Genomic DNA, 1,153,433 nt, shown 5'->3' on the forward strand with positions numbered 1-1,153,433 from the left:
AATCAACAGAGCACCGTGCTGCTATCATGCGGGCAATTTCGTCAGCTGTCATCCGCCATCTTTAATCCACAGAGCGCCGTGCTGCTCTCTGTAGTAGCGGGCAATTTGAAAAGTTCTGCTAGCTATCATCCACCATCTTTAATCAAGAGAGCACCGTGCTGCCATCTTTAGCTAGATACCTTTGAAATGTGGTGGCGGCAAATTGAAAAATTCCACGTGCTCTTGTTTGGAAACAAACTCACGTGCTTTTTTGACAGCTACCATCCGCCATCTTTAATCAACAGAGCATAGTGCTGCCCTCTTTAGTTTGAAATGTGGTGGCGGCAAATTCTACGTGCTCTTGTTTGGTAAACATAGCCACGTGCAGCTGTCATCCGCCATCTTTAATCCAGAGAGCACCGTGCTGCCCTCTTTAGATGTAAATTCGTCACCTGTTATCCGCAGTGCTGCCATCTTTAGCTAGATACCTTTGAAATGTGGTGGTGGATAATTTAAAAAGAGAAATTCTACAGCAGCCCTCTCTCGACGCTAATTGCATAAGATGGCGGCTATATATGACTCCTTAAGGGTGCTTACGCAAGATGGCTGCTATACACAGACGCCCTTGGGATGCTTGCGCAAGATGGCAGTTATACATGGCTCCTTATGAGATGCCCTAGGGATGCTTGCTCAAGATAGCGACTGCTCTTATGGGACGGCTTAAGTGTCCTTGCACAAGATGGCTTGAGACGCCCTAAGGATGCTTGCGCAAGATGGCGGACACAAGATGGCGGCTATGCAGAACTCCTTATGAGATGCTTTAAGGGTGCTTGCGCAAGATGGTTGCTACTCTTAGCTTAGAGGCTAACGTGTCGTGATAGTTCGATTCATTAAATTTAGGGCTTAAATGCAAAATGTTAAATATATCGAAAACGGTGCACCGTAGAGCAAAACGGACAAAAGTTTTCTGCCTAATACCTAGGTTCGCAGTATGAGGAAGAAGAAAATCATAGTCTAATGATGGGATCAACGGTTCGGTTCCTACTTAGGCCCTTTGGCATTTGCTCTGTTTTAGCTTGTATTGAAGCGAGTCTTCGTAACATGATCAGGTCTAGCTATGGTAGAGAGTATAACGTACCGTGCAGGTTCGATTCATTAAATTTGGAGGCTTAAATGCAAAATGTTAAATATCTCGAAAACGATGCATCGTAGAGCAAAACGGACAAAATTTTTCCGCCTAATACGTAGGTTCATAGTATCAGGAACAAGAAAAAACATAGTCTAATGATGAGATCAACGGTTCGATTCCTACTTAAGCCCTTTGGCATTCGCAGCTATCTATTTCTACAAGATGGTGGCTGCTCTTATGAGAAACAAGATGCCTTGAAACGTCCTAGGGATGCTTACGCAAGATGGCAGACACAAAATGGTGACTATACATAGCTCCTTATGAGACGGCCTAGGGGTGCTCGCACAAGATGGCGGCTACTCTTATGAAGAAAGCTAGCTTAGAGGCTACTGCGCAAGATAACAGCTGCTGTTATGCATGTGGTGGAGGGCAATTTGAAATTCTATGTGCTTAATCAACAGAGCACCCTGCTGCCCTCTTTAGCTGAAATGTGGTGGTGGATAATTTGAAAAATTCTTTTGACAGCTATCATCTTTAAACAATGGCGACTATACATAGGCTGTTAAGGCCTTATCATTCTCCTCCTCCTCCTCCTCCTCCTCCTCCTCCTCCTCCTCCTCCTCCTTCTCTACCTCCTCCTCCGCCTCTTATGTCAAGGCATAGCTTTATATCGAACAAGTTTAAACCTGCATCGCGAAGGCAAGCGTGTGCAGCGATAACATTATTGTGCATGTTTAGAATTTCGAAACATAAGAAGAGTAGAATCAAACGCTGTACTCGATACGACATGTGATCAGAACATTGATTGATGCGTTCAGAAAACAAAATAAGTGATCAAGACTAGAATCGAACGATGTACTCAATACATCATGTGTTTAGAATATGTCAGGGGATACGCTTGTTCTAAGAAGATCAGATTGAAACATAACAAGACTAGAATAGAACACTGTAATCGATGTTGTTAACTTCAACATGTGATCAGAACATTGATTGATGCGTTCAGAACACAAAATAAGTGATCATGACTAGAATCGAACACTGTACTCGATACAACATGTGATCAGAACATTGATCGATGTGTTCAGAACACGAAATAAGTGATCAAGACTAGAATCGAACACTGTACTCAATACAACATGTGTTTAGAACATGTTAGGGGGTACCCTTGTTCTAAGAAGATCAGAATGAAACATAACAAGACTAGAATCGAACACTGTAATCGATGTTGTTAACCTCAACATATGATCAGAACATTGTTTGATGTGTTCAGAGCAAAAGTACAATTTTGATGATTTGCTTAGTGTAAAATCAAAAACTATGGAAACACACTGTGCACATATCGCGTAGCTAACTCGCTCAGTAAGCAATATTGCAAAACTACAACTTCAATGATTTGCATAGTGCAAAAATCAAAAACACACTGTACCCATACTGCGCAGCTAACTCGCTCGGTAAACGATATAGCCAAAGTATAACTTCAAATTATTTACCTTCCATCATTCGTCTTGTGTGTAAAAATCAGTCGAACAAGTTATCGCATAAATATGGCTGAAAAAAATAGTGATAGGGTATGGAACCCAGGGGTTACATCTTATCAGAAGGGCAAAAAGGATGAAAGGACTCTTCCTCCTCCTTACCGCACATTCCTTGAAGGGCTAATTGGCTGAAGGGCTAATGGGCAAAAGGGCTAAAGGGCTAAAGGGCTAATGGGCTAAAGGGCTAATGGGCTAAAGGGCTAATGGGCTAAAGGGCTAAAGGAGCAACAACCTCGTCGATCGCTATCAACAAGAACGCTTGTACTTTGTTAAGTGTAGAAAATTAATCTTTATTTGTAAATGGTTTCATGTTCAGAACAAGGAATGGAACCTAGGGGTTACGTCTTACGTAATAAAATCCCCGATGTGCGATAAGTTACGTTTTTCGAACTAGTGTTTGGAACACTGAACTTTTCAAGATGATAGCAGAGAGTTTAGCAATGTTCTGTTGTTGGATTTTAAATTCCGCGCTACAACATGCATAAGGTGGTAGCCTTGAGGTTTACCGCCGTAAAGATGGCAAGAGTGAGGTTAACAATGTTCTGTTGTTGGATTTTAAATTCCGCGCTATAACATGCATAAGGTGGCAGCCTTGAGGTTTACCGCCGTAAAGATGGCAGCAGTGAGGTTAGCGACGCTCTATTGACCTTCAAAGTGAGGTTAGGGTTCGTCAAGAAGACAGCTGTCAAAAAAGCACGTGGCTATGTTTACCAAACAAGAACACGTGGCTGTGACGTCACGGTCACGTAATCAATCCTTAGCTCGACGTCGTTAAGAGCAGTATTAGGGTTAGCTATGCTTAAAAGTCTTGGGAACAGAGCAGCAGTATGAATTGCTATGTTTCAAAGCGTGTACACATGACCTATCGATTTTACATGCATCGACCATCGAACTAAACTTCATCCGCTAGATCGTGCTGCTATCTTAGCATAACCTATACCCATAAAATGAAAGTACAATGAATAGCCATGTTTCAAAGCGTGTACACATCACCTATCGATTTTGCACACATCGACTCTCGTACTAAACTTCTTCCGCTAGATTGTGCTGCTATCTTAGCATAACCTATACTCGTGACCTTAAGGTACAAAGAATAGCCATGTTTCAAAGCGTGTACACATTACCTATCGACTTTGCATGTATCGACTCTCGTACAAAACTTCTTCCGCTAGGTTGTGCTGCTATCTTAGCATAACTTATACACATGAACTTAAAGTACAAAGAATAGCCATGTTTCAAAGCGTGTACACATTACTTATTGATTTTGCATGCATCAAATATCGTACTAAATTTCTTCCGCTAGATTGTGCTGCTATCTTAGCATAACCTATACCCATGAACTTAAAGTACAATGAATAGTCATGTTTCAAAGCGTGTACACATCAACTATCGAATTTGCATGTATCGACTCTCATACTAAACTTCTGCAGGTAGATTGTGCTGCTATCTCAGCATAACTAAGACGCATGAACTTAAAGAACAAAGAATAGCTATGTCTCAAAACGTGTACACATTACCTATCGATTTTGCACACATCGACTCTCGTACTAAACTTCTTCCGCTAGATTGTGCTGCTATCTTAGCGTAACCTATACGCATGACCTTAAGGTACAAAGAATAGCCATGTTTCAAAGCGTGTACACATTACCTATCGACTTTGCATGCAACAAATATCGTACTAAACTTCTTCCGCTAGGTTGTGCTGCTATCTTAGCATAACTTATACACATGAACTTAAAGTACAATGAATAGTCATGTTTCAAAGCGTGTACGCATCAACTATCGATTTTGCATGTATCGACTCTCGTACAAAACTTCTTCAGGTAGATTGTGCTGCTATCTTAGCATAACTAAGACGCATGAACTTAAAGTACAAAGAATAGCCTTGTTTCAAAGCGTGTACACATTACCTAATGATTTTGCAAGCATCGACTCTCGTACTAAACTTCTTCCACTAGATTGTGCTAAAATCGTGTAAGCGTGCTGCTATCTTAGCATAACCTATCGATTTTACATGCATCGACTATCGCAAGCATAACTAAGACGCATGAACTTAAAGTACAAAGAATAGCCTTGTTTCAAAGCGTGTACACATTACCTATCGATAATGTATGTATCGAATATCGTACTAAACTTCTTCCGCTAGATTGTGCTGCTATCTTAGCATAACCTATACGCATGACTTTAAGGTACAAAGAATAGCTATGTTTCAAAGCGTGTACACATTACCTATCGACTTTGCATGTATCGACTCTCGTACAAAACTTCTTCCGCTAGGTTGTGCTGCTATCTTAGCATAACTCATACACATGAACTTAAAGTACAAAGAATAGCTATGTTTCAAAGTGTGTACACATCACCTATCGATTTTGCATGCATCGAATCTCGTACTAAACTTCTTCCGCTAGATTGTGCTGGTATCGTAGCATAACTTATACCCATGAACTTAAAGTACAAAGAATAGCCATGCTTCAAAGCGTGTACACGTCACCTATCGATTTTGCATGCATCAAATATCGTACTAAACTTCTTCCGCTAGATTGTGCTGCTATCTTAGCATAACCCGTACGCATGAACTTAAAGTACAAAGAATAGCCTTGTTTCAAAGCGTTTACACATTACCTAATGATTTTGCACGAAACGACTATCATGCTAAACTTTTTCCACTAGATTGTGCTAAACTCATGTAAGTGTGCTGCTATCTTAGCATAACCTATCGATTTTACATGCATCGACTATCGTACTAATCTTCTTCCGCTAGAGCATGTAGCAATCGCTTTTGTGTATCCCTAACCCATGTGCACGAACTTAAAGCATAAAGAAGACCTATGTTCTAAAGCGTGTACACATCACCTATCGATAATGTATGTATCGAATATCATACTAAACTTCTCCTGCTAGAGCTTACGAGTATCGCTTGTGCGTGCATGAACGTAAAGCATAAAGAATAGCAATGTATAAAAATCTTGTAAACAAAGCAGCAGCATTACGTATAGTCAAGATTAAATGCGTGCACACATCATGTATCCATGATGCCCACAGTACTAAACTTATTCCATTAGAATGTACAAAGTTCGCATGTGTTTGTACTGCTATCTTAGCATAGCCTATGTGCATGAACTTAAAGCATAAAGATTAGTTATGTGTAAAAAATCTTGTGAACATAGCAGAGTGTTAACTACGTAGGTGTAGACATTGAACTTTACATGCAGAGGCAACATACTACGTGACCGTGACGTCACGACAACGTGCTCTTGTTTGGTAAACATAGCCACGTGCTTTTTTGATAGCTGTCTTCTTGACGAACCCTAACCTCACTTTGAAGGGCAATAGAGCGTCGCTAACCTCACTGCTGCCATCTTTACGGCGGTAAACCTCAAGGCTGCCACCTTATGCATGTTATAGCGCGGAATTTAAAATCCAACAACAGAACATTGTTAACCTCACTCTTGCCATCTTTACGGCGGTAAACCTCAAGGCTACCACCTTATGCATGTTGTAGCGCGGAATTTAAAATCCAACAACAGAACATTGCTAAACTCTCTGCTATCATCTTGAAAAGTTCAGTGTTCCAAACACTAGTTCGAAAAACGTAACTCATCGCACCTCGGGGATTTTATTACGTAAGACGTAACCCCTAGGTTCCATTCCTTGTTCTGAACATGAAACCATTTACAAATAAAGATTAATTTTCTACACTTAACAAAGTACAAGCGTTCTTGTTGATAGCGATCGACGAGGTTGTTGCTCCTTTAGCCCTTTAGCCCATTAGCCCTTTAGCCCATTAGCCCTTTAGCCCTTTAGCCCTTTTGCCCATTAGCCCTTCAGCCAATTAGCCCTTCAAGGAATGTGCGGTAAGGAGGAGGAAGAGTCCTTTCATCCTTTTTGCCCTTCTGATAATATGTAACCCCTGGGTTCCATACCCTATCACGATTTTTTTTCAGCCATGTTTATGCGATAACTTGTTCGACTGATTTTTACACACAAGACGAATGATGGAAGGTAAATAATTTGAAGTTATACTTTGGCTATATCGTTTACCGAGCGAGTTAGCTGCGCAGTATGGGTACAGTGTGTTTTTGATTTTTACACTATGCAAATCATTGAAGTTGTAGTTTTGCAATATTGCTTACTGAGCGAGTTAGCTACGCGATATGTGCACAGTGTGTTTCCATAGTTTTTGATTTTACACTAAGCAAATCATCAAAATTGTACTTTTGCTCTGAACACATCAAACAATGTTCTGATCATATGTTGAGGTTAACAACATCGATTACAGTGTTCGATTCTAGTCTTGTTATGTTTCATTCTGATCTTCTTAGAACAAGGGTACCCCCTAACATGCTCTAAACACATGTTGTATTGAGTACAGTGTTCGATTCTAGTCTTGATCACTTATTTCGTGTTCTGAACACATCGATCAATGTTCTGATCACATGTTGTATCGAGTACAGTGTTCGATTCTAGTCATGATCACTTATTTTGTGTTCTGAACGCATCAATCAATGTTCTGATCACATGTTGAAGTTAACAACATCGATTACAGTGTTCTATTCTAGTCTTGTTATGTTTCAATCTGATCTTCTTAGAACAAGCGTATCCCCTGACATATTCTAAACACATGATGTATTGAGTACATCGTTCGATTCTAGTCTTGATCACTTATTTTGTTTTCTGAACGCATCAATCAATGTTCTGATCACATGTCGTATCGAGTACAGCGTTTGATTCTACTCTTCTTATGTTTCGAAATTCTAAACATGCACAATAATGTTATCGCTGCACACGCTTGCCTTCGCGATGCAGGTTTAAACTTGTTCAATATAAAGCTATGCCTTGACATAAGAGGCGGAGGAGGAGGTAGAGAAGGAGGAGGAGGAGGGGGAGGAGGAGGAGGAGGAGGAGGAGAATGATAAGGCCTTAACAGCCTATGTATAGTCGCCATTGTTTAAAGATGATAGCTGTCAAAAGAATTTTTCAAATTATCCACCACCACATTTCAGCTAAAGAGGGCAGCAGGGTGCTCTGTTGATTAAGCACATAGAATTTCAAATTGCCCTCCACCACATGCATAACAGCAGCTGTTATCTTGCGCAGTAGCCTCTAAGCTAGCTTTCTTCATAAGAGTAGCCGCCATCTTGTGCGAGCACCCCTAGGCCGTCTCATAAGGAGCTATGTATAGTCACCATTTTGTGTCTGCCATCTTGCGTAAGCATCCCTAGGACGTTTCAAGGCATCTTGTTTCTCATAAGAGCAGCCACCATCTTGTAGAAATAGATAGCTGCGAATGCCAAAGGGCTTAAGTAGGAATCGAACCGTTGATCTCATCATTAGTGTTTTTTTCTTGTTCCTGATACTATGAACCTACGTATTAGGCGGAAAAATTTTGTCCGTTTTGCTCTACGATGCATCGTTTTCGAGATATTTAACATTTTGCATTTAAGCCTCCAAATTTAATGAATCGAACCTGCACGGTACGTTATACTCTCTACCATAGCTAGACCTGATCATGTTACGAAGACTCGCTTCAATACAAGCTAAAACAGAGCAAATGCCAAAGGGCCTAAGTAGGAACCGAACCGTTGATCCCATCATTAGACTATGATTTTCTTCTTCCTCATACTGCGAACCTAGGTATTAGGCAGAAAACTTTTGTCCGTTTTGCTCTACGGTGCACCGTTTTCGATATATTTAACATTTTGCATTTAAGCCCTAAATTTAATGAATCGAACTATCACGACACGTTAGCCTCTAAGCTAAGAGTAGCAACCATCTTGCGCAAGCACCCTTAAAGCATCTCATAAGGAGTTCTGCATAGCCGCCATCTTGTGTCCGCCATCTTGCGCAAGCATCCTTAGGGCGTCTCAAGCCATCTTGTGCAAGGACACTTAAGCCGTCCCATAAGAGCAGTCGCTATCTTGAGCAAGCATCCCTAGGGCATCTCATAAGGAGCCATGTATAACTGCCATCTTGCGCAAGCATCCCAAGGGCGTCTGTGTATAGCAGCCATCTTGCGTAAGCACCCTTAAGGAGTCATATATAGCCGCCATCTTATGCAATTAGCGTCGAGAGAGGGCTGCTGTAGAATTTCTCTTTTTAAATTATCCACCACCACATTTCAAAGGTATCTAGCTAAAGATGGCAGCACTGCGGATAACAGGTGACGAATTTACATCTAAAGAGGGCAGCACGGTGCTCTCTGGATTAAAGATGGCGGATGACAGCTGCACGTGGCTATGTTTACCAAACAAGAGCACGTAGAATTTGCCGCCACCACATTTCAAACTAAAGAGGGCAGCACTATGCTCTGTTGATTAAAGATGGCGGATGGTAGCTGTCAAAAAAGCACGTGAGTTTGTTTCCAAACAAGAGCACGTGGAATTTTTCAATTTGCCGCCACCACATTTCAAAGGTATCTAGCTAAAGATGGCAGCACGGTGCTCTCTTGATTAAAGATGGTGGATGATAGCTAGCAGAACTTTTCAAATTGCCCGCTACTACAGAGAGCAGCACGGCGCTCTGTGGATTAAAGATGGCGGATGACAGCTGACGAAATTGCCCGCATGATAGCAGCACGGTGCTCTGTTGATTAAAGATGGCGAATGACAGCTGCACGTGGCTTTGTTTCCAAACAAGAGCACGTGGAATTTGCCGCCACCACATTTCAAACTAAAGAGGGCAGCACTGTGCTCTATAGATTAAAGATGGCAGATGACAGCTGTCAAAAAAGCACGTGAGTTTGTTTCCAAACAAGAGCACGTGGAATTTTTCAATTTGCCGCCACCACATAGAGGGCAGCACTGTTCTCTCTGGATTAAAGATGGCTGCTTGTCGAAAAGCATTTTTCAAATTATCCGCCACCACATTTCAAAGGTAAGTAGCTAAAGAGGGCAGCACTGTGCTCTATAGATTAAAGATGGCGGATGACAGCTATCAAAAAAGCACGTGGCTGTCAAAAAGCACGTGGATTTGTTTATCTCGAGCTAGTGAGGTTAAGTTGGTAGCACTAAGGTTTAGGCCCGTCAAGATGGTAGCACTGCCGATGACAGGTGATGAAAGAGGGCAGCACGGTGCTCTGTAGTTTAAAGATGGCGGATGACAGCTGTCAAAAAAGCACGTGGCTGTCAAAAAGCACGTGGCTTTGTTTATCTCGCGCTAGTTAGGTTAAGTTGGTACTACTGAGGTTTAGGCCCGTCAAGATGGCAGTACTGAGGTTAGCGATGCGTTGTTGTCAATGACAGCTGTCAAAAAGCACGTGGCTTTGTTTACCTCGCGCTAGTGATGTTAAGTTGGCACTACTGAGGTTTAGGCCCGTCAAGATGGCAGCAGTGAGGTTAGCGATGCGTTGTTGTCTGTCAAAAAGCACGTGGCTTTGTTTACAAATCTGTCAAAAACACGTGGCTGTCAAAAAGCACGTGGCTTTGTTTACCTCATGCTAGTGAGGTTAAGTTGGCACTACTGAGGTTTAGGCCCGTCAAGGTGGTAGTACTGAGGTTAGCGATGCGTTGTTGTCTGTCAAAAAGCACGTGGCTGTCAAAAAACACGTGGCTTTGTTTACCTCACGCTAGTGAGGTTAAGTTGGCACTAGTGAGGTTTAGGCCCGTCAAGATGGCAGCAGTGAGGTTAGCGATGCGTTGTTGTCGATGACAGCTGTCAAAAAGCACGTGGCTTTGTTTACAAATTCAAATCTCGCGCCAAAATTCAAATTTCCCGCCAAAATTCAAATTTCCCGCCAAAATTCAAATTTCCCGCGGGCGGCGGCGGCGGAGGCGGCGGAGGAGGAGGCGGGTGGCGGCGGCGACGGCGGCCGCCGCAGAACCCGCTTATTATACTACTCATGTATTTGGTCTTGTGGTAAAGGAAATAAACTCCTCATAGAAACTGTGACCGAGCGTCAATAGTTCATAAGAGAATAAAAATGTGTATTTCAAATTATGTTTCACAAAATTTCATCATTTGTCCCCGGTTAGCAAGCGGTGTGCAGTTGTAAATTAGGAGCATTTTATGAGGGCAAACAATGAATTGTGGCAGAATATTTTAATTATATATCAAAACTTTAGTTGACTTTTCTTATGTAAATACATTTCGAAGAAGTCTGTTTTCTCTATAAAATATGTTTATTAGGCTGATAGGAAGAAGTGACCATATCAAGGAAAATACCTTTCTGAACTGGAAATTTGCAATTCGCATGCTCATAACCAGTGATTAAAAGTTTCATAACATAAGATTTCAATGTCATAAATATTATGTATCTTACAATTTTATAATAATTTATTTCAGTTATTTTTGCAGCCTAGAAAACTTCATTATCGACACAAAATTAATTATTTACATGGTCCCTGTAAAGCAATCGATTGGTGGCAGAAGTTGGATTAATTAATTTTGTAGCTAATAAATGCTACAACATTTGTTAAAGAATGATCTGAAAAAAAACATGCCTAGTTTGTACCTGATAACTTGAAAGTTTTCTTCTGTCAAACGTTAAAACTCATTTTCGGTATTCATCGTATCATACTAACATGCCATGTAGTTCACACACCCCTTGTGATCTAGTTTTATGCAATCTATCGTGTTTACTACAATTCTGAAACACATCAATCCCTCTCTCTAAACCGGGGTAATATAACGAGATGTGGGTATTACTAGCGCCACAATAAATTCATTATGGGTACCTGGAATGAACGCGTAAAATGAGCACAGATACGAAAAACACGTACCTTACAACAGGAGGTGTACACACAGACCAGGAACAGTTGTTATATAGGCTGGAAACTTTGCGCTGTGTGTCAAGCCTCGCAGTAGCTTACATGGAATGGGCGTGATGGGAGGTGTGTTCGCGGACACTAGTCGAAGGTTCGAATCACACGCAAGTATTAATATACAGTATATTTTACAGCTATTTGCCTGGGATGTGACAAGGGTGCATACTTAATAGTTTACATAAATTAATTTGTTTATTTGGCCATGTAAAATGCCGTTGGTATGGTGGAATATGGTATAGATGAGGGTTGGAAGAGGTTAGAAAACGTGTGACAGTTACGTCGTTTAACGCAGCTCCTGCTCGAACTGACGACCTCCGTGGTCGATACAGAGCTGCATGTGATGTTGTAAGGATCGTCTGGCACATTGCAACATCTCCGGGTGTAACGGATCGGCATGCGTCGGTGACGAGCTGTCTAAGGTGACCAGAATTAGCCGGCTCTTATATATACACCAGTTGTTTTACATGACCCCATAGAGCAAAATCCATGGGCGTAAGATCGGGCGATCCGGCGGACCACAGGACACGTCCTCCCCTTCCCATCCATTAATCAGTATACGTTGCATGGACATAGTTCAGGATGACCACCTACGCGTGCGGTGGAGCTCTGTCATGTACAAACCACATCCTTCAGCGGTCAAGAAGAGGCAGATCTTCCAAGTACGGTGGTATATCATCTTGGATAAACCGCAGATAGCGTTTTCCCTTCAAGGTCCGTCAAAGAAGTGGGTACCTATGAGGTGATTACCCACGGTGCCACATCATACGATTACACCCCATCGTACCTGCAAAGCTGCCTGTCATAACCAATGGGGATTATTCACATTCCAATAATGCACTTTATGGCATTGAACGGTTGCATTGTCATGGAACCGCGCTTCGCCCGTGCATAAGAAGGTCACTAAAAAGGCAGGATCAGTGTCCACATGACGTAGGGCCCAGTGACAAAACCATGACCATGGAACTCCTGGTGTAAGTGAGATGGTACGAGTGAAACTTCTCGGTATGCAATATCCTCATAACAGAAGCAATGTTGTGTGTGCTAGAGTGAAAGTTATGTCGTATAGCATCTAAGACATCCCCTTCTTTGTGAGACGTCACGGGATCATCTCGAACAGGCCGTATCCGTTCTAGGGACGCAGTTGCCCTTAGACGTCTTTCCACACTCCGAAATGTTCTGCCTCTCTGTTGTAGTCTATCCGGATAGCGTTCTCGACGCAGGCGTTGTGCCCAGTATGCATTCTGTCTAGCTTCTTCACAGATGAGTATCATATCCATATTCTCGCCGCTTGAATATATAACGAGGCGGTGAATGAGCTTTGTGTTGCGACTTGCCTCGAAGGAGGGGAGTTTTTGCAGCTACATACCTACCTGCACCGCAAGTTGTCATCGTTCTAATAGGGCACACTCTGCCCTACCTGAAGTCTACGAAGCTTCGAAAATGGCCAACCCAGCCCCATACACTATGCATACGGCCCTTTACAGGGCCAAATATACAAATCCATCTGTGGAAGCTATCAAGTATGCATCTTTACCACATCCCAGGAATTGGCAGTAAAAAAAGTAATACATTGCACTAAACATCGTCCACATCGCCTGTTCTCCAGCACGACCTTCCTCTACTGAGTGCCGGGTCCTCACTTCTGCTCTTCCTGGCGTCAAAAGCGCTGACGTAGTTGGTCTACGGTCAACCACATTCTAGAATCTTCGATGCCCTCTATCTGCCCCTCATTTCTCTTAAACCTCAATCAATATAAATAAGACAGGTCCACCTTCTTTCTTAGTCCATGTTCTGCAACGGTTGTTCGTGGTGGTGGATGGGGTCATTATTGTTTTAAAGGAAGTACAACAAGCCAAGTATCCTCTATTAACACTAATCAGAGGGAAGAAATGGAAGGAGTTCGACACTTCGAAAAATGAAGGTATTGGCCAAAGAAGAACTAGTCCCACGAAGGGCGTAAAAATGAACGACTCCCTAGACCTCGAATGCTCTAACAGCGTCGGGGTTGGAAAAGAACAAGAGTCGAACAAGTGCAGTCGGACAGGATAGATGAAAGTGAGGATCCTGTCACAAGTGAGTGGAAGCAATGCCAGACTCTGCTAAGGTTCCCGTGGCCACCAGTCCTCTCTCCCAAGTTAAGAGCCGATGGAGCGGTTGTTTGAGGAAGAGATGTGTCGGGGCGATTCTTCCTGATTATGACTTTTGAGGTAAGAGAATGAGAGAGAAACTTTCATTATTTTAGATAATTTTGCTGTGGAGAATGGAAAAATTTACCTTTCCCTACCTAGTGGTCGTTCAGACCCTTTATTTCTGTCTATAATTCATTCGAGGCAAACAAAGCGAATTGGTTCTGTTGTTAGGATCGCGTAGCTGTGAGCTAGCATTCAGGAGATGGCGGATTCGAGTCCTACCGTCGGCGCCCTGGGAATGGTTTTCCGTGGTTTTCTATTTTCATACCAGGCAACCTTAATTAATGCCACGGCCACTTCCTTCCCAGTTCTATCCTTTTTCCATCCCTGCATCACCGAAAACCTTCGATGTGTAAGTACAGACGTTAAGCCACTAGTATTCATGGCGAGTGTTAAGAATTTCACGGTTCATGTCAATCAATGACAGCTATCGGGCTTAGGTTACTGCAACACAGCAAAAGGTATTCATGGTCATCCATCCGGTGAACTTAACTACTTCTAATTCAGCGCGAGATTATGGTTCTCCAAGTGTGTCACATGGTTAAGTATAGTAAACACTAGCTGATGTACCCGTGCTTCGCTACGGGATTTTCAGAAAGACTGACTTGATAGTTTTCCTAACTGAATTCAACATAGGTCATTACAAAAATGTCAGTAGGAATGTAGCGATTGAAAGCAATGTTATGATATAAAATACTCGATCAAATGAAAAACCGCACACTTTCTCACTTTCAACGAACAGTACTACGGTGCCGATAACCAGGTCGCAGACTGCCGTGAACACTCCTCTGTCATTATTACGTTAAATATCCACATTACTCATTCCAATCAGTGCCTCAGAGTAGGGATTGAATAGCTCGAATACTATGATGAACCAGTGTGTTACGTACCAGATATATCAGAAAATGTATGAACCAGAGGAATGGCATGCTAAAGAAGAAAGTTATCTTACTCCCCAGCTACTTCCCGCCAATATACAGGCAGGCTGTTACACTCGGTACGACCAGGCGAGTTGCCCGTGTGGTTAGGGGCGCGCCGCCGTGAACTTGCATCCGGGAGATTGTGGATTCGAACCCCACTGCCGGCAACCCTGAAGATGGTATTCCGTGGTTTCCCATTTTCACACCAGTCACACCAGGCTGTACCTTAAAGCCAAGGCCGCTTCCTTCACACCACTATTCATTTCCTATCCCATCGTCGCCATAAGACCTACCTGTGTCGGTGCGACGTCAAGCAAATTAAAAAAACCTCGGTATGCTGCAGTAATCCTATCTATCGGGGATGAGAGGAAGCAGAAGACAAAAAGCACATCACAACAAACAATGGTCAATGTAATGTTATTGTTGATAAAGTTTATGAGCTTTCTATATTGCAGGCCTTCACATTAGTTTTCTTTCGACTCTGTAATATTAGGGTGTCTTACAAAATTATTTATATCGTAGACTGTAGTTCCTTATTCTCAGACTTTACATACCGATTTTCACTAAATTCTGTTTACCCATTTTCTCGTGACTCGGCGCTGATATGGACTTAGTAACAAAAATCCACATTCATGAATACTGTATCTCTGATTATATGTGGTACGGTAACAATGTATAAGACATAAGTGACCGGGCGAGTTGGCCGTGCGCGTAGAGGCGCGCGGCTGTGAGCTTGCATCCGGGAGATAGTAGGTTCGAATCCCACTATCGGCAGCCCTGAAGATGGTTTTCCTTGGTTTCCCATTTTCACACCAGGCAAATGCTGGGGCTGTACCTTAATTAAGGCCACGGCCGCTTCCTTCCAACTCCTAGGCCTTTCCCATCCCATCGTCGCCATAAGACCTATCTGTGTCGGTGCGACGTAAAGCCCCTAGCAAAAAAAAAGACATAAGTGATCGGAAAATTAATAACTTCTTACATAACTACTACTAACTTACGACATAACTAAAGTTATGTCAGTTATGTAGTATTTATCGATACGACCACTAATAACATAAATAACTTATTTGAGAATTTCATTTCAGGCCTTTTTCTAAACTACCATTTCACTCAGTGCGAATAACATTATTGATAGCCTAGATCAGGGCCATCCAGCCATTGCGCTCCGAGAGCGCGCCCGCGCTCGGGGAGCACTGGGCATTCAGACTAGCGCTCCTTCCCCTACCACCACTACAGTGTGGCAGCGAGGAGACCTGAGACTAGTGCTGGGAAAGGAGCGGTAGGAGCGGAGCAGTTGTTCGCGCAACATTAATCGGTACCTCCGATTACCTCCGTTGCCTCCGCTTCCTCCGCTAAAACCGTTATGCAAGGAAAGGAGCGGTAGGAGCGGAGAAGTTTGTGTTACTATAACCTATTTTAAGTAGAGTGTTAACGCGGCCAAGCCGTTGGACTGCTACGTATGGTACCGTTTTTGAGCAACAGATGTAGTAGTGTTGTTTTGAATGAAGAAACTACAGTATATCATATAATACCGATACATCATTTAATGTAACAATAATTCATAATTTTTTGGTATATTAAAGAGAAGTATATTATAAAAAGGCAGCCTCATAATAAATGCCCCCAATTACTTCGGAGACACAGTTATACACCAAACACATAAATAAATAAATAATTAAATATATGTTTCAGTCATGAAGAAACGATGATCAAGGCTATATGCGTTACTTGAAGAAATATTTTGAGTTTCCATGTAAGAAAAGCAAAGTGCTTGCTCGTTCTGGTGATAAAGCATTTCTTCTTGCTGTGATTATTTGTCCGGCAGCAGAAAACATTCTCTCCGCTGGGACAGTGGTAGCTGGAATACAAAGGTAGTATCCAGCTATTTCATGAAGCTCATTCGATTGGTTCGCCATTTGAGTCCAGTACTTGACAGGGTCAGTCAACCTATGCTCTGGCTCTAATTCCACGTACTGCCTTAGGAGTATAGTGGTATTCGACGTAGGCGTCGCAACACGTCGCTTCTGGGCCAGCTTTGCATCCAAAAACGCTAAGAGATTACGTCTGCCTTCGTTTCTTCCTGAAGCAGGCTTTTCTTCCAACGATGCTGAACTTTCTGCTGCTGCTTGTAGCCTATCACGCCTTTGGATCGTAGCCCTTAGATCGACTTCAACCTGAAAAATTGTCACATGCTTGGTTTTGTGCTATTGTTCCATTCAAAATAGTAACTCTAACCTGTTTTCGTGCTTCTTCTGGATGATCTGGTATTCGAAATCCATCCTTTTTGTACCTAGGATCAAGAAAAGTTGCCGCCCTTGTCACAGAACGAGTTTCATATGCTAAAAGTCGCGTTGCTACGGCTTCCAGACTTGCTTCGAGGACCATCTGTCCGACAGTGGTAGCTGGTTTTTCTACTTCCGTAGAAAGAGAGATAAATACTCCTTGCACCAAAGGGATCACGTGAGAACACGTGGTGTATAGTTCTCCAGATAACATGGTAGTCATCGTTTCGAATAGGTCTAGAATTGCTACACACTCCTTTAAGGTCAACCATTCGTCAGCTGGAAAAAGTTGTGGTCATGCATTATATTCAAATGTTACAAAAAGACAGAATTTTCAATACATTACACTGTATTCGTAATTCTCACCTGTTAGCGCTTGCGGCGCATTCACAAGTTCCGACTGAGCCACTATCAGTTGGTCCTTTACCTCGAGCAGACGGCGCATCATGGCAAGCTGACTGTTCCATCGGGCCGAACAGTACTGAATAAGCCGGAGTGGCTGCTTACCGGACTCTAACTGTTGATGTTTTAATTTATGGCTTGCAACAGTACTTTGCCTAGAAGAAAAATTAGGAAACAAAAACTAGCAGCGTTGCGAGAAGGCGTGGAGCAAATATACTTTTATAAGCCATAGTTCGGCGATACCTTGAGTTTAACATTTCAAAACTTAGAACCCTAATCTTACTTTTACTTCTGTTGTGGGCATACTTACTTGAAATGCGTGACAATATTTGAGCAAGTATCCAAAAGCGTACGGAAAGGGAACGTGCTCTTTACCACATCACTTATGGCCAAATTAAGTGTGTGCGCTACACAGGGAACATGGCGGATATTTAACTTTCGTACCACAGCTACCATATTTGCAGCGTTATCTGTAGCCTACTAATTGCTGGCACTTTACCAGACAGCTGCCAAGAATTGATGATGTCTGACAAGCGGCTAGCGATATGCTCCGCGGTATAACTTCCTTCCAGAATTTCCGTTGCCAGACATGCGGACATCAGTGCATTTGACGCCTCTGATATAAAATGGGCAGTCACAGTTATGTACGGGTCTTGTCTATTAGATGTCCAACAGTCCGTCGTTAAAGCGACATGTTTTGCTGCTGCCAGTTCGATGTTCAGCTTATTGCGTAGTCATATATTTCGCCTAGAATTCCCTAAGAAAAAATAAATATAACGTAGGTATCAATCACAGAAATAGCTGGTAATTAATTGTAATACTGTACAATAAATGGTGCAATATGAGTTCATTTTCCACCTACCTCAGACAGAGTTCGGCGACATGGTAGTTCATACCTCGGATTTAAATCGTTAACAAACTTCCTGAAGCCTTCATCCCGGACAATGTCGAGCGGTTGCTTATTTATAGAAACAAACATAGCCAAACTCCGATTCAACCGCTTACGCTCTTCACTGCCTGGGGCGTACACCTCGCTACTTTGCTCAGTTGTTGGTTCCAAACACTGCTTATGACTCCTCTTTAAATGATCAAATACATTAGATGTGCCTCCTCCCGTTGAAAAACTACGCGCACATAATTTGCACTTGGCAGATTTCTGCCGATCGCCTTCTGCATCGAAAAAATTCCAAACAACTGATGGTTTTCTTGGCATTAGCTACACAGTGAAGTTAACGGTGCCAGAAAGTTCACCCGTCACACGCGGCAACTGACAGCAAGGAGTGTTTTGTCTGAATGAGCAGAGCACGATCGCTCCGTTTCCTCCGCCACCCTCCGTATACCACCGCAATTCTCCGCAGTAGTACCGGAGAATACCGGTAGAGCGCTTCACTTGCTACTACCGATTCAATCACTCGGAGGACTGCCTCCTCTCCCAGCACTACCTGAGACACGATGTTCGGACCGCGCTGACCAGATGCGTACGTACAGCCGTGCGTCCGACGGCTTTTGTGGGTTTGTTCACATTATATTGATAGGGCTGTTTTGCCGTAAAAATATACAGCATCTACAAATCGAAAGGTACTCCGATGTATGGAATATGCAGGAAACGAAATCAAGTGCTAAGTAAAGAATACAGTAATGTGATTTATTCAAAACTGAAATTTGAACATATCTGAGAGGAAAATTCAACAACGTGACTTTTGGTCAGTCGTTTTTACGAGCTTTTACTTTTGGAGCAAACAATCATCTCCAAATTGAGTAGGCCTACAATATTTCTGGACACAGCTATTCTTAAACAATTGCGCAAGTTTCTATCGCTTATCGTTGCACGATGTTTACTTTTGGTAAACTTAAGAACCGAAAAGAAACACTCACAAATGAACGTTGAGCCGATCATTGACAGAACTTTACATGTATGTTTATACATCTTGCGGAAAGCCGCTGCAAAATTCTTCTAAACTTCATGACATTAGAAAGCTGTCTTTAAGACGAACATTGCACTGCAGTTTAAGCAACTCTAATTGAAATAGCTGTGGAGCACTGTCTGCACTAAGAGAAAATGGTCGAAGAAATACATCTAACACCGCTTGGAGTTCTGTATTCTGAAAATCTCTTTTTAAACTCTTCTTGTAGTTGGCGAATTACCTGCAAATACTCATTCAAGTCGACACCGTATTTCGCAGTTTCAAGCAATGAAAAATGTCCTGTGTTCCTTGCACGCAACTGGTTTTCCCACAAAATCAATTTTCTTTCGAACGCTTAAATTTTTTCCACCGAATAGGAGACAATGTGCTTTTCGCCCTGAAGCTAAATGTTCAAAGTATTCAGATGGGCAGTAAAGTCACTTCAAGGGGCCAAGTCCGCCACCCACTTAAGATCGCGCAAAAGAACTTTGAGCCACCCTTTCATGTCATAACAGGTATGTATTGCATTCCGCAAGCAAAAAACTCGATGAGGCACTTCGCGTTGCTCAGCCATCTTACTTCTGCATGGTGCGGGATATCCGGATACTCCGGTTCGATGTCATCCAAGAACTCTGATTTTTTTCTCTTGCTACTTGCTTTACGTCGCGCCGACACAGATAGGTCTTATGGCGACGATGGGACAAGAAAGGCCGGGGAGTGGGAAGGAAGAGGTCGTGGCCTTAATTAAGGTACAACCCCAGCATTTGCCTGGTGTGAAAATGGGGAAACCACAAAAACCATCTTCAGGGCTGCCGACAGTGGGGTTCGAACCCATTGTCTCGCGATTGCGAGCTCACAGCTGCGCGCCCCTAACCGCACGGACAACTCGCCCGGTGCTCTTTAAATTGACGGTGCGTGAGTTCATGGGAGCGAATAAAATTTACCATTCGCACAACTGTTCCCATTATGTCTTTAAGCTTGGCGACTTTTGCACAGATTGCCTCCTGGTGTATAAAGCACTGGATCGCCGCCATTAGGGTACTGCCGCTCTCAGCCATGTTTAATTTTACATAGCTGAGGAACCCCGTGCGTAGACCACGTAAAGCAGGAGCTCCATCCGTCGTTACACTCGTCAACCGCTCCCATTGTAATCCCATTGACTCAAAAACACCCTCCACTGCTTGGAAAATATCGAAACCGGTAGTGGTGTCTTCGAGAGATACCAAGTCTAGGAAATCCTCGGTGACCCGAAGATCGTCATCTACCCCTCGAATGAAAATAACGAGCTGAGCTTTGTCCGCAATGTCGGTTGATTCGTCGAGGGCGATGGAAAAGGATACAAAATTTGCTGCCTTCGCCATTAATTGCTGTTCCATATCAACGGCCATATCGTCTATTCTGCGAGCCACAGTTTGAGGAGAAGAGAGATTTTATCAAATTTCTCAACTAGCTCCATAGGACAAATACATGCCGCCGCATCTATTAGGCACTCCTTGATTACATTCCCTTCCGTGAAGGGCTTGCCAGCCTTGGCAATTCGCGGCGAACATTTGTAGCTTGTTCGTAAAATGGGTCCACCAACCTCACTCTCCTCAATCATCTGTCAGACAAAACTACGGCAAGTCACAATTTTAGTATTCTTCAGATAATTCAATCATTTCTCCTTTCCCGTTTATAAACAAGCATTTAAAAATTAAAACAATAATATTTACAAAACAATGCTGCTTGAAATTTTCTTTCAATTCTTCCAACTTCGATTGGCGACTGGCGTCTGTCAAATCACCATAATCATCCCCGTGGTTGGCACTGTAGTGCCGTTCCAAATTGTGCTTTTTTAACACATTAAATCTCGGTGGCACACTAAAAATTTGGCATGCCCTTATAAGCTGTACAGAAAAATGAAATTTTCCATCCTGCTTTATAGGCTGCTGCGTCACCACTACTGTTTTGTATGATGTTCAGTCATGACAACTGCGAAACTGATTTAGTTATTTAGTTACACGGTGTCAACAAAGCACATTGGACTAGAATACAGTGACACTATATGTATAGAGTCACTGTAGACTAGACTACGACTGATGGATCGACTGCTCTCTTCGGCGCGGCGGGCAGACCGCTCTCTCAACCAGCCAAGCTTCTCCCACCACTACCTTCCCCAAAGCGCTCGGAGCACTGGCTTGGAGCGCGGCCAGAGCGCTAGCGCTCTGGGAGCGCTGTTTGGATGGCCCTGGCCTAGATTAAAGCGATCTATTCCCCGACTTTGCATACCAATTTTCGTGAAGATAGGACCACTAATAAAATAAATATTTGACAATTAAATTTTAAGCCTTCCCCTAAACTACCATTTTTCTCAGCGTGTATAGCCTATATTATAGCGAATTATTTCCCATCTTTGTGTAGCGATTTTCATTAAGACACGGCCACTAATAACATAGATATTTTAGATTAAAATTTCAGGCCTTCCCCTAAACTACCATTTCACTCAGCGTGATTAAAATAATTTATAGCCTAGATTGTAGTGATTCATCACCCGACTTTACATTCCGATTTTCATTAAATTCTTTTCAGCCGTTTTCTCGTGATGCGTGTACATACATACATACAGACAGACAGAAATTACGGAAAAGTAAAAAATGCATTTTCTTGTTACTGTGGACATGACCGATAGAGAAATACCATTCTTTTGAAATTCTGAGCAATGTACAGACAAAACTCTTATTATATATATATATATAGATTAAGAAGATTATTATGTACCTTCCAGCTTTCAAACTGTTAGCTTTCTACATTGTAATGCTACTTTTATGCTCACGCATGTGACGTCATTCTTACGTCTTGCTCCCTGTGCCTGGTCCTTTCCTTCCACACAGTTTACCTCTTCCTTCGATTTTATTATTTTGGCTAAAACTTAGTAATATTAAAGATGTATTTTCGTCTTGGAATTTTTAACCATATGAAGAGATCTGTAACCTTCATTTACAACCTCTCTAATGTGATTCATGTGATTTAATTTTGTGATTACGCCCATCACATTTCGATAGATATGTACTGGAAATTTTATGTTGATAGGCGCACAATTTTGTGAATTTGTTACTTGAAATAAAACCCTATTCCTTCTTTGTGGACTTATGTTTATGTATTTTTACTATCCATTAGAGTTTTCTTTAGGTATGTAAATTTGTGTGAGGAATTTTTTCTTCGTCAACCGGGAAAGAATGTCTGCCTTGCACGTACTGCTGTTTGGTAATTTTTCCAGCTTGATTGAACGTATGCTTGCATTCTCATTATCTATTACACAGGGTGGAGGAGTAGAAATTCATGTCCTACATAATCAGTGAAGCTATTCTTCGACTTGGAGTGAAAAAATTCTGCATGGTGGAATGCAACCTGTGATCCCTAATAATAATAATAATAATAATAATAATAATAATAATAATAATAATAATAATAATAATAATAATAATATTTTATTATTTCGTGGGGCTATTTCTAGCAGGGTGCAGCCCTTGTAAGGCAGACCCTCCGATGAGGGTGGGCGGAATCTGCCATGTGTAGATAACTGCTTGTTATTGTGGCGGAGGATAGTGTTACGTATGATGCGTGAGTTGCAGGGATATTGGGGACAAAGACCTAGTCCCCGAGCCAAGGGAATTAATCATTTAAGGTTATAATCTCCGACGCGGCTGGGATTAGAGCCCAAGACCCTTTGGACCACAGGCCAGTATGCTAACCATTTATCCATGGAGCCATTAATAATAATAATAATAATAATAATAATAATAATAATAATAATAATAATAATAATAATAATAATAATAATAATAATACTATCTTACGGCATGCAGTGTCGAATGTACTTTCTCCCAACTTTAGAAACATCCGAATACTTCTGCCGGGTCTTGAACAGCGATCTTGTGATCTGGAGGTCAGTACTCTACCAATTATCCACTGAGGTCGCTCAATCCGCATGACACTCAATAATCTGAGCAGCCTTACGAACCGCAATTATAAGGCCATCAGTCCCATCACTCATCTCTATGGTTCAGATATTAAAAAGCTAAATATTTCCCAAATATACAGAAAAATGTGCTCTTAAAAAAGCTACATAGGATCCAAAATAATTGAAAATACGGTCAAACTTGTGAACTTCCAACAAATGATTTCTATCATTAATTCGTTTCTATTAAAGATGCAATTCGTCAAAAATCTTATTGTGGCACTTCAATTAATTTCTCTACTAACTCTATAATATATTCAGTGTCAATCGTTAAACTGTGATCTCTACCGTTATTTTTTAAATTAATATTTTAGTCTTACACAATGGTGTCAAAAACCACATCGCTGCTTTAAAAAAACCAATGAAAACCGTATTAGTTTTCGGAATTAAGAATGCGCCGACAGTCGTCGTGAACACAAACTATTTAATTGAAGTAAAATATACAAACGAATACATACCTCCTATTTCCGGTCCATCTCAGCATTTTTGTGTCTAAGAGTTTCGCTATGATGCTGGAAATTCGCATACTTTGCAAAGCGGATTTTTTTTGGTACAGAAGCATTCCTCTCCGAAATCTTCAACGCTATTTCTTAATTTAGCACTTTCACTATACTTACGTTAGGTATCGTTATGTCAGCTTTATCACTGTTAATATAACTATGAAGCCTTGAAAACTGTCTCTGTTGAAGTTTTTAAGAAATGTCTCTGAAGTGGTCATGTGCCACAAATCCTAAGACAGATAAAAAGATAAGCTCTTGTGGAATTTCCTAGTCACTTAACACGGGTCACATACCAGTGGCCGTAAATACTCACACTGCAAATCTTACTCTATAGAAAGTTCTTCGAAAACTAGTGATGTAAACTCAGACGAGATACAGTGTATGTCAACTACTCAGCTTTGAAGCCCGAGCTTCAGGTTTCGTCGCAATCCCACAAACACAAGCAACATCGGATATCATATTTTAAGGACCTTCTACCTTATTGGGTGCATGGTCATTAGGAACATAGCTCGTGATGCGTCACTGTCTTTGAATTTCATTAGAATCTTTCGATCATAGTTATATTTTTTGCATATAAAGACGATATATTTTAAAATTCGGAGGAGAGACCATTTGCTACCACCAAAACTCGGAAATTCAAAAATCAAACGCCGCAACACGTGTTCGACCTAGAACATGTCTGTCCCGGCGGTCACTAAAGAAGAACACATGTCACGATTTCATGGAAGATTTGAAATGCTAGTACCTTCATCGCTCTTCATCGCACGTATGCACAACGCTCATCGTTTCTTTTTCCACTCTCACTCTCCTATGTCGTCATCCAGAGTCGATCGTGCGCGATTGATGTACATGTCAAAAAGGCCGTGCAGCGCGCGTGGCAAATAATACTAGGACCCACGAGAAATTGAGTATGACGTTTAGCGCTAGCAGCGAGAAAGTATTGACTAATGCTACTCAAAAATGGTCTATTACCAAGGTGACAATTTGTAAAGAAGCCACGTGCTACAGCCACGTAGCCTGGCCTGCTCTCAGGCACTTTTGTGATAACATTTGGAGCGGTACTGTAGTGTGTTAGTTGTGTAAATAAAGTGTATGCTATGCGTTTTTTGCTGTTCTTGTTATCAGCAGTTGTTTATTGATTATGACATCTCATACTTATCGACAGTGACGTGTTCTGTCGTAAATACTGACATTATTTTATTTATTTATTTATTTATTTATTTATTTATTTATTTATTTATTTATTTATTTATTTATTTATTATGGCTTCTTTCATGTGGCGAAGTTGGGGCACACGGCCCTCTCTTACACTTAACCACAATACAACAAATAATATTAAGGTTGCCTATTACTAAGTATACTAATTATACTATTTCCTAAATTATGCTTAAGTTATACACCCACACAATATGCAGTTTATTAGCTCGTTACTTCAGTCCTCTTTTCTATCTCACACAGACACTTGCACACACACTTACAATGTACACACTTATCAATTACCCTTACGTTTACATTATATAAAACTAACAATTTTTAATTCTACAATTACCAATCACACGCACACAATACACACCAAAACACATTTCAATGGGTAACTCTCAACAGGAAGTCTCGGCAAGATATTTTAAATTTTGGGAAAGAGTCAATGCCCCTGACACCTACTGGCAGGAAATTCCAAAGCCTGGAACCGGTTACAATAAAAGATTTATTATACACAGAAGAGTGGTGAAGAGGAATAGCTGGAGTGGAGCCTGAGCGAGTGTTACGGTTATGGAAGGAAGAGAGGAAGTGAAGTTTAGATGAAATATACTGGGGAGAGTTACTATGCAGAAGTCTTTTGTATTAAGACAAGTATATGATATTCACGTCTCTTAACAGGTTTTAACCAGTGCAGTGCTTGATAATAAGGAGTAATATGCACATCATACCTTAGGTTAAAAATGAATCTAAGGCAACAATTCATAATAGTTTGTTCTTTAGTAGCGTCTACCAAGATAACATCACAGTAGTCAAGGATAGGAAGAATTAGGGTCTGTGTTAATCTTTGCCGCATATTTAGTGGTATAATATATTTATTTAATTTCAGTGAGTGTAGAGTGGCAAACACCTTCTGACTTACGTTTTTGATATGTTCTGTCCAATTTAGAGTTTCAGTCATAGTCACCCCAAGATTTCTCACTGTTTTACTGTACGGAATTGTGCTATTATTTATTTGTAGAGGAGAAATGATCGAATCGTTGATCTTGTGTAAGAGCTTCTGGGAGCCGACAATGATAGCTTGCGATTTTGATGGTTTTTGTGAGAAGTCTGTTTGCCAGAGCATATTCACTGAGTTTCTTCATGTCATCATTTATGCATTTTACTGCGTTTGGTAATTCGCTTAAGCTACAATGGTAATAAATTTGTATATCATCAGCATATAGGTGATAATTACACGTTTTTAGAGAAGATGAAATATCATTGATATACAATGTGAAAAGCAACGGTCCTAAAATACTACCTTGTGGCGTGCCAATTTTCCTTGTATGCCATTCTGAATTTCTTTCGCGATTTATCACCCGCTGCCTCCGATCTTTCAAGTATGACGTGAAAAACTTTATTACTAAAGGGTCAAGCAAGTAGCTGTAAGTCTATTGTATCAAATGCACCACTGAAATCCAGTAGCGTTAGTACTGTAAGTTATCGTTGTTCCATAGCTAGTCTGATGTCTTCTGTCACTTTAAGGAGAGCCGTGGCAGTGCTGTACCTTTCTTAAAGCCCGATTATAATGGGTCAAGGAGAGAATAGTTATTTAAATATTTCAATACTTGCTCGTACACCAGTCTTTCCAAAGTCTTAGAAAGCGCTGGAAGAATAGAAACTGGGCGATAGTCAGAGGTCAGTTTAGGATCGTTTACCTTGGGCACTGGGATGACATTAGCTTGTTTCCAGAGTGCAGGGAAAGTTCCATTTTTAAGACAGTAATTGAATATATGTGTGATAATCGGGAGGATAGCGCCTATTATATTATGCATGAAATGTATAGGGATGTCATCTACTCCTACTGCTTTAGATTTAATAGAGTATAGTACCTTTTTAATTTGGTTGCTAGTGACTTCTTGGAATGAAAATTGAGGACGGTTAAGTGGAGGGATGACTGGTTGATTCGTATTTAATTCTGCCTGATTGATTGGTTTAAACGCGATTCGTTCTTCAAAGAAATATGTAATAAGCTCGTCTAGGGGAACAGTTGGTTCTCGTTGCTGTTGTTGGCCTTTTACAACACCAAGAGAGCGTAGTTCTTTCCAGGAATTCCTAGCATTCAGTTTACCTGAAAGACAGTTTAAGTACTTAAATTTCTGATTTCTGATTTATTGCTTAATTCTGTTCCTAAGTACCCGATAGTTTCAAAATCGGATTCGTTACGGGTACGTTTGTACCGTCGGAACCATGAATCACGGCGAGCCATCAAATTTTTAATTTCGTCATTTAACCATGGGCAGGGGGGGGGGGGGACTCACTTTCACTTGTCGTTTGAGAGCGTGTTTGTCGTATAGACTAGTAATGAGGGAATTTAGTTTGTCTATTTTTGCGTCAATATCGTCTAGTAGTAGAATATCATTCCAGGGTAGGCTGTAGGCGTCATACTTCAGTTGATCTAAATTAATATCTCTTATATTCTTACAAGTGGTGAACTTAGGTTTGTATTTGGGTATGCGAAGAGAATAGGATAAATAAACTAGGTCGTGTGTTGAGATCGATGGAACAGGAATTTGGCCGTGATTTAAGACTTTCTGGGGATTGTTTGTTATGATTAGATCGATTAGTGAGTGTGAAGTGTGATTATTGCTATATATATGGTTGGTAGGATTTAATGGGAGAATCGCAAGGTTACAGGAAAATAGTATATCAAGTAGTTTGTCCTTCTGAGCTGATTCTTTCAGTAAGTTTATATTTAAGTTTCCTAATAGTACGATATGTTCGTAAGTTGGTACTAGGTTGAATAAACAAGCTTCCAACTCCGTCATGTTCACTATATCTGGAGGTTTATAAACTACGGCGAAGAGGACTTTCGTCCCTTAGCGGTGATCTCCACGAACATGAACTCTGGTCCCGGTTGAGTGGCATTTTGTGATGTGCATATTACTCTACCTCTCAAGTAATTTCTGAAATAAAGGGCTACACCGCCACCTTTCCTACCATCCGTTATATCCCAGCGGACGAGTTCGTAATTATTAATATTTACTATGGCGGAAGGGATGGTAGGCCTTAGCCAAGTTTCACTAATACAAAAAACATGTACGTCATTGTCGTTAACAATTGTACGTATTTCATTTATGTGAGCAGGGAGAGAGAGCGCGTTCACATGGCAACATTGCAAACCATGTGGCGTGGAGGAGAGAGCCTGTCTCAACAAGAGACTTGTTGCAACAGGGGGTTGCGGACCGGAGCCAGACTCAGGTAGCGGGCGTTGAGCTAACCAAAAATACAAGGGGATTATGTTTAACTTAGATTGACAAAAGCAATGGGTACTCACCAACGAGCTAGAATAACATAGAGAGGCGGAAGCGCTGCCTGGGTGAAGCTAATAGAACGAAAGTCCGCCATGTTTCCTGTGGTCACACAAGCAAGGGGGCATAGCCTTTAAATGACGAAAAGTGTAGAAAATACGCATTTTAGAATCACTAGGGGAGAATTACAGACATGTTCAACAGTGAAATTAAGTGTGGAAAGTGTAAAAGCGACAAAGCACCTCTTTTTCTACTATGAAAATTTCTGAGACCTCTGTTAGACAACATTGCTTTGAGCCACGATGATTTTCGGTATCTGAGGGCTCCTCGATCTTGAAAAGGAATAAGACACAATGTTGAACTTTGAGTAGCTGGAGAAGAGATATGTTCTAAACAGCCTTTACAGTCTGTGTTCTTCTTTTGCCACACGAACCATAATGTCATTGAGCTTGAAGCATTAAAGCGAATACCGCCACTTCATGATATTGCGGCACGAGGCCAACATCACGATCAGTTGATTGTAGGGTAGTTCGAAATCATCGCACAGTGACATACGAATAGGCCTCGAAATCGGAGCAAGAGCGTTACCCTGCTTGGCTGTTGTAGTTAAGCGTAAATTAGAATAAAAACGATGGACATAAATATTTATGACAGGAAGCCTTAAAATCATAGGGATCGACAATAGGTTACAACCTCATTCTGTTCATATTTTAAAAATTATTGCATCCTCAGGAGTACTGTGTTCCTTTCTTAATCTGTTTACCCTCCCGGGTTGGTTTTTCCCACGGACTCAGCGACGGATCCCACCTCAAGGACAGTGTTCTGGAGCGTGAGACATTGGGTCGGGGGATACAACTGTGAGGGAGGGCTGCACCTGCTATGCTGAACAGGGGTCTTGTGGGGGGGAGAAGGAAGCGGCCGTGGCCTTAAGTTAGGTACCATCCCGGCATTTGCCTGGATGTGGGAAACCACGGAAAATCACGTCGAGGATGGCTGAGGTGGGAGTCGAACCCACTTCTACTCAGTTGACCTCCCCAGGCTGATAGAATCCCGTTCCAGCCCTCGTGCCCCTTTTCAAATTTCTTGGCGGAGCCGGGAATCGAACCCGGGCTTCCAGGGGTGGCAGCTGCTCACGCTAACCAGTACACCACAGAGGCGGCCCATGAATACTTTACCACAATAATCGTTTAGTGTAATTGTTTATTATAATATAGGGGGGATATCTTCCCCCATTACCATATCATACTGGGATTACTAGCTGAAAGGTAAGCTTGAAAGTTGTCCATTATGAAGTGTGGCATAGTTTTAAATACCAAGGCAACAGACGTCTACAATAAAGGCTGTATACATTTCAAAACTAGCAGTAAAATACTGTATTTACCATAGTGTACGTTTGAACGAAATAAGTGATTTTTTGTGGTTACGTTTTCTTGGTGGTGGGCGCTCCATTTCCTTTATTTGTAAATGTGAATGAAAATTAAATAGGGCTGGAAATGTACAGAGCATAAGCAACTGAATTGAGTGGGATACCATTTATCTCTTTTCGCCCTCACAACGCATTGTTGCGTTAATTCCTTGTTCTTTAAACGAAATCTGAAACAAAATTCGACAAATAATTACCGTGGCTATCCGTACTTTCGCTAAGTAAACAATAAAATGGATTTAATTACAAACAGAAATTACAAAAAGGAGTCTCGGCTATAATTCAGTAATACTTACTTAAAGTACGATATATCCTTGGTTTTATTACTCCGATTAGAACAACCATACGCTGAGCTTACGGCTGGCATTCCTGAAAGCGAGAATCTATGTTTTCACTTCTTAAAACTTAGGGAATTAAATTGGCATGCTCGATCTCCCTGTCACCTCAACGTATGCTCTCGCGCCAATTCGCTTTGTTTTGACAACCGTTAACATGGCTGCCCCTTATCAACTTGCTTCAAGCAGGGAGCGCTGATGACAGGCATACAGCCCCTCTATGTTATTCCAGCTCGTTGGTACTCACTGCTGCCTCCCGTTGACTGTTGCACACACACACATTCACACTCACATTTCAAAAACAATATACACATAACTAACACTATTTGAGGCAAATTTGGAACTCATGGTAAACAAGAGTCCTGTTACATATCTTAAAACTAGCCCTATTATAACACATTCACTCATTGTCACTGATTCTAATCTCCGCTACGCTGCCTGATGAGAACGTTTAGGTCCCTAGGAGTGATCAGAGTGGTTTTCTTGCCGTCTGGTGTAATTACAGTCACACGTCCATCCTGTGTATACACATTCCGCAGTCCAAATGCGTCGCGTGCCTTATTCAAAATCCCTTTTCTTGTTGCCGTGAGGGATTCCGTGACCATGATGCTTGTGCCCTTCAGTAGTCGCTTCGCCAGCCAGACTTGGTCCCGCTGATGGTATCGCAGAAACTTCACAATTATTGGCCTGTTCCCAGTGGCCACTACGTTGGCAGTCGTCCTGCGCTGGCCACCCAATCTATGACTTCTATCGATACTGTCCATACCAATATCTACCTTAAATCTGTTCTTAATGACGTCTATTACTGCCCCATAGGTGTCCTCCTCAGGTGATTCCTTAACCCCATGTATCAGTAGGCAATTTCGCCTACTGTACTGGGCTGCTTCATCAGCCATCTCCTCTTGTTTATCCATCCTTTGATAGATCTCCGCAATGGCCTGCTTCATGTCAGCTATCTCAGCACCCATGGAATTTCGGAAGTTCTTAAAGTCGGAGCTTAGGCTGGTGAGCAGCTCCTGGGGGTTGGCGGCACTGCTGTCTGCACTGCGGTCGGAAGCCGTCATGGCTTCCTCCAAGCGAGCTTGAAATTCAGGTTCTCGTACTCCACGAGCTCTCAAAGTTTATTGAACTGAATTAGGCCAACATGTTTTCTTAAATACTCAGCCTGTATTAAAAAATGATATGTCGCAGATGGAGGTAACTATACCAACGCAGCGCGCGTTGTGTTGCTACTTTCACCGTTCAAAAGACAGACTCCAACTCTCATGAGCCCAAGTATAGTACAGTTTCAGCTGTTTTTTGTTTTGTTTTTTTGCTATTGGCTTTATGTCGCACCGACACGATATGTCTTATGGCGACGATGGGACAGGAAAGGGCTAGAATTGGGAAGGAAGCGGCCGTGGCCTTAATTAAAGTTGCCTGGTGTGAAAATGGGAAACCACGGAAAACCATCTTCAGGGCTGCCGACAGTGGGATTCGAACCTACTATCTCCCGAATACTGGATACTGGCCGCACTTAAGCGACTGCAGCTATCGAGCTCGGTAGTTTCAGCTCTGGCTGGGCTAGAAGTCTGCGTCTAGTGTCAAACAATCGGCTAGATCAGTCGCGTCAATGAAAGCAAATCAAAATCGTGGAATACTAAATTCGCGAAATATTGCAACAACCGAATCAGAATTTGCGAAATAAGTTGTTAAAAATTCGACACGAGCCATAGAATGGATAACAATTACCTCCGAAACATTTGGCAATGAAAAAGAGAGACTATAGCAGGTCATTTCGATTCCAGAAAGCCATCCGCAACTGCTGCGAGTCAAAGCCCGGCGCGCCGAGGTACGGCTGAATATTTCTTGAGCTCAAAAGCAGCGTAGTGAGAACTAGTGTGGAGGGAACTACGTATTTGGTTGATAAAGAGGGCCGTCAGGTGAAAAGTGACGTTTGTCTATACCGCAATTCTGGAAGAGTGCCAACGTCTGGGAAATGGAACCGGTGTTTGACAGTGGTTCGTGGCACCTCAGTTGACGGTCTTGAAAATATCTCTGCCTGTTGTACCGACATCTGAGTTGATGGGAACGGCTTCTTTCACTGCATTATTTACACTAGAAAAATGAAACTAAAGCAAAAATATTGAACCCTCCGGAGAGGGTGGTGCAGGTCTTTCGAACTGAAACCACGTAGGTGATCTGCGTGTCTGTGAGGATAGGATCCTACCTGAGTTATACTGGTACACACGGCACGAAAATCTAGGCCCCGATTCACAGGTATTAACTAATGAAAGGTAAAATCACTGACCCTGCCGGAAATTGAACCCGGGACCCCTTGAGACAAAGGCCAGCATGCTAACCATTTATCAATGGAGTCGTACATATAATGAAAATAAATAAACAGCAGTAGTTATATATTCAAGATAAGCGACGCCATGGGAATCATAAAAAATATCTGAACATGGTAGCAAGTCCAACGTGTCATGACATGCCGTGGCCAGTTTGCAGACTGGGAAGTCCAGAGCACAACTTGTGAGTTTGGTGAAAGGATCGCATGCAATCCTGGAATCTCTCTGTCGTTCGTCATGCTCATGTACTGTGCCCTGCGCAGAATTTCAAGCGTCACTTTGGAATGCATAGCATCATAACATTGCAAACATAAAGGATATCTAAATGGTTTTGCATATGATTAATACGCGAAGAAAGGAAATAATAATACTCACCATATCTTCCGTAACTTCATGACCAGGCCACCAGAAATATTGAAAATTGTGCTAAATTTGCAAAATATCTACATATCTTCAGTCAAAATAGATAAAAAACTACCTTACCTGCGTTCAGAGGGATAGAAGGAAAACTGATAAATTGAGTAAGCCCAAGAATTGTGTACGATAACATGCTGGATATTACCAGCAGTGCGAGAAAGAGGAGGCGTTGGCACATCAGGACGTACAACCCAACACTGTGGGACAATGAAGTAGTCGGTGGGGAAACTCTCGTAGTCCATCCTTGACCACCAGCAGCTCTTGGAGGTGGCTTGCCGGACAGCCAAGTTCCATAGGATTTGGAAAGCTGCCAATCAACACTTTAGTGTTTTGTTGTGGACGAAGATGTTGTTATATCTAATTCGGTCTACTTCATGTCTCTCAGAAAAGCGTGTTATACGCCGTAATTTTGTAGCCGTGTCACCGACACTTCCTGCCCGTTATCTTAGTCCATAAATGGTTTCTGCTGGCGAGGTCTTCTTCCTGGTGAATGTTAACACACAGTGTCGCTTATTTTCATGGGTTGGCCGTGCGGTTAGAGGCGCGCGGCTGTGAGCTTGCATCCGGGAAATAGTAGGTTCGAATCCCACTATCGGCAGCCCTGAAGATGGTTTTCCGTGGTTTCCCATTTTCACACCAGGCAAATGCTGGGGCTGTACCTTAATTAAATCTACGGCTGCTTCCTTCCAACTCCTAGGCCTTTCCTATCCCATCGTCGCCATAAGACCTATCTGTGTCGGTGCGACGTAAAGCCCCTAGCAAAAAAGAAAAAAAATATATTTTCATGGGCAATTTTATTTCACTATAAGTTCTTTGTACCGTTCGAACAATGACACCACACTCTGCTGACGTGATTTCCTGTGATGTGCCCTCCTGTAGCTGGTTCCCTGTTTTGCTACTTCACATTTGTTTTAATCATGTACTTTTTATATTATTTCTCGATCTTCATTTACATCTTTCTGCTTGCATCAGAATTAAAACCTAAGCTTGATAAACACTAACGCTGCTCATAAATGGTCTATTACCAAGGTGACAGTTCTAAAGAAGCCACGTGCTACAGCCACGTAGCCTGGCTTGCTCTCAGGCACTTTTGTTTTGTGATAACATTTGGAGCGGTACTGTAGTGTGTTAGCTTTGTAAAGTGTATGCTATGCATTTTTTGCTGTTCTTGTTATCAGCAGTTTTTATTGATTATGGCATCTCATATTTATCGGCAATGACGTGTTCTGTCGTAAATACTGACATTATCACTGTCGTTCAAATTCGAAAACCTAAGTGATTCTGAACACAAATGAAAGGGAGATAAATTATGTACGCTGCTTTACAGTGTCCAAATATGAGCAGCAAAGGCTTCGACAATGAACCGACCACATCTTGCGAAATAAAATACAGCTTGATGCAACTGATCATAGAAGGGAAGGTAAAATTTGGTGCAAAATATGAACACAGCGCAACAGTGAAGAAAACTTTTTTTGCAAAATTCGAAAATGACACTGAAAATATCGTTTAACCCATAATTTGAGAACAAAACGTGTACTTTGCTAATAATGATACCACATATTTAAGTAGTACATGTATATGGCGTACGAATCATGCTGAACTAGAATACAAGTTTAAACCAACAAGATATTGAAATATGCACACATTGAACAGATGCATACAGAGAACGTGGTAGAAAACATGCACTAACGTAATTCATTCCGTGCTTTCTTATTTGTCATGGCGTGGCCTCTGCTTTTTCTCTCATGGGGCATTTCCGTGTGCTCACGGTGAAGCATCCAGCAGTAGCCGCCCATCATCCGAACATCCCAAGTTCCCTGGTATCGTCGTTCCATGTCCTTTATGTCGTGACTAGCATGTGCCCGCAGCTTCACTCGCGTTAGATATTTCTAAACTGTTTATTTAAAAGCAAAAGAAAAGTATACGTTTATTAATACGCATTGTTATTTCATGAAGTGTATGAAATACATTATTTTTAATTATATTGTCTCACCGCTCACCACCCTCTAGGACCCCGGTACCACCTAGGGGTGATGAGGTGAATAACCTTACCCACCAGGGTGAGAGAAGAAGAAAGAGGAAGAGAGAGAGAGAGAGAGAGAGATAGATAGAGACCCTGGCGAGAAGGTTGTTAGCGTGCCCGCCCCAAAATGGGAGTTATAGCGAACACGAGGAAGGGTGATGGGCACAAGAAGAACAACAACAAGTACAGTCACAATATAAAAAACAAGAACCATAGAAAACTTACCGGAAACAGCGGAGGAAGACGACTAAAAGGCCGTGGAAGAAAAAAGCACAAGAAAAACGGTGGCAGTGCTCCACCGAACGTGGCGAATGAAAACCGACACTTCAATTAAGTTGAAAAAATTTAATGGAAGGGCAAAAGGGTGGTAACAAACCAAGTCATAAAGATGATAAAGCCTAAGTTTATTTTAAAACGTAATGCCAAAATGTAAATAAAATCAACGTAAGGTTGAAAAAAGGAAAAGGTAATCAACAATAAGTAAAATAAATTAGAATATGCCCAGGTAGGGTTTAAAAGACAATTAATTCGTTACTAATTAACAATTAATGGAAAATAAATACTCTTTAACAGATAATAAATAGAGAACTTTATGAAAACAACAAGAAAGAAAGGATGACCTCCGTACCTAATAAAATGTGATCAGAAAACAACGGAAAACCAATAGACTTTCTTACATAAATGTTACCTTGAAATTAAATGTGATCGATCACGGATAGCTATTTAATAAAAAAACTAAGTTAACAATTATTCAATAAAATGGATCTTCAACGCGGCCGTTTCTCATAATTACCAAATTTGAAAACGTTCAGTTTTCACCAAGGACAGTTTCCAAGACAAACAGAATATTACGTTAAAATACCTCCTCACGCGGGGCAAGGAAATGGTAACACAACATAACAGGAGGAGAAAATAAAATAAATTAATTAATTTAAACAGTAAACGATACACTCAACCCCGAAATATATAATTCAAGATCCACACCGGCTCAACACGCCAGACAACTCTTAACCCGACAACAATACACACACGAACCGTTGCCAAGGTAACCACTAAACAAAAAGCAACGCCTCCTAAAACACGGAGGAAAACAGGCTAGAGAAAATAAATTTAATTCACCCAAAAACCCCAGAAGGGGGAGGGGAGAAGAAAACATACAAAACGAATTAGAAAACAAAACACAGGAAAGCAAACAGAAAGCCGAAAAAGGTAAAGCTCGGTACCTTGGAGACTGTACCTTGGTTTACAAAGAAGGTTACAATTTGGAAGTGCCAAAAGTAGATCAGTAAAATTTTAAATTAATAATTCCAATTTAGTTCATGGTGAACCTTCCACATTACTGTGATTAGCTGCCGAAACTGTTTTTCAGATTTTCGATACCACACACGCAAACAGGAATTAAATTAACGGCGAAGTCCAAATATTTATTATTATTATTATTATTATTATTTTTCCAGAAATCTTCGAAAATATCAAAATCCTCTTCAGGACGACGTTTAAAGTGTGTCAAACACTGGTACATACCTTTGGTGATGAAGAAAAGTGAAGAATTTTAACCTGACATTGTTGACGAAGAAATACAGTCACACCACTGGCATCCAGACCTCGTTGTGAAGTATCCAGACGAAAAATAAATCCAAAAACATGGTCAGAAGGAATGGCAGGAGGTCTCCAATTAGATTACCTGGGGAAAATCCCCGTTAACGTGGAGATTACGGTGGTTTCCAGCTACTCCACGACTCCATGACGCCGGACACAAAACCACACGAGCTCGCCATCATGGCTGACTGAAGCTAACTCCCTCTCGCGTCGGCAAGCAAGGAGCGGGCAAGTTTGCCTGGACGTAGGCCAGCGCATGCGCAACCAAACAGAGCTAGGAGATACAGCGCGCGGCCTACATTAGTTTAAAACGGTATGTCGAGCAGTCAATTGACACAGATATTCTAGGGCTCACAGGCCAGTTCAAAATGTTTATAAGGGGGAGGCTCACATTATTTAATACTGTCCCTCCCGCCCCGAATCGACGACAAAATCTCATGCATATGCCATCAATGATGAGGTGGTCACACATACACTAAATTTGGGCGGAGTTGTCCAACAGAAAACGACCACCAAGATTAACTAGTTTTAGTTAGGAGTTCACATGACCAGGTTAATAGTCCAAGACACAGTTCCATATCACATAGTTTTTAGAAATAATTGGCGGGGTGCGATCAACATCAGTGTCCAGAAGCGTTAACCGAGCACTCGGAAAATCACCAGAGTAATGTTTGTCATCAAATAGAGAGCACAATGACCAGAGTTCACCAAATATTCAGGTTCACCCAATACACATAGTTTCAATGCATCACACAATGATATAGTTTATGACACATGACGCAGTTCACCTTGAGGTTTGGCAACTCTCACACTAATCACAGATATACTGACCAAAATTAAACAAAACCACATGATTATAAGTCCACGAATCCAGGTTATTTTCTCAAGCACGGTGGTAAATTAATTTTTAATGCATGAATACCTTTACAAGTCTCCTTTGAAATTAAGGAAACGCATGATCTTGTGTTGCAAAGGGAGACTACAGGGGAAATTAAACGCACCGGAAAACCCGAATGGGGGCAAAACCACAAGAAGAGGGAGGAACAAAAAACAAATCAGGAAATTAAAGTAGGTGAGTATTCCGTTACAGGATCCACAGATCCGCCAATTAACTTTACATAGGCTAGTTACCAACAAACTAGCTGAAGCCCAGAGCTCTCCACTTGGTCCAATATAGTACCGAAGGAAAAGGAGGGACCATTCAACGACAATTAAGAAATCAAAGGGAAACTACATAAACTATACCATGTTACTCTGCCGCGAAGGACACTTACCCATGACACGAAGAGAAACAATTAACAAAAACACATAGAAACATAGGGTACAATCCAGCACATAATACCAACTAGGACAAAGACAGATATCCCGAAGGATCATGAACATAACGGAAGGGAACGCAGAAATATTACTCAAGCACAAATCATCCACAAGAAAAATATATAAGAAAAGGTACAGGACCACTCCAAAGAATAGACGTCCTTGGAACATATGGTTTAGAATACCAGACGTTAAACTAAGAGGACACATGAATGACCTATCAAATTACACTTTTAGATATTGGAGTGACACACACACAACCACAGAGTGGCGAACTCGTCAATCGGTCCAAGGGTCAAGAACAAGGGGTTGAGCGAAATACAAACCACACTGGGATCGGCAACTTATCCTAGTTCACCAACAAACACAGGTAAGGACTCAAGCATAGAAACCTAATTTTGAACAAACCAACGGAAAACCATCAGAGAGAAGGGACGCAGAAACCACTCGAGTTACAGAGAGGTGAGACAGGCAACAGTAGCATCGATTGGCAATCAGGAGACTCCTATAGGTTACCAGATGGAAAAATCGCGATCAGTCAGTCATCCATAACGGCCACATCAAGGTACAACTACAAGAAATAAATGCACGGGGCAACGGGTACAGAATAGTAACCACAAACCTAATTCTGCGTGAGGAAGAACAAGTCGAAAATCCCAGACCCAACAGATAACTAAGAAATGCCCACCCGAAGGTGTACTTCCTCGGAGTAGTGGATGCCAAACCAAGAGCCAAATCTACCATGACACAGAGGTAAATTAAAGGACAAATCACATCCCAACCAAGGTGTCTTGAGAGCCAAACAACGTAATCCAAAACACGATTACCTAAATAATGACAAGCTAGCAGCACGGGTTATTCATAGAGAGATAAAGGATAACTATCCTCAACGCGTGCTCACAGACCACAACCTAACAGCACAATACCAAGCAGACATTGCAACAGCAAACCCGGTACAGATTAAGGACTAGGTCCATCCCACAGAAGCGCCAAAGGAGAAATATCCTCAGGAAGGAAGTCCGACAGTACCACCGAAAACTCCACACGCCAACCGGTAGATAAGGAAAATTACCCTACGTTACAAATGGTCCACAATTCAAAAGGATCCAAACAACTCACTACGACATTACCAAGTTACAACACAGGAGATACAACCATAATGCTGGCAGGAGTGCACCAACCGAACGCCCACAGGAAAAAAAAAACCGAGACAGATTTTCTACATAACCCCAAAACGACCCCCACAATCAAAAGGTTAGGAAGATAAATTCAGCCCAAAAACCCATTACAGGAAAAATAATATAGAGGGTTCACGCATAGAAAACCACTTTTAGAACAGCCGCGAAGGGTGCTCAAAAGGAGGAGTGTCAGATCACTCGATCATGGATGAATACAAACATCAGTATCCGGAAAAGAAACACCTTTAAGACACGCGGTCCATGCAGAAGGCAAGCAGGGAACTTTTCTGATACCAATAGATCGAAACACACCACAATCAGAAATCGTACAATACTAAAATGGCACAAATAGCAACCCAATCATGACTAAGCACCACACATCTTCAGACACGCGCACACAATGAAAGGATGACAAAATGGTAAACACTCAGGCACCAGACACACTCCCTTACATTCCATCCAAGGCACACCATAGCTCAGCAATGATTAAGTCACAAGATGATCAAAGGGTTCAGCGGAAGGAATCCGATGCGGAGCCACAGAAGAAACAAGTCATTGAAATTACATAAGCCTAGAGAAAACAGAGGGACAACAAAGCACAATTTAAGTTAGATGTCATCAGATTTCCCCAAAGGAACTTCGTTAGCGCACTACATAAGCATAAGGTTAGATAACGAGGATATCAATTCCAAGGTATTAATACCACCATCACGAGACAATTAAGGAAAGACAATTTCTAACTACGAGGATCCACACCTAGAAACAGTAACATACAAGAAGTACTAAATTAGAGTCACCAACACGAGGCACAGAAGGACCAGATTGACTCGCTCGCCATCCCACAGTATGTGTGCTAAATTCACTAACAATACAGGTCAGTTACCAAAGGTGCATCCATCCAACGGAAGATGCGGTACAATTTGCCAGATCAACCGGGTTTAATTTGAGAAACATGAACGCGCCTAATACGCTTTGCTACAGGGTCGCTTACTAAAATAGAAACGGGAGACAAGAACTCCAACACAGTGCACGGGCCTTGGTACCTAGGGGCAAGTTTTGCCGAAAACTTATTGACGGCCTTACTCATTGGGTAGCACTTAACATACACGAGATCACCAACATTGAATTTTGACGGTTTCCTACCTTTATCGTACTGCCTTTTGACCTTTTTGTATGACACAGCTAGATTCCTTTTTGCTTCGTTCCAGATCTTTTGAACATCATTAGGTCTAGATAGGTCTGGGAGAAGATCCTCAATACATAGCAGGTTAGACATAGGGGAGTACGGAGTATAGCCAAACATTAAAGACATAGGCGTCTTACCATGGGACTCATGAGTAGCGGAATTGAAAGCATGGGCCAACCAATGCAGACAGGAGTCCCATTTGGACTGGTTGTCATGATGATACGCTATCAACGCAGATTTTAAGTTCCGATTCAACCTCTCTGCATAAGAAGGATTTGGATAATATGGAATAGTGGTGACATGTGAAATGCCCAACTCAAACAGATACCTTTTGAAGGAGTTACTGGTGAAAGAACTAGCGTTGTCAGACACTAAGAACTTAGGTGGGCCAAATGATGCAAAGATGGAATTTAGACAGGAGATAGAGGTGCGTGAATTAGTGGACCTGGTGGGAAAGATCCAACAGAACCGGGAGAAGGCATCTATACAGACAAAAATGTGGGTGTTTCCCAAGGAAGATCGGGGGAGGGGTCCTACGAAATCTATGAACAGTCGTTCCATGGGGCGCGAAGCTTGTGATGAAGACAATAATCCCACCCGGTTATTCAAATTAGGTTTGCTGATGGCGCAAGATTTACAAGATTTGACCATGTTCCTGATATCACTATCCATTTTCTTCCAAACAAAGAATTGCCTGATTTTCAAACGAGTTTTGAAATTTCCTAGATGACCGCCAAGGGGTGAACAGTGGTAATACTTGAAAATGACAGGTACCAGAACCTTAGGAACGACAATTTTGGAATTATGGTCCTTGCGACCCTTACAACAGAGAACACCCTTAGATAAGGAGTAAGGTTTTACTTCGATCCCGCTACTGATTGTATCAATGATCCTTTTCAGATCCGGATCAGTTTTTTGATGATCTCCAATTTCTTGATACAGCAATGGGGAGTCGGTGAGGATGGCACTAACTCCAACGGTATTGACAGCAAGCTCATCGACACATGGGTTGGCTTCCGCACAAGGATGACCTTCAAACATCCTGCTCAAGCCATCGGCAATGACGTTCTCAGACCCACGAATGTGGCGAACATTGAAATTAAAGGATGAGATCCGTAATGCCCATCTAGTTATCCTACCGGTCCTTTTTGGTCGGTTCAAAACCCAAGAAAGAGCCTGATTATCGGTTTCCAGATCAAAGTTGACGTGTTCAATGAAAGATCGAAATTTCTCCAGTGCAAACAGCACAGCTAGACACTCTAGTTCATAAATGGAGTACTTAGACTCCAGATCATTGAGGACCCTGGATACGTAGGCCACGGGCCTACGCCCATCTTCATGTTCTTGTAACAGAACGCCAGCAATAGCACGCCCGGAGGCATCAGTTTGGACAATGAAACGTTTCTCAAAATCAGGAATAGCTAACAAAGGTGCATTAATCAGTGCGACCTTCAATGAATTGAAAGCTTCCTCCTGGGCTTTACCCCAAGTAAATTTTACATTCTTTTTCCTAAGGTCGTTCAACGGGGCAGCCACTTCAGCAAAGTTAGGGATGAATTTTCTAAAGAAATTGACCATACCAATGAATCGAGCAACGCCCTTGACATCTTTGGGAGGAGGAAAAACCCTAATGGCTTGAGTTCTGGAATGATCTATGGAAACGCCTTCAGAAGAAACTACATGTCCCAAGAAAGACATGCTGGGTCTGGCGAAAGCTACCTTTGATAACTTCACTGTAAGGCCGGCTTTCCTTAACCGTAGCAATACTTCCCTAACGTGCACCATATGTTCCTCGAAGGTCTTCGAATAAATTAATAAATCGTCCAGGTAATTAAAGACATAGCTGAACTTAATGTCAGAGAGAATGGAATTTAACAACCTCGACAACACAGCTGCTCCACAGCTGAGCCCGAACGGGAGTCTGAGGAACTCATACAAGTTCCAGTCGGTGATGAAGGCAGTGAGGGGAATAGATCTCTTCGATAAGGGCACTTGGTAATAAGCCTGGTTCAAATCCAGGACAGTGAAAAATTTTGCACCTGAGAACCATCCAAAACAAGTATGAAGGTCAGGTAGGGGAATAGATTGGAGTACAATCTTACTATTTAGAGCCCTATAGTCAATCACAGCACGATAACCACCAGAAGGTTTGGGTACCAAGAACACAGGGGACGCATACGGGGAAGTCGAAGGTCTGATCACTCCGTCTCTCTCCATTTGCTCAACGATTTTCTTTAATTCCAACATACGGGGTGGGGAAAGGCGATAAGGAGGGGATCGAACAGGCTGCAGGTCAGACAACTCAATGTCATACTCTAGTACGTCGGTCAAGCCTAACTTGCTAGTGAACACATCGGGAAATTCCCTGCAAAGATCACGAACTTGCCGTGCTTCGGCATCTCCTAAATGATTCAGGTCGAGCCGATCGATGTCACTAGACTCATCCGACACAGGGTAACCCACACACAAAACTTTAGGCATTTTCAAGGGAACGTTAATCAATTCAAATTTCAGGTCAGGAGAAAATTTAAAAAAGAAATTTCGACACTGAGGATCCAAAACGACACCGGCCCAAGATAGAAAATTGGTACCCAGAATGATGTTACATGATAAATTGGACGTCACCAAGCACTTGATCTTCCAAGTGAAATTCCCAATCCTCAACTTGACCTTCACAGTCCCCAAAATATTTAAAAACTGACAATTAGCCGAAACGCATCTTAGATTAGTGGGTTTTATTCCCGGAAGTTTACACGAGGATTTCTTTTGACAATACCAGGCATAATTCATCAAGCATACTACGCTCCCAGTATCAAGAAGGGCATCTACGGGTTCATTGTTGACTTCGACAAATGTGCACGTGCCAGAGGAGGGGGCATGAGCAGAAATACTATTGCACCTTGGGGGACACACCGGTTTCTTACGAGTTTCAGGGTTTACAAACTTAGAATTGGCAGACTTTGCCGTTTCCCTTTCTAGTCATTGAGTACCATTTCTGTCTACCAAGGGGCAATTTCTTTTAACATGCTGTCTAGAGCCACAGGAATAGCAAGCGCCTGGACCACGTCTAACGTCAGGGCAGGAATTTCTTAGATGATTTCGGGACCCACAGTTGTAACATTTACGGGCATTCACTACTTTAGGTGTTGACGGAAGGACGGGACAATTGGTAGTAGTAGGGGGAGGGAAACTCACAGGTCTGGAGGCATCCCCATGTTTGACATCTTCAGCAAAGGAACAGGTCTCTTCCAATTCTTGAAAGGTAGTAGGGCAACGGGTTAAGGAAAGATAGGAGCGATACGCAGGAGATATTCCTTTTAAAATTCTAGAGACCATTTCACTTTCTGGCACAGAAATTCTAAAAACCTTGCAAAAGAATCGCAGATCCAGCACATAAGTTAGCAAGTTCTCATGCAGGAACTGGGTCCGGAAACAGTGTTGGGGCACAAGACTTTGGAGAGCAAGAGAGGGAATGAATTTGGAAAGGACAAGTTCATGAAAGGTGCTAATCGATAAATTTTTAGAGATAGCTTCAGAAATTTCTCTCTTTAGGATCCCTTCACAATGAGGGAAGAGGGCGCGGAAAATCCCCAAATCATCGACTGAGTACACATTACCAGTCTCGGTCAACTCCACCAAAAACCGTAGGAATCGAATACACTCATCTATAGAATTTACAGAAAAGGACTTCACTCCCCGAAAAACTTCCTTCAGACAGTTAGGCGATGACGCCGAATTTAGCTTAGAGACTAAGGTTTCCAGTAAAGGAGCAGTCATACAACACGGACCTTGGGCATGGGTCGAGGACGCAATTTGGTGGGAAGAGACACTCGGGGTAGGTACAGTAGGGTTAAGTCCAGTAGAAAGAGAACAATTCTCCATAGCTCTGTTAATTAACAGCAAATCTAAATCAGAGGTGATGCCAGAAACCACCGTTAACAATCTAGCACATTCTGACACAAAAACAGAATCAGGCTTAATAGATAATATATCCTGAATTCGGCCCGAGTAGTGGTCAGCTCTGGCCCTCAGCCGGTTTACTTGGGCTTTGGACGGAGGCAATTCAATAAACTCCTCACGAATAATATTAATTTCGTTAAGATTGTCACAGATCAGGTTAAGGTACTCACCCACTCGACTCCTGTCAATAGAAAATACATTAATGGGGACCTGGGAGTTGGCTGATAGCAAGGCAGCGCACTCAGCAACAGTACGGGCAGGTTCAAGGCCACGAATGGATAACTCGTACTCCAATTCGGCACGACGCAGGAAGGAGGGGTTCGTAACGGCACGCGCCATGGTAGCAAACATGGAACAAAATAATCAAAAAATTACACAAGATCCTTGCACTCCCTTTTACAATAGTTATTGACAATAACACTTTTAGTTTTTTAATTTTTGATTTCCATCCGCCAACATTCGCCACAGCACTGCACCAAGCAAGGGTAGGAGGGGAGGAAAGTTAGGCTACAGAAGGCAGAAACAATAGAGATTAGGCAGCAGAGCAACAACAACAACAACAACAACAAGTCTGCTACCACACAAATCGGGTTCAGAACAACAGTGGAACAACAAACAACCACCGCTCTGATACCACTCTCACCGCTCACCACCCTCTAGGACCCCGGTACCACCTAGGGGTGATGAGGTGAATAACCTTACCCACCAGGGTGAGAGAAGAAGAAAGAGGAAGAGAGAGAGAGAGAGAGAGATAGATAGAGACCCTGGCGAGAAGGTTGTTAGCGTGCCCGCCCCAAAATGGGAGTTATAGCGAACACGAGGAAGGGTGATGGGCACAAGAAGAACAACAACAAGTACAGTCACAATATAAAAAACAAGAACCATAGAAAACTTACCGGAAACAGCGGAGGAAGACGACTAAAAGGCCGTGGAAGAAAAAAGCACAAGAAAAACGGTGGCAGTGCTCCACCGAACGTGGCGAATGAAAACCGACACTTCAATTAAGTTGAAAAAATTTAATGGAAGGGCAAAAGGGTGGTAACAAACCAAGTCATAAAGATGATAAAGCCTAAGTTTATTTTAAAACGTAATGCCAAAATGTAAATAAAATCAACGTAAGGTTGAAAAAAGGAAAAGGTAATCAACAATAAGTAAAATAAATTAGAATATGCCCAGGTAGGGTTTAAAAGACAATTAATTCGTTACTAATTAACAATTAATGGAAAATAAATACTCTTTAACAGATAATAAATAGAGAACTTTATGAAAACAACAAGAAAGAAAGGATGACCTCCGTACCTAATAAAATGTGATCAGAAAACAACGGAAAACCAATAGACTTTCTTACATAAATGTTACCTTGAAATTAAATGTGATCGATCACGGATAGCTATTTAATAAAAAAACTAAGTTAACAATTATTCAATAAAATGGATCTTCAACGCGGCCGTTTCTCATAATTACCAAATTTGAAAACGTTCAGTTTTCACCAAGGACAGTTTCCAAGATAAACAGAATATTACGTTAAAATACCTCCTCACGCGGGGCAAGGAAATGGTAACACAACATAACAGGAGGAGAAAATAAAATAAATTAATTAATTTAAACAGTAAACGATACACTCAACCCCGAAATATATAATTCAAGATCCACACCGGCTCAACACGCCAGACAACTCTTAACCCGACAACAATACACACACGAACCGTTGCCAAGGTAACCACTAAACAAAAAGCAACGCCTCCTAAAACACGGAGGAAAACAGGCTAGAGAAAATAAATTTAATTCACCCAAAAACCCCAGAAGGGGGAGGGGAGAAGAAAACATACAAAACGAATTAGAAAACAAAACACAGGAAAGCAAACAGAAAGCCGAAAAAGGTAAAGCTCGGTACCTTGGAGACTGTACCTTGGTTTACAAAGAAGGTTACAATTTGGAAGTGCCAAAAGTAGATCAGTAAAATTTTAAATTAATAATTCCAATTTAGTTCATGGTGAACCTTCCACATTACTGTGATTAGCTGCCGAAACTGTTTTTCAGATTTTCGATACCACACACGCAAACAGGAATTAAATTAACGGCGAAGTCCAAATATTTATTATTATTATTATTATTATTATTTTTCCAGAAATCTTCGAAAATATCAAAATCCTCTTCAGGACGACGTTTAAAGTGTGTCAAACACTGGTACATACCTTTGGTGATGAAGAAAAGTGAAGAATTTTAACCTGACATTGTTGACGAAGAAATACAGTCACACCACTGGCATCCAGACCTCGTTGTGAAGTATCCAGACGAAAAATAAATCCAAAAACATGGTCAGAAGGAATGGCAGGAGGTCTCCAATTAGATTACCTGGGGAAAATCCCCGTTAACGTGGAGATTACGGTGGTTTCCAGCTACTCCACGACTCCATGACGCCGGACACAAAACCACACGAGCTCGCCATCATGGCTGACTGAAGCTAACTCCCTCTCGCGTCGGCAAGCAAGGAGCGGGCAAGTTTGCCTGGACGTAGGCCAGCGCATGCGCAACCAAACAGAGCTAGGAGATACAGCGCGCGGCCTACATTAGTTTAAAACGGTATGTCGAGCAGTCAATTGACACAGATATTCTAGGGCTCACAGGCCAGTTCAAAATGTTTATAAGGGGGAGGCTCACATTATTTAATACTGTCTCAATTGTTACTTTTAATGCTTGAAATACCGGATTGGTAGATGGTACAAATGTTATTAAAACAACATGAAAGATAATCTTCTATAATAAAAAAGGAATTATCGGTCTGTCTTCCTGTTTCCCTTGATAATATCATTCTAACGGCTTTATAATGTATTTCCACATATCCAGTGAAGTGAAATTTAAATGAAAACTTTGTTATTTGACTAAGTGATTTTTTAAAATAATCAGCTTGTTGCTCTCTTTTACTGTGGGGCTGTCCATCTAATATGTGATTTCAGTGCCTGGATGAATAGCTCAGAAGGTAGAGTGCTGGCCTTCTGAGCCGAACGTTAGGCCTCTCCCTAAAGTACCATTTCACTTAGTGCGAATAAAATTATTTATAGCCTAGATTCTAGTGCCACATTCCCCGATATTAATGTCGAATCCATAGTTTTTAAGGTTCCGGACATAAATGATCGGAAATTGTTTTCTTTATAACTTTTGTTATGTAGTTCAGTACTTTTCGACAGAAACAATACCCATTTTTTGATTGTCATACCCTCCCCAGAGAGTAAGTCGTATGTGTACCAAGTTTGCTTGATAGCTATGGTTTAGCATACACGTATACATCCATAAGCTTGTTCATATTGGACAATGAGACTGGGGCTGAATTACGACTTAAACGGGATCCAGATTGTCAGAGTTCCTCTCGTGGCCCTTAAAAGCTATTGATTCGACATTAATATCGGGTGATAGTGGTACTTTGCCTCCACAGTCGTTTGTTTTTTTCAGATAGAAAGTCGTATGTGTACCAAGTTTTTTTGGTTGAGAGCTATGGTGGAAGATACAGTACATAATTTCATCCTAATATCGATCATGTTGAATCTATTTTTCTTACCCCTCCTCATCGCCGTGCCAAAGGGGCTGATCTTGGAATTAAATTATATCTGGAGTGTGACTATTCACTTCAGCGACCCCAAAAAGTATGGATTGTACATTAATAAAGGTCCTCTTTTATTTTTATACTTCATCCCCTTTTCATCCCCGCCCAAATGAGTCCTATGAGTGTCTTACTCAACGATATATTTTCTTTCCACATTGTAAGTCATATGTGTACCAATTTTGGTTGGCAGCTATGCCCAAACGTACATGCATAATCTCGCTGCTGTATAATCCTGCAGCTGACGTAGCCATGGTTACGGCAGTTCATTTCCTTATCGGATGCCCAGAGGAGGGGAGTTTGGTTCCAATATCTCCCTAACGGTTGGTTTTAGGACCTTAAAATATGGTTTTCGGGGCCAAAGGGCTTACCTAGTTTTGTTCTTTGCGTCAAGAGGCTTAAAATGAGCTTTGTCTCGTCCTTGTATGACAAATTCGATTTCGCATATATTAGCCTATTATTTTTATATTTTTATATCTCCCTCCGTCGCCCACTCCTAGAATTGTTTTGAAAATTGAATACAGCTCATGTTACTCACTGGCAATGTAGCTTTCTATAGGTGAAATAATTTTTAAAATCTTTGTTTGAGTCTATCCGTTACAAACAAATATACAAATTTTTCATCTTTATAATATTAGTATAGATGGAACCATTCACCCTATTCCTTACTTACAGAACTCAGGTTTTGAGTAAAAAAGTCAAGGTGAGAATGTAAAGAATGTAACTTCAAACTCATTGAGCATCTCAGCATTTTCAACTTTGTCAGCATGTTCGCCACTACGTCGACATAGTCTGGGCTGAGATTGTTTCCCAGGAAGCTTTGAACCACGCACTTAAAGGCAGTCAAGGATTCTCGCTCTAGGGCATTCATTGAATGAAGTAAATCTTCATCTAGCATTACTTTCCGAATGTCGGGACCAGTGATCACGCCCTCTTTCAACTTAGCATCTGATAGGTTGGGGGACTTGTTACATAGAAACAGTTGCTACACCTAGGTAATGCTTTGACAAACTGCTTCCTTATGCCCAGTTTGAGGTGCAGAGGTGGCAAGAGTATTCTGTCTCTTTCCCCTAGAGGGTCTCACTTGATATATTTGTCCCCTGGAACGAATTCCAACCTTCGGGGCCACTGCCTTTGCATATTATATTATATTATATTATATTATATTATATTATATTATATTATATTATATTATATTATATTATATTATATTATATTATATTATATTATATTATATTATATTATATTATATTATATTATATTATATTATATTATATTATATTATATTATATTATATTATATTATATTATATTATATTATATTATATTATACTAGCAAATGTACCCGTGCTACGCTACGGTATTCTACAATGTGTACGGATATCGAAGAAAATTGCTGTACATGAAGTGAATAAGAATTTTTTAATTGCATGTCTCTTGGCGGTATCCGAGAAAAAGCATAGGGAGGTCCGCAGACGTTGTTTCCAATGTAAAGTGCGAGTTGGAGAGTAGTGATGATAATGACAGGTCCATAGTCTGCCGCAATTCACTATGCGTAACGTCAGTCACATTTTGATGGGTAAATTTGTTTATAATCGGGGGCACCTATACCTAATGATAAAGAGAATCAGGTAAAAGAGTTTAAAAAAATGCACGCTCTCTTGCCTTCTGCTAGTCAAATCAAGAAGGGCATTATGCATTACAATGGTACACAGGCGTTTCAGAACTACCCTATTCCTATTGCTAGTTAAAGTCGATGTGGGGAGTACTGATTACAACAGCAGACGCCCTCCTGCTGAGAGTTACTATCGATTTGTAAAGTATTAATTACAATGTAAGACACACCCCCTTCTAGATCGCTACAAATCGACTTAATAAATGTAGATTGACATACGGAAGTATATGCATGTTCACCTTCATTTACAGAATAACTACTGCTAAACGGTGCATTCATATTGAAAAACGGATTGTATGGAAAGACGCCTCTGGCCTCATTTAGTGATCTAAACCGCTGGCCCTATGATGTTTCCTCGTATCTCATTTATTTAAAAGCAAGATTATTTTAGAAACGTTGAATAGGGTGAAATTTGTGTAAGGTTTTCACACAGTGATTTACTTTTCAGATACTTATGCGACAGCTTCAAACATAGAATTTGGCTGGGTGGGCCAATATTCGTGTAGAATTTGATGATCCCATCTTTCCTATAAGTGAATCAAACCATCTATTATACGTGTACAAAGTACCAAATTTACGCAAATCCAGAAATAGAGCCAAATTTAACATACGGGATAGAGATATGATAAAAAAAGTCATAGGAACAAAGTTGTAGATCACTCCAAATTGAACAGAGACTGTGCCATCCGTTTTTGATACGACTTACCGTTTAGCCACCAAATACATCGAAAGAAAGGTCTGCACCGTCATTAAAATTGCCTCCATATTTCGATATTTTCCGGGAGTAAAAAATAAAATGTTTAAACATCTCGTAAATTTTCCGTCGGTTACAGGCTAAAGGCTAAAATTTTTGCTAAGTTTCAATTTTCTAACTCGTCTGGGAGATTGTGCTGCCATCTTGATATGGGGGAGGGGGTTAAAATTAGGACTTTGAGGAAACGTTTAAACCCATGAAACCTATAGGTTATCGTTCAGTATAAATATCACCGACTGCGTTCTTACGCAGATTTGAAACTCCCAACGTGTCCCTCTCAGAGAATTTTGAGAATTTTAAATTTTTCTAGGGATCCTGAAGTTATCAGGTTGTCTGATACTACCAAGTTTCAAGTTTCTAGGATGCCTAGAATGGTCTCATTAATTCACGCCTGTTTTCATTTTCATGCCTTAATTTATATATATTTATATATATATTATATATATTTATATATATAGATCGCGCCAAACTGACTTCTATTTATTAATATGGATTATGTTTCACCCGCTTTCGTAGTGGTTCTAGGAGCGTTTTACTCCCACAGTATGTTTTTCAGGTAGTAAGTCATACTTGAAAGTCATACTGGAACATACACATTCCTATTATCTTGGAAAACTATAGATTAGGCAGTATATTCGATTATCATTATATCTCACTCCCCCTCGCCCCTAAAGAGGGTTAAACTTTGAGTTTTAAAAAAATCGGGAATGTTACTATTCATCTCAGCGACCCCGAAAACTATGGCTTGGTCACTATTTTCAATTATTTTTAAATCTGAATCCCCCTCACCCCCCACCGGGAAGGGGGATGAACTTGGACTTATAAAACATTCGGGGTCTCACCATTCATCTCAGCGACCCCGACAACTATGGATTCAACATTATTTTCGTTTATTTTTATATATCACTCTCCCATTGCCACCCACCACGAAGGGGACTGAACTTTAAACAAATCCGGAGTGCCATTATTCATATCAGCGACCCCGAAAAGTATGGATTCGACACTACTTTCGATTATTTTTATATCTCAGACCCTCGCCACCCCTCGCCCCCCCTCGCCCCTCTCGCTCCCACCCCTAAGGGTTCCTGGGGTGTCCTACCCCTACGTGGTTTGTCATTTGATACTAAAATTTAGAAGTGTACAATTCGCCTCGGCGACCCCGAAAACTATGTATTCGACACCATTTTCGCTTAATTTTATATATCACTCCCCCCTCGCTCCCGATCCCAAACGGGGATGAACTTGGACTTATAAAATAACCGGAGTCTCACTATTCATCTCAGCGACCCCGACAACTATGGATTCGACACTATTTTCGATTATTTTTATATATCATTCTCCTATCTCCCACACCACGATGGGGACTGAAATTGGACTTTAAAATATTCCGGAGTGTCACTATTCATCTCAGCGAACCCAAAAAGTATGGATTCGACACTGCATTCGATGATTTGTATATCTCAGCCCCCTCGCCCCCCGCCCCCTATGTTTCCTGGGGTGTATTACCCCCACGTGGTCTCCTTGTACTAAAAACTTCGGAGTGTCACTATTCATCTCAGCGACCCCGAAGACTAGGTATTCGACAGTATTTTCTCTTATTTCTATATATCACTCCCCCCCCCCCCAACGAAGAGGGATGAACTTGGACATTAAAAAATTCCGGAGTGTTGCTATTCATTTCAGCGAGCCCGAAAAGTATTGACTCGACACTACTTTCGATGATATTTATATCTCACCCCCTCGACCCACTCAACCCTAAGCGTTCCTGGGGTGTCCTACCCACACGTGGTTTGTCTCCTGATACTAAAAATCCGAAGTGTACAATTCACCTCGGCGACCCCAAAAACCATGTATTCGACACTATTTTCGATTAATTTTATAGATCACTCCCCCTCGCCCCCCACCCCAAAGGGGGATGAACTTAGACTTATAAAATATCCGGAGTGTAACTATTCATCTCAGCGACCACAAAAAGTATGGATTCAACACCACTTTTGGTGATATTTTTATCTTAGCCCCTTGCCCCCGCTGCCCCTAAGGTTTCTTGGGGTGTATTACCCCCACGTGGTTTGTCTCCTGATACTAAAAATTCGGAGTGTCACTATTCATCTCAGCGATCCCGAAAACTGTAGATTCGACACTATTTTCGTTTAATTTTATATATTACTCCCTCCTCGCTCCCACACGAAAGGGGACTGGATTTTGACTTTAAAAGAATACAGAGTGTCACTATTCATCTCAGCGACCCCGAAAAGTATGGATTCGACACTATTTTCGTTACTTTGTATATCTGACCCCCTCCCCCGCCCCTAAGGGTTTCTGTGCTGTCTTACCCTCACGTGGTTTATCTCCTGATACTAAAAATCCGGAGTGTACAATACACCTCGACGACCCCGAAAACTATGTATTCGACACTATTTTCGTTTAATTTTATATATCAGTCCCCCCTCACCTCCCACCCAAATGGGAGCAGCAATTTGTCTTTTAAAAAATCGGGAGTGTCACTATTCACCTCAGCGACCCCAAAAACTATGGATTCGACCCTCTTTTCGATTATTTTTTACCTTACCCCCTAACCACACCCCTGAGGGAGCTAGAGGTGGCTTACCTCTACAGTGCTCGTCTCCGGATAGCAAATAATAAGTGTGCAAAATTTGATTGAAATTGCTCCAGTGGTTTAGGAGGAGGTGTGTCATTTACACACATACACACATACATCCTTTTTATATATATGCAGTAGTAATATTATATTATATTATATTATATTATATTATATTATATTATAATAAACACTAAAACACGATATGAAGCTCACAGTATCAATCAGAATATTATAATATCATTAAATTGCATTACCACTAATTACGAATTTACGCCATTTGTGAAAAAATGTGGCCGATGCGATGTTTTCAGTAATAGGAGTTGAATCGTAGCTGAGAAATGATATAATGGATGCAGAAATTTTCTCACGGAACTGGAGAGTGTATCGTAGAGATAGGATAGGAATGGTGGGAGGGCGAGTATTCATTCTGGTGAAAGAAGAATTTGTAAGCTACGAAAAAGTTAAAGATGAGAAACATGAAATTCTAGGTGTAAGGCTCATTTATAAAGATAATAAGCAACTTGATGTCTTTGGAGTGCACAGACCGGGAAAGGGTAGCGCTGACACGGATTAAGAATTTTTTGATAAGATAATCAGCTACGTGGGAAACGACATTGAAAGAAATGTGACTGTAGCGGGAGATCTGAATTTACCAAATGTCATTTTGGCAGGAAATGCGAACGACAGGAAGCATGACCAACAAATGGCAAATAAGCTAATATGGGAAAGACAGCTGATTCAGAAAGTGACGGAACCAACTAGAGGGAAAAATATCCTTGATGTGGTGCTGGTAAAACCAGATGAGATTTATAGAGAAACCGATGTAATAGATGGCATTACTGATCATGAAGCTGTTTTTGTCGTAGTTAAAAATAAATGTGATAGAAAGAAAGGTCTTATAATAGGTCTATTAGACAGTACCCTATGGCTGATAAAGCAGGCATGAGGCAGTTTCTAAAAAGTAACTATGATCGGTGGAAAATGGTAAATAAAAATTTAAACAGACACTGGGATGGGTTTAAAGCAATTGTTGAAGAATGTGAAAACAGGTTTGTATTTTTAAAGGTTTTAAGGAATGGTAAAGCCCAACCTTATTGTAATAAAGAAATAAAGAGACTAAGAATGAGATGGAGATTGAAAAGAAGGAACTTACTAGGAAATTAAATCTAGCGAAATAGGCAGCTAAGGATACATGATATCAAGCATAATTGGCAGTCATACAAAGATTAGTGAAAATTGGAAGGGTATGTATAGGTATTTTAAGGCAGAAACAGGTTCCAAGAAGGACATTCCAGGGAAAATTAATGAAGAAGGGGAGTGTGTATGTGAGGATCTTCAAAAGGCAGAATTATTCAGTCAGCAGTATGTAAAGGTAGTTGGTTAAAAGGATAATGACCAAATAGAGGTGGTGGCTAATGCTAAAGAAGTATTAAAATTTACATATGATAACAATGATATTTACAATAAGATACAAAAGTTGAAAACTAGAAAAGCGGCTGGAATTGATAAGATTTCTGGGGATATACCAAACACAATGGGTTGGGATATAGTACCATATCTGAAGTACTTAATTGATTATTGTTTGCATGAAGGAGTTATACCGAAATGAGTGGAGAGTTGATATAGTAGCTCCTGTGTATAAAGGAAAGGGTGATAGACATAATGCCGAAAATTACAGGCCAGTAAGTTTGACATGCGTTGGATGTAAGCTTTGAGAACGCATTCTTTCTGATTATATCAGACATGTTTGCGAAATTAATAACTGGTTCGATAGAAGGCAGTTCGGTTTTAGGAAATGTTATTTCACTGGAGATCAACTTGTAGGATTCCAGCAAGGTAGAGCAGATATCTTGGATTCAGGAGGTCAAATGGACTGTATCGCGATTGACCTGTCTAAAGCATTTGATAGCGTGGATCATGGGAGACTACTGGAAAAAATGAGTGCAATTGGACTAGACAAAAGACTGACTGAATGGGTTGCTATATTTCTAGAAAATAGATCTCAGAGTATTAGAGTAGGCGAAGCTTTATCTGACCCTGTAATGATTAAGAGGGGAATTCCTCAAGGCAGTGTCGTTGGACCTTTGTGTTTTCATATATATATAAATGGTATGCGTAAACAAGTGGAATCAGAGGTAAGGCTTTCTGCGGATGATGTTATTCTGTATAGGGTAATAAATAAGTTACAAGATTGCGAGCAACTGCAACGTGACTTCGATAATGTTGTAAGATGGACAGCAGGCAATGGTATGTTGATAAACGGGGTTAAAAGTCAGGTTGTGAGTTTCATAAATAGGAAAAGTCCTCTCAGTTTTCATTAACACGTTCATGGGGGTGAGATTTCCTTTTGGGGATCATTGTATCTAGGTGTTAATGTAAGGAAAGACCTTCATTGGGGTAATCACGTGGTTATGAGGGTGTTTAGGGGTTGTAGTAAGAGTGTAAAGGAGAGTGCATATAAGTCTCTGGTAAGACCCCAACCAGAGTATGGTTCCAGTGTATGGGACCCTCACCAGGGTTACTTGATTCAAGAACTGGAAAAAATCCAAAGAAAAGCACATCCATTTCTTCTGGGTGATTTCCGACAAAAGAGAGCGTTAATAATGTTGCAAAATTTGTGCTGGGAAGAATTGAGAGAAAGAAGACGAGCTGCTCGACTAAGGAGTATGTTCCGAGCTGCCGTTGGAGAGATTGCGTGGAATGACATTAGTAGACCAATAAGTTTGAGTGGCGTTGTTTGGTTGAAGGAGCTATACCAAATGAATGGGGAGTTGCTATAGTGGCCCCTGTGTATAAAGGAAAGGGTGATAGACATAAAGCCGAAAATTACAGGCCAGTTGTGATGTTGTAAAAAATCCCTAGTAGTTAGAAAGATACGTACGAATAGCAATGAATGACATGTGTTAAGTCATGATAAGAATGTTCTTGTTAGTGATAGTTAACCGAGCGAACACGCGTGTTAAGGCGCTAGAGCAGTGGAGCCAAGTTCTGCATTCGGAAGTCGCGTGGGTTCGAGCCCCACTGTCGACTGTCCCGTGAATAGTTTTCTGCAGTTTCCCATTTTATTTACAGGAATATGCCGGGAGAGTCCCTATTCACAGACCACAGTCGAATTCTTCCACCTCCTAACCCAATTTCATTTACCATCATTCATTTAATCTCAATAGTTCCTCAGCAGAGGTTAGCGTTAGGAAGTGCATCAAGCCTTAAAAGCATGCCATATAAATTCATCTTACCTCATCTCCAACCCCGTATCAGAAAGGATATTAAGGGGTTTAAATACATTATTAGTAATTAGAAATATATACACAAGAACATGGCAAGATCATGAAAAATATGCAGGACAGACTAAGGCTAGATAGTTAACGATGGACCATCAATTTAATATTACAAGAAAAACGGGTTAACTGTGGTGATTATAAAACTGATTAATAGTATTATTATCGTATTGTCATTGTTGTTGTTGTTATTATTATTCCTTAATGTCATCATCATCATCATCTGTTTAACCTCCAGGTTCGGTTTTTCCCTCGGACTCAGCGAGGGATCCCACCTCTACCGCCTCAAGGGCAGTGTCCTGGAGCTTCAGACTCTTGGTTGGGGGATACAACTGGGGAGTATGACCAGTACCTCGCCCAGGCGGCCTCACCTGCTATGCTGAACAGGGGCCTTGTGGAGGGATGGGAAGATCGGATGGGATAGGCAAGGAAGAGGGAAGGAAGCGGCCGTGGCCTTAAGTTAGGTACCATCCCGGCATTCGCCTGGAGGAGAAGTGGGAAACCACGGAAAACCACTTCCAGGATGGCTGAGGTGGGAATCGAACCCACCTCTACTCAGTTGACCTCCCGAGGCTGAGTGGACCCCGATCCAGCCCTCGTACCACTTTTCAAATTTCGTGGCAGAGCCGGGAATCGAACCCGGACCTCCAGGGGTGGCAGCTAATCACGCTAACCACTACACCACAGAGGCGGACGATTCCTTAATGTACGGTAATTAATTATTAAATTGCCTGTGAATATATTTTGGTTCGAATAAATGGAACGTTCCTTCATCTGCTGGTGTTCCGTAGCTGTAGGTCGAGATAATTCATTCAATTCATTCAATGATGAAGGCTTTCTCCCTAGGTAGTGATTATCTGTGACTGGGAGAGAAGAGATTTTTATTCATTCAGAGTATCTGTTATAACTGGATAATAACTCCGTATAGGTCGGTGTCATAAACAAGTGCGTATACTAAATTCGCCTTGCCGCAACGATTAGCAAATTGTATAGCTCTTGACTCCAGCTTGATAGCATGCAGTGTAAGGGCGTTTGATTTGCTTCAGTTGCGGTGAAATCGTTGTGCAAAGAAGTGAGAAATATGTTTCTCTTTCGTCAAATTTCGTGACATGCGAATAGCTTTAGAAAGATCGAAAACGCATTTGAGAAAACAGAGTGGCTTGTTAAAGTTCCAGAGAGTTCAAAATCATCATTAAGAGCGTCAACTGTCTTGTAGGGAATGTCTGAAAGTTACGGTAGCCGAACGTCGTGGGGCTAGTTGGGGGCTACTGCAGCCACAGCTGAGCATATCTACTGCTCCAGTGGGGAAATACGATATAGAATTCGTGGTCCTGAAGTTTTCAAAATGGTCTACAATTAAGAAGTGAAACGCCAGCATTAAAATGTCAAACTCATAGCGAATAGATACCGTATCTCCACAACAAATACCGCGTGATAGGTACTTTAAGTCAAAACGTGTGGGCGTAATCTCGACGCAGTACCATTTCAACACTTTCATAAAATACCAAGATTCTCATTTAAAATCATACCTTCGAATCAGAAGATATCAAATAGGCCTATTTGTTTAATTCTGTTTGAGTTCATTGTAGTGTATATGCATAGTTATGAATCCATAATTTTTCACCTGGAATATGAATTGCAACTGCTTGAATGTGCAATTTTTGTTTAATATTTCTATAATAATTATAGATGAGATGTTTAAGTTTTATTAATCTGATAAATAATAAGTTTGTCGTATTCTCGAACTCAGGTCTACTGGCGTGGACGAGGTAAAGCCTGAGCATCACTGGACATGACGTGAGATCATTTGATTTAGTTCTTTCATCTACGTATCTAAGTTCATTCTTAATATTTAATATATTTGGATGAATTTACATCTTGCCATGCCGCATTTATGTCAGTCTTTGTACAGTCGCACTTGCAGAACACTTGGAAATTGGTCAAAATTAAAGTACATGTCATTAAAAATGAATACACTCACAGCAGCTCTTTGAAGTAAATGAATTATTCCCCGATCCCTTTTCTTTTCAAGGTTGTCAGTGACAAATCGTTTCTTCTTGAAGAAATCTCTATGCTCCATTTCTTTTATCACAATACACATCTACGAAACAATGGAGCAATCCATTTTCTCAGAAGACAGAATGTTACCACCTCAACCACTCCCTTATAATTACTTTTACCCCTACAAGTAAGAAGCCCACTTTGATTTACAATTTCTTCTCCCAGTCGCTTGTGACATTCACGAAGCAAGGCAGAGTTTTATAATGTGAGGGATTTTTCACACATATCGTGAAATTCATTCAAGGACACCTTATAGCAATAAAAGTATCTGTTAGTATGTTGGTACGTCAGACAAGTAGTATATCATCATCGCTATCATCATAAATGTTTACCACCGATCTACCTTTAGGGCTGTCGTTCAGTTGTCAGATTTCGTACCATTTGTTTACCAATGCTTTTCGTAAATGACTTTGAAGAAGTTGGTAAATTATTCCAATCACTAATTCCTCTTCTTGTCCGGCTCCATGGCTAAATGATTCACGAGCTGGCCTTTGGTCACGGGAGTCCCGGGTTCGATTCCCGGTAGTGTTTGGAATTTTAACCATCATTAGTTAATTTCTCTGGCAAGAGGCTTGGTGTGGGTGTCGTCTCCGTCATTTCATCCTCATCACGACGCGTAGGTCGCCTACGGGAATCAAATCAATAGACCTGCACCTGGCAAGCCGAAGATGTCCTCGGCCACTCCTGGCACTAAATGTCATACGCCATTATTCATTTCATTCCTCTTCCTATAAACAAATAATTGCCCCAATTTATCCTAATGAATTCAAACCTACTCTTCATATTATTAACTTCCCCACTTTCAAAATATCCATTCAAGCTTATTCATTTACTGGTACCATTCTACTGACATCTCGGATCATACCACTTAGCCTAACAGTTCGTTCCCTGTCTTCCCAGCCGAAAGAAATAACAATCTCCTAACACTGCACTTTCTTCTAAAGTCAGCCAAAATAAACCGTGCTGCTTTCTGTTGGATCAGTTCCAGTTCTCGAATCGAGTAACCGTCATGACTATCTCATACACTGGAACCATACTCTAATCAGGGTCATAATAGTTACTTACAACCCCTCTCTTTTACATTTTTACTACAACCATAAATATCCACAAAACCATATGAAAAGGTATCTGATCCTTATTTACAAGTCGTTAATGTGATTACGCCAATAAAGGTCTTTCCTTATATTAACACTTAGGTACTGGGTATTGACAATGATCCCCATGAGGTATGCATACCCCATGAACACTGATTAAAACTGAGACGTCTTATCAAGCCATTTGCAGTCATCTGTTGCCCACCTCGCAACGTGGTCAAGGTCTTTTAGCAGTCACTCGTACTGCTGTTATTTATTACTCTATGCAGTATAATATAATCTTCAAGAACCTTATGTGTGATTCCAGTTCTTTTCTCATTACATTTATATGCATAAAGAAATATAAAGGTCCAATATTACTGCCTTCCAGAAACCACTCTTAGTAATTTCAGGATCAGCTTATGCTTCGTCCGCCTCTGTGGTGTAGTGGTTAGTGTGATTATCTGCTACCCCCGGAGGCCCGAGTTCGATTCCCGGCTCTGCCACGAAATTTGAAAAGTGGTACGAGGGCTAGAACGGGATCCACTCATCCTCGGGAGGTCAACTGAGTAGAGGTGGGTTCGATTCCCACCTTAACATCCTGGAAGTGGTTTTCCGTGGGTTTTCACTTCTCCTCCTGGCAAATGCCGGGATGGTACCCAACTTAAGGCCACAGCCGCTTCCTTCCCTCTTCCTTGTCCATCCCTTCCAAACTTACCATCCCCCGCAAGGCCCCTGTTCAGCATAGCAGGTGAGGCCACCTAGGCGAGGTACTGGTCATCCTCCCAGTTGTATCCCCGACCCAGAATGTGAAGCTCCAGGACACTGCCCATGAGGCGGTAGAGGTGGAATCCCTCGCTGAGTCCGACGGAAAAAACCGACAAAGAAGAAGAAGAAGAAAACGAAGAAGAAGAAGAAGATAATGCTTCAACTAGAGTTCTGTTTTCTAAAAATTTTGCCACACTTTTGTCTAGTCCAATAGCCCTCATTTTGGTCAGTAGTCCCCCATGATCTACCCTATCAAAAGCCTTCGATAAGTCAATAGCGGTACAGCGTAATTGATCTCATGAATACAAAACATCAGCTATATTTTTCTCAATGATGCAAGTTGAGTCCCACAGGAATACGTTTTTTGAAACCCGAACAGCCTTTTATAAAATTGGTTGGCGATTTCACAAAAATGTCTAATATAATCAGAAAGAATGCGTTCCCAGTGCTTAAATACAACACATGTCAAGTTGACTGGCCTCTAATTACCCATTTTATATACTCGTATATGACCTTTTCCTTTGTACACTGGGGCTATTATAGCAACTCTACACTTATTTGTTATATCTCCTACTTGCAAAGAGCCATCATATAATACTCCCTTTATAGTACTATATCGCATCACATCGCCTACATAGTGTGATTCAGCTGCCCCTTCCAATATCGTTTGCTGCAGCCCAAACGTGCAAATGGTTATAGGGGTGCTATTCCCCTGCAGGCGTACTGTATGGTACTAATGTTCTGGGAGCACATTTTGCAAACGATTCTGAACCCTCACGATATGTTATATCATCCGTTCGCAAAACATGAAATCATGTAGCACCGTCCTTTCACCATGTAACTACGTTAATGTGTCGTGCGTCGTGACGGGGTATAACGAAGAGGGGAATCAATGCACAAAACTAGGTAACAGTGCAGTGATTCATGTCTGAAACACCGAACCGGATGGCGTAAGTACTCTTCTCTCGTCATACTACCAGCATGTTTCCAGCAGTATACTGTAGCGGATGTGGATAGGCGTTCGCCTCGCAATTGGCGGAATGTCCCAGCGGCGGTTCGAATCATGCATAGTTCAACTATTTTGCAACGGTATGGTGTTTGAATACGTAAACACAGGCCCACATTTGCTACATTCTGACGCTGTTATTCATACTCCACTGGTTAGGGCCTGAATGTACTGTAATCTCTGCTGTCGTTCGGCATGTTTTCCACAGAGGAATACGTTGACATGCTCCTCATGTATGGGGAAGCAAGACAAAATGAGTGCGAGGCACTACGTCTGTACCAGGAACGGAATCCCGATAGGCAACACCCGGCTCCGTGTTGAAAGGCGCTTAAGGACAACAGGCATGATTTCCAAGCAGCCACCAGTCCGCGATAGGCCCGGTACATCGGGTGAAACAGAAGAGGCCGTTCTGGAGGCATCTCGTAATAATTCACACATCATTACATGGAGGGCGACAGCACGACAGGTGAACACCAGCCAGCCGTCGTCTGGCGAATACTGCATGAACATAAATTTCACCCATACCATCCTAGCTATACCAAGAGCTCCATGGGTAGGATTTCGAAGCTCGGATGGAGTTCTGTCCGTGGTTATTAGGCAGGATGGACAATGATGCAGCATTCGTATAGCACATCTTGCTCTCGGACGAATCGCGCTTCCACAATAATGGGACAATCCTCACTAGGTGCGACTTGTGACCCATCAAGTACGAAGGGGAGTGAATGTTTGGTGTGGAATCTTGGGGGATTGCCTGATTTAGCCTTATTTCTTTGAGGGCCATTGGACCGACCCACGCTACCTGCACTTTCTGCGCCAGGATCTCCCACTGTTTCTGGAGAATGCGCCCTTGCACGATCGTTTGACGATGTGGTTGCAACAGGATGGAGCACCACCACATGCGTCTTTGCCCGTTCGTAACCATATGAACGAGGAACTGCCAGGGAAATGGATAGGACGAGGAGGCCCTGTTTCTTGGCCTGCCAGATCACCGGATTTAACGCCGTTAGACTTCATCTTGTGGGGACAATTGAAGAACGTCGTTTACACTCAAGCGCCGGCAACCCCAGCCATTTCCGGCAACTCATCACGGATGCCTGCCGAGCAATTATAGCTGGAATGCTTCAGCGCGCAAGACGATCTGTTGGACGCCGGGCACGGATGTCCATAAACTAAAACGTTCATCGGATCGAGCATTGGCTGCGATTAAACATAGTCAGGGCAGTCGTGTTACTATAATTTCCTGTCTGCATGTGTCCCGCCTGCTAACTAATCGGCCCTTCTTAGGGACACAAACACATTTATTCACACACAATTTGCACGACAGTGGGCATCGAACTTACATGGCGTGCGGTACGTATTAAACAAATATTTTAAAAAATGACAACCTCGCCCCGGACTCGAACCTCGCACCTGACATGCAAGCCCGATCCACCACGCCTTTACCAACTACACTACGGTTCCGTACGTCACCCTGGGCAGCTTATAGCAAGTATTACTTTTACTGCGGTCACAATATCAATGTAGTGTTTCGCCGGCGTGTCAGGTTCATATGATCTAGAAGACACACGAATGTATTCCAGTGTTTAATACGAGTATAACATTACGGCGTCCTATCATGGTGAGGCGGTAAATACCAAGATATCCGGTTGTGTTTGCTGAGCATACCGGTAGAGCAGAGGTTGTGCGTTTTAAAATTCTACATTAGAATGGGCGGCTGTATCACGCTGTATATACCCAGAAATCTTATCAATTTTAGCTGATTTTTAGCTTTTGACTCCAGGAATTTTTGTAAATATTTATTTCATCACATCAGCGTAAAGTCCACTATTATTTTGTATTAGTGCCATTCTGTCCGTTGATCTGCTCCTTCGTGGTGTAGTTCAGTGATTTTCATGATTTCGTTAAGTATGTCTTTGTATCACAGTTTTGGTCTTCAGTGGAAACTTCTACAACTCCCTTCATCATTCACGACTGTAATTTATAACTTCAGACACAATTCCTCCGCCCTGCATCCAAAATTTACCAACAACCAAACAACCAACTCCATAACTGAACAGACCCAAAGAGCCATGGCTTCCCAACCTACGATAGCTCAGCCCGAAGGCCTGCAGATTACGAGGTGTCGTGTGGTCGGCACGACGTGTGCTCCCGTCCATTATTCTCGGCTTTCTAGACCGAGGCTAATATATCACAGTCAGATAGCTTCTCAATTGTAACCACACAGAGTTGGGCTGAGCGGCTGAGACAGTTGAGGCGCTGGCCTTCTGACCCCAACTTGGTAGGTTCAATCCTGGCTCAGTCCGGTGGTATTTGAAGGTGCTCAATTACGTCAGCCTCGTGTCGGTAGATTTACTGACAATTAAAAGAACTCCTGCGGGACAAAATTCCGGCACCTGAGCGCCTGTGAAAACCGTAAAAGTAGTTAGTGGGACGTAAAGCAAATAACACACAAATAACCACGCAGGCTGAGCGGACCTCGAACAGGCCCTTAAATCCAGGTAAAAATCCCTGACCTGGCCGGAAATCGAACCCAGGGCCTCCGGGTAAGAAACAGGCACGCTACCACTACTCCGAGGGGCCATCCTAAAAATTATCAGTCCTATAATATTTTATTTCTGGTAATGAAAGACACTAATGGCAATATTCGATGTAGTACGAATTACTGGAATATCTTCTCTTGTATTTTCTCAGTGATGAACACGATACCATTCTACAGTTTTATGGGTTCATTGCGAAGTGATCCTTCTCCGTAATGCGAAGGCGTTTCTCAGTACAATTAGTGATAGGCAATAATCACTTCTACAAATTTCTAAGTACATGAAACAACAAATTGCATACAAGTATCATATTATATCAAAGCTTCTTAGAAGGTTATGAAGCCTGGGGAACTGCATTAATTAAGGAACACAGGATAAAATATAATGTGAGAAAATGGAACGTTTTGGGAATGGAAGGAAGTAGCCCATTGAAAGAAGAGAAATGAATATGGTAGGAAGATTTTTTAACTGAAGGGAAAAGAAAAACGAAGAAGAATGCATATGGCTGAAATCAACATTGACTGCAAATTTGTGCGTGACATCCCTTGGGTCAAAGCAATAAATGGGGACTGTACATGAGTGTTACTTGGGGACACTTGCAGAATAAGTACTCGTAATTGCTAACTTGGGATACCGGGAATCGGATTAGCGCAATGACTTAGCTATTGGCTTTCCACCCGGAATGCCGAGGATCAAAACCCTTCCGCTCTGGGTTGAGATTGTTACCTAAAAGTTACGTGGGGCAGGAAGGGCATACAGCCGTAAACACCCAGAAACAATAATTAACATTGGTGGCTCCGATGACCCCTAAAATAACTGGGATAAGCTCAAGAAAGTTTAGTCTGACTCCTTGGGTGAATGGTCAGCGTACTCGCCTACCTTTTCAGAATGCCCTTGGTTCCTGGCACGGTCGGTAATTTTTAACGCGTTTGGTTAATACCTTCAGCTCGGAGGCTGGCTGCTTGTGATAGTTTTAATTCATATCTCCATGTACACATGACGAACCACACCACCAACCACCACACAAGCAAGCAACCCGGTCGCAAAACTAGGCCAAATCCACATCAAATGCCTACCACAATAAACTGTGAAATGTCGCCAAAAAGAAGAAGAATTCAAAAACCACACTCCGGATAATGAAATATTACTACGTCTAAACATGATTGACCGACGTCTACTTTCACCACACAAAAATTATAAACACACTCCATAAATATATTAATATTACAAATATGTATGATCTGTAAGTAGATCCTGAAAACCAGGATGATTTGCAGTGTAAAAATTTCACTAAAGACGAGTGTAATATATCCACCATCCCGCTGACTTCTCTAATTGATGTTAGGAGCCGCATGAGGCGAAAGTTGCAGTGTGTTTCAGTTCTACACTTCGGCAGATGAAAGAAGACTATTTATCTGGGGTTATTCGAAGGGGTATGAATTGTTAGTCAAAAGGACAAAGACAAAGTCACCTCCGTACAGGCCATGAAGGCCCTTGGAGGAGTGGAAGGAAAAGGCTTCCACCATTGTTAACCGCAGCACGTGATGGGGTAGAGTAGTTAGCTCTACGCTCGGTTACCCTTGCCCCCCAGGAATTAATCTGGTACTCATTTTTCGTGTAGGCTGAGTGAACCTCAGGACCATATGCACCTCCGGAAGTGGAAATCTCGTTTCTTAAATTTTACGACAGGATTCGAACCCACGTCCTTCCGGGCGAACCGAGCACGCGTTTACCGCCTCGGCCAGGCAGCCCCTATGAATTGTTAGTAACTGGAGTAAATTAAGGCAGTCTAGAATTTACCTACCGTACACATTCGTTGTTACAGATATATGGAGTGGATAAGATATTATCTTGATACGCTCAAGACTTGTTCAGCTGCCTAGTCAACCCAGTAAAGACGTATTCAGTTTAGCCAGAAGAATGTGGGTTCAATTCAGTGTTTGGAAGCCGAAATATTTAAGAAGTGAGATTTCCATTTCTTGAGCGGCACAAGACCAGAGCGTACACTAAAAATGAATACCAGGTTAATTTCTGGGGACAAACTCGACCGGGGGTAGAGCTAACCACTGTATCCCACTTCGAGTCGAAGTTTCGGAAAGTGGATATCATTACCTCCTCTCCTCCAAGAGCCTTCATGGACTGGACTGAGACGGCTTTGTTTTTGACTCTACTTCTTCAGTGATTTTTGAGGTAATGAAAAGAAGGAAGTGGTCGGCCTAGACATGAATATGACACGGACTGGAATAGATCTAGAATACAATAGTTAGGTAAAGATTAACACAATAGAGGGTGGCATGGAGCACTGCATCCAATCAGCCTATGAACTGAAGTCCCATGCAGCACCGTGTTCCCGTTTTTTGACAATCCTTCGTTATTGAGCGTTGTTGTTGAGTCTGCACTACGTGCTCACTGTGAGGTGCTCTCAAGACTGAAGTAGTATCCGATAGACCTCTGACATTCTCCTTCCAGTGACTTCTCCCACACAGTATTGAGCTGGAAGTCACGATGACTTAGAGTGTTTCCTTTCCTACTAAGCTTTTAAAACCTTTTACGAATAGCAGGCCTTCCTCACTCTCCATCCACAAAATAGCATTTGGCAGCTGCGAGAGTTTTCTCTTAACCAATGCCGGACATGACGTCAAATCAAGAGAGGATGTGTCTAGATCCCTTAAAATATTGAGTATGAAGAACTTCGCCTGTTTATCTACGAGGGCTCTAAATAAAGTTGTGCAATATTAATAGAAGGCAATATTTAATGAACTAACAAGTACAATAGCATTACATGCCTTCAGTGTAGTCACCCGCAAAGTCTTTTGCCTTTTGCCAGAAGTCGGGAAGCCACAGGGGACCGTTGGCAAGGCGTTATCTCTTGATGACAGCGACGGAGCATCCTACTGCCCGGAGTACAGATGCTACGTCAGGAAATCGGCAGTTTTGGAGGGATTCCTTCAACTGCGAAAACAAGTCCAAGTCACTAGGGTTCGAACCCACTATCTCCCGATTACCGGATACTGGCCGCACTTAAGCGACTGCAGCTATCGAGCTCGGTAGTACAAGGAATTAAGTAATTGACAATCCTGATTATAAGCAGAGACAAGTAGAGTGCGCTTTAGACAATTACCATCACAGAGCATAATCTCATTCGAAGCGTCCCATAATCTATTTTGAACTTGTGGCCCTATATTTCGGCAGTGCATCGTACTAAATTACAAAAAGGACCATGATCCCGTCATTTATATAAGTTATATCTAAGACCCATCATTTAATGTGATCTATGAGAGCTACAAGGGTACATGCACGGCCCAGAATAATAGTCATAATAATTGTATGGTAATGGCGGCAGAAGCAAGAAAAATGCATGAAAACTTCAGGTTATACGAATACTTTTCTCTACCTCCTCAGAAGCCGGCAAAAAAGTCTCCATGAGACGTACATTTACCATGCAGTAGTCGACTCGTTGGCTGAATGGTCAGCGTACTAGCCTTCGGTTCAGAGGGTCCCGGGTTCGATTCCCGGCCGGGTCGGGGATTTTAACCTTCATTGGTTAATTCCAGTGGCCCGGGGGCTGGGTATTTGTGCTGTCCCCAACATCCCTGCAACTCATACACCACACATAACACTATCATCCACCACAATAAAACGCAGTTACCTACACATGGCAGATGGCGCCCACCCTCATCGGAGGGTCTGCCTTACAAGGGCTGCACTCGGCTAGAAATAGCCACACGAAATTATTATTACCATGCAGTATATCTCATCTTACACGACATAAACCCAAAGGAATTCAGCCTTCTCTAGCTAGAGTTCCCCGAGTAGACAAAGTATTTCAAACATTCAGTACGTCCTATAATCAATTGGGAAGACTGCTAAAATTCACGAATGTTCGTTGCATATATCCTCAGCCGGAAAAAAGTTCAATTTTTTCGCCTTATTTCGACTGTCAGGTTGTATAGTATACATTGAGACCATCGCATATACAAGCTTTGTGTGGGGAAAAAATATGAGTGCAATCAAACCAGGGATCCATTCTTGTTCAATAAATTGCTTGGATCACTGAGCAGCTCTGTTGGCTAGGCAGTGACCCGCAAAGCTCGGGAGGGAGAGTAGAGTAATACAAGCGGGCTTGGTTATGACGAAAAGTAATACCATATTTCGAATTCCAACTGCTTTGTAACCATTTGTTGTTATTCTCGTATTCTTACTACAGTATTCACAGGAAGAAAGTCATTACAAGCTCTTTCGCTAAAATGTAACACAGAACTGAATCACATCGGCTTACAAGGGGAGCTTCAGTCAGATCACACAACAACTCACCTGTGATTTCACTGACGTTTTAATTGGAAAATCGGATATCGACATCAGAATGTATGAAAATAAAAGAATAATAAGAATAAGAAGCCACTGTAAGCTGCGAGAATCACTTTGTCAGCTTCTTATTCTCTTACCCCCCCCCCCTGACGAAACAATCTCACATTTCTTCAGTGTCCAAATCGGTAGGAATGTTCATTGTAGCCGGCAAGCCGCGGGGGTCACGCGATATATCCAACTTCGGTTTCGGAACCTTTCAGTTGAACCTCACAGTTAATTTTTTGTACAGGATGTTCAGTCGACGAAATTTCAGGTACGAAACTTGCGATGTGATGTCACTGAAGATTCCCTTGTTATGAATAACGTCAGATTGAGTGCATCAACTCGACCTGAACTACATATGCACGGGGTTGGAGGAAAGGATTTCTGGTTAACATTTTTACTCTTCATGAAGTAATACGGAGCCGGAATTGAAACGAAACAAAACATTAATTTTGACGATCATTAAAAACAGCCCACCTAAATTTTTTAGAAACTCGTTCAGCCACACAAATTTTCGTTTCGTTTCTTTTCAAGTAAGCATTCATTGTATTACAACCGGCTGAAACGATGAACGTTTTACCTATGTAGTTTGTATTATAATTACTGTTGAATGTCTTTTATCTCATTTTCTTTGTGTGTTTTATGTATATTTATGTTTTCTTTCTACTCTCAAGCTGAAGGTAAAACAACGCAAAACAAAGTCATCTCCGTAGAGGCCATGAAGGCCCTCGGAGGGGTGGAAGGTAAAGGCTTCCACTATCCGTAACCTCGGCACTTGTTGGGGTAGAGTGGTTTACTCTGCGCCCGGCCGCCTTTGCTCCCAGGAATTAACCTGGTACTCATTTTTATGTAGGCTGAGTGAACCTCAGGGATCAAGCTGAAGGTGGCCTCAAGGAAGGTCGAAACATGTCTTTTTATATATAGTTTTAGACAGATCATTTATTAAATGGTAAAACCTTTGTATTGAATAGGTGACAATATACAAATTCATTTTAAGAATTTTTATTTATTCAAGTCAGTCCGGAACCAATGATGAAATTTATTACATGTAAAAGAATCTGATGCCAAGTCATAACTTTCTACGCTGCCTTGTAGTGCCTTATTACTTCAAGTCTACTTTCAGTTTCAGATCTGCCTTTATATATCACTGTACCTCTACTTTCATTTTTAAGATGTCGGTTGACAGCCTTTCTGGATTTCCAGTATTCCTTCATCTTGAGGGAGAATGCAGTTTTTCGCTCTTCGGACCACTTTGCACCAGGTCATCCCCTGAATCTTCACGGAAGGTCCTTTAACCCATGTACCTGGGAACTGAACTTCTTTCTTGAACCAGTGTCTTAGACGCACCTGCTTCCTTGCCGTTGACGATGAAGTGATACATTTCCTAGTCGTGAGAAGGTAAAGCATACTTCGAGATATTCTGGTGCTAAGCATTCGAGATGGATGAGCATAATACGCAAGGTGCTTCCTCATAACAAGTGGGAGCTGTTCAAATTTGCAAATTTGCAAATCTGCAGTTGATCTGAGGCGATATTCGACGTTATAATTTCGGAATGGTCCTTGGAAATACCGTAAGGATCCTCGCACTGTGCATACCCTATGCAATCTCCATAAAATTCTTATTTCTTCACAGCCATTTTACCTTACTTGATATTTTAAATACCTCCCTTCTTATCACAGCCTTAACGCCAAGTCTATTAACAATTCCATCCTTGCTTTATCTACAACAGAACTGTCATCTACGATAAATAATTCACAGTAATTGTCTGCCGTGAGTGGAACCTCCTCCGCGAAAGTATTAGAGGGTTATGGGCTATTCGCACTTTCAAGGAAGAAGTTTGGAGACATTTTATTCACCGGTAAGGATCATCTGTAAACTTGATGTTCCTACTCACAACCATTATATTGTCTTGGTTGCCTGGTAGAAGATTAGTTTAAAATTCTTAACCGTTTTGTTTTACAAATGTTATTCAGTTTTATGTACTACCTCTATTTAAATGTAGGATATTAGTTTTAAGAATTTGTCCTTTTATTTTATCCAATTAATTTAACGTCCTTTATCATTTTCGTATGATTATTAAATTAATTCGTATTAAATCTAATTAGTGTATAGTAATGCAATATACAGTGCCTGGTTAGATGGAAAAGAAGGCCTGAAGACCTTAATCTTTCCAGGTAAACTTAAACATTACTGTTGCTACTACTACTACTTCATTGTGGTAAGTGAGGGTCAAGCATTCTGCAGCATATAAGGCTTCAGGACATACTACCGTGGCCGTATGTCGACTGCCACGAATCGATCTGGATAGATAAGTGGGTTTTCAGAGGTGAAACGATGTTTGATTGCGTGTAGCCCGATATTTCAGAGCTTCCTTCTCCGATGCATTAAAGGAAATGGCCCTCCAAAATACTTAAAATGAATGCAAAGTTTGATTTTTCTGTTTTTGTTATCAAGAAATGCAGCGGTATTGTAACGGTCACACATTATTACTGGAGATATTTCGAAATATGTCTGGAGACCTGCAGCTATTACTTGAATTTATTATTATTATTATTATTATTATTATTATTATTATTATTATTATTATTATTATTATTATTATTACCGAGCTCGATAGCTTCAGTCGCTTAAATGCGGCCAGTATCCAGTATTCGGGAGATAGTGGGTTCGAGCCCCAATGTCGGCAGCCCTGAAAATGGTTTTTTGTGGTTTCCCATTTTCACACCAGGTAAATGCTTAGGCTGTACCTTAATTAAGGCCACGGACGTTTCCTTCCCACTCCTAGAGCTTTCCTTTCCCATCATCGCCATAAGACCTATCTGTGTCGGTGCGACGTAAAGCAAAAATATTATTATTATTATTATTATTATTCTCTCTGTTAATTATAAACATAATCCAAATTTGATGGATGTTTTATTAGCTTTGAGGTTTATAATTTAGATCAGTTCATATTTACTCTAAGTATATACGACTCTTATGTGAATTGTTTAGAAGGTAGTCGTAGGGATTATTGTATTAAGAGGAAGTACAAATGGGCAAGAATCCTCTACTAAATATAATCAGATAGAAAACTGAAGAGGTCCGATTATTCAAAGAATGAAGATATCGGCTTGAGAAAGGGAAGGATCACGAAGGCATGAAAATCAGACTTCCTAGTTTTCTAAAACCTAACACCGTTGGGGTCGGAAATTAACAAATATTCCAAGGAAGGTTGGATAGGAAAAATGAAAAGAAAAGAAGTCTGGCACAAGTCAATGTCAGACTCAGCTATGGAAACTGTGGTTTCCAAACGCAGGCTCCTATGCTGAGAACCACGACCCCCTTTCAGTCTGCTCTATCAACAGACGCGTGATACGGTGGATGTTTTTCTACAACCCCCACGCATAGAGGGTTTTAATGTTAGATCTTTAGTACATTTTACAATATGACCGCTAGGGCTGGAAACAGCTTTTCCAAACAATGAAAAAGAATAGCAAGCTACGGGTTTAATGTCACACCAACATCGCAGGTTTAAGTAGACGCAAGTATGGGAAGGGTCTAAGATAGGAAAATAGCAGTAGTGGCATTAATTAAGGTACAGTCCCAGCATTTGCCTGTTTTGGAAAAGGAAAACACGTTTAACTACCTTCAGGGCTGCCGATGGTGGGATTCGAACCCAACATCTGTCGAATGCAAGATCACAGCTGCGCGTCCCTATCTTTACGGCCAACTTGCTCGGTCAATGAAAAAATTAGACTTGACTAAATGGATAGACGCTTCAAACTAAATTTATACCTATAGAGTGCTGAACATCGATTTCGAAATCGATTGAGCCAAGCGAAATAACAAAATAAGAAGAGGAGTTGGTGGCATGTTCTTCATTTCCAAGGTGTTCATAATGACCTCAGTGAGCTTGCTCACCTCATTGCTATCGGCGCAGTTCCACAGTTTGTCCATATCGGAGTTTGCTCCATGTGCTTGATGATTTCAGTTATTAATTCCAGTCAAGAGGCTAGTGAGTCCAGGTTTCGTGTCGTTTGCTGATAGTCAAACTTCGCACTGGATGATCACAATTGACCCGGTTCTTAAAGTCCTAGACTTGTCGTTGTCATTGTTGTTGTGAACTAGTTTTTTTCCTGTGAGTCGCCAGGAGTCTGCTTTTTAGCCATTATACGAGCAATTTTTAGCGTCTGGTGACTAGAATTGTTGTCAAGTTGTTTAAGTTGTTTATACTACCAGTAGTCTAATCTGATAAAGTTTAATATTGCTCTCATGGTAGACCTCATTCAGTACCTGAATTAGCTTAACAAACTACCTTAGAGTGTACAAAAGTATATGACGTCTCGTTTTTAAGCAAATACTACAGCTTCATTCTCTTCATGTTTATGATTAAGTCCGCAGTCAATTGAAAAGCACTAAACTTATATAACCTGTTAAACAACTGTACATTTACTTTCTAAATAACAGAACACTTAACAAATTCGTTGAAAGATTTGGAATTAGGAACTGAAATATATTGAACCACCATTCTGAGCGCGGCCAAGACTCGAGAGTTTCTGAGAAGTGTTGCGTTTGATTGTTATTTGATTAGGAAAGAATATTCTCACATTGATAACTGAAAGCCTCCGTAAACAACGGCACTTAGAAGTCTATGAAGAGGTAGGATGTCTTTACAAAAGTGGATTCATAAGACGAGCCGATAATGTTCTAATTGAGCGGGCAAAACGTACGGGTATGGTGAGTGATTCCTCTAAAGTATTCGAGGAAAATGAACAGCAGCCTCCATTACGGTGTGGGGGGAAAACGGCGATGTATCCTCTTCAGATCCAATGCCCACATGTGTGGTCGAATACATTTTAATTCATGATCTGTCAGTGTAATTTGACTTTCCAAACAATTTTCTAATGTGCTCTAAGAGCTTTTCTTCAGTACCTGACTAACCATTAACATTATCTACAGTTCTTGGTATACATCATGAGATTCTAAAAATGATTAAAGTTCATATTATGTACCTATAGAATTTCCTATGGATAAACTGATGACAGGGACGATGTTCACATTTGAGCCACCTACTTGCTAATTAAAGGTTGTAGCATCAAACAAAAACTGGGTTTTCGGATTTTCTCTACTTTCTATGGATAATCTACATGAAGAAAGATGGCTCCTGTACCGCGGAGACTGGATGATCTCACAAGTTATGGAAATTATATTTTCCTTTCCTGGACAGAAGCTGTTAAATAATATGGACTCATCTTCAGTCAAGAGAAAAGCCAGGTTAAGGTCATGAAAAGATACGGACAACCAGTGAGACACAGTGAAATGGAGGGGAAACAGCTACAGATGAACCATCAATTCAAATATCTTGCAAGTGTTATCTATGATACTGGTTCTATAGACAAGGAAATTTTCCACAGAATTCAGACAGGTAACAACTTCTACAGAATAGTTAAAGACATAATATGGAACAGGAAAATACCAACAAAATGTACGAGAGTCATATATGAAACTTATTACGTACCAATCCTGATCTATGGTTGTGAAACATGGACCATGGAAAGTAAAGATATCAGTAGAATCCAGGCAGCAGAAATGAGATTTGTCCGTATTATGATGGATAAAACACGGAGAGACAGAGTCCGTAATGAGGAAATCTGCAAGCAGGCTCAAGTTGTAAGACTGCAAGACAGAATAACATCACAGCGACTGAGATGGTATGGGGATATGCGATGCATGGGAGATAAAAGATTACCGAAACAAATGTATGATCTAAAACTTGAAGACAAAAGACCAAGAGGGCAACCAAGACTCAGGTACAAGGACATGGTGAAGATTGACATTGAACAACCAGGACATACATTGGAAAGCATCGAAGAAGGAGAGTAGTTCAGAGACCGGAACTGGTGGAGAAGCCTCGTTCGCCCACCCATCGCTTAAGATGGAACGACGTGAGATATGTATGTACTTTCAAGATATACCATGCTAAGCAAATGATTTACGAATTCATTGCAGAATCAGACCTTGGCTATTCCACTGAATAAAATATATGGTAAAACCCTGAAATAATCCAGTGTAATATTAATATGTAGACATGTGTCGACATTGGGTCCAGAAATGGTGCAGAGGTTTGTTCACATTTTTGTATAGCTTTCATTTGCAATTTCTCCTGCAAAGATAGTTACAATGGAAGTATTACAATTCCAAAAATTGCTTTCTCCTTACTTGTCCACAAACTTAGGCTTTGGGTCTGACGATATCGGGGATCAGAATAAGATTTAGAAAATGGGAATTCATAGAACATACGCTTGGCGCTGGAGGGACAATTCCGGAAAAGACACAGTACTCCTAGAATTGACAAATCCTGGGCATCGTCATCCAGACTATGGTGGACTCTGTACTAAAAAGTTCGTTGGTGATTGTTAGAGACAATTTGTACTCCCTGACATGAAACACTATATGTTGGACTTTAGATATTCCAATAAAATCCGAAAAAGAAAACTTCTTCATGGTTGAAAGCTTTAATTTTGAGTTTGAACTCAAACCCCGCCTACCTCCAAACCACAGATAAAGTAATGAAATATTGTCCGTATGAACTGATTAGTAGGATGATCGTTTCGATTCTCTGATAGGGGCGGCTGTGAGGTGGATTACCTCCCTCTCTCAATTAAACCGAAATGAAAAGATACATTATTTCATTTTATAATTTTTTAAAATTTTAAAAATGTCATAATTTTTAACGCGCATTGTTCCAATTACGGTTCCGAAACTATAGAAGAATTTTGTGAAAAGTATTATTTGTTTCTTCAGTTCCTATGCATTTGAATAAACATCTGGATGTTAGAACATTGTTCCATAGAAATTCTTTAACGTGCCAACGATACGCCTTTTATCACATTTTAAGTCGGCAGTATCGTTGTATGAGCTTCTGTTTTCACATTCTAATTTGTGAACCACGGGCAACGACTGAATGGCCTAATGAGTGGTCCTGATAGTCGGAATATCAGTTGCTATGGAAGAGGAGTGGGCATCACGGACATATTGTGAGTCTGGGAACTTCTTGTACTCAAAGCGGTTGGGATCATACAATCCATTGATGATTTCTAAACCGTTAAACGTGAAATTCTCGCTGGGACTATGTGTGGGTAACGTTAATATAATACTTCGCAGAAATGTGCCGAGTACGCTTAAAATATTTTAAGGAAACCTCGGACCTATGGGAGCGTCGGAAACCCATTTCCATTGCACAGGCCAGTGACTTCTTGGAAACAACTTTGTGACTAAAAAGGAATTTGATTCACAGAGGCTTGTAGACAGAACGTTTACAGGCTTAACAGTCTTTAATGAAGATATTTGGGATCTTGAGAACAGATGGACACCGATAAAAAGACTGTGCTACTAAATTCGACATGCTTACGTTGACAGCCACGCCTGCCTGTTTTTCTTTTTTCTTCCTTTTCTTTCTTTCTCTCTTTCTTTTTTTAAAGTTAGGGGAGCTATGTGGCATTGTTAAAGACCTCCCACCGAGCTGGACACGGTCGTAATTCATGAGGGAATTTCAAATAAAATATCGCGTCCCTGCGCCCGAACTCCGCGTAATATTGTTATGACTATGATCACGATATCAATAGTCATATATAAATACCAGGTTGCTCACTTAAGAAAACTAAAAACATTATCCTCATCACGGCGCCTGTTTTGAACTCCAAATACAACTAAAAGTTATACAGTTGTAGGGCAACTGCAGAAACCGAAGGTGGTGTTATAATGAGTAGATGAGTTAAGGAATGCCATAGTTTACCATTGCTTTCCTCACTGAGCCGGAAAATGTCGCTGTAATACCACTGACCGTAAGAATAACACCTTTCACAGCATCCAGACTCATTAATCGTGCTTTGAAAGGCATTACTCATTATCACCTATTCCTTGGCAGCTTTCATACTGTCACACATAAATTGCACTGAGAGTTCAGTGGAAGCTTCATTTTGCCCTGACCTGCACCAAGATGTAGATGGAAAAATAATGGATCTAGAAATAACTACAAGCAGCTTGATAGCTATAATTAGGTTGAATTTAAAAGGAAAAATGATATTGAAAGAAATGGGATTAACATTCATAAGATGTGGAAATCAGATAATAGTTGAGTCTAACTATGAACTTACATTATGTTTTGTTCCCAGAGATTTGTGAACGTAGTATGTTGTAGTGTGTTTTCGATTAGTTTGTAAATTATCTTCTTGAGATGCAGGCAAACAGATTTATGTTTACATTTCCACGCTATGCTAGAAGTTTCTTGATTACCTTATAAGAATAAACAAGCCATCAAAAGCGTTTATGACGGAGGAAACTAACATACTTGAACTCATGACAGCTCAAACGAGAAGTTAATTTATCGTTCTTTGTAATTTAGTATAAACTCGAAAATGTTTGTTAAGGCCATATATTCCCTGTAGGTATAGTTCTCATAGGATTGACGTAACCGAATTTCACAAGGTTTATTGTCATTTAAGAAGTTTTAATAACACTGCACACTAAGAAATGGGTTATGAACTCTACTTTTTACTAAATTAGCGTGCTCATAAACTTTTCCAAGGATTTATTTTTAAATTATACTTATTCCTACGTGATACTCGTAAATATATTTAATCCCGTAGAATTTGAACCTCGGATGTCCGGGTGAAAATCTAGCAGCTGATCCTCCACGCTTAAATCTCCCGCTTTAAAAGAGGACCTTATACAAGAAAATTTAGAACAGAAAGTTCTTCCTTTATCCTGGTGAGATTTAAATATATTTCTCCCTTTAGTGTTAATGCAATTCTCTCTCTTCCACCTCGTTTAACTTCTCTCGCCAGCCGTGCTGACGACATATACCTGAATGTGAGTAATGGGCTGTGAATCTCAAAATTCTGCTTATGAGCTGTTTACTGAGTTACAAGAGGTAGGAATTAATGGAGAAATGTAAATATATCACTGTTATCAAATGTCCAACCACGAAATCACTCTCTAGTTTCAAGTTACTATACAAACATACAATTCACTCTCAGTCATAATGAGGATAACAATTAAGGACAGTAAACACGTTCTAGTTTTAGTTGAATTCCCTCATGAATTAAATATACGAGTATTTTTTGTGCTTGATTTTTTCATAACATTGTGCAATATATGTGATTAATCCCCACGCTCAGAGAGAATAGCAGAGGACCCAATGGTAACTCAGTGGAAATGAAGTAAAAACAATCCCGTGAAAGTATCAATTTGAAATATTTTCAGCAGTGTGCCGCCAATCAATCACCATTGATCTGAATTTGGAGCAAACGCCGATTTCGTATTAGTTGTTTATCTACTATTATCTTAAATAACAATATCAAATGATTTGAAAATTTATTGAACATCTCCCTTGGTAAATTATTCCAGTTTCTAACTTCTCGTCCTATAAACGAATATTTGCCCCTTTTTTTTCCTCTTGAATTCCAACGACTCTTCATATTGTGATTTGTCATACTGTTATATACACCGTTCAAACTTGTTCGTCTACCAATGCCATTCCATGCCATCCCTCCACAGACAGCTGGGAGCATACCGCTTACTCAAGCAGCTCGTCATCTTGATCCTAACTCTTCCCATCCCAAGCTTTGCAACATTTTCGTAACACTACCCTTTTGTCTAAAATCACCCAGAAGAAATTGAGCTGCTTTCCCTTTGGATTTTTTCCAGGCTTCTAGTCAAGTAATCCTGGTAAGGCTTCTATATACTGGAACAATACTGTAATTGTGGGCTTACCAGAGATGTAAGTGCCCTCTGCTTTATTTCCTAACTAAAGCCCTTAAATACCCCCATAACCATGATACGAGGTCTGTAACCTTCATTTTCAATCCCGCTTTTGTGATTACCCCAATTAAGATCCTTCCTTACGGTATATGATTTCCTAGATATTTACAGTGATCCCAATAAGAAACTTTCACCCCATCAACACAACAATTAAAACTGATAGTACTTTACCTCTTTGTAAAACTCACAGCGTAACTTATCACCTCGTTTATCACCATACCATCATTTGATGTTCATCTCACAACATCGCCGTGGAAACAGGGCCGAATGCCAGAATATTATTTTGTGTCCCACAGCAAAGTTTGTTTCAGATCTATTTTATCTAAGTTATTTATTGTTCAAGACATTCACTTTACAACAGTTTTTATACAGTAAGTGGCATTCAGAAGAGCATGAAAAAGCTTCGATTAATCTTGGTTAACTCTCGTGATTTTGCAAGCGTATGGTACCTTCCTCAGAGAAGCAGCTTCGAGAAAAGAAAAGTAAATCGTAACGTTCATTCCTCAAATATAAAGGGCGTTCCTTTACAAATAATATACCCCATGGAGTAAGTGGCTATCAAAACCTTATGATTTGACAAGCAGCCAATGAAAGGATGCTATTAAGAGAACCACCATCACTTGGAAATGTGAGGGTGGGGAAGAAATCCTTTCACATATTGTGAAAGTCTGTCCTTAGAGAGTTACTGAGGATCAATTGTCACCACAGCATATGACCAGTAATGGTATAACTTCTCCGTGATAAAATAATAAAAATGTTACTGATTTTACGACTCACTAACGAATTTTCAGGTTTTTGGAGACGCCGAGGTGCCGGAAATTTGTCCCGCAGGGGTTAATTTATGTGCTAGTAAATCTACCGACACAGGGCTGATATATTTGAGTACCTTCAAATACCACCGGAATGAGCCAGGATCGAACCTGACAAATTTGGGATCAGAAGGCCACCGCTCTACCGTCTGAGCTACGCAGCCCAGCTGCGTGATAAAAACTACCAGTTTGGAGAGCAGATTAATATCATAGCAGAGAATAGGTGATCTAGTCCAGTGGTTTAAACTGGCGACGCCAAACGTTTCTGGAAAAGAATACAGCTCGTTCAAAAATACAGTTTTCATACCCATTACAGACCGAGTGAGAACTAATTCATTCTTTAATATTATTTCCTGTTTTTGTGCCTTCAGTTGATGTAAATATAGTATATTCTGTTAATTCTGAAAATGTTTCCAAAATTTGGGTGAAAAAGAGCTCCAAATGGAAATTCTAAATTCCCATTGAGGGAATTAGGTAATTTTCCACCAATAGAGCATATAAAAAATCAGATCAAATCAAATCAGATATGCTCTATTGGTGGAAAAATATCTAATTCCCTCCATGGGAATTTAGAATTTCCATTTGGAATTGCTAGGCGGGCATTAATTCCATTGTGGAGTTTTATCTCCCGTATGCAGTTATCAGACTGTGCCTCATAAATAGGCTTCTGATAAGTTCACCTGCATACCCCCCAGCATCAGTGGGTAGGGTCTGACACATCCCACTCTGACGAGTCTAGTGTCAGACCTAAGACGAAATGCTGGTTAATAGAGCAAACGTCTGAAAAGCCATACATCTAATTTTTGATCTGATTTTTGAAAAAGAGCTGTTACAAATGTCAGTGTAAGGTGTTAATATTATAAAAATGGCTATGGAATCAACTTCAAATCTTGAACTCCAGGTCAATCTCAGCCATGGAAATTTATGCTTCCAAGCATATAATGTATACCAAAAGGCACATTAATTCCCGTTGGTATAGGCAGATTGCGTTGATGTAAGTGTTGGTAGTATTGCTATTCTTGGAAGTACATTGATGGGATTTTAATCTCTTGCAACTGAATAACAATGTTCTCTCCACAAGGGAAGTCATTAGATTTTGACCAGACAGTAAAAGCGATCACATTTTTTAAACTGCTATACAACAGTTACCAAGTTTTGGTAGGTTGCAGAGGTGTAAGAAAGTGCCAGGGTGAATAGGCGGACAGAGAAAAGATGGAAGCATTATGAATCAGTCATTTAAGAAAAGGCACATGTCCAAATTGTCAAATTAAAAAAATGCAGATTAGCATTCTTCTTGCCATGGTGCACCTTTCGACAAAAGGAACGACATTTATCGAACCAGTAACATGCTTATATTCAAAGCTGATTTGTGTGTGGTTTGGAAGTCATTTATGAAAGGGAGAAGTGCCCCTTATTGAATGATTTCGTTGCTTATAAGAAGGAATATCTGCCTGCTCGTTGGCCAATCAGCTGAGTACACCTTCATTTGTTTACCAACTTCGATTACCACGATTATGGCATCAGTTAATGCAGTTTCTGTGTGTTCTGGTGGCTGTAAAACGCACATGAAAGGTGAAGGAACTTTACTGAATGGTGGTTGAAATTATATAAGAGGGGAGAACTGTCAGATGTATGTGAAAGGAGGGGAGTGCCTACCAAATAGAAAATTCGTTTCCAGCCAGAATCATTCATGCACTTCCTTTACTCTGCCGAAAATCCAGGAACCGTTCAAACAAAACAGTGGATCATCAGCCTTATTGAACGTACTATTCAATTCGAAGGTAGACAGCAATGTTTAGCTTCCTAACAAACTAGGCAACAAAGAACCAATTCCCATTGACAGGAATAATATGAATGATCTAAAGCGTCTAGAAGTGTCCATTCCGGGGGAGTACAAAGACTTGTTCAATGAAATACTTGCGTGACCATTTTTGCGTGTAATTGAAAATGATTTGATTGACTGTCATCATTCAAATTATTATTATTGTTGAACAATGACACAGTGTGTCCAAATTATCTGAGTATACAATGTGTTTTTGCTGCAAAACTGATTTTAATTCAGCCATCGTAACAGAATATGTCCATTTCTTTATCTGCCAATTTCCACAAGTCCTTTATTTTTACTCCATATTTTATCAAGTAACCTAGCCACAACCATCAACATTAACGGAAAAAACACGTATATTTTACGTAAATAGCAATACTGGCTTTTAAATCAGTTTTTTGTTGTTCCTCCTGAAAGGTTACATTTGTGGACATGTGCCCTTTCTTAAATGACTGATTCAAACACTAAAATTGGAAATTTTATTTCTTTCTTTGCTTTTGACTTTAAACTTAAGTAAACAACAACACAAAATTAGGAGCACGTCAACTTAAATAACAAGAAAGATCAAAGTTCAGATATATAACAAGTAGTAGAATGAGCTTGTAGCTCCAAAGTTATATTATTCGAAAGAGCACCATTGCTCCATTCAATTACTACTGTAGGAGACTGCTCTCCACAAGTTATTATAATCTAGCCTCTCCAAGGCACAATTTTCCAATCCAACATTTAAAATTAGGTCATTACAAAACAGATTTACTCTCTTACCCACTTGGCAGACTGATTTACACTTGACTATGAATAGTTAACTTTTAACAGAGGCAATAAAAGCCCTTTATACATGGCCTTAGTGATCAAAAGAGAAGGTTCAAGAAATTGGCCGTAAACAAAATGCTAGGAGGCAAACACTTGAACTCCTTTGGAAATACATTTTGAAATACTTTTAAAAAACCCTAGCTGGGCTTATGGCCCTAAGTTACAGAGGCTAAGCCTATACTACAGAGGGTGTCTAGATGGAGAAAATATTACGATCCATAAAATTAGGTACATTTTAAAATTGTACAAAATCGCGGTCCCCACAATACCACATTGAATGGGAATTAAAAGTGGGTGAACCCTCTTTATTCCCCAAGTTAGAATAAAGTCGTTAGACTTGTTTGAGAATTGATAATTGAAAGATGATATAGACTTTATTAATTTACATTATCCCGCGAGTGGTCGCTATATGAGATTATCTCTCACATTATTTTGCATTGGGAGTTCACTTCTCAGTGATGCAAGAGAGACAACTGTTCCCGCCTCTAGCTGAGTTGATAACAGTCGTGAGTAAGGCGATTCACATTTGAACGGTAGGCATGCCCTCCTCTAGTCGGGACAAAGATCAAATCAAATCAAAAGGTGTCTACCTCGGAGGCAAATGGTACACTAAAATACATTATTGTCAAGCACTAGATATTAAATTAACAAGAGAAGAATATTTTCCCAAAATACAATATTATACAATTTATGCTAACAAATTTTATATTAAACACACAGCTCATCCTTAATAAATTTATATTGTTTACAAAATTATACCTATAATATCTCCTGTACTACTTACAAATATAGTCAACTGATTTACAGTATGTGGAATTACTTCAAATGATACTATACAACTGGTATAAGATTAAAATTTACATTGCATTCGTTTACTTATTTATTTTTTTACCATTCTGGAACCTAAGTAGCATAACGACCTGCTGCATCTTAACCAGAGCCCCCTTTGCCACCACTTTTCAGAGTTCCTGAAGGGCCTTCACAGCTACCGTAGCGGTCCCAGGGCCCTCGAAGTCCCCACTGTACTTCACCCCTACAGGCAGTCCCGTACTTTGGCTGTCCAAACTCAGACCAGGGGATGGAATTAATTTATTCACACACATTTTTTATTTACATTGACCTGCACTGGTCGAATGCCCTCTAAAATTTCATTTATTTTCTCTGTTGCTGTTTATTCTCTTCTTGAATATCTGTACAGATTTTGGAAAAGGATCAAACACTACCCCTGGTGAACTGTTCCACTCCTTCACACCCTTCACAATGAATGAAAATTTACCCCAATCGCTTCTGCTAAAATTCCTTTTAATTTTATATTTGTGGTCAGTCCTGCCGATATAATTATTTTCCAACTGAAGCCTCTCACGGATATCTCCCCATGCTTCTTCTCCTGTATAGGCTCTATATAATCCTGTAAGTCTAGTTTTCTTCCTTCTCTTACTTAAAGTTTCCCACCCAAGTTCCTTTAACATTTCTGATACACTACTCTTTCTCCTGAAATCCCCTGTTTCAAATCTTGCTGCTTTCCTCTGCACACTATCTATTTCTTTTATTAGGTATTCTTGGTGAGGATCCCAAACACTGTTTGATTCGTATGATTTCGGGCTCCCAGTTTGTGAGGTTCTCTCATCGCGCGACCAGTAGCGTTGGTGTTATGTTGAAGTCGAGAAGGAAACTTTATCCTGTTGTAGACGTTAGTATTTGACTTCAGTCGCGCCCGAAACGTTCTCCATTTGCAGTCATTCATAAATGAATCTTCAACAATTATCAGACGAGGAAGAATGCTGGGTAACAAGCGCTGTTACAAACTCCAGCTAACTCAAAGTTAATTTTCCTTTATTCTTGCATTTGTATTGCGACCGTCCAAAATTTCTATGTTAACAACAATGTTATTGGTCTTACGCCCAACAACTAATTTTTACGGATTTCGCAGATACTGAGGTGCCGGAATTTTGTCCCACAGGAGTTCTTTTACACACCAGTAAATCTATGGCTGACGTATCTGAGCACCTTCAAATAACACCGGACTGAGCCAGGATAGAACCTGTCAAATTCGGCTCAGAGAGCCAGCGCCTTAGCCGTTTGAGCCATTCAGTTCGGCACTCTTGTGAACGTTACGTGCTGACATGTGACTGATCTAATGACTAATTTCCATTAAGTAGTCCTTTTTCTGTAATATACGGCTAATCATTTCATTTTTAATCTCAAATATATAACGCAGACTGCGTCTCATTTCAGTAATTCATTTCAATCTTACTCCCCACAAAATTGTGGAAGATATATTTATTTTTAATTACGTTTAATGTGAGAGAAAGTCTCATGTATGACAACTCGTCCTACGAGTACAATTCGGCTAGCAAGCACTCGCGGGTTAAGAAAGAATTTAGAAACCTCTCCCTAAAGTCAGATTTCTAAAACTATCATATAATTAAAATACGTCTGCCATTACCTTGAGCTGGTGAGTCTTCCGAGGGGGGGCAAGATATTCCCCCGCCTCCACTACTAACTGTACGCATTCTAAACCTCTTGACTTGAGCGATGGAAAAGACAACATGACCCAAAAGCTCCCAGCTTTTACAGCAGAGTTGAAGGTTCAAGAACACTCTAGGTCTAAGGCCGGTACACACCCTCTATTTTGATTGGCTAATTGAATTACTATCCAAAATTTCTGATTGGCTAATAATTTCATGAAGAAAGATGTGATAGAAGGGCTAGTAACCTTAGAACACAAAAGCAATCCACAAACTCTTCATTTAGAATACCCCTAACTACAAAAATTATTCTGAAAGTTAATGGTCGATTCTCTCACCAGAGGGGCACATAACTCTATAGTAGAGACATCCGAAGATAAAGTTCGAAACTTCATCCGATACATAGTTCAAGGTTCACATTACATATGGCCTTCTAAAAGGCGCTCAGTTTAAATGTACGGAGTAGGTCTACCTCCGGTACAGACCTCCACCACCAAAAGTTCTTCCACGGTTGGTACAATTTTGAAATTGAACATTTTAGGAAACGTGAAATTAGAGATCAAACATATAATATTTCTTGACGGAGAGTTCATTGACCAGATATTTGAGTAAAATAATTCTTGAAATGTTTATGAAGTCGTAGAAGTCCGGCCAGTTATGTCCAAGGTTGATCCCCAAGTACCCTCAGATACGTCTCTGCCGCTACCTTGAGAAGCTTAGACATGGTGATGGTCACTACGAATCAAATATCGCAGTTCTTCCCAATGATGGAGTGGGCGGTTGTGGTACAGAATCCCAACAATTACCACCAACGATTGGTGCCCCAGTTCGCCGTTGAGAAGAGGACAGGGCTGGAACGAAGTGGGCCCTTACCCCGCACCGGCTCCTCTCGCCAGTTTATCCAACGGGGCTTCCGCTGATATTTGGGCACTGGAACAATTAATCACTTACCCCAGTGACTGATTTTATGGACAGAGTTTATTTTGTTTGGTGCTGCAGTTAAGGATGACGGCATGGAGGATGAGTGCGTGGAATCCGGGCTCAGGCTTGGAGGCATTGGCAAGGTAATGGTAGACAGGAAAAGAAATTACTGAAGGGAAGGTTTTCACAGGAGAAAAATTTATTTTTCAGTTAGGACCATATTTACAATTTTACCTCATTAATGGGGACAGGCCAGAGTAAAATGTAGCTTCCACCGAAGTCCCAGTCTCATCCATGGCTGTGACAATATGGAAGCTGCTGGGGTATGGATGGTGCTGAGTAATGACATTCAGAGCACGACTAGTGCATCTGAGTGCTATGAAAGGTGTTGCTCATAGGGTCAGTCGTGCTGCAATAGCACTTGCTGACCCAGTGAGGAAAGCAATGGCAAACTACCTCACTCCTCGTCTTGCCTAGTACGCCTCATTTTGGTGCTGCCATTGGTTTTTGCGGTTTCCTTATAACCGCATAACCTTTGGTGGTGCTATTTGAGGATCCAACCAGCCTCTGGGCTGATGACCTAACAGACAGACAATGGGGACAGAAGGTCGCCTTTTTTAAACTTACTTATGAAAAACATAAAACTCTAAGCTGCTGAGGAAGGAAATATAATTAAATCCGTATCGCCATAACTTGGTGGCCTATACTCAAAATCACAGATTTTATACCAGTTTTACTTGGGAGAGATGGCCTATAAAATTCTCTCAGTATCTGGACTTCTCACCAAGAGGATGACCGGCGTTAGAAATCAAGAATTATGCACGGTCCATGAAATCAGGGGACTAGCACACCTGCAGGAACGAAATATCTTACCATGACTTGGTCTCCAAATTTTAAATTGGTGTGTCTCCGTCCACGATAATATCTCTCTTTCACTTTCTCATGAGAATCTTTAAGATTGTTGGCCTTTCTCCACAGATGCCTGATATTTTTGGGGTCTATTGTCTCTGAAAAAATCTAATTGATTGACCATAAATTAGACAACGGTGTATTAGGAACGAACTTAAACATAAGAGATGCAGGTGAAAGTTGTGTGAGTCGTGAACCGCCGACTTGAATGCAGGAGAGAGCCAATTCAGTGAAGTATCCCACCGAGAATGGTCTTCATGATGAAAAGCAATCAACGCAGTTCGAAGGTTACGGTTAACGCGCTCAGGTAGAGATGGTTGTGGGTTATCACATGTGAGATGGATAGATCGAAACAGAACTTGCGAAATAAATTAGGGGAGAATACCTTGGCATTATCAGAGACTAGTTATTGAGGGTGTTCAAAAGAAGCAAGAATATTATTAAGGCAAGAAATGGTTGACTGAGCGGTGGCCAGCTTAGTCAGAAATATCCATGAAAACCGTGTGAAACCACATACACACACAAGGATAAATTTGTTCCCGTTCCCCTCAGATTGAGGGAAGGGTTCGATGTAATTTATGTATAATCGCTCCATAGGGCGAGATGCTTGATGAGATGACACTATCCCTAGCTTAGTAGACAACGTGGGCTTGCTAACGAAACAAGATTTACAAGCATTAACCATTTCCCTAATTTAGCCGCCCATACTCTTCCAAATAAACAAATCTCTATTTTTTCTCTAGTTGTGAAAAAGCCTAGATGTCCCCCTAATGGGGTCTCATGATGTCACTTGAAGATCATAGGCGCAAGAACAGCTGGAAATACTACTTTCATCTTATGCCTCGAAGGGCAACACAGAACCCCATCCCTCAGAACATAAGGGACAACAGATTCCCCAGCAGAAAGGGGAACCAACACTGGATTTTCACGTTGATATTTTTCTGTCACGGAATAGCATAGGAGCATGAGTCAAAATGGCACTTACACTAGGAGGTCTGGAAATAGAAATAGAAGAACTTTCCTCCGGGTAAATGGAATCAAACTCACCAGAAAACTTACGGCTTAATCCATCTGCGATCACATTCTCTGATCCCCGAATGTGTCACGCGTCAAACTGAAATGCCGAGATTCTAATAACCCAACAGGCTATTCGCCTTGTACGACGAAGCCTAGTCTCTTTCATGTGTGGTTTCTCTGGTGTTTTTCCTTTGTCTACATAATAATTGTTTAGTTAATAGTTTATCTGTTGTGTCTGTGGGTTGGTTGTTTTCTTCCACTATTTGTTTTGTTATTTGTACTTTTTCATTGAAATCTGTTTCACTCATTGGTATGTAAATCGCTCTGTGTATCGTTATATTCAGTCGTGCTACTTTGTGTGTGTCTATGTGTCTGTGGGTGGGTGGGTAGGTGGTTGAATTCGTAGTGAATAGTGTGTGATGTCTGAGTGGGCTTTGAATATTTTTGTATGACAGGTTGTCATTATTCCTACTGATTGTGATCTCTGAAAGATTTATTTTAATTTTAGTGTTTGGTTCCACTGTAAATTTGTTTGACTTGTGTACAGAATTTAGCGGCTTCTATGTCGTTATCATTTAAGCATATTATGTCATATACATATCTGCTCCAGTGTATGATTCCTTTAGAATGCTGGTTGCTTAAGAAATACTTTTCGATGTTATTCGGGAAAATATTCACAATATTATACTTAACAACGGTGAGCCATGGAGAGAAATTCCACTCTTCATAATCAACAAGATGCAATTTAAATGACTAAATTATCATTATTAGATGGCTAATGAATGACTTCAAGTCGTAGAAACTAGGTCATCGCCCATAAAGGATGACCGTTACATGTCACAGTCGGGTAGTTAAGATCAGGTAAAAATATATTCATTGGGAAAATCAACAACTTTCCAGAAATTCTGGACAGCCACAAGGACAAAATTTAACTAGTTCAGAAACATTATCCGATAAATAACTCTAAAAAGTCTAGGACTAATAATACAATATACAATGTACACCATTAAAATATTTGGAAACATGAATATTAAAGAACGGTACATTCGGCATTAAGACATTAACGGGAATATAAAGGGAACTACAGAGAATACGGATGTGATTTTAAAATACATAAAGATCTCCGTAAAGTGGTGACTATCAAACGGTGGACGAATCTATTCCATAAATTATTAAAAATCCTACTTATTGTGCCACGTGCCTCTACCACTAAAGCCAATACTTCGCTAACGAGAAGACGCCATTTTTGGTTGTGTAGATTGGTGCGGAACCACTGTTCTGCAATCAGGCAGAGAAATAATTCTGCAAGTTTAGGTTTGATGTTCCTTTATTCATTATCTCTCTGACTATCCGTCTTTATGTAGCTGTAAAGCAGAACTCAACCAATCAGAGATGATTTCTAATAAAGCAGCGCAAAAAGTAATTCCGGTACGTTGAGTGTCATTTTCGGTACTCCTCTGAGTATGAAGTAAGTATTGTTTACATTGCCTGAGTTGTTAATGATTGTGAAATGGTGATATTAAGAACAGGTGAGATGAATTATGAATAGAAATCCTCTCTTAGGACTTTAGAATTTCGAGAAAGTTTCCTGTACTTCCCTGAACAACCTCTGTGGCGCCAAGTGTTGGACTTACTGACTGACTCGTTATTCCCCATATAACTTCATTTCTTACATGTATGTTTTAGTGATCCAAGTTTTATACTTCGTGTTTCGATAGACTGAAATCTTATATATTCTATTATTGTTATTATTTATTTTGGGCTAAATTAGCCTTCCGCAGTTCACAAGATTACTGAAATCTATATGACCAAATTTTCTATTCATTCTCTCGTCATAATTATGATTAATTTATCAATCAATATCAATCATTACAGACCTGTATTTAGGGCAGTCACCCAGGTGGCAGATTCCATATCTGTTGCATTCCTAGCCTGTTCTTAAATGATTGAAAAGTAATTAGAGATGTATTGGCATATCCCTTGGTATGTTATTCCAATCCGTAAACCCCCTTCTTATAAACAAATATTTGCTCCAATTTGTCCTCTTGAATTCCAACGTTTTCTTCATATTGTGAACTTTACTATTTTTAAAGACACCACTCAAACTTATTCGTCTACTACTGTCATTCCTTGCCATCTCTCCATTGACGGTTCGGAAGATAGCACTTAGTCAAGCAGCTCGTCTCCTTTCTCCCACAAACTTTGTAACATTTTTTAATGCTACTCTTTTATCGGAAATTACCCAGATCAAATCGAGCTGCTTTCCCTTGGATTTTTCCAGTCCTTAAATCAAGTTCATCTTACAAAGTCCAAACTCCATCTTTTGGCATTCCCCACTTTACAGGGATCTTTATTGAGGCTCTTAATGACATTATGATTCAAGCAACAAACATATCTGCAAAAGTCAATTATAGATTGAATGATTCATTTCAAAGACGTCTAATTATTTATGGGAAATAATTTTATTAACATTATCTGCGACACGCTTCAATATGAATTAGGATTTTGGAGGACACTACCAAGTTACATACTTAACATGAATATTGTGACGTAGAAATCACAATGAAAACACATACGGGGTCGAAGATGGAACACGTGCTTCTCTGATAAAATCAGTCAGCTTTTATTCTTTGAGAACGAGATGACTTCAAACAAGATATTTAAAACGAAAGGAAAATACAGTTAATTTTCAGTACACATCTCCCTTTACCCCATTTGTCCATGAAGGGGACCTAAAGTTAGCAAAGTGGGGTCAAATAGGTAGGATGAATGTAAAGAGACTGTCACATGCAAGTAGATTCAGTGCCGTACACATCAATACTCCATGGTAGCGCCTACACTCTTCAAACTTGGGAGTCAGAGCGAATCCCTTAGTCATGTTCCTCTCCTGAAGAACAAATCGAGTGTACAGTATACCATGAATATGATCCACAACTTCATTCTATTCTGGTTCTATTTTTTTAGTTTCCAATTTATAATAAGAACAGTGCGCTTTACAGGCTGGTGTCCACGATCAACAAAATCAAATCAAAACAAGTCGCATCAAGTCGCAATATATCACATCGTATCGTATTATATCAATACATAAAATCAAATCCTTACTTGCTGGGCACACAGTAAATGTCACAGAATAAACTATTATACATTAACTTTTAAAACTAAGTAAGAATACCATCAGTATTCGTCCGTTCATTAATAAATTAGCTAAATACTGTTTAATGGTCGACCTGTCAGTGATTTCAATGTGTTAGAAACCATATTATGAAGTAGAGCTCCGTCGAATAATTCATCCATTCAGAGGAATCGCTCATTTATATATTCATTTAAAAATCAAAACACAATAAAATGAACAGGTAATCGTAAAATACGAGCAATACGTTTTAAATGTGAATTTACTTCGGTGGAAGAAATTCTAATTAGTAGTGTGTCGGCAATGGAGACAGCAATTACTCAATTCGTTAGAGTGTAAAACGAACCCTTGTAGATTGGATCGGTATTCATATTTAGTAATTAACTTCAAAAATTTATGTACTCCCTCTACCATATCGGATCACCATTAACATCATATCCGATAGTTACGTTGTTCGAACTCCTCTTGTTAGGTGCACGGGGTTCACTTAATAAGGTGCAATTCGATTCTGTTGAATCTCAAGATTCCGCCTGAATGCAAAAGGAGTCGATGAACCAACGCAGCCCGCAGTGACTATTGACGCCATTACATCAAAGCAAAAGCCAAGGATATTGGGATGCTTTGAGGAGAGCGTACGTTGCTACACGTAATTCAAAATGCACGGGTTCACGTGACGCGTACAATAGTGTTATAATACCCCCTCGCTTGCTCGGGCACGGTTGTATCCTGGAGATCATGTTTGCCTTAAGGTCAGTTTAATTAGATAATAAAGCATCCAGCATGTCAATTCTATGAATTATTATATTTTATTATTATTATTATTATTATTATTATTATTATTATTATTATTATTATTATTATAACAAAACTCTGCAGCAAAAATGATGTGGAGCTCATGTTTGAATAAGGTACTTAATTAAAAGACAGCAGGAGAAAATAACAGTTCATAGTGTTTAGATTTTCGTAAAAAAGCATGAAATTAAAACAAGGTCAGTTAATGGATCGAATCACGAATGAAGAGATACTGAATTGGTGAAAGGAGATATATTTGGCTTAAGTTGACGAGAGGAAGTGATAGAATGACAGAACACATCTTAAGACACCCAGGACTTATTCAGTTGGTTTTTGAGGTAAGTGTACTGATGTACCTTTTAGCGTCCTTGGTAATCATTACATTACAAGAGACTATTTTTGTGTGATTCCTAGACGTGTCATACAGATTGTACTCTTTTAGGTACTAGTTTTACAAACAATGATTTTATACTCAATCAACAAAATATTACCAACCTTTTGATGTGTACTTTTCTCGGTAATTTAAGCTTTATGCGAGAAGGAACGCTGAGTTTGTAGACTACAATGTAAGAAAAAAATACAGGTAAATTTACATGATCATAATTTCATCATTTTATTTCACTCTTTGATATACAATCAAATTTTTGAACCAAATATAAGCCTATGTCGCACTATACTTGGCATATGGCAGGTTATGACGTTGATATATCATCGTTTAAATATGTATTTTAATTAGTGTGGCTTGTGAGATTGATCTGCTTAAATGCGATTGTGATGTTGAATATAAAAAGTATGGTTTTGGTGACAGGTGATTATTGTTTACTTCCAGTTTGCTTTAATCAATTCATTGGGTTCGTGAATGATGTTGATCCACGAAATAGCACTGCAATATTTGTCACAAATCAATGATAATAATTGCTTTTACTCAAATAAAGTCTCAAATCGGAGGTTGATTAAGAAATAATACGAAATATTTTATTTTAGAGAATACATACTTTACTGCCTTACAACTACTATTTCTGCTACATCGCAGCGCTTCCGTAAGTGTTTCGTTTGTCTAACACTGTCGTGTGTGATGTCCTTGCTCACTGAAGTTCTTTGGTGTAGTTTTATTGATTTTTTCATTCGATGTAATTTGATGGGCTGTCACTTCATGTGCCCTAACTGATTCATTAAACAATTTATTGGTCCAGGGATCACACTATTTCCCTTTTAAAAAATATATATATGCATTGTTCCAGGGATCATGCCATTTTTCTTTCAACAAAATACCCGCACTCCTATTCATCGGTGCCAGCCCTGGACCTCAAGAAAAATCAAAAGACGTCGCGAGCAGCGGAATGCAAGACATATGGACAAAGATAATGAGAATGCACAGACATAGCACTCTCATTCATCGGTGCCAGCCCTGGACCTCAAGAAACAAAAGACTGCGCGAGCAGCGGAAGTTACATAATCGAGTCCTGTCTACAGCCAGTAAATACGTATACATATTTATTGCTAGTTACGACGGTATTTCTTAATCAACCTCCGATTTGAGACTTTATTTGAGTAAAATCAATGGTTATCTTCCAGTTGCGACAAATATTACAATGATATTTCGTGAATCAACATCATTCACATAACCAATTCATTGAAATCGCACATCTGCACTTTGAAGTCTAATAGCAACACTAATTAAGTCAGTGGAACTAATGGGATTTTTCGTAACTTAAATACGTTAATTAGAGGTTTTGTGATATTGTTGCGGAAAATGTAACAATATACATTTTGTACTCATCTTTAATTATGAAGTATTATTTGCATTGCTTGAACAGCTACCTTCAGATGCAAGAAACAAGCTGTCACAATTGCAAATTACAGTTACCCAAGTTCCTCTCTTAGGAATTGAATAGATGCCTATTCAAATGCATGTTGGCGTAGAATGCACCGTTTGGCATGGGAATAACTCATATCACTGTTATTATGATAGACGATCTACAGATCATGAGTCATGGTCCTCCTTGTGCTCAGACGGCTAGGACTATACAATGGACCGGTGATCCCTAGCCCGTTAAACGAGAGATCCCCACTGAAACTACGTATAGGTAGTGTAGCATCCTGATTCACAGAATTTTCCCGAGTTCAGAACATTTTAAGCAAACCTCGGACCCATGGGAGTAGAGGAGTTCACCATTCTGTATTTCCACGTATACCTTCATCAAGACAGAGGCACCAAAGCTCAAACTTACAACATTGTCTCTGTCATACCCCTTTCAACATCAACTTTTCCCAATGCTATCAAAATGCCCTCAGTTCGGGAGTGGAATTAGTTACCAGGCAATGCCAGAGGAGCTTCCAATTTGAGGGCTTCCAAAGTACTGATAACGAAGCTGGCATTGAGTTTTGAATAGGTTAAATGTAGAAGTGTAGCTAGAGTAGAACTTGTTCTGAAAGGTTCAGAATGGATATTCGAATTGACCATGAATTCAAATTAAACACTATCGCACACTGTACTTACACGAATCTCTAATTACGATTCCTACTTTTTCAGTATGTCTTTGAGTTGAAATGGCAGTATAATACGGCAAACAATCAAATAAAAACACTGTGTATGACAGTTTATCATTTATAAACTTCACAATCTATGTGAAAGAGGCTGATCTCAATACTGCACGGCAGTGGTTTTGTATCTAGGTTGAGTCCATGCCTCTCCTGACCAGTCATACTGTTTCCGCGGCTCCACTCTTGGATATCTTGTAAATAGTAGGGTAATTTTATAGCAGAGTTTAGAAGAAACTTTTTAAACATTAACTATCAAGAGTTTTTTAAAAAAGTATTTGACAAATTGTGGAAAATGATAGTGATGCACATAGTGAAAATAATTTAACCCATACTGCACACTCACATGGTGAATTCACGGAGACAATTCTCATCCTAATTCCTCAAACAGCTAAATGTACCAATATATTTCGTTCATTTACATCCCTAACGGAAACTATGTTACGTGCCATACCATACCTGAAGAAAATCCCTTCTTCGAGATATTTACAATACGAGAATACCATGTACAATAATATCGTATCAGCTTAACAGTATTTCTTTTTAATTTCGACATATATCTGTATGATTCAGTCTCCATAACAAAAAGCCTTCAACAATAAGACTAAAACAGTTAATAAAATAAGTAAAATTAAAGTACCCTTCACATCACTGTGACACACGAGCAAACTTTTCCTCACACAGCTTGTCAAATCTTGTCATAAAATGAGATACAGCTTCCCTCATATCCTCCTCCACATAAAGTCTTGATCTCTACTTGGTTTTTATGACAGCCACTTGCGAAAACCTACTCTCGCAGAGATAGGAGGTTGCAAAGAGAATTTATACTTTCAGTGTTCTCCCTCTCAATCTTGGCGATTCTCGTCTTGCTGAATACCAAAGTGTTGACAATGCCATAGACGCAAACTTCACTTTTAGTGAAGAATCTTACGAATGTTCTATCGGTTATTTCTCTTCCGCAGTACTGAAGACAGAAGGAGCATCGTTACTGAAGAGAGAGAGAGAGAGACAGACAGACAGGAAGACCGAGCGAGCTGGCCGTGTGGTTAGTGTCGGGTAGCTATGAGATTGCATTCGGAAGATGGTGGATTCGAATTCAACCGTCGACAGCCCTGAAGACGGTTTTCTGTGGTTTCCTAATTTCACTATCACAGTGTTCAGGAAATTATTTTTCAAAATGAATATAAAATCTAGATGAGCGGTCTTCAATTACAGAAACAATAAACGGTACAATTACATTGTATCAAAAGCAAATATGAAAGAATTTCACTAAACAAGAATGTAAAATAAAAATAACAATTTTCACACTTTGAAAATGCACCATGAATGTGAAAATTGCTAGAATGATTTGACCTAATATGTTAACGTTTTATGATCTGTTATTGTTTGCCATATTTTACTGTCTTTGCATCTCGACGATACACTGAAAACTTAGGAATCGTTTGTAATTACAAATTCACGTAAGTAGAGTGTGTGGTATTGTTTAATTTGGATTCATGATCAGTTCTAATTTTCTTTCTGGACCCTTCAGGCGAAGTTCTACTTTATCTACAGTTGCGCATTGAACCTCTACAAAACTACCTATCAGCTTTGAGGTCAGCCCTTGTGAAGGTCCTCATACTGGAATCTCCTCTGGTATTTTCAGGTAAATGATTCCACTCCCGAACTGAAGGCATTACGAAAGAATTGGTACAGTATAAGGCAGGGCCTCTCAGGGTGCATGCGCGTGGTGCATGCACTGTGCACGGTGCAAAAGACGACTTGGCTTGGTTGACCAGAGTGCAGACCCCCACTCCTCGCACTCCTCGATTTGGAGCAATAGCGCTGTCTCTCTCTTTCCCCACGCCTGTCTCGCTCGCTCCGCCTGTCTCCCTCTTCCTCACTTGCGCCGTAGCGCTCCAAATCCGGGCTGAGTTGAGCCGAGTATAGCCGAGTAGAGCCGAGCATAGCCGAGTAGCCCAGAGACGAAGCGTTGATCCGAGTCATACCGAGCGGCACCGAGCGGCACCGATGCACAGTGCACGGAGCTCTTGCGCCTCGCTCTGCACGCGTGAGATTTTGGGCGTTTGAGAGGCCCTGGTATAAGGTGATGTTGAAAGGGGTATGACGCGATCATCAGCAGATGATCAGTATCCACATCCATGATTTCCAAATCATTCTCCACCACTGGTGCAGCAGATTGTGCTCTACTCACGATGCTTCACGGGATTATATTTGAGACGCTCCTGATATGATATTTGACGCTGGGAATGGGTGACTTTGTACTTTTGGAATTGTGATAAATCTTTGTATCAGCTTTGTTTTGCCGCCCTCTGTACAAAAGTATACCAGGATAAAACAATCGATGTAATTACATTGTATCAAAAGCAAATATGAAAGAATTTCACTAACAAGAGTGTAAAATAAAAATAACAATTTTCACACTTTGAAAATGCACTATGAATGTGAAAATTGCTAGAATGATTTGACCTAATATATTAACGTACTGAAGAGCACAAATTATTGGAATTGGATAACTGGCAACAACTATTCACAATTATGTTATGTGAATTACAAATTCGACAGTATTCTAGTAGTAAAATCAAGTTACAGTCAAGAGCATGGATGCATCTATTATCCAATAGTAAATTCCCTATCTGACGTTAGTAAAACCTCATTAACTTGTATTGGCAACACCAGACCCCTGATAAGCCAGTCTAATTTGTTTGAAATTAATTCTGAAACTAACCTATATGGTCCAAAACCAAACCAAAGCCCATGGCACTGCAGCCCTTGAAGGGCCTTGGCCTACCAAGCGACCGCTGCTCAGCCCGAAGGCCTGCAGACTACGAGGTGTCGTGTGGTCAGCACGACGAACCCTCTCGGCCGTTATACTTGGTTTTCGAGACCGAACCTATATGGTCCGCTCTAAGTAAAATGAGAAAGAAGAAGAGAGAATAGTTAATGCGAGTAGTTGAAACTCACTGCCTTGTTAATTCCTATACCAGGCCTGCAGAACAGTACTCTGAAGCGTGCTCAGTAGCTCAGTGACAGACACAAAGAGGTTGACCGTAGGAGAGGAGGGTCTTTTGTGGACGATGAAATAATATTTAATATGTTATTCACGATATCATTTCCTCGACAAGAAAAGAAGCGTTTCTAAAATTATGCAATTAAAATAAATTCAATAGAAATGTATTTACTTGTATACACAGTCACATAAAGGAATTACGTCCCAAAGTTTATACTGGCACGCAGCTTCCTACTGGTGTGAGAATGGTAGTCGGGTAAAGTATATTTTCGGGGGCAGTCAGTACGCGCTCCGCTTATTGTTTCTCTTGGTTAGGAGCCGTCTTCTAGCAACAGTCCTTCCTCAAATGGCTCCATTCTCCACATTTTCCGCAGGTGATTCATATAATATATGTCCGGGTCGCTCTGGTGATGACGATTAGACCTCCGAGTTCTCTTCACCTTGGATGGCTCGTACCTACTGACGACAGACAGTCCTAACCGCATCGCCAGCATTTGATCCCTCTGGACTCTCGGCATCGCGGCAGTGACAAGTTTCACTCTGGTGGTGAGGACTGGAACCCCAGATATTCTCCACCCCTGAAGATTTGTAATCTCCCTGACGACGTCTTTAGTTGGGATTTGATAGGCGGATGCAAGATGGTGGTCACCATAGCATCATTCGAGCGCCTCATGTTCTCTTCGTACACGGCGTCTGCCCAGACGGTATGAAAACCTCCATCACTCGTCTATGCAGCCCGGCGATGAATTTCACGGCCGTCTGCCCCAATATCTACCAATCATGGTTGGCGGCGGTCTCGAATTTTATCCGCAACGTCATCCGCGATGTTCTGCAACCAACGCGGGTGGTTATCACTTTCGCGATGCTTGTTCTGATTTCTCCGTTGGTATGCTGCGGCCTTGCTTCTAGGGCCGTCATCATTCCATGTAGGTCAATAATTTCTTTCTTCCAGTCTCGTTTCGTTTATTACCTCTACAACCTTAGGCATTACCTTGAAATAGTATTCTACCAATTCACTTACATCTTGCATAATATCGCCTTTAGTCTTACCTCAAGAGCATGCTCCGCTCCGTCTAACTTATACTCTCGACCATGCTGGGGTGAAAATGAACCATTTTTCCTTTCATATTTCTTTTAGGCCTATATTGACAATAGTTGACATTCAGTTCATTTAGGACTACAAAATACTATCACTCCCACTTGTTATCTTCAGGTGGCGTACCTGTAGAGAAGGGCAAGTCTTTTTGTCTCTAACTTAGGTAAGACACGTCTCGATTTCAGACGACTTCCAATGATGAGTTCTCTTTTCACCAGAAAATGTCATAGAAGATACTGTATTGTTACCAATTTCACAATGCCGTTCCGCTGACTGTGAATGACAAGGAAATTCAGGGATGCCCAGCAGAACTCCTGCTTTAATAGCTTCTACCAGTTTTTGGTCACTGATATGGTTTGTAGTTGGTGCTTCGTTGACTTCTTTTTCCGTCGAATTAATAACTGTACTCCGCATTAAAATTAACCTCTGGAACCTTAAACTGCCGTATCTTTTCAGGATCAGCACTTTTCCTAACTTCAGAAATTTGTTGTAAAGCCAATTCACGAACAAGATTTCTTCCACCACTTAGCGTACCAAGCAAGATTTCTTAAAAGTGTGCTAAATAACAGTTCTTCGAATCACTCCTTTAACTAATTCCTAAATTCTTCAGAAAGTTAAGATATTTACCTAACAAGTGTTTTGTGTCATATTTCACAAAAGCGATTACTTAATTTAGAACCATGTTGAAGCATATATTTTTATCACATACTCTACCAAAATTATCAGTTATTCTGATGGATTGGCAGACAATACGTATAATCTGAGTGTAATTCAGCTGTTGTAAGCCATTTAGAATGTGCCATTTTCTCCAGTACCCTATTTGTTAGATCTGTTGAAACTTTACTTTCTGAAATATTCCATACGTACAAATTAAAATTTGATAAGAGCTTAAGTTAGTGTGATCAAATCAGGAAATATTATGGGAATTATATTATACTTGGTCTAATTAAATTCTTCCGGTGAAATTAAATAAAGCTTCAATACCATCAGTATCCAACCACCAGGAAATTAATTTATTAAAGACTTAATATAGTAAATATAAAATCATTAAGGGGTGTCCTAAGACTCGCAGCAATTAGAGAGGAAACATGTGTTCACAACTGCTCATAGCAAATATTTTTATATAACAGCATGCCAATGTACCCAACAAAGTATGTGCATGTGTAAAATCAGAGTTGAGTTCCAAACCGTGACCGATGTTTTAATAGAAAAAACAGAGAAATAGAATAAGAGGACCATAACGTAGACAATTGTCAGCTCCATACGTATGGGAGATCCAATCTCTGAAGTCGTGAGACACTGGGTTTCCCAAGAGCAAACGTATGAAGAGTGTACTGTAAATACATGTTGTCTGGCAATACCACCACCGCCAGGACCAACTATCGTGGTGTACAATGCGTTGATGACAGAGGTTCACCGGCGACTAGCTCGGATCATAAGAGCGGTAGGTAGGCCATTGTGGAGCATATAATTTGTCAATTCACTGCTGTACAACAGCGATGTATGAGTACCCATACAATCCCGAAACATCTCCTCATCATGGCGTAGACAGGAAAGCGTTCCCACGAGGTTACTTCTGCTTACCGTATGTCAAAAGGCACGAGTGACATTGTCAGAGGAATGTCACCAGTGGAGGCTCAAACTATGGAAAAATGTCACCTGGACAGTTGAGTCGAGGTGACAGATGGTACACGTCGATAGCCGGGTACGGTGCTTCATCACACACATGAAGCAACGGATCCCTTTTGCGAACAGAGCACACTTCAGACCGGTGGAGATGGTATCCTCGTATCGGGAATGTCCATGTCGGATGGATGGCATCCTTGCTGCATCTGACAACGTCCCTCAACGGCGTTATAGGAACCTGCTGCGAGATTATGTTCACTCCTTTGTTCACCTTCAGTACCCTCCAGGTGACCTGTGACTAGGCAAGAGGATGCTCCAGCCAATCACTCCCAGATTTTGGCTGACTGGTTCGATGAGCTCTCCACGGATGTGAAGATGCTTGCCTATCCCCTCAGGAGCCCCTATTTCAATCTTATTGAGCAAATCCGGGGTGCTGTCGAGAGGGATGTGCATGCCCTGGTCCCTGCTCCCGTCAGTCTTCATTGATTATGGAAGGCTGTGCAGCAATCATGGATCAGTATGGCTCCGCAACGCTTCCGATGTCTTGCCTAACCCATGCCACGCTGTGCCATCACTGCCATCAGGGCGAAAGTAGGTGTTACAAGCAACTAGCAAGGTACCTCCAATTATATTTCTCAAGAGTGTATACTCGTATCAGTCCTTAGTTTTCTATCGTCATAGCTAAAAGGTTAGCGGCCTGGTCTTTGGATCTGGTCCCGTTTACAACATCAGAATAGATTTTAATTGGACCCCCATCCTCTTAGACACGCAGGTCGCCTACAGGAATAATTTCGAAAGACTGCACCCGGGCTCTCCAGAGGCCATACACTATCAATTTAATTAGTTCATAATTGGTTCTGGGATTAACTTATTGTCTTTTTGTTGTGAAAGTTTGCAGTCATATACCGGTTTAGTTGAGGTGACCCGTATTTAATTACCTCATCCCATTACGAAAATAAAATAAATGTGGCTGTACGAACGTACTCCCTCGAGCATTGACTACTATTCTGGCTTTTTGAATGTTCTGCGGGATACTATTGCCATCTGGATATGAAAGCGGTTTCCACTGCGGCTGAGATTATGTTTTGTGACGGGTCACGTGGGATCCTACCATGACGTTTCACCACAAACAGTCCGCGAGTGTCATCAGTCGGTCATGATGGAACTGGGGAAGATACACAAGGGATTTGCACTTCCATTCTGTTTAAAAGAGAATAGTTCAAATTAATCATAGAAATGCTAATTGCATTTGCTTGTGAAATATTTTAAGTTATTTTAAATTGTAAATTATGGCTCAGCAAGTAGAATGCATGTACTAAATATTATAATACACCTTCGTTATTGAACTTAGTGTTAAATAATGGGCTAACTTATAAATGAAGATATTAGGCCAATCCAGAAACAAAATTGAGTTTGATGCAGTATCGTGTAGTTTTTCACGTGCTCCTTATTGGTGCGGAATAAAATTATGTCAAATCTTGTCTATAACTAGTGTAAATGAAGCTTGGAATATGACTGTCTCCTGATATCTTAATTTGTCCACTGATACCACCGGAATATATTCTGTAACGTTGGTAACAGTGAAAGTTTGAAGCATTCTTCTGTTGGATATTCTGCAGTTGCAGTGCAATGATGGAACAATATATCAATCTAGGGGTGCATTAAACTTGAAAAAATGACATTTTATACATGTTTTCTTAATATATAATATACATGTTGCAAAATCATTTTTCTTCTCTTCAGACGCAAAAAATCATAATTTAATGTGAAGTAACTGCGAAAATGGTATTATCATACTGTGCGGATCAAATCGTATTATAACCGAGCAGGTAGCCACGTGGTTAGGAACGCACAGCTATGAGTTTGCATTCGGGAGATAGTGGGTTCGAACCCCACTGTCGGTAGCCCTGATGGTAGTTGTCTGTGGTTTCCCATTTCCATACCAGGCAAATGCTGGGGCTTTACCATAATTAAAGCCACGGCAGCTTCCTTCCCACACCTATCTCTTTCCTTTTCTATCTATCTGTGTCGCTGCGACTTAACGAAAATTACAATAAAGGAAGTTATGCCCGAAGTTAATTTTTTGATTTTTTTAAATGATTTAATTTTTTTCATGCATAATGTACTACACTTCTACCTCTTCGTGATTACTTGCCTGGTATGGCTATAATTATATTTTCGGACATAAATATGTTTCATCCAGAAATTTGTGTTACGAAATGGTGTCATGTAACAAAATATGTAACATGATGTTACAGTACCTTGAGAGCTGCACAAGCCGTGGATCTGTATGTCATGGCCATCCAACAATACAACCTGCAGTGTTGCTACAGGAATAGGAAAAGTCCTCTCAGTTTTAATTACTGCGTTGATGGGGTGGAAGTTCCTTTTGGGGATCAGTGTAAGTATCTAGGTGTTAATATAAGGAAAGATCTTCATTGGGGTAATCACATAAATGGGATTGTAAATAAAGGGTACAGATCTCTGCACATGGTCATCTCGCGTCACACCTTTCATTGAAAGACATATTTTTGCTCATTTGACTTTCCAAAACGAAAATTTATAACATTTCTTTCAACTGTAAAATCTCGTTCAGTCAACATAATGCGATTCCCAAGGTTATTCCTCAATCTGTCTCCTAAGCCTTGAAAAGTGACTGTCGCCTAATCTCTTAATTTGTTCATTGAAATCAATGGAACAAAGAGTTTTATTTCCGCGAATATACTTTGTTACGTTTGTAAGAATGAAATTTTGAAGCATTATTCTGTAGGATCAAATATTACCACTGATATATAAAGTATGTTACTTCAACGGCGTTAAACTTCGTGGACACAGTAGCTAAGGTGGTGGTGTTGGTGGTGATTTTTTTTAAAGAAGAAGTACAACTAGGCAACCATCCCCTATATAACACTAATCAGAGAGAAAAATTGAAGGGCCCCGACACTTCGAAAAATGAAGGTATTGGCCAAAGAAAGACAAGGGCCACGGAGGGCGTGAAAAGGAAAGGCTCCCTAGGAATTGCAAATCTTACACCGTCGGGGCCAAAAAAAGAACAAGATTTGACCTGTCTAAAGCATTTGATAGGGTGGATTATGGGAGACTACTGGCAAAAATGAGTGCAATTGGACTAGACAAAAGAGTGACTGAATGGGTTGCTATATTTCTAGAAAATATATCTCAAAGAATTAAAGTAGGTGAAGCTTTATCTGACCCTGTAATAATTAAGAGTGGAATTCCTCAAGGCAGTATTATCGGACCTTTATGTTTTTACATATATAAATGATATGAGTAAAGGAGTGGAATCGGAGGTAAGGCTTTTTGCGGATGATGTTATTCTCTATAGAGTGATAAATAAGTTACAAGATTGTGATCAACTGAAACGTGACCTCGAAAATGTTGTGAGATGGACAGCAGGCAATGGTATGTTGGTAAACGGGGTTAAAAGTCAGGTTGTGAGTTTCACAAATAGGAAAAGTCCTCTCAGTTTTAATTACTGCGTTGATGGGGTGAAAGTTCATTTTGGGGATCATTGTAAGTATCTAGGTGTTAATATAAGGAAAGATCTTCATTGGGGTAATCACATAAATGGGATTGTAAATAAAGGGTACAGATCTCTGCACATGGTTATGAGGGTGTTAAGGGGTTGTAGTAAGGATGTAAAGGAGAGTGCATATAATTCTCTGGTAAGACCCCAACTAGAGTATGGTTCCAGTGTATGGGACCCTCACCAGGATTACCTGATTCAAGAAGTGGAAAAAATCCAAAGAAAAGCAGCTCGATTTGTTCTGGGTGATTTCCGACAAAAGAGTAGCGTTACAAAAATGTTGCAATGTTTGGGTTGAGAAGAATTGAGAGAAAGAAGAAGAGCTGCTCGACTAAGTGGTATGTTCCGAGCTGTCAGCGGAGAGATGGCGTGGAATGACATTAGTAGACGAATAAGTTTGAATGGCGTTTATAAAAGTAGGAAAGATCACAATATGAAGATAAAGTTGGAACTCAAGAGGACAAACTGGGGCTAATATTCATTTATAGGAAGGGGAGTTAGGGATTGGAATAACTTACCAAGGGAGATGTTCAATAAATTTCCAATTTCTTTGAAATCATTTAGGAAAAGTCTAGGAAAGCAACAGATAGGGAATCTGCCACCTGGGCGACTGCCCTAAATGCAGATCAGTATTGATTGATTGATTGATTGATTGATTGATTGATTGATTGATTGATTGATTGATTGATTGATTGACCAAGGGAGGTGTGATAGGAGATGAACCTGAGGAGCCTGGCACGAGTAAGGGGAAGCAATTCCAGGACTCAGATAAAGGCCCCGTGGTCGCCAACCCACGCTCCCAAGTTTACAGCCCCTGGGGTCCCTTTTAGTCACCTTTTACGACAGGCAGGGTATACAGTTGGTGTTATTCTACCGCCCCCACCCATAAGGGGTGTAGGAGTCGGCAAAGAACAAGTGTTGACAAAGGGAGGTGGTGATTAATGTTTTAAGAGGAAGTACAACTGCGCAACTATCATGCATATTACACTAATCAGAGAGAAAAATGGAAGCGATCTGACACTTCGAAAATTGAAGGTATCGTTCAAAGAAAGACAACGGCGACGAAGGGCGTGACAATGAATGACTCCCTAGGCCTCGATACCTAATACCATCGGGGTCGCAAAAGATCAAGGGTCGACTATGGGACTTCGGATAGCGTAGATGAAAGTGTGGAGCCTAGGACAAGTAGCTGAAGCCAAATTATTATTATTATTATGATTATTATTATTATTATTATTATTATTATTATTATTATTATTATTATTATTATTATTATTATTATTATTATAACAGTAGTACGGCCTCTTCCTAGTTGTAGGCAACTCTTCTAATGCCTGAAAGTAGTGAAATATCATGGAGATAGGATGAACTGAATGATGTTCAGGTAAATTTCATATTCATTAAAAGAGGTCACTACTGTTCTTTTTTACTTTGCGTCGCACCGACACAGATATGTCTTATGGCGACGATTGGATAGGCCTAGGAGTGTGAAAGAAGCAGTCTTGCCCTTTATTAAGGTACAGCCCCAGCATTTGCCTGGTGTGAACATGGGAAATTACGGAAAACCATCTTCAGGGCTGTCGACAGTGGGGTTCGAACCCACTATCTCCCGGATGCAAGCTCACTGCTGCGCGACCCTAACTGCGTGGCTAACTCGCCCGGTACTGTTGTTTTTGAGGACCACCCAGCGACTTGGATTCTGTACAACTAAGTAGAGTACTTCTGTTTAGGGGTGGCACAAAGATGACTTGAGTTATTTGTTTCTACGTTGCCACTATTGCCTCTTCATTTCAAAGTATTCAATCAGGTTTCAGCTAGTCCGTATACAAGCTGTAAACTTGAGCCTTATGTATCTATCTGGATCATGGATTGTACGGTGTTAAGTAAGGTTCTCCAAGGAGAGGACGAACTGGTTGCTGTTTTACCTAAAATGTGAACTGATCTGTGTTTGGCGACGGGAAGACACCAGCGTTCGCCTCTGGCAAGCAACAGTTAGGGCGTGCTGCGATTGCATTGGTTTTAATATAGGGTTTCCTAGTGTTCACCTAGTTTGTATTAAGTAGGATTCTAAGTGCGAGAGTGTAACCTCGTTTCCATTATTCGCTTTGCTTTTTGGTGACTAAGCTTTCCTTAAGCTCTACATTTTCTATCCCGCCTCAGACTTGAACGTTCCCTCTTGTCTTAGTCACCCCGCAGCATTGCTAATCTTCTGTGTCACCGGGCCTACTGCCCCATTAGGTTTTATGACAAGTCATGCCTCGGGGTTGCTTGAATGGATCCAGCATCCCATTCCATTTTAGTCACGACCTTTCTATTTACCTTACTTTTTCCCTTTCTTGGCCGTGTAGTATAAGCTCCTCTATCAAGTAAGGGCTGCGAGTGTCACGTGGTATAAAAGTTAGTGAGGTTTTTTAGTGCAACAAGCGGTATTCTGACGTGAGTACTGCCCCGTTCGGCCATTGAAAACTGAAAGTGTGATTCAAGGTTCGACGGTTCGACCCTTCCAACATGCCACTACTTAAGGTTGAGGGTTTTGATTCCCCCTGTTATATAACTATTTAAAGCTGAGGATTCGATTCCTCTCTAATATGTAACTTGTTTTGGAAGCTCTGTCTTCTTGCTTTCTTATGTAAACAAAGATTCGATCACCCCTTCTGAAGAGTAATTTGTTGGTAGAGGATAAATCCTCCATTGTCTCTCATAAACCAAAGAATTACGTGTACCTATTTGAAATAAGTCCTATTTCTTCTGCCTTCACACAGCGTGTAAAGTAGAAACTAATTTATAGTGCTCCATTGTACTCCAAGAGTTCATCGACAGTTCGTGACTACAGTATTGCATCATCATACGGCCAGGTCGCGCGACAGCCATATATTACTCTGTAGACGCTGTCACTGGGACGCTCTCTGTGTCAATCTGAGAAGCGTGGGATGGCCTCATATATCACCCATTGCAGATTAATTGGCCTTCCTATTTTCTACATCAACAAGCAGCAGTAAAGGTATATGTCTACAGAAATTAAATAGGTAAAATCAGTATGTGTCCACATCTGAACATTTCAAATTGAATTTTATCTATCTCATTATCCCATTACTATTAGTTCGTATGAAAAGGCCGCTTGGTTTACTTGGATTTACATTCCATACTTTGCGTGCTTAGAACTCCTACCACCGAGCTCGATAGCTGCAGTCGCTTAAGTGCGCCCAGTATCCAGTATTCGGGAGATACTGGGTTCGAACCCCACTGTCGGCAGTCCTGAAGATGGTTTTCCGTGGTTTCCCATTTTCACACCAGTCAAATGCTGGGGCTGTACCTTAATTAAGGCCACGGCCGCTTCCTTCCCACTGCTAGACTTTTCCTGCCCCATCGTCGCCATAAGACCTACAGTATCTGTGTCGATGCGACGTAAAGCAACTAGCAAAAAAAAAAAAAAAGAAGAACTCCTACCCTGCATTACTACGCACATGAAAACAAAAGTTTTCACAAATCGAACATCGACAGTATTTTCATGTTGGTTATTAATTTACTATGCAGAGGATTTACACTCATCAATAAAGAAGTTTAGGTGTGATAAACTTCGGAATATCCTAGTATATCGTCGCTGCCGGGAAGAAACCTCATATATGTAAAACAAATGTTTACAGGAGAGACAAAAACACTTTCATTTTTAAAGGATTTAGTTAATGATCAAGATTATGAACAATTCTTGCTTATCATTATCCCTTACCTTATACTTGGTGTTCGAATATCTGCAGAATGTTGATACTCGGTACAAATTAGTATAATTTTGTTAGTTCATGCACATAGAAGATTTGTTACATTAGATTACATCGTTTATTTTAAAATGTTTGCCAAATTAACAGTTCAAAATACAATAAAAGCAGGAATAATGGTACAGTACATAAATACATGATCACACACACACAAGCGCGCTTGCAAATTCGTACATATAAATGTACACTCTCACTCAGCACGTTCCTTGTAAAATACACCGCTTCACTTCTTTTTTGTTAGCATGAAGTAAGGTAGCAGGTAGAATATTTTCTGGTATAGCAGCTCTAAGTTTGAAATATGACATAGGATGTTTTGGTCAGGATGTAGAGCGCGGTGTGGGCTATGCAGTAGTATCAAAATGTAATGTTCACCCATTGCTGCACATACGAGGTTTATCCCTCGACAGTAATGTTTAGGCGATGCATTTTTGTTCACAATTAGTTTTACGTCGCATCGACAAAGATAGGTTTTACATTGACGATGGCGTACGAAAGGCTTAGGAGTGGGAAGGAAGCGATCGTGACCTTATTAAGGTACAACCATTTGCCTGGTGTGAAAATGGGAAAGCACGGAAAACCATCATCAGCGCTAACGACAGTGAAGTTGGAACCCATTATAGCCCGAATGCAAGCTCACAGCTGGGTGCCCCTAACTGCAGGGCCACTTGCTCGGTCACTTACCTTTGTAACAGTACTACTGAATACGGGTCTTTCGAACCCGAGCCATTCGAATGCAGAGAGCTAACACAGCCGTATCTCATCCTCACTAGTGTCAAACCACCTTACGTCTACCCGTCTTTATCTATTGCGTTGGGCATCATTTTCCTACGGTGATCACCTAATAACATATTTCCCGCGCAATAACTGAAAATATTTCATTTAAAAATACTTAAAGCTATGACGAACAATGATCCTGATACTTGTTTTAAAGCATCTAAGTCTTTTGCCGGGCTGAGTCGCTCAGACGGTTTAGGAGCCTACTGTCGGATTTTTTATTATGGACACTCGAGTTTAGGCTTTAATTACAAACGAACCAATAGGCCTATTGAAATTCGAGTTATACCAATATTTTCCTTGTTTAATTCTATATTATCGTATATAAGACGCATTGTTTTCGACGCTCATTAAATATTTTTTATTTGTGGTTGTAATAAATATTGCCCGGGTTTTTGGCTTCTTCTCTACGAACCGCTCACTTAGGAATATGTACAAGGAAAACGACTTGTCTGATTCTAATGAAAGTTTTATATGTTATAACCACATGTATTTTTAGTGTAATGCTCAAGTCACAATTTTTTTCAACGACCCTGAAAGAAGTTCTTATAATTTTTCTAAAGCAACTCTTTCTCAGCCCAGGATAAACGTACAGCAGCAAACTTGGGCTTATTTTGAAGCACGCAGTCATGGTTATCAGAAACTACAACAACTGTAACCGTACAGTGTGGTACCGAATTTATGAAGAGTAATATTGAAGGGAGGTTTTGTCCACGCCGGACGGTGCGATTAACAGCAGGCCGGGTGGTGAAATTGGGCGCAGTGTTGCCGCGTTCAGTAGTATTCACGCGCGCAACGAACACAGTACACTCGCCCTGGGCAGTTGTGAAACGGAATGCCCGTGACCTTGGTTTGTCCGGAAGTTATTTTCAGTTTTCCTATGTTCTGCATGTTGACCATGTCACTTCAAGATGCCTCCGAGACCGCCGTTATCAGAGGGTGAACTTGCAATGATTTTTGTTGTTGTTGTTATTTGCTTTACGTCGCACCGGCATAGACAGTTCTTATGGCGACGATGGGAGAGGAAAAGCCGATGAATGGGAAGGAAGCGGCCGTGGCCTTAATTAAGGTACAGCCCTAGCATTTGCCTGGTGTGAAAATGGGAAACCACGGAGAACCATCTTCAGGCCTGCCCTCAGTGGGGTTCGAACCCACTATCTCCCGGATGCGAGCTCACAGCTGCTCGTTCGTAACCGCATGGCCAACTCACCCGGTTTGCAATGATTTTGAGTGCTATTGTTTCTTTCAATGTGAGGGGGAAAAGTAGGGGACAAGAGGTTCCCTGTGTACCAGAAGGTGGCAGATTGTCTTGCATTATCGCCGTCGTCAGTGAAGAGAGTAGCAGCCGCTTCAAAGGAGAATGATGGAAATACGTCATCCAGGTCATAATTTTACACATCGGAAGTGAAGAACGATTTCTTGACGGTGCAGAACTTTGTTTTATTGGCAAGAAAAGTAGTGGTGATTACCAGAATGAGATGAACTCGACTCATTATGAAGAATGGTTCATGAAAGTCCTGAGTTTATTGCCTCACAGTTCGGCTGTCGTTATAGATCAAGCTCCATATCATACGAGGGCCGATCCTTCATCTTAAAACCCGAACATGTCATGGCTGAAACGTGAAATTATACATTGGATAACGTCAAAGAATATTTCACTACCACCTGGAGTTGACGATTATAACAAATTAACCAAATCAGAGCTGATTGTCCTTGCCAGGCCTTAGTTTCAAACGCCGGTAAAGAAGCTGGAACAGCTGCCTAAACAACTTCGACCAGATGTACAGATTATTTGGTTACCAGTGGCCCATTGCGAGCTTAATTCAATCGAGCTCATTTCGGCTTACGTAACAGGGAAAATAGCAAAAACAAATATGGCTAACACATTAGAAAATGGTAGAGGTATGGAAGCAATTAACGCTTTATGCCGAGAAGCCTTACGTACCGTGACCCCTGAACTCTGGAAACAATGTATTAAACACGCGAAGAAAATTGAAGACCACTACTGGGAAAAAGATGGACTGTCTGCAAATGTCCCTTATTTCGAGTCAGTCATAATCAACATGAATGACAGCAGCACCGATTCTTCGGAACACAGTGATTTTTCAGACGAAGAAAATTGACAGAATTAAATACCGTAAATATATGTAGATAATAATACAAATAACTCTTGTAAAAATTGTGAAAATGAAAACCTACAACCTGTTTTCCAGTCAATGACCGGGTCAGGGATGTAATGAATGAAGCAGATATAGGCTATTAGTACGATGGGGTCGCCACTCCCAAAGTGATTTATTAATGACTGATAGATGCTATGAAATGAGAATGGAGAGTGTTGCTGGAATGAAAGATGACAGGGAAAACCGGAGTACCCGGAGAAAAACCTGTCCCGCCTCCGCTTTGTCCAGCACAAATCTCACATGGAGTGACCGGGATTTGAACCACGGTATCCAGCGGTGAGAGGCCGACGTGCTGCCGTCTGAGCCAGGAGGCACTTGTAAAACTAGTACAGTGTGATATTTCTAAATTAGGAAGTTAACCATTTTTAAACCTGCCGTTGAAGGTCCAAAGCCCTTATGGGAAGTGGAATTTATAAGAGGAAATAATAGGTTGAAAGTAAACGAATGAAAGTAAACGAAAAGCTGTGTTCGTTGCGCGCGTGAATACTACTGAACGCGGCAACACTGCGCCCAATTTCACCACCCGGCCTGCTGTTAATCGCACGGTCCGGCGTGGACAAAACCTCCCTTCAATATTACTCTTCATAAATTCGGTACCACACTGTACGGTTACAGTTGTTGTAGTTTCTGATAACCATGACTGCGTGCTTCAAAATAAGCCCAAGTTTGCTGCTGTACGTTTATCCTGGGCTGAGAAAGAGTTGCTTTAGAAAAATTATAAGAACTTCTTTCAGGGTCGTTGAAAAAAATTGTGACTTGAGTATTACACTAAAAATACATGTGGTTATAACATATAAACATTTCATTAGAAACAGACAAGTCGTTTTCCTTGTACATATTCCTAAGTGAGCGGTTCGTAGAGAAGAAGCCAAAAACCCGGGCAATATTTATTACAACCACAAATAAAAAATATTTAATGAACTTCGAAAACAATGCGTCTTATATACGATAATGTAGAATTAAACAAGGAAAATATTGGTATAACTCGAATTTCAATAGGCCTATTGGTTCGTTTGTAATTAAAGCCTAAACTCGAGTGTCCATAATAAAAAATCCGACAGTAGTTAGCTCTTTGAGCCAAATTCGCAGGTTCGGTCCTGGGTCAGTCCAGTGGTGTTTGAAGGTGCTCAAATACGCCAGCCCTGGGTTGGTAGGTTTATCTGCACGTAAAGGAACTCCAGCGGGACAAAATTCTGACATCTCGGCGTCTCTGAAAACCATACAATTAGTTAGTGGGACGTGAAACTAATATCATTATTATTAGTCTCAGACATTTCACAGTTTCCTGTGAATGAGTGAGCAACCGGACTGTTTTTCCTTGTCATATCCACTCGTCCTCGTCCTTTCTTGTACATTATTTCTCGCAATCGCTTTCGCACGATGAGCTGTCAATCTAACTTAAATTACCATTATCATCACGCACCCTAACCCTATTGTCATTATCACCTTACTTCTGACCCACTATCAATAAAACGTTCTTGCATTCGGGAGATGGTGGGTTCGATACCGTTGTCGGCAGCCCGGAAAAAGGTTTTCTGTTGTTTCCCATTTTCACACCAGGAAATTGAAGGGTCTGTACCTTACAATGGGCCACGGTAGCTTCCTTCCCACTCCTAGCCCTTTCCTGTCTCACCGTCGTCATAAAACCTGCCTGTATCGGTGCGTTATAAAAATTGTATGTTATTTCTTACAATGGTAAGACTCATTTTCTAACTATTTAGAGATAAGAGGTATAGAACTAAATGATGCCACAGCACTAGTTGCAAATATAGGATTGTGGCGACGTTTAGTAAATTCACAGAGGCTTGCAGACTGAACGCTGAAAGGCATAGCGGTCTATAATGGTGATGTATGTATGATGCGCACAGCTTCATCAATCGAGTTCAGTCCTAACTTAGTCTTTATCTCCTCATTCCGAGTTCCCTTCTTCCAGTATTCCCACCTGTTTGTACTAGTAATCATCCTCGCTACTTTCATGCCTGTCACTTGCAACTTATGAATAAGATAGACTGAGTCCACCCAACTTTCGCTCCCGTAAAGCAAAGTTGGTCTGTAAACAGACCGATGCCAAGATAGTTTCGTCCGGGAATTGACATCCTTCTTACAGAACACTGTTGATCGCAGCTGAGAGCTCACTGCATTAGCTTTTCTACGCCTTGATTGAATCTTACTTGATATATTATCATCCTGGAAGAACACACATCCTAAATACTTGAAATTATCTACCTGTTCCAACTTTTTATCACCAATTTGACATTCAAGTCTCTTGAATTCCTTACCTACTGACATATTTAGTCTTCGAAAGACTAATTTTCATACCATAATCATATTAGGCGGAAGGCTATCGGCACTTGCTGCCATTAAGACCAAGTCGTCAGCATAGGCCAGACTGCGTATACATTTCCACCTACCTGAATCCCTCCCTGCCACTTTATACTTTTCAGCAGATGATCCATGTAAACTACGAACAACAAGGGTGAAATACTACAGCCTTGTCTAACCCCTGTAAGTACCCTGATTCAAGATCTCATTCTACCATCAATTCACACTGTAGTCCAATTGTCAAAATAAATGCCATTGATTGAGTTTAATAGTCTACACCTAACCCACAGTCCCCCAGTACGGCGAATGTACCTTCTCTCGGTACCCTGTCATATGCTTTCTGTAGATCTTTGGGCCGATGACCTTCGATGTTAGGCCCCTTAAAACAACAAGCATCATCATCAGCCTGTAGATCTTCGCTGTTATTGAAGTCAATCGGAACCCTTGACAATGCCGAACGCAGTCTTCGGTGAAACGTCGTGACATTCACTTGTTCCTGGATTACGGCCTACAAGCCCGGAAAAAGCTGACATGATTTATAAATGTAACTGTCTATTCCTCTCGTAGCATTTCCTCAGTAACTTGGCGCATACCAAAAATCTGATCCAGACAACCCCTCTATGGTCTGAAACCACACTGGTTTTCATCCAATTTCCTCTCAACCACTGATCGCACCCTCCCTTCCAAGATGCTAGTGAATACCTTGTCTGGTATACTAATCAATGCGATACCTCGATAGTTTTTGCAATCCTTCCTGTTTCCTTGCTTATAGTTAGGTTCAATTACTGCTTTGTCCAATCTGAAGGTACGTTACCAGTACTCCACGCTAATTTTACTACTCTATGAAGCTATTTTATCCCTGTCTTCTCACCATACATCAGCATTTCAGGTCTAATTTAATCTATTCCTGCTGCTTTATGACAATCCAGTTTATTTACCACCTTTTCCACTTCATCAAACGTAATTTCACCAACATCGTTTTCCTCCTCCCCATGAGCACGGTTCTCGGGTCTACCACCATGAAGACTTCCTTTTACGCTGAGAAGATTTTCAAAATACTCCCTCCACCTGTCCAATGATTCCCTGGGATATATTATGACTTCACCGGAATTACCCTAAACACTGTTGATTTCATTTTTCCCTTCCTTCCTATGATTCTTTTCTACTGTCCAGAAAGGTTTCCTTGCTCCTTGACCTAGCCTTTCCAGCTTATTACCAAACACTTCCATGGCTAAATGGTTAGCGTGCTGGCCTTTGGCCACAGGAGTCCCGGGTTCGATTCCCGGCAGGGTCGGGAATTTTAACCATAATTGGTTAATTCCGCTGGCACTGGGTCTGGGTGTATGTGTCGTCTTCATCATCATTTCATCCTCATCACGACGCGCGGGTCGCCTACGGGCGTCAAATCAAAAGACCTGCATCTGGCGAGCCGAACTTGTCCTTGGGCACTCCCGGCACTAAAAGCCACACGCCATTCCATTCCATTACCAAACACTTCCCACAACCTCTTTTTGGATTCAACAACTATTTGTTTCGCTCTGTTTCTTTCATCTACGTACAATTCCCTGTCTTCCTCAGCCCCTGTTTGGAGCTATTTCTGGTAAGCCTTCTTTTAACCTTTACAAAACTGCTCTCACTTCATCATTCCTCTAAAATGTTCGCTTTTTCCCATCTTTACACACAGTTGTTTCTAGATATCCCTTTGCTGTTTCTACTACAGCATCCCGTATATTACACATTCTCTTTCTATACTCTGAACCTGCTTACTTTCTACAGTTCGGAATTTCTCACTAATGACATCCATCTACTTCTGTCTAATTTCTTCGTTCTGGAGATCTTCTATCGTTTGCAGACCTATTTCACTTTCTCTACATTTAGGCCTAGAGATACTCAGTTCAGTACAGATCAAATAGTGGTGTGTATCATCGAAAAATCTCCGTAAAACCCGTACATTCCTAACAGATTTCATGATTTGTGCGCGGTCAATAACATTATGCTTAAAGGGCGTATTCGTAACGGCTAAACCCATACTAGCACAGAAGTCCAACAAACGTTTCCCATTCCTATTAGCTTCCATATCTTCCCCACATTTACCAATCACCCTTTCGTAACCTTCAGTTCTATTAACAACACTCGCATTCAAATCGCCCATTAACACTATCGTATCCTTGTTGTTAACCCTGACTACGATGTCACTCAATGCTTCATAAAACTTGTCAACTTCATCCTCATCTGCACCCTCACATTTTTAACACACTGAGACAATTCTTGTCCTAATTCCTCCAACTGCCAAATCTACCCACAACATTCGCTCATTTACGTGCCTAACATAAACTATGTCGTGTGCACTAGTATTCCTGATGAAAAGCCCTACCCCCACATTCTGCCGTTCCCTTTTTAACACCCGTCAAGTAACTTACACTTTATAATATCCTATCTCTTCCTCGTTATCTCCACTTACCCGAGTATCACTTACTCCTTGCACATCCAGATGCATCCTCTTTGCTGACTGAGCCAGTTCTACTTTCTTTCTTCCATAAATCCCATTAATATTGATAGCTGCCCATGGAATTCCATTTCGTTCGCCAAGTTGTTTCCAAGGAGTCCCTCGCCTGTCAAATGGGAGTGAGACTCCGTTACTCCCAGAGGTCCGAGGCTTGCTTAGAATGTTCTGAGCTCGGTAAATTCATTAAGCAGGATGCTACCCTACTTACTCACAGTTCAAATGAGGATCTCTCCTCTAACGGGTTAGGGACCACCTGTGGATTGTATGGTCCTAGCCGCCTGAGCACAAGGTAGGCCATGACTCAGAATATGTGTGCGGTGCCCGCTCCCATTGCGTAGCAATTGGTATCGCGACTCTCACGACCACTTAGTAGGCCACTGAACCATTGCGCATAGTTCACGAAGTAGGACGTGACTACAGTAACCCACACCATGAACCATTGTTTAAAAAAATTAAAACACACAGATTCAAGCAGACTATCACATTCACCTCCAAGCCATACTTAATTGAAAGGAATGCGAACTCAGGTGTTATTGTTGCTAATTTTAAGACAAATTAAACAAAATATAACTATGAGGTAAATAACAAACACGAAAGTAGGACAGCTACACCACTTACTTTTTCATAGAATCTTAAACATTGGAGCTGCCTGCAAGGGCAGTCAAACTGCATGCAGAAATGTAACATCCTATGTTTGGCGGGTGAGACGTGTCGCCTAGTTGAAGACCATTGCAGATGCGCAGACGAAAGTGTGGGACTTCATCTTTGAGTTTGAACTGGAACAGAATGAAATACATAAAAAACTAATTAGAGCAAAATAATAACAAAACCTGTTCATATGAAGTGCACAATTATGACCGTGATATGGGGTTTTTAGTTTTCTTTTAATAATCAGTAGTTCAAAGTTCATTTCTAGGCTGTAACAAAATAACACTATTTAAATCCTGTGTTTAATCGTTTTCATATGCAACCTTGGTGTTAAAAATTACTATTAGCTACTTACAACTTGAGATTTTATTCTATCTCTCACTGCAGTTCAATCGCAATCTTACAAGCTGTATAATTTTAATGAGTTTCGTGTATGGACGGATGTTCTACAAAACCATTCAAAATCGTGAACTGCAAGAGAAGAAACTGCTATTCGTATATCATTGCTTCTGCACCACAGAGCTGCCATATGTGATACAAACAACTGAAAAATGTTCAGTCGACAGGTTAAATTGGTATATTAATATTAATAATAATAAAAGTAATAATAGCCTAATAATAATAATAATAATAGAGTTGCAGGCATTCTGAACGCGTTGTTTTCAGTTGATCTCTGTACCATTGCCGACATTCCCACTGTGCCACCATGTGGCAGCCAAAGCGGAGATGTTCTGGATCATATCGCAGGCTGAGCAGATCATGAGACGCTGAATGCGCCAGCAGGGGCCATTAATACGCCATAGAAACCAACGTTGTCAAGATATTTACCTGACTTCAGAGTTCGACTACCTCGGCCAAGAGTGAAGCCATAAACTTCGGGTCTGTACTCCTTCACTCTTGCCTCAGATCCACAAATGAGTTGATTAAAATAACTTCATTCACAGGCCTGCTCGGCCGTTGTTCTTATCCAACGCTTCTGGTGTGGCTCCGTCAGTTTATTTATACTGACTGATGTTTCACTCATCCGGAGGTGATCTATTTTCAGTAAAATCTGTCATTCTGTTCCACACCTGATGATGTATGTGACGGTATGATAGACGGACGTCGGAAAATCAAGTGGGTTCATCATTACAATACAGGAATCATCAAATATGAATGCGATGCACAGTATTCTCCACAGAATAAGCTTAATTGAATATGAAAACTAGAAAGATTGATGGATGATGGAGAGTATAACTGTCACAGCAAATATTTGTGAAGGAGTCTATACATAAGAGTATTGCTAGTGTAAAATTGGTTATTAAACGAAATGCAAGGAAAGCACAATACGTCAGGCCAATAGCATCTCATTCTGAATATTTAATTAATTAATTAGTTTATTTATTTATTTATTTATTTATTTATTTATTTATTTATTTATTTATTTATTTATTTATTTATTGGCTTTAAGTTCCACTGACTACTTTTATGATTTTTGGAGACGCCGAGGTGCCAGAATTGATTCCAAAGTATTTTCTACGTGCCAATAAATCTATCGACAAGAGGCAGACGAATTTGAGCACCTTCAAATACCACCGGACTGAGCCAGGATCGAACCAGCCAAGTTGGGGTCAAACGGCCAGCGCCTCAACCGTTTGAGCAGCCTGCCACTTTATGTCATATTTTGGACTTTGTCGTCAGTAGGAAAAGAGGCCGGAGCTGGCCTAGGGGCAAATGGGAAAGATGGCGGCTACACACGGACTTATATGAGACTAACTCTGGGGAGCTGGCGAAGGGGCAAGTGGGCAAGATGGCGGCTTTATATAGGCTCTTATGGAGAAAGTTGGCCCAGGGTAGGATATGCGGTATACATACGACTTGGGAAGATGGCGCAGGGACTAATGCGCAACCTCAGGGGCTCACAATGTCAGGCTGATAAAACTAATAGGTCATAAGTTACAAGTTGTGAGCCCCTGAGGCAGCCCTCTAGTTAGGTATATACGGATAGGGTATAACAGCCATCTTGCATAGCAGCCCTTTCCGCAGTTCTCGAATGTCAGGCTGATAAAACTAATAGGTCATAAGTTACAAGTTGTGAGCCCCTGAGGCAGCCCTCTAGTTAGGTCTATACGAATAGAGTATAGCAGCCATCTTGCATAGCAGCACTTGCCTCAGTTCTCGAATGTCAGGCTGATAAAACTAATAGGCCATAAGTTGCAAGTTGTGACCCCTGAGGTTGCTCTGTAAGGTTACGCCATAAGAACAATGTAGCACCATTAGCCCTTGGCCCAGCTCCTGAAAGTTAGTCTCATATAATCAATGTATAGCGGCCATCTTGCCTCGGGGGCCCTAGCACTAGGAAGTTGCACGCGGCGCCATCTTGCGTAGCTGAGTCTGGCGTTACTTCTACTTCTCCATAAGTCCTATGCATACCGCATATCCTACCCTGGGCCAGCTTTCTCCATAAGAGCCCATATATAGCCACCATCTTGCCCACTTGCCCCTTTGCCAGCTTCCCGTAATTAGTCCCATAAGAGCCCGTGTATAGCCGCCATCTTACCCACTTGCCTCTTAGCCGGCTACGGCCATTTTTCCCTACTGTCGTCTGTTCTGTGACTCAGAAGATGTCCACTGTAGGTCAGTACAAGGTCAATCAAGAGCAACAACTCTATAAGAGGACCTATAGCTGACCTTAACTGCCCGGTGAAACGGGACAATGTCGACAATCTGTTCAGAGTTATTTAGGGAAACTGTACCCAAGAGACGAAGGACAACTGATCTATGGTAGGTGTTCAGTAGCGTCTCCCACTTAATTTACATTCTGTGGGTGGGGCGGTATGATACATCCACGGTATCGCCTGTCTGTCGTAAGAGGCGACAAAAAGGGGAACAAAGGGAATTGGGACCATGGTTGCCGTACCTTAGTCTGGCATTACTTCCACATACTTGTGTTAGGAATCTCACATTCATTTTTCCTATCTGATCTCCTTTGGCCAGCTATTGTTCTCTTCCAACCCCGACGGTATTACAATTGCGAGGGCTAGGTAGTCTTTCATTTTCACGCCATGGCTCTTTCCATTCTTTGTACGTTAGCTTCAGTCTTTGAAATGTCGGACCTCTTCCATGTTCCCTCTTATCAGCGTTAAAAGAGAATAGTTGCCAAGTTGTACTTCCTCTTGAAACAACCACCACCATCCACCTGTTGCACTTGATCGAGTTCACAGGAAGGCCCATTTGCAGTTGAGTTAGCACCACTGAAACTGGACCATGAACGAACGAAGATACATACTCTTCAAAGATGAGTCCAGTTTCAAACTGGAGATTAATTCCTTTCGCACATTTGTCTGTAAATGTATGTAATACAATGTAAACCTAGCAATATCGTGGAAAGGGATTAGGCCATTTGTGGTGGAATACTGATTTGGGTGGGAATCGTACTTAATTGGTTTTCGCAGTTGCACAAGTTCATGGAGTTACTATTACTGCCCAGAGGTACAGATGCAAGATATTCTAATGGTATGTGCGGCTGGCCAGAGGATGAGTGGGTCTAGACCTCATTTCCATGCCCGGTATGACACACGGAGGTCGCGCCAAGGTGGTGGATGAATTTCTTCAAGCTGTTTGAACTGAAACAGAATTTGGCATTTACCCGACAAAATTCATTAACACACACCCATAGACGCCCAAGAGGGATTCAGTTTACTCTGCCATCTAGTAGGTCTAGAGTAAAAGGGAACGTCGAAATTGACGAGCAAGCAGACAGATGGCGCCAAATTATAACAGCTGTATGTGGTAGCTGAGGCCATAGGATTACTATTTTTTCTCATATCTACGTCGTAGACTAGTCAACGAGGTCTACATACAAGAACATGCCTGAAATTAATTAGGGAGATAATATGCTGCCCGGCAGCCTCTATCAAGGACAATTCTAGATATACACAGTGCTCTTCGAGAGAAATGGGGCCAGTTACCGGTTGAAATCGTAGAGAACGTGATACGTGGCTGTGAGGCATTCGTTGTCATATGGGCGTCACCGCACTCCATGCTGACCGCTCTGTCCTGTCGAAGAAATGGTCTTCAAATTGTGTCATTTTTGCATGTGTGCTTTTGCAGTAAAAGGAATTATTAATTATTTCATGAATTCAACTCTATTGCGAACCAGATAACAGCCCGGTTATTATTTTTAGAATCTTAACAGTTCATTCATAACACATTTTCTCTGTGGATCTGTGGTAGAGTGTCGGCCTCCGGGTTCAAACCTGGCAAATGTAGTCGGATTTTTTTAGGGCGAAAAATTGTCCATGTTGTACGATGTTGGCATATAAAATATCCCTGGTGGCACATTTGGCGTTTAACCCCCCCCCCCCACGGCACTTAACGCCCTTCAAAGGGCCTTCGCCTGCCCAACGACCTCTGCTCAACCCAAAGGCCTGCAGATTACGAGGGGTCGTGTGGTCAGCACGACGCATCCTCTCGGCCATTATTCTGGGCTTTCAAGAGCGGGGCCGCCATCTCACCGTCGATAGCTCCTCAATTCCAATCACGTAAGCTGAGTGGACCTCGAACCAGCCCTCAGGTCGAGAGAAAAATCCCTGACCTGGCCGGGAATCGAACCCGGGGCCTCCGGGCATTTGGCGTTTACCCGACAAAATTCATTAACACACACCCATAGACGCAAAAGAGGGATCCAGTTTACTCTGCCATGTAGTAGGCCTAGAGTAAAAGAGAACGTCGAAATTGACGAGCAAGCAGCCAGATGGCACCAAATTATAATAGCTGTACGTGGTAGCTGAGGCCATAGGAGTGCTATTTTTCTCATATTTTCGTTGATCCTTAAGTTTAGATACAATTTTAAATCAGCAATTCAGTAATTCGTTGTGAATAGTTAACCCATTGGACAACAGCACGCGTTCTGTTATATGTAATTAACGAAAGTGACAGTTTAGTTGTTTCAAATCAAACCCTGCGGTATCATTAGGTTCTGTTACAATCAGTCTGTAACATACGACACTAGTCCGTGCTTGCCGTCATAGATATACAGTAACGTGGCAATGAGATGACAAGACGGATCTAGAGCGAGAGAACTGTGTAATCATTCTACATTCAAAGCACTGTACTATATTTAAAAAAATGTGCGCTAAGATACATTTATTTATAAGACTGAAAGTAGAAAAAATATGCTACACTAAACTCGTGTCCTCATCCTGAGGTTGTGCAGCTCTTTTCAGGCGCACTCCCAGTGGAGGTGAGCTCCATACCATTTCAACCACACACCTGCTCTGCTGTCATTCTTAAATTTCTGGCAGTACCGGGAATCAAACCTGGGACAACGAGAACGGTAGCTAATAGTGCTAACCGTTACGCTACGGAGGCGGACGGACTGAACGTGAATCAACGTAACTAGACAGCTCCTTGTTAGCCCTGGCTTCCTTGAAATGTTATCGTCATATCATTAATCTCTCTCTAGCGAGAGTTATTCTCTTCCACTTTCAAACACCCAGGATCCGCAGGTCCTGCCTCACACATTCATCCCACGTCAGCTTAGGTCTTACAACTTTCTTAGTTAGTTATTAAAGATCGTCTTTGCTGTCTCTGTGGTGTAGTGGTTAGTGTGATTAGCTGCCACCCCTGGAGGCCCGGGTTTGATTCCCTGCTCTGTCACGAAATTTGAAAAGTAGTACGAGGACTGGAACTGGGTTCACTCAGCCTCTAGAGGTCAAATGAGTGGAGGTGGGTTCGATTCCCACCTCAGCCATCCTGGAAGTGGTTCTCCGTGGTTTCTCACTCCTCCTCCAGGCAAATGTCGGGATGGTACCTAACATAAGGCCCCGGCCGCTTCCTTCTTCCTTGCCTATCCCTTCCAATCTTCCCATCCCCCCACAAGGCCCCTGTTCAACATAGCAGGTGAGGCCACCTGGGCGAGGTACTGGTCATTCTCTCCAGTTGTATCCCGCGACTCAAAGTCTGAAGCTCCACGACACTGTTCTTGAGGTGGTAGAGGTGGCATCCCTCGCTGAGTCCAAGGGAAAAACCAACCCTGGAGGGTAAACAGATTAAGAAGAAGACGATTAAATATCTTCTTGACCAATTTGTTGTTGTTTATACAGAGTATAAGCTCTGCTTGAAGTTAGGTGCCCGAGGAATCATATTCTGTCAACTTTTTCAATACCTCTGAACTGAACAGAGATTTCATTTATTACATTGCCATTACTACAATAAAAAAATCCATCATGAAATGTGAAATGTCGAATGGCTTTTAGCGCCGGGATATCCCAGGACGGGTTCGGCTTGCCAGGTGCAGGTCTTTCTAATTGAATCCTGTAGGCGACCTGCGCGTCGTGATGAAATGATGATGAAGTCAACACATACACCTAGCCCCCGGGCCATTGGAATTAACCAATTAAGGTTAAAATCCCCGACCCGGCCGGGAATCAAACCCGGGACCCTCTGAACCAAAGGCCAGTACGCTGACCGTTCAGCCAACGAGTCGGACAATTCCATCATGATCTCCAATGACCACACTTACGAATATGAAATAAATTATTAATGTGCCTCATTTGCCTATTCTTATTCAACTTCATGCCATCTCGTATAGGGTTAATCCATTCTTTTGTAACTATTGCTATTCCAGTACTCTTTGTCCTTCGGCAACCTCTAGCTTTTGCGGGAAGATTTTACAATAACAATGCCCAAACTACTCCAGTCTTTCTTTCCTTATAGGCCTAGCTGTGACAATGTGTGGCTCATTAAACAATTCATAAAATTCAAAGATATATGATCTTATGCACACCCGATGTTCTCCAAATAGTCCATAAATACACCGAATTACATTTAATTCAAATACGCTCAAGTGTCCTCCAGCAGATTTAAACAGCGCCTAAATTTCAGAAACATATGGCAGCAATGGTTTCACTAAAAATGTATTCATTATTTTTTCAGTTCTCCTGGATATTAATCGGGACTTGAAACGTCTTCTGGTACAATAAATGTGTACTATGTAAAAATCCCATTTTCCTTCTGTATAATAAGAAAATGAGAGGACTTCATCTTTCCATCTTTTCATTCGATTTGCCATCATACCATTATCCGCTATCAATCGTACTACGTTGTCTGGATCCTCCTACAGTTGCTCACCAACCTGCAATTCATTTACTACTCTATAGAGTATCACATCATCAAATGTAGATAAACAATCTGTATTACTGCTTGTGGTTGGAATGGGGAGAAAATCACTTTGTCCTGGAAATGCAGCAGTAAGCTACCATAACTTAATGATGAACAGATCAGAATAAATTTAATCGATGAAATGAAATGACGTATGGCTTTTAGTGCTGAGAGTCCCCGAGGACAAGTTCGGCTTTCCAGGTGCAAGTATTTTGAAATGATGTCCATAGGCAACCTGTGAGTCGTGATGAGGATGAAGAAGACACATACACCCAACCCCTGTGCCAGCGGATTTAACCAATTATGGTTAAAATTTCCGACACTGCTGGAAATCGAACCCGGGACCCCTGCGACCAAAGGCCAGCACGCTAACCATTTAGGCATGGAGCCGGATATCTAATTGATATTACGAAAGAACTCGGGGGTCTATACGAAGACGTAATAATCAGGGTAGCACTGTATACGTGTGTGCAGAAAATATGGTCCAGATATACTAACCCCAAACCCCACAGCACTTAACGCACTTGAAAGGGTCTTGGTATGCGCAGCAATCGCTGCTCAGCCGGAAGGCCTGCAGATTAAGAGGGGTCGTGTGGTCAGCACGACGTATCCTCTCGACCGTTATTCTGGGCTCTCGAGACCGGGACCGCCATCTTACCGTCAGATAGCTCCTCATTTCTAATCACGTAGGCTGAGTGGACCACGAACCAGCCCTCAGGTCGAGAGAAAAATCCATGACCTTGCCGGATATCGAACTCGGGGCCTCCGGGCAAGAGGCAGGCACGCTACCCCTACACCACGGGGCCTTCTTAGAGATACTAACGAAACTAAAATAATAAATGTTAACATACACATCAGTGGAAGGAAAGAGAGAAACAGAATTGACTTCTCTCAGATATGAAAAATATCCAAATTATCGACTAGTAAATGGAACCAAAACATCTTAGGATCTGCATTGAACTGTTTACTGGCAAGCACTTCGGAGACCCTCAAACTGGAAACTTCTCGGACATCGTATTGCAAATTATTCCATTGCTGAATCGAATATATATAAAAATATAAATGTAATAAAAAATTAATACTTGTGATACTTTGTAAGTGAATACAATTCTGAACTCTCGAACTGAATCAGTGAGGTGGGCTGAGAGGCTCAGACGGTTCAGACCTTCTCACCCCAACTTGGCAGGTTCCATCTGGCTCATTCCGGTGGTATTTGAAGGCACTCAGATACGTCAGCCTCGCGACGGTACATTTACAGGCACGTAAAAGAACTCCTGCGGGACTAAATTCCGGCAGTTCGGCGTCTTCGAAAACGGAAAAGTAGTTAGTGGGACGTAAAGCCAGTAACACCATCGTCACTGGATAAGTGAAACAATTTGCACGCTTTTAATTTGCATAATAATTGTTACCGAGCTTTCGTTGATCACAGAGGTGGAACAAGGAGCTGGTTGGAATGGGTCTATCTTTACGATAGTCAAAGATTAATTCTTAAGTAAAGGTTATATTTCTTTTCAGATATTAAATTTTAACAAAATACAAGATTTCACGTACAGGGATAGTTTCGAACCAAACAGGAAAAGAACGGAGAAACCAAGAATTGGTATGTTACAATTTGAGCTTCAAGCTCATAATTTACAAAGGTCCCAACATTACTAATGTTGCGTTTAGGCAGATAGTCAAGGAGACGAATCTCCCTATTTCTTTCACACGAAATTCTTAATCAAAATTTTGAAGAGCACTTAGCTCCAAAGGTTACAAGTTCTGGCCTTCCAAAGGCACCCTTCAGTATCACACAGATATCTATTACATTACAAAAGAGTCTATATGCTCTATAATTCAACCAAGGAGACTGCGCTCCCAAACCCTAACCGCCTACTCAAGGCAACTTTTACCTTTTACACTAGAGATTAGAGAGTCTTTGCTCAGTAAAATTACACTTTCAGGCCTCGCTAGGCACAAACTACATCAAATAGTTCAAACAGACATCACTGCAACACTCAACAGATTAACTACTTAATAGAAAGCTTTTACAGGAGTATGGAAATACTCATTCTACTGGGCCTTTATTGAAAGCAACAGGTTCAATTACCGGCCCCAAACTCAAAAATGTATGGAGGCGTATACTTGTGCTCCTTGAAATCAAAAGATTAAAACCCTACTTGGACTTGTAGCCCGACGATGCAGAGGCTAATCCTAAACTACTGAGGTGACTAGATGGATAAGTTACAATTTACAAGCGAAAAGGGTTACACAATCATAGTCACCTCAAGACCAATTGAAGTGGAATTCGAGAGGGTAACACACTCTCTATCCCCGGTTTTTAAGTACTTTATATATATATATATATATATATTGTTTGTTTGTTTGTTTTTTTTTTTTTTTTTTTTTTTTTTTTTTTTTGCTAGGGACTTTACATTTTAGGGAATTGACTGTTACCCAGTTAAAGATGGTAAACTTCCCCTCGAGTCAGCTTGCGGAGATAACTACTGAGATAGAAGAATAGTGGCCATTACCTTAGCTGTTATTCTGCCTGCCGAAGAATGAGGCCCCCGCCTCCTCTCTTAACACACTCACTGAGTACCGCGACGACCAATAGGACAAGTTAACTCGAAAAGGCCCCAGCTTTCATAGCCGAGAAAAAGGGGTCGAGAAGGCTCTGGACTAAAATTAGACACACCCTCTCACTTTATTGGCATATAAAATTGGTGCAGACAAGCGTTTGACTGGCTGAAAAATAAATACACAAAATTTCTGATTGACCAGAATCCAAAGCTGGCGGGATGAGTAAGAAGTGTTGCAAACTTTGAAGTGTCAAAAACGAGGAAACTCAATTCTGTTCAGAAAGCCTATAAACACAAAATTTCCTTAAATTTCTAGCTGTTCCACTTTGCACCAGAGTGCCTGACATCGGTTCTTTAATAGAGAAATCTATGGAGGAAAGTCCAAAATTCTTGAAATAGTTGTCGCAAACTGTGATACACACACACACAAAAAAAGAAGAAATCCAGTCAGTTTAGGAAACCTTAAAATAACACATCATACTATCACTTTATTAGTGACACCTGTTGATCAACGTCCCAACTTATTGCACTAGTTGTTTCAATTTTTATGTGATAGATAGCGTCCTTCAAGGCGCTTCATATTTAAATGCACGTGGTTGAGGTGTACCTCCCGGTGCAATACTAATAATAATAATAATAATAATAATAATAATAATGAAGTGTTGGTATTGGCAGTTAATGTTAATTTGTTATTCCTGTATTATTCTTCTATCCGAATAATCTTAGGTAATTAATTTAAAGATTTTAGAGATGTCCATGCGACAGAATTTCGTATCGCAAGTAATTCATTTATGTGCCGGAAAATCTACCGATACGAACCTAGCTTCAAATATCACCATATTAAACTGGGTTCAGAAAAACAGTGGTTCTACCATCTGAGCCATTAAGTACACCACTTCCAATTTGTCGATGCAGGACATTCAATCTTCAGTTGAACACAATATTTATTCAACAGACAAGAAATGATCTGTTAGGATCTGACGTTTGAGGCGCTGGCCTTCTGACCCGAACTTGGCAGGTTCGATCCTGACTCAGTCCGGTGATATTTAAAGGTGCTCAAATAGACCAGCACCTAGTAGAACTCCTGCGAGACTAAATTCTGGCACCTCGGCGTCTCCGAAAACGTCAATGTTTTAGAGGGACGTAAAAACCATAAAATTATTATTAACTGATTCTAGAACAACGCTGTGGAAAGGGGTGTCCGGAACGTAACATACTATCAACAACAGGCTGTTCCAGTAGTAAGGAGATATTAATACTTTTTAATATCCCTTGGCAATTTCTTAGGATATTAACTCAATCGTGAAGTGAATTTTGTCAGTCTTCATTTCTCGAAAGCGAAGAATTCACGCATATTAGCTGTGAAGAATTATGTTCCTAGTTGTGTGTATGCGATTTGCGAACTGTTTAAATGAAGAATCAGTGATTGGCATATAACACCTACACGTAAGGTTAATGGTAATATAATAAGTAATGAGCATGCAATTACAGTTGTACGCATCAAAGTTCAGCGTCTGTCCTGATGTGAAAAGAGCTTCTTGAAACAAAGTGTCAGCTAATCGTAGTCGTGTAGAAACATCAAGAATAATTTATTATACTTATAGTAGCAGAAAGTTCTGGTATTGAACATATAAACTCGAATTCATAGAAAACAATGCAGTGGCCATTTCCCATCTTATCCCTTTGTCTTCAACGTGCGTAGCCTGTGTTGTTTGATCTCCTGATAATTCCTATGCATATTACAGTACAGCCTATAATTACGTGATGTTAGAACGTACCAGTGTACGTCGGCTTAGTAAATGTGTAACAGTTCACTGAATTTTGAGTGCTTGAAATGGTTGCAAATGCTGAACATCTCGTTAGTGTTTGTATGTTCATCGAACTTTAGGATGAGGAAATCTATGTTGCGTTTACCTTTTATGTTTGATAGAAACTTTTTTCATTATTATTTAACAATTTAAGTATATTGGCGAGTCGATTTTTTCACTGAAAGTATTGCATAAAGAGAGTGAGATCATCTCTCATTTCAATAAGCTAATGGAACAACTAATTATTGTTCAAATGAAGACGGTGTATGTACGCGATTCATTTAGCCTTAAAAATAAAATGTGATTAGCTCAGTGCCGTGTTGAAATGTTGCCTGTCCTGGAGAACGACATCGATGTTTAAAAATGTGCAAGGGAAAACCTATCAAACAAACAAACAAACAAACAAACAAACAAACAAACAAACAAACAAACAAACAAACAAACAAACAAACAAACAAACAAACAACCGGGCGAGTTGGCCGAGCGCGTAGAGGCGCGCGGCTGTGAGCTTGCATCCGGGAGATAGTAGGTTCGAATCCCACTATTGGCAGCCCTGAAGATGGTTTTCCGTGGTTTCCCTTTTTCACACCAGGAAAATGCTGGGGCTGTACCTTAATTAAGGCCACGGCCGCTTCCTTCCAACTCCTAGGCCTTTCCTATCCCATCCTCGCCATAAGACCAAACTGTGTCGGTACGACGTAAAGCCCCAAGCAAAAAAAAAAAAAAACTAATCGAGACGCTATGTAATGAATAACTAAGAAAACGCCTCACGAGAATGAATACTTGAAACTGGGCTACTACAAGTACAATGGTATACATTACGTCCTTCTCCAAAACTATGAAACTATGGCTTTGTTCACAGTGCTTCTAACATCAAGATGTTCCTAAGACTGGTGGAGTTAGAGGAATATCTGCTTGCGAGGGTTGCGGTAGAGGCGTGTGTTTCACTTCCAAGTGTTTGTGAGTAAATATACCGGAACATGATACGCAGGTACATAGGTTATGTCAAAGTGGGTGGTCGCAGGAGCAGTTCTTGCAAGTAGACGCAGTAACACTGCAACAGCAACGTGCATACACTGCTTCGCTCATTGATGCAGCAGATGCGGGTCGTTTAACGGCCTTGTTGTGCTTTGTTTGTAGTGGAGAATCGAGACGTTTCCGAACATGGATTTCTATTCAAAAGAGTATCTACTCCATCCTTCATAAGCCCTCAAACTAAGTTATAGCAATGGAGATATACCCTGTACAAATAATGGGTAGAAATCTAAAAATGTAAAGAACTACTTTTCGCAACCACTCGTACTCCCTCTAAGTCCCCTGTTCTAAGTTGGATCCCCACTACCACGAACACTCATAGATAGCCTAGACAACACTGAAGAGGTGTAGTAGGGAATTGAAGATTGAGGTAGTTTGCCGTCGTTACTTTCCTCACTGAGTCAGGGGGTATTATTACAACCCACAGAAATACACTCGCTTCTGAGAGCAGAGACTTCCAACTTCGATTCATGTGTGCATAGGACTTTCGTTCAATATTCAGGTACCCATTTACGGTTTTTGCTAAAACATCCGAGTTGTTTTCTTTTCATTTATCGGCTCCAGAAGGGGTTTCCTTGCTGCCATACTTCCTTTCAAGCCAGTTTCAGTCTCCCTTTTACTGCTGCGCAAGACATGTTTTTGTTCTTCTTATTCTTCCACTACTACCCATTTTCCCACACCTGTGAGGTCTCGGGTGCGAAATGTGTCGCATACATGGATTTGCCCCTGTTTTATGGCCGGATACCCTTCCTGACGACAACCTGAAGTAGAGGGATGTAACCACTATAGCGTGTTACTGTGGTCGTTGTACAGTAGCGTGGTGTGTTGTCTGAATATGAAGGTAATAATAATAATAATCGTATGGCCTCAGCTACCGTGTGCAGACATTTCGATTTGACGCCATCTGGCTGTCTGCTCGTCAATTTCGACGTTCCGTTTTACTCTAGGTCCGCTAGATGGCAGACAAAGTAAACCGGATCTCTTTTGGGCGTCTATGGCTGAGATTTAATTAATTTTGTCGGGTAAATACCAAATGTATCACCAGAGATCTTTTACATGCCGACATCATACGACATGGAGTGTCGAATGGACTTTTTTCCGCCCTTCAAAAATCCGACTACCTCTGCCGGGTTTGAACCCGCTATCTTGGCATTCGGAGGCCGACACTCTAGCACGGATGCACAGAGGCAGCTAATATGAAGGTGAGAGTGCGGGAAGAAACACAAACAGCTGGTCCCTAACCGGAATAAATAATCAGACGCGATTAAAATTTCCGATCCGGCCGGGATCCAACCCGGTACACTCTGAACCGAACGCTTCAGCGCTGACCATTCAGCCAAGGAGTCGGACGAACATGTTCTTGTATATTTCTACTTATTCTGTGCGTATTTTTAGCGCAATTTAAAACCTATTTCTCTTACTAGTAAATCTTATGAATAAGTCATCACACTCATCACTTTTGGTTGTTTTAAAAGGTTTTCCTAGTCGTAGTAATTCTTTAATACTGCCTGTTGTCTTCTGGCGGTGAATGGTGTATTGCACTACCCCTATAGACACACCACATTGTTTTACAATTTTACGATTTGAAAAACCTTTCTCTCTGAGTACTACAATTGCAGAGCGTCTTTCTATGGATGTCTCCACTCTTGGAGTCACATCAACACTGCAGCTGTCACTAAGTGACTGCAATGTTATCAACAAAGTAAAATGCATTTTAGCAGTGCATGATGTTCACAGTGGACTTCAAGACACTTCCGAGAACAACAGACGTGTATCTTATTTGCCTCCAGTCTTCAAATAGGTAAACAAACATGCCAGTTCAGATTGCTTTTCCTTGTATATACAGGGTGAAGCGTAATTCGCGCACTCGGGCGTCGCAGCGCGACTCCTCACATGCCAGCAATAAAAAAAATGTCTCTTACAAAATTTCGTCTTGCGAGTATATCCGGCAGAAAAACGACGTTGAAGAGTAGCAATCTGGCAACACTGTAACCACATGTAGGGTAACTACCTCTGTCAGCAGGAGTTAGTCGTACTGTACAGTTGATGCAGTGGATATAGTTTTGGGTTACCATGCAGGAGGTCGAGTGATCGATCCTGGGTTGAGGCGTATGTTTTTTCTTTCGTAAATGTAGTCCAGGTGGTATGGTATCTGACATCTTAATCGTCAACAGCGATTGCAGTGGGTCCTCTAGAAACCATTTGCACTTACATACTACGATCCCAGAAATGGACGAACAATCGTTTTCATTGGTCAGCTTTGAAAGGCGCCCTTTCCACGTCGTGAGCGTGAATTTATTCGCACCACTTCATCTGCTAGATGTGAAACCTGTTTGTTTCAGCTGTCTATTTCTTATTAGTCTAACCAGGTATTTGTTGTTTCAGCGTTACAAAATGTAAATGTAGGACACATGTCACTTCAGAAACGGTGTCTTACTGTATTACAGTAGGTAATGTCAGATGGAAATTAGCAAATAAAAAATGCGCCTCAACCCAGGATTGAAACATCGACCTCCTGCATGGCAACCAAAAATTCTACCCACTGTACCAACTGTACAACACGACGAAAACGTGCTGACAGCGGTAGTTACCCTACATGTGGTTACAGTGTTGCCAGATTGCTACTCTTCAACGTCCGTTTTCTACCGGATATACTCGCAAGACGAAATTTTGTAAGAGATATTTTTTTATTGCTGGCATGTGAGGAGTTGCGCTGCGACGCCCGAGTGCGCGAATTACGCTTCACCCTGTAGAATATACTTTTGTACAACATTTCACCTGGATGGAAACAGTCACATAAACCTGCCACTTTTTCAAATGAGTTGCCCTTTTGCGAAGTGGAGCAAGTTCATTTTGTAAATGATGAAAAACTGATTTCTACTATCACAGCTAATCTAAAATCCTAATTTTCTTTTATACAACAGCTAAAAATTAGCGGTTTATTTTGTAGAAGCTTGAAATCTGTAGTCAAAGGTTAGCTGAATATTTTTACTTGAAATTGCCTTTAGCCCGTTTTGCAAGCGAAGAATGGAGTTAGCCCATTTTACAAACGCCCAGGTGGTCTGAGAATCTATCTTTGAAAAATAATGAAACTGTTTACGTAACGAAGTAGCCTCGAACAACATTGTCGGTATCGTTATGATCCATAAGTTAAAAGTTAAGACCTTTAGCGCCGTTTTCCTCATTTAGTGCCGCGTCTAACCGCGAACGTTCTTGCTGCAGAAACACTTCATTGAATAAATCCAACTTCTTCAGTTGAAGCCATGATTCCCCAGAGTGCAATTTTAGGAGCTTCTTGATGACCTCTATTTTAACAGGCTTCAGTTTGGCCCCCTTCGGAATCATATCAGGAATGACATATTTCTGGAAACGTTTGCCTCTTTTGACAAAGAGTTTCGGGCTCTCCATATTCAACATTGTAGAATGGCTCTCCCTGCAGAAGGTATGCCTTCTTGTTTGCTGTTTTGGTGATGATGAATTTCTTAGCTCTTTGAATCGGTAATTCCAGCTTCTCGGACTCTTCGCGGCGACGTTAGCGAGTTTATTCCCATTTCTTACTTCAGAATCTTCCGCCCCCAACGAAACTACTGTACCTTCGAAATATTTTCATCATGTTGATGTAGATCTATGGGTTTTCAGCCACGCTTATGTTTTTAAACTTCCTTTCCAAGTTTCCGAAAGTTCTATCGTGGGGGATGAATGAATGGTCGACGATTGGGAACTACATTTCTATCCTTGGGATTTGTATTTGAGCATGGTATAAAAACCAAGTCATCAGAATACCAACCATAGTGATATATTTTTTCTGGCCGTCATATCCATCGGAAAACAATCATATTTTGGTAATAACTTCGAAATCCGCATGCACTAGTTGGTGATGCACAGCAGACACGATTTCGTTGGAGCTTTTGGCAAACTCATTCTTTAACCAAACGTAGGACGTGAAGATTTTTGGGGTCGTAGTTATTGTTGATGAGCCCTGGCAAATGATAAAGTTGTACAAGTAATAGTAATTTTTGCTAGTTGCTTTACGTCGCACCGACACAGATAGGTCTTATGGCGACGATGGGACAGGAAAGGGCTAGGAGTGGGAAGGAAGCGGCCGTGGCCTTAACTAAGGTACAGCCCCAGCATTTGCCTGGTGTGAAAATGGGAAACCACGGAAAACCATTTTCAGGGCTGCCGACAGTGGGGTTCGAACCTACTATCTCCCGAATACTGGATACTGACCGCACTTAAGCGACTGCAGCTATCGAGCAAGTAATAGTAAACGGCTCGGTAGGGAACCTTTGGAAGCACAAAATTCTTTTGGCATTCGTAGCTGAAAATAAGTTCTCCATCATTTTCTTCCTCACGATTTACTGCGCCGGCGTTGTGGGAGACACAAATGCAGACCTCCGGTTCCTCCAACTTCAGCTTCTACAATCGCAGCATTAAAATTAACATTATATTTCCTGGAAAGAGGACCTCGACTACATGATGGAATGACAGCCCGGTTCGTACCCGCACCCCTTTCCTGTGGCCATGTTTTCATGCGATCTGTGCCAGCAGTGACTTGTCCCACTTTGCAGACGCATGCATTTTTTTTAAACTTTAAAGGGCTTTAAGCCGAATATGCTTCCTAACAAATAATCCACTTGACAGAAAATAAGAAACGTTGCCCAGTAGCGCCAACAACTCTTCTTTTTTTAATGTTTGGAATTTGGCCCGCTTTGCAAACGTATTACTATTCCTTCACTTACCCAAATATAACCAGTGGTTCTGTGCTGAATTTACAAGGAAGTCTATGTAAATTATTAGGTGTATTGAAATTTATGAGTGGTAATGTATATTAGAATTTCGTCCAGATTCTGCTCGACAACTCCTTAACTCTCCCTTGTCAGTAAGATTTCTGGGGATGATAAGATAGGAAAGGGTTAGGGCTGAAAAGAGACTAGTTACTAAGATACAATTTCCATATTTTCCTGGTGTCGAAATGGGAAATAACGGAAGAAAGCATGTTTAAAACTGCCTATGGACGGGCTTGAAGTCATCATTTTCTAAAAGCACGACTGTATCTGTGCGATCTATATCATGCAGTCAACTCGCTCTACCTATCAGACCACTATCAAATGAGGCTCATCGCCTCACTGGAAACAACTGATACGCAATATACTGTGGGCCTGTAAATATGTATGAATACGTGTACGTACTGAAAATAAATCAAAGTATACCGTTGTAGTAGAAAGGATGGAAATAAATACAATGTAGAAGCTAATACGTTTTCGTGACTTTTCTCTGACTCTTTCCATTTGCCACATGAGAAGCAGGTCAATAAAACAAACTCATCATTTCCAGCTTCCGAGCAGGGAGAATATATGACGGACTTCTGAAACATAATATAAATGAATGTATATAACTTTTCGTAGAGATCCCACAGTGTTTGATTACATACGAGGAAACAGATGAGAGTCAAGGAAATACTTTAATATGATTTCTGTGGATAAATATTAAAATCCAATCTTATATTGTATAATCCAATATGAGTAATGGTTATATTTTATTTAAATCAACTCGTTACTGTAGGTGTACCATTGCTTATTTCCCGGAATGAATTAAGCCTGGGACCTACACCTACTCTTCCCCTTCCGTCGCCGTCTTCACACAGAAAACCGACGAGCAATATTGCAAAGTAACTAACACTTGATATATTCCAATGCTTCTTAATACTGTACATGTATTTACACTAATAACGTTCAGTTGATAATTATTAGGGCTAAGATTGGTATGTAATTACCTAATTAAATATTTTATTCCTTTCAGTCTAACTCATTAGAAATTACAAATTTAACCTATTATGTTTTATTTTTAGCTATAGCTTTTAGCACCGGTAGGGTCCGATGACACTCTCGGTTCAACTATTTGACGACTATGGGCAACCTACGTGTTTCAATGTGAGGAGATGTTGATGATAATGTGATGATTATAATGATGGCATAGGTAATGAATGCAACCTTGTGTCCAAACATAGTCTACTCCTATCAAATAACCCCAAGGGGTCTGCTCAAGGCTTAACATCACCATCTAACAGACAAATAACCATCAGCAACATAATATTCCTCACTGCATATGATCACTACGGCCAGGTTTGGAATTGAATCCAGGCTTTTGGCATTCACTCTAGTGATTAGAAATTGTGTAACACCATTTCTGATACTCTCTGTTTTTCCAAGGACTGATTTATTCTGCAAGTCTATAGATGCAATACATGACGATTCTTCTTGTGCTAGAGAACGAATGTAATTAATGTTCTCATTTGAAGCCCGATGAAGAACGTCATAAACATGTGTATGTAGCAAATTAGCTTCCAATTGGGTTTCGAAAATACCCAATCTCTTTACTTTAGGGGAGGATGGGAGGAATAAAGTTTTGCGTCTTGAGTATCTTCTGGTACTTCCTTTGCAGCGCTTCTTATAATTTTGTCAATGTTCAATACGAATGAATGTGATATCCATGTGGTATTTGCATATTGCTTGGGATATTTAACACTATTTATTACCAAATTAACCTTTTAAAATAGACATGTATAATGTACACAAAAATACTGATGAGGTAAACTGTCTAAAGTTCTTCATCCTGGTTCCTTATGATAACAAAATGGGACAAGCACTGAACACATTATATGGGTATATATGTGTTTTGTTGTTATAAATGAAGTTGGATCTGTTGGATAAATAGAAGTAGTCCATAAAAACATTACATACTACAAACTCCTATTACCGGGCGAGTTGGCCGTGCGGTTAGAGTCGCGCAGCTGTGAGCTTGCATCCGGGATATAGTGGGTTCGAATCCCACTGTTGGTAGCCCTGAAGATGGTTTTCAGTGGTTTTCCATTTCCACACCACACAAATTCTGGGGTTGTACCTTAATTAATGCCACGGCCGCTTCCTTCCCACTCCTAGGCCTTCCCTGTCCCATCGTCGCCATAAGACCTATCTGTGTCGGTGCAACGTAAAGCAACTAGCAAAAAAAACTCCTATTCAGGTTCCAATAACAATCTCCCTGCCAATAAGTTATTGCTTTGTGTAAAATCACCAGTGACTTGATAGGGAATATGCCACGCGGGTGGTAGCCCAAAATCAGTGATGATGTATTGATTTTAACTAAAGTATCACAGCATGTGCAATGCTACGGAAATCAATTATCCAATACTCCATTAACTCCTGAACCACTTCTATAAAGCTGGGGGAACTCGAATAGACGCTGCGAATTAATGACAATTCCCATTTAGTAAAAGCTGTAGTGAATTCATTTCCGAAAGAATCGGCCGTTTCCGTGCGTGAGTCACAGCAGCTTTTCGATGAACCAAAACTAAAATATTCTATTGCATATATTAAAAACTAGGGGCTATCTGGCCGATGCCGTAAAGGCGTACTCGCCGGAAGGACGTGGGTTCGAATCCCGAAAAATTTAAGAAACGAGATTTCCACTTCCGAAGGTGCACATGGCACTGAGATTCACTCAGCCTACACCAAAAATGGGTACCAGGTTAATTCATGGGGGCAAAGGTGGCCGGGCGTAGAACTAACCACTCTACCCCATCAAGTGCCGAGGTTACGGATAGTGGAAGCCTTTACCTTCCACTCCTCCAAGGGTCTTCATGGCCTATACGAAGATGACTTTGTTTTGCTATATATTAAAAACTATTTGGATTTTATTGCCAGGAGCATAAATAACATAGAAGCTGTAGGACTTTCTTGGGATATTCTCAAGGATGTCACGATGAGACTTAATGTTGTTTTGAATATGTTATGCACTTATGCAAATAAATGCAGGATATTGCACCTTTATCGCAGTCTACAAAATTCTGAATGTAGAAATGCAAATCATCCCATCGAAGTTCTGTCTCTTGAAATTTGCTCTGGAAACTTTCTACGACGTAGACAGATCGTTTACAGCTTATAAATGAATATTATCCGACCAGGGACATTCGATAACCCTCAGCAATCTTGAAAAATACTTGGTACGTCATTGCTCATCCAAACAATAATTACACATTCTCTAGGCATGGTAACTGGATTTATAATTTTTGCAAGCAAATAATTGAAACGTCAGTGTCTGGGATGTAGAGGACTTTGCTGAAAACCTAACCGCAATCTGCCTGATAATATATTACTTTTCTGATACACTTAGGCCTATTCCAACACATATATTTCCTCTTTTTGTGGCATATTTACGTATTTCACATGTTGATATGACTGTACATAAAAGAATCCTAGGCCTAACTATCGTCATAATAATGAAACGTGTTGTCAGATGCCACCAGGGGCTACCCATCTTGAAGTATAGTGCATCCCAAGCGGGAGTATTCAACTCTATATTACAATAAACGGATCAAATTTTTCAATTTTATGTTTCCGGTATCGTGAATATCGCAGCATTGTCGGATGTTCTGCGTCCGGGATAAACTTCTCCACCTTCCTCGTTTCTTTTCAGGCTTGCTTTCTTTGATCAATTGTATCAGGCTGTACTTAACATTTTAGAAGATGTGATCAAAATAGACTGCTTTTGTGCGATGTGCAAGGGTTAAGACTTCACAATGTGATTTCCCTGTCTGGCCGAGTGCTTCCTCGTTGTTGACGTGGTATCCCCATGGATTCTTGAGCGTTCTGCGATCTATCCACATTCCGAAGCCCTGCAGTCAGTTCATGTCCATCCTTCAACACCGGTGCCATGGCTAAATGGTTAGCATGCAGGGTCCCGGAATCCATTCCTGGCCGTGTAGGAGATTTGGAAATTCATTGATTTACTTCTCTGGCTCTGAAGCTGAGTGCTTTGTCGCCTTCAACATTATAATTCATTTTAGGCAGGGCCGCATCCACAAAAACGAGCAGGTCACCTTTAGGGCGTCAAGTGTTGAACTGTAAAAAGCCTTTGCATAGACCGCACACCATTATTATTATTATTATTATTATTATTATTATTATTATTATTATTATTATTATTATTATTATTATTATTATTATTATTGTATGTTGGGTATTCAGCCCGAAGGCTGGTTTGATCCTCTGCAGCTCCGCCAACAGCTGTTATAAATAACCTAGGCGTCACTGAAGAGGCGTACTAGGGAAATGAGGAGTGAGGTAGTCTCCCGTTGCTTTCCTCATATTATTATTATTATTATTATTATTATTATTATTATTATTATTATTATTATTATTATTATTATTATGTTCTTAATACAGTTATCATTATTTTTTACTCTAACTTCATCAATTATTCCCTAGCAACTGTCATTAACAGTATTGGTTTCATGTATTGGTTAACCGTGGTTTAGTGTAAGAGAACTCCGCCTGGGGGCAATTATCGTTAAAAGGTTAACTCTATACCGTCTGACACCATGGCTAATCGGTTCGAGTCCCGTTGGTGGGAAAGAAACCAGCATCAGAATGTTGGCTGGAGGGTAGCAAAGGAGGCGATATAAAATATCTAACCACTAGATTGCGTGCCAAAAGCCTGGATTAAATTACAAACCTCTCATGCAGTGTTCATGTGGATTGAGGGCATATGACGCTATGATGGTGATTCGCCCCGTTAGATGCTGACGTTAAGTCTTGACGAAATTCCTCGGTGTAACTCAACAGGAGTAGGCTATGTGCGAAACCACATTTCAGCTTCTCCCTACATCATCATCCATTATCATTATCAACTCATCATCTTGCGCACAGGTGACTAATGGACGTCAAATTAAAAGGTACCATGCGAGCAGAACATATCCTCGGAAAAACCCGGCACTAGAAGCGAAGCGCTAAATAAATAAATAAATAAATAAATAAATAAATAAATAAATAAATAAATAAATAAATAAATAAATAAATAAATAAATAAATAAATAAATAAAATAGTGTAATAGAAAGGTGTGTAGCCTTAACAATGCAATCAATCAATCAACGATCTGCATTCCCCCAGGTGGCAGATTACCTATCAGTTGATTACCTAGATTTTTCTTCAACGTTTATGAACAACTTGGACATTTATTGAAGCCCTTGATAATGTATTCCAGTCCCTTATTCCTCGTCCTATAAATGAATATTTGTTCTAATTTGTATTCTTGAAATCCAACTTTTAAAAACTACGCCCAGGCTTATTCATCTACTAATGTCATTCCACGCCATCTCTACGCTGTCAGCTCAAACATATCATATAGTCGAGTATCTCGTCTCCTTACTCCAAAGTCTTTCCTGCCCAAAGTGTGCAACATTTTCGTAACACTACTCGTTTGTTGGAAATCATCCGGAACTAACCGTGCTGCTTTCCACTGACTACTTCGAAGTTCTCGTATCGGGTAGTCATGGTGTAGGTACTACAACCCCTAAATACTCTCACAGCCATGTGATGAGATACGTAACCTTTCTCACAAATCTCATTAATATAATCATCCCAATGAAGATCGTACCTTATATAAACACCTAGGTACTTACAGAGTACCCCTTGAGGCACTGTCAGCCCATCAACACAGTCATTGAAACTGAGAGGACTTTTCCAGTCGGTGAAACTTACAACTTGACTTTTCATCCGATTTACCATAATCCCCTGTTAATCATACAACATTGTCTAGGTCCCCCTATAGTCGCTCACACTCCTGAAACTCATTTACTACTCTATACAGTATAACATCATCCGAAAATAGCCTTATCTTTGATTCCAGTTATTTCTTAATATTATTTCTTGATATTATTATTGATATATATAAGAAACATAAAGGTTCCATAACACTGCCCTGCGGGATTCCCCTATTAATCATTACTAGCAGCGCTGTAGTCGAGGGTATACGTGGATATATGCCACATGTCTTCTATTTAATATCATTCAGTAGAGTACACCTGACTTTTTATGTATATTTTCTGCTTTGCTTCATTTAGTTTAATTTCATTATTCTGCCACTGACTCTTAACATTTCGTTCTTAAGCTCGCCGCAGCAGGCAAAGAGTGCACTTTATATAGGGCCAGTTGGACAGGGGATGTACAGGGGAACGCATGGCACACGGCACTAGAGACGCCGAGAACGTCCGTGAGGAGTCTAGAGTCGATGGCCCGATGATGTCATCCAGCTTTGACGCGGGCAATCAGCTGACAGTAGTCCCGAGTTGGAGAGGGGATGTACAGGCGAACGCATGGCACACGGCACTAGAGACGCCGAGAACGTCCGTTAGGAGTGTAGAGTCGATGGCCCGATGATGTCATCCAGCTTTGACGCGGGCAATCAGCTGACAGTAGTCCCGAGTTGGAGAGGGGATGTACAGGCGAACGCATGGCACACGGCACTAGAGACGCCGAGAACGTCCGTTAGGAGTGTAGAGTCGATGGCCCGATGATGTCATCCACTTTTGACGCGGGCAATCAGCTGACAGTAGTCCCGAGTTGGAGAGGGGATGTACAGGCGAACGCATGGCACACGGCACTAGAGACGCCGAGAACGTCCGTTAGGAGTGTAGAGTCGATGGCCCGATGATGTCATCCAGCTTTGACGCGGGCAATCAGCTGACAGTAGTCCCGTAGCTGTGGCAGTGCGCGGATGGTCAAACATCGGAAAATGACGAATGCGGCGAAGGTGAGTCTACAACGTTACTTAATCCACCGGCTGCCCCAGAATAAATCCAAAAATCTTTTTTTTATCATCTTGTGCAGTAAAATATCCAAATTGACGTTGAAAAGGCAGTAGCATCGGTCCACAAATGAGAGGATTCAGTATCCAGAGTATGTAGCGTAGAGCAGTGATGAAGATGTAGGGCTGCATGATGTGATAATGTCCGGAGAAGTAGTCAGGTATATCTAGAACAGAAATCAAATGGCAGAAGAAGCCTTCCAACAATATTCAACAACAATAGTACAACGTTGGAAAAGAAAGGTAGAGGAAGTCAAGAACTCAATGTACACATGACGATACAAAGAGTGAAAGGTAAAGTGCGAGACAGAAAAGGAAATGGCAAAGGGTCAGAGAGGTACAAATACACAACACTCAGAAAGATTGCTGGGAAAATATTTTACTCCCAACACAGTTGTGCCTTGAGAAATGGGAGGGAAAAGTCTTGGGCTGATGGAGAGAGGAGAAAATTTTACAATTTTATAAGGTAAGAAAAAATCTGAATAGCTTCAATAAGAGCAGGAGGAACATTTAATTCCGAGAAAATAGAGAATGAAAGTATGGATCAAGTCCAAACAACAGTAATATAATAGACAAGAAAAATAGCATGATCATGAGGGTAATATTTGCTGTCAATACGTTCGAAAATCTAGAAATTAACTAAGTGACAGATACAAAACACAATGTTCCAGGCTAAGAAGGGAAGAAGGCAGAGCAATAAGCCATTAGGAGGACAAATACCAAATAAATAAATAAATAAATAAATAAATAAATAAATAAATAAATAAATAAATAAAAAATAAATAAATAAATAAATATAAACGTTATTTCTCAAATTTTAATGTTAAATTATGTTTTTGTTAAATTCTTACAAAAAAATGTTAAATGCTCTTCATCATGTTCATTGTATTTTCCTCCATACCTCTCCCTTTTCCATTTCTTTGGTGGTATCCACATCCCCTGTCCCCGTTTTCCATTTTTTTCCCTCCAAGAACACTACCGAGACTTCTGGAACTTTTGCTGCGTAAATTATTTCTTCTTCCAGTATAAAATGTTATCTTCTCTACGGACCTGTGTGCTGCTGCGCCCTGGTTGGCACCACTATCTATTCTGCACCGCATCTCATTCTGGAGCACCATTTCTTCGACTATTTCTTCAAGAATCCACCATCTTATTGAACCCTTGTACTTACCATTCCATCGTTGGTCGGCCACGCCTGCTACAGTAGAACAATATAGAACTCTTAAATCATGGGTCGTTGCGGGAATAAATTCGGTCACGATCTTAACCAAACGATGGGGTTCAGAAGAGAGCCTAACTACTTGAAATGAGGAGCAAATATGTGCTTACTAACTTTTATTAAAATCGAAATGACACGACATTATTATTTTAATATAAATCCTTGAAAAAAAATATAAATCATTTATTATTGAATGTTTTAAACGCAGTCACATTGCATAGCGTTGATTTATTTCTCACAATATCGAAGAGTTGCTTCGGAGAAATTAGTACATTAGTGGACAGCGAAACTGAAAAACCGAAAAAAAGGTAAGACCTGAAAACCGGGAACCTATTACTCCAAACGAGAACTGAGAATTAATCCACACGATCCGTGGAAAATCTGACTTTCAACAAGTAGAACGCCTGATTTCCTCTCAATTAAGGTTATCCACCAGTCGAATACCCTTTACGGATACGGAACACCCACCGAATGGACCCTTAATCGAACCAAATTGACTATCAGTTGCTTTGGATAGGTTGCGAAATATTATGGGAAAGCATGGTGTTCACTACAAGTTAACAGCATCATTCACAATTGAAAGAAAATTCCACCATGTATTTGTCATTCATGACACCCTTAAGTGATAAGGTAATCCCGATGCTAAATGTGCATCACCCAAACAGCTGTTCGGAAGGAACCAACAACAACGTGATCCACGAGGATCTTACGTTACGTCGTTCTAAAGGAACAAAACTGCGAAATGCAGGAAACACTTATTCATCACGCATTTAGGAGAAATGCCAAACACTGATGTTAATTAAAAAGTGGTAAATCACTTGAAAAGTATTATTATCAAACCGATTTTCAGGTTAGAAATGGTTTTGTTACGCTTACTAAAATTACCAGTCCACATTGAAAAATACTACTTTAAGGAATTCTTTCCTTTGAAAAACAATGACTATCATTACAGATCCATCTACTTATTGTTTGTCCCAACACACTACCTATAAAGTGGTCACTTAATCGAATTCAACTACGTATAAAATGAAGGTACGACAAAGATTGGAAATAAAATAGTATTACTGGCTGACGAATCGAAACCGCATTCGCAACTCAAGTCTCACACTAATACACTGAGTGTCAATATGCACACTATCAAAACGAAACGGACGTCAGAACGACAAAACAATTAAGTCCCTAAAATTAAATAACATATCGAAGTCATTAAAACTCAACACGCAAGGAGAATTACAGTAAGATATTTAATCTCCATCAGGTCGATATCCAATATTTGGGCAACCCTCATTCGCCGATAGCGGCCCCGTTATCTTAGGGAACACCTCCCAGCTGTTGGAGCTACGCACTAGTTGGCCTCATTATTACCGATCTAACCCTCTTCATATTTCATATTTTACTGTAGATGCTACCTTCGTCCAGGTCACTTCACAAAAACAAAAGAAACATCTAATCTGAGACTTGAGTATGTACAGCTGACATCCCAGACCTATCGTCGGACTCACTTAAAATCTGTACATCCTTACACTAATCTCTATGTACACGATACCTTCCAAATTCTATCGTCGGGCGTGAGCTAGGACGTCTCATCATCAGTAACTCCAAGGATAACATGTGATTTCCTAAATCTATGGTCGGGCGTAAAAATGGGTCGTACTACGCATCCCCTAGTATATCAGGCGAACTAACAATTTCAAACCAACTCTGACATTTCAATACACATGGAACCACGTCTCTTACTATTAAACGAATGAAAGTCGGAAAATGCAGTAAGTCTCCATCTCGTAACAATACGTGAACTCGAAAATAAATATACGGACGAACAATTCTCCAACTCAAACACAATCTCAGCCTGTGCAACGAAGTTTTTAGGGAAGCAATGATAATTCCCAACACACGTCTACCATTTAGTGGATGTATTGAAAATAATAATCATCACTACCGCATTAGAAACTTTCAAATCGCCTACCGTCAATTCCAAATATTTATATCAATGACATATCCAGTGAACGAAATTCAATACAACACCAACCATGTATTCTAAATGCTCTTTTATCCTTGAGGTCACATTATCTTAATATTCATACGGGCTTTACGCAACTAGTCACTTGACTTTTACTACCATGATTTTTAACCTTTACTAAAGTCGTTTTCACTTGGAATCTTACTAGAAATCTACGGTGCCTCACACAGTAGTCGTCTCAAATTTCGGATTGGTAGCGGAACACACTACAGCCTGTCACAATACAGCCTGTTTCCCAAATACTTCCTCGGCAAACATAGCTTGTCTCAAACTCATTCTCCTCGCCTTATCCCAGCGGTATCACTTAAAATCCAGGCTTCCTTTCACCTTTAGTATTCCTATCCCTCTCATCCCCACATATATAAATTCTTCGCTCTCAATCCATTTTTCTTATATTTCCAAGACCCTTTTCATATTTCAATCCTCTTGTGAAAACAACAACCATTATAAAATACACCTCTTTATTTTACTGTTACTACTACTTTCGGACCTCGAGACAACACACCGCGATTTTCCGTATCATTGATATACACGATGTCCCAAAATTTTACTTCCCATGAATAAAGATAACTCTATCGAATTTTACTGGAATTTTCTAAATGCCGGCGATCCTTGTAAAATATACTGGCTAATGCACTTTTAACATAGAAAAATTTCTTTATCCCGCGGTATCACTTATTTTCTTTTTTTGCTATGGGCTTTACGTCGCACCGACACAGATAGGTTTTATGGCGACGATGGGATAGGAAAGGCCTAGGAGTTGGAAGGGAGCGGCCGTGGCCTTAATTAAGGTACAGCCCCAGCATTTGCCTGGTGTGAAAATGGGAAACCACGGAAAACCATTTTCAGGGCTGCCGATAGTGGGATTCGAACCTACTATCTCCCGGATGCAAGCTCACAGCCGCACGCCTCTACGCGCACGGCCAACTCGCCCGGTGTATCACTTATTATTATTATTATTATTATTATTATTATTATTATTATTATTATTATTATTATTATTGTTATTATTATTATTATTATTGACAAACATTTCTGAATTCAACTGATATTTGAAATTAAGACATTCGCCACGACTATTTAACCATTATAGCTTTCCTAATTTTCCTCACTTTGGACAAAATCTCATAGAACATTAACACCAGATTTAAACGTCGCATTTTACAGTTTCTTGACGTGATATTTACAAACTAATATTTTCACACGCTGACCAAAATTATAACACTTTTCGCCTGATAATTACACATATCAACCCGACAATCATCTTGAAAAATTTGTTGGGACAGATCAATAAAATCTAACTACAACATAATACAAATATAGACAGACCTGCAAAATGGCGTCATCCTCAGTATTCTGGCTACATTGTCGCCAGATGACCTCGTGCCTTTAGCCGTACATTTGTACAAATAGCATCATCTTCTCCAACATATCAATCTTACAAACACTGCCTTTTTCACACGATATTAAATTACAACACAAATCACGCACTTTCCTCGTTATAATTTGTACCACGAACCTCCCTTGTTCTGCAGTCAACTGCGACTGTCTGCTTTCTTTCCAAAGTTGTCTCTCTGTCTCCCACAACACAACAGGTGTTCCCCAGATAACGAAATCAGAACTACTCTGACTAGCTTCCCAACTCTCTTACCACTTTCAAACGCACATGAGGTGATACAATAAAATTTGCTGTGTACTTTAACAGACGCCTATACTTTCACAGTTTGTCGGCAAAAGTTCAGAAATTTTCTGTCACCTTCCCTTTCTAACCGAATATGTGGGCCTCAACCACGAACATGTACTAAGTTGTTTGTAGATCAGTCTGGTACAATTTTCTGCTGACGACGGGCGTAAGCTTCCGCCGCTCCAAAAACCAGATCGGCACTGAAAAATATGCAGTGGGGGGGGGGTTCCTTTTATAGTCTTATGAGGGACGCTACACGCACTACTAAGCTTGATTGCGTAATCTGCCAATTTCGCGTCCAATAGACCGATTTTTATGAGACTTGTCCCAGAATTCCGGACAGACTTGTAATTATTTTAGATGTTAATCTCATAATTTTACCACACTCGCAACAGGTGAAATAAATTATTTCTGCCCGGGCGTTTCGCGGGTTTTCTTCATCCATTGACCTTGGCACGTGGAGCTAGTCCTCGGATCGGACGCTGACTTGTACTTAGGCTTAACTGCATTTATCTTTTACCCTGGGGGTTCTGTCTTCACGTAGGGTTTAAGAATAATTTAGATTATTTATTTATTTATTTACTGTATTGCCAAAATCTCTCGTCATGCAGAATTCCGTGAATTTAAAGAATTATCGGGCACTCGAAGTCCGCCGAGGTGTCACGGTATTTTACGAGCTTGCCGCGGGTGAGATCTTTCCCACGCGACATCGAGGCTCTAGGAGCGCAACATGGCTGCCCTCAAAAATAAAAGTAGCTTGTTGATTTGAAATAAATATTGAGAAAAATAAAAAAATATTTTTATCATCGTAGAATTATGGGTTTATTATACTTACTACACTAAACAATCGCATGGATCTAGACTCCGGATCTACGTTTCTGTGGCCTACACAAAATAAAAATCTGTGGACTCAACTTTCTTTCTTTTTTTTTTTTTTTTTTTTTTTTTTTTTTTTTTTTTTTGCGAGCGTAGGAATATTTTGCTGTGATGCCCTGAACTTACCTTGTGACTGCCATATTGGACAATCAGCTGACTCTCCCGCTCCCGTGACGTCAACTCTATGTCTCGCAACTTCTAGAATGAACTTTAAGATCATCTAATTCTTTTGTTTGGAATGTTGTTTTTAGTAATACTCTCGAAAATTTCTGGTACTTCAAAATTAGTTTTCCTTCTTCTATTGCGTAATAGTCTACCCTTGAACTTGTTCACATTTCTCCTGTTGGACTAAAATGCATCGGTTTTACATCCAAAGTTTTCTGTAACTTAATATTAACATAGCGCACTTACTTTCTAATCAGGTCGATTCTTATAGTATGCCCGGATATTGTAATTTTAAAATGCTGATCTTTAATTTACTCTCCTATTTATTGTCTTTCCTACATTCCCTAATCTCTTTTATTTGTCTTTGTACAGTTGGTTGGGAAACCTCTGTTCTGTTTAAAGAATGCAATTTTAAATGTTGTTCAGATGAAATCCAAATTGTCCTTATCACCGAGCTTTGAAATATTTCCTTTTTGGTTTGTTGTGAAAAGTGTTCTAATCTTTCTATATTTTGGTGCTGTATCATTCTTAAATTGGTGTGTCTTGTTCTTCAATACATCTGTCTTTGTTCATCTTAACTCGCCAATTCTTCTTTATCCCCTAGTGTCCTTGTATTTTCCTGACTGTTTATGCATTGCTATTTTCTACCTTTTGCACCATCTACGGTTTACCTCTCGTTGCCCAGTACTTGATATGTCGCTTCCACGATCCCATTTTAACTTTATTAAAATAATAATAATAATAATAATAATAATAATAATAATAATAATAATAATAATAATAATAATAGTAATAATAATAATAATACTGATAATAATAATAATAATAATAATAATAATAATAATAATAATCATAATAATAATAATAATAATAATAATAATAATAATAATAATACCACCACAAACAATCCACCCGCCACACATAATAATCATGAACGTTGTAACATGTGTACCATCGAAATATCTAGCAAGTTGTCGGTAGTAACCTTCACCCATGCAGTCGTTACGTGTATAGACGGCACTCGTTGGTCGCAGATGATATGCACAGTTCAACAAACCATGACTTTCAATTACGAGGTATCGAGCACGTCCGATTGATCGATTTGTAACTAGTGTTGCCAATATTGTTATTTTACCAATACATTTTACTGGCGTATTTTATAATGTAGGGATATCTATAAAGAAGCTACCTATTGTATAGGACGGTATTGTTATTCTGTACTTTTGAATATTTTATAAATACACATATCATAATATCACACAACATTGGTAAATCGATTATTTTTCTGGCTATGGGTCGATTTAACATATTTCCATCAGAATGCAAATTATCATGAGTTTGCATCAATGTCCTGTAGAGTCTTAGCGTTTAGTAACAATTTATCTGTGACTGGAAACAAGCAACACGCTGTTTAGCAGCAAGAAAGCAGGATTGTTGATTGAAAATGGGTAGAGTAAAAACAAAAAATGTAGAAACGAAGGTAGTGATACTAAGAAGAGTAAGCCATCGTGTTGTGGAAATTCAGTTGCATATGAGCGCCAACCACTAATTTTAGGGACAGTAGTGATCTGAAAATCGGGATTAGTCTTGGCCTAACTTTAGAGTATACCCTTTAAAACATTTGGGTACAGCCCTGATTATCCGCTTTTAGTTCGTTACCCTTTCTCATGTACATTGGGGCTATTATTTCAACTCCCCGTGTCTAATACAGTCAGAAAGAATGCATTCCTAGAGCTTACAAACAACACATGTCCAGCTGTCTGGCCTGCAATTATCAGCTCTTAGTTCGTTACCCTTTCCCTTGTACAGTAGGACTACTATTACAACTTTTCACTCATTTAGTATCGCTCGTTCATGCAAACAGAAATCAAATAAGTATTTCAGATTTGACACTATATCCCAAACCATAGCCCTTAATATATCCCCATAAATTTTATCAATCCCAGCTGCATTTCTAGATTTCAAATATTGCATCGGTTTGTAAATGTATTTCCTATCATAGGCAGGGGTCAACGCGTCCGCCTGTCACCCGTCGGCCCCGGGTTCGATCCCCGGCCGGGTTAGAGTTTTTTAATTGTAATGATTAATATCTCTGGCCTGGGGACTGGGTGTCTGTGACGTCCTTAACCTTTCTTTCCTCTCACACAACGTTCCACACTACCGTCATTCCACTGAATAAGATTATATTGAATTGCCTGTCACTTAGCGCTATCCGAGAAACAAAACTAGGAGAATCCCATACGCTGTTTCCGATGAAAGGTGCACGTTGGGGAAATTTTTATGATAATGGCAGGTCTCATTTCCTACTGCCATCCACAATCGAGTTTGGAAGTTTCTACAATAATGGCAGGCTCACTTGTCAACTGCCATTCACAACAGAGATGGCTAGTTTTTATTATAAAGACAGGCCCCATTTCCCAATGCCACTCACAATCGAGTTGGAGATACTTGATAATAATCGAGAAATGCTGCGAAATCTAAAGTACAAAGAATCGACATACGACTATAAGGCATAGGACCAAAGTAGAATGTCTCTCAAAATTGATTATTCGGCTTTGTAAAATGACTTCATGTTTAGAAAGTAGTTACCCCGAAATGAAGGAAGGTAAGTAATTGAAATTACCCCGATATGTCGACATTTTCTGCTGCCTAAAGTAATACATTTGAACAGCCTGGAACTTTCCCTCAAACGAAAGCGTGTCCAGTGACCGAGTGAAATTACTTACATAACAAAAGTTGTTTAATATGAAGCGACGTTTCACATACAGTGCACGGATTTTACATAAAATCATTTGTATAAGAGAAAATGGAAGAAAGCTGTCATTCCTCTGAATGAGTATACTCTATATATGACGTTTGGTCGACATCTGTGCAGCCGTTTCTCCGTGACGAACAATCAGAGAAGCGGACAAATAGACACGCAAGTTAAAACCACTCATACGGTCTTGAGTAGACTTAAATCGGATAAATATCTGTAGAATTGGCAAAATAAACGAAATTACAGACAGCAGATCCCCTAAAACTTTATAAGCATGGGCACATTTATAAGTGCAGACCTTCATTTCGAGATTTACTGCTTTTAAACAGTACGTCATATCAACAAACAAATTCCGCCACAGACGCCTCTTTCTTAGTGTTCTACACGGTTGGCCCTATGATATTTTCTCGTATCTCTTATATTTACGGGTTAGATTGAGTTAGGAACCTTTATTTTTTGGGTACTTATACAATTTAGAATACTTTAGCGAAGCATGGGTACATTTGATGGTACTTAAATAATACTGATCGACTTTGTCGTGGTTTGTACCCTCTACAACTAATTGAGCCCACGAAGCGAATGACTAAAATGTTTGTGACCACTAATAAGTCCTTTCACATCCCGAGATGTGTAGATGAACTATTGATAAATGTCTGCCTCACTCTCATTCTCATTGCATGTATAATGCACGTCAGTACTCCTGTCTTATAAACGGATATAAATAGAGGTTAATATACTGAGTAATGGGCGTGTCACTAAATGCAAGTCTAACGTGGAGACGTACTGACCGGTACTAGTCCATAAGTGATCGAATCACCTAACGATTAATTCGATAGCCTCTTCCTGCACCTCTAATTGCTACTACTCGTAGGCCACAGTTACCGCGTGCAAACATTTTGATTTGACGGCATTTAGGTTGCCTGCGTGCCAATTTCGATTTTGCGGTTCCTCTCTGAAATCGCAGAGAAACGGATCTCTATTTGACAATCTAGAAACCACTTCGAGGATCTGTGAGGTGGGAATCGAACACCATCTACACATTTGACCTCCTGGGGCTGAGTGGACCCCAATCCAGCCCTCGTACCACTTTTACGATTTCGTGGGGAGCCGAGAATCGAACCTGGACCTCCGGAGGTGGCAGCTAATCACACTTACCACTACACCACAGAAGCGGACAAGGTACTTTCTAACCATCTAAATTTATTATCATCTCTTCGGCCTTTGTATTTTCCGCACTTAATCACCTTGTAGCATGGCTTACCATCTCATCATCGGGCATATGCCCACTTAGGTGTTTGCGTGTAATTGTATAGCCCAATAGAGGGCATTGTATAAAATATTGTAAATGTATTATTGGGTTCCAGACCCAAATTATGTAAAATTGTTTTGAAGCTACGGCTTCTTTCTGTAAATTTTAAATTCGCTTTATCATGAACAGGCTAACCTTCCTATTGAACTTGTAAAATGTGAATGGAACTCACGGATCTGAAATCCTTGACTATGTAATTAGTGATGAGAGTTTCCTACCAAGTTATGTAAATACCTTGAGCTTATGAGCTTTCTTACTATGCATATTCAGAGCTTCTGAACTCTCTTATCACGAATCTCTAGAGATTACAAGGATACTATATTGTAAGGTTTACTGAGTATTAGGCCTAATGCTTTTCTTGTAATAATCTGAGCTTCCTGATCTTCCTTCTAACTCTGTTAACTTGTTTCATTGTGTTAAATACTTATCTATTGGAAAAGAAAGAAAATCAGACTTTTTTAAAATTTTGTCAGCAAAACTTAAACTCTGGTTTATGCCTTGCCCAGCCATTCACCCCTCACGCTTCTCTCCCTCTGTGAACCACGGAAAATAATAATAATAATAATAATAATAATAATAATAATAATAATAATAATAATAATAGATCCGAGGTTTCCTAGTCCGATTCATTGGCTGAATGGTCTGCGTTGAGTCCAACGGTTCAGAGGGTTCCGGGTTTGATTCCCGGGAGGGTCCAGGATTTTAATCGCCTTTGATTAATTCTTCTGGCATGGGGACTCGGTGTTTGTGTTTTTCCCAACACTTTCCTTTTCATATTCAGACAACACACTACAGTACCAAGTACAAATACCCAATAGTGATTACATCCCTCCAAATAGGGTTGGCGTCAGGAAGGGCATCTGGCCGAGAAACAGGACCAAATCTACACGTGCGACACAGATCGCACCTGCTACCCCACCGGTGTGTGAAAAGCGGTAGAAAGAAGAAGAAATGTCTCGGGGATTGCGTGGTTTCCGTGGTTCATAGAGGAACAGGAAGCGCCTGGTTTCAATGGCTGGGCAAGGGATTACTTAGAGCAACTTTTAGTATAACAAATATAGAAATTGTATTGCTTTCCTCTCTTAAAATTGAGAGATAGAACATCTGAATGAATAACGAAACAATAGAACACATTAGTAATGAGCTCGTCAGATCTAATATTATCTGGGACTCTGAACACCTGAAATCAGGCACCATAAATTGAGACAACTACCAAGTCGTTAAATTACGTGGAGAAGAGCATTATTGCTACGGGCAGGTAAAATATTTTACAAGAGCAAAATTTTCTCCGATCATGTACACTACACAGGAGTTTGAGCTCCAAAAATACCAGAGTCTAGCTTCGAAGAGGCTATCAGTTTCTTATGACTCACTTAAAATTGCACTCGGGAACTCATCGGGTGACCCCACTTCAAAGTTTTTATCATTGCTCGACAATAATAGTAGTTACTGTTCCCAAAGTGAACTAAAACGAAGAACCGTTACCATATGAATAATACAGGATAAAGAGGGGAATAACTACCCATATTACTTGGCCTTAAGAGTAAAAAGAAAAGGTTGCACAAAACCGGCCATTAATAAAAGGCAAGGTGGAAAAACACCAGCACTCATTGTAGAAATCACTAGAAACCTAATTGGGCAAAGATACAGAGGATAATTGCATACTATAAGGGGGTGACTAAAGGAGGATCATTTAAAACCAAGATAAGATTTACAAAATGTAGAGGTTGACAATTTTAGTCACCCAATTGCAAGGTTGAATGGAAGACGGCAGAGGGTCACCACTCTTCTTTCCCTTTCACTACATATCAATCAGTTAATACTGATCTACATTTAGGGCAGTCGCCCAGGTGTCAGATTACCTGTCTGTGGTTTTCCTAGCATTTTCTTAAATTATTTCAAAGAAATTGGAAATTTATTGAACATCTACCTTGCTAAGTTATTCCAATCCCTAACTCTCCTTCCTATAAATGAATATTTGCCCCAATGTACTATCCTCTTGAATTTCAACTTTGTCCTTATATTGTGATCTTTCTCACATTTTAAAGACGCCACTCAAACTTATTCGTCTACTAATGTCATTCCACGCCATCTCTCCGCTGACAGCTCGGAACATACCACTTAGTCGAACAGCTTGTCTCCTTTCTCCAAATTCTTCCCAGCCCAAACTTTACAACATTGTCGTAACGCTATTCTTTTGTCGGAAATCACCCAGAACAAATCGAGATGCTTTTCTTTGGATATTTCCTAGAAGGAAAGAGAGCAAGAGTCGTCAAACTGCGCCGAAAATCCTACATTAAGCCTAAGTTTGTTTTTAGTCCAGTTTACAAAGTTACATTAAAAGAAAACGGCTGAAAACTTCCCCTCAAACTACCCGCAGGCGCTATCACATGTTTAGGTAAATTCCGTCAATACTTTGCATCGAAAGGTGTATTCAAGCAGGCCGCGCCCCTTTTCCTGAATATGTTTTTCATTAAATGTACCGTCAGGTCGCACTCTCGAGCACTGGAATCCTACGACCTGCACTGTGCGTTAATCCTATTTCAAACAAGAAGATTTCGAAATAAAGTGTTCTTTTGCGACGACCAATATTTGTGTGGATGAGTGAACCTTATCAGATTGGCCTTATGTTTGATTGCCACTGTGAAATATGGAAAAGCACAGGATTATTAGAAGTAAGCGGGTTCATCCAAAATCACAGTTTCCCTTTTTAAGTTCGAGTGCTGCCAAGTGCACGTAGCCAGTTACCGTCTCTGATGTACGAGTGCAATGAACTATCATGCTGCTCATAGCGTGGCCTACAATCGCATGGATTATTACTCAAAATTACTGTTTGTAGTATTTTTGGGGACATAATTGACTAAAATTTACTAAATGTATACTGTATTTGGTGCCACGTTGTCACTTGTGAGCTTTCATCTCCAAGTCTGATACTAGCAGATAGTGTTGTGGAGCAAGATGGTGGTAAGGAATAGCCTTTGTGTCAGATACAATGAGTAAAACATCTCTTCTCAGAAGTATAAACTCTATCTGACTGCTATTAACAGCACATGTGTTCCTAGCAATGTGGTTGGATTAAGTCTTGAAAAAATTCGTTTCAGATTACAAGATACTTTGTTTCCGTGGGGTGGGTGATTCGTCTGTAATCATTATTTCAGTTTCCCTAACCGCGACTTCCGTGGCATTGGCACCTATCCCAAGTGATTCTCATTTGACGATTGAAGCCATCACGGATGAGTGATAGGTCTTCTGCGGGGCAGGTAGAGATTGTGGCCTGAAGCTCGTACCAGAATTGATCTCTGACGTCTTCGTCAAGTCATGTTTGCGAAGCGTATGCTCAGAACACCTGGAGCTGGCGGGTAGGAGTGTCTACGGTGATAGACATGAGACGGTCAAAGTATCGCAAGACTTCGGACACATCACTGCCAAAGTCCTCACCCACAATAACGACGACACCATTTTTGTTGGACACATCCTGTCAATCAAAATGTTTAACATTTCTAATGACAGAGCGAGTTGGCCGTGCGTTTATGGGCGCGCAGCTGTGAGCTTGCATTTGGGATATTGTGGGCTCGAACCTGTCTTTACTGTGGCATTCTTGCCATCTTCTATGTTTACCCTTTTTAGGTGGTATTGTTGGGTGTAGTCGTCTTTTCAGTAAAGAAACTTCCGAAGGCAATCAGAGAATAGGTGCAATAATCGGGCAGGGAAGTTGTGGCTAATTAGTTAATTACACACATCTTCATTACAGAGTGTTATACACTTCAGCGTCGAGTCTGGAAGCCTCAGTGATTTTATTAACTTCACCACAATTCTCCATTTGTAACTAGCTCAGTGGCCTCGTTTAGTTATATACCTCTTATCTTTAAATAATTAGAAAATGAATCTACCCATTGTCGTCTTGGACTCCCTCTATTTCTCCTACTCTCCATGACCGAGTTTATTATCATCCCGCGTAACCTATCTTCCACCATTCGCCTCACATGACGCTACAACCGAAGCCCGTTCATGCGTACAGCTTCATCACTCGAGTTTATTCCTAACTTGGCCTTTATCTTCTCATACGGAGTACCTTTTGCCATTGTTTTCACCTGTTCTACCAGCGATAATTCTCGCTACTTTCATGTCTGTTACTTCTAACGTATGAACAAGATATACTGAGTCCACCCAGCTTTCACTACCGTAAAGCAAAGTTGGTCTGAAAACAGACCCGTGTAAAGATACAGTACAGGTTCTTCCGGGAGCTAACTTCTTCCTTACAGAACATACTGTAGTTGGTAGCAACTCCAAACTCACTGCATACGTTTTGCTGCATGTTGATTCAATTTCACTTACTATACTACCAACCTTCCTTACAGAACATAGTTTGTAGCAACTCCAAACTCACGGCATTAGTTTTGCTGCATGTTGATTCAATCTCACTTACTATACTACCAACCTTGTAGAGTACACATCGTAAATCCTTGAAATGATCTGCCTATTCCACCTGTTCCTGTTCTGTATTCTCAACCTGATTTTCAAATCTCTTAGGTTTCTTCCTACTGAACTCACTTTAATGTTGTAAAGCGTAATTTTAACATCATACTCATTGCACCTAAATAAATAACGAAAATAAACATTTTCTTTCTTTCTTAATCTGTTTACCCTCCAGGGTTCGTTTTTCCCTCGGACTCAGCAAGGGATCCCACCTCTACCGCCTCAAGGGCAGTGTCCTGGAGCGTGAGACATTGGGTCTGGGTATACAACTAAGGAGGATGACCAGTACCTCGCCCAGGCGACCTCACCTGCTATGCCGAACAGGGCCCTTGGTGGGGGATGGGAAGATTGGAAGGGATAGACTTGGAAGAGGGAAGGAAGCAGCCGTGGCCTTAAGTTAGGTACTATCCCGACATTTGCTTGGAGGAGAAGTGGGAAACCACGGAAAACCACTTCCGGGATGGCTGAAGTGGGAATCGAACCCACCTCTACTCAGTTGACCTCCTGAGGCTGAGTGGACCCGTTCCAGCCCTCGTACCACTTTTCAAATTTCGTGGCAGAGCCGGGAATTGAACCCGGGCCTCCGAGGGTGGCAGCTAATCACGCTAACCACTACACCACAGAGCCGGACAATAAATATTTTACTCCCTAAATAAGTGAAGAAATAAATATTTTCTACAACTAACAGAAGTTATCTTCAAGAACGTACCTGCAAGAAACAGACTTGCTCGCAGCCGGTCTACAAGACCTTGATGCTCAAGAAGGCTTCTTTACTTTTGCCTCCCCACCGCCAAAACTGTGAGAATGGTTACATATTACCACGTCAAGAGACGGGGTAGTTTAGGAAGGTACAATGGAGGTCAGGTATGCAACATGAGGCAGTCTATATAGTAAATAATGTAAAAAAATCGTCTTGGTTACTAGAACAATTTCGTTTTACCGACACAGATAAGTCTTATGGGGACAACGGGATAGGAAAGGGGTAGGAACGGGAAGGAAGTGACCTTAGCCATAATTAAGATACAGCCCCAGCATTTGCCTGATGTGAAAATGGGAAACCACGGAAAACTATTTTCAGGGCTGTCAACAGTGGGGTTTGAACCCACTATCTCTCGCATGTAAGCTCGAGCTACGCGACCCTAACCGCAGGACCAACTCCGGTGAGTAAATCATTAACAATGCAATGTTTCCGGAACAAATTACATATAATGAAGATGACAACAGACCACTGCAGTAGGGAGTTTTGGAATACGTATTTTAAATATTCCGTACTTGGAGCAGTGATGAAGGAAACTGATCCTGTGAATGGAGCAAATAAATTTTCAAAGAAAATATATGTTATCGGCATACTGATCAGTACTAAGTTGTAAAAAGTAGAAAAGCTATTTCAGAAATTCCAGAGAAAATATTTAGTAAAATGAATGCAGGTGGTAGCCAGTTTACCTGCTGCTCTGACGATAATAATTTCTAACAGGATTTTCCAAGTACCGTAATATATATTTTTTAATTGGATAGTGTACTCTTGTATTCAAAGCAGAGGAGCTATGAGAGCCAGGTTCCAGAAGCGACAAAATGGAACGTCGAATGCATTATACGATAACAATTATGGCATTCGCGAATTCTGATAGTTTTTCAATTTAAAGGGGGTGGGGAGAAAGGAACTCCGGGTAATTGATGAATTCACATCGCATCTTTCTTCTCAATATCTCCTCAATCATTTCAGTATGCATGTTGGTTCATCACTGTGTTGAGGGTGCTTAATGTGAGCTTCGTGTACTTTGCAACTACACCAATTCGTCACTACTCCATAGCTGACAGATACAGGGATACACATGGACTCATCTTACTTCCTTAAACAATGACACAGTACAGAATGTAAAGAATGGGTTGTAATTATGTTGACCAAGTGCCATCGTATCTCGAACATAAAATCAAACACACGCCAAATTTCAGAGCTTTGTTAGTGTTTGTATTGGACTGCAACCAAGGCATTCGTGGACCACAGTTGACCAGCTAGCGACTGACAGTCGATCGACACCGGATATCAAATTCCTTTGTGTCAAGAGAATCCACCTCACTGGACAGAGAGAAGTACGTATTCCATTTCCTCACAACCAAGCAGTTGAAAAGAAGGAGGTGTGAGGTTGAGCAAAGTTACAGAACATTCTATCCTCCTTCAGTTACTCTAAGCGTACAGGGGTGTCCACGTTGTGTGAATACGGGAAAGGTGAAGCTAAGTCTAAACACTACGGTTAAGATAAAACAATGAAAGTGCATAATTACAAAACACCATTTTATGTGATATAATTTATTGCTCAATATGACTGGCACAATTACTGTCCAACGCTTTAGCCGAATGATCAAATCAGTGGCCTAGAATGGATTCATGCCATGGACGGAATGAAACCGCGCCTGGTTAATCGCTCTGGATTAAGAACTGTATATTTAATAATAATAATAATAATAATAATAATAATAATAATAATAATAATAATAATAATAATAATAATAATAATGTTATTGGATTTTACGTCCCATTAACCAATTTTACGGATTTTAGAGATGCCTAGGAGGCGGAAGTTTGTCCCGCAGAAGTTCTTTTACGTGCCAGAAAATCTACCGACACGAGGCAGACGTATTTGAGCACCTTCAAATACCACCGGACTGAGCCGGGTTCGAACCTGCCAACTTGGGCTCCAAAGGACCGAGCTACTCAGCCCAGCAAACGGGATGTTTATATCGAATTGATCAACTCTCATACACAAACATCTAACCACAGAAACAGGTAATAGCTGAATACATCTCTTAATCTAGGTTTCGTTAAAGCAGTGTCTATTTTAAAATGATCCTACTTCTCACTAAAGGACGCTACACAGGTGGGTGGCTTCAGGTTGATTTGTTCAGTAAAATCACGGAAATTTGTACCTTCTATTTTGTTTGTAAACGGACAGGTAAGAAGACTATTAAAGTTATGTGTTAAAAATTATATTTTTGGTCGCGAAAAACATACGTATCGTCAGTTTCTGTGTTGAAAATACAGTAAAACCTGTCCTAAAGGAATCGCATAAGACCAGGTCGTCTTTTTCGTTGAATCCAGGTTTTCGTTCAATGAAGGTATACTAAAGAATAGTGTACATTTGCCACTTATTGGTACTAGAACCTTTAAATTATTAACATGTAACATGGAGACCTTCTGGCTTCAAATATTATTACCTTACTACACCAATAATAATAATAATAATAATAATAATAATAATAATAATAATAATAATAATAATTTATATTTCTTGATACTTCCTTGAAGGAATCGTAGTTCAATCCATTGATTGGTCGGCTTGGTATGCAGGCGCCTCGGAATGTCTGCATCATTGTTGAGACTGTGTCTCAGGTTGCTTCAAGGCTTCGGACTCCCCGGAGAATAGTGGACTCTGTTATGGAGGGTAAGAGAAGTAGAGGGAGACCAAGACGACGATGGTTAGACTCGGTTTCTAACGATTTAAAGACAATAGGTATAGAACTAAATGAGGCCACAACACTAGTTGCAAATCGAGGATTGTGGCGACGTTTAGTAAATTCTCAGATGCTTGCAGACTGAATGCTGAAAGGCATAACAGTCTATAATGATAATGTATGTATGTATGTATGTATGTATAATAATAATAATAATAATAATAATAATAATAATAATAATAATAATAACATAACAGGGCGACATGGCAGTGCGGTTAGGGGCGCGCAGCTATGAGCTTTCATCCGGGAGAAGAGGATACAAACCCCGCTGTTGGCAGCCCTGAAGATGGTTTTCCGTGGTTTCCCATTTTCACATCAGGCAAATGCTGGGGCTGTATCTTAATTAAGGCTACGGTCACTTCCTTCCCGCTCCTACCCTTTTCCTATCCCGTTGTGCCCATAAGACTTATCTGTGTCGGTACGACGTAAAACAAAATTGTTCTAGTAACCAAGACGATTTTTTTACATTATTTACTATATAGATTGCCCCATGTTGCATACCTGACCTCCATTGTACCTTCCTAAACTACCCCGTCTCTTGACGTGGTAATATGTAACCATTCTCACAGTTTTGGCGGTGGGGAGGCAAAAGTAAAGAAGCCTTCTTGAGCATCAAGGTCTTGTAGACCGGCTGCGAGCAAGTCTGTTTCTTGCAGGTAAGTTCTTGAAGATAACTTCTGTTTGTTGTACAAATTTTTATTTCTTCACTTATTTAGGGAGTAAAATATTTATTGTCCGCCTCTGTGGTGTAGTGGTTAGCATGATTAGCTGCCACCCTCGGAGGCCCGGGTTCGATTCCCGGCTCTGCCACGAAATTTGAAAAGTGGTACGAGGGCTGGAACCGGTTCACTCAGCCTCATGAGGTCAACTGAGTAGAGGTGGGTTCGATTCCCACCTCAGCCATCCCGGAGGTGGTTTTCCGTGCTTTCCCCACTTCTCCTCCAAGAAAATGCTGGGGCTGTACCTTAATTAAAGCCACGGCCGCTCTCTTCCCATTTCTAAGCTTTTCCTATCCCATTTTCCACATAAGACCTATCTGTAGTAATAATAATAATAATCACAATAATAATAATAATAGTTACGGAGTTTTGGTGGATCAGCAGAGGTGAAAGAAGGTGCGGGCTAGAATGGGTCTTATTACAAGTCCGAAAGATTTTAAAATTTAAATAAAGGTTATATTTTTAACTGATAACAAAATCTAACAATTTTCACTAGGTGAAATAACAAAGAAAATCAGGTACAATGCAACTTTACAAAAGAAGGCACAAGTTAAGGGGTCCTTACAAATTCTGGGCTACGAGCGCCAAATACGTCAATCCTTGAGCTCTCAGCTCACAACCACAAAATACCAAAGGGCAGAATCCCCCCTATTACATGGAGCATTAGCTCCCAGCAATCAAAATGTCATGCCTCCCAGAGGCACCTTTCAAAATACCAGAAAGAGCTGACCCGCTCTCAATCTTTCAAGGCTATTAAGAGACCAAAACGGACTTTACTACAACCTGCCCTCAAGGCCCACTTATAAATAAACAGGGGTAACTTGTACCCAACCTACAGGGCCTTACAAAGAAAATATGTGATAAATTATAAATGGCCCGAAACATGGTGAAAGGAGGCGAAACTTGCACTCCTACATGAACGCTTGTAAAATACCTAAGTGGCGCTAGGCCAATTACACAGGGGCTAATCCTAAGCTAGGGAGGTGACTCGTATAGGGAAAACTTTAACACTTTAAGAAGGAGAAGAAACGGTTATGAAAACGTAGTCACCTCAATTTCAAAAGGAAGGGGAGCTCGAGAGGGTAAAGCACTCTCTATCCCCAAATTACAGTTCAAGTTATGTGAAGTTTTTACAAGGATTGAAAAGGCTTACGTATTTAAAGATATAGGTTACATATTAAAATATTCGAGCCTTCCCCGCGAGTTAAACTGCTGAGCTAGCGAGAAATAAAGATGTTAAAGGGCCATTACCTTGTTGAAGAGCTGCTGCCTGAAGAAAGAGGCGCTTCCCGCCCCCTGCTACATATTCACACACTGAGCTAGATATTATACGAGTGGCCCGGAGACAAGAAACTCAGCAGTTTTTATAGCCTCGTGGAAAATTCGAGACCTATCAGGAATGAGTAGACACACCCACTCAATTTTGATTGGTTGACCGCAAAAGTTACACGCAACTCGAGGAAGAAACACCTTATTGGTGGAAAATTAATTACAGAAATTCCTGATTGGCTACATTCAAAACAGGCGGAAAGAAAGGATTAATATTGCCAACCCACAAATGACAGAACAAAATTTAGTAAAGACAAAACTTATGAATACAAAATTTCTTCAAGAAAGTTCATTCCATTGCACCAGAGTGCATTACCATAGTTTTTAGTAGATACATCTGTTAGAGAATGTCCACACTTCTTGATTAATGAAAAACAAAAACCAATCAAAAACACACTGTGACATCTTCTGATAACCAGTAGAGTTAGTTCAGTTGTTAAAGTTCAGGGTTTCTCCAGTAGAGAAGTACTTTAAGGCGGAAAATTCAAATGTGCGGTATGGAGGTGTACCAACCGGTACAGACTCCACCCCCAAAGTCCTTCCAAGGGGAGATACAGCAGAAGTTCACTAACAATGTTGTTTTCAACAAAAAAAATCCATATTTGAAACTTAATTGGATTACAGCTTCCTTGTAGTTAAATGTGGGAGAAAATATTGAAGAAACATTAATAGATGAAAAGTCTTTTTACGTTGAATTGCAGAAAGCAAAAAAAAAAAATCCAAGTCTTTGGGTGTTTGATCAAAAATTAATCAAAATCTTCCGATTCCTTGCCAATAGCTTGTTAAAAAAAATTTTGGAAGGGGTCTTAGAGGTTGAAATTGATTTAACCGAGCTCGATAGCTGCAGTCGCTTAAGTGCGGCCAGTATCCAGTATTCGGGAGATAGTAGGTTCGAACCCCACTATCGGCAGCCCTGAAAATGGTTTTCCGTGGTTTCCCATTTTCACACCAGGCAAATGCTGGGGCTGTACCTTAATTAAGGCCACGGCCTCTTCCTTCTCACTCCTAGCCCTTTCCTGTCCCATCGTCGCCGTAAGACCTATCTGTGTCGGTGCGACGTAAAGCAACTTGCAAAAAAAAAAAAGAAATTGATTTGTAGAAAACTTTTGACGACGTTACCAAAAGGAAAATTTTCACAGGTTTTTTTTTGAAGTAGATTTGTAGAAATTATTTAAACACCAATTTTAGAGTTCGTTTGTTGCCGTAACCAGCATTGTACATGGTGGTAATTCTGACGGCCAGACCAGCCGCCGCTGCCAGTGTCCAGCCGAGGTCGCCCGGACCCCTCAAGTACCCTGAGATACACCTCTCCCGCTACTATGAGAGGGGTAGTCGTGGTGAAGCATGCGACGTTTGTTTACAGTCCTCGAGTAGCTTGCGGTTGGTGCGCCGCACATCAGCCTTGGCCGGAAGGAGGACTCCGGCGCGCCGTACACTGGTTGACATCACTGGAGTGGAGTGGGCCCGTACCCCACCTCAGTGGCGGTTCGGCGCCGCACGGCTGCGGGGGCACTCAAACAGTAAGATCTCGGCGGCAGAATTAGTGTTGGACATTAATGTTTTAGGGTACTGTCTTTGTGGTGAGGCTGAGGGGCCAGTGGCGTGGAAATTTTATTTTATTTTGCCACTGGTGTGGTTTAGCAGAAGACGGGAGCGTGGTAATGGCCGTATTGACTGGACAGCAGAGAAAATATGGGGAAGGTTGTACAAGGTAAATGAACAAACACAGAGCAGAAGGCCTTAAAAATAACCCCCCCTCTCCAAAATATAACCTTTGAGGTTCTTACAAGATGTTAATGATCCAATGAGCAAGTAATTTACACAGGTTTCACCTGAGACAGGTGAACCCCAAAGATTCTATCGGTGGCTGGATTGCTCACTAACAATGTCACCGGCGTTAAAAAATCCCATGAAATCTGGGGGCAAGCTTGCCGGTGGGAACAAAGTTTTTGACCATAACTTGGTCTCCTACCTTTAAATTGGTGGGCCTCCGTCCACGATCATATCTTTCCCTAACCGTTTCATGAGAAATTTTAAGGTTGGCCTTAGCCTTCTTCCAAGATCTCTAATATTATCTGGATCTATTGTCTCGGGGAGAATATCACTAAGAGACCAAAGGTTAGAGAGCGGCGTGTTGGGAACAAACTTAAACATCAAGGAAGCTGGAGTAAACTTATGAGATTCATGAACCGCCGAATTTAAAGCGAAAGCTAACGAATGCAAGGACGTGTACCACCTAGAATGATCGTCGTGATGATAGGCAATTAGAACCGACCTCAGATTACGATTGACCCGTTCAGCCAAAGATGGTTGAGGATAGTCCGCAGAGGTTGTTACATGTGAGATGGATACATCGAAACAGAATTTACGGAAGAGATTGGAGGTGAAAGCTTTAGCATTGTCAGAAACTATGTATTGACACGGACCAAAAGAAGCAAAGATGGAATTTATGCAAGAAATAGTAGACTGAGCGGTAGCCAGCTTAGTCGGAAATAACCAGGCAAATCTTGTAAAACCATCTACACACACAAGGATAAGTTTGTTGGCGTTCACCTTAGATTGGGGGAAGGGTCCTACGTCCATGGGGTGCGACGCTTAGTGAGAAGACAATAGACCTAGCTTAGTGGACATGGTGGGTTTACTAAGCCAACAAGATTTACAAGCCTTTACTAATTCACGAATTTCGCCGTCCATACCTTTCCAAATCAACATTTCTCTGATCTTTTCTCGAGTTTTAAAGATGCCTAAATGCCCCCTAATGGGGTCTCATGATAGTACTTGAAGACCATGGGCACGAGAACAGCTGGAACCACAACTTTCATCTTCTTATCATGCCCCGACGGGCAACATAAAACACCATTCCTCAATACATAAGGGACTACATGTTCCCCAAAAGAAAGGGTTTCCATAATAGGAGCCAGCACTGGATCTTCACGTTGATATTTTTTAACATCCCTAAATAACATGGGAGCATCCGTTAGAATGGCATTTACACCAGGCGATATGGGCTCGGGAAGTGAAGAACTGTCTTCCTGTTCAGAGGTCTCTATATCAGTGGAAAACATACGGCTTATTCCGTCCGCTACAACATTTTCAGTACCTCTTATATGCCTGACCTCAAATTGGAGGGCAGAAATTCTAATGGCCCAGCGGGCTATGCGACCTGTACGACGCGGCCTAGCTAAGACCCAGCTTAAGGCTCGGTTATCTGTTTCCAAGTCAAACTTGACATGTTCCAGATAGAGGCGGAACTTCTCTAATGCAATAAGACAGCCAAACCCTCAAGTTCATAGATGGAATACTTGGCTTCTTGAGCCGATAATGTCCTAGACGCATAGGCGATGGGTCGCCTCCCTAGTTCAGTCTATTGAAGAAGGACTGCAGCCACCGCCGACGATGACGCGTCGGTTTGGACGATGAATTTCTTAGAGAAATCGGGCATAGCGAGGACAGGGGCATTACAAAAGGCTAATTTGAGGTCTTCGAAAGCGGCCTGTTGAGAAGGCCCCCACCCAAATTTGACGCCTTTCCTGCGGAGTAAGTTCAAGGGCGCCGCTCTATTAGCGAAATTTGGAATGAATTTCCTGAAGAAGTTCACCATGCCTATGAACCTGGCAATTCCTTTGATGTCCTTGGGAGTTTTGAAATCACGGATGGCCTGTGTTCTTGAATGATCCGCTGCGACACCAACGGGCGACAAGATATGCCCTAGAAACGACATTGAAGGCTTAGCGAAAGCAACCTTGGATAACTTTACAGTTAACCCTGTCTTACGAAGGCGATTAAAGACCTCTTTCAGATGATCAAGGTGTTCTTCAAAGGTGTCAGAAAATACGACGACATCATCAAGATAGTGGTATAGATAATCAAATTTGATGTCGGAGAAGACCCTGTCTAGCAGTCTCGTAAGCACGGCTGCTCCTGTGGGGAGCCCGAAGGCACGCGGTTGTATTCATACAAGTTCCAATGAGTGGCAAACGCTGTAGGATGTTTAGATTCTTCCGCCAGAGGGATCTGGTTATAAGCCTGATTGAGGTCTAAGATGGTGAAGAATTTAGCCTTACGAAACCATGAAAAACAAGAGTGAAGGTCTGGAAGGGGCACAGATTGTAACATTACCTTCCGATTGAGAGCCCTATAATCAATCACAGGCCTGAAGCCACCTTGGGGTCTTTGGACTAAGAAAATAGGTGATGAATACGCCGACTTAGAGGGGCGAATCATACCATCTTTTAGCATCTGATCGACAATCTCCTTCAGAGCCTTCACATTAGGTGGAGATAGCCTATAAGGTGGGAACCGGACTGGAATCGAATCCGTAACCTCAATCTTGTATTCTATAAGGTCAGTAACACCGAGAGTATCAGAAAAAACTTCTGGAAACGACTGACACAACTTACGAATACTTTCAGCCTGGTCCTCAGGTAGATGTCTAAGGTCTAACAACATCTCATCCTGGCGAAACAGATGAACATGATACAGAATTACACTTTAACAAGGGGATTTTGAAATTGCTTGCAAATTTGAAGGTGCACGACTTGCTCTGAATGTCGAGCACTAGACCGGTGTGAGACATGAAATCAGCTCCCAATATAATGGGGCAAGACAAGTGCTTAGCCACAAACAGTTTAACTTTCTATCAATTCGAATTTTGGCATACAGAAAACCTAAAATTTCTAATGGAGAGGAGTTTGCCGAAACGCATTGAACCAAAGACGAACAATAATCAGGAAGTTTACAAACAGATTTTAATTTGGAGTACCACTCGGCTGAAATAATGGAACACTGCCAGAATCTAATAAAGCAGTTACAGGTTCATTATTCAATTCAATTTTGAGAAATGGGACCGGTGCGGGAGTATCCGCCGCAATCCTAAGACATTCCTTGGGACCTTCAAATGATAAATTAGAAGACTGTGTTTTCCCTGAGATTTCGGCGGGTTTACTTGGGGCTGAGCCTCGAAACGATGAGTTAGCCGACTCAGCCGAAGCCACTAGTCACTTATGATTGTTGGTGGAGGTTGCTCCCGAAGTTGAGCAGGAGGGAGTGCTATTCGAATTCGGGCAATTTTTGGCAATATGGGAGAAAGCGCCGCATTTAAAACAGCCTTGGGATGACCCTGCTCCATTCCTGGTCCCATTGGGTTTAATCAAGGGGCACTTGTTCCGAAGATGGTCAGGTGACCCACAAGCATAACATTTGCGGGGTGTGACGGTTCGGCGAGGTGGAGGCCGAAAATTACTAGGGGATGGAGGGGGTTCTTTTGCGACACGTAAGGTGTCGGCATATCTAACTCCTTCCGCTGAGACAGCCATAGCCTCTAATTCGGCAAAAGTTTGAGGACGCGACACAAAGCACAAATGTGACTTGTACGATGGGGAAATGCCTTCTACAATGGCCTGAACAATCTGATCTTCAGGGAAGTGAAGATCAAACACCCTAGTATAGAATTTAATATCTTGGATGAAGTCGGCAAGATTTTCATCCAGTCGCTGTACTCTATAATAGTACTTCTGTATAAGAGATGACCTTGCCCTAGCCGGAATGAAGTTAGCTAATAGATGGGCATGGAAGTCTTCTATAGATGATTGTTCAGCAATGGCTCTTACTATTTTGTCAGAGAGGACACCAATGGAATAGGGATAAATGATCTGCAAAATTTGACACGGAGAAAGAGAAAAAACAATAGCATGATCCTGAAACTCACCAAAAAATCTTAGAAAGGCAAGAACATCACTGGCGGAATTGACGGAGAAATTAGAAATACCTCTGAGCAACATTGCTAAAGGATGGGGCAAACTGCTGAAGCCAGGTGACATAGTAGAAAGAGGCCTAAGTGGCCGAGAAGCAGTTTCAGAAGGTGCATTATTCAACGAGGTACGACGTTCAGATTCGTTTTCTAATGGGGCAGAAGTTTGTTGGACTCCTACAGATTTCCTACTTCCTTCTCCCATGGGAGAATCCTCCTCGCTAACTACGTTTACCGTAGCGGGTTGGTCGGTTTTGGGAGGGACTGCCCCAGTTAACAATAGCCTAACCTTACTGGACAATTTGGAAAGGTTTTCAAGAAGAGCACTAGCCTCTTTCCATTGAATTTCACTCAACTTAAGAGACAATAGATCACTAACTCTATTTGAGAAATGGTACAATCTAGCTTGTACACGTTTGAGTTGATTAGGTGATGGGTCACCCCATTCAAAAAACCTAACTACAGATGCTAGCTCAGTAGCATTATCAGTGATCGTGGAGAGAGCGTCTTCAAAATCTTTCTCCCCCAAAGTGGGGATACTAATCGGCAAATCAAGAGAATATTTAAGCTTAGTGGTATCGGCCGCAACCGTGCCGCCAGATTGAACATTTCTAATCGTTAATTCATAGATCAGTTCCTCCTTGCGCAAGTAGCCGGGATGGAGGACGTCGCGAGGGCCGGACATGATGACAGACACTTTACAAATTTAGAAAATCGAAAAATTCCAGCGACGGAGAAAATTGTTAGAGTTCAAATCAAAAGCAATCTTTAGCCATCAAAATGGGCTAAATTGAGACCCATTCAACCACGCTCTGCTACCACTTGTTACGGAGTTTAGGTGGATCAGCAGAGGTGAAAGAAGGTGCTGGCTAGAATGGGTCTAACTACAGGTCCGAAAGATGAATTTTAAATAAAGGTTATATTTTTAACTGATAACAAGATTTAACAATTTTCACTAGGTGAAATAACAAAGAAAAATCCGGTACAATGCAACTTTACAAAAGAAGGCACAAGTTAAGGGGTCCTTACAAATTCTGGGCTACGAGCCCCAAATACGTCAATCCTTGAACTCTCAGCTCACAACCACAAAATACCAAAGGGCAGAATGCCCCTAATTACATGGAGCATTAGCTCACAGCAATCAAAATGTCATGCCTCCCAGAGGCACCTTTCAAAATAACAGAAAGAGTTGACCCGCTCTCAATCTTTCAAGGCTATTAAGAGGCCAAAACGGACTTTACTACAACCTGCCCTCAAGGCCCACTTATAAATAAACAGGGGTAACTTGTACCCAACCTACAGGGCCTTACAAAGAAAAATATGTGATAAATTATAAATATCCCGAAACAAGGTGAAAGGAGGCGAAACTTGCATTCCTACATGAACGCTTGTAAAATACCTAAGTGGCGCTAGGCCAATTACACAGGGGCTAATCCCAAGCTAGGGTGATGACTCGTATAGGGAAAACTTTAACACTTTAAGAAGGAGAAGAAACGGTTATGAAAACGTAGTCACCTCAATTTCAAAAGGAAGGGGAGCTCGAGAGGGTAAAGCACTCTCTAACCCCAAATTACAGTTCAAGTTATGTGAAGTTTTTACAAGGATTCGAAAGGCTTACATATTTAAAGATATAGGTTACATATTAAAATATTCGAGCCTTCCCCGCGAGTTAAACTGCTGAGCTAGCGAGAAATAAAGATGTTAAAGGGCCATTACCTTGTTGAAGAGCTGCTTCCTGAAGAAAGAGGCGCTTTCCGCCCCCTGCTACATATTCACACATTGAGCTAGATGTTATACGAGTGGCCCGGAGACATGAAACTCAGCAGTTTTTATACCCTCGTGGAAAATTCGAGACCTTTCATGAATGAGTAAACACACCCACTAAATTTTGATTGGTTGACCGCAAAAGTTACACGCAACTCGAGGAAGAAACACCTTATTGGTGGAAAATTAATTACAGAAATTCCTGATTGGCTACATTCAAAACAGGCGGAAAGAAAGGATTAATATTGCCAACCCACAAATGACAGAACAAAATTTAGTAAAGACAAAACTTATGAATACAAAATTTCTTCAAGAAAGTTCATTCCATTGCACCAGAGTGCATTACCATAGCTTTTTAGTAGATACATCTGTTAGAGAATGTCCACACTTCTTGATTAATGAAAAACAAAAACCAATCAATAACACACAGTGACATCTTCTGATAACCAGTAGAGTTAGTTCAGTTGTTAACGTTCAGGGTTTCTCCAGTAGAGAAGTACTTTAAGGCGGAAAATTCAAATGTGTGGCGTGGAGGTGTACCAACCGGTACAACATCAATAATAATAATAATAATAATAATAATAATAATAATAATAATAATAATAATAATAATAATAATAATAATAATAATAATAATAATAATATACTGTATTAAACACAGTGTGGGGATGTGATATGTACCATCACATTAGGTGAACATACAAACATACAGAACGCACCGCGCCTTCTTAGGTCTATCGGTCTGTAGTGCTATTGGGACGATGGGTGTACTTCAAATACAGTACTTGTTGATTAATTTTACCGTTACGAAATCAAAATATACAAGGAATAGATACAAATAGTAATTTGTTTGAAAATGCAAAGTAAGTTCTAAAGTATGACATAACATAATAATGGTATTGCATATTCTTTTCAAAACTACAATCTACACAATATTCAGAATATTCAAGTAGATTTTTAAAACCAGAAAGCTTGACTATATCTTATGTTTAATTGATTTATTTATGTATGCTTTACTCTTTTGCGTAAAAAATGGTTCAATTATATTCCAAAATATGTGGGAAGATATTACAATGCACTAAAGTCAAAATGAAGAAAGGCTTTCCATAAATAATCGTAGATAATAATTTATATGACTTTCGATTGAGCAAATAAGAATAACTGCCCTCTTGGTAACCATACATCGATATATAAAGCTTTCATATAGACTGCACTTACAGAGCTACTGTATGTGTTGTTGTTTATGTCCTCCGAGGACAGAGTGGTTTGATAAGGTTCCCATACCACCCTATCCTGTGCGAGCCTCTTCATTTCTACGTAGCTACTGCGTCTCACATTTACTGTAGTATGTTTGTCATACTGTTCTCTTGCTTTCTGCCTACCATTCCTACCTGTACTTCTCTTCAGAATATGGGTGCCTCAAGACGTATCTGATATATTGAACCTTTTTTGGTCCTTCCTAGGATACCTACTTTCCTTACCTATCAGCAAATCGGCATGAGATCTTTCTCTTGGGTCGTTGACGGGTTCTTCGTCACTTGCTTAGATAAGATGCGTGTTTCAGTAATTTAAACTAATGTCTACAATGAGAGTAGTCGAGTCGAATGTAATAGATGTTTATTGACCATATGCGATAAAGTCGAAGAAACTTGTGATATTACAACACATCTACCTTTGTGATTTATGTTAAAGTCATTGTGGATGATGAGCGCAAGAAAAATGATGCTATAATGGCAGATTGCCCTAATATAATTCACTGAGATTGATGACTCCATGCCCATCGAACTTCTAAGGTGAAGGCTGAGCATTATTTAGTTACAGTAGTTGATGACCAAGGTTTCCAAATTAATAAATTCCCAGCACATCTGATGCTCAACAAATCAAAATCGAACGCTCAGAACACATGCGGCAGTAAAGTCCCTTGCCATCGGACATGTCCCCTTAATCGATACGTTAATAAGTTGAAATTTCCCAGCAAATAAAACTAGGAATTTCAGAATATATTTTCAAGTTAGTCACTTGGTTTTAGGCTAATTCTCAAAATACGGTTCCACTGAATTTAATAAAAAAATAAATGAAGTAATCTCATAATCCTAATTAACGACAAATACTATTTATCCCGGACGAACTGGTTTCTTTAAACTCCCTAACTGTTAATTACATTTTTGTTATCACTCGGACCTGTTTGCCAGAAACATCCATTTGACGAAAAATATTGATCTGCTATTGTTTATGCTTAAAGTTTTCTTCAGCTAGAAAGCGAAAAACATTGTCATATCTACCAGTACCATTTATTTCATGACGTCACTCAACAAGTTTACATTATAACACTAATAATCATTAAGAAACTAGCTCGGATAACCCTAACCTTATATCCTATAATCTGCATAAATTTATACACTACGAAAAATAAACCAACCGATGTCAAATCGCTTATAACCCCTATATCCCTTAGACTAATTCCTGAACCTCCTTCGATATGATTTCCGGCCGATAAGACTCAAGTGTTGTAATGCACCTCACCCAACTCTAGGGTGGATGGACTACTGCACCCCATGTGCACCACAAGCATGACCTCATATCACATGAACCTACAGTTGTACCTTGGAAATCAACAACAACACACCACAATCATCCATCACGAACTCTATGGGTTGAGTCCGGCTCCATGGCTAAATGTTTAGCGTGCTGGCCTTTGGTCACAGGGGTCCTGGGTTCGATTCCCGGCAGGGTCGGGAATTTTAACCACAATTGGTTGATTTCGCTGACACGGGGGCTGGGTATATGTGTCGTCTTCATCATCATTTCATCCTTATCACGACGCGCAGGTCGCATACGGGAGTCAAATCAAAAGACCTGCATCTGGCGAGCTGAACTTGTCCTCGGACACTCCCGGCACTAAAAGCCATACGCCATTTCATTTCTATGGATACAAATAAAATAATCGCAAAACTTTGGACAACCCTCAGGAACACGAAACAACATTATTACAGATTATCAAATTTTGACATCCCTGAAAATGGTTATTTCCAATCTAACATACCAACGTGTCATTTCCGTCGCTTCGATAATGAATCTCAAGTCTCTACTAAACGACTCTCTTCTAAGATAATGAAATCTAATTCCAAACCTTTACTACAAATTACAACATCTCAGTTGTAGTTTCTTTCTACAATAAACTGGCTCGACTGCCCAACAGCTGGCTTAATAACGGGAACACGACCCCTCCTCGATATCTCTTACAAAATACACATACGTTATCTTGACCTGTATCAAATGGAAACCTCGCCTCACAGACAATTCGCATGAAATACGATTCTTGACCAATATAGACTATGTGAAGAGATTTAATTTAAAACCTCACTTGAAATATTCTTACTAGATTACAAAATAAATCCCCGAGTTCCCTACAGTGAAAAACCCGGCATAAAGTCTCTTCATCATTACGGGATTTCAACGACCTGATCCACATTCCTTTCCATCTTTGCAACACTTGAAACACTTGCTACCATAAATTCTCTACATGAAAATAATATGGAATATCTCTCTTATGTGATTCATTATGTTTCTGCATAAAACACTCTGTGATGAACTAACCATCTCTCCTCGCATATCTGAGATTGACAACACAATATTTCCAAAACCGAAACTCACAACTTGACTTAAAAATTTACCGTTATTTTCCTCTCATCAATTCTACACAGACTTTAACAGACCTTTGGAATAGCACTCCCCTTTCGCGAATCACACACCGGTCTCGCCTCGTACCTTCCCTTGACAAAATTTAGAGCGCCGAACACATGACGGTGTGTCTTCCGCAACAGCTGACAGGGTACGATGCGCATTCGTATCACTGAAATATCACTATAAAATTTGTCACAAATGGAACATAATAATTGCTTTTACACATATCAAGTGAAAAATCTGCGGCAAATTAAGAAATACCGTCGTTATTTGAGAAATATGAAAACATACTTAAGACTTGTGGACAGGACTGGTTTATGTCGTACTCCGCTGCTGGTGCCGTCTTTTGTTACTTTCTTCAGGTCCAGGGCTAGCACCGTGGAATGGGAGTGCTATGTCTGTGGATTCTCATTATCTTTGTTCATTCGCTGCTGGTGCCGTCTTTTGTTACTTTCTTCAGGTGGAATGGGAGTGCTATGTCTGTAGATTCTCATTATCTTTGTCCATATGACTAGAGCGGCCAGTCCAAACAGCAAAATGGAGGTCAACAGAAAAATAGCATGATCCCTGGACCAATAAATATTTTTATTTCTGTTCGAACGAAAGTAGCTCGATCCCTGGACCAATAAATCACTAGTCCACTGAATTTTTCTTATGTACATTGGCCATACCATTTTGTCGCCTATTAAATATTGCATATCGCGATACAATTCATGAAATGATGTCATTGAAGGTGAAGCAATGAAACGAAAGCAAAGAACTTCAGTGAACACAGATATCACACACTAAATTGTTGAACGTGTAAGACAAAAGACATACGTGTGTCACTGTGAGCGCAACACCAAATGTACTTGTAAAGTGGTAAACTACGTATACATAATATTCTCCAAAAATCAAATCTTTCTTAATTTGCCGCAGATTTTTCACTTGATATGTGTAAAAGCAATTATTATGTTCCATTTGTGACAAATATTATAGTGATATTAGGGTGATACCAATGCGCACTATACCCCTGCTGACATTCCATCATTATCGCGCACTCGCTGTAAATGGTAAACCACGGATTACACTTACAGGAATTTCACCTTCACCCTGAACAGAATTTCATGATAAATTGATGTCTTAACTTCGGAAAACAAAAAATATAGAAAATAAACATACGTAAATAATAGATTGCTCTGGACATCATATTCGTTTTACAGCCATCAAAGCTACTACTATACAGCATTTCACAAGCTAGTTTCGTGACTTTCCGACTATCCAAGTTACATAAAAATGACCTTTTGTCGCATTCCTCTGAGATTTCTACAAAATAAAAGGGTGACCAAAATGCGTCATAGATACACAAATAAATGGTGACATCATGAAATAAATACAATGCACTTTATGACAAGGTAGTCTACATACCTGTAGTCGTACGTGGTTTCACATCTTAACAGACCCACCAGCCTCTCTCATTCCTTATCTAGCCATCTCGACAGATATTATTCCAATCTTTATATTTGACATCATTCGCCTGAAAATAATGACATAAACTAACAAAAGATGCCCTTCACACGTTCTCTTCCTCGCGAACCAAACACGCTTGTCAAATCATCGATCCACACACGCAATAAAGTAAAACAATGATATTAGTGAATTTAACTACAGGACTTCGGCATTATAATGTCCGCCTGTTGCTTTGGTGTGAATTTACATAACGGTTCCCATTGGGAATACCGTTAATTTTACTGATAATCTCTCTCCACTTGGAGATGACGTTAGATAGCCACCTTTGGCCAAACTGCGTTCCCTTTTGGAGACTTAGTCAACACAACCGATTGTTAATGCCAGTCTGAGTGTCGTGCGGTCGCTTCAAATTCACTGAAAACAATGCGGAAGTGCAAAATGGCATATCGTTCTTTTATAACATTTAATCCTACTCCCATGCCATCTGCATTTACTGCCAAAAATTTACAGACACATTTTTCACCCCATAGAAATATACTTATGGCTGATCACGACATAACACATCGTTGTTTAGTTTAGTAGCGGCGTTGATGATAAGCGTTGAAGGTTTTCTCTTAACCAACTGAGTTGTTAAATTACCTCTTAAGCTAGGCAGTATATTTTGGTAGATGTAACAGAATTCAAACGAACAGGCGCGTCTTTCGACAATTTTCCTTCTGGAGCTATTTAGCTGTCTAAAGTCTTTAGCATTAACAAACAATTGTTTCACTTAGGATTTCCTGACGTTTGCTACGGCAGTTTCGCAGGCAATTCTTCTTAAAATGTACTTTTACTAGAAAAATGGTTCCGCCAAGCTACCTCGTATCCCTGCACATTCTACACGTGTGGGTGACGTTTTTCCCTAGCGTGAGAATGAGAATCACCACCTGTTTTCTACGTGTCGTCTCTGGTCAGAGATAAACAATGCAGCTGGGGCTCCTCATGACTTGTTATTTATATGGGGCCTCATATAATGAATTTAGGATTCTGGCTCCTTATGACTCAAAGGTCATGGATTCAGTATCTACCCTTTCTTCTAGTCAAGATTCACAAATACGTTCTTCTTTTTCGAACTGAAACTCTTAACGTTTTACCTAAACTACCCATACCAACTTCAGCATTCTTTAGCACAACATTTCAAATGCTTGTGTTCTCTTCCGTTTTATATCCACACAGTTCTACGCTCCCACAAATGTGACTAATGTGCATACCAGATCTACTCTCTGATTGAGGGCCATGTTCAGGACCATGTCGTTAAACTGTGACCAATTGGTTCGCAACATTCCTCGGCAATGGTGAATGCAACCCATCTGGTGGAATGTAAACCTTGAGAGGAAATCACTTAGAAGCGTCTGTTGTTCCGGTACTGCTTCAAAAAGCGTCCGTTCCTCATATTTGGGGCGGCTTAACACAGACTCCGACGTCAGACAGGGGTGACGAGCCGGTCAGTACTATTGTCACGACAAAATGGATCGAATCATAAAACCAAGAATTATGTTAAATATAGGGTCGATGCATAAGTTCGTGCGGAATTCTTTTGGGTTGGCAACAATGTGGCGTCAAGGGATTCCTTATCGTTATTCCGTTGTTTTGACTGTGTTTGGAGTTGGTGTGTTATGAAACACAGGTTTTCTTGATCGTGAACGTATTATTTGTGTATATTTCAGACAAACGGATATGGAATGTCAAGTTGAGAAAAGTGAGCATTTCCGACACATTTTACTGTTTGAGTTTAATCGAGGATCTACAGGAGCTGCGAGAACAATGTGTGAAGTGTACATGAATGAAGCAATTGCTGAAAGAACAGCACAGAAATGGTTTACCCGCTTTCAAGCAGGACGGTTTGACTTGTCTGATGATCCACGTTCTGCTAGAACTTCAGATTTTGACGAAAATCGCTTGAATGAGTTGCTTCATGAGAATCCTCGTCAAACAACGCGGGAAATAGCGCAAAGCTTTTGAATGTGATCAGTCAACTAATGTACGCCATTTGCATTCGATGGCTACGGTACAGAAGTTAGGTATATGGGTACTGCATGTGCTAAGTAACAGTAACAAAAATCAACGAGTAAATATCTGTTCGTCATTACTTGCCCGGCATATCGGTCTCTGATTCAATAAAATGATAATCTTCATGCTATTCATATAGGGGTTGCCTGTGCGAGCTCTTTAGAAGCGTGTTCGGTTCACACGGAAGGACGTATGTTCGATTCACCGCCAGGAAGTCGAAAAATTTTCATTTCCAGAGGCACACATGGTCATGAGGTTCGCCCAGCCTACACCTCAAATGATTACCAGGTTAATTCCTAGAGAAAACTTGTTTGGGCGTAGAGCTAATCACTCTACCCCACCAAGTGCCCATTTTCCAGATAGTTGAAGCCTTTTCTACCACCCCTCCCATGGCTTTAATGGCCTGTACAGAGATGACTTTGCTTTTTGATTTACTGTGCTATACTAATTCATCTTTTTCTTTCTTTTTGAGTTACCGGTTAATCTGATCAACGTAGTGTTTTATATGAAATTGAAAGTGGTTTAGATTTTGTCCTTTTAAACCGTTCACCCTGGAAGTTTGAATTCATCCGTGGCCTAGCTAAACCAACCTCCGTAACCTTCGTTCTTCTAACGCATACCGGTAACTTAATCTTACTGATGTACGCGATTAATGAGCAGATATACTGTAGAATCAGTTCAACTTTGCACGTTGATCACTTAGTTAAATATGACGTTATAAGAGTTGAAAGGTATAGAGAATGAACTTAATATGACGTTCATTACGAAAATTAAAATGTCCAATATGGACCAAAAAACCGTAACAATTGTCTTTATCATTATTGGACCTGAAACCATCACTCGAATGTGGTATCACCGGGCGTTTAGGGACGCGCGGCAGTGAGCTTGCATCCGGGAGATAGTGGGTTCGAATTCCAATGTCGGCAGCCCTGAAGATGGATTTCCGTGTTTTCCCATTTCCACACCCGGCAAATGCTGGGGCTGTAGATTAATTAAGGCGACGCCCGCTTTCTGCCAACTCTTAGGCGTTTCCTATCCCATCGTCGCCATAAGGTATATCTGTGTCGGTGCGACTTAAAGCCACTAGCAAACAAAAAGTGGTATCCTTACTCTGTGGAGTAGTTTAGCAATAATATGGCGCACTTACACACATAGGCTCGATATCATCATTTATGAAAGCTAATGTAACTGTATAATTCTCTTAAATACTGTTTAAGATACACATATAAGTAATCAGACAAATCCTCAATATGGCATAATAATTCATTTATTTCCCCTTCCACAGGCTTAATTACTAAGTGTCCAGCTCCATGGGTACCCCATTGACGGTAGCTCTGTAGATGGCTTTCCGTTGCTTTCCATTTTCACACCAGGCAAATGCTGGGACTGTACCTTATTTCAGACCAGGGACACGTTCTTTCTACTTCTAGCTCTTTCCTATCCCTTCGTAGCCATAAAACCTATATGTGTCGGTGCGACGTAAATTATAGGAAATAATAATAATAATAATAATAATAATAATAATAATAATAATAGTATAATTATTATTATACCGTGACGAATGGTAAAATGCTTATGATAGTGATAGACTACTGTTTCAGATAGTGGCTATTTGAGAAAATATATATGATATGGCGTATGGCTTTTTGTACCGGGAGTGTCCGAGGACAAGTTCGGCTCGCCAGATGCAGGTCTTTTGATTTGACCTCCGTAGGCGACCTGCGCGTCGTGATGAGAATGAAATTATGTTGAAGACGACACATATACCCAGCCCCCGTGCGAGCGAAATTAACCAATTAAGGTTAAAATTCCCGACCCTGCCGGGAATCGAACCCGGGACACCTGTGACGAAAGGCCAGCACGGTAACCATTTAGCCATGGAGCCGGACATTTGAGAAAAGATAAATGAGTAATACCATTTGTGGTAAATGTAAACGATGCTTAAATTGAGCCTTTTGGTCTTTTTAGCCTTGTGAAATCATGTTTCAACTTTCTGTTTAAGTAGAGACAAGCAAGACTACACAATCATAAAGAATGTTCCCAGTTGAAGTTAAGTACTATGATGTGACCAACGCAGATCATGAGTGTTTGGTTTAGTAGAAGTGGTTCACTATCAAGGCATCGTTACCGAATAAATGAAGTACAGCCTATATAAATTATATTCCAGGTGAACTTTCCTTTGTATATGAAATAGTATAATGATTTAATGGCTCCAAGAAGATGATGCAGAGTGCTGGTGGAATTAAATTGTTGCTAACATTGATGCAGGTTGAAGAAAAGTTCTGTCCGGCTTCCTACGTGCTCCCGCTAATCCACTCGCTGCTAATCGCGTTAGCTAATGGAGACCTTTCAGCCTCCTGCGTCCCATTATCTCCTTGAACGAAAACCTGTTCACTTTAGAACACTGTGCATTGATTTTAACCTTTAGACAGCTCCTCCAATTTTATGTCTTCGGTAACTGAATCTCTTTGTATTCCCCTCTATTTTCTACTCCTTAGACACAATCATCCAACAATTTCGAATATTTCTTATGAACTATGCCTATTTCATTGTGCACGAAATCTATTATTTTGCATTTATCTTAACTGCACAAAGCAACATCCATTCAAGTTATGAAGGTGCAAGGAAGGGTGGAAGGTAAAGGATTGCGGCATTCGCCACCTTTATATTTACAAGTGGGATTGAGAGGTTAATAAAAATTTTATTGGTTTTACGTCCCACTAACTACTTTTTAACGTTTTCGGAGACGCCGGGGTGCCAGAATTTTGTCCCGCAGGAGTTCTTTTACGTGCCAGTACATCTATCGACACGAGACTGACGTATTTGAGCACCTTCAAATACCGTCAGACAGAACCAGGATCGAACCTGCCAAGATGGGGTCAGGAGTTAACCGTCTGAGCCACTCAGCCCGGTGATAGAGAGGTTAACCTCATGTCACAACCGTATTTCATAGTGGGCTGCCACAAAGTATTCTTCATAGTAAAAATCGCAGAAGAAAAGTCCCTTCCTGCTGAAATTAATATATGGAGGGCGTTCCGATTATTTATTTATTTACTTTTATTCTTTATCTGTTTACCCTCCAGGGTCGGTTTTTTCCTCGGACTGAGCGAGGAATCCCAACTCTACCACCCCAAGGGCAGTGTCCTGGAGCTCCAGACTCTGGGACGTGGATACAACTGGGGAAGATGGCCAGTACCTCGCCCAGGCGGTCTCATCTGCTATGCTGAACATGGGCCTTGCGGGGGGATAGGAAGATTGGAAAGGATAGACAAGGACGAGGGAAGGAAGCGGCCGTGACCTTAAGTTTTAGGCCGGCATTTGCCTGGAGGAGAAGTGGAAAACCACGGAAAACAACTTCTAGGATGGCTGAGGTGGGAATCGAACCACCTCTAGTCAGTTCACCTCTCGAGGCTGATTGGACCCCGTTCTAGCTCTCTCACCACTTTTCATATTTCGTGGCAGAGCCGGGAATCGAACCTGGGCCTCTGGGGGTGGAAGCTAATCACACTAACCACTACACCACAGAGGTGGACTATTTATTTATTTATTTATTTAATTAATTAATGAATATATTTTTTATTTTTTATTTATTTATTTATTTATTTATTTATTTATTTATTTATTTATTTATTTATTTATTTATTTATTTATTTATTTATTTATTTATTTATTTATTTTACTAGCTGTTACCCACGGCTACGCTCGCGAGGATATGGTAAGCTGATAAATGTTAATTGTTCCTCGGTACTGCACTAAGACATTATCTGAAAATCCCTAAAGAATAAAAACTCACCGAAAAATTGCATTTCATTTACCCCAGAACCTCTTTGTAAACCATGTTTGTGACATTACCTTTTGGGGCTAAGATGACCAGGCTACTGGCTGAGCTAAATCTGGAACGTGCGACAAGGAACTCTACATGTCTTCTTTTAAGTTTAAAAAAAAAAAGGGTTTCTTTATTTCTAAAGGAGATTCCAAATACCGATTATCACGTCTTTAATATCTTAGTTTTTGAGATATTAGTACCCTCATAAGAATTCAACTCCTTCAATTATTTGCGATATCCAGCTTGATTTTCCGAAAACAAAAAGTACGTGTTTCTTTATTTTTAAAGGGGATTACAAATGTCAATCTTCACGTCTGTAACATGTTAAGTTTATGAGATATACTGTAGATATACTCATTATAAAACTGCTCCACTCCTTGGCTGAGTGATCAGCTTTGAGGCCTTCGGTTCACAGGGTTCCGGGTTCGATTCCGAGTTGGGTCGGAGATTTTAATCGCGTGTGATTAATTCAGCCTACTCAGGGACAGGTTGTTTGTGTTTTTCCTAACACTGTCCTCTTCATGTTCACTCAACACATCACATTACGAAACACAACAGGAATGCGCAGTTGTAATTACATTCCTACACACGGGGTTGGCGTCAGTAAGGGCATCCAGCCGTAAAACAGGGTCCAATCTCCATGTGCTACACAGTTCGCATCCGCAACCCCACAGGTGTGGGTAGAGCGGTAGAAGGGGAAGATACTCGTTTTAAAAATTCACCCGCTTATTTATTTAACCCCCTTATGTGGATTTTCCAAAATTCAGCGTTTTCATTTATTTTTAAAAGAGATTCCAAGTACCAATTTTAATGTCTGTAACATCTTCCTTTTCTGAGATATATGTACCCTCATATAAAGAATTCAACTCCTTCCTCACTTCTTTTCACCCGCCGCCCTCAGCCCTTAAATGTATTTTCGGAAAACAAAAATTTGTGTTCTTTTATTTTTAAAGGAGATTCCAAATACCAATTTTCATGTCTGTCAGGCGTCTGGAAGGATTTTGTGATATATTGTAGATAATCTCGCTGCTGTAAGAGTATTGGAGCTGACGTTGCCATGATTTCAGCAGTTCATTTCTTTATCCGATTCCTATAGCAGGGGTAGTGCCGTGCAAATATATACATAACGGTTGGATTTAGAGCCTTAGAACATGGTTTTCGGGCCCGTAGGGCTCACCGAGTTTTGTTCTTTGCGTCAAGGGACTTAAAATGAGCTTTGTCTCGTCCTTGTACGACAAATTCGATTTCGCCCATATTAGCCTACAATTTGTATATTTTTATATCCCCCCCCCCCTTTCACCCTCCGCCCCTCCCTCGAACTGTTTTGAAAATAAAATACAGCTCATGTTACTCACTGGCAATGTAGCTTTCTACAGGTGAAGTAATTTTTAAAATCGGTTTAGTAGTTTTTGAGTCTATCCGTTACAAACAAATATACAAATTTTTCCTCTTTATAATATCGGTTTAGATTTATTTATTTATTTATTTATTTATTTATTTATTTATTTATTCACTAGTGTCGTTATAAATTTATTACAATTTCCATGTCAGAATTAGAATGAATTCTACATTCATTTTCATGATTTTTATGCTCCACCTGGTGACAATGATCGTCAAAGCGTCGACTCTATATGATCTGGCACCGTGATTAGCCGGTTCGAATCCCGTTGGTCGAAATAAATCCACTACTTTGAGAGGAGAAATGTTTCCATGTCAGTACGATTGCTCATTTTTGCCTACATGTCTCATAGTTTCCACTATATGTCTCCTTTTCCAGTTAATTTGTGTACACTACAGCAAGAAGGAAAAACGTCTGATTGTAGAACTGTCTCTCTTCTTTCAGATACAACTTTTGTGCCATGCAATACAACCGTGGGAAATATCAGTAGACCTATACTACAGTGTGATGCTTCACGCTGTGTTCCTTCCTTCGACACATGTGGTGGTGTGCCGGATTGTGCAGAGACGCAGAATGACAACGTGGCTGAATGTGGTATGTACAAGTTATTATCAAACAATATTTTTTTTTAAATTTGAACCGAACATATGACCTAACCTGGTGATAAATTAATTCATATCGAAGTAATTTCAATCAAATTTAATTTGAAAACTTTCGAATAAAGTGCATACTAGTTTCAACACTTCATTGTTTTGCTTTTGTAACATAAAATAAAATATTTTGGAGTCATTTCAAATATTAGCTGCCGATGTAGATCAGTGGTAGAGTGTCGACCTCCAGATCCTAAGATAGCGGGTGCAAACCCGGGTGAGGTAGTCGGATTTTTTAAGGGCGGAAGAGAGTTCATTCGACATTCCATGTGGTAAAATGTCGGCCTGTTAAAGAACTCTGGTAACACATTTGGTGTTTACCCGACAAAATACATTAAAACTCACCCAATGACGCCCATGAGATATTCGGTTTATTCTGCTTTTTAACAGAACTAAAGTAAAACGGAACTTCAAAATTGATTAGCAGACTGCCAGAGGACGTCGAATTAAATGACTGCACACGGTAGCTGGGGCCATACGTTTATTTATTTATTTATTTATTTATTTATTTATTTATTATTTCATATATTGCCATTAATATTTTATTCTTATATCAACTAACCACTTCTGAAATATGTCAATGATTTTGAAAAATCTCCCTATTTTAAAACAATTTTTATGAATATTCCTTTATGTTGCCTAAAACTGAAACTAAAGTAAATGGAGAATATCATTAAGAAAACCTTTGCTACGTCGTTCCAGAGAAAAAAAATATTTTGTGTTAATTTTGGAATATAGGCAATATTTTGCACTAAACTGCACACAGGAATATATTCATATTGTGAGAATATAGCATGACTAGGAGCCTTTTCTTCCATATCGACAGCAGTTTTCGATTTTATATTCTACTTTACTATTTGTCTCCACGTTTAAGCTCTTACAGCTATATTTGCCCTTTTATTAGCTGCTGGCTGCAGCCGCTTGACTTCTATTTACTTACAGTTTGTGTGAACCACTGTTGAGTTTAGGAGTTTGCTTTAAGCACTTCGCTTTCTCACACATCCTAATTTTCTTTAATACATTCAGTACACTTATCTATATGAAAACTTAAAACTACGTTTATGTATCAAGAAAGTCATTATGGAGATGAAATACACATACAGTATACATTTTCCTGAATATGCAACGTTTCTCTAAAAGCAATTCACAACTGGTGTGAAGAATTAAGAAAGAATTACAAAGATGAAATCTCTCTCATTACAATTAAAACCCACAGAAAATTGGTCGTCCGCCTCTGTGGTGTAGTGGTTAGTGTGGTTAGCTGCCACCCCCGGAGGCCCGGGTTTGATTCCTGGCTCTGCCACGAAGTTCTGAAAGGTGGTACGAGAGCTGGAACGGGGTCCACTCAGCCTCGGGAGGTCAACTGAGTAGAGATGGGTTCAATTTTCACCTCAGCCATCCTGTAAGTGGTATTACGTGGTTTCCCCACTTCTCCCCCAGGCAAATGCTGGAATGGTACCTAACTTCCTTCCCTCTCCCTTGTCTATCCTTTCCAATCTTCACATCCCCCCTGCAATGCCCCTGTTCAGCATAGTAGGTGAGGCCGCCTGGGCGAAGTACTAGTCATCCTCCGTAGTTTTATCCCCGACCCAGAGTCTGAAGCTCCAGGACACTGCCTTGAGGCGGTAGAGGTGGGATCCCTTGCTGATTCCGAGGGAAAAACCGACCCTGGAGGGTAAACAGATAAAGAAGAAGAAAAATTAGAAGAAGATTGTTCTTGTTCAAAAACCAGGAAAATAAATGTTGAACGATACTTTTGCATAGGGTAAATGCCTCTTCTGTTTACCACCGTAATTTTAAATTCAATTTCATGAATGAGGTTAGTGTACTGAGTTTGTTTGAAAACTGAGTGTCCACAGACTAATATGGCACAAACAAACGTAAATCGAAACACACTCCGACCAACCAGACGAAGTGGACCGAGAAAAGAAGTCTATCTAAGAGCCTACAGTGCCGTACTATAAGAATAAATACGAACTGGACGATGTAGAAGTGAGGGGTCTCATGATCGGTGCGAGAGGGACAGTCCCAAAGACTACAGAGCTGATGAAGGTCTTCAACATCAGTACCAAGGAGTTCATCGACTGGGGGCTGAAAGCACTCAGGGGTTCTCTTTTGATACTCAGACACCACTTGTATTCGCCAGACTGAGACATTAATTACTTATTTTTTGTATATTTTTTAATGAAATTGTATGTGTATTCTTTGTCTTAGGCAGCCTCCGAGTGGAGGAAGATTTTGAAAATAATTACACTTGATTTCCATTTCCGCCTTAGAAAAGTTTTGTTTAATCTGCAGAAAGTTACATTTGGGTCCTGGGACTTGTTTTATCAGTTTCTGCGCAGATTCAACATCATGCAAAAGGGATTTCAAATAATGTGTGTTCATAGTACAGGTCATTGCAGAGACAAGTACAAATCAACAATTATCAGTTAGTTAGCTTCACTCATTTTATTAAAATTTAATTTATTGCGGCTATTCCCAGCTTGGTGCAGGCCTGTAAGGCAGACCCTCCCTAAACCTCCATTCTTTTAAGTAGTCACTATGTAAAACTAATTTAGTTGTGTTTTAGTAGTAATGTAAGTACTCTAAACCGGAGAGTGGCATTGCCGTCACAGATATGTTACAGAAAACGAAATTCGAGAAGCCATACGTATACATGGTGTAACCGTGATGATGTTACAAACTTTCAGGGGTGATGGAGGACGGCCATTGTATAGATTTGGGATACGGAACCATACTTTGAGTCAAATTGAAGCAAACTTCTACTCATTTAAGTCCGTTTACCTGCACACATTTCACAAGCTGCTCCTTCACAACAAATGTTAAAAATGGCGTCCCCCTGAGTCAATGGCATCGTCGCACAAAGTTCTTTCGTACCCGTTTGAATATTCCCAGTTTCGTTTGAAGATTGTCGCAGGCAGCAAGAATTCTTGCCAAGAGATCCTCTTCCGTCTTGAGACGTGTTCCATACACAAGGCTTTCAACATGGCCCCTCAAGAAGAAATCAAGTGGTGTGAAGTCAGGGGGTCGAGTGGGCCACGAAACAGGACCACTTCATCCTATCTACTTTGCAAGGAATGTCCGATCCAGGTGTTGATGAATCGTCAGTCCAAAGTGAGGTGGGGATCCATCATGTTGGAACCACATCCGTTGACGAAGTGCAAGTGGGATTTGTTCCAGGAACGTGGGTTGTACATCTCTGAGCACCACTGTACACACTGCTGCATTTTGGCGAGGAGGAAGAAGAAAAGGACTTGCTACTTAATCACTGATTATGCTTGCCCACACGTTGACTGAAAGTTTGCGCTGATGGTCCTTCAAAACTGTAGCGTGGAGATTCTCATCGGCTCAAGCATTTGACTATTGTGACTATTTAGCATTCCGTCTGTGTAGAAAGAGGTTTCTTATGTGAAAAGCACATACGCAGGTAAATGAAGAACGACTGCAAGGCGCTGCAAAACACATTGGCTGAACACGAATTGAGGTGCGATGTCAGCAGGACTCAAAGCCTGCGCTTGCTGTGGATGGTAAGGGTGTAGCTGCATCTCACGTAATAGTCACCACACAGTCATATGAAAAACATTCATTTCACGTGCAACTGCTCGAGTGCTGATTGCAGGCGCCTCATCCACGCGAGCAAACACTGCACCTTCTAAGTCGGGAGTCCGTTCAATTCATCGTCCTCCTCGGTTATTGTACTGCGGTACCAATTGCCCTGTTTCACTTAATCGTTGGAACAGCCGTGGAAACTTGGTGTAACGCGGATATCTCACACGTGAATATTTGGTCCTGTACAACCGTTCGGCTTCTCTGCTGCTTACATTTGCTTGCCCAAACACGAACACCATATCTGCAAGTTCCGTAACCGGGTAAAACTCCCTTTGGATAAGGTTGATCAACGTACCACTTCAACCCGTAACACAGACTTAAGCCTATAGTACAGACATCGCACACCGATCACGTCAGTACACAGTACGCCATCTGCATTCGAGTCGAGTTATTATCCTAGCCTCTTCTGCTGGTCGGGATCGTCTCCCATATTGTTCTCTTGGCACAAGTAGGATACAATACAGTCGAAGATATCGGACCGATTTTTGCTTTACTTTTGACTGCCGGCCGCAGTGGTGCAGTGGGTACGGCATTCGTCTACTAATCCCAAGTTAACATGTTCAAATGCGACTGAGGTCGGTAGCATTTAAGGGTGCTTAAAGGTGAAGAAATTCCGACACCACGGCGTCTGTTAACAACGGACGTACGTTAACCCTTTCCTGCCCACATTTTAATTCCGCTTATTCCCAGGTTTCACCTTTTATTTTAGAAAAACTGAAGCGGAGCGCATTGTTAAATATAGAAAAAGCTATTGATCACAATGTACTCAGATTTTTAATAATAACATCACATCCATTTCTCTATTCGTAGAGTCATAAGGTTGTTGGTTCAAGACTTCTCCCCCATCCCACTACTGGTGATACTCGACACAAAGGTAGGGTGCATTTGTCACATTCTCACGTTGTCTGAATCCCTCTAAACCAATAATTGATTTGGAAGTGGAGTGATTCCCATGTAAATACTATTTTATTTCCTCTGAGCAAGTAAATTTCCATTCTGCATCTATTTAACCGGAATGTGCGTGTTTGAATTCTGCATTTATTTATGTGCAAGTGGCTATATCACTGAATATTTTGTTTTCTCCTAACAAACGTAAAAGAAATCTATTGCTCGTAATATTTTTCAAAATTATGGACTGGTTCAACATCTATATAAATAAAATGGTAACAACCGTGTGTCTGTACAATTACTATTTTGGCGAAATCTACGTGCAGTTATCCGTTTCAGGTATAATAATGACCATCTGCATATTTTCTAGCTTTGGTGTCTGTTTGTCTATAACTTGAAAACTACTGGATATATATATCTACCAAACTTCATATTTAGAATCCACCTTCCTTCGGTAGTTTTACGGCAATATTGTTTGTAAATCCATGAACTGTGAGGGGGTTTATACGAAACCTAATCCATGATTTTGCACTCCCACAAAGTATGCACAACCAAATTTAATGGAAATCTACTTGACTTAATGGAAATACATTTCTAAACCCTTTTCCTCATGTTCATCATTTCGATACGAGGATTAATAATAGAGATATCATTAACGGACCGTTTTTCGATACAAGACACACCGGAATGAACTCAAGAGCCGGTGCGTGTAAAGCATATCTCTTGAAAACTATAGAAGATTTTTCAACCAAACTTTATATTTAGCAAATTACCTTTCAAATATCCGGAATGGACTGGGAGTTTACAGGGAACAGATAAAGTGATTTTACTCTCCCACAACATACAGTGGCGGTCACAATAATAGAGCCACCTCCATTGACGGGATTAAGAACTAGGATATCTATTAGTTCGCAAAATCTCCACGAGTGCCGTGTTGTCAGTCCCTTTTAGACAACATCAGGGAAGAAGTCGCTGCTATCTGTAGTCGTGTGAAACGAAGCGTTTGAGCTAGACGTGCGGAAAGAGGCATCAAGGTAAGAATCTTATGGGTCAAAATAATAGAGCCGTTTTACGGAAGTCCCGTTCAAATTGATGTTTTGCAGTTGTTTTGGGGGCTAGCGATATTATTTGTCAACAAACCTCCACTCAATATTATTTTGTATATAAATTGACGTTTGATTTTCTTTACATTCTTCTAGATGGGCAGAGCAGAGCATACAAGTGATGATGAGCATATAGTAATGTTCCGGATGTTCAAAAGTGGGATGTCCATGAATCAAATAGCCAAAGATTTACACGTTTCGCGAAAACGAGTCCAGAACGCCATTAGACTGGCAAAACAAACAAAGCCGCAGGTGGAGAACGGGGAGACCTCGTGTAACTAGTCCTCGCGTAGACAGACTCATCACTAGGGAAGTAAAGAAAGACCCATTTTTGTCACCACCACGACTGAAAGCCATTTTGTTTAGCGACAAAAATGATGTTCAACCATCAACCTCAACGATTCAAAAACGACTGAGATCCGCAAAATTGAATGGGCGCATTGCGAGACAGAAGCCACATGTTTCAAAAGCTAATGTTCGGAAAAGGTTGGCCTTCGCCCGGAGAAATGATCAAAAACCTAATATTTGGTGGAGGAACATCCTTTGGTCCGATGAATACAAGTATAATAGGTTTGCCTCAGACGGAAAAGTCTATGTGCGCCGCCCACCAAGCCAGGAATTTAATCCTAAGTATACTTTAAAAACTGTGATATACGGTGGTGGAAGTGTTACGGTATGGGGATGTTTTTCATGGTACGGCATTGGTCCAATACACCGTATTAATGGCATAATGAACGTAGAAATGTACAAAGACATCTTGGCAAATGTGATGCTGCCTTATGCTGAAGAGGAAATGCCACTGAAATGGAAATTTCAGCACGATAACGATCCAAAGCACACTGCAAGGATCATAAGGCAGTATTTCAAGATCACCATTTCGAAGTATTAGAGTGGCCACCTCAATCCCTTGATGCATCACCCATTGAGAACTTATGGGAGATCGTTGACAAGAGACTTGACCGCTCAAAAGCTACATCTTTAGATAAACTTTGGGAAGAAATCCAGAGAGCCTGATATGCGATCAGCAGTGAAGAATGCAGGCGTTTATTCGACTCTATGGGTAAGTGGTACAGGGCAATCCTCAAAAATAAGGGTTACCCCACGAAGTACTAATGCACTCCTATGCAAAAACGACTGTTCCTCTAAATTTCATAAGACTGACACCAAGTACAAAATATTTGTTTCAACTGGCTCTATTTTTTTGACCCTGTGGTCTGGTATTCTTTTGAATATTATTGATTAGTTTGAGTTGTGTTATCTATATAACTGACTGTGGTACAGTGTGACTCTGTTGTAATGGTTCCTGTACAACGTAAAATTTTGTTCCCATCATAGTACAAACATGTCTAGTAATAAATTAGCACTTTATTCCAAACCTTTGCTAGGTGGCTCTATTATTTTGACCACCACTGTATATCCCAACCTTACTGGATATTGATCACCCTTGATGGAAATCCATTTCTTAACTTCATTTTTATCATGTGCTATTTTTCGACAGGAGGATTAATAAACGAGATATCATGAACGGTCGGTTTTGCAGGTTAAGTCCAGCGGACATAGCCCAAAAGGTGTTATATGTGGAGCAGATTCCTTATCTATCTATATAAATAAAATCGCAACGACCGTGTGTCTGTTCATTGCCTATTTTGGAGAAATTTTCTTACAGCTATCCGTCTAAGGCAGGGCCTCTCAGGGTGAATGCGTCAGTGCACTGCACAGCGCAAGGTGCAGGAGACGACTTCATTAGGTTGACCAGAGTGTAAACTCCACTCCTTTTTTCCTTCATCTGTCTCACCCGTTCGGCCTGTCTCCACCTCCTTCAACTTCTCCGCTGTTCCTCCCCTCACTGCGAAATGGTTATGTGTGGTGAGCGGAGACACTGTGTTGTATAGGACAATGTTATCGGTGTTAAAAATCTATTCTTTCAGTTTGGTTTGTGCACACAGTTTATCTTCTGTAGCTCTTCTTTTCCTTTTTGTTCGCAATTATACCAGTAATGTCTCGAGCAAGGGATCGGCTGATAGCAATTCTGAGAGCCTCCTTTAAACTACAATCAGAAATACTCGCACGCAATCTAGTTTTCGTACAAGTCGAAACAGAAAAGTATCTTTCACATATGCATGTGGAACCAAACATCCAGGTAATCTTAGCTGCTTCTCGATGCAGCTTAGGGAAATCTTCCTTCGACAAATTCTTGTTTAATTCGAGCAAAGCCTTTGTATAGAAAAACATATTTTTGATGATCACATAATTATTGTCCAACAGATTAAGCATTTGGCTTTATCGTCACGACTGAGAAAAATACGAAAGTTCCCAGGTAGATTGAAATGGAATTTTGGACGTCTTTGCTTTCTTAGAAGCAGGTTGTTCCATTATTATATTGTTGTCTTGCGCTTGTCTGTTTCACAAATAAACAAGCCGTCTATCACCGAACGCTTCGTCGCTCTCAGTGAGCTACACCATCCGAGTCAAGCAGAGTTGTGCCGAGTCAGACCTATGCACAGTGCACGGTGCCTCTGCGCCTCGGTTTGCACGCGCGAGATTTTGGGCATTTGAGAGGCCCTGGCCTAAGGGGTAATAATGACCATCTGCATATTTTTAGCTATAGTGTCCTGAAAGTCCTAAAATTGCGGCACAATCTGCCAGACGTACCAGAAAATTGAAATTAGGCAAAATTATACGTTTTAGCCTGTAACCGACGCAAAACTTCCAAGAATGTCGAAATATGGGGGCAATTTTAATGACGATGCAGACCTTCGTTTCGAGGTATTTCGCTGCTAAACCGCAAGCCCTATCACAAAACGGATGGCATAATCTCAGTTCAATTTGGAGTGATCTACAGCTTTGGTTCTATGACATTTTGTCGTCTCTCTCTCCCTTATACGTTTGATTTGGCTGTATTTCTCGATTATTTCTAAATTGTCTGCTTTTTATACGCATATTACATAGTTTGACAAAGAAGAGATAGAGTCATCTAATTTGGTAATCACATTGATTCACCCAATGGCTATACGTGAACCAAATTTTATGATACTAGCTTCCACATAAGTATGTGAAAAATAAATTAGAATGTTAAAAATGAACTCAAATTTCACCCCATTCAAATATCGTAACTCAATTTAACCCACGAATATGGGAGATAGGAGAAAATGTTTTAGGGCCAAACATGTCTAGATAAAAGGAAAGTCTTATGGTGCGAACCGTTTGTTGATCTGATGTGCCGTTTAGGAGCACTAAAACACGAAATGAAGGTATTCATGCATTTCTGTCATCTATGCAAATAAAATCTTAACGATCGTGTGTCTGTACATTGACTACTTTGGCGAAATTTCCGTACAGTTATACGTGTCAGGTGCCTATTTGTTAGCTTTGGTGTCTGTTTGCTTGTTTGTTTGTTTGTCTGTTTGTCTATAACTTGAAAACTACTATATATATTTCTACCAAAATTCATATGTAGAATCCACCCGTCCTTGGGTAGGTTTCAGGGTCAATATTGTTTCTAAATCCATGAAATGACTTGGATTTTATACGAAACCGAAACCGTGATTTTGCACTCCCACAAAATATACACAGCCAAACTTAATGGAAATCTATCTGCCTTAATGTAAATCGATTTCTAAACCTTTTTTCTCATGTGCAACATTTCAATACGAGGATTAATAAGGGAGATATCATTAACGGACCATTTTTTTGGCACAAGTCCGTGAGTGTAAGGCGTATTTCTCGTAACTTGAAAACTACTGGAGATATTTCAACCAAACTTTATATATAGCCTCCACTTATCCAAAGGTTGGTTTTAAGGTCCATACTATTTCAAATTCACAGAATAAACCGGGTGTTTATAGGGAACCTATACATTGATTTCCCTCTCCCACAATATATACAAGACCAACCTGACTGAAAATCGACCAATCTTGAAGGAAATCCATTTCTAAAACATTTTTACTCATGTGCATTTTTTCGACAGGAAGATTAATAAGGGAGATATCATGAACGGTCTGTTTTTCAGGATAAGGTCAGCAGACATAGCCCAGAAAGTGTTGTATGTGGAGCAGATTCCTTATCTATATAAATAAAATCGTAACGACCGTGTGTCTGTGCACTGGCTATTTTGGCAAAATTTTCGTACATTTTTCCGTTTATGGTGTAATAATGACCATCTGCATAATTTTAGCTATAGTTTCCTTATAGTCCTACATTTTATCCCCCTCTACCAAAATAAATATTGCCGCACATTCTGCCAGACGAGCCAGAAAATTGAAATTAGGCAAAATTATACGTTTTAGTTTGTAATCGACGGAAAGCTTCCATGATCTTAAAATATTTCATCATTTACCCCACAAAAATATACGAATATTCAGGCAGTCTTAATGTCGGTGCAAACATTCGTTTCGAGATATTTCGCGCCTAAACGGTAAGTCGTATCACAAAACGGATGGCATAACCTCAGTTCAATATGGAGTGATCTATAACTTTGGTGCTATAACGTGTCCTCGTATCTCTATTCCTTATAAGTCAGATTTGTCTCTATTTCTCGATTATACCTCCGTTTTGCTCTTTGTACACGTATAATTCGTAGTTCGAATAACTTATATGAAAGATAGAATCATAGAATTCTACACAAACATTGGCCCACCCAGTAACCGTACGTGAGCCAATTTTTTTCTTTTTGTAGCTGTCACATTAGTACCCAAATGCACTATGAGAAAAATTTACCCAAATTACAACCTATTCAACTTTGGTAAATCAATTTTACCCAAAAATAGATGAAAAAGGATAAAATATATTAAGACCAGCCATTTAGACCGCTAAATGAGGCGTCTTATGGTACAGTCCGTTTGTCGATATGATATATCATTTAGCAGCAGTTAATCTGTATATGAAGGTTTGCAATATTGTAGACTTGCGTATACTTCGTCTGTCGATCTATAAACATTCATTGAATTCCATTTGTAGCGATGTAGAAAAGGTTTATTTGGCATTAGAATTAATATTCTACGTCGACAGTGACTCTCAGCAGGAGTGCGTCTGATATTTTAATCATTATTCTCCACATCGACTTTGGCTGGCAGTAGTAATGGGATCCTTCACCAGCTCCTTTGTAACTAGCATTAGTAAGGAGGGACTACCACTGTAATTAATAATTCCCTTCTCGATTTGACTGGAATAAGTCAAGGGAACATGGAATTGTGTTCAAAACTCCCCTAACCGATTGTGCTTGTGAGTAGGCAAGTGTGACCGCCAAACAAATTTACCCATCTAAAATGTGACTGGCGTTAAGTATAGTGGCCTTGCTATTATAATGGAAACTTACCAACTTACCAAGGGGCCTATCATCGTAATGATAACAGCACAATTCAAGTTTGACTGGCAGCAGGGAAGGTGCCTGCTATTATAACAAAAGCTTCTCAACTGTAATCTGTTTGGTAGAAGAGGGTGCTTGCCATTGTAACGAAAACTCCCCAAATCGATTGTGCAGTAGGTAATGGGGCCTCCCATTATAGTGAAAATTTACCTACTTGATTGTGCATGGCAGTAGGGAAGTGAACCTGCCGTTATCATTACAACTCCGCAACTCGCACTTTACATCGAAAACAACGTATGGGAACCTCCCCCTGCTGTTTCTGGATAAAGCTAAGAGGCATGCAATTAAGAAAAATCTTCCTCACTGCATGTACAGCAATTTACTTCGATATCCGCATACTAAGTAGAATACCGTAGCGAAGCACGGGTACATTTGCTAGTCATCCATATAATCATTCGGAGTAACGGAAGAGAATATTTTTGTTACGTGATTTGCCGCAGCATCACCATCAGGTCCGATTTCTCGATATCCTTTTTCACTTTCTTCACTGTCGTCACTAAAATCATCTTCATTGATATGTTATTCACTCACTAAAAATTCACCTCCACCCCTATTCAACGACTGAGTGTCACTTTCTTCGCCTATATTCAGCTCAGTTTCAATATCCGCAGTATTTAATCCCGCCATGTTTACGAACGAAACAGCTGACCCGCGCTCGTGAAAGTTGAAGACCATTTCCTAGGCTACTTCAAGACAGATTTTCGATTTTTTAATTTCCTAAGCCTTGTCGATTGTAGGCCAACTGCGTGTTCATAAATGCCTTATAAAAATAAAAAACTATCGCATAGATCGCTGACGTGTGCAGATAATGCAGCCGCTCGCGGAAGACAAAGTGAACAGGCGGGCGCTAAGGGCGGGAAAGGGTTGAGCAATTTGGATTATTAATAACTTTTGACTAAAGCGCTTCCGAACTACGGTTTCTTATCTCAAATTGATCCATTTGCCATTCCCCATCATCCTTGAAAGTATGTAATATCATCACGGATACACCCTGTATATGATGACCGGTAGAATAAGGGCCAACTCGCCCGGTTCCTGCTAGAGCGACTGAGAGCAGGTCATTCTGGTATTAAAAAAAAAAAAGGTTGTCGTAGGTATTTTCAGTCATAGTGCCAGCAGGACATCCCACATTTGGTGGAGGATGCTTGTTGGAAGATGAAAAATGAAAGGTCATATGGCTTTTAGTGCCGGGATATCCAAGGACTTAGATCACCTTATGAACGTAAAGAAGAAAAACCAAGCTGTCTATCTAATTTTCCGATGAGAGGTAGGACACAAAGGGAATGACGTTCCCAGAAGTGAACCAACGGTACTTTTCAGAGAAGAGAAGGGCTCCACATGAAGTAAGAAGACTGACACTAGACTGCACTGAATTTAATTCACAGGTTAGTTACATTATTACGTTCAGTGTTTCTAGAGCAACCAATGTGTGGAGCATGGAAAGCTGTTAGCCTTTTTTTTTTTTCTATTTGCTTTACGTCGCACCGACACAGATAGTTCTTATGGCGACGATGGGACAGGAAATGCCTAGGAATGGGAAGGAAGCGGCCGTGGCCTTAATTCAGGTACAGCCCCAGCATTTTCCTGGTGTGAAAATGGGAAACCACGGAAAATCATCTTCGGGGCTGCCGACAGTTGGGCTTAGACCGACTATCTCCCGGATGCGAGATCACAGCTGCGCGCCCCTAACCGCACTGTCAACTCGCCCGGTTGCTGCTAGACCGACCGAGAGTAGGTCATTCTGGTATAAAAAAGGTATTTTCAGTCATAGTGCCAGCAGGGCATCCCACATTTGGTGGAGGATGCTTGTTGGAAGATGAAAAATGAAAGATCATATGGCTTTTAGTGCCGGGATATCCCAGGATGGGTTCGGCCCGCCAGGTGCAGGTCTTTCTATTTGAGTCCCGTAGGCGACCTTCGCGTCGTGATGAGGATGAAATGATGATGAAAACAACACATACACCCAGCCCCCGTGCCGTAGGAATTGACCAATTATGGTTAAAATCCCCGACCCGGCCAGGAATCGAAGCCGGGACCCTCTGAACCGAAGGCCAGTACGCTGACCGTTCAGCCAACGAGTCGGACTGTTGGAAGATATATGTAGCCTACACGATGTTCGACGTCGTCCCATACGAGCTCAATGGAGATCAAGGGTAGCGAATTACGGGACAGCAAAGTTATTCGGAAGTCTTGACCATGCTCTTCCAATACCGCTTGGATATGTCGAGCTGTGTAACATGTCATATTGCCTCTCTGGAATATCCCGTTGCGCCCAGGAAAGAATGTCAACTTGTACAGGAGTACGCGAACTACAAAGACGGATTTTTAACCAAATCGACCGAGTGAACCTCCCACGTGAATGTGTGATCCTAGGGAATGTCATGATGATGTACCGCAGACCATAACGCTGATGCCACTAGATTGTGTTTCTCGAGTAGTTTATGCAGGAAGTTTCTTCCCCGCTGTTTCTCACGTGACACGCCAACGTCCATCCATTGGATGAAGGGGAACTGCGACTTATGGAAGAAGTAAATCCTTCGCCAATGAACAGAGCACCAATTACGACACTGTGGTGCAAATTGAAGCCGTGGCATAGGTGCAGTTTGCTTTCAATCCGCAAGTATTGCTGAAACATTATTTTAAAGGCATTTCTACAGTGTGTCCCGCTCCCAGCGGGGAGCGGCAGTCGACATGCACATACACGCTCCGAGCGGTGCATTCTTATAACATCATGCTGATTCACTGCATAGCCAAGAGGCGGTCAGATACTCGAGTTTGTATGTCGTGGGAAGCTGTGAAGCCGTGAAGTGATACGTTTGTTACAAAAGCACGTGTGGCTGAATTACTACTACTACACTACACCGTTGAAATGCCAGTGCTTGACAAAATGCTTGACAAAGGGTTCTTATGTATAACACATATGTAACAACCGAGTCTTGTTGAGAGGTGTGTAGGCGATTTCGGGATAGATTTCCCAGGGTTCCAGTTCCAGGTAGAGAAACAATTAGATGACTCGTGAATAAATTAAGAACAACGGGGTCACTTAATGATGTAATTCATAAACTGAAACGAAGGGTTCTATTGGAAGAAATAATTGAGGACATTAACACATCGTTCGTATGATCTCCCATTAAATCTGTACGACATGTTGCACGACAAGTCGGTATTTCAAACTCCTCAGTACTTAGGGCTACTACAATATTGAATTTATAACCTTAGAGAGGGACTATAGTCCACCAATTACGACCCCGTGATGATGAAGCCAGAATAAATTTCTGTAATTAGACGTTGCAAATAATATTGCTGACGGCATTGTTCAGCCACATTTAATAATTTTCTCAGATGAGGCGTGGTTTCATTTGAGTGGTCATGTTTCTTCACAAAACAAAAGGCATTGGAGCACTGAGAATCCGCGATTAATTCACGAAGTTCCTTTACAGGACCATAAACTTAGTGTATAGTGTGCTGTAATTGCAGAACGTATGTTAGACCCCATATTTTTTAACAATACCATAAATTCGGAGAGTTAACGCACAAATATTCTCACACCAGTATTTTTAATGTTGACAGATGTTGAGATAATATTTGGCTATTTCCAACAGGATTCTGCCACAGCTCATACTGCATACGATTCTTTGCAAGACACAGAGGGGGCTTTTCATGATAGGATAACATTGGGATAATATTGAAAGTGTTATGCCCTCCCCCACCCGCTCCCCCGATTTTACTGCGTACGACTTTTATTTGTGGAGACAACTAAGAAGTAAACTTTACAGAAATAATCCTCACACCAAATATGAACTTAAAAACAACAGCAATTAGGACAATTACGGAACAGGAAGTTTTTTTAAATGCTATTTGTTCGGGGCGTCGACCTAGGAAAATCTTTTTCATTCCTCTACATGCACCCTATGTTATGAACCTGCGTGTATGTGGAAATTGCGGAAGTGTAAAGTGTTGAATCCCAGGCCAGGGATATTCATAATTTACAATTTAAAACCCCTGACCCTCCCAGAAAGCCAACCCGGGGCCGCCGAGTGACAGGGGGACGCGTTCCCCCTACATCGCGGGGCCGAAACAGCAGGAACTTACTCAGGGCACCACTTTTAACACCGCATGTAAAACATGTTAGGACCCATGATAAAGGCTATTGAGTGCATAAATAAGCGATAAATGTGATAATATCGGTAACAGAATACGTGGGAGGTTATGAATATACCGCATGCATGATGTCTCCCGGCCCCGCTGGGAGTGGGACACGCAGCAGTAGTAAATTTAAACACAATTCTAGTAGCCCCTTGATTCATTTTGGCGGTTAGCTGCTGCACTGTGGTGAGAAGTTCGGCCCTCACGTACCTTCAGCTCTGCTTCCAAGGACTTTCGTCGTTTCCCAGTTTCCTCGTAGGCTATTCACATTGGTGCCATTCGTCCAGTTGCGATATACTTTCGACCACAGTTGCACACGAACAATAAAAAACTGGCACTGTTTCAAATATTCGCTACCCTAGGCCCGAAAGTCAGATATCATCCTCTTTTGTAATTCGGTCAAGCAACCTCTTCAACTCTTGAAGCAAATGTGGCATATGTGTATAGACAAACTTTCGCACAGCTTATGTACACACCGTGCTAGTCCACGACACGCGATGTACTGGAGATACGTACTGCCAGCTTCAGATGTAGGAAGTTGTAAAAACATTGGAATCGGCTCAGTAAACGGTTAACCTGTACAGCAGTCACTTCTTATATAACGTCTCCCCCACCCCTTCCCACCCTTAGAGAGACAATGCAAATTGAAAATATCCTTCTCATCCAAAGAGAAAGAACGTTCTGAGAATGAATCGGTATACCAGTGAATGGAAGGAAACGTCCAAGGTACTGTAGCTAAGATTATCTAATCTAATATTATCAGAGTTGGAAGGGAATAATTACTATCTAATTGCCATTCTAGAAAGATGAAAGTGAGAATTCTGCATCAAGTCTCAACTAGGTCACCTAGTTGAGTTTACTGGGTAATGTTGAATTATATGAGAAATTACTGAAAGATAGTTTGATATATGATAGTACATGAAAGGAGCAAAGATAAGTTAGCCTAACTAGTACGGCAAAATCTGATGGGCTAAAGCGTACAGCCAACTACGTACAAAATAATTTGTATAACTGCTGCTCTGTGTTTAGTCGATTGCAGAAAGTTTCCTAAGAACATTTTCAAGCAGAAATGAAAAAAAAAATCTCATTCAATAGTTACTGATAATATTATCGAGACATGTCCCCGCCTCCCTGTTGATATCTCCTTATCAATAGATTCACTGAATATTTCCTCGAAGAGATTTAATGCTCTTTCAAACGCGGTGAGAACATTTTATAAGTAGTCTTATTTGCGGATCACTGACTGATCTGCTTATCTTGGAAAGTTTATGAAAATATTCACGAAGATACACATTCTCTCTATAGTAGAAGTATGTAACACAACTGAATCAGTTCAACATTTTTTTGGCGTTTAATTTTAATGGATTACTAATACCAAATTCGAGCTAATATATCCGTTATTTGTCTTCAAATAATGTAAAACCATACTTTCTACGTCGATCTTTCTCTTACTCTTCACAAGTATAAAAAAATCATTTGTATGTTAATATTCTACAGGTATCATTTGAGGTACAAACCAGAAAAGATTCATCTTCGTACAGGATATGAAGACAAGGAACTAAAATATCTCGTACCCGTCATCTACCCGGCACTCAGACCAATATTCTACAGGTATCATTTGAGGTACAAACCAGAAAAGATTCATCTTCGTACAGGATATGAAGACAAGGAACTAAAATATGTCGTACCCGTCATCTACCCGGCACTCAGACCAATAATGACGTCAGCTCTGTGTTGGCCCCCAAAGTTAACCTGATACCTACCGTTGTTTACCACCTGTTATAAGCATGGCCCCTTAGATACACCGTAAAAAGCAAAGCATAGACCATAAAGTCTCTCGAATAAGAAAAAGTTCTCCATAATCTCGACATCAAGTAGGTTGAAGTTGTTATCGCCAAGCCTCGCCACAATTTCTACGGTGAATTAACCTGGAACTAATTTCTGCTGTAGATATAGTGATACCTGGGCTCATATATATCTCTTCAGATATTGATGTCTCGTTTATGAATGTTTCGACTGCCTGGAGGGGAAGTAAATGCTCCTCTGAGTGGACAGAGCACACAGTGGCTTCCTCTGCGAGATAACCCACTTCAGTACGATCCACCATTAAAGGGCCCTATTCAACAGAATTCCACAAATATTAATGGCTTCAGAAGCCTAAATTCGCAATGTGGTTTGACGACTCGACCACGGAACTGTTAGCTCAGGATGAAATTGAGTCAGTTAGTGAGAGAGTGGGCTATGCCAGAGTTAGATGGAATTGAGATATTTTAAGTTTTATTTTTTTCCTAATAAAGAGAATTATGCTCCTGTTAACATATGTTTTATTGTTTTCCACCTCAAAGTATATATTTCAATGATTTTAGACTTGATTTACAGGATGTAATTTCCATCATATAACCATCTTCTTAGGCCCTTTCCACCTGAAAACAAATAAAATAACCTTGTATTAGAATAAATGCATCTGCTCTGTAACGTAGCTCTTTTTCCTACCCTTCTTCTTTCCTCCAACTAATTACGATATTATCACATGGAAAAACACATAATTCCATATTTCCCTCCGTTTATCCAATTTCCTATCAGTCTAAATACCAAAAATCACCTTCATTAGCCGATTAATACACACCTATTTTTCATTCACAAAAGGTATTTAGATCTTCAATTAAATAGAATATTGAACTGATGCCGAGGTAAACAAATTATTTCAATACCTTCAGAAATCGGGCTCTTCATCGACATCATCATATGTACACGAATCTTCCGGCTGGAGTGCATGGTATATAGCATGGTGGTTCTGCGGTGTATACTGTATAAGAAACATCAACTCCTTATATTTAGATTTAATAAATTTTTCTTCCTGTAGAGCGGGAATTTTCGCACAATATGTTAAAGATGCGTACTTTCTCCTTGAATTGCCATTAATTCCTTTCTTTCAGTAAATGCAACTTTATTCTTGCCGTCTTATCAGTTGAAATAAGAACATTTTGTGCATTACGGTCGCCAGTTTTATAGTCCGACTCGTTGGCTGAATGGCCAGCGTACTGATCTTCGGATCAGAGGGTCCCGGGTTCGATTCCAGGTCGGGTCGGGGATTTTAACCTCCATTGGTTAGTTCCAATGGCCCGGGGGCTGGATGTTTGTGCCGTCCCCAACATTCCTGCAACTCACACTTCACACATAACACTATCCTCCACCACAATAACATGCAGTTACCAACACATGGCAGATGCCGCCCACCCTCATCGGAGGGTCTGCCTAACAAGGGCTGCACTCGGCTGGAAAGAGCCACATGAAATTGAATTCAAACCAGTTTTATAGAACACACAGAATGTACAATTATCCTTTTCAGTTTCTGTAAGTTTATGATGTTTACACCAGCTGACATTGGCTGTCACTGATTGCACGCTGCACCTTACAACCAACACCTCTCTGCTTTACAGAAACCACCTTGTTCCTTTTATCATTGATATCCTCTAATTCTAAGTTTTTACACACTTAAGCCGTTTTTCTTTTCCCCTTATCGCCATTTCTAACTCTTCTTTTTATTCACAACTACTCACTGTTGATTCCCGAGATTTTTGAACGAGTGAGTCACAGTTCTGTTGGCGAGTGTACCTTACAATAATTTGGTGTACTGAATGTGTAATAAAAAGTGCGGGAGATGATTGAAGAATGAAGTTACAAATGATTAATTTCGTAATTTAATGTACTTCTGAATAAAGTAAAATAAGCGGTTATGGAGTAACTCATTTTGACTTTAGTTAGGTCTCCTAAACAAAATGAATTTGCAGTTTGACAAAAATAACTGTCGAACTTCCCATGAAAAACGAGGTACTTCATATAAAACACCTGCTTGTAATGATAGATCTCCCCTAAATAGCAAGAATAAAAGAACAAAGTTGATATAATCATTCCGCAATCTTTTGCCACTGCATGCCATAGTTTGATGATGATGATGATGATGTTTATTGCTGTTTAAAGCGGGCTAACATCTAAGTCATCGGCCCCTGATGGTACGAGGTGAGACAAAATGGATTAAAAGTTATAATTAACCTACTGACTAGGATTCGAAAAATGATAATTATGAGGAAATTTATTATGAATTTAAAATAATCAGTGAATCCAATTTGTAATGCCATGTTTTTTTATAAAATTAAAAAGAGTGATATGTATATAAAATTGAATAAGTCACCGACATAGAAGTAAAACAATGCATTTAATTCAAATTAAAAATACACAAAGCTAGATAAACATATAGTCAATAGAAAAAATAGTAGTTAAAAATAAAATAAAAACAAATAGAAACTTCACTTTCAAACACGATAAAACAGGCCACTCTCCCTCATAAAACGGAGAACGAAGTCTACTGGCCGCTTGTCATCTCGTCACTCCTTTATGATGATCCGCATGTCGCTGGTTCCCGATCGCATTGCGCTCGAAGACAGGTTCAATCAAATCAATCACTATCAGTCACTACTGATCTGCATTTAGGGCAGTCGCCCAGGTGGCAGATTCCCTGTCTGTTGTTTTCCTAGCCTTTTCTTAAATGATTGCAAAGAAACCGAAAATTTATTGAACATCTCCCTTGGTAAGTTATTCCAATCTCTAACTCCCCTTCCTATAAACGAATATTAGCCCCAATATGTCCTCTTGAATTCCAACTGTATCTTCATATTGTGATCTTTCCTACTTTAAAAGACACCACTCAAACTTATTCGTCTAATGATGTCATTCCACGCCATCTTACCACTGACAGCTCGCAACATACCACTTAGTAGAGCAGCTCGTCTCCTTTCTCCCAAGTCTTCCCAGCCCAAACTTTGCAACATTTTTGTAATGCTACTGTTTTGTCAGAAATCGCCCAGAACAAATCGAGCTGCTTTTCTTTGGATTTTTTTCCAGTTCCTGAATCAAGTAATCCTGGTGAGGGTCCCATACACTGGAACCATACTCTAGTGGGGGTCTCACCAGAGACAAATATGCTCTCTCCTTTACACCCTTACTACAATCCTCAAATACCCTCATAACTATGTGCAGAGAACTGTACCCTTTATTTACAATTATATTTATGTGATTACCCCAATGAAGATCTTTCCTTATATTAACACCTAGGTATTTACAATGATCCCCAAAGGGAACTTTCACCCCATCAACGCAGTAATTAAAACTGAGAGAACTTTTCCTATTTGAAAAACTCACAACCTGACTTTTATCCCCGTTTATCATCATACCATTGCCTACTGTCCATCTCACAACTTTATCGAGGTCATTTTGCAGTTGCTCACAATCTTGTAACTTATTTATTACTCTGTCTACAATAACATCATTTGCAAAAAGCCTTATCTCTGATTCCACTTCTTTACTCATACCATTGATATATATAAGAAAATAAAACGGTCCAATCATACTGCCTTGAGGAATTCCCCTCTTAATTATTACAGGGACAGATAAAGCTTCGCCTACTCTAATTCTCTGAGTTCTATTTTCTAGGAACCGAGCCACCCATTCAGTCACTCTTTTTTCAAGTCCGATTCCGCTCATTTTTGCCAGTAGTCTCACATGATCTACCCTGTCAAATGCCTTAGACAGGTCAATCGCCATACAGTCCAATTGACCTCCTGAATCCAGGAAATCTGCTATATCTTGCTGGAATTCTACAAGTTGGGCTTCAGTGGACTAACATTTCCTAAACCCAAACTGACTTCTATCAAACCAATTATTAATTTCGCGAACATGTCTTATATCATCAGAAGGTATGTTTTCCCAAAGCTTACATGCAATGCATGTCAAACTGACTGGCCTGTAATTTTCAGCTTGATGTCTACCACCCTTCCCTTCATATACAGGGGCTACTATAGCAACTCTCCATTCATTTGGTAAAGTTTCTTCATGCAAAGAACAATCAAACAAGTACTTCAGATACGGTACCATATCCCAACACATTGTCTTTAGTATATCCCCAGTAACCTTATCAATACCAGCCGCTTTTCTAGTTTTCAACTTTTGTGTCTTACTGTAAATGTCATTGCTGTCATAGGTAAATTTGAATACTTCTTTAGTATTTGTCACCTCCTCTATCAGATAGCAAGTGAACAAGTGATCAGTGAACATGTGTATACAGTGTGAAGAGAGGAAGAGTGGGAGAGTGGGTGACCTTGAAAGAACCAATCACAGTCCAAGTTACAGGATAGCCGGCGTTGTGCCAGGCTCGAAAATCAAGCGTGTTTGAGACCATGGATGGGGTGAGGATAGCAACCAGTAGCGCAGGTATAAGCCGCGCTCCAGGTTAAAAGCACGGATTGAGAACCGTTGATTTGTTTCATCATCGCCTAACATCGAGCGGTGAGGCTTGGCGATGTGCCAGCAGCCAGGCTGCAACATAAACGTACCCTTATGTTGCACACAACTAACACATGCTCGAAAACAGGCGCAGCTATTGGCCAGATCGTATAACCGACAAGCAGCGTACATCATGAAAGTCTCTATCTGCTTGGCTTAGTTCACTGTCTCTCTGTATAAACGTCAGATGAGCAATTTGCGTAAAGTTCTTTTAAAAAGGAAGGGAGTCCTACAGGTGTGTTTGATATTATGCACACTGAAATTTGAATGTATGCTCTACAGGAGGGTGCCAATAACTCGAAATGTACTAAATTCCCGGCATAGACCACTCTCTCACTCATTGCCTCACTTGCTAACGTTTACGTGCGCAAAGCTCCTTAATTTTATCTTCCCACATGAACATCCAGTGTTCAACTCCTAGTCTCTGCCGACCGCGGTGGTATTAGGTTTGGAAGGCCATCCGAGTCCATTTTCGCGTCCTTTGCGGCTCATCTATTTCTTTCACGATAGTTTCATTCTTAGCAGATTACGATGCCTTACTCTAACGTTCTTGATTAGATTTAGTGAGGAAGAATATCTCGTTGGCCTCTTAAAACAATTATCATCACCACCACCACCACCACTAGTATAAGGCGTGATCAAAAACTTTCCGTCTGAGGGTGTTGCTGCAGCGAACATGCATCGTAGCGCTATTCCGATATAAGGTCGGCTTGAAAATAGACCGATGTAATGATAGCTTCGTCCAAATACTCACTTCTAACTTTGGGGAATACGTAGATTGCAATTGCAAGCTCAGTGTATCACCTTTAACTCAGCAATGCACGCTTCGTGGCTAAATAGTTTTGGTCGAAGGGATATCGGGATCGATGCAGAGGTTGGCCATGTTGACGATGGTTAGACTTGGTTATTTATTAATTAATTCTAAGGGTTTTGGAAATAAACGAGGCCAGAGAGGCGGTTGGAAATAGATGACTATGGATCTTCTTCTTGTTTCTACCGCTTTTCCCACACCTGTAGGTTCTCGGGTGTGAACTTCGTCCCACATGTGGATTTGGCCCTGATTTACGGCCGGATGCCCTTCCTGACGCCAACCCTATATGGAGGGATGTAATCACTATTGCGTGTTTCTGCGGTGGTTTGTAGTGTAGTGTGTTGTGTGAATATGAAGAGGAGAGTGTTGGGGCGGACACAATAACACCCAGTTCCCGAGCCAGAAGAATTAATCAGAAGCGATTAAAACCCTCGACCCGACCGGGACACTCTGTTGCGAGCTGTTTGTGCTTACCTTACGTAATAAAATTCTCCCCTTCGAATTGGTGCTCTTTTCTCCGTCTGCTGTTACGAACTGTCGGCTTCCCGGCTGCTTGTACTACTGCTGTCACTGCTCGCCTGCATGGCGCATCCACTCTGACGTCACGCCTATAGTATGTTCTCGATCTACCCCGCTCGCATATATATATGGCCTTGTGACAAGCGCCTAGTGACAGGATCGTACTATGAACCAAACACGAAACACGCATGCGCGCTTCCATGCTGTGCCACTAGCTGAACGAGACCGCGCTAATGTGACTGTTGGAGTTAACAAGTGCTATTATCGTAAGGTGGCTATCGTTATTCGGTGGTTTTATTTCGTTTTGATCTTTCGTTTTTCTTTTCCTTCGTTGTTGTTGTTGTTCTGTTCATTTCTTTTCTTTCGTTGTTATTGTTCTGTTTTCTTCATTTCGTGTGGTTTGGTGATAAGCAGATAGGCAATACGCCTACTCTGTAAGTTCAGTATGTTTACTTGCTCTGAGTGTGGTAGTGTGTACGAAGCAAGAACTACTTTGCGGAGGCATGTAAAACAGAAACATCCTCTGAAACTGGAAGAAATAGCCCCAAACTCACGGAAACCACAGGGCAGTGGGATTCATACGTGTAACGTATGTAATAAAACTTTTGTTCAGCAATCGTGTCTGAAGCGGCATCAGCGTAACCAGCACTCTGACACTGTTGGTGGCGAAAGTGAGAGGGGAAGGTGTTCATTTAAGTGTACTATGTGTGATTATACTTCACCAGTAAGAAATGATATTCTTGATCATTTCCAATCGTCCCATGATATTCAAATTCACCGTGAGAGGAAAGAATTTAACACATATTCTGATTTTGTGGCTTGGAAAGAAGAAAATGAACGAGGGACCAGTTCTTCTTACGTCAGGAATATGGGGGTAAAAAGATGCCGAGATGGAATGAAAATAATTAACTTCTGTTGCAACCGCTCCGGTTATTATACCTACAAAGGGACTGGGCAGAGGCACTTGAAAACCCAAGGAACTTCAAAACTTAATGGCTTTTGTCCGGCCGGAATGAAGGTACAGTTGTTCACGGATGGAAAGTGTCACGTTAGATTTACATCTACGCACATTGGACATAAGTGTGAGCTGGGTCATTTGCGTATTCAACAGAAAGACAGAGAAATGTTAGCTTCTAAACTTGCTGCCAACATACCGTCACACACTGTGCTTGATCAAATACGCTGTTCTATCAGCGAGGAAAAATTGGATCGAGTGCATCTTCTAACTCAGAAAGATATGCAGAACATTAGTCGGTCTTACAATTTATCCTCCGATATAATGAAGCATCAAGAGGACGGAACTAGCGTAAGCGCCTGGGTGAATAAAATGAAAGAAAGTGAAAATCCTTGTGTACTGTTGTACAAAGAACAAGGAAAGGAGCATCCAGAGCTCAGAACCGAAGACTTCGCGCTTGTGATCATGAATAACGCACAACGTGAAATTTTACAGAAGTACGGTTCAGACTGTATATGTATGGACAGTACCCATGGCATGAACAGTTACGGGTTTGAACTGGTCACTTTATTAGTTTTAGATGATATAAGGCAGGGCTTTCCGTGCGCGTTTTTCATTTCAAACAGAACAGATGAAGCGGCGTTATCTCTCTTCCTGAAAACCATCCGAGAAGAAACTGGTGATATAATTCCGAAAGTATTTATGTCAGACATGGCAGACGCATTTTATAACGCGTGGACGAATGTTATGGCTCTCCCTCAAAGAAGGCTATTTTGTGCGTGGCACGTGGACAGAGCTTGGAGGAAAAATTTAACAAAAATAAAGACAAAATCTAAGCAGGAAGAAATATATAAGCTTGTCAGGACTATACTGGAGGAACGAGATCCAGAGTCTTTCTCACTTCTGTTAGTCAGGGGTGAAAATGATGTGTGAAGACAGTGACACCTCTGACTACGGAAAGTATTTTCTTCAGCATTATGTGCCGTGTAAAGAAATGTGGGCGTACTGTTATAGACTGCATTGCGGCTTAAACACCAATATGCATATTGAGAGAATGCATAGGACGATTAAATACATTTATCTAAAAGGAAAGAATGTAAAACGCTTAGACAAGTCAATTCACGCAATTATGAGTTTTGTGCGAGATAAACTCATTGACAGATTAACTGTCATACACAAGGGCAAAATAACTTCGAAAATTGCTGACTTGAGAAAGCGTCACAGGACAAGTTTACAGTTGGAAGCTGAGTCCATCACTCAGCAAGATGGGTATTGGCAAATCATTTCCTGCTCGCAAGTGAAGGAACTGTACGAGATCAGGCAGGTACTCTCTCAGTGTGATTGCAAAATTATGTGTGTAGAGTGCAACGCTTGCATTCACATATTTGCATGCAGTTGTCATGATTCTGCTATTAAATGGAACATGTGCAAACATATTCATTTGCTGTGTCGTACTTTTAAGCCTTGTACACGACTTTCAACTTCAGTGAGTGGCCCGTCCCCTTCTCTAGTTATTGACTGCAATGAGAACACAGCAGAAACGGAAGTAATTACAGCTGAGCTAAGCAAACGAAAAGAGGTCATAAATGCAGATTTGGCAACAAAGAAATCGTCCTTGATATCGAAAGTGACAGAAATTATTGATTCCATTGAGACGGAAGAAGAACTGAATGCACTAGCAAAACACATTGCTCCTTTGCCTGCTGTTCTAAATGCACTTCGACAAACCAAGGACCCAAGCATGCAATTAGTGCCGTCCGACAATGTCTCTCCAGTAAACAAAAACATACCACGGCAGCGACTGTTTTCTACTAGAAAACAGAAGAAAATTTCCAAGGCCACATTAAGAAAACCAACACCAGCTGAGACCCAGAAAATTGCAGCGAGCATTATTATTCAGAATAGGCCTAAGTAGAACCGTGATGAATGCTGGAAGACGCATGCAAGTTATGGTGGTGCCCAAGATTCATGTGTATGTCCTTAGTTAACGTTGTATTTGTAAGAACATATAACATACACGTACGTAGATAAATGTGCGCGTAAACTATAATGTTCACTTTATTTAAGCCATTGTGTGTGTGTGTGTGTGTGTGTGTGTGTGTGTGTGTGTGTGTGTGTCGACTTCAAAGTTCATAAATTCTCGTGATGCTGCCTTGTAAATAAACTCCCCTACTTTGTGAATGATTGTGTGAGTGTCCTTAATTAACTTCGTATTTTTAAAGAATTTATAACATATCTTTTTGTAGATAGATGTGCGCGTAAAATATATCATGTTCGCTTTCTCTAAGAAATCGTGTGTTCGTTTTCGAAGTTCGCAAGTGCTTATGTTGCTGTCTTCTGAGTAAACTCCCAGTCGAATATAACTTCATGCAAAACTTGTGGCCATTCAACAGCTTGAAAACACTGTAAGTACCTGTACTGCTTTTTATTACTGTTTCGCTTCTGCAGTCATAATGCGTGCCTGTGGCATGCTGTTTCTCGCTACTCGCTTGCTGTCCCCTATTCTATGTGTAATTTTATATTAATGCCTAAAGTGTATGTGTGTGTGTCCTTAATTAGCTTTGTATTTTTAAAGAATGTATAAAATACCATTTTGCAGATAAATGTGCGCGTAAAATATCATGTTCACTTTCTTTAAGAAATCGTGAGTGTTCGTTTTTAAAATTCACAATTGCTTGTGTTGCATGCTATCTTCTGAATAAACTCCCCGTCGACTATAACTTGTGTGCTAAACTTGTGCTCATTCACCAGCTTGAAAACACTAAATACCTGTACTGTTTTATACGGAATATTACGGACGTGAGTTATTCCTTAGACTGTATTGCTTTTCATTTCTGTTTCCTTTCTGCTGTCGTAATGCGCGCGTGTAGCATGCCGGTTCTCGCTGCTCGCCTGCTGGGTTACGCATGCGCACATTGGAAGCGGTTCATAGTACGAGCCTGTCTTTAGGCGCTTGTGGCCTTGTGTCGTTCATTCGGCAGGTCAGTTCTGGTATAACCTTGTTAAGACAGTGGGAGCTGGAACTCTGTACACGGCTGGACCGTGTCCATTTTACTTGTGAACTTCGTGCTGGACTTCTGTCAAGGGTGAGCAGACACTGTTTCTTTCTATCATTTGACGTGCCCTACCTTGCTATACTTGGGCTTCGCCGTAGTAACGAAAATTGAACTTTGGTCCCTTCAGGACACATCTGAGAATTTGTGAAGCGCAAATGTTCTGCCTTTTGGACATTTATATTCCTAAAATGTGGTGTAAATGGTGTACTGGACAGCTGATCTAAAATTTTAGTCCATAGACATTCCTACCTACTGAGATGAACTTTTGCATCGCGTCTGTCAGTGCTGGGGACTTGGCGGCTTGTTCCTTATCCTATCCCATTCCTCCGTTTCTTATTTTCTTTGTTCTATCCTTTATTTTCTACCTATCTTTATTTATTTTCTTATTCCATCTATCTGTTCATTTTGCGTAAAAATGGCGCTTACTCAAAAGATGTGGTCTGCTAATTTAATTTGTATGTTCATCGGTTAGCTTCAATTTTATTATCGGTTCTGCGCATGCGTATGTGTTTTAATCCCTTCTGGGATCATTTGTTAGAATTCCTACTTTTTTTCTAATCTACCAAAAGGATCACTCCCTGGACTGGAGATTGGTTTATTTCAATTCTGAATCTCTTGAATTGTTTGGCATGAGGTTACATTACAATGTCCTATTGTAAACATTGTATCAATTTGTGAGCTTATCTAGCAAGTGTATGACACTACCAACTTTGTATTCTACTGGCACGAGTCTGAAACTTTATTTGATGTACTTCCCTTCTAGCGTATTGTGTAATTTAATGCAAAGAAACTGTTTTCAGAATCTATGGGTTCACCCCCCCCCTTCCTTTTCTCTTTCCCCTAATTGAAGTGTTGGAACATATGTCCAAAGATTGTAGTGATTGGTGCTTAGGAATTCGATTATGACGATGTAATCAAATTTTGTATCACCTACGTGTCTTAAAATCAAACTTAACGCTTTTATTACGCCATATGCTGGTTCATACTATTTGTTCTGATGTAAAGATAATTTGTTACCCCTTTGAGATTGGTATAATATATTTGTTATTTTCAAACTTGTTTTCCAAAATTCTCTTTCACGAGTTCCTTTCCCCCATTACTTCTGTTTCCACGTGTACCTACCACGGCAATTCTCTTGGGTAGTGGCCCTTTAACTTGTTTATGTACATGTATGGAGCTCTAAATTGCACTGTTTACGGTAATGTTGACACGATGTATTGAACTGTTATATTCTCATGTTGCACGCTTCTCGGCACTCTGCGCGCTTGTGTACTGTCAGTTCTGAGTACTTTGATATCTTGTTGTCTAGTATCCCGATCAAGGGCACTCTCTTAAAAGCAAATCTCAATTACAACGCAATTTCTACCAAGTTCATAGTAAGCAAAGACACTATCAAGTACGAAGAGCGTTACAACTCTGAACCGAAGGCCAGTATTCTGACCAATCAGCCAACGAGTCGGATAAATATATGACTATGGATACACATAGTTAATTCATAGAGGTTTGGAAACTGAACGGTGTAGGACTTAACAGTCTTTAATGGAGATATAAGTATCTATTGCTTCCTTAATATTTCTATTTTGATATTGGATCTCTGAGTAATTCTTCATTACTGTTCAGAACGTCTATATTTTAACGTAAGCGTATCCAGAAGTTCTCTTCCTATGAGTAGTTAAAGTACAGAGATGCTGTATCTCTAACTAGCGAGGCGAAGTGTAAATTTTTAACTTCCCACCGAAGAATCTAGTGGAGCGGGAGGAGCGTGAACTTGCGTGATCAAAGCTAAGTGAACCTTCTGATTATCAGCCATCTTCTTTCATTTCGCCCGTGTGCTCAGAATATATGGCCACCATGCCTACTACCAAAGAGAATAATATTAATGTTTCGCAATATCTCTCCAGCGCAATGTTCTTTGTGTTCCCCGTTCCAACTTGCTGAAAGCACGACAATGACTTCATGAAGACACGCACTATTCATTAATATACGTCACGTTATACAACTGGAATACCATGTTCACCACTTGCCTAGCATTAATAATTCTATTCGCAGTTTTCTGCAGAAATTCTACACACTAACTGATAGAAAAACGGAAACTGTACGCAGAGCATTTTAGTAAAAGAAGCATAGATTTAGGTAGGGGAATAAAGTTGATGTGTCCTCGAGCCGAGGTAATGCAGCAATTTTCTGGTACATTCCCAATAAATATACACATTTAACCAAAGGCCAGTCTTCCTGCTAAAGTTAAATTTCTGGCAGTACGAGGAATCGAACCCGGGCGTATGAGGATTGCAGCTAACAGGGTTAACTGTTAGACCACTGACGTGAACAAGCATTAATTCATGGAAAAGGAACAGACCTAGAAGTTTGGTTGAGTGCTGGCTATAACGCGCTTTGATGAGAGTAAGGTATTATTTTATCTGAGGTCCTGTACTTTATTCATCGTAACCATACCAAACACCATGGCGTAACAGCACCAAAGGGCCTTGGTCTACTAAACGACCTTATTCATCATAGCTCTAACATGTTCCTAGTGGCTGTCTCATGGTAATATGTTATGTTTTGTGGAGTCTGTTCCCCGACCCCGTATCAAGAAAAGGGATTAAAGGGTAGACAGAGTAGTATTCTGGGGTCTGCAGGGGTGTACTATAAATGGTACAGTATTTTAATTATTTAATCCCTTCACCCTCCGGGGTTGGTGTTTCCCCCGGACTAAGCGAGGGATCCCACCTCGACCGTCTCTAAGAGCATTGAACTAGAGCGTGAAACGTTTGGTCGCGGACACAACTGTGGAGGAGGACCAACAACTCGCCCAGGTGGCCTCACCTGCTATGCTGAACAAGGGCCTTGTTGGATATGGAATGATTGGAAGGGATAGCCAAAGAAGAGGGAAGGAAGCGGCCGTGGCCTGAAGTTAGGTACCATCTCGGCATTTGCCTGGAGAAGAAGTGGGAAACCACGGAAAACCACTTCAATGATGGCTGAGGTGGGAATCGAACCCTGTCCCGAGGCTGAGTAGACACATTTCTAGTTCTCGTGCCACATTTTTAATTTCGTGGCAGAGCCGGTAATGGAACCAGGACATCCGGATGTGGCAGCTAATCACACTAACCACTACACCACAGACTCGGACTACAATGAAATGAAAATGGCGTATGGCTTTTAGTGCCGGGAGTGTTCGGCTCGCCAGGTGCAGGTCTTTAGATTTGACTCCCGTAGGCGACCTGCGCGTCGTGATGAGGATGAAATGATGATGAAGACGACACATACACCCAGATCCCGTGCCAGCGAAATCAACGAATGATGGTTAAAATTCCCGACTCTGCCGGGAATCGAACCCGGGACCCTTGTGGCCAAAGGCCAGAACGCTAAGCATTTAGCCTTTGGGCTGGACCGGACTAGAATATTTTAATATAAGGTAAGTAAGTATTGGTTCTTAGACTACTTATTTTCCCGGAATTATACTACAGTAAGTGAATTCGACTCAGGGTGTAACGAATGTAATACGGAGAGTTCGCTGTTGCGATCAACGGTATTATGCAACAAAGAAGTGAGTTCTAGGAGTTACAATGATGTGTTTTCAGACTGTCTTTATTGTACGGGAGTGGTATATGAGTGAACTGAGGATTTCTTACTTGTAAGTTTGGAGCAACAGAGATTAAGGAATAGAGTGTAAATACTGGTACAAATAGGTGGTAATAAGTCTTAATCAACAGGGTAATATTGTAGGTGATCTCGCATAATGTGCAATCAGAGTGTATTCACAGTCTGATGTCTTCAACGTGTTAAGACGACGTTAAAACACTCGACAGGGCGAGTTAGCCGTGTAGTTAGGAGCGCGCAGCTGAGAGCTTGCATCAGGGAGATAGTGGGTTCGAACCCCACCGTCGGCAGCCCTGAAGATGCTTTTACGTGGTTTCCCATTTTCACACCAGGAAAATGCTGGGTCTGTACCTTAATTAAGGCCACGGCCGCTTCCTGCCCATTCCTAGGCCTTCCCTATCCTATCGTCGCCATAAGACATATCTGTGTCGGTGAAACGTCAAATAGCAAAAAGCACTCGAAAAAACTCAATCTTGTGAATCCCAATTGCAGCTGCAAAGTGTACATTTTCAGATATAACAATGTCTCATTTTCTGTCTTAATATTTTGTTCGTACTATAAATTTTGTTCTCTCAACTAAGTTCTTTTCAATTCTCAAACTTCAGGGCAATGAATTAGCATCTTCATTGGAGTTGTATTATAAACAAAATATGGTTTCAATATAATTATCACTTTTTTCGTGTCAAATCGATGGCTGGTAGCTCACATTTCTGTGAGTTCCTTCTCAACATTTTTCCGACTTACAGTAGAATACCCCTCTTACCAACCGGATGCCGGAAAAAGACGTATTTACTTTACATATAACTAGAGTGATCTGATGCATGCAGATAAAAAAGAGAAAGAAACTATTTAAAAAGGAGGGCAATGCCAGGAAAAGACACAAACATTCTCCATTGAGAGTCTGAATTTAGATATTTATTCATGTTTTCACGTACATGTATCCATTTTCATATTACACAAAATTATATAAAACTTAAACAACGAAATTAATTTACACACCCTGATGGTACTTTTCTGAAGATCCACTTGTCGTTAGAGTTTTGGCTTGTCTAACATATAGAACAATTCACACGTAAATTCCTTGAAATACTTTGCCCACTTCTGACTACAAGCTAACTTGCACTACTCTCATTCGGGAATTTTTTGAAACTGCAGAATTGGTCAAAAAATTTCGCATAGTCAATTTGAAAGGATTTACACAGCTTAGAAATACAGAATATTTTTCTCAACATTAGAATAAAGCAGATCACTTTCCAGCGCCATCCATTTGAAAGAGATCAAGACCCATCGTTTAAAATACCTGTCTCCATAGAATCGCTTTAACTTCTTTATCAGAAATTTTCTCTACCATTTTATAACTTCTCTTTAACTTTGAGTCAAATGAACTTTCGTTGAAATTTGCTTGAAGGGCTTGACTAACGGTATCCAGGATTTCCATTATTTAGATTTTTCTTCTCTTTTTTTATTTGCATGAATACGGATATCAATGAATGTGATTGCCATAAGTAGGCTTCACGTTATCTGTTTTCAAAAATGGAACTATTATCTCAGGTAACTTACATGCCATGTACTGTGATTCTATAACCATATTTCTTTATATCGATACGATGCCGATGATGACGACGCGTAATGAAGAACACTCTTGTAAAAACGAAGTAGTAAAACAGATTGCCCCAAAATAAGCAGATTCACTAAAAAGAGAAGAACATTTCGGGTTTAAAAAAAATATCCACTCTGATCGCGGAGAATGGTCTAAAAAGGAGGACGTGTGCGGATAAATGAGGACGTCTGGTCACATAATGAACATACCATTCGTTCAATGAAGTGAATATTTTCATATATCGTGTTTAATAACGTCTGGTTTAGGTTCTTAAAATTTAGTTTGTACTATAAATTGTGTTCTGTCGACTAGAAAGTTCACACTTTCAGGGCTATTAATGAGCGTCGCTGGGCTGAGTAGCTCGGACGGTTAAGGCGCTGGCTTTCTGAGCCGAAGTAGGCAGGTTCAATCCTGACTCAGTCCTGATATTTGAAGGTGTTAAAATACGTCAGCACCGTCTCAGTAGATTTGCCGGCACGTAAAAGAAATCCAGTGAGACAAAATTCGGGACGTAAAAAGAAATAACATCAAAATTATAATTGAATGAGCCTCTTCATTAGAGTTTTATTATCTGACTGTTTTCGCTTAAAAATATAACTGTTATCATGCCAACCGATTTATAGCAAGTGCATACTGAAAGCTAATCATTCTGTGAGTATCTGAGCCACAGAGTTCTAGCACGCAGTATTGATACAGAGAGAGAGAATTGTTAGACAGTTAAAAGTGACAGTGTTATCAATTACCATACAAAGAACGTAAGAAGGAGTGAGCATAAATAGCGAGGTTCATGATGAAAAGGGTGAAATTGAATTTCTCGAGTGGATATTCAACACCTAAAAGTTTGTATTCATACCGGGCTAAAGGTTGCACTGAACAAACATCAAATGAAATTCTTGAAGAGGATGTTAAACACGTGAAAGTGTGTACTCTTGCCAGACTGGAAAGCCTGGAACAAATATGAAGTGTATGTATCTGATACTCAAGAATGTCCTTCCAGTCTATATGATATACGCTTTAGTCTACCGACATGTAGGAATACTGTAGTAGAATCTGTTTTATCATTTATCTAAAAAACGTGATCGTACTTTATAAATATTTTCAACTACTCTCCTTTATGAACAAGAGTGAAATTGAATTCGTAAATTAAATACGTCATTATCAATCACATCTCAATTTGAAGACGTGCAATAGATTTGAGAAGAACGTTTTAAACGTGTTACTGAGTAGACTAGAACTGAATACTCCCAACCCCTCGTTCCGGATCACCTGAAAGTGAGGAGAGAGTATTTGGTTGTTGCAGTTCATTAAATTCGATACATGTATTACATGCTCCTCTTACAATTATTTGACTATTACTACATTAATTCCTTTTGTCATGGACATTGAAATGGCTTATGGCTCTTTTAGTTCCTAAAGTGCCCAAGTTTCCCATTTTCACACCAGGCAATTGCTTAATTACGGCCACGGCCGATTCCTTCCCACTTCCTATCTGATTGTCGCCATAAGATCTATCTGTGTCGATGCGACGTGAATCAAGTTGCAAAAAAATGTGTCCTAGGACAAGTTCAGCTTGGCTGGTGCAGGTCCTTTGAATTGGTGCCCGTAGGCGACCAGCGTGTCGTGATGAGGATGAAATGATGATGAAGACGACACCTACACCCAGCTCCCGTGCCAGCGGAATTAACCAATTATGGTTAAAATTCCGGACTCTGCCGGGAATCGAACCCGGGCCCGCTGTGACCAAAGGCCAGCACGCTAACCATTCAGTCATGGCGCCGGACTTCTAGACGTTAAAAATGTTATATAGTATAATTTAGAGCTTACTTTTGTGTCACAAGTCTTGTGGAGTTATCCTACCATTACAACATGCATTACCGGTATGAGTGAATTGAATGAGTGAATAACTGCATGAATTGGTAAATGGACGATTTCATGGTTAAATTGTGGTCGTGCATGAATGAATAATACTCTTCTCACTCTGCCACGGAGAGCCACTAACTGGAGAAAGATGAATGAGTGGTTGATTGGGTGAATGGATGACTGGAACTGATCGCTGCACCTGTGATTGATCAACAGGACGACTGGGAGAGTTTGAAAGTTTAGGGAAATGTTACACATAAAATATTTAATTATTCATTTATTTAGCTTATTTATCTTCCTTTCTACAGTATGTATTAAACCTTGTAAATACTGGTAATAATGTATATTATTAAGCTTGTTCTAAGGTAACCTCTTTATTACGTTTGTGAGGAACGCTCTTATGCACAGGTTCTTTCATATCTTTCTTCTCAAAATTGTCCGTATCCATGGCTAAATGGTTAGCGTGGTGGCCTTTGGTCACAGGGGCCCTGGGTTCGATTCCCGGCAGGGTCAGGAATTTTAACCATCATTGGTTAATTTCGCTGGCAAGGTGTCTGGGTGTATGTGTCGTCTTCATCATCATTTCATCCTCATCATGACGCGTAGGTCGCCTACGGGAGTCGAATGAAAAGACCTGTACCTGGCGAGCCGAACTTGTCCTCGGACACTCCCAGCACTAAAAGCCATACGCCATTTAATTTTTTTCTCAAAATTATTATAAAATAATTCTGAAACTAATAAATTGTTGAGGGGAAATTATGAGTTATACCTAGGCGCTTGGTATGACTTTTAATGGTAAATAATTTTTAAGGGGGTGATAGTGCCCCTTTGATAAATGTTTTCTATTTCTTGCTCCTCTATGCAGAATGTTTGGTATGAATTTTCCAATAGTCATTCCTAGTCGACAACGACCAAAGAGGTACGTTAATGGTCAGTGGGATTTTGGAGACAAGCCTTTAACACAGTTTGAGCAAAACTGTATAGATGGATAAAATACATTTGCTTTTGCTCTTGTATATGGACGTTGGCTATGAAAAGGATTTGGCACTTTCACTACAGTCAAACACTTCAAATCGGTTTTTCATCAACAAGCTAGTCTAATTCTGTAGCAATGAAATTACTGGAAAGTAGACTTAATGAAATCAAATAGCAGACGTTGGATGAAATATTACTTTTCGTTAAAACATTGGCTAATATTTGCAATATTTCCATCAAGGGAAAGCGTCATACATTCGCTTAAAATCCAACAGAGTATGTTCTGCTGGCTATAAATAGAAATGGAAATGATGAATGTGATGACGCAGTATGTCACGTTATGTGGTCAGCGAAACGCCGGATTAGATCCAATTAAATCCAGACTTGTTCGTTGCCGCGTGACATCGAGAACTGATGACCCAAGAAGCTTCGAAAGAGAACTTGGGAGCCAATAGTTACCTAATTGGCAACAGTGTGAGATCATTTATTTCTGTCGTTTTTTCTTGTTTGTGTATCCGTTCAGCGAGGTTCGAAATGGTGGCACTGCTTCCATCCTCACTTCATTGATCGCCTGTAAACTTCAAGTTGAAATGAAGTTGAACCTCGAGTTACATATATTCACCCAGGCATTGCATATTCACCCAGAAACAGAATTCCGCACGATCTTCTGGCGAGATAAGTAACTACATGAGATGCATATATAGCTGAAAATCAATCAATCAATCAATCAATCAATCAATCAATCAATCAATCAATCAATCAATCAATCAATCAATCAATCAATCAATCAATCAATCAATCAATCAATCAATCAATCAATCAATCAATCAATCAATCAATCAATCAATCAATCAATCAATCAATCAATCAATCAATCAATCAATCAATCAATCAATCAATCAATCAATCAATCAATCAATCAATCAATCAATCAATCAATCAATCAATTCCTAAAGGCAACAAAAAGCTTGTCGCCTTCTCTTCTGCTACCCTCTGCAGTGCTTTATAACTTTCAAAATGATATTGACTTTAATATATTCCAGGTTTCTTCTTTCAAGTGTTCCTTCTAAAATGTGTATAAAAATGGCTATGCCGTAATACTTGACCTACAATTTCATTTTTCCTCTTTCCATTATGTCCAGTGATTATTCTCTGCATGTCGACATCATCTAATACTTGAAAGGTTGTTTTCTCCGTTATCCAGCTCGTTTGTGTCAAATTTTATGGTTCATTTGTCAACAGAATGATACCTTTCCACCATTTTCGTAACGTTTGGTTTCCATCTACCCTCTTCGTCAAAACCTATGGAATGGTGATAAAATTTGCTAACGGTATTTTTCGTCGTAAGATGCCACTAAATGTAGGAATCATCAAGAACTTTAGTCTGGGGAGCATGCATTGTTAGGCCTAAGTATGCAATGAAAGAAACACGGTGTATATAAGCACAAATGAACTTCCTTTTTGTAACCTGTTTTCGGAATTAAATTCCATTATCAGTAACATTCTAAATTAAGTTACTACATACCTGAAAATGGTAGAATTAATAGGACAATAGCATTCAACTTGTGTCGTTTGTCGGAGAGCGGTACGTGATTCAGAAGTTATGTCAGAGTTTTCAATAATATATTTTCAAGAAAGAATCCACTTAATATTTTTTCAGGGTGCTTTTTCTGGGAGAGAAATATATCCATATTTTATTATGATTAAGGATCCTAAGCCTAAGAAGTTTTTCATTTTCAAGTCACTCGCAGCCCTTCCTTTAGGTTGCCGATAACGTAATTTTATTTAATGACTTCCTAATTTATGGGTTACCATTATAGCCAAGCATATCGTGCAAAAGAATATGAACTAGAAATCATGATTAAGCTTACATTGGAAATACTTACCAAACCAAACCAAACCCCATGGCACTACAGCCCTTGAAGGGCCTTGGCCTACCAAGCGACCGCTGCTCAGCCCGAAGGCCTGCAGATTACGAGGTGTCGTGTGGTCAGCACGACGAATCCTCTCGGCCGTTATTCTTGGCTTTTTAGACCGGGGCCGCTATCTCACCGTCAGATAGCTCCTCAATTCTAATCACGTAGGCTGAGTGGACCTCGAACCAGCCCTCAGGTCCAGGTAAAAATCCCTGACCTGGCCGGGAATCGAACCCGGGGCCTCCGGGTGAGAGGCAGGCACGCTACCCCTACACCACGGGGCCGGCGGAAATACTTACAGTGTGGTTTTATTAATCATCCTTTGCGAAATAGACTATTCGATATCTGATGGGATCCTTTTAGTGCCAATAGACCTATGACGTTAACTAATTGTGTACTCACACTGAAGGAGGCATAAAAGTCACAAAATAATTCTGGAATAGTACCCCTGCATTCCATCAGGTACTCAGAAAAGGGTACCGTTTAACAGTTTTTACAGTACATATTTTTTAAATAAATCGCGGTGGGATCGTGAATCTCCCTTTCTTATTGATCAGCTAACAATGGATCATCTTTGTTGTTGTTTGTGTCGTCAGTCTCAATATGTTGGTTTGATGCAGCTCTCCATGCCACCTTATCATGTGTTCGCCCTTTCATTTCTATGTAACTATCACATCTTACAACTACTCTAATCTGTTTGACATGTTCATGCCTTGCTCTACCCCTACCGTTCTTACCGGCTTCACTTCCCTCAAGAACTAGCTGAATATGTCCTGGGCATCTTAAGGTGTGTCTATCATTCTATCCCTTCTTCTGGTCAAATTTAGCCTAATCGTTCCCCACGCACCAATTCGATTCAGTTTTTCTTTCCTCATTCGCGATTCTATCTGTCCATCTCTCAGCATTCTCCTGTAACACCATATTTCAAAAGCTTCTATTCTCATCTTTTCTGAGCTAGTTATTGACCGTGTTTCACTTCCGTATAATGCCACGTTCCGGACGACAATCTTCGAAACCATCTTTCTAATTTTTATATCGGTATTCGAAGTGAGATATTTCCTACCGAGCTCGATAGCTGCAGTCGCTTAAGTGCGGCCAGTATCCAGTAATCGGGAGATAGTGGGTTCGAGCCCCACTGTCGGCAGCCCTGAAGATGGTTTTCCGTGGTTTCCCATTTTCACACCAAGCAAATGCCGGGGCTGTACCTTAATTAAGGCCACGGCCGCTTCCTTCCAATTCCTAGGCCTTTCCTATCCCATCGTCGCCGTAAGGCATATCTGTTCGGTGCGACGTAAAGCAAATAGCAAAAAAACAAAAAAAGAGATATTTCTTACATTAAGAAAGGCTTCCCTTGCATGTGCTAGTCTGAATTTTATGTCCTCGTTACTTCTGCCCCGGTAATTATTCCAGTACCCAAGTAACAATATTCGTCTACTTCTTTTAACACTTCATTTCCTGTATCACCTGACTGGACTGCACTCCATTACTTTTGTTTAGACCATTTTTTAAATCTTGTACTCCTTCTCGGTTGCCAACGACCGTAGCTGTGTTGAATGGGATCCCGTGAGATCTCCGAAGTTAAGCAACAGTGGGCGTGATCAGGAGTTGGATGGGTTGCCACGCGCTGTTTGTGGGGGGGTAAGGGAATGGAGGAGCGGAAAGGAACTGGCCACCCTACCGTACGTAAACTCCGGCTCAGGAACACCTCTGCGGAGGTTCGGACCTGCCTTCGGCAGAATAATCCTTACCTACCTTCTCGGTTATGTAGCCAAAAGGTATCGGCGAAATGTCACTGTAATATTTGTCCGAAATAGAACATAATAATTCCTTTTACACAAATAAAGTGAAAAATCTGTGGTAAATTAAGAAATCCCGTCGCTACTGGAGAAATATCTAGAGAGATATGCATATGTACTTACGGGCCGTAGACAGGACTCCTTTATGTTGTATTGCGCTGCTCGTGCCATCTTTTGTTTCTTTCTTCAGATCCAGGGCTTGCACCGACGAATGGGAGTGCTATGTCTGTGAATTGTCATTGTCTTTGTCCATATAACTAGCGCGGTCAGTTCAAACAGCATAATAGCATGATCCCTGGACCAATAAATATATCATTTAATGAATGAGTTAGAACATGAAACGAATGAACAACTGATATGAATACATACTTTACTACCTTACAACTATTTTTTCTGCTACGTCGCAGCGCTTCCGTATGTGTTTTGTTTGTCTAACACTTTCGTGTGTGATGTCTTTGCTCACTGAAGTTGTTTGAATTAATTAGGTGTCGTTTTATTCATGTTGCTCGTTCGTTTTGTGCTCTAACTCATTCATTAAATGGTATTTTTTGGTCGAGGAATCATGCTATTTTCCTTTCAACAAACGAGTGATATATTTATTGATCCAGGGATCATGCTATTATGCTTTTTGAACTGCCCGAGCTAGTCATATGGACAAAGACAATGACAATTCACAGAAATAGCACTCCCATTCGTCGGTGCAAGCCCTGTTAAAGAAACAAAAGATGGCACGAGCAGCGGAATGAGCAACATGAAGAAAACGGCACCTAATTAATTCAAACAACTTCAGTGAGCAAATACATCACACACAAAAGTGTTAGACAAACAAAACACATGCGACGTAGCAGAAAAATAGTTGTAAGGTAGTAAAATATGTATATATCCATATTATTGCCCGCAAGTAAAATATTTCGTACTATTTCTTAATTTACTGCAGATTTTAGACTTTATTTGTGTAAAAGCAATTGTTATGTTCCATTTGGGACAAATATTACAGTAATATTTCGCCGATAGCTTTGGGCTACGTAAATCTTCTTCTCCAAAACTGTCCATATATTTTCAGACTCAGATAAAATTGAACCCTTGAACTCACCATTCCATCGTTGGTCGTCTGCCTCAGCTGCTTCAATATAGCAATACCGAACTCGTAGATCTTGGGGTCGTAGCGGTTTTTTTCTGTCACTACATTGACCAAACGATGGGGTTCGGAAGAGAGCTTAACTACTTTAAATGAGGAGCAAACAATGTGCTTAATAAAATATTTATTCAAATTTAATCACGATGAACATATTTATTAACTTAGAAAATCACTTAATAATTTTTTCAACGTTTAATGCAGTCATAATACACAACGTGAGTGTTATTCTGTTAACATTATTTGTTAACATTATTTAAAAGAATTAAAATATCGTGTAAAATTCGTGGACAGCAAAAACCAGAAAACGAGAATAAAATTTGAAAATCGGGCACCATTAATCCAAACCAAAACAGAGAGTTAATCCACACGATCTGTGGAAAATCTGACCTTCATCAAGTAGAATTCCAGATTTACATTTAATTAGGGTTATCCACCAGTCTATCGGATATTGGAACATGCTCCGAATGGACCGTTAATAGAACCAAATCGACTATCATTGGCTTTGGATAGGTTGCAAAAAATTACGAGAAAGCACGGTGTTCATTACAAGTTAACCGCAATGGTCACAGTCAAAAATAAAATTCCACCATGTATTGTCATCTCGTGACACCCTTAAATTACAGAAGAAATCTCCAAGCTGAAACATATATCACCCCAAACAGATGTTCAGAAAGAACTAACAAAAACTTGATCCGAGGGGATCTTACGTTATGTCGTCCTGAAGGAACAAAACTGCGAAATGCAGGAAAATGTTAATTCAATATGCATTTGGAAGAAATGCCAAATACAGTAGTTAAGGAAGAGTGATAAGTCACTTGAAAATGAACTTACTAAACCGACATTCAGGTCATAAAATAATGATGTCGTTAGGTTTGTTGAATTACAAGTCCACACTATAAAACACCTAAAAGGAAATCTTTCCAACATCTATAACTACGACTACCATTACAAATCAGTCTACCTACACTTGTCCCATTAAACTAAACTAGGAGTGACTGGTAGATCAACGTCTCACCTAAATAAAATGAAATAACGGAAAATGAAAATAAAATATATATTAACAGCTAACGAATCGAAACCGCATTCGTAGTGAAAATCCTACATAAATCAACTAAGGGTCAGCACACGGCCTTATCAGTATATACCGGACATCCGAACAAATAAACCTAAATTTAAAGAAAAAGTGAATAGAAACAAAAGTTCGTCGAACTTTAACACGCGCGGCTAAGCAGTAATGATCAGTCTCCATTAGCTAGCCTTCCACGTGGGAAAACCCTCACGTTCATGCCACTACTGATGCAACGCTGTTATGTGAGCACCTTCTGGCTAGTAAGAATTATGCCGAAACATGGCCTGAATAATACCTGCTAACACCCTGCGCATTCGTATTCATTATTGCAAACACAATCCCGGATATTTAAATCTAATCCTCGTTGAAACTCGAACACAATAAAATGAAATTCGCCGCAGAATGAACGCGAACCTGGAAGGATAACTATGTTCATTTTTTAAATAAAGCGTGAAATCGAAATTTAAACAACATGTCCGAATAGTATAATCCATTCCTCATTACAATCTCAACACATGCAGTGAAGTTCGCTGATTAAAAACAAATTCAACTCTCGTCTGATTTTACGTAATACGACGGATTCGAACCCCACTGTCGGCAGCCCTGAGGATGGTTTTCCGTGGTTTCCCATTTTCACACCAGGAAAATACTGGGGCTGTACCTTAATTAAGGCCACGGCCGCTTCCTTCTCACTCCTAGGCCTTTCCTGTCCCATCTTCGCCGTAAGACCTATCTGTGTCAGTGCGACGTAAAGCAAAAAAAAAAAAAAAAAAAAAAAGAAATCCTGTCGTTGAGCCTACGTAGTGTCTACTTAAGCTTAAATTATATAATACACGCCACTTCCTAAATCTATCGTTGAGCCAACGTTAGGGTGTCCACACATCATTTACACTGTCATGCGAAATCGAAACTTCAAACACAATCCCGGATATTTAAATCTAATCCTCGTTGAAACTCGAACACAATAAAATGAAATTCGCCACAGAATGAACGCGAACCTGGAAGGATAACTATGTTCATTTTTTAAATAAAGCGTGAAATCGAAATTTAAACAACATGCCCGAATAGCATAATCCATTCCTCATTACAATCTCAACACATGCAGTGAAGTTCGCTGATTAAAAACAAATTCAACTCTCGTCTGATTTTACGTAATACGACGGAAAAAAGTAATCACCACCATCACGAGATCCACAGCATTACTCAAGTGTGAGGCTCCAAATGTTCTATAATCTGAAAGTTCCAAACATGTATTGTCGAGAACTGTCCAGTGAAGCAACTTTCCATCAATCTACTCAGGCTAAACTCTCATTCTAATAACATTTATTTTGCACACCCGCAATGTTTCTAGTCAGCGATAATTTCGTCTCGTAGAAATATAGACTAGAATTCAAATTACAATAATCAAGTATTTCCTTGACCGTGTGTCAGAATGTATTTTGCTCGTGAGGTCGGTTGTCACAAAAATGCACTTTGCTAGTACCACATAGAATCGTCACTTGGACTTAATTTCCAAAACCTACGGTCTCATAAAAAATATTAACCATGAGAGAACATCAACTTGTAATTAGAATAGGCGTTACAACGCGCTCATTTTGTCCTTGACCACTATTAAATTAGTCAACTGCTCTGGATTGCTTACAGGACATCCTTACCTTACACAGTCTGTCCCAGAAATATTACATCTTAACATTCATCCTGTCACCAAAATTCCTCTCCATCGCAAAACAGGACCTCATATCTTCAGCCTTCTGTTCATTATATATCACTCATAAAATACAGGCTTACTCTGCCTTTAACATCTTCCTAACTATTCTCATAATATTTCATTTCTATTAAAAAATCCCAAGACCAACAACTTTATAAGGATCTCACAATTAACCTCTTTACGTTCGTCTGACCTCAAGAGCAAAATATCATACCCATGATTTTCTGTATCACAAATACACGGTGTCACAAAATTTAAGTTTCGCAAAACAACTGCCGACTTTGTCAGACTTCACTGGATTTCGGTATAAATCGCAAATCTCGCTTTACATTATTACTGAACATATAATTTGCCATCTGAAAATTATCCCGACGTGATTATTATTATTATTATTATTATTATTATTATTATTATTATTATTATTATTGATAATTTGATATTTAACTTTATCACGCTAACAGCTATTTTTCATAATCATTAATGTAACTTTTACCGGCCTGACCATATTTGATTGATTTTCATTACAATATTTAAAACTTCACCGATAACATTTTTCTTAGAGAAATTTAATCGCATTTTTAAGCCTCGCGCCCTGAGATGAATAGATACTTCGCCTCAACATTGCAATGCACTCAATTTTTACGCACGCCGTATAGTCAGTTAATGGGACAAGCATTTACATTTTCTAACTACAACATGATATTCAAATTAGACAGACCTTGTAACTGCGTCGGAGACACGGGCCATCCTGGCTACATTTTGGGTCAGCTCGTCTCACTTAACCGTTCATGATGAAAGAGAACATTCTTCTCTTTAATTTATTATACTTATAATTACACAAATTCTACACTTTCATTATTTACGTGTGTTACACCAATTAATTATTCTAGACACACACAATATGTACAAGCACTCAAGTCGTCCCGAGGACCCAACTCGCATCTACGAGAGCCTCGAACTCGCCAGGTGTTTAACAGATATGAAACCGTGAAACCCGATGCTTATCTACCAGTCTGCAGCTCCCTTCACTGACTACAAAGACACATAATAATTCACGAAAGCTATCTATAAATTCGCTGTTCCATTTGAGAACTTCGGGAATTCTATACTTGTTCAATTAATACTTTTATTTTTCCATTTTTACCACTTGGTAAAATATTCTATCTCGAGCCAACTAACTATGTAAATCACACAATTTTATTGAAAGAACAGTTTAAGACCTCTACTTGATGTTGACTGACGCAGGTTCACCCTCGCGAACTGTTACAAAGTGAGTGTGTGTACTGTCCAGAGGTGGGGATATTTGTAGCTTTTCTAGTGACGCTATACTTGTCATGATGTATTTTGGTGTAATCATACAATTTGATAACCACCGGACCGATTTCCTTGGGACTCACCCCAAAAATTCCACCTTATTTTCAAATCATGATAGCGTTGTTTTCTGACTTTTCCCTTTCCTTAGCGGGCGTAATTAATTAATTAATTTTGTGTAGGCGATTTTGCGCACATTTTAATTGCGTGGCCATGACAAGTGTTTCTCCTCTGCAAGTATGGATGCCAACTTTCCTCTAGGCCTAATTATACACATTTCCACCCTGTAGACTTTAGCTGCATTAAATATTTCTTAAAATTCTTAATTATTTATTTCTTGGTTAATGATATTTCCGAAATAATTCGCAACGAAAGTTTCTTATGTTGAAGTTAATTATTAATTACCCGAAGTCAGCCGAAGTGTTACGAACTCGCTAGAATGGGTGGGCCGCTTGCCGAGGTGAGTTCTCATGCCACGGAATGTGAGATAAGCTTGCAATAAAGAATTACGGTTGCACTCATATTTGCATCTTGTAGTTGCAATATTTAGCAGGGTAGAATTATGAGTCCAAAAATAACAATATCATCGGTAAATCTCAGACTTTTGATTTCCTTCTTTGGATCGCGATTCCCTTTCCAAGCTCCTCTTTGATTTCCTTTACCACATATTCTATATATTGAAAAGAAGAGAGAACAAACTACAGCCTTGCCTCACATCTTTCTGCATCTTATTTCGTTTTCATAGCCCTCGATTATTATCTTTGCAGACTGGCTTTTGTATTTATTATAGACAATACTTCTTTCTTGGTATATGATCCCGAACACCTACAGAATCTCAAGTAGTTTGGTCCAATCAACATTATCAAATGCCTTATAAGTTTCAAGTCAAATTTTAAGATCAATGATGAAGCCTTATCTCCTTTTTTCATTGATGCCCTGGATATTAATTCCGCAAGTATTTTCATTAGTTTCTACGTAGTGAACTTCCTCGTTGGTATATTGCTCTTTACCTTCTGAATAGCGTTAAGCAGGAAATATTACATTCAAATTCAAATTATTATCACATCAACGACTATTCTTCGTTAAGTCAACATTAATATCAGCAATGTAGAGATGACCTTTCATCTCATTGATATACACTCCAGGAAAGTGGCGGTAATACGGGATGGTATGTAACGTATACAATGCATATTCATTTGTAAACGAGTTAATACAACTGTCCGAGCGGATATCGACGGGTACAACCAAATGCAATTATTTAACAAACCTCACACGCAGAACATTACCCATATTGTTGACCTGTGTAATATAATGATGGTACGAACAACCAACCGTAGGTGGAGTAGAAAGTGTGCAGTATGTTTACTCTAGCCCTCACCGTCATAAGGAAGAGATCACTCAGGGGTTCTCACAAGTGTGGAGTACATGGTTATCACCATTGGGTCTCTAAATAAATTTGGCATTGCTTCGAACTTTTCATGACAACATTTAATCTATTAGCCAACTGTTACGTTACCACCTCATGTTAACAGTATAATCGTGCATAATGAGATATACTTACAACGACAATAAATTGATATTGAGGTAAATGTGTTGAGATATACAAAAGACAAAGTCAAAATCACGTCCGTACAGGCCATAAAGGCCCTTGGAGGAGTGGAAGGTAAAAGCTTCCACCATTGTTGACCGCGACACGTGATGGAGTAGAGTGGTTAGCCCTACGCCCGGCCGCCTTTGCCCCCAGGAATTAACCTGGTACTCATTTTTGGCGTAGGCTGAGTGAACCTCAGGGCCATATGCACATCCGGAAGTGGAAATCTTGTTTCTTAAATTTTACGGACTTCCTGACGGAGATTCGAACCCACGTCCTTCCGGGCGGACCGAGCACACCTTTACCGCCTCGGCCAGGCAGCCCGTATTGAGATATACAGCCAGAGTAATATAAAGCAATTGCCAGGACTTTACAGAGTCTGTCCTGCCAAAAGTATGAGCATGAATAGGCTACAAATTCAAGTGTAACTTTTAATTAGTTTCAACGTAGTGAACTTCCTCGTTGGTATATTGATCTTTACCTTCTGAATAGAGTTAACCAGGAAATATTATATTCCTATTTAAATTATTATCACAGTTCGATATCCTACAGGGAGCGTGCACGGTACTCGTAACAGAGCGCTCTGGCGGAGTTCCGAGAATTAACACGGTGAGTGAAGACTTGCGTCTTAGTTCATCATCATCATCATCATCATCATCTGTTTACCCTCCAGGGTCTGCTTTTCCCTCGGACACAGCGAGGGATCCCACCTCTACCGCCTCAAGGCAGTGTCCTGGAGCTTAAGACTCTCGGTCGGGGATACAACTGGGGAGAATGACCAGTACCTCGCCCAGGCGGCCTCACCTGCTATGCTGAACAGGGGCCTTGTGGAGGGATGGGAAGATTGGAAGGGATAGGCAAGGAAGACGGAAGGAAGCGGCCGTGGCCTTATGTTAGGTACCATCCCGGCATTCGCCTGGAGGAGAAGTGGGAAACCACGGAAAACCACTACCAGGATGGCTGAGGTGGGAATCGAACCCACCTCTACTCAGTTGACCTCCCGAGGCTGAGTGGACCCCGTTCCAGGCCTCATACCACTTTTCAAATTTCGTGGCAGAGCCGGGAATCGAAACCGGGCCTCCGGGGGTGGCAGCTAATCACGCTAACCACTACACCACAGAGGCGGACTGCGTCTTAGTTACGGCAAAAAAGTCGTTGCATCTTGTCGTCAAGATATGAAGTAGTGCTATGGAAGTTTTAATACGGTATGAGTTTGAGTACATACACTTCCAAAATAGTCGCAAGTCAACAGTGAATAAAGCGCAGAAAGTAGTTAACAGTGGCCATGTGTTACAAGTTGAAGAAAGACGAACTGCTTCCAGTTGTACACTTACTGACTTCGTCATAAGACAGACGAGTGTTAGCAAAAGCCCGTAGAAAGTTACAATTGAGGTAATTACGTTAGCTCATTATTGTTAAATACACAGTATGATGTTTTACATTTTAACTTTATGTGATTCACTGAAGTCTGTAATACTTCGAATTTTTATTACAGCTTGACAATCAACGAAACTGTGTTGAATCAAACTGTGACTCTGTGGCTGGTGCCGGAGGGCGCTATAAACACGTATGTGCCATTAAACAGTACCGCAATTCTGATTCAGGATTTAGTAAGACAAATTTGCCGCAAGAATGGTGGAAACTAAATTTGAAAACAGCTGGTATGTAATATTATCGCTGTTAATTATGTAATAAATTTAAGTGCTCAATACAGTGTAGATTTTATATCTTCTAGGGTCCGTAAAGTATGCGAAAGGGAAGAAGGCTGAAGATCTATTTCCCAAGAAGAGGGCGAGAACTGACAAGGGTGCTGTTATTACCATCGATGAACTAGGAAAAACAAATCTAGATAATTCGCCTTGGACTGAAATGATTAGAGCGGAGCTGAAAATAGTCTGAATAGGTAGCTAAAAGTTTGTGTAAAGAGTTGTGCAACAGTAGCGTCAGTATTGGCATAAGAACAAATTTTAATAAACTCATGAACGAGTTCTTTAATTTCAAGACGATTCCACAATGTTCACTTCTGGAGAGTTTGTTGTAAGTCACGATTTTTATACTTCTCATATTACAGTAACAACAGAAAAAATACTTGACTCCTCAAAAATACTATTATTACCGCACATAAGTTGGTAAAATATCAACCTTTACCTCTTTGTCGAAATTCGTTTAGAGAGTATAGGAAACCATTTTGTAGCTTTTTTTGTTTTCAGTTCTGATATAAGAGGGTGAGTCAATAAATAAGTTGCAAACATGTGTGTGCCTTATACCACTTGCAATTACGCGCGCAATTTTGCCAGCATATGGCAGCATATGGCAGCATATGGCAGCATATGTATCATTTCAGTCCAAGGCGAATTATCTAGATCTGTTGTTCCTAGTTCATACATCTCGCAGGCACTCAGTCAGTCAGGGGCTGTTAGTGCACGAAGGCACATGTGTTGCATGACTATACACGAGAAGAAGTACATCGTGAAATGCATCCCGTCTATGGTGAAAACTGTTTTTCACGTAAAGCTGTGTTTAATTGGATCGAGAAGTTTAACCATGGAAGGAAAAGCACCAGAGATTGGGAGCGCTTGGAACATCCACCGTGCAGTCCTGTCTTAGCCCCCAGTGATTTTCATCTGTTTGGTCCCCTAGAAAATAATTTGGTTCGCCGTCATTTTGATACAGATGATGCCGTAATCTATGAGGTTACACGTTGGCTGCGACAGCAAACAAAGGACTTCTTTGCTGCTGGCATTCAAGGACTTGTAAAGAGATGGGATGAGTGCTTGAATGTACAGGGTGAATATGTGGAAGAGTAAAGTAAATGTCAGAAAGATACTTTGATTATTTTTGCCTGAAGTCAGTTTTGCGACTTATTTGTTGACTCACCCTCGTATATACTCCCCACCCCCTCAATATCCCAAAACCAGGGCACTTTCTGTTGCCTGTACATTTTTTGCCCTCTCCCCCACTCCTAGTTCCCAATCACCGCTACTGCTCTTCCGCGTGCGTTTAGACGAAACTGAAAATCTAAAATGCACAACGAAGTGGACAAGTTTTAATTTAATTTAATTAGAAACAGTATGTGCGGAACAGCAAGCGAGAATATTATAATCGAAACAACCGTTCTCGGCCACCACCTCGCCGAACCTTTCTCACTCGCAAGTGTTATGTGTGTGGATCAACTGAACATCTTCGAAACAAATGCCCCTCGATAAAATCTAGTGGGACCAGGACGGGAGCAGGTCCATTTCACGGTTGCTTTAAATGCGGCTCATTTGCTCATCTTGCCATGAATTGCACTTCAAGTAACGGCACACCATCTGGTGCTGTCTCCACAAATACAAGTGATAGGAAGTGACTAGCGTCCTTAGCTGAGTCACAATGTTCACATTGCTAAGGCTCATCCCTTGTTAAACCAAGTAACAATTCAGTTAAGGGTGAAAATTCTTTGAAGGCCCGAGAGAATGCCTCAGAATTGCGGCAGAGGCCCCAATATTCGTGCCATTTGTGGAAATTGAAATAACGAACCACTCACGGCTCTATTAGACTGAAGAAGTGAGTTCCATTATGTTTGAATAGTGGTATTCTAAATTAAAAACATGTTATAAATTTCCTGAATATTGTTCTTCTTCTGTTAAATGTGTTTCGGTTAACTCATCTCCGTTAGAAATTATAAATTTCAAAGTTTATATCGAAGGTTAAGTTGTTTGCAGCTAAACAATTGTCTTGCCGTGTAATATTAAGGGCCGACTTCATGTCCAATACTGGTCTTGTGCTCGACATTCAGAGCAAGTCGTGCATATTCAAGTTTGCTCTTAACTGTAATATTCCCGTTTAGAGATGTAATTCTGTGCCATGTTCATCTGCATTGTCTACCCAGAGTGAGATGTCGTTAGATCTTAGGCATCTACCTGAGGAGCAGGCTGAAAGTATTAGAAGATTGTGACAGTCCTGTCATGATGTAATGAGATATCCTTGGCGTTACTGACATTATTGAATATAAGATGGAGTTTATTCCAGTCAGGTTTCCTCCGTATAAACTATCACCACCTAAAATGTAGGCTCTGAATGAAATCATTGATCAGACGTTAAGGGATGCTAGATAGGGTCTTCTCTGACATCAAATTCGAATATCTGTATCATTACCTCGATGATGTCGTGTTTTCAAAAATCTTCGAAGAGCACTTAGATCATCTGAAGAAAGTCCTCAATCGCCTTCCGAAGGCTGGGTTGACTGTTAAACTATCTAACGTAGCTTTTGCTAAGCCTTCTGTGTCGCTCATAGGACATATTGTGTCGCCCGAAGACGTTCCCATAGACCATTCCAGAAGACAGGCTATCCGTGACTTCAAGCCTCCTAAGGACATCAAAGGAATCACTAGATTCATAGGCATGGTGAATTTCTTCGCGAAATGTATTCCTAACTTTGCTAACAGGGCGGCGCCCCTGAACCTACTGCGTAGGAAACGTGTCAAATTTGAATGGGGGCCGTCGCATCAGGCCGCTTTTGAAGACCTGAAATTAGCTCTTTGTAACACCCCAGTATTAGCCATGCCAGATTTTTCTAAGAAATTCATAATCTAAACAGATGCCTCTTCATCTGCTGTTGCCGCTGTCCTCCTTCAGGAAACCGAACTCGGAAGGCGGCTCATCGCCTACGCTTCTAGGAACTTATCGGCTCAAGAAGCCAAATATTCTCTCTATGAACTAGGGGGTTTGGCAGTATTGTTTGCCCTTGAGATGTTCCGCCTTTATCTGGAACATGACAGATTCGAATTCGAGACGGACAACCAAGCTTAAGTGGGGTATTAGCTAGGCTTCGGCGTACTGGACGTATTGTCCGTTGGGTTATCAGGATTTCTGCATTCCAATTTGATGTGCGACACGTTAGAGGATTAGAAAAGGTAGTTTGTGATGGACTAAGCTGGATGTTTTCCAATGAGGTTGAAACCAGTGAGCAGCCCACATCTTCATCTTCATGTATTAGTATTAGTGCCATTCCGACTGATTCCCCTAAGTTATTTCGGGATACTGAGAAATATCAACGTGAAGGCCCAGTGCTGGCTCCCATTATGGAAACCCTCTCTTCTGGGGAACATGTTGTCCCTTATGTATTGAGGAACTGGGTTTTGTGTTGCCCTTCGAGGCACGATCAGAAGATGAAAGTAGTGGTTCCATCTGTGCTTGTGTCCATGATCTTCAAATACTATCATGAGACCCGATTAGGGGGGAATTTAGGAATCTTCAAAACTCGAGAAAAGATCAGGGAAATGTTTATTTGGAAGAGTATGGATGGTGAAATTAGAGGAATGGTTAACGCTTGTAAATCTTGCTTGCTCAGTAACCCGACCTCATCCACTGAGCTAGGGCTATTGTCATCGCATCAAGCATCTCGCCCCATGGAGCGTCTATATATAGACTAGGTCAGACCTTACCCCCAATCAAAGGGGAACGGAAATTAATTCATTCCTGTATGTGTAGATGGCTTCACTAGATTTTTATGGTTGTTTCCGACTAAGCTGGCCACCGCTCAGTCTACAGTTTCTTGTCTTGATACTATCTTTGCTTCTTTTGGTCCTTGCCAATACATTGTTTCTGATAATGCTAAGTCTTTCACGTCTAACTTATTCCGAAAATTCTGTTTCGACCTGTCTATTTCACATGTAACAACTTCTGCGTATTACCCTCAACGATCTCTGGCTGAGCGGGTCAATCGTAATCTTCGATCGGTGTTGATCGCTTTTCATCATGAAGATCATTCCAGGTTGGATACTTCGTGGCATTGGTTATCTTTTGCTTTAAATTCGGCTGTTCATGAGTCACACAAGTTCACCCCTGCCTCTCTCATGTTTAAATTTGTTCCCAATACGCCGCTGTCTAATCTCTGGTCACTTACTGACATATTGCCAGAGACAATAGATCCCGATAATATTAGAGACCTATGGAAGAAGGCTAAGAGTAACCTTAAAGCTTCTCTTGAAAAAGGTTAGAGAAATATATGATCGTGGACGGAGGCATTACAAATTTAAGAGTCTGAGATCAGGTTATGTTTAAAAATTTCGTACCTCCGGGCATGCTTGCCCCCAAGATTTCACGGGTCATGTATTATTTTGGATTTCTTAACCCCTGTCACTCTATCGGTCAGCAACCAAGCCACGGAGAGGATATTTAGAGTTCACCTCATGAAGAGGATTACCCGAGGTGGAAAGACAGCGCCATCCCGGATGGTATACAAAATGAAGCTGAAGACGTATTTCATAGAAGGCATACGATCACAATTCTACCTACAATTAACGGAAGCAAGCAATGCTCTAGTAAATATCAGGGAAAGGAAGAAAAGTAAATTGACCTCGACTTCTACGCCTCACCAGCAATGACGGATGATAGATGGACTAGAGAGTGCAACACGCAGCGCCACGTCATACACGGGTTTCACCACAAGATATGCGTAAACAAGAAGTTCCACGAGCCAGACGAAGGTTGTAAGTGTACTTTGTGCGGACAGAAGTGTAGTAGATATCACATCATAACATGCACGAAAAGAACCAGGACAATTACAGACTATAGAAAAGACTGAAATGTGAAATTTAATTAATGCTCAAACTTGAGTGTTCATTTCTCTATTAAACAATGGCAGTAAGCGAAGGTTACTTTTTTTAGTAACAGTCTTGAATTTCAAAATTTAATTAGATAACTGGAGGCCTTCTGCCCCGACCATAAGGAAATTACCTTGTAAAACCTACCCGTCCAATAAGATTTACCACTTTTCCATGGCCTAGTGGCCATTACCTAGTCGCCATCTCCAAATACCGGCCAAATAAACACACACTCATCCTCTACGCCGCCCGCCTCATCACTACCTGCAATATAAAGGAGAAATACTCTCAATCTCCAGCAAACAATCTCTGTTGCCTAGTATATGACTGTTTCAGTGCGCTCTCAGCCTCGGCAGCCGTGTCTCAACATCTAGCGAGCGACACCGTTGTGGGGTATGGGCCTACTCCATTTTGATCCAGTCTCCTTCTGAAGCGGCGCGCCGGAGCTCCATCCTTTCCGGCAAGGGCCGATGTGCGGTAACCCAACCGCCCATCCATCTTGGAGCATTTCTCTACATCTGGTCTGCGGCAACCATCACCATGGCTACTCCTCTCATGGCAGCGGAAGAGGTGTATGTGAGGGTACTTGGGGGATCCGATGAACACCACCCTGGTATCGGCGGCGACGGCCGATCTTGCCGTCAAACTTGAACTAGGCATCATGGACTTAGACGACTTCTGGAAGACTTCAAGACTGGCTTTCAAGATAATTTCTCCAAAATGAACTGTCACCATTGTTACTAATAATGGGAGCCGCCCCGTTCCATTTTTGGTTTCTAGCAACAATATAATTTTTAAGATGAAAGAACTGTTTTATTTTAATAACCTGACAAAAAATTGCATTTTCCATCTATGAAATTCCAACACAAATTTTTTAATACCAAATTTCTACAGTGTCACCCCAGGGAAGGACTTTTGGTGGGGGAGGTCTGTACCGGGAGGTACATCTCAACTCCGTGCCTTGAAATGAAACGCCTGGAGGAATGCTAACACATAAATTTTACAACAGCTATTTCAAGAAGTTGGGACTTTCCTCCACAGATTACCCCATTAAAAAACTGATGTCATGCACTCTGGTGCAAAGTGGAACAACTAGAAATTTAAAGAAATTTTGTGTTTACAGTTTTTCTGAACTGAATTGACTTTCTTTGTTTTTTATACTTCAAGGTTTGCAACACTTCTTACTTATCCCACCAACTTTGGATTCTGGCCATCAGAAATTTTGTGTATTTATTTTTCAGCCAATTACGCTTATTTTGTACGTATTGTATCTACCAATAAAATGAGAGGATGTGTCTGGTTTTACTCCAGAGCCTTCTCGAACCTTCCTCTCGTGTACAAAAGCTGGCGCCTTTTTGAGCTAACTTGTCTTATTGATCGTCGTGTTATTGAGTGTGTGTTAAGAGAAGAGGCGTGGGGCTCATCCTTCGGCAAGCAGAACATCAGCTAAGGTAATGGCTACCATTTTACAATCTCAGTAGTTATCTTGGCAAGCTGACTCGAGGGGAAGGTTTCCAATCTTTAACTATGTAACAATCAATTTCCTAAAATGTAAAATTTTCTTCTTTCTCATGTAAAAGTTCAAGTAAGTCAAGAGTACTTAACTGAAAATAGGGGATAGAGAGTGCGTTACCCCCTCGAATTCCCCTTCAATTAATCTTGAGGTGACTACGATTTTGTAACGGTTTTCACTATTGTAAATTATAAATTAACTTGTCCATCTAGTCACCTCAGTAGTTTGGGATTAGCCTCTGCATCGTCGGGCCACAAGCCCAAGTAGGGTTTCGATCTTTGATTTCAAGGAGCGCAAGTGTACGCCTCCATATATTTCTGAGGTTGGGGCCAGTAACTGAACCTCTTGCATTCCATAAAGGCCCAGTAGAATGGGTACTCGATACCCCTGTGTTACCTCTACCACGTAAAAGAAAACTAATACGGTATTGTTAAATGTTTATACCTAGAGAGGCCTGGAAGTGTACATTTTATTGAGCAGGGACGCTCTTTAACTTAAAGGTTGCCTTGTGTAAGCTGTAAGGGTTTGGGAGCGTAGAAGCCTTGGTATAATTATCGAGCATAGAGGCTCTTTTCTTGTAAGGTAAAAGCTATTTGTGTAAATATTGAATGGTGCCTTCCGAACGCCGTAACTTGTAACTGTTGGAGCAAAGTGCTCTTGACAAATGTGTAACTTAAAAATCCTGCAAAAAATTTGAGAGATTTGTCTCTTCGAGTATCTGTCTAAACGCAACGGTAGTGATGTTGGGACCTTTGTAAATTATGAGCTTGAAGCTCAAATTTTAACTTACCTATTCTTGGTTTTTCTCGATTTTTCTACCTTGTACCAAGTGAGCTCTGTATCTGAAATCTTGTTGTTTTGTTAAGACAATATCTGAAAAGAAATATAACCTTATTTTTAAAGTTTTAATTAATCTTTTGATTGTCGTAGATAGACCGAATTCCTTACCTCCCAGTTCCACTCAAACACTGTAATAATAATAATAATAATAATAATAATAATAATAATAATAATAATAATAATAATAATAATAATAATAATAATAACTTATTTCTTACACGATACCAGAATGCACGCTACATGGAAGGATCTCTTCGGTACCCGGATGGACAAAATATGAAAATTCAATTTGGCAAAATATCTCAATTGTAGAGCCTCCGTGGCTCAGACGGCAGCGTGTCTGTCTCTCACCGCTGGATGCCGTGCTTCAAATCCCGGTCACTCCATGTAAGATTTGTGCTGGACTTAACGGAGGCGGGAGAGGATTTTCTACGGGTACTCCGGTTTTCCCTGTCTTCTTTCATTTCAGCAACACTCTCCATTCTCATTTCATAGTATATATCAGTCATTAATAAATCACTTGGCGACCCCATCGTACTAGCAGCTTATATATGGTTTATTCATTACATCCCTGACCCGGTCAAAGACTAGAAAACAGGTAGCTTTTCATTCATTTTCATTTTTATCTCAAGTGTCTAAATTCAAATAGCTGGGAGAAGTCATCCAACCTTCAGAACTGAATCGTGAAGCAAACACAGAAAGTATCTCCAAACAGACTCACTTGGAACAGATCTAATTTTAAAAAATGCATATTCCCAAAATACAAAATTAATGCATTAAAAGATTTTAATCAAGTCTGAAGCAATGCATACTTCTGAAACTTCAATTGCTTGGGGAAGATCATTGATTAAAGATGTAGAAAGATTTTTTTTAAAATGCTAGTTGCTTTACGTCGCACCGACACAGATAGGTCTTATCGCAACGATGGGATAGGAAAGGCCTAGGAATTGGAAGGAAGCCGCCGTGGCCTTAATTAAGGTACAGCTCCAGCATTTGCCTGGTGTGAAAATGGGAAACCACGAAAAACCATCTTCAGGGCTGCCGACAGTGGGGCTCGAACCCACGATCTCCCGGATGCAAGCTCACAGCCGCGCGCCTCTACACGCACGGCCAACTCGCCCGGTAAATAAAAATCTTGAAGAATGATAAGGATATCTCATGACTTATACCAACACCCAGAGAAAATATCAGACACATTTAGGAAGAGACGTTTCAATTTTATGGACATATTCTCAAAACGAGTAGTCAGAGATTGACGAAAAGAATTCTGAACCTTGCCCTATCAATGAAAATAAAATGCAAGTGGCTGCTTGAATTTAGACAATGAACTTCAGGAAATAGGCATCACAGATAATATTTTACATTTGGACAGACCTAAACTCACAAAATTAATGGACAATCACCGCTTTTCAGACCATCCAAGCACTAACACAAATAAAACCTGGTAAGAAGATCACAAGAAAAAAGAGATAAGAAGAAAAGAAGGACCTCAGCTGAATAAGTTCGATCATACACCCTAGTCGGGCCTAACGAAGAAGAATACATTTATCTAAATCCCAATTAACAGGTATAGATTTCTGAAAACCCAGGACATTGAAACAAATCTTGAGCATAAATCAGGAGAAAGTAACCAACAACGCAATCAAGTCACTCTCAAAAATAACAGAACAACTCACTTCATACCTTGTAACTATAGGCCTAATACTTTTAAGTGGCTATTACTAGCCCGGTGCAGCTCTAGTAATGCAGACCCTCCAGCGAGGGTGGGCGGCATCTTCCGTGTATGGGAAACTGCATTTTACTGTGATGGAGTATAGTGTCGGATGTGATGTACGAGTAGCAGCATAAACACCCAGTCCCCGAGTCAAGAGTGTTAACTATACGTAGTTAAAATCCTCGGTCAGGTCGGAAATCGAACTCGGGGCCATCTGAACCGATGGCCCCTGTGCTGTTTTTAAAATTTCAAACTTATGTCCTGAAATTCATCTACAGTGTGATTCAGAAATGAGGCTAAACGTTCGATCGATTACTTACGTTTAATTATAAGAATTGCAGATAAAAGAATGACCCCGTTAGAAAGTCAAGGCCTGGCACTATCAACACACAACAACATAACAAAAATCATCAATACCGAGTTTGCCTCACACTATTCGCCATTAACATCACAGCATAGTCGACAGCGCTTTGGAAAATCACTCATTGCTTTCTGATACATGAACAACGGTATAGCACGAATTTCTTTCTCAATTAGGCCCTACTGTTTTCAGCATGTTGATGTCTCGTGGTTTTCCAGCGTAAACTTTCTCCTTCAAAAAGCCCCACTACCAATAATCGCAGACTGTGAGATAAGGAGAGCGAGCTGGCCATTCTGTCGGTGCCCTTCTTCCCACCTACTTGCTGTGAGCTTACATCCGGGAGGTAGTGGGTTCGAACCCCACTGTCGGCAGCTCATAAGATAGTTTTCCGTGGTTTCCTATTTTCACACCAGGAAAATGCTGGTGCAGTACCTTAATTAAGGCCACGACCGCTTCCTTCCCACTCCTAGGCCTTTCTTATCCCATCGTCGCCATAAGACCTATCTGTGTCGGTGCGACGTAAAGTAAATAGCACGATCATTCTGGAAAGCAATCGACCTTGTACCTACGGTAACTTGCTGCTGCCGATGCTGCTTGCAAATTCAACACCATTTAGGTTAACCATATAACCGATTTTGTTGTTGCATTACATTGCTGTGTGTCGATCGTCGTTCTGGTAACACGACACATCGTAATCTGTAGGCCTTCGGGCTGAGCAGCGGTCGCTTGGTAGGCCATGGCCCTCCGGGACTGTTGTGCCATTGGGTTTGGTTTGGTTATTGTTGTGTGTCGATAGCAAGGAGCCTTGACTCTCCGACGGTGTCATTCTTCCACCTGTAAGAGTTTTAATAAAACATCTGCAATCGATCAGCTGTAACTTATTTCTGACTCGCCCTGTTGTTCTGGCTTACACTCTTTTTCCCTGACACGAAAGAAATACGTATATTGTGGAAACCCTAGAGATTGTGCACTAAATGAATGTAACTATGTAGGAGTATGTTGTCGTTTATTCCGTGAATAATTAATCGTCCTTTTCCTTTCCTGTGAAACCTACAAAATCGTACAAAAATGTATGAGACTACTCTATATACATGCCACGACCTGCCTCTTGGGTCACTCTCTGAGATGGAAATGTTATTTTTCTCTTTTCATATTCGATACATCTTACACACTGGATAGGCATGATATGCTGTTCTCCTTCTCGGTGACAAGATTATGTGTTACAGACTGGTGGGCATTGCATTTGCGCAGTGTGGAACTCGTACAGGATGGAGCACTGCTTAGAGAGAGAAAACTCATATGAAGGATTACCTTTAAAAACTTGGAGGAAAATACATTATTTGCATCCGTTTGTATCTATGGTATTGTGCATTTTTCATCATGTATGTCTATTATGTCATTAGTCCGCAGGCAGTTCGGATCCTCAAATACCACCACCGAAGGTGGTACGTTTATACGAAACTCGCAAAAACTATAACTGCATCAAAATGTGATGTGTTAGGAAAGATCAGAAGACAGTGGTGTGTTGGTGATTATCAATCAATCAATCAATCAATCAATCAATCAATCAATCAATCAATCAATCAATCAATCAATCAATCAATCAATCAATCAATCAATCAATCAATCAATCAATCAATCAATCAATCAATCAATCAATCAATCAATCAATCAATCAATCAATCAATCAATCAATCAATCAATCAATCAATCAATCAATCAATCAATCAATCAATCAATCAATCAATCAATCAATCACCATTGATCTGCGATTAGGGCTGTCACCCAAGTGGCAGATTCCCTAACAGCTATTTACCTAGTCTGTTCTTAAATGCCAGGCCGAGTGTCTCAGACGGTAGATCTGCTGGCCCTCTGACCCCAACTGGGCAGGTTCGATCCTGGCTCATTTCGGTGGTATCTGAAGGTACTCAAATACGTTCACCTCGTAAAGGTATTGTTGCTTTCACGTAAAGGAACTACTACGGGACTAAATTCCGGCACCCAGGCGTCTCCTAATACAGTAAAAATGTAGACAGTGGGGCGTAAAGCAAATAAAATTATTATTATTATTATTATTATTATTATTATTATTATTATTATTATTAAATGATTTCGAAGACGTTGGAAATTTATCAAACACATCGCTTGATTAATTATTCACCAAATTTGATAGCTGCAGTCACTTAAGTGCGGCCAGCATCCAGTATTCGGGAGATAGTAGGTTCGAACTCCACTGTCGGCAGTCCTGAATATGGTTTTCCGTGGTCTCCCATTTACACACCAGCAAAATTCTGGAGCTGTACCTTAATTAAGGTCACGGCAGCTTCCTTCCCAATCCTAGCCCTTTCCTTTCCCATCGTCACCATAAGACTTATCTGTGTTCGTGCGACGTAAAGGAAATTATAAAAAAATCAGACCCTAATTCCTCTTCCTATAAACGAATATTTGCCCCTATTTGTCCTCTTGAATTCCAAATTTATCTTCATATTATGGGTTTTCTTACTATTAAACACTTAAAAAACCCACTCAGGCTTATTCGTCTACTAATGTCATTCCAAGCCATCTCACCACTGAGAGATGGAAAGATTTCCCTTAGTCGAGCAGCTCGTCTCCTTACTTCCGAATCATCCAAGCCTAAAGTTTGCAACATTTTCGTAACTACTCTTTCGTCGGAAGTCACCCGGAACAAATCGTGCTGCTTACTTTTGCATCCTTTCCAGTTCTCGTATCAAGTAATCCTGTGGAGGGCCCTGTACATTGGAATCATATCTGAATAGGGGTCTTACCGAAGACTTATATGCCCTATTCCTTTCATCCCTACTACAACCCCCAAATACCCTCATAACCATATTATGAGATCTGTAACCGTTATATACAGTTCAGCTTATATGATTATCCCAATGAAGACCTTTTCTTATATCAATATAAGGTACCTACCTACAGTGATCCCCGTGAGTTACTCTCATCCTCTCAACACAGTAATTAAAACTCAGAGGAGTTCTCTTTCTGAAACTTACAACCTCAATTTTTACCCCGTTAACCGTCATACCATTGCCCCCTGTGTGATGTAAGAGAGGGGTTTTTCTCAGGGGACTACGGGAGTGTAAGTTAGCAACCCTCGGGCCACTGAGCTGTGTCCTGGCATTGCTTGTAACCTATCAGACCTCCCCCTTGGTCAGCTCTTGTTCCTTTCAAACACATTCCCTTGTGGGTAAGGGCGGTAGAATAACACGAGGGGATGAGTTGACGGCCACGAGGCCCTGAGCTAGTTGTGTACTCGGCGCTTTCGAGCAAGAATTATTAACAGACGTAGTGTGCGCTGAGCTTTTAGCTAGAATCAAAGATAGCCTTCTTGACGACAACACAAGAATCTGTTTTACGGCCGGATGCCCTTCCTAACGCCTGAGGTCTATCAAGTAACAGGACATTAAGTCACCGGGATTTTGAATCGCAGCATCCATCATGTGTGTGTCTTACTCGAGCATGTGCGACCAAGGTTGAGTTGACATCTCACTTCCGTTCACGTTTTCGCAAGCAGTAGCAAAAACTCACAGTACTGTTCTCATTTGCCCTTATAACTTGGAGGAGGCTACATGCAAAAATTATGATATAATCTTTTTCCTTCCCCTTTTTTTACATGTAAGTAGCATAGGTAATTTATATATATCTGTGTGTGTAGAGTAATGTGTAAGTGCTATCTCGCAACATTCTTGTCCGTGTGTTTCGTAAAAAGGAGTGATGTGTATGCGTATATCAGTGTTCTGCTCGATAACCCGTGTTGTGATGTATTTGCAATCACTGAGCGTGTTAGCTGTGCGGTATGTGCACTATGTGTTTTCCGTGGATTCTGATTTTTGCATTAGGCAAATCATTGAAGATGTACGTTTGCTATATTCATAATTTGTAAATTATCGAGGTTACCGAGCGAGTTAGCTACGCGGTATGTGCACTATGTGTTTCCGTACATTCTGGTTTTGCATTGGGCAAATCACTGAAGATGTACGTTTGCTATATTCATATTTTGTAAGTTATCGTTTACCGAGCGAGTTAGCTACGCGGGATGTGTACTGCCTTATGCATAAGATCGCGTTGTTATAGTAATGTATGTTAGATAGAGATATAAAGCTATGCCTTGAAAGAGCGGGAAGGGGAGGAGGACGTTATAACGGCGTATGTACAGCCGCCATCTTGCGCGAACTGTTCAGAATTCTAGTCTTGTTTCCTTTCTCTGTTCGAATCAATCATCTCAAAACAAAGGTATCCCTGACATGTTCTGAACAATGATCTGAACACATGTTGTAAGTAACGACATCGTGTATCGTGTTCTATTCTAGTCTTGCCATATTTTAATCACTTATTTAGTGTTCTGAACAGATGATGTAATTAACGACATCGAGTACAGTGTTCGATTCTAGGCTTGTTATGTTTTAATGACTTAGTGATCTGAACAAATCAATCAGTATTCTGAACACATGTTGTAGTTAACGACATCAAGCACAGTGTTCGATTCTAGTCTTTTATGTTTAATCACTTATTTAGTGATCTGAACACATCAATCTGTGTTCTTAATACATGTTGTAGTTAACGACATCGAGCACAGTGTTCGATTCTAGTCTTGTTATGTTTCAATCTCTTCTTTAGTGATCTGAACACGTACTGTAGGTATTTAACATTGTAGCAATAAGGTTAGAATCTATCGAGATAACTACACTATAGTTCCATTTTTATGAGTTTCGACTTGACAATTAACCGGAAGTCAAACGGTGGTGCCAAATTCCTACGAATACAAACAGCAGATTTACGACACACAACACGAACCGAAACATTTATACTGGAATATAAGTCCATAATAAATTATTCTTTGTAGCAACATACATGATTCACATAAGATGAACAAAAATACATAACACATTTAGGATTAGGCTACGAGATAAAAATATGTCAATACTCGAACAGATAAAACGTGAGATAATTAAATTAAATTTCTAGTCACCATGTAGAATGTCTCGCGTTGTTGTTAGGTTCAATTTCCCGTAAGGAAGGAAATAATCCTACAAAGGGAACAAACCACTCATTTATGAGTCACTATCTGCATTGTCACTGTCTGTTGAGGTTTCACTCTAGCCTAACACTAAAAATATAATAAAGTCTTCAACATAATCGCCTGTGAGACTTTCCTTCTCCCAACCTTTAATCATCTCGAATTTCGTGCGTCTCACGTTGTTCAAGTCCTCCGCACTTATACGGCCTACGGCTTCGAAAATAAGTCTTTCAACTTCCGAAACTGTGAGAAGTCAGTTATTCTCAGATACATAATCCTTCACTTGGGCCCAAGTAAGTTCCAATGCGTTAAAATGGCAATGGTGTGGTGGAAGGTGAACTACTTTATGCCCATGACTTCTGGCATAAATATCGCGAACCGAAACATTGTGCCCCTTCAACCACATAATCAGCTCATTCTTTCTAACCGCAATTGTTAGTGCTTTGTCAAGAATGACTCCCTAACAGTACAAACTATTTTCCGGGCCTGGCTCCTTAGTGGAATACCGCGCCCGAAGGGCTTTCTTCTCTTTGGAGCTTCATCCTTAGACGTAGGCGTACCGGGCGAGTTGGCCGTGCGGTTAAGGGCGCGCAGCTGTGAGCTCGCATCCGGGAGATAGTGGGTTCGAACACCACTGTCGGTAGCCTTGAAGATAGTTTTCCGTGGTTTCCCATTTTCACACCAGGCAAATGCTGGGGCTGTACCTTAATTAACACCACGGCCGCTTCCTTCCCATTCCTAGGCCTTTCCCATCCCATCGTCGCCATAAGACCCATCTGTGTCGGTGCGACGTAAAGCAAATAGCAAAAAAAGACGTAGGCGTCGACATGACACAATATCAAATTCACACACAGGCCTAAAATTAACGTACTCTATAAGTACAGAACGAAATATTAAACTAAGCTAGTATATAAAAAGATCACCATTGTACCTTGTTACACACTATTCACTACAATATAATACGTTATACGATTAAAAATACTAAACAATACATTTATAAACTCCACATTACGAAATATAAACGAACAACCTAGCACAAAGACACACAAAGTCCGCCAAAAGAACTGACCACAATACAACACACAGCTGACGTGGTTTTGGTAAACAACAGATCGACAACAGTGCTAACCGGAACTGGAGTCTAACGCCCTCTATCGGAGCGAGCAGCTGCCTATGATTGGTTGTTGATTAATTCACTTACCTTCCGCCAAAAGTCAACGCTCAAACGTCAAGTCGAAACTCATGAAAGCTGACTATAAGAATAGCGATGTTTAATAATTTTGTAAACATAAGTTTTTTATTTTCTACCGCTAGAGTATGTACGCAAGTATGCATGCTTAAACTTGTTCGATAAAGACATAAAGCTATGCCTTGACAGAGGAGGAGTAGGGGGAGGAGGAGGAGGAGGAGGCCTTAACAGCCTCTGTATAGCGGCCATCTTGTGCAGTAGCCTCTAATCTAGCTTTCTTCATAACAGCCTATTGTATAGCCGCCATCTTGTGCAGTAGCCTCTAAGCTAGTTTCTTTATAAGAGCCTGTGTATAGCCGCCATCTTGCGCAATCGCCCCTAGGCCGTCTCATGTATAGCCGCCATCTTGTGCAACCGCCCATGGCCGGCGTCTCTAACAGCATCTTGGTTTAAAAATTAAGATAATAGTATGTTGAGAAGGGCAGCTCGGTAATATGTTGAGGAAGGCAGCTTGCTTTATAACTATGATCGTAGTAAGTTGAGAAGAGCAGCTTGCTTGCGCGCGGCATGGCTAAGTCCCGTTATGGTCAATTTAAATTCCACGTTATAAAGTTTACTTCCGTCAAGATAGCAGCACTCAAGTAAGCCATGTGCATTTAGTTAAAGATGGCGGCTGACAGCTGTCAAAATCACGTGGAATATTTCAAATTGCCCGCCACTATATGCTTGAGGTTTCAGGCATGTGGATTTAGCCCCTGCCAGCACTGAAGCATGCGATCGTCTGTTGTTTAAAGGGTCGCTGACAGCTGTCAAAAAGCACGTTGAATTTCAAATTGCCCTCCACCACGTGCCTAAGGTAGTAGCCGTGAGGTTTAGTGCCGTAAAGATGGCAGCACGGTGCTCTGTTGATTAAGGATGACAGCTGTCAGCTTGCCAGCTGTCAAAAGCACGTTGGCTTTGTTTACAAACAAGAGCACATGGAATTTCAAATTTCCCGCCACCACATGCCAAAGGTAGTAGCCGTGAGGTTTAGTGCCGTAAATATGACAGCACTGAGGTTAGCGATCGTCTGTTGTAAAAAAAGGCAGCTTTCAGCTGTCACAATAACACGTGGTATTTTTCAAATTGCCCGCTACTACGTGCCTGAGGTGGTAGCCGTGAGGTTTAATCCCGTGAAGATGGCGGCATGATGCTCTGTTGATTAAAGATGGCAGTTGACAGCTGTCAAAAAGCACGTGGAATTTCAAATTGCCCGCCACTACATGCCTATGTTGGCAACCATGAGGTTTAGTGCCGCAAAGATGGCAGTACTGAGGTTGGCGATGCTCTGTTGTTTAAGGATGGCAGCTGTCAGCTGACCAAAAACCACGTGGAATTTCAAATTGCCCGCTACTACATGCCTAAGATAGTAGCCGTACGGTTTAGTGCTGTAAAGATGGCAGCACTGACGTTTGCGATCGTCTGTTGTTTAAAGATGGCAGCTGTCAGCTCGACAGCTGTCAAAAAGCACGTGGATTTGTTTATAAACAGAGGACGTGGCTTTGTTTACAAACAAGAGCATGTGTTTTTTCTGTTCGAATCTATCTACAAAAATATCTTTTGCACATGTACTAAACTGTGTTCTCAACAGCAGCTTCGTAAGTATGTCAATAAAGTCTTAGAGTTTTGAAAACGGCATCTTGTTTTAAAAACTAAGATAATAGTATGTTGAGAAGGGTAGCTTGCTTTGTAACTATGATGGTAGGAAGTGCAGCTTGCTTGCTTGTCCTGTTAAATTCCAGCCCATAAAGTTTACTTTCGTCAAGATGGCAGTAGGCCATGCATGTAGTTAAAGATGGCGGCTGACAGCTGTCAAAAAGCACGTGGAATTTTTCAAATTGCCTGCTACTACGTGCATATAAAGTTTAGTTCCGTAAAGATGGCAGCACGATGCTGTCTTGTTTAAAGATAGCAGCTTGACAGCTAGCAGAAAAGCACGTGGCTTTAAAGAGTACGTGGCTAAGGTAGTAGCTATAAAGTTTAGTGCCGTAAAGATGGCAGCACGTTGCTCTGTTGTTTAAAGATGGCCGCTGACAGCAGTCAAAAAAGCACGTGGCTTTGTTTACAAACAAGAGCACGTGGAATTTTTCAAATTTCCCGCTACTACGTGCCTAAGGTGGTAGCCGTGAGGTTTAGTGCCGTAAAGATGGCAGCACGATGCACAGTTGATTAAAGATGGCCGCTGACAGCTGTCAAAAAGCACGTGGCTGTCAGTTTCACAGCTGTCAAAAAACACGTGGCTTTGTTTACAAACAAGAGCACGTGGCTTTGTTTACAAACGAGAGAACGTGGTCATGACCTTGCCAGAGGTCAATGAGAAGAAGGCCTATGCCGATGGCCATGCCGAGAAACAAGCTTCAAACTCTAACACATCGTGGGTTTCAGCCAATACCACTGTAGCGTGCTTGCTGAGGGCCGATCATTTCAGCAGGTAGGTCTTTGTTGAAGTCCCTCCCCTGGAGGTGTTCTCAAGCCGGTCATAAGCCACATGAAGATTTAGCAACACTGGCTCGCAAAGCCCAACTGATGGCGCCCGCGAAAGGATCTCATTGGCCAACTTTAGCAGTTGATGAAATGACAACGGTGTGAGATATCGGCGTAATTTTTTCAAATTGCCTATCAGTATGCCAACACTCTAACGTTCATATATCCGGTTCACGTTGTTTCCGACCACCCTGTATATAAGAAAACAGAGAGGTCCAATAGCACTGCCTTGCGGGATACCCCTTCTAATAATTACAGGATCAGGTAACGCTTCACCTATTCTAATTCTCTGAGTTTATATAGTAGAGTAAACGCAACTTGGTTATCATTCTCCATCAATAATAATCAGAAGGAAAATGGAAGACGTCTGACACTTCGAAGGATGAAGGAATCGGCAAAAGAAAGGGAAGGGCCATGTAGGGCGCGAAAATGGAACTCACACTAAGCATGGCAGTCCTTATATAATCGGGTCAAGAAATAACAAGAGTTGACCAAGATAGGAAAAAAATATGTTTAAAAGACTGGTACAAGTAAGTGAAAGCAATGACAGACTTAACTAGGGGAACCATGATCGCCAACCCGTGCTCCCAAGTTCAGAACACCTGGCGTCTCTTACGACAGGCAAGTAATACCGTGAGTGTACTCTACTTCCCCCACCTACAGGGGTTGAGATAGTTCGCTATTGCTTTCCTCCCTGGGCCAGAATGTGCTACTGCAGCACCTTTCGTATCATTAGACGCAGTAGTCGTGCTCTGTGTCCCATTTCTGAGCACAGCTCACACCTGAGCAGCCTCAGTATTGTCACAGCCATGAATGAGGCTGGGAGTTCGGTGGAAGATATATTTTGGTCTGGCCTGCGCCCAGAGACAAATGCAAAAATACTGCGTCCATCAAGAAATACCAACAGGTAGGATAACTGAAAATGCACTTAATACATTACAAACATTGTGTTTTCCACATTCCAGGAATCCCAGTACTGTATATGTATGCATAATTAAGTTAATCCCATGAAAAAAGAAAAAAAAATTGAATGTTATGCGAATATGGCCATAACTGACCACTTTATGAATATAATCTCTTACTCATCTGCTGCATGCAAAACATGTTGTACAGCTGTATAAACATATTGCAGATATGGAATGAACAATTCAATTTAGCTATCCTGATAAGGAATGATTATTTATACTCTAGTAAATGAGATATGGTGAGGAGTTGTTATAAATTAGTTTGTCTCCCAGAGTTTATGTGCGGTCTAATTTAAGGTTAAACCTACGAACGTTTATCCTCTGTCACACATCCTTAGTATTGCTACAAAACATGTACTAGGCATCAACCTACAATGCCATAAATCAATGAAATGAAAACATTACAAGGACGTACCCAGAATCTGAACTAGCTGAGGGGTCCCATACAAGTTGGGGATGGAAAGGGGGACAAAACTAAATGTTTGTCACTATAATTGGATTATTATTATTATTATTATTATTATTATTATTATTATTATTATTATTATTTATTATACACACAGAGTTTACATTTTAGACTAGTAACAATTTTCAGCGGCTTACGTTTTTTTATAAATTTTATATTGGCCATCACACGATTTTCTTCCACGAAATTACGATTCACGCTCATAAAACATAATCCGATAAACTTTTCCTCTCCCATACTACTCATAATACAGGGGTTTATATTTCTAAGCTTATAAATCAATCAATCAATCAATCAATCAATCAATCAATCAATCAATCAATCAATCAATCAATCAATCAATCAATCAATCAATCAATCAATCAATCAATCAATCAATCAATCAATCAATCAATCAATCAATCAATCAATCAATCAATCAATCAATCAATCAATCAATAAATCAATCAATCAATCAATCAATCAATCAATCAATCAATCAATCAATCTCCTTTAGGGCTGTCGCCCAGATGGGAGATTACTTAACAAGTTATTTACCAACATGTTTCTTAAATGTTTTGGAACTTCGAAATTTATCTGACATTTCCCTATGATAAATTATTCCAATCCCTTATTGATCATTCGAAGCCTCCGTGGCTCAGGTGGTAGCGCGCCGGCCCTCACTGCCGGATACCGTGGTTCAAATCCCGGTCACTCAATGTGAGATTTGTGCTGGACAAAGCGGAGGCAGGACAGGTTTTTCTCCGGGTACTATGGTTTTCCCTGTCATCGTTCATTCCAGGAACACTCTCCAATACCATTTAATTTCATTAATCATTATTTAATCATTGCCCCAGAGGAGTGCGACAGGCTTCGCAGCCGGCACATTTCCTATCCTCACCGCTAGATGGGGGTTTCATTCATTCCATCCTTGACCCGGTCGAATGACTGGAAACAGGCTGTGGATTTTTATTTCTTATTCATCATTCTACAAATCAGTCTATGCCCCAGTTTGTCCTCTTGAATTCCGAATTTTATCTTCACATTATTGTATTTCCTATATTCCAAAAACATCCCACAAGCTTATTCGTCTACTAATGTCATTCTACTCCATCTCCCCACTGACAGCTCGGAGCATAACTTCTTCGTCAAGCGACCCGTCTCCTTTCTACCAAGTCTTCCCAGCCTAGAGTATGCAACACTTTCCTAACACTACTCTCTTGTCGGAAACAACCCTGAACAAATCGTGTTGCTTTCCTTTGGATCTTTTCCGGTTCTCGTATCAAAAAATCCCGGTGTGGTGTCCCATACACTAGAACCATTCTTTAATTAGGGTCTTACCAGAGTCTTATACGCACTCTCCTGTACATACCTTATTACCTTGTGAAGACAACTGTAACCTTCATTTACCACCTCGTTAACGTGATTACCCCAATTACGATCTTCCTTATATTAACACCTCAGTACTTATTAATTACCAACTAATGAAAATTGAAAAGACTATTCTTCTTGCTGAAACTCACAACCTGACTTCTCATCCCGTTTACCGTCATACCACTGTCTTCTTTCCGTCACCCAACATTTTTCAGTCATTCACAATCATGTAACTTATTATACTCAGGACACCTGCTTGTTAAGTGATCCAGCTCATCATTCTTCAGCTTGCAGTGACTCATTTTACATTGCAGCATATCTGTATAGCGGAACTTACGTCCTCCATTTATCTCTCTCTTTATTTCACTGTAGAGGATATTTTTTTGGCAGATTATAACTGTTTATTCGGACCACGCGTCCTGCCCATCGCACTTGATTCTTCAAGAGCATGGTCTACATACCTGTGATGATCTGACTTATTTTTCGAAATAATTCAGCTGCTGCTTCAAACGGCTCTTAATTTCCACATCAAGCAGGATTTTCGACACCATTGCATCTCTATTGAGCAACACACGCTCAGTAGGAAATGGAGTAAACGTTACTCTTTAATTCCAATTGAGCTGCCCGAAACTAGGAATTGTAGGAATTATTTTCAAAAGCAATTTTTACAACCACTGTTGTCTTATCAGCTAATTCTTTCCTTTATTTTCTTTAATTATTAACAAAATTATTAACGGAAATACGCAAAAAAATGTCGTTTGTCGCGGATAACCGCTTTGTATAGCGCCATATCGAGTAGTGGAGGCTTTCCATGTGTTGTGAGGAAGGGTAGTAGTGGTATATTATCTTTCCAAAGTCACGGACACTGAGGTATTATTTACCCACTTGGCGCGCGCGTTCGTCAGTCTGGCTGTCGCTTGAATGCCTGTTATGACAGTGTGTAGTTAAATACTAAATGCTTTTAATTTTATAATGACCGAGCTCGATAGCTGCAGTCGCTTAAGTGCGGCCAGTATCCAGTATTCGGGAGATAGTAGGTTCGAACCCCACTGTCGGCAACCCTGAAGATGGTTTTCCGTGGTTTCCCATTTTCACAAGAGGCAAATGCTGGGGCTGTATCTTAATGAAAGGCACGTCCGATTCCTTCCCAGTCCTAGCCCTTTCCTGTCCCATCGTCGCCATAAGACATAACTGTGTCGATGCGACGTAAATCCAATAGCAAAAAAAATTTATAATGGCGCCTTATTTACATTTAATTGTAATGCATGTGTAATATTGTTCCTTTAATGAAAGTTTTATTGTATAACACTGAATCGTAATCTCGAAAAACTATTATTACCACAGTTAAGTAGATAAACTGTCAAGCTTTACCTCTCTGTCGAAATTCACTCAGACAGCATCAACCAACTTACTATTTTTAATTTTTCGGTTTTGATGCATGTACCTCGCTCCTCCTTTCCTGCAACCCCTCCCCCCCCCTCTTTAATTCACAATCGCCACTATTACTCGGAATCAAGTTGTTAGGCTGCTGTAAAACAAAGACAGCATTTCCTACAGCCTAATGAGGTTTATTGCTGCTCAGATATCACAATCGATTCTCTATCCACTTTGTCAACACCTTCAAAGGAACGTCCGGTGCTTCCTGGATTAATTAGCACAGCATCATTCTTCCCACGCTATTCTGCGGAAATGTGCGCACGTGTTGGATGACGTAACGAACACATCGTGTTGACAGAAAGCGGCTACAACAGCATTCAGTTAGTTTGGTGACCTAGATTCACGTGAAGTGTTAGGCAGAAATTGGATCATATGTCAAAACACAATTCTAGCTGTGGAAATTACTCAATGAACTGGAGGACCTGTGCTGCTCGGCAGCATTCGTTAAAAATACGACAGATAACTCATCCTGATATGCCTGCCGTAATCATATTCTTTTGTCTGCCATTTTCTATGGTTTTATGAACTTTTAATAAGAAGCTCGTTATGGTATAGCGCAGTTCGTAGTCAGAATTCATCCATTCCGTCTGTTTGGTAAAATTCTATCCATACATCCGCTTTTTTTATCCTGTAATTCTTGATGTAGAGCTTGGTATTGTGTCGTAGAAGGCAAAGGTATTTTTAATCTCAGTTCTTCTATATAGAGCTGTTGTCTTGTGAGCTCATAGTTTAGTCTCGAAGGAGTGCTTTTTACCAGGCAGAGAACTTTTTTAAGATACATGGCCTTCACTCTTTCTAATGTATCTATGTTATCCTTCGACAGGTGTTCCCAGATGATGTCTAAGTCGTATGTCATGATGGGGTCTGTTTGTACGTAGACTTTTTTCCCTAAGCAGCATCTAAGTTCTTAGGAACGCTCTGTGATCTGTTGAAAATATTTGGAAGCTGGGAAAAGTTAGAGTATCTAGCAAGGAACAGTATTTTTCCGTGATCAGAGGAAGTGTAAACTCTCTGGCTTGACAAGTAGTAATCAAACATAGCTGCAAGCAATGACATTACTAAGGATGAAAATAGTAATGAAAGTGTTAGTCGCTTAGCAACCTGCTAAGTACATAATGTATTGCAGGCTAAGGGCAAGCCTTGGAGTAATCATTTAATGAATTGATTTTTTTGATAACTCAAAGTTGGCCAAACTTCGAGACCTATCAATATCTCATGATTCACTGGCAGGTAATTCTGGAGAGAATTTAAAAAATAATGAAGCAAATCGGTACAGTAGAGCGGACGGACTGTTTTGCCAAAGCTGCTTTTAGTAAACTCTTTTAATATATACGTATAAGTTGTAAGTGGGAGATTTCTGTTACATGGCATACATGTCCTAAGGGTTTCATTTTGGTTTATATGTTCAAACGTACGTGTAAGTCTTCTGAAGGAAATTTCGTGGTATTTATATTTCCTTAGAAGTCATATTTTGGACCATTCTGATATATTGCGCATATTTCTGCTTAACTGTAGGCTAATTCATATTTTTTTCATAATATATGGAATATTATACTATCGCTACGAGAATTTTTCTGGAATACATTCGCATATTACAACTGCAACAGGTAGGTGGTGTCCTTCTGTGGAAGAAATATTTCTCAACTTTAGTCAATATTGTTAGCAGGTAGCAGTAAAACGTGGACACTGGAAATTCCTAACGAGCTCAGCGCTGATACTGAAAGACTTGTTCTGAATTAGGCAGCTTGGCTTGGGATGTATTAGTCTCACTTTCATCTGAATTACCACCTTGCCAGGATTTTTGTTTCCCGGGAAAGCGAGAGAAACTGAACTGCCCACCACTCTCCAATTTGGTTTCAGATCGCAGCAGCAGTCTGTCAGTGTAATATTTTCAACATGCATAAAAGGGCAGAGAGTGTGAAACTGTGGCAGTTCGTTGAAGGATTTGAGGAACGGGTGTTTTGTAGTGATGGTGTTATTTTATATTGTAAACCGTTAATTAAAAGCATTAGCTCAAGAGCATTTTATTGTGAAACAAAATTCTGATACCGGTGATCATCAAAGGCGTTTAAGATAATTATTCGCTGCGGAAAACTGGTAGCGTCTGCTTTTCTTTTTGGTGGGGTGAGAGAGCTTCTTCAAACACGGTATCTTTAGATAACGCTTCGGGTCTTTTTGTAAAGATATCTGCATGATGATAGTTACTTCGAACATGCCTATATGCCCCTCTTAGGAAAGTACATCAGCCAGATAGTTCTTAATGAATCAATACTAACAAAAATGTATATATCCTCCTACTATAAAGCGTTAAAAATGATATCTTCGGCTGTCAACAATAAGATATAGGTTTCAGTGGACGATACAGCCGATGCAGATGGAGATTAGTAGTTAACATTATTGATGTAATGAAAGAGGACCGGCCTGGCGAAGAGTTTCTTCTAACATGTGAATTTCTGGACAAAGTAAATAATTGCAGAGCTGTTTTTAATGTTGCTATGAAGATACTCTTTCCAGGTGGTGTAAAGAGGGAAAAATATTTTACTATTTGTAACCGATGACCATGACCAAGGCAGGAATAGGACTTTCCAAAATCTCCTATGTTACGTGTCTCGCACATAGTTTACCTAGAGTGGCAGAAGAGTTTCAACACAACTACCCCGACGTACAGAGTCTAATTTTTAAACGGAACAGAATATTCTAAAAGCTCCACTTTGAATACAGAAAATGAAAGGAACAGTGCCTGCTTTATCTCTTCCTCCTCAACCTGTCCTTAGCCGAAAACCATGACAGTAGTTAGTGAGACGTACTACCAATAACATTACTATTTCCACCTATCCCCCCATCCTTACTTACTGAGGGACATGGCTTGGTGCAGCTCAGTATTTTTGTAGAAATTATGATTTCTTTGACAGGGTAATTCAAGTGTTTGATCCGTCTGATTCGTCATGTATTAAAGTTGTGTAAGATTTGAATTCTTTTACAGAGCTTGGTTAGAACCTAGGCATACATAACAATATCTAAGGTAATGCAGTCTAAACTGGTGTCAATATTCAGCAGCCTGTCTAACACGAGATTCAACAACAGAGGAGATAATATCCCTCATTGCAGACACCCGCTTGTAACTGTAGCCGCTACCGCATAATACCAACAAGTACCACAACTTTCATCACCAGGTTTGCTCGACATAAAATAACCTCCGCAAGTCCCAGAACCAAACTTTATACACGCACACAGAGCGCCAGATGTATCCTCATTCCTTTACACTGGTATTATACTACAAAGTATTTAATACCACTTAATGAAAGTATTTTGTGCGTTGTTTGTTTGTTCGTTTGTTTGTTTGTTTGTTTAAAAGTATAATATTCTCGAAGTAGCAACAGATTATACCTTTGCTTCCATGTAAATCATTTCCACCCTGAAAGCATAGACGTTCGAGGGACAATCAGGGCTAAGGAATTATTCCTTCATTCAGAACACCGCTGTTCACAATTACGATTTCTCTGTCGAATTCATTAACGACCACGGTCCCCATTTGGAGATTTTTTGCTGGATTCATTTGAATCCTTTCGTTTTTAGAGCTAGTTTGCTATTTCCATTGTTTTCAGAACATGTTCAACCTTGTATATAAAGTGATTGATTTGAAACGTACAAGTATTAGTCGTGGAGTGTTATAGAAAGTACACAGATTCTTCTAAATTCCTTCATTTCCGTCCATTAAACAAGCTTGCATTGACGATGTAGACAATCTGTATTTCTAGGCATTTTTCTTACAGCCTATGTAGTCCATATCTAATAGCATTCTTACACAGTCGACTTCATGTTGCTGAAGGGGAACATTGAAACAAATCTTGTCGTTGAGCTTACAAAAACCGCTATGTGAAATACACTGAGTGGCCAAAAGTCATGGGAAGACACTGAATGTGATGTTAATGATTAGTTTTTCCTCCGCGAGCCCTCAAAACTGCTGGAATAAGGCAAGGCGTCGACTCTACAAGGTGTAGGAATATTTTTAGAGGGATCTGGACCCACGCATCTTGCACTGCAGCCCACAATTGGTCTTGTGTAGTTGTTGCGGGGTCCATGGAGCTCACATCAGTATCGACAGCATCCCATAAATGCTAGACTGGATTAAGATCGGTGTATCTGGATGGCCAATCCATGGTCGTAACTTCACTGGAGTGCTTCTCTAACCACATGCTTGCCACCGCAGAGTGGTGACATGGAGTACTGTCCTGTTGAAACATGACATGTCAACCAGAGTACTGGAGGGCCAGGAAGGGATGCAGATGGTCTGAAAGAATGTCCGTATAACGTGCACCTGTAAGCGCTCCCTGCAGCCGAACAATGGGGCCTAGTTGCGACCATTGGAACGCCGCCCAGACCAGAACTGAGCCACGTCCCGCCTGGACACAACCTTGTTGACACGCAGAATCCATAGCTTCATGCGGCATACGCCATACTCTCACGCTCCCTTCAGCTCGATACAACTGGAACTGGGATTCATCGGACCATACCACACTCCGCCAGTGTTCCATGGTCCAAACGGACACGAGCTGGTCGTCGGCTATGAAGCCTCTGCGATGCAGTTGCTTCCTTACAGTCCCGATAGAAATGGGTTTCTGACACGCAAAATTCAACTGGGCGGTGATCTAACTCACTGTAGTTCGTCGAGTGCCCAGTATGGTTCTGCGGAGGCGACTTGATGTCCGTTTGTTAAATACCTGTGGTCTTCCCGTGCTGTGGTAACATTCTCTCTGCGATGCTGAAGATCCACCATGGGCACTGTTGACCTCGAAAAACCGAATTCGCCTGTAACCTCTGCAATGCTCTGATCCATGCGCCGTGCTCTGATGTTCATTCCACGTTTGAAATCGGTTAACTCGCGATGTGTTGTCATCTTCTCGACACTGGTGTCTGTGGCAGACTGCTCAGCTACGCCGCAGCTAGCCGCAACGCTCAGGGATCATACACGGCACATTTTTAACGGGACACCCCTTCCCGTGACTTTTGGCCACTCAGGGTATTTCACCGTCGAACTTTGGCCGTAAGGTTCAATATTGTAAGAGTAATTTCAAGGAATTCTCGCTCTTGATGATATATGTGCTGTAGGTCAGTATTTCTTCCTCAATATTATAACGTAGCGGTTTTTTTAAGCGAAACGACGATATATATTACCAGTTAATAAGTTAACTTGTTCTACGTATCGATTTGATGTTTTATGACAGAAGATAAAACCAAATCAAATCGTCATACGTAATTCATAAATATTCATCAAGAGGATGAAAATAACCATCGTAAAAGATTGTAAATACCTAGACATCACGCCGCAAACAAGCGCTAAATGCTTCACAAACTTGAGTCAGAGCGCAACCAGTACGAGTGATGCACGAAATGAACTACAGCAGAACCCTCAGCTTAGAAACTGCAATGCCTATACTAACGTATGGGATTGAAACCATACGGTAAAACCTCACGGAAAAGAACCTATCAGCAGTAGAAAGCGTAAAAGTGCTATACATCAAAAGAGCGATCGGACTCGCCTTCCTCCTCGCACAAGATAATTTCTCATTGAATACCTCAGAAAAAATTTGCGAAGACTGACATTCAAAATGTGGCGGGGTTGGCGAGAAGTTAGCGAAGATATGACTCGGCTATCGCAACCCTCGCCCTGATGAGTGTTCTAGAATAAAACAGAACGACGTGCATAAATAATTAATACTACTTTGACTGCAGAATTAATTAAAATCTCTCAAAGCCAGGAGATGGAAACATTAGTGATTGCTTTTATTTACATATATCTAATAATAAACTGACTTTTTTCCGCAGCCTCGCACATACGGTAATAGTTTTCACCATTAAAGAAAGAAGACATCAAACGCTCTGGATAGAAAACAAAATTAATGTATGACATCCAACGTGAGAAGATCATTGTCTACATTCTAAGTGAATGTGTGTACTGCATAGTTTAAGTTCTTTGAAAACAATTGCATTTACATGTTCGTTCATAATTGATCCTTATTCCTTTTCATGAGATACTTAGTGCCACCGTCCAATAGAGTGACTTGGTAAAGTTTTAACATTCAAAATATAACATGCTTCTTAATATTCAGTTCAAAAATTTGAAACAATGAAGAATATTTTACGTAAAAGGCTGATGATTTGTTAATAATTTCCATATTTAATAATCAGAAATTATTTGTCCCAAGTCACACCACAATATTGGGTGATTTGGGACACATTGTGTAATTAATGCTTGATGCAAGTAAGCCATTCTTATGGGTGAATCGGGACACCTTCCTCTTTGTTTAAAATTAATGCTTCATAGAAAGGAATTGAAAAGGATGGAATAGTCATTTCTCAATTAACTACTAAGATAATCATATCATTAACTGTTTAATTTAGAAAATATACCAAATATTTGATCTGTGAAATTACCATTAAAAACGGAATATATACAGTATGAATGAGCATTTTACACTGGTAATAGTCATACGCATTTAGTACAAGCAGTAAATAGCCCACTAAACTATTAGAGCCTTATATTTGTAACCAGGAAGCCTCCACGATTTTCAATAGGTTCCTTCAGGACTCGATGAATCTGTGCTCCCTCAATTTGGCAGATATCCGGTATGTTTGGGAAAAACAAAATATCTTCATTATTTTAACTACGCATTAAATGTTGCTTCAGTAACCATTTTAGAAGTATACTTCAAACAACTGGATGATATTACACTTTTAAATTCCTCCAGAAATTGCCACTCCTGTTACTCAGTACGAGCTGTAAATAAATTAGATATGTTAAAATCTTCATTCTTTAGCTCATATGTAACTGAGCCCTACATCTGTACTTGTTTCTATCACAAGCTGATATTCTTCTTCATAACTTGTGTATTCTCCTTCTTCCTTTCTACCAATTCTAGAACTGGAGTCACCTGATTCTTCCTGCATAGGTCTCTCCGCATTTTAATTTATTGATGTGAGAATTCGAGTCTGGCCCTAAGAAAAAACCTTTTTCGTGCGTCATATGAATCCTCTTTCCTGTACTCGTAGTTATCTCTTTTCCTTTAAGGAAACCTCACAATTTCCATAACTGTTTTAAAACATGTTTGCCCAGATGTCTTGGTAATCACTCTTGCAGGACTGTAATCTGACAGTTAAGACCTTAACTCTGTTATTATGAACTATTCCTGTAGCAAAAAATCCAGGCACAACATTTTATTCTGTGATGCTGTCAATAACGTCTAGGGTTTCCTCTAAAAGCGAGGGAAAGAATTATTTTCGTACACATCCCTGGTTTCGCTTCTTCCACTGATTTAGGGTTTTCTTCCAAGTAAATTTAAGTGGACAAAGGTAGTCAAACTACAATGATTGAGAAATGTTGGGAGGAAACAGGCAAAAGTCAGTGCCATGTTTGTTGCAGTTCTGTACCTCTTTCACCAACATTGGGCTTGATAAATTTTCCCCCAGGAGACCTTTTGGTCCTTCGAACCTCTGATGTAAGGAAGAGCTATTTTCATTAATCAGTTTTCAAAACATTTCATATCGAACCACACACTCTTACTTGCGTTATAATGCGCTCTTTGTAGACCATTCATAATCCAGTCTTCATATACCTGTAGGTGCTCAGCCTTGTATACAACGTGTACAGATATAATAACACCAGCACCACTTGCAGACATCGTAACAGACACATTGTTCTGTTAGTCAGTCAATCGCTTAGGGTGTTTACTGCTCCTCTTCAGCGAAACTTTCTCCCAGTTATGTCATGTTGGTCTAATCATCGTTGATTACATTCTCAAATACTTCTACATTATCAAAATATTTTTTGATTTTCTCTGAAGATACTGTTGCTCAGTGGCGTTTCTTATTCTTTGCAAGGCTAACAGTTATCTTTGAAGACGTTTCAGGAAGTCCGGCAAGTAGCCCACTCCAGGTACCTCCTTCGAAAATCGTCCCTCTGCCCGTCGTATTCTGTCAAAGTATGATTTTTTAAGATGATATACCAATTTAGCCATTTTCAACAGTTCTTCCACCAAACGTGTAGCTTCCTTAATCGACAATGCTCATTATCCTCCATTAGGACTCATAATCTCTCTTTTCAAGTTTATTTGTAGAGTCGATTTTATTGCTTTATACTTCTCTGTTACTTTTCTAAAGGATGGACTTTTATTCACAATATTGTCTGAAATATCATACTTTCTAGAACCAGGATTTCTGTGAGACCTGTTGGAAATATTTGACACGACTGTCCTGTCACCTTTCTGTCTAAAACGGAATTGTAAAAATGATACACTTTGAGATTAATATTTTATGTATTTCTTCCACCCATGTTTGTTCCATCTAAATCGGACTATAGATGTTTCATGTAATTTGAAGGAAAATATCAAATGGGATTCCAGTGTTTGTGGTACAGTGGTTGATAGTGAATTTAGACCTACAGTCACTGAGAAGAAACAGGGCAGCATTCTTTAATTTCAGGCCTGAAAACACTGATTTACATGACAGAGGAAATGACAATTGTATTGTTGTGCATTCTGCCGTACTTCATAAACTTGTGGAAGATTTGTTATCTAGTCAGTGTTTAACTCCGTCAGTGTCAGTTGAAATAGGGAAAAATCATTGCTTCCCATCTAAATTAGTAAGTAAGTGTAAACAGTGTGACAATATTTAATCTGGGGTGTATAGTTCTCCTAGGGTACAGTCTTCACAAACTCATAGACCTCCATTTGATGTAAACAGGTGAATTATTCAGGCATTCACTTCCAAGAGCAGTTGAACAATTTGCACGGCTATGGAAATGAATGGTATTAGCGTGAAATCCTTCTAAGATCATCATCTCACTCTGACTGACGAAGGGAAAAAATGAGAGCATACGTGCTGAATATTCCTGCAGATGCGTAGTCGTACATGGAGTACAAAATGACACTAGAGGCACACGTAGATATTTTAAACACTATGTGACTGTCATTTGTTAAACTTCTGCAGGCGAATTTTGCTGTGTTAGACTTAACAAAAGATTGTCCAGTAGTCCGAGTCAACCTATTGATCAAAATCGCCCACTTTGACCTCTACTCTAAAGCAAATATACAAGAAAATAAAGAATCGAACAATTGTGGATCAGAGCACTAAAATCATAATCACAAAAAAGTACAAATGATTCGAAAGAAATGCAAAATAACAAATGATATTGTTACGGAGTAATCCGTGGAAGGCAGAGGTGAAAGAAGGTGCGGGCTAGAATGGGTCTAATTACAAGGCCAAAAGATGAATTTAAAATTTCAATAAAGGTTATATTTTCAAAATATCAAAACAAGATTTAACAAAGAGCTTTAGACTTCAACAATCGAGTCAAACAATAACCAACTATCCGGTCCAAGACCAAGAAAACAATTTTCCACTAGGTGGAATAACAATGAAAGGCAGGTACAAGTATAATTTTACCAGTTCAGAGATTTTTTACAAGTTTTGGGCTTCGAGCTCCACTTTCACAATCCTTGAGTTATTAGCCCAACTTTACCAAGGTACAAATTTGAACTAAGGGGCAGAAAACCCCATCATACCAAGGAGCACTTGCTCCTAATTACCATTTTAAGCCTCCTAGGGGCACTCAGAGATCAAATAATGAAAGAGCAAATCGGCTCACAGTTACCCACGCCCTTTTAGGGCAACCTCAACTTTTACAATCACTTGCCATACAGGCACGACTTACAAATTTAAACAGGGGTATCTCTTACCCAAGCTACTGGGCCTTAATGGAAAAATACTAGGTTAATTTTAAATGGCCCTAAAAACAAAAGGAATGGGGACGTGAACTGGCCCTCCTAAATACACATTTTAAAACCTAAGAGGCAGTCGGGCGATAATACAGGGCTACTCCCAATCTATGGAGGTGACTAGCCTACAAAATAAATTTAACACATTAAGAAGGAAAAGAAAAACGATTACGAAAACGTAGTCACCTCAAATTCAAAAATGAAGGAGAGCTCGAGAGGGTAAGGCACTCTCTATACCCGAATTACAGTTCAAGATGAATGAAGTTTTACCAGATAGGAAGGATTACATGTTTTAAGTTATGGTTACTGGTTAAACTGCTGAGCTAGCAAAAAAAGATGTTAAACGGCCATCACCTTGTTGAAGAGCTGCTGCCTGAAGAACGAGGCGCTTCCCGCCCCCTGCTACATATTCACAAACTGAGCTAGATGTTATTCGAGTTGCCCGGAGACAAGAAAATCAGCAGTTTTTATACCCTCGTGGAATGTTCGAGACCTTTCATGAATGATAACAACCGCCCTCAAACTGTTATTGGCTACAGTACACAGTTACACACAAAATTGAAGAAAGCCCCGATTGGCCGAAAATGAATTACAGAAATTCCTGATTGGCTACATTCAAAACAGGCGGAAAGAAAGGATTAATATTGCCAACCCACAAATGACAGAACAAAATTTAGTAAAGACAAAACTTATGAATACAAAATTTCTCCAAGAAAGTTCATTCCTTCACACCACAGTGCATTATCATAGTTTTTTGGTAGATACATCTTTTAGAGAATGTCCACACTTCTTGATCAATGAAAAACAAAAGCAAATCACAAACACTCAGTGACATCTTTTGATAAACCGTAGAGTTGATTCAGTTGTTAAAGTTCAGGGTTTCTCCAGTATAAAGGCACTTTAAGGCGGAAAATTCAAATGTGCGGCGTAGAGGTGTACCAACCGGTATAGATATGTTCGACAGAACACTGGTTCACAACACGTTATATCTTGCGTCCTATCCACAGGATAATGTTAATAATCTGTAGCTTATATACCAACATTAAATTTCCTATAAAACTACACATCACGGGGAACATGCGGCACAGTTGGAACATGATTCCACCTCTGCTAAATTACTTATTCTTTAGAACTTCTTGGTAAATAGAAAACCGGACGTCGGAATATGGTGATATTATATATTCGACTTCATACTCTTTAACACCGGACAGTAGGCTAAGTGCAGTTTTCTGGAAAATCATTTAGTGTTTCGAAATAAATGAATATCAACATTTTTATAGAAATATTAATTCTAAATCTTATTCTTGTTCTATTTTCTGATCAGAGTAACAGTTTGCCCATTTATATCTTTTTATCGGGTAATACATGCATGAAAGTACATGAAATAACATTTTTCTAGGAAACAGTTGGAGTTAAAAAGAAAATACATATGAGCTCTTTTGTGTCGTTTATGCCAACACAAAGAGGTACTAAAAACTTCCTCATGCCAAAACCTCAGGCAATTGATTGTATTAATAACTTAAGCTTAAAATTATAATATTGTAAATGGTGTGGTTACTATAGTCACGTTCTAGTGCGTGAACCATGGGCAACGGCTGAGTGGCCTAGTAAGTGGTCCTGAGAGTCGGGATACCAGTTGCTATGGAATGGGAGTGGGCATCTCGGACATATTCTGAGTCGTGGCCCTCCTTGTGCTCAGGCGGTTAGGACTATACAATCCACCGTGGTCCTTAACCCGTTAGAGGAGAGATCCTCACTTAGATTATGTGTAAGAAGGGTAGTATCGTGCTTCATGAATTTATCGAGCTCAGAACATTTTAAGCAAGCCTCGGACCTATGGGAGTAACGCAGTCCCACTCTCATTTGACAACTTGGCGAACGAAATGGAATTCTATGGGGAGATATCAATATTAGTGGGGCTTATGGCAGAAAAAAGTAGAACAGGCTAAGTCAGCAAAGAGAATGCATATGCAACTTTCCTACTTTTAAAGACACCACACAAACTTTGTCGTCTACTGATGTCATTCCACGCCATCTTTCCAATGACAGCTCGGAACATACCAATTAGTCGAGCAGCTGTTCCCCTTTCTCCCAAATCTTCGTTGCCCAAACTTTGCAAAATATTTGTAACGCTACTCCTTTGTCGGAAATCACCCAGAACAAATCGAGCTGCTTTTCCTTGGACTTTTTCCATTTCTTGAATCAAATTCGTCTAACCAAAAGGCCAAAATCCAGTTCTTGAATCAAGTAATCCTGGTGAGGGTCACATACGCCGAAACCATACTCTAGTTTTGGTCTTACCAGAGACTTTTATGCCCTATCCTTTACATCCTTACTACAACCCCCTAAATACTATCATATCCATGTGTAGAGATCTGTACCCTCTATTTACAATCACATTTATGTGATTGCCCCAATGAAGATCTTTCCCAAAAGGGACGTTTATCCTATCAACGCAGTAATTAAAACTGAGAGAACTTTTCCTATTTGTGAAACTCACAACGTGACATTTAACCCCGTTTATCATCACAGACCTACCATTGCCTACTGTCCATCTCACAACCTTATAGAGGTCATTTTGCAGTTCCTCACAATCTTGTAACTTATTTATTACTCTACAGAGAATAACATCATCTGCAAAGAGCCTTATATATGATTCCACTTCTTTACACATCACTGATATATATAGGAAAACATTATGTTCCAGTAGTACTGTCTTGAGGAATTCGCTTCTTAATTATTACAGGGACAGATAAAGTTTTCGCCTGCTCTAATTCTCTGAGTTCTATTTTCTAGAAACACAGCCACCGAATCAGTCACTATTTTGTCGAGTCCATTTGCACTCATTTTTTCCAGTAGTCCCCCATGATCTACCCTATCAAATGCCTTAGATAGGTCAATCGCTATACAGTCCATTTGACCTCCTGAATCCAGGATATTTGCTATATCTTGCTGGAATCCTACAAGTTGAGCTTTAGTGGAATAATCTTTCCCAAACCAAACTGCCTTCATTCAAACCAGTTATTAATTTCGCAAACATGTCTAATATAATCAGAAAGAATGCTTTCCGAAAGCGTACATGCAGTGCATGGCAAACTGACTGGCATGTAATTTTCAGCTTTATGTCTTTCACCCTTTCCTTTATACACAGGGGCTACTATAGCAACTCTCCATTTACTTCGTATAGCCCCTTAATGCAAACAATAATCAGATAAGTACTTCAGATATGTCACTATATCCCAACCCATTGTCTTTAGTACATTCCCCGAAAAATTATCAATTTCATTCGCTTTTCTGGTTTTCAACTTTTGTATCTTACTAAAAACTCTGTTATCATAGATAAATTTTAATTTTCTATATTATTTGTACTGGAAGGTACACCCGCTCCGTTTATTAAAATGCAGGGCCTTGAAGAATGCCAACTTTAATCTAAAACTTGTAACAACTAATACAAGAAATTTGGACATTTCCCTACAGATGTCTCTACTACAAATTTATCTTATGCCCTCTGGTGTGAGGATTGACTGTTAAAATTCTAAAGTAATTTTTAATATTTTAAGGTTTACTAAACTGAATTGATTATTATTTCTATTAGTGTGTTAAAAGTTTGCAACATTTCTACCTCTTCCCGCCAACTTAAGATGTTGGCCAATAGAAATATTCGTATATTTATATTTTAGCCAATCAACTATGTCTTGTATTTGTTTAATTACCCAATCAAAATTTGGGGATGTATAGGGCCTTAGCCCATAGTTTTCTTGAACCTTCCTCTCAGTTACAAACCTGGCATATTTTTGGACCAGGTTGGCTTATTCATCGCTCCAGTCTAGTGTGTGTTTGTGAAGGGAGACGGGGGGTGCCTCGTCCATCGCCGAGAAGTCCATCAGCTCAATGTAATGGTAGTCCTGGTATAACTAAGTTATAGTCTTTGTAAGCTATCTCGAGAGGAAGGTTTCCAATTTTTGACAATGTAACTATAATTTTCTAAAATGTAAATTCCAAGTTCTAGTGTAAATTACAAACAAGCGGAAGGGACTTAAACCGAAACCAGAGAGTGAGCTACCCTCTCGTGTTCCCTATCAACTTGATTTTGAGGTGACTATGATTTTGTAACTGTTTTCTCTTTGTAATATTTGTAACTTAAATATTTTTTCCATCTAGTCACCTCTGTAACTTCGGGCCATGAGCCCAAATAGGGTTTTAAGCTTTTCATTGTAAATTTCAAGGAGAGCAATTGTCCGCCTCCACACAATTTTAATTTTTGGGCCATTAAATTTATCCTATTGTATTTCACGAAAGCCCGGTAGAATGGGTATTCAATACCCATGTGAAATTCGATTTCATTCCTTTTATGTTAAGATGTTATACTGTTGAGCATATAAGACAGTGAATACTGTTGGATTTTGTTAAATGTAAGTTGAGCCTTTGACAGGCCTGGTACATGGGCAACTTTGGAAATAGATTCCTAAGGGCAAAATTTATAGAGCAAAGGGACTCTTACTAGTGGTGTAAAGAAATTGGGAGATCCTTCTCTTCAAGCTCAACCAGTAAAATTGTGATCTAAGATTTCTAGACCTTTCTAAAGGCATTGTTTCAAGCCTACGGGATAAACCATGTAAATAACTGTCAATTACTTGGGAAGCTATTTAGATTGTGTTATTCTCTTAGAGAATTCTTTTGTTAAAATTTAACATCTAGAAAGAAAGAGGGAAAAAAAGACAGGAAAATTAAGGAAAGAAATAAAACTGTTAATTTTAAATATTTAAATTAATCTTCTGATCGTCTTATATCGACCCATTCATTTCCGCACATTTTTTCATCTCTGTGATCCTTGAAACCACCAATCTTTACATACTGCTGATTGAATACTTCTGCTTTTTGAAGATCCTTGTGTACACACTCCCCTTGTTCATTAATGATTCCTCTAATGTCCTTCTTAGAACCTGTTTCTGCCTTAATATACCTATACATACTCTTCCATTTTTCACTAAAATTTGTATGGTCACCCAATAAGCTATAAATCAGATAGTGGTCTGTATCATCTAAAAGTCCCCGAAAAACCTGTACATTCCTAACAAACTTTCTGAATTCGAAGTCGGTTAAGATATAGTCTATTATGGATCTGGTACCCCTAGCCTCCCATGTGTAGTGGTGAATATCCTTATGCTTGAAAAATGTATTCGTAACTGCTAAATCCATACTAGTACAGAAGTCCAGCAGGGAAGGGCAGAATATAGGGTTAGGCATGTTTATCAGGAATACTGTACAATTGCACGCAACATAGATTCTGTTAGGCACGTAAATGAGCGAATAATAATAATAATAATAATAATAATAATAATAATAATAATAATAATAATAATAATAATAATAATTTCCTTTGGCTATTTCTAGCCGGGTGTAGCCCTTGTAAGGCAGACCCTCCGATGAGGGTGGGCGGCATCTGCCATGTGTCGGTAACTGCGTGTTATTGTGGTGGAGGATAGTGTGATGTGTGGTGTGTGAGTTACAGAGATGCTGACGTCAGCACAAATACCCATTTCCAGAGCCAAGGTAATTAACCATTTAAGGTTATAATCTCCTACCAAGACGGGAATAGAACCCGGGAACCTCTGGACCAAAGGCCAGCACGTTAACCATTTAGCCATGGAGCCGGACAATGAGCGAATGATGTGGGTAGATTTGGCAGCTGGAGGAATTAGGACAAGAATTGTCTCAGTGTATTCACCATATGAGAGTGCAGATGAGGATGAAGTTGACAAGTTTTATGAATCATTGTGTGACATCGTAGTCAAGGTTAACAGCAAGGATAGGATAGTGCTAATGGGCCATTTCGATGCGAGAATTGGAAATAATAATGAAGGATACGAAAGGGTGGTTGGTAAATGAGGGGAAGATATGGAAGCTAATGGGAATGGTAAGCATTTGCTGGACTTCTGTGCTAGTATGGGTTTAGCATTTACGAATATATTCTTCAAGCAAAAGGCTATTCACCGCTACACATGGGAGGCTAGGGGTAACAGATCCATTATAGACTATATATTTTCCGACGTCGAATTCAGGAAGTCTGTTAGGAATGTACGGGTTTTTCGGGGATTTTTTGATGATACAGACCACTATTTGATCTGTAGTGAACTAAGTATCTCTAGGCCTAGGGTGGAGAAAGTGAAATATTTCTGCAAACGAATAAGGGAAGAAAATCTCCAGGACGAGAAAATTAGACAGAAGTACATGGATATGATTAGTGAGAAGTTTCGAACAGTGGACAGCAAGCAGGTTCAAGATATTCAAAGAGAATGGGTGGCATACAGGGATGCTGTAGTAGAAACTGCAAGGGAATGCCTAGGAATAACCGTGTGTCAAGATGGGAAAAAGTGAACATCTTGGTGGAATGATGAAGTGAGAGCAGCTTGTAAACGTAAAAAGAAGGCCTATCAGAAATGGCTCCAAACAAGGAATTGTGCGTAGATAAAAGAAAAAGAGCGAAACAAATAGTTGTTCAATCCAAAAGGAAGTCGTGGTAGGTTTTGGTAATAACCTGGAAAGGCTAGGCCAAGCAGCAGGGAAACCTTTCCGGACAGTAATGAAGAGTCTTAGGAAGCGAGGAAAAAATGAGATGAACAGTGTTTTGAGTAATTCAGGTAAACTCATAGTAGATCCCAGGGAATCACTGGACAGGTGGAGGGAATATTTTGAAAATCTTCTCAACATAAAAAGAAATCTCCCTGGTGGTGTCGCGAACAACCAAGCTCATGGGAAGTAAGAAAATTATATTGGTGGAATTACGCTTGAGGAAGTGGAAAGGATGGTAAATGAACTCCATTGTCGAAAAGCAGCAAAAATAGATGAAAATAGATCTGAAATGGTGAAGTATAGTGGGAAGGCAGGGATGAAATGGCTTCATAAAGTAGTAAGAGTAACACGGAGTGTTGGTAAGGTACCTTCAGATTGGACAAAAATAGTAATTGCACCCATCTATAAGCAAGGGAACAGGAAGGATTGCAACAACCATCAAGGTATCTCATTGATTAGTATTCCAGGCAAAGTATTCTCTGGCATATTGGAAGGGAGGGTGCGATCAGTGGCTGAGAGGAAGTTGGATGAAAAGCAGTGTGGTTCAGACCACAGAGGGGATGTGGGGATAAGATTTTCAGTGTGCGCCAGGTAATTGAAAAGTGTTACGAGAAGAATAGACAGTTATGTTTTTGTTGCGTAGATCTAGTGAAAGCATATAACAGGGTACCGAGGGAAAAGGTGTTCGCCATATTCGGGGACTATGGAATTAAGTGTAGATTATTAAAATCACTCAAAGGCATTTATGTTGACAATTGGGCTGCAGTGAGAATTGATGGTAGAAAGAATTCTTGGTTCAGGGTACTTACAGGGGTTAGAAAAGGCTGTAATCTTTCACCTTTGCTGCTCGTAGTTTACGTGGATCATTTGTTGAAAGGTATAAAGTGGCAGAGTGGGATTCAGTTAGGTGGAAATGTAGTAATCAGTCTGGCCTATGCTGACGACTTAGTCTTTATGGCAGATTGTGCCGAAACCTGCAGGTGCAATGAGTATGGTATGAAAATTAGCCTCTCGACGACTAAACTTATGTCGGTAGGTAAGAAATTCAACACAACTGAATGTCAGACTGGTGATACAATACTGGAATAGGTAGATAATTTTAAATATTTACTGTGGGTTGTATGTTCTTCCAGGATGGTAATAAAGTATGTGAGATTGAATCAAGGTGTAGTAAAGCTAATGCAGTGAGCTCGTAGTTGCGAACAACAGTGTTCTTTTAGAAGGAAATATGCTCCCGGACGAAACTATTTTTACATCGATCTGTTTCCATACCAACTTTGCTTTACAGGAGCGTAAGCTGGGTGGACTCAGGATATCTTATTCATAAGTTAGAAGTAACAGACATGAAAGTTGCGAGAATGATTGCTGGTACAAACAGGTGGGAACAATGGCATGAGAGTACCCCGAACGAGGAGATAAATGCTAAATTAGGAATGAAATCGATGGATGAAGCTGTACGAATAAACCGGCTTCGGTGGTGGGGTCATGTGAGACAAATGGAGGAGGATAGGTTACTTAGGAGAATAATGGACTCTGTTATGGAGGATCAGATGAGTAGAGGGAGACCAAGACGACGATGGTTAGACTTAGTTTCTAACGATTTAAGAGGTATAGAAGTAAATGAGGCCACAGCACCAGTTGCAAATAGAGGATTTGGGCAACGTTTAGTAAATTCACAGAGGTTTGCAGACTGAATGCTGAAAGGCACAACGGCCTATAATGATAATGTATGTATGTATGTATGTATGTATGTATGTATGTATGTATGTATGTATGTATGTATGTATGTATGTATTGTACCAGGAAAAGTTCTTGGGTAAAGGGCATGAGTAGGACCTCAGGGAGTAGAACTTGGTTTTGGAGCCGATACAGAGTAGGATAGACTCGCAGAGCGAATAATAGATGGTTAAATTTTTTTTAACAATTTATTAATTCTTCACCCTGCAATATGATTATTGGACTCAAATCTGGCATTGAAATTAAAAGTTTGAACGTAATCTTCCTGAATTCTGTTCATGAAAATTAAATGAATATCACTGATTCCAAAGTCTTTCATATGTGAGAAGACGAGGTATTAGATTTCCACCTAAAGTCTTTCTAAATATGAGCACACACTTGTAATTGCAAATAGACATGAGAAATTAAATTTCTGTGAAACGTTTTCAGTTTTTCAGTTTGTAAACCTTGATGTATAGCACACTTGAAAAGCCTAAAGTCTTTCTATGAGGCATGAAAATTAAATTTGAAAATTAAATTAATCACTTCTGAGAAACTATGAGAACTCTGAAATATTTGTTCACACGCGGCACTGAAGTTTCCACTGTTCAAAATTAATGAGAAAATTTTAGTTAGTTTGTTACTACTCACTTAATGAAAGAAATGTTGCTACAAATGTTGAAGGATGGACATCTGGAATGTTCAATGGAGAATCAGGGTCGGCGATGTCCCCTTAACACACCATGTTGACGTCCCCCGATGAGGTGATGACGGCTGGAACTGGATCTTGTAGAATTGCAGCTCTTTAAGGTGATTTTTCGCACACGAAAAATTCACTTAGTGCGAGTAGTTATCACTGACACTCTCATTTACTGTTGAACACAGTTTATGGCGTAATTGACGTTAAATGAATAATCACAGTCCTTCCTGTATGAAATACTAGTTAAAGTCGTTACTGAAACGTCCATAATTACACAGTTCACACTTGAAAAGGCAAATCATAGTCTATAATCACAGTCTTTGAACACGGTCATTAAGTCACTAAGGATTATTTTCTGATTATCTTGTTATTATAACGTCATATTACCTCAGAAATAGTTCTTAGTATTCACCCAGATTACTACTGTAAGTCGTATACTAATATGGCGTGAATAAAGAAATACAGTTCAATACTCGTAAAAAAATGAGTTCTGGTAATCCTACACATTAGTTTCTGTAGAAGTTCAATATCATGTGAAGTAAACTAAGTCTACACGTAATGATGTATTCTGTGAACGTTAAATATTTGGCATTTGCACTTCAATAAGTTCACTCGTATTATATTCTCAAATGTCTTTAGAATTAGACTGTAGTCGCGACGGGATGTACTAAATACAGTGCGACGTCTTTTATAATTTTGTCGGCGATATAACTTCGTGTTCCAGAAACGCGACGGCAAGTACTTTCACCGTGACTGCGCGGACATACTGTAAGAGGGTCGGTCTCTCCTCTGTCTCACTCACACACATCTGTGTACTCGTCCTTGTACTGCGCTGCTCTGTTTGTTAGCCTTGACATATATATGCCGGCGCTGGGAGGGGTGGTTTCTCTTGGCCATGTGACCGTGAGTGTATAGTTTTCTTAGACTTTAAATTATTATAACAACCATGGGATGGATTAATTCGAAATTCACAGGGATTAACTTTTATGACGTCCGCTACAATTCAGCGTTTGTTCCGTTGAAATTGGTTAAGGCGTTGAAAAGCTTGCGAAAAGAAAATTCTTTTCGAGAAATATCTCTAGGTGACGTGAGCTTCGAGCGACAGGTGACGTCACTTGACTTCGCCTAGTGCACTCGTGAAGTCTGGCACCTGCTGGAACATTCCTTTATTTAAATGTTCGTACGTTGGACGGATATTTTATGCTGGAATAACGTTTCTTTCGATTGATATGGGCCAGGACATAGGCTTTCCTGGTACAGTATGTATGTATGTATGTATTTATGTAAAAGTATAATTCTTATCCATTGAATGTGTTGACATTCATGCGCTTAAATTACAAATTGAAATTATGGGAAATTGAATTCTAAGTATAATAGGTACACCTAACTTTTTAATAGTAATAGCCGTTTAGACAGCGTGTTAATTTTAAGTGTCCTAGGCGTACTTTTTCCTCCAAGTTGCGTAGCATTGCCTGTCTCTGCATATCCGCCTTAAGAGGTGGCATGATAGTGTATGGAGTCGGCGGGTGCAGAAAGGGTCTCGGCCCACGAGTAGCCACGGCTGGTCCATGGTCGGATAGTCCTGCACTTTAACCGGTCAACCGAGCAGAGGAGGGGTGGCCACGCCACTACCGCGGCTCTACGCCTCTGTATGCGGGGAGACGGAAAGGCAATGGTCCCCACTGCCGGCTGTCCTGAGAATGGTTTTTCGTGGTTTTATATTCTCCTACACCCCCTGTGGGTGGGGGACTCAGTTGCAGAGTACACCGACGGTACCCCTGCCTGTCGTAAGAGGCGACTAGCAGGGGCCCCAGCGGCTCACAACTTTGGAGCGTGAGTTGGTGACCACGGGGCCCTTACCTGAGTCCTGGCATTGCTTCTAATTAATGCGATACTCTTCACTTTCATCTATCATGTCCGACCTCTCTTGGCCAACTCTTTTTCTTTTCCCAACCCGATAGCTTGGGAGTCTTATTTTCACACCCTTCATGGCCCTTGTCTTTCTTCGTCCGTTACTTCATTTTTCGAGGTGACGGATCCCTTCTCTTTTTTCCCTTTCTCTACACCCTGTGGTTGGGGGATGCAGATGAAGAATACACTCACAGTATACCCCGCCTGTCGTAAGAGGCGACTAAAAGGGGCAACCAAGGGATGATTGTATTAGAACAATGAAATTACTTGTGATTTGTACCATCACGCGGGGAACAACATGGGTCGCTTTTACTTGCGAGTAGTACCACTATGCTAGGTACTCAATAGGTTTGTGGTTAGTAGCAGCAGAGAGCTGTTCACTGTGGGTTTACAGTATCTGTGATTAGCACCATTACGTGAGAAACACCACTGGTCTGGGCGTTTCCTGTGATTGGTACCACTATCTGAGCGACACCGTGGGTCTGCGTTACCTGTGAATAGTACCCACTATGTGAGTTAAACCACTGGAATACTGGCGCCCGTAACTGGTACACCTATGTGAGGAACACCATTTGTTTGCGTTGCCTATGTGTGGCGCCATTATGTGAGAAACACCATAGGTCTGCGTTACCTGTGCGACGTAAAATACTTGTGAGTGGTACCATAATGTGTGGAACACCGTGAGTCTACGCTACTTGTGATTGGTACCGCAACTTGACAAAAAATACCGTGGTTCTACTTTACTAGCGATAAGTTGAAATATGACGGTCCGTTGACCTGGATTTTGAACCCCTTTAGACCACTAGCATAATCGATTCAGGAATGTGCTTTAGAAGCGGTCCCTTGGTTAGTAATACTATTGATTTAAGTTAGTTTTTGGGAAGGTGGGGCATTGCGGATCGGATCCACGGATTGCTTTAAATTCATATTTATCCATTCATTTTTCATCGTCACGTTTTGAATTCTGGTCAGTGAATGATTTTGGACTTTTAAATTGCCATTACATTTTGTTTCGTTTCGTTCCATTAGGGGCCGATGATCTAGATGTAAGGCCCCTTTAAACAACAAGCATCATCATCATCATTGTCTAGTCTCATACACTAAGGCGAATGCCTAGTACAGGCTTCGGTCGCCAGCCCTCTCACCTTCTCCGATACAAATCTCCTGGTCTGAGAGACGGTGTAACCGTTGAGAAGACCCGCCTCCCCCTTCAGGGGGAGGAACGAAAACATTTAGTATTAGTAGCAGTAATTAGTCTATCTATTGTTTATGAATGTGTCATAATTGTGTTAGATATTTTATTCGCACACACCAAGTCTTTCGGACGCGAGATTTCCTCAAACATCTGAACATATTTTCACATTTGTTGTACTATGTTAGCAGGATGACAACTTATTAATAGCAAGTGTATTGTGAAATGAAATGGCGCATGGCTTTTAGTGCCAGGATGTGTCCGAGGACTTCGGCTAGCTAGGTGCAGGTCCACTGATATGACACCCGTAGGCAACCTGCCCGTCGTGATGGGGATGACATGAGGATGAAGATGACACATCACGTAGTCCCCATACCAGGCGAATTAATCAATTATGGTTAAAATATCAGAGCCTGCGGGGAATCGAACCTGGGATCCCTGTGACCAAAGGTCAGCACGCTAACCATTTAGCCACGGAGCCGTACACGTGTATTGTAATATGAGCATATAAACGAATTAGGGATTTCCTGATAATTTATTCGTTCTGTGCTAGTGAACTTTGAATGTCGGTTAAAATTTACTCACGGATTCTACGAGTATTATACGTTATTTCACGAACTTGGTATATAATATTCTTCAGCACGTACCAAAATTTGGTTATTTTTATATTAGTCAAACCGTGATAGAGAAAATTCGGATGCATTTCGGGAAAAGTGACGTTTTACTATTTGTTGTATCAGTTACATTCTCTGTGTTAAATTATTTGTAACATTACCTAAACGAAATCAAGCATTTCGCGAGGGGTGAGTTTTTACACAGTTTCAGTATGTATACTACTAATTTCAAAGAGATTTGTATAACATCTCTATTAATACCTACTGTAAAATGAACGTGCTGTGGTTACACACACCAGGCTCTAAGTTAAGCTTATACAATACAACATTATTCATATCATTTATTTTAAGCCAGACCGTAGTTAATCTGAACGACTGTAAACCTCAATTAGTCTGGATTAACGAGTTTCTGGAGTACAATACAAATAATTTCATAAATCCTATTTCTGATTTACACCTGATTACTGAAATCACGGAGATTAGGAATTTCATAATTTATTTATGTGATCGTTTCCTATTACAATGGATTATGTTTTCCTGAGAATAAGAACTTGAAAAACATGAAATGCTAGAATTGTACAAAATTGTCATTCTGTGTTTATTAGCGTCTATTATTTCAGCTCATTCCTTAATATTTTGGCTATACACTGATGAAAAGCTAACTAGAGAGTGATAGATAATATGACAATCAGCAGTTACTTGTTCTTCACGCACAGAGTGCGCTTTGTTGAGCATTCACAGAGCACTTTAATTAATTGGTTAATTTTAATGGACCGGGCTGAGTAGCTCGAAAGGTAGAGCGATGTCCTTCTCAGCCCATCTTGGCAGGTTCTATCCTGGCTCAGTACTGTGGTATTTGAAGGTACTCAAATACGTCAGCCTCGAGTAGGTAGATTTACTGGCACGTTAAAATGGCCAACCAGATACCAGTGGGATTCGAACCCACATACTCCCGATTTCGCGTCGGTTGCTCTGCCATTGAGCTATGGTGGTCTAGGTCATATTTGTTCTGTTGGATAGGATCTATGCTACAGCTCTGTCCCCTTATTATAACACAACGGCATTTGTCCCAAACTAGTCAGCGGATCCCAGGCATGCTTAATACGCGCTCCAATAATGTTTTATGTAACTTAAATTACACCCTGGATTTGTGATGGGGAACATATAGGCCTATTTACCAACATGGACAAGTCAAGGTAAGTAATAGTAGCCAGACCACGACGTATAATTGAGGAAATATTTATTACACAAGAAGAACAAGATATTAAAAAGAATCAAAACACTTCAACATAAAATACACACTTCAAAATAGAGTTCGTCTTGAGGTTAAGTAAAAGAATAGCAATTATGCACCGATAAAAGCATTTAATATTACTCACTTTTAACTGGGATTGCATGATTACACTACACTCCTGGCTCGCTTTGTTTATTTATTCAACCTTAAGAGTGAGCACATATCCCGTTCCTGTACATTTTAGCATCGCAGTGGAGATTCCAGCCCGACGCGTTATCTAATTCCTACTCTAACTGAACACAAGTGTCTGAGTGGGGAGGCGTATTCTACTGTACACAATTCTCGCCGGAGTAACAAACAAGGGTGAATGAAAACGTGGAGAGAAACCACCCACTATAAATCACATCAAATAAAATATACAAAAGAATCATAGAACATTCACAGCCAGTCAGCTAGACAGACAGACAGGCAGGCAAACAGACGGTGAGACCGGCATAAAAATAAAAGCCATTTTCTTCTTAATCAGGACATGATCGAAAAAAGTTATATTTCTTTTAGCAGTCTTTACCGAATTATAGACAAAATTCTCTGAACGGAAGGCCAGTACGCTGACCATTCAGCCAACGAGTCGGACCATAAATACGTTAATACACCCTCAATAAAGTTATGCCACTGTAGGTACATTTTTATAGTTACCGGTACATTCATATTCTGTAATCTCTTGACAGCATCGGAAGTAGGGTTAAATTGTTCATTAGGACCTCCACGATAAGAATGAAGAATGTAGCGCTGGTTATCCAGTAATCAGTACTTTTGTTCTTGACGCCACTGTCACATCCGTCTAAAAAGAAATGTGAATCGCTTCACCACTTTGTGTGTCATTTATTCGCAGAGTTTAGTCGGTGCTAGTTTAGCGCCCAATTGTTGCGCCTTAGCTATTAACGTTGGCTTAGCTGGCTCAGAACCTGAGGGATGTGTAATATTTTTCCAGACAGAAACTTGCTATTGGCCACAACCAAATTAACTGACGTGGGCTGTCACTTGGTCAGTGGGAAATATGTTTTGTGTACCGCTGTATTCTTAGTCTATGAAACGACATTCAACTCTTCAGGGTGTATGATGACAATTCCCGGCTCCTCGCGGAGGCCAATCATGCTTTTATGTTCTTTATGTTAGACATCACTTTCAATGTTTCTTTCTGATCTTCCGAGGTCAGTTCTCATTCGGTTCTTATCTCTCCTTCATGGCCATTCCCTTTCTGTTTTCGATACTTTCGTTCATCGAAGGACTGGATGTCTGTTCCCTTTTGTAGTTAGAATTTAAAAAGTATACCTGATATTTATCTCGTTGTACTTCACTTCCAATCGACGAACACCACCACCACTACCACCACCACCATCACCACCAGCACAGCCTAATCGGCCTTAAACCCCCTTCCAAAATAAAAATGAGTCTGGGTGGTTCCAGTTACTCCGGAAATTACTGGAATAAGCTAAAAATATTTTATAAAAGTAACATTACTCTACACTTCTGTTATTGCTCATTCAGAATTTATGAATGCGTGAGCAGATATCCGAGGTTAAATTAGTTTCTTTGTGTGCCTCAGATCACACCCCAAGCGCACATTTCCAGTGTCTGGCAGTTATGTGATCGGATTTGTAGTGAATTATTAAATATTGAATAAAAATAATCGGAAATTGGAAATGCTATGCACGGTACTTTATTGTTGGTTAATCTACTAAGACGAATGTAAAATATATAAAAGAAGATAACATGAAGACATCTATGCAAAGAAATAACCTTTTGTTTTAAATGGATAAGCAGGTACACTGGAGAGCTTTAGTATATCGTAGCCAGAAATATTCATTTCAGGCAAGAAATCAGTACAGCCTTCAGAACCGCCCAGTACCTGCTTGCACATTCTCTCTCATTGGTTACATCCATTAGACACGTAACACATGCACACATATGAAGAGTGAAGGGGAGGTGGAGGGAGTGAAGTACGAAATATATAGCATGGACGAAACACCGGAGGGGAAGTTATTTGCTCCCCGCCTGCCCGCACGTCCCCACTGGCTTGACAACGATGAGAGAGGGCAATGAGGAGAGTCCTTTAAGGCAACAGACGTACTCTGTATATCAACTCATTGAGGGGCGAATTCTCCAGTTTCCTTGTAATTATTGTGTGCGAAGGCTGGCCGAAATGAAAGCGGTCTCGACTATGACTTCATTATCATTGCGCTCAACCACTGTAGAATATTGGCCCTATTGAATTAAACTACTTTAATACTCTTGAAGACACTGTCAAAAGAAGAATTAATATACTTTGCACTAAAATATGCACGGACATCAAATTTGAACGCTAGAAATTAACATCAAGGTGGGTAACTGTTTCATATATATATAGAGCCTACCCTTTTACTGAAATATTATACCGTTCGTTTTTCTTTATATAATTATGGGAAATGGGGTAGAAATTAAATGGGATACGATTACGTATTAAAATGCAAGACAGAAACCGTGCTTACATTTAAAAGACATGTAAATGAATAATATTATTTTTAATCCAAACAATAAAATGGTAGGTAATAATAAAAATAAGATATTCTCATGATATCACAGTAAAATGTCTTAAAAGAAACAAAGGAATGCATTTTGTGAGAAAAATATAAATAAATAAATAAAATGTACGCTTCCGGCACACGAAAATAATTTCGTTTCTATAATTTTAAATAGTGCACTAGTTTTCCATGAAAACAATAATTTTATAGGAATTCAAATGACTGGAGGAAACTAATTAGGGAAAAACGGAAAGAATGGTTCATCATTACTTTGTTAATAGCAAGGGTGTTTGGGAAACCGTTCGTATTGAGTTATTGTCAGCGCTGATCAAACAATGATATGCCACACGTATTGGGGCGAGATTACATCGTGCAATGTCCGACTCGTTGGATGAATGGTCAGCGTACTGGCCTTCGGTTCAGAGGGTCCTGGGTTCGATTCCCAGCCGGGTCGGGGATTTTAACCTTCATTGGTTGATTCCCATGGTCCGGGGGCTGGGTGTTTGTGCTGTTCCCAACATTCCTGCAACTCATACACCACACACAATACTATCATCCACCACAATAACACGCAGTTACCTACACATGGCAGATGCCGCCCACCCTCATCGGAGGATCTGCTTTACAAGGGCTGCACTCGGCTAGAAATAGCCACACTAAATTATTATTATTATTATTACATCGTGCAATTTGTTTACAAGTAAATTACAGTTAATTGTTTTTCTTGATTAGGAGAAGCCAGTATAGCTAGAATATTTAACCATAGAAGCATCTTAGTCAGTTCCCGAAAAAATAGTGTTGGGAGTGACCTCTGAGTGCGTAACGGGATAGGCCACACCTCCTGGACGACTAAGGCTGGTTTCACACCAAACACGTCCAGTCCGTCAACAGGAAAATCCAACACTGAAATCTACCTTTTTTTTAGGCTACCACAGCTATATATCTTTCACACAGACCAAGTCACAGTCAAGTTAAGGTTAAACCAGCCCCGTCAAGTGGAAGGGGAACCGAACCGGGCTTGATTCTGATGCGTCAGTCCAGTCCAGTCTCATTGTTTTAACAACACGAGTCACTTTCTGAGCAGTTTAGTTATTTAGCGTTTTTCTTTCTTTCGTTTTGTGCATGAATTTGGAAAAGTGGATTTTCTTTTATACAATTTTCTTACATGTCTGTGCTTTGTAATTATGTTAATATCACTGCAATTATAATATTTATGTTCAAATAAAATCATTTGTATTGAAATTATTTTGCGTGGTGTAATAAATACTAATTTGCATTAAAAGTAGTATTTGTGTTAACTTACCTTAAAAATATTGCTAGTGAAGCTCTGGTTGTATGGCCATTCGGTAATCAGTGTTTTGCTTTTTAGCTTCCTTTCGAACCAGGTCATTGAGATTCACAAAACTTTTATATCTCATTCGGAAAAAAATATAAAATTTGAACGGATCGTTCACCATGTCGGGAAACAAGCGAGAGAAAGCATCATAGATATCCCTTCTGAAATTAATCGGATGAAACCACAATAGCGATTTTGCTTTTTCTTTCGGCGAACTATCCGGCGCAAAACTATAAATTTAACCAGCTAGGCAGAAGGAAAACTGAATTCTATCTACGCCTTATCCTTTCTTCTGGCGATGTGACGATTGGACTGGACGTGCTTGGTTTGAAAAAGACTTAGCTAGACGGGCTTGGCCTCGACTGGCCTAGACGTACCCAGACGTGACTGGATTGACTTTTAAAGACTTCCTTGGTGTGAAATCAGCCTAACACATGTGACGTTGACTTTGTTACTTTTCTTTCATCTTGGCCTAAATCTTCGCTCAAACGTTATCTGTTTATTTTTACACCCGGAATTCTTGTGATCGCGATTGTACAACTTAGATGTTCAATGGGAACAGTTCCCGAGTCTGTTATTAATACTTGCTATAGAGTTTCCTTAGAATTACTAACAATATGGAGAGTGAGTTTTGATAGGTATTTGCATCTATTAAGACGCAGTTATAGAACCGTATAATGAGATCTGTTTGCTCGGAGATAACAATGTGCTGCTCTTATTGTTAGTGACGTGACGACGTTCCAAGTCGCTGTCAGCAGAAGTGATGGAGTGGCGTCTAATGTGCAGCACGCTTCAGGCCTGCGTTGAGTGAGATCTTCGATCTTAGTACAGAATTTGCATAAATCGTAACCAGAGCCTTTGCTTATCAACGAGGATAGAAATAGACTTTAATTAACAGGGAAGTAGTGTGGGGCGGTTATATTCTACTTACATACCCTTTATAAGATCCTAAGTGGATAAATGTGTTAAAGTTTACTTCATTACAGTATTCATTATAGCAGGAGTTATACGTACGCTAAGTAATGGGAAACTGGGATAGATACATGTCGGCCACCGTGGTCCTGGGGTAGAATTGTAGTTTTCCGCCTGTTTGGAGTAGTATGTATTACTGGATCCGCCACAGATTCAATAAATACGTTAACACACCATTCACATCTTTATTAAAGCTATGCTTTTCAATATTCTAGGCCGCCTGGTGGCCATGATCAAGCGTCTATGGTCTGACACCCTGGTTAGTCATTTCGAGTCCTGTTGGTTGGAAACATGTTCACGATCACAATGTTGGCCGGCAGGGTAGGACAGGTGGTGGGATACAATTTCTAATCACTAGATTGCGTGCCAAAAGCCTGGATTCAAATCAAAACCACAAGCAGTGTTCATATGGAGTGAGGTCATGTGACGCTGTTGATGGTGATTCGCCTGTCGGATGGAGACGATAAGCTTTCAGCAGACGTCTTGGTGTTATTCGACAGAAGTAGGCTATGTGCCGGCAGCGGACTTGACCCTCTCTCATGTTATTCATTTCATCTTATTAAGTCCTCTGATGAGGTTGACATGAGGAAGGGCATCCGGTCGTAAAATTTCGCTTACCGAGCTCGGTAGCTGCAGTCGCTTAAGTGCGGCCAGTATCCAGTAATCGGGAGATAGTGGGTTCGAGCCCTGAAGATGTTTTCCCGTGGTTTTCCATTTTCACACCATGCAAATGCTGCGGCTGTACTTAATTAAGACCACGACCGCTTCCTTCCCATTCCTAGACCTTTCCTATCCCATCGTCGCCATAAGACCTATATGTGTCGGTGCAACGTAAAGCAAATGGCAAGATATATATATATATATATCGCTTCGAATATTCATCCCACTTCATACCCGACTCCGTAGAGAAACGAGACAAGGGCTGGACATACATATATTTCAGCTTCAGTTTCAACCCGCTCTGAATTCAATATGTTTCTGGCCTGTTCAATGAAAGTGAAACTCTGTCACTTACTAACCGCTGAATCTTGCTAAAATTATTCTGAAAGTGCTCTGTAAATTTCTATGAAATAGGATGTTAGCATTACAGTTGAATGGTTTACGGACCACGAGTTGATAGTTGTTCCATGTTACCCCGTAGAAATCCATTACTCGGAATATGTTCGAGTTACATACTCCTTGTCCATATAAGTTCGTGTCCAGACTGTCGAGACTACTAATTAGGCCACTCACGGTTTACGAACCAGGAACGCACACTACGAACCATAAATTTAAAACTCAGTTTCAAAAACATTTGCGTCGTAGACACCATAGCAATAGAGTTTATCCAACCTCCCTCATACACTCCTTTCTAACGTAATTAGGCCATTTTGTCGAGACGGTCCAGGGGTATGAATTAAGGAGTAGTAACAATAACCATCTAAGATAATATACTGTACTGTCGATTACTGAGAAAATGCTCAATTTCACATACCTGAGCAAGAGAATGGAATTAATATAAAATCCTCTTCCAACTAGAGGACCCCAGGGAAAAAATTGTACAAAATACAAAGAATATTGATTTAATAAAATAAAACAGTAGTTCATAAAGAACTCGAAACATTAAAAACGATTATGAAAATAAGGTCCCTTTGCTGGGGAGCTGTAGTGTTTACCGTACACTATGTCTTTTGGTATGGGCTAGAATAAATTTGTTACCTTCAATACCCTGTCTCAGTCTCATCCTCGGCTTTGACAGCATAAAAGTGACCGAGGTATGAGAGATGCTAGTAATACCATTCCTTATGCAGCCAGTCCCTGTTATGAATGGTGTGAAAATATCACTCATACGGTCGCTTGATGCTTGCATTTCAGTGGGCTTGGCATACTGATATATAGTAGCAACTCCTGACTCAGTGAGGAAAGCAGCGGGAAACTACCTCACACCACATTTCCCTAGTATGCATCTTCACTGGTACCTAGGCTAACGATGACAGTTGTTGGTGGAACTGCGGAGGATCAAACCAGCCTTTGGGTTGAATACTGTAATGGTAATAATAATAATAATAATAATAATAATAATAATAATAATAATAATAATAATAATAATAATAATAATAAGGCAAGATCCCCATAATTCATGGCACCGAGAAAATTCAGGATGAGTATGTTCCTAGAATTCACACCATCCACTTATATCAGATGGATAAATAGAGGCCGTGGTAATAATGGTAGTTTCGAAGTACCAAGATAGATTTCATTCTTGCCCCACCAACAAAATAGCGCAGTGGAAACCCTGCGTATGGCCATTGAATAACAGAGAGGGCCAAGTCGAGTTTGGAACGTGATTGGTGAAGACTAGAAAAAAAACAAGAGAAAAGCATAATGAATTTTGAAGACAATTGTATTAAAAACAAATAAAATTCTTTACAAATTTTTACAAAAGACCAGGGAACTATAAAAATATGGTACTTTCGCAACCATTAACCTGAAAATTCAGAACATGATACAAGATAAAACTACAACAAACAAAGAAAGTAAGTTAGGAAGGAGGAAGCAGGAAAGGAAAGGAAGAAGCAGGAAAAAGGAAAAATATGCCTACCTATCGAGAAGTTTGTAAGAGTAGCAAGAAATACAAATTTCTTTTTTTACATAATTACAAGCTCAGGATACAATATAATGTGCTCCGAAGTGAAGTGCACACATAATCGGAACTGCATCAGTTACCAGTCAGTGACAGAACGAGACAGTTTGTGGATAAGTAACATTGGTACATACTGAGCCGCCACACATACGAAGCGAACTGCAGTTGTGGAAGGGTCCCTTTTTCCACTGGCAGTTCACCCTACTCTTTCACTTTCTGGGCAAGCATATTTCGATTTCTTTTTCCTAGACAGGTTAAAAACCTATCTCGTCCACGTTAAAGGCTCCCGTAGAATCTATCTGGTTCTCTTCAACGATATTTTTCCAAGATATAACGATGTCGCAGACATTCTCTCTATTTGAACCTTTTAAATGAATTTTATTGCAGAAAATAGCCAAAAGAAATATACACTTGGAAATACAATGAGAGAATGTGGTTATAGTTAGTCGCTGCGTTTTGTTTTTGATATTAGTTGTTTTATGGTACATATTGGCATAATATTTGCAACATTGATTATGACACAGTTTTTTTTTTTTTGCTATGGGCTTTACGTCGCACCGACACAGATAGGTCTTATGGCGACGATGGGATAGGAAAGGCCTAGGAGTTGGAAGGAAGCGGCCGTGGCCTTAATTAAGGTACAGCCCCAGCATTTGCCTGGTGTGAAAATGGGAAACCACGGAAAACCATTTTCAGGGCTGCCGATAGTGGGATTCGAACCTACTATCTCCCGGATGCAAGCTCACAGCCGCGCGCCTCTACGCGCACGGCCAACTCGCCCGGTATGACACAGTTTACATAAACAGTTCTCACTTAGGTAGTGACATATTTTGTTGGTTCTTATAGCTTAACCTATTTGAACCCTTTGACTCGTGCTTAGGACATCAACTCGGGTTGGCGTAAATTCGGTTTAAGATGCCAGTGCCGGCATATTCATTTTTCTTATTAACCTTATATGACGCGTTGTTTCAGGAATTTCGAACGCCAAAAGGCTCAGATCCCTTGGTGTGATATCAAACAAATGTTCCTCTAATTTTAGTATATGAGAAACCAGTTCTTGTTCGATTGTGCGGAAATATATTTTATGCTACCTATAATTTTCTTTTCTTTGACGGCAAAACATTTCTTCAAGCTAAACGTAGTTGTAATGTTGCTCTTTGTAGCCTGAATGTTCATTAACACCCATATCACCATTTCGAACTGCAGGTAAAGCACGACTCATGTCACCCTCCTCGCACTGACCATATCTCGCACATGGTGGCGTATACGATAAAAAACATACATCACTATTATGCATATAAAGGTGCTATTTGCGGCTCTTATAATGCATTTCCAATCAGGTTTCTTTGTAGTTCAAATCACAACAGATTTCACGAATGTGTGTGTGTGGATACGGTTGCCTTGGATAGATTAATTTCTTTGCGAACCCGTTGAGGGAACATGGGATTCGGATTCAAACCTCGTGGTGACCAAATGTTTAGCTCCTTCATCCCAGGAATATTTTATTGTGAAATAATAGGTGAACTTCTCTGCGTTGAAACTTTATACTACAGACGACTAACACAATTCTTCATTCTTAAATAATGAAGTGTGGAGTAGTCATCATTATTCCTTAAGCTCTATTCTTCAAAATATTCATGGTAAACAGTATTAACGAGCTAATATGATTGATGTCACCCTCGTTATGTGCAATCAAGGGAGTGTATGCTAACTTTGACAGCTTGGAGTAATTACGATGAAGGACATACCGTACACAAACAGTTATATAAACAAACAAGACCCGGAAATACCTCGGAGCGAAGTTCGCGTAGTACTTGGACTGCTCCTTTCCTTTCGCTGTTCATGATGGTTTATTTACTAATGAATTAACAACATCAACACAGCCACTCACTTAAAACCAAACTACGAGGGAGAATTCTGTCTAATAACTTGTCCTTTACTTAGTGCGTGTAAGTTACAGAGTGTCAGTAATGTAAACCAGAGTTCTAAATGATTGATTCTCGTTGGGTAAATGTGAGAAAACTTCAAGAAAAGTACTATCATGTTCATAAAAATACTTGTCAAGTCCTTGAATTTCTTGGATATACAGTACAATGTGCATAGTGAATACAGATGTTGTCGACCTTCGCATGTGCGTGAGTTTCTCCATTGAAAACTTGCAAATATTTCACGCATGTTTTGTGATGTAGCTTTAGGAACGCTTTACAGTAGAACTATAAGGTATGTTTCCGCGCATTGTCCCGAATCCGATTCCCCGAAAAAAGTACCTCGAATTCATACACGTCGCGGGGAACAATTCCCCAGATAAAATCGCCCGAATCGAAATACGCAAAGAATTTTCCCTGAATCAAAAGTCCTAAATGGTAGTAAGCCCATAGAAAGCCAAAATCCTAAGTAATGAAAAGACTCCGTTGATTCCGTTACCACACACCCACATCCTCACATCTGGTGCATGGATGTCAAAATTATTAGTTCACACGAAGTAGGAGTAAAGCTCAGACTTCATGCGTACATTTACGTTAAAAGTAGAGTTTAGCTCAATGGAAAAAGGTATTGGGACTGCCAAAAGGTATAGCACCAAGAATTTAGAAAGTAAAGTTAATGAAGCAGAAAAATTAATTGCTGTCAGCGCAAGAAAAGATAAGGCAATAAGCATTGGAATATGACCACTATGAAGAAAGTAACAGTAGACTGGAATACATTCGACACATAGGTTACGACTTTTCACTCTAACTTGAATATTCAAAAACACATTTATAATACAATATAATTTATGTCAAGCAAGTTTATAAATCTATCAGTACATTTGTGTAACTGATTATTTTCATCATATACCACATTTTCCGCCTGTTGCCATTTCTTGATGGATGCAGTATTTTTGCAGCCGTCTCTTGGCACAGGCCAGAGCAAAGTGTAGCTTCCACCGAAGTCCCAGTCTCATCCATAGCTGTGACTATATGGAAGCTGCTGGGGTATGAATGGTGCTGGGTAATGACATTTGGAGCAAAACTAGTGTCTGAGTGTTATGAAAGGTGTTGCTCATAGGATCAGTCGTGCTGCAGTAGCACCTTCTGGTCCAGTGACGAAAGCAATGGCAAAATACCTCGCTCCTCATCTTGCTAGTATGCCTCATTTGGGCTCTGCCATTGGTTTTTGCAGTTTCCCTATAACTGCATAGACTTTGGTGGAGCTGTTTGAGGATGCAACCAGCCTCTGGGCTGATGACCTAACAGACGGATACCACATCTATTAGAAATCATTCAGGGTTGTTACTTTTCTGGAGTACTGTATACCATTGAGAGAAAGGTTTTCAGGGAATGTTTAATCGAGAAATTGGATTTGGAGAATTGTCCATTCGGGTGAACTGTTTCGGATGTTTGCCCGAGAATCGTTTATTGGGCCAGATTGCCCATTATTTGACACGGAATAATAATTAAATTAATGTATTAAATTGCTCGTAACTAATTATTTTGGAGAAGGAAATATAAAATAATGACAACAGACAATTTTAACATAACTGGAGGAATTTATTTGAAAAAAAGTATTCCTGCAGATGTTCCATCTAATTTGATTTCAGCGGGTAATTTTTCACGTGTGAAACCTTTCAAAAGAGTTCTTTCTTCTTAGATACTCGTACGTAGGGGGAGAGTTTTTGTTCTACTTTTTCATCAACAAATTTTAGGCCTTGCACCTGATGACGACCAGCCAGAGCAACAGAAACTGCAAAAACATACACTTTAAGCATCGCACAATCATTAAAGTCCGGGTTGATGAGGCAAAAGAGACTTGTTAGCGTACCAGACATTTTAAAACATAATCCCCATGATCATGTGGGGCAGATGGGAAAGTGCTACATTATTCGAACAGTGATATTGTTAATAGTGGCCGAACACAACAAATCTATGATTAATTGATGTAAACGTTTTATATTGAATCATCGTCGGTGATGAAAGCAAATCTCGTATTTCACAACGCTCTTCCTATCCATTATGTTCCTTAAGACTGGTCACGCCTCCCAGCCACATGTGGATACGCAGTCCATCAGAACAATGTCCCTTGTGTTCATTTTCTTGTGTGCAAGTGTAAGGGAAAATGAACCTTAAATGCGGTATACTGTAGGAGCGAGTAAATTCCTCTCTCAAACATACATTCGTACAGTACGGTAAGGTTCATTTCCCTTTCCATATAAACAGAGGGAAAATAACACAATGAAAATTGTTCTCATGGACTGCATATCCATATGTGGCTGGGAGGCGTGACCAGTCTTAAGGAAAATAATGGATATGAAGACCATTGTGAAATACGAGGTATGGTTTCTTCACCGACGTTGCAAACTGCGAAAATAATTAAAAATGACTCTGTGCTTAGTTTTATTACATTGCAATTAATATGCCACGATATCATTATTCTCATGAAGGTAAGAATATCCCATAACATATCAGATGAAATACCTCGTATCTGACAATATACTTTCTATCCATTATTCTCCAAAGGACTGATCACACCTCCCAGCTATATATTGAACCCATGACCTTTGTGCCCTAAGAACATTATGCATTATATAACAATTAAACTAAAAGTGGGATTCTTGATAGCATGGATTTGACACGTGACGAGGGGGTGATTACCTTCGGTCCCACGCTCTGGGGTACGTGACGTCAACCACACGTGTCGACGGCGGAAGAATCTCAATTCATTTTTATGAACTATTTCAAAGCGCGTGTACACGGCGTGACCACGCCAAGTCAAAAAAATATAGTGCCTATCAAAGGAGGTCAATCATCTCACAAATCGAACCCGTAAAATTTTTAAATGTCCATGAACACTACCATCAGAAATGTAGCAAGCATGTAGTCACTTTCAAAACTCTTGAAATTACAGTTTAGGTAAGTCAGAAAATTTATAAAATTTTTCTTGGCGGCAAAGGGAGAGACCTGAAGAGAGGGGGTAACTGCTATAAATATGAAGGGACGCCATGACGAAGTTTCCTTCTCCGGCATTTGTGATACAAAGCGGACGAAAAATTGTTGAGCTGCTCTGCTAAATCAAACCAACGAAAGTAGACTGAGTTCGACTGCAGATTTTAGCCAGTGTGGCTAAGTCTTGACTCCATGGGGAGATAGTTTTCTTGAGAGAAATAAGTGTATCAGATAGGACGGTCAAAGTACTGAAATATTCTAATGTGATTAAGTAATTCGTGTGCGGGAATAATTATAATCCATCGTGTGTGCTCCGCAAACAAGTGAAGGGTATTTCTTTTTTTTATGCTTTATTCCAGGAAACCTGAAGAAATATAATGAGATGTACAGCCATGAATGTAAAGATGGCTAAATAAATGCCAGGGTCACAGGTGAGCCCTAAGACGAATACTGGCGTGGACATGAGGTAGGTGGCTTTCCATCTTACTACCTCTTATATCTTGTCTCGTGATTTCTTGTATTTGAATGGGGATTTACGACGCAGTGGTCACCCCTACTAAGTTTTGTAAATGTGAGGGTACGACTAAAAGAGTCATTTGTTTTATTTTCCACTTGGATAAAATTTTGAAGTCTTGCGAGTGCCATATAATGTTGTAAAAAGTTATTGAATAAGGTTCTGAAGTGATATCACGTCCAATGTAGATCGTCATCCATGTGAGTGTACTGCCTGTATTTTGTGATGTCAATGTAAGATGTTCATTCGATGTAAAATTCTTCTGTCTGCAATTTGACGTTAATAATAATAATCCATGGTCACTCATTTTCAATCGAGTGGAAGCGCGCTGTCGGGTGAGAGCCAAGGGTGATGAATTTGGTCACGGAGAGAAACGTTTTCCTATGCCCATTTTAAACTGTGTCTGACTGACAATAAAAGGATCTAGTAGAATGTTTCAGTCATTTCTCGTAAAATCAAGTTATTAAATACGATATCATTTATGCGAAGTTATTCATGAGTAATGCATTGTGCGATATTAGATGTCGGAATTTCTAGTGAGGATTTTATTCCAGTTCTTTGTCGATGATAATTGTGGAGCTGGGAAACAGAGGTTAGTTTTGTGAATCAGGTTGGACCTGTCATTGAAGCCGGGATACGGAAGCCCGAGGAGTGTTTTATATGAGTTGAGATGAGATGTGCGAATCAGGTTAGAGTCCTGTCATTGAAGCCGGGATATGATAACCCGAGGAATATTTTATAATGTTGAATGGAAAGAAATTCATAGAAATCCATAGCGGTATAATTGGCGACGCGTATAATTAGTGTGGGCATCTTGAAGCATATCTGTGCATTTTGTTGGTTAGAATATCGTATTTGTTTAATCATGTCGGCAGAGTTTAAAGGGAGCATTTTGAGAAGTCAGTCAGGTAGAACGAACCGGGTGGTTTATGTAACTGCCAAGCGAGCATGGGGTGAGAGACCTAAGCGGACAGCGGGGATAATAACGGGAATAGGAGTGGAGTCGAGATTGTACTTTAATTCTCGGCCAGGAAAACGTTAAAATGCTGGATTTAGTTGAAATTTCATAGCCGGTAATGATCTAAGTATTGTGAAGTACTGTAATTGGGGACGTAATGAACATTCGAAACCATGAACTTTGAGTATAAGGAACAGAGTAACCCAATTTCAAGGTTGTCCAAAATATAGAGCGATGGTCGTGATGATCGATTTGTCTGCGAGGGGTGTGCAAAATTCATAATGGTAATGACGAGATATGACATCGTAATTATATGGCGAGTTGTTTGGTTTGTACGTAGATTATTAGGATATCCAAGTGTTAATAACGGTTAGGATTAGATTAGATTTTTAAGCATGATATCACGAGATGAGATATATAGCTGGACCTGAATGATGTAACAAATTCTTTTCCAGCCAGATAAACATCGCAATATTGAATTTACATCACAGCTGCGTAGAAAGTTGTGAAGAAACCAGAGTCCGCGGAGATAAAATTTACTGTTCTTTAACATTTCGATAAATCATTTAAATTTATTAAATTATTAAATTCAGTGAAACCGCATTTTGAAATAACTTTAATCAAGCGAATAACTTGGAGATGCATTCTGGAAATTTTAGTTTGTTTTTCTGGGGAATATTAACATGTAAAGTAACGATTAAGGGGACATATCCGAAGGAAATGGATTTTACTGCCACAAAGTTTGTGAGCATTGTTGTTGTTGTAATTATTGAACTTTGATTGATTGAGCAGTGAATGTGCTGGGGATAGTAAAGTGGAAACTTTGGTCATCAACCGATGTAACTTAATTGTGTTTAGCCTTCAGCCTAGAAACTTGGATGGTCAGGGGGTCATCAACCTCAGTGACTTAGATTAGGGCCATATGCCATTGTAGCATCATTTCCTTGCGGTCATCATCCACAATGACTTTAAAGTAACTTAGAAGATTAGATGTCGGTCCATGACATAGACGCAGGTCACATCGATTCAATTAAGGGTCCATGCCGTAGAACCACTGTGTGGCACACACCGATTGGACGGCCTTAATTATAACCAGAGTCCAGAATTCGTGTTATGAGGGCTGGACCATAACGAATCACTATGATGGTACATGTGGTCTCACATGGAAGCCGAATTTAAGGATTTCCAGACTTTCCTTTCTTAAATGATTAATAATTGAGATAATGGTTTCTAGTAAGATTGCCCATCAGGCAGTTACGTTAAAGTCTCACACCAGTGTTCTGACATTTATGTAAAAATGATTGTGGTGTCCAGTGGACACAATTGACTATGACATCGTTGACATAGTAAATTACTTCATTTCCCTGAATTAATAGGAAGATTTTAAATAGACCTTTCATTCCAGTAGATAGATTAGAATTAATGAACCCTACCTTTACCTCAGCAAGTGACGAAGAACCCGAAACGACCCAAGAGACAGATCTCATGAGCTTTGCTGATAGGTAAGGAAGGTAGGTATCCCTCAATAAGGACCTAAAGGGTACAGTAAAATGTCGCACCAACGTTGGGGCATAAGTCACGATAACGATGAGGGAACATAAGTCACGATAACGATAAGGATATTTTGAAAAAAAATCGTGTACTAGGGGGAAAGAGAAATAATGTTGAGGCTATGCCACATTATGGATGATAAAATCGTGCGCCAGAGTTGATAGTGAACTCGAAGAAATAGATAAACGCCCGATGAGTAAGGCTAGGAGATACCACTATGAGAATAATTTATCTACTGAATGAAAGGTATAACTTAAGTGTGCTAGTGTAATTTCCCAAATTTTTGAATACTGGTTTGAGTGTTTTGGCTGATCACTTTGATCGAGTGAACATTGCAGTTCACGTTTTATTAAATAAATTTTTTTTAGAGAATGTTGCATTAACAGTGTGATGTGTTAGATAGGAGGATGTTGTGATGTTTATCGTTGTAGTCTTATTATACGCCGTTGAAGTCTCGGGCTCACCGATGACCTTTCGTTTCTGTTAAATACAGTATGTTTATGCAGGAGGGAGAATTGGCCCAAGGGCAGGTGGTCCAAATGATCAAGGACTTTATGGAGAGGATGGAAAATAATAAGAAGGACTTTATGGAGAGAATGGATGCCGATAGGAAGGTTGCGGAAGCCGATAGGAAGGTTGCGGAAGCCGATAGAAAGGACTTAAATGAGAATATTAAATCTATGAGTGTAAGGTTGGAAACAGTGGACAATAAATTAGATAGTGCAGATGTAGAATTAAAAGGTATGAAGGAGGTCGTACAGGACACGCAGGATAGTTGTAAAGAAGCTAGTGGGGATATTAGGAAGGACATTGGTGATTTAAATGTGAAGGTGGAGCAGAACACTAAAGCACAGGTTGACTTTAAACATGAAATAAATCAGCAGTTCATAGAAACTCGCGAGCTACATCGTGTTCTCAGTGAAAATCAGGACATAATTAGAGGAGACCTCGATAGGCACGTCAACGAAAGTAGGGAACTACATAAGCAGTTGATGTCAGATCAAGCTGAGCTTAGGGCCGATCTGAAGACAGAGGTAGAGAAGTTCAACATCATGCGTGAAGACGATAAGTCAAAGGTCTTCACAGCAATGAATGAACATAAGGAAATGTTGTGTAAAGAGATAGCCGTCGTAAATGACAAAGTAGACCAGGTAGCCGAAGACGTCAAGGCAACTGTAGACCAGCGTATTGAGGCCATTGACTTTAAATTAATCCAGATGAATAAAGAGGATATGAGAAAATTAGGTACAACTCAGGAAGAAACGGCTAGGAGTATTGAGGAGGTACAAGCAGATATTGAGGAACTAGGAAAGGATTTAGGCGATACAAGGGTAGACCTATCGAAACAACTTAAAGATACCCAAGATAAGGTCATAACACTGAGCGATGAGTTGACATCTGTTCATGAGGCTCTTAAGGGGGAAGTTAGTGCCCAGAAATTGGAACTGGATGGGTTAGTGAACAACATCGTAGGAGTCCAGGCCAAGATAGAGGAAGTGGTTAGTAAATCTCGCCGCACCTCAGATATGTCGTTCAGTTGCCCTAGCAACGCTAGTAGTCCCATACATCCTGCAGGGAACGGACACTTTGACAATTCTACCCATTCTCAGGGGCAAAACGTCACTAATGTTATAAACATGATTCGTCTTAAGGAAGATCAGCCTAAGAAATTCGATGGCAGTGGTACCCAGACGCCAAAGGGTTTTCTTAGAGAACTTAGGGAGTATATTCGCGATAATAGGATACCTGAAGAGAGGCAACTAAGGACTGTGGAACGGTACCTAGACGGAGTTGCGTCGCTGTGGTTCAAAGGTTTCCGATATAGCTTTGACACGTTCGAGGAATTTCAGACCGCATTTTTGGGCAAATTTTGGAATTCTGAGATTCAGCAGAACCTAAGGCTAGAGTTATATAGTCGCCGATATAACACCGCAGGACCACCGAAATTTTCGCTATATTTTACGGAACAATTAGTTAAGTTCAAGGAACTGGAATCAGCCCCAAGTCAGCAAGAACTGGTTCAGGCTATCCAGAAACAGTTCCCACCGGATATCCAGAGAATATTAATTGCTGCGAAGGTCGAAACCCCGATGCAGGCAGAATTGATATTGCGACAGCTGGACCAGACCCATTCGCATCAATCAGCCCCGCGAATAGTCAGGCGGGAGCCCCAGGTGAATGTCGTAAATCACAGCCAGGAGAGCGCGCCAGATAGGGAAGTTTCACGAGCACCGAGATATGAGAATGAGGGGCGGCGGTTCGACACCAGGCCATACCAAGGTAGGAAGAACTGGGAACAGCCCAGATACCATCACGAAGAGTGGGACAGACGCCGAGAACAATGGAGAAGAAACCAGGGTCGATACCAGGGGAACTCAGACCTAAGACGAAGGAACCCACGCGGGAATGAAGGCAACAGAAGAGGGGACGGTTACGAAAATTCCAGACGTTCTGACCGTTGGCACGGGCCTGAAGAGAGAAGGAGAGAAGGGGACCAGTATTTGAGAGAGCTGAGGTCAGGTACCGGACAGGACAAATGGAAGGACAGCATCCAACGAAGGGAAGTCAACACTGACTGTGTAGGAGCTCAAGACATGTCCCATACTGGAGCTATCCGAAAAACCTACCACCAGGATAGAGAATTAAACCCTAACGCGCCTCATTTCGACGAAAATCTGAATTCGTCAAATGAGCGGGGAAAAAAAACTCCAAATTTCCAGTAGTGGTTACGAGACAGGATTCCCACACACAGCCTGAATATGTTTCTCGCGACGGCTGGATAGTAGCCCAGATTGACTCCTGGATTATACAACCAGATGAATTAGTGGAAGACCACCTCAGACAGGAGGTTAGGAAAATAAGAGAGCTACCAATCATTAATGTCAGGATATGCAACTTTAAAGTGAGCTGTTTATTGGATACAGGCGCCAGCATCAGCTTAATTTCACAAAATTTCTTTAACGAATTGTCTACTCGGAAGAAATTGCCAGAAATTCCTGTAGCAAATATCAAAATTAGAGGAGTCATTCCCGACAAAACTGCCATTTGTAAAACGCAGACATTTTTGGATTTGCAGATAGGAGACATGACATTTTCGCATCCTTTTGTCATAATTTCAAAGCTGCACTATAATGTTATTCTTGGAGCAGACTTCATTTGTGAAAGTAATGCCGTCATCGATTTAGGAAGGAGAGAGGTGAAATTTAGGAAGGATGACGGACCGGAATTAGTAGCTCTAAACGAAGAATCATTGGGTCAGACTGGGAGAAGAATGTGTGAGGAAGAAGTCCATTTCACTACCGTTTCTAAGGAGACAGAAGAGGAGATAGAACAGGGAACAGAAGAGGTCAACCAGGAAGAGTGGGATGTCCTCGAGACTGAATTGGGAAAGGCTGTAGAAGATTTAATAAATCAGAAAGTATCAGAATGCCCAGGGACGGCGGAAGAGAAGATGAAGTTGAGGGAACTACTTCTCAAATATCAGGATGTATTCGATTCAAAGCCAGGATGCATTCCAAATTTCAAATATGTGTTGGCTGTAAACAGTTGGGAGCCGTTCAAACGTAGGCCGTATCCCATTCCGGAGAAACATCGCCAGGAGGCTGGAAAAATTATTAAAGAGATGGAAGAAAGTGGGTTGATTTCCAAGGCAAATACACCATTCGTTAATTCCTTAGTTACCGTTCAGAAACCCGACGGGTCCCTGAGGGTATGCCTGGATGCAAGGGTCGTAAATGACAGACTAATCCCTGAAAATGATAGAGCTCCTCCCATCAAAGAAGTTATTAGGAGGTTTAGGGGCAAGCGCCGCTTCACTAATATTGATCTGACCTCGTCGTATCATCATATAATGCTCGATGAGAAGTCAAGATTGTTTACTGGATTCCTGTATGACCAGCACACGTATGTTTTTAACCGTCTCGCGTTTGGAATAAAAAACGCCGGTGCAGCTCTCATACGCGCCCTAGATCGCAACCTCACCGAACAGGTTAAGGCCATAACTACGCGCTATGTCGATGACATATTGCTTTCGTCGAAGGATTTCGAGGAAAATCTTCATCATCTCGAGTTGCTACTCGAAAATCTCAGGGTGGCTGGTTTTAAGATCAACTTGAAAAAATCAAATTTCGGACAGGAGGAAGTTCTCTTCTTAGGACACATCATTGATGGTGAAGGAGTACGCCCTAACCCAGTGAAATTGCAGGCAATCGACAACTTTCCAAGGCCTATCAAGGTGAAGAACGTCCGACAGTTCTTGGGTATGAGTCAATTTTTCAGTGATCATTGTCCAAATTATACGGAGGTTGTAGCTCCATTGCAAGATTTGCTAGTAAAGAACAATCGATGGAAATGGTCTAGGGAACATGAGATTTCTTTTCGGGATACTAAGGAGATGTTAGCTAGAAGTGTGAAGCTAGGGTACCCGAATTTCGATAAGGCCTTTATCTTGCAAACTGATGCTTCCACCGTAGGGATTGGTGCAGTTTTATACCAAGAGGAAGGAGAAGAACCCAAGAAGAAGAACTACTTGGCATTCTTTAGCCGTAAACTTAGGAAACACGAGCTAAAATACAGTGTCACTGAATTAGAAATGCTTGCAATTGTTCAATCACTACAGCACTGGAGAAAGATGATTTTTGGATTCCCTATAACCATTAGGACGGATCACAAGGCCTTGACCTTTGTGATGAAGACGGTAGTTGCTAGCGAGAGAGTAGCTAGGTGGGCACTGTTTATCCAGCAGTTTGATCTGACCATCGAGCACTGTTCAGGAATGTCAAATGTCCTGGCGGATGCCCTAAGTCGAAACCCAAACGATAACGAACATGAGGTGAACTTCGTGGAGTTAACTGACGAAGATAGAACCTTTCTAAATGAGCTGACACGATTACCAGAATGTCAACGACAGGACCAGTTCTGTGGCAGGTTAATTTCGTTGTTGAAGGGAGAACTTCCACATGACGACCCAGGACGTGGAGAAGTTGAGAAGCTAGCTGAGAGCTATTTGTTTGTCGACAACACCTTGTTGAAATTCATAGACAAGGATCACACTAAATCTCGAATTGTGGTCCCACCACCACTTAGGAAGGGTCTTATATGGCATGCCCATAGGATAACCGGTCATGGTGGGATTGACAAGGTCACCGCCACCCTTCAGGAAACGTTCACTTGGGTTCATCTACGAGAAGACGTGAGAAGCCTTGTAATTACATGTGACACATGGCAGAGGGTTAAGGTGAACCCGTATCTCATTCGACAGGCACCGATACCTCTCTTACCAGCTAAACCTCGTGAATTGTTCGCGATGGATATTTACGGAGTCCTTCCCAAGTCACGTAGAGGGAATAGATACGTCTTGGTAACCGTGGACGTATTCTCTAAGTTCACATCGTTATGTCCGTTACAGAAAGCAAACACTAAATTGGTATTGAGAGCTATAAATAGGACCATAATTCCAGCTATGGGGAAGCCCATGTTTTTATTAACGGACCAAGGCACACAATTTACCTCAGCTCAATTTAAACAGGAGTTGCAAAGGCTTGAAATTCGACATATTCTTAGTTCAGTTCGCCATCCTGAGGGAAACCCGTCAGAGCGAATTATGCAGGTCATCGCGAAGTTCTGTCGGATCTTCTGTGCTCAAGAGCATTGGAGATGGATGGATGTGTTACCTATCATAGAAGATTGCGTGAACAACACAATCCACGAATCTATAGGATGCGTCCCAAATGTGGTTCATTCCGATATTTATCCTTTGAGACCATGGCACGCAGTGGTGAAGTGTCCGAGCGACCCACGGCCGACTCAAGCGATGCGCATTGAAGAGACAGCTAGGCATCTTCGTCAGCAAGCTGACCGACGTTTGAGACGCGTCAAAAATAAAAGATTTCATCGGCCCTTGAAAGAAGGCGAATATGTGCTTGTTCGTAAACCCGCTCTTTCAAAACCTGAGGACAAGTATTACGCGAAGTTTGCACCGTTGTATATGGGTCCATTTAAAGTCATCCAGAGTTTCCGGAATAATTCCTATAAAATCCAGTCGTTAGATGGACGCTCTGAGGCTATTTTCAATGCAGCCAACTTGAAGGTTTATCGCAAACCTGAAGATATGGCGGACCAGGAAGTTAACCTCATTGAATCAGTGGTGGATCAAGATGTGGAACCGCTCGAAGAAAAGCAGGATGACCCACTGAAACGATGTAGGGAATGCAGGCAAGTCCCAGACTCTGTGATATTGAGAGCATTTGAGGAGTATTGGAATCTTACAGAGAAAATCTCGATAGAACAGGGAGAATTTGAGGAAGGTTCTGAGGAAGAAGACTTTGACAGCGAGGAAGACTTTGACGGCGAGGAAGGGATAAATAGCTCAGTCGAAAATTCAGTGGAGAACTACCAGGAAGCTGGAGGCATCAACTAATATCCGTACACCAGAAGATGACCAACTGCATAAGAGAGAGGAAAGGAATTTACATTCAAAGGTCATGTTTCATCAGACGTCAAAATTAGAAATTTCGCCATCTGGAGTATTTAAAGGAAATTCCTTGTCACTGCGCGAAAGGAATTCGTGTCTTGGGGGAAATATGAACCCATGACCTTTGTGCCCTAAGAACATTATGCATTATATAACAATTAAACTAAAAGTGGGATTCTTGATAGCATGGATTTGACACGTGACGAGGGGGTGATTACCTTCGGTCCCACGCTCTGGGGTACGTGACGTCAACCACACGTGTCGACGGCGGAAGAATCTCAATTCATTTTTATGAACTATTTCAAAGCGCGTGTACACGGCGTGACCACGCCAAGTCAAAAAAATATAGTGCCTATCAAAGGAGGTCAATCATCTCACAAATCGAACCCGTAAAATTTTTAAATGTCCATGAACACTACCATCAGAAATGTAGCAAGCATGTAGTCACTTTCAAAACTCTTGAAATTACAGTTTAGGTAAGTCAGAAAATTTATAAAATTTTTCTTGGCGGCAAAGGGAGAGACCTGAAGAGAGGGGGTAACTGCTATAAATATGAAGGGACGCCATGACGAAGTTTCCTTCTCCGGCATTTGTGATACAAAGCGGACGAAAAATTGTTGAGCTGCTCTGCTAAATCAAACCAACGAAAGTAGACTGAGTTCGACTGCAGATTTTAGCCAGTGTGGCTAAGTCTTGACTCCATGGGGAGATAGTTTTCTTGAGAGAAATAAGTGTATCAGATAGGACGGTCAAAGTACTGAAATATTCTAATGTGATTAAGTAATTCGTGTGCGGGAATAATTATAATCCATCGTGTGTGCTCCGCAAACAAGTGAAGGGTATTTCTTTTTTTTTTATGCTTTATTCCAGGAAACCTGAAGAAACATAATGAGATGTACAGCCATGAATGTAAAGATGGCTAAATAAATGCCAGGGTCACAGGTGAGCCCTAAGACGAATACTGGCGTGGACATGAGGTAGGTGGCTTTCCATCTTACTACCTCTTATATCTTGTCTCGTGATTTCTTGTATTTGAATGGGGATTTACGACGCAGTGGTCACCCCTACTAAGTTTTGTAAATGTGAGGGTACGACTAAAAGAGTCATTTGTTTTATTTTCCACTTGGATAAAATTTTGAAGTCTTGCGAGTGCCATATAATGTTGTAAAAAGTTATTGAATAAGGTTCTGAAGTGATATCACGTCCAATGTAGATCGTCATCCGTGTGAGTGTACTGCCTGTATTTTGTGATGTCAATGTAAGATGTTCATTCGATGTAAAATTCTTCTGTCTGCAATTTGACGTTAATAATAATAATCCATGGTCACTCATTTTCAATCGAGTGGAAGCGCGCTGTCGGGTGAGAGCCAAGGGTGATGAATTTGGTCACGGAGAGAAACGTTTTCCTATGCCCATTTTAAACTGTGTCTGACTGACAATAAAAGGATCTAGTAGAATGTTTCAGTCATTTCTCGTAAAATCAAGTTATTAAATACGATATCATTTATGCGAAGTTATTCATGAGTAATGCATTGTGCGATATTAGATGTCGGAATTTCTAGTGAGGATTTTATTCCAGTTCTTTGTCGATGATAATTGTGGAGCTGGGAAACAGAGGTTAGTTTTGTGAATCAGGTTGGACCTGTCATTGAAGCCGGGATACGGAAGCCCGAGGAGTGTTTTATATGAGTTGAGATGAGATGTGCGAATCAGGTTAGAGTCCTGTCATTGAAGCCGGGATATGATAACCCGAGGAATATTTTATAATGTTGAATGGAAAGAAATTCATAGAAATCCATAGCGGTATAATTGGCGACGCGTATAATTAGTGTGGGCATCTTGAAGCATATCTGTGCATTTTGTTGGTTAGAATATCGTATTTGTTTAATCATGTCGGCAGAGTTTAAAGGGAGCATTTTGAGAAGTCAGTCAGGTAGAACGAACCGGGTGGTTTATGTAACTGCCAAGCGAGCATGGGGTGAGAGACCTAAGCGGACAGCGGGGATAATAACGGGAATAGGAGTGGAGTCGAGATTGTACTTTAATTCTCGGCCAGGAAAACGTTAAAATGCTGGATTTAGTTGAAATTTCATAGCCGGTAATGATCTAAGTATTGTGAAGTACTGTAATTGGGGACGTAATGAACATTCGAAACCATGAACTTTGAGTATAAGGAACAGAGTAACCCAATTTCAAGGTTGTCCAAAATATAGAGCGATGGTCGTGATGATCGATTTGTCTGCGAGGGGTGTGCAAAATTCATAATGGTAATGACGAGATATGACATCGTAATTATATGGCGAGTTGTTTGGTTTGTACGTAGATTATTAGGATATCCAAGTGTTAATAACGGTTAGGATTAGATTAGATTTTTAAGCATGATATCACGAGATGAGATATATAGCTGGACCTGAATGATGTAACAAATTCTTTTCCAGCCAGATAAACATCGCAATATTGAATTTACATCACAGCTGCGTAGAAAGTTGTGAAGAAACCAGAGTCCGCGGAGATAAAATTTACTGTTCTTTAACATTTCGATAAATCATTTAAATTTATTAAATTATTAAATTCAGTGAAACCGCATTTTGAAATAACTTTAATCAAGCGAATAACTTGGAGATGCATTCTGGAAATTTTAGTTTGTTTTTCTGGGGAATATTAACATGTAAAGTAACGATTAAGGGGACATATCCGAAGGAAATGGATTTTACTGCCACAAAGTTTGTGAGCATTGTTGTTGTTGTAATTATTGAACTTTGATTGATTGAGCAGTGAATGTGCTGGGGATAGTAAAGTGGAAACTTTGGTCATCAACCGATGTAACTTAATTGTGTTTAGCCTTCAGCCTAGAAACTTGGATGGTCAGGGGGTCATCAACCTCAGTGACTTAGATTAGGGCCATATGCCATTGTAGCATCATTTCCTTGCGGTCATCATCCACAATGACTTTAAAGTAACTTAGAAGATTAGATGTCGGTCCATGACATAGACGCAGGTCACATCAATTCAATTAAGGGTCCATGCCGTAGAACCACTGTGTGGCACACACCGATTGGACGGCCTTAATTATAACCAGAGTCCAGAATTCGTGTTACGAGGGCTGGACCATAACGAATCACTATGATGGTACATGTGGTCTCACATGGAAGCCGAATTTAAGGATTTCCAGACTTTCCTTTCTTAAATGATTAATAATTGAGATAATGGTTTCTAGTAAGATTGCCCATCAGGCAGTTACGTTAAAGTCTCACACCAGTGTTCTGACATTTATGTAAAAATGATTGTGGTGTCCAGTGGACACAATTGACTATGACATCGTTGACATAGTAAATTACTTCATTTCCCTGAATTAATAGGAAGATTTTAAATAGACCTTTCATTCCAGTAGATAGATTAGAATTAATGAACCCTACCTTTACCTCAGCAAGTGACGAAGAACCCGAAACGACCCAAGAGACAGATCTCATGAGCTTTGCTGATAGGTAAGGAAGGTAGGTATCCCTCAATAAGGACCTAAAGGGTACAATATGGATATGCAGACCACGAGTACAGTTTTCGTTTGGTTCATTTTCCTATAGTAGTGTGCAAGGGAAAATGAACCTTAAATACATTATACTGTAGGAGTACATAAACACGTCATGGAATCATGTATTCTTACAGTGCGGCACGGTACGGTTCAATTTCCTTTACAGGTAGCCATAGGAAAACGAATCTAACGAAAATTGGACTGATGGATTGTATATCCATTTGTGGTTGGGTGGCGTGACCAGTCTTATGGAGAATAATGGATAGGAGGAGCATTGTCAGATACGAAGTATTGCATTGACACCGTCGATATCGTCGTTGCGCCTGCGAAAACCGCGACCAGCGGCACATAAGTTATGTTATGAGGAACGAGAATTCCTTGACAATATTCGCACAGATTACACAACCTTATAGGCCAAAGTTCTGAGCGAACATATTTCATATAGTGGTTTTTGAAGACGCAGCAACGATAATAAGTTATGTTTGTAAATATAGCCGTAGGATTAACATTAATACGTCGTCACGTGGTATATTTGCCTGCGCACTCCTGTCGATAGTTCAAATAATACTCAAGATATGGCCACAGAGGGTACCGGAGCGTATTGCCTGGACTACGCTTATTCTAATATACCGTCTATTGGCCCTGCCACTTCCCGCCGTGGTCAGTGCGGTACTGTTGATTGGTCTCGACGAGATCTGTTGGTAGACACTATTCACGATTTCTGCTTGTATTTACTGACCATGTAATTCGACATTATGTTTCTTTGTAGGAATTTCATTTACAAGAAAATTGCATGAAATTTCCGCTTAGAACGTTGATAGCACTCTAGTTGTTGAATGTTATATACAGGTACATATGAAAACTAGGATGAAGTCCTATGTTTCGCAATCACATCTGAGGGCAAATTGGAAACGACAAAATATTGTAAACCCCTTGAGTTGTACAGTACATTTCATGTAACATTAAACTCTTTGCTAGAAGGTTAGAACACTACATAAGGTGCAAGGAGCTCATCCATAATCTTCACGAACTTTTTATTTATTTATTAAGACACATAGCTTCATTTATAACTAAATAAAATCTCCCGAATAATTTTCCGTAATAGGCTATATTTGGGTAGGATCTGTTATTTCACCCCAATAAAGACGTGTTTCGAAATTTACTAGAAGTCAACTTCCAAGCTATTACAAACTGTTTATTTCTAGAATGTGAAGACAGTGCACGCGCGTTCTTGGTGCGAAAAACAACTGTGTTTTCAACACTGAGTTGCGGCAGTCCATTATCAGGATCAGGAGTCAACATACAGTACGGTACTTTCAGTTTTACCTTGGAAGTGATTTCTCAAAATTTTTTATCATCTCATGGTTTTTATCAATTTATTTATTTATTTATTTATTTATTTATTTATTTATTTATTTATTTATTTATTTATTTATTTATTTATTTATTTATTTATTTGGCGAAGTTAGGGCTCTTGGCCCTCTTTTACACTTAAACAAATTGTGCAGCTTGGTGCAGAATACATTATATATGTTAAAATTTAATATATAATACAACCTGTGACAATGAAGTTCGGCGAATGAAGTCAGAACGGTCGAGCCGGAAACACTGGCGGCAAACAACGCTGCACGTGCGTAGCAGCAGGTTTTGACCACCTGCTCCGAACGTTGTTCAGTTGAGCATCGTGTGTGTGCCGTGTGAGACCTGTTTGAGACAGTGCGTGTTGTTACCACGTAAGTTTTTGGGATTTAGTTTTTACACATATGCACAGGTAATCAAAACTTCCATATCATAAATCAGTATGAGCTCAGACATCAGGAGAGCTTGAGGCCAATAGATTAATATTATCAGAATTAAAGAAAAGAACTAGCAGTAATCCTAAACGTTTAAATAGAAAAAGGTACGACGAATCGCACACCAAATACCTATTGTTTGGAATAAATAAAGGACACTTTTTAAAAATCGAACCACATGAATTAAAAAAAGGGAAAAGATAAAAGACCGGGAATGGGAAAAGTGTTGTCGTGAATGGCAAGGATGAAAGGAGGGCTATATTAGGCTGCTGTCTCTGTTTCTTTGAAATCACACGCACACAGGACGTACAGAAAGTTAGTGACCGAGAAAGATGTTCGTCCAAGCACAAGTATCACAAATACTGAAGGGTAGAAAAAGTCTATCCCAAAGTGTATGAAGTACCCAGCATGGGCCAGAGTTAGAAAAGATAATGTAAGTTAAGGCGTAAGAAGCCAAATTTACTTTAAGAAATCAGAATAACATGATTGTAAGTCTGCTGCCCCTGCACGGTGATGAGGTGAAGTCACGTAGAAGGAAATTATAATTTAAAAATCGCCACGGGTCAGCCGTGCGAAGAGATGCCTGCTACCGCCGCTTACATTAAAAGAGAATGCCTGACTGGTAATTCGATGGATGCGGCAAGTTTATATACCGTAGCGAAGCGAGGCCGAGAACATGCTGAAAGCAGGTGACGTATTCAAGTGCAGAGCAGGCAGCAGGATCAGCAGGCAGTCGCAGACGAGGCGAGTGAGGAGACGGAGGACAGTGATGCCAGTAGAAATGTTCATAGCAGCAAGGCGACGAAGTAGGCAAAAGGTAAGACGACAGATGAACATAATAGCGTAATTTTGGGAGCCCCTAACGGTGTTTAGTGCCTTGGTTCTCAACTGCGAACAGGAACATGAACGACCAAACGATCAATGTACAAATTTGTTTTAAGCTTGGCAAGACACCGAAAGAAACGGATGCGATGCTGGTACGTGTTTATGAAGATCAAGCATTGTTCTTGAAGTGTGAGTACAAGTGGTTTGGCCATTTTTGAGGAGGCCAGGAAAATGTTTCTGACTACCCCTGTAGCGGAAGACCGGCGACCAACGTCAGTGACGAAAACATTGAGAAGGTGAGGACATTAATCACGAACGATCGGCGATTAACTGTGCGCATGATAGCGGATGTACTGCAGATTAACTGTGAATCCGTGCGACAAATCATTACCCAAAAGTTAGGGAAGAGGAAAACGTGTTCTCGTCTTGTGACAATCACTTGACGGACGATCAGAAGCAGGCACGTTTAGAGACTTCACAGGATTTTGTCGAAACGGCGGATGCGACACCAAATTCCTTGAACTATATTATCACTGAGAATGAAACCTGGTGTCTGAGGTACTACCCTGAAACGAAACGGAAAAGCATAGAATGGCGTCCTCTGGGATGTCCTCAATCCTCCAGACTTCTTCCTATTCCCACGACTCAAACTCGCTTTGAAAGGAAGGAGATTTGACGATATTCCTGACATCCAACGAAACGTGACGAGCCTTTTGACACCATCCCAAAGGAATCCTTCTTGCAAAGTTTCCAGGACATGTATCGCCGATCTCAGCAGTGGATAGTTATGGGAGGGGATTATTTCGAAGGACAGTAAGGTCAATGTCGTACATTTTTCAACTATGTTGATAGTAAAGGACTATTCACCGAAGTTTATTGACATTGACTTAATATAGACTAAAATAAAGAATCTAAATCCTAAGTCTACAATAAGCATAATTAACTCAATATTAACTATTCTACGTGAAATTCGTAATACATAACGGTAATTTATAAGAAATTTAGGAACTAATTTCTCAATACATTCACTTACACATTCACACATTACTATACAATATAGCCTACGTATTCAAGAGCAAATCTTTATTTCGTCTTTTGAGGGTAATTCATTATAATAAAAATTTCTAACTTCAGCGGCATTCCATATTCTAGCGCCCGACACAAGGAAAGAATTTCTGAAGGCATATGTATGATGTGGAGGAAGTGCGATTTATCGACCCAGATCTCGTGTCACGGTCATGAAAGGAAGTTAGAAAGCGAATATTACTTGAGAGATATTCAGATATATTTTAAGTCAAGAATCGATACATGCTGATTTCTCTGCTGATCTACTTTTAACCAAGAAAGTAACGCATAGAAAGGGGATAAATGTGAGGCAAAGTTCAAAGAAGAATAAATGCAATGCAGGAGTTTAAAGCTCGTTGAAGTTTCATATTTTGTTCGCTGGTAGTCTCTAGCAACACAAAATCACAATAGTTAAACATTGGATGTACAAATGTTTGAACCAGTCTAATTTTAAAGTCATCTCTTATGGCAGGCAGGGGATACCATGGATATTATTCTACCGCCCCCATCCATCATCTGATCCATTAGTCATGATATACAGAGGTCTGAAAAGCAAGAGAACAAACCACATGTTGACTACATTTCCACTCGGTTGCGGCTTGTTACGCTCGGCCCCCTGTTTACGTTGTACATTGACTCTCTTATGCCCAGTTTCTTCGGGTATCTTGGGAGTTCAATTTTGACAACGTTCTTTCATTTGCGATAGACTTGGTCCTTCTTTAAATTAAGATAATGTGACACATATGCAATTTTAAAACATCCAATATTCCATTATTTTCATTCACTTCTTCACATTTTCTTACAAATATTACTATTAATATCGAAGTATCTCACATAGAAAGAATGAATAAAACCCCGTGGTATCGCGTTGCTGCCCTGTGTTACACTAATTTGACCAATATCGCCGAGTGTGCATCCTTGAAAGCCATCCTGGTACACTATTTTGACCTTTCACTTTTCACGCCAGTCATTATATTTTTTGCCAGATTTTATAATTTTCAAATTACTTAATGACTCTGGTGTACTGATTTAGCTGTACGCGCAAACAGGCTTCAGTGGTTGGGTTATGTGAGTTGAATGGAGGAGAATAGGTTACCTAAGAGAATAACTGACTCGGTCATAGAACGTAAGAAAAGTAGAGGGAGACGAAGACGATGATGGTTAGATTCAGTTTCTAATGATTTAAAGATAAGAGCTATATGAATGAGCGAGACCACGGAGCTGGCATGTAGCCTCTGAAGAAGCCTGGCGCAGATCTTTCGAGTTGATGCCGAGTGAGGATGGGGCTCTAGATATGATGAATTCTAATGATGAAGATGGCACACATAACCAGTCCCCGAGCCATTAGAATTAACCAGTGAGGGTTAAAATCCCCGACTCGGCCGGGAATCTAACCCGAGACCCCTTATGCCAAAGGCCACCATGGTAACTATTTAGAGCTGATTACAAATAGAGGATTGTGTCGGCATTTAGTACATTCACAAAGGCTTGCAGACTGAACGCTGAGAGGCATACCAGTCCATAATGAAGATGTCTCTACGCGGGTGATTTCAAAGTGTTCATAGTCATTGAAAATACAAATGACCGTAAACAGCCTCAGCTAGACTTGAAAAGTGTAATGGAGTGGGCGCCTGAAAATAAACTGTACTTAAATATAGAAATATTGTATCGGTGTCGTTCACCAGAAGGAAAACTTCCATCCACTTCATTTTCAAGCTAGGTGACAGTGATTTACGATCGGTTTGCGAGGTGAAAGACCTCGGGTTTTTATTCGACCACGAGCTTACTTTCAATTCTCATGTACTGAAAGTGGTAGCTGAGTCTAAGGTTCATTATCGGGAATATAAAACCCTTCAGAAACACACAAACTTGCATTCATCTGTTCAATACCATAGTAAGGCCAAAAATATAATATGCCTGCATTGTTTGTAGCCCTAGGTGTCAATCTTATGACTATCAGATAAGAAATATTTTTAAAACACCTACAATATAGTAAAACTGGCTGCTATCCCTGTATGACACTCTTTAGTGATATCCTTTTAAATTTCGGAGTGGAGAGTTTAGAAATTCACAGACGGAAGGAGGCAGTAAAATTTCTGTTTAAAATTGTGAACTATGCCATTGATAACCCTGAATTACTGTCTCTCTTAAATTCCCATGTACCTCGCTTCAATTCCAGAAATAATATAACATTTTTAAATGAAAAAACTCGCCGGTGAACAGACTGTAGTGTCTTCAACAATGCTATTCACAAAAATAATGGTCTTGACTTCAGTCTGCCAATGCGCGAGTTTCTAACTGAACTTCATTGCGCCATTGTATGAAGTCATAAAAATAGGGGAAATTGTACGATGAAGTTCTCTAATATTACGCTATTACGTAAATTGCTTCATTTCTTTGGTAATTTTACTTTGCCGTTTTTTAAACTATATTAATATAAGGCTCTTTAGTTTTTAGAGAAATATTTTGATAGTTTATATTAATATTATAGGTGATTAGATTATATAAAAAATGGTAGAATATAGTTTAGATATAAGTACCGCAATGTTGACTGTAGTTTATATGAAATGAAATGGCGTATGGCTTTTAGTGCCGGGAGTGTCTGAGGACATGCTCGGTTCGCCAGGTGCAGGTCTTTTGATATGATGACTCCCGTAGGCGACCTGCGCGTCGTGATGAAGCTGAAATGATGATGAAGACGACACATATACCCAGCCCTTGTGCCAGCGAAATTAACCAATGATGGTTAAAATTCCCGACCCTCCCGGAAATCGAACCCGGGAACCCTGTGGCCAAAGGCCAGCACGCTAACCATTTAGCCATGGAGCCGGACGTAGTTTATATGGCGTAGTTTCCACTGTAATTGGGACATTATGTCCTGTAGTGTGCAATAAAGAAAACAAATAAATACACAAATAAATAAGTAAATAAATGAATAATAATTAAATAAACAAATAAACAAATAAATAAATAAATAAATAAATAGAAAGAAAGAAAGAAAAGGCATTGAAGGAAGAGGCTCGAGGTAGGGAAATTTTAGGCGCAAGATGCTGCCTTCGCCATTTTTTCGTTATTGGCAAATGAATAGAATATCCATTATTTACACATACAGTAGGTACAAATAACCTGTTTCGTCATTGAAAAACTAAACAAGAAGGAGAAGCATGAAGAATTTTAATTGAAGATAATGAGTGGAGCCTAGGTACTGCACTAGAAATCAATCCAAACTACGCAGTCCAACGTGATTAGATATATTAACACGGTTCCTTTGATTTTTACTCAAGGTAACCTGGAATCATCCAGATTAGGCCGATTAATTAACACATAGTAATGGCAGATATAAAACCCTGGTAGATTCAAGCAAGGAAGTCAAACGTGAGCGATAGAAAAAATACCAAAGTATCAAGAAAGTCACCAAATAACTGCAGGAAGAGAAAAGGCAGTTTGCGAATTAACAAATGTATAATGCAGAGAAAGTTAAAAGTTAAAACAAGTGCTCTCTTTCTTCGGTTCTTAAACAAGGAATCTCCTCTTGAGAACGTGGTAGGAATTATTATCTTGCATAAGATTTTAATGAATTACTAGACGTTTGGAAGGAGATCTCTAAATCAGATTTACATTGTATTTTAACTAATCATAACACCCAGAACTTGTGATTAGTCTTTGGAAACCAGGTCAACAATTGACTCCTATTAAATGAAGTAGTTTACTTTATTAATGGTGATACGAGTATTAATACGGCGCCAGGTACAGAGAGGGTATTCAATATTTTTTTCAAATAGTAGTTTTATTGACGATTTGATCTAATGTATAGGATACCTACTCTGAAGAGTTACCTAACGTTAGGAAGGTATTTTCGTACAAAATAAATAGGTACTAAGATGACTGTAATAATTACAGGTCATTGAGGAAATTAAATACGTTCATACACGGTACTAGGATATTTTTTTGTTTTTTTTTTTGTTTGCTGTTTGCTTTACGTCGCACCGAAACAGATAGGTCTTATGGCGACGATGGGATGTGATAGGCCTAAGAATGGGAAGGAAGCGGCCGTGGCCTTAATTAAGGTAAAGCCCCAGCATTTTCCTGGTGTGAAAATGGGAAACCACCGAAAACCATCTTCAGGGCTGCCGCCAGTGGGATTCGAAGCCACTATCTCCCGGATGCAAGCTCACAGCTGCGCTCTCCTGACCGCACGGCCAACTTTCCCGGTAATAGGAATTGCAGAGAATTGAGTAATACCTTTAAGGTACAGAACATCTCATATTTTCGAGTATTAAATTTTGAATATCTAAGAGTGAAATTAAAAGAGTGCATCTTGGAAAAAAAAAATCTAGTTTAGACTCCCAAATTCGAATAGCTGTCTTTGTAGTCAGGGAGCTACTGAGCTCTAACGTAATACTGAAAAATTAAAACAGGGTCCGGCTCCACGACTAAATGGTTAGCGAGCTGGCCTTTGGTCACAGGGGTCCCGGGTTCGATTCCCGGCAGAGTCGGGAATTTTAACCTTACTTGGTTAATTTTGCTGGCACGGGGGCTAGGTGTATATGTCGTCTTCATAATCATTTCATCCTCATCACGACGCGCAGGTCACCTACGGGTGTCAAATCGAAAGACCTGCATCTGGCGAGCCGTACTTGTCCTCGGACACTCCCGGCACCAAAAGCCATACGCCATTTCATATCATTAAAACAGAGAGAATAAGTATTACAAATGTTACGGCACTCTGTGGACCACGTTTAGCGTATGCTTCTGTACCTCCTGTCTCCTTTGCTTCTGTTCTCAGAATATCTTCATCTTCTGACTTCTGGTCTCCGTCTGTTGGACTGTTATGGACATCTACTCTATCTCTGGTTTCTTGAGTTATTTTAAATTTGTACTATCATTCCGTTCGTGTTACTGTCCTTCACGTATTTATATGATTAGGCTTAGATCGTGTAAAAGTCATAAATTCCAGATCATGGTGGTCTTACACTCCTTGATGTAATCCCAGATATTAATGGTTAATCTGTTACCGCACATTCTATAAAAATACCCGGCAAACTTTAGGCGTAACATTTTCAGTACCGTTATTACACCAGCCATTATTATTCTAGTTCTATGAATTGGATTCTAAGTGAGAAGAGGAGTCGAGCTCTAATACCGTACGGAAAAAATGCAAATTTTCAGGATCTATTAATCAACACACCACCTCGAGCCCTCCTAGCAACCTGATGTTATAGCATTAATCTGAAGTGGCTCACTGAGATGGTTTCGGTATGTTCGCCATAACAACTGACTGACACGCAAACTACGACTGACAACAGGAAAGTAAAGAAGCCTTTGGGTAAACAAGACATCACAAAAAAATCAATATATACGAAACCTTCGGAAAGTCGGTCTCAAAGAAACTGAATGTCTCGACAAAACAAGGCGGACCATTGCGGGCGAGGCTAACCATTGCCATGGTTTAAGTGGTCATATTTGTAACTTCTTTAGTAAAGAAACGCTATATACAGGATGAAGCGAAATTCGCGCACTCGGGCGTCGCAGCGCGACTCCTCACATGCCAGCAATAAAAAATGTCTCTCACAAAAGTTCGTCCTGCGAGTATATCCGGGAGAAAAAGGACGTTGAAGAGTTGCAATCTGGCAACACTGTAACCACATGTAGGGTAACTACCTCTGTCAACATTCATTACTCGTGCTGTACAGTTGGTGCAGTGGGTAGAGTTTTGGGTTAGCATGCAGGAAGTCGAGGGTTTCGATCCTGGTTTGAGGCGTATATTTTTTATTTCGTAAATGTAGTCCAGGTGGTATGGTATCTGACATCTTAATCGTCAACAGCGATTGCAGCGCGTCCTCTAGAAACCATTTACACTTACATACTACGATCCTAGAAATGTACGAACGTTAGTTTTCATTGGTCAGCTTTGAAAGACGCCCTTTCCACGTCGTGGGCGTGAATTTATTCGCACTACTTCATCTACTAAAACCGTTACAACGTGTTACTGAATTTGGTAAATGTAGGATACATGTGACCTAAGACACGGTGTCTTTACTGTATTGCAGTATGTAATGTCCGATGGAAATTAGCAAATAAAAATGTACGGCTCAAACCAGGATCGAACCCTCGACCTCCTGCATGCTAACCAAAAAGCTCTATCAACTGCCCCATCTGTACAGCACGACTAGTACGTGCTGACAGAGGTAGTTACCCTACATGTGGTTACAGTGTTGCCAGATTGCCACCTTTTAACGTCCTTTTTCTCGCGAATATACTTGTAGGACGAACCTTTGTGAGAGACATTTTTTTATTGCTGGCATGTGAGGAGTCGTGCTGCGACGCCCGAGTGCGCGAATTTCGCTTCACTCTGTATGTATTTTTTTTTTGCTAGGGGCTTTACGTCGCACCGACACAGATAGGTCTTATGGCGACGATGGGATAGGAAAGGCTTAGGAGTTGGAAGGAAGCGGCCGTGGCCTTAATTAAGGTACAGCCCCAGCATTTGCCTGGTGTGAAAATGGGAAACCACGGAAAACCATTTTCAGGGCTGCCGATAGTGGGATTCGAACCTACTATCTCCCGGATGCAAGCTCACAGCCGCGCGCCTCTACGCGCACGGCCAACTCGCCCGGTATGTATTCTCATTCACTAAATCCAGGAACTAAAATACCTAAGCACATTTTTGTGAGAAAATATTTCCACATTAATGCTATGAACATATATAAGGTATTTAAATACGCCTGTATATGCTAGTTGAAGTTCTTTACGAACCTGCCATGTTACTCCTGCTAGCATGTTTATCTGTCACAGCCTCTAGACACTTATTTTATAAACATTTCAACTGGTCGGAAGTTAATGCTTGTTGTATGTCTACAGCTAATGGATAAGTCGAAACAGTTTGCCAGAAAGTGTGGGGAGTCTTTTCTGACACGATGTGCAGTTGAATATGAAACTGAGATATATTCAAGATAGGTCATGTACGAATGAAATAGGAAATCATTCACGTCCTGAGTAGAAATAAAAGCTGATTTTTCCTTCTCATTTCGTAGCAGATCCTGGTATAGCCCAGTGAATGCACGGTTTTAATTAATTAGTACCACGGTCGTACGTTTTACTCAAGTACGATGACAGTATTTGATAAATATAACAAGCACTATTGAATCAAGGGAGGGATGTTAAATGAGTTTTAAATAACTTCCTCCAATTCAAGTACAGTAAATATACAGGTTAGTGGGAAGTAACTTTTTTTTTACCGTCATAATTTTTGTTGGTGTTAACGACGGAAAACGCATTGACTTGCTTCAGTAAGTAAGAAAGTCGTTAAACGAACACTTTCACTTTTTAATAACAATAAAAAACTCGATGTATTAACTGACATTAACTGACGTAAAGAGGTGTTGGTGGTATTTATTGTTTAAAGGAGAAGTAGTGGTGGTGGCGGCGGAGGTGGTGGTGGGGATTATACCTTTAAGAGGAAGCACAAATTGGCAACCATCCTCTATTAACATTAATCAGAAGAAAAAATTGAAGGAGTCCGATACTTGTGAACTTAAAGGTATCGGAAAAAGATGGGAAAGGACAAAGAAAGGCGTGGAAAATAGGGCTGCCAAACTTAATTCCGACGGGGTCGGAGAAGAACAAGAGTTGACCAAGGGAGGTCGAATAGGATAAATGAAAATAAAGAGCCTGGAACAAGTAATTGGAAGAAATTTCAGGACTCAGCTACGGGTCCCGTGATCACCAACCTACGCTCCTAGGTTAAGAGGCACTCGGGCCTTTTATTCGCCTGTTACGACGGGCAGAGTATACTGTGGGTGTTTTCTACCGCCCCCAGGCACAGGGGAATTAAATGGGGATTATAACTGGGCAACCTTCCTTTGTTAATACTAATTAGAATATAAAAAAGAAGAGGTCCTGCAGTTTGAAAAGGGAGGGTATCGGCAGAAGAAAGGGAAGTGCCACGGAGGGCGTGAAAATGAAATCTCGTTACACCTCCTAAGCCTAATACCGTCGGGGTGGAAAGAAAACAAGAATTCACCATTCGCCACAGGAGATCACATAAAAAAGATTACAGTGAGGAGTCTGACGCAAGTAAGTCTAAGCGTTACCATACTTAACGTGGATGTAGACTACCACCCCCAACTACAGAGGGATAAGTCACTTAATTTAAAGGTATTTTAAAATCTAATGTCGGTTACGTTGAATATAATCATCACAAAGTATTAAAGGTAATAGGGGCTGCCTGGCCTAGGCGGTAAAGGAGTACTCGGTTCTGCCCGGAAGGACGTGAGTTCGAATCCCCGTCAGCAAGTCGTAAAATTTAAGAAACGAGATTTCCACTTCCGGAGGTGCACATGGCCCTGAGGTTCACTCGCCCTACACCAACAATGAGTACCAGGTTAATTGCTGGGGGCAAAGGCGGCCGGGCGTAGAGCTAACCACTCTACCCCATCTAGTGCCGAGGTTACGGATAGTGGAAGCCTTTACCTTCCACCCCTCCAAGGGCCTTCATGGCCTGTACGAAGAAGACTTTGCTTTTATTAAAGGTAATGTTCTCAAACAGTGCTAATGGGTAAAATATAATTTTGGTTTTAAAAATTACAGTCTATATCAGCACATAATATTTAATCCATAGCTGGATTTCAGAAGTTACATTTCATCATCAGTGGATGTAATAAAAACTATTTAAAACTTGTTAAAATCCACATAGGTAAGTCGTTACGTTAAAATGCTGGCGGGGTAGAATTTCACTGCAATACAAACAGAACGAATGAAAGAGATCGAATTAACCAAACGTTTACATTGACAAAGTAATGTTGATTTATCACATACCTGTGAAGGGACTGGCTGGGTAACCTATAATTTCAACAACCTCTGTAGGATCTTTTAATTTTAAACCTTTTACCTTAATTAAGATCAATAACTGAGTCTAACCATCTTTTCCCTGCTCTCCCTCTGCTTACCATCCATGGTCGAGGCCATTACTATCAGAGGTAAGCTATCACTTTCCATTCACCTTAGTTTTCACCTCGTTGGAGCCGATTCATGAGTACAGCTTCATTCATTGAGTTCAAGGTTGGTACGAGAACTGGAAAATATCTAAATTAAAGCAACACGATTTGTTTTGGGTGGTTTCCGACAAAAAAAAATGGTATTAAGAAACTGTTGCAAACTTTGGGCCGGGAGGATTTGGGATTAAGGAGAAGAGCTGCTTGGCTAAGCGGTATGTTCAGAGCTGTCAGTGGAGAGGTGGCATGGCATGACATTATCAGGCGGGCAATCTTGAGTGGAGCTTGTAAAGGTAGGAAAGATCATAATACGCTTGGAATTCTAGAGGACAAATTAAGGGCAAATATGCATTATAGGAACAGGAATTAGGGATTTGAACAATTTATCACGGGAAATTTCCGACACATTTCGAAGTTCTTAGAGATTATTAGAAGATTCTAGGTATACAGATGATATGGAATCTGCCACCTGGTGAAAGTCCTAAATGCAGATCAGTGTGATTCATTCATTCTTAACTGAGTACTCTCCTGGCGTTGTACTTACCTTATTTTGCCTGCATTCATTATCATTGTATATTATTTTCAAAAGCATAGGCTACTCAGCTTCCCCTGCCCAGCATACAAGCCTTCCGAACGCAAGTTACAATATATCATAGAAACAAATGTTAAAATACTATGTCTATATGCCACTTATCAGAGTTATACAAATTATTCATTAAAATAGCGAGAGGACCCTTAACAGCCACCAAAGACACCGTGTTAAATTGATTGTCCAGTTTGAATAGCTTACAGAACTGTGCCAAAGCGGATTTTATCGCACCTTTAGTTCCAACCACAAGACCCACTACTGCTATGGAAGTTATAATTTTGTTTATGGTGTAGAATTATGGGTTCGTAGGCGTTGCACTTCTCTCTATTAACATCCACTAGTTGGGTTTCAGAGACCTCAGTTCTAACTGAAGGTTCAGTTTAAAAAAGCATGAATCAGCTTTTATAAAAGCATGAATAATTATTATCCGCTTACAAGATCGCCAACGGCCGTAGCCGTGTTGAAACACCGGATCCCGTGAGATCTCCGAAGTTAAGCAACATTGGGCGTGGTCAGGAGTTGGATGGGTTGTCACGCGCTGTTGGTTGGTGGTAGGGGAATGGAGGAGCGGAAAGGAACTGGCCACCCTAGCGCACGTAAACTCCGGCTCAGGAACACCTCTGTGGAGGTCTGGACCTGCCTTCGGGCAGAATAACCCTTACCTACCTACCTTACAAGATCCAATGAGTGAAAGTTCCTATAAGTCAGATGTGCTTTATGTTGATGTTTCCCTAAGACATCAGCTATCAAATTCAGAATACGGTGATTGTGGGAACCGTAGAAGTGGTTGCCATCTATGGAGAAGTCTTGTAATCCCAGGAATGGATATATTTTACTGATGATTTTGATAGGATCTCTGCAATCTCTCAATTCACTGCTCGATAATCATTCAGTACTTATGGCGCATCTGTTAGGACATAATGAATAATATATTATAATTTTACAGGTCGTTCACTCCTGTACCGGTGAGTTGATTTCAAAACAGATATAATTTAATTTATAATTTAATGGGTTGAAGTTTCCTGTGGGGATCGCTGTAAGTACCTCGATGTTAGTATAAGAAAAGATCTTCATTGGGGTATTCTCATAAATGGAACTGTAAAGAAAGTGTATAGATTTCTGTACATGATTTTGAGGATATTTAGGGGTTGTAGTTAAGACGTGAAGGAGAGAGCATATACGTCTCTGATAAGACCCCAACTAGAGTATGGCTCCAGTGTATGGGAACCTCACCAGGATTACTTGATTGCAGAACTGGAAAAACCCAAAGAGAAGCAGCTCGATTTGTTCTTGGTGATTTCCAACAAAAAAGTAGTGTTACAAAAATGTTGCAAAGTTTTGGCTGGAAAGACTTTGGTGAAAGGAGGCAAGCTGCTCGACTAAGTGGTATGTTCCAAGCCGTCATTGCAGAGATGGCGTGTTATGGTATTAGTAGGCGAATAATTCTGAATGGTGTTTTTAAAAGTAGGAAAGATCACAATATGAAGATAAAGTTTGAATTCATGAGGACAAATTGGGGAAATATTCGTTTATAGAAAGGGTGAGTTAGGAATTGGAATAACTTACCAAGGGTGATGTTCAATAACTTTCCAATTTCTTTGCAATCATTTAAGAAAAGCCGAAGAAAACAACAGAGTAAGGAATTTGCCACCTGGAAGACTGACCTAAATGCAGATAGATCAGTAGTGATTGATTGATTGATTGATTGATTGATTGATTGATTGATTGATTGATTGATTGATTGATTGATTGATTGATTGATTGATTGATTGATTGATTGATTGATTGATTTCTATAAACTAACCAGTTTTAAATTTTCATTAACACACTAACATTATGTAGCTGTATAAATACCATTATTGACGATAAACATTTATTTTAGGTTCGTGGTGTGTTTCAGATGACATGTCCGTACCATTTATGCCTATAACTATGGCTTGTGGGACGAATCATGTTCCATATTACTAGCAAACTGCTAGTTACTCGAAATTTGTGTTGCGATCTGGTTACCCAACACAATTCGGTAATTGTGTTACTATTCGTGAGCTATAAATTCATTATAATTGAAGATGCGTAATGTACCAGAGATGTTGTCACATTATACAGATGTGGTAACAACGGGTGACTGAAATTCAATATTTCGTAGCGTTTGAAGACACGACTTACTATTTTACGCTTCCTTGAATGGATGAAAATAGTAGCATGTTGATGATTCTGAATATTCCATGTTGTTCACAATAAATTTATGTAACAGGTAACTAGCTGTTGTTTCCCTTGTTAACGAGACAGTCACTTAGCATGTGCATGATTACATTTTTGTGGACTATTTATTGGCATTCCACCCAGAAATGGGACTCACGAATATCCTAATATTGTCACCCTGTGATACCCAAAGTGACATATTTGTCACACAAAATATTATAATACAATTTCGTGAATTTATTATCAGAAATACTTGCATGCACCATTTTACCTTGCACATTTCCACAACAAACACTAAAACTGAAATACTGATATAAATGGCAGATGAATAAACGTTCTCTGTCATCAGTATTCTCTGTTCAGGCTCACAATTCAATTATACAATTAAAGCTTTTGAATTATCCAATTAGGTGTGAGTATATAGCATTCTAAAATAATCGTATCTCTTATTCCAGCACCGAAATATCTCACGTTTATCACTGAATATGCCGGCTGCTATCAAGGAATTGGAGAAAAATATGTAAACGTGACTATAAAAATTTCTCATCAGATGCTGCTTACAAGAATATATCTCAAGGAAGTTTTAGTGATAGAGGAGGTCATCACTTGAGCCTCCTGTACCTTCTACTTTGTTGTAAATACGTCACATAAGAAATAATAATAATAATAATAATAATAATAATAATAATAATAATAATAATAATAATAATAATAATCGTATGGCCTCAGCTACCGTGTGCAGACATTTCAATTTGACGCCATCTGGCTATCTGCTCGTCAATTTCGACGTTTCGTTTTACTCTAGGCCCACTAGATGGCAGACCGAGTAAACCGAAACTCTCTTGGGCGTCTATGGCTGAGATTTAATGAATTTTGTCGGGTAAACACCAAATGTTTCACCAGAGATCTTTTACATGCCGTCATCGTACAACATGGAGTGTCGAATGGATTTCTTCCGCCCTTCAAAAATCCGACTACCTCTGCCAGGTTTGAACCCGCTATCTTGCGATTTGGAGGCCGACACTCTACCACTGATCCACAGAGGCAGAAATGAAACAGTATAAAAAATCCTAAACATACTCGATTAGGATGTACTTCTAATGTAAATCAAATATTTATAGCACAAGTAATTAATCTGGGTATGTTCATGTTTTCAAGTACGTTGCAGTGAATACGGTGCCTGAACCATTATTGATGCATAACAGTTACATATAATTTTTTAATTACAATTTGTTTTACGTCGCACCGACACAGATAGGTTTTATGACGACGATGGGATGGGGAAGGGATAGAAGTGGGAAGGAAGCGGCCGTGGCCTTAATCAAGGTACAGCCCCAGCATTTGCCTGGTGTGAAAATAGGAAACCACGGAAAAGCATCTTTGGGACTGTCGACATTGGGGTTCGAACCCACTATCTCCCGGATGTAAGGTCACAGCTGCGTGGCCCTAACTGCACGGCCAACTCGCCCGGTTATATATAATATTTATAGCTCATAATGCCTCATTCATCAAGTATCCTGTGAGCGGCGTTTATAATGCCACAAATCGTCAGGTGAAGTTGTTTTGTTTCTCGTTCAGTATTGCTTAACAAAAGCGTGTAGAGCGCAATACAAAGGGTGTAGTGAAGATGACATTATCGAAGTGTTAAAATATCGATATCGCGAAGTAGGGCAGTATAGGTATGACATTGCACCTGTTTGTAGATTGTTATAGTATCTAAGTATTATTGGACAGGCATTTATGTATCGCCACTTTGAGCAATCGTGACGTCAAGAATAAAGGCTGAAAAATTCACTTATCGTTAATTTCATCTGCCACATAGGCGACAGCCCTAAATGTAGATGATTGATTGATTGATTGATTGATTGATTGATTGATTGATTGATTGATTGATTGATTGATTGATTGATTGATTGATTGATTGATTGATTGATTGATTGATTGATTGATATCTTGTTCTGTAGTCTTTCATTTTCTTCGGAGTTTCCTCTCGCTTTGCACTTCCTTCGTTCTTCCATTGACTCCAGTATATCTCCAGTAATACAAGGTTTGTAAGGTGCCTTTTCCAGTCTTACAAAGCATGCATCAGCCATTTGAGTTATTAATTTTTTTGTTTGTTTGTATTATTCCATTTCTCCTGTGAATTATTTCTGGACATCTTCTTGAGGTAAATTTTTCATCTTTTTTCTCTGAAATTATTTATAGCTTGCTCTTCACTTTTACCCTACTGATGTTCCATGTTTTACATGGTTGTTTTTTTAACTTTTCTTCTAAAACGCAAGTGGCTTTTCATTAATATCAGATTGTGGTCCGTGTCCACATCTAAGCCTAGATAGCTCTCATATGATTTCGCTTGGTTATGTTGGCTGTATTTTATTATTATGAATTTATCTGGTACCTGTCACCATTAACTGGCATGGTCCAAGTGTATCTTCTTCTTTTTGGTAGTTCACAGCATGTATTTGCAATCACCAACATAATATAACTTTTGCAGAATTCATTTAGCTTGTCACCCTTTTCATTCCTGTGTCCCAGGCCACACAATTGCCGACTCTGCCCTCAGTTACCACAGTATTCCAGTCCCCAGTGATGATTAGGTAATCATCATCTTTAACGTTCATTAATACTTCGCCCAACTGTTCATATGTCATCGCTCCTCTGCCAAAACCACGAATGTGACAATGCTCTTCCTATCCATTAATTCCCTTAGACTGGTCACTCCATCCAGCCACATATTGAAGTCCATCGGAACAAATTTCGCTGAGTTTCCTCTCCTAATGGGTAAATGTTTGCATCACATATTTACCTGCTCCTAGAATATGATGTATTTAAGGTTATTTTCCTTTACTCGTGCGCATAGGAAAACGAACTCAACGAAGATTGTTCTGATGGAATGCATATCAATATGTGGCTGGAAGGCGTAACCAGTCTTAAGGTAAATAATGGGCAGGAAGAGCACAGTCACATTCGTGGTTTTAGCATATGAGTGATGATATACCTTCTACTTCATTATCCGGGTATGCAGATGTGGGCATGTAACTCTGGATTAATACTGTATACGTAGGCTCTGTCTTTAGTGTGATTATGGTAATTCTTTCCATAAATCCCCGTATGTTGACTTCTATATCAACAAAGACATGATACATGCCCTCGCTATCACGACACTGAACGGAGCACTCGGAATGTTGAGACACTATTTGCAGTCGAATTTTTTTAAGGGAACAGTGCATCACAAATAAAACTGCTGTTCGTTATCTAAACACACATGTAGGCCTATATGGAATCCCCTTTCTATCTGTACTTTATGAATATTGACCTGATACTTGAAATTTACACAGGACAGGACAAAAAATATTCTATGTTGGGTTCAGATTAATTTTTGTATGTTTGGCCTTCCATTTGTTTGTTTTTTCTCCGTTACAACATCACGGGAGAATGGAGTTTTGGATTTTTATGAAACTTGTTTTTTACCCTCAAGCACACGCGCCAAGTTACAGAACAGAATCACACGTGTGAAGTGCATTACACCGAAAATTTTATATTTCTAAAATATTAAAGATTTTATATTGCACATTTTAAGTAGCATAAACCAAACCAAACTCCATGCTGAAGGGCCATGGCCTACCAAGCTACCGCTGCTCAGCCCGAAAGCCTACAGATTATGAGGTGACGTGTGGTCAGTACGACGAATCCTCTCGGCCATTAATCTCGGTCCTTAGATCGGAGCCGCCATCTCAGCGTCAGATAGGTCCTCAATTTTAATCAAGTAGGCTGACTGGACCTCGCTTTTAAGTACCATACCCTATTTAAAATGTGCACAACTTTTGAATATGTTAAATATTGTGGATATTAGTGAAAAATTACTTTGAATATGTTAAATATTGTGGATATTAGTGAAAAATTACTTGAATGTCTTCAAAATATCTTTGTAATTGCTTTTCAGGGTATTTATTTTAAGAACGTGAATGAATGAAGAAAACTGCGGCATTTAAGGTATACATTAATTCTGGAAATTTCTATGATAAAGAGCATTAAAATTTACCGATGATAAAACATGAAGAATTTTCTGTCACTACATTCATATTTAAATATTCCATACCAATTACGCTTTCCTACAGTACATCTTTGTATATAGGTGTGACTGGGAGAAATGAAGTCTGTTTATTCCCGTAGTTGCAAGGAACAATTCAGTTTCATTGCATTCGCCGTCCTTATTTCTTCTCTCGTATAATTGTCTTCACTGTACAAGTGGTACAAATATTTTGGCCAACGGGACTCGAACCGGCTAACCACTGTGCCAACAGGCGAGCTAGTAATTTTTAAATAATAACATAATTATTTTATACCAGAAGTCAGGGATCCAATGGAGAGCAGCTATACTGCAAAAAGAGGTGAAACGTCGGAGGAGAGAGCCGGTAAGCTAGTAGCCTACGTCACGACAAGCCGCTGACATTCTCATGTACATTTACGCGCTTTTGAATCCCAGGAGTAACTTTGATGGGTTGACAAAAATGTAGCTATGCACATGCTAAAATAGGGTGGTCAGATTTACTAAACAAAAGAGGGAAAATTACAATACTTCAACGGTAAAAAGGGACACAAACGGGGCACTTCTGGAACGATCCTCAGTTGAATAACACATGTTATATTCCATAATTATTCTGAAAAGCTAAATACACGACTAAAGTGTCCATGATTACAGTTACACAGTTATCATTATCACGATATCTATGTGAAGCTATTATGTCCTGAAAAAGCCTTCTTTCTTTCAGTATTATCTCATATAACTCAATACACGAATTATCAAAGTGTGTATTGATCACAATCATTGCTTGCATAGGCTTGATGTTTAAACGGTTCTTTTCACATGACCACAGAGAACCCATGAGAAAAAAATTCTGTCCACAGCTGCATTTGTTCCTGCGACTACCAGAATAAATTAACAACGGAGAGTACATTTTTGTGGTGGATTTCTTTTTCTTGGAGCTCCATAAACACATCACACCACTTGTTGTCATCTTCAGCGTTTGTGTCCTTCTATTCCTCTATCTTGTAGATCACAACATTGTTTATATGATCTATTTCATCAAATAACTCACCTTCATCAATGATATTGAATATTTTGCTGCCAACATCACTGATAGTGTTTAGGCTGCTTTGAACTTCACCCCAAGTGGTGGAGTTTCCAACTTAATCCAATGAAATGCTTTTATTGGTTGGAAATTGTGAAACCATTTTAATTAAATATTCAAGGAAAGTATCATAAAACAAAATGTTAGTTGTTAAAAGATGGTTCATGGTGTGCGTCACTGTAGTCACGTCCTAGTTCGTGAACCATGGGCAAGGGCTGAGTGGCCTAGTAAGTGGTCCTGAGAGTCGGGATACCAGTTGCTTTGGAAAGGGAGTGGGCATCTCGGACATATTCTGAATCATTGGCCTCCTTGCGCTCATGCGACTACGACTATTCAATCTACCGGTGGTCCCTAGCCCGTTAGAGGAGAGATGAACACTTGAACTATGTGTAAGTAAGGGTAGAATCCTGCTTCACAGAGTTTTTCATCGCTCAGAACGTTTTAAGCAAGCCTCGGACCTCTGGGAGTAACGGAGTCCACCTCCCATTTGACAGACGAGGGACCCCTTGGAAACATCTTAGCAAACGAAATGGAATTCGATGGGGAGCTATCGATTTTAATAGGAATTATGTAAGAAAGAGTGTAGAGCTGGTTGAGTCAGCAAAGAGGAAGCGTCTGGATGTGTTATATGTTAATGATATTCGGGTAAGGGAAGGTAACGAGGAAGATATATGAGATTATATAGTGTACTTGACGGGTCTTAAAAAGGGAAGCGCAGAGTCGGGGATAGGACTGTTCATGAGGAATACTATTGCATTCAACATCGTTTCTGTTATGCATGTAAAAGAGCGAATGATGTGGGTAGATTTGCAGGTTGGAGGAAGTAGGACGAGAATTGTCTCAGTGTATTCACTATGTGAGGTTGTAGATGAGAATGAAGACAAGTTTTATGACTCATTGGGTGACATCCTAGTCAGCATGAACAGCAAGGATAGAATAGTGCCAATGGGCGATTTCAATGCGAGAGTTGTAAACCGAACTGAAGGATACGAAAGGGTGATTGGTAAATGTGGGGAAGATATGGAAGCTAATAGGAATGGGAAGCGTTTTCTGAACTTCTGTACTGGTATGGGATTAGCAGTTATGAATACTTTCTTCAATCATAAGGTTATTCATCGCTACACATTGGAGGGTAGAGCCACCGGATCCATAATAGACTATGTTATAGCCCACTTTGAAATCAGGAATGTAAGGGTATTTCGGGGATTTTTTGATGATAAAGACCACTATCTGATATGTAGTGAATTAAGTATTTCTAGGCCTGGGATAGAGAAAGTGAAATCTGTCTGTAGACGGATAAGGGTAGAAAATCTGCGGAACGAGGGAATTAGACAGCAGTACATCGATATGATTAGTGAAAAATTCCAAACAGTGGACAGTAAACAGCTTCAGAATAGAGAAAGAGAATGGGTGGCATACAGAGATGCTGTGGTACAAACAGCAAGGCAATGTCTAGGAACAACTGAGTGTAAGGATGGGAAAAAGCTAACATCTTGGTAGAATGATAAAGTGAGAGCAGCTTGTAAACGTATGAAGAAGGCGTATCAGAAATGAATCGAAATAAGGACTAATGTAGACAGGGAATTGTATGTAGAGGAAAGAAACCGAGCGAAACAAATAGCTGTTGAATCCAAGAAGAAGTCGTGGGACTTTTTGGTTAAATCAGGCGAACTCATAATAGATCCCTGGGAATCACTGAAGAGGTGGAAGGAATATTTTGAAAATCTTCTCAACATTAACGGTTATCTTCCCTGTGATGTCGCGAACAAGCGAGCACATGGAGAGGTGGATAATGATGTTGGTGAAATTTCAGTCGATGAAGTGGAAAGGATGGTAAATAGACTCCATTTTCATAAAGCAGCAGGAATAGATGAAATTGGACCTGAAGTGTTAAAGTATAGTGGTAAGGCAGTAATAATATGGCTACATAGAATAATAAGATCAGCAAAGGGTGTTAGTGAGGTACCTTCAGATTGTACAAAAGCATTAATTGCACCTATCTATAAGCAAGGGCACAGGAAGGATTCCAACAACTATCGAGGTATCTCATTATTAATCAGTATACCAGGCAAAGTGTTCACTGGTATCTTGAAAAAGAGGGTGCGATCAGTGGTTGACAGGAAGTTGGATGAAAACCAGTGGGGTTTCAGAGCACAGACGGGCTGTCAGGATCAGATTTTCAGTATGCGCCAGGTAATTGAAAAATGCTACGAGAGGAATAGACAGTTAAGTTTATGTTTCGTAGATATAGAGAAGGCATATGACAGAGTACCGAGGGAAAAGATGTTCGCCGTCCCTAGGGGTACCATGGGATTAAGGGTAGATTATTAAAATCAATCAAAGGCGTTTAAGTTGACAATTGGGCTGCAGTGATAATTGATGGTAAAATGAGTTCTTGGTTCAATATAATGGTCCGTTATTGGACATTATAAATTTTCCAGCTAACTCATTCTTGGTTGCCTGCGTTACGCCCTCGTTTGCTAAGTTGGGCTCGTCAATTGGGACTTAGCACACCTTCCAAGACACAAGGCTAGTGCATACCGTGGATACTTCTTCTTCTTCTTGAGACGTTTTCATTTCCCGCCCTTACGGGCGGGGCGGGCCCCCTAGAGGGTTACGCCCTCTCTCGGGCCAGGAGCAGTGAAGAGAACAGTGTAAAGTGCGATATGGGTAAGGTGGATGATCGAAGATGCGTGTTGATGAAGGAGAAATGATACGGGTCTCTTGGGTAGGTTGAGATGGGCATTAGGCGTGAAGATGGGAAAAGTGAAGATTTACACAAGAGTGGCGGTTTGGAAATCGCTGGGAAGGGTGAGGTGGTGAAGTGTTGAGACGATGTGGTAGAGGACGGTTGTGAAGAAGATGTTCAAGAGTCGGCGGTGGGGGGAAAGAGATATTCAGATGGTGAGAAGATGGGTGGATGGAGTGTGTAGGTTGAAAGGAAGGATGATCTGGCCGGGGGTAATGATGTGGTGTAGGTATAGGATATCTAGAGCGGGGAGGAGAACGAGAAGGTTCGACTTTATGAAGACGGCCGTAGAGGGTTGCACCGGTGGCTATGAGTTGGTCGACGGCTGCTGCAGTATATAGTTGAAGACGCACTAAGTACGTGGGGCCATAGGCGTTGAAAATGCGGGATTCCTTCCGGACTGGAAAGGCGTGATGACGAAGGTGACGTTGAACGTCTGTTGCTGGAAGGAGACGGTCGACGCCTGGAACGACACAGCTGTAGACAGCAGTAGTGGATGAGGTTGACGGCGGTGATGACAGTTGGCTGGCAGCTGCTGCTGGTGCTAGTGCGGTTGTAGACGGTGGTGTTGATGTTGCATCAGTTGGTGGTCTGAGTTGCTGTGAGTCGGACCGTTGAACATGGTGTTGAATTGGAGGAGGACGAAACGTCATGATAGGGAATGGATGAGACGGGATAGTAGTCGTGACAGGAACGGTAGAGACGGAGGAAACAAAGACGGTAGTGGTGATAGGTGCGGTGGTGGTGGTGGTAGCTGGGACGATGGAAGAATAAGACGATGTTAACGGCGGTGTAGCAGTTGTAGACAGTGCAAGCGCTGGGTCCGTCAGCAGGGTGGGACGACGTGAAGTATATATGTAGTCCGGTCTAGAGAAGTGCAGTAGTGATGCCATTTTCGAAGAGACCAGGTTGGAGTGGATCGAGGTCGTAAGTGAATATAGCCTACTTACAATTGTGGGGTCAACCTTTGTGCTACGGGCTCGGCAAGGTGCGAGTTATAGACGTCACCTCGGCCGAAAAATAAATACAGTATCGATCTGTTGTCCGCTTCAGAGTTGCGTGTCTTCTCCCCATGGAGGCCACTGCATAGGCTACTTGAAGCCACCAGCAGTGCAAGTGCACTATGAGAGCTATGTCTCATTTCCAAAAATTGATGCCTGCCTGGCCATCAGATGATATAGATGTTGATTCCCGTAGGGAACTTAAAATATTAGTCCTGAATGAGTAAATTTATAATACCAATATTATGTCCGTTATTGGACATTAGAAATTTTTCTTGGTTGCCTGCGTTTCGCCCTCGTGTGCTAAGTTAGGCTCGTCAGTTGGGACTTAGCACACCTCCCAAGACGCAAGGCTAGTGCATACCGTGGAGGCCACTGCATAAAAAATTCAGTACAAGTATATTTTCCAAGACCTTTCAAACACACTTATGTTTTGTGAAGGACAGTGGATATATAATCATTTTCACAGTAATAAATGAACAAGTAAAATATCGAGAGTAACTAGACACAGATCGGACAAGGTACACAGCGAGACTGCTAGTGTTGTAGCCGCGCCAATAAATATGCCTGATTATTGGACTGATATACTGAAACAATGGCCTTGAAAATAAAAGAGGCTGTTTATTGCAAAAATAGTAAGTCTTTAACTAACTATACTGGGAAATTCTGAAAGGAAATGACTGTTACTTTTAATAATAAAATATAAATACTGAACGTCCTTTTGAAAGGATGTTTTCATTTTTCAAATGGAAACCAAACGGGCTTTCAAAAAGGACGTTAGCGCTTGGAGGGTAAATAACAAGAATGTTTTTGATTTACAGGATGTCTACCTAATGAGTTCCGTTGTACCAATTCGTGTGTGGACCTCGTGCGCCGATGTGATCGTCACGCTGACTGTCCAGACGGAGAAGATGAGCAGGGCTGCGGTGAGTAACTACAAACACTGATTCATTAATAGAGTTTAAGTGTACCGACTTGAATTTCCTAATGACAAGACTTTTCACTTGACATTTAATTGCATACATAGAAGTGCGCATCTCGTTTGTGTGCTCTCATTGTCGACGGCCATTAAGGCTGCGTCCTAAATGAACTCATTTGCATCTTTTGTTTTATAGTGTCTGTAAGGAGAAAGGCTGCCTCATTGCTCGAAATAACGTCACGCTAAGATATCTCATAGAATACTCACTAGGTTGTTGCACAGCAGAACTCGCAAACACTCTTATCAAATTTCTAGCAGAGTAATTTCGTTGTTGTTGTTCTTTTTGTCACCACCAATTTCCAACTTTGATTTTTAAGAAATTTCAACACTTGGCTCATTTTGTTTTGCGTTGATGATATTGTTGACTCAAGAAGCAAAATAGCTACCGTATATCAAGAAATAGCTATTGAAAAAAGTATGCATTGAACATAATACTGCAATTGCAAAGAGTGTGTATTTTTATTAATTTTTAAATTTATATATTTATTTAGTTTTTCGCCAGACTCAGTACGGAAGCACGTTTGAGCATATTTAATATATTGTTTCTTTTTTTCTTCCCAGTATCTTTCCCTCCGTTCGCTGATTTTCTTTTTTCCGTTCTTCCGCCATTCTCGTATCTTTCCCTTTAGGTTCCTCGGCAAATTTGTGTATGTTTATTAGGGTTCGGAATTTTGTTCTCTCTTGAATGGTCTCTTCCTTAATACCAATTTATTTTACAGTTTTTTTGTAACCCGTTGGTGGGGATTTACAATGATAGTGCTAAGTCTGGAATTTTCTTTCTTAGGCTATCCTTGTCCATTCCTAATAGTTAACTATAGAATTGTAATTCCTTTTTTCCTTGTGTCTGTGATTTCTTCTTCTACTTCCTCTTCTTAATCTGTTTACCATCCAGGGTCGGTTTTGCCCTTGGACTCAGTGAGGGATCCCACCTGTACCACCTCAAGGGCAGTGTCCTGTAACGTGAGACTTTGAGTTGAGGGATACAACTGGGAAGGAAGACCACTACCTCGCCCAGGCGGCCTCACATGCTATGCTGAACAGGGGCCTTGCGGAGGGATGGAAAGAGTGGAAGGGACAGGCAAAGAAGAGGGAAGGAAGCGGCCGTGGCCTAAGTTAGGTACCATCTCGGCATTTGCCTGGAGTAGAAGTGGGAACCCACGGAAAACCACTTCGAGGATGGCTGAGGTGGGAATCGAACCCACCGCTACTGAGTTGACCTCCAGAGACTGTGTGGATCCTGTTTCAGCCCTCATACCACTTTTTCAAATTTCGTGGCAGAGCCGGGAATCGAACATGGGCCTCCGGGAGTGTTATTTATTTATTTATTTATTTATTTATTTATTTATTTATTTATTTATTTAGAAGGATCTCAGGGACTGGCTATTCGAAACATAGAATCCTACATAAAAAATTTATCGGATCGATTCCAATAATATCCATATTTCGAAATAATTTCCTGGATTTTTTAATTTTTATTTTTGCCGCGACATGTGGGTAAAATACATCTTCAAGGTTCTTTTAAAAATATGCATTTGGTAACATGGATGGCTGATGGTTTGAAATAGGAGAATAGAATCTAAGGTGTGTCCAGCCCCGTTTTATTCGAACACTAATTTCATCACCAAGAGCGCATGTTATTAGATTTCTGTCCAGCAGGAACTTTTGTAACCATTATCGAACATATACAATATTAGCAGAGTATGTACTTTCTTCAATCACTAACTGAACGTTTGTTGATATAAATTACAGTCAACCGGCATGTGCTGCGGATAAACGTAAGCCTTTCTTCAGTCCCTTATTGCAGTCAAAGTCGTTATTATATATAGGCCTATACCGTTGAAATGAAATGTCGTATGGCTTTTAGTGCCGGGATATCCCAGGATGGGTTCGGCTCGCCAGGTGCAGGTCTTTCTATTTGACTCCCGTAGGCAACCTGCGCGTCATGATGATGATGATGATGAAGACAACACATACACCCAGCCCTCGTGCAATTGGAATTAACCAATTAAGGTTAAAATCCCCGACCCGGCCGGGAATCGAACCCGGGACCCTCTGAACCAAAGGCCAGTACGCTGACCGTTCAGCCAACGAGTCGGACGGCCTATACCGTTTACTCCAGTGGAATATGAGAATTGTTTTCTTGCCAAATACCTACGTCCTTCAAAGCAAAACATGTACAATGGTTTATAGAATTATGCACCTCTATTCATTTTCATCAAGTGTCCGACTCGTTGGCTGAATGATCAGCGTACTGGCCTTCGGTTCAGAGGGTCCCCCGGCTGGGTCGAGAATCTTAATCGCTTCTGGTTAATTCTTATGGCTCGGAGACTGGGTGTATTTGTCCATCCTAACACTCTCCTCAGACAACATACCACACTACCATCCACCACAGAAATACGCAATAGTGCTTACATCCCTCCATATAGGGTTGGCGTCAGGAAAGGTATCCGGCCGTAAAACAAGGCCAAATCCACATGTGAGACGCAGTTCGCACCTGCGACCCCACAGATGTGGGAAAAAGCGGTAAGAAAAGAAAAAAAAATGGGCGCGGGCTCTCTTGGACAGAGCACAGGGGATCCTTTCTTCCCAGAATGCGTGTTGGGTGGGTTTTAGAAATAAGTGAATGTGTGCAATTTATGTTTAGAAAGATTTCTTTGCCCGAGCTCTCTTTTCTGCGATTGTTGACATATCACACTATATCCAAATCTCATGAGTTCTGTGAAAACCCCTTGAAAAACCGATCCACCTCCAAAGGCTAGAGGAGAGCAATAGACCCACTCGGTTGCAGCTAGTGGTGGTCGGTCACCTCAGCATACTTTCTACGTATGTAGGCTCTCTTACGTTCAGCCTTCTCACCCTTTCTCATTGTTTCCGTTTTCGGTGGGCTTGAACCTCCTTTAGATCGGGATACTGCGATATGTCGGAAGGGTTGGTACCGACTGCGTGCGAAAGGGTCATTTGTGTCCAACTGTTCGCGAGCGATAGAATTGTAAACTGGCTAACTGTATGCGAGCGATTGAATTGTAAACTGGCTAACTGTATGCGAGCGATTGAATTGTAAACTGGCTAACTGTATGCGAGCGATTGAATTGTAAACAGGCCAACTGCGTACAAGCAATTGAATTGTAAACAGGCCAACTGTGTTCCAGCGATTGAACTGTAAAAAGGTCAACTGCTTGCGAGCGACTGAAGTGTAAACAGGACAATTGCTTACGAGAGACTGAATTGTAAACAGGTCAGCTGTGTGCGAGCGACTGAATTGTAAACTGGCTAATTCCATGCGAGCGATTGAACTGTAAACAGGCCAACTGTATGCGAGCGACTGAATTGTAAACAGGCTAACACCATGCGAGCAATTGAATTGTAAACAGGCCAACTGTGTGGGAGCGACTGAATTGTAAACAGGCCAACTGCGTGTGAGCGATTGAATTGTAAACAGGCCAATGTGTGCGAGCGATTGGATTGTAAACAGCCTAACTGAATGCGAGCGATTGAATTGTAAACAGGCAACTGCTCACTAGTGGGTGTACCACAAATACAAATACTTGTGAGTCTTTCTCATGTAACAGCAGTGTGTTAGCACTAGTAGTAAATAAGATTAATAATAATGGTTTTACGTCTCACTAACTACATTTACGGTTTTCGGAGACGCTGATGTGCCGGAATTTAGTCCATCAGGAGTTCCTTTACGTGCCAATAAATCTAGCGACACGAGACTGACGTATTTGAGCACCTTCAAATACCACCGGGCTGAGCCAGGATTGAACCTGCCAACTTGGGCTCAGAAAGCCAGCGCCTTAACCGTTTGAGCTACTCAGTCCACCTAATAAGATTGGTGATTTGTTTGGAGAATAGTTGTGGCTGTATGAATGGTAGCACTGTTAACAGAACTGTCAATTACTCCGAATGTATATAATAGCGTGCTGTGTATACAACTATTTTCATGGATTCTGTATCTGCGTCTCCTCCAGAAATTTGGGCTTTTGACACCATAACATCAACATAAATGCTTGTGAGCATTCGAGAAGGGTTTCGAACAACTTTAACAGTGCACATCCATCACAGTCCTAAGTCTTAAAAATATACAGAATAGTGGAGGGAAAATCCCCTTGCGCCACTTTCTGTTGTGCCATCTGACCTTGAAATATATATGGCTTGACTATTTGTAATTTCCTCTTTTAATGTCAATCATTGTGTTTTTGCCAAGAATTTATAATTTAGAAATTATTGGCGGAAGTTTTAGGATACGCGAATATTTCCCGGAGACTCAGTACTGCATCGAAGCGATGGACGTATTCGAAGTCAATAATAATAATGCTATTTGCTTTACTTCCCACTGACTACTTTTACATACTTTTTAACAGTTCGTTACTATGACAAACGTGGCATCATACTCCCTCAAACATGTTGTGTTTGGAAGAACGTGGAACTGAATTGAAGGGACAATATTCAGAAGCCACTCACTGTTCCTTCGCAGAAAGCCTGGTAAAATCCTCTAGACCAAGGCCACTTCCACTATATTCCTTCCTTATTCTTGCCTCAATTGCTGGCCATTTCCATTGGCCTTTTGTGTTGAGTAGGTGTTCTGAGAGACAACTTGTAATCACTTTCAATTGTAGCGGGCGTCGCATAATTTTTACGTCATATGCGGCAGGTGCGTTCTGCAGGCTGGAAAATGTATTAGCATTGGATAATTAGGTTGTTTAATCGTACTAGACATGTACTTGCATTTTCGATCATGGCTATAATTTAGGAGAGTGTATCAAGTTTTGCTTATACAGAGTGGTCTTGACATTGCTTCTTACAAAGTTAGTGAATTTTAAATTTTTCCTTTAATAGCTTAGAAGGAGTTCATTCAGTGTTCTGAGGACAATTGACGTAGTGAAATAGACTATCCATCTTGGATGCGATAAGTGACATACATGACATTAAATTCTACCTGAGTGTTACTGCCGATCGTAATTATATTCATCAGGATAATATTAATAACTAAATGATTAGCACGTTAGTCTTCGTTCCAAGAGGTCCCGGGTTCGATTCCCGGCCTGGTCGGGGATTTCAAGTTTCATTAGTTAATTCCTCTGGCACGGGGACTGGGTGTTTGTTGATCAGCATCAGAATTCATCTTAGGTAGGGCCCCATCCTCACAGACATGCAGGCCTTCTGTACGGTATCAAATCATCATCATCATCATCATCATCATCATATAGGCTGAAATCATTTATCTCCAGAAATTTATTTTTGAAATTTCTTTTATTTTTCTTGGTTATGAACATGTCGTTGACTTCCCTTCACCTGCTTGCCACTAATATGAGGGTAACGGTGAGGATGACTTCTGAATTGATTCTGAGTCTGTGGCCGAAGTCAACGAAGAAGGACATAATCGTGCTCCTGGCTTTGACACAAAACTTCAAGGTTTATGAGGTGACATTCGTTAAGACAGAAGAGAATACACGGACTGTATTTGCTGGGTTACTATTCTCTGGGCTGCGTCCCATCAGTCTCGAATCTGACGGTGAAGATGGTGATAGACCCGCTTTTAGAGTTTTCGTCGAAGGCGATGATGCCTGTTCAACGTGTGCTGCCAGTATATGTTACATGTCTGTGGATTAAAATAACAATTTTCCATTAGAACATAATATGTATAAAACAAAAGCAATAGTTGATACTTGAGAGAAGTCGAAGTTCCTCCAAAAGCGAGCGAGTGGAAGTAAAACGTTTCATTTTTCACGTTTATGTCCCAGGCGGCACTGAAAAGGCATACTTAGGAAATGGGGCCGTTGCCTTCCTAACCGAGCTAGCTGTTCTATTTCAGTCAACGAAACCCACTGAAATGAACGCAACAAGCAACCTTATGAGCGACATATTCGCATTATTCATAGAAGCTGATGGTGAAGCTGTTGAGGATCCAACCAGCCCTCGTGGTGACTATTCGACATACATTTCAATGTCGTATCATTGTTATAAACACTGCCGGGCTGAGTGAATTAGGTGGTTAAGGCATTCACTTTCTGAACCTAAGATGGCAGGTTCGATCCAGGATCAGGCCGGTGGTATTTGAAAGTGCTCAAGTATTTCAGGCCCGTGACTATAGATATACCGAAACGCGAAAGAACTCTTGCGGGAAAAAATTCCGGCACCTCGGCGTCTCCGTAAAAGCAGTTAGTGGGACGTAAAACCAATAAAATTATTATAATAAACACTTTTTCTTTGGGTAATGTTTGATGAAACGTGGTTTTTCTTCAGTTTTTCATTAATTTCAATTTTCCTCATACTTCCCTCTTTTTCATAATATTTAAAGTACTGGGAGATGGTTAATACGTGATGCTTCTACTTATCAGAATGATAATCATCACCACTAGAAATGAAAAATTGACTGTTACTGAAATGCTCATTCCTAAAGAAAATAAACCGAAGAAAACTTCAAAATTATGTTTCATTCCATTTTACTTTCAGAATTTGTTTCGGCAACTATTCTTTTTTACAAGTTGCTTTAACGTCGCACCGACACAGATAGGTCTTATGGCGACGATGGGACAGGAAAGGCCTAGGAGTGGGAAGGAAGCAGCCGTGACCTTAATTAAGTTACAGACTAGTGTGAAATGGGGAAAACGCGGAAAACCATATTAGGGATTCCGACAGTTGGATTCGAACCCACTATCTTCCGAATGCAAGCTCACTGCTGTGCGCCCCTAAACCCAACGGGCAACTCGCTCGGTGAACCCATTCCTGACCAGGCATTAATCCTACATAAATCATCTTTTAACACTTGCCATAGCAACTCGGCTACACCAGTCTGCCTTATTGGAACAAGCAAATCTGCTATCGGAGCTCTGAGGCACGTTTTACACTGCGTCGCCTCTTAACAGATAGCGTCTGGAACACTCTTGAAAGACTATCAACTCCAGCTTGGAAGTATAGCAATCCTTTTATACAGTATATTGCATGGCTGCTTGACACTAATGGGGCAGCAGTGGATTAGGGCGATTTGTAATCCTACAGTGTGGTATGCGATCAGGAGTCTTAGAAGTAAAAGCCAGATAACATCTTCCACGTTGTTCAACAATCCCTTCTCCGTTTGCCATGTTGTAGAAGGTCATCATTCGTAATAGATGATGTTTACAAGGAAGCCAAGTAAACTTGAAACTGAAGGCAAGCATCATCTACATCTACTGCACAGGTTAATATTAGCCCGTAACTTTGTTCCACTATTCGCGTATATAGCGATTTATTTACTCTCGTATGAACCGAGGAACGCACAGCTCTGAGACTACATTCGGAATATAGTGGGTTCGTGCCCCAATGTCGGTAGCCCTGAAGATGGTTTTCTGAGGTTTCCCATTTTCACACCAGGGGAATTCTGGGGCTGTACCTTAATTAATGTCACGGCCGCCTCCTTCCCACTCGTAGCGCATTCCTATCCCATGATGCCAAAAGACCTATCTGTGTCGGTGCGACGTAAAGCCAATTGTAGAAAAAAATATTGTATGACACCGTCAATTATCACTCATAAATTGTCTGCAGTTAGGAGTTTCGCTGAGGGGGGAGATTCCCTATCAATTGTTTACATGGGTAGTTCTTTAAGAAATTCAAAAAACTTGAAAAATTATCGAGTATATCCCTTGATAAGCGATTCCAATCCTTTACCCCTCGTCCTATAAATACAAATTTGCCCCCATTTGCTCCTTTTGAATTCCAAATTTATTTTCATATATGGCATTTCCTACTTTAAAAGCTCTGCTCAAGCCTACACTTCTACTAATGTTATTCCACGCCATATCTCCACTGACATCTTGGAATAAACCGATTAGTCGAGCAGCTCGTCTCCTTACTCCAAAGTCTTCTTAGCGCAAAGCTTACAACATTCTTGTAACACTACTCCTTTGTCGGAAAATCACAGAACAAATCGTACTGTTTTCCTTTGGATTTTCCAGTTCTCGCATAAAGTAATCTTGACTTAGGTCCCATAAAATGGAGCCATACTCTAATTGGGGTCGTACCAGCGACTTATATGCCCTCTCTTTTACATTCTTAGTACAACCCCTAAATACCGTCAAAACATGTGAAGAGACCTGTAAACTTTCTTTACAACGTCGTTTAAGCGATTATCCCAATAAAGATGATTTATTATATTAACATCAAGGTAACTGCAGTAATTCCCCCGAGGTACTATCACCCTATCAACATAGTAATTGGAAATGTTATCTCTACAAACGAAATATGTTATGTTCGTCTGTTTGCATTGCATTTTTAAGAACAGCAAATTAAAGATTGATCTATCTTTCAAACTCGTAATAATAATAATAATAATAATAATAATAATAATAATAATAATAATAATAATAATAATAATAATAATAATAATAATAATAATAATAATGGTGTGTGCCCTCCAGAGTGGCCTGGTGCAGGTCTTTCCAATTGATGCCTACAAACATTGTTGCACGTCTGTGAGGATGAGTCACTACATATAATGAATTTTGATGTTGAAGGCACACCTAGTCCCCGAGCCATAAAAGTCAACCAATGAAGGTTAGAAGTTTCGACCCAGCCGGAAACGGAACCCTGGACTCCTTGGTGTAAAGGCTAGAACGCTAGCCATCTAGCCCATGGAGCGCGACACAAAGAAATAGACGCGTACAATGTTATTCAACAAACGAGTACCATACATCCTCATTATATACTCTTTTGACAGTCAAATTCAATCTCGATATCTCTATGAAATTATAACACCTTCATGATCCTCTGTAGGAAATTATAGCTCTAGTTTCATCTAATTTCACCACCAAGTATCTTTAAGTCATTATACAATGAGTCCAATTATCGTAACCTTTGTCTACCCATGCTTCTTTTACACCCCACAACCAAATCCATTATTCTCTTACGGTAATTAACCTATCCTCCTCTATTCGCCTCATATGACCCCACCGAGAAAGTCAGTTCATACACACCACTTTATCCATCTCCTTCATTTCTAACTCAGCCTTTTCGCTTTTACGTGTGCTCTCCTACCATTGATCTCTCCCGTTTGTATCTGGAATAATTCTGACTATTTACATACCCTCTAACTCCTGATTACTAATGAATAATCTTGAGTTTAAATTAAACTTCTTCTTTAGTACAACATAAAAACAGAACGACGTATGGGTATATTCCTGTACGATTTCACTTCCTTTATTCAGAGAACCTGTGGTACCAACCACGAGCTCACAGCATTTGTTCTGATGCATGTTGATTTGAATTCATTCGCTATAGATCACTCTACTATAACCTGCTGGGAAATTACCGTTCCAATTACTTTAATTTTTCACTCACATACCACTCACAGCAACTACAAAACGCGCAGATTCCTATATATGGCACACCATCGTCGTAGGGTCCGCTTACGAGGGCTGCATCAGCCTAGGAATAACCCCACGGAAATTATATATCTGGCTATATCGACGAGAAAACTCGTGAAGGTGATTACCAAAATGAAGAAAAAATAATGAAAGAATGATCGCTTGGAGAATTAGGCAAAAGTCTTGAAAGGAGGAGGAAGAACTCCCTTTACATTGGATGCCCTGATATCAGAAGGTCGGAAGAAAAGTAAATTTGAAGACCTACAATATGTAAGGCCTTTAAAATTGATCAACAATTACATTATACTCACTACTGTATGATTCGATGCGTTTGCCTCTTCTGCTGTCACTCATCTACGATAGATGCCATTGCTGCTACAATGTCTACATAAAGAACGGTTTGAGTCGCTTAGACGTAAGCCTGCAATTTGGAGATAGTGGTTTCGAATTCCACCGTTGTTAGCCTTCAACACGTTTTTCGTGGTATCCAATTTTTAAACCAGGCAAATGCTGGGGCTGTATATTAATTAATACCATGCTTGCTACCTTCCCCTTTCTCTTTGCTACGACACTGAAAACTACACCGTCAGATATCTTCTCAATTCTTGTCACATAGGCTGTGACCTTAAACCACTAATAAATAAAAAGTGAAGATAAGCTTCTCCATCAGATCATCCCAAGTAATGCTGAAAATAATGAAAAATCTGTGAATGATTCCATTCAATTCACTGATTAAAACAATCTGAACATATCAATGTGCCGTACTGAAAGACCGCAAAGAAGCAATAAATATATGAGAAAAGAAATTATATCGACTAGAAGGAGGTTGCTAAAACAGAAAATGAACGTGTGCTTTAAATGCTTTCTAAGCTACTTCACAGAGAATGGAAGAACAGCGAAAATATAAAATATTATTATTAGAGAAGTATGGGGAAAAACGAATCTAAAGAAGGCGCAACTAGAGAAGATTGATAAAGCTACTAGTAAGGATGTGCAGTATGAGGTATCCTAGACTCTGTGACAGTTCATGTCCAGGAATTACTGTTCCTCAAAAGCATTTTTTTTAAATTCTTACAATTTGCTTTGCATTGCTCCGACACTGATAGATCTTAGGGATACGATGGTATAGGAGAGGGCTAGGAGTGGGAAGAAAGCGACCGTGACTGTATTTAAGATACAGGCGCAGCATTTTCCTGGTGTGAAAATGGGAAAACACGTAAAATCATCTTCAGAACTGCTGACAGTGGGGTTCGAATTCACTATCTCCCGAATGCAAGCCGATAGCTACGTGGCTCAAACCGCGCTGCCACAAGCTCGGTCCCTCAAAGGTCTAGTTTGTCTAGCTACTGAAGATACGTCCGAGAAGTATTTACAGGCTATACAGTATATATCTGTTATTTATATTTTATTTTAATTTATTTAATTTTTTATTTGATTTAATAAACTTTGTAACATTTCCCAAATATAGGAATATCTTTAATATTTTGTACATATCGCTATTCAAAAGCTATACGGCACTATCTCAAAACCCACAGTTTCTAGAAAAATTTAAATTAAATATTTAATGTTGTATTTAAAAATATTTAAGATCAGAGACAGCTAAGATTTTTTACAGTACCTGCAGTTAAGTAAATACTCTCAAACCATTACTGAACAGTCCTTCCTAATCTTGATTTTCTTGTGAAACCAGGCTTTCGTAAAAATCTCAGCGGACCCTTGGAATAGCGATTGCATCGCCTATTGCAAGGAGATCATTTTTCTAGAGTGTTAAAGTGGCCGGCGCTTTCATGTAGGCTTTCTTCAAATTCGAAATTCCCTCATAACTACGCCGTCCCCTTTTGCTGAAGTAGACAATGAATGGACTAAAAACCAAAACGAAACTCCATGGCGCAAAGGCCTCGATGGGCTATGGCCTACAAAGCGACCGCTGCTCAGCCTGAAGGTCTGCAGATTACGAGGTGTCCTCTCGGTTGTTATTCTTGGTTTTCTAGACCTGGCCCGCTATAACGCCGTAAGATAGCTCTTCAATTGTAATCAGGAAGACTGAGTGGACCTAAAACCAGCCCTCAGATCCAGATAAAAATCCGTGACCTGGCAGGGAATCGACACCGGGGCCTCCGAATAACGGGCAGGCACGCTACCCCTACACCGCAGGGCTGGCTATAAATGGACTCTCTCTCTGAATTCGTAATTCGTAATTTTAAATTTTAATTGTCATCATTCATAGTGAAATTTACCCGACTGTAATATTTTTAGATAAAAATATCAGTAGTGTCCAGTTTCCTAAACTTGAAGGATGTCCTGTTATCCTAGTTAATTTTATTACGAACGTTCAGTGTATCTTTATATAAATAAGACCTCCTTTGAGCACTCGTTCTTTCTCTCTCTCTCATTATCAGTGAATGAAGGTGATTTTCATGTTCATGTTTCCTACTACTAGGTGTTTGTGTGTTATCGAATGTCTTTGTAGCTGACGAATACAGAATATATAGTGTAACCAAATCGGTCATACATATAATTGATTCAATTGATTAAGGGAATGGAGACCTTTGTCGAGCTTCTTTGTCCATGTCGGAATCAAAATTTATAAGATTCCACAACACTTCCGACTTGGTGGCGCCAGCACAAGTCCGCCATAGCTGGAAGAATCCCCAGAGAGAGAACGGTAGCTATGAAAAGGACATGGAAGGAAGACACATTTTGATAACTCCGCCCACTAAAAATGGTCGAAACACTGTAATGCCAACGTGCCAGCTTGATTTGAGTCTTAATATTTCTAGATAAGCGCACCAATTAGTAAGGGAAACCTCGGCATGTAATATGTTTAAATAGTAGACCTATGACAAAATTATAATTAATTATAGAATTTCAACGTGCGCAAAATTACGCCAAAAGAAAATTATATAGGTAAGCATCAGTAGCGTGCCTACGCTAGCAGTGAACTCAGACATAGGACGGGGAATCCCTAAAAAGGAATCGTATTTGATTGTAAATGTCAGATAAATCGCCGATCGATTTTTTCTACGAGCATTACGGAAATACTTAGAATTCTGGGCTACTCGTTTGACCGCATCGCTGATGTCGGAGGACGCGTAGAACGGGTGATATGCGAAATGTGGTGGCGACCGCTCGTCATCCGTTCTCCGAGTCGGGGTGAATTTGTATAAGAGGCCACCATGTTGAGGAAGAGAGGACTTGTCGTGAAATATTGGAGGCTGCCGCACGGTCCATTGGTGTCCCAGCCTTTTTTTGTTCGGAAGTGCAAGTGTGTATTCGGTCGGTACGCGGTAGTAATGACTGTTTTCGAGTTTAAAGGTATAGCAATATTACTGACAGATGATCCTATCGCTGTAAAGACGACAAGCGGGGTCGTATCGCCTTTTCAAAACTGTGTCGTTGAAAAGTGATTTAGATTCCGCTGCGTGGAGTTTCATAAACTCTGTCGGTGGAATTATAAGTAGAATCTACCGTAATTGGGGTTTCATAAACTGTGTCGGTGAAATAATAAGCAGAATTCATCACAGTTGGAGCTTCATAAACTGTGTCAAAGGAAGACAGGATTTAATTGAACGTCATTTACAGTAGCCTTTTTCCAGTGGATGTGATCCCAGGACTATGAAGGTGTCCAGGTTGACCGCAAGAGGATTTGAACCAGTGATCCACGCCAGCGCCATGATGGTTTAAACGTCCACTAGCGGCCTCTTCGAGGTTCGAGCCATGGATCTACCAACATGACGATTAGTACACTAATTTGAAATATCATGTAGTCTTGTAAATGCGGGGTTAATTTCGTGTAAATATGTAAATTATGTAGGATATAACTGTAAGAGAGAAATTCATTTATTTTAATCTAGGGATCAACTTTGTAGTGGTCTTGGTGTTTTATTAAGTAAAGTTAACCTAGAGGGGAATGGAAATTATGGAATAGAAGGTAAAGTTAAAGCATATTGAATTTTTAATCCTGAGCAAACATGTGCATGAATTAAATATTATATATCCGAAAGTTGAGAGTGCTTTAGATCAAGAGGGTAAAGAGTAAATTCTTTTTAAGATTCCAAAGTGGCGAGGTACTGGTCATCCTATCCAGTTTTACCCCCGACTCAGAGTATGAAGCTATAAGACATTGCCCTAGGCGGCGGAGGTGTGATCCCTCGCTAAGTCCGAGGGAAAAACGGATCAGGAGTGTAAACAGATAAATAACAAGAAGATTCCAAATGGTATAATTCATATTTTTCTTTATATTGGAATATTAATTGTATATTTGTAAAGGCATCGTCTAAGATGTCTGGATTGGTATATTAATCGTGGGGTAGCAATGCACTCTAATTTTAAAGTAAACTTGCATGATAATAAGATAGAGATGGCCCTATTAATTTGTTTGATGTGTGACAGTAGCGGCGATTAGGGGAGGGGCGGGTGGGGCACAGTAGCGCCCCCCCCCCCACACTTTCTGGACGAAATATTATATCTTTATTTCATTTTGGCTTGCTTAAACTAGAAATTATTAAAAGAAAGCAGTTTGTACAAGCCCTGATGTTATATCAGCTAGTTCACTCCTTTATTTTCGTAATACTTAACAAAATTATTAGCGGAAATACGCACAAAATATCATTCCTCCCGGCTAAGCGATTTGTATACCACCACAACAAGTAGTGGACACTTTGCATGTTCTGCGAGGAAGGATAGCAGGTGTAAAATTTTGTCAACGTCATGAACACAGATATGTTTCACCCGCTTGCCGCGCGCATCCGTCAGTCTGCCAGTCTCTTTAGTGTCTGTTTCTTTAGTGTGTAGAGTTTCGTCAGTGTGTACGCAAATACTGCCCACTATTTCCCAGACAAGCTCGGTCTGGGCACGAGAGATCCCGAGGTGGATCGTTCGTTAACGGGCTGTCTTTATTATAGAGGCATTTAAAGGAACGAGGATTGACGACAAGAAAAAGGTACAAATTTAAAACCACAGGCTTGACATTTATTCCAATAAGCATTAAATTAATCACAAACAAAATATTCTTGCTGTTTCAAAACATAAATCTCACGGAGTTAATGACTTGGATTGAATTACAAAATGTAAATTATTTAGATCTTCACTCACGTTGACAAGGGTTTGTTCCATAAAAGTAAAATAAAAACCGAAATTAGCCCTCCATTGGCTTAAAAATTGAAAATAAAGGAGGATGAACCACATCCTAACTCAATCTTAACTTTACATAACATTTGAAAGCAGAAAATTGCTTAATTAATCATTAACAAAAAATGAATTTAATCTTTTCCACTAAATCACGTGGCTGATAAACATAGTTTCCCTTCTCTTTCGTAACTTTACGTTATTAATGCACTTCACATTATCTTTATTTTCTTAATGAGTAAAAATGTTTCTCATAATATTCTGACACTGTTAAATTAATTAATACAGTGATTTAAGCTCATAAAAATAATTCATTTGCTCAATTAGTGTTGTTTATGTGACCACAGGGCTTTAGAGTTAGTGCTAAATTTTAAAACAATATTTTCTGGCTTGAAAATGATTAAATGAACGAATAAAAAACACATTCGTGACGTCACTCGATTTTTTTGTTACACTTATTTAAAAATTTACAATCCTTTCTCATATTTAACAGTCCTTGCTTTTGCCGTGGAACCACATTCACTTATACATTTACGTTATTGAAAAATTAACCCTACCATTAAATTTATCAAAATTTCACTATGCACATTAAAGAAACTGACCAACAAAAGCAAACGCCGACATAATCTGGGCCACCGTGATGAACACGTGGTCAGATTAAAACACATGAATCGTAAAATATCACATAAAAATATTACTAATTACTGCACTCATACCACACATACACACATAGGATACACGTAGTTTACGTACAATATTTATACAAATCCTAAGTTCGTTATTATTATTTTAGGATATTTATCATAAGTAGAGTCGATTTGATCAGATAGATGTGCCTGTATTAATTTAACATACTCGCCACAGTATGAGACCAGTGATTGAATTTGACTAATCACTTTAAAGAATATTGTAATTGCACTGCGACGCCGATCTAGTAAAATTTAATATTTTAATTAGAAGACTTGGTAGAAAATAATCATCACGAACATCACAAGGGTTACATTTGAAAGTCGTCAGACACATGGTCGATGAGCACCGATAAATCTATTATTATTCTCAAATACTTGAAATGTCATTCAAAACAGGCTCTATAATTATCTCAGAAGGCTGTGTCCCCATGACACACGCTTCGCAAAATTCCATAAATATCCATTATTCCAGGCAAATACATAAAAATTAGAGCACTCCATAAATTGTCCACAAGAACAATCTACACTTATTTATTGCTCATGGCCTTTAAATTCACTTGATTTCATAATTTATTATTGTTATCAATGATTATTAGTCTACCGTCAAAATCTAGATTAATCAGAAAGCATATGACACAATCCTAAATAATCATCGAATGATGCATCAGGTGAAACTCAACCACAATTTGATAAAGTGTGAATCGATTGATGCATCAGATGAAACTGAACCACAATTTGATAAAGTGAGACGTTACCCAAATCATCTCCCACAATATTTCATGAAGTCAAAATCATTAATTGAATCCATTTTTATCCAGGAGGTCAAATATTATTAAGTCATATTTTAGATAATGGCATAAGAATGGAAAAATACTCGGATGACAATTAGCTACTCTATTACCACGATATTCCTTAACGCTATGCTCCGCTGTAAAGGAGAGCTTAAAGAGTAGAGTACTGGTTTGACAAGAGAGACCAAACCATATGCTGAGTGATTTACGATGGCTACGAAGGAGAGACCTGACCGTTTTTGTAAGGGTGAGCTCTGACAAGATAATGCTTCCAGCCTGCACACAGATATGGACAATCTCTGTGGTTCACGAAATAAGATCGGAGATTTGTAAATGTTACAATTGTTTAAAGAATATGAGTAACTGGAACGTCAGTTTAGTATGTTAGTTGCTCTTTATGAATCTTTTAAATAGGGATTTTCAGAGACTCAAGTTCGCTGGCGTACTGGATACCGTCGGTTCGAGTCCCAGGGCAGACCCACGATTTTCCGTCACACACAGGTTTATTAGTTTCACGAAATACAGCCAGTCATCTTTAGTTTATTGTTTTTTTATCTTTTCCCAGTGGAGCTTTTGTAGTGTGTGTACATATTTTATTTGAATGTTGTTCTTTGAGGATTATTTCTGTTGTATGTTTGAAGTCGAGCGCGGGTTCTACCCCGTGGTGTTGGTCCTCGTGATCAGTGTGATATGGGTTCGATTCCGCACGACATATGTTTAACTTTGTTGTTTGATGTGTCATGTCTACTAGTGCTAGTTTTATATTCTTTGTCAATTAGGAGTGGAGTTATTTAATTAGTTAGGCGACCACTCAAAGTTGTCTCCGATTTTGCGGAAGTAGTGTATTCCTACCGATAGTGAAGAATGAGTTTGATGAAAAACCGTCACATTTACAAAGGTAATCCTGTACAATGTAGATTTCAAATGAGTGTATTTTAAATGATCCAGTGTTTTCATTATTGAGTCATAAAAGAAAGGAACGATCAAATCGGGAGAGACTTTTAAATGAACGGAGTGTTATTTCCAAGATTATGTATTCAGTCCATCCGGCATTGTACAGTTTTGATTTTATTTTATTGCTATCCAAGGTTACATGGATGAATTGTGTGTTTTAACAAGATAGATTAAATTGTGTTAAAAGGCTTTTTGCTTATCATTTTCCGTAGTTATTTGCATCCTAGTTCCTCCGTTGTCATATGCCTTTAAGTTAATTTAGTATTTATATCATTATGTACCGCGAACAGGCTATGACCCTGGGAGGCCTGAGGTTGTATTCTTGGAATGGAGGGAAGTGCGGTCGACCCTCATAAGGTCGGAAGAGCAGTTGTTCACCCATCAGTATGGATTTAATTTTGCTTTCCAAATGAGGTGGCATTTGACTCTAGACTGAAAAGGTCCCATACCATCAGGCGCCTTGGCGTATGGTCCTATATGGCTATAGCCCAGTTTGGGGCAATGTTGCTGATGTATGGTCCAATGTGTCAAGGGATGGTGGTATGGTCCCAATAGAATGCAATTAAATACTTGTTCTTGTTTTTCCCTACCTATTTATCACTGTAGAAAGCAACATTTTGCTGATTTTTGCACTCTTCTAATAGATATCGCAGAAGACAACTTCTGTTCTCATTAGCTCCACATTTTGCTAATCTCTCATGTCAGAAATAAAAGAAACCCTCTTAACTGCCATGTACTTTATAATATCAATTTTTTTCTTGTAGTACTTACTTATATAGTATTGTCACCACGAGGGGTTGGAAAGACAGCTTTCAAATCGAATATCGCTATCATCAGATCCTTTGATTGTCTTGTAATTGTTACATCATTTCCTCTTCGTTTCTGCAGAGGATTTTTGTCTTTCAGATCTAAATTATTATTTTCTTACATTATGGATTTTCCTTCTTTGTCCCCATCTTAATATTTTTTTACAAAGACTGGACTGATGCATTTTAGGTTAAAAATTATATATTAAATTCATAGTTGAAAATCGTATCATATGAAGTAATGTTTCTCTTCAGACATGCACATCTCTTCATATAGACTATACATGGCTGCAATGTTCAAACTGCCATCACTGTATTTTATAATGGTGTCTGCCCTGTAGTAGCGGTATTTTACTTCCGGAAATGAGTTTACGTGTGCACATACTCCTTTTATTTTGCTATCCTCTATTCCGCGATTCCCATGTCTACCTCTCAAATCGCCTCCAACTATTTCATTATCATTTTTATTCTTTTGTGCCATGCTCAGGAATATACTGTATTGCTTGTGTTTAACGTTGCCATTAGAAAAGGTTTGCACACAGGAATTTTCTCGCCAATACTTTCCACATAGCATGCGAAATCGAACTCGTAATGGATTCTTTCAAACACCCTAATAATAACGCAAGTGTGTTTCATCCCAGCACAAACAAACAAACATTTTGAATGCAGTGGTCACACATACATTTTTCTATGAACAATATATCATGAAAAATAAAGTCATAGCATTGTGTACCTTTTCTTTGCGATAGTCACCTTGTGTGCCACTGTCGCTGTTATTGACAGTGACAGTCCACACTACTGGGAAATAATGCCGTAACACACAGACTATTCATAAATTGCCAATGCTGTACGACACTACCTACAAATAGTGCTGTATTGCTCCAGCTATTCAAAATATTTCTTTAAATTCTAAACAGAATTACCTTGCATGAATCATGTTTCGTGTTAATCATCAGTTAGTCCTGTATTTCACCACAAAATGCATGAAGTGGAGGTCCTAGTGGTGGCATTATCTCAAAAACATATATTTTGAGTTAGTGCCGTACAATTCTGGGGCAGCGGTATGAAAGACTAACTGCATGTATTAGCCATGATTACTATAAATGAATGATCTCTCCCCAGTTTGTGATCATCCATGATTGCGAGAGAATAAAATTATCAGTCAGTAAATTAAGCAATCAACGAACTGCATTTAGGGCTGTCGCCCAGGTCGCAGATTCACTATCATATTTTTACTTAGCTTCTTAAACTTTATCAAGGAAGTTTGAAATATATAAAAGATTTCCCTTTACAATTTATTCCCATCCCTTACTCCTTGTCCTATAAATGAATATTTTCCACAATTTGACCACTTGAATTTAAACTTTATATTTAACACTTTTAAAAGCTCCGATCAAGATTATTCGTTTATTAATGTCATTCAACGCCATCTCTCCACTAACAGCTCGATCCATACCACTTAGTCGAGCACACATTTCCTTACTCACAAGTCTTCCCAGTCCAAAGTTTGCAAAATTTTCGTAACACTTTCCTTCGTCGAAAATCACCCAGAACAAATCGTGCTGTTTTCCTATGGTTCTTTTTCAGTTCTCGTATCAAGTAGCTCTGGTATGGGTTCCATTTACTGGAACCATACTCTAATTGGGGTCTTACCAGAGACGTATCCACCTTTACCTTTACATTCTTACTATAACCCCATACTGCAAACCCTATCTATGAATTCATTCATTCATTCATTCATTCAGTCATTCATTCATTCATTCATTCATTTGGTGCACAAAAACTTTTACTTCCCCAACGGTGCTTAATGAATCGCGTCAGTGTGTCATGCACAAAATAAATAAAGTACACAAAGTTTTAATTTGCGTAGTGTGGGGAGGGGTAACAATGTCCCAAACAATTAACTAAAAGTATCAGAACAGTGAAGTTAACGAAATACACAGTGGTAAGTCCAGTTAACTGCTTTAATTTAAGATGAGTAGTGAGAAATCCACGAACGTAGACATATGATTACACTTCATTTTTCTTTTTTGTAGTGGTTGAACGTCGCACTAACTGAGATGTGTTTTCAGTAATGGTATAATAGCAAGAAGCTACGGCAGGTAATAAAGCCGCTTTGGCCTTAAGTGACACCCAATTTTTTGTAACATCCTTTCAGAATGGTGAGTAAAATTAAAAGGTTAATTAATTCTTTTGGGCCGTATTTTCTGATTGTTTGCATAATGGAATACAAAAGGCTTTTGTATCAACAATAAAACAGTCATTAGTCTGTCATGTCTACTGTTTCGTAAATTATTAATAATTATATTATTTGCTATAACAACTCTCGTACGGTTTTCGGAGACGCCGAGGTGCCGGAATTTTGTCCCGCAGGAATTCTTTTCCGTGCCAGTAAATCTACTGACACGAGGCTGGCGTATTTCAGTACCTTTAAATTCCACTGGACTGAGCCAGGATCGAACCTGCTAAGTTGGGGTCAGAAGGCCAGCACCTCAACCGTCTGAGACATTCAGCCCGTCGTTTTGTAAATTAAACAGTGATAGGGCCTATATTATCACAAAAATGTATTTATAATTTTCTGGTTTTAAGTGCAGTTCCAATGTTTACCTGGCGTGAAAGTAGCAAGTCACGAAAACAATCTTCAGGCTTTCCGATAGTTGCTTCCGAACCCGCCATATTCCCAACGCAAGTTAGCAGCTACGCAACCAAATCACTCGGTTTGTATGATTTAATGAGGAAATGTGTATGAAAACCTGTGTGGGGAGGGGTTTGTTCTGATATATTAATTACTACTTGGCTTCAGTTAGAGTACAGATCACAGTCTGCCTTGATATACCTGTGTGATATTCGTTCTTAATGCGATTCATGAAGGAAGGCCAAACTTGACATATCAGAAAAGAACGTAAAATGGATGTTAGCTATATTTAAAATCATAGGTTTTATTGGAGCTAGTTGTGCTGAGTGTGTCGGAGATTGAAGTGTTTCTACCAACAGCCATTAGATACGGTAATTAATATTCTGTTACGTATGGGAACATTACTTATCTCCAACTATTGGTATCCTCAGTCGTAAAGGTGCTGTCCCAATACTTCCTTGCGGTGAAAATAGAAAGACTTGAAAACAATTTTCAGTCTTTCCGACAATATAATAATGGCGTGAGGCCTCTGGAGAGGCCTGGTGCAGGTCTTTCGAGTTGACGCTTAAAAGGTGGACCTGCGCGTCTGTAAGAATGGGGCCTTGCTTATGAAGAATTCTAATGATGAAGACGGCACACACACCCAACCCCAGAAACATCGGCATTAATAAATAAAGGTTTAAATCCCGATCAGGCCTGGAATCGAACCCGGGACTTCTTGAATCAAAGGTCAGAACGCTAACTATTTATTTATGAAGCCGGGCAGCTTGTTGATAGAGGCTTTTGAACCCACCATCTCCCGAACGCAAACTAACAGCCACGTTGCTTGTACCACGCAGCCGAATTCCTGAGTTTATGTGATTTAATTGGGGAAGGGAGTGAAGTAAAAATTCATATGGCACGTTTTTTACGGCCTGATGCCCCTCCTGAAGCTAACCTCAGCTGAGTAGCTAATGAAGATGAAATGAATGATTGGGAATGACATTAGGTAAGGAAGGAGAAGGAATCAGCTGTGGACTATGAATAGGAACTGTCCCAGTATTTGCCTGGAAGTGAGCATGGGAAACCACAGAAAACCATTCTCAGGTCAACCGACGGTGGGACTTGAACCCACACGTCTCCCGAATGCAGAGCTTGTTAACATGCGTGGCCTCTCCGCTCGATTGTCAGGGATAATTCTGATGTAAAAGTTACTTCTTGGCTGCAATAATTGGAAAGAAAATTGCAGTCTGCCTACATACATCGCAATGAGGTTCGTTGCAACGATAATTCGCCAAGGAAGGCTAAAATCAACATTTCAGGAAAGAACTTAAATTGGACGTCAGGTCTACAGTATTTCAAGGGGGTTATATAAGAGCTAGTCTATGGTGAGTATAGTGCTTCTACCAGCGCTATTAGATACGGTGGTGAATATTCTGTTAATATTCTGTCCCCGGTCTTGGTATCCTCAACGGTATTAGTTGGCTTTCGTAAACTGGTTCGCTGTATCTCATGTCAGGTAGCTCTGGAGTTGGTCGTAATAAATGAAATGGCGTATGGATTTTAGTGCCGAGAGTGTCCGAAGATATGTTCGGCTCGCCAGGTGTACGTCTTTTGATTTGACTCCCGTAGGTGACCTGCGCGTCATGATGAGGATGAAATGACGATGAAGACAACATACATACCCAGCCCCTGTATCAGCGAAATTAACCACTGATGGTTAAAATTCTCGACCCTGCCGGGAATCGAACCTGGGACCCCTGTGACCAAAGACCAGCACGCTAACCATTTTACCAGGGAGTCGGACAGTTGTTCGTAAAAGGGGGCCGATGATCTAGGTGTTAGGCCCCTTTAAACAACAAGCATCATCATCATCATCATCATCATCATCATCATCATCATCATCATCTGGTCTTAAGAGGCTAAGTATACCCTGCCCCAGCACTCAATCTGCAGTGGATTTCCCTGGACTGTCCAGAAATAGAACTTGGATCCTCCGGTAAGCACGCTACTCCTTAACAACGAGACTAACCAATCACAAAGGAATTCAAAATTAGTCTGTTACCAAGTGTTATCGGGGCATTTCTAAAGATTAAAATTTTAGACGATGGATGGTAAAAGTAGAAGAGCTTCCCCAAGAAATTAACCAGATGTGCTCTTTGAGGTAGAACAATAAATATTTTTAGTTTAGATGTATTAAATGCAATATAACCGTAAGCAAAGAACGGTCGTGAACTACCGTATAATCGTGTAACAGGTCTAGGAAATGACAGGTCTGAGTAAATTCAGATATACTTTCGTAAACATCTTCCGTAAAATAACAGGTAATTCATTGTATAAACTGTTTAGTTCAAGCAATGATTTCAAGAGATATTTCAGGTTATCTGTAGTAAACATATAACTCTGTAGACTGTAACTGTCATGGTATTTGAACGTGCTTGTTTGAGTATACACGTGTAAAAGAGAATGCAAGTTTACGGGCAGATTGATCGAATACATTGACGGCATTCAAGAACAAATTCACTTGAACATTAATGGCAATCTTCACATTATACACAGTCAATGAACTGAGAGTTTTAAGCTAATAACAATTCTCCACTCTGTCTTCGATTTAACAGTATGGCACTGCCACTTACGGATTTTTACAACAATGGTAATGATACATTCGGCATAGGCTATCGTCATTGTGCCTCAAAATACCGTTGTGTGACAATGTTGAGGGGAGAAATACTGACCCGCAACACATGTATCACTCAATACTTCGTTTATATAATTCTTACAATACTGAACCTTAAGATGACAGAACCTTTCTGGCCAGAGTTCTACGGTGAAATAATATCACATAGCGGGTTTCCTAGGCTAAACGATGATAAATGTCTTTGCATAATCGTTTTTATAAACAGAATGCTTAGCAGACAGACAATAGGCTTTACGTCACACCGATATAGATAGCTCTTATGGCAACGATGGGATAGGAAAGGGGCTAAGAGTAGGAGGTAAGTGACCGAAGCCTTAATTAAGGTACGATACAGCCCCGGAATTTGTATGGTGTTAAAATGGGAATCCACGGTAAACTACCTCCAGGGCTGCCGACAGTGAGGTTCGAACCCACTATCTCTCGAATGCAAGCTGACAGCTAAATGACTCAAACCACGCAGCCACTCGCTCGGTTCGTAGAAGTACAACACAGTTTATTGTTTTATGAGTTTTACGTACTGAATACGCAAGGACTAGCAAAACATGATTATTTTGATAATAACATCATGCAATATTATGTTATCCCATAATTGCATTTAACAATTCAGAATTGCATCAGACTTTGCCTTATATATTGACCAATTTTAGAAATGGTTTACATAACGGAGTTACGAAAATAACATTTCAGAGCTATGTTTACCGTCAGTTTAAGTATCCACGATTGGAAAACTTGGTAAAATATTAATTTTATTACTCAGGCTACATGTTTGATAATCTTGTTTATTCTACTGTGGGATGAAATCATCACTGTCAGCAGGACGACTATGCACGTACAAACTTTCATTCGTTGTTCACTGTGTAAACAAAAGTTTTGTTACGATCATTTCTTAATACACCAAAATATAATTATGTTGAATATAATATATATAATGCTCGAATGTAGTGTTACCTGGGATGATGCCTCGTTGATTGGTGTCTTCTTACCTAATAATTTAATTTAAATTCCTCGTGTTGCCGAAATGTGGACTCCGTTAGTGAAAGTGGAACATTAATTATGTAATATACTATTATGCTAACTAAGACCTTTCTTCAGTCTGCTGATAACGAAATACAAAATGTGAAAGAACACTATAACTACCTGTAACAGAAACTATTTTACCAATAAGAGAATTATACCTGTCGCCTACAAGGATATCCGAAGATTCTATCTTATCAATTTTATAACATGTGCAAATATGTAGAAAATGCATACGTTTTGTACACCTGTCAATCATTATGTGACAGCTAAAAATCTGTGTTCAAGACTTTCATAAATTCCAGAATGTAATCTTGATGTTATCTTAGTGCAGCCTAGCTACGTACGCCTCCACCTTCCAGCTCCTACACTTGAAGTGAGCTAGATAGCCGGTTTCTCTCCAGTACCTTGCAACTTGCTGACATATGTCTGTTTGATTTGAAAGTGAAATTTAGTTTTAGTCTATCTGCATTTATGTGTAGTTGAAAATCGATTACAGGAGAATAATTTGGAATACCCTTTTATGCAGTAGCGAATTAGTGGTGTAATTACGGAACACGTTTTGATTCATTGTACATTTATAGCGAGAGATCCTGAGTGACAGGCTCTTGCCTATAATTAGAGAATATAGTACATTATTGCTATAACCTACGTACATTCCAGCAGAATTTTGTGTCATAGTAACATCCGCATGGATTAATAAAAAGGAACAAAGTTGTGTATTCTTGACACTGTAAATTAATTTAGTACTGTGACTAGGGGGAATCTCCTGAGTGTGTGTGATCATTAAGGTTGTTTTGTTGATTACTTTTGTTGAATATCTGTAGCTCTCTTATATTTAATGATTTGCTTTAATTCTCACTATATAATAAAGGTCTGTGATAAGGTGTGCGAAGTGGTGGGTGTTTTGGTTTACGTATTAACCCAAGGCTGAATTCCGATTGTATCTAAGGGTACTTTTGTGTTCTTTGTACCTGTTCTGGAAATTACGTTTCATTTGGCCGACATTTTTATGTGGCATTGCAGTCTGGTTCTTTGCATTTCGCTTCGTGTACTCCTGATTAGGATTAATTGACTTTTTTGTTTAGGTCGATTTTACTCATGTTTGCTGGTGGAAACATTTACGGTGAACACGCTCCATCGATTAGAACATGTGAGACATAGTTTCCACAATTTAAACGTGGTGATTTCAATGTGAAAGACAGCGTGCTTTGGTAGACCACAAAAGTGCGAAGTCGAGCAATTGCCCGCCGAAACCGTTAGGCCCCTTTCACACGATTCACTACTTTCCACGCCATGCCACTCCACTCCACTCCACTCCACTCCACTCCACTCCACTCCATCAGAGGTGTAAAAAGGGTCCCGCCCGTAGCATTCACACGATCCACTACTTTCCACGCCACGCCACTCCACTCCACTCCATCAGAGGTGTAAAAAGGGGCCCGCCCGTAGCATTCACACGAGACACTTCGTGTGGCGCAACCTCCCTCCACTCTCATTCAACAGCAGGCTGCTGTCAACCGGCCTGAAGTGTCTTCCAATCTTGGAGACCGGAAGCTCCCTAGTTCAGATTAGTTCGTTCAGACGGTCAGCATTGTGTGCGCCACAAGTTCGAAGATTTTGTTTCAAAATGTCGGTTCCATTCATAGATGCTGAAAACATAATAATAGAAATACAAAATCGTCCTTCCTTGTCTGTGGGATTTACGAAGTACAGACTATTCAAATAAAATAAAATTAAAAACTGCAAATACGGACTGAAGATTCCCCAAGAAGTGGTTCCAAATTTTGCCGAATTGGATGACTCCCAAAAGAGAGAAGTTTGTAGTACAATAATATTGTATGTGTTATATGTTAACTATTTATTCAATATTACAATAACATAGGTCACTGAATATAAATAATATTTAATCTACGTTTTCAGCAGTGCCTATTTTAAAAAATCCAATTAAATTACATAATGACACTTTGTTATTCTTGAAAAATACCATTTTTTAGTACAGAAATTAGGTATAGGTAGCAAGGCCGTACTGGTAGCTCACTAAATCAATCGTTCAGACGGTCAACATTGTGTGCGCCACAAGTTCGAAGTTTTTTTTTTGCTATTTGCTTTACGTCGCACCGACACAAATAAGTCTTATGGCGACGATGGGACAGGAAAGGGCTATGACTGGGAAGGAAGTGGCCGTGGCTTTAATTAAGGTACAGCCCCAGCATTTGCCTGGTGTGAAAATGGGAAACCACGGAAAACCATCTTCAGGGCTGCCGACAGTGGGGTTCGAACCCACTATCTCCCGAATACAGTTCGAAGTTTTGTCTGAAAATGTCGGTGGAATACATTTTCTCATGTTCGTGTCCTGACGCTGTAAACTTGCTTCAAGGATTGACAACAATTCATCAAAACGAATTCTCACTCGTACGAAAGTTATTAAAGCACATTTTAGGATCGCTGGTAAGTTCATCTAGAAGAAAACGATGAGTTCATCGATCTAGGCGATATGAATTCAACGGATAGCCCCAAAGAACCCTAGTAATCTTCTTTTCCCCAATCTTCTTTTAGAATATATATCCCAAGGATAGCGTTCGCGTCCGTGGTCAAAATTCAAATTGAGACGCAAAAGATGTGGTGGGGACTAGAAGTTGCCGGAAGTGGACAGCAAGGGTAAATAGAGTGTCTGAGAAGTTGAGTGGAGTGGCGTGGCGTGGCGTCGCGTGGAAAGCACTGGATGGTGTGAAAGAGGCCTTAATGAACAACGCTATCGCCAAAAACTGATTACTTTAAATCACGCATTGATTGAAAGACGATCGGATTGGGCCATAAGATATGGAAAAGTGATTTTGTTACACAACAATGCGCCGTCTCGCACAGCAAAACATGTGAAAGACAATTTGAAATCGCTTGGATGGGACATCCTTCCGCATCCGCCGTACTACCCCGACCTGGCGCCATTTATAACCTCTTCCCATCAATGGGGTATGCGGTCGCAGAGCAGCACTTCAACAATTTCAAGGAAGTTGGAAAATGGCTCGACAAATGTTTTTCCGCAAAAGACAAGCAGTTTTTCTGGCATGGTATTCACAACTTACATACAAGATTGACGCAGTGTGTAGAAGCCGATGGCCAATATATTGAATAAACAAAAAATGAAATTCCTTTGAAAATTACGTGTTTTCTTTACTAAAAATTATGCATACACCTGGTATAGAGCAAAATTTTATTTAAGGGGTGCCTACAACAATAACAATATCTGAAACTATACTCCGTACGGCTCTACTTCTAAATTGACGTTTTGGCAGATTTTGGCTCTGTCTGGTGGTTATGCGCTGAAGCATAGACATCCAACCAATCCCAAGCTGTCATTCATATCGATTTATATCGGCAGAGCACGATCTCGAAACTTAGTTGCCAACTCTAATGTTTACATTCACCACGTGGTTAACCTATCTCGCTCAGCGTGTATATGCCATTTGGTACGGTTCGCGATCTTTTGCATTCTCCTTCAGTAATTAGTGTGTTTTTCATATTGTTGGAGGGTTCCAGTGAGTCTGAGATCAGTATAGTGCTCCCTTTGTAGACTATAACCTCCTTCCTGTGCCAGCCATTATCGGTGAGTGATGTGTTATTTCCTCATTCTCTATTATTCTTAATAATATATTCTCTTTTAGTGTCAGATGTTGTTAGTAGTGTAGTTTTTGTGAATTTGTTTTCAATTCATATTCATTCGTTTTTCTGAGTACGGTATTGCATTTTACAAGGGCGTTTTACCGCGGTCGTATTACATCAGCTGTTCTTGCAGGTGTAACGCGCTGGCAACAGAGGAAAGGCGATGCTCATTTGTTTTGCGAAACTTCAATTTAGAAGTAAGGCCGTGCGGAGTATAGCAAGTACGAAGTATTTTAAGAAGTTATTATACGTATAATCAAGAAGGGGTAACGACTCCATTTCCCCTCATATTTGCATACTAGACGAAAGACAGTTGTTCGTATGAGCCTTTGGATAACCACAAATGAAATAAATGCAATGAACATATAAATATAAATTTTGTATGGAAGGGCTGGTTAGCACGGGCGGTGGAGCGTTGGCCTTCTGAGATTAAGTTGGCGCGTTCGATCCCAACTCAGTCCGGCGGAATTTGAAGGTACTCGAGTACGTCAGCTTTGTGTCGGTCCCATGGGACAAAATTCCAGTAACTCGGCGTCTCCGAAAACCTAACAGTAGTTAGGGGGACGTTAAACTATTAGGCCTATTATATCCATTTTTGTTGTTGATGTTTGTATGCAAACTAGTAAAATATTCTTCAACAATGAAGTAGATGTGACGTTACGAACATAAGATAAAATAACAAATTGCAGATTAGCTTGATATACTCCTGTCGTCTCTGTCTACTAATTATTGATACACCTTTTCGTTTTGTAAGAGTATGTAATGCAGCTACCAAAAATATATTTTATGTTCAGTAACATCTCAAATTGTGGATACGATTCCATGTATCTTCATTGCTTCCCACAAATAACATATTTCTGTATTTAAACATCCTAAATCAACTGACTTCCCTCCCATTAACCGCTGCACTTCACTAGAAAATCTAATCACGTCTTAATTACTTCACCGCGATGTCAGGACTGTCTTGCGAAAATTGGTTGTGTAATCTCTTTTAACGCACAATTTTGTCTGTTAGACAAATAATAACACCTTATCGCACTCGTGGGTCAGAACTATGTAAGCTGAAAGAGATTCTCCAGTATTTATGTGAGGCTTTCTGCTAACTGGAGCAAGTGCTGCTTGCAAGAGACCCAGATAACAGTCCAATCTCTATCCTCCTCCCACGGGGATCAGCACTCCGTATCAAACTGTACCATTGCAGTACTGTTGGCCTCATTCCTAAAAGTGAATTGTTACACTTGGAGTTTGAATTTAGCACCTTTTCAAAATTAATATTACCAAATGTATGTCCCTGAACCTCTGAAACCTCTGCAAGAGGACCATTTAACCTTTTTCATCCCTCGCCCGAGTACTCGGAACTCAACACATTTTCAACCGTCCCAACCTCGAGTGAACTCGGAGTTCAAATATCACACTCCCTCCCAGTCCGGAATTCAATCTGACGCAGTATTTCCATGGTTCGGCACGAGGTGGTATGATCTGACAGATTCCTGTGTATGATGATAATGGTAAATAGCCGCCGGAGAAACCTGGCGCAGGTCCTTCGACTTGAGCGCGTATGAGGATGGAGCCCTTACTGCGATGAGATCTGATATTGAAGATGGTAAAAACACCCAACTCTCGATCCAAAGGAATTAAGTAATGAAGGTTAAAATCCTCGACCCGGCCGAAATTCGAACCCGGGACTCCTATTCCAAAGGTGGTGGTGGCTATTATTGCTTTAAGAGGAACTACAACTAGACAACCTTCCTCTAATCAGAGAGATAAAATGGAAGGGATCAGAGACTTCGAGATATGATGGAAACGGTCAGAGAAAGACAAGGGGCACGAAAAGCGTGAAAATGAACGACACCCTACGCCTCGAGTGCCCTAATACCATCGGGGTCAGAAAAGAACAAGAGTTTACCAATGGAGGTCGGATAGGAACCTGACACCCAGTAAATGGAAGCAATGTCAGGAGTCAGCTGATGGCCACGTGGTTGCCAAGCCACGCTCCCAAGTTAAGAGCCTCTGAGACACCTTTTAGTCGCCTCTTACGACAGGCAGGGGATACCGTGAGTGTTATTTTACAGCCCTCACCCACAGCGGGATCCTAGTCCAATGATCAGCATCCTAACCATTTAGCCACGGAGCGGGGCAGAGTCATGTGAAGACGACAGACGATTCGATTCATCACTTTACAATATTCTTACCATAATTCCATGCCCTCTGTTCAAAGTTGACAGCTGTCTTCTGTCTTCCTGCGTATCTGTACCCAGGCATAACCAAAACATGACGGAGGCTGATATTTTAGATATTATCGGGGATGTTCATAAGTGTGGCTTTTATGACAATAGTGAAAATGAGTTTGCAGTTTGCAGTGGAAACTGATCACACTGTTGTATAGCTCCTGGGAAAGGGGCAAGAGATAACAATTGTTAATAATTTCCTTCCAAAATTGCTGAATAACTTTGTGAATATTGTATTTGTTATATTTTTCAACAACTTAGACCATTTCAGCCATTGCTAGAACACCCAGTAATATTGGGGATGGGGATGCATAAGCGTGAATAAAACTTGGTACTGAAAGGGTTAAATATTTATATCTACATTTATTATAATTTCACTGAACCAGACGTGAGTGGCCTTTATGTTTCGAATAATATTTATCATATCGTTTTACATACAGTAGTTTCTGAGAAGAATATATCATGTATAAAATTTTTGAACGATCTTGGCTCAATATCTTAGTTCAACAATCGTAAACTATTCAGCAGTTTTTATTCGTATCATAAAGTCAACGCTTTATCGATGCAACCACTTTCCACTATCAATTGCTGCTCTTTACAGATTCATGTAATTGTAACATCGTAGTGTCTTCTCGTTGTCTTCCAAGTACTGCCTGCTAGGTCGTCCTCTTCCTTTCTTTCCCAAAATTCTTTCCCTTCAAGCATGTTAATGTTGAAGTCATTCTGTGTGATTATATCTTTTACGGATATAAAATAAGAGTTTTGTCGGTACAATGCTCAGAATTAAAATAAAGAATGGTATTATGTATCGGACGTGTCCTTTCCCCGCCCCCTCATGGCGTAACATCCCTGAAGTACCTTGGCCTACCAAGCGACCGCTGCTCAGCCAGAAGACCTGCAGATTACGAGGTATCCTGTGGTCTGCACGACGAATTCTCTAGGCCATTATTCTTGGCTTTTTAGACCGGGGCCGCTATATCATTGTCAGAGAGCTCCTGAATTGTATTCACGTAGGTTGAGTGAACCTCGAAACTAGACCTTAGATCCAGGTAAGAATTCCTGGTCTGGCCGGGAATTGAACCCGGGGTATCAGGGTAAAAGGCAGGCACTCTACCCCTATATCATGGGCCGGCCGTGTCCACAGTGGGAAGGAAATTTCCGTCCTGTCTCTCTGTCTATCTGTCTGTCTGTACGCGCATCACTAGAAAATCGGTATTTAAAGTCGGAAGATCACTACAGTTTAGGCTATAAATAATTATATTCGTGTTGATTTTATTGGAAGATATAACAAGTAATTCTCACATATCTATGTTGTTAGTGGTCCTATCGACATATACTACATAACAGAAGTTATAGAGAACACAATTTCCGAGCATTTATTCCATATACAATTTTACAGTACCGGCTATTATAACATAGATATTCATGAAAATAGATTTTTGTTGCTTAGTCTACATCAACGCCGAGCATAGCTAACCCATCAACGACGGGTATGAAATCTAGTGTCCAATAAATTTCGTGTTTCACTGTTCTTTTTTCCTTTAATAATCTTCTCTCCATGGGCTTCCCTTTGAAAACTCCTGTTTCAGTTTTCTTTCCATCGATATCGTTCTTGTAATTTTGCGCTCTATCCACATTTCTTCAGCTTCAATGCGTTTCCTTTCCAGTTTACGTAGAATCCAGATTCTACACCCATAGAGTAATATATTCCATGAAAATGACTTTGCAAAGGATTTTCTGATATCTACAGCAGGGCCTCTCAGACGCCCAAAATCTCATGCGTGCAAACTGAGGCGCAGAGTTCCTGTGCACAGTGCATCGGTCCCACTGGGCTCGGTTCGGACCAACGCTTCGTCTCTGGGCTACTCGGCTAAGCTCGGCTCAACTCGGCTCGGATTTGGAGCGCTACCGAGCAAGTGAGGAAGAGGGAGACAGGCGGAGCGAGCGAGACAGGCGTTGGGAAAGAGAGAGACAGCGCTATTGCTCCAAATCGAGTGCAGTTACATCTGTTTAATAAACGAACTATGGATATTGGCTGTGAAGGACAAGGACAACCCTGTACGAGTCGAACGAGGAAACTTGTGCATACGCGCGGAGCGTTATCTCTGTCTCCATCATACACTTCCCCCCCCTGCACGGCATCAACTTTTGCTCTGGCATAGCAAACACAACGACTTCGTTAATTTTAATCGCGCACCCGGAAGTCTGCAAGCCTCATTGCATTAATCCTCTAAAGTCCTAGATTTGTTAGTCGTCCTGTGGCCCTTTCTTCAACACGTCTTACCATTGAACGTCTTCGCCCTAGTCTCCCTGAATCGAAGAGGACTACGCTGATCATTCACCCAAGAAGTCGGATATTAATATAGCAAAAATACTAGAAAAAAATTTTCTTAGCTTATCCAGGGTATTTATGGGGTCACTCTAACTACCCAGGCTCAGTTTGGCTTTGAGCTGTGGTTTGATGCCGGATGACCTTCCTGATACCACGTGAGTTTTTACATGAAGATCTCAACCCAGAATCGACGAAGCCTTTGAATCTCGACCTTTCCGGTGCGAAGCCAGCACTCTAATCATACCGCCAGATAAATATACTAAAATATTAACATTCAGCTGTGCACAGAACTTCCAATTTTATACACTTCCTGCTTTTTTCAATCTTTTCTTCTTCTCGTGAAGGTAGTGAATGATTCATGGATGACACCAACCACTGTCACATTTATAGGAAAAATTAACCTTGTCAAGATGTTTTATGTCTTGAGGTACCGCATCAAAATAAATCAATCGAGAAACATCCCTCAAAAATATGACATCACAATTAACACCTACTTCACTGCATCCAGTTCAACCCGGTTCCTCTCGCTGTACTGACAAAGTGGCTGTGCAGTTATTGTCACGTAGCTGTGAGGTTGTATTCGGGAGATAGTGGGTTAGAACCCCATTGTCGGCAGCTCTGAGAATAATTTTCTGTGGTTTCACATTTTCACTCCAAGAAAATGCTGGGACATTACCTTAATTCAGGCTACGATCGATCCTTTCCTAACCCATCTTCGCCATAAGACCTATCTGTGTCAGTGCGACGTAAAACAAATTAGAATAAAGAATTCTTACCTGCCCATAACACATTCGTCATTGAGAAGAGATGTTCCACCGAACAATTAAGCAACCAACCTTGTAGATTCATGACAGTTGTTATCGTTATCATTGCTATGGATTGTCCAGGTTTACGCGGAATCCGAACCACAGGGATTTAAGTATTCCTCATCCGTTGGCCGGGATTCAAACGCTGGCTGCATTGGTGACAAGCCAGCCTCTAGGCCACTCAGCTACCACGCCCCAATGTTCTATTGAAGAACATTGGACTCAGGTAATGTCGAGTAGAATCTGACAAGTGTCACATCTTACTATGTTTCCTTGAAAAGTTCAAATTATTCCCATCAATTCTCAGCCTTAGAGTTTTCATTATACCAGTCTAAAATTTTGACATCGGTAGCATGATTTAAACACGACCACACTAATAGAATAAGTTCTTTATTACTAGCGAGTTTCGGCAAATAAACCTTCAGCTCTTCAGTGCATTATACATTTCAACTCCCACTTCCAGCTGACGGACGAATACATACATACATACATACATACATACATACATACATACATACATACATACATTATTATTATTATTATTATAGACTGTTATGCCTTTCAGCGTTCAGTCTGCAAGCTTCTGTGAATTTACTAAACATCGCCACAACCCTCGAATTGCAACTAGTGTTGTGGCCTCATTTAGTTCTATACCTCTTATCTTTAAATCGTTAGAAACTGAGTATAACCATCGTCGTCTTGGTCTACCTGTACTTCTCTTACCCTCCATAACAGAGTCCATTATTCTCCTAGGTAACCTATCCTCCTCCTTTCGCCTCACATGACCCCACCACCGAAGCCGGTTTATGCGTACAGCTTCATCCATCGAGTTCATTCCTAAATTAGCCTTTATCTCTCCATTCCGAGTACTCTCCTGCCATTGTTCCCACCTGTTTGTACCAGCAATCATTCTTGCTACTTTCATGTCTGTTACTTCTAACTTATGAATAATAAATCCTGAGTCCACCCAGCTTTCGCTCCCGTAAAGCAAAGTTGGTCTGAAAACAGACCGATGTAAAGATAGTTTCGTCCTGGAGCTGACTTCCTTCTTACAGAACAATGTTGATCGCAACTGCGAGCTCACTGCATTAGCTTTATGACACCTTGATTCAATCTCACTTACTATATTACCATCCTGGGAGAACACACAATCTAATTACTTGAAATTATCGACCTGTTCTAGCTTTGTATCACCAATCTGACATTCAATTTTGTTGAATTTCTCACCTACTGACATCAATTTAGTCTTCGAGAGGCTAATTTTCATACCATACTCATTGCACCTATTTTCAAGTTCCAAGATATTAGACTGCAGGCTTTCGGCACAATCTGCCATTAAGACCAAGTCGTCAGCATAGGCCAGACTGCTTACTACATTTCCACCTAACTGAATCCCTCCCTGCCATTTTATACATTTCAGCAGATGATCCATCTAAACTACGAACAGCAGAGGCGAAAGATTACAGCCTTGTCTAACCCCTGTAAGTACCCTGAACCAAGAACTCATTCTACCATCAATTCTCACTGAAGCCTAATTGTCAATATAAATGCAATTGATTGATTTTAATAATCTACCTTTAATTCCATAGTCCCCCAGTATAGCGAACATCTCCTCCCTCGATACCCTGTCATATGATTTCTCCAGATCTACGAAACATAAATACAACTGCCTATTCCTCGCGTAGCATTTTTCAATTACCTGGCGCATACTGAAAATCTGGTCCTGACAGCCTCTTTGTGGTCTGAAACCACACTGGTTTTCATCCAACTTCCTCTCAACGACTGATCGCACCCCCCCCCCCCCCCTTCCAAGATGCCAGTGAATACTTTGCCTGGTATACTAATCGATGAGATACCTCGATAGTTGTTGCAATCCTTCCTGTTCCCTTGCCTATAGATAAGTGCAATTACTGCTTTTGTCCAATCTGAAGGTCCCTTACCAATCCTCCATGCTAATGTTACTACTCTATGAAGCCATTTCATCCATGCCTTCCCACTATACTTCACCATTTGAGGTCTAATTTCATCTATTCCTGCTGCCTTATGACAATGGAGCTTTTTTTAACCATCCTTTCCACTTCCTCAAGCGTAATTTCACCAACATCATTCTCGTCCTCCCCATGAGCTTGGCTGTTCGCAGCACCACCAGGATGATTTCCTTTTACAGTGAGAAGATGTTCAAAATATTCCCTCCACCTCTCCAGTCATTCCCTGGGATCTATTATGAGTTCACCTGAATTACTCAAAACACTGTTCATTTCCTTTTTCCCTCCCTTCCTAAGATTCTTTATTACTATCCAGAAAGCTTTCCCTGCTGCTTGACCTAGTCTTTCCAGGTTATTACGAAAATCTTCCCACGACTTCTTTTTGGATTCAACAACTATTTGTTTCGCTCTGTTTCTTTCATCTACGTACAAATCCCTGTCTGCCTCGGCCCTTGTTTGGAGTCATTTCGGATAAGCCTTCTTTTTACGTTTACAAGCTGCTCTCACTTCATTATTCCACCAAGATGTTCGCCTTTTCCCATCTTTAAACACAGTCGTTCCTAGGCATTTCCTTGCTGTTTCTACTACAGCATCCCTATATGCCACCCATTCTCTTTCTATATCCTGAACCTGCTTACTGTCCACTGTTCGAATCTTCTCACTAATCATATCCATGTACTTTTGTCTAACTTCCTCGTCCTTGAAATTTTCTACCATTATTCGTTTGCATACAGACTTAACTTTCTCTACCCTAGGCCTAGAGGTACTTAGTTCACTACAGATCAGTTAGTGGTCTATATCATCGAAAAATACCCGGAAAACTCGTACATTCCTAACAGATTTCCTGAATTCGAAGTCAGTTAAGATATTGTCTGTTATGGATCTGGTACCCCTAGCCTCTCATGTGTAGCGGCGAATAGCCTTATGCTTGAAGAATGTATTCGGAACTGCTAAACCCATACTAGCACAGAAGTCCAGCAAACGCTTCCCATTCTTGGATGTACTGAATAAATCAGACACATAGACTGGGATTGAATCTTGTGTCAAAAGACCTCCATAAAAAGTGCCTTGTTATTTTTTCACATCGCTGTTTAAAATCGTTTCAGATAGGTAATCTGATGATCTATTTCCCTTTATAATCTATAATTCTATTTATACAGCAAGTTCAATTACATGAATACATTTTTTCGATAGAATGGAATACCGGTATTTTAGTGTACCTGATTTAATATTTTGAGACAACGGGATAACACGAAAAGAATACAAATACACAGAATTTTCTCGGTAAAATCGGGAAATACGGGATTCTTAACTATCAAGAAGTTAACCGCTACGTCTCGGGTTGAGGTATGGAATCAATACGGTATAGCAATATACCGAACGACTTGGCCGTGCTGTTCGAGGCGCGCAGTTATGAGCTTGTATTCGAGAGATAGTGGGTTCGAACCTGATTGTCGTCAGCCCTGAAGATGGTTTTCCGTGCAATTCCCATTTACATACCATGCAAATGCTGGGGCTGCCCCTTAATTGAGGTCACGACCGCATCCTTCCCCCTCCTAGCACTTTTCTATCTCATCGTCGCCATAAGGCCTACCTGTGTGAGTGCTACTTAAAAGCCAATTGTAAAAAATAAGTTTGGCAATACCATTTGTTGATACATGTATGTACGACATTAAAACCCGCAGTGCAACGGACTATTGTAACTAATGCTTTTCAGTCTTCGAACAATAATTAGCCTACACCAACATTCATACGCAATAGTGCAGGGATACATCAGCGCATCCGGTATTCAGTGCGACGTCGCGCTGATGCATGTACGCATGTTCCTGTTACAGGTGTAACTATACCTTCTGTATCACACAGACATGTGTCTCTATGAATAACTTCCTCAAAACGCAAAGCGGCTGTGGAATATCTCTTAACTTGCTCTTTGATCCACTTCGTGTGGAAAAGAAGAACATTTTGTGTGAAATTGAACTTAAGGATTTTCAGTATGTAGGAATGAGATTATGTGGTTCCTATTCCAAGAAATTCTTCACAATATCTTGCATGCAACTAGATCAGAAGTATACTTGTGTATGTTATTTACACATTTCCTACAGTGCAACTCTCTAGTGTAATCCTTCATAATGAGCTTGGGAACTAGATATCTTCAACACTCACGAAGTGAATAGGCTACCCGGAACGAGTCGTGTAGTTATAGCCTTGTATTCGGAAGATAGTGAGTTCAACCCCACTGCCAGCGGCTCTAATTACTTTTTGTGGTGTGGCAATCGCATGCCAGTCAAATGCCAAGGCTTTACTTTCATTGCCGTCACAGCTGCTCAGTTTTGTCAGCGTCATCCAAAATCTATGTGAAAGTAGGAGCACATAGTATGTTAAAGTAGGACAAAAAGAGAAACCTTCAACAACATTAGACGAACTTGCCTTCCAATAAATGAATCTCAAAACAAGAAGAAATATTATACAGTACCTGAGATCGTAAGGTAAAAACCAGGTCAATGTCAATTGAAGCTCCCCGAATAAAAATCTCAACGTAAAGATGGTGTGCACACAAGAATGGAAAACATCAATTTCATTCAAACATTAAAAACAATTTCAGGCTGGTACAGAGCTTTGATATTCACGTTCGACGGCTGGTCTGAACGTCACACTTAACGTCGTGAGCACTCTCTGGGGTATAGATGCGATACACCAGTTCCCTAAGCGATATATAGCCTATTATTTAATCGAAGGAAAACTATTTCCAGAAACCTTTAAATTATGTATAAGTTACAATATGTTCTTGACATATTACCGTCATACTAGACTTATTTTAATGGTAATATTTTAGGATTAAGTGAAAGTTTATTGCCAACATGTTAAGAGTTGTTTACGAAATGTATTGTGTTTGAATCCTGTCTGTCTGTCTGTCTGTCTGTCTGTCTGTCTGTCTGTCTGTCTGTCTGTCTGTCTGTCTGTCTGTCTGTCTGTCTGTCTGTCTGTCTGTCTGTCTGTCTGTGAGACCTAACCTTAAGAGACCCTCCACTATGAGGCCATAAATCACTCGTATAAAGGACATGCCTAGCTACAAACAGTTGAGCAGATATGCACAATTCAATCCAGAATAAACTATTAATTCTTAACTATCGCATGTTTCCAGCGCACATTGCCCTCGATGGACATTATTCACATATCAATCAATCAATCAATCAATCAATCAATCAATCAATCAATCAATCAATCAATCAATCAATCAATCAATCAATCAATCAATCAATCAATCAATCAATCAATCAATCAATCAATCAATCAATCAATCAATCAATCAATCAATCAATCAATCAATCAATCAATCAATCAATCAATCAATCAATCAATCAATCAATCAATCAATCAATCAATCAATCAATCAATCAATCAATAGTGATCTGCATTTAGGGCAGTCGCCCCGGTGGCAGATTCCCTATCTGTTGTTGTCCTAGCCTTTTCCGAAATGATTTCAAAGAAATTGGAAATTTATTGAACGTCTCCCGTAGTAAGTTATTCCAATCCCTAACTCCCTTTCCTATAAATGAATATTTGCCCCAATTTGTCCTCTTGAATTCCAACTTTATCTTCATATTGTGATCTTTCCTACTTTTAAAGACGCCACTCAAACTTATTCGTCTACTAATGTCACTCCACGCCATCTCTCCGCTGACAGCTCGGAACATACCACTTAGTCGACCAGTCCTTCTTCTTTCTCTCAATTCCTCCCAACCCAAACTTTGCAACATTTTTATAACGCTACTCTTTTGTATTCCAGTGCCTCAGCAAATTTCATTACTGGCCTCTCTATTGTTATTATTATTATTTCTCCTGTTCTGAACATCTTCACATATTATCTCTATCGCCCTATTTCAAACACATGTACTTAATATCCACCCTATTCAAATACCTCCTAGAATATTTTGAGATGACTCTTACCAACAGGGAATAAACTATAATATTTCCTACACTCGCGCATCTTCTAGGTCATTTTCTTTGCATCTCGATCCATCGGTTTCTTTCTTCATTTACCAGCATTCTTAAACTAAAGGGAGGTGTCTATAGTCTCGAAAAATTTAAATTGTGAAGCACCTGACAATTACTGATAGGAATTTAAGAAGACCCTACAAGCTGATTTAAATTGGAAATATTATGGAAGTCAGCCGACTTATTTAAATCCACCCCATCTACGGGTGCTTCACTAAATGCACATAACAATCTATAGGGCGTTACACACTAGTTCATGCAGATTTCCTGGGATAATTTTGGTGATTAACCACTAATCACCCAGAAGGCAAGAAAATTAGAGCTATTTAAAAAATTGTACATCGTTGAGAATCGTATATCTAGCTGTCTACGCACTATACATGAAATCAAAATGCAGGCTGCTGAATTTATTTACAAAGTTAAATTAACATATTACTGTGACCTTGACGGATTTTCATGCTATGATATCATTGGAATGTACTTATCATTTCGGTGTGTAACCTCTGTCATCCGGCGATACTCATATGAATTTAGTTATCCACGACCACCATCTCGCTGGCTCCCCGTTGACTCCATGATGTACTGGAAATTACTACCTCCGAGCTGTTGAAATCCCACTCAGGAATACCGTTCGTACATAGGCGTGATCTAGAAGCTGTAGGTCCTGGGTTCAAGGAGCACTCACATACATGCGAACACACATAGGAGTCGAGTAATTTGCAGCAGTGTTTATCTGAGGTCAAGATAATGCGACATTGGTAGTAGCCACTCATAAGCTCGAGATGGACTACCACAAATAGCGATTAATGTCCTTGGAGATCGCTAATCGCGCCCCATTCATTACAGATAGCGATACTCGCTAATTTGTCTATTCCCAACTGAGCGTCACTCTTCACATTCCTGGGTAATATGACTACACTTATTTTATTGTATTTATTTCCTCTGATAAGTGCACATGGGTCCAGCTCCATGGCTAAATGGTTAGCGTGCTGGCCTTTAGTCCAGAGGGTTTGGGGTTCAATTCCCGGCCGGGTCGGGGATTTTATCCTTAATTGGCTAAGTCCAATGGCCCGGGATCTGGATGTGTGTGGCGTATTTAGCATTAGAAATCATCATAGGTAGGGCCCTCATCTTCATAGACATGCAGGTTGTCTAATAGGCCGTCTACGAGAAAAAGACCCGCACCAGGCCTCTCCGGAGGCCATACGCCATTATTATTACTGCTCATGAGCGAATTAAAGTACAAAAATGATTAGTTCTCCATGCCCAATATCACACTACGCACTGACAATCGCAGATAGTGTAACCCGGTCTTTAAATGAAATTCATTTATATATCCTGTATATAATATCACTTGTATTCACTCCCTCACTGAGTACTGATGTTGGTATCACACACACCTATCGCACAATAACGGTAGCTCTACACAAAGAAACACTTACGTTGCACTATGACGTGAATCATGAAAATGATTCAGTCTCTGGCCGACATAGACATAACTTGGGTTACTTTATTTATATTTGAATTTTTTTGATTATGAATTGTATTTTAGTATAGTTTTTTAACAATTTTAGGAGGTTGTATATTAAGTTGAGTTATATTTCCATCGCCTTCTATAATGTTCAGCTGGAGGATAGGATTGATATCATTCTAATGAACTTACTATGTTCATATGGCTGGAAAAAGAATGAATCTTTATGGGCAGGGTGAAGCGCCGTAAATAGTCCACTAGTAGAATTCGCTATGGATAGGGAATGCTCCTCCCAATTTGACATATTCGCTCCGTCAGCAATCGTCTTCCAGACTCGAATGAATATTCAATTTGTAGATCATTACAGCCTCTATCTACTGAACTATTTTCATTCAAATCGCATAGTATGTTTAATAGTAATTGCGAATGCATTCTTTGGCTTTTTGGCACGTGGTAGTGGGGTCAGTGGAGACTCCCCGCTCTACGTTAAAAAAACTCCCATGAAGATGTGGCATTCATCACTGCGATGCTATCTTAAGTGCGTCATTAACAATGCGTTCGAGAAGTAAATCATATTGTTACATCATTGAATACTGCAAATTATGCGGAATTCATCGATCACTTTCATGTAGTTTTCCTGGGCTTGTGACGAATTTCCCTTATTATTATTAGTATTTTTATTATTTAGCCCGCAAAATTTGTGGGTTGTTATCCAGGAAATATACAGGGAAGTGATGGTAATAGCTAGTTCTTAAGTACAAACCTTGTAAATTCAAACCGGAACGGTCCTCAAGGACACCAGAACAACCCTTCGGACGATGGGCTTACACGCTCTAAAAGTGAGGCTCCTAGGTGAGAAGGTTAGCACGTGTCCGCCCCAAAAGCGTTAAACATTTAAAGCGAACATAATAGAGAGGCCAAAACAGTCATGTAAAAACAACAACAACACATAAGAGTCCACAAAACAAGAGGAAAACACACACTTACCTTAGAAGGTGGGAGGAAGCAGAAAAAGGCCGCGGTCAAAAATTGAAAACGAAACAGTGACAGTGCTTCATTGATTTAGTGAAATGAAAATCCATGTTTTGTAACGCAAGTGATTTTAAAACACTTAAGAAAATATGTTGCAACAACTAAAAGGAAAAAATTAACATTGTTGAAGGCTTTTAAAACCTTCTGGATAACTTTTGGAAATTATAAAACATCATTTAGTTTTGGAATGCTTTAAAGGAACAATAAGTTGAAAAACAATTAACCTTGTTATAAATAAATAAAATGTTATTTAAACTGCCAAAATTTAGAGTAACAATAACATATAAGTCAATTAGAGTTGGTTGAAATAAAATAAAATGCTGACCTCGGTAAGGATACCAATAAAAACAAGAAGGATTAAAGTTTACTAAAATGACCGGTCAACTACCTTAAAGTTAATTAAACTTAACATCTAGAAAATTATTAGCCCTAGGTTGCAGTAAAATTTCACAATTATGAATCCCTTTTACATCAAGGCGAGCCGACGCAAGGATAGGTTTTACACCAGGGAATAACGCGAATCCCCTTTCAAGAATTACCAAACCGAGATAAATAAATGGCAAATAAAATTTAGGATCACATCACATTTAGTGCACACGAAAATCAAAACATATCCACATAAAGGAAGGTACAATTAAGTCACCCGGACCGATCAAAAATCAAATTAGCCCAACAATCGAATCAACAACACGTTGCTAAGGCAACACCAATAAACAGCATGTCCCCTAAAGACAAAACGACACAGAACTAGCCCCAAATGGAACAACAAATAGTAGGAGCCAGAATAAGCAGAACAGAAAACAATAAATTAACCCAAAAGCCCAACCAAAAAATTTTAGGCAGGTTAACCAAAATTAAACACGTCCTTGCGCTGGCTCCCGATTCACATGCAGTTCTAGAAATATTAACCGGCTAAAATAATTGTAGAACTCGAAATTAATTTTGAAAAACTGTCCACACCGCGCTTTTCTATTAAAACACCAAGATGAAACTTTTTTGTCGAGCACATGGTAACGTAACGAACGTGCAGTCATTATACGAGTCGAAGATTATTATTATTATCCCGTATAAAGATCACTTTTGAAACACATAACCAAAATTATTTCTTGGAATTGTTCTGTTCTTTTGAAGGTTGAATTCCCGAGAGTAAAAGATGAAACAATTGTTAATCCATGAACAACGAAGCAACACTGAGGGCTACATAATGTTACCTTTCACAACTAGACCAAAAGGAGAAGGAAATGCAGATTAACTGCTGTCGGACACATGCATACATTATCGAGGCCAACTACCAGGTTAAAGGGCTCCAGAAGCCCACAGAGGCCTGGTTTTATCCAGGATCAAAGCCGCCAAGACGTAGCATATCGCTGCTCCACCACACACAACTTACTCCCATGGCGACTCAACTCACATTCGTGGCGTCCCAAGCCGAAAAGCGTGGCTTACCCTCGCTGTTGCTCGCACGCGCGCAGAATCCCTCAGGCGGTCTCGAAAGTTTAAAGCCTAGTCACCAGAGCGTAGCACTTCATAGACCGACTAAATATGATAAACAAATTCGAACGAAGATGACAAGATATTACACATTAAATGTGATACGACAATGTTCAATCTCAAAGTTCGTTGATACGAATTTCTAATGGTGAAGATACCAGTCCAAAAGGTTTTCTGGGGAGGTTCGGTACACTAAATACTGTCACAAAATTAACCACGACTTCTGACACAGGCAGCAGTTTGAGCGTAGCGTCATATTCCTAGCTCTCTTGCACGATAGAGAAGGCAATACCAAGGTCGCACTACACTCAGAGCTTCTCCTTCTCTGAACGCATAATTAGGGCTCCTGTCTCCGAGCTCGCACAGCGTCGTTCGTATCCCGGACAGGTTGTAAATACTATTTGCAAGCAAATGTTTCATAAATTGATGCGGAAAACGGTACATATTGAACCCTTCTGGTCCATAGTGAGGGATACCTACCTTTCTTACCTATCAGCAAAGTTCATGAGATCTGTCTCTTGGGTCGTATCGGGTTCTTCGTCACTTGCTGAGGTAGAGGTAGGGTTCAGTAATTCTAATCTATCTACTTGAATGAAAGATCTGTTTAAAAGATTCCTATTTATTCATAAAATTCTGAAGCATTCTGATATGTCAACGGTATCACTGAAATCAATCGTGTCCACTGGACACCACAATCATTTTTATTACATAGAAGGTCAGAACACTGGTGAGCCTTTGACGTGTCTGCCAGATGGGCATTATTGCTAGAAACCATTGTCTCATTTTTTTTATTAAAGAAAGGAAAGTCTGGAAATCCTTAAATTCGGCTTCCATGTGAGACCACATGTACCATCATAGTGATTCGTTATGGTCCAGCCCTCGTAACACGAACTCTGGACTCTGGGTATAATTAAGGTAGTCCAATCGGTGTGTGCCGCACAGTGGTTCTACGGCATGGACCCTTAATTGAATCGATGTGACCTGCGTCTACGTCATGGACCGACATCTAAACTTCTAAGTTACTTTAAAGTCATTGTGGATGATGACCGCAAGGAAAATGATGCTACAGTGGCATATGGCCCTAATCTAAGTCACTGAGGTTGATGACTCCCTGACCATCCAAGTTTCTAAGCTGAAGGCTAAACACAATTAAGTTACATCGGTTGATGACCAAAGTTTCCACTTTACTATCCTCAGCACATTCACTGCTCAATCAATCAAAGTTAAATAATACAACAATAGCAATGCTCACAAACTTTGTGGCAGTAAAATCCATTACCTTCGGAGATGTCCTCTTAATCATTACGTTAATATTTACACATCCCCCAGAAATGCATCTCCAAGTTATTCGCTTGATTTAAAATTATTTCAAAATGCGGTTTCACTGAATTTAATAATTAAATACATTTAAATGATTTAATGAAATCTTAAAAGGACAACAAATTCTATCTCCGTGGACTCTGGTTTCTTCACAAATTCCTACGCAACTGTGTTCTCACAATTTTTAAATCCTTTGATGTTTATCTGTTGCTTCCTATTGCTGGAAAGTACCGATTACATCATTCATGTCCAGTTTATATATCTTGTTTCATAACCTCACACTTTAAATCTAATCTAACCCTAGCCATTATTAACACTTGGATAACCCAAATAATCTACGTACAAACCAAAAGCAACTCACCACATAATTACGATGTCATATCTCGTCATAACATTTTATAAAGTTTGCGCACCCCTCACAGACAAACAATCATCACTACCATCGCTCTATATTTTGGACAACCCTGAATTTGGCTTGTCTTGTTCATTATACTCTAAGTCTGTCGTATCAAATGCACATTACGTCCCCAATTAAACAAATTTTGCAGTATCTAATAACACTCAGGTTATTACCGGATGAAAATTTCAACTAAATCCAACATTTAACGTTCTCCCCGGCCGAGAAATACTATCTCAATTCCACGCGTGTCCCGTTATATCCCCGCTGTGTGCTCCCCTATCAGCTGAGGCCTCTCACCCTAGTCCGTTTGGCAGTTACACGAGACATCTGTCGTTCTACCTAACTGGCCCCTCTCTTCAAATCTTTAAACTCTGCCGACATAATTAAACAAATACGATATTCTAACCAACAAAATGCACGTAGATTATACTTCAAAATGCCCACAATTATTATACACGTCGCAAATTAATACCAGCGTGGATTCCTTGTATATTGCTTTCCATTCCCAACATTATAAAATATTCCACGGGCTTCCACAAGTCCCGGCTTCGTTGACAGGTCTCTAACCTGATTCACAAATCTCATCTCGACTCACACGACAAACTAACCTCTGTTTCCCAACTCACAACTATCACCGACAAAGAACTGGAATAAAATCCTTACTAGAATTCATGACGTCTAATACGCACAATGCATTAATAATGAACAACTTCGCATAAAAATGATATCGTATTTTTAATAACTTGATTTTCACGAAAAATGACTGAAAATTTCTACTAGATCTTTTTATTGTCAGTCAGACAGTTTAAACTGGGCCTAGAAAAACGTTTCACTGCGTGACCAAATTCATCACACTAGACTCTCACCCGACAGCGCGCTTCCACTCCATTGAAAATGGGTAACTATGGATTTCTTATATTATTTACGTCAAAATTTCAGACCGAAAAATTTTACGTCGAATGAACATCATAATTTGACATCACAAAATATAGGCAGTAAACACACGGAAATGACGATTTACATTGGACGTGATATCACTTCGAAACCCTATTCAGTAACTTTTTACAACATCATAGGGCACTCGCAAGACATCAAATTTTTTTATCCAAGTGGAAAATAAAACAAATGACTCCTTTTTTAGTCGTATTCGAACATTTACAAAAAACCACATAGGGGTGACCACTGCGTCGTATATCCCCATTCAAATACACATTTTTTAGAGATCATGAAACAAGATATTATAGGTAGTAAGACGGTAAGTCACATACCTTATGTTACGCCATCGGTCATCATTGGGCTCACCAGCGACCCTGGCATTTTTATTTAGCCATTTTTACATTTCTGGTTTTACATATCAATATATTTCTTCAGGTTTCCTGTAAATAAAGCATAAAAAAAGAAAATACCCTTCACTTGTTTTGTTGAGCGCACACGATGGACTGTAATTACTTCCGCACACGAATTTCTTTATTAATCACATAAAATTTTATTCGGTACTTTGACCGTCCTATCCGGTACAATTATTTCCACTCAAGAAAACTATCTCCACATGGAGTCAAGACCCCAGCCACAATGGCTAAAATCTGCGGTTGAACTTAGTCTACTTTGGTTGTTTGATTTCACAGAGCAGCTCAACACTTTATCGTCCGCTTCGTAACACAAACTGCAGGAGAAGGAGACTTCGTCATGGCGTCAATTATTATATATAGCAGCTACCCCCTCTCTTCGGGCATCTCCCTTTTGCCGCCAAGAAAATTTCTATAAATTTTCTGACTTAACTAAACTGTAATGACAAGAGTTTTGAAGGTGACTACATACTCGCTACATTTCTGGCGGTAGTGTTCATGGACATTTAACATTTATACGTGTTCGATTTGTGGGATAAATGACCTCCTTTGATAGGCACTATATTTTTGACTTGGCTTGGGCACGCCATATACACGCGCTTTGAAATATTTCACAAAAATGACTTAAGATTCTTCCGCCGTTGACACGTGCGACTGACGTCACGTATCCCACAGCGTGGGACAGAAGGTAATCACCCCCTTGCGCGCGTCAATTCCATGCTATCAAGAATCGAACTTCTTATGAAATTGACAATTTATGTATAATATTCTTAGGGCACAAAGGTCATGGGTTGAATATATCTTACTGGGCTTCCTGACATGTCTAGTGACGTGGTATTGAATGGTTTCAGCCCGCCGTCTTCAGTCTAGATACTCACTCGGTGCTCCAACGCAACAACAACCACAACTCCTCGTTCAGACTTCGGTGGGACACTAGCGATAGCCAACACCTCTGTCGCCCTCAACCCAGCCACTGAGCCCAACACACCGTGTCCGACTCCGAGTCAACTATGAGTCCAACACTCACTGTACCATTGAGTCCCACTGTGACTCTATCACTGACTACACCACGGAATCCAACACTGACTGACTGAGTGTCCGCGGATAGCCTCCCTCTTTATAGCTCGGGTGATGTGTACCAGAACATTCGCCATGTAGCTAGAGGCGAAACATTATCGTTGCCTCTCCCAGAAAACTCGCAGGTGAACCAACCGACGAGAACAATACACGGAAAGGCCCTCCAGGCCAGTTGTAAAATCCCCTATCGTCTGACTTACTAGCTCCTTCCAGGAAGTACCGAGAAGGGCTACCACAGGGCTGGCACGCAACAGTATCATTGATATGATCTATAATTTTGTAAGAAATATCAGTAGCTCTCTTGAAGGTTGTGGAAGAATTTGTGTTGTAAATATTGTCTTTTCTCTGCCATTCATCTTAAGAAGTTTAAGTATTTAAAAATGTTGTTAATATCCTGTATTAGGAAAAAATCGTTATCTCGGTAGTTCCGAAAAATGTACTTGGAAAGTACACATGATTGACCTACTACGTAACCAATATGTTAAGTTGATGATCAATAGATATCGAGTATGCTTTTAATGGAAGCGCAAACTTAGGACTATTTGATTGATTACCTGCTGGTTTGATTGATAGCTTTATTCTCAACGACCTACGGATACGGTGGTCAAATTGATGTTGTCTTTTCATTTACAGCGGTTCTCAAATGGTGAACGATGTGATGCCCTGTGGCCTCCGAAGAAGCCTAATAATGTTATTTGCTTTACGTCCCACTAACTACTTTTTATGGTTTTAAGAGACGCAGAGGTACCGATATTTAGTCCCACAGGAGTTACTTTACGTGCCAGTAAATCTATCCACACGAAGCTGACGTATTTGAGCACCTTCAAATACCACCGGACTGAGCCAGGATCGAACCTGAGAAGTTGGGGTCAGCCCGGTTCGGAGAAGCCTCGTGCAGGTCTTTCTACTTGACGCCCATGGGCCACTCGCAGCATCTGGGTGTGTGATGATAATGTTGATGATGAGAAGGAGGAGCAGGAGTAGGAGGATGATGATAAAGAGGTAGAGAAATGATGAAAGCCGGTATCGGTACATAGCCTAATTCTGTCGAGTAACACCAAAGGACCTGCTTAAGTATTAACGTCTTCATCCGACGGACGAATCGCCATCAACAGCGTCATTTGCTCTGACTCGATATGAACACTGCGTAGAGATTTGGAATTGAACCCAGAGCTTCGGAAAGCAATCTAGCGATTATAAATTGTATGTCAGTACCTTTTGTTTCTTGCCGGCCAAATGTTTGATGGTTTTTTCACCAACTGGCCTTGAACCAGCTAACCACGGCGTAAGACAATGAAGAATTTATGCCTTAACGATCATGCCACCAGGTTGGGTTCTGAACATCTCATTAACTGAATTATTATTTTCTCGGATCACCGGTATCTTATCCAGTATATTCTGGCACGATTAATTGTTAATCAAGCACGAAGATACTTATAAATAATAACATCGGTTTTCGAAATCGTCGTTGATCTTTCGTTAAGGAAATGCATGAGTTTGCTAGTGCTGAGAACTAACGATTTCTGGCAGTCTCCAGGTATATCGATAGATGTTTTATCATTGACGATTTCAGGTTGTTATGAATTATATTTTCGACCCATCCACAGCCTTTAACCCTCTACTGCATACTGTTTTTCACCTGTATAAATGGATAAATATTGTAGACAGAGGTAGTTTTACGGCACACCTTCAACTGTACAATCAATTAAACACATATCCTAGTGATGCCTTTTTTTTTTTTTTTTTTTTTACATAAGACAAAACAGCCCTACAACCAAAGGTACTCCTTCCACCCCGTCAACATCAACGCGAACCAACCGGCCAGTAGGTAGTAATGTTCGGTCTTTGAATGTTGAAAGCTTAGCGTAAAATCGTGAAAAATCGTATATACATTCAACAATGGCAATCCACATCACATACGAGTGTTAAGATATTAGCCCCATTTAAGAATATTGCTGGTACATCTAATACACTGAGTGTATGTTGAACATTAAAGCTTGAAATTTTCTTCACCAAACGAAAACGAAAAATAATTCATGCAGTAGAGGGTTAAGATTGTTACTTGATCACCCGTCACTCATGTGTATAGGTTGATTTAATACCTGAAGTCTGGAATATTGTTAAGCAAAGCATGTTTGGAAGTACGTTCTCATAGAGTAATACATGAAAACTTGGTGAAAGTGGAATGTGTATAAAGCGTAAACTTGTCCAGTGTGAACGAAATGTATGGTCCAAGGGCTTGGTATACCTATGTATGTTATTTATGTTTTATTAAGCAGAAATAAATTATCAATATATATATATGTCTTCGAAGCCTAAAGTATAATGCGGAAGTTAGGCTTTTGTTGCCTAATTTTTTTTGGTTACCTGGTACTGCAGGTACGGCAGTAGATGTACGTAGTACAGTCATTAAGTCCTGAGACTTGACCTCTGGAGAATAGACACGTACACGACTCTTTAATATTGCACACGAAGTCGCACTACAAGGCGTAGACCTACACAGAACCACATCCACCCTCAAAATAGTCGCCGTTGGCCGTTATGAATGTTTGCCAACTTTGGTATAGCTGCTCGAAGCACCGCTGAAATGAAACACCATGTTTGTGTCTCCAGTTATTATCTGGTTGAGAAACTCTTGATGACCGGGCGAGTTAGCCGTGCGGTAAGGGAGGCGCAGCTGTGAGCTTGCATCCCGGAGTTAGTGGGTTTGAACCCCACTGTCGGCAGCCCTGAAGTGGTTTTTCGTGGTTTCCCATTTTCACACCAGGCAAATGCTGGGGCTGTACCTTAATTAAGACCACGACTGCTTCATTCTCACTCCTAGCACTTTCCTATCCTATAGTCCCCATAAGACCTATCTGTATCGGTGCGACGTAAAGTAACTAGCACTACTGATGAGGTCACCACAAATCGTCATGCGATTATCACGTTGGTCTTGCGACAGGATTCCTGGCACACTGTGCTGGATAACACGAGACATGTTGAGGTCATCCGTCAAAATTTTGTGGCAAGTACCATGGCTGACACCTATTGCTGCTGCGAAATCGTCTACCGATAGGGAGAGGTTAGCACGCACCAACGTTGCAACTTCTTGGATCTTGCGTTCCGTTCGAACTCGTTGTGGCCGACCAGTACGCACATCATCTTCCAAACTGTCCCGTCCTTGCGCAAAACGTCGGTGCCACCTAGAAACAACACTGCAACTCAGTGCGTCCTCACCGTAAACCTGGTGCAAAATTTCCAAAGTTTCGGCAGCAGTTTTGCCTAATTTCTGGCAGAACTTGATGTTTGCCCGTTGCTCAAACTGTGACATGTCAAGGTCCGACTGGCGCATTCAAATCACCGTCACAACAACGACCGTACGTCCACTTCCAGTGCATGCACTCAACTGTCTCTTGCAGGGACGAGAGACTAACTGACATGGTAACATACCACGGCGCTACCTATGCGATATAGTGCACCACAGCGCCATAATTCGTTCAGTGTCAGAACATAATGACTGTACTACGTATTTCGTCTGGAAGTGAGTTAAGGACTTTACTTCGCTTGTCTAGTGGAGTCCGAGGTTTTATTTTCCTGTACTGTATTTGAGCCCATTTCTCACGCAGACAGTTTTGAAGTAACCTTCGCATTCTATCAGCAGCGTTGTGTCAATTATAAAGACAGGATGATGGCTAGGAAGTACATATCATTAACTCTGCTCGATAAGGTGAAGTTTATAGAAGGGAGTGAAAAGGAAATATTGTCTCCGTAAGAAATTATGTTGCGATCCTGATGTGGAAAAACTCAAGCTTATTATACATTAAATCATAAGGGCGGCTTTACTAAATAGTTTATGGAGGTGTCAATGGACAAATGAAGAGGAAAGCAAAACAGACAGATAACGAAGAAATCAACAATTTAGTTTGGAAATGGTTTGTCAATGCACGTTCGAAAAACCCTCCGGTTAGCAGACCTAAGGTACAGAATGAGGCTCTCAATGTTGCCAAATCACTCAGCAACACTGACTTTAAAGCATCAGCTGGGTAGCTGGATATTTTTAAAACAAGGTACAATATCGTTAAGAATGAAGTTTGCGAGGAGTCGAAAGATGAAGATGGAAATATAGTGGCTGAGTGAAAATAGAAGCTACAAAACTTAACTTCTGGCTACGGATCTAAACATATTCAAGAAGAAAGAGGATTGCACAAAACAGAATTACTATTTCGCTCTTTCACTTCAAAGTCACTCTTGTTTCGTAGGAAAAATTGTGGTAAAATATTGAATGGAAGACTTGGCATTCTGTTGTGTGATAACATGGATCGGAAATGGAAAAGCCCCTGGTAATAGGGAAATCAGCGAAACCAAAATATTTAAAAAAACAAGGAATTGTGCAAGCTTTCAGTAAATTGGTGAGGTGATGGGAAAACCTGGGTAATCATAGCCCCAGTGTAAAACTGGGCGAAGAAAGTGAACTATAGAATGACAAAGGACAATTGCAAACTTTATTTATCTCGAAAACAACACTTGCCACACAAATGTGATGATCCATCTGGATTCCACAACGTATTGTATTTTCCATATAACTCAGTTTCTTATGTTTAATGTTTACTTCTATAGGTGGCTGATCCAATGTTTCCCACAACTCTTTGATAGATATACCGTCGGGCTATCTTTGAAAAGATACGTCAGAAACAGTGATTAACAGCGAACTGCAATGGTGGCTGACGGAAATCATACAATCCCACGTTTCATGGCATGCAACAACACTCCTCTCATTTTAACGTTGAAAAAAGTTGTGTCTTACGTGAAATATATTGGTTTGTACAGATTGGACACAGCTGCATAGAACCTCTATCAGCTATTCGTATTTGCCCGTTGACGTCTTCTTCTGCGCCTCCATTATTTGTCGTCACACATACGAACACAATGCATCTGCTCCAAGCAATTTTTAACAACTGCAAGCTCCGCGTCTGCAGTCGAGTTCTCTCTCATTCCCATTGCTTAACCACCAATGTGTACAAGCTAGTAACTGACACTTCACGTGCCAAGTTTGCCGATTTGCCTACCTTGGCTAGAAATACAAAATTTGTCGTACACAGTATCTGAACAACTCTCGAGGAGTGCCCCTACACCTGGCATTATTTCGCTTCACTAGCAATACGAAATGGTTATTAGTGAGAATATATTTGTTAGATGCTTCAACAATGTTAAAAGAATAGTAATTCTCATAGTTAACTTATAGTGAGGAGATTGTTGTCCTTGTATTGCCATCCATCTAAAATATCTTCATGTGGTATGGTAGTTCAATGTATTAATTCTATGCGAGTCTCTTTAATAATGTTGAATATTATTAAATAATACTAATATAACCCCTTATTTAGGGGACTGATCCTCAACGGGTTTGTCATAAGACACAGTATTATAAAGTTATCTATTTAAGGAGTATAAATGGTTCCTTCAATGAGAAAGAAATGAAGTCGTAGCGTGATCATACGTAGTCAATTCGCTAGTATAATAATAATAATAATAATAATAATAATAATAATAATAATAATAATAATTTACGTTCCACTAACTACATTTTGATGGTTTTCGGAGACGTCGAGTTGCCGGAATTTTGTCCCACGGGAGTTATTTTACATGCCAGTAAATCTGTCGACACGAGGCTGACATATCTGAGCACATTCAAATACTACCGAGCTGAGCCAGTATCGAACCTGCAAATTTGGGGTCAGAAGGCCAGCGCCTCAACCGTCTGAGCCACTCAGTCCTGAAATATGCGGATACCTCTCACGTAAAAAATGTTATTCTCAGTTGTCGTAAACTTTCTGCGACAATAACCTGTGCATCACCGACACACAAACACAATTCCCTATAATCGTAGTAACATTCAGATTCCAACCTAATCCTTATTTACCCACACATTATTCTCGAAGAATTTCCTAACGTAATAATTTTTTAGATTACTTGAAAAACCCTTAATTTTTGTTGTAACATATAAATTCTCTCTTCTATCCGTCGTATTCCCATATAGTGTTATCAAACTTGAGTTTATTCAACGATTGTGTCCAAATTCATTCAATACTCTGATCAGTGACTTCTATACATTTATGCCGTATTATATTATCATAAAGACTCTGATTTACACTATAATGCTCTGCCGATTTCGATGATCCCTGGATAATTATCCCCAATTAAATTCGTTAACGTAACACAAGTTAAATATTTATGTTCTACAATCTGGATGACTTTCTCTCAATTACTTTCCAACATGATGTAAATCTGTTTATTTAATATAACTCCATGTGAATTAATAATGAAATTAACCAACATATCATTGCTACCCCAAACTGGTCTGTAAATAACCCACTGAAAAATGTCTCAAGTGAAAACACACCCTAAATGTCCTAAGAATATATGTACAATTGGACAACCTCCTGATCCCTTGAAGCTACTTTGTATCGTACATATTTATTCATATATTAATTCTACACATAATAAATGAATAAAAAATGTGCGGAAAAAATAAATCAAACTGAATATTAACAAATAAGCCACACAGAAATAGTACTAAATGAACGAAGGAATAAGCTTCTGTCATCATCATAAGTCGTGTGACTCATTGCTGAGCGTCGTGACCCCATTTGACTTCACACAATATTCTGGATTAAGCGGCGCCAACTTTGACGATGTTCAGCTTCACTTAAAGCCTGCTGGAGAGTCAGACCGGTGATACGCAGAACTTGATCAATCCACCTACTCGATGTCCTTCCTCGTGGTCTTCTGCCGAAAACTTTGCCTTCCATGATATATTTCTCCAGATTTTCACTATCACGTCTTACAATATGTCCGAACTCATTATGACGCGAGAGGAGAGACATTCGGAGATATTCAGTTCTTGAATAATAGATGCATTAGTTCTTCTTTCCGTCCAAGGTACACGGAGCATCCTTCTCCAACACCACATCTGAAAGGCGTCGATATGGTACTTACCTCTTGCCTTGAGGGTCCAGGTCTCGGAACCATAAAGGAAGACAGAGAACACAAGAGAATCAACTAGTCTAATCTTTGTACTGTTAGTAATTGCTCTGTTCTGTCATATTTTTGTGAGTTTGCTCATGGCTGCGCGCCCTAAGGTGATACGTCTCCTAATCTCTTTCTCAGAACTTCCAGTATCACAGATGGTCGACCCAAGGTATATAAAGTCATTTACCATTTCCAGTTCCCTTAATCGACCTGTCAGCTGGATCTGTGCCGCTCTGTCAGTTATCATTAGTTTGTACTTCCTCAGGTTGATCTCTAGCCCATATTCTAAACTTGAATCTTTTACCCTTGCTAGTAATTCTGCAAGTTCATCTTCACTGCTGGCAAGGAGAATGGTGTCATCAGCAAAGCGCAGGTTACTGATTTTTCGTCCACCAGTTGATATGCCTCAAGTCAAGTCATCGAGGCCTTTCTTCACCACATAATCAGCATAGATGTTATATCGAATAGGTGATAATATGCAGCCCTGTCGGATACCCTGCGAAATACTGAAAAATTCTTAAATGTCGCCATCTACCTTTATAGTTGCAATGTTGTTTCCATTCCGACTTTGCAGTAATGATATTAGATGTTGTGGAATGCCAAATTCACCAAGAACCTGCCATAGTTTATTCCAGACAACACAATCAAAAGCTTTCTTGTGGTCAAGGAAGCATATTAGCACAGGAACTCAGAACTCACGAGATTTTTCAATTATTTGCCTCATATGAAAAATCTGTTCCCGTGTTCCTTTTCCTGCAACAAATCGTGCTTGCTCAATGGATATGTGAGGCATTATGTAAGACTTAAGGCGCTGGTTTATGATGTACAATAAAATCTTACTTGTATGAGATATCAGAGCAATTGTACGATAGTTGGAACACTTCCTGACTTACCCTTTCTTGTGCAAGGGGATTAAGATAGAGCTTGTCCAGTCTTTCGGCCATTCTCTCGTCGTCCATATCCTATTACACAATGAGTGCATCACGTGCAAAATTTCTTCACCCATTTCTTTAAGCATCTCTCCAGAAATACCATCCAGTCCAGGGGATTTGTTTCTTTTCAAATGGTTAATGGCGTTCTTGATTTCGCATTGTAGAATGGGAGGTTCCAATGCAGAAGGCCCTCCTGGTTGCTGGACTGCTACATCATCATTTCTTCCAGAGTACAGCTTTTCACAGTATTGTTTCCACCTCTCTAGCGCTTCTTTTCTATCTCCAATTAGCCGTCCATTATCGTCTTCTATACACCATGTGCGAGGTTTAAATTGACGAGTAATGCTATTGATTTTGTTGAAGAGATCCTTTGTTTGATTTTGGTTCTGGTTTTGTTCTATTTCCTTGCAAACGCTGTGGATAAACTGTGATATATCATTCTTACAATTACGCTGTATCTCTTTACACAGGATCCTGTACCTATTTTCATCCTGAATGGATTGAATACCATGTTTCTTCAGACTACTTCTCTCTTCAATCAGTTGCAAAGTCTTATTTGATATCCAGGGATGTTTTGCACTCAGTGTCCTCCTAGCTGGCTCTGGGGAAGATGAGGAGACAATCTCTTTTATTCTGTCCCACGTCTGACAAGGTGATTCGTCTTCCTTTAGTAGCAAATCTGGGAGCTTTGGCCGTACAAGTTGCCCGAAGTGTGCAAGAGATTCCTAGTTAGTGAGTCTAAACTGTCTTGCTCTTATCTTCTTGGTGACTTTTAGTTTTAGCCGTATTTTCATGCACAACAGATTATGGTCACTGCCACATTCCGCTCCAGGAAAGGTCGTACAATCTAGAACAGATGTCTTTCAATGTTGTGTCACCAAGATGAAACCAATCTGATTCCTGACTCTATCACCAGGTGATATCCAAGTGTACAGACTCCTTGGGTGGTGCTGGAAGAGGGTGTTGCAAACTAGCATGTCATTGCCAATACAAAACTCCAGTAGCTGTTTTACTCGTTCATTCCTTTCGCCTAAGCCATAACGACCAATCACAGATCTGATGTCAGTGTCTCCAGTAGTGTCCCCAATCTTAGCAATGAAGTCACCTTGGATTATTACTATTTCCCTATTTGCAAACAGATTGATGGTATGTTCTAATAGTTCATAGAACTCTGCTATTTCGGCATCTGATGCTGTAGCTGTGGGAGCATAGACCTGGATAATATTAATCCTGCAAGGGGAAGCATTCAGTTTGATGGTAATGATTCTATCACTGATGGTTCATAGCCTAGGAGAGTATTGTTCAGTTTTTCAGGAACAACAATTGCAACACCATTTCGACTCATATCATCGCTTCCCGAAAAGTACACAGTATTCCTTCCAAGAGTTACAAAATGCCCATGTCCTTTCCAATGAGGCCAAGGATATCCACCTCATGTGAACTCATTTCTTTTTTTTTATTGCAAGTTTACCTGGGTGTAGGGCACCACGGACGTTCCATGTTGCAATCCTTCTAATAACTCTCATAAGAATTTACTTTGACGGAATAAAATAGGGGCTTCTCTTAATCCTGTCTCCCCCGGAGATCTGATTGGGAAACTTACTCCTGAACATTTGGAATTAAGCAAGACTTCCGTACTAAGTACAATTAGAAGGAAAGTAAAATCTTCCCCTTAACTTTTGTAGACATACGCCCTCCCCCCCTCCCGCATTCTTTCAGTAAGTATACTTGCGATCAGTTGTACGGCCTCCTCCAATATCAATTTCCCCTTCCCCATAGCCTCGATCGTCGGGCTTACCATTGCATAATAACAACCTTTCCCTTCACATTAACCGTTACCTACATTCTTGGTACAAGACCGGGAGATCCTGTAAATACAATTCATTCATTAAAACTGCGGTACTTTTATGTTGAGAGACTTGTTGTGAAACTGCAAATTTATTTCATTCTCTCGTGCTGTAAAAGACTAGGTTCTCCAGGACCGATTTAATGAATTTTGCAGAAGAAGAATAGGAAGTTTAGACAGTTTACTGTAATAACATATGCCGCACTTAATTGCCTAAAAACATGTCATTTCAAACCAGGCAAATGCTGGGGCTGTACCTTAATTACGGCCACGGCCACTTCCCTCCCATTCCTAGGCCTCTCCTATCCCATCGTTGCCATAAGACCTATCTGTGTCGGTGTGACGTTAAGCAAAATAGCAACAAAAATTATGTCATTTAATAAAATTGTACAGTTTGTGAGCAATTTCTTCCGAGGCAGATACTTGACGGCTTGGTATATGAATTGCATAACTTTCCCTAGTAACGCCACAGATGATGTTTTAGGGTATATCAACCCTCCGCAATCTTCGAAATGTATGAAGCTGAGGCCCGCGCTTTCACTGGCAGGAAGAGAAATACATCGAGTATTTTCCAGTAAGAAGTGGCTTTAATATTAGCTTGTTGTGCTTCATTTTTAAGTACTGTACCAGTAAAAGAGCCCGACTCTCAGATTAAATTTGATAGGGGCATGAAATAGAGATCTCAGGGCGAAAAACTGGATTTATTGTAGCTAGGGCTCGGTACAGGAGGTAGGGTCCGATCTACAGAAAAACTTTGACTCTGATTGTATAAGAGTTTATTCAAATAAGTCATGAGTTTGCACATCACCTCTAAGTAGAAATGGACTGTCTTCCTCGTATTCCAATAGTATGGCTTGGGTTCTCCAGCTCACCAAGCCAAGCTGGTTGAAGCACGTTCCAGAAGACTCCAGGGATTTCAGGGACTCCAGATACTCCAGACAGAGGCAGCTGGACTGTCTGGATTGACGGAGAGTAGAGATGTCTCGAACTCTGAGGCCCGGGTTGAACCCCGATGATCCAGGCGATGTTGTAGATAGTCATGTACTACCTCAGCCCAATGAGACTGAGAGGATTGATGTTCCCAAGGTCACTAGTAGCACTGAGTCCATGAACACCTTGGATGATCAACTTATAAGCAGAGATCTTGATAATTGTACATCAAGACTTCCAACACTCCTAAAATGATATGAGTGGTATTAATAATTTTAGAGTTCATCACTAGGAAGATCCCCTTCCCTGTATGACTTTTGGCAATGAAAAAACACAAGTCCCTTCTTGTGAAATTATAGTTAAACTCAAAGTTCATTACTGGCGAAGGTGCAAGTCTTTGCCTAAACTCGAACGAAAAAACACAAGTCCATTCACTTGGAAGTCTGAATATATTTAAAGTTAATCACTGGTGAAATTCATAAAGTCTTTGAGTGACCACTGACGAAAACACAAGTCCATTCGCATAAATAAATTCGCTGACGAAATTTATAAGTCCTTTAAACCAACACTGGCAGATGTACAAGTCTTTGAGTAAATGCAAATGAAATCCTGACTCTGTTCAAAGCCGTTGGAAAGTTAAAGTTCATCACTAGCAATGTTAATCAATCACTGTCTATTAGAAGAATGAGTTCCTCAACAGTTGCAAATATTCCACGTAAAAAAACACAAGTCCATTCAATGATCACGTAGAAAAGTTCTGATCTCGAACACATGAAAATAATATAAGTCCATTCAGTGAACACTTAGAAAATTCCAGCTTCGAAGTCACATGAAAATAATACAAGTCCATTCAGTTAACACTTAGAAAATTCCAACTTCGAAGACACGTAAATAATGTTCAGTGAACACTTAGAAGAATTCGGGTCTCGAACCCATGGAAATAACACAAGTCCACTCAATTAACACTTAGAAAAATTCCAACTTCGATGGCATGTAAATAATACAAGTCCATTCAATGAACACTTGCAAATATTCTGAGTTAAATTACGAAGACTTAGAAAAATTTCTACAACACTCGAAGTCTTATGAGTCCACTTAATAAAACTTTGAAGAATCGTCTTCCCACACTTGTATAATGACAGAGTTCCACGATGATAGTAGCAGCAAGAGTGTCCTCGCTGACTACTCAGCTGAGACTGTGTGAATAGGCTACAGTAGGTCCCCTTTTTATTCAATCCGGGATGTCTACGTCATAATACGGTTTGATTGAATATCTCCCGAATCCCTCGATGGATTTGCTTGAAACTCGAGCATTGGGACGTTTAGGTGATCCCAAACAAGATGACATATCGCTCGACTCGCTAGCACAAGTATTATAGAAATTTCCAAATTTTCTCCATCGAACTCACTAGAACAAGTGACGTGGAATCCAGAAAATACCAGTCAAGGCTGGCAACACGTGTTGAGACGAGCGGGCGGCCTAGCTAGCCCCTGTGGCTACGTCACAGCTCACAGTCGTCATACACTTCGCTAGCTGGTCCTCGCTGTTGGTAAACAAACCATCCGCGCTCGGAACATTACGCGTGGTAAATAAACGTAACTTATGCTCAAAAAATACTTATGTACAGGTCGTAACCGGTACAGTACGAACAGCTGAATGTTCATATCAGATTTGTCAGTTTTATGTTTGTACATTCATGAAGTTTCCTTCGTAACTTTTTAATAATGGCATCTCGCTAAGCAGTCTCCTTCAGGGAGGTTTCCTATCTACTGGACTTAAAATCAGTGAAAATGGTGTTCCTATCCATTTACAATTTGCCTCGTCTTCGCAGATAGGAGTAAAATTGCATGCAGTTTCTTGAGAGAGACATTTTCTTTTGAATTAAACAGTACCGTATCACTAGTTTCAAGCTGTCGCCGTTTTGGAGGTATCTTAGCTGTAACTGTCACTTGTTTTTGGTGACGCATGTCTGTGAATACTGAGGGTACGAGATTTAGGTAGAAGAAATCTTCTAGTTGTGCTCACATTATAATTTTGTTCTCTAAAATGCCTACTAAAACCCATCTACTATTCCTAAGGAGTCTACACAATACCTGATTCGTCACCTTGTCAGTGGCGGCTGGTGCAGAAAATCAGTTGTATGCTGTAACACATACCCCCTCCAAGTAATAAAATTATTGAGAAAGATACTGGTATGTGATTTCAAGAGGCTCTCCACTGAGTTTTCCATACTGAAAAAACACCCAAACAACCCCAACACATATACACATTCCTCATTAAAAAAACTATAAAAGCATATAATAAACACACAATAACACCTGCATTGACAAAATATTCACGAACTGTTTCCAAAATCATAGAAATAAAACCAGCAACGTCATAGTGCAAAATTACATGCTTTGTTTTTATAGTGACATTTATAAACTAGACATTTTAATTAAAGAAATTCACAGTATCATGTCCTTATTTTGACAACATCAAAAGTACAATTTTTACAAAGGTGGCTATGGAATAGGCACGTTGGGAGTATTCTATCCTCTTTGGTATTAAAAGACCTGGCGGGAACATCTCTACAGTATTTTGTTTTCCCGTTTGCTTAAATACTAATTAAATTAAATACTACGGCTGAGTCAAGAGGGTGCCACCTGCCATGTTCTCATTTCGGTCGTAATGCAAGTGTGACTATTGCTGGTCTAAAGAAGAATCGCTGTGAAGTGATGTCTTGGCGGTCTTGGCTGTTGTTTCCACACCCTGTCGCAAAAGTTGGGCACGTATGCGCAAAAGGCAGAATTCCTTCTTTCTGCAAAAAAGCTTAGAAAATCTCGCTGAGCTGTGATCGAACAGCCCAGCAGAGCCACCCGGCGTGGAGCGCACGACTAGTTACCTGGTTGTGAGGGGGGTTTAATCATTTCCTATTATTTGGCTGACGTCTTTTTCAATGCACTGTGTTTGATTGTAGATAATATTTTTAACGTAATTTATTTTTCAAATAGGCAATGTGCTGCAGCACTTTAGCACATAAGATTCAGCCGCCCCTGCACCTTGTGGAGAAACAGCTGAAATCCACTTATTCCTTTATTATCGGGAAACGTATGAAACAAAATAGATGTACACTTTCCTTCACAATATGTACAAAACAGAATACACCAGTAAACCATTTCTACGAAAATACTCATTAAAACAATTACGGTTTGCAATGTCACTAATCAGTTTGCCAGGGTGGTAAAATGCCATCCTAGCGGTGACTGGCGAAACTTCATGGAATATCGTTTTAGCGCAGAACTGCTTATATTTTAAGGCCTTGTGTAATAATGTAGGGAATGACGTTAACACTCGCTTTCATCTTGCAATGTAACTTAAATAGATGGAGACAGCACTATATCACATTCAATCTAATTATAAGACTTTATCAATGGCTTGTGTGCACACACGTGAACAAATAAAATCGCGGATTGCGAAACACTTATCTTGATTATACTTTAAATTACTATCACACTTTCATATTCCTCTTTAATAAGTCATTTAGAATATCTCCTCGCCTTATCTCGCATTTTGTGTTAATAGCACTCACCTGATTTGTCCGGTACTTCACAAGTACAAGATGTAATTTTCACTCACAGCTCGCAATAATCAGTATTGGCCGAGAACTGCTATCGACTAGCCGGGCGTTAGAAACTTCGAAATATCGATTGAATAGTCGAATGTTTTAAGGAGAAAGTATTCTTTGCATATCGCAAGTAGTTCGTCGTTTCGTGACAAATCATTCAATGTTTCTAGTCGAAACTCTCCGTAACAAAAGTAGACAATGGTTATTTTATAAATTAGATTTTTTACAGGTAATAATAATGATTTCGTGTGGCTATTTCTAACCGAGTGCATCCCTTGCAAGGCAGATCCTCCGATGAGGGTGGGTGGCATCTGGCATATGTAGGTAACTGCGTGTTATTGAGGTGGAGGATAGTGCTATGTGTGGTGTGTGAGTTGCAGGAATGTTGGGGACAACACAAACATCAAGTCCCCGAGCCAAGGGAATTAACCATTTAAGGTTTAAATGTACGACCCAGCCAGGAATCGAATCCGGGGGCTTTTTACAGGTAATTGTCCAATAATTAGAAATCACTGGTATACACACTCATTAGAACAAAATCAATGTTATATCGAGCAACTTACAAATGTATTCAAGATAATACACCTTCGTAGTCAACAGAATTAAATAATCCAATGTTTTCTGTCGAAAGTATTCGTTACATGACACAAGAAGTCAGTGCTTTAATGACCGAAAATTCGAGTCTTTCTAGTCGAAACTCTCTCTAACGAAAGTGGGCAGTGGTACTTTTACGCATTAGTTTTTTAAATGCAATTGACCAATATATATTAGAAATCACTGGCATGAACAGAAAAAAATAAATGTTATACTAAGCGACTTACAAATTCATTCAAAGGGACACGTTTTCAGCTGTGAAGCCATCTCCACTCCGCATTGGAAATGGGAAGGTCCATTACCCGGAGCTCCAGCGTTCGTATCCAGTTACTGATAGCGGCTATCCTTAACTACATTCCATGAGCCTTTCTACACTCACTGCTGGCAAATACCACGATAGCACTGAACCTTGGGCACGTATCCAAATCCTAGACTTACAACTACACACTGTCTATCAAAGACCGCACATTTTCCCCCTATGGATGTGGGTGGTAGAATAACATACACGGTATCCCTTGTCTGTCGTAAAAGGCGACTAAAAGGGGACCCAGGGGCTAATACGATCCTGGTATTGCTTCCATTTGTTTGTGTCAGGCTCCTCACTTCCATGTCTCCTATCCGAGCTCCCTTGGTCAACATTTGTCCTTTTCCGACCCCGACGGTATTAGGTTACGTGGCCTGGGGAGTATTTCATGTTCACGCCCTTCGTGGTCCTTGTCTTCCTTTGGCCGATACTTTCATTTATCGAAGTATTGGCCCCTGCATTTTCTCCCTGATTAGTCTTAATGGAAGATGGTTGCCCAGTTATGCTTCCTCTTAAAACTATAATCACCACTACCACCACCACCACCGACCCCACAGTTAAACAGCTTATCAGACGATTTTCGCAATTATCCGAATACGGAGCTAACAAACAGAGATGTCCCTAATATGAATCAACACCATACGAATGGCCTGGTTTAATGGCGACAACTATCGGAGATTAACGAAGTGATCATAAACCGATAGTTTCATTCGCTTTTGTGTCGCTGGGAGTGCGACTAAATTCTTTGAACTGGCTCAGTAAAATAGTCTACTGTTACGATAGTTGTTAGTCGACACTGCAAATCTCTACTCACAGTCCTTTCTTCAAAATGGTTGTCCATTACTGTGACCCTGGGCGAGATGCTCCCGCGACAATTACAGAACACGCAGCACATGAGGGTTCAGGTAGACGCGACGCTTCGGTCTTTTCATTCGTTGTAGTGCCGCCTGAGTAACTATGACATAACCTAGGTTCTAGATTGTTTCAGACTTATGCTAGTAATAGTCAAGACGTATAATTTCGGGTCGTGCCTTATAACTTTTCTTTTTTCTTAATCATTTCTCCAAAAGGATACCTTGTAAATGTCAATAATATTGATTACAAAATTAATCTCAACTTCTTTGGTGTATTTAACTTTAACTTCACGACTTGAATGAAGCCATATAATAAATAAATAAATAAATAAATAAATAAATAAATAAATAAATAAATAAATAAATAAATAAATAAATAAATAAATAAATAAATAAATAAATAAATAAATAAATAAATACATAAATACATAAATAAATAAATAAATAAATAAATAAATAAATAAATAAATAAATAAATAAATAAATAAATAAATGAATTTCCAACCACTTATCCGTTTATCTTTGGGGTCGGGTATTGAATTAGATGAAACTTTTTAGAGATGTTTTACGACCGGATGCTCTTCCTGATGTCAACCTCATCAGGGGAGTTAATGAGATGAAATAAACGTCATGTTACATGATAGTAGGAAGGAAGAGGGTGAAATCCGGTGCCAGTACATAGCATACACCTGTCGAATAGCCCCAAGGATGTGTTGAAGGGAGAGAGGTTTGGAATTAAATCCATATTTTCGGCACACAATCTAACGATTAGATATTATACTGTATACCATCACGTGACCTACCCTGCTGGCCAACATTATGATGATGAACATTTTTTGGACCAGAGGGACTCGAATCAGCTAACCGCGTGTCAGACACCTTAACGATCATGGCCACCAGGCGGGCTAAACAAATACATTAATTAATGAATGAATATGTCATTTAAAAGAAATGGGTGTTGAGCATTAGTATTTGTATGTACGGCAGGCTCAGGGTGAGTACTGCTTTACAGCAGCGGTCAACCTTAATATAGCTTGCAGGTGACAGTTTACGATATAACTTATTTACTGTTCAAATAATTTTGGCGGATACATATTTTATATTAATGTTACAATTGTTGGTGTTGTTTGGTCTTTAGCAGAGCTGCGTCAAATCAGTCGATGAACTAATCTAATTCTTTTCTCGTAAATATTGCGCCGAACACCTAATCTAATCGATTTACCGTATTCATTCCTTTAAAATCCAACCGAACAATTTCTGAGTACTTTAAGATCATATTATCAAGCAACCAGTTCTCTTGGTCGAATTTCACTCTCACTTAATTTAGCATTCCATGTTTTGCAATAATATCTATTCACCGCACCTAGAACATTTTAGTGTAACTCCGTATCTCTAAGACTTACTTTTGAACCAGTTATTGCTCAAGCTTCAGTAATAATAATAATAATAATAATAATAATAATAATAATAATAATAATAATAATAATAATAATAATAATAATAATAATAATAATAATAATAGTTTTTTGGCTCCACGTCCCACTACATACTTTCACGGTTTTCGGGGACGCCGAAGTGCCTGAATTTAGTCCCGCAGGAGAAAATCTACCGATGCGAGGCTGATGTATCTGAGCATCTTTAAATACCACTGGACTGAGCCAGGATCGAACCCACCAAGTTGAAGTCGGAAGGCCAACGGCTCAACCGTTGTAGCCACTCAGCTTAGCAGCTTCACTTCCAAACAGTGATGTGGTCCAAGAAAACGTTCTACTGAAACTTTTCTAGTATGAATAGTTACAGTATGTTTGAGGTGTGCAAATGTATTTCGTTAAAGTCTTTTCCTTTCTTTGGCTAGTCTAAATTCAACCTTCTCATAACTTCTTTCATTACTGATTTATTCCACTCCCAAAGAAGGAATCAATGAACAAAGCACATCTGCATCATTTAAGATTTTCTTCTTTCTTCGAGTTTGGCCTACTGCAAACCACGAGAAATAATAAATGATTTCCTAGTTAGTATTTTATTCTCCTCCTAAAATTTCACCTTTCCTAACACCATTAATTCGCTGTACTTCACTCGAAACCTCTCTCGGTTCCTTTGGATTGCTCCAAATTCTTCCAGTTATTTTCTTGTTTCCGCAACATATCTTGTGGTCGCCTGTGCTTTGATTACCGTATCTGATTGATGCTTTCATGGATAGTCGAGCTACTGAAAGTGGAAAATGTTAATTTAGAGATATTGAACGAAAAGTATTTAATTTTAAAAATAACGATTACTTTAAAGAATAATAACCATAATATATATATTGTGATATCTCAATACACCTGAGAAGGAAAAGAGTTACGTACCTTAATGGTTTAACTTATTAATTGAGTTACTTACTAATTGAGTTACTTGGAACATGTCAATGTCTACTCAAGGACTAATTCTACGATAAAAGTTTCCATTTTCATCGTCAAAAAAGTTAACCATTTATAACAAGACTTTTTAAAACTTCTAAACGTGGAAATATAAGGGCCATTGAGAAAGAAACGAGCCGTAGGTTATAAAATGAAAACCTGTTCCGTTATTTCAAAAGTATTGCCCAACACTGTTGAGGCACCTGTCTCACTGCGACACAGGGTGGTGAATGGCCGTCTCGTAAGATGCCTAGAGCTGGGTTGTGAACCAGTTCCAGACGTACTGCTTGACGTCGTCGTCCGAGGTAAGTCGTTTGCCTCTCAGAGCCTTCTTTAATTCACCTTGGATATTTGTTTGCGGCGATTCTGCATGCTTCCACTGGAGGCTTTGCCGTTTTGACTCGGGTTCGAAGTGATGACACCATGTCTTGTCTCCAGCGACCACTCGTGACAAGAGCTCACCGCCTTCCTTAGCATAGCGCAGTAGAGGTTGATGCTTCCTGTGCTGGTTGAATACTATAAGGCAACCATTGGGCGCACTTTTAGAGAAATTTCAATCTGGCCTTAATGATGGCGTGAACACTTCCGACGCTCACTCCGACCTCAGCGTCTATAACTGTAACTCGCCGGTCATGCATAATGAGGGCACCTCCCTGCTGGACAATGGCATCGGTAATGCGGTGTGATGTTCCTGAACGTGCATCATCGACCAACGACATCCGTCCTTCCCTGAATCGCTTGTGCCACGCCCTGTCATTTGCAATGGACATGCAGTGTTCTCCGTACACTAGTGCCATTCTACGATGAATTTTCATTCTGCTCACTCCATCTGCTGCCAGGAAAGCTTTTCTGCACCTCTTTGCTCTTCTTTTGAAGCCTCTATTTCACTCTTGTCAGCACGACTGGGTGCAGTGGGCGATCAATGAGTGCGCGTGCTCGCTCTGTCGTCGCGTGGTGTGAACTCATGTCCCTCCAGCGGCGAGTTTAGGACCTCACCTTCTTCCGCAGGCAATTTGATAACGATCCTTTCAGCAGTTTTCATGTTATAGCCTCCGGCTCGTTTCTTTTTCAGTGGCCCTCATATATCTGGCAAGGCTACGATGTAATATTTTCCACCGTAATACCCCTGATAACCTCCCTCTGCACTAAATTAACTGAAGTTTTCAATGAACATAACGACACCGGAATTTTATTTTGCAACTCTCAGTCCTTATAATTTTAATAAATTCAACTAATCTCATTTGAATTTCTTTGTTATTTTTGCTGTCACATGGACTTTTCCACTCAATCCATTTTGATGTTGCTTTCCTCCATCCACTGCACCAACCGTACAGCACGGCTTATATGTGTTGACAGAGGTAGTTACCCTACATGTGGTTACAGTGTTGCGAGAATGCTACGCTTCAACGTCCTTTTTCTCCCGGATATACTTGCAGAACGAACTTTTGTGAGATATATTTTTTTATTGCTGGCATGTAAGGAGTCGCGCTGCGACGCCCGAGTGCGCGAATTTCGCTTCACCCTGTATAAAATTGTGTGGGTTGACATTCATGACTTGAAGCAAAATACAAGTTAATGTTATATTAATAAAAGGCTATGCAAACAAATGATAGTGAATATGACACCTAAGCAACAGCCCTGATGATGATGGTGATGATGTCTTGATGATCATTTCCAGGCTTCTGTGCATAGACTTCTTGTTTTATACGACCCCACAGGAAGAAGTCAAGTGACGTAAGATTGGATGAACTGGCGGGCCAGGAAACGTGTCCTCCCGTTCCTATCTGTTTACTAGGATGTGAAGAAGGTTCTGGACGATTAATGATCCGTGAGGCGGGGCCCCGTCCTTTTGAAACCACATTCGTAATCGTTTAAGTAGTGGTACTTTTTCCAGCCACTGTAGGAGGTGATCTTGAAGAAATTTAAGAAAGCGTGCTTCCGACAGATGGCCATCGATTAAAGATGGTCCACTTCGATAGTTTCCCAAGATCCCACACAACGCATTTACTCCCAAGTGCATGTGGAACAGCACTGTCTTACCCAATGCGGATTATCCGTGCTTCATAGTGCATATTTTGCCGATTCGCAGTGCTAGAGCTGTGAAATTGATTTTTTTTCTGCAAATAGGACTTTTGACAGGAAAGCTTCACCATTGATCACATTGTATAATGCCTATTCTTTTAGTTTCAAAATCACGTCCGTGGAGCTGCTGGTGTTAAGCAGATGATAGGGTGAAATCTATTAACATGCAATATTCGCGTGCGTAACAGGATGATCGGCTGATGGTCTGCGTGCAATTATCCTTGTAGTAATATGAGGATTATTCCGGACAGCATCCAAAGCAGCCTCTTTGTTTGGACCAGACGTTATAAGAACATCTCTAACAGGAGGTACCCTTCCAAGTGTCCCTGTTAACCGCAATCATCATTCAAGATTTCGGAATGTAACAATCGGCAGTGTTCTGTCAGAAAACCATCGTGATACAGGCGTTGCTACTCGAATGCGTTCTGCCTTATTTCTCTACTGTATAAATGAACAACATTCTGGAATACATCTTGAGTGAATGAATAAGTGTCGGGATGAATGCCTTAAGACGGTTGAAGCGCTGGCCTTCTGACCCCAACTTGACAGGTTCGATCCTGATTCAGTCTGATGGTATTTGTAGGTACGCAAATACGTCAGTCTCGTGCCGGTAGACTTATTGTCAGGTAGGAGAACTCCCGGTGGACAAACTTTCAGCACCTCGGTGTCCTCAAAACCCCTCAAAAGTAGTTACTGGACGTAAAAACCAATAACAGAAAACGAATAAGTGCTGTATTGACGTGACCTAGAAGGTGCGGATAAATGTTGTGTCCCTGTTACAATGGAGCACGATCTGTCATTAAAAGAACGCGTATGGATTGAAACCACTACACTGCTGATACTCAGATAACATAGGCGACTGGCACTTTATCGATCAGCCACAAAGACAACATACCTGATACTTAGAACTACGGTCCTTCCACCGTGAAAGTTAATATACAAGCCAAAGTTTTCAATGTTTGTTTACGGCGTTCATTCACCTTTCCATCATTACAGAGCACGTGGTATACACTATTAATTCGATCATATTACGGGTACAAGTGTTATTTGAGGGAGCAATTCATTGTATGTTTGTAAAATGATCTGTATGATTGGGCGGGGAAATTGTGCACAGTCGTTTTACTTTTACTGGTTCCATGGCTTGTTTACATTGCTGACACACAAGCAGGATGCAGAGCAAAATCGGTTTTAAGGCGAAATGTAATGTTGGTTAGGTTTGAAAAAACTAAATAATAAGGGGCGGGCGGGCCACCAGATATACAGTATATATAAAATAAGAGTTTTATCTGTACATTGCTCAGAATTTGAAAAGAATGGTATTTCTGTATCGGTCATGTCCACAGTAACAAGAAAATGCATTTTTTTACTTTTCCGTAGTTTCTGTCTGTCTGTCTGTCTGTCTGTCTGTCTGTCTGTCTGTCTGTCTGTCTGTCTGTCTGTCTGTCTGTCTGTCTGTCTGTCTGTCTGTCTGTCTGTCTGTCTGTCTGTATGTATGTATGTATGTACACGCATCACGAGAAAACGGCTGAAGAGAATTTAATGAAAATCGGAATGTAAAGTCGGGTGATGAACCGCTACAATCTAGGCTATAAATTATTTTAACCACGCTGAGTGAAATGGTAGTTTAGGGGAAGGCCTGAAATTTGATTCTCAAATATTTATGTTATTAGTGGTCGTGTCTTAATGAAAATCGCTAGACAAAGATGGGAAATAATTCGCTACAATATAGGCTATACACGCTGAGAAAAATGGTAGTATAGGGGAAGGCTTAAAATTTAAGTCAAATATTTATTTTATTAGTGGTCGTATCTTCACGAAAATTGGTATGCAAAGTCGGGGAATAGTCGCTATAATCTAGGCTATCAATAATGTTATTCGCACTGAGTGAAACTGTAGTTTAGGGGAAGGCCTGAAATTTAATCTAGTATATATATATATATATATATATATAAAAAGAGTTTTGTCTGTACATTGCTCAGAATTTGAAAAGAATGGTATTTCTGTATCGATCATGTCCACAGTAACAAGAAAATGCATTTTTTTAATTTTTCCGTAATTTCTGTCTGTCTGTCTGTCTGTCTGTCTGTATGTATGTATGTACACACATCACGAGAAAACGGCTGAAGAGAATTTAATGAAAATCGGTATGTAATGTCGGGTGATGAACCACTGCAATCTAGGCTACAAATTATTTTATTCACGTTGAGCGAAATGGTAGTTTAGGGGAAGGCCTGAAATATAATTCTCAAATTATTTATGTTATTAGTGGTCGTATCGATAAATACTGCATAACTAACATAAGTTTAGTTATGTCGTAAGTAAGTAGTAGTTATGTAAGAAGTTATTAAATATCCGATCACTTATGTCTTATACATTGTTACCGTACCGCATATAATCAGAGATATTCATGAATTTGGATTTTTGTTACTAAGTCCATATCAGCGCCGAGTCACGATAAAATGGGTAAACAGAATTTAGTGAAAATTGGTATGTAAAGTATGAGAATAAGGAACTACAGTCTACGATATAAATAATTTTGTAGGACACCCTAATATCACAGAATCGAAAGAAAACTAATGTGAATGCCTGCAATATAGAAAGCTCATAAACTTTATCAACAATAACATTACATTGACTATTGTTTGATGTGATGTGCTTTTTGTCTTCTGTTTCCTCTCATCCCCGATAGATAAGATTACTGCAGCATACATTTTTTTAAAATTTGTTTGACGTCGCACCGACACAGGTAGGTCTTATGGCGACGATGGGATTGGAAATGAATAGTGGTGTGAAGGAAGCGGCCTTGGCTTTAAGGTACAGCCTGGTGTGACTGGTGTGAAGATGGGAAACCACGGAATACCATCTTCAGGGTTGCCGGCAGTGTGGTTCGAATCCACTATCTCCCGGATGCAAGCTCACAGCTGCGCGCCCCTAACCACACGGGCAACTCGCCTGGTTGTACCGACTGTAACAGCCTGCCTGTATATTGGCGGGAAGTAGCTGGGGAGTAAGATAACTTTCTTCTTTAGCATGCCATTCCTCTGGTTCATACATTTCCTGATATAACTGGTACGTAACACACTGGTTCATCATAGTATTCGAGCTATTCGATCCCTACACTGAGGCACTGATTGGAATGAGTAGTGTGCATATTTAACGGAATAATGACAGAGGAGTGTTCACGGCAGTCTGCTACCTGGTTAATCCATCTCTGGAACTTTTGACTCTTAGATCGGCTCCGTTGTAAACTTACTGTTCGTTGAAAGTGAAAAAGTGTGCGGTTTTTCATTTGATCGAGTATTTTATATGATAACATTGCTTTCAATCGCTACATTCCTACTGACGTTTTTGTAATGACCTATGTTGACTTCAGTTAGGAAAACCACCAAGTCAGTCTTTCTGAGAATCCCGTAGCGAAGTACGGGTACATCAGCTAGTATTTATATATTATAATTTACTTATTTAATCTCTGTACCCTCCAGGGTTGGTTTTTCCCCGGATTCAGTGAGGGATACCACATACCGCCGTAAGGGCAGTTTCTTGGAGTGGGAGATATTTGGTCGGGATACAACCGAGGAGGAGAACCAGTACCTAGTCCAGATGGCGGCGGCGGCGGCGGCGGTGGCATCATCTGCTATACTGAACAGGGGCCTTGTGGGGGATGGGAAGATTAGGAGGGATAGGCAAGGAAGAGGGAATGAAACGGCCGTAGCCTTAAGTTAGGTGCCATACCCAAATTTCCCTGGAGAAGAAGTGGGAATGCACGGAAAACCACTTCGAGGATGGCTAAGGTGGGAATCGAATCCCGTCTATTCAGCTGATCTTCGGAAGCTGAGTAGACCCCGTTCCAGTTCTCGTACCACTTTTCAAATTTCGTGACAGAGTCGGGAATCGCCACGGGCCTCCGGGGATTGCAGCTAATCACACTAACCACTACACCCCAGGGGCAGACCCACCCGATGTATATAATGTATATAATTAGCTTAGTCATAGAAATCCTTCCCCACATTCTTCTTGTCATTTTTCTGATTAACCTGCCGTGGACAAGTCTTCATCTCCTCCTCCTTGATTGTTATTAGACTTATGACATCACGAGATTATTTCAGTTTTACATATTTCCCCTCTTCTTCAAGCGATATCCGCATTCATCAGGCAGTATGACTTATCCCTATTGTTCTTCGATTTATATATTAAAAGGCTGCTGGAGTCGTTATTCATTCACTACCATTGCCATCCAGTAACTGATATTTAGCGAAATTGTGCTATTTGAAATTTGTCGTATGGCATTAAACCATGTAACGCCACTCCCAAACGATGTTTATCTCAAAGGCCTAGTTTCAATTACACGTAAAAATAGACATATCCAATTCCTTGGCTGAATGGTCAACATAACGTCTTCGGTTTGGACGACCCCGGGTCCGATTCTTGCCCGGATAGAGAATTTTAACTGTGTAGGGTTAATTCCTCTGACTCGGGGATTCAGTATTTGTGTTTGCTTTAATACATTTCTCTTTATCTTCGTGTGACATACCACACTACGGACCACCGCAGAATTATGCAACAGTGACTGTACAGGCTTGGTGTAAGGAAGGACACCTGTCAGTAAAACTAGGAAAAGTAGACATCAAGTAATGACCCCTATAAATTGGGAAAAAATATATCTGGGAACAACCGGAAGAAGACTAAAACGAAGAGGAAAAATAAGAAGCTGTGAAGTGTAAAACAGACTTATTGGATCTTCTTGTCAACTTATTTCGTTCGTGTCCGTTTTATACGACCCTCCATTTTGGGAACGGATGACCTCGACATTTGGTCTGAGTCATCGTCATCATAATCACCATAATTATCATTAACATCTTTCTGTTTGACATTATTTTAATGAACATGTCCTCATACCTATAAGTAATCGTCAGTAGACAATGGAAAAGGGAGCTTTTAAGCCTCAAGCCAGGGCTCCAAGGCAGTTATTTACTGCTTCTATAAACAGTATTGTACTGCTTTAAAATGAGAAGCATGCTTTTCATTAGTGACCTGCGCGAATGACGCCTGGAATCGCGAGAATCGGTTCTTACGTCTCCGAAGTTGCACTCGATGTCGGATTCGAGGAATCGATTCCGTGATGACGTCACCAGAGTGTGCGGGGCTCACTTACTAGAGTGAGCCGTCCGTGTATAACTGCGGCAGATTCAACGTGAAATATTTACTATTTCTTCTATGTACAGATAGTATGAGATAACGCCCATTTAAATGTCTTATTGGTTGTTATGAATTAATTATATCACATAATAATGAAATAACAATTTAACCTGGTAGTCTGGAAAAACAGCCGGCCCCGTGGTGTAGGGATAGCGTGCCTGCGTCTTACCAGGAGGCCCCGGGTTCGATTCCCGGCCAGGTCAGGGATTTTTACCTGGACCTGAGGGCTGTTTCGAGGTCCACTCAGCCTACGTGATTAGAATTGAGGAGCTCTCTGACGGTGCGATAGCGGCCCCAGTCTAGAAAGCCAAGAATAATGGCCGATAGGATTCGTCGTGCTGACCACACGGCACCTCGTAATCCGCAGGCCTTCGGGCTGAGCAGCGATCGCAATTGTAGTGCCATGGGGTTTGGTTTGGTTTTAGTCTGCAAATAACATTACACATTTCGAAACTGGGTGTATCAATGCCCAATGGACGTTGTTATTTATGTTTATACTGTATTCTGCTTCTAATGTGGTTTTCAAATATCGCTAGTATAAAGTCTGTGGAATTAAGTCACATTTTTAATAAGTTCACAACTTGTTCTGTAGCGTACCTGTCTTCCGATACATTTAATTATCAATGAACTTTTCATACTAATACTTAATATTAATATGAGAAAGTGTTAGAATTACTGCCGGCCCCACGGTGCAGGGATAGCATGCCAGCCTCTTGCTCGGAGGCCCTGGGTTTTATTACTGGCCAGATCAGAGGTTTTTACCAGGATCTGAGGGCTGGTTCGAGGTCCACCTACCCTACGTGATTGCAATTGAGGAGCTATCTGACGGCGAGATGGCGGCCCCGGTCTAGAAAGCCAAGAATAGCGGCCGAGAGGATTTGTGAAAAAGCAATTGTTATACAATATACACAGCCAAATCGTCCAGTGTCCGACTCGTTGGCTGAACGGTCGGCGTACTGGCCTTCGGTTCACAGGGTCCCGGGTTCGATTCCCGGCCGGGTCGGGGATTTTAACCTTAATTGGTTAATTCCTACGGCACGGGGGCTGGGTGTATGTGTTGTCTTCATCATCATTTCATCCCCATCACGACGCGCAGGTCGCCTACGGGGGTCAAATAGAAAGACCTGCATCTGGCGAGTCGAACCCGTCCTGGGATATCCCGGCACTAAAAGCCATACGACATTTCATTTCATCGTCCAGTGATACTCTTCTCTCTCCAGATCCTCCCCACCTTCGGATCTTAATCTTGAAAGATAACTAAGATAAATAACATTTATTATTGCACATTATGGAACTAAACTATACTGATATTTGGCCCTTTTGATGGCTGTCTCTATTTCTGTATAAATGCAAGCAATGCAGTATTCCTCACTTTGCTGATTCATGATAACTGAGCGATTTCGCCGATAATGGGTTCTAATCCCACCGTCGGCAGCCCTGAAGATGTTTCTCCCTGGTTTCCCTTTTTTGTATCAGGCAAATCCTTGGACTGTGCCTTAATTAAGTCCATGGCTGCTACATTTCCCACACCCCGGTCGGCGGAAGCTATCAATGTGACGTTAAACAAGTAAAAAAAAAAAAAAAAAAATCATGATATTAGTAGCAATCTCTTCTAACACAACATCTTAGAGAACAATTTATTTTAGTGGGGTTAGCCATCATTGTACAAATCAGACTCCGTAGAGCTTCATGAGCACGTAACATCGAAGTAATTAGAAACGGAGTCGTTGGTCAAATTCTTTACTTCTGAGCACTTAACTGATTCCCCTGATTGCAGTGCTTGTCTGTTCTATTTTCTCACAGAGTAATTGTTAACTGAAAGCCTTAACAAACCTTCAGTTCAAAACGATATTATTGTATTGTATCATGAAGGCTTATATACATTGCTGCAGTAGTAGAAAGTGCATTTAAGTACTAATGAGTGCATTTAAACAACGACATTATTTCCTGTCTAGCAGTGTATAGTTTATTTTTGAATTGATTTCGTATACTAATCTACAATAGCCAACGGCCGTAGCCGTGTTGAAACACCGGATCCCGTGAGATCTCCGAAGTTAAGCAACATTGGGCGTGGTCAGGAGTTGGATGGGTTGCCACGCGCTGTTGGTGGGCAGGTAAGAGAATGGAGGAGCGGAAAGGAACTGGCCACCATAGCGCACGTAAACTCCGGCTCAGGAACTCCTCTGCGGAGGTTCGGACCTGCCTTCCGGCAGAATAACACTTACCTTACGTTACTAATCTACAATGGTACTTAAATTATTATTATTTTTTTCTGATTTGAAGGCGGATGAATTCTATTACAGAGGTGTGAAAATTTGTTAGACTCAACACCAGTTTTGATTATTTCTGTTATCGCATTACTTTTTACTCCCTGCCCAAACAAATGACCGTAAAAATTTATCTTTGTGTTGCAGTGGAACCATACCATGAGTCACGTGTTTCATTAAATCAATTATAGAACACAAGTTATATTTTCTATAAAATCAGTGATGCCACTGAAGATAATTTAGACTCTTATATCAATACTAGCAAATGTACCCGTGCTTCGCTGCGGTATTCTACATTGTATACGGATATCGAAGTAAATTACACTTACATGAAGTGAATAAGAATTTTTAAATTGCATGTCTCTTGGCGTTATCCGAAAAAAAAGCATAGAGAAGTGCGCAGACATTTTTTCCAATGTAAAGTGCGAGTTGCGGAGTTGTGATGATAACGATAGGTCCACTTGTCTACCGCAATTCTCTATGCGTAACGTCAGTTACATTTCGATGGGTAAATTTGTTCATAATCGGGGGGCTCTCTTGCAAGGGGGCACCTATACATAATGATAAAGAGAACCAGGCAAAAGGTTCTTGAAAAAATGCACGCTCCCTTGCCTTCTGCTAGTCAAATAGAAAAGGGAATTATTCATTACAATGGTACAAAGGCGTTGGAGCAGGACCCCATTCCTACTGCCAGTTAAATTCGATGTGGGGAGTACTGATTACAACAGCAGACGCTCTTCTGCTGACAGTCACTACTGATATGTAAAGTATTAATTACAATGTCAGGCACACCCCTTCTAGATCGCTACAAATCGACTTAAATGAATAAATGTACATCGACATATGGAAGCATATGCATGTTCACCTTCATTTACAGAATAACTGCTGCTAAACGATGCATCATATCGAAAAACGGATTGTACGAAAAGACGCCTCTGGCTTCATTTAGCGATCTAAATGGCTGGCCCAATGATATTCCCTCGTATCTGATCTATATAAAAGTAAGATTGTTTTAGAAACGTGGAATAGGGTGAAATTTTTGTCAGGATTTCACACAGTGAATTACTTTTCAGACACTTATGCGACAGGTTCAAACATAGAATTTGGCTCACATATGGCCACTGAGTGGGCGAATATTCGTGTACAATTTGAAGATCCCATCTTTCCTATAAGTGAATCAAACCATCAATTATACATGTACACAGTACAAAATTTAGGTAAATCCAGAAATAGAGCCAAATTTAACGTATAAGGGATAGAGATACGACAAAAAGTCATAGGACCAAAGTTGTAGATCACTCCAAATTGAATCGAGATTGTGTCATCCGTTTTGTGATATGACATACCGTTTAGCCACAAAATACCTCGAAAGGAAGGTCTGCACCGTCATTAAAATTGCCTCCATATTTCGATATTTTTCGGGGGTAAAAAATAAATTTTTTGAAAACGTCGTAAATTTTTCGTTGGTTACAGGCTAAAAGCTATAATTTTGCCAAATTTCAATTTTCTAACTCGTCTGGAAGATTTTGCTGCCATCTTGATATGGGGGAGGGGGTTAAAATGAGAACTTTCAGGAAACTTTTAAGCTCATGAAACCTATAGGTTATCGTTCTGGATAAATATAACCGACTGTGTTCTTATGCAGATTTGAAACTCCTAGCGTGCCTCCCTCAGAGAATTTTGAGAATTTTAGATTTTTCTAGGGATCCTGAAGTCATCAGCTTGTCTGGTACCAAGTTTTAAGTTTCTAAGAGGCCTATAATGGTCTCGTCACGCCTATTGTCATTTTTATGCCTTACTTTATATATATAGTACAGTATATACAGATCGCGCCAAACTGACTTCCATTTATTAATATGGATTATATTTCACCCGCTTCCCTAGTGGTTCTAGGGGCGTCTTACTCCTACAGTATGTTTTCCAGGTAGTAAGTCATACTTGAAAGTCATACTGAAACATACACACGTCCATTATCTCGGTCATTTATGACAATTTATTTTTTCGCCCTTTCTCACCCCAATGCCAAAGGGGGCTGATGTTGGACTTTAAAAATCTGGAATGTTACTATTCATCTAAACGACCCGGAAAACTATGCATTCGGCAGTATATTCGATTATTATAATATCTCCCCCTTCCCCCTCACTAAAGGAGGCTAAACTTCGAGTTTAAAAAATGGGAGTCTCACTATTCATCTCAACGACCCCGACAACGATGGATTCGACACTATTTTCGTTTATTTTATGTATAATACTCTCCCATCGCCCCCACTACGAAGGGGGATGAACTTGGACTTTAAAAAATTTCGGAGTGTCACTATTCATCTTAGCGACCCCGAAAAGTATGGACTCAACACTACTTTCCATGATTTGTATATCTCAGCCCACTCGCTCCGCCCCCCCCCCCCCCTAAGCGTTCCTGGGGTTTTATTACCCCCACGTGGTTTGTCTCCTGATACTTAAAATCCGAAGTGTCACTATTCATCTCAGCGACCCCGAAAACTATGTATTCGACACTATTTTCTATTATTTCTGTATATCACTCCCCCATCGCCACCCACCACGAAGAGGGCTGAACTTGGACATTAAAAAATTCCGCACTATGTGTATTCATTTCAGCGAGCCAGAAAAGTATGATTTCGACTCTACTTTCGATGATATTTATATCTCACCCCTCGCCCCCGCCCCCGGCCCGTAAGCGTTCCTGGAGTGCCCTATCCCCACGTGGTTTGTCCCCTGATACTAAAAATCCGAAGTGTACAAATCACCTCGGCGACTCCGAAAACTATGTATTCGACACTATTTTCGATTAATTTTATATATTATTTCCCCTTTTCCCCCATCCCAAAAGGGTTTGAACTTCAACTTATAAAATATCAGGAGTCTCACTATTCATCTCAGTGACGCCGACAACTATGGATTCGAAACTATTTTCGATTATTTTTATTTATTACTCTTCCATCGCCGCCCCCCCGCCCAACCATGAAGGTGGCTGAACTTGGACTTAAAAAAATTCCGGAGTGTCACACTATTCATCTCAGCGACCTCGAAAAGTATGGATTCGACACTACTTTAGATGATTTTTAATTCTTAGGCCGCTTGCCCCCCTGCCGCTAAAGGTTCCTGGAGTGTATTACCCCCACGTGGTTTGTCTCCTGATACTAAAAATCTGGAGTGTCACTATTCATCTCAGCGACCCTGAAAACTGTGGATTCGACACTATTTTCTATTATTTTTATATATTACTCCCCCATCGCCCTGCACCCTGAAGGGAGCTGAACCTGGACATTAAAAATTTTCGGAGTGTCACTATTCATTTCAACGAGCCCGAAAAGTATGGATTCGACACTACTTTCGATGAGTTTAATATCTCACAACCCTCGCCCCCTCCGCCTCTAAGGGTTCCTGGGCTGTCTTATCCCCACCTGGTTTGTCTCTTGATACTAAAATTCCGGAGTGTACAATTCACCTCGGCGACCCCGAAAACTATGTATTGGACACTATTTTCACTTAATTTTATGTATCACTTCCTCCTCGCCCCCACCCCAAAGGGGTATCACTATTCATCTCAACGACCCCGAAAAGTATGGATTCGACACTATTTTCGTTAATTTGTATATCTGACCGCCTTGCCCCCGCCCTAAGGGTTCTTGGGCTGTCTTACCCCCACGTGGTATAGTCTCATGGTACTCAAAATCCGAAGTGCACAATTCACCTCGGCGACCTTAAAAACTATGTATTCGAAACTATTTCCGTTTAATTTTTTATATCACTCCCCTCTCGCCCCCCAACCGAAAAGGAGCTGAACTCTGACTTTTAAAATTCGGGAGTGTCACTATTCATCTCAGCTACCCCGAAAATTGTGGATTCGACAATTCGACCTTGCCCCCCCTGACCCCCACCCCTAAGGGAGCTACGGATGGCTTACCACGACAGTGCTCGTCTCCAGATGGTAAGTCATAAGTGTACCAAATTTGGTTTAAATTGCTCCAGTGGTTTAGGAGGAGATGTGTCATTTACACACACACACACACACACACACACACACACACACACACACACACACACATCATTTTTATATATAGTAAGATTTAAGTACATTGTTAATGATATTTAATCTCTCTTTTGAATGTAAATATGCAAAATAGAATTACATGGTCTGATTCTGTGTTATTCTCTTTTACTTGAGCATTGATATAATGCATTGTACTATACAAACTCTTGGAAACTGATATTAAATGAGTGTTGATTTATCAAATGGTAAGATATAACTTCAAAGTAATATTTTAAAAATTACAAGTAATATTGTATTTAAAAGTTCTTATTTGACTGAAAGGCTGGTGCGGATTGGAAAGGCAACTGAGGGCGTAAACTAAAACAAACTAAGCCTCCTTTTTTTTTTTGTAACATTCCCCTTGAGTCTAATATTTTTCATACCTCCTTAACTACAAAGTTGTTTAAACTTGTTAAATTTTTCACAATATACAAACGTAGCACGAACAAGTGCATCGTCAAATATTTAACTTAAAATATTTATGTGCTTTAACAAAATAATTAGAGATTTCAACACTCGATTTGACGAATAATGATTCTCGTAATTAAATGTGTTTTTCAAAAACATGCTGCAGAAAATCATAAAACTACCAATAATTTCCAGTATGTTCCCTGTAGATTTACTACCTGCATATGACACCGTGGATATCTTTGCTAAGGCACTTACCATACTGGCTTTCCTTCATACCGTATTAACATGTTCAGTATAGTAAGAGTTACTAGCGCTTAAATTTAAAGGTTGACGACTCACCAGTCAACACTGGCAGCTCCGATGACAGCTCTTGAAGTACGCACTCTTTGTGTATGGCCACTTGCTTTGCAGAGGTAATTAGGTTCTTTTGGATCGAAACATGACAAATTTTCTGTATATTTACACGTTTCTAATTAGGAGAGACTAGTATTGACAGATTCTGTTATTACATACGTGTTTCACGAGAAACAGCTGTTGGACCTTTATGTAGTTTTTATACATGGCAAGTATGGCAAGACTTTGCAATACAAAGTAACAGTACCAAAAGAATGCCTGCAAGGTTTGGGTGGCGTAGCTGTCAGCTTGCATTGCGGAGAATGGGAGAGTGGATTCGAACCCCATTGTCGGCAGCCGTGAAGATGGTTTTCCGTGGTGTCCTATTTTCACTTTCGGAAAATGCTCTGGCTGTACCTTAATTAATGAGGCCGTCCCTTTCTTCCCGTCACCATGAAACATATCTGTGTCGGTGGGACGTAAAACAAATGAAAAATAAAATTGTACCGGGTGGTACACCTCTACGCCGCACGTTTAAATCTTGCGCCAATAAGAACTCCTCTACTGGAGAAACACTGAACTTGGAACTAGACCAACTTAAATTTTTCCTCTGAAGATGTCACCGTGTGAATTTCCACTTGTTTTTGTTTACTATTTATCAAGAAGTGTGGACATTCTCTCATAGATGTCTCTACTAAAAAATCTATGATCATGCACCCTGGTGCGAAGTGAAGGAACTTCATTTGAAGAAATTTTGTATTCATAAGTTTTTCTTTACTAAATTTTGTTCATTCATTCTTGGGGTGGCAATATTTATCTTTTCCTCCCGCCAGTTTCGAAGTTAACCAATCAATAATTTCTGTAATTAATTTTCAGCCAATCCCGTATTTCTTCTTCGATTTTGTGTGTAACTTTTGATGTTAACCAATAAAACTCCGTGGGTGTGTCCTGATCATTCATGAAAGGTCCCGAACCTTCCCCGAGGCTAAAAAAACCTACTGATTTTCTTGTCCCTCGGCCACTTCTTTAACATCTAACCCTGTGTATGGACGTGTAGCAGGAGGCGGGAGGTGTCTCTTTCTTCAGGCAGCAGTTCTTCAGTAAGGTAATGGCCGCTTAACATCTTTATTTCTTGCTAGCTCAGTAGTTTTACCCGCGGGAAAGGTCTGAAACCTTTACCATGTAACCCATCTTCACAAATATGTAAATTTCTACTAGTTTATGTAAAAACTTAAGTAAATTGGTAACTGTAATTCGGGGATAGAGTGATTTACCCTCTCGAGTTCCCCTTCATATTGGTTTGAGGTGACTACGTTTTGGTAACTGATTTTCCTCACTTTTGGTAACTGATTTTCCTCACTTCCTCAATGTTTTAAATTTCTTCTTTATACGAGTCACCTCCATAGTTTGGGAATAGCCCCTGTTTCATCGGCCTAGTGCCTTTTAGGTTTTAAAATGTGTATTTAGGAGTGCAAGTATACGCCTCCATTCCTATTGGTATTCCGGGCCATTTACTTAACCTGTTCTTTTCCTGCTAAGGCCCAGTAGATTGGGTACAAGATACCCCCGTGTCATTGTTGTAAGTCGTGCCTTGATGGCAATCAATGGTAAAGTCTGATATAGCTTTGAATAGGCGTGAAAAACTGAGAGCGTGTTAGCTCTTTTTCCAGTGTGTAATAGCGCCTCTGGGAGGCTTGAGGTTCAAAGTTGGGAGCAAGTGCTCCAGGTATTAGGGGTTTTCTGCCCTTTGGTAAATATGTGTTTATGAGATGAGAGCTCAAAAAATGTAAAGGGAGGGCTTGAAGCCCACGTTCTGTTTATACCACCAATCTTATCTTTCCTAGAGTTATTTTTTGCTACTTGTACCTATTGCATTGTTTCATGTTGTTAAAAAAAGAAGAGAAAAAATATAACCTTGTTACAGTTTTAAATTAACTTTGATTTTGGTAGTTAGACCCATTCACCCCGGCACCTTATTTCACCTCTGCTGATCCACTAAACCACGATAACAAAAATAATCGTAACAGCTGTATACAACACATTACTGCAACTTTGAGTGTATGTTGTATTGAATGGGTAGAAGTTATAACAGTGAATTTTATATTCAAATACACGGTGTATCAGAAATATACCGACGAAAGAAATCAGAGATGCTGTTCGTGTTACATTAAAAAAGATGGTGCAGAGAGGAGGGTCGTTTAATTAATTTTGACAGTCACGAACAGATCCAGAGACTTTCTTGTATCCAACATCCGTGGTCACGTAGTAGCTTATCTCAACTAAGTCCAGCACATAGAGATTTTTAAAACCTTGAAATGAGCTTCCTTGAATATGAAACATATTACTACAATTTCGTTTGTTCTTAAAATGCAGAACAAACAAAATGAAGCATGAAGTGCGATGGAATGTCAGATAACGCAACATCAATATTTGCTCCTCGGTTCTTTTATGGCGAAGGAAATATTTTTCAATAAACAGGAATTGTCTCGTTATGGCTCAAAATGGAAAGCAAAGCACAACAAATAGACCAAGAAAGTTAAATGTGAGCAATAATCATATGATTAAAACGTAAACTGGTCTGGATATGTACGCTAGCCTATGGAAACGAATAACCCCTTCTCCTGTTAACTTGAAAAATTATAGCGTATATTCTATCATTTGTAAACCGTGACTTCCTATCTGGGCGTACGAAGAGCATTGCTTTATTTCCAGTTTGATGATGGGAACATGTTTTATTATACACTGACTGACAGAGCAAATGCAACACCAAGAAGGAGTGGTTCGAAAGGAATGAAAGTTAGGGAAAAAACAGAGACGGCACGGACGAATAATTGATGTTTATTTCAAACCGATATGCAGGTTACACAATGCGCACGGCATCGACTCAGTAGGATGTAGGACCACCGCGAGCGGCGATGCACGCAGAAACACGTCGAGGTACAGAGTCAATAAGAGTGCGGATGGTGTCCTGAGGGATGGTTCTCCATTCTCTGTCAACCATTTGCTACAGTTGGTCGTCCGTACGAGGCTGGGGCAGAGTTTGCAAACGGCGTCCAATGAGATCCCACACGTGTTCGATTGGTGAGAGATCCGGAGAGTACGCTGGCCACGGAAGCATCTGTACACCTCGTAGAGCCTGTTGGGAGATGCGAGCAGTGTGTGGGCGGGCATTATCCTGCTGAAACAGAGCATTGGGCAGCCCCTGAAGGTACGGGAGTGCCACCGGCCGCAGCACATGCTGCACGTAGCGGTGGGCATTTAACGTGCCTTGAATACGCACTAGACGTGACGTGGAATCATACGCAATAGCGCCCCAAACCATGATGCCGCGTTGTCTAGCGGTAGGGCGCTCCACAGTTACTGCCGGATTTGACCTTTCTCCACGCCGACGCCACACTCGTCTGCGGTGACTCTCACTGACAGAACAGAAGCGTGACTCATCGGAGAACACGACGTTCCGCCATTCCCTCATCCAAGTCGCTCTAGCCCGGCACCATGCCAGGCGTGCACGTCTATGCTGTGGAGTCAATGGTAGTCTTCTGAGCGGACGACGGGAGTGCAGGCCTCCTTCAACCAATCGACGGGAAATTGTTCTGGTCGATATTGGAACAGCCAGGGTGTCTTGCACATGCTGAAGAATGGCGGTTGACGTGGCGTGCGGGGCTGCCAGCGCTTGGCGGCGGATGCGCCGATCCTCGCGTGCTGACGTCACTCGAGCTGCGCCTGGACCCCTCGCACGTGCCACATGTCCCTGCGCCAACCATCTTCGCCACAGGCGCTGCACCGTGGACACATCCCTATGGGTATCGACTGCGATTTGACGAAGCGACCAACCTGCCCTTCTCAGCCCGATCACCATACCCCTCGTAAAGTCGTCTGTCTGCTGGAAATGCCTCCGTTGACGGCGGCCTGGCATTCTTAGCTATACACGTGTCCTGTGCCACACGACAACACGTTCTACAATGACTGTCGGCTGAGAAATCACGGTACGAAGTGGGCCATTCGCCAACGCCGTGTCCCATTTATCGTTCGCTACGTGCGCAGCACAGCGGCGCATTTCACATCATGAGCATACCTCAGTGACGTCACTCTACCCTGCAATTGGCATAAAGTTCTGACCACTCCTTCTTGGTGTTGCATTTGCTCTGTCAGTCAGTGTATTTGTAAAGTCGTCCTTATTATTCTTCTTCTTCATTGCCTTTTTACCATTTCGTTAGGATTGGTACTTAATTGAAATGTCCCAGTTTCACAACCGTATGCCTAATACAACAATATAATTTTGCAGGAGAGATGAAAAACCTCAGTGTGAAACATTTCAACTGAAAATTCATGTTAGTACTTTTATTATGTTTTGATAGAATAAATGCATTACACTAAAAAGTAGTTCTGTTAACACTTTCGTAGTTTTAGAAATATGCAAGGAAAAAATATGAATTTGGTACTTTTTACCACTGAAACTCTAAAAACGTCCATCCAATAATCACAAATTTTAATGCATTCATCAGAAAACTGACTGTATTTAAATATACAATGATCAACATTAAGTTATTTACAGTGGAAGCACAGATTAGTTCAATAATATGATATGAAATCATCGAAGTATTCGGTTTCTAAACGCCGGCCGCGTAGTATAGGGGTATCGTGACTGCCCCTTACTCGGAGCCCCGGGATCGACTCCCGGCCAGGTTAGGGATTTTTATCTGGACCTGAGGACTGGTTCGAGATCCACTCAGCCTACGTGATTACAATTGAGGAGCTATCTGACGGTGAGATGGCGGCCCCGATCTAGAAAGCCAAGAATAACAGCCGAGAGGATTCGTCATGCAGACCACATGACACCTCGTAATCCGGAGGCCTTCGGGTTTAGCAGCGTCGATTGGTAGGACATGGCCCTCCAGAACTGATACCCCATGGGGTTTGGTATTGGTTCTGTATTATAATGGTCACGTGGCCTGGAAACGACTTCTCATTGACTGCATGGATACGTTATCTTTTGGCCAATTCATCCTGTGCGATTTGGTATTTATCCGCATAACACTTGATTTTCAACGCTCTTTTTCACATGGATTTGGAACTTTTTGACGATTAATTTTCCGTTTATGTTATGGAGCTTCCTACTAACGTATCTTTTCTATCATAATCTCTTTTCTCTTTCCTTCTTTCTTAACACGTTTATCCGTTTAAACTGGGATGGAGGACCAGTACCTCGCCCAGGTGACATCACTTGCTATGCTCAACACGGGACTTGTGAGGTATGGGAAGATTGGAAGGGATAGACTAGGAAGACGGAAAGGAAGCGGCCGTGGCCTTAAGTTAGGTACCATCCCGGCATTCGCATGGAGGAGAAGTGGGAAATCACAGAAAAATACTTGGAGGCTGGCTGAGGAGGGAATCGAACCCCCACCTCCTCTACTAAGTTGACCGTCCGAGGCTGATTGGACCCCATTCCAGACCTCGTGCCGGTTTTCAAATTTCGTAGTATAGCCAGGAATCGAACCGGCTCCTGCGGGGGTCGCAGCTAATCACGCTAACCACTACAACACAGATGTGGACCTTTCATCATCTCCATTTTGAAATTCTTAATTTGGTACCTTTTGGAAATAAGCTTCTCATTATGGCTTGTTAATATGGTGGTTGGTATACTGTGAGTTGTATGTTGATGAAGAGGGGGGTATTATGATGAACACAACTATCTACTCCCCAAAGCCAGAGAAATTAACAATATGCATTATATAAATCCCCGCCTGGGCCGGGAATCGAACTCGAGGCCGTCTAAACCGAAAGCAGTACGCTGTCCATTCAGCCTAGGAGCCATATATTTATCATGTCTTCCATTACTGGGAAATACCTGTCCCAGTAGGTTCGACTTCTTAAACCGAACAATTTTATGACAGATTTACATCGATCGATCAAAGATAATTTCTGTGATGACTTTTAACAAGTTTTTTACGTCGCACCGACACAGCTAGGTTTTATGGCGACGATGAGACAAGAAAGGGTTTGGAGTGGGAAGGAAGTAGCCATGGCCTAAAGTAAGGTACAGAACCAGCATTTTCATGATGTTGAGCCCTTGAACTTACCGTTCCATCGTTCATCGTCTGCCTCTGCTACTTCGGTAGAGCAATGTCGTTTCTCGTACCTTTCTGTCACTTCATTGACCAATCGATAGGGTTCAGAGGAGAGCCTAACTACTTCAAATGAGGAGCAAAAATGTGCTTACTAAATTTTATTCAATGCAATCACGATAATTAATTACTAAAGATCAATAAAAGATTGCCTTTAAATTTGTCACATTTCATAACGCGGTCACAATGCATAACGTGAGTGGTAAAAGTATCTTGAAATTGTTTATATTATTGTCTTCCAAAGAACGAAAACAGCAAAACCAGAAAAATAATAGAAAACCAGAAAATTGGGCAACATTTATCCAAACGATAACTGACAGTTAACCCACACGATCCGTGGAAATTCTGACCTTCAACAAGTTGAATTTCAGATTTATATTTAATTAAGGTTATCCACCAGTCGACTATCCTCTCGGATATTGGAACATCCCTCGAATGGATCCTTAATCGAACCAAACTATCAGTTGCTTTGGATAGGTTTAGGTTCATTACAAGTTAACAGCAACTATCACAATCAAAAATAAAATTTCACCATGTATTGTGATCTCGTGACACGCTTAAGTTACAAAGGAATCCCGATGCTAAAACATGCATCACCCCAAACGGATTTTCAGAAGGGACCAACAACACTTGATCCCAGCGGATCTTATGTTTCATCGTTCTGAAGGGAAAAATTACGAAATGCAGGAAAACATTCATTATGCGTTTAGACGAAACGCTAAACACTGAAATTAAAGAAAAGTGATAAATCACTTGAACATGTTCTTACTAAACCAACTTCCAGGTTATGAAACAGTTACGTCGTTAAAATTCGTTAAAATACAAGTCCACAATATAAAACAAGCAACATGAAATATTTCCAATTCTTTATAAATACGACTACAATTACAAATGTCTACCTACACTTGTCCTCTTCAACCCAGCTACAAGTGATCGGTAGGTCAACGTCTCACATTAATAATGTGAATAACGAAAAATGAAAATAAAATATACTATCAGCTGATGAATCGAAACCGAATTCGTAGTGTAAATCCTACAAAAATTAATTAAGTGCCAACACACGGCACTAGCGTAATATACCGTACACCCGAACGATAAATATTAAAGTTAAGAAAAAGAAACAAAACGAAACGAAAGTTCATCAAACTTGAACAAACGTTGCAAAGTAGCAGAGATCAGTCTCCCTTAGCCAGGTTTTCACGTGGGACAATCCTTACACTCTTGCCGCTACTGATGCAACATTATTATGGGAGCTATTATGGGAGCACCTTCCGGCTAGTAGGGATTATGCCAAAACATGGTCTAATATCTTCCACAGTCGTATCCGCTATTGCGAACACTAACATCGTTCAAGTCGATTCGCAAAAATGACCTGGCTATGTACAGACGGCGTCCTAATCCTGTCGTTGAGCCAAAGTTACAGTGTCTACTCATCCTTAACGATATTTATAATACGCGAGGAATTCTAATCTATCGTTCAGCAACATTATGGTATCTACACTTCAACCATACTGCCGGGCGAAATGGAAACTTTAACACAATGACCGGATATTTAAATCTGATACTCGTTGTATCTCTTAACACATGAAGTGAAATTCACCACAGAAATGAACTAGAATCTGGAAATATGACTGTGTCTATTTCCTACGATAAAGCGTGAAATCGAAATCAAACAACAGGTTCGAATAGTTTAATCTATTCCCCATTACAATTTAAACACATACAGCGTTCACTAAATAAAAATAACCTCAAATCTCGTTTGATATTACGTAATATAACTGAAAACAATAATCACAATCATCACGATATTCACGGCATAAGTCGGGTGTGAGGTTCCAACTGACCTGCAGTGTCAACACTCCAAACGTCGTGAACAGTCCATTGAAGTAACGTCTCATCAACCTACGCAAGCTAAACTCTCAATCTAATAAAATTCATTCTCTCGCCGGCAATGTTTCCGATTCGCGATGTTTTGTCTCGTAAAGTTATAGAATACAATTCGATTGACAATAAGTAAATAGTAAATATTATCTTCCGTGTGTAGGAAAGTATTTTGTTCGTGAGGTCGGCTAACACAAAATGCACTTCGCTGGTATCAAATAGAATCGTCACCTTGACTTAACTGCCGTTACCTACGGTCTTACAAAAATAATAATCATGGGAAAACATCAACTTGTACTTAAAATAGGCGTTACAACGCACTCACTTGGATTTGACAACCCTTACATTTTTCAATCGCTCTAGATCGCTACAGGACATCGCTCCTCTTATACAGCCTGTCTCAGAAATATTACACAACAACTTCTACACCATGTTACAAACATTCCTCTCCATTGAACTACAGGGCCTCTTATCCTCGGCGTCCTGCTTATTCAGGCTTACTCTGCCTTTAACTTTTTTCCTAATTATTCCCGTAATATTTCATTTACATCACAATCAATTTTATTCTTGCTTGAAACTTTTAAGTACAAGTGAACCCATAACCAAACAACTTTATAATGATCTCAAAATTAACTTCCAGAAATTTTTCCAGACCTCAGGAGCAAAATAGCATGCCATAATTTTCTATATCACAAATACACGGTGTCATTATAGTTTAAATTTCCAAAAATGCCAAACTTTATCATGATTCACTGGATTTCGATATAAACTTCAAATATCACTTACCTAACTTTTTATTATCTCAATTTAATCCCGACGTGAATATTATTATTGTTGGATACGTTGTTATTTGACTTTATCACACTTATAATGGTTATTTTAGGCCATTATCATTATTTTAATATTTACCGGCCCAAACATTATTTCACTGATTTTTATTGTAATACTAGCATATGCACCCGTCCTTCGCACGGGATTTGGTAATCGATTCACTATTCCTTGATGAATGTATGCGAAGTTACATGCCTGTGTTCAAACTTTTTGCGGCATGTTAAACTGATATTCTTCTACGAAAGCATGAGGTAGAAACGTCAAGTATTATAAATCTGAAAAAATGGAGACAGAATGAAGACGATCACAGAGTTTATTGAACGTTACAGTTCCTGGTCCGAAGTTGGGCGTAATTTTCCTTATCCCTCGGTAACAAATTATTGTTGATTTGAAACCGGGAGTGGCGCATTTTATTGATTGATTACAAAAGTGTTTTATTTCCTGTTAATTACGTGTGAAGAGAAGATTTTTAGATTTCGTTATTGTGATGTTGACCGATTAAGAACTATTTTGTAGTTAAGAAGTTATCGTTATCTGCTTAATTTCAAGTCCTATATATTATTCTGTTTCTCGTTAATCAAACTAATCTCGGTAAGTTAGGACATTTTTCTTCATCACCACTTTTCGCGATTCCTGCGCAGCTGAACTGGTAGTTAAACGGCATCCAGAGTGCCAGAATACAACTCAGCGACCGCGGAAACTATGGATTGGACGCTAATATTGGTCGTTTTCGATTATTCTGATACGTTATTGTCTCCCCTGGGTTTGCTAGAAGGAGTATTACTCGTCCAGTATCTTTTGGGGATAGTATTTCATATTTGTACAAAGCTTGGTTGAGAGCTCTTCTGGAAGATACTGCACAAACGTACATCTACAGTTTTGGTAATTTTCTCTTCCACACCTTTTACTTGTAGGATTTTCATTACATGTTTCAAGTGTTTTCTTTTTATTATTTTACTTCATTGCGACGTTGGTTGATTGTTTATGAACTCTTTTGTTAATTTTTAAATTTAGAAATATTGTTATGTGTATAATTTTACGTTTTAGCTTGAAATTGTGTTGTTTTTCCTTAAGGTATTTCCTTGTGGCAGCCCAGATTGTCTATTTTATTCCTACATGCGGAAACGTACTCTTTTAAGCTATAAATTCGTTGTAGGTTCTTGTTATCAAGAATTTGTTGATTATATTATGTCTATAAATGCCTGTTTCAGGGGTCCATACATATTTAGAGTATAATTACTTATTTAATGCCTTTTGGCAGTCTTAAAATATCCGATTTTCTTTCATTTTATTCTAGCTGGTGTTTTCGACAGAATGATTTTCTCATTTTCCAACATTCGTTTGACCCACTAACAATGAGGAGAATTCTCAGAAGTCTCCAAAAATAGCGCATGAGGAATTTACTTCCGGACAAGCAAGGAACAATTTGACCATGAATCCTTCCACCGCTCCCACTTCTTAAGTTATTATGCGACGGCCATTCAACGTCGAATTATATTGTACACATGCAAATTTCCTACCTCCCTCTCGTTGTGAAGTGTTGGACTCTTTGTTCTGAGGTCGCGTTGGAGTCTACATTGACGAGGTGATGATGAAGTGATAATATCTAGGTCATCGGTCCCTTTGAAGAAGTGTTTGGCTATGCCTAAAGAAAAATCTTCCAAGTCCTACTAGCTGCAGCAGTGAATCACTGAAGATCCCAACTTCATTACTAATTGAATGGTAGTCTTCTGCCAAGCTTGAAGCAAGGTAGTCCCTTTAATCTCTTCGTAAATGCGGACTACGATCACATTTCATTGTGCTTATCACCCTTTCCTTTATACACAGGGACTACTATAGCAACTCTCCATTCATTTAACATGGTTCCTTCATGCAAACAGTGATCAGATAAGTACTTGAGATATGGTGACATATGGCGAAATCTTATCAATTCCAGCAGTTTTACTAGCTTTCAACTTTTGTATCTCATTTTAAATGTCTTTGTTATCGTAGGAAAATTGAAATAGTTCCTTAGTATTTGTCACTTCTTCTAACTGGACATAGCATTTATAGGTCTATTAATTTATCTATTGCGGCAAGTTGTCTTGTTTTAACGGTATATAATTTAGGCTTTGGATGATGAGGATACCGATTATGTAAGAGAAGTAAAGGAAGCCATGTCCTGCCCATCGGCTCGATCATATTTTGTGATTCTGAAGGCAACTTCAGCAGACTGCCGGGGGCCATCACAGAGTTGGAGAGAAGTGCAATGCCCCTCGTTGGGGTCCATTATAATTCTGGAGGAAGTTAAGACGAGTCTTGGGAAACATCTGGGAAGGTAGCCGCTATAATGGAAAAGTTTGATAAGGCCCTGCAACAAAATCTAGGGTGAAAACAGATAGGAAAATTACCAATTCATATGATATAATGTTGAGAGACATTTCCCACAATGCACAAGCATTCTTAATGACAACAGAACACGGTTGTCACCTGAAAATATTGAAAATGTGTTAGTTGTAAATTCGTTCCATAGTCATTGAGTGTACTGTACAATTCCTTGGCTGAATGATTAGCAGTGAGACCTTCTGTTCAGAGGGTGTCGTGTTCGATGCACGGTCGGGTCAGGGGTTTTAATAGCGTCTGATTAATTATCTGGTTCGTGGACTGGATGTTTGTGTTTTTCCCAACATTTTTTTGAAATAAAGACAACACACGACACTACAGACCCCACAGAAACACGCAGTAGTAATTACATCTCCACCTAGGGTTGGCGTCACGAACGGTATCCGGCCATAAAACCGGCCCAAATACACGTGTGACACAGTCCGCAATCCCAGAGGTATGGAAACAGTGGTGGAATAATAATAAGTAATTGAGTGTAGTATTACATTATAGGTATATTTCGTGCCTATTTTACACGATAGCATCTATTTACGTGCCTATTTTAGCTATTTTAGTGTTTATTTGCCTGTCCATTTTAATTTTTTAATGCCTATAAATCCTAATCCTAATTGATAACTCTTCTAGCTGATGAGTCATACTCCGCATTCTTCTCTAGCCAAAGCCTTCTGTGTGGTTACTCGGAGATGGAACCATCGCGTTGGTACTCGTCCTCATGGTCTGGTTCCTTGGACTGCGCCCTGAAAAATCAACGTTTGAAGACTACCTTCTCGATGTCCAATGAGATGTATGGACCGCTGAGAGATCCTGCACAACAGACAAATTATTATCTGAAGTTCGTTCAGAATGGACATGTTCGTGGGATGAGCTGTCCAATGAGTCCTGAGCATTTCTATCCAGTACTATCTTTCGAAGCTTTCTATCCATACCAGTGATGGGATATTCAGTTCATTTTACTGAATCGATTCATTTGATTCCGTTCACGTTACTGAATCGATACAGTGATCCGATTCACGGCATATTAGAGTCACCGTTCCAATTACTTCTGTGTAGTGTCGACTGATAAGACAGCAGCAACAACATTCTAAGCTTGCTGCTGCCATATGGTCTTCATTCTATGAACTGCTTTCCTACGCGTTATCTCGCTTTCAGATTCAGGTTTCTCCTGGCAATCATCCATTCGCATCAAAGTTTATGTTACAAAGCCTTTCCCCCCACAGTGACAACTCTCCATTATATAGGTATATAGAATGTATCTGTACGCACAATCATCAGTGATCTGAACATAGACCTGTCGCCCAGGTGGCGGATTCCCTAGTAACTGTTTGCCTAGTCTTTCCTTAAGTAATTTCAAAGACAATGGAAATTTCATTGTATTCACGTTGCACCGCTCCCGCGTCCAGGTGGGGATACATTAGTTTCCTGACTAGCTCTGAAGTGTAAATGGTCTGGCTTCTGTAACAATTCGGGCTGTGAGTTCCGCTTGAGAAAGTGTGCCGACGGGTTAAAGTTCAAATCAACCTAGGCTGAAGGACGTCTCCTCCACGCTATCAGTTGAATTTCTAAGCACCTCTGTGTTGCCGAAGTAATCCCAAATGAATATTGCCAATGTAGTACCATGCTTGGTTCTTACAAGTCGCTATCGCATTCGCAAGTAGAATAAAAAGCTTTAAATATTCTTACATCTAGCTCTTATGCTAACTAGACATAAACAAAAATTGTTAATTTTTTTTTAATATTTATTAAATAATTACTCTGAATAATAAACGAATTAATTCTCTATGATCACATTGGGATGTTCCACACTGTCCTGTTGACATTATACAACCATATGGGTTCCTCCCCTCGCCATTGAAATGAAAGTAAAGAGAATATTTTTTTTTTCTATGGGCTTTACGTCGCACCGACACAGAAAGGTCTTATGGCGACGATGGGATAGGAAAGGCCTAGGAGTTGGAAGGAAGCGGCCGTGGCCTTAATTAAGGTACAGCCCCAGCATTTGCCTGGTGTGAAAATGGGAAACCACGGAAAACCATTTTCAGGGCTGCCGATAGTGGGATTCGAACCTACTATCTCCCGGATGCAAGCTCACAGCCGCGCGCCTCTACGCGCACGGCCAACTCGCCCGGTATAAAGAGAATAAGAGTATTCCTCTTAAGAACTTGCCGATAATGACAAAATCCTGGCCATGAATGTCCATATTAGTGCTTTGGCCTCGTTGGTAATTCAATTAGTATTAAGTATAAAATAATTGGTTGAAATGAGTAGAAATGTTAATAAAGAAAAAAATATAAATTCGCTAGAGTTAAAGGTACTAGATGCATCTAATCGATTATGAATAAAAGTAGAATTACATTTTCTATCATACAGTGTCACATCATATCAGATTGAAAAAACGCAAAGTTTGTTCAGATAAATATTTGATTAAGTTTTGGAATCTCTTTCTCTGTAGCTATAATGCTTCCTTAAAATAATTCAAAGTCCAATGCTTTAATTACAAGCTCAAATGTGACTAATAAAATGAACGTCACCTTGTCCTAAATTTTGTATCTGTGTCAGTATACACAGTGAAAATCTGGGAAACGATTTAACTCACTCAGAAAAACAACAGTTATCCAATAAGAATAAAAGGTGTTCTCATTATCAATTACAATTTCATTTTTACGTTGTCATTCAGATCTTCATGTTTCATCTTACTTGGTCTCAAAATAAGAAACATTAAGTCCGCTGTATGTCGTAATGGTTTATATCATAACATTTGTATGGCTAATACGGTTAATATGAAAAATTAGCATCTCAATATTAGGTTAAAGATTCAATTTAAGTGTGCTTCTGGCTGAATATTACGTTACCATATGTATTTTATCCAATTTTCAACAAATTTATCCATAGGCAGAAAAATCTCTATGTTAGAAGACTCTACCCTCACTTAGAAACTCAAATATGAATGACTAATTCACCAGTGGTATACCAATTTGTTCTTATAAATTCGGCAATTAACTTATTATGTGCGAGAATTCTCTAATGTGGTTAAATATATTTCATTGATGGCCTATTTATTAGCATAACTAGCTTCATGGCACTTTAGATGACCTTAAGTACTCCAAAACCAGGTTATACTGATGGCTTCGAGATCGTATCCTATGCTACTCTACATATCAATGGGATAAAACAATCATTTGAAAACGGTACGCTTCATATATACCGCATAATGCATATCCAACACATAATAACATCGCACAGAAGACTATTATGACCGATCTCTCAAATAAAATAATCATCATCATCATCTACTAACACGTGCCTGCCATTACTACTATTCAACCATTAACCTACTATATTTCGCGTAGCAACTGTATCAAAACTCATTAGGCACTCCATTTCCATAAATACCTAACATATCTACCATAACCTTCTCATCTTTGCCGTCTTTCCTTCTGTCATAGTATTAAATCATAATATATCGCAATCCTAAACTGTGCTATATCATATCTTGTCATATACATACGATCTCTTTATCTGATATCATGAATAAAGCCATCACACATAATATAAACATTACCACTCGCACCTTAGCACTTCACTGATAACAAAATAAACATGCTTATTGCCTTTTAAACACCGCATTGGATAATATTGCAAACGAGTTTCACTGGTGAGTTGCGCCTACATATGGAATTAACATTGATTACAGATGAATACCTGTATCCACATAACCATATTTCATTACGCTAACACGCGCGCACACATTATTACAGCACAAAATATTAATATCTTTCCGAAGATTAAAATACATTACGGTACTTACGTATATACGACTTAAAGAGAACTTAACTTGCTTATTTGGACTCTTCCTGTTGTTCTCCCTCGTCATCGGAACTAGTAGGCCTGGCTCCTCGGTTTTGTTTAGGTCAACGGGTCCATGTGTTCCTCTCTCAGCTGACTTTCATCCGTATTGGGTCGTCACAGCATAGCTCCGCCAAGCCTAAGTACGTCGTGCCTCTCAGCTGCTCACACCATCATGGTAACGTGTTGAACTCTCGGAAAAGAAAATGGCAATACAGGGTTTAGTGTCGTCATCTTATGGTTAGGGTTTTATCTCTATAATACTTGCAATATTAAAAATGATTCTGTTTGGAATAATCAGTTCTAATATGGTTTCAAAACTGCTAACTGTTGAGGATAATAAATTTGGTAATCGGGTAGATATGTTTTTCTGGTTCCCTTATCGAAGAATACGTAGTAACTAGTTGGTCAGTGCTTCTCAGAACACGCAGTATCGTGCAAAAAAAATCCGTCCGCTGAGTCGAGTCGCGATGTAATTGCTATTACACTCTTCTGGTGTTTCCTTATTGCTTCAATTAGTAAAGCGACGTATATTACTTGGTATTCCGAACTCTATAGCCAACAAATATGTTGCTTTCGAAGTAAAAAGCTGCTTCTTTCTTCTCTTGCTCGTGCCAGTTAAGCTTAGTAATGTAGATTGACGAAATTTTTTTAATGGAGGTTCCTTTTTTCATTAATAATAGATTTTAATAATCTGCATTTGTCATTCATTTCTTACCGCCTTCTAAACGTGGTTCTTTCGGTAATTGCCTGTTGAAAATATATATCATTTCGGTATATCGGCGTTATTCCTTTCTAGATCGACGTTTTACTAGCTTGAACTCCATTTTTGTTCCTATTTATGCAGATACAGAAAGTGAAATGTCACAACGTTAAGTACACAATACAAAACAAATAAGTTAAAAATGAAATGCAGGAAAAATAGGCATTAGTGCGGTACTATGCATGCTCGTTATGTTATAGTACACAACTTACGTAGTTAATAATAATAATAATAATAATAATAATAATAATAATAATAATAATAATATAACAGTAGTAATGAGGAAGAATACGAAGAAGAAGTGATATAGCTCAAATTTTATACACTAACTAATGGTTTTTCCTCTGTTTACTGAAAGTCACAATTCTATTATATATACAGAATTAGATGTAAAAAATATCTTTGTTCGCAATAAGTAGCCTACTTATTGAATATAAATCAAATAAGTTGCTTTACCTCGCACCGACACAGACAGGTATTATGGTGACGATGGGCTTGGAGTGGAAAGGGAGTGGCCGTGGCCTTAATTAAGGTACAGCACCAGCATTTGCCTGGTTTGAAATGAGGAAACCACGGAAAACCATCTTGACGGCTTCCGACGGTAGGTTTCGAACCCACCATCCCCAGAATGCAAGCTCACAGGTACGCGACCCTAAACGCATGGCGAACTCGCTCGGTCATCTTTGAAAATATGCCTATTTCTATTAGTAAAGGAATTTTTTAATCATCATATTTGGTATAGGCTACCAGAGATGCTGAATAGCCTTGTGGTTTTCTGATTGAACATCTTTTTATTTAAGTTATTGCATCAGTCGGCTCACTTACCCAGTGTCCACGTACACCGGAGACAATCTCGAGTGTTCACGAGCATGACAGTCATGTCATAGGGAACGCTAGAGAGTTGAGTTGAATTAATTATCGAATGTCAACTAAGTTATAATACTAATTAATTAAACTAATAAATAGAAGAAACTAATAGCCTACCTATTTACTAGGTGAGTACTTTTGAATTATGTTTTGACTACATTTTTAACACTGTAAATAAATCCATATATTACTTGAAGCCTCCTGTAAGAAAAAGACAGTGAATGCAAATGGGTATTATTTTCAAATGAGCTGAGAGCGAGCGCCCGTCTTAGCGTCCACTGTGCCGATATGCACCGCGTGTGCGTTGTGTCTCACTGAGCCGTGATTGCGTGCGATTCTTTAAGTTGCCATGCCCCTGTATGTCTCACCCGTAGCGGAAGTTCGGCTCCCCGCCATTGTCCAGTGTGCCGATAATGAACCGTATGTGTGTTGTGTCTCACTGATCAGTGAGGGCGCACTGTCTGCTGCGAGTCAACTGAATCGTGTGCGTGAGCTCTCCGTTCCTGTGAATCGATTCACTCGGCCACTTGAATGAATCGATGCACTGCTTCGAAGAATACATTAAGTAGCCAACACTAATCCATAAACGATCGAGTTGTAGCATGTTCCATATCTCTACACCATACAAGAAGACTTAGAAGGCTTCAATGAGCTTCCTTTTTTGTATTGATGGTGATTGTTATCATATTTTCAAATCATTTGCAACTACCTTAGCTATTTCAGTATTGCACTATTACTGTTTGTTAATTGCAATAACTTACAAATTGGAAAAGAATGCACATCGTGACTCCAGCGAGCGTGACAGGTTTATTCAACGTTGACTTATGTGGAAGGTACCGCCACAATGTTCAATCTTTACTCACCGTAGCATCCATATGCTGCCAGTATCTTTTTCGCCTGTGACACGATGCGCACTCATCCAAAGTCTGCCCGCAGAATTTTAGCTCGATAAGGTCTTGTAAAGACCCATTATTCATACTGACGCTTAAAAATGTGTATCTTGTGAGTCTTATTAAGGAGTAAGAGTAACTCTAGCGTCATGTGATGCAGGATTGGATGCGGAATTACTGCTTTGGCAGCAGTGACGACCAGTGACAATAGCAATAATAATAATAATAAACTAAATTCTGCCGGGATGAGTGGCTCAGACTGTTGAGGCGCTGGCCTTCTGACTCCAACTTGACAGGTTTGACCCTGGCTTAGTCCGACTGTAGGCTATGGGAAGGTGCTGAAATACGTCAGCCTCGTGTCGGTAGATTTACTGGCACGTAAAAGAACTCCTGCGGGACTAAATTCCGGCACTTCGAAGTCTCCGAAAATCGTCAAAAGGTGTTAGTGGGACGTAGAAGAAATAGCGTCATTATTATTATTATTATTATTATTATTATTATTATTATTATTATTATTATTATTATTATTACGGTATTATGATTTTGACTATTCATATTAATTTATAACTTCCCTAATTCTATGGTTGCCACTAGGACAACGTATATTTCATTTGCCAATACACAACTTGTCATCACTGTTTAACTGGAAATAAAAAATCCTATCTAATATATAATAATATTAACATGGAATATGAAAATATGTTTCACATACAATACCAAAAAGTGACTAAATGCCAAAGAGTACCCAACACACGATACTATTGACTGTATGAAAGGTTGGCAGCTACCGCTATGTTTGGTGATCTGGTGATCGACTGATGGCTTCCTAGTGACAGACTTGGCAATACAGCGCATATCTCTCAATAAAGCGGTGCTTTCTTTCACATTCCAGTCATCGCCCAATCGGTCACGCGTAGAGAAACACCGAGATGTACAAAAAAGATTTGCACTTCGGACTTGATGTATACAATATTAACTAATATTCTCTTGTTCGTATGCCATATAAACAAACAGACCTATAAAATCTACAAAAATGAAAATGAAAATAGGCCTACTGCATTTCAAGTTACAATTATTGTCTGAATTTAGCCTACCAGGTGAACATCTATGATGGCCTGATTTAAATGCATGATAATTGAAATTCATGCGCCGCTCTATTCCCTTTTCGTTAAACCTGTCTATTTAATTAACACAAGTATTTTCACAATATAACACACTCAACGCCGTCAATCCTTATTCTCTAGTGGAATTTCTATAAGAAAATTTTTATTATTTTCATCATTGAGAAACATTTTTCTGCTTCTGATGTCGACACTGGCATGGTTATCAACAACATTAGAAGTTCGACTGTTCCTTGAAAGGTATCAGAGATTTCATAATCTATAATGTGTATCAAGAATGGCATCGCAGATAGGAACTGTCCATAGTTCGGGTATCACATAACACAATCTAAGTTCGCTTTTCAATTTACTTTCTTCCAAGAATGGGTATTTCTTAACCATGTCACTGAGGCGACTGGCGAGAAATTATATACCACGAATAACCTCGCAGCTAAATGATGCTCTGTGAACAGAATAATACATTTGATCTGCATGAAAATAAAATCACAAACTTCCAAAGCTTGTGACTAGCGGTAGAGGTAGTTTCATGTCCCCATTTCGTAGTATTTCGTGACTAAACTGTTAGTCCTATCACGAAATGGATGGCACATTCTCAGTTCAAATTTGAGTGATCTACAACTTTGGTCCAATGACTTTTTGTCCTACCTCTATCCCTTATATGTTAGTAAATTTTGTACTTTTTACACGCATAATTCATACTTTGAATCACTTATAGGAAATATAGAATCATCAAATTCTACACGATTATTGGCCCACACAGTAGCCATATATGAGCCAAATGATATGTCTGTAGATGTCACATAATTATCCGAAAAGTAATGCACGGTGGGACAATCTCTTATCCAAATATCACACTATTCAACGTTTCTAACTCAATCTGACCCATGAATAGATGAGATACGAGAAAATACCATACGAACATTCTTTTAGACCGCTAAATACTGCGTCTTATGGTAAAATCCGTTTGTCGATATGACGTACCATTTAGCAGCAGTTAATCTGTAAATGAAGGTCAGTAATATTTTTGTACGTCGATATATATATTGAACCCTTTAGGTCCATATTGAGGGATACCTACCTTTCTTACCTATCAGCAAAGCTCATGAGATCTGTCTCTTGGGTCGTATCGGGTTCTTCGTCACTTGCTGAGGTAAAGGTAGGGTTCAGTAATTCTAATCTATCTACTGGAATGAAAGGTCTGTTTAAAAGATTCCTATTTATTCAGGAAAATTCTGAAGCATTCTGATATGTCAATGGTATCATAGAAGTCAATTGTGTCCACTGGACACCACAATCATTTTTACATAAACATCAGAACACTGGTGAGAGACTTTAACGTAACTGCCTGACGGGCATTCATACTAGAAACCATTGTCTCAATTATTAATCATTTAAGAAAGGAAAGTCTGGAAATCCTTAAATTCGGCTTCCATGTGAGACCACATGTACCATCATAGTGATTCGTTATGGTCCAGCCCTCGTAACACGAACTCTGGACTCTGGGTATAATTAAGGCAGTCCAATTGGTGTGTGCCACACAGTGGTTCTACGGCATGGACCCTTAATTGAATCGATGTGACCTGCGTCTATGTCATGGACCGACATCTAATCTTCTTTTTTTGCTACTTGCTTTACGTCGCACCGACACAGATAGGTCTTATGGCGACGATGGGACAGGAGAGGGCTAGGAGTGGGAAGGAAGCGGCCGTGGCCTTAATTAAGGTACAGCCCCAGCATTTGCCTGGTGTGAAAATGGGAAACCACGGAAAACCATTTTCAGGGCTGCCGACAGTGGGGTTCGAACCTACTATCTCCCGAATACTGGACACTGGCCGCACTTAAGCGACTGCAGCTATCAAGCTCGGTTCTAATCTTCTAAGTTACTTTAAAGTCATTGTGGATGATGACCGCAAGGAAATGATGCTACAATGGCATATGGCCCTAATCTAAGTCACTGAGGTTGATGACCCCCTGACCATCCAAGTTTCTAGGCTGAAGGCTAAACACAATTAAGTTACATCGGTTGATGACCAAAGTTTCCACTTTACTATCTCCAGCACATTCACTGCTCAATCAATCAAAGTTCAATAATTACAACAATAGCAATGCTCACAAACTTTGTGGCAGTAAAATCCATTTCCTTCGGATATGTCCCCTTAATCGTTACTTTGATTTTTAATATTCCCCAGAAAACAAACTAAACTTTTCAGAATGCATCTTCAAGTTATTCGCTTGATTAAAGTTATTTCAAAATGCGGTTTCACTGAATTTAATAATTAAATAAATTTAAATGATTTAACGAAATGTTAAAGATCAGTAAATTTTATCTCCGCGGACTCTGGTTTCTTCACAAATTCCTACGCAGCTGTGATGTAAATTCAATATTATGATATTTATCTGGTTGGAAAGAATTGTTACATAATTCATGTCCAGTTATATATCTTGTCTCCTGATCTCACACTTTTAAAATCTAATCTAGTCCTAACCGTTATTAACACTTGGATATCCTAATAATCTACGTACAAACCAAACAACTCGCCATATAATTACGAGGTCATATCTCGTCATTACCATTTATGAATTTTGCACACCCCTCACAGACAAACCGATCATCACAACCATCGCTCTATATTTTGGACAACCCTGAATTTGGTTACTCTGTTCCTTATACTCAAAGTTCGTGATTTCAAATGTTCATTACGTCCCCAATTACAGTATTTCACAATACTCAGATCATTACCGGCTATGAATTTCAACTAAATCCAGCATTTTAACGTTTTCCCTGGCCGAGAATACAGTACAATCTCAATTCCACGCCTGTCCCGTTATCACAGCTGAGGCCTCTCATCCCCCAAGTTCGCTTGGCAGTTACATGAAACACCTGGTTTATTCACAGTTGACTGGCTTCTCAAAATGCTCTCTTTAAACTCTGCCGACAAATTTAAACAAATACGATATTCTAACCAACAAAATGCACAGATTAAGCTTCAAGATGCCCACACTAATTATACGCGTCGCCAATTAATACCGCTATGGATTTCTATGAACTTCTTTCCATTCCCAACATTATAAAATACCTCGGGCTATCGTGACCCGGCTTCAATGACAGGACTCTAACCTGATTCGCACATCTCATCTCAACTCATATAAAACATTCCTCGGGCTTCCATGTCCCGGCTTCAATGACAGGTCCAACCTGATTCACAAATCTCATATCAACAAACTAACCTCTGTTTCCCAGCTCCACAATTATCATCGACAAAGAACTGGAATAAAATCCTCACTAGAAATCTCGATCATTTAATATCGCACAATGCATTAATCATGAATAACTTCGCATAAATGATATCGTATTTAATAACTTGATTTTTACGAGAAATGACTGAAACATTCTACTAGATCTTTTTATTGTCAGTCAGACACAGTCTAAAATGGGCATAGAAAAACGTTTCTCTCCGTGACCAAATTCATCACCCTAGGTTCTCACTGGACAGCGCGCTTCCACTCGATTGAAAATGAGTGACCATGGATTATTATTATTAACGTCAAATTGCAGACAGAAAATTTTTACGTCGAATGAACATCTTAATTTGACATCACAAAATATAGGCAGTACACTTCACACGGATGACGATCTACATTGGACGTGATATCACTTCGGAACCGTATTCAATAACTTTTTACAACATTATACGGCACTCGCAAGACTTCAAAAATTTATCCAAGTGGAAAATAAAACAAATGACTCTCTTTTAGTCGTATTCTCACATTTACAAAACTTAGTAGGGTGACCACTGCGTCGTATATCCCCATTCAAATACACCTTTTGAGATCATGAGACAAGATATAAGAGGTAGTAAGATGGAAAGTCACCTACCTCATGTAGTCACGCCAGTGTTCGTCATAGGGCTCACCTGCGACCGTGGCATTTTATTTAGCCATTTTTACATTCATGGCCTTACAGATCATTATTATATTTCTTCAGGTTTCCTGGAATAAAGCATAAAAAAAGAAAATACTCTTCACTTGTTTGCTGAGTGCACACGATGGATTATAATTATTTCTGCACACGAATTACTTAATCACATTAGAATTTATTCAGTACTTTGACCGTCCTATCTGGTACAATTATTTCACTCAAGAAAACTATCTCCTCAGGGAGTCAAGACCTAGCCGCAATGGCTAAAATCTGCAGTTGAACTTAGTCTACTTTCGTTGTTTGATTTCGCAGAGCAGCTCAACAATTTTTCGTCCGCTTTGTATCACAAATGCCGGAGAAGGAGACTTCGTCATGGCGTCCCTTCATATTTACAGCAGTTACCCCCTCTCTTCGGGTCTCTCCCTTTGCCGCCAAGAAAATTTCTATAAATTTTCTGACTTACCTAAACTGTAATTTCAAGAGTTTTGAAAGTGACTACATGCTTGCTACATTTCTGGCGGTAGTGTTCATGGACATTTAAAACTTTTACGGGTTCGATTTGTGAGATGATTGACCGCCTTTGATAGGCACTATATTTTTTTGACTTGGCTTGGGTCGCCATCTACACGCGCTTTGAAATAGTTAACGAAAATGACTTGAGATTCTTCCGCCGTTGACACGTGTGGCTGACGTCACGTACCCCAGAGCGTGGGACCGAAGGTAATCACAGCCTCGTCACGTGTCAAATCCATGCTATCAAGAATCCAACTTTTAAATGATTGTCGATTTATACATAATCTTCTTAGGGCACAAAGGTCATGGGTTCAATAAATATATATATATATACACAGTATATTGATATTGATTTGTAGCGATCAAGAAAGGGTGTGTCTGCTATTGTAATTAGTACACCCCTCCAACTCCTGTGTAACTGGCATTAGTAAGGAGGGACCACCATTGTAAATAATAATTCTCTTCTAGATGTCACTTGCAGCAGGCAAGTAATCACGGAATTTTGTTTAAAACTCCCCAACCCGATTGTGTTTGCCTGTGGGCAAGGGTGCCCGCTATTATGGACAAATGAACCCATCTAAAATTGACTGACATTAGGCATAGTGGCCTGCTATTTTAATGGAAACTCACCAACTCGGTGTGACTGGCAGTAAGCTGGCTGGCATTAGGAAAAGGGGCCTGTCATGATAATGATAAAAGCACAACTCAATTTTGCTTGGCAGTAGGTAAGTTGTCTGCCATTATATTAAAAACTCCTCAACTGTAATCTGTCTGTAAGTATAAAGGGGGCCTGCAAATGTAACGAAAACCTTCGAAATCGATTGTGACCCCGCATTACGCAATGGGGCCTGTCACTATTATGTAAACTTCTCAACTCGATTGTGAATGGCAGTAGGCAAGTGAGCCTGCCGTTATCGTCACAACTCCACAATTCACACTTTACATTGGAAACGACGTATGGGGACCTCCCCATGCTGGTTCTCGGAGAACGCAAAGAGACATGCAATTAAAATTTTTTTATCACTGCACGTACAGTAATTTACTTCGATATCCGCATACAGTGTAGAATACCGCAGCGAAGTGCGGGTACATTTGCTACTGTAGACTAATGTAGGAGATTGAAATCAACATTCATGTACATTCCAAGAGGGATATGAACGTTGCAGTGATATATTTGTAAATAAGCAGGGCCAAGATTGGGATAAAGTAGACGTGGCGTACACATTAGACGTTTTTCCAGCAATGGAAAAGGGATAATTCCAAAAGGTCGCTTTATGTTCGGCAAATTTTGCTCTCAGCGTTCTGCAAGCCTACCGTCGAACCACAGTTCGATCAGACTCATTCAATTATATTTAATTAAATTCAGTACATTCCATTTAATTCAATTCATATCAATTCAGCCTGGCTTATTTGGGTATGGAGATAATTCTCCAACACGTAGACAACACCGATGTCTATTACCAAAATTTACGCCTACTTGGCTGAATTGTCAGCATAGTTTCCTTACTTTCAGATGACCTCGAGTGCAAGTCGGAGGGGCTGCCTTCTGAGGGCTGCACCAGACTAGCAATAGCCGTACCAAATTATTATTGAAGTTTTTCTCTTCTGATGTCGTCATGGAGTAAACTTCCCTGGTTCACGTTCCCGTTTCAGACTTGTGCGGTAGTAAAGTAAAATGCCGATGATGTCTTACTTCTCAGTTTATAACAAATGTAACATAAAATCTTTACAGTCTGTTGAACACACAATTAAAATATAAATTTTAACACTACAACGTACCTGTAAAATTAAAATGCACGAGTACGAACTAGCACCTAAATCAACATTGTAATGAGTAAGGGGTGGATTTTAATGACGTGTCATATTTTTTCTTGAAATGTTATATTTTGGACAAATTTATTATGTTGGTCATATCTCTGCTCTCGCGCAGTAAAGTCATATTTCCTGTCATATTCTAACATATTGAGTGAATTTTTGTGGCAAGCAATTCAGCGAGGGAATCTTGCTGTAATAACTGGGGAGTCTATTTGTGGACTGAATATCACTCTGTATGCGGGAATGTGCAGGTAGCAGATAACTGGAATTATGAAGAAGGGATCTTCTTGGAATTTTCTAATGAGGAGCACAATGTAATTGACAATACTAAAGAGAAAGGCACCCCGGGGTGCATACGTAGCTAATGAACTGGTATTTCTGTTTCCTAGAAAGAAAACTGTCTGGCTTGTTGTTTTGAGACCACTAACTTCAGTGTAGTTTCAACATGCTTAAACCGATGTGCTCAGAGAGTGTGAAATTAAGGCAGTTTGTTAAGGAATTTGGAGAGAAGAATTTTAGTAGTGATGGTGTTATTATGTTTGTAAACTGTGTGAAGTGAGGGTATGTGCTTGGAAACGTTCTAATGTGCAACAACACTGCACTGCAACTAAACATCAGAAGTGGTTAATAAAACCTTTCGCGGTAGAGGATAGGCAGCGTTTGCTTTTTTGAAAGGGCCTCATGCGCAGCTACTGCTCCGTCAAGCAACAGATCGGTAATCTGTAAGAATCTCTGCAAGATGGTGGTTACTTCAAATATTATCTTGAAAAACTGAACAGTACCAGCTTCAGGTCCTTTTTAGAGAAGTATATCAGTCAACCTATTCTCAATGAATCAAATTTTATATCTCAAGTCTTTTTGTTTTAAAGAAGATAAGATCTGAAGTTCTCAACCGCAAGATATGGGTCTCATTGGACGAAACAACTCACGTAAATTGGAGGTACGTAGATAACGTTATTATATGCATTCTGAACGATGACAAGCCCGGTAATGTGGTTCTCCTGACGTATGCGGTTTTAGAGAAAGTAAATAATTCCTCCATTGCAGTGCTGTATGATGATGCTATGACGTTTCTGTGGTCAGATGGGGTAAAAATAAACAACATACTACTTCTTGTAACTGATACTGCTCCGTACATGAAGAAGGCAGCCAAAGGACTAAATCTTCTTTATCCGAAAATGGTCCACGTAACGTGCCTTGCCCATGCTTTGCATAGAGTGGCCGAAGGGGATCAACTACCCTCAAGTGGATAAGTTAATTGTAAAAGGCAAGAAAATATTCCTTAAAGCTCCCCTTCGAGTTCAAAAGTTGAAAGAAACTGCTCCTACTCTGCCTCTTCCACCTCAGCCAGTCCTTACTCGTGAGGAACTTGATTCGACACTGTTCAGTATTACTGTGGCAATTATGATTCCTTCAAGACGGTTGTTCAGGACTTTGATCCTTGCGATTTATCATCCGTCAGGACTGTGCAAAATTTGTTTACTACTGCCAGCTTGGACGGAAATTTGGCGTTCATATAATCGAATTTCGGTCTGATACCAAGAGCAAATACTCGTCTTGAAACTGTGGATATTGAGAAGAACATTGAGCGTGACTTAAAGAAAGGGAAGGGTGGAGTGGCAAAAAAATATTCTGAAAACTGCAAAGGGCGCTGTTCTCAAATGAAGGTTATTCTATGCTTTGTAAGGTAATTGACATTCTTTGTGGACACCATGCAACATTTGGGTATTTTCAGCAGCAGTTTTCTCCGGAGGACATAAACTTGTTCAAATTTGCCCCCATAACAACGTGTGAAGTCGAGCGGAGTTTCTCCAGGTACCGAAACATTACATCTGACTACCAAAGAGGGTTCGAGTTCGATAATTTGGAAATGCACATTATCATCTAGTGCAATTTCCCTGCCGGAAAGGAATACCAAGACCAGGTATGGATATTTTCATCGTCATTTTTATAGAAATATACCGATGCAGAACTAGTTAAAGACTTTATCAGATCATCATCCATTGCTAATTCTTGATTTTTCAAGTTACGTGTGCTGCCCTATCTGCAGAAAAAAAGAAACAAAGAACTTACCGAGCTCGATAGCTGCAGTCGCATAAGTGGGCTAGTATCCAGTATTCAGGAGATAGTAGGTTCGAACCCCATTGTCGGCAGCCCTGAAAATGGTTTTGTCAGTTTTCTTTGTACATTCAATTTCTGTTAATTACAATGTTCTTATATTTTGCTAGTTGCTTTACGTCGCACCGACACAATCAATCAATTATTAATCAATTGTAATTTGAAGATATTTTTTTTTCATTTTTCAGTCATATATTAAAGATTTTGGGGTTATATTTGCTTGTATATTTCGAAGATTTTAGCTCATTAAAATCCACCCCTTAGTAATGAGTCTCAAAACGCACGACTCCGGAGAGTAGGTACCTGTGATGGCCGCAGGAGAGATCAGCTATTCGGTGAATCAGGCTGCCTTCAACCCTTGTTAGTCCACCTACATTTCGAATGGTATTTCCCATGTATTTTTAACACGAATATCCCCCACCACTGACCAAATATTCCAAGTGTACCACTGATATTTACTAGGTTATTCTGTTTGGTGTCGTCTATCCGTCCCCAACATGAAATTCATTACTTCGCAAAAGGGTATGCTAAATTAGATGTACAGCAGTGATAGGTTTTACAAGCACCGAGAAAACAAACCGGGGAAAACAGTATGGTTTTGTCAGAAAAAGCTATCATCCGCGTGTGCCGGTAAAGTTACAGTTTCAAGTGAGAATGGCGTTTTAAGTGCTGGTCCATAGCGTCCGTGGGATTCTCAACCCTCTGTCGCGTGTAGACTCTGTGCGGGACTATACGACAGGCCCAAGAGAGAGGTGCCAATTACCAGAGGGAACGCAGTTCCGGCTGGTGCTAACAAAGGACCTTCCCGCACAATTCCGATTAAATTTTCAAATACCTACAGGCCCGTCTCTGTGGTGTAGTAGTTAGCGTGATTAGCTGCCACCCCCGGAGGGCCGGGTTCGATTCCTGGCTCTGCCACGAAATTTGTAAGTGGTACGAGGGCTGGAACGGGATCGACTCAGCCTCGGGAGGTCAACTGAGTAGAGGTGGGTTCGATTCCCACGTCAGCCATCCTATAAGTGCTTTTCCGTGGTTTCCCACTTTTCCTCCATGCAAATGCCGGGATGGTACCTAACATAAGACCACGGCCGTTTCCTCCCCTCTTCCTTGCCTTTCCCTTCTACTCTTCCCATCCCCCTACAAGGCTCCTGTTCAGCATAGCAGGTGAAGCCGCCTGGGAGAAGTACTGGTCATTCTCCCCACTTGTATCCCCCAACCCAGAGTCTGAAGCTCCAGGACACCGTCCTTGATGTGGTAGATGTGCGATCCCTCGCTGAGTCCGAGGAAGAAACCGAACCTAGAGGGTAAACAGATTAAGAAGAAGAAATACCTACAGTCGTTATAGGATAGGGTGGGCATTTAGGCCAATCTATTCAAAGGAGACATGGCCCGGCTCGTGAGAAAAGTGGCCTAGGTAAAGTGCAAGTATTACTAATACTCTTCTTAGATTTCGTGAATTTTGATACTCGTGAGTCTTAAGACTCATCTGAGGATGAGACATGTGGGTTATGGTTATAATCAACAAACGGTTAGGGGCGCGCTCGCATTCGGGAGATAGTGGGTTCGAACCGCACTGTCGGCAGCTCTGAATGTGTTTTTGTGTGGTTTTCCATTTTTACACCAGGCAAATGCTGGGGTTGTACCTTATTTAAGGCTACGGCTGTTTTCTTCCCACTAGTAACCCTTTCCACGGGCGGTGTGACGTAAATGACATTGTAAAAAAAAAAGTCTTTAATCACAACTCAGCAAGAATACTGGTAACCTGCATTTATCTCAGGGGATCTCAGATTCCAAATTGGTGATACAGTGAAGCATATTTTCTATAAATATTATTTTTTAACGGTGAAACAGTTGAACTACTTCAAAGTCGCTGTTTCTTTCTTTCTGCACCAAACTTATTCTTGAAGTGCTTTCCTTAAAGTAAACACTCCTGCGACTTCATTTCTCACATTGGCATTCATTAGTTTATATAATACGTTCGTGTTATTTGGATTACATCACAATTGGCGCGTTGAGACATCACACCGAACGCTAGCTGTATCCTCAATACGTACAACCATTGCTTTTTATCTCTCCAGTTCAATCGAATCCATTCCGTTCTATTACAGTTCACTCCAGTCCAATCTAATTCTACCCAATCCGATCTTTAAATATCTCAAACATTAGGCATTTTACACCGACTGGTAAAATTCACAAGTATTGGAAATTGCAGTAGAAATGAAACTAAATCATTTCGTTATAATGATCGGAGGTTTAGACCAGGATTAATTATGTTTAATTATTAGTAAATTGATACTCACTCCCTTATCATGGGTCTCTAGGGTCACTAACCTAATCACTCAATATCACGCAAATCAACAGGTGGGTTCAGTGTTACACACGGCAACCAGTGGCGCCAGACTATTCTTTTTAAATAACAAGTCTATACGTGGCATAACACAAAAATAACAGTATCACAAAGTATTTGTGCAATTGCATGTGTTTCGATTGTATTTAACAGATAATACTAAGTAATAATATCGTTTTTGTAATACAATCAAATTTGAAACAACCGCCCTTCAACACAGTTTTTCGACCGGATACCATATTACAGAAATCATAAGACGGATAAACGTAGAAATGGAGAAATTACATGGAATTGACACTATAAAGTGATTATTGGGAAGTGTCTGTATCAAAATTAGAATAAGTATGATATATTACTGTAATCTGTGCACATTCGTTATCGGTAATGAATTGCCTTCGTTTTCAAGGATACAATTAGTATGAATATTACTTTAAGAAAACCTATGTCAATAATTAAACGACAGTTCCTCTAACAATATTTGTTTTTCACCAAAAGTCTGAAACATCTGAACATCAAGTCCTTGATCAGTCTACCATTAACATCAAGTCATCAGGAGTCCAGACTGACCGCTAAATTTTCTCTTAACTGAATGGCTCCCTGTCATGTTATACCTTCCAGCAAACATTATATTATGAACAACAACGGTGAAAGATTCCAGCCTTGGCTAACCCGTGTTAACTGAAGCAAGAACTGATTCTACCAACAATTGTCACTGCAATCCGATAGTCGATTGCTCCAGCCTTGGCTAAGCCGTGTAACTGAAGCAAGAACTGATTCTACCAACAATTGTCACCGCAATCCGATAGTCGATTGCCTTTGATTGTCTCTAATCCCATAATCTACAAAGACAGCTAACTTCATTTCAATCGGTATTCTGCCCTATGCGTTTTCTAGATATCCTGAACATAACTATCTATTCAACTTATAGTATTTTTCAGTTACTTGATGCATACTGAATATCTAGTTTTGACTGCCCTTCTGTGGTCTAAAACCTCACAGATTTTTCATCAACTTACTCTCCACCGTTGATTGTACCCTACTTTCAAAATTGCCGGTACCTGGCCTTGTATACTGATCAATAAAAGACATCGTTTGCGATGTATACTTGCTTATGAATAGGTTCAATTACTGCTTTAGTCTAATCAGAATGTACGTTACCCATATAATTTGCTAATCCTATTCTGTGAACATTTCATCCCCGACTTCCTATTAAACGGGAAGCGGCATAAGGTAGTTAACCCCTGAACATTGCTACACATCATTGCCGGTGATTCAATTTAAGCTAATTAATAGTGAAACCTGTGCGCGCTGAAGGAAATTTGTTTACAGTCGAGTGGCAGTAGAAGGTTATTATTAACAGCTGAAGAGCTGGCTTCATTTCCGTATTCATTGCTAGCGTGAGGAGCTTCATTTTATGAATAGAAAGTTGTCCAAACAAGAATGCGTGTTGGATTTACGATAGTGGCGGCAACTTGATCGTAATAATGATGATGAAAGGCAAGCTATCCACAAATTAAATGGTTCCAGGAGACAAGCTCTGTAACTGACTTATCAAAGATTAGCCACCCCAACTTAATAGTACAGAAAGTTCTTTGCAGGACGTTGCATAGGCAATCATTCAGTCACCCAAGAAATTAGCAAGAGTTTCTAAGGAAATGGAATTGGAACAACGTCACATCTGAAGCCTTATAAGACTACTAGAAGGCAGTTTGAGTTTAGGAAAGGTTATTCCACTGAAGCCCAACTTGTAGGATTCCAGCAAGATGCAGTATAGCAGATATCCTGGATTCAGGAGGTCAATTGGACTGTTTTGCGATTGACTTATCTAAGGCAATTGATAGGGTAGATCATGGGAGACTAGTGGCAAAAATGAGTGCAATTGGACTTGACAAAAGAGTGACTGAATGGGTGGCTCTGTTTCTATAAAATAGAACTCAGAGAATTAGAGTAGGTCTGTCCCTGTAAAAATTAAGAGGGGAATTCCTCAAGGCAGTATTATTGGACCTTTATGTTTTCTTATATATATATATATATATATATATATATATATATATATATATATATATATATATATATATCAATGATATGTGTAAAGAAGTGGAATCAGAGATAAGGCTTTTTGCAGATGATGTTATTCTGTACAGAGTAATAAATAAGTTACAAGATTGTGAGCAACTGCAAAATGACCTCGATAATGTTGTGAGATGGACAGTAGGCAATGGTATGATGATAAACGGGGATAAAAGTCAGGTTGTGAGTTTCAAAAATAGGAAAAGTCCTCTTACTTACTGCGTTGATGGGGTGAAAGTTCCCTTTGGGGAGAATTGTAAATACCTAGGTATTAATATAAGGAAAGATCTTCGTTGGGGTAATCATATAAATATAATTGTAAATAAAGGGTACAGATCTCTGCACATGGTTATGAGAGTATTTAGGGGTTGTAGTAAGTATGTAAAGGAGAGAGCATATTTGTCTCTGGTGAGACCCCAACTAGAGTATGGTTCCAGTGTATGGGACCCTTACCAGGATTACTTGATTCAGGAACTGGAAAAAATCCAAAGAAAAGCAGCTCGATTTGTTCTGGGCGATTTCCGACAAAAGTGTAGTGTTACAAAAATGTTGCAAAGTTTGGGCTGGGAAGACTTGGGAGAAAGGAGACGAGCTGCTCGACTAAGTGATATGTTCCGAGCTGTTCGTGGAGAGATGGCGTGGGAGGACATCAGTAGACGAATAAGTTTGGATGGTGTCTTTAAAAGTAGGAAATATTACAATATGAAGATAAAGTTGGAATTCAAGAGGACAAATTGGGGCAAATATTCGTTTATAGGAAGGGGAGTTAGAGATTGGAATAACTTACCAAGGGAAATGTTCAATAAATTTCCAATTTCTTTGCAATCATTTAAGAAAAGGCTAGGTAAACAACAGATAGGGAATCTGCCACCTGGGCGACTACCCTAAATGCAGATCAGTATTGAATGATTGATACTTTACTGCACGCCGTAAACGAGGATGAACCTAACTGAAGACGGGAATTCGGTGAGTGATATGTGATCCAAAGTAAAATTTTTCCTGTTTCTAAAACACTTTTGTGGTGTGATGCAGCATGTTTTGGGTTAAATGGAAGAGTTAAGAAACATAATTGTGTGTACTGATCGAGCTTATGAAAATCCACGGTTTGTAATTGAGGAGGGATCATACGTTGTATGTTCCTGTAATTACGATTTTGAGAGGTATATGGAGCGAAGGGGTGATAGATCCTTATTACTTCAATGCGACCGTGAATGCGGACAATTACCGTCGAATGTTACGAGAATTCGTTTTAGACAGTAGGCCTGTATTTGAAGCAGTACGAAACAACTTTATTTTGCAGCAAGGTGATGATTCACAGTACTACGGATTAAACGTTCGTGAATTTTTCGATTACGATTTTGAATAGTGTAGATAGAAAGGAAGCGTAATATTGATTGGCCTCCGAGATCACCAAACCCCACACCGTGTGATTTTTCAATATGGGGGAAATACAAGGGTAAGTTATATAATGAAATAACTTACATATATATAATACTACCCAACCAACGCGTTCTCTCATAATGTACAATACCTCCGTTTTAAGTTGATATCTGTTTCACCCAGCAATCACGTTCACTGTAATTTGTTCACTTGCGATCTTCCACCTAGTATATTTTCATTTCTTCAACACAAAATGTTAATTTATATTATATAATAGTATTCGCATTATATTTATAGCTGCCTCTGTGGATCAGCGGTAGAGTGTCAGCCTCCGGATCCCAAGATAGCGGGTTCAAACCCGGCAGAGGTAGTCGGATTTTTGAAGGGCGGAAAAAAGTCCATTCGACACTCCATGTCGTACGATGTCGGCATGTAAAAGATCTCTGGTGTTGGTGTTTACCCGACAAAATTCATTAAATCTCAGCCATAGACGCCCAAGAGAGTTTCGGTTTACTCGATCTGCCATCTAGTGGGGGCCTAGAGTAAAACGGAACGTCGAAATTGACGAGCAGACAGCCAGATGGCGTCAAATTGAAATGTCTGCACACGGTAGCTGAGGCCATACGATTATTATTATTATTATTATTATTATTATTATTATTATTATTATTATTATTATTATTATATTTCTGATTTTCTTATTATATAGGACATCCAGTTTTGTGACAAATACCCGAGGAAGCCAATGTCTTTGTTTATTGGTCGATCGTTTCGTTTCTGAGTAAGAAGGTGAACACGACGTACAGAGCAGTCAGACTACACTGACGGGATAGGAAACAAGGTTATTCCAGAACTACACTTGGACTCCTTCCCATCTCAATATAGCTGGGAATATCCACAGACATTGTACCATAATCGTTACCTTTATCGTCACTGAAACGCTCAAGTATTGCTTATACCGGTATATTACTTGTGAAATTAAGTAGTAATTGTTTGACGAGAAAGAAAGCAAGCTCATACGAGGAGCAATTTAGATTGAATTTAATAGAGTTTGCTGAACATAACACCAATAGCTGCACTCTGTGAACTATCTCTATCAGCATCACATACACTTTTATGTTTAAAGCGTAGAACTTGCAGTGTTTCATGGAAATCAAATTAGTATCTCGGGTCCAAGCTTCGAGTAACGAGTTATTGCTGCAATTAATTTACATTTAAATGGATTCCCTCGTCTGTATCTAAGATTTTGTAGCATTTTAGATATCCGTGCTCTATTCAGTCACCGGGCTCAGTTGCCCTTCCCTATTCCATCATCGCCATAAGACCTATGTGTGTCGGAGTGAAGTTAAGCAAACTGATGAAAATGTGTATTCAGTCTTACAACTGGTTTGTCACTATAATTAGTTTTCTTCAAATGAATTTATCTTGAGATATTCTTTTAGCTACTTCATGGTTTATTAGAATACTACAACATAAGACGCCTTTATAAATGTGTTTCTTGGCCTCAGGGCGTTTCCCAAGCATTTATTAACCACCATGTCGCAATTTGTGCCCCAGTTGCGATGACCTTGACAACTAGTATCATAAAATATTGAAGGTATTATTACGTACGATTTTCAGTAAAAATTATATCAATGGATATATTTTACAACCCCTGTTATTGGTACGTCCCTTCATAATAATCTATCAATCTGTAGTGTCTTGTGACAATAACGGCCGAGTTGCACGAGAGCTGGCACGGCTAAAATGCTATTGTTGTTGAGATCGAGTACATGTGAGTCCTAGGGTGGAAACCCTTCTACTCACCTGTTTCCGCGACGTGCCGATGAGTCGGAATGTCTCCACCACATACACTGGCAACATCATCTCAACGGCGACAATGTGCGCGGGACTAGACCGCCGGTGAACCGTTGAGGCTCGTGATAAACTCATGAGAAGCTGTAAGCTGATTACCAATTGATCAGGTGCCCAGAATGATTTGTAAGTGGAAACAACGAGAATCTTCCTCAGAAATATAAAAAGAGCGCACTTGTAGGTGAGTCAGTGGCAAGTGAACGCAAGCAGTTCCGATACAGGGGCGAGTCTATGACGTACCTTTCAGCGAAGAACGAGTCCGTCGGACGGCTACGCGTAATTCAGCAGAGCTCGTTAGTTGTGAAGTGAACTGTTTTGGAACGACAAGACCGTGATGGAGAGCAAAAATGCTGGAGAGCAAGAGTTCAACGCACTACAGGGCTGTGTACACAATTGCACCCATGAGTAAAAAACTGTGTCGAGTAGAAAACTCAAACGCAAGTGGACTTGTAAATAACGAAAGTCTACCGACACGAGTCTGGCCTGTCTGAGCACCTTCAAGAACCATTGCACTGTGATGTGCCCATCAGACTACAATAAAAGGATTATGAGAATGGTTTCCTTTGAAATAATTGCCAGAAGGAGCAGTTTAGTGCGCCATCCAGCGCACGGAATTTTGGTACATTTGGCAACAACAATTACATTTCTCATACGTTACATAAAACAAATCACTTGCTATACCGCAAGTGGTAACAATATGCTGCTGGGTTTATCCTGAAATAAAATGACATTTTGGAGTATAATTTACGGATCGATTACGTTTGAATCGAACCGTCATTCCAGGAAGAGCCTTCGTTATATCGAGAGCCCGAGCATAATTATGTTTATGGTCGGCTTCTCGATTTAACCTAGATGAAGTGCCCCGTCTATCTACATTTTTCCGAGGCCGGTACTCGGACTGGGTGTAGTCTTCGTGATCATAAGGAACTGTATTACACGAACAGGCCCTATCTTACGATATCCAGCCGATGCCATACCACTGAATTAACATTTATATTTTATTTACACCTGATCTGAAATATTTCAAAGTGGCCTCAGTAGACGACTGGCACAAATGAGATAACGAGGTGCGGTGGGAAATACCGTGCCGATGACCTCTCCTCGCATCGCAAGCGAAGTAAACAAACACACCAAGTATTACAGTAACTTGTCTCATGCGGAAGCCGTACGATAACGAAGTAACCAAAATGATTATGATTATTATTATTATTCAAACTACACGATCAGAGGGATGTTGTCATCAATTATTTAATTCACTATCGTCAGCATATTCCTGCCTCCATGAAATTATCATTACTGACATTATTATTATTATTATTATTATTATTATTATTATTATTATTATTATTATTATTATTATTATTATTATTATTATTATTATTATTATTATTATTATTATTATTATGCTCGACGATTCCTGGCACTGTCACGTTTGATTATTATCGTCATTATTATGCGGGACGCAAACACATAGGTTATTACTGTTATTATTATGATTATCTCCCTCTTGTGATTATTATTATTATTAGGACGTCACTCAAGATATTATTATTATTATTATTATTATTATTATTATTATTATTATTATTATTAATGAACCGGTCACTTCCGCCACGAATGCATTAAGATATCGGTCGCGATTACAATTATTCTATGATCAACCAAAAGACGTCATTACTATTATTATTATGACAATTATTATTAATCTGACCGCGATAATTTATCATCGTCCTAACGTTGTTATTATTATTATCGGTTGCATATTATCATTTAGATTCCTTTTTAACATCTTCATCATCGCCCATTTAATTAACACGATCCAACCTTTTATCTGCAATATTTATTATTATCATCACGGCATCATGATTGTCATCACTCGTCATTACAAAGATTACAACATACGATCATTTATGTGGACTCTGAACTCTCATTATCCTTAGATCCGTAGTATCTCGCCGAATAGCTGCGCAGTCTATTTATTTCATACATGCTGTCACGGGTTCGAATTCTACCCGCTACGTAATTCAGGATTTCTCTGTAACACTGCCCGTATATTTTACACTCATTTCAATATGCTAAGTGTTTCTCAAACGGAATTTATATCCCTTTCTATCCCAATATTCCTTTATTCATTTATTTCTCACAGAATTATCAACTGACTTATATATTCCACTTCTGACATCATATGACATTTTATTATCTGACTGCAGATTCTTTATCACCTTTCTATTCACATTCGACTTACGTCTTAGTTCATTCTCCACAAATAATCGTAACCGTCTGAAATTATATTTACCAAAATTTGACAATCATGGTTTCGTAATATTAGTCATATGTGTTCCGGCTAATGAATTGCAACTTTAAGACACGACATTTATTCGTAAAATTATTGGACCGTAATTTAAACAACACGTTCATTAACATGTACGGATATTAGCACAAATATTATTATTCAATATTATTAATTGATCAAATTAAATTATCCCACACTTTAATTCCGAATTAAAGCGACATCCCGTCATTAACTGATTCTCGATAATCTCAAAACATTATCACTAAAATTTTATTATTTACCACTGTTCACGTAAAATTCCGATATCTCATGAATTATTATTATTATTATTATTAATAATAATAATAATAATAATAATCTCACTTCTCACAACTTATACCACCTCATTTTGAAAATATGAACACACTGATAAAAACAACAACACAGCTGGCATGACAAGGCTGAATTTTCCTTAACATTATTATATAAGTCGTCAACTGACTGACAGAAAAGCACTTCGGGTCGATCTGAATATTACAACAAAATCAAATGTCAAACATAAACTCTTGATTATAAAGAAATATGAATGCATGCATGACTTAACTCACTACCCTATATCTACAAAATTTATATCTACAACAAACTGAAATATATAATCAGACCCGATTTTTACTTTATTATTACCTAATCCTGTCCGTGCTACAATTTAGAATGGTGTCGTGAAGCGACTCATCTTGTTACATAGGGTAACCAAGTCAAATCAAATTATTCCCATTTTCCCAATCACGCTAACATTTCCCAAATATTATTTACATATTGCACTCATCTGGTTATGTGATATCCATTGCAGCTTAGCACAGAAGAGACCATTACGGCCCCGTTCTCCCGTTCTACTCACCCATACTTGCTGGCGTTACTCCACAAAAGATTTCCTGGCACATCGCCATCTTTATACTAATATTTTAAACATCACACTACTTCACCATTGACATTGTTAACACTAAAGTTGATTTTTACAGAACAAATTAACACCCTAGACCCAAATGATTAATATTTTACGCTGTTTGAACTTCGTCCTTTTTACCGCACAAAAGGACATGGACACATGCGACGGATTGTCGAATTGTACGCCCGGTGCGATTTACGTTCTCTGACGCGATATGCCCGATTTATATGGCGCTTTTGAAGTGTTCATGATAGCGGTTCGATCTTGCAAAGTACCGGCTATTATTCCCTCAAGGTACTGTTCGTCACACAGTATTCTATTTCTGCACTTATTGCTGTGCAATTGAAATTGATATTACTCACTTTTACAATGCAATTAATTGACTTCACTACGATATTTATAACTGGCAAACACTGTCCTAAGTTAACTACTTCCAGTTCATGGTGCTCGAGTGCGATCACATTTTATAAGTACCGGCGGATGCTTGCGCCAATAAATGTTGAGTTACTGTAAGCACGACGGGTTTGAAGTCAGCTGCGAACGACAGTTCAGCTCCAGAGATTCATTTCACGTGTGTTTTCGAGTGTGCCTTGCGCTCATATATATGGATGAAGCTTTCCCTCGCGGATTCATTGACGTCATATCCATGAAGGAGGGGGTGGATTTTTAATATCGGTACTTGCATTCTGAATTGATGTTATAATTTATATCACATTAATGCACTCCTCTAGAATAGACGCTGGATTAAATATGAACTCCTGACGATCACAGATTTCGGAGATATGGATGGATTTCACTCCTGACTTTTGGCGCCTTTGAAAGCGTCTATCTCCACGTTGTCGTCTCTCAGCCAATGGCAATCGAGGAGCTCAAATTCCAAGAAAGTCTTTCTTCAATTAAGTTAATTTGCAATTTATTATGAATTATTCTTCCACATATGACATCTAAAAAATTCCGTAACTTGATCCATGTAACTAATAATTTATTGATGAATATATTCGAAGCTACTTTTATTCTTTCCCCCAGATCCCTCAAGATGGTATCCCTGAGTCGCCATCTAAATTTTAGTGATTGGACTACAGGTGCGCACGTGGTTTAAGTTTCCACCTGGAACAACCTGGGCCAACGATTGTCGCAGAAAACACTGTACTTTTCCGTTCTCTATTTCCGAGAATTTGTGACGTAGCGGAAATTTTTCGTCCGCTCAGAATATACTCTCGCAGCGTTCAAGTTGCAACATCCCCATTGTCTCAAACTAGCCTTTCTCCTTCTGACCGAAACTTATTTGTGGACATGTATTTTCCTGGTCGCCAAACTAATGAGCTCTCCTGCTGTGAAGCAGCTCTATGCTGTTGTGACAGACTAAGCTCCACGGCTCCAGTCTGTCGGGTAACCAACTTATATTTCAACATTACTCGTATGGAATAAAATTTTCTGTACTTCAATAAATGTACCATATATTATTTCATAAATCAAATCATGATTGACTTTGGACCACATTCACTCGGGTTCAGTATGTATGTATGTATGTATGTATGTATGTATGTATGTATGTATGTATGTATGTATGTATGTTGAGTACTCAGCCTGAAGGCTGGTTGACCGAGCTCGATAGCTGCAGTCGCTTAAGTGTGGCCAGTTTCCAGTATTCGGGAGATAGTAGGTTCGAACCCCACTGTCGGCAGCCCTGAAAATGGTTTTCCGTGGTTTCCCATTTTCACACCAGGCAAATGCTGGGGCTGTACCTTAATTAAGGCCACGACCGCTTCCTTCCCACTCCTAGCCCCTCCCTGTCCCATCGTCGCCAAAAGATCTATCTGTGTCGGTGCGACGTAAAGCAACTAGCAAAAAAAAAAAAAAAAAAAAAAAAAGGCAGGTTGACCCTCCCCTCAACAGTTCCGCCATAAGCCTTCATTAATTGGCTGAGGATCATTGAAGTGGTGTACTAGGAGATTGAGATAGTTTCCCATTGTTTTCCTCACCGATTCAGATGTTATTATCACATATTAGTCACAAGCACACTGAAATTCAGGCACCAGTCGACCCTGTAAGCGACCTGTTCACACCATTAATTACAGGGACTGCCTGCTGGAGGAATAGTATTATTAGAATCTCTCGTACCCCAGTAACTTGCATGTTGTCACGGTAAATGATGAAAATGGGGCAGGTAAATGAAAGAAACAAATTTGTTCTAGTCCATAGCAGAAAACATAGTAAACACTGGGTCTCACAAAAATAAAGTCAGAATTACTTTTAAGGCTATACGTAACGAATTCTTGTGATGGAACGAACGTTCATAAATATAGTTTTATCATTTGAATCTCTAGGTCGTTGATTGTGTAAGTAAAGTAAACGCCAAATATGTGAGTACATCTCTTAATTCGTTATCCGCCTGGACGTTATTCCAAAATTTATGACATCCTTTGTAGAAAACGTATACTCATTAAAACCCAGAGTCCTACTTTACTTTGTTCAAAACAATATCAAATTCTCAATTAAAAACTTTGTCACAGAATCACATAAAGGAAGATGAGCTTGATGGTATTTAACAAATTGTGTTTGTCCGTGATAGGCACTGAATTCGTAATTAATGCGTCAAGCTCATCAAACGGTTGGCGTCGGCTTTAACATACCGTGCTTCATCTTCCGAACTCCCAGTGGCACAAATTCAGTTCTAGCTCTGAGGTACAGTTTATTTTTATTTTTTCAAATTTCTTTATAAAAAGCTTCACACACAAAATGATTAGTGCTCCTTGATATGAATAATTATTTCCTCTAAATAGATATTGTTGTATTGAAAGGAATTGAAGTAAATGTCTATATTAAATAAAATCCAGTTTCCCTCTCTTATGTCTTCTTTCAGTACGGCTCATATCGCCCAAACTAAGCAGGCCTACATTGCTTCACAGTTGTCTATTACATTTCCGTATAACATATGTATAATGGCATCTTTTAACTAGAAGTTTTACATACAGTAAAATAATTTGAGATGTATTTGGTTAAATAATACAGTCATAAATCCCACATGAGAGTAGTTACTGCAAGGAAACATATTTCAGACGTAGAGGATATATTTTTTATGGGGTAGAGCGTCACCAGAGACCTAATAAACTTCAAAGTTCCCCACAGCAGAGTTGTAATATTTTGATTAAAGTCCGCTTGTCCGCTGGGTAGCTTCAGTAGTAGATGGTTTTAATAAGTCTTTGAGCAGTAAGTACGTAAGTGCATCGAACACATCAAGGGGCTTTCTGTACAGTCTGTCGGAATCATTCTATTCCCAGAAACAGCCCAGGAAATAAATAAAGCCCTTCGGTTTTTATTACACCAGGTGGCCCCGTACTTTCCACGTTGTAAGCGTCTCGCCTACAGTATTGATGAATGGGAAGTCTAATAACTAATTTTCAAAGGCGGACTGAGCGGTTCAGGCGGTTAAGGCGCTGGTTTTCCGAGCCCAAGTTGGCAGATTCGATGCTGGCTCAGTTCAGTGGTATTTGAAAGTGCTTAAATATGTCAGCACCGTGTCGGTAGATTTACTAACACGTAAAAGAACTCCTGCGGGACAAAATTCTGGCACCTCGGCGTCTCCAGAAACAATAAAAATAATTAGTGGGACGTTAAAACAATAACATTATTATTATTATTAAATAATTCGCTGGGCTGAGGGGCTCAGACAGCTAAGGCGCTGGCTTTCGGAGCCCATAATGGCAGTTCGATCTTGGTTCATACCGGTGGTATTTGAAGGTGCTAAAATACGTCATTCCCGTGTCGGTAGATGTATCGTCACGCCGGGGAACTTGTGCGAGAAAATTCCGGAACATCTGCGTCTCCGAATATCCGTAAAAGTAGTTCGTGCGACGTAAGCCTAAAATCATTATTATTATTATTATTATTATTATTATTATTATTATTATTATTATTATTATTATTATTATTACTATTATTATTATTATTATTATTATTATTATTATTATTATTATTATTATTATTATTATTATTATTATTATTATTATTATTATTATTATAGAAATAACTCGAATGAACCTCGTAATGTTTTCAATATCATACTGATAAGGTATCAGATTTACATTAAATTATTTCCTGTATTTCTGAACATACCGTGGACTTTAGTTTTCAACGTAGACCTGTTAACGTTCACAATCAACATAAAGCTAATTGAACACTCTGTCGATGTATACGAGTAATGTCGCTCAAGAATGGCGACCTCTTATATATAAAAAAACCTGATATTACAGGGGAGCTAAACAAACCGTCCTGACGTTGAAAATGAAAAACAAAATAGGGGATTATTATTATTATTATTTATTATTTAATATCCAAAAACACTTCAGGAACCCTATTTTAGCAGAGGTATATTAGGGTTTTAGTTTAAAAATTACAACAAAGAGATGTTCTTATAAATTTAGTTTACAAAAATGTTGTTAATGAATGTGAGAAACTGCACATAACAACATTATCTCTTGAGGACATGATACAGTGGTGTAGAAAGTTCCAGGTTACAACCGCTTAGGTGGCATTGCAAAAAATGTCTTCCCATTTCAAACACTGGACACTCAAATATTAAATGATGCACTGTCTTAACTGATCCACAACAGCATATATATCCGTCTGTAACTTTAAGTTTAAAGCATTCTAAATAAGATTTAAATTTTTTGCATGACCAGTTAAAAATTGAGTTAAAACAAAGTTCGACACTAATGCTTTACACAATAGTCGATTTTGAACTTCTGGAAAAGAAAATTTCTCGCGTAACAGATCCTTTCAAACTACATGTCCATGAAATATTCCAGTGATCTAAAATATATTGTCTGATTTGTCTTTGAACATAACATACTGGAGATGTATAATATGCAATATGCAAAAGAGACGTAGCAGCTGATTTAGCTGAGGTATCGGACAGTTTAACTTTTCTGGCATAATTTGTTTATGGAATAGGAAAATAAATCATGTAATGCATTTTACAAGCATCTATATACTTATAATAACATACTCACTAGGATATATATTGAATCACAGTTAAACACATGGACAATGTTAACAAACTAGCATGCACCCGCGCCTTCACCCCCGTTTATTAATTCAGTCGTTGGATGTCTTAAACTATTCATTTAAACGCAAACTAAACATCATATGTTATTAACACACATTGTTTTACATAGGTAAATTGGATGAAATACAGTACTTTTATTTTTAATAGCTGTGCCCACGACTTCGAACGCGTTAAATTTTCTTTTTTCTTTGACTTTTGACTTTTCGTATTAATCTCATTGGAAAATCCCTTTATATGCGAATGGTTTGGTGTACGATTTCCTTGAACTATATTGACATATAAAACTTCCTTGTCAACGTTCGAAATAAGTTGAATTTTTTAGCTTCTTGTATTAATCTCATTGTAAAATCTCTTTACATACAATGTTTGGTGTACGATTTCCTTGGACTAGAACAACAACGTTAGTGGCATCCTTCGCTCGTGAACATGCAAGGTATAGCTGCTCATGGGTAAAGCAACCCTTAGTTAAATCTATGCCAGCTTTGCTCACCGTTTGTCCTTGTGACTTGTTGATTGTCATAGCAAAGCTGATATTGATAGGACAATGAAGACTTTTGAAATCATAGGGAAAATCCGACGGTATGATGAGAATCCGTAGCATAAACACCGTCTCACCTCTTCCGCATCCGGATATTATAGACCTTCTGTAATGTTTCTTTGCAATGGCACTACTCGCAATCTATCACCACTGCAAAGTTTAGGTGGGTTTAAATTACGGAGTAGAATGATTGGCACGCCAATCTTAAGTTCTAGTTTGTGAGGGGGCAGACTAGGCACAATTATACTGTTTAAAAATTCTGTTGGAAAATTAACAGCTTCATCCTGATTGCAAACTGTATTGATGGAAAGGAATGTTTGTGATTCACCAGGAAGATTATCTAAAATGCGCTGATTAAGATCAGCAATCTGGTCATTCATTGGTGCTAAAATTGATCTTTGACACAACCGCGAATCATCTTTTATATTGACATTGTGAACACCATCTTAAATAGTATATATTAAAGTTTCAATGTCCACCACAACCTGACAAAGACTTAGGTAGTTCTATATCACGAGCATCAATAGTCCGACTCGTTGGCTGAAAGGTCAGAGCTCTGGCCTTCGGTTCAGACGGTCCCGGGTTCGATTCCTGGCCGGGCCGTGGATTTTAACCTTAATTGGTTAATTCCCAGGACTCGGGGGCTGGCTGTGTGTGGCGTATTCAGCATTATAAATCATACTAGGTAGGGACCTCATCTTCACAGACAAGCAGGTCGCCTAATAGACCGTCTGCGAGAAAAAGACCCGCAGCAGGCCTCTCCGGGGGCGATACGCCATTGTATTATTATGAGCATCATTCACTTCCGGACACTTCCCCTCTCCAACATCAAGGGGAATTTTTATAAATGTTGAATCAGCTGAATTTGCTCTCATGTTTTCTTTTAAAGAAAGTTTGTTAAAATGTCTCCAAAGTACATAAAGTTTTAGAGAGGCGTTAATTTCATCCGCTCGCGTACCTTTATCGGCAATTGGTAATATTTGTCTAAAATCTCCAGCGAATACAAATATTAATCCTCCACATAATAGAGTATTACCTCTTAGGACTTGCATTGTTCTGTTCTTCGGCTTCGATTGAAATTTTGTTCGCCATAGTGCATTCGTCCGACACTACAAAGACACACTCTTGTAATACTTTGGTTCTATGACTATTTTCTGATAAACTGTAGACTGGATTTTTCATACGCTCTGCTTCTATTGGTATTTTAAACATGGAACGTTCTGTTTTTCCACCTAAGATGCGTCTGCTATGGTAATCTTGTTTTCTGAACGTATTTTGACCTGTAAAACGTTTATCAAAAATGCCAGTACCAACTAGAGCATCTAAATAATATACACCACTAGCGTTAGCAGCATTCAAATTGTCAATGAGGAGTCGGTAAAATTCATTTTGTTTGTTGTTTAATTCTTGGTTCATTCTGATTTATCGTATGTTGAAGTTCAACTGGATCAAAATTTGTGTGTTCTACATATTCTTTGTTCAAAATTATCAACAATCCCATCGGTCGCTTATGGAGATGGTAAACCATAATGAGGGAGAGTGTTGCCACCTATGGGAAGAAAGAATGTCTTGTAACCCAAACAGAGCACGATTAGTAAAGTTTTGTAAATGAGCATTTATGTCTGCATCTGGGTAATGTCGTTGGAGGTCCCTTATATAATTTTCCATGAAATGATCCTTAAACTTGTCCCAAATATTGAGGGATTAGAAACATTGCAGAATACCAATATAATGGCAAAAAGCTCTCGCAATTGAGGTGTGCTGCTGCTTATACTGGCATCTGTTAATGTGTCGCACCAGTGATTATCGCCTTCGAATAAACCAAGTGCAAGGTGTGCTTTTTTAATATGTAGGATGTAAAAAACTATTCATGGTTTTGAGACTTTCGAAAGAAGTTAGTCTCTTGACAACATTTAATAACAATCTTAGATGATAACATTACCGATTATTAGGATGAATTGTATAAATTCTACCAAGAGTATGCTCGTGAAATATGCCAGGATGACCTTCCACAGGAGTACCTCGGCGTTGCCGTTGGAATGTGTAATAAGCTGGTACATCTTCATATAATAAACTGGCTGCGAATTCGTCGTTAAAACACAGATCAAAAAACGCCATTAATGTGATATTCCTCGGATTCTCTATCACTTCATGGACATTATTTGGATCAAAATAAATTTTCTGACCATTTTCTAAATGGATATACAGATGTGTTATTGCGGGGATACGCTCGTGAATCGAAAATGACAATATGCACCAGATTGCTTCGGAAGTAGGTGCTAATATATCTTGTATTTTGATATGATGTTACTTAATCGTTTGCATTTTGTACTCCAAATATTGCCAAGTCTGAACGTTTCTTGACATACTTACAAATGTATTTTATTGATTTTACATTGCTACAAAGTTCAACGTTGATGTGTGCTCTAAAAGTGCGCGACAGTACCGGGGCAAATGGAACAATACAGCGATTATCGATATCAATAGAGTTAGTTCGTGATCGAATTGTCGTCCGTATACCACCGTTATGAGATGAACGACGTCTGTAAAATGGATAATCATTCTCACCTCTAACAGTTTCTGCAGTGAAAGATTTAGGAAATCTTTTTCTACAAACACCGTTCTTCATACACGGAGAATGAGGATTGTAAGGGCCACACGGATAGTGTACCATATGGGTTTTTACAACATCAAACAGTTCCGGATCAACTTCTCGCTCTGGCAATTCTGCTCTAATAACATCAACAATTTACTGCGGTCTTATTTTCGTTTCTAACCATATGAAAAGGTGGGCATGGGGCAAACCACGCTTCTGCCATTCTACACTATATAAAACAGCGAACGGAACCATACATTTTTCCTTTTATCAGGAGATCCATCATTTTTTCAGTTTTTGTTTAAAAACTCTTGTTACAACATCATGCCGATCAGAAGTCAACTGCCTAGTAAAACGTTCGTTTGTAATTTCATCCCATTTAGGGTTGGTCGTGAACGTTATGAAAATATTGGGACGTCCATATTTCCTAACATAACAAAACGCATCCTGTGTACGTTGGTGCATATATCTACATCTTCCCGTAAACGATGAAGGTAGAATAACTAACTGGCCCAAGTTCTCTACATTCTCATTATGATTGATTGTGTCTTGAAAGCTAATACGGTATTGAACTCGAAGCATTTTTTAAATTAGTTCGTATAAAAATGAGTTTCTCTGTTTCAATTTTAGCCTATACGTCAACTAAGTATTGATTAAATAATTGTTTGTAATAATGCAAGTGATTGTAGTCATTCTCTCTAATTATTAATCGGTAACAATATTGTTGTAATACGGAAACTTATTTTTGAACATTTGGTTGGCTTGGTGTTTGGGTCGACTTGATAGACCGAAAAGTAATATCCGTCTTCCCCATAAACAAACATTAGAGGATACTGTAGGGCATCATAAGATCTGTGAGTTTCGGCTATTCTTTGCAATCTATTGTCATGTCTGCGAAGTACTATGTTCCGTTTATCACACTCTTGATTTACCAGTAACATAGAAACTTTGTTTGTTGTCGGTTCGTTATGGCAATATCTGTGCTTTCCTGAAGGTCGCCGATCAGCATTTATAACAATTTTATAGTCATTTCCGTTTGAATTTGTTTTGAAAGATTGAAGAGCAGTTTTGAAATCATGAATATAACTCTCTATTTTAATAACCATACTTTGCAAGCTTTCTATTAATGAAGTTTTTAGATTTGGAAAACATTGTAATCTTCCGTCCGTTTGTAGTACGTAATTGCTAATGAAATACATTTGTAAAAAACGATTCTCTCATTATGCTGGAAGAATAAAACCAATTAAATGATACACCTGCACCTGTGTTTTAAACGTGGGCATTTAACTCCCTTCATGAACTTCTTTCATCCCGAGAGAAGTCATATGAAAAGCCGAATTATAACGACTAATATTATTCATGAAATGTTGAGATTGATCATGTTTGCCACATAACAAAGACTTAAGTGGCGCAGGTGGCTGCTGAATAGAATCCAAGTGTACATTCCCAGAAGAACTATAAGGTCATTTTGACTCAACTTTCCACCATACAGTTTTACAATAAATGCAATTAACATTCATAGGACCTATTCTCCGATGCAGCAGAGTAATGTATTTGGGTATCATAATTGAAACCACTGTTATGTTTTTTTGCCATGCAATATTACGTCTATTAGTTCTTCTTATTTCGTCATTATTGAGTGGTTGTCGCCAGTTCTCTTCGCTTTCAATATCCCGCAGACCACTTGTCGTTTTTCTGGCTGTATCTAGACGCCTTTCTCGATCTAGATTTGTTTCTGACTGAGGAATGGTACTCAGACTTTTACGGAGCTATGCTAAGCGCTCGATTCTCTGTCCTACTGACTTATGATATCGATCACATTGTTCAGTAACACGGATATCAAGTTATTCTTGAATTTCCAGTTCACGTTTATTTTGGTGATGATGGCGATCACTTTCCAATCACTGCTCTCTAGAATCATCTGTTTCTAGATATCGCAACACAGAGTGTCGAATACGATCATGCTCTATTCGCTGCTCTCTAGAACCGTCCAATTTCAGATTTCGCGAGACAGCAAGTCGAATACGGTTATTTCCTAATCACTGCTGTCCAGAATCGTCCGATTCTAGATTTCGCAACACATAGTGTCGAATGCGGTCATGTTCTAATCGCTACTCTCTAGGATCGTCTCGGTTTTACGGTTAAATTATAACTGCATAACCTGCAATAGTGCTATGAAAGGATCCAGCCTGATTCCCAGTTCATCGCTTGACAAGCAGAACAAAATTGTATTTCGCACTTATCAGATATCGGTAGACACGAATGGCGGAGTTGGTTCATTTTAAAGAGTTCTATTGGATATTTTGCTTCGTGGGCATCACAGAACGATCCAGAGGATGAATAAAGCCACAACAGAATAATAAAAAACAATCGGTCAAATTTGCAACTACGAGATCTCCATTCTTAAGCGGCGATATAATCCTCTTTTAAAAGATATAACTACAATAGCAAGCATTAAGATCAATAAATTTGTAGTCACGTAAGCCAGGCAAGGCTAGCGAACATCAAAGGCTCAACTTAAGTAGCTTAGGTTTTGACTTGCCTCGGAACTTAATATAATTCCGTAAATGCTCGCAGTTACAGGCCGCGGGACAACGTGTAGATTGCAAGAATAAAACCCACTTTTCACTTCCTTCCTAGCAACAAGTTTACAAATCGTAAATCTGTATATCATACTTTCCGAATGTAATTTTTACTCTCTTAATGTCATTTGAAGGATCTTATGAAGTTTACTTGACTGAATGAAACATAATAACCTTTTTGTCAGCTCTTACGTCTTAAAGTTTCTTCTATATCACAAATGTTGTTGAACCACCTGGAAACTTTTCAAGTTGATTTATTCATAACAAGTTAACTTATATTCCTTTTTAAAAAGTGCATGTAGACAATTCCTAATTCAATTTTCAAGTAAATCAATAATGGCGTGTGGCCTGGTGCAGGTCTTTTGAGATTACGCCACATAGGCGACACGCGCATATGTAAGGATGAAGACTTACTAATGGTGGGTTGTAATGATGAAGATGGTACATACACCCAGTCTCAAAGCCAACGGAATTAAGCAATGAATGTTAAAATAAGTGAAACGGACGGGAATTGAACCCGGAGTCCCTTCGAATATAGGCCATCACACTAACAATTTAGCCACGGAGCCACAAAATTTCCAAGTGATACTTTCTTGATGTGGACTACTACTATTATTATTAATGTATTTCTTATAATGCAGATAGTTATTAAGGATTTAGAACGATGGTAACCGTTCATCTGCTAACAAAATGTCTTAATTATGAGTGAATTGTTGCCATTGAAGTTATCAGCACCACATGTTCTTTATCAGCCACACATTTCTGAGCAAGCAACTTCGCTACGCGATTTAGGTCGCGAAACTCTGAGCTTGTGTTCGGAACATGGTGGGTTCAGATTCTACCATCGGCAGTCCTGAAGATATTTTTCTATGGTTTCCAATTTTTGCAACAGGCGGATTCATTGATTAAGACCTCCACTCAACCATTACTTTTTCCATCCTTGTATTACCGACATTTTTTGATGTGTTAGCGTGATATCAAACCCAAAGCCAAAGGAAAAACCCTCCAATGTGGTTGGAATTCGTACCCAAGCCTAACATCAAAATACTGTACACTATACAGCTCCAGATCAGAACGCCGTCAGCTGCCAAGAGAAATGAAAGTAAAGTTTGAGAATTGCTACATAAATGGAATATCTATTGTATTACACATCGTTTTATGTTCATACTAACAGCAACAAATCTAGCGGATGTTGATCAGTTAGCGATTTCTACTTGTCAAGTAAAGTATCATCATCATCATCATCATCATCATCATCATCGTCGTCGTCGTCGTCGTCGTCGTCGTCATTTTTATTACATTCTGTTATGTCATTTATCGTAAGATCTGCTGGACGCTGTGGCAGTACTAACCGCCCTCTCACCATTTTGTTTGCAAATCATCATCATCATCATCATCATCATCATCATATCTGCCTCTGTGGTAGAGTGCCTGCTTCCGGCTTAAACCCGGAAGAGATAGTCGGATTTTTTTAGTAGGGGTCCACTTCAACGTCCATCAACACTTCATGTCGTACGAAATTGTCATGTAAAAGATCTCTGGTGACACACTCAGTGTTAACCCTACAAAATGCATTGAAACCAGCCATGATTCGCTTTACTCTGCTATCTAGTAGCCCTAGAATAAAAGGGAACATCTAAACTGACTATTAGACAGGCAGATGGTAGCTGAGACTCGGTACTTTTGTTCATGAATAGCCTAATTACGCTCTAGACTATAATTATAATACTTCAATCAATCATCAATGATCTGCTTTTAATGTTGTCGCCCACGTGGAAATTTATCGAACATTTACCTTGATAAATTATTCCAGTCCCTTGCTCCTCATTCTCTAAATTAACATTTCCCCCAACTTGTCCTGTTGAAAATATCTTCATATTATGACCTTTCCTACTTGCAAAAGCTCCATTTAAGCTTATTCGACTACTAACGTCATCTCTCCACTAACAACTCGAAACATACCCACTTAGTCGACCATCTTCTCCCTACCGAGCAAGTTAGCCGTGCGGTTAGGGGCACGCAGCTGTGAGCTTGCATTCGGATGATAGTGGTTCGACCTCCACTGTTGACAGCCGTGAAGATCTTCCTTGGTTTCCCATTTTCAAACCAACCTAATGCTGGGGCTATACCTTATTTAAGGCCACGGTCGCTTCCTTCCAACTCCTAGACTTTTCCTGTCCCATCGTCACCATAAGACCTATCTGTGTCGGTGCGACGTAAAGCAACTAGTAAAAAAAGTAAACATCTCCCCTTTCTTCCAAGCTTCCTAGTCCAAAGTTTGCAACATTTTCGTAACACTACCCTTTTGTCGGAATCACACAACAAATCGTGCTGCTTTCCTTTGGATCTTTTTCAGTTCTCGTAACAAGTAGTTCTGGTGAGGGTCTCATACACTGGAACCATACTCTAATTGTGGTGATACCAGAGCCATACTAGTTTACATCCTTATTACAACCCTTAAACACCGCCATAACGATCTTAGGAGATCTGTAACAACCTCGTTAATATGATTACCCCAATGAAGGTCATAATATTTTAACACCTATGTACTTACAGTGATCCCGATGAGGTACTTTCACCACATTGACATCTATATATTAAAAATGTTATGAAAAATAAAGCCAGTCAGTCCGGCCATTCTATCCGGTCGAGTTCCTTCATTTTTTTAAACTGAAAGGTATTCATGCACAGATTTGTCATCAAGTACTATAACACACTTAACTTCTGTCTTCCTCAAATTATTTGATTTTTCAATTTTTGTCTCTTTGAAGCAATTATATCTTTGGTTCTAATTGAGATACGGAGTGGAGTTTGTTTAGGCCTAAGAACATTTCGTGGATAAAGCTCTTTCATTTTAGCTCTTAACTATTCAAATTGGTTGATTCTGAGGAATGTTATGAGTGCACAATCAATTTGACGTCTCATTTCTTCAACATTTGTTCTCATTGAAGCAATCATATCTTTCGTTCTAATTGAGGTACGCAGTTTGTTTTGGTCTAAAACACTCAGTGCATCAAGCGCTTTCTTTTGAGGTAATAACTACTTAAATTGATAGATTCTGAGAAAAATTATGAGTACATTTGTCTCCATGACGAACATCTTTGAAGGACTTTTTAACAGTTCGGCACGTAGTGTTGTTCCAAGGAACGTTTAATTAAATTTCTTTGTGTGATGTATTTTCAAGTGTTTTGTTTACATAATATTACATTCTATTACCACAGCAGATCATGTGCTTTATCAGTGAGGATAGTAACGAACAGCACCATACTTTGTACAGCGGGAAACTGCTAGTAGTATTTAAAAGAGAGAGGACTTTTCCTCTTGGTGAAAACTTCACTTTTCATCCCGTCTACCATCATACCATTGTCCGCTATCCTCCTCACAACATTTTCTAGGTTCCTCTGCCGTCGCTCACAATCCTGCAACTTATTTACTATATTATACCGTGTAATATCATCCGCATATAGCCTCATCTGCGAATTCATTTCTTTACTCACATCATTTAGACTATGCATATAGACTAAGAAAACGTAAAGTTGCAATAATAATGCCCTCTTACCACTTCACTGTCGTAGCAATGTTGAGGTAATAAAACATGAAATTTCAAACCTCCGTTAATATTAACAGTATCGGAAAAATGCACATTCAGTAATAAAAGCTGTAGAAACTGCCATTTATTTTATATATGATATATTTTGGCCATGGTAGCACTGATATCGGTGACATGAGAATACTGTTCAGGCGTCAAGGCATCCCGTTAACTGGCGATAGTTTCGGTTGTTGTCTCAACATTTTTATACGGTTCAAAACAGCGTGATCGTCTAGCAATATTGAATAGGAAGATAATGATGTTGACTGTCAAAATGAGGAAGAGAACATGAAGGAATTATTGCTCAGAGACTGAGGGAGAAGAAGGAACATATAAGAGGAGAAATAAGAAAGACTCCCTTGGCATCTTATGCCCTTGTACCTTCGAGTCATAATGGGCAGGTCTATAGAAAATATGACAGGACCGATGACCGAGATGATAGGCCCTTAAAACAAAAATACATCATCATTATTGACATCAGTAGGAAATATGACAGGGTGAAGCGGAAGCGTTGCCAGGTACTTTTGAGCTCCTGTAGTCAACAATAACATTACAGTGACCACTGTTAATTGAGGTTTGCCCTGATCATCCTGTTAACGTACACTACTTGGCGATACTGCTGCAAATATACAAAATTTAACACGTCAGCGACGAGAGCAACGGCTAGTTCTATTATCAATTAAGTTAAATTGACCTCCAGAATTATTGAAAAGAGGTATTTTAACTCTCCGTACATCTACGCTTACTGTTGAGAATTTTCCGCAGAATAAAATATATTAAAATTTCTTGAAAGGTACACTGTACAATACCTGAGCATCAACTAAATGTGTATACAAAAGCAAACATAACGAGGAAGCTCTGTCAGTTTAAGGAAAATATCTGTTTACTTGTCTGCCACTTGATGTACGAGGAGGAAGCGATGTAATCCACTTTGTGTGGCAGCTCATATTTATCCGGCCTGCCAGCGCTAGCAGGCGACTTGTCAATACGAGAGGGCTTAATTTGAAGGAACTGCAGGTGGTTTCTCTAAGAGGGAAAACATGACTGGTGTAAGAAGTACCGTAGTGTAGAGAAGCAATAACACAGGAGTATAAGAGAATGTTTTTAGGCACTTTAAGCTGTCATGTTGGTGCCAGCTGATTACAATCATTGCATACGTAAGAGTGTTGGAAATTTTTAACACCGCAGTAGGCAACCGCGGGTTTTGTCACATTTAAACACCCTTAAATGCATCCTAATTCAACTAAGATAAAATAATATTTTTGATAACTGAAGGCTAACGACTAACTGCACAATTAGTAGAAATTCGTGTCAAATTATCAAGTTGACTTGGAAGGAAATGAGTTGTCATATAATAAGCCGTTTTATTCAAAAAACATTTAAAATCAGATTCATGTTCTACGTTTACTAACTAGGTGAAACTACTGGGGGGATGTGGAGGAAACGTGCATACCGGGTTTTAAAACTATGTTATTGGTTTTCTACGTCACACTAAATACTTTTTAGATTTTCGGAGACGCTGGGGTGCCAGAATTTAGTCCGTCAGCAGTTATTTTACGTGTCAGTAAATCTACCGACATGAGGCTGACGTATTGGGGCACCTTAAAATACCACCGAACTTGCCAGGATCGAACCTGCCAAATTGGGGTCAGAAGGCCAGTACCTCAACCCTGAGCAACTCAGCCCGGCCTATGTGTGTTTTGATCCGAATTGAAGTGACAAGTTCATCTAAGACCTCTTACCCTCTGCAGGTGGTTCTGATGAGTACTACTGCGTAGCATTTATCCCACCTTTTGAGTTCCATCCAATACCAAGTGATGATGGAAATTAAGCTCCTCGTTGTTATTTTCCTACCTAAGATAATAACGAGGTAAACGTACACTTTTTTAACAATATAATAATTTCGTGTGGCTATTTCTAGCCGAGTGCAGCCCTTGTTAGGCAGACCCTCCGATGAGGGTGGGCGGCATCTGCCATGTGTAAGTAACTGCGTGTTATTGTGGTGGAGGGTAGTGTTATGTGTGGTGTGTGAGTTGCATGGATGTTAGGGACAGCACAAACACCCAGCCCCTGGGCCATTGGAATTAACCAATGAAGGTTAAAATCCCCAACCCTGCCGGGAATCGAACCCGGGACCCTATGAACCGAAGGCCAGTACGCTGACCATTCAGCCAACGAGTCGGACACTTTTTTAACAGATTTCACTTATTACATATAATATTACATTATGGTGGTATATTGTGTGTCGGTGTGGATACGTTACAGCTACTGATTTATAATTCTACCGCATAGAAAAGTTTTTAATATAAAAACGGGGTAAACATACGCATTTTGCGCAAAATTATCCTACTTAAATTTTATCGGATACTAACTAAAAAGTGTACCATTGATGATTTTAGATGAATCGTTATTACCAAAGGAACGCTGAAATAAATTTCTGCTCGGCAGAAACCTTAAATAATGCCCTACAAACTATTAGGAAAGGTGATAGCAAAATGAAAGAGGGTGGAAGAAATTTTGAAATTCCAGAGTCGACGTTGAGGAAGCTCAGTCCGTGCAGCTTCGATTAAGTCGTTAATATATTTTCAACAATAAGACTGAAAGCGAATTTAATAATTACATTCTTATGCTAGCCACTTTCTCTTTGGTATAATGTCTTTAGATACGCTGAGGAAACCGAAGTAGTATACCTAAAACCTTTAATAGGCTATATACGCTGATGTTGGTGGTGGCTTTACGGATTCCTGAAGTGTTAATTTGCAATTTCACTGAGACAGACTCGGGGAAACAGATTGAATAGTTATATATCATTTCAGGGTAACTGTTAGTAGAAGCATTTCTGTAAAATAAGGCAGTAAGTGACGCCATTTTGAGCTATTTGCAATATTCTTCCATTTATTTAGAATACATATTTAAGTTATTAAATTAGTTTGTAATTGTGAAAATGCTTTTGATATTTGCCATTACTCAACCTTTGCACAACATTGCCCTAATGGGCAAGCACATATATTTTTATTCTGACAATCTCACTAAAATATGCGAATGTATCCCTCATTCCCATATATTCTAACATCTCTGGACGTGGCTTTCAATGGAAGAAAAGGTCAAGTGCTGAAGATTTATAACTATAACATTCCCTTATCACATCGATACAACTACATGAACTTAGATGTTCGGTGGATTAATACAGGTGACATGATAATATTTCAAGTTTATAAGCGCTTGGTCCGGTTTTCCACTGGACAATATACACCGCGTGAGGACTGTGTGTATTATCGGGAGTACCAACAGCTCTAGAAATTAAAATTTATCTAGTCAAGTACATAGCATTGGAACGGCACGATATACGAATGACGAACTTGTAAATATGGTACGTATATTTGAAGAGTGTCATCACAACGATAAGCAGCTGCGCTTTATGTACATTAATGTCGATACTAACGACATCCAAATCACTGTGTGTTCCAGATTGTAGAAGAGAGACTACACCAGCATGATACACTTCATTGTGGCAACTCGTCCTTTCAGGACCCGGCAACGGGATTGAGAGGAATTGAATATGATGAGAGAAACTGTTTCTGTAGAACTTCATTCAAGCGCTAGAGCTGTGACAAACATACTGAGAATACATCAAGTTAAAGAGCATAGAATTATTATAAACATAATCCGCACTGCCACCCCTTCAAACATCTCACAACCTCATGCCCGTCATAAGGCTTTCTCCGAGCACTTCACTGAACAAGTTGTGGCGCACGCCTGTGAATATACATTATTATTAAAAGTCGTAAATTCACGCATGTAGTGTCTCGTTTTGTTTTGATTTAAAAGTTTGCGCTTTTAAGATGACCCAGATTAAGCCCTATGGACGTCTTAGGGGGATATTTTGGTGACCAAATTTATGTTGCACGCATGAACTTGAACATAGAACCGCGCAGAAACAAGAACTACTACACGGGCAATGGTATCAGGAGTGCAAGAAAGTATAAGAAGAAGACAGGTCTGAATATTACAAAACTATGAAGGAACATACAGCCTTAATAGAACATAAAGAAAGAGAACATTATTACAGTCTGAGGCAGAACGGACTGCACACGAGGCAATACAAGACCAATTCAAAGCGCCGTGGATCTGACAGCCATTAAATTCCCATCATATATGGACAGAATACTTCTCCAACATCTTGCACAATAGAGACCCCCAGCCAGCTGAAGCAAACCTTGCGCCATGCGAGAGAAACTTCGAGATCACTGCAATAGAGGTAGCAGAAGCCATGACCGACGCAAAATGTAACAAAGAATTCGGCACTGATGAAGTCTACCATGAATTTGAATTCGTACATGATGATACTGGATTTAGAATGTTAAACTACTGGAATTTATTTTAATATTTTCTTTCCATGGAATTGCCTGTTGTACTCATGTTGTAGTAGTTGTTGTTGTTGTTGTTATGTAATTATGTTCAAACTTTACTTTATTACCACACTATTGTAAGTGATCATTGCGACCGGTATATTTCCCAATTACGATGTATTTGTTAATAATAATAATAATAATAATAATAACAATAATAGTAATAATAATAATTGATACGGGGTAACCCGTGGAGCAGAAAGAGGTTAAAGAAGGTGCTGGGGTGGATGGGTCTATTTACAAATAAAAAATTATTTTTAAAAAATTTAACAATGGTTATATTTCTCTTTAAATCGCTAACTTAACAATCTTTTCATTGAGTGAACACCATGAGGTTACAGGTACAATGACAATTTCAAAAATAGCAAAATTCCAAATTGAGAACCTTAACAATTCTGGGCTTCAAGTCCCTAGCTTACACATTTACAATTTGAAGTGGTGTTATTTAGGTAAGGGCAGAAAACCCATAATTCCAGAGCTCTCGCTCCCCAAGAATACAATATCTAGCCTTCCAGAGGCACTCTTCACTATTATGAAACTTTGAAAAGTGCTTACATGCCCTCGATTACTTACAGTCCACTCAGGGCAACATCATATCACAATCTAGCCTCACAAGGCACGAATTACAAATGGGAATGATCTTACACAGGGGTATCTAGTACCCAACTTACTGGGCCTTTGCGAAAAAGAACAGGTTAAATAAACGGCCTGAACACAAACTGAATGGAGCCGTATACTGCGCTCCCAGATAATGAAAACTTAAAAACTTACAGGGCTCTTGGCCGATGAAACAGGGGCTATTACCAAACTACTGAGGTGGCTCGCTTGGAAATTACTTTATCACATTACAGAAAACGTTACTAAATCGTATTTACATCAAACCAACATGAAGGGAAGCTCATGAGGTTAACTCACTCTCTATCCCCGATTTACAGTTAAAGATTTTATGACCTTCCCCACGGATAAAGATGCAGAGGTAGCTACAGTAAAGGGAATTTATGTGGCCATTACCTTGTAGATGTTCTACTTGCCGAAGAAAGAGGCGCCCCGCCTCCTGCCTTACCACACACACTTATAAAGACGGCGACCAATTGGTAAGGAAACATGAAAAGCCGCACTTTATATACCCTCAGGGAAGGTTCAAGAGGATTCTGGGCTAATCCGTACACACCCTCTCAATTTTATTGGTTAAACTCAAAAGTTATACTCAAAATCGAACAAGAAGCCTGTGATAGGTTAAAAATTTATTAAAGAAATTTGTCATTGGCAAGATTCAAAACTGGCGGAATGAGACAGAAGTGTTGCAAACCTAGAGTTACAAAAGAAAAGAAAAAAGAAAGATGAGAAAACCTATAAACACAAAATTTCTTTCATTAACAACTTCCTTTACTTTGCATCAGAATGCATGATCATAATTTTTTGGTAGAGTCATTTGTGGAAAAATGTCCAAACTTCTTGACGTATAGCAAAACAAAACAAGAAGAAATTCAATCAGTTTAGGAACTTCACAATAACGCAATTACTTAATATTTCAGTGGTGACATCTTCTGATTAACGTTCTAAGTTCATGGAGTATCAGTTCACTTTTTAATCGATAGAGGAGTTCATTAAGGCGCTTATTTTGAATGCGCGGCATTGAGGTGTACCTTCTGGTACAGACCTCCCCCCCCCCCAAATATCCTTCCTTGGGGTGACGCAGAAAATTGTTTGAGAAAACATTTCCAGTTGAAAACTTTATAAGTCATTTTTTCCGAAAATAGGTTTGTAGAAAATTTTAATCAACATAAATTTGGACGCCTTCTTGTGACTGCAAAAGTTAATTGCATGATGATTAGGTTTCACGGCAAGACTAGCCGCCGCTGCCGATACCCTGGTGAGCTCGCCCGGACGCCCCCAAGTACCCTCAACTCTCCCGCTACTATGAGAGGGGTAGTCGTGGTGATGGTCGCCGCAGATTGGATGAAGGTGTACAGTCCACAGATGGATTAGCGGTATCGATACCGCACTTCAGCCTTTGCCTGGAAGCTGGAATCCGGCGCGCCGTTCAGAAGGAGGCCTTACTGGAGCGAAGTGGGCCATTCTTCATTCTCGTATCCCTCGCTAGATGTTACAGTACGGCGGCTGGCGGCTGATGGGGCACTGAAACAGTACGATCGTGGCGACAGAGAAGAGTTGTTGGAGTCTCGAGAGTACGATCTTTATTGGTGATGCAGAGGGGTGGGCGGCGTTGATGGTGAGTGTGTGCTGAAAGTGCGGAGATTCAGGAGATGGGGGCTTGGTAGTGGCCACCAAGGTATTGACAGCAGGAAAACCAGAGGGGAATATCGTACATAACGGGTCATATACAAAATTTAATAAAACATTTGGGTCAGAAGGCCTCGAATTAAAGAAACATAACCTGCAACTCGTGCCAAATGTTGATGGCTAAAGTAAACAATGAAATTAAACAGGTTTCACCTGAGAGAGGTGAACCCTAAAGATTCTCTCTGTGGCTTGGTTACTGTCTAATAATGTAACCGGCGTTAAGGAATCAAGAATGACGCACGCCCGTGGAATCTGGGGGCAAGCTTGCCGCAGGAACAAATATTTTTACCATGACCTGATCTCTGGCTTTTAAATTGGTGGAATTCCATCCGCGATCATATTTTTCCCTAATATTTTCATGGGAAGCTTTGAGATTGGTTTGGCCCCCTTCCATACATCTCAAATATTATCGGGATCTATTGTCTCTGGTAAAATATCATTAAGTGACCAAAGGTTAGAGAGCGGCGTGTAAGGAACAAATTTAAACGTAAGAGAAGCTGGAGTAAACTTAAGGGACTCATGAACCGCCAAATTTAAAGCAAAGGCCAACCAATGCAGGGACGTATCCCACCTGGAATGATCTTCATGATGAAACGCGATGAGAGCAGACCTAAGATTAGGATTGACCCGCTCAGCCAGAGATGGTTGAGGATAATACGCCGAAGTAGTTATATGTGATATAGACAGATCAAAACAGAATTTATGGTATAGGCTGGATGAGAATGCTTTAGCATTAACAGAAACTATATATTGACAGGGACAACAGAAGCAAATATGGTATTTAAACAAGAAATGGTGGACTGAGCCGTTGCCAGCTTAGTCGGAAATAACCAAGAAAATCTACTGAAACCATCTACACACTCCAGAATGAATTTATTGGCGCTCCCCTTTAATAGGGAACATGCATAATTTTCATTTTTTTTTGAAAAGTACACCAATGAAATAGTACGTAAACGTATTGAATTGTGATAAGTTGCCTTGTTTTCTACTATTAAAAACATATTTAATAGTGCCTTTCCGCAAGGCGAGTGAAACGGCCTCTGACGTAAGCGGCGCGCTGTGACGTCACGATCCAGTACCGCATGGAGCTCTACCAGCCGTTGTGCATCAGCCGTTGCTAAAAGCCGATTGTTTATTATTTATGATCGCGAATAACTTCGAAATGACAGAACAAAGGTTCGAAACAGCACAGTCAGACAATCTACCATGTGTAGATGTCATCATTCTTGAAAAATAGTGACTTTTGTGGCCGCAGAAATTCGCGGATATAAAGCAAGTTTGTAAGTGACGTCTTTTATAAACGTGCAATGTACTGTAACCCATAGTATTAGGATAACAACGAACCTGGATAGAAATCACATCACTTTCAACATTTCCTTCTAGACTGATTCCCACATTAAAGAATAACATTACATTTTCGGGCTTTCAGCATTAGTAAAGTAAGAAATCGGATTTCAGCACTAACATAAACATATAGGTAGCATAGGTAGAAGAAGATAGTACTAGTCCGCCTCTGTAGTACTACCGCAGGCCCGGTTTCGATTCGATTCCCAGCTCTGCCATGAAAGTTGAAAACAAATAGTACGACGGCTGGAACGGGGTCTACTCAGCCTCAGGAGGTCAACTGAGTAGAGGGGTTTCGAATCCCACCTCAGCCATCCTCGAAGTGGTTTTTCGTATTTTCCCACTTCTCCTCCAGGCACCTAAGGCCACAGCCATTTCCTTCCCTCTTCTTTGTCTATCCTCCCATCCTCCAACAAGGCCCCTGTTGAGCATAGCAGGTGAGGCCGCCTGGGCGAGGTAATGGCCCTTCTCACCAGTTTCATCACCATACCCAAAGTCTCACGTTCCAGGACACTGTCCTTGAAGCGATAGCGGTGAAATCCCTCGCGGAGTCCGAGAGAAAACCAACCCTGAATGATAAACTGATTAAGAAAGAAAGAAAGATCATAGTACTATAGGGCTATAATCTATCATTCCCCCAAAAATATATATTTATGGTTGGGACAACTGGCCTACCCACTTCCGAGGCCCATGAAAGAGAAACATTAAATATCTTTGTGGAGGGAAAAAGTTAAACATGATAAAGATAAATATGAATTCATCTAGTTTTCACAAGTCGGGGTGTGTGGTTCAGACGGTTGAGGTGCTGGCCTACTGACCCCAACTTGGCAGGTTTGATCCTGGTTCAGTCCGGTGGTAGTTGAAGGTGCTCAAATACGTCAGCCTCGTGTCGGTAGATTTACTGGCACGTAAGATAACTCATGCAGGACTAAATTCCTGCACAACGGCGTCTCCGAAAACCGTAGAAGTAGTTAGCTGGGCGTAAAGCCAATAACATTAATTACATTTGCCTTTTAACAAGCTGAGCATATCAGGCAAGAAAAGTGTCCTGGTGATATTTTAGTCGTTCAATGCAGGAATGTCTTTTGGTGCTGTGAATTTTACTTTTTTTTGCTGTTTGCTTTACGTCACACCGTCACATATAGGTCTTATGGCGACGATGGGACAGGAAAGGCCTAGAAATGGGAACGAAACGGCCGTGGCCTTACGTACAGCCTCAGCATTTGCCTGGTGTGAAAATGGGAAACCACGGAAAACCATCTTCAGGGCTGCCGGCAGTGGGGTTCGATACCCACTATCTCCCGGATGTGAGCTCACAGCTGCGCGCTCCTAACCGCACGGCCAACTCGCCCGGTATTTTTACCCTTCAGTTTATTGACTTGGCTTGTATAACCTAAAACTTAGGCTAAGTTGGATAATATTTTAAACACCAACATCACTATTTTCACCTGTGTGGGATTATGTTATTTAATTAATATTATGATAATTATTATAACTGAACATTGTTAACTTATAAGACTCCAACAGACAAGCATTGTTTTTGTGTAGAGTTATACATTTGCTAAATTCACGTTGTTTCCTTTCATGATGTACACGCCTATTCTTCGTTATATTACAGAGTATTTAGATATAGCCTAAATTTTTTTACAAATTAAGCTCTTCAATGAAGACATAAATAACTGTCGCATGCCAAGATAAATTGGTAGATTTAGAGCTGTCAAAATGGTTCATAACCCCTTTGATTTATTATCTTGACATGGATCACCAAAAACATAGGTTAGGTTTGGAGAATACTTTAATAATCAGCATTAATTAATGCACTGTTTATTACTTTCATATTCCAAGATGTAATTGAAGCATTTAAATAAAGCATCATACATTAAAATTTAAAGTTTTACCACTAGAACAGCTGACGTGGAAAAGTGATTGAAAATTCAAACAAATTCATCTTACGTTAAAATCTTCAAAAAAATAAACTGTAGACTTTTCCGATATATCACCAGCATTTCTCTGGCTCGCAAAATCCATTTCTCCCTAGTTTTGACGTCTTTGGAACATTTATAAACAATTTGTTTGGGATGGTATGCGATGTGCTATTGCACATCGGAACTCTACACCATTTCTAAGTTTTCTGCCTCACTGTCTGCCCAGGATTCATTTTAAGTCTAAAATATACCACTCAGATTATTATCCAATGTATAGACCTCGAATTTAACCATACCAGACACTAACATAAAGTAGAAATACGCGAAGTGTATCCTGCTTCTCACAGCACACTATGTGTTATTTCGTCTGCTAATTCAGTCAACCTGTACGATGACGTCAGACCAATGAGATCGCGTACTTGCGTCACGTGACAGTTCCGTACATTGATTTAGATTTTTATCATATTTGGAGTTATTATTTGTACATTCTGATCACATTTTTTAATTCTGCATGAAATTTTGTATCAGATTAGTATATTTTTAATTAAAACCCCGGATCATGCATGTTCCTAATTGGGGGAATGGTCCGACGTAGTCTATATATAGGCGCTCCATGGGGCGCGACGCTTGGTCAGAAGATAATAGACCTAGCTTAGTGGACAAGGCTGGCTTACTAAGCAAGCAAGATTTACAAGCTTTTACTAATTCCGAATTTCGCCGTCTATACCTTTCCAAATGAAGATCTCTCGGATCTTTTCCCGAGTTTTGAAGATGCCTAAATGCCCCACTAATGAGGTCTCGCATGATAGTACTTGAAGACCATAGGTGTAAGGACAACACGAACCACTAATCTTTTGGTCCTGCTTTGACGGGCAACACAAAACCCAGTTTCTCAATATATAAGGGACGACATGTTCCCCAGAAGAAAGGGTTTCGGTAATAGGGGCCAGCACAGGATCTTCACGTTGATATTTTTCAATATCCCGAAACAACCTGGGGGCATATGTTAGAATGCCATTCACGCCCGAAGGCATGGGCGTGGGAAGAGAAGAACTATCTTCCTGTTCGGTTGTCTCCACATAATGAGAAAACATGCGGCTTAGTCCATCCGCAACAACATTTTCAGATCCTCTGATATGCGTCACATCAAACTGGAAAGCGGAAATCCTGGTGGCTCAACGGGCTATACGACCAGTACGACGCGGCCTAGCTAATACCCAACTTAAGGCTTGGTTATCTGTTTCTAGGTCGAACTTGACATGTTCCAGATAGAGTCGGAACTTCTCTAGTGCAAATAAAACTGCCAAACCCTCAAGTTCATAGATGGAATATTTGGCATCTTGAGCCGATAATGTCCTACACGCATAGGCGATGGGTCGCCTTCCGAGTTCAGTTACCTGAAAGACAGCAGCTACCGCCGTTGATGAGGCGTCGGTTTGAACAATGAATTTCTTCGAAAAATCTGGCATAGCTAAGACGGGCGCGTTAGAGAGAGCTAATTTAAGATCTTCGAAAGCGGCTTGTTGAGACGGCCCCCATTCAAATTTGACGCCTTTCCTACGGAGTAGGTTCAAGGGCGCCGCGCTGTTAGCGATGTTAGGAATAAATTTCCTGAAGAAATTCACCATGCCGATGATCCTGGCAATATATTTGATGTCCTTAGGAGGTTTAAAATCACGGATGGCCTGTGTTCTGGAATGATCAATAAAAACCCAATCGGGCAACACAATATGTCCTAGGAATGACATAGAAGGTTTAGCAAAAGCTACCTTGGATAACTTGACAGTCAATCCGTCCTTGCGAAGGCGATCAAGTACTTTATTTAGATGATCTAGGTGTTCTTCAAAGGTTTCAGAAAATACGACGACATCATCAAGATCGTGATTGAAGTATTCAAATTTGATGTCGGAGAAGACTCTATCTAGCAGTCTAGAAAGAACAGCTGCCCCCGTGGGGAGCCCGAAAGGCACGTGGTTGTACTCATACAAGTTCCAATCCGTGGTAAAAACAGTTAGATGTTTCGATTCCTCAGCTAGAGGTATTTGATTGTACGCCTGATTAAGGTCTAGGATGCTGAAGAACTTGACTTTTCGAAAGCATGAAAAAAAAGAGTGAAGATCAGGAAGGGGCACCGATTGCAACGCCACCTTACGATTTAAAGCCCTATAATGAATCACGGGCCTTAAGCCACCTTGGGGATTCGGCACCGGAAATATGGGTGATGAATATGCCGACTTAGAAGGCCGAATAATACCATCTTTTAACATTTGGTCGATCTCTTTAAGAGCCTTCATTTTAGGAGGAGATAGTCCATAAGGTGGAAAACTAACTGGGATCGAATCCGTAACCTCAATCTTGTATTCGATAAAGTCAGTAACACCAAGATTATTAGAAAAAACATCAGGAAACGACTGACACAACTTACGAATACTTTCAGCCTTTCTTCTCAGGTAGATGTCTAAGGCCTAACAACCTCTCATCCTGGGTAGGCAAAACAGATGAACTTGACACAGAGTTACATTTTAGCAAAGGAATTTGACTTTCTCTGAATGTCGAGCACCAGACCAATTGAAGACATGAAATCAGCCCCCAATATTACTGGACAAGACAAGTGTTTAGCCACAAACAATTTTATTTTCCATGTGAAATTAGAAATACGAATTTTAGCGGAGATGAAACCCAAAATTTGTAAAGGAGAAGAGTTAGCCGAAATGCATTGGACAGAAGATGAACAATAGTCAGAAAACTTACAAACAGTCTTCAATTTGGAATACCATTCAGCCGAAATTATAGAACACACGCTCCCTGAGTCCAATAGAGCAGTGACGGGTTCACTATTCAATTCAATTTTAAGAAATGGTGTAAGTGCGGGGTTCTCCGCCGCAATTCTGAGGCATTCTTTAGAGCCTTAAAATAATAGATTAGAAGATCATTTACCCTAACTAGAGCTTTCGGTGGGTTTAACAGAGGCTGAGCCGTGCGGTAGCAGGAGAATGTAGGTCAGGAGGGCGTGGATTCCGATGGAGCCGTATTGTCAGTGATAGTGGATAGAGCCTCATCAATTCCCTTAAGACAAAGTCTCCAGACTGCTTACAAAATTTCCACCTAACTGAATCCCTCACTGCCACTTTATACCTTTCAGCTGATGATCCATGTTAACTATGAACAACAAAGGTGAAAGATTAAAGCCTTGTCCAACTCCTGCAAGTACCCCGAACCAAGAACTCATTCTACCACCAATTCTCACTGCAGCCCAATTGTCAACATAAATGCCTTCGACTGATTTTAATAATCTACACTTGATCCCATAGTCCCCCATTATGGTGAACATCTTTTCCCACTGCACCCTGCCATATGCTTTCTCTAGGTCTATGAAGCATGAACACATTTGTCTATTCATCTCGTAGCATCTTTCAGTTACCTGGCGCATACTGGAAATCTGATCCTGACAGCCCCTCTGTGGTCTGAAATCACACAGGTTTTCGTCCAAATTCCTCTCAACCACTGATCGCATGCTCCTTTCTAAGATGCCAGTGAATACGTTGCCTGGTATACTAATCAATGAGATACCGCGATAGTTGTTGCAATCCTTCCTGTTTCCTTGCTTATAGATAGGTCCAATTACTGATTTTGTCCAATCTGAAGGTACCTAACCAATACTCCATGCCAATATTATTATACTATGAAGCCATTTCATCCATGCCATCCCACTATACTTCACCATTTCAGGTCTAATTTCATCTATTCCTACTTTTTATGACAATTGAGTTGTTTTACCATCCTTTCAACTTTCGCAAATATAATTTCACCAGCATCACTTTCCTCCTCCCCATGAGCTCCGTTTTTCGCGACACCATCATGAAGATTTCCTTTTATGCTGAGAAAATTTTCAAAATATTCCCTCCACCTGTCCAGTGATTCCCTGGGCTATATTATGAGTTCACCTGAATTTCCCAAAACACTGTTCATTTCCATACTCCCTCCCTTTGTAAGATTCTTTATTACTTCCCAGAAAGGTTTCCCTGCTGCTAGACCTAGCCTTTCCAGGTTATTATCAAAATGTTCCCACGACTTCTTTTTGGATTCAACAACTAATGTTTCGCCCTATTTCTTTCATCTATGTACAATTCCCTGTCTTCATCAGCCCTTTCTTGGAGCCATTTCTGATAAGCCTTCTTTTTACGTTTACAGGCTGCTCTCACTTCATCATTCCACCAAGATGTTCGCCTTTTCCCATCTTTACACACAGTTGTTCCTAGGCATTCCCTTGCTGTTCCTATTAGAGCATCCCTATATGCCACCCACTCACTTTCTATATCCTGAACCTGCTTACTGTCTACTGTTCGAAACTTCTCACTAATCATATCCATGTACTTCTGTCTAATATCCTCGTCTTGGAGAAGTTCTACCCTAATTCATTTGCAGACAGATTTCAACTTCTCTACCCTAGGCCTACAGATACTTAGTTCACTACAGATCAGATAGTGGTCTGTTTCATATAAAAATCCTCGGAAGACCCGTATATTCCTTACAGATTTCATGAATTCGAAGTCGGTTAAGATATAGTCTATTATGGATCTGGTACCCCTAGCCTCCCATGTGTAGCGGTGAATAGCCGTATGCTTGAAGAATATATCCATAACTGCTAAACCCATACCAGCGCTGAAGTCCAGCAATTGCTTTCCGCTCCCATTAGCTTCCGTATTTTCCCCACGTTTACCTATCACTATTTGGTATCCTTCGGTTCTATTTCCAACTCTCGCATTGAAATCGCTTTCGTTGTCTCCGATTTCGCAATGCTGACGTATAGTTCAAAAATTCATCGCTACTTCTAGTTCCGTGTTGGTTCGAGATCGCTCTAGACTCATTCAAACCCACCTGAAAATTGAAATTTTCAAGATATCTCGCCAATCAACATACGGCTTCAGCCTACATTAATATTGGATCAACATTGAAATACAGAGCTAATTTTTATAGCACATCATCAAATTAAGCTGTTTTAGAGCAATTGAATAAAGACTGTGACATTAGATGTTTTGTTCATACGGAATAAAGTATGTATATTATAGTTGAGTCTTAGATCATATATTAAAGGGAACTGTTTCCCGCTAGAAAATGGACAATGATAAGTTACTCTACCCACATGAAGAGAACACTGTTCTGGAAATCAGATGTTAGTTTAGTATTTTACAAAGTGTCTAAGGACAGAAACTTTTAAAGGAATGTTTTTTTACTCTTTAAGGCCAATCGTACATACTGCATAGCTGTGTGAGTTTTGCCCTACAAGAAAGATTTTATCAAAACTGGGTGTTACAATTAGTTTTGTAATACGTTATATCAAATTTATAACGCAAAGAGCTCTAAATTTAAAAATGTATATAAATGTCTCATGACGAGTCTATTATCCCATAAAGATTAATCTAGTCTCTGTATTTTAATCGCATAGATTTTAAGTCACATACGTAGTGGTAAAAAATTACAACCTACTTTAGAATGCTCTGTTCATGTTCTTACACTGGTATTAATATTCCATGTAACTATTTAAAAAGCCTTGCAAAAATGTCGTAGGCTGATGGTGGCACAGGAAGGTGCCTAAACCGGTCCCTGAATGACAGAATATAAATATGTGATATTGTAATAATTTCACTATTTTATTGTATTGAACAGGTGGAAACTTTTATCCTTATCTGAAACTGTAGGATTATTGTTGTCAAGATAGACATCAAATTGATGCCCACCACAATAGTGCAGGTCTATATGGCTACCAGTTCAGCAGATCATGAAAAAATTGAAATAATATATGAAGAGATAGAAGATTTAGTACAATATGTGAAATGTGACGAGAATCTAATTGTGATGGGAGACTGGAATGCAGTGAAAAGTCAAAGAAGAGAAGGTAACACAGTAGGAGAATTTGGATTGGGGCAAAGGAATGAAGGAGGAAGTCTGCTGGTAGAATTCTGTGCCAATCATAATTTAGTCCTTGTTAATACTTGGTTTAAACACCACAAAATACGGCTGTACACGTGGACAAGGCCTGGAGACACTGGAAGGTATCAAATAGACTTCATTATGATTAGGCAGAGATTCAGAAACCAGGTGTTGGATTGCAAAACTTTCCCAGGAGCAGACGTGGACTCTGACCACAACTTGCTGGTCATGAAATGCCATCTGAAGCTGAAGAAATTTAAGAAAGGAAAGAATGCCAAAAGATGGGATCTAGACAAGTTGACATAAAATAGTGTGAAGGATTGTTCCAAGGAACATGTTACACAAGTACTAAATGAAAAGGCTGAAGGAAACACAATAGAGGAAGAGTGGATAGTGGATAGTCATGAAAAAATAAGTCAGTAGGCCTGCTGAAGAAGTGATAGAATGAAAGGAAAGATCACCTAAGAATCAATGGATAACTTAGGAGGTACTAGACCTCATTGTCGAACGACGAAAGTACAAGAACGCAACAAGTGAACAGGGCAAAATGGTGTACAGGCGATTAAGGAATGAAGTGGATAGAAAGTGCAAGGTAGCTAAGAAAGAATGACAGAAGCAGAAGTGCAAGGATGTCGAAGGTTGTATGGTCCAAGAAATGGCAAATGCTGCATACAGGAAAATCAAGGAAACCTTTGGAGAAAGCAAAGCTTGGTATATGAATATTAAGAGATCAGATGGAAAACCACTTCTATGGAAAGATGACAAGGCAGGAAGATGACAGGAACATATCCAACAGTTGTATCACGGTTAAGTCTTACATGATATGGTTCTGGAACAAGAAGAGGCTGTTGATTCCGATGAAGTGGGGGACCCAATTTTGACGTCAGATTTTTACAGAGCTTTGGGAGAACAGCATAGGAACAAGGCACCTGGAATTGATGACATTCCCTCTGAATTACTGACTGCCTTAGGAAAAACCAGCATGCCAAACAACAATTACAACTTTTCAAAATACTCTCCATTAGCACGTATACATTTTTCCATTCTCCGAAACCACTTAGAAAACGTTTCAGTACAAGCTTCTTTCAGGATGTCACTTAGTGCACTCTCGTACGCTGCAATGGCCTCTTCATCTGACGAAAACCGCTGCCCACGTATTTTTTCCTTGGTCTTAGGGAACAGAAAGAAGTCACATGGGGCCAGGTCAGGTGAATAGTGGAGATGAGGTAACACTCGCACTTTTTCCCTTTCCAACACGTCCATTGTCCTGGCAGCCCTGTGTGCAGATGCATTGTCGTGTTGCAGTAGAAGGTGCCCGCTCTTGGACTTTGGGTGCTGTGACCCTCAAGTGGCGAGGACTTTGGGAAGACAGTTATTCACATAACATTCAGCACTGACTGTACAAAATGTGTCTAAGGTCACAGAGGTGAGATGCCCCATTTTCGTAAAAGAAGTTGCCACCATCTTCTTTCCGGAGCTCCGAATTCGTCGAACTTTTGTGGGTGGTTCCTCCCCTGGAAAGCACCACACAGAAGACTGTCTCTTCGTTTCAGAGTCATAATGGCAGACCCATGTGTCATCACCTGTTACGATATTGTAGGTGTCTTCGGACTGCCCTCCATTGAATTTTTCTAGCATGAAATGACACCAGTCCTCTCCCCCCCCCCCCCCTTCGGCTTTCTGTCAGGGAATGTGGCACCCAACGGGCACATCTCTTTGTATGGCCTAAATAATCGTGAACGATGGTCTGCGCTGCTCTTGACCCAATATTTAAGGTCCCTTCAATGTCACAAAATGTAAGATGTGGATCTGCTTTTATCATTACCCTCACAGCATCAATGCTTTCTTGAGTCACAGCTGTTGCTGGGCGACCGGGACGAGGTTCATTTTCAATTGACTGCCGACCCCTTGAAAACTCGCGAAACCAATTTCCAACTGTGGCTCTAGAAGGGGCAGCCTCACCAAAAACGCGCAGCAAAGAAGAATGGCATTCTTCGGCACTTAATTTATTTTTATAATCATAAAAAGTCATTGCTCGAAAATCGCGGCGTGACAGATCCATCTTGCACCGTGTCTGACTCAGCACTGCCTGTGCTTTCATCCCTCGCTGTGGAGGAACTACTGCTAGTAGGGGTTGCACGTGCATGTTCCAAGGTCAAAAAACATCGCTCTTCCAAATAAAAATAATCCTATTGTCCTCAGAATTACGGTTTACGCGGTGCTAAAAACTTTCGGCATAAACTTTGTAAAGGAGACTGGAGAAGGGCCATCCGATTTTCAGCAGAATGTTGTTATACCTATTCCCAAGAAAGCCGGTGATGACAAGTGTGAAAACTACCGCACCATTAGTTTAGTATCTCACGCCTGCAAAAATTTAACACGTATTATTTACAGAAGAATGGAAAGACAAGTCGAAACTGAGATGGGAGAAGATCAATTTGGCTTCAGAATAAATGTAGGAACACGTGAAGTAATCCTGACTTTACGTCTGATCATAGAGGTTCGAATTACGAAGGACAAGCCGACACACATGTCGTTCTTAGATCTTGAGAAGCCATTAGATAATGTTGATTGGACCAAGATTTTTTGAGATTCTGAAGGGGATTGGGGTCAGATACCGAGAACGAAGAATTATCTACAATCTGTATGAAAATCAGTCTGCAGTATAAGATTCGAGGGCTTTGAAAAAGAAGCAGCAATCCATAAAGGAGTGAGGCAAGGTTGCAGATTGTACCCCGTACTTTTCAATGTCAATCAGTCACCACTGATCTGCATTTAGGGCAGTCGCCCAGGTGGTGGATTCCCTATCTGTTGTTTTCCTAGAATTTTCTTAAATGATTGCAAAGAAATTGGAAATTTATTGAACGTCTCCCCTGGTAAGTTATTCCAATCCCTAACTCCCTTCCTATAAACGTATATTTGCCCCAATTTGTCCTCTTAAATTCCAACTTTATCTTCATATCGTGATCTTTCTTACTTGTAAAGACACCGTCCAAACGTATTCGTCTACTGATGTCCTCCCACGCCATCTCTCCACTGACAGCTCTGAACATACCACTTAGTCGAGCAGCTCGTCTCCTCTCCCAAGTCTTCCCAGCCCAAATTTTGCAATATTTTTTAAACGCTACGCTTTGTCGGAAATCGCTTAGAACAAATCGAGCTGCTTTTCTTTCGAGTTTTTCCAGTTCCTAAATCAAGTAATCCTGGTAAGGGTCCCATACACTGGAACCTTACTCTAGTTGGGGTCTCACCAGATACAAATATGCTCTCTCCTTTACATCCTTACTACAACCCCTAAATACTCTCATAACCATGTGTAGAGATCTGTACCCTTTATTTACAATCATATTTATGTGATTACCCCAATGAAGATCTTTCACTATATTAATACCTAGGTATTTACAATGATCCCCAAATGTAACTTTCACCCCATCAACGCAGTAATTAAAACTGAGAGAACTTTTCCTATTTGTGAAACTCACAACCTGACTTTTATCCCCGTTTATCATCATACCATTGCCGGCTGTCTATCTCACAACATTATCGAGGTCATTTTGCAGTTGCTCACAATCTTGTAACCTATTTATTACTCTGTACAGAATAACATCATCTGCGAAAAACCTTATCTCTGATTCCACTTCTTTGCACATATCATTTGATATATATAAGAAAACATAAAGGTCCAATAATACTGTCTTGAGGAATTCCCCTCTTAATTTTTTCAGGGACAGATAAAGCTGCATCTACTCTAATTCTCTGAGTTCTATTTTATAGAAACAGAGCCACCCATTCAGTCACTCTTTTGTCAAGTCCAAATGCACTCATTTTTATCAGTAGTCTCCCATGATCGACCCTATCAAATGCCTTAGACAGGTCAAACGCGATACAGCCCAATTCACCTCCTGACTCCAGGATATCTGCTATAATGCACCTTGCTGGAATCCTACAAGTTGGGCTTCAGTGAAATAACGTTTCCTAAACACAAACTGCCTTCTATTAAACCAGTTATTAATTTTTCAAACATGTCTTATATAATCAGAAAGAATGCTTTCCCAAAGCTTACATACAATGCATGTCAAACTGACTGGTCTGTAATTTTCAGCTTTATGCCTGTCACCCTTTCCTTTATATACAGGTGGCTACTATAGCAACTCTCCATTCATTTGGTAATGTTCCTTCATGCAAACAATAATCAAACAAGTACTTCAGATATGGTACTATATCTCAACCCATTGTATTTAGTATATCCCCCGAAACCTTATCAATTCCAGCTGCTTTCCTAGTTTTCAACGTTTGTATCTTACTCTAAATGTCATTGCTGTCGTAGGTAAATTTTAATACTTCTTTAGTATTAGTCATCTCCTCTATCTGGACATTATCCTTGTAACCAACAATCTTTACATACTGATGACTGAATACTTCTGCCTTTTGAAGATCCTCGCATACACACTCCCCTTGTTCATTAATGATTCCTGGAATGTCCTTCTTGGAAGTAGGTGTTATTATAAAATGGTTTAAGAGACCAGTACTTACTTTCAGTCATCTTCTCCCATTTTTCACTAAAATTAGTGTGGCCACCAATTATGCTTGCCATCATGTTATCTTTAGCTGACTTCCTTGCTAGATTCAATTTCCTAGTAAGTTCCTTCAATTTCTTCTTACTTCCACAGCCATTTCTAACTCTATTTCTTTCCAACCTGCACTTCCTTCTTAGGTCTCTTTATTTCCCTGTTATAATATAGTGGATCTTTACCATTCTTTACCACCTTTAAACGTACAAACCTATTTTCACATTCCTCAACAATGGCTTTAAACCCATCCCAGAGTCTGTTTACATTTTTATTTACCGTTTTCCACCGATCATAGTTACTTATTAAAAACTCCCTCATGCCTGTTTTATCAGCCATATGGTACTGCCTAACAGTCCTAACTTTAACCTCTTCCTTTCTTTCACATTTATTTTTAATTACCACAAAAACAGCTTCGTGATCACTAATCCATCTATTAGGTTTCTCTATAGAGCTCATCTGGTTTTACCAGCACCACATCAAGGATATTCTTCCCTCTAGTTGGTTCCATCACTTTCTGAATCAGGTGCCCTTCCCATATTAACTTATTTGCCGTTTGTTGATCATGCTTCCTGTCGTCCGCATTACCTTGATATTTGGTAAATTGAGATCACCCGCTACGATCACGTTCCTTTCCTTATCGTTTCCCACATAGCTGATTATCTTATCAAATAATTCTGAATCAGCATCTGTGCTACCCTTTCCTGTTCTGTACACTCAAGTTGTCTATTATCTTTAGAAATGAGCCTTACCCCTAGAATTTCGTGCTTGTCATCTTTAAGTTTTTCGTAGCTTACAAATTCTTCTTTCACGAGAATGAATACTCCCCCTCCTACCATTCCTATCCTATCTTTACGATACACCCTCCAGTTAGGTGAGAAAATTTCTGCATCCATTATATCATTTCTCAGCCATGATTCAACTCCTATTACAATATCTGGTAAGTATATATCTATTAAATTACTTAATTCTATTCCTTTCTTTACAATACTTCTACAGTTGAGCACTAACAGTTTTATGTCATCCCTACTTGATTTCCAGTTCCCTGTTCCCTTAACACCGCTGCATTGCGCCCCCTGTTTCCCTGAATGTACCTCCATATAACCCTACTAAACAAATTTCCTAACGTATATGTACACTGCGGTTTAAGTGAAGGCCATCTGAGCGCAGATCCCTATCTCCTATCCACCCATTAGGATCTAGAAGTTTCACTCCCAGTTTCCCACATACCCACTCCATAGTCTCATTTAAATCCCCAATCACCTTCCAGTCAGTATCCCTCCTACAGAGTATTCCACTGATAACAATCTCCGCTTCCTTAGTCTTCACCCGTGCTGTATTTACCAGATCCCACACAACTATGTTGGTACTTATACCTGCTTGTCTTACGTTGTTAGTACCAACGTGATACACTACCACCTTCTCCGTACCCTCCTCCTTCTCTTCTACTTTCCTCAACATCTGTCTTAACCTAATTCCTGGATAACATTCTACTCTGGTACCCTTTCCTCCACACACTTTCCCGACATGTCTAACGATAGAATCCCCCATGACCAGAGCCTCAACCCTACCCACCTCATTTGATCCCCTCCCCTCCTGGTCAGTCCTATCTTTCCTGACAGCTGCAGAAGCTACTTCCTTCTCCCTTTTCTCCATCCTATGACCCTGTTCCACCTGTCTTTTCCTATCCACTACTCCACATTTCCCTTTCCTACCTCTTCCCTTTCTCCTACTTCCAAACTTCTCGGCAACAATTCCCTGCTCCTCATCTTCCCTCGGTTGTTCTACCTGCAGTGACTCGTACCGATTTCTCACCGACCCCTGTCCGGAATTTTGATCCTGAATGGAGTCCTTAGCCTGCAATCTCCTTCCCCATAAAACATTAGACAGCCTGTATTCCACAATTACTCCCTTTCCTTCCAATCCCTCTGTTACACCTACTGTATCCTGTACATTGTTTGGAGGCCTACTTTCCTTCCTGTCCTCTGAGAGAATCCTAATTATCTCCCTCAAGCTCTCCAATTCCTCCCTCATACTCCTTAATGCCTGGCCACACCCACAGTTCCTACACTGTTTATATAGAACAGGCATTAAAGGAAATCAAAGAGGAATTTGAGAAGGGAAGGATCAAGGAGGGGAAATCAAAACCCTGAGATTTGCTGCTAATATTGTTATCTTATCTGAGACTGTATAAGAGCTGGAGTAATTGCTGAGTGGTGTGGACAGAGTCTTTTGTAAAGAGTACAAGATGAAAATAAATAAGTCCAGAACAAAAGTAATGTAGTGCAGTCGGACGAAGTCAGGTGATTTAGCAAATATTAAATTAGGAAATGAAGTCTTAAAGGAAGTAGATGAATATTGTTACTTAGGTATTAAGATAACTAACGATAGCAGAAGTAAGGAAGACATAAAATGCAGACTAGCACAAGCAAGGAAGAGCTTTCTTAAGAAAAGAAATTTGCTCACTTCGAACAATGATATAGGAATAAGAAAGATGTTTCTGAATACTTTCGTCTGGAGCGTGGAATCGTATGGAAGTGAAACATGGACGACAACTAGCTCAGAAAGAAAGGGAATAGAAGCTTTTGAAATGTGGTGTTACAGAATAATGCTGAAGGTGAGATGGATAGATCGAATCACAAATGAAGAGATACTGAATTGATTTGGTTAGAGAAGTTAGATTTGGTTAAATTTGACGGAAGGAAGGGATAGAATGATAGAACACATTTTAAGACAGCAGGACTTGTGCATTTGGTTCTGGAAGGAAGTGTAGGCGGTAAGAACGGTAAGGGTAGACCAAGGTATGAATATGACAAGCAGATTAGAGCAGATGTAGGATGCAGCAGTTGAGTGGAAATAAAAATGTTAGTACAGGATAGGGTGGTATGGAGAGTTGCATAAAACCAGTCCATGGACTGATGACTCAAAGAACAAGATGGATATATGTATGTATGATGCAAAATAGCTCTCAACTGAACTTCGTAAACATATGATTTACTATATGGAGAAAAATAACACCTCTACGGTTGGAGGTTTGGAGGGAGCGACATGTAAAACCATTGAAAACGTCTAATATTAGTGTAAAATCCATACTTTTCGGTATCTCTGGGATGAATTGTGGCACTTTGGATGTAGTTTGCATTCTACGGTCATGAAGGGTGAAAAGGGGGGTAAAACAAATGCCCCATATGATCCAGATTAGTGTTGAATCTACAGTTTTCGTGTTCGCTCGGCTGATTGGTGAGAGTTTCAATTGCATTTGGATGCAAGTACATCATATCTATACGGTGACGTGTAAATACATACAGTTAGGGTTTTATCAGTTATTTTTATTATTTATTCGAAGGGATCAACTACTTTCCAGGTAATATGACCTGCAACAAGGACAAGGCTCCACGCGAAACAAAATAATATTAAACTGAAACTTTTAATTAATCACACAACAATAACTATAAAACTACAAAATAATTCTTAAAATATCAATCAGCATCATAATAAAGAAATATTAAAAATCACTTGACACGAAAAGACGTAAGAGGTAAAAAAAGTCCCAAAGGTAGACATCAGAAAATACCCGAGCAGCGCATGGAGCAATTGCATATGAAGACACGTTATCTGACCTATTTATAACGGGTCCTCTGGTATATTTTAAAATTCCTCCTATGAACATTACACGTTTTGGTTGGTTGTTCCATAGTGTACCCTAATTTACCCTTTCTTGAGAGTCTACTTCACTATTATTATGTTGCTGCTTTGTTTGCAGCTGTAATATGTGCTGAAGAACACTCACGAAGAGCAGACGTTTGGCTTTCGCTTGACACGGATATGACGTGATTACTTGAGTTCTCGGAACGTGTTAGCGACGATGATAGGAATTGTGCCGGCTGCCAAAGCCAGTCGCACTCCTCTGGGGCAATTATTAGTGACTGGCAGAGGTAATGGAATGATACTGGAGGGTGTTGCTGGAATGGAAGATGGCAGGGAAACCCGGAGTACGCGTAGGAAAACCTGCCCCGCCTCCACTTTGTTCAGCACAAATCCCACATGCAGTGAGCGGGATTTGAAACACGGAACCAAGCGGTGATAGGCCGGCGCGCTGTCGCCTGAGTCATGGAAGCTCTGTGGAAGTGAACTTACCTGAAAATTGACCCAAAGTTCAAATCCTCCTTTGTATAGTTATTTTGGAATGTATAATCTGCTACGTTGTACCGAAGTTCTAATAATACAGTGTTATGTTAAGCATGAATGCTGGATGGACTACACCGCTATTAAAATATTCACGCACAAAGCTTATTGATCAACTAGTGTAGTGGGATCGAATACGGTTGTTTTGCTGACCTACACTCGCGACGTACTTCATTGATGAACATGTCGATATGTCTCATCTATAGGAGAGGACATTGCAGTTGCAACACCTGTATCACAAGTGAGTTCCTGAGAAAAAGAAACCGATAGAAAATACGTTCCGGAAAGGGTAAAGCGAAACTTTTACTGAGCGAGTTGGCCGTACGGTTAGGCGCGCATAGCTGTGACCTTGCATCCGGGAGTTAATGCGTTCGAACCCCATTGTCGGCAGCCCTGAAGATGGTCTTCCGTTGTTTCCAATTTTTACACCAGGCAAATGCTGGGGCTGTGCCTTAATTAAGGTCACGGCCGCTTCCTTCCCACTCCTAGCCCTGTACTGTCCCATCGTCGTCATAAGACCTATCTGTGTCAGTGCGACGTAAAGTCAATCATAAAAGAAGTCTTGTATAATCCGCTATAGGAAGAGGGACCGATATGTTTAGGTTGTGTGTACCTATATATCGTACCCAAGTGACTGTTTCCCTAACAGCTATTTACCTGGTTTTTCCTTATGTGATTAAACTTAAGTTGGAAATTTAGCGAACATCTCCCTTGGTAAATTATTCCAATTCCTGATTCTTCCTCCTATAAAAGAGTACTTGCCCTAATTTGTTTGTTGAATTCCAATCTTCATATTATGATCTTTCCCACTCTTAGAAACTCCATTTGACCATAGTCGTCTACTAATTGGCATTACACGCGAAATTCCCATGGATAGCTTGAAACATTCCGCTTAGTCGAGCAGCTCGTCACCTTACTCCCAAATCTTCCCTCCCCTAAGTTTACAACATTTTCGTAACTCTACTCTTTTTTCAGAAATGACCCAGAACAAATAATTCATTATTGATGTGTTTTTTTTTTTTACTCTAAAAGCATTTTTTCTTGTCGGGTCAATATCGCGTTGCACTTTGGTATATATTCCAATATTGGTTTGCTGATATTTCCTGCCTTTACATTGCTTGCGAGTCAGGAGAATCATATAGTGTTTATTTAAGAACTGTATAGTTGGGCTGCATCACCTTAGAGTGTGATGTGTTCGACCTCAGGTAAGGTGTTAGCACCGTACTGTGAGACGGATGGGATCTGTCAGGATAAGTGTGTTTGCTATTGGAGAAAATATTTATCTATTGATTTCGGAGAGTGATGGACCTGTGGAACTGTGTATGCATCTGAAGATGGTCCGAGTCCAGTCACATGCAAGGATGATCGTGTTGATTTATACTATAAGTCCATTTCATGTTTTGTTCCAGCAACGTTTAAATCATTGTTTAATATCATAATGAGTTAGAAAATATGAGTTAATTTATAGAGCTTTTACTCATAATAGGAGCCAATGACCTAAATATTAGGCTCCTTAAAATAATCGTCATCGCCACTTCTAGTGTAGCATGCTAGCGGAGAGAGAAAGAAGTGGATTTTACCGTAATATTGTTGGTTTTTATTGACGATAGGAAGTTGACTTACATCCATAACAAATTTGTGATATGCCAAATGGCTTCCCCTGAACTCAGGCAAGACCCGTTGAACTTCTTCTGTGCGCCATTCCCCCTTCCCTTTCGGAACATTGTGCAACTGAGATAAATTTCATGTCCTGGATTGTCATCCCTGTTAAATATCAGGGTTCTACCAACTGTATTTCGTCATAAGACCTTGGCAGCTACCTATAAAAGAGGCGTGTTTTTATCTGGGAGGAAACCTGCTTGTAATCTACGGGTGACTGTCGTGAAATTCAGCAGGACTATGCCATGGCTGGTGGACTGAGAAGGTAGGACATCTTGAAAAGACTGTTTGAGAAGAAATGACCATGTGTGGCCAACTTATGTTTTCCTTGTGTTTCCCCTCCTGGTTGGAAGATGTATTTTAACCAGGTAATCCTTTAGGCTCCCGTGTTTATTTCAATTGCTAAATTGTGTAGCGTGACTAAAATTGGACGAGAACAAGAGGAGTTCGGGATAATCTTCTAACCTAACTTTTGCTGTGAAGCAGGGTACTCTCTTTTCCTTATAGTCAGAAATCTCCCCCAAGAGAGAATGAGCCAAGCATACTGTAGTTGGAACTGTAAAAGTTGCGCCGAGTGAAAGTTGCGCCGTGGAGATTCCCGCCGGGAGTAGAAGTGATTTGACAGCTGTCTTAAGCAACTGCTACCTGCGCTGCACCGCAAGGGCTTATTTCCAGGTTCAACGAACGGTGTGAATATCTGTACAACTGGTATTTTGAAATATATATATAAAAGAACATGTCCTGACTGACTGACAGATTCATCATCGCCGAACCAAAACTTCTGGACATAAAGAAATGAAATTTTCGGGATATATTTATATTAGGGTGTAGGTGCTCACTAAGGGTGGATTCTTGGATATTCCGTCGCTAAGGGGGCGAAAAGGGGGTGAATTTTTAAAATGAGGATATCTATATCTCAAAAACTTTAAAGTTTACAGACGTAAAAATTGGTATTTGGAATCTCCTTTAAAAATAAAGTAACACGTATTGCTTTTTGTTTTCAGAAAATCCCACTAAGGGCGGTAAAGAAGGGGGGAAAAGGGTTGATCACCTTCTATGAGGAGAGGCCTATATCATTAAAAATGAAGATGTTACAGATGTGAAAATTTGTATTTGGAATCTCCTTTGAAAATAAAGAAACACATAATTTTGTGTTTTTGGATAATCCGACGAATAGGGGGTGAACAGAAGTGACAAACGGGGTGAATTTTTAAAAAGACTATATCTGCAAATTATCTCAGATACATAGCATATTACAGATTTGAAAACTGGTATCTGGAATTTCCTGTAAAAGTAAAGAAACATTTTTTTTAATCCACTTAAGATGAAGTGAAAAAGGAGTAAATTCTTAAAATTAGCATATGTATAGTATATCTGAAAAATTTAAGACGTTGCAGACATTGGTATTTGGAATCTCCTTAATAAATAAGGAAACACGTATTCTTTGGTTTTCGGAAAAAACCTTGACGGGGGGGGGGGGATTGAAAAAATGTTGAATTATTTGCATGAGTATATCTATACTAAAAATCTAAAGATGTTTCAAACGTGAAAACTGGTATTTGGAATCTCCTTTAAAAACAAAGAAACACGCATTTTGCGGTGGGGGAACTACTTGTTGGGGGAGGGGGGGGCATGAAAACGGAGGTGAATTGCTATTACGAGGATACATATATCTCAAAAACCGAAGAAGTTACAGTCGTGATAATTGGTATTTGGAAGCTATTTTAAAGAAACCGGTACTGTTTGGTTCTGAAAAATTAATTTGAGTGGGGAGTGTGAAAGGAAATGGAAAATATTGAATACTTTTTCTGGAAAAACTTATATATCAAAACTGAAGGTTACAAAACGTGGAAATTGGTATTTAGAATCTCCTTTAAAAATAAAGAAACACGCACTTTTGGGTGGGAGGAAACCAACTTAACGGGCGGGGGTGGAGTGAAAAAGGCGTTGAATTCCTTTCATGAGGATACTTATATCTTAAAAATTAAAGATGTTACAGACGTGAAAATTACTGTTTGGAATCTCTTTTAAAAATTAAGAAACACGCATTTTTGGGGGTGGGGATCAACTCTCAAAACTGAAAATCATACAGTAGTGATAACTGGCATTTGGAAGCTCCTTTATAAATAAAGATACAGGTATTTTCAGTTTTCGGAAAACTGACTTAAGGGGGGGGTGAAAGGAGGTGAAACAGTTTAATTCTTTTTATGGAGAAACTTTTATCTCAAAAACTTAAGGTTACACACGTGAAGATTTGTATTTGGAATCTCCTTTTAAAATTAAGAAACACGCACTTTTTGGAGGGGTGGGGGTAATCAATCCAATGGGCTGGGGTGAAAAAAGGAGTTGAATTTATTATGAGGATACTTATATCTCAAAAAATGAAGATGTTAGAGGCATGAACATTTGTACTGTATTTGGAATCTTTCAAATTTAAAGAATCACGTGTTCTTGTGTCTTCGGAAAATCTACTTAAGGGGGGGGGGGTGAATGAATTGAAAAATCAGTTAAATTATTTGTATGAGGATACTTATATCTCAAAAAATGAAGATGTTAGAGGCATGAACATTTGTACTGTATTTGGAATCTTTCAAATTTAAAGAATCACGTGTTCTTGTGTCTTCGGAAAATCTACTTAAGGGGGGTGAATGAATTGAAAAATCAGTTAAATTATTTGTATGAGGATACTTATATCTCAAAATCTTAAAATGCTAAATACGTGAAAATTTGTATTTGGAACCTCCTTTAAAAATAAACACGAGCTTTTTGTGAGGGGGGAATCAATTTAACGGGTAGGAAGGGGGGTTGAGGTGAAAAAGGAATTGAATTTCTTTTATGAGCATTCTTATATCTCAAAACTGAATATGTAACAGACATGAAAACTAGTATTTGGAATCTCCTTCAAAAATAAAGAGACGCGCATGTGGTTTTCTTTCGGAAAATGGACGTAAGGGGTGTGGATTTGAAAATAAGTAAATAAGGAGTTGAAATATATTTATGAGTATGCTTTATCTTAAAACTAAAGCTGTTACAGACGTGAAAGTTGGTATTTTCAACTTCCTTTCAAAATAAGCACGAATTTTTTGTTTTGGGGAAGTCCACTTTAGGCGGAGAGGGGTGGGAAGAAGTGAAGAAGAAGAAGTTGAATTATTTTTATGAGTATACATTATCAAAAAAACTGAGGGTGTTACAGACGTACAGACATGAAAACTGGTATTTGGAATCTCCTTAAAAATAATGAAACACGTACTTTTTGGTTTTCAGAAAATCGTTTTAAGGGGCTGAAAAGAATTTGAAAAGCAGGTACATTTTTAAAATGAGTACCGGTACCGGTATATTTACATTATATGTCAAAAAATTAACATGTTAGAGACAAGAAACTTGGTATTTTGAGAGTCCATTAAAAATTTCATCCTTCATTCATTCTATTCCTGACCCTGTCAATTAGCTACAAACAGGCTGTGGATATTCTTCATAAGACTGAAAAGCTGATTCCATGTTTCCACACTTGGTTTGTAAATAAAGTCAAACTACGTAGTTATACACATTTCATCCACTGATATAAATACGATGCAGGTCTTTCAAATGTGCAAGAAACCAACATTGATAGAGTGAATAACATTTTATATATATTAACTAGCAATTACGCGCTTCGCTCGCGTGGATTTTGTCATTTGAACAAAGTAATCGTTCCTAGGCATTGTGCTAAGACATTACCGGTACCGTTATCTGAAAATTCATAAAGTATAAAATCTCGCCCAAAATTTGAGTTTCATTTACCCCAGAAATTCTTTATAAGCCATGTTTGTGGTATTACCTTTTGGGGCTAATACGACCGTGCGACATAGAACTGTTTATGCGAGAAACAGCATCATCAGTTTTTGAGATATACAAAAGTATCCCCATGGAAATAATTCAAACCCTCGATCAGTCCTTCCCCTAATCCCAACCCCATCTAAGTGTATTTTCCGAAAATTAATTTCGTGTTTCTTTATTTTTACGTGTAGGAGGAGCCAGCCCAAACAAAAACCGCTCATTCTGTGCATCATACGGCGTCCAGTATCAACAGCAAAATCGTTTGCGTTCTCACTGCAAACTAAAGGTTGTTTAAAGTATAATTATATGTGCCCAATCCATCGAGCGGCCTCAAATTAGGCTAATACGATATTCCGTTCAGGGTTATTTATTCACGGTGAAATTACAGTTTCTCCGGTTGCACCACCTTGTAATGTGCCGTGCTGTTTCCTCACTATCGTCTTACAGCAGCCTGATACAGCCACTGCTGCAAAATACTAAGTTTTTTTTTTTTCTAGGGGCTTTACGTCGCACCGACACAGATAGGTCTTATGGCGACGATGGGGTAGGAAAGGCCTAGGAGTTGGAAGGAAGCGGCCGTGGCCTTAATTAGGGTACAGCCCCAGCATTTGCCTGGTGTGAAAATGGGAAACCACGGAAAACCATCTTCAGGGCTGCCGATAGTGGGATTCGAACCTACTATCTCCCGGATGCAAGCTCACAGCCGCACGCCTCTACACGCACGGCCAACTCGCCCGGTAAAATACTAAGTATTTATCTTGTTATGCTGTATCCCTAATCGGACATAGCTGCACAGTAGGGGGGGGGGGGCAGAAAAGAGGAAATGGAATTGATAGTTGAAAATACACTGGAGGAAAAATGCAAATATTTGTAGCTCCCTAAAGGGTGGTCTAACTGAACGTGAGTACAGTAGTTGCGCGCTGGAGGATTAACTGATAAAAGTTTCTAGGGCATCGGCCAACAGATAGGGTGGTCCATTCACCTCTTTGCACCGTATCCAGCCACGCACCAGACAGTATCATGAACGCCTGGAAGCTTCAACATTATTTTTCATGCTTAGCAGTCAAGTTACAGTCATGCCTCGAAGTCGTTTACGTGTTCTGTTCCGCAATTACGGTCATTTGAATTGAATCGCATTGTCAAACTTCTCGAGGTGGGATGCGCGTATCGACGAATTGCTGCTAACTTGGGTCATGATGCATCCGTAGTGTGGAGATTAATCAACGTTGGTCAATTGAACAGACCCATACCAGGGGACGAGGTTCGGGACGCCCACGTAGTACTATGGTGCATAAAGCTCGGTGTACGGTTAGGGCATCACTGGCACATCGTATCGCATTTGAAGCCTTATTCATATCATTGGGAACTATCTACTTGCAGTAGGACTAGGAACTTGTTTGACTCTGACCCGGGTTCCTGTTCTGTCACAACACCGTATTGCACGTCTCTTGCGGTGTCGGTTCGCATGGAGAATGAAATGGCAATGTGTTGTGTTAAGCGATGATTGCTGGTTCCGCCTTGATACAAGTGATTTGCTTTTACGTGTACGGCGTCATCCTGGTGAGTATGATCTTCCAGAGCGTATTACCCACTACCTTCACCACCGGAAAAAAACCAACTTATAGCATGATGGTGTAAGGTGCAATAAGCTGAAATTCCCGTTCACCTTTGTTTTTGGAGGATCCGTTGAACAGTGTCCACTAAATCGAGAACATGGTTGGACCCGTCCTGCTGCCATTTCTACAATATGACGGTGATATACTGTTTCAGCAGGACAGTACTCGTCCACATACTGCTGCTGCTGCTACTACGCGACGTTCTCTCCGTGGAGTTCGACAACAGTCGAAGCCAGCACGGTGCCCCAATCTATCTCCCATTGAATATGAATGGGACATGATAGGATGACGAATGGCCTGGTCTGTACGGCCAGTTAATAACCTTGCACAATTGTGGTTTTACATCCAAGAGGCTTATTATACATCACCGGGGGACGATGTTCGTCACCTGTACGGTCGTCTAGATGTCAGTACAAGCTTGTGTTGCTGCCCGAGGGTTTTACAATGTTTAACGACATGGCACTAAGCACATTCAATAACGGCTATTGCTTGATTTGATCTACATTGTTAATAATGGAATGTCATCCAAGCTACTGAAAATTTTCTCAAGTTTGAATAGTAAATAATAGGACGTAAAGAGTCACGGTATTGCAGTTTTCTTCTTCGATATATGTATTGTAGATTAATCTCTTTTAATTTGGTGTCTTAGATGTTAGGCCCTTTTAAACAACAAGCATCAGCATCTGTTTTAATTTAGTGTTTACATTTGAAAACATGTATAGAAAAATTAATTATTCATTCAATTTGAAACATTCATGAGGCTATAACTCTGAGGCGGTAACACTAGTTTCTAAGACTGTTAACCCATGTGAAGTTTCTCTCACTTTCTCTTTCTCTTCTTCCACGTCGCTAGTATTCATCTTGCCAAGAAAGTTATTTATGAAGTATTAATGTGAAACCAATCGTGATATCTAAAAACATACAGCAGTTGTAAGCACTTTCTTAGTTATGAACCCTAATATTAACAATACCTTCACTTCCAGTTTATTTTTAGGGCCTCATACTTTTTCATACATGTACCGCTAATGGAACACTGCGATCAATCATATATCCAATCTATTCTGCCCTTATATTTGATTTGAAGTCTAGACCTCCCTTATCTGTAAGTTATTTCCTTCTCATGGCTGTTAATATGTTCACATTTTTATGTTGCCGGTGATGTTCTGAAAATATGCCCCAAAATACTAGAAACACAATACAAACACATTTTATGTTGTGATTCTTATTTCATATTGTCTATCTTTACTCTTTACAAATACATGGACAATATAGAGACCGTTTTTAATAATTTTCAGTGTTTCTTTGCAATTTTCGTTCCATCATCCCACCTAAGTAGTACCCGGTTTCGAATTATTTTTTCTATGTGTTACTAGAACTCTTCATCTGCTATAACTGAATTCCTAGTCCAATTTACGATTAGAATGCAAAAATCATTGGCCCTTTTGATATCTAACTTCATATGCCACGCAATACTTAGTCTGGAATATGTGAAGATCTTATTTACTCTGAAGAATACTTCAGTTTCGTATTATCTATGGCAGGGCCTCTCAAACGCCCAAAATCTCACGCGTGCAGAGCGAGGCGCAAGAGCTCCGTGCACTGTGCATCGGTGCCGCTCGGTGCCGCTCGGATCAACGCTTCGTCTCTGGGCTACTCGGCTATGCTCGGCTCTACTCGGCTATTCTACGCTCAACTCAGCCCAGATTTGGAGCGCTACGGCGCAAGTGGGGGAGAGGGAGACAGGCGGAGCGAGCGAGACAGGCTTGAGGAAAGAGAGAGTTAGCGCTATTGCTCCAAATCGAGGAGTGTGGGGTCTGCACTCTGGTCAACCAAGCCAAGTCGTCTTTTGCACCGTGCACAGTGCATGCACCACGCGCATGCACCCTGAGAGGCCCTGATCTATGGGATGATGGAAAAACTACAAATACATTTTGAACAGAATACTCTAAGAGACTCCATGTTGCTTGTGGAGCATGAAAAAAGACAACCAATATAATTTGTGGACCAAGATATGGGCAAGCGAGAAAAAGTCCACAAAGATAGCTACCCTAGAAGGGTTACCGGCGTATTAAATCTTCATAATTATTTGTTAACAATCAGTGAATAAATACTTACAATACCCCTATTATCGTATTGATACCTGACAGTACAATTTTCACAAGAAAACTAATTCTATACTTTTTAAAGCTGGAAAAGAATGGTGAATGACAATGAGATGTTCAACAAACAATTAATACAACTTTTACAGAAATTTACGACCTACACTTTTGAGTGATGTGGATAATAACCATCTCAGTTTCTCTTTCTGAATCACAGGGTATGCCACCGAGTAGAATAGGCTTCGGCACAGCGGCCCTACATTCGGGAGGCGGAGGGGCTGCTCCCAAACGTCGACTGTCCTGAGAATGGTTTTCCATTCTCATGCACTAAGGCGAATGCCGGAACAGTTCCTTTATACGCCACGGCCACACCCACCTCACCTTCTCCGTAAATCACATCACCGAGACAAATCTTCCTGTCGTAACCGTCCGTACCCAGTCCACGTATGGAATGAAAACTTTTACCCAACCCAACCCAACCGTAGAAGTACAACGTTTTCACAATTACATGATATATTGTTGTATTTCTTTGAAAAGCCTCCGTGGCTCAGGTGACAGCGCCCCGGCCTCTCATCATTGGCTTCCATGGTTCAAATCCCGATCGCTGGTGGTGGTGGTGATTATTGTTTTAAGAACAAGTACGAGTAGACAACCATCCTCTACTGGTCACTCCATGTGACATTTGTGCTGGACAAAACGGAACTCCAGTTTACCCTGTCACCTTTCATTCCACCAACACTCTCCAGTATCAGTTCATTTCATCTGTCAGTCAATAAGCATTGCCCTAGGGAGTGCAGCAGGTTCGGCAGCCGGCACAATTCCTATCCTCATCACTAGATGGAGACTTCATTCACTCCATTCCTGACCCGGTCAAATGACCTGAAATGTGCCCGTGGATTTTCGTTGTTTTATTCATTCAGTTATAAGAGAGATACTAATTTCCTTACTTGAGATGTTATCAATCAGTTTGAATTATTTTAAAGTCTCGAATACAATCTAATTATACAGCATTTTAACTGTTAAGTGGAATATTGCATAACTTACTCAGTTTTTCTTCAAGAAAATTTCTAAACAGTGGGTTCAGAACCCACTGTCGACAGCCCTAAAGATGGCTTTCCGTGGTTTCCCATTTGTACACCAGGCTGTACCTCAATTAATGTCACGGTCGCTTCTTTGTCCTTCCCTATCCCTTCGTCCCCATAATACGTATCTGTGTCGGTGCGACATATCATAACACCGTTCACATCCACTGATAGGGACGATTGCTCATCATCCCATCAACGATCCACAACCAGGTGCCGCAGCACCTTTGCGATTATTGGAACGTTAGCCAGTTGAGAGGAAACCCTTCACAACGTGCGTCACCGCTTTTAACTGTCTGACGGGAAACATGAAGTCGGAAAATACAGTAAAATGTTCCTGGCCTACACATATTTCTGAGTGATGTCTCAAAGAGGTAGGAATTTAGCTGAATTAAAGTGGGCTGTGCGTTTATAGTTTTCAGTTATATCGATTCAATGTACTACAGTACCAATTTTGTACCGATATACCCAATGAGAGGAGCATTTTTCTTTAAAAAGTAAATTTATAATTGGTGATTGACTATCTCACAGGCAATTTTCAGAGAAAATAGGCCTTTTATTGTGCTTAAAATTCAATGGAATGTTTCTCAATAAACCTTGATGCAGGGATCATATTAATACAGTCCATCATTCCAAATTCACGCACATAAATATAATATGATTTAAAAATACGATTTCAAAAGTCAATATCCAATTCAGCCCATATATAAATACCTACCTACTACTAATTACAGGCTTCCGAGGGCTGCCTGCGGATCTGAAAATTCGAAAACGAATGAAACCCGGTTCATTGCGCTGTTATCACATTAATATTGATTTACATTGTGTGTAATATTTATAGTCGTCTGACCGTGGTGTAGGGGTAGCGTGTCTGCCTCTCGCCCGGAGGCCACGGGTTCGATTCCCGGCCAGGTCAGGGATTTTTCTCTCAACCTGAGGGCTGGTTCGAGGTCCACTCAGCCTACGTGATTAGAATTGAGGAGCTATGTGACGGTGAGATGGCGGCCCCGGTCTCGACAGCCCAGAATAACGGCCGAGAGGATGCGTCGTGCTGACCACACGACTCCTCGTAATCTGCAGGCCTTCGTGCTGAGCAGCGGTTGCTCAGCAGGCCAAGGCCCTTTCAAGTGCCGTGGCTTTTTTTAATATTCTTGGAATTGTGCTAACAAAGAGGATATTTCACATTATGATAAAATACCTAAAATTTGAAATATATTTAGTTTTTGTTGGATTTTATAGGCTTGAAGAATCTTAGGCATAGACATAGGTGTATGAAATTAAATGTGTAGGTTCTCCATGATTTTTCATCTACAGTCTGCTCCAAGAATTCTGTAGGAATGAGTCTACTATTGCACTGGAGAAAATCTGCACTTTATTAACAACGGTTTTTTCAACGTACTGTAGAGTATAACTTAACGAAATAAAATTAATTGTACTTTAGATGTAAGGATGTTTCAGAATCATAACCGTCATTTTATGTACGTCCTTTACGTAAGAGGTACTGGATTGCAGTATTTAAATATGTGAAAAATTCCTTTCTACGCTCATGGATTAGATCACATGTAGTCAAATTTTTAACATAAAAATGTAGTTAAGCATCTGAAGTATCTTAAATTACATACATAATGAAACAGCGCTAAACGCAACTAAATGAAGGCAGAGACGATGTTTTAAGTTAGAGGGCTCGTAGTTCAGAAGCCATGGTTTTCAGGATCCCTTTGTTATGAGGAAGAATGGAAAAACTTTCCATCGGACGAACACAATCCTTTTGTTTTGTTAAGAAGGAAGCCATTCTATTTCATTATCGACTTCCGAGGGCTGCCTGCGGGTCTGAACATTCGAAAACGAATGAAACCCGGTTCATAGCACCAATCCGAGGGCGCTGAGTCCCATGGTAATGGTCTTTGCAGTACAACTAAAACGTTTAGCCTACAGCGCCATAAAAGTTTTTAAAACGATATTTGTGTTTAAGTCAAACGTAACTGCAAACCTGTTTTAATGGACATGGAAATGAATTATAAATTAGAAAAGTAAACTATTTATCAAATATTCTTGTGTTAAGGTGGTGGTTCAATAAAAGGATCACATCAGTAGGAATGTGAGCAAAAGGAACAGGTTACAAGAGCACGGTTAGCACATTCACTACCATAAGCGTGTTTCCACTGGACATCAGGCATTTCATATTTAACAGCAAATTGTCTTAAATTTCTTAATGAGATCTTCTCTCTAGTTTGACAGCATTTATTATAAATTATTAAATGCAGCTTTAAATTGAAGTGCCTATCATAAAGACTGTGTTCGTTCTGAACTAGTCTAAATCTCGCAAAGTCTATCAGGTTTCCAAAATAGATAGAGAAACTTATAGAGAAACTACACGTCCATAGGCTGAATATAATAGCTGTCTGCAGCGGTATAATCTCTAGTGTGATGTTTTTGCCAGGAAATGAATGATAAAAACCTCCTCAACTCTATGACCACTCCATGAGACTAATTGTAAAAGTGAGTTATCTTCAATATTAACAGTGAAAACTCGAGAAGGAATCAGGCAACGTGTGTCTGTTCTATTTTACCGAGCCATTGGAGGAACTCGTCGATATAGTTTTGAATAAAAAAATCAAAGCAAAGTCTTCTCCCTACAGGCCATGAAGGGCCTTGGAGGGGTGAAAGGTAAAGACTTCCACTATCCGTAACCTCGGCACTTGATGGGGTAGAGTGGTTAGCTCTACGCCCGGCCACCTTTGCCCCCAGGAATTAACCCGGTACTCATTTTTGGTGTAGGCTGAGTGAACCTCAGGGCCATATGCACCTCCGGAAGTGGAAATCTCATTTCTTAAATTTTATGACTTCCTGACGGGGATTCGAACCCACGTCCTTCCGGGCGAACCGAACACGCCTTTACCGCCTCGGGCAGGCAGCCCCTATAGTTTTGAATACTTGGACGAAATTTCCTTCCGGGCTCTTGGAAGTATGTATATAATTCTGTCCTTAGCTTTTCACATATAGAAATAGTAGCATCAATTGTGTAGCTCTGGGTCTTCTTTGTAAGTGACTGAATCATCCATACAGTTGTCTTTTCTCCCTCGTAAGAAAGAGAACCCCGGGATGAGACTTCGGTATTAAAGCCATCTTGATCTGAATTCCAAACTTTCTTTTTCGTTTTTTATAACTTGCTTTACGTCACACAGTCATAGATGGGTCTTATGGCGACGATGGAATATGAAAGGGTTAGGAGTGGGAACGAAGTAATCATGGTCTTAATTAAGGTACAGTCCCAGCATTTGCCTGGTGTGAAAATGGAAGGCACGGAAAACCATCCTCATGTCTGCCGACAGTGAGGTTCAAACCTACTATCTCCCGAATACAATAACCAAACCGCACAGCCACTTGCTAGATATCCCAAATTTGACTTGGCACTGCTGATGCTAACACTTGCAATTCATTGACACGACTGACAAATTCCTCTCCCATTTTCTTTATATCATCTTCTTTCCGTACATATTTTCGTGTGCAAATGTAGTTACAGTTCGAAGCACTATCCCATATTATTCCTTGGCGTGTCAATGAATTTACTCAATGCTTTGGAATCGTTCAGTCCACCACTAGCAGTTAAATGTAATGCAAAATTCTGCAAATGCCAATAATGAACAGGTGTACCATAATCTCGAGCTTCCCTAAATTATATCAATGTGAACTCCTTGATTGCCTTTAAGTTATTTTATTAAAATAGTCGCCACGACAGATTCATCTCATCTCATACCCGACCCCGTAGGGAAACGGGACAAGATTTGGACAAACAACATTTTGAAGACATCAATGTATCAGGCTGTTATCCGATTATCTTCAGAAAGTGCTAGAATTGTTGCAACATATCCCTTCGAACAGTAATGTTCTATTTCTTACAGAATTTGCCCTAGGATATTTTCTTTTCATGATCTTCTTTATGAATATTCTCCATAATGTTTTTGGGAATTATTTGTAGATTGTTTGGTCTACGTGGCTTCTTTGGTGGTAACTGATAATATTCACTAGATGGGTCTTCTTGACTTGAAATTCCACCATCATCACTGTCATTTTCCGTGTTTTCTGTACCTTCCAAAGTGTTTTTTCCGAAGGTCCAATGTAGTTTGTTCGTAAGTATTAAGGTCCTTCCGTAGTTCTGAATATAATTTCAATAAAATTTACAAACGTTTCATTTCAATACCAGGATTTTGATAATTCTGTAAATGTTCGTTGTTTACGAAAGCCGGGAGATGTGGATGAAGTCTACCGTCTACTTTTATATGATAATGGTATGCTAGCTGATGGCAATTTCGAAGAAAGTGATGACTTCTAAACTGAAGATAAAGTTGAAACAAGTTCCGTGGACTTAGACACTGACCATGAATGATGAGAACTCGATGGCACTATTTATTTTATTGGGAAGGATTGTATGTAACAGTCCATTATTATTTGCATTATTTTGGGAAGATGACCTAGATATTAATGTTCCTGCAAATAATGTATCAAATCAACTACTGTCTCTATATATTTACTTATGGGAAAGGATGGTACGAAGTGGTTGAAGGGACCAGGGAACGTTACACGGATACGGCCGCATAATATTCTGAAAAACTACCTAGGGATGTGGGGAGTGCTACAAATGACAGAACGGAACTTGATTGTTAGAAAATTCTTTTAGTGATACTGGGATGGATAAAACGAACAAATGCATGGACAGTGTGAAAGATAAATTTTATAGTGATCCAGACAGCAGACTTACAGATGTCACTGAAGTGAAAGCCTTCTTGGGTTCATTGTACCTTGCAGGAGTGTTTCGTGGTAGGCGTCAAAACATTCATGACTAATGGACAACAGATTATCTGAATATCAGTGTTTAGAATGACAATGTCTGAAAAACGATTCCGTTTCCTGATCGGATGTATTCGATTTGACGGCAAAACCTCAAGAGCAGAGGTGAAAAAGAAACATATAAATAGGTGCTTATTGGGGAAATGTTGAAAATTTTTTTAAACAACAGCCAGACACATTATTCTCTTGGTCAAAAAGTGATTGTGCTTGCAGCGTTTCGTGGCCGCTGTGGACACAGAACTGTTCTATACTTACAGCATGCAACTCTGCGGATTTTGTCGTATTGAGACTTACTGAACCAATTTATCGTACAGTAAGGAACATTTGAGCAGATAAATGGTTTACGAATTTGAAACGAGTAAGATGAAAGAAAACTACCTTTCGTAGGGGCAATGCAAGAAAGAACGAGAGGTAACTGTCTCTAATTTTCACTTCTCCCAAAGCACGTCTGCAATATGATGTGGTTTCACAAAAAATTGAACTCGTTTTTTCTTATGTTTTGAAAAAGGCAGAAAAGTTGGTTCTCCTTTCAAGTCTACATGTGTCATCAAATGACCTGTCAGACAGTGTGAACAAGAAACCTGAGATGCTACTTCATTATATTGACACATAATCTGGAGTTTATAAATTTGACGATGTGGATATATCGACAAGAAAGGTGGCCGATGGTCTACTTCTCCAACATCCTAAACATTGTACGTATACACTCAAGAACTATCTTCCAGGGAAGCTAAAATAAATACTCCGACGGACGTGAGTATCTCAAAACATTGGCCGTAGTTTACTGTTTAAGCAACTGCAAAACAGATCACAAATATCCATTCCGCCAAATGAAATGAAAGGTCTACTATATAAATACAAACTTAAAGGGCAATTCGAACATGGCTTAGGAGATGTTTCAGAGCTCAGCAGCAAGAAGAAGAAAATATTTCAACCCTGCTACAACGAGACAAAGAAGGAATGCCGTAGTAAATATGCGTGTGAAAAGTGTAAAACCTGCTTTTGTCTGACCAAACATGCAAAATTTGTTCGCCGGGGCGAAAGGAAGTCCGTAGCAAATATGCGTGTGATAAGTGCAAAACCTACTTTTGTCTGAACAAACATGCAAAATTCGTTTGCCGGGCCGATGACCTAGATGTTAGGCCCCTTTAAACAACAAGCATCATCAACAAATTCGTTCGCGAGAGATATCGTCTCATCGGCGGTACAGGAAAGGATTTAATTAGAATACTGCTGAATATCCTTGCTCAGAAAAATGTAAGAAATTATAAATGAGTTTCTTTGGTGACAGGCAGTTTTTTATTTTGATTCAAATTTGTTAGAGTCTTTGAATTTTAATATTGTATGTATTTTAGTAACGCATTATCAACCGTAGTTTAGACTAAAATGTTCATTTTAATGCTCCTGATGTGTAAATTATAAGTAATATTATATTCCCGTAATTAAAAAATAACTACCAATAACTTTAGAAGCAACAGCGTGGGGCCCCGAGACCCAGCGCGACTAGTGGTGTTCCGCAAACGCGTGCACCCGACGGAGGGTTAGGAATTCTTTACAATCTCTTCCTAGTTATCTTACCTTCCCCGAATAGCATTAACTCCTAACACATCCAGACGCATCCTATTTTCTGGCTAGGCCAGTCCCAATTTATTTGTTCCATAGGCTCTTTTCATATTGATAGCTCCCCATAATATTTCATTTCATTCTCCAAGTTTCATCCGAAGAGTTCGTCGCCTGTCAAATGGAAGTGCACTCCGTTACTCTATTCATCCTCGTTTCGGTGAACTTACCTTGTTTTCGTCCATCTCCACTATGTTAGCGTCATTTTAATTGATTTATCTATATCCTAACAAGAAACACTAAACTTGCATTCACTAATGTTTCAGAATCAGGCTGTCTCTCTGTAATCAATTTTTGTAGAAATAAATAAATCAAAGGAATTAACGCATGACTAAGTAATATTTCTAGGCGCTGAAAAGTAATAATAATAAAAATATTATTTGATGAGAGGAAGGAGGCTTGTACGGAGTAGTATCAGTGTGTTATATATAGGCTACTAGTTGCTGTTCGCGCCGTTGGCAGCACTATCACTTAGCATGTGCAAAATTATATTTATGTCCACCTCTCGTGTTGTTGCTGAGATTCTGAGACACATAAGTGGACAGCCTTTCCCTGTCGACAGCTTGACATTTGTCGTGACCTACTCGTTTTCTCTCTATGGCCTTGTACATTTTCATTATTTTTACTTCGGTTGTTGTCCACCTATTCAACAAACACATGTGAATACAATCATATCTTAGTATCAGTTATATCCTCATTTTTTATTTTGGTACTAGTTTTGACCTACTCCAAGTTCGACCGAGTGACCAGTTGACAGGATCCGCTGTGTGGTGATAGTTCCACCGATGATGGGGACATCGTTTCTGGTTTCGAATACACGATCCACTGACAACCGCCTCAACAGTTTTATTTGTTTGTAAAGATCTGTTTTACGGATGTCCGCCTCATTCATGGTCATACATCTCAATTTTGGTAACTACCAACAAGTTAAAAGTTCAAATCAAGGGTAGGAATTATACGTACCGAGGTTAAATCAAGACTGTTATAGTTAACAATTATAACTGTCGCTCTGATCGTCACTGTCAAGATCACTGCACAGACTTATTTGGAGCGTTTTAAAGTGTTTTATGAGTGTTCATTTTATCTAGGGTTCATGCTGTTAGACAGATTCAGGTATTTAATATGTTTATGTGCCAATGATTATGACGGCTGATGATGACCAAAAGGGTCGGCACTAGTTCCAAAATAAAAATGAGGATATAACTGATACTAAGATATAGGAGTATTCATTGAATAGGTGCACCACTTAAAACCAAATCATACGTAATAGGTGTCAATACCGATCAAAAATGGAACTTATAACATGTGATATACAAACCATTTAAAAAGTTGCCTGTATGATCTCCATAGCAACTCCCCATACAGATACTTACCGCCTATTCGACTTAAACTTTCAGATGACTCCCATTTTTCCCTTATTTATCGCTGTATCAGAAATAAGTTGTAACAAATAACTTTATAATTATTATTATAAAAGCGTTTTCTTACGAGCGATTATACTGTAATAGGAATCATAAAAGCGATGCATATTTTAATAGAGGCCCCCTCCGGACCCCACCTCCCGCTGAATGTTTTAAATCACTCAAAACTAAGGTATCACCCTCCCTTATCCTACATTTAAATACCATGTTTCATGAAAATCTCTCTGTTCATTTTCCCAGTGATCATGTAACTGACAGATAAACTTATAGACAGAGAAAGAGACAAACATTAATCAGAACATGACATAAGCTACTATTGATCTCGTCTAGTAAAAACACAAGTATCAAGTTGCTATACAAAGATTACAGTTAGAAAGACTATTTTATACGTACTAATGTCATACTACTTCCTCTGAATAGTTGGCCCTAAGTAGTAGGTATTGTTACTGTACCGGGAGGTACACCTCTACGCCGCAAGTTTAAATATTGCGCCAATTGGAACTCATCTACAGGAGAAACTCTGAACTTTAAAAACTGTGTCAACTCATAAGTTTTCTGAGAAGATGTCACTACCGTAAATTTTGTGATTACGAAGTTGTCAGTACTGTGTGGAGTTCAACGTGTTTTGTTTTCTATTGATCAAGAAGTGTGGACACTCTCTTATAGATGTCTCTACTAAAAAACTATGACCATGTACCCTGGTGCGAATTGGAAGAACTTTATTTGAAGAAATTTTGTATTCATAAGTTTGTTCTTTACTAAATTTCGTTCTTTCATTTGTGGGTTGGCAATATTAATCTTTTCTTTCCGCCAGTTTTGAACTTAGCCAATCCAGAATTTCTGTAATTAATTTTTGACCAATCATGTATTTCTTCTTCGGCTTTGAGTGTATTTTCAAGACAGTCTAATAAAGAAAGAGGGTGTGGCTTGATTATTCATGAAAGGTCTCAAATCTTCCACGAGGGTACAAAAACTGCTGATTTTCTTGTCTCTGGGCCACTCGAACAACATGTAGCCTAGTGTATGGAAGTGTAGCAGGAGGTGGGAAGCGCCTCTCTAATCCGGCAGCAGCTCTTCAACAAGGTAATGGCCACTTAACATCTTTATTTCTTGCTAGCTCAGCAGTTTAATCCGCGGGGAAGGTCCAAAACCTTTGCTATGTAATAAACATGTAATCTCCCATCGTTTTTGTAAAACTTCAAATATCTTTAACTGTAATTCGGGGATAGGGAGTGCTTTACCCTCTCGAGTTCCCCTTCATAATAGTTTGAGGTGACTACGTTTTGTAACTGGTTTTCTTCCTTTCTGTAATGTCTTAATTTTTTCTTATAAGAGTCACCTCCATAATTTGGGAATAGCCCCTGTTTCATCGGCCTAGTGCCCCTTAGGTTTTAAAAGGCTTCATGTAGGAGTGCAAGCAACGCCTCCATTCAGCTTGGTATTTTGGGCAATTTACTTAATCTGTTCTTTTTACACTGGGGCCCAGTAGTTTGGGTACGAGATACCCCCGTTTCATTTTATGTAAGCTGTGCCTTGATGGCAATTTAGTGTAAAATTCTGGTATTGTCTTTAATAGGCTGGAAAAATTGAGAGCGGGTAAGCTCTTTCTAGTATTTGTATATGTGCCTCTAGGAGGCCTGACATTGATAGGTGGGAGTAAGTGCTCCATGTTATTAGGGGTTTTCTGCCCTTTGGTAAATATGTGATTGTGAGCTGAGGGCTCAGAAATTGTAAAAGGTGGGGCTTGAAGCCCAGATCATTAATTTGTCTCTAAATCTTGGCTTTCCTGGTCTTGTACCTGATTATTTGTTGACTTGTTGTTATTGGTTGAATGTTCAAATTATATGTGAAATTGTTAAGTTTTGTTATTTTCGAAAATATAACCTTTAATTCAATTTTAATTCACATCTCAGCTTTGTAGTTAGACTCATTCCAGCCCGCACCTTCTTCCACCTCTGCTGTTCCACGGGTAACCCCGTAACAGTTACAATGATTCTAAGTGTAATATCTAAATATATGAGAAATGACATGGACACATGTCAGTTAGACGTCCCTTATGTGTGAACACTCAGATAGTGAAATAAAAACTGAAATTAATTTAAGGATAATAGTGAGGATAACATCACTGAGGCTCGTAGCTAGTCTGGCGTCGTGGTGAAACTTCTCGGATGACTACTACCATGTGCACCAATAAGTACGCTGATTACATGTATACTTCCTAGGTTGAATTTATCCTTGAAGTATGGGATAATTGGGTCATTCTTTTCATCGTTGCGAGTCCCTTGTCCACGTCGGATTATAGGGTCGATTATTAGTCTACATCTGAAAATTTTGGAGTTAGCATGTATGCCTTTGCGATACATCATCAGCAGTCATATATCAATTTGAATTTCATTCGCAATAGGTCGTCGCCATTAACTTGGATTGTTCCCATTTCTTGTGGATTTGAAGTCATATCTCCTTTCGTTTTTGTTAAGTACAGCCTATATCACGTCAACTGATCATTTCATTTGTGGGTTTGAATTTGGAGATTTTTCTTTTGGGTGACGAAAATGATATTGCCAAATTAGGACAAGGTACAGAGTATCAGTTGGTGCAACCTTGACGATTATCAGAATTACGAACTTAAATACTAGACGCCGACTGTAACGACATATTTATTGCTTAATATTTTGAATAAGTTGAATCGTCCTGTAACTCAATAAACTCCGATGATCTGCTAATAATTTGCATTGGCCTTTCCTTTTATTTCAGAAACATACGTTTGTCCAGTGACGCACTTCAAATGTAGGAACCATTACTGCATACCACAGGATGAAGTGTGTAATTTCGTGGACAACTGTGATGATGGCTCCGACGAACTTCTCTGCTGTAAGTATTCCATGGTTTTCTTTCTTAGTTACATAAAACGTATCAAAGCATCCCGTTACGTTCCCTTCAAATTACATCGCAACTTTAAAAGACTTAATAAAACATTTTTAAATAAACTTTATGATGTACAAAATATTGCTAGCGCTTACCCACCTGAGCTATTCAGCCTAAGTGTTTACAAAGACTTGATATGCTACTGTTTTACATCACCTTTGCCTCCCATTCTTAGATCGGCTTTTAGGCTGATAACCATGCAGTTTTTAAGAAAAATTGCAATTTTGCTCCCTAAACCATTCAGCCCAAGTCTATATTTTACGGTTAATATGGTGGTACGATTTTACCGACACCTCTGACTGTCGTTCTCAGATCTGCCCTTTATGCTTATTACCGTGCATTTGTCAAGAGACATACCCCTCAGCTAGACAGTTTTCAAACTGCGGAGATAGATGTTTGCACCCTATACAGAATTAAATAACATAGTATGTAGGTGTTCTGAGCTAAATTTGAAACCATCAACTTTGTATTTCCTGCCTCAGCGAATTCCGTCAAAGTTAATAAGCCTACTCGTAGATCCATTGTTTTGCTGAGAAGACAATCTCACACCTTACGTGCTTCACTCAGCCTTCTCACGTGTGTAAATGATTTTATAAAATGTACCATGTTAATACCTGTTATTAGTTCCAGATTCACTTGCGTGTATGCTATGTAACTTACGTCAAGAGCCCCAGCACAGCTCTTTCCGAATTAGTGTAGTAAGAGCCAATCTATCACCCCTAGCCCCTGTTCTAGATTAAGGTTGGGAAGAGCAGCTGGTTAGATGGATGAGACCACCGAATTAGTCTAATACTGTACATATTAGCCAATAGCTCGCTCCTGAAATTCAGTCCGATGTAACAAATGTACTGTATAGTGGCTATCTTTCCTCGGGAGCCGTAGTACAGCTCAGCTCGGGTTAGTCTCATAAGAGCCCATGTATTCGCAAGAGCCCCTGTGCTAGTCTGAAGTTAGGAAGGGCATCCGGTTAGGAGTATTAAACTGCCGAATTAGCCTAGTATGCAAAAATCCCTAGCACAACTCTCCCCAAGTTAGTGTCATAAAAGCCCATGTATCACCTCTAGCCTCTGTGCTAGTCTAAAGTTATGAAGGGCAGCTGTTTAGAAAGATGAGCAATATCGCAGCTCCTTAAAGTGAGTCTAATATAACTAATGTGCAGCGGCTATCTCGCCTAGTGGTTCTCTACCCCAGTTCCTAAAGGTTAGGCTGATGAAAGTAATAGGTAAAAAATTACAAGTTGTGAACCCCTGAGATAGTTCTCTAGAGATAGCGCCATAAGAAAAGAGTATAGCAGCCATCCTGTCCAGTAGGCCTTGTCTCAGTTCCCGAAAGTTTGGATCATTAACTAATATGCATGAGTTACAAGTTGTGAGCCCCAGAGGCCTCTCTAGGAATAAAGTATAGCAGCCATCTTGCATAGCAGACCTCGCCTCAGCCCCTAAAATTAAGCAGACAAAACTAATATGTCATAAGTTGTAAGTAGTGAGTCCACGAGGTAACTCTTTAGAGTTAGGCCTATAAGAAGAATGTATCACCATTAGCCCCTGGCCCAGCTCCTTAATTAATGTTAGACTCATATAACCAATGTATAGCCGCCATCTTGTGCACTGGCTCTTGGACCAGCTCAGCAAAGGTTGCGTCTGAGTGAGTGGCACGTGAGGAACGAGCTCCTCAAAACTGTGTAATTTCAATTGTTTAACAGCGAAATTTTCAGTGTGCTCACCCGATGTATTCAAGTGTGTGATATATATTGTGAAGTTATTATAGAAAAACACTAATTCACTCATCGGGAATCCCGAATTAGTATTAATTCCGGAGCTTGTTGTGAACATAGCAGAATGGGCGCTTGTGAGCAATGTGGAGTGGAGCTGGTAAGAGCCGTCAAGGTACAGTGCGCTCAGTGCAAAGAATGGTACCACAAGAAATGTATGAACAACCTTAATAGATTTCGTGTGCGGTCCCGTGAAATTTGTAGTGTAAGTGAAGCAGAAAACAGGAAGACGAATTCAATGGGGAACACTATTCCATCCTTAGATAGTATCTTTTCTAAAAGAACTAACAGAAGGAAGGAAGACCAGACGATAAGGGAGATTGATTTAGAGAACTCACTCGAACTATGTCGTAAGAAGTTTGACGATACGGCCCAGCTTACTTCGAAGCAACAAACTGATCTCGAGAAGTGTTTTGATCACATAGGAAACCTGACTAAGGAAAACTGCAATTTAAGGGAAAAAATTAACTCTCCAGAGAGCCGAGTGAATGATGCGGAAATGTACTCAGGAAGGAACACAATTGTAATCCATGGGTTTCCTGATATCCGAAACGAAACTGTACTGGACACAGTTAAGAAGACTGAACGGGCTCTGGACATAGAAGTGAAAGAAGAGATTGTGGACGCGTGTCATCGCCTTCCGAAAGCCCCGCACCAACACCACAGCGAAATTATAGTGAAGTTGGTAAGCCGGATGGACAAAGATCTGTTCATGGAACAACGGCGAGTGAAGCGAAACCTCTCCACTAGCCACGCAGATCTTCCAAGCGACAGTGTTATCAAGACCAACGAGAGTCTCTCACAGAGAAACAAACTGCTAGCCCAGGCTCGAGTCATCCGCAGAGAGAAGGACTTCGCGTACACATGGGTAAGAAACGGAGTTATTAAAATATATAAAACTCAGGGTTCCAACGTAGTTGTTATCAACAACCAGGATGACTCAATCTATAGATTATCAAATACTGGAGTTTGATATTGATGTTCAATTAACCTTAGCTGTATTATCCAGCAGAACTAAGAGTGAAATAAAAACAAGGATAGAGGAAGCCCATAACCGCATTCTTTATGATGAAAAATGTTCTTCATAATAACAACTTAATTTTAAAATTGATAATCAGTCTTGTCATATGTTGTCCATCTTACTTTACAGAGCAGAGAACTGCCGCTGGATAGACAAACATTTAAAAATTGGAGAAATTTTATATGTGGGTTATTGACGCATAGTAGGTATAAGCGGGATTGACAAAGTGAGAAATATGAAAGTGCTGGAGCGCATGAGAAAACGAAGGGAAATATTAATGAGTGACATACCTGTCCTATCCCATCGTCGCCGTAACACCCATCTGTATCGGTACGGCATAAAACAAGTTTCATTAAAAATTCAGCGGATAATTACAACAGAATTGGATGAAAACTGGTTATGCCTAGTTGCATGAGTGAAAAACAGCATTAATAAATGAGCATGTCATGCATATTTAGTGTAATAATTTGCGTACGAAACACAGAGATTATATTGCACTGACATACAATAGCCAAACCAAACCCCATGGCACTACAGCCCTTGAAGGGCCTTGGCCTACCAAGCGACCGCTGCTCAGCCCAAAAGGCTGCAGATTACGAGGTGTCGTGTGGTCAGCACGACGAATCCTCTCGGCCGTTATTCTTGGCTTTCTAGACCGGGGCCGCCATCTCACCGTCAGATAGCTCCTCAATTCTAATCACGTAGGCTGAGTGGACCTCGAACCAGCCCTCAGGTCCAGGTAAAAATCCCTGACCTGGCCGGGAATCGAACCCGGGGCCTCCGGGTAAGAGGCAGGCACGCTACCCCTACACCACGGGGCCGGCACTGACATACAATAGTATGTTATAATCTTAAAAAAAGCATAGTGGAGCTAAATAATGGTACAGTATATAACTAATAATATAATTGCCAAGCAAAAAAGAAAACTGCGAGATATTAAACAGGAAATTTAATATTAAATATGGCTTGTTTGAAAGTGTCCTATAAAGGTGTCAAATAAGTTGTATTTCCAGTAGACATTGACCTGGGAAGTCCCTAACGCCTTACTTTCTTGATATAGGTTTTGGTAAAATGAAAACGTAAGCCCTGGAATAAAATAATAATAATAATAATAATAATAATAATAATAATAATAATAATAATAATAGTTGTTGTGCGGTTTCCCATGGTCCAGTGGGAACGAAGTTTTAGGTCAGATACAGGACAAAATCATACCAGGACAATTTTAACTGTGCAATATATCTGCAAGGTTAGTTTTTCTTTCCTTTTGTTTTCTTTTGATTGATAACCTTCTTGAAACATCAACAGTAAAGCTTTAACAATAAATGTTTGAAAAGGTACAACAACAAATAAAATAATTTGCTTTTACGTCACACCGACAGAGGTAGGTTTTATGGTGACGATGGAATAGGAAAGAGTAGTATAATTGGACAGTTCTGCGGCCTCCTCCTCCTCCCGCGGGAAATTTGAATTTTGGCGGGAAATATGAATTTTGGCGGGAGATTTGAATTTTGGCGCGAGATTTGAATTTGTAAACAAAGGCACGTGCTTTTTGACAGCTGTCATCGACAACAACGCATCGCTAACCTCAGTACTGCCATCTTGACGGGCCTAAACCTCAGTGGTACCAACTTAACCTAACTAGCGCGAGGTAAACAAATCCACGTGTTTTTTGACAGCCACGTGCTTTTTGACAGACAACAACGCATCGCTAACCTCAGTACTGCCATCTTGACAGGCCTAAACCTCAGTAGTACCAACTTAACCTCACAAGCGCGAGATAAACAAAGCCACGTGCTTTTTGACAGCCACGTGCTTTTTTGACAGCTATCATCCGCCATCTTTAAACTACAGAGCACCGTGCTGCCTTCTTTATCGCAGTAGCTGCAAATTCGTCACCTGTCATCGGCAGTGCTGCCAACTTGGCGGGCCTAAACCTTAGTGCTACCAAATTAACCTCACTAGCGCGAGATACACAAATCTACGTGCTTTTTGACAGCTGTCATTCGCCATCTTTAATCCATAGAGCACAGTGCTGCCCTCTTTAGCTACTTACCTTTGAAATGTGGTACGTCACAGCTGTCATCCGCCATCTTGCATCGCAATCCTCAGTGCTGCACACTTTAGCTAGATACATTTGAAATGTAGTGGCGGCAATTTGAAAAATTATTTATGCTCTTGTTTGGAAACAAACCTATGCGCTTTTTCTGACAGCTATCATCCGCCATCTTTAATCCAGAGAGCACCGTGCTGCCCTCTTTAGCTACTTACCTTTGAAATGTGGTACGTCACAGCTGTAATCCACCATCTTGCATCTCAAACCTCAGTGCTGCACTCTTTAGCTAGATACCTTTGAAATGTAGTGGCGGCAATTTGAAAAAATCTTTATGCTCTTGTTTGGAAACAAACCTATGCGCTTTTTTGACAGCTATCATCCGCCATCTTTAATCCAGAGAGCACCGTGCTGCCCTTTTTAGCTACTTACCTTTGAAATGTGGTGGTGGAAAATTCTACGGGCTCTTGTTTGAAAACAAACCCATGTGCTTTTCTGACAGCTGTCGACCGACATCTTTAATCTAGAGAGCACCGTGCTGCCCTCTTTGTGGCGGTGGCAAATTCCACGTGCTCGTGTTTGGAAACAAACTCACGTGCTTTTTTACAGCTGTCACCCGCCATCTTTAACCAACAGAGCACTATGCTACTATCATGCGGGCAATTTCGTTAGCTGTCATCCGCCATCTTTAATGAACAGAGCACCGTGCTGCTCTCTGTAGTAGCGGGCAATTTGAAAAGTTCTGTTAGCTGTCATCCGCCATCTTTAATCAAGAGAGCACCATGCTGCCATCTTTAGCTAGATACCTTTGAAATGTGGTGGCAGCAAATTGAAAAATTCCACGTGCTCTTGTTTAGTAAATAAACCCACGCGCTTTTTGTCAGCTGTCATCCGCCATCTTACATCGCAAACCTCAGTGCTACACTCTTTAGGTACATACCTTTGAAATATGGTGGCGGATAATTTAAAAAGAAAAATTCTACAGCAGCCATCCCTCGACGCTAATTGCACAAGATGCTGGCTATACATGACTCCTTAAAGGTGCTTATGCAAGATGGTCGCTATACATAGGTTCTCATGAGACTCCCTTGGGATGCTTGCGCAAGATGGCGGTTATACAAGGCTCCTTATGAGACACCCTAGGGATGCTTGCGCAAGATGGTGGTTGCTCCTATGAGGCGGCTTAAGGGTCCTTGCACAAGATGGCTAGAAACGCCCCTAAGGATGCTTGCGCAAGATGGCGGACGCAAGATGGCGGCTATACACGACTCCTTATGAGACGCTTTAAGGGTGATCGCACAAGATGGCTGCCACTCGTAGTTTAGAGGCTAACGTGTCGTGCTAGTTCGATTTATTAAATTTGGGGCTTAAATGCAAAATGTTAAATATCTCGAAAGCGGTGCATCGTAGAGCAAAACGGACAAAATTGTTCTGCCTAATACGTAGGTTCGCAGTATGAGGAACAAGAAAAACATAGTCTAATGATGGGATCGATGGTTCGATTCTTACTTAAGCCCTTTGGCATTGGCAGCTATCTAATTCTACAAGATGGTGGCTGCTCTTATGAGGCACAAGATGGCTTGAGACGTCCTAGGGATGCTTACGCAAGATGGCTGACACAAAATGGTGACTATACATAGCTCCTTATGAGACAGCCTAGGGGGTGCTCGCACAAGATGGCGGCTACTCTTATGAAGAAAGCTAGCTTAGAGGCTACTGCGCAAGATAACGGTTGCTGTTATGCATGCGGTGGAGAGCAAATTGAAATTCTATGTGCTTAATCAACAGAGCACCCTGCTGCCCTCATTAGCTGAAATGTGGTGGTGGATAACTTGAAAAATTATTTTGACAGGTGTCATCTTTAAACAATGGCGACTATACATAGGCTGTTAAGACCTTATCATTCTCCTCCTCCTCCTTCTCTACCCCCTCCTCGTCCTCCTCCGCCTCTTATGTCAAGGCATAGCTTTATATCGAACAAGTTTAAACCTGCATCGCGAAGGCAAGCGTGTGCAGCGATAACATTATTGTACATGTTTAGACTTGTGAAACATAAGAAGAGTAGAATCAAACGCTGTACTCGATACAACATGTGATCAGAACATTGATTGATCTGTTCAGAACACAAAATAAGTGATGAAGACTAGAATCGAACGTTGTACTTAATACAAAATATTAGGGGATACCTTTGTTCTAAGAAGATCAGATTGAAACATAACAAGACTAGAATTGAACACTGTACTCAATACAACACGTCAGGGGATAACTTTGTTCTAAGAAGATCAAATTGAAACATAACAAGACTAGAATCGAACACTGCACTCGATACAACATATGATCAGAACATTGATTGATATGTTCAGATCACTAAACAACTAGAATTGAACACTGTACTCAATACAACACGTCAGGGGATACCTTTGTTCTAAGAAAATTAAATTGAAACGTAACAAGACTAGAATCGAACACTACACTCGATGTCGTTAACCTTAACATGTGATCCGATACAACATGTTAGGGGGATACCTTTGTTCTGAGAACAATAGATTGAAACATAGCAAGACTAGAATCGAACACTGTACTCGATACAACATGCGATTAGAACATTGTTTGATGTGTTCAGGGCAAAAGTACAAATTCAATGATTTACCTAGTGTAAAAATCAAAAACACACACTGTGCACATATCGCATAGCTATCTCGCCTATCACTTGCCTAGTACGAAAATCAAAAACACACTGTGCACATATCGCATAGCTAACTCGGCAACACTTCAAATGATTTGCTTAGTGCGAAAATTAAAAAAATCTATACCGCGTAGCTAACTCGTTCACCGCACTGCTAAGACGCTCAGTAATTGCAAATACACTGATATATGTCATGCGAAAATCAAGAAAGCACACTGCGTAGCCAACTCGCTCGGTCACTCGCTTAGTAATTGCAACACGACTAGAACACTGATACACGTTACTCTTTTTTTCTCGAAACACACACACACGGATAAGAATGATGTGAGATACTACATAACTACATGTTAAAAATAGGGGGGGTGAAAAATCATAAATTATATGTACACATGTTGTCTCCTCCAAGTTGTAAGACGAAATAGATGCAGTACTGCGAGTTTCCGCTATAGCTGGCGAACGGAAGTAGCATGATATCTCAGCAGAAAAAATACGCGTGAGCTTGCATACACGCAAGTCAGACACAATGATGGATACCGCGATTCAAATCCTGGCAACTTATGCCGTCAGGAAGGGCATCCGTCTAGATCATGTAATTACACGTTATGACGATCGCGCAGGTCCCTCGCCTAGCATTTGCTATTTTTTACGGCTTCCGACAGTAGGAGTTCGAACCCGCTATCTCCCGAAGTAGCGAGAATGATTGCGGTTACAAGAGTGTTGATGGTGATTCATTTGTCGGATGGAGGTGATAAGCCTTGTGCAGGCTTCTTCGGTAGGAGTAGGCTATGTGCCGGTACCGGGACATCTAGTTATAAAACCCACTACAACAGATTTGTCGCGCATACTGCGATTTAAAATCCTAGTCCTTTGACGTCAGGAAGGGTAACCGGTCGTAAAACTATGGTGTATGATGTATGAGGCGGGGTGTGCAAAAAGCCAGCATTAAGTAAGGGCTGTTGATGGGGACGTTAAACCTTGTGCAGACTCCTTCAGCAGGAGTAGTCTATATGCCGGCACCGTGCAGGCTCTTTCGATGGGGGTAGGCTATGTGCTGGCACTGTGTTTTAACCTCTCCGTACAATCATAATATTTTATGTTAGGAACTTACACCAGCTAAATGCTACACGGTTAAGGAAACGTTCCGTGAGTTACAAGTAGCTTATCAGCACACAGTGTCCTCGTTCAAGGTTAGTACAGCCGGAAGCCGAGTGTACAATTTCAGTCGACGCATGCATTCTGCACCTCGCTCTGACTGACTGCGCCGATACAACTTCAAAGACTGTGGAACAAAAAAGCAGTGGAACAAAAAAAATGTAACCCACAGCCTGTTCCTAAAGCTTACCACTGTAAATGTTTGGAGCTCCTGTTTTTACAGCTAGATGTGCTTCCTAACGTAACAGGGCCGGGATTAAAAATATATTTTACAGCCGAGTGCCCCCTTCCTAACATGAGATTTTAAATAGCAAGAATCCGTTTTACGGCCGGTTGCCCTTCCTGACGCGATATTTTAAATCACAGGAATCTGTTTTACAACTGGATGCCCTTCTAGGATTTTAAAAAGCAGTATCTAGCCTTTTACATCATACACTATTGTTTTACAGTCCGGCCGGTTGACCTTCCTGACGCGAGATTTTAAATCACAAGAATCTGTGTTACAACTGGATGCCCTTCTAGGATTTTAAATAGCAGTATCTAACCTCTTACATCATACACTATTGTTTTACGGTCGGTTGCCCTTCCTGACGTCAAAGAACTGGGATTAAGAATCTGTTTTACAACTAGTTGCCCTTTCCAACACGAGAATCGGGGTTTTAGAGCTAGATTCTCTTCTTAGATTTTAAAAAGCAGTATCTAGCCTCTTACATCATACACTATTGTTTTACGGTACGGCCGGTTGCCCTTCCTGACGCGAGATTTTAACTCACAAGAATTTGTTTTACGACTGGTTGCCCTTCCTGACACAAAACTAGCAGTATCTAGCCTGTTACATCATACACTATTGTTTTCGGTGGGTTGCCCTTCCTGACGTCAAAGAACTGGGATTAAGAATCTGTTTTACAACTAGTATCCCTTTCTAACACGAGAATCGGGGTTTTACAGCTAGATGCTCTTCTTGATGCAGGAACTTAGATTTTAAATCGCAAGAATTTGTTTTAAAACTAGTTACCTTTCGAGATGCAAGAAATAAGATTTTAAATTACAGTACCTAGCCTCTTACATCATACACCGTAGTTTTACGGCTATTTACTCTCCTTGACGCGAGGACTAAGATTTTAACTCGCGAGAATCTGTTTTACTGCTAGATACCCTTCTTAACGCGAGAACTAAGATTTTAAATCGCAAGAATGAATTTTACAGCCGGGTGTTATTTTTGATGAGAGAAACAAGATTTTAAATTGTGTCCCACACCACAAACTATTGTTTAATAGCTAGATGCCCTGCTTGACGCATAAACTATTAGTATCTAGCCTCTTACATCATACACCATAGTTTTCCCACCGGTTACCCTTCCTGACGTTAAAGGACTGGGATTTTAAATCACAGTATACGCGACAAATCTGTTGTAGCAGGTTTTATAACTAGATGTCCCGGTACCGGCACATAGCCTACTCCTACTGAAGAAGCCTGCACACAGCTTATCGCCTCCATCCGACAGATGAACACCATCAACGTCTTGTACTCACAATCATTTTCGAAGGAGTCTGCACAAGGTTTAACGTCCCCATCAACAGCCCTTACTTAATGCTGGCCTTTTGCACACCCCGCCTCTTACATCATACAACATAGTTTTACGACCGGTTACCCTTCCTGATGCTAAAGGACTAGGATTTTAAATCTCAGTATACGCGACAAATCTGTTGTAGCGGGTTTTATAACTAGATGTCCCGGTACCGGCACATAGCCTACTCCTACCGAAGAAGCCTGCACAAGGCTTATCACCTCCATCCGACAAATGAATCACCATCAACACTCTTGTAACCGCAATCATTCTCGCTACTTCGGGAGATAGCTGGTTCGAACTCCTACTGTCGGAAGCCGTAAAAAATAGCAAATGCTAGGCGAGGGACCTGCGCGATCGTCATAACGTGTAATTACATGATCTAGCCGGATGCCCTTCCTGACGGCATAAGTTGCCAGGATTTGAATCGCGATATCCATCATTGTGTCTGACTTCCGTGTATGCAAGCTCACGCGTATTTTTTCTGCTGAGATATCATGCTACTTCCGTTCGCCAGCTATAGCGGAAACTCGCAGTACTGCGTCTATTTCGTCCTACAACTTGGAGGAGACAACATGTGTGCATATAATTTATGATTTTTCACCCCCTATTTTTTAACATGTAAGTATGTAGTATCTCACATCATTCTTATCCGTGTGTGTGTGTTTCGAGAAAAAAAAGAGTAACGTGTATCAGTGTTCTAGTCGTGTTGCAATTACTAAGCGAGTGACCGAGCGAGTTGGCTACGCAGTGTGCTTTCTTGATTTTCGCATGACATATATCAGTGTATTTGCAATTACTGAGCGTCTTAGCAGTGCGGTGAACGAGTTAGCTACGCGGTATAGATTTTTTTAATTTTCGCACTAAGCAAATCATTTGAAGTGTTGCCGAGTTAGCTATGCGATATGTGCACAGTGTGTTTTTGATTTTCGTACTAGGCAAGTGATAGGCGAGATAGCTATGCGATATGTGCACAGTGTGTGTTTTTGATTTTTACACTAGGTAAATCATTGAATTTGTACTTTTGCCCTGAACACATCAAACAATGTTCTAATCGCATGTTGTATCGAGTACAGTGTTCGATTCTAGTCTTGCTATGTTTCAATCTATTGTTCTCAGAACAAAGGTATCCCCCTAACATGTTGTATCGGATCACATGTTAAGGTTAACGACATCGAGTGTAGTGTTCGATTCTAGTCTTGTTACGTTTCAATTTAATTTTCTTAGAACAAAGGTATCCCCTGACGTGTTGTATTGAGTACAGTGTTCAATTCTAGTTGTTTAGTGATCTGAACATATCAATCAATGTTCTGATCATATGTTGTATCGAGTGCAGTGTTCGATTCTAGTCTTGTTATGTTTCAATTTGATCTTCTTAGAACAAAGTTATCCCCTGACGTGTTGTATTGAGTACAGTGTTCAATTCTAGTCTTGTTATGTTTCAATCTGATCTTCTTAGAACAAAGGTATCCCCTAATATTTTGTATTAAGTACAACGTTCGATTCTAGTCTTCATCACTTATTTTGTGTTCTGAACAGATCAATCAATGTTCTGATCACATGTTGTATCGAGTACAGCGTTTGATTCTACTCTTCTTATGTTTCACAAGTCTAAACATGTACAATAATGTTATCGCTGCACACGCTTGCCTTCGCGATGCAGGTTTAAACTTGTTCGATATAAAGCTATGCCTTGACATAAGTGGTGGAGGAGGACGAGGAGGGGGTAGAGAAGGAGGAGGAGGAGAATGATAAGGTCTTGACAGCCTATGTATAGTCGCCATTGTTTAAAGATGACACCTGTCAAAATAATTTTTCAAGTTATCCACCACCACATTTCAGCTAATGAGGGCAGCAGGGTGCTCTGTTGATTAAGCACATAGAATTTCAATTTGCTCTCTACCGCATGCATAACAGCAACCGTTATCTTGCGGAGTAGCCTCTAAGCTAGCTTTCTTCATAAGAGTAGCCGCCATCTTGTGCGAGCACCCCCTAGGCTGTCTCATAAGGAGCTATGTATAGTCACCATTTTGTGTCAGCCATCTTGCGTAAGCATCCCTAGGACGTCTCAAGCCATCTTGTGCCTCATAAGAGCAGCCACCATCTTGTAGAATTAGATAGCTGCCAATGCCAAAGGGCTTAAGTAAGAATCGAACCGTCGATCCCATCATTAGACTATGTTTTTCTTGTTCCTCATACTGCGAACCTACGTATTAGGCAGAACAATTTTGTCCGTTTTGCTCTACGGTGCACCGTTTTCGAGATATTTAACATTTTGCATTTAAGCCCCAAATTTAATGAATCGAACTATCACGACACGTTAGACTCTAAGCTACGAGCGGCAGCTATCTTGTGCGATCACCCTTAAAGCGTCTCATAAGGAGTCGTGTATAGCCGCCATCTTGCGTCCGCCATCTTGCGCAAGCATCCTTAGGGGCGTTTCTAGCCATCTTGTGCAAGGACCCTTAAGCCGCCTCATAAGAGCAACCACCATCTTGCGCAAGCATCCCTAGGGTGTCTCATAAGGAGCCTTGTATAACCGCCATCTTGCGCATGCATCCCAAGGGCGTCTCATAAGAACCTATGTATAGCGACCATATTGCATAAGCACCTTTAAGGAGTCATGTATAGCCACCATCTTGTGCAATTAGCGTCGAGAGATGGCTGCTGTAGAATTTTTCTTTTTAAATTATCCGCCACCATATTTCAAAGGTATGTACCTAAAGAGTGTAGCACTGAGGTTTGCGATGTATGATGGCGGATGACAGCTGACAAAAAGCGCGTGGAATTTTTCAATTTGCCGCCACCACATTTCAAAGGTATCTAGCTAAAGATGGCAGCACGGTGCTCTCTTGATTAAAGATGGCGGATGACAGCTAACAGAACTTTTCAAATTGCCCGCTACTACATGTCATAAAGAGGGCAGCACGGTGCTCTGCGGATTAAAGATGGCGGATGACAGCTGACGAAGTTGCCCGCATGATAGCAGCACAGTGCTCTATTGATTAAAGATGGCGGATGATAGCTTTCAAAAAAAGCACGTGGCTTTGTTTCCAAACAAGGGCACATAGAATTTTTCAAATTGCCGCCACCACATTTCAAAGGTATCTAGCTAAAGGGTGCAGGATTGAGGTTTGTGATGCAAGATGGCGGATGACAGCTGTCAGAAAAAAGCACGTGAGTTTGTTTCCAAACAAGAGCACGTGGAATTTGCTACCGCCACAAAGAGGGCAGCACGGTGCTCTCTTGATTAAAGATGGCTGCTGTCACGCGGAATTGCCTGCCACCACACTTCAAAGGTATCTAGCTAAAGAGGGCAACACGGTACTCTCTGGATTAAAGATGGCTGCTGTCATAAAGCATTTTTCAAATTATCCGCCACCACATTTCAAAGGTAGGTAGCTAAAGAGGGCAGCACTGTTTTCTATGGATTAAAGATGGCGGATGGCAGCTGTCAAGAAAGCACGTGGATTTGTTTACCGATTCAGATCTCGCGCTAGTGAGGTTAAGTTGGTAGCACTGATGTTTAGGCCCGTTAAGATGGCAGCACTGCGGATGACAGGTGACGAATTTGCAGCTACTGCGATAAAGAGGGCAGCACGGTGCTCTGTAGTTTAAAGATGGCGGATGACAGCTGTCAAAAAACACGTGGATTTGTTTACAAATTCAAATCTCGCGCTAGTGAGGTTAAGTTGGTAGCACTGAGGTTTAGGCCCGTCAAGATGGCTGCGCTGACGTGTGCGATACGTTGTTGTCTGTCAAAAAGCACGTGGCTGTCAAAAAACACGTGCATATGTTTACCTATTCAAATCTCGCGCTAGTTAGCTTAAGTTGGTACCACTGAGGTTTACCCCCGTCAAGATGGCGGCAGTGAAGTTAGCTATGCGTTGTTGTCGATGACAGCTGTCAAAAAGCACGTGGCTTTGTTTACAAATTCAAATATCGCGCCACAATTTAAATTTCCCGCCAAAATCCAAATTTCCCGCCAAAATTCAAATTTCCCGCGGGAGGAGGAGGAGGCCGCAGAACTGTCCAGTTATACTACTGGAAAGGGCTAGGAGTGTGAAGGAAGAGATTTGGGCCTTAATTAAGGAACAGCCCCAGCATTTGCCTGGTGTGAAAATGGGAAACCACGGGAAACCATCTTCAAGGCTGCCGACAGTGTTGCCCGAACCAACTATCTCCCGGATGCAGGCTCAAAGCCGCGCGCCCCTGACCGCACCGTCAACTCGCTCGGTACAACAAAAAGTAACAATCAATCTTTGAAGCTTATTATGAAGATCGGGGAGAAGAACCATGTCCCACATATTACCAAAGTCTTCGTCTTATGAAACCAATGAAGCTTGAACCTCCATATGACTAGTTCAAAAGCAGAAGCCCAGTTAGAATGTAAGTTTACAACCTCAAAAACAACGTTATTGGCGTTATTAATATTACACATGAGCAGGACTTCACATACAAGTTTTATTTAGTTGTCGACCAGACTTAAGATACACTCCTTTTTATCTTTGGAGAAAGCTTAGCAGCTTTTATATTATACTCGCTGCCCTTTCTCATTTGGGGAACACACACAAATTACGGATTGAAAGATCCAGAAAACACAGGAGTCGAAGCTCGTAGCCTACATACTAGGCGGCCAAGAAATGGAAAAACGAAAGATTAATCAAAAAGCCGAGAACAAAATAAAAGGAATGTTGAACACCTCAAGCAATCCCATGATATGACTTGTCATAGCACCTAGCAGCGGAGAAGGCCCGATGATACAGAGGATAAGCCATACTAAGCGGTGACTAAGACCAGAGAGAAGTTAAAGTCCAAAATACCAAACCAAACCCCATGGCACTACAGCCCTTGAGGGCCTTGGCCTACCAAGCGACCGCTGCTCAGCCGGAAGGCCTGCAGATTGCGAGGTGTTGTGTGGTCTGCACGAGAAAATCCTTTCGGCCGTTATTTTTTGGCTTTCTAGACCGTAAAGTCCAAAATACAAGATAGAATTTAGAGTTAGAAGTTTTCTAAGTTTCTAACTTCGTCACCAGAAAGCAAAGTGAATAAATGAAACAGGGTGCACACTCGTATGTCCTTAAATTTAGTAGCCACAAGGGGGGTTACACCTTGCCCATAGACAACCTAGAAATCTAGATGATACAATCTAACTGACAATTAGGAAAACCTACACTAACTTTTACATGCTAGAAAGGAGCGCTGGTATCTTCCTGTCGCCACACAAAGTAGTTTACATTTTTGTTCACATGGCTGCCTACGTTACCGCTGCCCCAGCCTCGCCGTCGTCTCCTGGGAGGAGAGCTTCCATTACGTCACTCACTCTGAGATCAGATCAAGCTAGATATATAAGGTTCAAGCTTACAGTATTTATAGAAATGATCGGGGATTTGATTGGTTGATAATGACTTAAACAGGCAGTAAGCTGATTGGTAGATCATGACGTAACCAGACAGTAGTGCCAACTTAGAAACAGAAGACTCTAGTCCAGTATGTACAAACCGCAAAACAGAAGCAATTCTCATCTAAGTTGAACACACTCCAAATCCCTAGGTGGCACTCAGAAACAACAATAGTGACATCTAATATGACGCAGTAATTTAAGTGGACATTGTTCAGTATGTCTCCGCGAGACTTCACCACTATCAGGCGTTAGAAGGTTTACCTTCAACTAAGGAGCAGGCGAACTATCGTCACAATAATAATAATAATAATAATAATAATAATAATAATAATAATAATAATAATAATAATAATAATAATAATAATAATAATACCCGTGTGGGGATTTACCGGTTACATCCATCGGGCGCGTCCCATTGGAATTGGGGAAGCTCACTGGCTCTGCTGCCAGCAGAGTCAGAGGGTAGTTGGGAAATAAAATACCACCGTGAAAAAAAAAACTGGTCCCTTGCCAGGGTTACGGCGAAGACTGGTAAATGACCAGAAGCCAGAAAACATCTTGAGGCAACCTCTAGGGCTAACAACCCTAGTTGTAAAAGGATGGGTACCCGTCCAAAGCAAAGTCAAGTCAAAAAGCATGATGGCACAACATTTCAAGAAACATACCCCAGGGGGTAAATCTTCGGATAAATCCCTCGTCGTGAACACCACGGCGCACGAGTCTCGTTCGGATTCTGGGGGAGACTCGACATCATGCAAGAGACGAGTCGGAGCGTCTCGGTGTACCCCGAAGAGTCAAAAACTCAGGCCAAAATCTAAAACCTTTCTAGCAACTTTCAACATAAATTCACTTACACAAACTGGCAAGCTCAAAACCCTCACCGAAGCTCTTCACGAAAATCAGATATCCATAATGGCCCTACAGGAAACAAGGTACCCAGATGAAGAGATCTTTGAATCCGAAGGCTACCGATTTGTCAAGAGCAAAGCGCAAAGAGAAATCCTCAATGGAGCTGTGATGCTTGGAACCGCGTTTGCTGTTAGAACCAAGATCCTTAAATCGGTTGCAAATTTCGAACCTGTGAATGACAGATTGTCTATACTCACAATTAAATGCGCGAACAAAACCTACGCCCTAGTTAACGCACATGCTCCTACAAACGATAAGAACAAGTCTGATCCAGATGAAGTTGATAATTTCTGGGACCTACTGGATGAAAAATTTAACAAAATCCCCAAACACCATGTCAAGCTTCTTTTGGGTGACTTCAATGCCCAACTAGGTCGTGAACAGAAGTACAAGGAAGTTATAGGAAATTACCCTGCTCACAAAAGAACCAGTCCCAACGGCAAAAGACTGGTGTCCATTTGCGAAAATCACAACCTGCAGGTCATGTCGACCCACTTTCGCCATCTACCCAGAAAGCAAATGACTTGGCGTTCTCCCGTCCAAGCTCTCGGAGAGTTCCAAATTGATCATGTTGCAATCTCCAGGAGAAACAGCCCTGAGATTATGAATGTCAAGGTAAAGAAAGGCATCAATGTGGCCTCAGATGATTATATCTCTCTTATCAAATTCATACCAATTCCCGCAAACACAAGGAAGACAACCAAACAGATCACACGCTTCGACAATGATAAACTTCGGCAAAGGGTCGAGGAGTTCCAGGAGAAGGCTAGACCAAATGACTGTGACTTTACCAACGCCAAAAGTCTCCTTGTTGAGGCCGCCAAAGACGTTGCAGAAATCAAGAGAAGCAAAAAGCATGCCTGGTGGAATAATACCTGCGAATCAGTCCTCCAAGAAAGACTCAATGCGTGGAAACAGTACTACTCTACGAAATCAGAAAATGATTGGAAAACCTACAAAATCCAACGTGCCCAAGCACCTAGGGTGTTCAGAACTGAGAAACGTAAATACGAAAAATCTCTCATTGAAAAGATAGAACAAAACTTTAGGAAGAATGAAAGCAGAGAGTACTACAGAGCCTTCAAACGCAAACTCACTGGCTATAAACCAGCATCTCTATGCTTTGAGCGAAAGGACGGCACACTGGCGACGTCAAATGAAGAAAATTGCAGCATTCTGGCAGATTTCTTCAAGAATTTACTTAATTGCTCTAAACCGCAAAGCGCCATTGAGACCAAGGAACCCTTACTCAGGTACCCAGATTCCAGACCACCCGACAGAGATGAAATCAAGCGCCACATTGCCCGTCTCAAAAATAACAAAGCGCCGGGGGAAGACTCAGTAGTAGCAGAACTATGGAAATATGCCCCAAAGGAATCACTTGATATCTTGCAAAAGAAAATAGAAGAAATTTGGAACAAGGAGACCCTACCCGAAGATTGGAAAACAGCTTTGATCCATCCATTACACAAAAAAGGCAGCATGAAGAACATCAACAACTACAGAGGAATATCTTTGCTACCCGTGACTTACAAAATTCTATCACTTGCCATCCTGGAGCGCTTGGAAGCACAAGTCGAACATCAAATAGGTGAATACCAAGGAGGGTTCAGAAAAGGTCGCTCAACAGCTGAACAGATTCAAAATCTCAAAACGATCATCAGATATTGTACACTAAGGTCCAAGCAGTATGTGTCTGTCTCTGTGGACTTTAAGAAATCGTACGACTCCATTGACCGGGAAGTCCTGCTAAACATCTTAAACGAATTTGGAGTTGATTTGAAACTGCTGGCATTAATTAGAGCCACCCTGACCGATACATAATCCAAGGTGAAGTTCCACGGATGTCTCTCGCATTCCTTTGACATCAAAACAGGAGTCCGACAAGGTGATGGGCTATCCCCGATACTCTTCAACTGTGTTCTTGAAAAGATCATCAGAATCTGGCGGGTGAGATTACAGGAAACCAACTACACTCCATTGAGAATAGGAACCAAATCCAAGGGGATCACAACAGACTGCTTAGCATTTGCCGATGATATTGCTGTTCTCTCAAACGACATAGAAACCGCTAGAGCTCAAGTTGAAATTTTAAAGGAAATTGCCGAACAAACTGGTTTGCAGATATCGTTTGAGAAAACAGAAGTAATGACTAACATCAAAGAGGCTACACCAAAACTCCATACAAACTACGGGGACATCACCCGAGTAGACAAATTCAAATACCTGGGTGAGATCATCATGAAAAATGGATTTGACAAAGAAGCACTTCAGGAGCGAGTACGCAAACTGGAAATAGCCTACCAAACATCCCGCACAATCTACAACAAAAAATGCCTTTCCCCAAACACCAAGATACGTCACTATGAAACAGTTCTGAAGCCAGTAGTTCTATATGCAGCCGAAACCCTGTCTCTAAATGCCAACAAAGGACTCCTTGCAGAACTGGAGAAAAGAGAACGCAAAATTGTGAGAGGAATCTTGGGATCAAAGTACAGAAATGGAATCCATCAAAAGAGATCCAACAAGGAAGTCTACAGCAAAATAGAGAAAATTACGTACACAATCAGAAAAGACGGGCACGATTTTATGGTCATCTGAAAAGAATGGACGGAAGAAAGTTAACTAAAGAAATCTTTCACTTTTTTGATTCAAACCCCAAAACCACAATTCCCTGGTTCAGAAATACCAAAGAAGACCTGCAAATGCTACATATCTCAGCTGAAGACGCCCTCAATAGAGATCTCTTCCGCAAGAAAATATTGACGAACGGGCTAAACCGAGACGAGCAACCGAAGAGAAGACACGGTGCCCCTTGGACAGAGGAGCGTAAGCAGGCCCACTCACAAAGAATGAGGGAAATTTGGGCTCTAAAGAAGGCCAAGTTCAGTGTCAAATGCAACAAGACTTAACGTGGTCCTTGATGGCCCCAGCGAATTATATATAATATTAATAATAATAATAATAATAATAATAATAATAATAAACATGTACTAATTGCTCGTTCATTGAGATATTTAGACACAACGCTGGAAGTTTTAAAACTCTTTAATCAATATATTATTATTATTATTATTATTATTATTATTATTATTATTATTATTATTATTATTATTATTATTATTAGCATATGTAACCATTCTTCGCATGGAAACTGGTAATCGATTTCACGATTCCTTAGTGAATTTATGCGAATTTACATGCCTGTATTCAAACGTTGAATACGGCACATTAAACTGAAATTCTTCTACGAAAGCACGTTCAGTAACTTGAAGTACGATAAAGCTGAACAAAGTGGAGACAGAATGAGGTAGATCACAGAGTTTATTGAACGATACAGTTTCTGCTCCGAAGTTGTGCGTAATTCTTCCTATTTCTCGGTTACATATTGTCGTTCATCTGAAACTGGGAGTGGCACTGTTCCTGAAGAATCATTAAACCAATCGTTGATGGTAACCCTCCTTATTAATTATGCTACCGTAAAAAGTAAAATGGCTCTTAAGTTAAACCATTTAAAACGACTTGAAATGACATGACAGCCTGTAAAACACTCCATTAATAACTCCTTTGTTATGCTCCTACCAGAAAGGTGCACATGAGAAAAATTTTAGAAATTGATTTCCATTAAGGCTGGTAGTTTTCCATTAAGGTTGGCCATGTATATCTTGTGGGAGAGTAAAATCACTGCTTCAACTTCCAATATACCCCCAAAGCAATCTGGGATTTAAAAATAATATTGACCCTAATACCTACCCAAGGACAGATGTAAAGTTTAGTAGAAATATATAGAACAGTTTCCCTGTTATAAGAACTCAACAAATGGACGAACAAACAAAATGACAAAGAAATTGAAAATATGTCCACTCCAAGTACGACAAAAAACGGTCCGTTAATGATCTCTCCCTTATTACATCTCGTATCGAAATGAAACATGCGCAAAATGTTTTGGAAATTGATTTCCATTAAGGCAGATAGATTTCCATTAATTTCTGTTGTGTATATTTTGCGGCAGTGCAAAATCACGATTGCGGTTTCGTATAAACCCCCATTTAATTCAGCGATTTAGAAACAATATTGGCCCTAAAACCTAGCGCAGGACAGGTGGACTCTAAATATGAAGTTATGAGTACTCAAAGAGACAAACAAACAGAAAGTCAGACACCAAAGCTAAAACGTATGCAGGTGGTCATAATTACACCAGAAACGGACAACAGAAGGAAAATTACGCCAAAATAGTAAAGATACAGGCACACGTCCGTTACAATTTCTTTTATGTAGATAAGGAATCTTCTCCACGGAAAGCACCTTTTGGGTTATGCCCTCTGGACTTAGACTGTAAAATCGTCCGTCAATGGCATCTCACCTATTAATCATCCTATCGGAAAAGAAAAGAAAAGAAATACATTTCCATCAAAATAGGATGATTCCTATCCAGATTGGTCTGGTATATTTTGTGGGAGAGTAAAATCACTTTATCGATTTCCTACGAAGTTTGGTTAAGATACATACAGTAATTTTTCAGTTACAAGAAATATGCCTTACACGCAACCGCTTGTTCCCTGTTCGTTGGACACTTTTAACCTAGTGAGTGAGTGTTTGAATATGAGATATGTAGGACGTATATCATATCGCCTAATTGTGTCGTTTATTTTGCTCTGTTTCGTTCATTTACGTACAGTTTCCAGTTTGCATCATTCTTTCTTTCGATATATTTCTAATACGCGTTTTCACGTTTAAAATCTGTCCGCACTTTATCATATCACCAAGATGTTCGCTTTTCGCCATATTTTGTTTCTACTACAACATCCCTGTATGTTGCCCATTCTGCTTCTGCATCCTGAAGCTGATCACTTTCTATTGTTTGGATATTTCCACTAATGATATCCATGTATGTCTAATTTCTTCGTCCTGGAGATGATTTACCTTTATTCGTCAGTATACAGATTTCACTCTGGTCTGTATAATCGAAAATCTCTGAAATCTACGTACATTCTTAATAGATTTCCAAAATTCAAAGTCAGTGATGATACAGTCTATTATAGATCTGCCCCTACCCTCCCATGTGTAGCATTGAAGAATGTACTCGTAACTGCTAATCCCATAATAGCACAGAAGTCCAGTAACCTGCGCATTCCTATTAGCTTTAGCTATTAGCTTCCTATTCCTATTTACTCATCACCTTTCATATCCTTCAATTCCATTCCCAACTCTCGCAATTAAATCACCCATTAGCCTTATCGTACCCTTGCTGCTGTCACTCAATGCTTCATTAAACTTCTCAGCTTCATCCTTATCTTCAACCTCATATGGTGAATTGACTGAGACAATTCTCGGCCTAATTCATCCTACAGATAACTCCACCCAGTTCGCTCATTTAAGTGCCTAAACAAAACTGTATTGCGTGCAATAGTATTCCTGATGAATGGTCATACCCCGCACTCTGCCCTTCTCTTTTTAACACCTGTTAGGTACACTTTATCATCTCCTATGTCTTCTTCGTTATCTCCTCTTGCCCGATTGTCATTAAATTCTAACACAACGAGACGCTCCATCTTTGCTGACTCAGCCAGCTCTGCTTTATTTCTTCTGTAAGCCCTACTAAAATTGATAGCTCCGAATCGAATTTCATTTCGTTCACATGTTGTTTCCAAGGAGGTCCTCGCCTGTCAAATGAAAGTGGGTCTCCGTTAGTCCCATCGGTCCATGGCTTGCTTAAAACATTCTGAGCATTCTGAGCGTGTTCGATGAAAATTGTGTGAAGCAGGATGCATCCCTACTTGCGCATAGCCCAGTGAAAATATCTCATCTAACGGTTTGGGGACTGCAATTGCATTGTATAATCCTAATCGACTGTGCACGAATAAAATGTGACTGCAGTTACCCACAGCACGAACCATGAGAGTACGGAAAGAAATTATACTGTTCCGAACATTCTATATTTAATGACGTACAACGTCAGAATATAAAATATATCTTGTGACGTATTCAGTGTATACTAAACGTGATTAAAATCGACTACAGGTCGTCTGACAGAGTTATGTTTTCTCTGATAGAGAAAAATCGCTAAAATGCTTTCATATGATACCTGACATATAACATTATGGTTATGCATTGGCGAAATGTCTTGACAAATCATCTTTCTGCAAATGTAATCCATGTCGATACATATTTTAATCTTTGTTCTTATCTCTCACTGTGGTTCACTGGTAATTTATCGACTTCCGAATGATAAGATTGCAACTTGGGCTTAGAAGGCCAGCCAGCACTGTACAGCCTAAGCCACAGGGCCCGGCAGATTATTACAATTTTTCCGTGATGTACGAACATACGATTGCAAATATAGTATTACTTATTCTTTCTCTGTATTCTTAACCCGGAAAACTTCGTTCGTAATCTGGAAATTGTGGGTTTGAACCCAGCAATTAGGAATACTGAAGGCTGTCTTCTGTGATTTACCACTCATTCATTTATGAAATACTGAGTTTGTACGTTAATTTAAGCAACGGTCGTTATCTGCTTATTCCTGGATCTCCCTTTCGACAGTAGCACTGACACTCTTCTGATATTATTGTGACGTTAAACACGCAACACATTAAAACATTATTTGTGCTCCTTCCACAACTACTGTTTCATTTTTTATTTTTTAAATATGTTGTTCCTAATAATGATTACCTCTTTGAAACTGCTAGTTTTTCATACATGAATATTCCCTAATTTAAATAATCACCATCGATATGTTTTACTTACATACTACCTAATTAAGAGCCTCCGTGGCTCAGACGGCAGCGCGTCGGCCTCTCACCTCTGGATACCGTGGTTCAAATCCTGGTCGCTGCATGTGAGATTTGTGCTGGACAAAGCGGAGGTGGGACAGGTTTTTCTCCGGGTACTCCGGTTTTCCCTGTCATCTTTCATTCCAGCAACACTCTCCATTCTCATTTCATAGCATCTATCAGTCATTAATAAATCACTTTGGGAGTGGCGACCCCATCGTACTAATCTGCTTCATTCATTCCATCCCTGACCCGTCAATGACTGGGAAACAGGTTGTAGGTTTTCATTTTTTTTTTTCACTACCTAATTAACAGCATGGGCTGCCTAGCCGAGGTAGTAAAGGTGTGCTGGGTTCATCCAGTAGGATGTGGGTTCGATTCTCTACCAGAATGTGGATAAGTCTAAGGAACGATATTTCCCACTTCTGGTGGTCTTAACCTCCCTCTCCTACAAGAATTGTCAAGGCCTCTACGGAAATGGCTTTGCTATTCGGATCTATCCGTCAGGTTTTATGACTGTCCCCTTGAAATACATGTAATTGCACTTCTGTGCCATGAAAGAGACACTGATGTTATATCAAAGAGCCTAGATACTTAAGAATATGTAAATGAACGCGTGCCATGAAATATTATTGTCTATTGTTGCCAACTTTAATACACCGGGAATCCATTACAGTACTGAATAAAATATGAAATTCTTGTCATTGCTCAATGTCGTGATATTTTTAAACAAGTGATGGATCGTAATCCAGCCCCGTAGTGTAGGGTAGAGATCCTGCCTCTTATCCGCAGGACCCGGGTTCGATTCCCTGCCAGGTTAGGGATTTTTACCTGGACCTGAGGGCTGGTTCGAGGTCCACTCAGCCTACGTGATTAGAATTGAGGAGCTATCTGACGGTGAGATAGCGGCCCCGGTCTAGAAAGCCAAGAATAACGGCCGAGAGGATTCGTCGTGCTGACCACACGACACCTCGTAATCTGCAGGCCTTCGGGCTGAGCAGCGGTCGCTTGGTAGGCCAAGGCCCTTCAAGGGCTGTAGTGCCATGGGGTTTGGGTTTTGATGGATCGTGAGCTGACTAGTGCATTCTTATCAAAAACAATCTTCGTGAGAAGCTATGAAAGCTTGTAAAGCATTTCGAAGGACTGTAAGATTAAAGAAGACGGCCTTATAAGAGAATACTTATTTTCACAAATGTAACGGAAACGAAACATTACGAGATAGAATTTCGAAACGAGTAATGTAAACTTGTCAATTTGGCGGCTGTTGCTCACAATATTTCACTTCAGGCTATGACGAATTTGCATATTATAAATTGTTTCATAGTCCGTTTACCGTTCACGGCAAGTTTTTCCCTCGGACTCAGCGAGGGATCCCATCTCTACCGCTTCAAGGGCAGTGTCCTAAAGCGTGAGCATTTTGGGCTATGCTGATAAGGAGCCTTGTTGGGGAGGGGGGATAGGAAGTCTGGAAGGGATAGACAAGGAAGAGAGAAGGAAGCGGCCGTTGGCCTTAAGTTAGGTACCATACCGGCATTTGCCTGGAGGAGAAGTGGGAGACCACGGAAGGCTTGGAAAACAACAGATAGGGAATCTTTCACCTGGGCGATTGCCCTAAATGCTGATCAGTAGTGAATGATTGATCTCTAGTTAAATACGACATTATTATAATTGTTGCTTTCATCACATTACACATGTTCATCGGTTTAATCCCGACATTACAATAGATAACAGTTTCTTCACTTTTCTCAATTCACTCTAACATTTACATGTTGATTTTGAAACTAACCGACTAATATGTATATTTGCAATGTGAGAATGGGAATATTGATAGTCAAGGCGTGATCCTGGTTTTACTTGTAAAAGGTACCAAACCAAACCAAACCAAACCCCATGGCACTACAGCCCTTGAAGGGCCTTGGCCTACCAAGCGACCGCTGCTCAGCCCGAAGGCCTGCAGATTACGAGGTGTCGTGTGGTCAGCACGACGAAACCTCTCGGCCGTTATTCTTGGCTTTCTAGACCGGGTGTAAAAGGTACAGGCTAACTATATTTTGAGTGTAGAAATGAATTGATATTCATATGCATACATGTTGTGGAAATGAGTCAAATGTAACCTTTTCAAGACTCTGATGGATGATGCTGAATGTTGAGATGATTTTTTTTAACTCTCACTAGGCACATGGAAGGAACTTGCTAATTTATCCTTTATCATTTGCGATGGTATTAGAAACAACATGGAGAGAGTGCATGTGAATATTGAATCAAATTATACAATTTAGCAATTATAAATGTGTGCGCTTTAAAACAGACTTTCATCAGCGGAAGTCATTAACCGAAAGTTCTGCCAGCTACAGTCGTTAACGAACGTTGTTAGTATTTTTGTTTTGATTAATATTCCATTCTTACTCAGTGAGTGGTGAGTGTTATAAGTGTATCCGAGAGAAACGCAGAGCTGCTTAATGGTCTGTGAGCGATCAATTTGGCCACGCGGTTAGGGTCCCGTAGCTGTGAGCTTTCATTCGGGAGACGGTGGTAATAATCCCACCGTCGGCAGCCCTGAAGATGGTTCCCGTGCGTTTCCATTTTCACACCAGGCAAATGCTGGGGCTGTACCTTAATTAAGGCCACGGCCGCTTCCTTCCCAATACCAGCACTTTTACATCCTAGCCTCGTCGAAAATGTCGATGTGTTAGTGCGGCCTTCGATTACTAGCAAAAAAATAAAAAATGATGGTATGTGGATCTTTTTCAATTAATTTTACTGTTCGTATAAACCTACTGAGTAACTCGATATGCTACTCCAAAGAATATGTTGTAATAATTCCAGACCTAAACTTTTGTGTGAAAGATGTATGTATGTTCAGTCCGTCAGCGATTCCGCTGGTGGGATCCTCAACAGCTCTTCCATCAGCTGTCATACATGGCATCACTAAAGACGCGTACTAGGGAAATGAGAAGTGAGGTAGCTTCCCATTGCTTTCCTCACCGAGCCAGTGTTGCTATTACATATCAGTCTGCCAAGCCCACTGAAATGCATACACCAACTGACCCTATGAGCAACACTTTCACACCATTCATAGCAGGGACTGGCTGCATAAGGATTGGCATTACCAGCATCGCTCATACCTCAGTCACTTTCATATTGTCAAAGCCAAGGATAAGACAGAGACAGATTTATGAAAGTAACAAAATTGCTCTAGCCTATACCAGAAGACATAGTGCACTGTAAACACTAGGTACTGCCAGCAAAGGCATGTGAAAGATAACAGTTTGATTTTTCTCTGAAAATATTTTGCAATGACACTTCAGTTTAAAGCACATAAAAATAGACAAGTTTTACCATAATATTTGTTGATATAGCACAACATAATTGGTAATAAGATAATGTTTTAAATGTCAAATTTTTTAAATATGTAGGCATATATGATAAAACTTTCTACAATATCGAACGACAGTTTTTTAATTAAACTATTTGTCCAATTATAAAGCATTTTAAACCTAATACATGTTCTAGTATTTTACCTTTTCCATTCTTCCCAGAACTTCTTCATACGTTGTCCGATCGCCTGCCTCTGATTCTCTGATAACACCCTCCGAGTTTGACGTCGAATTTGCAAAAGCGAAAAATCCAGAGACGTGATATTTCGCCGAAAGTCCACCCTGTTAGTTATGATGTCATCTGTGATCTTCAGTCTTTGTAAACCCCATCGTATCTACTCCAGTCTACCGTTGGGTGATTTAATTTGGAGATGTAAGAAAAAATCATTTTAGACTGTCGTTGTTCATTCCATTAAGGTAACCGTAAAATTGTAGCCTTTGTCTTTTAAATGTTTCTGTAATTTCCTCTATATAGCTGCAAATGTCTTCATTTTTGTCTCTTCATCCAAACATCTTTATATTTTGCGTTCCCATACTTTCCTTAATTATTTTACTTTCTTAATTTTCAGATCCTCTTTTCACATATTTTGTTCAATGTTAAACATTATGATCCATACCTCTGCTTTAATTACAGTTGTGTAGTGCCTGATTTTTGCCTGCAACGATATCGATCGTTTTTTATAACGGTGTTGAGTCAGTTAATAAGCCCTGTCCATCTTCTTCAATCTCTATTTTCAGACTGTGTTATCGGGTCCATTTAACCGGACACATTCTCCCAGACATTGAAATTTATCAGTTTTTTTAATATGTACATGTTGTGTTGTTAGGTACTTTCCTCCGTTGTGTTTATGTTTGTTCAGTTACTTCATATGAAATTTACTACAAATAATGTGTTAAGAATAAGTGCTGAAATAAAAGATGTCATTAAAAACAGAAGAAAATGTTTCGTTCAATCGAATTTCTTCAGATTTCCCAAATAACGACTAAATGTATAATTCATAGGCTAGGTGGAGATTTTATGAGAGGCAACAAAGTCCTAGGTAGCTACAGTAGTTGTACACCTGGGGCAGAATTAGGTAACGCCCAAAAGGAACAGAAGAATGAGCTAATATCTTAACAATCTACAATAAAGTACGAAATGTATAACTTACAATCTCTTAATGTGCTTACCTTTTCCAACACGTTAACAAGTTTACAAAACATAAAGAATCTATATACAAGGTGACGAACAATAATTCACGGGTAAGAACAGCACCGTGGAGTTCTGCATCGAAAACGGTGGTATCTTAACATGAGTGAAAATGTCCGGTTCTGCCTAGTTAAGAGTTATAGCGCAGAACGTGAGTGCATGACAGCACTACAAAGCTGGACACAACGCTTACCTACATACACTAGGAAGAAGTGCGACTTAAGGGCCGGTATTATAATGAAGGTTCAAACTGAAGATTGAGTTAAACTGTAACTTGAGCTTAAATCGATGTTGAGTCTTATAATGGCCGGCCTAAGTTAAACTGAGGTAAAAAAGGAAATATACGATCTTGGTAGCAGTAACTTGCGAAAAAAGATGACTATCGATAATGTTTTGCCGTGACTTGGAAGAAAAGATGACTATCGGTGATGTTTTGTTTACTTCTTGTAGGGAAAATGGCGGATAAAACAATAAACATTGTCGTAATTGCTTGTGCACTTAGTACAGAAATATATATAGTATATAGTGTGTGAAACAATGGGCCTTATGAATATCTCCGAAATTTCCCATTGTAATAAACATACTACCGGAGGTATAAAACCGCAATGCTATTGGCAGCTGACTGACGGGTCCTACAGCATGATTTCTGAAATAGAAGGAAGTTATTTTCTTTTCTAAAATTTACACTTTTGACATTCAAACAGTTCAAAAAGTCATTTCTACATTCTTACGTTTTCGCTGCATGTTTTATTCTAGCACCAGTTTGCTGAAACAGGATTATGACAGTCTGTTTTGTAAGCCTAAATCTATTTTAAAAAACCTATTTCATTCCGTATATGAAAGTGACGTGACCTTGCTCCAAAAACTCGTGGTGCCCGTGGTCGTTCAATAATTTGAACCTCTCCTTCATCATCGCTTAGTATTTCTTCAATCACCTCAAAAATATCTTCGAGATCTATTCGTTCTGCCATGTTTTAATGTTATGTATTCCTAAACTTCAGTTTAAACGGTAGATGAGTGGCAGTAAAATTAATCCTTAGCTAAACTTAAGATAAGTTTCATAATTCGCAACTAACAGATAAACCAAAGTTTAAACTGAACAAACAGTTTAAACCTTGATTATAATACCGGCCCTAAGTGGCTAAAGTCTGCTACTGAGTGTTAAGCTTACGTGCTCAGTACCAATGAGGACATTTTTCATCCTTTTATGATGCCCTCTCCCCATAGCATATTGACGATCAACATGGAGTACCTTTTTTTATATTTTCCCTTCCTGTACCAGGTTTGTCGTGTCGTGGATGTTAATCACTGCGGGAAGTTCAGCGCCTGAAGTAATAATATCCACCCATGAAGTTTCCCCTGCCGCCCATGTCATTGTATGTACGTTCAGTCATCAGCCCGTAGGCTGGTTGGATCCTCAACAGCTCCACCATGAGCTGTCATACTGCAGATGGCCTAGGCATCACTGAAGAGGCGTACTAAGCAAATGATGACTGAGGCAGTTTCTCGTTGCTTTCCCCACTGAGCCAGAAACTCTTATTACATATCAGTCTGCCAAGGCCACTGAAATGAGGCTGTATTTGCCACTTTGGAAGATGAAATTGAAGTAGGCTGCTTTCCTGGGTTTTGCAAGTGTTAGGACTTCGTATGACTTACATCCTCGTTGATAATGTCTTGTACCCAAGGGATCTTCAAGATTTGGTATTATTTCCACATTGCAAAAACTGTTATTCAATTAAAAAACTCATACCTTGAACCGTAAATCAGCCCCGATAGCACGTAACACTTCACAACACGCCGACGAGTTTCAAATCGGAGGTTCTGCTTGCACACACAATAATAATAATAATAATAATAATAATAATAATAATAATAATAATGGTGTATGGCCTCCGGAGAGGCCTGGTACAGGTCCATTTCTAGTAGACGGCCTATAGGTGACCAGCATGTCTCTGAGGATGGGCCTCTACTTAAGATCATTTATAACGTTAAAGGCATCACAAACACTCAGCCCCAAACCAGATGAATTAACCAATTAAGGCTGAAATTCCCGACCAGGCCGCAAATCTAACCTGGATCCCTTGGACCAAAGCTATCGTGCCACCTTTTTCAGGCATGGCGCTAGGATGGACGCAAGTCGTCTTCATTTAGTGGATTTAGTTTTATGAATCTTTAGTTTCGAATTCATTGCTTACTTTGTTGAATTTTGTTCAAAAGGAATTGAAGGTTTTCCAAATTTCATAATTAGTACGCGGTGTTATTTTCATAGCGAATGGTGTCTATTTGCTTGACGTTCATCCTGATTCTTTTATCGACATCATCAAGTGTGATTTGAAATGGAGCTTCGGGATGTGATTTAAAAGGGATTGGAAGGAGGATACAACCTTCTATCTTACCTTCTCATACCTTCATCTCTTCAGTAACATGGTCGCAAATTTTCATGGGATCTGTGTGATACATATACAGCTCCTTGATGATAACATCTTTTGTAAGAGGCCAAGTTTTGTAACAAATCATGTTTAACGCTGTTGAAAGCTTTTACGTAACCATTGCATGGTACACGAACATATCACTATCTATTGTAGTTCAGTACGAATGTATAGGCTGTTATTGTCGGCGATACACTTGTAGGTAGGCCTATTTTCCTGTTACCAGAGAAACTGGCTGCCAAAATTCATATGTTTACCAGGAGTATTCTATCTTTTTTATTGAAAAATGTCACATTACAGATACATGAAGTGGTGTGCTTTCAGCATGATTAGGTTACACATTTTCGAGGCAATAAGTATGCAAATAATCGCTTTTCAAACAGTAAGACTGGATAGGGCGTATTGGCTGGCCTACAAGTTCCTCTGACTTATCGCTCTTACATTTCTACCTAGGGGGTACTTGAAGGAATGTGTAGCAGACTCCCATAAACACCGCTAAAGGAAATAATTGCAAGACTTCTACTGTATGGATGAGAGTTGATGGTGCCATCCTCATCGTGTGCAAAATAACGTTGAGTGGCACAAGACTATAATTGTTGGACTGAGTGCAAAAAGCAAATTTCCAGAATTTTCAGCAATATTCTGTGGCGACTTTAACCAAATTCTATAGGGTTGTTATTCATATTGTGAACACGCGATTATATTGATTATTTTAAGGGACGTTTCTGTTGTTTATTTTTATTGAATGTACGTGAGAAATGTTATGTGAAAATATTATTTTGCCTTTTATATTCAACTCAGTGACGTCTACTAAAGCAGCATGTAACTAAATTATGTTCCCTTATTCTACATTCTTTCCTATTAATCTACTTTAAATCACTGCAGGTTTGTACATGAAGTTAAATTGCGAATGTTTTACTTCAAATACAAATAAAACAAACAAAGCAGAAATTTAATGCCGACGCCTGGTATTGATAACAGGATCTTGCTGTTCAGAAGCACATACGTTAGCCATGTAGCTAGCCACATCGTTACATAACGGCATACGGACAAACTGACAGGTATTGTAGTGTTCAGCTTTACAGTGTTGCAACGTACCCAAGTGGAGACCTCTATATCCCAAAAGGCAGTCAACAGACATTTTAGTTTATAGCAACACGGGTTCGGGTTCAATGTACCAATGTCGAAGTGGTGATCGGTTCGCGAATTTTTCTGCATCTTGTGTAACACATGTACATTTGATTCCAATAAGATTTTCATTTAAGAGCTTATTTCTTCCTATTACTCCTTCGTGGAGCTTTTCCCAGTTATCTTACCTCGGAAATAATGTGGATTAGGAAAGCCCTGTTTTACTGCCAGGTGCCCTTCCCTAGCACAAACCGTTTGTGGTGGTATGTATTTACTATTTCGTATTTCTGTGAGGGTTAGTAGCGTGATATACTGTCAGTAGTTAAAGATATTTTTTAAGAATACTGCAAGCACACATCCTCCGAAATTGAGGAATTTAAACAAACGTGGTTAAAATCATAGGTCCGGTCGGTAATGCAACCCAGGGTTGTGTGAACCGGGTAGGCTAATCAATGAACCAAGGAGCTTAAATATAAGAGCTGACCGAAGAAAGAAATATATCACGTTCTGGTTGTCAATACTGAGAGAGATCCACTGTGTCATTATGAGTGAATGAAATTAGATCAGTCCTGGTGATGAACTGAGGGGGAGAAGGAATGTTGGAGCAACTGTCTAGGCCAGGGATGGCAAACATTTTTGCACTAGAGTTTCAATGAAGTTCTTGTTTATTTCTTTTCACTGTCAAGTGCCACCAGTTAGTATCCTTTAAAATCATCATGAAACCCCTCATTTGACTTCATGCAAGTACTCAATTGTATTGCCTATAAATCCATTTGAGTGAAAGTTTCACTATTTTATTTTGCAAACATCACTGAAACTTACATTTATAAAACAGATAAATTTTAATAATAAGATATATTTTGTTTTAACGTAGTACAATTTGTAAAAAATATGGCAATAGGATTAATTATATTGTAACTTCTTATTGAAGCAAAATGTTAAAATATGCTTGTTGGTAGATTTTCTACCTATTTATGACACGTTAAGAATATGTTAGTAGGTTGCCTGACATGCCACGTAAGCCACTAGGTGACATAGGTTCACCTTCCCTGGTCTATACATTCCATTGTAAAACTTAGTGTCCTGGGTTCATACCTCAGAGATTTCGAGTAGAATTCCAACCCGTAGTAGTGCATGGTAGCCAGAAAGACATGCAGTTTTAAATTCCCTGCTATGACCAGAATTGAGCCTGACTACCTTGCCGACCGTTTACAATATGGGAGGATGGTATTCAATAAGAAGTATGGCAATGAATAGGGATCGGCAAGAATGACAAAACATCACTTCACGGAGTAATACCGTTGAGGAAGACAGGTTAATTCCCAGTTGGACGAAGGGAAGCAACGATACGACAAAATATCCTCAAGCAAAATACTGAAAGAATTCCTAAAAGAAATAGATAGCAGGAACGAAGGACTATTCAAATGGGAGACGAGACGACGAGAATATTATAATCGAAACGGTCTGTCACCAGAAGAAGTCAGAATGGGGGGGGGGCAAGACGAAGACGTACTCGACAGTTTGCGTAGGAGGGCTAAGGATGTACAACAGTAAGTCATATTGAACTAGGTCAAGAGAGCCCAGTACTACCAAATATATAAGAATATTAGAACAACGCATCTACCGCAATACCTACGCAGAAGAGGAAACAAGCAAGACAAAATGATCATTGTCAGATTCAGGTGCGATAACGAAGCTCTGGCAAACAGATACTAGACTAAAGAAGATAAAAATAAATGCAGAATCTGCGGAGAAAGTGAAAAAACAATGAGACACCTGTTATACGAGCGAATACGGACAAACAGAAAAGGAGAGTTCGTCAAGAGGACGTATTGAATGAAAGAGCGGATGGAGCAATGTGAATGAGAGAAATCTTCAACTAACGGGGGAAAACCCATTGCATAAATCATATAAGTTCACGTGTTGTAAGTGGAATATTTTCAATGCCAAAAGGTAAAAATTAAAATTACTACTACTACTACTTACCTGTTCAATAGCAAGACCACTTGATAGGATAAAAGCAATTAATGCCGTTTGTTCAATATTACAGGTAACTTTTTCAGGTATTATGATGACGAACAGTGAAAACTGGTGGAGAATAAGGTAGATACAATAATTACTCTACAGTCTCGCTCTACAATGGGCTTGTCTTGAGGAGATACTTCCAAACAAGTGATTGAAATCTTCTGCAAAAGTAAGAGACAATTATGAGTTTATTTTGTAGATTAATAGAAGTCTTTGACAGGATATCCAGATGAGGAATATTAACTTCAGTGATGAATTATGGTTCCAGTGATAGGAACAGAACCAGCTTTTGGGTGGTTCGGCCGAGTGCTTTTGCAGGGTTTCGCCCAGACTTACCATTTGGGCTCATCGGCTGGATTAGCACACCCCTCCAAGTCTCTGCTTAGTGGTGGCAGAGTTTTTTGGAGTTCAAGTGATACATTATCACTCAATTGGAAGCGTTTTTGCTAACAACGTGCAGTACGATTTGACGGTGGATGTTTTCGTGGTTGAAAGAGACGGTAACATTTAACCTTATTGCTCAGGAATTTGTACGGTTCATTCAATTCTTCTTGTTCATATTCTCTTCGCTTTGTCCCAAACACTTGAGATTGACATTATATGAGGACTGAGTCCAGTCTTACAGACGAAAGCATTTTCTTGGTGCCAACCTTATGTGAGGGCTGCATTTTCTACTGCTGTTTCTGTGGTGGTTAGTAATGTAATGGGTTACATGCAATTGAAAATATAGGTTAAAACAAACACAAAAATCGAAACCCCTGAGCCAGAGGAATTTACGAGACAGCTAAAATCCACGGTGGGGCAGAAATCTAATCTAAGTACAGTACGCTGACCACGGAGCCGATCGCACTATATATTTGATACTTAAGTCGGTTGAACAATTTATAAATGTTTGATTTAGGGCAATGTGTTAGTTATAATGGTTCGTAGCGTGGAGAAAATGTGATATAATGTGTTTTTTAAAAGGTGTTTTACGTCGCACCGACACAGATAGGTCTTATGGCGACGATGGGATAGGAAGGGGCTAGGAGTGGGAAGAAAGTGACCGTGACCTCAATTAAGGTACAGCTCCAGCATTTGCCTCGTGTGAAAATCGGAAATGACGGAAAACCATCTTCAGGGCTGCCGACAGTGCGGTTCGAACCCACTGTCTCCTGAATACTGGATACTGGCTGCACTTAAGCGACTGCAGCTTTCGAGCTCGGTGATATAATGGTTAAAGCGGATAGTGTGGCTTTAAAATCATCAGCAGGAAAAGCAATGTGATATCGAGAGTAATGGAACAGGGATATGGATATTTACAAAGTAAAGGATTTGAGTAAGTGGATTATTTCAAGAACTCATAATATTCTTTTTCTATTGTGAGAGAAAGACAATCACTGGGTAGCAATGCTAACAGTAAGCCTCCAGGTACACTCAACGGAATTTTATTGGAATGAAGTGAGAACAATGCATCCATTCTTCACTCTGTAAACGTGCTGATGGGTGTGAAAGCTTTATTGACTGACTCGTGGCAAATTCCAGAAACGGTCATGAAAAAATCTGAAATCATTCTAATGCAAAATTATTCATCACCTTTTTAAGTACGTAAGTAAGTAAGTAATTAAGTGAGTAAATAAGTAAGTAGATAATAATAATAATAATAATAATAATAATAATAATAATAATAATAATAATAATAATAATAATCGTATCAACTCAGGTAACATGTTGCACATATTTGTACCTGAGGCCATTTTGGCTATCTATCGGTCATTTTTAACGTTCTGTTTTACTCTACGAGATGGCAGAAAAGTCAGAACACTCTGGATAACCTTACAGTAATACGTAATGGGGCATTTCAGATAAACACCGAATGTGTTGCCAGAGATAATTCACATGTCGACATCGTGCCACATGAAATGTTCAATGGACCTGTTTCCGTCTTAGTAATTCCGACCACTACCGCGTTCCTTGGATCCGGATGCCAACATAATAGCAAGTATGTAGGCCTAAGTAATACTTTCCGAGTATTCTGTTTAATGCCATTACTTAACCATAAGTAACTTATCTGTTTTTTGCACATGATATAACTACAAACGCTCTCTGTACTCAAAGCTGGGATAACATTATGAAAATACGGTATTCTACGCACAAACAAAGTTTCTGACTGTCTTCAAGTCGTCATAATCCTTTGCAAAGTTTCAAGGTATTCTCTTCCTCGCCTTCTCTCCCACGTCAACTTTCAACGGAACACTTTCTTAGCTAGTTACTTCTCCACAGAATACCTGTTGAAAATTTAATTTGACTTTACCATACGAATATTCCACAACGTTTGCTGCCTCACTTAGCATTGTCACCAGTGCGGGTGCCGATTCAGTGGGGAATTCATTGTGACAACGTCACTAGCAGCAGTAGCACCTGATGTGGGTAAAGGCATAGAATACCTCTGTCGTGAAAGACGACTAGAAGGAGCTATTCCCTATCTTGAGAGGTTTAATTCCTAGCTATGGGTCCCCTTAATCAGTCAGTAATTCCACTCGCTTGTGCCAAGGTCCCGTCTCCATTTTTCCTAAACGACCTTCCTTATTCATCACCTGCTCTCTTCCCAACACTACCATATTAGGGTTGAAAGGACCAGGGAATCTCTTAGTTTTATGCTTTCCATGATCCTTCCCGGTCTTTTGCCGATTCCTTCATTTTTCGAAATCGAGAGGTGGGACTTGTCCCACTTTGTCGACTAACGTTTACCCTAAGAACAACCACCACAACCACCACCAACAGTGGTAACTTTACAAGTACGGCTCCTTATACGCCTTCCAGACATCCCTACCCGTGAACACTGCACACCAGTTCCTCATTCCCATAGTGATCATCATCATCATCATCATCATCATCATCATCATCACCATCATCACAGACTTATTATGCCTCTCAGTTTTCAGTCTGCAATCCCCTGAGAATTAATTGCCTCCGCAATATTTTATTTACAACTATCTCTGATACTTCGAACAGTTCCACTCCCGTTACCTTTAAATCATTCACAACTGAATTAAACAACAATCCGTTTTCTACCATTGCTTCTCTTACCCTCCATGGCAGTCTATTATATTCCTTGGAAGCCTGTCTTCCTCCATCTGCCTCACATGATCACACCATCGAAGCCGGTTCCTACGCATTGCTTAATCCGTCAGGTTCATTAGTATCATAGAGTTTATCGTCTCATTTCGAGAGCCTTCCTTCATTTGTTCCCACACGTTTGTAGTAACAAGCATTCTTATACTGTATTAATTTATGGTATAATTTATCTTTTTTACTCAGGCACTAGACCTCCGTAAAGATATTGAGCATGTGTAGGGTCGACAAGCGATAACGAATTGGAAGATCAGCCACGGGAGTGAGTTTGTTGAAAATGATCTCAACTAAACCCCTCGGGTTAATGGCATTTAGTTACACGCCGATTTTGAATGAAACTTTGTTGACAATCTCTTTGAATTAAAGATTACAGTTTGACGTTTTAATACCTCTTAATAGATAAAGTCGAACAAACAAGGCTATTGGCAACATAAAGAATGCCGAATTCCTAAATAGGCCAACTGCGAAGATTACGTTAAGTAATCACTCAGCAGACATTTTCAGTCAAAATACAAAAGTAGCTAAACTGAAGATAATATCAACGATAAAAGTCAAGACCAACCTTTCAAAACAGCACCAAACACCCCAACATTAACCGCTTGAGGGTGAACTGACTGACGAATCACGCAAGCGTCGTTATATTCCTGTACGTTTCCCATGTAAGCTATAGTGTTAACCACTCTTTCTGATTATATTAAACATGTTTGCGAACGTAATAACTTATTCGATAGAAGGCAGTTTGGGTTTAGGAAATGTTATTCCACTGAAGTTCAACTTGTAGGATTCCAGCAAGATATAGCAGATATCCTGGATTCAGCAGGTCAAATGGACTGTGTTGTGATTGACCTATCTAAGGCATTTGATAGGGTGGATCATGGGTGACTACTGGCAAAAATGAGTGCAATTGGGCAAGAAAAAAGAACGACTGAATGGGTTGCTATGTTTCTAGAAAATAGAACTCAGAATTAGAGTAGGTGAATCTTTATCAGACCATGTAATAATTAAGAGGGGAATTCCTCAAGGCAGTATTATTAGACATTTATGTTTTCTTATATATAGAACATGATTACTTTTTTTTTGCTAGGGGCTTTACGTCGCACCGACACAGATAGGTCATATGGCGACGATGGGACAGGAAAGGCCTAGGAGTTGGAAGGAAGTGGCCGTGGCCTTAATTAAGGTACAGCCCCAGCATTTGCCTGGTGTGAAAATGGGAAACCGCGGAAAACCATTTTCAGGGCTGCCGATAGTGGGATTCGAACCTACTAACTTATCTCCCGGATGCAAGCTCACAGCCGCGCGCCTCTACACGCACGGCCAACTCGCCCGGTAGAACATGAGTAAAGAAGTGGAATCAGAGATAAGGCTTTTTGAGGATGATGTTAATCTGTAGAGAGTAATAAATAAGTTACAAGATTGTGAGCGACTGCAAAATGACCTCAGGAATGTTGTGAGATGGACAGTAGACAATGGTGTGATGATAAACGGGGTTAAAAGTCAGGTTGTGAGTTTCAAAAATAGGAAAAGTCCTCTCAGTTTTAATTACTGCGTTGATGGGGTAAAAGTTCCTTTTGGGGACCATTGCAAGTACCTAGGTATTAATATAAGGAAATATCTTCATTAGGGTAATCACATTAATAGGATTTCAAATAAAGGGTACAGATCTCTGCGCATGATTATGGGGGTATTTAAGGGTTGTAGTAAGGATGTAAAGGTGAGGGCACATACGACTCTGGTAAGACCCTTACTACAGTATGGTTCCAGTGTATGGGACCCTCAGCAGGATTACTTGATTCAAGAACTGGAAAAATCCAAAGAAAAGCAGCCCGATTTGTTCTGGGTGATTTCTGACAAGAGAGTAACGTTACAAAAATATTTCAAAGTTTGGGCTGGAAAGAGAAGGGAGTAAGGTGACGAGCTGCTCGACCAAGTGGTATATTCCGAGCTGTCGGTGGAGAGATGGTGTGGAATGACATTAGTAGACGAATAAGTTCGAGTGGTGTCTTTAAAAGTAGGAAAGATCACAATTTGAAGGTAAAGCTGTATTTCAAGAGGAAAAATTGGGGCAAATATTCATTTATAGGACGGGGAGTTAGGGATTGGAATAAATTAAATTACCAAGGGAGATGTTCGATAAATTTCCAATTTCTTTGCAATCATTTAAGAGAGGGATAGGAAAACAACAGATAGGGAATCTGCCACCTGGGCGACTGCATTAAATGCAGATCAGTAGTGACTGATTGATACTGGAAATACTTAAGTTGTATGTGAATTAGTATATATTGATGCGGGGTTTAGAATGTTAAACTACTAGCATTTCTTGTAATATTTTACCCATGGAATTCTTTGATGTACACTTGTTGTTGTTGTGTAGTTATGTTTTAACTTTATTATAACTTGTAATGTTAAGCTAGTAGTAAGCTCAATCTATAGTATCGTAAGCCTTAGTGTTAAGCACTAGAAATACTTAAGTTGTGTGTGAAATTATATACAACGATGCTGGATTTAGAATGTTAACCTAGTAGTAATTCTTGTAACATTTATTTCCATAGAGTTACTTGTTGTTGTTTTATTGCTGTTGGGTAAATATGTTTTAACTTTACTTTATTATTACGCTGCTGTAAGTGACCATTGCCACCTAGATATTTCTCAATTGCGATGTATTTGTTAATAATAACAGTAATAATAATAATAATGATTAATATACCATGCAGAGTTGTAAAAATGAGTTGTAACACGGGAATAAAACATTTCCGTACCCATGTTCATATAACATATTTTTTCTTCTACCAGTGAGGAATGTGTCCTGACAGTTTATCCGTATCTTATTGTTACACCCTGCACGATTATATATCGATATATCGATCCGAACACGTGACTTATTAATACGGTTACGTGTCCTCGAATGGTAGCAACCTTCTCAACACACTTCACAGGCAGAGGAAATTCCTTCTAGAACTTCAGAATTGCACTACGAGCTCCGACCAATTCACCTATAACTTGGACGTCGTCGAGTTGTTACTTTTTGCTTGTAGAAAGCTCTACTAGGCTTGTAGTTATTTTGGTTTCCTACCAGGTCTTATTCTGGTTGCCCTGAGTGGTGTTCCAATCGTATGGTCGGGTCGATAATAAAGACTTTCATTCTGTCCTCATACGCTATTATATCGATTCGCCACGTGCTTCCTGCCCTGATACACCGTGGATTTCTTCTTACACATTCGTAGACGAGGGGAGTTCCTGAGCAATCAATGTTCTTGTTTTGTGGTGAAGTGAGTTTTCAGTGCATTTCGCCGTACAGAAGGAACCTAGACGAGGGCCAGTTTCAACGTATTGTAACACAATTCTTACTCATAAATTGCAAACTAAAGTTGCTAGGATATGCTTATTTAGGATGTAATATAGGCCAATACATCGATTTATACTGTAATAATTAATTTTCTGACGATCAGGTATTTAGTAACGCTGTATTAGGTAGATACGCGCTTGAGTAAATTATTAATTTCCTTTTGAAACTAATTTATTTTACATAGACATCATTAATTTGACATTCACGGATATATGTTTGGTGAATTGGTTGATGGACTATTGGTAAGTAATAAAGAAAGAAGAAATAATAAAGGAATAAAAGGGTTTAAGAAAGAAGGTGATATGAGAAGGAGAAGGAGAGAGGTAGAAAATCTGATCACCATCGTAATAAAGAAATATCATTAATAATCTAACCGTTTCTTACTTCAACGTTTGAACCAACGTTTCATACATATCTTCAATTAAGGCCCCGTCACAAAAGGAAGCATCTAACACGTTTTTAATCCTGAAGTAAACTTTACACATTTCTTAAAGTTCACAAGTTTCACATGACCATGGCTGACTTAGAAATAACTCACCTTCACAATCATGTACGGAAACATAACATTGAGATCAGAAGCTCTATACCGCAAATCATTCTTAAAACCTGTTTATCGTCGCCATAAGAGCTATCTGTGTCGGTGGGACGTAAAGCCCCTAGCAAAAAAAAAAACCTGTTTAGCCGCGGGCAGGCTTCCCGCTTGAGGCATACACATGGTATACACAACAAATGTAAATTATTAAATCCTAGGTGTATGTAACACAATGGAAGACTTATTCGTACTGTTTACATTTCATGCGAAGTGTAAGAAATATTGACAGGAACTGAGCACATGTATGCATCTTACTAGAACAAGAAGAATGCTAATTTTAACACACTTTTCCTTAAAAAGTTTGCTCCTCATTTGTACTAAACATAAGTTGCTCCTTGCATTCCTAAACATTTAGAAATGTCTGATACGACTTGCATCAATATATACCATATCATTTCTCACTTCACTCAAGAATGACTGCTCGATCATGAAAATGGATCAAAAGTTAATTGCATTATGGTGGAAATTATTCTTGACTTCTTCCACACTTCATACATACATACATACATACATACATACATACATACATACATACATACATACATACATACATACGTACATACATACATACATACATCTTCACTATAGACTGCTGTGACTTTCAGTGTTCAGTGAACAAGCCTTCGTGAATTAACTACGAGCCTCTACCATCCTCTGTTTGAAAAATAACTCTGCTAAATTCTACACCATGTTTACAGAATAAAGACTTCATCTAACCATGGTGGTATTGGTCTCCCTCAGTTTCTCTTGTTCCCCACGGGCGGGCATATTATTTTACTAGGTAAAATACAGTACGCCTCATACGTCTTCATCACCGAAGCCCATTTATACGCACTTGTTGAGTTCCTTCTTAACCTAGATTCTACTCCCGTTGTTCCCATCTGTTAGTACCAGCAGTTCGGTTTCGTTGCATACGATTGAATGTGTATAAATGCAGTATCTTATAAAATGTGTCTGGCTACTTGTACACTTGTACACTTGATTGATGAAAACGTTTAAGTCACGAGATGATTCTTGGATAAAGAATAATGTTGTGGTGACTGTATTTGCAGTGAAGGAGGCAGAGAGTATGTTGTTCAATGAAAAGACTCTTTTGGAGAGATGGACGTAGATGTGGATAGATAGTTCATTTCCCTCTCATTTATTGTCTCCATTAAAAATACAATTCGTACTCCCCTCGCTACTAGATGGTTGAAACAACGCGTCTATATATACCAACGGAGATTTTACACATTTCTGAAAAGTTTAATGTATATGAGCACAAACTTTAAATAAGAAAGAAATGAATCTAACCATCGATGCTTTGGTTTTCGTCTGCTTCTTTTCTTTCCCATGGACGAGTCAATTATTTTCTTAGGTAAAGTAATATCCACCATTCGTCTCCCAAATCTTCATAACCGACAACTGATTCCTACACTCCTTTCATCCTTACACATGTTTTGCTCATCATTTAATCTTTACTTTTGCCTCTCCCGTTCTTCCTACTGTCCTTTCTTTATTCACAATTCCATTCAGTTTTTTATTTACTTTAAGACTGAAGCCATTCATTTCAGTGTCGAATTAATTTATTTTTGGTAGTCGGAATGAAGAGACAAAGACCAAGCTGAGAATGGGTTACAAATTTCGAAAAAAAAAACAACAAACCTTTCTTTAAGATTTTACCATCAATGTATGACTTATTTCGACCTCTATAACCTCTGAAAATGTTACAACAAAAACGTCTAATGTATTCATGCCAGGAAGCACTTCTAACGCTTTTCAATGTTCCGACAGTCACTTTACTTAATTCGAACGGGTCTTTTCCAGATTTAATGATGTCAGAACCATGTACAGACCAATTATCATAAAAAATTGTGTAAAAAGTGTATTTTTGAGAGTCAATGATGTAAACTAGAGCCTCCATGGCTCAGGCGGTAGAGCACCGGCCTCTCACCGCTGGGTTCTGCGCTTCAATTCTCGGTCACTCTATGTGAGATTTGTGCTAGACAAAGCGGAGACGGCACAGGTTTTTCTCTGGGTACCCCGCTTTTCCTGTCATCTTTCACTCCAGAAACACTCTTCAGTATCATTTCATGTCATCTGTCATTCTTTAATCATTGCCTCAGAGGAGTGTGACAGGCTTCGGAGGCCGGCACAGTTCCTATCCTCACCGCTAGATGGGGATTCAGTCGTTCCATTCCTGACCCGGTCGAATGACTGGAAACAGGCTTTGGATTTTCAATTATGTAACCTGATAAAACTTTAAACTCTTCTCCTGAAAAATCATGGATTTTGTATAATTGTAACACGTTCGTTGTCGGCCATCGGAGTTAGGAAAGAATTCAATTGATGAAGCTGTACGCATAAACCGGCTTCAATGGTGGGGTCTTGTGAGGCGAATGGAGAATGATAAGTTACCCAAGGATATAATGGTCTCGATCGTGGAGGGCAAGATAAGTAGAAGGAGACCAAGACGACGATGATTAGACTCAGTTTTTAATGATTTAAATATAAAACGTCTAAAACTAAACAAGGCCACAGAACTAGTTGCAAATAGAGAATCGTGGTGGCGTTCAGTAAATTCGCAGAGGCTTGCAGACTGAATGCTGGAAGGCATAACAGTCTATAATGAAAATTTACATAATTTTCTAGTCTTTTAACGTCCAAAAAACATATCGAAGGATTTCGGCGACACGACGAAGAAATGGGAGACGGGTAGGATTGGAAAGGTAGCGGCCGTGGCCTTAATTAAGGCCGTGTGTGAAATGGGAAACTTCCGAAAATCATCTTCAGGGCTGCCGACGGTGGGATTCAAACTCACCGTCTCCCGAACGCAAGCCTACCTTTATTCGACGGTAACCGCGTGGCCAACTCGCTCGGTATTACTTAATATAACCTATAGCGTCTCTCAGTACTTCGCACCACGTCGGAAGCCTATTTGTAACAGTGAAATATCAACAATTCAAGACAGAATTAATCAGCACGCGAATGTCGTTCGAGACTACTACATTGTAAGAACCAGCTGGCAGATTAGTCACAGTAAAGGAAATAAGAGACAGAAAATTCGAGTCCTTGTGTAACTATCCTCATAAAGGGAGAGCGGTCCCACTGCTTGCGCAGATCCCATCGGCTAACTCTTTAGTAATAAATAATAATGGACTCTCGAGCTCTGAATGGCGAAACATGTTGAAAACGATGGCGGTGGTCGCTCCGGCGCGCTCCCTCCCCGGGCGTTCCACGAACAGCCCACCGCAGACACTGTAGTGAGTACGAACCCCCACACACGTGCTCAGAAAATGCCCTCAGGAAAATTACTACGTATCAAACATCAGTAGCGGTGATTGGAATTTAAAAATAGGGGCAAAATTTTTTTACAAACAAAAAATACCCGGGTTTGCGGGATAGCTGGGGGTCGGCGGTATATATATCAAAACTGAAAAAAAAAAGCCACAAAATTGTACATGTTTATGCTCTCTGAGCAAATTTCGACAGAAAGGCCGCTTTCGTCACACTCCTAGCCCTTTCCTGTCCCATTGTCGCCATAAGACCTATCTGATTCGGTGCGGCGTAAAGCAAATTTAAAAATCTCGGTACGCAGTAGTAATCCTATCCATCGGAGATGAGTGATAACAGAAGATACAAAGCACATCACAACAAACAATGCTCAATGTAATGTTACTGCTGATTAATTTCATGAGCTTTCTATAATGTATCGCCTCACGTTTAGGTTTGATGTTTGTTGTTTTATGGGGCCTAACATCGAAGGACATCGGCCCACATTTAGCTTTCTTTCGACTCTGTGATATTAGGGCGTCTTATAAAATTATTTATAGCGTAAAGTTTATCATTCCTCGACTTTACATACAGATTTTCATTAAATTCTGGTCACCTATTTTCTCGTGACTCGGCGCTGATATGGACTTGGTAAGAAAAATCCAAATTTATGAATATCTTTGTGATCATAGCCGGTACGATAACAATGTATAAGACATAAATGATCGGAAGTTTAATACTGTATAACTTTAGTTATGTAGTATTTATCGATACGACCACTAATAATATAAATATTTGAGAATTACATTTTAGGCCTTCCCCTAAACTACCATTTCGCTCAACGTGAATATAATTATTTATATCCTAGATTATAGAGACTTATTCCCCAACTTTGCATACCGATTTTCATTAAGATAAGATCACTAATAACATAAAGATTTGAGAATTAAATTTTGGCGCCTTCCCCTAAACTACCATGTTCCTCAGCGTGAATACAATTACTTATAGCCTAGATAGTAGCGACTTATTCCCCTACTTTGACTACCAATTGTCATTAAGATACGGCCACTAATAACATAAATATTTGAGAATTACATTTTAGGCCTTCCCCTAAACTACCATTTCAATCAGTGTGAATACAATTTTATGTTATAGAGACTTATTTCCCGACTTTTCATACCGATTTTCATTAAGATACGGCCACTAATAACATAAATATTTGAGAATTAAATGTTAAGCCTTTCCCTAACCTACCATTTCACTGAGCGTGAATACAATTATTTACAGCCTAGATTATAGCGACTTAATACCTGACTTATAATACAAATTTTCATTAAGATAGACCACTTATAACATTTATATTTGAGAATCAAATATTAGGCCTTCCTCTAACCTACCATTTCACTCAGCGAGAATAAAATTATTTATGGTCTAGATTTTAGCGACTCATTCCCCGACTTTGCATTCCGATTTTTATTCAGTTCTCTTCAGCCGTTTCTCGTGATGCGTGTACAGACAGACAGACAGACAGACAGACAGACAGACAGACACACAGACAGACAGACAGACAGACAGACAGACAGACAGACAGACAGAAATTACGGAAAATTAAAAAGTGCATTTCGTTTTCACCGTGGACACGACTGATACAGAAATACCATCCTTTTTAAATTCTGAGCAAAAAAAGGTAGGCCTACAGACAAAACTTATTTTATATATAGAGAGAGATTCAAGTATTCGCCCAAGACATATCAACAGATACAGTATAATTTGGTAGCAATGTAGGACTAGATCCGTAAGTGATAAATTTAAAGAACATGTATGGTTATAATTTTTAAAATTATCAGTTATTAAACATTATTTTAGAATATTTAACTTTTGTTCCTTTTTTTGGCACGTTAAGTCCCACTGACATCGTTTACCTTTCTTTCACAGCTCATCGGAAGTGTTGGAAATCGGAGTTCCGTTGTGACAACGGAGAATGCATTCAACCAGGTTTTGTGTGTGACGGCTACTTCGACTGTATAGATCATTCGGACGAGTTGAATTGTGGACCAGGTAACGTAACTTACTCTTTACTTCGAAATGTATCTTTGCATGCTAGTCATATGAAACCAAATCAAAATATCTTACTGTGATACCTGTCGAATGTATTTATGTTCCATTAACTCCATATTACGTGACCATCATGATCTATTCATTACATTACTTTGTTAATGTTTCATATTTTATATTTTGAAGAAAGTGATAATACACACAAAGAGATACCACAGAAAAAAGGAAAGTTACCAATGGATTGTCAAGGTATACAAAATGATACGTTTCATAGACTGTATACATCGGTACTGTACTGTATTATTAAACTTTCCTCTGAACAATGAGATATATTTCGTTTCTCCTGTTTTTTTGAAATTTCCATCACCTGATTTTCTTTTCATTTGTGTGAGAAAATATTGTACGATTTCATCTAAATTTGGCCGATATATTGCAAAATGTTTCCCCCTTATACATTGTTGTAATTCATTATGGAAGTTACCACAATGCGAAAATAACCAAGAACAGATATTACCGACGTAATGTAAAGCGTTGTGGGTGGTATATTGCAGAAAACACTTTGAAATAATCTATATCTACGCATAGTTTGGAATATTATTGCAATGATAGTTGATAATACAACAAGTCAAAGTATTATTTCAAAATTTGAATAATGCTAACTTCTTCTTCTCCTACTTAATCTGTTTACCCTAAAGGGTTGGTTTTTCCCTCGGACTCAGCGAGGGATCCCACCTCTACCGCCTCAAGGGCAGTGTCCTGAAGCTTCAGACTCTGGGTCGGAGGATACAACTGGGGAGGATGACCAGTACCTCGCCCAGGTGGCCTCACCTGCTATGCTGAACAGGGGCCTTGCGGGGGAATGGGAAGAGTGGAAGGGATAGACAAGGAAGAGGGAAGGAAGCGGCCGTGGCCTTAAGTTAGGTACCATCCTGGTATTTGCCTGGAAGAGAAGTGGGAAACCACGGAAAACCACTTCCAGGATGGCCGAGGTGGGAATCGAACCTGCCTCTACTCAGTTGACCTCCCAAGGCTGAGAGGACCCCGTTACAATCCTCGTACCACTTTTCAAATTTCGTGGCAGAGCCGAGAATCGAACCCGGTCCTCCGGGTGTGGCAGCTAATCATACTAACCACTACACCACAGAGGCGAACATAATACTAACTACATATATAAATACATCTTTGTTATATATTGTTATACTTTTTAACGTTCAGTCTGCAAGCCTCTATGGATTAACCAAACCCCTCCACAATCCTCTTAGTAATATTAGCTCTGTGGCATCGTTCAGTTCCACAAATGTTTCTGAGTGTGACTATCGCTGCATTTGTCTCCCTCTACTTTCATTACCATCCATTGCTCTCCGAGATAACCTATGCTCCTCCATTGGCCTTACATTTCTCCACCACCGAAGCCGATTTATACGTACAGCTTCATATATCAAATTTATTCCTAATTTAGCCACTATGTCTTAATTTTGTGTAAACTGCTGCCATTATCTCCGCCTATTTTGTCAGCAATCACTCTCACTATTTTCAGGATTGTTACTTCCAGCTTATGAATAAGACATCCTCATTTCAAGTAGCTTTCACTCTCATACAGCAAATTCTGCCCGAAATCATACTAAAGTAAATATAGTTTCACACTAGAACACACTTCATTCCTATAGAATACCGATGATCACAACTGCAAACTCACTGCTTTAGCTTTATTGTGCCTTGGTTTTTTTCAGTACGTTGCATTTTCGTATTCCCATCTGGCATTTAATCCTCTTCAATTTCTTCGCTAGTGACATCACATTATTTTCAAAATAGCTCCCTCTGTGGATGAGTGGTAGAGTATCGGCCCCCGGATCTCAAGGTAGCGAGTATAAACCCGTCAGATGTAGTCGGATTTTTGAAGGGCAGGAAAAAGTCAGTTCGACATTCCATGTCGTAAGATGACGGTGTGAAAAAGATCCCTGGTAACAGATTTGGTGTTTATCCGACAAAACGCACTAAAACTCAGCCATAGATGTCCAAGAAAGATTCAATTTACCCTGCCATCTAGTAGGCTTAGAGTGAAACGAAACGTCGAAATTTACTAACAAGCAGTCAGATGGCGTCGAATTAAAATGCATGCACACGGTAGCTGAGGCCACGCGATTATTATTATTATTATTATTATTATTATTATTATTATTATTATTATTATTATTATTATTATTATTATTATTATTATTATTATCATCATTATTATTATTAATATTAATATTAATTTTTGAAGTCAACTCAAGTCTATATCAGTGTTTCTTTGTCTGTCTGTCTGTCTATCTGTCTGTCCGTTCGGCTGTTCCACCATCGCGGCGAAACGGCCGGTTAGATCTCGACCAAACTTCATATTTAGAGTATACTCATTATTATTAATTAATTATTAATTAATAATAATATTAATAATAATAATAATTAGTTTGCCATTAATAATAATAATAATAATAATAATATTATTTAGTTTGCAAAATGCTAATTCTACATTCCACCTATTTTCAAGATCAGAGAAAGCTAAATTTGGCTTACTTAATTCCCTCATTTTATGGTATGCTTACTTTAAAATCACGTAGTATAATCAACTTAATCAAATATTAAATTTGATATCGTATTTACAGGGAGTCAGATAATATATAAAATGCGCTGAAAGACAGCAACTTGAGGATATTTTAAGTAATGATCTTATCCTTTAGAAGTAATCTGCAGTTAAGAGAGAAGTATGTGCGAATTTTCACGGCAACGACCTGCGGAAAGAAAAACATCCCGGTGAAGTTCAGTTTTGTGAAGGCCATTTCCGGACACATGGTGATGAAGTATTTTGGTTGTCTACATATAACAAATACCTGAAATTATGCCCCCTAATTTCGAAACACCCTGTATAGATTTGATGATGCTTGTTGTTTTAAGGGGCCTAACATCGAAGGTCATCGGCCCCTGTATAGATTTAACGAGTAATCTATATAAATAAAATTTTAGGGGGTCCACTGTCTGTAATTTCGTTTATTCAGTCAATTTCGAAGATATTTATCCGTTTTAGATCAACTCAACTCCGTATCAGTGGTTATTAACTTTAATGTTTCTTTGTCTGCCTGTCTGTCTGTCTGTCTGTCTGTCTGTCTGTCCGTCCGTCCGTTCGGCTGTTCCACCATCACGGCGAAACGGCCGCATAGATCTCGACCAAACTTCATATTTAGAATATACTCATCCAGGTGCAGGGTTAAACATCCATTGAATTCAAAAATCACTGAATAGACTGGGGGTTTATACGAAAACCAGAGCATTTTTCTATTTTATCTTATACTGCCAACGGCCGTAGCCGTGTTGAAACACCGGATCCCGTGAGATCTTCGAACTTAAGCAACATTGGGCGTGGTCAAAAGTTGGATGGGTTGCCACGCGCTGTTGGTGGGGGGTAAGGGAATGGAGGAGCGGAAAGGAACTGGCCAGCCTACCGCACGTAAACTCCGGCTCAGGAACACCTCTGTGGAGGTTCGGACCTGCCTTCAGGCGGAATAATTCTTACCTTACCTTATCTTATACTATTGTAAAATCCGAAGACCGTATGTGAAACTTCTACTCACTTCAAACGACGTTTGTTATTTATGTTATTCCGGATGTAGGTGGCTATTCCATACGCATCGTGATATGTCACTCCAAGAGCTGTATAACAGGAATACGACTTCTGCTTCGAAACTGATCAGCATTATAAACAGAGGCTACAACCCAACTACAGAGTGGCAAAGACGGTGGGAAGCAGCAACGGAGATGCACCTGCACAGTATGTTCTCGAATGCCAAACTTCCAAGTGGATTCCAGCTACCACGTAAAACATGGACTGCTCCGAACAGAATAGGAACAGGCCATGGCAGATACAGAGACATGTTGTTTAAATGGAACAAGTTGCCGACACCCGCGTATGACTGCGGAACTGCACGACAAACCATACACCATATTGTCAGAGAGTGTGAAACACAGGGCATACACAGGCAGCAAAGTGGATTTTCTGATGGCAACTCCAGAAGCAATACAGTGGATCAATGGTCTTGACATTCAATTGTAAGGAGTCTTTTCTTGTTCATTGTTTTCTTGTTATGTAAATATGTATATAATTTATTTCTGTACTCAACTTGATTGTATGGGCCCTGCGCTAAGTAAATGAAACGTCTGTTATGTACACAATTTCGCTTACTCTTCAAATGACGGAGAAAAACGCATTTTTTTTTTCGGATTTCATGCTCTGCGTTGAGTGACCGACACCCTCGAAGGCCAACAACGAACCTCCCAGGTTACCATGGCAACGCTTCTGGCTGCTTGCCAGCAGGGAAGTAACTTAATGCTATTTTCACCAGTCATCACCATTCCTGTAAAATCATGGTTGTTCGGTGGGTAGAAGCCGAGAGGGATATCAAACTGCCATTCTGCGGGATATTCGCAGAATACCGTTGGAGGTTGCAGTCGTCTTCGAGTAGTACTAAGGGCGGCTTTTAATATTTAAACAGTACTACGGAATGTGGCCCATTATTTCACACTGAAAGGTATTTTTTTACATTTGCTATAATTTGTACTGTATTTTTCTTCTTCTTCTCCTACCATTTTCTACTTTAATTTCTTACCTCTGCCTTGCCGCTTTAAGCTTTAATTAATAACACCGTAAGTCATCGTCTTTTCTCTTTACCTAAGAATCCCTGCGCCTAAATTTTTGCCCTGTTATCGCTTTCTTAAATCCGTAACTCGTATCATCACACTTTAGTGAGGCATATTTCATTTCTCCAATATATCCACAGGGTATTTATTTACATGTTTGTCCTAACCGGCTTTCCTCAGTTATTATCCTGTCTTCAATCAATGTCAAAAGTCTTAACTGTATTACTTTCTTTCTTAATCTCTCCGTATGTATGCGAGTGTAAGTCCCGAAACCTTGACACTCTTTCCTTTGATGATACTATCCACTATTTCTTTCGTGTATTTTTTCTTTCGCTGTCTATGATTTCGCCGATTGAGTCGCATAACGTGCCGTTAAGTGGAACTTATTTAGAGTCAGTAGGTAGGTTGTGACACTTTCGAGAGTTGGTGCCTCTTTCCATGGCAATTAAAAACGCAGCTGCCAGTGAAAAATCTTCGTTCAAATCCTAAAAGCACCATTTCACGTCTAGTGCGTATGAGAATGCTTCTGAACCTGAGGCTGGTTTGAATGTGCTCTGATTTAGGAAGCCATTTGGGGAATGATGCTGATAGCATGCCAGGTTCATCTCGCAGAGAGAATGAAAATCTAGGGCTTCTGAAGCTACTTTTGATAATGTTGCTTTACATCCTAAGGTTTCCGAAGACACCGAGGAACCGGACACTTTGTGTCTCAAGAGTTCATTTATGTACAAGTAGATCTACCGAAACGAGCTTTGCAGATTATCAGCTTCCCAAGAGCGACACCTCTTTACATACCATCGAACTGAGGCAGGATCAAGCCCACTTCCGTTTTGAAATGTGGGGCTCAGCATAAGAACACAAGTGTAAGCATTTCTTTCACACAGTGGGGTATACTTTTCCATAGCGATGACCTACAGTTTTCATGAGCTAGCCCCAAATCAAGATGGCGGCCACAATTTGCCGGACGAACTAGAAATTTGAAATTTGGCAAAATTATATCTTTTAGCCTTTAACCGACGGAAGAATTCCAAGATGTTCCAATTTGTAACATTCTTGGCCTCGAAATATATGGAAATAAGGAGGCATTTTTATTGATCGTGCAGACCTTTGTTTCGGGATAATTGGTGGCTAAACGGTAAGTCGTATCACAAAACATACAGCACAATCGCCGCTCAATTTAGAGAGATCACGAACTTTGGTCCAATGACATATTTTCGTATCTCGATCCATTGTACGTTAGAGCTTCATTACTCGATTATAGGTGAAGTTTTAGTTTTCACACGTATATTTTATCTTATGCAAGGTAGCCTGCCATTTTAAGCAAAACTTCCAATCTCGATTGTGACACGTGTTAAGTAAGTGTGGCTGCCATTATAATTAAAAATCCCCAACTCGATTGTGACTGAAATTTGGAAAAGGGGCCTGTCATTTTAATGAAAGCTCTCTAACTCGATTGTGAATGCTGGTAAGCAAGTGAGCCTGCCGTTATACTGAAACTCTCGAAATTGATTGTGAATGGCTGTAGGAAATGTGGCTTGCCATTGTCATCAAAACTCCTCAACGTTCACCTTATATCGGAAGCAACGTATAGGGACCACCCTGTGGTGTTTCTCGAATAACGCTAAGAGACATGCAATTATTTAATAAAATGTTACTCACTGCGTGTACAGTAATTTATGTAGAAATTCGTATACGGTGTAGAATACCGTAGCAAACCACGGTTATATTTCCTAGTTCCTAATATTATTATTTTTGATAACTAACGTGTGCTTTTCATTTTTTTAAATTTAGCGTTTGCTTAATAGTTAGAAATATTATTCACTTGTTATCTGACCGGAAAGCCTAAGCTGTAATAGTAACTGAAACTAGACAACCCTGAAAGGTTTAATTCACACCAAACCGTTGAGGGACTACGTGACTCTTCATATAACTCCATAATTATTTTTCCGATAATTTGTACTCAGTTCCTCTCCCTACGTTAACAATCCCGACAGAGTGACAAGGTGCATTGTCCTGCTGGAAGTGGCCGTCACCATCAGGGAACACTGTTGACATAAACTGATGGACAATAAAGTCCAGATGAAGTGTAGCTGTTAAAGATTGGTGTACCGCAATAATAGGCTTTAGTGTGTCCGATGAAAACATCACTATGTCATTACACCTCCTCCACCAGTACGACCGTGCAGCCGCGTGCCACAGCCCCCCATGGAAATTGCCGTACTAGCGCTCGGCCGTCGACGTGATGAGATAGGAATCTGGATTCATTGAATCAGACGAACATTTTTCACATTCCAGTGGCGATGCGCTGTATTCTTTGGAGTACAGTCAGCATTGTGGTACGACTAGGTCGTCGATTCCGCAGTCCCTGCACACCAGTGGTTGATAAAACGTGTTCTTGGTAACACTGGTCTGGTAATCTCCTTTGTACCAGTTAGTGATATCTCGAAGTGTGACCCCGCGGTCACTCTGAATTATGCGCCACAGCCTCCACTGGCCTCTAGCATCAAGTGGACGATGCGTCGTTGTTTTTCTCTCGTTGCACCACTGACAATAGCGGCACGAGAGCAGCCTACAAGTCACGTCGTTTCAAAGATTCTGGAACTAAGGCACCGAGGCATTACAATTTGCCGCATATTAAACGCCGATATATCGGCTTTATTTTTTCATTCTGTCGCTGTAGAACTACTAACAGCAAAGTCTGTAGACCTGCTCTATATTGTACCCGTGCGGGATGGGTCATCTCATCATGATTTGGTACGATTGATATGATTTTGAAGTACTGGAATATTGGGGAATACTACCACATGTGCAAGTACATACACAGACAGAATTGTTGCCATGAAGATCATATGGACAATAGAAATGAAAATTTCCATTGCGAAAAGCCCGGCTAGTTAAGCTGTTTATCTCGGCAGAAATCACGCCAATTGTCCGCTCCCTTAACTACGAGAGTGGAAAGGGGAGAGATAATGACTAAGTCGCTAATTGCTACAAGAAAATGAATACCGATATTCCTGCTAAGTGTGAAGCGGCACGTACGCCAAAAGGTCTTAGAAATGGTGAAACAAATATTCCCAGACTACGGACATATATTCGTAATGTTGGCTACGGGGAAAATATGGAACATTTAAAAGGCCCGCTTTACTTTCTACGTCAATGACGAAATTGTGGTTACTATGTTAACTCTTTTCAAGGCTGCCAGCTTTGAATCTGTGAACATGAAATCCGGAAATCTTTCCAATTAATTATAAATAACATATTCTAATCACAAAACATAAACTGTGAGGATTTTAGAAGATGTTCATCATTAACTTTAATAATTTAAAGTATCAGTTTCTAGGAATTGACCCCAGCTGGACTGCTATTGGCCAGACCTACAGTACACCAAGACAACAGCGACACTAGAAATCTGCACAAGGTGGAAGACGGAAATATATTGGTATCTTATAAATCCATGCTTCATTCTTGATAAAATTACGACGTGTGAGTTAAAATTACCGGACCGTTCATTGGTGAAAATTTGAACGGCCAGCCCGGCCTCCAAAAACCTATTCAAGAAAACCACCTCCCTCTCTCTGGGATGACCTCAAATGAACCGAAGGAAGAGTTCAGGAAAGTATAAAAAAGGCCTCCGGACAGACTCGACAGACAACACTTGAAGAGTTTAGCCGAGGGTGGAAGTTCTGCCGCTCAGCGCAAAATTATCCGGGCCGCTCTTAAACTATTTACAATATATAACCCGAGTACGTTGAGTTCGTATTGGTCAAAGCAACAGTGATAAATTCCGTTTGACAGTTATTAGGATTCTCGTCACGTAGGAAGTAAATAAATTAAGTATAAATTACCGAAAGACGCCAGGAGCACTCGTAATGAAGGCAATGTGCCTAGCTTGCATTTATACATCTTTAGACTCTGAGTAGACATGCGAAGGGACATTTCCAGCATTCGCTTGGAAGGGAGGTAGGCTATAGTCTTAGTAAAAACAATCTAGCTGTAATAATTCAGACGGCGAGACTTCGTCATCTGTGAAGGAACACCGAGTCACGGGAGTGCCGTGTTCGATACTCGCGAAGCGCGTCGGGTCGCATAATACGGTACTTCGTCGCCTAGTATCAATAGTTCCTAGTTCGGGCAGGAACGAAGACAATTCAATGAATGTGTAGAAGGTCTTAGGCACCTAGAAGTCAGAATACTTGTATATTCTTGTGTAAAATTCATTTTAGATGTGTGGGACATATAAGATTAATTCTTCTCCATGTCATGAAGGCCAACACCATGTCAGGGTAAGGCAGATGGGGGCCTGAGCCCTTTGTCCGTTCAATGCCAAGAAGCCTACAGAAGAGATGAGTACCGTAATTTGATTAAATATGTCGGAAAATTGTCGCGTTAAAATGGGGAAATAAATATATTAATAATGGTTACTTAACCTAACATATGGGCCGCTTCTCGGTTCCATGATTTAGTTTAAATAAGATGGAGGGACATAATTAAATTAACTGTAAACATGAGTTAAATCATCAATTAAAGTTTGCTTTGTTGTACCTAAATTAACTGTGGGTTTATCATTTGTTTACTGTTGTGCTTTGGAGTGAGTTAGGCTCACCCATGTATTTAAATGAATTGCTCCACCGCGTTGGTCAATGTTATATTTTTAGTATTAGGAATAAATCATGCTGTTACATTAAATCCAGAGATGTGAAATTGCCAGTGAATTTAAATGTGTGTTTTACGTACGAAAGATCGGATAATAATAATACTGAGATGCCGAGATTTTGCTGGTCGTTATAAATGTATTAAATGGTCGAGATTTAAAATACGATATTCAAATGTAAGCAGTGGTAAATTTTGAACCTTTATGTATCCATAAAGACAAAAATACAGTAGAGTCGAAACCACGGGTTTCCGGGTCACTGAGATGAACAGTGACACACCACATGTCGTTTAAGTTCAAGTTCAGTCCCCATCAGCATGGGGTTGAGAAGGGCTGAACAAAGTCCAAAATGGCTCAGTTTATGTATTTATGTGTGTGCACTCCTCGGAGCGGGAGTGGAAAGGGAATGAAGTATAAAGGTAATAGGAAACGACCGATATTAAAGTAGAATCCATAGTTTTCGGTATCGCTGAGATGAATATTGACATTCCAGATGTCGTTTAAGTCCAAGTTCATCACCCATCGGCATGGTTATTCAGAAGGGGTGATAAAGAAAATATTCATATCCGAAGTAACCGAGATTATAGATGAATGTATGTTCCAGCATAGTTTTCAAACAAATAAACAAACAAAAATGATTGTGGGGGCAGGACTCCCCTAACACCGTGACTCTTTGGGTGCCGTTTAAGTCATAGTTCAGGGCTAGTCGGAAAGGAGGTTGAGAAAGGGTGAAAAAAGAATGTCCAAAATGACCGAGATTAGGGATGTATGTGTTATATTCCAGCATTACCCCATCACAACTCTCAACCAAACTCGGTACGGATATAAGTTACTATCTCGAAAAGATATTGTAGGGGTGAGACACCCCCGGGGGAGGGTTTTACATGTAAAATAATCGAATCCAACAGATATTAGTGTCGAATCCATAGTTTCCGGGGTCACTGAGATGAATAGTGATATTCTGGATGTCATTTAAGACCAAGTTCAGCACCAATCGGCATGGTGATTTAGAAGGGGTGGTAAAGGAAATGTCCAAATTCACCGAGATTAATGTTCTTTACACAGTTTTCAGTGCCACTCGGCTGATTGTTGAGAATCCCAATGACAGTTTGAATCGTGGACATTATATCTATAATGCGACGCGTAAATACGTTACTTTGTAACTTATTTTTATTATTGTTTGAAAAGATTTACTGCTTTCCAGACAATCTGGGCTCCTACAAGGAAATACTTTAAGGTAAATCAAAATTATTTCAAGCTAAAACGTAAAATTATACACCTAACGTTGTTTCTAAATTTAGAAATTTACAAGAGAGTTCATAAACAATTAAGCAACGTCACAATTAAGAACAATTAAAAATGAAACACTTGAAACAGGTAATATAAATCCTAAAAGTTAAAAGTTGTGTAAGAGAAAATTCCCCATTCTTCTGAATGATGAAGTTGCGCTTATCCGGGTTGATTGGATATGGACGTTGCTTGATGGGTGAGGAAGTGCTGCACTCAGTGGTGTGCGTCCTATTTTATTGGTGATGACTTCCGGACAGTCCTTCAAGGCGCTTCTCAGCTCCTCTTCTTCACTCGGTTGAAGATGCGTTAATTGGATATCTCTTAGGTCTGATCGACTCCCGCATCCTTGCGAGTATGGAGATTTCCATCGTGCCAGGCGACTCTCAGACATCTGTCTTTTCGCAAAAAGACTTCATGAGTTGTATAATCTAGGATCACCTTGTATTCTACCAGAAAGTCATGACCTAATATGATGTCAGGTATTAGGTTCTGAATCACTGCAGCGTCAATTACAATAGGCAGGTCCATGCATTTAGTGGTTAGGTTAGTCTGTCCTTGGATGGAATAGGTTACCCCGTTCGCTGCTCCCATTACCCTTCCGAGATGGTGAGATGTCATAGGCGGTAGTAATCTGACAACAGTCCAATTGACAAATGAATGGCTTGCTTGGCTGTCGAGTATGGCAAAAAAGTTCTCGTTGCCTATCTTCAAGATGATAGCTGGGCGGGATTGGCCTTTTCTGCCCACAATGTGACCAAGCCCTTTCTACTTCACCAGGGTTGCTTGTCTGTCGTGTCTTGAGGCGCAGTCCTGTTCCCGGTCCCATCCCCTCTCAATCCGGGATGGGACGGACCTAGTTTTACGACGTCAAATTTAGGCACTTTTTCTTCAGGTGTCCCGTTTTTCCACACCGGCACCACTTCCTAACGGAGCTGGTCTCTTCCGTAGCTTTGCTCTTGTGTTCCTCCTCCAACTGGGCGATGATCCTACGTATATCATCAAAGGATCTCGGTTGTGATACTTTCACAAGAGGTCGAATCTTATCGTGGAGTAGCCCTGTGATGTCTGGTAAGATCTCGTTCTCGCCTCCTTCCGGGTGCAGCCACTTGAAGAGCTGGTACTTCTGGAGGACGAACGCGCTAGCTCTCATGCCGGTGGGTTATGTCACAGTCAGTATCTTCCTTTACACAGAGCACTTCACCCCTTCGGAATTAAACGTAGCAAGGAATTCTCTCTTGAATAGCCTAAGCGCTCGACAGGCGAGGACGTGTTGAGTAGACGGTCACGGTAGTGAATGAGGGGAGTGCCGTAGGGGAGTGTAAGAATGAAGTGAGGAGTTTTAAAAATATGACTGGTGTTGAACAATACAGGGCAGTAATAGAAATAAAGATGGCTGGGGAGAAAGCAGAAAGAAGAAGTGAAATTAGGAGGGAGTAGAATGGTATTGGGAAGGAAGGGAGAGCTGATGCTGACAGCGGCGGTGATTATAGTAATGTTATGGATCGGAGCAGATGAATTGAACCCCGGGCCGAACTCCAGCGAAAGTATGAGTTGGGAAGACGTGGAGCTAATCAAAAGAGTTGTAAAAGAGGTGGTTGAAGAGGTGTGCCCATTTGAGCAACTTAAAAATTTGATTCAGGAGCAAACGAAGGAGTTCGAGAAAATGAAGAAATGGTCTCGAGAGAAGGCAGATGACACAACAGGCAAAGTGAGAAACAACACCGAAGAAGTGGCATCATTAAGGGAGAAAATAAGAACATTGGAAGAGGAAACTCTGAAGGTGAAATCAGAAGTAGAAATCAGTACACAAAATCAGAGAAAGAGATGCCTATTTACATATGGTGTGCCCGAGGAGAAGAGGGAGGACAAACTGCTTACAATTTATAAAGTGGTGGACCTAATTCAGGGGAAAATGAAAATTAATTTCAGTGAAGTAGACATAGACGATGTGGCGAGAATAGGGAAGGTATAAGGAAATAGGCCGATTAAGGTGCAACTGTTTTACACGTTGATGACCGATATAGTGATGGAAAAAGCGGGTAATATACAGAGGGAAAACTATGGATCAGGAGATACATGGGAAGTGAAGGTATCAGGAATACCAAAATTCTTAAGAAGCATATGATTCGGGCCAGACACCAAGGTTTGGGAGCTTCTATCAGGGGACAGGAACTTGTAGTGACAAATGGCTGCTGGAAAAGGATTTGGACTGTGACCAAATTACTGGATCTGGAAGAAAAGGTGACACAGGAGGAAGATAAGGAGATAAGTATGGGGAAGAGAGTGGTAGAAAGGCAAGTTATACACAGCAGTGTTGGAGAAGACGGACAAGGTGATAAGGAAAATACTAAGGAAAACAGGAAGGTGAATAAAGAAAGACGGAGAGTGGAGCCTAGTGAAAGTGTGATCGTGAATAGTGAAAAGAGAAGAGCGGTGTAAAATGGGGTGCGAATAGGAAGGTTTAGGGATACAGCTACGGGCACAGCAAGTGAAGAGGAAAATCAGCGAAATGAATGCAGTGAAGTAAGGGATGTGCAGAGTGAAAAGGACAACGCAGAGGTACCCAGGCAGAGAATTGAACTGTGTTTGAGCAGAGGAAGCAAGTCGGGCTTAGGAAGGAACAAGAGCTTAAGAGATCTGTAGGGAATAAAACGAAATGATGAGGGCATTCTAACAGTCTATCAGTTGCTTTCTTCAAACAGCCCCACCTACCTGTCGTCCAATTTTAGGCTTCTTTCTTCGTTCCACGAAATTAACACTCGTTCTGGATCACTACTTGAAATAGCACCGCATAGAACGAATACCTACAGCCATTCATTTCTGGTCTCCGCTACGAGGTTATGGAATACGATCCCGGATGATATTAAAAAGTCTTGCTCGTCTAGGACATTTAAAACAGCCTACCGTAAATTCCTCCAGAGTACATACAGTTGACTCGAATGAATGTAAGAGTGAATGACGTGTGAATGAAACCAAAAATGACGTACTAGATTTAAGTTCTTAGGCTATCCCATTTACGTCCTTACTACTCTCATTTAAGGCTATAGACTGTTCATAGAAATAGACTACATAGTAACATTGATTTTAGTTCACTCAAATCGTAACATACTAGTTAATTTATTTTAGCCTTATATTTGAATAAGTTTTTCTTTAAGCTAGTTGTAGATATATTCTTTAGGTTATAAGATGATATATTTTTTTGTTATTATCCACTCTCTATTTATCCTTTAATTTTTCATCAGTAGTAACCTTAATTAATTGTATTATTGTAATTCCTTATCTGACATATATATCTCAATAACAGTAATTGATTACAATGATACTTTAGATTAATACTGTAAAAATAAAAAAATGTATGTGGTTAAGTGTAAGAGAGGGCCAAGAGCCCTAACTTCGCCACTTAATAAAGACACAAATTAATAAATAAATAACAAGAAGCGAAAACTCTAATAATGTTAGAAATTATTTGTAGATAATATGTTTTGGAGGAGGGATTATAGTGGATATGACCGTGTGATTATAGTGGATAAGCTGTATTTGGTATGTAAATGATCGTTGGTTTATCGTGTAAGTAGGATGAGGTGATGATAAATTGATGGTGAAATGTGCTCTGGAGGTGTGTTTAGATTGGCACGTGGATGGTAATTGTGATTTGGAAGTAATGATGAGTTGATGTTATTAGTATGGAGGGAGTTTTGAAGGAGTGATTATGATGCAATTGTTGGTGAAATGTGTTCTGGAGGTATGTTTGAGAGAGGGTGAGGATGAGGTGGAGCTGGAGGTATGTATTATTTAGTCGGTAAATGTATGTAGAGATTGAGTATAGTGGATATGATGAAATTGTTGGTGAAATGTGTTCTGGAGGTGTGTTTGAGTGAGAATGAGGATGAGGTGGAGCTGGAGGTATGTATTATTTAGTCGGTAAATGTATGTAGAGATTGAGTATAGTGGATATGATGAAATTAATGGTGAATTGTGTTGTGGAGATGCGTTTATGGTTAGAGAGAGGATGAGAATGAGGCGGAACTGATGGTTTATGGAGGTAGGTGTTGGTATTTTGAGTAAGCTGTATTTGGTAAGTGATCGGTGGTTTATGGTGAAAGTATAGATTAAATGTATTTGGGAAGTATGATGAAATTGTTGCTATGGTGAAAGTATTGGTGAAATGTGTTTTGGAGGTGTGTTCATTGTGAGAGAGAGGGTGAGGATGAGGTGGAGCTGGAGATATATATTATTGAGTCGGTAAATGTTGGAGAGAGTATGTTAGTGATATAATGTTATCTGTATGGAGGGAATACGTTGAAATGTGTATGGAGAAGTGGTGGAATACGTAATGGCAGAATTTGAGTGCTGAGGAGGAGATCTGATTAGTGGTGCTTGTTTATAGGAAGTGTGATTGTGTTAATTTTATTGAGTTGGTAATGGCAAATTTAATGTGGAGAATTGCTGGATATTTAAATGAGATTAATCATGGTGAGATATGATGACTGTAACAGAGTGTAGTAGTGTAAGGATTAAATTGCGACATAAGCGGCTGGTGATGTAAGTCTTGACTTAGCTAAACAGAGTAGGTCAAGTGAGGAATGAAATGTGCAAAGGTTTGCGTGACCAGTCAGGAGGGACAAGAAGGTCGTTGATATTGGACATGTCATGCAGGAACGAAAGATGACTACTGTGGTGACCTGCAACTTGGCGGTCACGTTTCCGGAGTATCCGAAGGACCTCATGGCATGTCCAAGGAAAATCGTGTTTCCTTTTTCTTAATTAGTATTATTATTATTTTGTTTTGTTTATTCACCCGATTTTTGATCATTTATGCCCATTGCATGCCAAAGTCTATGGGTCACTAATAAGGATTGATCCTGGCCATATGGCAGTGCATATAGGGAATGATTGCCCTTTATTGTCAGTTTATTTTATTTGGATGGTTTTTCATTGTATGTCGTTTAGGCTATACCAAATTTGAACCATGTATTGGGTGGAAACCTGTGAGGTTCAATAAATCTAAATCTAAATCTTAATTCCCTCTTAAAGTCCGTCCAGTTTAAATTTATGCCCTTCAAGTTATTCCACCAAGTAGCGGCTACCCTTTTAACCGCGGTGTGATGAGTTGAACAAAGATGTCCTCCGGAAGATTAGTCCTTCACAATAGACTGACCGATCCCTCGACGAAACTAGTCGGGTTCTCTTCCAGTCACCCGTGGAATTCCTGAAGGCTCTCCATAATCACCTTCGGGTCTAGATGCCCTGTATTGCCGGTTAGGTTTGAGGGGGTTAGAGGCGTGGCGATAGGTCCTATTCGAGTTAATCTATCTTCTACCGCGTGAAGGATGCTTCCTCTTATAATCTGTACATCACCCTTGATGGTCGAAAACCGGTTTTCTAACCTTCCTTCAACAGAACAAATACGGCTCAAAAATTTCCCTCAACGTCAGAAATACGGCTTATAAAATTTTTTTCGACAGTAGAAATTATCCCCTCAACCTGTTGTTTTATGCCGGAAACCTGGACTTCCACCTTCTCTTTGAGGTTTGAGATGCCCCCTTCCAGCTGACTTACCATACTATCAATCTGCTCAACCTGTCCCAGATTTGACATTATGTCAGGTATCTGCTGTGTTAACTGATTAGTGACGTCACTGATTTGGGATGAAATTTTATCATAGACGGTTGAAATTTTCTATTCTAAGCATAGTTCTACTTTGTAAACCTGCGTGTACACTTGTGATATTTGTCCGGTTAAAACCGTATTAGCTTGAGAATTTTCGTCTGAAATGTTGTCGTTTGCTTTCGAAATTTGGTCTGCAATCTGTTCTGTTAGCCCCAAATTGACGTCTGAAATTTTGTTTGAAAATTTGTTATTCTGTTTTGTTAAGGTGGAATTAACTCGTGAATAAACGTCTGAGATTTTGTCATTGAGTGCGTGCAACATGGTCAGTAAGTTAGAACACATTTTGGTAATATTTACCTCTTCTTCTGACGACGACGACTCCACCTCCATAAAAAAAAAAAAAAAACTTTTCGACGAGATATTCTCGTAACCGCGTCTTCAGTAATTTCTTCTTGCCGTTCGTCGGTATATTTCTCTTTGCATATTTCTCTTTGCGAGTTCGTCTTTGAGTTGTTGTACGGACATAGTTTCTAGTATCACTTTCCTTGTGTGGTAATTCGCACTTAAACTCGTATTCACTCGAAAATTAATCTTACGTCCTAGTCACGGTCGCCAGTAGATATCTTCACAAAGACGCACACACGCGATGCTGTCAGTTGCGTACACTATTTTATTCACAAATTATATTTACATCTTCTACACGCACACGCACTAATAAACTGTCATTATAAAAAAAAACTACTAAGGAAATCAGAAGAAGGCTGCATCAGATGCATGTCAGCTGCCAACCCAACAAAACCAATTCACATACTTGACTTCGAATGCTCGGCTAACACGACTTCAACACAAGTCTCATCAAAACAAATCCTCTCTACCATCAAGACTGTCTCTTTATATACGTTGCCTGGCCAGGCTTCTAGAAGAATATGACACAATATATTTTCTCGTAAATTTGAGAGTTTCCAACAGCATAGTTACAATGTAAAGAACATTCTACATACTTCTGGTCGAACATAGCATTGTTCTGGATTTATTACAGTGTGTTGGACTATGTTACATTGGATTATACATCGTATATACAGGTAATAATACATTATATACTACTAATTACTTGTTTTTACATAATAAACTCATATTAATATATACACAGCAGATGTTCCATGACATACATTCACAAATAATACGATCGTGATTATACCAATAAAGTCGGGACATAACTATGTAAATAATAATCATAATACTAATGTAAATGGATGTTAACACTTCATAGCCATACCTCACAAGTAATAATAATATTAATAATAATAATAATAATAATAATAATAATCGCAATAATAATAATAATAATAATAATAATAATAATAATAATAATAATAATAATAATAATAATAATAATCGGTACTTGCACTATTTTCCCATGGATTAGAGAATATTGTTTCGAAGTTATATTAGTCCATTACACTTGCGTCAACCTTAAATGGATAAAATGCTAGGATAACTAGGAATCACTAGTGACATAATAAAAATTCTGAATGGATTCCAGATGATGTGTTATTTAAATTTATGTTAATTAATGAGTCCGAATTTTGTAGCCGGTTATAATGAATGCTAAATAATGGTCCTAAATTATTGTTTAAATCGCGGTTCTAATGAATTATAAATAGTGGTGAGAATTTATTGTGCAAATAGTGGTTTGGAACCATGGAAAAAATTCATATTCACGATTGTTAAAGTTATGGGAATATGAAGTTACACCCTACAATAATTTATGGGGACTAACCTCAGAAAACAAATTAAGTGTAAAGAGGGAAACTAGGAATAACATGCAGTTAATAAATAAATAATTCGTACTATGCCGTCGATGGGATATAATCGGTCGTCAACTCTGTGAATAATATTGAAAATATTACTGTGATTTATGAGGAAAGAAGGATTTCTACATCGCGGATATTTATAATGAAGCTTTGATGAAATATGATGTGAAACTACGATGAAATATATAAAGACGTTTTCGATAAACCACTGCCTGCTCGATCTGCATCCGATGGCTGCTTATACTGCCTGGTCATTACAACATTTTAACATGGCACTAAATGAAACACTCTGTTTACAAATACCCACAGCAGGTGGCAGCACCAACCGGCTCCAGACCTGTCGGAATGAAATAGCGGGAAATAGGATAGACTGTACTTGTTTTCAGTGAAAATGGTGTATTGCTGCGTGCCTTTCTGCAAATAAAAGAAAGAGAAACCAGAATGTCGTGATATTTCATTCCATGATATACCTTCAAGTACACAATTGCGTCGAAGTATTATATCCAGGGAAGGAAACAGCAAGGGAAGTAAATGGATTCCTTCTGATTATTCCGTGGTTTGCAGTCTACATTTCGTAAATGACGATTTCAAAGTGACCAGCAAAACGCGAAAATTAAAAACAGGATCTGTACCCAGCCCTTTCCAGCTTATAAACAACCGCTAATTTCAGCGATGATTAAGAGAAGGGATTCAAGCACAGAGACGTCTAACAAGAGCTCTTCAAACACCATTGCAGAAAATAGTTAGCGTAAGGTTTGAAGTATTACATACTAAGTAATATAATATCTGGGGACACTGTACTGTTAATGTGAAGGTACAAAACAGAATAATATGCTGTCATAGATTCCATTGTCCGCCTCTGTGGTGTAGTGGTTAGTGTGATTAGCTGCTAACGCCGGAGGCCCGGGTTCGATTCCCGACTCTGCTACGAAATTTGAAAAGTGGTACGAGGGCTGGAACGGGGTCCACTCAGCCTCGGGAGGTCAACTGAGTAGAGGTAGGTTCGATTCCCACCTCAGCCATCCTGGAAGTGGTTTTCCGTGGTTTCCCACTACTCCTCCAGGCAAATGCCGGGAGCTTCCTTCACCCTTCCTTGTCTATCCCTTCTAAGGCCCCTGTTCAGCATAGCAGGTGAGGCCGCCTGGGCGAGGTACTGGTCATCCTCCCAAGTTTCATCCGCCCGACCCAGAGTCTGAAGCTCCAGGACACTGCCCTTGAGGCGGTAGAGGTGGGATCCTTCGCTGAGTCCGAGGAAAAAGCCAACCCTGGAGGGTAAGCAGATTAAGATTCCATTACGAGTCTTTTGCTAGCAGTATAAAATCGTGTCAATATACTGCTCTTTTTATTACTATTATTATTTACGCAAGTAGGGCCTATTTAGTTAATTGGTTAATTCCAGTGGCTCGGGGGCTGGGGTGTGTGTGGCATCTTCAGCATTAGAAATCATCCTAGGTAGGGCTTTCATCTTCACAGATATGCAAGTCGCCTAATAGGCCGTCTATTATTATTATTCCCTGAGTATGTACATGATTTACTGGAAGATTTTCGTGAGCCCCCTGAGTCAGTGTGTGTCACTTCGGAAACTGCTTACCAGGGATTAGTGTGTGGTTATTTAGTGCGTGTAGTCGAAGAAAAAACAGAATGCAGCACGTGCTTGAATAACGTTTCTACCTCATTTAATTCATCCCCATTGATAGCTGCGCTAGCCCTAGCAACGATTTATTGGCCTAATTATGAGGCTTCAGAAATTTGTGTTGAGGCGGCTCTACCGTACTGCAAGAAATCTGCAAGTCTGCTCCAGATTATAAAAAACTATGTTCTACCTTCTTTGTGCCAATGTAAGTTTTTAAAGTGTTTTAGTAACAATAAGCACCAGGAACTTGTGTCAGAAACTGTGGTGGCCAAAGTCGTGAAACCTCTACTTAGTAATGTAGGGAAGTACCATACAGACAAAGTTTCCAGGTTTTCTTGTTCGTCGAAACCTCTTTCTCGAAAAGTGCTGAAGCTATAATTCTCTAGAGCACCACTTTATACGTAAAATTCTTTAATATTTCTCTTACTTTTAGATTTTAAATTTTGCTGGTATGCTTATCTAGTTGTATTCACGCGGTAAATGGGTACGTTTGGTGCTGCCATCTAGCGGCAGATTGTTTGTAAGGCGTGTTACACGTTTGAGTATGGAATGAGCAGGCAGTTTAAGCAGCCATCGGATGCAGATCGAGCAGGCAGTGCGATAAACACAGAGAATTTTAGCGTCCGGGGACTAGAATATGGAATTATCAGCCCATGGGATGGAGACATAATAAGAATGAGTTACGGAGAGTGCAGGGATCGCTCCCCGTTATAGTACGTACGACAAAGGCGGCATGTGTAGTTATTCGAAGTATTACGACGCCAGAGATCAGAGAGGTTCAGTATCCACATGAGTAACCGTATGGTGGAATGATAATTCATGACAGATTAAACGAATTTAAATAGGAATAATAATAATAATAATAATAATAATAATAATAATAATAATAATAATAATCTTTTAATAGCATGATATGGTTATAACAAACACATTCTTTGAAGTACCTGTCCGAAGAAGATACACATGGAAAGCACCTGGAGATAATGCACGATATCAGATTGATTATATATTAGTCAGACAGCGATGTCGAAGCCAGATTAAGTCCAGCCACAGCTATCCAGGACCTGATGTGGACAGCGACCACAATCTTGTATTAGCCAAGTGTGACATTAAGCTAAAGAAGAATATGAAATTGACCCAGCACAAATGGAACACACAAAGTTTAAAGGACACTGGCATACAAAAGGCATACAAAATGAAGACTAATCAGTTAGCAGAGACTTTTCATGACAGTGCAAAATGGGAGGAAATAAGGAATGGTATAACTGAAGCTGCTGAGGAAGTGCTGGGAAGAAGACAGTTACAGCCGAGGAAGCCATGGATGACTGATGAAATCATAAACCTTATTCGCGAAAGGAATAAGGAGAAGAGAGTAGGGAATAAAGAACGGTACAAAGAAATTAGAAATCAGATCACAACAAAGTGTCGCGAAGCAAAGAAGAACTGGATGAAGGAGACAAGCGAGATTATAGAAAAGGACATGATCAGAGGAGAGGTGGAAAAGGCATATTTCAGTATCAGAACCCTACAACACAAACCAAAAACCAGAAGCTCCATAGTCAGAGATAAAATGGGAAATCTCCTGTTCAACAACGAAGAAATCTGTGAAAGTTGGAAAGAATACATTGAAGACGTGTACCAAGGAAACGATGTAAATAATACAACCAGCTACATTGAAAAAGAACACGAGTTAGACGAATGCAGAAAGGGTCCCTGAATCACATCTTCAGAGTTTAATGCAGCACTACACAGTCTCCAGGAAAAGAAAGCACCCGGTCCAGATAACATTCCAGCAGAACTTCTGAAACACTTGGGAGACGATATGAACGATACCTTTTTCAGCTGGTGTCCCATTGCTATGAGAATGGCGTAGTTCCACCTGACTTTAGTAAAACCAGAACTGTTGCAATACCAGAAAAGAGGAATGCCACGGACTGTTCAGATTATCGAACTGTCACTCTCCTGTCTCATGCTTCAAAAATACTGCTCAACATCATCAAGAATAGAATTAAAGGGAAGTTAGAACACTATATCGATAATGAGCAGTTTGGATTTCGATCAGGGAGGGGTACTAGGGAAGCAATTCTGGCATTACGTTTGATTCTGGAGAGAATAATTGAGAAGAATAGGGAAGTATACGTGACCTTTGTCGACTGAGAGAAAGTTTACCATGAAAAAAGCAGGAATTGATTGGAAGGATAGACGCCTCATACTAAATTCATACAGAATGCAGAACACTGATTTAGAAATCAGTGGGACAAAGAAAAATGCCAAAATAAGAAGAGGAGTTAGGCAAGGATGTCCACTGCCTCCTTATCTCTTCAATATGTTCATCGAAGAAGCCATCACAGTCATGAAGGAGAAAACAACGGGGATCAAAATTAATGGCAAACAAATACACTCTATAAGATTTGCTGATGATATTGCCATACTAGCAGACACAGGTAAAAGTATGCAGAGAATGATCAACATATTAGCAGAAACTTTAGGCAAATGGAACCTTAAAATTAATACAAGGAAAACAAAAACCATGACAATATGTAAAGACAAGAAAACACCTGTAACACACTTAAAAATTGGCCCTGATAAAATAGAACAAGTGAAACAGTTTTGCTACCTAGGAACCTTGATCACGAGTGATAATCGGAGCATATCAGAAGTCACGAAGAGGATAGCCATGGCGAAAAGTGCATTCCAAGATAAAAGGCATCTGCTGGCCAACAAACATATAGATATTCAAACTCGGAAGGCCTTTGCAAAAACCTTTGTATGGAACGTGCTTCTGTATGGTTGCCAAAGCTGGACATTAGGAATGCAAGAAAAGAAAAAACTAGAGGCAGTTGAAATGTGGATCTGGAGAATAATGCAGAGGATAAGTTGGGCGGAAATGAAGAGCAATACCGAAATCCTCAGAGAGATAAGAGAAGAACGGAGTCTGATAACCGAAATTGAAAAACGGAAAATAAAATTTATTGGTCACATTCTGCGGCATGAAGAGCTCCTTTGTAATATCATTGAAGGAAAACTTGCTGGAAAAAGAGGAAGAGAACGACCTAGAGTGTCTTAATTCAAGAACCTGCTTCTGAAGATGAAGTGCAAGACCTACGCTGAGTTGGAAAGACTGGCTCAAGATAGACAATTGTGGCTGCAGCGACAAGGCTTAGCCTTTAGAATATGATGATGATGATGATGATGATGATGATGATGATGATGATGATGATGATGATGATGATGATGATGATGTTTCACCAGTAACAGTAATCATAATATTGATGTTTCGGCGATGCTAAAAAAATAATAACCATAATAATATTAATAATATAAATAATAATAGTAATAATAGTTGTAGTCACCGTAAGTCGGGTTGGTTTTGACCAACAAGTTAGGCTTTTCTTGAATGTCTAAGTTCATAACTCTTTGAGTGAGACGACGGCTGGTAAATATCAGAATTATAAGAGGTTTCTAGAGTCAACTTCCAATACTTTTATATGTCACATTGACAATGGTAAATATTAAATAGAGGTTCAATTGGCGAAATAGTACTGGCATGCTCGTGATTCTGGATAGTTAGGCTAGGGTCCTTCCGTCTAGTTTTCCCCTTTGATACGATAACATTTCTAGGATAGGATTCCGGGCTATCTTACATGTGAATAACCCGGAGGTAACTCTTTAAAGGAACGTGAAGGCGACCGCAAGGCAGGTTGTGATCGTGCCCGCGTCTCGCCAAATGGTTTCAGGTTTGCGTGTTTAAGTATATGGGTCAGTGGTTCGATCTATGCGAATCAGGTGTTGGGCCGATTCAGGTTTAGAAGTACAAGTATATGGGTCACTGTTCGACCTGATATTACTTCCACCATCTAAGTGGTAGGATGGTGAAAACACAGGTTGTACTTTTCTCACGTTTGTTTAGTGTCGTATTTGAAATTCTGTCATAACATAATATTATCCAGTTACCAGGCACCTAGTCTCTGTTTCAAACGTACAGATGGGACTTTGGAAACAAGTAATAAGGGAAATTGTGAACTCCTAGCAAACCATTTCATGGACCTTTTAAACTGTGAATCTCCAAAGGAACAATTCACCTATGAAAAACCAACACCTAATCCAGATTCAGAACCCCCCACATTATAAGAAGTCAAACAAATAATCAGAGATTTAAAAGACAACAAAGCACCAGGAGAAGATGGAATAATCGCTGAAATGTTGAAAATTGGTGGTGACAAACTGGCCCAGAGTATTCAAAAAATCTTACAGGACATTTGGTTTTCTGAAGAAATTCCGGAGGATTGGAAATGTGCATTGATTCACCCACTTCACAAGAAAGGAGACAAATCAGATATTAATAACTACAGAGGAATTTCTCTCCTCTCACTCGTATATAAAATCTTCTCTAAAGCTCTACTTAATAGATTAGAGAAACAAACAGACCACCTGATCGGAGATTATCAGGCTGGATTCCGAAAAGGGAGATCCTGCGCAGAACAAATCCTAACCCTAAAAACCATACTACAGATTCGCAAAACCAAACAAACAGTAATCACCTTTGTTGACTTCAAAAAAGCGTATGATTCCATAGATCGGCAGACCTTGTTCAACATACTAGAGGAATTTCAAGTCGACAGGAAAACGAGGGAATTGATTAAACAAACTCTGACCAACACAACATCAAAAGTTAAGTTCTTGGGAGAAATTTCTGAACCGTTTGAAATCAGAACTGGCGTCCGACAGGGAGATGGACTATCCCCACTACTATTCAATTTAGTTTTGGACAAAGTGATTCGTGAATGGAGAAAAGAAACTAAAGGTATAAACATTGGCAGACTTCTTAAAGACAAAATTCACCTTGACTGCTTAGCTTTCGCAGATGACCTTGCGATCCTTTCGAACAACAGACAAGAAGCAATCCAATCCATAGAAAAATTGAATGAAATAGCCGCAAAAACCGGAACTCAAATTTCATTTGAAAAGACGCAGTTTATGGAAGGAACTAAATCAAGATTCGACGATCAACCATTAATCACCAATTGTGGAATAATTTCCCAAGTAGACAAATTCAAGTATCTAGGTGAAATTATTCAGCCAGCAGGGTTAAATCAGGAAGCTAACAAAGAAAGAATTGCTAAACTGCAAAGGGCTTACAAAATCACATGGAACAGATACAACAAAAGATGTATATCAAAAAATGCAAAATTACGACACTACAATACAGTCATCAAACCAGAGGCACTTTATGCATCTGAAACACTGATCATTGGCGGCAGGTCACAAATGAAAAGCATTGAGAAACAAGAGAGGAAAATTCTCAGAAAAATCCTAGGACCAAAGTTCGAAAATGGAATTTGGATGAAAAAGAAACCACACGAAATTTTTCAATTCACAGAAAAATCACAGATACCATCAGAAAGAGACGACTAAAATTCTACGGACACCTACACAGAATGGATAACAACAGGCTGACAAAGAAAATTCTAAATCTAGCTCTAACCCTGAAAATCCGCAACAATTGGTTAGCAGAAATTCATGAAGATCTACAAGAAATGGGTATTGAGGACGAAACCATTCAAGATAGAATGAAATTTAGAAGCTTAGTAAACAAACATAAATTTGCAGAGAAACCAACAAGAAAAAATACAGGCTGGACAGAAACACGCAAAAAGGAACACAGTGAAAAAATGAAGAGATATTGGGAAGAAAAGAAGAAGAAACATTGTGCAAAATAAGTTCAAACGCGCTCCACAGCTGGGCACAACGAATCAAAAAAAAAATTTTGCCCAGTTACAGTGGAACCTTGGATTGCGAGCATAATTCGTTCCGGCAACATGCTCGTAATACATATCACTCGTATATCAAAGCAAATTTTCCCATAAGAAACTATTGAAACTCGGATGATTCGTCCACAACACAAAAACATTTATTCGCATAACATTTCTAAAACAAAATATAACGTAAAACAATTAAACTGCACTTTACCTTACAATAGAATCATTGTTGGTGTGAGGGAGACGAGAGATGACATGAGAAGAGTTACTGTGTAGCACGAATTTCACTCACGGAATCACTGCTATCGGTTGGCTCATTAGAAGTGTTTTCTTTTCGTGCAACTTTTACGAGGAACCTGTCCAATTACTATTGCTTTTGCCTCTTTTTGAGGATTTCACGAAAATGTGACATTGCATTGTCATTGAACAGTTTCATCCACTGTAATCATCTCCTTCTTCCGACCGAATTCCTTTTTAGCCTTCTTTTCGTTCACAGGGCCCATCGTTGCAGAACAGTTATATCACAGATGACAGAAACAAAACATGTACACTCGTACGGTGTTGACTATGCGAGCGAGGCACGTCAACTGAAGTCCAGCGCGGGAAATGATTACACAGACTTTCCCAGGAAAGAGAGTGGCAGGGGGAGGGGAAAACAAAGGCACAGGGGAGGTGGAAACGTACGTACACGTGACACTCGTATTGCGAAACCTCACTCGCTTATCAAGTCACAATTTATTTAAAATATTTGCTCGTCTTGCAAAACACTCGTAGACCAAGTTACTCGCTATCCGACGTTCCACTGTACTTGAATAACTTGCTCCTTTTTGCAGTTTCAAAAGGAAACAGTTACGTTATCTTGTTATTGTAGATATTTTGTCATGCCTATGGTAATCAATTCTGTCATTTCCTAGTCCTATTGTGGAGTCTTTCTTTTGTGTGTCTAGGAATGAGCCCTTCCCCCTATTTAAATGTGCATGCCTCGTTCATCCCTGTAGTTACTTGAGCGCCTTATTTGAATACATGAGTTTTCTAGAGACATTGAAGAACCGATCACCGCTGAGATCAATGCTAGTCTGGGACTCAGGCGTGAGCGGGTGCAATATATACCATACCACTCACCCGCTCCACGCGAGATAAATACTTCCTGTTTTGGGTGATCATAATGCAATGTGTCGTCGGTGTACATACAGCTCAGTAAGATGGGTGGTGGTTCGAATCCCACTGTCAGCAGCTCTGAATATTATTTCGCCGGGCTGAGTGGCTCAGACGGTTAAGGCGCTGGCCTTCTAACCCCAACTTGGCAGATTCGATCCTGGCTCAGTCCGGTGGTATTTGAAGGTGCTCAAATACGACAGCCCCGTGTCGGTAGATTTACTGGCACGTAAAAGAACTCCTGCGGGACTAAATTCCGGCACCTCGGCGTCTCCGAAGACCGTAAAAGTAGTTAGTGGGACGTAAAGCAAATAGCATTAATTATTAATTAATTAATATTATTTTCCATTTTAAATGCTGGGACTGTACCTAAATTAAGGCTAAGATCACTTTATTAATATTCCCAGCCCTAGCCCTTTCCTATCCCATCGGCGCTATGACACGTGTTTGTCTCGGTGTGACGTAAATCAAATAGTAGTCTAAATACGTACATTATAATCTTCATAGCCGGCCCTGCTGTGTAGGAGTAGCCTGTCTCCCGCTTATCCGGAGGCCCCGGGTTCGATTCCCGGCAAGGTCAGTGAGTTCTTACCTGTATCTGAGAGCTAGTTCGGGGTCCACTCAGCCTAAGTGATTACAATTGAGGAGCTATCTGATGGGGAGATGGCGGCCCCGGTCTAGAGAGCCAGGAATAACGGCCGAAAGGATTCGTCGTGCTGACCGCAGGACACCTCATACTCTGTAGGTCTTCAGGCTGAGCAATGGTCGCTTGGTAGGCCATGTCACTTGGGAATGTTGTGCCATGGTCTTTTATGTTTAGTCTTCATTATCAGCTGTTATTCCTTATTCGTTTTTTTCCTCATGGCTAATACGTCATGATTACCATCAAGCTGGTGAGTCATACTTCGTCATTCTTTTCGTATCAAAGACTTTAGAGCGGTTGCTCGGAGAGAACTCTGTAAAGGCTATTCACCATGTCGATCCATCATGTCCGTACTCGTCCTTGTGGTGTGGTTCCTTGGATTTGCTCTCAACAATCAACATTTAAAGACTACGTTTCTGCCGCATAGTGTGACCAAAGTAGCGTATGAACCGCTGAGAGACCTCGCACAATAGGCGAACTTTTATAAGAAGTTGGTTCAGAATCGACATACCGAGCTCGATAGCTGCAGTCGCTTAAATGCGGCCAGTATCCAGTAATCGGGAGATCGTGGGTTCGAACCCCACTGTCGGCAGCCCTAAAGATGGTTTTCCGTGGTTTCCCATTTTCACACCAGGCAAATGCCGGGGCTGTACCTTAATTAAGGCCACGGCCGCTTCCTTCCAATTCCTAGGCCTTTCGTATCCCATCGTCGCCGTAAGACATGCCTGTGTCGGTGCGTGCGACGTAAAGCAAATAGCAAAAAAAAAAAAAAAAAAAAAAACCCGACATATTTGTGCGATGAGCTGTCTAGGGAACCCTCAGCATTTTCCTCCAGTACCACATTTCGAAACTTTCTATCCTTGCAAGATCCTTTTCTCACACAAAGCTAAGTAAGTTGGGTGGGCTACAGCAGCAGGTGTTTCGAAGTTCATTTTCAGTCCAAATACCCAATGTGTCGGCAAACTCTCTGCATTACTTACACAGCGCTGCGGTCTAGGACAGAGGTGCTCACGCTGGGCATTTCGTCCCGCGGGCGGACAGATAGGCAGGCTATGAGCGTACGCTATGGTGATGCTACTCATCCACAGTGACGTTGTGGTTACGTCACAACCTATATGTTTGAGCGAAGTTCCCCCAGTTAGACTCGATCACTGCGGTGATAACCCAGTTTGAAATTGACGCAGAAAATAATGAAAGAACGAGGGCAGAATTCCACGTAATTTTCAATTTACGTTGTAAGAAATAAGTTATTTATTTTTATTGCAGTTTAAGAATTCTGACCGGATACAATAAAGTGTTAGGCCTACAATCACAAATAATTCTGTAATATACGTAATAAATTACAATTTTTACTATTTTTACTATTGAAGATGTGTTTTAGAAACATTTCTAATATAATGCGGAGTTAAGGTGGATAAGCTGTGGATTGTGGTTGTTTCAGTTGAAATTATCTAAGAAACTCACCAACGATCCAGTCATGCTTACCGGGAATAACACCAGTTAGGAATTTATTTAATGGGATACTGTATATCTAGTTGGTAGATACATTTACACTGTTGTACATTAACCTTGGAGAGTAAATATACAGAGGGTGATGGCGTATAACTAAGCAGCCGCGAACACATGATGATTCATGTCAGTACGGTTTGAAATACGCGCAAATCGTATAGTAAAATGTGTGTGTTTAGGTGAAAAAAATGCTTTCGCTATGGTATTTAGACACGTCTAGCAGGCTAACCAGACGTTCTATAGGCCTCGTGTTTGCACTATGTTGTGCAGTATAACAAAATTAAAAAATGAAGTCCGGGGTGTTTCTGCATATGCCGGGTGGTTTTCTCAAAACTCTGTGTTAATGAAATCATTCTGTGGGAGAGCATTCAAACTAAGCAGCTCGGCAACAGCGCTAGAAATGCCACGTGCCAGTCTTTAGCTTTGCTGTTACTAGCCAGCTGCGATATGGTTAGACGGGTTCCCTCCCCCTCTATAAAACCTGACTAGTGATAAGAACGGGCTATCTCCCTCACATTCAACTGAATAACAACCGTCCAGTGGCGAATTATCGTCCTTACTAGTCGTGCGCGAGTTACATAGTAGTAGCATTCGAATGATGCCAGTGTATGTAAATCGCGAGTACCTTGATATGCTGCTAGTGAATGGTGTGGCACAACAGAATACGCGTCAAGCTACGGGGAACGTTTTCCGACAGACGGGTGCCGAATCCAGCAAGAACACTTACTGTAAGTACAGCGTGTTCGCGATACTGGTTGTGTTACATCATGCTATGAGAATGGAGGGTCTGAACGGCCACGTGCAATACTAGACGCGGAAGAAAATATCCTAGCAATTGTAGAAGATGGGCCTGGGCGCAGCACGCGTAGTATAGCACGTGCCAGTTGGTGTATCGACTTGGACGGTGCGTAGGACACTGCGTGAAGAGCTAATTTACCCGTAGCACATTCAACGCGTGTAGTGCCTCTTACCAGCTGATTACCAACCTATAGTGTACTTCTGCCACTGGTTAATACATCAAGCACGCAATCCAGACTTTCTTTCGAGTGTATTAGTGACAGATGAGGCAATTTTCATACGACAAGGAGTGTTTAATATGCACAGTATTCACTCATGGGTTGTGAAACATCCCCACGCAGTAAGCCAAGCAACTTCCAGCAGCGGTGCTCAATTACATTTGGATGAGTATAATAGGAGGTCGGTTACTTGGACCAATCATCTTACCTACATAGCTGACCGATGTGGCTATTCTAGAGTTCTTCACATGTACGTTACTGGAGCTGTTGGAGGACGCGTAGTCTTAGCTGTGCAGAACCATTAGGTTTTTACACGATGGTGCACCACTTCAACCACTTCACGTAAGCCGCTTAGTGCGCGATCATATGGATCAGACATTTCCTCATCGGTGGATCTCCATACCTTAAGCCAGTAGAATTTTATGTTTGGGGAGACATGAAAAACCGAATAAATCGAACTGAAGTAACCACTTTGGATGACCTCCGACAACGTGTTTTTCAAGCAGCAGAGGGTATCTGGAACAGTCCTGGTGTCATGGCTGGAATGCGTCGAAACTGGATTCCGAGAAGTGAAGCCTGAATACAAGTCCACTATGAACAATTGCTATGAGTTTCACTTTGGTATGTCGCATGTTACTCCATAGAGGTACATTTCTGCAGCGTATTTGACTTGGGAGTACAGTAGACTCTCGACGTAGTATTCCGAGTCTCGATAGTTTGATAATACCATAAATCCGAGCAAAGCAAGGGAAGTAACAAAAATTATAAATCGTCAGTTTTAGTGGCGAAGGTTGAACACACCACGTGGGAGAAGTGTTTATTGAAACGCTATACTTCGAGCTTGAACGCAATTCGGCAGTTCCTCAATACAATCTTGCACGTTCTTCTGGTTCATTACGTGTGTTCAAGCAGTTTATGTTTTATTTTTTATTTACTGTGAGTTAAAACAGAAGACACTTTACATTTTAAGGGCCGATTACCTTAAAACAGCAATCCTCATCATCATTACGTTTACAAAATGCAATGAAATTTGTATTCTTGTATTCATCACTACGGAAATAGGCACAACAATGTTTAAGTAGATAGTGTAGTTTTTAATTCACGAAAGCTAATTGAACATTAGTGTCAGACGATTTGTATGTTTTTGTTTTCTAAGGTGCTGTGCTATAATGTTTAACACAAGTAAACTTTTCGTGTACAGAGGTTTTTTCGTGTAATCTCAGAAGTCCGCGCTTTTCTATCCGAGATAATCTTGGTACCGTCCACCTGGAATTACCGGGCCCCTACTGTAGGTTAGTTTATTCTTTACTACAACCGAGTGTTACTTTACTATTACGACTGTAGTTCCTACGGCCAGCCAATCTTATGCCTGTGTCACCAATGTGAGCCTTGTTGGGCTACTGTATTTCGTGCTTGACTGTGTAGCTATTGTTACCTTCTTCTTCTACTTCTTCTCATTTGGAGTCTTATGTCTTATCGCAGTGTATTCTAGCGACATCGACACGCGGTATCGTAATCTCCTGCGATTTGTTATTAGCGTCATCATAGTAAAATGCAGGATCTAGTTGTGACGGAATCCTCTTAGATAAGTTCGACATCTGTGAACTGTTTCTCTGGTACAGTACTCATGAAAGCGACCGTCGGCCAAGCGTCAGGTTGATAGCTGAGTGTCTGTCATGTGTAACCTTGCTTACGTTTCTCAGATTTGTTGACGTATATGTTTGAGGTTTATACACAAAACTTGTTTATCACACTTCGTGCCCTCGTGCGAACCACAATACGAGGTTACTGCTGACTCATCCCCAAGAGGCTTTCCCTGGTTCTGGAGACTATTGTAAGCGATATTGCCACGTGTAACGTACATTTCCTAAACAACGCATATTTTCTTATACTTGTTTCGCGGTTTGCAGCTCTTAATGACTTGGGGCATCGTGTGTTCGCGGCTGTTTAGTTATACCACACCCACCCTGTATATACCCTCGCTCTCTCACTTCATTGTGACGTATGCTTGCGATGTAAGCTGCCTGAGTTTACGTCAGGTCAGCTCGACCGGACAGGAATAGCCTCAACGAGCGCCCGGCTGAGCACCTCTGGTCTAGGATAATTAATGGTTCACGTTCCTGCGTCATACAAGAAGACTGAGAAGACTTGAGTTCAACGAGCTTCTTTTTTTGTACTGATGGTGATGTTATCATCTTTCTAGATCTTTGGCAGTCGGATCATTGCTACCTTTGCACATGCACAACAGGCCATTGAATTTGATGAATAAAAAAGAGGATCTATTCACCAACCATTCCATATTACCTCAATAAGTGCAACTTTGAGGACACCGAGGTCATAGGGCTCATGCTGGGTGCAAGGGGCACCATTCTTAAACTACTCGTCACCTACTTACGACGCATTGGTGAGCCGAATGAGACCCCTGTGAGCTGGGGCATACATAAAATGAAAGCATCGATATCGATCTTGAGGCATCACCTCTACGCTCCACCCAATTAATTAAATCAAATAAAGTAATTTATCTCGTTCTTCTTTGTGAGTGTATTGTCTCTACATTACCAATATAATTATTGTTTTTTATTCTGTATTGTAATTATATTAGGTGATGTAACCGTTCATCACCATGCCATAGGCATGTTGGGAGGTCTAGTCAATTATATACACCGTTTTCCGCAAACTTCTGTGACATATAATGTAGTAATTAGCAGTCTACATGCCGAACCGGGGTGATTTGCGATACCCCAGCCCGAAGGGAGCAGTTTTCTGCGCTGGAACGAGAGGAGGATAGCGCAGTATTGCTAAACCTTGAAATCGCGCTCTCTTTCCGAGGAAGCGAGAAGAAGAGATGACGTTGCGCATGGAGATGTAGGTTGTCGGAGAGTGGGCTGAGTTAAGGTGTGTTAACCCCTGAGAAATAAATGCCCACTACTAATTCAACACCGCATTCATTGGTGCCACTTCACTATAAATTACTAAAAAGAGGAAGAATAAGAACACCTTCATCTGAAATAATTTTTGGAAAATTATGAGTCAGGTCTCATTCGAACCGATGTATTTAATGCTACTTGTTGATGCATATAAATGCAATACTTGAATAGTGGATCGGTAATGACGCTTGTCATACAGTAGTACGCAGAGTAAAGACGACTGCTGAAATCTGACAACGTGTGGAGAAAAGTGGGAGATCTTGCGTGATGAACCATGACGCGTGATCTTCTAAAAGGACGCTTCTGAGATTGTGAATGACCCACTGATCGCTTTAGTTTTATATGTCTTCAGTAGAAAGTAGAGGTCACAGGCTTTAATTTGATTGTTATCACGTCGCTGAAAAATTCCAATTACCGGACCTCAATTCCAGCATGGGGCATAATTCACCTCCCCCCTGACCATTTTGTCCGGAGGCTATAAGTATAGCCAGGACCCAGATACAGTATCTCATTGTCATCTGTGTAGCTGCAGTACTAGCACCTTCGGAGTGAACTTGGATATCAGTGTACGAAGTGTTGTGGCATAAAAGAAAAACACATCAGTGTGATGTAAATATATCGCGGAATAAGCCGTGTGGTACAAGTTAATGTACATAATTGCCGAATAGAAGCCTTATTTTAGCATTTAACATTTTATTTGTTAAAGACAGTCAGTTGTGGCTCATGGTGCAATCGCCAACGAAAGGGCAAACGCGTCAGGTTATTTGGAAATGGTGAGATAGCTAATTATGTTCAGCAATTATTAATAATCACCTATCCAAAGCATTTAAGGGTGAGTGACGTTCAGGAAAAGTTAAATAACTGTTCCTGATAAAATTAGCGTTTGCATACTCCATGGACACTCGTGGTGATAGACTGGGTGATTACTGGGGAAATGAACAGTGATTTCTACAAACTTGCCACTATTTGAACTAATCTATTTGAAGTTAAGAGTGGATCTCGTCACAAGTAGATTCCCTCTGAAAGTACATAAACAGTGTTTAATAACTGATCTCCCATTTTTCTGTATGTTCGTGAGTGGTCGTCGAACCCGAGATCTAGAGTCTACAAGAATCGCGCCTAAGTGCCTGCGATCATTTCTACAGGGAGCGTCCAGAGACTCAACTCAGAAGACCATAGTTCGAGACATCGATCGTGATAGTATGAAGAGGAACCGAGGACTGCCAGAGAGAAGAACATTCATCATGGTAGTGTAAAAATCTAAGATGTACCCCGAGATGTCAGCAAACCATACCCATCATTTGATAAGTACACATGATTTAAATATATGTTACCACGAGATTTGCATGCCAGTAGCAATTTTTATTTTGTAAATATCATACTGTTATAATTAATAATTAAAAATGTAAGGAACATTATGCGCGTATGACTGGGAAAAGATTTATTATTTAGTTAGGATTATCAAATGATTTCAAGATAATCATTGATATTTAATTGGATCAGTTGCATAAATTATTATATAGATCCCAGAAATTCTTAGCTTATATGAAGCACATATTTGGGAAGATTGGCGATTTAGCTAAACTTATTTCTTCGTAATGTTTTATCTGGTAAAGATTTTCATAGTAGTTTGAATACAAAATATACGTTTGCTTTAAGGTGATTCAGGAATTTGTAAATCCCGGATGATATTAAATGAACGGATGATATTTAAAACCGAGGTATTAATATGAATTATATAAATATGTGAGAAGAATTAAATAACCTGGAAGAATGGAGTCTTCTCTGTAAATTAAATGAACGGATTGAGATGCGGTGGTATGATATGGAAGGGCGAAGCTGTAACATGTTATGTTGTTGAAATGATAAAGAATAATAAATAATTATGGCTGTTGTGATATGTTGAATTGGGCTGAGTATATAGCCAGATAATGAATAATAAGTGACGGCTCTCAAATGAATGCGTACTTGAGAATAAGCTGCAATGATATATGAAGGAAATAAAGAGAGAGAAAGAAAGAAGGACGATTTCAAAGTGTCCGTAGCCACAAGGCTGGTCACACAGCTGTTGTCATGATTGACAGGTATATTACTAGCCGACTGAGGGTCGAGAGAGAGATTTTGTAGTTTCCAGCAAAGCTCAATGTTTTTGGCGAGTTCCCTTTCATTCGCCAAAGCAGTCTCAATTCCATTCTAATGACGTGTAATGCGGATAATTTTCTGATTTTGCGAAGGATAGATACCTTCTTATGCTTAGGCATTAAATTAGCCTTTGACTGAAGTTTAAAGAAAATTACTTTGGAAGCTGAACTCCGTGTGTTCGAATGATGTTGGAGCGAAGAATTTAACCAGATACTATGGCTTGGTTAAGCCATATCTTCAAGATGTATTGTGTAAAATATGTTGATATTTTTCTATGTAGTGTGTTTACGTGTTTTATTATTTCCCAAAGTGTTCTATGGTGATGGGTTCGATTCCAGCTTGGCTGATTTTTCTTTGTATATTTTTGTTAGGTAAACCCAGGATATGCGTATGTGTTCAGTGTAAATATATAATTGTCGTGGTCAAATAGACCACATGTTTGATATACGGCGATGCAATCTCGTATGTAGAGTAGATGTACTTGATTTTCATTCCAAATCATGACGATTAATAATTAATTGAGGAAGTGATTAATTAATGAGGATGAATAATTAATTAATCACCAGAATGGATACCATTTAATATCCACTTTTGATCAGCTTATTAAAATATTAGATGCCATTTAATATCATTGTTATAAATAAATAAAATCACGTAGTAGTGTGTGTTATTCAAATGACTTGAGGTACGCCAAGGATCAACTATGCCGAGGACAAACTAAAAGGACATGAAGGCATACCATGTATATAATTTTTGTGTTAGTCTTAATTGTTCTTTTTGCTCATGTGTTGAAATACGGCATCATCTCGTGTGGTTTCTATCAGTATAATAAAATGTTTAGAAAAATAATATTTAAACGAAGATTCTTCTCGTTTAATAATAATAGTGTATTCCTCTCATATTATAGAATCCTACTTTCATTATATTTTAGGTAGTGCCTATTTTTCTTTTTCGAACGTTCCATTGCCCGTATGCTACATGAGTTCAGCCGGTGACGCAATGAAAGTAGGGACGACGAGACTTCAAGCCTGGTAAGTGACTTCTGGCGGTTCTCATCCAACTATTCCATCTATACATTTGTTTGTGAAACCAAATTAAGTAATATTGCCCTTAATTTCCCAGTAAAGGTACAGTACTAAATTTATACTGCGTATTCTTTGTCGGTTTGGCAACATCAGTCATTTGAGGAAGAATAAATATTAATTTTATTTTCAGTATTCTGTCTTCAAGATTCAGTAGATTCACTGATCCCCTGTAGAAGTTCTCTATTTACAATCAGCTCTAGGGCATCGTATTATATTTATAATTACCAACTAATTAAATATATTATTTATTTATTTATTTATTTATTTATTTATTTATTTATTTATTTATTTATTTATTTATTTATTTATTTATTTATTTATTTACCACAGCAATATAAGACCGAGCATTGTTCAAATTTTTAGTGCTCAATTCCCCACATACTATAAAGTTATCATTGCTGTGTGGTTTAGTACTAAATATAATTATTTTCTGCTGTAACCACTCACTTTACAGCTCACATTCCTGTCTCCTGGATGAGTTTAAATTCAAAATCCCTATAATAAAATGTAATTCATAAAACGACGAATATATGAAAATGTAATTGCTTCGTTTTAAATATACCTTTCTGTCGTTGCAAATCCCCACGCTTACAATGAACCTTTTATTTGAAAGCATACAAAGCTTTGTCCAAACTGCGCGTAGGAAACAGCTACGGCAGAGAGAATAATATATCCCACGGACTCTACCAACTGTTTGTTCATTACACTCTGACTGAAAATAGGGTGCCGTGAATGGTTGTAGATTTCAAAGTGGTCTGTAAACTCCAAGAGTGATCATTGATGGAAAAATAGACTATTGTTAATAAGACAAAGGTTTAAAATATTTTCTGTTCACGATCAGTTCTGATCAATAACAGGTGTGGAAATTAGGAGGTGTACCGATCAGAGATTGATTTTCAATATTGCATTAAATAATATTTAAGTCGAGTAATAAATACTGTACCGCCTCTGTGGAGTAGTGGTTAGCGTGATTAGCTGCCACCCCCGGAGGTCCGGGTTCGATTCCCGTCTCTGCCACGAAATTGGAAAGTGGTACGAGGGCTGGAACGGGGTCCACTCAGCCTCGGGAGGTCAACTGAGTAGAGGTGGTTTCGATTCCCACCTCAGCCATCCTGGAAGTGGCTTTCCGCGGTTTCCCACTTTCCCTCCAGGCAAATGCCGGGATGGTACCTCACTTAAGGCCACGGCCGCTTCCTTCCCTCTTCCTTGTCTATCCCTTCCAATCTTCCCATCCCTCCACAAGGCCCCTGTTCAGCATAGCAGGTGAGGCCGCCTGGGCGAGGTACTGGTCATTCTCCCCAGTTGTATACCCGACCCAACGTCTGAAAATCCAGGACACTGCCCTTGAGGCGGTAGAGGTGGGATCCCTCGCCGAGTCCGAGGGAAAAGCCAACGCTGGAGGGTAAACAGATTAAGATAGAAGAATAAATACTGTAACACAGTACGTCGAATAATTTCACAGATTTGATATTGTCTAAATACACACAACAGTGAAGATCAAATACATCGCTGACTCCTAAAGCGGAACGGCGACATAAAATACCCTTATTCCATCGTCTGAAATATTCGCTAGGGCAATTTATTATTTTATTTAATGTTCATGTCTCGTTAAAAATACTCCGCCATTTGGTCGAGTACATTACCTCATTTTACACAATCTCAACAAATATTTCTAATACGTCAATTTGAAAAAACGTAACATGAAATAATGGCAAATAAGAAAATCAGGTACCTCTTTTGTGATACTGTTTCTCAAAAATATTGTACCTAATTATTTAATTTCCTTTAGCGTCCGGCTTCTTGGTTGAATTTTCAGCATGGTCGTTTTCCTTCAGAGGGTCATTCAGAGTCAGTTCGGATGTTTCAGCTATGTTCAGTTAACACTTCTGGGTTCTCTTCGTTTAAACACACACCTTTTCATACCTACACAATACACCACACTACCACCATCTCAGAAACAGTGAATAGTGAATTCATCCTGCCATGTACGGTTGCGTCAGGAGGGGCATCCGGCCGTAAAACATGGCCACTTCCGCACTGACACAGTTCGCACCAGTGGCCCCACCAGAGTGAGGGAAAAATCGATAGGGCAAGGTGAAGAAGAAAAATAAGTTTACTTTTTATTAGTGTAAACACTTGAATACCTTATTGTGTTTACTGTGTAAATTTATTTTTTATTTACCTTTAATTTAGTTTCAAATGCAGTACCAGGTGGAATTACAACTATCCCGATTACAAAAACAGCGTTAAATTGAATTTCTAGAAAACCGTTTTAATTAAAATGGAACGTGAAATGGTATATGAGCGGTGTTGAGAGCGAAGAGTACGTCAGAGGATGAAATATCCACCGTAATATTGGAAGAAAATTGTTAAAATATTTGAAGATACGAATAAGGAGAGAAATAAATGGCCTTTCCATTCACCTTCCATCGGTGTCCCGTTGGATAATTAAGCCCCACAGTTAATATCAAGTCCGCCTTTGTGGTGTAGTGGTTAGTGTGATTAGCTGCCACCCTCGGAAACCCGGGTTCGATTCCCAGTTCTGCCACGAAATTTGAAAAGTGGCACGAGAGCTGGAACGGGGTTCACTCAGCCTCGGGAGGTGAACTGAGTATGGGTGAGTTCGATTCCCACCTCAGCCATCCTGAAGTGTTTTTCCGTGGTTTCCCACTTCTCCTCCAGGCAAATGCCGGGATGGTAGCTAACTTAAGGATATGGCCGCTTTTTTCCCTATTCCTTGTCTATACCTTCCGACCTTCCCTCCCCCCCCCCCGCAAGGCCCCTGTTCAGCATAGCAGGTGAGGCCGCCTGGGCGAGGTACTGGTCATCCTCCCCAGTTGTATCCCCGACCGAGAGTCTGAAGCTCCAGGACACTGCCCTTGAGGCGGTAGAGGTGGGATCCCTCGCTGAGTCCGACGGAAAAACCAGTTTTGTAAGGGTAAACAGATTAAGAAAGAAAGAAAGAAAGTTAACATCACTTTGTGATGTACGAGTACTTTATTAAGCACTCGTCACGAGCTAATAACTGAAGGTCTACTTCAGTATGTTGCGGTGAGGAAAGTAAATGTTCATTTATTTGTTGATGGTGATGGTTATTTTAATGGCCTAACCTCAAGGTCGTTGAGCTGTTCAGTTAGAATAGCCTACGGGGGCAACTGGCTCGCTCTGTAGTTATGCTAGCAATAGTATCAGATAAACCAGGTGGTCCTCCAGCCCCGTATTTTCTACTTATAAGTGTCCCGCTTGCACTAATGATGAATGGGATGCCTGATCGCTGGATGCGGAACAAGTAGCAGTCATTACACATGTTCTGTAACAGGGTGCATTTGTACATGCCAAAAATGCAGAAGATAAAGTTTAAGAACTCATCAATGTATACACCTACAGATATTCCGCTCTACCATAAAGTTGCTTGTATGTAGTATGTGCCTTGAACGATCCATCAGCTCGTAACTACATCTCTCTTCAGGGAAATACGTGTACAGAAGTCAGGTGACTACTTGGAAACTCTTGCAGAAACCATCTGCGAGCTTCGACTGCATTCCGGCCAGATTCTGCTTAGATTAAAATTTTGTCTGTGCATTCGTCGTTCCTAAACACACCAGCCACTGTCAATATGTTGACAGCAACCCTAGTGCTATTGTACCAAATATCAGCCTTCTACTGAGCGTTCGAAAACGAGACTTAATAACGCGCGGGGGCGCATTCGACGGGTAGAGCTGAGGAACATGCAGCGAGCGGCCATCCACTTGTTATCTGTCCATATTCTGAAGTATTGATCTGCACGTAGTAATGTCCCTATAAATACTGTATATGTTATTAGGCATACCATTCATCACTAGTGCATGCGGAACACTTATAAGTAGAGCCCGGATTTCCATGCACTATCCGATCTCAAAATATGGATGCATTCATGCTCTATCATATGGCAAAACATGCACAATAAATTGGAAAATATGCACTATCAAAATTGAGTTCCTTTTGAAAGAATGTACAACAGCTAATTTCTCCAAACTGTCTTTATTTAAATTCATCTGTTTATCTGTCAGCACATTCTTAATAATAGAAAATGACCTTTTAGCGTCACAAGAAGTGACACTGGATACTTAAATGAAGACATTTGGGACAAAGCGAGGTCAAATTGTACGTCTTATGCAATTTCACCACAATACGTCTTTCAGAAGGTTGATGAATTCAAAATCAGGATTTGAACGGATCACTTTGTTCAGCCTATATCTAGCTGCCGCAGCTACTTCTCCGTGCGATGAATGCAGACACATTTGAATGTCTTCAATAACTGGTAACGATTGCCAACTTCGATAACGAAGACGTGTGACTAGTGAGAGTTCGGGATACGAAATTCCAGGAGAGCAACGAAAGAAGGTTCAGTGCCAAACCAAGTTTTGTTAGCTGCTATTTCAGTAACGCGGCGCGTCACAGAAGTGTGATACAAGTTTTGTTTTGTTCGTCAAACATAGACGAAAAAATGAGCCGTCGATGAGTAATGCACAATTTACGGTTCAGTTCATAGCAATTTATGATTGTGACACCTTATTCCTAAGAACGTGAGATAGACGTGGCGCCTTCGGCTTAAGTCAATGTTTAGTCAAGCAACAGATAAGAAAATGCTTGGTTAATTGGATTATAGGACCTCTACCGTATGTACTAACTGGTTGTCACATTGGATGCCAGGAATATATTCTCTCCGTCTCTCAATAATAGACATACTGTATAACGTGGAAAAATTATGCAAACCAACATTCATGAAAGGCATTATCATGCAAGTTAACATTATATATGCGCCAAAGTCAGAAGATAAGTCATATTTTGCAGTGTTAAACGTCCGAATATTCGCTATTAAATCTAAGATTAAAAGGTATGCATAGTGCATGAATTTTCTCCTAAAATGGCTAAAACATGCAAACATGCAGGGAAAAGGAACGCATTTGGAATCTTTAGGCCATAAAACGAATATTTGCAAAGTTTGAGAAGTGTAAGATAACCAGCTTATTTAAAAACATGCATTTGAGTGGAAATCCGGGCTCTACTTATAAGTACGGGCCACATGATGCAGCCAAAATTCTATACAACAAATTAGTAATTCCAAGGTGTATAGCTGTCCATCTTCACTATTTATCCTTTTCAGTCGTGAGACCAGAGGGACCCAAAGGATGCACCTGGAATTTAATTTCATTCTAAGGTATTAATTTACATTGCCTTCCTAATTCCGAGCTTCCATAAAAATGATTTTACATGTTTAATGCATGTTTAGCGGGTGCCTGCGTGGCTCAGACGGCAGCGCGTCGGCCTCTCACCCGTGGATACCGTGGTTCAAATACCGGTCGTTCCATGTGAGATTTGTGCTGGACAAAGTGGAGGCGGGACAGGTTTTTCTTCGGGTACTACGGTTTTCCCTGTCATCTTTCATTCCAGTAACACTCTCCATTCTCATTTCATAGCATCTATCAGTCATTTATACATCACTTTGGGAGTGGCGACCCCATCGTTCTAATAGCCTATATCTGCTTCATTCATTCCATCCCTGACACGGTCAATGACTGGAAAACAGGTTGTAGGTTTTCAAAGCATGTTTAGCCTTATATATATATATAATTTGACACTGAAATGTGCTTGCCAAGAGACACAGAATAATATTCACAAGTGGTTATTAAGCATTTGTCATCAATTTCGAGCCATAGGTTCTTAGTGAAACTTCAGATCCTGTAACGTCCGCACATATGGTTTCTGATGATAGCTACTGAAAATGTTACAATATGATCTTTGAAGTTGTTTTTCCTGATTTTATCTTTCCACAATTACAACTTTCTTTAACTCGCACCGATACAGATAGCTCTTATGGCGATGATGGGATATTATAGGAGTGGGAAGGTAGCGACCGTAGCCTTAATTGAAGCACAGATCCAGAATTCGCATCACTTGAAAATGGGAAACCACGGTAAACCATCCTCAGAGATGCCGAACCCACTATCTCCCGAATGCAAGATGATTGCTACGTGACAAACCTCGGAGACACTGGCTCGGTTGTGTTTCCCCCCACTTCACAAATCCTTTGGGAATTGTTCCTCTAGCACCAAAGATTCTGTTGACGTTTATGATTTTTGAAAGAAGGAAATTACTGGCTCGTGTTAGGTTTGAAACTGAGTTTCCTACAACAAGGTTCATGTGGATTTTCTGCGCAACTCTAACGATTTATCAGTAAATAACACCTTTACTTAATTTATAATTACTTCAAGCATACGTCCCGGAGCACGTAGCCTATACATCGAATGAGGTACAGATATGTGTCTTGGGGTGAATAACGTTATTTGTATGGATTAGAGGTACAAGTCTAGCAATCGTTATACATTTCATTCTGTTAATTTCATTTTTTATTTTAAATAGAAGAAAAGGGTAATGAATGGTGGTCGTAAGATGGAATATATCGGCTATTCTGTCAGATGTGCAAGTAATGTTCGCTGGCCACTGCCTTGGATATCAACCATGCGGGGGGCGGGGGGGGGGGTGGACACCAGGAGGCCCGCCAGGGCTGGCAGGAAAGCATAAATATAAAACTGTTATGTTCTTCAGTCTGTCGAATCTAATTTTGATTAACATTTACAAACTATCAGAAGAAAGAAAACATACGGTAACTGTATTATAGAGTGTACCAAGTATAATCAAGTGTAATGCTGTTACCATTTTACGTTTTCTTTCTTCATATAGTGGTGGTGATTATTGTTTTAAGAGGAAGTACAACTAGTCAACCATCCTCTATATAACACTAATCAGAGAAAAAATTGTAGGGATCGGACACTTTGAAAAATGAAGATATCGGCCAAAGAAAGACAATGGCCACGAACCGCGTGAAAATGAATGACTCCCTGGCCATCGGAAACCTAATAGCGTCGGGGTCGAAAAAGAACAGGAAGGATAGGACAGATTAAAATGAGGAGCCTGGCACAAGTAAGCGGGAGCAATGCCAGGACTCAGCTAAGGACTCCGTCGTCCCCAACCCACTCTCCAAAGTTCAGAGCCCTTTGGGCCTGTTTCAGTCGCCTCTTACGACAGGCAGGGTGTACTGTGGGTGTTATTCTACCGCCCCCACCCACAGCGGGTTTCTTCATATAGTTCATAAAATTGGTAATCAAAATTATATACGACAGACAGAAGAATCTAACAGTTATAAATTGACTGAGTCGAAATTAAAAAGAGATGGCTTCAGATATTACAATAAATAGCAAATATGGACAAACATTCAAACAGGAAAGAGCACGAAGTGTTTTTTATACTGGAGGCTCAATATCTACAAGATTACCGACCAGTGAAGAAAACCAGAAATAAATGTAGGCTACTTATATGATCAAATTATAAAAATGTATTTTTATAATGATTATGTTTGGGGGAAGATTGGCATCGCCCCAATAAATGAGAAAATGAGTCAGAGACATCTCCATTGGTATGGCCACATCATGCGCACAGCACCTTACACCGTCACCAGTATTGCCCAACACCTTAAAGTCAGCGGAAATCGACCAATTGGAAGGCCATAACAATGATGGCAGGATGCCATTAACGCCGACATAAGAGCACTCCACCTACAGCGTAATGACGTTTTCGATCGCGGGAAATGGCGTTCCTTGATCCATCAAGTGAACCCTACAACAGTAAGATAAACGCTTTGAAGAAGAAAAGGAAGAATAAGATAAGATATTTTTATAAATCTAAATAATAATAATAGGCTGTGAAAGTTCTGGTGAGCCTTGATTAATGTCAGCTCAAGCATACGGAAACGAGTTTCTGACTTTGTTATCGGAAGTGTTCATTCATAATGCATGTTCAACACCTTGCAACTGATGATCGATTCACTGACGCAAACATCTTCCTGTACTTTCGTGAACTCGCCTAAAGCATATCTAGAGTGACGGACGAACATACCTGACTAATTTTCGGATGTATTGAACCCATAATTTTACGATGAAAAATAATTCTAGATATTTGTTTCAGCTACAAACAACTCTTTTAAGAGTAGCCATGTTTTTATTTCAAGAGTCTCGCCCTCTCGTAGGAACAGAACTCACCGTGCCAAGCGAGCCTCCATCTCGTGAAATGCCGCGACACTTCGGTCGACATCCAGTACTGAATAATTTATCAATTTCTGAAAATCCTTCATTACGAGAGACTTTGGCGACATGGTAAATCCAGCAATAAAGAATCTAAATTATTAATAAACCTTACGTGAAGATAGAATCCCCAGGATAAATATAAATGCAGTTAAGCCAGGAGGGAAGTTGGCGTCACACTCGCGGATTTGCGACACGTGTCGAGGTCATTCATGAAGAAAGACCGCGAAATTACATGTCAGAAATAAATTTATTACGCCCGTTGTAAGTATGGTAAAAATATAAAATTAACACCATAATGAATTATAATTTTGTCTGAATTTGTGGAATAAACTCCAAGGAAGTTGGTCCAGTGGATGTGGAATTAGGTGATCATTGTGAGGGTGTCGTTCTCTCAGAGTGTATAAAAGAAACCCCCTCCACCTACTTTCATTCATTGTCTCTGAAGGTCTGGATGGTGAAACCCACGTCGCTCGTCTGCAAGAAAGTGCGGGGTTTAGTTCTCAAAATAACTTGTTATATATTCGTGTCAATGGTTCAAGTAGAGTATTAAATGGAAGGTGATAGAAATTTTCCTGAGCTTCCGCCGATGAAAACTGTGAAGGCTTAGATATCTGTTTAAAATACGTAGCTGAGTTTCTCTCTGTAGTACTTTGTGTGTGTTTGATATTGTCAAAGGGAAGTCTGGGGGCTAGCCAGTGAGGTTTGATTTTTGTTGTCTATAGAAACACCTGGCCTGTATAAGGGTGAACTAAAGCATAGTGCATAGTGGCAGTCGCCAGTAGAGGATGAGGTTCGTCGCATGTTACAATGCGAAGAAAGTGTGTCATTTGCGGTGTTAATTGATAATTTGTGTAAAATCTGTGTATTTTAATTTATATATATATATATAAAAGAAGATGATCTGTACTGTAGCCGTGAACGGCTAAATAAGAGGGCAGTTGGCTAAATTTGGCCAGAATCTCCAAGATGACTACTCACAGGTCTGTCTATATTTTGTATTAATGTTGTAGAATAGAATTTGTTTGTCTCAATAATATTTTTCAGTGCGTGTGTCGAATTAATATTTAATAATGATCAGGCGAAAGCGTTATATTTCTGGTCGTCGTGTGAAACTCTTCAGGGCAGTGAAATTCACGTCGAGAAACTGTAATATGCAAGGTTTAAATAATGTGTTAACATTATTTGAGATAGTGTTCAAACTGAGTAAAGTTAGGACGGTGATAACGAGAATGTAGTCGTGGTGAATTCAATAATTTCGAATATCGTATGAGTTCAGAAAAAATTTGTCGAAATAATAATAATAATAATAATAATAATAATAATAATTACAGCAGGATAAAATTTTCCTATGGTAAACGTGTATTTAACAGATCTGTTGAGTAAGATTTGCGTTCGTCTCGAAATTCAGTGAAGTCTGATAAAGTGCTATGTATTCGTGGGAAGGTAATTTTTGTGACATCGTGTATGTCGGTGATATAGTAAATCATGGTGTGTTATTGTGTTCTTGAGATCCAAAAGCTGTAGTAAAATTGAAAAGGTTTCTTATAAATTTGTTCGTCACGGGAGCATTGAGGACTGAAAGTTTTGAAACAGGAAGAAATGGATTGTGCCGGAATGATATGTTGAAATAATAGTTGTGTAGATGTTGAAGGCATAGGAAGCCTGTATTTCATGAGTAATGCCGCCGAGATGATAGGTGATGACGACGAATTTTTGAGACAGGCTATATTTGTAGATGGCGAAGAATTTTGAGACATGCTGTATATTAAATGTGATATTTCTGAGGCAGGCTGTAGTGAGATTCCGTTAGCAATCCGGAACAGCTGACCGGGTGAAGTTTGGTTCGAAGTGAGTGTTTTGTGACGCACATTATAATTTCAAGTTAAGATCTCCCAGTGAAAAACAATTTCTGTAGAAAATTGCAGCTCTTGGCAGTTAAGTCCAAATGAAGAATTTATCTAAAGTCAGCATAACGAATATTATAGTTCGCGATCTCAAGAATAGAAGGGAATTCTGAATACACGGTTGATGTTATTTGACTGTTATAACAAATTTCCATTCGGTAAATTTCATCTTTTACGAGACTATAAATTATCATTAATTCGGAAACATTGTGGGATGAGATATTGGACGATATTAAAGTGATGGTTTAGTTGTGTAGATTCATTGAATTCCCCTTCACTGAATAGTTTATGGATATGAATGTTCGTAATATTGAGATGGTAGGCGATTTTGGGCCTCACCCTAGAATTACAGTATGGATTTTTGCGGTGGTGATGGTTACTGGTTTGGCGATATTCACGGAATGTTAGACGTGTGCTGAAATTCATTATTATTTTTCCAAAATTCATTGCGTATGTCGAGATCGTGTTTGAGTTGTGGATTGTTTGCCACGCGTTATTTATTTTTAATTTCACGTTTTATGGACAAGATAGGGACTTAGTTGCATTTCCCGACTTGCGTTCATTCTGTGGCAAGATTTGTTTCATTGTGTGCTATAGTTACGACAAGGTTTCTAGCTAAAACTGCGAAGAGTGCGTTTGAAGTTACGATTTCGCCTGACATTTTAGAGGAGGAGTAGATATCCCAGTTTCCGCTCGACGCTAGATTTAGTACATCACGCGTATCATAGGAGTATATGGATGAGTGGACATCCCCATTTACGTCCGACGATAGGTTTAGGAGTGTGTGAGTGTGTATATAAATGTTAGTGTTAGGGTGTGTGGACATCCCAGTTTACGCCCGACGATAGGTTTAGGGTGTCATCTGTATATATTCAAGTCTTAGGTTAGGTGTTTTTGCGAAGTGACTTGAACGATGGTAGTGTCTGCAGTAGTGTATGCAATGCGAAGAGTGTTAGCAAAGTAATATTGAGGCCATGGTTTCTGCACAACCCTTACCTGGTGGAAGGTGTTTACATAAGATTATGGAACCACTAGTGGCATGAACGTGAGGGTTGTCAAACATTGGATAATAATAATACTACTAATAATAAAGGCAGTAACAATAAAGACAAAGAACTGAAGTGCTTATATTGTTATTATTTGTTAAGAAGGAAGCAATTTTTTTCAGTGTCCACCTAGTAAATGATTTCTTCTGCTGGTATGTTATATTGATTTCATAAATGTTGTATTTGTTTCGCCCGGCCTTAGTAGCTCAGACGGTAGAGCGCTGTCCTTCCGACTCCAAGTTGGCAGGTTCAATCCTGGCTCAGTCCGATGATATGTGAAGGTGCTTAAATATGCCAGTCTGGTGTCGATAGATTTACTGACACGTAAATTAACTCCTACGGAGCAAAATGTCGTCTCCTAGGAGTCTAGGAAAACCGTAAACTTAGTTAGCGGGATGTAAAACCAATATCATTATTATTTGCATTTGTTTCGGGAGACTAAGGGAAATGTTTAAGCTATACTGTTATGACGCTGTATTAAATAGCTTCTAAAAGAGGATAATGACTGCTTCTCATGATTTTACTCCTATTTGCTCTTCTGAAAGTATAAAATATTTATTTGTCACAAAATTAATACATTGCAATTATCTTTCCGTCGCACCGACATGGGCAGATCTTAGGGCGACGGTGGGAAAGGAAAGGGCTGGGAGTGGAAAGCAAGTGGCCGTGGCCTTAATTCAGGTACAGCCCCAGCATTCGCCTGGTGGGGAATGGGAAAACACAGAAACTCATTTTCCGGTCTGCCGACAGTGGGGTTCCAACCCACTCTATTTCGAATGCAAGCTCACAGCTGGGCGCCCACATCCCCGCAGCCAACTCGCTCGGTACAAAATTAAAAAAAAAAACTTGCTGTGTTTCCAACTGCTGATTGTAATATAAAGTCTTCTGATGTTCATTCATACTGCACAAGGAACTTCTGTGCTACCTAGGTGAGATCGTAAAACCGTACTTTGTTCACTACGATGTACGATTCTATGCCAGGAAGTTGAGAGATTTTGAAATGAGGGTTCCACATCTGGAGGAGCACATGACTCTGCAGTTAAATTTCGTGGTGGGCGGAGGGAAGAAAACACGATTTGACGAAAGAAAGTCGGGTAGGAATGATGAAAGTGACTGACATATAAGAGCCAGCAGATAGGGGCCCTGTAATAGCCAACCAACTCTTCCAAATACAGAGCCACTGGAAAGTCACGTCTAACGACAGTCAGTGCTTACCGTAGTTACATCCTATACCTCACCCACACAATATATGAGAACATTGTTACAAACCACTAACAGTGGTCCACACAACATGAAAAGGCTAAGAATCCTCAACATTCACAGGAAGATGTTCAAACGTTACTTCATTTTTAACATGAATATATCTTATGACTGGGTGCCATCCGAAAATATGTGTAACGAAATGTAACGGAAGTGACGTCACATTAGTAGTTATCGTAGGCCTTGGTCACCAAAAATTACTGTTGCTGTGGATTTGTATAAACAGAGTGTATTAAAATAGAAAATGTTCCGTCAATGATGCCACATTAGCCGTTACCGTAGGCCTTGCTCACCAAAAATGCTCTTGCTTCAAGTTAAATTCCTTTGAAGTAGAGTTGCAATTCTCCTTGATGTATGTATGTTCAGTCTTCAGCCCTAAGGCTGGTTGGATCCTCAACAGCTCTGCCATCAGCTGTCATAGATGGCCTAGGCATCACTGAAGAAGCGTGCTAGGAAAATGAGAAGTGAGGTGGTTTCCGGATGATTTCCTCACCGAGCCAGAAGTTGCTATTACATATCAGTCTGCCAAACCCACTGAAATTCATGCACCAACCGACCCTATGAGCAACATTTTCACACCATTCATAGCAAAGACTGGCTGCAGAAGGATTGGCATTACTAGCATCACTCATACCTCAGTCACTTTCATATTGTCAAAGCTAAGGATAAGACAGAGGCAGGTCAATGAAAGTAACAAAATTACCCTAGCCCATACCAGAAGACATAGTGCACTGTAAACACTAGGTCCTGCCAGCAAAGGCATAGCATTTAATTTCATTTATTAAACGACATGTTCATTACAATTAGCTTTGCGCGAAGTTTCTCTGTCATCGGATGAGCCACTGGTGAACTCTTCCAATAGTTGCTAGCGTTGCTACTGGAGCAATTTCTCTCATCATTCCTGAAATGATCAAGGCTATGATCTGTCGTTATGGTTATCATCTACCAGTTTTCAATACCAGAGCTTTAAGCACACCTTGTCACATAATTCATGAAAACCAGTGTATGTTAACAGCAATACTGTAGCTCGTAAATATATCGGTTAAGTGGTGGAACTGCTCTCGTGAACATCATGATAATTCCACGATAAGGGCCAGGAACTTAACACACAACTAACCTGTCTATCGTGAGTCACACCGACGATCTGTTTAAGAGTAGATTTCAATCCCCATTCCTCTATAATCCATCGTGCTCTGGCACGTATATGACATCTAGTATTCTCAATTAACGTAATTGCAGTCAGATAAATTGTTAGGTAATGACAGACCTGCCTCTATCAAAGGATGGGAGGCTCTTAGCTGTCGAGAATTGTCATCATCCCCAACGGGAGAACATGAACGAAATATGTTTGGTCATTACAGAATACGTATGTGTCAGGTTTAATAGGAGTTAAACGGCAATTTGTCCACATAATATTGTATATAAAAGCCTCCATAGCTCAGACGGTAGCGCGTCGGCCTCTCACCGCTGGATACCGTGGTTCAAATCCCGGTCGGATTTGTGCTGGACAAAGCGAAGGCGGAACAGGTTTTTCTCCGGGTACTCCGGTTTTCCCTGTCATCTTTCATTCCAGCAACACTCTCCATTATCATTTCATTGCATCTATCAGTCATTAATAATCACCTTGGGAGTGGCGACCCCATTGTAATACTGGCCTATATATGTTTCATTCATTACATTTCTGACCCGGTCTAAGACTGGAAAACAGGTTGTCGGTTTTCGTTTTCATTTTCAATATTGTATATACTGTTATTGAAATAATAATAATAATAATAATAATGGCGCGTGGCCCGAAGAAGCCTGGTGCAGGCGTCTCGAGTTGACGCCATATAGGCGACCTACGCGTCTATGTGGATGGGGCCCTATCTATGTGAATTCTAATGGCGAAGACGACACACACACTCAGTCCCCGAGCCATCCGATTTAACTAAGGAAATTTATAATCCCCAACCCGACAGTGAATTGAACCCGGGACAACCTGGACCAATGACCAGTATGCTAACGATTTAGCCATGGAGCCAGACGTTATTGAGATTAAGAACCGAGACTGTGGGTAAAGAATTGGTGTATAAGCGTTTGAATAACAAACAAAATTGAATTCAGGTGAACGTAAGATAAGACAGACTTCAGTAAAAGTTGTGTATACCTCACGAACAACGTTTGATGATTTGGCTGTTGATCTAAGGGACTAAGGCTACTCTGGTTGTCAAGTTCATGAACGTCCATGTACCAATAGTGCTTACTTTCGTCCAACATGTGTTTTACAGTTCTCTTGATTTCCTTTGAGTTATCCATTTCCTCTGGTTTGAAAAATTATTTTATTTGAGAGCATCGCTGTTTACAGCATTCATCCAGAGTTATTTTGGTGATCCAGATATCCTTCATCTGTCAACTCTAATGCTGTAGGCAGTGCTAATAATGGAGTCAGATATTCGTGTGAGAGAAGTCGGCTTTCAATCATCTCCACTTCGTTTGGAGTAATATCAATCAGCTTTCCATTTGTAACGTTGCAAATGTTGCACATAGAGAAAATCCTACCTTCCTTTGAAATATTCGCGTATCTCGAACGTGGTGAAAGTACTCGTTGCTCACAAAATGTATCAGAATTTCGCATATTGTATAACCATTAGATGTAAAGTTAATCATATCCTCAACTGAAGCAACCCTATGGTGTAGGGAAAGCGTGCCTAACTGTTACCCATAGGCTCACGTGCCGTCCTGTCAAGAAATGTCAGTTCTGAACTGAGCACTGGTACTCAGCCTCGTGAGCTGACAAAGGGGTTGTGTGATTATTAGAGCAACGGATCCGGTCGAAATAGCCAATAAATTCAGATTAGGATGTCATCTCACTAACTATGTAACACTCCATCCGGATGGAATGGCTGTCCAAGAGGCTAGTGAGCTGTCGTATCATTGGTTCGTGTATTTGACAAAGCACAAGCTTACTGTACCAACCACGAAATTTAAATTAAAACGTTTAGACATAGTTTATAGGGAATAGTTTATTCTAATGCAGTCTTATCTTACGGTAAGAGGTACAAAGTTTGAAACACCGTGACATGATCCCGAATCTTTTACGGAATGGTCAACGTTGAGGTCATCGTTTGTGAGGGGTATTCAATTTCTGGTCGAGTCGGAGATTTTAATCTCATATGATTAATTCCTATGACTCAGGGACTGAAGAGGAGAAATGGATCTCATTTGAGGTGTATCAGAGGAATGGCGAGTTCACGGGCTTCGTTGTCACCATTGACCTTAATAATGACGCCATTGGAGGTGCAGCGAATGTCTGGGATCTCTTCTCGTTCCATGTCGAAACGATGGAGCGTTCGGAAAATATGGGATGGTGAAAGAAATTTCGGAGATGGTTTGATAAGTAGCGACGAATGTGTACCGGAAGGGGTAGGTTGGAAGAAGCGGGGATTGTAAATGTGATGGCGGATACCAGAAATGAGATTAGCGGAGGTGGGTGGCGAAGGAGATAGTCTGAGTTTCCATGTGAACTGCTGGTGGCTGATGCACCACAAGGTGTCGGGGGAATGTTTCTTCGGTGGTAGTGGTTTGTAGAGAAATCCCTTTGCACTGTATGTGGGCGTATTCCGAACGAGGGAGCTGGTACCACGGGAAGGTAACGGGCGATGTATTTTGGAACGCCATGCCTTGACATTAAAGCTGTGCGGTAAGCGACAACTGCAGTGTTGACAGCAGACTGAGTGATGGTAGTGATAGTGGTGATAATCGGAGTGTTGGCGTTAACTATTCACTATTAGAGATTCGGATATATTCTTTGTTGGAGAAGAATCCCTGTGAGTTCACGAGTGATGCTCGAAGAGTAAGTAGTCTTCGAGCTGGAACCACTATCGTCGAAAGGACACCACCTGCATGACAATGCTCGGTGATACACACGTCTTGAGGTGAAACCTATCGGCGTCTACTTCAGTCCACCAGGCTGACCCATTTCTGATGAGCTGTGAACTCACGAAGCAGAGTATGGCGTAGAGATCCGTTGGACGTTGAAGGATAACATAAATCAGTGAACCGACCTTCATTGAGCAGTGGTTGAAGAGAAATTCTGGATAAATACGATACAACGTTCCAATAAATTACCCTACCATTGTTCTGTATAATGCGAAAATACATGCTTAATCGAATTACTACTCAGTCCAGGACATCTCACTGCGTGGCAGTACATCTGAGCCACGCAAGCTGCAGCTAGAGTCCGTCTGCAGCACAAGCGCTATTCATGGTGAGCCCAATGTCATGAAAAACCATTACAAGAGTGTAGATTAGAAGTTGTTTTTCAAGTCGAAGTGGCACCTTGCACTCCAGAGAATTGAAAAAAAAAAAACAATTAATGTCTGAACTTAACAACTTTATAAACCCCTTTGTAAAAGCTTTCGGGAAAATTACGCCTACACATAATAATAATAATAATAATAATAATAATAATAATAATAATAATAATAATAATAATGAATATTGACAATAATCAAAGTAAATAAATCATAAAATGTGAATAAATAAATAGCAGTAAATAATATACACACTTAATAAGATGAATAAGGAAATAGTAAATGACGCAGTGGCAGAGAATTCACATCAGAACACGGAAACGTGGCGAGTATCTTTCAATACCCAATATTAAATTAAATACAAGGGAACACCTACAGGCCTAAAAATGACAACTAAGAGAGGAGAGGAAGGTGCTGGAAGCCCTATGAGGTCCATATGACGTTATGGGGGAGAAAAGACTTACAATAATACACCCAACAGACAAATAATTATTGTGAAAATGAACATAAAATTATAAATGAACAAATAAATCAACTGAGGATCAACTGATATTTAAGATACAAAACAAAAGATGTGTAAGGGAAACAATTAAGCTCTTCGGTCGTGAACAAACTTTGACATAGAGGTTCACATTAAAGTTAAATTTACGGAATGAAAGGAGGCAACCCAGAAAGAATCGAAAATTTAATTACACTATTCAAGAAAGAGTGTTACAGTTACTTACAATTACAACTAGAGTTAGAAAAGAAGGTCTGCCTCCAAAAACAACACGTTGCGCACTAGCATAATAGCTAAGTTATATAAATGCTCTATTTTGGAAAACTGGAGGAAACTCCGGCACACAAGATGAAATTCTACATAATTACTGAAGTTACATTAAGTGGGAAAGTTCCGAAACACAAGAATGCATTTAAATAACATAAGGCAATAACATAGCGCTTACCTTTCCCGGCTGAAGACCCATTGCGGGACGGACGCAAAAACGCGTCCGCCCGCTGTAGTGATCCAAATTCAAAGACGCGGACAAATTAACTCGCACACGCGAGGAGCCGCAAACAGGAAATCGAGTGATTACAACATAACCAATAGCAACACTCTAGTTTGCCACATTCACCAATTAAAAATTCTAATATACTGGCCAATAAAAAACATTTGTATTTTGGCTAATGACAATATTCTTCTAGAATAATCCTTTCTGCTGAATTCGCATATTAGCGGATATTACAAAATGACAGGAAAGGGCCACTTACACGCGGCACACCCTACCTCACAAGTCATGTATAACAATTCCACATCCCTTTCTAAACTTTACAAAATAATACAATTTAAGTCAGGAAGCGTAAAAGAACATAAATCATCTTCATAGTCCATTTCTTCATAGGCCTAAATATTTAATAATTTTTAAATAAGAAAACTACATACTGAACCCTTTGGTCCATATTGAGGGATACTTACCTTTCTTACCTATCAGCAAAGTTCATGAGATCTGTCTCTTGGGTCGTGTCGGGTTCTTCGTCACTTGCTGAGGTAAAGGTAGGGTTCAGTAATTCTAATCTATCTACTGGAATGAAAGGTCTATTTAAAAGATTCCTATTTATTCAGGAAAATTCTGAAGCAATCTGATATATCAACGGTGTTATAGTCAATTGTGTCCACTGGACACTACAATCATTTTTACATAAAGGTCAGAACACTGGTGTGAGACTTTATCGTAACTGCCTGACGGGCATTCATACTAGAAACCATTGTCTCAATTATTAATCATTTAAGAAAGGAAAGACTGGAAATCCTTAAAATCGGCTTCCATGCGAGACCACATGTAATATCATAGTGATTCGTTATGGTCCAGCCCTCGTAACACAAACTCTGGACTCTGGGTATAATTAAGGCCGTCCAATCGGTGTGTGCCACACAGTGGTTCTACGGCATGGACCCTTAATTGAATCGATGTGACCTGCGTCTATGTCATGGACCGACATCTAATCTTCTAAGTTACTTTAAAGTCGTTGTGGATGATGACCGCAAGGAAATGATGCTACAATGGCATATGGCCCTAATCTAAGTCACTGAGGTTGATGACCCCCTGACCATCGAAGTTTCTAGGCTGAAGGCTAAACACAATTAAGTTACATCGGTTGATGACCAAAGTTTCCACTTTACTATCCCCAGCACATTCACTGCTCAATCAATCAAAGTTCAATAATTACAACAATAGCAATGCTCACAAACTTTGTGGCAGTAAAATCCATTTCCTTCTGATATGTCCCCTTAATCGTTACTTTACATTTAAATATTCCCCAGAAAACAAACTAAAATTTCCAGATTGCATCTCCAAGTTATTCGCTTGATTAAAGTTATTTCAAAATGCGGTTTCACTGAATTTAATAATTAAATAAATTTAAATGATTTAACGAAATGTTAAAGAACAGTAAATTTTATCTCCGCGGACTCTGGTTTCTTCACAAATTCCTACGCAGCTGTGATGTAAATTCAATCTTGTGATATTTATCTGGCTGGAAAAGAATTGTTACATAATTCATGTCCAGTTATATATCTTGTCTCATGATCTCATACTTTAAAATCTAATCTAGTCCTAACCGTTATTAACACTTGGATATCCTAATAATCTACGTACAAACCAAACAACTCGCCATATAATTACGATGTCATATCTCGTCATACCATTTATGAATTTTGCACACCCTCACAGACAAACCAATCATCACAACCATCGCTCTATATTTTGGACAACCCTGAATTTGGTTACTCTGTTCCTTATACTCAAAGTTCGTGATTTCAAATGTTCATTACGTCCCCAATCAAACAAATTTTACAGTATTCCACAATACTCAGATTATTACCGGCTATGAATTTCAACTAAATCCAGCATTTTAACGTTCTTCCCGGCAGAGAATACAATCTCAATTCCACGCCTGTCCCGTTATCATATGGTGTAACCCTCTCAGCTGAGGCCTCTCGTCCCCAAGTTCATTTGGCAGTAACATGAAACACCTGGTTTGTTCCAGTTGACTGGCTTCTCAAAATGCTCACCTTTAAACTCTGCCGACATAATTAAACAAATACGATATTCTAACCACCAAAATGCACAGATTATGCTTCAAGATGCCCACACTAATTATACGCGTCGCAAATTAATACCGCTATGGATTTCTATATATATCTTTCCATTCCCAACATTATAAAATATTCCTCGGGCTTCCATGTCCCGGCTTCAATGACAGGACTCTAACCTGATTCGCACATCTCATCTCAACTCATATAAAACATTCCTCGGGCTTGCATGTCCCGGCTTCAATGACAGGTCCAACCTGATTCACAAATCTCATATCAACAAAACTAACCTCTGTTTCCCAGCTCCACAACTATCATCGGCAAAGAACTGGAATAAAATCCTTACTAGAAATCTCGACGCCTAATATCGCACAATGCATTAATCATGAATAACTTCGCATAAATGATATCGTATTTAATAACTTGATTTTTACAAAAAAAAAAGGACTGAAACATTCTACTAGATCTTTTTATTGTCAGTCAGACACAGTTTAAAATGGGCCTAGAAAAACGTTTCTCTCCGTGACCAAATTCATCACCCTAGATTCTCACCCGACAGCGCTCTTCCACTCGATTGAAAATGAGTAACCATGGATTCCTACATTATTAACGTCAAATTGCAGACAGGAAAAATTTACGTCGAATGAACATCTTAATTTGACATCACAAAAACATAGGCAGTACACTCACACGGATGACGATCTACATTGGACGAAATATCACTTCGAAACCCTATTCAATAACTTTTTACAACATTATACGGCACTCGCAAGACTTCTAAATTTTATCCCTGTGGAAAATAAAACAAATGACTCTTTTAGTCGTATTCTCACATTTACAAAACTTAGTAGGGGTGACCACCGCGTCGTATATCCCCAATCAAATATACTTTTAGAGATCATGAAATAATAGGTAGTAAGATGGAAAGTCACCTACCTCATGTAGTCACACCATTGTTCATCATAGGGCTCACCTGCGACCCTGGCATTTTATTTAGCCATTTTTGCATTCATGGCTTTACAGATCATTATTATATATCTTCAGGTTTCCTGGAATAAAGCATTAAAAAAAAGAAAATACCCTTCACTTGTTTGCTGAGCGCACACGATGGACTATAATTATTTCCGCACACGAATTAATCACATTAGAATTTATTCAGTACTTTGACCGTCCTATCTGGTACAATTATTTCACTCAAGAAAACAATCTCCTCATGGAGTCAAGACCTAGCCACAATGGCTAAAATCTGCAGTTGAACTCAGTCTACTTTTGTTGTTTGATTTCGCATAGCAGCTCAACATTTTTTCGTCCGCTTTGTATCACAAATGCCGGAGGAGGAGACTTCGTCATGGCGTCCCTTCATATTTATAGCAGTTACCCCCTCTCTTCGGATATCTCCCTTTGCCACCAAGAAAATTTCTATAAATTTTCTGACTTAACTAAACTGTAATTTCAAGAGTTTTGAAAGTGACTACATGCTTGCTACATTTCTGGCGGTAGTGTTCATGGACATTTTAAATTTATACGGGTTCGATTTGTGAGATGATTGACCCCCTTTGATAGGCACTATATTTTTTGACTTGGCTTGGGTCACGCCATGTACACGCGCTTTGAAATAGATCACAAAAATGACTTGAGATTCTTCCGCCGTCGACACGTGTGGCTGACGTCACGTACCCCAGAGCGTGGGACCGAAGGAAATCACCCCCTCGTCACGTGTCAAATCCATGCTATCAAGAATCCAACTTTTAATTTAATTGTTAATTTATGCATAATGTTCTTAGGGCACAAAGGTCATGGGTTCAATACAATAATTTGCTTTACATAAACACTTCAGTTCTTTAAATGTTTTGTTTACCCAACATGATGACAATACAAAATTAAATGATAACAAGGACTTCTGTTGCTTCACTGATTTCTGTTCATTGCTGTTCAACAACGGCCACACCCTTCACATATACAGGTTTCAAAGATTTTCAGAGCCATTGCTACACTCAGTCACAAAGGAAAATAGTGTCTGAAACCAAAGCAAAATGTTTAATTGCTTTTATTAGGACTGTGAGTGAATCAGACTCCAGTAATCTCATTCTCTCCCTTTTTGACGCAGTCCATCCAGGAGATAGAGCACAGCAGCATGATGCACTGAACATCGCGCTTCTTCTCGCTACCTTGAATGGTTCAAGACGGACCCTTAGTGGATTCTAGAGCTTGGCTTTGTGCAGGACATCACGTGATTTAGAACAAATCATGACGTAGGGAGAAATAAACACCGGAAGTATCACTCTCGAACTTAACACTGACATTAAGACAGAGGTTCAAAAAGGTACACTGAAGTGTTCCGAGTAGAAGCAACGTCATCCTGACATATCCAGTGGAGAGGGCAACTGCCGATATCCAGCTCGATGTTAGAAATCCTGCGATTAAGATTGCCGGTAGAAACAGCTCCATACCAGTTAGCCGAAGCAGGGAAGAAATCTTGGGTCGGCGGGACAAAATGTGCCAACTTACGTAAAGAAGACAAGGAACTGGAAATAGAATGGTCATTTTCTGGTACAAAGGCATAACCACAGCGTTGTCCTCCAATATAAACTCAAGGACAAATTTGTAACTCTATCGATTAAAGTCACCGGAATAATTATCTCATCCACTGGGACTGTACAAAACTAATCTGTGCAGTTAATTTTGTATGGCCTGTTGCATGCCTTGTAAGGCAGACCCTCCAAGGAGTGTGGGTAGAATCTACCGGCTTTTCAAAAGTGCTTGATATTATAGTGAATAGCCGTGGTAGGTGTGGTGTGTGAATTGCAGGGATATTGGGGACAGTATAAACCCCTAGCCCCCGAGCGAGGTGAACTGACCATCTTAAGATTAAAAATTCTGATCCGGGTATTGAGCCCGGAGCCCTCTGAACCGAAGGCGATTACGCTGACCATTCAGCCAAGGAGTCTAAGAGCTGTTCAGTAATTCAACATTATGAATTTTTAGAGCCTGCTTGGAGCTCACGATGCGAATGACTGTACTCTGTAAGAAAACATCAGCTCCTCCACGAAAGTGTCATTAAGTCGGCCCGTTTTCAAACCAACTTTTGCAGTACCGGAGTAAAAGTTGGGTAGACTCAGGATACCTTATTCATGCGTTGTAGGTAATGGACATGGAATTATCGAGAATATCGTTGGTGCAAATAGGTGGAATCTTGGACAGGAAAGTAACTTAAAATGCAGATAACAAGTTATCTTCTTTCTTCTTCTTTTCCTACCGCTTTTCTTACACCTGTGGGGTCCCGGATGCGAACTGCGTAGCACCCGTGGATTTAGCCCTTTTTACGACCGGATGCCCTTCCTGACTCCAACCCTATAAGGAGATAATCACTACTACGTGTTTCTGTGCTGGTTGGTAGTGTGGTATGCTGTCTGAATTTGATGAGGAGAGTGTTGGGACGGGCACATACACCCAGTGCCCGAGCCAGAAGAATTAATCAGAACCGATTAAAATCCCGACCCGACCGGGAATCGAACCCGGCACCCTATGAACCGAAAGTGAGTACGCTGACCGTTCAGCCAACGACTTGGGCAGATAACAATTTATATCTATATATAAAATAAGAGTTTTGTCTGTACATTGCTCAGAATTTGAAAATAATGGTATTTCTGTATCGGCCATGTCCATTGTAACAAGAAAATGCACTTTTTACTTTTCAGTAATGTCTGTCTGTCTGTCTGTCTGTCTGTATGTATGTATGTATGTATGTATGTATGTATGTATGTATGTATGTATGTATGTACACGCATCACGAGAAAACGGTTGAAGAGAATTTAATGAAAATCGGTATGTGAAGTCGGGGGATGAGCCTCTACAATCTAGGCTATAAATCATTTTACTCACGCTGAGTGAAATGCTAGTTTAGGGGAAGGCCTAAAATTGAATTCTCAACTATTTATGTTATTAATGTTCGTATTTCAAAGAAAATGGGTATACAAAGTTGGGGAATAAGTTTCTACAATCTAGGCTATCAATAATTGTATTCATAATTGTATTCATAAATGTATTGTTGTTATTAGTAGTCCTATCTTGATGAAAATCGGTATGCAAAGTCAAGAAATAAGTCGCTATAGTTTAGACCGTAAATTATTTTATTCAAGCTGAGTGAAATGGTAGTTTAGGGGAAGGCCTAAAATGTAATTCTCAAATATTTCTTATTAGAGGTGTGATCGATGAATGCTACATAACTAAGGTCATATAGTATTAAATTTCCTATTATTCATGTCTTATACATTGTTACCGTACTGGCTATGATCACAAAGATATTCATGAATTTGGATTTTTGTTACTAAGTCCATATCAGCGCCGAGTAACGAGAAAATGGGTAAACAGTATTTAATGAAAAACGGTATGTAAAGTTGGAGAATAAGAAACTAGAGTTTACGGTATAAAATATTTTACAAATCACAGGGTCGAATGAAAACTAAATGTGAAGGCCTACAATATAAAAAGCTCATAACATTGATCAACAAAAACATTACATTGACCATTGATTGTCGTGATGTGCTTTGTGTCTTCTGTTGCTCCTCATCTCCGGTAGATAGGATTACTGCTGCGTACAGAGTATTTTTTATTTGATTTACGTCGCACCGACATAGATAGGTTTTATGGCGACGATGGGATATGAAAGGGCTAGGAGTTCCTCAGGCCTTAATTAAGGTACAGGCCCAGTATTTGACTGGTGTGAGAGTGGGAAACCACGGAATACCATCTTCAGCGCTGCCGACAATGGGGTTCGAATCCACTATCTCTCGGATGCAAGCTCACAGCTGCGCACCGCTAACCACACGGTCAACTCGCCCAGTCGTACAGAGTGTAACAGCCTGCCTGAATATTGATGGGAAGTAGCTGGGGAGTTAGATAACTTTCTTCTTTAGCATGCCATTCCCCTGGTTTATAAATTTTCCGATACTACTGGTACGTAACACACTGGATCATCATAGCATTCGGGCTATTCAATCCCTACTCTGAGGCACTGATTGGAATGAACAGTGTACATATTTAGCGGAATAATGGCAGATGAGTGAGTGTTCATGGCAATCTGCGGCCTGGTCATCCTAGCTCTGGAACTTTGGACTATTAGATTGGCACCGCAATCTAACCGCAGCACTATTCGTTAAAAGTGATAAAACGTGCGGCTTTCCATTTGATCGAGTATTTTATATGATAGCATTGCTTTTAATTGCTACATTCATACTTAAGTTTTTGTAATGGCCTATGTTGATTTCAGTTAGGAAAACCACAAAGTCAGTCTTTCTGAGAATCCCGTAGCGAAGCACGGGTACATTAGCTAGTTAGGAATAAACTCGGCGAAAGTTGTGCGTATCAACTGGCTTTCGTGATGGGGTCATTTGAGGTGAATTGAGGAGGATAGGTTACATAGGAGAATAATGGACTCCGCCATCGTGGATAAGAGAAGTAGAATGATATCAAGGCGACGATGGTTTGATCCAGTCTTTAAGGTGTGGAACTAACCGGAACTATAGAGGTAGTTACAAATAAAGATTGTGGAGGAGCTTGAATAGTTCTCAGAGGCTTTCAGACTGAACGCTGAAAAGCCTAACATGTATGTATGTATGTATGTATGTATGTATGTATGTATGTATGTATGTATGTATGTATGTATGTATGTATGTATGTATGTATGTATGTATGTATGTATGTATGTATGTATGTATGTATGTATGTATGTATGTATGTATGTATGTATGCTTTATAATACTAACCACAGACAAAACAGTATATTGCAAAGTTACTGAAAAAAGAAGGAAGTAACTTCTATATCTTCAGATATTCGAGACTATGTGAAAGATCAGTGCTTCAGATGCAGTAAAATTAGAACACATGTGCAGCAGAGAAGTAATGAAGGACAACAGCGAATTGTTTATTCGTATGTCGAAAAGGATATCAATGGATACAGTATACAATTCACATCCGGCTCGCAATGCCGAAGTTTTAAATACGTCTTCTAAAACTGGATTGCTTCTCAAGGAACTTGGGTTTCCTTTGGCGTACCTTCCTGAGTTGAAAATTTAATTGTCACAAATACAATGGAACCTTTAAATGGGAGGGAACCATTGGAAAATAAATGGTGAAACATATAGAAATTGATGTTCATGCGTTTGAATTCACAGTCTGAAAGGGTCCCTGAACATAATAATAATAATAATAATAATAATAATAATAATAATAATAATAATAATAATAATAATAATAATAATAATAATAATAATAATTTATTGTAATTTAATATTATAATAAATTATTATTATTATTATTATTATTATTATTATTATTATTATTATTATTATTATTATTATTATTATTATTATTAATATTATTAATATTATTATTATTTAATGGCGTATGGACTCCGTAGAATCCTGGTGTAGGTATTTTGTGTTGATGCCTTGTAGGTGACCGTGTGACGTTAGGCCTACCGATCAAATGGCTGCGCGGTTTGAGTCACGTAGCTATCAACTTGCGTTCGGGAGATAGTTCGAACCGCACTCTCGGCAGCCCTGACGATGTTCTTTGGTTTTCAGTTTTTATACACTGCAAATACCAGGGCTGTACCTTAATTAAGGTCATGATCGCTTCCTTCCAACTCCTAGTCCTTTCCTATCCCATCGTCGCTGTAAGAGCTATCTGTGTCTGTGCAACATAAAGCAACTTGTAAATTAAAAGGATGGGGTCCTACCTTTGTTGAATTCTAGTGCTGAAGACGATAGCAGCACATATTTCCGCAGCCAGAGGAATTAACCAATAAATATTGAAATCCCCCAACGTGACTGAGAATTGAATCCGGGACCCCTTGGACCAAAGGCCAGAATGCTAACCATTTATCTACAGAGCAAGACAGCATAATGGATGATGGCAAACTTCTTATATCCTCTACTTCTAGCTTGTCGTTATCTTTTATGGAGATACTAGATCTGATGGCTTTTGCAGTACTTCTCACACATTTGAGATGACAACGTACATAACATGCGGCTACGTAAATTCCAACCTTCGTGAAATGAAATCATGTTTTCACCTTCGGGCTTGCAGTTCTAGAACTAAATTTCTGATCTGAATGGTCGAGTTGCCATTTGATAGGAAAGGACGGACACGAGAGAAAACATGACCCTTGGTTGGTCTTAATTAAAAATCCGGGGCTAAGTGGTATTGATAGGAGTAATGATGTTAGAGTATACCATTTGGTTTACGATTAACAACTCGGATGCAAGAAAAAAAAACATGCCAAGGCGGTTAAACTGTCCAAAGACAGGTACGCCTTACGTCAGGAAATGTTTCATATCGCCAAGGGATAACGCGGGAAGGGAGAGCCCAAAATTTTAAGTTGTTCTTGGCTGTGGTGAGTACTGTTTTTAGTGGAGGTAAAACTGGGCAGCTTTACTCTTTTAACATTAATCAGACGGAAAATGGAAGAGGTGGGATATTTCGAAGAATGAAGGTATCGGCAAAAAGAAGGGAAGGGCCACGAAGTGCGTGAAAATGAAAGACCCCTTAGGTCTCGTAAATCTAACACCGTCGGGGTCGGAAGAGGACAAGAATTGACCAAAGGTGATCCGCTGGGAAATATGAAAGTGGGGAGCCTGACACAAGCAAGTGGAAGCAATGTCTGACTCACCTAGGGGAATCATTTTTACCAACCCTCGCTCCTAAGTTGAAAGCTCCTGATCCACTTGTTTAGTTGTCTCTTAATAGAGGTAGGAGATACCGCAGTTTTATTCTACCACCCGCATTCACAAGGGGTTTCAAATATTCTTGAAAAAGTTATGTTTGAACGACTAAATATACATTTGTGCCTCTGATGTCGGGTGCCATTAGAAAGCTTTCCTTAACCCCGAAATGAAGGTACCACTACGGTTGCTTTCCAGAGGGTAGGGACAAAATTGCACAGTAGCTGATAATGTGTGAATTTGTTAATTTACTTCGGCCTGACGTTTGAATGCAAATTCCGGCACGTGATGGTTACTGTATAGCACCGAATAGAAAATCTTACCCTCGACATAAACTTAGGATAATTAAGGAAAAAATTACAAAGTGTGCGAAATTTCGAAAAATTATCGAATATTTCGGAACATAACCTGTTTGGTATCATACGAAAGAGAAATTCCAATAGGAATGAAGTAGCAATTCTACTCCCACTTAAAACAATAACCGCCATCACTTTCCTCTCCTCCAAGGGCCTTCATTACCTGTACGGAATGGAGCTGCAAGTGAACCCCACGAAGAGAAACTGGCAAATAATTGAATTTGGGAGGGTGGATTTACACAAGTAGTACGAGCACCAATTGTCTCAATAACTTACTAGATGTATTCTTGGTTAAGCCATGGGAAATTGCAGATAATACCAAAGTGTTTGAAGGGATAGGTGACCATAAGGGTGTAATAATGGATGTAGGACTGGTGCCGAAAAGGCTTAATAAGACTGTCACATAAGAAATTGTATACAAAAACTAAAGTTGAAGAATTCGGGACTTACCTTAAATCACAATTTAGTTCTTGGATAAGTGAAGGAAGTAATGTGGATACACTTTTGGCAAAACTTAAAGGAATCATTCGGGAAGGAGAGAAGAGATTTGTACCCGTTAAAAAGGGCAAAATTACCTCAGACCCTGTTTATTTTACAAGGAAAAATAAGGAAACCTAAAAGAAAATGTAGAATTATAGACAGGAAAGTCAAAGAGGGTAGTGAGAAAAGAGAAACTAGAAAACATCTAATAAGGGCACTTAATACAGTGAAAGAAGAAGCAAAAGAAAATTACATGAATGACACGAGGGTAATGATCCAAAAGGTAAAAAAGGCTGTATTCATATATTAGGAATCAAAAGGGAAAAGGAATTAAAATTCCAACAAAGGTGTAAGAAGGTGGTTAACATTTTTTAACAGGTAATAAGAAAGCAAACCTATTTAGTAGGGAATTCATAGATTCAGTAGAAGATTGTCAGAAGTTGGAGCCGAAACAGATGATAGATAAGGAGAGAGACATAATTAAGCAAGAAGCTTCTCATTCACAAATGAGTATGTTTTCAGAAAATCCAACTGTTTTAGCAAGGAAAAGCAGCAGGGAGTGATCAAATTACTGGGTAGGTATTCAAGACAATGGAGTGTTACCTAGTGCCTTATTTAAAATGTCCCTTTGACTATGTTATAAATAATACCGAAATATCAAAGGAATGGAAGTAATCTCTAATAATCTGACCCCCACCCTAATTTCTCAAAAGCCCCGAAGGGCCATGGCCTACCAAGCGACTCCTGCTCAGCTCGAAGAGCTGCAGATTTCGAGGTGTCGTATGGTCAACACGACGGATCCCCTCGGCCGTTATTCTTGGCCTTCGAGATCGTAATCTATAATGGGAAGGGTGATAAAAGGAAACCTGAGAACTACATACCAGTATGCCTGACCAGTTTAGTTTGTAAAATGAGAGTTTATTAGCGAAGTAAATTAGAGGGGTTTGTGAAGATAAAAAATTGGTTCATGAGGAGCCAGTATGGATTTAGAAGGACATTTTCTTGTGAGGCACAACTGGTGAGATTTCAGCAGGACATATCACATCATTTGGATTCGAGAGGCTAGTTGGATTGCGTAGTCATAGATCTTTCCATAGTATTTGACAGAGTGGAACATGAAATATAATTAAAGAAACTGAAGGGCATGGGATTGGACATAACGGTTATACGTTGGATAAGAACATTTCTAAATTCAAGGGTTCAAAAATGCAAAGTAGAAAATCATGTAACACAGGAAGAGAAAGTTTTGATTGGAATTCCACAGGGTAGCATGATCGGGTCATCACTTTTCTTAATATATGCAAACGATTTAGGGAACAACATAACATCAAAAGTAAAATTGCATCCAGATGACATAATTGTTTATAGGGGAATAAAGAACATAGAAGATTATACAGAATCACAAAGGGATCTCGACAGTATCTACAATGTGTTAAATAGAATAATATGAAGATTAATGGAGGCAAATCAATTGTCACAACATTTACAAACAGGAGCTTAAAACCTGAATTAAATATGCTTTGGATGAGGGAATTGTCCCAAAAGATTGCAGGTGCAGATACTTAGGTGTGAGATTTGAACGTAATTTGCAGTGGAATGGTCATGTTGATGACATTGTGGGAAAGCATACAGATCGTTACATGCTATAATGTATGTATTCTGGGTATTCAGCCCGAAGGCTGGTTTGATCCTCTGCAGCTGAGCCAACAGCTGTCATAAATAGCTTAGGCGTCACTGAAGAGGCGTACTAGGGAATGAGGAGTGAGTTAGTTTCCCGTTGCTTTCCTCACCGATCCAGCCGTTGCTATTACATATCAGTCTGTCAAACCCACTGAAATGAATGCACCAACCGACCCTATGAGCGATATTTTCACACCATTCATAGCAGGGACTGGCTGCATAAGCATTGTATTACTAGCATCACTCACACCTCAGTCACTTTCATATTGTCAAAGCCATAATGAGGCTACTTAAAGGATGCAAGATAGAATTAAAGGGAAATATTACTTAAGTATGGTTCGTCCATTATTAGAATATATGCAAACAGTATTTGGGATCCTCACCAGGAATACATAATAAAAGAAATAGATGGTGTGCAGAGGAAAACAGCAAGATGTGTAGCAGGGGATCAGGAGAAAAAGCAGTGTATCAGAAATGTTAGAGAAACTTGGGTGGGAAGCTTTAAGTAAGTGAAGGGAGAAAACTAGACTGATAGAATTATATAAAGCCTATACATGAGAGGAAGCTTGGGGGAAATCTATGATAGGTTTCAGTTGGAAAATAATTATATCGACAGGGCTGACCACAAATATAAAATTAGACGGGATTTTAGCAGAAACTATTGAAGTAAATTTTCATTCAATGGTGAAGACATTAAGGAGTAGGAGAGTTTACGTGGGGAAGTGTACAATTTTTCAAGAAAATAATAAACAGCAACAGAGAAAACAAATATTAGAGGGCATTCGACCTGTGTAGGTTATTGTAAATAAAGAATTTTTGTGAATAAATTAATTCCATCCCATTGTCTATGGAGATTAGGCAGCTGAAGTAGGGGGACTACTTGTAGCGGTGAAGTACAAAGGGGACTTCGAGTGCCCTCGGAACTCTACGGTAGCCGTGAAAGCCTCTCATTAACCCCGAAAAGCAGTGGCAAAAGGGTTTCTGGTTAAGACGCAGCAAGTCGTTATGCAAGTTAGGTACCAAAATGAGTTTAAAAAAAGCAAATGTAAATTTAATTCTTTCAGAAGCTGGATAGTATTTTTTGAAGTGATTCCACATACTGTATATGAATTGATTATGTGTGTAATGTGCCCTACAGACTCCAATACACGTCAAGCGAATGCTGAGAACGTATCGGAAGTACTGTAGTACCGTAGAGATACCTACCTTTTTGGGTCGCAAATATCAGCACATAGCTTACCATGAAGACCTCTCCTCTTCGGCACCGGGCTGCAAAGTCGGAGATATGCGTGGAAAATATTCCCGTGACTTATAAATGAAATGAAGAGGAACAGTAAAAGTACCTAGGGCTGTTGTCTACACGTGTATGAGTGCAAGAATGATTTCTAACTAAAATAACAATTTATTACAACATAAGGATGGATGTGAAATCACAGAACAAACATTAAATCTTTTAATTATAGTTTACAGTATAACTTGCATAAATTATTCAACCATGATTTGGCAAAAATCAATTTTCATTCGGAGTTCATCGGCGAGAATTCATTAGTGATGGAGAGATGACTCGACTTGGACAGACCCGATTTTGGATTCATTACGAATTTGTACTTAAACAAAAATATACATGAGATTAGGGAGGGAATCATTTCACATTACTTACTCTATCGGTTTCCCTGTGCCGGAGTATATTTACATTGCATTGCAGGACTGTATGACCCATCTTAAAACTTATAAACTTTGCACGCAGGCGTTACAGCTCGCCCAGCTGGGATACGAATACGAGACCGCTCCTCGTATTCGTGCGATACCTCTAAGCGTAACATTAATGCAGACGAAGGAAAACAATACAATGAAAATACACGAAAAATATAAATGCAGCTTCAATCACCTGTAATAAATGTACAGTAAAAGAATGCGGAGAATCTTTCAGCATACAAAAAATAACAAAGATCTTCTTATCTCAAGCATCCCTGCCTTGGGCTATTGACCTCCTTCCTGTGGGGTGAGAGAGCCTCGCAGAACCAAACAAATTACGTCACCGACAGCTTCTCCCGTTCGACTCAAGTTCCCGTGGCCATTGCTTCGGCTATGCAGATCGTCATAAATTACAGACCTGTCAGTCTGATTGCTCTCTACTTGGCCCGTTACAAAATTAAAATTACCTTCTTTCATTGCGTACACGCAAATTATAAGGCTTATCTGCCTGGCCATTTCTATGTAATTATGTACCACTAAGTATAAATTCTCATTCTCATGCGCATATTCGCACACAGTAAATCTCTCCTGTTGAGCCATCTACAAGCCACTCAATATCGCACATTTCACATTTATCTCTTGCGTATCCATGCAAACTAAGAGCTAACCAGCCAAGCCATCTGCAAGCCAATCAAACATTAATATAACGGGTCCGTGCACCATCTCTCTGGACTCTGTGGTCCTCATTTCAAGCCATGCTCGTATCTAAGATAATACTTGAGGGAATTATTGTGATGACCCTTCTGACTACAACTTTGAAAACATCTGATTGTGTTAAACTGCACCTGTAATTCATGCTCATGCAAAATTTCTATCTAAATAGCTCACTCAAACCACGTGATCTACCTATTGGTGTTACTGGACCGTACCGGTCTCTTTCCTTTTAATGATCTTACACTCCAAGCCATATCCCCGAAATGATCCACAAATCTATCTACATAAACAACACAATATCTAACCTACATCTCTGACTATAACACAATCTAACATTCCCTAACAGAAAACTACGTTATCTACACATGCAAATTCTGAGTATAAAAAATTCATATTTCTTTCCTGAAGGGCTTAGACTAATTATTTAAAACATCTGCGAAGCTATCCTATCCCTAAACCATTCATAACATAGTCTGTCCAACCTTATTGGTTTCATAACCTAAACGGTCTTCCATCTCGGACCATAGGCTCCTAGCACTCCATGGTACTGCTGTTGTCACAGGTCCACAGTCCTCGATTAATCTCCACTAGCTGTACCATGGTGTTAAGTCTTCTTGACCGTGTTGATCCGTGGCGGCGGGCTTCTGTTTGATCCTCGATCTTCTTCTCCCGGCGGCACCTGTTGTCTTATTACACCCTCTCGTTCGACTGGGATTCGCAGAAGGATATCAATAGGATCAGCACTTACTGATGGGTGTACGTGCGGTCTAACATTAACTGCAAGGAGACACTGAATTAACTTTCATGTTCGTTTATGTTTATTTCCCCTTACTATAGCATAGCACCGTTGATCCTAGCATTTTTCTGATGGAAAGTTCTTAAACAAATTACCGCACTCAACCGCACACGCTCCTCTGTCCTAGCAAATTGTAAAACAAAGTTCTATGCAAGTTCATTCTTCCTCCTGCTATGCTTACTACTGTTAGTCTATTCATAATCACAATTCTAGCTTCATCTAGCTTAGCACCCTGACCATCCGCAGATTAATTTCTGTCCACATGAAAACCCAATTAACGATACTTCTAATCTATACAGTTTAGTGTGAGTTCGCACAGTTCTTTAGAGCAAGTTAGCAGTCTATCTTAACTGGTTTTAAGCTTACACATCAGGCGATCCTAGCTAGAGTGAGAATGTCTATTATTCGAAACATAATTACTTGATTGCTCTCCGCTTTTATAACTCGATTTAGAAACAACTGAACGGTATTTTAACCATGCAGATAATTCTCCAACTATCTAACACTGTTCAAATGATTACTCTTTGTTACATAAATTAAGCTTCTACGCGATCGACACACATTACGCACTTCCAAGATGAGAGTTGAGTGTAGAGTGGGGCCTCGACAACCCACGACAAGCCATGTTATTCTCCGTCTAACACACTTGAAGTCCACTTGACTCCCTTGTGTGGAGTTGGCGTGGTTCTCACGGTGCTTACAGCGAACACCTACTGGTAACTGGCATAGCCAAGCATATCATATCATATCATACGGAAAATTGTTTCTGAGTTTTCTATCATTTTATCTCCTTTAGATTCCGTCTGTGGGCGAAGATACATCTCAAGTTTATTTTCTCGTCAACCCTGGAATCCCCCGCGTTTCTTGTCCGTAGATTGCTAAAGAAAATCCCCTAGCATCAAGTGGTTGGCTTCCCTTCCCTTCTCGGTGCGACGTAAAGAAAATTGTAAAATTGTAAATTTGGGAATATGGAGGCGCATAGATAATTCATAGTGATTTACAGCCTGAAGGTAGGAAGACATAAAGGTCTATTATAAAAAATCATATGTATATTAGACTATTATTACATTCTAATGATCTGTGTGAACAGAACGCAACCACACAGTGCATGTCAAAGGCTGGTGAAAGCATCTCTTTTATGTATCTTATGTTCTATATATTCAAGTATGTGTACACCTTGTGCTTCATAAATAATAATAATAATACACTGCTGCCGTGCCCAGTCAGCTTTCGTGGGGGTCTGGCACCGAATTGAGTAAGCGCTAGACATAACTCCTCGGAAGACACTGGGGTGGGGGGCCTCAACCCCGACACTGCGCGTCCCATATGGCTGATAGGGGATGTTCCTGTAGATATGCAGGACAGGTGTGAATAAGGCCAAGCCAAATAAGCACCCGTGGATCAACTGAGGCAAAAAGGACTGCAGTCAACGGTCTCGACGGCGGAAGAAGATATTTCCCATCGGCTGAGAGAGCGGAAGAACTGGCTCTTTGGCTTACAACCGAAGTTCTAACCACGGACTCCTAATTAATCGTAAATGATAATTTAGCCGGAAGACATCAAGAGGCACCTCTCGATCTTAACCATCGAGTTGTAACCTTGTGATCATACCAGTATGATCACCCCCTGCATGTATCTTCAACTTGCAACATTGGCATGATGGATAACACGTTATCACAGCAACTACCCCAGGCTCTGGACACACCTAGTCCGGTTTCTCCCGATCATCGTTTTCTGGGCTATCGGGAGCATCATGCAGAGAAGAGTCGGAGCTTCTCAAAATCTCTTCGTCCCAAGAAAAAGACCTTCTTAGGTACATTTAATGTCAACACCCTACTGAAAACAGGCAAGCTTAAACAGCTAACAGACACCCTGGATAAGTTCGATATTCAAATCATAGCACTCCAGGAAACGCGCTACCAGGACGAAAACCATTTTGACTCTGAAGAGTACAGGATATTTAAGAGTAAACCTGCCATAACAATCCATGGGAACTTAACACAACTTGGAACAGCTTTTGCGGTACGAAAAACTATCATCAGTTCTGTACTTGACTTTACATCCCCATCTGAAAGAATCTCAGTACTTACTGTGAAATCTGGCAATAAAGCTTACTCAGTGGTCAATGCCCACGCTCCCACAAACACTGACAATAAGAAAAACCTAGAGAAAGTGGAAGCCTTCTGGAAACTCTTAGAAGAAACCACTAGCAAGATTCCAAAGCATCACGTGAAAATCTTAGTAGGTGATTTTAACGCACAGGTTGGCAGAGAGAGGAAACACAAATGGATTGTTGGTCATCACTCGGCACATTGGAGAACGAATAAGAATGGAGAACGTCTGATAGACTTCTATAAAACCTTTGTCTACGCATTTTGCGAGACCCCCACATAAGAAGAAAACGTGGAAATCACCAAACCCGTTATTGGGCGAATTCCAGATCGATCACGTCGCAGTCTCCAGAAAGAATATGTGTGAGATCCAAAATGTGAGAGTACGGAAGTGAGTTGTCGACTCGGACCACTACCTAACACAAATCAAAGTGAGATTCCAACCCAACAGATGCAGACCTAAACACAAAAAATCTCTAAGAGTTGATCCAGAATGTCTTCGACAGAACGCCACGACCTTTCTACAAGACATACGAGAGCAGAACCCCAAGGACTGGCCAGGCCTTCGTAAAACACTTCAGACATCAGCCATGAAATTAGGACAGCCTCCAAGGAAACGCAAACATAGGTGGTGAAACACGACCTGTGATAAAGCCATTGATGAACGGATGAAAGCATGGAATCAGTGGAATGAACATCATACAACTAAGAGATGGGAGACATTCCTAAAAGTTCAGAAAATCTCCTCAAAAATAATCCACAGGGAGAAACGAGCCTATGACAAAAATATAGTCACAGAAATCGAACAAGATTTCCTTAGAAACAACTCCAGGAATTTCTACAAGACCTTCCGTGAGAATTTATCTAGTTATCAACCACCATCTTTATGTTTCCGTCGAGCAAATGGAACATTAGAAACGAACACCAAAGAGAACTTCACCATTCTAGCTGACTACTTCCGAGACCTCCTCAATTGTGATCCTCCAAAGGAAAGACTGAACTTTGAAAAGCTCATGCCCAACCCCGATTCACAGCCACCGACAATATAGGAAACAGCAGAGATCATACGATCGCTTAAAAATAATAAAGCTCCTGGAGAGGACGGCATCACTGCGGAGATGTGTAAACTTGGAGATGATCTTGTAAGCAAAATTCATGCAATCCTAGTAGAAATATGGGAAACGGAAATGATTCCACAGGATTGGAAGTGTGCATTAATACACCCATTGCACAAGAAAGGTGACAAGGCAGATCCAAACAACTATAGAGGCATATCTCTACTGCCAATCGCATACAAAATTCTTTCCAAAGCTCTCTTGAACCGGTTAGAAAAACAGACAGATCACCTGATTGGCGAGTACCAAGCGGGTTTCAGGAAAGGTCGATCATGTGCAGAACAAATATGGAACTTGAAGACGATATTAAGGATTCGCCGAAGTGCCAGCACAATCGTCACCTTTGTGGATTTTAAGAAGGCGTATGACTCTGTGGACAGACAGACAGTATTTGATACTCTAGAAGAAGTCAGAGTGGACAAGAAGACCAGAACACTTATCCAGCAGACCCTCACAAATACGACCTCTAAAGTGAAATTCCTTGGAGAAGTCTCTGAGCCTTTTGAAATATGTACGGGCGTTCGTCAAGGTGACAGCATCCCCATATTCTGTTTAACATAGTTCTAGACAAAGTTATTAGAGAGTGGGAAAAGGATACCAAGGGTGTGAACATCGGAAATTTGAGAAGCAAGGTCAATGTGAAATGTTTAGCATTTGCTGATGATCTCGCAATCATTACTAAGACAAGGGATGAAACAAGGTATGCCATACAGAGACTACACAATATAGCATGAAAGGCAGGCCTCCAGATATCCTACGGGAAAACCAAGTACATGGAAAATCTACGTCAAAATAGCAAACGAACTCCGCTAGAGATGGAAAACGGCACAATTTCACAGGTGCCTCCTTCAAATACCTTGGAGAAATTATACTGCCATCAGGATTAGACAGTAGTGCCAATGTAGAAAGAAACACCAAACTACATAAGGCATACAGACTGACGTGGAATTACTACAACAAAAGAGTCATATCGCGTAATGCAAAATTACGACGCTACAAAACAGTTGTATTGCCCGAAGCTTTATATGCCTCAGAAACCATACGCTTAGGTGGTCACTCTAAGAAATTGAAAAGCAGGAGCGGAAAATTCTCAGGAAAATTTATGGTCCTACGAGAGAAAATGGAATGTAGATTAAGAGGAGAACAGCGGACCTCAACTCCTTCACCGACAGGTTTACTGATGCCGTGCGGTAAAGGCGCCTTAATTTCTATGGCCATATCTACGAATGAACAGCGACAGACTAACTAAAAGATTATTCAAAGTAATCAACTCAAAGAAGGTCAAAATAAAATGGCTAGAAGAAACTAAAGCGGACCTCCAAGAAATAAATATCACAGACGACATCGTGGAAAATCGTGGAGCTTTTAGAATAAAAGTAGCCAATCATAAATTTAGGGAGAAACCAAAAAAGAGAACTGGTAGGAAGTGGTCGACAGAACGCAAGATGCAACACAGTGCATTCATGAAGAGATTTTGGGGGGATAAGAAGGCACAAACCATCAAACCAACTAACAAGTTCAGCAAACGATCGTAAAGTTGCCAAATGGCATCCTGGGATATATTGTCCCAAGCATCTTGCACTTTTTTATTTAATTCGGCAATGTTTCTTGCTTGCTCTGGAGAACGCGTAAGTTCCCACTTCATGTGTTTAATTGGCGAGAGATCCCGTGATCTTGCTGGCCAGGGCAGTTGTTTTATACCACGTTGCGTCGCAGAAGCTCTATGGGGACGTGCACTGTCCTGCTTAAAAGGCACATTACATTCCTGTCGAACAAATGGCAATAGCACGGGGACAAGATCCTGTCCAATGAGTGGGCACTGGTTATGTTACCCGGAAGAAACACCAACTGTGAACGTGGGTATAACTGATGGACCTCCACACCATGAAGCCTGGGGTGGGACCTGGGTGTTGTAGGCGAATGCACTCTGGAATAGGCCGCTCAGAAGGTCTACGCCGTAGACGTGTACGTCCATCACTTGTATACAGACAGAACCTACTCTCGTCACTGAAGAAAACCGGGAAACATTCCCCTCTCTAGTTGACACTCGCACGATACCAGAGTAGCCGTGCTTGGCTGTGTCGTGGTGTCAGTGGTATCCTGGGCAGAAGCACACTTTATCGTAATCCTGCTGCAAGCTGATGGTTCCATTGGTCCTTCGAGACACAGCTGGTGCAACATGTGGCCGGAATTCGTTCGTGTATGATGGTTGGTCGGCCACCGCTGCCCGCACTATGCGTCGATCTTGACATGCGCCTTTACTATGCGGATGCCCTGAGCCTGGTCTACGAGTTTGGGAATATTCCACAGACCACTGCTCAAAGCAGCGCCATGCCACCAATACATTGTGTACAACACATGCAGCAAATCCTTCGATACATCCATCCAGATTCCGACAGGCACAACAGTGTGATCCCGTTCAAATGGCTGCAGTTGTTTAACAGGGGCATTTACTTGTCGGTGGGGCATGGTTATATCCTAGAATGAATGATGCAAACACTATTCAGCTCTACCCTCAGCACAGTTACTGCCTGCAGGGTCAAAACAGAGTGCGCATGGCCAGGCCTCCTGAGTGCCACCTGATCGCCGATGTTCGTGACAGATGAATCGCTAACATAACTATCACTCAGTACGCACCCATTATACCCTGGTGCTACCGAGCACAGTCCTTGAGGATGTTGCATGTTTTCTCTGCCAGTGTAATAATACATCTATATTAAGGGAAATCGAAGGGTACGAAGATACCGAAGATGCATCGCAGCTTGCGGTCAAGGTTTACGTCGCGGTCGCGGTTTACGCCGCAGTCGATGGAGGGTGAACATACCGAGGAGGTTTACCTGTCAGTGTTCTGAGATGTGTTTACAGTGAGTGGACGTAATGTTTAGATATCCGCGTTTATTATCTATTGCTGAGCTTTTACAAGTATAGAGTTTGTATTCAAGTGACAGTGGAGATAGTGATTCATTGTGCATAAGCACACGATGGTGGCTACTTTCAAATCAGTCATCCCGCCTATAAATCAAAGAAGGCAAGCGCTGGGGGAATATCACAACTTATTTGAAGAACTAAAACACCACCCGGGCAGATTCCATTCATACATGAGAATGTCCCTTGAGACGTTCCAATAGATATACAACAATGTGGAATAAAAAATTGATACTGTGAAGTACAATAACTACCACACGAATACACACGCCGGCTCTGTGAACACCTGCATTAAGGACACAGTAGAACTGGGGGGATATATCACGTGATCTCAATCCGGACAAGCCAATCAGGAGTAAGCTACATCGATACCTCCCGTTCTACAGCGATGGGAACACAAACTTTTTTGTCACCGCACTAGACCCCCTGGTAAATCGCGATGGTGAATGGAAGCGAGCATCCTTGACATGAACTGTTCCATTTAAAACTGTGTATTTGTGTTACCAGGAGGTGACATCGAGGCATCGACCGCGATGTAAACCGCGACCGCGAGCTGCGATGCATCTTCGGTATGTTCGTACCCTAACGCTAGCACAACGGGCTATAAGTAATACTTCCGAATTAAAACTTCTGCACTCATGAAATATCATTCTTGAGCAGGATAGAAATAATTCGGTGTGAAATTTTGTCAGTACTGACGAGAGTAATTAATTAAATTACGATTAATGAATTCCGGGGAAATGAATGGACCAAATAATAATTAATTAGAATACTCGGATAAAGGTTTGTCATTAGGGAAAGTTGTTCAACAGTAGTTCCGTAACAAATAGTTCGAAGAGAAAGTCAGAACTTCATTGTAGAAGTCCTATTGTTCCGTGTTTGTTTTCCAAACAATGGAGAAGCCTTAGATCTCAATAACTCACGTAGAATATAAAGGTGATCACATATCATAAGGGGTATTCTATCAATATCGTTGGCGCCACTGAACTAGGGGAGTGTCGTTAAACGCGAACACACTTCCGTCTTTCACTAATTGACTAACGAGTTAAATAACAAGAGAAGCTCACATTGACCCAGATATGGCGTATTAAGAGGGGCAATCCAGGCTATTACATGGTACGTAATTATCTCCTCCCTTTAAGTTTTTATCTACAATAACGTTCAAAACAGATATTTGGGTTGATATTATAAACTTATTATACAGTATAAGTGAGAGACTTAATGCAATTGAAAATGGAGTGACCTAAAATGAATCAATTAAGGATGATTGAGAACATGTATCTTCTTTTGCAGTAGTACAGCAAATGAACTTTTGAATGTCAGGTATCGAATGCAAAACTCGAACAAGTGGAACTTCTCCCAGAATCGTGCCATACTAATGAAATCGAATCAAAATGTGGCAAAGATAATGCAATGAGCTGGTCGTTGTTGTTCACCGCATTCTGTAAGGAAGTAGCGAGCACTCGGATGAAAATGTTTTTACATCAGTCCGGGAATGATGGTTTGACGGATTCAAAATACATTTTTGCAATTTCTAAGTTTTAAATAAAAATTCGTGTGGCTATTCCTAGCCGGGTGCAGCCCTTGTAAGGCAGACGTTCCCCGAGGGTGGGCGACGTTTGCCGTGTATGAGAACTGCGTGTTGTTGTAGGGGAGCATCATGTTATATATGGCGAGTGCAGGAATGTTAGGGACCCTCAGTCCCCGAGCCGGGGGAACTAACCACTTAAAGTTAAGATCTCCCATATGGCTGGGAATCGAAACCGGTGCACTTTGAACCGAAGGCGAATACGTTTCAGCCAAGGAGCCGGACGTTTGAAAGGAAGATACATGAAAGATGATTTCTGATGAAGCTGTGGTTGTAAATCGCCTTCGAGAGTAGGACCTGCGAGCTGAATAGACGAGGATAGGTTGCTTACGAAAATGCTGGGCTCTGCCAAGAAAGATAACTACGGCGACGATGGTAAGTGCCAGTTTTTAATTATTTAAAGGTAAGGCGTGGTGAACTCATTGAGACAATAGGAAATAAAGCATTAAGGATGTTCATTACGGATGTTCTTAATAAATTCAAATAGCCTTGCCGTCCGAAAGCTAAAAGCCGTTGCCAACTATAATGAAGAGATATGCTATGTATGTATGTATGTATGTATGTATGTATGTATGTATGTATATACTGAACCCATTACGTTTAGTCAGTGCGTCTATTTTCGTCACCACTATAATTTCTGTGAGCGTGATAATCCTCCTCGTGTGTTTCCTCTGTAGACGATCAATAATCCTTCAACCATCAGGTGTCTGCTATTTTGTGTGAGCTGTACAGAAGGATTGTCACATCCTCCTTCGTAAGATTCTATGGAAGGAAATTGGAGTTATCCCGGAACAAGTAAAACTCAAATTTTACAGGGGGATATGATATTTTGAGAGAATTTCCCCACTTGAGATATCCTCTTGATCTTATGTTTATATAATTGATATTGAAGTCGAAGTCATGTAACAGATGGGCGAGAAGTGACGTCAGATAGCACGGCAAGATGAGGACCCCCATAGCCTGCCAGAGAAAAAACAGTATGGGTAATGCAGAGAGCATTTCGCGCCTTTAAAATACCATAGAAATTATTCTGAAAATATGACGGCCTGAATTTTACGATTACAGTGGATGTAGAATTTGTGTAAAATCCCATGGGTTAAAAAAATGCCTGTTCAGCTTCTCAGTGTTGCACCACATTTTGATATTTTTGGCGAAGGTATAGAAAAGAAAAGCGAGGAATAGCCCAGGTATTTTATTGTCAATTGTCACGGTTTGTAACTCGAAGTGTTATACGAGCCGCGTCTGGTAGTTGTAAGTGTATGAATTCTAACGATGTTCTTGAGGAAGTTGGACTTAGCCTAATTCATGCGAAGTTTCCGAAGACTTATAAATATTCAAGTAGTAGAATGTCGATACTCTGTACATTTTAATCATCAGGGTACCAACTTAGCCACTTTACTGCTCATATCGTAGATGACTTAAAAAAATCAGCTATCATGGTATTCTACAGATAACATATTTTAACTTTTATTGATATGTTGGAATATCATCCAACATCAACAAGTGAAATCGTCTAGATCGGGATTGACTAGTTAAAAACAGCGCTACCTGCGAATAGCTTAAGGGTCAAAAGCTTTTAGTCACCGGCCATATGGTGTGGCGTAAAGGGATACTGTGTGCGTAACAGATTGTGGGTCATCAAAGCGGGAATATGTAAAGAAGTATCTTGATTGCTGTTCAGCAGAATGCATTATTCGTTGACGTCGCAATAAACTGAATGCCAAATATCCTGGTTTAATAGCATCTTTAGTCGTTAGATTCATGAAAAGTATGTACTTTAAAACATTTCGCGCATTTTGTTCTTACAGAGAAACAAGAAACTCTATGTCTTCTTTTTACTACATTGGTATATCACAAGAAAGCAAGATTAAAACTTGACAGTGAGCGTGTCCACTACTAGTAAGGTTAGGACTTGGAGTATAGATAGGGTTAACCTAACAGGTTAAAGAAATCAAGCAACAGCTAGAAGCTTTAGGTGACGTTACACAGTGCATAGCCTTACGATGCAGATTTTCAATAGCTACACGTCTCGGTTCAGGTTTGTTTTCTCGTTAAATAAGTTCAAGCTTTCTCCTCACAGTGTCTACTTATGTGGCCTCCTCCTCCTGCTGCACCTCAAAGCGATCACATATACGGCCTCCTCATCATCCTCACGGCATTCACATATGTGGACTCCTTCTCCTCCTCCTCACAGCATCAACATTTATGTAACCTAATCCTCCCCTCCTCTTCATCTTGTCAAGAAGCACATGCATGGACAAGCCTGACCTATACAATTCAAAACACGGTGTTGCGTCTGAACAAGCAATGTTACTGTGAATCGAGAATGCGGTCATGTTGTAAGTTAAGTTTTACAAACGAAGACGAATGATCCTTTGTTGTGCTATGGAACTGTTGTAAAAATTGGCTAAATATACGGTTGAGAATTTGAGGAAGGAGTGAAACAGGTAGTTTCATTGCTGTTCCAACATAATACGGTGACCCTGACGTGATTTAAAGTTTTATACGTTAGATAAGTCATGTGGCGATCTAAATAAATTAGGCGATGGCCACGTTGATGTTAATGATGAAAATGCTGACTTTGAAACAGAATATAACATTGCAGAAGCATATGGAGAAGTAATGCATCGTGTTACGGTTATAAGATGCGCTCAAGTAGGACTAGTCAATGATGGCCAGTCCGTTAGTTCATTACTAATCTCAAGTAGGAGGTAACTGAAACTTCCTAAAATAGAACTGAAACAATTCAGTGGAAATATAATATTTTTGGGTTTTTGGAACCAATTTAAAAGAATTGATGAAGACAGGAATATGTAAGATGCAGATAAATTTCAGTATTTGCTTCAGGCTACAGTAGAAGGTCCACGGGCCAGAGGAGATTGTAGAGGGTTTCCTCGCATCTGCTGAAAATTATAACAAAGCTATTGAAACCTTGAAAAATAGATTCGGTAAGAAAAAAATGTTGACCGAATATTACGTGAGAAAGCTACTAGGACTCGTGATAAAGAATGTAACAGAGATCTAAGCCAGGCTTGAAATAGCTCATCTCTACGGTGAGTTAGAAGCACATTTCAGAGCACTGGAATCAATCGGGATGTCATAAGATAAATACGCATCGATGCTATTTCCACTTGTGGAATTCTGTATTCCAGAAGATCTACTTCGCGTGTGGTTAAGGAACCCTGTGGCAGTCGAACAAGAGAGCGAAAAAGGTACAGTAGAATCTATGAAGACCGATTGAAACATCTTTTAGCAATCTTGCGGTGTGAAGCTGAGGGTAAAGAACGAATAGCACTAGCAAAAGTAGGTTTCAAAGTTCGTGGATATATTGACAATGATGGTATGATTACTGCTGCAGATTTATTTTCTGGTGAGAAGAAGAAGAGTTCTGTTGTGTGTCTGTTCTGTCATGACAATAAGGAATGTTTCCATGCCTAAAAATTATCCCTTAGCCATAAGCACGACTTGGTGGGAAGAGGGAAAGCATGTTTCACATGTTTAAAACATGGTCAACGAGCAAAAGACTGCAAGCAGAGAGTAAGTTGCATAATCTGCTCCAAAAGACAGTATAAAATCATGTCTCCAAATTTAGAAAATACACGGATAAATTTATCTGTAGAAGATAAATTTGATTAAGGCGTCAGAACGTGTTTATCAAACCAATGTACGGTAACCGTTCATCACCATGCCATAGGCATGTTAGGAGGTTTATTCAATCATATATGCCGTTTTCCTCAACATTCTGGGACATACAATGTCGTAATTAGCAGTCTACATGCCGAACCGGGATGTGATTTGCGATACGCCAGCCCGAAGGGAGCAGTTTTCTGCGCTGTATCGAGAAAATGATTGCGCATTACTGCTGAACCTTGAAAAATCGCGCTCTCTTTTCGTACGAGCGAGGAGGAGAGATGGCGCTACACGCGGAAATGCAGGTTGTCGGAGAGTGGGCTGAATTAAAGTGTGTTAACCCCCAAGAAATAAATATCCTTTACTAATTCAACACCGCATTCATTGGTGCCACTTCACCATAATTAACTAAGAAGAGGAAGAAGAAGAAAACCTTCATCTGAGATCATCTCTGGAAATTTATGAGTCAGGTCTCATTCAAACCGATGTATTTAATGCTAATTGTTGATGCATATAAATGCAATACTTTAATAGTGGATTGGTAGTGTCGCTTGTCATATAGTGGTACGCAGATTAAAGATGATTGCCGAAATCTGACAATGTGTGGGAAAAAGTGGGAGGTCTTGCGTGATGAACCATGACGCGTGAATTTCTAAAACAACTCTTTTGAGATTGTACATGACCCACTGATCGTTTTTGTTTCAAATGAGATCAGTAGAAAGTAGGGGTCACGAGCTATAATTTGATTGCTTTCACGTCGCTGAGAGATTCCGCTTACCGGAGCTTCATTTAGACCAGGGGCGTGGTTTACCTCCTCCTCGACCACTCAGTCCAGATATTATAAATAAGACTTGGACTTAGACGCAGTATCCCATTGTAATTTCTGTAGCCGCAGTACTCACACGTTAAGAGCGAACTTGGATATCAGTGTATGAAGTGTTGTGTCGAGGAAGAAAAACACATCAGTGCGATGTAAAATATCGTGAAATAAGCCGTGTGGTACAAGATAATGTACAGTGGTGATGAATAGAAGCCTTATTTCAAGATGTAATCTTTTAAATATCAATGAGAGTCAGTTGCGGCTCATGATGCAATCATTAGTGAAAGGGCAAACGCATCAGGTTGTTTAGAGGTAGTGAGACAGCTAATTACGTTCAGTAATTAGTATTGACCGATCTAAAGCATTTTGAGAGTGAGTGACGTTCAGTAAAATGAAAGAACTATTCCTGATAAATTTAGCGTTTGCGTACTCCATGGACACTTGTGGTGATAATTAATTAGACTGTGTGATTAATGGGTAAATGAATAGTGATTTATACAAACTTGCCACTATTTGGATTAATCTATTTAGAGTTATTAGTGGATCTTATCACTAGTATATCCTTTGAAAGCACATAAACACTGTTTAGTAACTGATTTTCCCATTTTTGCCTTATGTTCGTGAGTGATCATCGAGCCCCGAGAACTGGAGCCTACGAGAATCGCGCCTAAGTGCTTGCAGTCATTTCTACGGGGAACGTCTAGAGACTACACTAAGAAGACCACAGTTCGAGACATGGATCGTGTTAGGATGAAAAGGAACCAAGGATTATCAAAGAGAAAAGCAGTCATCATGATGGTGTAAAATCTCAAGTGTACCTTGAGATGACAGCAAACCATACCCGGCATTCGAAAAGTACATTTCATCTGAATATATTAAACCACGAGGTTTCCATGCCAGTAGCAATATTTATTTTATAAATATTAAAATGTTATAATTAATAATATTAATGTAGGGAACACTATACGCGTGTGACTGGGAAAAGATTATTTATTATTTTAGTTAGGGTTTCTTGATTATTCAAGAATAATCATTGATATTTTGCAGGCTTATTTGTATGAATTAGTATATAGATCTCATAAATCCTTCGTGTATATGAAGCACATATTTTGAGAAGAATAGCGCTTTAGCTTAATTTATAACTTCTTCGTAATGTTACTATATGGTAAAGATTTTCATAGTAATTTTAATTTAAAATATATGTTTGCTTCAAGGTGATTCAGGTACTTATAAATCCAATATAATAATAAATGATTATTGAAGATGTTCAAAGCGAGGTAATATGTGAATTATATAGATATGCAAGTAAATTGAATTAGTTAAACAACCTGTGAGAATGGAGTCTTCTCTGTAAATTAATAGAACGGATTTGAGATGCGGTAGTATGATATGGGAAGGTGAAGCTTGTGAGATGTTTGAGATGTTGGAATGATAAAGGATTATAATAATTATGGCTGTTGTGATATATTGAATTAAGCTGAATATGTAGCCAGATAATGAATAATAAGAAGTGGTGGCTCTCAAATGAATGCGTACATGAGAACGAGCCAAGATGATATAAAGGAAAAAGAAAGAAAGAAGGAGTACAATATGTTTTTGTAGCCGCAGAGCTGGACACACAGCTATTGTCATACATTGACTGATTTACGATGTAAGGATTTTCAGGGCCTGAGCGGAGATTTGTTGTTTCCAACAAGCTCAGCGCTTCCCTACAAGCCTTCTTTCATTTGCCAGTGCAGTATCGATCCCATTCTAATGATACGTTATGAATAACGTGGATAATTTATGATTTTGCGAAGGATGGACTCCTCCCCATTTTTATGCATTAAATTAGCTCGTGATATTAGTTTCAGATTTTCTTTTACCTCGGAAGCTGGTGTACTTGAGTTCGACTCACGTCGGGACCATCGATTTAACCTGATACTATAGCTTGATTAAGCCATATCTTCAAGATGCATTGTGTGCTATATGTTTGATATTGTTGTATGTAATGTGTTTACGTGTTTTATTATTCCCAAAGTGTTTTATGGTGATGGGTTCGATACCAGCGTTGATTGATTTTACTTTAAATATAATTTGTTAGGTAAATCCAGGATACGCGTATGTGTTCAGTGTAACATGTAATTGTTGTGGTCAAATAGACCATGTGTTGATATACGGCGATGCAATCTCGTGTGTAAAAGTAAATGTACTATTGGAAAGCATACATTCCACAACCATGATAGTTAATTAAAGATATGATTCAACAAGAAGTTGCCATTTTTGATTAGCCTATTAAAATAATAGATGCCAGTCCAGTGATAGTGCGGCGTTAAACACGTAGCAAATGCATCTTTAAGCAGCTTATCTAAGTGGGGCTCTGTAAACAAACTTCAATTCAATCCTTAAAAAACTAAAGCCAAGTTGTCACAAGGAGAAGAAACGTTAAAAACCCAAAATTATTATGAATAATCACAGAATCACGCTAGATGATCAACTTCTATATTTGCGTGTTGTGTTTGATAAACAGTTGAATTTAGGGCACATCTAAATAGATTAAATTTGAAATCAAGCAAATTCCAATTATGCCATTCAAGTTGAAGGTTTTTCCACCAAAGCAATTTCATTACATTACTGTAGATGTAATGGCCATCATTTTATTTGGAGTCCCGCACTCATCCTTGTTCGCAGAACTATCATTTTAGACAAACGTTTCGTGACTTCCTGGTTAATTTGCTGTAATCTGTTCCAGTGAATTGTATTTAGTATGTCGATAGCATTTCATGCACTTTGTTATCAACGTTTATCTCTAAAATCAATTATGCATGGCACTCCACTGCTTCCATATCAGTTATTCGCAGTATTGCCATGTGTACACTGTGGATAAACTTTCATCACCAGAGCAGCACACAATCAGTTCACAAAGTATGCTGTTTCAGAAATACTACCAACCTTCTGCCTAGAGTTGGCAATCGACTCTTTATGGTACTAGGAAATATATTTCGTTCCACCCACCACAACAACGAGTGATATGTGTGCTGATGACCTGTAGCACACTTTACCTAACCACCACGCCAGCTTATGGCATGTGACGAACTTCATAGGTGCTGCCAACGTCAAACACAGAATCTGATAATTAGCGCTTGTGTTTGTTTATCACAGTGGGTATGTCAGTGGACCGAGTACAGTCTGCCACGATGGAGGTATTGTTGTAATATCCTCGGCAGAGAATACTAAAGGATATTATTCTATATAGCCCAGACATTCACCCAAGAAAGTAGAATGCGCAGTGTAATCGCTGGACCAAAGCAGAAAGTAGATAGTCCAGCGAAGGAATAGATAAGTTGTAGGGAGATCAAACTGACTCGCCTAAATAAGGCTCAATATTTCTTGAATATCTCAGAGGGAAAAGGAATAGTTTTAATTGCAATTATATGTGGCATACCATGGTTCTACATTACCTGTGACCAGTACCACAATGCGACGATCACCATGAGTCTACGTTACGGATTATTAGTACCACTATAGGAGGAACATCATGGTTGTGCTTTACCAGTGATTATTACTATTATTAGGGTCTGGTGAGCTGGATTTTGGACCGCTTTGGAGAACAAACATCATCTGAGAAAATAAGGCATTGTGAATTGGATCCACTGATTGTTTTGGATCCATGGTCATTTCTTCATCACCATTCGTTTTATATTCTAGTCAGTGGATACATTTTGAAGTTTTAATTATCATTTCATTTCGTTACACCTCGTACCACTAGGAGCCGATGGCCTAGCTGTTAGGCCCTTTAAACAACAAACATCTTCATCATCATCATGACTACAGATAAAGGGACTCAGTAAAGCCTTCGACTGTGTTCACGCTGATATTCTACTAGCCAAACTTTGCAACCTCAATTTCCCAAATAATACGCTACCCTGCATATATTCCTACCTCTCATATCGACAGCAGTGTATTTCTTCTCATGGTGAACTGCTGAGGCTGAAGTACCACAAGGGTCCAGGCTAGGACCATTCCTATTTTCAGATTTTATCATGAGATTACCTTGAGCAATAAGACGTAGCAACTATAACTTGTATGTAGATGAACTTCTTGACAAGACCCAAGACTAGAGACACATATGTATATAACTGATGACCATGCACTTAAAAGTGAATGCATTGAAATCACCATGTATTATGATAAGTAACCCAGGAAGTCCAAACACAGCTTAACGCAACAATTCCCATTCAGCCCACAGTACTCAGTGGAACTTTAACATTATCTTCAAACAGTAAATGTAGAGTTTCTGTTCAAAATGTACTATTTCCACCTTAAGAAAGTTGCGAGATGAACGCAAGAAAGGTAAACAAAAATGCACATGGAACGTACCCATGATAGGTTTTGGCGCAAATTTTAAGGAATTACATCTGCCTGGTCTGGATTGCTCATGGCGGTCCATAATATTCAACTACTGTAATGCATGTAGAAGAATCACTGATTTATTGTTTCGAAGTGGAAATAGCACACTTTGAACATACATTCCTCAAATATATTCTCATGAATGACACCACATTTGTCCTGCTGTGATGTACTATTTAAGTAATACTTTGCACACCATTATAAATCCATATGTCGCACTTTATAATCCTGATATCCCACCTTGTTCCAGCAGAGCAGTTCGTGAACTGTTCAAGTGGAAAGCGGATCCACAGCTACTATTGGTGTGATGGATGGCCGGAGTGTCCCGACAATCATGCCGACGAGCTGCACTGTAAGTTTTAAATGTTGGTGGCTAGTATAGTCCATATGATAACCCAATACCGGTAACCAGAAATATTCATTTACAGTTCCTTGTGTACTTACATGATAAGGTATTAGCACCTCTTACATTTTTTTTGCTAGGGGTTTTACGTCGCACCGACACAGATAGGTCTTATGGCGACGATGGGATAGGAAAGGCCTAGGAGTTGGAAGGAAGCGGCCGTGGCCTTAATTAAGGTACAGCCCCAGCATTTGCCTGGTGTGAAAATGGGAAACCACGGAAAACCCTCTTCAGGGCTGCCGATAGTGGGATTCGAACCTACTATCTCCCGGATGCAAGCTCACAGCCGCTCGCCTCTACGCGCACGGCCAACTCGCCCGGTGCCTCTTACATTAAAGCTAGGGACGAATTATACGCTGGTATCACTTAAGGTCGTGTGATATCACACAAACAAAATTAATACTGAATACGAGATTTTAATTATTACAAAATATATTGAAGAATATAAGGCTACCTTCTACATGTTGAATTTGAACGATTTTCTGTAAAAATAAATATTCACCAAAATACACCAAAATACATACATTCCTCAAATATATTCTCATGAATGACATCACATTTGTCCTGCTGTGATGTACTATTTAAGTAATACTTTGCACACCATTATAAATCCATATGTCGCACTTTATAATCCTGATATCCCACTTTGTTCCAGCAGAGCAGTTCGTGAAATGAAGAAACAATATCAAATCGGACACTACTGTACATTTGCACAAAAAATGCAATTATACTGGTTTAGAAGTCAACAAAATAAATGTTCACAAACAGTAAACTGTAGGAAATTGGAGATCATGTAATAAAGTTCGTGGATATGAATAAAACTATTCTTTGTACATTTTGTTTGCGTTATGCCCAACGTTTTTAAAGAGAAATGTGTTATATATTCCTAGAACCACTGTTAAATATTTTTAAAATGTCTGTGAACTGTGAATTTTAATATTGGTCAGCTTTTTATCACTGTTCACGTTGTTTAAAGAAACCATAAAGCATTTGGTCTTAGATGATGATGCTTGTTGTTTAGAGCAGTATAACATCTAGGTCATTGCCACCATTTGGTCCTAGATTTAAAGATGAATTTTAATTGCAATAAAATCAACTATCTGTTGAAAGTAAAGTAAATTAATTTAAAACAGCTTTAAAATGTCAATAGATAATGGATTCCAATTCTCTATCTCCTAATCTACAATAATTTTATATTAGGCACAATTCATCTCTACAGTCATGCTTTTACCTTGCAATAATAATGATACGTACTCATGAAACATATGGCTGATGAGGGAGGTATGGGGAAAATCAAAAAGGAGCATTTATGATCAATGGAATATAGTAAATAAAATGTAAGCAGCCTATGGGATGGATTTAAAGCAAATTTTCAGTAGTGTGAAAACAAGTATGAACCATTAAAAGTTGTAAGGAATGGTAAGGGCCCATTATAATGCAACGCAAATAACGAGATTAAGAAGGAGATGCAGATTAGAAAAAATGGAGTTAGCAATGGTTCCGGGAGACGCGAGAGATTGAAGGAATTTACTAGGAAATTGAATTTAACAGAAAAAATCAGCTAAGGATAACATGATGGCAAACATAATTGGCAGCCATATGAATTATAGTGAATAATGGGAGGATATGCCTAGATACTTTAACCAATTGTCAAATGATGTTCCACCTATTTTACACTGTTTTAGATCATACATTTAATTATATATTATTTTTATGGAAAAAATGAAATGAATCCATTGTAGTAGATACCTTAAGGTAGAAACAGATTTCAAGAAGGACATTCCAGGGATCATTAATGGACAAGGTGAGTGTATATGTGAGGACTTATAGAAGGCAGAAGTATTTGGTCAGCAGTATGTAAAAGTAGTTGAATACAAAGATAAATTCCAGATAGAGAAGGCGACTAATACCGGCGAATTACTGAAATTTGCCTATGATAATAAGGACATATACAAAAGATACAAAAGTTTTAACCTAGAAAGACAGCTGGGTTTGATAAGATTTCTGGAGATATATTAAAGGTTATAGGTTCGGATATAGTGCCACATCCGTAATTTCTTATTTGATTGCTGTTTGTATGAAGGAGCGATTACCAAATGAATGGAGAGTTGCAGTGTACAAGGGAAATGGTGACAAACAAAGTAGTTTATTACAGGCCAGTCAGCTCGACATTTGTTTTTTGGAAGCTGTGGGATAGCATTCTTTGTGAATATATTAGACACGTTTGCGAAATTACTGACTGTACAAGGCAATTTGGTTTTAAGACGGTTTATTACAGTGAATCTGAGCTTATAGCGATTTAGCAAGTTATAGCAGATACTTTATATCTGGGAGGTCAAATGGACTCTATCGCTATTGTCCTATCTAAGGCTTTTGATGGGGTAGGTCATGCGACTATTAGACTAGACAAAAGAATTGTTGAATGGGTAACTACATTTCTAGAAAGTAGACATCAGTTAATTAGAGTAGGTGAAGTGTTATCTGATACTGTAATGATTAAACTGAAGGTCCCCACAGGGTGGTATTGTTGGCCTTTATGTCTTCTTATGTCAGTGACATGAGTAAAAATTTGAATCACAGGTTATTCGCAGATGAATTTCGAAAGGACAACTTGTGGCAAATATTAATTTATAGGACGAGGAAATGGATTGGAATCAATTATCAGAGGAGATGTTTGATACATTTACATGTTCTTTGAAATAGTTTGACGAAAATTTAGGTAAACAACTGATAGGGATTTTTTTTTTTTTTTTTTTTTTTTTGCTAGTTGCTTTACGTCGCACCGACACAGATAGGTCTTACGGCGACCATGGGACAGGGAAGGGCTAGGAGTGGGAAGGAAGCGACCGTGGCCTTAATTAAGGTACAGCCCCAACATTTGCCTGGTGTGAAAATGGGAAACCACGGAAAACCATTTTCAGGGCTGCCGACAGTGGGGTTCGAACGTACTATCTCCCGAATACTGGATACTGGCCGCACTTAGGCGACTGCAGCTATCGAGCTCGGTGATAGGGAATCTGTCACCTGGGCGACAGCCTTAAATGCAGGTCATTGATGATCGATTGAAGAAGGGCTGTTACAATGTCCAGTATAGGGAGGGACTGGTAAAATCACGTACCGTATTCATTGTCTGACACCTGAACTAATAAGGTTCCTACTAGCCTGAAGCTAATCGCTAAGCCAAGTTTCTATGCCATTTTATCTCACTACATCAGATTTAAAATCACTAAGCACGAACCTTTTCAACTTCCTCTGCACCAGCTCCATTTCACTGATAAACTCTGTTTCATGAAACTCCATATTCCACTATTGATCTCACAACTGATATATCACTTAGTTTCTGCATATTATATTACATTTTTAACAAACCCTTTTACAAGATGCAAGCTACCAGACTTGACAAAATATAAGATTGTTTGGAATTTCCAAGAAATTTAAACTGGCACATTGTTCATTGCATTGACCATGCAGATAGATAGTGTCTTAAAATTAACTCACATACATTCAGGGCTGACAGGACTACGACTTTTACGGACGAGACTATCTCGAATAGTAGACAGAAAACTAAGCTTCTAATTATTGTTCCCCACGATTCTATCAGCAGAACAATCAAGTAAATAATTTTAATCCTTATTGACGGTAGAAGGTGAAGGGAGGCTTCTCTTCACTGACTTCATTCAGGTGATAAAAATAGGATGGTAGGATCGTTAAAGTATACAATAGCAGTATACTGGAAAGCTACCATATTCATTCTGTTGATGTTTTTATTAACAGCCAGACCATGGAATTCTTCATGAACAGTAGTCCTGAAAGCTCTCTGTACCTGAGATTTGACGGAACGTACTTGACGGTATCTAATATTGCGCAAGAGTTCCCCATGATTCCAATTTTCCAAATATGAGCAAGAGTTTATATCGTTGCGATATTGTCGACGAAATCGTGTGAAGTTGTGATGGGTCGTTCATGTATGAACTGATTCTATAATGCCCTTTAATGAAATTTGCTGTTTTTGGCGTAAATGTGGAGAGTGGGCTGGAGCAAGATAACATGATTAGAGACTTCACTTTGCAGAGGGAGGGATGTGAAGTACTCATCCACTGAGAGAATGTAATAACTTCTCAGTCTTGTTGCTAGTGTATGCAAGAGGAGACAGGAGACTGAAGCTAGAGATGGTGGGTCTGCTAGACCCTTCATTTCAACTTAAATCACCGGTACTATATGGGTCTCCTTTTCGGCACGGAATTGTACATATCCCTATACATCCTGAGAATGTACGAAACAATACTTTAATTGATAAGTCAGTTGATTACCGTATATCAATTGTGGCAGTTACATACACCATACCTACCACCAGACTATTATTAGTTTGCGGTGTGACTTCAAATCATGTGGCATACATACAATACTCCTGGACCTGGAATATAAGTATACAAGAAGGGGTAGGAGACAAACAAGGAATGTAGGATGTGTGGGAGGCACGTAATAAAACGTGACAACCATATTTCTAAGATCAACCTTGTTGAAGGATATATCTTGAAAAACTAAAGATGTATAGAGAATATCAGGAGTCATCAGATAGAAAATAATATATTTCTCATGAAGGTCATGAACATGATGCTTCGTCTACGAAACAATGATACTGGAAGTGTAAATCTAATTTTACAAATTAACTCGCTTCAGAAATGAAGACACTTTTACCAGGAAACACAACATTTAGAAAACTAAAATGTAACAGTGTGTAAAGAAATTGACAGATACAACTATAATTTAGTAAAGGAAAATAATCTACCTGCAAGATTTTATTATACCTTCCGGAAATGTAATTTGACTTTCATCAATAGACAAGTACAAGATATTGCATATATTTTTTGGACTATTCCTAGACTATGTAGCTTTAATGCAACCATTAGTGTATCAATTGTAATGAAGACCTCTGAGGATAATGAGCTTACTTCCTCACATCATTTGTACTACAATAACTCTTAAATAAAGGAACCATCTCTGCCTACGGCATTTGTAGTCCACATTTTCGAACATTTTCCAATTCATAGCAGTATTCGGAACTTGCTTATGATTCTTCAGAATACGCAGTATAATCTCTTCCAGACATATCATTATATGTTTTTTTATAAATAAGCACTAATACTTGTACTAAAATTATAGATCGAATAAATCAATTCAGCTAAAAATAAAACAGTAATTACATTTAATGCGTTTGCCATCCAGGGTTCGTTTTTCCCTCGCGCTCAGGGAGTGATCCCACCTGTACTGCCTCAAGAGCAGTGTCCTGCAGCGTGAGACATTTGGTCGGGGATACGACCGGGTAGGAGGACCATTAACTCGTCCTGGTGGTCTCACCTGCAAAGCTGAGCAGGGGCCGTATTGGGGAATGGGAAGATTGGGAAGAGGTAGGGGAAGAAGAGGGAAGACAGATGGGTTTTATGGCGACGATGGGATAGGAAAGGCCTAGGAATGTGAAGGAAGCGGCCGTGGCCTTAATTAAGGAATGGTCCCAGCATTTGCCTGGTGTGAAAATGGGAAACCACGGAAAACCATATTCAGGGCTGCCGAGAGTGGGGTTTGAACCCACTATCTCCCGGATGCAAGCTCATAGCTGCGTGCTCCTAACCGCACGTCCAACTCGCCCAGTAGTGGGGAAGAAAGTAGTCGTGGCCTTAAGTCAGGTACCACCCCAGCATTTGCCTGGAAAACCACTTCTAGGATGGTTCAGGTGAGAATCGAACCCTCCTCTATTCAGTTGACATCCCGAAGCGGAGTTCACCCCGCTCCAATCCTCGTACCATTTTTCAAATTTCGTGGTGGAGCCGGAAAACGAACCCGGACCTTCAGGGGTGGCAACTAATCACACTTACCGCTACACCACAGAGGCGGACGAAAATAAAATTATACCAATATATTGAATTTTTACGACCATATTTTACACGAAACATAATTTCAACGTATTAGGCCGTGTTTGGTGCATATAGAACATACTGAAGAGATGTTATGTAGGGAACAAAAACTGCCAACTGGACACCAGTGGAATCCGAACCCAAAACCTCCTGATTTCGCGTTGGTTGCTCCATCCTACTGAGAGCTCTTCAATCTGCAATGTGTACTATATGTACCAAACATGACCTAATACGTTAAAAATTTATTTCCAGTACAATGTGGTCATGAAAATTCAATATTCATTGACTTGGCCTACAACGGGCGACTTGCACGCACTCTACAGTGTATGGCAGTAGTGCCATACCTGTAGCATAAAGCCTTTCCAACAGAACAAACAGGGTGAGACTGTAATTGAAATTAAAATTAAAGTTAACTAGATATGCTTTGGCGGCAGGATGTATGACCTTGAAGTGACCCTTGGCTGAGATTACGCACAATACTAGCGGGTAGGAAAATGGCGCTTAGTAATGTTTGTGCCTGCACTGCGGCAGTATTGATGTCAGCGTGATGAGCTGTGAGTGTGTGTGTGTGTGTGTGTGAGCATGAAATTCTGTGTGAAGTTAGAATACACAGCCAAGGAATCCTAGAAGCTTATCAGTACAGGCTTGTGATAAGCAGTCTTTACCGCGAGCATGAGTGTTTCAGTGGCACGCGAGTTTTGTGAATGGTAGGGAGTAGTAAGGAATCTGTAAATTATATATATATATATATATTTGCTATTTCTTTTACGTCGCACCGGCACAGATATGCCTTATGGCGACGATGGGATAGGAAAGACCTAGGAAGTGGAAGGAAGCGGCCGTGGCCTTAATTAAGGTACAGCCCCGGCATTAGCCTGGTGTGAAAATTGGAAACCACGGAAAACCATCTTCAGGGCTGCCGACAGTGGGGCTCGAACCCACTATCTCCTGATTACTGGATACTGGCCGCACTTAAGCGACTGTAGCTATCGAGCTCGGTAATCTGTAAATAATAATAATAATAGACATGATATAGGCTTTCGGGCTTATGCCGTGTCAAGAAAATAAGGTGAAATTCTTTACATTTCGCAGAGAACTGTGCTCTGCGTCATCAGAAGAAAATTTCGACTGTCCACGAGAAAGGCTTCTTTAACAATGAGCTTTTGAATTTAGACGTTATAATGGAAGTGGAAATTGTACGTTCATTCTTCACTAGATGGCTCCCAGGACGTGGTACAGCGCTGGCGTTCGAAGCGAAGTTGATGGAACCATCATAAACAGTCTAAGACGGTCACATGACGTGTGTACGTAACACATGACATTGAAGGTGTATGACATAGGGTGTGTGAGTCAACCTAAAGTCGATAACAGTCTCCGTATACCTGTCCACTCAGTTCTTTAGTCACACGGTTGATCATTAAACTGCGAAGCAGGCCAAAGGCAGGCATTCATACAAGTGGCGGCACATGCTTCCCCTTGTGCACCGTCACTGCATTGTCCTACATACGCTGGTAATTTCACGATTGAAAAATCCTAAAGAGCTTAAATGTTTCTAAACTGCGAGTTTTTAACGTGTTCTGCTTCACTCACCTGCGTTACTGCGCTCCGGATGATGGCACAATGAAGATGTGCCCAGGACCATTGCATGCGCCAATAGTATATCAATGAATGAGGCACTTAAACTTCCGATTTCCCGAACTGCTTCATTGTAACCATACTCCTCCTGCTAAATGTGATCAGATACAATGGACCATTCGAAAGACTCATTTCGAGCTTGGTTCTCTCAAACACTCATTGATCACAGTCCCCGAGCAGAAAACTTTGAACGAGTCTAGTCTGAATGAGACTCATCTTTTATAAAATACAGTAGCCTAAATGGGGTCAATTTTTACTTTGGGAAACTCAAATAGTCATAAATAGTCTTTCAATTAATGAAACTAAAATTTGATACCGTAACAATTTATTTAATTGTATCATTACATAAATATCTGTACAGAGGTTCTATTTTTCTAATTAATGGTCATCCATCAGTACTTCACATCACAGCCTCGACGGTTGCAAGGTAGTATCACGTCACACATTTCCTATCGCTAATTTCATGGCGCAAATTGTCAGATGCCCCCAGCCATAAGACATAATAGATGTCATTTAGCTTAACTGTAGTGGTACTTACTCTATAGATGTCATTTAGCTTACCTGTAGTGGTACTTACTGTGTGTATCTGGGGATTATCTGAAAAAATGTTTTAAAAAATGTCTTGCTATTTGCTTTACGTCGCACCGACACAGATGTCTTATGGCGACGATGGGACAGGAAACGGCCGTGGCCTGAATTAAGGTACAGCCCCGGCATTTGCCTGGTGCGAAAATGGGAAACCACGGAAAACCATCTTCAGGGCTGCCGACAGTGGGGCTCGAACCCACTATCTCCCGATTACTGGATACTGGCCGCACTTAAGCGACTGCAGCTATCGAGCTCGGTAGTCACGGAATTTATGATACATTTTTATCATTTTTATCATGTTGCTTTTGTCGATGGGAATATTAGGTATAGCAGTAAGGACAATGTGAGATATTTGAATATGTGCACTACTATTCCTTCTTTCCAACTAATCTCACTGAAGATCTGTGGATCAGTGGTAGACCGTCGGCCTCCGAATGCAATATTCGCGAGTTCAAACGCGGTGGAGGTAGTCGGATATTTGAAGGACAGAAAGAGGTCAATTCGACAGTCCATGTCGTACGAATTCGGTATGAAAACGTCCTAAGTTTTTGAATAATTGATACATTTGATGTTTAATTATCAAAAATCATTCATAGATGCGCCCTTCGAATGTCCGTTTTACTCCGCCATCTGGTGGAGTAAAACATAACTTCGAAATCGACGCGCAGGGAGCCTAGGTGGCATCAAATTACAAGAATGTGCTTTACGTCGCACCGAAACAGACAGGTCTTAATGGCGATGATGGGTAGGAAAGGCGTGGGATTGGGAAGGAAGCGGTTGTGGCCTTAATTAAGGTACATCCCCAGCATTTTCCTGGTGTGAAAATAGGAAACCACAGAAAACCATCTTTAGGGCTGCCAACAATGGGGTTCGAACCCACTGCATCAAATTAAAATGTCTGCACACAGAAAACCGGACTGACCACTCAGACTATGTGATTACAATATTGAGGAGCTATCTGACGTTGAGATGGCCGCCCCGGTCTAGGAGGCCAAGCATAACGGCCGAGATGATTCGTCGTGCTTTGGTTTGGTGTATTATTATTGTTACGGAGTTATCCGTGGTAGTTAGAGGTGAAAGAAGGTGCGGGCTGGAATAGGTCTCAACTACACAAGTAAAGTTAATTTAAAACTTTAACAAAGGTTATATTTTCTTTTCAAAATCAACAGATAACAACAACAGAATAACAGGTACCAAGTAGCAGGAAAACAAGTTAAGAAATTACAATCGTTACAAGATTTGGGCTTCGAGCCCCAATATTAATTTCTGAGCTCTCAGCTCACCACCACAATAGCTAAAGGGCAGAAAACCCTTAAGTACGCGGAGCACTTGCTCCTTATTACAATGTTAAGAGGAAAAGAGCAGACCCGCTCTCAATTTTACAAGCCTATCAAAGGCTACAACAAACTTCATTCCTAACTGCCCTTAAGGCACACATACAGTGAAACAGGGGTATCTTGTACCCAACCTACAGGGCCTTTATATGAAGAAAACAAACTCTGCGTTAATTAAATGGCCCAAAAAACCAAATTGACTGGAGGCGTAGCTTGCACTCCTACATGAAACTTCTTAAAACCTAGGTGGCACTCGGCCAGTTATACAGGGGCTAATCCCATACTAGGGAGGTGACTCGTAGAAGAATAATTTATTACACTAAGAAGAGAAGGAAATCGGGTATGAAAACGTAGTCACCTCAAAACAACATGAGTGGGAGCTCGAGAGGGTTAAGCACTCTCTATCCCAAATTGCGGTTAATTTACATGAATATAGTAAGGTTTACATTAAAAAGGATTCAAACCTTCTCCCGCGGGTTAAAACTGCTGAGCTAGCAAGAAATGAAGATGTTAACAGACCATTACCTTGTTGATGAACTGCTGCCCGAAGAAAGAGGCGCTTCCCGCCCCCTGCTACATAATCACACGCTAAGAGAGATGTTACTGAAGTGGCCCGGAGACAAGAAAATCAGCAGTTTTTATACCCTCGTGGAAAATTCGATACCTTTCAAGAATGAAAAGACACACCCCTTCAACTTTATTTGTAGACTAGGAATTACACATGGAAACCTGAGGAAGAAAACTATGATTGGAGGAAAATTACTTACAGAAATTACTGATTGGTTAAATTCAAAACTGGCGGAAAGAGAAGGGTTATACTGCCAACCCAAAAAATGAATGAAAGAAATTTAACAAAGAACAAACTTATGAATACCAAATTTCTTCAAAAAACAGTTCCTTCACTTCGCACTAGGGTGCATAATTATAGTTCTTAAATAGTGCCATCTAGAAGAGAATGTCCACACTTCTTGCTACAGAGCAAACAAATACAAATCGAAATAGACATAGTTCAGAACACTTCAAAATTTACAGTAGAGACATCTTCCGAAAAACCATTGAGTTAATACAGTTTGTTAAAGTTCAGGCTTCCTCCTGTAGAGGGATTTCAACTGGCGCAATATTTGAATTCGCGGCGTGGAGGTGTACCGCCCGGTACAATTATTATTATTATTATTATTATTATTATTATTATTATTATTATTATTATTATTATTATTATTATCACCGTCATCGTCATCGTCATCGTCATCGTCGTCGTCGACGTTATTATTATTATTATTATTATTATTATTATTATTATTATTATTATTGTTATTATTATTATGTATCTCAATGAAGATGACTCAAAAGTTTAGATTCATTGGACATAAATTATCTATCTCTAGCCATATTTCCCCATTTCTATAACAAAGACCAATCCAAGATTTTATCTACCCTCTTGAAGCAGCAATAATTCTCGGTTCTGTTGTTATTTGCTCTGCAACATCTTCCTTGTTCACTCAGCTTGAGTTGCCCGTTTGTGATAATCTGATATTGAAGGATTAAAGAATATTATTTCTCCAGAAACTAACATTGTTCCACCTCCCTTGTTTGTTGCTTTGAAATAGTATAAAATTCAACGCTACTTGAGAAATTGTTATTGCGTAATCCCTTTGTCAAGTACATTCAAACTATAGCCTGCTCTCTGTGATACTCTCAATTCATTCATTTAGCAATTCTGAACATTCATCTCTTCGTGAAACCATAAACAAGAAATGCTAAGTGCTCTATTTCCAAGAGACGATTCCTTCAAACGAGATGTGGTATTATATCCCGTTAAATTAAATTTTCAGCTCACATCTCCCTCTATTATAAAATACTCTTCTGGTTAAGAACCGACAAACTACTATATCTTCACATAGCAACTCTCGTATTTCGCCTGTTGCATGAATCAAAACCCAGTATCCATCCTCAAAGTTTAATTAGCCCTCCTCCTCTCATGAACAAAACACACGATCGGCTTCTACACTTTCAATACCCGTGCATCGTTCATCACCATATAACTGCTCCTTTCAAGTGTCTGGTGCAAGTCTTTTGAATCCTTTCCAGCTAGTGTTAGAATTTTCACCTTTTTAGCATCTTTTAAGCGGTCTTGCCGAGATTACCTATTAAATATATAACCAGCTTATGTGAATGTCAGTATGAATGGACGAGCGAATGTGGTTAGGATTACCGATAACGCATGTCATGTTTTTCTGAAGTTTATATTCAGTTTTAAGTGGTTCAGTGTAAGAGAGGGCCGTGAGCCCTAAATTCGCCACAAATGAACGCATCGAATAAATAGATGAATGAAATAATTTGAAGAGTAGCAAGGCTACTTTTTTACATATCAATCAATCAATCAATCAATCAATCAATCAATCAATCAATCAATCAATCAATCAATCAATCAATCAATCAATCAATCAATCAATCAATCAATCAATCAATCAATCAATCAATCAATCAATCAATCAATCAATCAATCAATCAATCAATCAATCAATCAATCAATCAATCAATCAATCAATCAATCAATCAATCAATCACCACTGTTATGCATTTAGGGCCGCCACCTAGGTGGCAGATTCCCTATCTGCGTTTTACCTAATTTCAAAGAATTTGGAAATTTATTGAACATTTCTCTTGGTAAATTTTTCCAATCCCTAACTCCACTTCATATAAATGAATATTTGTCCCTGACCAAAATTTGGCTGCCGATTGAGATAGCTAGAGATAAAATTCAGGAAACTCAATCGTCAAAAGTTACCAGTGTTTCGCCCAGAGTGCGGCACGGGCTCATCAGTTGGATACCGCACCTTTTCCAAGACACTGGCCGGCTAGCACGCCGGTAGCGACACCACTGCAAGCCATACTTATGATACGCACAATGCAGTGCCGACTTACTAGGGGAGAATTGCATCTCCACTTGCTATATTGCCCTCCCGGGCTAGCATGACCAAAATTTGGCTTCCGATTGAGATAGCAGTAACTTTTGACGATTGAGTTTCCTGAATAATATTTTCCCCTATTTGTCATGACATGAATGAACAAACTGACCATTATGGTGAATGATGAGGCAGAACTGTGATACAGGAAAAATTGGAGAAATGATTCAAATACTAATGTATCCACTTTGTATTGTTTTACAATTTCTATGATTTTAAGAAAAGGAAACATAATGTTTTGACTTTTGTACATACTCCACAACTGAGCGGACAACTACCTTCGCATTGATACGTCCTGATTAATCTTCGTCTACCTGTAACGGTTTTAAACCTTTAAGCAGAATTATTTTCTAGTTGGTAATCTGTCCACAAGCCTTGATTTTGTGCCCCCTACATGATTTCTTCTTTTTTGTGATTTATAATTCGTAACATTTTTATTCAAAATTAGGTGGCAAACTAAGAATGGTCTCTTGATATTGCAGGTGAAAACTGTACCGGTGAGAATGACTTCCTGTGTCCAAACGGACGCTGCATCAGGCTCGCCAACGTATGTGACTCACAGTGTGATTGCATACCACTATTCCCCAACGAAACCTGTGCGGACGAGATAAACTGCGACAGTTGGTACTCACGATATCAAGGTATTTACTATCATCGTATTATACTGTTTATTTCCGCGAAAAATTATTAACAAAAATGGTAACAATGTTGTCTGAGGTATGTGATTATAAATAACACTAGCAGAAGTACCCGTTCTTCGTACGGGTTATCAGAAACTGACTTTAGTTACTCATACTATCGGTGTGACTGACTTCATTAGATATTTATATCACTGGTGTATTTATCTACTTAAGTACGTAGGAATTATTTGTCATGTTTGGAATTATAGTGTATCTTCTTCTTTTCTTCATGGGGCCTCGGAATATTAGTTCCTAATTAGCGTCGACCTCTAAGATCTTTTGCTACCATGTTTTTCCTTCATTCCCACCTAGATATACCTGCTCCCTTCACAAAGCTGCAGGTTTAGTGTAAGTATATTTCCGCTAGATAGTACCACAAATATAAATATTATTGAACTAGCTTACCCGACAGACATAGTTCTGTCAAAAATAGATTACAATGGAACGAACTCAAATTTAGTCCGTACTGCTCTGGGATATATTTGGCCTTGTATCTGTAAATTAAGAAGGACAGGTTTATTATTTTTGTCACAAAAACTATAAAATAAAGTAAACAAAGCAATATGGAGGATAAATCTGCTTGTTATATGTTACCTTGAAAGTTTTCATGAAATTGTCCCGAAGTACATTTGTTGCCCCAAAATGCAGTCATTTGAAAGCAGTTGTTATATTTTTGAATATTTGTAAGGAAATGTATGGATTCTGTTCCTGTTTCTGAAATCAATGAGTACAATGGATCTGGTGGTGGAATCAATGGCACTAATTTCACTGTGCCATTTGCGCAACACAATCCAGCGGCTTCATTTTTGTATTTCAATGCCTTACAATATTGGCAAACTGAGTTCATATCCAATAGTAATGCATTGATAGGCACTGTAGTCAATTGAAACATCGTAACTGAAAGCAGCTCGATTCAAACTTGCAAGATTATTAGCTGAACGACGCGCTGCACAGGTTTGTGATATTCGAATCCTTTCAGTTTCATTTCACTCTTCACGTTGTTGTGCAGTTCGATTAGACTGAAAATTAGCTTGGCTTGTAGCATTTCGAGTTCTTCGACCGAAGTTGCTCCGCCCGCGTATTATAGGCGGCATGAGTCTGGAAATGAGTATACTGTGTATGGAATCACACACAAAATAAATCAATCAACCAAAGAAATCGATGAACTTGTTTGTTGAGAAGCGAAGATTTAAAAACAATCAGGGTAGACAAAGGTCTCCAACTATGACAAAACACGACACTGCATGCGACTGTCTGGAGAGCGTATGTTTGGGAGATCCGTACCGGCAGACGAGGCAGCGAGACAGCCAGCCAGCCGAGTCACGCGCGAAACCAAAACCCAAGGAGACGTTTTTCCTGTCACAAACTGAGAACTAAGCGAGAAAAGAATTTGGGGTTTGTTTTAATATCTTCCATATCCGAAGACCATTTGCCTCGCTTTGACCCCCCATGCAAATTCAATAGCAAAGAAGTTGGCCAGCGACTGACATTTTCGTGCCTGCACATAAAAATCTCTGAACATGACTGAAATGAAACACAAATAGTGCATGTTCTTATCATTTAAATTTAAAAACAAACTTATCTACGTCGAGCTGAAATGTTCCTTTACCAGCAGTGAAAAAATTACAAATATAGTGAATATAAAATAGGAGTTATGACATGATACGTTCTATGCAATGAAGATTTTGCATTTGAGGTAACATTCCATTATTTTAACGTTTTCACACTCAATTATTTTGTAAACCGTTTCTTGTTAACGGCATCAAATGCGGCTTGAAATTTTGTACATAATCCCATATTCACCCATTTTAACCGATAACATTCAGATTTACGGACATTTGGCAAATGCGCTGGATTAGAGGAGGACAGCGCTAAGCGCAAACGTGGGAGAAGGAAAGAGAGACGAACAGTTTGAATGGAAAAAGAGAAATGGGACTTTTACGTTTTTCCAGGCATTTTTTCCAATTTTTCTCTTCGTAAAAACCTTACTCGGACTTCGACGAATATTTGAAAAAAAGAATTAGCCAAACTGGTCCAGCCGTTCCCGAGTTTTGCGCTTAGCAACACATTTAGCGATTCATTTTTATTTATATAGATATATTTGTTTGATCCGACATTTCGTAACTATTATAAATGATCAAGGAAATACGCGATGCATAAAAGAAACTACTATAATTATCGAGAATTATAATTCTCATGTCACACATCATATAATGTATCTGAGTATAAATGATGAGAAGTTTTTCAAGTCATGGGCGCACCATCTTGGCAATTGTGTACAGTATATAGGTTTTAATGGTTACGATGATCGTAAAAGTGGACCAAAATATCGGCACTAATAACATCAGTGATCCTACTACTCCTTTATTTGATAGAAAGTAGTTTAAACTATAGGTAACAGACTCCGCAAAATGCTGAAACCTAAGCCAGTACGTAAAAACGGAGGTCCGTCGGCAACCGCTGGTCGCTGTACTAAGGAGATCTCCGGGGCTATTATTTTTATACTTCACTCCCTTTCCATCCACGCCCAAAGGAGTGCTTTGAGCGTCTTACACAACAGTTTATTTCTTTTCCAGATAATAAGTCATACGTGTATCAATTTTGGTTGGCAGCTATGCCCAAACGTACATGCATAATCTAGCTGCTGTAGAATCCTGGAGCTGACGTTGCCATGGTTACGGCCGTTCGTTTCTTTATCCGATTCCTAGAGCAGGGAGAGTGTGGTTCCAATATCTCCATAACGGTTGGTTTTAGGGCCTTAATACATGGTCTTCGGGCCCGAAGGTTTTACCGAGTTTTGTTCTTTGCGTCAAGGGACTTAAAATAACCTTTGTCTCGTCCTGGTACGACAAAATCGATTTCGCTTATATTAGCCTATTATTTTATATATTTTTATATCTCCCGTCGTCGCCCCCCTCGAATTGTTTTGAAGATAAAATACAGCCCATGTTACTCACTGGCAATGTAGCTCTTATAGGTGAAGTAATTTTTAAAATCGATTCAGTAGTTTTTGAGTCTGTCCGTTACAAACAAATATGCAAATTTTCATCTTTATAATATTAGTATAGAAGTATAGATTACATCCCTACGCATACGGTGGCCGTTAGGAAGGGCATCCAGCCGTAAAACAGCGTCAAATCCTCATGTGCGACACAGTTCGTAGCTGCAACCTCATAGGTGTGGGTAAAGCGATAGAAGAAGAAGATGCTCATTTTAAAAAATTCACACGCTTTTTTATTCTTTTCACCCCTTTAAGTGGATTTTCCAAAAAGGGTGTGTTCATTTTTAAAGAGATTCCAAGTACCAATTTTAAAGTCTGTAACATCTTCATTTTTTGAGATATATGTACGGTATCCTCATATAAATAATTCAACTCCTTCCTCACTTCTTTTCACACACCTCCCCCCCTTAAGTGGATTTTGTGAAAACGAATATTTGTGTTCTTTTATTTTTAAAGGGGATTACAAATATCAATTTTCATGTCTGTAACATGTTAAGATTTCGTGATTTATCTATATATATAAAAGCAAGTCGGGCTGGAGCGATGTATATATACAGTAAATATTTAAAAATGAAAAAAGACGTGAATTAATGAGGCACTTCCAGAAATCTCAGAAATTTGAAACTTGGTACGGGGGAAACTGATGACTCTAGGATCCCTAGAAAAATCGGAAATTCTCAAAATTCCCTGAAGGGGGCACGCTGGGGGGGCTCAAATTTTGGGCTCAGCATAAGAACACAGTCGTATAGTATATCCAAAACGATAACCTATAGGTTTCGTGGGCTTAAAAATTTTCGGGAATTTCCTAATTTTTATCCCCCATCCCCCCAAATCAAGATGGCGGCACAACCTGCCAGACGAGGTAGACAATTGAAATTTGGTGAAATTATAGATTTTGGTCCCTAACCGACGGGAAAATTCCCAGATGTTCAAATTTTTCACTTTTTACCCCCAAAGATATCGAAATATGGAGGCAATTTTAATGACTGTGTAGACATTCCTTTTGAGCTATTTTTTGGTTAAACGGTAAGTCGTATCACAAAACGGATGGCACAATGTCGCTTCAATTCGGAGTGATCTACAACTTTGGTCCTGTGACATTTTGTCGTATCTCTCTCCCTTATACGTTAAATTTGGCCGTATTTCTGGATTGTTCGTAAATTTGGTGATTTTTACAAGTATATTTCATTGTTTGACACACTTATAAGAATGATAGGACCATCACGTTGTGTGCGCACATTGGCACGATTAAGGTACATGTGTGGACCAAATTTCATGATTCTAGCTTATACATAAGTAGGCAAAAAGTAATGTAAAATGTTAAAAATGCACCCAAATTTCACCCTATTCAAAATTTGAACTAGATTTACCCCCTTAATATGGGAGATACGAGGATATGGTTTAGAAACAAACATGTAGAGCGATAAATGAGGCGTCTGATGGCGCAAACCGTTTCTTAATATCATAAACCGTTTATGAGATATGAATCTCGAAGTGGAAGTCTGCACTTTTCAACGTGCTCATGCTTATCCGTCATATATCTATATAAAAGCAAGTCGGGCTGGAGCGATGTATATATAAATATTTAAAAATGAAAAAAGACGTGAATTAATGAGGCACTTCCAGAAATCTCAGAAATGTGAAACTTGGTACGGGAGAAGCTGATGACCCCAAGATATGGCCAGAAAGTTCGTCTTATCGTACAATCCGTTTTTCGATTTGATGTACCGTTTAGCAGCAGTTATTCTGTAAATGATGGTTAACATCCTTATACTTCCGTATGACGACTATATTCTTTCATTGACGTCGATTTGTAGCAATCTAGAAAGGGTTTGGCTGCCATTGGTATTAAATACATTGCAAATCGATAGTGACTGTCAGAAGGAGGACTTCTGCTATTGTTTTCAGTCCTCCCCACGTCGACTTTGACAGGCAATAAGAATGGGGTGGTCCTCCATCTCTTGTGCACTATTTTAATGCATAATTCCCTTCTCGATTCGACTAGCAGAACTCTAGGGAGCGTGTCTTCCATTATAAATAAAATGACCCATCTAAAATGTGACTGACGATAGGCATGGTGGCCTGCTATTATAATGGAATCTCACCCACTCGGTGTGACTGGCAGGAAGCTGACTGACATTAGAAAATGCGTCTGCCATTATAAAGATAAGAACGCAACTCACTTTTGACTGGCAGTAAGGAAGGTCCTTGCAAATATAATAAAAGTTCCTCAACTGTAATCTATCTGAAAGTAGGAACTGGGGTCTGCCATTGTAATGAAACCTCCCCAAATCGATTTTGGCCGCGCACTAGGCAATGGGGTCTGCCGTTAAATGAAAATTACTTTCTTCGTTGTGAATTGCAGTAAACAAGTGGACTTGCCGTTATCATCGCAATTCCGCAAATCACACTTTCATTGGAAACAACGTCTGTGGTTTTCACAATACTGATTCTCGGATAAAGCCAAGACAAACCCAATTTAAAAATCTTATTCACTTAATGTGCACTAATTTACTTCGATATCCGTACACAATGTCGAGTACCGTAGCGAAGCACGGGTACATTTACTAGTTGTAGATAATTTCGCTGCTGTAGAATCCTGAAGCTGACGTTGCCATGGTTACGGCAGTTCATTACTTTATCCGATTCCTAGAGGAGGGGTAGTGTGGTGCCAATATCTCCGTAACGGTTGGTTTTAGGGCCCTAAAACATGGTTTTTGGGCCCGTAGGGCTTACCGAGTTTTGTTCTTTGCGTCAAGAGGATTAAATTGAGCTTTGTCTCGTTCTTGTATGACAAATTCGATATTTTGCCTATATTAGCCCATTATTTTTATATCTCCCCACCCCCGTGCCCCCCCCACCTCGAATTGTTTCGAAAATAAAATACAGCTCATGTTACTCACTGGGAATGTAGCTTTCTACAGGTGAAGTAATTTTTAAAATCGGTTCAGTAGTTTTTGAGCCCATTCGTTACAAACAAACAAATATTTCCTCTTTATAATATTAGTATAAATAATACAGAAAAAAGCTTTTTTGTTAGCTATAGGGTCATAATCCCTGCACTATCCTGCACCAACTTTCAATTCATTCTGTGAAGCAGACTTAGGAATTCTGAAATTTCATCTCTTTGGGAAACCGTAAACAAGAAATGCTAAGTGCTCAATTTCCAAGAGACGGCTCCTTCAAGGGAATCCTTGTCCGGGAATTTCGGGAAAATATTAACGTTTTAGTATTAACGTAAAGTATTAAGTATTAGTATTAACGTTTTAAATATGAATTAAACTCGTTTACCGAGGGAAACATGTTCGCATACTGTGGAACTATGGGGTTAAGAGCAGATTATTAAAATCAATCAAAGGAATTTATGTTGACAATTGGGATGTTGTGAGAATTGATGCTAAAATATTATTTCTAGGTTCAAGGTACTTACAAGGGTTAGACAAGACTGTAATGTTTCACCTTTCATAGTTTACATGGATCATCCACTGAAAGGTATAAAGTGGCAGGCTGGTACTGAGTTAAGTGGAAATGCAGTAAGCAATTTTGCTTACGGCGAAGACTTGGTCTTAATGGCAGATTGCGCTGAAAGCCTGCAGTCTAATATCTTGAGACTTGAAAATAGGTTCAATGGTAATTAGCCTTTCCAATACCAAAGTGATGTCAGTAGGTGAGAAACCTAAGAAAATTGAATGTGAGGTTGAAAATGCATTATAATGCTTGAACATGTATAATTTCAAGTATTAAGAATATTTATTCTCCCAGTAAGGTAGTATAGTAAGTGAGCTGAATCAAAGTGTTGTAAAGCTAAGGCAGTGAGTTCGCAGTTGCGATCAACGGTATTCTGAAAGAAGGAAGTCAGCTCCCGGACGAGACTATCTTTACACCGGTCTGTTTTCGGACCAAGGCTGTCTTATTCATAAGTTAGCAGTCATGAAATCAGCGAGAATGATCGCCGGTACAAACAGATGGGAGCAATGCGGGGAGATAAAGACCAAGTTGGGAGTGAACTCGACTGATGAAGCTGTACCCGGTTACCGTGGTGGAGTCATGTGAGGCGAATGGAGGAGGATAGGTTACATAGAAGAAAAATTGAATGGGTCATGGAGGGTATTAGAAGTAGAGGAAGACCGAGACGGCAATGGTTAGACTCATTTTCTAATGATTTGAAGATAATAGGAATATAACTAAACATGACCACAGAACCAGTTACTAATAGAGGATTGTGGCGGCGGTAAGTAAATTCACAAGGATATGCAACCTGAACGTTGCAAGGCATAATAGTCTATAATGAAGACTCTTGCCTGCTGCCATTTCTTGATGGATACAGTACTTTTGTATCCATCTTTTGGCACAGGCCAGAGTAAAGTGTAGCTTTCACTGAAGTCCCAGTCTCATCCATGGCTGTGACAATATGGAAGCTGCTGGGGTATGGGTGGTGCTGAGTAATGGCATTCAGAGCACGACTAGTGCATCTGAGTGTTATGAAAGGTGTTGCTCATAGGGTCAGTCGTGCTGCAATAGCACTTTCTGACCCAGTAAGGAAAGCAATGGCAAACTACCTCACTCCTTGTCTTGCCTAGTACGCCTCATTTTGGTGCTGCCATTGGTTTTTGTGGTTTCCTTGTAACCGCATAACTTTTGGTGGTGCTATTTGAGGATCCAACCAGCCTCTGGGCTGATGACCTAACAGACAGAATGAAGACTCATGTATGTTTGCCTCAAAATCAGATTTAACCCACCTTGTGAGATTACTCTTGTTTTTTTCCCCTCCTCTCTTTTCCTCAAAATCAGATTTAACCCACCTTGTGAGATTACTCTTGTTTTTTCCCTCCTCTCTTTTCCTCAAAATCAGATTTAACCAACCTTGTGAGATTACTCTTGTTTTTTTCCTATCCTCCCTTTTCTTCAAAATCAAATTTACTCCACCTTGTGAGATTACTCTTGTTTTTTTCCTATCCTCCCTTTTCTTCAAAATCAAATTTACTCCACCTTGTGAGATTACTCTTGTTTTTTCCCTCCTCTCTTTTCCTCAAAACCAGATTTAACCCACCTTGTGAGATTACTCTTGTTTTTTTCCTAACCTCCCTTTTCTTTAAAATGATTTAACCCACCTTGTGAGATTACTCTTGTTTTTTCCTAACCTCCCTTTTCCTTAAAATGATTTAACCCACCTAGTGAGATTACTCTTGTTTTTTTCCTAACCTCCCTTTTCTTTAAAATGATTTAACCCACCTAGTGAGATTACTCTTGTTTTTTTCCTCTCCTCCCTTTTCCTCAAAATCAGATTTAACCCACCTAGTGAGATTACTCTTGTTCTTTTCCTCTCCTCTCTTTTCGCCACATTACCTATTTGTGTTTCCTATATTAGGCTCGATCAGTTTTGTGACCAGACATCCTTTTATGCATAATATGTTATAGCCTATATAAATGAAGATGAGAGTCAGTGTTGAGTAGACACCCCGTCACTGAGACAGATGAAGTTTACAAAATCTAAGCCACATTTAGCACAGTAAGTTGTGCATACATTTAGGACAGGAGTATACACGTCCGCCAATAAAAATGTTTCTCGAAAATATTCATGAACACGGCGAGGTATCGACGCTGTTATCGTGCGCTCGGTTCCGAACGGTCAGTTTATTTTGAGTGTGCGTAAAGCGATGTAAGTGAAATAAAATTAATTTTGTGCAGAACATAGCGAACTATGCAGAACACAGTTAAACATAACACTGTTACACTATAATAATAATAATAATAATAATAATAATAATAATAATAATAATAATAATAATAATAATAATAATAATAATAATAATAATAATAATAATAATAATAATAATAATAATAATAATGATAATAATAATTGTACCGGGTGGTACACCTCCATGCCGCTAATTCAAACTTTGCGTCAGTTGAAACTCCTCTACTGGAGGAAGTCTGAACTTTATCTACTGTGTTAATTTTCTAGTTTCTCAGAAGATGTCACTACTTGTAAATTTTGAAGTTTCTGAACTGGGTTGTTTTCGATGTATTTTTGTTTTACCTGTAGTAAGAAGTGTGGACATTCTCTTCCAGATGGCACAACTGAAGAACTTCAATTATGCACCCTAGTGCGAAGTGAAAGAACTATGTTTTTGAAGAAATTTTGTGTTCATAAGTTTGTTCTTTGTTAAATTTCTTTCAGTTATTGTTTATGTTGGCAATATTAACCCCTTCTTTCCGCCAGATTTGAATGTAGCAAATCTCGAATTTCTTTAATTAATTTATGACCAATCAGGTGTATCTTCTTCAACTTGAATATGTTGCTTAACGCTAGCCAATAAAATTCTTGTGGGAGGGTGTTCTCATTCCTGAAATGCCTCGAACTTTCCGCGGGGGTTTATAAACTGCTGATTTTCGGGTCTCCGGGCCACTTCAGTAACATCTATCAGTGCGTAAAGTACGTAGCAGGGGGCGGGAAACGCCTCTTTCTTCGGGCAGCAGTTCAGCCACCAGGTAATGGCCGTTTAATAACTTCTTTTCTTGCTAGCTCAGCAGTTTAACTCTCGGGGCAGGTCCGAAGCCGTTCTACCATGTAACTTTTCCCCTAAAATGTAAAGACACCTAGTATCAATTCTATCTTTTAAACTACATATTGGGATAGAGAGTGCTTAACCCTCTCGAGCTCCCACTCATATTGCATCGAGGTGAACTTATTTTCACAACCGTTTCTGCCTTAACGTAATGTAAATTGTTTCCTTCTAAAAGTCACATCTTTAGTATGGGATTAGCCCTTGCAGTAACGGCCTAGTGCCAAGTAGGTTTTATATAAAGTGTATTAGGAGTGCAAGAACGCCTCCTCTCAAGTTGGTATTTTAGAGGCCATATAATTGACCTGTTTCTTTACTTAATAGGCCTCAGTAGGTTGGGTATTTTTACCCCTTCGAGGACAACTTGAAAGTGGAGTTTGGTGTGGCCTTTGATAGGCTCGAACTTAAGAGCAGGTAGGTCTTTCTTAAATTTTGTTTCTGCGCACCTCGAGGAGGCTTTACGGTGTAATTGGGAGCAAGTGCTCCTGGGCATGATTGGGGTCTTCTGCCCCTTTGTTGAATTGTGTATATTGTAAAGTTGGGCTTATAGCTCAAGAATTGTGTGTCTGGCTCTCGGAGCCCAAAATCCTGTAATCATTGTAATTGTACATTTTCGAATTGTGATTCGGCTACTGAGTACCTGTTCTATTTGTTATTTCTTAATCTTTAAAAGAAAATATAACCTTGTTAAATTTTATCTTAACTTTAATTTCGTATTATGGGACCTGTTCACCCCCGCACCTTCTTTCACCTCTGCCGTTCCACAGATACCTCGGAACAAGTGGTAGCAGAGCGTGGTTGAATGGGTCTCAATTTAGCCCTTTTGACGGCTAAACATTGCTTTGATTCGAACTCTAACAATTTTCTCAGTTGCTGGAATTTTTGATTTTTCCTTTTTCAAAATTGTTCTGTCATCATGCCCGGCCCTCGCGATTTTCTCCATCTTAACTATTTGCGCAAGGAGGAGTTGATCTATGAATTAACTATTAGAAATGTGCAATCTGGAGGCACGGTTGCGGTAGACACAAATAAGCTTAGAGAGTCCCTTGATTTGCCCATTTCCATCCCCACTTTGGGAGAGAAAGAAATTGACGACTCTCTTTCCACGATCACTGACAATACTACTGAGCTAGCATCTGTAGTTAGTTTTTTTGAAGAAAATGATCCTTCTCCTAATCAAATTAAACGTGTGTAAGCCAGGTTATTTCATTTTCCTAATAGAGTTAACGATCTGTTGTCTCTGAAGTTGAATGACGTTCAGAGGAAGGAAGCTAGTGTGGTTCTCGAAAGTCTTTCGGAATTGTCCAGTAAGGTTACCCAATTGTTAACTGGGGAAGTTCCTCCCAAAACCGACCAACCTGCTACGATAAACGTAGTTCAAGAGGAAGAGCCTCCTAAAGGAGAAGGAAATAGGAAAGCTGTTGGAGCGCAACCAATCTCTGCCCCATTAGATAACGAACACGAGCGTCATACCCCGGTGAATAACGCACGTTCTGAATTAGCTTCCTCGGCACTTAAACCTCTACATACTATGTCACCAGGTTTCAGTAGTTTGCCTCATCCATTAGCCATGCTGCTTAGAGGTATTTCGAAGTTTTCTGTTAACACTACCAGTGAAGTTATTTCATTCTTAAGGTTTTTAGTTGAATTTCAGGATCATGCCCTTGTCTTTTCTCTTTCTCCGTGTCAAATTTTGCAGATAATTTATCCCTATGCAATTGGTGTTCTCTCGGACAAAATTGTTAGAGCAATAGCTGAACAGTCATCTATTGAAGATTTTCATGCACACCTTCTTGCAAATTTCATTCCTGCTCGTGCGAGGTCATCCCTGATTCAGAAGTACTATTATCGTGTACAGCGGTTGGACGAAAACTTGGCAACTTTCATCCAAGATATTAAGTTCTATACCAGGGTGTTTGCTCTTCATTTTCCGGAAGATCAGATTGTACAGGCTATTGTGGAAGGTATTTCACCATCCTATAGGTCATATTTGTGTTTCGCGGCGTGCCCGCAAACCTTCTCTGAACTTGAAGCATTGGCTGTGTCAGCCGAAGGGGTTAGGTATGCGGACACATTACGTGTTGCCAGGGAGCCCCCTCCGCCATCAAGTAACTTTCGACCTACACCTCGCCGAACCATCACGGTCCGTAAATGTTATGCTTGTGGGTCCCCTGACCATCTTCGGAACAAGTGTCCATTAATTAAATCTAGTGGAACAAGGAATGGAACAGGGTCATCGCAAGGCTGTTTTAAATGTGGGGCTTTCTCACATATCGCCAAGAATTGCCCAAATTCGAATAGCACCCCCTCCTGCTCAACTTCTGGTGCCACTTCCTCCAATGCCAATAATAAAAAATGACTAGTGGCTTCGGCTGAGTCGACTAATCCAGCTTCCCGAGGCTCAGCCCCTGGTAAACAGGTCGAAAATTCAGGGAAAACTCAGTCTTCAGATTTATCTTTTGAATGCCCCAAAGAGTGTCTTAGGATTGCGGCGGATTCCCCCGCACCTGTGCCCTACCTCAAAATTGAGTTAAATAATGAGCCTATAACAGCTCTTTTAGATTCAGGCAGTGTTTGTTCAATTATTTCGGCTCAATGGTATTCGAAATTGAAATCTATTTGTAAACTTCCTGACTATTGCTCATCTCCTGTTCAATATGTTTCGGCTAATTCTTCTCCATTAGAAATTTTAGGTTCCTTAAAAGCCAAAATTCGTATTTTTAAATTTACATGGAAAATTAAATTGTTTGTGGCCAAGCACTTGTCTTGCCGCATTATATTGGGGGCTGAATTCATTTCTCACTCCGGCCTAGCGCTCGACCTTCAGAGTAAGTCGTGCACATTCAAATGTGCTTCCAATTGTAAAATCCCCTTGTTAAAGTGTAATTCTGTATCATGATCCTCTATTTCGCCTACCCAGGATGAGATGTTCTTAGACCTTAGACATCTACCTGAGGAGCAGGCTGATAGTATTCGTAAGTTGTGTCAGTCGTCTCCAGAGGTGTTCTCTGATACTCTTTGTGTTACTGACCTTATTGAATACAAAATTGAGGTCACGGATTCGATTCCGGTCCGTTTTCCACCATATAGGCTGTCTCCACCTAAAATGAAGGCTCTGAAAGAAATTATTGATCAAATGTTGAAGGATGGTATTATTAGGCCCTCCAAGTCGGCGTATTCTTCGCCTATTTTTCTAGTCCCGAAACCCCAAGGAGGCTTCAGCCCTGTCATTGATTATAGGGCTCTCAATCGGAAGGTGGTGTTACAATCTGTGCCCCTTCATGACCTTCATTCTTGTTTTTCATGGTTTCGTAAGGCCAAGTTCTTCACCATCTTGGATTTAAACCGGGCTTATAATCAAATTCCCCTAGCCGAAGAGTCTAAACACCTTACAGCGTTTGCTACGGACTGGAATTTGTATGAATACAACCGCGTGCCTTTCGTGCTCCCCACGGGAGCAGCTGTACTTACTAGATTGTTAGATAGGGTCTTCTCCGACATCAAATTCGAGTACTTGTATCACTATCTTGATGATGTCGTCGTATTTTCGGAGACTTTTGAAGAACATCTAGATCATCTGCGAGAAGTTCTCAACCGCCTTCGTAAGGCCGGGTTAACTGTGAAGTTGTCCAAGGTTGCCTTAGCTAAGCCCTCCATGTCATTCCTAGGTCATATTGTGTCACCTGATGGTGTTGCAGTCGATCATTCTAGAACACAGGGCATCCGTGATTTTAAACCTCCCAAGGACATCAAAGGGATCGCCAGGTTCATTGGTATGGTGAATTTCTTCAGGAAATTTATTCCAAATTTCGCTAATAGAGCGGCGCCCTTGAACTTACTCCGTAGGAAAGGCGTCAAATTCGAGTGGGGACCTTCTCAACAAGCCGCTTTTGAAGATCTTAAATTAGCTCTCTGTAATGCCCCTGTCCTTGCTATGCCCGATTTCTCGAAGAAATTCATCGTCCAAACCGACGCGCCGTCGTCGGCGGTAGCTGCAGTCCTTCAAGAGACTGAACTAGGGAGGCGACCCATCGCCTATGCATCTAGGACTCTATCGGCTCAAGAAGCCAAGTATTCCATCTATGAGCTCGAGGGTTTGGCAGTCTTATTTGCCTTAGAAAAGTTCCGTCTCTATCTGGAACATGTCAAATTCGACCTGGAGACGGATAATCAAGCCTTAAGCTGGGTCTTAGGTAGGCCGCGTTTCACTGGTCGTATAGCCCGTTGGGCCATCCGAATTTCTGCCTTCCAATTTGATGTTAGGCATATCAGAGGTACTGCAAATGTTGTTGCAGACGGAATCAGCCGTATGTTTTCCAACGACGTCGAGACCCATGAACCGGTCGATAGTTTATCACCTCCCGAGTGCATGCTATCAGAGGTTAATGCCATCTTAACAGATGCTCCCATGCTCTTTAGGGACATTGAGAAATACCAACGTGAAGATCCGACGCTGGCTCCGATAAAGGAAACCCTTTCTTCTGGGGAACATGTTGTCCCTTATGTACTGAGGAATGGTGTTTTATGTTGCCCTTCGAGGCATGATAAGATGATGAAGGTTGTAGTTCCAGCTGTTCTTGTACCTATGATCTTTAAGTACTATCATGAGACCCCTTTAGGGGGCATCTAGGCATCTTTAAAACTCGTGGAATGATTCGTGAAAGGTTCATCTGGGAAGGTATGGACGGTGAAATCCGTGAACTAGTAAGGGCTTGTAAATCCTGCTTGCTTAGTAAACCCACCATGTCCACCAAGGTAGGCCTTTTGTCTTCTCATCAGGCTTCGCGCCCAATGGAACGCCTGTATATTGATTATGTAGGACCCTTCCCCCAGTCGAAGGGAAATGCCAACAAGTTCATCTTTGTATGTGTAGATGGTTTTACCAGATTTTCCTGGTTATTTCCGACTAAGCTGGCTACCGCTCAGTCCACCATTACTTGCCTAAATTCAATCTTTGCTTCTTTTGGTCCGTGCAATATATTGTGTCTGAGAATGCTAAGGCTTTTACATCTAATCTATTCCGTAAATTCTGCTTTGACCTGTCCATCTCTCATGTGACAACTTCTGCTTATTACCCTCAACCATCTCTGGCTGAACGGGTTAATCGTAATCTCAGGTCCGCGCTTATTGCCTATCATCATGAAGATCATTCTAGGTGGGACACGTCCCTGCATTGGTTAGCCTTTGCTTTGAACTCGGCGGTTCATGAATCTCATAAGTTTACGCCAGCTTCGCTGATGTTCAAGTTTGTACCCAACACGCCGCTCTCTAACCTCTGGTCTCTGAGTGACATTCTACCTGAGACAATAGATCCAGATAACATTAAAGATCTTTGGAAGAAGGCTAAAGCCAATCTTAAAGTGTCTCATGAAAAGGTTAGGGAAAGATATGATCGTGGACGGAGACCCACCAATTTGAAGGTAGGCGACCAGGCGATGGTCAAGAATTTTGTTCCCGCGGGCAAGCTAGCCCCCAGATTTCATGGGCTGTGTACTATTCTCGATTTCCTTACTCCCGTTACCTTACTGATAAGCAATCCAGCCACCGAGAGGATATTTAGGGTTCACCTCTCACAGGTGAAACCGGTGTAATTTCTGTGTTAACTTGCTTCATATAATTTTGAAAGCAATATGAAGGTTATATTTTGTTTGAGGGGTTTCACTTTTAAGGCCTTCTGCCCTTGGAATCTGTTTCCTTTGTGTGTAATTATTTATTGTAAACCTCCCCCGATCAGTTAAACTGCCATCCTGTCCTTACCATGGCCATTACCACGCTCCCGTCTCCTGCTAACATAACACACAGTGGCTTGTATATGAAATGAATATCTTCACGCCGCTGGCCTCAACCTCTCCACAAAGCCTGTGCCCTCAAAAAGTGATGATGGTCCAACAAAATTCTGCCGCGGAGCTTTAATGTTTCAGTGCCCCCGCAGCAGCGCGGCGCCGTACCGCTACTGAGGCAGGGTACGGGCCCGCCCTTCTCCAGTGAGGCCAACCAGTGTACGGCGAGCCGGAGTCCTCCTCCCGGCCAAGGCTGATGTGCGGCGCAGAACCTGTAACTGGCCCGCGACCTGCATGTTCGCCGCGGGCGCGGCGTGCTTCAACTCCACTACTCCTCTCATAGTGCGGGCGAGCGGTATCTCAGGGTACTTGAGGGGTCCGAGCGGCCTCCTATGGACACAAGCAGCAGCGGCCGGTCTGGCCGTCTAACTTAATCAACCTTGGATATATGTAATCAGCTACATGGACATTTAACATCAACTATTACTACAGTTTTGAATCCAACTGCAATATCTGGTGGACTTAGAAAATTTTTCCGCAACTTTAAAAACTAAAAGTTCCCTTCTGATTTCAACCTCTAAAAGCACAAAGACATTACATCAATAGTAATCAAAGAATTATGAAACTGGATCCCATCATTTTAAGAAAATTTGTTGGTAAATACTTCTGCAATTAACTTCTATATCAACATCATAACTTGGACCTTATTTTCTTCTGTGTTTCCCCTTGGAGGAACTTTTCGGGGGGGAGGGCTGTACCGGGTGGTACACCTCCATGCCGCTAATTCAAACTTTGCGCCAGTTGAAACTCCTCTACTGGAGGAAGTCTGAACTTTATCTACTGTGTTAATTTTCTAGTTACTCAGAAGATGTCACTACTTGTAAATTTTGAAGTTTCTGAACTGGGTTGTTCTCGATGTATTTTTGTTTTACCTGTAGTAAGAAGTGTGGACATTCTCTTCCAGATGGCACTACTGAAGAACTTCAATTATACACCCTAGTGCGAAGTGAAAGAACTATGTTTTTGAAGAAATTTTGTGTTCATAAGTTTGTTCTTTGTTAAATTTCTTTCAGTTATTGTTTATGTTGGCAATATTAACCCCTTCTTTCCGCCAGATTTGAATTTAGCCAATCCCGAATTTCTTTAATTAATTTATGACCAATCAGGAGTATCTTCTTCAACTTGGATATGTTGCTTAACCCTAGCCAATAAAATTCTTGTGGGAGGGTGTTCTCATTCCTGAAATGCCTCGAACTTTCCGCGAGGGTTTATAAACTGCTGATTTTCGGGTCTCCGGGCCACTTCAGTAACATCTATCAGTGCGTAAAGTACGTAGCAGGGGGCGGGAAGCGCCTCTTTCTTCGGGCAGCAGTTCAGCCACCAGGTAATGGCCGTTTAATAACTTCTTTTCTTGCTAGCTCAGCAGTTTAACTCTCGGGGCAGGTCCGAAGCCGTTCTACCATGTAACTTTTCCCCTAAAATGTAAAGACACCTAGTATCAATTCTATCTTTTAAACTACATATTGGGATAGAGAGTGCTTAACCCTCTCGAGCTCCCACTCATATTGCATTGAGGTGAACTTATTTTCACAACCGTTTCTGCCTTAACGTAATGTAAATTGTTTCCTTCTAAAAGTCACCTCTTTAGTATGGGATTAGACCTTGCAGTAACGGCCTAGTGCCAAGTAGGTTTTATATAAAGTGTATTAGGAGTGCAAGAACGCCTCCTCTCAAGTTGGTATTTTAGAGGCCATATAATTGACCTGTTTCTTTACTTAATAGGCCTCAGTAGGTTGGGTATTTTTACCCCTTCGAGGACAACTTGAAAGTGGAGTTTGGTGTGGCCTTTGATAGGCTCGAACTTAAGAGCAGGTAGGTCTTTCTTAAATTTTGTTTCTGCGCGCCTCGAGGAGGCTTTACGGTGTAATTGGGAGCAAGTGCTCCTGGGCATGATTGGGGTCTTCTGCCCCTTTGTTGAATTGTGTATATTGTAAAGTTGGGCTTATAGCTCAAGAATTGTGTGTCTGGCTCTCGGAGCCCAAAATCCTGTAATCATTGTAATTGTACATTTTCGAATTGTGATTCGGCTACTGAGTACCTGTTCTATTTGTTATTTCTTAATCTTTAAAAGAAAATATAACCTTGTTAAATTTTATCTTAACTTTAATTTCGTATTTTGGGACCTGTTCACCCCCGCACCTTCTTTCACCTCTGCCGTTCCACAGATACCTCGGAACAATAATGATAATAACTACGATATGAACTTACAAAAATTATTGCATACTCGAGTCTGGAGGTACTGGAACCCAGGACATTCAAGCTGGAAGTCGAGTGATTAACTACTTGCAGGATTCTGTTGTTTTCTTATGGTAATACTATTCTTTCCACGACATAACTTACCTTCTCTTTCCAAAATGTTTACTGCTGAGAATGAAATTTCTTGCATGTTACCGGCATCTGGCTCAGATAATGTCAGATAATTATCGATCTCTATAAAGTACAGATTTAAAAGGTGTCTTAAAGTCCGTCACAAATAGGCCTACATAATAAGATAAGTCCTCCAAAATGTGTAATCGCAAATTTCGTAATGATACTTGTGTTCAGCAGAGTGGCAGCGAGTGTTATGGCTCTGGAACTAAGCTCTGCATTCGGGAGGCACATGGGTTCGAATTCTATCGTCGGCTGCCCTGGAATATTTTCCTTTCTTTTTTCATTTTCACTCCCAGGCAATTACCGGGACAATTTCTATCCCTAGACCACAGCCAATAGTTTCCCAATCCTTACTTAATTTCATTCGCCATTATTTATTTCATTTTCATTAGCTCCTCAACTGCGGTTGTCGTCAGGAAGGGTATCCGTCCCTAAATATTGCTATACAATTTCATCTCACCTCATCCCCCATCCCGTTCCGGGAAACAGGACTAAGAGGTACACACACAGAGCAGACGTTTGACAACATCCAGGCATACGGCGAATTTATAAAAGTAAAATTTCAGAAAACGAAATTTAGAAGAAATATGTCTCTTACCAGTGCTGAACAGAAGAGACTGTACAGAGAGAGAGGTAGAAACGTAAGCGTGAAGACGCTACCCGACCTTGCACTAGTGTTGGCGATACCGACAGCGGATGTAAACATCGATATCAGTTCCAGTGATATATCCATGGACACCGACACCTCTGATGAGTTGCTCGCCAACTCTACTGTCGTCATCCTCGACCATAGATCGTCGGAGGAGCTGTCAGTGCGCGTATTACTGCGACTGCCCTCCATGCACATCCGTCGAGTACACCTCGTTCCCAGCATGTTTGATATTATATTTCTACTTCTAATACCCATGTACCAGCTCATCTTGAGTCTTCTTGTTTAAAATTTCCCCCTACGTCTGAACCGTGAAAGTCACTACTGAATAAAGTCACAGGCTGGACATGGATATAACCAGAAATGTTCTTCCTATGAGTTGCAGTTTTGTTTAGATATACGGTATGTCCTTCCAGATAGGCGCTTGAGTTTACCTAATATTTCAGTGGCAATTTGAGTCCTAGAGGTAATTAGTTTGTCCTCAAGTTTTAAATTAACTGGGATTATACCATTTACGCTAATTTCGTTGAAGGACGTAGGAGTTACTGGATCTCACTCCTGAGTGGCATGTACAATTGTTATTATAAAAACGATTCCAAAGACCCCAGATCAAGTTGAGTATATTGTGTACTACGGAAATATGACAAAGTGGAACGGGACTAATATATTCATAGATTAACCACATGATTCAATACGAAACATAACCCATTCACCAATAAATGGAAATATACAAAATCATTTGATCGTTTGGGGATTAGACAGTGTTGGGATAGAGTAATGACAATGACATTGAGTGACGCAATGAGAGATGGTGCGGAACATTATAATAAGGGAGAAATTTAACCAAGAAGCACTGAACTTATCATCGATAGAAAAATTAAAATATGAATCAATTAAGGCATCAGTCAGTCGAAACAATCTTTTTAACCTTCGTCAGTAGAGAGGAAGGGACGAGACAACACAGGTTAAACAAGAAAACAAGGAAAGCACTGATTGACTCGACACGTTAACACTGGATCCAACTTCGTACAAAATTTGTGCGATGGGATCCAAAAACCAGGAATGACATGGGATAAAGAATAGGAATAAGAGAAATCGCTAGGTCGACAATACGTCTTCATTAGGAATGATATCAAGGCTACTCGTTATCAGTGATAATGGTCATTCATCTTGAGTTGATTTTACGTACGTGATCATAATGAATTTAAAACGAAACTTCAGTGGGTAATCATAAGATGAAGACATGTGAGATACTTATTGACGACGTGAATGCCAGTTATCAGATTGTTGTACACCAGGTCACGGTTAATAAGTAGGGGATGAGGGAAATTCAGTAGGCAATAACTCTGTTCAGTGGACAGGGAAGGGGAAGTGCTGTTTGGCCATTTTATGTCTTTTTGTTCATTAAGGAGTAAAAGCATGATAATGAGTTCTTTGAAATACAAGTGTGGAATTGAATTCAAGAGTATATTTAAAGGCATTATTTTCAGTGATAAATAATAACCTAAAAAAGTCTCGAGTGGCGAGAGCGCTGCCTAAATTAAAATCATTTTGTACAAACAAGAATATGCTAACCAAAATTCTAGATGTTTAGCGTCAGAATAGCCTCCTGTGGAATTCACTGAGCGCTAATGCATAAAGGGTCAAATGCCTTCCCTGAATTAATTAAGTAATTATTTAAATGCATGTGATCGTTGAGGTTGATTTGGTTGGCGTACGCTGCGATGTACAATTCTAAAGCTTGCTTAATGTGCAAAGATTTGCTTTCATTTTGATGTGTAAAATTTTCAGATCTGTGTTGATGTCTGTGATATTGTGTGAGTTGTCGTATACGTGCTCTTAGAATTGAATCTATTGAATCTAATCGCATTTTTGTTCTTTGAATCTGGTGTGGAAAATACGTTGTGTTTGGCCTTTGTATGTGCATCATGTTATTGGCTTTACCTCCCACTAACTAATTTTTTGATTTTCGGAGAAGCTGAGGTGCCGGAATTTTGTCCCACTGGAGTTCTTTTACGTGCCAGTAAATCTACTGACACGAGGCTGACGTATTTGAGCACCTTCAAATACAACCGGACTGAGCCAGGATCGAACCTGTCAAGTTGGGGTCAGAAGGCCAGCGCCTCAGCCGTCTGAGCCACTCAGCCCGGCCCTTCGTATATGAGCCGTCGCAGTTTGGTTCTCGACATTTCAGTTCATCACCTTATAATTTGGAGAAAGAGTGCTTTTTGTTTAGGTTTATATCTTAGATGTGTGTTGTTCGTTGTAAATACAAATACTAGTTTTAGACCTCATTTTTTGAAAATATGATCTATTTTGTACATTTAATTGTTCATGTAGTTACGTACAATGCATTTTTCATTTGTGTGTGTGATTTTCCTGGTATTTTTCTTTGTTTATTTAACAATTTATCTCCTGTGGCAGGAGGGTGGTGGTTTCCTTTTGCGATTTTCCTTATTATTTTTATTTTAGCATTGCAATTTGTTGTGCTCATTGATATGGAAGTATTATGTGTTATAATTAGTGCTTTAGACAGACTGAAAAGCTTTAAATTTACAAGAAGAAAATAACAGCTTGCACATGTCCATAGTAAACCAGCTCTCTAAATGATGTACTTTTTGTCATCATAGCGACCGAACAAAAGCTGCAGGAAGATTTTAAAATAAAATTACAAATATGAACTGTTATTTAATATTTATAAATGAACACATTCATTCACCCATGACATTTCGTCATGTATAACCGACCCATGTTGAATGTATTAACCTAGAAGATATAAACGTCAATTAATAATGTGTTATACATATCTATTCAAATCTTTAAATTGTGGAATGTCCCACGTGTATTGCGATGAAAAGTTCTCTTTATATTCCAGGCTGCAGTGGCTTTCAAAACAGTCCTTTAGTCTGTTATCTTACCGTTAGCTGAACTAGAAATGTGATCAAATGTTGGCAGCCAATGTCTTTTGTAATTCCAACTATTAACACCTATTTTAGTAGTGAATTAATCAAGCAACTGATTGTGCTTAAACGAATGATGGATTTCTGTCTATCTACCGCGACATCGCCTGCGGACACACCTGGCTCCAAAGGCACATCTAGCCAACATCTCAAACGAAGTATTATAACAAGCTAATGAACATTCCTTAAGACGCTAAATTGCTAACTAACCTTACTAAGTCTGGTCGATTCATCATTATATGTTGATGCATATGAATGTGTGCTCCTCGGCCCTTCGGACGGACTGGTATATCGGCCAGCAAGCGGTGCATACCCGAGGCCATATTGCCGTTGAAAGTGGGCACAAATAAAATGATTACCCTCTACCAGTATTTATCCTCCACTTGAATGTTAGGACAGGTCATCTATTGGATTACGCCCATTTTTAGCTCCTATTAAAATGACAATTATCTAAGTGAAAGGGTGATTTGAAAGTAAACAAGAGATCGAATCATCAAATCTTGGATGGCTGTAAAATCTCTATTTCCACTAGGACGAGTATCCTATTCAGTTACCTGATGTTCAGTGGCTCTCTGGAGAGAAGACAACTGTGTTACTGTGAATCCGAAGAGGAGGAGGGGAAGAAATTCTAGTTATATCTTACGACACCTAATGAGGTATCAGGATAGGCACTGGGCGGGAAACTTAAAGGAATTACTAGAAGGAATTGGGATGGGAAACTGTTGGGACAAAAATGATAAGACCCGAGGACAATAATAGGAGAACTTTGGAGGATTTCATGAATATATATCCAGGTATGAGAATAATACATGATAAATTAACCAAAAGATAATACAGGGGAATGGTGTGGTGGATGATAGAGGTTTATAAAAATAAGGCATTTAAAGAAGTTGCGAATACATGCTTATTTTGTGAGAAGGAATTAGGAAATGCACATTTCTTGAGACAGTGTGAAAGTACTGTGAATCTGCTTGAATACTGCCGTAGCACAACCTGCCAGCCTACTCTGACCTAGCTGAATGTTCAGAACATTCCATACTCGTAACTTGAAAGTTCGCTTTACATGCCTGTTGCGTAAACTACTATTTCATGATGAGTTACGTAAAATATGTTGATATTAATTTTTTTTACCAGTTATTCATTTCTTCCATGGCGAAAACTGGGACGTCCCGACATTCCTCTTGGTTAAAAACAACATTTCCAATTCTGCACTGAAATTTGTGTAAGGTTTCTTGCTGTTATCCGTAGGACGGAATAACCTTAGCGGGAGCAACTGACTCGTACGCTCCCCCACCCTGTACAGTACCACCTGTCTCCTTTCGTACTGTTGAATAGCTCCTCGGAGACACTGCCCGTCAATTCTAAAGCCTTAGCCCGGTGACCTGAATTGGCCTCACTGGGTTAGATAACTAATTTATTCATTCTCCAGCAAGACTGAACGTTTTGTTCGTCATCTATCTTACTCCTAGAGAATGGATTTTTTAACTGAACGTTTTTTTTTTGTAGTAGCAGTAGATACAACCTTTCTCTTTCCTGCTATATTAATAAATATTACCGGCACCTCAGGAAGCTTGAAATCGTGGGGCATAAGATCGAAGTCCAAGGCACGGTTACATATTTCTTTGTCGACTTCAGCAACGGATTCGCGATCATCAAACATTTCAACCTTGCCGTTACCGTTATAGCAATGAAGTGATATTTCACGATATTGACAAAACAATTTCGATTCATCCTTTATTATAGAGCAAGCAGTGCGCCAATACTCACAAATTTCTTTTCTGGCATCTATATTTCACTAGCTTGATACCAGCAGACTATTTTGTATTGGCTAGTCAAATATGTAACTGAAATTGAACAGTGTCCCACTTTGTAAACGCTATTTTATTAACAATACTAAAAATGCTGCTATGCATTGCCCCAATCTGAGAAACGTCCTTGTTGTTAACATGGTTGTTTGGCAAGTATCAAGCAAAAAAAACAAACAAACAAACAAACAGGCAAAGCACATTTTTTCAAGAAATACAAAACTAGTATTGAGTGGTGGTGGTGGTGGTGGTGGTGGTGGTGGTGGTGGTGGTGGTGGTGGTGGTGGAAGTACAACTGAGTAACCATTCTCTTTTAAAACTAATCACAAGAAAAAGGAGGAAGACGTCACACAATTAAAAAAAATTGAAGCTACAAGCAAAAGAAAGGGAAGGGTAATGAAAGGGATGAAAACATAGTTCCTAGGCCTCGCTAACCTAACATCGTCGGGGACGGGAAAGAAGAATCGTTTACGAAGGGAGGCTGCGTATGATAGAAGAAAGTGAGGGTCCTGGCACAAATGAGTGGAAGCTAAGCTGGACTAAGCTGGACCAACTAGGGGACCTGTGATCGCCAACGCACGCTTCCAAGTTGAGAGTCCCAAGGGTTTCCCCAATTTAATCGCCTTTTTCGGTAGGTGAAGGATACTACTGACGTGGAGGTTGCAGAAAAATTGAAGGACTTCCATTAACATTTATATATTTTTTTAAACTCGCATAACATTGACTATGTAGTCCGACTCGTTGGCTGAACGGTCAGCGTACTGGCCTTCGGTTCAGAGGGTCGCGGGTTCGATTCCCGGCCGGGTCGAGGATTTTAACCTTAATTGGTTAATTCCAATGGCACGGGGGCTGGGTGTATGTGTTGTCTTCATCATCATTTCATCCTCATCACGACGCGCAGGTCGCCTCCGGGAGTCAAATAGAAAGACCTGCACCTGGCGAGCCGAACCCGTCCTGGGATATCCCGGCACTAAAAGCCATACGACATTTCATTTTCATTGAATATGTATTTCATATTTATGGCATACAGCTCCTAAATATTAGTTCATACATTTTAATAGTCTATTGTCCGCTTCCATAGCGTAATAGTTATCGCTTTTAGCTGCCGCTCTCGGAGGCCCGGATTCGATTCCCAGTACTGCCAAAAATTTCAGAATGGAAGGAGGGCTGGTATGTGATTAAAATGGTCCATGCAGCTCACCTCGAATGGGCGTGTGCCTGTAGAGAGCTGCACACCGCCTGGTGAGGACACGAATTTACTTCACCTATAGTCTATTGACCGAGCTCGGTAGCTACAGTCACTTATGTGCGGGCAGTATCCAATATTCCGGAGATAGAGGGTTCCAAGCCCAATGTCGGCATCCTTGAAGTTCGTTTTCCATGGTTTCCAGTTTTCACACCAGACTGTACCTTCATTGGAACTTTTCACTATTGGTTCCTATGTAAAATTCGTATGTCGAATTCAGTCTTCCTGGATATTATCTACCCTTCTGCAGACAGATTTCCTTTTCACTATCCTAGGTCTAGAGACATTTGGTTCACTACAGATCAGATTTACGCAAAACACTATTCATTTGCTTTTCCCTCTCTTTCTAATATTATCTTGTACTGTCCAGAAAGTTTCCCCTGTCACTTAACGCAGCCAGAAATACCTGCTCATACCTAACAGATTTCCTGAATTCAATATCGGTTGTGATGCAGTATATCATAGATATGCTATAGGCCTACTTACACTTCCATGTGTTGCAGTGAATAGCCTTACTTGTAGAATGTACTCGTAACTGCTAGAAGTCTAGTAAAAGCTTCCTATTGTTGTTAGCTTCTATAAATTCCCCATATTTACTCATCACCCTCTCATCTTTCCCTGTCCAACTCACCTTCCTGTCAACCCCGAACATCATGTCACTCATTGCTTTATAAATTTGTCAACTCCATCCTAATCTACACCCTCACATGGTGAATAAACTAAGACAATTTTCGCCCTAATTCCTCCAAGTGCTAAATCTACTGACGTCATTTGCTAATTTATAGGCATAACAGAGACTCTGATGGATGCAGTAGCATTCCTGATGAACAGTCCTATCCCACACTCTGCCCTTCTGTTCCTAACATTTTTTTAATTTCCTATCTCTTCCTCGCTATCTCCCCTTATCCGAACATCATTTTCTCCTAACACATCCAGATGCATCCCCTTTGCTGACTCGGCTTGTTGGACTTTCTTTCTTGCATAAGCCCCATGAATATTGATAGTTCTCCGTGGAATTTCATTTCCTCCGGGTTTCGTGGGGACACATGAAAATTGTGGTGCACACTACCCCGGTTAGCGACATCACCGACCAGGAACAGCGTAACAATAACACGTGTGTAGCAGTTCGGCTTCGTCAGGTTATGTCAAGGCTGCTCATGGCGGACACTTTTGAGCATCTCATGTGATGTGGCCAATGTACGTACGTCCTGTAACTCCGTACCTCAGAAACAACACATTGTAGGAGATTTGTTCATAGGGTCATTTTTTTTCTGTTTGATCCCATGAATCATCTCCCCTCCCCCGACTGACGTTCGTTAGAAATGTTTAGATATACCTTGTATAATTACGCCTTTCAGTTATTATCTTTGCATACTTATCAACCAACAAATAATTGAGAAGTTTGTAGAATAACAATACGCCATTCTCTTCTCCTCACTCTATTATTTCGTAGTAATAGAAGTCTGCCATAAGCGTCTATTTTCTTAAATGAGTTCTGGAGTGAGGTAGATGAAGTAGGCGTTCTCGCATAACAAAACATGAGCGGGTACGGCAGAGCATCGTAAGATCTGTGTGTCTCATTGATCCGTATCAAATGACTTTTTCTGCTATCTAGCATTAAACACTGCTACATTGTTCGTAGCGGGAGCATTGAACTGTTCTCTGAGTGCGTCGGGAGGCACCTTCTCGGACTTGATCTCTACTCAGAAGCCCTTGAAGTTCTTGATGTATATAGGGTATCGTAATATGTGGAACCTAGGTTACCAGCAGATAGATGACACCGAAACAAAGAGAAAACTTTGGATGAGCCACTACCCTATTGCATCTCGTTTCCGAGTTTCAGTAAGTGATTTAACTGCTAGACCATCGCAAGTGGTGGCGAGGTGAGGTTTATCGTAAGGTGAAGGTATTCCCGCGAGCACTGTTTGGACTTCACCGTGGGTGAGCTATACAGTATGTTTGCCATTCCATGTGGTACGGTTTTTATTTTTGCTAGTGGCTTTACGTCGCACCGACACTGATAGGTCTTATGGCGACGTTGGGATGGGAAAGGCCTAGGAGTTGGAAGGAAGCGGCCGTGGCATTTATTGTACGTTTAAGAGCAGTTGGTATGGTATACTGCGCCAAAGATGACAAGATGGAACTTTGAAACCAGAATAAGGGCTGACGTGCGTTTGATGTATGGAATTGCTGAATGTAATGCAGCAGAAACAAGATGTGCGTATCCGGATCGATTTTTCGATTGGCATATTACAGATAAGAAAATATTTTAGCGATTACACAAAGGCTGCGTGACATAGAATCAAGTAAAAGGCTGATAAACAATCACTGCGCAATTTTTTCCCCTCAAGGAGCGTGATTTGGATCACATTATAGAAAATACAAATGAAACCAAGATAGCAGCCGGCAAATTCAATGAACATCTGGTAAGTTTGAAAGTGTGTAGGTTTTCTTTCATCCATTCATTTAAAACCGATCTGAATATAGACTTGTCGGCCAGGTGGCAGTTTTCCTATCAATTATTCACCTAGTTTCTTAAATAAGTTCAAAGAAGTTGATGGTGATGCTTGTTTTTTAAAGGGGACTAAAGGTCATCGGCCCTCAAAGAAGTTGGAGCAGCTCGTTTCCTTACTTTCAAGTCTTTCCAGCACAAATTTTGCAAAATTTTCGCAACACTACTCTTTTGTCAGAATCACCCAAAACAAAGCCCGCTACTTTCGGTGCTGGACTATTCCAGTTCTCGAATGGACTAATCCTGGTGAGGGTCCCTCTCCCAAGAACTATACTATAATTGTGGTCTTACAAGTTACTACATGTCCTCGCCTTTAAGGGAAGTTAGGACTGAATTTATAAAAAGAGTAATTATTGACAGAATTAAATGAAATTTGGTTTGTGGTCTCCTAATGGTGAAACAAGGCCATATACCAATTTTCAGAAAAATAGCAACATAACTTTCTGAGAAATTAACACTTACACTTTAATTTTTTTTAAATCAATAAGCATAAAAAATGCTCTAGCTGAACAGTTTCTTCAAATATCACATTGAAAACTGGTGTACAGGGACTTCAATGTATGGAAAGGATTTTAACATAGAGAAAGTCTGCATATGTAGTCCATGAATGTGAGGAGAAAAAGTGTTTTATGTGTTTATGTTTTTCTCAAATTATGCTAAAAAATACCCCTTTGAAGGCTACTATATTTTAAAGTATCAACATTATAAAAAATTCCCTCTGTTAATATAAAGACAATACAGGTGTTAACAACCCCTGAAATTCTCATGGAATTTGCAACCAAATTGGTTCAGCTGGAACATTTTAAATACCTGAAAATGTATGTAGATATGAAAAAGAAAAACATTTTCGTAAGTAAAAGCTAGTGGACGGGGACTCAACCGGACATTTAAATATCACGTTAGTACTTTAAAAATGGCAGAACCCGAAAAATACCACCGCCAAATGATCCGCAGGAGTCCGTCGTACAATAATATGCACAAATTGAAAAATCGATAATTTTTACTTTTTTCACCAAAACTCAGTCCCAGCCTCCCTTAAATCCTTACTGTAACCCTATATACCCTTATAACCATATAAAGAGATCTGTAAACTTTATATGCAATCCCGTTTATGCCTTTATCCTAATAAAGATATTTCCTTATATTAACACACAGTGATCCACATGAGGTACTTTCACCTCATCGACACAGTGATTAAATCTGAGAGGATTTTTCTCTTTGTAAAAACTCATAGCCTGATTTTTCACACCATTCCCAGCTGTCCATCTCACAACATTGTCGAGGTCTTTTTACAGTCGATCACAATCCTGTAACATCATCGGCAAAGGTTCCCATCTGTGAATTCAGTTGTCTACTGATATTAAATAGGCTACAGTATGGTTTAAAGGTCCTACAATACTGCCTTGCGGAATCCCATTTTAATAGTCAAAGAATCAGATAATGCTCCGCCTACTCTAATGATATGAGTCCTATTTTCTATAAATTTATCTACCAGTTCAGTGACTCTCTTTCGTCAGTAGTCTTCCATGATCAAAAGCTTTGGATAGATCAATAGCGATACAGGCCACTTGACCGGAATCTACAATATCAATTATAATTTGCTTGGAGCCTTATTTTAGTTATTAACTACTCCGAGCCAGGAACGCAGTATGATATACTTCCTTCGGCTTGAAATGCGAGGCATTTGATATCAAAATGAGTATAACACACATTCATTTACCTCGTCTCCTTGTTACGCAGTAGCGAGATATATCTCGCCAAATGAAATGCTTTATTAAAACTGTAATTAAGTTTAAGACAGTATAACGAATAGTAGAAGGGAATCCAAGAAAATATGAATAAAGAGAAATTAGAATCGCCTAGAAGGCAGTGATAAATTAATAAATAGATTAACAAATAAAACACTTGGAACAATATGAAGGAAATTAACCTACGCACTTCCAATTATTAAAATGATCCTACGAGTTGTAGTAAACAAGGCATATTAAAAATAAAGAACTGAAGATAAATACATCACCTATAGAGTGGTACTAAATCACTTTACCTACTAAGAGAGTATGTATGTCTACACTTAGTCTTTTTCCCTGATACGGGATCGGGGTTGAGTTGAGATGAATATATATGACATGTTTTCTTACGACGCATTAGAGTGATTTTGATAGGGAACAAACTAGCATTTTATTTAATGACACTATAAACCCAGATGGAATTACTTTTGCTATTAATCGTATTGCCATGGACACATCAGCCAGTCCGGACCACATCCTCGTCAGAGATATTAAAGACAGTATTGCAGTCGAAAGAGTATCTCACATTGCTTCACGTATGTTGAAAACTGGCGTTGTACCTTCCATTTTAATGAAGGCCAGGGCTATTATAAGTGTACATCTGAACAACGCTGAATGGTTTTAATTACGGTTGCTTCTGATTTCCGCTCCTGGTCCAACACCATTTACGAACAGTGGATGGAATAGCACATAATACGTATCGGAGTGCGTGCGTGGCACTTCATTTACTGGAAAACAACGATCATTGGGACAAGTCAATTGAAGATTCATCCTCTACTTCTAATCCATTTCAAATACTTACGCTGTTCGTAATTATTTTATCTACATGTTCCCCGTCACAACCAGTAAAATTCTGGGAGAAGTATAAGAACTACATGGCCGAAGATATTCTGCGCAGAATGCGTCATGAAACACAGAATCATGGCTTGGATTTCACAGAAGCAATACACAATGAAGTGCTAATCTTCAGTGAGGATCTTTGTATTACAAATGCGGCAAGTTATTAGTACAATTGGGAATGGCAGCACCAGATCCGTCCATCAATGCAACATTCGACAGAGAACTTTTCAGAGAACAATCATACAACAGAAATAATTTACAGCTGTTCGTCCGAGAAAATACACCGAAACTCCCTCCAGAACAAAAGATAACATTTGATAACGTCATACAAGATGTGGTCAACTAATCTGGTGGATTGTACTTCTTTGAACGCTTCAGATGGAACTGGAAAAATGTTCTTAATTTCCTTGATGCTGGATAAAATCCGTTCAAATGGCCATATTGCGTTTACTCTTTCTTATACAGGCATTGCTGCCACGTTGATGAAAGGAAGGAGAACAGCGCATTCAGCTCTTAAACTGTCACTAAGCGTGCAAGTCACAGAAAACCCAACATGCAACATTTCAAAGACATCAGGAATGGGAAAGGTTCACCAGGCATACAAAATCATTAAATGTGATGAGTGTACAATTACGCACAAGAAGTCATCGGAAGCATTAGACGATACATTGAAAGACTTGCGAAATAATCAGGTTCCATTCAGTGGAGCGTTGGTGTTACTATCCGGTGACTTCAGGTAAATGCTTCCAGTTATACCTCGCTCAACACTAGCTGATGAATTGCACGCCCACTTGGAATATTCAACATTTTGGAGCAGAGTAAAAAAAAAAGTACATTTAACAACAAATATGAGAGTTCAGATTCAAACCGACCCAACAGCTAACGCATTTTCTAGAATATTATTTAAGGTCGGTAACGGCACTCCATCTTCAAATCTAGAAACAGCAAAAATCACCTACTCATCTAGTTCCTGCAACATTGCGAATTCAAAAGAAGAATTAGTAGACATGTTTTCTCAAGGCAACGAAACAAATTATCGAAATCACGCATGCTTGAGCGGAAGAACCATTCTAGCGTCAAACACAAGATGTTACTCTACCAATGCTCAGGTTCAAGAACTATAATGTGCGTGCAGTTCACGGAGGCTTAAAGACTGAACACTAAATTGTGTAACAACCTATTATGATGTAGATATGAATTTATGTATGAACCTTAAGGCTATATATGTGGATTTTTTAATGTGTGGCTTATGATTTTCATTCGTTGTTTTATACTGATATAGTGAAGAACAGAAATTAATTAAATGTTAATACATGTTCTAGTACCTTGAATAATCCACTTGTATTTGCTTTCAATTACACTGCGGTTAAGTTTGTTTACCATAGTACCCTGGAGCTTTATAAATCAGTGTATGCGGGAGATTATACAGGAGATGACGCATGTGCTCCGGCATCCCACAAAGCTTACCGTCATCAAGCAAATAGCACTGGCCAGTTAACGTGGGCTTTCTCTTCAAAGTGTTTGATTTAATAACGTCCTCTGTATCCTCGTTAAGTCCTTTATAGCAATTATAATCTTCCCTATGATTATGATAAGCTTACGTTTTACTCCAGCAGTACGGCAGCTTTTTAGGATGTCATCGAGATTAACTCTGCCGTCTAAAAATTTTGCTCAGTTAGGAAACCAGACCTTCAGATGATCTTAGATTATTGTCCTGTTTTCTAAATCCAAGTTTTTTCAAACATGTTCGCCTTCTATTATCGCTTTCCCCACGGGTGGAGTTACGGGTGCAATGTGTACAGCCCATGTTAATTTGTCCCAGTTTTACGGCCGGATACCCTTCCTGACGCCAACCCCATGTTGAAGAGTTGTATTCAATGTTACGTGTTCCTGTGGTGTATTGAATATCAATGAAGACACGAACACCCAGTTTATAAGGCAAAGGAATTAACCACAAGCAACAAAAATCTCCGAGCTGGCCGGAAATCGAACGCAGCACCCTCTGAGCCAAAAGCCTTAAATCTGAAAATTAATCCAAAAAGCCTGGTGTAATTTCATGAAGATACAGTATTGAAATTCACGAGAGATGCAACCTTGCTGCAAATCTTAAGAAATTGCAGTCATATTTTTTGGCGTGAATTCGTAATTTACTTCTGTTCAGTGATGCAGCCAGCACGGAAAATATCACTTCATGAAATCATGGAAGATCTGTTTCAACCATTTCGTAATTAACGATAAAACAAACTTGCCAGAACATGTGCAAGCAAATATTTTCATGGGTGCAATATGCACAAAAATGAAATGTTTCAAGATTCAGACTGCCCTACATGTACTGATACAAAACATAGAATCACTGGCATTGCTTTAATAGTACTCGCACTAAACGTATTAAATTCATATAATTTAGACATTCTTTACACGCGGATACAATCAATCCTAGCAGTGTAAGATAAAACGTATGTTCTAACGAAGAGTCATGTTCAGTGGCCAAATTATCCGGCGGGGCACAACTTATAAAATAATATGGACAGTCAAGTAGAAACTTAAGGTATCGGTTGCAAAATATAACACTAATCGCCAGGCCCCAATTTCAAATAGTTAGCAAATAGTGGGCAAACAATATTTAGCCGCCCGCCCCTCTGCTCGTTTTCCTGTTCCTCTAAAAAATAATTGTTTACAAAGTAAATATTACAGTTTTCAAGATTATGAGTTTTAAAACAGCACATTTTGCAAATACAGTTCTCATAATTAAACTTATCAAGCCAAACAAAGATAACAGCCAAATAAGAATGAGGCTGTTTTTATTTTTATTATAAAAAACCGTTGGTTCAGTTTGATATTTTGTATGTAAGTAAATAATTTTAGAAATAAGACACGTTTTCTTCATAAAACTTAAATATATAGATTAAATTCAGGTTTAAAATTTAGAATAGGTTAAAGTGTTTTATATAGTCTAATAAAATAGTTGGAATAATTTGTGGAATGTAAAAGTAATTTGAGGGAAATGAATTTAAGACGTAATTCACGCAGTCCTATAATTACTCGCCCTCAAATGCCCAGTCCGCCCATTTGTAAATCGGGGCCTGTAATGCGCATGTGAATAAATACACTAACAACTGACTTGTAGATCAGGTTATCCTGTTTACAGTTGGTGCCAGTTAGATATTAACACCAAGGAAAAAGACAGTGAAAGGTCGGGTCAAAGGAACCGGGACACGAACCCGTGACCTCTCCATTTCCGGTCAAGTGTTATTTCACTGAGCTAAATGGCCAGGGATAAGCTGATCCTCATTTCATTTATAACCTGTTCCCCTACAAGTCAAGTAGTCAAGCTAAATGGCCAGGGATAAGCTGATCCACATTTCATTTATAACCTGTTCCCCTACAAGTCAAGTAATAATGAATACACTAACCTTCTTATTTATAGATGAAGTCCATTCTTCGATCCTTTGCTAGAGCAAATACTTCGATAACTCGCTGGTTGAAGTCGGGAGTCGAACGTACCATTTTACTTTCAATTGAAAGCATCGCCAGGGCCGTTAGTCTGTCTTGGCTCATCGTATTCCTCAAGAAGGTCTTTATTCGATTTAGAGTAGAGAAACATCTTTCACTTTCCACTGTCGACATCGGGATTGTAACAATGATGCTCAGTAACCTAACGCATTCATTGAACGTGTCTTGCATATTGTTGCGCAGGAAAAGTTGCAAAAGCGCCGCAGCACCATCTGCCGCACGCACGTCTACCCTGGAATATAACACTTCAAGTTCGGTCCTGAGCCTGGCTTTCGGGTACGTGTTTACGGTTGACGCGAAATCTTTCTCCGGAAAGCGAGTACAAAATTCTCCAAAACTTGATACCCGGAAAAGGTTGGCAGCTGCTAAATGGCCTGTGAAACGAAATCTTTCTTCTGCATGTAGTAAAATAGTATCACATGTTTCCAAAGCAGCGATACGTTTTCGTTGCTGGAAAGTTCGCTGCCGCTTAGGAAGAACTGGAGCTTCGTAGTCATCAGTTTCCTTTAAATCAGAGCGAATGCTTCTGATGTTACGAACAAAGTTCGCTAGGAATTCAGATACCAAGACAGGGTCAATATTACGCATCTGAATTTGAGAGAACAATATATCAACATGGGGCATATCCCTATGGAAGAAATTCAGCCAATATATGAAGTCAGCGTCTTTCAGTAATCTTATAAATCCAGAAGCTTGTCCTACAGTGTTTTGATCTGTCTCTATTTCGCATATTGTTTGGAAGCATTCAATCAGGACGTCTCTGTTTTCAAACACTGTATTGACAATGCGAGTCTGAAAGTTCCAACGCGTTGGAGCTGCTTTCGGCAAACGGCGCATTACAACTGTATCTAGTAGTTCGGTGCGTTTACGAGAGCGACTGAAAAAGGAGGAAATTCCCTGAATATCACTGAAAAATATCTTCACTTCTTTTATATCGGACGTGGCTTTCTGCATAATCAAATTTCCTACATGACCATAACAATGAACAAAATTAGCGTCATTATATACTTCCTTTATGCGTGCTTGTATACCAGTCTGCGCACCGCTCATTACACTAGCCCCATCAAATGTTTGACAAATTAGTTTTTCAGAGGTTTTGTCAATACCCAACTTACTTAGTTCACTAAAAATCATAGAGCTTATACCTTCAGCTGTATGACTGGATGCCAGAAAGAAACCCCAAAACTGCTCATGTATTTCGCCATTTGTATGAAAGCGAAATATAAGCACCACCTGTATTTTCGTTGCATTGTCGGTTGTTTCATCTGCTTGGATGGCTAAGTAATTAGCAGCACTAATTTATTTCATTATAAAAGTATGACATACTTCGAGCATTGCATCTAGTATATCGTTCTGTATCGTCTTCGACTTACCCTTAAAAACTGTTGCAGATTCTAAATGTTCCTTCATTGCGATATCCAAGCTAGCTACAAATTCAACTAAACCGCGAAATATTCCAGGATTGTTTGAATCGGTTGATTCATCATGACCGCGGAGCGCAAGTTCAAACACACCGCAGAATTTCACACAATCAATCAGACGAGATAAAATATATCTATTTCTGTCGACCTGTTCATACTGTTTACGAAGTGAAAGTCTGTACCCACTATCAAGTTGCATCCTTATGTCCAGCTCACCTAAAAGTGCGAGATCCATTTCGTTGTTTAAATGTTTTTTCGATTCACTGTGTTTTTTCAGTTTTTCATTCAAATGCTTTAAATCTTTGACACCTGTTGTGCTCCACGCATCGTCACCGCCGAATAGAATGCAAGAAAAGCAAAAAAATTAATTTCTCTCTTCGCATCCACATAACCATTTCGCTTTAGCATACATACCACTATTAAATTTTCTGTTGAAATTCCTGTTTTTTTTCCTTCCGTCTGCTGCACAATAATCATATCAGGTCGCGGTGGTCCTAAACGCTTGGCACGAACTCTGGTCTCAAAATTTAATTGCTTTCCAATTAACTCACTGACTTTATTCATTTTGAAATAAACAAGCACACAAATACACAAAATATAACACTGAAGAGAATTCATGTCACACCCAGTGTTATTGTAACTAACTTATCAGTAGCACCTCGATCAAAAGAGAACGCGTGTAAGTGTCGGAACAAAATGTTACTGTTGCTAATTATTGGTCACTTGGTTATCTGATATCAGATATAGAAACACGGTAACCTCATGTAAGATAACTTATTTTAATAATTCAAACATCTGAAAACAACTAAATCCCTGCAGGAGTGATATGAACGCTTTTTTAAAAAATAAACAAGACTAAAATATGATTAGATTTACTTTAGTTACAGAATTGGTGAATTGGCTACACTGATGCTTGCAAAGCGTGGATGTTTCTCGTGATCTGTTCTTTGCTCTTTGCGCATGCGCTGCAGAAGGCCTCGATGCTCTGAGTGCCCAACCAGAAGGCCCCCCCCCGTCGCCCGCTCCCCACACAAGCCCTCAGCTGTCATGGACGTTCACCATGTTAAAATACTGTGTTCTAATGCGCAGGCGCATTGTTTGGGCACAAGACAGTCTAGTGCCCAGAGCTACACAGTTTGCCTACCACTCGCCTCGCCAAGGCTCCTGCCGTCATTGTCGCGCGGACAGCGACAGCTTGTCTCTTTAAATACAAAAGGTATCCTCTCTTCGTGCTTAATGACATGGTGGGTTTAAATACCTACAAAAATCTCTAATCCTGTTAAGAATACAACATTTTGTCGTGATAATATTTTTAGAAATTATTCTGTTGTTCAGATGTAGCCCAACTAAATTATAAATTATTTATTGACATTCTAAATTATTTATTGAAATTCTGAGTGCAAAAACTTGACAGGGCACGTGCCCCTGTGCCCCTAAGGGCCCACCGCCACTGGTCATGTTGAATCGCCAAAGATGCAGCAAGAGTGTACTGCACACTACAAAACATCAATTAGTTCGTGTGTGGCTATAAATTAGTGCTGCCAACACTTATATTCCAAACACCAGATTGCAGTGCCCTGAGAAAACATAACTGATATCAATCAATAGATAGAATACAGTGATCCTATGATGACCTCTGATGAGACGCGTTGTCGCCAGATTGTCTACACGAGGAGAGAGAAGTAGGGAGATGATGGAGGATCTATGTGGGAGTCGAGCGAATATAACTACCAAAAGTATTGTGCAAGGATCACCATTCTTTCATAAAATAATTTTAGGGGATTAAGCTACTGGATCCATTGACGATTACTGATCAAATGTCACGAAAAGTTAGTGAATCTTGGAAATGAAGATAAGTGACGGCAAGTATCAACGATGTGTAGCTATAATTATTGCAAATACATAAGATGCAATTGAATAAAGGTACGTCACTGAACCGGTAGTGAAAGATGGAATTTTAAGCAAAAATCTTCAAATTTTTTACTCCTGTCTGAAATAGTATAGGAGAAAATAGATCATAAAACTTGGTCGAATATTTTTAAGGGGTCAATAGGCGCAGGATACTCCATTGTGCTAAACAGAACATCAACATAGCTGGATTTGGCCAGGTCAACCTCACCTCCAAACAGGGACGAGGCGCTCTTTAAGGGTCTAGCCTACCTTTCCATGTGGGACAACCCTCACATTCATGCCACTACTGATGCAACGTTATTGTGGTAGCACCTTCTGGATAGTAAGAATTTTGCCGAAACATGGCCTGAATAATACCTGCTAACATCCTTCACATTCGTATTCACTACTGCAAACACTAACATAGTTCAAGTCGACTCGCAAAACTGACCAAACTTATGATTTGACTATATACAGACAACCGTAGTGTCTCCTCATCCTTAAATTATATAATACACGCAGCATCCTAAGCATATCGATGAGCCAACGTTAGGATATTTACACATCATTTACACTGTCAGGTGAAATTGAAACTTCAAACACAATCCCGGATATTTAAATCTAATCCTCGTTGAAACTCTAACACAATGAACTGAAATTCGCCACAGAATGAACTCGAACCTGGAAATATAACTATGTCCATTTCTTACAATAAAACGTGAAATCGAAATTAAACAACATGTTCAAATACTTTAATCCATTCCTCATTACAATCTCAACACATGCAGTGAAGTTCGCTAAATAAAAACAAATTCAACTCTCGTCTGATTTTACGTACTATCGCTGAAAATAGTAATCACTACCATCACGATATCCACGGTACAACTCAAGTATGAGGCTCCGAATGGCCTATCATATCAACGTTCCAAACTTGTATTGCCGTGAACTGTCCGGTGAAGTAACTTTCGATCAATCTACTCAGGCTAAACTCTCATTCTAATAACATTCATTTTTCACACCCGCTTTGTTCCTAGTCAGCGATAATTTCGTCTCGTAAACATACAGAATCGAATACAATTTACAATAATCAATTATTGCCTCAACCATGTGTCAGAATGTACATTGTTCGTGAGGTCGGCTATCACAAAATGCACTTTGCTAGTACCACATAGAATAGTCACTTGAACTTAATTACCAAAACCTATGGTCTCGTATAAAATAGTAAGCATGGGAGAATATCGACTTGTAATTAAAATCGGCGTTACAACGTGCTCACTTGGCTTTGACCACCATAAAATTTGTCAACTGTTCTGGATTGCTTACAGGACATCGTCATCATACACAGCCTGTCTCAGAAATATTATATCTTAACTTACACCCTGTCACCAAAACTTCTCTCAGTTGAAAACAGGCATCCTACACTCAGCCTTCTGTTCATTATACATCACTCTTAAAATACAAGCTTACTCTGCCTTTAACATCTTCCTAACTATTCTCATAATATTTCATTTCCATTATAATCCATTTCTTCTGTTCGAAACTTTCTCAAATACAAGCAATCCCATGACTAACAACTTTATAAGGATCTCACACTGAACTTCTTTACGTTTTCCTGACTTCAAGAACAAAATAGCATACCGTGATTTTCTGTATCACAAATACACGGTGTCACAAAATTTAAGTTTCTCCCAAATAAGTGCCAACTTTATCAGACTTCACTGTATTTCGGTATAAATCGCTAATCTTGCTTGGCATTACTGCTGAACACATAATTTTGTCATCTCACATTTATCATGACGTGAATATTATTATTATTATTATTATTATTGTTTTGGATAATTTAATATCTGACCTTATCATGCCTACAACGTTATCATAATTGTAACTTTTATCGGCCCGAACATTATTTCATTGATTTTCATTACAATATTCAAACCTTCACCTATTATATTTTACTACAGGAATTTAAACGCATTTTTAAGCCTCGCGCACTGACATGAATAATAGACACTTCGCCTCAACATTGCAATACACTTAATTTTTACACACGCCACATATCAATTTAACGGGACAAGTATATACATTTCTAACTACAAAACATGATATTCAAATGAGACAAACCTGTAACTGTGTCGCAGACCCGAGCCATCCTGGCTTCATTTTGGGCCAGCTCGTCTCACTTAACCCTCCATGATGAAAGAGAACAATCTTCTATTTTATTTATTATACTTATAATTACACATATTCTACACTTTAATTGATATAGCACGCGTAAATAATGAATTATTCTAGACACACACACAATCTGTACAACTGCTCCGTTACTCGGCGAAGACTCAACTCCCCGTGAGAACTTCCCAATCTCCCCATCTTATGCCAGGTGGTTTACAAATATGAAACTCGAAGCTTATCTCCGCCAGTCTACGGTTCCCTTCACTGACTACAAAGACACACAGTAATTCACCAAAGCTATCTATAAATTCGCTGTTTCCATTTGAGAAGTTCAGGGATTCTACAATGATTCAATTAATACTTTTATTTTGCTATTTTTACCACTTGGTAAGATATTATATCTCGAGCCAACTAAATAATTATCACAAGTCTATAGAAGGAACAGTTCAAGACCTCTACTTGATGTTGCTCAACGCAAGTATTACAAAATGAGTGTGGTGGGGATATTTATAGGTTTTCTAGTGACGCCATACTTGTCATGATGTATTGTAGTGTAATCATACAATTTGATAACCACTGGTCGATTTCTTTGAGACTCACCCCAAAATTCCACCTAAATTCCAAGTCATTATGGTGTTGTTTACTGATTTTTCCCTTGCCTTTAACGGGCGCAATCAGTTAATTTCGTGTAGGTGATTTCGCGCGTATTTTTAATTGAGTGGCCTTGACACGTGTTTCTACTCTGCAACTATGGATGTCAACTTCTCTCCAGGCCTAATAAAACACATTTCCAGCCTGTGTACTTTAGCTTCATTTAATATATCTTAAAATTCTTAATTATTTCTTTCTTGGTTAATGGTATTACCAAAATCTCTCGCAATGAAAGTTTATTACGTGGAAGTTAATTATTTATTACCCGATGTCAGCCGAAGTGTTCCGATCCCGTTCGAACGGGTGGCTCACTTGCCACGGTGAGTTCTCATGCCACGGAATGTAAGATGAGCTTGCAGTAAAGAATTACGGTTGCACTCGTAGTTGCATCTTGTAGCTGCAATTTTCTAGTTGCAATATTTAGAAGGGTAGAATTATGGGTTCAGTACTACGACTATGTATTACCGTCATTATACATGCTTTTCTTGGCCACGTCTAAGCGTGCAACGTACTTACCACTCCCTTAGCAACCTTCAAAAAATACTAAACTCGTCACTACTCACCTACCTAAGATTCCTCGCCTTTCAGCTCGACAACACGTAACGCCACCCTTCTTGCACTGCCGACCCACAGAACTACTACTTTTAGCAAATTTTTCAGTTTTCTCATCTCGTGAATGGAACAATATTGCTGTGAATATCAGGGCTACAGAACGTGGAAATGCATTCAAAGTACCTGTTTAGGTGTTCTTGTGTAAACGAATTTCTAATCACTGACCTTACTAATTAAAGTATTTCTGTTTTATATCCTTCTTACGTAACTCGCTGATTCTTGTTAAATTCATGTATAATCATGAATCATATAAGGGTGTTTCTTTTTCCGTAATACTTTCAGTTTAATTACTTATAAACAATGTAGTTATTAGTCCCTTAACTGCTTATTTTATATAGCTTATTAATTATGTTCATTTCTATTTTACATCCATGTATGGTATATATATACTTGTATAATTACTGTTAAATTCATACTTAATCATAACTCAAATAACGCTTTTGTAACGTTTTAGTTTAGTATAAATAACTTAGTCATTAAGGCTTACTCAATAATTATTTTATAATAAAATTGTTTAATAGAGAAGACACACTATTTCAAGTTTTTCTCCGAGTAAAACTGAGTCCTTGTGGAAGTTCGAATTACCTGAGAAATGTTTGATCCTTTAAACAAAACGAGTGATAACTATATGTATTTACACGTCATTCTATAGATATGATGTACACGATTCCAACTGTCATTGAGACTGTCACCAGTCAGTCTTGCGACCCCAAAAGCATTGGAATCAACACTAATCTCGGTCATTTTAGATTATTCACTTTTGAACCCATTTCAGCCCCGTCCCAATGGAGGTATAACGTGTACTTAAATGGTATCCAGATTGTCACACTCAGCGACACATAAACAATGGATTCGACATAGTTTTCCATTATTTGTATATGTCATTCCCTTCCATTTCTCAACAATAGCTGTGTTTAGGATGTTTCATTTTCATAGTGCTTTTTTTTCAGATGGTAAGTAATATATGCACCAAATTTCGTTCAGAGCTATTCTGAAACATACTCACATACATCCATGATCTCGAATACTTTCACATTCATTTTCACCCATTCTCAACCTACATTCTGACTGCGGCTGTAGCATGACTTAATCGGCACCCGGAGTGTCACATTTCAACTCAGTTGTCTCGTAAATAATGAATTCAGCGGGCGAGTTGGCCATGCGGTTAGGGTCGCGCAGCTGTGAGCTTACATCCGGGAGAAAGTGGGTTTGAACCCCACTGTCGACAGCCCGGGAGATGGTTTTCCGTGGTTTCCCATTTTCACACCAGGCAAATGCTGGGGCTGTACCTTAATTAAGGCCACGGCCGCTTCCTTCCCACTCCACGGCCTTTCCTGTCCCATCGTCACCATAAGACCTATCTGTGTCGGTGCGACGTAAAGCAAATAGAAAAGAAGTAATGGATTCGACATTAACACCAGTCGTTTTAGTTTATACTTTACCTTCTCCCTTACGAGTGGTAAGGGGTGTTTTACCCCCGCACAGTATTTTGTCGTATAGTAAGTCATATGTGTACCAAGTTTAGTTGAGAGATATTTGGGAACACACACACGTACCTACATCCGTAATCTTGGTAATTTTGGAAATTTTCTCTTTCACGCTTCTTATCTCCCATGCCGACTACTACTACTAAATGTTTTTCATTTCTCCCCTGAAGGGGGAGGCGAGCCTCCTAGATGGTGACGCCGTCTTTCAGGTCGGGAGATTTGTTACGGTGAAGGAGATGCTTGGAGAAGGTGAGGGGTTTGGCGGCCGTGGTCTGAACTAGGAACTGTCCCGGTATTCGCCTTAGTGCAGGAGAATGGAAAGCCACGGAAAACCATTCTCAGGACAGCCGACGGTTGGGGCCAGCCGTGTGGTCCAGCCCTGTCGCGTCTCCCGAATGCAGGGGCGTAGAGCCACGGTAGAGCTCTGCCCACCCCTCCCCTGCTCGGTTGCCCAGTCAGAGTGCAGAGTTGTTGGACCACGGACCAGCCGTGGCCACTTATGGGCCGAGACCCACTCTGCATCTACCGACCTTCCCTTGCCTGAACATCGTATCCCCATAGTAATTGTTTTCAGATAATAAGTGATATGTGTACCAAATTTGGTTGAGAGGTATGCTAGAACAAACACACGCCCTTAATCTCGGTCATTTTAGTGGTGGTGGTGGTGATTATTGTTTTAAGAGGAAGTACAACTAGGCAACCATCCTCTATATAACACTAATCAGAGGGAAAATATGGAAGGGGTCCGACACTAAGATGGCGGCAGAGTAAGAGTGGTGTGATGATCGGCTCCTGAACATTGTGTAATATCGTATGTAACATAAAGATAAGTATCCTGTGCAACCAGTGTAAATGTGAATTACTGCAAGCGTGAACGTATAAACGTAACTAGAACTAGTTAAGAACGGCAGTTTCATTTTATTATTAATAATTTCTTTGCGGAGCCAACGAAACACAAGAACATGGCAACCTGCGCTGTGTGTGACAAGGAGCTGCGCAAGAAGAAGAAAGTACAGTGTGGACTATGTGAAAAATGGGCTCACGGTAAATGTAGTGAAATGAACAATGGCAAGTGTTGTGGGGCAAGTACGAGTCAAAAGCAATGCTATTCTATTGAGGACGTGGTAAAGTTGCTACTAGAGCTGCAACGTGAAATAAGGAAACTCAAATCTGAGCAAATGAAGAGAGAGTGTGAGCTAGGGAAGTCTATAGATCTCTGCCATGAAAAGACAGACAGCAACACTAAGTCTATTGCTGAGCAAGACGGCCTTATTGGGAAAATTAGTGAACAGGTGGAAGCAATCCGGGTCGAGAATTCTAATCTCAGAGCTCAGTTGAAAAGTCTCGGTACTCGATTAACAGTCTGAACAATATTCCCGCAGGAACACACTTGAAGTATTTTGTGTTCCAGAGAAAGCCAACGAAGACGTGCTGGAGACTCTAAAGGGCATAGCGAGAGCTCTGGACCTTCAAATAGAAGAAAATATGATTGATGCCTGTCACCGGTTACCTAGACTACCCGGCCAGTCTCACAGTGAGGTTTGTTCGACGTTCCGACAAGGAGAACTTCATGCAGAGATGGCGAGTTAAACACAACTTATCAACACGACACCTAGGACTTCCGGATGACATCATTTATGTGAACGAAAGCCTGGCGCCGGAGAAGAGGAAGCTGTTAGCACTCACTCGCAGATTCAAGACGGAGCACAACTACAGGTATCTATGGGTAAGAAATGGAATCATACGACTAAGCAAGAGTGAAGGTTCAAAGATATGTGTACTTAATGAAACTGAAGACTTGAATAAGTTGAATTAGAAATGCCAGCTATGACTTCTATTATGTTTCATATCCTTTGTATTGTCTGTAGTATTAGGAAAGTGAGTGTACTCCGAGTCAGGTATGTTCAGAGAGCAGCGGGCCTATTCTTCTTTACTTTCACTTTGCAAGGGCTTCTATTCGTAGTTACCGGCATTCCTCCCTGCATCACTTGAAGAGTTCTCTCTAAGTAAGTCATTAAACGTGTATTACCTAAACTGTAGAGGTCTAAGGACCAAGCTTGATTTATTTTATACAAACTTATCAGGTGAGAACTTCGATATGTTGGCTTTGACGGAGAGCTGGCTAAATTCTTCTATTAGCAGTTATGAGCTTTTTGATCAGAGATATAACGTATTTCGATGCTATCGTAATAAAATATCTACAGGTAAAGAACTTGGCGGAGGTGTTGTACTGGCTGTCAGCAACAAATATAAGGCCTCACAGGTTGACATAGATGTTTCGGCTGAGCATGTATATGTTAAACTTCAGAGGAAAAATCTTGATAGTATCTTTATTTGTTTGGTATACTTTCCGCCTAGTACTGCATATAATGAATTTTACGATGGTATTGAAGCCAGTCCTATTTTAAATCGTAAACAGTTAGTAATATTAGGAGACTTTAATTTACCACAAATTATTGCAGAAAACGATATAACGTGTGCATCCGTACGCATGAATAATTTCTTACAATTCATGGGATTAAGAAATGTTAATGGCGTTGTTAATAACAATGGCAGAATGCTTGACCTAGTATTGTCGAATATCACTCACATTACTGTCGACAAAAACTTCCATCCTCTCGTACCAAAGGACCAACATCATCCGGCCTTAAACATTACTTTTTGTTACCAAAAAGGGGAGAAAAATGTAATAATGCGGGAAATAAAATTGCATACAATTATAACAAGGCAGATTTTGAATTGTTGTACAGAGGACTTTCACACACAGATTGGAGCTTTCTGGAAAATTACACTGATGTTAACCAGGCACTAGATATATTTTATTCTAAATTTTATTCTGTTTTAAATTTCTGTGTTCCGGCAACCGTCAGGAGAAAGAAACGATACCCTTGTTGGTTTACGCAAGAGATAATAAGAAATATTAGGCGGAAAGCATACCATCACAGGAAAATGCGCGAACGGCAAAAAAATCAGACTTCCCATTTCTTGAAATTCAAAGAATTGAGAAGAAGTGTTAAGATAGATGTAAGCATCGCGTATAAAGCCTATGTCGGGCAGGTAGAGCACGAAATAGGCGTAGATACTAAGTACTTTTGGGCATTCGTTAAAAGTAAGCATAGGAACCCTTATGTCAGTGTAATGAAATACAATGGAAAAGAACTAATAGGCGACAGATCTGTTGCTGACAGTTTTGCAGGCTATTTCTCATCTGTATACTCAGAGAAACGGGCGCGGTATGATTTACCGAAATATGAGAATACGGAAATAGATCCATTGATGAATGTACTAAATGTTAATGAAATTAGTACTACCGAAATTTAAATCGCAATACGCAAGATGAAACCTAAAAAAGCCGCAGGCCCAGATCTAATCCCTCCGTATGTAATTAAAGGCTGTGGAGATATTTTATTACACCCTCCCTCAATTATTTTTAACATTTCGCTAAAAACTGGAACTTTTCCTACAAAGTGGAAGATAACGCGAGTTAATCCGCTTCACAAATCCGGTGATAGGTCAGTAATTAATAACTACAGACCCGTTGCAATTTCTTCCGCATTAGCAAAAGTCTACGAACAAACCCTATATCGGCATGTATTCGAACATGTAGAAATTATCATCAGTCACACCCAACATGGCTTCAGACCAGGGAAATCGACAACGACAAATTTGTTGGAGTTCACTCATGAAGTGTCGGCAGCCATGGATACAGGAGGCCAAGTGGATGTAGTTTTCATAGATTTTAGAAAAGCATTCGATAAAGTTGATCACGATGTACTTTTAAATAAATTAGCTTATTATGGACTCTCTTACAGCTTAATAAAATTATTTGCATCATATCTCTCTGATAGACAACAATTTGTGTCTTATAAAGGATTTGAATCTGAGTATTACAATACTCGATCTGGTGTCCCACAGGGCTCAAATCTTGGACCATTACTCTTCTTACTACTTATTAATGATCTTCCTAAATGCGTACAGTATTCAAACATATTGCTATTCGCAGACGATGTAAAAATTTTCAAAACCATTCGTTCACAGGTGGACTGTAGATTTCTTCAGAAAGACCTCAAGAGCATATCACATTGGAGCGTTACTAACAAGTTAGATTTTAACATTAACAACTGTCATGTAATGGTATTTTCCAGGAATAAAAATAAAATTAGTCACTCGTATAATATTTTGAATACTAATCTGTCATCAGTGAATTTTATCAAGGATCTTGGCATGCATTTTGACGATAAATTGACGTTCTCTCTACACATAAACGAAGTAGTTGCAGGTGCTTACAGAATATTAGGATTTATTAAGAGATGCACTCGTGACTTCACAAATCCCGAGGAAATAAAGCTATTATACAACTCCTTTGTAAGAAGTCGGCTATAATATGCATCGACCATTTGGAATTCCGCCTTTAAACTATATGAAAACAAAGTTGAAATGGTGCAAAACAATTTCTTAGATACCTTACGTTCAAAATAACTAATAATTACCCTAAATTTGATTCGTATGATGACTTAATGAAACAACTTGGCTATAAGTCCTTAGCAAAAAGACGAGTAATTGCAGTTCTTCTATTTGTCTACAAATTATTTAACAATCTTATTGGTAGCTCTAACTTGCTCTCTCTGTTCAACTTGTCTGTCCCTAATCCATCTACACGCCCGAAATGTGTTACTTTCTACTGCTCTAGATCAAGAACCCAACAACACAGTAATTCACCAGTGTTAAACTCAATGAAAATCAATATAAATAAAATCGTAACGACCGTGTGTCTGTACATTGATTATTTTGGCGAAATTTCAGTACAGTTATCCGTTTCAGGTGTAATAATGACCATCTGCATAATTTTTAGCTTTGGTGTCTGTCTGTTTGTTTGTCTGTTTGTTTGTCCTTCTATAACTTGAAAAGTACTGGATATATTTCCACCAAACTTCATATTTAGAATCCACCTGTCCTTGGGTAGGTTTTAGCGCAAATATCGTTTCTAAATCCCTGAACTGAGTGGGGATTTTTACGAAACCGAAACCGTGATTTTGCACTCCCTCAAAATATACACAAGCGAACTTAATGGAAATCTACCTGCCTTAATGAAAATTAATTTCTAAACCTTTTTTTCTCATGTGCATCATTTCGATAACAGGATTTAATAAGGGAGATATCATTAACGGACCCTTTTTCGGTACAAGTCCCACCGGACTAACTCCAGAGCGGGTGCGCGTGAAGCGTATTTCTTACAACTTGAAAACTACTGAGATATTTGAACCAAACTTTATATTTAGCATCCACCCATCTAAGGGTAGGTTTTAAGGTTAATACTATTTCAAATTCTCGGAATGGACTGGGATTTTATAGGGGACCAAACTGGTGATTTTTACTCTCCTACAATATATAAAGTACAAGACCAACCTGACTGCAAATCGATCAAACTGTTTGGAAATCCAGTTCTAATTTCTTTTTCCCATGTGCATTTTTCAACGGGAGGATTAATAAGGGAGATAACATGAAAGGTCGGTTTTCAGGCTAAATCTAGCGGACATAGCCCAAAAGATGTTGCACCCGTTTGAGGGGTAATAATGATCGTCAGCATATTCTTTGGTTTAATTTCCTGAAAGTCCTAATTTTTACCCCATCACCCAAATTCAAGATTGCAGCATAATCTGACAGACAAGCAAGAAAATTGAAATTTGGCAAAATTATACATTTTAGCCTGTAACGAACGAAAAACACAGATCTTTAATTTTTTCATTTTTTATCCCCGAAGAATATCGAAATATGGAAGCAATTTTAATGATTGTGAAGACCTTCGTTTCGAGGCATTTCGTGAGATAAACGGGAAGTCCTATCACATAACGGATGGCACAATCTTCGTTGAATTAGAAGTGATCTTCAACCTTGGTCTTATGACTTTTTGTCGTATCTGTATCGCTTATACGTTAGATCCGTCTCTATTTCTCGATTTTAAGTAAATTTGGATACTTTACCTATATAATTCATACATTCAATCGCTTACAGGAAAGATAGTATGATCAAACTCTACACGAACATTGGTTCACCCAGTACACATATGTGAGCCAAATGCTATGTCACATAATTATCCGAAAAGTAATGCAATGTAAGATAATCTTACACAAATTTCAACCTATTCAACGTTTCTGACTCAATCTGACCCATGAATAGATGAGATGCGAGAAAATATCATAGGACCAGCCATTTAAATCGCTAAATACTGCGCCTTACGGTACAATCTTTTGTCAATATGACGTACCGTTTAGCAGCAGTTAATCTGTAAATGAAGGTCTGCAATATTGTAAACATGCATATACTTTCGTATGTCCATCTCTATATATTCATTGATGTCGATTTGTAGCGATCGAGAAAGGGTGTGTCTGCTATTGTAATCATTACTCCCTACACCGACTTTGACTGCTGGCAGTAGGAATGGGGTCCTTCTCCAACTCCTGTGTAACTGGCATTAGTAAGGAGGGCCTACCATTTTAATGAATAATTCGGTTCCCGATTTGTCTTGTAGAAGGCAAGGGATCATGCAGTTTTGTTCGAAAGTCCCCTACCCTATTGTGTTTGGCTCTAGGCCAGGGTGCCCGCCATTATAAACAAATGTTCCAACCTAAAATTTGACTAGCATTAGGCATAGTGCCTGCTATGTTCATGGAAACTCACTAATTCCGTGTGATTGGCAGTAAACTGGCTGGCAGCAGTAAAAAGGGCATGTCATTATAAGTGATAACTGCACAACTCAATTTTGACTGGTGGTAGGGAAGTTGCCTGCTATTATAATAAAAACTCCTCAACTGTAATCTGTCTGAAAGTAGGAAATGGGTCTGCCATTGTAAATAAAACTCCCCAAATCGATTGTGACCGCGCAGTAGGCAATGGGGCCTGCAATTATAATGTAAACTTGCCAACTGGATTGTGAATGGCAATAGGCAAGTGAGTCTGCCGTTATCACCACAACTCCGCAACCCTCACTTTACATTGGAAACAACGTATGGGCACCTCCCCATGCTATTTCTCCGATAAGGCTAAGGGACATGCAATTTTAAAACAATCTCATTTACTGCATGCACAGTCTTTACGTCGATATCCGTATACAATGTAGAATACCGTAGCGAGGCACGGGTACATTTGCTAGTATTTAATAAATATAGCAATGAATATAGACTAGATATATTTGCAACTACATACACATCCATAGTAAAACAATGTAAACAAATAACTTAATTGTTTTCTGTTCTAAGTTAAAATCCCTCTTTGCTGATTCCTATTGTTAAGCTCATAACTTTAGTTAATATTCTAGTTTCTAGTTATACCATCTACCTCATCATCATTATTATCTTCGATAACATCACTACCATCATGTATAATTACAGTACTAATGCAGCTGTAAAGCAGTTCGTAAATCATTTTAATTGTAATATTTTAAATACCTTGTTATAGAATGTGCATATGTAACTGAATATTTGTAATGCTATGTTACTGAAGAAAAGTGTATTTCTTATTTCATTTATGACTTTATTTTACAAGGACTTTCATAAGCAATATTATAAATTTAATTTAATATTTGTTTTTATTTAATGTAATAGTATATGTGTTTCACATAATTAGGTTTTTTACCTGTCTGAAGCACAATAAATAAATAAATAAATAAATAAATAAATAAATAAATAAATAAATAAATAAATAAATAAATAAATAAATAAATAAATAAATAAATAAATAAATAAATAAATAAATAAATAAATAAATAAATAAAAATGAAGATATCGGTCAAAGAAAGACAAGGGCCACGAAGGGCATGAAAATGAAAGACTCCCTAGCCCTCGCAAACCTAATAGCGTCGGGGTCGGAAAAGAACAAGAGTTGACCAAGAGAGGTCGGATAGGATAGATGAAAGGGAGAAGCCTGGCACAAGTAAGTGGTAGTTATGCCAGGATTCAGCTAAGGGCCCCGTGGTCGCCAACCCACGCTCCAAAGTTCAGAGCCCCAGGGACCCCTTTTAGTCGCCTCTTACAGCAGGCAGGGGATATCGTGGGTGTTATTCTACCGCCCCCACCCACAGGGGAATCGGTCATTTTAGACATTCTTGTTTACCCCTTCAAACTCCCATTCAGATTGGCGATGAACTCTGACTTAAAAGACATCCAGAGCGCCACAGTTCATCTCAGCGACCTCGAAAACTGTGGATTCGACACTAATATCGGTCGTTTCTAAGTTATATTTCATCCCCCCTCCCTCCTAGGGGTCCTAGGAGTGTCTTGCCCCCTCTGTGTATTTTCCAGAGAGTAGGTAATATTAGTACCAAGTTTTGTTGACAACATACACATATACATCCATAATCTTGGTCACTTTGGTCATTTTCTTTTCTTCACCCCTTCTCATCCCCTGCCGATTGAACTCAATTTGGACTTAAACGATATTCGGAGTGTCACAGTTCATCTCAGAGACCCCAAACACTATGGATTCGTCACTAATTTAAATTATTTTATACCTCACCCCTCCTAATCTGCTACGCGCGCAGGGGTTGTCATATCTCCTCACGGTTTATCTAAGTCATAAGTGTACAATGTTTGGTTAAAATCACTCAAGTAGTCCCCAAAACTATGGATTTGACACGAATATCGTTCGCTTTTAGTTATATTTATATTTCACCCCCTGCCCTGCGGTTTCTAGGGGTGTCTTGCCCCAACAGCATTTTTCACGGATAGTAAGTAATATTTGTACCAAATTTATTTGACAGCTATGGTGAAACATAAACACATACATCCCTAATATCAGTCATTTTGGTCGTTTTATATTTTCACCTTTCTCACCCCTTTTGCCAATGGAGAATGAACTTGAAGTTTAAAAATTCATGAGTGTTACCATTCATCTCAGCCAACCCGAAAAGTATGGATTCGACACTATTTTCGATTATTTTATATCTCACCCCTTACCCCCACCCCTAAGGATTCTCATGGTGTCTTACCCTCAAATTGTTCGTCTCCAGATAGTAAGTCATAAGCGCACCAAGTTTGGTTGAAATTGCTCCACTGGTTTAGGAGGGACCAGTTAAAATACCGAATCCTAGCGAAACTGTCAGGTGCACTTAAATGTTGAGCAGCGGTGGGTTTGTAAGGCTTGGCCGTTAACAGTTTTGTTACTTAGATTGTGGTGGTGGTGATTACTGTTTTAAGAGGAAATACAACTAGGCAACCATCCTCTAATATATAACACTAATCAGAGAAAAAAATGAAAGGGACCCGACACTTCGAAGAATGAAGGCATCGGCCAAAGGAAGGTAAGGGTCACAAAAGGCGTGAAGATGAAAGACTCCCTAGGCCTCGGAAACCTAACACCGCTGGGGTCGGAAAAGAACAAGAGATGACCTTGGGAGGTCGGAGAGGATAGATGAAGCTGAGGAGCCTGGCACAAATAAGTTGAAGCAATGCCAGGATTTAGCTAAGGGCCCGGGGATCGCCAACCCACGCTCCCAAGTTCTGATTCCCTGGAGCCCCTTCAGTCGCCTCTTACGACAGGCAGGGGATATCGTGGGTGTTATTCTACCCCCACCCTCACAGGGCGTTAGGCAGAAGATAATGACACATTAGCTTGTTCGGCGAGACGCGAAACTGATTTTTTTGGAGTTCTTGCTAAGGGAGCTCGTATTTCATCGAGATTTTCCTAAAACAGATTGTCTTCCGCGTAATTTCCTGTTAAGAATGGACCTGGTGGTGCAGAACTTCTTCACTAAATTACGCATCGTATTCCTAAGGGGAGGGATGATTGCAGGAAATTTCTAAATGAATCGAAAGCGGCACTCTAACAGAATAATGCTTCGCATAGCACAACGCAACGAATACACGCTTCTCTGCTGTATAAGTCACTCACTAAACACTCGATAACCCTTGCACTGTATTCATACAGAAGCTACGATATTTCAAAGCTAACACATTGAACACACTATTAATACCACAGATGTTAAACTAAACTATTGATTAATCGTTACTGCATTGTATCATATTAGCCCAACATGTAGCAAAATATCCCTCAGCAAATGAGTTACCCGTCCATGCCATCGCCTTTCCGTGTAGATCTACGGACACTCGTCCATAGCTAATAAACAGACCTTGTAGAATAGCATGGTGAAATAATTCTATCGTTGAAAAAATCTAATGACGAACGAAAGAGCAAATAAAATTGTAATTAAAATGTATGCCAATATTTACTTGTATTCATGCACTACTTAACCTATTAAGCAAGACACATTTATTAATGCTGTTTACAATAACATGCTATGAGTTGCCTAGTTATATGAACTTTTCCACGAAAGTACATCTCGATCACGGCATATTGTATTGCTCTTTCCAAATAATAGGCAAAGGTTTGCCTAGTTGGAAGGCCTCCTATCAAGAAAGGTACTTCATAAAACATGAAACAGAAATACATAACAACTGTACCAACTTATATTTATGCTATTCATGTTGACTCGAAAGCTGCAACCTCAACAAAACGAACCAGATTACTCTTCACTGGATTAAAGGACACACAGGACTTCGGGGGAACGAGGGAGTTGACTATCTTGCTAAGATTGCTGCCAGCTATAAATCTACAATAGACTACAAATTACCACCTCTAATTCATGCCAAACAAGTATTAACTGAATACTATACAACAATTTGGAACTCCATATATACCACCTACGAAGATTCTTTCCATACAAAATTATTCATTCCTAATATACCACACAAACTGTCCTCATCTCTCTGGTCCAAATTCATAACCACCCAGTTTATTACAAATAATAAAAAGCAAAGTCACCTCAGTACAGGCCATGAAGGCCCTTGAAGGAGTGGAATGTAAAGGCTTCCACCATTGTTAACATCGGCACGTGATGGGGTAGAGTGGTTAGCTCTACGCCCGGCCGACTTTGCCCCCAGGAATTAACCTGGTACTCATTTTTTGTGTAGGCTGAGGGAACCTCAGGGCCATATGCACCTCCTGAAGTGGAAATCTCGTGTCTTTAACTTTTACGACTTCCTGACGGGGATTACAAATAATGGTCGCTTTAAATCCTATCTTCATAAAATGAACATATTGGATTTACCACTCTGCAGCTGCCCGGAAAAGTCTCCACAGACTGCTCGACACCTGTTGACTGAATGCACCACGTACTCAAGAGAACGACCAGCTGTGCTACGATCAACTCCCCTGCAAACGATTGTGAAATACCACTGGAACACTGTCCAAGTAACAGAATTTCTCAAGAAAATCTTCCATTCACTTCAAGAATTTATAATTATATATATTGTTATCATAACTGTAAATATCCCGTGATATACCTGTAGGTGAAACACCGGTTGTAAATATATTAGCTAAATAAAAGAATTAAAAACATGACAGCGTGTTCCCACTCTGCTAGAGACAGCCATGGTCATGAACCTCCTAGCAAGAAAGGTACTTTATAAAACATGGTGGCGTGTTCCCGTTCTCCTATATACAGCACTAGCAGGACCCGCGGTTCGCTCGCGATAATTTTGTAAAATAATAAAAGTAATAGTTCCTCGGTACTGTACTAAGACATTATCTGAAAATCCCTAAAGTGTAAACATTCACCGACAAATTGAGTTTCATTTACCCAGGAAACGCTTTGTAAACCACGTTTGTGTGGTTTGGGGCTAAGATGACCATGCAACATAGAACATGAGAAACAGTCTTCTCTCAATTCGAAAGAAAATGTGTATTTTTAAAGTAGATTTCAATTATCTATCTACACGTCGTAACATTTTCAGTTTTTGAGATAAACTATAAGAATCCCCATAAAAAGAATTTAACCCCTTTATCAGTTCTTCCCATTTTCCGTAAACAAAAAGAAATACATGTTCTTTACTTTTAAAGGAGATTCCAAATGCTAATTTTCGCGTCTCTAACATAATCAGTTTGTGATATATAAGCATCCTCATTTAAAATTATTCACTTCTTTTATCACTTCTTTTCACCCCCCCACCCCCCCGTTAAGTGCCTTTTTCGAAAACAAAAAGTACGTCTTCCTGTATTTTTAAAGGACTTTCCAAATACCAAGTTTTTTTGCTATTTTGCTATTTTGCTTTTACGTCGCATCGACAGAAGTAGGTCCTATGGCGACGATGGGATAGGAAAGGCCTAAAAATCGGCCCTAGTATAAACAAATCTCACACCCACTTTCCCACTTACTCATTCCATAGTATCGTTTTAATTCCAAATTACCCTCCAGTCAGTATATAGATTTTTACTGCAACTACTTGCGGACAGAAAAAGCAAGCAAATTATTGTCTAATAAGAACAGTTATGCTACAATTATAAACTGCAGTTTAACTTATCAAACACTTGATTCTACTTACGGTGCTAATACTACAAACAATTGCTGACACACATCGACCCATACACAACAAAACGTTCTTCAAGGAGTGCAAGATGTGCACTCGTCATGGCCTCTAGGGACATAGGCCCTACATAGGTGATTACCCTTAGAATGGAGTTTCATAAATTTGGGAGCCATTTTTGCGCTCACGTTATTCATCTCAGCGACCTCGAAAACTATGGATTCTAGATTAATATTTCATCCCCCTTTCAACCCCATCCCTAGGGGTGCTATTCGGGATGAACTTGACTTAAACAGCATTTTGAGTGCCATAGTTCATCTCAGTGATTCCGAAAACTATGGATACGACACTAATATCGGTCGTTTTCGATTATTTTACATTTCATCCTCTCCCCTCGGGCTGGGAGGGGTGTCCTGCCCCCACACTATTTGATAAAAGCAAAAATAAGTTTTAAGGAACACATCATAATCATCACATACCGTTTGGTAGGCAACCCACTGATCGGATTTGTCTTGCGGTTTGCTTATCTTCCCCTAATTTATTTGTCACCCCTTAGTGCCGAACTACCAATCAGATTTCGTTCAAACCACTTCATAATTCCTCTCAGATGTAATAATAACAAACTGTGAAAATTTCAGCGAAATCGGTGTAGTAGTTCTTGAGTCTATTAGCTTCAAACATACCAACATCCAATTTTATATATATAGATTACTTACCAAACTGTCATGATGCAAAATTAGTTGCTGTCGTCTAGCGACAATTTGTCAATCAATTTCGGTCTAATATTGGTGTGGCTTTGTAATTAAATTAATTACATCAAATTATTCATCATCAGAAATGCCCGTCGGATTTCGTCCTAACCACTTCCCAAACCATATCTGGAGTAATAATGATATTTACAGTGAATTCGGTCCAGTAGTTCTTGATTCCATTTGAAACAAACACACACACATACACACACTCACATACAGAGAGTTCGACGTTTATAGATAGACAGATAGATAGATATGTAGACAGATATGACGTTCGATGTAAATATATCCGGTACTAATAATAATGGCGTGTGACCTCCGAAGAGGCCTGATGCAGAGTTTTCGAGTTAACGCCTTATAGGTGACCTGCGCGTTTAATGAGTTCTAATGTTGATACGGCAAACACAACTCCCCGTGCTATCAAAATTAACCAATGAAGGTTAAAACTCCCTACGCGGTCGGGATCTAACCCTAAACCATTTTGACCAAAGGGCAGCACGCTATTTAGCCATGGAGTCGGACAATATATCCAGTAGACTGCCTTTGACAGAACGAACACTAAAATTCCTCTGGATGACCTTAATTACACCGGAACGTACCTCTATAAATGTGATATGTTTAACCAAATAATCACGGTACAGAGAGATGGCCAGAACTACATTCATTTTAAAAGAAGAATACGTCTATTGTTTAGATCCAAGATTGGGTCCCTTGGTAAAAAATGTTGTACACCGGACTTCATTCAATGCTATAAAATGAACGAAAACAATTATAAAAATTGGCTTGAAAAAGAAGCTCCTAAGAGTTCTCTCAAATAGCTTTAAAAGGATGAAGCCCCTAAGAGTTTTCTCAAATAGCTTTCAAAGGAAGATGGCGCAATAGTGAATGGTACGCGCATCCGCCATTCTGTGCTGAAATCGGATCACGGCACATGAGATAAAATTAGTATAACTCAAGACCACTACGCACTATTACGTACCGAGATGTCTCATTCGTTTCGTCTTACGTGAGATCTATCGATATTTCTAGTAGCATTTGTGAGAAAATATTACTAGGAGCGTAAAATATTTTGAAATATTTCGGAGTTTTGATATAATTTCCTAAATGTATAAATATCTTAACCCTCAAATGGTGAGGTGGGGTCGTGTATGAAACCAGTTAGAATGTACACCCCTACCATGGTCCTCGCTTTTCTCCGTAGTTTTTCCTTGTACCTTACCCTCAGTCGAAAGCTAAGTGTTGCCCGATGCGGCTTTTCACTAGTGTTGTCCATCTTCGTTCTACCCAGTGTTGAAATAACAGTGGTATTATTGACCTCACCTCACCGTTCGCGTAAGTGTAATGTATTTTACTTTTCTTATATAGCATATTTTATGAATTTAGTGCTATAAACGTCATCTCTTCGTGCAAATTCATGCAAGTTCATGTTTCTTTTCAGCTTTAGTATGGCCTCCAGCTATCAAGGATCCAGTTTTCCATACTTTGCAAAGTGTACTAAATGTCCGGCTCCATGGTTAAATAGTTACCGTGCTGGCCTTTGGTCACAGGGGTCCCGAGTTCGATTCCCGGCAGGGTCGGGAATTTTAACCATCATTGGTTAATTTCACTGGCACGAGGGCTGGGTGTATGTGTCGTCTTCATCATTATTTCATCCTAATCACGACACGCAGGTCGCCTACGGGAGTCAAATCAAAAGACCTGCACCTGGCGAGCCGAACATGTCCTCGGGCACTCCCGGCAATAAAAGCCATACGCCATTTCATTTCAGTGTACTAAGTGATGTGTACGATGGGAGCAATGCAACAGATGGGTGGATATTGATCCTGAGTTTCAATCTCGAAGTTCTAAAGTGGAATCGAACTAACCAATACTGTATGTGTCACTTGCAGCCCTCCACCTTGCCACAACTGCCATTCTGTTGTTTGCCGCAAGTGTCCAGGAAACAGCACTTTCACTGGTTGCGAAATCAAAAAGAAGTCAAAAACGTTTCTTATTTCTGTATTATTAGACTCTGATACGGTCTGATATTGATTTCTCAGTTATAACTTTTGGAATCACCTGCCTCTTTAAACATGAAAATGAGTATCCTTCAGGATCCTGCAATTCCTTCTCGAGTTTGTTAGAAGAGTATTGTTCTATCCATTAATCATACCAATTTGTTGAAATATTCATGTGAGGTATGAAATAACTTCTGAGAGTACCGCTGTGAAAGTGCCTTTGGTACTTTCCAATACATTTGGAATATGTGCATTTTATGGATATTTTTATGTTGGTGCCAGTTTTGACCCCACCTCACCATACATACGTTCATAAAGTTCGTATGGCATTGTATGGAAGTGAAACATGGACGAAAACTAGCTCGGAAAGAAAGAGAATAGAAGCTTGTGAAATGTGGTGTTGCAGAAGAATGGTGAAGGTCAGATGGATAGATCAAATCACGAATGAAGAGTTAATGAATCAAACTGGTGAGAAGAGACCGATTTGGCTAAATTCGCCGAGAAGAAGAGGTAGGATGATAGGGGACCTAGGACTTGTTCAGTTGGTGGGTTTTTTTTTTTTTTGCTAGTTGCTTTACGTCGCACCGACACAGATAGGTGTTATGGCGACGATGGGACAGGGAAGGGCTATGAGTGGGAAGGAAGCGGCCGTGGCCTTGATTAAGGTACATCCCCAGCATTTGCCTGGTGTGAAAATTGGAAAGCACGGAAAACCATCTTCAGGGCTGCCGACATTGGGGTTCGAACCTACTACCTCCCGAATACTGGATACTGGCCGCACTTAAGCGACTGCAGCTATCGAGCTCGGTCAGTTGGTTTTAGAGTGAAGTGTAGGCGGTAAGAACGGTAGGGGTAGATCAAGGTATGAATATGACAAGTAGAACAGATATAGGATGCAGTAGTTACGTAGAAATGAATAGCACGGGATAGGCTGGCATAGAGAGTTGCATCAGGCCAATCTATGAACTGACGACTCAAACAACAACAGAGTTTTACTCACCATTTGAGGGTTAATTTAAAGAAGCCTATCACTGACGAAAATAAAGTAGAGAATGATTCAAGAAGAATGGAGGTAGTGGTGATTATTGTTTTAAGACGTAGTACGTTTGTGCAACCATCATCCCTAAACACTAATTAGAGGGGTAATAGATGAAAGAGGGCCGACTCTTCAATGAATGAAGATATCGGAAAAATAAAAAGAAAGGCCACGAAGGACGTGAAGAATAAAAACACCCTATGCCTCGAAAGCCTATTACCGTCGGGATAGGAAGAGAAAAGGAGCTGGCCAAGAGAAGACTGATAGGGAATGTTAAAGTGACGAGACTGGGACAAGCAAGTTGAAACAATGCCCAGACTCAGCTAGGACTCCGTGGTTACCACCCATGTTCCCAAGTTGAGAGCCACCGGGGCCCCTTTTATTTGCTTCTTAAAACATGCAGGGGATACCGTGAATGTAATCTATCACCCCCACCCACAGGGGGTTCAAGAAGAGTCACAAGCCCACAATGTTTGGAACTGAGTGTAAGAGAGCCTATAGACACGTGTAAGGAAACCAAGACGGCCACATGTCACGAGCCGCAACGGAAAACGTCTACTATTCTCGTCTGACCTATGGAAGATTTTTTTTTGCCAGTGGTTTTAAGTCGCATCGACACAGATAGGTCTTACGGCGACGATGGGAGAGGAAAGGCCTAGGAGTTGGAAGGAAGCGGCCGTGGCCTTAATTAAGGTACAGCTTAAGGTACAGCCTTTGCACTTGCCTGGGGTGAAAAGGGGGAAAACACGGAAAACCATCTTCAGAGCTGCCGACAGTGGGATTCGAACCCACTATCTTCCGAATGCAAGCTCACAGCCGCGTGACACTAACTGCACGGCCAACTCGCCCGGTTGTGGAAGAATGCAACGTATGAAGAAGATATTTTCGAATCAATGTTGATTGAAAACAAAAACATTTCACAACATTTACGGGAGGATAACTAGGCGAAGTAAATATCTAACCAAATCTCCGTAAAAAAAAAGTGAAAATGGAATAAAATATTTTAAAAATTATTCTGGCTGTCTTGCTGACTCCCACTATATGTGGAAGTGAGCTCTCGGCTTCTTAACCGTCAATCCTTAAGTTTCAATCAAGTTCCTATGCAGAGCTAGGAAGTTTGTAATTCAGAATGCGCTTTTACCTCCCGAACAGCTTGTGGTTTTACTACAAAGCATTCAATCCTGTAATGCTTGTCGTGGCAGTGCATTGTGTTCTGGTGAAAAAAGCCTGTTTCGAGGAAATTTTTGAAGCGATTAAGTGAATTAGATAAATGCTGTCTCTGATGTGACTCTAGCCGCTAAATCTTAGATATTCAGTAAGAAATGCAATCACAATACTTGTGAAATTTAAAAAAATTATATAGCAAACTGGAGTTTCAGATTTCAATTTTGCCTGTATATCTACTCAAGTCTTCATTCCGTCCCTGAAGGGGATGGCGAGCCTCTTAGACGGTAACAGCCCAGGAGATGCTCGGAGATGGTGAAGGAATTAGCGGCCATGGCTTATACTGGGAACCGTCCCGGTATTCGCCTTAATGCAGGAGAATGCAAAACTATTCTCAGGACAGCCGACGATGGGGACAAGTCTCCTGAATACAGAGGCGTAGAGCCATGGTAGAGCCGCTGCTTGGTTGGTTGGACGGAATGCAGAGAGGATCCGTTCCGCTGCGTGCAGCACGTCATGATGCGTTTTACACGACAGCCTCTTATCAGTCGCATACGGCGTGGCTACGCAGGATCAGTCATCCGTTTTGTCAGTGTTCACCATGCCACTGGGAGGGATAGGACGGAGGTTATTGCTCTGCGAAAATGTTGCACTGAAATTAAGTTTGTGTGAAGAGAGAAATAAATAATGATAGACGAAGTTATGGCGAATACCATTCATTATTTCCAAAACTTTTGAAGCACGATGAAAAATTTGCTGAGTACTTCTGGATGTCGAAATACTGCTTTCACATTATGCATGAGAGTATTCGAGACAGACTGTCAAAAGTGAAATTAAATTCCCGTGATCCGATTTCTGCGGAGGAAAGGCTAGTAGTTACATTAAGGTAAGACTTTTCTTCAGAGATTCACTATCATTGACTTTTTATTTTAAGAAATTACAGAGAGATACAAAGTAATGGCAATTCACTGTGAGTTATTCATTATTAATAAAAGAGAACTGTGCCTGGTAGTCACCCATACTAGTGTCAGTCTGTTCACTCCACGTTGATACTGTTGTACTTGGCGACGTGGAGTATTGTTCTTGATTTAATCCGTCAGCTACTGAGCCACCGGTAATTTCCTTGTACAACATCTCTTGAAATTTAAGCTTTAGTAACATTCTTCTCTCTCTCTCTCTCTCTCTCTCTCGGAAGAGATTTGAAATCTTTTAAGATGCTTTTAAAGAATAATAAATCTTCATCTTCATCCTCAGTTAAGTCCCTCTCAAGAAGCTTAACTTTTTTAGCCTCAAACTCCAACATGGACTGCCGGTTCAGATCGGCCCTTCTTTTCTTTAGGTCTTACCTTTGAGCGTTTCTTTCTATAAAAAATGACTTAGGGTTTTGTGTGATGTTATGACTGGGTCCTGCTTTTTGACTGATTTCCGTAACGGAGTCGTTACTTGCATATTCAATAGTTTCTTGCGCTGGCTCCAGTGTATCTTCACTCCTTGTTGAGTCAAGATTTGTTGCCCTGGGCCGAGTAGACATTGAATCATTCAAAAATGATAACAGAGGGAAAAGGGGCCAGTTGGAGGTTGAATGGCTATCAGCTCAGTCACCCGATCGGGGTTTCTCCAGTTTCTTCAGAACCTTTCTGTAATAGTCCCATTTTCCACGCCATTTCATCTTGAAGTTCTCTGAAAAAAAATTGTTTCAGGTATCTGGCTACAGGATGTTCGTTTCGGGGACTGGCATTCTCATTTCGCATGGGGAAAAGTACTGTCGCAGAAATAGTAAAGGAAACGTCTGATGTACTATGGGACCTGTTAAGTACTATGTATATTGCAACACCGACAGCAGATACGTGGCTTGCCATAGCAAAACAATATTGGGAAAAGAAGAATTTACCCAACTGCCTAGGCAGCCTGGATGGAAAGTACGCAGCTATAAAGTGCCCCCCCCCCCTCGATCTGGATCGAAATATTATAACTACAAGTAGTTCTATTCCATCAACATATTAGCCGTCAGTGATGCGGACTATAAATTTACTGTGTTGGATATTGGTGCCTACGGTAGTGAAAGTGACGGTGGAGTGTTTAGAAGATCTGTTTTGTACGATCAGCTACAAAGTAATTTCTTGAATATTCCTGAAGATGAGTATTTACCGGGGACAGCATGTAAAACACCGTACATTTTTGTAGGCGACGAAGCTTATCCATTGATGGAATACGTCATGAGGCCATATCCGAGAAAATCACTGGGGGATTCAGAAATAATTTTCAATTACAGACAGGCACGAGCCCGTCGAATGGTCGAATGCAGTTTCGGAATTCTTACAGCCAAATGGCGAGTGCTTAATACAGCTATAGAAACAAGTGTAGAAACATCTGTGCCAATAATTAAAGCAGCCTATTTACTTCATAACATTGTGATGACTCATGACGGTGTAACATTGTAACCGTCCAGGCTCCTCCAGCCTTACTAATTTTATATAATCTCATTTTACGCGATATCATTTGATATCAAGTTTATCCGCCATCGGCGATTATTTGTAATAACATATTTATTCAACGTCAATCATTTGTAATCAAGGCTTTTTGGAATCATATTGTATATATGATAACATCGTTTTATTATTTAAATTATTATATTATGTAGGATAAAAATTCATTATGTTGTAAATACGGTCAATATGTTGAGACATAGTTGTTTTCATTTCATCTCACGTTTGTGTATACGGAGGGTTATTCTTGAAGCTTGGGATTTTGCGTTAGTCATGGGTTTATTTTATGACCAAGGCTAGTAAACAGCGACCCGAGCGCGAGGCTTGCAAGCTAGTCAACTATATCATCGCCACACCTTCTGGACTTGTCGAGGAAGAGAAGGGGAGTTGATTCTTCGATCTATCGAATCAGATAATTCGTTGTATATGAGTTTTGAGATTGAACTGTTACCAAGAGTGGGGGTGAGCCCGGATATATACTGATTCTCAACACGAGAACGGAACCTAACAACCGTACGACCTAACAACCTTATAACATTAAGACCTTACAACCTCACAACCTAACTACGGATACTCCATCACTAGTACTTCTACTGTGAACATCTACTTTGTACGACGTGATTTGATTTTTGAAACAGTGTGTGGTCGCTCCGCGACATAGTTACTTTTGTACAATGTGTTTTCGCTTCGGTTATGTTATCGGATCTACGAGAAACGAAACAAGCTTATGGCTTGTGTGATATTCAGTAAATATTGTGGACGAAGAAGTATGTTTAGTTCAAGTCTACGGAATTTTGGTACAAGTTTGTACCGCATAAATAGTATAGCTCAGTTGGATTGAGATTTCTAGTAATATGGAAAACTTCATATCTCTGAATTTTCTCCTCATACGATCAACGCTGATCAGTTATTACAACTATAGGGCCAATGTCTAATTTAAAGACTAGGCAAGTAGGGAGTGTTAGTCCAGATAGCCCGTACCATATCAGAGAAGGAAGGAAGGATGTCCATGGAGCAAAGTCTACATCGAGAAGAAGAGAACGAGTAACCACGGAAACCAGATGACGTCAACCGAAGCTGCAATTGGTGAGCTTCAATCAGATAAAGCAAACAATAATAAATTCAGTAAATTATAAATTCCTCCACGCTTTAAGGAAACTTTTCCGATTCATCTCATTTTTTGTATAATAAATTCATTTGTATTTTATATTGCGTTAATTTTCTTTCTTAAGCGATACTTAATGGTTAATTATTTAAAATCCTTCCCCTGTAATTTAAGTATAAGTCTCTATGCTAGTAAATATAAATTTTGGTTTTCAGTTTTATTTAAAACTGTAACCATGGCGCCCAAACATTACATAGAGAAATAGGGAACCATGGAATGTTAATTGTTTCTATTTGCGTGGCAATTTGCGGGCAAGCCGCAAATAGTTTATTTAATATGCATGTGTCGCAAGATAATAACTTTCATCTCCTCAAGTGTTTTGACGAGGTGGAACAGTTACAACATCAACAGATAATTTGCCCGATTGTGAGACATCTGTGGACCATATTCCAGTAACAAGAGCTCACAACCGTTATACCACTTCAGCGAAATTGATAAGGCAGGGATTCACACAGTACTTTTGTAATCCCGAGGGGGAAGTTCCATGGCAGTACCGTTTGTTATAGAAATAGAACAATAAACACCTTCCATGTGCTTGCATTTTGTAAAAATACATTCTGCTTCTGCTATACTGAATTATTAGAATTTAGAACATTACTGAATATTAATTAAATACAGTATCAATATTAATTTAAATGCATTTTAATAACATTATTTGCATACCTTCGTCTGTTCTTAAAGCTGTCGCTAAATCTCGCCAGATACGTTGGATTACATTGCGGTCCTTGTGATCTTTGTTGGATGAATCCTACAGCGGCGGATACTTGAACACCCGTGAAATAATGTCTTCTTTGGATGGCTCACAACTCACTTTAGTCACTGTGTCTTGTCCGTTCTACGTCTAGAAACAAACTGTTTTGAAATAAGACGGATGACGGACTCGGCGAAGAAGACTGATAAGCCACGCACGCATTATGTGCGGCCACCTCCATTAACACAGGAAGGTTTGTTCAAGACGCACATAGCGCAGTTGCCTGAAAAGACGGATTGCAGGACAAGACGGATCATGTTTGGACGCACCCTTACTGTTCCTGTGACCGCCAAGCAATCGCTGACCTCAACCACATCTTCTTCTCGTGCCATTTTTATAATGTACAGCGGGAAAAATTCATAACAACTTTACTCATTGAACTTCCAGCTACCACTCAACATCCAGTGCATTTTATCATCCCAACAACCAGAGGTGTATAACGCAATCGCCATATTCTTAAAAGACACCGATCTAAGATTATAAAGTTTGACGTGATACTACTACAGAAAAACTACGTAAACATACTACAGTTGCAGTGTCCCAATTTGTTCTTTTTTTCTCTTTGTATGTTTGTGTGCGCATTCTGTATGGACTCAGAACGTCATCCCAGTATAATATTGTGGAAGATTCATATGTGTATATGTATTCTCAGTGTATATTTATGTATATGTTTTGTATTCTAGTGTATTTTTAGCTGGCTGTTTGATCTGGTACCTAAAGCCAATAAATTCTTAATACATGTGTTCACAACAGTCATACCAGACAGCTTAATAAATATAGACCTACAGTGGGCCATCAAAGGAGATTTTGTTACAACACGCAATGCCCTCTTTTTCAGAAGTAATTTTTCAGAAATGCGGCTGGAGTTTCCCCAAAGTAAAATTCCGTATTGAAGAATACTCTGATAGAATGCAAAGTAGGCATTTACAAGATATATACTTGGAACTTTATCTCTAATGGATCTCAAAATATACACCACTCTTGATAGTTTACTTGATATAAAGTCTATGTGAGCATTCCAGTTCAGGTTTGAATCTAAAAATATTCCTAATAATTTCACATGTTGATTATCATGATTTACTTGACTTATTTAAAATTAAATATAATTGACTGAGTCTTTATCATTTACTGTGCGTTTGTTCGCAGAGATGCATTCAACTGCCATGTTCAATGTTTGCTTACGTAGCACACTAAGTTCTTCGACTGTTTTAGCCTCATTTAAAAAAGTAGTATCGTCTGCATATAAAACCTATCTGGCATTATTTCCTATATTATTAGGTCATTTAGTTGAAAAGAAATAGAAAAGGACCTAAAACCGAGCCTTGTGGTACTCCATGTTGATTATGAAGTTCATTTGATCGAATTCCTGCCACTTCAACCAGTTTCGATTGCTCAGGTAGGAAACTATAATGTTCAGCTGTTCATCCTTAACACCAAAGGAATTCAGTTTTGAAATTAAAAGTGAATGGGAGACGCAACCAAACGCTTTGCTGAGATCACACAGAGTGACCTGGGCAACTTTCTTCTTTTCTAAAGCTGTAATAACATATTGAAACAGAGATTCCATTGCTTCAATTGCTGATTTACCTTTGCGATAGCCAAACTGGTTCTCGCACAGAAGACTACTAGATTCAAAATAATTAATATACTAGTAAGTTGCGTCATTACACACTCTAGAATTTTAACAGAGAGATAAATAACTGAAACTGCTCGGAAATCACTGAGATAGTTCATAGGGCCCTATTTGAAAACAGGGGTTACCTTTGCTGCATATTTCTGGCTACATCTGAAAACCCCAGTCTGTAAGCAATCATTTATACTAACTCTGAGATATTTCAGAATATATGGAACTATAGCCTTGAGGAAGTTATTTGACATACCAGATACAACCTTGCTATCCGAATTTTTAAAATTGTTCCCTATACACTTAACTTTATCTTCCGTCACTATTTTCCACACCATACTCCGTTCAGGAACAAATACTCTGCTGTGGATTTGTACCGTGATGCATCCCTATCAGTTGCAGGAATATTCTCATAATTATTGTATACAGATTGAATAAACTAGTTATTGAATTCATCTGGTGTGATCTCAACTTTTGGCCTACTATATTTAGCACTCCTGTTGCTCTCTCTATTGATTACTTCCCAAACTGCTTTACTTTCATTACCTGCACTTTCAATATAGCATTCATTAGCTTTTTGTTTAGCTCCCATTATAGCTTGTTTGTACCTACTCCGTGCACTTGTGTATAAAGTTGCTGTTTCTGGGCTTTTATTGCTCTTAAAAACTCTATAGCGAAGCAAAATATTATCTCAAGGTCTGGTGTAAACCACTTCAAGCCTGAAAACGTAGGTTTTGTATGTTTAATATTATAGACTGTTTTAATGATTGGAAAACAATCCACAAACAGTAGTAAAAATGTATGAAAGAAACGATCAAATGTCTTACCAATCCAGTCCTTTGACACCCCTAATATAAATTCCCAGTCAACCAGTTCAAGCAAAAAACTAAAACATAGAATTGTTTGTTGTGGGAATAACCTTTTGAAAATAATTTTAGTTGAGGGATCATTCTGCATAGAACATAGAAACCTCCCTGTGGGTGGGGGCGGTAGAATAACACCCACGGTATCCCCTGCCTGTCGTAGGAGGCGACTAAAAGGGGCCCCAGGAGCTCTGAACTTTGGAGCGTGGGTTGGCGACCAGGGGGCCCTTAGCTGAGCCCTGGCATTGCTTCCACTTACTTGTGCCAGGCTCCTCATTTTCAACTATCCTATTCGACCTCTCTTGGTCAACGCTGGTTCTTTTCCGACCCCGACGCTATTAGGTTTGCGAGGGCTAGGGAGTCTTTCATTTTCACGCCCTTCGTGGCCCTTGTCTTTCTTTGACCGATATCTTCATTTTTCGAAGGGTCGGATCCCTTTCACTTTTCCCTCTGATTAGTGTTATACAGAGGATGGTTGCCTAGTTGTACTTCCTCTTAAAACAATAATCACCATCACCACCACCAGAACAGAGAAAATTCAAACAAACTGCTTTGTGACCAGAACCTTCGCCATATGAAGACATATCTAACGTGCCAATATTGAAGGATGAGCAATTGACATTAGTTATTATATTATCAAGCACCGCTTTCCCACGAGTAGGATATTTGTTTGCACAGAAAATGTTAAATGACTTCAGTAAATTCAGCAGAATCTTTACTTTCTTTGTCCTCTCTGTCACATCAAGATTAATATCCCCACAAATACATATTTTATACATTTCTTTTGATGTGGCAACAGGGCTTGTTATGAGCTTCCCTAACTTTTCAAGGAAAATGTTTTTGTCTCCATCAAGGTACCGGTAAGATGAAGTCACTATTAGGCCTATAACGCTAAGCAGCATTGCTGCTGCCTCAATGTTGAATTCTATACGCAGGTTAAAAATGTCAATAACTTTTCAGTCTACGTTATTTAGACTGAATATTGCTACATCTCCATTTTTGTGAACCTCTCTACAATATATTGTCTGTAATTTTTAACCAGTAAGTATTACATAGTCTACCTCATTATTTTGGAACCAATGTTTAGTTATACATATAATTTTAACAGAATTTGAGATGAAAATGTCAGTTGTATCAATTTTATTTCTTAGACAATGACTGTTCCATACCATGATATCATACTCAAAACTAACATTTAGCCCTTATCTAATATTTTCATTACAACATGAAGTAGGCCTACTTGTAGTATTTATACTGTAATTGAGCCAACGTCCTGGATAACTTACTCCCTCTACTAATTTCCCTGACCTCTTATACAATTAAGGGGATTAGTACCCTTCTTGGACTCTAACTTTTTCTTAAGATATCTAGGACTTCTTTTCTGATGTTCTGCTTTCCTAATCTATTAAGGTGTAAACCATGTCTTGTATAACAATTTCTTTAAAAACTAGTTAAATCAGTAACATGTACAGTGCTGAAATGTTTACATAACGATTGAATGCCTCTATTAACTCTATCAATTTCTATGTTCACACAAAAATTTAGAATCAAATCATGCCTTTTTGGAATATTAGCTGCTACTACTACATTAGTACCGGTATGTGTTAGCATACCTAATTTGTTAATTAATTCTAACTTTACACATTCAACTTCATTGTGGGCTCCGTCATTGGTTCCTCCGATGATCACGACAGCATCGTTGCCTCCTAGGTAAGCTGTCCTTTCTTCTATTTTTTCGACGACTTTCCATTGTAGTGCACCCTAATGAACTACGGAAGAAGCTGCGACATTATCGGGATTTATGTCCAACGCAATACCACGAGCTTGGCTGTCACCCACTATCAAAACCTTCGATTGTTTTGGTGCTGTTTTCGCTGATAATTTCAAGATGCATTTAGGCCTAGGCCTAAACCTCTCTCGCGTAAAATGCATGCCCCCATGTGGTGACTGACTTCAATATTCCTCCACACGTTTGTCGTCTAATAGAGGAAAACTGTTCTTCATACGAGCTACAAAATTCGATGAATACAGATTAGTCCCTGGCTTATTTCCACCTCTTACGACTTTATACCATCCCCGCAAGTCCTCGCTACCAATATCGGCTGCGGCCACGGCTGCTTCGAGAGACATAATTCTCCTTTTTGAATGTCCATTTTCATTTCTCAGCGACTGCATATATTCTTGTAGCAACGATATCAATAATAGTGTCACTATTCGCAATATTCCGCCGTCATAGAGTCCATAGGCCTAATTTTCATGCCGCAATCTACGACGCGATTCTCGGCATAAGTTCCACACGCTCATATAATATTTCCTTTTTCACTCTTATCTACTTTTCGACACTTAAAATGAAACCGTTTATTACACCCAATGCACGTTACGCCATTTTCACTATTGTTTTGCACTTAAAACACTTATCTTCTGAGTGTGAACATTGTTTTCAGGGAGATGAATCACACCTATCAGTGTCCACTGCCGCCATTCTGTACTCATCCCAGTAGATTAAAATGATCTAGTAATTGATTGCTCAAGACGTGATTTCTCTTGAAACACCACACAGCGCTTTCCTTATTTATGGTTACTCCCCCACTGTGAAAAATGGTAACGTAGATACGCAGTTATTATTTATTTAGCGCATGCCATAAAATCTACATATAGACAATTGAATATGTTACAATAAGAGAAAAACAATTTCATATCAGGATGTCCAACCCTTTCATCCACTTTAATATTGCCTCTAATGGAATCAAAAAATCAATCCAGCTACCCGAGTAAGCACGTAGCTTGCAGCTGCCGACGATGTAAGCGATGGTTTGCCTGATCCACTGCCTGCGCGGTAGAAGAAACCCACTAGTAATCTGTACACCAAAAAACATGTTGTGAAGGGACGAGTCCGCTGAAGGTTCCCAGAGGTCTTTCCAAACTTTCACAGCATTAAAGTTGTTGCGAGCCATGTTAGCAGCATCACGTAAAGATGGATGGCGTGACTTCAGCCTTTGAAGATTGAGCCTGAGGACGTCTTCGTGCGCCGATAGTTGGGGGGTTTTGCAGATTTTACGGTGATGTATTAATAGTTCATGTACCCAATATGTTGATACACAATTGAACAACAGCATATGCCTTATTTCGGACACAATCAGATCCATGCCAATCTACAGACTCCCGCAGCTTACGGGAATAATCCCACCTGATTTGCGCAGATCGAATGTCCTCTTAACAGAGTACATACGCAGTATACAGTGGTTACTGAAAAGGGTAACCTCCGGGGACTCTTGGCTTTGGGGCGAGGACGGACGACCACTGATCCTCCAGAAAAGCCTGACATTGCTTCCTCCTACTCGTGTTGGGATCCTCATCTGACAACTATAAGTCAGCTCTTGTTCTCCTCTGCCCAGAGGGCATTAGCCTCCTGAGAGCTATATAGTCCTTAATTTTTAAGCACTTCGTATCCATTATTTTTCTTTTGTTGCTAACTTCATTCTTCAAAGTATCACTACCTTCATCATCTCGTTTCCATGCGTATCACATAATCAACTTTCAGCATTCATTCTTTGACAAGGATAACGATGTCTACCGAATATATCAAGGTCAGGGGTTATGGGTTCTTAGGTATCTCAAGAAACCCATTCTGGAAATACAAGCCTTGCCGCCAGTTGAAGATGTCAGTTTGATACTTTACCACATTAGACTTTTGATGGTCTTCATATAATTTTACTGCCCTAGTAGGTTATGTTGTCCATCATCAATTGAGAACATAACATACACATTCTTATATCTTAATATCTTATATCTACACCGCAGCATGTCATATTATTTACCACATTATTATGATTGGATTTGATTTGTTTATTTAATATCAACAGAATCAATAGTTCTCCAATTACAGATGATGTAATAAATACATATAACAATACTAATTCTATAAATGAAGGGGTCGGGGCAAAAGAGTGCCAAGCAACATTTTCTTAACTTTAAGGGAGAGCAGTTAGAAAGTTTGGTCAAATCGTGAAATCGTACCATTCACGGGAATGATGTAATAATAGCTTTGAAAGGTTCAGTAATATTCATTGTATGTGATTTGCAGTCATAATTTGTTTTGGGCTGCTATTTGTAGAGTAAAAGTCAATACTTTTAATACCACTTCACAGAATATTTGGCGCTTTATTGCCCTAATGGGAGTGACACTTATCTTAGGAATATTATTTTATGATAATGAAACAAAGTCTGATATTTCAACTATTTTAATCAGAAATGAAAACTAACACCAATCTTCAATTAAAATAACATTTTCACCAATAATATTTAAATTGGTAGCAGTGGAAATCGGGGTAGAACTTGTAACTGAAAAGAAATTTAAATAAATCAACAGAAACCCATCACGGGAAAAGGTCTGTTTGTATCTTTTAACTATGATGTTCTTTCCAAAATGTGGAATTTAGGGACTTATAACTGCACATGCATAACATTAAAACTAAAAGATCATCTGCTCCTTTCCTACACTTCTTCAACTTCATTAGTGTCTTCAGAATCAGGAATCAAGCTGAGATAAAACTGGTGATGGACAGGTGGGACATAGTCCAGGAGTTTCAACACATCTTGCAGTTTATTTTTCTTTATTTTCGGCACAGTAGTGTATTTTCGTTTCAAGCTCAACGTTGTGGTCTTGCCTCTTTTTTACACGCTACAGTCTTCAAAATCCATATTCATTCTTGTTTTTAGTTTGATAAACCATGGATTACCTGCTTCAAATTTGATCAAATTACGTCTGTAAATTTAAATTCCATGCCACTTACACATGTTTTTACTGGTGTTCAGGAGTCCAACTTTTAATGCTGCCAGGTCATAAAAGTCGTCTTGTTTCATGTCTGTTACACTGAACTTCTTCTTTCTCCCACATTCTTGAATGATACATTTCTTGTCGGCAGCGTCGTACACAGGCGGTTGATTTCGTTGGTACTTCTCAATTTTAACAAAGTCTCTATCTGATGGCAAGAATGTGTGGCCAGATGTTAAAAACCAGTGTTCGATCTCATTAAATCGTGTAGTGTGAATTAAATAAGGCCAGAGTGCCATTATATTCCAGTTTTTATTCTGCCCCCCCCCCCCACCATTTATCAGAAAAAATCACAAGCTTTTTAGCATCGACGGCGTTTGTTTTCAGATACTTCAAAACTGCACTACCTACTTCGTCACTGCCTCTCCTACAATACTCTCATCCCACAAAAACATGCACACTAAGTCTTTACCACAGTCATGAATGCCTACATTGTATGTCCACAATTTCCGTAGCTTGGCTCTCCTTCAGGTGTCCTGTATCCCCGTTTTACAGGAATAGCTCCAATACATCCAAACAAATAAGCATTTTGCCTATCAAAATCAACGAGATCCCAAAACCCATTAAATATTGACAATATCTGTTGTTCTTCAACTTCAAAACATCTCAGGGGACAGCGACATAGCTCTCCAACTTTTGCTTCTGGAACAACTTTTCCGGTCTTACGCGCTACATATTCTCTTCCTTCGTTTCGCCTCTTCTTATTCATCTGTATCTTAATACTTCTATTTCTCTTCCTAGAATTCGGGCCTTTCTCAGCCGAATGTTACGGTATCCTTGAATGATCCAGGATATCCTAAACAGTGCAAAACACCAAGTCTTAGTACGAGAAATACCCATGTTGTATCGTCTGTTATGTAACTAATAACGATACTTTAACAAGAGAGCTGCAAAATTATGCACTTGTTTTTCTGTTAACTCGTATAAACCTCTGGTCGCAAGTGACAATGTAACCTTTCTTGAGAAAAATGATGACTGACAGCAACAGATTTAAAATTGGAGCAATATAGTGCCAAGCCACATAATGCATATTTGCGAATGTTGGTCAACGAAGGCCTTAAACTAACTTGAGTAAACTTTAAACTGAAAAAAGCCACTTACTATAGATCCAAGAGTGTGTTATAACGGTTCCTAAAACATAACCTAATGACTTAATAAGTTACATAACCCCAGCAACAATGGCGGAAACTTTAGTTATGGTCAAAATAATGCCAAGCAACACTTACCTCACTTTGAGAGGAAATTTCACATGCTATGCGAGGAAGATAGTCAGCGTCTACATCAGGATCACTGAGATATTCTTCAGAATCACTCGAAAACACAAGCTTCCTCCTACAATCCATGGTAATCTGGGTCTCCTGGTTGCTTGACACTGTTTTGCTCCGAGTGTTTCTAAGAACTGTTGGGGGCAACAAGATGAAAGTCACATGCAGTGCCACTTGAATGTGTTTCTATGCAACTTTCCAGTGTTTACTGATAGCTTATCATAATCCTCAACAAATGGCACCGACAGCTCAGTTTTGTCAAAAATGTTGCTTGGCACTCTTTTGCCCCGACCCCTTCAAATAATATTATAACAAAGCAATGTACAATGTACACATATTCACAAAATACATACTGTAGAAGAGATCATGAAACGGAAAAGCAGAAGTAGACCACATTTTAAATAACTGATAGATAAAATGAAACATTTTCACTTTCAATTACCAAATACGCAGAACAGGATACCAGGAATTCTCTGTCTATGAAGCATCCATAAGATGTCTACGAATTTCATTACCTAGCACAAATTTCATTCAGGGATTTTAAGGCTTGGATAAATGAAGAGTACCTGTGTGATTCAGTTCTGCACTTCGGTGAGTGAAATGTGACTGTCTGGTGTTGCGGGAATGAATATGAACTGGTAGCAACTGGAGTGAATTAGGACAATCTAGGAAATTACCGATACATTTGTGCATGAAACGTGCATTCACATACAGTACATACCTGTGCCTAGTTCTAAGTGATTCAGTATGCCTCGTTGTACAAAAAAAGGTAATAATCTCTCGATGGTAGCTTGGTACACAAACACCTTGTACTGATCCATTTTGCGAATCTGATCTATACTCGCTCTAATTAATTATTGCTGTGAAGGGGTCGACACTTCAGGACAGTACTTGTGGCAGGCTCCTCACTTTCCTCTATCATATCCGACCTCTCTTGGTCAACTCCTATCCTTTTTCCGATTCCGACGGCATTAGATCATTCGAGGTCTAAGGATTATTTTATTTTTACACCCTTCGTGGCTCTTGTCTTTCTTTGCTCGATACCTGCACTTTCCGAAGTGTCGGACTCCTACCATTTCTTTCTCCTAACTAGTGTTATTAGAGGATGGTTGCCTATTTGTTCTTCTTCTTAAAACAATAATTACCACCGCCTCAGAGCAGTATTCTTGACTTGATCGTATGAATGAGAAATACGGGGTTTTCAATGAAATGAAATGAAATGGCGTATGGCTTTTAGTGCCGGGAGTGTCCGAGGACAAGTTCGGCTCGCCAGATGCAGGTCTTTCGATTTAACACCCGTAGGTGACCTGCAAGTCGTGATGAGGGTGAAATTATGATGGAGACGACACATACACCCAGCCCCCGTGCAAGCGAAATTAACCAATTAAGGTTAAAATTCCCAACCCTGCCGGGAATCGAACCCGCGACCCCTGTGACCAAAGGCCAGCACGCTAACCATTTAGCCAAGGAGCCGGATGGGGTTTTCAATGAGACTGCGTGTTTAAAACTTCTGCAATTTCTTTATCAGGAAGCCTAGCTTTTTAAATGCTTTATTGACAATATGTAATACTTATTCATTGACAGTTAAACCGTTTTTATCACTCATCAAATTGCCTCTTAAACTAGACATGTAATGTTAGAATTAATTAGGCCTACTTGATAATTTACGTCAGGTATTTACTAGAGACAAATTATTTCTATATTCAACTGTAGGACTCTGAAAGAAGGACCTATGTGTTTAGTCATCATTTTGCTCGTAAAAGTTCCATTGGGATTATGCCGCAAAACTTTGTAGCGTGTAGTGATATGAGATGTAGTTCGATTTCCATCTGTATAGACTTTCTGCCTTCCTGTTCTTGCAGTCCATTGCCCAGTGCGCACCATCATGGAGGTTGTGTAGCCTACACGTTGCCACGTTGCACAACTGCCCTCCATTCACCCCTTCGTTGAGACGACAACAAACAGTGCTCCAAGAATGGAAAAAATACAACAAAACGTTACCCACTAACGATTCGAGAAATCATGCTGAACCCACCCATCAAACGGTTGAAACCCAGGAGACTATTCTGGGCTGCCTGTCAAATGTAAAACTTCAAAATTGAAGATGCGTCGAAGGAGAAATGATCAAAGTCACTACAATAAAAACGACCGCACGCATGTTCCAGGATTTCAATTGCCTCGGAGAGTTTGTTGGCTGTTAAACAGAATTAGATGTGGCCACGGAAGAACAAAGTCCGAGCTGCGTAGGTGTGAAATGTTAGATTCTTCGGTGTGTAGAAAATCTGATATCATTGAGGAGTACTTCAAGAGACGGTTTAACGGGGCTACTGGAAGGAAGTAATTAATGCCTCCTCGAAGGCTTTAGAATGGGTGAACTCGGTTGATGTCATCAGTTGATCTGTTTTACATGTGCTGTATTCAGGTTTCCTCTTTGTGATACTGCTGTAAATATCCATACGATGAAAAAGTACATAACCAAAGACTTTGGCTTTCAATTTCAATACAATCTGCACATAGTACGCTGGTATTTTAGTAAGTTTTACATACAAATACTTGATGATTTTTCATTTTAGCTGTAAAAGTATTAGTACCACAATTAAAATAAACACGCTGGCAAAGACTGTACATATCATGCCTCGATAATTCATTATATTCAATAAACTAGTTAGAAATATCAGACCGGGCGAGGTGGCCGTGTGGTTAGGGCCGCGCAGCAGTGAGCTTGCATCCGGGAGATAGTGGGTTCGAGCCCCAATGTCGGCAGCCCTGAAGATGGTTTTCCGTGTTTTCTCATTTTCACCAGACAAATGCTGGGGCTGTACCTTAATTAAGTCCAAGGGCGCTGCCTTCCTACTCCTAGGCCTTACCTATCCCTTCGTCGCCTTAAGACCTATATATGTCGGTGCGACGTAAAGCAAATTGTAAAAAATAAAATTAAAGAATTCAGATTTGTTTTCTGAAATAACGATTATCAGCCATTTATCATAGGCGAAGACACTTTTTAAACTCATTACTTTATTTTAAAATGGATGTTACGAAACTAACTGATTAAATACGCCATTTTTCAAAACTTGTTAAAGTATTTTTATTTAAATAATTTAGATATTTCTTCCATGACTCTCATCTACAGTCTCTCATAAGTATTTCCGCCACTTTTCTCATTCCCTGGCGGGATCGCGGTCTGTGTCTTTTTTTTTTCTAGTTGCTTTACGTCGCACCGATACAGATAGGTCTTATGGCGACATTGGGACAGGGAAGACCTAGGAATGGGAAGGAAGCGGCCGTGGCCTCAATTAAGGTACAGCCCCAGCATTTGCCTGGTGTGAAAATGGGAAACAACGGAAAACCATCTTCAGGGCTGCCGACAGTGGGGTTCGAGCCCACCATCTCCCGGATGCGGGTCTGTGTCTTACGTGTGGACTTAGTCGTGTTTTGCGGTCGAATACTTTTGCTGACGTCAATCCTCTATAAAGGGATGTACCTAGCTATTAACTATTGCGTATTTCGGTGGTAGTTAGTAGTGTGGTGTGTTGTGTTGTGTGAATATGAAGAAAAGTGTAATCGGACAAACACAAACACCCAGTACTCAAGTCAGAGGAATTAAAATCCTTCATCCGTTCGGAAATCGAATCGGGGACCCTCTGTACCGAATGCCCCGATGCTGATTTCATCTGAGAAGCTAAACTGTATACATTCGCATATATACATTTTATTAATATTGTGGATATTGGTAAAGTACCTCATTGTTTTCGTCCAACACAATGTGTTGGGTGTGTCTATTGGTATGAAGATATATTTCAATATTTTGAATGCACTCAATAGCTTTCTCTGATGTAGATAATATGTTTCCTACAGGCAAAGGATATATTTATATCTCTGGGACTGGAGCTTAATCTACAATTTCCACTCACGGCCTTAGTTTAAGACAACTTTCTATTAAACTCTGTATATTTGTTGACAGGTGTGACGCAGTGCAACCAAGCAGTGACACTCATGTGTCTCGTGCCAGCGGATCGCACTCGAGCCCAAGACAGATGTATCAGACCAGAGTTCATCTGTGACAGCCATAATGATTGCACCAATGGAAAATTCCTATCAGACGAGTTCGGCTGCCGTAAGTATGAACAAAAATAATATTCGGGATTTAAAACAGGTTCTCAGCACAGAATATCACATCAAGTGGTATATTCGTGTTATGCACTAGGATATTGTTGTTTAAAGGTGCCTGATATCTATGTCATCGGCCTATTAACAAGTATCAATTGTATAAATAGAAACAATTCCATGAAGTAGAAATAGAGTTATGAATGTAAATCCTACTTCCCAACCGTCAATTACTAATTTTATTTCGAATATGTGAGTGCTTTGATTGACCTCGAAGGTCTTGATTCGTTTGTTATTTTGATTCCTTCTCCCTCAACAAAACCCAGATGATCTCATTGACATAAAAATAATCTTTTTCGACTAACATTTCCCCCCACTTACGAAACACTGGAATTATGTCAGTAACATTTTATGATCGTGAGTTGCAGCGTCTGGAAGCAGTAATTAAATCAAATAATGTGCATATTAGAAAATATGTTCTCTGATGTAACTGTATTTACAATGTATTAGTGTTGCCATTTTTTACTAGATAATAATTTGTCCTATGAAAACAATTACCTACAATATAGTTCTGAATTACCTATTGACACTAAATAATAAATAACCTACCGAGTTGCTTATTCTTACGTTACACATTATATATACGCACCGTACTCTCATTCGATAACTGTGAATATATTCAGTCTGTCGAAAATATTGCAGGATAAATAAATTTAGACATCTGAAAAATAAAACATGTAACAAGTTATTAGACATGAAGAAGATGCGATTTAATTAAAAACAAGAAGATATGTTACGTCCATCAAATGACGTCATCAGATTATATCAAATCACATGTTTATATTAATTTAATTTTATAGTTTATGAATATTATGAAGAAGCGTATTTAGGCCTATCTTACAATTTCTATACCCTTTCCTAAAAATATTGTTGAAATATTTAAACTTCTCTTAATGATGTACTCCTATTGTACTACCTCTCTCCTCACTGATTCAGCAAGGTTTGCAACGCGTCATCCGTAATGAGAATCAGTGTGAAAAAGAAAGTGGGCTTGTAACTCGAAGATTAGAGGTATTGGTGAAATGAAGTCAAGGCCCAAAGGAAGCATGGGAATGAAAGAATCATAAGGCCTTGTAAATCTAATACAAAGTACAATCGAAGGTGGAGGAGAATAAGAAATAACGAAGTGAGGTTTGATGAAGGTTTATAAAGAATAGTTCAACACAAATGAGAGAAAGAAACGTCGAACTCAAGTAGAACGTGTGCAGTTTCAGAGGCACACCTTGTATTCGCGTCTTAGGGCAGGCAGTAAATACCACGGACGTATCACCCTCCCCCAGGTCGTCGGATGCACGTAGGTTTCGGCGTATAAGTGGCCACGGCTGGTCTGTGGTCCGACAGCTCTGCACTCCGACCCACCAACCGAGCAGAGGAGGGGTGGACACGGCTTTACCGTGGATCTACGCCTCTGAATTCGGCAGACGAAAAAGGGCTGGTTCCCAACGTCGGCTGTCCTAAAAGTGGTTTTCTGTGGTTTTCCATTTTCCGGCACTAAGGCGAATGCTGGGACAGTTCCTAGTATAAGCCACGGCCGCAAACCCCCTCACCTTCTCTGAGCATCTCCTTCACAGTTGCAAATCTCCTGGCCTGAGAGACGGCGTCACCGTCTAGAATGCCCGCCTCCCCCTTCAGGGGAGGAATGAAAACAATTTAGTCGTAGTAGTAGTAGTAATAGTAGTATACTCACCCATCCATACGCTATTCAGATTCTGTAAACATCAGTATGACGTCTAGTAAATAATTGTGTATATTATATTACCTCCCGTGTTGATTAAACTTATGTCCCCTACATGATATTCATATTTAATTTTGATTTAGTATATGTAATGTTTGAAATGGAACCTCGATGTCTTTCAAGGTCTTTTAAGCTCACAGAAGTTTCCTTCCTCCAGCCTATCATTTCAATCTTCTCCATAATGCGAACATTTGATTCTTCCTGGTTGCGACGCAGAATCACTCCTCTCCATGAAGTTCTTTTCTCCGTTATACCAGTACCGAGTAGCTTCGGAGCGGAAGGAAAAATTGGCGCTACCGTGGCATTAAATACAAGTGTTGACAAACTGTAGATGGCATAATACCACGAAGGTAAATATTGACAGCATTTTCTTCCTGTTTACCTACCTACCCTGTATTATTTTCAGTTAAGCATGACATATTTTATAACCTTGAATGTATCGAAACTATAACTGCCTTGACTAGGATCTGAGCCGCTGTAGTATAAGTCTCATTCAAGATGCTGAAGGTGAGAAAATGGGTGGACATGATATGATAGTAGGTTCCTGTATCGTTTTGTTTAGCAGATATACCAGGAGGTCCATTTCTTCCCACGTGAGTGGTAACCATACGGGAATACCAACACCAACCTGAACTCTGCTCTGCTGGAAAGACGGATCCATTACCTCATATCTTGGCGATGAACTCGTACCCTGACATCGGCATGTACGAACTGGTACCTCGACTCATCTGACAAGGCTACCTTCTTCCATACCTAAGAATCCAATGGCAATATTACTGCCCATGTCAGTCTTTATACCTTGTGACGTGCGGACGACGACTTATGTACCACACTGCGATGAACTGTCTCTGCATGGTATGGCTGCCCACACTTCGCTATTATTCAGCATTAAATTCACTATTGATTTGCTGCACTGTGGGCTGTTTACATCCTCTTACCATCGAACCTACCAGACGGCGAACCCTGTCAATAACATTTCATACACCACGACAGTTAGTTGATAATCTTGGCGTTGGTTTTACCCCAATTCGTGTGCTTACGGTACACTCTTCACACGATGGCCCGCAGAAGGCCCAGTTCCAGCTCGACTTCGGAGACGGATGATCGAATACTCCAACTCTTCTTCTGCTGTCATCCCTAGTGTCCAGGTCGCACTTCATTAGAGGAACACGCGCCACACACATGTCCTGATCAGTTGTTCTCATATTCTGAAACTGATGTTATTAGACGTGAAGAGCTTAACTTTCTTATTGAAAGCTGTTTTAGCTTGGTTAATTTCGCTAACCAGGTCTCTTGTACGTCTATAGTGAGTTTCTCTAATCGGTTGGCTGGCAGGCGCGCCAAGCTTATCTGCCTCCCGTTGACTCATTACTCCCCACTCCGTGCCATAGCAACAAGGGCAACACTTCGCTCACTTTATCCGTGCATGACATAAGATAAGATTGCAATTAACGTACTACAGTTATCTTGTATGGTTTCAAAGTTAACATTCTCGTAGCCCACTAAGCAGAACTCTTCGAAACCCCGACTTCTTGTGGAAGTAGGCGTATGTTCTGAACTTTCTGCGATTTTATTTCCATTTTCACTTTTAGGTTATCCCCTTCGCCATATTGCAGAAAAGTACGAACATTACATGCCGCTATGCGTCTACAAGTGTTAAATTTCGCCGGCCCCGTGGTGTAGGGGTGGCGTGCCTGCCTCTTATCCGGAGGCCCCGGGTTCGATTCCCGGCCAGGTCAGGGATTTTTACCTGGACCTGAGGGCTGGTTCGAGGTCCACTCAGCCTACGTGATTAGAATTGAGGAGCTATCTGACGGTGAGATAGCAGCCCCGGACTAGAAAGCCAAGAATAACGGCCGAGAGGATTCGTCGTGCTGACCACACGACACCTCGTAATCTGCAGGCTTCCGGGCTGAGCAGCGGTCGCTTGGTAGGCCAAGGCCCTTCAAGAGCTGTAGTGCCATGGAGTTTGGTTTTTGGTTTGGTGTTAAATTTCATGTCGTTTGAAGTAAATACTTGAGCTATCACCACCAGAGATCCGACGCGGACTATTCCGAAAAATTTCTTAAGAGCTAGTTATGATAATGTTGAGCTGCTGGTTCTTGCGAAATCCAGAGAGACATTAATGCGATGATTTCCCCTTGCCTTCGCACCCTATGCCGTTAACCATAGGGTTATTTCAAACGATTTTAGTGCCGATTTTCTACCCCACCAGCTCAACTACCCTCCAAGGAGACTGCTGACAGTTGGTGGAGGGGGACCACTTATACCGGCTGTCACTCGGTTGGACTCAATGCAATGAGCTCGCTGTTGCAATGAACGGTACTGTAAGAAGTAAGTTCTCTGACGGAATTATTATTACATCGATCTATTTTGAGTCTGATTATGTTATACAGGAGTGAATGATGAATGGCCTCAGGATATACTGTATTATCTCTCTATATAAACATGAAACGACGTCTGTTTGCCTTCCAAAACGACATCAAATCTAAACCACTGGGCAGAATGTGACGGCATTTTGCACATATATTCTCAGGAGTGCTTTATTTCAAAATATTGACCTAAAAAGTATATAATTTTATGAAATTACTTGCAAAACATCACGCAATACCTTAAATATACCTTCTTCAATACCTTCTTCCGTCTCGCTCTATCACATCCAAACGACTGGACCAAGTGGATATTTGGTACGGATATGTCACACATATTCAGTTTAAAGACAAATTAATTCGCTACGGACTCGTACACTTGTTAACGTTCAGTGTATTTACATAACCTCACCTCCCACACGAGGAGGGTGTCTTGAACTCTATGCATTTATTGTCACTGCCTACAAGAAAATTTCGCCATGCCGGACAGAATTGATAGTATTGCTAACAAAAATACTCAATTCTTTGCCCAGCATGTAACACAGAGATAGGAACCAAAGAAGCAATCGGATGTGATGGCGTGTGTGTTAAATGGTTCCATAGATAATGCATTTATGTGGGAGCGGAAGCTTTTAATGCACTCAAGTCATCGAAAATCAAATCAATGTGGTTATGTTCTGAATGTAAGATGGCTCTTGAGGACTGGAGAACCGGGAGAAATGCCATATGGCAAGTCCAATTAGAAGAAATTAGAGAAGAACTGCGGAATTCCAAACAAGAAGTGGAACATTTTCAACAGGATATTATGGAAAAACTGAGCCTGATTGAAACCAAGATCTTTGCCCAGGAAGATTATATAAACAGAATCAGTCATACGGGGAACCGGAACAACCATCCAAGCAAAGAAAACAAGTCGAAATCCAAACTGTACGGTGCAAGCCAGGTTAATGGCAAAGATCAAAAGGAGAAATTACAGTTGAAGACGATAGGTAAACAGCCATAATCCAGTGCAAAGGTAAAGGAAACCAGGGGAAAGGACAGAATAAGTAATAATAGATAAAGATAGAAGCAAGGCAACCATACGCCATAGCATAGGAAGGTACAAGCGAGACCATCCAAATATAATGGACTCAACATCAATACAAAACACTGTCATCGCTAGTGCACCAGATGTATATGAAGCTACGGTGTCCAGACGGCCATGCATGAACAAAGACTCAAAAGAAGTGTGGTCAGCAGCAAAGAAGAAAACTAGCGCAGTAAACGAATAAAAACGAAAACAAATCAAATGAACTTGACAAGTGAAGAACAATTTTGAAACAGCTGAGAAGAATGGCTGGTTATACGGAGGCAGACTCAGCCCCAATACGACCACAGAGGCTTTGGTAGAATATCTACAGGAAAATGGGATCTTTGGCAAAGTCAAAAGCGACACGGGCACAAGTAAGGCGTTAAAGGTAGGCATTCCGTTGAAGGAAATTGATAAAGTGTACAAAGAATCTCTCTGGCCAACCAACGTGATCTCTCGGTCATTTTGTACGCCCTGGAAATACAGAGGGCGGCAATGAATAAATAAGGGTAATGAACTGGAATGTTGTAGGGTTGAGGGGTGTAATATATAGTATGCCAACCGATGTGTTTAGAGACTCAGACATATGTGTGCTGACAGAGATATTTATAAATGTAGATTCAGGAAATGACATTGAAGGATTCTACAATATTCATGTGTTAGCAAAGAAAGACGTTAGAACAAGGCCGCCAGGAGGGGTAACATGCCTCATAAAACCGGAACTGTTCCATTCAATGTTCTAATAAGAGAAGAAGACCAAATGGTAGTGTAGACACGAATATGGACCATCATTAGCGTCTACTTCATACCACATTATAGCCCTATAGATGTAATAGACAGCATACGAAGGGAAAAAAGCGTTGTGCCAGACGATGAAAGAATGATATTATCCGGGGATTTCAATTGTCCAATTGATAAAACTAGCACCAAACAGATTTAGTCTTGGAATATATAGCGGAAGAGGGTATGACCTTAGCGAACAACAAAGGTGAACTCACCTACATATATCCCAATGGAGGCAGTGCAATTGACCTTACCTTTATAAGAGGATTTCAGGTACACAAACATGGTCTCTTGCTGGACAATGATGGAGCTACGTTGAGAAAACAGTTCTAACACAATTGAACTTAAAGAACATTATGAAAGACCATCAGATACATCAAAGATTTACGAGAACACTCAACCAACGATACTACAGTACAGGAGAATGAGCACAGGACTGCAAACATCCCCCAGACCAACAAGGACGGAAAACTAGGCGAGGCATTAAGACATTGAGTAACTCATCACCAGCGCAATCGCTGAAGCCCAAAACTCTCGCCGAGCACATAAATGGTTTGACCGAGAATGCTATGAGCAGAGAAAAGCCACACTTGTCTGTAGAAAGCAAGGCAAACTATGGACAAAGATTATCTGCTGAAACACCAGGCAGCCATAAGAAAGTAAGTAAGTAAGGCAGAAGGAAAAGGAGCACAGAGAACGGGAGGACGAAAAAAGTAAAGGAAGCAGAAGAAGACCCATACTGAGCACTTAGACATAAAAGAGCCACGTTTCCCGACAAACATCCCGATGGCAACATGGGAGGAGCACATGAAGCGAGCCCCAAAGTGCCAAGGAGACGAGACCGACACTCAGCATAAATGATACTCGTATAATGGAAAATAGCATGGCCGTTAGACCAGTGAAAGTAAGGAAGGTAATATCTGCAGGTAAACCGCGCAGGGAACCAGGTCTGAACAGGATCTGCACTGAACACTTAAAGCTATCATTGCCCTATCTGGAAAATATCTGGACACAACTCTTTAATGAATGTTAAAGGAGGTCATGTTCCACTTGACTGGCGCAAATTGATCATCAAATTACTGCACAAAGGGAAAGGTGACACAAGCGAACCGGGCTCCTATAGAGGAATAGCACTAGGATCAGAGCCCTTTAAACTGTTAACAATGACGCTGACTCAAAAGCTGAGTACCATAGTGGACCCGCTTCTACCAGAAGAAAAATTTGGCTCTAGGCATGGTCGATCCACTTTGATAGCCGTTGCAAAGCTACTCACAAAGATTCAAGAGAATGTTAAGGGCCATAAGAAGATGTTTGCCATCTTCATCGATCTCAGCAAAGTGTTTGACACCGTGAATAGGAGTGCGCTTATTGAGTGCCCTAGCTGACAAGACTAATTAGAAATATACTGGCAAAAAATCAAATATAGGTGTGGGATGGGCTATCAAAATCAAATTGGATAAGTCAAACGGTTGGTGAGCTACATGGCGACTCACTCAGTCCAGTATTATTTAACATCTACACGAGCGAAATAGTCACAAGAGTCACGGAAGGAGTAGCAACACACGCATCAACATTTACGCAGATGATATGACGCTTGCCTCAGAAAACATAGAAAATCTACAGAAAGCGATGGACCTCGTTATGGAGTGGACAGAAGAAAATAACTTGGTGATAAATGATAGAAGGCAGAAATTTTAGTTTTAAGGAAAGAAGGTAGACTACACATAACATAAGCTATAACATGCAGAGGACAAGTGCTGACCCCAAGGAATCACTTTAAGTACCTGGGCATCACCATCCAAGTAACCGCATCAGCCTGTACAATCCATATAAGGGAAATACTAGCTGCTGCTATACAAAGCAGAAGCGACATCAGACATACATCGAGAATGTCGGCAGCCACGGCAATGGATTATTTGAAGTGAAAGTGATTCCCGTGTTTGCTTATGGACTTGAATTAATATGGGAACACCTACCAGAGAAGCAAGTAAGGAAGATTGAAAACCTAAAAGCGAGACACTAGAAAAATATACTAGGTCTCTCAAAATACAGACGGTCTCGCTACACTTATGTACTGATGAGTGAAACATTTCTAGTAGTGGACCCGAGGCTACAATTGCTCTTGCCAGCCACAGCTGCATACATGGAGCTCCTACAAAAGTTGCAAACGAAAAGGAATAACATAGATGAAGAATTCTACATCAACACGTCTATGCAAACCAAAGACTTGAAGGAAGCAGAATACAAACTGAGGCACTTAGTGACACGTTTGGCAACGCATGGTTTCCACTACTGAATTTGCAGTCTGAAGTCGTTTCACAAGGCAACGTACGAGTGTATTTGCGGTTTGTGCGGAGAAAAGTGCGAAAAATATCACGTCATGAAATGTACCAACAGAACAGCATCACTGAAGCAGTTCTGTTTAGAATAATTTGTAATGTACTCCTAGGCCGGGCGCACATTGAGAAGCAGTTGGCCGCAGAGCAGGGCAGAGCAGAGCAGGACAGCGCGCGGCTGACGAAACTGCAAAGTGCATGTGAGCGCACATTGCCACGCAGGGTCTCGTCGGTTTGCAGTAGGAATAAACATGTTTTCTTCAGACTCTGTGATATTGGGGCATGCAGCGTAAAGGGGCTTCTTTTCTTATTCTTCAAGCATTCATTATTTTTTCTCATTTACCTTGTGCTGATGACCACGAGACCAGGCGAGTTGGCAGTGAGGTTAGGGGCGCGCAGCTGTGAGCTCGCATCCGGGAGATAGTGGGTTGGAACCCCACTGTCGGCAGCCTTGAAGATGTTTTTCCGTGGTTTCGCATTTTCACACCAGGCAAATGCTAGGACTGCACCTTAATTAAGGCCACGGCCACTTCCTTCCCATTCCTAGGCCTTTCTTATCCCATCGTCGCCGTAAGACCTATCTGTGTCGGTGCGACGTAAAACAAATTGTAACAAGGTGACCACGCGGTTGTACACTTTAATACAATCCCAATAACAACTACCAGTTTACAAGACTGACCAATATTTCCATGTTACGATCTTCGGCGTTCGTATGGACAAAGCAACAAAAGTCTAAATTCATTTTGCCTGGTTTGAAAATGGGACACCACGGAAAACCCTCTTCAGGGCTGCCGACAGTGTTCTTCGAACCCACCATCTCTCGAATGCAAGCTCATAGCAAGGTGACCCTAACCGTACGGCCAACTTCCTCGGTAAATTCATTAATGTCTATCTCCGTTATCATAGCTGGTACCATAAAACAGTATAACCCCCCCCCCCGTGGCACTACAGCCCTGAAGGGCCTTGGCCTACCAAGCGACCGCTGCTCAGTCCGAAGGCCTGCAGATTACGAGAGGTCGTGTGGTCAGCACGACGAATCCTCTCGGCCGTTATTCTCGGATTTCTAGACCGGGGTCGCTGTCTCACCGTCAGATAGCTCCTTAATTCTAATCACGTAGGCTGGGTGGAGCTCAAACAAGCCCTCAGATCCAGCTAAAAATCCCTGATCTAGTCGGTGATCGAACCCGGGGCCTCCGGGTAAGACGCAGGCACGATAAAACAATAGAAACATAAATGATCGGAAATTGCATTCTCTTTAACTTCTGATTCGAAGTATTCATTAATAGGATCAGAGAGAGAGAGAGACAGGGAGAAAGCATTTATTTACAAATGTTCTGCTAGTTGCCACAAGACACAGTCTACTGAAATAAATCAACATTGACAATCTATTGTGAACGCGTTTTCATTTGACAAGACATGCTAAATTATTTTCTTTCCTCATTTCTTCACATAAATGTGATGGTAGATGACGGCCACGGAGTCGGCGATGATGATCTCCATAACCAACATTAGACCTCGACGTGAAATACCCAGTGTTACGAGAACTTGGTTCACGGATTGTTACATAGATATTTGAGAATTACATTTTAGGCCTTCCACTAAACTAACGTTGTACCCAGCGTGAATAAAGTTCTTTTTAGCCTAGACTGTAGTTCCTTATTCCCCGCACTTACATAAATTAAAATTAAAAACTGCATTGTAGTCCACATAGTACAAAACATGGCAAGACCGAACGGCTGTGGTAATTTTCTCCGCCATTCCTCAACTAACTGCGTGACACGTGCGCAGGAATCTGTGTTTCGAAGACTGCGCATGGTAGGCGGAAGTAGGTGCAGAATCGGCCTGCTCTGCTCTGTCCTGCCCTGTCTGTCAACTTGCGATGGTGCAATGATTTGTGTGGATTACAAAAATCTGCTCTGCGCTGCGCTGCTTTAGCTGCTTCGCCTGCGTCCCAATGTGCGCCCGGCCCTATGCCCATTGGGCGCGTTTTCCTCATTATTATTATTTTTTAATAATTAACCGTTTCAGAATGGGAGTCATTATTATATAGCCATTTACTGAACTTGTGCAAATGGTTAATCCACTAAATGGACTTAAAATTTAGTTTTTTGTAAGAAAACGTGATATGCATTTTCTTTTTGACTCTAATCGTTCTGAAGGAAATTCAGGTTTTGCATGTTAGAGCGCATGTTCCAGAACATCCGAACTTAGTCCATCAACGGCGAGCATTCACTCTCTTCCACCAAGGGCGCGAAGTGACACGGCACTTATGATTGTTGTCGGAGCGCGCGCTCTGTACCGTTTGACTCGGTCTTGCTAGCGTGCGTGTCGTTTGTTTTGTTTGTTTGTAATATAATTTCAAAGGTGAATAGACATACACTCCACAAGAGGCGCTAACATACTGAATCTTGAGGAAAACTGAACGTTGGAGCTTGTATGTCTATCCCTATGAAGGTCTCAATCACCCAAACATGATGGTGAAAGAGTCATGGAGTATCTTATTCCATTCGAGAGATAGTCGCCCAAGAAGATGAACATAGTACGTCCGACGCTGACACGATGTCACCCACGCTGTCATCTTGTGACATACCTCACTTTTCCATGCAACATATATGTTTCATTTCATTACACACAGCGCGTTGTCACTCCTAAAACTTATGACCGTGAAGTCAGAAGTCAGCTAAGGATAGCATGATGGCAGGCAAAATGGGCGGTCATACAAATTTTGAATTCGAAATTTGTTATTTGAAAATGTCACGTCCCATCTACTGTACGATGCGTCATGATGCACCTGCGCTACGGGATATTTCACCCTAACAGAAAGCGGCTCTCTGAGACTTCTCCTTGAGGCACTGAAGAAAGAAGTGGAGAGAGAACTACGGTGTAACTGGAACATGTGACAGACGACCAAGCGAAAGTGATTTCCACTCAAATATACGAATCACGCATTGTACGGATTCTCAGTCACTTAGCACTTGTTCTTCACTAATTCACTTAACACTTGCTTGTCACGTTGATTAACTTTCTGCGACTGTTTGCAGTCAGTACTCATGGTCCAAAATGGACCTACTTTTAAAACAAGACTTCTTAAGTTTTGTTCCAATTATATTTAAACTTTGATATATCTTTACATTATTTCCGTAACTTGGAATTATTCCTGTCTGGTAATCTCCCCATTAAACCGAACCCATGGTAGGATATACGAAATCGGGGCTGATATTCCTGCTATGAATAAACCGTTGTTTTTACTTTTTAAATTCATTCAAACGTTAATTCTCCTTGTTTCCTCTCGAGAAATTACTTAATGGTAATTAAATTCCAGAGTCTTTCCGTTCATAAATTTTGTCTGTGAACCTTCTGCTCTAGACTGGCACCCATTTTCTCTAGAAGGAGGAGTTCATAAAAAATCAGACTGCGAAACCACGGATATTTCGTTACTTAAAGATCATGTGTTACTCGTCACATTTAGCGCCCAAGCGAGTGGCGAAACTTTAGGGCACGTCACAAGTTGGCTTACACCATGTCTCCTAAATTCTGAATATCATGTAAAATATATTACTTTTTTAAAAAAATGTCAAAATTGTATGGTCAAAGTACAACAGCTAGGACTGGAATAGATTGGCTACGTAATAAATAATAGTCTTACTGTCAAAAAGGGATTGATGCTTAATTGTATTTCCCCCTAAGCATTGTTCTTAAAAATATAAAAAAAATAAGTAAATTAGTGAACATACAAAATACATTTATAATCCATGTTTTTAGGTACACCATATAAATTCTCAGCACACTATTCTTAGATTTTTGACAGTTTAACAAGAATTCAGTAAAACTTCTGTCTTTGTAATTAACTTTAAGCAGTTGTATGAATCTGTTCTAGCTGGCAGTGAGATACACCAACCTCCAGAGCGCTCACTACTGTGTTCTGACAGCCGATCTCTCCCGGAGGAGGAAGTTCGCTGCGACTTCAAGTGGGACTGTCTATTTGGAGAGGATGAAAGAGATTGTGGTAAGAGGTTCTCTCTCTCTTTATCAGTAAACAACATGTATAACTCATTATTATTTCGTTTTGAAGCTGAAAACATCGACCTTTTAAAATGATAATATGGTAAAACCTGTGGAGCTTACCACCTCTGTATCATGACCATCTGTTTTAACTGACCATATCTTTATCGAACCTCAGATTTAGATTTGTTTATATCATACATGTACTCTCTAAGTTGACCACCTGTCTAACTTGAATCTTATTCAAAGTTTGATAATGCTTTATAGATTTTTCACCGAGCTCGACACCTGCAGTCGCTTAAGTGCGGCCATTATTCGGGAGATAGTGGATTCAAACCTCACTGTCGGCAGCCCTGAAGATGGTTTTCCATGGTTTCCTATTTCCACACCAGGCAAATGCTGGGGCTGTACCTTATTTAAGGTCGCGGCCGCTTCCTCCCCACTCCTAAGCCTTTCCTGTCCCTTCGTCGCCATAAGAACTGTCTGTGTCGGTGCGACGTAAAGCAACTTGTAAAAAAATTGTGTAACTTTACGAAGTTTTGTTAAAGAAATACTATTCTTACCAATTGTCATCCCCAACAACTTGTTGTATTCAGGGGAGAAAAGTCAGAGGGTTAAATTTAATTCGAGCTGCACGGGAAGCCGTCTCCTCTAGCACTGTAGTGTCCGTATAGCCTTAGTGAAAGCTGATAATACAGAGATAAATGCAGTTATTATGTTGGAAGATGAATTGAAAACATGTGATCATCATAACTTTCTTCCACCATCAGAAATAATGAAGTAATCTGTGATCAAATTCCCTGAAGGACTGCGTGACTGCAAGTTTGAAACTTGGAAATCTGTGTCAGGAAGAGATCAATGGGTAGCAATGTACAACGCGGTGCCGAGGTTAACAGATGGGTATCTATTTCGGAGTGGGTGAAAAGTTTAAAGATGAATACAAATGTCGCTATGGTTCGAGCCATTCCGGATCGGTCCTTAGATGGTACGCAGTGCCGGAAGACCGGAACACTAGCTCACGTCTTGGGACAGTGTGACTCCGGAATGAGCACTCGGAACTCACTTCACCACATTATAATAGGTTAAAGAAAGCTGATACCCTAAGGAAGAAAAACTGCGATTTAGATGAGGAAATGTCCTGCCTTGCTGTGAAAGGAACGACTCGGAGAATTGACATGGTACTGTATTCCACTTACACAAAGTGAGACGTAATGATGAACCGCAGAAAAATGTTTGATTTTAGAAATGGACAGACAAGAAAGAAGAGTACCGGTATTTATATATTATACATATTATATATATTATATATATTTTTCTTCAAAGATAAATATCACTTGGAACTAATCGAAGTCTATGGTCATTTACTGGGAATCCGAGAGGTCATAGAGCTACCAAGCGTTTTGAAGAGTTTAGGAAGATATTTGGCTTACCTTCCTGTCACAGAGATGAGATTGTAGTGAAGGTGCTGAAGATAACCCGCCAAAGCTTAAATCACAATCTCAATATAAATATTTGAGTACGATTTACTATAGCTACATTATCAAATTTATGTTATTGAGTATACTGAGTCCTATGGGGCTACCTTCGTTGGAAGGCAGGGTTATAAAATAAAAGATAAACAGTTTATGAAAATGTTGTGTAGAAGAAATTCCTCGTAATTGCACCAAGGCTAATTTCGGAGACTGCACTGTACTTTCACAACCATCCTTGTGCCTAAAATTTGCTATTGTACTGTATTCATACTTGTCAAACAACGCGTTTTCATCAATGTTTGCGAAGATAAAAGAATGCGCATCCCCCAGATCAAAAATATCGGTATCTTATATTTAACGTAGCACACAATATCATATTTAACAGCGAAAAACAAAATAAAGAATTAAAAAAGAGAACATGAATCAGAAAAGGAAAATTACTACAAAAGCAAATTGCCCTCTAATTATACAACAGATTATGCGAATTCTATGAAAGATGGTTTCAAATTCTACAATCCATTCAGAGCGTGATAAGGATTTTAATATATATTTATACAAAACTCAGAACCAATTTGATGTCATCGATAGTAAGCGGGCCTTCTTAGGTTCGACGTACTTTTATCACAAGCGCAAGAAACCTTACAATAACAAGAGTAGCCATGTATGTATGTGGCGAGGTGAAGTACATAATTATTCTGAGCAAGACAAATCGTACTGTGACAAGTGGAACGGGTGTTGTCACCATCAATACTGCCTTGACCGTCATCAGGAAATACGTCAAACCTTGTACAAGCGCAAGACGTGAACACAATGTGTTTTAGGGCTGACGATCGCAAGTGTACATTTGATTAAAAATGAAAATGTTGTGGGTATATATACGAGGGCTGTGAGTAAAGTAGTAGCAATGTAGTTCAGACACTCACAGCAGCTCGAGCATTCGCAAATAGGATATGAGAGCGGTCAGCTCGCACCGCTGTTGTCGATGTGTAGTGTGCATTAGACGGGCATCCAGTTGGGACTGCTTTTCCTGTGTGGCGTTGAAGTGAAGAGTGTCGATTTCAACCGCTCTAAAGCATGTTTCCAAAAGGTGATTAACGTCCGTGGCTTAAAATCGAGGTTGCCCGTAGCAAAAATATATCTGAATGTTATTGAGGATTACGTGAATCCTGTGGCGAGAATGCATTAGCGTATAGAACGGTTGCACGATGGATCAAGGTGTTTCGTGCGGGTGGGATTGAGACTGTGGATTTGTACTGCACAAGTCGGCCGTCCATTCCTCAATATCAGATAGACATCCTGAGTGATCTCCTTTCCGTAGACCACCGATATAAGGGAATTATCCGTAGAGGCTGGACTCTGTCATCAAACTGTGTGGCACATACTGAGGAAATGTTTTAACATGTTGAAAATTGCATCCCATTGGATTCCACATCAGATCAGCGACGTACAGAAATAGCACCGGTATGCATTGACTGGCAACCATTGGGCAGATACCGCAACGAATGAGGGGTATTCCTGCAGCGTATTGCCGCCATTGATGAGACGTGGACACGAGCCTGAATTAAAGCGCCAATCGAATGAATAGAGTCACTGAGGTTCGCCACGCCCATAGCAATTTCAACAGGAACACATTCGGGTGAAGCTTATGCTGATTGTACCATACGACTGCGACGATGTTTTTCTTACGCATGCTGCGTCTGAGCGACAAACCATCAACAGAGACTACTACTGACGATTTCTGGAGAGACACCTGCGTCCGGGTATGCGGCGAAAACAACCACGTTTATTGCGAGACGATCACCCTATCGTGTTGCATGACAACGCACGTTGTCATGTCGCAAACAATGTCAAGCTCTTATTGCAAAGTTGGCATTGGGAGGTGTAACCTCCGCACTCACCAGACATGAGTCCTTGTAACTTCGACCTATTTCCGAAGTTGAAGGAACCTCTCCGAGGCTGTCGATTTCCTGACGTGGCATCTGTACTCCGCGCAGTATGGCGCTCCGTCGCTGTCAACAACAGAGAACGCCTTGCCAACGGTCCCCAATGGCTTCTCGATATTCGGCAAAATGTAATAGACCTTGCAGGTAACAACACTGAAGGAATGCAATGCACTTGTACTTGTTAGTTCATTAAGTATCGCGTTCTATCGATATGACCAGCACTTTATTTACGGCCCTCGTATGTTGCGAGAATGGGCAGATGAGTTAGGCAAAGATGTTTGTACCGGGCGAGTTGGCCGTGCGGTTAGGAGCGCGCAGCTGTGAGCTCGTATCCGGGAGATTGTAGATTCGAACCCCATTGTCGGTAGCCCTGAATATGGTTCTCCGTGGTTTCCAATTTTTAGACAGGGCAAATGGAGGGGCTGCATCTTAATTAAGGCCACGGCCGCTTCCTTCCCATCCCTAGGTCTTTCCTGTCCCATCGTCGCCATAAGACCTATCTGTGTTGGTGGGACGTAAAGCCAATAGCAAGAAAAGATATTTGTAGTACCCAGTGGGCTTCTACCGGACCAAGAAGCTACTTTATTGAAACGAAAAACCATACCAGCATTATGAAATCAATGGCTGTACTCTTAACTATAAAATTATGCAGAAATTTAATGGAAAAATCTATGATAAAGCTGATCGACGATGAAGTAAAGAAAAGGAAAACTCATGTACAGTCATACAGATAGAGAGTAGAGAAAGAAAGATTTAGTAAATAAAGATACGTCACAGGGATTTTCATTTAAATACAACAAGGGGATTCTTTACTTAACTACGACACTATTTCATCTGGATACTTAAATATTATCTATATTAGTAGAGCAATCAGTTTTTGACCCCGATATCAATGGGCTGAAATACCAACGAAATCAATCAATCAATCAATCAATCAATCAATCAATCAATCAATCAATCAATCAATCAATCAATCAATCAATCAATCAATCAATCAATCAATCAATCAATCAATCACCACTGATCGGCATTTACGACAGTCGTCCAGGTGGCAGATTCCCTATCTGTTTTTTCTTACCTAGTCTTTTCAAATAACTGCAAAGAATTTGGAAATTTATGCAACATCTCCCTTGGTAAATTATTCCAATCCATAATTCCTCTTCCTATAAATAGTTTGAATGCTTGGGGTCTCTACGCCATTTACAAAACTCGCTGAATATTAAAAGCTGCCTGTGTGGATCAGTGGTAGAGTGTCGGCCTCCGGATCCCAAGATGGCGGGTTCAAACCCGGCAGAGGTAGTTGAAGGGCGGAAAAAAGTCCATTCGACACTCCATGTCGTACGATGTCGGCATGTAAAAGATCTCTGGTGACACATTTGGTGTTTACCCGAAAAATATCATTAAATCTGAGCCATAGACATCCAAGAGAGTTTCGGTTTACTCGGTCTGCCATCTAGTGGGCCTAGAGTAAAACGGAACGTCGAAATTGACGGGTAGACAGCCAGATGGCGTCAAATTGAAATGTCTGCACAAGGTAGCTGAGGCCATACGATTATTATTATTATTATTATTATTATTATTATTATTATTATTATTATTATTATTATTATTATTATTATTATTATTATTACTGAATTTTAAAAAGCAAAACCTGCGGCATCACAAGTGGGGAAATTATTGAAACAGTCGGAGGGTAAAACGTCATGGAAACTCTCGATACTAAACACAGGCGTTTTCCTGATAGATATTCAAAGCTGTTTTCGGAGAATGGGCTTCAAAGCCTTCCATACATAGAGGGTAAACGTAACTTAAAGACGACTTGTCCACATAATAGATTTTGATTAACAAATGAATATATTATAATGTTACCAGTAGTATTAATCCATCTTCTCCTTTCCATTACTATTACCGTTCACAAAACAGTATTAGTTCTAAATTGACATTGTCTATTCCTTTTTCTAATAACCTGAGGTTTTCTGTACATCCCTTAATACTGTGTTTTGGTTACGAATACTTATAAACAACCTTTATCATATGAATGTTAAAATTAATATTTTAGCAACAATATCATCGTCTTTAGTATCGCAAATGCTTTCAGAAATTGGGTTACACGTCCTTTACAATCACTCATAGTGAACTGATGTATCTCCCTTTAACGTACGTTCCTTTATAAGTGTTTATACTTCTTATGGTGTTTGACATACTTACGATAGTGAGCTTTAAATCATAACGCAGTTACATGCATCTAATATTATCACCTTGTGTACATAAACCGGAGATGAGAAAGGAATTGTTATACAGGACGGTAGCGAGTTGTCCATAGAACGCTGGACAATGCAGATCCTATATGCACACTTTGAATAATAATAATATTGAAACGCAATCATGTATTCGCGCAGAAATGCTTGAGTACGTGACAAGTACGTGTGCATGAGCCGGACGATTTTCTTCTCGGAAATCTTTTTGCCTTCTCACTTTTATTATCTAGGTCAGTGCGTTCCAACTGATAGCTCTCGATGTAATACAGTGAAAGCCAAACCACCCGCTCCCTATTACAGACTCGTAATTATTCAAAGTGCACATTCGCTGTCCGTTGAAGAAGCAATTTATTTTCATTCTACACACACCTGTCATTTATCGCACGTAGACTTGCGTTTTATTTATGTAAACATACATTTAAGCCGTATGCGAGCTGGCGGAAATAATAGTCATCATCATCCTACGATATTACACTTGCTTGCACTTTTACTCTCAACCTGCAACATTCTACTACTTCGAGGACATTTAACCAAAGTTCGACTCCCCGCGCCATGGTTGTTATTATGTCGTTTAAGATTGTTAAGAGCGGCCGAAAATAGCGCGTTAGCGCGAGTAGTATAAAGGCCTATTTGAGGCAACTTGGATATATCACAACACATATGGGTGGGGGCACATGGGCGAATTAAGCAAATGACCCAATTATGCAAAATTTGCCTGGTGTGAAAATGGGAAGCCACGGAAAACCATCTTCCTGGCAGTACTTTAGCTGAACTAGGCGCCATTAGATTTTCACCAGTTTCTCAAGAGAAATGAGTACCTTGCTGGAGAAAAATTTGACAATATCGAAGATGGAAAGGATGCTGCTATGGATTGATTAAAGCAACAGGTAGCAGCGGTATACGATGGTGATTTTTTTCTATATTTATTTTACGTCACACCGACACAGATAGGTCTTATCGTGACGATAGGACAGGAAAGGCCTAGGAATAGGAAGGAAGCGGCCGTGGCCTTAATTAAGGTACAGCCCCAGCATTTGCCTGGTGTGAAAATAGGAAACCACGGAAAACCATTTCCAGGACTGCCGACAGTGGGGTTCGAACCCAATATCTCCCGAATACTGGATACTGGCCGCACTTAAGCGACTGCAGCTATCGAGCTCGGTATACGGTGGTGATATATAACAAGTATCCAGAGGGAATAGTGTCGCAGTTAAGTAGAACAATCTCCTTATTGTATTTACATGAAAATCCCTGTGACGTCTCTTTATTTACTAAGGCCAAGGCCACTCCAATCCCTATTATGATACCAATATTACAGTATGGTTCCAGTGTATGGGACCCACGCCAGGATTACTTGATTACTTGATAGGAGGGGAAAAAATTCCAAACAAACGTAGCGTGATTTGTTGAGGGTGATTTCCAGTACCGTATTGCTGGGAACATGAAATGGGCTACCACTAGACTTAGGTTACCGCTTTTCAATAGTTTGTTTAGTGAATATCAAGTCCGAAGCGTTCTGATTACAGCCAATGGCAAGCAGTGTAGCCTGCTGTGTTGTCAGTGCTGTTTCACAAGCTACTGCCGTGGCCTCTGCTACTGTCAAAAATCAACACCTGATCAATGGAGATGGTAGCCTAAGGTTTAGCAAGTTTAAGTCCGGCTTTGTGGCGAAATGGATAGAACGCTTGCCTTTGGTCCGATGGGCCACGTTCAATTCTCAGAATCAACCCCTTTGTAATTCGCTGTCAATCGTCTCTGTATGTATGTAGAGTATTATGGGTGGATGGACAGACGGACGAACGTATGGGTGGATGGATGCACAGAGAGATGGACGGATGGACGGACGGATGGTCCTCATCCCGAGGGCTGGTTGGATCCTCAACAGCTCCACCATTAGCTGTCATAGATGGCCTAGGCATCACTTCAGAGGCGTACTAGGAAAATGAGGAGTGAGGTAGTTTCCCGTTGCTTTGCTCACCGGGCCAGAAGTTGCAATTACCTATCAGTCTGCCAAAAACACTGAACTACATGCAAGCACTAACCGACCCTATGAGCAACATACTCACACCTTTCGTAGCAGGGACTAGCTGCTTAAGGAATGGCATTCTAGCATAGCTCATACCTCAGTTAGCTCCTTCGCCCACTATCTGCAGCCCTGGAGATGGTTTTCCGTGGTTTCCCATTTTCACACCAGGCAAATGCTTGGGCTGTACCTTAATTAAGGCCACGGCCGCTTCCTTCTCATTCCTACCCCTTTCCTGTCCCATCGTCGCCATAAGACGTCACTATGTCGGTGTGACGTAAAGCAACTTGCAGTTAGTTCCATATTGTCAAAGCCATGGATAACCCAGGGACAGATCAATAAAAGTAACAAAATTGCTCTAGCAGACTACATAGTGCAATGTAAACACTAGGTCTCGCCAGCAAAGGCATCAACCGTCTGCTGTTTTTTCAAATTGACACAATTTATAACAAATTATCACACGTTTACCTGCTCAAAATTTCAGGTTAACCCATTAACTGAAGTGCAAAGCAGACTATGACATGCAAAATTAATAACAATTTTCGCCTTTACAGAAATCCAGCCGTGCCCTGTAGATATGTTCCAATGCGACAACGGGCAGTGTGTGAACAGTTCTCATCGTTGTAACTTGGAATTCGACTGCTGGGACAAGAGTGATGAGCTGAGGTGTGGTGAGTACTGATCTTCAGTCATTTCCCTTAAAAATAGGATTAGGTACAGTGTCAGGACCTCTGTTCCAGTATAAAGTTTTGAAGTGGTACTATCCAGGTGACCTTTCTATCGATTTCATCATTCCGATTATGATAGCGGAACGTTCTGGATGGTTTTTATTAATGATTCTATTTGGTCGAGTAAAGCTGAGTGCGCCATCAGAGATCTTTAACATGCCAACAACTACGACCTTGAGTGCCAAGGCTTTATCCACTATTCAGTAATCGACTACTATTGGTCTATTATTATTATTATTATTATTATTATTATTATTATTTTTATTATTATTATTATTATTATGACTGAGTTAACATACACGTAAACCTATTTTTATTCGCAATTAGATTTTTCTTGTGTATCGAGACTCGTTTAAATATATCACCATCGTATACCGCTGCTACCTGTTGCTTTAATCAATCCATAGCAGCATCCTTTCCATCTTCAATATTGTCAAATTTTTCTCCAGAAATGTACTCATTTCTCTTGAGAAACTGATGAAAATCTGATGGCGCCTAGTCCAGCTAAAGTACTGCCAGGAAGACACAAGACTCGCTGCTTGAATTTCATACGATAAATTTCCCTCACCAACCCTATAACGCAGACTTCAATTCACCAGATTTCATTCTTACAGGTGTATGCATAAGTTTTTGCCAGGTTTTGTGGTAAAGAAAATACGTAATTATCAAGGGAAATTCATTTTCTGTTTATTCATAATATTGGCCATCGGCTTCTACACACTTCGCCCATCTTGCAGGTAAGTTATGAATACCATGACAGAAGAACTGCTTATATTTTGCGGTAAACCATTCGTTGAGCCATTTTCCAACTTCCTCGAAATTGCTGAAGTGCTGCTCTGCGAGCGCGTGCCCCACTGAAGCGAAGAGGTGCTACTCAAATGGAGCCAGGTCGGCGAGTACGGCGGGTGTGGAAGGATGTTCCATCCAAGCGATTCCAAGGTGCTTTTGGCTGGGTTTGCTGTGTGAGACGACGCATTGGCATGTAACAAAATCACTTTGCCATTCCGGTCGTCTTTCGATCAATGCATGATTTAAATTAATCATTTGTTGGTGATAGCATTGTGCATTAACGGTATCGCCGGGCTTCAATAGTTCATAAATACAAAATACCGCTCTGGTCTCACCAGTCACAAAGCATGGTCTTCTTGTCGAAGTGACAAGGCCTTGATGTTAAAGGACCGGCTTTGCCAGGTGACAGCCACGATTTTGTCCGCTTCGAGCTTCCAGAATAAACCCATTTTTCGTCACCCGTCACAATTCAGCACAGAAATGATTTTCTTTTGTGGCGTTGAAGCAGCATTTCGCAAGTGACTTCGTGATTTCCCACTTGCCGTTCATTCTAATCGTTTCGGTCCCATTTACGTAGTTGTTCTTTCTTTTCTACTTGCTTTACGTCGCGCCGACACAGATAGATCTTATGGCGACGATGGGACAGGAAGGGCCTAATAATAGGAAGGAAACGGTCGTGGCCTTAATTAAGGTACAGCCACGGCATTTTCCTGGTGTGAAAATGGGAAACCACGGAAAACCAGCTTCAGGGCTGCCGACAGTGGGGTGCAAATCCACTATCTCCCGGATGCGAGCACACAGCTGCGCGCTCCTAACCGCACGGCCAACTCGCCCGGTATTTACGTAGTTTACTGATTTTTCCCATTGCTCGTAAACATCTGCTGGTTGTTTCTTATGACACACTGAATGTTGTGCAATTGCTGTTGAGTTTGAGTCCAGAGCGCGTACTCTTTTTCACATTGAAATCACCATGTTTAAATTGTCGAAACCATGTCTCACATTTTCTAATCGATGGAGTGTGTTCACGATATGTTTCTACCATCAAACGATGACTTTCCACAGCCTTTGCCTTTTGATTAAAAAAGAAAAGCAATGCGTGCCCGCAAATGTTCTTTTTCAGGCACAAACAACGACATGAACACTGAACAATACAAATCAGACGTTAGTGTTTGGCGAACTCAACTTGTGTGTTAATATCAGACGAACAAACTGACGTATGTGTCAAATTCATACGCTCCGTACTGTTCGCTGGCGCCATCTCTTAATGATCGGAAAAGACTTGTGCATATACCTGGTACTTGCTTCCGAATATGTTGGAAAATCTTGTTGAAAATTATGTAGCAATGCCATAGATATAGTGGATGTTGTTCTCCGACTAATGGAAGCAGCAGCAGGCAAATTTCTACCTCATAAAAATATTTAAACTTTCCACTGGGTAGGATATGTTCCTAAATGTCGCATCGTTGTGCCGTTAAGTGAGTTAATGGGTTCACCTTTTTAAACTGTTTTCAAACTTCTTCAATTTACGAATCACCCCTTTACATCAGTTGCCTTCTTGTTTCTTCTCATCAATAAAAATTAGTATTGCCGAGTACATTCTTAAGAATGCCTGTGTGTTTAAAGATATAACATTACTTAATTATTGAAATGCTGTTCGTGTCTTTCTACCATGTTGTGAACTTGCATTGGATGGATATTCTTCATCATGACCATCAGACTCTGAGGGAAGACTGGCAATTTATTTAATGTGCTCTTAATAATTAGCTGCCATCATCCTGTGATGAATTTTCCAGCACGAACTTCACGTGAATAGTATGATTATTGTTTTGCTTTTCTTTTTTTTAAATTGGTTTACGTCGCACAGACACACACAGGTCTTGTGGCGACGATGGAATAAGCAAGGGCTAGAAGTACGAAGGAAGTGGCTGTGTCCTTAGTGAAGGTGCAGCCCTAGCATTTGCCTGGTATGGAAATGGGAAACCACGGATGACCGTCTTCAGAGCTGCCAACAGTGGAGTTCGCACCCATTATCTAAGGAATGCAAGCTCATACCTGCACGCCCCTAACCGCACGGCCAACTCTCTCGGTGATTATTATTTTAATGGGAAATAAAATTAAGTAGCATTAGCATTAATCAGGAGAGGAAAAATAAGAACAGACCCTGCTCTTCTATGAATGAAGGTATCGGCAAAATAAGTAGAAGAGAAAAGAAGAGTGTAAAGTGGAATAATCCCTAGATCTCGCAAGACAAATACTATCGGAGTCGGAAGAGAATAGACGCTGGCAATGGGACGTTGGATAGTTAAGAATCAAATTTATTTCACCTTCGAATGGGGTAAGATAGTTTCTCCGTATTCCATAAATAACAATAATATGTACTTTCTTCTAGGAAAGAACTTATCTGCGAAAGGAAGGATATAAATGGAGTAAAGATAAAGGAATATATGCTTTTCGCAAGGCTACGAGCACCGAGATCCAAAGAGAACATAATACGTATAACAAGGTACATCGGATAGGAAATATGAAATGAAGGGGCCTGTCATAACTACCTAAATGGAAGCAATGCAAGACTCAAAACAATAAAAAAAGCTAGGTTCCTAGTGATCGCTGACTCATGCCCCGAAGTTGACAACCCGTGGGAAACTATCCGTTTTTAGTCGCCGCTTACTTACAGCGGGCAGAATGTATCGTGGATGTGTTTAATGAATCCACAGGTGAACTACACGTACACGAGGTACAATTAATTGGTAGTGATAGAGGTTTAATAAGAGTACCCGTTATACTACCAGACGTAAAGTTCGTCATTCTTAAATAATTAATAGAACTGAAAGAATATCTTCTCCGATTTTAAATAGATCGATAAGAAATTGCAAAAGCACGCAATTAAGTCCTTTATCTCACTCTAGGATTGCAGACCATTTGTGTTGTGTATGATCATAAACTCATTATGAAATAATAACGTCATATTTCGCACATCCTTTTTTAGGTTTTGAGATGGTCATGTCTTTTCATTTATTATTATCAAGCACGATTCTAGGCGTAATTGACTGCAATATCGTTTAAAAGTGACATACCAATTTCCGTCATAGTTCTCACTTCATACCTCGAAGTTTGTTGCTTCATCATTTACGTCTTTTTTCTAGCAAAAATAATCTGCTTACAAGCTCACCATAAGACCTCGCTGTATTTCCTAATTTATATTGCATATTTGATCGTTAAGCATTCAGTGTTAATAGTATAAAAATACAGAGGAATTTAACTCGTGTACCCTATGTGATTGTTACGTTATACTGTATTTACCAAGTAATCAAATCACTGTGAAACCCTTTCAAATTTTAAAACTTGTCTTGTGTTCCCCGTTTAATTAATCAGTTTTAATGGATTTACTTCCTAGTACATTTACGGTTTTTGAAGGTGTGGGGGAACCAGATTTTTTTACGCACCAGTAAATCTATAAACACGAAACCAACATACAGTGTGTACCAAAACTCGACGCCAAAATATTTAGGAATGGATTCCTCACATAGAGAGTAGAAAAAGAGGTTATGACAACATGGGTCCAGAAACGCTTACTTAGAGATTTATTCAAACTTTGTGACACAAATTCATTTTAATAATAATTGACATGTCCTCATGCAATCATCCAACCGTCTCATCAACATAGGTTCGCCATTAACATCTGGGCAGGCATTGTTGGTGATTCCGTATTGGGACCCTACGTTCTTCCGAGAAGGCTTACTGGACAGAACTACACGAATTTCTTGCGTACTGCATTGCCTGATTACTTGGAAGACATGCCGCTTGCATCCCGTCGACAAATGTTTTTCATGCAAGATAATGCTCCCGCACATTTCAGTCTGCTGCCCGCAGGTACCTGAACACCCATTTTACTGAGCGCTGGATAGGTAGAGGAGGACCGATTGTTTGACCACCACCACGCTCTCCTGACTTGAACCCTCAGGACTTTTACCTGTGGGGACACGTTAAGTCTCTCGTGTATGCGACTCTGGTTTCTGATGAAGCAACTTTATGTGAGCGCTTTGTGACAACCTCTCAGACAGTACCGCACTACACTATGCATTTTTGATCGCGGTGCGTAACTCCATGCGACGACGAGCGGAGGCTTGTATTCAAGCTGAAGGTCGTCACTTTGAGCATGTTTCAGCTGCCGTTAAAGACAGACGGTTTAAATGTACAAAAGTTAGAATAAATCTGCAAGTGTACGTCTCCGGACCCATTTTGTCATAAATATTTTTCTCCTCTCTATGTGAGGAATCCATTCCTAAATTTTTGCCGTCGAGTTTTGGTACACCCTGTATATGAGCACTCTTAAATGCTATGGGACTCATCCGGAATCGAACCCTCCAACTTGAGCCCCAAAGGTCAGCTCTTTTACCTTCTGAGCCACTCAGCCTGATTATTAGTAAACCGTGCCCATATCACATTCTCACCTAATATTACTGACCAATATGGGTCTCTTTTGGTCTTGCCATCCGAGAATATCTTTTCAACTACAAAATATGAATTTCAATTTAGCCGTTTATGTGCCCAATCTGCAAAATTCACATTTTAACACAAGGGCACATTAACTGTGTATGGCCGGATTGAGTAGCTCAGACGGTAGAGCGCTGGACTTCTTACTCCAAGTTGGCAGGTTCGAACCTGTCTCAGGCCGGTAATATTTGAAGATGTTCAAGTACGTCAGCCTCGTTTCGGTAGATTTACCATCACGTAAAAGAACTCCTGCGGCACAACATTTAAGCACCTTGGCGTCTCCGAAAATCGTAAAAGTAGTTATTGGGATGTAAAACCAATAACATAATTATTAGGCCTATTTAAATTGTGTATATTCAAAAGCAAAAAAGTAGCAGTGCACACAGTGGTTTATGAATTATATTAGAAACAACTTTCAATGAAAACATCGTTGTTAACACAACTGAAATCTGCAACAGCATATATATACTATCACTCAGATACCGTGTAACCAACATTCATCGAATCAATGATACTTGAAAAACATGTGAAAGTATGTAGGAAATCAAAATGATTGCAATAATGATACCATGAGTATCATCGGTAGTATGTACAAATCGTATGTAATATGATCTCTCGTTATCGTGATTTTAGACCACTCAGTCTCATACAGTAATTAAAAAACTCGAGTGATTTTCAATTACCACCCAAGGACTCTCAACTGAGAAGCATGGAGTGGTGGCCGGAGGGCTCTCATTTGTGTCTAGTATTGTTTCCACTTACCAGTACCAAGCTCCACAATTTCACATTTTTCTATCCGATCTACTGTGATAAACCTTTTCCTTTCCCGGCCCTCATGGTTATAGACTTACAAGGACTAGAAATTCTTTTAATTACACCCGAGTCATCAACCTTCCGTTTCATCTGCATATGAGTTATTTCATCGAAGAATCAAACCTTCTTTTAGATCTTCTGTTAGAGTTAGGAAGGTCAGATCATTTCATATCAGGCCGGTGATATTTGAAGGTGGTCATATACGACAGCCCCGTGTCGGTAAATTTACCGGAAAGTAGAAGAGCTCCTGTGGGATAAAATAATGATAATAAGAATAAGAAGAACCAAAATGAATAAGCCAAACTATGAAAACAGCAGTAAAAGCAAAACAGGCACAATGAAATGGACTGGTAAAATCAAAAACTGCCTTAAATTTAAACGAATAACACAGGAAGATCATTAGATCAGAACGTCATAAATAGCAAGTTAACCACGAGGAAAAATCGAAGAGAAGAACAGCTTGGACCATGGAGATAAATGAAGCATGCAGCAAAGGAATGAAGGGAATATGGCTACAAGTAAAGCACACAAACAACCGAGTACTTAGCGTAGTCAAAAATGGGCTTATTTCCAAATTGTTCTTTTGGGATTTGTTTGCTAGTACTTTAACGTCGCACTAACAAATCAAAGATTGTCGATCATGCAAGGATGGGAAAGAGCTACGAGCTGGAACGTAGCGACTGTGGATTAATTAAGGTACAGTCACAGCATTTGCCTAGTGTGAAAATTGGAAACCACGGAAAACCATCTTCAGGACTGCCGACGGTACGAGTGAAAAGAAAGCTTGATTCTTAAACGGTTAATCAGGATTTAAATTTTGAAAATACTTAGTCGCACTAAGGGAAAATAGAGGATGATACCGAGGGTAAATCACTCGAATATCTTAGAAAAAATATTATAATTTGCATCGCATGCTTACCTTAACCTCGAATGGCGGAATCGCATAAGGCAAACCTAAAATTACCCAATAATTTGTTAAATGGCATTGAAATGCCCTTCATAAATTACACCCCCCCCCTCCCCCGCCAAAAATGGAAACGAAGCCGCAACTGTAAGAGTTCCATAGTTCCTACGTTACAATTTAAAATCTATAAAAATCTCACTCAACCAGGAGAGGAGTTAGGGAGATATTAAGGTATCCTTTACATTTTTTTGAAGATTGTCCTTACCTTACCAGAAGCCAGTGGTATCGATGTTTATAGGGTCAGTTCCACACGCAGAGAAGACAACCATTGTACAAAAAAATCCCTCTTTACAGGCAGCTGGTTGGCCATTAACTAGACAAAGTCAGTGCTACTAAAGCAACCCGAAAGGGGTACCAACCCCCAAGAATTAAGTTTATCACGGTAACACAAAATGGGCCGATGACCTTCGATGTTAGGCTCATTAAATCAACAAGCAGGTAACACAAAGTTCAGAGAGTATAGATGTGGTACTCTAATTACAGTAGAAGAGATCAGGATTACGTAGGAAAGAAGATTTGAATGATTGAACTGAGTACGGCCCAGAAAGTGAAGGATGGACAGCATTCAAAAAAGCATGAAACAGCGGAGTATTGTGGAAGAAATGGTTCAGGACAGAGCAACATGGAAAATGAATATTCCGCATCAGCTACCTCACGTAAGTGGGATTAATAATAATAATAATAATAATAATAATAATAATAATAATAATAATAATAATACCCGTGTGGGGATTTACCGGTTACCTCCATCGGGCGCGTCCCATTGGACTTGGGGAAGCTCGCTGGCTCTGCCGCCAGCAGAGTCAGAGGGTAGTAGGGAAATAAAATACCACCGTGAAAAAAAAACTGGTCCCTTGCCAGGGTTACGGCGAAGTCTGGTAAATGACCAGAAGCCAGAAAACATCTTGAGGCAACCTCTAGGGTTAACAACCCTAGTTGTAAAAGGATGGGTACCCGTCCAAAGCAAACTCAAGTCAAAAAGCATGATGGCACAACATTTCAAGAAACATACCCCAGGGGGTAAATCTTCGGATAAATCCCTCGTCGTGAACGCCACGGCGCACGAGTCTCGTTCGGATTCTGGGGGAGACTCGACATCATGCAAGAGACTAGTCGGAGCGTCTCGGTGTACCCCGAAGAGTCAAAAACTCAGGCCAAAATCTGAAACCTCTCTAGCAACTTTCAACATAAATTCACTTACACAAACTGGCAAGCTGAAAACCCTCACCAAAGCTCTTCACGAAAATCAGATATCCATAGTGGCCCTACAGGAAACAAGGTACCCAGATGAAGAGATTTTTGAATCTGAAGGCTACCGATTTTTCAAGAGCAAAGCGCAAAGAGGAATCCTCAATGGAGCTGTGATGCTTGGAACCGCGTTTCCTGTTAGAACCAAGATCCTTAAATCGGTTGCAAATTTCGAACCTGTGAATGACAGATTGTCTATACTCACAATTAAATGCGCGAACAAAACCTACGCCCTGGTTAACGCACATGCTCCTACAAACGATAAGAACAAGTCTGATCCAGACGAAGTTGATAATTTCTGGGACCTACTGGATGAAAAATTGAACAAAATCCCCAAACACCATGTCAAGCTTCTTTTGGGTGACTTCAATGCCCAACAAGGTCGTGAGCAGAAGTACAAGAAAGTTATAGGAAATTACCCTGCTCACAAAAGAACCAATCCCAACGGCAAAAGACTGGTGACCATTTGCGAAAATCACAACCTGCAGGTCGTGTCGACTCACTTTCGCCATCTACTCAGAAAGCAAATGACTTGGCGTTCTCCCGTCCAAGCTCTCGGAGAGTTCCAAATTGATCATGTTGCAATCTCCAGGAGAAACAGCCCTGAGATTATGAATGTCAAGGTAAAGAAAGGCATCAGTGTGGCCTCAGATCATTATATGTCTCTTATCAAATTCAAACCAATTCCCGCAAACACAAGGAAGACAACCAAACAGATCACACGCTTCGACAATGATAAACTTCGGCAAAGGGTCGAGGAGTTCCAGGAGAAGGCTAGACCAAATGACTGTGACTTTAACAACGCCAAAAGTCTCCTTGTTGAGGCCGCCAAAGACGTTGCAGAAATCAAGAGAAGCAAAAAGCATGCCTGGTGGAATAGTACCTGCGAATTAGTCCTCCAAGAAAGACTCAATGCGTGGAGACAGTACTACACTACGAAATCAGAAAATGATTGGGAAACCTACAAAACCCAACGTGCCCAAGCAGCTAGGGTGTTCAGAACTGAGAAACGTAAATACGAAAAATCTCTCATTGAAAAGATAGAGCAAAACTTTAGGAAGAATGAAAGCAGAGAGTACTACAGAGCCTTCAAACGCAAACTCACTGGCTATAAACCACCATCTCTATGCTTTGAGCGAACGGACGGCACACTGGCGACGTCAAATGAAGAAAATTGCAGCATTCTGGCAGATTACTTCAAGAATTTACTTAATTGCTCTAAACCGCAAAGCGCCATTGAGACCAAGGAACCCTTACTCAGGTACCCAGATTCCAGACCACCCCACAGAGATGAAATCAAGCGCCACATTGCCCGTCTCAAAAATAACAAAGCCCCGGGGGAAGACTCAGTAGTAGCAGAACTATGGAAATATGCCCCAGAAGAATCACTTGATATCTTGCAAAAGCAAATAGAAGAAATTTGGAACAAGGAGACCCTACCCGAAGATTGGAAAATAGCTTTGATCCATCCATTACACAAAAAAGGCAGCATGAAGAACATCAACAACTACAGAGGAATATCTTTGCTACCCGTGACTTACAAAATTCTATCACTTGCCATCCTGGAGCGTTTGGAAGCACAAGTCGAACATCAAATAGGTGAATACCAAGCAGGGTTCAGGAAAGGTCGCTCAACAGCTGAACAGATCCAAAATCTCAAAACGATCATCAGATATTGTACACTAAGGTCCAAGCAGTATGTGTCTGTCTTTGTGGACTTTAAGAAAGCGTACGACTCCATTGACCGGGAAGTCCTGCTAAACATCTTAAATGAATTTGGAGTTGATTTGAAACTGCTGGCATTAATTAGAGCCACCCTGACCGATACAAAATCGAAGGTGAAGTTCCACGGATGTCTCTCGTATTCCTTTGACATCAAAACAGGAGTCCGACAAGGTGATGGGCTATCCCCGATACTCTTCAACTGTGTTCTTGAAAAGATTATCAGAACCTGGCGGGTGAGATTACAGGAAACCAACTACAGTCCATTGAGAATAGGAACCAAATCCAAGGGGATTGCAACAGACTGCTTAGCATTTGACGATGATATTGCTGTTCTCTCAACCGACATAGAAACCGCTAGAGCTCAAGTTGAAATTTTAAAGGAAATTGCCGAACAAATTGGTTTGCAGATATCGTTTGAGAAAACAGAAGTAATGACTAACATCAAAGAGGCTCCACCAAAACTCCATACAAAATACGGGGACATCACCCGAGTAGACAAATTCAGATACCTGGGTGAGATCATCATGAAAAATGGACTGGACAAAGAAGCACTTAAGGAGCGAGTACGCAAACTGGAAATAGCCTACCAAACATCCCGCACAATCTACAACAAGAAATGCCTTTCCCAAAACACCAGATGCGTCACTATGAAACAGTTCTGAAGCCAGTAGTTCTATATGCAGCCGAAACCCTGTCTCTAAATGCCAACAAAGGACTCCTTGAAGAACTGGAGAAAAGAGAACGCAAAATTGTGAGAGGAATCTTGGGATCAAAGTACAGAAATGGAATCCATAAAAAGAGATCCAACAAGGAAGTCTACAGCAAAATAGAGAAAATTACCGACACAATCAGAAAAAGACGGGCACGATTTTACGGTCATCTGAAAAGAATGGACAGAAGAAAGTTAACTAAAGGAATCTTTCACTTTTTTGATTCAAACCCCCAAACCACAATTCCCTGGTTTAGAAATACCAAAGAAGACCTGCAAATGCTACATATCTCAGCTGAAGACGCCTTTAACAGAGATCTCTTCCGCAAGAAAATATTGACGAACGGGCTAAACCGAGACCAGCAACCGAAGAGAAGACACGGTGCCCCTTGGACAGAGGAGCGTAAGCAGGCCCATTCACAAAGAATGAGGGAAATTTGGGCTCTAAAGAAGGCCAAGTTCAGTGTCAAATGCAACAAGACTTAACGTGGTCCTTGATGGCCCCAGCGAGTTATATATATAATAATAATAATAATAATAATAATAATAATAATAATAATAATAATAATAATAATAATAATAATAATAATAATAATAATAATAATAATAATAATACTTTGAGAAACTCTTTAATTGTGAATCAATCCCAAATAAATTTGGAAAGCTAGATTCAGAACCACCGACAACTGAAGAATTGCAAAAGATCATTTCAGAACTAAGAAACAACAAAGCATCTGGAGAAAAACAAATAATGGCCAAATTGTGGGAAAAATCTAACGCAATTACAACACTTCAATGTTTTTTCAATAAAATCTGGATAGAAGATGAAATAGCCATAGAGATGAAAACAGCTTCCATCCACCCTATTCAAAGAAAGGCTTGAAAACAGACCCAAACAATTATAGAGGAATATCATTCCTTGATGTAACATACAATATTCTCTCTAAAGTTGTTTTATACAGGGAAGAACCAGAATTGGAGCCACAACTTGGGGAATACCCGAGCCAGAAGAAATACTAAACCTCAAAAAAAAAAAAGAAAACTTCAAAAATATTATGGCATACCAAAAATCAAAGTTCAAGACGTGTGTAATCTCCTTCATTGATTTCACAAAGGCATATGATTCAACTGATAGAGAATACCTGTTATCATTCCTGGAGGAAATGGGTTTGGATAAGAAAACAACTAATATCATGAAAACGACTATCACAAGTACGTTTTCGAAAGAAAAAAAAAAGTGAAATTGGACTGGGTTGCAAGAAGTGCCTTAAAATCAATTGTATTGTTTTGCAGAAGATATGGCCTTGTTTGCTGAAACAATGGTGGAAGTATGGGAGCAAATCCTTGAACTAGAGAAACAAGCAGCTAAAATATGTCTTCACATCCCCTTCCAAAAATCCAAAATCATGTCATGACAAACAACAGACACCCACATAAATACCATAAAGTCCAAGAACAAAAGATTAAAATAGTAAAAGAATTCAAATATTGTGGACCGGGCGAGTTGGCCGTGCGGTTAGAGGCGTGCGGCCGTGAACCTGCATCCGGGAGATAGTGGGTTCGAATCCCAAAATCGGCAACCCTGAAGATGGTTTTCCGTGATTTTCCATTTTCACATCAGGAAAATGCTGGGGTTGTACCTTAATTAAGGCCACGGCCGCTTCCTTCCAATTCCTAGGCCTTTCGTATCCCATCATCGCCGTAAGACCTCTCTGTGTCGGTGCGACGTAAAGCCATTAGCAAATATCTCGGAGAATGGATTAGGTGGAATGCTGCGGAATACAAAATAATGGCATCCAAGAAAAATAAACTTGAACTAACAAAAGATACATACAACAATGAAAAATGAAACGGCGTATGGCTTTTAGTGCCGGGAGTGTCCGAGGACATGTTCGGCTCGCCAGGTGCAGGTCTTTCGATTTGACACCCATAGGTGACCTGCGCGTCATGATGAGGATGAAATGATGATGAAGACGACACATACACCCAGCCCCAGTGCCAGTGAAATTAACCAATGATGGTTAAAATTCCCGACCCTGCCGGGAATCGAACCCGGGACCCCTGTGACCAAAGGCCAGCATGCTAACCATTTAGCCATGGAGCCGGACCATACAACAATAAATCCCTTTCATGGGGGGGGTCTGAATTTAAACATTATAAAACAGTGATTAAACCAGAAGCACTAAACATGAATTTAAAAGGCCAGACGGAGAAACTCGATCTAAAAGAAGGGAGAATTTTAAAAAAGATCATAGGGCCAAAATTTCAGGAAAATAAGGTAACATGCATCAAGAATGAAACGCTCTACATGAAAACTGAAAATCAGATACTATGCGAAAAATACGGATAAACTTTTACGATTATCTTCTCAGAATGAACTCTAATAGATTAACCATACAAATATTTGACTTCTTCCGTAACCGCAAAACAAGACCCAGCTGGTTTTAAAAAAAAGTGAAAAAGACGTAGTAGAATTAAAAATTACAAACAATTCACTATTCGATCGAACAGCCAAAGTAATAACTGAAGACAAAAATGTAAGGTTCCAAGACAAATCTACATTAAAAGCCCAACCTATTATCTCGGACGCCAACCTCAGTTGAGAAGCTAATGAAGATTAAATGAATGACGGTGAATAAAATTAGGTAAGGAGGTAGAAGAAATCGGCTCTGGCCTATGAATAGGAACTGGCCCAGCGTTTACCTGAACGGTGAAAATGGGAAGCCAGAGAAAACCATTCTCAGGACAGCTGACGGTAGGGTTCGAACCCACTTGACTCCCGAATGCACAGCTCGGCTCACTAGCCGTAGCGTCTGGCTACTTCGCTTGGTAATAATAATAATAATAATAATAATAATAATGTAGATTATGGGTTTTAGATCTAGTTTTTACCACCATGCAATCCATTTCCGGTACTCGAGTTCAACTTTATTCAAAGTCACTTACAAACTATGGTGAACATAGATACCAAACAATTGAAATAAAATATATATTTGAAAGCCGCTGAACAAACAAACCTTCTGTATATGAACGCTAGACGTCAATACAAGTTTCAGACGGGTAGCGAAAATAATCATGGGGTGGAACTCTATAATTTATTAATCACAGAGTGTTTTGGGAAGGAATTATATTCATTGATATATATCTCTTGGTTAATTTTGACACAGTTTTGCTTTTTTATATTGGTAAAGGATTTAATATGGAGAATTGGCTTCAGTGTGAAGACTTTTGTGATGCTGTTTTGGAATGAGTAAACGATTGTTTGTTATGAGGTGTTTGGAGGATTTGTAGGATCCTTGGGAATCGTTGGGCTGAAGTTCTGAACAACCGATTTCATTTCAAGGAGGGCAATGATAGCAATGTTACTACGCTCGATGAAGTGAAGGAATGGTAAACAACTACACTGTCATAAATCAAAATCAATAGACGAAATGAAACCTGAAATGGAAAATAAAGGATGGAATGGCTTTATAAATTAATACAATTAATACGAATACATGTCAAAGAATAAAGATGCCAACACGATGCTCTCTTGGCAGCTTTTCAAATTGTCCGCCACCACAGAGTGCAGCGCGGCGCTCTGTAGATTAAAGATGGCGAATGTGGAATTTGTCACCACCACATAGAGTGCGGCACTGCGCTTTCTTGATTAAAGATGGCGGATGACAGCCGACGGAATTGCCCGCAAGAGTGCGGTACGGTGCTCTGTAGTTTAATGATGGCGGATGACAGCTGACGAAATTGCTCGCAAGAGTGCGGCACGGTGCTCTGTAGTTTAAAGATGGCGGATGTCAGCTGACGCAAGAGGGCAGCACGGTGTTCTGTGTTTTAAAGATGGCGGATGACAGCTGACGAAATTGCCCGCATGATAGCAGCACGGTGCTCTGTTGATTAAAGATGGCGGATGACAGCTGTCAAAAAAGCACGTGGCTTTGTTTCCAAACAAGAGCATAAAGAATTTTTCAAATTGCCGCCACTACATTTCAAAGGTATCTAGCTAAAGAGTGCAGCACTGAGGTTTGTGATGCAAGATGGCGGATGACAGCTGTGACGTAAAAATTACCCGCCACCACATTTCAAAGGTAAGTAGCTAAAGAGGGCAGCACTGTGCTCTATGGATTAAAGATGGCGGATGGCAGCTGTCAGAAAAGCACGTGGATTTGTTTATCTCGCGCTAGTGAGGTTTAGTTGGTAGCACTAAGGTTTAGGCCCGCCAATATGGCAGCACTGCCGATGACAGGTGACGAATTTGCAGCTACTGCGATAAAGAGGGTAGCACGGTGCTCTGTAGTTTAAAGATGGCGGATGACAGCTGTCAAAAAAGCACGTGGCTGTCAAAAAACACGTGGATTTGTTTACAAATTCAAATCTCGCGCTAGTTAGGTTAAGTTGGTACTACTGAGGTTTAGGCCTGTCAAGATGGCAGTACTGAGGTTAGCGATGCGTTGTTGTCTGTCAAAAAGCACGTGGCTATCAAAAAACACGTGGATTTGTTTACCAATTCAAATCTCGCGCTAGTTAGGTTAAGTTGGTACTAGTGAGGTTTGTGCCCGTCAAGATGGCAGTACTGAGGTTAGCTATGCGTTGTTGTCGATGATAGCTGTCAAAAAGCACGTGGCTTTGTTTACAAATTCAAATTTCCCGCGGGTGGTGGCGGAGACCTCTGGGAGGCCTCTGGCTGTGGTGGTGGTGGAGGAGGCCTCTGGCTGTGGTGGTGGTGGAGGAGGCCTCTGGGACCCGGTGGGGGTGGTGGCGGCAGAACCATCCAATTATACTACTTAACTGTAAGGAAGCCACTCATGTACGGGTGGTGCAGCGTAATGTCATTTAGAACATGGCACATACGCTGAGTTCGCCCGGTGATATAGTAGCTGCCACGTAAGGCTATACCCTAAAAAGCAAATATCGCTGCCCTGTTCTTTCTTTAATGGGTCATCACTGCTGCCAACTTGATTAGTTACATACTAAAATCAAGAGATATAACCATCAACAAACTAACCTCAATGTAAACATGAATAAGTCCGTCCCCGCGGTGTAGGGGAAAGGCGTCCGCTTGTCACCCGGCTACACCGGGTTCGATTCCTGGCTGGGTCAGGGGTTTTTGACTGTAAATTATTAATATCGCTGGCCTGGGAACTAGGTGTTTGTGTCGTCGTTAACGTTCCTTTCCTCACATTCAACACTCTACAGTTCCTCCATTCCAATTACACGCAGGTTCATATCACATAATGCAAGTAGGGTCAAAAGATCTCTATAGGTCGACGCCCCGACCAAAAAGCATTAACAAAAACTGAACAATGGAGGTTCCCTTGTCCAAGTAAATGTCTAGTCAAGATATTCATAATTAAGTCGGTTTTCAAGCTCAGTGAGGAATTATGGGCATAAATACTCTCTTTCTCTCACCCTTACTCAGTACAATGTTGTATATTTCAACCTTTATTTTGCTATACGCATTACTATAAACGTATTCTTCGGCGTTTCCCTGATGTAAGTAATTCAGCTCCCATCTTGACATTTGCTATTACTTGTCGGACTTACGTGAAAACACGCTGTAATAATACACAAAAGCAAATATATTGCATGTGCATATACCGTAAGTAAATAAGAAAACACAAAGGCTAACCGCACCAAAGTCGTGAAAAGATAAGTTAAGGTTACGTTAGGTTGAAATCTTTAATTTAAACCGAACTATACTTTATAGAAGAGGTAATGTTACTTTCGTTTTCTCAGGAGATCTTGCAGAGTTTTCTTGCTTCTTATACATCTAATTGAATTATATACATACAAATTGGACGAAATGAGACCGTATAAATAAAATCCCGCACTCGTCGTTCAACACCAACCACTTTATTAAATGCATTACTCGAGGATGCCACAATTCTACTCACCTGGTATTCCCCAAATAGATTTACAATCCTACAGAAAAAGAAAATATATATTTACTTATACCCGCAAATATAGCAGTAGTGATTTTCACAATCCGGCAGTGGCAATAGGCAAATCTCGCAAGCCACCAAAAAATCATGACTACATAGTGCCAACCTGCAAGATTAACAGTAACTGTAAGAAGTCGTATCGGCAAGTAGGGTCCCTAAACTGTATAGTTGGCGACAATGAATCAAAACCCAATTGTGAGAAAAGAAATATAAATCACTACGTTCAGTATAAACAGGGGAGAAAGAGTGAGATTTTACACTTGGTGTATAAGCTTATACGGCAGGGAGTATAAAAGCAATGGTAACCTACTTAGCTCCTCGTCTTGCCTAGTACGCCTCATTTTGGCAAAGTGATCACGTAGAGCACGGATTTTTATGCAGTAATAAGTTAGAATGCAAACTTACTGAAGCGCATAATAAGTGGAGTGTACCCGCACGACGGTAGTGCTACGAGTTTTGCATAAACATTAGGGGTTCGGCCCATCAGAACCCCTAGAAGTTATGTTACTCTCTCTACATTACGGAAGAGCGACCTAGACTACACATCCTAATAACCAAATTAGTTTGCTTTCTAACCTATTACTGCATAAAAATACGGGCTCTAGTGATCAGTTAATACAATTCCCCTATAACCTCATAACCTTTGGTAGTGATTGTTGAGTTCCCGGGCTGATAATGAATCGACAGAAAATCCGGAAGTAACAGACACGAATGTACAGAGATTGATTGCTAGTACGTATAAATCGGCGGGACGATAACAGGAGGCCACTTTCACAAAAGGGATAAAAGGGATAACAGCTAAGTTAGGAAGTAAATAAATACGTGAAATAATATCTATGGTGGTGTGGTTATGTAAAGTGACTGCAAGACGAAGACTTACCTAAGAGGAAAAATGAACTCAGCAGTGCAGGTTAAGAGAAGCAGGAGGTCTAGGTAAAGATGATTAAATTCATTTTTAATGATTTAAAGAGTTGAGTTGTTCAAAGGAACGAGGACACAATGCTACTTGCAAATGTAGAGTAGTGAAGGGGCTTATCTAATTAACAGAGACTCGTAGATGTAATAATACGAAAGTTGGATAATAGTGGCAACACTCCTGTAGAGACACCACGAAACGGAACCTATTAATGTCGCTGAGAGCACACGTTAGTTGCATACCTACCTTACCTCACGGCCATGGGCGTAATTTGTGCATTTTGACTGGGGTTGCAGGAATTATCGGTGGGGGTCTTTTGGCCCCTTTTTGAGAGCAATTTGCGACCAAACAATTATTCCTACTATTGTATGTTTAAACTATAATCGAATAAACACACTTATGTAAAGCAAAGAACATTCACACACAATTAAAAGTAGTCGAAATTCAAATTTATTTATTACTAGCAAATGTACCCGCGCTTCGCTACGGTATTCTATATTTTATACGGATTTCTCCGTAAATTACTGTGAAGGCAGTGAGTAAGATAAATTGCATGTCTCTCAGCGCTATCCGAGAAACAAAATAGGTAGGATGCCATACGATTTTTCCGATGTAAGGTAGGCTTTGGAGAAATTTTGAGGATAATGGCATGTCACATTTCCTACCGCCAATCAAAATCAAGTTCGGTACTTTCTAATATAACGGAAGGCTCACTTGGCAACTGCCGTCCACAATAAGGATGGAGAGTTTTCATTATAAAGACAGGCCCCTTTTCCTAACGCTAGTCACAATGGAGTTGGAAAGATTTGGTTATGACCTAGAAATACAGCGCTATCTAGCGTATCAACAATCGAGACATGACAATAAGTCATATGAACAACGTTGTAGAACCCTCCAAATTGAACGGCGATTGTGCTATCTGTTTTGTAATAGTACTTACCGTTTAGCCACCAATTATCCCGAAATGAAGGTCTGCGCCGTCTTTAAAATTGATCCATATTTCGATATTTTCCGGGGCCAAAAGTTATACATCTGAACTGCCTGGAATTTTCCTCAAAGGAAAGAGTGTCCAGGTTTCGGGATTAACACTTCAATGCATACGTGGAAATTAAGGAAGAATGTAATACAGTTAAAAAAGTTGAAATTAATAGAAAATTTGATTATGACTGAGGACAGCCGGATAAGACAAATATGTGAATACCGAGTGGATGTATTGGAAAATAAAATGTCCCTCAATAAATTGTGATGCTATGAGTACAGATATAAGAAGGGTGTAACGGAAGAGAAATTTAGGCGCAGAGATTCTTAGGTAAACAGATATGAAGTTGACTTATGGTGTCATTAGCCTAAGGAGGAATAGCAGAGGCAAGAAATTAAACGGAGAGCAGAAGTAGAATATAAATACAGTAAAAATTATAGCAAATGCCAGAAAACACCTTACGGTGTGAAATAATGGGCTACACTCCGCGGTACTGATTAAATATTAACAGCGTCCCTTAGTGCTATTCGACGACGATTACAACCTCCAACGGTATTCCGCCAATATCCCGCAAAATGGCCGATTGACGTCTCTCTTGCTTTCTCCCCAAGGAACAACTACGAGTTTACAGGAATGGTGACGAAAATGACAATACGTTACTTCCCTGCTGGCAAGCAGTCAGAGACGTTGCCATGGTAACCTGTAGGTTCGTTGTCGGTCTGTCGGTCACTCTATGGAGAGCATGAGACCCGCAGAAAATGTGATTTTCTCCGTCATTTGAAGAGTAAGCGAAATTATGAACATAACAAAAGTTGTTTATAATAGAGGGACGTTTTAACTATAGTCCACGGATCTTAAGAACAATAGTATAAGAGAAAATGGAAAAAAAAACTGTTCTATAAAACCCACGTCTATTCAGAAATTTTAAAATCATATGCATATCAAAACCTTCCCCGGAATGAGTATGCTCTAAATATGAAGCTTGGTCGAGATCTATACAGTCCTTTCGCCGTGATGATGGAACAAACAGATAAACAGATACGAAAAATAGGAAACGACGGATATGATCTTGAGTTGACCTAAAGCGGATAAATTTCTGAAAATTTGGCAAAACAAACGAAATTAAAAATTCATCTGGAATACTGCCAGTGGGTTCTGCAGCTAGGCCATGACATGCGTAGGGTACTGTTTTCCGATGAAGCCACGTTTACAAACCATGAGAATGTCAACATACACAATATGCATTACTGGGCAACGGAAAACCCACATTGAACATCAACGTGAGTGGAGCATCAATGTACGGTGTGTTATTGTAGGACAACACATCACTGATGGCACTCCTACCGGGCGAAAATACAGGCATTTCTAGAGACGTACCTTACCTGTACTAATGGAAGACCTGCCTCTGAATTTGCGTCAAATAATGTGGTATCAGCAGGATTGATACCCTGCCCATAATGCCATAGTTGCAAGAAATGCACTAAACCAACAATTTCCAAATCGATGGATAGAACGAGGCATCCCTGTTCAGAGATTTCCAGCGCGATCGCCGGACCTCACTCCATTTGATTTTTTCTTTGGGGACATGTTAAAAAAATGTGGTGTATCAGCAGGTTCCAAAAACAATGGATACATGAAAGACTGTATTACCGCTGCAGGTGCTTCAGTTACACCAGAAACACAAACAGCTGTGAGTCGATCGTGCACAGCAGAGTTGCCACGTAAATGGCGATCTCTTCGAACATGTTTTGTAGAGATTCTACTGTGAGATATCTGCTTGCATACCGGCGAACATGTTTGTGTGTTTCTGAGAAGTTGGTTTGTTTTGTACGTACTACTGTACAAACACACGTTTAAGTCATCACTTCACCGTGTGTAAAATGTTAGTTGTAATGTACAGTAGTAATTAAAAATGTTCAATAACATGTCCTGTACTTGTCATGTAACATTTATGTAATTGGCGTACAGCTACGTACAGTAAACCAGCATTTTACCCCTATGTTTGATCCTTGGTCAGCCATTGATTATGTAATACCCCGACCGGTGATATTAAACTTCGTCACCGTGATGTCCATTCTAGTACTGTACAGTAGTAGAGATCAATACAACACGAACGAGTAAATCCTTTCTTTATTCTTACATTGTGTGTGACTGGAAATCGGTATTGTTTCATGCCCTCTTTATAACTTTGTAAATAACATTAAGTACAACGACTGTCGCATCGTAGTACGTCAATCACTTCGCGATTAAGAGGAACGTGAGGTTCGCGATTGAATCTCGGGATGTTCAACTGCTCCGCGTTTCGTTTATCTCAAGCGTCAACTTCACGTTGCAATACCTCGGGATGTAAATGACCTATTGTGATGAAACAAACGCCATTCCTTGTGTGATCTTTCATGTTAACGATTGTGAAAGGAATAATGAAGCGTGTCCATTAAAAACATAAGTTTATGTTGAAAATCGTATTTTCTTACGTTCTTGACTTTAATTAGCCCCTTCCCTGCCTTCGTACCCGTGAAAGTCATTTTTCAATATCTCTTGTTGTTCCAAGTATAATTGCGGTGAAAGTTTTAAGTGGGTTACTCTGTATAAAAATGTTCTGTTAATAATTCAGTTAACATGTAATTTTAACTTAGGCATGTACATATCCTGTATAGTCTTGAACAACTCCGTACAAATAGCGCATTAAAACTGTTTAGATTTCAGAGATAACAACCAAGCCTTAATATTTACAGGATCGATCGATCAATCAACTTCACGTTGCAATCAATCAATCAATCAATCAATCAATCAATCAATCAATCAATCAATCAATCAATCAATCAATCAATCAATCAATCAATCAATCAATCAGTCAATCAATACTTACATATTGGAAGAAGTAAAGATACCAGAGGAAGAACATGATCGTAGCTCATTATACCATGCAACTGTGTGAAAGTGTCAGGAGAGTATGCAAGCGTACAATCACCTGACTTATCTGGATTGTCGGTCAAAATGTTAAGGTTAGTATTATCACAATATCTCCTACCATTATCAGAATATCTGAAATTTCATACATTTTTAACTAATCAGTACACTCTTCTTAAATTTTCAGTAAATTCGGACAATATTTAGGACAAGCGTTACAAATTGCTTTCGTAGACTGTTCACAAATTCATTAAATGACAATGTAGCCAGACCAAATTTTTTGTATATCCAGTCCTCAGCGTCTGAATTTTCAATATTTATTATGAGCTAAGAAGAAAGGCTCGACCAACGAACGGTTTAGATTTATTGCATTAAAGTAATGTCAGTGTATTGGATTTTATTTCATAAAGTGCTAATAAATGTATTGACATGGATTTATAGGAATGTTTTTGGAACATTTAATCATTTAAAAATTTCAGCCAATTTCGTCGGGAATCATATCCGCGACGAGCATCCTTCAACACTGAGAGTGAACGCTTAACCAGCTACACTGTGACGCCAGTTATCTCTCTCAGCTCATAAAACTCCATATCATTCTTCAATATCTAATATTTCGGTAAATGTGAGATGGATAATTAAAAGCGGGCGACCACACACTGACATAACGGCGACTGAGCCTTTGACAGAACCAGACTGTTTTAAACATCTGTCATGAAGTTCATTAAATTTCTCTTTGTAGGTTCTAGTACAGGAATCTCTATTAAGGGAAACCACTGAACACTATCGTGATAACTGAATCCTTTTGTATCCAATATCTTTTTTTCTTTTGAAAGAATCATCAGCCTTGAAATGTGAACTCTTTGCATTAAAAAGATTCACGTACGCATACCTTTAAACAATATACTTAGATCGTTTTAACGCCTCCATAGATTTCTTCTGGATTTCACAACGGCAGTCTGTGAAGCATTTATTGAATTTTTAAGTCTCTATTTCGCAATGCTGAAGCAACATGACAGTGATAACTTAATAGTGTGTCATGTTTGCAATGTTATCAGTAATTTCTTATATAAAAGTTTGTCAATAAGGTTGATGAAATAACGCAAATTTGGCTACCATTTGCTTTATGTCGCAGATACTGTAGGTCTTATGGCGACGATGGGATATGAAAGGTTTAGGAGTAAGAAGGAAGTGATCATAGCCTTAATTAGGGTACTGCCCCACCATGATGGTATGAAAATGGGAAACCAAGGAAAACATATTCAGGCCTGCCGACAGTGGGTTTCAAACCCACTATCGCCTGAATGCAAGTTGTTACCTTCGTGACCCATTAACTCATATTTTCGGTGTCTGAATTGGACAGAAAAGTAATTGTTTATATCCTTTGAAATAATGTTTGTTTCTATCTTGGAAAGAAAGGAATCAAATAGGGCCTATGCAGTTCGAGCGAATTATAAGTCTTTGTTAGATTCTCAATACTGTAGTTGAAAGTAGTATTCTTTATGAAATTATTTTCATTCTTAATCGTATATTTGAGAAGCTACGACCTCCTAGACTACGAATTTCATGGCCTTTCTTTATGAAATTATTTTTATTCTTAATCGTATATTTGAGAAGCTACGACCTCCTAGACTACGAATTTCATGGCCTTAGTATTCTGTATAACAAATACATTACCACCATAAACAATGATTGTCACATTTTCTAATAATCAATCTATTCATACTTAAATTCATAATCTGACCAGAATATATATAAGCACGTGTTATATATTCTCCCATCTAGTTATCAATTTCAGGGACTGGTATCGTTGAAGTAGAACTTATACTCTACCAGCTCCAATATTTACGTAATCGGAGTGATGTATGTAAAACGTAGGTATGCTTATAGCGAATAAGATAATAACATATAAAATTATTATTTCCTATTATGAGATTTAGTGATAATTTATCCATTACAGGAGTAAAAGTAAGTGTGCAAACTAGTACTCGATGTTTTGTGACTGTCAATTTCATGATCATAAAGCAAAGATTGTAAGGTTTCAAAGGAATCCTAATTGCATGTACGTAAGATCATGTTTCAACATGAAGATGCTTGTGTCTATAGTCACAGAGCAGTCAAACTCAGCAAAAGAGCACTCATTAGTGCTGGCACTTAAGTTGAAGTTCACTTTCTCTTTGTAGAATAAATTACGTACAACAAGAGGTTTCGTGTAACATCTTTCTCTGTAATCAATGCTTCGTGATAACGAAAATACGAGTTCACCTATTTGAGGAGATAGTTGATGTGTAGTCATCCACGAAATAATTTATTAATCTAACGTGCTACCTGTTGTACAGAATGTCCCAAAAACATGTTCACACACTTTGAATGTCAAAAAATGTTGCGTTTGTTAGGAAAGATACAAGTTTAATGTAGGAAACAAAAGATTAAATGACTGTACAATACATAAATCAAACTGAGGTAATCAGGTTCATAAAAGGTAACAAGTATCGTGTCCCCTGCATCCTGCATATACGCACATGTCTAGATCTACGACCGACATTCTCAGTACACCGCTGGCAATGTGAACCACGGGATTCAATAATGTTACAAACCATTTCATGTGAAACTGTAAGACATTGTCCTTCAGTTGTATATTTGAACTCCTCGATTGTAGCTGGTTTGGTGCCTTAAACCTTGTGTTTGAGATATCCCCATAAAACGGTCCATTGGCGTGAGGTCGGGAGAATCCGCAAGGAACTCAATGAATCCTCCTTGTCCAATACATCTGTTTCGAAATACAAAATTAAAAAATTAAAAATGGGCACTGAGTTACAGCCATTCAGAGTAAGTACATTTTCGGGACACGCTGTAGTTTTTAAGTGTATTTCAGTTTTGACGGATCGATACCTTCAAGGTTTCCAAATTGTTATCTTCATTTGTAGCGTCTTCTCCATAAATTCCACAGTAAAATTGAAGACCTATTTGTGAATACGACAGAATAGACCATTTCAAGAACGTCTTGAAGGCACCGAATTCCCTTTGGTAGTTCCACAAAGATTATCGTCATCAGTCTATAAGAGAAATCGACCCAAAGTGAAGCAGAACTGCGAAGTGAATTAACAGTTTCAACAATGCTTATAAGAAGAACTCGTCTGGAATCATTTTTGGACATTGTTGTACGAAGGAGGAGATAGGTCGACTGGGAACTACTTATTGTAATATACAGTGGTGTTCTGTGATATACAGTACATAAAAGTAATTATTCCTCGAACGAACAGGTGGAACCAGTATTTTCAGAAGCTATTTATGAAAAAAATACTTTGGAGTAATGTATACCTTCTAACTGCTCCAAAGGGGTGATTTTGTGAGGCGAATGGAAGAATAATTCTGTGGAATATGAAATGCAAGCACTGGTGCATGGGGATGCATGGCTTAACAAGGTAAGATATGTAGAAGTAAGGGGCTACAGAGCTAGCTGTAAATTGAATTTTATGGAAGTGTGTTTTAATACGCAGGGACTCTCAGATTGAACGCTGAAAGGCACTTCAGTGATGTCGATTTCATATTGTTTGCATTTGGAATAGCAGCCTGCATTTCAAAGGCAGCTAACAATTTATTCCTTCCAACATGAAAATAAATATGTAAGACAGTATGTCGACAAAATCCATCCTGAAAACGATAAGGAAATTTATGAAGTGTGTGCACAATCGTGACTGAAGTGTTTTAACAACCGAATTTGTGGAGAAATCTCATATGTTAGAGTAACCATTTACAAAAGCCCTCAACAGATGGACACATATTATCTCTGAAAAAATTGGTAGTTATGCATAGTTTCAGTTTGTATGCGATTATAATAAATAAATGTAATAATAATAATAATAATAATAATAATAATAATAATAATAATAATAATAATAATAATAAAAAAGAGCCCTGAAGAGGGTATTCCGTGGTTTCCGATTTTCACACTAGGCAAATGCTGGGGCTGTACCTTAATTAAGGCTACGGGTGCTTCCTTCCCACTCCAAATCGTTTCCTATCCCACCGTCGCCATAAGACCTTTCTGTGTCGGTGCGAATAAAGCAACTAGCGAAAGGAAAGCTCTTCCCTTTATTAAATCCTACCTCCATTTAATTCCAAATCAGCCGCGAAGAGGGGCTTTCTCCTTTTGCTTGGAGGATAAATTTGCCTCCAAGTCAGATAGTTTATTCCCCCGCCAATGTAGTGAATTGAGATGTTCCGACTCATCTGGTACTCCTATTAAACAGATGTGAAAAAGGGCATAGTTTTCGCTATGGGACTCTACACTATTCACAACCCCCTCATCATACTTCCTCCCCCCCCCCCCGAAATTATAGTGTGTTCACGGCTCACCACGGCTGTCTGCGGCCTGGTCATTCCAGCTCTGGAACTTTGGACTGTTAGGTCGGCAGCGTAGTATTGCTCGGCAAAAGTGACAAAATATGCGGGTTTTCATTTGATTGAGTATTTCATATGATAGCATTGCTTTTAATCGCGACATTCCTACTGGCGTCATTGTAATGACCTATGTTGATTTCAGTTGGAAAAACCACAAAGACAGTCTTTCTGGGGACGTAAAACGGCAGGTGGAGAGTGAGTGTCTGCCAACTTCATTGTGAGATGGTAGGCAAGAGAGCCTATGGCAGGTGGAGAGTGAGTGTCTGATAACTTCATTGTGAGATGGTAGGCAAGAGAGCCTGCCATTACAATGAAAATTCCCTAACCCAGTCTTCACATGAGAAATGACTTTTGGTGACTTCCCCATCACGTTTCTAGGGTAACGTTAAGAGCTATGCAATTTAATACAATCTTACTCACAACGTGTACACTACCTAACGTAGAAATGTGTACCCTATACAGTGTAGAATTTCGTAGCGAAGCACGGGACATCAGCTAGTATTAAAATTAAATAAAAACTGTTGAAATAAAGTTTGAAGAAATCAAACTGTAGGCCTACAACTGATAAGTCTATTATTAACTTCACGCAAAGAGCTCTTTCGGAACTGAGTTGAGTGACTGTTACTACACTAACTTGTTATTGGTTTTATACACTGTTGTCGATTAAAAGTGTGACGACAGTTAAACGTTTTGCATAATACGATCTCGGGTTCACAACACAACAAAATATATCATTTTCTAACTATGAGATTATATTTTGGTATTTGCAATTATTTTAAAATAATTTTGTGCAAGTCTTTTCTGAGAACCGTGTCACGGTGTTGCTAGAGACTGCTGTGTTAAGGCGGGATTCCACTGAGGCAACATTTGGGCGACATGGAGCATGCGACAGTGACGCATGCTGCAGTCAGCCTACAATTGAGGAAACACGGCTCGGCATGTAGCGTGCGGCTGTGTGGCATGAGACATGTTGCATTCTGTCGAACACTCTCTGGTGCCGCATGCTTCAAAAATGTGCTTGTTTGAACAGTGTTGCCCGGGATCCGACAGTGTGTGGATCGGTGCTACAATTTTCGTGCGACAAGATGGAGTGGGCTATTGAAAAAACTGTGAATTTAATTGAGGATTACCACAATGCTGCGGAATTGTGGAATGTAACTTTGAGTGACTATAAAAACAATAGTATTAAGATGGATACGTTGAAACGGCTCTCTGATAAATATAATTGCAGTGTCCAGGAACTGAAAAAGAAAATAAAAAATTTGCGTACAGCTTTCCACCGGGAGCACAAAATAATTCAGAAAATGAAAACGAGTGGTGCTTCTCCACTGAGAGGAAAAATATGGTTCGGGTATAATCTACTTACCTTTCTTCTTGACATCGATGCTCCGAGGAAAACTACTTCAACGTCAGGTGTCATTGGGGAACGTGAGGTGAGTTGATTTTAAGCCACCGTTTTCCTTTAATAAATAGTTAACTGATTATGAACTTTTGTAAGTAAGATTGTGATTTATTCAAAGTCCTGTTTTCTGGTTGTTAGTAACGGAACAGTTTGCACTAGAAAAAAATAGAGATAACAATGAAAATATAATTTGACATCATACTAGTACTAATGATAATAATAATAATAATAATAATAATAATAATAATAATAATAATAGTAATAATAATAATATAATATTCTACGTATCAGTAACGTATGACATTTTCAACCCTGTAGATTTTTCGTAAATACGTCGTTTAATAGCATAACAAAATTTTTTTCTCTTTTGTACACTGTTAACACACAACAATAATCTACTTGTCATTTAGAAATCCATTCGCCGCTACACTAATTGCGCAAAGTCTTCCAACACTGTTTCACTACAATCTTTTTCTTCCTCGATGTGTCTGCTTCTAGTGTCACAGTTCATTTTAATGATAAAAGTTTGTTAGAAATATGAACGGTAAGGGGGTAAAGTAATCGAAATATGGTTAGGATATTGTACTTTAAACTAATATATTTTGACAATGATTAAATTACAATGTACAAGAAGCTTCTAAAACTTGCCGTACCTCTAAGCATACCGATCCTGCCATGGAACGCAGCCTTCATCTGACAAAGTATTCCATAAACTCATCCCTAATGGCTTTCGCTTCTTGAGAATTCCGACGTGGTTTGTTTCCCAGAGGCTCCATACCTGTATCAGCTTGGATCACTCCGCGCCATGATCCAGGAATGATATTACCATCTTGGGTGTCGGTGTCAAATGTCCCCGGAGGCGAATAAAGAGATCTTGAAGTAGGACGTTTTCTGAGAAAGTTGTGTAGATAAATACATGTGGTAGTTACAGTCACTGCATTTTCTACACTTATCTCCATAGGCTTTCTAAATACTCGGAAAACACTGGCCAGCAATCCGAAGCAGTTTTCTACTATTCTGCGAGCACGTGAATGTCGGTAATTGTAGATTCTATGTGGCGAGCCTTTGTCGTGACAACCAGTGTATGGTTTCATAATGTGCTCTTGTACGGGAAATGCATCATCCGCTACAAGAACATAAGGCGATGATATTTCTCTTCCTGGAAGAGGTTCTGGAGCTGGGAGAGAAAATTTGTTTTGTGATAAATCCTTGTAAAATCCAGTTTCCCGGAATACTCCACCGTCCGAAATCCTTCCTTGACATCCAATATTAGCGTACAGGAAGCAATATGTTGCGTCAGCGACTGCCATCAACACGATGCTGAAAGTTCCCTTGTAATTAAAAAATTAACTGCCACTTCTTTTTGGACACTTCACCAATACATGTTTACCGTCACACGCGCCAATGCAGTGAGGATAATTCCATGAAGTCTCAAAATCGTGTGATACTCTTCCCCACTCTTCTTGTTTGTTTGGAACCTGAGGACAATAATTTTGTTATTAGTAAAGTATGTTGAGTACTCAGTCTGAAAGCTGGTTGAATCCTCAACAGCTCTACCTTAAGCTGCCATAGATGGCATAGGTATCCCTGAAGAGGTTTACAAGGGAAATGAGGAGTGAGGTAGTTTCCTGTTGCTTTCCTCACCGAGCCAGCCGTTGCTATTACACATCAGTTAGCCGAGCCCACTAACATGTAGCACCAACCGACTCTATGCGCAACATTTTCACACCATTCATATCAGGGACGGGTTGCTTAAGTAATGATGTTACTAATGTCGCTCATACCTCAGTCACTTTCTTATTAGTATTATTTAATTGTTACATAGGCTTAATTTATTCATATTACTTCTTTACCTGCAAGCTACAATGATTTGTTACTCTTTATTTAAGGAGGAGACTTTGGAAACTGAAGATTTACTCCGCGCTGCAACTCCAGACTCTGCAGAAATCTCAGTGGATGATCCATCAAATCCGATTTTAGAAAACGTGGACAATAATCAGCGTCCTGCTGAGGAAATTGGACTTGGAGACAAGAATCGTGTAAAGTGTAAGAAAAGGAAATGCAATCTGCAAGAGGAAAGAGTCGAAGAAGCTTATAGTATTTTGAAGTCTTCCATTACGAGGGATGAGTTCGCAGTATATGGAGAATATGTGGCAAATGAGCTGAGAAAAGTAACTCCAAGAGCACAAGTTCTAGCGAAGCACAGGATTAATAACATTTTATTCGAAGCCTCAATTGGAAACTACGACTTTCAGTCTCCAAGCTGCACTAGAAATTTTATCGATACCCTACCCTCAAATAATAGTAGTTACGGGTCACCCTCAACTACATCAAATTCTACACTTCAGTCTCCTCTGGCGCCTGTACGTTCACCTGAGGAGCATGCTTCTGTCTCGTTCCCATCCATCGATGGGAACGAGATTTCACAACCACAGTGCGATGACAACACTGCTGACAGCCAAGCAGATTTCGTGGAATTACTTTCTCCACAACTTGAAAGTTAAATAATGGTGTTTGAACATATAGAACAAAATGACTCAGTTACTCCAGAATATTATGGGTTATTATAAATGTGACCATTGTAAAACCCAGTTTATAATCTAATGCCCATTCGGGCGAACCTTTCTTCTTAATAAATGTATATGTTTTAGATGACCAGATCCTGCTTATTTTGCTTTGGGTTCTGTTATCATTCATTTTACTCTTTAACTGGTGATGTGAGCTGTTGTTAATGTGACCTTGCCTTTCTCAACACATTTCACACCTTCAGTCAGGAATATTCGGTTGCGGAATGATAAGTTTTTTTTCTATTTGCTTTAAGTCGCACCGACACAGATTGGTCTTACGGCGACGATGGGATAGGAAAGGCTTAGGAAGTGGGAGGAAGCGGCCGTGGCCTTAATTACAGTACAGCCCCGGCATTTGCCTGGTGTGAAAATGGGAAACCACGGAAAACCATCTTCAGGGCTGCTGACAGTGGGACTCGAACCCACTATCTCCCAATTACTGGATACTGGCCGCACTTAAGCGACTGCAGCTATCGAGCTCGGTATGATAGGTTTCAAAGTGTATTGCACGTTCTCATTTATAGGATTATTTCTGTTTGCGCTAGTTATTTTCTTGTTCTTTGGATTATAGGGAATAAGTGAAAAGTGATTTTTGGTGTTTGCGGTGTATCTGTACAATTTAAGTGACGACAACGGGTAACGTGAAATTTATGAGAATGTCTGCACTCTGTGAGTAAATCATATATTACCATAATATCATATTTGCATTAGTATATCCTACGTATATTATATTGTGAAAGATCATTAAATCCTGAATCAGATAAAATAATTATAGTACTTGTATAAAATGTCAAATGTTTCTTATTGAACTCTGTTTGTCTGGAGACTCGAAGATCTCACATCACCAATTATGTTCCGAATTCCGTACGTATCCACTTAAAGGTTTCAAATAGGAAAACAATTCCAAGTTTTGGGATTTTCCAAGTTACATGTGATGGATGTGTTATCGTAAACTGGGGTAACATTGTGACACGCTAGAATCCTCCAGAATCCGATATGTCGGCTTAGAATTTTGCCAAAGAAGGGTTATAACTTGAAGAATTATGTCACACTGCAAGTTACTAGTGGACTATGAAGTAAACAGTTTTGTTTATGACTTCTTATACTTTTCACGAATTTTCTCCATTCTGGCACAAAGTTAACCCAGTTGACGATACATTTTATTACGATATTAAAACTGGAAAAATAAATATTATAATAATTTAACATTTTGATTCTTACAGGTAATTATCTTAAATGTACTTACCTTTACGAAGTCTTTCAAGGCACTTATTAAAGCCGTGCACACCTCCGGAATGATTCGTGAGATGCTAGGTTCAGAAACTCGAAACAAGTACATCAGGGAAGTATAGCTGTCACCAGTAGCCAAAAATCGAAGGGTAAGCAACAGTCTAACTTTCGGCGGTATCGCCTCTCGAAAATTGGTATCGGACTTTGCAATGATCGGTCCAACCTTCTCTAACAAAAATTCAAAATCTTCCTGGCTCATCCGTGTGAAATTTTTGAAATGCGCTTTGTCGTCAGCCAACAGCTTCTGAAATAATTCATGCTGTACTTGATTTGATCGAACGAATAATTCTCGCCTCCACCACCGGGGCCGTTTTCTCCTACGACCGTGCTGAATAACAATGTACGCTGCTGCCGCAATAGTCTGCAAAGACATCCTTCTCAGTCAACGTCGGGTGAGAAATTGTTGCCTTGGTTGTATAACGTTTGTAGCTGGCAACACGTCTCCACAAGTGACGCATGCTACACTAGGCAACATATGTGGCATGCCACATTTTTCTGCCGCACTGATAACAAGCCGCATGCTACAAATAGCAACATTTGTTGCCTGTCGCATGCTCCATGTCGCCCAAATGTTGCCTCAGTGGAATCCCGCCTTTACACTCAACACAATACACTGCTGCCAGATGCAACGAAGTGGCAATTTTTCTAAGAACAAATTGTAAAAGGTCCGCCTCTGTGGTTTACTGGTTAGTGTGATTAGCTACCACCCCCAGAGCTCCGGGTTCGATTCCCGGCTCTGCCACGAAATTTGAAAAGTGGTACGAGGGCTGGAACGGGGTTCACTCAGCCTCGGGTGGTCAACCGATTAGAGGTGGGATCGATTCCCACCTCAGCCATCCTAGAACTGGTTTTCCGTGGTTTCCCACTTCTCCTCCAGGCAAATGCCGGGATGGTACCTAACTTAAGGCCACGGCCGCTTCCCTCCCTCTTCCTTGCCTGTCCCTTCTAATCTTCCCATCGCTCCGCCAGGCCCCTGTTCAGCATAGCAGGTGAGGCCGCCTGGGCAAGGTACTGGCAATTCTCCCCAGTTGTATCCTCCGACCCAAAGTCTGAAGCTCCAGGACACTGCCCTTGAGGCGGTAGAGGCGGGATCCCTCGCTGAGTCCGAGGGAAAAACCGACCCTGGAGGGTAAACAGATTAAGAAGAAGAAGACAAATTGTAAAAGAAAAATCTATTTCGATTGATTCTACAGAATCGCCCTGACCATTTCTGTTCAGAGTGGCATATACATTACTTTTACCTTTTCGCGAGGAGTCCTGCGGCGTCCCTTAAAGGCCCGACCGCCCCTGACCCCGCTTTACCTTACCAGATGACATAGATGAAAGTTTAATAAACTTTCTTCAGTTAATGGTGGTTATTTCTAGGGTCGCTGGAACCATCCGGGCTCATTTTGGCTTTGTCTCGTGGTTTAAGGCCGGGTGCCCTTCCTGAAGCCACGTGAATTTTAAGCTGAATATCTCAACCCAGGATCGACCGGAAATCGAACCTCAGCCTTACGGGTGGTAAGCCAGCAGCTAAGACACTGAAATACTCACGCCCCCGCCCCCCAGATGACAGAAATGGCTGAGTTTTAGTTAATATTGTCCGGCAAACACGCCATGTATCACATGGGATATCTTATATACCGAAATCCTACAACATGGTGTCAAGAGTAGACCGTCTAACCCTTCACAAATATCTCTGTCACATTGGTGCGACTCGTTGGCTGAACGGTCAGCGTACTGGCCTTCGGTTCATAGGGTCCCGGATTCGATTCCCGGCCGGGTCGGGGATTTTTAACCTTAATTGGTTAATTCCAATGGCACGGGGGCTGGGTGTATGTGTTGTCTTCATCATCATTTCATCCTCATCACGATGCGCAGGTCGCCTACGGGAGTCAAATAGAAAGACCTGCACTAAAAGCCATACGACATTTCATTTTTTCCGCCACATTTAAGCTACAGTCCTGGTATCCGGAGGTAAACTCTCTAACACTGTTCTACAGGAGGTACCAATACAACCTTTCCTGTTTCAGGTTAATACAAGTCCTAAGATGGAGTCCTTTGAAAGGATATGTTCACTACCTTTCCAACCCTATATTAAAATAACAGAGAAGGGACTAAATATCTACTTGACCTTCCCGGCCTTCTCGCAAATTACTGGGGTCAGCACTCGTTGTGGATATGGCCCCGTGTTACGACTGGGTGCCCTTCCTGATGCCGAAGCTGTGTGCAGGCATGCATTCAAAATTGCGCGTGTCTTGTATAGTTCGCTGTGTGTTGTATGCATATGAAGATAAATGTGCCAAGATAGACACAAAATACCCAGTTTCCAGAATCGTATGCTATCAAAATAATCTGGCCGATCGGAGATTGATCCCGGGACTGTCTGAAGTGAAGGCAAGTACGCTGGTCATTCAACCAAGGAGCCTACTGAACAGATATGATGAATGACAAGAACAAAGTATTTTTTACTCTGCTACAGCAGACAATGAATATTTGTGTAACAGACAACGTGATCATAGAATTCAACTGATATATTGGAGGGTTCAGAGTTAAAGTGAGCCAAATCCACGAGACTCGTTTCTGGGAAAAGCCTGGTAAACTACAATTAATTAACAATTGACTTTCTTTCAATTTCCCCCACCCCGACTGTGGGTGGGGGCAGTAGAATAATACCCTCGGTATCCCGTGCCTGCCGTAAGAGGCGACTAAAAGGCCCCCCAGGGGCTTTGAACTATGAAGCGTGGATTGGCAAGCACGAGGTCTTTGCCTGAGTCCTGGCACTGCTTACACTTACTTGTGCCAGTCTCCTCACTTTCATCAACCCTTGTTCTTTTCCGACCCCGACGCTATTAGAGCATTCAATGGCCAGGGAGTATTTCATTTTCCCGCCCTTAGTGGCCATTATCGTTCTTTGGTCGATATCTACATTTTTCGAAGTGTCGGACCACTTCCATTTTTCTCTCGGATTAGTGTTAATAAAGGATGGTTTGTACTTCATCTTTAAACAATAATCACCACCACCACTTCCAACTGTTCTTTCGGCTTCAGTAACGTTAAAACGTTTTAAGTTATTTTATCGATATTTCATTAAAAATGATAATGCATGCAACAATTATTAAATCATCACACGGAATTCGAGTTTATGCTGGACTTGGATTACTTCAAGTATTGTTAGAATTATAGCATAAATGCACTTTATTATGATTATATAACCAAATCTACTTATTATCTCGAACACAAATATTACATTTTAATGACAAATCTTACTATAACGTTTATTAAATTGTAGAATCTTGTATCCCGAAATGATCTAGTGATAAACTAATTCATCATTGTCTTCGCCCTTACTGTCCATAGAAACTCCGCTTGCTCGAGCATTCAGAAATAGGGGATGTTTAATGTAAGTGTAATGAACTGAGCAAGATACATCATGTCTACTTTCTTTTTTTCATGCAGGTCTATGCGATTTTGACAGCATCTCGTACATTTTGTAAAGGTTGTAGACCTACTGCTTTCTTTTCCAAATGTCTTTCTCGAAATGATGAGTCAAAATCATCGAATTTTTCCTTAAAACTACTGTATTATTAAATAATAAATCATTTTCAAATCTCTGTCAGGGTATCTTCAACCAGTTGACTTGATGTCCCTGTGTCTGTTTCCTATTGGATATTGAAATATGAATGTCTTGCCGTTCACGTATCAAATCTACTCTTATATGAAGCGTCTTCTTCACACTATAAGTCTGAAAGGTTCTTAAGATGTTTTTCAGTTGTAACATGAGCTTCTGTCATTCCGTAGATAAAAATTGGAACTGTGGGCTTGGTTCAATACTACACAGAAATGTACAATACCATACCATGGCAGTGTTAGTGCAAAATTTGTAGAATATGGACCTCCTTTAGTTTAATTCTGAATCCTTCACTTTATCTTTGCCTACAGGAATTCAGAATGTAGTAACTGAACTGTGTGATTGACTATCACGCTCGGAATTGGGTTCGATTCCCGGTTCCGCCACGAAATTTGAAGCGTGGTACGAGCACTGGAACGGGGTCCACTCAGCCTCGTGAGGTCGACTGAGTAGAGGGGTTTCAATTCCTACCTCATCCATCCTCGAAGTGGTTTTTGGTGTTTTCCCACTTCTCCTTCAGGCAAAAGCTGGGATGGTACCTAATTTAAGGCCGCGGCCACTTCCTTCCCTCTTCTTTGTCTATCCCTACTAATCTTCCCATGCCACCTACCCTTCCTCACAAACCCCCTGTTTAGCATTGCTAGTGAAGCCACCTGGGCGGGGTACTGATCCTCCTTCTAATCTGTAACCCCGACTTTCAAAGTCTCACGCTCAAGGACATTGCACTTGAGGCGGTAGAGGTGGGATCCCTTGCTTAGTCTGAGGGAAAAGCCAGACTGGATGGTAAACGGATTAGGAAAGAAAGAAAGAGAGACGGAAAGAAAGAAATAAAGAAGGAAAGAAACTGAACTGAATTGAGTATTAAGATACAGAAACGTACGAATAAGTCTGTGTTCACTTGCAGTTATTAATGGGTATCGTAGAAAAAATAACTTATAAGTACACTAATCAGTTCTAGGATGTTAGGATTATAATGTTGAATATTCTGTTGACAGGTAACGAGGTATGTGCGTCTGGAGATCATCGCTGTTCTGCTACTGGCCAATGTGTGCCAACCTCCCTTTGGTGCGATGGTGTACCCGACTGTCCAGATGCTTCTGATGAGACTGATTGCGGTGAGTGCTCATATATAACCAAACCTCAGCATTACACACATACCTACATAATACCTAATCAATCACGGCATTTAATTTCAAATTATAATGGTGGATTACAGTATCGTCGTTTCTCAATCGATTTGTACGAAGCAGTTGAATTTGAGTTATTGTCAATGTGAATCCACTAAATAATTAAGATTAGAAGTGGAGTAATTCATTTTTTATTTTATCTAAACCTTAAGTACAGCTTTCGATTAAAGAAAAGTAGTACTTTTTAAGCTTAAGATGATTTTTTTCTAGTAATCTACCGTCTTTGCCTCTCTCCAACAGTGTAATCGGTTTAATCGTAGTCCCCTCAGAAGTACTTACTAAGTGTAATAGCTGTAATTCATGTATTGCATCCGTTGAGAGTAACATAAAAGTGAACAGCAAATCGTCGTGATCATTCATAAACAATAAAGAGGAAAATAATGGACGATGTGAAACAATATATCTGGAACCGGGAGAGTTGAGGAATGGTAGGGCAATTGTTGACGAGTTTGCTGGGTACTTTCAGTGTTTTCTCTACTCCGGAACAGGAAAAACACGATATCCCCGATGTCGAGCTCGCATTATCTGAAGAATTTAACATAAAAATAGATACGGTAACTATGGATAATACCTCTCCTTTTTACAATTGGCTTTACGTCGCATCGACACAGATAGCTATTCAAACGATGATACGAGAGGAAATGCCTAGGAATTGGAAGGAAGCGACCCTGGCCTTAATTAAGGTGCAGCCCCAGCATTTGCCTGGTGTGAAAATGTGAAACCACGGAAGACCACCCTCCCGGATGCAAGTTCACAGCTGCGCGCCCCTAACAGCCCGGCCACCTCGTCCGCTGGACGATATTTCAGCCGCAATTTAGAAATGATAAGGAAAATCATCTGCAGGTCCATATATAATCCCTTCCTACGTCATCAAGGATTGCGGGGATGTTCTAAAAGAACCATTGCACTTTATTTTGAATCTCGCACTTGAAGCCAATACATTCCCTGCTGCTTGGAAATAATACAGGGTATGTCAAATATTTAAATTTTCATTTCTCATCATTATTAATCCAATCTCTTTATCATGATCGTCATCATTAGTAGAATTATTTAGTATGTGTACTAAGGTGGTGATGAAAGTGTATGGGGGAAGGAGCAGTACCAATAGTTATGTTAAATGAAGCACAACTAGACAGCGTTCCAGTTTTCAGATACTTGGGTAGTGTTCTATCAAATGACAACCTAGCAAAACATGAGATGAATCAATTGAATCAACAAGGCAACACAATTCTAACACCAGGTAAGACACCTGCTGCGGAATGAGCAAATACCCATGAAAACAAAAATGACATTGTACAAGTCCTATTATACACCAATTCTTACACACAGTCTCGAAACCACAACACTGACCAATAATTCCAAACTTCAGGCAACTGAAATGAAATTCCTACGCACTATGATCCAGAAAACCAGGAAAGACAAGATTAGGAATGATAAAATTAGAGAAGAAGTAGGAATAGATGATTCTCTCCTCAATAAGATTCAGATATCAAGACTGAAGTGGTTTGGTCACATGAAGAGGATGCCAGTCAACAGAACTGCAAGAAAGGGATTTGACAGAAAAGTAGAAGGAAGACGACCCGTGGGAAGGCCACGAAGGAAATGGATAGATTTAGTTAAGAGCGATGTACTGCTGAGAGGTCATGATTGGGACAATTTGGTGAAGGAAGAATGGTACAAGGACAGGATGAGATGGAGGAGGCTCATATACTACACCCGGGAAACTGGAGATGGTTTAGGATGATGATGATGATGATTTAGTATATGTATTTGAAATTTTTAAATGATACTGTAATTGGCGACTTGTTCTCTTTCGTACGGTATACTTTTCATTAAAATAAAAATGTTTCTAAAATATAATATCCCTGCGGAATTTCTCTCTTACAAACTTTATTATTGCATAGATTTTGACAGTTTAAGTGAACGATGCTGTTTGTCATTAACATGATTGAGTAAAAATAAATTCTGTTCTTTTCACACCACCCACAACATTTTAAAGTTATTTTCTGTTCTTGGGTTTGATGCAATTTATTCCATTTAGTTAAATTATGCAATTTTCTATTCTATTGGCATTTAAGGTACTCTTCTACTATCTTTACAATATTCTGCTGTGTAATGATCAGAATATTTGTGAATATCTTTCCTTGCTGATACATGTTGTTACATGTCACTACCTTGTATGTTTTATTGTTCGTGATTTGGTACCTTTAAGAACGATTCTGTTATATTTGATCCTGACTTGTTTTTTTGTGTGTTTAATTATTCTCAGATTTGCATAGACTTGTACTCTCTAATTCCATAGAGAATGCTCCCTTTTGAAGTAGTTCAGTTCCAGTCTTAATAGGTCTTCTGTCTAATTATGTTATCTACTGCTCTGTACATATGCATTATTAGTAATAATTGTTCTATTTTGTTCTCTTCTGTTTGAAACTTTCCATCAATTTTGCTTGTCATGTGGTGATCCGCAATTTTCACTCGTATTGCATTATATTCTGATCTTTCTTCTTTGCCACTTTTCTCACACTTTCATAGGGTCACAGGTATGACCACTGTCACACATGAAAATTTGTCCTAGTTTTACGGTGGGGTGGAAGGAATAAGGGATCTTCTACTTGGCAATTAAGTGGTGTGTTGTGTAAAAACGAAAGTGTGTGTATGAGAACAAACACAAATATTCAAGCAGCGAGCCAGATAAATTAATCAGATGCCGCTAAAATTCCCGACTCAAACAGCAGTTAAACCCATAAACCTGTGAACCGAAGGCCACGACAATAGGTTGAAGTTGCTGTAGTTTATTCCATTTATTAGTGTGATCAATTCAGGCTGCATGCATCTTCCGTCCGCAGTGCGTGTATATGCTCCACAAGAGAATTTTAACGCTGCAAATTCAATACACGATATGATCTGTTAGTATCAAGACATCCTGATATGTATATTCATTTGCTTACAACTAGCATGCTATCCATATAAGTATTATCTATTCTAATATCGCTGAGTGTAAGTAAAAGTCTTACCCAAATGGCTAATCCAACTAGTTCCGCTCAGCTCGGATGAATAGGTGGTCAGTTAATAAAATGTTACGATCCGTTAATTGAAAACACACTCGAGATCATTTTTTACATAATAATAATATAATAATTAATAATATAATATACGTTATAAGGTGTAACTTATCTAGAAAACTAAAAAAAAAAAAAAAAAGGAAGAGAAAGAGGAGAAGGATTTACTATACCGGGTGAGTCAGCCGCGCCTGGCGTTTCTGCATTTAGGCATCCCAACGTGCGTCAGTGGGGTGATGGTCGATTTTCATTTGCCATTTACCAAGCTACAGTCGCCTTTCAAGCACTTACTGCGTCATCACTGCACGACTTTTGTAAAAACATGTATGCGACAGGCATTTACACAATACATCAAACTGCCATACGGTTATGTGAAATGTACGTGCCAATCATAAGCTTTCGATGTTCGGCTCCATGGTTTAATGGTTAGCGTGCTGGCCTTTGGTCCAGAGGGTCCCGGGTTCGATTCCCGGCCAATCCGGGGATTTTAACCTTCGTTGGTTAATTCCAATGGCTCGGGGGCTGTGTGTGCCGTCTTTAGCATTAGAATTCATCACAGGTAGGGCCCCATTCTCGTAGAAAAGTAGGTCGCCTATACGGCGTCAACTCGAAAGACCTACACCCGGCCTCTTCGGAGGCCACACGCCATTATTATTTATAAGCTTTCGATTGGTTATGAAATTATTGCTAAAAGCGATGGAATACTGAAGAAAAAAGCGTGTGAGTTTGTGAAGCGGGACGTAGTTCTACAATAAGTAAGCTTTCTGAAAATCTGAAGGCAACAGTCACCGTGGTGTAGTGGACTAACCGCTGACGTTTTGAAGCATGTTGCGTTGGTAGGTGGGTTCAAATCCCAAAAGAGATAAGTATACCTTTTATTCTCATTTTACACTTTGAGGATCAAATAAGGGGCCATTCTTGCCACATTCTATCAATAGCATACATGTTGAATGTGTAGTGGGCTGACACTTGGTGTAGCCTAGCAGTCCTGGTCATTTCTTCGCTTTGTATTCAATAGATGAGTATGTTGACTTCTGCCTCTGTGGTGTAGTGGTTAGCGTGATTAGCTGCCACACCCGGAAGCCCGGTTCGATTCCCGGCTCTGTTACAAAATTTTAAAAAGTTGTATGTGGGCTGGAACGGGGCCCACTCAACCTCAGGAGGTCAACTGAGTAGAAGTGAGTTCGATTCCCACCTCAGCCATCCTCGAAGTGCTTTTCCGTGGTTTCGCACTTCTCCTCCAGGCAAAGGCGGGGATGGTACCTAACTTAAGGCCACGGCCGCCTATTTCCCTCTTCCTTGCCTGTCCCTTCCAATCTTCCCATCCCTCCATAAGGCCCCTGTTCAGCATAGCAGGTGAGGCCGCCTGGGTGATGTACTGGTTCTCTTCCCAAGTTGTATCCCCCGACCCAATGTCTCGTGCTCCAAGACACTACCATTGAGGCGGTAGAGGTGGGATCCCTCGCTGAGTTCGAGGGAAAAGCCGACCCTGGAGCTAAACAAATTAAGAAGAAGAAAAGGAGTATGTTGTCATGCTTCTCATCTACGGTGAAGTAAGACAGAACGCACAGGAAGCACAGCGCCTGTACCAGGAAAGATTTCCACACAGAAAACAACAAATAACTGTAGGAGGGTGGAGCAACGTTTGCGTGTAACTTCGTCACTTTCTCGAACCGGTCCTGTGAGAGAGGCAGCAGTTACGTCCGGTGAAACAGCTGAAATGGTATTGGACACTTTCCGGGAGAATCCTCACACGAGTACCCGAGCAGTAGCACAACAGGTGAACATCAGCCAGTCGTCTGTTATAAGGATATTGCATTCCAATTTGTTTCGTCCGTATCACCTGCAACTACACCAAGAACTCCACGCACGAGATTTCGAAACTCATGTTGATTTCTGTGCGTGGATAATGACGCAAGTGGCAAATGATCCAGCGTTTGTATCTCACTTTGTATTTTCGAACGAGTCACGCTTTCATAATAATGGCTTTGTAAATCGTCATAATATGCACTACTGGAATGTTGAAAATCCTCACTGGGTAAGGCAGGCAGCATTTCAGGCGCGATGGAGAGTAAATGTCTGGTGTGGTACACTGGGTGATCACCTAATTCGACAATATTTCTTTGAGGATCATTCGATAGGAGCCCGGTACCTACAGTTTCTTCAAGACCAACTACCATTGCTGCTAGAGGATGTGCCCCTGGGTGAGCGTGTAACCATGTGGTATCAACACGATGGAGCCCCCCTCACATGTCAGCAGATGTTCGCAACTACCTGAATGTTACACATCCCAGTCGATGGATAGGAAGGGGAGGACTTGTCACTTTGCCTACTAGGTCGTCCGATCTGATGCCAGTGGACTTCTTCCTATGGGGCTATTTGAAGGATGTAGTGTTCACTCAGCAGTCGGGAAATTCTGAAAGCCTTCGAAACCTTAATACGGAAACCTGTGAATCCATAACACCTGCAATGCTACACCGTGACCGAATGACAGTTCGACGGCGTGCTGAAACGTGCATTACTGCAGAAGGCCATCTATTCGAACACTTACTGTGCTAACAGGCTGTTGCTCAGTCAAGCAGATTCAAACCCCCAACCATTCTATCCTCGTCCAGCCCTGCTTATATAACATACAGACAAGCAGCCCTAATGGCCTAATATAGTTCCAAAATAAATAAATAAATAAAGAAAGAAAGAAAGAAAGAAAGAAAGAAAGAAAGAAAGAAGTAAATAAATTAAATAACCCACGACGTGAGGGCATTCGGATATATTGGCTCTGTGAATGATTCTCAAAGTACAAATTGCTAATACAATTTACAGGCGCAAGTGGGATTCTAACCCACCTACCAAACTCAGCTGTATTAATAGCACCGCACTTAACCTATGACACCACGGCTACTTCAACGAGTAGGTTTCCAAAAAGTTTACAAGATGGACTACTACTTCCATTTCACAAATGCACACACGTTTCCTATCAGTATGCCATGGCTCTTAGCGTTCATTGTATACCCTTATTGAAAGCTCACAATTGGCACGTACTTTATACATAACCGTATGACAGTTTGGTACATTGTGTAAGTGCCTGTAGCAAACGGTACATGTTTTTGCAACGGTAATGGTGCAGTGAATGATTAAAGGCGATTGTTGCTTGGCATTAGTCAAAGGAGAATAGACCATAACGACACCAGTGACGTTCGGCGGGATGCGTAACAGCGCGACTGGCTTACCCGGTGTTTCCCTCTTTAGCCTTACCTCTGGCACTCCATAAAGCTACGGAACTCGCTGTCAGCGGATGTCAAGTACGTTGATTTTCCAAAATATATGTTAGGCATATCATATAAAGGAACTGCTGTATGCATGTGCGTGTGGGGGCGGGGATGAGTGAATGGCAGACCGGCAGATTGAAAGGAAGTACGCGAGCCAGTGTGTGAATGATAGACTGAAAAGATGTAGGCGCAGAAAGGAGTGAATGAAGGGGGTGATGAGAGAATTAATGGACAGTGAGAAATGATGTAGACATTTTTATGTTGCAATTTTGTTAACCACGTAAGTATTTTAAATAATGTCGAATTTTGGTGGTAAGTCGAGAGAACACTCTGTATGTACATGGGGCTCCCCCTTTTCACTAGACCTTCCATACTTTTGCACGGAAACTAATACTGTAATATTAATCAAACATTTCACAACTTCTTGAATGCATAGACACTATATAACGTTATGATGTCTTGATTCATATGAAAATGAAAATCCACAGCCTGCTTCCAGTCGTTCTACCGGATCAGGAATGGAATGAATGAAGCCCATCTAGCGGCGAGGATAGGAATCGTGCCGGCTGCCGAAGCCTGTCGCACTCTTCTGGGCCAATGATTAATGACTGACAGATGAAATGAAATTATATTGGAGAGTGTTGCTGGAATTAAAGATGATGGGAAAAACCGTAGTACCCGGAGAAAAACCTGCCCCGCCTCCGCTTTTTCCGGCACGAATCCCACATGGTGTGACCGAGATTTGAACCACGAAACCCAGAGGTGAGAGGTCGGCGTGCTGACGAATGATTCATGGAGGCTCCACCTTGTTTAATGTATCTCACGTCAACTTCTAATCTTAATCTTTCATCTAATAATGCCATAATAATGCAGGGTTTACGTAAATTTCTCATTTGTGGAACATAAACACGAATACTACTACCTGTTAATTGAACACACACTTAAGATTCATTTTGACATATTCAGTTATTTTCTTATACAAGTCGCAAGTTTGGAAAATATTTCTTTTATAACATATGGCATCCGTTTTAAATGTTCTAGAAACAAAAATGAATTACAAGCAAGCTGTTTAAAACAATGACTTGAAGTTGTCATGAGAATTTGTTAATTTCACTATGTCTGAACATTGCATTAATATTTCACTGAACGAACTTCGTCCGCCTCTGTGGTGTAGTGGTTAGCGTGATTAGCTGCCACCCCCGGAGGCCCGGGTTCGATTCCCGGCTCTGCCACGAAATTTGAAAAGTGGTACGAGGGCTGGAACGGGGTCCACTCAGCCTCGGGAGGTCAACTGAGTAGAGGTGGGTTCGATTCCCACCTCAGCCATCCTGGAAGTGGTTTTCCGTGGTTTCCCACTTCTCCTCCAGGCGAATGCCGGGATGGTACCTAACTTAAGGCCACGGCCGCTTCCTTCCCCCTTCCTTGCCTATCCCTTCCAATCTTCCCATCCCTCCACAAGGCCCCTGTTCAGCATAGCAGGTGAGGCCGCCTGGGCGAGGTACTGGTCATACTCCCCAGTTGTATCCCCCGACCAATAGTCTGAAGCTCCAGGACACTGCCCTTGAGGTGGTAGAGGTGGGATCCCTCGCTAAGTCCGAGGGAAAAACCGAACCTGGAGGGTAAACAGATGATGATGATGATGATGATGAACGAACTTCAGTTTTCACAAAGTTACTGGTTGTTGAACATTGATATTAAAAAATGTGTGGCCATTTGGCTGGAATCGTGGTTTTAAAAAATGCAAGCCCATGACGGATTTGTATTTATTACACTTCACAAATTTTACCACACATGTAATATACAGAGCCTCCGTGGCTCAGACGGCAGCGCGTCGGCTTCTCACCGCTGGATACCGTGGTTCAAATCCCGGTCACTCCATGAGAGATTTGTGCTGGACAAAGCGGGGGCGGGACAGGTTTTTCTCCGGGTACTCCGGTTTTCCCCATCATCTTTCATTCCAGCAACACTCTCCATTCTCATTTCATAGCATCTGTCATTCATTAATAAATTACTTTGGGAGTGGCGACCCCATCGTACTAACAGCCTATATCTGCTTCATTCATTACATTCCTGACCCGGTCAATGACTGGAAAATAGGTTGTAGGTTTTCATTTTCATGTAATATACACTGAGTAGCCAAACGTCACGGGAAGGGGTGTCCCATTAGAAAATGTGCCGTGTAGGACCGTAAAAATTACGGCTAGCTGTGGCGTAGCTGAGAAAACTGTCACAGGCACCAGTGCCGTAATGATGGCAACCCGTTGCGAGTTAACCGACTTTGAACGCCGCATTGCGCATGGATCATAGAATTGGGAGATTACACGCGAATTCGGGTTTCCGAGGTCAACAGCGCAGGGGGTGGATCTTCAGTATCACAGAGAGAATGTTACCATCCGCGTAAACTGTCGCACGGGAAAAGCGCAGGTGTTTAACGAACGGACACCACGTCGCCTCCGCAGAACTATACTGGGCGCTCGACGGGCTACTATGAGTCAGAGCACCGCCCAGTTGAATGTTGGGAGTCAGGAACCCATTTCTACCAGGAGTGTAAGGAAACAACTGCACCGCATAGGCTCCACCAGCCGACGACCAACTCGTGTCCCTTTACAGACATCTCATCACAGATCTCAACGACGTGTATGGGCCCTCGAACATGAGCAATGGACCATGGAACGGTGGCGGCGTGTGGTATGGTCCGATGAATCCCGGCTCCAGTTGTATCGATCTGATGGGCGCGTGAGAGTGTGGCGTATGTCCCATGAAGCTATGGATCCTTCGAGTCTACAAGGTTGTGTCCAGGTGGCTTGGTTATGGTCTGGGTGGCGTTCCCGTGGTCGCAGTTAGGTCCCATTGTCCGGCTGCAGGGAGCGCTGCCAGGTGAACCTTATGTGGACATCCTTTCAGACCATTTTCATCTGTTTCTGATGGAGATGCCATGTTTCAACCGGACAATGTGCCATGTCACCGCTCTGTGGTGGCAAGCAGGTGTTTGGAGAAGTACTCCAGTGAAGTTACGATCATGGATTGCCCCACCAAATCCCCCGATCTTAATCCAGTCGAGCATTTATGTGACGCTGACGAGGCTGGTGCACGCTCCATGAACCCCGCACCAAATACACAAGACCAATTTGTGAGTAGCAGTGCAAGATGTGTGGGTCCAGATGCCTCCAGAACGATTCCAACACCTTGTAGAGTCGATGCCTCAGCGTACTGCTGCCGTTTAGAGGGCTCGCGGAGGAGCAACTCGATATTAACATTTCATTGTCTTCTCATGACTTGTGTCCACACAGTGTTTATAAAATGACGTTGTTTTGAACGGCTTTTTTGAATCGGAAGAATATATCCAATTTTATTCACCTATTTTCTTATTTAATATTTCAGGAAATTACAAAAACAATTACGGAAATGTGACCTTGAGCAAACAATGTTGACGATATTCGAGCTCTCCATGGATGCGTCTTGAATGATATTAGAACTTACTAATTTCCAAGTAAAATATTACCATACCGTATTTATTTTGATATCTCAGAGAAATGCTGTGCATGCTAGTGCAAATATACGTTTACTTGCTATTAAAATTAAATAGGAGACATGTACATGAATGTACGGAAGCAGCAGAACCTGTTGTTATAACATTCACCGCTTTCATCCTCATGCTGTGTGGTTCACATGGTAAGCTGACTCTGACATGAAAGTTATTATGACTGGGAAATAGATTCATTCTAGCAAAACATCAGCCGGGATAGTCAATTTTAAATGAGATCTAAATGCTGGAGACAATCCACTTTGAATATTTCTGTTATTATTTTTCTTTTTATTTACAGGTTGGTCACCGGATGTGACCTGCTCTCCGAGTGAGTTCACTTGCGGTGATGGACATTGCGTCTCTGCACGTCTTCGCTGCTACAACTCGGGAAATCCCCGGGAAGGTTGCCCCGATAGATCGCACTTGGCTAACTGCAGTGAGTACTCCATCACTATATTATTTCATTTGTATTATTTTTATCTCATGATGATTCATAATTCAAATATCAGTGTATGCGTTGAATAATTAGGTGACCTTTAGTAACTGCGAGGGTTGAAATGATTTATTTAGTCTCGGATGGCGAGATGGCCGTGTGGTTAGGGGCGCGCAGCTGTGAGCTTGCATACGGGAGATAGTGGGTTCGAACCCCACTGTCGGCTTTTTGCTTTCGCATTAAACTTTATCTAGCACGGGAGTTGGGTGTATGTGTCGTCTTCATCATCATTTCATCCCCATCACGAAATTCAGGTCGTCTACGGCCGTCAAATCAGTGGACCTGCACCTGGCGAGCCGAACATGTCCTTGGACACTCCTGGCACTAAAAGCCATAAGCCATTTCACTTTATTATTATTATTATTATTATTATTATTATTATTATTATTATTATTATTATTATTATTATTATTATATTTTCTTCCTACAATTATAGGCTGCTTAAATCTAACAATACCATACAACTTAAATACTGAATGCATATTTAACCGTGGAGAATTTTCTGGAGTTAGTCTTCGTATGCATGGTTGGGTCCAGAATACATGCAAAGTCCTTTTCTGGGTCAACTGCGATTCTCCGGTTGCTTCCACCGTCAGCAACACATGCCACCTCTTCATGTACCTCGTAACCTTACTGAAAGAATGCGGCTGTAATTCTAGATCTTATTCTGCAGGATTGGGTATGTTTTGTGGGCTAATGAATTTACCACCACATGTAAAGAAGTCTACTTACACACTGGTGTACCAGAGAATTCTTGCTATCACTAACCAAGTAGCTAAAATATCTCTAAGTAAGGCAGCTGAAGAGGAAGCAAGTCTTACAGGCATTAGGGATATGTCTGTAAACTGTGATGGCACATTGTTAACGAGGGGTCACAGTTCATTACATGGTGTGTGCGCTGTTATAGGAGCAAAAACTGGAAAAGTGATAATATTCAGGTTCTGTCATCGTCTTGCAAAGGATGTGATAAGTGGAAAGGCAAGACGGGCACCCTAGCTTATCAAGGGTAGTGGGAGACACATGAAGAGGTTTGTGACATCAACCACATAGGAAGTTCAGGAAGTATGGAGGTGGAGGGAATGAAAAGGATTTTCAATCGAAGTGTAGCCACCGGGCGAGTTGGCCGTGCGGTCAGGGGCACGCGGCTATGGCTTGCATCCGGGAGATGATGGGTTTGAATCCCAATGTCGGCAGCCATGAAGATGGTTTTCCGTGGTTTCCCATTTTCACACCAGCCAAATGTTGGGGCTGTACCTTAATTAAGACCACGGCCGCTTCCTTCCAACTCCTAGGCCTCTCCTATCCCATCGTCGCCATAAGACCTATCTGTGTCGGTGCGACGTAACGCAACTAGCAAAAAAAAAAAAAGTGTAGCCAATCACAATTTACGGTATGTCAATTATTTTGGGGATGGAGATACCAAGAGCTACAAGGCTGTTTCTGATGACCAGCCATATGGGCCAGATATTCATATAGTGAAAAAGGAATGTGTTGGCCATGTCGAGAAAAGGTGGGGTCTCATTTGAGGAAAGTGAAGAAGAATATGAGAGGAAAAAAGCTCAGCGATGAGAAGCCCCTCGATGGTAAGAACCGGCTCACTGATGCTGTGATAAATACCCTCACTGTCCATTATGGGAATGCCATTAGAGCTAATAATTTACCTATAGATAATACGAGAACAGCCATCTGGGCCATTTGGTACCACAAGGCTTCCACAGATGATCAGGCACAGCATTACTTTTGTCTAAAAGGTCTTGACTCTTGGCGTCTTTACCAGCAGGCTGTGGTACAAGGCACTGCATATAAGCATAAAAATAATCTTGCCCCTGCCATTACGGAGACAATTAAATCAGTTTTCAAGAATCTTGTGAAAACAGAACCGTTAATAAGATATGTTGGTGGTAACACACAAAATAATAATGAGTCATTCAACTCTAAAATCTGGAAGATATACCCCAAAACAATGTTTGCTGGAGGAAAAACTGTTCATATTAGTGTTAATGATGCTACCATGAATTTTAATGATTGAATGAGGGCTAGAATTAAAGTGTTGCTGCAGTCAGGGCTTGTGGTTGAAACATATTGCTCCGAGTTTCTTCAAGATGAAGATGAGAAACGCATACTTTCTGCAAATAAAAGGGTTTTAGAGACTACAAAAGAAGCAAAGAAATGCAAAAAGAGACTGAGGTTGGAATAGGAGTCCAGAATGAACCAGAAAGAGGGCCCGGTGTATGCAGCAAGAGAGTTTAAGTGCACATCCAACTCTTTGGTATGTTTATCACTCATTTTCTCAATCTTCATTGTTTACACAGCGTTTTCATCATAATTTTCTCAATTTTTAAGATAATCCAATACAATTTTGCATGACTGTGAACATTAATCATGTAAACAACATACACTACGATCTTTGGATTAACATGCGCCATTATTTTAATTTTTTTTTAGATAAGGTCAAATATTTCCTCATTTTATTCAAATATCAAAAATAAATATTGTTTCTAGTGCTATGTCTTAGATTCTAGTGTATGTCGTAGACTTGGATCTTACAAGCTACACAAAACAAGAAATATATAAATAATTAAATAATTGGGGTAATTATTGTGTAAACGCTGCCTGACTGCACAAATTACACCAGAATGTTTTACAGTGTATTTGTGACCAATGGATAATATTTTTACATTTTAAGAATGTCTTAACGATATATTAGTAGTAAACATCAAACTTGCAAATGTTCATTTTTTAAAATGATAAGGCTGCAGAAATAAAAAATATTGAATTTCATTAAATTCATTCTAGCGAATGGTGTACCACCCCTCTTAATTTAATATTGTATTCCATATACGATGTGTTTCTTTTTAATGGTTTAATTGTGAGGCTTCTTCGTGGAGTGAGGTTATAGGCCTACTCTCCACAAAATAGGCATGCCATACTAATACCGCGTATCAGATCATTATACAAAACGAAATAACGACTTGAAAATAAAACTGTTCTAGCTGTAATGTATTGGGAATGAAAATAGGTAAGTTACGATAATCGCGGGGGAGGGGAATGTTAGTATACGGGGGAGAGGGAGCGGATGGGAACGAGATCGGATGTGCGTCACAGCGTCAGAAGTGCTGTGCGCTATCTGAACTCGGATTCAGCTAACTGCTAATCCGCCATCTTGGCTGGCACGGAAATTTGTTATTGAGTTTCATCCCTGTTCTATAGGTATCCTCTTTGGTCACAAAACCGAGATGATGACATTGCGTTATCGGTAGCTAAATAATGGTAGAACGCATGTGCAACTTCGTTCGACAATGGTGACCATGTTTGAATAGTGTACATCAGGAGAACGGTGTGCTCTATTAATAGGCAAAATAACTTCTCCCAAAGGATATTATCGGGTATTTATGTTTAAGGGGAGAAAAATTCCTCGCGAAAAGCAGAGAACAACGTAGGGAAAACAATTCTCTCATGGACTGGTTAATGTTGAGGGAAAGGCTCCAATATCTTCTTAATATTGCATAGAAAACAACAGTGCTGGAAAGTGTAAAAATTATGTGAAATAAAATAATTAGGCAACAGTCGACACAATAGGAAATGTAATGCAGTAGGCCTACTCTTATATTTTAGACTACATCATATGCTAGATTGTTTGGATTTTCGATAAGTGTGCTCATGGCTAGTATCCTGACAACTGTCTGATGAATTCAAACGGGACTGTCCAAAGCACATCTCGTGTGGTACGTTCATGATGTTGAAAATATCATCAGAATCATTTCTAGAAATGAATTGCGGGGTTATCACTACTAACTTGAATCAATTGCGCGCTTCATTTAGTCCAAACCAAGGAGTTGAAGGCTACAACCTCAGCCCGTTAAATCATGGTTACAGTCTTCGGTTTAACAAGAATAGATCGTCGCCCTTTTCATAAGCAAGAGGAGACTATGAATGTTGAATCATACTATGGCACTCTAATGATAATTCGGAATTCAAATCAAAGAGAACGTCCAAATCAACGGACTAGATGACTATTACCACGTCAGTTAAATACCTGTCTCGTACAGATCAATTAATCCCAAAGGAAAAGTAATTAATTAAGGGCGTACCTATTGGCCCCAAAGTCTTACAGCCCCTAGTTAGCATTAAGCGACTTTTGTCTCCTTTGACCATCCAGGAGCTCATCTCGATTTGATGCAAGTGTAATGGACTAGTATAACTTGGAAACGATTCTCTAAACCATGGGTTAATAATGAAAATATCGAGCTCGATTATTATCATCATCATCATCATCTTCTTCTTCTTCTTTTTTTTGGGGATTCGTTGTGCCCAGCTGTGGAGCGCGTTTGAACTTATTTTGCACAATGTTTCTTCTTCTTTTCTTCCCAATATCACTTCATTTTTTCACTGTGTTCCTTTCTGCGTGTTTCCGTCTAGCCTGTATTTTTTCTTGTTGGTTTCTCTGCAAATTTATGTTTGTTTACTAAGCTTCTAAATTTCATTCTATCTTGAATGGTTTCGTCCACAATACCCATTTCTTGTAGATCTTCATGAATTTCGGCTAACCAATTGTTGCGGATTTTCAGGGTTAGAGCTAGATTTAGAATTTTCTTTGTCAGCCTGTTGTTATCCATTCTGTGTAGGTGTCCATAGAATTTTAGTCGTCTCTTTCTGATGGCATCTGTGATTTTTTCTGTGAATTGAAAAATTTCGTGTGGTTTCTTTTTCATCCAAATTCCATTTTCTTCTTCTTCTTCTTCTTATTATTATTATTATTATTTACGTAGTTATGTACGGACTTTATTTGGTATAAATAATATCTTAGAGGTGAAGCTTTCACGGTGTGAAAAATTAGTTTATTTTCCGGGTAGAACCGTGTTGTTGTTGTTGTTGTGTGTACATCACGTACAGTTACACACGGTAATTGTGCAGAACAACGCATCTTGTCACTAGAGTTGTATAGGAAATTCCATTTATTGTAAATAGGCGATTGGAGACTCTAGAAAATACGGGAAAACATGTTGTGTCATACTTTTCTAGAAGCCTGGCCGTCTGACAACCTGTACATGATGTACAAACAACAACAATACGGTTCAACCCGGAAAATAAACTAAATAGTTATAAATCGTGGTCGTAACAAAACATGTGAGGTTATGTCACGACATGTCTGCTGTATGTATATTAATATGAGTTTATTTAACGCAAGAACACGTAATTAATAGTATATAATTTATTATTACCTGTAAATATGATGTATAAAGCCAGTGTAATTTTCTGCAACAAACAGTAATTGTCCAGAACAACGCAGCTTGTCACTACAGTTGTATAGAAAATTCAATTTGTTGTAAATAGGTTATTGGAGACTCTAGAAAATACGGAAAAACATGTTGTGTCGTACTTTTCTAGAAACCTGGCCAGGCAATGTATATAAAGAGGCAACCTTGTGAGTTGCAGTAGAGTTGTTAGCGAGAGATGCTAGTGAAAGTCGTTAACTCATATTGTGATTTTGTTGTGTTGGTAGTTGGTTGACATGCTAATGTTGCAGTCTTCTTCTACTTCTTCTTCTTCTTATTCGTAGAAGTGTTTTGTTCCAGATGGTGGTTCATTAATGTGTATATAATTTGTAAATAAAATTGTATACATAGTTGACAGCATCGCGTGCGTGCGTCTTTGTTGTTACAACAAGATAACAACCAATTCACAGGTGATGACGAAATATAATATGAAATGCATATGCGGCAATGATGCGCTGAACGTTGTGCTTCAATGAATGCTTCATTTCCTCCGATGAATTCCGCTCCTATTTGCAGCACCTCAATGGCACATCCGTGTCTGGCAGCAACGTGGCGTACACCTGCCCATGTCCTGCATTATGCACCGTTATACCAGCACTACCCTACGCGGCGCCATCGGATTCCAGTCCCTCTCGCGACTAGTCCGCATTGGTGGTACACTGACTAGAAACCGTTATATCGCAGAGGTGTAGGGATCTGTTGTGTTTGCCTATCTTCAGGTCGAAGCCTGGTGCTCTATACCAACAACACGATGCACCACTGCATTTGGCACACATCGTCTGCCGGTTCCTGGATGACTAACACTAATTCCTTGTCCTGCGTGCTTACCATTTCTCTCGTCCTTCAACAACGTGTGTTCCATGGTCGGGCGATGACTGGACTGCCATAAGATATCTGCAGCCACAACGGATGAACTTTGGGTACGCATCGAAGCAGCATGTGCAGAGATACTTCAGGCGGATAACCAAAGTATCTTCCCCCTAAAGTGTGTCATTTAACAGCGGTTGTTGCCGCGTGTTGCAGAGCCATGCAGTACTGATTTTCTGACCATCATATCGAACTGCCAAAGTCACCAAGATATTCGTCACATAAATCTGTTTGTGATGTCTCATGCCAATCTTAGAGTTGCAATTTTATTTCGCAGAAGTGTATAAAAAGACCAGTACACAACGTAGCTGGCCTTGAAAAATACAGAATTTCGAGAAATTATGTTGAGCAATTTTTTCATGATTTCATTACAAACATACAGACATAAACTGAACAGAAATTCCTTTCAAATGTTACAAAACTAGTCTGAGGTACAATGACGTGTATATGTACCGCTTATTTCCGTTTCCTGGTACGGAGTAAGGAATGAAGTGAACTGAAATTTTATGCCATGCTTTTACGGCTGGCTGCCCTTCTTGACTCCAACCTCAGTTCAAGAGCTAATGAAGATGAAATTAATTGTAGTGAATGAAATTAGGTAAGGGGGTTGAAGGAATCGGCTGTGGCGTATGAACAGGAATTATCCGGCATTTTCCTGGAAGTGTAAATGGGAAACCACAGAAAACAATTTGCAGGACAGTCGAGCGTGAGTTTCAAACCCACTTCGAGGTAAAATGAAATATGAGGCAAACATCTGAAGTGTACAGACAGAATATTAAATTTATTTGTATCCATATATTTCATTTACATCGATACATTTCTGCCAATTCTGTGAAGTCTTCAGCCCGGAGTTTGAAAGCACCACCGAGGTTGTGAGGAAATCACAAAAACAAATGGCGATGCAAAATGAGCCATGCTAGGCATATTAGCAGTGAGGTTAATTTGCCTTTGCTTTCCTCAAGGGACCAGAAAGTGTTATTGCTGTCTCACTGACTTTAATACTGTAGTAACAGTTTTCTTAGCACATACACGCACTCCATGCTTCGAATGTCATTGTCAGAGAAATTAATTTTAGGCACTAAAATTGAAAAATATTCTTATTTATGAGTGAATTAAAGAAAACTGTTAAAATTTCAAAATATATTCTCTCAAATACTATTTAACTGGAGGTGTTTTATGATGTAAATGAATGTCAAGTACTCACCAATCACGCCTCCTAACCTTGTTCAAAATTTCTAACCATTACACTGCAAGTTCTCCATATGAAATCTCCGCCGATCTTCAAGGAATACAGCCCTAGATTGTGAAAATGGCCTTCCTACGTCACACGAAGTCAGCCTGGACTATATCAGTAACACTCACACTCACATTGTCTACAAGTTCACCTTCCAAAACACCACCAAGTCCCGAGGTTTTTTTTTTTTTTCTTTTCACAAATGAATGTGAATTTCCATTTTGACCCTATAAACGAATTGATTTTTCTTTCATTCTTGTTCAGTCTTTTAAGTGTCTCCGGCAAGTGGTTTGTTGTTGCTTCTGGATTAATTATGGAGACGCACAAGAAATACGGAAGCGACTGACTGAACGTTACACGATGCTGCTGGGACTCAAAACTCAAAGAGGGGACTACCAGGATTCTCTTTTCTCAAATTACATCATTTCATCATGTTGCACATACAGTGTATACCACGTTAAAACTCTTATATACCTGCTTCTTGTTATCTTCACTTTGCTTAGTTACGGGCTTCTTTGTCTAATCTATAGTAGAATGCTGCTATGTCATACCGAACACAATATGGCTAAATTGGTACGGGAAGTCCCCCGGCTCCTATCGCGAGTACGGTAAGACAAGATAAACAAATAAGCAAGCTGAGTATGCAGAATACAGAAAAGCATATACTATGCTTTCACGGCATTGGATATTTATATTATAATTGGTAGCTTATGAGGAAGACTACTGCACATGACAGGTTCTTCCTCGTTTAAGTAACACTAAATAAAAATTCAATAAGCTAAAAGGTCTAGTACGATTCTAAACTACGTAAAAAGTGCTAACAATAATTGAAAAATAAGAATTTATATATTTAACAAAACATAAGTCCACCTCTGTGGTGTAGTGGTTATTGTGATTAGCTGCAACCCCCGGAGGCCCGGGTTCCATTCCCGGCTCTGCCACGAAATTTGAAAAGTGGTACGAGGGATGGAACGGGGTCCATTCAGCCTCTGGAGGTCAACTGAGTAGAGGTGGGTTCAATTCCGACCTCAGCCATCCTGGAAGTGATTTTGAGTGTTTTCCCACTTCTTCTCCAGCAAATGCCAGGATGGTACCTAACTTAAGGCCACGGACGCTTCCTTCCCTCTTCCTCGTCTATCCCTTCCAATCTTCCCATCCTCCACCAAGCCCCTGTTCAGCATAGCGGGTGAGGCAGCCTGGACGAGGTACTGGTCCTCCTCCCCGGTTGTATCCCCCGACCCAATGTGCCACGCTCCAGGACACTGTCCTTGAGGTGTTAGAGGTGGCATCCCTCGCTGAGTCCGAGGGAAAAACCAACCCTGGAGGGTAAGCAGATTAAGATAGAAAGAAAGAAAGAAAGAAAGAAAGAAAGAAAGAAAGAAAGAAAGAAAGAAAGGAAGAAAACATCAAAAATGAATATATTTATTTACCAAAAATTCTGACATTATCTAAAATTCTGTACTTTTTATCAATTATATTTATTTACCTTAAAATTATTTCCATAGTCATTACTCAACACTATCCATACCTCAGCATCTTACATTCTATCACAGCCATAAAAGAGACGGTGACTTGTGTGAAAGCTATATTTTGCTCTGGCCTGAATCAAGAAACTATGGCCGTCTGAAAATGGCAACAGATGGAATAGGTGTATTACGACCATTTTTTACAGTTACTTTCCCTGAACGTCCAGCTTTAGGAAAGACTGTATATACCGGTACTAGGATGTAGATGTAGTAAGATATACGATTTCATGTCCAGCCTCCGGAGAAATAACGTAACTGGATTTCTACTTGCAGCATTTTATAAAATGTGACGTGAAGGAAGATTTTATTATTTGTTCATGGCATGGCATACTGTGTTGTTATTAGCTCGGACAGAAAAGCATCAATGTTTAGCACTGCTAGTCCAGAGTAGCTGAGTGGGTAAGACATGACGGAATGAGGAGATTATGCTAACATAACTCGTAATCCTTTCACAAATCCTTTTGTCCTCCTTTCCATTAAGTTTTGTGATACATATGACCTCACAGACTGCCTCACTCTATCCTAGCTCTTAGGAAATCCCAGAGTCTACATTGACAAATGGAGTGTGTTTAACGCTTGAGATATCTTCTCGGCTCGGTATGATAAATTACTAACTATTACTTACTGGTATTTCATATTTCCTTTCAGCATATTCAAATCACGGAATCTATAAACGAATGTGTTCAAAATATCTGCATGGGCAGTAGCGGCGAATTGGAATTAGAAGTGGGGGGGATGGGGGGAGGAAAAAATATAAACAAATAAAAGTAGCCGGATTTGTGGGAGATAGCGGCCCGGGAGTTTATTCAGTATGTCAACACTGTAAAAAGGTACAATGAAACTTTCGCCAAAGGAACAATATTACACATGAATTACAATTTAATAGAAATACAGAGTGATTGTACAAATAAAAATCATTTAGTATTTCACTACACATGAAGAAACTAACAGACACTAATGAGACAGCCAGACTGACGAATGCGCGCGGCAAGTGGGTGAATCATACCTCAGTGTCCATGACCTTGGCAAAAGATATACCCCTGTCGCCCTTCCTCACAGCACATGCAAAGTCTCCACTATTTGCTGTGGCGCTATACAAATCGATTAGCCACGACGAACGGCATTTTGTGCGTATTTCCGCTAATAATATTGTTAACAATTAACGAAAATAAACTAAAGAATTTGCTGATATGACAGCAGGGCTTGTACAAATTGTTTTCCTTAATAATGCATATAATTCCTACTTTCAGCCATCTAAAATGGAATAAAAATATGATGTTTTCTCCGCGAAGTGCGTTGAGGTAGACTGCCCACTCGCCCCCCTCCCCCCACTTCCAGTCGCAGCTCTTTTCTAAGGGATAAGCTCGCTTAACGACATCTATTATTATTCTTTTATTCTTTTTTACTCAGCTGTATTTCCAAGTTTGTCAGCCGTATGCCTGTGTTATTAATATATTTCGCTCAGAGTTGTAACATGTTTACTAAAACTTTTCTTAATGTGGGTAATTTATAGTACTCGACATCAGTCTGGCTTGAGCAATCGTGGAGTGAAGTCGCGTGGTGCAGTGCTTGCCGAGAACATGGTCGGTATTGAGCAGTACCGGGCCGCGATTGGGAAATGTCAGGTGAAGCTGAAGAAGGAGACCAAGAATGGACGGGTGTTAAGAAAAGAAGGAGTAAAAATGGGTGAAGCGGTACTGGTAGTGGCAGTGATAGCGGTGCTACTGGTTATTGGAGGGTGGGGGTGGAATTAAACCCAGGCCCAAATACCGGCGGAAAATTTAGCATGGAGGACTTGGTATAAGGGATGCTGGCTAGATAAAATTAAGGGATACTTGGAGATGATAGGCCTGGAGTACATGTGGGAAGAGGTGTGGACGAAGACAGAAGCTAGAGGGATGAAGGTACTGGTAAGGAGGATTAGAGATCTGGGTAGGCAGAAATTATTGGCCGAAAGTAGATTAAGAAGTTCCCTTAGTGTTTTTAATAAAGTTGAGGAAGTAACTAGGATGAATATTAGATACGTTGACAGGTTGATAAGGAGAGGGTTGGTATGTGGTTGTTGAGGGTACATAAAAATACGGGGTGGCTAAGAGGTAGAGATAAAGCAGTATGTATACTTTGTGGGGGCGGAGGACGGTGATTTTCACTTATTAGGTAAGTGTGAAGAAACAAATAGGATTAGGAATAGATTACTGAGTGCCGAACATCGGAAAATTTTAGGTAAAGGAGATGAGCAGGGTATTATAAGGTGAATTATTAAGGAATGGGAAAACGGAGGAGAACTGAACAGGTATTTATGTGCGGTAAAAAATTCCTGTGGGAAAAAAATGGAAAAGGAAGGGGCATAGGACCATATGTCAGGATGTAAGGGAGAAGTGGTTAACAGTATGAGGATATTCAGTCGTTGGAGTTTGTTGGAAAATTTAGAAGCTAGTGAAGTGTGGGTGATGTGAATACAGTGAAGTAGTTTGAATTCGAGCCTGGAGGCTAAGTAAGACCAGGTGATAACAAAGGTTGTTGAGGTGGCGAGGTAGTGAGTGAGTAAATGTTTTGGTATCTTGGAATGTAGATGCCTTACCGATTGCGATATTGAGGATTGTACGCAATTGTTGTCATTTGGTTTACTTTAATCCAGAGAAATTAGGTCACAGAACAAAGAATGCGGAGTAAACAGTAGTGATTACAAGGGCGTGAGCCGAAACTGTTGTAAAGTACAGACAGCGGTTCTTGCAGCATAATCTGTTGTGAAGGTCATGTGGAGTGTACAGTCATGTGGTGAATGCAAGGCCAGGGTAGGGCCAGATTAGTGGTTTTGAGGTAGATTTTTGTTTATAATAATAATAATAATAATAATAATAATAATAATAATAATAATAATTATTATTATTATTATTATTATTATTATTATTATTATTATTATTATTATTATTATTATTATTATTAATAATATTATTGGTACTTGGTTGTATACATTAGGGCATATGCGTTTTTCTCACTATTCACGCATACTAGGAGCTGGTAAGGAGTGATGGACAAGGGAGAGCAGGACATAACCGTAAGAAGACGGAGTGGGACGGGCCCACTCCAAGTGAGCAAAAGAAGAGAGAAATGTGAGAGGCGGGATATGGGAGGAGAGCGGCTCCAGTTTCACGTGACAGGCCGCAATGGAATGGTGAGAGAAACGTATTGTCATCTGGTAGGATTGTTGGGGTGTTCATTAGGGCCCCACAGATAGGGCCGGTCGTGTCATCATCGGAAGGGGGGCCTTCTTCTCACCAGGGGGGATGACACGGCCGGACAGCGGAAGTAGTCACCAATATTATTTCTTGCTTTATTTTATTATCCTTTATTGTTCATTTTATTTTGTGTCTTAATATTAAGTGGAGACGATGGGCGTGGCATGGGGGACTGAGGATGGCTGCCGTGGTGATTCTACCTTGGGAGTATCACGTTTCCGGAATATCCAATGTGCCCCATGGCACGCCCAGGGAATCCGGTATTTCTTTTCTCTTCTTTTTTGGTGTGGGCTGTCCATGTGGACGTGTATCGGGGGAAATTCGCATGTTATGTTCAATAAATATCTATCTATAGTACTCGACATTAAATCGTAAATAATAGCAGAGTTATTAGATGATTATTATTGTAATCTCCGTTGATTTTTCTAGCAACGATTTGAATATTGAAATCGGGACGCATAATGTCAATTTATTTTATATAATCTATCGTATATTAGATCATTTATGTGCAGTAAGGTAGCACAGAAATATAACAATTTGTTTTAGGTTTTCGTGTTACTTAAGGGTCCGCCTCTGTGGTGTATTGGTTAGTGTGATTAGCCGCCACCCCGAAGGCTCGGGTTCGATTTCCGACTCCGCCACGAAATTTGAAAAGTGGTACGAGGGCTGGAACGGGGTCCACTCAGCCTCAGGAGGTCAACTGAGTAGAGGTTGGGTTCTATTCCCGCCTCAGCCATCCTGTAAGTGGTTTTCCGTGGTTTCCCACTTCTCCTGGCAAATGGCGGGATGGTACCTCACTTAAGGCCACGGCCGCTTCCTTACCTCCTCCTTGTATATCCCTTCCAATTTTCCCATACCCCCGCAAGGCCCCTGTTCAACATAGCAGGTGAGGCCGCCTGGACGAGGTACTGGTCAGCCTCCCCAGTTGTGTATCCGACCCAGAGTCTGAAGCTCCAGGACACTGCCCTTGAGGTGGTAGAGGTGGGATCCCTCGCTGAATCCGAGGGAAAAACCGACCCTGGTGTGTAAGAAGATAAAGAAGAAGAAGGAGATTTTACTTACTTATTCAATGGTTAGGTGTAAGGTAAGAGCAAGTGTCCCCAACTTTGCCAGTTACCGGGCGAGTTGGCCGTGCGGTTAGGCGCGCGCGGCTGTGAGCTTACATCCGGGAGATAGTGGGTACGAACACCACTGTCGGCAGCCATGAAGATGGCTTTTCGTGTTTTCTCATTTTCACATCAGGCAAATGGTGGGGCTGTACCTTAATTAAGGCCATGCCCGCTTCCTTCCCAATCCTAGGCCTTTCCCATCCCTTCGTCGCCATAAGACCTATCTGTATCGGTGCGACGTAAAGCCGATTGCAAAAAAAAAAAATAACTTTGCCAGTTAAAATATGTCATATATCCATGTACCTAGCTACCAGTACCTACGATTGTTATAAAACCCCGGACAACTTGACAATCAGCTTGCAAAGTCTTCAAACACCACGTAAATCGGAACGAGCCGGTAGTTGGAGACAAAGAAACAATTAATGCAGTGGAAGTTTTGATTCCTAGACGAATACTGCCTACGGATTATATTACAGTATGCACTTTAGACTAAGTAATTTCGAGATTTTACTTTGGAGTAGGGCTACTTGACTTGAATTTTACATTTGGAATTGCTTTACTAAAACTATTTTCACGTGCACCAACGCTTGATCATCAGTTGAACATGATCTGCATTTTGATTAGACACAGTTAGTGTGTGAAAACAGTTGCTGACACAAATTAGTAAAAGGAAATATAGCGAGAATTTTATCGGCATATGATCTTAATTAAACGCGCTTAGATACTGAAAAATGTTTGAATACATTTTACCCTTCCTGCCTACATATTGGACACCGGTTGCTCATCCCAAGGTCGTAAACGGGCATGCCCTGGTGATATTTCGAAAAAAAAGAAAATAAATTAATAGGCAAGGAAAGACAAAGAGTGACAAAAATATTATGAATGAGAACTCTATAAAATTAAGTTTATTTCAATATTTGGCGATACGAAAATAGAGAAATTACTACAAAAACAAAATGAATCATTGCCGAAACGCAGAGTCAATTGACATGAAAGTCGCACTAATACATCCAATCGGATATATTGAAAAATTCTGTTACATCTTTCAATACTTATTTTCAATTGAGCAAAAAATGCATCACTTATTTGAATAAATGAAAGTCGGTTTTTAATCTAGAGGCTGCCTGGCCGAGGCGGTAAAGGCGTGCTCGGTCCGCCCGGAAGGACGTGGGTTCGAATCCCCGTCAGGAAGTCGTAAAATTTCAATGATTTAGTATTTTGTTCAATTTTTTAGACGTGCTGAAGTATGCTTTGCATTATGGAGTAGTAGTGCTTTTGTTACCTAAACGCAAGTTCCATGATGAGTGGAAAAAAATAGCTCTTCACCGTTTTCAAAAGGAGGCAGTTTGAAATGAATTCGAAACATTTGAATTTTATGCACATCCAAAAAGCAAAGCTCGAAATGATTACAGTGCAAAATGATACTTTTCTTAAACATCCATGTGACGGTAAATTTGGTGTAGATATTGAACCCAATCGGTTTCAATGTCATTGGCAAATACATAAGAAGTCAGGAAAATAAGAGATAGTTAAGAATATTTTGTACTGGAACAGGATGTATGCAGAAATCTGGCAAGTTGAATTACGTATCCAGAGCTACACCTGTAAAGGATTGGTGGACGTTGCTACATAGAGGTCATTGGAACTTTCCGTCCAGTAGAAAGATAAGCTTCAATCAGATGAAGGGTTTCTGAGAAACAATGCCATAAATTTGACGCATGGTTTAAACACATTTAAAAATCCACAGTCTTAGCCTTTCAGACAAACAACTCAATGATGAAAAGATCCGGGAGATGTGAGCTACGAATTTTTACAGTGCAATGCTTTCCTTAATCATCATTATCCGGTCGTTTAAATCAGCAGTTTGCCTATCTTCTACTACTACGAGCGCTAATGTGAATTAATGGACTGTTTTACTCAAGTACCGTCATGGACGTTATGTGCTACAGTGGATTATTCAAGGGTATGTAAATTGCAAGTGTTCTGTTGACTCGTTAGTGAAATTTTTGGCTAAATACAATACATGTTTGTTTTATTTTGTATTTCGCTTCGAAATTTCTTCGTTTAAAAATAATTTTGTTTTATTTTAAATTTAATTTCCACTTACTTTGTTCAGAGAGGATGATTACCTAGTTTTACTTCCTCTTAAAACAAGAATGACCACCATTACGAGCGCTAATGTTGAGTCAATGCAGAGTTTTTTTTTTTTAATATTTGCTTTACGTCGCACCGATACAGATAGGTCTTATGGCGACGATGGGATAGGAAAGGCCTAGGAATGGGTAGGAAGCGGCCGTGGCCTTAATTAAGGTACAGGCCCAGCATTTGCCTGGTGTGAAAATGGGAAACCACGGAAAACCATCTTCAGGACTGCCGACAGTGGGGTTCGAACCCACTATCTCCCGATTACTGGATACTGGCCGCACTTAAGCGACTGCAGCTATCGAGCTCGGTATGCAGAGTTTCACCTGGGCCCTTATAACTACATTCGGTGTGGACATCAAACATCTCCTGAGGATATTGAACCAAGGAACATATTGCAGAAATAATTATGTAAATAAATTAATTTGGCAAGGGTTTGAATCAGAAAGAAAACGAGTAAAGAAACAAGCGATTTTAGGCTGTTTATTGCGGAAGTACATTTTAGCCGGAAGGGATTTTTGAATTTTGGTTTCTCTTTCGTTCGATAGAGCTATCCATGATTCACATTTTGAAATATTTCCGGCCCTTTAGCCCTTCAACTTTCGGAACAATTGAGGAAAGTGCTTAATTTTACGTTTTCCGTGGTGTAGAGGTGGCGTGTCTGCCTCTCACCCGGAGGCCCCGGATTCGATTCCCGGCCAGGTCATGGATTTTTACCTGGACCTGAGGGCTGGTTCGAGGTCCACTCAGCCTACGTGATTAGAATTGAGGAGCTATCTGACGGTGAGATAGCGACCCCGGTCTCGAAAGCCAAGAATAACGGCCTAGAGGATTCGTCGTGTTGACCACACGACACCTCGTAATCTGCAGGCCTTCTGGCTTCGCTTGGTATGCCAAGGCCCTTCAAGGGCTGTAGTGCCATGGGGTATGGTTTGGTTTTGGTAGTATGGAGACAGCTGTTGTATACAAGGAACTTGGTATACAATAACACAACATAAAGTTTATTGCTTCAATAGTTTTATACAGTATTTACAACAAATATAATGAAACTTGTCTTGAAGCTTGATAGATTGCACGCAGTTAATGTTGATCTTAAATGATAGACTGAAAGTCTGTGGCACAAATATATATTTACAAAGAGAGAGTCCTATATACACATTCAAACCTATCTTGAGGAGATAGTCTATTCCACTGGGAAATGTCCTTGGATAGTCGAAAACTATATTCTGTTGGATAACAAGCGTAACTTGTAGAGAGAGTCGCGTTAGTATAATGCTAGTATTGGACTTAGACTTGCAAGGAACTTGCATCAATATCTTAATTCGCAGAATGCTAAGATAGTCGTCGGAGCACTGGTGGGGACTTGAGAATGTAGCAGAATGCTTGACTCGGGGCTCGACGTGGCTACGGGAATCAGGGAAGATGAGACAATGTCCGAAGGTGAGACCTCACAACCAGCAATCAGTCCACCTGTTCAGGACACATTTTTAAGAGGAATGCCTCCGTGTCTGACTTGTGGTGTGGTCTGGTCGTTGGACACTGGGGTAGTCCTCGGTAAGGCGAGGAACGTCGCTCCTTATATAGCGCTGGCTGACGTCACCGACGAGCATGCCAGGCGCAGTGCAGTCCTCTCGTAGGCTCTGGAAACATCGGGGATGCGGCGGGTTGCGGAGCTTGTAGGCGCGGAGCTTGAGTGCGGAGGACACACACAACACCTACTTTGTCTACTAAGAAGTGTTTTCACCATTAAGACGGCCATTTTGTTTTTTTGCATCCTCTCCTGGGATAAAGTAAAAATTAAAGTGTCAAAAGCTATATGAACTCACGTGAAGTGAAACTAGGAAAATCATGATGTTATTGTATTTTCTGCAGGCCTATTGCTTATTTCATAAACAACCTCCAAACTCGAAGACACGTCTTAATATTTTGGTCGGGAGTAAGTCCTGCAAGCGTGATAAGCAGCAATACAACATCTTAGGCTTCCACGACTGGGATAATGGTGATAATGAAAGATGTTTTCCGGACTTGTGGGCCGCTGATCAGTTGGGTTTATAACGCTCAGTTGGATTACGGCGGTTTTGTGGGACAGCTTTCTCCGAACTTCTCCGAAGACGACCAAGAACATACTCTCAGCCACACTAAACTACTACACTCGGATACAGAGGGAAGCCATAGACGTTTTCGAGAAATTGTCACATAGAAGAATGGAACCTAACTGATAAATGGAGTGTCGATACTCATACTAAAAACAGCAAATGTAATGAAGCCAGGAATCGATACAGCCAAATTACGGACTAAGTAGTGAACATCTCGACCCAGCTGTATACAGTGGGAAGAGGTATAACTTCAACTTACATTCAGTATTATCCATTGCATCAAAATTACAACCCGTCAATAAATTATGATTAACATTATTATTATTATTATTATTATTATTATTATTATTATTATTATTATTATTATTATTATTATTATTATTATTATTTCGTCGCTAAACTCATTCTCTATATTCACTATTCACTAAAAGACCGACAGAGGAACGCAGAAAGTGCACCGGCATCAGAATCCCACCTCCACCCCCACACCACCAGGGGTATCATCATACTAACACAGCGAGTCAGACATAGCTTCAGAATATTAACACCCTTCATTGAGATCGAACTTTTGATGTTACAGGAATAGTATCCGATAAAATATTTGGTACTGAAAACCAACAGGACTACACCACAGAGGCGGACTTACTGTATTTAATAATAAAGAAAAATATCTGTCCGCATCTGTGGTGTTGTGGTTATTGTGATTAGCTGTCACCCCCAGAGGCCCAGATCCGATTCCCGGCTCTGCCATGAAATTTGAAAAGTGGTACGAGGGCTGGAACGGGGTCCGTTTAGCTTCTGGAGGTCAACTGAGTAGAGGTGGGTTCGATTCCCACCTCAGCCATCCTCGAAGTGGTTTCCCATGGTTTCTCACTTCTCCTCCAGGCAAATGCCGGGATGTACCTAACTTAAGGCCACGGCCGCTTGCTTCCCTCTTCCTTGTCTATCCCTTCCAATCTTCCCATCCCCCCTGCAAGGCCCTGTTCAGCATAGCAGATGAAGCCGCCTGGGCGATGTACTGGTCATCCTGCCCAATTGAATCCCCTGACCCAGAGTGTGAATCTCCAGGACACTAACCTTGAGGCGGTAGAGTTGGGATGCCCTGGTGAGTCTGAGGGAAAACCGACCATGGAGGGTAATCAGATAAAGAAGGAAAAGAAGAAGACATATCATTTTAAGTTAATAAATTTAGAAAAAAGACCATGTACATAAACGATATTTTCATATTCCACAAATTCACACCGAAAACTCCAGCAGACAAATGGTGGAGGGGTTGCTAGGTCCCATCCTTGCTACATAAAATTAAGTGCTGGTGGTGAGTTATCGGCGAAAGAAAGGGAAGCACCACGAACAGCGCGAAAATGAAAGACTCCCTAGGCCTCGCAAATCTAATACCGTCGGGGTCAGGAAAGAATAAGAGTTGACCAGGGAAGGTCAGACAGAGAAGGTAAGAGCGCTAAACCTGACACAAGTAAGTGGAAGCAACGCCAGACTCAGCTGGGGGAACCTTCATCACCAACTCACACTCCCAAGTTGAGAGGTCTTGGGCCCCCTTTTAATCACCTCCTCTTACGACAGACAGGGGATACCGTTGACGTTATTCTACATCCCTACCCACAGGGAGATGTAAGATTAATCACTAAAATGTGATGCAGATGTGTGATACGCAGCTTATTTTAAAGCATCTTTATTACTTTGTGCCCATTTTTGTCATTATAAATGTCTATTTTAATGATTTTACAGCTTATTTCCTCAATGTTAAGTGCTTGTTTGCCAGCCTACTTTAACAAAAATAAATGCCTGAACTTCCGGGCTGTAATAATAATAATTATTATTATAATTATTTTATTATTATTATTATTATTATTATTATTATTATTATTATTATTATTATTATTATTATTATTATTATTATTATTGTACCGGGCGGTACACCTCTACGCGACGCAAGTTCAAATCTTGCGCCAATTGAAACTTCTCTACTGGAGAAACCCGGAACTTTAACCACTGAACTAATTCTACTAGTTATCCGAAGAGGCCACTGAGTGTTTTTGATTTGCTTTTGTTTTTCATTGATCAAGAAGTGTGAACATTCTCTAACAGATGTCTCTACAAAAAAAAAAAACTATGGTAATACACTCTGGCGCAATGGAATGAACTCCCTTGAAGACATTTTGTATTCTTAAGTTTTGTCTTTACTAAATTTTGTTCTTTTATTTTTGGGGTTGGCAATATTAATCTTTCTGTCCGCCAGTTTTGAACTCAGCCAATCCCGAATTTCTTTAATTAATTTCTGACCAATAGTGTCTTTCTTCTTCGATGCTGATGTATAACTTTTAGCGACCCAATAAAATTGAGGGGGTGTGTCTACTCATTCCTGAAAGGTCTCGAATTTTCCACGAGGGTATTAAAACTGCTGATTTTCTTGTCTCGGTGCCACTTCAGTAACATCTAACTTAGTATGTGGATATGTTGCAGGGGGCGGGAAGCGCCTCTTTCTTTAAGCAGCAGTTCTTCTACAAGGTAATGGCTTTTTAACATCTTTATTTCTTGGTAGCTCAGCAGTCTAACTCTCGCGGAAGGTTCGAAACCTTTAATATGTAACCCATCTTTTTAAAATGTAAATTCCTTTTCAGTCTATGTAAAAACTACAAATCTCTTTAACTGTAAAGCGGGAATAGAGAGTGCTTTACCCTCTCGAACTCCCCTTCATTTGGAAATTGAGGTGACTACGTTTTCATAACCGTTTCTTCTCTTCTTTAATGCATTAAATTTCTCATACGGGTCACCTCCCTAGCTTGGGATTAGCCCCTGTGTACCGGCCTAGAGCCACTTAGGTTTTAAAAGTGTATTTAGGAGTGCAGGTTCACGCCTCCAGTCCTTTCTGTACTTTGGGCCAGTAACTTAACCTGATGTTTTGTTTTCTTCTCGAGGAGGCCCTGTAGATTGGGTACGAGGGTGCCTTGAAGGCAGTTAGTGGAAAGTCAGTTTATGGCCTCTTAAAATAGGCTTGAAAATTTTGACAGCGGGTCAGCTCTTTCTTGTGTGTGAAAGGTGCCTCTGGGAGGCTTGAGTTAAAAGTTGGGAGCAAGTGCTCTATGCATCTAGGGGTTTTCTACCCTTTAGCAATTGTGGTTGTGAGCTTTGAGCTCAGAAATTATACTTCGGGCTCGAAGCCCAAATCTTGTAATGAACTGTAATTTATAATTTCTTAATTTGTTGATCTGCTACTTGGTACCTGTTATACTCTGTTATTTGTTGATTTCGAAAAGAAAATATAACTTTTATTAAAGTTTTAAAATTAACTTTAATTTTGTAGTTGAGACCTATTCCAGCCCGCACCTTCCTTCACCTCTGCCTTCCACGGATAACTCCGTAACAATTATTATTATTATTATTATTATTATTATTATTATTATTATTATTATTATTATTATTATTATTATTATTATTATTATTATTATTATTATTATTATTATGTTTACCCACCAGGGTTGCCTTTTCCCTCGGACTCAGCGAGAGATCCCACCTCTACCGCCTCAAGGGCAATGTTCTGGCGTGTGAGAATCTGGGTCAGGGGATACAACTTGGGAGGAGGGCCAGTACCTCTCCTAGGAGGCCTCACCTGCTATGCTAAACAGGGCCTTGTGGGAGATGGGAAGATTGGAAGAGATAGACAAGGAAGAGAGAAGGAAGTGGCCGTGGCCTTAAGTTAGGTACCATCTCGGCATTTGCCTGGAGGAGAAATGGGAAACCACGGAAAACCACTTCGAGGATGGCTGAAGAGGGAATCGAACTCCCTTCTACTCAGTTTACCTCACGAGGCTGAGTGGAACCCGTTCCAGCCCTCGTAACACTTTTCAAATTTCGTGACAAGGCCGGGAATCGAACCCGGGCCTCTGGGGGTGGCAGCTAACCACTCTAACCACTGCACCACACAGGCGGACATTATTATTATTATTATTATTATTATTATTATTATTATTATTATTATTATTATTATTATTATTATTATTATTATTATTATTATTATTATTACAGAGTCTATCATTATCGCCATAGGTCAAGCTGCTCACTACACATTTCCACCCAACTAGTTCACTCCCTGCCACCTTATACATTCCACTAAAAGAGTCATGCATGCAGGGAATAAAGGTATACATACAACAGCCTTGTCTAACCCCAGTATCATCGTTGCAGTCATTCCACCATCAGTTCTCGGAGCAATTTGATTATCAGCCTGAGTGTCTCTTATTGCCGGTAAATACATAGCTACCTTTTAACACATAATCCTGCAATATGTCCAACATCCTTTCCTCGGTGCTCTATCGTATGCCCTTTTCTATATATCGCGTGATTCAGCTGCCCCTTCCAATGTAGTTTTATGCAACCTAACTAACGTGCGGTATGGTTATAAGTTGGCTATTCCCCTGCAGACGTACTGTATTGTACTAATGTCCAGTGAGCACATTTTTCACTGGATTCCGAACTCTACCGACAGGTTGTATCGTCCGGTCGCAGAACATGAAGCCTTGAAATCATGTAGCGACGCCCTTTGACCATGTAAACTATGTTAATATGTCGTACCTCGTGTCCGGGTGTAACAAAGAGAAATCATTGCATAAAACTAGGTAACAGTTCAGTAATTAATGTCTTAAACACCGACCCGGATGGAGTATGTACTCGTCTCTCGTCATGCTACCTGCAAGTCCCCAAGAGTGTAACGTAGGGGATGTGGTTATGCGGTACCTCATCAGTCCATGCAATGTGCCATCGATAGTTCGAATCCTGCATCGTTCAAATATTTTTGCTCGGTATAATGTTTGAATGCGTAAACATAGGCCCATGTTTGCCACATTCAAACAGTAGAACGATGCTGTTATTCATCTTGTGCCCTGCGCATTCTCCGCTGGTTCGGGCCTGAATATCATTTCTGCTGTTATTCGACATACTTTCCACAGAGGAATACGTTACCATGCACTTCATTTATGAGGAATCAGGACAAAACGCGTGCGAGGCACTAAGTCTGCACCAGGAACTGTATCCCGACAGGCGACACCCGGCTGCTACAACATTCCGCCATGTTCAAAGACGCCTAATGTCAACAGACGTGATTTCCAAGCAGCCCGTCACATCGAGTGAAACATGAGCTGTCATTCTGGAGGCAGTTCGTAATAATCCACACATGAGTACAAGGGCGTTTGCACAACAAGTGAACACCAGCCCGTCGTCCGTCTGGCGAATACTGCATGAACATACATTTCACCCATACCATCTTGAGCTACACTAAGTGCTCCATGGGTAGGATTTCGAAGCTGGAATGGAGTTCTGTCGGTGGCTATTGGGCAGGCTGGACAATGATGCAACATTCGAATCGCACATCTTGTTCTCGGACGAATCGCCCTTCCACGATAATGGGAACGTCAATCGCCACAACATGCACTATGGAGTCCGAACAATCCTCACTGGGTGCGACAGGCGGCCCATCAAGTACGGTGGGGAGTAAATGTGTGGTGCGTAATCTTGGAGGATCGCCTGATTGCACCTTATTTCTTTGAGGGCCATTGGACGGGCCCACGCTACCTGCACTTTCTGCATTAGGAACTCACACTGCTGCTGGAGGTTGTGCCCTTGGACGATCGTTTGACGATGTGGTTGCAACAGAATGGAACTCCACATTCGACTTTACCCGTTCTTAACCATCTGAACGAAGGAACTGCCAAGGAAATAGGTAGGGCGAGAAGTCTCTTTTCCTTGGTCCGCCAGATCACACGATTTAACGCCATCAGCCTTCCTCTTGTGGGGGAATTTGAAGAACGTCTTTTACACTCAAGCCCCGGAAAACCCCGACCAGCTCCGGCAACTCAATACTGACAACTGCCTAGCAATTACAGTTGGAATGCTTCAGCGCACAAGATGATCTATAGGACACCGGGCCTAATGTGAATTAGCCGAAACGGTCATCACGTAGAGCATTTGCTGTGATGAAACATTGTCAGGGCAGTTGTGTTCCTATTATTTCCGGTCCGTACGTGTCCGTTCTGCTAACTAATCGGCCCTTCCTAGGGCCACAAACACATTCATTCGCACACAGTTTGCATGAAAGCAGATGTTGAACTTACATTACGTGCGGTACGTATTAAAACATATATTTCAAAAACACGGATTCTTCGCCCCGGAAACCGACAACCCACCTCACACGTAAACCCTCTCCGCCACGCCTTTCCCAACTAGCTAGAGTTCCGCACGGCACACTGTGCAGGTTATAGCATGTATTAAGTTCACTACTGATACAATATCAATTTAGTGTTTCGCCAGCGTGTCAGGTTGTATATAATCTAGAAGGTGCACCCGTGCCTTCCAGTGTTTAATACGAGTATAATATTACATCGTCCTATCATGGTGAGGCGGGAAATTCCAAGATAATTATCCGGTTGTGTTTTCTGAACATACCGGCAGGGCAGATGTTTCCAAGACGGGATTAATATTTTCGGGTTGCATAATACTACATTGGAAGGGGCGGCTGAATCTCACGGTACACAAGATATGACCGTAACGTCCCATTATCTGTTGATATTATGCAGCTACGTGGTGCATAGTCTGATCGTTTGTGGTCTGAAACTGAATTGGCTGTCATATAACTCATTCTTTGTCATCGATCACGCTCTCTCTTACACCGACCGAAGCAATGCCACGATAGTTGTTGCGAAATGTCCTGTTTCCTTGCTAGTATATTAGTGAATTTACTGTTTTCGCTCTATCGGGAAGTGCTTTATCCCGATCTTATGACAATTCTTATGCTCTATACAAAGTCTTATTGCCTTATGTGGCTGGTCTCCTTTCTCTCTACGTCATTCCTTTCTGAGCTGCCCTTGCTTGTTTTTTACATGTTATGGAAATACACTTGCACTGTTACGACACAAACACAACAAACAACGGTGTCACTCAATAATTTTTGCTTACAGGAGATTGGCCGTGCCCACTGAATAATTTCAAGTGTCGTAATGGTCCGTGTTTGAACCATTCCCTGGTATGTAATGGTGTGATTGACTGCGAAGGAACGTGGGAGGACGAGATGGGATGCCGTAAGTATAGCATTGACCGTAAATTACTAGTAGGCTAGTTACCATCATATTCATCATTATCATCATTATCATACATATATCATCATTATAGACCGTTATGCCTTTCAGCGTTCAGTCTGCAAGCCTCTGTGAATTTAGTAAACGTCGCCACAATCCTCTATTTGCAACTAGTGCTGTGGCCTCATTTAGTTCTATACCACTTATCTTTAAATCGTTAGAAACTGAGTCTCCCTCTACTTCTTTTACCCTATATAACAGAGTCCATTATTCTGCTAGGTAACCTATCCTCCTCCATTCGCCTTACATGACCCCACCACCGAAGCCGGCTTACGCGTACAGCTTCATCCAACGAGTTAATTCCTAACTTAGTCTTTATCTACTCATTCCGATTACTCTCCCGCCATTATTACGTCCATTAGCTTCTATATTCCCTCCACACTTACCAATCACCCTTTCGCATCCTTCAGTTCTATTTCCAACTCTGACATTGAAATCTCCCATTAGCACTACCCTATCCTTGCTGATGATCCTGACTACGGTGTCACTCAATGATTCATAAAACTTGTCAACTTCATCCTCATCTGCATCCTCACATACACTGAGACATTTCTCGTTCTAATTCTTCCAACTGCAAAATCTGCTCACATCATTCGCTCATTTATGTGCCTAACAAAATTTATGTTTCATGCAATAGTATCCCTGATAAAGAGCCCTACCCCAGACTCTGCCCTTCCCTTTCTATCACCCGTCAAGTACAATTTATAGCCTCCTGTCTCTTCCTCGTTATCTCCCCTCACCCGAATATCACTTACTCCTAGCGCATCCAGATGCATCTTCTTTGCTGACTCCGCCAGTTCTACTTTCTTTCTTCCATAAGCCCCATTAATATTGATAGATCCCTATCGAATTCCATTTTGTTCACCAAGTTGTTTCCAAGGAGTCCCTCGCCTGTCAAATGGGAGTGGGACTCCGTTAGTCCCTAATGTCTGAGGTTTGCTTAAAATGTTCTGAGCTCGGTAAATTCATGAAGCAGGATGCTACCCTACTTGCACATAGTCCAAGTGAGGATCTCTGCTGTAACAGGTTATGGACCACTGGTGAATTGTATAGCCCTAGCCGCCTGAGCACAAGGAGGGCCATGACTCAGAATATGTCCGAGATGCCCACTCCCATTCCGGAGCAAGTGGATTCTCGACTCTCAGGACCACTTCTAGGCCACTCAGCCGTTGTCCATGGTTCACTAACTAGGAAGTGACTACAGTGACCCATCAATGTACCATGGCTAGTTGCCAATAACAGATAATATTCTTCCTATTTTTAATTTTGATTATAAGACTCCCATGCGTATCTGAGTACAATTGCAGACCTCCACGGAACAAGGATATAACCAACAAATATTTGCAAAGTGGGATTTCAGTGAAAATAGGGTGTATCATCACGCATCTATGCGTTGGTGTCATCTTAAATCTTACGTTTGATCTTCAAGCCGTAAACCATCCGCGGTGTAAGGATGCAACAACAGTCAAGATAGTGGACAGCGCTTATGTTGGTTCAACACTAGGTGCAATAGATCACTTTTAAGGGCGATGACGAAATCACGTCTATATTTTGAAATGTTTCCTTGGCATTTTTATTCTTATTATTTTTGTATTATTTAACTACTATTATTTGCTATCGTTGGTGTTGCAATTGCATGTACAGTATTTCTCTTAGGTTATACAGGGTGGTCGGGAACATCGTGGACCGATTACAAAATGAGCGTTAGAGTGTTGGTCATACTAATAAATAAGTTATACAAATTACGTCGATATCTCATACCTTTCTCAATTCATCAGCTGATGAAGTTAGCCAATCAAATCTCTTCGCGGGCGAAACCAAATGGGATTTAGGAAGTGGTGTTGCTAAATCTGCACGTGGCTAGGACGGGCTTGAGAGTCATGCCGAGAAATGAGCATCAAATTCTAACACACCGTGGGTGTCAGCCAGTGCCACCGTATCGTGCTTGCTGTGGGCCAAGCCTATCAGCAGGTTTTCCTCCCCTGGAGAAGTTGATACCATCTATTGGTGCTCTCAAGCCGGTCATAATCCACGTGCTGATTTAGCAACACCGCCTCTCAAATCCCATCTGAAGTCACCCGTAGCTGACAAAATGACATCGCCGCGAGATATGGACGTATATTTTTCAAATACCTTATCAGTATGAACAACGCTCCAACGCTCATATACCCGGTTAATATTGTTTTCGATCAACCTATACACAAATATAATTCATACTTGCAGATTATTTTCCATTGTATCACTACCAATTAATACATTATTTTTAAAGCTTTAAGTTATAACAATGAAATACTATGGTGGTGGTGGTGATTATTATTTTAAGAGGAAGTACAACTAGGCAACCCGCCTCTATGAAATTTCATGGCAAGACCGGATGACGTGCTGCACCGGTAGACTTGCCGCATATCCTTCAATTTTAAGTTTGGCGCTGGATGTCGCTACATGTGCTGACAGTAGTTCACTTAGCTCAGTAGCAAAGTGTGCAAGATTTCTTCTATATTTTCAACATGTTAGTAAAATATTTTTCTTGTGAAAATTTTAAGGACTTCTCAATGTATTGTTTTGTTATCTGTGTTTTTCTCAATTCTTATGCGTTTAGTAGTTTTAACAGACAGTACTGGATGTTGTGAAGGTTCTTCATGAGGAGATCGCCATCATTACATCAATACAGCCTTGAAAGCTGGGTGCGGCGTCTGACCCGTAGTTTTGGGGCACGTGACGCAGTGCTCTCAAGGGTGAAACGCCGCACCGTGTATTGAGTTTTATAGTGTACAAAATAGTTTTTCCTCCACTTTTCAGTTATAATTTATATAATGACAACTGAATATAAAAAAGGGAAGGAGAAAAGCAACGTGGCCTATTGAAAGTAATGTTTCATTTTTACTTTGTTCGACTCCGCAACGCCAGAGGTCCCGGGTTCGAACCCCGACTCTGCCATGGACATTTTCAGTAAAAATACTGTATTGGAATTGTTAAACCCCTTGACGTCGACCTTAATGCGTGGTATAGACCCCTGTAGGCCTAATTTCATGTTGTTCTAGCTTGCAAAGTTTTGAAGTTGTCGAGATGTAAATGTTATATCTTTGAAGGTGATAATGTCTGCCTTTTTTGTATTCATGAATCGGGCCTAATCAGTGTCTCTTTTTCTTTCTAAAGAGTTTGAAATAGACTGACCTCTTTCCTCTTGGGAGCATAACATTAGAAATGGAAGCGCATGATGCGCGGGACCAAGTAACGGACGACAAAACATGCCAAAGTACACGTTCTCTTTTTCATGAACTAATCGCCCCATCAAGCTAAAATTCATGCTAAACTTCTGCTGAATTCTATCGGATGTATGTGACATTATACAACGTGTCCTTATGGAGATTTATAGTGTAAATCACCATCTTTTCACTGATGGGCATGTTGACATCATCTGATGAGGATTCTTATATTTTCTACGCCTTGGAACCCCTAATTACTTAATTCGCTGTCACTTTGAAATACGATATTGCGTGGCTCAGAAGCATGGCACGATGCAGTTTGAATTCAATAAAAGTAATTTTTTAATAAATCAGACGATAACAACACTAAACCGGACTGAACTGAGCGAAGTGACATAGGAGGCATAACGTTAGGAATGGAAGCGCATGGTGCGCGGGACCATATAACGGAGGACAAATCACGCCAAGGTACACGCTCTCTTTCTCATGAACTACTCGCCCATCAAGCTGAAATCCATGCTAAATGAATCTTTGAACTATTTATCCCGGTTCTTCCACTCAAAGTTTCCTGAGCAACAATTATCCTAATTTTCTTGGCATTGTAAAACAACGAATGCAAATACAAGGAGGTCACTTTCATTCCGTATACAATGTAGAAGGTCTCTTCTTCATTAGTAGAAACTACATTAGTAATCTACATTATTTCTAGTCTCTACTGTAAACGTTTGAAAATAATATGAGCTAATTTATTGCAACAGTGAATTTTTAAAGAGATCTCTACATTTCCTCAGTGCTCACACCTGAATCGCCTCAGTCGACTGAGTAATGTTGTTAACGTTTAATTAAAATTATTTATTGAATTTATATTTATCAAATGTTTCGTACAAATTCTCCACACTAGATGTTATAAAGTGCGTAATTTTATGAATAGTCTATCATTTTAGCTCATCGTGTCATGTCTCCCGGGTGTACGGCATATCAACCGGCGGCAACTATCTCGTTACGCACCCTCCTTCCCTGGTTCATAATGGACCTAAATGAGTTTTATATAGCAAACTAAGTGTAAAATCGAAGAACTGGATTAAATTAAGGATAGAAATGAGGTACGAAAGTTTTATGAGAGAATAAAATATGTTAATAGAGGATTTCAACCAAGAACTGTTTTCTTTAAGGACGAGAATAGAAACCCCATCGGTGACAAAAGCAAAGTGCTCGAAAGATGGTAGGAATATTTTTACAAGTTACTCAAAGGAAATAATCAGGATGATAGATAAGAGCAAAACATCAGTGATGGTGGGGAAGAAAGGGAATAGAATGAAGAGTTAAGGCAGCCAGGTTTAGAAGAGGTCAGGATAGCAATTAAAGCATTAAAGAACAACAAAGACCCAGCTGAAGATGGGATGGAGACAGAACTGTTGAGATATGGGGAAGAAGGAGTAGAGAAGGCTATTCATGAGTTGATAAAGGAGGTTTGGATGAAGGAGGAAATGCCCAATGGACAGTGGGCATAATATGTCAAATAAATAAGAAAGGAGATAAGGCAGTATGTAGAAATTACCGAGAGATTACTTTGCTGGATGGAATATATAAGATTTTCAGTAAGATATTAGCCTCAAGACTGCAACTGTGGATGGAAAGGATACTAGGAGATTACCAAGCAGGTTTTAGAAAAAATCGCTCTACACTGGATCAGATTTCTATATTGCGACAATTATGGAGAAGTTTTATGAGTATGACAAGCAGCTGCACCAGACATACGACAGTCTAGATAGAGAATTTTTTTAATATAACTATGAGAGAGTTTGGAATCTCGAGGAAATTGGTTAGGTTGATAGAAATGACCTTGAAAACGACAATATGCAAGGTGAGAGTGGGACAGGATCTGTCACAGGTGTTTTTAGTTGAAGAGTGTCTAAGACCCGGAGAAGTACTCTCCACACTCCTATTCAATTTAGCACTGAAAAGAGTAATACGCCAACTACCCGTCAACCCAGGAGGAGCCATCCTGAACAGATTAGTACAAGTGATAGCATATGCTGATAATGCGGCAATTATTGCACGAAACGAAAGAGCTCTTGAAGAGTACTATGCTTTGGTAGAAGAGAAAGCACAGGGCTTAGGGCTGGAAGTGAATAAAATAAAACAAATGTATATGTATATGGGATATACAGAGGAAGAAAGAGGAAGGACCACAGTAAGAATACATGGGAAGGAATATCAAAGAGTTTCAACTTTCAAATATCTAGGCTCACTAATAACTGCAGGCATTAAAATCTCTGTGGAAATACAGGAAAGGATAACAATTCGGAACCGATGCTTTTACGCCTTCCAAAATATGTTTAAATCCAGGAATGTCAGTAGGAATACGAAAATAAAAATATACACAACAGTACTAGGACCTATAGTGACGTATGGCTCAGAATTCTGAGTGATGACTACTAGAGAATAATCGTGGCTGTTACGGTGGTAAAGGAAGGTACTGAGAAAGATATTTGGAGCAGTTAGAGATCAGGATGGATGGAGAATGAGTACAAATGTGGAGCTGCAAGGATTGTTTGGCCAGCCAGATATTGTTGTTAAAATTAAGCAGCGAAGAATTAGGTGGTCTGGTCATGTTCGGAGAATGACAGTAGTACTGTCAAAAAAAGTCTTTATAGGAAAACCGGAAGGAAGAAGAAGGAGAGGAAGACCCTGGAAGAGATGGACTAATGTCGAGGACGACCTTAGAAAGATGGGAGTTAAATGCTGGAGAAGGAAAGCCGAGGACCGGGACGAAAATGCTGGAGAAGGAAAGCCGAGGACCGGGACGAATGGAAGCAGGTGATAAAGGAGGCCAACGACCTACATGGACTGTAGCACCCACCAGTAAATAAGTAAGTGTTAAATAATCAACCGGATATTCTGTTCTTACCTTTCTGGAAAAATTTGTCAATCCCAAGCCCTTACAAAAAAAAATACATCCTAGTCTTGAATTGGTAGTGGAGCGGAAAAGAAACCCATTCCACTTGAATGGTATCAACATGCAATTAATTGCACTTTTTCGGTAATAACGCATATCATGGATGTTAGGTTGTTACGTTCATAATAATTTTAAATTAACACCGAAACATTACATTATGTAAATGTTTCCCTATTTATAAAGTAATAATAATTATAGACTAATAATATTCTTATAGTCAGAGCTTGTAGGTGTGAAACGTTCTAAATTCTGTTCACAAGAACCTGAAGCCCAATATAAAATAAGTTCACTTAATAAGATCGGATTCTGTTGGGTTTTCCAACACCACTCAACCAATATTTTCCTTTCGTAGAATTGATGGCGTTTTCAAATGTCAATAGGAGAAATAATTTGCTAAGACAAATAATCAACAAGCCTGACTGAGCGTAAAATGATATGTAATTACAAATACCTCCACTCTGTAAGTATTGCGGAAGTTGGTTTGGTAAGCTTCTGCAGCCGCTCAAAAATGGAAAATAACAGTTAGTTTTGATTATGTAAATACAACGAATTTTCAGTGTATGTGTTTTATTGGAATGAATCATTTTAGTCTGTTCTTGTGTTAATTCAGTAATGCTCTTATTGGATTTACCTCACACTAACTAACTTTACGCTTTTCGGAAATGCTGAGGTGCTGGAATTTTGTCCCACTAAATTTATTTTATCTGTGTTCAAATCTATAAACAGGAAAGTGGTGTCCTACTTCGCCCTCGCTCTGTGGGTGAGGTTGGTAGAATTCGCCTACGATACTTCCTGCATGTCGTAAGTTGCGACTGGAAGATTTTATCCCTAAGGCTTACATACTTGGGTCCAATTTATTACGCCCGGCTCCCCATTTCCTCTCCAGCCTCTCCTGGTAAAGCCCTGTTCTCTTCCGAACCCAATGGTATTAGCTGTCTCCTTAATTTTCATACCACCCAGCTCGATAGCTGCAGTCGCTTAAGTGTGGCCAGTATCCAGTATTCGGGAGATAGTAGGTTCGAACCCCACTGTCGGCAGCCCTGAAATTGTTTTTCCGAGGTTTCCCATTTTCACACCAGGAAATGCTGGGGCTGTACCTTAATTAAGGCCACGGCCGCTTCCTTCCCACTCCTAGCCCTTCCCTGTCGCATCGTCGCCATAAGACCTATCTGTGTCGGTGCGACGTAAAGCAACTAGCAAAGCAAAAATGTTCATACTCTTAGTGACATTATCCTTCATTTTGCCGATATCCTCATATTTCGACGGGTCAAATTCTATTGTTTCTACCGATTGTTGAGAGAGGATGAGTAACTAGTTGTATTTCCTTCCGAAACAATAATCATCACCACTACCACCGAGGTTGACGAGTTTAAGCGCTTTCAATTACCACCGGACTGAGCCGGGATCGAACTAGGCAAAGTGGGCTAAGTGGGCCGGTGCTCTACCGTGGTAGCCATTCAGACTTTGAAAACAGATATACTGCGTGTGATACCATGCGCTTTGTTGTATGAAAACATTGTCAGATGCGATCTCAATATGATTGTTCTTCTAGGAAATTATTTCATTTTCATTTTCCTAACGTATAGATAATAATATAATTCTGGAGTATTTTCTTTCTCTTTTTCTTCACTTTCTGCAGTGTTTCAAATCAGTCAGGGAGTTCTTAATGGGAGCGCACAATCCAAACAGACAGACAACGAACTATATCATTCTGGTTGCTCGTATACCAGTACCAACTTCGGTGTTCCGGTTGTCTTACATTCTAACGAAAAATTGAAGTTCTATTGGACGGTTCCCAAGCCGACTTAATTTTGTTGAATGAACTTGGACTACACATTTCGTATTATTTTGGAGACTAGTGGTCTCTAGAGACGCCAAGCTTATTCTGACTTCATTCAGGTGGGATTATAAAGACCATTTTTGAGTCTATTAGGATGATTCTCACAACATTATCTAACCATGGCAGGATTCAATTTGAAAATCGGTCATTTAATCTCCATAAATTGACTAAACATTATTTATTTTGTAAGACTTACCGATTAAGATCTAGGTGTACTCTAGAATGTATGAAAGACCCAGCAACTCAAGTGAAATTTTAGAAGTTATATATTACATTTTCTTCTAGCATTTCCGTGCTCAAGGGCAGAGCCACGTTGCGAATGTCGAGACAGAACTGCCGACTGCTCGTCCCTTGGACTCCGCGAACTGCCGGACATTGAAGAACAGATAAACATATTGTAAGTAAATTATATTTATTCCATAATATTCTTTTATTGTGTGTTATTAAAGTATAATATTCTCAAAAACGAGCCCAATTTTTTAGTATTCTTACTTTCTCAGGGTGGGTCACAACTCCAATTTCAAAAACACAAATACCAGAATTAATTGGGATTCAAATTTACAGTACTATATAATGGGAAACATTTCATCAGCTTTTTGAGTGAGAGTTCAAACATCAGTTGAATTACACTTTTCTGTTAGTATCATGGTCTGTACTGGTATCTCAATTTGTAGCTAATAAGGACAAAGACTGCAAATGATAAGTTATTTTATGTTGAAATTCTATTGAAAGGTTTTCGCATTCTCGTTAATCTGAGAACAAATTTTCGCACAGTATCCTTAAACTGAAACTTAATAAAAGTTGCCTACAAACTTGCTTACATGAGTTTACCACTTAAGTGTAGTACATAGAAGTCCACTGTTCTTGTCTTAATGTCTCAGAACAGTGCAATGTACTTCCTTAACACGCTCGTATTAATAACAGTTTAACAAAAAACGTTAGTAATGCAACAAAGGCTTGGGCTAAACCAATTTGCTAGCAGAGAAATTCGAACTGATTTTTACTGTGGTCGGGAGTAAGAATACGTGCTGCTCGATTGACGGTAAATTCCAAGCTGTCAGTGGAGAAATGGCGTGGAATGGCCTTTGTAGGTGAATAAGCTTGTATGAACTGTTTACAGTAGGAAAGATCACAATATGAAGAAATTAGGAATTCAAAAGGAAAAAAGGAGGATATATTCGTTTATACATAGAAAGAGGAAATTAGGAAATGGAATAGCTTTCCAAGGGAGATGTTCAATAAAGGCCCATCTTTTTAAAGTCGTTGATGAAAAGACTAGGCAACCAACTGATAGGGAATCTGCCTCTGGATAGTAGTCAAAAGTACAGATCAGTGGAGACTGATTGTAACAAAACCAGAAATTATATTTGCCCTCATGACACAGCAAACTACGACAGAAGATTATCCAGGATACGTAACGCCATCGAAATCCACGATGTAGCAACTATGATACGAGATATATAAGTTATAACAATTATTGCGTAATACTCTGTGAGGAGATGTCAGGTGAAGTAGAAGAACTGCTCACTCCTAACATACAGCCCATTAGAGAGTGACATTATGACAGCAGGGCGGACTGCACTCGGCTGTGGAGGATGGCCAGAATACTTGGGAGCAAAAGAGTCTCCAGGGATTTCTGATAAGCCTGCCAGGAGGAAATATAGCATTAGATGAGGTATCATAAATAACGATATGGGTTGGGAAACGAAACTCAGTCACAAATGAACTGTGGAATAAATGGATTACGAATCACTGAACAAAAAGGAAGAGGTAATCAAGTAGAAAAAAGTAAATTCAGGACCTCGTCCCGAGATGGCGCAGCTTCTCTCAGGCACACCGCTAATACAGGTGAACTGCGGGTATATTTTTAACAACATGCCTTTCGTCCTGCCTTCAATTTTAGACAGTGGTGCTGGTGACTGTTTTAAGAGGAAGTATAACTGGGCAAACATCCTCTATAAACACTATTACTAGGAAAAAGGAAGCGCTCGAAAAATGAAGGTACCGACAAAAGAAGTGAAGGGGACACTAAGGGCGCCGCAATGAAAGACTTCCTACGCCTCGTAAACCTAATACCGCCAGAATCGAAAAAAAATAGTGACCAAGGGAGGTATATCTTGTATGTCTCCTATCATCGTTGCTACATCGTGGATTTCGATGGACTTACGTATCCTGGATAACACAAGTAATTAGAAGCATTATGAGACACATCTAGTGGAACCGTTGTCGCCAACGCACGCTCCCAATTTCAGAGCTCCTAGTCCCGCTTTAACTTGCCTTTTAAGATAGAAGGGGATATCAAGGATGGTCAGTATTTTACCAACCCTCCTCACAGTGCTTTGGCATAAAGTCGAATGCGGATCTCAAAGAACAGCAGCTAGTAGTGCTGACCGGTGCACTTCGGAGGTGTCAGTGCGTAGCACAATAATTTGTGAAAAAAATCAGGTATAAATATTTTTTTACTGATATGCGTTCTTGATGTCTGAATAAGCACGAAAACTGAAGGGTATGAGAGACCATGCGTAAAATATTAAGGAAATGTATAGGAGCTAACAGGAATGGCAAAATGCCAATACATTATTGTTATAGTATGAGATTTCTGTACGGAGCCACTCCAGTATGCGTAACGTCGATTCTGAAAACGCGTTTACCGAGATCGATAGCTGCAGTCGCTTAAGTGCGGCCAGTATCCAGTAATTGGGAGATAGTGGGTTCGAGCCCCACTGTCGGCATCTCTGAAGATGGTTTTCCGTGGTTTCCCATTTTCACACCAGGCAAATGCCGGGGCTGTACCTTAATTAAGGCCACGGCCGCTTCCTTCCACTTACTAGGCCTTTCCTATCCCATCGACGTCAAAGACCTATCTGTGTTGGTGCGACGTAAAACAAATAGCAAAAAAAACGCGTTACCTTATACTACGTGTTTGTAGAAAGACCTCTAAAAGCCAAGACCACTAAAAACAAAGTCATACTGAAGTAATGCACTAATCTGACTCACCAGTAACTCAGGTAGTAACTAGGATATTCGTGCACTTCGCTGCTCGTGTAAATCCCAATGAGTTTTAAGAAATATATTCAACGATAAATGCATCTCACCCATGAAATATACCATGTTGAATAATAATATTAACAGATACAATAGGGCCTAGGGTCTCGATTATCCGAGTCTCGACTAACCAAGCTTTCATGTTATCCGAGCTCGATCTAAGGGAATAACGATTGCGTTTCCATCAGCGCCAAACAACTGAATTGTTTCAAGGCTCTAGTCTAACCAGCCTTGCAAATGAAGCTGAAAAAGAAGCTGTACTTATACTACCTAGACCTGTGAATGTACCAGCTAGAGTTATTTGTTCTCAGCTACGTCAACCATCTTGACTTCCTGAGAATCGGTGTGGCTAACTAACCGAACTCCCAACAAGCTGAAGGCAGTCTAGAAGCCAACTACCGTGTGACAGTCTTCTTTCCGGCCTTTATGTATACAGGCCGTAGTTTTATGTAGGCTGAAGATAGGTCACGGAAGATCTGTATACAGTTATTTCCTAAAGAGGTAACCCAAAGAAATGGCTAGTGATTTAGGTTTTGGAAAAGTCGCTCTTGGAAGAGAACGAGGACTGTTGAATATATATATATATATATATATATATATATATATATATATATATATATAATTATAAGCTTTGAGTGCATTGAACAGTGTTGCAGTGTGTTCTTGTGGTGCCGACTTGCCAGTCGCCCTCATTCTCACATAGTATGCCGATCTCTCTTGCCTTAGACGGAACCTCGGCCTTCAGGAGATACTCGAACTCATACTAGCCAATCACGCGAATAATGTTGATTTCGCCATTCTCTTTATGTGTGAGAGTGGATTAATTAAGGATGTGTGTTCATTTTCTTAATTAATACATTTCTTCTGCGTCTTCTTAGCGTTTTTCCGCTAGTGCAGGGTCCGCTGTCCTAATCTTGGCTCACCATTTTGCACGATCTTGGGAATCATGTGGTCTTAAGTCCAGAGTCTTCATATCAGCATCCACTGTGTCATGGCAGCGCCGCTTTGGAAGTCCGCTTGGTCGTTGCCCATAATTTCAAAGGTGTGGGTGAAATTGGCAACTGGTCGAGGTGCAGCGCGCAGGACGTGACTATACCATTGGAGACGATTTTCCCGTGCCTTCTCAGTGATGGGTGTAACGCCCATGTGCTGGCGGACGGTGTCGTTTTTTGACAAGATGCAGGAGTGTGATGCCCATCGACCAAACGGACCATGCGCATTTCCATGGTGTGTTATTGGCGGTCTGTAGCTTTGTCAGCTGGTCAACATTCAACATCGTATGAAGCAACGGGACGTACTACCATGCGGTATATTTTGCACTTCAGATGTAGTGGTACCTTTCTCTCACAGAGCACGCCTGTGACCTCCCTCTATCTTATCCATGCTGCTGTTATCCTCCTTCGCACTTTATCACGTATCCCACCATCAGTCTGTAGGCGAGATCCCAGATAACTGAAGCTTACGGTCTTCGTTAAGGTCCTCCATCAACTTGAACTGACCCGTTGTTTGGGATGGTTTCCAGGTATTCGATCTTCCTTTTGTTCAGCCTAAGACCGTATTGTGAGAGACGACTGTTCCAGTCTTCAACTTGACGCTGCAATCCACTTCTGGTGGTATCAGCAAGTGCGACATCATCTGCGTATAAGGGAGTCCAAGGGACACTCCTCTGCAGGTCCCGTGTAATTGTGTCCATGAAGAGAACAAAAAGCAATGGGGACAATACGGAGCCTTGGAGTACACCGACTTTCAATGGTATGCTCTCCGAGATGCCGACAGCGCAACGTACACGACTTTTGGTGTTTGTGTAAAGCAGGCCTACTATTAATGAGAAACAACTTCAGTGAGTCCAGAATTCCCAATATTATCATAATTGACTAATTTGACTGTTACTTGGATAGTAGATTAATATACCAACGATGTCAGGTGTAAGGAAAACAAAACATGCAGACTAGCACAATCATAAACAACAACTAGCTTAAAACAAAGAGAATAGAAGCCTTTGAAATGCGGTGTTACAGAAGAAGAATGAAAGTGAAATGGGTAGAATAGATCATGAACGAAGAGATGCTGAATCGAGTTGGTGAAAGAAAAATTTGGCAAATTCTGACAAGAAGAAGAGATAGAATTATAGAACATACTTTGAGAGACTACTTTGTGAGAACGGTATAAGCGGTAAGAACGGTTTTATTTAGCGTATCGATTTCAATGCTGGGAGTTTCCAAGGACAAGTTCTGCTCGCTTTGTTCAGGTCTTTATATTTGACACCCATTGGCGTCTTGCGCGTCAGGGTGCGGGTTGATGATAATGAGGTAGGGTGGGGATGAAGCCTGTTGTTGGCAAATAGCCTACTCTTGTCCAATAACACTAAGGGTTAGGGGTGGATCGAGACATGAATGTCACAAAGAGATTAGTGTAGATGCAGTACGCAGTAGCTAGGAAGAAATAATAAAAAATAGCAAGGGATATGGTGGCGTAGAGAGCTGCATCAAACTAGTCCATGGACCTTGACCCAAACAACAATACGAGACATAATTTCCTCTTTAGATTCGGGACATGTCATTATAACCCAAACGATATACCTGTTGTTTTAAATCTATTTATATAAGGTATGAATTTCTGAAACATTCCAATATTTATATATCATCCTTTATTAGTGTTCCATATCATAATGTCAATAATTATGATAGTACTGAAAAAAGTTATTTTTATTCTTTCAGTCACATGGAGAATAATTTCCTTAACTTCACACTGAATGAAGATACATTCGTCAGTCTGGACCGTCTGTTATATCTGTAAGTACAAATATTAACAATAAAACTGTTCCACAATTATTCTATTACAATATAACATCTATCTCATTTTAGTCTTATCTAGAATGTTCATATGTGAGGCGGATGTGAAATTTATTTTACGTTCCCTATAGGCTAAATATTGTAGGCGAACAGCCAATTCCTCAAAAGACTATAGATTGTACAAACTAGTAAGGTGTTTGTGTTTCCTGCATTGTTTGCAGACTAGGATGGAATTGGAACACTGTTCACTGATTGATGTAAAAATATTATTTTGACTTGCAAGAAATGTTCTATACAAATGGTTACATATTCCGTTTATTTGTATGACAGTGAATGCATATTTCTTGCACGAGAGCGATTTAGTTTACTTTCTAGAGGCATATGAGATTAGTACTCAGAAAAGTCCATTACCTGATGTTACATGTATGATACTTACCAGGCGTGCTAAGCGATTTGGCTGCGCGGTTCGGACACTTTAGCTGTAAGATTGCATTCGCGTTATGGTGAGTTTGAACACTATTTCGGCAGCTCTGAAGATATTTTTCCGTGGTTGCTCATTTTCACACCAGATAAATGCAGAAGCTACACCTACTCCAAGCCCTGTCAAATGCCATAGTCGCCATTAGACCCGTCAGAGTCAGTGTAAAGTACAACCAACAGTAACACACGAAAAAGAACTTACTAGAGGTAATCCTGAAGCACGCCTGGTATCGCCCATGAGTACGAAAACAAAATATGACCATCTCCAGTGCTCTAAGCCGTAAAACGTATCTACAGTAGAATAGCTGATTATTGTTAGTGGATGACGGTAGTGAGTAGTGTAAGGTCACCTTAATCTCTCCAGAAAAGCGTATTTAGATTCAGAAGAAAATTGTTTTAAGTGCCAAAATGTAGTGAAAATGCGTGGCGTGTGACGAATTACTTCATTTTAAGTGCTGAAAGATAGATAAGATTTGCCTTACGGTACTGAATTGCCATCCAAATAACTGTTTTTTTGATATTCAGAAGTACTGAGAATTCCTGCAGGCTGTTTTCGGTATTCAGGAATTCCTCGGTGCACTCGACCACTTAAGTACCTGAACTGAAGAAGGTGGTTAAATATTAACCCGCTGCAGACCTGCATTCTGTGTACTGAGTTTGTAAATGAACTTTGTGTTTTAAACTTTTTATTTTACAGTTAGTAAAACAAAACTACTGCCAGTTCGCCCTCAAAGACTTCACCAATTCTTTGGTCACATCAGGCTACGTGAAAAATGTAGTCTCGAAGAATATATACTCCTAGGAAATGTCTCTATCAAGAGTGAAGGTGCACAAACTCCTGCACTTTGGACACCCTGAATAAAAACATGCAACAAGGATATCCATCAGATAACCCATTCGGCACAAGACCACGAATGGTGTCCTCGGAGATCACGATCCTCAGGATTCAGGGAATGATGAAAAGAGAAAGAGAAAGGGAAAGAAGAGAATATTAATATACGTTAAGCTTTCAAACATTTGTTTAAGTAGCATTTGTGACCTTGACCAATAACAATCTGTACCAGCAAAGAAGCGCTTGTGCTCTCAATTAATGTACAGCCCCAGCATTAGCCTGGTGTGAAAATGGGAAACTACAGAAAAATCATCTTCAAGGCTGGTGATGGTGGGATTCGAACCTGCCATCTGCCAAATGGAGACTTATAGCTACGTGGATCGCGTCACACAGCCAAGGCACTCGTTTTTACAAAGCTAAACTAGCGAACGTTTACCTGCCTCCTTAAGTAAGTATAAAAGCAAAGCAAAAAGCGAGGTCATCTCCGTACAAGCCATGTAGGCCCTTGGAGGAATGGAAGGTAAAGGCTTCCACTATCCGTAACCTCGGCACTTGATGGGGTAGAGTGGTTAGCTCTACGCCCGGCCGCCTTTGCCCCCAGGAATTAACCTGGTACTCATTTTGGTGTAGGCTGAGTAAACCTCACGACCATATGCACCTCCGGAAGTGGAAATCTCGTTTCTTAATTTTTTCGACTTCCTGACGGCGAATCGAACCCACGTCCTTCAGGGTGAACCGAGCACGCCTTTACCTCCTCGGCCAGGCAGCCCCTCTAAAGTATGGCGTAGAATAACACAAGGGGTTGTTGTTAGGCCCGCCTTGTCAATATTTAATATCCTTCAGTAATTCAATATTACATTTTCGTACATGTTTCGAGAATTACCATTCTCTTCTTCAGCGAATAAACATCGCAAGTAAAATTTCCCATATTCTAGGAAACATTTAAAACTTAATTACACACCGAGCGAGTTGGCCGTGCAGTTAGGGGTGCGCAGCTGTGAGCTTGCATCCGGGGGATAGTGGGTTCTAGCCCTACTGTCGGAGGCCCTGAAAATGTTTCCAGAACTTTCGCATTTTCACGCCACGCAAATACTGGGGTTATACCTTAATTAAGGTCACAGTCGCTTCCTTCCCACTCGTAGCACTGTCCTATCCCATCGTCGCCATAAAACCTATCTGTGTCGGTGCGACGTAAAGCCCCTAGCAAAAAAAAAAAAAAAAAAAAAAAAAAAACTATCTGTGTAGGTGCAACGTTAAGCCAATTGTAAAAAAAAAAAGTAATTACATGAATATTGATAACAAATCATGAAATTATTACACACGTGAGATTAAAAAGTAATATCGTGAATTATGAGATTGTGAGTGCGGACCAGTTTGTGAACCAATATGGATAAATTAATTGAAGTAACGGGTAATAATAAGGGGTACCGTAATTAATAACTTGTTCGATAGAAGGCAGTTCGAGTTTAGGAAAGGTTAATCCACTGAAGCTCATCTTGTAGGATTCCAGCAAGATATAGGAAATATCTTTGATTCAGTAAGATAAATTGACTGCATCGCGATTGACCTGTCTAAGGCATTTGATAGGGTGGATCATGGGAAACTACCGGCAAAAATGTGTGCAATTGGGCTAGATAAAAGAGTGACTGAGTGGGTTGCTATATTTTCAGAAGATAGTCTGGCTCCATAGCTATATGGTCAGTGTGCGGGCCTTCGGTCATAGGAGCCCCGGGTTCGATTCCCGGCAGGGTCGGGAATGTTAACCATAATTCGCTGGCTTGGGAACAGTGTGTATATGTCATCTTCGTCATCATTTCATCCTCATCACGATGCGCAGGTCGCCTACGGGAGTAAAATCAAAAGACCTGCATCTGGCGAGCTGAACTTGTCATCGGACACTCCCGGCTCTAAAAGGCATACGTAATTTGTTCTTCTCATTCTAGAAGATAGATATCACAGAATTAGAGTAAGCAAAGATTTACTTCTGATCCTGTAATAATTAATATGGGAATTCCTCCAGGCAGTATTATTGGACCTTTATGTTTTCTTATATAATAAATGATATTAGTAAAGAAGTGGAATCAAAGATGAGACTTTCTGCGGACGATATTATTCTGTATAGAGTAATAAATAAGTTACAAGATTGTGAGTAACTGCAACGTGACCTCGATAACGTTGTGAGATGGACCGCAAGCAATGGTATGATGATAAACGGGGTTAAAAGTCAGGTTGTGAGTTTCACTAATAGGAAAAGTCCTCTCAATTTTAATTACTGCGTTGATGGGGGTGAAAGTTCCTTGTGGTATGTTCCGAGCTGTCAGTGGAGAGATGGCGTGGAATGACATCAGTAGTAGAATAAGTTTTTTTTTTTTTTGCTATTGGCTTTACGTCGCACCGACACAGATAAGTCTTACGGTGACGATGGGACAGGAAAGGGATAGAACTGGGAAGAAAGCAGCCTGGCTTTAATTAAGGTACAGCCCCAGCATTTGCCTGGTGTGAAAATGGGAAACCACGGAAAACCATCTTCAGGGCTGCCGACAGTGGGGTTCGAACCCACTATGTCCCGAATACTGGATACTGGCCGCACTTAAGCGACTGCAGCTATCGAGCTCGGTAGAATAAGTTTTAGTGGTGTCTTTAAAAGTAGGAAAGATCACAATATGAAGATAAAATTGGAATTCAAGGGGAAGAATTTGGGCAAATATTCGATTATAGGAAGGGGAGTTAGGGACTGGAAAAACTTACCGAGGGAGATGTTCAATGAATTTCCAATTTCTTTGAAATTATTGAAGAAACGGCTGGGAAAGCAAGAGATAGGGAATCTGCCACCTGGGCGACTGCCCTAAACGCAGATCAGGAGCGCTAAAACGTGCTGTATTTTGGATGTGTGAAACAAATAGCAGTAATTTTACTGTACATGCTCCATAACCGAGTGCATTTGTAAATACTCCAAATGGACGATGACGAATAACTTACCAAGGGAGATGTTCAATAAATTTCCAGTTTCTTTGCAATCATTTAAGAGAAGGCTAGGAAAACAACAGATAGGAAATCTGCCATCTGGGTGATTGATTGATTGATTGATTGATTGATTGATTGATTGATTGATTGATTGATTGATTGATTGATTGATTGATTGATTGATTGATTGATTGATTGATTGATTTATTTATTTATTTATTTATTTATTTATTTATTTATTTATTTATTTATTTATTTATTTATTTATTTATTTATTTATTTATTTATTTATTTATTTGGAAAATAGGTATTAATCCCTTATGCTATAGTTCTTCACCTAGTTTTATTGCAAATGATTGCAAAAGTCTGCTTGTTAGTGAGGACACGTTCAGCTACGAACAACACGGACATCCAGGGGAATAAACGTTTTGGAACCGTATCTTCCCTTCCTCTTCGCGTTGGCAGAATAATATAATGTTATCTGGAGATTAATGACTCGTTTTATGGCCATGAATATCTAGTTTGCTGAATATAACCGACTCTACGGGCTTAATATGTACACGCGGCAATAAGAGACGGGGGAATTGAATGTTTTCGCTTGACATCTCAATAACTCAGATTACAGTTGCTGCCTTGTTACAATATTTACAGCAGCTGAAGATACACATCAATATCAAATAACTAACTCCCTCCTTGCAACACTGTGAATAATATATTATTTCATTGTTGCACTGAGAGGAAGAGGATGATGAAGATTTCCGGAGTGATATGCTTAGACACGAAATATTGGTAGAAATGCGGAAGAGCCATGAATGGCGTGAATATTTAGGCATTTCGCAAACTTATCACTTTTCGAAACTTTGGAGAGAATAAGTTTGATACAAGGAACGTCACTCCCAAATTGAGAGCCCCTGTGGCTTCACCCTTTTTAGTTGCTTTTTATAACATTTGGAACGGAGATTCATTTTCATGGGACAGCCTAGTCTCTTTCAGAACTCTAGTGGATATCCATAAATGCGGCCGATATGACTGTGAAGTTCAAGATTTTTTTTTTTTAATCCATCACGTCTGTTTCCTTGGCAGAATGGTAAGCTCAAGGCCTAGCGTTCAGGGGGACCCGGCTCCGTTTCCCAACCGGATCAGGGATTTCAACCACGTCCAGTTAATTTCTCTGACAAGGGGGCTGTTTGTTTGTGTCGGCGCCATATCCCTTGCCTTACCTCAAGACTGCCATGCCGTGCGCTTTCACTTGTCAGGAAGGTTCAACGTCTTAGAGATAATTGCAGGTAAAGAAAGTAAATTCAGGAGCGAATGGAACTGTGAGAAAGTTGGACCTTGAGGAAGAGGTTTTTAAAGAGGTTTGAAAATTGTCAACGAATTAGCAATTGAGCTATTGCCCATTCGATGGGTACCAGTCACTATAAATTAAAACCGAAGCATTTACAGGTGTTACTTTATTAAGAGAAAGTTTAATTTCATGCCTTCTTTCACATCGGAAAATAAGGTATAGTTATTTTGATAAACACTCTGTAATCAATGGCGTTCACTAGGTGAGCAATATTTGAAAATTATAAGAACCCCCTTTTTAAGTATTTGATGGTCCATTGCTGCTGTTCTCAGCTAAGCAACGAACACTTCCATATCGTCCTTGGAGAGGAAAAGTATAGTAAGCGACAAAATATGAATTGTACAGATAATAAAATGGTTTAGTGAGTTGAATACTAGCAGTTGAGGCAGTCTCGTTTTTTATTCTACCCCAGAAAGTAGTTTACAAGTTGTTGTCATATTAGGTTACATAAAAGAACTTCTGCTGGGCTAAATTCCGGCACCTCTGCGTCTTCTAAAACCGTAAATGTATTTAGTGGGACGTGATTATTATTATTATTATTATTATTATTATTATTATTATTATTATTATTATTATTATTATTATTATTACCTTTGAAACAGTTTCCTCTTCATGTTCAAGCAACACACTACACTATCTACCACCACAGAAATACGCAATAGTGATTATATCCCTCTATATAGGGTGGGTGTCAGGAAGGACATCAGGCGGTAAAACAGGTGGTAAATCCACATGTGCGACACAGTTCGCACCCACCCATGACCCCACGTATGTGGGATAACCGCTAGCAGAATAAGAATAAGAATAAGAAGAATCAAGAAATGGTGTAGTGAAGGTACAGTATACACCAGGAATCCTATCCTTGAAAGAGAGATAGCTTTGTGTGATGGAGAAGGTAAGGAAAAAAAAAAAGAAGAGTGAACAGACTGGTAGATTGATTCTTGTAGAAAGAGGAAGTGAGCAAAGTTCACAAATACCAGGAAAGAGAAGGAATAAATAGTACCGAGTACATGTCTACGAGTGGAGCTGATACTTCTAGGGGGAACACCGACGAGAGTATTATCCAACATTCAGAAGATGGGACACGCGATATGTTTCACGTGCCCTGTCGAATGTTTCGTTTCATCTTAACAGCCTGAGTTCTCGTGGATAGGAATTTCATCACCCTAGCGGCTCGCAAACTTCATGGTGACACTTACACCATACAGGCCCTATTCGAGGTAAGTTACTTGTTGGAATCAGTCCCTCTCCGCCAACTTCTTAGTTAGAGACGGGGCTTATTACATAGCTCAAACCAAGTTTGAGTGCCGGTCTTCTGTTTCTACATGGAATATATACAAAGTAAAATATGTATTTCTTAATTTATCTTCGAGTCTTCCGGAATATATTTTAACGATTATTACTGTCATAATAATAATGGAATTATATGTATAGTATAAAACATTTGCGGCTATTTTTAGCCTCGTGCAGCCCTTGTAAGGCCGACCCGCCACAGAGGATTGATGGTGCCTGACACGTACAGAAACCTGCGTATTAGCGCGATGATGGGTAATATTGTGTGTGGTGTGTGAGTTTCAGAAATGTTGGGGCAGAACAAACACCTAATACACCTTTCATGTTTGAACTTCCATGACCCTGTCGGGCATTCTCCGATTTATCCACACTTCACTTCAAACACCGTAAGATGACTATGTATGTATGTTTAGTTATCAGCCCGAAGGCTGGTTGGATCCTCAACAGTTCCGCCATGAGCTGTCATAGATGGCCTAGGCATCACTGAAGAGGCGTACTAGGGAAGTGGGGAGGGAGGTAGTTTCCCGTTGCTTTCCTCACCGAGCCAGAAGTTGCTATTACATATCAGTCTGCCAGGCCCACTGAAATGCATGCACCAACCGGCCCTATGAGCAACAGTTCCACACCATTCATAGCAGGGACTGGCTGTGTAAGGAATGACATTACTAGCATCGCTCATACCTCAGTCACTTTCATTTTGTCAAAGCCAAGGATAAGACAGAGACAGATCAATGAAAGTAACAAAATTGCTCTAGCCCATACCAGAACTCTTAGTGCAGTGTAAACACTAGGTCCCGCCAGCAAAGGCATAAGATGACTATATAACTCTTTATTTATTATACATATTATACATATTATACATACAAATGAACTGATCAGATTTAAAGTTGGAGCATACGTTGATGCAACGTACGATCAGTATTTTCATTACGGAATAGAGTTCACATTTTTAAGAACCTTGTTTTTGCTACTTCGATTCGTCTCTTTATTTCCATTACAGGATCCGAGTCGACCGTTATTATCACTTTCACGGCCTTCATTACCCTATCCTTCGTTTTGTCAATATTCAATTTCTAGTAAGAGTCGGGCCTCTTCCATTTCTATTATGATTAGTAATGACAGAGAAAGGTGGCCCAGTTGTACTTCCTCTTAAAACCATTATCGCCACCACCACCACCGTCATTACCATCACGACAATACCAATGAGCATATATTATGACAAACTTGCCGGGCTGAGTGGCTCAGACGGTTAAGGCGCTGGCCTTCTAACCCCAACTTGGCAGGTTCGATCCTGGCTCAGTCCGGTGGTATTTGAAGATGCTCAAATACGACAGCCTCGTGTCAGTAGATTTACTGACACGTAAAAGAACTCCTGCGGGACTAAATTCTGGCACCTCGGCTCAGTCCGGTGGTATTTGATGGTGCTCAAATACGACAGCCTCGTGTCAGTAGATTTACTGGCACGTAAAAGAACTCCTGCGGGACTAAATTCTGGCACCTCGGCGTCTCCGAAGACCGTAAAAGTAGTTAGTGGGACGTAAAGCAAATAACATTAATTAATTATGATAAACTTCGTTCTTTTAACCGTATGATCATTCTCAAACTGAAATACGGAAAAATACCACTCAACTTTATAAAGTGATAATCATATTCGAAATGAGGAAATAAAATATAATTTGTGGACAAACTCGATGGATGAAACCATACGTATAAACTGGCTTCGCTGCTGGGGTCATATGAGGCGAATTGAGAAAAAATATTTACATCTGATAATAATGGACTCAGTCAGTTAAGGACGTTGGAGAAGCAGGAGACCAAGTTACACTGAGACATGAGACTGCGTTACACTCAGTTTTTAATGACTGAATGATACAAGGTGTAGTTTAAACGAGGCCATATAATTATATATATACTGATGCCAGCAGCTAGCTGTGGACTTCCCCTTCCCACTCCTACATGCTACTTCAGCGTGAAACATTTACCACGTTATGGGGCAATGGTGTAGTAATGTACAATACAACAACTAGTCAGAGCACGAGGCAGTCTGTTCTATCTCGAGCTCTTGATGTTATCAGCAATATTGTTATAAAGGTAATTACTATACTACTGCTGATTTCAATGGTATAATAATTTTATAAACAACGTTACATGATTTTTAAATATAAAAACAGAAACAAATACTAAACCATACCGTACCACATTTATGGAATACCTGATGCATATATTAAAGCCAACCGTGGGACGCGAACAGAGGAAGCGCGCCAGAATTAGGCCAACGCCCATGGTGGGGACAGATAGCCCATCGCAGGGAGTACATGGGAAGGCCTCAAGCTTTAATCTCCAGCTCTGCCATCCGAGCCACATCAATGCCAACTGCCAGGATAAAAAGGCGGGAATAAACAGTGGTGGAATGCTCACGAGATTTACAGGTAATTATGCGTGGGAGCCACATGACAGAAAACTGGAACGACAGACTTATTTTCATCGCTTTACCATCTCTCCGACTTCTTTATCTTCTTGATGAATCTTGATTGAATTTATCTAGTGTCTCAAGTTGATCACAGTTTATCCCCAATACTCAAATTCTGTCACTATATAACAGACCGTTGGAACCGAAGACTCTTCAACACATAGTTGGCGTGGCTCTATTAGTGATTCCCCTACCTAAGGTCGCCCCATGAATATTCTAAAAGTGAGCTGAACGAGGAATGAGAAGCTATTCTGAAGTAGTTTTGAGGAAGGAGAGGTGGTGTCTGTATTATAGTGCGCAAATCAAGGGAAAATGAAAGTGTAGACAGTGCGATAGAACAATCGTTAGTACCATTTAGACATTCGGGAAGGACTGCAGGAATACTGAATTAATCTAAAGCCGAAGAAACAAATTCAAAGACATAAATGCTCTTAGGTCAGGGCGTGTCAAGTAACGATGGAACGACACTATAAACTATGAATAATTACAGCGCTAAAACATAGACTAGCTCGATGCAAGTAACAGGGAATATATTTTCAGTGTAATACATGATAGTACAATAAATGAAATAGCAGAAAAGTCCAGGTAATAGCAATTTTTCTCGACTGATTACAGAAACGGCGCCAAATCCGTGAGAAAGAACTATACGGGCAACTCGTAGAGGATGTGGTGAACGTGTGAATTAGGGGAATAGCGTTGTAGCAAACTCAATGGAGGAGAACGAGACCCATCCAATTCATTCCGGCAGAGAAGACGGCATCGCCATGGATTGCAGTGGAGGACGTCACAGAGAGCTTCGAACAATGGACTCCCAGGGTGGCATGGGTTGTTAAATCAACCTACGTTCTTTTGGAGATGAGGCCGAGCGACAACACCTAAACAAGTCTGGGATAGATTAGCAAGGCTCCAAAAATGTTCATGTAAATAAATCATTAATTTACCTAGGGCAAACCTCGTGTTACTTTAGATAGGTTTCTGGACCGGTGCATGTGTAATCTTGGTGTAAATATACTTGCATGGGTTGTATTTGGTTATTCGTTTAGATAGGTTTGATTCACTGCATTTTATTTAATGATATTATTTTCTTGCATGGAGTTGCAGTGGTTTCAGTGCTAAGATCATCCAGAAAATAAGGACGAAAGGGCCTTATAGTAATTGAACTGGGAGAAAATGCTTGAGAGAACTACAAACAAACAAACCCCATGGCGCTGCAGCCCTGGAAGGGCCTTGGCCTACCAAGCGACCGCTGCTCAGCCTGAAGGCCTGCAGATTACGAGCTGTCGTGTGGTCAGCACAACGAATCCTCTTGGCCGTTATTCTTGGCTTTCTAGACCGGGGCCGCTATCTCACCGTCACATAGCTCCTCAATTCTAATCACGTAGGTTGAGTGCACCTCGAACCAGCCCTCAGGTCCAGGTAAAAATCCCTCACCTGACCGGGAGTCGAACCCGAGGCCTCCGCGTAAGAGGCAGGCATGCTACCCCTACACCACGGGGCCGCCCCATGAGAGAACTAGTCAACTTAAAGAATAGGATGTACATGGTAGATTATGCATATGCATGAGATTTCAGAGATCCAGACAAAAGTGAGGATGAGGTGTCATCATCGTTGATTAGTGAGGGTTTTCAAGGAAATTATGGTAGGTTAATTCACAGCTTGTGCGAGATTTGACCGGGGGCCAAGCGAATATGAAATAAAGGAATATTGAAAATTTCCAGATCGTCCGATGTTAGAGTATACAGCGTGGCCTATCTGACGTGATTTTAAAGTCTGGGGATAATTGTACAAGATTGCTGCGATGATATTGTAAGAGTTACTTGAGAGGCTATGACTGTCGAGATTGTGAAGTTTGACCCAAAGAAAGGATGCTAAGCCCGAGGTGACTGTTCTTGTTTTACGAGTGGAGGGGGAGCCAGAACTGTGTTTTAATACGATCCCCAGCTGTGTAAGGAACCTCGCCGTCTTTTTTTTTTTTTTTTTTGAAGTCTGGAATGTTGTATTCACAGCTTGTTAAAGGTCCGTGGTCTGAATGACAACCGCCACCTAATGGCCTTGCTGATCTGCTGGTTCATTGAGGTTTATATCCTTTCTCGGAGGGTTAATCAGGTGCACCAGATGTTATCAGTCCGTTAAGGCAAGTGCATTTCCACTTATGTGTGTTTACAGGTGCAGTGTATGCAGGTGCATACATTTCATGGTGTGTGTTTGACTTCGTTTTTATTATTCTTGTCTTTGTCGTATTTTTGTTTCACTGAAAAGTAAGCCCGTATGCTTATAGAAGGGATGCGAGTCTCTGACTTCATTAATTTGCATGTTGGAAACCGTGCCAATATTAGAGTCAGTGTATATTTTGGGGGGAAATTTTTCTGTCCTGGAAAAATTTTATGTATTTGTGTCCCTTATCCTAAGAGAATTTTGTAGCGCGAACCTTGATAACCTTTGCCCACGTTAAATGGTAGTTTTAGGTACGAACATATTACATCTGTTTAGACTTTCATCACAGGCGTGCAGAAAGGGGGAACAGGGTAAACAACATCGGTAAACACAAATTGAACTATGAATGGGCCCATCACATGTTAAATTTTAGTAGTGCTTATTTAGGTATTATGTTGATATATATTAAAAGGGGGAATTTCTATGTTTTCTTTTGTAATACATTTTGTCCTATAGTAACATGATGATTTATCATTCACAATTTTCTGTATTAGTTGCCTGTCCTGCATTGATTTCTATAGTGTAGTTATTGAATTTACATAAACCCACTAATGAACCGAACACGAATCTACCATTGGGCAGCCCGACGAAGAAAGCAGGATGACAGTAAGTCACAATACATTCAAATGAGAAAATAATGTATTGAATATTTCTATAAGAGATGACCGATTTGGATTTTTGGCCAGTAAATGATCGTCTTATAAAAATATGTGAAGTTATTTAAGTTTAAAAAAAGTCATTAGGGTTTTAGTTTACCCGAAAATTGATCATCTATATGTCACTAATTTACATCGTTCTCGTCTGTACAAAACAACGTATTCTCGGTTTCTGTCATTAATCTCTATCGGTTTTATTCAAATATCGAATAACATAATTTGCTTCCTTCTTCATACAAGTTACTTCCTAGTTACCTGCTTGGCCCATGCAACACTCCACACTTGATTTTCGAGGGAAAATACAGCTTTATACTAGCGTTATGTTAAACAACGAAACTAAACATGTACTCTCACTGCTTTAGTCCCTTTTATAATAGACTATGATAATGCAGCTTATGGTTGAGCATCACGATTTACGCTGAACATTTTAGACAGTATTCATCACAATGGAGTTAAGCTGGGAAACCTATTCCCAACCTACTCGCTGATTTGGGATTTCCATCTCTACGAAGAAGGCGGCAGTAGAGACTCGTGTAGTACGCTGCCAAAGTTCGTGAAATGTCGTAACATCCAAGTCATCAATGGCACTTTATTACTCACTACCACCAGATGCACGAATACCAGCCGAATACTACACGACCGGTTGGGATTCGAATTGATAACTTGTGTTGTTAAATGTAGATATCGGTGTTTGTCTTGTCGGATATCTAGCGAGGTACCTACGTGGTTCCGCGGCCTGGATATACGACTAGATCTACTCCGTGGATCCAAGGATGATCCAAGGCAAACACGGATGTCTCTGTTCATAGGAAGTATTTCCAGGACTACGTTCACCAGTATCTGGATTCGCGACATGTCTTCACGGTTCTAAGATAGGAGAAAATGCTGGATGCTCTTTCCGTCTCCTACAATGTTAGTACGAAGATCTCGCTTACTAGTGTTTGTAACGTGTATACTGCGGTGCACTTTGCGATATTACAAGCTCTGTAGTTTGTGCTAGGTAATGAAACAGGACACTTCCTCGTGTGTAGTAACCCGTTACGTCCTCTGCAGAGTGTTGAAACCTGTTTCCCACTGGTGCAGCAGATTCATGACCTTCCAGCCTGGTTATACAATGCTGACAGAAGAATCACTTTCGCGGGGCTTCCAAGCCACGTAGCCAACGGCTGTAGCCGTGTTGAAACACCGGATCCCGTGAGATCTCCGAAGTTAAGAACATTGGGCGTGGTCAGGATTTGGATGGGTTGCCATGCGCTGTTGGTGGGGGTAAGGGAATGGAGGAGCGGAAAGGAACTGGCCATCCTACCGTACGTAATCTCCGGCTCAGGAACACCTCTGCGGAGGTTCGGACCTGCCTACGGGCAGAATACACCCTTACCTTACCAAGCCACGTTTGGATTGTGGGAAATTAACTTGCGGATCAAGCTGAAAAATAACCGGTAGTTTCACCATCTAGACCTATGAATGTACATGCTAGCAATATTTGTTCTCAGCTACATCGAATCATCTTGGTGTCCTTGGAATCGGACTGGCTAGGTATCCGAACTCCCAACAAGCTGAGAGCAATTAAGAAGACACCTGCCATGTGGTAGTCCCTTTTCCAGCCTTCACGGGGAGAGGTCGTATTGTTGATGTGTTTGCGTCCTTTTCAGCTAAATAGCATAATTTTTGTTTTATTTCAAAATTCCTCCGTTGAATAAATGGTGTTTATTCTATTTTACTTTTTGTTTCCACTTAATTTGTTCAGGGAGGGTGGTTACCTCGTTTTACTTCCAATTAAAACCAAACTCACTACCACCCACCGTGTCCGAGAACCTACTGTCATGCGCGTCAATGAATGTTCAAGGCAGGCATGCATTCGGCACGGTTCCTGCACTGCTCGTCACCATTCTCCCGCCACTGCGCTGAAACGGCCAAGTGCACAGCTAGCTGTCCGTATCTGTAAATAGAGGGTTATCGAGGCGCTCAGTTAATTCACGGAGGCTTGTAGACTGAACGCCGAAAGTCAGAGCACTCTAAAATGAAAATGTGTATATATATATATGTGCATTATTTCACGAATGTAGCATTTTATTCTCGCTCCCTTTCGAAATAGCATTTTACCTTCTGAATAAATTCTAGTATTTTGAGTAAACAGTTTTCCAACTATTAATTATTCTGTATATTGTATGTAATTCACAAATTTTCAAAACCTTACCTCAAGTGTTCCAATATTAAACATAATAGAAAACAGCACTATATCCGCGATCGATGCACTATGATGGTGAGTGTTGTAACTACTACTACTACTACTACTACTACTACTACTACTAAAGCTGTCCTTCTCCATGGCTAAATGGTTAGCGTGATGGCCTTTCGTCTCAGGGGTCCCGGGTTCGATTACCGGCAGGGTCGGGAATTTTAACCACCATTGGTTAATTTCTCTGGCACGGGGGCTGGGTGTATGTGTCATCTTCATCATCATTTCATCCTCATCATGACGCGCAGGTCGCCTACGGGAGTCAAATCGAAAAGACCTCCACCTGGCGAGCCGAACATGTCCTCGGACACTCCCGGCACTAAAAGCCACACGCCATTTCATTTCATTACTACTACAGTTGTTAAATGTTTTCATTCTTCCTCTGAAGTTGGAGGCGGGCCTTAGTGCAGGAGAATGGAAAACCATGGAAAACCATGCTCAAGACAGTCGACGTTGGGAGTCACCCCCTCCTCGTTTCCCGAATATAGCAAAAAGAGAGTCGTAGCTCCACGGTAGGGCCGTGGCCACCCCTTCTCTGCTCGGTTAACCAGTCGGAATGGAGAGCTACAGGACTACGGACCAGCCGTGGCCACTCGTGGGCCGAGACCCACTCTGCATCCGTCGATCTGTGAGAGTTGTAACAGCGAAGCACGTTTAAGATTTAACTGCAGTGTTGTGGATGGAGTCACACGGAAAATGAGGACGTTCCAATTATAACACCGAGCAACTTGATTGTGTGATGGAGTACAAAACACCCTGCTGTAAAATAGTCAAGTACATTTTAAGTGCTTGCAGACGAACACGCGAGAAGAAACATATTTTTTTAGAGGTTGTAGACAAATGTCTGAGAGCAACTTGACATTTAATAATTCAACGTACCTTTAAAGCATTTCAGTCCGTCTAACACTAAATGTAACACCTGTAACACTGTAACACACTTGTAATAAAAACACAATTAAACAAAGAATGACATGTTCTTGAAATAACTTCATCAGATACCAATTCACACATTTTATTTTTTTAATTGATGAAAATTGTTTACAAACATGAATTTTTAAATTATATTTATACCCTTTTTATGCTTGAAAGTTAGAACTTACGTTATTGAAATGCTCCAGTAGATCTACTTGCTACTTGAGCACTTCATTAAGGCAAGTTCTTTCAAGTATTAGGTGGCATAAACATAATTTAAACTTAAATGTTTTTACATTTCTAAACAATTTTCGTTAATAAAAGAAAAGATGTGATTTGATAGGCTCTGATAATTTTTTCGTTCAAAAACGAAATATGTCATTCTTTGTTTATTAGTGTGCTTCTTTTCCATGTTATAGTGTTATATTTGGTGTTCGACAGACTGAAAACCATCATCTTTAAAGTTTCAGGAGCCTCATGGTCACTTACTATTTGTAATCTAATATCTTTCTTGGAGAATAAATAAAAAGTAACTAAGTCGACGCTGAAATGTATGGCTTCCATTTTAACAAATTTAAAAATGCATTCTTCTGAGACATGGGAATAGCTGTCTTTTGACAATCCCACAAGCACTAGTCGAAGTCCACTGATTGTCAGGATTATATTCCTTGTGAAGGTGTACTCTTGTTGCATTTTGTTTTTAACCTTATTAAATTATTACTTTCATAATTCACCATTTTTTATAATATGAACATTAAATATTCGAAGAGGGATGCACGCTATAAGCGCAGAGCTGATAATTTTCAACTTACACAGCTGTTAAGTACTACATATACTGTCGAGCGTTATAGTCCCTTTATGAGGAGACACTGAAGTTCTAGTTCTATTCATTTTTATTGGAAGACTACCTTTCAGAATATTCGAAACTATCCCAGTCACCTATATCTGAGCAGTAACAGTCTCCAGTAATCCAAGTCATACAAGTTCTAGTGAGGTGCCTATTTACATCATCCGCTACGCATTGAACAGACCATTCTAATTTACAGTTCGTGTCAGTTTCAACTGTTGGCGGTCGGTCATCTTTGAGATATTATTGAAATGAGATTATCGGATCCACATCGATCTACTAGGCCCCTCCCTGTCCTGCCCTCCCCTCTCCACGCACAGCGTGGCTCACCACAAACTTTCCATGACCACAGTCCTGAAATAGTGTTTGGTGACAACAGACTTAACATCGGCAGTCTAGATAAATACGTAAGTTTTTCACTATATTATAACTGTATATAATTTATTTTTTGTCATTACTGTTTCATGTTATCACTTATCTCTCTATCATTGACAAGTTTACGCTACGTAAACAATACTGTACATATATAAGCTTAATTTAAGTGATTTGATAGAATCTGAGGATGTTCTTGTAGAACGAAACATGTCATTCTTTGTATGTTAGTGTGTGTTTTACAGATATGCTTTTAGTGTTTTAATTTACATTGTATTTGCTATGTGTTTGACAAACTGAAAAGCCTTTGCTACATTTAACTAAGTCAACACTGGAAAACATGGCTTCATTTTTAACAAATTATCGGATCTGACAGGCAACTGTTTGAAAATATTATCGAAGGTGATTCACAATTGTTTCCGGTCTGTGACCTAACGCGTAGTATGTACAAGGCAATGGCGGCAATTGCAAAGAGATTTGCAGAAGTGACGTTATCACATTGGTATGCAATAAATTCAGTTAAATAATGTGACAGCTAACGTTGACGCTGTTCGCTCCTTTTATTGGCGTTGCCACGGAGAGTACGAAACAGTTGGTCATTTCCTGGGTGCTTGTCCGTTCGGAGATGTTTTAAGGAATAGTCGATGCCACAGGATTCGACGCATGATGGCCGACGCCCTCAAAGTACAAGGCTATGTAGTCTACGAGGAAATGACTGGAGTGACGACGAATGGAAGTACCAGGCGAATAAATATCATAGACTTTAAACCAAAAAGCAAGAATGAAATGATCATTGACTCAACGGTGCGATTTGAATCGTATTCCGATCAACTGGAAGAAGTGTATTTTGAGTAGAAGAGTATTTGCGACCCCTCAGTCTCGTATTATAAAGAAAAATATGGACTGCAAAATATATCTGTCACAGGCTTAATGGTGGGAGCCGGGAGACAATTTCTTAATTCTTATCCCAGTTTTGGACTTAATTATGTAGCGAAAAACATTTTTGACAAAGCGGTAGCTGCCATCCGCGGTTCAATGTTAATTTTGAGAAACCATCGATCCAGTCAGTAGTATCGTTTGTGGGTACTCTTTACTTCTTAGTTCCTTTTTATATTTTACGTGAATGATTCTTCATAATCCATGCTATTATGCTTTCTTAGATAGTATTTATTTTTATAACTTGCGAAGCAGTGATGGTAGGTTGTGCTATGCTATTTTGCTATTTGTTTTACGTTGCACCGACACAGATAGGTCTTTGGCGACGATGGGATAGGAAAGGCCTAGGAAGTGGATGGAAGTGGCCGTGGCCTTAATTATGGTACAGCCCCGGCATTTGCCTGGTGTGAAAATGGGAAACCACGGAAAACCATCTTCAGGGCTTCCGACAGTGTGGTAGGTTGTGTTTTGAAACGTAAATAATACTTGGTCCTAGTGGCAACCCTATGATTCAGGAAGTCATAAAATACAATAAAATAAAATACTAATGCTATTTTCATTTTATTAAATAATAGCTGTAATACACTTGGACTTAAATGGGATCCAGAGTGTCACAATTCGTCTCAGCGATCTCAAAAACTATCAGTTCGACACTAATATAGATCGTTTTCAATTATTTGTAGCCTACATGCCACCCCTTCTGCACCCACCACCACTCGTTCAGATGAAAGGGTTGTATTACCCCTATAGTATTCTATTGCGTATGGTAAGTCACATGTGTTCTTCATTAGTTCCTCAGCTGAGGTTGGCGTCATGAAGGGCATCCGGTCGTAAGAAACATGCCATAAAAATTCATCTCTTTTCATTTCGGACATCGTATCAAGAAACTGGACTAAGGTGTTTACGAAGGTTGGCTGAAATTGCTCCATGCATACCAGAGCCATGTTTTAACATAACAAACACACACACATCCTTTCTTATATATTTAGATTTCATTTAGTAAATAGTCTTACCAAATACAACTATTGATTTCCTCTTGTTCAGGTAATTTCTTTCGCGCTGCACCGTGATACTGTATTATCGACAAGATGAAACACACTTGATTATTATTCTGGGGGGAAGTACTACTGAGTACCATCTTCTGAGTTCTAATGGCACCTTGTTGTTACTGGAGACATTTATGAAAACGATTTAAGTTGCAAGATTTTATTGTGCAAATACTTTTACCATGCAAACATTCATAATATTGAATAGAAGCTCTTTTTTTTTTTACTTGTAATATGTCGTATCATTCCGTTCCAGTGTTCGGTAAAAATCTGTGTGCCATACTAAAGAGAACACCAGTCTTCCTTCAATAATTTCTAAACTATGAATGGTACCAAAAATATAAAATTAGTTTTAGAAAAGAAGTTTCAATGCTTTTTACTCAAATCGTTTTTAGTATGAGATGCCACAAAAGTGAGCAATGCGGCCATCTGCCATTTTGTGGTGAAATCGGATCACTGAGCATGCGGCAAAATTAGTATAACTCAGGATGGCAACTTGATAGTACGTACCGCGAGGTGTTATTCATTTCCTCAATGCGAGATCCATCAATATCTCGTATGCTATCTGTGATAAAACTTGACTAAGTGGGTCAAAAATTGTCAAATATTTGAGAATGTTGTGACATATTTAAATTTTCTTAACTTAAAATAAGCCCAAGCCTGTCGCAAAAAGTAGAAGAAACGAGTCAGGGAAATTCATCAAGCAAACTTGTCCGTGTTCTGGGCGTAAGAGAGCGTATGTACACTCAACAGCACAAAAATTGGCCGCCGCAGGAGGGGACATTCTTTCACTATCCTCTTTTTTTGGAACAGGATGAACATATTGTGCAGATGGCAAGATTCCAAGTAGAATCTCTTCGTCCACCGGCTGTCCACCGTTTACGAATATCCTCGTGTTTGAAAAATGTATAAAATTAAATGTTTCTTTACCAATCTTTTTTAATGCGGTTGAGTGTACAATTCAGGAAAGCCGAGGTGGCAGAACACCACGAATTGCAACCGAGTTGGTTTTAATTTAAAGCTCCCGTCCAATGTATGGAGATAGATAAGCCCGTAAACACAAAACAAGATGTAATCGATTCGCTGGATATTAGGAATAGTGTGATTTCGCAACATTTGCAGTCAGGAAGAAAATCTGCATACCTTATATCTGCGCTTTCACATCTACTTGACACCCTTCCAGCACGCACGCGACCCAAAGACGTGCGATCGTGCGATCGTGGCTTTGACTCACCACCGGATATTTTTCTTACGTAGTAAAAATAGCCAGAGTACAACCGAAGTGTTAAAGAAAGTGCACAAATCACTACAACTATAATGATATTCCTTTCTTCTTACCTAATAAAGAACATTTATCGTATTCTTCAAGTAAAAATCATGGTCACTACTGAAACAGACTATTATTGTTTGGGAATGATTGTGCTTATGTTTTTATTCAGCTGCCTTGCTCATTAAAACGCGTAATAATCATCTGTTATAAGTTTTACAATAGCATGATTTTTGTCGTTTCTTTATTCCTTTACAGTAATTTGAGGAACAATAGCATCACTTGGCTGCCACCTCTCATGTTTCGGAATTTGTGGCGCCTAAAGACTCTCAATCTACAAAACAACCGGATTACATTCCTCAACAACAATTCATTTTTCGGACTAACTAACGTCAGTGGTCTGTGAGTACAACACACCCTAATTACAATATTAAACATGTAGGTTATTAACTAACCGCACATATCTTATATGGATATTTCTTTTTCAGATACCTGGAAGGAAATGGGATTCAGACTTTAGAAGTGATGGCTTTCTACGGACTATCTTCTCTTCCTATGCTGTAAGTACCTGCCGGGTTTACGGTATTATTGGTTGGATGTTACAGTCAATCAAATAATTATTTCAATCAATGTACAATCATCAGTAGTTTCGGAAGAATTATTCTTGTTCAAATGTCCAGCATACCGCATAGGTAAAATTTATTTATTTCCTAATGAGTTACTCAATATTTTTCATTAACCTACTCTTCTTCTTCTTATTTTTTTAAGAAGTTGCTTTATGGCGACGATGGGCAGGAAAGGTCTAGGAGTGGAAAGGAAGCGTCTGTGGCCTAAATTAAGGTACAGTCCCAGCATTTGCCTGGTGTGAGAATGGGAAACCACGGAAAACCATCTTCAGGGCTGCCGACATTGGGGTTCTAAACCACTATCTCCCGAATACTGGATACTGGCCGCATTTAAGTGACTGCAGCTATCGAGCTCGGTCATTTTCGTATTCAATAATTAAAGTGATTACAAGATGTTTCCATTCATCGATTACAATATTCCAGTACATATGTATCCCAATGGTTCTAAACGTGGAAGCGTCGAGCGGCAATTATGCGGACCCCATCTGAGTCCGATGCTGCTTGCTTTTATATGTGTCACGCTCCTTTGCTTAACTTTTCTTCCTTTTCGACTCCAACTGCATTTGATTCACAAACTGAGCATCTTCCATTCCCTTGCATATCATGATCCTTTCCTTCAGTTTATCGGTTTCTTCGTACTCGGAAATGTCTGATATCCTCCTATTTCTCCTTTGGCTTGGACTGGTCAGCTTCCTTACAATGAAGGGTATAATAATTATCATGCATTTAAACCATAAATATATCGCAGTGGCTATTAATTTAATTCAATTATGACTTTGTAAATTCAATTTTTGTTGGTACAAAGTGGCAATGCTTTTAGTCAACTTCTTCTTCTTCTTCTCATCATTATTATTATTATTATTATTATTATTATTATTATTATTATTATTATTATTATTATTATTATTATTATCCCTTGCGAACCATAATATGATCTTGCTGCGGTGGGGAGGCTTCTGCGTCCGATTTGAGCAGATAGCCGAGCTGCAGATGCAACTATATCGGATGGGTATCTGTCGAGAGACCAGATTAAAGAATGTTTTGTCGAAATGGGGGTAACGGTGTTTCGGAAGTTGCAAGGCAGAAGTCTAGATGATTGACTGACATTGCCTTGTAATAATACTTAACATGGCTTAGCAGTGTCCATATTGCTAGACGCTTAAAAGCAACGGGAAGGCGCAGCCGCAAGTAACTCCCGATGACATGCTGTTGGTTTCCTCACTGGTAAGATATTACAGAGGTAAAATAGTTCCCAAATTCGGATCTCGGGGTGGGGACTACACGACATGGGGCAATCATCAGGAAAATTAATACTGGCATTCTGCTTTCGGAGCGTGGAATGTCAGAAGTTTAAATCGTTGCGGTAGGTTAGAGAATCTTAAAAGGGTGATGGATAGACTAAAGTTGGATGTAGTTGGTATAAGTGAAGTACGTTGGCAGGAAAAGCAGGATTTTTGATCAGGCGACTACAGAATTACAGACACAAAATCAAACAGGAAAAATATAGGAGTTGGTTTAATAGTGAATAAGAAAATAGGGCAGTGGGTAAGCTACTACGAGCAGCGTAGTGAAAGGAATATTGTTGTCAAAATAGACACCAAGCCAATGCCCACCACATTAGTGCAGGTCAATATGCCTACTAATTCAGCAGATGATGACAAAATCGAAAGATTATATCAAGAGAAGTTTGAATACAATACGTAAAAAGTGACGAAAATCGAATTGTGATGGGAGACTGGAACGGAGTGGTAGGCCAAGGAAAAGAAGGTAATACAGTAGGATAATAAGGATTGGGACAAAGGAATGATAGAGGAAGTCGGCTGGTTGAATTCTGCGCCGATAATGATTAATACTTGCTAATACTTGGTCCAAATACCACAAACGACGGCTGCAAACGTGAAAGAGACCTGGGGACACTGGAAGATACGAAAAGATTAGAGAGAGATTCATAAACCAGGTATTGCAAGACTTTCCCAGGAGCAGACGTGGACTCTGACCACTACTTGTTGGTCATGAAATACCATCTGAAGTTGAAGAAATTGAAGAAGGGAAGGAATGTAAGGAGACAGGGTGTAGAAAAGTTGAAAGAAAAGAGTGTGAGGGATTGTTTCGAGGAACAAGTTGCACACGGACTAAATGAAAAGGCTGAAGAAAACACAGTAGAGAAAAAATGGACCATCGTGAAGAATGAGGTCAGTGGGGGTGCTGAAGAAAGGAAAGATATATACTAAAAACCAGTGAATAACTCAGGGGATACTAGACCTGATTGACGAACGACGAAAGTACAAGAATGCAAAAAATGAGAACGGCAGGAAAGAATACAGGCGAATCAAGGAATGGCTGAAAGAGAATTGCAGGGATGTCGAAGGTTGTGTGGTCCTGGCAAAGGCAGATGCAGCATATAGCAAAAACGAAGGAAACGTTTGGAGAAAGGAAAACTAGGTGTATGAATATTAAGAGCTCAGATGGAAAACCCCTTCTACTGATAAAGACAGGGCAGAAAGTTGGCGGGAACATATCCAACGGTTGTATTAAGGTAAAGACACAGATTATGTGATTCTGAAACAAGAAGAGGCTGTTGATGCTGACGAAATGGGAGGCCAAGTTATGAGGTCGGAATTCGACAGAGTTTCGAGAGACCTAAATAGGAACAAGGCACCTAGAATTTATGAAAAACCCTCATAATTATTGGCCGCCTTAAGAAATCGAGGAGAGGTGCGATCCGATTTTAGGCAGAATGTTGTTATACCTATTTCCAAGAGAGCCGGTGCTGGCATGTGTGAAAACTATCGCACATTAGTTTAGTATCTCATGCCTGCAAAATTTTAATAGGTATTTTTTACAGAAGAATGGAAAGACAATTTGAAAATGAGTTTGGAGAAGATCAATTTAGCTTCAGGAAACATGTAGGGACACGGGAAGCAATCCTGACTTTAGTCTTATCTTAAGAAGAACAATCCTACGTACATGGCGTTCATAGATCTAGAAAAGGCATTCGATAATATAGACTGGACCAGGTATTGGAGATTCTGAATATGATCGGGATCAGATGCCGAAAATGGAGAATTATATACAATCTGTACAAAAATCAGTCTGTGGTGATAAGTGATAAGGGCTTTGAAAAAGAAGCAGCAATCCAGAAGGGAGTGAGGCAAGGCTGCATTTCGTCCACCTTATTTTCAACGTTTATACAGAACAGACGGTAAAGGAATTCAAAGCGGAATTTGGAAAGGGGATAACAATATAAGGAAAGGAAATCAAAACTGAGATTTGTCGATGATATTGTTATCTTATTTGAGTCTGTATGAGATCTGGACAAATGTCTGAATGGTATGGACGGATTGTTGGGGAAGGAGTACAACATAAAAATATGTAAGTCCTAAACAAAACTAATGGGTTCAGGTGATGAAGGAACTAAAAGTATTAAATTAGGAAATGCAGTTTTAAAGGAAGTAGATGAATATTGTTACTTGAGTAGTAGAATAACTAACGAAGGCAGAAGTGAGGACATCAAATGCAGACTAGCACTTTTCTTAAGAAAACAGATGTGTGCACTTCGAGCATTGATATTGAAATTAGAAAGATGTTTTTGAAGACTTTCGTCTGGAGCATGACATTGAATAGAAGTGAAACATGGATGTTAAATATCTCAGAAAGAAATAGAATAAAATATTTTGAAACGAGGTGTTACAGAAAAATGCTGAAGGTGAGGTGTGTTCATCGAATCACGAATGAAGAGATACTGAATAGACTGGTGAGAGGAGATTGATTTAGCTAAATTTGACGAGAAAAAAGAATAGAATGATAGATCACGTCTTAAGACATTCAGGACTTCCTCAGTTGGTTTTTGACGGAATTGTAGGCGGTAGGAACGGTAGACGTAGACCAAGGTATGAATATGACAAGCAGATTAGAGTAGATGTCGAATGTAATAGCTACGTAGAAATGAAAAGTTCAGCACATTATAAGGTGGCTTGGAGAGCTGCATCAAACCAGTCTATTGACTGATGACTTAAACGACAACAAAAACATTATTATTATTCATATAATATGATATCATCCCCAGAAAGTCCGACTCGTTGGCTGAATGGTCAGCGTACTGGGCTTCGGTTCAGAGAGTCCCGGGTTCGATTCCCGGCCGGGTCGGGGATTTTAACCTTAATTGGTTAATTCCATTGGCTCGGGGGCTGGGTGTTTGTGCTGTCGCCAACATCCCTGCAACCCACACACCACATATAACACTATCCTCCACCGCAATAACACGCAGTTACCTACACATGGCAGATGCCGCCCACCCTCATCGGAGGGTCTACCTGACAAGGGCTGCACTCGGCTAGAAATAGCCACACAAAATTATATTATATATTCCCAGAAAAGAAGAACTAATTGACAGTAGAGAAAATTGCGGCTCAAAACCGCAATACACGTTGAGTAATTTTGGCGATTCTATGTCAGTATGAAGTCAAAAGGTCAAAATTGTCACTTTCGGAATTAAAGCACAAGTTTTATTCGCCCCTTACATCCAGCGGACCACCATCGTTCGTAAAACTGAAACATTCCGGTGGAGAAATTGAAATTTTAAAAGTAACTCAAATGTGGTTGGATGCCAAATATTAACTACGCAGCATATAAATAGATAATAATGTAATCACATGTATGAATGTCCGACTCATTGGCTAAATTGTCAGCGTACTGGCCTTCGGTTCAGATCGAGGGTTCGATTCCCGGCCGGGTCAAGGATTTTTAACCTTCACTGGTTAAGTCTAGTGGCTCGGTGTTTGGGTGTTTGTGCTGTCCCCAACATCCCTGCAACTATTCTGCACCACAATAACACATGGCAGATGCCGCCCACCCTCATCGGAGCGCCTGCCTTACAAGGGCTGCACCCGGCTAGAAATAACCACACGAAATTATTATTACCTGAACGAATATCCATACTTACAAATACAATGACCACCAAACAAGAGTTTGCGGCATACTGAAGCGAGGCGTCAAGGCGTTCATAGTGAGCTGACAACAAGAACAGGCTTTGTTCCCCCAGAACCAAGGCCAACAAGAAAGACAGGCCCGGGCGCGCAGTGCTTCTTCTTCTTCTCCTTCTTCTTCTACTTCTTCTTTACCTGATTACCCTCAAGGTTCGGTTCTTCGCTCGGTCTCAGCCTCTACTGCCTACTCTGGGTCGTGGGATACAACTGGGGAGGGTGACCATTACCTCGCCCAGGGAACCTCACCCGCTATGCTGACCAGGGGCCTTGCGGGGGGATGGGATGATTGGAAGGGAGAGACAATGAAGAGGGTAGGAAGCGGCCGTGGCCTTAAGTTAGGTACCATCCCGGAATTTGCCTGGAGGAGAAGTGGGAAACCACGTAAAACCACTTCCAGGTTGGCTGATGTGGGAATCTAACACATCTCTACTCTACTCAGTTGACCTCAAATTTCGTGGCGGAGCCGGGACCCTGGGGGTGGCAGCTAGTCACACTAACCACTACACCACAGAGGCGGACCCGGGCGCACACGAGTGAGCGAAATCGCGTAACCCATCCAGTCTTTGCCCAACAACTGCGCTTATATGAACGATCCTTGGATTTGCTCACGTGAATAACCTAGCCTTTTCTTTTATTTTCAAGCGTTCGTACATTGTAACAGTAATCTCTACATCTTATATGGCCAGCTACTTTACGAATCGCGAGCGACTAAAAAAATTAATCGTCCCAGCTGATTCATGCAAGCTAAAAGTCTGCCCATACAATTATCAACTATTATCTGTATTACAAATCATACACTACAAATTGCAATTAAGGACAGTTCTGAGGGTAACATAAGCTTTCGTCTGTCTATTGCCTCAATTCGTTTGAAATCGCGTGGTATTTCAACATCCACAGTTTTCTTACTTTGCAGCCATGAAACACACAATTCACAATTTTGTTGTATTTAGTTCCTGACTACACATCCTGCAATGTAACTGAAAATTGGAAGTACCTCTTCAAGTATATAGTACATTGTATTGAAAATTCTGATTCCAAAACTGAACTGAAGGGTGTAATGCCCACAGAAGTCTGTGGTTCATCTCAGTATGGTAATAGTGTTGCTAATGAAACATTTCCATTCTTCTCTGCTAACAACACTACAGACTTAAACCTGCGTTTCCTCTCACTCACAATTAAATGCAAGAATGACATGTGGTAGCTGGCTCCACTTAACACCGGGCGAGTTGGCCGTGCGGTTAGGGGCGCGCAGCTGTGAGCTCGCATCCGGGTTCGAACCTCACTGTCGGCAGCCCTGAGGATGGTTTTCCGAGTTTTCCTATTTTCTCACCAGGCAAATGCTGGGGCTATATCTTAATTAAGGCCACGGCCGCTTCCTTCCCATTCCTAGGCCTTTCCTGTCCCATCGTCGCCATAAGACCTATCTGTGTCGGTGCGACGTTAAACAAATAGCAAAGCTCCACTTAACTGCCTGTGACATCCAAACCTTGCCTCTAACACATCATTCTTAAACTTAATGTAGTAAGTAAGGTAATGTACCTTGTATGCAGAAAACATTCTGTATGAGAAAAAATGAATAGATTTATCGTTATAATGAATGCCTGAAAAGTTTCTGCAGAGAGGGATTTATTTGTAGAAACATTAATTCTCCATGCCTTTAACCATAATGACAACTTTTGTAAAAAAAAAAGTGCAATTGAAAATTGCCACCTTAATTGTTTCCCTAAAATTGTCATTCGGGAGATAGTGGCTTCGAACCCCACTGTCGGCAGCCCTGAAGATGTTTTCTGTGGTTTCCCATTTTCATACCAGGCAAATGCTGGTGCTGTACCTTAATTAAGGCCACGGCCGTTTCCTTCCCACTCCTATCCATTTCCAATTCCATCGTCGCCATAAGACCTATCTGTGTCGGTGCGACGTAAAGCAACTTATAAAAAGAAATCGTTATTCAACCTTTTCCCATCAAATGCACTTTTATAATAGCTATCTTCTACCATGAACAAATAATGGGTAGAAATCGGCAAGTGCCCTCAAATCCAGAAAAATTTTCATTTCTTTAGACACACACTCGAGTGCTGCAATATTTTTGCATTGAAAATGACCAGAGCTGGGTTTACAAATTGTTTTGATGATGATGATGATGATGACGCTTGCTGTTTAAGGGGGCCCAACATCAAGGTCATCGGCCCACAAATTGTTTTTCGATTGAGGTTGAATAGACAGTCTTATAGGATAAAGTATGTCCAAACTTTACAAGTGCATTCTTTTCATTTTGATAGAGTGTTTCCAAATAATTCGACTTCAGAAATTAAATGAAAATGATTGAAATCTGGAAATGTGAGGCAATTGCTCACAGTTCTTTTACTTATCCAGTTGTTCCTAATGTATTTACGTAATTATGTCCAGAGCATCAAATATTTAAAAAAAATGAGTTTCCTGTCACTATCACAGGGATTGGGTACTACAGTTTCTAATTTCTGACTGACGGAAAAATGCTGAAAAGCCTTCCTATTGATACAGTTATTGTCAGAAACTAAAGCTATGATCTTGAATCCTATGTTATCAATTACTTATAAAACATTCACCAACAAACCGTACAGTTGCAACGCTGTCATGTGGCTAACATGTACAATAAATTGTCACTACATCTTTATCATTTGAAATTACACCAGATAACATGCATACTTGTGCTCTTTTAGCTACACGGGTTGAATTGTCTTCACTGGACAAAAAATTGTGCCTGCTATAAAATTAAGTTGAGGATTTACATATATCTCATCAATATGTATATTCACAATTAATTTTCCTTCAACAGCCTTACCTTACTCTTTAAGTAACTGATGCTACCTTCAATACTCCAGTCAGTCAGTGAAAAAGCACATGTCAGTTTCGTAATGTTCCTCGGTGGGATAAAAGCAACAATTTGCTATTGTATAGTACGATATAAGCAGCTGTTAAGTAAAGGAAAATAAAACAAAGAAGTAACATTGTGTGATCTATATCGCCTATTGTTGGCAGAATTTTGCCATAAAACCAACTGCTCTTTCAGAAAATCTAAAGTTTCACAGTTGTTACCAATTTCAGATAATGTTTCAATAAAATTAAGTATTACATGCTCGTTGTAAACACCTATTTCTGTATTCTTTCTTACAAATTCTACAAACTTATCAAGTACATCAACTAAACATAATTTATGTAAAGTCTTGGGAATCTTATCTAATCCAAACTTCTAGTTCATTATTACAACATCACATACAGTACAAGGTCGCCGCCGATAACTATAGAAGCTGAAGTAGGACCTGGTACTGCAGTTAAATCTATTGAATCCAAATAACCTGTTGCATCATGAACTTTCAGTGTCCATCCTTTCCCAGACAGACTTTTATGATAATGAGAAATTGCATCATCAGCACTAGAAATCAGCTTATCTTTAATAAATTCTTAGTTTGACTTGAGGCTCGCTGCAATTGCAACATTGAGTTGTTCTTCCTCCACATCTGATAATCTTCTTGAAAAGTGGCACGATGGCTGAAACGGGATCAATTCAGCCTCTGGAGGTCGACTGCATAGAGATGGTTTCGATTCCCACCTCAGCCATCCTTGAAATGGCTTTCCGTGGTTTCCCACTTCTCCTCCAGGCAAACGCCGCGATGGTACCTAACTTAAAGCCACGGCCCTTTCCTTCCTTCTTCCTTGACTATCCCTTCCAATCTTCCCATCTCCACTCTCCCCCTCCACAAGGCCCCTGTTTCGCTTAGCAGGTGAGGCCACCTGGGCGAAGTACTGGTACTCCTCCCCGGTTGTATCCCCAACCCAAAGTCTCACGCTCCAGAACACTGCCCGTGAGGCAGTAGAGGTTGGATCCCTCGCTGAGTCCGAGGGAAAAACCAATCCTGGAGTGCAAAGGGAGTAATAAATAAGAAATAAGGAATAAGAAATTAAGTATACTTTGTATTTTAGGCAACCTTTAAATTGAGGAAGTGTTGCTATGTGATAAATATATACGCTAATCTCTGTGTGTATATTGCATTGAATTTTAAAAGTGTAAGTGTAATTCAAGTAATTTCCATTCGTACTAAGTTCCTATAATATTCAATTTGATTACAAGTAAAGGAATATGTTATTATTTCGTTTCAGTGATCTGAGCTATCAAAGGCTGAACAATATATCCCAAGGAGCATTCATTGGCCTGAGACACTTGTCCGGATTGTAAGTGTTCCTTTGGAGTATTTCACTTTGTATATACTTTGACAACATAATAAAATAACTGAAAGAGATCTTTCCTTTCAACAGAGATTTATCACACAACGCGATCACCACCCTGGCGGACGGTGCTCTTACCGGCTTGCCCCAGCTTAGAGAGCTGTAAGTACCATACCCTTTCACAATCAGCTTGATAGTTCTTTGTTCAACAACAGAGTGATAACTGCACTGTATCTTGTTCGTGTTGTATATTAACACTAGAATTCACCGACAAATAATATTCATAAAATATTATTATTATTATTATTATTATTATTATTATTGTTGTTGTTGTTGTTGTACAATTATTTGTGTGCATGCATCTTGATCTGACACGAATCAGGATGCCTAAAAGTCAGTTCTGAACTGGTTTACCGCATGTCGCTGTAGAAATTTTAGCATGTGGCGTAAGTAAGTACAAGTAAGTAGCCACAAGTACAGTGTATCTGTCAGTATCTGTCTCAAAAGGCCTCACGGTACTGAAAGATCGTCGAGAAATAGTTTCCTTAAATTTTCAGTCAATTTACTCACACGACGATATTTTATTTTCGATGTCCCAAATGCCTAGTTAAGCGTGGCTGGTATTGGATATTGTTACCTTTAATATAGGAGGCACGCGTTTAACGAAGTGATTCATGCTCACAGTATCTGGATAGTCAAAGAAATACTTGTCCAAAATTCAATTATTGTCTGTTCTTTTGGAATTCGCATGGACTTTTTATTTGATTGTTTCTTATTGTTTAAAAAATCAATGCGCGGAAAGTTAAAACTTTATCCCGTGTGTACACTATAAAGGGGGAACAACTAGATATATTCCAATTAATCTCTCTCTGTATAATGTACCAACTCACTCAACTCATGGGCACCACTTAAAATGCATATTGAACCCTTGTAAAGTAAGGTCATGGGTTCAATATCATTTCAAAAGTTCTGATATAACTGAAAGTTTACCTGAAACAAGAAAAGGTTACGGTACAGAAGCGGATCGTTGGCAGTTCACTTATAGGCGCCCTTAAATGCTTTTAGATATATTTATTAAGATACGAGGCAGGAGTTAAGGTGCATTTTTGTATATCTGTACATCTGAGATATAAAACATAGAACAGTGCACTATATATGACTAGGAGAGTACATGACAACCCAGTGACTGAGGAATGATTGCGTCATCCTTATTTAAGTGTAAAAAATAGACAGGAAATAAATATCTAAAACAAAAGTCCGAGTTTTCGCTACTGCGCAAGCGTGACAAATTTAATTATGTAAAGTGTGTAACTGATAACGTGCATTTAGGAGATAAATGGGTTCGAAACTTGAGCGAAATTCCATGCACGTGAAGCGATTTGCAGATCCAGAAACAGTTTTAAACCCTGGGGGTGATCGTCGCATACCTAAGGTGCACTACACCACTTCTCCCTGAAGATGAAATACTGTGAAAGGTGGAACAACTGTTATACTTTTGTGTAATCTATGTGTTCTCGCACCATGTAACAATACTACTGTAGTGTTTGCAAGTGATGGATTTTCATAAAAAATATAATTCAGTATTTTGACAGATTTTGATATAGGCGAAATGGCATTCATTCCTACACTTCCACTTATGGAGGCAAACTCTCCTCTGATTTGAAACCGCCTACAGTTTCAATCATAGACAGCTTCTCGGTGATATTAAATAAGACTCAAGGACGAACACAATTGTGGGTCATGCAATGTCACTGTTTTCCTCACGACATCGGGCCATTTTCCAACTTCCTCGAAATTGCTGAAGTGCTGCTCTGGGAGCGCCTGCCCCATTGATGCGAAGAGGTGATGGACAGATGGCCTCAGGTCTGGGTAGTACGGCGGGTGCGAAAGGATGTCCCATCCAAGCGATTTCAAGGTGTTTTTCACTGGTTTTTCTGTGTGAGACGGCGCATTGTCCTGTCACCTTCTCAAAGGTGATGAGTAGGCCTAGCAATAATTGTTTTTGTTTTTTTTTTTTGCTCTCTTGAAGTGACAACTAACATACCAGGTGTATGCACAAGTTTTGTGTCGGTTTTTGTGTCAAAGAAAACACGTCCTTTTCAAGCGAAATTCATTTTAACTTATTCAAAATATTGGCCATCGGCTTCTGCACACTTCGCCCATCTTTCAGGTAAGCTATGAACACCATTCCAAAAAAACTGCTTTTCTTTTGCGGCAAACAATTCATCGAGCCATTTTCCAACTTCCTCAAATTGCTGAAGTGCTGCTCTGCGAGTACGTGCCCTATTGATGCGAAGAGGTGATAGATGCCGCCAGGTCTGGGTAGTACAGCGGGTGCGGAAGGATGTCCCATCCAAGCGATTTCAAGGAGTTTTCCATTGGTTTTGCTATTTGGGACGGCGCATTGTCGTGTAAGAAAATCACTTTACCATGTCTTCTGGCCCATTCCGGTCGTCTGTCGATCAATGAGTGATTTAAATTAATCATTTATTGGCGATAGCGTTGTGCATTAACAATTTATCCGGGCAATTGCTCCTTTGTGGTCTACCAGAGCGCGTACTGTCTTTCACATTGTAATCACCACGTTTAAATTGTAGACACTATGTCTCACATGTTCTAATCGATGGAGCGTGTTTGCCATATGTTTCTACCAGCAAATGATGACTTTCCATAGCCCTTTACTTTTGATTAACTAAGAAAAGCAATACGTGCCGTAAATGTTCTTTTTCAGACACAAACGTCAACATGATCACTGAACGATACAACACAGACGCTTGTGTTTTTGGACTCAACTTGTGTGTGTTGGTAGGTTAATGACAGACGAACAAATTGACGTAAGTGTCAAATTCATACGCTGCGTACTGTTCACTATCGCCATCTCTTACTGAAACGGGAAAAGACTTATGCATACACCTGGCATTGTATACATTAAGCACTGTAGCTATTTCAGACTAGAGGCGTTCCGTATATAAGGTCACAGGGGCATGTGAGCCGCCCGCCCCGTCCACAAACGTAGCTATTGATAATATCATTTTATTAATAATAACGCATACGCTGGTTTACCTTAATATAACAGAAAATTTTATAAAGACACGACCAACATTGGTAAAACAAATATCCCATAAGATTGTAGAATCATGCTCTAAACAGCATGTGGGATCCAGCTCGCTCGGATACAAATGTTCTGTCATTCAGAGCCTGTCTTCCCGAGATGTTATCTGTGGCGATGTTTGGGTGAAATTAGCTTCGATCTTGAAGAAATTTCTTATGCATTTTGTAATTATGTCTTTTACCTTGAGTGATATCAACAACTACCACTCTAAGAGGCTTTCCAATTGCCCGTCTCCTACTTTGGTGGTGGCTCGACGCAGTCCGCTTGTAGATGAATTCTGGAGTTAGTTCAGTTTCGTTTTAACTACACACATAACATTGAAAAGAGCAAAGAGTGAACTACAATCACATGTTACTTTCATGTCGGGTCTGTGCGTATTTTTTTTTGTCGTGTAAATGTGTCGCAAAGAAGTAAGTAAAGTATTTAATAAGTTTAATTTTTAGTTATGAGGACTGAATACTGGTGAAGCAATTATGCCAACCAAAACCAGAAATTTGCGTTAAAAAAATGACCGTTGTAAATACAAGATCTTACAACAGATCGTAAGACATATCAAAGTTTATACCCGTTCTTACGTATACTTTATTGCTGTTGTTTTCTTCCTTGTATGCCTACCCTCCACCTCACCCATAGGCTTTTTAAATCACTACCCAACACTTTCCAAATTCTAAAATTACACTACCGATCATTGCCTCGAAACAAAGCACGGTAAATGCTAAGACGTAAGTCTCTGACGTCGTAATGAACCGGTCTATGAACGACGGGTACGTTCTCTTAGTATGCAGATCGAAGTGTAGGGATGTCTAAATCGAGGTATGAAAATGAAAATGAATTAACGAGATATCCTAGAAACCTCAAAGTTAGTACCTGAGAACTTGCCACCCCCCACGATCTCTAAAAGAATCAGAAACATCCTATATTCACAAGGCGGCTGAGTTGAGGATATTTAAAATTGAGATAAATCAGCGTAGGTACGCAGCTTAAGCATATTTTCAGCAAGTGGGAAACGCTCTCTCAAGTGTTCATGTATAGTCTTCGTGAGATTAAAAGTTCCCTAGTAAATTAACTTATAAACAAACATAGCCTTTCCAAGACTAAACTGATGTCAGTTGGAAAGGAACCTAAGAGAATTGATTGTTAGGTTGAGAATACAAAAGTGGATCAGGTAGATCATTGCGAATATTTAGAACGTATATTCTACAAAATGAAATGAAATTCGCGAGGAGTATGTTAGAGAAGACAAAGAGGGATAAGAAATGAAGACATACGAAGAGAGCTAATTGTGCAAAATCTAAATCAGTATCTATTAACTTGACCATGATGGCCACTAATGGTCCGTATTGACTTAATCATAACAGTTAATTGTATCCGGGTTCCCCCTAGTCAATACAATTCAGAATGTATTATCATTTAAATTATCATTTAAACTATCATTTACTTACATATACAAACACAAGTACATGTTTCGTGAAAACAACAAATTCTCTTTTTCAGATTGTCAGTAAAATCACATGTATCAAAGACCTTATTTATAATTAACTATGTGCAGACTGATTGCGTACAAAACATCAATTTAAGAATGTTAAAAACTCAGATATGAAAATCTTTCATTTTATGTCCCAAATTTATGAAAGATCTGTATATGATTTAATAAAATACAGCTGGTTGACTGTTGATCCATTGTATTTCAATGTGGCATTATTATGGTCTTTCACAGTCTCAGAATTTGGTGTTGAGACCGTCTGCTATCTTTAAATATCTTAATGGAAATTAAATCTGTTAAAATGTAGATCAAGCCGGCCAGGTTAAAATGAATTTTTCATTTGTCTGTAAGAAAAGAACTAAAATTTAATGGTATTAAAGGCAAACATGACGGGCTGAGAGACCAACGTTGAAATAGAATGTAACTTATATAACATGCAGAGGTCTTGTGGGTGCACTAGGATTTCAAACAGCAGTCTGACTAGCTAGTGAACTGAATGACTAGAGGGTGGAGGGGGGCGGGAAGAGGTGGAGTGAGAGGAGTCTGCAGCATAGGAGAGGAGGTGTTGTTGTTGTTGCAGTTTTCCTGTCTTTCTTTCTTTTTCTAGAATATTGGATTGCAAGTTTAAATAATCAGTTATTTAAATAATCACACCAAACTGCGGGACTGTGAAAGACCATAATAATGCCACATTTAAATACAATGGAATAACAGTCAACCAGCTGTATTTTATTAAATCATATACAGATATTTCTTAAATTTGGGACATACAATGAAAGATTGTCATATTTGAATTTTTAACATTTTTATATTGAAGTACTGTCATTTTTTCCGCAATATGTTGGCACATGGTTAATTTCAAATAAAGTATTGATACGCAGACATTTCATAGAATTGGGATATAATATGGAAGGATTTTCATGTTTCAATTTTCTTACATTGTAGTATTGTTGTACTGTCTTTTCGTCCGCAATCTGTCGGCACATAGTTCATTATAAATGAGGTCTTTGATACATGTGATTTTACTAACAAGCTGAAGAAGAGAATTTGTTGTTTTCTCAAAATATGTACTTGTGTTTGTATATAAGTGTGTATATAAGTAAATGATAGTTTAAATAATAATACATTCTGAATCCTCCCCTGCGAACCATCTGAGCTTGCCGCGGTGGGGAGGCTTGCGTGTCCCAATGAAGCAGATAACCGAGCCGCAGGTGCAACCATATCGGATGGGTATCTGTTGAGAGACCAGACTAACGAATGGTTCATCGAAATGGGGGTAGCAGCCTTTCGGAAGTTGGAAGGGCAGCAGTCTACATGATTGACATATGGCTTTGTAATAATACTCAACATGGCTTAGCTGTGTTGATACTGCTACACGGCTGAAAGCAGCGGGAAACTACAGCTGTAACTAACTCCCGAGAAGACGAAGCTCTCTCTGTATGATGTACTTATGATGGCTTCCTCCCGGGTAAAATATTCCGGAGGCAAACAAGTCCCCTATTCGGATCTCCGGGTGGGGACTACACGAGATGGGGTGATCATCAAGAAGATGGATACTGACATTCTGCGAGTCGGAGCGTGGAATGTTAGAAGCTTGAATCGTTGTGGTAGGTCGGATAATCTGAAAAGGGAGGTAGATAAAGTTAGATGTAGTTGGTATAAGTGAAGTACGTTGGCAGGAAGAACAGGATTTTTGGTCAGGCGACTACCGAATTATCAACACAAAATCAAACAGGGGAAATGCAGGAGTTGGTGTAATAATGAACAAGAAAATAGGGCAGCGGGTAAGCTACTACGACCAGCGTAGTGAAAGAATTACTGTCGTCAATATGGACACCAAACCAATGCCCACCACAACAGTGCAGGTCTATATGCCCACTAGTTTAGCTGATGATGAGGAAATGGAAAGACTATATTGTACCGGGAAATAGTTGTTGGGCAAGAGCATGGGAAGGATCTCAGGTTTTGTACGGTTGCTATTGGATCAGGTACAGAGAAGGATGATTTCTCTGGGCGAATAATAGATGATAATTAAAATTTTTGACAATATTTATTAATCTCATCCAAATCGCCCTGCTTCTCGTTCGTTTAAAATTAAATCTTCAATTGATATCTTCAGAATGCAATTAAATAACTGAATTATATACGCTGTTATGATCGAAATAAATAGAGTCTTTGTCCTATTCATCCACTCGACGTTTAAGTGATATTCAGAATAAATACCAACTTTCAATGATTTCAGTACACCCTACAGTTCATCTAAGATTTCACACATAGACTCAAATTCAGAATAACACTTAGATCATAGACCTTCATTCAACCACTTTGTCAATTGGCCAAGATTTTTTTAGGATGCAAAGAAAATTAAATCAATCACTTTTGGTGCCAACCGAAAGTCTGTCTAAAATTATTAAACATAATATTAATATTTAATACAATATGTAAAAGGTGACGAGAATCTAATTGTGATGGGAGACTGGAATGCAGTGGTAGGCCAAGGAAGAGAAGGTAGTACAGTAGGAGAATTTGGATTGGGACAAAGGAACGAAAGAGGACGTCGGCTGGTTGAATTCAGCACTAATCATAATTTAGCCTTGCCAGTACTTGGTTCAAACACCACAAACGACAGCTGTATACGTGGACGAGACCTGGAGACACTGGAAGGTATCAAATAGACTTCATTATGATTAGGCAGAAATTCAGAAACCAAGTGTTGCATTTCAAAACATTCCCAGGAGCAGACGTGGACTCTGACCACAATATGTTGGTCACGAAATGCCATTTGAAGTTGAACAAATTGAAGAAAGGAAGGAATGCAAGGAGGTTGGAATTAGACAAGTTGAAAGAAAAGAGTGTGGGAGGATTGTTTCAAGGAACATGTTGCACAGGACTAAATGAAATGTTAGCAGGAAACAAAATAGAGGAAGAGTCAGTAGGGCTGCTGAAGAAACGTTAGGAAGGAAGAAACGATCAACTAAGAATCAATGGATAACTAAGGAGATACTAGACCTGATTGATGAAGGACGAAAATACAAGAATGCTAGAAATGAAGATGGCAGAAAAGAATGCACGTGATTAAAGAATCAAGTGGATAGAAGGTGCAAGGTAGCTAAGGAAGAATCGCTGAAGAAGTGCAAGGATTTCGAAAGTTGTATGGTCCTAGGAAACGTAGATGCTGCATACACGAAAATCAAGGAAACCTTTGGGAAAAGAAAATCTAGGTGTATGAATATTAAGAGCTCAAACGGAAAGCCATTTCTGAGGAAAGAATACAAAGCAGAAAGATGGCAGGAATATATCCAACAGTTGTATCAAGGTAAAGATGTAGATGATTTGGTTCTGGAACAATAAGAGGGTATTGATGCTGATGAAATGGGAGACCCAATTTTGAGGTCGGAGTTTGACAGAGCTGTAAGAGACCTAAATAGGAACAAGGCACCTGGAATTGATGAGATTCCCTCTGAATTGCTGACTGCCTTAGGAGAAACCAGCATGGCAAGTTTATTCCATTTAGTGTATAAGTTGTATGAGACAAGTGAAGTGCCATCCGATTTTCGGCAGAATGTTGTTATACCTATTCCCAAGAAAGCCGGTGCTGACAAGTGTGAAAACTACCGCACCATTAGTTTAGTATCTCATGCCTGCAAAATTTTAACACGTACTATTTTACAGAAAAATGGAAATAATAGTTGAAGCTGAGTTGGGAGAAGATCAATTTTGCTTCAGAAAAAAATGTAGGAACACGTGAAGCTTTACGCCTGGTCCTAGAGGATCGAATTAAGGACAAGTCCACGTACATGGAATTCGTGGATCTAGAAAAGGCATTCGATAATGTTTATTAGACCAAGCTATTTAAGATTCTTAAAGTGATTGGGATTAGATACAGGGAACGAAGAATTATCTACAATCTGTATAAAAATCAGTCTGCAGTCATAAGAATCGAGGGCTTTGAAAAAGAAGCAGCAATTCAGAAAGGAGTGAGGCAAGGCTGCAGTTTGTCTCCCCTCCTTTTCAACGTTTACATAGTACAGTAAAGGAAATCAAAGAGGAATTTGGAAAGGGAATCACAATCCATAGAGAGGAAATCAAGACCTTGAGATTTGCAGATGATAATTTTATCTGAGACTGCAGAAGATCACGAGAAGCTGCTGAATGGTATGGACGAATTCCTGGGTAAGGATTACAAGACGAACATAAATAAATCCAAAACAAAAGTAATGGAGTGCAGTAGAACGAAGGCAGGTGATGCAGGAAATATTAGATTAGGAAATGAAGCCTTAAAGGAAGTAGATGGATATTGTTACTTGGGTAGTCAAATAACTAACGATGGCAGAAGTAAGGTGGAGATAAAATGTAGACTAGAACAAGCAAGGAAGAGCTTTCTTAAGAAAGGAAATTTACTCAATTCAAACATTGAAATGAAACGAAATGGCGTATGACTTTCAGTGCCGGGAGTGTCCGAGGACATGTTCGGCTCACCAGGTGCAGGTCTTTCGATTTGACTCCCGTATGCGACCTGCGTGTCGTGATGAGGATGAAATGATGATGTAGATGACACATACACCCAGCCGCCCATGTCAGAGAAATTAACTAGAGATGGTTAAAATTCCCGACCCTGCCGTGAATCGAACCTGGGACCCATGTGACTAAAGGCCAGCACGCTAACTATTTAGCCATGGAGCCGGATACTTCAAACATTGATATAGGAATTAGTAAGATGTTTCTGGAGGCTCTCATCTGGAGTGCGGCATTGTATGGAAGTGAAACATGGACGATAACAAGCTCGGAAAGAATGAGAATAGAAGCTTTTGAAATGTGGTGTTACAGATGAATGCTGAAGGTGAGATGGATAGATCGAATTACGAATGAAGAGATACTGAATCGAATCGGTAAGAGGGGATCGATTCGGCTAAATTTGACGAGAAGGAGAGAGAGAATGATAGGACACATCTTAAGACACCCAGGACTTGTTCATATGGTTTCTGAAGGAACTGTAGGCGGTAAGAATAGGTGTAGACCAAGGTATGAATATGACAACCGATTAGGGCTGATGTAGAATGCAATAGATACGTCGAGATGAAATGGTTAGCACAGGATAGGGTGGCATGGAGAGCTGCATCAAGCCAGTCTATGGACTGATGATTCAAACAAGAACAACAACATTCTAAATTGTATTGACTAGGCGGAACCTGGACACAATCAACTGTTACAAAATCTAAATGACAAGCTGGAACAGAACAGATAGATATGGTATGGACATGTCGAGTCCGCCTCTGTGGTGTAGTTGTTTGTATGATTAGCTGCCACCCCCCGAAGTACCGGGTTTGATTCCCAGCCACGAAATTTGAAAAGTGTTACGAGGGCTGGAACGGAGTCCATTCAGCCTCAGGAGGTCAACTGAGTTACGCGGGGGGTCCCACTTCTCCTCCAGGAAAATGCTGGGTTGGTACCTAACTTAAGGCTACGGCCGCTTTCTTCCCTCTTTTCTATCCCTTCCAATCTTCCCATCCCCCACAAGGCCCCTGTTCAGTCTAGCAGGTGAGGCCGCTTGGGCGAAGTACTTGTCCTCTCCAGTTGTATCCACTCAATCCAAAGTCTCACGCTCCAGGACACTGCCTTTGAGGCAGTACAGGAGGGAACACTCACTGGGCCTGAGGGAAAAACAACCCTGGAGAGTACACGGATTAATAAAGAAAAGAAAGAATGATGTACACGTGGAGGGGAAAGAGAGTGACAGGGAAGAGAGGACGAGAAAGACTCAGGATGATGTTGTTGTTGTTGTTGTTCTTGTTGTCGTCGTTTTGGTCCATAGACTGGTTTGATGCAGATCTTTTTAATGTCTACATAACTACTGTAGTCTGTTTGTTATATTCATATCTTGGTCTCCCCCTTACGTTCTTACTGCATGCACTTCCCTCAAAAAGTAGCTGAATAAGTCCAGGTGTTTACAAATAGCCAATAGCCATTCCATGTTGAGTACCCCGGTTGTCGTCCGATCACGGCAGTTATGCAACACTTGGCGGGGCCAGTACATGGGTGGATGACCGCTTGGTAACACCACGTGCCGTTGGCTTAACTTCGTTTTTCCTGCCCCCGGTGTAGGGGTAGTGTGGCAGACTCTTACCCGGAGGCACGGGGTTCGATTCCTGGCCAGGTCAAGGATTTTTGCTTGGATCTGATGGTTGGTTCGAGGTCCATTCTGCCTACGTGATTACAATTCAGGAACTATCTCACGGTGAGATGGTGGCCCCGGTGTAGGAAGCCAAGAATAACAGCCAAGAAGATTCGTCGTGCTGACCACACGACACCTCATAATTTGAGGCCTTCGGGCTGAGCAGCAGTCACTTGGCAGGCCATGGCCCTTCGGGGTTGTTGCGCCATATGGTTTAATTTGGTTTTGTCTTAAGATATGCCGTATCATTCTATTTCTTCTATTCGTCAAATTTCGCCAAATCGTTCTCCTCACAACAATTCGATAGAGTATCCCTTCATTTGTGATTGATTCCATCTACCCATCTCACTTTCAGTATTCTTCTGTAACACCACATTTCAACAGCTTCCTTTCTTTCTTTGTGAGCTAGTTAACATCGATGTTCCACTTCCATATATCGCCATTCTCCAGACGAAAGTCTTCAAAAACTTCTTTCTAATTCCTATATTAATGTTCGAAGTGCGCAAATTTACTTTCTTAAGAAAGACCTTCCTTGCTTGTGCTTTTTTTTTTTTTTTTTTTTTTTTTTTTGCTAGTTGCTTTACGTAGCACCGACACAGATCGGTCTTTTGGCGACGATGAGATAGGAAAGGCCTATGAAATGGAAGGAAGCGCCCATGGCCTTAATTAAGGTACAGCCCCGGCATTTGCCTCGTGTGAAAATGGGAAACCACGGAAAACCATCTTCAGGGCTCCCGACAGTGGGACTCGAACCCACTATTTCCCGATTACTGGATACTGGCCGCATTTAAGCGACTGCAGCTATCGAGCTCGGACCCTGCTTGTGCTAGTCTGCATGTTATGTCTTCCTTACTTCTGCCATTAGCCGGTCTGTGTGGCTCAGACAGTTGAGGCACTGACCTTCTGACCCGAACTTCGTGGGTTCGGTCGTGGCTCAGTCCGGTGGTATTAGTTTGAAGGTGGCTAAATACGTCAGCCTCATGTCGGTAGATTCACTGGCACGTAAAAGAACTCCTGTGGGACTAAATTTCGACACCTCAGCGTCTCCGAAAACCGTAAAAGTAGTAAGTGGGACGTAAATACAATAGCACTATGTATCCAGACTGAATGTTGAAAAGCATAATAGTCTACAATTATGATTGATGTATTGTATGTATGTTACACAGCCCCCAAGAATGTGTTGAGGGACATTCTCGAGATATTTAAGAAGGTAATGAGACAGAAATGATCAATAAAGGAAGCTCCATTGAATTGATCTCGTTTGTTGACACTAGATAATGGAGTGTGCTACAAGTACACTAGATAGTAAAACATCATTAATCTGGATTAATTTGGAAGGATTTCTGGTGACACGTCCATATTTACCCGACAAAATTAATTGAAACTTGGCCATACATCGCACAAGAGGGATTTGGTTTAATCTTCCTTCTGGTAGGGAAAATTGTAACGCCGAAATGGGCGCATTGGCAAACTAGATGGTCTCAAATCAAAATGCATGCGAACGATAGGTTATTATTATTATTATTATTATTATTATTATTATTATTATTATTATTATTATTATTATCCGGTTTCTTGGTTGAATTATCGGGGCATTCTGTTCAGAGACCCCCAGGTTCGATATACGGCTGGACCGTTAATTTTTAACTGCGTAGGAGTTCTCATCCTGAGCTCATGATTACCGTCAAGAAAAGACAGCCACGGGTATTATCTAGTAGTGATGGGATGTTCGATTCATTTCACTGAATCGATTCATTTGATTCCGTTCACGTTACTGAATCGATACAGTGATCCGTTTCACGGCACATCACAGTCACCGTTCATATTGCATATGTGTATGTAGTAGTGTGTATGGTTAAGATAGCAGCAACAACATTCAATGCTTGCTGCTGCCATCTGGTCTTCTTTCTATGAACTGCTTTCCTATGCGTCATCATAGCTCGCTACGATATCCTTTAAGCCTCGGTAATATGCCTGCTCGCTTGTTATAGGTAGTAGTTGCAGTTTTCTCCGTTTGGCGCAGGTAGATGACCCCTGAACGCTGGCTTCAGCATGTCTCGACTCGAAGCAGCACCTTCACATACGCAGAACTTTGCGGCTTATGGATTTGCTATTTAAGTATTTCGGTTTCTCGAACACTTCAATTGTTGCTGAAGCTATAAGGCTCAAAATAACTTGAATGAAGGACTTGCAGACCAATTCACTATGTGGAGTGGAATGCATTTTACTTTCAGTGCACACGAGGAAGTTACTAAATTTCAAAGCAGGTAGTAAATAATTCCCCAAGTTCTTATGAATATGACACGGGTCAAGGGATAAAAATAACAGCCGACTTGCAGTTTCTGGACAAGGCAAAACGCTCTTCACTTGATTGCCTTTAGAAAATCATTTCATCTTAGCTACATTGGTCTTATAATTTTCAGTTACAATGGGAAGTACAAAGAAACCACGGCTTTCAACTTCTTTGATTACGTGCTTGATCAGGGTGTGAATTTGGAGACCTGATAAATTTTTCTTAAAGAAATTCGCTGCAGGCAGTCTGTATTTAGTAGACAGACTACAAATCAGGAAGCACAATAATGTGTTGCGTCCTTAGTCAATGATGTGCTTTCTTGAACGTCTCCGTTGGATGTTTCAGAGTCCCTTGGTGTCTGATTATGGCTTGAAGTAACTACTTCTCCAAAAATACATCAAGTTTTCCACCATACCGAGATGCTGTTTTATTGACATTAATCAATAACCAGACTGTATAATAATTCGGCCCTATTCAGATTTTCAGCTCCTGCCGTGAGCCTAGCTTTAATTAGGGGCGTAACTCCATTTTCAAGACAGATGTCTCCTACGAAACTAAACAGATATCTTTTTTTTGCTAGTGGCTTTACGTCGCACCGACACAGATAGGTCTTATGGCGACGATGGGATAGGAAAGGCCTAGGAGTTGGAAGGAAGCGGCCGTGGCCTTAATTAAGGTACAGCCCCAGCATTTGCCTGGTGTGAAAATGGGAAACCACGGAAAACCATTTTCAGGGCTGCCGATAGTGGGATTCGAACCTACTATCTCCCGGATGCAAGCTCACAACCGCGCGCCTCTACGCGCACAGATATCTTTTACTTCACCGTTTAATTATATGGTCTTTCACGAATATGTATATTTTTTTTCTTTCCTTCTTTCTTGATCTACACTTAAGAAAATGGAAATTGCAACACCATGAAGGCATTGGTCGTTTGTGTTAATTTTCAAGATATGGAACGATGTCATGTAGGTGTGTAAACGATCAAAGTTTCAGACCCATTGGATTGTTGCTACCGGTCTCCCCACGTAATTGGTCGCGGAGGAATCAACTCCAGTATACGGACTCTGGTATAGCGTAGTTGACTTGCAGTCTGTGCAATGAAGTGTTCCCCGTCAAACATGCCTCGACGACAGAGAAGAGCACGCTATCAGCAACTGTCGCCGTTTGAGGGGGCTCGGATAATTGGGCTGTGTGAGGCTGGATTATCGCTAAGGACTGTCGCTGCACATGTTGACCGACAGGCATCTACGGTACAACGTGTATGGCAGCAGTGGTCAAATGAAGGTACCCACACTCGTAGACCTGGCACAGGCTCAGAGCGACGGACAACTGTGGGAGAGGATCGCCGCATCATTCGGATGGTCCGGATGGAACACCATGCAACAGCAGCGCAAATTCGAGCAGCTGTGGCACCCCACGTTACACAACAAACAGTTGGTAATCGCCTGCGTGCAGCTGGCTTTCGAGCCCGTGTCCCTGCAGAAGGTGTTCCATTGACCCCACAACAGCGACGTGTAAGGCTGGCCTGGTGTGGAGAAAGATCGACGTGGGTCGACGAATGGCATAGGGTCGTCTTTAGTGATGAATCGCGCTTCTGTCTTGCCCGCAGTGATCGCCGGAATCGTGTGCGCCGACGTATCGGGGAGAGGGGCTGCCCAGATCTTATTATCGAGAGGCACTCAGGGCCAACACCAAGCCTTATGGTCTGGGGAGCTATTGGCTTTAATGTGAAATCACAATTAGTGCTTGTTGAAGGCACTATGACTGCTATGGGTACTCAATCCAGTAGTTTTGCCTATGATGGTGAACATTGCTAACGGGATGTTTCAGCAGGACAATGCCCGGGTTCACACTGCACGCATCTCCAGAGAAGCTCTCCACGACATCACAACTTTAGAATGACCCGCCAGATCCCCGAACCTCAGTCCTATTGAGCATGTGTGGGATATGATGGGTCGACAACTGGCCAACCGTCCTCAGCCACCCACAACTCTGGAACAACTGGTCCGTGCAGTGTAACAAGCATGGGCCACAATTCCTCAGGAAGCGATCAAGGCCCTTTTGACTCCATGCCTCGACGAATTCATCAATGTATTGCAGCTCGTTGTGGGCATATCCTGTATTGATTGTCGTCCAAAGTTGCGGTCAGAGGGACCTGAAAGTGTAATCGAATCACAACCGAATACTCGTCCTGCAAGTTCAATTGCAGCAATGTTTCACCACTCCTTCTGGGTGTTGCAATTTCCATTTTCTTCACTGTATTTACCCTCCGGGGTTGGCTTTTCCCTCGGACTCAGCGAGGGATCCCACCTCTACCACCTCGAGGGCAGTGACCTGGAGCGTGAGACTTTGGGTTGGGGATACAACTGGGGAGTATGACCTGTACCTCGCCCAGGCTGGCTCACCTGCTATGCTGAACAGGGGCCTTGCGGCAGATGGGAAGATTGGAAGGAATAGACAAGGAAGAGGGAAGGAAGCCATCGTGGCCTTAAGTTAGCGACCATCCCGGCATTTGCCTGGAGGAGAAGTGGGAAACCACGAAAAACCACTTCCAGGATGGCTGAGATGGGAATCGAATCCACCTCTACTCAGTTGACCTCCCGAGGCTGAGTGGACCCCTTTCCAGCCCTCGTACAACTTTTCAAATTTCGTGGCAGAGCCGGGAAACGAACCAGGGCGTCCAGGGGTGGCAGCTAATCACACTAACCACTACACCACAGAGGCGGACTTGTATAATTTCGCCGAACACTAATGCCACAACACGTATCGTTTTATTGAAGTTATTGGCCGTATTGTGGTTCTTTTTCTCAAATTCATTATCTCATACAATAAAAATAAGCATTTGGAATTTTCTTTACAGTCTTCCGAGACTCGACAGTTTTGTGATGCTCATTCTCTTCAAAGTACTTCATCTTCCTGGCTGATCCATGACGCTTTCTTAAAAGTTCTCTGAGCTTGTTTACCTTTTCTAATTTCTGTAACATCGAAAAGTTCCTTCCGTCCGTATAGCAACTGAATTGAAGTTAGGTTGGCCATTCTCTTATAGGATTGCAGCATCGTTGATTGTACAGAAAGTACATCTATAATTAAGTTGTTCCTGGAGATGAGTTCATTTTCGTTTTTCGTTTCTCACCAACACATTTTCCTTTAATTAATTCCCGCCTTGATGTTACTACTGTAGTCACTTTATGGGGCGGATATTTTGGGAAAATACTTGGCAAACTACCAAGTTTTGAAAATCGAATTTTAAGATTTGGCTTGTAATCATATTCCGAACCGAGCTCGATAGCTGCAGTCGCTTAAGTGCGGCCAGTATCCAGTAATCGGGAGATAGTGGGTTCGAGCCCCACTGTCAGCAGCCCTGAAGATGGTTTTCCGTGGTTTCCCATTTTCACACCAGGTAAATGCCGGGGCTGTACCTTAATTAAGGCCACGGCCGCTTCCTTTCACTTCCTAGGTCTTTCCCATCCCATCGTCGCCATAAGACATATCCGTGTCGGTGCGACGTAAAACAAATAGCAAAAAAAAAACCATATTCCGAAAAATGTTCACTACAAACTGCAGATGAATTGGGTCAAACTTTTCTCTTGAAATAAAGTTTGACCGTTCCTTTTTCAGTTCTGGATCCACAGGAAATTCGTGGCAATTTATACCTATACCGTTAGTTTTCTCTTTATATTTTTACATAATGGAACGCAACAGTACACCATCTGAAAAGAATGAGATTGCATGTCTTCAGTGTAACATTGATAATATACGGTAATCACTATGAGTACAGGTAACTGTTTGAAAGATTCAATACGAACGATTTAGAACATTTCTATTGAAAACTATAATTGTAATTATTTAACTTACCATCAACAAACACGGAAAAACAGATTTTAAAATAATGAAACTCTCAAGTATCGATAATTCTGCTTCACGAACATCATGCATTTCTCAGTAAACATCATACTGCATTGGTGCGCGCTTCCAGGAGGGTACGGCTATCAGAACTCCTAGCGGCCAGAAACAGAACAACTCTCGTTCGCTAGCTCCGTAAGATCTGGCGAACTGCCGAGCCTTAAAGGACATCGCAGTGGACTAAGCGTCATCTAGCTTTCAGATTACGTTTCTCCTGCAGCCTCCTCTTCACGTCAAGTTTTGATGTTGCAAAGCCTTTCCCCCACAGTGACAACTCCATTAAACAAGCAGGCCTATATAGAATTAGATGAAACAATATCTGTTCACACAATCATCAATGATGATCTGCATTTAAGGCTGTCGCACAGGTGGGAGATTTCCTATCAACTGTTTGCCTAGTCTTTCCTTAAGTGACTTTAAAGAACATGAAAATCAAATAGTATTCTCAGTAAGTACACAATACTAAACAAATGCGTTAAAAATCCATGTAAAATAGGCACTTATGCAGTACTACACATGCTTATTATATTAGAGTACAAAACTTACATAGTTAATAACAAAAATAATAATTGTAATAATAATAATAATAATAATAATAATAATAATAATCTTTATTTCCCTGGCCTTATTTCCCATTTATTCGGATCGGCACTTGATGTGGCTTTGGCCCACATTTACAGCCAGATGACCTTCCCATCGTCCACCCTATGTGGACGGATGTGGTCACTATTGCGTGTTTCCGTGGTGGTTAAACGAAGGGTAAAGGTATTTTTAAGTATACGACATTCAGTTTGTTGTGAAGGCTTGTAAAGTATAAATAAGTTTTGGTGCTATCATGGGGCGTCAAAAAGTACACTTTTCCAAAGAAGGAAGAGAAGTGATGAATTATCACAATAGGAGAGTACAATCACTCAGAGAAATTGGTAAACTTATAAACAGGAGTCAACCAACCCTACAGTGCGTTATAAATACAGTGGATATAAAAATGCACACAGCATTAAGAATAAATACCAAGTGAGTAGGAGGAAAATATTAAAGTGATGGAAGGAATGTTGGAGAGTAAGATAAGTGAAGAGAATCCGGCAATAGTGCTCCGAAACTTGCTGTGATGGCTGAGGAAGATACCAGCAACCATCCAGCAAACATCCAGAAACTATTTGGCTAATCTTAAAATAATCTTAAGGGAAAGTAGCAGGCATGGAAGATTAGGTAGGAACAAACAATTTGTTAGTAATATTAATAGGAAGAGAAGGTTCATTTTCGTTAAAGAGCATACGGAGAAAGATTTCAACTTGTGGAAACCGTTAATTCTTCAGATGAAAGCAAGTACGATCTCTTCCGAACAGAAGTGAAGAAATCAAACGAAGTGAGGAAACCTATCAATTTACGTTAACGTGTCAAACATGATGAGGTAGTGTAAACTGTCTGAGGGTTGTAGAGTTGAATTCTATTGATAGGGCAATGGATGGGACAATGTGTATCTAAATATACTTAGAGAATATTTACGACCGAATGTTCGAAAGCTTGAGTTACTTCATCGATTTAAGTATTTCCGGGATAACGACTCGACACGCAAAGCTCATAAAGTAAGAATTTGGCTGCTTCATAGTCGCCCCAAAAGTACACGAGACACCTCCACAGTCAACACAACCAAACAAACCCCATGGCACTACAGCCCTTGAAGAGCCTTGGCGTACCAACCAACCGCTGCTCAGCCCGAAGGCCTGAAGATTACGAGGTGTCGTGCGATAAGCACGACGAATCCTCTCGGCCGTTATTCTTGGCTTTCTAGACCGGGGCCGCTATCTAACCGTCAGATAGCTCCTCAATTCTAATCACGTAGGCCGAGTGGACCTCCTACCAGCCCTCAGGTCCAGGTAAAAATCCCTGACCTCTCCGGGAACCTGGGGCCTCCGGGTAAGAGGCAAGCAAGCTACCCCAACACCACTGGGACAGCTTACCTCCACAGTCACCAGGCTGAAATGTGATAGAAAATGTATGACATAACATGGAAGTAGCTATAAGAAAACACCAGATTTTGAACAAAGATGATCTGAAAACAGCTTTATGTGAAGAATGGGGGGAAATAGATCAATCTTACTGCAAAAAATTGATGCAATCCCGGTCTAACCATTTGATGATGATAATAATGTTTGTTGTTTAATGGAGCCTAACAGCTAGGTCATCGGCCCAGTCTAACCGTTTATGAGACAGGAAAATTGCTAAAGGGACCCAACAAATTATTTACTTTTCTTCCTAGTGGTTTAAAGTCGCACTAACACGTCGAAGGTTTTCGGCGACGGAGGGAAGGAAAAGGGCTAGGACTGGGAAAATAAGGTCCGGGATCTTAAATAAAGTCGGCCCCAGCATTTGCCTGGTGTGACAAGGGGAAACCACGTAGACCTATCTTCAGGGCTGCCGATAGTGGGATTCGAACCAACTATCTCTTGAATATAAGCGCACAGTTGTGTGAACCTAACGCACGGCCAACTCACTCTGTTTAAATACTGTTCAAGACATTGTCTTATTTGAGGTTGCTAAGGAATCACCTGAAGGTGTACAAGTTTTACTTACACCTGATTAATGCATGTTTAAGAATAACGTCACCGACCAAGTTGCCCGTGCGGTTAAGGGCGCGCAGCTGTGAGCTTGTATTCGGGAGATAGTGGGTTCGAATCTCACTGTCAGCAGCCCTGAAGATGGTCTTCCGTGTTTTCCCATTTTCACACCAGGCTAATGCTGGGGCTGTACTTTAATTAAGACCACGGTCGCTTCCTTCCAACTCATAGGCCTTTTCTATCCCATCGTCGCCATAAGACTTAACTGTGTCGGTGAGACGTAAAGCCACTAGCGCATAATAACCTATTAATTCTCTTACGTTAGTAAGTATAAGAAATAGGAGTTAATTTATTTTGTACCTTCGTAGAGAAATGTATCGCCTCTGTGATTTAGTGGTTAGTGTGATCAGCTGTCACCCCCGTAGGCCCGGTTTCGATTCCCGGCTCTGCAACGAAATTTGAAAAGTGGTACGGGAGTTTGAACCGGATGCACTCAGCCTTGGGCGGTCAACTGAGTGCAGGGTGTTTCGATTCCCCCCTCAGTCATTCTCTAAGTGGTTTCCCGTGGTTTCCCCAAATCCCCTGCAGGCAAATGCTGGGATGGTACCTAGCTTGGCCACGGCCGCTTTTTTCCCTCTTCCTTGTCTATCACTTCCAATTTTCCCCTTTCCCCTAGTGTATGCGTTTCATTTTGACTCACTGTATGCATTCCTCGCTATATGAAAATCACCAAAGAATAAATAAATAAAACAAATCCCGTAAATAACAAAGAACTGGCCGAGAATCAAACCCAGGGCCGCTTGGAGCAAAGGCCAGCATGCTAACCATGTATAAATTGGGGTGGGCATCTGTGACTGGAAAGCTAACAGAGACGGGTTTGAAGTGGCATGGCCGGCCCCGTGGTATATGGTTAGCGTGCTTGCCTCTTACCCGGACGCCCCGGGTTCGATTCCCGGTCAGATCAGGGATTTTTCCTTGGATGTGAACACTGGTTCGAGGTCCACTCAGCCTACGTGATTAGAATTGAGGAGCTATATGGCAGTGAGATTGCAGCCCCGGTCTATAAAGCCAAGAATAACGGCCGAGAGTATTCCTCGTGGTGACCACACGACACCTCGTAATCTGCAGGCCTTCGATCTGAGCAGCGGTCGCTTGGTAGGCCAAGGACCTTGAGGGCTGTAGTGTCATGAGGTTAGATTACGTTTATGGTCAGGCAACACGTGACCAAACGATTATGTAATCAAGAAATGTCTCTTTCTTTCCACTGGATAAACAGGACTGGGTAGACTTAGCTGGTAACTGTCCAGAAATACATGAAGACCCTTGGACTAGAATAGAGAGCATTGGAAAGGTAACAGATGTACCTCATAATTAGCCAAGCTGACCCCGCTTAACCATGACACATCAGGGAGTAAAAAGAAGAAGAAGCCATCTGCAGTATATAGTAAAAGTGGGAGGATTCATAGAAGTATAACATGAAGTTCAAAAATATAACAATCTGAATACGAATTTAAAACAAGAGAAGTCTAGCACGTCTTCAATATCTCGTATCTTCAAGTGAGAAAGCCTTTAAGGTTTCCTAGCACGATATTTTCACGAATATGCTTTTACGATATGAGTCTCCTTTGTTACGTAAAAATGACGAGAACGTTAAATTTTTTCGCGTTAGAATGAAAAAACAAAGGTATTTCGTAAAATTTAACATCCGGCTATTGTTTACCAAAACTTGTAAGTGTAATGTAGTGGAACGGTGAGATAGGAGTTTAAACTGGTTAAATGCTTTCTTTACGTTCTTGGAATAACAGGATGATAAATTTCAAAAGTATTGGAGTAGAGTATCCACTTGAAACTGCGTATCGTCATGTCTGTCTGAAATTAAATAGTCTTATACCATACAGGACTACTGATGTCATTTTACGTGACTTGATAGCATGATAATAACTAGGATACCTAATGTTTTACGATGAATCCAAACCGCCGAGGTATGCCTTTCCATTTAAAAAATCTTGCACGCATTGCTCGGAATTCAAACCATGGCCCCACTTGGTGGAAAGTTAGGGATGATGTCCCTGAACTGTCACGCCCCTCTCTTTGCTAAGCCATATTATACTATACATTACTTCGATAAGCCGGCCCCGTGGTGTAGGGGTAGCGTTCCTGGCCAGGTCAGGGATTTTTACCTGGACCTGAGGGCTGGTTCGAGGTCCACTCAGCCTACGTGATTAGGATTGAGGAGCTATCTGACGGTGAGATAGCGGCCCCGGTCTAGATAACGGCCGAGAGGAATCGTCGTGCTGACCACGCGACACCTCGTAATCTGCAGACCTTCGGACTGAGCAGCGGTCGCTTGGTAGGCCAAGGCTCTTCAAGGGCTGTAGTGCCATGGGGTGAGTTGGTTATTACTTCGATAATTTGTTCAAGCATTATTTAATATATATATATTGCAGTGTTATCAGCCTCAAAATCAAAATATGGTTTGTGCTGTTCTTTTTATCAACGCTACAAATTCGCAAGTCACTTCCGTAGACTATTAAATTGAACAATATAAATCCACGTGACGATTATTTAAATCTCTGTTAACATCATGTATGCAAACACTTTCACTCTCTCACTGCCGTCTACTTTATGAAAAAATGAAATGTCGTATGGCTTTTAGTGCCGGGATGTCCCAGGACGGGTTCGGCTCGCCAGGTGCAGGTCTTTCTATTTGACTCCCGTAGGCGACCTGCGCGTCGTGATGAGGATGAAATGATGATGAAGACAACACATACATCCAGCCCCCGTGCCATTGGAATTAACCAATTAAGGTTAAAATCCCCGACCCGGCCGAGAATCGAACCCGGGACCCTCTGAACCGAAGGCCAGTACGCTGACCGTTCAGCCAACGAGTCGGACCCGTCTACTTTATGTTCCTGTGTAACGAGTAATTGTAATCATGCAATTACTTCATAAAGTAAAAGATCTACAGTACTGTAGTAACGAAGAATAGTATCAAAGTTGTTAATATAATATTTGTATTATGACACAAAATAAACTGCTAATTTCATTACGGGGACCACAAAATTTTCATATGGACATGTAGTACGCTGGTCAATCAATTATGTATCTAAGAAGTGCTTTTCCTTTCACATTGGCAAAGCAGGAAAATATATTTTTTGACTATTTCGGTCAACCAAAAACAAGTGCCGTACAAGGAGCGTGAAAATCCTCGTGGCTGCCACAGGAACACCACTTTGATTTACACGAAATCATGAGTTACCAGTTACACATATTCAGAAGTATTTCAGCAACGCAGTATTCCTTATTACAACTCATAAAATGAAATGTCCTGATTTTTAAAAGTTTGGATTCGTCGTGCCAAGCACACGACATCTCGTAATCTGAAGGCCTTCGGTCGGAACAGCGGTCGCTTGGTAGGCCAAACCATAGGGTTTGCTGTCTATGTCATTCTCATTGTTCTTCTTGGTTTAGCCGAGCTGAGTGGTTCAGACGGTTGAGGCGCTGGCCTTCTGAACTCAACTTGGCAGGTTTGACCGTGGCTCAGTCCGATGGTATTTGAAGGTGATCTAATACGTCACCCTCTTGTCGGTATATTTACCGGCACGTAAAAGAACTCCTGCGGGACTAAATTCCGGCACCTAGCCGTCTACTAAAACCGTAAAAGTAGTTAGTGGGACGTTAAGCCAATAACACTATTATTATCATTATACTTTTTAAAACAACACTCACCACTACCAAACACACAGAGTGTTTATAAATTCCATCAATAGAAGAAATTATGATATTATTAACAATTAGTTCAGGATAATAAAGCACGTTTTAAAATGTATATGGGCATTCGAAAAATGTCTTAGAACTGTGGTATTGAAACTGTGGTACACGTACCACCGGAGGAACAGGGGGTCGTCTCAAGGGGTACGCAAATGTATCATAGCTTCTAACGGGTTTCAGTGAGCAGTTTAGAAAAGTCTTTAACCTGCTCATTTTGAATAAAGTTTTATTTTGATGTAGTGTTTTTGTCTACCAACCACGAACTATTCATTCTAAGGTAAAATATGTTGCAGTTTGTATCTCCAATTGATGCTTATTTATGCTGCATTGCTCTTTGTAATTTTTTTGTTTCGAATTTTACTCGTGCACTTCAGTTTTTTCAGTAGCGGTGTATAAAGTACAATAGTAATACATATCTTTGCTAGGCAATGAAAACGCAAAAGACATTCAAATAATAAATGAGTATAAAATTGTCAAAGAAACAGAATAGAAAAGAAAATGGACAACAAAAATTTAAGTGTGCAATCAAATAAATGCAAAAAGAAAGTCCAAACACAACATTAAATACTTGTGAACTTTAAAATGACATCACATCATTGTCCAATGTTCAGGTTCATACTCGCATTCGAATGCGTATACGTATTTGATTCGTATGGAGTAACACGATTTTAGTCATCGCCACAATACGGATTGAAATTCAGGCGAGTTGCCGCAGAAATTAATATTACACAAAAATTAAGACGCAATGGGGCATGATATGAACTATGAAAATACTAGTGGCATTTACCTACGCTATATTTACAATAATCACAATATAATTAATGTATCTCAAATACTTACATCGGATTAGGAAAGGAAAAACTTATATACTACACTGACTCGACGTGAATCACGGTTCACCAAAAAGATCTAGTAGGAACTAGATTGACCACCAACATTCACTCAGCACGCGGGCTGTTCCCCGTTAAACAACAATGCAACAGATCAAAACAACATGAAATTGCACAAAACACCATCCTGTAAGAGAAAACAAATACCGGTAATATACTTTATTAAACACGTGGAAAGCAATGGGCAACATTGCGTTCCTCTGCTGCATTTGCGCACCAGTAAGTACGTTCGTCTGTCACACATTTCCTGCTTTGCTGTGGGCTGAAAAGAAATGTTAAAACTCAATACTGCATTGAGGACTGGTCACTGTATTGTTACATTGTATTACAGAAACGACATCTCATTTCACACTGTCTATATAAACACGGCTGATAAGTAAACCTGTAAGGCGAGCTTGTATTTCCTCATCTACTCGGAAACTCACATACAGTCGTACTTCTTGCTAGCATGCCATTATAATTCAACACACACATCAGACTCACTGGCCTGACATTAATTACCTGTCAGTTCTGATTCTCAATAATCTCTCAGAATACAATTGCAGCACTATTCTCACTGCACATAATTCTTATTACATCATCAGGAATGCACTCGGCCTGCAAAATCAACTTCATAAATCAGCATGAATTAAATTCTCTGGTCTTTCTTACGATCTCATCACCCTTTGTCATTATAAATCCGGGTTCGATTCCCACTCAAATCATTGTACGAAACAGTTTCCAACCCACATTGGAAGAATTCTTTTCTAGTCAACGTTGCGATGCAGCTCTACACGTGTCACAGCCCCTGAAATAACATGCGTCATGCAATCTAACTGTTACCAACCTTTCTAAATGGAAAAATTGAATTTACTCACAACGCCGCAAGTGTTTAACTCGGATAGTGGATGATCTTGTCAATCTAATCCTCCTATCTCTAACATACAAGAATATATGAATAATCCTAAGCTAAGTAACATGCATAATGACACAAAAACAAAATAAATCTTAACGTCTCCCTCGATATCCCATCTAATTAATAGTAAAGTAAAAGAAAAAATAGAGAAATCGTGCATTCCCCTCCTATCCGTATTTACAGCATCACAAGTATAAAACAAACACATGCCGTCCGGCAAACAATACATTAAAGAAAATCTCTACACTAATCTTAACTAGTATTAAACATAATTCATATAACATGCCATTTAATGTAATAAAACATGCGTCTTCATCATCATCTTCCTTCCAAGTATTGGGCCATGTGACCCGTTACGGTCTTGCATTTTACTTTTTGCAAGACTTGAAAGCAATCAAATGTCCTTCCGACGGGTTGCTAGCCTGAAGCAAGTAAGACTTTTGGTGGGGCTGCCACCTCTCAGCTAATGGACTAGCTGAAATCACAGCATTTCCTCCATAATGGATGTAACGGTTATACCGCCGTGACTCTGTCAACACGGCTGGGAACAGGTTTTTTCATCTCGGGAAGGTGAGGTTGGCCTTTGGGCAGGAGAGGTTATGTCATAATCATCATCAACATCCTTCCAAGTACTGGGCCATGTGGCCTGTTACGGTCTTGCATTTTCTTTCCATCGCTTCATTGGACGTCCTATAGATCTCTGTCCTCTTGGTTGATAGCGTAGGATCTCCTTTGGTAGTCTTCCAGATTCCATCCTTTGAACATGACGTTTCCAGTTTTCTTGGTAATCATAGATGTAATTGGTTACTGATTTCACATTCAGTCCCTTAAGCACATCTTCATTTCTTATACGATCCCATTTCGTATAGCCTGCTGTTCTGCGCATGAATGTCATTTCACGGCAACGGCTCACATCTCCACACCGGTATTAGGTTACTCAATTTTCACCACGGATTTAACACACGGAAACAATCTTCTTTCTTCTGAGAGCGGTGCCATCTTCTTGATGAAAGTTCCTGTACACTACAACACAGAAGACTTCAGGTAAATACCTCTTCACCGCTCTATGTGCACGTGCCGAATAAACCCTTGTTAGCTGTGAATTAAGCCAACATTAATCTGACAGAACAAACACACGTAAAATTAAGAATACACATGTTTAGGGTTTAACACAGTTAGTTAGAGCGGCTCGCGCTTCGGTGCGAAAGTCCTTCGCGATACGCGACCGACCCGAAAATAAAATGCAGCCGAGCGTCTCTTCTTCACTCACCAGTCTGCGGCTGATATTACCATCTATTACTTTAGTGTAAAACTTTACGTCATAATGTAATCGGCAATGTATCACTGCACCAGTTAATTTAACAAACTTCACTACTAAATGCACTGTTTTTCGGTCGAAAAGACCGTACACTGTTATATGTCTACCCACGTAGCAACATTCGCGCACACGTATAAGAGCAGTATAGAACGACGTTCACTCCCGGCGACTCACGAAATCAGAACGACGCTCCCAATGATTGGGACGCTTACGAAGCTTAGCTAACGCCGTTGTCGCTATGGGATTCCCGTATGTTCAAATGATCAACCAATCAGCGAGCTTGTTTTCCACAATGACTTATATATTAAATTAAATTAACATTAAACACACTCCTGAAGACTTAATAATGAGTCAGATAATTGCTATAGTGTATGCCTTATTATATTACACTTTCAGACCTGTGGAAATCCATCAACTAACAGAACTGATTCCTCTATAGCGATGTCTTCTTCACGCAGATATCCATGTTGGTCAACCTGGGATTTTAATTCCGCGCGGTCCAGAATTTATACTGGCCACACCCACGCTTCCTAATTGGCTGAATACTCCTCTTGGCCAACGTCTTCTACACGTGCCGAGATGTGCTAACTTCTGGTAACGCTGAACCTTTCCCATGGTCAGAGGCCAGCATCGCGCAATATACAGCGACTTTATGTCTCCAAGGACTTCCGGTCTCAACTGTCCTGTAATCTACTACTTTTACTATGCCTGACTGAAATGTATCTCAAATTTTTTTTAAAATGGCAAATATATATCTGATTGTCTCTTCATTTCTTATTTCTGTTATAATTGCATCATTCTCGTACTTTGAGGGTACGAAGTTAAAACAATATTGTATTTTGGGGCACGCTAATGAAAACGTTCGAATACCACTGTCTTAGAATATACCTTGCCAACCCGCGCACAGTGCTCGGCTTGTTGTAGTCTCCAGCACTTCACCAATCATTCTCCTCTCTCTCGTTCTAATTCCCGCTTTTGATCATTTGCACGCAGAGTTTGAACTGCGATTCAAAGAAGTGGAGGGAAATGAAACTGAATTGACGAGTTCCATGACACCATTTTACATCCTGTCTTAAAATGCCGCAGCTAACTACCGCAGGCAATTCATCAGGTTACAGTGCCATGCAATCCTTAAAGATTGGTGCTGTTCTACAAAAGATTGACGATTTTATGAACATTTGTGCCAGCAATAGTTCCTACGGCCACATGCAGAATCATACCGACTTTCTGCAACGTTTGGCTCGACGTATGTTTGAGAGCAAATATTTTCAATAATGTAATAAGTTCAAAAGAAGATCATGCATGTAGTTGAAGTTTTAGGAGCTATATTACCCATCCAGTCCGCGAAAAATATTTATCCCATCATAAATAAACTGGTAGAATACAGGACGTGCTAAGTTTCTACTTGATAAATGAAGAAATTTTGGCTAAATGCAAACATACCTACATTTTGGTTGGATTATGTGAGATTAAATCATTTCCGTTTATATATCTTTATATAATTTCTCTTGTTTAATATTCTAAAACAAATTTTTAATGGTTTTGTGATATAAAAATAATTTTTATACTTTGAAATAACCTTTTATTTATATTGTTAAACACGAAAATATATTTTGATTTAGTGGTTTAAAGTATTCCTTACGTTTATCGTTTGACAAATTAATTACCTTTGTTTATAAATGTGTTGAAAGCGGATATATCGAAATTTTGTTTTGATTTAGGGATACAAAAATTAATTTTATTTTTTATGAATTATTAATCACCCTTGCTTAAATGTTTACAATTTTTACTTATAGTATATTTCTAAAAGTCAGTAAAGTCCACTTTATGTCCAAATGCATGCTTGCCATGAGGATTTCAGGCGAGATAGTCTTTCTCACGTTGCTCTTTGGGGTGAACACCTTCTTGACCCTGCTGTTCAGTCACTCCGTCATATCTGCCTCGCTCAGAGCAGTCCAACAGTAGACAAATGGAAATCAACTTATTCACAACACATACCAAACCAAACCCCATGGCACTACAGCCCTTGAAGGGCCTTGGCCTACCAAGCGACCGCTGCTCAGCCCGAAGGCCTGCAGATCACGAGGGGTCGTGTGGTCAGCACGACGAATCCTCTCGGCCATTATTCTTGGCTTTCTAGACCGGGGCCGCCATCTCACCGTCAGATAGCTCCTCAATTCTAATCACGTAGGCTGAGTGGACCTCGAACCAGCCCTCAGGTACAGGTAAAAATCCCTGACCTGGCCGGGAATCGAACCCGGGGCCTCCGGGTAAAAGGCAGGCACGCTACCCCTACACCACGGGGCCGGCTTCACAACACATATATACTTGAATTTAGTCCCTCGAAGAGAAAACACATCAGTACATCATTAAGTGGGTAGTGGCCACAGTTTTTTCATTGCTCTGCCAAGCAGTTAGGAGTACGAACATCAACTACTCGCACAAGTCCATCAGGTCCCTTGTGGACTTTATTCACTACAGCTAGTTTCCACTGTAGTGGGGGAGATGATCGTCCTTTAAGAGTGCAGGCATCCCTGGCTCGATATTCGCAACAGCTGTTGTCCATTTAACGCGTTGCTGAAGTTGGTTTAAATAGTCCACAGACCACCTCCTCCAGATCTGTTGAATAAACTGTTGTACTATTTGCCATCTGGACAGTCTGTTCATAGGAACAACTGTTCGGGTAGGGTCAGGGAGTGCTAAAATAGGACCACCAGTATGGAAATGACCGCGTGTAAGAACTTGAGAGTCATCAAGACTTCAAGGCTCATGACATAAAGTTCAAGAGTTCAGAAAGATCTGCGTTGACAGTGTACAAATCTTTTTAAATGTAAGACACTGGTTACATATCGCACAACGTATATGGTATTCCATGGATTTAACTCCGGCTTCCCAAAGTCCTCCGAAAAGGAGTGAATCCGCGGGGATGAAATGCCAGTCAAAACCAAGCTCTGCTACCAGTTGCTAGTTATATAAATATGCTATGTGCATGTGCTAGACCAGCCTATGTTATTCTTCTCGAATTCCATCGTCAGGGTTGGGCACAATTATCACTGAAGAATAAACAACCGGAAAACACAACACATACACAGGCAGAAAGGAAATGAAAAATATTAAAAAATCAGTAGTAGCTCCAGTCAACCTGAGGTAACGGGACGAAAAATACTTATCTAACGTAGTTTGCACGGACAGGGTCGAAAATTACCAGAGAGAAAACTCATGAACTGAACTCGAGCCTATTAAATCAAAAGGGTAAGATGAAGGATGTCCACAAATCTTACGATTTGAATAGTTATTAGGTACCAACAGTGGTCCATTACGCTGGTGCAAAGCAAATTTCCCCGATTGTTATTACACCGCTGACAGATGTTGCGATAGACACCCATTAAACCACTACACTTCACAGATGACTTGAACTAACTTATCACACCCGTCTTCAATAAATCGTCGACACACTTCTTCACAGCGGCAAGCTTGGGAGGAGAACAACTGAAGAGAGGAAGTCTAACAATTATGTCGCCTTTCAATTCAATGCGATAAGAAAATTCTTTAGAGCATCCTGGTTTTGCAGAGAGTACATCAGGGAATTCTTCTAGGAGGCTGTTCAATATGGAAGCTCGACTTTCAGACAGGACACTTTGAACATTATGCGAGCTACAGTTTCCAAACGGGTTTTCAAAGGGGAGCTTTCACTAGATCTAGAGCGAAATGCAAAAGAGCGAGTGATAAAATCGATGGATAATCCATTGGCTAACATGAAACCTGTGCCTGAGATTAGAGGAACATCCTCACCTTGAGGCAAGGTTCTTTGTGGTTCACACATGATGTATGCCCACTTGGACACCTGAACTTGCAGTTCTTTCGTCAATCAGTTTTTTGTCAAAGGAATGGTGTTGAAATGAAATGGCGTATGGCCTTTAGTGCCGGCAGTGTCCGAAAACATGTTCGGCTCGCCAGGTGCAGGTCTTTTGATTTGACTCCCATAGGCGACCTGTGCGTCGTGATGGGGATGAAATGATGATCAAGACGACACATACACACAGCCCCCGTGCCAGCGAAATTAAACAATGATGGTTAAAATTCCCGACCCTGCCGGGAAACGAACCCGGGACCCCTGTGACCATAGGCCAGCACGCTGACCATTTAGACATGGAGCCGGCCAATGGTACTGAATTTTCTTCGCAATAGTGACTGTCAAGAAAGCTGTGTGTCTGCTGACGATCGTGGTGTACTTCCTGTGGGGCGTATCAGAATTCATGAGAAAATTCACAACATCTCTTAGTATTGGAACTTCAACATCGTCCCAGATCTAGCTGTTCCCAGCTGGCAGCAGTGCTCGCGAGAAGGTACGCTCGCGAGATGTCGCTGTGGAACCATCGAGAGGGAGGACCGCCGTATTCGGCGTATGGCTGCGGCGCAGCGGACTGCATCTGCAATAGCAATTCGAGTGGCAGTTGGCACCACTGTGACGTAACGAACTCTTCGAAATCGGTTACTTGAAGGACAGCTCACAGTCAGACACCCTGTGGCGTGCATTCCACTTACACCAAACCACCGCCGTCTGCGATTTCAGTGGTATCCAGCGAGAGCTCATTGGAGGATGGAGTGGAGGTCCGTTGTGTTTTCCGATGAAAGCCGATCCTGCCTTGGTGCCAGTGATGGCCGTGTGTTGGTTAGGAGGAGGCCAGATGAGCGCCTGCATTCCACCTGTCTGCGGCGTCGACATACTGGACCTACACAGGGAGTTCTGGACTGGGGAGAAACTTCCTATGACAGCAGGAGCACTCTCGTGGTTATCCCACTTACCCTGACTGCAGATGTGTACGTCCGTCTGGTGATTCGACTTGTTTTGCTGCCATTCTCGAACAGAATTCCTGGGGTGTTTTCCAACATTATAATGCACGTCCCAATGCCGCTGTTGTAACCGAACGTGCTCTAAAGAGTGTCAACACGTTGGCCTGCTCGATCCCCCGATTTTTCCCCAGTCGAACACGAATGCAACATCACTGGACGACAAATTTAGCGTCATCCAAAACTATCATTAACCATCCCTGTGTCGACCGACCAAGTGCAACAGGCATGGGACTCCATCCCACAAGCTGACATCCGGCATCTATACGACACAATGCATGCATGTTTGTATGCCTGCATTCAACAGTCAGGCGATTACACCGGTTATTGATGGACCATCATGGCACCTTTGCAAAGGCTTTCCTCGCGCGGATATTAACCTGTAATCGTGTACCTTTAATTAAATATGTTACCTCGACAAATATATCGCCAAAATGTCCGTTTTCTACATTCCTTATTTCATGGTGTTTGGATATTTTTTTCCGCCAGTGTATTAGAGCCGGGCTGGGTATCTTAGACGGTTGAGGCGCTGGCCTTCTCACCCCTGCTCGACAGGTTCATTTGAAGATGCTCCAATACGTCAGCCTCGAGTCGGTAGATTTACTGGCACGTAAAAGAACTCCTGCGGGACTAAATGTCGAGGAAACTCGGCTTCTCCGAAAACCGTAAATGTAGTTAGTGTGACGTAAAGCAAATAACATTGTTATTATTAAAATATTAGAAATACTAATGACGGGGTAAGTTATGCATTCTTTCTTAATCCATTTATCGTGCAGGGTTGGTTTTTTCTCGGACTCAGTGAAGGATCACACCTCTATCGCCTCAAGGGCTGTTTCCTGAAGCGTGAGACTTTGGGTTGGGGATACACCTGGGGGGGAGGAAGAGTATCTCATCCAGGCAGCCTCACTTGCTGTGGTGAACAGGGGACTTGTAGAGAGACGGGAAGAATGGAAAAGGTAGACAAAGAAGAGGGAAGGAAACGGCCGTGGTTTTAAATTAGGTAGAGCCTACCAGCCCGGCATTACGAGTGCAGTTGTGGTACTATGATACAAACACTATGAAAGGATGGATGTCTGCAACTATATATTTAAGAATGTGGGAACAGTCGTAGTTAGTATTACTGAATTAATAAACAAAATAAAAACCAACACAAGAACGAACGCAAGGGACGGAAATTTGCGTATAATTTGGCTTAAAGTTTGGTGCCATGTGAGTTGCAAAGAAGAAGCTAAGGTATGTAGGAGAATAACAGCTTCAGGTGTACAAAATAAAATATGAGGATGAAACGGTGACTTAGGAGTGAATCATTAACCAATGATTATGATACAGAGGTTTGGAGGTAGAAGACGACAAAGTGCTAACTTAGTTTGGAGCGTTTTGGTGCATTCCTGTTAATATGCAGTGACGCATACGTTAACTACTGAAAGGACTATCCGAAGTATTTATAAATGTGTTTGTTTGTGTGTCAGTACTAGAAGGGGAACGTAGTCGTATATGGTATGACAAGATAAATTATATCAATAATACATAGATAATAATAATATACTCTTGTTATTATTGTCATACCAAGCGAATTGGTCGTGCGGTTAAGGGTGCGCAGCTGTGAGCTTGAATTCGGGAGATACTGGGTCGAAACCCTCTGTCGGCTGCCGTGAAGATGGTTTCCCGTAGTTTCCCTTTTTGGTACCAGGTAAATGCTGGGGCTGTACCTTAATTAAAGCAACGGCCGCTTCCTTCCCTCTCCTAGCCCTTTTCTATGCTATCGCCGCCACAAGACCTATGTGTGTGGGTGCGTTGTAAAGCCAATTGTAACTATTATCGTACGGAAATTGACGATTACAAATGAGGTTGTTTATTACTTCCTTTACAGAGATCTTAGCAGCAACTCCATTCAGAGGCTCGGAAATGCGGTGTTCAGAAGTGCTGGTTCCTTACGAAAATTGTAAGTATAAAGTATTCCATTTAGAAGATCAGTGTTTAAAACTGTTAGCAATATATGGTCCTGTAGAGTGTTTTATGTATTCATGAACGACTGACATATATTTAAATAATGGAACATGTCTTTGACACTTTAGTGATCATGTAGCTGCTCAGGTTGACAAACATTGAAGAGTGTACTATTATTTTTACAAAACTGTTAGTTATTCTTGTCGTTCATGTTGTTGATGGTATTTTTACGTTTTTGTTCATGATGGTGTTTATGATAACAATGATGATAATTCATGTTAGTCTGATCATTTACCCAAGGTTGTTGTGTTGCGGACTTATCACTGGATCACAAGATGTGAAATTATTTTCCAGTACGCTAGTCTAAATGTTCTGTCAATTAATTATAAAATATTATTAAATATCATTATCATGCAATATCATTATCATTAAATATCATTATTAAATATCACACTAATCTAAATCATTTCATCAGAATAAACTTACATTTTACCTTCAAATACACTGACTGACAGAGCAAATGCAACACCAAGAAGGAGTGGTCAGAACTTTATGCCAATTGCAGGGTGGACTGACGTCACTGAGGTATGCTCATGATGTGAAATGCGCCGCTGTGCTGCGCACGTAGCGAACGATAAATGGGACACGGCGTTGGCGAATGGCCCACTTCGTACCGTGATTTCTCAGCCGACAGTCATTGTAGAACGTGTTGTCGTGTGCCACAAGACACGTGTATAGCTAAGAATGCCAGGCCGCCGTCAACGGAGGCGTTTCCAGCAGACAGACGACTTTACGAGGGGTATGGTGATCGGGCTGAGAAGGGCAGGTTGGTCGCTTCGTCAAATCGCAGCCGATACCCATAGGGATGTGTCCACGGTGCAGCGCCTGTGGCGAAGATGGTTGGCGCAGGGACATGTGGCACGTGCGAGGGGTCAAGGCGCAGCCCGAGTGACGTCAGCACGCGAGGATCGGCGCATCCGCCGCCAAGCGGTGGCAGCCCCGCACGCCACGTCAACCGCCATTCTTCAGCATGTGCAAGACACCCTGGCTGTTCGAATATCGACCAGAACAATTTCCCGTCGATTGGTTGAAGGAGGCCTGCACTCCCGGCGTCCGCTCAGAAGACTACCATTGACTCCACAGCATAGACGTGCACGCCTGGCATGGTGCCGGGCTAGAGCGACTTGGATGAGGGAATGGCGGAACGTCGTGTTCTCCGATGAGTCACGCTTCTGTTCTGTCAGTGATAGTCACCGCAGACGAGTGTGGCGTCGGCGTGGAGAAAGGTCAAATCCGGCAGTAACTGTGGAGTGCCCTACCGCTAGACAACGCGGCATCATGGTTTGGGGCGCTATTGCGTATGATTCCACGTCACCTCTAGTGCGTATTCAAGGCACGTTAAATACCCACCGCTACGTGCAGCATGTGCTGCGGCCGGTGGCACTCCCGTACCTTCAGGGGCTGCCCAATGCTCTGTTTCAGCAGGATAATGCCCGCCCACACACTGCTCGCATCTCCCAAAAGGCTCTACGAGGTGTACAGATGCTTCCGTGGCCAGCGTACTCTCCGGATCTCTCACCAATCGAACACGTGTGGGATCTCATTGGACGCCGTTTGCAAACTCTGCCCCAGCCTCGTACGGACGACCAACTGTGGCAAATGGTTGACAGAGAATGGAGAACCATCCCTCAGGACACCATCCGCACTCTTATTGACTCTGTACCTCGACGTATTTCTGCGTGCATCGCCGCTCGCGGTGGTCCTACATCCTACTGAGTCGATGCCGTGCGCATTGTGTAACCTGCATATCGGTTTGAAATAAACATCAATTATTCGTCCGTGCCGTCTCTGTTTTTTCCCCAACTTTCATCCCTTTCGAACCACTCCTTCTTGGTGTTGCATTTGCTCTGTCAGTCAGTGTACATGTTTAGTTTCATATCAAAATATACGTACTAATTGCGTCTCACGAGATGTTGCTGAAGCTTGCAGGTACGGCACGAATAACAGATACTACACTCAGCTACAAACATTAGTCGATATAAACAGTGTGAGCTCTCTGAAACCATTATTAAACTGATCATTGAAATGGCTTATGGCTTTTAGTGCCGGGAGTGTCCGAGGACAAGTTCGGCTTGCTAGATTCAGGTCTTTTGATTTGATTACCGTTGGCGACCTGCGTGTCGTGATGAAGATGAAATGATGATGAGGACGACACATACACCCAGACCCGGGCCAAAGAAATTAATCAGTTATGGTTAAAATTCCCGACCCTGCCGGGAATCGAACCCAGGACCCCTGCCACCAAAGGCCAGCACGCTAACCATTTAGCCGTGGAGCCAGACAACCGATCATTATGCCGTATTTACAGCAAGTGTGTATCTAAAACGCAGTTGCACTACCGGTTTGAAACTTCAGAGCAGCACCTAAGTTCATAAGAGTTAAAGCCGACGGAACCGATGTTTATTGCCAGGTCTTGAGACTTGAGATTGGCGCATGCGCAGCAATAGCAGTGCTTACCCAGCAAGCATGCGACTTTTCTCCAGACGAACACAGTAGGCTACGTTCAGTATGTAGTATCATATATGCTCCTCCATTTCCCTCATCCAGCTCCTGCCGGGTTGGGGCATTTATGGCACTTCTTCACCTTCCTCTCTCCTTTCACCATTCCTCTTCCATCATTTTGTTCCAGTCCAGGTTTTTCTCCCTGCACTCCACTTAATTGAATCAATTCCTATTGTTCTATGTCTCCCTCTCGCTCTCTTTCCTTCGAACTTTATCCTCATCATCTGTTTTCTTATCCATTTCTACTCTTTCGTTTACATACCCAAACCATCTCAGTTTATTCCTATCAATTTTCTCATGTAGGTTTGTCAGTCCGAATTCCTTTCTGACATCTTCGTTTCCCATTCTGCCTTTCGTTTTCTTCTTTAACGTTAGATTTTAACTTCACTGGCTTGAATTGTACTCTCCTCCCCACTTGTCACTAGCCAGGTCTCAGCTACTCAAGTCAATATGAGTGCATCATACATATGTATGTAGTGTATTAAACCAATATTCACATCACAATCAATCAACCTGTCACCACTGATTTGCATTTAGTGCTTTCGCCCAAGTGGAAGATTCCCCATCAGTTTCTTACCTAGGCTCTTCTTAAATATTTTCAAAGACGTTGGAAATGTATCAAATATTTCCCTAATATCATGTATGTTCACTGAGTGTTAGGTTTCTATTTACGTAAAGTTGATCAATTTTGTACTCAGATGCTCCTCGGAAGAAAAAAAATGTACGAAGTGGTCATGTTTACTTTCCCATGCATCGCTAAGCTGTAAGTGCTGATATATCCTTTCAAATGCTGGGGATGGGTTGAATTCTCCTCTCTGGTCTTTGTCGTGTAAAACAAAGTTAAAATCCCCACCGAAAATTAGATCTTTATAGCTACAGAATGTCGTAAATAGAATGGTAGTTGTGTGGTCAGAAACTCCTCTCGCTCATGGCGACGTTGTGTTCCAGAGAGCAGGTAGATTTTTATTTACTGTCTGTTATCTTCTGTTAAAATTTACGTTATTCTCCAACTCGGGGTTATCTAACAAATTGTAATGCTTAATACAGATCTGTATATAATTTTAGCATATCTCAAGTCTTAACAGGATTGGTAATATATTGGTAATTGTTTCCAAGGTCTGGCCAATACATACACGTTAGCTTCTTGTGGGAAATGTATATCAATGTCATAACCTATATAAATAAAGTTGTACGGGGTCCTATGTCTGTAATTACGTTTGTTTAACCAATTTTTCAGATATTTATCCGTTTTGTCAACCGTATCATTCGTTTTTATCTTTCGTGTCTGTTTGCCCGTCTGTTCCACCATCACAGCGAAATGGCTGGAGAGATCTCCAACAAACTTCATATTTAGAGTATACTCATCTAGGAGCAGATTTACATATGTATATTACTTAAAAATCGCTAAATAGACTGGGGATTTGTAGGAAAACCAGAACAGGGTTCGTGAATTTTCTCTTATACTCTTGATATTCTGTAAAATCCGTATTGTACCAGGAACCGCCAGCGGTCTGAAACATAATTTATTTCAGCGCGAGGTACTGCGAAGTAAACAAAGTCACAACTGGAACTTTTGGTGAGAGAGCGAGTAACTACGTCACGACCTTCACGCAAGGAAGTGACATTGCTGTGACGCGCCGATCACGTGTACAGCGCGTGATTGCATGGAAACGAATGGGACTTATTTTTACGATATCTTGATCCGGATAATCTATCAAATAATGGAATATGTCATTTTGTAGCCCATCATTTGAAAGCAAACATAACCAAATTTCAAGTGAATCGTCCCACGGATTTACGAGTATTTCCACCTCAAAGGAGATCAATCCTGCCTCGGCAGAATGATATAAAAGGACAGGGATTCGGCAAGTAAAAGTCAGTTCATAAATAGCAGCTGAAGGAACAACACAATGTTGTACGCGAGTGACTGCGCCAAGGTTCGAACATAGCCACCACGAGTGAGGTTCGCCGGTAAGAACTCTGCCGTAATTGTCGTCAAAAGACTTGTATTCAAAGTGTTACTTTTGGAATTACAAATTTTTCGAAAATTAAAATCCGAACTTAGTTTTCACGAACTACTAGGACTATTTCGAGAATGTGTGACAATAACATAAACTGTGGAATAATGCCGTTGAACTTCAACTCAGTTGAAAGCGATTGTGCAGAACTTGTACTCACAACAGATTTATTTTCAATTGAAACATTTCTAATTTAAAAGCGTGTGCGTATTAACGCAATTGTCCAGTGAAATACTTAAATACTTAGTCTGTTAAAACCAATAACGCAATAAAACTGCTTAACGACTGGTATTTAATTAAAGTGTGATTAACTTTAAACAGCATCAAAACATTCGTCGCGGGTGAACAAGACAGTGCCGCATTAGACGATTTATTCTTTGTAACACTCCAGCTATTTGAACGTACAAACATTCATGAGTTTAAAACACTTTGACTGTTTGAAAATAGAACTTTCCTTCTTGTGTCATATCAATGATTATATTGGAACTGTGTTTTTCCTCTGAACAGTTCTTCCGATAAATGAGCTTTCATAATTTTGCTGCCAGTGTTAAGAACAGTGAACAAGTGCGCATTACAAAATACCGTGCATACTTTTATGAAGTGCAAATACGAGTTATTTTGAATAGGACGCTGCCAAGCAATCATAGTCAGTTGAACTTTCACATGTTCGCTAACACTACACAGTGACGCGTGAAATCGTGACAGGTGCCTATTTCTCGTAATCATGATATACCTGCCGCTACACAAGCTGAATCTCGAATCGACGTGGGAAGTGTCAACAAGGGAATGGAACTGCGGTATCAACGTGGGATATGGAGCGTGGTGCTATGGTGATGACTTCACGACATCGGCTGCCTATGGTAACTACTTGCTGTTCGCTGACCAGCAGCTATCCACATTCCAGTCCTGGGTTCCAATAAAAACAGGTGATATGAAGTGCATTTTAAACCACTTTTAAAACGAGTGCATAAAATTCTACAAAAACTAACTTTCTTCTTGCCAAGTGGAATAGTAAAATCAGTGACTTCGTTTAGCAGCTTTACGAACAATTATAACAACGCTCATTGGAAACTAGATTTTAACTAAATTCTAGTTTGCGTTATTTTCGAAGTGTTAAATTTTTTATACATATAAAAACTTTTAGGGAGAACTTCACAAACTTTGAAAGTGAAAGAGTATTTATTTTAAAGTGAAGGAATATTTATTATTATTTAAAAGACTGTAGGAAACAAGTGAAATTTATTATTTAAAAGACTGTAGGAAACAAGTGAAATTTATTATTTAAAAAGACTGTAGGGAAAACAATTCAGTATTTGGAATTTGAAATTTGATCTTCTGGCGAAAGACATTCATTTCAATTAATTTATGGTGACTTACGTAAAAACAAATTATTTTCAAAACATCAAGATAAAGGCAATCTTTTGTGGATATCATGTTTTTAAACCAGGCAAACATTGCATTACGAAAATTTCGTAAAATAACTTGCTTTAATGTTTAAATAATTAGCCAATGAAACAAATATTTCATGAAAAGGAGTAGGAATAATACAGTAGGAAACATTGCCCATAAATACATGGTGGTGAATAAATGGAGTTTTAATCCCAACTATTATTTTGCTCTGCGTACGCCTCTCTGTACCTGCTCCATAAGAGCCGTCAACCCCTGCGTGAAGATTCTCATGCCCAGATCCCTAATCGTTTCTCGGTACAGAGAGCTATTAAATGGTCGCCCATCTTAAGGAGCGTCGAAAGGAGATATACCACGTTGAGGATATATCATTCAAACACTCGGTTCTTGAGATATACCCCAACAGAAACTTCCGTTGCAATGCTACCTCACTGTCATTACTTTTAAAATACGCTTCGAACACAAAAGCGTGATGCGCAGAGATCAAATACTCGTTTGTTACTAAATGGCACCCGTACTGTTACAACCTGCCAAAAAAAGCGTCAAAAGAGAAATCATCTCATCATTTTCCACCAGGAATTAACCTGAAAATCATTTTGATGTAGGCTGAGTGAACCTCAGGACCATATGCACCTCTGGAAATGGAAATCTCGTTTCTTAAATATTTCAACTTCCTGATGGGCAATCGAACCCAAATCCTTTCGGGTCAACCGACCACGCTTTTACCGCCTTGGCCAGGCAGTCCCATGCTCTTCTCAGTTTCATTCTCAGTCTTAGGTAGTACGTACTGCTATCCATTAACAGTGTTATATTAACAGTGTGAAGTAAGGTTGTTGCATTGAAACATATGAAGGTGATGCAATAGTAACTAGTCTATCCGGTATTTTCCCTCGGCAGCTAAAGATCGAATACTGGAATACTGTAATATATTCGAAACGTTATTAAATTCCTTCCTCGTCATCTCCCCGTACCTGACCATCATTACCTGCCAACGCATACAGACACATCTCGGCAGTTCTCATTTCCTTCCTCCACTACCGTCCGGCTCCATGGCTAAATGATTAGCGTACTGGCCTTGGGTCACAGGGGTCCCGGGTTCGATTCCCGGCAGGGTCGGGAATTTTAACCTTAATTGGTTAATTTCGCTGGCACGGGGGCTGGGTCTTCATTATCATTTCATCCTCATCACGACGCGCAGGTCGCCTACGGGTATTAAATCAAAAGACCTGCACCTGGCTATCCGAACATGTCCTCGGACACTCCCGGCGTTAAAAGCCATATGCCATTTCATTTCATTTTACTGTCCTGTAACGTTTTAGGGAACACTGGTGGATTTTACAGTCCTAGTCACCTGAAAAAATGAGGACCATGACTCAGAATTCCACCTGCTATTCCATAGCAACTGTCTTCCCGACTCTAAGAACCACTTCCTTGGCCATTCAGCCGTTGCTCTTCGTTCACGAACTAGACCATGACTGCAGTAACACACATCATGAACCACTCGAAAAAAGCTTAGATTTTGCGGAATTATTGGTGGGGTTCTAAGTTGTTGTTTTTTTAGGTGCGACTGTGGTATTTCTCAGTACAATGCGATTACAAATACATATATTGTATTTATGTAATAAACTACTATCCAGAAAAATTCTAATTTGAAGAAATAAAATAACCGGGATATTTCCGGCAGAATAAAAACCATTATAGAAGAATTGAAGCTCCTATCGAAAGCACCTGTATCATTTATGAGGAAAAAGTTATGGATATACCGCCTAGCTCCACCTGAGTATGCTAGAATTTCTACTTTACCCTTCTTCTCAATATTTCCCCTTCAACCTGCCGAGTTTAACTCTTCTGATTCTGACGTTATTATATTTCAAAAGCCTAGAGAATCTAATTCATTCCCTTTATTTAGGTAATACTATCAATTTTCAAAGTGACGCTCGTCGTTGGTTCATCTACACGAAATGTTAAAAAGACTTTCTCCTAAAACATCGGTGAGGTGTGACGAAACTCTGAATTGGGTCACGTGAATGTATTGAATGTATTGTCCCTCTTCATTTGCTTGCAGAGTGACAGACGAATTTCGGTTCTGCTGCTTAGCACGTCATGTTACGCTGTGCCTTCCTGCGCCTGACGAGTTCTCGTCTTGTGAAGATCTCATGTCAAACCTCGTCCTGAGAGTCTGCGTGTGGGTTTTGGGAGTTGGAGCCACGTTAGGAAACATCCTAGTCATCGCTTGGCGAACACGCTTCAAGCACACTAACCAGGTAAGAGATCTTCTAACCAACCTTCTTTTCGTTGCCCAAGTACACATTTTTATATAACTATAATTACAGAAGGCTTCAGAATACCTGGAATGCTCAAATGATCTTATAGAGAATTGATAAGCATTTTTTCCCCTTGCGTTAGGGATAATGAAGGACATGAGTATACGTGCCAACCATGCCATCTTTGCCCAGTACATTTTCCGGGCAGGTGCCTTTATTACTTTTCATATAAGTGAGGAAAATTAGATATAAATTAAGACGTATATATAATTCATTGTCAAAGGGAGCTTTTCAATTAAAACGAATTTCTAAATTTTGATGTGTGCTAAAACTGCTGAAGTACTTTCGCAATTGTAACGACGCAAGTATCCTAGATAAGAGTTGCCAGTAGTTATTAAGACCAAAATATCAGGGCATTCATTAATTAGTATATTTAATTTCCCCATAGTATTGAGTTACTTGTTAGGAAATAAGTAGAGATTATAGAAATTGCTTTAAGTACAATAACTTTCACTATCCCTTTCCATATGCAGTATAATACCCGAAATGTTGTCTTGCTTTCACTGCTTTCTTACGTCGTACGCAAAAATTATTTTCACACGTTCTCCATAAGTTTGATCTGATAACATATAATACTATCTAACATATTTGAAATCATGATCTAAGATGTTTGAATATACGACCCCGTGGTAAAAGCTTTCGATGAACTGTCAGACTAGTCTAATCTGAGTGCTATGTCTTTTTCTTTTGTTACAGGTTCATTCATTTTTAATAACCAACTTGGCAATAGGAGACTTGTTCATGGGCTTGTACCTGCTAATCATAGCGGCAGTGGACGCGCATTATCGTGGAGTGTATTTCATACACGACTCAGCCTGGCGGAGCAGCGAACTCTGTAATCTGGCAGGATTCATCAGCACATTCTCCAGCGAGCTCTCCGTCTTCACTTTGACAGGTAAGTGTTATTTGTTTTCCAAATCACTGAATTCCGTTCACAGCATACTTTTACTGCTATGATAATGTTATCTTCACGAACTGAACCTATTAAGTGAACTCCGTCGGTATCATGATTTCTTTCGCGGATCAGTATTTCACATTCAGTGGTAAGTAAATCAGTAATTAGGCAATAGTCTGAAATACCAAAGAAGGGTTAATAAAGAAAACAAGAAAGAAGAAAGAAAGAAAGAAAGAAAGAAAGAAAGAAAGAAAGAAAGAAAGAAAGAAAGAAAGAAAAGAAAAGAAAGAAAGCCGTGCTGAGTGGATCAGACGGTCGAGGCAATGGCCTTCTGTCTCCAACTCAGAAGTTTCGATCCTGGCTCAGTCCGGTGGTATTTGAAAGTGTTCAAGTACGTCAGCCTCGTGCTGGTAGATTTACAGGCACGTAAAAGAACTCCTATGGGACTAAATTCCGGCACCTCGGCGTCTCAGGAAACCGCATAACTAGTTAGTAGAACGTAAAGCCAATAACATTATTATTATTATTATTATTATTATTATTATTATTATTATTATTATTATTATTAAAGAAAGGAAGAAATATTCCTGGGAATGGATAGGCTGCTCATTTGGTTCCTATTGGCTGTCCGGTGGCTGAGTTTCTAACGAGTCCTGTGAGAACCACACAGTCCCTTCATAGCTACCTGGATAATTCGGAAAACAAGTTTCGCCAGTCTGGTATGCCCAGGACCTTCTATTATTAAATCAAACGTCAATTTTATATTGACATGTAATTTCTGTAAACAATGAGATGTTTATCATATCCTTTCACGACCTTTAGAAGGCTAATCTGATAAAACTGCGTACCCTCCAGCCGAAAAATGGCAGAAAATGCGTTATTCGCTTCATCGTTGCAGTCTAACGGTATCCAGACAGCGCCTTCTTGAAAGTGGAAATCACTGTATTGAAACGGGAATGTCACAGCGACATTCATTATCAAAGTATTTCTGGTGCATACGAGCGCTACTCGTAACAACAGCTGTACGAGAGGTTTGAAAAGACCGCTGTGCGCGCAGGTGACGGATGTAGCAGGTATGCACCCAACCTGCTCGCTGATGGAAAGCCAGCCGAGGACATATGACGTAGCCATCGAACATTCGATTCTTTCCATCTCACGATTTCCAGAACCGAATTCAATACACAAATTTCAATTGCATCATCGTGTAGCCCCTACAACAGACGGTAGAATACCAAATTTCAATAAAATCGGCGGTGGGATAGTCCAGAAATTAAAGATAGAAGTTCAACGAATCAGAAGCCACGATACCCGGACTACGGGTATAAAAAGAGCCAGTTGTGTTAGCTTAAATCAGTATCTGTGTGGAAGATATCGATCAGCGATCGTTACTCTCTTCGGCAGACTGCCAACGGAAGTTGTGTTTACGGAAATTACTAGCGTTCGTGTCTGTGGAGGTACAAATTCCTAAGTGCCGAAGGTGGAAACTTTGAACTCTATTTTTGTGCGAGATATGAAGTGATATAATATTTTGAGTCTCAACAGCTGGTAGACTTGTGTATAAAAACTTGAACAGTTCGAGTAATTAACATTCTTGAGAACGGGACTAAATTCTCCGAGCGAATAATCATAAATTATTATCAACCTGCATAAAATGGGCTGACTCGCCACATAATAGTTTATCGTCGTGTTATTGTACATGTTCAGGGAAGTGATAGTTCAGTTACAAACGAGACCATTTGTCTCATGTCAGTCTTTCGCAACGAACTGTATCATGATAATTACTAAAGACTGTATTGTTTATTTGTTATACAGTGTTAATTTCTTTCTTTCAAACTATGTTGATCACGTTATAATCATTCCCTTTAGGTTCATAACATTGTGTCTTAATGACTTAATTTATTACGTAAAAACTTCTTTCATAACACAATTTATTTTCATGAGATTGTGCCTTAGTGACAGAATGGATTCGAGGTTTTTGAACTGTGTTCGTTAAGTAGCCTTGCTGCACTAGAACAGTGCATCGAACGACAATCATTTCATTTATGTTGAACTGTGTTAATCTTCCTCTTACGTTATGAGCTAAATAACTTGTAAATTCTACGAAATGTGTTGAGTAGTAATATTCAGTGAAGGTACTAATTTGCAAAATTTGCAGTGCAGTAAAGGTGTCGTACCAGATCTCATGGACTTTCTGTGCGATGCCTATACATTTATTTACTCCGTTCATGAGACCGAAGTGGAATTAAACGCTGAATCAATAATTCCACATTGCACGCAATCGATCATCTGGCGTCAGACTCTCGGGTTCGGTCCCGATCCTCATCGAACCTTCAGGAATTCTCAACAGCCGTGGGATAACGTGGTGCAATGGGGCTGAGAGGAGATCCAGGGTGAGGGGGAAGGAGTTCGGCAATGCAGGATTTCGCTGACGCCGATGCTGAGAGACAGCGTCACTTTCAACCACTGTTTTGAATTTCTCAAATTCGTCCTTCACATCTGTAAAAGGTGATATATTTCTTGTCTAACTTGAAAAAAGAAAGACTTAAATTTCAAAGAACTTATTCAAATACCCTTCTGTCTGTGGGTCCTAGCATGGAATGTACACGCACTGGCGTCAACCCACGCTCTCCGATAAAGCTAAACTACGGGTGTTCCTGTTCCAGAATGTAAGATCGGGCGTGTAGGAGGGATGGTCCGTGCGTCCCCAACCAAACACTCCCAGAAAAGGTGCCGTTAGTGCCACCAAGTAGGATCTCACACTGACTTGCAGAAGACGTAAGCAGTCGAATAGTGACTTTCAACCTTGCCAGTCTACCACAGTATCACTCAGCATCCACCGCCCCATTAAGATGGGAATCGAGCAACAGAACATGTTTTGCACCTAAAAAATGCTGACCGCATTGCCGGCAGATCAACTTTAAACTTCTTTATGGCAGGAAAGCTTGGATGCCTTCCTATCATGGACGAACAACTTATTTCCAGGTTGTAGGGGTAGGGAAAGAACTTTTCTCCCTCTTGACAACGTGGAACAGAAACTGTTTGTTTTCCTGTTCGTAAAGAAGAAGATCCTGCACACTGATGCCCATTCTTCGGAACGTATGACTCTCAGTCAACTGTTTAGGTACCCTTCGTTCTGCAGCTTTGCGTTACTCCAATTATGTGCTGCATACCGGCACGTCGTCAACAGGATGAGGTGAACGTCACGCAAGATGACCTACCAAACGGCGAAAATCACACGAATGGTGGTGGTAGTGATTATTGTTTTACGAGGAAGTACAATTAAGCAACCATCCTCTATTAACACTAATCAAAGGAAAAGTGGAAGGGGTCTGACATTTGGAAATATGTAGGTATCAGAAAAAGAAAGGCAAAAGCCATGAAGGGTATTCAAATGAAAGAATCCCTATAATACAGTTGACCAAGGGAGGTCGGATAAGACAGAAGAAGTGAGGATCGTGGTACAAGTAAGCGGAAGCAATACCAGGACTCGACTGAGGGTGGCGTGGTCGTCAACACACGCTCCCAAGTTAAGAGCACCTGGAGCGGAACCCACACGTGCGAAGTTAATTTCTGTAGTCGATGTTGACGAGCGTCCTGGCCACTTCTCGTCTATCACATCAGGTCAGGATCATACATCTCAACAAGCCGCGTATCGATTTCTATACTATTCGTGTCACGCATCTATTTATATCGGACAACCTCCTTTGTCCACGTATGTAACAAACGTCAATCAGCCGTTGTGATGCAAGAGCTTTATGGCGGGGGCATGTTTACTGCGGACGTCGCTCACTACAAGCTACTCTTGTATTACCGGACTTCTCTATAGGTTAACAACCGGCTCCTCAAAGGGCTGCCTGGGAGCGAGTGTAATACGAACAGGAAAAAGGGGAGTTACCAGTTGTCTTTCTTTATTTGTTTCAAGTTTGATGCTCACGCGAACTAGCACAGTATGAAACAAGACGACAAGATATCGCAACATCGCACTTCACTCCATGAGGGTTTGACAAGCAACTGCCGTCCAGCATTTTTCTGGTTTTGATTGAATACCGTCTGGCTATCACTGGTATGGCTTGAGTGAAAGAACATTTCCCCCTAGAAGCTGAAGCTGTCATTAACGCTGCACAAGGCAACGAACATCTAAAGCCGCGTATACACTTGAGCATTCGCCCCGAATGAGCATGCATTTGCCCAGTTTTGCTCAGATGAGTACAGGGCGAACCGAATGGATCCACATGCCTCAGCCCGATCCGAATGTTGTCGGTATCTCAAAGTGAGCACGTGCTGTGTTCGTGCTCAGTGTGGACGGTTGATGACAAGTGGGGTAGCCCGAACAGTGTGAGCCGACTGCTTCCGCTATCGCTATGCATATGCGATCTCGCTCGTGCAAGTGAAGTGAAGGAAGAGTGTGAAAGATAATTTCAAGTTGAAATGGAATTGTCCCAGGATAATTCTCTTATCCTCCTGGGGAACTACCACAAGTATCCCGCGCTGTGGAACCCCAAGCACGAGTTCTAGTACAATACCTTTAAAAAGGACGATGCTTGAAGTGAAATTGCTGCCCTCATGCGGTTTCCAGAATATGAGTGTCGCAATAAAATTGAAAGCCTCAAGGGTTCCTTGGATGATATTCTCGTAAAATTGTTAACATTTTCATCTGTTTCATGTCCTATCGTTTTTAACAATTGAGCATTGCATCTCTCTTCATACGGTTTTCTTTGCCACTACTGCTTTTTCCTTTTTGTTTTCAAGGAATGCAATAAATACAGATAACAATAACTGGTGACGATCAATTTTCGATTCACCATTGTAGTATCATGTCAGGCAAAACCCTATACTACACCTAAACACAGACGTTGTTCTCCGCACGAGGTACGAACGCAGTGGAAACTTGCTCAACAGATTGGCATGCAGGTCGTGCTTGTGCGCTCCCGCAACGGCAACGCATGCTCATTCGGGGTGAATGCTCAAGTGTATACGCGGCTTAAGACGCGCGACATATTAATGTTAACAGAAGTCCAGTAATACGAAGGTTGTAAATAAATTAATGGCGATATTTAATGAACTAACAAGTACAATTGCACTACATTCATTCAGTGTAGTCACCTGCAACGTCTGTCACCTTTTCGCAAATGTCAGGAAGCCGTAGGGGATCAGTTGGCAAAGCGTTCATTATTGATGACAGCGACGGAGCGCTCTACTGCGCGGAGTTCAGATTTCACGTCAGGAAATCAGCGGCCTTGGAGGGGTTCCATCAACTTAGGGAACAGGTCGAAGGTCGAAGTCACAACATCTCATGTATGGTGAGTTCTGACGGTATTTCAAGACCTCTCAATGCCACCGTTGCAATAAGAGTTTGCCATTGTTTGAGACATAACAACGTGCGTTGTCGTGGAACACGATAGGGCGATCGTCTCGCAATAAACGTAGACGTTTGCACCGCATAGCCGGACGTAGTTGTCGATCCGGAAATCGGCAATAGTAGTCACTGCTGACAGTTTGTCCCTCAGGTAGAGGATGCGTAAGAATAACACCCTCGTAGTCGTATGTCACAGTCAGCATAAGTTTCAACCGACTGGGTTCCTGTCGAAATTTCTATGCACGTTGCGAACCTGGGTGACGCCATTCATTCGATTGATGCTTTAATTCAGGCTCGTAGGTTCGTGGCCACGTCTCATCTATGGCAACAATACGCTACAGAAATGCGTATCGTCCGTTGCAGTATCTGTCCAGATGCATGCCAGCCAGTGCGTACCGGTGCCTTTTCTGTACGTCAGTGAGTTGATGTGGAACCCAAAGGAACGCGATTTTCCTCATGTTAAGGCATTTAGTCAGTATGTGCCACACCGTTTGATGACTAAGATCAACCTCTACGCATAACTCCCAGACAGTCCATCGATGATCTACGGAAACGAGACCACTAAGGATGTCAGTCTGATCTTGAGGAATGGACGGATGACCTCTGCGATGCAAATCCGCAATCTCATTCCGACCCGTACGAAACGCCTTGACCCATCAGAAAATTGTCCCGTACGGCAATGCATTATCGCCATAAGCTTCACGTAATCTTCGATAACATTCTGATGCATTCTTGTCACGGGCAACCAGGATTTTAATCCACGACCGCTGATCACCTTTTGAAAACATGCTTTAGAGCGGTGAAATCGACCCTATTCACTTTAACGCCACAAAACCACACCACGCCCAACTGGTTGCCCGTCAAATGCGCACTACACATCGACAACAGCGCTACCTGACCGATCTTATATACTATTTGCGCATACCCGATCTCCTGCGAGTGACTGGGCTCTGGACTACATTGCCACTACATTATTTACACCCCTCCTACATGTGTACATGGAATATTTGCGGAACTCTCCTTAAAATGCGCCCTACCTTCTAAACGGAAGAGTACAATATGTGCCTTAGATATCGATTGAACCTGATAAGTGGGAATGTACTGTATTGTGCTCGCTTCAAATTACTGATAAAAGATCAATAGTTCGTTCAGGCAGAGCTTGCAGATTAATTATAAGACTTTCAACTCCCACAAGATTCTAAGTAACGTACAGTACAAAAGCATGTGTAGAATTATCTGTTCAGTGGGCCCAGAAATACGAATTTCGAAAGCAATAAGAGTTCCACTTTACTCGAATAAGCATCCATTTTACTAAACCTGTTGGAAATTACATTGTTTTACGTGCATACAGTATTTCAGCAGTTAGTGACACTGTTACATCTTCTGTGGAGTGGTGAATTGTTGAGAACATCAACTATCTACTACAACAATACAGCACTGTACAGGATGTGTAATAGTTTCAATAAAGCTATCCTACAAAATGAGAATCTAAACTTCCCACAAGCAATTCATCGATTTATATATAATTTTGGTACTATACTGAAGAAGTAGGAATAATATGGCAGAAGTAAGTAAAACGGGAGTCGATTGACAGAACTCATTTTACATCCTAGAACATAGTAAGCATTGCCGGCACGCCAACTTTAAACTTGTTTCTGACCGGAGAGCGTGGCTGCTTTCGTTCCATGGAAGCACACTTTGCTTCTAGGGTATAGCGGTGGATCCTAGCTCTCCTCCCCGTCATAAAGTGGAGGAGAAACAGACGTTTGTTACAGACGTGGAAGAAAGAGGAGATTAAGAACGTTGTTCAATAGAAAAATGTGACACGAATAGTAGAGAAATATATATGCGGCTTGGTGATATATGTGATCCAGACTTGATGTCGGAGCAAAAGGTTCAGCGATGGTGTCAACAGTTCAGTGACGGGCGTGAGATTGTGACAGGACACCCATCGACATCGACTACAGAGACGAACATCGAACGTGTGGGTGCCGTGATTTTCGCTCATCGGTGGATCACCAACTATTTAATGAGTAGGCTGACATGCAATTCATTGTTAAAGAGTAGTTAAGTTTACAACACTAATTAGATTACTCTTAATATAGATAATTTATTGTAATAAATCATTGTATGTTTACTGTTATTGAGTTGTTCTACCCTGTTGTAAGCCATAAATAAATAAATAAATAAATAAATAAATAAATAAATAAATAAATAAATAAATAAATAAATAAATAAATAAATAAATAAATAAATTTGAAGAGTGGCTAACAGCTGATTCCATTCACCGCTTCGATCTCAGTTGAGGTACTCGATTTTTGAAGGCTGGTCGAAAAACGTGTTACTCCAGTGGCGTGGGTCTCTGGCGGAGCTGTTAGCGTCACCCGACGAAATTACTGAAACTCAACCGTAGGATCCTTCCAAAAGAGTTCCACTAGCGCTGCTAGATAGTAGCACAATCGGACGTCGAAATCGGTAGATAGTGTACGTGTGTACGTGTGTGTGTGTGTGTGTGTGTGTGTGTGTGTGTGTGTGTGTGTGTCAGTGGGGGGGAGGGGGCTGTCGAAACGTTTACAACTCAATAACTAAGGTAATATGATTATTATTAATAGCCCTATTTCAATGTATTTCACTATTTGCAAGATAATTATATGTAGAATAATGTGTAACAAAAGCTCGAGAGAGAAGCGAGTTGTATCTATTTAGTGAATAACTATAGGTAATGACAATAACAGCGAATAGATACAAATCAATTAAATCTGTATGTATTTATAACCTATTCAGAGAGCAAAATTTTGGCACGATAATGCAACGTTTCACGTTTCCATTTTAAATCTTTGGGAACCAAGCGGTGGTGATGGTGGTGATTATTGTTTAAAGAAGAAGTACAACTCTATTTTAGTAAGTTTCTGTAAGTCTTTAAGTAAAAATTCGGACAGTTGAAAAGTGGGGTTATTCCTATAGTTCATAATTTGTCTGATAGGATAATTCTCATTGTGGATTTTTGCAAAAAGGCTTTAATGTAGGGCATCTTGGATTCATCTCTTTTTCTTTTCTTTCTTCTTCACTTATGAATTTTGTTTCCTTATGACTACCTTTTATATTTGTGTGTAATTTCTTAGTTGGTTGCGTTTTAATGACTTTTGTATAATTTTCTTCCATAAATTAACTTCCTTTCTCGGATGTAGTAATCATTTTTTTAAATATAACTGTGGTGTTTCCCTTGTCAGATTTAGTTACCGTTAAATTATTATCTTTAATTTTAGATTTTTAATTTACAGATATGCTACTTATTTTCTTTAACTTGTTTATTTTTTTATCTTTTCGATCGGATTTGTGACTAGGTGTCTCTTTTTATATGAGGTATTTTCAAAATTGCTGTTTCGGTTTCTGTTATTAATTGTTTTAAATTGAATTTATCAGACTTTCGATCAATATTGTGCATTGGACTCACTTCTAAGAACTCAATTTCCATATGGGTTAAAGGTGTATTTGAAATGTCGACAATCGGTTCACAGAATGTGTATTCTACTATGTCCTAGAATGTATTACAAATTCGTCGATCATTTCATTTACATAGTTTATTTTGAATTGTTTTTCGATTTTCTCTAGTCTTCATACGTAATCATGGATATGTGATCTAAAATAGATAAACATTAGTTGATGGTATGTGCCCATAAGTTGAATTTGCAGATAGCAAGCTTTCCTACCTAAATGGTCCTTTTTAGCGTGACGCATCTTCATTTTATTTCTTAACCACGTAGGGCAGGAAGATACAGTTGATTTCTCAGGTATAGAATCTGAGTAAGGGTGAGGAAGGGGGTTAAACTCAAAGCGTCTGGCACTATTCGACGATCCAGTAACTGAGTGGCTTGTATAAGCCGTCACTGGAGAATATGACAGTCACCCAAGCTGTGTGGCCGTAGGTGGTCATGAATCGTGTGAATGATTTGTGTACCAGGAGGAATTAGACTCTGAAACCCCACCGAGAAATGACGAGAATCAGATGAATGTTTTAACAGGATTTGGATTTTAGGTTTCTGAAGTACAGTCAGAAATAAAGTGTTGATCGAATGTGAAAAGTGTGAAGGAACGAAAGGATCGTAGTTTACTGTGGATTCGTACGAAAGCACTAACTATGTGTTAATTTCTGTAAATAATTTTTCGAAAATATGTGTATGGGAGGGAATGGTATGTGGACTCGGTATATTGTAACCGTCCAGGCTTCTCCAGTCCTACTAATTTAATAATATCATTTTACGCGATATCATTTGATATCAAGTTTATCCGCCATCGGCAATTATTTGTAATAACATATTTATTCAACGTCAATCATTTGTAATCAAGGCATTTTGGAATCATATTGTATATATGATAACATCGTTTTATTATTTAAATTATTATATTACGTGGGATAGGAATGCATTATGTTGTAAATACGGTCAATATGTTGCGACATAGTTGTTTTCATTTCATCTCATATTTGTGTATACGGAGGGTTATTCTTGAAGCTTGGGATTTTGCGTGAGTCATGGGTTTATTTTATGACCAAGGCTAGTAAACAGCGACCCGTGCGCGAGGCTTGCAAGCTGGTCAGCTATATCATCGCCACGCCTTCTGGACTTGTCGAGGAAGAAGGGAAGGGGAGTTGATGCTTCGATCTATCTAGTCAGATACTTCGTTGTATATGAGTTTTGAGATTGAACTGTTACCAAGAGTGGGGGTGAGCCCGGATATATACTGATTCTCAACACGAGAACAGAACCTTACAACCTTAGAACCTTACAACCTTACAACCTAACTACGTGAACTCCATCACTAGTACTTCTACTGTGAACATCTACTTTGAACGACGTGATTTGATTTTGAAACAGTGTGTGGTCGCTCCGCGACAAAGTTACTTTTGTACAATGTGTTGTCGCTTCGGATATGTTATCGGATCTGCGTGAAACGAAACAAGCTTATGGCTTGTGTGATATTCAGTAAATATTGTGGACGAAGAACTATGTTTAGTTCAAGTCTACGGAATTTTGGTACAAGTCTGTACCGTATAAATAGTATAGCTCAGTTGGATTGAGATTTCTACTAATATGGAAAAATTCATATCTCTGAATTTTCTCCTCATACGATCAACGCTGATCAGTTTTTACAAGTATAGGGCCAATGTCTAATTTAAAGACCAGGCAAGTAGGGAGTGTTAGTCCAGATAGCCCGTACCATATCAGAGAAGGAAGGAAGGATGTCCATGGAGCAAATTCAACATCGAGAAGAAGAGAACGAGTAACCACGGAAACCAGATGACTTCAACGGAAGCTGCAATTGGTGAGCTTCAATTAGATAAAACAAGCAATAAGTAAATTCAGTAAATTAAATTCTAAATTCCTCCACGCTTTAAGGAAACTTTTCCGATTCATCTCATTTTTTTGTATAATAAATTCATTTGTATTTTATATTGCGTTAATTTTCTTTCTTAAGCGATACTTAATAGTTAATTATTTAAAATCCTACCCCTGTGATTTAAGTGTAAGTCTCTATGCTAGTAAATATAAATTTTGGTTTACAGTTTTGTTTAAAACTGTAACCATGGCGCCCAAACATTACATAGAGAAATGGGGAACCATGGAATGTTAATTGTTTCTATTTGCGTGGCAATTTGCGGGCAAGCCACAAATAGTTTATTTAATATTCATGTGTCCCAAGATAATAACTTTCATCTCCCCAAGTGTCTTGACGAGAGAGAACAGTTACAATATTTTATTCATAAGTTGGAAGTCCAAGAAGTACAAGCAGGTGAGAACAACGATAATGGACAGAAAGGAATATCATACATAGTATTGCGTGACTGTTGACATTATGACAACAGCCATGGTCCCTCCAGTTTTACGTGGAATCCGAACCACGCGGACGTGAATGTTTATTTCATAAAACCCAAAGGCATTAACCTGAATTCAAACCACAGCAGCCTTGCTCAGAAGCTACTGGCAATGCCACTCAGCTATCACAGTCTGAATATATTACCATAGCTTAGCTGGGTTATTGACTAGGTCTCCAACGTCCTGGACTGGAGGAGGCACTTGGTTATACTATAAAGTGTGTGTTTGGTGAAAACTTTTGCATTTGAGTGATTTGTTATTTTTTCATTGCAGTCATCACCCTGGACCGTCTCCTCGTGATCATCTTCCCCTTCCGCATTCGCCGCTTGGATATGACAAGCACACGCATCCTCATGGCGGGAGGATGGGTAGGATCAGCTGTACTCTCGGGGCTTCCACTGGCTCGCATAAACTACTTCAGGTGAGCAATAATGAAAGGAGACTGGGATTCATCGACAATGTATCCTGTACCATTTACACATGGAAGAATTGTAGCACTCGGTGATGGACTATGTTATTGAGATATGGTGGTGGTAATCGCTGTTTGGATGGTTTGTGTCCCTAAATTGTTTCATTTTTTTACAATATGCTTTACGTCGCTTTACGACACGACAGTTCACGGCGATGATCTAAATAGTTTCAGCTAGAAACGATCACATGCAACTTCTCTCATACAATCGGACCAGTCCACTTTATATGCCATCGTCTTGCATACGTGCATACAGTTTCTTTGAGAAGATAGAATTCTGCCCACTGGGGAAGGGATTCAGCACAGATTCCACGATTTATCCGAATCATGTTAAGAGCAGTCCGTATGTTCCTTGGTAGATTAAGAGCAGGTTCAGGGTTAACAAAACCAAAAGCGATTGCTTCTCTCCACAGGGCTTTATGTCGAAAGTGATTGCTGATAAAAACAGGTGGGAACGACTCAAGGAGGGTATTCAGAATATAGAGATGAAGGTTTTCTTAGGAATGAACGCAATGAATCAAGATATAAACATAGACAGGGTTTGGTTGTGGAATCATGTAGAGCGAATGAAGGAGGATAGGCTGCTTAAAATAATAATGGACTCGGACATGGGGAGTAAGTAAAGAACAGGGAGACCAAGACGACGGTAGAGTAATTTTTAAATGGTTAAAAGATAAGAGATGTGAAACTAATGAAGTCATAGAGCTAGTTGGAAGTAGAGAAACGTACATGTTCTTAGCTTATAAAAGAATGCAGAGTGAACACCAAATATAATAACAATATATATACATATATATATATATATGTGTGTGTGTGTGTATGTGTGTAGGGTGCGAAATCGCGGGGGAGGGGGTGGTAAGGGAGGGGGTCTCCCGATCATTTTATCTCAAAGGCTCCTCCCTACTAAAATTTCCCGGGGGGATTCTTTCATTGTAAAATATTGAGAAAAGTGTAGAGCATACACATTACTGAAATTAATGCTTTTTACTGCGCATATTTTCCAAAGAATATCGGAAATGATACACGTAATATAGAAACAAGAGAATGACTGCCAGACCTTGAGAATTAAAGCAACGTAGCAGTGGCAACTCCACACATTTTTGATGTTTCACTCTGGCAAGCCCATCTGAAACCCTGTAATAACTTTCCAATGTTTATCATTCTTGTTAAAATAAAGAGAGTTAAAATTTACATTTTTCTGGGAGAGTGGGTAGTTTACTTACAGGGGAATTATATATACCCTCTTCACCGCCGGTACTGCCTGAAATAAACGCTGGTAGTTAAGTCCTTCTCCCCCGCCCTAACATTTCTTTCTGATGTTGCACCCTGTACGTATGTATGTATGTATGTATGTATGTATGTATGTATGTATGTATGTATGTACTAAATTATTCGAATGATTTCATAGCTCAATCGTAAACCTCCCTCTTACTTATCGAGAAATGATCCCAAGCATAAAATCAGGGCCATAGACCAGCATACGGATGTGGGCAAGTTTACTTCCTAAACAAGGCTGTAAGGGATTGGAATAAATTATCCGCAGCAGACCTTGATAGATTCCCTTCCTGTATCAAGTCATTTGAGAATACCATTAGTGCTAGTGTAAAGTGAAAAGTAAAAGTTGTAAATTACGGGTACTGAATTTGTGATTTTCTTCTTGATTTAGAATGTTAAACTAGTAGTATTGTTTGTAGTGTTCTCTTTCCAAGGAATTGTTTGTTGTACTCCTGTTGTTGTAGTTGTTGTTGCTGTTGCTGGGTATTTACCTATTACTTTACTGTATTATCACTTGTAATGTTAAGCTAGTAGTAAGATCAGCGTATGGTATTGTAAGCTGTAGTGTTAGGCACTGGAAATATTTAAATTATTTGTGAATTCGTATATCATATATTATGATACTGGGTTTAGAAAATTAAACTAGCAGTATTTCTTGTCGTATTTTCTTTCCATGGAATTACTTGTTCAACTCCAGTTGTTATACTGATGCTGTTGGATAGTTTACTTTCAACTTTATTATCACTTGTAATGATAAGAAAGTAGTAAGCTCAACCTATAGTATCGTAAGCGGTACTGTTAAGCACGGGGTATAGTTAAGAAACTAGTAATATTTCCTTTAAATAGAATTGCTCCTTGTACTTTCGTTGTGGATTTGTTTTGCTGTTTTTGTTGTTTTTAGCTAATTATGTTTTAATTTTACTCTATCACACTACTGTAAGTGACCATTGCCACCGGGATATTTCCCAATTGCGATGTATTTGTTAATAATAAAAATAAACCTCAAAACTATCCAGTTCACGAAAAGGTAAGGTGAGGGTTATTCTGCCCGAAGGCAGGTCCGAACTTCCGCAGAGGTATTCCTGAGCCAGAGTTTACGTGCGGTAGGGTGGCCAGTTCTTTTCCGCTCCTCCATTTTGATTAACTTCGGAGATCTCACGTGATCCGGTGTTTCAACACGGCTACGGCCGTTGGCAGGAAGATAGGAGTTAAATCTGTAACGGTGATTATGATGCCACGTAGCACTTCTCGCCAGTGATGTTACTATTAGCTCTTAGCATTACGTCGCACCGACACAGATAGGTCTTATGGTGACGAAGATATAGGAAAGGCCTAGGAGCCTGAAGGAAGCGGGCATGGCCTTAACTAGGGTGTGAAAATGAGAAATCACGGAAAATCGTCTTCAGGGTTGCCGACAGTGGGGTTAGAACCTACTATTGTCCGCATGCAAGCTCACAGCCGCACCCCTTAATCACAAGGCCAACTCTCCCGGTTGCCAAAGATCACTCAGGATATTTGCTAAGGAGTGAGAGAAGAAGAGGAGCCAAACTGCTTTCTGCTCTTTACCGAACTAGTTGGCTGCATAGCTGTGAGCTTGCATTCGACAGATAGTGGGATCGAATGCCACTGTCGGCAAACCTGAACATGGGCGTGCTTTACTTTATCATCATCACACCACACCGATGTTAGGAGTGTACCTCACTTAAGGCCACGGCCACTAGCTGTAAAGTCCGGGTCTATCCTATTGTCGCTGAAACTCTGCCCGAGTTACGCGACATTAGAACAAATCACAAACATATCGTTCTTCAATGTCTTTTGTAATTAAAATACGGATATACAGTAACTTAGGAAAATCAACAGTTGACAGCTTAGATTTTTACATAAAAAAATATAGTACAAACAAATGAGAAAGTTAACTGAATATCTAAACTGAACTAAGGCACTACAGAGCTCCGTTATTATTTATAATATGAAAAGAAGACCGGGAGGTACTTATATATTACTTAATTATATTTATGCTCGAAGACGCCGAAATATAAATATTATGTGCCAGAAAACTGAATCTTAATGAGGCTCATGATAGTTCAGGTTTCATTATGATACAGTTTCTCCACCAATCAGAGCTCAGATTTTCACTGTGATACAGGTTCTCCGCCAATAAGAAATCAGATTTTAATTATGATACAACTTTTTGAAGAATTAGGTAATGATAGCATCGCACCTGCGCTAAACGCACTAGTTTTGCAATTGTTTCCAAAATCAAACATGTCGGACACACATGTTAACAGCAATGCGCCTTCTACTTCCAATAATCCACATCCACATGGCACATTCCCGCATATTCACTTCACCAACTGTACAATAAACAATTTGTGTTTGAAATAAAGCTAGGTTATGATAACCTTCCATCAACGCTTTGAAAACATACGACATTAACAAGGTCTCCGATTCACTCACGGAAAATCAATAACATCTCGACAGAAATTTATGAATATCAAAACAAAAACAAAAAAAGAATTTATCGTCGAGCATAAACAGTCGTATGCAACTCTCCTAAAATGGTAATTAAGAGAATTGCCATTATTGGCTTATTGCATAATGTAGGCCTACTATTTTTCTTGAGGTATTAACAAATACGTAACCGAGAATTGCTTTATAGAACCTCCTCTAAACGACGTTCCAATCTGCATTAATGACATCATTTTCAGTTTAAGTCGCCTCTTATGCAGCAGTTTCGCGTTTCCTTTACTTAGATAGCTTCCAAAAATAATGTTCAGCGGTTTTCATTTTATTGACTTTCATTCAGGTTAATGTGATGTTCCATATTTTGGACACTGAAAGTTTCTGTCTTTTTATAATACGTCAGTTTTTATGCCTATTATATTATGTGTAAAATAAGTAGGTCATGCGAATATTGTTGGAGAAATTTTCTTGGTCTTTCATCGGTTATCCAAAACCTGAAAATGAAACATTAAAGAAGGAAATGCATGACAAGTTTAGAATAGCGAGAAGAAAATGTTCTCAGTTTGAACTATAGAGATTTACTTTGTTTGAATTAAAGTTAGATTATTATTCGAGTGGATTTAAATGTGTGTGTGTATTATTATTTGGTTAGAGTCAGAATTTCACCTACAAAATGACACTTAGTTTAAATTATACTGATACGTTTCATTTGTTGAAGACATTTTTTTGCACTCTACATGTTGTTGTTGTTGTTGTTGTTGTTGTTGTTCAGGTAGTTTAGTCTACGGATTGGCTTGTTGCAGTTCACCATATCTACCTTATCTTATGCGCACTCTAATCTGTTTGCCATATTAATTTCTTGGTCTGCCTCCTAAACTTTCCGAGGAAGCTAATTTCACGAAGTCCTCGGTGTCTGAAGATATATTCTATCAGTCTATACTATTACCATCAAGACCTATGAATGTAATTGTTAGGGATATTGGTTCTCAGCTACGTCACTCCGAAAACAGTAAAAGTAGTTAATGGGACGTAAAGCCAATAACATTACTTATTCAGCTACGTCGAGCCATCTTAGCGTCCTGGGAATCGGAGTGGCTACCTATCCAAACTCCCAACAAGCTGAGAGCAATTAAGAAGGCATCTGCCTTGTGGCAGTTCTCTTTCGGTCTTCGCGGAGAGAGACCGTCGTTTTGTGTTGGCTGATAGGTCACGGAAGATCTACGCACACTTACCTCCTGAACAGGGAAGAACCCCGCCTCCCCCGGTGTGTCCTTGTGGTACCGACTTCACAATGGCCCACATTCTCACCGAGTGTGCAGTTCTCTCTGGTCTAAGATGGAACTTCGGCCTGCAGGAGACACCCGCACTCATACTAGCCGATGAGTCGAAAACTGTTGATCTCGTCATTCGCTTTACGTGTGAGATTGAATTAAACAAGGAGGTGTAAATTACAAGTGTTCTGTTACTCGGGGAACTTACATTCCATTTTGATGCGTTTGTGTCTTTTTCCGCCTAATTAAATATTTTTGTTTTACACTTTATCCATTTTCAAATTTCTCCATTGAATAAGATTTTTTTTAAATATTTAATTTCCACTTAATTCGTTCAGAAAGGATGATTACCTAAGGTAGTTCTACTTCCTTTTAAAGCAAACATCACCACCACCAGCTCCGTCTTCTCTCATGATCAGATTTCCCCAGATCATTCTCTTCTAACCTAATCAATTCACTCCTCATGTTTTATCCAATCTAAGCCATCTCTTCTCCAGTAATTTTCCATAACACCACATTCTATTGCCTTTGGTTCCTTTTTCCCTCACCGATTACTGCCCGTGTTTCACATTCATACTGTGCCACACTACTGCCATATATTAACATTTATGTCAATTTTATGCAACTCACGATTTACTGTAAACCAATGTATATTCTTTTGATAATCATATCAACGATGACAGGTTGTTATCTTGTTAACAGGAACTTCTACGGGCGCTCAGGAGTGTGTCTCGCCCTCCACATCACCCCTGAGAAACCCAGTGGCTGGGAATACTCCGTGTTCGTATTTCTCGGTAAGATGATTTTATAATAACATTGGATTTCTGGTTTAATGAAATGTCATAAAAATATAGTAATATGGTAATTGATTGATATTGCGAAAATCACGAGGAGGGGCCGTTTTCGAATTCAGAAATTCAGTGACATAAAATTAATATTTTCTTCAGCTTAACCCAGGGATTTTCGGTATCGCTGGAGCCACCCATGCTCAATTTGATTTGGCCAATTATTTAAGGCCGGATGCCCCTGGTGACGTCATGTACTTTCAGAGATTAAAATCTCAACTAATAATTCGAATCTCAGCCCTTAAGCTGAGAAGCCAGCACTAAACCACCACATAACAAGGAGCAAATCTTAGAGACTGTCTTCGAACGAGAGAAATAGAGTCTTTGGCTCTAACTACTTTCAGTTAGTTTCTTGCACGTGGAATATTAGAAGGCTTTCCAAAATTCAATCAGCCTTACTTTGGAATAATTTCAAGTTATATTGGTTAAATTAGGGATACAAACCTGTACATATTGATACCATTGTAAGAAACATTATCAGTGAGGTTTATAGACATTAGTTATAATACCACTTAAAGGGATAATCCAAAACTCACTCTAGATGATAGATCGGCTTATCAAACTTTCAAAATGTCAAAAATCACGGATACCGAGCGTTAAGAGGCTTATTGAGAGCGTCACAAATTTATAAATTGTATAAAAGCATATGGCTATATATTCATGATTTCCCTTCATTTTGCTCCCAGGCTTTGGCCTACTTCAAGGAACGGAAACTTTTCCGCACCCACGGGCTACATAATCAAACCTGCAATGGCTCGTGGGCTGCTTAGACCTACAACTTAATACACCGGCATAAAATGAAATCCCAACACCAAGAAGGAGTTGTGCTAGATAAACGAAATTCAGAGGTGTGTTTGCATATATGAAAGATGATGCCTCTTCATGTTTGCGTGTTTGTCGACGAAGAGTGGTGTTAGTAGCGCCACCATGATCTAGCAAAACAAGTTTGCTTTAAATGCGCTCTGTATACTGCTTGAGCGTTAGTCATTATGGAGATAGGTGTGAGTCAGACATGCCTTTAAAGTGACGAAGGCGGCATTGTCAGCAGTTTCCTGAGTTTGAACGAGGCCGTGTGAGAGGGCTACGAGAAGGTGGATGTTCTTGGCAGGGATGTATCCACAGTGAATCGGTGTTGACGAAAATGGTCAAGGGAAGGCACTGTTTCAAGAAGATCAGGATCCGGCCGTACGCAAGCCATTACGAAGAGAAGACCGCCATATTTGCTGCATGGCTGCGGTGGATCGTTCTGCACCTGTAGCAGCCATGACACAGCGAATTGTACCAAATCGATTACTTGAGTAACAGTTCCGAGCCAAACGTCCTGTAACGTTTATGCCACTAACACCGAATCACTGCCAACTGCGACTTCAATGGTGTCAAGCTAGAGCTCATTGCAGAACAAAGTGGAGATCTCTTGTGCTCTCAGATGAGAGCTGTTTCTTTCTTGATGCCATTGATGGCCGTAGGTTGGTAAGAAAGAGGTTAAGTGAGTGCTTGGAACTAAGCTGTCTCCGACGTCGACACATTGGACCTACAGCAGGGGTTATCGTCTGGGGAGCGATTTTCTGTGACAGCAGTAACTTTCTCGTCCTTGCTCCAAGCGCCTTGACAGCGTATTTGTACGTCAGACTGGTGATTGAGCAAGTTGTGCTGCCATTCATTCGCAGTATTCAACTGAGTGGTTTCCAACAGGATAACGCTCGTCCTCATATAGCTATCATCACCCATCGTGTTCTACAGAGTCCCAACTAGTTGCCTTGGCCTGCTAGATTACCAGACCTCGTCCATTGAGCCCGTATGGGACATCATGGGACGACAAATCCAGCGTCATTCAATGCGGCACCTGTACGACACAATGCATGCACATTTGCATGCTTGAATCCAAAATCGTGTCGAGCTTCCTAAGATTGAACGAAGCCGTACGAAAGGGCTACGACAAGCTGGACGTTTTTCCACGATAATGCAGAAAGAATTTGCAGGGATGTATCCATAGTGAATCGGTGTTGACAACAATGGTCACGGGAAGGTACTGTTTCAAGAATACACATGCCACTACGGTAAGAGGAGATACCGAGCTCGATAGCTGCAGTCGCTTAAGTGCGGCCAGTATCCAGTAATCGGGAAATAGTGGGTTCGAGCCCCACTGTCGGCAGCCCTGAAGATGATTTACCCTGGTTTCCCATTTTCACACCAGGCAAATGCCGCGGCTGTACCTTAATTAAGGCCACGGCCGCTTCCCTCCAATTCCTAGGCCTTCCCTATCCCATCGTCGCCATAAGACCTATCTGTGTCGGTGCAACGTAAAGCAAATAGAAAAAAGAAAGAGGAGATCGCCGTATTTGCTTCATGGCCGTGCATACATGAGCCTGTGACCTGGAAACTTTAAACAAATATGTTACCTAGAGTGTTCATTAGCCTAAATTGCATTCCTCTAAACCAGGGCCTCTCATACGCCCAACATCTCACGCGTGTAAACTGAGGCGCAGATTGCCTGTGCACAGTGCATCGGTTCCACTCGGCTCGGTTCGGACCAACACTTCGTATCTGGGCTACTTGGCTTAGCTCGACTCAACTGAGCTCGGATTTGGAGCTCTACGGAACAAGTGAGGAAGAGGGAGACAGTGGAGCGAGCGAGACAGGCGTGGGGAAAGAGAGGGACAGCGCTATTGCTCCAAATCGAGGAGTGGGGGTCTGCACTCTGGTCAACCAAGCGAAGTCGTCTTTTGCACCGTGCACAGTGCAATGCACTGGTGCATGCACCCTCAGAAGCCCTGTTCTAAATGTTTTCTTGGTGTTGGGATTTCATTTTCCGCCAGTGCATTTTAAAATTGTATGTATGTCCAACCATTGTCCCGTTTCTCTACGGGGTCGGGTATGAAGTGAGGTGAAACATCGTAGCGAGTTTTTTACGACTGGATGCCCTACTTGACGTCAACTTCAGCAGAGGAGTCGATGAGATTAAATTAATGACTTGGTGTATGATAATAAGAAGGAAGAGGGTGAAACCTGGAGCCGGCACATAGCACGAAGGGGTCTGCTCAAGGCTTTACGTCCCCATCCGACGACGAATCACCATCAACAGCGTCATGTGCCCTCAACCCATATGAGCTGCGGAGAGGTTTGGAATTTAATCCTGGCTTTTGACATACAATGGATTCCGATGGTGAAAATATTTTCGACCAACGGGACTCGAACCGGCTAACCACGGTATCAGAGCACATACTGTAAGCTTGATCTATTAAGGATCATGGCCACGAGGGAGGCTAAAATGTTATTCAATGAACGGAAAGTTAAAATTCCATAATACTGTCAAAAATAAACTTTGTATGTCCAGGAATACAACTCATTTCTCCCTGTCTTTTCCACGAAGCGCTCGTCCTTTTTTCCAGGAACAGTCCAGAATTGTAATTCTTTTCAGAGAAAATAATCGTTACCAGAATATCTCCGTCTGTAACGACCTTCCCAGATACTGAGTGTTCACTATGATTATGGTTTTACGTCTAAAATAGCATTTAATTATTTAATTAATTTTAATAAAAAAGCAAAGCAAAGTCATCTCTGTACAGGCCGTGAAGGCCCTGGGAGTGGCGGAAGGTAAAGGCTTCCACTATTCGTTACCTCGGCACTTGAGGGGGTAGAGTGGTTAGCTCTACGCCCGGCCACCTTTGCTCCCAGGAATTAACCTTGTACTCATTTCTGCTGTAGGCTGAGTGAACCTCAGGGCCATGTGCAACTTCGGAAGTGGAAATCTCGTTTCTTAAATTCCTGACAGGGATTCGAACTCACGCCATTCCGAAATAATTTTAATAGTATTTTAATAATACTGTTAACAGCTAGCATAGACTATCTATATATAGTATTAACTTCTGCATGCTTTTTCCACTATCAGCTTTTAGTATAATATCACTAGCGAATGTTGTGAAATAGACGGCAATTCTGATTACCTTGATTACAGGTGTTCCTAATTTGAATATTTTCACTAGTTTATTCAACGAACAGGTTGCGTAACTGTAGTGACAGGGAATAACCTTACCTCACTCCCTTTTTAATTTTATCTTTGCATTGCTTGCCATTAAATTTCAACTCCACATTCTAGCTTTTGTGTTGGTTCAATCTTCTTCTGTCTTTCCAAACCAGGTATGTTATTTCTTTTATGAGTGTGAAGAACTGAATAATTTCTTCCACGAAACACTGCTGAATGCTTCTTCTAAATCTGTTACGGGATATCCCTCGAGCAGACAGAGGTTAAAGAAGGTGCCGGGGTGAATGGGTCTATCTACAACATCAAAATCAATTTAACTTGGACTGAAGGTTATACGAGTATGTTTTTCAAAAATCAACAAGTCAACAAATAACAGAATATCAGGTACAAGACTAAGAAAATCCAAGATTAGTGATTTTTAATAATTCTCGGCTGCAAGCCCCTAGTTTTACAATTTAAAAAAAGGAAGAGGTATTATTTAGTGAGGGGAAGAAATCCCCGAATTAAGAGCACATGCTCCCTAAATCACAATATCTAGCCTCCCAGAGGCACACTTTACAGTTACAAAACTTGAAAAAGAGCTAACAGGCTCTCAGGTTTCCAAGCCTACTCAAGGCAACATCAACTTACAATCACTTGCCTCTCAAGGCACAACTTACAATTAGAAAATGATTTATACAGGGGTATTTAATACAAAACCCGCGGCGCCTTCATGAAAAAGTACCAGGTTAAATAACTGGCCCAAACGAAAAATGGATGGAGGCGTACACTGCGCTCCAAAATAATGAGAACTTAAAAACTTACAGGGCTCTAGGCCGATGAAACAGGGGCTATTCCCAAAATAATGAGGTGATTGGTACAGAGATTACTTTAACACATTACAAAAGGAAAAACAGTTACAAAACGTAGTCACCTCAAACCAAGATGAAGGGGTGTTCGAGAGGGTACATCACTCTCTATCCCCGATTTACAGTCAAAGATTTTTTTAAAATTTTTACATTAGCCAAAAGAAACTTTACATTTTAGGAAAGTAGGTTACATCGTTAAATATTCAGACCTTTCCCCTCGGGTTCATTTGCGGAGATATCAAGAAAGAATAAAGTTATGCGGCCATTTCCTTGTAGAAGTTCTAGCTGCCGACGAAAGAGGCCACCCGCCTCCTGCTTAAGCAGACACATTCAGATAGACGACGATCAATTGGGCAAGGAACGTGAAAAGCCGCAGTTTATAAACCCTCAGGAAAGGTTCGAGATCATTCAAGACTAAACTAGCTACACCCTCTCAATTTTATTGGTTGAGTTCAAAAGTAACGCTCAAAATCGAACAAGAAGCCTGTGATAGGTTGAAAATTAATAACAGAAATTTTTCATTGGCCAGATTCAAAACTGGCGGAAATAAAAAGGAAGTATTGTCAACCCAAAAATTAATGAACATAGATCAGTTATGGAAAACCTAGGAATACAAAACTTCTTCAAATTATAACTTCTTACACCTCGCACCAGGGTGCATGATCATAGTTTTTTGCAGTGTCATCTGTAGAAAAATGTCCAAACTTCCTGATGAATGGCAAACAAAACAAGGAGAAATTCACTCAGTTTGGGAAACTTTACAACAAAAAGTTACTTAATATTTAGGTGGAGACATCTTCTGATTAAATTTCTAAGTTCCTGTTGTAGTAGTTTCCATTTTAGTTCCATAGAGGAGTTCCTTTAGGCGCTAATTTTGAATGCGTGGCGTTGAGGTGTACCTCCCAGTACAGAACTCCACCCCCCCACCCCAGATATCCTTGCTTGGGGTGACAGAAGAATTTTGAGAAATCATTACCAATTGAAAAAATTCCAAGTTTTTTTTTAAAATTGATAGATTGAAACTTGTTTAACTTCAGCTTTAGAGTGTCCTTGTTGTTGTAGAACATTAAAAACATGTTGATAGAGTTGACGGCAAGTCGTGCCGCCGCTTGCCTATACCCAGGTGAAGGTCACCCGGACCCCCCGAGGACTCTCAGATAAACCTCTCCCGCTATTTGTTTTTTTTTTTGTCGCACCGATACATATAGTTTTTATGGCGACGATGGAACGGGAAAGGGCTAGTAGTTGGAAGGAAGCAGCCGTGGTTTGGTGTGAAAATTGGAAACCACGGAAAACCATTTTCAGGGCTGCCGACAGTGGGGTTCGAACCTACTGTCTCCCGAATACTTGATACTGGCCGCACTTAAGCGACTGCAGGTACCGAGCTCGGTCTCCCGCTATTATGAGAGGGGTAGCCGCAGATTAGATATATATGTACAGTCCCCTGATGTGTTGGCGGTAGGGTCACCGCACTTCAGCCTTTGCCGGGAGATGGACTCCGGCGCGCCGTTCACAAGGAGTCTTCACGGGAGTGGATTGGGCCCTTACCCCACTTCTGTTTCTCTCACCAGGTGTTGCAGTACGGCGGCGAACGGCTGAGGGGGCACTGAAACAGTAAGATCTAGGCGACAGAGAAGAGTTGTTGGAGACGTGAGAGTACGATCTGTATTTGAGAGGCAGAGGTGCGGGCGGCGTGGAAAGTGCATGTGTGCCAACAGTGCGTGAATGCAGGAGACGGGGGCTTGGTAATGGCCACTAAGGAATTGACAGAAGGAAAACCAGAGGGGAAGATCGTACCTAAAGACATTATACATAATTAAATTAAATAATTCGAGGCAGAAGGCCTCCAATTAAAAGAATATATATATAACCTGCAAAACTCCTGCTAAATTTTAGTGGAAAAAAAAGTACTGCAATTATACGGGTTTCACCCGGGAGAGGTGCACTCTAAAGAACCTCTCTGCGGCTATATTGCTTACCAATAATGTATCTAGCGTAAAAAATAATGTCCTAGATGCATAGGCGATGGGTCACCTTCCGAGTTCAGTTTCCTGAAGAAGCACAGCAGCCACCGCCGATGACGAGGCGTCGGTTTGAACGATGACTTTCTTGGAAAAATTAGGCATTGCAAGAACCGGGGCGTTACAAAGAGCTAATTTCAGATCTTCAAAAGCGGCTTGTTGAGACGGTTCCCACTCAAATTTGATGCCTTTCCTACGAAATAAGTTCAAGGGCGCCGCTCTTTTAGCGAAGTAAGGAATAAATATTCTGAAGAAATTCACCATGCCGATGAACCTGGCAATACCTTTGATGTCCTTAGGAGGTTTGAAATCACGGATGGCCTGTGTTCTGGAATGATCGATAGAAACACCATCGGGCGACACAATATGTCCTAAGAATGATATAGAAGGCTTAGCAAAGGCTACCTTGGATAATTTGACAGATAACCCAGCTTTACGAAGGCGATTGAGTACTTACTTCAGATGATCTATGTGTTCTTCAAAAGTCTCAGAAAATACGACATCATCAAGATAATGATACAAGTATTCAAACTTGATGTCGGGAAAGACCCTATCTAGCTGTCTAGTGAGATCAGCTTCCCGCGTGAGTAGCCCGAGTGGCACGCAGTTGTACTTATGCAAGTTCCAATCCGTGGCAAAAGCTGTTAGGTGTTTCGATTCTTCAGCTACAGAAATCTGATTGTACGCCTGATTAAGGTCTAAGATGGTAGAGAACTTGGCTTTCCGAAGCCATGAAAAACAAGAGTGAAGGTCGTAAAGAGGCGCAGATTGTAAGACCACCTTCCGATTTAAAGCCCTATAGTCAATCACAGGCCTGAAGCCACCTTGGTGTTTCGGCACCAGAAAAATAGGCGATGAATACGCCGACTTAGAGGGTCGAATAATTCCGTCTTTTAATATCTGATCGATGATCTCTTTAAGAGCCTTCATTTTAGGTGGAGATAGCCTATAAGGTGGAAACCTAACTGGGATCGAATCTGTAACCTCAATCTTGTATTCAATAAGGTCAGTAACACCAAGAGTATTGGAAAATACGCCCGGAAACGACTGACACAACTTACGAATACTTTCAGCCTGCTCCTCAGGAAGATGTCTAAGGTTTAACAATATCTCATCCTGGGTAAGCGAAACAGATGAACATGACACAGAATTACATTTTAGCAAAGGAATTTTACAATTAGTAGCAAATTTGCAGGTGCACGGCTAGCTCTGAATGTCGATCACTAGACCAGTAAAAGACATGAAATCCGCTCCCATTATTACCGGGCACGACAAGTGCTTAGCCAGAAACAATTTTACTTTCCAGTTCAATTTAGAAATACGAATTTGGGCAAGGGTGAACCCTAAAATTTCTAGTGGAGAGGAATTAGCCAAAACACATTGGACTGAAGACGAACAATATTCAGGAAACGTACAGACATACTTTAATTTGGAATACCATTCATCGGAAATAATAGAACAAACACTCCCAGAGTCTAATAGAGCGGTAACGGGTTCACTATCAATTCAATTTTAAGAAAAAGTACCATTGCGGGGTTCTCCGCTACAATCCTGAGGCATTCTTTAGGACCTTCAAATGATAGGTTAGAAGAACTTTTACCCGTAGCGGAGCTTTCGGTGGGTTTAACAGGGGCTGAGCCTTGGGAAGATGAATTTGCCGATTCAGCCGATGACACTAGTCGCTTTCGATTATTAGAGTTCGCGGAGGTTGCACCAGAGGTTGTTGATGATGATGATGATGATGATGATGCTTGTTTTAAGGGGCCTAACATCGAAGGTCATCGGCCCCAACCAGAAGTTGAGCTAGAGGGGGTGATATTGGCATTAGGGCAATTTTTGGCGATATGAGTAAAAGAGCCACATTTGAAACATCCTTGTGATTACCCTGCTCCATTCTTTGTCCCACTCGATTTTATCACTGGGCACTTGTTACGCAGATGTTGCGTAGACCCACAAGAGTAGCACTTACGTGTGGTGAAAGTTCGGCGAGGTGAAGGCCGAAAATTATTAGAAGACGAAGGGGGTTCCTTCGCAATTCCTAAGGTGTCCGCATACCGCACTCCTTCGGCTGAGACAGCCATAGCCTCTAATTCTGCCAAGGTTTCGGGACGAGACTCAAAACATAAATAGGATCTATAAGGTGGTGAGATGCCTTCAACAATAGTTTGAACTATCTGTTCTTCCAAAAAATGCAGGGCGAACACTCGGGTATAAAATTTGATATCTTGGATGTAATCCGCCAGATTTTCGTCCAGACGTTGTACCCTAAAATAGAACTTCTGTATTAGAGAGCACATTGCCCTAGCCGCAATGAAGTTTCCCAAAAGGTGAGCACGGAAGTATTCTATGGATGATCTATCCGCTATAGCCTTAACTATCTTGTCAGAAAGGACGCCTACGGAATATGGGTACATAATTTGAAGAATTTGGGAGTGAGAGAGGGAAAACACTAGTGCATGATTCTGAAATTCAACTAAAAATTTTAGAGATAAAATTACATCATTAGTGGAATTTACTGAAAATTTGTAAATTCCCCTAAGTAACATAGCCAGAGGATGGGGCAAACTACTAAAACAGGATGGCATAATTGGTGACGGCCTATGGGGTTGAGAGGCTTCCGATACAGCATTATTCAAAAAGAAAGGTGGAGTTTGTTTGGGATGACCAGTCTCTGTTTCCAATGGGGCAGATATTTGTTGCGTTGCTACGGATTTTCTACTTTCTACTATCTTGGAAGAATCTTCCTCACTTGCAATGTGTATCACGGGGGTTTGGTCGATTTTGGGAGCAGCTGCCCCAGTCAATAATTGATTAACTCTATTTGACATTTTTGAAATATGGTCAACTAAATTACTGGCCTCCTTAGCATGATCTTCTTTTAATTTCAGAGACACTAGATCGCTAAACCTGTTATAAAAATGAAACAGTCTAGCCTGTACTCTCTTAAGTTGATTAGGAGATGGATCACTTACTTCAAAAAACTAACTACAGATGCTAGCTCAGTGGCAATGTAGGTGATAGAGGAGAGAAACTCATCAATTTCCTTCTCTCCCAAAGTTGGGATACAAATTGGTAATTCTAATAACTCTTTAAGTTTGGTGGTAGCTGCCACAACCGTGCCTCCAGATTGAACATTGCTAATAAGCAACTCATAGATTAATTCCTCCTTGCGCAAGTACCCGGGATGGAGGACTTCACGAGGGCCAGACATGATGATAGAAAATTTAGAAATTTAGAAGACAAAAATTCCAGCGACTGAGAAAATTCTTAGAGTTCGAATCGGATTCTATATATAGCCGTCGGAAAGGGCTTAATTGAGACCCATTCAGCCACGCTCTGCTACAACTTGTTACAGGGATATCAGTAGAGCAGACAGAGGATAAAGAATGTGCCGGGGTGAATGGGTCTATGTACAATATCAAAATCAATTTAACTTGAACTGAAGGTTATACTAGTAATTTTTCAAAAACCAACAAGTCAACAAAAAACATAATATCAGATGACTAGGAAAATCCAAGATTATTTTTTTTACAAATTCTAGGCTTTTAAATTTTAAAAAAGGAGGTATTATTTAGTGAGGGGAAGAAATCCCCGAATTAAGAGCGCATGCTCCCTAAATCACAACATCTAGCCTCCCAGAGGCACACTTTACAGTTACAAAACTTGAAAAAGAGCTAACAGGCTCTCAGGTTTCCAACCCTACTCAAGGCAACATCAACTTACAATCACTGGACTCTCAAGGCACAACTTACAATTAGAAAATGATTTATACAGGGGTATTTAATACCCAACGTACGGGGCCTTCATGAAAAAAAGACCGGGTTAAATAACTGGCCCAATCGCAAAATGGATGGAGGAGTACACAGCCCTCCAAGATAATGAGAATTTAAAAACTTACGGGGCTCTAGGCCGATGAAACAGGGGCTATTCCCAAACTACTGAGGTGATTGGCATATAAAATACTTTAACACATTACAGAAGGAAAAACAGTTACAAAACGTAGTCACCTCAAACCAAGATGAAGGGGAGTTCAAGAGGGTACATCACTCTCTATCCCCGATTTACAGTCAAGGATTTTATGAAATTTTTACATTAGCCAAAAGAAACTTTACATTTTAGGAAAGTAGGTTACATCGTTAAAGATTCGGACCTTTCCCCTCGAGTTAATTTGCGGAGATATCAAGAAAGAATAAAGTTATGTGGCCATTTCCTTGTAGAAGTTCTAGCTGCCGACGAAAGAGGCCACCCGCCTCCTGCTTAAGCACACACTCTCAGATAAACGACGATCAATTGGGCAAGAAACGTGAAAAGCCGCAGTTTATAAACCCTCAGGAAAGGTTCGAGATCATTCAAGACTAAACTAGCCACACTCTCTCAATTTTATTAGTTGAGTTCAAAAGTAACACTCAAAATCGAACAAGAAGCCTTTGATAGGTTGAAAATTAATTACAGAAATTTTTCATTGGCCAGATTCAAAACTGGCGGAAATAAAAAGGAAGTATTGCCAACTCTAAAATAAATGAACATAGATCAGTTATGGAAAACCTAGGAATACAAAACTTCTTTAAATTATAACTTCTTACACCTCGCACCAGGGTGCATAATCATAGTTTTTTGTAGTGTTATCTGTAGAAGAATGTCCAAACTTCTTGATGAATGGCAAACAAAACAAGAAGAAATTCACTCAGTTTAGGAAACTTTACAATAACACAATTACTTAATATTTCGGTGGAGACATCTTCTGATTAGATTTCTAAGTTCCTGTTGTAGTAGTTTCCACTTTAGTTCGATAGAGGAGTTCCTTTAGGCGCTAATTTTGAATGCGCGGCGTTGAGGTGTACCTCCCGGTACAAAATTTATTAAAGCAACACAAGTATTCCCGTTTATTTCTAGTTTCTCTTCATGTAGTATTTCGAACCCTGTAATTACTTCCATTGTCCCTGTTTGTGGTTGAAATCCAAATGGACCATCAAGTTACTGTTCAGTCCAACTCTTTAATCTCTTCCTTACATGTGTATGAATAACATTGGTGCATGTGACACTAGAATTATTGATTTTGAACTAGAACATTCCACTGTGTCTCATCTTCTTATGAATGAGGACTGTTTTACTCTCTACAAAATCATCTGGTAGAGCTTCGAATTCATAGCAAAGTCCTATAATATTGAGAAGTTATTTTATTTTCTCACGGCTTTAGTGATGATCCAAATTCTATTTTCATAATTTGAGGACTGACTTTATTTACTAATGCCTCTCCTATTTTGATTACGTAGGCTTCATATATTAATATTATTTCCTCTCTACAAATCTTCTAAGTGAACTCCCACCTATCAGCCAAATCATCAATCGGGTTGTTTCTCTTTGATTATGTCTCGATTCAATGTTGTTTGTTCCTTATACATAGTATTGTTAGGAGCCTAGCCAAGGTGTTAAACACGTACTTTGCTCATTTCGAAGGACGGAGTTCGATTCCCCATCCGGAAGTCGAAGAATTTAAACATAATTTCCATTTTGGAAGAGACAGAGTTTTACCAAGACTGCAGGAAAGAATAGTAACAGTTTAATTCCTGTGGCAAAAGTCGGTTTAGTGTCGGTATTTTGACTAGTGGAAGGCTTTGCTTACCTATCATCCAAGGTTCATGGCCTGGACCGAGATAGTTTGCTGTGCTTTACAGATTTTGAAGGGTTATCACGGTCCTAAAATCATTAAGCAGAGAGGTACAGCGTTACTATTCACTAAATATATTGAACTACTGGTGGTGGTGATTATTGTTTTAAGAGGAAGTACAACTGGGCAACTATCCTCTATTATCACTAATCAGAGAGGAAGGGGAATAGGTCAAAATCCTTCAAAAATTAAGGTAAAAATAGGACCACGAAGACTTAAACACGAATGGCTTTCTAAGACTCACAAACCTAATACTGTCAGGGTTGGAAGAGAAAAAGAGTTATCCAATGGATAGACAGGGAAAATGGGAGTGTGGAACGAGTAAGTGGAAACAATGCCAGACTTAGCTTGGGAAACTGTGGTCACCAACCCACACTCCCAGGTCGAGAGCCCATGGTCCCCCATTCTGTCACCTCTTACGACCAGACTTGGATGTTATTCCTACCGTTAACATCACAACACAAATGGCTGCGTTTGGAGTGGTGCCGTGACCGGGAAGTAGGGGCTGTTGATGAATGGGGTCTCATTGTCTTCAGCGACGAATCGCGGTTCTGCACTACCACGGATGACCATGCCGGCGACCTGGGGAGAGGTCCCATTCTTCCAGTATTTTGGAAAGGCACGATGGTGTTACCCCTGGCGTTATGGCGTGGGGATCCATGGGGTATGTTTTCAGGTCATGGCTCGAAGTGATTGAGGGAACTCTGACAACAAAACAATACGTTATATACATCCTGCGTCCTCATGTGTTACATCTCACGCGACAGTATCGTGGTGCCATTTTTCAACAGTGCAATGATCGCCCACACACGGGACGTGTCTGCGTGATGTTGAGGGACTCCTGTGGCTAGCAAAATCCCCAGATCTGTCCCCGATAGAACATGGTGGGACTGGCTCGGACGTTAACTCCACCCCAGTGGCAGTATCCAGGATATCAAGGACATTTACAACATTTGTGAACCAGCTTACCTCAGGGGAGAAATACAACGGTTTTATGACACCCTTCCCAACCGAATCAGTGCATGCATCCAGGCCAGAGCTGGTGCAACTTCATTCAGATATGTGGGTTCGTACTGGCAAGTACTGTGTAAATTTGACTCGATTGCAAAATCGCTGAAATAACATCATATACCCTCTCAGCGGGTGAAGTTTCATTTTTTCTTCTTCCCCTTATGAGTGCTTCAATTTTTTTGTCAGGCAGGGTATAAATCTTCATCCCAATTTCAATGATTTTATCTCAACTCAGCCACTGACGAGATGAGTTGATACCGTCATTAATACTCTTTCTTGCTGTTAAATCTGATATCTTCCGAAGGAAGTTACATTTATCTCCCAAAGTGTTCCCGATAAATATTCCAAGAATGTAGATATTTTCATTGTATATTTCCTCTAAGCATATGAACTGACTTAGTTGACAATATTTATTTATGCTGCAAGTATTTCCAAAACTAGCTATCATTTTACGGTGTAATACGATTTCATTTAAATGATCAAATTATTAATACTCATTTTTAATTCGGAAAGCATTTCAGGAATCAGGAATCTGAGGCTTTTGAAAAATAAGTCCATAAGTCTTGATCAAAAATGCACTGTTTACTATACTGTAGATCAATGAAGTTTTAAAAAGTAATGTGTGTGCCAAATTCTGTGAAAATCCAGTGACATTTTTGTGTTAATTAGCATTAATTAAAGTTGGCTCTCAAGTCCAAATCCGAATTATTGGCAGAATAAATTTTAAAAGTTGATTTTGGTAAGTTTTTGCAGAAAGCCTGGAGGCCATTGATCGTTAAGACGACAAGTTTATATGATCTGAAATCGTTGTTAGCCGGTTCGAATTCCGTTAATTGAAACATTTTTCAATGTTTGAATGTTGGTCGGCAGGATAAGGGGAGGGGCAGTATACATACAGAAAAGGGACAAGGGTTGGACAACGGAGAGTATTGTACAGTATTGTAGAAAGCAGTGGGATTTTCAATACTATGAGAGCATATAGAGCAGAGGTTTAATCCGTTTGATGGTAAACTACCCCTTGTTTCTTTACAGTTTTGAACTTCGTGTCCTTCTTCCTGATCGCACTGGGCTACCTCTGGATGTACATTGTAGCGCGAACGACTCAACAAGCAGCGAAAATCGAGACCCGGGCTTCTGAGGCCGCAATGGCACGACGTATGACGTTGATCGTCGCAACAGACGCCGCCTGCTGGCTGCCAATCATTCTTCTTGGGGCTTTGTCTCTTGGAGGGGTTACTATACCTCCTCAGGTATGCCTTCACTTTAAGAAATTTGGAACTTCCGTTATCATGTATTACAACGATAAATGTTTCCAGTACGTAGAGATACGAAATTAAAATTTTTACTGCAAAGATTAAATAAGGTGAACCTACAACAACTTCTACTAACATTATAATATTAATTCTGGGATATTAGATCGCGTAATATTTATAATCTGCTAACGCGTTTCGATCTTATGACCAGGATCGTCTTCAGAGCAATAACAGAGAACGTATTGGCAACTGTCACTCCCTAGTATGCAGACTCCAGATAAAGAGGCCCTGTTAGAAATATAGGGCCTCCAGAGTCAAGGAGAAAGATGTTGACGAGTTAACTATGGAGGATAGCCATGATCTACTCAGTATAGGCCTAGATCCGTCACCTTTGTCAAAATGATTCGGTTATTTAGCAATTTCTATCGCCTTACGAATGATTCTAGGTATTAAATGTTTCTCTTTATGAATGACAGAAGTTGCATCAAAAATGATTTGATGGTCATTATGTATTGCGCACTCCGCCACAGAAAACATATCTGTCTGGCAAAGACGTAAGTGCCTGCGATGCTCCTTAACGCTCGTTGCTATTTTTCCACATAATTTGCTCCACAGGAGCAAGTTTAAAGCAATATGATCTTTAACTGATCGCAAGCAATTGCCTATGATGTTAGGCTTAAAATTATGTTGATATTGTGCCTTCTGAGAATATTTCCAATCCTGTCCGTGACAGGTTGTACGTATGGCAAGAAGGCCAGACTCAAAGGACGAGAATCACGTGACAATATGTCTTTTTGCTTAGGATGTAGCACTTCATCAATCTGTTTCCTTGGGTAGTCATTTCTCGGGAATGTTCTGGTTATGAACTAAAGTTCACCGTTTAATTTATCCTCCTCAACAACCTCCCTTGTTCGGCTGATAAGGGTGTTAAGTAGGGCACACTTTTGCAAGGATGGTGATGAGAGGACCCATGCAGATATCTATTAGTATGGGCGGGTTTACGGTAAACCGAATAACCTAATGTTCCATCTGATTTTCTGGAAACCAAAACATCTAATAACGGCAAACATCCTCCACGTTCAGTCTCCATGGTAAATTTAATGTTTCAATGTATGCTTTTCAAGCGATCCTTAAGTAAGTATAATTAGTGTGCACCATGGGACCATACAACAAACGTGTCATCGACATATCTCAAACAGATGGAAGGCTTGAACGTGCAAGACTGAAGACAACGCTGTTCAGAATCATGCATATAGAAATTAGCTATGACTGGGGCCAATGGCGATCCCATGGCAACGCAATCTATTTGTTAATTTATTGTACCATGAAAATTGAAATATGTGGTGGTGAGGACAAGGTGTAACAGATTAACAATGTCACTAAGAAAGATTATATCCAATAGAGACAATTTGTCCATGATTGGAAACCCAGTGAACACAAACACATCAGAACCGACTAGAATATCACCACACATACATACATACATACATACATACATACATACATACATACATACATACATACATACATACAATATGTCCCACAGCTTTTCCGATGAAGAAGGACACTCTTTCTGCACTTGCCGATCCAACTCGGCCCACAGCAGCTCAATTAGATTTAAGTCCAGGGATTGTGGGGGCCATTCCATTAAAAATAATTGCCTAGAGTTTTGTCACAAATACACATTAAAATACTATTCGGGTTACTGAATACGTCAAGTTAAAATGCATGTTAAAATTCTAAAAATGCGTGAAAAATTTCGAAGAATGTTCTTAAAATGCTGGAGATCAATTGCTTTTTAGTTCTGTTGAAATGAAAATAAAATTGTTTAACACACGTAATAGTTCCATTAAAATTCGATGATCGAGCTCTTCTTATGTTGGCGTGATGATGTGTTTTCTTATAAATCTTGGTTAAGAGGCTGAGAGGCAGGCGGAATATTTGATTGTAAGCGCACATACAGAGAAAGATTGTGCCGTAGTTGAATATTCCTAGAACGAAGACGATGGCTTTTAGCAACGTTAAAAGTAGGCAAGGTAGAAACTTCTTATAATTACAAGTGGAACTGAACTAATAGACGACACATCTGACTACTTACATCTTCGTCTGCACAAGAGAGGTTAGGTTCGTTACGTGTGTTACAGCTGATTGAAGGAGAACTGTGGAGGCCGTGTGTGGTGAAAGCTAGTTTGGGGAGAGAGTGGGTGAGGGTTGGATCCAGTGGGAAGCGGGTGAGTGTGTAAAGGTTTGTTGTGAGGCTTGTTCATGAGGAATTTTCTGAATAATACCTTGAAAAGCACATTCAGATTTTCCAAAATTTCATTTAGATTGTGAGCGGGATTTCATTTCCTGTCTATGTTAATGAAAATATTTTCTATGGTGTTAACTAAATTTCCCTTATTAATGAAGCAAGGAATTTTTCTTTTTTTTTTGCTAGTTGTTTTACGTCGCACCGACACAGATAGGTCTTACGGGGACGATGGGACAGGAAATTGCTAGGAGTGGGAAGGAAGCGGCCGTGGCCTTAATTAAGGTACAGCCCCTGCATTTGCCTGGTGTGAAAATGGGAAACCACGGAAAACCATTTTCAGGGCTGCCGACAGTGGGGTTCGAACCTACTATCTCCCGAATACTGGATACTGGCCACACTTAAGCGACTGCAGCTATCGAGCTCGGTAAGGAATTTTTCAGCAGATGACTATCTTCCCATAAAATTCTATGGAAGGTTCGTTTTTCAGTGCCTGTTTCGTCTTGTAACTCCAGTAGTGTCCATCTTCTGTCCACGTTCATGCACTGGGTAATTACTGCACGCGACACTTCAGTCCCGACACTAATAAGCCTTCCGGACCGTTGCACATCGATGTCTATTTAACTTCCGTGCTGAAATGCTGCTGCCTATCTCGCAACGGTTCGGTTCGGAAGGGCATTATTCGTCACAACTTCCACAAGCTCTCTACGACATGGACCTCGGCGAATTGCCAGGTTGATGCACGCATGCTCTTCATGCCTCGTCACGTCCATTAGGCACGGAGCCTGACTCACTACTGCAGTCCCATCACAGTGTGCGTGGTACCTGTCAACGCACCACCATCTCGTGCTGTGTTCATGTACTACAAGTGTCATGATTTCCAGGGCATATGGCCATTGTATGGTAATACTGTGCAAATGTTAGGAAAAAATCGTTGCTATGAATTATTTCAAAAACCTCCTACTTAACAGACCGCTATCGGGAAATATGGCCTACTTACAAATTTTTGAGCAAAGGTACGCTAAATTGTCTAGCCGCCCGGTTTTCAACACTTGAATTCCGACGCCTTTGGATGTAATTTTATATAGGAATACCATATGGCTTTCCTTAACCAAGTTCCAAACTAAACTTCAATCCTATTCCGATTTTTCTTCTTCTTCTTCTTCTTCTTCTTAAAATGCCATATCAGATCCCCAGGCGTTTGCGATCACCCTGGAGAAAGCACCCCTTTCTTTGGCTAACTTGAAGAGTTTTTCGGTATTGATGCAGGTCCAGACTTTGACGTTTTGAAGCCATGCCATCGGTGGTCTATCAGCTCCTCGCTTGCTCCTCTCTCCTTGTATTATGAGGTGTAGAAGCCCGTACTTTCTATCTCGTAGAACATGGCCTAAAATGCTGTTTTCCTGGCTTCGATGATGTTTGCCAGCCCACTCTCAGCTCTAGATGTCCTTAACTCCTAATTATTGGTTACAAAATCTGTCCAGGCAATTCTGAGTATTCTCCTATGTATTCACATTTCAAAGGCCTCTGATCTGTTCGGAGGAAGCTCTGACAGTACAAATCTCTGCTCCATAAAGCAGTGTTGACCAGACGTAACATCTCAACAGCTTTTGCCTGAGTTTGAGCTTTAGATTATCATCACAAAAGAATTACCTCATATTTTGGAAAGATGATCTGGAAATCCCATAAACTTTACAAAGTGCCTTTGAAAGAAAATTAAGTAAGAATTCCTCATACCAATCAAGCCATGAGCGTTACAAGTGCTTAGGCTATCCAACCTGTATTGAACAAGATGGTTCTTGAGAAATGATTAAAACAATTACTCAATCGTAGTAACTCGTATATTCCAAAACTATGTAAACTTCCCCCATTGATTCACTGTTCAAGTTAGGGATTTAAAGTGTCACTAATTATAATGTTATATCTTCCCTTGTGCATATGTAGTTGCAATCATATCCGCGGGTAAATCCCTTTTATTCATGCTAAATGATTATTTTTCCATAATAATGTACACACCCATAATGGACACATTCGTCGGGCTGAGTAGTTCAGATGGTTGACGCGCTAGCCTTCTGACCCCAACTTGGCAGGTTCGATCCTGGTTCAGTCCGGTAGTATTTGAAGGTGCTCAAATATGTCATCCTCCTGTTGGTAGATTTACTCGCAAGTAGATAGACTAGGCCGCCCTGCAGCCAAGTACCGTTATCTCATGAATATTCATAAGGTCAAGGTAATTGACCCCGGAAGTCCCGTTAAGGTCATTGACCATGACGTCATCGATGACGCTATTAGGTCAAAGACCTTTAATGACGTCATCAATGACGTCGTTGAGCCAACACCCTCTAGGTCATTGTGACTTAGAGGTTGTTGACACAACCCTTGGTCGGGGGAGAGGTGTTGGATGAGTCTAAGCCCTCCTTACCCCTCCCCTAAGACCAGTTTGGTCGAGAGTCTGCTTAGAAGCAGACTGCAACGAACTGCCCGTGCGTGCTCCTTTTATAGACTACGGATGGAGGGTGGAGAGGGAGTGAGCAGAGAAGAGGGGCCGCGGTGTAGAGGGGATACGATGAGATCAGAGGGAGTGAGCAGAGGGGAGGGAATGTGGTGGAAAGGATGTGGAGAGGGGAGAGAGCGGCATTGAAATTAAAACTCTAGTAAGAGTGTGCAAAATCTTTATTGTACATCGTACTAGACTTGGACATACTTTGACAGCTTACTTTACAGATTCATCATAAGACTTGGACAAACTCTGGATTACAAAGACTTGGACATACTCTGACAGCTTACTTGGACATTTACAGCTTAAAAGTGTACAGACTTGAACAAACTGTAGAGGAATACAGCTTACAAAGACTTGGTTATTAGGAATACAGCTAACTTGGACATTAAAACAAGTGTACATCAAAGATTTGGACAAACTCTGAATGAATACAGAATACAAAAACATTTCCAAAATTGCGAATACCTATTGGTAACTATAATGACCAATAGGTAGACTATGTATACCATTCCATAATCGTTTGTCATCACGCATCACCAAAGATCTTTTGTTTTGCCGAACAGTGAATACAGTATGATTTTTGGAGCGAATGCGTACCTCTGGATGCAAGCAAGAGGTGTTGGTGTATAGTACACTGCCGTACACTTCTTGTTCATAGGAGTAATTCCAAATATGTTGTCCGAATCGTAATTAGAAGTGTCAAAATAGTTAGGATGCTTTTTCATTACAGAGTAAACATTTATCTCATGTATTAAATAGATCAAACTATCCGTGTCCATATACAAAAGTCTTACATCAGCAAAATTGAGTTTGGCAAACTCGTAGTGAAATTGGTACATAACCAATTTTGAAAAATCAAGTATAACCATTCCTAGGTAGATAGGCTTGTTGTAATGAATCTGTCTTATTTAACTCGAGAGTGAGTAGATCCCCGTCAATAACCTTTGCAGAATGAAAATTGGGCATTGCAATATACCTCCGGGCACCATAGCGCCCTTCCCAGCTGTTGACTAGGAGAATGCGCCGGTGTTTCCGAATATCCTCCATGGATTTACCATAACAACAATTGTTCATCAACTTGAAAATTTTTACCTCAAAGTCAGTTGTGGCACGCTGTCTGTGTTCCGTATTCAATTGCATGTATGGTTGTAACCATGGTTTTTGATCAAATGAAATAGCGCGATGGATGTATTGGAGCTGTAAACCGTGTCGTAAACATTGCACTAAATTTTCTATGTGCAACACGTAGCGTTTCTTCGGACTTAATGTTGCCAGTAATTTTTTATTCCCTGACTGTGAATGTGGAGGCGTTAATTGTTCTACACAAAATGGAAGGTCTGAATGGTAATCGTGAATCTCCTGAGGATATACCAAATCAACCTCCAAAATGAAAGAGTGATCAACCTCAGCTGCAGCTTGTTCTAAATTAAAATTTGAAATTTCATTTTGCGTCAACCAGCGAAAGTTTCTATAAGGAAGTGATTTTTCCATGGCATAGCCGTATAAGTTATTGCAGTCAAAATATGCCAAATAAGATGTGGGTCGATGCGGTTTAAATGCACTCATGTAGGGATTATTAGCCTTTGCATGTTTTTGCACGAGTGTGACAAAACCACCTCGTATACCGCGTTCGAAAAATAATAGCATGTCAATGTCGGTGAGCAATTGCAGTTCAATTTGGGTGTATAGTAACATCGCGTCCCAAGTAAGGCCAGCAGACGTGTAGTAGTGTACGGGGTCCAACCGATAGATATTTTGACACAGTTTTCGAAATTTTTCAAACGTGTCAGTAAGTAAGAGTGTGTCAATCTTTAAATAGAGGTCTGAATATTCACCTAAAGTATTTACTCCAAACGCGTTCCAGACTTGCTGAGCATGTGAGTAGTCTTCGTCAGAAATGTGACAATTTTTTAATTTATTGAAAAACATTTCTTTTGGCGGTAATGCAGTCTCATTCAAACGTGACCAGTCATGTAGATAATCGTACGGCAGGACTCCTTTCCGAATAGATAATCTAAAATGTTCACTATCTGGAAAGTGTTGACGAATAAAATGCAGATCTTGAGGAAGAAGACCCGTAACTAGTTCATCTAACGAAAATGGCATAAACCGGAATGAATCCAAAAATCGAATGCACACATTACCCCTCCATTTTGCGAAAGCAATGAACTTCTCGTGGTTTTGAGCAATTAGCGAAAATTTACATTTACCTAGTTTTGCAAATTCCTGAACCAGATAATGAGAGTCGTAGCCAGAAAGGTTGTGGAAAAAGCAGCTAATATAGTTTACGTTTTTGAAACCCAAGTTACAGGATTGATGAGCAGCACCTCGAAACTGACCTGTAAAATGATTGTGATCTCGTACCTTGATATCTGTGGGTGAAAAAGCTTTTTGACAAATGTGACAGATGGTAGATGTGTTAAAATGTAGAATATCTTCATCTGACATTTGAAGTGGAACTGGCTCGTTTAAAAGTTCACCTAGACGGTCGGCTAGAACGTCTAGCTCCTTTAAGAACCAAGCTGTACACTCTTCGCCACGATACGATTTAAAATAAGATAATGTGGAATTATAGGAGCATACGACATTAAATGCACAACTATACGGTATATGCCGTTGAGTTTCTTGAGTGTATGGTTTCAAGTTACTCGGCTCGCATGTGTCAATGGGAACTGTAAAACATTCAAAATCAGCGTACACAGTGAAAGGCAGAGGGTCCTGCCGATGAAAATTTCGAAATTTCATAATACTATTTTCACCTTCAGGGAAGACAATTTTTACAGCAGGTTGTGTTGAACAGTCGGTGTAATGACAATTCAATTTTGTCTGACTAGGGAAATATTGTAAGCAACGGTCACAGGTATACACCCGATGTTTATGACGACTGAGCTGTGAGCTAACTAGCCTAGACAGATCTTTGATGAAGCAGTAATGGTTGCAAGACTCACCAGAAATGTAGAGCAAGTTAATGTGATTTTGTTTCTTTACTTTAGTAATATACAGAGGTCCTACAATTTTAGTGTTTTCCACGCCATCTACATTTACAGAATACAGAGGATTTTGCCGTTCAAATCGTTTCAGGTTACAAAGATCAAGTGGAAAATCTGTATCACTTAAATTGAGAGAGCACATCAATTCAAAAAATTTTCTCTGATAATGAGAAGGTCTAGTAACATGATGTTGAGCCGGATGGAGGGCTGCTGCTAACGCCCAGATAAAGCAGTAGTCATCATTATTTTCGACATTGATAACTGCACGACGATTCTGTATCTCTGTAGGAAGTGTTACATGCTTAGATCCAGAATTTATAGGATCGAAACGACAAACATTTACCTGTAGGTGCGAAATCATTTCAAGTGATTTCCCACTATCCCGTTCTTGAAATTCAACAAATCTCGTTAAAAGTTTTTGTACAACATTAGTTTGATACCAGTCATATAAATTGTCACTACGAGACAGTGCTTGCATTTTCGTGACCAAATGTATATCGTCTGTAATTTCTTGACCTTCTTTTAAAATCACAAAAGTACAAAGTAATTCTGTATCTACCTTAAGTAATACATGTTGGTGCAAACACTGAAGAATTTTACTTTTAAAAATAGGGAAACATGACTCGAGAAATAAATCAGGATATAGAATTTTAGAACTATTGTGAATTTTTCCAGAACATACTCTACTCTGGAAACATTGAGCGGCATCTTGCCAAGAAATATCTTGAGCCATACTTTAAAAATATACACACAATTCTCAAGACAGTAAAGTCTTAGCCAGAAAAATCACTTTCAACAAGAAATATCGTGGACCATATAGTACTTAGACATACAATGTACAGTTTATTCTGAAGACAGTGAAGGAAAACCTTGAGTTTATTAACAATCGTTGGAACACAATTCTCAAGAGAGTAAAGTCTTACCTATGAAGATCACGTTCAACAAGAAAGATCTTGCACCATAATTAGACATACAATGCACACTTTATTCTTAAGATAGACCTTAAACCATTAATAAATACTATAGAGGGGACACAATTTTTTTTCACTCAAAGTAAGTTGCCTTCGACAAACTCTACCAGGCATCGCTTGTTTGAAATGCCCATATATTTCAAGTATAATTGTCTTTCTAGCAGTGCTGAAAGTGTAGTTTCCGGTATCGCATTGAAACGATTAGGAAGGAAAACTACAAAATCTTCAAGCGTGCACAGTACTCAGGAACCATATTTTGTCTCAATTTTTTCTATGTTTGTCACTCGATAGGGAGTATTTACTGCTAAATCTTGAAGCCGTCGCGTCTCCGGACCGGCAGATAGGCAGATGCTGTTTACTGCAGAGACAGGGTCCATTGTTTAGAAATCTAGGAGTAGAAACGTAAAACAATAAATGCTGAGCAATATTTCACAAGAAATATGCTCTAAGTCAAAATATACTCACCAGAAAAGTAGATGTACACTGCAGGAATAGTAGATGCACACTGATTCCCGGTCAAATCTTTAGCCCGTATTAATAGTACGACAATTGGGTGTGGTCATCTTTTACTGACCTAAATAATGCATATATAAGACGTACAAGTCAGGGTGCAAGTCAATCAGAAGCAAATCGTCATGGAACGGTGTAATCTCTTCCGAGGATGGTAAGGTAGCTATCATGGCATTACTTATTAGAAACAAATTAAAATAAGCACTTATATAGTACTTTTGCACATAGGCTGACAGCTGAGGAGGTAGAGCAGCTGATTCGGCTCGTTGAAAGGATGCTGTGGGGTAGAGAAGACCCCCTACTCTTGTAAGTGTGCTTAAAGCTCTTTATTCTAACGTTACTAGTGTGTTGTAACTTATTGGGATCGAGTAGCTCACACGGTTGAATTACTGGTCTTCTAACCGAACATAGCGGGTTCGATCCTGTTCCAGTCCAGTAGTACAGCCTCATGTCGACAGATTTAGTAGGATGTTGCGTGAGCAAGACTTACGAATAGCACAGCCTTATTTATGTCCAACACACATCCGTCTGCTGAGTCTCAAGCAATGAAGAGTAATTTGCATATGGATGAGCTATGTCAGCCCGCTAACTTTCGGTAGAGAAGACTCTGGCTTCGAATTCTGTGAGGCCGGGAATTTTAACTGGGTTACATGTCTAGTAGAAACATGTTAGAGCGCTTCTGCTGATAGTAGGATTCGAACTTACCATCTCTCGAATGCAAGCTTGGTTTGTTGAAAGGTATTTTAGAATTGTACTGGACAGAAGATGGTAAATATACGAGAGAGAGAATGAAATAATTTGGCCAACTAATGCTCGGCTCGTAAAAACGTTATGGTCTACAATTAACTCTCGCCTAACATAATTACGCAAATTTTTTTACGTGCGGAGAACCGAACACACTCCTAAACCTGACAGCGATAATTTATGATACCACACTTTAGCAACAATATCATCCTAATTGCACATACTCCAGGAGACATGACACATTCACCTTCTTAGTTGAATAAATCAGCGTTAAGGCTTAGGTCAGGAAACTTTTACTTAGTTTTAAGAGCTGGTCCGTATTCCACTCAGCTTATGTAATTTAAAGAACTATTTACCTCAGAGCTTCCGCGACTCAGGCGGACAGCGCACTCGGCTCCTTGTTGTGGGCTTCCGTGGTTGAAATCCCGGTCAGAGTCTCCGTAGCTCAGGCAGTAATGCGCATGGCCTCTTGCTACAGGGTTCCGTGGTTTAAATTCCGCTCAGCTGGACAAAGCCGAAGCGAGACAGATTTATTTTTCACCTCATCTTCGCGGTAGGAAATACTATTTACCTCCGAGGTTTCGTAACTCAGTCAGCAGGTTGCTCGACCTCTTGTCATGAGATTCCGTGGTTTCATTCCCGGACACAGCGGAGACAGAGCAGGTTTTTCTCTGCTCGTTTGTAAGGGTTCTTAAAGCTCTAGACTATGTTGTAACTTCGTATTTTATCATTGCCTGTGGACAAAGACGAGATGTGCAGAGAAGCGGCTATGTATGGGAAAGAACAAGATGTGCTCGGTACAAGTATGGTCTCCTGAAAGCATTTGAATGAAATAATTTGGCTCATAAAATATTTATGGCTCTCACTAGCATAGAGTCATAAAAAATGGTTACGACCCAGGAATCGAAACCAGTGAGTAACAATTTAAGACACCAAACTTTTACTTAGACTAATATATCTTACGGATTTTTTGGGCTGGTTCAATAAACAGTTCCTAGTTCTATTTGCGGGTAGGAATGTTTTAGTCTAGAGAATCGTAGTCGCGCCCGACACCTCGTAATCTTCAGGTGTCCGAGCTGAGCAGCGGTTACCAAGGCCCTTCCGAGCTGTAGCTAAAAATAAGATAGTATTTCCTCAGATGAGACCTCACCTTTGAACAGACGAAAGTGGATGTAACGAAATTCTTAAACCAGTTAAATGGACTTCGTTCAAGTCCTCTTAAATGTTATGGCTGAGATGAGAATTGAACCCGAGACGTGTGGCGCCTGGAGTACTCTGTGCCCCAGGCAGCCGAGCCGACACTCTTCGCCTGGCTTCATTCATTCTATTCTTGACCCGGTCTCTCCGTGGCTCAGGTAGCCTAGGTCTCGTAGCTCAAATCTCGGACAAAGCCGAGACGGGAGAGATTTTTCCCTGAACACTCTCTGTCAGATGAGTGTAACAGGCTTCGTCAGGGATACAACTAGGGAGGAGGAGCAGGTAATTCAAATCCCAAACAAAGCGGAGGCGGGACAGGTTTTTCTCCGCATACTCTGGTTTTCCTCCAACACTCTCTAGAGGAGTGCAACAGGCTTTAAGTCGGGGATACAACTGGGGAGGAGGAGCAGATCTCTTACCTTTTGCTTCACATGTGTGTCTAACGTTTCTATACCTATACAGCACAACAGACCACGCCAACTTTTATTTATGCTTGGGTATATACTCTCTTTGGGTTTAGCAAGAAGACATTTTGTAGCAAAATCCTTTCTGCAGATTGACCTGAGCTATCAACTCTTGAAATACAATTTGCCTCAGAGCCTCCGTGGCCCAGGCGGCAGCGTAATACTAGAATCTGTAGTTTAAATCCCGGTCACTAGACAAAGTGGAGGCGGGACAGGTTTTCAACCCTACAAAGTTGGGCAAGTACTTACGGCTTCTAGCAGCTAACCAGAGAGCTCAATGTAGCAGAGTCTGCTTAATGTTACTGTTTCTTTTTCTGGAGACGTCGAGATGGGGGCACTATCTCAACGTTTCTGAAAAAGAAGCGGTTGTGGCCTTAAATCGAACTCAAAAAGTAGTAGCTTACTAGAGAGGCCGTTTTTTGAGCGGTCTAGATAATGTTATAGAGACATAGAGGTTCTGGAAGCTTATTTCTCACGTTATAGTCCTACCCGAGAACTTCTACAGACAGCTCTGAATGTAGTTAGGTCAACAGAAAATTTAAATACTAATACTAAATTGTTTTACAGGCCAATGATGGAGGAGGAGGTGGTGGTGGTGGAGGAGGAGAAGGAGGAGGAGGAGGAGGAGGAGGAGGACCTTGAATTGTTGGAGGAGTTAGAAGAATTGAGATTTATGGAAGAAATAGAGGAGGAGGAAATAATCTTTTTTAAAATAAGAAATTTATTTCTACACGTGTGTGTTACACCTTACAAAGCACTGTTACATTTACATTCTTCTCCTCACTGTACCCTTCACCTCCACACCTTTCGTCCTTGCATTCCACTACCACTTAAAAACAGTTTTGATTTCATTGCACCTGCCACAACCTGAGCAGCTAGTTTTTCTCCTACGGAAGCGTCTGGTGCCGTGACACGTTGCAGAGCTTTCTTCAACAGAATTTTATCAGCTATTCGGCGGAGTTCAGGATTATTTTCCAGTTTACTCTGACGATAGGCGAGATCGTGCTCCTTGCAAAATGAGTCTAATGGATTAATGCCTCTATCCCCTCGAGCTAAGCGAATGCTGAGATTGGTTCCAGGGCCGCAGAACTGATAGGCTGGAATGTGCATTTCAAAAGGTAGATTGTCAATCACTTTATCGATGAGCCCACGACCAGAGAGCATTTTCATCGTCGTCCTCTTCTTTCGTCTTGATGCTACTGCACCCTTCTTTCTTCTCGACGTCACACCCATGATGGGAAGAGAAAAAGTCCTTACACGAGCTTTTATTGCCTCTGTGGTAGAGTTTTATGAGTTGACAGGTACGACACTGTTTAACGGAAGGTATCCTTGCAATGGACACTTCGTTGTGATGCTCAAATTGACTGCACGGTTGGAGTTCCGAAAGCACGGGGTCTTGAGTCCACTCCCTGGGAACGTCTTGCCAGATTTATTTTACCGCATTTGCCGCCACGTAGAGAATAAACGCTTTCGGTAACGCTTTCAACTCTTCTGTCGTAAAACTATTGAGTTTCTTCTTGCAGGCGAAAAACTTGACTATAGCACGCTCAGTGGGATTAGCGTCTAGTCCTTCAATATCACTCCACTGAGATGAAACAGACATGATTACAGCACAGTATTCGCTTCCTCACTAACGTCACTTACAACAGTGTTATTTGTTTTACAGCAAACGTTCTCGACTTCCCGGCATGCATTGCAACACAGCCAATCAAACAGCTTCCAGACATGTAGAAGGCAGTTATTTTTTTCTTTCCAAGAAGAGTAGACAGTGATGGACAGCCTAACTCGTAAAGGTCTACGAGTTGGCAGCTCGGCGAGACAAATTCGCGTAACCAAACACTTTTCTCCAAGCCTTTTACGAAGATAAGATCGGCGCCTGAGAGATGTGCATTCATAACCAGTGAGAGGTAGTGGTATGGAATCTCCCCTTCTTCCCACTTCAGACCCAAATGTCGTCTTAACCATGCAGTTTGCTTCCGATCTTCCTCTACTTGCCAGTGAAGGGGATATGGTTGTTTAAAACGAAAACTAGTTTTGGCCTCCACAGTCTAGTACAATCGAGGATAGCAACGTCCTTGTAGACAAACTTGTTTCCGTCTACCTTAAAACCCTGCACGTCCACAATCAAGGTCTTCGGCATAATAGAAACAGGTTACAACACGTTCACACCGCTTTAGCGACTGATCGCTATCACGACTATGGCGAACACTTAAAGTTCTTCCCCCTCCACCTCCTCCTCATTACTTGTACGCCACTGACAAAATGAACATTTTCTGGAGCTATAGTCTTCTATTTCGAGCGGAAATTTCGGAAGTCTGTGTCCAAGCTGGCGGGCAGCGTGGTGCAGGAGAAACTCTTTAGGTAGGCAGAATAGTTCATCGTCTGTTAGTTGCCGTAGTACTCCGGTCTTGTAGAACTTGTCAATAGCCCGACCAATGATTTTGCGAGCTTGAGGAAATAAATCAGGATCTACTAGTACATCCTCTTGTTTTTCCATGCAGAGGGGGTAACAACATGGCTCTATAGGACCATTCCAGTCGCGGAAGGTTACAACTTGAGGTGACGACTTGAGATGAGGGGGTAATCGTTCCCATGCTGGTGCTATAGCACAGAATGCATAGTGCACTACGTATTCCGCTGGTAAACACTCCAACTGGTGATCGGATAATGCCAAGAGAGAATGATGATTCAAATAAGCATTTATAGCTTGACCAACGGCGTCTAGATAGCGGAGAAATGTATGCTGAGACATGATGCTCTCGAGATTATAGACTTAAATTACAATAAACACAACTTTTTATCATGGGCGTTGGCCCGTCAAAGTCTGTTTGATTATCACCTCTATTCTTGTAGTGGTTTTGACATTGGCGACAGGCAACAACCTCAGGTGATAGCTTTAGATGGAGTGGTAGATGCTTCCAGGCATATTCGACGTCGTGTGCTGCATATTCAGTTACATATGAAGCAGGTAAGTAGTTTAGTAATTGTCTTGGCATACTTAACAAGGAGCCATGCTTCTTGTGGCTAGCAATAGCTTTACTCACGAGATGCCTGTATAGTGTAAATAAATCGTCGACATTTTCTATACACTGTAAACTTTGTTCTTCCCAAGTAGATTCCATAGCGTAGACTGATGTTTTCGATGTAACAGCACGTCTATTTACATTCTTGTTACCATGTTTGAAAGAGGTTAATAGGTCACGTTAGACTCGTGAATTATAAGACAATAGGCGGTAGTATTTGGCGGAATATTTTCAGCCGTTTCAAATTCGAGACGAATGTCTACAGGTGAGTCTTTTACCGATTCTTCATGGTGTGAGCAGTCGATGATCACAAGAGGTACAGTATCCTTGAAATCTGTTGGTGTGAAGAGAGGCGATCCTTCCTTCTGATAGTACGAAGACTGGAACTTGCAGAACATCTCGTACAATGTGCTGAATTTATTTTTTGTAAAGTCCAGTTCCATGTTTTCATACGGATACGTTATACTATTAAGATAGGCACGAAAATTTCTCAGTTAACAGTGATCGAATATCGAAGCATCTTCAGCATGTTGAAATTTTTTATTAGTTTGGAAGCCAAAGATTATGTAGAGAGGCTTTTCAGTGAATCGTGAGGTTTTTACTGCCCAGCTGTGTCTATCTGTTGTCGGCAGTGTTGGATACTCGTGCAGGTCCCAACTGCGAAAATGGATAGGAAGTGGTGTGTCATTTTCTACAATTTTCAGTAGACGAAGTTTCATCTGATCGGAAGGTGTTACTTGAGGCACTCGCCACAGTATACGATTGAGCAAAATCTTACAATCTTCGGGCGTTACTGCCGCCTTCAGTGCATTGTAGTCGCTACGGTCGCGTACTAGAATAAGTTCTTGTTTTACGTTCGCCATAATTCTCCTGTGATCCTCGGCAAAGCCGAGAATTTTCTTTAATTTCAACATGCCTGTAAATGATCCATCCGTTTGCACCATCCAGTCGTTGTTGGAACCTGGACACCAGGCACCAGTTCTAAATGGTTTACATTCTTCACTCCCGTACGATGCATACATTTTCATGGCACTCGTAATACCAACATTCTATGTAGAATCTACCTCTACACCGTTAACTTCATAACGCGCTTCCGAAAACAAGAAAGCGAGTGCATTATTGTTAAGTTTGGATGTGCCTGCCGATGTTCCATCTGAAGCTTTTACTACTTTTCCCTCGATGTAGAGGTGGCTCAAGTAAGGGAGTGTATAGACATCTTGTTGATTGATTACTAGTCGTATTTCGTCGTTGTTACCGATCCCATAGGTGAAGGGTTGGTATGAATGGTACTCAACTCTGACGACTCCCTCCTGCGTCTCCGCTGTGTCCACGATTTCTAGCTTATCTTCCATGATGTAGCGTATATCCTAGTTTCTTCAGTATCTCTCTGTTAACACGTGTGAGTGTAAGCGCTTGCGGAGCACAAGTGAGACGATCGGTAGACGGTCGCATTGTTTTGTACACTACTTTCATGATGGCTTCAGATGTAGTGTGTAGGCCACGTCCGTCTGTGGGTCGAGGTTAATAAGATTGTTTGCTCTGTTTTCTAGCCGAAGTGTAATGTCGCTGACACTCGTCACACTCACTGGATGGTAGAGTACAACGTTAGGTCTCTCTCGAATAGTAAAGCCGCCGGGCTCGGTAATGATGAACTGATATAGCGTGTGACTCGGCTGATGATTAGTAAAGACGTCTGTGATGATGTTACACGAAACAGTCACGTGATGATCTTCTAACAGTTTTATAGGCTGATCCGACTCGTGCACCGTACCGCCCTCTAGCGTTCGCTTAGAAAATCCCAGCAGAGGACCGATAGAATCTTCCTGTGTTTCGAAATCAATTTTAAATAAAGATCGTATACTACACTGATGTAGTTGCTCGCCGTAAGATCAATGTATCGCTTCTTAGTAACAAAATCGTCGATTTTTAATTGCCGGACCAGTACCTCTTGAATTCTGTCGTTAATTTCTTCTACGGAGTAGGTTCCTGGAGGAAACGTTAACACATATTCGTCATAGTAGAATTTATTTTTTCCCTCGTAAACGTTGTAAATCTTGTTGTGTGCTTCGAATGCAATAAGGCCTAGTTCGTAGGGTGGACGTCCCAGTTGAATAGGTGGATTAAAGTATACTGTTGTTTCCGCTCCTTTTCCTCTTACCGTGAATGTTCTAGCCGCACCTGACATCACGCGTACATTAACAGTCCTATTGTCGGCGCTGGGCTTCATATAGAAACCTAAGACAGAGACGGCCACATTCAGAGGAGTTGAAGCGTTGCAAACGATCCACGTTGTACTCTATCTTTGCACTGCTCCCAAAATAGCGGACGAGTTCAGCAGGAGGAGGCAGGTTTCCATAACTGTCAAAATAGCGCACTCTATGTCCCCGCTTAACATAGGCTACATAATGCGTTCCTGGTCCTGAACTTTTGTCCAGGTTGACGATACCACTTTAGTTTTTATGCACACGTTTCGGTAGAGCATCACGCATGAATACACCCCGAAAGAAACGTATTTTTAAACGTTTTGCAAACTTTTCCACCTCCTCGTGGCTTAGTGCCCTACGGGGAAGTGCGCTTATTAGTTTTTTGGTGTCATGTAAATACCTAAACCTTTTTTGTAGGGCGCTAGGCGCATGTTCACCCCTTTACCTCTTAATGCGATTGCTTCCATCGTCTTGTTATGCCTTTCACTTTCCTTTAATTGCTGTTTAGCCTCTTCAACGGCTTTTACTGTTCTTGCTACAGCACTCGCTCCTCCCAGTAGTGAGCCTAGAGCGGCGAGTCCGGCAAAAAGAGCGGGTAGAAATCCTCCTCGTTTTGGTACCGGAATAATTCGAGCACGTTTTCGGAAAAGTAATTTTCTCTTTGGACTTACGCGAGATTTTGCCGCACGAATAGCTTTTCTTAGCGCTACTTGTTGATTTTTTTCACCTTGGTAGGCGATACGTGCTGCATGCACAATATCGCGAAGTCCTCCTCTCTTCTTCTTCGTAAAGCGTTGCTTCACCATTATGCTCTGTACACGTTGACTCTACACTATCAACTGATGCTACACACTCTAGCATACATCTATTTATCTAAATTGTTTCCTCCAGCGTTAGCCTACAGGAATAACCGCTGAATATTCCATCATAATGTACAAGGGAAAATCGTTAATAGTTTTTTCTTCACTTACCTCCTCATCTGTCAGCTTAAGGAGAAATGTAAATTTATCTTCTCCTTTAACAGCTCCATCGATGAAGTTTAAAAACTCTTCCTCATTCTGCCTAATTATCAGATGTTTGTCGTCCGGTTTATATGTTAAAATGCGAATAGATCCATCGTACGGCATTATAAATTTGCTAAGTCCACTTGCCAGCACATACTTTCTTGCAGTCTTATCTTCTACTTGTCTACTCATTAGTTGTACGAGAAAAATAGATGGCAAGGATTTAATGTAAAGAGATAATCTGCTATCTACAAATCGTTTCGTTGCAACGTCATGGGAATTGACAGGGTCTCCAACATTAGTCAACCTTCTTCTTTTTGTCATTTCAACTACTTCTTCCGTAATTGTACACACTTTATCGATCTCACTCGTAAGAAAATGTTTTGTGCACACATCCTGGGCACTAACCGGATCTGCTACATCCGCTAATCTTAACGCATTCATATAAAGGGCTTTGTCTCTAAGGTTCCCAATCTTGCTTATTTCTCGAGAAACAAAGTGTTTTGTGCAAGCGTCTTGATCATTCACGGGATCGGCCACGTTGATGATGCGTTTCCTTTTTACATCATATCCTTCACTATCTAACTGTGGAAGCAGCTGAAGATTGCTGTCTACATAGCTTTTATTAGCAGCATCATTACTATTCGCAGGTATTCCCACACCTTTTATGCGACGATTCTTTGCATCATAGTGTCCATCGTTACTTTGGAATAGAGTCTTTTGTTCTACATAAGCTTTTGTACACACATCTTGTTCATCAACAGGGTTAGCCACATTGACTAGACGTTTAGATTGAGCATCATAGTTTCCCTTTATTCGTTTCAATCGGAACCAGTCAACATATTTTTTTGTACACGCGTCGCTAGGTAGTTGCGGATCTTCTACATTCATTAAACGCTTTTTATTAATATTATAATGACCGTCCGAAGTACGTTGGATTGTTTGCCTATCGACATACCTCTTATTCGCCGGATCGGTTTCATTTACAGGGTCTTCAACAGTTTTCGTATAGCAATATGTTCTTCCGAAAGCGTCCATCGCGGCACTGCTCAATAGTGTGTCTATTACGTGAGTATTTAACTAGATTCATTCCTCTCCAACCGTCAGTCGTTATGAAGATTATAAAACAGAAAGATACACTTCCCGTTACGAATGTCGTCTCACAACTAGTCCCGTGTGCATCAGTGCAGCTGCATCGTCATGGTACACTATTACCCTCCTCTATTCGATGTATCGTAGCGGGTCCATCTGGCTGCGGAAAGAGCAACCTCTTAATCACACTCATTACTTCACGTCAGGGATTACGCTTCCAGAATATTTACATCTTCGCGAAGTCCCTTTATCAACCACTCTATCAATATCTGAAACAGGTTATGGATGGATTAAGTGACATTGGTATACAATATTTTTTCTTTTTCCGCCAACCAGGATGTAATACCTCCAGATGAAGTACTACCATATTCTCTCATGATTTTCGACGATGTTATAACAGACCAGCAAAACGTAATTCAATCCTACTTTTGCATGGGGCGTCATAAAAACGTTGACTGCTTTTATTTGTGTCAGACCTATTCACGTGTACCGAAGCAGCTTATCCGTGATAATAGTAACCTCATAGTGTTATTCAAAATGGACGAGTGTAATATGCGTCACGTCTACGATGATCATGTGAATACTGACATGACCTTCCAAGACTTTAAGAAGATCTGTGCTATGTGCTGGGATAACAGTCGCCACGGGTTCATTGTTATCGATAAAGATCGTCCCCGGAACGAAGGACGGTATCGTATGGGGTTTGATCACTTTATCACTATTTAATTGACTCCTTCACAGGGCGAGCGTTTACTTGTATCCCTGCCGACGTCATGAGCAGACATTTAACGCAGGAGATTATCCGGGCACGAAACAATAATCGTCAAAAGTATCGAGAACTTAAACGCTATCGTGCAGATAGTGATCTACTCTTGCAAAAACATATTGCCGAACCACTTCAAGCTATACTTAGGACACCTTCAAAGAAGAGTCTCCAGTCGGTTAGAACGCAGACAACACCTTTAAAGAAGAGTCTCCAGCCCGTTAGAACTCAGACCGTTAAAGAAGAAGAAGAAGAAGAAGGAAAAGAAAAAGAGAAAGATGATCAGGTGTTTACTACAGCCAAGTCAAAAACACCTCAGTTTCTACGTACGACAGTTCTCGCAGAAACGCCAACGCGGCAGTCTGATTTGTCTGCTGTTACCTCTACACCAGAGTTCAAGAGCTACCTGAAAGAGACGTACGGTGAACTCGCAGCCAAGTATGTTAAGAGATTATTTATGGGAAGAACGGATCGAACGTATGGCGTTCGTTACGAAAATGATCGGTTCTACATTGGCAACACTGAAGTAACACTGGACAGCAAAACAATAGTTGTAAAAAGAGTTCGTTATGCATTAAGTGAAGGTCTTCTCGAACTACTTTTTTCCTACATTCCTAATTCTGAGGTGTATACAGACAGTGATCTTGAGAAGTATAAATCCATCCTACGAGCGACAAATGCGTACAGACGAAATTACGATTCTTCGGCGGCAGTAAATGCTAACAAGAGTTACAAGTACCGAGAAGTTATTTCTAAATTGTTCCCAACCCAGCAAAATATTCGTCACCTTTCGGCTAGTGGGTTGCGCACAAAGATGTGGATGCCTCGTGTAGACTATACCTACCGGAACGATCCTAACAAGTTAGTTGAGCGATTGCTCTTGCTCGATGCATCTCGCAGCGCAGGACATACGGGACATGAAGATGAGATTCGTGAAATAGAAGAAGAACTACGCCGTGCTAACTTTATCGTGTAATGTCTCCGCGGAAGAAGAAGAAAACATCTTCTCATGTAAAAGAAGGGATTGCTCGTGAGTTGCACAAGACAGCCCGTCGACACTATCGTCGTAGACGAGTCATCACATGGGGAAAGGATGATCTTTGGCAATCAGATCTCGTAGAAATGATTCCCTACGCAACCAGTGATAGCGGTATCAAATATCTCCTGACTGTCATCGATGTGTATTCCAAGTTTGCCTTTGCAGAGCCTGTACGTGCTAAAACAGCAAGCGTTGTCACAGCTGCGTTCAAGGCCATTATCAAGCGAGTGGGACGCTACCCAGGTCTTCTTCAGACAGATCAAGGCAGAGAGTTTTATAATAAGGAATTTTCTACTTACCTGAATTCGCTTAACATCCATCATTATTCTACGTACAGCAACCTTAAAGCGAGTGTTGTAGAGAGGTTCAACAGAACGCTTAAGACCATCATGTGGCGTGAATTTACTGCACGTGGTTCCTATCGCTGGTTAGATATTCTTCAAAACATTGTCGACCGGTACAATAACACCGTTCATCGAACAACTGAGATGAAACCTCGCGATGTTCGTGACAACCGCCTGCTCAAGACTGTGTACAGTAGAGTAAAAATAGCAGACCCGAAACGTCATCGATTCAAAACAGATGATTTTGTACGCATTAGCAAACATAAATCGCTTTTTTGATAAGGGTTACACTCCAAACTGGAGTACCGAAATCTTCCAGATTGATAAAGTGCAACTTACAAATCCAGCTACATACGTACTCCGCGATCTTGCAGGACAGCCCATCAAAGGAGGTTTCTATGCTGAAGAACTTCAAAAAACACAGTATCCCAATAGTTACCTAGTGGAAAAGTTTCTGCGTAAACGTGGAAATAAACTGTATGTGAAATGGCTAGGGTCCAATAACACGTTTAACTCTTGGATTAATAAATCAGATGTGTTGTAATTCTCAGCTCAGTGCTGCTCTCTGCTCACCCGATTCTCCTCTCGGCATCGTTCCCACGCCTCTACCCGTAAAAGGAAGCACACACGTTCAGTCTGGCTATTTGCTCTTTAGACGTCCTAATGGCCGCTTCGCTGACGTATTACTGTCAAAACGGAGGCTTGCTTGTTAATGTCGTAACTGAAAATAAAATTGACATAGTTGCTGTCGGTATATTAGTAGAATTATGTAGAAGAAACAAGAACATGTATTATATGAAGAAGAAAAAATTATATTTTATGAATTATAAATCCGACTGTAATGTATTTGATACTACTTTAAATTTTCTCTCCTTGTTACGATTTATTATCAGGGAAAACAAGACTGATGATATGGACGTTTTTGTAAAATGTGAGAGGACTGAATTAAATAGTTTAGATCTTAATTATCATATATCCTATCTATTTAAATTAACAGAACATGTGCCAGAAGTTAGCTAAAATAGCTCAAGGTAACGTCTTTCTGATTGTCCTCAGAATAAATAGTTCGCACACTCCCCTCGAGTTTTTTTTATTTCACTAGCGCGCTTTCCCCTCTCCACATCGTCATCCCCTCTTCCACATCGTTCCCCACCGTATCCCTACCATCCGTAGTCTATAAAAGGAGCACGCACGGGCGTTCATCTCCTCTCCGATCTCCGTAGTGCGCAAATCACTCATCCCAATCTTTTTTTCTCGGCCGGGTGGCCCACATCTCTAATTGCAGCCCAGCCGAGCTCAAAAAAGCACAAATAGGCAGACGCCTAGTTGGCAGTCGCCTCCCCAATACCATGCCTTACGTACTCCTCCCCTGGGTAGATCTCTCTATCCCAGAGATTGAAATCCAGCAAGCACTTAAATCACAATATGCTCAATCTGTAAAATCCTTTCGAGTAATAGATGGCCGAACGAAGAGACCTTCAGAGCACCTCTTACTACAAGTTAGGACCGACCAAGAAGTGCACCGCCTAATACTACAGGGAGTCAACCTTCGGAACTACAACTACGTAGTAATAACTCCGCCACAGAACATCATAGACCAACTGCAAGCCAAACCTGAACTAATTCCCATCCTCCACGAGCCTCCAATAAAGACTAAACCAATGCCACTTTCCCTCCCTATCACAACCACTACCACAACCATCATAACCACTACCAGCACCCATGCCACAACCATAACCACCACCAGCACACCCTGCCACTCCTTCCCGGTCATGACATCGACCCTCCCCCCTCCTCCCATCTACCAACCCCCCAGTCCACAGCAAACAATGTCCGAAATAACCCTGCAGGACTATACCGCTGACCACGCAACACCATCCGAACAAGAGTACCTCAACGACCGAGCAACGCCGACCGAGCAGCCACCATCTCCCATGTCCATCCACAGCTGTGTACTGCGTGGCATCAACCCTGACATCCCTACAAGAGACATCATCCAGGAGCTCCGCACTGCAGGCATCCCAGTGAAGAAGGCCATAAGGATCCGAAACAACCAGGGCCCTACCTATATGGTCCGCCTGCAACTACCATCGGAACGAGAAGTACAACAACTCATCAACAACGGAGCACAAATTTATGGCGAATATCATCGTGTAGAACCCTCCTTTTCACCACCCCCATCCACCCGCCAACCTTCAACCACTATGCATCCCCGCCCCCGGCCACCCCCCACGCAAATCCCACCATATCACCAAGCTCTCCCACCTCTCCCTCACTCCAGCCCCTACCAGCCGCCCACATCCTCACTGGATCTCCTCCACTTCCTCATCCTATCTCTTCACAACTGTACTACCACTCTTCATCTCCTAACCTCACACCTGCTCCCAACCATGGCCATCCCACCATACCCACAGTCAAACCTAATCCCAAATCACATATACTAAAATTGTATCCCCTAGCATAACACCAAATTGTAATCCAAATGTAAAACACCATTGTATCTATTGTAAATAAGTATCACCATTGTAACACCATTGTATTTAACCTAATAAAAAGCACAAGAGCAGAGACTGCACACTTAGCCAAGAGGTCAAACTCCCCCAATTCACTAAAACCTAACGCTCCCCCTTTCTCACTTCAAACCAGTCCAAATCCCCGAACCCCGCCAAATCTCCTGGCCAGAGAGAAGGCGTTACCTTCTAGGTGGCCCGCCCCTCCCCTTCGGGGAGGGGAATGAAAACATCCCCCTTGGTCCTTGGTCCAGTTCGTTGCAGTCTGCTTCTAAGCAGACTGTCGACCAAACTGGTCTTAGGGGAGGGGTAAGGAGGGCTTAGACTCATCCAACACCTCTCCCCCGACCAAGGGTTGTGCCAACAACCTCTAAGTCACAATGACCTAGAGGGTGTTGGCTCAACGACGTCATTGATGACGTCATTAAAGGTCTTTGACCTAATAACGTCATCGATGACGTCATGGTCAATGACCTTAACGGGACTTCCGGGGTCAATGACCTTGACCTTATGAATATTAATGAGATAACGGTACTTGGCTGCAGGGCGGCCTAGTCTATCTACTCTCGCACGTAAAAGAACTCTTGCGGGACAAAATTCCGGCACCTTGGCGTTGTTATTATTATTATTTGTAGTAGTAGTAGTAGTAGTAGTAGTAGGCCGATTCACTTCTAATACGAATAAAGAAAAAGTGATCAAGTGCTTAATATTCAGTCTGTGTTAGGTTATATTCAGGCCATCCCTTGTTTCCTTCACTAGTGTAGCTGATATCGAAGGAAATATAGTCCGTGGGAATTCACTCCGAAGAGCCTCTTCGTACCTTAGTGCTAGCCAGCTGCATTGTTCTTCATTGTCTATTGAACATTGTAAGGCAGGAATACAAACAGTAATTTATTTGTATAGGAAATAAGTTTCTTACACTGCAACATAAGGTAAGTGCCAATTTAGGCACATCCTAGACTGATGTTATACAATAAAAGTTACTGAAATGCTGCATCCTTAAATTTAATAGTGATATGGTTGACTTTGCTATAAGAATCCCGATATAGTGGTGTTTCCATATGCAATTATTTCTTGTATGTTTAGGTGTTTGCATGGGTGGCTGTATTCGTGCTGCCTCTGAACGCAGCTGTGAACCCCGTCCTCTACACGTTGTCAACTGCACCATTTCTTGCTCCTGCCCGTCGAGGATTGAGGACCTTCAAGATGTCACTCACTACAGACCCGCGCCGTACGTACTCCTCCTCACTGGGTAAGCCTTATACGGGTAAGCAGCGCCTAACTCGACACAAGTATAGGAAAGTTACAAATTAACTAAAAGCGAAATGTTCAGGGCGTGGACTGACATAATTAGAAAAAAAAAAAGTAGGAAATATCACAATATGAACACGAAGTTGGAATTCAAGAGGACATGTTGAGGCAAATATTGACTTATAGGATGAGGAATTCTGGAATGGAATAATTTATCAAGGGAATTTCCACGTTTTTTTAAATCATTTAAGAAAACAGTAGGTAAACATGATCGGGTATCAGCCATCTGGGTGACATTGATTGATTGATTGATTGATTGATTGATTGATTGATTGATTGATTGATTGATTGATTGATTGATTGATTGATTGATTGATTGATTGATTGATTGATTGATTGATTGATTGATTGATTGATTGATTGATTGATTGATTGATTGATTGATTGATTGATTGATTGATTGATTGATTGATTGATTGATTGATTGATTGATTGATTGATTGATTGATTGATTGATTGATTGAGAACATGTTACAGTGCATTCTTGATGTACTACGGAATGAACACGCTTGTAGTGCTACGTTTCGAATCTTCAGATATACGTGTTGCAAATGAACACCAATTGCAGAGGCAACCGTCCATCCATAGGTTTTCAAGTGTTACTTTCCCAATTTCGTTGTACATTTATGTTAGTTGTCGTGGGAGATGGCCTATACATAGTTAATCATATAATGAATTATCCTAAAATAATTTATTATCCGGTTAAAGATACCAAAACTCTTAATTTATCATTCAGTGATGGTCACAAGTGGTTCATAACATCATGTGCTGCAGTTATCCTCCACGTTGGGATTACGAACAGAGATGTTTTAACGGAATTATACTATCGTCTGAAATCTACAGATGCCGTTAAACATAGAGGAGAAATTTTATGACATGTTTAATGACCGTTCATGACATGTAGGTTTAAAACCGTTATTTTCACGTCGAGCAGCACAAACCGTCATAGTTGACAGAGAGCGGTAGAGTTATCCATGCTTGTTAATCAACCTGAGATAGAGAGTCTGAAGTGGGAGGTCAGGAAGAAGACTCGAGCCGTCGGCGTGTTGGGGTAACAAGACTGATTTGGAGGTGGGCAGGCCAGGTAGAGAGGACGAGCATAAAATGGAGCCAGGCTCTGATACAACGGAGACCACGGAAGTCAAGAAGGAGTTACGGAGGGATGATATCCATCGCCATGCTCGAAGCAACTAGATTTCCACCACCGAGCGGAGGTCGATTTGGAGAGACATATATTAAGGAATGGATATCAACAAGCTAGAGGTGGAAAAGAAGAAGAGGTAGAAAAAAAGAAATTTAAGAAGGTTAACCATTTTCTGAATCCAATATTGAAAATTCAGGCGCATTAAACATGACAAGACCGAGCTCGATACCTTCAGTCGCTTAAGTGCGGCCAGTATCCAGCATTCGGGAGATAGTAGGTTCGAACCCCACTGTCGGCAGCCCTGAAAATGGTTTTCCGTGGTTTCCCATTTTCACACCAGGCAAATGCTGGGGCTGTACCTTAATCAAGGCCACGGCCGCTTCCTTCCCACTCCTACCCCTTTCCTGTCCCATCGTCGCCATAAGACCTATCTGTGTCGGTGCGACGTAAAGCAACTAGCAAGAAAATAAAATAAATAAACATGACAAGACTTTGAAATAACGTTTCGAGAGAATAGAATTTACTGAAATGCAGTATAAGTAGAGAGGCTATGCTGGATCCAGCACATCCTTGACCTTGAAACTGATGTGTGGAGGTAGATGTTGGGGCAGGTCATGGGACATTCGTTAGTCGCGACCATCAGTGTTTGATATTCAACCAGCTTTCAGTTCTCAACGGACGTACAACTGGCCTTCAATGGCCGTTCAACATGCATTCAACAAGCGTTCAATATTTGCAATATATACATTAAAATTGCCAACGGCCGTAGCCGTGTTGAATCACCGGATCCTGTGAGATCTTAAGCAACATTGGGCGTGGTCAAAATTTGGATGGGTTGCCACGCGCTGTAGGTGAGGGATAAGGAAATGGAGGAGCGCAAAGGAACTGGCCACCCTACCGTACGTAAACTCCGGCTCAGGCACACCTCTGCGGAGGTTCGGAACTGCCTTCGGGCAGAATACACCCTTACGTTACATTAAAATTACAGTTCAAGAATTGTCATACGTCAAATAGTGCACAGGCTACGTAGTAAGAACGATCTGTCCACATACATGCTTGGAGCGTTCAAAAATGACTGATACTAAATGGATTTTCAACAAAGTAATCATTTACAGATTATATTAAAGGTATTCACTGCTAATGTCTATGCACTCTTGTTATCGTTCCGGCAGTTTCGGTATTTGCGCAACCAACCATTCTCCGTGCGTATCTCGGTCTCATTGCTGAACAACTACCTCAAATTCCTTGTTGAAGGTTACACTTTCACTGCATTAAGTCATTCATCGAGTTTGTAGGATCACAAAGTGTGAACCCTACGACCCCGCAATTCCATACTATAAAGCAAAATATAAATTAGCATCTATATAATTCATGGGTCTTACGGTTGGAGCTAGAGGTAAAATGAGATCCATATTTGCCCAGTTCCGTAAGCTGTTCAGACCGGACAATCAACTTATGAGCACGGTGACCTGGGTGGCTGTTAAGGGTTTTGTTGCTGTTTTGGGGAACTTCCTTTTCTTTTTCACTCACAATTTGCTTTACTTCACACCGACACAAATAGGTCGTATGGCGACGATGGGCTAGAATAGGGCTCGGAGTGGGAAGGAAGCAGCCGTAGCCTTAATTAAGGTGCATCCCCAGCATTTTCCTGGTGTGAAAATCAGAAACCGCGGAAACTCATCTTCATATCTGCTGACAGTAGTTCGAACCAACCTCATGCACCCCTAACTGCATGGCCAACTCGCTCGGTTTTTGAGGAATCATTTGTATAACTGTTATGACGGACTTAATATAGAAATCTCATTTTAACATCTGATTATAAGACATACTGCAACCCATGTTTGGAATGATTTGTCTACTGGGCAACCTCTATCTAGGAGAAGCTGAATGCTATACGCTGATAAAAGTAAAAATTAAAAATATCCTTGAAAATAAATGGAAAATTGAAAGGGTTACATTATGATTAACGAGGGATAATACTTTTTATCGTAATTTGAATATAAACCAAAATCATTGATTTTATAACAATTAAATATCAATAAACACTATCCTTACTTCGAGGAAAGCAATGGCAAACTACCTCACTCCTCATCATGCCTAGTATGCCTCATTTTGGTACTGCCATTGGTTTTTGTGGTTTCCCTATAACTGCATAGCCTTTGGTGATGCTATTTGAGGATCCAACCAGCCTCTGGGCTGATGACCTAACAGACATGCTTACTTCAAGTTAAACCACAACCCTATTTATCATGTAATAATATAATATGCCTTACGTTGGAAAACCAATACCTTGTTGTCACAACGATCAGGAAGAGATGTTTATGTCATCACACTTTGGTACATTTCATTTCACTGAACATATTCTATCTTATTTTGAAAAAAACTCAAATCACAGAATTCGAAGTGCTAGCAATAAATTTTAAGAGGAAGCAATGTTGTTCTATTTTAATAAACGCAACATGAGTACCGCTACCTCAGTACTTATTGATGTCCTGAAATATAACAATACTTTTATGAATCTCGTATTATCTTTATGTGATGATCTGTATGTCTTAACGCTGAAAGCTAGTCATCATTATCTCATTACCGACGAAAACAAAGACAGATTTCGCTGTCTTAATGGTTTAGAAGTTATTTGAAGGGAACACTAACCCTGTAAAGTGTCCTACTCGTTGGCTGAATGGTCAGCGTACTGGCCTTCGGTTCAGAGGGTCCCGGGTTCGATTCCCGGCCGGATCGGGGATTTTAACCTTCATTGGTTAATTCCAATGGCCCGGGGTCTGGGTGTATGTGTCGTCTTCATTATCATTTCATCCTCGTCACGACGCACAGGTCGCCTACGGGAGTCAGATCAAAAGACCTGCACCTCGCGAGCCGAACATGTCCTCGGACACTCCCGGCACTAAAAGCCATACGCCAATTCATTTCAACAAAAGCTATACAGTTATGTGCAGTTGGATTAATAAGTGGCTATGTCCCTGCAGCAAATGTTCCATTTACCCCTATTTATCAACATTTATGACTGCTCTGGTGCCAGAAATATCGCTGTAAGCCAACTAATCGTATAATAATGCAATCCATGTTTGTATTGTGTACATTGATAGTTGGGTTCGTGTTGAACGACGTTCTGATGAGAGTGTTCTTGCTGTTCTTCTTATCGAAAGGTGTAAGACACGATAACTCCCATGCTCACACTGCAGATATATCCAGGAAGACTCTCCGCGTTATTACAACTTCACAACGGACCGCTATGTTCCTGGACGATGGTACCAAATCCAGTAATTCTCCTCAACCAAAACAAACTGTGGAACAACTGACCAACGCAGTTCAATAAGGAAGAGTCACAACTTTAAGAGCAGTGATTCAAGAACCTAATGACTCCTAGTCTCAACGAAATCAGATTTAGTTACCAATTCATGGTAACCATACAGACTTTCATCCAAACATGAGTACATACGAAGAAGACATTGTCATCATTGCATCACTCAAACCCATTTCATACCTAGCTGCTGAATAGCATCTTTGCAATTTCACCCATTCATGGTGCTCAGCTATGCATTTTCTATAATGTACTCCGAATGTATGGTCAATATAATACGTCTTAACATCCTTCCTAGGTTTTTAGAGCCTATTACGCCATGATGCTAATATCTATCGAAGATATGATATATCTTGAGGCGTATCCTTTTGAAAAGTAATGTTGCAAGAGGACAAATTAGATTACTGTTACTCAGTCTAGCTATATTATAACTAAGAGCAGAGAATGGACGCGAATGAATGAGATGTTCGATGAAATTTTCATCAAATTCTACTGCCTGTCTTTCGTATTTAGAACATTTGTTTAAGGCATTCTTATACACGTGTGCACTTCAACACATGAGGAATGCACTGTATCTTTTTTCACTAATCCAACATTTTCCATAGCAGACTGCTCCATTAGTAGTTAAGAATTTTCTAGTTATTCACATCCACACTTTTAATTTCCGAATTAAGACTACTTCATGGCTGCTTGCGAATCTGGATTTCAAACCAGTCACTATTTCAACAGACACTACTTTTTTCAAATTTAGGACATTCATATGTTGTTCAAAATATTCAAATTTTTGTTCAAATACAATGTAAACCAAATTTTCGTACTACGACAGCCGCAGTTAGAATACCACTTGCTACCAACCTGCCTGTGAGTATATGATCATTTCTGAATGGAATGTACTTTCCGTAGTTAATATTTCATTTCAGTACAGAAATTTTCTAGCTAACTAACCTAATACTACAAGGTGGCTGATTGTAATTTCTCACATTCAATTGACATGACTAATAAATTGACTGACAAAGAAAATTATCTTCTCTATAATAATGTTTTCTAATAACATTTAATTATGAAATACTTCACACATTCAGTTTATATTTCGAAAATCTGGACCTTTTATCATAGGACGCTTTGGTTACGTGTATTACTTCACCTAGAAAATTCGCTAGGCTCATTTTAAAATAGTATCCAACTGTAATTAATTCATGGGCATTTTGCATAAAGACAGCACTTTTCATTAGGAACAGGTGTAAGAATTCGTTAAGACAAATGCAAGTGGATATTTAATATTCCTTAATAAATATGGAAAGCCCCATTTAAGTAAAACGTTCTGCATGCATATTACAGAATAGACTTTTGTTGATGAAATATTTCAATGTTTACTTTTCATATACAGTATGGCCCAGAATAAAGTGTACGGAAATCATGTATTTGAGTTTGAGTTAACACAGCAGTTACCAGTGAAAACACTTTAACACAACAACACAACAAATCATCATCATCTTAATAATAATAATATTAATAATTATTATAATAATCACAAGATATGTTCTAAATAGGAACCAGCCAACTCAAGACATACATATTTGGTACCTTTGCCGTAAACCCTCTGGCTATTGAGTCCCTAGAAGTGTAATGGATTACATGTTGGTCTTCAGCTGTTCCATCTCAAGGGGCACTGGACCTATGTTCACCTATTCTTATACATGCATCTAATGGTGTAAGGAGATGATGCGGTGTCGGATGTGCATTTGCCGGAAGAACCTTTCCGAAGGCACAGAACGGATCCGGTACGTCTATTTTTTCACCAGCTGTAGCACTGTTCGCTATTACTGCGGTGACGAGCCAAGTTCAAACTGCAGCCTGACGAAAACACGTACAGGACTGCTAGTTCCGCTACTCAGAATTGTCAAGTTTCGGCATTCTTTATTCAGGGCCGTACTGCATTTATTTTTATCCGTTTGGTGATTTGATAGATTCTTCCTGTTCCTGCTTTAAATTAGTTCACTATAGCATGGTAATGGAAAGAACACTTGTCAAAGGTTACAAATACACTGGGCTGTCCATAAAAATAGGATGTCTGAGATTTGTCCATTGACAACACCTGAATATACAGTTTATGACGAGGCTGTAGTAGCCCTTAGGAGCAATGACCTCTTCCATTCTCCTTTCATACAACTGTAGAGGAGCAAAGTAAAAATGTACATAGCGAAGAATCTATCAACTCACCAAACGGATTACAAAGTATGATGCACTTTTGTGTAATTTATATTATTATGGTGTCCTTTAAGGGAAGAAATCTTCAAGAATAGTTAGAAGGGTATTTAATAATGTGTTTGTTGTAAATCAACAATGATGCACCGAACAAGATATTGTTTAAGGGTTCTTAGCAATAATTTTTAGCAGATACCACCGTAAATTTAGTGGGTTCGATATTGATGTCAACATCTTAATATTTCCTTTCCTCCTTTATTTCTTTCTTTCTTTATTTATTTATTTATTTATTTATTTATTTATTTATTTATTTATTTATTTATTTATTTACTTCCCTCTTTAACCCTCTCTCATTTATTGTCGCTTTTACATAGGTGGGTGGATGGACGTGCGGACGGACAGACTGCTATTTTGGTCCTTTATTATCAGTAGATAAACATTTTCCTTCAAACCTCACCTGAAAAACTCGGTAAGCTAGATGAGTGTTCTCTTGCTAGCACTTGAAATCTACAATACCAAGAAGGTAAAACTGATGTACAGGTGAAAATATGGGCGCTGAATTACAAATATTCGACAACAAAAAAGCTAGAAATGCTAAATGTTAACCCAAAACAATAAACTAGAGCCTTATTCAGCGTCACCAAAAGTGTCTATGGACCATGAACTCAAGGCATAAGCGCTATGCGATATAAAGATGGATTTTGGCTTCACAAAGACAACTCTTCTATTCACATCAGTTGGAGTGAGCATTTTCGGAAACTCTTAAACAGAATTCCTCAAAATACTGATACATGACAACATGTATGCTACAGTTCCTGGCAGCAACTAGCAGGGAGAACTCTTCAGAACAAAACGGGTGTCAAACAGGGATGTGTTCTCTCTATTCGTGTGGACTGTGGTGCATCTTGTTCAGATAATACTATCTCGAATTTGGAAATAATGCATAGATTTAAAGGCAGATAACTTAATCAGAACAGACTGCGTGTCAAATCCTAAGTAGTGTTCGTTTTTGCTCTCTCGTTGATAACACTTCTGCTTCAGTCGTTGTTAAAAATGTCATAGATCCTCGTGGACAATATGTCTCCACAAAGGACGATCGGAGGCTACATCCTTCCAGTTGCAGAAGTCACTTCGGCACTTCTTATTAGCTTTAGAATTATCCTTCACCTTTTCTGCAGGACTACGTGATTCATCGTCCCTCTTTCGATGGAGAACACATGATCTGTATGGAAGGCATGTGGATGACGTAGCTGGACCATCGAAGTAGATATGTGATGATGATGATAATAATAATAATAATTATTATTAATAATAATAATAATAATAATAATAATAATAATAACAATTTAAATGTGTTTGGTACTGGGCTCTTGCAACATTCTATTTATTGTTTGACTTTACGCATTCTTCTAAGAGAGCAGTATTTTTACGAACAGCTTGTTCTTGCATAGCAAGTCCAAGTCTTACATCCATAAGTAAGTGTTGATATTACTACGGCATTGCAGATATATCGCTAGGTCTGGACACTGAGGTCATGGTTGTCCGAGGCCCCCTTAAGGCGACATCTAAACGCTACACTAGCTCATCTGCAGTGATATTGTACAATCACGTCCATAAGTTAAGGTATCTTCGATATCCATGAGAAATCTTTGCATCACGATGATGATGTGCGGACTATACTGTGGCTGGACAACAGGAAAGCACGTGACAAACCTGGCAGTTCAGTACGAGGCCGATTAGTTTGCTTGAAACAGTCCGTGTGGGCTTGGTTACAGCGGTTATGATTGTGTGTTGTATGCGTTTGGCACACAGTATTCAAGCTGTAGGGAAGTAGAACGGCACAGAGAACGCATCTGGACGACCTTCCACGTGGTCGGATATTAGAAAGATTAGAAGCCGGCCGCAGTCTGCGCCAGGTGGGAAGAACGTCGCCTACAGCGTTATTTCACGCCTGTGGAGCAGATTCCTGCAATGAGGGAGGAAGGGCAGTACGGGAAAGGTCAACCACATGCTACAACCCAGCGTTAGAATCGGCAACTTGCCTTAAGAACCCGAAGACGTCCGACCAGCAGGGCTCCTGACTGGCTAGAGGCCTTGCAGCAGCCTCTGGATCACATATTTCCCGTCAGAATGTATATCGTCGGCTTCTGTATAATCGGCGACCTGCCACATGCATTCCCCTCACACAAAGAACCGTGTGGCTCGTCAAATGTGGTGTCTTGCTCATCGTGTTTGGACCCAGGAAATGTGGGATAGTATACTGCTCACGAAAGAGTCGCGGTTTAGCCTGGAAGGGAACTCTCGCCGTCTGTTCATCTGGCGCGTCACATTACAACCCTATCGACATTGTAGAAAGGAACTCATACGGCGGCGCCAGTGTCCTCGTCAGGGACAGGATCATGTTAGCAGGCGTACTCCACTGCATGCGTTTCCTAGGGTACTGCTCGAATGCTGTCTATAGAAATGGCACCCTGCAACGGTATGTGAGGCAGTTTTGTGGTGCATACGAACGTAGACTGAGTCTGATTGACTATAATGCCCGCCTACACAGGGCCAGCCTGGTGGACGAGTACCTGCATAATGAGGACATCACATATCTAGAATGGCAAGCTCGCTCCCCGGACTTAAATCCTATTGAACATGCGTGGAGTGCTCTAGACCGAAGGAATATCTAACACCGCCACCACGGATCATTGTTGACCTCCAAAGGGCGCTTGTTCAGCAATGAGATGCGATAACACAAGCCATGCTAGACGGTCTGATCTAGAGTATGGGAAGCCTTTGTGCATCGTGTATTGCTCTGCGAGGTTATGGCGCTCCGTATTGAAGTTCTGCATGTTACCGGCGGAGGGATACCACATACGGTCAGTCCACTGTCCATGTCTGGTTTTCCTATATACCTGGTATCAGTAACACTGTGTCATGAGCCAAAGTGTTGCCAGGGTACCTTTTATTGCATACATCATCAGCGTGTCCCATGTTCTTCCGTGGATCACGAAGATCGTTTAACTTATGAACATGAGTGTATCTCAACTTCAATGTCAGCATTTGTTAAGACATGACTATTCCGCAAGTGTTCGCAGAATTTTAGACAATATTATTTCTAAAACGTGTTATACATTCTTCGGCGGGTCGTCTGACCGGAAAATGGATTCCTTAAGCATGGATCGAATTACGAGAGAAAATACAGTAATTCTTTGTGTATTTGAGGCAACCTGTGTTCATCAAGCTGTTCGGCAATCTACTGTCTGCGTCTGACGAGAAGTCGCGGCTGCTTGCAAGTACGGCACGAGTAACAGCTACTACACTCTTAGCTACAAACATCAGTCGTGACAGACAGTGAATCAATGCATATTCATTATTAAACTGTTCATTATGCAATACATACAGTAAATGTGTAACTAAGGCACAATTAATTTCCCTGCCATTTTTAAACTTCTCGTCAGCACCTCAGTTTCCAACCGTCTCCACGGACGGAACAGATGTTTATTGTCAGGCCTTGAGACTTGAGAGAGGCGCATGCGCGGCAGCCATGCCTAACCCCGTACAGCCAAAGCCTACTAGATACTAGAAGGCTTGGACAGAAAGCATTTCTTGCATTAAAAGCGGGGTAATAGTTTTTCTCTTTTCCACTGCTAGGTTCGCGTTTATGTTCTGTTGTTTGGCACGAATTCTATGATTACGTGTGTTACAGCAACATGTTTTATGAGAAGAAATAACAAATTAAACTTCATTTTATAAGGTAAGGTCTTATCTAACATGAAATGTGAAAAGTTTTGACGTTTTTTAATTTATTTGGTCTCACGATTTGCAATATATGGATGGCAGCTGAGATGCATTTAACATGTTTAGTTATGTGCTTACAAATTACCGTCAAGGTGGTGGTGGTGATTATTGTTTTAAGAGGAAGTACAACTAGGCAACTATCCTCTATGTAACACTAACCAGAGAGAAAAACTGGAAGGGACCCGACACGTCGAAAAATGAAAGTATCAGCCAAAGGAAGACAAGGACTACGAAGGGCGTGAAAATGAAAGACTCCCCCATCGGAAACCTAATAGCGTCGGAGTCGGCAAAGAACTAGAGTTGACCAAGGAAGGCAGGATAGGATAGATGAAAGTGAGGATCCTGGCACGAGTAAGTGGAAGAAAGGCCAGGACTCAGCTGAAGGCCCCGTGGTCGCCAACCCACACTCCAAATTTCAGAGCCCCTGGGGCCAATTACCGTCAAGTTTCTCTTTCCATTCTGTAGGTTAAGGTGGTTTATTGTTGCGTGCCTAACTACACATCTGACACAGCGAAGAAATATACACAAATAAAAATGTTCATCTTTTTCCTAAAGATCCGAGTTTACGGGAGAAATGGAGGTTTGCTATTTCTTGACAGGGCAGCAGAAAAGGATCTCTTTGGACTCCTAGTGATAACTGCAGAACACGTAGCTTGCACTTTGTCGAATCAGATTACAGTGTAAATACTGTGAGGGGAATTCCGCACCCCGACAAAGTGCCGACGCAAATTCGTCTTCTTATAAATGTATTAATATTTACAACGCGGGCGTTAGGATATCTCGGAAAATGTAACCTTGTTCGAAAGCTGAAATTCCTAACCGCTGCAAAGTTTAAAGAGACGTTTCAGTGCCGCGACTGTGATCAGGCACACATCACATACGTTATACTTACACAATTTTTCAGGCCTGTTCTTGATAATAATGCAAAGAAAGTGACTAACGACTGTGATTTATTAAACAAATTCAAGAGCAAGCCTCTGAGCAGAAAAGTGTTGAAATTATAGAAATAGTGAAAAATCGGGTGAGGACTTTTATTTAGGCCTATTTCCACATTCTTTATTCTTATGTGGTAAACAAGTGCAAAATGAAAGAAATCTATGAAGTGTAGTGTGTTCAAAATTATTTCATATATATTTATCTGATTCACACCGGGCATAATGATAATAAAATATATTATTTCGCGTTATTGTATGAATCTTCAGTATAAGGATATAGACAGAACATGAGAACAACAGAACATAAACGCGATCCAAGCGGCCATTGCCTGAACTACTTTGTTCGCCCAGAAATGCGTCGGCTTGTCCAGGCCTTCTATTACAGCGTAGGCAACGGTACAGCTTACCCCGCATCTACGCGGCTTCCCGCCAGACAATAGTACAGGACCGTTATGATCAATGAATGAGACGTGAGGGTGCATATTTTGAACAAACGCAGATAGATACGTGTTTCTGTCATCATCTTGCATTGTATTATAACGTATCGTGATGTTCAGAGCATGTTTGTAACTGGGAAGTGCGATGAAATGAGACGGAAGGATGGCTGTGGGTTCAATGGTAGGTGATGGCTGATGGGCGGCTGGGTTGGGGTGAACATTCTGGAGCTATAAGCCTATTCGGATTTTTTTATAACAGGGTTACTGTAGCAGCTAGAGACTTAAAAAGGAGAACTCCTTATCACTAAGGGAACAAAAACGTAAATAAAATAAACATTAATTAAAACATCTTATCATTGAGGCAACAAAAGAATCAAGTAAAATTTTACTTCATTATTATGGAGATCTGCTGAACAAAACTCTCCCCTCGTGATTGATAATGCAATAGGTTGAGGGATCTGCACGACAAAACGTCCTGTTCTAACACACAGCATTGCTGAGCTGCAAATATAGTACAAAAGCAATATGTTCATTCAAATCATTCTTCAACAATGAAACTGCCTTAGTTTAAAAGTTAAAACCAAATGAGTTGAAGACTTAAATGTTGATAGGTTTTCTATTAGTATTAGAACAAACAATTTTATTGTTGTATGAACATGTAGATTTGAAAATAGACGTCCACCAGCATCTCCGTGGCAAGAGTGGGTAAACATTCATTAATAGCAAACTGTGATGAATTGAAGGGCAATTAAAATACCAGAACCTGCAAGTTGTTACGCTGGATTGACATTGCTTTATGTCTACTTACTCTATATAGAAAGTTCACTGACTATTTGTGGGGGAGCTACCAATGAGCAAAGCGAGTTATCTGTATCAAATTAGAACTATCTACGAGCTTCAGAGTTGACTTGTACTTCAGGGGTCATATCAGGTTTTATTTCATCATCTAACTGCTCATTCACAAGCTAAATATTCTATTCTTCTGGCCTACGCACAATGTTTTGTGTATATACATATTATGCTGACCACTATAAAACAGGAACTATTATGCTGAGTGGCAATCGAAAATATCACAATTAATAACCACTCCTACACATGGTGTTGGAGCCAGGAAGGGCATCCAGCCAAGAAAATGGGCCATATCCTATGAAGTACCGATCCCAATAAACCGAGAAGACCAGTAAAAGGATAATTCATATTTAAAAGTCACTACTCATGTTCATGCACTATTTTAGGTAGTTCATTCACTAAGTGCAATATATTACTGTGCTATCAAATTGGTTAGCAGGAATAACGTACCTTGTGGACAGGACATAAATGCAAAAGGAAATGTTGGAGCCTTATAGAATTATGGCATTTTAATGGACTGGCGTAGTTGCACATCATTTTGCCTGTTGCACCCTAAGGAAGTGCAAACGCTGGGGACCAGCCTTTCTCCGACACCCGAATGCAGAGCTGTCGAGTCTCGGACGATCCATGCCCATCCGACTCTGCATTCGCCGATCTCCTGAGAATGGTTATCCACCTGCCGTACCCCATCAGGGTACGGAATTAAAACTTTGAATAGTAACAGCGACACTTATAGCGTTTTCAACTCTCTGTGTTGGTCAGTGGCGGAATGCCGGCCTCCAAATCTCAAGATGAAAATATTTGGCTGAGGTAGTTGAACGGAACTCTAAACCGTACGATGTGGGCATATAAAAGATTATCGATGACACATTATGCGTTTTTTACTAAATAAACGTAATATTCAGCAATAAGTCAACAAATGGACTTCCAGTTTCACTGCAAACTGTTAGAATGAAACGAAACAACGAAACTGACACGCAAGCAGTCTTAAAGACGTTAAATCAAAATGCCCGCACGCCGTATCTGGGACAATATTAGTTTTTATTAATAGCTTTCCGGCTTTGATCGCGGGAGAAGTATGGCTTACCAACTTTCTGAATTGTCCTTCGGAGACAAAAGTTATCTTGTTAGATGGATGGAACTGACTTGAACGACCCTAGCACCGAGAAGAAAGTTTCACATGGGTATTACGGTGTACTGTATCAGTGCGACGAATGAGTCCATTTCCAGCATAGCTTTATGTTCCGTGAAGAGCTAAAGGTAAAGGTTCCCGCAGTTCATAATAAAATTGGTGATTACCTACATGTAATGTTACCTTTGGTACCAGTTATTAAATTGATAGTTAATCCATTTCTGTTGCAGGCAGAGAACATGTTAAAGTTAGTTAACGAAATCTTCCACAACTCTTCAGTACTGTTTTCAGTGATCTCAAATGTGTTTGGGAACTGTACATTGGCAAAACAGAAATCACGGATTATATCAATAATTTTAAATTTGATGTACAAAACCTAAAATGAAATTGTCAAACAAAGATACATTTCAGTTACTATTGAAACAATCTTTACAAGATTTGTTGGTCTCAATAGTTCTAGAATGCTACCTTTCCGAGCTCAAGTATGAGGGTTCGATACCGGTTCAGATCGGTGATATTTGAAGGTAATGAATTCACCACCCTCGTGTGCCTGGAATTATACGCACATAAAATCTCCTGTGGGACAAGATTCTGACACCTCAGCGTCTCCATGAACTAAGAAAGTAGTTAGAGAACGTAAAACCAATGGCGTTATGTTTAAAATAAACTTTCTGGGCTTTCACCTGGGAATAGTATTAAACTCATTTCCCTAATTCCCTAATTATTATGAATTTTCTGTCAACTCAAGTAGGCTCTGCAGGGTTCCCTCTCATAATTAATCTAGTTCTCTCACTGTCACAGTTGATACTGACTGATATGAGAAACATTGCATAGGCCAACAATAAAGAAATTATCGGCTATGCAAAACGATATACATCATAAGTTTAACGACACAATAAATAATTCACTCAGACAAAAAGTAGGGACATATCAGTATCTTGACATAATCATCTCAATGTAGGTGTGATAATTTCCACTAAGAGAAAAATTGCAGTAATACAGATAAATTATTTCGAATCGAGAATCTTACTTCTATTCTCATTAATTATTTTATATAATCGATCTTCGTTTTTCCGTAGGAGGTGAGTGTCCTGGCTGTCTTATGTGGCCAACCAGAACTACCCGCTAGAGCTTGACTTGACCAAAGATGAGTTTAAATAATCCATCAAAATATCTCCTCGCATCATTCTCGGGACTGTTAAAAGTAGAGTAGACCCATATACAATTTAACAGTAACCTTTAGCATAGATGAATAATATTTATGTGTAGTTGACCACCTGCATGAAGTTATCTGAAAGGCATTAAAGTTGTAAAAATACTATCGACAGGAAATTACAGAAACTTACCGCATTAGCATTTAGGTAAGTCATTCAACTTCGAATAATATCCACAACCACCTCATACAGACGATTCATTGTTTCAAGGTACTGATAAGCAAACCCATGCATGATATATTTAGTAAGGGTCAACTATCAATCATTTTATATTCTTGATCTCTCTAATTTCAGGATCACTGTACGTCCACAACTGTAGCCGCTGTGAAGTGGATCACGCTGGTCATAATCAAATCGAAGAGGCCATTGTCAAGAAAGAAGACTTAGTCAAGGATGGCAGCAGGCACCTCTCAATTACAGAACGGTTAAGTGTCATTCATTTCACAGTTCACAGTTTGAATTTACGCGTTTCACCGATTATCAAGGTAAAATATAAGCATATTTGCTGTAGTGCTGAAGGGTTGGTGGAGTATATTTGATCTAAATTACGCATAGATCTCAGGTGGGAAAATAAGGAATTTTTCCGTGAATATTAGTATGGTAAGTGAATGGCTTCGACTGGCATGATTAACTTCATAGGAGTACCTCGGAAAGTAATGAAAATATCCTACCTGCCAGGAACTTGAATCTAAGATTGTATCTAACTAAGACAGTTAACATGCCGTCGGACACTCCCGGCTCTAAAAGCCATACGCCATTTCATTTCATACCTTCTAACAATAAAGTACGCAAATGTTTCAGTTTCAACTGCAGACCTCCTACGTTCTAATGAATTCGTGTGGCTATTTCTAGTCGAGTGCAGCCCTTGTAAAGCAGACTCTCCGATGAGGGTGGGCGGCATCTGCCATGTATAGGTTATAGGTGACTGTGGTGGAGGATAGTGTTGCGTGTGGTGTGTGAGTTGCAGGGATGTTGGGGACATCACAAACACCCAGCCCCCGGGCCATTGGAATTAACCAATGAAGGTTAAAATTCACAACCCTGCCGGGAATCGAACCCGGGACCCTCTGAACCGAAGGCCAGTACGCTGACCATTCAGCCAACGAATTGGACACCTCCTACGTTAACATATTTACATTATACAATTATCACTTCGGTAGTAATGCGATCAATAATTCGTGCTTAAGAATTAGTACCAACTGTGAATACGAGATTAGTAATAGGATTTATTTTATTAATCGTGAGGATTTTGGCCAATAATATTCAATGCTACGGTGTATGAGAGATCAGTCTGATGAACTGTTTTATTTCTGGTTCTATTGTATGCTTTCGGGGGGGGGGGGGAACGTTGCCTGTTCATTTATGATATACTGAATGGTGAGCCCAAAGTCTAGTTGGATGTCCGACAGCTTCACCGTCGCCAGCTGTCATAGAAAGCCTACGCATCACTAGAGAGTGAATAGAGGAGTGAGGCAGTTTCATATCTCCTTCCTCACCGAGTCAAAAAGCTGCTATCACGTATGAGTTAGCCAGGACAACCGGAAAACAAACACAAACCGACCTTAAGTCCGTCATCTTTTCACGATTAATCACAGAGATTGGCTGGGTAAAAAATAATCGTTAACAACTGAAATCACTTTCATAGATGGGCTTTTAGACAACTAACAGTGCAAAACACAGTCTAGATTTTGTGATGAGGCAATAGATTTAAAAAGTCAAAGATAATGCAGAAAGAAGGCTTTCACGACAGATGTTTGCTAGAGGCGCCACCTGTCGTTCATTGAGTCAAGTAAAGGTATGAGCTTCCAAGTCTTAAATCAATGAGACATTATTGGCCGGAATAAAGGCAATCTCGACCAATATTCCTTTAACCGTAATGATATACTCGTGTAAGAGCTCAGCACACTGGCTCAATTCGAATGACCTATTACATCTATTGATGAACCAACAACCACTGACCAGCACCCTTTTTTCTTTTTTTTTTTTTGCGTGATGATACAACTTACTCCCACTCAAATCTCAATTTTCAAAAGCATTTTAGGTACATCCTTATTCCGGGGAGGTCTTCAATTGTTGAGCAGGCGAAGTATTTAGTCTCCCCTATGCTGTTACATGGAGCGCGACTGTTGCTGTTGCCTTGGTAAAGTGAGGTCTGTATTTATTGTTTTCAGGTTTTTTCTAACTAATATAGTGTATGGAGGGTAAAAATCTATGCATCCGTGTTTTTGTGTACAGGCAAATACCTGTTTTTTAAAATGTTAATTTTTAGAAAATTATCTGTTACTTGTTGGATGACCCTCGTAGGTATAAAATTTCGATTTCGGATTTGAAAATTAGTGTTTAAATCAATAAGACATTATTGGCCGGAATACAGGCAATCTTGACCAGTATTCCTTTAACCGTAGTGATATACTCATGTAAGAGCATACACTAATTTTCAAATTCGAAAGCGAAATTTTTATACCTACGAGGGTCATCCAACAAGTAACAAATAATTTTCTAAAAATTAACATTTTAAAAAAAGGCATTTTCCTGTACACAAAAACACAGATGCATAGATTTTTACCCTCTACACACTATATTAGCTAGAAAAACCCTGAAAACAATAAATACAGACCTCACTTTACTAAGACAACAGCGGCAGTCGCTGACGTGCCACTGTCGCCCTCAGCCGAACTTCCCTCGTTCTCTCAGTCACATCATTGGCCTCGCGGTAATTTTTCCACATTTTTGTCGTTGCACATGTCCTAACCCCAAGGATGCCTTCTATTGCTGCGTGTGTATGTCCACCTTGAATTACTGTCACAATACTGGATAGGTCAGACTGGGATATACGCATTTCACATGAAACGTAAAAACTAGCTGAAGCTCGTAATGCACTGTGTACACTACTACCAGTCTTCGCCTGATGTGGCATAGTTCACCCCAGGCTCAGCACAGACCGTACACAGCGACATCTGCTGTATTGAATTCCTGCGTGTACACAGTGCTTTCTACCACACACGCCCTACCACATAACATGCCTAACCCCACAATATTCCATTTTTGAGGTGTATAGTTCCCTTCTTTAGCACACAGCACTAACGAATGTCATAGAAGCATGCATTAATGAATATATGTTTTCACACAGGTTTCACCTCAGGATAGGTATCCGGCCTTACGATAGGACTCAAACCCTCGTGTTTTGCAAATCCTAAGAAATAGGCAAGGAAAGGAAGAAAACACCACTTACAGATTCAAATGAATGATTGTTGGACGTACTGGTGAACGGTCGGCTGTTGAAAGTGCTCTCTCTTACAAAGTGATAAATTATATCTATTAAAATGTCGTTACTTTTTTGTGCGTGTGTGTCTGCGCGCATTTAGTGAAATAAATATTGGTGTTTTAATGCTCGTAGTAACCAATATTCGTGATAGTAATTTAAATTTTACATTTGTGTTTCGTAGATTACGTATTGGTCCGCCTCCGTGGTGTAGTGGTTAGCGTGATTTACTGCCACCCCCAGAGGTCCGGGTTGGATTCCCGGCTCTGCCACGAAATTTGAAAAATGGTACGAGAGCTGGAACGGGATCCACTAAGCCTCGGGAGGTCAACTGAGTTGAGGTGGTTTCGATTCCCGCCTCAGCCATCCTGGAAGTGGTTTTCCGTGCTTTCCCATTTCTCTTCCAGAAAAATGCCGGGATGGTACCTAACTTAAGGCCATGGCCGTTTCCTTCCCTCATCCTTGCCTGTCCCATCCAATCTTCCCATCCCCCCACAAGGCCCCTGTTCAGCAAATCAGGTGAGGCCGCATGGTACTGGTCATTCTCCCCAGTTGTATCCCCCGACCCAAAGTCTGAAACTCCTGGACACTGTCCTTGAGGCGGTAGAGGTGGGATCTCTCGCTGAGTCCGAGGGAAAAACCTACCCTGGAGGGTAAACAGATTAAGAAGAAGAAGATCACGTATTGTAGGCTACATTAGTTAGGTTTTACTATACTTCGTGCCTGGGTTGGGGAAAATAGGAAATAATATCCCATCTTTTTGGTTTAAATATCTATAGTGTTCTTGGTAAAATACTTATATAGACAGTTTATCACACGAAATCGTAACTTCCATGGTTTTTGTATCACCATAAGCCTAGGCACTTGATGTGGTATTTCGTAAACATTAGGCCTACTTAGTACTTTAATATCCGCGGACCACGAACCTACTACGCTGGCGTAGCAGGGAGAAAGGTGATGCTCCCACGTGGCGCGTCTCAGGTGGCGGGTAGGGAGGTCCTAACCGGCTTGCCGGCGGACTTGAGGGAAATAAAATACCTCTCGCGGACAAAACACACAACCCCCTGTGGGTGGGGGACGGAGACGAAGAATACACCCACGGTATCCCCTGCCTGTCGTAAGAGGCGACTAAAAGGGGCTACCAAGGGATGATCCAATTAGAACCATGAGACTACTTGTAATTAGTACCAACACGTAGGGAACACCATGGGTCGCATTTACTCGTGCGTAGTACCGCTATGTTAGGTACGACATTGTGTGAATCAGGAGGTGGGTCCTACAGTACCTGTAATTCGTACCCATATATGAACGACACCATGGGATTAGTGACACCATGGTTCTGCATTACCTATGCTGAGTTTCCACTATGTGAGGAATTCAACGGGATAGTACGAGTCCCTGTGGTTAGTCCACTTATGTGAGGAACGCCATAGGTTTGCGTTGCCTTTATAGCTTTACGTTGCCTGCAAATAACGCCGCAATGTGCGAAACACCATAGGTCTGTATTACATGTGAGCATTACACTACCTGTGAATAGTACCACACTGTGTGGAATACCGCGAGTCTCCGCTACTTTTGATTAGTACCGCAACATTACACATCGCATGGTTCTACTTTCCTAGCGATAAATACCATTATGAGGGGCAGATGACCCGGATTTTGGGCCCGTTTCGACTATAAGCATAATCGATTCAGCATCGTGCTAATGAAGCAGACCCTTGGTCAGTAATACTATTGTTTTGTGGCAGCTTCTGTGCATTTCTGTGGGAAATTATTGTAGACATCCTCCTTTTCTTCAGCATTTAAGGACAGTTTTAATTTCCATCCCGTGTAATAGGAAATAATAAAAAATTTTGTAATATACCAACTGTAATATATTTAGTTTTAACCAAATTTCCATTATTCCCGTTAACTTGCTGAAATTGGGCCTAAGACACTCTTAAGTTCAGTTTAGAATTGTAATGTAGATATTTTACTAGATGGTAGTGTTTTGCATATATTATTTACTGTTGTGTAATTCTTGTGTACTTTTTCGATATTCAGTACTTAAGGGCAGTCTCTACTTCTGTTAGGGCGTAGTAGGATAAAATAACATAACACGCCTAAGAAGTATTGTAGTGTACTTATTTTATTATTGTACTGCTTATGTCGTGTGATCCTTCTGTAGTGTTCTAGACAATATTTATTTCCTTTGATTTTTTTTAATTCATAGAAGAAGTTATTTTATTTTGATGATTTTTCATTTTTCCGTAAAGAAGGTAAAAGAATGGCGAAGAAATGCGAGTGTAGGGACTGTGGGTAGGGCGAAAATTAAGGAGTATGATGGAGAAGTTAGAGAGTTGGAGAGAGGTAATTAGTATTCTCACGGAGGATAGGAAGGAAGGTCGTTCCCCATCAAATATTGTACAGGGTACGGTAGGTGTACAGGAGGGATGGCAAGGATAGAAGAAAGGTGGATTAATGTATTAAGGGTCAGGAAACTGAGGGAAAATGGTTCTATTCAGGCTCAGAATTCAGGACAGGTATCGGTGAGAGATCGGTATGAGACACTGCAAGTAGAACAGCAGATAGAGCTGAGGAACAAGAAGGCCTAACTGTTGCAGAGAAGGGTAGAAGTAGGACGAAAGGAAAAGATATGAAACGGAAACGTGAGGGATAGGATAGCAAAAGAGTCATGGGAAGGAGTAAAGAGGAAAGAAATTTGTTCTGCAGCCTTTAGGAAGGATTATAGGTTCGTACTTTCATTTTTCTGTTCGTATTTTCCTCACAAAACAATTAAACTGTCATTTCCTCCGCATAATAATTAACTTTCTTAAATGCATAAATTTCCATTCATAGAACCATATCATTCATTTGAAGGCAACTAATGATTACTGGAGTTAAGTAAAGTGGTGTCACGATGTTTTAAAAGGAAAAAAATACTATATTATGAAGTCCACAATAATTTCATAAAAACTAATATGGTTGAAATAATCATTTTGCGGAAAGAAATCGTTCATGAAAAATATTCATCATTAATAAGTACAAACATGTCGAAGTTGACTGAAAAAGAATACAGTTATATAAAATATCTAATTACTCCAAATATAGCTAACTCTTGATGCTGAATCCACTATTTAATATGTAATTAATTTAGATGATCCTAATTTTGGCTGAACGTCCCCAATTATCTTTCAAATTCATCCGAAAATCATTATGACATTTCCCATGCAGCTTTGTGTTTTCATTCCTGTCATAAATTGATTATGATTACCATTACCTATATATGTCCGCTTTACAGGAATAATACCGGGATACGTTATTTAATTATATGGAAGTACGAAATGATTCCTTCATTTAACACCTATCAAGACGTTGATAAAATTTAATAAACAATGATGTCAGATATGTTATTCAAATTGCGAAGATATCCGTTTATAGGAAAGGGGGTTAGGGATTGGAATAATTTACCAAGGGAGATGTTCAATAAATTTCCAAATTCCTTTAAATTATTTAAGGCAAGCCTATGTTAAAAACAGATAGGGTATCTACAACCTGGGCAATTGTCCCAAATGCAGATCAATCGTAATTGATTAATTGATTGAGTGGCTTTTCTCATTCTTCAATTATTTCCATGAGCAAATGCCTACATACGAACTTACCAGCAGTACCATTTAATATTTTTTGCTCTATTACTACCCATTTCAATCTTAAAGAAGTTTATAAATGCTTATCACTTACTATACAGTACACTTTGTGAAAATTTTCAGTATACACTCTTGTAGTGAAATTATAACTTGTATTTTATTCATCTTAAAGTATCTGTCTACTAATTATTATGCATGCGCATGTTTTACAACATTAGTAAAGCAAGTATTCTCGTTAAAAATACAGAGTTAGTAGAGTTTCAGTGTTCATTTTTTCCCCTAGTAACCCTCCAACTGCTTTGCTCTTCGACCAGAGTTTTTGTTACGAGGCTTAGATTACTGCATCGCTGTAGTCAGCTAGGGATATATGCAGTCTCACTCAAAAAATTAGAAGAACGGAGCGTACCTAGCCAATTTAAAAGAAAATCTGGAGCGTTGAAATTTTAAGTTAGATTTTCCGATCTAAAAAACATGTTGGGAATGTAATTTACCTTTATAGAATATTCGTGCCTGCAAATAACACTACAGCATTTGATCATAAACATTGATCACCGTGAACCACTTACAAGTTGCTCATTCAGAGCCAATAACAATATATATTAAGAGTAGGCGGTTGTTTCTTGTTGTATTAGCCATTGTTCAAGTTTTCGGATCTTGCCCTCATGCGGAATTGCTGTGAAACACCAGATTCAAAAAGACTTGGTCCTTAATAGAAAAATATTTCAGGAGGGAAATTTATAGACTCTCCGAAGAAGTCTTCGAACTTCCCGATGATTGCATAAAATGGCGAACTGATGTCATGGACTACAAGGAATCACACTGTGTAAGAAGTATGATAGACTCCATCGTTCATTTCGAAATCTCAACAGACCATGGTTTCTCATTTTCACACCAGGCAAATGCTGGGGCTGTACATTAATTAAGGCCACAGCCGCTTCCTTCCCACTCCTAGATTTTTCCCGTCCCATCGTCGCCATAAGACCTATGAGTGTCGGTGCGAGGTAAAGTAACTTGGAAAAATAAACTTCAGGGCTGCCGGCAGTAGGATTCGAACCCACTATCTCCCGAATGTAAGCTCACAGCTGCGCGCCCCTTATTATATGGGCAAGACGCTCGGTAATTTGCAGTTGTGTTAAGACCATCCTAGTTAATGATTCTCTGAAAGAATGCAAATGGGTTCTAGAGTAGGTTCTCCTTCTGCTGGAAGGCACATATTATTACTTGGTTTTAAGCTTCCGAATTTTAAATTAAATGCATGTGTCTTAAATTTGCTATGCCCACTGCCACTTTTAGCAATTGTCGCACCCTATATATATATTTAGCTTACAGCTAAGCCTGCTTAATTCAATCGATTTTAATAGCAAGTTTACGAATTAATGGCCTCTTCTCAATCCCCTTCAGCCAGTCTTTATCATAATCATCCATCACGTAGTACAATAATTTAAAAAACTCAGAGATTAACAAAGGAAACCGAATACACTGCGTCCTGCGCGGGCTCATGGACAAACTCAGTTAATTAAATTTAAATGTGCCTTTTCTGGGTGAACTAAAAGATTAGTGAATAACATATTTTATTTAAAAACATTCTAATTCGAAAGATTTCCCACATTCCTGTAGGCAACCATTTTCGGACCAGAGAAGAAACAAATCGTCACTTAGTGATTTTTTGATTTAAATTGCTTCCTTCTGTTTTTTTACATTTAAAATAGTTTAATGTTGTTTATTAAAAACAATTTTACTGTTAAAAATCACCAGGCTTGCCTAAAGCCAGAACACTGTTAGAGATAACGCTATCAGGTCGATGAGAACACAATACCTTGCGTTCCGACTAGTGTGTTCAATCGGTCAATTCTGTACCAATACCTCGCATCGAGGCAAATGGTTACGCTCAAGTAGTCCACAGGACCAGAACTGACAAGTGCGCAGCTCCTTTCTGAGGAAATTGAACGTATATAGCCATATGCTGAAACAAATTTGTTTGGAAACTGTATCCGCTCATTTGTTTCAGATTCAATTGTTACCGTAACATCCAAAATTGCTGTTGTCGCTCTACTCAGATTGACACCCTTAACTTCAATCACCTATTTCTGAAAACCAGTATCAACAACATAGTACAGAAAAATCCGCATCTTTTGCTCGCTGTTGAGAGCATACTTCTTTCTTATTTCTTGTGGAAAATACTAAGCCTATACATTTTCTTTCGTAAATCTGAAAAGCACTTTGTATGTTTTAATCCTTTCTGGTATACATCCAGTATATATCACACATTTTCAAATTGATACTATTACAAAAACAACACCATTTGTGTGGATTCTGAACAAGAATAGATACTATGCTAATGATAGCCTGCGGGCGTTCGCTCACATTGGTGTCATTACGCAGAATTAATAGGGCACCCAACCGTCCTCTCGCATATGACTACGAGTAGATGCTCGAAGTTTGAGAGTGAGAAGTGCATAATCAATCTTTATATACGTACACATCAGCCATTGCTTAAGAACTTCCCGACACTGAGTCAGCAACGGGGCACGGCTATATTTGTTGTTTCGCAGTCATATTCAAGAGTGCAACCCTTACGTTCCGCTATGAAGATATGTCTTTCTCACAAGTACTTTGGATGTTAATAATTCATTTTAAATAGGCTTTGGCTTAACAGCGGCTAGAAGCTAGCCGTGCAGTTCTATGTTCGGGAGACGGAATGTCTGATCCCTACCATCGGCTGTCCTGAAAATGGTTTTCTGGTGATTGCCAGGACAGTTCCTATGTTACTACACGGCCGCCAACTACCTCACCTTCTCCGAAAATCACGCCACTGCACCGTACCATCCAGGAAGCTGGCCGTACGCCGTACACTGTCCGAGTACGGAATTAAAACTTTTACCCACCCCTTATTAACATTCACCGGGCGAGTTGGCTGTGCGCGTAGAGGCGCGCGGCTGTGAGCTTGCATCCGGGAGATAGTTGGTTCGAATCCCACTATCGGCAGCCCTGAAGATGGTTTTCCGTGGTTTCCCATTTTCACACCAGGCAAATGCTGGGGCTGTACCTTAATTAAGGCCACGGCCGCTTCCTTCCAACTCCTAGGCCTTTCCTATCCCATCGTCGCCATAAGACCTATCTGTGTCGGTGCGACGTAAAGCCCCTAGCTATTAACATTCCTACTTTTCTAAATGATCAAACTATATAATAACTATAGATATGATATAGGATTTTGGGCTTATGCCGTGTCAAAAAATAAGGTGAAATTCTTTACGTTTCGCAGAGAACTGTGCTGTGCGTCATCAGAAGAAAATCTCGACTGTCCACGAGAAAGACTTCTTAAACAATGAACTTTTGAATTTAGACGTTATAATAGCGGTGGAAATGGTACGTTCATTCGTCAACAGATGGCTCCCAGAACGCAGTACAGCGCCAGCGTTCGAAGTGGAATCTAGCGCTGTACCACGTTCGGGGAGCCATCTGGTGACGAATGAACGTATCATTTCCACTTCTATTATTACATCGAAATTCAAAAGTTCATTGTTTAAGAAGTCTTTCTCGTGGACAGTCGAGATTTTCTTCTGATGACGCAGAGCACAGTTCTCTGCGAAACGTAAAGAATTTCGCCTTATTTTCTTGACACGGCACAAGCCCTAAAGCCTATATCACGTCTATAAGTACGGGCCGTGGAAGCAACTATGGCAATATATAATAACTACTGCCTTCCATTTTTTTGTTCCAGGCATCAGAATGGAGCCCACGCTTCAGTTACAGCCGCCGTACCTAGCCGTGCTGAAAGCATTCCCCTCAAACGGCTGGGGGAGAGGACACGCCAAAAGAGACCGCTACACGAACTTTACGACTAATTCGTCCAAGAGAGATTTGAACTTCTTAAATTGAACGATTCTTTTAACCAGGGTAACTTATTTCTTGAACGCTGTGAAATTTATCAAGAAATGTAATATCAACCAATTATACTGTATGTTGGTAACATTAGTGATCCTCTGTTGTTAGAGAACTTCAAAGTGATGTGCTATTGCTGAACAACGTATTTACGTCAATCATATCACTTCATGCTGCAAACAGGGGATATTTACGTATTCTTAAAATCTCACAGTGTGTTTTTCGTGTATTAATGGTCTGGCGCTGCTGAGATGACGTCATGTAAGCATATTTCGGGCCGATATCCTGCGCGTTAATTCCCCTAAACTTCACTAAGCACCGTAAGCACACTTGAAACTGTTTGATCTCATGCGAACTTTAACCTGTCGTTGGTTGTGGGCTGAGTGCTGCATTCAAGTTTATTTTTGTATTCTGGGTACCATTGTAATAGGTCAAAAGCGCCAAATTTTGTTATGAAAGGGCCTAAGCACCAATTAATATTTGACAAAAGTTCCAAAGAGAAAGCAAAACAGGAATGTAACTTTCAAACCCTGATAGTGTTTATTCAAATCGTGTTGCATTCGTGTATTGCGTACTGTTATCGGTCTTGCGTGCAATGTTGTTTGATGTGCTCAGAAATTGAAATTGTGTGTGTTTTGTAGGTAAATATTCACTGCGAATACTACCAATAAAAATATGCATTGTGTAGTGCGTGATCGTTATATGCATAGCAAAATAGGCATAAACCATTTTAAGTGTTCACTCAATAATTTAAAGAAAATGGAAGGAAATTTGCATAAACATGGAAAGTTTCATCTGCTAAAATATTGACTTGTTCATTGCAAAATTTGTTTAGTTACTTTGAGTTGTTATGTCAGAATTGATGTAGACATAAAAAGTTGTTCATTTCTGTTGGGAAGAATTTGTACATTTTTCAGTTGCTCAGTTGGAATAAAGCCCGTTTCAAATATTTGGGAGCGTCAGGGGAATGAATTCCTTTCCTGTCGAATTCAATGAAGTATTTTCTACAGCTGATAACTACTCCCGTAAGATTTTTCTGGGTTTCTCATTTAACTGCTCCCCTGCTTTATCCAGGCATGTTTGAAAGAATTCGAAACTCAATGCGGCGACGAGTACAGGCTTGCATCCGGGTGCAAGGACGACACTTTGAACACTTCCTTTAACTACGAGAAAGTACACTGTACAGTCATTGTAACATGAACTGTAACATACTAAGTAAGAATGTTTTCTTGTTCATTAGAAACAACTGCACTTCTACCAACGTATTTAATAAATTTTCTTAATGTTGTATTGGTACCTTTTCCTAGCTAAGATGACGTTTACACACAATTAAGTGAGTGGTAGCTGGTAACCATAAATTCTACATTATCTCGTTAACGGCTCGTTTGCGGACTCATGTTCACTAAGACATTTTGCTTCTGGTATCGTGTATTACAGCTGTATCAACTCGCGATATTAATTATGATACACTCTGTATTTCTGAAGACTTGGCTATCCAATACGTACGCGCATGATTTACAGATGCTCTTTGAACATAATGTACTCTTGTCGTTGGTTATGTTTCTACTTGAACAAGCATTATGAGTACATTTTCATGATATTCCTTCACTGCTCGTCCCCCTGTGGGTGGGGGCGGTAGAATAGCACCCACGGTATCCCCTGACTGTCGTGAGAGGCAACTAAAAGGGGTCCAGGGTCTCTGAAATTCGAAGTGTAGGTTGGCGGCCACGAGGTCCTTAGCTAAGTCCTGGATTGCTTCCACTTACTTGTGCCAGGCTCCTCACTTTCATCTATCCTATCCGACCTTCCTTGATCTACACTTGTTCATTTCTGACCCCGACGGTATTAGGTATCGAGGTCTAGGGAGTCTTTTTATTTTCACGCCCTTCATGGCCCTTCTCTTCTTTTGGCCGTTACCTTCATATTTCGATGTGTAGGATTTTTTCCATTTTCTCTCTCTGATTAGTTTTATATAGAGGATGGTTGCCTAGTTGTACTTCCTCTTAAAACAATAACCACAGCTCATGATATGTATTTTCCTTTACTAAGCACTATGCAAATTAGATTAGTCACATTCTACACAGACCTAATAGCAGTAGCCGATACACGAAGGCAATGCGCTCCGTATAAATTGTATTACCAACCTCTGAAAGTAACATTATTATAGAGTCAATGGCGTATTTAACACGTGGTCAGTGACGCTCATTATAGCCCATACAAAAATATAGATTTGCTAAAATATATCCCAAGGAAGGATTGACCAACGGAGGGTTAAAGATCGAGCGAAATGATGTGTCACCTTTGTCAACAATGGAAGGCCGCATATATTTTAAGAACTCCATTGTTTTATTTTGTGGTACCACCGAATGCATTATCAGATTTTAATGTTTAGTTCTGTACGTTTATTTATTTCCCTGCTGAAAGGTTGATTTGATCGTAAACAGCTCCACTATCAGATGTTATATCATTTGCTGGCATCACTAAGGTGGCGTAGTAGGAAATGAAGACTGAAGGAGTTTCCCGTTATTCTCACTCAGAAGGTAAGGCCTATTATTGCATATCAGTCTGCCAGGACCACTGAAATATAATATGTACTAACTCAGAGCTGTCCAAACAGCTCTTCCGGCGTGGCAGCACTCCACTTGCGCGCCAGAGAGCACGCCAGCGCGCAAGAATTGCACGTGTGCCAGTCTATCTTTCATTATTACTTGTTCACCTGGCACTTACCCTGTGTTTGGGATGAAACACGTACGGCTGATGTTAGCATTCCAACTATGGCCAGTCTTGAAGAGAAACGGAGGAGCGGAGAGTCGTCGATCTTCAAACAGGAGAGGAGGTGACTTATTACATTCCAGATTGCATAAAGCTAAATGTCTTTTATGCAACCTTGTCATTTTAAATTTAAAGAAAAACTCGCTGGAAAGTCACTATAAAACGAAAGCATGGAGAAGTCAACCGTTGTTTAAAAGTGGAATTTTCTGAGTTCAAGCCCACTCCTGACTTATTTGTTAAACCGTTATCTGTCTCAGATGAAGGTGTTCCGCATACCTTGCAGTGGGAGCTCGCAGAAATACAACGCAAAACCAAAATGAAACACAGGCTCAAAACCGCTCTTACCTTTTAGAAGCTATGCAGCAAATGCCCTCAGCAAATGTGTACGAGACTCCATAATGAGTGGTGAAAATGTTTTCTATGTTCACTGCTACGTAAATATGAAGTTCAATTTACAAAGCCAACTCAGAGGTGGCAACCTCAACAAAGTGTGAGATTGGCAGTATCAGAGCCCTTTGTTCCTACATAGAAAGAACTTGTAAATAGAAAACACCAGTAGAAAATTACAGTATACAAATAAACAGAATATATAAGCGCACAGCAAAAAAAAATATTACTCTTCTTCTACTTCCTGGTCTTTTGCCAAATATTTGGGGTCGGCACATTGCCCAGTTTTACAGCCGATTGGCCTCCCTGTAGCCAACTCTGTGTGGAAGTGTGTATTCGTTATTGTGTGTTTTGTGGTAGTTTCGAGTGTGTTGTGTTGTATGTAAATAAATGAAGAAGTACATTAAGACGAATCTATTCACTCAGCTACTGCACTAGAGGATTTAACCAAAATATGATTAAGCTCCTCGGCTAGTTTTGGAATCAAACTCGGGGCCCTTTGATATAAAGGTCAGCACGCTGAACATTCTGCAAAGTAGCCGGACACACACTAAAAATATTACCATTACAAAAAATTCTTCCCACACATAGCCTGAAATATTTTGTGAGTTTTTAAAGCTCCGATATTTTACTTCAGTACATATAAAAGCAATAAAAGAAATATATAATTATGAGACTTCTGCACAATGCATTCGAAGTTTTTCTCACCGCGGCTCTACCTGCGGTGCCAGATGACCGCTAGCTAATTTGTGGCGTGTTCGGCCTCGCTACAATTTTCAGCGCGCTAGCGCACGTGATTTGCGCACCCGATGAGCAAAGTTTACGTAGGCCTGTACGATACGTCCATACAAGCCCTAATTTCACGCCAATAATCAAAGAAATGAGGAATTATGTTACCAGTGCATGTACGTTCAGCCCTAATCAGAAGATTGGTTGGATCCCTAGTAAATCCACCAACAGCTGTCGTATATGTACGTACGCATCACTGAAAAGACGTACTGGGCAAATGGAGAGTGAGTTAGTTTCCCGTTGCTTTCTACACTGAGGGAGGAAGTGATGTTAAAATTCAAGCCACCAAGCTAACTGAAATGCATACACCAACAGATCCAATGAGAAACAACTTCGCACCGTTCATCACAAGGAATGGCTGTATAAGAAATTGTATAACTGGCATATTTCAATCATTGTCAAAGTCAAAGATATGACTGAGTCCGATCAATTATACTTTTCTGTGAAGGTAGAAGGCATCATTTTTAGTGTCTTCTTAGTAAAAATTAGCTAGCGTGTTGTCTACGCGATTTGTGTCACGAAACACTATTTTCCAGTTTCCTCACTAGGCCAAGCTGTACCTTAATTAAGGCCACGGTCTCCTCCTTCCCGCTCCTAGCCCTTTCCTATCCCATCGTCCCCATAAGACCTATCTTTGTCGGTGCGACGTAACAAAAATATCATGAGAAAACCGTATTACAATAAAGATGACACTAATGTAGAATTGTGAGATATGGTGCATGAGCGAGTGGCAAGGAGAGTCCAATTCGGGAATTGTACCAATCTTTCCACCACTATCTCGTGGAGTTGTGTCGTTCAAAATGTCGTATTTCTGTCACGTTAAAGGTCCACTGCCAACAGAAATCGCTCAACGTTAAAGATAACTATGCTGTACGAAATTTAAAGCTGAACAGACTACACAAAAGGAATTCAGAAGCTAGACGTAACATTCATAGGCTAGAAGTACAGTTTTATAGAAAAGGGTAAACATGCCAGAAGACTATCACAAAGCAAAAAGTTATAATACTGTGCACGTAAATAGTATTTTGAGGATGAGGTTAGTGACGAATAGTGGCAGGTAGATAACTGAGAAGTAAAATGTACACATAACAGGTAATACAAATTTCATAATATTTCGCAATTTTAGAAAAAAAAAATATTTTTATGGCTAGAAATACGAACATATTAACAAATGTGTTTGAAATCCTATATCAAGTAGATAAGTTTATATGAAGCATCCTTAAGACATAGCACAGAAAACTAAATCAGCCACTTTCATAACAAACTAAGTCTTTCGAGGAAACTCTTCTTCATGTCCTACGTAACACAACTGAACAATGCTTCAAATATAATCACCCATTCCCAATTGAAGTTTATAAAAAGAAACATTCGACAAAATCCACCGTGAGATATTGCAGGGATTCATCAGGCATTACAGAGCAGGCCTACTGCAAACTTCCTCAGCTTTTCCTGTTGCGCGTAATTCTGAAGACTACTTAGCTAATCGCTCCGATGACCATTCTGATATAAGAATATTAGGAAGTCCAAAGAACCAACAGCTGTCCCTTGCCACAATTACATCGTTTATCACGTTATTTAAATTTTTCAACTTACATCAACTTGTTTTTATATATTTTCATGTGAATATGGCACTAAAATATCTTCAATAATACATTTGAACACAGAACGCACAAGGATTACGACTTAACAGGATTATTTTGACTAAGCCGAGATACTGAGGGACTATGACAAAAAGAATTTTGAAATGCAAATATAACACAGTGTATTTCCCTTCTGGAAGTTTCGGCCTGATTTGTGTCATATTTTTTACTTACATTATTACGACTTATTTAATATTTAGTTATTCACCAAATAGTCAAATAGCCAAATAGTCGTCGTTTTATTACAAAAAATAGTGTACTTTATTTGATAGTAGCCTTTGAAATTGTGCGGCCTTCTCTCCCATTTACATAACTGTACCTATATTTTTATACTGAATTTTATATAATGCTAAGCGGAATGAGGAATGAGAGCATTTGGACCTTTAATTTTCTCACTGAAGAATTTCCTTAGTGGCGTTCGTAATCAGTTTTCGGTATATATTTCAAATGTAACAAATAATATACTCTATTCATTTCTTGGTCCATTCGCCCTTATTTCTTGTAAAATATAGTTAGTATATTATAGTGTACAGATTACATTGCTATTTTCAGATAGCCATAGTTGTATGTTGTAAACAATGTATGTCATTTGTTTGTAGCATTGTATTTTCTGTCATCATCTAGTGAAGAAGCAACTATGATCTTTTTATTGGAATTATCACCCTCTTATATATGTCCTGCAGGTGTTAAATTATGTAAATGATGTTTCAAATGTATCATACTTTATTCACATCATATTTTATTCATTATATTTAAAATAAAATTGTAAATATTTCAACTATAACTCTATGGATTATTATTTCTCCTTACCTTTCGGTGTGTGGTGAGTTTATAAATCTAGTTTAATTTGGAAGTAGGTAGTAGGTTAATAAATACATGACTGGTAGCGTTTACTCTAAGATTTATTAACTTACTCTAATAAGTGACACAACCAAGTAACACAATTTCGCTTATTCGCTCTCTCTCTCTCTCTCTCTTTTCTCTCACAGTTCTGTAACACTAGATTTTCACTCTGCCACTACAGGCAAAAGACAGTTACACTGCACACACATCTGCTACGGTCACATGCACACTGGGGCCTCACGCTTCACAGTTTGTGCACGCACTATAGTCTCACAAGTCTGTACGTGATACGCAGTTCGCCACTCGTGATAGTCCATATTCATCGTCCCTTGTCACTCAGCTGCACTGCTGTCGCTCGTCACTCAGTTGCAACGTTCGGTATTCGTCGTCAGCTCACACACAACAGCACTGTCACACATCGAAATGTCTCAATCGCTGAACCACCGAAGCTCGTCCGGTCTGCCTTAAATAGATATACCAGATATATCGGACGGGGAGAAACCCGAAAAGACTCTCGAACTGGAAGGATCTGATTGCGTTTCTATAGTTGTTTCTGGTGCCATCAGAAGGTAGAGTGAGATCTCGTAGGGGCAACAGTAGTCGTGGCAGAGGAGCAGACCTAGCACGCTCGACTCCTTTCTGACTGACTGCCTTCAGTTCGGAGAGGGCGGGACCCGAACTTTGTGATGTCACTCGAGGTTGGAGCCAAGCTATCTTGTTCTTCGCAAAGCCGTACAATGAGACAGCGGCCACCGACATACTACTTACACTTTTGACTTCGTCGCCATCGTTAGCATTTGATAAGAAGGAGGCCTTACTTTCAGTTCCATCTTAGTTAACGTAACTTAAAAGCTTTTCAGTCTATCTAAAACGCTAGTTAAAACGTACCTATTAAACAAAACACACTATTAAACAAACGCACTATTAAACAAAAAATGACACGTTTCGCTTTACAATTTCCTGAGATTTTATCAAATCACTTTAAAACATGTGTTTCAAACGCAGGTGCTGAAGGAAACTGACATGCGATAGCAGCTAAGATAAGTACAGAAAAAATGCCATAAGTTACTAAAGTACAGCGGAGGAATACTACGTTCATTATATGTTTGTATTTGTACATAACACCACCAGTTCATAATCACTGAGTAGTATACGCAACTTAAACGGTATTGTACATAGCTGCACATGATTTAACGTGATTTGATAAAATCTGAGGAACATGACATTCTTTGTTCATTTCATCACAGGTATGTGATTTAACTAGCGTTTTCGATAGACTGAAATGCTTTTAAGTCAGATCATCATCATCCTCCTCATCATAATCATGATCATCATGTTCACCAGACCATAATATTTGAGACAGTCAACAACTCTTCACCAAGAGGTTCGCGATTTTAATTCTGGCCATTTTAGCCTATATGTTATTTTAGAGGAGTGTCACGTCTCAATGATTCGGAGTCCACGTAAAATATCTCATAGAATGATATTCATCACAGAATGTGGTATTATGCATTTCAACGTTCAGTCTGCAAGACCTTGTTCATTAAGTAAGGGATTCCAATACTCCATTTGCAACTAGCACTATGGGCACATTCCGTTCTGTACCTCTTGTCATTAAATCATTAAAATGGTGTCATCATATTCGTCTTTGTCTCCATCTGCTTCTTTTACCATCCATGGTCGAATCCATTTCCTCCTATTTAATCTATCATCATTCATTCACCTCACGTAACCCCATTACCGAAGCCAGTTAATGCACACAGCTTTTTCGATCGAATTTATTCCTAACTTAGCACTTATTTCCTCCTTCTGAGCACTCTTATGCCATTATTTCCACATGTTTGTAGCAGTAATTATTCTGGCTACACTCATGTACACTCACGAGCAATTGAGTTACAGATACCGTACTAGTAGTGTGTAGCACCACCTTCCGCTTTGATGATGGCGGCGATGTAGCGTGGCATGGACTCCACAAGACATCGGAAGCTTTGCGGGCACATACTGACTCACGATCACCACACAGCGTACCTAAGTCCACGAAGATTGGTCGGAGCAGGGTTCAGGGAACGCGCATCCCTCTCGACGTTATCTCAGATATCCTCAATCGGATTGAGATCAGCACTTCTCGGGAGGCAGAGAGCTCATCGAATCAGTCAACCGCAATTCCGGAGCCATGGGCTAGAGCAGTCTCTTGCTGTGCAGGCTGCTGGAGGGAAGGAAGTGGGTGAACATTATTTTCCTGCAGGTTTCTGTAACGTTCACCCCCCGAGGGGCGCTGTCAGAGGTACCAGGGGTCCCATTTCATCCTATGACAACAGTCTCCATATGAGGATACCACAACCACCGGCCTGAATTTACCCTGATGACAAGTGGGATCCATTGCCTCACACAGTTGACGACGCACTCGTACTGGTGGTGCCTCGACTCATCTGTCGAGACAAACTTTCTTCATGCTTCAAACGTCCAATGTTAGTCGTTGTGCATTAAACTGTGTGTTGAGCAGAGGTAACATTTTGGGCCGCTTGCTTCTTCTCCCCATGATGAGGTGCTGTTTGGTATAGCTATTCACACTTCGTCGTTTTCCAGCACTGAATTGACAAGTTTTCTGTTGCACTTTGACCAATCTATCCTCTCTTACGATCCGAGACAGCCGACGACGACCCCTGTCATCAACGCGTCTTACATCATGACAGTTGACATTGGCGGCAGCGGTATTGCCAGAATCCACGTACTTACGGTACACGGTGGTCCTTGGAAAGCCCAGTGTCTTCACGACTCCCGAGATAGAGTGTCCCAGACGTCTAGCGCCTACAATATGGCCGTGATCAAATGCACTGAGGCCTTGTGTCTTCACCATCCTGAACTCAGCTGTTACTCATGAAGCCCGTACGCGCTCTGGCCTTATCGCTGTTGCATGCCACGCCATTCTATTACATCCACCGGGTGAACCGTGTACTTCTTTAGCACCTCAGCCAAGCAGCTTCTAGATTACGTAGGGACCGATGACCTTCGATGTTAAGCCCCTTAAAACAACAAGCATCGTCATCTAGATTACTTGCAAGTAATTTTTTTCTTGCACTCAGACAGCCAGTTACGGCTGAGAGTTGCACTGCCATATCACTATCTGACCTCTAAAGACAGACTATCTACACCACCTACTTTCCTTTCGCCTGGTCACTTTAAACCTCGCTTTCTTATCACAGCACGCAGGTAGATGTTCTTGTAAATGCGCGTATGTGTAACAGAGCAAGTTGGCTATGTGATTAGGGGCACGAAACAATGAGCTTATATTCGGGAAATAATGGGTTCGAACCCTACCGTCGGCAGCCCTGAAGATGATTTTCCCTAGTTTTCCCATTTTCACACCAGGCAAATGCTGGGGAAGTACCTTAATTAATACCACGGCCACTTCCTTCCCACTCCTAGCACTTTCCTATCCCATCGTCAACATAAGACATATCTGTATCGGTGCGACGTAAAGCAGATCGTTAAGGAAGAAAAGAAAAACGGATCGGTCTGTCATTCTTAGTTCTGACGTACAGTACATAGACTTGCCATGTGCTCAATAGAAACTAGATATTGCCTTCCATTCGACATGACTTTACTAAGTGACTAATTATATTCTAAGGTCAGACAAGCTAAAGTACTGAGAGATGTACTGTGAGAATGGTAGAAATCCTCCTCATTTAATTGGGTATAGAAACTCATTTGAAGATGAGAGAAACATACCAATTTCTAATGCTCTATGACCAACACTGCAATTAACATATCGTAAGTTTACATCGTGAGAAAAAATACCGTAGATTTTGTCTTTTGTCGAGGCTTAGTCAGGAATGTAAAAATATTTGCCGGTTAAACTTGTTTATTTTGCTCATCAGCTTAATGCAGACGTAAAGAAGTATAATATTGCATATAATGTGAGTGAAATGTATGGTATTGTAACCATTAGATGAGATGCATTTCTCTGAATTGGCTATTCCTCTACCCGCTCCCCACCTGGATCAACTCTGGTCAGATAATGTTATTTTCGACCTTTACGGGTGTGAATCCTACGGAGTCCTTCATTTCCACGCCCTTCATGGCCCATGTCTTCCTTTGGTAAATTACCTTCACTTTTCACGAAGTGTCAGACGCCTTCCATCTTTCCCTTCTGATTAGTGTTGTTAGAGAATGGTTGCAGAGTTGTACATCCTCTTAAAACAATAATCACCACCACCACCATCACACCGGATGCTTCCAATGAGATAACAGGGCGATGGCATTGGTGGTGGCAGAGGTGCTGGCCAATGCGCGCCCAACACTTTCTTCTGATTGGTTTCGCTGTGTGGCTATCTGGCGAGGCCCTAACTCGTGACGTCACCTCCGGCCCGGTTCAGGCTACATATCCTCTCAAATGGCCATACGATAAAATGGCGGAACCCGCCCACAATATTAAAAATGGCATAGTCTATTCCGGATTTTTAAGCGGTAATAAATTAGAACGCAAACTTAATGAAGCGTGTATCAAGTGCACTCTACACTACAAAACGGTTAAGCTGACGACGCTTGCTAATAACCAAATAAGTTTGCATTCTAACCTATTCGTTCCCTGTTTCGGCACACTGTGCCGGTGCACAGTTATGTTCCGTTGTTCCGGAATACCGAGCGCCAGTTGTTTCGAAACATTCTCAAGCGAGACCGAGACAGTGACTCGCTGTCCCGTCAGAAGCGCCTCTATACACTGCCCCTTCGCCTAATAGCTTACTGCCGATGCCGGCAGTGTGTCACCACGTGCTGCAGTGTTCTGTGATCTGTCATATCCTCTTTGTTCTGTGAGTCCCGTTGCGCCGACCACTGGCCTTCGGTACATGCGAATCGCTTAATGTGTTGTGTTTTGTTTTCAACTGGTCTGTAAGCTTAGTAACATATCCCATACCGTATAAAAGACCCCAGAGTTATGTTTGTCGTATTTATAAACTCATATAGGCTACTGTCGGTTTAATTATGATAGGTATATTTCAGAATGAATGAAACCATTCTTATACTACAAGCAAAATTTAAACATGATTATTTTGGGTACATATTTCAGAGTTCCGACTCCTTTTTCATGTGCCATGAAGCTTTATCCTGGCCCTAATTATACAAAATACAGGCCGATACATTTCAATCCTCGGAAAAGTTACTTTTAAACACCTGTTCCGTCGCTGAAACCATGATATGTGTATTGCATATTGATTGCAAAATCTTAACCTAAAAGCAGCCTTTAAGAGTGATTATTGGGAGCATATTTCAGTGTTCCGACTGTTCCTTCACGTTCCGTGCAGCTGTACGCTGGCCGTACACACAGCACGTCCGCTACATGCGCTTTCCTGCTGACGCGGAGCATGCCATGTTGCCTCACAAAATCTATTCGGCGCAGTTACAGCTCCGTGTGCCGTGTGCCGGCACAGTGTACCGAAACATTCCACCTCAATCTCCTAATGTTTCGGATCAGCTGACTGTTGCGGTCTGCCCAACCCTTGACAGTATAGCCTTAGCCCTTCAGTGCTGTCCTAGAAGACCCCTTAAAACTAAGTAAATACCCGTGTGTCGGTGTGCTGCAGCGAGGTGAACAGACTGAACCTTCTCTTTTTTGCTATTTGCTTTACGTCACACCGACACAGATATGTCTTACGGCGACGATGGGATAGGAAAGGTCTAGGAATGGGAAGGAAACGACCGTGGCATTAATTAAGGAACAGCCCCAGCATTTGCCTGGTGTGAAAATGGGAAACCACGGAAAACCATCTTCAGGGCTGCCGACAGTGGGACTCGAACCCATCATCTCCCGATTACTGGATACTGGCCCCATTTAAGCCACTGCATTTACAGAGGCTTCAGATTCAAGCGATGGAATGGCCAGCGGTGAGTCCTGACCTAAACCCCATTAAACACGTGTGGGGATATGCTTGGCGAACGTGTTCGTTGTCGTTAGGTTGCACCACAGACTCTCCATAAACTCTCACTGGCTATTATTGAAGAATGGGAATGGAGACCGCAAAGCGACTTTCGTAGTCTTCTAAGGAGTATACCACTGAGTTGTCGGGTTTTAATAAGTGCTTACGGGGGGCATAAAGGATACCAAAGCTCTCAAAGTCGGAAGAAAACCAAACTGGCTGACTGGGTATGTGGCTATGACATTTTGTTTCTGACACTGTTCGGACATTTCAGCTTATTTTTTAACAATGAATGAGAATTAAATGGTGTTTTGTTGTGAAATTAATCTGTAAAGAATACAAGAATATCTGGTAGCATTGCTAGTTGTTAACTATTGTTCTATGCAGTATGGCATACGTTCAAAAATATGTTTCGCTAATCCTTTCGGACAGTGTACCTACATTAGAGTTCAGTCTGCAAGCCTCTATGCATTAATTGAGAGTTTCCACAATAATCTATTGCTATTACCTCTGTGGTATTATTTAATTACACACACATTATCCAAAACATTAAAAATAGAGAGATGTAATTCCGCTACGCTGTTAAGCTTTCTCTTCTTCTCATTCGCATAACTCATATCTGAGTATTGTGATCTCATGCTTCCTGTACTACTCGACAGTGTCCATCAGCAGTCGCCAATGTTTGCGGTCTTCTGCTTTCCGGATTGTCACTTGAAAAGGTGCGTGAGTTGCGTTTTTGATCTTGTCTATCCATCTTCTGGGAGCTCTTCCACGTGACCTTGTACAACTAGCTTTTCAAGAGTTTTTCTCTCCTTAATATATGTCCAAAGAACCGCAGGGTTCCCCGTCTAACAACAACAACAACAACAACAAAATAATAATAATAATAATAATAATAATAATAATAATAATAATAATAATAATAATAATAATAATGTTATTTGCTTTACGTCCCACTAACTACTTTTACGGCTTTGGAGACACCGAGATGCTGGAATTTTGTCCGGCAGGAGTTCTTTTATGTGCCAGTAAATCTCCCGACACGAGGCTAACGTATTTGAGCACCTTCAAATACCACCGGACTCAGCCAGGATCTAACCTGCCAATTTTCGGTCAGAAGGCCGTCTAACAAGAGTGTAAAGTCGATTCGGGATGCCAAGTTGTTCAATTATGGAAGAGTTACAACTTTTCTTCGTCCATGGTATTTGTAGCACCCTCCGCCAGCACCTCATATTCAAATGCGTCGATGCGCTTTTTATCCTTGGCCTTCACTGTCCATAATTCACAGCCATAAAAGAGGACTAAAAATACTAATATACAAACCAGACATTTCTTTGTGATTTAATGAGTGCTTGGTCACGCCAGATCATTCGCAGCTTATCCACAACAACTTCTCCAAGAGCAATTCTACTTCTTACCTTTCTCGCAGCTCCCAGTGTTGCTCAGCAAGGAGTTAAGATAAACAAATTCATTAACAACAGCTAGGTCTAGTAGACGACCAATAGCTTCTTTCCTCTATCAACAACCATCACCTTTGTTTTGCTGTGATTCACTTCCAATCCAAGCTGACGACTTTCATTCTCTACCCGCTGCAACAATAAATCAGGAAATGCATCTTCACTGCTTGCCAATAAAGTACTATCATCAATAAAACGCAGATTCTGTAACATCCTACTGACACTCCAATATGTCAGCTGTCCAGAGACGTTCGCATTACGTATTCTCCTTATATGTTGATCAACAGGGGAAGGAGGACACAGTGCAAACTTGTCTCACTCCTTTGAACACTCTGAATGCCTATGATAATCCACAGTCCAGCTTGAGTTGAACGATGTTGTTTCCATATAAGCTTCTTATCAAGGAAGTAAGATGAGAAGAAACGCCCATTTCATGTTAAGCTTTTATACCAAAAGTAGATCACACTGAGATCGAAAACGAAATTAAATTGACAGTAAGAAACATGTGTTAACAAAATATAAAAGAGCAGGAAATAACACTATAAAGAATAGGATATGTGTTTATCCGATAACATGTGGCACTATTTAACGTCTGGGAATTAAAAAATATTGTAATGGTTAGAGTAGTTATTAAAACAGTGGTAGATATTCAAAACGTGTCTTGTATTAATAGGTACGAGTAAGTTTAATGCAAAATTACCACGTAATGTATGTGCCAAACAATTTGTATTACAGGAGAACGATTTCACAAAATTCTAGAAGAACGAGAGATAGAGATAGTTTGGACTCATCTTGAGGAACCCAGGGATTATTCAATTAATTTTTGAAGAAACTGTAGGGTATAGCAATGGAAGGGTAAAGTCAATACCACTGTATATTTATTATTTATGTAGAAATAGAGAGTAAATGGTGGCATGAAGCTTTGCACTGGTCTGTCGGCTGATAACCGAAATGACATAAGCGACGAATTGACAGACAAGAATTCAGTGCAATACCCGTAAAGGACTAGAGGACCTCGATTTTGTGTACGACCTTTGCCCACTAGCACGCAGCTTCGAGACAAATCTGAAGGATATAGGAGCTAAGGCTGCAAAGATTTCGTTGAAAATAATTGCCCAAGAAAAGGAAGGAAATGCAGATATTTAACTCAAACACCACAGTGGGGACCAGGTCATTGAGAAATATTGCTATATCGACAGCGTTTTCACCTCAGATGGACGAACGACGGAAGATTCCAGTAACCGTGTCAGAAAGTAGGAGGAGCCTTCGCAACGCAAAGCCAAGTCTGGAGATCCAAGGAAATGAGCATGAAGAGAAAGCTGCAGATTATCTAAAGCAATATGAAGGCAGTCCTACTCTACCGATGTGAGACCTGTAAAGTGACCAAGCACCTGAACCAGAAATCATAGATATTCATTAACCGACCTCCGAGGAACATTCTACAAGCATGGTGGCCAAATATAATCTTCTACACCTAGTACGCTATGCGAAAGAATATACAGATGCCTATTGAATTGGAATAAGGAGGAAGAAATGGTGAAAGCTGAAACACACACTTAAGCGGCCGGAAGAACACATTGGAAAGGAGGCACTCGACTAGAACCCTCAGGGGAGGAGGAGACGTTGTAAGCCCAGGATGACGCGGTGACAGACGATGGAAACAGAAGCGAAAGAACAGGGGTAGAACTCAAATAAAATTAATGATGTGCCTCAGAATAGGGCAATATGGTGGTCCTTTGTTGCAGCCCTATGTGCCTCATAAGAAGTTAAAGGATATAAGTGAATTTTCTGATATTACAGGTACTGAGCCATTCTGTTTATCATAAACACTATTTTACCAGATTTTACGCAAGCTCACAATTATACTTACCTCCTGTATTCATAAAATGTGTATACGAAGACAAATCTCCCCATCATAACTGGCATAAACAAGAACGACCTGCAGTGGACATCGCTAGATTGGGTCATCAACTGTAATGTAATTATGTTGTTATATTTTGACGCTGTTTCTCGCCGTTTGTAACAGCAATATTATTTATTCAGTGCATTTCACATTTGTGGTATTAAGAAACAATGGCGATGCAGCACATTAAGGGATTATATTCATACTTTGTAATATTCCTTTGCACTACTTGTTCAAATCATAGCCATTTCTGTTTGTTTGTCTCTGTACGATTGTAAAACAGCTTAATGTTTTTTATTAGTATTATTCAAATAGGCTACTTATATACATACATAATAATGAGGCTTTGAAAAAATCGATTATATTTGTATTCTTCACATTACACAAAGTAGAACAAAATACATTGAGGAAAATTATAATAGGTATTATGAAGGGCTCACTCAACAAAATCCCCAATTACCTCCTGGTGTCAGAAATTTCGTCACTCAAGGTGAATCTACACCTCTCAAGTGCCTTCGTTTCATACTTCGTCCCCACCATGTGCAAATTTAGAATTCAGGATACTGTAGTAACTTATTTTAAGTCAACTGATTTTATTTGAACAAATAAAGAAATCATGGAACGTGTTCAAGAACGTGCATAGGAACTGGATTAACGGATAATGAAAGAATGGACCATGTGGAAATCAGTAAGGGAAAATGTTTTCAGTCCCCGAGTACCAAAAATTATTCTGTGAAACAGCCTGAGTCGTACAAATGCAAACATTCAAATGGAAGTACAGAATATAACGGTTTGTGTATGTACAAATCTTGGAAAATTGAGCCCACTGGTGCAACGAATGTTAATAAGAAATAATCGAAATTCTAAGTTCTTACACGATTGGATCTTTCTTACAGTAGATTTCACCGACGTAAAATTTTAATAATTAGCTCTTAATTATCAATAAGGATACAAAATTATAGAGGTTAAGTAAATTCATTTTAGTGATTTTTAGAAATATATGTAAAAATGAATGTATGTACATTATTCTGTAAATTGTATAAAGCTGTTGTATAATATGGTTTGGCATAATAGCAGGCTTCATAGCCTGAGCCCCGCCATATAAGAAAGGCAATAAACTAAACTAAACTAAACTAAACTAAACTACCGTTCGATACAACGAGGAAGGTCACTTCACCAGGTTTGGTCTAAGTTGCAGGTGCATCACAATCCAAAATGATAACAAATATCTGATCATTCTGCGTTTGAGAAATACGTAGGCCCTCTCTGTGAATATAAATACTTTGACTATTTACTGGTTGAATAGTCAGTGTTAAACCTTCGGTTCAGAGAGTTACGGGTTCGATTCGAGGCCGAGTGGGGGATTTTAATCACATCTGATTAATTCTTCTGACTCGAGCACTGGGTGTTTGTGTTCGTTCCTATACTCCTTTTCATATTCAGACAACACGCTACTAACCACCAGAGAAGCACGCAATTGTGATTACACCCCCCACGTAGAATTGGCGACAGGAAGGGCATCCGGTCGTAAAACAGGATAAAATCCAAATGTACGACTCAGTCCACCCGTAAACCCAAAGGTGTGCGAAAAGTGGTAGAAAAAAAGTAGTGTTTATAAGACACATCCAGCTGTGGTTAATAAGGAATATTAGCACCGTACTGAAAAAACGTTACTTAGTAAGTCTGCATATTAATGAGAGAAATGATTTATTCACTGCTTTGTTCTCACAACTGTAGAGTCTATGCTCCTGATAAATGACAGTTGTGGATGTCTTATGAACAAAAATGTACATTCTGGAAAGCACTTGCATGAATTCTCCTTAAAAATATTTTATTCTAAGCTGATTTATTTCATTCTTATTGCCTTCAAGTGGCGAAATATGTGTGAATACACATACGTTTACATTCTAAATGCGATGGAATAATAATGATTAATGATTAAAAATGGTATCTGCTCTTCAGCCCCATTAGAATGTTCGCCAGTCCGGTGATAACGCGCCGGCTTTCTTAGCCCAAGTTGATGGGATCAAACACAGTTCAGTCCATCGAGCTCGATAGCTTAAGTGCGGCCAGTATCCAGTAATCGGGAGATAGTGGGTTCGAGCCCTACTGTCGGCAGCCCTGTAGATGGTTTTCCGTGGTTTTCCATTTTCACACCAGGCACATGCCCCGGGCTTTGCCTTAATTAAGGCCATAGCCGCTTCCTTCCACTTCCTAGGCCTTTCCTATCCCATCGTCACCATAAGACATATCTGTGTCGGTTTGACGTAAAGCAAGTATCAAAAAAAAAAAAAAAATCTGTCCCATTGTGTTTAAAAGTGTCAAATACACCCGTCTCGCATCGGTATTTTTACATGTTGTTGTTGTTCCTTTCCAATCATTGTTTCGTTTCTCTGCGGGGTCGGATTTGAAGTGAGATGAATCTTCGTAGCGATTTTTTACGGCCGAATGCCCTATCTGATGTTAATCTCATCAGAGGAGTTCATGAGATGAAATGAATGACGTAATATATGATAGTAGGAAGGAAGAGGTCCGCCTCTGTGGTGTAGTGGTTAGCGTGATTAGCTGACACCCCCGGAGGTCCGGGTTCGATTCCCGGCTCTGCCACGAAATTTGAAAAGTGGTACGAGGGCTGGAACGGGGTCGACTCAGCCTCGGGAGATCAACTGAGTAGAGGTGGGTTCGATTCCCACCTCAGCCATCCTGGAAGTGGTTCTCCGTTGTTTCCCACTTCTCCTCCAGGCAAATGCCGAGATGGTACCTAACTTAAGGCCACGGCCGCTTCCTTCCCCCTTCCTTGTCTGTCCCTTTAACTCTTCCCATCCCCCATAAGGCCCCTGTTCAGCATAGCAGCTGTGGCCGCCTGGGCGAGGCACTGGTCATCCTCCCCAGTTGTATCCTCTGACCCAGAGTCTGAAGCTCCAGGACACTGCCGTTGGGGCGGTAGAGGTGGGATCCGGCGCGGAGTCCGAGGGGAAAGCCAACCCTGAAGGGTAAGCAGATTAAGAAAGAAAGGAAGGAAGAGTGTGAAATCCGTTGGCGATACACAGCATATACCCTTCGTATTGCACCAAGGGGTGTGCTAAAGGCTTAACTTCACCAGGTAGATGTACAGGCACTAAAGAGAAGTTATGAGGGACAATATTCTGGGACTTCACCGTCTCCAAAAATCAAAAATGTAGTTTGTAGTACACCCTTCCGGGTCTCGAATGGAAGACCCGCGCATGAGAATGGCTCCACATAACTGGGTAAACACCCACGGATGAGACTAGAGTAAGGGGGGCTCGACTAGCCTAACGAGCTTCGAACCGATTCCCTTCCTACTTTCTGTGCTAGCCGCGGCAACTCGAGCACTTGGGGAGTGGTTACGTTCGAAAGAAAGAAAGAAAAAACAACAACAAATATTTAAGATGGAGCCTTAGGTAATATGAAAGTAGGATTCTCCGGGTTCACTATTATTGGATACTGCTTAGCATAACTACAAATGACAAGAATCATATAAAGGGGGGTTACGAATACTAATTTATTCAGAATATGACATAATAAAAGAAGAAAAATACACAACCCTATACAATGAACTCTCCGCATACGGGAGGAAAAGGAAAGTAATTAACACTCTAAATATGACTCGCCTAAGGGCGTCGTCGGCACAACGGTATAATTGAGGTTTTGCGACCACTTTCGTCCATCTTTCCCTCATAAGTTCATGCCGTTTCATTACATTTTATTCTTCTGTCGATCACATCGTGTAATATGAGATGATGTCCACTTACATAACACATTATATTCTTAGCACGTAATCAGCCGGTCCCTACGCTACATAATTGACACATCAAAGAGATATTTACATAATACACAACAAAAACACACATATTATTTAGCTAAACCCTGGACTTCCCTTATCTATCACCAAGACCAGACAACGCTGAACGACGGTTCTGTTTGAACTCAAAATAGATGCGCCTTACATACTAACACACACAGATATATACACTGCATGCCGAAAAGAGGCCATTCCTGTAAGAAAAACATGGTCATCAGTATCATCTGCCTCAGCCTATCCGACCTGGGCTCGAACATATGACTCCGACCGAGAGGTGCATTCCTGAAAGAGAAATCTCTAACTAGCCACGGTCTCATATCACCGGATATTGGGGAGAGATCCATATTCATTTATTAATTACCTTTTAAATCACCGTGATATTATCATTATATAAGTATTCTTCGCTAAGCCATTTAAACCAAACAAAAGAGCACGGTGAAAACCCAGAGCCCGAGTCTTGCGACAATAGGACAGCAGGTCCCCTTCTGTCACGAAGGGGGCGAACAGACCCGCACAAAAAAGGAAAAGAAAGGGTGGGTCATTCGCCGTACTGCAACCAGCACTCATTCATTAGCTACGTCAGCTTCTTGACTCCTCTCAATTCTAATGGCCAGGCCTCCTTTTCCTCGGAGAGACACATATCTCTGGCCCATTTGTTTATTCATCTTACCGTAGATTTCCCATGAAATACTCATTTATTCTATACCTTCTCATTCTTTTCATGAGCACCATCACTTCCAAATTATCTCATCAGAAACTATCTGGGCATTCGGCCCTCTCATTACGTCTCATATCGCGTATCTTCTTACTTTGGGCATAGGACTCTCCTTATTCCTTGATTCCACGTTCCACAACTTCTTCGCTTACCGCCCAGAGTTGCATATATTTCTACCGTACATAAGACTCTGGCTTCCCTGGATCTCAGCCGGTTGCATACAAAAAAAATCCATACCTTTCTGGTTAAATAATCAAGAATCACGGGAAACTCGCGAACTGTCCCTCACTGTTATACCTAAATAACATAATGCACCTCTCTCTCGGTCAGGATTTCTTCTCTCTTGTTGTACATGCATCTTATACTACAAAACTACTATTAATTCGGCATATATAAAAAGTATCGAGTGCATTCCTGCTTCAAAATCATGCATTAATTGAACTCTGTTTACATGCAATCATTATACTGTTATTTACCACCACCTTCATCTTTAACCTAATGCACTCACTAAATATTTTTTTTTAATGTCTATTCTGAAACTTTACATCTGATCCATTTCCAGAATTGAAATATACGATCACTGTGAATTAATGATGAAAGTGGATTAATTTCAACGATCCCCTTATGATTTCTTGCAAATTTCAACTACATTAACTGACGTCAAAGCTTCCTATGCTAAACCCCTAAATATGGTAAAAGTACATACTAATCTACTATTGAACTATTTACAAGCTACGCATTCATAATTACACATAATGGAATTAAGCATTTATCTGAATAGTTCCATTGTGCCTTCCGTTCGAACCTCGGGCAGGCCCATACTGGGAAGACTTTAAGACTCCATGGCAGCGACGATCATCATTGGTTTATCACGGGTCCATAACTGAGTAGCTGTTTCCTGAAACATTGTTTGTATCTCGCTCTCCACTGAAGAAAGCTGTTGCACCAATACAGAATAATAGCCACTCTTTCACATAATGTTACAATCACACTCTACGGTGATCTCCGGACACCGTCCTGCACTGAATTTATTCCCGATTAGACATTAAATAATAATTACAAACCGTTTCTAAATGTTACAGAAATTATTCTATATTTGTTCGCTCTTAAACACATACATCGTGTATTGTTTTCTGAATACGACCTTATATATCTCATATATATCCTTGCGACGAGTAACGGGGAGCGAGCCCCGTGACTATTTCCTGACTGACCTGGGGTGCGCATCTGGATGGTCTATTTATTTACGACTGGCACAAGATGGCTGATCCTAGGATCCTCCCAGAGGGAATATGAACCTATTACATTGATACTACGAATATTAATGAAGCATTGCGCTCGAGAGGTATCTAAATTTATTCCATGAATATTGTTTGTATGCGGAAACGAATCCTATCGTAAACTTTCTTGCAATTATTCAATGCATCATCCCTGCCTTTGAAGCCATCGCTGGAATCCTCGTAACAGGATATGTGTTCTGTGTATCGTGTTGGGATGCTTTCTTTATGTGTTAGAATCACAAATGCGTAATTTAAATTCCTCGGGATATACATACCCCTTCCGGTCAATCTTTCTTCTTAATTCAGAAGGGGCATGTGGTGCCACTAGTTATCCTAATTATATAGTAAATCGAGGTACAAAATTAATATAACCACACCTTTTCCTCCCGTTAGGCTGGCTCTCCACATAAAACGTCTGTGCGGAATGTTGGCTATCCGCGATTTTCGCCCCCACGGTATTATCACGTGGTACGCGTTCGAGACCTGCCCTCTTCTGTTTCCGTCGCACTCGCTCCTTGGGTGGAAATTTCCATGGGTTTAGTGCTCACGCGTTCCTATCTCGGATCCGCGTACGCCAAATGCAGAACATGTTGAATAAAATTTTGTATATCTGTGCCCGGATCACTAAATCATGGCTCTGACACGGCGCAGTATCGCCAGTTGCTGTGATTCTAAGTCATGCACATATGTTGAGGGTGTATTTTTTGCTATTTGTTTTACGTCGCACTGACACAGATAGGTCTTTTAGCGACGATGGGATATGAAAGGCCTAGGAAGTGGAAGGAAGCGGCCGTGGCCTTAATTAAGGTACAGCCCCGGCATTTGCCAGGTGTGAAAATGGGAAACCACGGAAAACCATCTTCAGGGGTGCCGATAGTAGGGCTCGAACCCACTATCTCTCGATTGCTGGATACTGACCGCACTTAAGCGACTGCAGCTATCGAGCTCGGTGTTGAGGTTGTATACTCAGTTGCTGTGATTCTAAGTGACGCACAGATTACCATGATTTGTCCTCTACTTTTGATTACAACTTATCATCTTATTTATTAATCGTTAACCTGCTTGTCCTTGTTGAATCTTTTCTCTATTTTGCGATAATGCTGTCTTACCTCACAACCTTATTAAATATTTTTCGATCCCTAGGCCTATGGATTTATACAATGTCATGGCTCTTCACTTTTCCACGAACATTTATTAAGCAAATTTGTTTCTTCCCCATGAGCAATTTTTAGTGCATTATCGACTATTGAAAAGTCAAATACATGATTCATGCTAAGTTAAAGATCCTCTGGCTACTGAACCTTCAAGCCTTGATTTCCTGGCATAATAGGTCCAATGCGTCATCACGGCGACACCACATTCCTGATACTTTATTATTATTATTATTATTATTATTATTATTATTATTATTATTATTATTAGTTACAATTGGCTTTACGTCGCATTGACACAGATAGGTTTTATGACGACGATGGGATTGGAAAAGGGTAGGAGTGGGAAGGAAGCGACCGAGGCCTCAATAAAGATGCAGCCTCAACATTATTATTATTATTATTATTATTATTATTATTATTATTATTATTATTATTATTATTTTCTTGTAACACTACACATATCATAGCTCTGATAATGATAGAGCACAAACACTACCATAGTCTCCAGAATAGCGCGATACGCTCGATTACTCGCATAATCAAGGGCCAGGCTCAACATTGCTCTAAGGCTCTAAAATTAATGACCAATAGTTTTACACTGACTAATGTTAATGGGCGTGCCTTGGCCTCCCTCTACTTCTTTAACCCTTAATCATTGAATTTATAGGGATGTTTGAATTATAATGAATTTTAGGAATTCTGGACATTCGGTTTGAGAATATTGTGACGTTTGAGAGGGCATCTGAATTGTCGTATGCATGCCTGTATATTTGTTACGTGGTCACGGTGTAACTGCTGATTAGTTTTACATGAAAATTCCAATGAACGTTTGAGTTAATCCAAGTTGAATCACCGAAGAGTGAACATAGAATGTACCGTAAATTTGTGGTTGAGATTAATTCACTCCATATGCGCGACTCCCCTACAGCCAATTATAAATAATCTGCCCACCCACTAGTTTTTTGTACCCCCCTCCAATGATCCAGTAATCAGGTCTGCAGGCAATCCACACCAACTCTCAACTAAGCATTCTTGCCATTCTCTGTCGACACGGGACATATATTAACCATCAGCTTTCTCCGTAGAGCAATCCTCTAAAAATTTGCCATAGATGTGCGAATGGATGAAATTAAAGCCTTATTTTGCCTCCCAGTTTTCACTCAATGTTGGTCTGCGAATCCTAGTTAAAACACACCATGCAGCCGAAAGATTGCAGCTGGTGGGTTGTACATTGCTTACATCCGACAGATTAAATAAGTCCTCCGGGGGGGGGGGGCGCTACATGTGTTATGACCAGTTTTCGTCCTAAAATAATCTGTATGTCTCCAAGTCCGTACCAGTAGAAACCTGAGTTTCGGCCAGGCAATCCCTATCTAATTTTTTGGTTCACCTTAAGTACGTCATGTGGACAAGTCAACAGTACTATCATGGGGAGCCGAGATTTCTTTTGAAACGGGACCCATATGATCTCCTTATTGAACAATCTCTGAATTATAACGTCCCTAGGAAAAGTGAAAGTGACTTATTCAAAATCACCCCCGTCCACACAGTGGAGAAATCTAGAGAAGTGGAAGAATAGTTCAGTAAACGAAACAACCTTAACGATAACTGAGGTAGAGAAGTTTGCTTTATACCTGACTGTTTTATTTCATAGGAGTAACCTGATTTTAATTTGACTACGTCATCTGGTCACATACTTTCGAGCCTTAGTGTAGTCTAATTCTACCAAATGAGTAGCTGCGTGCTTTGAGTACGTAGTTGTCAGTTGCATTCAGGAGATAGTGGGTTCGAAATCCACTGTCCGCATCTCTGAAGATGGTTTTCCGTGTGCCAGTACCTTAATTAAGGAGACGATCGCTTCCTTGTCACTCCTAGCCCTTTCCCATCTCATCGTCGCTGCAATACCTGTCAGTATCGGTGCGACATAAAGAAAATAAATAAAAATAATAATGATAATAATAATAATTGCGCAGTCATAAGACCATACGTTTTGTATGCAGCGGAATGCGTTTCTATGAACAAGAAAGGCCTGATAGAAAAAATGTAAATTAAAGAAAGAAAGAAGGAAAGAAAGAAAGAAAGAAAGAAAGAAAGATGAAAGAAAGAAAGAAAGATCTTTAGGAAAAATATTGGCCCAATTAAAGACAAGGATGAATATGGACGTCGGCATAAAGATGAGCGATATACTCACGTCCAAGAGATCTCTGATGTCATGCAGAGAAGGAGAATTGCATTTTATGGCCACTTGCTAAGAATGAAATGCGCACGATTATCGAACGAGATCTTTTCCTATTTTAAAGATAAGAAGACCCAGCCAACTTGTTTCAAGAGGGTGGAAAGGACCTACAGGAGATCGGGATCACTATTGAAGATATACAAGAACGCCACCCACCACGGAGGAAACTAAAATACCATTAGGTTTTTCAAGAAGAGCCAACGTTAAAGATGGGAAAGCTATGGACGGAGGAAAGAAATGATCAACACTGATAACGAATGAAGGAGCACTGCGTAGAAATCAAAACCCAGAGAAGACAGCTGAAAAACCGTAGATCTTAGTAGGCCGATGCGAACAAACAATAAGAAGAAGAAGAACATTCGGGATTAAAGACCTGAGGATAGACTAATGGTTGAGGTAAAATTAGAATGGAAATGTTTGACATGAGTGAAAGTATGACACTGGGTGGGTATCAGTTAAATACGTGGTGTAGTGAGGCGAGGAGAGTTTGAAAAGTGACGAATTTGAGGTATGTTAATTGATTTCCGTCCCAATCACTTCGAAACAAAAAAGATATAAGACATTTGCTAAGATGTTTAACCATAGAACTTTTGATGCCTTACATTCGTAGAACAAAATCGCACGAATTCATAAGGTATAACGAAGGAAGATACTGGCCCAAAGTTTGAAGTTGGTATTTTCAGTGAGAAATCGGCAATTTGCTGGTGGTGATTATCGTTTTAAGAGGACATAAAATTAGGCAACCATTCTCTATTTACACTAATCAGAGCGAAAAATTAAAGACGTTCAACACTTCAAGAAATGAAGGTATCGGCAAAATAATGGAAGGACCACTATATGTGTGAACTTGATAGACTTTCTAGGCCTCGAAAACTGAATACCGTCAGGGTCCGGAGAAGAAAAAAAGTTGACAAGGGATGTCGGATAGGAGACATGTACCCCGTCATAAGTGGAAGCAATGCTAGACTAGCCAAGGAAACCGTGGCGGCCAACCCACGCTCACAAGTTGAGAGGCACTGATCCCTCATTTAGTCGCCTCCGTGGATGTTACTTGACTGACCCAACCAACGGAAGGAAATCAGTTATTTGGCCATCTAAATATCAATTCTAAGTCTTCGTATGGAGTACCGTTAGAAAGCTCTCTCTGAGCCTGATAGGATGGTACCATAATTCTCAGGAACAAAGTTATGCGGGAATCGAAAATGTGTGAATTTCGTGATGAGTTTCTCATAGAATTCTGAATATAAGTTGAATAGAGAATATCACGCTGGGCATAACGGTAGGATGGCGGTAAAATTCGGACAATTACGGCAGTTTTTATATAGTGTAGTAGTAGAAAATTATCAATACGAAACATTTCTTTAACTATGTTCACGAAAACATCATCTGTAGAATTCGCTTATTTTTAACAATGGAACGACAAAACATGTGAATGTATATTTATAATATTTGGTTGGCACGTAAATCCGTTCGTATTGTAATCCATACAGAAGGAATATTCAGCCTGGGAAGGCCACAACCCGATCTACAACAGCGATAACAGGTGTCTTTGCACTTAAATGACAAGGAATTACGCCGGCAACTTGTCCGTCCACGCCGATAATTGGTTCCGCATACCTTCCAGGTTTCTACATGGCGATAAGAACGTTTTTGCCCTCAACAGACATTTTATTATCCAACTTTATTTCTGTTTTACAGGGTTAACACGAAGGCTGATACCCCCTGTCTATTGTCCTTGTATTCATGTATAGTCTTCATTTAACGACTTATTCCACAGTGACTCTCTCTACACCACCATTTTCATAACAGAGTATGTCTCTTTCCATGTACACAGTGTAGTGGCGCAGAAAAGGAAGCAATTGAACCCGACAGCGAGTTTAGTGAAATCGAATTTTAATGATCTGCCGATCATATACAGCAACATAAATTTTTTACGACGTCGTCAGTCCAACCTAATGAAGGCGTACTTAAGCTACTTCCATTGCAGTTTAAACATTAAAATACACGCATTAATAAACGTATTAAATATTACAGCGGAATTAAGAGACAAACCAAGATAATACTCGTATTTATGAATAGGGATTATTAATTATTATTATTTTCAGAAACCGGTAGGACCGCAGGCAACTAATCCGGACTCCAGAGATGCTGTGAGCATGGTTTGGGTCACGTAGCTACCAGCTTGCAGTCAGGAGATAGTGGATTTGAGAGCCTTGAAGATGGTTTTTCCGTTGTTCCCCCATTTCATACCAGGCAAGTGCTGGGGCTGTATCTTAAATAAGGCCACGGTCACTTCCTTCCCACTCCTTGCCCTTTTCTATCCCTTCGTCCCTGTAATGTCTACGTGTGTCGGTGCAACGTAAGCAAAATTGCTGTAGAGTAACTTTCATTTATCCCGCGTAACAACGTTTTGACGTTATTGTTTTATTAATATTGCATAACTAAGCTGACCAGTCAAAAATTTAGTCACCCTGGAGAAATCATTACAAGCCTCATTTAATACCGTACAACTCTTCCTCTGGACTTGATAACCGCCTGGATTCGGTTAGGGAGTGAGTCCACAAGATTGCGCAGGTACATTGCATCCAGGTTAAGCCATTCGCTGAGGATTTGACTGCGTATTTCCACCAAATTGCGTGAATGCTGATGTCGACGTTTTGCCCGTTGTTCCAATATGTCCCACGGATTTTAAATGGTGTTCAAGTCAGGTGATTTTGCAAGCCAATCGAGAAGTAATAGGGTGGGAGAGTGGTTATAAAACCAGTCACATAGGCGTCCAGCCCGGTGAACTTTGCTCTCATCATCTTGAAAATTCGGGATATCAATAGCATATTCACCATGCAGATGTTGACTGAAAGGCAACACATGATCATCCAGAATGTTTAAACAACCATGCTGATTCGTGTTAGTACTCATCTCGGTGAGCGGGCCCCATCCATGATACGAAAAACATCCCGAAAACATCACAGACCCACCTCCGGCTTGATCCTGACCTTGCACACATTCAGGATGAAAAGCTTCATTTGGACCTTCGGTGCGGTCGACGACGAACGTCATTGGTATACAGGCAAAAGCATGAATCGTGAGACCACATTACGTTCCGCCAGTCAGCTACTCCTCTCTAAAGAACCAGAGAAACAAGGAAATGCCATTTGGTCCTTGTTTCAATGACGGTGAAATCCTGACATTCACCTCCCCGCGGTAGAGAGGGGCCAACGACTGCACATAAAAATAATATTTTATATGCAGGCGGCTAACGAATGAAGGGACCGATTATCTCCCGGTATAAGGAGATCCCCTATACCAATTGCCAACAGTCTCTTTGAGAGTGGATGAGCGGGTATGGGTAAGGGCACTCTATTGTCCTGGGGACAAGAAATTGTTCCCAAAGGCGGAGGAACCAGTTTGGTCAACGGCATTAGGATGCAGAAGGCAACGGGGAACCACTGCATTAAAGATCCTGAGATATATTCCAATAAATCCACATGGCATGGCTGCAACGTCAAGATCAGAGCTGGCCGTGTGGATCGTCTACCTCCGTTTGGAGACGACGGCTTAAGAAGAAGAAGTCAGCTACTGATTTCTTACCTATTGATGACGCGCAGTTTTATGTGTCTGTGTGAGCAACGACCTCTTGCGAGGTGACCGACTCCAAATGTTCGTTGCATACAGTTCCCGTCACAATGTTCTCTCGCTATCAGGTTGGGATGTACCTTCCTTCACTGACTGCAGCAATTCCTGTAGGGTTTGGAATCGATTGATTCACAAGCCGTGAAACGCGTCTGAGGTCTCTTTCAGTCAGAATCTTTTTCCAATCATAATTCTGACGTCGTGATTCGTGGCGTACAGCACGTTGAACAGTCCGCTGCGAAACACCAACATATCCAGCAACTTCACACATCGTATGGCCATGGGCACCGCCAAACACACTGCCCTTTTGTGCCACTCTGTCACACCCTTACATCTGTCCATGTTAGCGTACAGTGTCCGCTTGAAATATCAATGTCTCACTTATCGCTACCGTCTTATGCTCACTTAGAGGCAGAGCGCGTGCGGTTGAGCACATTGTTTGTTCCCTGCTCCATCTTAACAATCCACCTGTGCATGTGCACTAGGGTGACTCATTTCTTGATCGGTGAGCTTATTTACATTGTGTTTATAATAAGTATTACTATTACCTAGTTTACTTCAATGCATAACTCTGATTTGCCCTAACGGCATTTAGACCGGGCGAGTTGGCCGTGCGCGTAGAGGCGCGCGGCTGTGAGCTTGCATCCGGGAGATAGTAGGTTCGAATCCCGTTATCGGCAGCCCTGAAGATGGTTTTCCGTGGTTTCCCATTTTCACACCAGGCAAATGCTGGGGCTGCACCTTAATTAAGGCCACGGCAGCTTCCTTCCAACTCCTAGGCCTTTCCTATCCCATCGTCGCCATAAGACTTATCTGCGTCGGTGCGACGTAAAACCCATAGCAAAAAAAAAAAAACCGGCATTTAGAATACACTAAGAAACAATATACGAAATACATAAACAAAGGAGCCCATTTCCCACATTGTGTTGTTTAGTCATCAGCCCGAAGGCTGGTTGGATCCTCAACAGTTCCGCCATCAGCTGTCATAGATGGCCTAGGCATCATTGAAGAGGCGTACTAGGGAAATGAGGAGTGAGGTAGTTTCCCGTTGCTTTCCTCACCGAGCCAGAAGTTGCTATTACATATCAGTCTGCCAAGCCCACTGAAATGCATGCACCAACCGACCCTATGAGCAATATTTTCACACCATTCATAGCAGGGACTGGCTGCGTAAGGAATGGCATTACTAGCATCGCTCATACCTCAGTCACTTTCATTTTGTCAAAGCCAAGGATAACACAGAGACAGATCAATGAAAGTAACAAAATTGCTCTAGCCCATACCAGAAGACTTAGTGCACTGTAAACACTAGGTCCCACCAGCAAAGGCATTTTCCCACATTGGTGTGGCTAAACGAATCAGCAGATACCGAGAGACGGCTCCCTATCGTGGTGTAATGCATTAAACTCTGCAGCCACCACACGAGAGCTCCGATTTCCACACATGAGGATGATCATCACACATCCTTCAGTCGTCAGCACCACCAATCAGTCGGTGATACCTGCGAAGGTAAGAAGATAAAACAGTCCTATATTAGGAAACGGTTCACGATAAGGCAAAACCGTTTGCGACATTGAGCTCCGCAAGAAAAGACAAGTGGAAATGATACGTCGAATGCATATCATTATATTTAAAAGAACCAAGTTTAGTTCAAAATGACGGATTCCAAAATTGTGCCCGGAGTGTTCACATGTGTCCTTGAGTTTGTCATATGTGGCCAGTGTGGACTTCCAACACACTAGCTTTTCGTATGCCAATGCTGTCAGACTTTTGGCCAAACCTGTATATTTCTCCACCTACAGAAATATTGGGAACTCTTTAATATCCTCAACGTATGGAAATTCCAAAGTGTCAGTAATTAATTCCTTTAGAGAGAAGAGGAAGTATGTATATTATGGAAGCGAGAAACAAATCTTAAAAAGCACTGACAGATGCTTAATGAATACATTTCATCTTACTGAAATCTTTGAGTGCCCTTCCAAATGAACTTGTACTTTCATTTTCTGGTGCTGAAGAACATGTGTTTATGATGTTAATTGTAACGAACTTGTCTAAGAAGCTACCTACGGGGCTTTTGTTTTGCACCCATACTGAACTTAATAACACCTTACGACACATACGTAAAAGTATCAACATAGGGCCTATGATACTTTCATTCAAAAGTGGAAGTGGGTGCCATGAAAGGAAGGAGAGGAACTTGACAGGAATTCGAAAAAAATCAGTTCCGTAGTCAGAACGACATTCATCAATAAACGCTTCAACCAACAAAAGCCGATCTTATTTGTACATTTTCCTACTTTTAAAAACATGAATTTTAACTTCGTTTCAAAAAAGAATACCAGACATCTATACATAATGTTAATTAAATTCGTGGTCTCTATTTGTTGTCTGTGACCACCATTCCTCTCTGAATTTTCTGACAGATAGAAGTAAAATCACTACAAACTATGGGCTTCAGTTTTATACTGCTGAACTTTGCCAAACACAAACAAATTTTCTCATTTGTTCTTCTTGCAGTTCAGTGCACATAACGTATGTACGAAAGAGTGTTACCTCAGTGTGGATTATAACAAAAGGTTGATACCTTTGTGAGGAATAAATAGCTCCATAATGGAAAGTAAGAACAAAGGTAAAAGCTCCATTATTTATCGTTTGTAAGTGGCTTGTAAATGTATTCTTCTTTATCAGTTTAACAAAGCGCGAAATAACACACAATAACTGGTAACGAGTCAATTTCTTGCCTAACGGCAACGTATGGTAGATGAATTCAGTATCTCTAGTATAAATGTACTAAACAAGCTATCAGTTTCGTAATGTAAAGGGCAAATATTAAAAAACTCTCAAGAGTTTTGTGTCTCTCTCTTCATCTGCTTTCTCCACTACAAAACGACCTTCGACTGCGTTGCTTGGGAGAATTTATGGCAGGCGCTCGATGAATTTGTCGTCCCATAATCTTAAATCACTTGTGAAAGGTCTGTATGACTGCAACACTGCACCTATAAAGATAGATGATATGAGATCTCAGAATTCTCCGTGACGACAGACAAGATTGCATCTTCTCCCGTCCCCTCCAAGTCTCAATCTTCACAACATATACAGTACACCGAGCATATCATAAAGAAGGTATTTAATGAGTGGGTTGGAGGCATCTCATTTGGTGGGAGGAAAATTAACTACTTGTGGTTAGCTGATGACACTACCTTGTTTTCCAGCAGATATGTTAACAAGAGTGAAGAGTGTGAGCCTTGAGTATGGAATGGAACTCATCCTCAAAGAAACTCAAGGTGATTGATATAGTGGCACAGGTCTAGCTTACAGGTCGTTTGGAAGAGCTGTGATTAGTGCATGCACGGCTTTCTATACATCAGGTCAGTACTCACGATCAGTGATAGGGGAAGTTCAGAATTTAACTAACATCCGGCAGAATAGGGGAATAATAATACAAAAATCCGTCTCCATAAAATCCTTGTATTCTCTATTTTCTAAAGCGATTGTGAGAACTGGACCGTAAAGTCTTTGAAACGTGGTGCTGGCACAGGATGCTACTCGGACATGTTGCGCGACGACCTAGAGAAAATCTTGAGAAGCTGAGGGTTTTACATGTTCCTGTTGATGAAAAATGAGACTAACTGACTTACAAGGTCATGCTATTCTTGAGGAAAGCCGCCTAATAAATTACATTTACTCACAATTCCCTTATCGACGGTTTCACTACTTTCAACAACGCAATTGTGAGACCCTCAGATATATGACCAATTGATTCCAGCTGCTCCATTAACTGAATATCGGCACATCATAAGATATATTTTCCATTTTAGAAAGGACATTTTTTCTTTGACCAGAGGAATTCAGACGAGATGACTTCTCACCTCAGCATCATCACGATGTTTTATTTGTTAGTTTATATACGTAACGTTTTAAGCTTTCTACTGAAGATGGCTTCTGTATAAGCCGAAACATGTGTCTAGACATTGCCCCATCTAACACAGATGGACCCTTTTATAGCGAAAAGGAGGATAACAAACAGATTTTCCTCTGTTGTAATGAAAAAGGAGAAAGTCTGTCTATTTGTAGAAGGCAGTGTACGAGATATCACTTATCCATTTGCGTTTTCATGTTTGTCCTAGTTTCCTCATTATTTTTCACCCCTTCTGATGCTGACCGGTGATTGCGTTTCTCCTATTGTTACATGCCACACCTGCCGTAGCCCTCTTCGTACTTCCTGAAAGGAAATAGTGAGTCAACTGCCGCCTCCCAGCATAGGGCATGGCCGGTCCTTTCAAGTATTTTCCTCTTCGTCTGGTTTCTGCGTGCGTTTTCCGTCTCTAGCTGAGCTCTGAACATTCAAAAAACCCATCATGGAGATATACAGTAAATACGATACAAGGCCGCTGCGAACGAGTGTCGGTATTAGTGTTGGACTGTCGAGTGGGTGTTCTACCAGTCAGTGTTGGAGTTCAGTGGTTGGACTAACGTGACAGTTGTGTTGACCGCCGTCAGTGTCCCACCTGTATCAGAGTATTTGAGTGGAGTATTGTGTGTGTACTGCCTTGGAGTACTGAATGGAATACTGTATATGTAGTGACGTGGAGTGAGTGACTGGAGCTTGATGGCAGAAATACTGGTTGTCGTCTGTGTGCCTCCGGGGTCAGAGTATCGTCGCGTACTGCACTCCTTTGAGAACTGTCTGTGGAGCAGCTGTCGTGATTATACTTAGAAGAGTGTTAATGGTCGTTGTTGTGAGGAGTATTGTCCAGCCGGTTAGCAATGTTGAGCTGTTAGCTCACTGTACTTGACGGTGTGAATTACTGGACTGTGTCTGGAGTCGAACCAAGGAAGAGACAACGTGTGTCTTAGGCTTCAGCAGCCCTAAGTTCAAACCTACCTGTCTGCACGCAGCTGCTGTACGGGCTGACTGACTTGTAAACACATGTGAAAATAAGGTGAGCCTGTCAGTAAAAATTATAACCGTCTCAAGCAATACCAATGAACTGAACCACCTAGTTTGAAAAACTTGCAAATATGCAGCAGTTAGTGAGTGTGGTCAGTCATGGCGGAATATAATTGTGGGTGTTCATGTGTGTTTGCGAGTGTGTGTATGTGTGCCTTTATTGGGTCATCCTGAAATACATTAGAGCGATAACGCAGACGGTGTTGTATTCATAACGTTGTTGTGTGTCCCACTCACGTTCCTATTTTCTATAAAGTTAGAATACTTCCAACCGATTTTATTCGACCGTCTTCAGGTTCAGGTTCCGGAGACAGGAATAACAGGTTTGTAGTCTCTTAATTCAGGTAAGTGACTGAATAGAGTCTGTTCACTGAGAATGGTGGTGATTTGAGATGCAGTATGTGCGTGTGTGTTTTCTACAGAATAAAATCGATGTCCCTCAGAGGTAATGTCGATGATTTCCATGTTTATGTTGAGTGTTCATGTCTGTACATTTGTGTCCGTGCCTAGAAAAAAAAGGTTGCCTAAGGTATGAAATGAAATGAAATGGCGTATGGCTTTTAGTGCCGGGAGTGTCCGAGAACATGTTCGGCTTGCCGGGTGCAGGTCATTTGATTTGACTCCCGTAGACGACCTGTGCGTCATGATAAGGATGAAATAATGATGAAGCCGACACATACACCCAGCCCCCGAGCCATTGAAATTAACCAATCATGGTTAAAATTCCCTAGCCTGCCGGGAATCGAACCCGGGAGCCCTGTGACCAAAGGCCAGCATGCTAACCATTTAACCATGGAGCCGAACTGCCTGAAGTAGATCACCTTTTACATTTATATGCTCTGATGTCTTCTGTGTACTTCACTTTGAAATTTGACTAGTTTCCAATGTAGAATAATTTTTCCTTCATTGTATCTGAATTTTAAAATACTAGGTTCAGTTACATCTGCTGATGTTGTTTCCAGGTTGAATTATTCTGAGTACTTTGTTCTTTATTACGGAGGCTACCATGTGTTTTGAATATGAAGGAAAAGCATATACAGAGTGTAACATTAAGGTTCGACCAATCTTTCAGGACACGCTCTTAAGACGTAGAAGACGAAAATGTTTTATGACCATGGGTCCAAGGAAGTCTTATTGTTAGAACTTATTTTCTACAACTGTACAGTACATTAATCATCGGAAGCACGTGAGAGCAGAACGTACCAACTTACCACATGAAACTATTTCTTACACGAAATGACAGTTGTCCCAGCCAATACGATATCTGCTACTGGTCTGTGTGTGCAGTCTTCATATCTGTGCTCATTTTACGGGTTCATTCTGGGCAACTCTGTCCTCTAGCCCATAATAAGACATCTCGTTATATTACTCCAGATTAGAGAGAGGGACTGATGTTTTTCAGAACTGGCATAAAACTAGATCGTAAGGGGAGGGCGGACCACCGCATAAATTTGTTCCAACTCGTCCTCTTGAATTCCAACTTTATTTTCATATTGTGATCTTTCCTACATTTAAAAATCCCGCTCAGGCTTAATCGTCTAATATCATTCCACGCTATATATATATATATATATATACAATATGTGCCACCCTCCCTATTCTTCTTTCTCTGGAGGGGGGACATGGGGAACGGGATTTCCGCTTACGTGTACCTCGCAGAAATTAGGGAATGGTGAGAAATTAGTGTTTGACAGCTATTAGATCAGGTGGGATCTTCCGTTTGGGCCTCAAGAGAAAGGGCCGGACGTGTTTTCCTTGTGAAGGTGGCTCCTTTTCTCACCAGGGGTGGATAACACGACCGGGCAGTAGTTATGCATAATCCCATCCATGCATTTATCCTGCGAACCGAATGCTCTCTCCTCAGTTGGTGGCTATCCGTGACTGGGAGAGAAGTGTTCATTCATTTATTCATGCATGCATGACAATTTAATTTGGTCATGGAATAATTCATTAATAAAAAGAAACTCAATCAGGCATTTATGTTACACCTATGTATAGTGTCTGTGAAAATGGAGACAAATAAATAAATAAATAAATAAATAAATAAATAAATAAATAAATAAATAAATAAATAAATAAATAAATAAATAAATAAATAAATAAATAAATATACAATATTGTTAACGTTGTGCAAACTTGTCACTGATTATAAACAGGAGATATTCAATGGTTGGGTGATATTGAACTAATGAAAAATTTTGCTCGTGCTTGTGTCAAAAGACAGATACAGAAATGCTGTATCCATCAAAAGATAGCACCAGCCATTAAAGAAGATTAATTTACATGAATAAATTAACTGTAGTGTAATTGAGCTTTACCTAAAGGAAATGTGACTGGACGAGTTAAACAGGAGTGTGTGGTACGGTATAAGGTTTGCGTTGCTGTACAGAACCAAACACTTCGCTCCAGAGGAGACGCACTGACAGGGAACTGTACACAAGTGGAGCTCCCGCACGGCGCACACATTAACAATAGTCTGCAGCACCGGGTGGAGCCGTCACTTTGATGGATGTGCGACTAAACAACTTCTCAAAGATTTTCCAGTTCAGAGATACACCCGCAAATCGAATAAAGTGTTTATTCTAGTTTCATAATATATAATTTATTCCATTTATATTATAATAATTTTACATTAAAAGATACCCAATTCCTGAACTATGTAACTTAGTTCCTCTCTATGAAATTATTTTATATCTGATCTCGTAGAAATAATGTATATTATTTTCTATTCGTTTGCTTCTTCTGGTGCCTTCCCCTAACATGCGCTTGGCAACCATCAGACAGTAGGATGGTATTCTCAAATTGTCTAGTGAATCTGTAGTGGCGATTACCAAAAAATGCTGTAAAGACTGATCCTCCCATTTTATTAATTTCAGTTTTTTTTTCCTCACTAACACCGGACTGAGTAGCTCAAGTGATAGAACTCGAGTTGGCGGGTTCGATCCCGATTCAGTGCGGTGGTATTTGAAGATGCTCAAAATGCGTCAGCCTCGTGAAATAACTCCTGCGGTACAAATTTGTGGCACGCCGGCGTCCCCAAAAAGCCGTAAAAGTAGTTAGGTGAACATGAAACAAATAACGTTCATGATTATATTTATTATTCTTATTCTTTCACGTTTAGGGTTTTCTAGGGGCTACGTGCCAATTTCAATGCTTCTTCCTTTGTTGTTTCTTCTTCTTCCTCCAATAATCTTTCATTTTCTCACTATATCTCCTTTTCTTCCCCTCGGATCTTTTTTGTGCCTGTTTTCTTTCCCTTACGAGCTTGGAATCTTTCCATTTTTAACTTTCTTTCTTTCTTTCTAAAAATCTGCCTGTTGCTTCATCTTCTTCTTCTTCTCTGTTATTTTTCTTTCCAAATCTTTCTTCACTTCATGTATCCAGGTTGTCGTTGACTTCTTGTTCCGAAGATGTTTGAAGACCTGTTTGGTTAACCTGTTGTCATCCATTATATTAACTATCCAAAAAATATCAATCGCCTCTTCGTATTGTTTCTGTTATATTTTCTACGTTCCGATGTATTTCATCAATACTTTTTGATTTCCAGAGTTCTGTAGCTCTTAGGGGACCGAGTATTTTCCGTATAATTATTCTTTCCAGTACTAATTTATTCAACTTGTAATTCAGTACTAGGCATTCACTCGAGAATAGACTTTTGGGTTTGACTACTGTGTTGTAGTGTTGTACTTTGAGGTTTTTAGTAAACACTTTTTTTATGTAGACTTTCTAGTTTTAGCGTATGCCTTTCCATCTTGTGTATCCTTTCTCCTACAGCGCATTTCTCTAAAATCATTCATTATTATTATTATTATTATTATTATTATTATTATTATTATTATTATTATTATTATTATTATATTCTTGTCATTAATTTCACTATGATTCTCTTCGTTTTTATTATTAACCCTTCGCGATTCCGGCCCCACGGTACAGGGGCAAAGCGTCCGCCTGTCACCCGACCGCCCAGGGTTCGATTCTCGGCCCGGTCCTTGGTTTTTAATTGTAATGATTAATTCCTCTGGCCTGGGAACTGGGTGTTTGTGTCGTCCTTAACATTGCTTTCCTCTAATTCAACACATTACATGTCCGCCATTACATAATACACGTAGTTTCCTCACATATGGTGCCAGTAGGGGCAAAACTTCTTCATAGTTCGACGCCCCGAAAAAATAGCATTTAAAGAAAAACCTTTGCGAGCTGCGGTAATTCGTGGGCTAGGCGGCAAAAATTGAATAAAAACACATGGAAAATTTCAGAAAAGTTACTAAAACGATGTACCACCCAAATTAACCACATACCTTTTTTAAGAGTGAAAACCCGATTTGGAAGTGGTCTGAAGACAAAATAAATATCGTCTCATCATTTTTTTCATTGGACGAATTGCACAAGGGACACTCCCTGATAAGATGACAATGGTTAATTTTAAGTACACATTATTTCTCTGAATGTCTACCTGTTATTTCCATTTCCTGAAATGAGGTCGGGGATGAGGTGGGGTGAATTTATTTTGCGCGTTTATACGACCGGATGCCCTTCCCAACGTCAAACTCATTTCAGGAGCTAATGAAGATGAAATTAATGATGGTGAAAGAAATGGGTAATTAGCAGTAAAGAAATGGCTCGGGCCTACAAATAGGAGCTGTCTCAGCAATTGCCTGGAAGTGAAAATTCTTTCCTTGATAGTCTGGAGTATTCTGGTTGCATTAATAGCCAGTGTACTCATTCTTGTATTTTTGTGATATTGTAAGATGGAAGATCAGGCGGTGATGGAGATGCTAAGGCAGATGAGGGAGGACATGAAAGTCCAAGTTAAGATGGAGAGTGTATTTAGAAAAATGATGGAGAGTTTGGATAATAAGATGGAGAGTTTAATGGAGGACACGAAAGTCCACAATGAGAATTTGAGAGAGGACATGAAAGTTCAGAGTGATAGTTTGAATAGTTTGAGGGAGGTCATGAAAGTCCAGAGCGATAGTTTGAATAGTAAGATGGAGGATATGAAAGTCCAGAATGAGAGTTTACATAGTAAGTTCAATGAGAACTTGAATAGTAAAATGGATGACATGATAGTTCAGCGTAAGTGTTTGGCAGCTAGTTTGAAAGACGCTAGGGACGATTTAAAGAACGGGGTGGATGATTTTAGGGATAGTTTGAAAGAAAGTAATGACGATTTAAAGAGTGGGGGGAATGATTTGAAGGTTAGCTTGAAAAACATTTTTAACGATTTAAAGAGTAGTGTGGGTGAGTTACGAGATGTTTGCAAAAGAACTAATGATGGTTCAAAGGTAGGCTCAAAAGAAATGACAGACAAATTAATGGAAGAAGAGAATAAGACTCCAGAGACAGAGTTTAATTGTCCCGAAGTCAAACAGAGAGTGGTTGAAATAGGAAAGGACACTAATGACGATAAACAGAGTAGGATCGTCCATACAAGAGAGTTCGATGATGAGGACCATAATAGTGAGCAGGATTCGAGAGACAGTACCTTAGCCCAGGAGGAAACAGACGAGAAGGTTAAGTTTGAAGAGAGTGAAGTCAGTAGTGAAATCAGTACAGCTAATATGCAATCTAAGGTGGTTGGAAATTTGAGTCAAGCTACAGAGGATCATAATCCAGACCTTGGTAGTCAACTGAAAAACGACGATAACGCAAATATTGAAGGCCAGAATTTGTACGTTGGGACGAGTCGATCTCAAGACTCAAGGATCACGAACGTCTTGAATATGACTGGGAGATATCAGGACCAGTTTTACCAATTGAAGGAAGACCCGCCTGTAACTACAAAGGAATTATTTAAGTATCTAATGGAAGATATCCTGGAAAACGTAGATGGAGGACAGCCGAAAGGTACGTCAAGGGAGTACCGTTACAATGGTTAGACATTACAGCCCGGCAACATTGTTTCTTTGATAAGGGAAAAATATGCCGGGGAGCCCCTTCAGTGAAATGTATATAGCAAGTGCAAAGAGAGAAAGAGAGAGGCAGGCTGGAGAGACACTCAAATGACGCAGATAACATCAACAACGGCAAGAAACAGACTCCAAGCAACTCCAATTAAATGACGACCGCAACCCAACAAGAAAATTTTGAAGGTATACCATACAGCAGAAGAAAGGGTTCCAACCCAGGAAGACGTCGCCTTACCAGCAGGGGAAATGGTCACCGAAGAAGAAGAAGAAGAAGAACTACATACGATCGTCACGTCAAGACAGGTCGAGGCACCACTCCAAGGACAGGCAAGCAGCTGCAGTAATCAAGAGGGAGACCCTAAATGCTTAGTGTACATTCTTAAGAGAAAATTTTGTTGATGACATATGTAACGCAATTCTATTGTTGGAAGAAGAGAACAGGAAAATACGTGAAAGTAACAAAGCCCTACATCAAGAATGAGATCGACTGGGAAATTTTACGTAGAATCATGGTTCATTTGTATCAAAATTCCCATTTAAAATTCAAAATTTTGAAGGAATATATATACAAATATTTTCCCTTTCTGGGTCAACATTTTGTCGTTGTAGGTGGATTATGAACCCATAATTCTACGATGAGAAATTTTATTTTTTTATTTTTCTCAATATTTATTTCAAATAACAAGCTACTTTTATTTTTGAGAGCAGCCATGTTGCGTTTCAAGAGCCTCGCTGTCGCGTGGGAACGAACTCGCCCCGTGTCGGGCCGAGCCACAAACTCGTGAAATACCGTGACACTTCGGTGGACTGCGAATATTCAACAATATTTTCTATTCACGGAATTCTTCGTAACGAGAGATTTTGGCAACACAGTAAATACAGAAATAAATAAACTAAATTATTCTTAAACCCTACGTGAAGACAGAACCCCCAGGGTAAATATAAATGCAGTTAAGCCTAGGTACAAATCAGCGTCAGATCAGTGGACTAGCTCCACGTGCCAAGGTCAATGGATGAAGAAAACCTGCGAAACGCCCGAGCAGAAATAATTTATTTCACCTGTCACGAGTGTGGTAAAATTATGAGATTAACATCTAAATAAATCGCAAGTCTGTCCGGAATTCTGGAACAAGTTTCATGAAAATCGGTCTATTGGACGCGAAATTAGCAGATTGCATAATCAAGCTTAGTGGTGTGAGTGGCGTCACCTCATAAGACTATAAAAGAATTCCCCCTCTGCATATTTCTCAGTGTCTGTCTGGTTTCTGAAGCAGCGGGAGCTCAGGCCCGTCGTCGGCAGAAAAGTGTATAAGATTGATCTCCAAATAACTTAGTACATGTTCGTGGCTATGGTTCACATCTACTGTTAGAAAGGGAAGGTGATAGAAATTTTTCTGAACTTTCGCCGACAAAACTGTGAAAGCATAGGCGTCTGTTTAAATACATAGCTGATTTTATTGTATCACCTCGTGTGTGTTAGAAATTGTTAAGGGGTTGGTAAGCTGGTCAGAGTAGTTCTGATTTCGTTATCTTTGGAACACCTGTTGTATTAGGGTGAATGAAAGCCGAGTCTGGGGAGAAGGGAGACAGTTGCGGTCGACTGTAGAACGAAGGAGGTTTGCTGTACAAAATCATAACGAAGGAAGTGCGTGATTTGTGTTGTCATTTAATAACGTGTGAAAAAGGCAGTATTTGTAAGATAGATATATATAAGAAGATGGTGTTCCTTATAGCCATGTGCGGCTAAGCACGAGGGCAGCTGGCTAAATGTAGCCAGAATATGTGAAGATAACATCAATGCAGGTCTGTCTATATTTTGTATTATGTTGTAGTTAGACTGTTGTTTGTCCCAACCAATTTTTCAAGGCGAGTGTCGGGTTGATATTTGTAATTATCAGGCGAAAAGTGTTATAATTTTGGTCAGCGTGTGAAAATCTTTAGCTTTGTAAAATTTCACATCAGAAACTATAAAATGCGGCGTTTAAATCTGGTGTTAATGTTCTATGCGGTATTGTCCAAAGTGAGGAAAATTAGGAAAGTGATAATGGTAAAGTAGTCGTGGCGAATGTCTTAATTTCAAATATAATTTGAATTCAGAAATTTTTGTCGAAATTAATAATAATAATAATAATAATAATAATAATAATAATAATAATAATAATAATAATAATAATAATAATGTCTACCTCGGGATAAAATTTTCCTATGTTAAAAATGCATTTAACAAGTATGTTTTACCAGGATTGCAGGCATTTAGAAAAATTTCCAGTGAAATCCGATAAAGTTATGTTTATTCATGGGAAGTAAAAATTTTGTGACATCGTGTATGTCGATGATACGGAAAATCACGGTGTGTTCTTGTATTCTCGAGGTCCGAAAGTTGTAGTAACAGTAAAAGAAAGAGGTATATTTTTATAACCGTTGTTGTTTTCCACAAGAGGATTGAGATTTGATAAAGGTCTTGAAATATAAGAGAAGTGGATTGAGAGCGAAGAATTTATATATGTGGAGATAAGAGTTGTATGTTGAAGGCAAAGAAAGTCTATATATATATATTTCATGTAATACTGCCATGAGAAGGCGATGAGAATGGAATTTTGAGACAGGCTATATTTGTCAAGAGCGAGGAAATGTTGAAACAGGCTGTATTGTGGCAGGCTGTAGTGTATTCCGCTAACAATCCGAAAATTGAGACGACTACTGTGTGATGCACAGTAGATTTCAAGTAAGATCCCAAGTGGAAAACGATTCTAGTAAAGATTAAAAATCTTGGTAGTAAAAGTCAAGCGACCAGTTACGTGAAGTTAGTATGAATATTAGGATAATGTGACCTCAAGGATAAAAGAGCATTTAGAATACACGGTTGGTGTTGTTTGATCGTGTAAATTTATTGAATTTCGTTTCACTGGATAGTTATGGATATAAATATTTGGAAATGACGGTAGGCGATTTGAGGGTTTCCAATGCGGTGGTGATGATTATTATTTGTGGACAACATCCACTAAATGGTAGACGTGTGTTGGGAACTATTATTCTTCCCTAAAACTTCATTGCGCATGCTGAGATCGTGTTTGAGTTCGGGGATTGTTCGTCACGTGATATTTATTTTTCAAGTTCACGTTGTTTTTGTAACGAGATAGACTTACTGCATTTTCCGACTTGCGTTCGTTTAATAGTAAGAGACGTTGTTCCGTTGTGTGTTATTAGTCTGACCAGGTTTACAACAAAAATGTCAGGGTTTGTTTGAAATTGCTAATTCGCCTGATGTGCCAGGGGAAGCGTATCCGACCCAATGTCCGCCGACAACAGAATTAGAACGTCACATGTTATCCTAGGAGTATACTGATGATGAGACGTCCTAGTCCACGCTCGACGATAGAATTAGGAAGGTATTGTGTACATAGAGATTAGTGTTAGGGTGTACAGACTTTAAGTAAGCCCGACGATAGGTCTGGGATGTCAGCTGTACATACTCAAGTCTCAGTTTAGATGTTTTTGTGTAGTGCCTGTAGTGATATGTGAAATGAAGAGAGTTAGCTTGATAATAATGAAGCCAAACTTGCTCGCATCCCTCAACAGCTGGAAGGTGTTGACCTAAGATTACGGGACCCCTGACGGTATGCATAATAAGGGTTGTCCAACATTGGATGTCGAGCTAATGGTGATTGAACATTTTTCTACAGTTCTCCACGCGTGTTGAGTTCAAATAACTTCAATATTTTATTTTATTTTACGGAACTAATTATTTGGCGTTCTGGTGTTCATTTTTGCTTTGGCAGTGTGCATATTGACACTCAATGTATTAGTGTGAGGCTTGAGTTGCGAATGCGGATTCGATTCGTCAGCCAGTAATATTATTTTTATATTCAGTTTTGTCGTTCTGGCATTTTATATGTATTTTTAATTCGATCAAGTGATAACTTTGTAGGTAGTGTGTTGGGACAAACAATAAGTAGATGGATCTGTAATGGTAAGCATTGTTTAAGAAGGAAAGAATTCCTTAAGTTTGTTGTATTTTTCAATGTGGACTGGTAAATTTATTAAGCGTAACGTAACCATTTCTAACCTGAAAATCGTTTGATAATAATACTTTTCAAGTGATTTACCACTTTTTAAATTAACTTCAGTGTTTGCATTTCTTCTAGATGCGTGATGAATAAGTGTTCCTGCATTTCGCTGTTTTGTTCCTTCAGAACGACGTAACGTAAGATCCTCGCGGGTCGTGTTGTTGTTGGTTCCTTCTGAACAGCTGTTTGGGTGATGTACATTTAGCATCGGGATTATTTTATCACTTAAGGGTGTCATGAAATGACAAATACATGGTGGAATTTTGTTTCAATTGTGAATGCTGTTGTTAACTCGTAGTGAACACCATGCTTTCCTATAATATTTCGCAACCTATCCAAAGCAACTGATAGTAAATTTGGTTCGATTAAGGGTCCATTCGGCGGGTGTTCCGTATCCGAAAGGGTATTTCACTAGTGGATAACCTCAATTGAGAGGAAATCAGGCGTTCTACTTGTTGAAAGTCAGATTTTCCACGGATCGTGTGGATTAATTCTCAGTTATCGTTTGGAGTAATAGGTGCCCGGTTTTCAGGCTTTTCCTTTTTCAGTTTTTCAGTTTCGCTGTCCACTAATTTATTACTTTCCCCGAAACAACTCTTCGATATTGTGAGAAATAAATCAACGCTATGCATTGTGACTGCGTTTGAAACATTCAATAATTTATAATTTTTTTATTTCAATGTTTTATATAAAATAATAATGTTGTCGTGCCATTTCTAATTTAATAAAAGTTAGTAAGCACATATTTGCTCCTCATTTCAAGTAGTTAGGCTCTCTTCTGAACCCCATCGTTTGGTTAAGATCGTGACCGAATTCCTTCCCGCAACGACCCAAGATTTAAGAGTTCAATATTGCTCTGCTGTAGCAGCTGTGGCCGACCAACGATGGAATGGTAAGTCCAAGGGTTCAGTACAGGCACACAGTCGTTAGGATTTTACTTATATAGATAGATAAGTAATCTGCTCCACGTACAACACCTTTTGGTCTATGTCTGCTGGACTTACCCTGCAAAACAGACCATTCATGATATCTCCATTATTAATCTTTCTGTCGAAAAAATACACATTGAAAAAGTTTTAGAAATGGATTTCCAACAAATTTGGTCGATTTCCAGTCAGGTTGGTCATGTACTGTATATATTGTGGAAGAGTAAATTCACCATTTCGGTTCCCTATAAACCGCCAATCCATTCCAGGAACAGTAAATGTTATTGACCTTTAAAATCTACCTTTGGAAAGGTGGATGCTAAATATAAAGTTTGGTTCAAATATCTTCAATAGTTTTCAAGTTGTAAGTAATACGCTCAACACGCTCCCGTTCTTAAGTTAAGTCCGGTTAATGATATATCCCTTATAAATCCTCTCACCGAAATGATGCACATGAGAAAAAAGGTTTAAAAATTAATTTCCATTAAGACAGGTAGATTTCTATTAAGTTTGGTTGTGTATAATTTGTGGGAGTGCAAAATCACGGTTTCGGTTTCGTATAAACCCCCCAGTCATTTCATGGATTTAGAAACAATATTTGCCCTGAAACCTATCCAAGGACAGGTGGATTCTAAATATGAATTTTGGTGGAAATATATCCAGTAGTTTCCATGTTATAGACAAACAGACAAACAGACAAACAGACAAACAGAAAAACAGACACCAAAGCTAAAACTACGCAGATGGTCATTATTACCTCTGAAACGGATAACTGTACAGAAATGTCGCCAAAATAGTCAATGTACAGACACACTCTAGAAGTGCAGACCTTTATTTCGAGAGTTACTGCCTTGAAACTCTGCAACATATCTGTAAATGGACCTCACCATCAGACGCCTCTTTCAGTGTTCTACATGGTTGGTCCCATGACATCTTTTCGTATCTCCTATATTTATGGCTTAGATTGAGTTAGAATCATTGGGTGTGAAATTTTGTACAGTTTTTGCATACTACTTTATATTTGTGATACTCATGTGACAGATAGAATCATAAAATTTGGCTATCACATTGCCACTGGTCATGCAAATGTGCGTGCCGAATGTCATGATTCTATCTTTCCTATAAGTGTGCCAAATTAATGTTAACATATACGTGTGAAGGTAAAAAATTACCTTGAAATCGAAAAATACAGCTCTATTTAACGTATAAGGAATAGAAATACGATAAAAAGTCATAGGACCAAAATTGTAGATCTCTCCAAAATGAAACGCGATTGTGCTTTCTGATTTGTGATAAGACTTACAGATTAGCCACCAATTATCCCGAAACGAAGGTGTACACCATCGTTAAAATTGCATCCATTTTTCGATACTTTCCGGGGCCGAAAGTTATACATTTGAATAGCTTAGAATATTTCCTCAAAGGAAAGAGTGTCAAGCTTTCGGGATTAGCACTCGCATACGTACGGTGTAATTAAGGAAGAAAATCATTCAGTAAAGAAAGTTGAAATTAATAGAAAATTTATTAAAACTGAGGACAGCCGGATGACGACAAATATGTACGATAAATACCAAGTGAATGTATTGGAAAACCAAATCCCCGTCCATAAATTATGCTGGTGTGAATTATGGATATAAGAAAGAGGTAACAGAGGAGAAATTTAGGCGCAGGCATTCTTAGGTCAACAGATAAGATGACTAATGGTGTTATTACTTAAGCTATTCGAGGACGGTTATAAACTCCAACGATATTCCGCCAATATTACGCAGAATGGCCGATTCTACCCAAGGAACAACCATGAATTTAAAGGTATGATGAGGAAAATGGCAATACGTTACTTCCCTGCTGGCAAGCTGTCAGAGACATTGCCATGGTAACCTGTAGGTTCGCTGTCGGTCTGTCGGTCACACACGCAGACCATGATACCCGCAGAAAATAGTAAATTTCTCCGTCATTTGAATAGTAAGGTAAATTATGAACATAACGAAAGTTGTTTATAATGAAGAGACGTTTCACATACGGTCCACGGAGTTTACAGGAAATCAATAGTATAAGAGAAAATGGAGGAATACCGTTCTGGTTTTCCTATAAACCCCCCCGTCTGATCATAGATTTTAAAATTAAGTGCATATAGAAACCTTCCTCGGGGTGAGTATACTGCAAATATGAAGTTTGGTTGAAATCTGTCCAGCCGTTTTGCCGTGATGGTGGAACAAACAAACAAACAGACAGACACGAAAAGTAAAAACCACCGATTCGGTCTTGAGTTGACCTAAAACGGATAAATATCTGAAAAATTGGCAAAACAAACGAAATTACAGACAGCGGACCCCCCACAACTTTATTTATAAGATAATTTCGTTGCTGTAAAATTCTGGAGCAGACGTTGCCATGGTTACGGCAGTTCATTACTTTATCCGATTCCTATAGCAGGGGTAGAATGGTGCCAATATCTCAGTAACGGTTTGTTTTAGGGCCTTAAAACATGGTTTTCGGGCCCGTAGGGCTTATCGAGTTTTGTTCTTTGCGTCAAGAGTATTAAATTGAGCTTTGTCTCGTCCGTATACGACAAATTCGATATTTTGCCTATATTAGCCTATTGTTTTTATATCTCCCCCCGCCGTGCCCCCTACTTCGAATTGTTTTGAAAATAAAATACAGTCCATGTTACTCACTCGCAATGTAGCTTTCTATAGGTGAAGACATTTTTAAAATCGGTTCAGTAGTTTTTGAGTCTATTCGTTACAAACAAACAAATTTTACCTCTTTATAATATTAGTATAGATTTCAAAACATTTGCTTCTGTAAATTTTCATTTGTTTGTTTGTTAAAGTTTGGAATTAAAATTTCGTTTTTTGAGTTCTGAAGAAAGTTGACTCACCTGGGATTTTTCCCTGACCCTCCATTTATGACAGGACATCGGCCGAAATGTAAGGTAGCTTATCGCTTTCCGTGATAGTTGATATAATGATCATGGCCATGGGATCTCCGGATTTACGCGCAATCCGTACCACAGGGACGTGATTTCCTGTTAAAAAATTACAAGTGCATTTGCCGGAATTGAAAACGTGGGCGTGTTGGTGAAAGACCAGTGTCCATGCCACCTGGCTAATGGGGTAATTTTCACGAAGTGGTTACTGTAACTAGACTGAACGATGAGAGAGAACATGGTACGTAGGCTATTGTTTGAGGTTATTGAAATAACTAAACTACCCAAGAACCTCAGCGACTAAACGTCTAAAAGTGCATAAAATGTAACCTAAAGCCATAGATTGATCACTAAATAATTAATTACGATGGATCTCATACTGTGGTATACGTGCAGCGTACCTACCTCTTACACCGAGGCCCCGGGTTTTGACTTATGGATAGTCCTGGATAATTAATTCATGGCTTAGGGCTGGAACGGGGTTCCCTCAGCCTTGTGAGACGAACTTAGAAGCTCTCTGATACTACAAGGATTGCATCCGATCAAGAAAGATGAGAAATAGGCTGATAGCGGCAAGCTGGCCATGTGACACTATATGCCATCTCGCAAGGAGCAGGCATCTTGGCAATCCCGTACTCCAGTGGCCTGTTGCGTCAGTGGTTTAAACTACTAATAATAACGGTATGTGGCCTCCGATTTTTACACGTATAGGTCACCTGCGCGTCTATAGGGGTGGGGCCCTACCTTTCGGCACGTAAATTGTGAAGTACACACACACACACACACAGCCTACGAGCCGTCGGAATAAACCAATGGAGGTTAAAATCCCCGACCAGGCCCGGAATCGAACTCGGGACACTCTGGGCCAAAGGCCAGCACGCTAACCAATTAGCCATGGAGCCGAATGTTTTTGTACTGATCTATATGTTCTAATAATTAACATTTTCCTTTGTCAACATGAATTTGTCCAAGGCTACATCAGGAATCGAAGATTACAACACTCAGATCCCCAATTCATACTGTAATGTATTAATCTACCTCTTTGTTCTGGTTTACATTCCTAGAATGCTACACAGACGCTTGATATTGATCACTCGCTGTGTCCTGAATAAACTGTTAGCTTTGCCTGTGGAAAGTAAAATAAATATTCTACGATTTTGCTAGGATATTGATACAGACTGATTGCCTTTCGGCACGTAAACTGTGAAGTACGCCTATATACCTAGATATCTTCCGAGAGATTGGTAATTTGTAGCTGCAATGAGGAAATATTTTCCAATGGAATAAATGGTATAATTTGAAGGTTATGCATTTGGCATGCTGTTACGGCTATCAACATTGTTCGAAATATTTAACTTCTCCTTATCGTGAAGTCGTCCTCCTGAAAGAAAGGTAAAGGTCTGGCTGTATGTGGGGATAATCCTTCGGGCAATTATTGGACTGGAAACAGACAAGACATATCTTCTTTCGAATTGACAACTGCGGTCAAGATGTCCTGCACACTGCTGAGGTGCGATCAATTCCAGGAAGAACATCGACTACTGACCGCCACCATTCCACAGTGTGAGGAGGTGGAACGCAGGGCGAAGTCCTAGGTTACTGTCTTAAAGACAAACAAATGAGGAACACTCGTCATCACACGGCCCAGTCTCATATCTCAGCAGCTTTGGAAGAGACGAAACTAGAAGTCTGTGAACAGGTTAATTGGCTGTCGGAAGATGGAAGCAATAAACGAAAGGATATCATATTATACTGCCTGACAAAACAAGTTAGCACCCAGAAGGAGTGGACCAATATTATCCCATTTCGGTATACATGCATTGCACCCGCTCACCCTCTGAGTCCCAGGCTAGCATTACTCTCATTGATGATCAGTTCTTAATAGATGTCAAAATTAAATCAACATAAATTTATAGGCGCACAAAATAAACACAGGGATGAACGGGGCATGCTAATTAAGGTAGGGGAAGGCTCATTCATAGACACAAATTAAAGTACTCCACAATAGGATTGGGAAGTGACAACTTAAATTCCATGGGCATACTAGACTAACTAAAAGGATATGAGGACAGTTTCCTGTTGAATTTACAATAAGGAGCAATTTACTAAATTCGCAAACTGCAAGTGATGACAATTATTACACTTTAGAAATTCCATCCTGAAAAGGAATAACTTACATAAATTTTGATTCAACTCACTACTCTGGTAGTGTGAATAACATTTGGTGAATTTGTCCCGCTGATCACTGGGGATCGAATTCACGTCTGTATGAGTGGACATTTCACCGCTGGATATCTTATTTCGGAGACGTGGGCATGAGAGTAAACTTGATTTACCATCATCTCCGCGTTACGTGGGATATGAGTCACCTCCGGGTATTTATATTCTAGTAGGCCATTTTCCCACCGTGGAAATGTTATCGTATCTAAAACGGGAACTAATTGGACGGACGAACACTAGCCTACATAACCAGATTTACGAACATGCTAGATATAGCTCGTCAACTTAAAGCTTAACTCAATATTTACATTTGTCAATACGACAATAAAGTTACTTGTTATGCTCGCCTAATTATGATATGTGCCGTCCGTGGGTTATTTCGCACACATTGCCAACAATCACCCATGTAGAGTACCAATGATGGTTCCGACCAATTCGACACACGACGACTGTCTATATTATATTTTCCTATGATTATTATCTAATTATCATTATTTATCTGATTATTATCATTTATTTTGATTACCATCAATTATTTTATTATTATCATTTATTCCGATTATCATCATTTATTCGATTATTAACATTTATCATCCAGGATGATTATATGCTAACCTTCGCCGACGTTTCAAACAAAGGGTCCTGTTTCCTCGTAATTAATCTGCACAAATTAATGATCAGTTTTATAATAAATTATTACTATTATTATTATTTATTATTATTATTATTATTACTATTATTAGAGATCATCATTTTCGTAACATTGAATTATCATCTATTTAACATTTTAATTTCATTTCACGATTATTATTATTCTGAGAAATAATATTGTAAGTTCTTCTGCTTCTTCAAATTATTGTTATTATGTATTTGCATCAGTGAAGATCATCATTATCGTAACACTTAGGGGCTAATCATCATTGATTTAATATTTTAATTTTATTTTCACCATTATTATTCTCCGAAATAATAAAATAAATTCTTCTTATTCTGCTTCAAACTATTATTATGATAAATTAATTTCACTTGTTTCACTGCAGTTAACTATTTACCTTTAATGCATAACCTTTCACAATTTCGGTCTAATTTGGCACTAAGCAATCAATTAAGACATGATTTTTTTGGATTATTATTATTATCATTATTAATTTGAAATATTTATATTTTAATTTCCAATCTTTAGAATTTAGTCACATATGCTAAATTCCAATATGAACCACGAAGGCCAGATTTCACATCGGTCGGGACACAATAACGGTATTCGAAACCGCTACCTTCATTTCGTACTGTCGTCCATTTATGGAAACACCATGTCCTCCCAAGACAAATCTCAAATCGCATGGCACCTCGCGGCTGAGAATCTCCACACAGTCGTTGCGAGTACTGAATTATTCCACCCTTTTCATTTGAAGTCCATTTATTCCACTGGAACTCTTCAAAACATTTAATTCACTAATTAATCCTCGGTGCGTGGACTCTTCTGCCACTCATAACACCGGAATCGGCATATTAAATCGACGTAGAACTCGGGATTCATTTATTTCTTCCTCAACATCAGTACGACTAAATTTCATCTCATACCAGATTTTTGTCCCGCACGAATTCAAATTTCAAAAATGGACTTAAAGCACACTGGGTCTTCAACATAGCGTCACCATCATATACAAGTGCCTCTATCGCTTCTGAACAAATTATTATCATTATTATGGAGTCCAAAAATGTTGTGCCCGTTCGCATCTCGAAGACCAACTACAAAATGGCGGCGTAGGAATGTATGGCCCATGCGATCTACTAAGGCAATGAACTTCATATTAATGCAGCGTATAGGAGGCTATGTACGTCACGGAACGGATAATTTTCGAAGACACTGCAGAACAGTAGAGGCTCATTTTGAATTGTTTTAAAAAAATATAGCAGCGGAAGGATTGTTTAAGTAGATACTCAAGAAATAACATTCGCAGAAACAAGACGCAAAAACGAGCGGAGCTACACATTTAAAGAATATTCTTGGCTACTGTGAAGAATATTAATTATTTATAATCGGCGATAGCACACGATTAAATTATTCACCGGTGTATGCTAAGAAAGAGCCGAAAAAATATATATATAAATAATTTTTGGTGACATATGATTGACTTGGATTAGTGAGGAGCCACTCTACGATCGGAGGAATAGGAATTCAACATTCTACAATATTGATAACTTCGTACGAGAGGATAGTAACTACCGTAGCAGTAAATCTAATAACTATTTTACGGAGAAATTTTCAGAGCAAAGAAAAACTTCGACGATATCTATAAATAATTGAAATATGGAATATATCATGACTAATTACTGCGGAAATGGAATTCTCTTCGTTGTCTACAGATTCAAAATGATGACTGTCTGCTAAATTAACAAGATGGACTGAACTGGGGATATGGACCGTCGAGCCAGATGACCAGCTGTGGATGATTGGACCGGCCAACCAGTGGACATGATGACGTGGATGAGGACCGCCCAGCCAAAGGACCGGACGAGAAGGAGTGGACCGGCGAGCCATGTGACCAGCTGATGACCATGAGCGTGCAATCCAACCAGAGATCTAGATCCCATCTGATGGTCTAGCTGCAACCGAAGGATGGAGCAACAACCAGATCAGACGTAGCAACTGACGAGCTAAGTCCATACATTTCTTTAGTAGAGTAGTTTCTTGTAATCTGCACCCTCAATCTAACTTGGCATGTGCTGAATATTTGGTGATATTTTTGGAGTAATTAAGAACGCGTGTGTAATATAAAGTGAAGTGTGAGATATCTAAGATTTTAAGATAAGCTGGAAGTGTAGAATTAGTATGCTAATATGACATATACAGGTTACCGCACTTGAATACTTACAGTGGAAACTAGTTTGGATAAAAGATGGAAGTGTTACTTGTGAATACCTAGAAGCAATGAGTCTAATTTGCTAGTGAAATTTCGATTAATCTCGCTTACCTGAATATAGATTTCGTCACGAAGTACCTGCGCGATACAATGATTATTGTCAAATTAAGTATTCCTTTCTTCATAGAAAGAGGGCATTGAACTCGTACTACTGGTGTTAAGATAAAGGTTATTGACTACTTATTTTTACAAGGCAATTCTAGTATATTTAGCATATAGTTTTGGGAGTAATGGCTATATGCATACGGCTATATGAAAGCCGGTGTTATGTTAAAGTGTCTGTGGAATAGTGTTAAAATGTGATTATTTATTGGAGTATATTGATGAATAGTTAAAGTATAGAGGTTTGTTTATGTTCTACGGGAAGTGTGAGAATTGCCATTCGACGAGATAACGTTATATTAGAATTACAAGGTGAGTTTCTGTGCCATATTTGAAAGTATATGACAAGGAGAGAACATCGCGCAGATGACTATTTTAAGGTAAGATAGACAAGCATTATGGTAGAATAGTGTATCGTGACAGTTATATTTATGTTTGACATTGGTAAATAACAGGTACTATGAATAAAAGTGTACTTTAGTGTACAGTTTACTAGACTCATGACTTAGTATACATCTAATATTTCGTGGTGCGGTGACGTTACAATAATTTCATTCTATACTATCCATACAAGTTGAATAGCTCGTATACATATGAAGTATTGAGATAGAGCAGAACGCTAGAGCACATTGAGCCATTAATAGAGGAGTGTGTGGATTTGAAACTACTTGAAAAATTTAGTTAGATGTTTATTTCTTTTCATGCAATATGATTTCTATTCGAGTATTTTAAATATGAAGAATATAATAATGGTTAGTTAGGAGCCATATGTCGTAGGCTTTAGGGGGGTATTGTCTTAGCCCGTGAGTTGTTACTTGTGCGTACTCGAAATATGTGACCAAATAATCAGAGTGCAGATCTATGAATGATTAATTTATGAATGGAAAGTTGGTGAACACTTTTACGATTTAATACTCACACATGAGTATATTTGGGAAATAATTACGTGAAAATATGAACAGATTCGCGTTTACAATCTTAGTCTTTCCCATGTAATTTTATTACGTTTTCAAGTTAACGAATTATTCATTTTATCTCAGCATGACGACTTATATGTTGTGAGGATAATTTTAATAATTAACGGGACAGTATTCACAATGTATATTTTACTTGATTCCTTGATTGCTCAGTGATCTCAAACATAATTTGTGAAAATGAAATACTTTTCGGAACATGGCTACGAATATTGAGACATGTATTAATATGAATTTGAACATTAGTTATGAGAGAATGTAAGCATTTTTTAAGCTTTAATTATTTTATTTTATTTGAGCCAGCGCTAACTCTAGTCTTTCAATGATTAAATATTAATCAATTAATACTACCCAGATTTCACTTCATCTAACATCGAACATTATTTTAGTCAATAAATAATCTTATATTTTTTTTTCTTAGTAAGTGACTGTGTTTTAATTTCTGTTCAGGTAACGTCTAGTTGTAAGTTAGTTAGTAAGTTTCATAGAAATAAGCAATTGACTAGTTCTACAATCGGAAAGAGTTTCTTTTGAAGTTATTGGTCACTGGTTCGTACTTGTACGTGTAGTTACTCCTGTGGTGCGTATTCCAGCGGACAAATTCTCATTCGAAACCACGTAAAATAATTATATATAAAATAAGATTTTATGAGCGGAAAATGGAATACCCTGAGAAGAAATCAAGAGCTACCGGGATAACTTGACACTGACCGCTGCATGAGCGGGTGCAAGTTATAAAATGTCGCACCAATCGTGGGGCAATTAATGAGAAAGACACCGCGGAGGATAAATGTCACACCAATCGTGGGGCCCGATTTAAGAGAAAGACACCGCGGGAAAGTTTTAAATGGATGCCCAATCGTGGAACAATTAATGAGAAAAGTACTGGAATTATTCGCCAATAGAAGTTGAAAATGTCGCACTAATGTGGGACGATTTAAGAGAAAGACACCGCGGGAGAGTTGAAATAGCTGCTCAATCGTGAAGCAATGAAGAGAAAGACATCGCGGGAGAGTAATAAATTGTCCGATAACTCACACTACTTAATCGGCAGTCCAGTGTTGAAGCTCGAAATGTAGGTATCGGGCATAGAAAAAGAGTTACCAATATATTGAGTAATTTATTTAATTATTACCACATTGTAGCACCTGTGAAGAATATTGATAAGGAATTATTGTTGTTTACTAGATGATTGCTTTTCTTTAACAACAGTAATGTAGGATAAGGTGATTTTAAGTTAATATGAAATGAAACTTAATTAATTTTAACTATGGTAAAGGCTGATGGCCATACATATAAATATTGGATGCCGTATAGCGGAATTTTAATTTCTTTATTTCGTAACATGTTCCGAAATGAGATCGAAATCATAGATCTGAACTCATGGTCTGGTTGTTGATGGTCTATCTGGTGGGATGGTGCCGATCTCCAGGAAGGTCCATCTATATTATTATTCAGTGAATAGAAAACTTGACACTAGTGCATATAGTGCAAACTTTGAACTATTTTAAACCTTGTAGACTAAGTTGTTGTGGTGTGTGTGATATTATATATGATATTCTGTGAACTTAAAGGATTGATAGGCAAATTAGTGAAAATTTTAACAAAATAGAGAGTTTATTAGAAGTCTTGAGAGATTGTAACGAATATATTGGACTTGACATAAAAATGGCAACACAGGGTAGAGTACAGACAAGAAGGGAACAGGAAGAGGAAATGAGAAGAGCACAAGAGAAACAAGAAGGAGCTCCATTATGGTTTCTCGAATATTTGAAACAACAAGAAGAGAAAGAGAAAAAGCAAGAAGAAAAAGAGAAAAAGCAAGAAGAAAAAGAGAGGAAGCTGGAAGAAGAAAGAAAGAAAGAGAAGAAGGAACGTGAAGAAAAAAAGAAAAAGCAAGAAGAAAAAGAGAGGAAGCTGGAAGAAGAAAGACAGAAGGAGAAACAGGAAGGTGAAGAGAAAGAGAGGAAGCTGGAAGAAGAGAAGGAAAGAAGACGGACAGAAAAGGAACGAAAACAACAAGAATTGTTTAGAGAATTTCAAAAGGAACAAGAAAAGAAACAAGAAGAATGGCAACAAGAACAACGCGAAGAAAGAAAGAAAGAAAGAACATTATGAGTTGATGCAAGAATTGCACAAGAAACAAGAAGAATGGCAACAGAAACAGAAATAATCTTTAGAAGAATTCGTTAGAAAAATAGAAGATGAACACAAAGGGATGATCGATGAGCTACGCAAGAAACAAGAAGAAGCGACTGAAGAAACAGCGAAAACACGGTAGGAAGTATATGAAGTTAAGAACGAAATCCAAAACATGCAGACGAGGTTAACAGAAACCATGGAAAATAGAAACAGAGAGATGCACGAGGAAATAAATAAAATAAATGAAATGGTAACAGAGAGCCAGGAAACGATCCGAAAATTGGAAGAAGAGAAAATAAATGATATAACGACTGGCATGCAAGGATTAAATCTAAGACAACAAGACTTAGATGAGAAATATGACCAAGCTGCGAGCAAAGTAGCACAGAAAATTGATGAATTGAAACAGAAGATAGAAGATAACAAGGTTGAATCGGTACGAAAAATCGAAAACACAGAAGAAGAGATAAAACAGATTAGAAGGGAAATACAGGAGATAAAGGTGGAATCACATACGGCGAAATCTATGGCCTCAAGCTCTAGTGATAGGCAAAGAGCAGTAGAAGTACAGATTAATGAGAGAGAGAACACATCTTCAGGGATAAGCGACCCAACTAGAAGAGATATAGAAATATTAAACGGTAGTAATCAGAGTGAGGGAAGCACGATAATTAATATTATTAAAAATTACGACGACCGCCCGAAACATTTCGACGGTTCGGCTAAGACATCACCGAAGCAATTCCTTAGGGACATAGAGGAATATTTCAAGGAAGGAAAGATTCAGGAGTAAAAGAAATTGCGAATTATTGAAAAACATCTGGACGGGAACCCAAATATTTGGTTCCAGGCGTTCAAGTACACATTCCACAACTATGAAAAGTTTAAGGTAGCTTTCCTGAGGAAGTTCTGGGATCCTGAGATCCAGCAACAGCTAAGATTAGAGCTGTACTCGAGGAAATTTTCGACTGCAGGCCAAACTCGCTACAGCGATTTCTTCTCTTTCCAGTTTCATCGTTTTCAGGACTTAGATTCTCCACCTAGCGAACTGGAGGCGATTAAAACTATTCAGAGGCAATTACCACTTGAAATACAAAGATTACTAGCAGCCTCTGACATACAAACTGCTATTGACATGGAGAGACGGTTAAGACAGATCGACCTAACGTCATCGTGCTTAATAGAAAGGAACCCCAGAAATCTTAGACAAATAGAAGCAGTTAATACAATTAGTCCTGAAATCACCAATCACGGATTAGATAAGGGTGATGAGATTAGGGCAGAAGATTGTATCAGAGCCCAAAACAAAGAACCGAGGAAATGTTATTGCCAGTACAGTGGACAACAGCACGGAAGATGTGGGCAAATTGGAAATAGAAACAGTTTCCAGTATAGGAATAATACTCGATATGGGAACAATAGAAGTCGACCATATCAGAGGAACAGGAGGCGATACGATGAGAGGAGAAGACCTGCCCAATATAGTCAAAATGAAGAGAACAGGCGATATCTCCAAGAGCTGAGGGATCAGAGATAAAATAGGAGCCGATGGGAGGAAGCCATCAAAAATAAGGATATAAACGGTGACCTCGAAGGCGCAGAAAGTCTCGAACTTCAGAATCATAAACGAAGGAGACAGGAAGAAGGCTGGAAAGAGCATGAGAGCCATGGGAACACAGACAATTCCCAGTCATCTGAGCGAAAAAAAAAAACGCCGATGACGAACTAACTAGACATGAAATTGTAAATATTAAACCGTTTGAGAATCTTGTCAAAATTCGCAGTTGGGTAGTAGCACAAATAGATCACTGGGACATTCAACGCGAGGATTTAATTAGAGAGGATACCTGTCACGAAACCCAACCTAAATTCAAGTTACCAGTAATAGTTGTGAGAGTGTTCGACACCCGGTTGTACTGTTTAGTGGACTCTGGAGCGAGCATAAGTGTAATGTCACATACCTTATTCCAAGAGCTAAGCCAGAAAATAGAGATACCGATCATACCTGTATCTGGTGTAAAAATCCGAGGCATAATTCCAGACAAGTCAGTAGAGTGCAAGATACAAGCCTATTTAAGTATAAAGATCGGAAAATATGAATTCGAGCACCCATTCATGGTTATCAAGAAAATAAAATACAACGTCATCTTTGGAATAGACTTCATGATAAGTTCTAGGATGACAATTGATATGGAAAAGGGTGAAATTCGATTCCCGGTAGTAGAAAATGATGGAAATAGAACTGTAGAAAGAATCCAAATTAGTAGCACACTTGAAGAGAACGAGTGGTTGAAGATCGAGGGAAAAGAAGTGGATCTATTGGACGGAGAGAGCCATGAACTAGAAGAAAAAGATCTTAGTACAGAAATAAAGCCGGAATTAATTATGAGAATTGAAGAAATCGTTGCAACTGAAGAGGAAAGCTGCGAAAAATCTGAAATTTGGGAGGCTATTACTCAAGCTGCAATCACAGCAGAAGAAAAACGAATATTGTACAACATCATAAATAAATATATTGAAGTTTTTAGTGATAAACCTGGGCAGATTCCTAACTACAAATACAAACTGATAGTTACTGACTGGACGCCATATAAATGAAAAATATATGATGTGCCAGAGAAGTATTTCACTGAAGTCAAACAAATCATCGAGGAAATGTTAGTTGATGGATTGATCGTGAAGACTACCACTCCATTCCTGAATCCTATAGTAATTGTAAAGAAAAACAACGGAAAACTGCGTTTGTGCTTAGATGCTCGTGTCCTAAACTCCAGACTGATTCCAGAGTATAGCCAGGCTCCCAAAATTAAGGACATTGTAAAGAGATTTAGAGGTCAGAAATACTTTACGAGTATGGACTGCACAGCTTCATTTCACCATATTGTCCTTGAAGAGAAGTCACGGTTGTTAACGGGTTTTATGTTTAATAACCAAACATATGCCTATTGTCGCCTACCATTCGGGTTAAAGGTCAGTTCGGCAGTATTGATAAGGGCACTAGACAGAAGCCTAACGAGTGAAGTAAAGGACTTCGTAAATTGTTATGTTGATGATCTGGTCTTTGCGAGCTCTACTTTCGAAGAACACTGTGTCAAATTGGAAAAGCTATTAAGTAATTTACAGAGAACTGGCTTCAAAATAAATCTATCAAAATCTAAATTTTGCCAAAGCCAAGTACTTTTTGTAGGCCACGTGATCGATGGAGAAGGGATAAGACCAAATCCCGTAAAGATAAAGGCTATATGCGATTTCCCGAGACCGACAAAGGTAAAGCATATAAGGCAATTTCTTGGGATGACTGGATTCTTCTCAGACCATTGTGAAGGTTACACAGAGACGGCTGCACCATTACAGAACCTGCTAAAGGTCAACAATAAATGGAAGTGGAATGATGAGGCAGAACAAGCTTTCATCAACATGAAAGAGCTGATGAAGAAAAGTATCAAACTGGGATATCCTGATTATCAACAGAGATTCATAATTCAAGCTGATGCATCGCACGTTGGTGTAGGAGCCTGCTTATATCAAGAAGATAATGAGACCAAAAAACGAACTTATTTGGCATTTACCAGTAGGAAACTTAGAAAACATGAGCAACACTATACCACTACTGAGCTTGAACTACTAGCGATAGTGCACGCATTACAACAATGGAGACGTATAATTTATGGGTACCCAGTAACGATACGGACAGACCACAAGGCGTTGACTTTTGGTTTGAAAGCCGTTGTGATCAGCGAAAGGATAACGCGATGGATGTTATTCACTCAACAGTTTGAACTAAAGATAGAACATTGTAGTGGAAAGCAAAACATCTTGGCTGATGCGTTAAGTAGAAATCCACATGAAAGTGAAGAAGATGTGCTAGCAATCGAATTGGATACTCAAGACGAACAACTGCTAAGAAAGTTGGAAAATTTGAGAGAATTTCAGGAATCTGACCAGAAATTGAAGATCATCATCGATAACTTGGAGAACAGGGAATCAGCGCCAGAATTCATAAGGAACTATGAAATCGTAGATGGGATACTACTGAAAGTAGTGGACAAGATCAGTAACAGCAAAAGAATTGTAATACCAGAAGAGCTACAAAGAGAATTAATCTGGCATACTCACAAGATGACCGGACATGCTGGCATAGACAAGGTCATTGGAACGATAATGGAAAAATTCACGTGGAATGGATTAAGAAGATCAGTAAGAAACATAGCAAAAACATGCGATGTGTGTCAGAGAGTAAAGCATAACAATTACGTATGCGGTCATAAACCGATCCCAATAATACCATCTAGAGCTCAGGAAATTTATGCAATAGATATATTTGGAAAGTTGCCCACTGCTAGAAAGGGAAAGAAATATATACTAGTGGTTATCGACATATTCTCTAAATATATTTCATTGCAAGCCATTCAGAGAGCCAATACTAAACAAGTTTTACACGGCCTCATTAATAAGACATTTCCTGAAATGGGAAAACCTGAGAGGATCCTTACTGATAGGGGAACACAATTTACTTCAGTTATGTTCCGCGATCGAATGAGAAATGAGGGCATCAAGCATACGTTATGCTCAGTTCGTCATCCAGCAGCTAATCCCGTAGAGAGGTATATGAAGGAGATCGCTAAATTCGGGAGAATATATTGTAGTCAACAACATTGGAAATGGATAGATATGCTAGACATCATAGCTGGAAGTTTAAACAACACCGTCAATCAATCAATTGCCCAGATTCCTAGCGTAGCCCATAAAAATGTTCACCCACAGAGAACTTGGGACAGCATTTTTACTATGCAGCTAGAGAAAAAGCCAGACCCCCAAGAAATAAATCTAAAATCCAACAGAGACTCAAGGATCAGTCCCAAAAACGATTAAGAAGGGTACGGAATAAGAAGTACCATGCACCTTTCAAGCAAGGAGATCTAGTTCTAGTTAAAACTGCACCAATATCAAATGCAACAGCAAAAATATGTGCTAAATTTCTGCCGTTATACAATGGTCCCTACAGAATCGAGCGTGTACTTGGGAATAATTCTTATGAAATAGCAAGTTTAAATGGCAAATATCGTAACATACATAATGCATGCAATATCAAGTTGTACTTTCAAGAGAATCAGCATATGTAATAAGAACTTAAGAAACAAGGAAGTCTAAAGCCAATAAACGACTTACCATCGTGAAATACGCCAAGAGGAAGCATTAAATATCTTTATTTGGACTGATGAAATGAAGAAAATCAGTTGCTAATACATGGTTGCGGGTCATGTAAACAAACTAGTGTAACTAAGACAGAATCGATATCAATCTGCTGATATGCGATAATCGAATAGCTAATATCGGAATGGCAAAGAATATACGAGATGCAAAGTCACATTCGAGTTTCAAGTTAACAATGAGAAAATATATCGTGACCAATATATTTTCTTCGTGTCGGGGGATTAAATGTGCCCGTTCGCATCTCGAAGACCAACTACAAAATGGCGGCGTAGGAAGGAATGGCCCATGCGATCTACTAAGGCAATGAACTTCATATTAATGCAGCGTATAGGAGGCTATGTACGTCACGGAACGGATAATTTTCGAAGACACTGCAGAACAGTAGAGGCTCATTTTGAATTGTTTTAAAAAAAAATATAGCAGCGGAAGGATTGTTTAAGTAGATACTCAAGAAATAACATTCGCAGAAACAAGACGCAAAAACGAGCGGAGCTACACATTTAAAGAATATTCTTGGCTACTGTGAAGAATATTAATTATTTATAATCGGCGATAGCACACGATTAAATTATTCACCGGTGTATGCTAAGAAAGAGCCGAAAAAATATATATATAAATAATTTTTGGTGACATATGATTGACTTGGATTAGTGAGGAGCCACTCTACGATCGGAGGAGTAGGAATTCACCATTCTACAATATTGATAACTTCGTACGAGAGGATAGTAACTACCGTAGCAGTAAATCTAATAACTATTTTACGGAGAAATTTTCAGAGCAAAGAAAAACTTCGACGATATCTATAAATAATTGAAATATGGAATATATCATGACTAATTACTGCGGAAATGGAATTCTCTTCGTTGTCTACAGATTCAAAATGATGACTGTCTGCTAAATTAACAAGATGGACTGAACTGGGGATATGGACCGTCGAGCCAGATGACCAGCTGTGGATGATTGGACCGGCCAACCAGTGGACATGATGACGTGGATGAGGACCGCCCAGCCAAAGGACCGGACGAGAAGGAGTGGACCGGCGAACCATGTGACCAGCTGATGACCATGAGCGTGCAATCCAACCAGAGATCCAGATCCGATCTGAGGGTCTAGCTGCAACCGAAGGATGGAGCAACAACCAGATCAGACGTAGCAACTGACGAGCTAAGTCCATACATTTCTTTAGTAGAGTAGTTTCTTGTAATCTGCACCCTCAATCTAACTTGGCATGTGCTGAATATTTGGTGATATTTTTGGAGTAATTAAGAACGCGTGTGTAATATAAAGTGAAGTGTGAGATATCTAAGATTTTAAGATAAGATGGAAGTGTAGAATTAGTATGCTAATATGACATATACAGGTTACCGCACTTGAATACTTACAGTGGAACTAGTTTGGATAAAAGATGGAAGTGTTACTTGTGAATACCTAGAAGCAATGAGTCTAATTTGCTAGTGAAATTTCGATTAATCTCGCTTACCTGAATATAGATTTCGTCACGAAGTACCTGCGCGATACAATGATTATTGTCAAATTAAGTATTCCTTTCTTCATAGAAAGAGGGCATTGAACTCGTACTACTGGTGTTAAGATAAAGGTTATTGACTACGTATTTTTACAAGGCAATTCTAGTATATTTAGCATATAGTTTTGGGAGTAATGGCTATATGCATACGGCTATATGAAAGCCGGTGTTATGTTAAAGTGTCTGTGGAATAGTGTTGAAATGTGATTATTTATTGGAGTATATTGATGAATAGTTAAGGTATAGAGGTTTGTTTATGTTCTACGGGAAGTGTGAGAATTGCCATTCGACGAGATAACGTTATATTAGAATTACAAGGTGAGTTTCTGTTCCATATTTGAAAGTATATGACAAGGAGAGAACATCGCGCAGATGACTATTTTAAGGTAAGATAGACAAGCATTATGGTAGAATAGTGTATCGTGACAGTTATATTTATGTTTGACATTGGTAAATAACAGGTACTATGAATAAGAGTGTACTTTAGTGTACAGTTTACTAGACTCATGACTTAGTATACATCTAATATTTCGTGGTGCGGTGACGTTACAATAATTTCATTCTGTACTATCCATACAAGTTGAATAGCTCGTATACACATGAAGTATTGAGATAGAGCAGAACGCTAGAGCACATTGAGCCATTAATAGAGGAGTGTGTGGATTTGAAACTACTTGAAAAATTTAGTTAGATGTTTATTTCTTTTCATGCAATATGATTTCTATTCGAGTATTTTAAATATGAAGAATATAATAATGGTTAGTTAGGAGCCATATGTCGTAGGCTTTAGGGGGGTATTGTCTTAGCCCGTGAGTTGTTACTTGTGTGTACTCGAAATATGTGACCAAATAATCAGAGTGCAGATCTATGAATGATTAATTTATGAATGGAAAGTTGGTGAACACTTTTACGATTTAATACTCACACATGAGTATATTTGGGAAATAATTACGTGAAAATATGAACAGATTCGCGTTTACAATCTTAGTCTTTCCCATGTAATTTTATTACGTTTTCAAGTTAACGAATTATTCATTTTATCTCAGCATGACGACTTATATGTTGTGAGGATAATTTTAATAATTAACGGGACAGTATTCACAATGTATATTTTACTTGATTCCTTGATTGCTCAGTGATCTCAAACATAATTTGTGAAAATGAAATACTTTTCGGAACATGGCTACGAATATTGAGACATGTATTAATATGAATTTGAACATTAGTTATGAGAGAATGTAAGCATTTTTTAAGCTTTAATTATTTTATTTTATTTGAGCCAGCGCTGACTCTAGTCTTTCAATGATTAAATATTAATCAATTAATACTACCCAGATTTCACTTCATCTAACATCGAACATTATTTTAGTCAATAAATAATCTTATATTTTTTTTTTCTTAGTAAGTGACTGTGTTTTAATTTCTGTTCAGGTAACGTCTAGTTGTAAGTTAGTTAGTAAGTTTCATAGAAATAAGCAATTGACTAGTTCTACAATCGGAAAGAGTTTCTTTTGAAGTTATTGGTCACTGGTTCGTACTTGTACGTGTAGTTACTCCTGTGGTGCGTATTCCAGCGGACAAATTCTCATTCGAAACCACGTAAAATAATTATATATAAAATAACAGATTTTATGAGCGGATAATGGAATACCCTGAGAAGATATCAAGAGCTACCGGGATAACTTGACACTGACAGCTGCATGAGCGGGTGCAATGTTAAATCAACAATTAATATTAAAACCAAATTCACTGCCCGAATTAATGACTTCCACGTGCCATATGTTTCTCCACATTTAAATTACTTTAACTTGCAAACTCACAATTCATTATTTTTATTATTTCACTTTAAGTGCAAATTCACAAAGCATTATTATTATTATTATTATTATTATTATTATTATTATTATTATTATTATTATTATTTATTGCCTTCCGCACGCAAACACATAATTACACACCCTGGCACTTTCATATATCTGGATTTCTGGTAACAAATATGCATAACTACGGTACAAATAATAACCGCAGTGATTGAGAAATCTAAATAAACTGGGTTAGTATAAAGAAAAACCTAACACTTTAAATGAACTCAAATCAACGTGTTTACAATCAGCATGCATTAATTGAAAGATATAACCCATATTTACATTATTTACAACAAACAAATAATCAATTAATTAGTCTAACCCATAATTACGTTAATGTAAATTAGTTCATCCTTCTATCTTAAATAAAATCATGGATTCGTGAAGCGATTCATGCGTTACGTTAAGTAACCATGATTAATTTACACATATCCCCGTCTTATCGCGATAACATCCTCAAGTTCGTATATCAAATTTGTGTACTCGTTCCTGTGTAGAATTCCATTGTCTCGTGGCGACTGAGAGGCCCCATGGCCCCATATTCGTCTACTCGTTCATCTTGCTGAACTTCATAACATTAATATAAAAAATCTCTCCTGAGCGATTACCCATTATTAATATCTTAATTATGAAGTTACAATAATTTATACTACAAAACACTTATAGGTGCCTGAGACCCATTACACTTTCACAATTCTTTTCTTCGCTTATGCCTGCACCATAAGCCTTGACACTTACGACGACGTGTCGTTTTATTCGACCCGGCGTGTTCCGCGATTGTCAACCGGCACTTCCCGAAATATTCCTAGGCCGCCTAGTGTTCGCCACGCTCCTACAGTTCCCCGCTCCGGATAATTATTTTACCGTCTGTCTTGAAACTTATTAATTCCGGCTCCGCACCCTGCCTTCATAAAGTACTATCGGCTTTCTGTTTCTGGTGTTTCAATCAGTAAAACTTTCATAAATGTATAAAATTCACCATACAGTTATACTGATTTTAACACTCGGTACTACGAATAATATCACTGTCCTCCACTTCCATTATGACTCACGCGCTTTCGGCGTGAAACCGTCTCCATGTACTCGTGGCTCTAACTGACTGACTTAAATGCGTCTCGAAGTACTCACATGAAGTATCAAAGTGTGTCCGTGAGGTTCCAGTCCATCGTATTTATGGATGATGTGCCTTCTCGCGTGGGTCATTCGCGGTCATTCCAGAGAGAGCGGGGTTGGTTTTCATAAATCGGCACTTGCTTGTTGATTTGTACGTCTTAACTTATCCCACTTAATAAACTGGCGATAAACACTCAAGTGTCGTATTCTTATCCCATATTGTGCCCTTCAGGACTCTGAAGTTCCGGCCAGGCGAAAGCCGGTCTCGAACCCAGAGTACAGAAGTGAAAGAACTCTCACAAACGTGAGCTGGTGCACATAGTCTTACCTGAACACATTTCTTCGCTCAGCCGGATAAGAGCGCTCTTCTTAGGGATAACATGGGGATAAGTAGGCAACAAAAGATAAACTACTAGGATATGTGACTAATCAGGTAAGAATTCGCTAAATTAAAATAAAAAAATATCTAACAGAAAACATCGCTGCATTCAAAGTTTAACAAACAGGGGTTTATTACATAAAATTGAATTTATTTACAAAAAGAGCTTTTAAAAGGCTTGGGTCAAGATAATGTTGAGCCGATGACAACCAGTTCACTGCCTTCACGAAAACAGCTGTGCTGTAACAAGCATGTTACAATAGTGTAAGTAACGACATCTAGAAAAACGGATATCTGCTGAAATACACATCTAACAGTAATTCCCATAAAACTTACTATGCCTCGTACCATCGAACCCCGGTGCAAACAAAAATCAACACATAATGTACAGTGTCCTGATTCGGTCACGAACCCTAGTCCCATGAAGAGTAAGGCGTATAATATTCATAAACAAACAATATAAAAAGAACACAACCAACATATCCAAGGGTGTCAATATCAAACGGGCCAGTGTAAAATTTAACATAGAGCAAATAGAACATTAAAACAAAATCATCTACTTGCTTTCAAAACATCACGGTCGTCACTTCCTCTAAACACACTCGACAAGCTGCAGACGGCAATATGACCAGTTCTTAAGACTGTGACGTCAGGCACAGCACCCTCACCCTCCGACCACTTCACATGCGACAGTCCACATAATTTATGAGCTCAGCTGGGCTGCAGGCTAAAAAACCTCGCCTTTCAAAAACACCTCACGTAATCTGCTGCTAAAAGCCCTCTTTTAAATATCCCTGGGCTATCCGCCCTCATCTCAATATCACCCGCACTATCACAAATCTTACTTCCGCCTCTCATGGGCTCAACCTTGGTGCTACAAAAACACGAATCACTAATCGATAGTCACATGGCCATAATACGGCATCTCCAATACATCAAATACACTCTCTAACTGTGCGGGACTTTCTCATATCAATACATACAGTTGGCTATATGCATAATGCTCATATCTCTCACTTATTCGGACTTGCTTGCTCTATCAGTGAAGCTAGGTGAATTACGGGTTACATCCTGGTCACAACTATACACGTCTACGTCTGCAGAGACAAATGCCTGAATGCGACACAATAAAAAGTGCCTGCCTGTTAGACTAACCTACTATGACCAAAGGAGTTCGACCTGACCCATAAAGATAACACGTACGCTAATATAATACTGTACCGGGCGGTACACCTCCACGCCGCTAATTTAAAATGTGCGCCTGTTGAAACTCCTCTGTTGGAGGAAGTCTGAACTTTATCTACGCTACTAATTCTCTACTTTCTCTGAAGATGTCACCACATGGAAAACTTTGAGTTTTTGAACTGTGTCATTTTTGATGTGTTTTTGTTTCGCTTGAAGTAAGAAGTGTGAACTTTCTCTTCTAGAGGACACTACTGAAGATCACCAATAGTGCAACCTAGTGCGGAGTCAAAGAACTATTTTGTTGGAGAAATTTTTATTTCAAATGTTTGTTCTTTGCTAAATTTCTTTCTGTTATTGTTTAAGTTGGCTGTATACCCCTCTTTTTCCCCTTGTTTTAGATTTATCCAATCCCGAATTTCTTTGAGTTATTTCCGACCAATCCGATGTATCTTCCCCCAACTTGGATATGTTTCTGTACCCTAGCCAATAAAGAATTTGCGGGAGGGTGTTTTCATTCCCCTAACGCCTCGAAACTTCTGCGAGAGGATATAAACTGCTGATTTTTGGGTCTCCGAGCCACTTCTGTTCCATCTTTCAGTGTGTAAAGTACATAGCAGGGGGCGGGAAGCGCCTCTTTCTTCTCCAGCTGTTCAACACCAGGTAATGGCCTCTTAATAACTTCTTTTCTTGCTAGGTTGGCAGTTTAACTCTCGGAGCGGGTTCGAAGCGTTTCCACCATGTAACCTTTTCCTAAAATGTAACCAATCTTTTCATCTATTCTCTTTTAAGCGGCATATTGGGATAGAGAGTGCTAACCCTCTCGAGCTCCCACTCACATTGTTTTGAGGTGAACTTATTTTCTCAACCTATTCTTCGTTAATGTAAAACCAACTGCTCTTTTCTAAAGTCACCTCTGTAGTATGGGATTAGCCCTTGCATTAGTGGCCTAGAGCCAGATTAGGTTTTAAAAACAAGTGTATTAGGAGTGCAAGATCGCCTCCTCTCAAATTGTTATTTTAGAGGTCATGTAATTGCCCCTTTTCATTTAATAGACCTCAGTAGGTTGGGTATTCTACCCCTGTGTCTATGTCCAGTGAGGACAACTTGAAGGTGGAGTTTGGTGTGGCCTGGGAGAGGCTTAATTTGAGAGCGAGTGGCTCTTTTGAAAATTGAGTGTTGTATGCCTCGTGGAGGCTTTTCTGTGTAATTTGGAGCAAGGGCTCCTAGGTATGAATGGGGTTTTCTGCCCCTCTGTTAAAACTCGTGTTTGGGGTAAAACTGAGCTGATAGCCCAAGCAGTGTAAAATCAGGGCGCGAAGCCCAATTCCTGTAAATATTGTAACTACCCTTTTGATTTGCTACTTTGTACCTGCCATGCTTGTTATTTCTTTGTTTTTGAAAAGAAAATATAACCTTGTTAAATTTTACATTAACTTTGATTCCGTAGTTTGAGACCCGTTCACGCCCGCACCTTCTTTCACCTCTACCTACCACTAAAACACGGTAACAAATACTATCAAAGGAAAAATAAACACACCAACAAGGAATCTACAAACAATCATCTACCCTAATGTACGGGGTTCGAGCTTGAGGCCTAGCTCTTTATTACCAAGAAAAATTCCTACCCTAATTAATCTGTTGACTGACGGCCCCCGATTCCTATCTAAATTTAAATGACATGCTTGAAACAGAATTGGAAAGCTCTGACCTTATGTTATTGATGACATGACGGAGCGGCCCTCCCTGTGGACCACTGAATTTACCACATCATGGCAGACTGCGGCGCTTGCATCAGATACTGTCGACCACTTGGAGACATTCTTTCTTGCGTGACTCCTTCGTACAGCTCCTTAGATAGTTGAAAGATGTCCCCTTCGACGTCGCGCTGATCAGGTGCTCCCAACGTTCCTGGATCGATGCCCGTTGTCGTGTTGGCTTCAGCTCCTGGTTGTGGCTTCCTCGCAATGATGATGTCCAAAACTCGTTCTGACTTGATGCTGGGGTAACTGAAAACAAATTCATTCATTACAGACTGTCCAAACTCGATGCCTGTTTCCACTACTATTGTGTCTCACACGTTACATTGACCAAGTCTTGTTCAGAATATTAAACCTGGTACACAATAGTTTCTTCACTACTCTTAGTCACTGTTCTTTCATCCCTTCACTCGGACAACAGGTAGTTCTTGAATTACTATCCTGAGCCAATATTAATTCTAGCCTTTCGTCAGTTATACCTTGACCTCAAAGAAATATGAAGCTACTAGTTCATCAGTCTCTTACAGGCAATACCTCATCTCCCCATAGCATATCCTCACAAGTAAAATCAAGAGTTCAGCTGAATATTCAAGTTGATTACTTACTTCCTCGCAGTTACAGTAGTACTAGTAGTATGTGCAGCTCGAAGACAAAGCGTTGTTCTCAGTACCAACATGCAGTATGACGACTCGTTCTAGCCGCCTTCCGGTCAAACAATGAGACTGATATGCCAGGCGGCCTTATTTTTATAATCCAGTTTAGCGTCATCACGCCGCTTGATCGCGTGCAGGCTACGCGCGCCCGCGACTCGAAGTTTTCCCGCACAAAGTACTTCCAGTGCTCTAGTTAACGAATGCATTTATGATTGCAGCCCTAATGCATATCAAAATTAAGCAAAAATTATGCAGGTTGCAATTCTTGTCTCAAATCCAATGCAACTCTTCCGTAACCAAAGATATTAATTTAATTCTTTCTTCCCTCCTAATGTAGGTTTTGCCGGGATCTAGGAAGCGTCCCCAATCTTCATTAAGAGGCTTGGCTTGGGACATAACTCCCTTTAATGAGGTTCTGGAGATTTCTCATAATGACGCTCTAGGTCACTTCACATAAGAACGCTTCTTCTGGACTCTTTTATGAAATATACTCTAAGACAATGACTTCGTGGGTGATCTTATATAATCCCAATATCCAATACTAAAATCAATACTCTTGGCCCATGAACAGTACGGTTCAATATCGCTCGCAGATCACGAAGATATTACTGGATTTTTGTCCTCCGCTTTTCGCGCTCTCAGTTGGCGTCCATGTACGCGTGGTGTTTCTGACCAATAGCGATCCAGCGGGAGTATATTCCTGGAATTCTATATTTTAATTCATTAAACTTACAACCAATTAACCTGGTGATGATATTAAAAAATTCCCATCTATTCAATTCGGTGGTTGGAATATTTTAATTATCATCAACTGAGAAGATAACTGGAGTTCAAATTGTATTCTGTCATGTTCGTGATTCTGTGGGCCTTTTGGAAATTTTGTCATTGGCTAAAACTTCAGCGGGTAGTTTAAATATCTCTCTTCGACAACTTGACAACAATATGCCTGGAGGCACGGGAAAGTTTCTTGCGACATTTCTCAGTATTGGTGACGTATGGCTAACAACCTTGTTCATGAATAAACGCTCCATCACTTCCCTGTAACAATCAGCCCATTTGTTTTGAGTTTCTTTCTAATTTCGTAACTAATGGATCGGCTATCTGTGCATTCTTGATCGAGTAATCCTCTTAACTTTCGACATGGAAATACATCACCCATTATACAGGCCTAAATCTTCTGGCTCCAGTTTGTCGCAGGCAAGTCTGACATGTTGAAATATTTCCGTCCTCCCAACTGACTTACAGTGTTTATTTCAATTTTCTCATATCCCTGAGTTTATTTTATAATACCAAATCATGATACCTATGGTCCATCTCACCCGGGTACAGCATATCATTGATGTGTGAGTAAATGATTAGATTTACGAGGATCTGTAAAGTGTAGAAGGCCCACCAGAGTGCATTCGTGATGGCACCGTCCTGTTGTTGATAAGTTGTTACCAGTTAACAGCTGTGAATCAGACAGTTAAACAACACGTGCAGAGAGGACTACATACAGTACAAAGCACCCACGATGACTCGCAGACGCGTTAGATAGCCTATCCGCTAATTGAGAGCATTTGACGGAGGCCGTATTGTGGGACTGCATGAGACTGGTTGGTCGTATAGTGAAATTTTCAGTCATGTGGTCCATTCAGATGTCATAGTGGCCCTATATTGGACTCAATGGGTGTATGAGGGCACCCAATCACGCATTGCAGGCTCGGGTTGACCAAGAAACACCACCCCAAGGGAGGACCGTCTTATGTGCGCCAAGCATTGCGGAATTCCATAAATTCGGCACGTGCCATCCGCGAATATGTACTGGAGACTCTACAACATCCTATGAGTTCCCGTTTAGTTTCTCGACGACTCTCATCAGCCGTATTGTGGTCCCACCGCCCATGCGTCGGTTGCCATTGACACCCGAACACCAGCGCCTGCGTTTGGAATGGTGCCTTGCTCGGGAGGCATGGGCAGAGGAAGACTGGCTTCGCATCATTTTCAGTGATGAGTCACGCTTCTCCATAACCTCCGATGACCATCGTGTGCGGGTTTGGTGGCGTCGACGGCAGAGGGCAGATCCTGTCCATATTGTGGAAAAGCACACAGGCGTAATCCCTGGCATCATGGTGTGGGGAGCCGTAGAATATGCATTCAGATCACCTCCCATAGTGCTTCGGCAGACTTTGACGGCACAGTGATACGTCTGAGACATTCTCCATCCACACGTCCTACCCCTTATGACACAGCACCCTGGGACAGTGTTCAAACAAGATAATGTACGTCCACACACAGAACGTGTGTCTATGGACAGCCTAGAGCATGCTGAGGTCCTCCCATGGCCATAAAGATCCACGGGCATCTTGATCATTGAACACATGTGGGATGACATTGGACGGGCACTCCGTCCCAGTACCAACCTGCGGGATCTGGAGGGACAGCTGCAACAACTGTGGACGAACGTGCCTCACGAGAGAATCCAAAGGCTGCTTGACACCATTCCGAACCGCATAAGGCCAAGCATTGTGGCCGAGGGGGTGCGGTCAACACCCTACTAACATGGCGCCAACATTACACTTGAGTGAGAGATATAACGCAGTGGAAGGTAAGAGTCTCCTATTCGGTGCTCATAGAACATCATTTCTGTGGATCAAGAAGCTTCTAAGTCGACTAGGTTTGTGTGACCAACAACCCACAACGTAAGAGCATTCTAACAAGAATCTTGAATAATTCTGCTCATATCCTGAACAACCATTTATATAGCAACAAATAACTTCATATTCGTCGCCATAAGACCTATCTGCGTCGGTGCGACGTATTGCAAATAGCAAAAAAATTTCATATATTTCGATAAACAATTAATAAATTATCTAGTATAAAAATATATGTGTGTGTTCGCCTCAACTAGACTCAAAAACTACCGTACCGATCTCACTGAAAAGTTCACAATTTGTTGTTTTTACTTCTGATATGGTTTAGGAAGTAGTTTGAACGAAATCCGATGGGCAGTTATTTTATGTAATTCGTTTTAATTGCAAAGCCGCACCAAGACTGAATCGACTTGATAGACAGACTGTTGCTAGGCGACAGCGACTTACTCTGTGTCCTGATAGTCCGGTAACAAATGCCGTAGGCCTATAGAGGAGGGTGTGAACGCCCGGCCATGTTTCATAGGATACGTTTCTGACTAGGAGGTTCATGATCGTGCAAATTAAGACGGCTGACAGTAAGGGCGGGCTTTGTGAACTAGATAACGCGCTGAATAGAAAATAGAGTGCACATCATCTTCGTACTTCCCATGGTAGTGATGGCAAAATGAACAGAATGGGTGCAATTAGTGGATCTACCAGCAGAGCACAAATTAAAAACTGTTATAAGGTATATAATTTATTTGTACGTAGATTGTAAGCTGTGCTCTATTACATCTGAAAAGTATAAAATTAACAATATTGTTGCTTTGCTTGCAGTTGCTATTGTTTTCTCCGTCATAATCATGTCTCCTAAACGCTCATCAAATGGTAGATCTACCAGCGGAGCACTAAAAAAGAAGTGTTCACGAACCAGGTATTCACATAATTCCCACCGACATGCCATTTTATTTCAAAAGACTGCAGTTCCCCGTTCGCCTTGCATCTCAGTGATCACAACAAGGCACAATGTCTATCGCTGCAAGTGTGTGGATTAAATCTAGAAAATCCATGCTTTTCACATGGCCAGTTGTATGTTGTATGCTCGGATGGATGCCATTTGAGCAAAACTGACCGAGGGATACCGTGACATAACCATATAATGCAGTTTACAGTACCGCAAAATTTCAGGTTAGGGTACCTCAAATGAATGTGACAAATTAATCACACAGTAAAAGTGACTACATGGTTCTAAGCACTAACTATGGCATATAAATCGTTCGTAGAAAGGAAGATTGAGTCTATCACAAATTTATCAAGCCATCTTTCAATTTCTGAATTTACGAACACGTCCATATGATACTGGTGTGGCAGCACTGATGAATAGTATTGAGAACACTGCCTACATGGTGCTAGTGTGACCGTACTGCTGAACAGTATATATTTCTGATGTAACAGTATACGTAGACGTTCTTCAGTGTGTCAGTACTAGTGCCGGCATCGAGTATTAGGACATCTAAAATATTTCTTTGGTTTGCAGTATTTGCTTCCAGATACTGTAGATGATCGGTTTGTTGAATTGCACAACATAATTCCTGATAATCCCCAAATTAATCTTTCATCGAGTATATATTCGGAAACTACATCACGGATAACGCCAAATTTCTACCGGTGTTATGGGCTAGTTGTCCTTCAAGCGATCCCGGAACAACGAATGAGACTAAGTTTTTCCATAGACATTAAAAAAAATGGTTTCATGAATTACATCCATTTATTCATGTACTGAATACAATGCTTAAGGAATTCCAGAGTGAAATATACACCTCCATCACTTCTTTGCAGAACAAAATATTCAAGAAACATATCATAGCCCCAAATTGAAAAAATATGCATCTCAAGCGCGAACCTCCAGCTGTGGCTGCCAATGCACATTAACCGTGAGTAATTATATATACATATCGGTATATAATTATGCCACCTGCAACATTCCGTAACACTTATACATACAAGTTTTTACCCGGAAGGTACTAGAACTTCATCACCAGCTATTTAACCCACATACAACATGGATCTCTGGATATGTTATTCAGGTGGTACAAGAACGTTACTGCAGCACACCAAAACTTTGGGACATAAGTTACCAGCCACAACAGCTCTGAATAAATTGAGTGCTATGAAGAATCCTTCGGATAATGCAGTGAACGCCACACTTCCAGTGTAAGATAAGCCTTCATACTCATTTGCATTAATGACACGTCAAGTTTTGCGGTACTGTAACCATGCCCATTTGCGTAAATGCAACGTACTTCTGCGTAAAAGTGCTGCACTGGTATGCTCACGAGTGGAACAACCGAAAAGTTATTATTTGTTTTTGCAGCAGACGGAAATACCAAAAATATTGTATATCCTCAAGTACTTGAACAAACTTTTCAAATTTAATTTAATGCATAAAATATCACTATATTTCTTTTATTTTGTACATATAAATGTTTCTTCTATTGTTTTTTACATTATTTTTACTCACTTTTGCAATGTCTCTTTCTAAGTAGGTGCACATATAGAAAGCAGAGAAAATAAATGAAATACAATGATATTTTTTGCATTAAGTTGCATTTGAAAATGTTTATTCAAAGTTCATTCAATAATAAAAGTTGAAATCGCACACAGTTAAATAACGTTAAAACGACATAATATATCGCAAAATGTCAATCATCGGCTACAGAAATTCCTTTCACACATAACAAGTAATACAAATCTTAAACATAAAAGGAAAACTGTCCGGGCTACACCGGGTACAACAGCAAGTACGTTATATTTTGCTTTTAACCCTGGACCTACATGGTCACCTTATAAATATGGCAGTCGCTATTCTTTATAATATATACGATTTACAACAATTGGTCCGTAAAAATAGCCGACATTTTCAGAAAAACCCGTAATCGTCTTGATGGTGAAATGTCAAAAAATTGAAATAATAATGTATATTATATGTAGCATTTCAGGACATGACCACCATATTCAAGGTATAACTTTTCATAATCTTTAAGTCATTATCCCGGAAGATAATTAAGATCGTGAAGGAGAACTTCTCTGGGCATTACATAAGATTGGAGCAGTCCTGTAACGAAGCATACTATTCAGGTTGAGGACCATTTTCATTTACCTTTAGTGTCATCATTATGTCACAAAGTGACAATTTACCATATTTTACCCATGAAAAACATTCTTCACAACATCCACAAGCAGTGACCCTGCCTTATATACAATCATTAGTTCGTCTTACAGCTTAGTAACAGTGCTGTAGCCTACGATATATGGGGTACACACCGTACGCCCTGTTCTTAACTCCACTCATTAAAGGTATGCCTTCTTAACTTTTCTGTCTACCTTCTAGTTTGGTTCCTTTCCTCTTTTAGATTTGCCTTTCGTTCAGTGAATTTTAACACTCCAACTACACTTTGCTATGCTTTAAAACAGGGCCCCTCAAATGCCCAAAATCTCACGCGTGCTAATCGAGGCGCAAGAGCTCCGTGCACTGTGCATCGGTCCCGCTCGGCTCGGCTCAACCCAACTCAACCCGGCTCAACTCGGCTCAACTCGGTTCAACTCGGCTCGGATTTGGAGCGCTACGGAGCAAGTGAAGAAGAGGATGACAGGGGGAGTGAGCGAGACAGGCGTGGTGAAAGAGAGAGACAGCGCTATTGCTCCAAATCGAGGAGTGGGGGTCTGCAATCTGGTCAACCAAGCGAAGTCGTCTTTTTCACCGTGCACAGTGCATGCACCAGGCGCATGCATCCTGAGAGGCCCTGCTTTAAAATGTCGTACTTGAACAAAACTCAACGATCGCCTTAGTAAACGCTAAGCAATCGATTCACAGTGTTGTAGATAAAACGAGACCCAAAGTATGTACTGATTCAAACTGTTGCGAGCTAGGCTGAATGGCTCAAACGGTTAAGGCGCGGGCCTTTTGAACCCAACTTGGCAGGTTAGAACATGACTCAGTCCGGTGGTATTTGAAGATGCTCAAATACGTCAGTCTCTTGTCGGTAGATTTACCGGCGCGTAAAAGAATTCCTGCGGGACTAAATTCCGGCACCTCGGCGTCTACGAAAACCGAAAAAGTAGTAAGTGGGACGTAAAAGCCAATAACTTTATTATAATTAAACTGTTGAAAGACACTGCAGTAAATAACCCTACTAATGTCAGGAAAGTATACATGCATGACGTTGGAAATGAAGTAAGAAAGATCTGCCGCTGTTTTAATTCAAATGAATCCGTTCCAATACAAGGTCTTGGCAGACAACCCTGGAGTCGAACGCATATAAAATTATATGTTACTTATGCTAAGAATAATTTCCATATTGACATACTCAACTGAAGAATGTGAGCGATTGTAAAGTTTGATTAATAACTTCATCACTGCCTTGAGATGATCAATGCTGGTTACTAACGTATTTTCATTCTTTAACATGCTCCACCAGTTGACTGATTCAAGCCTGAGTAAAATATGAAGACGAAGCTGCAAAACTGCCATATTGAAACAGCACTAATCCAAGAAGTGAATCTAGGCTAGTGAGAAGTGTTATCACAAATCAGAACGGACACTTTTGAGTGTCGTTCACTCAATCAATCACTACTGATCTGCTTTTAGAGCAGTCGCCCAAGTAGCAGATTTCCTATCTGTTACTTGCACAGCCTTTTCTTAAATGATTGCAAAGAAATTGGAAATGTATTGACCATCTCCCTTGGTGAGTTATTCCAATCCCTAACTCCCCTTCCTATTAACAATTATTTGCCCCTATTTGTCCCCTTGAGTTCCAACTTTATCTTCATATTGTGATCTTTCCTACTTTTAATGACACCACTCAAACTTATTCGTCTACTAACGTCATTCCACGTCATCTCTCCATTGACAGCTCGGAACATACCACTTAGTCGGGAAGCTCGTCTTCTTTCTCCCAAGTCTTCCCAGCCCAAACATTGTAACATTTTTGTAACGCTACTCTTTTGTCGGAAATCACCCTCAACAAATCGAGCTGCTTTCTTATATGGATTTTTTGTAGTTCTTGAATCAAGTAATCCTGATGAGGGTCCCATACACTGGAACTATACTCTATTTGGGGTCATACCAGAGACTTATAAGCCCTCTACTTTACATCCTTACTACAAGCCCCAAATACCCTCATAACCATGTACAGATATTTATACCTTTGTATTTACAATCCCATTTATGTGACTACGCCATGAAGATATTTCCTTATATTAACACCTAGATACTTACAATGACACCCAAATATAACTTTCATCCCTGCCAACGCAGTAATTAAAACTGATAGGACTTTTTCTATTAGTGAAACTCACAACCTGACTTTTAACCTCGTTTATCAACATACCATTGCCTACTGTCCATCTCACAATATTATCGAGGTCATTTTGCAATTTCTCACAATCTTGTAACTTATTTATTACTCTAAACAGAATAATATCATCCGAAAAAAGCCTTATCCCTGATTCATATTTTTACTCATATCATTTATATAAGAAAACATAAAGTTCCAATAATAATGCCTTGGGGATTTCTATTCTTAATTATTACAGCGTCAGGTAAATCTTTGCCTACTCGAATTCTCTGAGATTTATTTTCTAGAAACATAGCCACCCATTCAGTCACTCTTTTGTCCAGTCCAATGGCACTCAGTTTTGCCAGTAGTCTCCCTTAACCTACCCTATAAAATGCCTTAGGTAGGTCAATCGCGATACAGTCCATTCGACCTTCTGAATCCAGGATATCTGCTATTTCTTGCTGGAATCCTACAAGTTGAGCTACCGAGATCGATAGCTGCAGTCGCTTAAGTGCGGCCAGTATCCAGGATTCGGGAGATCGTGGGTTCGAACCCCACTGTCGGCAGCCTTGAAGATGGTTTTCCGTGGTTTCCCATTTTCACACCAGGCAAATGCTGGGGCTGTACCTTAATTAAGGCCAAGGCCGCTTCCTTCCCACTCCTAGCCCCTTCCTCCCTCATCGTCGCCAAAAGACCTATCCGTGTCGGTGAGACGTGAAGCAAAAAAAGGAACAAAGTTGAGCTTCAGTGGAATAACATTTCTATATCCGAACTGCCTTCTATCGAACCAGTTATTAATTTCGCAAACATGTCTAATACAATCAGAAGAATGCTTTCCGAAAGCCTACATGAAATGCATGTGAAACTGACTGTCTTGAAATTTTCAGATTTGTGTCTATCACACATTCCTTTATAAACAGGGGCTAGTTTAGCAACCCTACATTCATTTTATATAGCTCCTGCACGCAAACAATGATCAAATAAGTACTTCATTGTCTTTAGTATATCCCCAGAAATCTTGTCAATTCCATCCGATTTTTTAGTTTTCAAATTTAACAGGTATTTTAATAGATAGTTATTAGACAGTTGGAACCTGGGCCATTGTAAGACTGCCCCTTCATTGCTCTTTTCACCGTTCGTGAGCAATCGGAAGTAAAACACCACCGTTCTCTCACCTAATTAAGATGGCTTCTACTGGAGTACTTCTGAAGTAATAAAGTTTGGCTTCCATATAAAACTGCAGATCTTTGATTTTATGGTAGTTCTACGGTGTGATATTTACAGTCACACAAATGTTCAAGTGGTCTTCTTGCCTCTATGAAGCATCCAATACGAACCGAGTTTGTCACTTCGTCCAACAAAATCGTATGTGTAACTATGTAAAGGAATATTGTGCTATTTGAGAATTCGACAGGCCTTCAAGCTGATGAATTAAAGGGCATGCAGGTAATCCTCTCTCATGCCTACTTCCTTTATGACCTTGAGTTTCTAAGCGTCACATGTTTATTCTCAAAGATTTTTATATTGGCAGTAATCAAGAGGCTTACGTACTGTATTTGCATACTTTTCAACGCCATCGGTCCTTGTTGGGATTCAAGCTCATTTCCTTAAGCGCAGAAGGCTGTGTATAACAGATCCAGGATACTAACATATGTTAGAGTAGAAAAAGCAATAACTTATTTATCTGGAGTGTAATAAAGGGTCGTAATAACCTTCACCCTCTATGCTGAAGAGTTGAGGAGCCCAGACATCTTGGCAAGTGAAGAGTAAGAAAAGTCAAGAGGAACAGGCCAACACGTTCCCTAGAGCACATCTGTTGAAGTCATCCTTCAATAAAATAGCGTGTTCCTCCTTTGATAATAATGCAATTACGTCTAATCTCGTGCAATGTACCCACAAAGTTACCGCTAAGGATATACGCTATCAACTTCAGCATTTGGCCGACATTGTGTTGCTCTTAAGTAATTAATTTTAAGTAAGGGAGAAACAATACCTCCAACACATTCAAAAAGTTTAACAGCTCCTAAAACTTTGTATATATTATGTTAGTATGATTGTGAAGAAAGACATTATTATGGGTTCTATAATTAAATATTTATTCAAATTTCATACACCGTAAGTAAGTATTTCCACATGAACCTGCAGAATTATTTTCACAACTATGTTCCTCGTCATACCTGTATGCCCCAATTGAAATAATTAAATATTAAATTAATGTTCAATGTGGTTAATTTATATTATGTATTAATTTACTTTTAACACACACTAATTTATATTCCGTTCTTTTAACAATTTTAAAGTACAGTGAAGGCAATTTTATTGACAGGATCCTAAGTCATATGTGCTTAAAATACTAAGAATTTCTTCAAAGTGTTTCACAATTCTGAGTTAACAAAGTAGTTCTATAAGTTGGACATAAGGTACAGTATTTAAATATTAGCTTGAAAATATTTGTCTGGTGGTCAGCCATTTGGAATCACTAAGAGAATCATATTCTAGTTCTAAAGGCTGTGAGGAGACACCTTATTACATCTACGTCTGCTGCCAGATATTTCTGAAGGTTAGATCTTTCTACATTCCAGTCCAGCTAAACTTGTTGTAGCATACCTCCATTTATGGATTCTTTCGTCCAGTTTTAAGCCTTTTGGTAATGTTACGGAGACGGTCTCTCATAGAAACACCTAGTAAGCTTCTATATATACTTCGGCGATAGATTATAAGTTGGTTGACCTGTTTTATAGTTGGGCATTATGTCTCAACACCGTATGTGAAGGCGATCTGCACCCAGGTATTCATTAGTCCCCTCCTGTTGTTAAACGGATTATTCATTCCACGTTATCGCTCTTCTTCTTTATCGAACCTGCTCCGAAACGACACCATCAGGCCTAGATAAATGCTTCAATGCAATCTGTTGTCTCTCCATTCACTCTTATTGGTTCCCAAGGCTTCTTGTCATTAATATAGTCTTGGCTTCACTAATTAGTAACCCCACTTGCTTACTGTGCTGAATGTAGACTGAGGCCCTGAGTGATTCTCTGAAAACAGAATAACATCTGAAAATCTGAAGCTGGAAACTTTTCTGCTACTATTTTTTATGCCGTATTCCTCATCCAGTCCAATCCTACCATAACACCTTCATTTTAGACTGTTATGCCTTTCCGGCATTCTGTCTGCAAGCTTCTGTGAATTTACTAAATGCCTTCATAATCCTCAATTTGTAATTAGTTCTGAGACCTCATTTTGTTCCACACCATTTATCTTTAAATCATTATAAACTGAGTCTAACCATCGTCATCTTGGTCTCCTCTGTTTCTCTTACCCTCCACGACCGAGTCCATTATTTTCCTAGGTAACATAACCCTCCTAATTCGCCTTACATCTACACATCACCGAAATCGTTTCAAACGTACAGCTTCATCAACCGAGTGTACAGCTCCATGGGTAAATAGTTGGCGTGCTGGCCTTTGGTCCGAGGGATCCCGTATTCGATTCGCGGCCAGGTTGGGGATTTAAAAGTAATTGCTTAATTCCAATGGCTCGGGAGCTGAATGTGTGCACGCGCTGTTTTCAACATTAGAATTCATTCAGCTAGCGTCACATCTTCACCGAAGCGCAGGTCGCCTATAGGAGTCAAACAGGAAAACCTGCACCAGACCTCTCCAGAGACCATAAGCCATTATTATTATCAATCGAGTTCATTCCTTAACTTAGCCATTATCTCCTCATTCTGAGTACCCTCCTGCTACGGTTACCACCTGTTTGTATGAGCGATCATTCCTTCTACGTTCATGTCTGTTACTTCTAACTTATATATAAGATATCCCTGAATCCACCCAGCATTCACTCCCGTAGAGTAAAGTTGGTCTGAAAACAGACCGATGTGAGAATAGTTTCGCCCGTGAGATGACTTCTTTTTTTACAGAATACTGGTGATCGTAACTGTGAGTTCGCTTCACTAATTTTGTTGCTCCTTGATTAAATTTCACTTACTGCAATACCATTATGGAAGAATACACATCCTAAATACTTGAAATGACCTACCTGTTCAAGTTTTGTATTCCAAACTTGATATTCATTTCTCTTAGGTCCTTTCCCTACCGATATCGCTTTGGTCTTGAAATAATCATTTTCATATCATACTCATTGCACCGATTTTCAAGTTCCAAGATATTAGACTGCAGGCTTTCAGCACAATCTGTCATGAAGATCAAGTCATCTGTAGGCTATAGGCCAAGCTGCTCACTACATTTCCAGCTACGTGAACCCCTTCACGCCATATTATACCTTTCAGTAGAAGAGCTATTTAAACTATGAACAAATAAAGTGAAATGTTATAGACTTGTTTAACACGTATAAGTACCTTCAACTAAGAACTCATTTTACCATCAATTCTCACTGCAACCTGATTGCCAACATGCAGTATATGCCTTTCATTGTTTTTAATTTAAAATTAATCCCATAATCTCCCACTTTGGCTAACATATTTTCCCATGGAACTCTGTCACATGCCTTCTCTAGATCTACGAAACATAACTTTCTATTCCTCTCGTAGCAGTTTTCTCAATCACTGAAAATCCGATCCTGATATACCCTTTGTGATCTGAATCTACACTGGTTTTCATCCAACATATTATCAACCACTGATCGCACCCTTTCTTCCATTCCTACCCTCCTGTCCTACCACAAGACGTCATAATTTCCAATTCTCGAACCATTCTGGTAGAAGCGCTCGCACACCTGTAGAATTTATATTCTATATCGTATTACGAGGTTCTGTTTGTAGAAGAGAGTCTATTCTACGTATCTTCATTACAATAACTCATCCTTAAATAACCTCACTTAGGACATGTTCAGTCAGTTTCCCAGTGATGTGTAAGCGGTAAGAATGGTAGGGATAAACCAAGGCATGAATATTAACAAACTGATTAAAGTACAAGTAGAATGTATTTGTTACCTGAAAATGAGAACTTTAGCTCAGGATAGGGTGGGATGAAGAACAGCATCAAACCAGTCTATGGACTGATGGCCCAAACAGCATTAAGATAACCCCGACAGAGTAGAGGAACTATGACAACAACTAATCAGTGACTGTACTATACATTGTGATGGATGGTGTACCTCATTATGCACAAATTTACAGTATGGTCTATTTAGAATTATTGACATCCGAGAGGTCGGCAATATAGTCAATAAACAAGGCGGAGCGCTATACTTCCCCACACGCAATAGTGATGCATGGGATGCCTGGTCACTTGTTTTGAAAGGAGCGCTAAAACTTGCTGTATTTTGGATGTGTGAAACAAATAGCAGTCATTTTACTGTACATGTTCCATAACCGAGTGCATTTGTAAATACTCCAAATGGACGATGACGAATAACTTACCAAGGGAGATGTTCAATACATTTCCAATTTCTTTGCAATCATTTAAGAGAAGGCTAGGAAAACAACAGATAGGGAATCTGCCACCTGGGCGACTGCCCTAAATGCAGATCAGTACTGATTGATTGATTGATTGATTGATTGATTGATTGATTGATTGATTGATTGATTGATTGATTGATTGATTGATTGATTGATTGATTGATTGATTGATTGATTGATTGATTGATTGATTGATTGATTGATTGATTGATTGATTGATTGATTGATTGATTGATTGATTGATTGATTGATTGATTGATTGATTGATTGATTGATTGATTGATTGATTGATTGATTGATTGATTGATTGATTGATTGATTGATTGATTGATTGATTGATTGATTGATTGATTGATTGATTGATTGATTGTTAGGCCCTTTTAAACAATAAGCATCATCATCATCATCACAAATACGCCAAAGATGCAGAAAAGAAAACTTATTAACTTATGAATTTGTACACGTGTAGATATTCCAGTCTATAAAAGAGTTGTTTGTATGAAACAAATACTAATACTGTTCGGCGAAATACGTGTGTAGAAGGCACACGTCTGTTTGTAAAGTCCTGTACATACCGTCTGCGAGCTTCGACTGATGTCTGTGTGTTCGTTGTTGCTGAACACACTAGTCATTGACGATTTGCAGACAGCAAGTTTACACTGACTCAGAAAATGTAATGGGATGGTCACCTAATAGCGTGTGGGGCCTCCTCTGGCCCCGCGAACCGCAGTGAGACGCTGTTGAAATGAGTCGACAAGTCCCTGGTAGTCCTCTGGACGCAGCTGACATCAAATCGTTTGCAGAGCGGCCGCCAATGCTGATCTGTTCGTGTGTGCAGGATCCATAGCACGGAGCCTGCGTTCCAGGACATCCCAGGTATGCTCGATAGGGTTCATATCGGGGCTCCTTGGTGGCCATGGCAGTCGTTGGACCTCCGCTGTATGTTCCTGGAATCATTCCCGGGCGACGTGGAAGCGATATGGCGGCACCTTATCATCTTGAAACACCGCAGAACCGTCTGGGCGCTGGAGGGCCAAAAATGGGTGGAGATGGTCTCCGAGCAGCTCAACATACCGCGTACCATTCAAAGTCTCTTCTAGAACAACTAAGGGACTCATTCCATACCAGGAAAATGCACCACAGACCATAACAGAGACACTAGCGCCCTGGACCACACCTGCGAGGCAGGCGGGATCCATCGCTTCATGTGGTCTGCGCCATACACGGTGCCTCCCATCGGCTTGGTGCAGTTGAAATCGTGATTCGCCCGATCATATCACGTTACGCCATTGTTCCAGTGTCCATCCCTGGTGACTGGCGACAAATGTGCCCGATGACGTTGGGTTAACCGTGGCACCCGTGTGCGGCACTGGCTCCTATATCCCATAGAACCCATGTCCTTACGGATTGTCCACTGGGAGACGTGTCTAGCACGGCCTGTGTTGAACTGAGCCGTGATTTGTTGCACGGTTGTCCGTCTGTCACTATTGACAATCCGTCTCAGATGTCGCCGGTCACGGTCATCGAGGGTGGCTGGACGGACGGTCGTTCGTCTGTTGTGGACGGTGACACCCGCATTCAACCATTCACGATACACCCTGGACACGGTTGATCGTGTGAAGCCGAATTCCGCACCAATTCCGAAATCGCACTTCCCATCCGTCGGGCACTGACCACCATACCCCGTTCGAACGGTGTCAGCTCACGACGACGTTCCATGTTACACCTGTCACATGCAGAGCCATTGTTCACAAGGTCTCCTATACAACTGCCGCTGGCACAGGGTGCGTGTGTTGCGCAGACAACACACCTGTGCATCAGTACTCCGCTATCCCATGATATTTGCTCAGTCACCTTATAGTAAGATTACTCCGTATGTATGCGAGTGCTAATCCAGAAAGCTGGGCACTGTTTTCTCTGAGGAAATATTTCAAGCTATGCAAATGCATAACTTTTGGCCCCGGAAAATATCGAAATATGGATGCAATTTTAACGACGGTGCAGACCTTCTTATCGGGATAATTGGTGGCTAATCCGTACCGTAAGTCGTATCACAAATCAGAAATCACAATCGCGTTTCATTTTCATCTACAACATGGGTCCTATGACTTTTTGTCGTATTTCTATCTATCATACGTTAAATAGAGCGGTATATCCCGATTTCAAGTTAATTTTTTACTTTTTACACATATGTTATCGTTTGGGACATGAATAGGATAGATAGAATCATGACATTCGGCACGCACATTGAAATGACCAGTGGCTATATATGATAGTCAGATTTTATTATTCTAACTGTCACGTGAGTACCAAAAGTATAAAGTAGCATGTGAAAACTGTACAAAATTTCACCCCATTCAATGACTCTAACTCAATCTAACCCATAAATATAGGAGATACGAGAAGATGTCATAGGACCAACCATGTACCGAGTAGAACACTGAAGGAGGCGTCTGATGATGAAATTCGTTTGTAGGTATGCCGTACACTTTCAAAGCAGTAACTCTCGAAATAAAGGTCTGCACTTCTAAAGTGTGCATGCTTATCTACATTAATAAAATCTTAACGACCGTGTGTCTGTACATTTAATATTTTGGTGAAATTTCCGTACAGTTATCCGTTTGAGGTGTAATAATGACCACCTGCATATTTTTTAGGTTTGGTGTCAGTTTGTTTGTCTGTTTATTTATAACTTGGAAACTATTGGATATATTTCCACCAAACTTCATACTTAGAATCCACCGGTCCTTGGGTAGGTCTTAGGGCAAATATTGTTCCTAAGTCCCTGAAATGACTGGAGGTTTATACAAAACTTGAAACCGTGATTTTGCACTCCCACAAAATATACACAACCATAACTTAATGGAAATTTACCTGCCTTCATCGAAATTAACTTCTAAATCTTTTTTCTCATGTCCATCATTTCGATACGAGAATTAATAAGGGAGATATCATTAACGGACCGTTTTTCGGTACAGGTCCCGCCGGACTTAATTCAAGAGCGGGTGCGTGTTAAGCGTATTTCTTACAACTTGAAAACTACTGAAGATATTTGAACCAAACTTTATATTTAGCATACAGCTGTCCAAAGGTAGGGTTTAAAGATATATAACATTTCATGTTCCCGGAATGAACTGGGGGATTATAGGGAACCGAAATGGTGATTTTACTCTCTCACAATATGTAAGAACAAGAACAACCTGACTGGAAATTGACCAAACTTGATGAAAATCCATTTCTAAAACATTTCTTTCCTGTAAAATTTTTTCGACAGGAGGATTAAGAAGAGAGATATCATGAACGGTCGGTTTTGCAGCTTAAGTCCAGAAGACAGCCCAGAAGGTGTTGTACGTGGAGCAGATCTCTTATCTATCTATATAAATAAAATCGTAACGACTGTGTGCCTGTACATTGACTATTTTGGCGAAATTTTTGTACAGCTACCCCTTTAAGGGGTAATTATGACCATCTGCATATTTTTTGGTTTGGTTTCCTGAAAGTCCTAATTTTTACTTCCCCCCCCCCCTCGCCCAAAATCCAGATTGTGGCATAATCTGCCAGACGAGAAAGAAAATTTAAATTTGGCAACATTATACGCTTTAGCCTGTAACGGACGGAAAACTTCCAAGATCTTTAAATTTTTCACTTTTTATTTCCAAAGAATATCGAAATATGGAGACAATTTTAATGATGGCACAGACCTTCGTTTCGAGGTATTTTGTGGGGTAAACGGGAAGTCCTATCACATAATGGATGGCACAACCTCGGTTCAATTTGGAGTGGTCTACAACCTTGGTTTTATGACTTTCTGTCGTATCTGTATCCCTTATACCTTAAATTTGTCTCTATTTCTCGATGTTAAATAAATTTTGACACTTCACATATATCTATTTCATACTTTCCATCACTTATAGGAAAGATAGAATCATCAAACTCTACACGAAAATTGGCCCACCCAGTAGCCATATGTGAGCCAAATACTATGTATGTAGCTGTCACATAATTATCCGAAACGTAATGCAATGTGAGATAATCTTACACAAATTTCACCCTATTCAACTTTTCTAACTCAATCTGACCCATGAATAGATGTGGTATCATAGGACCAGCCATTTAGGTCGCTAAATCCGGCGTGTTATGGTACAATCCTTTTTCGATATGACGTACCGTTTATCAGCAGTTAATCTGTAAATGGAGGTCTGCAACATTGTAAACATGCATATACTTTCGTAATCGATCTATATATATTCATTGATGTCGAATTGGAGCGATCGAGAAAGGGGTGTCTGCTATTGTAATCAGAATTCCCCACACCGACTTTGACTGGCAGTAGGAATGGGGTACTTCTGCAACTCCTGCTTAACTGGCGTTAGTAAGGAAAGCCTACCATTGTAATGAATAATTCACTTTTCGATTTGACTTGCAGAAGGCAAGGGAGCATGCAATTTTGTTTAAAACTCCGCTACCCGATTGTGTTTGGCTGTAGGCAAGTGTGCCCACCATTATAAGCAAATGTACCCATCTAAAATATGACTGGCATTAGGCATAGTTGCCTACTATTTTAATGGAAACTCACCAACTTGGTGTGACTGGAAGTAAACTGGCTGGCAGTAGGAAAAGGGGCCTGTCATTATAATGATAAGTGCACGACTCAGTTTCGACTAGTAGTAGGGAAGATGCCTGCCATTGTAAAAAAAACTCCTCAAATGTAACCTTTCTGGAAGTAGGAAAGAGGGCCTGCCATTGTAACAAAAACTCCCCAAATCGATTGTGACCACACAGTAGGCAATGGCGCCTGCAATTATCATCACAACTCCGCAACATACACTTTACATTGGATACAACGTATGGGGATCTCCCCATGCCCTTTCTCGGATAACGCTAAGAGACATGCAATTTTAAAACAATCTGATTTACTGCAAGTAAATTATTTACTTCGATATTCGAATACAATATAGAATACCGTAGCGAAGCACGGATACATTTGCTAGTGTAAAATAAAAAATATACGGAATGTCGTATATATGGAAATCCTTTAAACATTTACCCCATTGACCGTCACGTCTTGGCGGGTTTCAGCTGGTAATTTTAAAGATTCCGAAGTTCATTTGAGATTAGAGATAATTGACTTTATCACACCAAATCTCCATTCCTAGCCCCCTTAATATAAACAAAAATGCATATCCATAGACCGGAACATTTCTGAGAAAAAACCTAGAGGACTACTGAGATTAAGGTAGTAATTGGCAAGAAGACTCTATTAAGATCCCTTTCCTTTGCTGTTGTAGAAGCCGTTTCCCATCGTATCACCACTTAAACACACGAAAAATAAATTCTGCAATAGTTGCTTACACTCAGGTTAATACCGCCTTCATGCCAAGTTAACAAACGCGCACGACAAAGAAATCTACAGCAAATTAACTTCCGAAAAGGTTAAGGAAGTGGGATTCTTGGTGTTGATATCTCAAATTCTTACACGAAACAACTGATGTCCTCGAAAGTTTCTTGATCAATATTATTTAGTAGAATTATGTCCAATCGATCACAAGTTATTAGGGAACGTAAGACACATGTAAACATTTAGTTTATGCCGTAATGAAAGTGTCTAATCTCCAAACTTAGTTTCAGTATTATAAACTTACGGAGTCCGGATTATGGACCGAATGGTCAGTGACAAGGCTTTCGTTTCAGAGCATTCCAGCTTCGATTCTCGACCGGGCCAGTAATTTTAATTGCAACTGTTTAATTTCTCTGATACGGGGACTTGTACTTTCACATTTTCATTGAATACTAAACACATCACACTGTCAACCACCAGAGAAACATGTAATAGTGAATACATACCTTCACATACAGTTGCCATTAGGAAGGGCATCCAGCCATGAAACAGGGCAAATACCCATGTGTGACACAGTGGGAACCCGTGACTCCTTCCAAGTATGGGAGTGGGGATAGAGACAGTACAGTAGAAGAAGAGAAGAAGATTCAGAACTTGAAGAATAATCATGAGATAAATGTTTTCACTTTACCTATTATTGTTTAGGTCATCGGTCCATAGCCTGGTATGATACCACCCTCTCTATACAAAACTAACTGAACAAGTCCTGGGTGTCTTGAGATGTGTCCTATCATTCCATCTCCCATTCGGGTCAAATTTCATTCTCTTCCCAAGTTCGATTCAGTATCTCTTAATTCGTGATTTGATCTACTCATCGTGCCTTTCCCATTCTTCTATAACACATTTCAAGACCTTCTATTCTCTTTCTTTCTGAGCTAATTATCGTCCTTCATTTACATACAATGCCACGCTCCAGACAAAATTCTTCAAAATCACCTTTCTAATTATTATATCCAAGTCCGAAGTGGGCAATTTTCTTTTCTTAAGAAAGACCTTCATTGCTTGTGCTAGCCTGCATTTTATGCCCTCCTTACTTCCGCAATCTTTAGTTTACTACACAAGTAACAATATTCATCTATTTCCTTTAAGAATTTCCTAATCTTTCCGCATCACGTGACTTCGTTCGACTGCACTCCAAAACTTTGGTTTGGATTTATTAATTTTCATCCTGTACTTCTTCCATAAGACTGCGTCCATACCATTAAACAAAATCTCTAGATCCTCTGCAGAGTTGTGATATCCTCTCCTTGGATTGTGATTCCATTTCTAAATTCTTCATGATCGCCTTTACTACCTGTTCTGTATGAACACTGAAGAGGAGTGGGAACAAACTGCAGCCTTGTCTAACTCATTTCTGGAATTCTGACCTCGATTCTTGTCACTGAAGACTAATTATAGTACAGATTGTAGATAATTATTTTTTCTCGGTACCTGATCCCTATCATCTTTAGAATTCCGAATAGATTGATCCTATCAACATTATCGAGTGTATTTTCTGGATCTACGAGTGCCATGTACGTGAGCTTGCCCTTCTGAATTCGAACCTCTAAGTTCAGATATCAAGTCAGGATTGCTTCACGTATTCCTATATTTCTTCTGAAGCTAAACTGATCTTCTCCCAACTCAACTTCAACTTGTCTTTCTATTCTTCTGTAAATAAAGTGTTAACAGTTTGCAAGCTTGAAATACTAAACTAATGGTGTGGATATTTTCCTCCGTCAAAGGTACAGGTACACGAAGAAACCATACAAGCTATTATAGTCTGTAGTAAGAAATATTGTTCCACTCATCATTATATATCCGAATGTGAGAAATTGCTGCTGAAATTTTCTGACAACGTAGTGTTAATTATGGTATTTAGCCTATATGTTCTCTGAATTTTCTCATAAAAGATAAATATTTTTCTACAGTCTCTCTTTGCCTCTTTACTATACAAAGTGTTGTTCCTGAGATAATGAATGCTTCGACACAAAGAAACAGAACCAACGTTCTCCTTTAATTACTAGTCTCTCTTTGTATCAGCAAAGCAAAGGACCAAGTAAACTCAAATACGTCAGCTGTAGACTGGTAATTATTCGTACTCTGTACGTTTCTCACAGTGATGTTTTAAACACGGAACATTAAACACACGTATTTAAAAAGATGCATTGGGCAATTGTCAAGAACATTAATCTGGAAAGAGAGCTGACATGTCAGTGTAGAATAAGACGACGAGAGTACGAAGACTAAAAAGCAATAACATTTCGGGAATTAACAGTTGACATTCAAGCTTGTAAAATATTAACACTTTATTTGCAGAAGAATAGGAAAACAAGTTCCTGATACCAACCTTATGTGGATGGATATATTGACTTTTGTGTATTTCTTTGGTGGGTGGTAGTGTTATGTGTTATAGTACATGGAAAATCACGCGCAACCTCTTAACCAACGGAATTGTCATCATTTATCAACATAGTCTCCAATTCTTTGCTTTTATTTTCTCACTTCGTTCCGCAGGCTTGAAATAACTCTTGTGGCAGAAATATTTTAGCGACAAGAAATTTCCGTTGTGCTGAAGTTCAATGCCCCCTCGTGCTACGTCAACGAATAATTAAGGCAAGTGTATTGTCAGCTGCGTTGTACTCTGACTAATCCTGGATGCTCATTTAGTGTAGCATCGTAATTAAATACATAATAATAATTATAATTTACTAATACTTCTAATAACTTCAACAAGAACAACCCACAGAACGCATGTTACATTCAGGTCTTTATTTAAGTTAATTCCTACCAATTAATTAGTATTGTAAATAGAAATTGCATCACTAATTAAAAGGAAATACAGCTATGCATCCCTTCGGGCTACCTTCTTTGGCAGGCAATACAGTGTAATAATAACAAGACGAATAAGAAGAATAAGGAGCAGAGGAAGAATAATAAGAATGTATCCTTCTTCCTGGCTTATTGCCCTGTTTATTAGGATTGATACGTATTGTGAATTTGGTGCACAGTTACAGCCTCTTGCTCTTCCTGACACCAACCTTATGTGGATGGATATATTCACTATTATGTATTTCTCTGGTGTTTGGGTGGTTGGTAGTATTATGTGTTATATGTACATGGAGAAGATGAATAACATAACTTGGTTCCCAAGCCAGAGGAATTCACCATACGCAGTTACAATAATCAGCACGGTCGGGAATCGAACCCGGGGTCCCTGGAAATGAAGGCAAGTACGTTAACCGTCCATCCTAGGAGTCTAAAAGTAGTAATAATAATAATAATAATAATAATAATAATAATAATAATAAACCAGCTAAAGGTTTACTGCCATTGCTTTTAATTCCATGGACTGACACTGTGTACTGTGCAGAGTAAGGAGTATACGTGCCGTAATGGGTGATAAAGTTATTGACTCGCAGGTGGATGAACGTAGAAAGGTGTGGTTTTAGTTTTACGTATGCGATGCTGCTTTCTAACCACATGAGTTTAAAAAATTTTAATAATCATATCGATGTTTTCTAGTTGTGTGCGCCATGGTTTACTGAGTTAGTAACACCCTCTCTTCATTCTTTGATGTCTCTCAGCCCAGTCTCTCATGTATCGCAGCTCGTAAGCCTGGGAAAGCATGCATTTTTTCCATTAGTTGCGAGGCTTGAGGCTTGCAATCGACGGACTTCTATACGAACGGGATATTCTGAATTCAGACTTGAATCTTCTTTACCGTGATGTTCATGTTTATCACACGCAATTTTATATGTTATGATTTAGAATAATAGTATAAAATTTTATGAAGGTTTATAGAAAACCAACAGGAATTTCTTTGACCCTTCACATTTTGTATTCTACATGCTTAAACCGTAATATCTGTACATTCCCCTGCTAATGACGAGAATATAGGATATCAACATACAAAGAAGTAAGAATATTGTCATGTGGTGGGAGAGTCTGATGTGGGAGTGATTTATTATTGAGTTGAACAGGCACTTTTATTCTCTCTCCGTTCACAAAGACTAGATGAAAGGAAGATATATGAAGCAGAAACAGAAGGGGGAAAAAAGCGTTGGCTGTAGATGAATGGAACCGAATACAGTGCCCTTGCGGGTTATCAGCAAAGTTACTTTCAATACATATCGAAGTACCAGCAGGATGAATTTAAAATATTTAATAAAGAATAAAAATTACAGAGGTTTAAAATAATCAAAGGTTAAAAATTGAAAATTATACTGTAAAGGAGAAGAATTAATAAAAGGATTATATCATATTAAACAGTCCCTTCCTTCAGGTTTTTATCAGAGTATTAAAATTCTATGAGGTGGTACCGACGTCCATCTTTGGTAGTAGACAATGATAGTGTTCAAGGAGTCCTGACTAGAGGGTGATCTGATATTTAAATAAGACTATGCAGTGGCTGTGCGCAAAACTGGGTTTGAAATATGTAGTTCCCAATGGGTTGGTACGAGATATCCGTATACGCTGAGGTGGCCTTGACGTGAACCGCAGTGATACGTATAAGTTAGGAGGTTTGTAAGGGCTACGGGGAGGTACAGTCAATTCAGGGAAATAGGGTGGAATAGGGAGCAGAGACGAGAGTACAGGGAGTATGAAATCAAACAGGGATGAAAAAGGTTGTTAGTTTTTTACTGTATGAGTATTGTAAGAACCCGAATAGAATTAAGTCTGAATGAGTGAGTGAAATACTCTGCTCTCCCTATTACGGATGACCACCAACTGAGGAGAGAATGTTTATTGTAATCATAATATAATACATGAACTCATTTTTATCATACACAATAATAAAGATACTCCAACTAAGAAATTATTCCAAACAGAAATAGAGCAGATTGCATAAATACTCCTTGGACGTATCATTAATTAATGATTAGATAAACTTAGGATTTCAGATATTTCCTAGATTTTAACTAATTCATTGGGTCTGGGACTTCAGAACATGCATCTTCCTACTACTATCCACATGCACCTTCTCTGTTTTCGTCTTCCTTAGATTAGAATGAAGTAATTTAATATATAACTAGCAAATGTACCCGTGCTTCGCTACGGTATTCTCCATTGTATTCGGATGTCAAGTCAATTACTGGACATGCAGTGAATATGATTTTTTAAAGTTGCGTATCTCTTAGCGTTGCCCAGAAACAGCGGGGTGGGGGGGAGGTTCCCATACATTGTTTCCAATGTAAAGTGCGAGATGCGGAGTTGTGATGATAACGGCAGGTTCACTTTCCTACCACCATTCACAATCGAGTAGGTAAATACGCGTTCATAATCGATTTTCGGGAGTTTTCGTTAAAATGGCAGGCGCCCTTTCCTACGTCTAGGCAGATTGAAGTCGAGGAGTTTTTATTATAATAGCAGGCATCTTCCCTACTGCCAGTCAAAATTGAGTTGTGCTGTTGCCATTATAATGACAGCTCCTTTGCTTAATGACAGTCACACCGAGTTGGTGAGTTTGCATTATAATAACAAGGCCACTATACCTAATGCCAGTCATTTTTAGATGGGTAAATTTGTTTACAATGGCGGGCACACATGCCTACTCCCAAAAGCAATCGATTAGGGGAGTTTTGAACAAAATTGCATGCTCACTTGACTTCTGCCAAGTCAAATCGAGAAGGGAATTATTAATTACAATGGTAGTCCCTCCTTACTAATGCTAGTAACAAAGGAGTTGGAGAAGGATCGTATTCCAGCTGCCAGTCAAACGCAATATGGAGAGAAATGTTTACAATAGCAGACGCCCTCCTGCTGAGAGTCGATGTAAAGTATTAATTTTAATGGAAAACACACCATTTCTACATCGCTACAAATCGACTTCAATGAATATATCGTATATAGATCGACATATTGTACGAAGTATATGCATGTTCACAATATTGCAAACATTCATTTACAGATTAACTTCTATTAAACGATACATCATATCGACAAACGGATTGTACCATAAGACTCCCCATTTAGTGGTCTAAATGGCTGGTCTTCAGATATTTTCTCCTGTTTCATCTATTTGTGGATAAAATTGATTTACAAACGTTGAATAGGATGAAATTTTCGTAAGCTTTTCTCTCAGTGCCTTATTTTCAGGTACTAATATGACAGCTACAAACATAGAATTTGGCTCACGTATGGATACCGGGTGGCCAATGTTCGTGCAGAGTTAGATGATTCTATATTTAGTATAAGTGATTCAAAATACGAATTATTCGTGTACAAAGAACAAAATATAAGTATAATCGAGAGAAAAGAGGCACATCTAACATATAAGAAATAGAGATACGACGAAACGTCAGAGGACCAAAGTTGTAGATCACTCCAAATTGAACGGAGATTGTCCCATCCGTTTTGTGATACGACTTACCGTTTAGCCGCAAAATACTCGAAACGAAGGTCTGCACCGATATTAAAATTGCCTCAATATTCCGATATTTATCGGTGGTAAAAAATGAAATATTTAAAGATCTTCGAAGCTTTCCGGCGATTTCAAGCGAAGACATATAATTTTGTCAAATTTCAATTTTATAAGTCGTCTGGCAGATTGTGTCTCAATCTTCTTTGCAGGGGGGGGGTGGGGGGGGGGGTAAAATGAGGACTTTCAGGAAACTAAAAGTAACAAATAGATGGTCATTATTACACTTGAAACGGATAACTGTACGAAAATTTCGCCAATATAGTAAATGTACAAACTCACGGTCGTTACGATTTTATTTATATAGATAAGTAATCTGATCTACGTACAACGCCTTTTTGGCTATGTCCACTGGATAAAACTGATCGTTGATGACATCTCCCGTATTAATCCTCCTATCGAAGAAACGCACATGAGAAAAAGGTTTTAGAAATGGATTTCCATCAAGGTTGGTCGACTTCCAGTCAAGCTGGTGTTTTATATATTGCGGGAGAGTAAAATCACTATCTCAGTTCCCTATAAAACCCCAGTCCATTCCGGGAATTTGAAGTTATATGGACCTAGAAATATACCTTTGCACAGGTGGATGCTAAATATGAAGTTTGTTTGACATAACTGCAGTTGTTTCAAGTTTACGAAATACGCTTTACACGCACCCGCTTTTGATTAATGCCGGTGGGACTTGTACTGAAAAAAGTCCGTTAATGATATATCCCTTATCAATCCTCCTATCCAGAAATGCACATAAGAAAACAGTTTTAGAAATGGATTTCCATTATGGTTGGTCGATTTCCAGTCAGGCTGGTCTTGTTCATATTGTGGGAGAGTAAAATCACTGTTTCGTTTCCCTATACACTACCAGTCCATTCCGGTAATTTGATATGGAATGGACCAAAAACTTACCTTTGGACAGGTGAATGCTAAATATGAAGTTTGACTGAAATATCTCCAGTAGTTTTCAAGTTATAAGAAATACGCTTTACACGCTACCGCTCTTAAGTACGGTGGGACTTGTACCGAAAAACGGCCTGTTAATGATATCTTCCTTATTAATCCTCGTGCCGAAATGATGCACAATTATGAAAAAGGTTTAGAAATGTATTTCCATTGAGGCAGGTATATTTCCATTAAATTTGGTTGTGAATATTTTGTGGAAGTGCAAAATCACGGTTTCGTATAAACCCCAAGTCAGTTCATGAATTTAGAAACAATATTAGCCTTAAAACTGCCCAAGGAAAGGTGGATTCTAAATATAAAGTTCTGTAGAAATATATCCAGTAGTTTTCAAGCTATAGGCAGACAAACATACAAACAGACAAACAAGACAAACAAACAGACAAACAGACACCATAGCAAAAAGATTGCAGGTGGGTATTATTACACCTGAAACGCATAACTGTATGAAAATTTAGCCAAAATAGTCAATGTACAGAAACACGGTCATTACGATTTTATTTACTTCTACGTCCCATTAACTATTGTTACGGTATTCATAGACGCCTTGATGCCGGAATGTTGTCCTGCAGGAGTTATTTAACGTTCCAGTAAGTCTACCGACACGAGGCTGACGTATTTGAGCACCTTCTAATACCACCGGTCTGAACCAGGATCGAACCTGACAAGTAGGGCTCAGAAGGGCAGCATTAGAACGTCCGAGCTACTCAGCCCGGTTTAATTTATATTAAATCAAGTTGTAGGGCGTCCGCTGTCTGTGATTTCTTTTGTTGTGCCAATTTTTCAGATATTCATCCGTTTTAGGTCAACTCAAGACCGAATCGGTTGCTTTTACTTTTCGTGTCTGTCTGTTTGTTCGTTCCACCATCACGTCGAAACGGCTGGATAGATCTCAACCAAACTTCATATTTAGAGTATACTCATCCCAGAAAAGGTTTCGATATGCATATCATTTTAATACCTTTGAAGAGACGGGGATTTTATAGGAAAACCGGAACCATTTTCTCTTATACTATTGATTTTCGGTCCGCCTCTGTGGTGTAGTGGTTAGCGTGATTAGCTGCCACCCCCGGAGGCTCGGGTTCGATTCCCGGCTCTGCCACGAAAATTTGAAAAGTGGTATGAGGGCTGGAACGGGTCCACTCAGCCTCGGGAGGTCAACTGAGTAGAGGTGGGTTCGATTCCCACCTCAGCCATCCTGGAAGTGGTTTTCCGTGGTTTCCCGCTTCTCCTCCTGTCGCGGTAGCTTGTAGGCACGGCACGAGTTAACAGATACTACACTAAGCAACAAACATTAGTCTTGATAAACAGTGCGAGCTATCTGAAAGAGATGCGAATTCATTATTAAACGGTTTATTATGCAGTACTTACAGTCATTGTGTAACTAAAGCACAATTGCACTACCAATTTGAAACTTCACAGCAACACCTTAGTTCACAAGAATCAACGTGGACGGAACCGATGTTTATTGCCAGGCCATGAGGCTTGAGATTGACTCATGCGCAACAACCATGCTTACCCTCCGCACCCATTACCCTGCACGCACGCGACTTCTCGTCATACGACCACTGGACTGATGACTCAAACAACAACTACAGGTGATGGGTTTAAAGCAACTGTTGACCATTGTAGCACCCACCATATCTGAAGTACTTTTTTGATTAGCGTTTGCCAGAGGAATTATATTAAAGGAATGGAAGGTCAGCATGGAGGTTGCTATAGTAGCCCTTGTGTACAATGGAAAGTATGATAATCATAAGGGGGATAAGCTCAGGTCGGTGAGTTACACATAAGTTACGTTTAGATTCTCGGAAAGCATTCTTTCTTATCATATAAGACATGTTCATGAAATTGTTAACTGGTTTGATAAGACGTAGTTCGAGCTTAAGAAAAAGGTATTCCAACTTGTAAGTTTTCAAAAAGATATTTTAGATTCAGGAAATCAAATGGACTCCTTTGCCATTCATCTAACCATATTTATAGGCTAGATCGTGGAAGACTACTGACGATGATGAGTGCTATTGGACTAGACAAAAGAGTGATGAATAGGTGGCTGAATTTCTGGAAAATGGTTCCCAGGGAATTAAAGTAGGAGAAGAATTGTCTGATACTGCATTGACAAAGAAGGAGCTTCAACAAAGCGTTTTATTAGACTTCAGTGTTTTCTTATCTTTATAAATTATATGAGTAAATAACTGGAATCCAAGATATGACTTTCTGCGGGCGATGTTACACTGTAAAGCAGGGCCTCTCAGAGAGCATGCGCCTGGTGCATGCACTGTGTACGGTGCAAAAGACGACTTCGATTGGTTGACCAGAGTGCAGACCCCCACTCCTCGATTTGGAGCAATAACGCTGTCTCTCTCTTTCCCCACGCCTATCTCGCTCGCTCCGCCTGTCTCCTTCCTAACTTGCTCCATAGCACTCCAAATCCGAGCCGAGTTGAGCCGAGTAACCCAGAGACGAAGCGTTGGTCCGAACCGAGCCGAATGGGACCGATGCACTGCGCACAGGAACTCTGCGCCTCAATTTGCACGCGAGAGATTGTGGGCGTTTGAGAGGCCCTGCTGTAAAGTCACAAATAACTTACGGGTAAACGCGGTGAAAAATCAGGTTTTAAGTTTCACCAAGAGGAAAGTCCTCTGAGTTTTAATTATTGTGTTGATGGAATGGAAGTACTTCATAATCATCACTGTAAGTACTTACATGTTAATATAAGGGAAGGTTTTAGTGCTCTTCATATAGTTATGAGGGTATTTAGGAGTTGTGGTAAGGATGTGTAAAAGGCCGACTTATTGGTTGGTCAGCATGGAGGCCTTCGGTTCAGAGGGTTGCTGGTTCGATTCCCGGATGGACCGATTCTGATCACTGGGTGTTTGTATTTGTCCCAAGAGTCTCCTTTTCATATTCAAACAATACGCCACACTGAAAATGGCGTCAGGAAGGGCATCCGCACGTTAAACAGGGCCAAAAATGCATGGGTGACACAGTTCACACTCGCTACCCTACAGGTCCGGGAAAAGTGGTAGAAGAAGAGTAAGTAAGGATGTGCAAGCCACTGGTATGACCCCAATTAGAGAATACTTCTAGACTGTGGGACCCTCACCAGGATTATTAACTCGAGAACTGGAAAAGTTCTACAGTAAAACAGCACGATATGATCTGGCCAATTTCCTGAGTAATGACATTCAGAACACGACTAGTGCATCTGAGTGTTATGAAACGTGTTGCTCATAGGGTCAGTCGGGCTGCAATAGCACTTTCTGACCCAGTGAACAAAGCAATGGTAAACTACCTCACTCCTTGTCTTGCCTAGTACACCTCATTTTAGTGCTGCCATTGGTTTTTGCGGTTTCCTTATAACCACATAACCTTTGGTGGTGCTATTTGAGGATCCAACCAGCCCCTGGGCTGATGACCTAACAGACAGACAATGAACATGAATTGCACTTCCACTTTATTAGGATGCATTAGCTATATAGGTATAATACGTTCCGAACCGACCTCAATTACAGAACAAAAATAGTCCAACGGATACCGATGCGAACTGAACCAACATCCTTCGATCTTAACGTTCAATCCTCACCTGATTGAGCTACGGTCGACTCGGCTGTTCTTGTTCCGATGGCGGGAATTCTGACCTACACATATTGCACTTCTACCAGCACAACTGGTAAATGCGTGTTGGTTCCACTTTCCAGCATTTCTTTTTGTTTTGAAAGCCTCTGCTGAAACATAGGAGTTTTTTTTTTCAATTCCTACCTGACGAGTTCGCAATAAGAAATGTATTATAGGGCGTAATGGGGAGGTGATATTAAATAAACAAAGAACTGGCAAGGACTCGAAGACCATAACAAGTAGAACAATTGTGAGGGAATGACAATTACGATGATATTTAGGTTTGACAGGCGACTAATACTGAGTTCAACAGTCCTCTCATGTTTTAGATGAAACATTGGAGATTTCCAAGTACCAAGGTGCATGCATAGATATATCGTTGCTATTTGTTTTACACCACACAGACTCAGGCAGATCATATGGAGACAATGGAATAGGAAAAAGGTAAAAAGCGATAAAGGCGACTGTAGCAATTATAAGGTATGTGAAAATAGCATATTCAATGCTGCTCTCAGAGTTGTTCGAACCCGATTTCCCCGAGTGAAATCCAAGAGCCACACCACCACGAACCGCGTAGCCTACTCTCTCAGGGAAGAAATGCATAGATATCTAGCTAACGATAAACCTGAAGGTTATATCACTATTCTGGTCTAGTACTGGTTCAACTTCCAAGGACATTTCCCTGTAATTTTTAGTAAAATACATCGCTGGATATTGCGTTCGTGAACTTAAAGTAGACTAATATTCTCTTCCCTCTTTGTTGGGGTCAAATACCGGATTTATGAATGGAATGAGGTAAGCAATACTTGATAAAGACATTTCTAATAATATTATCCTTCCTCTTCAGAAAGAAAATTCAGGTATTACCTAATTAAACCATTATTTTCCTTTCACTTCCGCCTTCTCAACCCACTTGATTTATATTACTTGATCTACTCATGTCGGTCACCCAAACACTTCTAATGCTCTGTATAATTTTCTGAGAATAGAAGATCATGTCGCACGTTTTATTATTTACTGCCATCGATATTTCCCCCGCAGTTTTAGAGGATTGGATATATACCTCAGATTTTCAAATTGTAACTTACTTCTGTACTGAGATAGTTCCTTTACAATCGCAAATTATTTAAATGCTATTTGTCAACTAAAATTAAAAAGGAAGCCATAGTTGCAGAAATTCCGGGAATTTGTTGAGAACATATAGCAAACTTAGCACCTTTGACTGGTAAATACGATTCCACGTTTCTAAGTGCATTTTCTAACACGTTTCACTTCAAGTAATGGTTGTATTTCTGAATTAATTTTATTAATTACAACTAGAATTAGAGCACCGAAGGTCATCTTTTACGAAAATGCACAGCAGTGCCGCACATGTGTTTACATTCTTGCCATGTCGGGAACTGTTTTTTGATCGTAAGTGTCGTACTAGAGACCTGATAGTGTAGGGTAAATTCGGGAGATCCCAACATACTGGAGAACTCAACACTTTTAAATTTAGCGCACTGGTAACCACTGTACTCTACAGGTCAAACTTTTAAGTACATTCCTTTGAAACGTGCGTTTATCTACTAATGGAATCCTTTCGGTTGAAAATTATCATTATAAATACAAGCCTCCTGAACAGTTGAAGGTGATTAAGAAAGTGACTTATGATTAAAAGGAAGAGGTTGTTGAAGGAAATAGGTAGATATGCGGTATTTGCAAGATAATATTTCAGGTTAGGCCCATTAAGCAAAGTTTAGGGAAGCGGTCATGACCAAAACGCCAAGTCTTCAGCTTGGTAAGTTCTTTTTGCTATTTGCTCTACCTCGCACCGACACAGATATGTTTTATGGCGACGATGGGATAGGAAGAGCCTAGGAATGGGAAGGAAGTGACCTTGGCCTTAATTAACGTACAGCCTCAGCATTTGCCTGGTATGAAAATGAGAAACCACGTAAAACCATCTTCAGGGCTGCCGACAGTGGGATTCGAACCCACTATCTCCCGATTACTGGATGCTGGCCGCACTTAAGTGACTGCAGCTATCGAGCTCGGTGGTAAGTTCTACCACCTCTTGCCCACCAAAGGAGCTCGGGGAGATCTCGTCCCTGAATCTCGAAATGGGTATAGATTTATGGGGGCCAGGGTTTAACGCCGCGTTAATAATTCAGTCTCGTAAAATTAATCAATGTAATATGTTAGGATATGTATAATCTTCTTTTAAAGAGGTTTTAATAGGATAATGTTTACAATATTTTGATAATCAAAAGTCTAATGTAATTTTTACTTCGGCCTCAAATGTCAGAAAATATAAACTGTGTATAAGATCACCAGAAAATTGAAATGTCCTGAACATGCTGGAAAATGTGTTTCTTAACACATAAAGTAACCATATAGGTATTAAAATGCATTTTCAATGAGCAGACACAACTTGGTTCAGCTCTCCTGATCAACTGACAATTTGTACTTTCCTTACGTTGTTAGAGGAGGAACGATATAATCTCTTACCCTCACCATTTAGTTATTCATCCTGCCCTTTGAGGTCATCCCCTGGGAATATCTGTTGCCTCTCTCGTATTCCCTCCAGTAATATTTTATAAACTACTAAGAATCATTCTTCTAGTTAATTAACTATACCTCATAAATGAAAAATGCCTATAATTAGTTTGTGTACAAATTCCAAATACATTTTAGTGATATAGTGATACGTCTAATACCGTATTCAATATTGCAAAAATTGAAAATTTTTTTTGCTCTACCTTGCACCGACACAGATATGTCTTATGGCGACGATGGGAGAGGAAAGGCCTAGGAATTGGAAGGAAGCGGCCCTGGCCTTAATTAAGGTACAGCCCCGGCAATTGCCTGGTATGAAAGTGGAAAACCATGGAAAACCATCTTCAGGGCTGCCGACAGTGGGGCTCGAACCCACTACCTCCCGATTACTGGATACTGGCCGCACTTAAGCGACTGCAGTTATCGAGCTCGGTAAAATTGAATGTAACAAGATGGTTTGGCGAAACGGGAATCTTTTTTTTTTGCTAGGGGCTTTACGTCGCACCGACACAGATAGGTCTTATGGCGACGATGGGAGAGGAAAGGCCTAGGAATTGGAAGGAAGCGGCCCTGGCCTTAATTAAGGTACAGCCCCAGCATTTATCTGGTGTGAAAATGCGAAACCACGGAAAACCATCTTCAGGGCTGCCGATAGTGGGACTCGAACCTACTATCTCCCGGATGCAAGCTCACAGCCGCGCGCCTCTACGCGCACGGCCAACTCGCCCGGTGCAACGGGAATCAAATGCAGTATGTTGTGTTATATAGCACCGTTACAAGCAATTCAGGAAATACTGAATTATGAAATAATGAGCATGTTAGCACACAGGAAAACAAGAACAAAATAGGGCGAGAGCGAGGGGCATGTACTAGTAATTGAGTAAATTAGCGTTCAGTACTAACAGTGTTTAACTAGAACTGAGTGAAGCAGACTTACAGGATAACAGTGACGGGAAAGTAACAATACTCAATAACATATGGCATACAAAAACATTATCATGTGCAGGTAGTTTAATTTAATTTCGTGTGGCTATTTCTAGCCGAGTGCAGCCCTTGTAAGGCAGACGCTCCGATGAGGGTGGGCGACATCTGCCATGCGTAGGAAACTGCGTGTTATTGTGGTGGAGGATAGTGTTATGTGTGGTGTGTGAGTTGCAGGGATGTTGAGGACAGCACAAACACCCAGCCCCCGGGCCATTGGAATCAACCAATGAAGGTTAAAATCCCCGACCCGGCCGGGAATCGAACCCGGGACCCTCTGAACCGAAGGCCAGTACGCTGACCATTCAGCCAACACGGCGGACATGTGCAGGTAGTAAGAGGCAGAAATTAAGTTTTCACTGACAATTCAGCGGTAACAATAAACAAACGTTCGTAAATCATCTTCAGTGCTGATATGTTATACTGTAGTAGAGTTAACCCAGATGATTTTTGTGAATTTGCTCTGAATACTTCTCATGAGTATAAGACTATGCGAACATGTAGAGTAGTTTGTTACAGTAAAACTTGAACAGAAGGAGAGTAGGTGTAGAACCAAAATTCGACCTTCCACCAACAAAGGGATTTTATATTTGTATCTCATTGTGTTGCGGTTTTATCTGTTCTGGTAAACACTTTAAAGTTTACGGGTTACTCCTCCGTTCATAAATCACTAGTGGCATATGTGCATATATGTAGACCAATGATAAAGACGTGAAGAGAAGGGAACAGTAATGTGCGATACCATAAAATTTGCCTGGATTTTTCAAATGTAAATATCCGAAAAATCACTATAGGCGTTTGTCATTTCTCACACACTTTCGTTTTGTGTCAGCCACTTTTTCAATCAAACAGGACTTCAGAAGTCGAATGGGTACAGTATAAAGAAAAATAAACATTTCGTATAGCATATTTTTATTCAGTCCGCCTCTGTGGTGTAGTGGTTAGCGTGATTAGCTGCCATCCCCGGAGGCCCGGGTTCGATTCCCGGCTCTGCCACGAAATTTGAAAAGTGGCATGCGGGCTGGAACGGGGTCCACTCAGCCTCGGGAGGTCAACTGAGTAGAGGTGGGTTCGATTCCCACCTCAGCCATCCTGGAAGTGGTTTTCCGTGGTTTCCCACTTCTCCTCCAGGCGAATGCCGGGATGGTACCTAACATAAGGCCACGGCCGCTTCCTTCCCTCTTCCTTGCCTATCCCTTCCAATCTTCCCATCCCTCCACAAGGCCCCTGTTCAGCATAGCAGGTGAGGCCGCCTGGGCGAGGTACTGGTCATTCTCCCCAGTTGTATCCCCCGACCAATAGTCTGAAGCTCCAGGACACTGCCCTTGAGGCGGTATAGGTGGGATCCCTCGCCGAGTCCGAGGGAAAAGCCAACCCTGGAGGGTAAACAGATTAAGATAGAAGAAGACAGAAAAATATTAGAGGTGGCCAATCTTTATAGGTTCAGAAATCCCTGTCGGCGTAGGTATACACATATGGACTTACTAGATGATGTGCCCATGCTTCGCTACGAAATGAGCAGGCCGCAGACAGCCATGAGCACTTCTCTGCCGTATACCGTTAAGGTTTTATACTACCCATCCCAATCAGCGCCTCAGAGTAGGGATCGAATAGCTGGAATACTACGATGAACTAGAGTGTTACGCACCAATAGCTATCAGAATATGTATGAACCAGAGGAATAGCATACTAAATCAGAACGTTATCTAACTCCCCGCCAATATAGAGGCAGGTCATTTTACTCGGGACGCAGCACTAATCCCATCTATCGGAGATGAGTGGCAGCAGAAGTGTCAAAGCACATCACAACAAACAATGGTAAATGTAATGTTATTATTGAGTAATTTTATGAACATTCCATAACGTAGACATCCACACTTAGTTTTCTTCCGACTCTCTTATATTAGGGCATTTAATGTAAAGAGAGTTCTCCCTTCTTTCATGATTCCATCTTGCCTTATTCTTCAAGCGATTGTTATTCTTCAAGGGATCGTTCTTTTACGATTTTTTCTGATGTCAGGTATAATCATCTTCCCAATTTTCCTTCTCGATATGGACCAATGACCACGCGGGTTTACACCTTAAAAAAATCAGGACGAAAAACATCGCCAGTTAACATGATTGAACAATATTAACCATGTTAGCAATGCTAGGCCCCGGAGTCCCGGGTTCGATTCCCGGCTCTGCCACGAAATTTGAAAAGTGTACGAGGACTGAAACTGGGTCCACTCAGCCTCGTGAGGTTAACTGAGTAGAAGGGGTTTCGATTCCCTCCTCAGCCATCCTCGAATTGGTTTTCCGTGGTTTCCCACTTCTCTTCCAGGCAAATGCCGGGATGGTACCTAACTTAAGGCCACGGCCGCTTCCTTCCCCTTCATTGTCTATCCCTTCCAATGGTCCTATCCCCCGCAAGGCGCCTGTTCAGCATTGCAGGTGAGGCCGCCTCGACGAGGTACTGATCCCCCTCCCCAGTTGTATCCCCCGACCCATAGTCTCACACTCCAGGACACTGGCCTTGAGGCGGTAGAGGAGAGATTTCTCGCTGATTCCGAAGGAAAAGCCAACCCTGGAGGGTAAACATATTAAGAAGAAAGTGTAATAAATATTCTGTAGCCTAGTTGTAGTGCCTTGTTCCCCAACTTAGCATATCGAATTTCATTAAATTCTCTTCAGCCATTTTCTCGTGATGCCCGTACGTACAAACATAGACTACATACACACAGACAGACGGACAGACAGACAGAGAGCCAGACATACATGACGGAAAATGAAAAAGAGCATTTCTTGTTACTGCGGACCTGACTGATACAAAAATACCATTATTTTCAAATTCTGAGCAATGTATAGACAAAACTCTTATTCAGCCGCCCCTTCAAATGCAGTTTTATGCAAACCGCAGTATGAATTCCTTCCTGAAAAAGAAACATATGCCCTGCCAATATAATCAGACAACACAACTGGATATCTTGGTATTTACCAAACCCACCATTATAGGACGCCGTAATATTATATTCGTATTAAACACTGGAAGATATGCGTGTGCCTTCTATATCATCCGAACCCGACACGCCGGCGAAACACTAAATTGATATCGTGACCGCTGTAAACGTAATACACGTTATAAACTGCGCCGTTTTCGGTACTGGACCGTAGCGTAGCTAGTAAAGGCGCGGCGGATAGAGCCTACGTCTGAAGTGAAACGTTCGATTCCAGGGGGAGGAGTCCAAATTTTTGAAATATTTGTTTAATACGTACAGCACGCAATGTAAGTTCAGTACCCGTTTTCATGCAAATAGTGTGTGAATGAATGTGTTTGTGGCCCTAAGAAGGGCCAATTAGTTAACAGCACGGACACATGCCGACAGAAAATATTAGGAAAACAACTGCCCTGACTAGGTTTTATCGCAGCAAATGCTCAATGTGATGACCGTTTTGGCTTATGCACATTCGGGCCCGGTGTCCAATAGATCGTCTTGCACACTGAAACATCCCAAGTGTAATTGCTCGGGAGGAGTCAATGATAATTTGGCGGAGCTGCTCGGGGTTTTCCGGCGCTTGAGTGTAAACGACGTTCATGAAATGCCCCGGCAAGGAGAAGTCTAACAGCGTTAAATCCGGTGATGTGGTAGGCCAAGAAAGAGGGCTTCCTTGCCCTATCCATTTGCCTGGCAGTTCCTCCTTCAGATGGTTACGAACGTGTAAAGTAGAATGAGGCGGAGCTCAATCCTGTTGCAACCATATCATCAAACGATTGTGCAAGGGCACATCCTCCAGCAGCTGTGGGAGTACCTGACGCAGAAAGGGCAGGTAGCGTGGGCCCGTCAAATTGTCTTCAAAGAAATAAGGTTCACACAAGCGAGCTCCCAAGATTACACACCAAACATTCACTCCCCATTGTACCATCGTACTTGATGGTCCGCCTATCGCACCCAGTGAGAATTGTCCGGACTCCAATAGTGCACGTTGAGGCGATTGAAGTTCCCATTATTGTGAAAGTGCGATTCGCCCGAGATCAAGATGTGCGATACGAACACTGTATCATTATCAAACCTGCCTAATAGCCACCGAAATAACTCCATTCGAGCTCCGAAATCCCGCTCATGGAGATCTTGGTGTAGCTGAAGATGGTATAGGTGAAATTGTGTTCATGCAGTATTCGCCAGACGGACGCCTGGCTGATGTTCACCTGTTCTGCAGTCGCCCTTGTACTGATGTGTGGATTATCACGAGCTGCTTCCAGTACGGCCTCTTCGGTTTCACCCGATGTAACGGGCCAATCACGGACTGGTGGCTGCTTGGAATTCACGGCTCTTGTCCTTGGGCGTCTTTCAATACAGAGCAATGCTGTAGCAGCCAGGTGTCGCCTGTCGGGATGCCGTTCCTGGTACATACGTAGTGCCTCGCACGCGTTATTTCTTGCTTCCCCATAAATGAGGAGCATGCCAACGTATTCCTCTGTGGAAGCAGAGATTTCATTGAGGCCCTAACCACCGGAATGTGCTCAGGGCACAAGATGAATAACAGCGTCGTTCTACTGTTTGCTCCTCATTTATGGGGAAGCAAGACAAAACGCGTGCGAGGCACTACGTCTGTACCAGGAACGGTATCCCGACAGGCAACACCCGGCTGCTACGACATTCCGCCACATTGAAAGACACCTAAGGAAAACAGGAGTGATTTCCAACCAGTCATCAGTCCGCGAAAGTTCCGTTACATCGCGTGAAACAGAAGAGACCGTTCTGGAGGCAGCTTGTAATAATCCACACATCAGTACAAGGGTGATTGTATGACAGGTGAACACCAGCCAGCCGTCCGTCTGGCGAATACTGCATGAATATAAATTTCACACATAACATCTTGAGCTACACCAAGAGCTCCATGGGTGGGATTTCGAAGCTCGAATTGAGTTCTGTCGGTGGCTATTAAGCTAGCTGGACAATGATGCAGGATTCGTATCGCATATCTTGTTCTCGGACGAATCACGCTTCCACAATAATGGAAACATCAATCGCCACAACATGCACAATTGGAGTCCGGATAATCCTCAGTGGGTGTGACAGGCGGCCCATCAAGTACAATGGGGAGTGAATGTTTGGTGTGGAATCTTGGGGTATCGCCTGATTGGACCTTATTTCCTTGAGAGCCATTGGACGGGCCCACTCTACCTGCACTTTCTGCGACAGGAACTCCCTCTGCTGTTAGAGGACGTGCCCTTGCACGATCGTTTGACGATGTGGTTGCAACAGGATGGAGCTCCACCACATTCGAGTTTGACTGTTCGTAACCATCTGAACGAGGAACTGCCAGGGAAATGGTTAGGACGAGTAGGCCCTGTTTCTTGGGCCGCCAGATCACCAGATTTAACGCCTTTAGACTTCTTCCTGTTGGTACATTTGAAGAACATCATTTACACTCAACCGCCGGAAAACCCCGACCAGCTCCGGCAACTCATCATGGACTTCTGCCGAGCAATTTCACCTGGAATGCTTCAGCGCGGAAGACGATCTATTGGACAATGGGCCCGAATATGCATAAACCAAAACGGTCATCGCATCGAGCATTTCCTGCGATAAAACGTTGTCAGGGCAGTTGTGTTCCTATTATTTTCGGTCTGTATGTGTCCGGCCTGGTAACTAATTGGCCCTTCCTAGGACCACAAACACATTCATTCACACAATATTTGCATGAAAGTGGATATATTGCGTGCGGTACGTATTAAACAAATATTACAGAAATCTACAGTCTTCGCCCCGAACTAACCTCCCAACTGAAACGCACGCCCGCTCCGCCACCACTTTATCAACTACACTGTGGCTCCATACGGCACTCCGGGCAACGTTTAGCAAGAGTTGGGGTTACTGCGGTCACAATATCAATTTAGTGTTTCGCCGGCGTGTCGGGTTCATATGTTCCAGAAGGCACACGCATGTCTTCCAGTGTTTAATACGAGTATAACATTACGGTGTTTTATCACGATGTGGCGATAAATACTAAGATATCCGGTTGTGTTGTCTGAGCATACCGGCAGGGCAGATGTTTTCAGGACGGAATGGATATCATGGTTTGCACAAAACTACATTTGAAGGGGCGGTGGAATCCCGCTGTATAAGGTAACATTTCCATCTGATAAATGATAACATAACCCCTCTCGATATTAAATCCTCTGTAGTATCTTTGAGAAATGAGTATGTATTCAATTTTTTCCGATATTTGACGCAAAGTAGTGCCATAATAAGCGGATATATTAAAGCACATGGATTATTATGTGTTCAGGTCTTCATCTTTGCCCTCTTTCCCTTTCAAGCTGTTCGAAAAATACCTGTATAAAAACTAAGTAACAAGTTATTATTCAAGAAGCTCGGGCAGATGTATAAATTCATTGAAGCTTTGCTGGGACGATCTACGTAGCAACACTCCTTACAGCTAGTTATCGGCTCTTGGCTTTCTTTACGACCGCCACTGATACCGCCCTTATTTTTCACTGTATCGGAAAATGTGTAGAAAAATCTTTCGTATAATTCATTAAGTTTTCCAGTCCATCGAAACAAATTTAATATTAACACCGAAGTTATTCATTTATCCTGACTACTTAGCTGAATGTTGGCTTTGAGGCCTTCGGCTCAGAGGGCCCCGAGTTCTATTCCCGGCCAGATCAGAGATTTTAATCACGTCTGATTTATTCTTCTGGTTCGGAGACTGGCTGTTTGTGTTTTTCCCAGCACATTCCTGTGAATTATTCAGAAATGCACCCCACATTACAAGCCACCACAGAAACACGTAGCAATGATTACGTCCATCCACAGAGGGTTACCGTCAGGATGGGCATCGGGCCATACCACAGGGTCAATTTCACCACAGTTTGCATTTGAGCGGCAGGAGAAGAAAAATAATGATTCACATAATGCTTTATTTTCAGGTATATCCTGTTATTAATGATTTTTTTTCTTTCACAGGTGGTTACTTTATATTTTTATTTAGTACTTCGTAAACATTTCGACAGACTAGAGGATTTCACCTTTTAATTACTATGGAAGTTTATGAACGATCCCTACTACAGTGCGACATCTGGTGACAGATATATTCCTGTATTTGAATTATGCCCCGAGATAGTGCTATTCATCAATTCAGAGTGAATAGTATATTTTGTATCTCTATGGCTGTGTCTGTGTTTAATCTGTACTGTAGTACTGTGTTCTGTAAACAATCATGGGTGGTTCAAGCTGTTCGCTGAGTGAAGAAGAAATATCGCCAGTTATTATCAGTACCAATACAGATATCGATGAACATGACAGCCAGTATATCAAAGAATGAGAGTGACTCTTTCTCAGCAAACAGGAGTGGCCTTTCGGACATTAACACTGAGAATATAATTTGAATGTCAGCGGAAGACAGATATTGCGACTTTTTTTTGCTAGTGATTTAACTTCGCAGTAACACATCGAATGTTTTCGGCGACTCAAGGATACGAAAGGATTAGGATTGGGAAAGAAATGGCCTTAATGAAGGTACAGCCCCAACATTTGCCTGGTGTGAAAAAAGAAAACCACGGAAATCCATCTTCCGGGCTGCCGATGGTGGAATTCGAACCCACCATATCCAGAATGCAAATTCCCAACCACGCGAGCCGAACAACGTGGCTAAACTACGCGGTACGCGACTAAATACATTACAAGTTGTTTAGATATACAAGGTGGTCGGAAATAAAGTGAACCGGGTATATGAGAGTTAGAGGGATGGCCATGCTGATAAATAATTTGAAAAATATTATTCGATATCTCGCGGCGTTTCATTTCATAAACTGCTCAAATTATCCAATCAGATCACTTCGCGGACGAATTCAAATGGGCTTTGCAAAGCGATGTTGCTAAATCTGCAAGTGGCTTAAGATCGGTTTTAGAACACCCATCGAAGAAATAGAACTTCACCAGCGGAGAAATTTGAAACGGGCCTCCGAGCTGACGCGATCCTTCCGTTGCCTATAAAAGCGGGAGTGAGAGGCAGCTCAGTGTCAGTTGGTCGTGTGAGGGTGAGCAACTAAATCCTCTATCTGTGACTGCCAGTTGGAACCGCATCCCCAGTCACTCAGCCGGTGCATCGGAGTATGACGCAAACTCGTTTGGACGCGACTTACCGGCAACGTGAAGCTGAGGTTACTCCACGTCGGAAACTCATCAGCAGATCCACCAACGTTACTCCAATTGTCTAGGAAACTCGGGCCACGCAGAGCTCCGAAAGTGTGGATATCATCACCGAGATACTGCAACAGATTCAAGTGTCTGAAGAAATGTCTCAAAGCAACATTGAAGTTCTCACACTGCCATCCAAGCTCTCTCTGACAGATTTAAGGACGTCGAGGCACGTATGGATAATGTTTTAGAAGAAGAACACTTCGCCTACGACGGAGATACGGAAGATCCTGCCCAACAGCCCGACAACGATATCCCGTGGCGCAAACTTCAACCCGCAACATACGAAAAAGGACTACCCACGCCGCTGGATCTCAAAGTCTACCAAATAGCCCAGGCCTTGAAAGACCAACTCGCACTCACCCTTACCGGCCGGGACCACCACGATACAGCCACCACCCTTTGGGCCATCAGCGCATGGCCCCAGATCGACCCAGCGCAGAAGAAGTACTTCTTCAACAGAGCAAACCTCCTCTACTTGGCCTTCGCACAAGGATGGGACGTCGCGGTGCAGGTGGACAGAGCCACCGGGGACCAGGTCTCAGTGCTCCCCGAGAGCTTCTCGTACACACCGACGCCGCGTCCAGCAGCGGTCACCCGCGGAACCAGCACATCTCGGCAAGGACGAGGACGCGGAAGTCGCGGGGCGGGGCGCAAAGTCAACAAGACGTGAGGCTGCTTCTGGCCGCAGGACAACGGCGGACATTGCCCCGCCGGCTCTTGCGCCAGACCACTCTTCCCACATTGCAGAGGTCACTCACCGGACTTCCCATGGACATGTGGAGGGTTTTCCCCTCTTCTGTTATCTCTTCGAGGTATCTTCGTTTGCAAAGAATAGTTTTGTGTATTTATTGTGCATATTCTACGATTTTCCTTTTTTCTTTTGTAACACGCTTGCCCTGATTTTCATATATGTCTCGTAACCCTGTATATATAATAGGACAGCACGGAAGGGGTGCACCCTTCAGGGACCCCTTCGCTGCCCTCTCGCGGCTAGCGCCTGTGCTGTCCTCTCCTACACGCAATCCTCCCGCTGCCTATAAAAGCGGGAGTGAGATGCAGCTCAGCCACGACATCACAGGACACACAGCTCTGGTTCACGACACATCGACTGGTCTCCCATCGACCTCTCTGTACGGAAAACTGATCTCCGTCGCAACATCTCCAAATATTTTATTTTTGCTCGGGCGAGTGGCTTGCCATCTATACTTTGCTACCTCGCCGACCTCAATCACGCAAATAGGCTGCCACCAAGTTGGCAGTCGGCCTTCCCACCACCATGTGCACCTACATCATTCCCGATACTCAACACGCCATATCCGAAGACGACATTTGCAGCGCACTGCGCACAGCCGGCTTCCCAGTCCACGATGTTTAACGGATGTTGGACGCCTCCACTTCATCCCCATCATCGCAGATTTTTCTTTATCTACCTACGTTGGACGACTGGAAGCACCTCCTCGACGCCGCAGTGACTATTCATGACCGATACTACCAAGTGGAGCCTACTTCTCAACCCATCTTAGCTCAGCTCACAGCAGATCCAACCACCGTGCCCGTCGTCAGCGCGCCTCAAACCTGGCCACCGCAACAACCAACATCGCCCTCCTTTCCTCCTCTTCACACAACTACCACAACTACCACCACGACCACTACGACGTCAGCCTCTACTTCCTACTATTTTCCTGCTACTACCGTTACGTCATGCCATCCTTCGCCTGTAATGATATCATCCCTCTCTCTTACCCCAATTTCAGCATAACCTTGCCCCCAACAACTCCCTGACAACATCTTAGACTCCACCGCAGCGTCATCGCCTTCGCCACCATCAAACGACACCGCAGCAGCCGCCGCAACTTCATTGCCCACGTCGCCACTACCACCTGTCCACACTATGTCAAGCTGTGTCATCCGCGGCGTAGAAACTACCATCTCCGAACGGGACATTCTCCGGGAACTCCAGGCAGCAGGCATGCCCCCCACTGTCGTGTGTTAATGATTCACAGCCCCTCTGGCCCTACATATATGACCCGAGTACATCTTCCCACCGCCGATGATGTCCAACAACTTATCAGCACTGGTGCCTACATCTATCGACATCGCTTCAAAGTGGGGCCCTATCGTTCCCCACCCCAAACTCCTCGCCATACTTACAAAACTCCCTATCGTCGCCCCCGGCCAGCCAGTCCTCCATTTCAACCTAGTCAACCCGTCCGTCCACCCTACCCTCAGCTAATTTCTTCTATCAACCTCCTCCGCTACTTGAACTCCTCAGACCCCTCACCACCTCATTATGCAATATCACCGCAACCCTAGACCTCCTAATCCTTCAATTCCATCCTAGCCCTCTGATCTAACTTTCACTCCTCACACACAAGTAATTAAAAAACTCCCACACACACCTCCCTTTCCCTCACTTCAAATTCCCATCTTCCTAGTGCCCTTACTCCTTTCTCAACCCGCGGAAGCTCCTGGTCAGGATGAAGGCGTAACCTTCAAAGTGAAAACTTCGGAGAAAATAAAAGCAGCTCCGGGTCAGTTGGTCGTGAGAGGGTCAGCAACTGAGCTACGGTGACTCCGCTTGAAACACACGGTGTGTTTTTGTTTGATGCCGATTTCTTGGTATGACTGTCAAGCCGGTCTGAGCCACTTGCAAATTTAGCAACACCACCTCGCAAAGCCCATTTGAATTCGGCCGCGAAGTGACCTTCAGCAGCTGATCGAATGACCCGAGTTATCGATTTTTCTTTTTTTATCAAATTATTTATCAGTATTGACAAAGCCTCTAACGCTCATACATCCGGTTCACGTTGTTTTCAACCAACCTGTATAGAAACGAGCTTAACAGAACATGAGTAGTATCTCAGAAGAGAGACCAATTCCAGGTGTATGAAAACTAACCCTTTAAGGGTTAAATATTAGACGAGGTTTGGGGAATAAATCAAGGCCACTATTATTTTTCTTTTAGCCACCTTCTGAAGCATCCCTGCATTCTTTCTGTTAAATTATTTTAAATACAATGTAGCTAAGATCATCTTCTTCTTCTTCTTCTTCTTAATCTGCTTACCCTCCAGGGTTGGTTTTTCGCTCGGACTCAGCGAGGGATCCCACCTCTACCGTCTCAAGGGCAGTGTCCTGGAGCGTCAGTCATCGGGTCAGGGGATACAACTGGGGATACAACCTGTTATGATGAACAGGGGCCTTGTGGGGGGATGGGAAGATTGGAAGGGATAGACAAGGAAGTGAGAATGAAGCGACCGTGGCCTTAAGTTAGCTACCATCTCAGCATTTGCCTGGAGGAGAAGTGGGGAAACCATGGAAAACCACTTCCAGGATGGCTGAGGTGGAAATCGAATCCCGTCTACTCAGTTGACCTTCCGAGGTTGAGTGGACCCTGTTCCAGCCCTCGTATCACTTTTCAAATTTCGTAGCAGTACCGGGAATCGAACTCGGCCATCCGGGCTTGGCAGCTAATCACGCTAACCACTACACCACAGAGGTGGACATCTAAGATCCTACTTGCAATTATCATAATCTTAAACATCGGTTTTCATGAAAATTCTACAATCTGTTTTTGCGTTGTGTTGTAAGACTGACACACAGAGAATCGTTAAACTGAACCCTCCACAGACTCCATGCCCTGCAAAAGCAAGTAACATGCTAATAATCAAATAGTGCCTACCGAGATATATATTAGCAATATGTTCTGCAGGTTCAATTTTGTGTGAATGGGAGGTAAATAGGCTACTTCTAACTGTAAGTAAAAAAGTTGTAGGGACGTGCCAATATTTTCCTTTTTTTCCTCTTATCAGGTTATTCTCACTTTGGTATAAGACCATCTATTTCTATGAAACATTAGACAAAAAACTATGCTATTTTCTATAAGTAATGCATCATTTCATATTTGTGGATATGTAGCTTGCTATATCTCCATAACTTCGGATGGTAGCTCGGATGTGAATATGCCACCCGTTAAATGTATTTCCGATTTTCTGACTGAACTAATGCATGCACTTATTGTCGATCTGTTCATGCCTACAACAGACTTCAGAGAAGGTATTAACAGAGTGACTGAATTCATTGTGATCAGCAATGTGTTACTAATAGAGGTGGAAGCATCAAAGGTCGTTTCTTATATCAAAACTACACAATACTGTCCCTCATGTAATTAAATTCTTGCTATGTCAGGATTTTTGCTCGCATGTGTGGAGCTTACAGTTACACATTTTTGAAACTTATTCCCTTCTATGTTACTCCGTTCACCTAGTAGGCGTTCGTCTGACCGATTATTATTATTGTTAATACTTGACCTTTGATCTCTCTTCTGATTCCATTCTTCTCCGATAGATGACATTACTGCTGCATTTGTACCAAAGCTGACAGTGGGTAATACAACTGGTAAATAATAACTAGGTACCGGATGTATGTATGAAAGCCGTTTGAGGTACTAGGAGACTTGTACGAATGAATGCTCTGCTCCGCCAGTCTCATGGATGACCACCACCTGGGGAGAGAGTATTCGTTTATTGTAATGTTAACAAGGTCGGTAGACTCAGATTGGGCCCCCAAGTGACCACGGCTTGTCCGTGGTCCAACATCTCTGAACTTTGTCTGTATTTGCCTACGCATGATGCTCGGCTATCCAGATTGATCGACGTAGTACTGTAGTACATGGATTTTATTATTATTATTCATTTTATCATTATCATTATTATTATTTTTCAAGCGAATGGACCACTAAGGATCACGCTACAAATTCATTTCTTTCTCTTCGTGCGGAGTTTTCTCTCTGTCCAATAGTCCTTCATGCGTTCGCTGGCCTGCTTCCGTTGCTATCTGCCCGGGCTCTTCCGGTCTTCTTAGTTCTTCCTGCGGCTTGAACCCCTTCCAGATTTTCACTGTGTTCCTAAACGTATTCCTTTCTAACAGCTGGACTTAGGAGATGCTTAACCTTTCCATATCCTTCTTTGTTTCCTTAATCCATGCTGTAGTGGTCTTTTCCCTCCAGAAGTTTTATTTTTTTGCTAGGGGCTTTACGTCGCACCGACACAGATAGGTCTTATGGCGACAATGGGATAGGAAAGGCCTAGGAGTTGGAAGGAAGCGGCCGTGGCCTTAATTAAGGTACAGACCCAGTATTTGCCTGGTGTGAAAATGGGAAACCACGGAAAACCATCTTCAGGACTGCCGATAGTGCGATTCGAAGCTACTATCTCCCGGATACAAGCTCACAGCCGCGCGCCTCTACGCGCACAGCCAACTCGCCCGGTCCCTCCAGAAGTAATCAAATATCTGTTTGGTAAGTCTGTTTGCTTTCATTCTGTACAGATGTCCGAGAAATACTAGTCTCCTTTTCTTCATGGTCTCTGAGATTCTTTCCAGCTTCTGGCAAACTTCTTTGTTGCTCCTAAGTTTCAATCTGCTTTCAGTTTGGACAGATCCCATAATTTTTCTGAGGATTCTTCTTTACAGGACCTCTAGCTTCTCCAGCTTGTAGTTCATGGACAGGCATTCACTGGCATACAGGCATTCTGTTTTGACCACGGTGTTGTAATGTTTTAATTAGAAATTCCAAGATAAGCACTTTTTTATTGCAGATGTTTCTTGTTAAGCCGTATGATCTCTCCATTGTTGAGATCCCATCTTCAGCTTTCTCTAGTCCATTCTCCTGTATGGTCTCATCAAGGTTTCCAGGAATTTTGGTCCATATTTGATGTTCGTCATGAATATGGTCTTTTCTGCTGAGAAATTCAGTCCTGTTTGGCTGGCGATTCTTTTCAAGAGGTTAGTCTGGATGGTTGCGACATCTGGACTTTCTGATAGTATAGCATAGTCATCAGCAAAAGCCAATCAGTTGATCTTAATCCCTCTTGATTTTCTCCCTAGACAGATCGGGATTATCCCTTGATGTTCGAGTTCTGAGTTCCATATTTTCACTATCTTTGCTAGGACACAGTTGAATAGGAACGGGGATAGTCCGTCGCCTTGCCTCACGCGTCTTCATTTAAAATGATTGCGGAAGATGCCCGAAAAATGTTACCTTGGAGGTTTTACCTGTTAGGGTCTCCTTGATTATACTTGCCTGTTTGGTTTTGACTCCAAATTCCCTAATAACCTTATCCAATGACTCTCTGTCCTCCGAATCAAAGGCTTTTTAGAAGTCTATAAACGACACCACAATTTTCTTACCATTCAACGTTCTGTGGTGGAGTTTGACTTCAGGTTGAATATTTGTTCGACACAGGAGCGACCTTTCCTAAACTGCTTGGTATTCCCCGAGTTCTTGGTCCATATTCACCTCTGTTCTATTAGGAATCTGTTTTGAGAGGATTTTACAGGAGATCGGGAGGACGGACACGCCCCTGTAGCTGTTGACATCATGTTTGTCCCTTTCTTATGCAGCAGATGGGCAAGTGGTCTTTCTCCATCCTTCTGTGTTTCCTTCTCCCAGATTTCCTTGATGAATTGGTGAAGACCATTTGAGATTTCCGGTTCTTCAACCTTTCTGCCCTTATCGAGTCCTCTTCACTTGCCCTGTTGTTTTTGAGGTTTTCACGGGCTTCCTTGACTTCTACCTTCGTTGGTGGTTCGTAATCTTCTGAGTTCTCTGGTATGTCTGGAATTCTAGTTTGGAAGTTTGGGAATGACAACTCAAGATAGTGTGGAAGGATCTGGCTAATATCTCACAGTTTTCTTGGTTGTTCAGTCCGATTTTACCTCGTTCATTTCTGAAGCTCAAACTTGGCGCTTGGTATCCTTTGAGTTTGCTCTTGAAGGTCTGAGAAAATTCGCTGGAATTTTTTTTGACAAAGCTGGTCTGGATCTCTTCCAGTTGAGATCTTTCAAATGGTCGCTTAGTTCTTCGAAATATCCTGGATGTTTCTTTCCTCTGTTGCCTGAATTGTTCCATGTGTTCCTTTTCTCTGGAGCATTTCCATTTTCTCCATTCCTTGGACCTCTCCCTGAAAGCTTTCACACACTCTTCATTCCACCATATTTCTCTTTTCCTCCTCACCTGTCCGAGTATTTTCTTTGAGGCTTCATTGATTCCCGTGCATAGTTCTTGCCAGTTCCCCTTTCTGCTGGTTCGGATTTCGTCCCTGAAGTTTCTAATGATATCTTTCAGTGATGTTCATTTTGTTTGTGTTGTATCTCATCATTTTGGGTGGGTCTCTCTTTCGTCCTACTGGGAAAAAAGCGGATTTTAACTTTGGATATTGGTTTGAATCGAATTCACCATTCCTAATCACTTTGACGTTCATCACCTCATTTGAGTTAATCCTTGTTATGGCTGCGTGATCCAATTGAAATTCCCCTAGTTCGGGATTCGGAGATACTCATGTCTATGATTTTCTTGGGAGTTTCTTGAAGTGTGTTGACATTAGTTTCAACTGAAAAGCTATGTAGCATCCAATGAGCCTTTTCCCATTCTTATTTGTCATCCTACATGCTGGATATTCCCCTACGACGTCCCTGTGCTTTCACTCCTTCCCAGTCTGCGCGTTGAGGTATCCCAGCAGGATTTTTACGTTGCTCTTGGGTATCCGGGTGATTTCAGTTTCCAGAAGATCTCGGGGCTTGACAGATGGTGAGAGTGTACCTCTTATTCTTGCATTTAAAAGTTACTAGAGGCCATCTTTCATATTTTGATGTGAAGTCTGTGACATTGTTTACTATATTCTCGTTTGTGTAGAAGCAGGTTTCGAGCGAAGGCATGCTGGTGGTTGTTCCAATTACCGGCTTCCCTTTGAATATTAGTTGATGTCTATGACGTTTCCTTCCAGGAATCTTATCTCTTGTACAGCTAGGATCTGGATTTGGCTTTTGACCGAAAGCTTTTCTAATTATTTTTGCTTTTCGACTCTGGTAAGTGAGTTGACGTTTATTGTTCCAACGAAACAGTTCTTCTTGAATTTGAATTTAAAGGGCGTTTCAAGACGCTCCGACTCGCCTTTCTCGTAGATGTTGGGACTTCCCAGAATTCTAGGTCCCGTTGCATTGCATAGTGAAATGGTGGATTTCTCTCCCGAGCTGCCACCTGGAGTAGTGCTTTATTTCAGTGACATTTCCATCTTGCGAATGAAGTTGTAATTTGCGAAGGAAGGAATTAGCTTCTAAAGTAAAATCGGATTGTTAATACGAAATTATTTTTTCGTGGGTTATTCCACTAGTTCCTTCCACTCTCAATGGAGTTAAGATTCATTTTCCGCCTTCGAGACCGTCGACCGAGCACCTTGCTGCCGCCTCTAACATGGGAGACAAACGCTACTGATAAATAGTGTAACTTACTCATATTATTCCCTGAATACTGGGCTGCATCTTCCGTAATCTCCACCGTTCCAAAGTTCAACTTCTCCGCTGTAGATTCCGTTGAGGTCTTCACTCGTAACCCTGAGCTGGGACCCTTACCAGATGATATACACCGAGTCAAAGTGCTCGGGGACTCGCACAGGCCGGAGCGCCACTCCCCGGGCAGGGCTGCCTCCGAAGAGGGTCTCTACCTGCTACCTATATTATTATTATTATTATTATTATTATTATTATTATTATTATTATTATTATTATTATTATTATTATTATTATATACAGCATGAGACACAGCAACACTCTATACAATACTTCAAAACACTAAGCTTTCTCCCACAGATCAAACAAAAAAAAAACTGTTTCCTCTTCTTTCTAATCGTGTATTTATGATGGCAGTCTTGAGCTGAGTACATTAGTTCAGTAAGAGTGGAGAGATACGGTTTCTCCGGGAGAGACACGTACTATCGCAGGTTCTTGGAACATCTCCTCTGCGACTGAAACGGTGATTTTCCCAAGTACATTCATCCAGCGTTTTGGCTAACAATAGGCCTACCCGCTTTCACAATGCTGTTCCTATGCGGAACTTAATTTAACTCTGGGGTTGTAAAGTTTTCGTGTATCCTCCATATTTTCCTGATATGAGACCCTGTGATCTCGATCTCATTATCAAACTCAATGAACCACTACGGAGATGGTGCTCTTCCAAAAACACGTCATACAACAAAGAGTACGGCACGCTATCAGAGAGATAACCAAAACATGTATACCACTGGTGTTCAGCGTCTTTCAACGGTGTGTCAGCTGGTTATTTTTATGGCTGGGGATTACATTACCTTCATTGGTTAATTGAGTGCCATCTTCAGTATTACAATTCATCGTAGGTAGGGCCCAATCCTCACAGAAGCGCAAGTCACCTACAAGGACCAGCTCAAAAGACCTACCTCAGGCCCACTTGCATGTGCTGCCATAAAAGGTTTGCCGCGTATAAATGAGATGTCAGTACTTTATTTTCAGTCCTCGTAAAGTTTCAACGTTGTTTGCGATGGTGAGCGAATTAAACCATAGCATTATACAGGATGGCCGTATTCAATATACTGATATATTCCTTCTTGAATAGTACATCGGTCCGTGTCTGTGGTATAGTGGTTAGTGTGATTAGCTGCCACGCCCTGAGGCCCGGATTCGATTCCCGGCGAAATTAGAAGAGTGGTAGGAGGACTGGAACTAGATCCACTCAGCCTCGGAAGGTCAACTGAGTAGAGAGGGATTCGATTCCCACCTCAGCCATCCTCCAAGTGGTTTTCCGTGGTTTTCCACTTCTCGAGGCAAATGCTGGGATAGTAACTAACTCCAGGCCTCAGCCGCTTCCTTCCCTCTTCCCTTCCGATCTTCCCACCCTCACAGGAGGCCCCTGTTTAGCATAGCAGTTGAGGCAACCTGGGCGAGGTACTAGTCCTCCGCCACAATTGTAACTCCGAACAGCTGTCTCATGCTCCAGGACACTGCCCTTGAGGTGGTAGAGGTAGGATCCCTCACTGAGTTGGAGGAAAGAACCAAGCCTGAACTGTAAACGGATTAAGAAAGGAAAGAGAAGGAAATAGTACATAGATTTGAAACAACATATTAATATTTACAAATACCAAAAATAACAAGCAGAAAGTTCGGAACTTTAGAGGACGACTTCTGTAACAAGAAATGGGAAATAATAATCACATATCACACGGCGATAATAATCGGTCCTCTCTTACAAAGCTTAAAAAGTGCTAAATAATGGTTAGATAAAAATGGAAATAACAATACAACCGTTATGTAAATGTCCGGCCCCATAACTAAATATTTAGTGTCCTGGCCTTTGGTCCAAGGGGTCCCTGGGTCGATTATCGGCCGGGTTGGTTTTTTATCTTCATTGGTTAATATATTCCGATGGCTCGGGTGTGTGTGTGTGTGTGTGTGTGTGTGTGTGTGTGTGTGTGTGTACACACATTTGAGTTGGGTTTTTTTTTCAGTTTTTTGTATTTATACGACTATAATAAAAGTGCAAAGCAAAACATTTTAGACAAGAATACGTAATTTGGTGAGGAACGTAAATAATTGGATTACTGTGCAGGATATATTTTTTATAAATTAAAACGAGCAAGTCTCACCAAAATGAAAATGTACAATTATTTTTTCAGTAAATTTGATAACTATGTTCATAGAGAAACATTCAAATACTGCACAGTTTTATACATTAAATGAAATAAAAATCTTTGATTTGATGATGATGATGACGATGATGCTTATTGTTTAAAGGGGCCTAACATCTAGGTCATCGGCCCTCATAATTTTATAATAATTTCATTATAATGGGTTGGATTTCTGAAAACGTGTACCTGCTGTTTAAATTTGTCAACTCCATTTCGGGGGGGGGGGGTTGAACACGATTAACCCCTCCCCTGGGTACGGCCTTGTTGTCTATGTTAAAACTGCCTGATTTATGGCTCTGTTTCTCTGAAATCACAGCAGAAAGAACATGGAATTACACCGTTCTTTACAACCTATCGTATATTCATAAATTAGATTACGTTCCTTTGAGGCAACAGGCAAACAATCTGACCTGATGTTTCTCCGGATATCCTTCTCTGTCCATACATATATTGATACCTCTCGACGCTATCACTTGTTTACCGCTCATATTAGAGAGTAGACGGAGTACGCTTTTAACTCCTTTCGAACGTAACCCTGCCTCCATGAGGATTTTATTGGCGCTCCGAACAGCTATGGAACTCGATGTCAAAAGAAAGTGTTACTTAAAGGAACTGTGGGTGCCTCTACGAGTGTGTGGGATCATCACTGAATAACAGACTGGTAGAGCAAAAAGAATTATATGAATACACGAATGAATTTTGTAACGTATTTTGTAAAGCATGAAAATTGTGTAAATAATGTACAATTTTAAGCAAAGGTCTAGGAAACACTTTTATGTACGTCAGAACTGTCCAATTTGTTCTTGACCTTCCATATTTCTATCCAGAATTGGAGCAAATCAATTAATACCAATATTAAATACTGAACCAAAATTTAGTAAACTTTATGGTTTCTAAAATTTGAAGATTTTCTTTAATACACAGCATGTTATGAGAATAATGTCTATTATATAATTTATTCAATTAGATAGATTTTGCTACCATTTTGGTTTAGTAGCTTAATTCATTTATTCAAAAGTTTTATGAAAACTGCAATATTTTGTGTTCTGTACCTTGTACAATATATGTATATTCTTAAAATGAATGTACCTTGTACAATATATGTATATTCTAAACAGGCAGTGATTCTGTATACCTGCGTTCAGTCATGAGTATGAGTAAAAGAAAGTTGTAAAACGACGTATTTTCCCAGGCTGGCTGGACAAGTTTTAAACTGGCGGAACTGGGCAATCTCGATAAACGCGAAAATTTGTCTGACTGAAACGCCGGTGTTCTCCGTCTTTATTCACAACGGTGATAACTCGACCAGCAAGGCTACAGACAAGATTCAAATGAAAGCCTTGAAGATATGGTATTAGTAGAGGATTTCCTGGGCACATTTTAAGGAAGGTAGGAGAGAATGTTAAAATTACTGTTTTAAAAAGCAGAGTGATATGCAGAAGACGCCAAGGAAGACGATCAAGTACATGAGTAGATTAAATGATGAATATCACTGGCCTATATCACCACCTTATACTTCGAATAGTTCTGAGTGGCGACGTCTCGTCATGGATCCGATAATAAAGGAGCAAAGAAATGAAATGACGACCCTCAACAATAATTTGAATGACTTATGATGATACTGAAAATGCTTATACTAAAAATCGTGTTCAAAGTAATTCATTACGAATATTCACCACAAACAAACAATTATCAACCATATACCTCACTCAGACAAACCTAGTTGCTAAAACAATACTGGGGCCGATGACCTTCGATGTTAGGCCCCTTAAAAGACAAGCATCATCATCATCAGCGACCAGCAAAACAATACTGCTACCATAAAGAAATGTTTCATTTACAAATTCGTGTAAACCACCTACTTTTGTGCCAATTTGTTTCAAAAATGAAGGGATTTCAACACTCTTAAATATATATTCACCAATTTAACCAGCACAATTCGAACTTATTGTGCAGGATCAGAAACTAAATTTCTCAAGTGGTATTTTAACAGTTCTAACGTTCCTTTACCAAGGATAGGATTGGAAAATATTCCACCATTTTTCTGGTGTTGGTGAATAGCACAGAAAGCGTCTTTTATACTCCTAATTTCGAGAGTTGGGACCTGACAGTCAAGCGACGCAGAATCATAGCAGTATGTTGTCAACGAGGGTGATCAATGGCCAGCTGATACTGACAGCTTACATGTTAGAAATTCATTCAAAATCGATTTACTGTACTGTCGGGAATGAAATACGGAAAAATACTAAAATTACGCATTTTTCTTTGTTTTAAAACTGAATTACAAAATATAACTGCGGAAATTAAATTTTAGAATGAAGGACACATGCACTACCTGGAGAGATGCAACAATGAGCCGAATTCCTCAATTGAAAAATGTATTTATGTAGTTAGTTGTTTGCGTATGGCAAAGAAACAACCGTAAAAATAGGGAAGGAATAAAAACAGTCGTAGAAATACAACAGGAGTAATATAAACGAGTTGAAATATTGTATTTTACGAAGGAAGTTGCAAAGTAAAATATTTGTAAGAGAAAACGAAACACAGCAATAAATACAATTCTCAACGAAGTCACCAATCATAAATTTCAAATCTAGATAACACAACAAGTCCAGTACGGTGGAGCAGCGTTAATGATCAACTCAAGCCTTGTCTGCCTAACTTCGGCGCTTAATCTACCTGAGCGACTTCAATTCTCATCATACTTTCCGGGGATATGCAGAAAATAATGACAATGAAGTGATTTCGAATGAATGGGTTGATGCACTCGTAATGGTGGCAAAGACATGAAATCCTTTCGCACGGCTAGATGGAAATAAGACAACAGAGTTGCCTTAAGTCTCATATCCACTGATGAAAATACTTTGTAAGTACTGAGAAATATACCCTAACTACGTTACATAGAAGCTGTATTGACACATGTTACAATCAGTGGCGTGCGATGAACATGTTCGTTACACCAGATGCAAGAAATTAACCAACCACAGCCCCACCACATTACCATGACCAAATTGGTACCGTCATAACAGAAGCTACAGCAGATTTTAAACAATGTACTTACAGTTTCACCCGGTGACGCTTCGTAATCGTGCAGTCATGGTTTTCACAGCAATGTGCTGGTAGTTAATATTTTGTGTTTTTGTTTAAAATCCCAATCTAAAATGAGTAAGCAGAAGTTAGCAGATATTTTACTGAAGCCGAAGTTTCACACTTTGACTCGCTTACGACGGACGTAGGGAAGTATTCATCACGACGAGAAACATTGTTCCATTCACGAAGAATGTCACAAAACATGTGAAACTTTCATATATAATAAAATAACAACACTACAATAATTTACAATCCCAACGCCATTACAGAAAACCGACCCATTCACAGCAACAAATTTAAAATTCTTGCACTTCGCGCTTGGCTGTGTGTTCATAGTCGGCAACCTAAGTATATTGAAAATATCCCCTACACATGCCATCAATGAATAGATCCCCAAAACTTCATACCTGTCGAAATCCAAAAATAAAATAAATACTGTTATTACAATTGATTTTATAAAATAGCTCTGTTTTTGTTAACGAGACGATGTGCAAGTGTCTACACTGTTAACACGTTTTTCTTTTCCTTGTAGCCTCTCGTATCTGGCGCTAAATACTTCGAGTGTTAACTATTACAACTCATTTATGGCGCGACCCTGTCTTACCCTAGCTAGCTGGTATGTTGCCATACGACGCTGTGAATCGCCAGGTAGGCCCATAGTCTATAACCCACCTCGCCAGGACAATGTGGCTTGAAGCGCATGCGTCAATTCAGCAACTTGAATTTCGCTAGGGTAGCTCTCCATCGTTCCCGAAAAGAAACCCAGCTCGCAGGCGAGAGCTGGATTGCTGAAGGGAGAGATGATTGTCGAAACAACTGTACTTAGCTGACTTAGTCGTTGCTGCACTTCTTCATACTTATTAATAACATTCTGAGGAATAATCGGAAAATGTAAATGCTGTAAATGTAAACTTCAACTTCTGGACACATTCTTGAAGGAGGGGCGGAATTTTATTTATTTGGCAACCTGGTTACTGTTTCTCAAGCAACAAGCTCTCCACGGTGGGTGATATTCAGTTGCTTTTCCTATATACGAGACAGCCTCACGTTCCACCATTTGCAAATGGCACTATTACTTGGTAAAGAGTCAGTTTCAAATCAAATTGAATTTTCAATTACGTCGCCTGTGAATCCAGGCTTGATCATTTAAATTAGTATTAAATCCGAGGCTGACCCTACAATCGATCCCGAGGGCTCCCACATATTTTCTTTCTATGATTACTATACTACAGTTGGCTGATAGCAGAAATTTTAAAAAGTTAATATAATAAAACCTACGAGTTCTTTATGCATCTTTAGTATTGTATATTATTTTTATTTTAAAGAATATACAATTTTGAAATAAAATCACCTTTCGTTACAATAAGTGTCTGTGAATATTGTGGAACACTATCAAGTTGAATATAAACCTGAATGTAAAATACATCCTTTAACATAGTATGCTCTGTTGGTAACTTGAGAAGATAATCGTTGTCCACATTGAAATGTTGTCCCTCACCATATCTCTTTGAGAGTCTCGCAAAGTGGGGATTAACAAAATACATTTTATTCTTTCGAGGGATTCCGTGTAAATGGAAGATGTGCGATGAATTATACAAACATGACCACAACTCTCACTTTACTTGTCAGGTACAGTGAGACGACTTAAGCCGTAAGTAGGAATGATGAATACATTCGGGAGAAAAAAGCTCATGCTTATACTTTAATAATACGCAAAGAAATAACGGAGATAAAATATTACTTGCTTCAAGAGGGTAGCGACATTTTCAACCATTAGAATGTTTACGTTAATGAGCTGTATATCGACGCGGCAAATGGCTTGCTTCATTCAGCCAGAAGAACGTGGATTCATTTCTCCTCCCGGAATCGAAAACATTATAAATGAGGTATCCACTTTTGGAGCAACACATGGACCTGAGATACACTCAACCTTCACCAAAAAGGAGTACCAGTTTAAGTTCTTTATTGACGGTGGACTGCGTCGATGTTTTATGTGCATTATATACACGTTCATTACCTTTCGTGTGCATTATATTATTGTTTATCGCTTTACGACCACCTTACAGTACAATTTTTACAAAGGTATGAGGTCAACTTTTATTCATGCTGGAAAAGAGAGACAAATTACACGAAAGATATACAAATTAACACAATTTTCATTTTACGAAAATTTACGACCTTTACATTTGTGTGAAGTGCATCATAACAGTTCAATTTTCCAAATTTCTTTCTCTCTGTGATAGCTTAATTTTAACTGCAATTACATAATATTCTAACAATTTTATTACATGACACACATTGCTTAAGTACACTACTTCACTTTAAGGTTGACATACAACTTCAATTCACTTCATGAGATTTTCTGAATCACTTTGCTTTGTTTCAAAGCACAAATACATTCTAATTATACAATCCCTTTAACGTAACTTTAACGCTCTTCATAACACTATAACATACCTGTAAAATCACACACACATACACACACACACACACACACACACTAATAAACAAAGAATGATATGTTTCGTTCTACTAGGACATCCTCAGGGTTTCAGTCCGAACGTAGTCGCTGGGGGTGACAGGCAATTAGCAGCGCAAATTAAATACGGAAACCTTTCTGAAATTTACCAAGGCGACAGTGGAGGACTATTACAATCATAATTTCTCATATTTTTGTAACATTGCCAATTGAAATTCAGTGACAACACTAACGCTATTGTATATTTATACGCATGATTTGAAGCAATTCGATAGAATGTGAGGATGTTCCTTTGTTCATTGGTGTTGTGGTTCTCTTTACGGTTACAGGTATGTTAAAGTGTTATATGTGTTATAATTAGTGTTTTCGACAGACTTGAAAGCTTAAAGGTAGATTAACTGAGTCAACGATGAAAATATTATACGGTACCTTCCTTTCTAGTAGACAGTTGGTTTAATAGTTAAAATATAAAACGCATACTTCTCGAAAATTTCTGAAACCGTTTTCACCCTTGCAGGTCCTTGGTGATAACTGGAGCATCAACCAGTTGAAGAAGAGAGAGAGAGACAAGCTTACATAAATGTGTGATTCCGGTTCGGACTGTCTAACGGGAAATATGAAATCAGAAAGAAAAATATGGTACAAGACTGTGAACGACTGTAAAAGGACCTCGACAAAGTTGCGAGATGGACAGCAGTCAACGATATGGTGGTAAACGTGGTGACAAGTCAGGTTGTGAATTTCACAAAGAGGAAGTAATCTCTCACTTTTAATTATTGAGTTGATGGGGTGAAAGTTCCTTACGGAGATCACTGTAAGTACCTAGGTGTTAATCTAAAGAAAGACCTTCATTGGGATTGTTCCGTGGTTTATCGTGGATCGCAGAGGTGAAAGAAGGTGCCGGGATGAATGGGTCTAACTACAATGTCAAGAATTGAATTTAAAACTTGAACTGAAGGTTATGTTTTCAACAATTTCCAACTTTACAATGTTTATAGGTACAAGTAGCAAACATTAAACAAGATTGGGAAAAATCCAAGATTAGTGGTTTTAACAGATCATGGGCTTCAAGCCCTCGCTTCACTTTTCCTGAGCTCCTAGCTCAAATTTACAAAGAGCACAAATTTACTTAAGGGCAGAAATCCCACACTACATGGAGCACTTACTCCCTAAATTACAGTCAGGCCTCCCAGATGCACTTTTACAACACTTAAAAAAGAGCTAACGTGTTCTCAGTTTTCCAAGCCTACTCAAGGCAACATAGCATGAAACTCTAATAATCTCTGGCCTTACAAGGCACTATTTAAAAATAGAAAACCTATTACACAGAGGTATCTAGTACCCAACCTACAGGGCCTTAGTGAAAAAGAACAGGTTAAATAAACGGCCCGAGTACAATTTGAATAGAGTCGAAGACTGAGCTCCAAAAACTTAGAACCTATAGGGCGCTTGGCCGACGAAACAGGGACTATTCCCAAACTACTGAGGTTGCACGCATGGAAATAACTTTAATACATTGCAGAAACAAAACGTGGCACCTCAAACCAAGATGAAGGGGAGCTCGAGAGGGTAAATCACTCTCTACCCCCGATTTACAGTTGAAGATTTTATGAAGTTATTACATTAGCTGGCAGAAAGTTACATTTTTAGAAAAGAAGGTTGCATAAATGATGATTCGGACCTTTCCCTCGGGTTAAACTGCGGAGCTAGCAAGAAAGAAAGAACGATGTTATGTGGCCATTACCTAGTAGGAGTTCTAGCAGCTGACAAAGAGGCCTCCTGCTCGACACACACACACACACACACACTCTCAGTAAGATGACGATCAATTGGCCAAGAGACGTGAAAATCCGCAGTTTATAAACCCTCGGGGAAAGTTCTAGACCAATCAAGATTAAACTAGCCACACCCTCTCAATTTTGTTGGTTAATTTAAAAGTTACACTCAAAATCGAAGAAGAAGAAGAAGAAGAAGAAGAAGACTGTGATTGGTAGAAAATTAATTAGAGAAATTATTGATTGGTTGGATTCAAAACTGGCGGAAAGAAAGATAAATATTGCGAACCCAAAACTAAATGAACATCATTTAGTAAAAAAAATTATGAATACAAAACTTCCTTAAATCAAAAGTTCTTTCACTTCGCACCAGGGTGCATGATCATAGTTTTTAGTAGTGACATCTATGGAAGAATGTCCAAACTTCTTGATGAATGGCAAACAAAACAAGTAGAAATAAGTCAGTTCAGGAAACTTCACAATAACAAAATTACATCATATTTTAGTGGTGCCATCTTCTGAGAAAATGTATAAGTTTGTGCAGGTTCAGTTTCACTGTTTCACCAGTAGAGGAGTTCTTTTAGGCGCTAGATTTAAATGCACGGCGTTGGGGTGTACCTCCCGGTACAGGGATAATCCTATTAACGAAGTTGTAAAGAAGGGTTGCAGATCTCTTCATAGCTTTATGATGTATTTAGGGGCTATAGTAAGGATGTGAAGGAGAGGCCATATACACGTAAGTCTCCGGTAAGACATCAAGAGTATGGTTCCTATGTATGGAACCCTCACCAGGATTACTTGATTCGAGAACTCAAAATAACACAAAGAAAAGCAGTTCGGTTTGTTCTGGGTTATTACCGATAAAAGAGTGGCGTTACGGAAATGTTGCAAACCTATAATAGGAAGACTTGCTCGACTAAGCGGTATGTTCCAACCTGTCAGTAGAGAGATAGCGTGGAATGACATTTGTAGACGAATAAACTGGAGTGCAGTTTATAAAATAGGAAAAATCACCATATGAAAATAAATTTGGAATTCGAGAGAACAGATTGGGGCAAAAATTCGTTTATAGGAAGAGTTTGGGACTGGATTAATTTACCAGGTGATATGTTCGATAAATTTCCAAACCCTTTGAAATGATTCAAGAAAAGACTTGGTAAACAACTGGTAGGGAATCAGCAGCCACCTGGCCGACTCCCCTAAAAGTAGATTATTGGTTGGTTGGTTGGTTGGTTGGTTGGTCGGTCGGTCGGTCGGTCGGTCGGTTGGTAGTTAGGTAGGTATTGTTCCACAGCTATACGTATAAGTGAAGGTCTTAAGGGGTCACCAGCGGGTACACCAGAAATACTAGAACGTGATAACTTACATTTTAAAGAACAAGTTAATAAAGTATATTTGGCCAAAATTTGGACACAATATTACTATTATTATTATTATTATTATTATTATTATTATTATTATTATTATTATTATTATTATTATTATTATTATTATTATTATTATTATTATTATTATTAGAATTTGCTTCACGTTGCGACGACACAGACGAAACGGGCAAAACGTTGCAAAGGTAGGTTCAGGAGCATCCATCAGCGCATAGCAGTCAGCTTCCAACTGTTACAATATTTTGATTTACGTTGCACAGACACAGATAGGTCTTATGGCAGCCATACGATAGGAAAGAGTAAGAGTGAGAAGGAAGCAGCTGTGGCCTCAATTAAGGTACAAGTTCAGCATTTGCCTGGTGTGAAAAAGAGAAACCACAGAAAACCATCTCAGGGCGGTCGACAGAAGGTTTCGAACCCACTATCACTCGGATTCACGGCGAACTCGCCCGGTGACACAAAATCTGAAGAGGATATAGGATACTACTGTCTCCTTTGACCTACTGTATTTCCTTCTTCTTCTTCTTCTTCTTTTTAGTCTGCTTACCCTCCAGTGTCGGAGTTTCCCTCGAGGGATCCCACCTCTTCCGCCTCATGGGCAGTGTCCTGGAGTGTGAGAATCTGAGTCGGGGTTGAAACTGGGGAAGATGACCAGTACCTCCCCCAGGGGGCCTCACCTGCTATGTTGAACAAGGGCCTTGCGGGGGATGGGAAGATTGGAAGGGATAGACAAGGAAGAGGGAAGGAAGCGGCCGTGGCTACCCCTCATTTAATTAAACTTTACAATAAACCTAATTACCTAATCACTTTAATATTAGTAAACTACTTATTTCTCACTTAATCGTAATTCTAAAAGTCACAAATGTCTTCCAAGGCCCTTTACGTCAAAAATATAATGGCCAAACCTACAAGTTAGGTACCATCTCGGCATTTGCCTGGAGGAGAAGTAGGAAACCACGGAAAACCAATTCCAGGATGGCTGAGGTGGGAATCAAACCGACCTCTACTAAGTTGACCTGCCGAGGCTGAGTGCACCCCGTTGCATTCCTCGTACCACTATTCAAATTTCGTGGCAGAGCCGGAAATCGAAACCGGGCCTTCGAAGGTGGCAGCTAATCACACTAACCACTACACCACAGAGACGGACTACTATATTTCCAGACATACACGTACGGACACTACAACTAAGCATGCTCTCAGACCGACTTACGTTACACTGCATACACACTAGGCCAAGAATTTCCAAGCCCTTTACATAGAGTCACAATGATTCAGACGTCGTTCCCAGGATCAGAATATAACTTTTAAAGTTTGCAGTTTTTAATAAGAACGGAGTCAAAGACAAACCAGTCTGATAGATTTCATGGCCGTATATAAACTACTGAAGTACAATTTTTCATGAACCAGTATTATTATTATTATTATTATTATTATTATTATTATTATTATTATTATTATTATTATTATTATTATTATTATTATTATTATTAGTCCGCCTCTGTGGTGTAGTGGTTAGTGTGATCACCTGCCACCCCCGGAGGCCCGGGTTCGATTCCCGGCTCTGCCACGAAATTTGAAAAGTGGCACGAGGGCTGGAACGCGGTCCACTCAGCCTCGGGAGGTCAACTGAATAGAGGGGGTTCGATTCCCACCTCACCCATCCTCGAAGTGGTTTTCCGTGGTTTCCCACTTCTCCTCCAGTCGAATGCCAGGATGGTACCTAACTTAAGGCCACGGCCGCTTCCTTCCCTCTTCCTTGTCTATCGCATCCAATCTTCCCATCCCCCACAAGGCCCCTGTTCAGCATAGCATGTGAGGCCGCCTGGACGAGGTACTGTTATCCTCCCCAGTTGTATCCCCGACCCCAAGTCTGAAGCTCCAGGACACTGCCCTTGAGGTGGTAGATGTGGTATCCCTCGCTGAGTCCGAGGGAAGAACCGATCCTGGAGTATAAACAGATTTAGAAAAATTATTATTATTATTATTATTATTATTATTATTATTATTATTAAAAATTACATCCACTATCTTAATTCGCAAATCTCCTATCAGTCTGCTTCACGCTCTCCATTTCGTTGCTCACATTTCTTCCAGTGTTCTACAAATTTCAAGGATCTCTTTTGCTATTTTTCGTTTTTCAACTTGTTTAACGTCGCACTAACACATCGAAGGTTTTCGGAGGAATGGGAGAGGGCTAGGATTGGGAAGGTAGTAGCTATGGCCTTAGTTAAGGTACAGCCCCAGCATTTGCCTGGTGTGAAAATGGGAAACCACAGAAAACCATCTTCACGGCTACCGATATTGAGATTCGAGCCCACTATCTCCCGAATGCAAGCTCAGGGCTGTGGGACCCTAAACGCACTGCCAACTCACTCGGAGAAAGATATTCTTGCAATTTCATTCTTTTTCAGTCCGCCTCCCTAGCGTAACGGTTAGTGTTATTAGCTGCCATCCTCGGGGGCCCGTGTTCGATTCTCGGTACTGCCAGAAATGTAAGGCTGGCAGGAGGGCTGGTATGTGGTTGAAATTGTACATGCAGCTCACCTCCATTGGGGTTGTGCCTGAAAAGAGCTGCGCCACTTCGGGATGAGGATACGAGTTTTTATTTACTCTGTTCCAGCAGTCCACAGAGACAGGCGCATTGCTTCCTGTATGCGACCAATGTCCCGCATCACTGTCCCCTTACAGAATCGAAGCGATAATAATTAGAGACTTTCATATCTTGACTTTAGAGAGGCTGTGGTAGAACTTCCATGCGGAAATTCTCAATTTCTTTGTGAGTATATTGATGAGAGTTATATTATGGTGAAGGATATCTCCTTTCTAGGACGTTCATGACACAATGTGCAACAGATCTTGTGAAGATTTTTGGCATAATAACGAATATTTGTTTACCTCAGGTTCAATAATTTAAATCAGAATGCGCCTCTCTGCATCCTAGAATGTATATCAAACAGACAAGACTATTTTCGCTTTCTATTGTGTCAGCAAATTCTGACGGTGCCATTAAATGCAGTTTTGTTTCCAATTGTTAATATTGCAGTCTGCTTTCATACCTGTGACAACACCCAACATGAACGACTCCGTATTTTCAATATCTTTGAGAAATATCCAGGGCGATTCTTTTTCTATGAACTGTGTCGCCTTCCGTCAAAATACGTGGCCCTAGCAGTTAGAGACTCCCGATACGCTAATGTTGCAATCATTTTCTGTACTTCACTGCATTCTACTGAAAGTTTTACTGTAATTTTATTGACAGTGACTCTTCTGTCCTCTTTATTGACGTTGTGAATTCTACTGCAGGCTCAAAAACAGCTTCAGGTCGGGCTGAATGGCTCAGAAGGTTGAGGCGCTGGCATTCCGACCCCAAAATTCGCAGCTTTGATCCTGGCTCAGTCCGGTGGTATTTGAAGGTGCTCAAATACGTCAACCTCAAATCGGTAGATTTAGAATTACGTAAAAAATTCCTGAGGGACAAAATTCTGGCACCTAGCCGTATTATTATTATTATTATTATTATCATTGAAACAGTTACACCGAGAAAGTTGTAGCGCGGTTTAGGTCACATAGCTACTAGCTTACATTCGGGAGGTAGTGGGTTCGAATCCCGCTGTCGGCAGCTCTGAAGATGGTTTTCCATGGCTTCCCACTTTCACACCAGACAAATTCTGGGGTTGTACCTTAATTAAAGCCACGGTTGATTCCTTCCCACTCCTCACCCTTTCCTATCCCGTCGTCACCATAAGACCTATCTGCGTCGGTGCAACATAAATCAAATTATTGTAACAGTTGGAGAGTGATTATTATTATTATTATTATTATTATTATTATTATTATTATTATTATTATTATTATTATTATTATTATTATTATTATTATTAGCGTATGGTAATGTACAAAAAACAATACAAAGATTAAATATACAACACAAAATATTATATACATAATTACAAGATATACACATAACATCGAAAACAATGATGCAAGCAAAAGGGTTCAAAGAGTTAGATCCAAGTTCTCTAGCCATTGTATGGCCTCGAAAGAAGGCACCACAAAGTCCTGGCTGGATCCAGCGAATGCCCTTCCAATGCATTCGGTGACAATCTATATATATAAAACTAGCAAGATACCCGTGCTTCGCTACGGTATTATACTGAAATTAATAACTGAATGCTTATTGTGTTAGATATATAATTCGCTGAAATTCGCGATCTGACCCGTTTTCTGCGAGAATCCGCCAAAATTCGCGATCTGACTCGTTTTCTAATAGATTACGGCAAGTTTCCTCCCATTTTTCAATCTTTCTTTCCAGCAAACGATTTCGTACTTCCCGGGCTAGGTCCAGGTATTCCACCCAGTTGGTTGGGTCCCTAAATCTTTGCCATCTTTTCCTATAAGCATTTTTAAGATGGATCAAATCCTTCAGGGGATCTGTCGTGGTGTCGTCTTGGGTGCCTTGGCGGTAGCCTACTGAACCCGCGGCCGGACTGCATTCTTAGTCATTAGCCGCTTCCAGCGTGGTCCGCACATGTGACGACGGTCCAGAACATTTTTATTATTTTTATTATTATTATTATTATTATTATTATTATTATTATTATTATTATTATTATTATTATTATTATTATTATTATTATTATTATTATATGTTCTGGACCCCACAGCAATATGCAAGACCGCTACTTGGCGGTAAATTACATCTGCTGCCATTGTCATTGTTGACAATGTGGCCAGCACCATTGTCATGCGTAGGCAAGTGTGCGGGATTTCTGGCGATACGAATGACATACCTCCGTGTATTAGTGACCTTATTATAGAGGTGAAAAATTTGACGGTCAATATCATTCCTATCGTTTATTTCAAATGTGTTTAAATTTTTATTTATATGCCAGGAGAATCTACTCTAATCTAAGAACGTTCTCCGAAGAACCCAGGAAAGATTAAAAATGATCGGTTTATGATCAGAATAAGTACATCGAAAGTCAAAAGCCTGTTTCCTATCATTCGACAGGATCAGGGATGGAATGAATAAAGCCCCATCTAGCGGCGACAATATGAATTGTGCCGGCTGCCGAAGCACCCCTCTGGGGCAATGATCGATGAGTGACAAATGAAATGAAATATTGGACAGTGTTGCTGGAATGAATGATGACAGGGAAAGCCGGAGTATCCGAAGAAAAACCTGTCCCGCCGTCATTTTGTCCAGCACGAATGTCACATGGAGTGACCGGGATTTGAAACACGGAACCCAGTTCTGCCGCCTGAGCAACGGAGGCTCCTTATAAGTACATTATGAACAGTAAAATCAATTGTTCTCACCGCCTTTTACACCCCACCACCGTTAAGTTTATTTACCCCCACCCCCCAAAAAATTAAAAGAAGGTGTGTTTCTTTATGTTTAAAGGAGATTCCAAATACCAATGTTCACGTTTATTACCTTCAGTTTTGAGATATAAGTATCCCCTTAAAAATTATTCACTTTTTTAACTTCCTTTCACCCCCCCCCCTCACAAAGTGATATTAAGGCAAAAAATACTTGTTCCTTTAATAGTAAAGGATCTTCTAAATACCAATTATCACCACTCTAACCTCTTTAGTTTTTGATTTATGTGTCCTCATGAAAGGAACTCAGCTCCTTTTCACTCCCGCCCCCCCCCCCCGAGATTGTTTCCCCCCCCCCCCCAAACGCGCTTTTCTTTGTTTTTAAAAGAGATCAAAATACCAATTTTCACGTCTGTAACAGCTTTAGTTTTATTAGATGTATGTATTCTCATACAATTAAGTCAATTAATTTTTTTCAATCCTTTAACCCCCAAACCCCCTTCATTGGATTTTCCGAGAATACGTGTTTGTTTACATTTAAAGCAGATTCCAAAAATCAAATTTCACGTGTGTAACATCTTCATTTTTGAGATATCAGTAGCCTAATTAAAAGAATTCAACACCATTTTCAGTCACTTTTACCCCCCCCCCCACTTCCCAAGTGGTATTTCCGAAAACTAAAAATACACGTTTCTTTTTTTTTAATAGAATTAAAAAACTGCCATTTTTCACTTCTGTAACATGTTAAGTTTTTTGAGATATACTGTAGAAATTCTCATTTTAAAATTTCACCCCTTTTTAGTTCCCCTTAATTGGAGTTTCCAAAGACAAATCACCTATGTTTCTTTACACTTACAGGAGATTCCAAATACCCACTTTTTACGTCTGTAACATTTTACGCTTCTCAGATATTCTGTAGATATAGTCTTTCAAAAAATTCACCCCAATTTGCCACTCCTGTTTAACCGCCATTAGTTGAATTTTCCAAAAGCAAAAATATACGTGTTTATTTTTAAAGGAGATCCCATTTACAAATTTTCAGTTCTGTAATATCTTCAGTTTCTGAGATATATGTATCCTCATTAAAGGCATTCAACCCATTATTCACCCTTTTACACCCCTCCTATTGAGATTTAGAGAAAACAAAGAAATACGTGTTCCTTTATTTTTAAGGGAGATTCTAAACACCAATTTTTACATCCGTAAACGTTTAAAGTTTTAAGATGTAGACACACTCATTTTAGAAATTCACCCCCCTTTTCACCCCCCCATTATTTGGATTTTCCAAAAACGAAAAAATACCTGTTTCTTTACTTTTAAAGTAGATCCCAAATACCTATTTTCAGGTCTGTAATATCTTCTGGTTCTGAAATATAAGTAGCCTCATTAAAGGCATTCAACCTCTTTTTCACCCTTTTCCACCCTTCCTATTAGGATTTTCCGAAAACAAAAATACGTGTTTCTTTATTTTAAAGGAGATTCTAAATACCAAATTTTACATCTATAAACTTTAAAAGTTATGAGATATAGGTACACTCATTTTAAAAATTTCATCCCCCTTTTCACCCCCCATTATTTGGATTTTCCCAAAACGAAAAAATACCTGTTTCTTTATTTTTAAAGTAGATCCCAAATACCAATTTTCAGGTCTGTAATATATTCAGTTTCTAAGATATAAGTATTCTCTTTAAAGGCATTCAACCCAATTTTCACCCCCTTTTCACCCCTCTTATTGGGATTTTCCGAAAACAAAAACTACGTGTTCCTTGATTTATAATGAAGATTCTATATACCAATTTTTACATCTCTAAACTTTAAAACGTTTGAGATATAGATGCACTCATTCTAAAAATTCACCCCCCTTTTCACCCTCGCAATAATTGGATTTTCCAAAAACAAAAAAATTTGTGTTACTTTATTTTTGAAAGCGATCAAAAGTACCAATTTTGAGGTCTGTAATATCTTCAGTTTCTGAGATATAAGTATTCTCTTTAAAGGCATTCAATCCATTTTTCACCCCTTTTTACCCCTCCAATTGGGATTTTCCGAAAACAAAAAAATACGTGTTCCTTTATTTTTAATGAAGATTCTAAATACCAATTTTTACATCTCTAAACTTTAAAACTTTTGAGATATAGATGCACTCATTTTAAAAATTCACCCCCTTTCACCCTCGCATTAACTGGATTTTCCAAAAACAAAAAAATATGTGTTTCTTTCTTTTTGACAGTGATCGCAAGTACCAATTTTGAGGTCTGTAATATCTTCAATTTCTGAGATATAAGTAGCGGTATCCTGATTAAAGGCATTCAACCACTTTTTCACCCTTTTTCACCCCTCCTATTGGGATTATCTGAAAACAAAAAAATACGTGTTTCCTTATTTTTAAAGAAGATTCTAAATACCAATTTTCACATCTGTAACCTTCTAAAGTTTTGAGATATAGACACACTCATTTTAAAATTTCACCCCCCTTTTCACCCCCTTAGCGACGGAATATCCAAAAATCCTCTCTTAGCGAGCACCTACATCTTAATATGAATGTATCCCCAAAATTTCATTTCATTATGCCCAGTAGTTTTGGCTCGGCGATGATGAATCAGTCAGTCAGTCAGTCAGTCAGTCAGGACAAGCTACTTTATATATATAGATAAGAGTTTTGTATGTACATTGCTCAGAATTTGAAAAGAATGGTATTTCTGTATCGATCATGTCCACAGTAACAAGAAAATGCAGTTTTTACTTTTCCGTAATGTCTGTCTGTCTGTCTGTCTGTCTGTCTGTCTGTCTGTCTGTCTGTCTGTCTGTCTGTCTGTCTGTCTGTCTGTCTGTCTGTCTGTCTGTCTGTCTGTCTGTACACGCATCACGAGAAAACGGCTGAAGAGAATTTAATAAAAATCGGTATGTTATGTCGGGGGGTGAACTGCTGCAATCTAGGCTATAAATTATTTTATTCACGCTGAGTGAAATGGTAGTTTAGGGGAAGGCCTAAAATTCAATTCTCAAATATTTATATTATTAGTGGTCATATCGATAAATACTACATAACTAAAGTTATATAGAATTAAATTTCTGTTCATTTACGTCTTATGCATTTTTACCGTACCGACTATGATAACACAAATATTCATGAATTTGGATTTTTGTTGCTAAGTCCATATCAACGCCGAGCCCCGACAAAATGGGTAAACAGAATTTAATGAAAATCGGTATATAGAGTCGGGGAATAAGAAACTACAGTTTAAGCTATAAACAATGTTATCATCCTGGGTGAAATGGTAGTTTAGGGGAAGGCATCTAAAATTTAATTTTTAAATACCTATGTTCTTGGTCCTATGGAAAAGTACTACATAACAAAAGTTATAGAGAATATAATTTCCGATCATTTATGTTTTATTCAGTTTTATCGTACCGACTATGATACGAGTGGTATTTCATAACCGGAAGACAATTAATAATGTGAAGGCCTACAATATCGAAAGCGCGTAACATAGATCAACAATAACATTACACTGACCGTTGTTTGTTGTAATGTTCTTTGTCTCTTATGCTGCCGCTCAACTCCGATAGATGGGATTACTGCTGCGTACCGAGTTTAACAGCCTAACAGAATATTGGCGTGAAATAGCTGAGGAGTTAGATAACTTTCTTCTTTAGCATGCCAATCCTCTGGTTCATACATTTTCTGATACTGCTGGTACGTAACACACTGGTTCATCACAGTTTTGAATGAGCAGTGTGCGCACTTAAGTCAGCAGCTCAGTTAGTAGCGATAGGAGTAGTAGTATGAACTGGTCTGGAATTACAATTTAGCCCTATTCCAAATTATAGTACCACAATTCACTAAATAACTCAAAATTCAACCCTGAAAGAGCCGTTTCTTAGGAAAAGCTTCTTCCTCTTCACTTTCACTAAATATGCATTAATTGTATTCCAAATTATCAGCGAAAATCTGGTTTCTTCTCTGGCTTGGAGGAAAAATTGTCTCCACGTCAGACAGTTCTTTCCCCCGCCAGTGTAGTGAATTGAGATTTTCCGACTCATCGGGTACTCCCAGGAAACAGATAAGTAAACGGGCATAGTTATTGCCCTGGGACTGTCCACTATTTGAAACCCCCCTCCCCCCACCGAAAAAAAGGACTAAGATTCATCACGGATGTCTGCGTCTTGGTCATTCCAGCTCTGTAGCTTTGGACTATTAGTTCGGCAGCATAGTACTGTTCGTTAAAAGTGAGAAAATGTGTGGTATTTCATTTGATCGAGTATTTCATATGAAGGCATTGCTTTCAATCGCGAGATTCCTACTGGCGTCATTGTAATGACCCATGTTCATTTCAGTTGGGAAAACCACTAAGAGAGTCTTTCTGAGAATCTATACAGGCAGGCGGAGAGTGAGTGTCTGCCATTTTAATGAAAACTCCCCAACCTGATTGTGACTGACGGTAGGCAAGCTGGCCTACCATTACAATAAAAATTCCCTAACCCAGTCTTCATATGAGAAAAGACGTTGGTGACTTGCCCGTCGTGCTTCTAGGGCAACTTTAAGAGCTATGTAACTTAATACAATCTTGCTTACAACGTTTACACTACCTAACCTAGAATTCTGTATAAAATTTAGAATTCCGTAGCGAATCACGGTTACATCAGCTAGTATGGTCGATAGTCTGCTTAACTGCACTACAGTCACAGGCTGGAGATGATCTCATACCCCATTTAAACAACATTGATCCACATCGCCCGTGGTTAGTACGTATTGGAGGGTGATTGCTATGCGCTGATACTGGATGATCCTGAGCCTACCTTTGCAACGTTTTACCTGTCTCGTAACATAGCTATCTACATAACCACGCTAAATTCTCTGGCGAATTTTAGCAGCAGATATTTCCAGTCTAACAGAGAATTCAATGACAGTACTGTACCCGATGCATTTACTGGACGTATTAAAAATGGCGCCTACGGAAGGTAGAGGCCAGCCAAGGCAAAGAAATGTATAATAGGATATCGATATTGATGTATGCTAGAAGGCCATGACTAACTTATACCTACCACTATGAAGGCGGCGTACAATGGTGTAGAATCGATAGAATTGTTTTTAAAAAAATAAGAAGGATCAAACAGATTATTATAAAAACTTACTTAAAAAATTGACGTCGGAAGGACAAGATATCCCGAACATCGCTCTCAAAAATAAGCAAGATTTGCAATGTCTAACGTGAAATTTTAAGCTGAGAGGACGGAAATATTAAACGAAACGAAGAGATAAACGTTGAAATACCGTAAAGAGGGAATAAAATCCAGAAGTTTTGAAAAGTCCATCCAAATACTTAGACGCAAAGTCGTTTGGAAACAAGAAGTGGATTGAGACGTGAGAGCTCGAGGTTGAGCTATATTAAGTGGAAATAATAACAAGGACAGCCTAAATAAAGAAGCAATCATTATAAAAAATATATTTATACTACGCAGAACCATGATGAATTCATATTTTCCAGAATCGACGCATATTGTCTACTGTGTTCCTGAACAGATGATGGCTTGCTAAATCGGCATAGACCAACCTGGAGGGAGATGTCATCCTGGCCGTTAAAACCACCCGACCCGTGTGGAGGAGGTCACTCTACTTGAGATACCAGTGGTGGAGATCCTGCCCAGTTCCCAATCCAAGGCCTGCGACCAGACCGAAGAGCAACTAAGGCCCGAGATATTGAATGGCGAGCTAAGTAATAGTATTAAGTAGTATAATTTCTTATGTAGAGTATTACCAGTATATGCAATAGATCTGAATAGCCTAAGCGTGAGATAATTAAGTGTGCAGTGAATATAAGAAAGTGCAGTGTGAAATATTTAAGACGATATCTCGTGACAGAATGGTAACGTGTTTACTACATTATCTTATCCAAGGATGAAGGAATACGATTTAAAATGTGACATAGTGTAACAGCTGTTTTCAAAGAATCCCGGTTAGTTAGAAAGATCCATGAGTGATGTAATACCAGTCAAACCCAGTTACGTCACAGAGGGATGCATGTTGAATTGGTTAAGTTAAATTACCATACTCTTTGCTGTGTGAATATATTGAAAGAATAGATACTATACGCGCACTTTATCTTGAGCCCGGATCTCCATAGTAACGAATGGGAACTAGGGCTCAAGAAAAAGTGCGCGTACTATACTGAATTTGGGGTTATATGTTGAATTGTATGACAAAATGCGTTTTGAGGAACGAATTCTGCGCTATTGGAGTGATACGTATCGTTGTGTTTAATTAATATTGGAGGTTAATCGCGGTAATTATAGATGTTAAATGAATTAAATATGGGTTGAATTGAAGGTTAATAATGAAATAATGGAAGTATATATGATATTTTAAGTCATATATTGCGCAGATTAACAGGGAGTAAAACGTATATGATATATATAATGTGCGATATAGGAGCACATGTAAAGCAACTACGGAATATAAGTATGCCCCAGGGAGGAACTATAGCAAGGTATGGACAATAAAATTACGCATATTTTAATGAAGTGTGAAAGTGGTTTGACAATAATAACAACCGGTGATGGGTAAATGAATACATGATTGTATAATATTCTGAATGAATGGTAATTGCGTGGAAGATCAAACTTGTATGCAACTAGTATGATAATGTAGTGTTGAAATATCTTTATGTAGGCATTTGCACAACTATATATGAAAAATGCTTATTGGCTATATGTATATTGAACTGGAATACGTTACATAAGAAATTATCTAGCTAGAGTAGGGAAATTATTCGAGATTTACGTAGGATGTCATCGATGTTTTGTTGATCTGAAATATTATTAGAGCGAATATTTAGTTAGGAGCCGTAATTTGAGTGGCAATCGGACCGAGAAACTTAGTGCGTCATTCAATATTTCATTTTCTTTACTGTAGTCTGCACCAACGAACTCAGATAATTTTCAACGTTACTTAGGTCACTGATATTTGTATTCAGGACACTTTATTCAAATTCAGTTCATTTCCGCAATAACTTGAACAATGTTATGGTTGTATTTTTGATGAGGGTGTATAATTAACACCGTGAGTGATGGAATAACTTATTGATATACCGAATCTTGATCGTGGTCTGAAGACTTTGATGTAATATATACTTAAGTGACCAGACGTAAATTTTAATAGGAGGATGAAACAAAGCAATAATTCATTTCAGGAATACGCGACCCAGAATGTTAAGATATGTAAACTTAGTTCAGGAGTAAGGCAGCGCTGACCTAGAATATTTGATTAATTAAAATATTTGTTTATTAGGTTGATAATTTGAAGATTATGAGCAATATTTGACATTAACCATTTCTTTCGCGAATTTTGATAGTTTAATAAATGTGTTTCTTGATTAATTTTTATAGAATGGAATGAGTTTTCATTTATAATGGTAGTCAGTAGTTGTACTTAGTGAGTAAGGTTCTCGTTATGCGGATGTGTTTTTCCGAAAGGTTGACTGATGTTTACGTTCGCAAAATCCACTACTGAGCGTTGAATTAAGTAATTCTGAACCGCGTATGATGCCGTTACTTTCTCTTTGAACACACGTTAAACCAAACATAGAAAAATTAACCATTTTTCTGGAGGCATGAATACCCTGAGATATGTAACTGACTAGTTGGGAAAATACTGTGGTCACCCTGACCCGTAGGGTGCAGGTGTAGTACTAAACACCATTTTCAACCATGTAATAACAACTGTGATTGATTAAGAGATCGAACCGAATTATTTCACATTACCTCGAGATGAGACCGCAATCAATGCTCAGCGCTATGAAGACACGTTTCAGGAAATGAGGTCTACCATAAAGTCAAAACGCCTGGAGATGCTATGAATTGGCATTATCCATCTTCATGAAAAAGCATTCGCCCACACTGCCAACTTTCTTTCTTTGTTAACCCCTTTAGTGTCCATGGTAGGCTGTTCCCTCGGACTCAGCGAGCAATCCCACCTCCACCGCCTGAAGCGTGAAACTGTGTGTCGGGGGGATTAAACTGTGGAGAAGAACCAGTACCTCGCCCAGGTGGCTTCACCTCCTACGCTGAACAGGGGCCTTGTGGGGGGATGGGAAGTTTGGAAGGGATAGACAAGGAAGAGGGAAGGAAGCAGCCGTAGCCTTGAGTTGAGTACCATCCTGGCGTTTGTCTTAGAAGAAGTAGGAATGCACGGAAAACCACTTATAGGATGGCCGAGGTGGGAATCGAACCCCCTCTACTCAGTTGACTTTCCGAGGCTAAATATACATCGTTAAATGAGGTTATTTAATTCACACTACATATCACAGTTAAATTATGTAATTAAATTTCATCTTTTGATTTCGTTTCATACAACGACCTTAAAGTCAAAATTTATAATATTTTTAACATTGTCCGTCTTAACAATATCACTTAAATTATTACAGTTACTCAGGGAAATCCTCCCTTTCAACAAAAATGCCTAGAGAACGTCTAGTCACGCCTGTTATTCAGGTTCTTCAGATATGAACAAGAAAATCTACAGCCTGTTTCCCGTCATTCGAGTGGGACAAGAATGGAATGACTGAAGCCCCCTTCTAGCGGCAAGGAAATGTGCCGACTGCCGCAGCGTGTCGCACTCCTTTTGAGGCAATGATTGATGACTGGCAGATGATATCAAATACTATTTTATAGTGTTGCTGGATTTGAAACATGACAGAGAAAACCGGAGTACTCGGAGTGAAACCTCTCCCAGCTCCTCTTTGTCCAGCTCAAATCTCACATGGAGTGACCGGGATTTGAAACACGGAATCCAGTGGTGAGAAGTTGGTGCGCTGCCGTCTGAGCCACGAAGGCTCGTTTCCTCAGATATATCCTGCCTATTAAAACTAGGCCAGGAGAAAATTTTCTCAAGTGTAATGAGGCTGCGATGTGAAGTACTGATAGACGGCCATGACTGAGACATATAGAAGACTATTTAATCAAAGAGGCCTCATCTCATCATATTCTCGAGGAGACATATAGAAGACTATTTAATCAAAGAGGCCTCATCTCATCATATTCTCGAGGAGACATATAGAAGACTATTTAATCAAAGAGGCCTCATCTCATAATATTCTCGAGGAGACATATAGAAGACTATTTAATCAAAGAGGCCTCATCTCATAATATTCTCGAGGAGACATATAGAAGACTATTTAATCAAAGAGGCCTCATCTCATCATATTCTCGAGGAGACATATAGAAGACTATTTAATCAAAGAGGCCTCATCTCATCATATTCTCGAGGAGACATATAGAAGACTATTTAATCAAAGAGGCCTCATCTCATAATATTCTCGAGGAGACATATAGAAGACTATTTAATCAAAGAGGCCTCATCTCATAATATTCTCGAGGAGACATATAGAAGACTATTTAATCAAAGAGGCCTCATCTCATCATATTCTCGAGGAGACATATAGAAGACTATTTAATCAAAGAGGCCTCATCTCATCACATTCTCGAGAACTGAATATTTCATTCTATGTAGTGTCATAGGCCATGAGTCAGTATTTCCCTTTGGATGCGCTGTATCCCACACCTGTAGACTCCAAATTCCATAGGCCTACATGTCTCTAGGAAACGATTCGTTAAAAGCAAATAAATTAATCGTTATCCATTTGACTTTCATTTATTCAAAGCAATACTAATGATCACTTGATATTTCACTAAAGGTAATTTTACAACATTTTATTTAAATCCTTCTAATAAAAATTATATTCTCTCAGGCAGCAATGAGCGTAAAATTCTCCTCTTCGGAAAGACGTCGATAATCATAACGTTTGTAAAACTGGAGAGTGCTACACACAGTTCATCTCAACACTGCCATCTCAATTACTTTTTTTTTGGTATTTGCTTTACGTCACACCGACACAAAAGATAGGTCTCATGACGACGATGGGACAGGAAAGGCCTAGGTATGGGAAGGAAGCGGCTGTGGCCTTAATTAAGGTACAGCCCCGGCATTTGTCTGGTGTGCAAATGGGGAACCACGGAAAAACATCTTCAGGGCTGCCGACAGTGGGGTTCTAACCCACTATCTCCCAGATGCGAGCTCGCAGCTGCACACGGCCAACTCGCCCGGTACTTAATTTGTGTGTATGTTCAGTCTTCAGCCCTAAGGCTGGTTGGATCCTCAACAGCTCTGCCATCAGCTGTCATAGATGGCCTAGGCATCACTGAAGAGGCGTACTAGGGAAATGAGGAGTGAGGTAGTTTCCCGTTGCTTTCCTCACCGAGCCAGAAGTTGCTATTATATATCAGTCTGCCAAGCCCACTGAAATGCATGCATCAACCGACCCTATGAGCAACGTTTTCACACCATTCATTGCAGGGACTGGCTGCACAAGGAATGGCATTACTAGCATCGCTCATACCTCAGTCACTTTCATATTGTCAAAGCCAAGGATAATACAGAGACAGATTAATGAAAGTAACAAAATTACTCTAGCCATACCAGAAGACATAGTGCACTGTAAACACTAGGTCCTGCCAGCAAAGGCATTTATAAAGAGCGAAATAAACACATCACTCATTCTATAAATGAAATGAAAAGGAGAGACAAATAATTACCATATGTGAAGATACTCAATGATCAGCACCGTTATTGAGGAGTACAGTATAGTGCTGGGTTGAGTGGCTCAGACTCAGTTGGTAAGTTCGATCTTGGCTCAGTCCGGTGGTGTTCAAATACGTCAGCCCCGTGTCAGTATATTTACCATCACGTAAAAGAACTCCTGCTGGACAAAATTCTGGCACCTCGGCAATACCGAAAACCGTAAAAGTAGTTAGTTTGATTCAAAACCAATAACATTATTAGTCGAAATAGTATTGAGGAGTACAGTGTACAAAGAAGGAGTTAAACCGATCAGTTATTAATTATTGTGTGTTTCTATGGTGATATGTAGTGTGGTTTATCGTATGTATTGGAGAAACATAAAAATCCATTCCCCGAATTAGGGGAATTAACCATACTCAGATTAAATCCAGGAATCGTACCCACGGTTCTCTGAATCCCAAGCCAACACTTTCATCATTCAGCCAAGGAGTCGTACCTCAAACTTTCTAGATATTTTGTAGGTGTTTGGTTCCCTCGTACAACGCTCTAATTTCGTAGCATGCCTGGAAGGGCCTAATAAATTCACATCTGGTTTCACTTTTATACTTCCCTTTACAGACCGCTAACGTTTGAAATCCATTTATTAGCATGGATAGACAGCAATGAAACACATTTCCACTATGTAACAGCAGTTCTCTCTTCTCCCGTCGGACACTGCCTTCCTGGACATGAATGACTATCAAGCTAATTGTATCATCCTGCGATGTTCTACTCTTTTCTGCATGTCCACTCGATGAGTTACTCAGTGGTCATACGTGTGTTTCAGTGTGAGAATTAATTGGTAGGAAGGCGAGTTTAAGCCATTATATGCGAGATATATTGACTGGTGAAACACTTCCTGTAGAATTCTCTGCGCTAGTAAACAAACTAGGCTACATTCGGATGCAAAGTTGATGCAAATATAGTGTCATAATCTATACTGTGTAAATAAAAATGTAAATGTTTGTTTGTTCAAAATCTTAAATCTCCGAAAGTTCTTCACCGATTGCTTTGAAATTTATATACAACGTTGCATTCGAATACGAGCGTGTTTTATATATATTTGTCCTTGTTCATTGTCTTTCATTTTACGTCCTGACTAACTGTCTGGTTCATCATTGCTGAGCCAAAAAGGATATAATGAAATGAAATTTTGCAGATGCATTTAGATTACAGCGTAGGTGCTCACAAAGGGAGAATTTTGGGATGTTCCCTCGCTAAAGGGGTGAACAAATAGTGCTGAATTGTTTGAATGAGTATATCTATATCTCAAAAACAGACGTAAAAATTTGGTGTATGGAATCTCCTTTAAAAAGAAAACATCGGGAGGGCAACTGAGTTGAGGGGGCTTCGATTCCCACCTCAGTCGTCCTCGACAGGGTTCCCGTGGTTTCCCATTTCTCCTTCAGGCAAATTGCCGGATGATACCTAAGTTAGGCCATAGCCGGTTATTCCCCTCTGCCTTGTCTATCCTTTCCGATCTTCCCATCCCCCCCCCCCAGCATAGCAGGTGACGCCGCCTGGGCTAGGTATTGGTCCTCAGTTGTATCCCCCCGACCAAACGTCTCAAGCTCCAGGACACTGCCCTTGAGGTGAAAGAGGTGAGATCCCTCGCTGAGTCCGAGGGGAAAACCAACCCTGAAGAGTAAACGGATTATTATGAGGAAACTGAAGCACAGTGACACGCACTTTTTACTTTTAAAATATAGCAACCTGAATCAGATGACTAAAATATTTCTCCTCTAGATTATTCGTAATGGTGATCGGAAAAACTCTGCTTTGTAATTTCTCGAAAAACTTAGAAAAAGTAAATTATTTGTCTCCGTTATTAACCAAATTAGACATTTGTTCAGATAATTTAATTTACAAATCATCAGGTCACATTAAAAGAAAGAGAATATCATTTGATGACATACTAAAATGAATGTGGATTGGAGACTGTTCTTTAAAAGTGTCCAGACTCTGTATCTGAGAAACTAGTCATGTATGGCTCCACAGAGGCCTGGCGCATATCTTTCAAGTTGACGTCCTGCAGGCGACATGCGCTTCTGTGAGAATTGGGCCGTACCTAAGACGAATTATAATGTTGAAAACGGCACAAACACTCAGCCACTGAGCTAAAAGAATGAACCAATAAAGGTTAAAACTCCAAATCCGCAGGGATTCAATCCCGGGAGCCCTTGGGCCAATGGCCAGCATTCTAACAATTTAGACATGGAACTATACGAACTAGTAATGAGAGGGAACTTGGAAAGTGTTCTGGAAGATCCTGAATAATGTCTCATTAATTCTGCCTTTGACGTAATGCTGAGGTGCTGTCCCATACATACATTTGACAATATTGGTCACGAGATGTCCAATTTATATCCTAAGCAGACAGCTATCGTTCAATATGTTTTCGGCGCGTGAGATTTTTTACGACACAGATTTGTTTCGACTTTATGATTCACTATCGGGCGTTACAGACTATATATCAGAGTTGAAAATTCCATACGGGATAAGTCCGCTGAGCCTGACGTTTTCTGTTGTAGGGCATCCATTACAACATCTGTGGCGTGATGGTAGATTCACCTTTACCATATACCAAGCCATAGTCGCCTTTAGCCACTTACTGCACCATCACAGCAAGACATTTGCAAAAGCATGTAAGCGACAGTTAGTTACACAACGCATCAAAATGTCATACAGTTATGTAAAAACTACGTGCCAATCATAAGATTTCGATTGGATATGGAATTAATGCTAAAAGCGATGTCATACTGATAGAAATCGTGTGTGCGTTTGTGAATCGGAAAGTAGTTTTACACCCAGTGCGGTATCTGATAAGTTCGAGGCAACAGTCATCGTTGTGTAATGGACTAAATAAGGAGATTTTAGCGCGTCTGTGTTTGGGTGGTGAGTTTGAGACTCACTGTAGCCAAATAATTGTATTTGTATCTTGAGCTTAAAGGTTCAAACACAAGGCCAGTCGTGGGGCATTCAACCAATAGCACGCGAAGTTTGCTAAGAAATAAAGACATGCAACATCGGAACCTGCAGAAGTGTCACAGGAAGGAGGTCGTGGAGCACAATATTCCTTGAACACCCGTGGATTGTGACTTAATATTACTCCTGAACGGATGTGATAACTCAAAGCCACTGAACATGAACTGTTTACCAATATCAAGTTGTGGAATAGATGTACTTATCAGCTTAATGGATACATCAACATCCGCTGACCACAGACCGCGCAATCGGATAGCGTAGCTAGAATGGGCACATACCAATATGCCAAGTTATGAGGTTAACTACAATATAAAATTAATGCTAAAACCAAGAGTGCACTGATAGGAAATGTGAGTGATTTGGGGGAGTGGAAGTATATGGACATCCAGTGTGCTTTCTGAGGAAAGTATGGGATGTCTTACAGTGGTGCCATGGACTAAGTATGGACGTGCTGACGCATGTGCCTTTCGTAAGTGGGTTCAAAATCCATCACATATTAAGCTTTGAAGGTCAAATACGAGGCCATTCGTGCCACATTCGAACACATGTTCAACTTGTACTAGCCTGACACTTTGTGTAGCCTAACAGGGCTGGTCATTTCTTCGCTATGTATTCAACACATGAGTATGTAGACATGCTGGCGGGCTGAGTGGCCAGACGGTTGAGGCGCTGGCCTTCTGAGCCCAACTTATCGATCATGCCTCAGCCCGGTAGTATCTGAAGGTGCTCAAATACGACAGTCCACATGTCAGCAGATGTTTCCAACCACCTGGATGCTGCACACCCTGGTCGATGGATAGGAAGGGGAGTACCTGTCATCTGGTCTGCTAGATCGCCCGATTTGACTCCACTGGACTTCTTGCTATGGGGCTGTTTGAAGGATGTAGTGTACGCTCAGCAACCGTAAGATCCTGAAAAGCATTCGAAATCTTATTACGGAAGCCTGTGAATCCATACCACTTTCCAAATTTCGTGGCACAGCCGGGAATCGGACCCGGACCTCCGGTGGTGGCAGCTAATCTCACTAGCCACTACACCACAGAGGCGAACTTTTGATTTATTTATTTATTTGTTTATTTTTTATTTATTTATTTATTTATTTATTTAGTTAGTTAGTTAGTTAGTTAGTGCTATTTGCCTTACGTCGCACCGACACAGATAGGTGTTATAGTGACGATGGGATAGGGAAGGTCTAGGAATTGGAAGGAAGCGGCCGTAGCCTTAATTAAGGTACAGCCCCAGCATTTGCCTGGTGTGAAAATGTGAAACCACGGAAAACCGTCTTCAGGGCTGCCGACAGTGGGGTTCGAACCCACTATCTCTCGAATACTGGATACTGGCCGCACTTAAGCGACTGCAGCTATCGAGCTCGGTTTATTTATTTATTTATTTATTTATTTATTTATTTATTTATTTATTTATTTATTTATTTATTTATTTATTTATTTATTTATTTATTTAGATACTGTTCTAGGCCATCAGAGCTGCTTTAGTGGATGTTTCGTAAGCAGGGCAGAGCGAGGACAGAATGGTTGAAAGTTTGAATCCGCTTGACCGAGCTACAACCTGTTGGTGCAGTAAGTGTTCGAACACTTCTGCATTAATGCACATTTCAGCACACCGGTGAACTGATATTCAGGCTCGTTGTAACATTGCAGGTCTTACAGATTCACATTACTAGGGACACGAACATTATTATATATGTCTTTATCCATTCTTATTTGCATTATTTATTTAAGAACTCGTTAATATTAATTCCCTTCGTCGTTAATTGCTATTGTTTGTTTTCTTACTGTTAATATTTTATATTGTTTTAGTCAGTGAAAATGGTGTACTTCGTACCTGTATCTGACTGCTACTAAATAATATTAAGAAACGTTAGAGCGAATGGAACCACTGCATCATCAAGGAATGATCGACTGAGTAACTGAGCATTTATAGATTTAGCGCGCTAATATACCTGACGATGGAGCCAGATGACAGAGTAGTTCGTGGCATGTTCGAATGTAATCGAGCTTTTAACACATTATACAAGCGAAGGTGGGCGACAATCAATGTTTATCAACGCGAAATCAAGCTCGTCTAAGGGACATACAATCTGAGCTACAATAAGGTCCCTTTAAATTCTGCTTCCAACGAATGGGATTCGAACCAGTGAAGGTGTTGAGAACGAAGAAGCGAGAATATCAATCATGCCCTGATGAACAAGTAACGACACATTAATAGACAAATCACGCTCCGAATTTAGGAAGGGTGATCGAATATTTTATTCATAAGAATAGCACTCTGATCGATGCAACACTACGTAAAAATATCATCTGTCCTTTCCAGCATAAAAACTTAAAATAGGTAAGCTCGAGAGAGCATGTTATCCTGGATTCTTGGTGCGCATCACTACCTCCATTAGAGAGTAAATGCTCTGGTCGCACTGCAAACAGCGATATTGACAGCGGTTATGTTTTGAATTTAGCACTCTGTTTCCTTTCATAATATTAAAATATTTTCACTAGACTTGCCCCAACAATTCTCTGGTGCAGTACAACTTTGTTTACCGTAGCTAAATGAATGGATCCGTTTCAGACACGAAGTAATGTAAATGTGGAACAGTACAACTGTTATGGCATATTACGGGGTGGTGACTTTAACATTTTGAAATCGGAAATGAAGCATTTTGGTTTGTACATTAAGCATTTGTAGCATTTCTACGTTTGTAATTTAGTGGTTTATAGTGGTTTGAAGGAAAACATAGAATTTGGGATCATAATAAATAGACATCGTCTCCTGAGAATGTTAATGTGATATTAAAATGGCATTTCCATAGAGCCAGCAGTAAAACAAAAATAAAAATGCATGAATATTAATAGTAATAATAATAATGCTATTTGCTTTACGTCCCACTAACTACTTTTTAAGGTCTTCGGAGACGCCGAGGTGCCGGAATTTAGTCCCGCAGGAGTTCTTTTACGTGCCAGTAAATCTACTGACACGGGGCTGTCGTATTTGAGCACCTTCAAATACCACCGAACTGAGCCAGGATCGAACCTGCCAAGTTGGGGTTAGAAGGCCAGCGCCTTAACCGTCTGAGCCACTCAGCCCGGCATGAATATTAATAAAATTGAACGTCTCTGGAGTTGATAGAGCCTAAAACGTAATGTAAGAAAAAGAAATGTTCAGAAATACAAAAATATAATAAAAAGAGCATACACAACATTATCCCCATTTAAGGGAACTAATGACTGAAATTTTGAATTTCTACAAATTACCACTTACCAAAACCAAATTTAAGACACAATCATACATTAATAAGATACAGCTCTACACAGAATTTGGAGTTTATTAGTTAATTGGTTGCAAAGTTACTGACAAATATTTTTTTTATTTTATACATTGAATGTAAAATGCTCTATGCGGCAGAATTTTGATTTTTGGGTCTATAATTTGACAGACTTTTCAAAAATACACAAACAACTCCAGGTTTTGCAGTCAGGTATAAACTATCGGAGATATTTTTTAAAACAAACAAACAAGAAACAAACCGCATGGCGCAACAGTCCCGAAGGGCCATGGCCTAGCAAGCGACCGCTGCTCAGTCCGAAGGTCTGCAGATTATGAGGTGTCATGTGGTTAGCATGATGAACTCTCTCGGCCGTTATTATTGGCTTTCTAGATCGGAGCCACTATCTCGTTGTCAGATAGCTCCTCAATTCTCTTCACATAGGCTAAATCAGCCATCAGATACAGGTAAAACTCCCTGACCTGGCCGAGGCTTCGGGGTATGAGGTAGGCACGCTATCCGTAAACCGCGGGGCCGAAATCATTTTCTTAATTTTCAATTTTTTTTTTTTTTGTTAAAAATGAAGCCATGTTTTCCAGTGTTGACTTAGTTAAATGTAACAAAGGTTTTTCAGTCTATCAAACACACAGCAAATACAATGTAAATTAAAACACTATAAACATATCTGTACAACACACACTAACATCTGTTTTACAGATATGTTTATAGTGTTTTAATTTACATTGTATTTGCTGTGTGTTTGACAGACTGAAAAACCTTTGATACATTTAATTTTCCATTATTCATTCAATAGTCAAGAATAAGGTTTCTTGTTATTTTAGGAGCAAAAGTATGGAAGTAATATTCAACTAATTACAAAATGCGGAACCGCTTTTAATTCCTGTACATATTCAAACATTCTCTGAAAATTTCCGGTGAATCTGATAAGAACTCAGTCGCAAGGAGCATCTTATGCATGGCAAAGAGCTAAAAACTTTTAAGGTAGAAAATAGTTTATAAAGTTTTAAGAAACGTACTTGCTTTAAAACTGCCCTGAACTGTAAATTACTCCCCCAGATGTCCTTCTGCCCTCACGCACAGGATAGGCCTACTACAATTAAAATATACCCCAGCGACATTATTGAAATGGTAATCCGGAAAAACATTGAAGCCAATGTTGTCTGAGCTTGAGAGAAAGACGCTTGCGCTTGCTCTACATACGGCGTACCGCTACCCTATAAATCCATCATTTAGATCTTAAAAAGTGGCCCTGGGGAAAATCTGATAACAGGATTTCAAAGACGAAGAGTTGGGGGGATAGTTTTAAGGTTAAAGTGATATTCAATAATTTAGTCAAAAATTGAAACATTTCATTCGCGACTCACTTTAAATCATGTTCGTGAATCATTGACACTGTTGAGGGAATTCAAAGAACATACCTGGACATTTTGTTCTATCAATCGTGTTCTCCTATAAATTATAATACAATTGTACTCGTATTTACTGAAATATCTTGCAGAATCTGCACTGTTGATAGGACACCAAATACATTTTAGAGCCTGTTTGAGCAAACTTTTGAGTATTTTGAACTTAACAGCGTACACCAATTAGGCCTACTCCTCTATTAAATTTTCCAGAAGAAGAATAAAAAAATTAAATTTTTATTGAGAAAATCGGTTTTACATTATTTCACAGTTTAGTATATAATTTGCATTTCATCGCGTTTTTAAAACTCATTACAACATGCTTTGCATGTCAGGAAAAGTGGAAGTACAAAAGTGCAAGCCTTTATAGCCTAAGCGACTCGCATAATACCTCTATTGCGAAAATTGCGACCAGGTATAATCGAACGTGCCAAAAAGGCAAATATTACTACGCTGTACGTTTATAGTGAGGCATTTCATCGATGAATAATGATTATTAGCGATATTTTTGTTTATTTGCTTACTTACCATGGTTCGTGGTGTGGGTTACTGTAGGCACGTTCTAGATTGTGAATCGTGGGCAACGGCTGAGTGGCCCAGTATGTAGTCCTGAGAGTCGGGATACCAGTTGCTATAGACTAGGAGTTGGCACTTCGGACATATTCTGAGTCATGGTCTTCCTTGTGCTTAGGCGGCTAGGACTATACAAACCACCGGCGGACCCGATCGCGTTAGAGGAGAGATTTCCACTGGGACTGTAGGTAGGGTAGTACCGTGCTTCATAGAATTTACCAAGCTCAGAATATTTTAAGCAAGCCTCTGACCTATGAGGGTAACGGTTCCCACTTCTATTTGACAGGCGATGGTCTCCTTGGAAACAATTTGGCGAATGAAATGGAATTCGATGGGAGCTACCAATATTAGTTGTGTTTATGGAAGAAAGAAAGTAAAACTGGCTGAGTTGGCAAAGAAGATGGGTCTGGATATTTAGGACTTAATGATATATGATTTTGTTAAGAAGGAAGCCATATTTTCCAGTGTCGACTTAGTCAAATGAGGACATAAAACATTCCAGTCAGTAAAACACACAAAATATCAATAGAAATTATAACACTATAAACATACCTGTAAAAAATACACACTATTACATAAAGAATCCAATGTTTCGTTCTACAAGAACATTCTCAGATTATATCACACCACTTAAATCATGAGTAAATATCTACAGTACTGTTTACGTTACGTAAACTTGTGATAATATGATTTTATAAGTGCTCAACCAACACCGTATTAACATAATGAAAAACAATATTCTCTACTTATCAGGATTGACGAAGCTTACTCCGCTGTCACCAAACACTATTGCAGGAAAAGCTAGTGGAAGATTTTGGGCAAAGCATGTTGTTTTGTGTATTTTTACACGCATGTTTACAGTGTTATAATTTTTATTGAAATGTTCTGTGTTTGATAGACTGGAAAGTTTTTATGTCATATATGGTTAAGGAGAGATAACGAGGAAATATTTTAAATTATAAAGTGTTCTTAACAATTGTTAAAAAGGAAAGGCAGATTGTGGGCTAGGAATGTTTATTAGGAATTCTATTGCACGCAACATAGTTTCTGTTAGGCACGTAAATGAGGGAAATCTGTGCGTAGATTTACCGTGTCAGTTTGAGGAGTAAAGAAAACAATTGTCTCACTCTATTCACTTCACCATGTGAAGTTGCAGATGAGGATGAAGTTGACAAGTTTTATGAAGCACTGAGTAACATCATAGTCAACGTGAACAGCAAAGATAGGATAGTGGTAATGGGCGAGATTTGAAGTAGAAAAGAAGGATATGTGAAGTTGATGGAAAAATGTGTGAAAAATATGGAAGATAATAGGAATGGGAAGCGTTTACTAAATTTATGTGCTAGCAGTTACGAAGGCATTATTCAAGCATAAGGCTTTTCACAGCTACACTTAGGAGGGATATCTTATATTGTACCGGCAACAGCCGGTACGAAACTAAGTCCCCGTAATTAAATGTAAAACTTCGCGTTACGCGCCGGCCCAACAGCGGAAGACAGACTGGAACAGCAAGCAACAGCTGTGTGTGACGTAGAGCGGAGTGACGTCACAGCCTACCTACCCGTAACTCAGAGTGAGCCTAGACTAGAATGGAATGTTCCTTGAGTTTCTTCGGATAATAACTTTCCCCACGATAATGACTAGACAAAATCAACCACATCATCGTGTAGCCCGATATTTTATCTGCATTTCTGCAAGGTTTAATAAAAATCCGACATGAGACGACGAAGTTGTGGAGCGACATGTGAAGACATGTTTTGGGCGTGAATCGGGTATGAATGGAGAGCTGCTTCGCTTAGCAGACCAGTGTGTTTCGCAGTGGAGATCATGCTGCTAGCAGCGAGTGGTCGGCTTGCGGAGACTGCGATACGACGTGTAGTGATTGTCATATTTCGTCGAGTCCTGGACTTTAACTCCGTAGCGTCGAGTGTGGACTTATACAAGTTTCTTTAAATCGTGAGTGATAGAATTCTGCTCCAACGGAGAGTGATATAAATTGTGCTTCATCAAACTCTTAATATTATCAAGTGATTGTTTATTCTGAATGTCTAAGACTTGCGATTATTTTTCCAAGTGTTCATAATTCAAAGTTAATGTTGTGGACAATGATAGGGTTTTGAACAGTCTTTGCTCCTTACAGAGTGATTGAATATTTCGAGAAATTTCACTAACATGACTATGCTTTAACTTAGAATTCCTCAAGTGGCAAACATTAACAAGTGATTGAGTACAGAGTTAACTTGAACTTAGTGACTACGTCACTAACTTACAATTTCGTGTGTAGATAATTCTATAAACTGTGTAAATATATTGTAGATGATAAGCTGTAGACTGTGTGTTTGAACTGTGCATTTTCAATTCTACGAACAGTCGAACTAAGAACTGTGCATTTTCAATTCTACGAACATTCGAACTAAGAGCTGTGCATTTTCAACTCTAAAACATTCGAACTAAGGACTGTCGATAAATGATCAATTTCACTTTCTAATTAACATACGTGAACAAGATTAACTTCACGAGTGAAAGATTCTTATTTCATTTTAATCCAATTGATTACATTGAACGGTGTTCAGACTAAGAAATATGTCGTGTGGCATAACTTCAGATTATGCCAAGTATCACAAACGTTAGGAGACTATTTATTAGTTGACTTTATTGATATTCAACGACAAGTTTCAAGTGGCTATTCATTTTACGAGTGTTAAACTTATGTGCTTATTCGAGCTTAGTGACACTTTGCTACATAGAATTTATTTTAAATGATTAATGACATAACACGGGATAGATTTCAGTGACATTCTACCGTGTGATAATTCTTCAATTATACAGTTCTTACGTGTTATGAACCTTGTTAAAACCATTGCTATATATTTTTCTCATCTGTGCAGAAGTCGCTTTTCGCATTAACACGTCCAAGGCTTAACGGTGTTCGTTCACGTTTATCATTTACGTGGCCTGTTTCAACGCCCTTACTTCTACACCGCATGGATCTTCTAGACATCACATGGATCTCCTAGAAATTCGAGATCTTCAAGAACTTCCATCGAGGGAGAAAGGGTGGTTCAATTGTGCAGAGAGGAGCGGAGCAGCCGGAATTCTGGGACATCGCCAACCTTAGGACGAAGAAAGAACACTTCTCACTGTTTCTTCTGTACAGAGGTGATATGATTTTGAACTTATTAATAAACTCAGAAAAATAACTTAGAAATTTCTTTCAAAGAAAAACCCTCTCCCTCTGTATGCACTTCAATCAGAACGTTACACGCCCTGCGTTTCTCATGCTCATCAAAGTACCATATATACTGTTACAATATCATAGGGATTGTGAACAAAATCAGATTTTCTTATTTATACGAACAGCGCATTATTTCCTAACCCTTTTCATCCATGTATCGATTTTTCTTTAACGAACTTTCCCTTTCCGGTGTATGACTTGAAAACTATACATATTAGCGCTGTTACAATTGACCATGGGGAGAAACGGTAAAGCGTAACGTTCCCTGACGAGAGTACATATTCCTTTGCTTATAAACGATCATTGCAACGACTCAAGTGATATTGCTCTTGATTCCGAAGATAGTTCGTTGATAAGTGATGTTGCCAAGGTGAGTTATTCCATGGAATGAAGGTAATGAGTCAATGCCTGCAGAAATAACACAAAAACAATATCGACGATGCGCGAGCAATATCTCGTACACTGCAATGCTCTTCCTATTCAATATTTTACTTAAGACTCCCAGCCACACATGGATATGCAGTCCATCATCGTTGCGTTCCATTTCTTATGCCAGTATATAAAAGAAAATTAACCTTATTTACCGTACTGTAGGAATGCATATTTACATGAATTATTTACACACTCCTACAGTATAATGCATTGAAGGTTGTCGTAGAGTTGCTTCATCGGCAATTTCCACTTGGTATACAAAGTCTTTGCGGTGCCACCAGAAATAAAAGTCTAGTGGATTTAAATCGAAGGACCTCGATTGCCAGCTGGCAGGACTATACCGACCAACCTGCCGATTCGGGAAACGGCGGTCTAGGAATCTACGAACGTCAATACTGACGTGAGTTGGTGCCCCAACGTGTAAGAACCATATCTCCTGACGTATCTGTTGTGGAACATCGTCCAGAGGCTCTGGCAGAAAATACTACAAGAAATGGAAGTACAGTAACTAGAGACAGTTAGTTAAGCAGGCAGCTCCAATGGTATAAGAAGCTGATATCCCAAGATCACGACTCAAAGTGTATAGAAAACCTGGTGAATAGCATAAGGGTTTCCTTCTGCTCATCAAAATTAATGATAGCCACCCGGGAAAAGGATGCTTCATCTGTAACCAACACGCCGTTCAGAAAGTCTGTATTATGTTCACATTGTTGCAAGAACCAGGTACAGAATTCAGATCTTGATAGGTAATCCGCTTCTTGCAGATGCTGAATTATCTGGTAGGGATATGGGTAGAATAGCTGTTCATGCTATGTACGGCGAACGGTCCAGTTAGATGTACCTACTTGCCTTGCGAAGCTTCTTGTGCTTATAGTCGTTCTCTCTTCGACAAGTCGTTACATTTCTTCTTCCTGCCGAAGCGTTTCCTCATCTGATAGGTATACGTGGAGTTAACAGTTTGTTGAGGTTAAAAAGGGTATATTCAAAATAAAATCAGGAATATATTTTGAAATTAATCAATGGAATGAAGTCATAGGTAATAATAATACTCAGAAGAAGAAGAAGAAGAAGAAGAAGAAGAAGAAGAAGTGACTACTCGTCAATAAGGTTTTGCCTCGAAAAATAACTATGAACCTCAACAGTTGTATAATGTCCTAAATATGATGAAACGGAAGCTCTAATGCCGGTTTGAATAGCTCAAACGGTAAAGCGCTGGCCTTCTGATCCCAGCTTGGTAGGTTCGATCCCGGCTCAGTCTGGTGATATTTGAAGGTGTTCAAGAACGTCAGCCTCGTGTCGGCAGATTTACTAGCATGTACAATAACTCCTGCGGAACAAACTCTGGCACCTCAGCATCTCCGAAAACCGTAAAAGTAGTTAGTAGAACGTAAACACCATTATTATTATTATTATTATTATTATTATTATTATTATTATTATTATTATGTAAAGTATAATTAAACGGGTCAAACTTATAGTCATCATTTTGCCTACCGGCATTTACTGTCCAATAATAAGCCTTCTATTACAAATAACTTTTATAGTAGCTGTTTACCATTCAAGGTATTTTCAAAACCATAAATGCAACTACGGTCTTTGAAATTTGTGTCAAACCAAACCCCATGGCAGTACAGCCCTTGAAGGGCCTTAGCCTACCAAGCGACCGCTGCTTAGCACGAAAGCCTGCAGATTACGAGGTGTCGTTTGGTCAGCACGACGAATTCTCTCGGCCGTTATTCTTGGCTTTCTAGACCGGGGAAGCTATCTCACCGTCAGATAGCTCCTCAATTCTAATCACGTAGGCTGAGTGGACCTCGAACCAGCCGTCAGGTCCAGGTAAAATGCCTGACCTGGCCGGGAATCGAACCCGGGGCCTCCCGGTAAGAGGCAGGCACGCTAGATAGCCTTTTCCTTTTGGTGTTCACCGTTCTTCCATCTAACTGAAAATGCTATGAAAATAGCATAGATAAGTCGCATAGTCTGGTGTCAGACATATTCAACATAAACTGACACAATAGCCGCATTGAAATAATTCACCCACTGTTTAAGTATTTCCCTTCTTTTTTGTCACTCTGGATCAATGAGTAATGTCGCTGACGTCTTATAAATCACCCGCAACTGCACACAACACTTGATTTGTATGTATGTGCTGGTACGGATATTCGGCGTCACATACTGTACGTAAATGAGTACAAAATAGCACTCGACGGCAACATGAGAAAGTACAGGAGTAGATTCCTCAGAAAGGATTTCATGTGGTTCTCACAGAGTACCCTAGACCGGTTCTCGAGTAGAGCAAATCGTCGTATCGCACGTGCGTTCTGCTTCCCCTACATCCCAGGGTAATACCCGCACAGCCGCATGAGTTGGCCTGCAATAGCAAACAGGTTCAACAACCCCTATACTTTGCTACTACATTTAAACACGTAACTCCACGACATGGGGATAGTTGTCATAACCGGCGTTTCTTACTGCGTAATTCGAAACACATGAGGTCATGAATATTTGGCTTGTTTATAGGGAAACTAGTGGAAGAAGGTAAAAGGTATATATCATATGTTGTGAGATGTATTTTTTCTTTACGACTAGCAAATTATTTGCATGTATACCCCTAACAGCATGTATAGCCACTGAGATCGAGCAGCAAGAATGGACAGAACTGCGTGCAGCTGTGCAACAATGGAGACCTGAGAAGCAAGCCGGCTCTAGGACCGATCGCAGCAGAGGCGACTGTAGACATTCATAAATCTGGTTACTGTCGGGAGGTGGTACTGCTTAACGTGTGAGTTGCCGGCCGTGAACGAAGAAGTTGAGAGACCTATACTCACACATGCGGTGGGTCGCATCAAGAACAATGTCAGCCAAGTCCACAGTCGACAAGCCAGGTACCCCAAGCTTCGTGGGAACTGAACAGTGACGGCTACTCGCCGTCAGACTGGGAGGACTGTAAATGTGGCTGACGGAGAATGACGTTGAAACAGTGGTTTATTAATGGAATAAATTTGTAAGAGAAGGCCTGTATACGTATTTAGTTGTGCACCATTGTAAGTACCCGAGTGCAGCGCTCTTCATCCCATCTGGACCGCCTGCTGTTGACTGTGAACGCGTTTTCAAGCCTGAGCTAACAGCTGCTGAATCCTCACGTGTACACTAGTGTGCTGAGAAATCTGCAGCTTATAGTAGGCCTGAGTATTCTATTCCACTACAAACGTTTAGTTACAGTTTGTATGTGTGTAGAGAACTGACTCGTGCTGTCAAGAGATTATTTCAAGAGAAATTCCTGAATGATTGAACTGCCAGTCGTACCAAGAATTCATATTTCAGGAAACGGGGAGTATTGGAGATAAGAAGCGAAAACGAAAAGGAGCGGCTAGTACAGAAAAAGTTCTCGTTAACATAAGACTTTTCGTAGAAAAATCCTCCAAAAAATATCCCCAGCGTATTTTTCAGGAATCGAAAATTTCCTACGACTCTGTACGAACGGCCACGAAGTTACTCGAAGTTGGAACCTTATAAGTTTGCTGTGGTGTGAGAAATGAAACCCGGTAATAATTAATGTAGGATTAGATTTTGTGAACTGATTGTACCAGGTGGTACACCTCCACGCCGCTAATTCAAACTTTGAGCCAGTTGAAACTCCTCTACTGGAGGAAGCCTGAACTTTATCTACAGTGTTAATTCTCAAGTTTCTCAGAAGATGTCCCTACTTGTAAATTTTGAAGTTTCTGAACTGGGTCGTTTTCGATGTATTTTTGTTTTGCCTGTAGTAAGAAGTGTGGACATTCTCTTCTAGATGGCACTACTGAAGGACTACAATTATGCACCCTAGTGCGAAGTGAAAGAACTGTGTTTTTGGAGAAATTTTGGGTTCATAAGTTTGTTCTTTGTTAAATTTCTTTCAGTCATTGTTTAAGTTGGCAATATTAATCCTTTCTTTCCGCCAGTTTTGAATTTTACCAATAAGGAATTTCTGTAATTAATTTTCCACCAATAAGGTGTTTCTTCTTCGTCTAGTGTAGTAGTTTTTGCCATTATCCAATAAAATGCTTGTGGGCGGGTGTTATCATTCACGAAACGCCTCGAACTTTCCACGAGGGTATATAAACTGCTGATTTTCGGGTCTCCGGGCCACTTCAGTAACATCTATCTTTGTGTAAATTATGTAGCAGGGGGCGGGAAGCGCCTCTTTCTTCGGGCAGCAGTTCAACCACCAGGTAATGCCCTTTTAATAACTTCTTTTCTTGCTAGCTCAGCAGTTTAACTCTCGGGGCAGATCCGAAGCCTTTTACCATGTAACTTTTCTCTAAAATGTAAAGACACTTGGTATCAATTCTATCTTTTTAAACTACAAATTGGGATAGAGAGTGCTTAACCCTCTCGAGCTCCCACTCATATTGCTTTGAGGTGAACTTATTTTCACAACCGTTTCTTCCCTTCTAATGTAATGTAAATCGTTTTCTTATATAAGTCACCTCTTTAGTATGGGATTAGCCCTTGCATTGGCGGCCTAGTGCCAAGTAGGTTTTAGTAAAGTATATTAGGAGTGCAGTTTCGCCTCCTCTCAAGTTGGTATTTTGGACGCCACGTAATTGTCCTGTTTCTTCACTGAATAGGCCTCAGTAGGTTGGGTATTTTTACCCCTGTGTTATTTGTGTTTGGAGGTCAACATGAAAGTGGAGTTTGGTGTGGCCTTTGATAGGCTGGAACTTAAGAGCGGGTTGCTCTTTCTTAAAATTTGTTTCTGCGTTCCTCGAGGAGGCTTTACTGTGTAATTGGGAGCAAGAGCTCCTGGGCATGATTGGGGTCTTCTGCCCCTTTGTTGAATCTTGTATATCGTAAGGTTGGGCTTATAGCTCAAGAACTGTGTGTCTGGCTCTCGGAGCCCAAATCCTGTAACACTGTAATTGTACACTCTCGATTTGTTGTTTAGCTACTGAGTACCTGTTATATTTGTTATTTCTTGCTCTTGAAAAGAAAATATAACCTTGTTAAATTAACTTTAATTTCGTATTTTGAGACCTGTTCACCTTAGCACCTTCTTTCACCTCTGCACATCCACAATACTCCGTAACACTGACTATTCATAAATTGCGTAATGTAGTATTGATCGCTATTTCATTCTGTTTTCTGATGAAGCGTAATTCAACTTATAGGGTTTTGTTAAAATAGAAAACTAGAGGAATTGGAACTCCTAAAAACATAATAAACTGCATGGAACCCCTTCACTTGATGGCCATATTATTTAAGGCGTCAAGTCATTATAGTCTAAAGCCATGGTTAGATGGTTCGAGTCCCGTTGTTCGGAAACTGTTCGCTACAATAATGTTGTTTGCTAGGTGAAGTGAGGTGGTGGTATACAATTTCTGATCTCTAGATTGCGTGGGAAATGCCTGGGTTCTGTAAAAAAAAAACTCTCCGCGGTAATCATATTAAGCGAGGACATATGATGTTGTTGATGGTGATTCATCCATCTGATGGAGACATTAAGCCTTGAGCAGACACGAGTATTCTATGTGGCGATAGAGTCCCAGACGCTCAGTTCACCCATGTCTGTCAACTATAAAACCGACACCAAACATCTTCACAAGTCCCGCAACATCAAAATAAAATATACAATGTATTTTTTTGCCAGTTGCTTTACGTCGCACCAACACAGATAGGTCTTATGGCGACAATATACAATGTGCATAACAAATTCTAACACTTTGGGTGAACTGAACACCATGAGCTATCAAGAAATAAATTCAACTTCTCCGAGGGAATTATAAATACCTATGCAAGGATAATTTTTCTAGTCGATGGCAAGAATGCACGTATAGCAGTTCCAATATCTCCTTGCGTGACATGGTCAAGTACATGGTATTTTAAAATATGATTTAAATAGTATTATTTGATAGTGACTCTAATATTGAAGTTCGAGTTCGATAAAGCTTGGACCCGTTTTGTCGTCCGGCCATGAGTATAGGCTGCGCGGCCAATGTAGCCCTACCAGGCGCACGGTATTCTCATAATTTGTTCACCCTACAAATACTATAGTGATAAGTGCATATGAAACATTTCTCTGGCGTAGAAATGTCTACCGTTTGTCCACCAGTTTCATAAAAGAATCGCTCATAACATGCATGCTTTACTCTCATTTCTAGTGTAAGAAACCCAAGATGAACGACCTTTGAAATTCAAAAGAATCCCTAACAAATTTAGATAGTTGAAATCTAAAAATCTATAAGTTCTGCTAACTATTATTTTAAACGTTCAACTGTGAGGTTGTCCCGTCTATAACGTTGATTTAGAAAACACCTAAAAACGAAAACAGATAGGAGATTATAGTCTACCTGATAAACACCCCCCATGGCACTACAGCCCTTGAAGGGCCTTGGCCTACCAAGCGACCGCTGCTCAGCCCGAAGGCTTGCACATTACAAGGTGTCGTGTGGTCAGCACGACGAATCCTCTCGGCCGTTATTCTGATGATGCTGATGATGCTTGTTGTTTTAAGGGGCCTAACATCGAGGTCATCGGCCCCTCGCCGTTATTCTTGGCTTTCTAGACCGGGGTCTACCTGATAAATATACCATTAATTAAAAATAGAATGGCAAGGAACATCGTCTGATTCTATCAAATCACATTTTATTTTCGATTTAGTATAAACTGATGAATATTATTAAGAAATATACAAACATTTAACTTTAAATCCTGTTTATTCCCTTCTAATACTTGAAAGTTAGAACTTATGTTAAAGTAGCGTGCCAGCAGTGCTTCCTGTCTCTGTACTAGTCCAGAAAAGAGTGCAAGCTGGTGCAATGCTCTGTTATTGGCATGAAACCACCTGCGTAGTTTGTACACAAGTTTCCGTTATGTCATGCTCCGAAGACGTCTCATACAAACTGTTAATAAATGTTTTCTTTTTCAGGTATTTTTTACATTTATTTATATCGTGTCAGAAGCATACATACGTTTTAAATTAAATATGAGGAAAGAACATGAACATAAAACATAATATAAATTATTCAGTGACGAAGAGTGGCATTAAACTATGTGAGCCCAAAACCTTACGACATTAAGTGCATTTGGCTTCGCTTTAACCAGGCCTTCTGTTGTACAACTGAATGGGCATGAACTGCGTTGCAGCAAATGGGCTGTGGTCTGCTCTTCTCCACATACACACAAGGTACTGTCCACTTCGAAACCCCATTTTTCTGGTTGGCCCTGCACCGCGTAATACCAGAGCGCAGTCTATTCAGTTCTCTCCAATTCACCCAATCTGTATCACGGTCAGGAGTGAGTTCCTTTTTTGGGGTCATCCATTGACTGATACTCGTATGTTGACTCCTGGCGCGCCATTCTTGAATTGTTGCTTGCTGCACTGTTCCTGCAAGTGTTTCGGTTACTCTCAAGAAGCATTTCTTACACTTGAGGCATTGGCGTGGTGGCTCATATCCAAACAAAGGGTGGGCTTCAGATCTCAATGTCTTTCTCTTTTATTTCTTGGCTGCTACTTCACGGCGGGTATCGAGAGGTGCTATCCCTGCAAGGCAGTACACTCTTTCCAAAGATGTAGGTCTCAAACATCCAGTAATAATGCGGCAGGTCTCGTTGAGTGCTACATCAACTGCTTTAGCATGGCAAGATTTGTACCACACCGGGCATGCGTATTCAGCTGCGGAATAGCAGAGCGAAAGGGCAGATGTCCTCACTGTGTCTGGTTGTGCTCTCCAAGATGTTCCAGTTAGCTTCCGCACACTATTGTTTCTAGCAGCCACTTTCTTCTTGATGTTCAAACAATGTTTCCTGTAGGTTAAGGCACGATCCAGAGTGACTCCTAGGTACTTCGGGGTAGGACAGTGTTGTAATGCTATGCCATGCCAAATGACATTCAGAGTTCGGGAAACTTCTCTATTGTTTGGATGGAAAACACAGGTTTGCATCTTAGTTGGGTTTGGTGTTAGTTGATTCTTCTTGTAATAGAAATCGAGAGTGTGTAGAACTTTGGAAAATGTTTGTTCAATCGTTTCAAAGTATTCCCCTGAGAAGTGATGACACAATCATCAGCATAGATGAAACTATTCGCCCGAGGCGGGAAGAGGCTGATCATTGGTCTAAATCAGGACCTCTCAAACGCTCAAAATCTCACACGTGCATATCGAGGCGCAGAGACTCCGTGCATTGTGCATCGTTCCGACTCGACTCAACTCGGCTTGACTCGGATGGTGTAGTACGCTGAGAGCGACGAAGCGTTCAGTGATAGACGGCTTGTTTATCAGTGAAATAGATAAGCGCAAGACAACAAAATAATGGAGCAACCTGTTTCAAAGAAAGCAAAGACTTCCGAAAGTCCATTTCAATCGAACTGGGAACTTTCGTATTTCTTTGTCAGTCTTGACGATAAAGCCAAATGCTTAATCCGTGGGACAATAATTATGTGATAAGTTAATCAAAAAGGCCTATTTTCCAATACAAAGGCTTTGCTCAAATTCTACGAGAATTTTTCTAAGGAAGATTTTCCTAAGCTGCATCGAGAAGCAGCTACGATTATTTCTATGTTTGGTTCAACATGCATATGTGAAAGGTATTTTTTCCTGCTTTGACTTGTACGAAAACTAGATTGCGTGCGAGTAGGCCTATTTCTGACTGTAATTTAAAGAAGGCTCTCAAATTGCTGTCGGCCGGCCCCTTGTTGCAGGCATTAACTGGTATCATTGCAAAGATAAAGGAAAAGAAGAGCTATAGAAGATAAATTGTCTGCTCAAACCAAACTGAAAGAAGAGTGTTTTAACACCGGTGTCGTTGTTCCATACAACAGTGCCACCGCTCACCGCACATAAACATTTGGCAGTGAGGGGAGGATCAGCGGGGAAGGTGGAGAAGGGGAAGACAGGCCGAACGGGTGAGACAGGTGTAGGGGAAGTGGCGTGGGGGTTTGCGCTCTGGTCAACCTAGTGAAGTCGTCTCCTGCACCTTGCGCCCGTGCACGGCACGGCGCATGCACCCTGAGAGGCCCTGGTCTAAATATTGAAAAGCATTGTGCCAACACGCTTCCGTGAGATAGTCCGTTCTTCTGTATCCTCCACCTGCTTCCTTTTCCCTGAAAACCAACGAAGAAACTTCGATTTTTAAGTGGGTTTCTAATGGCACAAGTCAGATGAAAGTCCTTTGTCACGCTATATACCTTTTCTAGGAGAATTCGGTGATTAACAGTATCATATGCTGCCGAAAGATCTATAAATGCAGCTCCTGTGATTTTCCGGCTTTCAGAACCATATTAACACTTGCGATGTGCAGCTTTTCCCTCTACTGAAACCAGCTTGCTGTGGAATCAGAAGTGGCTCGATTTTGTCAATCAATCTATTGAGGATAAGTCTCTCCAGAATATTAAAAACATGACACAATAAGGAGATTGTTCTATAACGTCTAGGGTCATTTCATTTTTATCTTTGCCTAGGTTTGGAATGGCTATGACCCTAGCCTTCCTCCATATTTTAGGTATCATGGAAGACTGAACGCAGTTGTTCATGAGTTCTCCCAACGAACACTTTGCACTAGGACCAATGTTCTTAATTTTTTCCATTCGAAGGTCATCAAGTCCTGCTGACTTCCCAATCTTACACTTACTGAGAGCTAATTCCAGTTCACTTATTGTGAAATGCTTAGACAACACATTGTTCTCGTCTGGTTGTTTGACTATAGGATTCTTCCCTATTTTCATGGAAAGTTTTGGTTTTCCATTAAGCATAAGTCGGAGTGCTGTTTGATCTGCACTTACATTGGCATGTGTGTTAGTTTGAGTAGCATCGTTGCTCAAGCGTCTTAAAAGTGTCCAAGCTTCTTGACTGCTCCTACCCATATCAACTTCTGACATCAACATCCACGTCTCCTTCTTTGCTTGGGAGATAGATGAAAGAACACTTTGTGCTGCTTGAATGGTTTGCTCACTAAATGGGTCCTCTTCGTGAAGGCTGTAGTAATCGTGCAGCAGAGCAGTTGTTTCACGCGTTGTACCTTGAAGGTAGCGTGTCCTGCAGCCTCTGAGAATTGATGCCCGTGAACAGAATTTCACGATATCAATGAATTTGTCATAATCTTCGGGTATATGAGAGACAGTTTTTATCCTCTCATCCAACATACTGGAAAACCTTTTCCAGTCAGCCTTTCGAAAGTTATATCTCCGTCTGAACCGAACTCCGTGTTGTCTTATGGATGAAGAGGGGTGACATATTAGTGGCCGGTGTTGTATTCTTGGGATTGGTGAGCCCATTTCTTAGAACATTGCTGCACAAAGCAGTTGCTCACAAACAGAAGATCTGGGTTATACCCTCGGTGCCATCTTCCGCTGTTGAAGGAGGAGGGAAGCTTACTGTCGTAAATAATAGAAATCCCCTTAGTTTCAGCCCATGAAATGACGATCTCTCCATTCTCATCTTCTTCAGCATATCCCCAGACGTGACTACGGCTGTTAAAGTCATCGATTACTATTGATTTCGTGTGCTTACCAAAATTTGCAGAACTTTTCATTTGTAGGCTTGTACACAGATGTAATGGTCATGTTGCTAAGTTCCACGGTGATTATTTCGATGTCGTTATCTTCAGTATAATGAGTATTGCTGATCTGGAGTCCTGGTTTTACAAATACAGCACTGCCATATTTCGCATGTGCCCTTTCTGCAACTAAAATCATTCCTGAAATCTTTGGACGTTTCTGATGTTTATCCCTATGCGTTTTCTGAATGTGCAAGACGTCACATTTCTGATCTTGGCATAGTTTTTGTAAGAGTTCTTCTTTGGAGCTGACAAGCCTTCACTATTTATGGATATTATTGTCATGGATGGCTCTGAAAGAGCCGTTTCTTAAAACACATTTTAAGATTGATTAGTTCTACTTCTGGTGTGAGAGAATCAGCCGTCTAGGGAGAGTCCTAGTCCATTGCCTAGAAGACACCTGAATGTATAAAAATATCACATACAAATACACCCTACTGGGAGGTTTCTCTCGTGTCCCCCGTATTTTACATTTATGTTCCACTGAATTAGTTTCGACAGACTGAAGAATCAGACTGAGTTTCGGCAGGTCCAGTCATGGCTGTGACCTACATATATCTCTGTCTTTGCTTTATCTCTGCAAATCCTTCCTTTCTTTTTCTAATGTTGTCTAATAGCTGGTGTCTCCTCCTTTCCCTTCCCCGTTTCTCCTTTACCATCGCTTCCATCGCCACTCGTATGTTAACTAAGTCGGAAATGAAGAAGAATGGATTCCATTACAAAGAAAAGGTACTTCTAACATCAAATCTTTGTTATCGAGTCATTGATGATTGACTCATACCAAGGCATATCCGATCCTCACAATGTCCAGGACAGAGATGACGACGACGATGATTATGATGAAGAAGCTGCCATCAACTAACACTCGTAAGAGTGTCCTGAAGGCTCCTGGTGGACTAATAAAAGACTTGATGAATTATCGATCTTCGCCTGCTCGGTATACTCTCTTGACACGCTCCGAACATAGCGTGAAATTAGATTCTTCTCAGGAGCTCGGTTATTTAACACTAGTCGCTCTCGAAACAAACGGGTGTGAATGCTCCACTGTATTAAACAGAGAACGTTTCGTAATGTTAAGAATGCATTTGTGCAATCGGTTCTCATGAAATGATATCTCTCAGATGGTGCTGTATTGTAATATAACTTTTATAATTGTCTGAAACAGATAGGCCTATGCGGATCTCTGGAATTATTGAGAACTACACGGTACAGACAACTACAAATTTTCGTTTTTATTAATTCCTCTCCTCTCACAACGACGGTGACGACGACACAAACCATTTACACGAACTATTAAGAAGGTCTTACTCTAATTATAAACTCCCATTCATCAATGTGACCAAATCCCTACTTATTATAGAGAAACACTCTAAGTATTTCGCGTACTCTTTCATTCCCCATCGCGTTCTATGGTTGGTGGCTGTAGAATACACACATGGCATACCCTGGCTGTCGTAAGGGGTGACTAAAAGTTGCATCACGGGCTCGCAAATAGGAAGCGTGACTAGGAGACCATGGTTAACCTACCTGAGTCCCACTGCTTCCTCATACTTGCATCAGGCTCCTCACTTTCACCTTTCCTATCCGACCGCCCTTGGTCAACTCTTGCCGTCTTTCAACCTCGACGGTTTGGAAACCTCAAGAGTCTTTCATTTCCACGCCCTTTGAGGCCTTTTCCTTTCTTTTGCCGATAACTTGACTGTTCTAAATATCGGAACTCTTTCGTTTTCCTTCTGATTAGTGTAATAGAGGATGGTTGCCAAGTTGTATTTCTTAAAACAGTAATCACCACCATCACACACATTTCCGTTCCTGTTCTCTTTCCATTCGTCCTTGTTCTCGTTGTCTTTCACCTTTGTCGTTTTCGTTTCCTTTCCTGTTCTGGCTCTCGTCTTCATTCTTGTCCTCGTCCTAGTCCTCGTTCTCCTCCCTGTCTTCGTTCTCGTTTCCATTCTCGTTCTCTTTTCTTTTCTTGTTCTCGTCCTACTTCTCGTTCTCGTCCTAGTTCTCGTTCTCTTTCCTGTTCTCGTTCTCGTCCTAGTTCTCGTTCTCTTTCCTGTTCTCGTTCTCGTCCTAGTTCTCATTCACTTTCCTGTTCTCGTTCTCGTTCTAGTTCTCATTCACTTTCCTGTTTTCGTTCTCGTCTAGTTTTCGTTCTCTTTCCTTTTCTCGTGGTGTTTTCCTAGTTATCCTTCTCTTTTCTTTTCTCGTTCTCTTCGTAGTTTACGTTCACTTTTCTGTTCTCCTTCCCGTCCCAGTCTTCGTTCTCTTTCCTGTCTTCATTCTCGTTTCCATTCTCGTTCTCTTTCCTTTCCTCGTTCTCTTTCCTTTTCTCGTTCTCGTCCTAGTTCTCGTTTTCTTTCCTTTTCTCGTTCTCGTTCTCGTCCTAGTTCTCGTTCTCTTTAATTTTCTCCTGCTCGTCCTAGTTCTCCTTCACTTTCCTTTTCTCCTTCTCATTCTTGTTCTTGTCTTCATTCTGGTTCCAAGCTTGTTCTTGTTTCTTTTCCTCATTCCGTTTCCCTTTGCTCTTCTCTTTCTTCTTTTTCCTGTTCTCGTTCTTGTCTCCATTCTCGTTCTCTTTCCTGTTTTCGTACTCGTCTACATTCTCTTTCCGTTTCCTTTTCTTTTTCTCGTCCTAGTTCTCGTTCACTTTGCTGCTCTTGTTCTTGTCTTCAATATGGTTCCGGGCTCGTTCTTGTTTCTTATTTGCATTCCCTTTCCCGTTGTTCTTTTCTTTCTCGTTCTCTTTCCTGCTTTCGTTCTCGTCTCCTTTCTTATTCTGTTTCCTTTTCTCTCTTTTTGTGATAGATCTCGTTCACTCTCCTGTTCTCGTTCTTGTTCTTGTCTTCA

General features: G+C 40.3%; 1 protein-coding gene and 1 pseudogene across 1 annotated transcript; one reads left to right on the top strand and one right to left on the bottom strand.

Moving 5' to 3' along the window:
- Window positions 1-130,034: 130,034 nt before the first annotated feature.
- Window positions 130,035-956,353, top strand: LOC136858487 (G-protein coupled receptor GRL101-like). The gene is made up of 26 exons (XM_068225625.1): window positions 130,035-130,053; window positions 178,685-178,834; window positions 322,556-322,660; window positions 500,600-500,716; window positions 546,494-546,616; window positions 632,490-632,588; window positions 645,557-645,715; window positions 721,331-721,483; window positions 733,703-733,831; window positions 742,078-742,194; window positions 778,003-778,122; window positions 788,344-788,481; window positions 812,993-813,112; window positions 821,460-821,571; window positions 826,937-827,011; window positions 847,146-847,289; window positions 847,376-847,447; window positions 856,636-856,707; window positions 856,792-856,863; window positions 889,819-889,890; window positions 897,948-898,146; window positions 898,903-899,101; window positions 910,604-910,751; window positions 916,511-916,602; window positions 931,216-931,433; window positions 956,126-956,353. The coding sequence occupies exons 1-26, from the start codon at window positions 130,035-130,037 to the stop codon at window positions 956,351-956,353; spliced, it is 3,252 nt and encodes a 1,083-aa protein (XP_068081726.1).
- Window positions 956,354-1,152,477: 196,124 nt separating this feature from the next.
- The window catches only part of LOC137497048 (uncharacterized), a 1,036-nt pseudogene continuing 80 nt past the window's right edge, over window positions 1,152,478-1,153,433 (bottom strand).

Source organism: Anabrus simplex, chromosome 1 (assembly GCF_040414725.1).
Source record: "Anabrus simplex isolate iqAnaSimp1 chromosome 1, ASM4041472v1, whole genome shotgun sequence".
NCBI classification, from domain to species: Eukaryota; Metazoa; Arthropoda; class Insecta; order Orthoptera; family Tettigoniidae; genus Anabrus; species Anabrus simplex.

What these genes read in the sequence shown, in the direction of transcription:
- LOC136858487 (XM_068225625.1), top strand. An exon ending in CTCCGACGAACTTCTCTGCT is followed by an intron (nt 500,717 to 546,493) that starts GTAAGTATTCCA and finishes TTTCTTTCACAG; the next exon opens with CTCATCGGAAGTGTTGGAAA. An exon ending in GAAGAACAGATAAACATATT is followed by an intron (nt 821,572 to 826,936) that starts GTAAGTAAATTA and finishes TTATTCTTTCAG; the next exon opens with TCACATGGAGAATAATTTCC.